The following is a 970,140-nucleotide window of genomic DNA, read 5'->3' as shown; positions in this document are numbered from 1 at the left end:
TCTTTTTACTTAACGAAGTACGCTCGTAGGTGCACATCGAACAGCAATCTTCGCAAGAGATGCCGTGGATGACTGCATAAACGACGACAACGACAGTGTGACGAGCCTACGACCCCGCCACTGGAGCCCGTTCGCATTTCAACAATACAGTCACAACATCAACAGCGTTAGTTACGCATTCACATTCAATAAATCGTGGACATCAAAATAGAAAATTCCCTTAAAGATTTTAACACTAAAGTCGTGAATTCACTATTCTTTTTACTTAACGAAGTACGCTCGTAGGTGCACATCGAACAGCAATCTTCGCAAGAGATGCCGTGGATGACTGCATAAACGACGACAACGAAGTGTGACGAGCCTACGACCCCGCCACTGGAGCCCGTTCGCATTTCAACAATACAGTCACAACATCAACAGCGTTAGTTACGCATTCACATTCAATAAATCGTGGACATCAAAATAGAAAATTCCCTTAAAGTTTTTAACACTAAAGTCGTGAATTCACTATTCTTTTTACTTAACGAAGTACGCTCGTAGGTGCACATCGAACAGCAATCTTCGCAAGAGATGCCGTGGATGACTGCATAAACGACGACAACGACAGTGTGACGAGCCTACGACCCCGCCACTGGAGCCCGTTCGCATTTCAACAATACAGTCACAACATCAACAGCGTTAGTTACGCATTTACATTCAATAAATCGTGGACATCAAAATAGAAAATTCCCTTAAAGATTTTAACACTAAAGTCGTGAATTCACTATTCTTTTTACTTAACGAAGTACGCTCGTAGGTGCACATCGAACAGCAATCTTCGCAAGAGATGCCGTGGATGACTGCATAAACGACGACAACGACAGTGTGACGAGCCTACGACCCCGCCACTGGAGCCCGTTCGCATTTCAACAATACAGTCACAACATCAACAGCGTTAGTTACGCATTTACATTCAATAAATCGTGGACATCAAAATAGAAAATTCCCTTAAAGATTTTAACACTAAAGTCGTGAATTCACTATTCTTTTTACTTGACGAAGTACGCTCGCAGGTGCACATCGAACAGAAATCTTCGCAAGAGATGCCGTGGATGACTGCATAAACGGCGACAACGACAGTGTGACGAGCCTACGACCCCGCCACTGAGCCCACTGATCTCTACGTATAAAGGCTGGATCGCACATGGGAGAGGGGCTCATGGGGGAGAGGAGTGCCTTTGGGCCGCCATGTTGGTGGGCCCTAAAGTGCTGTGTGTGCCCATAGAAAACAATGGGAGGCAACAGAGATTGTGAGTATTTATTGCGCTGCTAGCATTGATCGTTGTTTGTCGTCACACAATTTTGTAAGGTGCTAGTATACTGATGTATCCTAACAGTGTTTCACAGGTGTCCTGCCGTTCGATTCTTAATTACGTTATGTTTTGCATTCCGAAACTAGACCGTCACTGCAGTGCAGCGCTGGGGATTGTACTCCCAGTCAATATTTCAATAAGAAACGACTTGAGGTTAACAACAACCATGTATATAATATCCCGTACTGCGTTCTGGTCAAAAATTGTTCCATAAAGAACGGTCCGGGAAAAGATATACTCGCATGGCAGAAAGAGATCATTCTGTAGAATCACAGCCGTTGTTTTAGCCGTGTATGCGTTTTGTACGATTTATATCAAGCATCGCCTTAGAAAGAGTCTTTTAATAAACGACAGCTGTGCTTTGTCTCGCAATATGGACACACCGAACCAGCCCAAATAATTACTTCACGCAATTAGATCACACTCGTTAGGACAGTTAATCAGGTAGTGATGTAGCTTAATCAGTTAAGTTACTTAGAAAGTGGTAACACCTCCTTGAGACACAGGACTTATCTCTTTTTGAAGTACAGCCCTTGTATGTTTGTTTGCTTCTTCCTTTATTTGTTCTGATTATTTGCAGACGCGGTTGTGCCAAACTGAATGTCCTTCCCCAGCACTCACATGCTTTTGTTGAATACAACTGGAGCGTGAGAAAAGCTGCTTGGGGAGGGGGTCCCGCTATTCAGTGCTGACTTTGTCATGCTTGTTATGTGGAGCATGTTCCAAAAAATGCAGCTCCACGTATGGTCTTCAAATTGCAACAGGACTATTTGGAGCTTGAAACAGTTGTGATTTTGTCATTTTGGCCCTCGTGTACCCAGCCTGTGAAACGCAAACAAAAAAGTCGAACACGATATGCTTTTGTAATGAAGATCACTGATGATGAGTAAAGAGAATATACGAGTTCAAGTTTATTCAATATTTTATATCATTCATTATATATTCAACATTTTATGTCAAGTTTATACAACATCAAGTTTATTCAAGTTCAAGGTTTATTTCTTGCACTTCTGCGTTTCAGGATACAATGAACGTGCAGGGAGGTCGCAAAACACTACATTTATTGTATTGTGACCTTGCTACAATGGCAATATATATTTTAGGAATGACAATGGTCAGGTACGCTCTCTCAATTTTAGGTTGGAATGAGCAATGAATAGCAACTTCCCTCCTGATAATTTCTCATATATGCTAAATTTTACATTTAATGTGATCAAATATGTGATAATATAAGAATTTTTAAGAATATAATATGTGATAAATGAATGTGATCAACAGTAGATGTAAACAACATGAGTAGCCAGAGAAGTGCATTCTCAATAAATAATTTTCATCTTATAGCGTATATGTGCATGCCTATTAACTGAAAGAATTATCACAGTTCCCTGACAAGTTTTAATTTCTGAGAGTGTACTGTAGAGGCTGCTTAGATCTACAACAGTTCATACAAGGTATTATATACTGTGAATGCCTTTAAAAATCCCATGTGACACATATGCCTTTACTTTCTGGAGGTGCTGTGGTAGTCAAGATTGTGGGCATTACGCAGGTCCAGCACCCATTTCTTGAGTAGGTCGAGGCAGCTGTGAAGTAACCTGCATTGATGATGATTATTCCAATTTTTATGGTGCATCGACAACAAAGGCAATAATACATCAGAACATTGGTTTGGGTGCAACCAGTTAAAAATGAATATGTTGTCTAATAAATGCATTGGACAAATGTTAAAACATCAGTTTAAGACATGGTTTACAATCCCTGTATCTTCTAAAAATTAAAAAGATTAAAAACTATTCTAGAAAGAATATGGGGAACTCTTCTAAAAAGGATTATAATCTAATTATTATATTGCTGGGTGAAGGAGCCTAAAGTCTAGGTGTTTCTGATGTGAACATGTAAGAAAATATGCAAAACTGAGAGAGGCTAACCACAGTGCGTGCACTGAGGTTGTTCCTTCCTGTAAAGTAGAAACCAGTGGATGAGGAACGTGATGCTTACCTGTGCACCCAGCCGTATCACACTGCACAGATTATTCACTGGGTAACCCTCATGAAGAAACCTGTATTGAGAGACCACTTTTGCCTTAAAAACTGCTACAAATAGCACGACACGCTACAAATTATTACTATCGTAACAAGCTGACGATACAGCTCAGACACAAAGGCGTTATTGAAGTCGCGCCACACCACCGTTGCGTAGTTTCTTTGTCACAAATCAAACCAAGGCACAAAACAATACCAATACATGAAAAATGGTGACAATCGTCGTCTCATTATGACGTAATACCGAACTTGTGCGCGAAGGTAATTCAAAGAAATGAATGTGGCACTTGCTTCCGCAGAGAACACCGTGTACCATGCTAGCAATGCATGCAAAAAAGCGCTCGAGTGCTCGCACATATATTGATGACAACACTACCTGTGTAGTGTAACATATTCTTTCAAGCATATTATGCACTTAAACTGTATTTGCCGCCGGGTAAAATGCAAGTGTGCTCGATTGAACGTCGGAAGAGCGATCAAGCAACCTGCATCCAGTGCTCGTTTTGGGCAAAAAAAAACACTTCATAATGGTCAACTAAATATACAGAATGGACGCCTATTTATTCCTCGATGAAGAGTGACTCACATGTATAAATTTAGGCCCTGTAACCTTGCCAGTACGGTTGGTACGACCGTAATTGCAAGAAGTTGCCATGATCGCTGCGGCGACTGTTGTGGGTACAGTAAGATGGCGGCCGGTTTCTTCACGCTCGCGCTCCCCATCCGCGATCCAGCCTTTTACAATCGAGATCAGTGCTGGAGTCCGCTCGCATTTCATGCCGTGGATAACTGCATAAACGACGACAACGAAGTGTGACGAGCCTACAAGCCACTGGAGCCCGTTCGCATTTCAACAATACAGTCACAACATCAACAGCGTTAGTTACGCATTTACATTCAATAAATCGTGGACGTCAAAATAGAAGATTCCGTTAAAGATTTTAACATTAAAGTCGTGAATTCACTATTCTTTTTACTTGACGAAGTAGGCTCGCAGGTGCACATCCAACAGAAAACTTCGCAAGAGATGCCGTGGATGACTGCATAAACGTCGACAACGACAGTGTGGCGAGCCTACGAGCCCGCCACTGGAGCCCGCTCGCATTTCAACAATACAGTCACAACACCAACAGCGTTAGTTACGCATTTACATTCAATAAATCGTGGACGTCAAAATAGAAAATTCCCTTAAAGATTTGAACATTAAAGTCGTGAATTCACTATTCTTTTTACATGACGAAGTACGCTCGGAGGTGCACATCGAACAGAACTCTTCGCACGAGATGCCGTGGATGACTGCATAAACGACGACAACGACAGTGTGACGAGCCTACGAGCCCACCACTGGAGCCCGCTCGCATTTCAACAATACAGTCACAACATCAACAGCGTTAGTTACGCATTTACATTCAATTAATCGTGGACGTCAAAATAGAAAATTCCCTTAAAGATTTTAACATTAAAGTCGTGAATTCACTGTTCTTTTTACTTGACGAAGTACGCTCGCAGGTGCACATCGAACAGAAATCTTCGCAAGAGATGCCGTGGATGACTGCATAAACGACGACAACGACAGTGTGACGAGCCTACGAGCCCGCCACTGGAGCCCGCTCGCATTTCAACAATACAGTCACAACATCAACAGCGTTAGTTACGCATTTACATTCAATAAATCGTGGACGTCGAAATAGAAAATTCCCTTAAAGGTTTTAACATTAAAGTCGTGAATTCACTATTCTTTTTACTTGACGAAGTACGCTCGCAGGTGCACATCGAACAGAAATCTTCGCAAGAGATGCCGTGGATGACTGCATAAACGACGACAACGACAGTGTGACGAGACTACGAGCCCGCCACTGGAGCCCGCTCGCATTTCAACAATACAGTCACAACATCAACAGCGTTAGTTACGCATTTACATTCAATTAATCGTGGACGTCAAAATAGAAAATTCCCTTAAAGATTTTAACATTAAAGTCGTGAATTCACTGTTCTTTTTACTTGACGAAGTACGCTCGCAGGTGCACATCGAACAGAAATCTTCGCAAGAGATGCCGTGGATGACTGCATAAACGACGACAACGACAGTGTGACGAGCCTACGAGCCTGCCACTGGAGCGCGCTCGCATTTCAACAATACAGTCACAACATCAACAGCGTTAGTTACGCATTTACATTCAATAAATCGTGGACGTCGAAATAGAAAATTCCCTTAAAGGTTTTAACATTAAAGTCGTGAATTCACTATTCTTTTTACTTGACGAAGTACGCTCGCAGGTGCACATCGAACAGAAATCTTCGCAAGAGATGCCGTGGATGACTGCATAAACGACGACAACGACAGTGTGACGAGACTACGAGCCCGCCACTGGAGCCCGCTCGCATTTCAACAATACAGTCACAACATCAACAGCGTTAGTTACGCATTTACATTCAATTAATCGTGGACGTCAAAATAGAAAATTCCCTTAAAGATTTTAACATTAAAGTCGTGAATTCACTGTTCTTTTTACTTGACGAAGTACGCTCGCAGGTGCACATCGAACAGAAATCTTCGCAAGAGATGCCGTGGATGACTGCATAAACGACGACAACGACAGTGTGACGAGACTACGAGCCCGCCACTGGAGCGCGCTCGCATTTCAACAATACAGTCACAACATCAACAGCGTTAGTTACGCATTTACATTCAATAAATCGTGGACGTCGAAATAGAAAATTCCCTTAAAGGTTTTAACATTAAAGTCGTGAATTCACTATTCTTTTTACTTGACGAAGTACGCTCGCAGGTGCACATCGAACAGAAATCTTCGCAAGAGATGCCGTGGATGACTGCATAAACGACGACAACGACAGTGTGACGAGACTACGAGCCCGCCACTGGAGCCCACTGATTTAGTTGACCATTATGAAGTGTTTTTTTGCCCAAAACGAGCACTGGATGCAGGTAGCTTGATCGCTCTTCCGACGTTCAATCGAGCACACTTGCATTTTACCCGGCGGCAAATACAGTTTGAGTGCATAATATGCTTGAAAGAACACGTTACACTACACAGGTAGTGTTGTCATCAATATATGTGCGAGCACTCGAGCGCTTTTTTGCATGCATTGCTAGCATGGTACACGGTGTTCTCTGCGGAAGCAAGTGCCACATTCATTTCTTTGAATTACCTTCACGCACAAGTTCGGTATTACGTCATAATGAGACCACGATTGTCACCTTTTTTCATGTATTGGTATTGTTTTGTGCCTTGGTTTGATTTGTGACAAAGAATCCTACGTAACGGTGGTGTGGCGCGACTTGAATAACGCCTTTGTCTGAGCTGTATCGTCAGCTTGTTACGATAGTAATAATTTGTAGCGTGTCGTGCTATTTGAAGCAGTTTTTAAGGCAAAAGTGGTCTCTCAATACAGGTTTCGTCATGAGGGCTACCCAGTGAATAATCTGTGTAGTGTGATACGGCTGGGTGTACAGGTAAGTATCACGTTCCTCATCCACTGGTTTCTACTTTACAGGAAGGAACAACCTCAGTCCACGCACTGTGGTTAGCCTCTCTCAGTTTTGCATATTTTCTTACATGTTCACATCAGAAACACACCTTACACTTTAGGCTCCTTCACCCAGCAGTATAATAATTAGAGATTAAAATTCTTTTTAGGATAGTTTTTCATCTTTTTAATTTTTAGAAGATACAGGGATTGTAAACCATGTTTTATAATGATGTTTTAACATTTGTCCAATGCATTTATTAAACAACATATTCATTTTTAACTGGCTGCACCCAAACCAATGTTCTGATGTATTATTTCCTTTCTTGTCGATGCACCATAAAAATTGGAATAATCATCATCAATGCAGGTTACTTCACAGCTGCCTCGACATACTCAAGAAATACGTGCAGAACCTGCGTAATGCCCACAAACTTTGATTACCACAGCACCTCCAAAAAGTATGTGTCACATGGGATTTTTAAATGTATTCACAGTATATAATACCTTGTATTAACTGTTGTAGATCTAAGCCGTCTCTACAGTACACTCTCAGAAATTAAAACCGTGAGAACCGTGATAATTGTTTCAGTTAATAGGCATGCACATATATGCTATATGAAGAAAATTATTTCTTGAGAATGCACTTCTCTGGCTACTGGTGTTGTTTACATCTACTGTTGATCACATTCATTTATCACATATTATATTCTTATATATATTATTATATTAACACATATTTGATCACATTAAATTCAAAATTCATCATATATAAGAAAATACCAGGAGGGAAGTTGCTATTCATTGCTCATTCTAACCTAAAATTGAGTGCTACAAATTTAGAGAGAGCACCTGTCCATTGTCATTCCTAAAATATATATTGCCATTGTAGCAAGGTCATAAAACAATAAATGTAGTCTCTTGTGACCTCCCTGCACGTTCATTGTATACTGAAACGCATAAGTGCAAGAAATAACTTGAATAAACTTGATGTTGTATAAACTTGATCTAAAATGTTGAATAATATAATGTATGATATAAAATGTTGAATAAACTTGAACTTGTATATTCTCTTACTCACCATCAGTGACCTTCTCTACAAAAGCATATAATGTTTGATTTTTTTTGTTTACGTTTCACAGACGGGGTACACGAGGGCCAAAATGACAAAATCACAACTGTTTCAAGCTCCAAATCGTCCTGCTGCAATTATCCTGTTGCAGACCATACGTGTGTAGTGCAAGAAGGCCCCTGCACATCAAAATGTAAGATGGGAGTCACAGTTAATGCAAAGTGGTTCCTATGAGAGACTTCGATGCTGAACAAAATTGTGCAAACTGCGGAAGGTGCCATAGAAGATATTCAGAAAGCGTGTCTGGTCTCACAACGGTGCTACGACGCTCCCTGTTAGATGACGATGATATTCATTGGAGTTTCAGATGTGCAGCTGCATTTTTTCGAACGTGCTCCACATAACAAGCATGACAAAATCAGCACTGGATTGCAGGCCCCCGTTCCTAAGCAGCTTTGCTCACGCTGCAGTTGTATGCAGCAAAAGCGTGTGAGTACTCGAGAAGGACATTCAGTTTGGCACAACCGCGCCTGCAAATAATCAGAACAAATGAAGGAAGAAACAAACAAACATTGAAGGGCTGTACTTCAAAAAGAGGTAAATCTTGTGTCTCAAGGAGGTGTTACCACTTTTAAGTAACTTAATTGATTAAGCTTACATCACTACCGGATTAACTGGCCTAACGAGCGTGTTCTAACTTGCGTGAAGCAATTAGATCACGATCACAACGTATTTGGGCTGCTTCGGTGTGTCCATATTTGCGAGGCAAAGCACCGCAGTCGTTCACTAAAAGACACTTTCTGCGGCGGTGCTTGATATAAATCATACGAAACCGATACACGGCTAAAACAACGGCTGTGATTCTACAGAACGATCTATTTCTGCCATGCGAGTATACCCTTTCCCGGACCGTTCTTTATGGAACAATTTTTGTCCAGAACGCAGCACGGGATATTACATACATGGTGGTTGTTAACCTCACATCGTTTCTTGTTGAAATATTGGCTGGGAAACGTACTGTAGTACAATCCCCAGCGCTGCACTGCTGTGACGGTCTAGTTTCGGAATGCAAAACATAACGTAATTAAGAATCGAACGGCAGGACACCTGTGAAACACTGTTAGGATACATCAGTATACTGGCACCTTACAAAATTGTGTGATAACAAGCAACGATCAACGCCTGCAGCGCTATAAATACTCAGAATCTCCGTTGCCTCCCATTGTTTTCTATGGGCGCACACTGCGCTTTAGGGCCTCCCAACATGGCGGCCCGAATGCACGCATCTCCCCCGCGAGCCCCTCTCCCATGCGCCATCCAGCCTTTATACGAATTTTGCGGAACGATTTTTGTGGTGCTTCGAGATGCTCTTCTGCTTCCAGCCGTGGATGACTCCATAAACGACGACAACGACAGTGTGACGAGCCTACGAGCCCGCCCCTGGAGCCCGCTCGCATTTCAACAATACAGTCACAACATCAACAGCGTTAGTTACGCATTTACATTCAATAAATCGTGGACGTCAAAATAGAAAATTCCCTTAAAGATTTTAACATTAAAGTCGTGAATTCACTATTCTTTTTACTTGACGAAGTACGCTCGCAGGTGCACATCGAACAGAAATTTTCGCAAGAGATGCCGTGGATGACTGCATAAACGACGACGACAACGACAGTGTGACGAGCCTACGAGCCCGCCACTGGAGCCCGCTCGCATTTCAACAATACAGTCACAACATCAACAGCGTTAGTTACGCATTTACATTCAATAAATCGTGGACGTCAAAATAGAAAATTCCGTTAAAGATTTTAACATTAAAGTCGTGAATTCACTATTCTTTTTACTTGACGAAGTACGTTCTCAGGTGCACATCGAACAGAAATCTTCGCAAGAGATACCGTGGATGACTGCATAAACGACGACAACGACAGTGTGACGAGCCTACGAAAAGCGAAAGCGAAAGCCTCTGGAAAGCGAGATAGATAGTCCACAATCAGTAGGTAAGTCCGTCCGTTCAAATCAAACGAGTCGGCGCCCAACTTCTGCCATGGAAGCTCAGGGGTTGGAGAGACGATAAGCGGTTAGCTATTTTGGTGATGCAGCTGAGCACATTTCGCGCACTTCCTTATCATTACCGCAAGCTGGCTACTGAGCCCCGGCGACCACACGCTCTCTCTCTCGCTTTGGCTTTTGACCGGACGATTCCAAGGTGACCGTCGTGAAGAATGCGTAAAGTTCTTTTGGTATCACGAGACGAGTTCCTCTAAGGAGGACACTCTTGCAGCACGTAATCAAGGCGCGATCTTGCCAATACGGCATCAGTTTGAACGGAAGAGAACGGTTCTGTAGCCAACCGGTTTCACAACACTGCTTCAAAAGCAGACATGTGCCGTCTGACTCTTGGGCTTTCTTCACCATTTCTAGCTGGACACTAGACGAGATGCTACCCAGTGCAGCGTGAGCGAACGCCTCTACTTCTGTTGTACCGATGCCATATTTTTCGTCCTTGGGATTACTGGATTGGTGCTCTGGATAATGTGTCTGGGGTAACCATCTTTTTGCCGGCCACGTACACTATGTCGTAGGTGAAGCGCATGTGTCTCATCCTAAAGCGCTGAATGCGAGGCGGTAGAATGTCCAGAGCAGACTTCCCCAAAAGCGTTACCAAGGGTTGGTGATCTGTCTCAAATGTCCACACAGGTACTCCTGAAATCTTTCTGCGGCCCATGTAAGGGCGAGCGCCTCTTTTTCTACCTGTGGATAACGTTGCTCTGTCGGGGTTAGTGACCTTGAGGCAAACGCTACGGGCCGTGTTTCGCCATTGGGTTGAATTTGCATGACAACAGAGCCAATTCCATATGAAGAGCAGTCAGCTGACGATATCGTTGGGTAGGCGGGGTTATACCTAGCGGTGCACTCTGCCGATGCGATGGTGTCTTTAGTGTCGATGTTAAAGAAAGCTTGTTGTGATGGACCCCAGGTCCATTCTGTGTTCTTTCGCAGCAACTCTCGCAGCGGTGCAGTTTTGTTGGCTAGATGAGGTAGAAACCTTGCCATGCAAGCCGCTATCCCTAAAAACCGTCTGACGCCCGAAACATCCGTTGGTGGCGGAAATTTCTTTATTGCAATGACTTTGTCCAGGTCTGGACTTATTCCATTTTCATTGAGAAGATAGCCCAGGAACTTTACTTCTTTTGTTTTGAACACGCACTTTGCGGCATTTAGCGGCAAGCGTCGGGCGTATACGCCCGACGCTTGCAGTCTCCTCACAACTTTCTGGAGGTTAGAATTATGTTCCGCTTCGGTCTCCCCATAAACAAGAATGTCATCCATCATGTTCGCTACACCTGGAACGCCGTTAAGTATCTCGGAGATCTTCTTTTGAAAGTACTCGGGTGCTGAGATTATACCAAAAGGTATTCTCGTAAAGCAATATGTGCCAAAAGGCGTGATGAAGGTCGTTAATTCCAGGATTGCTGACGACAACTTGATCTGGTAAAAGCCAGAATTAGCGTCAAGTTTAGAAAATACACGTGCGTTTTGAAGCTGCCCCAGCGTTTCTTCTACCGTGGGTAATACATAACGTTCTCGCAGGACTGCTTGGTTCAACCTCGTAAGGTCCAAGCACATCCTCAAGTCTCCCGAAGGTTTAACAACCGGTACGATGCCTGCACACCAAGGGGTTGGGCCTTCTACCGCTCTGATAACCCCGTTCTTTTCCATATTTTGGAGCTCTTTCTTCACTTTTTTCCGAAGAAGAATTGGAATTCTTCTCGCAGTATAAAGTGCGAACGGCGTTGAGCCTTCTTGAAGTCTGATGTGGTATTCGCCTTCCAGCGTACCTAATCCATGAAAGAGGTGTTGGAATTGGTCTTCCACCTTCTTTGAGGATGGGGCCATCGGCTCCACGAATTCCACGATGCCTAGCGATTCCAGAGCGGTCAATCCTAGCAGTGCTGTCTGAAGCGATTCTACAACATATATGACTTCGCGGGACACTTTGCCCTTCCATATTATGTCCGCAGTGAATTTGCCTAGTACTTGTAGAGGTGGTCCCGACGGTCCTTTCAATATCTCTTTGGTAGGTTCTAGCACACTGGGGTTACTCGAAAACGACGCGGGAACAGCAGTTGCTTCTGCCCCCAATCAACTTTCATGCTCACTGCCACTCCATTAATAATGACACTGGTATACTTTGCAGACATTCTATTGGTCAATGTTCCCAAAAAGTACGTTTCGCCCTCGTGGCGTACAGTAGAAAGACGAAACTTACAGGTACTCTGAGATTTCTTAATACAGACTATGGCAAAATGTACAACTTTCTTGTAAAAATGGCACGTTACCGTCTTTGCTGGGCAGGTACTACGAGGGTGTTGCCGTCTTCCACACCAAGCACACGGAGTTCCATCGTGCCCGAAATCACTTGGCTTCGCTGGACACTTTTCTGATCCGGCGTCCTAGACTGATCTAGACGGGATCTAAACGGGATCTTCTTTCCACGCCCCACACTGTCGATGTTAGGGTCGCCTTGCTGCAAACTTCCGTCTCCACCTATGAGTTCCTTCTGTTGCCTCGACATGCCTTCCCTGAGGCGAGCCTTGGCGAGTGCGGACGATGCTGTTAGCGCCGGATCCATTTGTAGGCTTTCAGACAGGATGCAGTCCTTGAGTCCCAGAACAAACCTGTCGCGAGTCATTCGGGTTTTCATTTCGCCAAACTTGCATCTTTCCGACAGCGTATGCAGCTCAGTCATGAATTGGTCGACGGTTTCTCCGGGCTCTTGGCAGCGACCGTGAAAGCGTGCAGTTTCGTAGACAATATATAGAATATTTGTGAAAAATGGTGGTCAAACTTTTTTTTGACTGTCTCGTAGCTTTTCGCTTCTTCTTCGGAAAGGTCGAAGGTGCTGAAGACCTTTCTTGCTTGCCTCCCCATCGTATACAAGAGTGTCCTGACTTGGGCTTCACTGTTGCGGTCGGAGAGGCCTGATGCAAACCTATAATCATCAAACTCCTGTATCCAGGCTTCCCATTCGGTCGTGGATTCGAAGGTGAAGGGTTCTGGCTGCCGTACTGTGAAGGGCGCCGAGAAAACGACTGGCTTGCTGGCTTCGACGTTGGTATTCATTTGGGAACTGAAGGAACATAACGTAGGCGCCGGCTATCCCACTCCTGACACCATGTCGTGTCTCCCAGGTGTAGCGTCTGTGTCTGACAGCGTGTCTGGCTGAGTAACTGCCAGCTTTGAGCAGGGGAAGCAGTCCTTTATTTACGTGATACGCCGCTTAAGTATGGCACGCCCAAGTAAACAAGTTCAAGGCTAACCATGTGCGACGGCAACAGATAACACACGTTGATAGTGATTAAACGCATGATAAGCCATAACACGACAGTCCGTACCCCAAGAACGCTCGCGATCCTCAGGACGTCCTCAAAGTGTCATCGCGTGCTCGTCCGTGATGGGATGCCACGAGATCCAGAGAGTGTCATCATGGGATTTTCCAGTGATAGTCATTTGTGTACATCCTGCGGCCGTCAGCCCGAGGACATATATAGGCGAAGTAAATTAGTTTAATACTGCTTGTGCATTTCAATGCCTGCACCCACTAATTAGTTGTTCCGGATCGTTTGTCATAACCGAATTCAACCGAACCAGCAGTGATCATCTATAAATAGGGAGTGACTTTTTCGGGTTAAATGCCCTTCTCAGATTCGGGGGTAAAGATCGGGCGCTATTTTTAAATCAGTAATTCGGGGAGAAATCGGGCGATAATGGACCATTTCCATATTCGCGTCGTTCCTGGCGGCGGAATGTGGAACGTCGTGTCTTTCCCCCCAATAAACATGGTGACGCTTTTCGGACTGGCACGTTGCGTGGGAAAGTAGCAAGAGAAGATTGGAAGAAGAATGCGGAAAGAGTGAAAGCGCATTGCACTCATTACCAGTACAAAGAGCTGTCAAATGTAGACATCAAACGTCCGCGTAACCTTGCAAGCGATTATGTCCCCCCAATGAACATGACAGTCGCCCGCAAGTGGCTGCGGATGCCCATACGCTTACTGGGAAAAGGTCCATAGTGATGTTTTCCACTCAAAGATGGCGGACGGCATGCGCATATGCGTTGTCAGAAGTGGTCCATTGTGCCTTCGGGTGTTTTTGTTTCTCTCTTGTCTATTAAGTCCTTTCCTAATCTCTCTTTTTTTTTTTTTGCGGGGTCGTGATCTTCCAGCGGTAATCCCCGAAGGCATAGACAGTGTTGACACACATGGGTGCATTGCTGCGCACGTAAGTGACCCATTCTTACATGTGTTACACGTGGCGACCTTTGTTCGTCTTCGGTGGAAACGACACTTGAGGATTTCATAGTGACAGGAATCCGGGAAGAAATCGGGTTTAACCCGAAAAAGTCACTTCCTATCTATAAACTACAAAATAGTACAAAGAGAAAACACAGAAATACAGGGCTACAAATACAAATTGAATTATTTGAGTGGATACTCCATGCACTGGGTTCAGGGAGCGATAAAACATAGCTTGCTAGATCTTTCATTGCGATCTTGTTGCCATGAGCATCAGAGAAAGGTCCCTGACGGGGTGTTGCATGGAGCATTTCCGTCGAAGATACAGAAAAGTGATGGCATATTACAACACCTACTTGAGTTTCGATGGATGCTTTAAATCAACCAAGTAGGGAACACGGGCGTTACCTTGGTTGTAACCTAATACTCGAAGGAATTCATCACTGCAGTGTTGCTTGATCCATGCACTGGGTTCAAGGTGCGATAAAACATAGCGTGCTGGACCTTTCATTGCGATCTCGTTGCCATGAGCATCCGAGAAAGGTCCCTGACGGGATGTTGCATGGAGCATTTCCGTCGAAGATACAGAAAAGTGATGGCATGTTACAACGCGTACTTGATTTTCGATGGATGCTTTAAATCAACTAAGTAGGGAACACGGGCGTTACCTTGCTTGTAACCTAATACTCCAAGGAATTCATCATTGCAGTGTTGCTTATACATGAAATTTAATTAAACTTAGGTACCTCACCTTTCGCTTTGACTGAGATGCTAGGAGGACTCTCGCACATGCGGGAGTTTGCAGGGCACGCCATATACAGTATAAGTTTTATCTGCAAAAGGAAATGCCACTTCTTTTCCCTTCATATCCGCGTATTGATCTTTCGCGGCGGAGGGTGGCGAAAGGGAGCCGGTCTATGGCGGGCTAGCCCGGCATAGCCGGTCCTTCATATTTGGAGAAGGGCGTGGGCCGTGTCTTTGAACGCGCGGCCGATAACAAGGCCGTCGGGGCAGTACCGCTTGCGGTGCTGTTCCGGGAAGATCTTTCTTGATCTTCTGCATATTCTTTCAAAGTGGGATGCCTTAGACATGGGCTGCGTTGCAATACCTCGCGCCCGCGAAGCCGCCTGACTAGGCAGCTGAGTAGACCCCTTTGCTTGTCACTATTGGAACAGGCTTGCCTAGCCGAGGCGCCTGTGGCGCCATCTCGTTGCTCACGCAAGAAATGCGTACGGCGCAAGCGCAGCAGGACTCTAATGCGCTAAGTTTGTAGGACATCGTGCATAAACTGTCACCTTCACAACTAAACATGTGTTGCAACTCTCTACGCAGTTTTAAAAAACATACCACTTTGTGCAACTTTACATTTAAAGCCAGCAGAAACAGCGGGCACGCTGGTACCGTCAACGCGCGTCTCCATCCCGGCTGTCAGATGGTCAGGCGTATAACTAGACTGCATTGATGCGCACTAGGCGATAGCCGACTGAATAGCGGACTTGACGATATTTGGAACGAGACTTAACATGGCGGCACTTCCAGTTAGACCGCTAGGCAGTCGACTAACCGGGGTATTGGAACGCAGCCTCCCAAGCAGCACGCCAATATTGGTCCAATATTGGACCTATATGGGCTGCCAAGATTGCCAATATTAGCCCAATATGGGGTGCCAATATTGGACCAATATGGGGAGTGCAACCAGGCTCCATATTGGACCAATATGGGCTGCCCATATTGGCAAGCCCATTTTGCGCCAATATTGCCAATATTTCTGTGATAACACCTACGGGGAGCCCGTGTAATAATAAACCATTATGCTGTATAATATTCACTACTTTTATATGATTTTTGCTTTTTTATTTCTGCGGATCTAATTGATCCACGTTCACATCACTTCAAGAAAAAAAAAAAGAACGAAAAAAAAGGAAAGAAACACGGCATTGCCCAAACACACACACACACACACAAAAAAAAAACGAAGAACAGGTGCTACGCCCGCGCTGAAGGTCACAAGCAGTCCCACAGAACTGCCAATACCTAAGATCCCTCAGACGCCTTCATTGGGATCACAATATTCTGTGGACTAACAATTTCCACACCCGCTCCGAGAATACAAAGCAGCGAAACACTTTCGTGGCGGTGACGGACACACGCCAGAGCAATTTACACTGCTTGCAGCAACTTGAAATCACCTAACTTTACAGAATAGCCATCCCTTCTTGTCAAACATTGTGTTTTTTACTTGACCTGCCGCAATTTCGTTACCATTACAGCACCCAGCGACATTTTAGCCCTATGAAACGTCCGTTCGGGCTGTCGCGCATGCGCATTAGTTGTAGGACGCGTGATTACGCGCAAACAACTCGCTTGCTCACAGTCGGCTCGACCGATTGGCATTGGCATCGCGAAGGAAGATGGCGGCGACTTTCAAGACGTGGAATGTTGAGGTGTTGAACTCTAGCGAACTTTACGTTGGGAATGCCAAGTACGTTGACTGTTTCGAACAATGTGTATCATCTGCGGGAAGTTGTTGAATGTAACGATGTAGTGAATAGGGTATTTCATACGCTTCAACGTTCAATCTTGCCGTGCTGCTTGGGCATTTGTGCAACACGGCTACGTACCCTGTTCAGTCAATATGGGGTGTACGCGTGCAATATGGGGCCCATATTCCCAAGATTTTCCCAATATTGGCTCAAAGTGGGCAATATGGGGCCCATATTGCCAGGATTTTCCCCATATTGGCTGAAACTGGGCAATATGGGGCCCATATTGCCCATTTTCAGCCAATATGGGGAAAATCTTGGCGAAACGGGTCCCATATTGGACCCGTATCGCCAATGACCAGCCAATATGGGTCCAATATTGTGTGCTGCTTGGGCTTGGTGGCACATACAGATGTGCGCCGATGCCGTTTTGGCGAAGTTCAGCGCAGACCGGCGGCGTGCTCATCCGCGCGTTAACCTTATACCTCCATGGCATTAACGAACGACACTTTAGCGACAAAGCAAGGAGCTTGTGTCATACACCCAATGGTCCTTAATTAAACGTGAACTCTGATAAGGAAGATCCCCAAAAGGCAACTATTTCACTGTCTTCGTATTTAGCAAACTGTACTGTGAAATGCAGCCTCGTTATGCATTTCCATGACGTACACTGTCATGCGGTTCTACGCCCCGTTGAATTGGTAGAGCCTGAATAAATGAGTTTCCAAGAGCGAGTTTACCTTTAGTTTTGAGACTTAGCGCCGTCCACTTGGACATCCCCTCCTAGATAGCTTCTGCTTGAAGATACGAACCCTAAATCCCACAAATTTGATGTCAGTGCTTCAATGTAACAATCTCTCCGGAATTACATATTGAAAGAACACAACAAACTGGTGCAACTCGGATTTATTGAAGGTAGAATGGCAGATAGTAAGAAATTCCAAACAGTAAATGCAAAACGGATTACGCAGAACTCAAGCTCCAGATCACCTAGGGGTGTACACAAAATACATGAGGCGCATTGAGTCACACTACATAGTTCTTCATAACTTTGTCTTCAAAAAAAAAAAAAAAAAAGGGAGCACCATTACCAACACATACACTGCTGACCTCCCTCCCCCAACAGGAAACGGTCATGAAGTCGTATTAAAACTCCATCGCGAACCGTGCTCCAGATCCCAGAGTGTAGACACGCAGCACACACGCAATTGTCAAAGTCTTTAAGAGCACAGGAGCCTATTCCTCTGTGGCTATTGCCTTGCCGAGGCACTGTTTGCAGAAGTATGGTTAATTACGGACAGCCGTCTGCTTCGCTGTAGACAATGAAGTATCCACAAACACGGTTTGCTGGCAGTGTATAGTGTCCATCACCCTAATAGATTTCGTCGAAATGCAAGAGTATAACTAGAGGGAATTGCAATGCGCACGAGAAACGTACCTACTTCTATCAGACGACGCCCACGCGTCCGGCGAGAAGCAGGAGTCTGAGCGAGTGGGTGCCCCCCCCCCCCCCTTGAAACTTCTGAGACCCCCCCCCCCCCGACGCCGGATTTGCCGAGACCACTGCGTGACCGCTCAGGTTCACCAATGGCGTATCTTTCTCCTCCCTCTTTCTGTTTTTTGGTTTTATTTGTTTATCAATGCGTGTCTCCTTCCCTGGTCATCCTCCTCTCTGGAATATATATACTGGTCAAAACTTGTCAAAGCCATGCGGTTTTGGAAATGCGCGATGTACTGGACTAGAACCTTCGAGACGCGGCTCCCTTTCTGCGTCGGCAGTTATCGTAGTTATGGGATGCATTTTCTGTCTTTCTCGGCATCTGTCTGCACGATGCCGCCGCACTCTCTCTCAATGTGCATAAAGGAGCATCTTGTACTTGCCACTTTAGTCAAATAACATTTTTACTGATTGCGTTCGCCTCTATGTGAGATTCTTTTTCGATTGATACCAAACACAACAGGCTTTACTCGAGGCACGAAATGGTTATTTATGCTAACTATGTTTCGAACTTCAGGGAAATCACTTCCACGAAAGATATAACACCAATTCACAACTGTGAAAACTAGTTTCATTATTTCGTCAAACCGTCGTTCAAGCTGGTGCTACATGCGCAGTCTCTATTACAAGAGACAATCAGCCCCCATAACAGATTAAAAACTTCGTAGTCAGTGCGGTGCAGTCAACATCTGTCCTCAACTTTATTTCAGACACTTCGTAGGTCACCAAGCCTCATTTTCAGATCAAGGTTTGTACAAGGGGCGTTCAAGTCAAATCGGGACTTTCTGTCTCCTGAGTGTACAAATGGCTCGCGGAATGGCTTTTTTCATCATTTTCACACGCGACAAGCCTCCGCGTTCGCCACGTAGTGGTCCAAAGTTTGTGCAAAAGAGAAGACACGTGCTAGAAAAGATGGCCGACAACGAGGTGAGCGCGCACATCGAACAGCGAATTGTCATGAAGTTTCTTGTGAATGAAGGCGTAAAGTTATCTGAAATCCACAGAAGACTTCAGGCTCAGTATGGCTACCATACACTTAGCCGCAGCAAAGCGTTTGAGTGGTGCAAACGGTTCTGAGACGGCCGTACATCAGTGTAGGACGATCCCGGCCGGGGCGGCTCAGAGCCCAGTGTCACAGTTCCTGATAACATCCAACTTGTGGAGCGCCTGATCCTCAAGGACCGACGGATAACATGTCTCGAACTGGCTCGAAAGACGGACCTTTCTGTGGGAACGTTGAACACCTCCAGTTGAACACGTTGAACGTTGAACACGTTGAACATTCATGAACACCTCCAGTTTCGGAAAGCCGGGCCTCATCACCAAAGGAGTCCTCCTCCTACAGGACAATGCACGCCAGCATATCGCGCATCTCACGACAGGCACCTTACAGGAACTTGTCTGGGAGTTGCTGCCACATCCCTCTTACAGTCCAGACCTCGCCTCCAGCGATTTCCATCTCTTCGGGCCACTGAAGGCATTCCTTGGGAGCCGCCACTTCAGCTGCGACGACGAGGTCAAGAATGCGGTCCGATCATGGCTGCTACGCGTCGGTAAGGATTTCTACGCTGCTTGCATCCAAGCCCTCGTGAAACACTGGGACAAGTGCATTAGTGCAGCTGGAGATTACGTTGAAAAATAAAACTAATTTCTCGCCTGTAAGTTCATTTTACTTTTGCGAAAAATGAAAAGTCCCGGTTTGACTTGAACGCCCCTCGTATTTATGCTGGTAGCGTCGCACATAAATGCTCCCAGGGTGCACGCTTTAATAGGAATTCGTAGGAATGCGTTGTTATGGTTTCTGATCGCTATACAGAAGCCCAAACGTGAAGAGAGAGAAAGAAAAAACGAAAAAGGAAAACTGTAAATAAGCTAAAAGAAGAACTCCTCCTGAACTTCTCCTGGCTGAAGAAGAAGAAGAACAACCACCGCTCTTGTTCAACCCGGACGCTGGAATACTCCGTTAAATGTCTTATTCTTAAATATCAAGTTTATTAGGCTATGTTAATAACAGATGACATTTAGTCATTCCACCTTTATTCAACGCGATATACTGGAATCTTCGAGAGGTGTCCCCCGATTCTGCGTCGGCAGTTATGGCGCGATTTTCTTTTCTCTTCCTCGGACGCACAATGGCGGCGCAGTTGATCTCAATGTGCATAAAAGTGCTTTTTGTACTCAACGCTTTAGTTAAATTACATACTTACGTACTGACTGCGTCCGCCTCTCTGTGAGTGTCTCTTCTGATTGACACTAAACACAACAGGGCATATAATTGAGGCACGAAATGTTAGATTGCTTCACAGCGCTTCGAACAATGGGAAAATTACTTCAGCAAAGGTAACCAAACCTGTAACCTTCGGCGCCGACTGTGTGGATCTGTGGTCCACAGCCCCCCCCCTCCCCCCCTCCCCGGAACTTTCACATGGAGTGCCTGACCCCCTCCGAGAAGTTTACCCTGCTCACAGTCAAGAGAAGGTTATGAAGGATATCCGACAAATCGTATGCTTCATGCGAATGAACTTAAAAAAAAAAGCCCCATGACACGGAATCCCACGCACCCCGACTGACCCCTGGGGCTATGGTTATTGTCGCCATGCGATTCATGGCTCACTTCATTCGGCGAAACTCATATTTTGCTTTGATTTGTCCTTTACGTGTATCTATACGGTAGAGGATCCAGGATTTTTTCTCAGGGTATAGGGCTCCTACCTTTGACAACATGATATACACATGCGCTACCTAAAGCCAATTGAAGCGCTATTTATCGACAGATATTTAGGAGGACCAAGCCATGCCCCCCCCCCCCCTTAGGTCCACGCCTGATTCGTGTATGAACCAATTCAGAAATGTGAAAATCAACCCGGTGTAGCATTATTTCTTGATACAGTCGTTCTAGTTGGTTGTTCCGGACTTGCGTCCACGTAGTGTCTGCTTCTTAAACGCGTGCTTTTTTTTTATTAGGCTATCTAAATATCTACGATAAAGTTGCCTCTTGATGTAAGGAGTTAATTAATTAACTCCTTACATCAAGAGACAACTTTATCGAAAAAGAAAGACAATTGTCTTTCTTTTTCCTTTTTTCTGACAGCGTTGGAATCTGTGTGAGTTCATCTTCAAATTTGGTTTGGCTAACCTAACCCAACCCAACCCAACCTAGCCTAAACTGCCACGAGAAATGGCGAACGCGCTATGAGCATTTGTGAGGGAGGCATCACACGGGCATGTTTGCCTTCTTTCTCCCAATCTTTACTCCGTGTTTACCAATGCACTCCTCGAAGTTGCTATTACCTTTTGCTGGCAGTGCCAACACCACTGCTGTTTCATTGCTGCTGACAGCTGAAGCTCCAGTTCGCCATAATAACTGGGCGGTCTATGGGGCAGTCGCAATATTATTCCCAGGAACTCATGTTTTCATTCTGTTGACTTGTAAAATTCTTAGGAAAAAATTAAAATTCGTTCACTGACAGCGATGCGCCGATCAGCGAATCGGCGGCGGCGAGCAAAAATTGCCCGGCGACAGCGGCGTGGCGGCGGGGCGCACACCTCTACATGGAACCTAATGTCATGTATGTGAATATGATTATAATTATTGAACGAAGTTATCTGGTGTTAAATAAACTTTGTTGAAGAATGTCATAAATTGTGTTCTATTATGTGTAACATGGAATGTTATTTTGCTTCTGTTCATAAATATGTGGAGTCCCGATTCAGGCAATGAATATCTCTTTATTGCGCGAGATAAAGAAGACGAACAATAGAACACCAGCGCCTTCATTTTATGACGATGATTGGGGAGTTTCATTGCACGAAGAAGAGAGATTGTTGGCTTCCCCAAGCAGACTTGCAAAACATCGAAGTTGGCTTGGTAAACCCTATTTTTCTTGTGCTCGCTAGGATAACGCACAGATAACAGATTTGAGAAACGGGATCCACGTGGTGGCATTCGCTTTGCTGCTGAAGGTGCATCGCAGGGCATGCGAGAAGGATCAAATGCCTGCTCGTTGGCTAACGACACTGGAGCTGACACTTGACCACTAGTTTGGCGGAAATCCGCGGGAGGCGATTCAATAGCCTACTGTTCAGACGCAATTCGCACCGTCTATCGGCAGGAACATCAGCGGGTACCGACGCCAGCCTCCGCTCAGCACACTCATTCCACTCCATCAACCTCGTCCTCACCAAGGACATAACCACCGAGTTTCAGTGGCCCACGTTCCCAATGTACCTTACTGACCATAAAGGAGTGTTGTCTCTCTCTGAATAAAGCAATTCTCACGAAAAACAAAAAGCGTGCTGAACACAACCGTGAGCCACATCTCGCCCTTATTGGGCGTGGACGATATAGCTGCCGCTGTCACTTCTTCGCACATGGCTGCGAAAAGGCGTGAATTTTTGCATCCCAGCAAAGTTTCAGCATTTTGGATATTCGTTACTTCAAAAGATGAACCTTGCACAAATGTGATTTCAGGCACCATGGTCATATATGAGCAGTTCTTATTCGTGTTTAATCAAGGCATTGCGGGACGAGGTCACAGCTGCAAAAGATGAAAAAGTCGGAATTCCTGTTTCGTTTTATTTTTCACTTCATTTCTTTATTTCATTGAATTTATTCACACAAATTTTGATATGTATAAACGTAACATAAGCTAAGCCTCTCTGAATTTAAAACATTGAGGAAGATTGAGGAGCCTCTATGAGGAAGAATATACCTAACAATATGACAAGCGAGCTTCTGAACAATATTCGTAAATGTAGAATGTTGTCAGGGTATCCGATTAAAGGTCGCTTTTTTTCTTTTTCTATGGCCATGAATCGAGGTTAAGCGAGGAGAAAGTAGTAGCTTTTGACTAGAATAATTAGCGGTTGCGATGCATACATTTTCGGTAAGGTTTAATGTACGTCCCTTTTCTTGTTTTCGGGAGGAAGATAAAGTTGGAAAATAATAATAGCACAGAATAAAATTACTCGATGCCAAACGCGGTGTAATGAACGGCATTTTACAATTACTGTGTGATGGCTGCTGTGTAAAATGATTAGCATACTGGTCGCACGGAAAATAAAGGTTATAAAAGAAAATAAAGAAAGTCAACCAACGTTCTTACAAGGGTTTAGTACATTACTCAAATGGGGAGCCTTGCCGTTATAACGATTAAAACGAAAGCCTACGAACAATTAGCTATAGTGATATATTTGGCAGAACATGAGAAAGAGGGAAGGAGAAAACAAGTCAAAACGACGCAACATCACTTGAATTCGCCAGCGACTTTCTTTTCCAAGCGTTTGCCGGCCAAACGTTGCATCGTTTTTTGCATTCATGTATGTGACAGGTGCCACATTACAGAGTTACCAGGTACACAATTCCTCTAAGAGTACGAACTGTATTGGGCGTTTTCTCTTTCTGTACTATCATCATGGAGGCATTAACTGGAGCGCCACGTGATCGTTACAGTCGGCCAATAGCAGTGGTTGTTGCTCTTGACAGCCGCCGTTCCCGGGAGGTGTGCGTCGAGGCAATTCGTCCCTCTGCCGCGTCGATTCTTCCAGGGCTTCTAACGCGGGACAGGAGTTCCCTTTCCGCCAGAGCGATGGAAGATCATTGCTATAGCACTCGACACGCAGAGTGTTGCTACCACCACACGAGCCGAAAGTCTGCCCTTTAGCATGTTGCTGATGAACGGACTTCTTGCGAGACCCAGCAACCCGCAGTGAACTGCATGCACTGCGCACATGTCGTATGGGCGTCGCTGAAGTTGGTGATGGAACTTCGCCCAAGATCCAGTACGTTTTCATGTTGCCTTTGCCCTACATGGAAAGATTTAAGCTGAATATAGTAGATTTGAGGAAGATCTGGAATACATCGACAGGAGAATAAGCATTTCAATGAAGTCACGCGGCCGTAACACTCTTTTCTACATGTCAATCGTGATGCCTTTTATAATGTAATGTAATGTAATGATACCTTTTATACTGTTCAGCCTCAGAACATCAATTGTCTCATGTTCAACCATTTATCATTCCGGCCCACAGATATGTGCTTTGTCAAAATAACGTACCACCTTCCTAGCGATCACTGTCATATATCTCGTATCAAAGCTGTAAATAGAAATGAAAAGTGCGAAACAAGAAGGCACATTCTTGCGCACTCTGAAGAAGAAAAAAGAAAAAGATACCAGTTTGCACCCTTGTGAGTAGAACGGAGGCCTTGCTACAGCTCTCGAGTATTTTCTACTCCGCCCGCGACCTCTGTGACCTCTCTCCTGCTTTAGAAGAAGCCCAAGCAGCACGCTCACCCAACCAGCACGCCAATATTGGTCCAATATTGGACCCATATGGGGTGCCAAGATTTCCAATATTGCTCCAATATGGGCTGCCAATATTGGGAAGCCCATTTTGCCCATCTTGCGCCAATATTTTCGTGATAACACCAACGGGAAATCCGTGTAATAATAAAGCATTATCCGGTTTAATATCCACCACTGATATTACCTCTCTCTCCCTTTTGCTTTTTCATTTCTACAGATCTTCCTATTGACCCACATTGCATGGCATTACAAAAACAACACTGCATCGCCGCAAAAACGAAGAACATGTGCTATGCCCGTCTTCTATTGCTAACTGTAGGATGGGATAAACGAAAGCTTACCCACATCACAATTCAAAAATAGTACTGTTCCCGCCCTAAAAACGAAGAGCAGGATCAAATAGTGCTAGGCAGGCAGTCCCACAGAGCTGCCAATGCCAAACACCCCTCAGGAGCCTTCATTAGGATCGCAATAGTATATGCACCAAACATTTCCAACCTGCTCCGAGAGTGCAAAGAAGCGAAACACTTTCGTGACGGTGACGGCTATACGCCTCAGCAACTCACACTTCCTGCGGTAAATTGAAAGCCCCTAGCTTTACAGAAGAGCCATCCCTTCCTATCAAACATTGTGTTTTTTACTTGACCTGCCGCAATTCCGTTATCATTAGAGGAACTAGCTACATTTTAGGCTGTATGAAACGTCCGATCCGAGTGTCGTGCATGCCCATTAGTTGTAGGACGCGTGATTTCGCTCAAACGACCGCTCTCGCTCTCAGTCGGTTCGACTGATTGGCGTTGGCATCGCAAAGCAAGATGGCGGCTGCTTCCAGAAAGTGGAAAGTTGAGTTGTTGAGTTCTAGTGAACGTTACAATGGGATTGCCACGTATGTTGACTGTTTCAAACAATGTGTATCATCTGCTGGAAGTTGTTGGATGCAACGACGTATTAAATTAGGCATTTCACACGCTTCAATGTCCAATCTTGCGTGCTGCTTGGGCATTTGGGCAGTCAATATGGGGTGTACACGGGCAATTAGGGCCCATATTGCCAGGATTTTCCCCATATTGGCTCATACTGCTCAATATGGGGCGGGGCGCATAATAGCAGGATTTTCCCATTATCCCAAGATTTCCCCCATATTGGCTGAAACGGGTCCCATATTTGACCCGTATATGTGACCAATATGGCGAGGGCAACCAGGCCCCATATTGAACCAATATGGGCTGCCTATATTGGGAAGCCCATTTTGCTCATGTTGCGCGAATATTTTCATGATTACGCCAACGGTGAGTCCACGTAACAATAAATCATTATCTGGTATAATATCCAGCACTGATATTACTTCTCTCCTCTTCTGCTGTTTATTTCTGCAGATCTTATTCATCCACGTTGCATAGCGTTAAAAAAACAACACTGCATCGCCTTCAAAACGAAGAACAGGTGCTACGCATGTCTTCCTGAAGGACCCAGGTGGTCCCCCGGTACTGCCAATGCCAAACATCCCTCAGAAGCCTTCATTGGGATCGCAATAGTGTATGAACCAGAAATTTCCAACCCGCTCCAACAGAGTACAAACCCAAGCAGCACAGACTATTTCGCGCATATTGGCTGATCATTGGCGATACGGATCCAATATGGGACCCGTTTCGGCAAGATTTCCCCCATATTGGCTCAAACTGGCATATGGGCCCCATATTGTCCAGTTGCAGCCAATATGGGGAAAATACCTGCAATATGGGCCTCATATTGCCCGTGTACACCCCATATGGACTGAAAATGCAGAAAATGGTACGTACCCGTGTTGCACAAACGCCCAAGCAGCACGGCAAGCAGGGTTGTTAAAGTTACTTTTCAAAAGTAACTAAGTTACAGTTACAAATATTCAGCTTTAAAAGCAATTAAGTTACAGTCAGAGTTACTGACAGGAAAAAATACTGAGATACAGTTACAAATGCGTTGGAAAAGTATCCGAGTACGGGTGGAGTTACTTTTTGCAATTCTGTACGCAGACCATATCTTTCGCCATTGGCTCATAGTAGGTGTCACTCGAGAGCCACAGAGACATCCCTTCTTGGGTAATCGTACGTAATTGCAGGCAAAACATTGAAAGCAACGCCTAAACTGCTGGTAACCGAGACAGGGACAGGGGAGACGATTAGAAACTTCGTCTTCGGCTCACAGCGGAGACATCTCAGCTCAAGATTCCCGTTCTTCTTCGTTCCGATGATTTTAAAGTGCTCTCGATATTGTGGCCACGGTACCTCTGACAGAAAGGAGGCAACTTTGCGCGGGCTGCTCGTAGTTACAGCCTGACAGACGGCGCCCGAGGTGGCGTCGACGCCTTCAAATTCGGCCATTCTTTTCACTACCGCCAAGGCCGCCAAAAGAGTGGCGAGGAACAAGGAATATCACGTGCGAGTGCGAGGGCGTGAGCACGTGCAGCAAGGGCGAGGAGGAGCGGAGCACGTGCCTGGTCGGTTAGGGAGCCTCGAGGGGTTGCTGCAGCTTCTCACGCGCATGCAGGATCCCTAGTGTCGGCGCGCCCTCCGCGCCACCTCCTCCTCGGCGACGGTGTTTCGTCGTTTTTACTAAAAAAATACTCAAAAAGACAGATACAAGTTACTGAAAAAACTAATTAAATTACAGTTAGAAGTGTGTGTTTGAAAATGTATCTAATATTTCCTCAAGATACACAAAAGGTATCTAAGTACACGTACTCAGATACTTTTACTAAGTTACTTAACAACCCTGACGGCAAGATTGGACGTTGAAGCGTGTGAAATGTCGGATTGAATACGTCGTTACATCCAGCAACTTCCCGCGGTGGTGGTGGTAGTGACGTAATTTGGGAAAAGAAAAAGAGGTTTGCCTGCTCAAAGTTGGCGGCACGTTTCGTTTTCGGGGATTGGGAAGGGGTAGGAAAGGGGAGGAAGGAGATAGAGGAAGTCGAGCAGTTGAGTCTCTTCGAGGAAAATGACGAGGGCGTCAAGGGTTTTGCGCCTGGTCGTGTAGGATCCAGTTGGACGAGTGATGTCCAGGTTGAGAAGGGGTGCGCCATTGGGGTGGGATATTTTCTGGAGGAGGGTATTGCGCTCCTCCGTGTAGTTGCTGCAGTGAAGGAGGAGATGTTGAAAGTCGGCCGTGACTTGGCAGGAGTGGCACAGGGGGGAGTCGGCTATTCCTATCTTGTGCAGGAAACCGGGTGGAAAGGCGCTGCCTGTGCGAATGCGGTGCAGGGCAGTATTCTTCCTTCTCGGAAGACCTTTTGTGGGACAATGGGGTATGTCTTGACCAATTGCTCCGAGTGCTCGTATTCGTACATCTTCAAGGTACGATGTTATGGAGTGGCGGTCGCCTTAGGGTCGAGTGGCGCGTTGATGCGGGGATCCTGCTGGTGTGCTTCCGAAGCTAAGTTATCGACCTGTTCATTGCCTGGAATGCAGACATGCGAGGGAAGCCGCTGCATGGTAACGGAGAAGGAGTGGTCCTCTCGTGCCTCCACGACGTCTCTGATGTTCCAGGATAGTATGTCCTCGGGCTTTGGGTGCTGAAGGCGGGCGAGGGCTGCTCGGGAGTCACTAAGGATTACCACAGCTTGTGGTGGCAGGGCAGCTAGGGCTTTGACTGCGTAGGGGATGGCGATCTCTGCCGTGGTAGAAGAGACTTGATCCCGTATGCGGCCGTTCCAACAAATTCCCAGAGATGGGATGCAGTAGGCTGAGGAGCTGGAACCAGTTGAGCAGTTTACAGAGCCGTCGGTGAAAACCTTTATGTGACGGGTGTAGCCTTCTTGGATGAAATCTGAGGCGATAGTTTTGGCAACTATAGGTGAGATGTTGTTCTTCTTTCGGAGTTTCTGGATTGAAGTTAGGCAGCTGATGTTGGGGGAGTTCCCAAACAACTTCCCGCAGATGATACACATTGTTCGAAACAGTCAACATACGTGGCAATCCCATTATAACATTCACTAGAACTCAGCAACTCAACGTTCCACTTTCTGGAAGCAGCCGCCATCTTGCTTCGCGATGCTAATGTCAATTGGTAGAACCGACTGAGAGCGAGCGTGGTCCTTTGAGTGGAATCACGCGTCCTACAACTAATCTGCATGCGCGACAGTTGGATCGGACGTTTCATACGGGCTAAAATGTCGCTGGTTCCTCTAATGATAACGGAATTGCGGCAGGTCAAGCAAAGAACAAAGTGTTTGATACGAAGGGATGGCTCTTCTGTAAAGCTAGGGGCTTTGAAGTTACTGCAGGCAGTGTGTGTTGCTGAAGTGTATGTCCGTCACCGTCACGCAACTGTTTCGCTCCTTTGTACTCTCGGAGCGGGTTGGAAGTTTTTGGTGCATACACTATTGCGATCCCAATGAAGGCTCCTTAGAGATGTTCCGTGGGACTGCCTGGGTCCTTCAGCAAGACGGGCATAGCACATGTCCTTCTTTTTTTGGGCGATGTGGTGTTGTTTTTGTAATGCTATGCAACGGGGATCTATAAGAAGATCTGCAGAAATGAAAAAGCAAAAAGAAGAGAGAAGTAAAATCATTGGTGGATATTAAGCCGTATAATTCCTTATTATTCACGGAGTCCCCGTTGGCGTTATCACGAAAATATTGGCTCAATATTGGCGGCCCATATTGGTCCAATATGGAGCCTGGTTGCACTCCCCATATTGGGCCAATATTCGTAATCTGGGCAGCCCATATGGGTCCAATATTGGCGTGCTGCTTGTGGAATTTCCACAAAGGGCAGCAGCTACTTTTTAGGTGTTGGGTTTTCTTATTAGAGTTGACGTTGTTTCAGTGACAAACCCATGTAAAATTAGCCGTATCGCTTGAAATAATAGTGAAAGCGAAAATGTGAATAATTTTATTAACATTGCCGCAGCTGATGCTCTGGGTGGTGCGGCATATTTAAAAAAAATATGCTGTGTGTAGTAGAGCAGGTAGATGTTTGCAGTAGACCTGCTAGACCACAACAGCAGAACATTCAAGCGGCAACCACCCTTCCTTTACAGTAGGACATTGATCCCACACATACCATCCCACACAGCATAAATGTTCACTGCTGCTGCAGTAAAACTGTTATCCTAGCTGTTGTACCTTCGCAAGTGGAAATACGTATCTCCACCCCTACAGTTCTACGCAAAAAGGTATAATTGCGCTTGCAACGCAGTTTTACTCACAGGGGTTCAAAACTCCTACCATTTTTTCTTAGTGTGAGTGCTTCCAGCTTAAAAACATGAATGACTCGTTGCAGCAAGCCAAGAGGAAAGTTTTCATTAGTCACATTTCTTTCGCGTGGCTTGTGGTACATCAGGTACATTCATGACAAAATGGCATAGATGCAGGCACAGGGGTGACTCAAACCCGCATTTGTTGTAACTACCATCAAGCGAGTGCTGTTGGCAAAACTGCCATCTTGTCCTGGTCGCAGGTAACAGAAAACGTCATTTTTAGGTCATGTGACTTTGTTTACATGTCGTTGTGCCGCTTACCGACATATTTCCGTCGTCATAACGCCAAGAGATGGGTGTATTTGTCAGCGAAAACTATGCGGTACTTCTTCCACAACATGGTAGCCCATTTCTCCTTAGTTTAAGTACATCGCATCGCCTGAGTGAGTCTTAACGCGCGGGTCATCACATCTGTGGAAGTCGTCAGCACTACGAGGTCTCATGTGCAAAACGCACGTTTTACTGCGAGATTATCGGATAAAAATAATTACCGTGATCGAAGGAAAAGATCAAAAAGAAGAAAGAAAGATCCAAAACGTTGCGCAGAAACAACAACCGCATTGTTTACAAACGGTTTGGCCGCCGATCACAGGCGCCGCAATCTTAAAGGTCACGTGTGCCTTGACGTTTGCAGTGACTTTCGACCAGGGCCTGTCCAGGATGCACAGCGTTCGCCCAGCACGCTTTCGTCTACGGAGCAATATATTGGCTGATTGGACGATCCCTGTGGATGCAGGCAAGCTGGTGGACGAACTCCATAATGTAAAAGCTTGTGCCCCGGGCGCACAGAGGGAGGGGTTTGGCTCGTGCGTTGTGTGTCGTTCCTCTGTGTGTCCAGACTCAGACTTTTATATTATGGAGTACATTCATGAGTGTGGGATTGTGCGCTCGAAATATCAAAGAAAAATGCCCAAACTTGGAAGCAAACACAGTTATACTACGAAGCAGGTAAATACAGGCTACTCAAATTTACTATAGTCATACCATACTCATACACTTAAATTTGTGACACCATACATCTTAAAAGAAAGCAAAATTTAAATGTATCTCTTAGTTTAAGCAACAGCGCATACGAAGGCCCTTTAATAAGTACTAAGCTTAGCCCAGAAGTAAGAACTATACGGACAACATTTTTTGCTTGAAGATTAAATGCAGCCTGCATATTTCATAGCACGAAGAGGTGTGATCGAACCTTAATATTATTAATCGTACGTGTAGCTAAATCTACGTTCAATTAGTTAGGGTTGTGTCACACATCTTGAAATGAATGTCAAAAGCACATTTGACGCACGGTCATTGTGAAATTGGTGTTTCGTAGGTGCTGTATAGAGTGACGGGACAAAAAAAATATCTGGGTAGAAGACCTGGAGACAGGGGCGCCGCTTGGCAGTTTTTCAGAGAGGGGCAAGATCTTGGACGTCACTGCACCGTCCCACATTATTTATGAGAGGTCATGTGCTGGTCTAAGAAATACAACGGGAACTTTCAGAGATGTGCAGCCTTGACTACGTCGGCAGGGCCCTGGCAAAGTCACGAAAAAAAGGTCTGAGCCGGGAGCCGGGAAACGTTTGGCAGCATCAATGCCAAATGCCGAAATAGTCGCTTGTGTGATACGGATGTGTGTACTATCACTGTGGATGTACCTTGGGAAAGCACAAGTTATTTTCCGTTTCCATTCCCGGCGCTTTTCTTTAACAGACTGGCAATTTTGGACGAGTATATGTGGTATGGCTGTGCAAGTGGCTTTAAAAGCGTTGCAAATACGAGGCGGACAGTTCCCTAACTCAAGAAAACTCACAAACAGAAAAGTCAAAGAAAGCCGCAGCTATACGTAATATGATCGAATTATTGAATACACATTCTGGAGCAGCTAAAGAGCGAAAACTAGTTCGCTGGATGCCACTTCAGGTGATTCGCAAATTTAAAATATCACAGCTTTATCGTATTCCAAAGCGCAGTTGGAAGCGCCGCCACTGCGTCGACAGAGCACCCAAACTTTGCTGCCGTTGCGGCCACCACATCCAGCAGAAACGACATGGGTGGTTCCTTACATGGCTCCAAAAGGACATTCACCGTACACTAAGGGCTGTGAGACGCTGATTGCCAGCAAACGAAACGTCACAGCGCTCCTAGCCAACCACCATTCCGAATGATATCATTATGTGTCCCGATTTGTTCAAAACAGGCGGAGGCGCCTATCTGGGACATGCATAATGTGTCCCGGATAGGCGCCTCCTCCCTTTTTCAACAAATGAGGACACAGAATTATATCCTTGAGAATGATGGTTGGCTGTAGCAGCGTGCTATGTGGTGAAGTTCCGTTTTAAAGGCGTACAAGCTGTCGTACACTCTTTGAAATGAGGGGAGGAGTGTCGGCGTAGCTCGCCGTCTCTTAAAAATGAATTTCACCGCATAGCACGCTTCTATAGCCAACCATCATGTCGAATGATGTCGTTGTCTGCACTGATGCGTTGAAAACGGAAGGCATACGCCTTTTTTGTGACAATTATGAACAGCATATGTATCACAAAAAAGGCGTACGCCTCCCGTTTTCAACAAATCAGGGCAGATAACGATATCATTCGAGATGATGGTTGGCTAGGAGCGTGCCATGCGGTAAAGTTTATTTTTAAGAGTGCAGATGTATGCGTGATACACCCATGCGCTCCGCATGCGTGCATGCGAAGATGCTTAACCGTATGCATCTTCATGAGAAGCTACGCTCACTTTGTTGTGTAGCTTTCCTTGTGGCGTTTTCGGGCTTACACGTGTAGATTTGCAACTATTCGGATACATTCTGTTTGAAAGAGACATTCGATTCGATTCGAACATAGACCTTCATATTCGATTTGGAATTCTAATCGAATACACAGTTATTCAGTTCGGTATTCGAGCAATCACACAGCCCTATACTACTTGGTCGTACGACGCACTGTCATATAAGCAGTAACGGTAAACACGTCCCACATAATAGTTCCCATGCCCCGCCATGGCGTAGAACGGTGATGTTCCCCATACCAGGCTTTCTTTCCTGTTCACGGGGACAGAATGGTGACTCCTACTTCGCCAAATGCCCGTAAAACGAGAGCTCATCAGCCTTCGTTCCAACATCACACTCGATCCCTCTTCACACTGGGCGTTAGCTATCTTTTACCCAGCACAAAGGTAGCGGAGATGAGGATTCAGAAAACGTAAAAGATAGGTACTGCTTGCGACACGGTAGTCTGAAATCAGCACCCCATGGTTTATCCCATCTCAAATCTTCAGGTATTGTAATATCATTTATTTCGAGTAAGAAACACTTGCAGCATATGGTCCGCCGTTAAATACAATATTGTGAGAACATGTTCAAGGGCAGTCGAGGATATATACGCTGCAGAACTACTGACAGGCGATTTCAGACAACCATGTCGCAATCAGTGCGTAAAGTGTCAAACTCGGCCTGTTGTTTTAAGCGCTTTTAATTTTGAAAGATAGGTAGCCTGTATACCAACCTGAAGAACCGACACACGCCTATTGGCCATTGACAAGTATTCCACTTTGTGGAATACTTGTGGAATACCTGAAGTATTCCACTTTGTGGAATACTTCATCAGTGAAGATGACTTGATATGAACCACATGACTATGGGGCCATCTTCTAACGGTTCCGCGCTACAGTCAAACCTCGTTAATATGACACTCGTTAATACGACATCCCCGCTTTATGACCCTTTTCTGGGGAACAGTTCCTACCCAGTGGTCTCCGCGTGTAACTCTTGTTCGTTTTTTTTTTTTTTCGCACAACAATGGGCGAACACAGTACTTTGCCCTCGTTACTATGACCGCTAGTCACTGACCCGGCGGTTCGCCTGACCTATAACGTCCAAATCTCAGGCCCACTTTCGGGGCAACTCATGATGCCCCTGTCTGACGTGCTTAACAGAACAGTGCTCTTGGTCATAATGAACTGCTCCAGTCAAACGCCATTCATCCATCAGGTTTGAGAAGAAGCGCAAAGAACAGAGCTGACTGCCGGATGAAGAAGCGATCTACGTCAGATTGAGAATTGCACTACGCAAAAATATTTATCAGGCTTTTTAAGAAAATAAAGTGTTAGACATGTTTCAAAATGCTCATTATTCGTATCCTGTTACCAGCGTACATAATTTTCTACTTTTCGAAGCTTACGTAAAGGACATTGTACGATTTCTAACACGTGGTGGTCGTTAATATGACAATTCGCGTTTTGACCAAAATCGCGGGAACAGTCGTGGTCATATTGACGAGTTCCGATTATAAACATGAGCTGAAATACAGGCCATGACGGCCTCCTCTGAAAGGCGGCACATTTTTTTTTTTTTTACAGTTGCATCCGTAGGGCATGTTGCGGATACATGTTTCCGTGCGTTCACGATTACTCTCAGGCGTTGTCCCTTCCTGAGCCCAAACATTATTCACTCTATGACGCTTGACGGTGTTATCTGCCAGGGACCCCGCCACATCGTGAAGTTTAAGGCAGTGGGGCACGAAATTGAATGGCTGCAGGATGCTATGCGTCTGGTATTTTTGAAGCGGAGGAAGGATGCAACACCTATAGACTTAGAACTTATGGAAGGGCCGTGGTACCAGGAAGTACGGAGCAAACGAGGTATTACAGAGTAAGCTTTTGAAACCGACATTCCATTTGCGGTGTAAACGCTAATGCTTAAGTCCTCAAGTGAGGATATCCCTCAGAGGTCATGCATTTCCACTGCTGTATCGTAAAGTGCACTAGAAAACAAGGAAGGCAGTAAAAATTAGGTTCCAACAACAATGTAAACTTGTGAAACTGCGACCGGGCAGGGAAAAAAATGTGTGCATCAAGGAATGAGATATTTAGTCAAGGTAGCATATGCATCATATGTGAATTTTTATGCGGTTATTTGCTGATAAATTGAAATGGAGCACTGTCGAGTGCACAAGCTGAACCCTGACAAGAAAGCTGCCGTACGGTTCCACGCTACGTACTACACGTACCCACACTTGTGCGTAACGCGTTACTAGTAATTGCGTTACTTGTAATCAATTACTTCTTTGAGTAATTTTTCGAGTAATCAGTTACTTTACTGTCAAAGTAATTTTTCGAGTAATCAATTAGTTTTCTGAGTAATCGATTACTCAGTAATTGATTACTTTTCCGGCAGAGATTATCTTATCTTTCAGATGCTCTGCCCGAAGTCAAGCCCCTCGTACCGTCAGCCTTTGTTGGGCCGTTCTACTATAGCAAGCGGAGGTCATTGTAGTGATGTTAATCCTTAATCTCTTCCTCCTTAATCTCTTCCTACACCAGTGTGGTGGTACCTGAAGCTTTGGAGGTTGAGGGAGTCATGGGGAAGTTCCACGCAATGCTCTTCCACAACCGGGTCAACGTCTTCCCGGGCGATAAATACAGTATACATACAGCTTGGGACAAAAGTTTACGGAACACCGGGGTGTTGCGTTTCTCTATTGGAGCGACACTCTCTCAGCAAAGTGCAGCGGACGCAGATACGGAGATGTGAATAAAATAGCCCGTTCCTCATTCGATCTCTTCGTGATAGCAACCTGGGGGCCACTCCGTTGAAGGAGTATGCAAGTGCCATGTTCCGTAAGCATTTGTCTCAAGCTGTACAAATCCTACACGTTTTTGTTTTTCGTGTTACTTCAGATGTGAAGCTGTTGAACCTTTTTTTTCTTCTCTCTCTCTTTTTTGAGGCACACAGAGACGGGTATATCTTGCGTGAATGCGAAGTAACGACCGGAGTAACGCGTTACTTTTCTACTCATTACTCAATTACATTTGGAGTGGGGTAAGTGGTAACGGTAATCAATTACTTTATCCGTAGAAGTAGCGGTAACGGTAATCAATTACTTTTTTCGAGTAACGGGTACAAGTCTGCGACGTACCTTGATGTAGATGACTCCCCTCTCCTGCACGGTGTAGCGTTCTGATTTGTCCAAGAGTCGTTTACAGGCCTCACTGCAGTGAATCTTCAGTGCTGAGGAAAATGCGTTAGAGATAACCCTTGAGAGCAAGTAGCTATTAAGCTGCTAAGGCAGATTCTTCACGCTTCTTATTTATGCATATTCACTGAGCGATTTCTTTTATTCATTGGATTATTCCCAGAATACAACTGAAAATGATTTAGAGTCAACCCTCGATTGATGAACCTTCGATTTATGAATTCCCTCGTTTTATGAACACTAGCACGAGGAACCAAACTTTTTACATGAATTTTTCCCTCGTTTTATGAACCTCGATATTCGAATAATGAATGGAGTTTCTGGGAACCAACTAGGAGTTGCCCAGCGTTTTCGCCCTCAATTTATGAACGGGTCGTTCCGAGGCCAACAAAAACCTTCAAAGGAATTATTCGTGGTCTTATGAATAACGCCTGAACAGAAAAAACGTTTTCCAGGTATTGCACCCTCGGTTCGTAACCCCTCACAATCCGAACAACAAACGGGTTTTTGAAGAAGTGTTCCTGACCTCAATTCATGAATAAGGTGTCCGCTGTCACGCGGAGATTAATAAAGGTAGGTTAAAAACCCCAGAGGAAAGCCGAGACCAGTTGAGTGCGAACGTGCTGACATAGCCTCTTTCCAAGATTGACACAGCGGAAGGCATGGTCCGAAGCAAAATTACACTATTTTGTATTGCATAATATACAGAGTGTGAACGCGCTAACATCTGTGCTTTGTGAGATTGATACAGCAGAAGGCATGGTCGAAAGCAAAATTACACAATATATTGCATTATAAACACAATACCAACTCGGAAATACTGTTCCATTTGCTCGATAGTACTCACTTAAAGGAATTTTCGATTTATGAATCCCTCGATTTATGAACGATTTTTCGGGGAACTGAGGGTGTTCATAAATCGAGGGTTGACTGTATCTGAAAGTAACCGAACTGGAAGCAAATCTGATCGAGTGCTGCGTAAAAGATTGCGGAACCCGCGAGCGCCGCCATTTTCTCGTGACACCTACAGGTGACACCTTGGCGGCGGAGAGAAGGGGACAACCTGTGCCAGGAGGCTTTAATGATTACTTTAATGATTTACATTAGTAACGATTAACCTGGTAGAGATTAATATAAATACATAAAATGACGTTGCGCCATGTTCCGTAAATTCATGCCCAGCACTGTATTTTCACGCATGCAGTCTGCATCTAAAGCGCAAAATCTCTGTTTGACAGCTGTGGGACGACGAGGTGTCATTGGCACCGTTTAGGGAGCGTTTCGTCTTGTCAGGGACACACAAACACAGCTCATTAACCCAAGAAAGTGCAGTGAAAACAATGCAGTAAAGATGCGAACCAGAAACTCAAAATTTGATCAGTAAATTTGCGGACATTACTTTTCGTTAACATATCACTATCGTCGTGAATATTGGACCATAAAGAATTACCATTGCGGGAGTTAACAAAATATAATGCCTAACATCGCCTTGATTCAAAGTTTCAACGGAATTGTACTTTTATAATGGCAGAAGAATAAAAAAGAACTTACGTAGACCAGTTGACTCCATCCTCGAGGCAGTGTTGACGGTGTCTCCGAAAAGGCAATAGCGTGGCATTTTCCTTCCCACGACTCCAGCGCAAACGGACCCTGGGGAAGGACACAGTCCACGGGTAGCGTCAGCAAACAAAGTTCTATTAATACTGGAAGGCTGACATATGCGACCCCAGTAGCGTGCAGACAAGGGAGGATGCACACTATCCCCGCAACTTCTCCTCTCGCCCGAGGGACGGACAGAATAAAGGCAAGACCGACTCATGCAATGGATCGATTCGGACTTTGGGGCCTTTCGAAGTTGTTTAGCAAAATGGCTGCTTGAGGAGACGGAGGTCAACGAAATACGGGGATATCGTGGCGCAATACGCTGTACTAGTAGGTGAACACGCCGCGCAGTCCCTGAACTTCACTCATCTCTCTACTTCTGTGGGCTTCCGATGGGGTACGGGTAAATACGAATCTGAGCTCTGTTTTCTCGAAGGAGGCGAATCATAGAAGCCCAAGAACAAACGACTACCCCTGGGTGCCGATTTCCCACCCTTAACTCCCGTCGCAACACGTCCTCTTGTGCGCGGAATCACAGTTCTGCACTGCATGCGGAAAGAAAGAGATATGCAGTCATCTTCGAGGCGACTTCTGTTTTATGCCATCGGTCTTATAAGCGTGACCTACCCTGAACACATTCCATTCAACTCTCGGTAGTTGTGCAAATTCTCTGCCTCCCACATACACTGGTTATGGAACAAAAGAATTAAACGAAACTGGGAATTAAATCAGGAATTGATTCCAATTGAATTGAAGGACCAGGCAGCTTCCTCGACGAAAGCCCCCAGGATTTTCTTGTCGTCGGCGACGTTCTCGAAGCCATTTCAGACTCCCGTGAGCCGTTTGGTGCATTCCCATACTGCAGTAGGCGTCCGCTGAGTAGCCGTTCTTCTCTGTATAGGTCAGCTTCCAAAATTCCCAGGTCACCGGAAGTGGTTGACCTTTAGCTACCGAATACTCCGTTAGCAAGGTTCGGTGAGATTGGGTTCTGAACGCGTTGAGAGTCAAATAAGTCAAATGCTAACCGCTACAGGCAAAGAATGACTATGAATATGTGAGGCACTGATGCACGTATGGCTGTTAATAAATTCCGGGGTTCTATGCATGTGACCAGTTTGTTTATGTAAAGGTTGCTGAGAATATACAGTTTTTAGAGCGCATTATGGGAAGTGTTGTACCGAAATCAAGTAAAATAACTTCGCTACCCGTTACCCCACTCAAAAATACCCGAATAATTGCGGGACAGAAAGTAATCCCCAGACAGAGGAAACACGTTGACAGCCGAAACACAGAAACACAGCCTCTTTTGAACTTTCTTGGTTTTTCTCGGTCCTGGCTAAGAATAAACCGTTTATTGTGTTCGAGAATTTGTAGTTGTCTGTGTGCTTCCTCTGTCCCGGGGTTACTTTTCGTCATGTTTCACCCAGCACTTTGAGACTCATCCTATAAGTATGTCACTGCAAATTTCGTTGAGGAACACGACATGGTTGCAGATACCAAACAAGAGTAACTAAATACATTTCCCCTTTTTTTGGTACCTACTGTGCACTTGTGGTTCTGGCTGAATGGTCGGCATTGACTCCATTCTATTGAGTCAAGAAGCAGTGTTACCTAGGAGATTAGACAGTCATCCAGATGGTGCTGACATAGTGCAGCTAGTATTAGTGGTTAAGGTTTTACGGCTGTCAGCAGTTTCTAATGGACGGAGTTGTTGCGGCATTGACGAAATTATTGGGGATTCCTTGCCTTGTTTTCGAAAGTGGCGTTTCTTCTACGTCATTTTAAGCGTTTCTGTAGCATTCGAAGCGAATAAGCTGACGGCCAGCACTACATGTTGATACCCGTAGATAACGTTTATTGACGTAACTAATAATCTAATACTGGTCTAACTCTAATGACAGTGGGATTCATGTCTTTGGTCATTTGCTATATGCTTCTCGCCGCCTATATTCTCAAAAAGAGTGCTCGTGCAGCACATATAAATGTTATTTTATAAAAATGTTATTTCTACTTTTATTACAGCACCGATCGAACGTTTTCGTGCGTGATCTCGTCCTAGACACCTGGTGTGATATGCCACACTCAAATGATTTGCAACTCCCACAAGGTTCTCTACGGACAGCGTTTCATGACGAGGGAAAACATCTATGTGTGAAGGGGAGAGACGGCAACTTTCACAAGATAAACTGTGTTAATCTATAGTAACATTGCCGATTTGCAGGTATTTGTTTCTGATTTCATTTCTCTTTCATGGACGCCAGTTTCTATGTACTCCTATGTTTTATCTGCTAGTATCTGCTCTTCTTAGTATCCAATCAAATTTGCTTACCCGAATGGAGTCCTATGCGAAGTTTTAGTGTGTCGGTGGGCCGATGTCGAATGCGAAATAGCCGGACGGCACTCAACAGGTGTAGAGCCATCGAGGCCACTTGTGCCGCATGTCCTGGACAGGGTAAGGGTAACCCACTGGCCACCATGTATGCATCTCCTATTGTCTCCACCTTGTATACATCGTAGTTCTCGATAATAGAGTCAAAGCAGGTGTACAGGTCATTGAGGAAGTCCACCACCTGAGCAAAGATACATTCCCCGTACGCCTCAATAAATAAAGGACAATGAACCGTATGGTAATACACTGACATGACCACTCGCCAGGCGGATGAAAGTGCTATAGAAGCTGCAATCACTCGTCGTACACATTGTTCTATTCTTTCTATTCCGCTAGGTACTCTGTTACTAAGCATACATAGGGTTCTTTGTTTTCGGGTTTTATGATTTTTGAAATTCTGGAGGGAAAAATCGGGTGCTATTTACACACGAGAAGTCGGGGAGAAGTCAGGCGCTATGATCTCTGTTTGATATGTCACCGGGGAATTTTCGGGTGAAACGAAAGGCATATGAAACAAGCCACTGCTGTGAAACCGGGACGAGAAACAATAATCTTTATATTTCCGCTCAGAGCTGGGATAATGAATGGCCGCGGAATTCAAACACTTACCCGAGCTCCACAAAAACCTCGTCTTTGACTCCTGCAGGAGGGGATCATAAACGGAGGATAAATAGATTCTCACAGATAGCTGTCTTTGCTGATATTATGAATCATTTTTCCGACGGTTTACCGAGAACGACAAGTTGAAGGACCGCAAGGATTTCCGGTAGATAACGGGTTTTACCCGAATTCTTGAAAATTTATTCGGGGGGGGGGGGGGGGGACTATCGTGAAGGGCCCTAAGCATACATGGTGTGACAAGGCCACGTAGCGAAACGCTGCACGTTGAAAGAAGGATTAGGATTTCTTTGGTCATCAGTCCTCGAGGGGGAGGGATGTGTTTATATAATGGTTAGATGAAAAAGGGAAGGGTTAGCCATAGAAGAGGCAACGAAGCGAGGAAGTGTAGGGTTGTAAAAATATTCTGTTTCTTTCCGTTTCCACACGAATGCGCAGAAAATACTGCTTGGTGATAAGGTATAAGAAAAACGTAGTCCCTGAACGTATCTCACCAGTGCTTGCACTCATCAACTCAACAGTAGATTGCTATCCTCTTTCAGACAACGCATTTGCCGTTTCTCTTGTTTCGCTGGGTGTAATCAGGTGTATGCTGCGTAGTATGCATAGAATAATACTGAGGCGCAAGAACAACAAAGCAATAACAACAAAAACAATGTAAGCTATGTCTAGGGCATATCGGCATTTTCTTTTTTTTCTTTTTTTTTAAGGGGGGTGTTTACAGGTATTTATATGGTTCGGCAAATATCTGATTCTTTCGACAGCTATATTCTGCCCCGAAAATAAATCCCCGGATGCGGGCATCTATTCAATTCTGCACGAAGGTCTTGCTGGCTTGAAACGGAAACAAGGGTGAGTGTAAGTCTTTATTGGAGAGCTGCAGCCAGAAGAGTTCAAAGAGTACAAAGTCGAGCTAGAAGGCTTAGAAGTCCGTGATCAGCTTTGGAAATTCCGAGCATTCCCTGGCGATAACAGATCTCACAACCAGCTCATCGTTCTATGAGCGCTGAAGCATAACAAAATAAGGGCACAGTCCGGTGATAACAGTGGGTATTTGCGCAGGCTATTGTCTGAGCGTACGTAAGGAATAGCGTGGTAGGTTTATATTTTGCGCGTGTGCAGGACCCCTAAAGTCATCTCTTACGTACGCAAAGGCGATACCGTATGATGCACTAAGGCTTTCTAATGCCAGGCTTGACCTACGGTGCACAAGTGGAGGTATTCCTACGGGGATTTGCCTTTCCCATTGAAAGGATCGCAGCTGACATATGGCACTGCGTATTCGGAGTTTTTTTTTTTAATATTCCGAATTTGAAAAAAGAATAATTTGGGGAGTTTTGCAAATGCCGTAAACCACAAAGCCTAGCTATGTCCGAAGAAACTGTAACTTAACTGTCCTAGTTAAGTGACAGGTTGCCTCCTCGTGAGCTTGAAGGGGCAAGGAACCTCTAAAGGGAGACGGAAAATGTGACGGGAGTCGAAAGCCTTCTAGCGTATCAGCGACAGATGTTAGCTTGTGCAAAAACGACAGCTTCTCATAGCATATATGCACGGAAATGGGAGAGGAGAGGAGGTGACTACCTCAAACGGTGTGCTGTCAGCACACATGCTGGTGAACCCAACGATATCACTGAAGTAGATCGTCACCGACTCAAAGCTCTCGGCCTGGACTTGTTTCCCCCTTCGCAGTTGGTCTGCAACTGACCTATGTTACGGATGATATGAAACTGAAGAGGACTCCAACGCCAACACTATGTAGTCTTTTACATGCATATCTCGTGCCTCATTTACCTAGGCAGCATCTCATAGAGCAGTGCCTCAGTCTTCTTCTTTTCCTGCACCAGAAGATGCGTCCTTTCATCCACGAGGGCTTCTAGATTTGTAGCATATTTCTCCATCATCACCAACATATTGTCGAAGATGTTAGGCTTCCTGGGCGGGAAAATTACATAGGGAAATATATCACGTAGTTATGCCCACAGTGTTCGCTACACACATCACAACACACAAAAAAAACAGAAAATCCGGCATGACACGATCAAGGCAAGCCAGCCTCTAGAATGATGTCGCCCTGTCTCCTGTACTTTTTTTTATTCAGTGTTAGCGCCGCGAAGCAACTGTGACTATGAGCGAGGTATATAGACGAGGACGGGTGGGGAGAGGACAGCAGGAAGGAGTGGGGGACAGAGGGGTCTGTGTGCCTCCTTGGCCAACTTCAGGGGGAACTGCCGACATTCGTCCGGAAAGTCGGCCGGAAAACCCAAAGAAAACTTTGGAAACCCCAAGGAAAGAATGGAAAAACCAAGGAAAAGCAAATGATCCAGTGAGGAAAAGGCCAGTGAGGAGATTCTAACCCGCGTCACCTCCCAGTCTCGGCGTTCCTGTAGTTTAAATCCGAAGCACCACCACATAACACGCTCCTTGCCAATCACTGCTTAGGATGATGCCGTTATCACCTGTATAGTTTGAGGTAGCGGCGTGGTATCCGGCTTCTTGTCACCATTAATGCAAATACAAAGCGTTAAAAAGCTTCCCATTTTCATCAAAACAGGAGAGAGAATAGTATCTCTCGGAATGGGAGTTTGGCCCAGGACCGTATTTTGTGGTGAAGTCCTTGTTTTTTAGTTGAATGGTGGTCGTTGAAGAAAAGGCACCAGTAGTGGGATCCCACTGCTGCTGTATTTGATCCAACTGCCACTCTTCGACTGAAGTACGCAACTGGGTGTTCTGTGGCTTGTGCTGATTTTGTCCTTCTATGTCTCTTCTCATCTCATCAATCTCTCTTCTCTATGTCATCTACTATGACGTTCTTTTTTATTGTGTAGGGAAGCTTATTTCAAGTGGCAGAAGTATTCTGCTCAATTTGCAGCTCGCGGCTTCGATTTCGCTGCGTCCTTTAGTTTCTTTTTTTTTTACCGCGCGACTGCTGCATCAGGTCGCCAGCTATGCTTTCGGTTGGCTTCTTTGACAAAGACTGAATGTTGCGTGCAGGTAGGGAAAACTAAAATAAAATACATAATGAGACGTATTATTCATTCATATATAAAAACGCTTTTCGCGTTGGTGTGGGGAGAAGTGACAGCAACATCTGCATCGTCCACGCGCAACAATTCGCTGTGTTGCGCACGTACGGGCGCCACGCTGGTCCTAAGCCACAGCCATTATCGCGAACGTCACAATGTGCCATTTCAGAAAGGACTGGCGCCGCCGTGCGGCAAACCCGCAAAGTAGAGTGGCTGACAGGAGCATAGCGCATAAGCATGTTCTCTTCGTATCCACGATGGACATATATCAATATCGTGGAGCCCCGGGAAGCAACCTCATCCATCTAGGGCACTCATTCTGTAAATCGTAAGCTCGAGGACGATAGTACGCGGTTTTCTCGGCCCCAGTAGCGAGCAAATATAGGACTTCTTGCGTGCGCAAGGCCTGCCACTTTCACGGCAAGTGAAGAGGCGATTTCCACTTACGACGGAGCAATACAGTGTAACAGTGCTGTCAGCGAACTGCCAAATACGAGTAATGTGCGACTTTTTAGAGCACTTGCCACTTTTTATGCCTGCCACCGATGAGGAACTGCATAAACCGTGTGTTGCCATCCATAGGTGAAGCAGTGACATAGACAATGCACAGGGCGATTTTTACGTTGCTGCCAGAATATGCTATAACTATACGGTTTTCCAACGTTGGGGACAAGAAATGTTGTTCGACCTTCTGCAGTTTTGCACGATTGCAGTTGTACGCGGCAGTTTTCAATGCCAGGAAAAAAAAAAAGGGGGGGGGGGTCATGGCAGCAGGTTCCGTGACAGTAGGCGAGGAAAGGCTATTATCTGTTTCATTGTGCATTGTCGGAGGTGTTATGATGTGCGTATGCCGTCAGGAAAAGTGAAAAAGCCCGTACTGCCTTTTTGCTGCTGAATTAATTCAGGTCAGTAAGGTACCACAGAAAATGAACAAAATCTGTTGAAAATGCTGTTTCATGTGTAACTCTTGTGTACTGGATTGCGAATAAAAAATATGCAGCAAAGAGTTGAGAACGTGTGTCATGGGTCAAGACCGGAGCCCGGTCCGCGCCCAAAGGCAAAATAACTGTGGGGTCAGAATGCGGCCTGCAGGCTCCGGTTTTCTGGTGTGAAGCACGTTCCCAGACTTGAAAAAAAAAAGAATTAGTGCCTCACCCGGGTCGGGTTGGGCCCGGGTGTCGGGCCAGTGCTGTCCGTTGCATATCCTACTGGCCCTTCTTCAAATGCTAGCTTCTGCTTCACGTGCCAACAACCAATATGCTTCGGCAAATTACAACTACGACCCGACACCGTCTTGCGCATGCGTCGTCATCCTTTTATGAAATGGCCCATCATGTCCAAACTCGGAATTAAGAAACTTATTCGCAAACTCCGCGTTGGCCAGTGCAAACTAGGACGGACTTGCATTCGTTTCAAGTATGCACGTCTGGGACCGTTCACGTGTCATGGCCACGGCTTCGTGCTCGCGTACTTGTTCGTTCTCCCACCTTCTTCTGTTTGCCTCGGCTCTGCGCTCCCTAACTTTCGAATTCCTTGACTTCGTCTCATCGCAACCGCTTTGCGTTCCCTCACTGTTGTGATGAGTCATGTTGCCTTCGTGCAGCCAATGCGCGTTGGGCCGCTTGTTCTTCGATGCGCTATGCCGTTGGCTTCCTGCAGCAGGCGCGCCAAGCCTGTCTGCGGACGGCGTACAACTCTCCGTGGCCGCCACATAGCGTCCGGTACACTGACTTGCGCTAGCACCCCGGCTTTCCCTTTTCTTTCTTTATCTTCTCTCCGATTTGCTGCGACGCCAGCTGCGCCAATCAATGGCGCGCCGACTAAAATGCCAAGAACCACGCCGCGGCCTTGAAAAAAGTTCCCGCATACAGCTGTCGCTGTAATATATCTACGAGATTAACATGGTTGAAGATGAGACCTATTTATAAAATATTGAATGTTGATGAGTAATTCTTCCCACAACCTACGTTAGCGTTTTCTTTTTAATTAAAGGGGCTGGGATGATACTTTCATAGATGTGGTCCATTGCACTATGAACGCATTGTACCGCACGCCGGGATATTGGGGAAAAAAGAATTATTCTTCTACGTGTAGTACTTAGCGAGATACAAGCCCTCGAACACACTCCCGACCAGAGCGCAGACGCACGGAGCTCAGAGTTGCGTCCATCCAAGTTGGCAGCCGTAAGCACGTGACTTCTCGTGCACTGCTTCACTGGCGGCAGCAAGGGCTGTGATGTCGGAGTCGCATGAGTTTCGGTAATCGCGGCGCCCATTTCCTACGCTACTATTACCCTCTTCGCTGTGAAGCTTTCAATGCAGGTTCACATCGGTGTAAAGAACCGTCTTTTACGCTTATCTGAGATAACGTGGGATGACCTGCCGCAACCCCTTTAAATTTGTGTGCTGAACCAAGGTCGACCTTTTGCTCGATAGCCTCGTTGAAAACCCCTTGCATCACGTAAGTTGTCATGTAAACCATCACGCTGGTACAAAAACAACTTTAAGGGATACGCAACTTCCCGAACACCACGTAAAATGTTGTCTGAAAATGTTCTTGAACGTTCTGAAAACGAAAATGTTCTTCCTGTCGACAAACTCATGCACGAGAAATTTTTCCCGGTAACATATTCGATTGCTGTTAACCTGCTCCCAATAAAGCTAACATCATGTCGCATTATGGAACATGCACGGGATCATTCGTGTCTCACAACCATGTGAACAGTATCAAAAGATAGATTAGTTATTCATCTACTATTAAAATGTCGCACTTCTATCAGTCATGCGAGAGTGCCAAGCAATAATTGCCTGCATTTGTGAACATTGTGCCATCGTTCGCTGTAAATTTTCAGGGGATGCTTGTTTGAAATTTAAAAAAATAAAATAAAAGACGTTATTGAACCACCCTCGTAATTCGCTCTGAGGGCTCCCCCCACCGCCCCACCCACCCAATCAGAAAAAGGAAATTCGGGAGGCGTGCTTGCCCTAAACAATGTTACGAAAGTCTTTAATTAAACTAAAAGAAAGATCTGTACATACAAGCCTTTTCGCAATGGCCGAAGTCTCGCTCGAATTCCCTTGAAATCAGGCCTGTATTCAGGATCTTCATGCCAGCAGTCGATCATGCAATCTTGCACACAGTCGTACGGATGATCTGGAAGTTCATCCAGTGAGGGTCGAAACGGTTCCTTCTCGGGCTGTACCACACGTGTCACGATGTCTGCAGCGAGAATCGCGCAAAGTAAATGGCCTACGTTTTTCTTGGCGTATTTGCCCTACTAGCACACGTCCTATTGACTGTGAATCCACGCTAGACCAGTTCGCGACTATTGTTGTGGAAATGTAAACCTCAGTCTGTTGACATAACTGACGCGGCACTGCTCTGTATGTCTGAGTTTCAGACCATCAAACCTTTATCCGGTCTCTCACGTGAAACGTAATCGAACAGACGAAGTTAAAAAAAGCGAAACCTCAAACGTGTCCCTAAGTCCTAACAGCAACAGTAGTGTCCGCATATATCAAGGAGATGGTGCATAACAAATAAAATATGGGGACATAAAAAGGTGTACATTGCTGGGCTATGGTAGAGACACATATGTGTCCCAGCTAACTTAGAACATATTTTTTACAAAATATATGCATCACTTTTTCTGAAATGAAACCAATTGCCATATAGCATATGCTGGAGGGAACTCCTTAGGAGGGCGCCAACAAACCTCTAAGGCAATGTATTAATTAACTTTAAACAATTAACTTTTTAATTATAATAGCTACGAGGTTGTCCCAATGAGAACATATGGTCCCTTCGGACCCCTGATACTGTTGCCGTTTTCAGAACAAAAATCCATTCCATAGGCGTTCCATTCCGCAAAAAAATTCGTGAAGGAACACCATTTGTTCTTTATTTTGTTCATTGCGTATTTTGAGAGACGCGTCTTCCCTTCCGCCCCAATGTGAAAGGGTTAAGGAGAACAGTGCCGCCTCATGCGTGGAAGATGAGCTTTAACTTGCGGAAACAAAACAACAGCAAATGTATCGGGTGACGCTATCACAACTGCCCTTATCTTGGGTTGATTTTTTGTTTCTTCTTAATCTTTTTCAAGACAGCAAGAGGTGATAGTGTGCTCCTTCATCCTCTCACATTGCGAGTGAATGGAAGACGCGTCTCTGAAGATGCGCAACGAACAAAATCAAGAAAAAAATGGTTTTCCTTCACGAATTTTTTGCGGACGACCTATCGAACGGATTTTTGTTCTGAAAACGGCAACGGTATCAGGGCACGGAAGGGACCAAATGTTCTCATTGGGACAACCTGGTAGCTTTTATAATTAAAAAGTTAATTGTTGCATTGCCTAAAGCATTGCCTTAGGAGTTTGCTAGTGCCCTCCTAAGAAGTGCCCTTCAGCATATGCTATATTGCAATTGATTCATTTCTGAAAAAGTGATATATATATATATATATCTTAGGTATGTTCGCAGTTAGTTGGGACACACTGTATATCAAGGACATGGCGCCCTACAACAGGACAGAGACACAGAGATAGGAAAACACACGACGTGTGCTGCCGTAATTTCCTGGAACTCACGGAGTCTTCGCACACTCTCTGGAGCCCGTGTACACAGGACAAAGCACGCAGGCGTTAACTAGTCTACAAAAACCTCACTTGTGAACGACAGAGCTCGTCCTGTATTTACCTTTCTCTGTGTTCTATGTTCTTGCGCGCCATGTACTTGATATACGACACTATCATAGCCGAGCAATCTTCGACTTTCAAGTCCTCATATTTTATTTCCTACATTTAATCAATCAAGTCATCGATGAGAAAGCTCCAGATCAAGGTCTATGTGGATCGCGTTACGCAAAAACGCAGGTTCCTTTCACATACAGAAAGAATGGCGCAAAAGCATTAATCGCCGCATTCAGTCGAGCGCGGTCATGGGCGAAAAACTCACGGCAAAGGCGCGGTCACCGTCTGGGTGTGATGGCAGTTGTTCGATACTTCGATCGAGTGTGGGTCGTGGACCATTAAGCGTACGTATGGGAGTAGCCGAGACGCTTGTGCCTGACCTACCTACTGAGATATAAACTACGGGAGGTGGTCTAAAGAGGCCTTGACGAGTGGACACATTTGTAATGCCGGCACCGTCTGTGAGCTTACCGGCAGGTGTCAAAGCAGTTCGGCCATATGGTCCTCGCCTTCCTATTATTTCGTACAATATAATACTGAAGGAATATACATCTCCCTTGGCTGTGCCCCATGGAGGAGCATGCGGATCCCTCAGAAGCTCAGGTGCTCTCCACAAGAACCCTACGGACAAATAAAGGTTATGTTTTGTCATTGAACATCTTAGACAGGCGTCTGTATTCAGACGCCAGAATACTACTGGGCACGTACGTTCGCACTCTCTGTCTAGGTCTGCGGCAATCCAAGATACGTCTGCGCCGACCTTCAGCTCGTGCAACCCAAAATCCGCTATTTTGACTACCCAACGACTATCGACAAGACATTTACAGGAACGAAGGTCGCCATGAGACTTTATGGGACTTTCGTGTAAGTAGATCATTCCCTGAAAGTGGTAAACGACTGTTAGAGTGAAATATGTTCTGCGAAAGCTGTTCTCAGTGTGCATATTACAATATGAAAAACGACGCGCCGGTACCTGAATACCCTATTCACATGAGTCACAATCTGCAGACATCGCCAAGACGACACACATCGCGGACAATGAAACGCCGATGAGCAACTCGCTAACAATACGCTGACACAGATTACACACGACTTCGCACGACCTTGCCAAAGCTTTAAACGCTGGTGGAGAAGTCGACATTATTTTTTGTCAATTTCGCTGAGTATTTCATAGGATTCATTGAGTGTCTCACAGCAAGTTATTGTTCAAGTTAAAGCGATTTGTACAAGGAACTAATGTCAACACTTCCTGCGTGGGTAAAGTCCATGGATTGAGAAAACTAGCGACATCTTCGCTTTGCCGCTTGCGACCTTGGGACTTTAATGGCGGCCATAGTATAGGTTTTCATGGTACGGCCGCCATTAAATCTCCAAGATCGCGGCGGCAAAGATCAAGGAATGGCGGTACTTTTCCCAATCCATGACATTAGGTAAAGTGGCCTTGCGGATATCCTGTCGGAAAGCGGGTGCAACTACTGGACGGCTAATTACCTATGAGTAATTATTACTTATTAATTAGATGTTTATCGGAGAAATCCGATATAGCGAAATTGGAGCCAGTCATCACTTAAATGCCCCTTCTTTCTTTCTTTTTTAATATCCTGAAACGAGCACGCACTTTGAGACATAAATCGCTGAATTTTCGTAAGCAAATGAACCGAAACAAAAACCATGCACTTCTCGAGCGCAAAAGGAGCAAAGGGCGTTCGCGTTGGAAGACCACGTAGTTTGTAGCAACGGACCTGAATGGAGCAGGTGCTGATCTGACGGCCAGATGAGCCGTAGGTCATATCGTTTTTTGCGCTGAACAAGTGCGTAGTTCTGGTTGCGTCTCATTTGCATATCAAAATTTGGCGCTTCCAAATTCAAAATGTGGGGATTTTTTGTGAGTGTTATGGTCCTATAGAAGACGAATTAAAAATCGAATAAACCCTCACTAGTTGCATATTTTAAGGCCCATCTCACTCAAAAGCCGCCATTTTCTCCTCAGTGCGCTTTATTTTCAGTTCGCCACACACAGGTGACGCCAGCATACAGAAGAGGATTAGGTCAGCATGGACATGTCACATCGTTGTAGGCAGCGCCGCCTTTGTGATGTGATGTGAGGCAGACACAAGAAAAAATGGCGGGGTTTGTGCGAGATAGGCCTTTGAAAATTCATGGGGCGAGGTTTTGAATGCCCTTTCTGCATGACCATAACGACTGCAAAAAATTCCAATAAAACTTCGGACAAATGGGTATCAGCCTGCGAAGTTTGGGTTCTGTTGTCTTCTGTTGTTACGATGCGATCGAAATGTGTAACGTTTGCAAGACTAACCCTGCAAGTTAAAGACGTTTCGAACTTTCGTCCGTCCTATTTTAGAATATTACGAGACTCTTTGTGGCGCATATGCCTAAACCTATATGCAACATCCTGAGTCTGAAAAACAGCGTTGCGGTTTATTTTCAACTCAGACCGTCGTCAGACGGTTCAGTTACCTCACCCTTCGTGCTAGGAATGATCTAGTGCCTTTAAAATAGTGTAGAAAGACCCACATACTTAAGTTTCTCTCTCAATTAGTCACTGGTCAATGTCGGATACATCAGCGGCACTACATTACTCCACACGGAGGTATATGTCCTAGCTATAGGTTATAGCTATAGTTAGGTACATCTATATGGGTTATAGCTATAGGTCGTAGCTATAGGTATACAGGGTGTTTGCTCTAACGTGTCCAGAAATTATATTTAAAGCGAGCGATAAAAGAAAAGCAAATGGTACTTTTCTGCTACTTGAGTAAGAGACAGGTACTGCTTTACCAGTAGCACCTGTTTCTTAGTCAAGTAGCTGAAAAGTAGCGCCCGTTTCTCTTTTATCGCTCGCTTTAAATAAAATTTCTGGACACGTTAGAGCAAACACCCTGTGTCCTCACGTCCAAGCCATCACAATACACTGAAAGGATTCTAGTGCAGGACTGACTGTTTTAAATATTATGTTTTGCCCTGGAATTATTAAAGACTGGAACTCACTTGCGATGAACAAAGTAACAAAATGCAAGTGAGCTGGCGTATCGGAGATGACACCTTTCCTTGAGCTTGAGGGGACTCCTCTGTCTCCCCGTGTGTTGTCGCCGTCCTCAAGGTCAAGGAAATGCTACCATCAACTCACTACGTCGGCCCAATTCCCTCACTTGTCTCTCACAGCCTTTATGGGTGATAATGTAGATAGAGTAGTGTACTCTGATCCAGAAATGCGTATGTTACTAAAAAGTAACTAAGTTACATTTTCAGTTACCCTGCGGAACTAGTAACAGAGTTACAGTTACTCTTTCTGAAATGAATGTAACTAGTTACAGCTACATCAGTTACCACGTTAAAGTAACTTAGCCACATCACTGTTCCCTTTAACAAAAAAACCCGAATAAATGTAACTTCGAAAACTGTGTTTTCGGACTGGTGCCGTCCTACCATAGATATACAGTGTTATAAACAGAGGACTTTTGATGGGCCTAGACACCACGTTGGTAGTTAGTCTAAGCCAGGAGCCTCAAACTCACATCGAGTGGCTTGTCGCCTTGACATCAGACTACACCATGAGGGGCCGCAAAGAAAAAAAGACCGCAATTACCATAAGACATCCTAATATACCATAAAATAACGCGTACGCGAGTGCACGAGTGGTGTATTGTCTGTCAAGCCGGACGGTATGTACGCAATTCATTACTAAAGAACTACACTTGACAAACGAAGAGAAACATCTGTCTTCGCAACTGGGGTACTCATTTTTTTATTGGGGTATTCAATTAAAAAAAAAGAGCTTGAAAACAATACGTGGTTCTTCAGAAACCATTATGACTGCTCGGGATATATCCTCCTATTTATTGTCGCACAGTATTGTCGTCGTTCCTAACACTTCCAACGTGACAAAGAAATGGCGACGACAGTGGGAGAAAAAAAATCGGATTTGATTCGCACTGGATGGTTTCGGGCATGTTACATTAATATGACTGTAAAGAGTTAAAATACAATAGCCTTCGCACATAGCTGTTCCTTTCTATTTTCACGGGAATGACAACGATGGTTGGAGAGGCTGCTGCTTCTATAAGCTCGTAAGCTGGCTGTTTACTACTTAGTCGTTCGCAGTTGCACTCGAATACCCCGTTGCGGTCGTAACTTGATGTTCATGAGCAGCAGAAGCGCTCACACACGTACGTGCTACCTCATATGGACAAGATCAGCACTGTGCCGTGCATGGATAAAAACAACGCTCGAAAAGCTGTTTTCATTCGTAATCCTTCACTGGATTTTTTTAGCGAACAGTTGCCTTCTGTTCGGCGATCAAAAGTCCACGGGCCACAGAATTGCTGACTGCGAACCGCGGGCCGTGTGTTTGAGGCCCCTGATCTAGGCCGTCCTGGCTGCGTATGAGATGACAAAATTCATGGAATTCCTGGTTGGAAAAGCGGCAGGGCTTTAAAGCTTCGATATAGTGACGCTAGGGAAGTGACGCGTGCCAAATATTGCCATACCTGCGTAACTCAGTTACATTTTACAGTTTCTTGGACTAAATGCGGTAACTATAGTTACCGTTACAAGGTACTTGTAACATAATTACTACCCAAGACTGCTCTAACCGTTCTGTTCAGTGGCGACAGTGCTTGTTTGCATGTTCTTCATGAATTTTAGTGCCCCTGCTATATGAACCCATTTTGAGTCTGCAGTATTAACTAAATAAATAAATAAAAAGTCCCTGCAAGGAAAGCGAATGCTCATGCTCTTACCCGAACAAGGTCTGCTATCAGGGAGGCCACAAATATGTTATCGAGGGTTACGTCTTCGTTTTCCAAAATGTCCTTTGAAAAGAAAGTATATATAAGAAAAATAGGCTGGTTGATAACCAACAGAAAAAGTAGGGCTCGTTGATAACGACTCGATTTAAGTGCTGGCGAAATCTTCTACGGGTAAGGGAATGCAAACAATCTGAGATGCCCAAATCTCCAGAATAAGAGCTGTTCATAAGTGTGTGTCGATGCATTGGTCAGGAACCTCATTTCAGTCATGCTCATTTCTTGTTTTTCTTGAACATAAAGCTATACATTATAATTATCTTGTTTTTAATTAACAGTAATCTGCAATCGAGTTTCACTTCATGGTACTCAAGTTAGCGCTCAGGCGTTCCGATGATTTCTGAGTGTCGTCAAAGGAGTATGTCACATTAATCGCGAGAAATTCGTCAGCAGTCATGGTTCCTTCTTTCGAACACGGGTTCATATATATTTGGAGGGTCTGGAAATAACATTACCATGAGACTTCCCCGAGAGCAGTATTCTGTGATGATGCATATATTTGGAGGATCAATACATGCTCCTATAAAGGCGTTGAGATTGTCGTGCTGCAGATCACGCACCTACGATATAAAGAAAGAGAACATTCCATGCGTAAAGTTACCATGCAAGTTTAAAACAGAAGGTCACGGATTGAAGCGGGGATTCAATAAAATGCTCCCTGTGAGTGGAAAATCTGAAAGGCGACGAATACGTGAAACTGAAACAAGAGTAGTTTACACTGCAATAGCCTTGTAGGCAGTGTATAGGACGTTAGCGGTGTCGCGGCATCTGTAAAGCATACACATGACTGAATTTTGGTGGCCATTTCCCAATAAGGCCGCGTGTTCGACCACACTTCTGGAAGAGGAGGAGATGACCTAAACAGTGTACTAAAGAAGTAAAACTGCAAATATTTTATTGATAATTTATAATGCGTGTCTCAGCACGAGTCTTGAAAGTTCAGCCAGTGAGCGCAACGATCAGGAGGTTAAACGCACTAAAGATTATTGATCAAGCTCAGTGTTGCGTTTTCCTTCGCATCTTTGAATTCCTCGCGTCTGGTAGGGGGAGCGTGCAAAGTGTCCCAGGACGTCGCCGTACGGGAAGTTTCGTGACCGCCACTAGGGTCCGCAGGTGGTGGCCCTGAGGACGTTGAGAAAAACAATGCGTGTCAGACATGCGGCCGGAATATATACCGCCGATAGGTGTGGTTCCGAATTTTTTCAGCACCGAGGCGACCCTGTGTCATTGTGATCCAATGACTCCATTATTCTTCATCCTCATGGCCGGCACTTAGTTAACTAATTTTATGTGAAAGGAGTGGGGTCAGAAAGTGAGTACGGTCAACTGTAATCTGCGCTATCAGATTTAACTAAAACAGATTCGCAATTCATGTTATGGGGGTCTCAATTCAATATTATGATGTTGTGTGGCTGTTGCGTAAGCTTCGTCACAGAGTAACGACGCCTTGATCACATAATGCCAGCTGTGTATGGGTATGTACTGTTGGGGACACGGTTAGCTAAATTCGTCTGTCAGTACTTCGCCGTCTCATATTACCTCTGTTGCGCTTCAAAGGGTTGTGCCAATATTGTACTGAAGGTGGTCCGTTTGCTGCTCGTGTTTATTACTCGAAAGAAATAGTCTTGCAACACTTGGAGATTTGAAATGAGATAAACCAAGGAGTGTTGATTTTAGACAACCGTGTCCCCTACAGTACAAACGGGTATATGTTATTATTTGTGGCTGCAACCTTTTGCTTGTTTCGCAATGCAGGTGTAGGTTCGAGCTCACTAACGTAGAACAGCGGAAATAATGTATGATAGGTTACCACCGATGAAAAGTGAACAGACCGTTTTCAGCTCTTTCTTCATCTTTCGGGTGATGTCAACACGCGCGCGTTTGTGCGGGATGCGCTTCACTGCGTAGAGGCGCCCCCGGTACATTCCAACCTGGCTGTATATGGTGGAATAGCGGAAATCCGCTTCGGGATGCGAAGACAGCGACACTTGCGAAGTTTGTACGAGAGGCTGTTGCATGACGTGGAGTGCCTGTCCACAGATAGAAAACAATCGAAGTTAAACAGCGCTCACACAAAACAGAAAAGAAGAAAATTACAATTTCTAGAAGTACCGACAGATGCTACATTGACCAAGTTATGTATGTCCATTGGTAACTTTAACTTTGCACAGCGTGCTTAGAATCACATGCAAAGGAAGTTACTCTCGTAGACACCACACGAAGGCAGAGGCTACGAGGGCCGTGCTGTCGGTCACACACACGTCAAGGCAGCGGTGCAGGTCCTCCAGCGTCTTTGCTCCTGCTCCAGGACTCCTGGCGGCAGTCAAGGGGCCTTGTAGCGCCGTCAGCAGCAGAGGACGTCAACACCAACATGATGGAGTTTTGAGCTTCGCTCCCCTCGACTTTTTTTGGGTCGGGGGAATGTGGGGAGCTATAGAAGTCTTGTCGCACACCGGCGGAGGGCACTAGCGACACCAACCACTGGAAGCAACTCGGAGTAGGGGTGCGGAACCGCTGGTAAAGACGACTGAAAACACGAGGCGAGCGGGGGAAAAGGGCTCTGTGGTCCACTACGTAGGTGGGAGCTGTTGTCCGTGGCACGTACAATGAATTTCCCGCCCTGCAGGTCAATAAACCTCCTATTTCGGCTTCGACATTTGGCCTTTATGTGTCTTCCCTGTGGGTACTGCGGGCGGGCTTCACCGCGAGCGTGGACTGCAGTCTTGGAACGGAGGCAGTGCATTTCCACATGGTTTACATCATGGACTGCTTAACAGAAAGCTAAATGGCGCTACGAAGAGACATACTCGTAGACAGGAAACAAAGTCACGGATGGTCACACAGGTCTCAGTTGTGCTGTTCCACCCACCCATGCCTTGTAGCCTCATATAATTACTACAGCATGTGTTTAGATACGCAAGATCATCTTCGATAAGGCGGAGTTTGGAACTTTAATTGGAAGTAGAGAAAAATGGCAGATTCAGCATGACACGTTGGGCCACGCTGCTTCAATAAAATGTGGCTACACATACATGGTGTACCACCTAACGTGTCATAACATTCTATTTAAAAATCTACCTGTCTGGACATCATGTCATCACGCTATTTATCTCAGGGGAGATTTTGCCATTACTTCTAGGCACTTTTATCGAATTTAATTCGCGAGAAAGTGAATTTTCCCAATTGAAGTCCGATATTTGCTAAGTAAACCTCTGTTTTTCTTTGTTGTTGTTCTTTTCCTTTCTTTTTCTTTTACAGAAACAGCGGGCGTATGCAGGATTTACCCAATTCTAGCTCAAAATGTATTCATTACTACAAGGGTAATAGTCGGTTAAAAATTGCGGAAACGGATGCAAATTGGAACACCTCACTGAGCGCATACGCCCACTCAGCTCGCACGCTCTCAACATGATTAGCAACCCAAGTGATCACCTATTTAACAAGTTATTCAAAACTGATCACTTAGATATTGCTATTGAAACGGAAGATCATCGCCTACTAACGACACGGAATTGTCTCTAGTTGATCCCCGCAGTCGTTGCGCAGGGACATGTTTGGCGCATCGTTTATCTCTTTGTCTTTGTCCATAGGCCCACGATGAAGCAAGGTGTGAAGCAGTGAGAGGCCTTTCTCTTGGTCGTTCCATGACCACCTTTCGTACCAAAACGCAGCACACATAACCGGTGTTATACTCTACCAGCCTCTCGTGAACCCGCAGCCATGTGGGCTGATACCATGCTGCGAGCAGTGTTGGCAGTGAACCCGTCATGAGTTCGCGAGCTGCGCCGCGTCCCAGCTCTCCACGCCTTAATGCGCTGCAACAACGCCACCTATATACAGAAAGCATGCTCATTGCCTCCTCTCCCTCCTTCGCTACGTGGACATTAAGAGTCAAAATTCGTCTGGTACTGCGATTCACCGTTCTGCGAATTCGAGAACCCGCAAATGACTGCAGCTCACCTGGAACCTGCAGACCTAAATATTTAGACAAAAAGTGCAAGATGCTTCCAAGCAAACCAGTTTTGAGAAACACTGAGACTGGTGTGCGCTTTATTTCCAAGTTTTCCCATTTAGTACACGGGGACGTTCAATCACAACTCGGAGACGACGGTGGGTCGTCTTCATGGCCACGACCGCTGAAAGCAAGTTCGTGATTGGCTGCCGCCGTTGAAAACACGGTCCTGATTTACTGACTCTTAATTGTTACGTCATGTCGACGAACGAGCAGACTTTCTGTATCCAGGCGGTGTTGGCTACGCACACTCTGCTTTCAGTCGCGCGACCTATCGCCGCTGAGGGCTACAAATCAGTTTATCAGGGCTACAAATCGCTCACACCGCACAGAAAGGCCTGGGGGTGCCACAATAATGCTAGCATTTACATTGTTTATGTGGTGTCTAGGTGGAATACTTCGACGAGTCGAGGGGTCACCGATTGTCTATTCCAGTACCTCCGAAACTGGTCGTGACCCCCAGGGTGGTCGCGGCAGGTTCAGTGTGAGGTCGCTAAAGCGGCTCAGGAACCTGAAAGAGCGACATCAAGAGTTTCCGCTGAAGCCGCTTCCCGAATTTTGGGTAGGGTTGCCAAGAAACTACACGTTCTTCATAACTAGAGTCATGAGGATCCTTTTTCCCTTTGCCACGACATACTTTTGCTAACTTGGCTTACCGCTGTGGTGTCGACAAACACAAGGTACGGGCCGCAGCTCAACATCGAGCCAGAACGGAGAGTTGCTGTGTCCAAACTCCGCCCTCGTTTTGACAAACAGTGCTCTAACAAACGAGCTCACTTCAGTCACTAGGTGCAGTCATTCCTGCTGGTATACGTTTTTTTTAATTTTTTGCGATGGTTCCTAGCCCGGCTGATTCTCTCTGACTTCGTGTCAAATCAGATGTCAGCGTCCATTTTGTATAACGGTCACGACGTTATATATACTTTTGATGGATCGCAAAAAGCAGATTTCGTGAAGCACTTGTCATTTCCATAGTAACCTTAAATGTTGTGACCTGTTTGTAGCCATGACATGTCCTGCTCGTCCAGTAGGATTTATCAACATTTTCACTTTTTTGTTGTTGAGCCATGAAACAAGAACAATGTGTGTATTTGACATCAATTCCTTCAGTCTTGCTTTTATTCACTCCTGGCACTGTATTTCACGTTTTCTTTTCTTTCATTCGCGCATCAACTCTGTTAATGCCAGGATTGCCAGCCCTTGTTCTATTAGTGTCAGTCACTGTGCGCGCGTTACATGCTGTCATGTTGGCCTACCACAATCAGCTGTGGTGAGAGTGAGTTTGAAAAGGATGTTTTGATATTGACAGGAAACAAATAACCCTAGCTGCTTTGGTCACCGCATAACTGAATACGAACCTTGGTTCCTCAATTTTCCCCGAAACAGGAGGGGGCGGTTCTGTTTATTATGAGAGAGGGAACATTAGCAGAGTGCACATCGACGGCTTTACTGCTACTGTCTGCTATCGGCTTCGAGGGTAATGGCAGAAGAAGTTTTGAACTTTGGATTGTGTTAAGTTTGTATAGTGTACTCTGATGGGAGCTCCTCCCGTTCCTTCTTTCAACTGGTAAGGGTGTATATGAAGATAAGCCTTCCACATGACAGGAATGTCTCCTGCCCTATCCTGTTATTCAATAGCCCCACTGATTGTTCTTGACAGGAACACTACCAAGAACTGTCGTGATATTCTGAAGGACCACGTGCACCAAATGATCCGTGGATAGTACCAGAATGTGGTGCCATGCATCATGTTTACAACGCACCAGCACGCACAGGACGATTGGTGACTCTATAGCTTGACAACAACAACAATAAATGATGACGATGAGATGGGGTGTTCACCGCGCCAGTGCGGTACCCTACCCCATTGCACGTGGGACATTATATGAAGATGATGAAGCTCGTCAAGCATGAAAGCGAAGTTGCGCATTTCCCACGCCCTGTGCGGTACTTCGACCTGAACTTCACGCAACCAAGCTGGGGTCTTTTCGAGGACCGAGTGAGGAATCATTTTCCTCTACAAGCGACCACGAGGGATCTTGCCACCGGTCTGCAAGAACAGCAGCTGCAAGTGTTTTTAGACACTGTGTATAACTTGTGGTCGTTTTCCCCTGCACCCACGGGTGCTATCCTAGCAGCACAAGTATGCAAAGTTTCGAGGCTCTACAGCATACTAACAAGTACTTGTACCCTAAAACGGGGTGTTCTGTTTGCGCTGTCCAACTGCTGTAGTTGTTGTGATTTAGTGGGGACGTCGTTTGTTTCGTAGCTGCTTCCCTCGACGAAGAGAAATCGCCCGCCTTGATTCATAAAAAAATATTCAATTCTTCGTATTACCCTCCCTTCCTTTTAGAAAACATCATACTTTGGTCGTCTTGTTAGTAGGCGTAAACTCGTTGATTTGAATTTCCTTAAAATCGATCTTCCACAGTAGACTGTCAAGTGCTTGCTCGTATGCCCAGTACCTGCATAGAGTAGTTATTTTCCATCAAAGTTTCTATTCGGGAATGAATTCGATTGCCTTCCAACTTACCGGTAGCCAATGAAAGCAACAATGGAAAGCAGTGCTACTGTTCCTCCAGAGATAGCTAGAATAATCTTCCACACTGCGCAAGAAAAGATACCATATGAATTCCGTCATACCACTTTTCAAATCGTATTGTCGATTAATGAACCTGTGGATAGCGAGCGGAATGCATGACACGCGAGCTCCAGGTACCATCCACGATTAGCACGCGAGCAATGAGACAACTTTGCATGTCAGAGCACTATACTTGCTGAATAGTGTTGTATGGAATATTTTTCAGGCGCCTGTACGCCAGCACGTGTTACCAGCTTGCGAACGTAACGCGATGCGTCACGCAGCGCCGAACAACTTTGTCCGTATAGTGCATGTATCATGTATACGCCATTTAGTAGGGATATCAATAGTTCTTACAATATTCATTGCAGGGTTGCTGCACAGCTTTTCGCAAATATACGTTTTCCCATCTGTGACGTATGTGAAATAACACTGTTCCGTTCGAGAAGCAGCAGAAGTCAGGGTGACAATTTTGGTGTTCGTCGAATGTTAAGCAGCTCATTGACAATATTGCTCGCTACCGCTACCGCTAGTTTCTTCGGAATGTGCATCGTTTAACTGTGAAACGTGTCTGCATTGGGTAGCTTCTAGTTTTTTGGGTAAAACGGTGCTCATTTTCTTACTCGTATTTGCAGGCATAGGTACCACTGATCAGTGTACGGAACCAATGGCATTGTGACCTGTTGCATCTTGCAGAAGCTAAGACTTTCTCACATAAGACAGCATTACATCACTAACGACTTGTGCTCAGTGTACTGTGTGTAGCTTGTGGCCCACACATTCACTACACAAATATTACTTATCTCTGGCTGAGGAAGAATTCGCCTGGGGAGGACAGGTGGGTGGGCGTGGAGACGAGACAGGCACGCCTCGAACCTTCGCCGGAAGTATAGTCGGTTCGTACTCTAATAGGTGAGGTAGTCGTAGAGCAACAGATCCACTTTCGCAGAGCCACATGCTTGGTGTGGGATAACTTCTGGGGCAGCATCGACGCGCGCTCTTCGAAATCACGCACTCGATAATTGTTCAATGTCGTACTACAACCCTTTTAAAGGTACACTGAGGTGACACCCTTTTTTTTTTTTCTGTCGTTTTTCGGTGCCGAGTTTTCTCTAAAGAATAAAATGAGTTCCCGCGAAACAGCGATGAGCGTACGTGACATACAGAGCGAGCACGATGGTTCTGTTCCGCACACCTTTGAAAAATTCTTCTCCTCGTGAAAAGAGCGCATCACAGAACGAGAGGACGTCGTGACGAGTAACGTAAAGCGGCACAGCTCAAGCATGTATAAACGCCGCGTGAGCTGCGAAGAAAAAAAACAAAGAAACAAGGTGCGTGGGTCGGGTACACAAAGAGCTCGTGCGACGGAATCTGTCGTATCTCCGTCGTACGGGAAAGTTACGACGAAGTGTAGATTCACGAAGGGCGCGCGTCGCAAAATCTTCGCAGCTTACGGCGGAATCCTGCGAGAGCTCCCGAGCAGTCTTACGAAGAAATATGGCGGCGTTATTTGGCAGCGGTGGATTTGGAGACGGCAAACAAAGACTCCGTAATACGCGCCAACGCATTGCACTTAGCCACATAACCTTCGAGACCATCTCCGAAGTGACACTGAGGCACTTTTTTGCTTGGTAATCTTCAACAAATGCTTCAACTTTGTGCTCCGTAAAATCGGGTCGCAGGGGTTTTTAAAGCATCCCCTACACCCCGCTAAGACACCGCCAATACCCCTCCACATTGTCTGCAAGAAAGGCAAAAGAAGCCATAAAAGCTGCAAAACTGAGTGCCACACACCGCTTACAAAACACCCTCACCCACCCCCTCCCCGAGACGAACTTACTGGGAATATATTTGCTGTGTCATCGAACGCGTTTCTCCTGTGATTGCATGGCATTCATTATGGCTACCGAAAGACCGAGAACACGTGCAGTAACAAAACATTTGGGGACGAACAACTTCGTCTTCTTCTAATGGGAAGACTCTTATTGATGCGATTACAAATTTTCGTCATCGTTACCATAGCGAAAGCATAGTCTCGCACCCTTTGGCTGTTTCTCTCCGAGGTGCACGTGACAGGAAGCGAGCAACTTCCTCTCCCTCGTCAAAGGGGGTACCCTCTCCACTACGATAGCTTTGTGAATCGCGCTTAGGACGCCGTCGTACGCGCGTCGCAGGCTACGACGTCTTAGCGCATCTTAGCGTAACATACGATCGCGTTTGGGAATCCGACCCCGGAGCCTCCAATGGGATTGTTTTTTTGCAGTAGTTTCCAGAAGGGGCTCACCTCACTTTAGTGAGGTCAGGTCAGTTTGGGTTTCACAGATTGGGGGGGTCTGCCCCCCCCCCCCCCCCCAGGCACGGACTAGGCGGTGCGGGCATGAGACTGTGCCGCCGGTTAGGTCAGAAGGTCCTCACTAAAGAGGGGTCCCCTTCTGGAAGCTACCTCGAGAAACATCTCCCGCCTCCATACGTCACGCGAGAATCGTGCCGGGCGTCTGCGTCTCCGTCTTTTTTTTTTTTTTTGTAAATTCGATTGCACAGCCATAACGCGCACAGCGACAGCTTGACAGATGAGGCTAGATTTCCAGCGACGTTAAATGTCACCTTATTGCTTCTTTAAGGCGAAACTCCACATGTGTAAGTCACATGAAAGCTGGTTTGGTATACACAGTATTGAATTCAGGATTTTTTCTTTTAAAATATTGCTTTACGCTTCAAGGCTTTCGATTGTAGCCGAACAGTGATATAATTTTACCGTCGCTTTCAACCCTCTAAGGTTGCGTGAATAAGCCTAGATAAAGCCCATGCTCCAGAAGGTTGGACAATTTGCCAAGAAATTACTCAGGAAATGTTAGGCGTATATACCATAAGGACCACGAAGTCACCCTAACCATGTGTCTGACGCATATTTGGCATTGTCGCATTATGTCTTTCTGAAGTCGTGAACGGGTGCTCCAAAAACGCAGTGTACTGTCTATTAACACTTACAGATATGGTTGTTAAAGTATCTACGTACTTAGTATTATTTGCAGCTCGTTTTTTCTCTTTCGTGAATTTCTAGAACGCGTCGTTTTCAAGCGACAGGTGCACACATACCGCCGTATTCTTGAACAAGCCTCGACTCGACGCTCCGCCTCGACTCCAACGAGTGGAGGAAAGTGGCGCTGCTCCACTCGAAGAGCCCATGCGTTTCATGAACCCGCTTCGGGCATTCCTCCGTCAAGGCGCTCCTCCAGAAACCGTCCTCGAATAAAGTTGTAGTCTCGTCCTCAGCCGTCTTTTGGGACCACTCGAAAATGTTAATTATCGTGCTTAAAACACACTTATGGCATGAAAAATAAATGTAATTATTTACTTTATTTCGACCTACGTGCATTACAAATACAAACACATAGGTCTGCAAGTGTTTGAAGAAGGGTGCAGGTGTTTCGAACAGGGAAACAGACTGATAGGTTTCCTAGTTTTCTGGTGTGGCAATTACAACCACAACGGCAGCAGCTAGCTAAATGGCATGGTCACCTCGTATCAAATAATATGAAAGATGATGTCACTGCTTGTCGCTCTTCTATTATGTTACAATATGTGGCGTGAATGACTGTTTGTTAGCGGATGGGTACGCTTACCCAACGCCTTGAGGGTAGCTATAAACAATCAATCAAACAAAACAGATTTTACAACGACATCCCAGCAAAGAATCGGGGAGACCATTCTTGGGGAGTCACCGCGAGCATGTCGTATACGAACTTTTATGGCCCTCAATCGCGCTCTGCCTAAACGGTGGAGCCTGTTACCCCACCCAACAAACGGAATTCGTACTATTGGAACAACAACTGCAAAAAAAGAAAGAAAAAAGAAAACGAGTGAAAAAAAAAACATGAATGGAAGATTTGTTGAGCCGTTTCGGTGATAGCTGGAGCAGGGGTTGGGCCAGCTTGATACAGCATAAAGATTACGGAAAAACATTGAGGAGGCAGATCTGATGTTTATTTCTTTTAGATGTCCAGTCAATGCACTGTTTCTTTTTTTGCACCACTTTTTGCGTGAAAACATCCTTAAAACACACCTTTTTGTGCTAAATAGCGCGACAGAAGGAAAATTTATTACACCTTGTCTTGAAAAGTGCGTTTGCGAGAAGGTGTGGGATTTTCTCTACAACGCGGCACACCGCGTCGTTTCTGACACATTCACAATGTCTCCCGTGGCAGTTCGAAAAGTCCTAACGCCATAAAATCACATGTCGACGGGCAGCTGTAGCACAGGAGGTAGAGGCAGCCCACGATTGCACACATTTTCCTCCACTGGCAATGTATCCGAAAGGCTTCGTACGGTTTTCTTCATGAAGCGGTACCGTATCCCATATGCGGAACTCGTGATCATCAAAATGGTCAAAAGGAGTTTGATGGCCCCTTATTGAACGTTGTCGCTCAGTGGTAATGTTCTCAGCACCCAGTTAAATGCCATCGTGGCACAAAACGCAGTCGATGGACGCAGCGAACGACCCGTCTTCCGCCATGACACCAGCCAAACTCGAGTTGAGGAGCGTTCTCGAGGTAGCACCGATGTTACCTCGAGATTTTGGAGGAATACACGGAGGAATTCCTCAACTCGAGGGGCGTTTCGAGTCAAGGTCGATTTATGAAGCGCAAAACCGCCCTCGAGGAGCAGCTCGAGTCGAGTTTCGAGTCGAGGCTCGTTCAAGAATACGGCGGATAGCTTTGATTGCTGCATTACAGTTATCGCTGCATTGCTGCTGTAGCAGTTGTTTAAACGATATTTCCCAGTTGGAACGCTAAGAGTTTGAGGCAACAACCCAGTTGGTGAAATATGGAAGTCTGTGCATCCCACAGACAAATTGTGCGTACCTTGGAAACGCGGCTGCCCACAGAGCGTTATTTTTTTTTTTTTTTTCAAAGCTTGTATTATCTTATTTTCAAGGCTACGAGGCGACATAATTCGACACATCCATATACAGGATGAAACACAAAAGTACAACTAAGAGCGCCGCGTTCATGCTCAATTCTTCATAATTACATCGCGATAGCTACATTCCTAATACCCCGAACGAACTAGCAGGAGCTGAAAGGGCAGAGCTCGGAACCTCCTTAAAAAATTCAATCCAACAGACAGCCCAAGGTCAAAACCAAATGGGACTCACATACGCATTTTTCGTTCCGAAACCCGCAGGGAGGCTCGTCAACAGGTGGTCCGTCTCCTACCCAGCCGATATCGTAAAGGAGCTTCAAGACCTACAAAGAAAATACAAACATATGTCTTCGGAAGATACTCGTTTCATGAACCGGAAAGTCTTTCGGGTACCGGCAAGTCTGAGCTGTTTTCCGGTAGCTGAAACATGCCGACAGGAAAGAGGCCATACTCTCCCGGTGATCCATCTATTTCTTTACGGGCAATAAGAGTGTAGTTGCCTTCCGCGTTGCCCTTCTCATCCATGCGCACCATATATCCCATAGCACCTGCGACAAGTTACATGAATGTGTAAGTGAGATTTATGCTGGCAGGAAACACGTATAGTCAGCCTTCCCGAACACTTAATTATTTAATTGCAGTATCTTTGAACAAAAGCCGTTCAACTAGACAGTTGTTCTGTTGGCTCCCAAACCAAGATAGAGCAGCATATTGGGCGTCTCGATCTCACGTTTGTGTTAAACTCATCGTTCTTTATATACAAAAAGAGCTTCAACTGAAGTCCTTTATCCCGAGCTCCTTTTCTGAGCAAGACACTCATGTTATAGTTTTCTCAATTTATTGTCGTTTTTCAGAAAACATATGAACCTTCGAGGTAAACAATATTGTCACGTTGTAGTTTTTTGAATGGAGATTCCTACTGCTGGCTGGTGGTGTGTAACGCTCCTTCTGGGCGGCGGAATTTCGCATGCCGGTGTACAAATGCCCGTGACTTTTGCGAAGACGTTTTCGGCTGAAGAGACCGATGTTGCAGAAGGTTTCGCCCTTACTAGTTGTTGCTAGCAATAGAAGATATGTAAAATGTAAGGCCTCCCGTACACACCAGCGAATACGCCGGCCACCTTTGTTATGTCGATAACTGTGAAGGAAGCTCTAGGCGCGAAGCATTCAAAACATACACAGTGCGGTACGGGAAATTCTTACCCAATAGAATGTAGCATAATGATCACGTATACAGTTGTTCACAAAACAACGCGACGTTCAAATATCGAGCAACAACTAGCAATGAACATGGCGTGTCTTAAACCACACGCGCGAAGCATATGCACCGTGCCCGCCTAACTTCGTTTGTCGCATAGCCCCTCTGCATGTTGGGTCTAGTTTTTCCTTATGTAAACATGTAATTCTTCTTCTTAGTTGCAATACGATTCACGTACTTTGAAGGCATTGCTACAGTGGTAAGCCGTACACTGATGAAGATCAAAGTGTATGGATAGTGTATAGCTCGAGAGTAGGGTGCCGTCGACGCACATAGGCAGTGGAGTGCAGCTGTAGCTTCCACAGTTTCGCCACGAAACCCACAGCCCCTTTCGGCCACGTGATCATCCTTAGCGAATCGCGACGGCAGGGCCGAATCTAGCGCCAAAAAGCGCGCACTGATTTGATCGAAGTACGCGTGTGCGCTGCGTGCTCTCTCCTATACCCTCTCCCTCGGATTCGCCCCCCCCCCCGGTTTCCGGCGCTCCGCCAGGCCATCTGCTAATATTATCGGGAAACAGAATATGCAATCCAGAAGACGAAGGAGTGCACATGTATGAATTTATTGACGCTGAAAACATATTGTTAAGGAGCTTGTGAACAGCTGGCGCCAGACAGATAGCAGACCAAAAGAATGGTGTATTTGCAGGCGCGTTTCTCACGCTTAGTCTGCCACGTCGTCTCCTCACATTACTCCCCCCCCCCCCCCCCCCGATGGCTGGTCCTCATGGCTGATGAAAGGGCGGAGGACGTGGGCAGTCTGCACCGCAGGTGTTCTGCGATAGTTTACACGGATAGTTTACGGAGATGCGGCTGACAACTTTATGAGGGCCGGTGTATCGTGGAAGTTTCTTGGAAGAAGTGGAGTTTCTCAGAGCGTCCGACGCGACGAGTAGCCAGACCATATCACCGGGAGCGTAGGAAGCTCATCGATGCGACGCATTATAACGGGTAGATTGGTGTTGTTGGGATTCTAAGGTGCGCAGCCGCTTCAGCTGACGCGCGTCTTCGGCGTTGCAAACAGCCGCGGCGGACACTGGATCTAGATGGTCTAGACCGGATGAGAAGGCAGTCCAGTAGAGACGACGATTCACGGCCGTAGAGCAGAAAGGAAGGGAAGAACCCCGTTGTGGCCCGACAAGCGGTATTATAAGCGTAGGCGATATACGGTAGAACGACGTCCCAATTTTTATGGTCCGCCGTGACGTATCATTTCGGCAAGTGTGCGATTGAGACGTTCGGTAAGACCATTTGTTTGAGGGTGGTGCGGCGTGGCAGTGCTGTGGACGGCGTTGCTGAGTCGAAGTACATTTCGGATAGTTTCTGAAAGGAACGCTGCGCCACTGTCGCTTATCAAGGTTTGGGGCGCACCATGCCGCAGGATGATACGCTCGAGCAGAAAGGACGCGACATCGGCTGCCGTGCCGGAGGCTGTCGCTCGTGTCTCCGCACAACGCGTGAGGTAGTCAACAGATGCGATCACCCATCTGTTCCCGGCTGATGACAACGAAAAAGGGCCAAGCATGTCGATGCAGATACGTTGGAACGGCGCTTCTGCGGGGGAATGGGGCGCAGTAGACCGGCAGGAGAAGTGGTCGATGGCTTCCTTTTCTGGCACGGAACGCAGGATCTGACGTATTTGGAGGTAGAACGATACATTCCCCGCCAAAAGAACCGGTTGCGAAGGTTGACCAGAAGCAGGGTCGTCGTGACAGGTGGCAGTAACTTCGCGCTGAAGTGAAGGAGGAATGACTAGCAACCACTGTTCCCCATGCGATTGAAAATTCTGCCTGTATAGGATGCCACTACGTAGGGTAAACAGTTTGGCTTTCCGCAAGACAGGGACTGCGTTCGAGGAAAGTTCGTTGAAAATGTCAACAGGTGCAGGATCTTGGCGTTGTTGGTGTCCAATATCAGAAAATTCGAGCGCTCCGAGAGTGGGCGATGGGCCCGCAGAGGCCGGTGCTGGGTGCCGTGACAAGCTGTCAGCGTCCAATGTGCCTTTCCCGACTTGTAGTGGATGGTGAGATGCTACTCTTGCAGCTTTGATGCCCATCGGCCAGGGTCGGGCCCATCGGTCGGGTTTTTCATGTTGGTCAACCAACACAACGCATGATGGTCCGTGATGACGCGAAACGGGCGGCCGTAAACGTACACTCTTAGAAATGACCTTCACCACATAGCACGCTCCTAGCCAACCATCATCCCGAATGACAACGTTCTCGCCCCTGATTTGTTGAAAACGGGAGGAGGAGCCTATTTTGTGCCGTGCATAATGGGCACAAAATAGGCTCCTCCTCCCGTTTTCAACAAATCAGGGGCGAGAGCGTTGTCAATCGGGATGGTGGTTGGCTAGGAGCGTGCTATGTGGTGAAGTTCATTTCTAAGAGTGTAGGGACGAAACTTTCCCAATTCCCAAACCACTGCCAAGCATTCTTTTTCAGTGATGGTGTAATTGCGTTCGCAATCAGTCAGCGTACGGCTGGCTTACGCGATTACTCGCTCTTGGCTATTCACGGACTGAATCAGAACGGTCCCAATGCCATGTCCACTAACATCGATATGAACTTCAGTGGGCGCACCTTCCACAAAGTGGCCAAGAGCTGGTGGAGAGCTAAGCAAGGCCTTGAGGGATAAAAACGCGTCTTCTTGGTCCGAACTCCACACGAAGGCAGTGTCTTTCTTTAGCAAGCGCTGGAGAGGCTCAGCAATGTGGGCGAATCCCTTGATGAAGCGCCTGAAGTACGAACAGAGCCCAAGAAATGACGGTAGAGACTTCTGGTTCTCAGGACTGGGAAATTGTTGGACGGCAATCTTGACGGGATCAAGGTGAATGCCGTCTTTGTCAACAACGTGACCTAATATTTTGAATTTGTGTCCACCAAATGTGCATTTTTTTTTTTTTTTTTTTGCGTTCAGTTGGAGTCCGGTTTCACGAAAGCATTCCAGTACAGCTCTTAAACGCTAGATATGCCCACCTATGCTTTCAGAGAAGACCACGACATCGTCAAGGTAACAGAGACAAAACGTCCACCGAAAGGAGCGAACAAGCATGCCCATCATTCGCTGGAACGTCGCAGGGGCATTGCAGAGTCCGAACGGTATGACGCGAAACTCGTACAATCCACCGGGAGTCACAAAAGCGGTCTTTTCGCGATCATGTTCGTCCACGGCAATCTGCCAGTAACCCGACCTAAGATCCATTGAAGAGAAATATCGGGCACCATGCAAGGAATCCAAGGTATCATCAATGCGTGGAAGAGGGTACACATCCTTGACGGTGACACTGTTTAGTTTCCTGTAGTCAACGCAGAATCTCCATGTGCCACCTTTCTTTCGCACAAGAACCACCGGGGATGACCATGGGCTGCAGGATTCTTGGATTATGCCTTTACTGAGCATGTCGCGTACGTGGTCTTGTATAACCCGACGTTCGCTCTGAAACACACGATAGGGTCGGCTGTGGTCAGGTGGGGAGTTCTCAGTGTGTATGGTGTGCATCATCGTGGTACAGCAACCCAGGGGCACACCGCTCACATCGAAAAGGTCGGAGAAGTTGCAAAGCAGGTCTACAAATCGCGCTTGCTACCTGGAGAGATACCCCGTGCCGTGCTCAATGTCGAAAGAGCCAGCGCAGAAAGAGACAGAGTGCCAAAGGAGAACGTGCCAACGCAAGTTCCCGGAGCGAGGAAACGGTCTTCGTGGGAAGAATTCGTGATCCATAGCGTACTACGGCCATTTTCCGCACTAATCACAGAGGATGGTGAACACAGAGATGTTTGAAGGAGTAAAAGTTCTTTCTTCCTCTCCACGATGTGCGGGATGTGTTCCTTGAGATCGGGACTGGTTTCCAAAAAGGATGTCTGACGAGGTAGATGGCATAAACAGCAACAAGGTTTAATATGGTACAATATATACAAGGCTTACAGTTGGCTGGACATGAACCCGGCGGGGTTGGACAGTGATACAAGGTCCCAGATTTTCCTGTAGCAATGGTCCCCGCTCGAGCTACTCAAAAATAGCCTGCGCCCGCTTTTATGGGGCAAAAATGACCACTGCCCACTCCAGTCAGGGCCCAATCAAGGCACTCCACAGAAACGGAAACTAAGTACCTAACTGGTGAAGTTAACAATGTTGCTCACGTGAAAAGTCACGTGTTAGCTTCGTCTAAATCCTAAACTCCTGTCCGCCATCTTGAACTTGTCGTAGTTTCACTAGTGTTCTTGGCTCAAGGGATTATTCAAAGCTGACAACAAAGCAGGAAGGCCAAGTGCGTCTCTCGCGTCCGTTTTCCCCTTTCTGTTAGAGGAATGTGTGACGAACATCAAGGACAATGTACCACTGCTCGACAGCGAGATGGCAAAGTGAAAATAAAAATAACAAGCCGTTTGCAATTACAACCCTTACAACCCCCAACCAAGTTCTTGTACCACAAGGAACCAAATAATTGCAAATAAACCGAAAAATGCGATTCCCTTACAAAAAGGGTATACACCATAGTTGAAAGTTGTCACAGGCCAATTGTCACAAGCAGGTCAATAGCACAGGTAAGCAGATCGATGAGCCCAAAGAGCTCTTCCTTTCTGTTGGCTGCCTTTTTACCAGTAATATATGCAACAATGTCACAATGGGCGGCGCACGTGCCACCGTCTAGTCCACGTCTACGGCGGTGACAAAACAGACCAGGAAACATTTTCACGCAGTCATGAAGGTGAGGGTCAATGGCCCTGACATCGTTCCTGACCTAGCCCTATCCTTACTCAAACTTCGGACGCGATAACGCGTCTGCGTTCTCGTGGGCGCTTCCGTTCCGGTGAACAACGTTCACGTTATAACGCTGAAGCGCTAGAGCCCAATGCGCGAGTTTTGATCCTTAGGGCGTCGTGCAGGTGAAGTAGACAAGTGGGTTGTGGTCGGATACCACTGTTACCTGAGCCCCATTTACCCAATTGTCAAATTTCTGTAGCGCCCAGATGACCGCGAACGCCTCACGCTCTATCGCCGCCCAACGAGCCTGCGTATCAGAGAATCTGTGGCTAGCGAAAGAGATCGACAGTTCTTTTCATTGATCATCAATTTGGGATAGACACGCGCCAGCTGCTACTGCCGAAGCGTTTAGTGAAGACCCAGTGGTCTTTAGTGGTCTTTCAGGGTCCGGGGTTGACATAGCCACCGCTTCTACCAAACTAGCCTTCAGGGACTGCAACGATGCTTCGGCCTCCTCGTTCCACGGTACTTTGTTCGGGATTCTTTTCCCAGTCAATCGGGTTAGTTGACTCACGATCTCCGCGTAGTCTTTTACATATTCCCTGTAACGAGACTGTGAGACGAACATCAGGGACAACGTACCACTGCTCGACAGCGACATGGCAAAGTGAAATTAAAAATAGCAAGCCCTTTGCAATTACAACCCTTACAGAAGGAGAATATCCGTCTTGTAGGAGAACATACATTCTACAGAGGGAAGCGTAGTTTCTACTTTCACATGTATCGCTGCCATTGTATGTGCAGGAACCATGCAGGCCTTTAGAGCAGACACGGGAACAACCGTGGGGACGTCACCAGTGTCGCAAGATGTGTCAGCCGCAATATCTAGTATTTTCCGGGAACAGTCTATGAGAGCTTCAGTGGAGGTCAGAAAGCCCCCACCCAGCACGACGTCAGATATGCACAGTGACAGTACCAGGAAACCAATCACATGCAGCCGCGCCCCAATGGTTATTCTTCCAGTGCAGTATCCAGCGGTTGAACAGCTCTACAATCACCACGTTTTACACAATGCTCTGCCGCAATTGGGGTCAACACTTTCCGCAGTCGTTGTCGCAATGATTCCGAGATGCAAGATATCGTAGCTCCTGTATCAACAAGCCCTTCCAATTTTCAGCCGTCAAAGTCCAACGTCACGTAATTGTCAGCAAGTGGGGGATTCCGAGAACGTGTCCAGTTCGCAACCTGACCCCCAACAGTGTCACAGGCTGCGCAGCCTAGTTTGGAGGAGCGAACGTTTTCGGCGTAGTTTCGTGAAGAGGTGACCTGCACCTGCGTCGAGGGTGAGGGGAAGGCGATCGTGGTAGCTTCCTCCTAGGGTGTCCCTCGTAGTCCGGTGCATCGGCTAGACCGTCAGAGTCAGAGCGAGTGTTATTGTAAAAAGGCGTGCTCCATCCAGGCCCGAACGGCGGTGGATACGGAGACGAATATCGTTGCGTGTTGTATACATTGGAGGAGGCGTAATATAACGGTCCCTGCGGGAGTCTTCCCGTCGACGGACGCAGTAGCGAGCAATGTGGCCCGGCGCATGACGGTAGAAACAGACCGGCGGAGGTCTATAATAGCTGCGTGGCCGTCCGTCCCGCATTGGCTCCCAAGTCCGTCGGCCCTGTACCTGTGCGGCGAGGGGCGCAGTCGTAAGATCTTGTGGCGGCTGCCATTGTGTGGGCTGAGTGCCGACAGGCGACGACAAAGGAGGTGACGGGGGTGGGGACCTGCAAACTTTGGCGCATGTCCTTGATGGTGCCGTTAGGGATGACGCTGCCATTTGTATTTCTTCTTGGACCATGTGGCGTATTGCACCGTCATCGTGCCGCACGGCGGGTTGGGAGATGGCCTCGAATGGGCCCGGGACGTGTCCCAGAGCAGCTAGTTCTTCTCGAACGACCCTCCTCACGAGGGCCAACAACGAATCATTACCGAGGCTACCAATGGCCGCTGGTGGGGCACCGGGCGACATGGCGGACGGGGCGAACCAGACAATATAGATAAGCTTCGCTTAGAATATTCTACTGAAAACACCTATTAGGATGAAGTGTTTTTTGCAAATAGTCCCTCTCAAATAGCTAACGTAATGCTAGCTCCCGCGGCAGTATGCCGAGCTACGGGACCCACGGGACACCACAATGCTGGAATGGAGAGAAAGAACGAATAAGCTCTGTACTAGTAATCGATTTGTAATTCTCGACTTACATTCCAATAGCTTTATACTCGCTTCTTATGAAATGACCGATGGTTTCAAAATGACGTGCGACGTCACCCATGTCAATTTCGCCTCGAGCACGTGCTTCGCCACCGCTTAAGGGTCATTATAGGCATTTTTTTCGAACAAGAGATAAACTGATGTTCTGAGGCTGGAACAACACTGAAGGGACAGATACAAACAAAGCCTCAAATTGCCTAAGAAATCAACGATGAAAGATGAAAGTGAAAGATGAAAGATGAAAGATGTATCTGTCCCTTCTGTGTTGTTCCAGCCTCAGAACATCAGTTTATCTCTTGTTCAACAGGTGCCGCTTGCGTCGATTTCCGTCGTATGAATGTGTGTATGAGTGAGCAAATATGTAAGAGTGAAAGGAGGGTGAGTGAGAGTGAGTGGCTGGTTTGTCGTCCCTTCAGACGACGCACCCCGAAAGTCGCTGGAGAGGCGTGTTAGCTTAGCTCAATTGGTGGAGCCCTGGACCGGCAATCCAGTAGATGTGGGTTCGATCCCTACAGCTGGCTAACCTTTTCAGTGACTTTCATCGTTGATTTTTTTCGTGTTTAATCGAAGTTTTAGGCATGTACTCCAAAATAGGCTAGGCGGTAACGCCGGAATAGGCATTTATAGGCACTATCAAATCGATACAGGAGGTTCCCCAGCACCCAATTCGTGCTCATGCATCGAAAAGGCACTATTAGAACCACACGAAAAAAAATAGGTATTTGCCTAGGAATCCGGGATCTAGTTATCGTCTATAATGTGATTCTATGTTGAGCGGAGCTGTGAAACCAGTATAATTTTTCTTTCACGAATTTTAACACCATTTTCTACACCATAGTTCCAGTTCATATTGGGTGTAAATAAGGTGTGTAGGACGTAAACACCTCTTTCAACACCTCACTTTACACCCTTAGTGACCGATATGGGATGAAATGTGGTGTATGTCCATATTGTACCTTTAGTAGTCCTCTTTTGACACCTTTTGCTTCGGTCTGCTCCTCAGTTTCACTGGCCACGAAAATATAGTCCAGGTACGCAAAAGCGCAAACGGCAAACTTGCAAGACAGAGTCTACTAATCTTCGGAACGTCTGCGCAGCATTCTTCAAGCCGAAAGGCATCCGCAGAAATCCAAACAGCCCGAAAAGCGTCGTCATGGCAGTCTTGGGAACGTCCTCGGCAGCCACCGGAATTTGGTGGTACACTCTAAATCGTTTTACACCTTAAAGGGTGTAAATCAAAATGTTCATGGCGCACACCTTTTAAGGTGTATTTTAACACCCTCGTGGCAGTTGGGGTGTAAAGGTTGTAACGCCGAATAGAACTGCTGGGTTCGTGGCAATATGCTGGTAACTGTGTATTGACAATTACCAGCATATTGCATATAATCACATTGAAGTCCATATATGTATTTACATCAAGGTGATTAAATATGTGTGTAAACATGCACAGAAAATCATGTATGGCGTGGCAGCTGTGCATGGGCAATGAAGCACGGCAGCTGTATATATCTTTTCGTGAAATTGTAGACCTTCTCATGAGAAAGCACCTCTCCCATATGCATGTTCATTACTTAGAACGTTGCATTTATTCCTTTCTTCAAGGCTTTGCAGTGTTGTTCCCACAAATATCTAAGCCTTGTAAAATACATTACATTGTTCATTATCCGCGACTCATCAGGATGTTTGGTCCTCTCCTAGCTGTATAGTGTATGCGTTTCGAAGGGAAACACCAGCATTTTAAAGATGTTGCTAGAAAAACTCGACATTTTAAGAATATAACCCTTTCATTAGCAAGAAGACATCAATTTTATCAAATGTATGTGTGGTCGCAGCCCTTCATCAGAAATGCCACATCTACTGATGGTTCCAAGCAGATACTGCTTCAACATGCCCCAGAAGCAATTCAGAGTTACATTCATGATATTCACGCAGAATCTATAGTCTATGTGAAAAGTGCAGTTGATAATGATAACACATTTGCTGTTGGCTGTGTTGTTGCCAAAGAATCTTCCGAGGAGGACTTACCCGTGTTCGTTGAGATTACAGGCATATATGTTATTAACTCTGATACCATTTTTCTCATACAAACATTAACTACAGTTGAGAATGATGAGCACTGTCATGTATTTGTTCTGTCTTGAAAAGAGGAGCAACGTGTTTTAAGAAATTTAAGCACTATCTCAACAGATCTTCTAAAACTGCATATATTATCTGATGGTAGACGTGTTGTAAATCCACGCCACACACTTTTGCAATGTAATTTCCCGTTCCCTGTTGTTGTATATATTTACTTTTGTTAATGTGATCGAAAATAAACATACTCCCTTTATACACCTAGGCGACACACTAATGACCATATTTCACCTGAGGGTGTAGTACACCATTGTTACACCCTCAGGAACTTCCAAAACACAGTTGTAGGGTGTGAAAAGGGTGTGATCTTTGTTAATACACCTATTTTACACCTCTAAAGGTGTAAAACGATTTAGAGTGTACGCTTTCACCATGTCTATTTTGCTGAATAGACGAGCACCAGCCAAATTCATAGTGAAATCTTGAATATTGGGTAATGAATATCGATCCGGCTCGGTGACCACAGTGCCCTGTAGTCTCCACAAGGTCTCCAATCACCCGTTTTCTTAGGGACCATATGCAAAGGCGAGGCCCAGTCACTTTGAGACGGTCTCGCAATACCAATGTCATGCATTTGCTGGAACTCAGCTTGAGCGATCTTGAATTTTTTGGGCGCAAGTCGATGGGGTCGAAAGTGGACGGGGGCACCAGGTGTTTGAATGTGGTGAACCACATCGTGGCGTACTGGCTGGTCCAATACGGAGACTTCGTCAAAGACGGAAATTCGCTGAGGACAGCAGAAAAAGGCGACTGGAGCGAGGAGACGGCTGCGGTTGGAGGAGGCTGACGGACAATGGAGGGACGTCCAGGAGTATGCAAGTTTGTCTTCGAGTCCACGATGGCTTTCAGACCGAGATCGACGACCAAACCAAAGTGGTGCAGAAAATCCGCGCCGAGTACGTTGTGCTTAATTGCAGCAGTTTTGAACACCCACGGAAAGGAGCGCCGAAGTCCAAGAAACAACGTCACCGAACGTTCACCGTAAACCAGAGAGTCGAACCGAAACGTTTATCGGTTCGGTTCGGGTTTAGGTTCGACGATAAGGGTTCGGTTCCGGTTCAGCTCCAGAAGGCAACTATAATGGTTCAAACCGGTTCTTTCCAAACGGTTCGGTTCACGAACCGGTTCAGGGGCCACGGGTGCGAATGAAGCACAATAGGCAGGTTAAAGCAAACTTCCGTTTCTGTGGTACAGTGCTTGAAGTGGACAGGAAGGCGTCAATGGTCGTTCAGGATTTTGAAACGTTGTGCGATATCAAATACAAGATTAGCAGTGGTTACAAGAGGAGCATAACCATGAATTACCGCCTTGGGTTGACTGTCCCCGCACGTAGCTCATGTCGCGGGGGTTAACTCACCCACCGGGTTGTTCTCGCCAGAATCTCGCCAGGAAGAGGCGCCAGGAACATCTCACCAGTCAACCAAGCCAGCTACCTTGGCCATTTAAGTGATAGGAATAATTCATCACCGGTCGGAGTCGCGAATACACGTTAATGACCAAAACGACGCTTCATGGTAGTTGGATTGCAATGGTGCGATCCTGAGCTCGGCGTCTCTATGTAAAAGGCACTTTATTGTGTCAGCACTGACCGCCGCCGTGCTACCATGTCGCGTTAGAGTGAAGTGTCTGTGGAACAAAGACAAAGCAAGTACAAGCAGAGGGTTCAACTAATTTTCGACCCATTGCCGATTTTTAAATACGATGTCAATATGGTTGTTTTTGCTTCTTTTATTTCAAATCCACAAAGAAACCCAGCTTGGCATGTTCTATGGGATGTCAATATGGTTGTTTTTGCTTGTTTTATTTCAAATCCACAAAGAAACCCAGCTTGGCATGTTCTTTTCATTCTGACCAGCATGAGGGTGACTAGCGCTTTACTTTCTAATACCCTAGTCACGCGGCAAACTTCATGCATTAAACGGAATGACAGTAACTTCACCTCCTAACCAACCATCATCTCGAATGACACCGTTCTCTCCCCTGATTTGTTGAAAACAGTAGGCGTACGCCTTTTCTGTTACAATTATGTCCTGCATAATTGTGACAGAAAAGGTTGTGACAAAAACATATATAGATTCATGTGTATGTCTTAGACATTAGTAGTCCTAACAGTTTTCAGTTCCTATCTTTGTTGTTGTTACTTCGTGACTCAAGAAAATCCAGATCATTGTTGCAGGGCACGACTTTTTCGGCAAGCAAAAGGAAGTCTACGAAGCTAATAAATGAAGAAAAAAGAGGAAAAATCGTTTTTACGTTCATGCACAACATGCAAAGTTCGCACTTAATTCCGTGTGAACCGTTATTTGAACCGGTAACCTGTATTTTTTTACCGGTTTAGTTCCAGTTCAGCTCCAAGATGGCGTCGACTCTTCTGGTTCGGTTCAGTTCCGGTTCGGCCAAAAATAACGGTTAATAACGGTTTTCGGTTCAGGTTCGGTTCGACTCTCTGCCGTAAACCGGTGCGGTTTGCAGCTGCGAGGTGGCAGATGGGTTGTCGTAACCGATCCGTTCGAGTAGCAGGGATTAAATTGACTTCTGCTCCGGTGTCGACCAAGAAGCGGCGTCGGGATGTTCTATCGGAGACGTAGAGAAGGCGGCTGCCGCTGCTGAGTGTTGATGGGGATGCGCACGCCGCCGTTAGCGACCCCCAGGACGGTTTCCCGGCCAGGCGCAAGGTGTTTGGCATCTTCGAGCTCTTGCGCTGAACTGCCAGTGGAACCAACAGAACTCCGTCGGATTCTCTTCAGGCACCGGTGAGGAACGACGGGTTCCGTTGGGAGATCTTGGTTTGGTTTGGTTTTATATGGGTTGCGGAAGGTTAGCCACCCTTGACTGACGTCGGCGACGCGTGACGCTGCTTGCCATCGGTGTTGGGCTGCGCACGTGGCAAAACGGACGCAAGCAGGGACGTTAGGTTCCGCACGTCGTCCTGCAGCTCTTCAAGGGCGGTACGACGGCCGCTTTTGTGATCTTCCGCTGGTGCAGACGGAAGTGGGCATGGGGCACGACCGGCAGACGGCGTGTGAGTTTCGGAAAGCTGGACGGTTGAGATAGTCGGAACTGCCACCTTCATTATCTTATGGGCATGCTCCGCAAGTTGGGCGATGGGAAGGGTGGCGGCTGTTGCGAGTAGCATCTGCACAGCTCGTGGGAGTCGCTGCAAGAGGTGCTCCATGAGCAAGGGTTCATCGAAGATGGCGGCACGCTCGCCGAGAAGGTGCTGTAATAGGCGATTTCAGATATTGCTCTTGCGCTCCGCACGAGGGCCCTGCGTCGCCCAAGTCACGCGCATCGCGCAATGCGTCGTGGGAAATGGTTTGCATTCGTTCTTGCCTGCCTGTTGCTCGAAGGAAGGAGGGAAAACCGAAACCGTTTGCGCTCTTCTTCTTCTGTCTGACTCATGAAAACTAAATCCCAAGGTGCAGTGGGGCATTCGCAACACGGCGCTCTCTGGCGGGCCATCCATGCAATTTCTGAAATCGTCTATTGCGAAGGCCGCCGATCCCCAAGGCCCTGTGCGGACAACAGTTGCTGAAGACGCTTGCGTTCTGAGGCGGTAGTTCGTTTGATGATGACCGCCTTCAGCGTATCGTACAGCATAGCAGCGGTTGTCCCACAGAGGATGTCAGCGATGTCTGTAGCGACGTCTGGGGTAGCACCGATACGACATGAGAGTACCTCGTAGCTTGCGAAGTGCATATTTTGCATATTGCCTAGGATTTTCCAGCAAATTTTCCTGTTTACTAGGACATTTGCAGCAAAGCAGAAGCGCACGCACCAGCCAGCGACCAGCGACACGTCAGGCGGGCAGTGCCTTGTTTGCAAAGGACGGTGGAGGGAAATAACACCTTTTTGTGTGTGGTTTTATTGCACATCATGTGGGCGGTGGGCTCAAGCGGGCTGTGTAGGTGCTTAGATTCAAAAAATAATCTGTATAATTTATTACCACGGCGTGTTTATCTTACCCCACGTGATGTCCCGTCTTGTTCCGAGGGGTTGGGGCAGGATGAGACAATCGTCATTTTTGAATTTCTTGTTCCGCTTTTCTCTTAGAACCGGCTGCACCCATTCTTATCAGAAGCTTTAGACATCTCAGAATGTGCCTATGGGTAGTTTTTTTGAAAAATGCGAAAAATAAAAATTCCTTGTTCTTTCGCAAATTTCTGTCTGATCTTGCCCCACCTTCCCCCTAATAAAAACTTAATAATTGAACATTCGTGGCTTTACGTCACGAGGCAACTATGATGAAGAGCGACGCCACAGAGGTTTGTGGGTTAATTTTGCCCTGTGCCTTCTTTAGCGTGCGGAGAAATCTCAACAGACGGCACACCTTATTTAGCGGCCCTCGCGGAAGAAGGGGTGTGTTTCAGTAACTTGTACCCGTAACCCTAGGAATTGCACGTTTTGATACTGTGCGTTCGTTCTTTGATGAAGCATGATAATTCGGAAGCAACGATGAAAGATGGAAGTCACTGAAAAGGTTAGCCAGCTGTACACTCTTAAAAATGAACTTCACCACATAGCACGCTCCTAGCCAACCATAATCCCGAATGACAACGTTCTCGCCCTAGATTTGTTGAAAACGGGAGGCGGAGCCTATTTTGTGCCCATTATGCACGGCACAGAATAGGCTCCGCCTCCCGTTTTCAACAAATCAGGGGCGAGAACGTTGTCATTCGGGATGATGGTTGGCTAGGAGTGTGCTATGTGGTGAAGTTCATTTCTAAGAGTGTAGGACTCGAACCCACATCTTCTGGATTACCGGCCCAGGGCTCTACCAATTGAGCTAAGCTAACACACCTCCCCAGCGACTTCCAAGGGCGCTACTCTCTCTCACTCATCCCCCTTTTACTCTTACATTTTTTCTCACTCATACACAAAACCATACGACGGGATCGACGCAAGCGGCAACTGTTGAACATGAGAGAACTGATGATCTGAGTCTGGAACAACATAGAAAGGACAAATACATGCAGAGCCTCAAATTGCCTAAGAAATTAACGATGAAAGATGGAAGTCACTGAAAAGGTTAGCTAGCTGTAGGACTCGAACCCACATCAGTTCTCTCATGTTCTCTCAAATTCGAAAGCGTTCAGTGAGCTCCTTAGCGTGTAGGAAAACGGATAAACGTGTAATTCATTGCTGCGTTCTAGTTTTGTTGTTTTGCGCTCCAAAGGAATTCCAATGCTTACCACGGCATGTAGCAACGAGCTCGTCGCGTTGAACTTTCTTGTACGAAAGCGTTGCCCTACTTCAATCTGAGGCTGTAAGACGTAGATTACTTGACTTGCCCTTCTCGTCTTTATTCGACGAGGGGAATTTCAGTTTCGCAGGACAAGGATTGCCTTGTGCGTTGTGCCCCTGTGTTGTTGTTTGCTTATTGTCTCTTCTTTTGGGGGCACCTTGCCGTCCTCTCTGGCAGGTGTAACGCCCTTCCTTGAAGGACACGTTCACTCACATAGTTCTAGCAGCCTCAAAATGTACAGTGTACTATGCACAACTCTGGGACTCCGCGCAATCTGATTAGGAGAGATGAAGTTGTTTATTGAGTCCAAATAAGCGTGAAAATAGGGGCACTATGGTACACCTAAACCATGTTGCAATCGCTTGTATAGCTCTCAACATAATATTTCGAGAATAGCATAACAGCTCGAATCTGTACATTCATTCACTCTAGTTCAACGCTCTAAGTACTAACCACTCCCAGTCAAAGCTTCCAGAACCTGAGACACACCAATGAAAATGAAGTAATTGTTGTTGAGAGGGGATGTGGGGTGAGACTCACTTTCATACGTTCTGTCCTTCATGTAGTTGAACATGAGTCTTCCGTCTCTGTAGTTCTCGCCGTTGGTGAGACATTCATTGAGAGCACGCGCGTAGACGTACACAGCGTCGTACAAGTAAGCCCCTTCTGCTGGGATCTGAAACCATGCAACGAAGCAAGTAGCAGTGATGGGCAAAGTACCAGGAAAAGTACTCCAAGTAAAGTGTCAAGTACTTGATAAAGTATGAACTTTAAATACAGTAAAGAGTGCTGGCAGTGCTACATACCTTAAGCAAAGTATAAAGAGAAATGTACTAGAAGTACGTATTAAGTTCTCTCAAATACAACATGCTGTTTTCACGCCACGCCTTTTAGCTCTACGGGGACGTATATACAGATACGTATACGTTCAAATGGAACGTATCAGACAGGTCAAACACGGACGCAAAATGCATGAGCAAACAAGGGGGAAGAGCACGTTGAGGCTTGTCAATTTATTGGCTCCGATAGGATTGCGCACTTGCTAAGATAGGCCGAGGCGCAGTGCTGTGAACACCACATTGAGCACCACAGTGGCGGGACGGATGCGGGCCAGAAGCTAGCAAAGGTCGCGAAAGAATACTTGAAGTACTTAATCGGAAAGTACAGCAAAATATATTTCAAGTGGAGTAGAAGGTAGTAATCAGCAGAATTACTTGTCCTACAGTAAAAGTACCCCAAAAAGTAACTTCAAGCACTGCCCATCACTGGGTATATGTTATGTATTTGCCCTGAAACGTCTCTCAGATAACTGTTGCACGCGATCAGGAGCACGATCGTCAACTTGTCGTTATCCCATAACGCGCGGTAAATGGTGGTGGTGGTGGTGGTGGTGGTGAAGGTGCTCGCCGTTGTAGGCCTCACAGAGGGCAACGTCACGACTAACGCCCTTGGGGAATGTGCGTCCTGGATCGACTTCTAAGGGAACTGCGCCGACATATGTCTGAAAGTATTTGAGGAAAATCCAGAAAAAAAAAATGAACAGCACAGCCACCACCGGGATTCGAACCCTAGTACCTCCCAGTGTCGATGTTTCGTGGCCAGCGGGCTAACCACTGAGCCACGCGAGCTGGCCGCGCATTAAATCATGGGCCGAAGTGACGCGCGTTAAATGCATCACTTCGACCCACGATTCGCAACGACTTCTCGCACGAGGCTATCAAAGCGGCTTTGGAGAGCGCGAACTTTCAATGTAACGATAACGATCGCTATGTGATCGCTATGTGAAAGTTGAAGATCGGGGCCCAGTTTGTTGTTTCCGTGCTGTTTGAGGTCCCTTCTTACTCGAATGAAAAACATAGTCACGCGGTTACCAAGTTGATTTATTCTCCTTTTTGGTCACGGTCGACGCGCCGCACTTAGTAGAAGTTCGTGTGCTATCAGGTCTAGTAGGCATACGTCCACGTAGCCTTAAAAAAAAATAAAAAATACCCCGAAGTGTCGCGTGCAAAGTCCTCTATGCATGGCTTTCACACCTAGAACTTAAGCCATCCTTTGGTCGTACATCACTTGTCAGACGCCTTTATCTCCTGTTGAAGGTCCCTTAGACGGCTCCTTAATTTCCTTCCCGACCTGTCGTTACCCCCAACGCAGCCTTGGAGAGCACGAACACACATAGTTAACAACAAAACAACAGCCTTATTGCTTTCAACCACCGAGGGGTTGGTCAGTGCAAGAGCTGCATTCTAGAAAGTCCCATTACGTCCCGCAACTCCCTCTTTTAAGCAAGACCGTGAGGGCCGCCACACGTGAGCCAGTGGCGTTTATCGGGAGCGTTTGTTCATTCTATGATTTTTCGCCCGCCTCGTGAGTGGTGCCTCTTTTAAAGTAGAAGTCATTGCTGTGCCGGTCAAGAAGCCTGAACCCAAGCGTAATCTGCTTATCGGCCAGCTGGTGCTCGCTATGGTGATATGGCCGCCAGCTGACCGACACGTGCTTTGTCGCAGTTAATGCAACCGGAATAGCTGCTTTACAACCCACGGCCGCCTGTAATATGAGGGTAGGGGGCTTTGTTGCCAAACTGCAAGAATTGGGTGAATAATTAACTAAGAAATCATTATTATTAATTAAGAATTAACTGGGGAGGTAAACATTGCTTCCCCAGCATCGTGTGTCGGAGATTTCCGGGACACGTCAAAAGAACCCCAGGTGGTCGAAATTACCCGCAGTCCTTCCTACCCTGCGGCACGTGCAACATGTCGCACCACAAATAGGCTCACTCACTCACTTCCTTTTTCTTAATAAACATATCTTCCCCCTCACTTTAGGTGTCTCAATTATTATAGCAAGAATTTAAAGACGAAGTGCTCTCGAAGGACGAAATGAGCACGTTCCTTCCATCCTTGATCATGCACATTAGAGGGACTATGAAATGATTTCTTTCTCGTTTCACCAGAAAGAAAACATTTTTCTGAGTGGAGAACCAAAATTGTACCTTCGTCATGCGAGGAGAATTCTCGGGCGCGACTTTAAAGGGAGCGGCTAAGGGAGTACAGCTGGCGCGCGCCGTGGCGAGCTGCCGCGCGGAGACACAGCCAGCAACTTGACGGGATCACGGCCGGGTCCGCGACACCTCATCGTGACGTGTCGTGGTCCCGCCAGCAGCATGGGCCATAGGATCCCACGTATGCGTTCATCGGGAGTGGGAATCTCCATGACGCCAGCTTCCGCGCGATGGTAGCAGTGCGATGACCGCTCTCGGTTGGAACTACTGCACACGAGATAGGGGTACCTTTGGGGTAGTTTGTGGAAGGAACGAGGCGAACACCAGTAAATAATGGGCACACAATTTAATCTAAAACATGAGGTCTGTGCACAGGCTGCCGGCTCACCACAATTGGACGTTGTCCTTGGGGCACAATCTGTGACGGCACAGTGCTGATGGAGACTGTCGATCTGGCTGTTGAGAGGTTGCACAGTCTGAAGTCCGTGTCGAGCCTAGCGACACCAGTTGTTGAATGTTGCCGGTCCGAGCGTTGTCTTGTTGCCCCAGGCGGTTCTGTGACGAGTCGTGGTCGTCCGCCCTCACTTCTCTTTTCTTCTTTGTTTTTGTTTGTTATGGAGCTGTTCCCCTTTTATGGACTATCCGGTCGCCAGTGCCGGATTTTTTTTTTTTTGGGGGGGGGGGGCAAACGGGGAGCATGCCCCGGGGCCCCCATCAATAGGGGGCCCCCAGAACTGCAATTGTCATTGCTTCTTCTGCAAACGATATATGGTTCTGGGTTCTGGCCAAAATGGCATATGCAGGAAGAACTTTCGTGCACTTGGAAAATACCAGTTGAAAGACAATTGTTGAGTTCACTGCCATAAATCAGTTGTTCATGTTCTTAGGCACCTTGAGGCTTGTGTTAACTCAAGCCTCATGGTGACGCACATATAATTGTGTGCGTCTGTTGTGTGTTTCAGCCCCAGAGCAGTTACTTTGTATCGTGTAAGGTTCACGCATAACCAGGGGCATAATGCTGAGGACATGTTCAAAGATTTAATCAGTTTATTCGACGTACAAGGCACAAACATCAAGGAAGGTATGGCAGTCCTACGACAATGCTGCGCCCATGAGTGGAAGGTACAAAGGTCTTCAAGCACGAGCACTACAGAAAAATCATCAGGGTACGTGCACTCTTAAAAATGAACTTCACCGCATAGCACGCTCTTAGCCAACCATCATCTCAAATGATATCGTTATCTGCTCTGATTTGTTGAAAACGGGAGGCGTACGCCTTTTTTTGTGACACTTATGCTGTTCATAATTGTCACAAAAAGGCGTACGCCTCCGGTTTTCAACAAATCAGGGCAGATAATGATATAATTCGAGTTTATGGTTGGCTAAGAGCGTGCTATGTGGTGAAGTTCATTTCTAAGAGTGTGGGTTCCTTGCTCAGTGCGCTGTCTGAATCTGTTGGCAAAATTAGCTGCCGAGTGCTTCCCCGCTGATGTTGCCTTTTTTAGGTGTCCTCGAGCAAGTATACGAGTTCTTTACAGCATCCATGCATAGAAACAAGGTGATTAGCAACATCACCACAACGATGTCCGGCGACTGCTCAGCAAAGCAGCCTGTTCCAGTACCGAAGACGGCCAGCAGCACACGGTTGTCCTCTAGAGCGGTTGCTGTGAGAGCCGTCAGGGGATACTCCGTCTTTTCTTAAACACGCTCGAAGTTATTGCTAGCTATCGAGACGAAATGGCTGAAGTGCGCTTTAAAGACGGCGGTGTCATCGGTTTTGGAACGGGAATTTATGTGGCGTTTTGGGACGATATTTTAGACAGCTTGGACATGACCAGCAAAATGTTACAAAGTCCAAAGATACACATGGACAACAACCTGAAAATGCTTCGACCTGAAGGCGTGAAGCATTCGATCACTATTGCATGGTCGTGGAAGATGCAACTGGAATGAGGGAATGTATCTGCACCAAGAAAGCTCAATCGGCTACCCAATGTACGGCTGACGCCACCACACTCTTAAAAATAAACTTCACCGCATAGCACCTCCTAGCCAACCATAATCGCGAATAATATTGCTATCTTCCCTGATTTGTTAAAGACGGGAGGCGTAAGCCTTTTAATGACAATTATGAACAGCATAAGTGTCACAAAAAAGGCGTACGCCTCCCGTTTTCGACAAATCAGGGCAGATAACGATATCATTCGAGATTATGGTTGGCTAGGAGCATGCTACGCGGTGAAGCTCATTTCTAAGAGTGCAGGCTACCCCGGAACCACGGTTTAGTGGTCCTTCATGGAAATTCCGGAGAAAGAAGGTTCTCCCGGTTCTGGATCAGTTTAGCTTCTCTTGATCAACAGCTGGCCGCGTATGAAGAACTATCGTCCTGGTTCGGTGTCTTTGGAGAAATCTGCATCCTCGGGGTACACGCTTCAGTCTTTGTACTAAAGCATTTTGTAAGACGAGGTCGGTAGCCGGGGAGCGTTCCTCTAGACGCTTTATATAGAGAACGGAGTGAAGGAAGTTTTCCCTTATGTAGAGTTGCTCTTAGTGTATATCTCACTGTGATGGTAGCAGCAGTTCCTGTGAGCTTTCATTTTGGATACCGAGGCTCATTAAGAACATTCATCGGGCAAACGTGACGCACGGCAGACTTAATACCTTGTCACTGTTATACAAAGTGATGTTCTTAAACAGCTTAATTTTACGGAGCTCGTTACCAATTTTTGAGTTAGGAAGTAAACGAAGGTTCCAATTTGCGCTAGCAGCGTAATGTAGTCTTGAATAGCTTGCTAGATAGTAGATAGAAGATCTTAGAAGATGTAAACTATAAAATCTAATGTGAGGTACTCTTTCTGGAAAATGTGTGGTAATAAACTAACCAGCTGCTCTACATTGACCTTTTTCATATACGTATATATCTCACTGAATATTTGCACCGAGGTCGGGCATCTCTATGACCATAAATTTTCTTTATGAAGCACCATGAAAAGTACTGATCAGGCAGAAGGGCCCCCACCATGTACGATGCCCCGGGCCCCCACCACTGTAAATCCGGCACTGCCGGTCGCCATTCCCACTCCCATCCCTTGCTTAGGAAAAAGCCGGCAAAGTAATGAAACGGCTTCTTGGGATCGGCGGTTTCGTGTCAAGCCGTGATCGCCTTCCCTCTTCCCATCTGTCGCTTCAGTTTACGTACCTCGCTTGCCTACGCAGGCGACGGCTATTCCCTGCTTCGGAAAGAATCAGGAAAACAGGGAAATTGCTAAAAAGAGAGCTTTCTCCGCACTGTCTTTGTGGTAGACGTTGGTTCGTCAACAGTTAACTTAGTCCTGGATGGGGGCGTTCAAAACAATGTCTTGCTGTCCATTCTTTCAAACGGCCGCTGTCACTCCTGGGGTGCTCATACACACACAAAGGAGATGCTCGTAGAAGTATACGTTTGGCCTGGTCGCTGGGCACATCTGGAGAGCCCATTTAGTGATTCTAGGAACCTCGCATCCTAGGACAAACGGTGCAGTCTGTTTGCCTTTACATTTCACTTGGCGTCTTGTACTTTGAAAGTCTGTCTTTCACAAGAGTGCCGGACAGCTGTACACAGATGTCCACAACTACATACCCGTTTCTGATACCTGGCAAGGTCAGCCCAATCTTAGATACTAGGGAAACTATATACATTTTTCCAACTATTTTGGATTCCTTAAATATTTACAACTTGTATTCCTCGACTTCGGAGGGGATATCTACATGCTGTGATTGTGGGTGTCGGGAGTGTCCCATATCTACATCTGTTGTCACCTGCTCGGTTTGAGAGATACGTTCAAACAATTCGAGCGTCGCAAAGCGATCTGGCCATGCGACGCCTGACGGGAGTATGTCACACGTTTCTGACGTGTCAACATTTTGGAGTTTACACGCTTCTGTGGAATCAGCCGCTTTGTCATTTTGCTCGGAATTGGCGGTCGTATTCGATATCATTTGCAGTTCGTCATCGGGATAGGGACCATGTCCGTGAGCTCTTAGCCGATTTGCATGCACAATAAATGATGCTGGACTCCTTCCCGCTCTATGCAACCCCTAGACGACGGATGTTACGACCTCCATGACCCGGTAGGGGCCCTCCCACTTAGGCTGTAGTTTACGTGAGGTGCCCCTTTCAACATGACCTACTTGAAGGTAAACTCGCTCTCCAATATTGAGTTCTGGGTCCTCGGGTTTGCATCATGAATTTTATTTCGATTGTCCGTGGCCTTGCTCGAGTCTCCTGCGCGATATCATGTTCTACCTGCAAACGTTGTGTCAGTTCTGCTTCGTAGTCGTCCTGTGTGCCATAGTTCACAACCCGAGGCGATGCGAAAACCTCCTGTGGCAAGTTGGGATCCCTCCTGTATGGCAGATAGAACGGAGTCTCGTTTGTGGTCTCATGCGTAGCCGAGTTGTACGCGAACATTACGTACGGGACCCATTGGTTCCAATCCCGTTGGCCTCGCGATACAAAATGCGAATGAAGCCCTTTGATGGTCTGATTCAGCCGCTCTACGCTTCCGTTTGCTTCCGGGTGATACGGTGTCAGTTCGCAATTTTTTTATGCCTAACAACCTACACACCTCTGACATGACTTTAGAGGTGGAGTTCGAGCCTTGATCTGTGAGAAGCTGCTCTGGAATACCGTGCTTTAATGCTATTGTTTCTACTAAACTTCTAGCAACTGTCTCTGCTTTCTGATCTCGAATGGGAATTGCTTCGGCATATTTGCTGCCGTGATCCGCAAAGACAACTCGTACATACTTGTTCCCCTCTGTGGGGGAACGGCCTACAATATCCATTGCGGTCCTTTCGAACGGATGGTTCACTTCGTCGAATATCGGCAGAGGTGCCCGCTTCTTATGCTTCGCGGTTTTCCTAAGTTGGCAACAGTTGCAACGCGCACAATACTCGGCGATTTGTTTTTTCATGCCTATCCAAAAGTACCGCTTTTCAGTCCTCTGGCGAGTTTTCTTTGTCCCATAGTGACCCGAGTAAGGAGCGTCATGAAAGGCCCTCAAGACATCCTGCACGAACGTTTTCGGAATGACCACCCGTCCGGTATCCACTGCCATTCGACTGCGACCCGAATGTCGCGTAAGTCTACAGAGTAACCTGACCTCATCCAAAATATACCCCGTGACGGATCCTGATTCCCTGATTTCGCTTATAATGCCTGCCACCTCCGTGTGATCGCGCTGCTCCTTCCTGATTTTCTCTCCATCAATAGTTGGCACGTACGCAGTGATCATGTTTATCTGTGCTGAGGTGGAACGGCTGAGTGCGTCTGCGTTCGTATGTGCTCGTCCAGCCTTATGTTCTATATCAAACTCGTACTCTTGCAACTGCAGGTTCCATCTGGCCAATCGACAATTTAGATCTCTAATGTTCATTAACCATTTAAGTGGCCGACAATCAGTTACAATCGTGACTTTTCGGCCACACAGGTAACACCGAAAATGACGGACAGCCCATATTACCGCTAGGCATTCTCTTTCTGTTGCACTGTAGTTCTGTTCTGTTCTGCCTTGTTAAGTTGTCGGATTGCAAGAGCAACAGGGTATTCGCGATTTCCGTATTTTTGAGATAGCACTGCTCCGACAACGTATTGAGATGCATCTGTAGTTAATGTGAAAGGTTTCACGAAATCAGGATACCTTAAAAGTGGTGCTGTTAAGAACGTGTCTTTCAGGCATTGAAATGCTCTTTCTGCATCCTCAGACCATTGGAACTTAGTGTATTTGGAAGTCAGGAGTGTCAGGGGTTTTGCCGTTTTTGCAAAGTCTGTCATATGTTCACGATAGTACCCAACCAGACCTAAGAATTCCCTGACAGTGCGCACATTCGTTGGCCTCGGAAAATTTCTAACAGCCTCTTCCTTCGCAGGATCAGGTCGCACACCCTCAGAGGGCACGATATGACATAAATACTTGACTTCGGACATCACGAACTGACACTTTTTCGGTTTCAACTTCAGCCCTACCTCACTAAGCCTATTTAGAACGGTCTCGATGTTCCTAATGTGATCTTCGAATGTAGAACTATAGATAATGATGTCATCCATGTAGACGTGGCATGTCTTACCTGATACTTATATCATGTCAACAACTGAGAAGTACCCAGCGGAACCCAATTGGTCTTGTGTTTCTTAGATGTTTGGTAGTGGGTAGGGATCGACCTTAGTTACACTATTTAGCTTTCTATAATCAACCACGAAATTAAACGTGCCATCTGACGTTTCAACAAGCAGGGCAGGAGATCTCCATTGGGACTTTGAATGTTCTATTATCCCCTTCCTCAACATCTCATTTACCTGTCGAGCCATCTCCTCCGTCTGAGAGTAAGGCTGTTGTCGTCGATATATTTTGAGCAACGATCGAACCGCGGACGACACGTCGTCAGACACTGTCTGCCTGCCGATGTTGTCATCCAAGTCTGTCATATTGAAGCGACATTCTGTCAACTCGCGTCTGTCGCTGTCGATCGGCGCAAGGTATGGTGGCGTCTTCCGTCGGCGTCGGCGCCATGTCAGTGTCGGTGTCGTGTCGGTCCAGTGTGACAGCGCCATAACAAAACTGCAGCGGATGCAGGCAATGATGTCGTTGATCCAAAAACTGCAACTGAAGAAGCCGGTTATTGACACCCCGACTCGATGGACGTCAACGTCGCAAACGATAAGACGACTGCTGGAGCTATGCAAATTCTGCGACGACTTGCTCACTTAGCCCAACTCGTTTACATCGGATGACTGGACTAACGCAGCAAGTATTATTCATGCACTGGCTCCAGCAGAAGCAGTAACCAAGCGACTACAAAGCAAACAGCTTGTAATGGGAGATTCCCTGGGTGTGTGGATCGAGTGCCGCACGGAGGCTGCAAACGCAGGTACACCTCTGGCTGGTGCGCTTGAATCGCCCATGGGTAAGCATCAAAATACTCTGCTGGAAAATGCTTCTGCTGGAAAAACTTTTGCACTGAAATATTCCTTGATCCCCGATACCGCGGCCTGTTAACGGATATCGAGAAAGAAGGGGCAAAACAGCGTCTTTGCAGCGTTTGTAGCACTATGACGCGGTTAGCTGGGGATCTATCGTGATCTCCAGGGGAAGTTCCTGATACGCAGCCATGTCATTCCCATTCCGACGGCGGTCACGTCGACGAGCTTGAGATTTTTCTGAGCGAGCAGGAGCAGTCGACCGCTGTAGGCGCACCTTTCTGGAGAAATGAAACGGAGAAGCTTATGCAGCTTCTGCAGTTGTTCTCGTGCGAACCGCGCATCAAAAAAACAGTATTCTGAGTAAAAAGTATTCGAAGAGAATATTCTGAAGTACTGGAAAGGAGAACAACTGAAAAGATTACACATATTCCAGTTAGCGCGAGTCGCGATTGCTGTCGCTGCAACGCAAGTGAGCGTTGAAAGAGCTTTCTCCGGACTCAAACACACCCTGCCTTCCCAAAGAGGATATCCTTTCCCGGACACATTGAATGATATCATGCTTTTAGGGTCATTGAGAGTATAGCCACAGTGTAAGCTTACACGTTGACGTTAGCATGCTATCCAGTATAACATACTATACAAATCTCATCCTCTACTCAGTGGTCACACGGCCGTTCCACTTCCAGGTGACGTGTTACGTTTATAATTTAGGCATAACGTTTTATTTTTATTTCTTGTTTTCGCACTTTAAATCTTATCCTGTTGGTAAAAAAAAAAACTACCAACTAAGAGACCTTGCATCATTTGTGCGGGAGAGATCTACTGAACGAATTTCACGTGAGTATTATACAACAAACACAACACACACACAAGGTCAACGATACAGGGCGATGCCAAGTGCGGCTATTAACAAATGAGAGGCAATGAATGATAAATGATCATGGATGGGGAAAAATATGTACAAAATATGAATACGCTTATGACAAAATATGAATGACAAAATATGACAAAATATATGAGGGAATATACGCTTATGACGGGCCACCAGCGATGGTGACGAGACCGCCGACCGCCGCATGATTTCTACTTGCTACCTACACTTTATTGCATATATTAGAACCTCGAACCAGTTCCGAACCGGTTTACAGTGTCTCAACCGGTTAATCGAACCTGTATATGTGAATTTCCGAGCTGACCGGGGACCGAATGTTTATGACCGAACCCGAGACAAACCCAAAAACGTTTCGGTTCGACGCTCTGCCTCAGCATATGAACTACAATGAATGAGGATGTGCTCAGTAGTTTTGGTTTGCTGGTGGTGTCTGCAATTTGCGATACCAGAAGGATATTGGACGAAAATGGACAATATATGGTGTACATGTAGCCGTCGGCAAAACAAGATTGGATGAAAACGTGCAATGGTTTACACATAGATCGAGAAGTCACGCGTAAAAAAAAAGAAAAAAAAGAAAAAAAAAGCTCGCCTGTGTCAAATACGGCATATTCAGACTGACATGACATTTTCCATGATTTTGCGCAAATGATATACTACCTGCTCTTCGGTTGTTATTAGTGAGTTTCGGTACACAAAGTGATTTTCGGTGAGTTGCGGAGTGACGAAAAGTCACTCTTGTATAATTGCGATTTCGTGAAAGTGTTTCCTGTTCGTGAAGAGCAGGGTTTGTGTATTCCGGGAGACCTAGCCGATGATTTTGCAGGGTTTCCCTAATCCCAAGGTGCTGTGTTTGTAGTATCTGATGGAGAACAAATTGTCGCTCTCTCCGTGGTTGGCAAACTAAGGCTACTGCAGAGGTGCGCACCAGGTGCTAGTTGGTCCGCCTTTTCGACATGAATACGTCTTCGAGTTCGGTTCAAATACTGGGTGGCATCCTGGAACTCCGGGTGACACCAAATCGGTCCAGTTTGAGACGACTAGTACCCCGACGCAGGACAACAGGTGGGAGGTGAGAGGGCAGCGTTCGACAGGTGAAGGTTGAAAGCGATAGGCAAGCCGGCGATGACATTCTCCCGCACGACGCGGGGAGGAGCGCGCAATCAGGTGACATTTAACATGGCTCGAAAATATTTCCGCTCTGCGGCGTATGATAGGTGTACAATCTATTTCACAAAAACAGTCGGCGAACATTCGGAGATTTCTAGGCTGTGCGCGGTCACTGCTTCCTGATAAATGGTAACTTAGAATTTCAGGACAGTGGCTGCAATGGCACCCTGGGTGCCGTTGTGTGTGGTGGGTCACCTGAAATCTTCTAACATGCACATGGCTAAAACAGTTATGGTATTTCTATTTCTTTGAATATAGTTGATAGAGCACACTGCAACCCTCTTCACGAATGTACCCAACATGATGATACTTTTGGATTGTGAAGAAGGAATATGCCAACTTTTGTTTTCTTTTTTTGAACGGCATCCACTCTAAACTACAGTTCACCTATGAAACAGAGAGGAACGAAAAAAATCCATTCCCAAGAATTAGTGACGAAACGTAAAGCGTGCTTCACCTCATACTCCTGTGTGTTGGGTGAAACCTACCCCAACACCTCCCGTAGGCGCTATACATTTTGAACGCTTTTTCTCCAATAACTTAATTTCACTTCCATAAATTACAATGCTCTCTGGGATGTCTCGAATGTATTATAAAAGGAATACATTCACGCAGTTTGAACAGTCTACGAATAATTTCCTTGGTTCCACGGAGGTATACGTGAAATGCAAGGGCTCAATTGGAAAATGGGTTGAATCGCGCAAGCACAGGGAACCAACTGTTTTCTACCTAGAAAAGAATGCTTTGGTAGAATGATGCAACTATAGCACTAGTATTTATATCCCGGAGAGCATTTTGATAAACGGAAGCGTTTACGAGTTAGGAGGCATGAAAGTTGCTGGACTTGCGCACGGGAGCAAAAATTTGGGCAAACGCGGCAGCACAAGGAGCCGACAGTTTTCCACCTAGAAACAAAACGAATACTTTGGTAGAATGATGCAACAATGCCTCTAGTATTTAAATCCTGGAGAGCATTTTGATAAGCGGAAGCGTTCGATGGTTAAGAGGCATGAATGTTGGTGTCCTTACCCAGCACCGCGCAAGCACAGAGAACCAACAGTTTTTTCTAGGTATTAAAGAATACTTGAGTAGAATGATGCAACTATACCTCTAGTATTTATATCCCGAAGAGCATTTTGATAAACGGAAGTGTTTACGAATTAAGAGGCATGAAAGTTGGTGTCCTTACCCAGCACCGTGCAAGCACAGGGAACCAACAGTTTTCTACGTAGAAAAGAACACTTGAGTAGAATGATGCAAAAGCGACAGCGTACGATATACTAAAACTCGCTATTAGTAAGTTTTAGTATATCGTACGATATCGCCTTTTCGTACGTAGGCCACATCTCTGTTTTTCACATGCTCTGTTTTTCTTGCGCGTGCGTAGAACAGCCAACGCTATCCCTTATGTATGCAAAGGCGGTAGCGTACGACATACTAAAGCTCACTATTGTAATTGGATCCTCATTAGTGGTGTCAGTAGGGGGATGCAGGCGTGCGGCCGGCATTGGGCGACGTGATAGAAGGTGGGTGACGCGCCGTAATAGTACCTCATTCCTCTGCTGTGACCCGAGGAGCCCTTTGCGAGAACGAGAGTCTTTTTTTTTTTCGACTGTGATATGGACAATAGTGAATTTTAGTGCATCGTACACTACCGCATTTGCGTACGTAAGGGATAGGGTGATGGTTCAGCGCAATGCGCGTAGCTCTCTCTATGTTTTGCGCGTGCGCAGAACCACCAACGCTATCGCTTACGTACGCAAAAGCAATAGCGTGTGATGCACTAAAACTCTCTAATGGAGAGTTTAAGTACATCGTACGCTATCGCCTTTGCGCCCGTAAAGGATACCGTTGGTGCTTCTGCGCACATCCATAACCGAAAAAGACATTTGAGCAATGCGTACAACCACAACGATAGTGAGTTTTATTATATCGCACACCGTCGCCTTTGCGTACGTAAGGGATCGTGTGGTGGTCCCGCGCAAAACGCAAAGCACTGTTTTTCTTGCGCATGCGCACAACTGCCAACGTTATCTCTTACGTACGCAAAGGATGCGGCGTACGAGATACTAAAACTCTCAGATATCCCTTGCATACGCAAAGGCGATAGCGTACGATGTACTAAAACTCTCTGTTATGCATCTTTTACGATTGGTGTGCAAGGGGATTCATTATTGAGGGGGTGACGCAAAGAGTTCATGCACCGGATGACGCGTACCCTATGACACCAATGATCGTGATGTCGTTTCTTTTATTTCTATTGCTTTTCTTAATTTTATGTTTGCGCCGCGAATCATCTGTGGCTATAATCAGCGTGCAGACACGGACAGGTAGAGAGAGGGAAATAGAGGGATACAGGGGTAGTATGCGTCCTGGGCCGACTTCAAGGGAACTGTTTCGGCATTTGTCTGAGTCGTGTCTTGCAAAGCAGCGCCAGAAAGGTCCGTCACACACAGATGCTAATAGACGAACGCGTTGGAACGCAGTAGTGTGGATCGCACTCCCCTTTCCAGATTGATTTTTTTTTTAGTTACAAATCACTTCGCACTGATCCAACAAAGCCACAGAGCCAAAACTGTTTGCATGATCATTCGTTACCACTGAAATGCTCCATTCGATATCTATCTATCTTCTGTATAAGCCAAATCGGTCGACGCGTTGCTCAAAGAATACGAGAGCATTGAAGGGCTATGGAAGGGAAACAGACCACTTCTAATGAATGATAATGTAAAATGTTTTGGCTCTGTGGTCTTGTTGGATCAATGCAAAGTGATGTATAAATCAAGGACTTCCCTCAGTAGGAGGATAGGAAGCGACATACATTCTACAGACAGGAAATATTTCCTAAAACGAAGATACGCCCTTGAATCTGAGGAGCACGGTGAGAAACTAGGCAACGACGGAACAAGAACTGGCGTCGCTTCCATATTCGCTCCGAGATCGAACGGTGTCGGCGCGCTGCGGAGAACGGAGAACTACCGCAGTGTGGACGCGTCGTCTGCTTTACACGCTTATTCTGCGTTCAGTGCAGTAGGTGGAGTATTGGGTAACCGAACAGTATCGTACCATCGCGGCACAAGTGATCTTTCGGTGAATATACACAAGAGTTGCGGAAAAGAACCATCAACTCCGAACATCGGCCCACGTGTTATCCACACTAGAATGGTGACAGTGTCGCCCCCTATAGGTCAATCTCGCAGCGAATCCCTTACCGATAGGGTGTATTGCTTATACTGAGTGGCGCGGGTAGATAAGCGTTTGTTCAGTGTAAACAAAATACCCAAGTTGAGGGAGAGGGTAGCATTTGAAGTTGTGTTTAAAGCCCCAGGACAGATTTCGTCTTCCGGAGGCACAGAAAATTCGGTTGGCTGAAGAGTGGGAAAGGAGAATTAGTGACGAATCCAAAATAAAAAGAAAATGAGCTGTCTGGACCAGCAGCTTTGTGAGGCATACTCCGTTCGCTATCGCTTACTCGCCATGACACAGCAGCGTCTGTCGCTCGTCGCCTGCAAAGGAAAAATTTCCACGACCTGATCAAGGGTTAAAAATGTATACGAAGGCGGTATTCGTCCCTTACAACTATGGTTGTAGTGTGTACCGTCGTGCGAGACGAACTCAACAAGCCAACTCGACCTGAGTTCGTGTAAATGCGGCTGATGTGTTGTAGAGATGGGCGCGAACACCCCTTCATGCCGTACGTCCTCCGCAAGTGGGTGCAGTAAAGTTCGCATTGACCATTGGACGACATCATGGCGGACCGGACAGAAAAGAAATGACAGTAATTATCGCAAAATGTCCCAGCATAAAAAATATGCGCATAAAACAGGAGCCGTGTAGTTATTGGACATTCGGTGTATGTACAGTTAATCACTAAAAGCTTCACTTGACACACAAACAGAAATAAAAGCTGCCTTTCCGTATCGGGTACTGAAAATTTGAAAGACGTTTCAAGTTCTTCGTACATAGTTCTTCACGAACGATTATCCCAACTTTCAGGAGCACTGAAATTGTCTATTTACACACTATGTTGTTGCGTTTACTTACATTTTAAACGTGAAAAAAAGAAAAATCAGAGAAAGAGCAATAATTAAAAGTTTATTACAATGGGACACACACACATAAATGGGATGACGATGTGGTGGGTCATTCACCGCTGTTATGGCGGTACACTGCCCCACTGCTCTTCTGGAAGGGGTGAGAAAGGGATGATGATGGAAAGGTGCCCTATTAGAGTTTGTCCATTAGTGCGGTGCTAGAGAGGAACTCAGTAACAACAATGATCCTTGTACATAACTGTTCCGTCTCTATTTTCTTCGTTTCTCTGCGCCTCTCTGCTCCGTGCAGTTTTTCGCGGATGATATCCGGAGAGACTGCTGCTATTTGCTTAGTGTAATAAGTAAGATGAAGCCATTTTCTTCATTTCTTCTTCCCTGCACTATTACTTCTTAGTTATCATATTACTTACAGTGTAGTTTACCAAAATGTACGTGCAGACCAGGTCGCTCTGACCATTATTTCTTGAGGTTCGTGAGTCACAAGAATTGCTCAAATGTGTATGTACTTCCTAATATGGACAGGAGCAGCACTACGGCAAGCAAAGGTAAAACAATGCCTGAAAACCTGGTTTCATTCCTAATTCTTCATTATTTTGGGCGGAAGGCAGCTTTATTCTGTTTAGTGGTCAAGGGTCCTCTGGCCACAGAATAGCTGACTGCGGGCCACATGTGGCCCGCTTGAGTGAGACCTCTGCACTCTTAAAAAAAGGGTGTACTTTAACTCCTTTCCTTGCCACATATATCACTCCCTTTTTGGAGGGTACAGCTGCTCTCAAAAAGGAGTCCCCTCACTCCCTTCAGACTCTTCAGAGAGTAATATTACTCTCCAGTAGGGAGTTAAAGGGTCTGAAGGGAGTGAGAAGACTCCTTTTTGAGAGTAAACGTACACTCCAAATGGGAGTTATATATGTGGCAAGGAAAGGAGTTAAAGTGCACCCTTTTTTTTAAGAGGGTGATTACTCTGATCGAGGCATGCTCCATCTTCATACAGAAATAAATAATGGACTCGGGAACGCGAAGCACTTTGTTAGCGTTATCTGCAACTCTACTAAAGAACAACTTTATTTTGACGATGGTTTGGGTGTCTAATCGCCACAGCCGATACACTACCCTGTTCGATTCTCTACTACCCTATATTCTATCCCATGTCGGTCGTCATACCATGGATCTATGCAAATGTGTATTGACTTATTGGAAATCTAGAATAAAGATTGGAGACAAAGTTGAAAGGTACCCTGCAATTGAATGAAGGGGTCACATTATCAAACCGCGTTTTCTTTGTTTTCTTCAGGATTATCTAAACTCGCTGACTGCTTACAATTTAGTTTTGCAATATCTTACATTTCCCACGCATAACTATACTACTGAATACAACAAGTCCTGCACGATGCATCCGATGCGCACTACAATCGTAGTTGTAAGGGACGAATGTCATCTCGGTAGAAATACTTTCAGCTGCGGGATCACGTTACGGAAATGTTTCCTTTCAAGGCGGCGGGCGGCAGACGTGTCATGTCATTCAAAGATAGCGATAACAACACGCCGAGCGCATTTCAAAATGGGCCCCCCAAAAAAGCTCATTTTCCTGTTACTTTGGTTTCGTCACTAATTTTCCTTTCCCACACTTCAGCCAATCAGATTTTCCGTACCTCCGGAAGACAAATTTGACCTGGGGCTTCTTGCAGTTTGTCTTTTTAATAAATCTGCTTGCATTGAGTGCCTGCTTTGCCTTCACTGTTTGTGTTCTACTATGCACTAGTAGTAAAAGAATAATACGACTTAGCGAGCAACATGACACCTTCCTCCTCTCTCACCCCCCCTGTTACCCCCAATTTTGCAATTTGCACCCCCACCCAATTTTTTTTATTCTTTTTCGATTTTTCACTTAAAATCGCTCATACACGCATAAGAATGCGATAATAGAGCGTAGAATATAATTTTCAATTAATAAATTCAATTACTATTCATTCCAATGAGAGAGAGAGGAGGAAAATATCAAATTATCGTTAAGTCGTGTTATTCTATAATGAGACACACGAAAAGAAGCGCACATACGCATAAGTGCACTTTCTAAACTGATTTAATAATTCAAGTCATTACTATACACATTCAATTCATTAATGTGCCAGTCCAGGTTCGGTAACAGCATCAGCCCATGGGCGCCGCCATTTGCAAAGCGTCACGCCAGGCAGGTAGGAAAGCATCACGTCAGGTGGCAGCACCGCTGTCATCATGGGGACTTCCGTGGAATGCAGAAAGAAACAAAACAAAAAAGTGCTAACGAGGGGAAAACACGCGCGAAAACAGGCACACACAAAATTTTCAGCATCGCGAATATGTGCGGGCATGCACCGACGAGAATAGCAACAAGGGTCATTGACAGAATGGCGTACAAGGGAATTGCGAACATGTTTGGGCATGCACGGACAAGAATAATAACAACAAGGGGAAGACTTTCTGCTAATCGCAACAAGGTAAATCGACAAACATACACTACTCCAATACACACTGACAAGTAATCGCAGTTAGGGGGTAGGTAAACGCGTCAACAGAAGAAGTATTAAAACGACAACTCACCGACATCCAAGCATATCTGTGTGCACACACACCGCCCTCCATCTTCTTTACATGACTAAAGAGTTCACCAGCACATCAACGGTCACGATACGAGCGACGCGCCAGACGTCCGCACCCGACGAGAGGCAAACAGAAAACTGAATCTGGCGCCCTCTCTGCGGAGCATACGTCACACGCGCGCGCGCTCGCAGCGCCACCACGTCTGCCGTCGGACGTTTCGGTTTTGGTCTCGTCGCCCTTCACGTCTCGCGCATGCGCTTCGAGCACGGTGGTGGTGGTGGTGGAGGATTCGCTTTCGTTGTGACGCCCATTTTTTTACGTTTTTTATTTGGAAGCGCCGTATAAAGGGAGAGCACGCTATCCGCGCGTTATCATTCAGACCAATACTTGGAAAACACCATGTGTGGTTTATTCTCCTGCGTTTCTCGCCGTCGCCAGGAAAAGACAAAAAACGAAGAACTTCGCGAATTTATTCGCGGCATCGTGGAGGAAGCTTTTCAAGTCCACCGCCTGGAATGGTTGCAAGCACGTCAAGAAATGTGTCAGGACAAGATGAAGACGCTCGACCGCATCTTAGCGGCGGACAGACTGACGAGAAAAAAGTCCACCTTTAGTCTGGATAATCTGTATTTGGAACGCAGTTCGGACCTAGAGGATGACGACGACGACGTCGTGTAAATAAAAGAGATGTATTTCTCTACGAGTGTCAGTCTCTTCTTTTTCTTCGCGCAACGTGTGCACACACGTCATGTCTAACCCCGAACCTTTTCGTTTCCGCCATCCTTTTCGTTGTATTTTAAGTGGCCCCTCCATGTGCGGTAAATCCACATTCGTAACGAACGTGTTGAGGAACCTGAACAACGTCGTGGACAAGCCTCCCTCGCAAATATTCTACGTGCAGAAATATGCGTCACCGAGCATGCAGGACGAATTTGGGGACTCCGTAAAATTTACCAAGGAGCTACCTCGCGAGTGGGATACGTCGCGCGCCACGCTCATCATCGTCGACGATCATATGACCGACGCCAATTCCTTGAAGGAGGTGACCGATCTTTTCATTCGGGGTTCTCACCACGCCAACGCGTCGATCTTCTTACTCGTACAAAACATCTTTTTCAACAGTAGCCATTTTAGAACTATATCCTACAACGCCAGTTACGTCGTCCTGTGGCGCACCGTGCGCAGCGTGCACCAGATGGAACATTTCGGCCAACAGCTATTCGGTAGAAAAAGATTAGAGTATTTTCTGGACGCATATAAACAAGCGATGTCGTCACCCCACGCTTATTTACTCGTGGATCTTCACAACTATACGCATGAGGACCACAGGTTGCGTAGCAATATTTTTCCGGGAGAACGTCAATATATCTACGCTCCGAAATGAATCTCCGTCCTCATCTCACTTTACTCAAAGTACTTTCCACTTTACCCCCTCCGCGCCGTCGTCACGTCTTGAGACGTTCTTCCTCCTCCGACATGAAACACCTCTCCGAAATTTGTCTCAATGTATTGAACGGAAAAGTGTCGTTGGCTCCAGATACGTTCGCGCGTTTGAAGAAGCACAAACGCTTCTTACGCCGGCTCGCATACAAAAAGATTCACAAGAATCCGCAACGTTTGAAGCACTATCTGTCTCAGCAGCGAGGGCAGGGCGTTCTTTCGTCGGTGGTTCCTCTCCTGCTTTCCGCCGTGTTGAACCTTTTCGACAATGACCAAGAGAATTGAAGTGACCAGTTCTATCGGAAATATTCTTTCTTCTAAGGAGAGTGACGACGTCAAAGTGAAACTCATACTGCAGGCACTGTACCGCATACTCAAGCAGTACGGATTCGATCCCTACGACAATAAAAACAAGACGTCCGACGCTACAAATGACTTTGACTATTCGCTCCTCTCTCCAGAGGTTGACGAAGAGGAAGCGGAAAGAGTCGTCTCGGAATTAAAAAAAGTTATTTCCTGGGATAGCGAGGGTTGTGTCTCCGTGTCGGGCAAGCCCATCAGGCACTCCTCCGTTTACGAACTCGTTAATTATTTGTTACAACGTAAGACGGGGAAGAAACCTTCCTGGTTCCCCAAAGTCTCGAAACTATTGCGCCTGATTTCCCTTCCCAAACCTCGCGAGTCTCAGCAGCAGCAGCAGCAGCAGCAGTAAGCCTCAATTGCGTGGACGACTTATGGAGGGATATGAGAAACCAGAGGGTGGTTTGGGGGGCGTGGACCGCTATAGAAAAGCGCATCACTTGAGCAAAAAGAAGGCTCTTGCCATTCTCAGAAAGCTGGACGCCTACACCCTTCACCATCCGGTGAGAAGAAAGTTTAATAGGAGACGCATCATCGCGCTCAAGATCAACGACGTGTGGCAAATGGATCTCGCCGACTTTTCAAAATACAAGAGATTCAACGGTGGCTACCGCTACATTCTCGTGGCGATTGATTCCCTCTCCCGTTTCCTGCGCACCCTCCCGCTAAAGACGAAACGCCCCGCCGAAATGAAAAAGGCCATGATGCGACTTTTTCGGGGTGGTAACGTGCCTACACACATGTTTTGCGACAGAGGAGGGGAATTCTACAAGAAGACCGTCAAGGAGTATCTCTCACGAAAGAAGGTACACATATATTCGACCTTCTCTCCAGTAATCAAAGCATCGCAGGCAGAACGCGTCATACGCACTTTACGCGACAGAATATTCCGTTATTTTAGAGTAACGGGAAAATACCACTTTGTTTCCGCGCTTCCCAAGATCGTGCGCGACTACGACAACACCAAACACAGGACTTTGGGCATCAGCCCGTCCGAAGTCACACCCGAAAACGAATTGGAGCTGTTCAATAAGATAAATGGGAAGCCCGTCGTACCCTCCGTGAAAAAGAAGCCCAAACTGGGGGATAGAGTGAGGGTCCTACTACATAGAAAAGGTTTTCATAAGAGCTCGGAAGGGAGTTGGTCGCCTCAGATCTTCACTGTCTCCCGCCTGAGAGACACCTCTCCTCCCGTCGTACACCTGGAAGATTACCGGGGTAAGGAAGTGGACGGATCTTTCTACCCGGAGGAGGTACTCGTCGTAACCCGCGACGCCAATCAGCCTTGGCCAGTAACGAAAGTGCTGAGAAAGAAGCAAGTGAACGGTCAGAGCTTCTCCTTAGTTCGCTGGTTCGGTTACGACAAAGAACACGACAGTTGGGTTCCGAGCAGCGACGTGGTCAAGATTGGGAAATGACGTCAGACATCTACGTCCACCTCCTCTCGTACGCCAGCATGGATAAGTTTCCTTCGAATAAACTCAATGCCTTCACGGTAGCTTTCGATACTCCCCTTCAACTCTCGGATCGCTATAAAGTCGGCCTGATGGATCTCAGCATAAGTAACGATTTTTTAAATATCGGATACGAAAAGCAAGATGCAAAAATCGAGGTTTCTTTCGAGGACACGGTCGAAGCCGGGAGAACTTTTCGCGTCACCTCAGATCTCGAGAGGGATTTCGGAAAAGCCCTTTCGGAATTTAACGTTTCTTTCGTGTACAATAAATCGCGATACGACTTTGTATTACCCGAAGCCGTGAAAGCCGTGGAATTGGACCCTCGGCTCGCACAGGCGCTCGACTCGTTACTGGCATCACGCGAATCAGGTCGTGCGGTGAAGCCTCTTAAAATGAGCGAGCGCGAAGCCACCTCGATCTTATTGGAGCACGCCGCACCCGTCGCTTTCGGCGACGTCACTTTGAATTCGCAAACCACGTCCCTTCGTAACACACTCAACAAGTATTTCCAGACGCACAAGATGGAAGCAACGCTAGAATTCGCGGATAACGTCTACTCTCTGAAAACACCGAGAGAGTTCAACATTCCAGAACCTTTTTTAAAGCTGCTACAGTTCACACCCGTCGAGGGGCAAGAAGGAACTCTGCGCACCTCGCACCCTGTAACGCGTCAATTTTCTTTCGTGATCAAGACGAAAATTCCTCGATCATTGCAAGTACATCTACCTCCCGGCTATGATGCTACGCCCCAAGCACTTCTGGATGCGATTAACCAACGCGTTGGTGAACGCGTGCACTTCAGCTTCGATCGAGCCGAACAGAAATGTAAAATTCGGCTTTCCGAGGGAACCTCCACCCTAAGACTTTCCGAGTACCTGGCCGTGCTTTTGGGCTTCGAATCGCGTACCCTGTTCACATGGGAGGAGGAGGATGCCACGAGCTCAGTCGAGGTACTCCTGGAACCTCCATTTCACAACATAATCGTCTACACGGATATCGTAGAACCCACCTACGTGGGGAGCGGAAAAAACCGATATTAAAAATACTACCCTCTTATTACGAGAAAGACAAGCACGTCGTTACCTACACGTTAGATAACATCCAGTATTTTAACCTGTCTCAATTCGAAATTCCCTCAGTGACGATCGTTCTCGCAGACGAAACGGGAAGACGTTTACCGTTGCGATCTAAAGGTAGAACCAATCTAACGTTGCATTTCAAATATGTACCGTAATTCTTCAAAAATAATCCCCGTGTATACGGGTCCCCTTTTTCAAACGCGGTGGTGGTGTGTTGAGCAACATATCCAAATTTATTGTACCCATCTGGCAACAAATAAAACCTATCGCCAAGAAAACGTTGAAGCGCTTGGCGCGAAATTTGGCCGACGGCGAAGGAATATCGCGCGCAGTAAAAAAAACGGCCATTGCGACGGGGAGAGAAGTGTTGGATTCCATGCAGGGCTCGGGGAAGAACAATGGGAGGATACGCCACAAAAGACAAAAAAAAGCCACACCTGTCGAAGCACCTGCACACATCTTTGGTTCTTTTTGAGCGAGAGGGTCACATATCCACTTCGCTCCCGTCATGACGTCAACGAAAGGAAAAATACAGACGCAACGGTCTCCGCATTGTCTTACGAGTGACGTGATGATATTCGACCCCCCTTCTGTTCAATACGGAGTGGAAGATACTTCGTACCAACTTTTTTACCCGGTCAACGGTGTAAATAATTCCGTGATCGAGTTTTGTATTCAAAATTTACAAAGGGCGCACTTGGATCTCTACGGTAGCTTTGTGTCTTTGACCGCGCGCATTGTTCGCGACGACGGGAAGAAATGGACGAGAAAGATGTCGTTTTCCCAATAAACCATCTGTTGAGCGGCATGTTTAAGACGGTCACCGTTTATGCGAACAACAAGCTCGTCAGCTCCAACGAGTTGTACGCCTACAGGAGTATTTTGGACGTCGTGCTACATTCCACGCCCATGGCTCAAGAAACAGTGCACGCGGCTGGACTCTATGTCGAGGACGACGAACATTTAAAGAACGATTACGACGTCTCGTCTCGCGGTCCGAAACAACGTTACGAAGCGACGAAGGGTGGAAAATACTTTAACCTGGTCGGTCAGATCAATACCGACCTGTTCCAACAGCCGCGACTGATGCTACCTGCCGTCGAAATTCGCATCATTTTCCTGTTAAACAACGACGAATTTAAACTCATATCGCCGCCCAACGACAAGAAGACGTACAATTACGAGGTGGACATCAAAGAGATGACGTTACACTTGAAAAAGGTGACGCTGGCACCTTCCCTCTTTTTGGAATACGACGGCGCCTTCAGAGCACACCTGCTATCTACGTCTTACGCGGATTGGAAACCAAAGTGCGGAGTTTGAGTGCCGGGAGCTTGGACGCTCACTTTGAAAACGTTTATCCCGAAAGGGTGCCTTCCAAATTATGCGTCGTCCTTCTCGCCACGTCCGACTTTCTCGGTGACATCCAGTCGAACCCCTACAAATTCCGCCATTACGACCTGTCTCATTCGATGCTCTCCGTGGACGGTCAGCAAGTGCGAGGCGAGTACGACTTTAAGAACGACCTCGTCAAAATTCCCTACTTTAACTTCTTGCAAGAACTGGGACAGAAACATTTCAAGTATAGCTACGACCGATTTAAAACGAACGGGTTCCTTCTCTACTTCAACTTGGACGTGGACAAGTGTTCTTCTCCTTCGCATTTGAACGAGTGGCGAAAAGGAAACGTTCGCCTGCAATTACGTTTCGCTAAAGCCCTTCCACACGCGGTCACCGTCCTCTTGATTTCCGAGTGTCCCAAGCTCATGTGCGTCGACAAGGACCGCACGGTCACCTTCCCATAGAACAAATGTACGAGAGCGACATCTTGGAACTCGTGTCCCTGAACCGCCTCGCTTCCTCCATGCTGAGAGGCATTTGCGCTTCCGACGAAGCCTTCGTTTTACGCAAGCCCGGCTATTTAATCATCAATACCGAAGAGCGAAGAAATCGCGGGCAGCACTGGGTGCTTTACATGAAAAACTACGACGGGTCTGCAGTGTTTTTCGACAGCTACGGACTTCCCCCCATCGAAGCAAACCTTCGAAGGACTTTACTAGTGGACGAGTATAACGACCAGTGTATTCAATCACCCTTTTCGCCTTACTGCGGGCTTTTTTGTATCTACGTAGCCACGCGCATGTCGAAACGCTACAGCTTGAAAAATTGTGTATCCATATTTTCCTGTAACCTCGAAGAGAATGACGAAACAATAAAACGTCTCCTCGTGAGCGAACTCGTTTCGTAAAATAGTCTATTTATTTATTCACGACATACACAAGACCCTTGCGAGACGATCTTCTAACGTGCTGACCCGACGCTCGCCATCGTCGCTGGTCTGCACCGTGACGTCGAGGGATGTGTGGAGAAGCCAGTAGCGACGGACGATAGGTCGGTTGAAACCCGCGTTGATGAGACACGGGTCAATTGACAGTCCTCGTTTATACTTTTCCAACAGCTCGAGCTTGTAATCTACGAATCGCTTCATTTTCTTTGTAATCCTCCCACTGGTGCTGAACAGACGTAAGGGTATCGTCTTGAGAATCGAGCGAAAGTCACCCTCGCAGCCATCACCGTGAATATAATCGCGTAATCGTAGCAAGTCCTGATACATTCGCATTTGCACAAAGGTTGCAAACCGCTGCTCAGGCGTCATGACTGAGACATGAATGAGAGTAGGCAACGGTTTTTTTTTATTTATTTATCGTGAGAGGTTACATGAGAGAGAGAGAGAGTTAGCCTCCAGCTTTGGTTTCGTAGCCGGGAAGACAGCCCAAATACGGGCGAAGGCTCGAGTCTAACCAATGGCTGGGGTTTCTCGACCAAAGTCCACCGCAACGACAGGTTCTCAGCTGATCACCAATCCGCAAAAAGAACGTCTTCGGAGGAGGCTTGAAGGTTAGGACCAAGGGCAGATCTCCCGTCAGTAGCCATTCGTAATCTGCACGAAAGGAGTGTAAGAAGCACGTATTAAAAAAAAAAGAAAACAGATACACGCACAGTCTTCTTCAGTCACAGAGTGACACTGATGATCCATCTCCTCCATCTTCTTCTTCTTCTTGTTGCTTTACGAGACGAATTCCTTTACAATGCACGTCGAACGGTACCGTCCGACAGCCGAGAAACGGTCGAAGCAATCGGTCCGTCCAATGCTTTTGCTCTGAAAAAATGTGACTGGTTATAGAACGCATTAAAAAAAATAACGAGGAAGCGTACCTTTGGACCACAAACCACCGCAGTTGGTGCAGAAGAAGCGTGCGCTGCCAATCTCCCGAAACACGTGAGGTGGGAAGAAACCGACTTCACGAGCCGCAAAGTTGTTGAAAACTGAAAACGAAACACTTCAAACAAACTTTTTTTCTCAAAACGGGCATCACTTACGAGGATCTTCCAAGCTGAGCATGGTTTTCTATACGATTGCTCAAACTGTCGCTACTGCTTCGAAATTTATACTAACGTTTATTCCCTCTCTCTCTATCGTCCTTGAACGTGTTGGGACATGTTTGGAAACAGCGGTCAGAACCATCATTTGGAAGCAACGATAACAACTGTTTTATTAACATTTGAATTTGCGCGCGCGCGCGTCATATTGAGCGAGAAAATGGCGGTTTCCCGTAAGCGATACTATTACGCCGGATGCATGCGAGCGTGAGAAAGCACGGTTATAAGATGGACCGTTCCTCTTGCCACCTCATCTTCTATTCCCTGCCTATCATCAACCAACCAACCAACCGACCAAGCGATATGGCTCGTCGTTTCCAATCCATCTTCGACCTCCTTGTCCACATCCGTCCCCTCTTTGGTAAGTCTGTTCGACATTGTATAGCGTCTTGTTTATTTATTTATTTATTTATTTTATTTCATGCATTTCTGTAGGGTTTACAGTAATCGCAGTGGTAGAAGCGTTCTTCCAACTGATACCGGCGACGGGGTGCGACGTCCCCCGCATGGACGTGGAGGCCTTCTTTCAGTGCTTCACGTTCAGTGAGGACGTTGAAATTCAGGACGCAACGGTGGCAGTTTTCATGGGCTACTACGTGACTGAGTGGACGCAGATTGCTATGCGTCGGGGACTGGACGGAGAGCTATTTTTTAGACTCCCCCGAAACTTAGAGGGAGAGCTCTGTCTTGAAGGTAATCTTCCCCTAAGTTTTGAGGCCGCAGAGCGCCTCCTCCGGTCCCTCACCACTCAGTGGAACCAAGTGAGCAGTGCGGGATGGAGAGACATCCTCGAACGGTGGATGCGAACGCAAATCCCGTAAGTTTTCCGAGAGATCTTTCTTGTTAGATGTTTCATTCTTTTTGTTTATTTCTATAGGCACGACCCTTGGATCTTCGATGAACATGACGAGGAGGAGGAGGAGGAAGGAGGAGACGTCGACGAGGTCGAACAACTGTATATACCGAATAAAAATTTTCCCTGTCTTCATTCTCTCTCTCTCTCTCGCGCGCGCTAGCTAATCGTTCGTGAGAACCCTGCTCAATAGAGGAATACGAAACCTGAGCATGACAAGTGAATATGTGGGAGCAACCTACAACATGCACACAGTCAGTCAACCAGTTAGTCTTCCTTCGAAACGTCCATCCGAAATTCGCGATGAGGCGTTTCGAAAGTGTGACGCACTTGTTGCGGGACATGGAGCCGTCGAGTGGTGAGTGCTCATCATCATAGAAAGTGTTATTTATTTATTTATTTATTTAACATTTGCATAGGTTACACCATCCTGGGTATCGTGTCGCTGTTTTTTCAACTCATGGATTACAACGACGTCCCCAGGGTGGTCTTCGAGGACTTTTTAGAGTTCCTCGTTTTCCCCCTGGACGACGTCGTTGAGGAGGCCCTCAACACCATCCTCCTCGCCTATTACAGGGTGGAATGGGAGGGCAGGGGTCTACATCGCCACCCTTTATACCAGAACCTTGTGTCAGTGCCCAGGAGCCTGGTGGATGACCTCACCGACCTCGATGTCGATGAGGGCATCCCCCTATCCACTGGAATGATCGGGGAGATTATGCACTCACTGATCTTCCAGTGGAATACCTGCGCGCACAGGCGAAGCGGACCCCAATTCGTAATCCAGTAAGCTCTTTATTATTTTATTTTTGACAAGATAATCACTCTCGTGATTCTATATTAGCAGGTTGATGGTGCACGACCCGGAGGATGATGCGGAGGACGTAGGGCGAGGACGCTAGGTTAGGATACTCGTTAAAGAAAAGTTGTCTTCCTAACGGTGCTTTTGATTGCATCCTAGACCCTCCCTTCTTTTTTTTTCTTTTTTTTTTTTGCACGTGGTAACGTGCTTCGAAACAACGGTTACAACAAACACAAGCAACGTGATGAAAACAGGAGGCTGGACACGAACCCTCATCTTCTGTGTTCCAGCCTGAGAACATCAATTGCCATCATGTACAAGCAACGAGCTTCGAAACAATGGTTACGGTGACAACAACAACAACAGCAACAAAAATCAAGGAGCATCGAAACGACGGTTACGACAGAAAAAAAAGGTGGAGCTTGGAACGCAAGTGTCGATTTCACTCCGGTAAGACTGAGAGGGGGAGAGAAAGAGGAGAGCGGTGTCAACTATAAAAAGACAGTCTTCGTAGGAATTATTGCAAGCCCGCAAGGGCCATCCCTCAACGACGTGGACCGTTTCGTGGAAAACAAACCTGTAAGCCGAATGTGTTTGATGATTGCTCTGTTTGTTCTAAATTGTGTACTTTTAGGGGATGATAGTCGCTGACACAATCTTTCATCACGCACAAGTTCTACAGGGGCACCGTTAACTGTGTCCATCCTTTCCCCAACAACCACAACATCAACAGAAACAACTACTACCTCAAGCGTTTCTTATCAAGAAGGAAGAGTGAGTATTATTTTTTTTTGTTTTCTTTAGAGGGGGAATCTCGTATTGATTGTGCTTGGTCGCAGTGCCACGCTGCCTCGTATGCCAGTACGACCCCATCGACGCCATGCTCGTGGCCGTAGAAAGAGAACACGAGGATAGAATAGAGAATCTCGGTAACAGCCCGATAGTCATTTCAGATGATAATGATGATGATGATGATGATGACGACGAAACACTTATCAGTCCGTCTTTTGTAATGAATCAAACAGATGATGAAAACGACGACGACGACGACGACGAGCCCCTAGATGGGCACGACAATGCAGACGAACTACTCATGTGGGAAGGGGATCAGTCGTATGCAGGGCCCGCTTGCACGAAACAACCCTTATAAAAACAAATATTGACTTTCTTTTAACATTCTATGTACCTTCTATGTACTCTATTGCTTTCTTATTGACATTTGCTGTCTATTGACAATTACCAATAGAAATTCTAAAGACATCAGATTGACTTCTTATTTACATGCTGACTATTGAGTATTGCTCATAGACTGTCTATAGATAACATATTGACTTTCTATTTATGTACTCTGTATTGTGTGAGGCATATAGACTGTCTATATGCAACTTACTGACTTTTTATTTACATACCATGTATTGTGTGCAGCACATAGGCTGTCTAAGAAATTATGGTGACTTCTTCCTAACATTGAACATATTGCAAAATTATAGTGCTGCAATGGCTGAAACAATGTATTCACTTCACGTAACATTGCTTGCACTCTAACATTGTGATTGTTATCATTAGTACCAATTTGGTAAATTATAATGATAAATTAGGAGAATAATTAAAATTCTGTTCCTTTCAAATATTCAAATGGGGGTGCAACACTGTTCATAATTTATAATGGTCAGTAACCATATATGCAGCTACGTGTGCGTGCATGTTCTCAAGATGTGTTAGTGGTATATTCAGTAAAAATCATTCAATACAAAGGAACAAAGTCTTATATTTCAAACTTGACTTTCAAATTCAGTTGTTCCACACCAGATCTTTAAATTGAATTGTTTTCACATTAGGCATCACAGCAAAAAGCCCACCAGAGACAACCTAAAATGTATGTCAAACATTTCCCGTTTTATACAGCCTTTGCTGTTCGTAGTACAGCGTACAGCATATATACCTTATAAATTGAACCTCTGTATGCAATAAGGCGATAGGTCGAATGATCCCCTTTTTAGTGTCTTTGTTGCAATGACATCTACATAGTACCATTGTCTACCTGCCAAAGAAAATTTAGGACCGTACTGGAATTAATGACCCGCTACAGGTGGGTAAGAAACGGCAAATGCATGTGTGTCAATGGGATGGACAGCCAGATCAGGCCCCTTTTCCACACATGCGTACAAAATTGTTGTCGCTGCGCCAGTAAACTCACAATCACCATCACATGCGTACGAATCGTGTAGCTTAAATTTTGCTTGCTTTGCTTTACTTTACCAAGTAATCACGCGCAGTCTTCTCGGTCTGCGATTTTTCAACTTATCCCCTTATTGCTTACAGAGGCTCAGTTAGTCGACGGTTGTGCAAGTGCCAGTCTGTTCTCCGTCTAGTCAATTCAAGTGCCAGTAGCATTGCTCCGCTGCAGAAAACTCAGTATTATGGTGTTACGCAAACTTGGTGGAACAGTATTTCAAGTGGTCTCAAGGGTACTGTTCTTCTGCAATACACATAAGTACGTCCCATCCCCAGAGCCCAGAAAGACACATTTTTGGACGTTTTTGCAATCCACATTCAGTGTTTCACTAGTGGCGGTGACCTCCACAAAGAGGACCGTTAACCCAGCTATGGATGCAAGTAAGTGGTTCTTGACCCTCATCTTCTCAATGTGTAACAGCACAGACTGTGCACTGTTTGCGCCTGAGGGCAGTAAGATTGAGAAAACTCTGCCGAAATGTCCATCAGCAAAAACAAAAGAATTGCAACGCCTAGATTTGTCCAGGTCTTTTGTACAGTACGTAAATCCGTCAAAAGTTATTTTTTGAAGCATCTGGACCCACAGGGGAGCGACCGTCCTTTGCCGTAGAGTACTCCATTGTTGTACGTTGTAGCATTTCTCCTAAGTTTGTATCCTCGAAGGGTGTCACTTATATACTCTTTCACAAATCTAGAAGTGGTGCCTCTACAAAAACTTGTATTCACAAGTCTGGGAAGTGCACGTAACAGTGAATACTTCTGAACTATCTGGTTATCCACATATCGCGTGCCATTCAGGAGTTTTAGGAGTACACCGTTCATGTTCTCAAAAGGAAATGAAGAGTAACACCACAGAGGGCCCCACTCACGCACACTGTCTACAAGATGAATCAACAGGTGTGCATTGTAGGTCATGTGTCGTTTCCCATACAGCGTCTGGTACTCTTTGAGGAACCGTACAAGCTCCTCCTTAAGTTCGGATAACTTATCTAGCGGCACAGATTTACCAAGAAGAATGTGCATGATGCACACAAACCGCAGCCAGTTCCGGAAGTACTTGGTTGGCAATATGCCCCTGAGAACAACAGCAGAGTAAAATAACAGCCAATTTCGCCATTCTGAAGCCTTCCAGTACTTCCATGCTTGAACTGACCGCGGCAAGCGTGGCATTTCCCAGGTAGGCTGTAGGGCTTGAAGCCTCGAGTCTATCTCAGAAATGTAGTTACCCAAGTGAAACATTTCGGGACCCTTGTGAGTGAACCACATGCATGCTGTTGACCGAACAAAGCCAGAACACACAGCATGCATGTAGTCCACAACAAAGCCAAAAGGGAAAGAAAAGTATGTCAGAAAGAACAGAACGCTAGCCCCCTTTATGCCACACACAGCTTTCGCTTTCTCCTCTGCTTTAGTTGCATTGCGTTTGAAACTTTCTTCTGTCCTGACCTTTGGAAGGGGCTTTTCTAATGGGTAGACACGAGCAGTGCCTCTTCCTACTGCCACCTGCTCTCCCCGCGCATCACACCAGCCGCAGCCATTCCTTCCATTAAACTGACTCATATTCATTACAAGACACCTAGCAACGGAATCCACAGAGCATGGTCCGGGGAACACTCGGGAATGCCTTCCATGCCCGTTGTTGTCAGTCCAATCCATCCCATCAGAAGACAGCTTGTTCATCTGCTCTACAAAAGGCTTTAGAAAGCAGTTCATGTTCGGTTTACATGGCCCAAACCAGAGGCCGGCAAGAACTATCTGTTCAACTCGACACTTGAATGGCAGCTCATTCACACTCAGTTGTAGTGGCCAGATACTGAATCCAGAAGATTCAAAAACTGGAACACCATCCGTGTTCCACGTAACACTAATGTCATCAAGTCCCATAGGGAGCCTTTTGTATGCAACACTTTCGGTGATGTCACTGATGTCAAAACTTGCCCCAGTGCTTCTTGTGGGTAGCCAATGTTGCTCCAGCAGATCCCGCAGTTGACAGTCGATGTTGAGCATTACAAAATATGAACTAGACTTCATTAGTTCTTTGATACTGTAGCTAGAATCACACTGAACACATGGCACAACATTGGGAGTGGTGTTGTCTTCCGCATCTCCTACTTGCAACAAATATGTTTGACAAGTGGGGCAATAGACATGAAAAGTACGGTTCTTTGTGCAGGCAGTGAACTGATTGTAGAATAAGTACTTCGATTGTGGGAGGACGGTTGTGTGAGGGACGTGGGCATCCACGAGTCTCAGGAGGCTTTCAGTCGCTTCTTTGGATGAGTGGTGCCGCAAACTGTGAGCCAAAATGAGCAGTAAGCTTTCTCGGCGTGTCACTTTCGAGTCACTGTAGAGTGGTTGATCCTGAAATCATAAACATGAATTAGAACCATAGATTGAGAAGTTACCCGTCAAAAAGAACTTGTTACGAGTTAAGTTAGCGTGAGAAAAATGTAACTAAGTTAATAACAAAGTTCTTAAGCCCAAAATGTAATTTGCAGTTACTGAGTTACTTAAAAAAAGAGAGTTACTGCCAGGTTACTTCGGACACAAAATAGCATTACGCAGGTGCAGTTGAGTTAGACCTTGAGTGGCCTGCGGAGGAGTGCAACACGCTTTGATCGTTTTCATTTATCTCCCACAGTAGACCTCTCGCTGTCTGTAAACAAATGACGTCTTTGTGTTCGACAGCGCCACAAATTTGGTAGAGTTGAGCTACGCTCGAAGCTGGAAGTGAACAAGGTTCTCGCGCAAAGGCCTCTTCAAACGCTCTGCATCTCATTCCCTGAGGGTGCACAATTGTACAGCTTGATTTCAATGGCAGCAGTTTCTTACTACCTGAATATTAATACTGTCATTGATTATCACATTTTATGGAAAGAAATTTCTTGAAGGAACCGCAGAGAAAGCAAGAAAACATGTATACGTGATTGAAAAGCGAATTAAAAGTAACTTGGAACTGAAGTTCAGACTTCAGTTCAGACTTCAGTCCCCGAATTTGTCCCCATACTTTGGTAAAGCTAGCTGAAAAAGAAACGCCTTCCTCTGAAAGCTACCGCAGTGAAAAACTACCGAGTTAGGTTGCAAGTTACTAAAAGAGGAACTTAGTTACAGTAACGAGTTACCTCGACCTCTTGTTAAAACGCATATCGCTTTTTCATAACTTTCAATCCTTAATATGCGCAATTCATAATGTGGCAGTGAGTGTTACTTACAAGCTCATCAGCCGTCTCTTCACGTGCTGGTTCTTCATAGAACGATTCATCAGAAGAGTCGTCTGTCGGAGAATCGGCTGCATTGTCGTCTTCATCAGAATCACAGGGAGCGCAGGAGTCTGCTTCATCTTCGCTAGAGATTGCCGATGACTGTGTGCGACCACCTTCGGAGTAGCTATCTGCTACTACATTGTCATTGTCAGAAGCAAACGTTGGCAGATTAGATTCTTCGGTGTTCACGACCAGTTCACTTTCGTCACCAACATCTGCTCCAACAGCGTGCGGTATCCTCTCACAAGCAGTTTCGGCTCCTTCTGTTGATTCCTCCACGTAGCCAACGTTGTCTGAGTCTAACGTTTGCGGCCTCTGAAGTTTCGCCTTCTTCTCTCGACTCAGAGTTCGCATAGGACAAGGGGAGCGAAGGTCCCACAAGCTTTGGTTGTAGCGCTTTTTCGCCGACATGACGCAGATTATGCAGCGAAGAATGCAAGCCCATAACGGGAGAAACCGCACGTAGGAGTTGAAGTGCAGTTCGAAGCAAACATCTCCGAAAAAATGAAAATGCAGCCGACAATTCACTTGTTTCACACCATGCGCGATGTCCGCATAGCAATCAATCACGCACTGATGATGATGATAACTGTTACCTGTGACATCGCGACAGCAATATTCTTTTTCGAACAAATTCTGTCCATAAGTACACAATACGTTTTCACTTTGTTAGAGAACGTACGCACATTTTAAATTATTTTGAGGAATTTTTACTGCGACCCGGACCACCGTATTCCGGACCTGTGTGGATACGTCTACAGTGTCATGCAATACCTCTTGTGTGTAAATATTTTTATTTTTTTCCTTTCAAGATATGTCTAACATAGATTATTTATCGTAATACCACACGTATTTATTGATTTAGTTCTTGAACATGGCTTGAGCATTGTCCCCACCAGGGGGTGTCAGTATGCATTCATAGTATGTACGTATGCTAAGGCAATCCAAGGCCAACCATTTCTGCGTGGGATTTGTGAATGCGTCTGATGGTTGTGTTTGTTGGTTTCGAAATAGTTTTCATTTTCCACAGCACAGTTCTTCTCGCACGCTAAGCTTAATGTCGCATGTACTTGTCAAATGGCCGCGGCTTGCTCAGTGGGATGTATATCCCGTTAGAGTAATCGTGGACGCAGATTTGGGGAGGCAACTTGCAGCATATCCATCACACGTGGAGGCTCTGAGGGGTCAGAAAGTGCTTGTCAAATGGAAGGACGGTGTTCAAGCTTCTTCAGCTTACATTTTGGCTGTCGGTAAGTACATCTGGCATCGCAAATCTTCCACTTGTAACTTATTCTGCGCAGTATTTTTGTGTGAACTAAGTAAGCGTCCAAGTATGCGTCAGTTTCGCGACGCGTCTTCGTGTAATGTTGTTTGCTCCACGGTTACATGAGGTGTTGCTTAGGCATTATATTTTTTCCCTTTTATCGCAGGTTCTGACACATCAATGGAGAAAAAACGTACGAGGATTGTCAAGGACCATTACCTGCATATGGATGGAACTGCAGCAGAAGGACCTGATGATGCCGCCAACGTAAGCTGATTAAAATAGTATATAAACGAAGACTATCGAAGCCGTTGGGAAAGTTTGTTGAGTGTTGTTTTGTGTAGGAGCCATGCTGTTCTCACGTGGCGGAGCTTGCCTCACTCCAGTCGCAGTTAGACGCTTTGCAAGCGGAAAACAAGGTTCTAACAGAAAAGCTCGAGAAGGCAGAAGAAGCCGGAGGTACGTTCGTCACTTGTAGGAAAAAAACATGAGTAATTAAGTAACATGAGTAACAAGTAATTATGTAGGATTTTTTCTCATTCATAATATAGTTGCATGGAACTTGCTGCTATTTATAATGGGGTGGTATGAAGAAGTGTCAGCGCACAATAATTTTCGCCAGCTCCCTTTGACGTTATGGCGCTGGGTATTTTATACATTAAGGTTTGTACTTTGCCAGGTCCTTACAAGATGCTAAAGAAGCTAAAGAGGATGATAGACACCACCCAAACATATTCTCAAACAGTTGTCAGTGAGCCACAGGTAACTAGAAGTTATTACCTATCGCCTGCACAGCCTACAATGTCAAAGCCTGCCTATGAAATGATAAACCTATAGGCCCCTCCTTGGAACAGCAGTGCAACACAGTGTTCTGTAGTAAATTGAGGTTGCTGAGTTGACTGAGTTTCATCAGGTGAAGCAGACAAACTTTGTGCCTGCGCTTTCCCTTATCTTGAGGCCGTGCTATATGTTTCGTGTGTACAGGATAGCAACTATGGCTCTACTGTCAAGGGGATAGCATAGTGAAATTCAGCAACCTCAGTTACACAGAAGCAGGGACAGAGCCAGGATTTTTCTGAGAGGGGGTTCCAGCTTTGGCAGCATGGTACAGGTCCCGACAAAAGTTTACGGAACACGCGAGCGGTGTATTTTCTCCTCGGTACGACACCCTAGCGGCAAGCGGAAGCTTGCGAAATCGGACCAGTTCGCTGCCTCGGAGGGGTGGACGGCTGCGGTCTTAGCGACACACAGCGGTAGTTTCGGTATGATTATTGTTGTATGTGCCCGCAAAGTGAGTTGGATTCTACTATTGTGCTCGCCAACAACATGTGATTCAACGATTTTTGAGACAGGGAGCTCGCCGCTATCATCGTGATAACAAGGATGAATCATAGTGGCAACACTTTACGGTGTACTGCTTTTAATGGAAAGGCGTGATATGTAGACAAGAGAAAGAAAGGTATCTTGTGAACAGTTGCTTTATTATGGACGACGCGTGACGAGCTGATAAACAATTGACGCTGACATTGATAATTGATTGATTGATGACGTTGAGTCACAAGCTGTTGACGAGCACAACAGTTAAACCCAACTCACTTCGCGGGCACACACAACAGTAATGATACCGAAACTACCGCTATGTGTCGCTAAGAGCGCAGTCGTCCACCCCTCTGAGGCAGTGAACTGGTCTGATTTCGCCAGCTTCCGCTTGCCGCTAGGGTGTCGTACCGAGGAGAAAATACACCGCTCGCGTGTTCCGTAAACTTCTGTCGGGACCTGTGCAAACACTACGTAAATACATAAATTGAGGACAGGATCAGGACATCCTGACCTCCCCGCCCCCCTTTGAGATCTGCCCGTGCCCACAGGACCACCTAGAGAACCACCAAGAAACGTAATCTCCCTTTGCTTAATGTCTGGAAGGTGTGCTGTATTGCACACCTTCAAACATGGGAAATTGGTCCAAGGGTAAAGCAGTAATGATCATCTGCACAAGCAGCAACGTGGTGACTTCGTTTGTTCCCACAGGTCTTTGAAACCCTTGAATACCCTAGATTTGAAAATATCATTTTCAAGGCCTTGAAAACCCTGACATTTTACCACAGTCATTGAAGACTCTTGAATTTGCTTCGTTTTCTTGTTTTGGCGGATCTGCAGTCCAAATTCTGCTTATCCTATGTCAGAACCATAGTTCGAAATCATCCAGAGTTCGAAATCACAGGAATTAGCACGTATTGTAATAGCAATGAGCAGCGGAAACTAGAAGTGTGAGCAGTGAACGGTATCCTCCGTTATATTCATTTGCCTTCTTCTGTGTTTTCTCAATTAAGTTTGTGAACGGACTACTATCTTTCATTTACGCTAAGGTCCCTGCCCAAGGCACTACATAATACAGAGGACTGAGATGGTGCGGTGCCAACTACTTCGTTGAATGCAACAGTTCCCATGCACCTATTCTGTCGTGTGCTAAATGAAGCTTTTAAATATTTTTGTGAAATATGCAACTGCCATAATCCTTACATCCCACGCAGAGTAATGGCTCAGGCTTCACTGGCCCTTGAAAAACCCTTGATATTTTTTTTTTAATTGAGTGGGAGTCGTGGAAGCCCTTTATTGACTTTTTAGAACAAGCTTATGTATTCTACTATTCTTGCTACTCATGACCTGTGCTTGCATAGAGGCCATTGATGTAGTATGGCACTCACTGCCTGCGTCAAACGTTTAGTTGCAGTTAGACCTCATGAATGAGACTCAGATCTACCACTGTTCTCCAGCGATAAATCCAGCTGTTGTATGCTGGATGAGCCTGGGATATTGGGACCTTTTCTGTGTAAATCAACAGTGTCTTTTACAGATTCTAAATTCGCTTGTAGTGCAGCCTCAATGTATGAAACAAAGCCAATGTGCAGTGGACATGTTGCCATGCTTTCGCAATGGGGTGAATGAGGTCATATTTCCATGGATCTTCCAGGTGGACATTGGTGGTGGGGTGCTCGTTGGCAGCACGCACCTGACCTACCTCAAGAGTCGCTGTGCGGGCCAGCCAACCAAGTTCGCAAGGGCTCTCCTACGTGTGCTCTTCACGGTGGAAGAACTAAAAGGCAAATCCCTATTTGGCGTTGCCTCAAATGCGCACAAAGATAAGCCGGCAAAGGAGGCATTGGACTCAACCAGGGTCAATGCACTAATTTGTGAGTATGCTTTAATATGACAATGAAAAAATGGCTAGGAAGCAAGCGAGCTTGTGAAGATGATGCATAATGTAAAAACCCCGAGACTAGGGAACACGAAGGGACAGACACAACACAAAGTCTCAAACGCAGCTGAAAATTTTACTTCACAAAACAAGAAATATATACAAACAGAAGGGAAGGGAACACCAGTTGTGAACAAAATAGGAGGTCATTTCGGGGGAACGAGCAGTCTGTTCAAGGCCGGACCGAGGATTACGGAAGGTTTGCTGACACAGCTCCCACAAGAAGTTGGCTAGTTCCATCTCAAATCGAACAGTCCGGTACACTTGATGTCTCGAATGAACGGGAAAAAAATATATGTTGAAGCCATCGGTGAGTTAGGAGAAATAAACGCTTTTCGAATTCTCTGCGCTGCGCGGTTCGGGAAGTAGGAGAGGAGGAAAAAACTGCCTCTCATAAGACGATGTCGTCGCGCGCGGGTTTGAGCGTTCGCTACAAGGCTATTTCTTGTCGCATTATATAAATTTCTTGATCTGGCTTTAGACCACTTAGGGCACAATACGATCCTGCGTTGGCAGCGGTGTGTCCGTTTTTGTTTGTCTACAAAAAAATATCAAAGTTGACTCAAAGTGCCGAAAAGCACCATATTCACTGCAACTTTGCGGACGATGTACAAAACGGATAAGATTGAGCTTTATGCCGTTTAATTTGTCATTCATGTGGCTATCGAATGATGTATAATTTGTTGCTCTACTCTGTCAGGAACGTAAGGGATACCTCTTTCAGTAACACCATACCACCGAAAAATGACGAATTTCGGAAGCCTTTATCTAAAAAAACCCACCAAAAACTTTCCTCGAAAATTTTATATGTTGTAGGTAGTTCCTTAGACTATGCACAGAAGAAAAATCAAAAGTCGGACTTTATCAGTAGGCGCACTGTGATTTTTTTGCCAGCCCTATACGCAGAGCGCATTCAAGCCGTGGCACCGTGTCCCGCGTGTTGCAAAATCGAATTTTCCAAAGGGACTTTCAACTTCTGTCTTTACATAAAAAGTAATTGCTATCATTTGAAACCGTTCTGAGCGCTTGCGTTCATAATAGTGTTGTAATCGCTGAATGTAGATTGTGGAGCAATCATATGTGCTCACATTTTTTGCGGGATGACACACATGCACTGCAAGTGCTGGGAGCCCGTCAAGAACAGAATGCTTTAGAATACTTTTGCGTTTTTATAAGAGGTATATTTGTCCACGGTGATCATATCGAAGCATATTTACAGTACACAGAATAACAAGAACTTGACAGCGAAGAAGACAAGGTGACGAAGGTAAGAAGGTAACGTAAGTTATGCAGAGCATTCTGGGTGGATGAGAGTGCTCGTGTCATGAACTGCTTTAGGCCGTTGTGGAAGCCACTTTCCTTAATGTTACTTTTGATGGCAGGTTCTTGTCAGATTTTATTTCAAATGTGGGCAACATTGCTGTGTGTTGTGATTCAGCCACCTTTGCTGTGAAGTACTTGAAGCAGCTTCTGATAGCTGACCCACTTCTGTTACGCCTTCGGCTTGATCTGCTGGAACCACAATCTTTATGGCAGATATGGCCGATCTCCGAAGCAAAGCGAAAATCCTTTGTCTATAGCACTTTTTTTCTTGTGTATGAGGCGGTAGTCAGCGAAATCCACACGATCAGCACTGTACAACGAAGAGGCCATTCAGGTAGGTGTGATACCAGGACGACACACTACAGTAATGCAGATGTCGTCGCACACTCTGTATAAGGGCACTCCATGCACTTCTGTAGTCGAGAAGTGAGTGAAGCGTCTTCTGTGTGTAGGCGAAACTTTGCGCAAGGTGTCTTCAGGAAGTAAATGCGATCAGGACCTTCCCATGGTCGCAGCATGTCGAACCGAATGACATATTGGACAGCGGCGCCGGTCGAGCTGTTTCGGCAAGGTTCACAAAATGCACCATGAATTAGCCTTGAGTGTGTGCGTATGACACTACAACATTTTCCTCAGTGCAATTTCCCCCGTCCGAGGTCATGAGGCCGTAGGAAAGGAAATGTTTCAAAGAATACTGGAAGTCACTGCGTCCCTCCTGCCATAATGCGTACAGTAAATATGCTTGTTTAGAATAACCCTGAACAGATATCCTTCTTACAAAGATGTAAAATCATTCTGTTCTTCCCTTGCTCCCAGCACTTGCAATTCATGTGTGACATCCCGCAAAAAATGCGAGCACATCTGGTTGCTCCACAATCTAGATTCAGCGATTACACCATTGTTATGAACGCAAACGCTCAGAACCTTGAAAAAGAAACCTTGAAACCTCAGAATGGTTTCAAATGACAGCATTTACTTTTTATATGAAGACAGAAGTTGAAAGTCCCTTTGGAAAATTCGATTTTGCAACATGCGGGACACGGTGCCTCCGCTTGAATGCGCTCCGCGTATAGGGTTGGCAAAAAATTCACAGTGCGCCTACCGATCAAGTCCGAATTTTGATTTTGCTTCTGTGCATAGTCTAAGGAACTACCTACAACATATAAAATTTTCGAGGTAAGTTTTTGGTGGGGTTTTTTAGATAAAGGCTTCCGAAATTCGTCATTTTTCGTTGGTGTGGTGCTACTAAAAGAGGTATTGCTTACGTTCCTTACAGAGTAGAGCAACAAATTATACATCATTCGATAGCCCTATGAATGACAAATTAAACGGCATAAAGCTCAGTCTTATCCGTTTTGTACATCGTCCGCAAAGCTGCAGTGAATATGGTGTTTTTCGGCACTTTGAGTCAACTTTGATATTTTTTTGCAGACAAACAAAAACCGGTACAGCACTGCCAACGAAGGATCCTATTGTGCCCTAAGTGGTCTAAAGCCAGATCAAGAAATTACTATAATGGGAGAAGAAATAGCCTTGTAGCGAACGCTCAAACCCGCTCGCCGCGACGTCGCCTTATGAGAGGCAGTTTTTTCCTCCTCTCCTATTTCCCGAACCGCGCAGCGCAGAGAATTCGGAAAGCGTTTATTTCTCCTAACTCACCGATGGCTTCAACATATATTTTTTTCCCGTTCATTCGAGACATCAAGTGTACCGGATTGTTCGATTTGAGATGGAACTAGCCAGTTATGAAATGTGAAATGTGTGTTGTGAAATCTCAAAATTCAGTGAGGGTCCACTTCGGATGCCTATACAATTGTTTCATCCCATAGAGGGAAGCAATCTGAGCATTCTTTCAAATGTTTTGCAATTTCAGAGTTTGAAGCTTTATTTTTTACTTTTAAAGAATGCTCTCTCGAACAATCATTTAAGCAACGGTTTGTCTGACCAGTATAATAGAAACCACAAGGTAGGGGGATCTGGTAAACAACGTTTGAAGAACAGGGGACAAATTTATTCCAGTGATTCTTGCAAAGAAACTTCAGGTTTGGCGAGGGGCGTGAGGCAGTCACGATGTTGATTTGAAACTTCTTCGCAACGGCTAACAAGTTGTGAGACACTTTGTGAAAGAAGGGTAAAACCACCCGTTTGGGGACAGAGGGCTTAGTTTCAGGTGAACCAGGAAGCAAGGTGTTTACCAAAACATTTAAAGCACCCAGTAACATGTGATGGGGGTAACCAGCATAATACAAACGGAGAAGCTGACTTTCCACAGAGGGAATGATATGATGACAACAAGATTTTTTTACGGCATTTGATAGAATACCTGTGATCAAACCCCGTTTTACAGTTTTAGAATGACAACTTGAAGCGGGCAAAATGGGTTTAGCTTGAGATTTGCCGTAAGACCAACAAAGAGCTGTTATATTGGTCAGACAAAATGTTGCTTAAATGATCGTTTGAGAGAGCATTCTTTAAAAGTAAAAAATAAAGCTTCAAACTCTGAAATTGCAAAACATTTGGAAGAATGCTCAGATTGCTTCCCTCTATGGGATGAAACAATTGTAAAGGCATCCGAAGTGGACCCTCACAGAATTTTGAGAGAGACACATTTCATAACTTCTTGTGGGAGCTGTGTCAGCAAACCTTCCGTAATCCTCGGTCCGGCCTTGAACAGACTGCTCGTTCCCCCGAAATGACCTCCTATTTTGTCCTCAACTGGTTGTTCCCTTCCCTTCTGTTCGTATATATTTCTTGTTTTGTGAAGTAAAATTTTCAGCTGTGTTTGAGACTTCGTGTTGTGTCTGTCCCTTCGTGTTCCCTAGTCACGGGGTTTTTACATTATGCATGCTTTAATATGTCACAGAAACCGGTTAACTCATCACATTGAATGATATATCCATTGACACATACCGTATACATACACATACCATACCATATAATCTTTCCCTTCTCTGTTTTACTTTGTATTAAGCATATCCCCCATCATAGCTAGTCATAAGCATAGATACAAATATGGCAGAAGCCATCCATGCAACCAGATCCAAAGCACTTAGGAACATGCGATACATCACAGGGATAAACTAGTTCTGTAATTGTACTTACTTCCATCTGGGGGAGTGTCTTGGAAAAGTTTCACAAATACTTTGCTTCCCTGACACCTTCTAAAGCACTGTCATTGAACTGGAATATGGCGGAGGCTATACAACACCTGCGAACCTCCCCTAGAATTAGGCTGAGCCATTTGTTGCCCCCCCCCCCCCTCTTAGTTTCCATAAGCAGGAAGCCACTAGTCAGCTCTTCTTAGGCAGTGAACTGTGTTGGTGGCTGTATGTATGTTTTCTTACACCGTATGCTACAGATTCAACATGCAGTATATTTATTTTTAGCCTTTACAGAATTTTTATAAAGAAGCTATGACAGCCGCATAAATGTCCTTTTGCAGTTGAGTTCCACAGCCATGCAGATACCTTCACGCAGTAGGTGTGCAATTACAAAATGACTAATTGCTTAAAAATAATTAACCTTTCAGATTGGGAGATTTGGAGTAATCCGAGATGGCAGATTGAGAGAATGTCCTAGTTGCAAGCAATTGCACATTTGAGGAATCCTAAAACATGCATGCGGGTTAAGACATGTACCTGCGAATTGTGATATGCAAATGAACCGAAACTGCTCAACACGGAATGGGGGAGTACAGTGTTCACTTGTAATCGGGGTCATATGATATGGAGCGGTGGAGTTGATTGGAGTAGGTGCCACTCAGCTGGGCACATAACTGCCTTCGATCGGTGAGGACGATACGCTCCTCAGATGCACGTTTTCGGTTTCGGCTGATTTGCATGCCAAAATTCGGGGACTGATGCTTTAACGCACGTGCATGTTCAGGATTTTTTTAACGTGGAACAGCGTTCAACGAGGGTAGTCTCTTAATCTGCTGTCTCACTTTTGCCCTAAATTTCCTAATTAGAAAGTTAATTATTAAATTTCAGGTAATTAGTCATCTCGTAGCTACACGCCTTCCTCCTGGATGTAGAACTCAACTGCAAAAACATCTATCCTGTTCTCATAGCTTCTATAAAAATTCTATAAAGGGTAACAACAAAAAGGTTGTGTGATATGGCCATGCTTTGAATATGATATGCTTGACAAAACTGAACGGTGTAAGTGAACCCTCGTTAATATGACCCCCGATAATCTGTGTCAAAGCACTCATGTGATATTTTTTGTTATGAAACGTTAAGCGCTTAATGGTGTTTCTGATTGTTCCAGCGTACACTGTGGCCACCTTCAACCTGCATGACGACAGCAAGGTGAAGAACAGCCTGTCGAGCCTGCTCGTCAGAGAATGTAAATAAATAAACAGATAAGCTGACCAAAATGTGTCATTATGCATTTCTTCTACGACAGTGATGTCCTATAGACCATTGTCAATAGACATCATACACACAATTGCCAATAGAGAGTCTATTGACCATTGTCAATAGATTTTTAACGGTAGAGAGTCAATAAGAACTCGGTGGCCAATTCTGAGTAGACTTTCTATAGAAAGCTGATACAAAGCATATATACTTCCTACTGACTTCTTGTTGAATTATGCATATAGAGATTCTATAGGGTGCCAATAGATTTTTTTGTAAGGGAATCCTCGCTACGATCCTCAATGGTCACCTTCCTCAAGCATTTCGTTACTCAACTGAGGAATTTATGGGTTGCAGCAGAAAGTGGCTTGCACGAACACTTTGAGAGACGTCCTAATTTGAGTGGATTGTGGCTAGGTACTTCCGGCAGACTGGTATTGGTGGAACGAACATCAGAAGCTCCTCCCCGGAAAACACCACGTCATTTTGCGTTTAGACCAACCAGCGATCGCGCTGAACGGGACTGGCGTCTGCTTTTGCTATCGCTCCATGTAATTTTAGAAATGCACAATAGCGAGCGATTGTTTTATTTTCACTGTTATGCATGTATAAGATGCTGTTGCTTGTATTTTTTTTGCAATAAACGAGCCTCATATTACATACTGTCTCTTCCCTGTGACGGATAATTTCTCCCAAATGTGATCGCCGCCGCCGATATTCATCAGTTGCGGCGATTAGCTGGCCTCGCACCAAGAATGGGAATATTAAAAAAGAGAGGAAAACGTTTGACATTAGCGACGATACCAAGAAATAACTTTTCCACAAATACTGCTGAGAAATACGTTACCCACAATATGACCTGAGACATTTGATCAAATACATGAAATGCGCGCTTTTAGTAACCAGACGATCACGCAGTATTTCCGCGCTTTTGATTTGTTTGAAATGGAAAGTGCTCCAGCAAAAAAGCGCCGTGCTTCTACGTGGAGCGATGAAGAAAGACTGGAGTTCCTCCAAGAGGTGATGGACAGGAGGACTGTCATCAGGGGAAAATTCAGTCCATCGCTAACCAAAAAAGATAAAAAGGCGGCGTGGCAACAAATTGCGGATGTGCTCAATGCGCGGCACCCAACTACGCTACGAACTGTTGCAGAGCTGAAAAAACAGTGGGACAACCTGTGCACAAGGCACAGAACTATTTTCTCTGAGTTCAGAAGGCAGTCACTCCAAACTGGTAAGTAGCAATGAGGCTTTATTACATACATTAGTTTTATATCGGGTTCTCTTATGTACGTGTTCCTCATTTGCAATGGAAGTGAAATAAAGACATACACACAGTACTACATCATAGTGAACCTGTACAAGGAGCATGACCTCCACCACTGACGTTATGAAATGCATCAAGAACTTAGCATAACACAGCAGAAGCCACACATCCAACAGTGGCGTACGTACAATTGAATGATGAGAATGGAAGAAAAGCAATGAGAATGGAACCCGATTTGCTGGCTTCCTTGGAACATCCTTTTGTTTCGCACTCAAGTGCTTTGGTGACAGCTTTACAATATATTCATGCCAAAACATATTTAGAGTCATTTGACATGTCAATAACATCCCACAACATAAGGTACACTACATATAGCTTTACACTTACAAAGGCACACTGCTGAGCACATGTGTTCACATTTGTTTTTGTGCTACAACGTTCTGGGCTTCTGATTACAGGTCGAGGAGGCAATGTCTCGCAGCCCTCTGCAATCACACAGGCTGTGATCGACATTATTGGTGAAGATTCCCCCAGTATCACTGGGGTTGAAGGAGGTATGGGGTTGAAGGAGGTTTCAGTATGGACACCCGCGGGTAAGTAATACAGGTATTATGTAACTAATAAGGCTGCCACGTGAAAAATTTCCAACAAGGCACGTCTCACATTGCGTTCGACTGTAATATGTAGTCTAGGGGAACACAAACACTACTGACAAGGTGGCGCTGGTGCAAAAGAGCACGACATGTTGGGATAAAAGATTTTTCATAGGTCAGGACAGCACCTGATTGGCTTACTAATGTACAATGAGGCACTCCATACTGCATGTACAATGTGTAGCACATTGGAAGTGGGGGATAAGGGAATCATTATATGTTATCTGTAAAATGGTTATTCGAAGGGGTCGTTTCATAATACACGCCACTTGGTGTCACATCCCTTGCTGTGGAACTTGAAATGCACCCTCACACTGATGCAAACAATAACATTCTACAGGCAGGCAGACACACAGGTAGACATACAATGCTATTGTTTACGAAGTGCTACAACCCCATTGAGCACGTTGTGCTACAAGAAGAGCACCTGTGGTGTATTCAATAAACTATCTACAAGACATATAGACGCAACAACAAACAACAATACAGCAATTAACTAATATGAAGAGCAAAATGTTGGGGCAACCCAAAAATATTATAACAATCCAAACATAACTATGCATATTAAACATTGCACACTGTCCTTTGTGACATAAGAAATGAACCACAATTGAAGCAAACTGTTCAAAACAAAACCCGAACAAAACGTGGAATGAGGAAGCACATATATGCACGCATAAAACTCACAAAACTGGGTCTCTTGTAAAGTCAAACATACAACTTATAAACAGAGTGCTAAGGAACAATGAAGGAAATCGCTGTACATTTCACAAAACCAACTCATCCGTGTTTTTTTTTTGCTTTCTACAACAGCGCTGCCATTATCGAGGACGTCGTTGCAAGTCTGCCAGGGCCGTCCACCAGTGATGACCACGATTATGGTACTGTGGTGCAGGATGTTGTGCCTGTAGTTGGGCTGCGTGAAGATGATAACTTTGTCGTGACTTGCGAGGTAGGTGGCACAAGGGGTAGTGCCTCTTCACAGCCGTTTGCCGGTGCTGGGAACGGTGCAGAGGAGAAGCCGGCACGAAGCAGTACGAATGCGCGTTCCCAGCGAGCCAGGAGGGACTCTAGAGAAAACATAGAGCGCAGTTACTCGGGTCTCCTTCACAAGGACACTGAGACGGCTACAATGGAGCAACGGCTCATTGAGGTCCGCCAGAGAGTTGCTCTCGAGGAGCTTGAGCTATGTCATCTCAGGCAGGAAACAGAGCGTCTCAGGCAGCAGACTGAACTGCTGAGACACAATACAGAGAGGCTGCTGCAGACAAAACTGGAGCTGGAAGTGGAACGTCTCCAGCAGCAGCAATAGCACAAATGCGCACATTTTTCAGTTCTTATTTCTTATCTCGTTGTATTCATTCCCTTGTGACAATGCAGTTGAAGCGAGCTTAATTTGTTCATGACAGTACCCTCATAGTGCTTAATTTGTTTGTTGCTTTATTTGCACATATTTACAGGGGTTGCGACTCTTTCATAGATGTGGTTCATTATGGCGTCATGTCTGTGTCGTACTCCACTCCAGAGTACTGAAGGAAGAAGCATTATTCTTCTACGTCTCGTACTTGGTGAGATACAAGACCTAGAACACACAGCTGGGATAATATGGGAAGATGTGTCACAACCCCTTAAAGCTGTACTTGACCTTAGCCTGTGTTAACCTAAATTGTTTGTTAAAGACCTCCAATTCACGCTTAGTACTGTGTTGAGTGATATGTTCCAAAATGTCCACTTACGCTCATGTGAAATGCTGACGTACGATGGCATCTCTGTACATGAAGCCGTCCTGACGTCCTTCATAACTGGACACCAGCTGGGGGTCGTAATCGGGGTCGTGATCATTGTCGCTGTCTGCCTCCTGCACTTCACTGCCGAAATCTTTGGCTATGTTGTGAAGGACACAGCATGCCACGATGATAGGACAGGTATGCTTTGTTAGCACTCGCAGCTCACTGTGAAGGCAGTGGAACCTCCTTTTCAGCTGACCAATTGTCCTGCAATACATACAATAAGGAACAAATATGTACATTGTGCATCTTCCCCGCTGGCATGTGCTGCAGTTCCATCTAGTTTTGCAACGGTGTGCAATTTTGCGCTTACATTGCAGTTTCCATCCTGCATGGAAACATGCATGTATATAGCTCATCATATTATGTATGTACATAACTAACAGGGTAGAATGCCACATTTTAAACTGAGTCATTCAATAAACTATTCTTGCTATGTTGTTGCTAAATATCGGTGATATCCTGAACCAACTTACCGCTCTACCAAAGCCCGTGTTGTCGAGTGTGAAGCATTGTACTTCTCTTGTGCTCTGTTTCGGGGCTGGAGAAACGGTGTCATCAGCCAGCGTTTGCAGGGGTACCCGCTGTCACCAAGAAGAAGCCCAGTGTGGACTCCAGCTTCCAGCTCCCTCCCAATGGTGCTTTCACGCAGTATCCTAGAGTCATGGGTGGCACCGGGCCAGTTCGCAACCACGTCCAAGATCTTACAGTCAGCACCCGCAATGAGCTGAACATTTATGGAGTGGTAGTTCTTGCGGTTGACGAAAGCTGTCTCGTGTGCTGACGGTGCCTGGATGCGAACATGGGTGCCGTCCACTGCTCCCACAACCCCAGGAAAACTGGCCAGCTGATAAAACTGGTGTTGGGCCCTTGCTATCTCCTCACCTCTTGGCCACCTAAAACATGATTTTAGGAGTCAGGGAAAACAGACAGAACACCAATAGGCCTATATGCTTACCGGACGAACTTTCCGACCCTCTTGCACAGCGCTGCAACGACGCGGTGCACTACACGACAGGCTGTTGCTTCGTGCACGTTGACCACGTCACCCGCTGTGATGAGAAAGTTCCCAGTAGCGAGGAACTGCAATGTCAGTAGCACTTGTAACGACGACGGGAGGGACTGGCTCCGACGGGTCGCAGGCTCGATGTCGAGAGCAACGAGGGACGTAATGAAAAATATTCCATCCCTCGTAAAGCGGAACCGCCGTTGCAGCTCACCGTCGTCTAGACATTCCAAAGGATTTTCACGGTCTCGGTAGACTCGCTGCCGTGACAACGAGAGCGCGAGAAACAGCCGATGACGGCGTCGCAGCGTCACAACACGATCCATGCGGTCCATGTTAGTGCTAGCGTAAAAGACGGTCGAAGCTGCGTTGAGAGTGCCAGTAGCTTCCTCAGCCCTTTCGGCGCCGCCGTCCTACCTTCCTCATGGCTACGATACTCAACTTGTTTCGTGCAAGCCACTTTTCCGCTTGAGGACATCACAGAGGAAGGAAAGTGCCGAGGATTGTCCCGGAGTGTCCTCAAAGTGTTTCGTGCAAGCGGGCCCAGATTTCATTCCTCTGTCTGGGTGGGTGGGAGTTGAAACACCAGATGCAAGCCCAGAATTTCGATGGGAAGATGTCCCCGTGGAGGGTCGCAGAATCGTAGAATTACGAGAACACGTCGTAGAGAATCATCCCTCCATCACGGAGAGACGATTCCTTCCTTGTTTTGTCACAGATGAGGCATTTGACGGAACGGCTACTAGGTACACGCTTCTCTGTTCCCCGCACGACGACAACGTTGACGATTTGCGACTCTATCTACCGAGCATAGCTCCTGTAATCATGCGCGTCCTGGAAGCTTATCCCATGCCTTTCAAATTTTGTCTGTGCTCGAAGGCGCTCATGGTTAAGGACGGAGCCGACGGAATAACTTCGCCCCTCCTTCACGTAAATCTTCACATGAGAGTGGTTTATAACCGTCAAGAAATCGAAGGCGCGTTAAATGCTGCCATCGCAGAGTCCTCGCAGCGCGTCGAAAACTATTCGAGAGAAGGGTCGGGCTTCACTTCCAGAGACGTTCAATGTGTCGACCTAAAAATAATACGTTTGAAACCGAAGCGGATTGGGTGCACTATCGAACTTCCCGCGTCCTTAAAGAAGAAAAGAAGGATCCTGACAAACGTCAAGCTACCGTGGAACCACGAAAATGAGTGTTTCAAGTATAGCGTGCTGGCGCTCTTCCATCCGCTAAAAAATAACCCCAACGATTTCGTCAGATACAGAAAATACATGGATCCTACGAATCCGGAGATGCGCGTAACGTACTGGCCGCCCTGCTTCCCAGTCACTTACGAAGACATTTCCCTGTGGGAGAGAAAAAAAAACAAAATCTCCGTGTACATCTACGTGTTCGACGAGCAAACGTCGACGGTGAGCACGGGGAGGGTTCCCTCTATGCTGTATACGGATAAAGTACATTTGCTCGAGGTTAGGGGTCATTTCTATGGAATCAGAAAATTTAGCACTTTCATGGGACGAAGTGACAATTTTTATTGCGAGAAATGCACCAAGGGGCATCTAACGAGAGAGGCGTTGGAGCGCCACGAACGCCTATGCCGGGACGTAAATGAAACGATTTTGGAAATGCCAAAGCGGGAGAAAGCGTCTCCTTCAACAAGATACAGTACATGCATCCCTACCCGTATTTCGCGGTACTGGACACGGAAAGCGTTTTGGAAAAGGACGCGCTCGTTAAGGACGCAGTGAGTGTGCACAGGATGAGCTCGTACTGCATCGTTCTAGTAAGAAGTTGCGATGGAAAAATAATGGACGCAGATGGGTATTTGGGACCTAACGCGTCAGAAAAATGCTTGCTCGCGCTCAAGGGATTTAGCGAACAAATCGATAGGTTGAACCGCCTCCCCTCTCCGTTGGTCATGAGTCCGGAAGACCACCTCTTTCACCAATGCGCAACACACTGTAAATATTGTGGGGTAGAATTTAACCGTCAGACGCGGAAGGTCTCGCATCACGACCACACCCGTTTCGTAGAGCCCGGATCCTCGAATTTTGTCGCGACGCTGTGTGATACGTGTAACCTTACGTGTCGTAACACCAAAGAACTCGTCGTGTTAGTGCACAACCTGCAATACGATTTGAGCTCCCTTCTCCGCCACATGCACGTTCTAAATCTGGGTGATCCGTGGATCTTAGCTTCGAGTTCGGAAAAGATAAGAGGGTTCAACATTGGGGATCTCCATTTCCGCGATACTACAGTTTTTCAACCTCTCCTTGTCGAACCTGGTGGAAACGCTACTTACCAGCGGTGGCGAAAGCGCCTTCCTTTGTACGCGCCAAATGTTTGATGACCGTTTCCGCTGTCTCCTAAGGAAAGGCGTTTATCCGTACACCTTCGTCGACAGTTTCGAAGCGTACGATTTGCCCGCGCTACCGCCAAAGGAAGCTTTCAAAAATGACCTGAACGATGAAGATATCTCGGACGAGGACTATCAGTACGCCCGTGATATTTTTGAATATTTTGAATGTAGCAACCTTGGCGATTACACGCGTCTCTACGTCACGCTCGACACCTGTCAGCTCTGCGACGTCGTGCTGTATTTCAGGAAGATTACGCTAGAGACGGATGGGATAGATATCTTACGCACCGTATCCCTCGCCAGTTACGCGTGGAGCAGCGCACTGAAGCTCACCAAAGTCAAACTCGAGCTCATGAGCGATCGTGAAATGTACGAAACGATCGAAAAGGGAATCAGGGGAGGCATTTGTAACAGCTTCCACAGATATTGTCGGGCTAATCACGAGGGATGCGACGATTACGACCCTCAACAAGAGAAAACATTTATTCAGTACTTAGATGTAAACAGTTTGTACGCTTATGCCATGACTTTCCATCTTCCGACAGGTGGTTTTGAGTGGGTCGATCCTTCCAGCTGGGGCGATATCGATTTTCTCAAAATTCCTCACGATTCAGAAGTGGGATACGTGTACGTGGTAGACCTGTCCTATCCCGAAGAACTGCACGCGCTCACGAGGGACTTCCCTCTGGCACCCGAACACAGAACCGTGGACGAGGGTCAACTATCCCCCTACCAAAGGAACTTGAAAGAGGCATTGGCACTGAACGCGCCACCCACGAGGAAATTGTTACTGACATGTTACGACAAAGAGAGTTACGTCGTGCACTATTATCTGCTCGCTCTCTACGTGAGGTTGGGCATGAAAATAAAACACATTCACGCCATCCTCTCGTTCCGCCAAGACAATTTTTTGTCCGCCTTCGTGCATAGAAACCTCGCATTGAGGAATGCCTCAACCACGAAATTCGAGCGTTTACTGTATAAGACCATAACAAATAGCACGTTCGGGAAAACGATTCAAAATGTGAGACGCATGAAGAGGTACACCATAGCCTACGACAAAGAAAGCGCGCTCAGAAAAGCTAGTTCCGTCGACTTCCAGCATTTCCACATCCTGAGTGACAAGTGCATCTTGTACGAGATGAAACAGCGTCGTATCAAATGCACGCACCCCCTTTACGTGGGCTTTGCCATTTTAGAGATATCCAAAGTCCGAATGTACAGCTTCATTTACGAGTCGCTCTTTTCTCGCTTAACCTGTCCAGTGCAGTTGACCTATGGAGATACGGACAGTATAATTTTTGCTCTCACGTGCGAGAGCCTCGTAGAGCAGCTGATGAAAATTCAGCACGAGCTAGATCTCTCCTCCTATCCACCGGACCATCCACTTTTCAACGCCGAGCACGCGAACCAGATGGGGTACTTCAAAGACGAAACGGGAGGAGGAGTTATTCAGGAAGTCGTAGCCATCCGAGCCAAAATGTACAGCATTCTCTTGGCCGAAACACACAAACAGATTGCGAGAATGAAAGGAGTTAAGAAAGACGTGGTGAGGAGACACTTATTGCACGAAGTGTACCGAGATTCTCTATTCAATGAAAGGACAGTCTCTCAGAAGCAGTGCACCATCCAGAGCATAAAGCAAACAATGTACACCATTTCGAGAGTCAAGAAGAGCTTGGTCCCCTACGATGACAAGCGCTATCTGGTCGACGCCGTACGTTCCTTTCCTTACGGCAGCTGCGAATACGAGGGTAATTTCCGCTCTGTGTGTCTCAATGCATTGTAACAGAACACTCTCGTTTTTTGCAGCACCGGAAAACCCGGAAGAGAGCCCTCGAACGTCATCGGGGATTGAGTAATACAACAAAGGACCAAGTCTGTGCACGCGTTGTCATAATAATCGAGAGAGTCTAAAAAATAATAAAATTGTAGCTCAGAAATATAGCTTCTGTCTTTCGCGCGCGCGCGAACGCAGGAAGAGGAGGTGGTTGGTCATCGTGCTAGCACGATGGTGAAATTGACGTATAAACGTTTCAGACATATGTCGGCACAGTTCCCTTAGAAGTCGGCACAGGACGCACATTCCCCCAGGGCGTGAGTCGTGACGTTGCCCACATACGTGAGGCCGACAACGGCAAGCCCTATCACCACCACCACCACCACCACCACCACGTATAAACGACTGTCTATTGCACCATCACTCTAGCCCGGTAGTCAAGCGTAAAGTCGACACTGCGATAAAAAGACGAAGACAGGAGGAGCACGGGTCATCGTGGCAGTGTGGTGGCGGAATGGATGTATAAAAAGAATGACCATTCCGACATCGTGCTGGTTCAGTGACCCGCGCAATGACGTCGCTGCGATGAAGATTACCCGTACCTTTTTTGGCATGTTCGATCTTCTCGTAATGTTCTGTTCGTGTGGATCGAGCAAGTCAGGGAGAGTGCGAGCATCTATCGACGTGCTCAAGGGAAGAGTATATGTTTAGATTCAATAAAGATGTTTCAATGAAAAAAACAACAGAGTCTCGTCAAAGTTATTCAGACTGTTTAATGCGTTCCATTTCGATGACTAAACGGTATTTCAATAAATCAGTGACAAAATTGACAATGTAGACTGCTTGCAGATGATGTTGGTTCCGCAGTGAATACTTAATATGAGCAACGGCGCGAGCGAGGAGGTCCACGATGTCTGCAGACACGTAGTTGAATTCGGTGTTCGTCGACTTCAAAAATTCACTGATCACTCCGAAGGGTCCATCCAGAACGCTTATAGAGACGTTCTTGTAACGGGCGTATATCCGACGCACCATTTCCTGTAGGGGGCCTGGGGATATCTTTCCTATATTGCCAAAAGCCACCATGTCTATGACGTAGCGAAAAGCAGAGATGACAAGCTCGTTTCGGGGACTCTCCTTGCTGAAACAGTCATTCTCCAGCTCTTCCCAAGAAGCGTGGATACGAGGACAAGTTTGCAAAGCGTGGTAACTGAACATTTCCAAGTATTGGTCTGAATGATAACGCGCGGATAGCGCGCTCTCCCTTTATACGGCGCTTCCAAATAAAAAACGTAAAGAAATGGGCGTCAGAACGAAAGCGAATCCTCCTCCACCACCACCACCGTGCTCGAAGCGCATGCGCCAGACGTGAAGGGCGACGAGACCAAAACCGAAACGTCCGACGGCAGACGTGGTGGCGCTGCGAGCGCGCGCGCGTGTGACGTATGCTCCGCGGAGAGGGCGCCAGATTCAGTTTTCTGTTTGCCTCTCGTCGGGTGCGGACGTCTGGCGCGTCGCTCGTATCGTGACCGTTGATGTGCTGGTGAACTCTTTAGTCATGTAAAGAAGATGGAGGGCGGTGTGTGTGCACACAGATATGCTTGGATGTCGGTGAGTTGTCGTTTTAATACTTCTTCTGTTGACGCGTTTACCTACCCCCTAACTGCGATTACTTGTCAGCGTGTATTGGAGTAGTGTATGTTTGTCGATTTACCTTGTTGCGATTAGCAGAAAGTCTTCCCCTTGTTGTTATTATTCTTGTCCGTGCATGCCCAAACATGTTCGCAATTCCCTTGTACGCCATTCTGTCAATGACCCTTGCTGCTATTCTCGTCGGTGCATGCCCGCACATATTCGCGATGGTGAAAATTTTGTGTGTGCCTGTTTTCGCGCGTGTTTTCCCCTCGTTAGCACTTTTTTTTGTTTTGTTTCTTTCTGCATTCCACGGAAGTCCCCATGATGACAGCGGTGCTGCCACCTGACGTGATGCTTTCCGACCTGCCTGGCGTGACGCTTTGCAAATGGCGGCGCCCATGGGCTGATGCTGTTACCGAACCTGGACTGACACATTAATGAATTGAATGTGTATAGTAATGACTTGAATTATTAAATGAGTTTAGAAAGTGCATTTATGCGTATGTGCGCTTCTTTCGTGTGTCTCATTATAGAATAACACGACTTAACGATAATTTGATATTTTCCTCCTCTCTCTCTCTCGTTGGAATGAATAGTAATTGCATTTATTAATTGAAAATTATATTCTACGCTCTATTATCGCATTCTGATGCGTGTATGAGCGATTTTAAGTGAAAAATCGAAAAAGAATTAAAAGAAAATTGGGTGGGGGTGCAAATTGCAAAATTGGGGGTGAGAGAGGAGGAAGGTGTCATGTTGCTCGCTAAGTCGTATTATTCTTTTACTACTTGCACTATGTTCCCCTTTTTCTACGATACGTTCAATGCACGTCTTAAACGAAAGAGCTGCCCTTCATCGCATTGCAATAAAAATTAATGGTAATGGTACCGTGATGTTACACGTAAGGTTTGTCTGCGCAGTATGGCGACATATTGCACCTGCCGTAGGGTAGGACTGCGGATAATTTGGACCACCTGGGGTTCTTTTGGCGTGCGCCGGAAATCTCCGACACACGGTGCACAGTAGTAGATCCTGACACATCACCTGACTGCAGTTTTTCTTCCTTCTTTTAAACGAAACATTTAATAAGTTGTGTGACGAAGTTGCCAGACTCATCGGAAACCTGACTCTTCCGTATGTGGCCAACGGTGCATCCTCGAAGCCTGTCCCGTGTCTGTAAACCTCTCTTGTTTACATTAGTATAAATATCTCTACCAAGTGTTCAATGTATCGCACCTGATGAAGGACGAAATCCGTCCGAAAGCTTGTTTTTCAGTAAAATAAATGTTTCAATCTCTTTAAATACTTATTTTATCCACTTGCGAGTGCTAGACTCCTCCCACCGATGACGATCTATTCAGGAAGTAAGACCCGCTGCCATTGAAATGAAGCTGAACCATTGTCCGCCCACGGGGAGTAAGATGCAAAGCGTTCCAATTGTTGGGCATAAACGAAAACGATCGAAGCCTGTTGCACTCCTCCGCAGTCAACTCAAGGTCTAACTCAACTGCTCACGTGTGCTGCACCTGTGTAGTGCAATTTTGTGTCCGAAGGAACTTGGGAGTAACTCGTTCTTTTTTAAGTAACTCCGTACCTGCGAGTCACATTTTAGGCTGAAGAATTTCGTTATTAACTTAGTTACATTTTTCACAGGGTAACTTAACTCATAACGAGTTCTTTTCGACGGCTAACTTCTCGATCTATGGTGCTAACACATCTGTGGCCCGTTACTGATTTCTTCTGCCTGGATAATTTCCCTTGTATGGGCACCACATGTTGATTCACCTTGAAAATTAAGCCGACCTCGGTAGCTCAGTCGGTAACGTACTGGCTTGCTGAGCTCGAGAGCGCGGGTTCGATTCCGGCCGAGGGCGGTAGCAATGTGGGGGAGGTAAACATTAAACACTACTTCCAGCGTCGTGTGTCGGAGATTTTCGCGCACGTTAAGAGTCAGCGCACGTAAAGACAACCCCAGTTCTATCCGCAGTCCTCCTGCGGCACCTGCAACGAGACCTCGGCGAAATCACGCATGATCGCGATAACCCACAATAACCGCCATCACGATCACCAAAGGTATGAGTGCGGCTGTGATTGCAATCGTCATTGAAGTGCCTTTGCGATGATCACGGCGCGTTGAAATAACATCAGGAAAACCTGCGGTGATCGCGATCGCACTCACGGCAGTAATCTGTATTTCGTGATTCCTGTATTGCGATCATGATGCCGCGCCTCTGCAGGCACTCACGGGAATTACAATGTGATTGCGATCAGGCTGTTCTCCCTGAGCGCGATTATTGCGTGATCGCGCTCATCACCGCGATCATGTTGTTCTGCAAAAGCACAAAGTATAAGGAAACGGGCACTTTCTGGGCGCGTTCGCAACGCCATGTTTCTTTGTTTGCGAGACGAAAAAAAAGGAGATTTGAACTCGCCTCCCGATTTGCTCTGCTACTGCTAACATAAGTTCTCACCCCTAACCCTCCCAAAAATACTTGTCATGTGGCTATTCGCAACTTCACTATGCACATGTTCGCTATTCAGAAGTCCACTCTTCACATGCTCACGCAACGCCGTGTGTTCGGTCCCGTTCTGATAGTATGGTTGTTGCTCTTGCTTCACTGCTGTCTACCCTCAACATGCCCTTCCCATAAAATTCAAATATAAGAGGCGAAATTTGCATAACGCTTGCCTTTGGATGCTTTCTTAACTATTGCTATCATACTCCGACGTCTCTAATTTTTCGTATCTTGTCTTCGCAGATCACTTTGTTGTTGTGAACCTGTTGCCGGGTGACCAAATGTCTGTTGTCACGATGCTAGAGTTCTGCAATGTCGGCTTGTGGTAGTGTGTGTCGTTTTCTGCTTGCCGCAGTTTGCTTCGCGGACCGGCATGTAGACATACCGGTGACGAGAGGGCCAATGGGGACGTCAGTTAGGAAATCAGTCATAATCGGTAGCCTACACTGTGCTTCTAACACCAATTATTTATTCAGCGCGCGGAAATACACGAAGGAACAAACGTCCTAACATTGCCAAACGCGTGTAGGGTAGTGAGCTTTTAATGGCTACGTCGTGGAATTTCTCCGGCCTCCAGCCGTTTTGACCCCTTCACGCTTTCCGCCACGTGGGTGAATTTTTCCAATGTAGTCGGGAGAAGTGAGCACTGTCGCCCCGTTTGTATTGCACCGGCCACCAAAAAAGGCGTTCGACGCCACTGGAAGTGGCCGGTATGCCAAAGCAGACCACCGCTAGACGACCCAGCTTAGATTTCCAAAAGGTGTAGACATCTTGCTTGTCATAGTCCACCGCAAGATACTCGTCAAGCACAGACGTCTTGTCGAACTTCAGGCACCGGGAGCGCCGTATCAAGGACACCGTAGATGCAGAGGGTGGAAGGATCCACAGCGTGCTGTGACCATGCTCGAAATTTGCCACTGCTCTTGTTTATCCAATCTTTCACGTTTTCTCGGCACAGCATAAATGTTTTCTCGCCGTCACTAGAGCTACCGATATATTTGAAGTGGTCCTGCAGTCAATCGGCGACAGCAAAGTCACCCATGGTGTGGGGCTCGTCAACGCGATCAGACATGATTTTTCGCTGCAGCAGCGGCGCAACACCTGTTGCCTGCACAACCAGTGCCCAAACGACCCACACCCGGGATCGAACAGCTTTTTATTGGCATTGCGATCTTTGATTTGCCTATTTTTGGCCCTAAAGCACAATCACAAGAGGAAATTCACGCCTTCCCTGCCTTTGCTCTGTGCAAGGTGCCATGTGCCAACAGCGCAACTACATGGTGATCGCGTGAGTGCGATAATGCCTAGATATCACACGAACGGCCTTTGCCTGATATCGTGATCGCATTCATGTAATCGCCCTCTGGCTGATGTAATCCTCTCATGGTGATCGCAGTATGCGCGATCAACTCATTCGTTCGACGTCGTGATTGCGATAAATAGTGGGGCGAGGATGAGTGCGATCCAGTACCGCGATCACGCGCCATATCAGCCTGAGCGTGAGCATGGGTCGGCTTCAGCCTCTGCTCGCCTTATCAGATGATCGTGATTGTGAGTTCTTTCGGGCCGAAATGCCGAGCTCTGCCTGCAACACGTCGTAACACTGCGCAGACTAACCTTACGTGTATCATCACGGTACCATTATTTTGAAAATTAATGTCATTGTTCGCCCGCCTTGTTATTCTGATGATGGAGCTCGTACGAGTTCCGAAACGTTAAGCCAACGTTGTCTTTAACTGTTATGTGCACTTTGTGTTTTAGAACGATTACTAAAGTATGTGTCTACCCGGTGCTTGGACTGTCTTTAGGAACTAAAGTAGTCGTTCACAGACACTTCGAACATTCTCTCCGACGAGAAGTCTACTAAGTATATAGTGTTAAGTTGTTCGTGGCACAGATTACTGAGCGCCTGATTCGACGTTCGGTCTAGCTGGCCAAACAACGCTGCGTCGTTTTAAGCCCTTGACGGTATTTTTTCAGCTGTGTCATGCTGACGTCGTCATCCGGTAGAGAGCCATCGGAAGCTGAATCCCTCAGCGCTGGTCGAAGGTCACTGCAACTGGCCATATTCCTTGGCAAACGTTTCCTAGATCCTTTGGCACCCTTTTGGATGCAACGGACAGCGCATCCAGCGGGTCGGCTGGGCTTTCAGAGTGCTCCTTATTTTCGTTACCGGGATGTGAGCATTATGTGACTCACTAAATATTTTCCGCTGTGTGTGCGCCTCAGTTTTAAGACGTCGCTTCGATGGGCATCTGGTACACGCTTGTAAGAGATCCAATTGAAGCCAGTTATTACTGTCCTTCCGTGTACCCTACGTCGCGCGGCCCGGAGATTGAGATACCTAAGTACAGGAACAAGCATAGAGGCGGGATAAGGTATTGACTTCGTATTGTTTTCCAAAGACATCTTTATGAAGTCAAGCATGTGTGTTCGCGCCCCATTGTGGAGAACTACGAAGAATACGTGTGGGAGAGGACAGCTCACAAACGTGAACATCTAGTGGAACGTCATGCGAGCTGATGAGTTCTGACTGCTCCTCCTCGTGGTTCCCGGGCCGCTGCGGGCTCTCATGACAAACTACGCTTACACCGGGAACGTCATACGGTGTTTTCACGCAGAGGAACGCCGAGGGCTCAGCGATTTTCCGTTTCACTTCGTAAACAGTAGGTGCCGCCCTGTTTGGTCGACGTCTGAACTGAGCTGATGTTGGTGGCAAATGAAGGAAGTGACGCGTCGGCCTGGACCAGTGGGGTGCCCGATCGCAAGCGCTCGCCGGCACAGCTGTGTGTAGCGCGTCTCATTATGTGGAGACCAATCCAATAAACTGAAGTAACAGACAAGTAAGCTGGTGTGCGGACCAAGTGAGCAACATAATTGAGGAGACGGAAGCATTCTTCTTGTGGATCAAAAGCAGGGCGTCCCAGTAGGCAAGATACCTACTTCGTTTGGGTGAGAGTATCTCTCTGTTCTCAAAAACACTATGGCTCCACAGGAGGAGATTACTGTTTGGCATTCTTCTTCAAGCTGCGACTGTAGCCAACCTAAAGCACATCCTCTCTGCAGTCTTCTCTCCTCAACCTGACTATTTGATTCATTGCTGGTTCAGAGCATTGTTTGTCCGCTTGTCTGGCTCAAAAAACGGCGCTGTAGGGGCTCCGATAAGTTTGCATCGTTACGACACGCAAAGAGCCGTCGAGAAACCGCTGTCTGCAGGTGTGTTCGGCGACTTTTAGCCAGGCTAACGTCAGGCCCGCGGAGCTCACCAATTTTCCGCCGAGAAAACCTCTCATCCCCTAATGCGTTTCACCAAAAAATTGGGAAATACTTTGATTTCGAGAGAAAGTTGTTGCAGGAGAGTTGTTTGGAGTCGGACGCTCCAGCGAGACATATTTATTTCAATTACGGTGGGGAGCGAACATTCCCGTTGATCAATAAGGCGAACTTCAGAGACAATATACATAGCGGTAGTTAAGAAGCAATCCCCTCAAAAGAAACTGATTAAAATGTTAAACTGGCATCGCCTCCAGGCGAAGAGTGCGGAGCAGGAAGAAGGTCGCTGACGCGGGCACAGCTGACGTGCTTACAAAGTCTAAAAATTGCTTCTTTCGACATGCATCGAACTATAGTATTTTCTTTTATTCCATTTCGCTCACCTTTTTTATGCCTCCAATGCCGTCGGCAGCGTTGACGATATTAAACGGCGGCATCTGCATGTACTTGTTGACGGCAACAGCGAAATCGTCGAAACCCACAGCAGGCGAACCTACGATTCCCACATAGGACCGGAACGCACGAGCAACCATAGGGTCCACATCCTCGCGGAGGAGACCTGCATAAAATAATTATTATTTTATTTATTTTTATTTATTTGGATAATACTGCCGGCCATCAGTTGAGGGCCAAGGCAGAGAGAGCACAATGAGCAACACAGGGACACAGCATCAATTTGGCTCAGACAGAGCCTGACATAACGAAAATAGCACAATAAATCAAGTGATCGCCTAATTCAACATGCTTAGTTGGTCAATAACTGCCTTAGAAAAAGCTGCAGAGCCAGGAATGCACGTCAGGTGTGGTGGTAGCTTGTTACATTCGCGAGTAGTGCGAGGAAAAAAAGAACTATTGAACAACTGTTTTCTGCAACGAAACTCACCGATGAGGTTAGCGTGTTTCTGCCTGGTGGTATGACTCTAGTTGAATTTAAGATAGTCGTCGAATTTAAGACCGCTTTTACCATGTACAATACTATGCAAAAAATGAAGACGCCTTACTTGTCTGCGGCAGGCTAAAGGTAACAGGTCTGATGCTTCATACAACGATGTGATCGAGGTATCTCTCCCGTACGAATTATATACAAAACGCAAGGCTTTTTTTCTGGACAGATTCCAGACAATCAATTAGGACTTGCGTAAATGGGTCCCACGAAATGTCGGCATATTCTAGAAGTGGACGTATTAAAGTTTTGTATGCTGTCAGTTTAGTCGCAGAAGTACAAGGACACATATTTCTTTTCAGGAACCAGAGCTTGCGTGACGCTTTGGCAACAATATGATCAATATGCACTGTCGAACTAAGGTTTGGCGAGAGGATGGCGAGAGGATGACGCCCAGGTATTTATGTTTGAAAACCTTTGTGAGTGGAACGCTATCTATAACATAGGAAGACAAAATTGGTGATTGTTTCGTAGACACAGTCATTTGTACACATTTTCCTACGTTTAAATTCATCTGTCACGAGTCGCACCATCTAGAAACAGAATCGACAGCAGCTTGCATACAGTTCTGACCAGCACTATCAGACACTCTTGTGAATAAAACACAGTCATCGGCAAAAAACCGACACTGTACACCTGGATATTCTACGCATAAATCATAGATGAAGATTAGAAAGAGTAGTGGCCCCAGCACAGAACCCTGTGGCACTCCAGAAAGAACAGGCAAATGCGAGGATACCTCATGGCCAATACTTACAAACTGTTTGCGGTTAGTGAAGTAAGAATCAAGCCACCTGTCTAAACAATCGTTATCCAATATATATCTCAGTTTAAACAGCAGTTTCCGATGAGAGACTCTATCGAATGCTTTTGTAAAGTCCAAGAACACAATGTCAACTTGGCTGTCATTGTCTATTGCTGAGGCAAATTCATGAAAGGTATGAACCAGTTTCGTCACAGTGGAGTATCCCCTCCGGAAACCATGTTGAACACTAGCCAGAAATGACACATTTTCCAGCGAAGTCACAATATGCTTAAAAACAAAGCGTTCCAGGACTTTGCTGCATGAACTTAGCAGTGAAACAGGTGTATAGTTACTCAGGCAGGTTTGGTCTCCTGACTTGAATAAGGGCACAACCTTTGCAAGTTTCCAGTCGTTCGGGACAGTTCCAGATTGCATGCTGTGATAATATATTATGTACAAAACCTTACACCACTCCGCATACCTGTGCAGGAAGGCATTAGGTATGCCGTCTGGGCCATATGATTTTTTAGTGTCGAGTTTCAGAAGGGAATCGACTACGCCTTCTCTTGTGATCTCTAGATCAGCAATGTGGCAGTGGTTACATGCGAGTGGCGGAAGAACGGAGTTATCAACAGAAAACACTCAGGAAAAAAGCTATTAAATTCACGTGCGATGTTCGCATCATCTACAATAGTTGCCCCATCGCGATTGATCAACGTAATCTTTGTGTCTTTTTTAGTTAGGTGAAGCCAAAATCGTCTTGGATTCACGCTGAGGAAGTTATGCATCGTTACGTTATAAAAAGCGGTAACGTCACCCGTATTATAAAGTAATATCTACAAACTTGCATAAAAGCTTATACATGCGGTTTCCACGATTTCACCAGAAAATGATTCACAAAAAAATGTCGCTCAATGCAGCAGTTTTTTTGTACTTTTCCTTTCTTTTACTTTTGCTTGCTTACTTTACTTACTTCTTTTACTTTTTTGTAAAAAAGCGTGTCTTCTCTATGCCAAGTAGGTAGTTTACAGAATAGAAAGTGCGCTACAAGAGGCGCCGCGTTCTATTTCGGAGAAAACAGTAAGGGTCCGTCTCACATTTCAGGAAAGGGGCATCATTCTTTCCACACGCTTGCTCAGAAATGCTGTAACTAAATTTAGTGCGTCCAGCCCAAAAGGGGCCCCTGTACGTACTGGTGCGGTGTACTGATGTCTTTCCAATTAAATAGTCTACAGAATAGAAGGCCCTCCAGTCCCAGTCCAGTCCAGCCCAGCCCAGCCTGAGCGTCCCTCCAGTTTCTAGGAAAATGTGTATGGTTCCCCCTCACATTTCATAAAAGAGGGGAAAAAGCAGGCAAGCTGATGGATCATATCCATAATGGGTAGTCCCTGAGCTTGGGCAACGAAGTACCACGACACGCGGACGTGCGCTTTGGTATGTGTGCAGCCTTTCTTTGTTGCCCAACCTCGGGCTCTATTCCTCATGGATAGAGAACAACTCCACGATTTAAGTGAAGTAAAAGTGTTTTCCCCGCTTCGCTTAACTGCAGCTTATCATCAAGTTCAGAGTCGAGACATCACCCCATTCATCTTTCACCTAGGACTCTATCATTACAAACGATCTTCTGGCGTCTGCTCCTTGAATTACCTTGAAAAATTGCCAAAGTACCAAACGTTACAAATGAGAAAGCTGGCCCAGTTCGTTTAGTTCACTCATTTTGATAGCGCGAAAGGGGAAAAAGGAAAAATAAAACAGGACAAGGTGGTTTTCACAACTCACGGTTTATTCGAGGACAAGCCAAAGTTTAAATCTACGAGAAACAGAGCCGTTTATATTTATTTTGCCATTCTTTGATATTTTGTTGCCACTAAGGAAGAGCTTATTATAAATGTCACACGCCTCACCTTCCGGCCCAGAAGTCGCCTAAACCGAGCTTAACACAAGAAGAGCCAAGATGAGTCATTGCCGTTGCGAGCAGCTGAGGAGGAGACACCATTACAGGAATTTTGGTTGACGGTCGTGGGGCATTGCCTCGTGTAGTGGGCAACTGTAGTGTACTGCGGACAAAGGAGGGTCCACAATCTTAATGGACCGCGAGGGCTATGCCAAATAAATCAATGTCCCTCTTGAATGTGGTGCCCATGAAAAACTGAAGGGAAATCCGACAGCGTAAGTACAGACCAACATGAACAAGATGTTAGCTGAAGTATTCAAGAAGCACGCTGAAGTTAAACCTCTCTACTTCCATCTTATCTGCTGAAGCGGCATTGCGCCAGGGTTCTACGGGTCACGGAAGATCCACAAGGTGGAGATGCCTCTGGGCACAATTGTGATTTACTTCGGGCACTATCGTACTACCTGCACAAAGCATTGTCCCGCCTCACTGGAGAGACCCTAACCTTCGTGGGCAACTCCGCGCACTTCGTCGAGCAGGTCTCGTCTCTTATCATCGACGCCGATGACTGTCTTGTCTCCTTCGATGTTGTCACACTCCTTACGAGCGTTCCTGTGCCCTTATTCGTAACCACCGTAGGTGGGGCGCTGGAGAAGGATGATGATCTCCAATCAAGAACCTTCCTGGGCATTGACAACCTGTGCCGCCTCCTTGGATTTCGCCTCGGCGCAACATACTTCTGTTTCAAGGGGGTACCACGAACAGACAACAGGGACGGCAATGGGAGCATCGATATCAGTCATAGAAGCGAATCGCGAAATGGAATATGTTGAAGACAGAGGGTCACTCTCGTCCTGAATAAAACCCAATATTATTCTCCGCTATGTGGGCGACCGGTTTTGAGTGCTAAAAAACACGGAGGTTGACGCTTTCTCGGCGCACCTGAACGACGTTGAGCCGTCCATTCAATTTGTCGTTCAACATGAGAGAGCCTCACGCTTCTTGGATGTTCTTGTGAAAAAGCACAATAGCAAGGAAGCGTTCACCGTATACAGGAAACTGACCCTTACCGAACAATTTCTCAAATTCTACTCGAATCATCCCACCTGTCACAAGGCATCGATGGTGTCGTCTCTTCTATGTAGTGCAAAGAACGTTTATTCCTCACGGGAGTACAGAATTGAAGAGGAAAGAAGAATTCGAATGGAGATGAACAAGAATGTCTATACACGCACTCCTTTGTGCAAATAATCGCTCGTCGCCTGGATCGCGGCACTGGCGCCTCAGCCCACCCTTCGGACGACCAGGCGAAGGGACCCCGACTTCAGGCCCGCAACAAGAGCCTACATAAAGGAAGTTTTGCTATTGAAGGGCTGGGGTGGGGGGGAGGAAGAAGAAGCCGTTTGACCATATTTGCTCTATGTGCATATTACTATTTGCATTGGGTGGAGGATATCAGCAGCACTATGTATTCTTCATACTATGTATTTAAAAAAAATGTATTATTGTGCCTTACAGCAAAAAAAATGATATCTTTATCTTTAAGATATCATTTTTCTAGAGTATTCAGCAACATCCGACCACGCCTTCTTCGGCTGTATGATGCTTGGGGTCTCCCTCACCCCATCATCATTGTAACTGTATAAAAAGACAAAGCCTTCTTCACCTCAGCACTAGTTCAAGATGACCGGCGACAGGATTAGTCTGGAGCGGAGGCGCTAGATCGTGTCCATGTCGCTTGCAGGGCATTCTAAGAGAACGATTGCTCGAGAGGTGGGATACTCCTTGTCTTCGGTGAACCATATCATTCAGCGCTTCCGTGAAGAAGGGCAACTTGAAGATGCACCAAGGTCTGGACGGCCGCGGGCAACGACGTCGGACGAGGGCAGGGCAATAATTGCTGCAAACGTGGTCGATCCGTTTTTGACGGCTGTCGATCTAAAGAAGGAGCTGAGCCTGCAAGCGCCGAGTACAACAATCCGACGAAGATTAGCGTGCCTCGGGGGTCTCCGTTCCGGAGTCGCGGTTCACAAGCCCGCGCTGAAGCCGGAACACCGAGAGGCAAGACTGGACTTCGCCTTACGTTACGCGGAGTGTGACCCCGCGCAGTGGAGCCACATGCTGTTTACTGATGAGACAACGTTTAGTACGAAGTGGTCCCAGAGGAGGCGGGTTTGGCGTCCTCCTAACTGCAGGTAATACCTCGAGAGTCCGCGCCTGCTTCGAGACGGCCCTATTCATTTTTTTTTTTCCTTTTCAGATATCGACCCCAGTACGTTCACAGCTGGAGACCACCAGTGGACGGCACTCCGTGAGCGTGTGGGACGCCCTTTCGCACCAGAGCTTGGGGCCTCTTGTCCGCCTAGACGGCCGCTTCAACGGAGCAGCATATGTTAGAGTCATCGAAGATCATCTGCTCCCATACGTCCTTGACGGTTCTTTCCCTGACGGTTGCTTTATTCTGCAGCAAGACAGAAGCCCGGTTCACATGTCGTCCACTGTCCAGCGCAGACTAGACGATCTTGGTATCATGCAGCTTGAGTGGCCCGCGTGCAGCCCGGATCTGAACGTGATTGAAAATATATGGAGCATAATGAAATTCCGAATGAGCAAAAAGCGGGTGCCAATTCGGTCAAAGGACGCCTTATGGGACGCGATAAACATGGAATGGACGTCCCTCAAAGAAGACGTACACCTCGTGGGCCCGCTCTATCAATCGCTGCCAGACCACATGTCCGCTGTGATCTCCGCGAACGGGGCCTTCACGCGATACTAAATACAATATTAATGAAGTATCATTTGGCTCTTTATTCCCTCTCTTGTTTCTACGTCAATATCGTACGCTTTTATTTGCCAGCGCCCGTCATCCCCAGACAAAATAAAAGGAAGACTAAAACGAAAAAGAGAAAAGAAACTGCAGAAGCCAACTGTTGTCGCTCTGTGTCATTCCTATTATCTTCCAGCTGCGAACTGCGATAGGAATTTGCCTGGTGAAACGCTCCACGGGCATGCCCTTGTGGGGTGATTGCTGCAAACGCCACGGTGGGTCGCTGCCTGTGTCATGCCCTGCTCCCCCTCAAAATGAATGTCTGCTCCCGCCACCTTCTGGCCGCCGCTAGGGTGGCGAGGCGCGGTGAAAAACGCCGCTCGCGTGTTCCGTGGACTTTTGGCGCAAGCTGTACGGTCTGTTTTCTGGACCGCATTACGTCACCGGTGTTGCGCAATGCCAAGAATTGCTCGCCATAGGCATAGGCGTTTCTCTTGGTCGCAAGCGTTCGGATAACACGCTATAATGAACAGCCTTTTGTGTGTGAATCTTTTGCTGCACTTGCGCTGGCAGGTATGACATGTGAGCTGCACTTTTTCATCGAATGTAATCGCCTTCTGCTCGGCTGCCGTTCACAACAAGGAACCCAATCACCTCCGTGGCTATAAGGTTTCTGCTGACGAGTTAAGTGGGCTTCTAGCGATTCACCGCAACGTTGTATTGGTTGTATCGTCGTCACCAATGGAGAGTGTCTGATGGATGCATGGCGTTGCAAGTACATTTACGTCAGTTGCAGTTATATTGGCAATCTGACAGCAAAACAAATGCGTTGTGGAGAGCGACTGTGATATTTGGAAGCTGTCGCCCTTTGTTGCTAGATTTGTTTGCACGAATTATCGTACAAAACTGGGTAGTCTAATGTTTTTGTTTTATTTATTTATTATTATACCTACAACCCCCGGCGGCATTACACTAGGGGGAACAATGAAAAGTTAAAATACAACACAGAGCAATTTCAGAAACACGAATACGCACATATCTCATTGCTAACTGCATACAGGGTTACATAGTATACAAGAGCTGATAAAGGCGCTTAGAGCCACTTTCGTCAACAAGATGGGCAGGCAATGTATTCCATTGAGAAACAGTCCAGGGGAAAAAAGAGTATTTAAAGACATCAGTTCCGCACACATATTCAGCAACTTTTTTGGTATGATCCAACGTGGATGATACATAAGTAGGCGAATGTATATGCCGGGATGGCTCTAATGCAGACTTACAATTATAAATGGAATGAAAAAAATTGAGCCTAAGGAACCTTCTCCGAACACACAGTGAGTCCCACCCCAACATGGCCTTCGTTTCAGTGACGCTTTCAGCAAACCCATAGCGAGAGGAAACAAATCTGGCCGCATCATTTTGAACTTTTTCAATAGTGTTAAAGGTCAGATATGCCGATTTTGAAATGCCGCAGAACTGAGCAATATCGTTCTGTGTGTTCATTAGCGAACACTCAATATGTGTGGGAAATATCTTGGTCTAACTATTTGCAGTTTTTCGAAAACTTTTTTTTATTTCCCCGCCGGCCCGTCAGACCGTCGGCAAACGCTGCGCACGGGCGCACCGACGTCACTGCCCCAGGTTTATCTGTCTCTGGCTTGGCCGCTTGGCTTGTTTGGTTTCGTTCTCTGTGCATCGCACAAACAGCTGTTATGTTATTCCTAAGCCGGAAACAAACCATGTGGACATTTCTTTGGCCCGACGTTGTTTGGGAAGCGCACTTCCTTGTGCTGACCTTGCCTTTTATGAGCTGAAGCGATATGACGCTAGATATGCCACGGCGAAATTGTCGAGGATGTGACGGTGCTACGCTGTTAGAACAATAATTAATCGGAGCATTCAAGTGTTAACTATTATAAGTTGCCAAAAGACCAAGCAGTGCGAAGCTCTTGGCTGACAGCGACAGCGAACTGAGTTACACTCCAAAGATTTCGTCCACGAATGTTATCATAGGTTACGCGCGACTCCAGAGCCAATTTGGAATCTCGGCACGAAATCGTCTGAAGTGAGATGCCCGGGTCCGTCTGAAGTGAGATGGTAAGTCGAGGTTCAGATATAAAAATATGAAGCTTCATGAATCGATTGTGCAGTTGTCCTACTGCGCTTCCTCTGATATAGCCATGATTAACAACGCAACAGTATTGATAATCCAACTTGTGAATTACCACAGGTGCACGCTGAAGGCGGAAATGAAGCAGGGTCTTGCTTGCATCTGATGCATGAGGAAATTGCTGACAGGTTAGTTGCAGTCTAGCTGCCACCAACAGGTGTGACAATGTGGTGTTATATTTTGAATATTCACCTTTATTCCACTTTTCATGGGCGCTCTCATGTGGATATCTTGGCACCACTCTTAAATCTGCCCTCAACATTACAACCTCTGCTTTCAGGGTGGAAAACAAAGGTCGCCATTCCGATTAACTGCATTCTCCGTGTTCAAGTGCTTTTGCTATCCAAAACACTGGTCCCTGTGGGTGGGTGCTACAAGCCTCACTGTCTGATATACAGGGTGTCCCAAAAAACGTGTCACTGAATTATAATTAAAAAACTACACCACCTAGAGTCATGCGGTCAATGGCGTTTGTTCTTACTGGGTTTTTGCCACCTCCTCATGTGAATGTCGTGTAACGTAAGTTTAATTATGTAAATTTTTGCGAGCTTAAGTTGGAAATTTGTCAAGTAAAGGTCACTTTTTTACCCCACCAATGTGAAGAGCGTGTCTAATTTACTCAAATTTATGATAATTGACAGGGATATTCAGGAGATATCCCATCGGAAAAAATAGCCGAACGTCATGCTCTACGGAGGTCGCACAGAATAGCACACGATGAATTTTTCAGCACAATCTTTGTCAGTCCGACGAAACGAGGTCGGAAACCCAGCCCTCCCCGACATCGCAGAAAGAGATAAAACAGGCACGGCTTATCACGTTCGACTTTCGCTGGGATAATGCTTTCCCTCTCCCAGTTTTACGAACTGTTACTTTTTCTACTATCACTCTGTGGGCTGGCTTCGGAACCTCCTTATGTCGCACTGAGAGCGACTCCGCTCAAAAATTCATCGCGCGCTATGGTCCGGTGCTCCGAAAAGCATGATATTGCCACGAATCATCATCGCGAAACTTCCAGGGCAGGCACGAAACGGTACATCTCATCCCGGCGCATGCTGAATAAGAAGAAGCAAGAAGCTTCCAGACACATCGCCTGCTCTCTGGCAAACGCATGTGCTGTTTCTAGACTTTTCGGCGCGACGCTTAAATACTTGTGCGCTCCAGGCTGCAGCATTCATTCTTTGGACTCAGTTGTGTTCAGAGAGCTATCACTCTTGTGTTTTGCTACCAAGTAGTCTAATAAACCGTTCGCTGTTTATTCGACCACTCGCCGACCCATTTCGCTTCGTGACATTTCTGGTGGAGGTGCGGGGCATTCCTTGTCCAATGGCCTGGAAGGTCACCTGCGACAAAGCAGACGACAGCTTGGTCTGCCTGCAGAATTCGGTCCATTAGAACCCCCTAAACGCAAGAAGAAGATGACTGCGGAGACCAGTACCCAAGTGGCGCAACCTGCTGCCGCGCCCATAGCCCCTGCACGGTCGCCGAAGACATTCAGCGGGGAGTATTACGACGACGTGGACGATTGGGTCGACCATTATGAGCGGATCGCCAAGTTCAACAACTGGAGTGACGACCAGAAGCTCGTCAACGTCTATTTCTCCCTGGAAGAGAGAACCGGGAGACTTCGCTCACGTCCTGGGACGTCTTCAAAAGCAAACTCCGCGAGGCGTTCGCTTTTCAACAACGAGCTGAACGCGCTGAACATCTGCTCCAGAGACGGATCCGGCTGCCAAACGAAAGCGTTACAGGCTTCGACGAAGATGTGTTGCTGCTCTTCCGGCGGGCTCACCCCAAAGCATCCGAAGAGAAGAAGGTTCAGCGACTCATGAGGGGCGTAAAAGAAGAAATTTTTCGCGCCCTGTCCCGGGATCCACCCGCCACGACCGACGCTTTTCTGGACGAAGCCGTCCGCATTGAGAGGACCCTGCTCTCTCGCGCTACCGTCAACTAACAACACCAGGGCTACGAGGCTTTCTCCACGACCGCTGGCCTCGACGTCGGATCGCTCAGACAGCTGATTCGAGAGGTGGTACGCGAAGAAGTACGAGCTCTCCTCTGTCCTGAGAAGGCTCAAGACCCTTTGTCTTCGATCGGTGCGATCATCAAGGACGAGGTTCAGCAGGCAATCCAGACATCGTCAACCGCAAACCCCGACGCCGAAGTACCGAGACGAACCTACGCCGCCGCTGTGAGACAGGTGCCACCTACTCGTCCGTCGTACTACGGAAACCGCTGGACGCCTCCTCGGCCTATCCAACCTACTCCGAGAGTCCCGCCACACTCTCAGCCGTTTCGCAAAACGGACGTTTGGCGGACTCCCGACTTCAGACCGCTCTGCTACCACCGCGGAGAGGCCAACCACGTCTATCGCCGATGTCCCTACCGACGACTTGGCCTTCCCGGTTTTTCACCCGACGCCCCCCGCCCCCAGCGCGGTAGTCGCCCCGCCGCAATTGAAGACTATATACGGCAGCAGAATGCTTCCGCTGGCTCGCGACGCGACCTGTCCCCGAGCGCCCCCCACCGCAGCAGGTCGCCAGGAAGAGCACGTTCACCGTCACCGGCAAGACGACCTGTGTGGCGCAGCCCTAACCGGGAAAACTGAAGAGCGCAGCTCCGGGAGGTGAAGCTGCGGACCGACGACAAGTTACAATTCCTCCAACTCGACGAACAGCAACGCAGCACCAACACGACGCTCGAAAAAATACCAATAACCTGAAAATACTCATCGACGGCCATGAGATGATTGCGTTAATCGATACCGGAGCCGACGACTCTGTTATAAGTGGTAGGTTGGCTAAGAAGCTTCGCAAGGTGCAAACGAAGTGGGATGAGCCTAACATCGGCACTGCTCGTGGACACGTCGTAACACCGACTGGCCGATGCACGGCAGTCATACAAGTGCGTGACATCCATTACGTCGTCAGCTTTGCCGTCTTGCCGAACTCCCCACGGGATGTAATACTCGGAATGGACTTTCTAGTCGAAAACGAAGCAATCATCGATTTCACAAATGGAGTTATCTCTTTTAAAACGCCGGAAACAGCAGAAGACAAGTGGTGGGCACGAATAACCCCGGAGAAACGCGCAAACACGGACGTAACCACCGTGACGACTCAGCACGTCAACCTGCCTCCCTTGTCGTCAGTCGTTGTGACCGCTACGTGCGAGAGAGCACCGACTGGCTGTTTGTTGGCTGAAGGCAACACGCAACTTCTCCTCAAACGAGGCATTGGGATAGCAAGAGGAATTGTGCCCGTAAGAAACGGAATATTCGAACTCCTGGTCACAAATTTTCGCCCGGAGTCACAACACCTGACGAATGGCACGAAGATAGCCGTCATCGTAGGCCAATACTCCACCACGGATGTTTGCCTGATGGACACTGTTCGCATAGCGGTCACCACGGAAAACGAGGCCGAACATTTCGACGTAAACCCTCAACTCAATACAACTCAAAAGCAAACCCTTCTCCAGATGCTCAACGATTTCAGTGACTGCTTCGCTGCATCGTCGAAAGTAAGACAAACGCCCATTGCGAAGCATCGCATCATCGTCGACGACAAGGCCCGTCCAATTCACCGCATGCCGTAACGGGTCTCCTGCGAAGAGCGAGAAACGATCCGAACGCAAATAGAAAAGATGCTAAGAGATGACATTATCCAGCCGTCGACAAGTCCGTGGGCATCGCCGGTGGTACTAGTGAAGAAGAAGGACGGAACACTCAGGTTCTGCGTCGACTACCGGAAACTCAGTGAGATAACGAAGAAGGACGTCTACTCGTTACCGCGCAACGACGACACGCTCGATCGCCTTCAAAACGCAAAATTTTTCTCTTCTATGGACCTCAAGACGGGGTACTGGCAACTTGAAGTCGACGAACGGGACCGTGAGAAGACTGCCTTCGTCACTCCAGATGGACTTTACGAATTCAAGGTTATGCCTTTCGGCCTTTGCGCAGCACCAGCGACGTTCCAGGGTGTTATGGATACAGTTCTCGCCGGGTTGAAGTGGCAAACCTGCCTGGTGTACCTCGACGATTTTGTCGTCTTCGCAAGAACATTCGAAGAACTTGTTGAACGGCTAAAGCAAGTCCTCGAGGCTATCAGAACTGCAGGGCTGACGTTGAAGACTCGGAAGTGTCAATTCGGCCACGAGGAACTCAGATTTCTCGGCCATCTCGTGAGCAGCGACGGCGTACGCCCCGACCCCGAGAAGACGGCGGCCATCGCAAATTACCGTGTTCCTTCTAACGTGAAAGACATTCGAAGCTTTCTTGGCCTTTACGCCTACTACCGACGGTTCATTCCAAACTTTTCAAGAATTGCGTCACCCCTGAATGCCCTCACGAAGGACGGATCCACGTTTATCTGGAGTGAAGCCCAGCAACAGGCGTTTGATGAATTGAAGACGCGTCTACAGACCGCACCCGTGCTTGCCCACTTCGATCCAAACGCCGAAACAGAAATACACACCGACGCAAGCAACGATGGTCTAGGAGCCGTGCTCGTTCAACTTCACGACGGCGTCGAACGTGTCATCGCTTACGCAAGCAGAACGCTAACCAAGGCAGAGAAGAACTATTCGACGACCGAAAAAGAGTGCCTTGCACTCATATGGGCCATCACAAAATTGCGGCCCTACCTGTACGGACGTGCCGGGAATGCCAACGACGAAAAACGCCGCCGGTACGACCTTCTGGGTACCTTCAGCCAATCGCACCGCCATCGGCGCCGTTCGAGCAGATTGGGATGGATCTACTCGGGCCCTTCCCACGTTCGTCTTCCGGAAATCGTTGGATAATCGTCGCCACCGACTACCTGACACGCTATGCTGAGACTAAGGAAGGGAGTTGCCTCAGGACAGAAGCGTCGACGACACGGGACGAAACGGGACAACAGGCAAGAATTCGCAAGCATAGCGAAAGATAAGGAGGTTAGTGGTTACGTGGGGAAAATTCCAGAACGAGCATTTCTTTTTTTTTTAATATATATTTGTAATACAAAGTTGTGGCATGCAATAAAGAGAGCAGAAAGCAGTGGCCATGCAGAACATAACAGATGATAATGGAGGTAGATGGGAAAAGCATATTTTATTTGTGAAGTGTTTCTAGGGTGCCTTGTGATTTGTTGATACCGGACGGGTGAAGAGCGTTGAACTTGTATATGAGATAAGACTCCCTATCACGTCTGTCACGTGTGGATCTAAACCCGGTTTCTAGAATATATAGTTTAATGTTGTCAAAATTGTGACCAGGAACGTTAAAGTGTTCGGCGACTGCTTTGGGGAGTTTGTTGGACGTGTCGGTTCTGTGTCCGGTAAGGCGGTTGTTCATTTGTTGGCCGGTTTCACCAATGTATTACCGGCCAACCGGCATGTAAACCGGCCAACAAATGAACAACCGCCTTACCGGACACAGAACCGACACGTCCAACAAACTCCCCAAAGCAGTCGCCGAACACTTTAACGTTCCTGGTCACAATTTTGACAACATTAAACTGTATATTCTAGAAACCGGGTTTAGATCCACACGTGACAGACGTGATAGGTAGTCTTATCTCATATACAAGTTCAACGCTCTTCACCCGTCCGGTATCAACAAATCACAAGGCACCCTAGAAACACTTCACAAATAAAATATGCTTTTCCCATCTACCTCCATTATCATCTGTTATGTTCTGCATGGCCACTGCTTTCTGCTCTCTTTATTGCATGCCACAACTTTGTATTACAAATATATATTTAAAAAAAAATGCTCGTTCTGGAATTTTCCCCACGTAACCACTAACCTCCTTATCTTTCGCTATGCTTGGGAATTCTTGCCTGTTGTCCCGTTTCGTCCACGTGTTCGTGAACCTTCCATTTTTCTGCAACCGGTCTGTAGCCTAGATCACTACGTTCACATAATCCCCTCCACACTCTAACAAAGCAGCCATTCACTCCCGCCGTAAAAACCCGTACGGACCTTTCTTCCCTCCGGGCTGTTGACCCACAATTCGCATGAACCTTTAAACACGTCACACCTAACCCTTTAAATACCATGCCAATGATGAGGACGGTGCCCAGAAAAAGAACAGTCTCTGTTCGAAATATCGGCGGCTTCTGTCCTGAGGCAACTCCCTTCCTACATCTCTACCGGTTCGCTGGATTTCTACCCATCTATGCTGAGACTAAGGCACTTCCACAGGACACAACAACAGAAGTGGCGAAGTTCTTCATCGAGAACATCGTACTACGGCACGGAGCTCCGACCGCCTTAATCACCGATAGGGGAACGGCATTTACAAGCAGGCTAACACAAGAAATCCTTCGACTCAGCCACACCGCTCACCGGAGGACAACGGCGTACCGTCCGCAGACGAACAGGCTCACCGAACGCCTAAACAAAACCCTTGCCGACATGATTTCGATGTACGTCGACGTCGAGCACAAGACATGGGACGAAATACTGCCTTACGTCACGTTCGCCTATAACACGGCTGTGCAGGAAACAACGGGATCCACACCGTTCCGCCTTGCACACGGCCATGACGCATCGACTATGCTGGACGGGATGCTGCCCCCACGAACCCAGTGATGTGGAAAACGACGCTCTGGACTTCACACAGCGAGCAGAAGAAGCCCGCCAACTGGCCAGACTACGGATTGGTCAACAACAACGCGTCGACGAAAGAAGATAAAATTTGCGCCGACGAGACGTGCGCTTCAGTCCGGGCGATTTGGTATGGGTTTGGACGCCGATTCGACGACGTGGCCTGAGCGAGAAGCTACTGAGGCGGTACTTCGGTCCCTACAAAATACTTCGACGCATTGGAGACCTGGATTACGAAGTGGTACCTGAGGGCAGCGTTCCCTCTCGACGACCCCCGAGGACTGAAATAGTTCACGTCGTTCGACTCAAGCCGTACTACAGCAGGTAGCGCTGAAGACTGGCTGGAAGGAAACAACATGAACAAAAAAAAAAGAGAAGAAGAAGGAGAAGAAACGGCATCGAGACGATGCCACGTCTACGGAGGGGCCAATGCCACGAATCATCATCGCGAAACTTCCAGGGCAGGCACGAAATGGTAATCTCATCCCGGCGCATGCAGAAGAAGAAGAAGAAGCAAGAAGCTTCCAGACACATCGCCTGCTCTCTGGCAAACGCATGTGGTGTTTCTAGACTTTTCGGCGCGACGCTTAAATACTTGTGCGCTCCAGACTGCGGCATTCATTCTTTGGACTCAGTTGTGTTCAGAGAGCTATCACTCTTGTGTTTTGCTACCAAGTAATCTAATAAACCGTTCGCAGTTTATTCGACGACACGCGGACCCATTTCGCTTCGTGACAATATTCGGCTATTTTTTCCGATGGGATAGCTCGTGAATATCACTGTGAATTATCATGAATTTGAGTGAATTCGGAACGCTCTTCATATTGATGGGGTAAAAAAGTGACCTTTATTTGGCAAATTTTCGAGTTCAGTTCGCAAATATTTACATAATTAAACTTGGAGTACATGACATTCACATTAGGAGGTAGCAAAAACCTAATAAGAACAAATGCCCTTGACCGCATGATTCTAGGTGGCGTAGTTTTTTATTATAATTCAATGACACGTTTTCTGGGACACCCTGTAGAAGGTACGCTACGTTAGTTCAGTTAATTTGTCTTTTGCACATTTTTGTTACTGTTAGCTGGATTACTGTTGGACATACAATCCTTTCTGACATGCAGAAGCTGATGTCGTCTACGATAACATTTTAGAATTGTCGCTGTCATCAACGTCCATTGAGGAAGGTGCCTTTATTATCTGTGAATGTTTGATTGAAGAATAGCCCAGAATTGATGTTAACATTGTCTACTCTTATTAATTCACTGTCTGTGTTCTGAGAGCTAAGAAAAAACGAACTATTTATTTGTCACAACTTCACACTGGATAGTGGTACTGGATTGGCATGTAAGCTAAAATACCTGCATTCTACTTGCATCACTTGCACTTGGTGCATTACTGTAGTGGGCAATGCCACATTCATTACATTTTTAGTGGGTCAACAGCACAAATAATGTGTGCGTACTGCATACACGCTGTACAGTAGGCAAGAATACTTGAGCAGTGATGTGTAGTCTTTTTATCCAAAGTCCATAATCTTACTGCAAAGTCATAGTATGTAGAAGAGCAATGTGCAAGTATCCCACGATGGAGATTCATAGCAGAAAGACGACGGTTGAGAGCTTCTACATTTTAATGAAACGAGACTTTGCAGAAGGCTGCACTTCTTCAGGTCTAACATGAAGTTACAAAATTCCGGCGTATATAAGACATGTTGTAACGTAGAGAGCGAGGGTTGGTACAAACATAAAAACAAATATACAAACATATAAAATAAAAAGGGGGTACAACCCCATCAGTTTCAAGCCGGCAAGGCATGAGTTGACAAGACAGTGTAACACTGTTCCCCTGAATGTGTCGCTCGTGAATGCCTTTTGTGTCAAATACTGACCTGGCCACCGTGCTCATTCATGTATTATGCTACACAACTCATCCCTCGTCTGTTTAAAACTGATGGAGTGATACCCCCTTTTTATTTTATTATATATCTTTGTATTTTTATTTGTACCTAGGCAGAAATTTGAGTTGCAACCCAAGTGGTTCCAGTTGTTTTTCATGTGGATCGACTTGGGATTCCAGCTCAGATTTTTGCCTGAGTATATGTTTGTACCAACCCTCGCTCTACTCGCTCGCTACATTACAACATGTCTCATATATTCTAGAATTCTGTGACTTGATGTTAGACCTGAAGAAGTGCAGCCTTCTGTGCGAAAGTCTCGTCACATTAAAATTTAGATGCTCTCCACCGTCTTCTTTCTGTTGTGCAAAATCATTATAAAGTAAACATGACTATCCATTGGTCATCATTAAATTATTTCTTTTCTTTTTTTTTTTCTGCAGTGGTGAGCAACTCTAAGGACACTTGCAATAAAGGGAGTCTCTTTGGGATGGCGAACTCTCATCACCTCATGAGGATTCAGTGGTTGATGAATGGTTCATGTTCTCAGGCACATGGAAACTTCAACAAATAATTCATGAGAAAGCCAGTCAATTCTAGCACCAGGAATGGAACATGGACCCTCCTGCTACCAGTCAGGGATGTTACATTTCAGGCACTCATTGCCTTTTCGTGAATTACTTGTTGACTTTGTTCCAAAGTGGAGCTCGCTACAGCTCGTTCTCCTATCTGTTAATGTTGCGGCTTGTGTTTTGTTTTTCTGTTTGTGTGCTCCAGACTCAGGACAGTTACTTTGGATCAGGTCAGGTATGTTTCGTTTAGACATGGCAAACAGGAAGCGGTGTTTCTCAGTACAACTTTGCAGTGGCCTGCCTGCACTACTGCTGCCATCATTAAGCGTGAACGGAAATACGCAGATTATATTCACTGTATTTTTACTCTGTGCTATGTAATCCTGTTCAAGTTCTGTCATAGGAGCGTGTAATGCCATGCAATAATAGTAGTATAGTAAAATAGTAGCAATATAGTTCAGTATTTCCTTAAAGTGGGAGGAATAGCATCACGTGAATGCAGGAAGGAAAATGTCAAGTTATGACAAGTGTTTATATATTGTACATTCAACAAATTATTTGATTTCGTAGCTTTCACTAGCGTATTTTGTCAAGCTATGTTGTATTAATCTGGAACATGTTTCATATGGTTTAAATTATTTGGTGGACAGGAATTGTGTAGCTTCACATAAAAACTACTACTACTATGAAGCAAGAGTGGTTTCAAATCTATCTTTCTTGCGTTACTGATATTGTCACACAAGATGAAGTATCCACTATGATCCTATATATGGGGGTTACGTACAGTGCAATCAACAGATGCTATTTACAATTCTATGTTTCCTACTGTGTTGAAATGTGGCAGTTTGTATCTGAGAGTCGTAGTGAAACACAGGCAGCCAAGGACAGAGTTCTGACGCCCTCGAGAAATTTGGCAATACATTGTAGGGACTCTGGATGCTCCAGAACACAGAGATCAAGGCTGCATTCAAACAACAAGTAGTTAGAGAAATCCAAGACGGATGCATGTGTAAGCATTCTGCGGTTGGATTTGCTTCTGTCCGAGATACGTTTTCACAACGGGGACGCACAGGCACACTCAGGGTGATACTACGGCTGCCTGTGAAATAGAATGAGGAGAAATGAGGAGAGGGGGACAATATATAACATTTTTTCTTCTTGTCTGTGTTTCTGTTGGTTAAATTGTCATTTGTTTAGCAGTATGTGTGCCTATATTCCGGAGTTCGCTAAGAAATATATCAGTTGAGAGCTAGCAGTTGTGTTGTAGCTGTGTCATCCTGTTCTTGGCTGCTTGTGTTTCACTATGGTCATGTTTGCTATTGCAAAAAAGAAAACGAAAATACCATAGAAAAACACGAAAAGAGCGACCTGGAAAGCTGCCTGTTCTAGTGGTCATATGGAGGCAATGCAATGAGGTAACATGTTCCATTCATGAACTGTACATAGTAGTACAGATCACAACGGCAACCAGCTATTCAGATTTTTCTAGAACTATTTTGTCTTTTGGAGCTTTGATTGTCCAGCCTATTATTGGAGCTTTATGTGATTCCCCTCTTGAGATATTATAAGATTGTTGGTCCTGTACAGTTTGTTAATTTTGAAGCTGTACTGTGCTGAGGAAAGAGAATTCTCACATCTGCATTTGAATATACAGGGTGTCCCAGAAAACGTGTCATTGAATTATAATAAAAAAAACTACACCACCTAGTGTCATGCGGTCAATGGCATTTGTTCTTACTGGGTTTTTGCCACCTCCTCATGTGAATGTCGTGTAACGTAAGTTTAATTATGTAAATTTTTATTAATTTATTATTTATTTATTTATTTATTTATTTATTTATTTATTTATAGTTATTTATTATTTATTTTATTAATTATGTAGCTTATGTCGGAAATTTGCCTAGTAAAGGTCATTTTTTTACCCCACCAACGTGAAGAGCGCGTCTAATTTAGTCAAATTAATGATAATTGACAGGGATATTCAGGAGCTATCCAATCGGAAAAAATAGCCGAACATCCTGCTCTACGGAGGTCGCACAGAATAGCGCGCGACGAATTTTTCAACGCAATCTTTGTCAGTCCGACGAAAGGAGTTTGGAAACCCAGCCCTCCCCGACAATCGCAGAAAGAGATAAAACAGGCACGGCTTATCACGTCCGACTTTCGCTGGGATAATGCTTTCCCTCTCCCAATTTTAGGAACTGTTACTTTTTCTACTATCACTCTGTGGGCTGGCTTCGGAACCTCCTTTCGTCGCACTGAGAGCGATTGCGCTCAAGAAGTCATCGCGCGTTATGGTCCGGTGCCCCGCAAAGCATAATGTTCGGCTATTTTTTCCGCTGGGATAGCTCGTGAATATCACTGTGAATTATCATGAATTTGAGTGAATAATTCGGCACGCTCTTCATATTGGTGGGGTAAAAAAGTGACCTTTACTTGGCAAATTTCCGAGTTCAGTTCGCAAATATTTGCCTAATTAAAGTTGGAGTACATGACATTCACTTTAGGAGGTGGCAAAAACCTAATAAGAACAAATGCTGTTGACCGAATGATTCTAGTTGCCGTAGTTTTTTTATTATAATTCAATGACACATTTTCTGGGACACCCTGTATAGGAATAGTTTGTAAGTACTTTCGTTGTTGACATTTATATTTGCACCAGGTCCCAACGATGCTGATTGATGGAAAATGTAAATAAATATATTTATTTTCTTGCCAAACAATACACAACTGTCATCTTTTCTAGTGAGATATTCCCTGTTCACAAGACATCAGTTGCAAGGCAAGGGGTAGCAGGGACACAATGATGGTAGAGTTTAGCATTGTTTTTTGCCACTTCACATGTATTCACTGTTATTTGTGTGGTATGACTAGGAAACTACAGCATGTGCATAAAATATAATTTCGTATGCAGTCACACATGTGGTTCAGAGGATTAGATGATGCACGACATAATAGATGTCCAAGCATATATAATTGTACTTCAAGTGCGACGGTTATACTAAAGCATAACCTCCATGATCGTTTGGTAACGTGTCCCTAACTGTAAAGGTAAAAGGCATTCGAGAATGCTGCAGACATGGTTGCATCTTACAAATTGCTGATCATGTCCTACATGATAAATATTAAATACGAAGTGATTTGTGCAATCATTCCTGAGTACGGAATTAATTCAGAGGCTGACCAGTGATGTCACCCATGACGACAATCATATAAATTGCCTCTAACACTTTTATACCACATGGGCTGAGTTGTGAGTTGAAATGGCATTCTACAGAGGGATAAGGTGGACCCACTGATTTGATTTCTAGGAGGTATGCTATGCCCTAACTCTTCAGACCCCCAAAACAACATTTCTAAGTGGCAATATGTGCTCTCCTATTTCTTTTGTGTCTGCATGGTGTGCAACCACATGGCTTTTGGAGATTTGGCGTGCATATTTTTGTGCTGCGGTGTCAACTAAGAACAAAATCCAGATGTTAGACATAAAGTGCAGTAGTTTGTGGCGTGCTACACGACGCAGCTTGACATGGGAGTGTGTGATTCAAAGAAAGCTTCTGGAAAATACACAGAATCCCACAAAAGGTTATGGGGTGGCGCCACCAAACATCTCAGACAGGACAGTGTTATCGCCAGGGGCGCTGCCGCAGGATGCAGAGCATTTAAGAGCGCGCTGATGGCGTTTTGGGGGTGTGTGCTCACGGGACTGGAGCGCAGGGTACTTATCTGTTGCTGTACTACGCGGGGCGTCTGGCTGCGGTGTATCAAGGTAAAATAAACTTCGGTTCTTTGTTGAATTCGCTGAATGTCTCTGTCCCTTCGCGGGCTGGGCAGACGGGCGGACGTACGACCCCGAGAGTGGGGAAGTTTCCCCATAACTGGCGCCCAACGTGGGGCTCGTGGGTGGGGGAGTATGGGGCGGAGCCACCCGGACAGGATACTGTTATCGCCACGGGGCGCTGCCGCAGGAGGCAGATCATTTGAAGGGATTATCGCATCCGGAAGCGTGTTCCGCAACTATTATGGTCATGTTCCCTGTCGTTCATAATGTACGCCGGCAAACTTTCTCCGCACAAATCCACTTGGTTGACTCAGAAACGATTTTTAAATGTTCGCGCTTCCGGCGCGCACGGCAATCCCCCCAAGGCGCCGACACTGGATGACGTCATCCGGATAAACCAACCATCGGGAGGCGCTCCTTCCCGCCGCAGATTCTGTGTGTCTGAGCGTGCGTCTGACCCTTTTTCTTGTTGTCTTGTCGCGTTTGCTTTGAAGTACTTTGAACCACAGCGTGTGGCCTAGGATTTCATGCCGTTAACGTGCGACGTCACAGCCAGGAAACCGGTGCTACGTGCTCGGGCGCAGAAAGACGTGAGAAAGACTTATAACGCGAATCCCGAGCTTACATTTCACCGACCTCGCAATGGCGAAACGAAACGAAAGTGGGAGGCAGCGATCGCCAGCCACTACTGTGGTGTGGCCCAAGGATTGAATGTTTCACGCGTCTGTTCCTGTCATTTCGCCGACGACGCCTATTTTGATGAAGATGTATTGCAAGTTCGGCTCGGGCTACGGCAGAAACAGAAGCGGCTGAAGATTGACGCCGTGCCTACCACATTCGATCAGGAACAAGGGCAGGAACCAGTAACGGAGGTAAGTGACAATCTTGCTTGGTCACAGCTACGCTGCGATGAAAAATATCAGTTGTCACAGTAAACATCATCGCGAACACCTGGCCTCACCGCCAATTGTAACGTCACAGTCACATCGGCTACTAATGTACACAAATTATTACAATGATTGCAGAATCCTGACGCAGTAGTACGCGTACTCTAGAGAAAAAAAGATTGGTGTGTTGTTGCTGTGCTATTTGTCGCCAGTATTATGCAGGAGTAACGTAACACTCCCACATAACAGCGTTATTCTAATGTTATTGCAGCTAGTGGATGTTTCTACAGTTCATAGTGTGAGCCTGATGGCAGCATTCAGGGTTATGAAAACATCGCAATATGTGTTTGGCTACGTCAGAGACACTTGCATCAGTATTCTACTGCAGCCTTGTTGCTAATTTCTGGCTCTATTTGAAGCGGCAGCAAGCACGTCAACGGAATCAAGTGGATGTGGTATGTTTTGTCAAGCCACGAAAATATTGCAATTCTTTTTGCACGTCCCACAAAATAATGGATATGTACGAGCCCTGAAAATTGTCGAGTTCTGTCAAAGGAATCTTGTGTGATGCGGCTGCCACCCTTTATAACGTAATGTCGACAGGAAAATAACTGTGCCAGTGAAATAGGGACCGCAAAGGGGAAGATTTATTTGCATAGTCATTTTTATGTTTGTTATTGTACCCGCTAGGCCCTCAACGTATTCTTTTGAGTGTTAACACTCAAGGCCATATTTCAGATGTGGAGGTCAAGGCTGAAGCAAGTGCTGGGGACCCACTTCACGGCGCATCTCACAAGGGGGTTGTCATCCCATGATTCCAGGAGGAGGAAAACAATGGACACAGACTTGCATAGCGTATTAGTACACCAGATATGGATCTGCCAACATGAACCCTCCTAACATCCCTGTGGCAGCATAGCTGTAACCACCCAGACTTCACACCACATTAATTTAGAACCACAGCACAACGTAATAAACCTAAGCTATTTTGTTATTCCCACTCCGTCATGCTCCACTGTACAATAAATCGATACAATTATAGGGTCATTCTTTATTCCCGTCACTACACCCACCTCGGCACTAACTTAGTGCAGTACAGTCTGGATTTGATGCCAGAGCTAATACCGCCACGTGTAGTAGTTTTGCTGTACAGACGGGTAGACAGTCTGTTGACTGCAACTGGAGATACAGAGTGACAAGACGAAACATCCCCCACACTGCAATGACGAAAAGACCACACCTATAATATCCTCGAAAACCTCTGATGGGAGGCAAGGGGGATGACCAAGGGCTCACTTACACGAAGTGTGCCTATGTCAGCAAAATTTTTGTGTTGCCACTACATGTCTCCAGTTCCAGCCATCAGTATGCACCAGCTTGTCTCTCTTGCCAAGACACCCTTGTTTCGATGGTCCTAACGCTGATAGCCTTGATAAGACGTAGACGGGAACTCCCTCCTGATTGCTCGGACAACGCATCCAGGAACCTGTCGTCTGTTCCTTGGGCCAAGGTATCCCCAGACCCATCTTGTGAATGACGAGTATGCCGTGAACCTCAGGCAGCTGGAAAAGACAACACCACATGACATTTCTTTTTGTTTAGCATCATATCTTGTGGGCATTTGCATACCTGCCAAATCTCCCGCAGTGTTGGGAAGACAATGGCCAGAACGGAAGAACACACACTATCCCAACCTTGGAGTTCAAAGCCTCTGCATTCATTTCTTAGTTCCAGGGTCTCTCGCATTTTGAATGTGGAAGGTTGGCAGGTGTGCAACATAGTACAACAGAAAAATGTCCGCCTCTTTCAGGATGGTCCCGATTCCAACTGTTAACTCCCTCCCAAACCAGCTTCCCTCCAAATTCGGCAAAATCCAATTTCTCCCAAAATATGTTACTCTTACATTCTTCAGTAACATGCTTCCCCCCTTCATTGCCACCTCAAATGCTTCTGTTTTCAGACTTGCAAGACTTTCCTTCAGAGTTTAAAATTCCCACTGGATTCAATCAGGGTTTTGTGTTGCCAATCAGGGCATAATTGAGAGCATGTTGAGACTAGCTGAGGCGGCTGTGTTGCTTCGACACTTTTCCTAATGGAATTGTTGGACCAGGATTCTCTGGATCGTTCCACGGCTGTCGTCCACGCGTATGATTTATGGGAGGCGAACTTGTGTAGGCCAAAAAGCTGCTGAGAATAGTCGCCCTTTTGTATACAGCCCATGTCCACTTTAGGTGCGACAATTTGCATAACCAACAACACCCGACTAGCACCCGAGTTTACTCTTCCGAATCTTGATGGGGGTCATTTAAATCGAAAAATTCATTACGGTCGTATAATCATATAGCAAACGGGAGAGCATTGAAGCAGGCTTACCTGTGGTCCTGGGGATTGCTGATCATAGCGGCAGAATTGAGGCGCGTACACCACTAGAAGCTCTCTACGGAGGCAGATGTCCCTGGGTAATGGGTGTTGTGTTATGCACTGCACGGCGGCACTGTTGCACATTTCTACCACACTGGCAACAGAATGGCAACACAGGCGCTCGTCGGGCTCCTGTGGGTCGCAGACTCCACACAGACACCTGCCGATTTCAACATTCTAAACTGTTTCGCACATCCGACGGCAACCATGCAAAGAGTTATGTCAGCTAAAAATGTCATCCCGTGGGTTAGCCGCAGCCACATCTCGTGGATGGTCGGCGTGTTCCAGAGGCATTGGGTCCGTAGAGTATGGGTCATCATCCAGCATTAACTCATCGCCGCTACCGCAAACATGTTCGTCAGAATCTCCCCCAGACAGGGAAACATCACTCTCGTTTTCCGACTCCATGTTTGCTCCCTTCGCTTCGCGATCGCCAAACAGGCGCGCGGCTCGCATTTGCCCAGGGCGCGCGCGCTGATTGGCCTTATCCCTGTGACGTTTGCTCCCACTTTTAGAGAGCGAGGGCGCAAGGATTCCGGTTTCTTTTTCATCGAATTGCGCGAAAAGTATGCCGCGGATCGAAATGGTATTTTTGGGCCCACTTCAGTGGTCGGCGAGGAATTAGAATTCGCATTAGTTTCGAAATTGACCTCGGAGAATGCGACTGTTCCTTTAAGCGCGCGCCGACGGTGTTTTGTGTGTTTGTGTGTGCTCACGGGACTGTCACGGAGGATACTTATCTGTTGCTGTACTACGCGGTGCGTCTGGTTGCAGTGTGCCAAGGTAAAATAGACATTGATTGGTTGTTCAATTGGCTGAGTGTCTCTGTCTCTTCGCGGGCTGGGCGGACGGGCGGGTATGACCCCGAGAGTGGGGAAGTTTCCCCATAAGGTTTAAAATGTGATTGGTATTTTGTTCCAAAATAAACGTCTCCTTTCAATTGACCGTCAATTGACTAAAGTCAACGTATGCCAGTGAAATGTCAATTTAGATTTAATCTATGGGTGATTGATTTCTTATCTTTTTCTTATTGATAATTGGCCGGTGCCTTTTTATGGACCGGTGATTGACTATTTTCAATTGAGAATGGGCACTGTGTTTATTGACTTTGACTGGGTTACGCGCTGCCTGCGAAAGCTGCAGGTGCCCTGTGCCCCCTGAAACAACTGGTACCACATCCCTGCTAACGCCAGGAGCCACACTGTACAGAACGTATTGAAGGGTTATTTGTACCCACTAATACGCGAGACACATTGTGCCTCTCGAGTTCCCTAGCAGAAAAATCACCTCCAGGCTTCGCAAAAAAAGAAAAAGAGGAAGAAAATGCTCCAAGGACATCGAACATGAAACACTAAATTTTATTGGCTTGCACATACCTTTAAATTGCATCCAGTACATCATCGTTTGCCGAATGGAAAGCATACACGGTTCATTAATCCCAACACACACACACATATGGAGCACACGTTGCACGGGCACAACCCATCCGGTGCACAAGGCAGTCCTCAAAACGTCGAGCACACAATCCTCGAAACTTCGAACAGGCTGGCACTGCAAAGCATGGCACTGGCAAGATCATCGTTAGTGACGAACACGCCAGTTCCTGAAACGAAATGGCCGACGAATGTCCAAGCAAGTGGGACCAGACACGCTACGATGTGAGAAGCAGTTGCAATTTTGCGCACGTATGTGTGACTGTTGAGACAGGAAGCAACCTGTAAAGAAACCGAAGTGAATATCACGCTGGTATTGTTCCAACGTGAGTGCTGGAATAGTACACCATTTTGTAACTCACGTCCTTGCAATCGACAGTCCCACGGTCACCTATAACGAAAGAATACAATTAATCTCGCTTGTAACGTACATCGTCGCTCCACCGATGTAGCCGACCCTCTCTTGCCGCCATTTGCAATGCGTCCACCGTCTGCAACAGAATGTACTTCGATGGTTAAACACGAGTAAAACGCAGGCATCGTACGATGCATCACAGCTAGGTTGACTTACCTTAAGCAAACATTAAACCTGTACTTAAAAAGCAAAGTTGTCATCCTTCTCAAAGGCGAGGTTGGAGCGCAGACAACGGGCAAGAAAGCGGGAAGGAATGCACCGGGGAAGAATACGCGGTGCCATGTCACTTCTCACCGGCAGAGCGCGGAGCAACGTAGTACGCTCCAACGAAGGCACACATATTCAGCCAGCACACGCATTATTCAACAAGCACAAGAGTACACGGTTCAGGAGGCACACATATTATTCAGCGGGTACAAAGCCGTTTCATACCGACGTGACGGCTTTGTACCTGCTGAAATTTGGCGATGGGGATCGCTGTGCTTGCTATTTGATAACCGTTACGGCTGCTTCCAGACGGTTACGGCTGTGTACCGCCTGCACTTTCTGAGGGAACTTTTTTAACCGGCACGTGTCCGTCACAGGATTTAGAGTGTATGGTATTACCCAGTGGTTAATTTAAGGTTCGGCAACACAGACTTGCATGTAACCTCTCCTTGTTATGAAGTGGTTCAGTTTCATTGTAAAAGTATAAACAGTGATTGTTTCCATTCATTAAAAAGACAGCCCGGACCTCAACGGATATTCAGGTTCCGCTTGTAAAATATTGTACTCCACACATGCATACACTCTGTCGAACAACAAGTCTCAAAAGCAAATAGTCTGAGAAATCAATTGAATCGAAGAGGCTCGCCGTATCTGGTTTCTGCATCAGCCTTAGTCTGGGACAAGCGGTGACGCCAGCATGATGTTACGCTACAGAATGTTTAAATGTTTAAACATTGGCTGGGTCAATTCCTGATTTCTGTCTCCACGTTTTCGCCGTTCCGGTGCTGCTTTAGTGTTGGTTTCTTGCATAGTGGAACATAACATACAACCTTTGCCTCGAGATCGAAACGCACTTTGCCATTGCAGTTTACTGGAAGCTTGAAGAGACGTTATGTGGCAGCATCTTTACTTGATATTATTATTATTATGAGTGTGCAATGTACAGTATATTGTGTTATTGTACAAATTTTTCTTTATGCAAGCGTACAGATACAAACTATTGTGCTGGAAGACCAAAAAAAAATGGACAAGTTTTGTTCCTTGGTACCAGATGTGCAGAAACTTGGAAAATTTAGAAAAGTAATGCAAAATTCAATTTGCTGCCAGTTGACTTATGGCAATTAAAAGACAGTCAATTTGTGTCAACTATATGTCAAATGGCTTTTGATTGACTAAAGTCAATAAAAAGTAAAAGAAAGTAGGAAGTCAATACAGTCAATGAAAAGGAAGTCGATTGTCAGTTAAAAGTAAATTTTCATTTTTGTAAGGGCTACGTCGCTCGTCGTTCCATTACATCGTCGATGGTGCTACACATTGATAAATTGTACGTAAAACTTGTCCCATAGCATTATGCGGTTCCTCAAATACATAACACATTTTTTCCTGCAAAAATAAAACGTTGCCGGCATTTTCTTGCGAAAACGCCTGTCGAAACGTCAATTTCGTAAGATAATTGACCCTACACTGGGCAAGTGCTGTGAAGAGGCTAACACAGACGCGACTTGATACATATTGTTCGAGCTCACAAACACAAACGAGGAATTCCAGTCACAACATTGCACAGAGCTGGGTTCACGAATGAGTTCGCAGCTGCTGCACTGTTTACTCATCGCGGTGCCAGCGGAACCCGGCTGTCCGCCATCTTCAAGCACAGATACGTGAAGCCACGAAAAGCCGTTGCTGAAATCCACAGACAAGTACGAGGCGCGTACACGTCACAGTGCCCGTTCGGGTGCATCTACGTCATAAACATGGCTGCGCCCATGTGTGTTTCGGAATGAATTATCTGATTTTTGGACATGGTACTGTGCCGCACTGGGAGAATAAAGGTGCATTTTGGGGAGAGTTGGATGTGGGCTTTCAGAATATCACAACCGTTTGGACTATTTGGGATATCGGCATAGCTGACCTTTAATGCACCCCGAAGCTACAACTCCCATACAACTGAAGCGTACTCCAAGATCGGTCGAACGAATGTAAAGTACATTGCTTCTCTCACGCTTTGAGGTGCACTCTTGAAATTCCTAACTATAAGACGTAAAATGGGGTTGGTCTTTTCAGTGATTAACCGAATATGACTGCTCCACTCAAGATCAGAAGAGAAGATTACACCGAGGTATTTAAAGTCGTTAACTACTTGAAGATCACAATTATTCAAAAGTGTACGACATGGTAAACCGTTCCTTGTTCCGTGTGAATGACATTACCTTACATTTGGTAAAATTTAGCGGTAAGTGCCAATTAACCGACCAGTTAAATAGCTTGTCAATATCCTGTTGCAAGATGAGTGCATCATGACTCCCATGAATTTCTCTATACAACAAACAATCCTCCACAAAAAGTTTGACTCTGGACTTGATGCCTTCAGTTATATCATTTATATATATTATGAAAAGAAGTGGACCTAGGGCCGATCCCTGTGGAACTCCAGAGGTTACGTTTGCCGAAGCCGATTTCGAACCAGACGCACCGGTTCCGATTGGAGAGGTAGGCCTTTATCCATAGTATAACTTCTGGGGCAATTTTTAGTGCGGAAAGTTTTAGCAATAAAATATTATGTGGAACAACATCGAACGCTTTTCTGAAATGGAAAAATATTGCATCTGTCTGTGCACCAGCATCAAAGGATGACGACAAGTCATAATGGAAGTCAAGTAGTTGAGTAACGGTGGACATACCGGAGCGAAGCACAAGCACGCTGGACTAGAAACATCATTGCAGTGGGCACCGTCGCTCCAGAGAGCACGTCATGCGTAAACAGTTTTGCTTTGTTCTGCAGGCACTACTTATCTGCCCTCCAATTATCTACTTGACTGCTAGCGGCACATCGTAGCACAGCCTTGACGACGCACGGAAGTGGCTGCACGCTCACGATGATCGTGTGTCGATTGTTCGGATGTACTTTGATAGTGCAGCTGTGTCACATGAGGCAACCAGCATCTTCGAGGATTCCAGAGCCTTCGCTTGCACATCAACAGCAGCGACACCTACGCAACGTTTAAAACAGTGCAGCTCCTCATCGCACTTCAGTGGGCACGGTCGCTCCATAGAGCACGTCATGCGGAAACCGTTTTTCTTTGTTCTGCAGGTTAGTAACACGTTCAGTACTTGCAAAAGTGATGATCTATTGTTACTGGAGCTGCCGTGCCCAACTGCTCTGAAAAAGCTGTTGACTTGTATTGTTCGCTGAGGTCAGAAATAGACTAACATCATGTTAATGCAATGCGGAGATGTGGAGCCGAATCCCGGGTCGCCTGGAATGGACAACGTTCTTGAAGCATTAAGTCCCCTTGAACAAGGCCAGGCATCACTATTAAAAGAGATAAAGGAAATAAGGGAGCAGCAGATAGCAACTGAAAACCAGATCTCCCTAATGAATTCCAAGATCAGTGAACTGGAAAAGTGCACGAAAGAAGAAGCTGGTGGCCTTCGTTCGGAAGTGCAGAACGTAGCTTCTAAGTACAGTAACTTAGAGTCTAAATTAGATGACCTGGAAAACAGATCTAGGCGCAACAACCTTATCTTTGTTGGTCTTCCTGACCTAGACAATGAAACGTGGGCGGAGTCCGAGAGTAAAGTTCGCAGCACATGTTTCGATAAACTAACGCTTAGTGTAAACGATATCGACAGAGCTCACCGATTGGGGAAATACCACCAAGAAAAGAATAGACCAGTTATTGTTCGTTTTTCCTCCTGCAAAGTAAAAGATAGCATTCTCTCTAACCCTAGCAAACTTCGAGGAACAAACATATTAATTGATGAGGACAATTCCGCACGTATTCGTGCAGAACGCTCGCACCTCTTAAGATTCGCTAGGATTTTTCACGTGCTGACGATGTCAGTATTATTGACCATTTATCCTCTGAGTTTGACCATTTTGCGATTGCTGCCTAGCTGCATACCAGTGATGAGCTTTGGGCGATGTATGTTGGGAAAAGGTATCGTAGAATTCTGTGTTACACCTTTGTCTCTGTAAGAAGGAAAGTGACCGGGAGGCAACGTCCTTGGATAACACGGGAAGTGGATTCACCTGAAGCGCCGGCTAAACAGGCTCAGTAAGCAACCACGAACCCCTTTGACTGTTCAGCAGATGCAATCGACCCGCAAGAATCGTGAACGCTCAGTGAAAGATAACCGAGCTAACTTCTTTAACAATACTCTTAGTTCTTTTCTCTCATCTTCTCCACAAAAGTTCTGGCGTTATACCTTACCTCCTCGTCAAACGCGTCCTGCGGATAGCTCATTGACACACGATGACATCGCGGAGCGCTATAATTCCTACTTTTCCTCCGTGTTTTCCACGGATGATGGCACCCACATTCCATGTGAATCCTCCCATGCGCCTGCTCCCCCAAAAGTCTGGTGAATCAGCAGTTGAAAACCACAGGCCAATCTCGTTACTTCCCAAGCAGCACAATGTACTGAAAGTCGAGTGCAATAGGGGTGGACGGGTAGGTGGAAGGCCTTGAACACACTCGTGAAACTAAAGAACATTGATAAGACACATACCGTCCACCCCTATTGCACTCGACTTTCAGTACATTGTGCTGCTTGGGTTAGTGCTTGTCCCAAGGCGTTCGAGCACATTCTTCATTCACATATGTCAAACTTTTTGACGAGGAATAATCTTATCAGTCATGCCCAGTACGGCTTCAGAAAGGGGTCATCCACCGTCACTCTGTTAGTAGAGTTTATTCATTATCTCTCTGTGTCTGTTGACAATAACAAACAAATTGATGTAATATTCCTTGACCTTGAAAAGGCATTCGACAGGGTGTCACATGTTAAAGCTCAGCTACGCCGATTTTCGAGTGTTACAGAATGGAATGGTACTCACACGATGTGTTCATAAGGGAACACTGATTATGTATGCAAAATAGTTATCCCAAACTCCTCGCGGTTTTCCGAAAAAGTGAATTTTTAGTTTCACTGACATCCCGTCTTGTGGCCCGCAAACCCTGTGTCGACGACACATTCGTGGTCTGCCCGCGCTCCGGCTTGGCATGACTTTTGGCTTGGTTTCTTCCGCAAAGCCGGCCAGTTTCTTCTGCCGAGCCGTCTGCTGCGCAGATTCACATTGGGGAAGTGACAAACAGTTCGGTATTCGGGTGCCAGTATATTTCTGGACTTCACTAAACCCAGGAGGAACGTGAGTTTTGCTTCCTTCGACTGCAAAGCATTTTCTAGTCCAGCACAGTCTTCCTGCTGTGATTCGTGTTCTGTGCTGCGTGCCGAGAATGCGTGAGCGTTTTGCTCCCGTCTGCAAGAACACTTCAGCATGCAGTTCCAATGTTTCAAACCACAATTTTCCGAAAAGCGAAAGAGAAATCTATTGACTGCAACAATCGGTTACAACTCCGACTGGGTGCCACCTTCGAAAGCAGCGATTTGATCTGTTCATCTGGCTCATACGAATGTTACGGAAGCAATGCGCAACTTGTTTCACAAGGAAGCCGAAGATGTCTCGTCCGGGATGCTGTGCCAACCTTATCTGCAGCAGGAGATTGCAGGGGCAGGACTAGGTAGCAGATAAAGGTAAGACGCGTAATGTTAGACAAGTCAGTCATGCGGTGCAAATTGCATCACGTAGAAGAGAAAAATACGCTATCTGTCAGTTACTGCTTCATCCTTTAGAGATTACGCACCAGCGGGTGTATTCTCAGTACAGATTTGGAATTGCCTTATTTGTTAAATGATTTCGCAGGCATTCTGGCACCACCGAAAAGCTTGCACTCCACGTCTCAACGATCACCGTCTGGGTTTCAAGCTGAAGGCTGTCACCAGTGCCAACCAGACGCCCCTTCAAAGTTCATCTGTTTTTGTTGACGGAACAGTGACACCTGGTACTGAGACATTTCATTTTCTGATTAATCAAGTGCATTCCATCACTTGTACTCGACTTCTTGTGTTCGTATACCCTTGCTGTTGCTCGCTAGCTTAGAGCAACCATGCCTGAGGTGCCAGCGCTTTCAGAGTACATTTAAGCAGTATCATCGTATCATATGCACGGCAGCACATCTTGTGTATTTTGAGTAAGGTATAAATTCAATGTTGGCTCAGCTGTTGTATTTTGGTCACAAATAAGGTGTTCTTCCAGAGCGCTCAAGGACAGTTCAAGCAGTTTCATGTGTGCAACAGCACATACTTTTTCTCAGTTTTGAGTAAGGTAAATCGAAATCTCCCAGTTGATGTCTTTCGGTCATAAATTATGTTTTTCGAGACATTCAAACAGCATCATGTGTGCAACAGTACATACTTTTTCTCAGGTGAAGTAAGGTAAATCTGTCCGCCGTGGTGTTCTGGCAGTGCAGCAGAAGCTTTTGTTGCATTCAAGTGGTATCATGTATACAAAAACTTGTATTAAGCCTTTCTGTAGCTGCTGTACTAATATTGTGAGTACAGAGACATTCCTTCAGAACATATCGGAGCATCTTGTGTGCTATTGTTTGTATCATCTGCAGCAGTATATTGATAATGTTAATTATTCAATGACTTCAGCCAACACTTACATTCTTACTTCCAGGTAAACCTGTCACGCAGATGCCCTACCCCTTGGTATGCATAGTTCAAGATTGTACCGAAACAATCCACCTGGAGCATTATTCTTCGATTGGCAGTGGCATTACTATCACAACACACCACCTACTGCATGTCTATGGTGCGTGTACAATGCATCAAACCTATTCTCAGGTACAGGCCAGGTGGTACGCAATTACAACATGAAACAACTGACACAGAGACCGTAAAGGCATGCCTTTTCCTCCGCGCCTCGGGTTTCATGTTATTATCCTCACATGCAGCTCAATTCGCCTGTGCTGTGCAGCATGAGCAAAAGCATATTGTTTGTGGTCACATGACACGGAACATAAATACAGTGAAACCTTCCTATGTTGGACACCCGCCGTGCAGCCGAAGCGTCTCCTACTTATAGAGGTGTCCGAGTTACAGAATATGACGGCAACAAAAAATGGAATAGATCACAGCTGTGAGAAATGCCCCCTTCTTCAATTTAAGGTTCTTAGTGGTACCTGGTGGTGGTGCCTGGTAGTGGTACCTCTACCCACTCTTCACTGATAATTATTACTGATTTTAGTATATTCAATTCCGTTCAGATTCTACTCAATGGCATTACCTCTGGAGCTTTTCGAGCAGCAAGGACTTGTCTCTGAAGCATCAGCCCACTTCTCATAGCTTTGGTGCAGTGCTCGTTCAAAGGATCTAGACAAACTGAAGACAAGTGCTCACATAAACAATTACAATGTAGACTGACAGCACTTGTTTTTGGGCTCTAAAAACTAAAGCAACAAAATGCTGAGACCAGTATAGGGGAAAAAAGGGGCAAAAGTCAAGGCCACTGGCTCATTTTGGGTCTTTTTGGTGCAAAGATGGGCCGATATTTAGGTAATTTGGCCAAGGTTTTGTCCGACTTTGCAGGAAAAACCCTATCCTACTTCCAAGATAGGGAGGTGTCCGACATAGAGAATTTCGTCCCTATGTAGTTTCAATGGGAGCCTGCCCGTGCAATGAAATCATGGGGAGTTGTCCGAGGTAGGGAGGTGTCCGACTTTGGAGGTTTTACTGTACTATAGAGCATTCTACATCATGTAATCTAACAGTTGTTCACGTTTGGATAATTTAACCATGGAATTTACCCTGCATGCACCATACCATGTCCAAACACGAACAACTGCTAGAGAGCAGCATGTACTGTTTCCGTATAGCACTTATGGCTCGCGTCCTGTGATCGGAAACAGTGGTGTCTTTTTTCTGCTAGTACAACCAGTAAACTACAGTAAAGATTTAGAAATACTGTGTCATACCATAAAGCACTATGGGAAATGGGAGTTTGAAAAAATGGAGAAGACTGTCATTAGAATGGGGGACATGTTCTACGGTGAAATTTTTTAGTGTGTGTGCTGTACCACGTAATGCACTGCAGGCCTACTACAGTATGGCAACGCTCTGAATACTGATTTGCTCAAAAAAGGAATGTGTGCGTTTCTTGTACTGACTTCCCCTTATGCAAGGTTGTAGAAAAATGTTTTCAGCTAATGGGGAGGGAGAGGACATCATTCTGGAGTCTCGTTGACCTACAATGTGTTGTGTGTGAAGGTAATTTTGAAGAGTGTAGGTGGTACAAGACTGTGTTCCCACATCCTTGGCTGTGTTGACTAATAACCATAATAAAGTAGAGGGTACATTTGTTGCTTCATATATTTGTGTCATGGCAAAATATGTAGAGATACATCTGTCTCAACATGCAGGTGACAAAACTGCTTTTTATGCCTAAACTATAACAAATAGTTGTCTGTTTAGCACCACTAATCATGTGCCGGCCTCCATGACATGTCTGTGACATTCCAAAGTGATTAACATGTCCTATAGATGTGTGCAATGCTGAAGATGACTGTGTACCTTCTATGGATTCTTGATTCAAGAAAAGTACTGTGTGATTTGCTAACAGCGCCTGGCTGTACCTTCACAATTCTACATAAAAATATGTAAAGTTTGCCGAAGGAAACATCATGAAGGTCCATAGCGAAAAACCCTGAGACGAGGGATAGGAAGGGACATACACAATGTCTCAACATAGCGTGTTTATGTCCCTTCTTGTATCTCCTCTTCAGGTCTCGCCATCATGGACACTATCACCAGCTAGCTTGCTGTTGAACCGTTCTTTCAGCGATAAGGGTCACTTTCATGGACTGGATGGCAGCCAACATGCTGTCAATAAAAAAAATAATGGAAGGAGCTCAATATGGTCCTTAGGCTGTGCGTGGCCATTGCTTTCTGACAAATGGTGACATAGAATTTCAGGACAATGCCTGCAGTGGTAGTATTCTTGTGTTCTCACCCTTGACGCCCATTGTGTGTCATCGGTCACCTGTAATCTGCTAATAGGCACATAGCTAAAACAAAGTATATTTGTATTTCTTTGAATACAGTTGGTACAGCACATTGTTTTTTACATGTTCTTTGGAAAATATAAATAAAAAATTATCTACTCTGCAAGTCTCCTGTCAGCTCTACAGAGCAGCTTCCAATTTCACTAGAAGCCACGTGTGAAACCTAGACCAAACTAGTGTTGCAGGTCCATATAGGTCATAGATAGATACTATTATTATTATTAGATCATAGGTCAGGCTTAGGTCCTGGTTGGTAGCAACGCATTTGAATCTTATTAAAAATTGGTGCAGGAGGTGACCAACATAACTAAATACACTAACTGACTCTCACAAATTTTGTGGTGTTATACTTTTGAAACAACATTAATACGCTGCAGTGGTCTTTTCTCCTTTGTTCCTTTTAACCTAGAAATATTAGGTCTTCGGCATCACCAGCCTTATTTGCTGAGCATGCAGTTATTTACGTTGAGCACTGCAGTTTCATATTTGTTTCTCTGGACAAGCAAGCCCGCTTCCCCATTTTGATAAGAGTCTTTCAGCTTTGACAGGGCATTTGTGGACAAGGAAAACATTTGGATTATTGTGTATTTTGCTATGAAGTGCACCGTACAAGGCAAAGGACACCATCAACCATTTCCACCAAGGTTATTAAATTTGTGATAAAGTACACATACCTTTTGTCACTGACTAATTTGGTGGCGAAGTTACTTGAGTGGCAGTTGTGCAATTGTTTGTGCAATGTTTAAAAAATATAGGATATGGGAAGTGCTGACTGGTTGAACATGTGGAGTACCCGATATAATAATTGGGGGTTTACGTCGCGAGACAACTGAGTGTGGAATACACAGCACAGTGTAATGTTCCTTATTCTGGCAATGTTAGCATGGTTCAAGAAGTGGGAAATGTTGCACTACCCTTAATAACACCTGTTGGGCCCAGCAAACAGGATACACATACCCTGATCTGAAGACACTATGCCTAACTCAAAAGCAATATGAGACAGACCCGTACGTGTTTATTTGCAAAACTATTATGAATGAAATATGGCCTGTGTGGTATAGAACAATGCGCACACTCAAGTAAACATGCAAAAAATACGTATAAGGGCTCTCGATCTACATGCCGCGATGCGCTCTACGAGATAAACAACACACTACAAAACTACATCCAACACTTTTTGTGCGGGGCAACTCTAATGAGCACTTTCATATAACCGAGGAATGGTTCAACGAATGCAGTTCGAGTGGTCACGATACATTCCTACGTCGTTCATTGCAGTCGCGCTATGATGCTGCACAATATATGTATCTCGTGTAACAAGCCTGGCAATCGCACGATGTGCATGGGCAGAAATACGGCATTCTTTCTTTGAAGACCAGTCCCCTGCAGGTCACTCAAACGATCACCAATTCTCAAGTTGTTGCTCAATCGCTCCCATTCCTACACTTGTAGTAAAAGCTGCAAACGGGTTGACTTGAATGGCAGCTGAACGGTTGAACTGCGAAGTTCTCGAGCACATAATCACAATTTCACGCCGAAAATGATGTTGAGGTGAGTTCGCGGTTGTTGTTTCCATCGTTCAATAGTTCTCGGGATTACCTCGGACGAAACGATCATCGTAGCCGGCGGCCATAACTGGATTTCCTCGCAAACGGGAGAAGACGCCAGGGAAGTCAGAGAAAGCCTCAGCTTTCATCCAATCAGACGCACGATTCTCTATCTACGTAGATGGAGCAGGTTTATCCCATCTACGTCACAAAAATGGCTGCGCCCATGGCTTGTTTTGGTTTCTTTGATGAATTAATTTTCGTAATAGGAAGACAAAATTGAGAAACGAAGGTGCGTTTCGGGGGCAGTTGGATGTGCTCGTTCTGAATATCACAACCGTTTCAACACATAGGGAAATCGGCGTAGCTGACCTTTAAGCGCGTTCTGAAACTTCGTGCAGTTTTCAAAAATCCCTAGCTTCTGGCCTGCCTAGAGTCTTACTTAACGACGCCAGTTCGTCTACGCCGAAAAGAGAATATCCTCCATGTTACCAGTCACCTCGGGCGTACCGCAAGGGTCAGTCTTGGGCGCACTGTTGTTCCTCTTTTACATCAATGATATAACTAGAGACATCCGCGTTAATGTCAAACTCTTCGCTGACGAATGCATCCTGTACACGGAGGTTAACAGTACAAGCGATCACGCAGAGCTCCAAAATGGGATCGACTCTGTCGTTGCTTGGTGTACTAAGTGGCAGATGTCTTTGAATGCGTCAAAAAGTGTGAAGGTGAGCATCACTCGCAAAAAGAAATCTATATATCTGACTACCCTTACAAGATAAAGGACGAAGTACTGACATCCGCCAAAGAGTACAAATATCTAGGCGTTATGGTACAAGATGATCTTCGCTGGGACCGTGATCTTCACACCGCAATAGGTAGGGCTAACCAGCGGTTGTTTTATCTGAGAAGGACCTTGAAAGACTCCAATCGTACCTGTCGGCAACTTGCTTATGTAACACTTGTCCGCCCTCTCTTAGATTATGCATCGGTAGTATGGTTCCCCGTAACTAACAGCGCAATACAGGGCATAGAAAAAGTTCAGCGAAGAGCTGTTCGTTTTATATTTAACCAGTTTTCTCGTAGGTCTTCTCCGACTGAACTCTTAGCTGTGGCAGGTCTTCCCTCCCTCGAAGTGAGAACCAAGATTCAGCGCTTAAAGTTACTTTGGAGTATCTGCTATGACCAAAGCTGCACCCAGGCGAATGAATATGTACGGTTTTCTCAGCGGGGTAGTTCACGTCTGAAACCTGCAAAGCACATCGAGGAATATAGGTTCCGCACTTCTGTCTGAAGAACTCGTTTTTTCCTTTGACCATAGATGTTTGGAACCACTTACCCGCGGATATTGTTGAATGTGACACCCTGCCATCTTTCGTTGAGGCTGTCACTAGCCTGTTTTTTTTTTTTTTTTTCATTTTCAGGTACACAGCAACTCATGAAACACAGTATTTTTTAGCAACTACTTTTATATAATATAGAGTGTTCCTTCTACTCTGATGTATTGTATGTATATGTATTTCTTCTTTCGTCTTTTTGTTGATGTTCTAACGATTTGTATTTGGGGAATGCCCCTCCTTCTACGGCACTATGCCAGAAGTATCACAAATAAATAAATAAATAAATCATTCGTGGCACCGACGTTTGTGTGACAACGTGGTCACATTTTGTGTGTTTGTTGCTGAAGGGGTAAAGCATGCCAGTAATCAAACTTGTACAGCAATGGAGGAAATTAAATGAATCTGCAACTGTAGCACAGCGCCAGCTTGCAAACGAACGATTCAAGATGACTCTCTCACAGACAGGGGTACGAAACAACCGATCAAGTACGTACTTACGAATGCAACGTTATTCCCGTGACACAGCTGCTTTCTGTTGAACGACAGCCGCAACCGCGGTAAGAACACGTTAACAAACGTTGTTTCCGCAATGATGCTCACATTTTAAGAGTAAATAACTTTGGAAAATCATAAAAGCACGGAAAGCAGCGCGAGCAACAAAGCGTTGCTAAACCGAAACTTTAGTGAGGATCACGTGGTGGACAGGAAGTAATGGCGGTTTTGACAGGAGCGACCGCCAGAGGGGTCCCACGGAAATCTGTTCAAAACGGACGCTCCTGTGTTTCCTTCCTCCATGGTTTTGTGTCTTTGTGTTTTGTGGTGGGTTTGTGCGCGGATCTTCCGTGCAAGGTGGCCTCCTCCTTCGAGTCGGATGTCGGACAATGCACCGATGCACGTTCTGTTCGTTTTCATCGAAGAAGTTTTCTCGGGTTGTAGCACACGTCGGAAGGCTCCACAGTTATGGTACCCATACATTTGCCTGCGGTATCAGGGACTGCACTACGAGATACAAAGCCTTCGACGGCTACAGACGACACCTGTAGACGACACACGACAGACGACACATCGGCACTTCTTGGAACTGGACGACAAGGCCGATGACGACGAAGCAGCCTCTGCCCCGTTTGAGTTCCCACAATTGAGCTCAGAAGAAACCATTCCAGATCAGGAAGACAATGAGACGGAACCACCACTGCAAGAGTATGTCGCTAATTTGAAAACGCAAATGGTTCTCTTTATTTCGCATGGCAGAAGTACACAAGATGCAACACTCAACCACTGAAAGAATTTTCTCTGATTTCAAGATCATTATGAAAGATACCCTTTTCAATTTTGTGGCCCAAATAAAAAGAAAAACAAATCTTGATCACAACATGAGCCAAGATGTTGACGCTCTGCTAAACTGTGACTATCTCGAAGATGTGTTTGAATGTACATGCAACCCATATCAACGAAAAAAGTATGCAAAGGAAAACATGCCATATATCAAGCCGCAACAGCTGCCCCTTGAAGATGGTGGCAATTTTCGATATGTTCCTATGATCAATGTAGTGCGCAACCTAATAATGTCGGAAGACTCCTGTGTCCGCCTGAACAATTTTGCTGTCAATCAAAACGGACCGACGCATATTTGTGACTTCCGTGATGGGTTGCTTCTGAAGGAGAAAATTGGTGTCCTATTACAAGAGGGCTTGTAATAGGGCCCAATGACCCTAACTGTCTAAAGGCTTTATGGAGTCGGTGAACGATCACCATATCTTGGACATGCGTTACTTTGACATGGGTCTGCAACTTCCATCCAACCTCATGTATGATATATTAGAAGGAACTGGGACACATATTCTTCGTGAGGTGCTAAACGGCCTCCTCCTGCAGTGATATCTGACAGGGACAGGGTGGCAATGTTCAGTTATGGCGTACAGGAGAAGGAGCAGAAGCCAGAACCCTTTACGAGACATTTTATCCAAGGATCAGATCAAACAGGATACAAAGGAACAGCTTCCCAGAAGTGGTGTTTGTCCTATGTATCCCCCTTGTATTTGCAGAGCTCATCCGTGAGGGCAACAAGCATTGGGAAATTTACCTTCAGTTGAGAAGGATTGTGGAAATCGTTTTTGCAGACGAATTGCAAAGACCCTAGTTGGCTTACCTTCAGGATGAGATTAGGCTCTTTCTTTCTGCTTTCTCAGCATTGTATCCTGGTATAATAATACCAAAGACGCATTTTCTGCTCCACTATGCTCGGCTTATCATTGAGCTAGGCTCATTGAAGCAGTATTGGTGCATGCGCTTCGAACCGAAAGACCAGTACATGAAAACAATTGCAACGCGTAACCAGAGCTTCAGAAACATCTGCTACTCAGTATCAATGAGGCGCTAGCTTTTGCTGAGCATTGAATTTGTGGGCCAAGATGTTCACATTGATATTGAAACAACAAAAGGAAATCAGTTCAAAGATGTTTATCAGCCAGAGAGCACGCTACTGCATTTACAAATGAAGCACCGATTTGGGAAGTTGCTCTGCAACAGTTGATCACAACACTTACTGAAACGTGATGTAGTGCTACTGCACAAAGAGGACTATCCGACATTTGGACAAATCTTGGCACTTTACATGCACTGTGGCACTTTGTTTATTTTAGTTGACGTGATGGGAACAGCAGTGTTTAAGCGGCATTACTGAGCATATACTGGACATATACTGTGTATAAAACGAATGAAGAGAAGGTTGTGCAAGCGTGTGAGCTAGCTTCACACCACGTTCTTGATTTATACTTTGGCTGTCACACTGTGATGAAGCCGGGAATGATAATCCACCAGTAAAAGCAACTTAATCTAGTACTGGCAACAATAAGGGGAAGTCAGCTGATTACAACACATGCTTATCCATTTCAGCGATTCAGAGATCTCAGTGTTTGCAGTGCCTATAGTTTCCTGGTTCGTCACGTTGTGTACATCTTTAGATTTTGTACTTCTCTAAGATTAATGAGTATACATAGGTAGTTGTGATTTTCCGCAGAATATAATTTCTTGCATGTTAGCATAATTCATGCCTATTTCCATAAACAAGATGTGTGTAAAACTTTGTTAAATCGCTTCCTTTCTCATGAAGGGAAGCAATGTATGTACCTTCGTTTGCTGTATTGTGGCCTTATAGTTGTATTGCTCATGCGCCACTAAAGCTAACTCATGGTCAGCATCATCACGTATTGTCGCAATGGACAAGTGCTTATTTCTTATTAGATGTACAGTTCTTCACGGATTGCGGCGTGGACGTGACAAGTTCACTGGAACCTCCGTCGTTCCGACTTTGGCGGCGTTCGGTTATGTACTGTGAACGTACCTTAACAACGCGGTCCGTGAATTTCCGTCGTAAAAGACAGAATTTGCCTCTTCTTCGACCGGGCTGTCGATCCACAATTCGCATGAACGTTTAACGCGTCATCACGTCATCCCTGACCCCTTAAATACCATGCCAATGATGAGGACGGTGCCCAGAAGAAGAACAGTCTCTGTTCGAAATATTGGCGCTCTCGTCCTCAAGCACTTCCCTTCATATGCCAGAAGCAGCAGTTTTTCTTTTTTGTCCAGATGGGTCTGCTGTTATGATGCTGAGCCGTAGAGCGTGAGGGAACGTGATTCTCCTTAAACTCGTCTTTTTGTGGTCAAGTTACGAAAACCGCAATCGTTAAGTGAAAGGGGAACGTTGTTCTGATCAGTTACCCTAAATATATTTGATGTAATTTCCCACATTCACATTATGCGCATCTACATCTTGTCCGTCACAGATATGTGACGGAGAAGTTGCAGATGCATGTGAATGTGGGAAACGACATCAAATATCTTGGCCGCAACTTGCGGTGTATTTTGCTTCACTTGTTGACGAATTGGAGGACATAAAATATTACACCTTTGTTAGATACATTGCCACACGGCTTGCCTCAACGACGAGAGTACAGTAGCGGAAAAATAGAGGAACAATGTTTGCGTAACATTCTTTGGAAGCACTAGTGGTATCGCGCTTCCTTTTCGAATTTGTACCGGAGCTAGTATTGTGCTAATTTTTACTCGAGTAGCGGTACTCCGTTAGTTAGGTTCGGCAGCGGGTACAACACTGTCAAGCGCACAATACTGTACGTCATAAATAGGTACGCCTTTTCAAAGTGTTGCATGCAAATTTTGGACTCGTTGAAACTAAAGTTCGTGGTTCAAGCCTGCCTGCGTGGTAGTGGATGAGCCAATTAAACAAGCCTCATCGACAACCATATTGCATGAGAAAGATGCCGCTTGCCACGTGTGTGTTCAGGAATGGGCTCTCTTTGAATTTTACAGTAAGGAAGTGACCCTAAGCTGAGGAAGGGCTTTCGAAAAGTGAGCCATCATAAATGGAATTATGCAGTGCGATGAAAGAACCAGAAAAAGTGCATATTTCTTCCGCTAATTGTCTTCTTTGAAGTATTAAACGAACTAATTTCAGTGCACCGGAATTGCTTGGACTGTTTTACATCATCCAGCCGGTCCCCTCGCTTGTCGAAGCATTATTTTCTTTTTGTTATACAGAAAGGCTTACCAGTGAGATACTTCCTGGGCTGTTCAATATCGTACTGATGAGTGTCCACACCCACGACGAAGTACTCTCCTCGTTCGAGGAGTCCTTGCGTTTCCAGACTGGCCATGATACCAATGTGCTCGAAGAAATGGCCCAACACCAAGTAAACTTGAAAAACAAGAGCAGGATATATTAATGGGACTCTCTTTGCAGCAAGCTACGAGTACCAACACATATCAGAAGTTCCGCTGCACAACATTCAATGAAAAAGTACTCAATTATATATAATTGCTCCTTGATGATTAATGCAAATGAGCTGGAGTAACAGCAATTCATGATGTCCAAAGTGGGAACGCTGTGACGAACTAACACCCAATTTCAATGCTATACAATTAGATTCACAAATAACAAAAGAAAAAAAAAACGTACGCATACATACTTTTCTAAACAAACATGGTGTTATCTCTGGTCCACAGTATAGACTCAGCCTAACAGACCATAGTGTACGGAGGACGCACTCCTGGACATTAACTACACTATATTGGACAGCACGGAAAATCAGTACTGAACACTTGGTATTTTCCTCTACTTCACAAGACTTCAAAAATCGTGTCATACCAATAGGTGGGAATTTTCGTGAAACCTCACTCGCCCTCACCCTCACGCCGTCAAAAGCGCAAGCCCTCACTCGCCCTCACCCTCACGGCCGTCAAAAGCGTAAGCCCTCACCCGCCCTCACCCTCACGGCCCTCACGGGCACATGCCCTCACTCGCCCTCACCCTCACGGCTCTCACGAGCACATGCCCTCACTCGCCCTCACCCTCGCGGCCCTCACGGGCAAAGGCCCTCACTCGCCCTCACCATCACGGCCCTCACGGGCACATGCCCTCACTCGGTTGCCCTCATACGGTTTAATACTCAAGCAGTTGTAAAACCGTATGAAGGATCTTATATGACTGACAGCATTGAAATGCATTATAGTGAATTTTTACTTTTTTTATGTGTGTGGGGTGGACAGGGTATCTATTTATTGATAACGAAAAAACTAGAAGGAAAGGTCGGCAGGGACCGCTTTGTTGTGTTTAGGGCGCAGCCATCTGAAAAGTGTACATCTAGGCATGGTACACTTTAAAGGGCTGGTGTGCACGTTTTTAGCAATTTCGTCTATGTCGCGCTGGAAACACAGCGAAGCGTCCTGAGCTAACTATTACTTGGAGATTTGGTGCCAGCGACACAAGTACAGGCAGGGTGCACTATAAGGGGCTGGTGTTCACGTTTTTGGCAATTTCGTTTAGTCGCACTGGGAACACAGCGAAGCGTCCTGAGCTGACTAATTACGTGGTGATATGGCGCCAGCGACACGCCGTCTAGCAGGGTGCACTTTAAAGGTCTGGTGTTCACGTTTTTGCCAATTTCGTCTATGTTGCGCTGGGAACACAGCGGAGCGTCCTGAGCTGACTGATTATTTCGTGATATGTTGCCAGCGACACACCGTCTAGCAGGGTGCACTTTAAAGGGCTGATGTGCACGTTTTTAGCAATTCCGTCTATGTCGCGCTGGGAACACAGCGAAGCGTCCTGAGCTGACTGATTACTTGGTGATATGGCGCCAGCGACACACCGTCTAGCAGGATGCACTTTGAAGGGCTGGTGTGCACGTTTTTGGCAATTTCGTCTATGTTGCGTTGGGAACACAGCGGAGCGTCCTGAGCTGACTGATTACTTGGTGATGTGGTGCCAGCGACACACCGTCTAGCAGGATGCACTTTGAAGGGCTGGTGTGCACGTTTTTGGCAATTTCGTCTATGTTGCGTTGGGAACACAGCGGAGCGTCCTGAGTTGACTGATTACTTGGTGATGTGGTGCCAGCAACCCAACTACCGGCAGGGTGCACTTTAAAGGGCTGATGAGCACGTTTTTAGCAATTTCGTCTATGTCGCGCTGGGAACACAGCGGAGCGTCCTGAGCTGACTGATTATTTCGTGATATGTTGCCAGCGACACACCGTCTAGCAGGGTGCACTTTAAAGGGCTGATGTGCACGTTTTTAGCAATTTCGTCTATGTCGCGCTGGGAACACAGCGAAGCGTCCTGAGCTGACTGATTACGTGGTGATATGGCGCCAACGACACACCGTCTAGCAGGGTGCACTTTAAAGGGCTGATGTGCACGTTTTTAGCAATTTCGTCTATGTTGCGTTGGAAACACAGTCGAGCGTCCTGAGCTGACTGATTACTTGGTGATGTGGTGCCAGCAACCCAACTACCGGCAGGGTGCACTTTAAAGGGATGATGTGCACGTTTTTAGCAATTTCGTCTATGTTGCGCTGGGAACACAGCGGAGCGTCCTGAGCTGACTGATTATTTGGTGATATGTTTCCAGCGACACACCGTCTAGCAGGGTGCATTTTAAAGGGCTGGTGTGCATGTTTTTGTCAATTTCGTCTATGTCGCGCTGGGAAGACAGCTGAAGCGTCCTAAGCCGACTGATTACTTGGTGATATGTTGCCAGCGACACACCGTCTAGCAGGGTGCACCTTAAATGGCTGGCGTGCACGTTTTTAGCAATTTCGTCTATGTCGCGCTGGGAACACAGCGAAGCGTCCTGAGCTGACTGATTACGTGGTGATATGGCGCCAACGACACACCGTCTAGCAGGGTGCATTTTAAAGGGCTGATGTGCACGTTTTTAGCAATTTCGTCTATGTCGCGCTGGGAACACAGCGAAGCGTCCTGAGCTGACTGATTACGTGGTGATATGGCGCCAACGACACACCGTCTAGCAGGCTGCACTTTAAAGGGGTGGTGTGCACGTTTTTGTCAATTTCGTCTATGTCGCGCTGGGAAGACAGCTGAAGCGTCCTAAGCCGACTGATTACTTGGTGATATGGCGCCAGCGACACACCGTCTAGCAGGATGCACTTTAAAGGGCTGGTGTGCACGTTTTTGTCAATTTCGTCTATGTCGCGCTGGGAAGACAGCTGAAGCGTCCTAAGCCGACTGATTACTTGGTGACATGGCCACCCAACTACCGGCCCAACCCAACTGTGATCATATGGGACACTTTCCCACAGGGACATTGGAAGTGTTGGCCGCGAATTTGCGAAGAACGCGGCACAGCGAAACTGCTAAAAACGGACACACCAGCCCTTTAAAGTGCACCGTGTCGATAATTGGGTGGCTGGAACCATATCACCAAGTAATCCGCCAGCTCAGGACGCTTTGCTGTGTTTCCAGCGCGACGTAGACGAAATTGCTAAATACGAGCACACCAGCCCTTTAAAGTGCGCCCTGTCGGTGGTTGGGTGGCTGGAACCATATCACCAGGTAATCCGTCAGCTCAGGACGCTTTGCTGTATTCCCAGTGCGACTAAACGAAATTGCCAAAAACGTGCACACCAGCACTTTAAAGTGCACCATGCCGGTAGTTGTGTCGCTGGAACTCTATCACCAAGTAATCAGTGATCTCAGGACGCTTCGCTGTGTTTCCAGCGCGACAGAGACGAAATTGCTAAAAACGTGCACACCAGCCCTTTAAAGTGCATCATGCATATATGTACACTTTTCAGATGGCTGCGCCGCAAACACAACAAAGCGGTCCCTGCCGACTTTTCCTTCTAGTTTTTTCGTTACCAATAAATAGATACCCTGTCCACTCCACACACATAAAAAATGTAAAAATTCACTATAATGTGTTTCAATGCTGTTAGTCATATAATATCCTTCATACGGTTTTACAACTGCTTGAGTGTTAAACCGTATGAAGGCTCATCGGTGAGTGCACTCGCTATAGGCCTCATGCCTTGAGCGCTGTCGCGCAGTCAATAGGCGTCGCGTTCCTGAAGGCCTCACGTGTGAGTGCCTTCATAATTAGCGCACGTCTTGCATGCGTCATTTCACCTCATTTCTGAATGCACTCATACTGACCTCACACCCCTCAGGCCTCACCTGTGACTTCACTCACACAGACCTGGCGCCCCTCAGACCTCATGATTGCACTCAGAGGAGGTCTCATGAGGGGCAAAACCTCATGAGTGCACTCACGGGAGACCTCATGAGGGTAAGACTCTCATGGGTGAGGGCTTGCGTTTGTGAGGGCCGTGGGTGTGAGGGCATGTGCCCGTGAGGGCCGTGATAGTGAGGGCGAGTGAGGGCATTTGCCCGTGAGGGCCGTGAGGGTGAGGGCGAGTGAGGGCATGTGCTCGTGAGGGCCGTATGGGCGAGGGCGAATGAGGACATGTGCCCGTGAGGGCCGTGAGGGTGAGGGCGAGTGAGGGCATGTGCTCGTGAGGGCCGTGAAAGTGAGGGCGAGTGAGGGCTTGCGCTTTTGACGGCCGTGAGGGTGAGGGCGAGTGAGGTTTCACCAAAATGCCCCACCTCCTTTATAATTTACGCACGTCTCGTATGCGTCATTTGACCTCATTTCTGAATACTGACTTCACACCCCTCAGGCCTCACCAGTGACTTCAATCACACAGACCTGGCGCACCTCAGACCTCATGAGTGCACTCACAGGAGGTATCACGAGGGGCAAAACCTCATGCGTGCACTCACAGGAGACCTCATGAGGTAAGACCCCATGAGTGCACTCACGGATGGCCTCATCGCGGGCTTGCCCTCACTTACCCTCACCTCAAAGGCGTGAGGTGAGGGTGAGGGGCACTCATGAGGGCCCTCATGAGTGAGTTCGCCCAGCTATAGTCAAAACCGTGCAGAAACGGTCTTGTGGCTTCATCTTGTTGCAGTTAGAGATATCGTGCAAAGGTTGATCGCAGATCATCTCACGAACAGATGGCAGTTTTTGCAAAGGCATCTCTCAGTAAAATTGTTTTTATTGTGACTCTCGTAGCTAGAAGTTCTAAACCATTATTTATTAACGATGTTTGTAAACGTAGCAACATCAAAAACACTCAGCAAACATCAGCAAAAGAAAACACTGCGTGCGAGTCCTTAGGTTTTATAACTTTCTGGCTGTGGCCCTTTGTGGTTGTTGCAGGATTTCTTTTCATGATGTATGTTCCATGACTCAAGAAATCTTCTCACTCCCCATCTGTGTTTACGTGCCAGTGTAGTGGCATTCTCAATGTTGAAAGTGTGCTGGTATTTTATTGCATGCTCTACGAGTTCTGTGCGACCATTGTCAGCTGGCGGCTTCGTTATCTGAGACTCGTGTTCTTTCAGCCGTGTGGCCAGCTTTCTTCCCGTTTCACCCACGTAACGTGTATCACAATCGTTACAATCTATCTGGTAAACAACACTCGACTGATATAAATGGGGCACATGGTCCTTGTGGCTGGAAAGGAACGTGCGCAAAGTACGACTAGGTTTCAATGCAGTGAAAATGCCAAGTGGCCTCAGTATCCTCCGCGCACATTCAGAAAGTCCACGCCATAAGGGATACAAATAAAATTGTCACGGCCAGCCCGTTCGTCGTTATTAGAAGTGGACTTAGACACTGTGTCAAAAGCGAAGCGTTCAGGGTAATGATTTCGTGAGAGAATGTCATATGTCAAACGTTGTTCAGTTTTCTTAGCTTGGTACGTACTAGATATCGTGTCTATGCGATTAAAAAGGGATCTGACCGCCGTCCCTTTATGTCCTGGTGCATCATAGGAGTGAAAATCTAACACTGAACCAGTGTCACAGGGTTCCAGCCAAGTGAGAATTCCGGGGATTATCACGCTGGCAGATGAAACATATTGTTTAAATTGTTTGGTGGACAGGAATTGCGTAGATTCACACAAAATCTACTACAACGAAGTCAGAGTGGTTTCAAATCTAGCTTTCTTGTGTTATTGACAGTATCACACAGGATGTAGTATCCACTATGATCCTTTATATGGGGGTATATACAGTGCAATCAACAGATATGCTATTTACAAATCTGTGGTTTCCTACTGTGTTGAAATGGGGTAGTTTGTATCTGAGAGCCATAGTGAAACACCGGCAGCCAAAGACAGACTTTTGAGGCCTTCGAGAAACCTGGCAACACATTGTAGGGACTCTGGATGCCCCCTAAATTTTCAGAACACAGAGATCAAGGCTGCGTTTAAACAAGAAGTGGTTAGAGAAATCCAAGACAGATTCATGTGTAAACAGTCCGCTGTTGGATTCACTTATGTCCGGGAAACATTATCTCAAAAGGGACGCACGGGCACACTCAGCGTCATACTACGGCTTCCTGTGAAATAGAATGAGGAAAGGGGGAGATATATAACCCTTTTTTCTTGTCTCTGATTCTGTCGGTTAAATTGTCATTTGTTTAGCAGCATGTGTTTGTATATTCCAGAGTCTGCTAATAAATATATCAGTTGTGAGCTAGCTGTTGTGTTGTAGCTGTCTCATCTTGTCCTTGACTGCTTGTGTTTCACTATGGCCATGTTTGCTATTGGGAAGAAAAGAGAAGGCCATACGAAAACATGAAAAGAGCTACCTGTAAAGCTGCCCGTTAGTGTTCACATGGAGGCAATCCAATGAGGTAACATGTTCCATTCATGAACTGTACGTAGTAGTGCAGATCGCAATGGCAACCAATTATTCCGATTTTACTTGAATTATTTTGCCTTTTGGAGCCTTGATTGTCCAGCCTATTATTGGTGCTTTATGTGATTCCCGTTGAGATATTTTAAGATTGCTGATCCTGTACCGTTCATTAATATTGAAGCTGTACTGTGCTAAGACACAAAAAGAGAATTGTCATATCTGCGTTTGAATATATAGGAATATTTTGTAAGTACATTCCTTGTTGACATTTATATTTGCACCAGGTCCCAACATTGCTGATTGATGGAAAATTTAAAATTTAAATAGATTTATTTGCTTCCCAAACAATACACAGGTGTAGTCTCTTCTACTGAGATATTCTCCTTTCACACGACATAAGTTGCAAGGCAAGGGGTTGTAGAGGCACAATGATGTAGAGTCTAGCATTGTTTTTTGCTGCTTCACATATATTCACTGTTACTCCTGTGCACATGTATGACTAGGAAGGTACAGCATGTGCATCAAACATATTTTCGTGTGCAGCCTCACATATGGTTCAGAGGATAAGATGATGCACTACATATTAGACGTCCACGTCTAGGACACCCTGACGGGAGGCACCACGTGCCACGTGACCTTCTGACGCCATCCGCTCAAACGTTGCCTGCCTGCGTACTGCTGATGAGGCCCAAGAAGGCCGAAACAGCTGTCCAGTACTAGCATCGCGACGTTTGACTTACAAACATACGCTATACGTGCAGCCAAAGAGCTCCTGCTAATTTTTTTCCATTATAGACTTCACTGGCTTTTCAGTGGTCTTTCAGAGGTGTCTTAGGACACCCTGACGGGAGGCATCACGTGCCACGTGACATTCTGACGCCATCCGCTCAAACGTTGCCTGCCTGCGTACTGCTGATGAGGCCCAAGAAGGCCGAAACAGCTGTCCAGTACTAGCATCGCGACGTTTGACTTACAAAGATACGCTATACGTGCAGCCAAAGAGCTCCTGCTAATTTTTTTCCCTTATACACTTCACTGGAATTGCACTGGGCTTTCAGAGGTGTCTTAGGACACCCTGACGGGAGGCATCACGTGCCACGTGACCTTCTGACGCCATCCGCTCAAACTTTGCCTGCCTGCGTACTGCTGATGAGGCCCAAGAAGGCCGAAACAGCTGTCCAGTACTAGCATCGCGACGTTTGACTTACAAACATACGCTATACGTGCGGCCAAAGATCTCCTGCTAATTTTTTTCCCTTATACACTTCACTGGAATTGCACTGGGCTTTCAGAGGTGTTTTAGGACACCCTGACGGGAGGCATCACGTGCCACGTGACCTTCTGACGCCATCCGCTCAAACGTTGTCTGCCTGCGCACTGCTGATGAGGCCCAAGAAGGCCGAAACAGCTGTCCAGTACTAGCATCGCGACGTTTGACTTACAAAGATACGCTATACGTGCAGCCAAAGAGCTCCTGCTAATTTTTTTCCCTTGTACACTTCACTGGAATTGCACTGGGCTTTCAGAGGTGTCTTAGGACACCCTGACGGGAGGCATCACGTGACCTTCTGACGCCATCCGCTCAAACTTTGCCTGTCTGCGTACTGCTGATAAGGCCCAAGAAGGCCGAAACAGCTGTCCAGTACGTACTAGCATCGCGACGTTTGACTTACAAACATACGCTATACGTGCAGCCAAAGAGCTCCTGCTAATTGTTTTTCCCCGTATACACTTCACTGGCTTTGCATTGGGCTTTCAGGCGTGTCTTAGGACACCCTGACGGGCGGCATCACGTGCCACGTGACCTTCTGACGCCATCCGCTCAAACGTTGCCTGCCTGCGTACCGCTGATGAGGCACAAGAAGGCCGAAACAGCTGTCCAATACTGCATGGCGATGTTTGACTTACAAACATACGCTATACGTGCAGCAAAAGAGCTCCTGCTAATTTTTTCCCCTTATAGACTTCACTGGCTTTGCACTGGGCTTTCAGAGGTGTCTTAGGACACCCTGACGGGAGGTTTCACGTGCCACGTGACCTTCTGACGCCATCCGCTTAAACGTTCCATGCCTGCGTACTGCTGATGAGGCCCAAGAAGGCCGAAACAGCTGTCCAGTACTGGCATAGCGAGGTTTGACTTACAAACATACGCTATACGTGCAGCCAAAGAGCTCCTGCTAATTTTTTCCCCTTATACACTTTACTGGCTTTGTACTGGGCTTTCTGAGGCGTCTTAGGACACCCTGACGGGAGGCATCACGTGCCACGTGACCTTCTGATGCCATCCGCTCATACGTTGCCTGCCTGCGTACTGCTGATGAGGCCCAAGAAGGCCGAAACAGCTGTCCAGCACTGGCATGGCGACGTTTGACTTACAAACATACGCTATACGTGCAGCCAAAGAGCTCCTACTAATTTTTCCCCTTATACACTTCACTGGCTTTGTACTGGGTTTCTGAGGCGTCTTAGGACACCCTGACGGGAGGTATCACGTGCCACGTGACCTTCTGACGCCATCCGCTCAAACGGTGCCTGCCTGCGTACTGCTGATGAGGCCCAAGAAGGCCGAAACAGCTGTCCAGTACTGGCATCGCGACGTTTGACTTACAAAGATACGCTATACGTGCAGCCAAAGAGCTCCTGCTAATTTTTTTCCCTTATACACTTCACTGTAATTGCACTGGGCTTTCAGAGGTGTCTGAGGACACCCTGACGGGAGGCATCACGTGCCACGTGACCTTCTGACGCCATCCGCTCAAACGTTGCCTGCCTGCGTACTGCTGATGAGGCCCAAGAAGGCCGAAACAGCTGTCCAGTACTAGCATCGCGACGTTTGACTTACAAAGATACGCTATACGTGCAGCCAAAGAGCTCCTGCTAATTTTTTTCCCTTATGCACTTCACTGGAATTGCACTGGGCTTTCAGAGGTGTCTTAGGACACCCTGACGGGAGGCATCACGTGCCACGTGACCTTCTGACGCCATCCGCTCAAACGTTGCCTGCCTGCGTACTGCTGATGAGGCCCAAGAAGGCCGAAACAGCTGTCCAGTACTAGCATCGCGACGTTTGACTTACAAAAATTGCTATACGTGCAGCCAAAGAGCTCCTGCTAATTTTTTTCCATTATAGACTTCACTGGCTTTTCACTGGTCTTTCAGCGGTGTCTTAGGACACCCTGACGGGAGGCATCACGTGACATTCTGACGCCATCTGCTCAAACGTTGCCTGCCTGCGTACTGCTGATGAGGCCCAAGAAGGCCGAAACAGCTGTCCAGCACTGGCATGGCGACGTTTGACTTACAAAGATACGCTATACGTGCAGCCAAAGAGCTCCTGCTAATTTTTTTCCCTTATACACTTCACTGGAATTGCACTGGGCTTTCAGAGGTGTCTTAGGACACCCTGACGGGAGGCATCATGTGCCACGTGACCTTCTGACGCCACCTGCTCAAACGTTGCCTGCCTGCGTACTGCTGATGAGGCCCAAGAAGGCCGAAACAGCTGCCCAGTAGTAGCATCGCGACGTTTGACTTACAAAGATACGCTATACGTGCAGCCAAAGAGCTCCTGCTAATTTTTTTCCCTTATACACTTCACTGGAATTGCACTGGGCTTTCAGAGGTGTCTTAGGACACCCTGACGGGAGGCATCACGTGCCACGTGACCTTCTGACGCCATCCGCTCAAACGTTGCCTGCCTGCGTACTGCTGATGAGGCCCAAGAAGGCCGAAACAGCTGTCCAGTTCTCGCATCGCGACGTTTGACTTACAAAGATACGCTATACGTGCAGCCAAAGAGCTCCTGCTAATTTTTTTCTCTTATACACTTCACTGGAATTGCACTGGGCTTTCAGAGGTGTCTTAGGACACCCTGACGGGAGGCATCACGTGCCACGTGACCTTCTGACGCCATCCGCTCAAACTTTGCCTGCCTGCGTACTGCTGATGAGGCCCAAGAAGGCCGAAACAGCTGTCCAGTACTAGCATCGCGACGTTTCACTTACAAACATACGCTATACGTGCGGCCAAAGATCTCCTGCTAATTTTTTTCCCTTATACACTTCACTGGAATTGCACTGGGCTTTCAGAGGTGTCTTAGGACACCCTGACGGGAGGCATCACGTGCCACGTGACCTTCTGACGCCATCCGCTCAAACTTTGCCTGCCTGAGTACTGCTGATGAGGCCGAAGAAGGCCGAAACAGCTGTCCAGTACTAGCATCGCCACGTCTGACTTACAAACATACGCTATACTTGCGGCCAAAGATCTCCTGCTAATTTTTTCCCTTATACACTTCACTGGAATTGCACTGGGCTTTCAGAGGTGTTTTAGGACACCCTGACGGGAGGCATCACGTGCCACGTGACCTTCTGACGCCATTCGCTCAAACGTTGCCTGCCTGCGTACTGCTGATGAGGCCCAAGAAGGGCGAAACAGCTGTCCAGTACTAGCATCGCGACGTTTGACTTACAAAGATACGCTATACGTGCAGCCATAGAGCTTCTGCTAATTTTTTTCCCTTGTACACTTCACTGGAATTGCACTGGGCTTTCAGAGGTGTCTTAGGACACCCTGACGGGAGGCATCACGTGACCTTCTGACGCCATCCGCTCAAACTTTGCCTGTCTGCGTACTGCTGATGAGGCCCAAGAAGGCCGAAACAGCTGTCCAGTACGTACTAGCATCGCGAAGTTTGACTGACAAACATACGCTATACGTGCAGCCAAAGAGCTCCTGCTAATTTTCTTCCATTATAGACTTCACTGGCTTTTCACTGGTCTTTCAGAGGTGTCTTAGGACACCCTGACGGGAGGCATCACGTGCCACGTGACATTCTGACGCCATCTGCTCAAACGTTGCCTGCCTGGGCACTGCTGATGAGGCCCAAGAAGGCGGAGACAGCTGTCCAGTACTAGCATCGCGACGTTTGACTTACAAACATACGCTATACGTGCAGCCAAAGAGCTCCTGCTAATTGTTTTTCCCCGTATACACTTCACTGGCTTTGCATTGGGCTTTCAGGCGTGTCTTAGGACACCCTGACGGGCGGCATCACGTGCCACGTGACCTTCTGACGCCATCCGCTCAAACGTTGCCTGCCTGCGTACCGCTGATGAGGCACAAGAAGGCCGAAACAGCTGTCCAATACTGCATGGCGATGTTTGACTTACAAACATACGCTATACGTGCAGCAAAAGAGCTCCTGCTAATTTTTTCCCCTTATAGACTTCACTGGCTTTGCACTGGGCTTTCAGAGGTGTCTTAGGACACCCTGACGGGAGGTTTCACGTGCCACGTGACCTTCTGACGCCATCCGCTTAAACGTTCCATGCCTGCGTACTGCTGATGAGGCCCAAGAAGGCCGAAACAGCTGTCCAGTACTGGCATAGCGACGTTTGACTTACAAACATACGCTATACGTGCAGCCAAAGAGCTCCTGCTAATTTTTTCCCCTTATACACTTTACTGGCTTTGTACTGGGCTTTCTGAGGCGTCTTAGGACACCCTGACGGGAGGCATCACGTGCCACGTGACGTTCTGATGCCATCCGCTCATACGTTGCCTGCCTGCGTACTGCTGATGAGGCCCAAGAAGGCCGAAACAGCCGTCCAGCACTGGCATGGCGACGTTTGACTTACAAACATACGCTATACGTGCAGCCAAAGAGCTCCTGCTATTTTTTCCCCTTATACACTTCACTGGCTTTGTACTGGGTTTCTGAGGCGTCTTAGGACACCCTGACGGGAGGTATCACGTGCCACGTGACCTTCTGACGCCATCCGCTCAAACGTTGCCTGCCTGCGTACTGCTGATGAGGCCCAAGAAGGCCGAAACAGCTGTCTCGTACTGGCATGGCGACGTTTGACTTACAAACATACGCTATACGTGCAGCCAAAGAGCTCCTGCTAATTTTTTTCCCTTATACACTTCACTGACTTTCTTCTGGGCTTTCCGAGGCGTCTTAGGACACCCTGACGGGAGGCATCACGTGCCACGTGACCTTCTGACGCCATGCGCTCAAACGTTGCCTGCCTGCGTACTGCTGATGAGGCCCAGGAAGGCCTAACCAGCTGTCCAGCACTGGCATGGCGACGTTTGACTTACAAACATACGCTATACGTGCAGCCAAAGAGCTCCTGCTAATTTTTTTCCGTTATAGACTTTACTGGCTTTTCACTAGGCTTTCAGAGGTGTCTTAGGACACCCTGACGGGAGGCATCACGTGCCACGTGACCTTCTGACGCCATCCGCTCAAACGTTGTCTGCCTGCGTACTGCTGATGAGGTCTGTAGCAGCACTAGTGCCATCGGATGATGGCAGCTCAGTTTGAACGTGAGCGCGCAGAGCGCGATTAAACTAGTTGTTCTCAGCCAGTCACCGGGTACGGTTGTCAGTCCTTTCCTGCGCCACAGGTCCAAGAAGGCCGAAACAGCTGTCCCGTACTGGCATGGCGACGTTTGACTTACAAACATACGCTATACGTGCAGCGAAAGAGCTCCTGCTAATTTTTTCCCTTATACACTTCACTGACTTTGCTCTGGGCTTTCAGAGGTGTCTTAGGACACCCTGACGGGAGGCATCACGTGCCACGTGACCTTCTGGCGCCATCCGCTCAAACTTTGCCTGCCTGCGTACTGCTGATGAGGCCCAAGAAGGCCGAAACAGCTGTCCAGTACTAGCATCGCGACGTTTGACTTACAAACATACGCTATACGTGCGGCCAAAGATCTCCTGCGAATTTTTTCCCTTATACACTTCACTGGAATTGTACTGGGCTTTCAGAGGTGTTTTAGGACACCCTGACGGGAGGCATCACGTGCCACGTGACCTTCTGACGCCATCCGCTGAAACGTTGCCTGCCTGCGTACTGCTGATGAGGCCCAAGAAGGCCGAAACAGCTGTCCAGTACTAGCATCGCGACGTTTGACTTACAAAGATACGCTATACGTGCAGCCAAAGAGCTCCTGCTAATTTTTTTCCTTTGTACACTTCACTGGAATTGCACTGGGCTCTCAGAGGTGTCTTAGGACACCCTGACGGGAGGCATCACGTGACCTTCTGACGCCATCCGCTCAAACTTTGCCTGTCTGCGTACTGCTGATGAGGCCCAAGAAGGCCGAAACAGCTGGCCAGTACGTACTAGCATCGCGACGTTTGACTGACAAACATACGCTATACGTGCAGCCAAAGAGCTCCTGCTAATTTTCTTCCATTATAGACTTCACTGGCTTTTCACTGGTCTTTCAGAGGTGTCTTAGGACACCCTGACGGGAGGCATCACGTGCCACGTGACATTCTGACGCCATCTGCTCAAACGTTGCCTGCCTGGGCACTGCTGATGAGGCCCAAGAAGGCCGAGACAGCTGTCCAGTACTAGCATCGCGACGTTTGACTTACAAACATACGCTATACGTGCAGCCAAAGAGCTCCTGCTAATTGTCTTTCCCCGTATACACCTCACTGGCTTTGCATTGGGCTTTCAGGCGTGTCTTAGGACACCCTGACGGGCGGCATCACGTGCCACGTGACCTTCTGACGCCATCCGCTCAAACGTTGCCTGCCTGCGTACCGCTGATGAGGCACAAGAAGGCCGAAACAGCTGTCCAATACTGCATGGCGATGTTTGACTTACAAACATACGCTATACGTGCAGCAAAAGAGCTCCTGCTAATTTTTTTCCGTTATAGACTTTACTGGCTTTTCACTAGGCTTTCAGAGGTGTCTTAGGACACCCTGACGGGAGGCATCACGTGCCACGTGACCTTCTGACGCCATCCGCTCAAACGTTGCCTGCCTGCGTACTGCTGATGAGGTCTGTAGCAGCACTAGTGCCATCGGATGATGGCAGCTCAGTTTGAACGTGAGCGCGCAGAGCGCGATTAAACTAGTTGTTCTCAGCCAGTCACCGGGTACGGTTGTCAGTCCTTTCCTGCGCCACAGGTCCAAGAAGGCCGAAACAGCTGTCCCGTACTGGCATGGCGACGTTTGACTTACAAACATACGCTATACGTGCAGCGAAAGAGCTCCTGCTAATTTTTTCCCTTATACACTTCACTGACTTTGCTCTGGGCTTTCAGAGGTGTCTTAGGACACCCTGACGGGAGGCATCACGTGCCACGTGACCTTCTGGCGCCATCCGCTCAAACTTTGCCTGCCTGCGTACTGCTGATGAGGCCCAAGAAGGCCGAAACAGCTGTCCAGTACTAGCATCGCGACGTTTGACTTACAAACATACGCTATACGTGCGGCCAAAGATCTCCTGCGAATTTTTTCGCTTATACACTTCACTGGAATTGTACTGGGCTTTCAGAGGTGTTTTAGGACACCCTGACGGGAGGCATCACGTGCCACGTGACCTTCTGACGCCATCCGCTCAAACGTTGCCTGCCTGCGTACTGCTGATGAGGCCCAAGAAGGCCGAAACAGCTGTCCAGTACTAGCATCGCGACGTTTGACTTACAAAGATACGCTATACGTGCAGCCAAAGAGCTCCTGCTAATTTTTTTCCTTTGTACACTTCACTGGAATTGCACTGGGCTCTCAGAGGTGTCTTAGGACACCCTGACGGGAGGCATCACGTGACCTTCTGACGCCATCCGCTCAAACTTTGCCTGTCTGCGTACTGCTGATGAGGCCCCAGAAGGCCGAAACAGCTGGCCAGTACGTACTAGCATCGCGACGTTTGACTGACAAACATACGCTATACGTGCAGCCAAAGAGCTCCTGCTAATTTTCTTCCATTATAGACTTCACTGGCTTTTCACTGGTCTTTCAGAGGTGTCTTAGGACACCCTGACGGGAGGCATCACGTGCCACGTGACATTCTGACGCCATCTGCTCAAACGTTGCCTGCCTGGGCACTGCTGATGAGGCCCAAGAAGGCCGAGACAGCTGTCCAGTACTAGCATCGCGACGTTTGACTTACAAACATACGCTATACGTGCAGCCAAAGAGCTCCTGCTAATTGTCTTTCCCCGTATACACCTCACTGGCTTTGCATTGGGCTTTCAGGCGTGTCTTAGGACACCCTGACGGGCGGCATCACGTGCCACGTGACCTTCTGACGCCATCCGCTCAAACGTTGCCTGCCTGCGTACCGCTGATGAGGCACAAGAAGGCCGAAACAGCTGTCCAATACTGCATGGCGATGTTTGACTTACAAACATACGCTATACGTGCAGCAAAAGAGCTCCTGCTCATTTTTTCCCCTTATAGACTTCACTGGCTTTGCACTGGGCTTTCAGAGGTGTCTTAGGACACCCTGACGGGAGGTTTCACGTGCCACGTGACCTTCTGACGCCATCCGCTTAAACGTTCCATGCCTGCGTACTGCTGATGAGGCCCAAGAAGGCCGAAACAGCTGTCCAGTAGTGGCATAGCGACGTTTGACTTACAAACATACGCTATACGTGCAGCCAAAGAGCTCCTGCTAATTTTTTTCCGTTATAGACTTCACTGGCTTTTCACTAGGCTTTCAGAGGTGTCTTAGGACACCCTGACGGGAGGCATCACGTGCCACGTGACCTTCTGACGCCATCCGCTCAAACGTTGCCTGCCTGCGTACTGCTGATGAGGTCCAAGAAGGCCGAAACAGCTGTCCCGTACTGGCATGGCGACGTTTGACTTACAAACATACGCTATACGTGCAGCGAAAGAGCTCCTGCTAATTTTTTCCCTTATACACTTCACTGACTTTGCTCTGGGCTTTCCGAGGCGTCTTAGGACACCCTGACGGGAGGCATCACGTGCCACGTGACCTTCTGACGCCATCCGCTCAAACGTTGCCTGCCTGCGTACTGCTGATGAGGCCCAAGAAGGCCTAAACAGCTGTCCAGTACTGGCATGGCGACGTTTGACTTACAAACATACGCTATACGTGCAGCCATAGAGCTCCTGCTAATTTTTTTTCATTATAGACTTCACTGGCTTTTCACTGGGCTTTCAGAGGTGTCTTAGGACACCCTGACGGGAGGCATCACGTGCCACGTGACCTTCTGACGCCATCCGCTCAAACGTTGCCTGCCTGCGTACTGCTGATGAGGCCCAAGAAGGCCTAACCAGCTGTCCAGTACTGGCATGGCGACGTTTGACTTACAAAGATACGCTATACGTGCAGCCAAAGAGCTCCTGCTAATTTTTTTCCGTTATAGACTTCACTGGCTTTTCACTAGGCTTTCAGAGGTGTCTTAGGACACCCTGACGGGAGGCATCACGTGCCACGTGACCTTCTGACGCCATCCGCTCAAACGTTGCCTGCCTGCGTACTGCTGATGAGGTCCAAGAAGGCCGAAACAGCTGTCCCGTACTGGCATGGCGACGTTTGACTTACAAACATACGCTATACGTGCAGCGAAAGAGCTCCTGCTAATTTTTTCCCTTATACACTTCACTGACTTTGCTCTGGGCTTTCCGAGGCGTCTTAGGACACCCTGACGGGAGGCATCACGTGCCACGTGACCTTCTGACGCCATCCGCTCAAACGTTGCCTGCCTGCGTACTGCTGATGAGGCCCAAGAAGGCCTAACCAGCTGTCCAGTACTGGCATGGCGACGTTTGACTTACAAAGATACGCTATACGTGCAGCCAAAGAGCTCCTGCTAATTTTTTTCCGTTATAGACTTCACTGGCTTTTCACTAGGCTTTCAGAGGTGTCTTAGGACACCCTGACGGGAGGCATCACGTGCCACGTGACCTTCTGACGCCATCCGCTCAAACGTTGCCTGCCTGCGTACTGCTGATGAGGTCCAAGAAGGCCGAAACAGCTGTCCCGTACTGGCATGGCGACGTTTGACTTACAAACATACGCTATACGTGCAGCGAAAGAGCTCCTGCTAATTTTTTCCCTTATACACTTCACTGACTTTGCTCTGGGCTTTCCGAGGCGTCTTAGGACACCCTGACGGGAGGCATCACGTGCCACGTGACCTTCTGACGCCATCCGCTCAAACGTTGCCTGCCTGCGTACTGCTGATGAGGCCCAAGAAGGCCTAAACAGCTGTCCAGTACTGGCATGGCGACGTTTGACTTACAAACATACGCTATACGTGCAGCCAAAGAGCTCCTGCTAATTTTTTTTCATTATAGACTTCACTGGCTTTTCACTGGGCTTTCAGAGGTGTCTTAGGACACCCTGACGGGAGGAATCACGTGCCACATGACCTTCTGACGCCATCCGCTCAAACGTTGCCTGCCTGCGTACTGCTGATGAGGCCCAAGAAGGCCTAAACAGCTGTCCAGTACTGGCATGGCGACGTTTGACTTACAAAGATATGCTATACGTGCAGCCAAAGAGCTCCTGCTAATTTTTTTCCATTATAGACTTCACTGGCTTTGTACTGGGTTTCTGAGGCGTCTTAGGACATCCTGACGGGAGGCATCACGTGCCACGTGACCTTCTGACGCCATCTGCTCAAACGTTGCCTGCCTGCGTACTGCTGATGAGGCCCAAGAAGGCCTAAACAGCTGTCCAGTACTGGCATGGAGACGTTTGACTTACAAACATACGCTATACGTGCAGCCAAAGAGCTCCTGCTAATTTTTTTTTCATTATAGACTTCACTGGCTTTTCACTGGGCTTTCAGAGGTGTCTTAGGACACCCTGACGGGAGGCATCACGTGCCACGTGACCTTCTGACGCCATCGGCTCAAACGTTGCCTGCCTGCGTACTGCTGATGAGGCCCAAGAAGGCCGAAAGAGCTGTCCACTACTGGCATGGCGACGTTTGACTTACAAACATACGCTATACGTGAAGCCAAAGAGCTCCTGCTAATTTTTTTTCCCTTATACACTTCACTGACTTTGCTCTGGGCTTTCCGAGGCGTCTTAGGACACCCTGACGGGAGGCATCACGTGCCACGTGACCTTCTGACGCCATCCGCTCAAACGTTGCCTGCCTGCGTACTGCTGATGAGGCCCAAGAAGGCCGAAACAGCTGTCCCGTACTGGCATGGCGACGTTTGACTTACAAACATACGCTATACGTGCAGCCAAAGAGCTCTTGCTAATTTTTTTCACCTTATACACTTTACTGGCTTTGTACTGGGCTTTCTGAGGCGTCTTACGACACCCTGACGGGAGGCATCACGTGCCACGTGACCTTCTGACGCCATCCGCTCATACGTTGCCTGCCTGCGTACTGCTGATGAGGCCCAAGAAGGCCTAACCAGCTGTCTAGTACTGGCATGGCGACGTTTGACTTACAAACATACGCTATACGTGCAGCCAAAGAGCTCCTGCTAATTTTTTTTCGTTATAGACTTCACTGGCTTTTCACTGGGCTTTCAGAGGTGTCTTAGGACACCCTGACGGGAGGCATCACGTGACCTTCTAACGCCACCCGCTCAAACGTTGCCTGCCTGCGTACTGCTGATGAGGACCAAGAAGGCCGAAACACCTGTCCAGTACTGGCATGGCGATGTTTGAATTACAAAGATATGCTATACGTGCAGCCTAAGAGCTCCTGCTAATTTTTTTCCATTATAGACTTCACTGGCTTTTCACTGGGCTCTCAGAGGCGTCTTAGGACACCCTGACGGGAGGTATCACGTGCCACGTGACCTTCTGACGCCATCCGCTCAAACGTTGCCTGCCTGCGTACTGCTGATGAGGCCCAAGAAGGCCGAAACAGCTGTCCCGTACTGGCATGGCGACGTTTGACTTACAAACATACGCTATACGTGCAGCCAAAGAGCTCCTGCTAATTTTTTTTCCCTTATACACTTTACTGGCTTCGTACTGGGCTTTCTGAGGCGTCTTAGGACACCCTGACGGGAGGCATCACGTGCCACGTGACCTTCTGACGCCATCCGCTCATACGTTGCCTGCCTGCGTACTGCTGATGAGGCCCAAGAAGGCCGAAACAGCTGTCCCGTACTGGCATGGCGACGTTTGACTTACAAACATACGCTATACGTGCAGCCAAAGAGCTCCTGCTAATTTTTTTCACCTTATACACTTTACTGGCTTCGTACTGGGCTTTCTGAGGCGTCTTAGGACACCCTGACGGGAGGCATCACGTGCCACGTGACCTTCTGACGCCATCCGCTCATACGTTGCCTGCCTGCGTACTACTGATGAGGCCCAAGAAGGCCTACCCAGCTGTCCAGTACTGGCATGGCGACGTTTGACTTACAAACATACGCTATACGTGCAGCCAAAGAGCTCCTGCTAATTTTTTTCGTTATAGACTTCACTGGCTTTTCACTGGGCTTTCAGAGGTGTCTTAGGACACCCTGACGGGAGGCATCACGTGCCACGTGACCTTCTGACGCCATCCGCTCAAACGTTGCCTGCCTGCGTACTGCTGATGAGGCCCAAGAAGCCCGAAACAGCTGTCCAGTACTGGCATGGCGATGTTTGAATTACAAAGATATGCTATACGTGCAGCCAAAGAGCTCCTGCTAATTTTTTTCCATTATAGACTTCACTGGCATTTCACTGGGCTCTCAGAGGCGCCTTAGGACACCCTGACGGGAGGTATCACGTGCCACGTGACCTTCTGACGCCATCCGCTCAAACGTTGCCTGCCTGCGTACTGCTGATGAGGTCCAAGAAGGCCGAAACAGCTGTCCCGTACTGGCATGGCGACGTTTGACTTACAAACATACGCTATACGTGCAGCGAAAGAGCTCCTGCTAATTTTTTTCCCTTATACACTTCACTGGCTTTGCTCTGGCCTTTCCGAGGCGTCTTAGGACACCCTGACGGGAGGCATCACGTGCCACGTGACCTTCTGACGCCATCCGCTCAAACGTTGCCTGCCTGGGCACTGCTGATGAGGCCCAAGAAGGCCGAGACAGCTGTCCAGTACTAGCATCGCGACGTTTGACTTACAAACATACGCTATACGTGCAGCCAAAGAGCTCCTGCTAATTGTTTTTCCCCGTATACACTTCACTGGCTTTGCATTGGGCTTTCAGGCGTGTCTTAGGACACCCTGACGGGCGGCATCACGTGCCACGTGACCTTCTGACGCCATCCGCTCAAACGTTGCCTGCCTGCGTACCGCTGATGAGGCACAAGAAGGCCGAAACAGCTGTCCAATACTGCATGGCGATGTTTGACTTACAAACATACGCTATACGTGCAGCCAAAGAGCTCCTGCTAATTTTTTTCCCTTATACACTTCACTGGCTTTGCACTGGGCTTTCAGAGGTGTCTTAGGACACCCTGACGGGCTGCATCACGTGCCACGTGACCTTCTGACGCCATCCGCTCAAACGTTGCCTGCCTGCGTACCGCTGGTGAGGCCCAAGAAGGCCGAAACAGCTGTCCAATACTGGCATGGCGACGTTTGACTTACAAACATACGCTATACGTGCAGCCGAAGAGCTCCTGCTAATTTTCTTTCATTATAGACTTCACTGTCTTTTCACTGGACTTTCAGAGGTGTCTTAGGACACCCTGACGTGAGGCATCACGTGCCACGTGACCTTCTGACACCATCCGCTCAAACGTTGCCTGCCTGCGTACTGCTGATGAGGCCCAAGAAGGTCGAAACAGCTGTCCAGTACTGGCATCGCGACGTTTGACTTACAAACATACGCTATACGTGCAGCCAAAGAGGTCCTGCAAATTTTTTTCCATTATAGACTTCACGGGCTTTTCACTGGGCTTCCAGAGGTGTCTTAGGACACCCTGACGGGAGGTATCACGTGCCACGTGACCTTCTGACGCCATCCGCTCAAACGTTGCCTGCCTGCGTACTGCTGGTGAGGCCCAAGAAGGTCGAAACAGCTGTCCAGTACTGGCATGGCGATGTTTGAATTACAAAGATATGCTATACGTGCAGCCAAAGAGCTCCTGCTAATTTTTTTCCATTATAGACTTCACTGGCTTTTCACTGGGCTTTCAGAGGCGTCTTAGGACACCCTGACGGGAGGCATCACGTGCCACGTGACCTTCTGACGCCATCCGCTCAAACGTTGCCTGCCTGCGTACTGCTGATGAGGCCCAAGAAGGCCGAAACAGCTGTCCAGTACTGGCATGGCGACGTTTGACTTACAAATATACGCTATACGTGCAGCCGAAGAGCTCCTGCTAATTTTCTTTCATTATAGACTTCACTGTCTTTTCACTGGACTTTCAGAGGTGTCTTAGGACACCCTGACGTGAGGCATCACGTGCCACGTGACCTTCTGACACCATCCGCTCAAACGTTGCATGCTGGCGTACTGCTGATGAGGCCCAAGAAGGCCGAAACAGCTGTACAGTACTAGCATCGCGACGTTTGACTTACAAACATACGCTATACGTGCAGCCAAAGAGCTCCTGCTATTTTTTTTTTCGTATACACTTCACTGGCTTTGCACTGGGCTTTCAGAGGTGTCTTAGGACACCCTGACGGGCTGCATCACGTGCCACGTGACCTTCTGACGCCATCCGCTCAAACGTTGCCTGCCTGCGTACCGCTGGTGAGGCCCAAGAAGGCCGAAACAGCTGTCCAATACTGGCATGGCGACGTTTGACTTACAAACATACGCTATACGTGCAGCCAAAGAGCTCCTGCTAATTTTTTCCCGTTATAGACGTCACTGGCTTTGCAGTGGGCTTTCAGAGGTGTCTTAGGACACCGTGACGGGAGGCATCGCGTGCTACGTGACCTTCTGACGCCATCCGCTCAAACGTTGCCTGCCTGCGTACTGCTTATGAGGCCCAAGAAGGCCGAAACAGCTGTCCAGTACTGGCATGGCGACTTTTTACTTACAAACATATGCATATATAATTGCACTTCATGTACGATGGTTATGCTAAAGCATAACTTCCATGAAGACTGTAGTTACACGGACCCTGTAAGACTGGCCTTTGGGAATCGCTTTGTAACGTGTCTCTGACTGTACAGGTAAGAGGCAGTCCTGAATGCTGGTTGCATCTTACAAATTCCTTGTCATGTCCTACATGATACATATTAAATACGAAGTGATTTGTGCAATAATTCTTGAGTACAGAATTAATTCAGAGGGTTACCAGTGATGTCACCCATGACGACAGTCACATAAATTGCCTCTAACATTTTTACACCCCCATGGGCTGAGTGTGAGTTGAAATAGCACTCTACAGAGGGATAAGGTACACCCACTGATTTGATTTCTTTAGGACCTATGTGATGCCCTAACTCTTCAGACCCCCGAAACAACATTTCTAACTGGCAATATGTGCTCTGGTATTTCTTTTGCGTCTGCATGGTGTGCAACCACAAGGCTTCTAGAGCTTGGTGTGCATGTTCTTGTGCTTCGGTGCTCATTAAAAACAAAATCCAGATGTTAGACATGAAATGCAGTAGTTTGTAGCGTGCTACACGACGCATCATAACGTGGGAGTGTGTGATTCATAGAAAGCTTATGGAAAATGCACAGAATCCCACAAAAAGTTTAAAATGTGATTGACATCTTGCTTTACGTTGCTCGTCGTTCCATAACATCAGTATAATCGGTATAACATCGACGGTGTTACACACTGATAAATCGTATGTAGAACTTGTCCCATAGGATTATGTGGTTTCTCAAATACATAGGATGCTTTTTTTTCCTGCAAAATAAAACGTTGTCTGCATTTTCTTGCTGAAACGGCTGTCGCAACGTCAGTCTATTTCTTAAAATAATTGACCTTACACTGGGCAAGCGCTGTGAGGGGGCTAACGGAGACGCGACTTGATACAAATTGTTCCAGCTCACAAAACACAAACGACGAATTCCAGTCACAATATCGCACACAGCCTCATTCACGAAGGAGTTCGCACCTGCTGCACTGTTTGTTTGTTTGATTGTTTGTTTAGTATGTTTACTCATCGCGGAACCAGTGGAACCCGGCTGTCCGCCATCTTCAAGCACAGATACATGACGCCGCGAAAAGCCGTAGCTGGAATCCACTGACAAGTACGTAGGCGCGTACACGTCACAATGCCCGTTCGGGTGCATCTATGCCATAAACATGGCTGCGCCCATGTGTATTTCGGAATGAATTATCTGTTTTTTTTTACATGGTACTGTATCGAACTGGGAGAATGAAGATGCATTTTGGGGACAGTTGGATGTGGGCTTTCAGAATATCACAACCGGCATAGCGGACCTGTAAGGCTTCACGCATTCTGTATTACCAAAACTTGGGCACACACACACTCACACACACTTCACAGCAGTCAACATGGCCGCTCATACGCACGAGATCTTGAAAGTCCGATTTTACGCCCATCCTTCATGTCAGATGCAACTGTGTCCGCAGAAGAACCGGTGACACTATCCTTCCTCATAGTAATGACTGGAAACCATTCGTTGTCGCCTCTGCACGACTTATTTCAACGAATAACCGACGGAAAGGCTGACGGCATGACCCAGGCTCCGTGTCCTGAACTACCGACGAGGACCGTTCCGCTGAGTGGAGCTATAACACGAGTTTGAGGGCAGCGCTAGTGTTGAGCGCGTTTGGTGCAACGCTCTGAAACTGGAACCGAGCTCAACAAGCTCTGCAATCTCGGTTCTGCGTTGAGTGTCGTTGATGCAACCGGGGGTTAGATTTGCTTGAGCTGTGCCGCTGTGCGTCACGGGTCACGTGCCGGGGATCGTGTTACGTCGCGACGTCCTCTCGTTCTGTGATGCACTGTTTTCACGAGGGAAGGATTTTTGGCAAAAACTTTAAAAAAACCCAAAAGTTTTCACCAAATATGTTGGACCAACCAGCCCATACCATCTGATTATTTAAGGATTTTTGAAAGATGCACTGAACAGGGGCCTCGCACAAGCTCTGTAGGTCACCTGCGCTCATGCATAGTTGTTTCGCAGCTGAAGCTCATTTTATTGGTTGCATAACACTCCGCAGAGGGAAAAAAAGAAATTGGGGGGTCACCTAATGTTGTAGTCGATGAGGCAGTTAAACATAGGGCAACCGCCTCACGACGCTCAGTTGCAAACTTCAATTGAATGATGGCAGTTGAAGTGGGTTCGAAACCCATTGAAGCTTCTACAATAAACCTGCTCTTTGTAGCTAGGCTGCTTCCTTACGCTACCCAGGTCGAGGCGCAACAATTGGCGATTATCTCAGTTCATAATTGGATTTCTTGGAGAGTCGAAGGCGGGCTGCTACAGTAATAATAATAATAATTCGGGGCTTTAGGTGGCAGTGAGTTTACAGAGATAAGCAACGGCAACGGTAGCGCACTCATTCAGGACTTACACTCACGGTTATTTCATTGCGAACTAGATGTATTTTTTGGGGATCGAATGAACACAAGTTGAAAAACTATCCACAACCATTTTCTATCCAAGAAAAAAGAATATGAAGTCACAAATTTGGTATTTCAGTTATGGGAAGCAATGCCATCGATTGTGAGATTGCTGGAATGCTGCGCGATTAAGATACTTGAAACGTGGAGGTAGGCATCTGACCGTTATGTACGTTCCAAGAAGGACCCAAGAACCATCGTCACTGTCGGGGCGTACGGCAATGGCTTTATTCGCAAGCTCTCAATCTCCAGGTTCCGTAGCAGTTCTGGTTCTGGTCCTGGTACTAGGAGTTCGCGAAGAGAGAAAGGCTGAGGCGCTAGCTTCCCCATGCACTATTAGACGGCAGAAATCGACGGTCATTTATCAAGAAGTCACTCTCAGAGAAGCTAGAGTTAGTGTTCAGGTTTGGCTCCGTCGTCAGTATGAAGTTCGCATCCAAGCCTTAGAGATCCCGGACACTTGCAATGGCGTCATGGAAGTTCCGACCAGCGACATTGGCTTCAGAACTTCAACTGGCATAAATGCGTATCGGTGACGTTTCTGTTTGAAGCACCATACTGCGAGCAGGGCATGGGAGATACGGGAAGATAGTCACTGGTAATACGAAGCACATAAACGAAGGTTAATTTCACAGCAATGACTGAGGACGTGACTGATTACATGCGACAGCGTGATGTGGAATGGGACAGATAAAGCACCACAAGACAGATAGTTTTGACGCTCCTTCAACCGCGCCCGGTGTCGCTCTCTGAATGACGTCCTTGACACGGGGCGAAGCACGAATCCGGAGCTGCTGAATATACGCTTCTGAGCTTTTGGAAGAGCAACATAGAAATCTCCGCTGACATCGAGAAGGCCGTTCTGCAAATTTCCCTGAGCGAAAATGACCGTAATGCCTTCAGGTTCTTCTGGTATTGGTATTCCACGCTGCCTAAATGCGGTGGTGACCTTCCAGCTATAGAAGTCTGGCGAACGATCATTGTTTCGTTCGGTGCAGCAGCAAGCCCTTTCCTCATGGCGTCGACGCTTCGTTTACAGTTCAAAAAAGTTGCCCTATTGTACCGGTGTCTGTCTCGCGTTCTGTATGATAGCTTGTGTGTGGACGACCTTGTGACGAGTGTGGTCACATTATCCAAACACAGTATCACAGGTCGAACGTCTGTCTAGCGCGCAAACGAAATACTGAAAGCAGCTGAGTGCAGCATCTTTCTGTCTCATGCACGGAACACAATTGTTTTAAATAAATGAAGGTCCTCGTTCAGCCGTTGAATCTTGCTGTAAATAACAACAAGAACATAGTAATATTTTCAAGCCTTGACCATCTTGTCGCGCGATTCCTCAAGAGAAGAACCTTCCATAACACCACCGGAACTAATATGCAACAGGAACGTTCAGCAGATTTCACCGTGGGCAACTTCTAGGGAATAGGAAGAGTGATTGACAATTCCAAAGCCACACGCCTCTGGAAGATGAGATGGGTGTGCTTGCCATTGCTTTTCGGTTTTCTAGCATAATTTTCGGCTCAATTTTGACCCTCCCCCTTTTTCAATTTATATTTTGACTAACATCGTGTCTCTCACATAATTGATTTTTAATAGCTTGTACTGGCGATGAAACTCCCCATTCTTCATCTCAAAGTAAAGGTGCTGTTTGGTCCCAGAATAAATTTTAGCAATTACCTTGCCTGCACACGTTGTCTTGAGTTTTCCCGTCCCGTATGTTGACCGTAGTGTTTCTGTATCTTGTTTTTCTAGTTTACCCTCAGAATTTATGTTAGTGGCACAAATAATATGGAGGCCAGCTCACACAGAAAGCCAGACTGCGCGTTCTCGCGTCCCTCCATCTCAGTCCACGCTGTGAACCGCATCAGTGTAAAGGGCGACCCGTATACGACGTTTTCTCAACGCAAGAATGCCGAGCGCTCGGCTTTTTACGTTCAGCCAGTGTTGTACCCGCTACCCGAAAAAGGTAGCGTAATACCGATACGCGCTACCTGAGCAAAAAGTAACGAAATCCCGATATCGTTACACGTTTCTAAAGGTTGCGGAATACCGCTACCGTTACCCGTAAAAAGTAACGCGATACTGCATGCGCTACTTTTTAGGAAAGAAAAAATAAGTAACTCTACCTTGTAACGAATTCGTTAAGAAGAAAAACAACGCATAACAGTTTTTGGAGGTGACACGTAAGTCTCCTCAAGGCTATAACTTGGAAAACCATTTTTACAGATTTACTAAAAGCCATTTTGGTCGATATCCGGCGTATCTCTTTCTCTTCCCCTAAAACAAATACAGCACAAAGCAAGCCTACCGCTAAAAGCTCTACAGCTCTGTTGCAAAGAGAACTGAGCTTGCCCGGAATGAGAAGTTCGCAAACGTACCTTGATCTGCTTTTTCAAATCGGACGTTAGCTAGGACTCATAGCTAGCGGGGCTCCACAATGCAGTACGAATGACCTCAGTTTGCGGACAACTCCAACCATACACGGAATCTCCAAGAAGGTTACCCCCAAATAGGGAACACGTGGAGGGCACAGCTTCTTGTAAGATAACGACCTCTGTGCCCTCCTTTCGGTCTTTTTGCCCGGTCTTTGTAGGATGGGCCGTGAAATTGGGCAGCTTGTTCGAAGGTAGGCAGAGTGGAGTCTCCATGATAGATCGTCGATTTGTCGCAAACCTGAGCTCGGAAAGTAGCGGTAGCGGTAGCTCTATAAGATTGCGCTACCGCAAATTTGTAACGGAGGTAGTTCTCTCGTTACCAATTTAAAAAAAAGTAGCGCGATCTCTACTCCGCTACCGAAAAAAATAACGGATACAGTAGCGCCGCTACTAGTAACGGCGCTACGTACGACGCTGCGTTCAGCTCCACAAACAATAGCCGTCACCGGGGACGCCGGCATCTGAGGTTACAGATCTGAGAGGCAAGCGCAGGAAGCGACGTGTCCGTCTTAAACAATCGCGTGCATGGCCGGAAACGACCGTCTGCACAGCCGCTCAGCTGTGTGGGCATGGACGGTGTGGTCCTAAAGTACGCCCAAGCGGAAGACAGAATGAAGCGGACCAGATAGAATTGACTGCAAATGAAAAAAAAAAAAACAAAAAAAAAATGGGGACACAGGAGCTACACAATGCATACCATCCCACTTTCTAGCCATTGTTCGATTGTCGTTTCCCTCTGGCCTAGAAATCGCTGCACCCAGTAAAGTGGTCTGAACGGTCTTCTTCAATCCCTTTCCCGCAACAGCTGTCGCTATTTAAGAAGCAGCAGCTTTCTTTTTATTTACTTTTGTTTTCTTTTAGCGGCAGCAATTTTCGCCCTTCGTCGATACTGGGAGACGCGGGAGAACAGCGGACGGAAGCGGAAGTACATGCAAGAGATTTCGATGTTAATGGTCGGCGCACCGTGTCTATTGTCTTTGGTTACCAGACATTGTATTTATACAAAGTTATACTGCATGTTTTCCAAGTGATATCTGTCGTGCATGTTATTCCAGCCTATAATAGCTCGAACTCATGACGAGAAATGCCGCCAGGGGCTGCGAGTACAAACTTTGCGCCGGCTCCTAAGCTGCACCGAGAAAGCGCTGTTTGCGGGTGGCGTCTCGACGTTTCGCCGCCGGGAGTGACGTAACGACCTCAAAGCTCGGCGTATCCGCGTCGAGAAAACGTCGCATGCGGCTCCCGCTTAAGGCAATGCAGAGCGCAGATCATAGAGAGGATTGTCTCTAGAGGTGGCCATCGGGCGGTGGACGTAGGGGGAGACGAAGTAACACCATTGGCCTCAGTCACTCATGTTTCATCCTCCGTCACCAATTGGTCAGACGACGACTATTCATCTGCATTCGTTCTGCCGAATATTTTGTCAAAACAGTGTAGTCAGTGCTGAGTGGCAAGCGTGACAGTCTTCAAAAATTCGTCAAACATGTTTTTCATGTATGACGCATGTTTTTTCATAGACCCACACCTACTACTCAGGTCCGAAGCGACCTGAGGACCATCACAATAATATTATTTATGCTTTGCAGATTTCGTCAGTGGAGACTGCACGTGAACGACGTGCCCGTGGCTCATCCACCAGCCACTCCTGCGTCACTGGGTCTGATGACACTTCGGCCCTGGCACCCCTGCTGCTAACAGCCTCAACATGCCGTTTGCAAATTCGCCGTCGGTGTGCCACATGTGCTCGGTAGTTCCGGGCCGAAACTACTACTTACAGTCCATCCCTATAGACCGATTGATGGTGTTTGTCATCCCTTGCCACCGCAGTCGTAAAGGAGAATCCCTTCTCCACCGCCTACGACTCAATTTTGCCTGTACACCCTCACTTCCTTCAAAATGGGTCGGCCAAATTCACCAAACTGCAATGGCTGTGGCGTGGATCCCACACCAGCTCCTGCATTGTCAGCAGCACCTTCGCCATAGGAACACCCTTCGTTGCCGTCTGCTCCAGATTGGCTGTAACGACTTCTTGTTGGCCGTTCTCCTTGGCCCCGTCCTGCACCGCAGCCAGTGGACTGTCACTGCCGCTCTCCTAAGTTGTCTCCGAGTTTCAGGACACGTGAACTCCATGTGACGCTGTTCTAGTGTCTCTCTCCTTCTTTCCTTCCTTTCCTTTTCCTTTCTTTCCTTCTTTTTCGTTGTTCGTTTTCCTCTTTTTATTTGAATACCAAGCATGCTCTTCGTCTGGCTAACCTTTCTTTTTTTCATAATAAACAGGTACCCCCCACCCCACCCCTTTGCTGTGATGCGTCGAATATGGGCTTAGAGCTTACTGAACTGAAGATCCAAGCCAACTATGAACTCGAGAGACATAGCAGTGTCGTTACTTTTCAGTATTACATAAGAACAAGCCGTGCATCAGTGCGACGGGTTGTTCAAACGTGCGGTATCAATGGACAATGAAAAAATGGCTAGGAAGCAAGCGAGCTGGTGAAGATGATGCATAATGTAAAAAACCCCGAGACTAGGGAACACGAAAATGACCTTCTATTTTGTTCTCAACTGGTGTTCCTTTCCCTTCTGTTTGTATATATTTCCTGTTTTGTGAAGTAAAATTTTCAGCTGTGTTTGAGACTTCGTGTTGTGTCTGTCCCTTCGTGTTCCCTAGTCTCGGGGTTTTTTACATTATGTATCAATGGAGTTGAGTTACCGTGTTCGTGTCCTCAGGAACAGCAGTAAATCAGATCAAATGGATACTCTCCTGGTGCTTCGCGAAATATTTCGGGCGGAACATGGACATGAACCCAAGAAGATGTGTATGTCAAGGTGCTCAGCTCGAAACGACACACGATCACCGGATGTTCTGCAGGCTTTTCATAGGGACGCCAACGCATCATCTCTTCCGGTTTTCGAGGCAACTCTGTCCAAATTCTAGGGATAGATGTGTGTACAACATGTTATGAAACTTACTGCGAACATCACGATGTGTGTCCTGGATCAGCTTATCGAATGGATTATCGTCGTAGCCATAGTGGAAAGTATGACTCCACGACGCTACTTGGCGGAGCTGGACACCGTATTGCTGTAACGTAGCTCCGACTGTAGCCGCCACAGGACCCAACCGTGCACCGTGGAAAAGAGCCACCTGAAAATACGATACAGGGTATATACAGGGTGTTTCATTTAACGTGTCACAAACATATATTTAAAAACATCTACTTACTTGAAAATTATGGGGTCAACGGTGTTTATCTTCCGCGAATTTTCCCCATGACAGAGGAGCACTTTGATCAATTTTATGGCCAGCGAGAAATCAAAGTTGCTGAATTCAACTCAGAAATCTGCCAAGCCACTGTGACCTTATTTTGCCAGAAACAGAAAGCGCATGTCGGATTTACTCCTTTCCATCACAAGATGAATGACCTACTAAAGTGGTATAGTGGCTAAAAAGCACAGCCATCAAAAACGAAATTGAAGGGGCGGGGCTACCATTCTCTTCCACCGCTTCGTTCATAAATTACACGGAGAATTTTATAATTGAATTTGAGCCGACATTTTCCGCATCTCGAAACGACGGCTTTCGCTTTTTTTTTTTTTTTTGCTGCTATCGCCACTCAAGTAGGGAATATATTTTGGAATCTAACACGGTTGAGCTGACATGCGCTTTCTCCTTCTGGAAAAGGAAAAAGAAAAAGAAAATAATAATAATAATAACCTTGACATTGCCTTCGCACATTTCGGAGTCGTGTTCAGAAAATTGAATTAATCGCGTCCGAAAATTGATCAAAGTGATGCTATCTCATGGCAAAAGTTCGCGGAATACAAACATCCTTGACCCCATAATTTTCCGGCAAGTAGATCTTAAAATAATTTTTTGCGACACGTTAGGTGAATCACCCTGTATATATTGAAGCCCAAGGTAGTAACCTTTGTTGTTTTTATTTCTTATTTTTCTTAATGATATTGTTCAACTGGTGAAATATTGTGAGGTTTCATTATTCGCCGGTGACGTTAAGATTTTTGGTCCACTGTCTTTGGTAGCCAATTGAACCTCTGTGTACAATAGGGAGATAAGCTGAAAAATCCCAAACCGAGAAAACTTCAATTGAATATTTGGTAAAGCAATTGCAGCAGAGTTTCCTCGAATAACGCAAGTGCAAAATATGTAACATATATGCATGTGTCTCTAGATGCATGTCCTGTTAGCATCATTTTTGGGTGTGTGACTTTGCAGAAATTGAACAAAACTAAGGAGCATGACATATTCCCTTTTTCTACCCTGTTTTTTTTAAATAACAAGCTGGCGTGTTGCGGTGCCGGACTTGGCGCCTTTTTTTTTCTCTCTGCCAATAAATGCCCCCCCCCCCTTTTTTTCTTCTATATAACGCCGCACGCGCGGGTTTTCATGTGGGGAAAAACAGTTTTCATGAGTCAGACTTTGATGACGACCCCAGGTACGGCGAAGTTACCTATGTGCAGTGGAGCAGCCTAGATCGGGCTTATCGTACCGCTAAACCAGCACAACCTTGAAAAGAATGTCCATATGGCCAGCATAATATGTCTTATTAGCTTAGTGCACACGGTTTTTTCGACTAGAACGCTCAGTAGCACTGCTGACACGGTCACGTGACGTAGGAAGACCCTGCTTTTGTAGTGGAGGTCCAAGTTCATTTCCGCATCGTAGCAAAATTTAAGCTAGCCCTTTTGTATACGTGTATAGAAAAGGGGCCCCATTTGACTGTCCATCACATTGACACACATGCATTTCCCGTTTCTTACCCTCGTGTAGCGGGTCAATAAATTGCAATATGGTCCTAAATTTTATTTGACAGGTACATACTGGTATGTAGGTGTCATTGCAACAAATATAATAAAAATGGGATAAGTCAACTTATCCCCGTATTGCATATAGAGGTTCAATCGTGTCTCTGTCCAGATGGACAATGCTGCAGTTAATGACTGGTGTAAACTAAATTATCTCTGTTTGAATGTATCGAAAACTAAAGTTGTGTAAAAATAGAGCTTGGCTTCCTGGAAGGTCATGGTTTGTTCCTCGATACGGTGTTTCAGTTGTCCATTTTCTTTTTTTTTTTGTTGTTGTTGTTGTTGCTGTTTTCAACAGGTTGTGTTTTGTTTTGCGTTTGATCTCTCTATCTTGTGTGCAGCACGGCAGAAGCGGGGCTGGGTCTCTCGGGACCTGATTGTTTCATTAAACAGTCCAGTGTGTTCGGTACGGTTTCTCTCCTTTCTGTCCGCGTCTGTTCCGCTCGCTTTAAATTTCTATAAAGTTCTGTCCTTCACAAGAAAACGATCAACCTTGCTGTACGATTATTTCCTAAACGGTGTGAATATACGGCGAGCTGAGGTTATTCGGGACCTTGGTGTGATGTTTGGCAACGCTTTAAAGTTTCATCATCATGTTCCGTATCTCTATGGCTCCTATATTAGGACACTAGGATTTAATAGTCACGCCGCTGTGACTATTTCCATTATCATTCACTGATCTCTCTGTTCTATAGTCTTGATTTAGTTCTATGTGTTGTTTGTACTTGATGTTCATGCAGCTGCAGCTGGTTTGGAAAAAAGCAAGTTCAATTCAACTTTTTCATTTTTCAGAAAACACTGTTATTGGAAAAGATGCTTTAAAATGGTGAAAAAGGTAGGTTTGCCATTTGTATTCCTTTCACGTCAGATTTACTCCTCATAAAAGGAGAAAAAAATGTATTTTTCCCCTTCGTTTCAGAGGAAGGCTTATAGGAGGTGTACGACCCTCCCGGAGAAGTCGCACCGCGTGCATTTTACTCCTTCTTACCCTCTCTCGTCGACTGCTGCACCGTCTTGCACTTTCATTTGTATATATAGGACACGTAGTTTCCAAAATGTTTAAACGTTTAAACGCATAAAATCTCAAATGTACATCTCCGTGATGACATAAAGTAGTCGAACTCCGTTCATGAATAATCAGTCCTCACCAACAAAAGGAAATTATTTGTGCACATGTTTGATTCTGCACACACTTGTACCCTTACGCGATTTCCTTGGTCACGCCGGTTTGGAGTTAGGTCGGTGTTCGGTACTTCGCAACCCATATAGTTGTAAGTTTTCACTGTGACTGAGGCGTTGGAGATCGTATGTGTGAAGCTCAGAGTTATCAAGGAATTGATACTTTTCGGAAGGGTTGTTCGGGCTGCCGGTCGATTGCCAAGGCCCTTTCAGCCGCTCGCTCATCGGACTTCTCGGCGCCAAAGGCGCTCACTGATTGGCCTTATCCGTGTGACGTTTCCAGAGAAGGAATCCCGGAATACTTTCAATACGCGTCATCTGCCCTTGCCACGCGTTACATCAAACTGCAGAGGCACAACTCCACTAGTCCGCGTCGGATTTTCGGCGTAATATCAGTGATGAAAACGAAGTAAAACGGCATTATTGTTTTCGAATCGACCGCGACGGATGCGACCGTCCCTTTAACAAAACCGCTACTTTATGTATGTTCAAGTGCTTTTGTTCGAATGAGCCAATTCAGGGAATTATTTAATCATTTTCAGGTTGCATACCATCTTGAGTGGTATTGAGAGGCATCACTGTGACTGAAATACAGTGAGGTCGTTTTGTTTTACAGGTTCTTAATTGGTTTTCTTGTGGGTCGCTTACGACGCACGCCCATTTCTTTTGCAGTTTCGTCGTGGAAATTTGCTGCTGGATGTTCGAACGCTGGAAGACATGCTTTCAACGGAATGGTGCACTGAGGCCTCATGATACTATGTGTCAGAACTTGTAGTGTCGTTTCCGTAGGTACAGCTTGGGACAAAGTTTACGGAATATGGCGCTTGCGTTCAACCAGACGGCCCCCTTCTAGCTATCACGAAGAGATCGAATAAAATACGGGTGGACGGTTATTCTATCCCTCTCCCAGTATGTGCGTCCACCCCGGTTTGCTGCTAGGGTGTCGCTCCAATAAAGAAACGCGACACCTCGACGTTCCGTAAACTTTTGTCCCAAGCTGTACTGTTACTATTCGGATTAGCATTTCTCTTTGCTGTGTGTGGTGGTAGGTACTGGACACCACGATACTAATGGACAAGCGCGTTTGGATTCCAATTTGTACGTATGTACTATTTCACCCTTTGTACTTGTTTTGTGTCTTTATGGCTAATACATGTGTGTTGCAATTAATATTTCTTGTTCTGTGGTACGAAACTTACGTGTTGCGCTTCTCTCGTTTGGTATTTCGTATTTCACTCCTCATCTGGTATATCATGTGTGCTACAGAACTCTATCGAATGAGTATATCTATTACAGCCCAGAAGGAATATAGGTTTATACCTGGAAGGGGTAAAAAATCCTCGTCTAGAGGGGTTTGCTATGGGACAAGCCGTTCACTCTTCTTCTGGACTGAATGTACACATTTCTGGTTAACAGTGTAAGTCATCTGCCTTATGGTGCGCACTAAAATAAATACCGAACGAGAACGAATATATTTAGCTACGAAAAATAAGTTACTCCCCAAGGTTATGAAGCCTTGTGAACTGAAAGTGAGACATATCTTAAAAAATGGCAAATAAATAAAATAAATAATAATACGATAAAAACTGTTTCACTCTTCCTTCTTCCTCTATATTCCACGTTCTCCATTTTATGGAAAGTAGCGATTGTGTAAACGGAGAAAAAGACCGCCGCTATTTAATTTGTAAAGGAAGTATACTTGTATTCGTTTACAATTGAAAACGTATGTCGATCATTAACTCCGTTATACTGATCAAAGCGAATATGATAGCGGAGCTATAGTTACATATGTGTATGGATAGATTAAAAATGATCTCAATAAGACTTTGAGCATTCAGCACCCAACAGCGCCGCTATGCACAGCACTCCACCGGGTAACAACGATGGGTCTCGCGTAGTCTATTGGGACACACATACAAAATGTTAGGGGAGCTCTGATACAGCGTACAACACTGCGCTAGGGTAATATCGACGGCTCTCCTATTGCGACGCTGATATTTGCTACGCGTGTCCCAACTCCCAATAGACTCCCGTGCGCATTCACCAGCCATGAAACAGTGAAAACAGCTGGAAGTACAAGAATAACAAAAGAAGGAAAATGCAAGACGGACTCACTTGTCTCCATCCGAAGGTTCGAAGCAGTGACACGATGGACTTGGAGATATGGGTGTCCGGAGGCCTGGTGCGAGCGAATGTCGGGAAGCGGCTCTTGTCGGACGTTTCTCTCCTCGCGCAGTACTGCGGGGATACATTGTCATGAGTGCACCATTCCTTAAGCGGGCGCATAGTCTGTAGTGTTGTGACAGCGAAGAACATATGGGAAAAGGAAATGCTCTGCCCTTATGAAAATGGTTGCTGAGCTGTTGTTTCCGGTCAACAGACCAAAGTCAACAGAAACAACAGATTTTCTTAGGACTTCTTGTTAATTTTGTGCTGACATCACATCTTTACTTCCTATTGACTTATGGCCGTTTACTTTCTGTAGACCACTCCCAACAGAAACGCAATATACTTTTCTATTGAATTTGCACAGACTCTTTGCGTAATACACTGAACAGAAACAACCGATTTTTTTCAGACTTTTTGTTAGTTTTGTGTTGACATCATAAGCTTACTTTCTATGGGGTATGGCCTTTAACTTTCTGTAGACCACTCACACCAGAAAGGCAATGTTTTTTGTATGGAATTTACACATACTTTTTGCACAAGTCAAGCGGGTCCAGTGTACAGATTTTCTGAAGCCCTTCTGTTGACTTACTACTGACATTGCAGTCATTCTTCATGGACACTGCTATGTTAGCTGCTTGAAGCATTACGCGGAATTTGGAAAGAAATGAGAGCAGCAGTATGAGAGAAAGTAACAAATTCAGGAGCAAATCCTTGGCATTCTGGCTATCATTCACACAAGTGTAGAATCATCGAGGACAGTCAAGGGTCGAGGACAAGTGTCATTCGCAATAGCTTAATTTGCCAGTGCTTTCCGGACGTCCACCCCTGAACACGTAGCATGTGGAGCTAGAAAGGGATATGCAGCACTGGCATTTACTTCCAAAGCGATACAAATACTATATGCTATATACTGCTTGTCTTCTGAACTTCCGCAAATTCGAGAGTCCCGCGTATCTCGGAGCCAGAATGAAGGCTGAGGTGTCTCAGATTATTTGGATTACCCATACTACAAACACTGAAGTTAGGAATTGCTTGGAGTATTAACTTGCCATCAAGATAACATCTATGTTTCTAACACAATCATCATTATCAAATAAAGTTGTTGGTGTTGTTGTTGTTTGTTGTTGTTGCGCTGTGAGATGGCAATTTGCATCAATGTCTACCTGGATGGGAAATTACGCGTTAATGCGCAAGTTTGCAGTTAGAAACACAAACGTTATCTTGATGGTGAATTAATACTTCAAGGAATTCCCCACTTTAAATAAGACTTACACATGAAGGTCACACGAAATTTGTGTAAAGTATATGGAGAGTCTACAGAAAGACCTGTTACCTTCCTGTGTAATTGTCAACAAGACTTAAAGTTCCATAAGTGAACATAAAATCAATATGTCAGGTAAACACAAGGCTAATAGAAAGTCTACTGAATGTCTGTGCTCTCTGTTGACTAAGTTCTGTAGAATGGAAACAAATGGTCAACAGCCATTTTTGTAAGGGAAGCAGGACTCTCGAATTTGCGGAAGCTCGCAAGACAAGCTGGAGTACTGCTTTTTTTCTTTTTGAAGTATGTCTTTCTACATGCTAAGTGCTCAGAGATGAACATACTGAAAGCTCTGGTAAATTAAGATATTGCGAAAGGCGCTGATGATTATGCTCGATGATCCCCATAATTATGGCCATATGTTGCTTTTCAACACAGGTTAAATAACCCATCAATGCACACAACAGGGACTCAACAGAATTCCAAAAGGTACGCCAATTTCCAAAAGGTACGCCAAAAGGTGGTCAATTTTCAACATCGCCATTACTATGTGAATAGCTCCGGCAATACAAAATCTAGTTTTTGTCAACACGAAATTTATAGGTTATATTGATACACTTCAACGGAATTTCCGTAGCAGTTTTCATCAAGGCAGAGTAAATTCTATGGAGAGACAAAAGAGATATATTGTAGTTCGCGCTAAATAGCCAAAGGAAAGTCAGTGAATAGAATTACACCTGTTCAAAGAAGATCTGTATGTACAGTTTTTATGCAGGCGATACCCTACCTCGTATTTTGCATATTGATGTTCTGTAGTTTGCCACAACAGGCTTTCATAAAACAAGGCACGTGTTTTGATTTTCTATTTCATGCTGTCTTTTGAACGTGAAGAAAAAGGAAATCCAAGTAAAGTCATTTCTTGTTGTCGACCTATTTGGACAGTTTGAAAAACTGAAATTCAAAGGGCGTCTATAGCCGTTTTCTTTTACAATAACCTACAGGAAACCAAAGTGGAAACAAATGAAAAACAGGCCAAATGATATTTAAAAAAATCAATAAACCGGCAAAATTCATTTTCATAAGGGGCGTGTGCAGCTAGGATCTCGCTTTTTGAAAGGCACTCGTGCCACAAAGTGGTTTTGCTCGGTTGAGAATAAACTATACTTATCCAACAGTGAATCAAAGAGGTTAAACTTCCTTATTCGTTTCATGTTCTTCCCTATGCAAAAAGTCTGCTAAGTTCAACAAAAAAACATGTTGCCTTTCTGTTGCGAGTGGTCTACAGAAAGTTAAACGCCATAAGTCATCACATGATGCCAGCACAAAGTTCACAAAAAGTCTCAAGAAAATCTGCTGTTTCTGTTGACTCTGGTCTGTTGACTGTAAACAAAAAAACCAACAACCATTTTTGTAACGGATATGCAAACAATATGTGTAATTTCAATAGAAAAACATACTACCTCTGTTGTGAGTGGTGTACAGAAACTAGGCTCTAAGACAACAGAAAGTAAACATATGATGTCAGCACGACGTTAAGAAAAAGTCTAAAGACAATCTGTTGGGTCTGTTGGCTCTGGTCTGTTGACGGTGAACAAAAGAACAACAGCAACGGCAAACCCTAGCTTTGCTGGATAATCGCACAGGAAGTCAAGAGAATTTCAACAGGACCTCCTGTATAATCCGTCTCCACAAAGCACATATAATTGTAGTCCGCAAGTTTTGTACACGCTGCCAACGGAAGTTCTGTCACAGAAAGCACATATAATGTATCCCACAGGTAGTGTACACATAGTCAACAGAAATTCCTGTTGACTTGATCAATAAGAAGTCAAAGTCAACAGACTGTCAATGTAGGAAATAAAGAGTACATAAGAAGTCTGTAGAAAGGAAAGATTCATTTTCATAAGGGCATGTGCCGGCTTTCAGCCTGTGAGGCGATCATCGTTTTATTTCGTTCGGGCCCTTGACGAAGTGCGCATCGTTATTACGTAACACTGGAACGTGTGCAACCCAACCGATCTAAAATATGCGGCAGTGAAAGCCAGAGAGTCGAACCGAACCCGAACCCAAACCGTAAACCGTTATTAACCATTATTTTTGGCCGAACCGGAACTGAACCGAACCGAAAGAGTCGACGCCATATTGGAGCTGAACCGGAACTGAACCGGTAAAAAATACCGGTTACTGGTTCAAATAACGGTTAACACGGAACTAATTGCGAAGCTTTGCATGTTCAGCATGAACATAAAAACTATTTTTAGTGTTTTTTCTTTCGTCTTTTTCGTCTTTATTTACTAGCTTCATAGACTTCCTCTTGCTTGCCCAAAAAGTCGTGACCTGTTAACCATGATCTGGATTCTCTCGGGTGACGAAATAGCAACAGATAGTAACTGAAAACTGTTAGGACTACTAATGTCTAAGGCATACACATGAATATGTATAAGAATTAGGGATCAACGACAGTTTTGGGAAGTAGTCAATAAGTGACATATATTACAATAACATATACTAATCAGACTCAGCTGTACACAGGGTGTCCACCCTAGCAGCAGAAATCATCGCTGGCACATAGCACTGTCAAACGGAAACTGACACTCTGCGCGCACGTTTGTGTCACAAACATGCGCTGTATTGTAAGATCAGTCCGTTTCTAACACAAACCTGTCAGTTTCTTTCTTTTTTTTTTTTTTTTTTGACAACGCTATGTGTTCGAGATCATCTCTACAGTTATCTCAGGCATCCTGTATATAAATGCGAATACGCGGACCAAGCGACGGATATGTCGTCGGCTGTGCGACCTTCGGTCTTTCAAATTTCCTCTTCGTTTGCTTTTTATTTGGTCTTCTTCTGCGTTTTTGTTTCTTTGTTTTGTTTTTTTGGTCGCGGTGAAGCGCAAAAGGGCGTATTTCATTGGTGTAATTCATTTGTGTAAGGACGTAATTCATTGATGGATAAGGAAGTGAAAGAGCGTCCTTTTGCGCTTCGCCGGACCAGCCGCGACAAAAATACGTAAACCGAAACCAATTAATTACTGCAACAAATGACCCGCTTCGGTGGCAGATTTCTCTCTAAAAGGTGTCCACTGAAGGTCCCAAAAGAGGTAGTACCCATTTTAATGCCGACAGCGCCCTGCTTTAGAAGTTACGCTTTTGTACGAAACTCATTTGCATTTTTATTTTAATAATGAGCGCCTCCCACTCATTCACACGGTGTGCAGCTTGTAGGTGGTATCGGACAGATAGTCGTAAAAAAGAAAGTTCGTGGATTGGTGCACCCGTTCGCGAATTATTTAGCTCTGGGATTGAACTGAAACACCCGGTATATAAATGCGAATAAGCGGACCAACCGACGTATATGTCGTCGGCTGTGCAACCATCGGTCTTTCAAAATTTCTCTTCTTCGTTTTTTTTCTTTTTCTTCTTCTGTTCTGTTATGTGTAATGCTTTGCGAAAGCAAACTACCTGAGCTCAGCTCCAGCACGTATTCGTGTGTACAACGCTGCAGTATAATTCCCAACGTGCGTGTGTGAACTACGCGTGTACGCTAGCCACACTGCAAACTTAGTGGATTAAACGGAATGGCGGTAACTTCACCTCCTCACCAACCATCATCTTGCTTGGCATCGTTCTGTCCCCTGACTTCTTCAAAACAGGGGCGTGTTGAAAAAACGGTGTCATTCGGGATGATGGCTGGTGAGGACGTGAAGTTACTGCCATTCCGTTTAATGCATTAAGTGTGCCTAGGGCATTAGAAAGTAAAGCACCAGCCACCCTCATGCTGGTCAGAATGAAAAGAACATGCCAAGCTGGGTTTCATTGTGGATTTGAAATAAAAGAAGCAGAAACGACCATATTGACATCGTATTTAAAGATCGCCAATGGGTCGAAAATGAGTTCAACTCTCTGTTTGCACTTGCTCTTTGTTCCACAGACACTACCGCCGACATGGTAGCACGGCGGCGGTCAGTGCTGACACAATAAAGTGCCTTTTACACATAAAGACCCCGAACTCACAATCGCAGCATTCCAATCCAACTACCATGAAGCGTCGTTAGCTGATTAACGTGTATTCGCGACTCTGACTGGTAATCAATAATTTCAATTATTTAAATGACTTAGGCCAGGGTAGCAGGCTTGGTAGACTGTTATTCCTGATGAGATTCTGCGAACAACCAGGTGGGTGAATTAATCCCAGCGACATGAGCTATGTACGGGGTAAGTCAACCCAAACCAGTAATTCATGGCTATGCTGCTCTTGTAACCGCTACTAAACGTGTCTTTCATATCGCACAAACCCTTTCAAAATCCTGAACGACCACCGACGCCTCGTACAACCCAAAACAACGTTTTCAGCGGAATACTTCGTTAGTGTGCTATATGTTGTGGCCCCTACCGAAACTAAGGTCGTATCCGCGAATAACTACGAAAAACCCTTGAAACTCGACTCGAGTTCGTCCTTTGCGCTTCGTAGACTGACTAAAAACTATCCACGGGTGCAGAAGCTCCGCGTGTTCCTCGAAAATCTCGAGGTAGCAACGGTGCTATCTTGAGAGCGCTACTTGGGTCGACTCTTGCCGGTGTCCAATGCTCGAAACCGTTATTTTGGGGGTTCGTTTCAGGTTCAGCACTGGTCCTTATTTCTGATCATACGGACCATAGGTCGTTTTTCCCATTGATCAACTGGGTTTTGAGTAACTGAGTTGACCTACGATGGGCTTCTTCGCCAGTATGCACAAAGGTATTTGTTTTTTTCTACCCGGAGGTATCTCCTACCCAAGCTGGTAGAACCAAAGTACTTCCACCATTTCCTGCCAATCCGCGCGCGCCTTGTCCTCCGCAGGTATAAGCGGCGGCGTCCCTTTCCCTTCTCCTCTTTGTCACGTTTGCTCTAAGGAAAAGAAGGGTAGAATTTGCTATCCAAGCTGGTAGAAATACAGTTTCAACTCTGTAGTTTGTTTCTACTCTGCAGTTGTACCCAAAAGGTAAAATTGGTTTCAGTAGCATTGTGGTTGAAATGCAGCTCTCAGATATAGGTGTAAAATTCAACCTTTTTTTCTTAGAGTGTGCAGACCAACACTATCATCACCAACGGATCTGTGTGCCGCGATGTCGTCGTCTTCGTCAGTTTACTACTCTTAACAGAGTGCTGCATACCAAAATGTGATAGCGGAAAAAGCTGCAGAAACAAAGCAGCGACATGTATTCATTTTTCATGCCAACTGTGCCATGCATTGTACCTCAATATAGCATTGCAGACATGGCTGAAACATCATTAGTTTGTTGATCAACAGCAGCAAGACTTATGTGTAACGCGTTACTAGTAATTGCGTTATTTGTTATCAATTACTTTTCTGAGTAATGTTTCGAGTAATCAGTTACTTTACTGTCAAAGTAATTTTTCGAGTAATCAATTACTTTTCTGAGTAATCGATTACTCAGTAATTGATTACTATTCCGGCAGATATTAGCTTACCTTTTATATGTTCTGCCCCAAATCAAGCCCCTGGTGCCGTCAGCCTTTGTTGTGCTGTGCTCTACTATAGCAAACGGAGGTCATTGTAATGACGTTCTGGAATTTCAAGGTCTCTCTCTCTAATCTCTTCCTACACCAGTACCCTCCGCCTCCTTCTTCTCTCCCGCTCTGTCGTCTGACTGCGTCGTAGCCAAACCAGAAATGCGCGCAGAAGGCTTGTTTTTTTTGTTTTTTTTTCGGAACGTGCACAAGAGAGAGTCACGTCGTGCCATAGCCCGTTGTACGGATGATTTCAAACGCCGCTAGATAGGCTGGAGAAACTTGGCGGCGTCTGCAATGGCTTGGTGTAGTACGGTAATTTTCAACGCGAACAGCACCAGTACAGCTTGAATTGTGTGAAGCTTTAGGTGACTATGCCTTGTAGGTATCGGATACTCCACCGGGGGCCGCTATCTATGACTGAAATACAGGTGAACGGCCATATTAATTAATACAGGTAAACGGCCAAACACATATTACCGTGCTGCCTATCGCACTACATAACAATAATATAAGGCTTATTATTGATAACGATTGCAAGAATGAACACAAACAAGACCGCTTGGATAACATGATATGAACTTTCAATCTTAACTCAACACTGCATTTTCGTATTCTAAACCGCCTAAAAAACATAGGTCTTATTTTTTCTTGCATTACAAGCTGGGTACTTTGGTTCTTGATGGACATACCCAACAATTCGGGGCTTCACGTCGCGAGACATCTGCGGCTTGATGGACAAGTATCGAAGAAAGGTACTTAAACTACAGTATGAGCACACCATTTGGATGTACTTAAAGTAAAGTACTCGTGCTTTATTGGAGCGGGTGTAATTGCGATGACGGCAGCATCTCCTTGAGTTTGAGTTCCGGAACTGACACTTTCTGAGACGGCAATGATGTTTTATCTTTTCCTCTTCCACCCACCTTTGTCTCTTTGAGGTCCACTTATCTGTACCTGATGCACTAAAGCCGTTGTGTCTTGACCTATTCCTCGCTGTTTCCGCGTCTACTTCGGCTTTATTTCGGAACTCACCAAACGTAGGGAGATGCTACCGTCGTCACGTTAAATACGTGATTGCTGTACGCCGGGCTTCACAGCATGCAAGCTGAGTCGAAGCGATCCGGTGAGATTCATATCTATGACGACGAAGCCTGAGTTAGGGCACAACAACAGGACGTACCATAACGCAACACAAGCTCAAACCAGAAAAAAAAATAAACGATTTATTTGTAATGCATTACATTATGTACAGTTTTTTTAATCCGCTACAGATTATTTTTTTTAAAGCTGATAGAGCAGCACTGCCAGCAGTGCCAGTTTTGCGGGCGAGTTACTACTGCAGGACGATTGATTACCAAAGTTTGGTGATTTATATTTCAAACAACCTGCTCGTTTAAGCGATTTCGTGAAATACGGCTGATTCAAATAAGGGCCGCCTCCAATTATATTCTCTCGCATTTTCACGAAAAGATTCATTCATTAAAATTCATTAATAGACTTTTTGTCTATTAATGAATTTAGGTAATTAGTCGTTCGGTAGTCATGATGCTCTTTTCCATCAGTGCGGCATCAGTGCCGCTCTCAAAACTATTTTAAATTATGTGTCAGATAAATAAACGCACTCACTCAGACTTGTTCCATCAAATTCACAAAGAGCGCATATTTACGTAGATTGTTGTTTACGAGGATTGTTGCATTTGCGATGTTTAGTAACTATACAGGGTGTCCCAGAAAACGTGTAACTGAATTCTAATAAAAAACTACGCCACCTAAAATCATGCGGTCAACGGCATTTGTTCTTACTAGGTTTTTGCCACCTCCTGATGTGCATGTCATGTAACCTAAGTTTAATTATGTAAATTTTTGCGAAGTGAATTTGGAAATTTGCCAAGTAAAGGTCAATTTTTTATCCCACCAGCATGAAGAGCGTGCCGAATTTACTCAAGTTCATGATAGTTGACAGTGATATTCAGGATCTATCCTGTCGGGGAAAATGGCTGAACATCATGCGCGGCGACGCTCACCTAGGGCTCAGAGCGCTCCGCGGCCGGATTTTATGTCACGATTATGGCGACATTTCAACGAATATACGGAAACCTCAGTAGAATTCCGCATGTTTTTGGTACACACCGCAATATGAGGTAAACAGACTGGCAGCATATTTTATATTGTGTTGTCCTTTAAATTTGCAACAGGGATCTTCGGTTTGCACAAGTCTTTTCTTTTGTGTATGAATTACCAAGATCTAGCGAACCGAGTGTTGTCAAAATTATTTCATCGTTGGATTTAGCGACAGAGCAAATAATATGTCTGCAGGGTGGTTGTGTGCTGTCCGCTGGAAAATTACAGAAATAAGTTGGCGAGGAAGGTATTTAATTTTATGCATATCGCTTAGAGTTTTCTAAAACTCGTTTATTGTTGCTGTCGGGAACAGACCTGACTTAGATTATCTTTATTTATTTTGCCCATTGTACCTTGACTGACTTTATAACGTTCTCCTTCTATTCATTTCACGAGCACACAACACTGCAAGTTCGTTATGGCGCAGTTTAGAAGCACCTCAGAGCAACGTGGAAAAAAGTAGCACGATTTGAGCCTACCATAATTTAGAACGATATTGCTAGATCTCCCGATTTCCTGAGAACGTCGGGGCGTGTACATTTCTCTGGTAGTTCCGCGGCCGTTTTCGGATAGATGTGGGCACAGTTCCCTGTGAAGTCCAGGCTAAGCTGCTCTAACTCCGTCTTCGTAAGAGTGCCAGTCATGACGATGTACTTGTATGCAAGTGGGACCAACAAATGCAATCTCAAAGCACTACCTTTGTGACCAGGTACTTACGAACATTCAAAGTGTTACAAAAAAGGCGTACACCCTCAGGTTTCCCACAAAGCGGGACTGAACAATATTATTGTAAGTGATCACTGGTTCGGAAAAAAATGAAGAACGTAGTATACGTCGCCTTCTACACTCTCTTAATTCACACGTGATAGTGGTGCTGATTTTGAGTAGATGATGGTGGTCGTTGCCATTGGTTAATTCATGAGTAGGTGTGGTGGCAATGATGATGGAATTGCTTGCCGTAGTCAGGCGGGCAACGTCATTACTATCGCATGAGCAGTTTAATATGCTCAGGACCAACCACTATATGTAGGTGAAAGCTGCATGTTATAGGAGTGCTAGAGCAAATTGAAAGGATCAAATATATGTTTTTGCCACTTTCTACGAAAGCAGGGTGTACGCTCTCCATTACAATTAAAATATATCAAATAAGGGTACGACCCGTGTACACAAATGAACTAATTATACTATTCTAATTTACACTTAACTAGTAATCGTTGCAGTACGATAATATTTCATTCAATACTGCACGTTCCTCGTCCTCAGTCCTCCATGTTGAACCCTCCCAATAATCCACCATGGACATTGCAATCTCCCGTCCCAGTCCACCATGTAAACTTTAATATAACAACAAAAATGTTGCAACGCAATACATGGATAGGGGAGAGGGTCTTCCTCTGCATGAGTCCTGACCTGCAATGATGGAATGTCCCAACGGGCAGACGTGCGTGACCTCATGCAAGGACGTGCCGGTAGAACTGACGAGCCTGCACGCTGATGCAAGGCCTACGAGCTGTTGCTGAGTTCCTCTCCAGTACTGGACTAATGGACGAACTCTAATAGGACACCTTTACATCATCATCACTTTCTCATCCCGCCCACAAGCGCAATGGGACAGCGTACCGCCGTAAGGCGGAGAATGACCCACCACATCGTCATCCCATTTATATACATGTATATATGTGTGTGTGTGTGTGTGTGCTAAGTCTTCCAATTACATGGTCGAAATGTGATTGCCTTTCAAGATGTGTAAATCCCCTTACAAGGCACACGTTACGATTACAGTTGGTTCGTCTAGCTTTTACTGTGTGTACGCTGGTCGATCCCTAACTTCGATGACATGCCTAGCGCTTGCTATGCACAAGGCCACGGCAAGTCCAATATTTACTGTCGACAGGATTACTCGCTCGCGCTGTACTCGTCTACGCGTTGTGGCCCCATGGCGTCAATTATCTAACTCCGAGACGCGTCGCAGGACGCATATTGACTTTACTCACCGCCAGTGATGTGGATAAGGCGAGACAAACCCTTTTCACATGAAATCCCCATTTGCAGTTGACAACAAATGTGATACAAATGAAACTCAAATTTAAATTGGTGTCAGCAAATCAAATCATCTTCACTAGGGATTTATATTTTCATGTCACATGAAGCCCTCTTTTACGTCCGGATTTGTCAAGTCAGCCCCAATTGCGCAAAGTCGGGTCTCCGAAACGTTTGAACTGTAAAGATTGGGAATGGCTTCAAGGAGTATGAATGATTCAGAATCCACCACTATTAGCAATATCTCACACAACAGCGGTAATTTAACAGGCATGTAGCGCTCGAAGCAACCAACGATCAGTACTTATGGACTTGGGCAACACAACGAAGTCGAGAATAAAGCGAAATCCGCGGAGTTCCATCGCTCTTTTATCGTGCTTTCCGGAACATCACTTTAATACATGCACACGGTTTCTGTTTTTATTCGACCGATATTTTTATAAGACGCTACGAGTGCAACACAGATGCTCTTTTTCCAAGTTGGTTGTACGGCGAGGCGGATATTCTTTGCAAGAGAGTATCTAACTGCAAGAAGGAAGTTATCACGATTGAACATTTTAATTCCGGGTTTTCTATAAGTGTGGGATCGATTATTTGGAGGCTGCCATGGTTTGAAGTCACACCACCCCTTAAAAATCGCGAAACGATCACGTATCCCAAGTATCAGTATCAGTATCCCAAGGCCATGAGGTAGCAGGTCTTGCCGCGACTGCGACCTACCGCAACCGCACAGCCGTGTCGGTCATGCTCTAGCACTACACTCTTAACTCCGTACCCTTTAGTAAAGGGTAAAAAATCGCAATATTTTACCCTCTATTTCAGAAGCTACCAGGTACCCTCTGAGCGACCCCTTTTATAAAAGTTACAAGGAAACCCACTAATTAGAGGTTACGGCCTTCATTCCAGCACCTGCCCGTAAAGGTTACGCCAACGTGCGGCTTTTTATACAGGATGTTCATTTTTATTCGCAACAGAGTAGCGCTCATTTGGCAGGTGGGTTATGTGAATTTTTGCTAATTAGTCGATCCGTAGTTACACAGCACATGCGTCAGGAAATGTCGGAAATGTTTGTAACTACGGATGGGTTAATTTGCGAAAATTAACATAACCCACCTGTCAAATGAGCGCTGGTGTGATGCGAATAAAAACAAACGCCCTGTGCGTGGGATATCGACAGACATTTACAGAACACACCAAGGTACCAAAATGAACCAGCAGAAAAGGAGATCTTGAACATATGTATATTACAAAAACAGAAGTCTGTCGAGAGGTGACACATTGTGCACAAGTGCGATTCTGATGTGAGGAGAAGCCATGGTCGCTTTACCATGTATGTGGAAAAAAGAACTATCTTCTAAGTGAGAAGCAATGCATAAAAGTGCGAGGAAGCTAGCGAGTCAAAACAACTGACCTATGTTTGCTAAGCTGAACACACCCAACGAAATGGAGAATTGCAGCAGAAAAAAAATTATTCCACATTCGTGTTGCAGAGGCGAGCGCAAATGGCAATACAGTATTACATAAAACGCACACAACCTTGAGGAATATGAGTGTACAGTATGCAGGAGACACTACATTACTGCGTTATCAGCGTTGGAGGCGCTCTGGGACGAGTTTGTGAGGTACTGCATTGCGCTGGTGACGGTATGTGAACCTGCATGTGGGATCCTGGGAACAAAAGTTTGGGCAATGAGAGTAACATTTACGGAACCATTCAAATCCGTACAAAGCACAAGGTACAAATCAGCATAAATGCGGGAAGGCGTTCACTCCGCGATTGAGTCTTAGAATATCGTAAGAATACAACAAGTAGGAAGCTGCGAATTATATATCTCGATGCATATATCCGCAGCTCGCAAAATGCACGCCGGTGTATTGACTTGGCGACCAAGTAAGAGCAGAAAAGTAGCAAGCGTAAGTGGCGTTCATATGCAGGACCGCAAAACGCTTGCCATAATCACAACAAACATGCGCTAAGAGCTCTTGCTATCAAAATAACGCACGTACCTAGCACAAAATGTACACTTACCCAGTGTATGAAGTGTGTGAATTAGGGCTGCGGTGGTGACGTTCGTTTTCGGTTGTATATTCTTTGCAATCTTCGCACTCACTACACTTTCCCCTCAGAACACCGAAAATATACTTGTTTGCTAGCGACATCTAGCTTTTCCGGTGTTCCTGACGATACCATGATAAACGCGAGGAAAACCACTGATTAAAACAGATTACACTTGTTAACGGACGGACGACGAGCGTTAAGCGTTTCAAGGAAACCGCTCTCAGTGTGGATAGACCTAGACCAGGCTCGGCTACGCAGCGAAATCGGAAATCTTGGTGGTTGCGGCATTGACAATTGTTTTCCACCCTTTAAAAAGAAACATACTATCTGTATTTCAGACTGCGAACTTCTAATCTGTGTTCATACAGCATTGATAACATGTAGTTGACGTATAGGTGACGCTGAAACAGATAAAAAATAACAGCGTAGATTCGCAACTGTCGTCTCGAATGGGAGGCTGAAACGTAGCATTATGCTGAAAAACAAAAGGAAAACAAACGATAAGAAACTAACAAAGAGATTATCGTTGGAGATTTCGCTTAGAAGTTACAGTGTCGGAGTAGAGGGTACATTTATAAGTTACAACAAGATGTTTTTGTTTTTTCCGAGATGTAACTTCTATTCGTGTTGTAAAGACATGACCTTGGTCGCTTTTAACCTCTAAATATACGTTACAGTGCTGTAACCTATAAGAAATCTCGAAATCTACGTCTATATAGAAGTTACATGTTTCTAAAAGTTACAATAAAAGGTACGGGTTTAAGAGTGTAGTGAGGATAGGCGCTCATATTTTTCTGCGCTGGTGTCACTCTCGGTTCAACAGCAATGGAGTCATGACACCACTCAGTGGTAACTTCTTTTATGCGGCGCACTCAACATTGTCGTTCAAAATGCTATGTGGCTTCCTTCACAGCATTACGCCACTTCTGCATCACTTATCACACAACGTCACCTTCACCCTTGTGTTCGGGTATAGGATGTGGCACAGTAACACGATGCTGTGCCCCAGCTATGATACACCACATAATAGAGGTCTGCGACTTGCGACACATGTGGACGACGGGTGCTCAGATTTCAACATGAACTCCTGAACCACAGACGATTCAGCTTGTCGAAAGCTTTTTACCCATTGAGCACCTCTGCGCATCAATACCAGGCTATTCACTCCCTCTTTGCTTTTCTCCAACTTACCCGGCTTGCTACAAGAAATCTAAACCCCCGACCTGTCATCTCTTTGTGCTGCCCTTTCATTCTTACCCTCAAATTAGCCTCTTTGAAGTGGGGTATGGTCCTGTGAACACCGTTGGTAAGCACCTCATGTCATCATTACTATTCATTCATTTATACCCCCTGTCCCTTAGTCCTTCCTCTTGTCCTCTCTCCATATCTGTACATCGCTCATAGTCACAGCTGCTTCGCAAACGTGCAATTAAAACGTTCATTTAGTCATGTGGCAGTGACATGGAGTGTTGGAAAGAATGTCCGGATGGTTGTATACCCGACCTGCAAAACGGCATATTTGCTGTTCTCATTGCAAAGAAGTCTGTAGTGAACAGACACCTCGTAAAAAGTCCTTGCACCCCTTTTCTCTTGTTTGCGTGAATGTTTTTGCAGTCGATTCCCTATACAGTCGTGCCTGGTTAATATGACCCCTGTTAATATGGATGGTTAATTATGGACAGTTTTTCCCCGGAACGAAACTTTTGCCATGTATTTGTGTCTCGGTAATATGGAACCCCGCTTTTCGGACAATGGACAGCACAAACTGGTACCAATTCCATAGAACCGCTAGTATTTTTGGCTCATTATTATGGACATGTTCTCGGGACGACAACCTCTAGGAGAATTGGACGACGGGCCCTTGTTCCAAATTTCTTCATTCTTTTGTCACTCAAGAATTCTGGGGGTTATTGTGCCACCCTTCCAGGGTAACAACCTTTAGAGTACACAAGAGGATAAGGCGCCCTTCTTCGAAATTTCCCCCTTTGTCACTGAGGACACCTAAAGGTCAAAGGGAGGCTAGCAGTATAGTGCGGGGGATGCTTCTGGAATGGGCATCATGTCGTCATAGCTGTTCTAAGGAGTAAGGGGACCCCCCCCCCCCCTCCTAATGTGACTTCAGTTTCTCCGAAGTTCATCATCGAAGACAGATCACATGGCTGGAGCAGGTCTCCAAACGGCGCTCCAGTTCTTGGAAGATAACGGGGCCAGATCTCGAGAAGTCAAAGTTGCTGAAATTCTGTCGACTCCACAGGGTATGCGCACAAGCAGGCACTGATTACTGAGTCTTTTTCGTAATAAATGGTAATAAATGCTGGACGATTCATTATTATGGACGATTCACTTGATGAACAATTTTAGCAAGGAACGAAAGTGTCCATATTAACGACGCACGACTACACCTCTTATGTCCATAATTACTGCCCCAACCGCCTTAACGTCCGCCTTAACGAAGACGATGATTACCCATAATTATTACGCGCATTGGCACAAGGGGACGAATACCCTGCGATTGTACTTGATTTCTAACGTGAATTCCAGGCATTGAAGATAGAAAGTGATCCGTCTCCTTCTGACTCCTTTTCTACAGTCCGATACACTTTGAAGATCGTACAAAGTATGCCTCTGAGATGGCCACGAAATACAACTACAACCATATTAAAGGTCAACATACGGCACTCACAATAATATGACACGCGTTAATACGACATTCAAGCTTCATGACCCTTTTTCTGGGAACGTTTCCCTCCCAATGGCAATTTATATGACAATGACGGGTATTTTCAGCACAACTACACTCTTAAAAATGAACTTCACCACATAGCACGCTACTACTACTACTAATAATAATAATTTATTTCAAGAACAAATACATGCCTACAACAGGATGGCCTATGCCCTATGGCATGGGGCCGTCCTTGCCATCGGCAGACAGTGGCTATCTTGCCATCATTCTATGTACTTACATAGAAGATAATAAACAAAACACACAAATAAAAAATAGGAAAAATGTATTGCAACAACAACAACTTTATTTCTGGCTTTGGAGAGTGGGGAGGTTCATCGGCACAGGCGATACTCGACCCCATTGCTGGTGGGAATGTGGGGAATAAAATAACGAGCCCCTTCAAAATAACGATCGAAGTCCGATAGTGCCTAGAAATGTCAGAAGAGCTTTGAGCGCAGAGCGTTGCTGGGCTGGAGTAGGCCAGGGACCATGCAATTTCGATAGGGAGAAGGGGCGAGAGTCCAGCTGACGAAGAGACTCGGAGAGTGTGGTTCGGGTAGGTTGGTAGTGGGGGCAATGAAGAAAAATATGCTCCAGATCCTCAAGAACACCACAGTGACAGCAGGTGGGAGAGTCCAATTGGCTCAAGCGGTAACGCCACTGAGCTGTAAAGGCCACATCGAAGCGTATTCGCTGGGTTAATGCAGCATCTTGACGAGAGGTGTTTCGTGGCATGGGGAAAGCGAGCGTTGGATCAACTCTGCTCAACATAGAGGGGGAAGAATGTCGGTTGTCCATTGGCGGGAAGCCAGGGGTGTCACAAGGGGTCGCAGAATTGAACGGATGTCTCCTCTAAGGCAGAACAACACTGATCCGTTTACATACAGCATGGACATTTACATTACATACCACATGGACTAAACACAAGTTGAAGAAGAATACTAATGCTAACGTATCGTAGTTCTATATGCGGTAGAACAATATATCGCAAATATATAAATACAATGTTTAAATACAACACCTACATTATGCAAATTTGCCATAGAGTCATCTGTATGAGCAATCACATGGAGTTCATATATGTGTTTATTGTATGAGCAATCATATGAGCTATATGAGCACTCTCATACAGCCTATGAGCAATATGAGCACTCTTATACAGCCTACGAGCAATATGAGCATTCTGCGTATTCATGTACATGAATGCACCCTTATGAAAATGAATCTTTCCTTTCTACACACTTCTTATGTACCCTTTATTTCTTACATTGACAGTCTGTTGATTTTGGCTTCTTGTTGATCAAGTCAACAGGAATTTCTATTGACTATGTGGGATACATTATATGTACTTTCTGTGACGGAACTTCCGTTGACAGCGTGTACAAAACTTGTGGACTACAATTATATGTACTTTCTGGAGACGGATTATACAAGAGGTCCTGTTGAAATTCTCTTGACTTCCTGTGCGATTATCCAGCAAAGCTAGGGTTTGCCCTTGCTGTTGTTTTTTTTTTTTGTTCACAGTATAAACAGACCAGAGCCAACAGAAACAATATATTTTCTTTAGACTTTTTCTTAACTTTGTGCTGACATCATATGTTTACTTTCTGTTGACTTAGAGCCACTAACTTTCTGTAGACGACTCACAACAGAGGCAGCATGTTTTTCTATTGAATTTGCACATATTGTTTGCATATCGCTTACAAAAATGTTCTTTTTTTTTACAGTCAACAGACCAGAATCAACAGAAACAGCAGATTTTCTTGAGACTCTTTGGGAACTTTGTGCTGGCATGATGTGATGACTTATGGCGTTTAACTTTCTGTAGACCACTCACAACAGAAAGGCAACATGTTTTTCTTTTGAACTTAGCAGACTTTTTGCACAGGGAAGAACATGAAACGAATAAGGAAGTTCAATCTGTTTGATTCACTGTTGCATAAGTATAGTTTATTCTCAAGCGAGCAAAACCACTTTGTCGCACGAGTTCCTTTCAAAAAGCGAGGTCCTAGCTGCACACGTCCCGTATGAAAATGAATTTTGCCGGTTTATTGAATTTTTTAAATATCATTTGGCCTGTTTTTCATTTGTTTCCACTTTGGTTTCCTGTAGGTTATTGTAAAAGAAAACGGCTATAGACGCCCTTTGAATTTCAGTTTTTCAAACTGTCCAAATAGGTCGACAACAAGAAATGACTTTACTTGGATTTCCTTTTTCTTCACGTTCAAAAGACAGCATGAAATAGTAAATCAAAACACGTGCCTTGTTTTATGAAAGCCTGTTGTGCCAAACTACAGAACATCAATAAGCAAAATACGAGATAGGGTATCGCCTGCATAAAAACTGTACATACAGATCTTCTTTGAACAGGTGTAATTCTATTCTTCGACTTTCCTTTGGCTATTTGGCACGAACTTTCTTTAGACATCTGTTCGAAAGAAAATCGACAGAACATTTCTCTTTTGTCTCTCCATAGAATTTACTCTGCCTTGATGGAAGCTGGTACGGAAATTCCGTTGATGTGTATCAATATAGCCTATAAATTTCCTGTTGACAAAAAATAGATTTTGTATTGTCAGAGCTATTCACATATTAATGGCGTTGTTGAAAATTGGCCACCGCGTACGTTTTGGAATTCTGTTGAGTTCCTGTTGTGTGAAATTGTAATGATGGATTATTAAACCTGTGTTGAAAAGCAACACGTGGCCATAATTGGGGGGATAATTCTCAGCGCCTTTCGCAATATCCTAATTTACCAGAGCTTTCAGTACGTTCATCTCTGAGCACTTAGCGTGTAGAAAGACGTACTTCTTAAAAAAAGCAGTACTCCAGCTTGTCTTGCGAGCTTCCGCAAATTCGAGAATCCTGCTTCTTGCAAAGAGTCTGTGTAAATTCAATAGAAAAAATATTGCGTTTCTGTTGGGAGTGGTCCACAGAAAGTAAACGGCCATAAGTCAACAGGAAGTAGAGGTATGTTGTGAGAACAAAGTTAACAAGAAATCTGTTGTTTCTGTTTACTTTGGTCTGTTGACTGGAAAGAAAAGCTCAAGAACCATTTTCATAAGGGAACCGTCTGAGCAAACGAAGCTAAAATGACAACACGTGATTACAAAATGGCGGTTTATTCAGGTACTGGCGCGACCTAGGTCCCTCAGAAAGCTTGCCAAATGCTTTTTGATGAGCTTTTTCCGTTTCTGTACAAGCACCTTTGATGTCGATGGTTTACCTTCTTCTGCATGTTTCACGAGGGTATCTGTTGAAAAGGAAATAACAAAATAGAACTGCGCTAAATTTATGCACCTAAAAGTATTCCAGTTCCCACAACTTATACAACCGTATATGGGTTCATGCTGAAATGGACATGATTAGGGCCTGTTTCTCATCCCAACGCATAGATCACACCTTCAAAGCATTAAGTTGTATTTAGTCAGTCAGAATAGCGCACGAGGTAATTTTGCCGATTAAAATTGAACGTAGCGTTCCTCTAATGCTGGTGACGTCCAATGAACGCGGTTCTGAGACATCTGAGTATGTTTGCGCAGTGCTTGCAAAACTGAGTGCATATACTTGTTCGCTACTACAGCAACAGGTTAGTGACACAGAGTGTTTGTGGCTTGCTTCACTTTGGGGCATCCAAATACACACTTTTTTGGAGCATGCTAACGTGCGATTTCGGTACGCCCTGGAGCACATAGCCACAAAATTTTGGTACAATAATTTAGTGTACGACTTTATTCACTCTATACACACATGTAAAGAGTATCAGAGAACGCTTTCCACAAAGAGTCACAAAAAGCACGGATATGGTAGTTGCAGAGAGCTAACCCGACAGATATAACGAACGCTAAAGGGCCTTTCACACTGCCGCGACACGGACAAGACAGTCAACAAAAACAAGCGTTTTTGTCGTTGTTGTTGCTATGTCACACTGCTCAGACAAAAAACACGAACAGACGACCACGTCATCCGACAGTGTCTTCCGAGCGGGTCGTATCGCAGGTCGCTGTTTTGGTCTCGAGTCACACTGAAAACACTCGACGCGGTCGACACAGTAACCGCGCCTTCTCCCCACATCAGGATGCCGTAGGGAACGAGTACACTGGTGTCTCTCGCTGTATCTTGCTATTGATTCAGACGACGAGTGCCGCTAAAACATTTTACCCAGCATACATTTTTGGCTTTCTACTTGTGGTAAACAGAAAGCGTGCATAGTCTTTTGCAAAGGGTGATAAAGCCCCGTTGCCCCTTCGAGCAATTGGGACCTCTCCTATTGTGTCCCTCTCCTTTGGCTGGTCATAAAGCAGTAAAAGTCGGGTCAGCGTTCGTGATTGGCTCTGACTGCGATATTGGACCCCTGTGCGAGACTCGTGTAGTGGACGATGAATTGAGGGAGACAAGGAAAGATGAGATCAAAAGTCCGACGACAGAGAGAAGTACAGACGGAGCTCCCACCGAAAGCCGAGCGCTGGAACATAGGTTGCCGCTGACCGTCATACATAGCAAGTCTTCCGCGCTACCAAGTGCCAACGCCTGGATCGCATTGGAATCTCGTACACTTGTGGCCCACGTCTATCGCCTGTCACCAGACATAAACACTGCCAACGCCTGTCTACGCTGCCAAAAGTATGTTGTGCAACCTCCGAATCCAAGATCGGCCAGGTGTCACGGCAATGATTCGTTTGTGGTGTTTCTCCAGCTTTCTCTGTGCTCGGTCATCCCGCGGGGGACGTCTAAACTGCAAAAAACGTGCTCGATGTCGATGTAAGTGAATGCGCACCTCTGGACTGCCAGAAACGCGCAACATTATGTGATGTCTGCCACTCGAAATTTGGACTGCGACCAAAGCAGTGAAAACACGGTCTTACGACATGTTTTGTTGATGTTTTTGTCGCTGAAGTATTTCACACCGCAACAACATGTGTCTCGTTGTAGTGTTGGTGGCGCCGTCTTGCCAGTGTGACATTGATATCGACGAAACACGGAACGCCGACAGCGACAGCGTTCCGAGTCTTGTCGGTGTCTTGTCGCTGTTTAGTGTTTTGTTTTGCAGTGTGAAACGCCCTTAACGAAAAAACGGGACTGCCACGTACCTGTAATGCGCACACTCCTCCCACGGCTTCCGTAGGTTGATTCCAAGGTACACACACAAAACACCTTCAGTGATCACGGAAACGGCACAAAGACACTGTCACAGCATGGAGACGGCGACGAAAATATGAGTCCCACGCAGAGCGGAGCAAAATACGTGTAGACGGCTCCGAGAAACAGGGTAGAATAAGTAAGTAAGCGCCCAAGCACTGAGATGGCACTCGCAACGACTTGGATGAGAATCCAGGAGCCAAATAGAATGTTGTAGGACACGGAACGGGAAACATGCACCTAAAATTTGAACAGAAACGGGCGAAGGGAAATGGAGTTCCGGCCGTTACGGTGGACGACAGTGACGAGCGTCTCTTGAAAGGCCATCACCAGACGCTGTGGCGCCAGCACTTTGTGCAATGAAATCATTTTCACCCTGCTCATAAGCCGCTCACACGGTCAATGTGATTTCACGTTCCGCTCATTGCACATCTCACAGCGCTCATTCGTTTGCTCATAACTGCTCGTAACGCTCACTGCTGTGCACATACCCCTCTCCCCCGCTCCCCATTTCCTCTTGCTCATTGGCTTGCTCACAGTGCTCGTAACGCTGCTCACAGCGCTCATACCCGTGCTCACAGTGCTCATTCATTTTCTCACAGTGCTCATAATTTCTCATATATGACAGCTTATGACATTTTTCAGCAGGGATGCACCTAAAATTTGAACAGAATCGGACGAAGGGGAATGGAGTGACGACAGTGACGAGCGTCTCTTGAAAGGCCATCACCAGACGCTGTGGCGCCAGCACTCCTAGGTGAATTACTGGTTACCTAACCGGTCCGCGCTGATACCTTCCTCATACTGCTCAAAATGCAGCTCGTACTGCCCATAACGTTGCTCATACTGCCCATAGCGTTGCTCATACTGCTCATTACTTTTCTCATATTGCTCATTGCTTTTCTCATATTGCTCATTTCTTTACACATAGAGAGTTCTATGATTTTTTTTTCAACAGGGAAGGTCATTATTTGTACAGCAGCCATTTCTTAATTAATTTCTTTGCACTGCGTTTTGACGTTTCGTGGAGCAAGTGTCCAGGGATAGCATTGAAAACTGTCGGGTGTAGTATTTCCTTTGACATTTGCTATAAATTGTCCAAACTCGCATTACATTGTATCGCGGAAGAATTGTGCGTGGTGATCGAATTCTGTCTCCCTTTGTCCTGAATTGCTGGTTAAAATAATATTTTGAAATAACTACGTACTCGAACAGGCTTTTAAAGGACGAAATCTTGTATCTTGTTCTATCCATTTGTTTTTGTACATCATGAATGATTTTGTCTATCCATCTAGCTTGGTATTTCGAGCAATTTCCGAACAGTGAAATGCCGTATCCGAGCACGCTTTCTCCTAACGATTGGTACACACGATGAACAATGAAAGAACTCGTCCTTAAATTTAAGGATAGAGACGTATGCACTAACAGAACGCATTTTTTTTTTCAAGAGATAATTCATATGAGATTTCCATCCCATATTACTGTCCAAATAAATCCCAAGATATTTAACTGTGGACGAATACCCGAGCGGACTACACCTGCAGTCAGGGCAGTTCTCCATATCAAGGTAAATGTTTGTGATGTTCGTCAGGAACTTGTGCGGATTATGGAAGCAAACTAACCTCGTCTTTTTAGTGCTAACTGATATTCTGTTGCTGTTGTACCATTTCATGTTCTTACATATGTCATTTTGCATTCTTACTGTGCCGTCCCTCAGGTTCTGGCAAGGAATAAGCAAAGCTGTATCATCCGCATATTGAAATAGTTTACCATTTAACCTTAACTAGCCACCCATCATCCCGAATGACAACGTTCTCACCCCTGATTTGTTGAAAACGGGAGGCGGAGCTTATTTTGTGACGATTTTGTACGGCTATAAAATAGGCTCCGCCTCCCGTGTTCAACAAATCAGGGGCGAGAACGTTGTCATTCCGGATGATGGTTGGCTAGGGGCGTGCTAGGTGTGAAGTTCATTTTTAAGAGTGTAGTTGCGAACACCGTGTACTATACCCTCGTGACTAACCGTTGGTCACTGAACCGGTGGTTGTCCTGATCTATAACGGTCGAAACTCGGGCCCGCTTTCGGGGTGATTCATGATGTGCTTAAAAGAGCAGTGTCCTTGGTCATATGGTCATAGTGACCTGCTGCACTCAAACGGCATCTACCGACCATGTCTGAGGAGAAGCGCAAAGGAACAGAGCCGACTGTCGGAATGAAGATGCGGATATACGTCAGATTGAGAATTGCCCTACGCAAACATATTTTTCAGACTTTTCTAAAAATAAAGTGCTAGACATTCTTCCAGCATGGCTCATTCTTCGTATTCGCTTACATAATTTACATACATACATAAGCTTACATAATTTTCTACTTCTCGAAACTTGTATCACGGGCATTGTACGACCTCCGAGTCGTAAGTCGTGATGTTCGGTTATATGAGAATCTGCTTTATGACGTAAATCCGCGGGCACTGCCGTGGTCATGTTAACGAGCTTCGACTGTAGCTCGAAACAGCAAGCAAAAGGAATGCACAAGCTGCAATTGCTGCAAACATGTTAATATAGGGCCTATTTGGGGAACGTCGCTCGTCCATTTGTGAGAGCCAGCTGTATATGCTGTGCCCGGTTATTGGGTTCAAGTATAAGTAAAGCCAAGTTTTTGCACCTCCATTCGTCTCTACTTCCCACTTCTGGACGGTTGCCGGTTCATAGTGGTGGTGGTGTCCAAAAGTTTAGCAGCAAACGTACTTCAACGACACTCGGAAACAACGTTTATTTACATTTATTAACACAACGAAGAAAACAGACCTACATGGCAAGGTTACTCCAGTACTGACCTGAGTAGCACGGCTGCTCCGAAGCCGTTGCTCAAGATCAACCCTCTTTTGTGTCCGTGACTTATGTAGCCCATCTGCACAACTAGTTTCTTTCCAAAAGCATAGCACGTGACAACCGTTTTTAGTACACCGCGTGTAGTGTCCCTATAGTGTTCGATTCACAAAATCTTAACCCTCGGAATCACTTCAGATTTTGCGATTCCCTTGTTCATTGGTGTTTTCACTTGTTCATTGGTGTTTTCAAATCTGGTAAGATACCTCAAGCTCCTGGGTAGTTTCATTTTAAATCGAACAACGTATGAAAGTCGTATTTTTTAATTCGACCAGAAAAAATATATGTTAGAGGACAGTTCAAACGACGCAAATCGCGCCACGTGCGATGCTCGTGCGTATAGTAGTTCCCGCGTAGGAGAGGGGGAAAGCCGGAGGCTGCTTGGGCGCGCTTTCTTCTGGACCGACTTTGACGGGATCTAGCACCGCTGACTTTATGCCTAGGAAGTGGAGGATTTTTGTGATTATAGGCTGCACAATAGACACTGTCGACAGCCACCCACAGAACTCTGAGAGCCACAGATTTTCTGTTAAAAAATGCCAAACTTGGCGTAAACGTTCAGAAAGGCCAAACTTTGCTACCAATTTCCTTCATGACGGAACGTCTGAGAACATCGAGCTTAGTGCCATTCGATAGGACGTTGAAAGAGATTTCGTGCTGTATAAAATTAATTTTTCTCAGCCCAGTTGTTTCTGCGTTATTAGCTTGAGAATCACACATGGTAGGCGGAAATTGCCAATGCCGCATCCCAATTTTCTCAAAACTGCCACCTTCGATTACCTTGATTATTTTTCAAAAGCTGGCGTCATGTCTCTACTTTAGACGCCAAGTGAGACAATCTTTTATTTTTGCCTGAGAGACGCGCAGCGATTTTTTTTTTGTCAGGCAGGGTGCACGAGGCTGCGGCCTTGCGCGCCCCACCCACGAGGACGCGACCATCAACCTCTTCTTTGCTACATGTGTCCCGCTGACGGAGAAATCAATGACCACACTGCGTGAGCTTGTTGTAGTGTCCCCGGAGCATCACTTTACGTTTATCCAATGGTCTCTCAGTTCCGTCAGGCTCAGTTGCCTGTGCGCCCTTGACGAGAAGCCCCAGTTCGACGAGCATACCGACAAAGCAGTGAGAAGAAACGAAGCGCCTCGTAGAGATCTTTATCCACTGGTAACATCTTAACTTTTGTTTCAGGTTGCCGCCAGTCCCCCAGGCAGTGTGAAAGGCACACCCTTTTCATTGGTAAAAGAACGAAAACCGAAAGTTTCGAAAAACGTAAAATGTGCCCATTGCGAGACCCCTGCAGGTGGTGGCTGCAACCATTGGATTAGCATCATCCGATAGCTTTAGACATGACCTTTCACATGATATAAAGTGACTGGGTTCAAGCGCATTCTTTGTCCGCCTAGTATCGCAAAACCACGAGTGGTACGGAAAATTTTGCATGTTCGATCTTAATTATTTCTAAAAAGCCGGAATATTTTTCACGATGTATTCCACAGGGGCAGAATTATGCCGGTACTTTGCGCTGCTGGTAAAATACCTTTTCTCTTTTTGATTGAGACGTAGGTCTACCTTTCCGCGGAGCGATTTTTCCAGACAAAGGCGCTCTTCGTATGTTTACGAGCGCGTTTTGCTTCGTAGTCTTTGCTTCGTAATTTAATGCCCAGATGTTGCATTATGTACTTATTTTGCACTTATGGTACGTATGTTTATTTTTTCCTTTGGAGACGCAGGGCAATACTTTCGTGGGCGACTTGAACTTGCTATTACGCACTTTCATGGGAGTCACACGCACGACGTGTGCGTATACGCACGTGCGCATATTCACTATTCTCCCGCACATGTGCTTGAGGCAATACGCATACGCACGCTAGGAGGCTGTCGTGCGAGTTAATATTAAGAAGGCAGAACTACGGCGACAGGGGACAGAAAGTTACAACATCTGAGAATACAAACTTGTGGTCGCGTGGTTGCAGTCGCCTCTTAGCTTGGGCGCAATAAGTGATAGTTCCGAAGGTGTGCATACTCTCTTTAATTAGTTTTATGCTCCGTAGCGTTATTTCGGAAGCACGACGAGTGGTACAAAACCCGTAAGACCGCTGTGATGACAGTTGCTGCTCTCAAGTATAACACGTTAGCCCTCACCGAGATATGTCAGTGTCACCGTGGGAATCAAAATTTCTGACAGAACAACGCACAACTAAAATCCCTCGTTTCCGGTAGCCGTAAGTACCTTAAACCCTCGGTGTGGTCTTCAGTAGTCCTTCTGGCATCCATGCGCTTGAACCCATTCACTTTATATCATGTGAAAGGACATGTGTAAAGCTATCGGATGATGCTAATCCAACGGTGGCAGCCACCACCTGCAGGGGTCTCGCAATGGGCACATTTTACGTTTTTCGAAACTTCCGTTTTTCGTTCTTTTACCAATGAAAAGGATGTGACTTTCACACTTCCTGGGGGACTGGCGGCAACCTGAAACAAAAACTAAGATGTTACCAGTGGATAAAGATCTCTACGAAGCGCTTCGTTTCTTCTCACTGCTTTGTCGGCATGTTCGTCGAACTGGGGCTTCTCGTCAAGGGCGCACAGGCAACTCATGTACTCTCCCACGGTTTGAATGAGCCTGACGGAACTGGGAGACCATTGGGTAAACGTAAAGTGATGCTCTGGGGACACTACAACAAGCTCACGCAGTGTGGTCATTGATTTCTCCGTCAGCGGGACACTTGTAGCAAAGAAGAGGTTGAAGGTCTCGTGCTCGTGGGTGGGGCGCGCAAGGCCGCAGCCTCGTGCACCTTGCCTGACAAAAAAAATCGCTGCGCGTCTCTCAGGCAAAAATAAAAGATTGTCTCACTTGGCGTCTAAAGTAGAGACATGACGCCACCTTTTGAAAAATAATCAAGGAAATCGAAGATGGCATTTTTGAGAAAACTGAGATGCAACATTGGCAATTTTCGCCTACCATGTGTGATTCTCAAGCTAATAACGCAGAAACAACTGGGCTGAGAAAAATGAGCTCTATAGAGCACGAAAGCTCTTTCAATGTCCTATCGAATGGCACTAAGCTCGATGTTTTCAGAGGTTCCGTCATGAAGCAAATTGGTAACAAAGTTTGGCCTTTTTGAACGTTTACGCCAAGTTTGGCATTTTTTAACAGAAAATCTGTGGCTCTCAGAGTTTTGTGGGTGACTGTCGACAGTGTCTATGGTGCAGCCTATAATCACAAAAAACCTCCAGTTCGTAGACATAAAATTAGCGGTGCTAGATCCGGTCAAAGTCGGTCCAGAAGAAAGCGTGCTCAAGCAGCATCAGACTTTCCCCCTCTCCTACGCGGAAACTACTACACGCACGAGCGTCGCACGTGGCGCAATTTGCGTCGTTTGAGCTGTCCTCTAACATATATTTTTTCTCGGCGAATTAAAAAATACGACTTTCACACGTTGTTCGATTTAAAATGAAACTACCCTCCTAAAACAGCAATGACAAGACCCATTTACAATAAGGGTCCTAAACATCACATTAAGTTATAGACCTATGTCTGTTTTACCAACCCTATGTTATATCATGGAGAAGTATGATACAAAAATAGCTGTTGATTTCTGGGAAAAAAATGAGAATACTTATATATAGCGAGAGAATGAGAATATAGAAAATGAGAAAAAATGAGAATATATATAGCGATTCTCTATGTGGATTTCGGGCCTAAGAAAAGTACAATTCTTCTGTTAGAAGACTTTAATGGTAATATCAATAGATTTTCATATTGTGGATGGGTTGCCATCTCTCTTCTTACACAGGGTCCCAGTCCCAGAAAACGTGTCATTAAATTATAATAAAAAAAACTATGCCTCCTAGAATCATGCGGTCAACGGCGTTTGTTCTGACTAGGTTTCTGCCACGTCGTGATGTGAATGTCGTGTAACGTAATTTTAATTATGTAAATTTTTGCGAACTATAGTCGGAAAATTGCCAAGTAAAGCTCACTTTTTTTTACCCCACCAATATGAACAGCGTGCTGGATTCACTCAAATTCATTTACTCATTCAAATTCATTCATTCAGTCACTCATTCATGATAATTGACAGTGATATTCATGAGCTATCCCATTGGAAAAAATAGCCGAACATCGTGCTCTACGGAGCTCCCAGAGGAGAGCACGCGACGAATTTTTTAGCGCAATCAATGTCAGTCCGACGAAAGGAGGTTGGAAACCCAGCCCACACCGGCATCGCAGAAAGAGATAAAACAGGCCTGGCTTATCGCGTCCGGCGGTCGCTGGCATCATGCTTTCCCTGTCCCAATTTCAGGAACTGTCACTTTTTCTACTATCACTCTGTGGGCTGGGTTTGGAACCTCCTTTCGTCGGACTGACAGCGATTGCGCTCAAAAAATCGTATGGTCAGGTGGTCCGAAAAACATGATGTTCGGCTATTTTATTCCGATGGGATAGCTCATGAATATTGCTGTCAATTATCATGAATATGAGTGAATCCAGCACGCTCTTCATATTGGTGGGTAAAAAGTGACCTTTACTTGGCAATTTTCCGAGTTAATTTCTCAAATATTTACATAACTAAACTTACGATACACGGCATTTACATCGGGAGGTGGCAAAAACCTAGTAAGAACAAATGCCGGTGACCGCATGATTCTAGGTGGCGTAGTTTATTATTATAATTATTATTATTATTCAATGACACGTCTTCTGGGACACCCTGTAGATCCCTCAAGGGTATTTGAATGAAAATTGAAGGAATTTGAAGAAAATTTCGCTGCGTAGGTTATATTCTGTTGGAATAAGAGGAAATATTTATAATTGGTTTAGAAATTACTTAGAAAACAGATGTCAACCTGCGAGAATAGACTGTTTTTAGTCCTAAGTTAGTTTCATCACATGGTGTTCCCCAAGGCTGTGTCCACGGGCCACTCTTCTTTACTATATCTGCTAATGAAATTTCCAAGCTACCGTTGCAGGGGACATTATATCAGTTTTCCGATCATACAGCGGTAGTGGTAGCAAATCGTAGTTATGAAAGGGGTTATGTGAGTGTTATTGAAGGCTATCTATAAAATATAATGGAATGGTACGCAGAAAATGAAAATGCGGTCAATGTAGAAAAAACTAAGATGGTGCTCTTTAGACATCCGCAGAATTACCCATCACGAACTATCCATAAAAATGCATGGTGATTTTTGTAATTGTACTAATTGCCCCCTGATCGAGTATGTGAATAGCATAAAGTACCTTGAACTGTACATAGACTATAATACGAAATGGCATGCGCAAGTTGATAAGGTTTGTAAGAATCTTCGCTCCCTCTCGGCACAAATGTATTTCATTAAAAGAAACGTACCATTCAGTATTAGAAGATCCACCTGTTTCGCGCTGGGTATGTCGGCACTAAACTACGGAATAACATTGTATGGGAATTGTGCGATATACTTAAACAACAAAATAGAGTCAGCACGTAAGAAAATGTTACGAAACATGGCCCCCTACCACGATTACAATGGTGCAGCTCGGAATATATATGTAGAGCCGGGAATATCGAAGTTTAGCGATTTATTTAAATATAATATTTTATGGAAACATTACTTTTAAACTGAATTTAAGATATTGGAAGAAAGAGCGTTAAGGTCTGCTGCGCATTATAAAATTGCTTTTGCAAAACTGAATGCGGTAAATGTATTGGGAACTGTATGGTTCTCCATGAGTTCAACAAAGTATCTGATGAACTAAAACGACTGAAATCGATGTCAAGCGTGAAAAAATAAATTAAAATGTGGCTGTTGAACTCGTTATGGCGGCCCTAGCCTTAATATTCAATAATCACCGCAATACGTTTCTGTACGCTTTCAGTTGTTTGTATTGCGCTAATAGTCAGTTGGTATATTAGTAGTAGTTAGCAGTGGTATGTTATTAGTTAGTAGTAGTTTATTTGTGTGTTACGTCATCTAGTTTGTAAGTTAGTATGTTAGTAATAGCTTCTTGTTCCTGTAATCTGTATTTTCAATTTTTTAGTAATGTCAGAAGAATTTGGCAAAGAATATGATGTATGGTGCTGTTGTCTGCAGCCAGCAAGCAAGCCAATTGGCTTAAGCAGGCGTTAGTGCATTGTAAACTTGTGTTGGGGGAAAAATAAGTTATTATTATTATTATTATTATTATTATCTCTCAAAGTAACACGAATAATCTATTTAATAAGACGAACGACCATAAAGCGTATTGTCTGAAATCCAGACTCAACATTTCTAAAAAGTACAAATTGCAGATCGAGTTTGCGCACGTTGACCGCTTGAGAAGTCTGTTTCTATTTGTTATTGGCCATAAGTTTCCTCGAATGTTCGATACGGCATATAAATCTATATACACATCTGTAATACCAGAGAAAAAAAAAACTAAAGCACACTTTTCCCAGTCAGTAGCCTACAACTGCGCGCTGCTCTTTGTTCGGCTACTGTGCCCGTAATCCCCATTTGCCTGTAGCAAGAATCGTTTTGGTAATTTCCCTGTCCGGGTTTTACGACATCATTTCCTCAGTGCCCACGAAAAAATCATTATTGGTCATTATTGTGTGTACGATAACCACAACTGCGTTGATCCCCGCAATATATATTTGACGACTGCCAACAATGAACTGCATTACGGAAGACAATAGAAGGGCTCCTGACCCGAAGGCTTACGTCAGCAGCCACTAGGAAAATAACTTGACTGTCAACCGTGAAGATGACGATGCACGCGAATCAGGCGGTGGAGATAGCTCCTTCGACGCCCGTGTGCTAAAGTTTCCGTGTGTCGGTGGCGCCTCCTTCCGTGCAGGCCATTTCCAACTGGGTGGGTTGGTTGAAAGATGGAGATCTGAATGTGGGACAATTTAAAAACGAAGATCCCGACACTGCAAAGGGTAAACGTACAACCAGATACTGGTGCGTTGTTCTTTGCTTTAACCGTGAGAGCGATGTTCGCAAAAAAAAAAAACTGGTTGAATCTGAAATCAAATATCACTGCTTCCCGGGGCAAAATAGGGGGCCGAATGGCGACAGCACTGGCTAACTGCCAACCGAAGAGCAAGGTTAGAACAGCTTTCGTTGCATCAAGACTCCATAACTCTCAGCTTTTTCTTTTCCTTCGTTCTTTCCTTTCTTTTTTGCGTGTGTGTTTGTGTGAGGTTAAAGCAAACATCGCATTCTAGATGCCTAGGCGAAGTACTTAAATTTTTATGCAGCAGAAAGTCAAGGACAGAAAGGACCAGACGGGAAGGCTGCGTACTCACAGCTAAAGGAAATGTTTACTGTTGACACAATTAAATAGCAAAATGTCATGGCGTAGGCATAACACAAACACGTGAACACTATAAATCATTATCAAGAAACATTATCTCAGCTTGTTGGAGATCGATGGATGATGTGCTTACACATCTATCACCTGATTTGTGTATCAAGTAGGCTTCAATCTATCTCCCTATCCACTTGGTTTTGAAAAGTGCCTCCTATTGTGTTTTCTGTTTCTTTTTTGTTTCTTTTTTCTACTAGTGGTACGCATCAGCAGTTTTTGCTGCGAGCTTGCAGATGACCAGACGGGGTGTTGGGCAGCAGCATGTTCTCTCAACCTCGTGTTTGTACACAGCCCGCTTGGTCTATATATATTTCGTTGCATGATAAAGCGATACTGTAGACAGTCCCTTGTGTACATTCTACCCATTCATTGTTGTGTTGTATCTGAAAACGTGCTACCTTATTTTCTTCTTTGTTAATGGCAGGGCACAGCTGGAGAAGTTTATTCGGGACCGTGATAACTACAGGGACTGCGTGCCTTTTTCCTACTTTTACTTAAATACTGTGAGTGATGCTATGGATGTAAGGTAGCTTGACCGGTCTCATCCTCGGTTCCTGCTGTAGTGTCTTATTCGAACCTTTTATTTCTTTAGCATGGTTTCTGCTATCTCTAACAACAAGGTTTCTTGGTACCCTTTCCTTCTCATTCTATCGAACTGCATGCCGAAGCTTTCATTGTGGGTATGCGTACATGATTTATCCGACGCTGCCGTAAGTGCGGACATGATGATAACCCTTTTTACAGTCCTTGAGTGGCCTGAGCCGTGTGGAAGGATATCTTTTTTATATCTTGGGTAATAGGTCCAGCACAGGTGATAAGCTTCCCGCATTCCCAGGCAGCACACGACATCGGGCCGATGTCGGTAGCAAGTTGGGGAAGTCGGCAAAACATATTCCCGACACTGCCAGCTCGTGACTGATATACGACAGAAGTTGGCAATGTCGGCTCGATGTTTACGAAAAAACGCGACATGCAGCCGACAATGCAAACTTGTCACGACATCGTCGACTTGATGTTGACCGACACCAGCGTCATGGCAGCCTCTGTCAACTAGCGGCAGGCATCCCACAGAAATTGGCATGCCGGCTTGATGGCCATAACCACTGACATGACGCCGACAGTGCCAACTTCCGACCAACGTCCCGCTGAAGTTGGCAATGTCGGCTCGATGTTGACCGAAGCCATGCAGCGTAATGACGCTGACAGTGCCTTTCGATGAACCTACTGGGTGTCTCTCTCCGAAAAGAGCAGAAGACATATCCGTTACGTTGATGTTGAGTTAATATTCTAAGCAATCCCTCAATTCAGTCTTGTTTTCTATGCATTATTAAATTAGACTTAGAAATATCACTTCCTTCATTTTGATTTCGAGGCGAGTAGGGCTCCTCGAATTTGCGGATGCGCTCAAGTATGACATATACAGTATCTGTTTCCGTTTTGAAAGCAATGCCGGTCCCTTTGTAAAGCTTCTTTGACTTCATGGTTCGAGGAGCGTTTACGCTATTTGTCTAATTGTGTTTTGCAGCGCTGCGTTCATTGCCCGCAATGGGAAATACGAGAAACAAAGCAAAGTATCAGAAAATGAAAAGAATACAAAGCAATGGCAGAAATAATACCGGTTTCCTGGCAAATAACCAGTCTAACGTTGCTTTTGTAGTTAATTGCCAGCGTGAATAAAAACCCAAAGTTATGTTGGCGCAACACCGGCCAGAAGATGGCAGCATGTTGAAATGACATCCGCAGCCTGTCGAAGTGACATCGGGCCAATATCTTGACGCGACATCGGCCCAACTTTCGGCGGTGTTGCAAAGTGTATGTCCTGGATGTCAAAGTCAATGTCAAAGTGTCTTGGATGTCGGCAAGAGCACATCGGGTCGCATCGGGTCGCTCTCGTGGGGAGCCTTGTGCCGACACCATCGTCAACGCCACTAGCGCCTGGCACGCGGAGAATAAACGTTTGTAGCGCAAACCACTTCATTCTTCTCTGGCTGCCACTGTCAACGGTTGTCTGTTGTCTTTCCTTACCTGTTAGCCACAATGGACCATTTGCATGAGAATGCACAGCGCATGCGCAGCTCTCGTTCTGTCTGAAAACAGCCGGAACCATTCCCTTACGAAAAAAGTACATACTTTGACAGTCTATAAAAACTATTTTGACAAATGTTAAAAATAGTATAAAGAAACACGATAGATTGTCTATAGAAATTCTCTTGACCTCCTATTGACCAAATTGGCCACGGTGTATGTATTGCGAACTCTCAATAGACCCTATGCAGTAGAGATTCCACACAAAGATGCTACAAAGCGATTTCGGCAGCTTCCATTCGTTACACCCTGGCCTGGTTTTGCTTCTGTGTGTGTGTGTGTGTGTGTGTGTGTGTGTGTGTGTGTGTGTGTGTGTGTGTGATACAAAACACGTAAGCTGCATGTATATAGCGACTCTTAGTTTGCTTTACTGCACTTTACACGATGCAGCGTAGCTGCGAGTCTGTTTCAGGACATACCCTCTGTGTCCGCGGGAGTAAGACATTTACCCATTGTTGTGAATTTCGACCACCACATTTCCTTTTCTGTATCTCTATGTTCGTTTCTGGCACTTCCCATAACGAACAATGATCATGGCAGCCTAAAAAGCAAACAGCGAGATATATAGGGACAATGAAGAAGTCCAAAAAGCTGTAGATTACCAGCAGCTCTCTCCGAACGCAAAGCTCGTTGAAGAGCGGGCGCACCTTCGCTGTCACAGAGAGCAGATATCTGGCTCACAGAACTGCAGCAAAGGTGCTCATCCATGCTTCACCGGGATTACAGCGGTCGCAAAGGCACCTGTCATTAGAGAGTTTTAGTACATCGTACGCAAAGGCGATAGCGTACGTTACAGATAGCGTTGGTGGTTCTGCGCACTGCGCGAAGCTCTCTTTCTGTTATGGACGTGCGCAGAACCATCAACGCTATCCCTTACGTACGCAAAGGCGATATCGTACGAATTACTAAAACTCGCTATTGTCAAGTGGGCAGCTGTGGATTTGCGGCGCTATTATCGGTGATAAACCAGAGCCGTATATTAAAATGACTCTCATGCGAAATAGATTTTAATATACGGCTTTGTGATAAACGGAGAGTAGAACACCACTATAGTTTCGGAATAGACCGAGACGGATGCCACCGTCCCTTTAGGTCCCTTCTCAAAAAGCCGCCTTCCCATTTAACAGCATTTTATTTACACGTAAATGTGAAACAAAGTATCACAATGAAAAAACGGCTAGGAAGCAAGCGAGCTGGTGAAGATGATGCATAATGTAAAACCCCGAGCCTAGGGAACACGAACATTGTTTGTGTCTGTCCTTTCGTGTTCCCTAGTTTCGGGGTTTTACATTATCCATCAAGGTATCACGCATGTGTATAAAATTATATGAAAAGTACTGACGTGTTTTGCACAGCTACACGAAGACGAATATTGTCCCACCTGTTTTGAATCCTTGTGCGCTGGCTCTATATTATGCGCGTACGAAGCAGCATGTTCTTGCATCAGGCATAGCACAAAAACCTGGCTACGTCGACCGAATGAGCTGAAAGGTTTTGTTATGCACGGCAACTGGTAGCACCCATCAAGTTTAAGGAACTGTGGTGTGCATTTAAAAGGAAGCTGAATGCATCTTTTCGCGCACTTTCAAAAGATTATTTGCATAATTCAACCTTGTTGTTTGGTAAGAGGAAGGAAACAGCGTGCCTTTGATGTGGCTTGACATACGGCTTCATGCAGAGAGGCGTTACGCGTATTTTATTTCCAAGGAAAGCTATGTCGTTTACTTGCTTCGATCAGCACAGAGGGCTGTGGATTGTAATTCTGATGTCTTAACACTGTCTTAACCACGGGGTGTTTTTTGGGTGTTGACTTTAATGGGGGTTCGGTCCTCCTCTGCAAGGGCATGCAAACGACTAGATAATGTACGGGCGACAATATCGTTTACGCTAGAGCTCTATGAAGTTCCTTACAACAAAGTCCCTTTTGGGCGGGTCACTGATGTTTTCCTTCTCCGTTACGTTGAGGCAGGTATTGTCTGCATAGGAAGTCGCTTTGTGGAATACGTGGTGGGGTGCATTCTTCTGTGTACCCTTGCAAAGAGTAAACTGAACTGAATGGACTTTTTTCCTCAACTGCTTGTGCGCATGCGCCTCGAAGCCGATAACTTTGGGGGCGCCGGACAAGGCATGCAGAGCAATTCGGGACAAAACGTAAAGCAGGCTTCACCTAATACTGCTCCCATAGAAGCCACGAACTACGAAGAGGGTTTGTGGTTTTCGGCATTTGCAGAAAAATGCCAAAAAAACACCCCCGAATGATTTTGTCAGCTTCGGAATATTCCGAAAAATTCCGAATATGCAGTACCATGTCAGCTGCCATTCCCATTGCCATTCTTTGAATAGGAAAGAGAAATCGCAGTTGGAATGCCCCACTTGTGGAGCGTATAGGTCGAACCTTACATTAGAGCGTTTTAGTGCATCGTACACTATCGGCTGTGCGTACGTAAGGGATAGCGTTGGAGGTTCTGCGCACGCGCACAACGTAAACAGAGCCGCGCGCAGTGCTCATAACCACCACGCTATTCCTTACGTAGGCTCAGGCCATAGCCAACATTGCACTAAAACTCACTATTATCTTCACACGGTGCCCTCCTTTGGTTGTGCTTCAGCACTTGGTGGCAGTACAAGTTGCTTAGCCGGCGTTCACACGGGGCAACTTTTCCCAGCAACTCGAAGCAACTCAAACCGACGTCTTTTGAGCAATTTCGAGTCCGCGTTCACACACAGCAACTCGGTAGCTCCACCCACAAGCAACCTTATGGCGACCGGACAATGTGGGTTCGAATCGAACTGGTGGAATCTTTTCTTTAGCTGCTGTTTATCAAATTTCAGTCAGTTTTATTGCCCCAATAGATCATTATTGCCTTCCAGAAGTGGCAACTGACATGTTTCCGTGAAGTTCGTAAAAAAAGAAAAAGTTATTTTTCAGCTGCACCTGCAGGATTTGAACCCATGAACCCACGAATGAAATCCACAACGCCATCGGGAGTCACGTGGCAATGCTTCCCTCTTTGATTGGCCGATGCACGAGCAACTTCTCAAGTTTCGGGGAGCGATTCGTCGAGACTGGGAGGTACCCGGGTTCGAATCCCGGTGCCGGCTGTGCTGTCTGGGGTTTTTCCTGGGTTTTCCTCAGACGCTTTCAGACACATGTCGGCACAGTTCCCTTAGAAGTCGGCCCAGGACGCACTTTCCCCCAGGGCGTGAGTCGTGACGTTGCCCACATACGTGAGGCCGACAACGGCAAGCCCTATCGCCATCACCACCACCACCACGGGGAGCGATTCGCAGCAACTCTGAGCAACTCGAGTTGCTGGAGGTTGCCGGCCGACAGCAACTCCAAAGTTGCTCATAGTTGCTGCAAAAAGTTGCCCCGTGTGAACGTTGCCTTAGACACGCCGTCTTTCGCGAGGGACGTTAAATACGGGGTGCCGTGTGATGAGCTTTCGTCGCACGTTAGACAACCCTCAGGTGGGCAAAAGCAAAACACAAACCGACCGCTGCGGCGTCTCTCATATGATCTCAGTTGTCTCACTCCGTAAACCCCCAATTATTGTTATTGTACTTCAGCACTTATAGAAGGATGACCTGGTTGTGAGAGATCTATTATCGCCAGAAAACGTTTGGAATTGCCAAACACTTCCAAAACCCGATAACTGACTCCCTGGCTTAGTTCGACTTTGTACTCTTTGAACTCTTCTGGCTACACCCCTCCAATAACGACTTAGGCTCACCCTTGTTTCCGTTTCTGAGGCCCGTTAATACACGGTCAAGCCAGCAAGACCTTCGTCTTGAATGGAATACATGCCTGCATTCGGGCATTTATTTTCGGGGCGGAATGTAGCTGCCGAAATAATTCGATTTTTAGTGAACCATATAAATGCCGGTAAACTCCCCCGAATTATCTCGAAAGAAAATGCCGAAAACCACAAACCCTAATTATGAATAGAAAATTGCGTGCAGCACGTTCTAGAAATAGAAATAGAAAAATTGAAACGTAAGTCGCGTTGGTGCGACCACCTGTTCCAGGACACTTGACGTGTGAAAGCACTGAATGACTTAGAAGATTATTTCAGCACGCATGTCCTTGGGGTAGGTCGTCAGTGCACACGGCGCAGGCGCAGGTTGCTGATGCTACCTTGTCCAGCTCCTCAGTACCTTCTCAACACTAAAAGGTCGGTTGTCAAGTTTCGCGTGCAGCATGTTCTGTTGATACCGCTTTGCATTCGTTGTCTAGTGGTAGGTCGTCTGTGTTATAGGAAAACATTTCGTGGAAGTTTCTTAGGGGATATTGGGGTCTTCGAGGTTCCATTTTGTTTCCAAATTTCCCACCGGTAAAGGAGGCTCCACTCGATGCACTAAAGCGCTGGTTCAAACCCACGGTCCGGTGAGTTAACGTGAATGCACCTCAATGCGCATCAACATACTCGTAATGTTGAGTAAATGTTTATATGAAGCTCTGTATGAACAGTGGCCAGAACTTCCGAGAAACATATTTAGCGAGTTTTAGTACATTGGAAGGTGTTCATGATAACGATCCCAAAAGCATGAAAAGTCAGTCGCTCTGTTTCTTTGAGGCGGCTGACGTCACGTTTGGATTTGATAGCTTCCTTTACCGTGGTCCTAGAATTCTTCGGATGTACTAAAACTCGGTAATAGCGAATTAGCAATGTGATGTCACTGGCTGCAAATAAAGAGGATGATTGGCTTATCATGTTTTTGAAACTGTTATCGTGTACACCTTCCGATGTACTCAAACTCCCTATTACCGCACAGACGATATTGGCGACTCTGGTAAATAACGTACTCTTTACATTGAACACTGAATAAATTGTGAAAACTTAAATCAGCAAAATTAAAGAAGGGCAGAATTATTTTCTTTTTCTGTATAATTAGCGTGTTGACTGAATCGATTACAAACAGGAAAAGTGTTTGTCTTGCGCAAAACAACCTTACATTTACACCAACAGCAAATTACCCACCGAAGCGCGATGTATACACTACGATTATGACTCTCTGTTTTTACTTCTATATCACGTGCGTGTCATCCACACTATTGAAGCACCTCGGACTGCATTTTCCTTTATCTCTCTCTCTCTCTCGCTGTCTTTTTATTTTGTAGGAGAAAGAAACGTCAAAGTTGAAAAAGGAAATTGAGAGGGGGGGGGGGGGAGTCAGTTACTAAACGGACACCCCAACATTTGCCTCAGCTTCCCTATGTCCTTCGAGGATGTCACTACATCGTTTGCCTCGAGTTCCGTGCAAGGTTAACCGAGCGTTGTGGAGCATCCGCTGCACTAGCTTCAAATAACGGTAACTGTACCGTGATGTTACACGTAAGGTTTGTCCGCGCAGTGTGCCGACATGTTGCACATCTTGCATAATGTAAAAACCCCGAGACTAGGAAACACGAAGGGACAGACACAACACGAAGTTTCAATTGAGGCTTCGTGTTGTGTCTGTCCCTTCGTGTTTCCTAGTCTCTGGTTTTTACATTATGCATCATCTTCATCAGCTCGCTTGCTTTCTAGCCATTTTTTCATCCATTTGTTCATGTTGCACATGCCGCCGCAGGGTAGAAATGCGGATAGTTTGGACCACCTGGGGTTCTTTTGACGTGCGCTGGAAATCTCCGACACACGGTGCTGGAAGCAATGTTTACCTCCCCCACGTTGCTACCGCCCTTGGCCGAGATCGAACCCGCAATCTTGACCTCAGCAAGCCAGCACGTTACCGACAGAGCTACCGAGGACGGCTGCGAGGACGGCCGAGGAGGCTTCGTGCTGGCGCAACAGTTTGAAAGCGGACTCCCGAGCTTAATGAAGCATAGTGTACCGATGAAGATATACTAGGGTGCGAAAGCATTGAGCCGCTCAGGCTTCCTTCACATACGAATTTGTTTAGACAGCACCCCCAAGAAGAGCACATACAGTTCGATAATAAAAAGAGGAGGGGAAGGGACATACACGCAGTAAATGCGCTTGGATACTAGCCCCTACGCGCATGATCGCCAGTCATGCGAAATCTAATTGCAGGCACTACGGCAGAAGATAACTGTAGCTATGAGGGCTAATACCCCTGTCACACGGCAAACCGAATGGCATTCGTTTGTCTTAGATGGAGCTACACGAAGAAACAGAATGTCATTCGCAAATTATGTCAGTGTCGATAATTAAGACACCAGGGTCGAACATATGAAGCATTATACGGGTGCATTAGTTATATTTTCATTTGTTTTGCTAGAAACTAGCGAAACATTAGATTACTTCACAAAATCGTTGTTGTTTGAAAGACACCTAATTGGCAAAGTTCCACAAGCCAAGACAACCAAGAAGCCTATTTGCACCGCACTTGGCAACGTGGCGACTAGGAAGAGGGTAGATCTAAAGGCTGGTTTAGAGTCCGACGTAGTCTTCGCCCATGGCCGCCCGCATTGCGCGCCGATAGTTCACGCTGGAAGGGTGTCCGAGCAGGACGTCGGCGACGAACGCACTGCTGTGGCATTCCAAGATAGATAATTTCACGGCAATAACTACAGATAATTCCGAGCAAGCGACCCCGTAGCGTTCTCTAATTTTCTTAGTATTTTTAATTTTGTCATGCTGACTCGCTTTCATACCGCAGCCAAGCAAAACCTTCCGTACGTACGGAAAAGAAAATTAGTCTTGGGGCTTCAAGGAACAGCTATTTCGCCAAGATTTCGTTGTGTCATCTTCTTCTCGAACAGAGGTCACAGCTGATAATAGAACAGAAGGGCAAAAACCAGTAGGTTGCACTGGTATGAGATCTTTTCGAGAGACAAGAAGAGCAAAACAAAGCTCAGGGGCACCTATTGCGAAGGGATATCAGGAGCGTGACAACGCATTTTGGGAAGAAGGCCGTATTCAAGCAACAAGGCCAAAGAGGTCGCGATTCAGCTCTAGCAGGATCCGTCCCTCCTAAAGCACGGAGAGCAATCACGAAGCTATAATGCAGTGGATGTGGGCTCAATGACGCACGGCGAAATGCACACGGAACTCGAGGCAAACATCGCAATGACATCCTCGAAAAACATAAGGAGGCTCAGGCAATGGTGCGGTGTATGTTGATTGACAGACTTTCCCTGCTGCATTTCTTGTTTCAACCTTTTTGTACTTTTCCGTCTCTGCATACTGAAATTTGTGTCTGCAGATGCACTGACTGCGAAAGTGAACGTGGAATACTTTTGAGAAACTCTATGTACAGGACATAACGACACCCCGACAAAAGTTTACGGGACACGCGAGCGGTGTATTTCCTAAAGCGCGGTGAGAAAGCAGGCGGGCTGGTGATCATTGATCTTCATAAGGAACCCTGAGACTGGGGAAAGAACACACCACACACGAGTCTTAAACACAGCTGAAAGTTTATTTCACCCCACATAAATCTATACATCAAGGGGGAAGGGGAAGGGGAAAGAAACATTTTCAACTGCTCCGTGTGGGACTGCCAATGACATACACAGACGTACATATCTCTACCGTTTCCCGTAGAATTCGTTTCATTGTGCCAGCCTCTTTGACCACAACCATGACCTCCTTCCACCCCGACTCACAGTTGTTGCATTCCCGGAGGTGTTCGACGAAGAATGGGGATCAGTTTTCCTTACGTGGGCCACATGCTCCCTTAACCAGTCATTTACGCACCTAGATGTCTGACCCACACAGCGAAACCCGCGGGCCATGGGGACCTCATAGACAACCGCCTTTTGACAGGGAAGAAAAGGAGACTTGTGTTTCTTACATGGTGACGGTTGAGCAGGGAAGGGGGTTAAGCGATCCAAACGAAAAAAGTGTGAAAAGGCAACGTTGACATGAAACTTATTTGCAAGCGCTTTCAAGTTATGGAGAAGGTAAGAAAAAAGGGAATGACGGCAGGGGTGGATCTAGGCTCGATAATACGAAGGTCTCGCGACGGCTGATGTAGGTCGAAAGGGCTTCGGAGAAGGCTGCCCGAGACACAAGTGTCTCTATAACCTGCCTCTCCCAGCCGTTGTACCTGGTTGCTCAAAGAGGCGAACACATGGCAACAAGATTTTTTGAGGGCACTGGGGAAAAGGGACCGGAGAAGTCCTGATTTTACATTTTTCGAATGACAACTGTCAGAAGCTAACAAGGGCTTTCAGGACTGCTCTCCATATTGCCAACAAAGGTTGTGGGAGGTATAAATTCTTATATCTAAAAACTGAAGAGAATTCTCAGATGGGACCTCCATGGTAAACGCAATTCGAGGGCGGCACTTTCACAATATCTATTAAAGAGGACAAAGAACTCAGATCAGTGGTAATGATAATTAGGTCATCTACGAAACGTATATCATAAGCCGGGGTGCCTTGGGGTAAATCATTGATGAAGGAAGCAACACCCAAATACAAGGAAAACTGATAAATTTCGGGAAGCTGCGCCGCAACGGCAGACCGAATACATACGCCATGATGGCAATTGATGGTCTGAGGCTGGAACACATAGAAAGGACAAATACATACAAAGCCTCAAGTGCCTAAGAAATTAATCAAAGAAGGAAGTCACTCAAAAGGTTAGCCAGCTGTAGGACCGGAACCCACATCTGCTGGGTTACCGGTCCAGGGCTCTGTCCCCTCAGATGACGTACCCTTGGTGGGGAGGGAGTTGCCTCAGGACAGAAGCCGCCGATATTTCGAACAGAGACTGTTCTTCTTCTGGGCACCGTCCTCATCATTGGCATGGTATTTAAAGGGTTAGGTGTGACGTGTTTAAAGGTTCATGCGAATTGTGGGTCAACAGCCCGGAGGGAAGAAAGGGTCCGTACGGGCTTCTACGGCCGGAGTGAATGGCTGCTTTGTTAGAGTGTGGAGGGGATTATGAGAACGTAGAACTACGTTCACATAATCCCCTCCACACTCTAACAAATATATGGGTTCGAGTCCTACAACTGGCTAACCTTTTGGCTAACCTTGGCCAAAGGTGCATGTGTTCTCCTTTCCAAAGGATGAGGCTCTCATGGAATCATAGCTGAAGGCGATTCCACGCGCAGATTTTAAACCGAGCATTCGCTGCAAGGTATGTTAGCAAACTTGAAGCCACTGCCGCTAGAATGCGCTGTGGGATCCTGCTTGCATGTTGATTGTAATACGGTCGTTCTAATTCTCCCGCAGGTCTGCGAACTGCGTTTTCAGCAATCGGACTTTTAACCAAATTAACGCACATCGGAGGGGCCACTGGGAAGACGACTAAAGTCGAAAGCGATCGACTACGGCTGGTGCCAGGTGCTGTGGCTTCATTTTTTGGAAACTGCCCGACCTCCATGTCATGTACGCGTGTTCGTCGCGAATCATTCAACTCCAAACGTGCCAGGATGGAGAACGTGACCCTTCCGAAAGCGCTAGAAAATTCGCTAGGAACCAGAAGGGAAGAAGGGATAAAGAACTCAGTGTCTCCTGGTGGTGTTATCAACGACTGATACCGAGCGCTGTATCAGTAGGCCGATCACGTGTGTGTCCTTGAATCCTGATCGTGCGTTGGTGGGATCTCTTAAAAGGGGGCACAGCAAAAATAATGATTCTTTACCTTGCACTCGAGCACGTCGTTACTCTGCCACTCGGCCGCTTCGGCAGCGCGTTATCATGACACGACGTAGTATCAGAAGTGGTACTTAAACATCTAACTTCGCAAAATGCCGGACCCTCCACCAGCCACGACGACTGCCTCTGCACCATTCGCCATACGGCAGCCTGAACAATTTAATTTCGACAATGCAGCCGAATGGGAGAGCTGGATTCAAGAATTCGACGATTACCGCTATGCGTCAGGGCTCAGCGACCGCTCCAGTGAGGCTCAAGGCCGAACTGTTCTCTACACGATGGGGCGACAGGCACGGGAGATCTTCAGCACTTTCGAGCTCGAGTTCGACACACATTTTCTCAAGGTAGAAAACGTCGTCTACGAAAGTGCATGTTTCCATCGACGGTCGAAAGAATCCGGGGAAGCGGTAGACCAGTACAAGACATCCTTGTACACCATGGCGGAGAGATGTAAGTTCGGCACCTTGAAAGAGCGCATGATCCGTGACAGATTTATTCTCGGACTAAGAGACACGAGTCTGTCAGAATCTCTACAAATGGATTCGGCGGTGACCGCGACGACAGCATTGGCTAATGCTCGTCTGCGCGACAGCATCCTGAAGCAGCAGCAGTATTTACAAGATAACCGTCACTTTCTACCTCACGTGCAGACGTCGACAGTGTCGCAAAGAAAAAGGCTCTTCCATCGCTTCAGCACCGAAAACTGGACCAGCAATGTTCTACGAGGACGCTCTGCGGTTGGTGCGGCGGACAAAGCCATCCTCGACAGCTCTGCCCTGCGAGAACGGCGAAATGTCAGTTCTGCTTGTAAACGAGGACATATTGCCAGGGTCTGCATTTTGCAGGGTAACCGCAAGCTGCTACTCTTGCTAAGGATTCCGACACCTATTTTCTTGGGAGCCTTTCGGATACGTCCAGAAAATCGACGGCAAAATTTGTACGAGTATCCATTAATGGTGTACCCATAAAAGCAAAGGTTGACTCAGGTGCCGAAGTAACAGCAGTTCCGCCATCGTTTCCTGGAATTCATTCTAAACTCGACACGGCGAAGGAAGTTCTGAGGGGCCCGTCAGATCAGATTCTACATGTGATGGGAAAGTTCACTTCCGTGATAACTTGGAATGGCAAGAAGTTGGAGCAGTATGTCTACGTTATCGACCCCCTGCACGTATCGCTGTTGGGACTACCTGCACTGAAATCCTTGGGCATAATCAAGGTCATAGAAACGGTGACGCCCAAGAAGTCTGTTGAGGCGCAATTTCCAGAAACATTTCGTGGTCTCACGACTATCGAGGGCGAATATACCATTCGCCTCAAGAAGGACGCCACTTCTTACGCCCTATACACAGCAAGGAGAATCCCCATTCCTTTGAGGGACGCGGTCAAGCAAGAACTGCGGGAAATGGAAGAACAAGGGGTAATCCGAAGAGTGAACGGCCCAACAGACTGGTGCGCCGGCGTCGTTGGTGTAGTCAAGCCCAGCGGTAACGTCAGAATATGCGTCGACCTCACTCAACTGAACGCAAGTGTTCAGCGAGAAAGATATACTGTTCTCACAGTAGAAGAGACTCTGGGACAACTGGGAAATGCTATATATCCTCGAAACTGGACGCTAATTCCAGGTTCTATCAAGTGAAATTATCGCCGGAGAGGCAGGAACTCACTACTTTCATTACCACATTCGGAACGTATTGCTTTAGAAGAATGCCTTTTGGCATAACGTCTGCCCCGGAATACTTCCAGAAGAAAATTGCCGAAATCCTCAGCGGACTGCCCGGAGTCGTCAACATGATGGACGATATTCTTGTGTATGGTGTTGACGAAGCGGAACATGACAAGAACTTGTGAAAAGTGCTCGAACGGATTGCTGCCGCGGGAACAACTCTCAAAGAAGCGAAATGCAAGTTTCGGACCAATGAAATCAAATTCCTCGGCTTCGTGGTGAACGAAGAGGGTATCGGTCCAGACCCAAACAAAATGGAAGCAATAAAGAACCTTCCACAGCCTACTGATGTGCCAGGAGTGCGTCGATTCCTCGGAATGGTTATGCACATGAGTAGGTGTTTGCCCAGCTTGGCCGAAAAGACCATGGCTTTAACGGCACGTTTGCGCAAAGACACCACCTGGACTTGGGGCCCAGATCAGCAAAAGACGTTTAACAAAATCAAGGAGCTAATAGCGCCAGCGAAGTGTAAGGCGAGGTACATGCGAGGTACAGGTGCATGCGACCTTCGAGACAGACCACCAGCCTTTGGTTACTTTGCTGGGAAATCCTCGCTAGATTGCTTGCCACTACGTATACAGCGACACAGAATGCGCTTGATGCGTTTCAGGTTCGACGTTGCGATACCCTCTATACCGCCTCACCCGGGGCTGTCGGTTGTCCTATCGCACCTCTTCGACCTCAGCCGAGCTGTACGGAATCCTGCTGTTTTTACAATATGCGGCCACCTGCGACCCACGGCGATGGGTAGCCTGTACGGGCTCCAAGTCAGCTCTTCGATGCCTGAAAACCTCAGGTCTCCGCGGCTCACTGGCCACACTTGTGATAAACATTCTACGTCTACTGAAGTCCATAACTGCCCACGACCACACCATCGCTTTTCAATGGATTACGGGTCATTGCGGAATCTCTGGCAACCACGGTGCCGACGCTGCGGCAGCGGCCGCTCACCACCAGGGCAAGTGTGTCCTGATTGTACTCCCAAGGGGGTACAGACGGTCCCTTCTTCGTGACTGGGCTGCCTCCTCATCCGTCGAACAATGGCGTCGGGATGTCCCTGTCAGTACCATACTGGGAATTGTGGACCCAACACTCTCGTGTCGCTTACCGACATCTTTACCGCGCGTCATTAAGTCACTCCTACATCGCTTACGGCTGAATGTTGTCTTTACGCCGTACTACCGTTACCAGATAGGGTGTGCCAGTAGCCCCTTGTGCCTGGAGTGTGGTGTGCCAGCGACCGCGGACCATGTGATCATCGCATGTGCCACTTATAGGAGGGAGCGTCACTTGTTGGCAAACGACTTTGCGCGGATTAACAGCCGACCCCTTGACCCCAGACTCATTTTGGGACCATGATACAGAAGAAAGCAGATGTCCGTCTTGCGACCTTTAATCAAATTCCTGGGAACTACCGGCCTGATCGACTCCCTCTAAGACCCGTCAACGTCGTCAGCATCAGCATCATCACCATCCTCTCATTTTTTCCCAATAGCAATGGGGTAGCATTCTCTCAATGGGGTAGCTCAGTGAGCGGAAGTCATCCCCATATCATCGTCATCATGTATCACTCACTCGACGTTGTCTGCATGCCTGGAAGGGAGCTCATCACTCCGGATGTACTGTCTAGGGCGCCTCTGAAAAGTCGCAAGGTGGACCAGCCAACTCTGACTGCTGCAGAAGTGTCGTCGTTTGTCGAAGCTTTGTCGTCGCTTCAATTAGCGGAATGCACTCAAGCAATCAACTGCTCAAGATCAGGCAGACACAACAGTCCGATGACGTATGCCAGCTTCTGAAACTGTACTGCGAAACCCAGTGGCCACCAAAACACTAGGTTCCCTTCAAGATTACGCCTTACTGGCAGGAGCGCGGCTCAATCACGTGCTGTGATGGCGTGCTTCTAAATGGAGCACGTCTAATCGTACCCGAGGCATTGAAGGTCAGCATCCTCAATTTTCTGCACGACGAACATCAAGGCATTGGGAGGACACGAGCAAAGGCAAGGAGCAGGCAAGACAAAAGGCAAGGCAAGAAAAAAAGGAGTACTTTTAGTCCTTTTGGGGACTAAATGCATTGCCACAAAAATAGTCCGTTTCGGGAGTAAATGCACGGGAGCAAATGAATGTCACAGAGTGGAGACTGCATTTCAAGCGCTGTTGTAAGAGTCCCAGGTACAGAATTCGTGTGCATGCATGAAAATACGTCGAAGCAAATTGTCAACCGTGATATATCGAGTTATATAAAATCTTGCGCCATACATAGGGCACAATTTGCGAAGAAAGATGCGCTGTTTCTTACTCTGTGTGGCTGGAAATTTGCTGCGTTGGCTGAGTTATACAGCCTTGTGCCATCAAACTGACCAAGGGCACATATTTACGTAGACTGTTGCATTCAGGAGACCGTTCACGAAGTTCCGTGACAATTTGCAGTCGTGGGGAGTAAATGTCGGGACTAAATGTCGGGTTAGGGGACTAAAATAGGGAGTAATTGCAATCTAGGGGAGTAGAAGCTGCAGTTCTCCCCGTTTTACTCCTTTGTTTTTTAGAGTGTGGTGGTCAAGACTGAGCAATCAAATAGCAACGATGACAAGTAAGTGCTATACTTGTGCACAATTCTGTTCACAAGGAAATGAGCCACTCATTCCTTCGGAAATTCCGGAGTACCCCTGGCAAAAAGTCGGCGCAGATCTCTTCGATCTTCGAGGAAGAACCTATCTGCTGGTTGTGGATTACTTATCGCGCTACCCGGAGATTGCGTAACTGGAGAAAACGACGTCAGCTTTGACGATTCAGAAGATGAAAAGTATTTTTGCCCGGCCAGCATAGCGGAGTACCTTATCACTGATAACGGACCACAGTTTGGAAACAGAGCTTCTTCACATTTTGAGCAGCACTACAACTTCACCCACACAACGTCAAGTCCCCGGTACCCACAGGCAAATGGGGAGGCAGAACGGATGATCCAGACCATCAAGCGACTCCTGGAAAGAGCCGAGGATCCCTACCTCGCCCTCCTCGCCTACAGAAGCACGCCAGGAACCGTCGGGAAAAGCCCAGCAGAGATTTTGATGGGCATGAGGCTTCGCAGGCGAGTCCCGTTACATCAAAAACTACTTTTGCCAACTCCACGAGGTTTTTCAAGCCATCGTCAGACAGACAAGAAGTTTCGCCAAAAGCAGTCGCTGCAGTTCAACAGAAGGCATGCAGCTAAGGATCTGCCTCCCTTAAAGCCTGAAGAGACTGTGTGGGTAAAGGGTTTGCAGCGAAGGGCCACAGTTCAGCAGGAAGTCTGAACTCCTCGGTCCTATTTCATCCGAACTTCAGACTATACCTTAAGGAGAAACAGACGGTCCTTGGTTCCACTACACCACAGGGCATCGAACTCCGAGAGTGTTGCTTCACAGCCAAGAGGCATCATAGAGGCCGGTGCGCATGCTACACCTGACGTGGTCCTCATGGACTACCCTACACGTGTGGCAACAAAACAACCGGACACCCGTACTCCCCGCGGAGAGCGCAACCTTGGCCGACTCTTAGTGGCAGCGGACCTGTAGCAACGACGACAACAAGATACGGACGGAAACTGTACCGACCCGTAAGACTTGGAGTCGACGATTGAATGTCTGTTGTGACCATAGAACGTTTTTGGAGAACTTTTGTGCGACTTCTTCACCTTGTATACTGCCACGAGTCATCTTCGAGATACTTCCAGGGCAGACACGAAACGGTACATCTCATCCAGGCGCATGCTGAAGAAGAAGAAAGAAGCTTCCAGACACATCGCCTGCTCTCTGGCAAACGCACGTGCTGTTTCTAGACTTTTCGGCGCGACGCTTAAGTGCTTGTACGCTCTAGGCTTGAGCATTCATTTTCTTTGGACTCGGTTGTGTTCAGAGAGCTATCACTCTTGTGCTTCTGCTACCAAGTAGTTTCATAAACCGTTTGCTGTTTATTCGACGACTCGCCGGCCCATTTCGCTTCGTGACATTTCTGGTGCAGATGCAGGGCACTTGTTCAACGGCCTGGAAGAACAGAAACGACTGAGTCGAAGACAGCGTGGTCTACCTTCGGAATTCAGGCCATTGGGACCCCCAACCCGCAAGAAGATGAATACGACAGCCACCATCGGCAGCGCGCAGCACGGCAACAGCTGGGTGCATTCGCGACCCGCCCATCCTGCACCACTCAGCTACCAGCCACGCGCACAAGGAACTCGCAAGACAGACGTACGGCGAACGTCAGACTTGAGGCCGCTTTACTACCACTGTGAAGAAGCCACCCGGGTCTACTGCCGTTTCCCGTACCGACAACTGGGTCTACCTAGATTTTCACCTGACGCCCCCCGCCTTCAGCGCGTAGTCACCCAGCCTCAATTGAAGACTCTCTAGGCAGCAGCATGCTTCTGCTGACTCACGACGCGACCAGTCTCCGAGCTCGACGAACAGCAATACAGACCGCCGCGACGCTTAAAACCTTACCAGTGACCTGCAAATACTCATCGACGACCACGAGACAACTGCATTAATCGGCGCCGACGACAATATTAAGGACGATGACGTTGGCTACGAGGCTTCGCAGGCTACAAACGAAATGCGATGAGCCGACACAGGTTCTGGCATCGGGACGATGCCACGTCTACGGAGGGGGCAATGCCACGAGTCATCTTCGAGATACTTCCAGGGCAGGCACGAAACGGTACATCTCATCCCGGGGCATGCTGAAGAAGAAGAAAGAAGCTTCCAGACACATCGCCTGCTCTCTGGCAAACGCACGTGCTGTTTCTAGACTTTTCGGCGCGACGCTTACAAGCTTGTGCGCTCCAGGCTTGAACATTCATTTTCTTTGGGCTCTGTTGTGTTCAGAGAGCTATCACTCTTGTGCTTCTGGTACCAAGTTGTTTAATAAACCGTTTGCTGTTTATTAGACGACTCGCCGGCCCATTTCGCTTCGTGACAATACTTCAGGTCATGGACAGATCACCATGTTGCTGTTAGCATGGATTTCCTGGGCTTTGCGTTCTAGAATAACGGGGATGTGGTGTTATCAACGACTGATACCGAGCGCTGTATCAGTAGACCGATCATGTGTGTGTCATTGACTCCTGATCGTGCGTTGGTGGGAGCCCTTAAAAGGGGGCACAAGAAAAATAAAGAACGATTCTTGGCCTGGCACTCTAGGACGTCGTTACTCTGCCACTCTGCCGCTTCGGCTGCGCGTTATCATGACACGACATCTCCCTATGACAACTTAAAAAGCAAGATAGGAGGCATCTGCAACATCAAATTTTAGACAATGACTGTGACCGACAAGTTTGTGTTATTTCTCCACATTGAAAGCCACCCATCATCGCACTTAAAGTAGCACAGAAGTAATTTTTAACATCCTGTTTTCTTCCTATAAAACTGTTAATAGGCCAGTAAGACGCGCCATGACAAGTAATTCACGCCACAGAATCATATTATCGAATTGAATTTAAAGTATGCCGCAAAAAGCGACCATGCGCAACGGCGGTGGAGAGCAGTACCAACCTATGATCTGCCTGAGACCTCGCGCTGACGCTACAGGGGCCATGCTCGCTGATTGGTCCAGAGACATGTTGTCTGCTACACACCTGTCGTCTGCTTCTTGGTTGTTCGGGGTTCTAAAAAAAGCATTGCTCCTGGCTCGGTCATGATTCGGCCGCTCCTTCTCTCCCCAATTCTCCGGGAGAACTAGCAAATTTTTCGGATGGCACTCTCTACTCTTTTGAAGGGGCACTAAAATGCAAAAAACAAGTTCACTTCAAATTACGTTACAGGCAATGATAATTTCGTACTTGTTATCATAATTCCAAACTTTGATTTCGTTACGAAGCTACCAATGAAAGAATGCCGGATTATTTCTTGTTTCAGCGTTAAGCATGTGATCGACGCTTCAGCTCGCGCATCGGTGTTTTCAGTCCATGCGGCACGTGCACATCTGCAAATCTTTGCTTCCTACCCAAGCAGCAAAATGTACTGAAAGTCGAGTGCAATTAGGGTGGACGGTATGTGTCTTATCAATGTTCTTTAGTTTCAAGAGTCTGTTCAAGGCCTTCCATCTACCCGTCCACCCCTATTGCACTCGACTTTCAGTACATTGTGCTGCTTGGGTAGGGACCTCAATCGTTGCCGCCAAATACGGCTTTGTTTTCATAGCGTCTTTCTTCTAAAAGCTAGCGTTTTGTGAACTAACCTTGTTTGAATTGCACAAACTGAAACATGCACTTTCATTTTAGAGCAAGTTGTTTTTGCACTTTAGTGCTCCTTTAAGGTTTCATGTAACCCTTTAGGTGTTACAAAGGAGTAAAGTAGCATTTTCAACGTTCAGATAAATATAAACTTAGAAGTGCTTCATTCACTAGCTCTCCTTGTTCCTGAGTTAATGCTAAATTCCATTACGTTCGTTAGGACATCGCTTTCAACAACAAGAGCGCGACGTCCCTTGCTTAGGCACGCTATGGCGACCGTCCGAGTAGATGGAAGCAGCGGAGGGACAATTAGCGTGACGTCACGGCGTGCATGATGAGCCCTTGTGTTATCCAGATGGTGTGTGGGGGGCGCTGATAACCCGGCAACTTCCGCGCGATAGCGCAGATAGCGCAAGATAGCGCAAGAGCGAGCGCTCGGGAAAAGAGTGAAATTCGTGCGGCAGGCACGCTGGCAGACGGTCACAGAAGCGAGGAGCGACGAAGCGGGCAGACGGCCAGCAGCTGTGATGTAAGGCAATAAACCTTGTTTCTTTTGTTCAACTGCTGTGTCAGTGTTCTTCGGGGTTACGGCGGGGTCGAATACGGAACAACCCCGGGTTTGTGGGCCAAGGTTCCCACAAAATTGGCGCCCAACGTTGGTGTTTTCGACCGTCGTACCGTTTTCCCCGGAGGGCACGGCATAGTTGCAGTTAGTGTGCATTTTTGTTTGTTTGTTTTTTTTTTTTCGTTCTGCCGCCGTCTGCGTTGCAACGCAGGTTCTTCGACCGGAGATGCCTCCCAGGAAGAAGCACGAACCAGACAGTGACGAGGACGAGCCTGCGCCAGTGGCTGAGGACTTGCTTCGACAGATGGCATCCCTCTGTACAGGGTCGGACACACATAAGCGTATCGCGGGAGCGCATGACCTGCAAGTATGCCAGCGCCGCGCAACGGATGCTCCTGGGTTTGATACCTCGTGCCTAGCGAACATTCGCCACCTCTCGGTTGGGTCCGTCATTGCTCTCGTGGCGCCGGCGGGCGGGGAGACCCACCTGCTGTTGCTATTCAATCTCTGCTGACGATGTTTTGATGAGTGCGTGGCGCGGTGTCATATTTTACGACATCACCGTCTTATCGGGATCAAGAAGGAAAGTGAAACAGACGGACGTGATGACATACGATGCATCCTTCGCAAACGAACAGATAACTATACATTACAATAAATGCAAGTATGCAACGACATGCGCCTGTTTCACTTTTCTTCTCAATTCCGATAAGACAAAGATTACGTCGCGCCACGCACTGATCAAAACATCGTCAGCAGAGATTGAATAGCAACAGCAAGTGGGTCGGCGCCCGCCGGCGTCACAAGAGCAATGACGGACCCAACCGAGAGGTGGCGAATGTTCGCTAGGCGCGAGGTCTCAAACCCAGGAGGATCCGTTGCGCGGCGCTGGCATACTTGCAGGTCATGCGCTCCCGCGATACGCTTATGTGTGTCCGACCCTGTACGTTACTGACGCAGCAGCTTGGTAGCAGCACGCCCGCCGCCCAGCCGTCCCCGGACACGCAGCTGCGCCTGAACTTGCCGGTACCGACATTTTCGGGCTACAGCGACTCCAAGTCGGCTGAAGATTTCCTCGCCGACTTGAGTGCTTACCAAACTGCCGTTGGAGCCACCGACGACGTCATTCTGCGTCGAGTACTTCCCGCAGCGCTGGTAAGCTCAGCTGCTTTGTGGCGTAGGTCCCAGCCCCCATTTATCTCGATGAGCGTATTCAAGCAGCAGTTTCGGGACGAGTTCCTCCCCCCAGACTACGCGATGCGTATGCGCGAAGAGCTTGCAGCCCGAACGCAGCATAGTGATGAGAGCCTTTTGGAATTCATCCGGGCGATTCAGGAACTGTATCGGAGAGCGGACCCTCTCGTAGATGAAAAAAGAGAATGTGGCACGCGTTATCCGACAGTGCCACCCTCGGTTCAAGCCATATTTACGGGGTCGAAGTTTTACTTCCCTGTCGGAGTTAGCTACAGAAGCGCGCAGCATTCAGGCCGACTTGCTAGCTGAGCTGCGTTACCGCCCACCTCCTAGACCGGAGGAGACTCTTGAGCCTAGTTGTGCATGGGGCGGATCGGTACAGGCAACGGAGCTGCATCCCCGTTGGCCTGCAGGACCGAATAGCGGAGCGTCGGCAGGTCCTTCACACCGCTCACTCGATCCTTTTGCGCACGAGCAAAGGAACCGAGCGAGGCTTGTTGAGGAGACTTCGAGGAGCGCAGGACAGACCGGTAGCGAACGTCGCCGAACGTCAGGATACCGGCGTAACGACAGGATTGAGGGATCAACCCCACTGCGCTCTAATGGACTAAACGTTGGGAGACCACGTTGTTACGGTTGCGTGCAACACGGACACATCCGTCGGGACTGCCCACATCGTACTTCGGCCACCCCCGAAAGAACCCCCCAGGGAAACTCGGAACGCCGACGACGGTAACCGCAGATTACGAATTCCCGTCGTCGACCGGAGCGAACATTGATAAGAGGCAAGTTACTTCTAACCGTGCTATCTTTTCTGATAATACAGTGGCCTTGGTCCCGCTTGCGTGCCGATTGCAAGATGACATCTGCAACATTGGACCTTTCATCGTGGTGCGCGTTCTGGGCAAAGACGTTGCAGGTTTGGTGGACACCGGAGCAGCTGTTTCCCTGATCGGCGACACCATCCACGACTGGTGCCGGGAGCGGAACATCTCGGTACGGACGACCAGGACTCTCCTAAGGCTCGCCTCTGATGCGGTTGTACCTGCCGGTGGCGCGGTGCGCCTTACCTTGACTGTCGATGGACATCGAGTCAGACAGCGCTTTGTTTACCTTCCTGGGCTGGCAGGAGCAATGATCCTGGGACGCGACTTCATTATCCGGATGGGACTTGTCCTGGACTTGCGTCGCGGAGGTTACCAGCATGCATGCAGCAGTGCCTTCTACCCATTCCTGGAGTGGACAACCCCTGGAGCGGACCAACGCCGGACTGGCGAGAGAGCCCAGGACGACTGCTCAAAGCGAAACCGGGAACCGACTGGCAACAGCGATGAACCTAAGCAGCAAGCCGCTGGAGTACTTCGCGGCACTGGACCATCACTGCCCGTTGGAGAGCATCACGGAACGGGATACCAAACGCCTGTAGTTGCAACTGCTGCCTTGCATGAGGGTCTGCAAGGGTTTTCGGGAACCTCAGAGCAACGAGAAATGCTGGAGCAAGCATTGCTACCCTTTTCCCGGATGTTTACGGAAAAACCAGGTTTGACCGAAGTCTTGGAACACGGCATAGACACCGGCGACGCAAGGCCTTGGAGATGCAACCCACGGCCGCTTAGCGTCCACAAGCGCAAGTTGCTCGATGCTGCGCTGAACGAAATGATCGAGACGGGTGCTGTGAGACCCTCGCGCAGCCCGTGGGCCTTTCCGGTAGTACTCGCTCCGAAGAAAGATGGATCCGCAAGGTTATGCGTGGACTACCGCCGGTTGAACGAGGTGACCGTGAGAGATTCGTATCCATTTCCCTCTATAGACTCTATCATGTACACGTTGGGATCAGCCCGCGTGTTTACAATCTTGGACTACAGTCGAGGATTCCTGCAGATACCGATAGCACCTAATGATGTCGAAAAGACAGCCTTTACCTGTCATAGGGGACTGTTTGAGTTCGTCCGGCTTCCCTTCGGACTGTCCAATTCCCCGGCTAGTTTTCAGCGTATGATGGACGAGGTGCTCGGCGATGCGAAGTACAACTTCGCTATGGCTTATATGGATGACGTAGTAATTTTTTCACGTTCATTCCAGGAACACCTTTCACACCTGAAAGTCGTGTTGGGACGTATGCAAGCTGCTGGGTTGACTGTCAATCCTCGAAAAATGCAGTTGGCGACTAACCGCATCGACCTGCTAGGGTTTACAGTGGAGTCCGGCACGGTCAGGCCGAACGAGGACAAGCTGAAGGCTATCCTAGACTACCCTCGCCCGCAGGACGTAAAGAGCTTGCAGCGCTTCCTTGGTATGATTGGATTTTATAGACAATTCATACCGCGGTGTTCGGACATAACGCAGCCACTAACCTGGCTACTGCGGAAAGGTGCGCGCTGGTCATGGGGAGAAGCACAGGAGAATGCATTCTCCGCCCTGACGGAAGCGATAGCGCAGATCACCTGTCTGTATCTCCCAGATCTTAATCGCCCATTTGTAATGCAGACAGACGCGAGCGATTATGGACTGGGCGCAGTGTTGTTACAACAGCACGAAGGTGAACTTCGGCCGGTGGCATTTGCAAGCCGCACGCTGACATCACCTGAACGAAATTACACCGTGACAGAGAAAGAGTGCCTGGCTATCATGTTCGCACTGAATAAGTTTGACATGTACCTGGATGGTGCGAAATTTGCAATCCAGACTGACCATCAGGCACTCGCCTGGCTGAGTAGATTGAAAAATCCCGCCGGAAGACTTGCACGTTGGAGTCTGACGTTGCAACGGTACGACTTCTTGATCGAATATCGGAGGGGAACCTCTAACAAAGTGGCAGATGCGCTGTCTCGAGCACCTCTGCCCCTGGAGGACGTCGTTACCACGCAGGAGCTCGTAGCCGCGGTTGGACAAGCCGGAACGGACAGAGAGCAGGCGTGGGGACACATCGTGAGCCGGAAGGACATCGTGGAAGCCCAGAGGACGGACGGACTCTGTCAGCGTGTAGTAAGGTGGCTGGAGACAACGGGCCCAGCGGACGCCGGAGACGCTGAAGAGAGGTTCGACTCCTATCAGCTGAGCGAGGATGGTCTTCTGGTGAGGTATATCCCCCAGGCGGACGACGAGGAGATCGGCGGCAACCCTTTCAGGATCGTAGTACCACGAAAGCTACGTAAGTTATTCCTCAGATATTTCCATGACTCTGCTTTGGCAGGTCACGGTAGCGGCAGCAAGACTTATTCTAAGTTATGTCGTATCGCGACGTGGCCAGGCATGAGACAGGATGTTTTGCGGTATACTCGCAGCTGTCCAGTGTGTCAGAAGTCAAAACCTAGGGGCGGACAGCCGCCAGGATTGCTGCAACCGATTGTCAGTCAAGGGCCTTGGCAGATAGTCGCATGTGACGTAATGGGGCCATACCCCAGAAGTCCCCGTGGTAACCAATACCTGTTAGTCATTACAGATCACTTCACGAAGTGGGTTGAGCTCTATCCCCTGCGGAAATTGGTGTCAGCTCGGATCTGGGATCGACTGCTGGATGTCTTTTCGCGGTTTGGATTCCCTGACCAGCTTATCACGGATAACGCCTCGTACTTTACAAGTAAGGTGTTTGTCGACACATGCTCGGCATTGAGTATTCGACATAAGAAGACGTCCCCTTGTCACCCTCAGGCAAACATAACTGAGCGGGTCAATAGAAGTATCAAAATGATGATGGTAACACTTACCAGCAGGCATAAGAATTGGGACGCGCGTCTAACGGAGATTGGCTTCGCCACTCGTACGACGGAAAATAGGTCTACTGGGTTCACCCCTGCCTATTTGAGTTTTGGACGGGAAATAGTATTCCCACTCGAAAACACGCTACGAACACTGAGGGAACAACCCCGTCGCCCGTATGCACGATATGCGGAAGACATTCGCAACCGTCTCTCAACTGCAGTTCGTTGTGCACGTGAGAATCTTGAGGTCGCACGACTGGAGCAAGCATCCCAGTACAACAAGGGTCGACGCCAGGTAACATACCGCGTAGGAGACTTAGTCCTGAGGCGGACGCATCCACTTAGCGACGCGGCGAAGGGCTTCGCAGCTTCTCTCGCGGACCGATGGGACGGGCCTTACCGGGTAAGTGCGCAACTTACACCCGTAACTTATAGACTTGAACGTTGCAGTACGAGCGAGGAGTCCGGCCCAGTTCACATCACAGACCTCAAGGAGTTCATCGATCGCATCTTGGAGCAAGATGAAGGGCAAGAGGACTCCGGCACAAGTTCGTCGCAATCCCAACCCTTCCACGGCCCCATCGACCCGGAGTCTAAGCCCGCTGAAGATGGGACATGTCGCTTCAATGCAGCACTGAGACAGGACGAAGGGCGGTTAAGACAAGGAGACAAACGTATCTGCAAACTCACAACTGACAGGAATTTATTTGCGCAGACAAATTTAAACAATCACGAAGGAAAATAGGTGGCGCACTAGCTACACAAAATTCTATGCCCCTAGTGTGGTCCACGTGGCCACGTGGCCGCTAGTGCGCCACCTATTTTCCTTCGTGATTGTTTAAATTTGTCTGCGCAAATAAATTCCTGTCAGTTGTGAGTTTGCAGATACGTTTGTCTCCTTGTCTCAACCGCCCTTCGTCCCGTCTCAGTGCTGCATTGAAGCGACATGAACTATCACCAACTCCCCCTCTTCCTCCCTTTGAAGATGGGACAGTTCGGGGCGGGTTACCGGGGTCTCCTCTTTATAACCTCCGCCCTCGTAGACCTCCAAGGTGATGTTTCTTCATTTTTTTTTCCCTGCAGATGCCACGACCACCTGCAGCGAGAAGCCTTTTTGGACCCCAACAACGGCACCGACCTCAGCGATTCCCTCGGAACTCTCCTGCTCGAAGGCCTTCCCCGTCACCCCGACTTGCGAATGTGGCTACCTGGACTGTCCTAGTTGAAGGCCGCAGTATCGGATACTGTTCCAGAACGAGATGGCGCAACCAGGCGCGACCTCTCATCGGTGACCCACCTGATTCCCTACCAGAGCCCTTCCGCGGCCTGGGGTTATCAAACAGACACCCCACCGAGCCTCCAGCGGTGTACACGGAACAAGAAAGAAGCGGCCTCTGCCCCTTCTGCGGTGTTCCACTGATCCACCCTCCGACCCATAATGCGGGAGCCCTTCACCTGCATCGTATCCAACAAGCCGCACAGCAGAGGGCAGCAGCTAACAAGGTGACCTCCGCTCCTACACGTCGGGACATAGTCGCTGCAGTGAACCTACTTCGGCAGCTGGCCCCCCAAGTTCTCGCTCGGCCATCCTTCTCACCGGACCCTGAGGATATAATCCTCGATCTCCCCGAACTTCCGGACATTTGACTCAAAGGGGGAAGAGTGTGGGGGGCGCTGATAACCCGGCAACTTCCGCGCGATAGCGCAGATAGCGCAAGAGATAAAAGAGCGAGCGCTCGGGAAAAGAGGATATTCGTGCGGCAGGCACGCTGGCAGACGGTCACAGAAGCGAGGAGCGACGAAGCGGGCAGACGGCCAGCAGCTGTGATGTAAGGCAATAAACCTTGTTTCTTTTGTTCAACTGCTGTGTCAGTGTTCTTCGGGGTTACGGCGGGGTCGAATACGGAACCACCCCGGGTTTGTGGGCCGAGGTTCCCACAGGTGTTGGCTGGTCACGGCTCTTGCCCTTCGCCGGTATGACAAGCGCTGATACGTAGTGGCGATGCGCAAAGTTCATCACATGCAAAAAAAGGACAAAACAAACAAAACAAAACAAAGGTCGTGAAACATGCCGAGATTAGGGTTTGCCTGAATCCCGCGTGACGTACTACGTAACTACGTAAAAACAGCGCAGAAGAATATTTGTGTCTATGTCAGTTCTCGAAAAAGTCGGCCGACACCAGAGGCGGAGAGTTTTCATTTTCCCGGGGGGAGGGGGGGGGGCAAGGGCGCACCGCGAAGTATGTGCTCTGGCTGGGGGGGGAGGGGGATATGTTTATTAAGAAAAAAAAAAGAAAGGAAACGTAGGCCAGATAGGGATGTCGGCTTGGTATTTCAAAAAAAAGTGAAAGGGGGAAAACTAAAAAGGCAAAGAAAAGTAGAAAGCAAAAGAAAACAAAAAGAAAGAAAGAAAAGGAACAGAAAAATGAAGAACACAAAGCTGAAGAATCACACCCTCTGGCTTGATCCTATGATGTATGCAGGACTGGTATAGAAATAAGAGGAAGGAAGAACAGAAAAAAAAAAGAAACATAGAGAACGTAAACAGTGAACATGTGCACAACTGAAGGCATTACGCCTTTGAAGACTGAGTGCAAAAGGAACAAAATGCATTGAATCCTCGGTGTTTGACCCGAAATGAGCGCAATATAATGAATATGGTTAATGAAATGGAGCAGAGGGAGTTGAACCCGCTCCCAACGGATCCGAAGATCCTACCGTTACACCTCACCGGCCAGCTGCTGGTACCTTTTCGACTGCCTCGTTTCATTGATCTGATTGCTTTGGGCGAAATTCAGGCTATGTGTTGTGTCATCCTCTGTGTTTCTTAGCCTCACCTTCTACTGTGACAATGAGTATGGTGGGCGGATACATATTTTACAAATTGCAAGATGCATTTTTGGGGTTGGTGCCTCTTCGCTCTTTTGACCCGGGCGCGCCGAGCCCCAAAGGTTAGTTTCAGTCTCTTAGCGGGACTTCCCGGGGGAGGCGCCCCCCCCAGTTCATGTTCCTGGGGGCAAAGGCCCCCGCGCCCCCCTGCAGTCGGCGCCTATGGCCGACACGGCCATGTCCGGTCCTGACGTGCGGACATATCGCGACGCCGCACTTTACGTGACTGTGCCTCAGAAACTAAAGCCACAGGCCGGGCCCACACCACAATAAAAGAGCGCTTTGGTGATGCTCAGAGCTAATCCCCCCCCAAAAAAAAGAAGAAGAAGAAGAGGAAGAAGAAAGAAAAATCTACTATTGCATCCTGCAGTACTACATCGCGATCGATGTTTTCTGCGGTGCAACCGTTTCGTTCCAAAGCCACGTATCAAAAGCTGTGACATCTACACGTGTCAGAATGCCCTCCGGTGTCTTGAACATTCTCTCAGATATTTTACTCTTTCTTAACTTTCGTTTAATCGTTTAATGGCCTACTTATCAGGGTTACTTCACACGTGTTTATGCATTGTTCCTATCGCTGACCTTTCCTGTGAAAATAAATAGATCCCCTTCCCCCCCCCCCCCCCATAGCTGCTTTTGCTGGTGTTTCATTTTTCTTATTGTTTATACCCAGACAAGCATCTTCAGAGTCAAGGCTACTGTTTCTTGTCGTTTTGATATGAATAAAGGAAGTAAAGAAGTCAAGGCCAAGAAGACATAACAGAGTAAACACTACATGAACCTTCTGGAGAACTAGTCCGAGAATGTAAAAGCAGTTAAATGATATTAAGAAGCTTAAAAGCTTAAAAAGATATTAAGAAAATGATATTAAGCCCGAAAGTCTTAGACAGGATGTACGTAGGGAACTCATGGGCCTCAAACAGGATATGTCTCTAACAGTCTCTCTGGATATGCGCAGAAAAATGGTCCGCTCTCCTCTCCTTCTCGGAAAATCCGCAAATGGATTAAATCGAATTGCGCGTGCACATATCGGTGCCTCTACCCGTATTTATCACTGGATCAACGCCTATCTTTGAAGCGATTATTGGGTGGGGCTGCCTCGCTATATTCACTATGCAAAAAATCTTGAGCGTCTGCTGCATCATTGTTTTTGTTAGATATTATATTTTCGAAATTGTTTGAACAAGTGGCTGTAAAGAATGATAGTTTTTATTTCTTATAATTTCTTTGTGCATGGTGACCTCGCTAGGTATGCTTCTTCCTGCTCATTTGAGGGTACCTCTCCCGTATCTAATTTCTCCGTTCCCGACTTGTTTCCTTTTAAAGAGGAGTATGTTCTTGTCGCTACAGTTGACACGGAGTGACTAAACTATGTGCGCATTAACAAGCCAATAGCCGCCGGGCAAGTCTTCGATCGTTCCTTCGTTCTCGTTCGATCATTTCTTTGCTTCAGTCCCTGTGCCCAATGTTGACTGGTGTTTTCTCTCGTTGTCAATGGTATTACTACTAAACCTTTTCTGATATCACGACGTGTGCTTCAGGGATGTCCGTTGTGTCCCACGCTGTGTGCCCTGTGTATAGGCAATTTTATCCGGAAACTTTACGCTTGTCTTCGCATTCGCGATTACCGAGGCGGAAGTTCTATGGTTATGTCTAGGTATGCCCATGACTCGGTATCTCTCCTTGAAAGACAAGAAATAGCCTAGGCGAGGCGCTCCGCACATTTGATACACATTCCCTCGCCTTTGGAGCCCCGTCGTCTACGAGTGAAGCTTTACCACTAGGCAGTTTCCGATAGAATTAATGATTATGCATTAATTATATGCTATATATGATTATGCATTCAAGTGCGGTCGGACTCAATTTACGTGTACATTTCAAGAACCCTTCACCATTCAATAACTTGCTTTCCTCAAGACAAAAAGTAGCTGCAGTAAGCTGTACATTTCCAGGTACATTTCCTGGGAGGCCTGCCTTCTCCCATAGAGTGCACTAAACTGTCTTCGAAACCTGTTTCTCCTTGAAAGGTTGAACGATCAGTTCTGTAATGACAACGATCTATGGGAGGCTGGAACCTTACGTGTGTGTCAAAGTTTTCTAGAATGCTTCCCTTGCGCGCACTCCTCGTGTCATCGCGGATACTGAGTATCCTACCAGCGTACTCACGCTGTACTAGTTCGCACCATGTCGTGGGAGACTGGTAGCTCGCGGGCTTGGAGATATGTACCCTGAGGCCAAGGCCACTTCTTCTTCGTAGCTTTACCATCGCATAATTGATCAATTTGGTGAATTACGGTCCAGGGACCCGTACTTGGACTGCAGATAGCAAGAGTTATCGCTAATTTCCGGGCATATTTTCTGAATACGGGGGGAATATATATTTATTGAATACGTTCTAACGAATGTCCTAACGTTTCTCCACACATTAGCAATTACAACAACATATTTCTACAATATTTCGTGTACCATATAATTGCATATTCCAGCATATTTCCTTCCAATCGTCGTATAATATGACGGTTGCATAATAAGTTATATTTCGGCTCCATTTGGACCGTTAGTCGTTCCCTCTGTTTTGTAATGCTCGCATTATTTCAAAAGGGGTGTCATCGGCCCAAAACCCGTGTTGCAGCTACACATCTACGCTTCTAAGCTATAACGCTGCATTTAGGCTGCTTCATGCTACTCAATCGGTGGATTCGAAAAGAGCCACTAGCACCCGGAACCAACTTTTGAAAACAAGCGCGAGACGAGTCGTCAGCGAGTTCAAGTTGTGCTTGATAAAATGAGGAAATCAAACTATTGCAGTCTGTGAGCCCATTTCTCGAAGGCAACGACAAGCAGAACGAAGAGCTGTCTGCACATGAACTAGATGAGCTAGGCTGCTAGCTAATTCGTCGGAATAACATCCAGCGACATAGCGCACATTTCGCGGTGGATTTAATGTCAGTTCATTTTATTCCGTCAAAAAATACAAGTAAAACAACAGGCTACAGGACACTGAAAAAAAAAGCTACGTTATGTAGCTTCACCTGTCCCAGCCCTGTACTTCAGACAGCGCGGCAGAGGAAAAAAAAAGACAAGAAAAACAAAAATAAAACACAGGTAGAAAAAATAAAGAACAGAAAAGGGCGTAGTATAGTATGCACACTTCATATCACAAACAAATAATATGTATAGTATACAGACGCATACAAGCACAAGCTTCGTTGAATTACCACGCTAGTCCCATGTCCCGTTCGTCGAGATATTAGAATCCCACATCAGAGGCAACGAATAAGGTCCTGATATTAACAGTGTTTAATGCTAGTAGATTGTATGATTCATAGGTATTTAAAGGCGTTAGTAGGGTGTGTGATATTATAATTGTACCCATATCTTGTTCGCGGTCTTGGAATCTGCGAAGTCGATCGGAACTTTACGCAGACAGCATGAATACTCAATCTTTACTAGCTTTGCAAGGGACTCAAAGTGTGTACATGAAAGAACTGATGTTCTGAGGATGTTCCTTCAGATGACGCACCCTTGGAAGTCGCTGAGAAGGCGTGTTAGCTTAGCTCAATTGGTAGAGTGCTGGACCGGCAATCCCGAAGATGTGGGTTCGAGTCCTACAACTGGCTAACCTTTTAAGTGACTTTCATCTTTCATCAAAGTGTGTGTTGTGTAGATAATGTGCACGTCTATACGTTCAGCGTAGTCGATAATCCTACAGCTCTGTCACCTTTATGAGGGACAATTGTCTCAAAATATGTTTTGTGCTAGAGTTATATTCCGCATTAGTGATTCCTCGGATTGCTTTTTTCTGCAGTATTGGTAGGGCTTCTTTATTTTTCTTGCTAGATTTTCCCAATACAAGGTGACAGCACTGCACATGCCCTAAAAACAAAGCATTATAAATTGTGTTTGATAGGAAGATAGACATGCCTATAAAGTATTTCTACCACTCTCGAGATTTTTGATTGCACGTGTGGATAATGATAGCTCCAGGACATTGTCTGAGAAAAATACACTCCAAGGAGTTTGAACTTACCAACGAATCAATAGTTTGTGAAGCTAATTTAAGTTTAGTGACATAGCCAACTTTCTTGTTTAAAGGTAGAAAAATTATAGCTTTCGTTTTGGTAGTATTAATCGTACTCCTAAGTACTAAGTAATGTAAGAGAACCGTTCTATTACACCACGGCCTCTCAAATCACTTTATTCTCCTCTTTTTCTCCACGTGTTCCCTCGTCCTTCCGTTGATGGCTACTTGGCGAGGGGGGGGGGGGGACTTGATCACTCATGTGATGATATTTGAAGACATTGCCGATGGTAGCTAGACGAAAGTGCCCATTGGGATGGTTGTATGCAATTGTCTTTAGTATTCCTTGTTTGTGTGCAGTCTGCACCACTTGTACAGGGCCAATTAACGATGTCTGGGCACCAGGAAAGCCTGTCCGAACCATGACAAAGTCCCCGACTTGCACATCTGGAATCTTTGCGCTGTGGCGGCGGTCGAAGGACTTCTTCATAGCCTGCCGGTATTTCAGTTTCTGAGTAGGCGTATTCCGCTTTTCTGTCAGGCAGAGGTCGTCGCTTATTCCAAGTTCTTTGTCTGCCTCAAGGATAGGTGAGTCGCCATGTAGAGCGTAGTGCGGTGAACAGCCTATTCCTTTGTGATGCGAGCGATTGTGATGTTGCGTGGCGGCAGCAAGACATGGTTTCCATCCGCCAGGAAAGTTGGGGCACAAGTGGATGAATTGCTTCATGTCTGGTATCGCACGTTCGGCCATACCGTTTGCTGCAGGGTGGTATGGAGCAGTGAACTTCAGGCGAATGCCCCTTCTTTTGGCCCACGACGAAAGGCGCTTGCTTATGAATGCCGGCCCATTATCACACACGATTACTTTGGTTTTCGCAAACATTTGTCTTTCCATAAGTGTTGTGACGCTGTTGCTGTCTTCGCCTCCAGGACGAGTGGCGACCATTCTTGTGCACTGGTCTATAGCGAGGAGGAACGACTGCGTCTTCCTAACACCTTCTGCCTTTTTCTTTAGCTCGGCGAAGTCAATGTGCACTACCTCGAAGGGCTTTTCCGAGTGATCCGGTAAGACCATCTCGTCCGTTCGCTTTATATCGCTGGCACCTGTCGCAGGAGCGCACGTATTCTTTGACGTCCTGCTTCATTTTAGGCCACATGAAGCGTTTGTTAATTTTATGGTAAGTCTGCCAGACTCCATCGTGGCCACCAGACGCTGCACTGTCGTGGTACAACTGCAAGATCCTAGGGCGAAGCGTTTCTGGGACTTCGAACCGATGGCCTTTTTACGTAGATGTTCTGTTCCTTCCCACAGGCGGATGTTGTCAACTGCATTGGTCAAGTGGACTTCTAGGCCCAAGCGAGATAGGGCGTCAGCTTCAGTCAGCTCCTTTCCCGGATTGCAGCGTACGTCCATGTCGAAATGCTGAAGCTCCGATGTCCACCGTGCTAGTCTTCCTTTTGTGTCTGCAGAGGTAATGATATGGGCTACCGGCTGTTGGTCGGTGTATAGCGTGAACCTTCGTCCCTCCAGGAATGTTATGAAATACCGGACTGCTTGAAGAACAGCGAGCAGTTCTTTCTCTGTGGTGTAGTAGTTTGGTTCAGCTGCTGTGAAGGTGTATGAATAGTATCTGATGACTGTACGCTGTTGGGCTCGGCACTTTGAGACGTCACGCTGGTACAAAACTGCGCCAGTGCCATATTGGGATGCGTCGGTGCAAAGTTCAAATGGGAGCCCGAAGTCAGGGATGGAAAGGACGGGATTAGAAGAAATGGCTTCCAGTATGTCTTTGTACGCGGCTTCACACGTGCTGGTCCAGTTGAACGAAGCGTCCTTCTGCAGAAGTGTGGTCAGACATTTCGTCCGTTTGGCATAATTCTTAATGAAAGCACTAAAATGACCAGCAAGGCCGAGAAACACTCTTAGAGAATGGGTGTCATGCGGCGTTCGCAGGCTCTGGATTTTCTGTACGGGATCTTGCTTTGTTGTTTTAGTGTGGCCGTCAAAGACCCTGCCGAGGAAGACAGCACTAGATTGAAAGAACACGCTCTTTTTAAGGTTCACTTTAAGTTTGGCTGTACTGAGCAGGTGGAGGAGTTGTGTCAAATGGACGTTATGTTCCTCCGGTGATCGGGAGTAGATCAGTATGTCGTCAATATAGACATGAACGAACTTTCCAATGCAAGGTTCGAGGACAGAAGTCATAAGCTTCTGAAACCAGGCCGAGGAGTTCTTCCACCCAAAAGGCAGCCTGTTATATTCGTACAGGTCAAATGGAGTGATGAAAGTGCTGAAGCGTTTCGTGTCCTCCGTTAGAGGAACCTGCCAAAAGCCTTTACAAAGGTCTATTGTGGAGAAAACCATGCTGCCGCCCGTGTCGTTAATGATATCATCCACCCGAGGCATGGAAAATGGAAACAGCTCGGTTTGCTTGTTAACGAGTCTGTAGTCCGTACACAAGCGAAAAGATCCATCCGCTTTCGGGGCTATAGTGATAGGCGACGCAAAGGTAATGGATGGTCGTATAATACCTGCGTCTACCATCTGCTGTAACTCACATTTGAGCCATTCCTTCTTCTCTCGTGTCATGTTGTATGGCTTTCGTCGCACAGGAGTTGAATCGACCAACTCAAACGGTACGTGCAGTGGGGGTGTCGCCGTTGGATAACCCGACAGTGAGATGAGCTCAGGGTAATGCTTAGCAACGTCTTTGTGCGGAGGCGAGGGGAAGCTAATGTCGTCTGGCATTTCGATTGGTCTTCGTCTATGCCAACTGCGTCGTCCCAGTATACGTTGAGTCGAAGTCGCTTCATGTCGGGACGGGACAACAAGAGGTCGTAGTCGACTCCTTCAATGACCAATGCCTCCGTTGCTATCTCATTGGAAGATAACCGAAGTGTGACTTGCGCCCACTGATAAAAAATTCTAGTGGTACCGTCAAACGCTTTGATTTTTACATGCTTTCCTGTAGTTAGCTCTTGTGATTGTAGTAGGCGACGGTTCACAATCGTAACAGGTGACCCACTGTCTACAAGTGCTTGAACTTCCGTATTGTTAAGCAGAAGATTGAGGTACAAGAGCTTGGAATTATTCAGGTAAACAGTCTCGGTATTTGTCCGAGGGTGGAGACCGTCACCCTCATTTATTAGTTTTTTTTTCGTCTGTTCCTCGGTCGCCGCCATTCTGATCCTCAACAAGGGCTGCCGTTGAATAGCGTGGCTGAGGGGCGCGCTGCGGCTGAAACCTCCTGAAATCTTGAGAGTTTCTGTGATGATCCATCGAACCCGACGTCGGTTGAGCTGGGGGCATTTGACTCCTGATGCCCAAGTTCCGAATACATTGCAAGAGCTCTTCGGGGTTCTGGGGCGCGCGGATTTGTGTCAGCTGTCTGAGATCCTGAGGAAGACCATGCTGCACCAGTGCCACAAAAGAACTGTCTGGGAGGTGGTACTCTGCTCGTTGAAGAAGACGGACCTTCTCAAAGAAATAGTGGACGATTGACCCACTCTGATATTTATGCATAATCGCGTCGTTCCACCTGTCTACTATGTTCTCACCGAACGACTTTAGAAAGGTGTCCTTCCACGTCTGCCATGTGGAGGTCTTGTTTGCGAGAATACGAAGGTCGTACCAACTTCTTGCAACTTCCTTCAGGAACGGCCGCAGATTTTCTACTTTGGCTGTGTCCGAAGTCCACTGATTTCGGCTGCAGGCGTGCTCATATAAGGAGATCCACGTGTCAGGACTCTGCGAGTGTCCGTCGAAGGCCTCTGGTCGGAACATTTCGCGCTGAGGACTCTCGGTTCCAAACGCTCTGCCCAAAAGCTCGGTCAGTGCTTGTTGTTGTCGTGACAACTGGTTTTGTTGCTCTTGAATGAGGGTTATGACAGTCTTCATATCTAACTGTCCGTTTGTCTCGTGAAGCAAGGAAGGCTCTTCGTTCTTCTTAGATGCCTGCGGGATGAGCTGCTGGAAATCATCTGCTTTCATGTTAAGTTGGACGACTTGACGCTGGAGAAGATCGTCTATGCTCCCCGCCTCAGTCTTGTTCAGTAGGTAGCGGACGAGGCCGGCCTGGCTGTGGTGAGGTATGGTTACCTGTTCGCCATCGGTAGTGGTACACCTCGTAACGAGTGGTGCCGTAGGGTTTCCTCCTATGCAGAATTCAACCCACATTTTAGTAAAGTCGGCTGCGCCAAATTGTAAGAGAACCGTTCTATTACACCACGGCCTCTCAAATCACTTTATTCTCCTCTTTTTCTCCACGTGTTCCCGCGTCCTTCCGTTGATGGCTACAAGTAACTAAGTACTTCATTGGCTTGCACAATTACCTCGTTCGCATTACGTCCTGATAAAAGAATACTAACATCCTCTGCATACATAACATTTGATGCAGTAGTACTTGAGTTTAAAATATGATTGATATGCAAGGTGAATAACAGAAGGCCTAACATGCTCCTTTGGGGTACCCCAACAGTTACTTCTTGCAAGTCTGATATTGCAGAACTAATTTACACATTGTTTCCGACTCAACAAATATATTCGGGAGAGTTCTAATGCGTTTCCCCTGACCATATTTAGATAATTTATTTAAAAGTATTTTATGATTAATTCTATCGAATGCCTTAGTGAAATCAATAAATATTCTCAGTACAATGCATTTATCTTCAAAGTCTTCAATATCATCCCTTTTGCGTTCAACAGGGCAAGCTCTGTGGACATGTTCTTCCTAAATCCGAACTGTGCATCGACCAGTAACGCATGTTTTTCAATAACCCCATTTACCATTTTGAAAACGATTTTTCTAGACCTTTCGAGAAAACCGGTAGTATTGAAACTGATCTGTAGTTGACCATACTGTTTCTAGCGCCACCCTCGCTATCTGCATTTGCTCAGGAAATAGTCCGTTTGACAGGACGAAGTTGAAAATGTGTTCAAGATATGGGAATAATATATCTATAGTATATTTCACTGGTTTGATTTGGATGCCGTCATAGTCAATACTTTTCGTATTATTAAGGGAGTAGAATACAGAAATAATATCATCTGCATCTGTAGATGCAAGAAGCAATGAATCACTTCTTTGGTATCGTAGTGTACTTTCACTTGATGCCGAAGGCACATTGGTTACGCTTGTCACAAATTCGTGAAAGAGATCAGTCAATGACTTTCCTGATAGTTGTTCATCTCCTATACCGATATGCACAACATGTACACTATCTTTACTTCTGCCGGTTGAACGATTAATATTCTTTCATATCACATCGGGTTTGTGTATCAAGGTGTCGTTAGACAATCGTCAATAATATTCTATTTTAGCTCTGCGCAACACTCAATTCATGCGGTTTCTATATTGTCTAAATGTCTTAAATTGCCACTATCCCTTGTCGTCAGAAATTTCTTATAAAGCAACCGTTTGTGACATACCATTTGTATTAGCTTTCTCGTCATTCATGGTGTCCGAGCTTTATGAACTTGACTAGATTGGTCGAATTTGCATGAATTGCTGTCTTTGCGCTAGAAGGTTTTATGTTTATTTAAAAACATTTCTTATACTACACTTGCTTCATTTTCCTTATAAACGTACGACCAGTCTGTGTTGATGATTTCCAGCTGCAACTTTTCAAGTGAATGGGTGTTTATATCTTGGTAATAAAAATTCCTTTCTTTTTTTAAATATGTTTCATTGCATGCAGGTTCATAAAAGCAAGTATTGGTAAATGGTAACGTAATACGCGTTGGATCAGTTAAAACGTTTCTGACGGCATGAGATTTTAGCTGCACGGTGAATTCACGCTCATGTGGCGAGTTCTCTAGAATATTTACATTGAAGTCGCCTGCAAGACACAGAACGTATCTATTCTCAATAACATAGCCGATCCATATGGACAAGAAAACAGTAAAAGTAACCATTTGGTCGTCTACATAGTGGACTCAATATATTATTACCACTTCGTAAGTATAATCCATTTCGATAATCCTGTGTACATTCTGTAATGTCTCTGATAAAATTTCGCATTATATATTTCTTCGAACATAAATGGCTATGCCACCTCCTCGTGTTTCATTTATATTTACATGGAGTATTTTGTAACATTCAATATAGATAGGATCTTCAGGTCGATTCCGTTCAGTACACCACGTTTCGGTCAGCATGATCAGCAGCTGATGTTCCGTCTTTCCTACCGGATATCTTTCCATTTGTTACCCATGCATACAGCCATTTGTTTTCGATCTTCTTGGCAATCACCTTTCCCAGGGTAGTTTCATTTTAAATCGAACAACGTGTGAAAGTCGTATTTTTTAATTCGGCTAGAAAAAGTATATGTTAGATGACAGCTCAAACGACGCAAATCGCGCCACGTGCGACGCTCGTGCGTTGAGTGGTTTCCCCGTGGGAGAGAAGGAAAGTCCGAGGCTGCTTGAGCGCCCTTTCTTCTGGACTGACTTTGTCGGGATCTAGCACCGCTGATTTTTTGTGTATCAGTGCGAATTTTTTTGTGATTATAGGCTACACTATAGACACTGTCGACAGCCACCCACAGAATTCTGAGGGCCACAGATTTTCTGTAAAAAAATGCCAAACTTGGCGTAAACGCTCAAAAAGGCCAAACTTTGTTACCAATTTGCTTCATGACAGAACGTTTGAGGACATCGAGCTTAGTGCCATTCGATAGGACGTTGAAAGAACTTTCGTGCTGTATAAAGTTCATTTTTCTCAGTTCAATGCTTTCTGTGTTATTAGCTTGGGAATCGCACATGGTAGGCGAAAATTGCCAATGTTGCATCTCAATTTTCTCAAAAATGCCATCTTCGATTTCCTTGATTATTTTTGAAAAGGTGGCGTCATGTCTCTACTTTAGACCCCAAGTGAGACAATCTTTTATTTTTACCTGAGAGACGCGCAGCGATTTTTTTGGTCAGGCATGGTCCACGAGACTGCAGCCTTGCGCGCGCCATCCACGAGCACGCGACCTTCAACCTCTTCTTTGCTACAGGTCTCCCGCTGACGGAGTAATCAATGACCGCACTGCGTGAGCTTGTCGTAGTATCCCCAGAGCATTACTTTACGTTTACCCAATGGTCTTCCAGTTCCGTCAGGCGCATTCAAACCGTGGGAGAGTACATGAGTTGCCTGTGCGCCCTTGACGAGAAGGCCCAGTCCGCGAACATACCGACAAGGAACGAAGCGCTTCGTAAAGATTTTTATCCAGTGGTAACATCGTAGCTTTTGTTTCAAGTTGCCGCTAGTCCCCCAGGCAGTGTGAAAGTCACATCCTTTTCATTGGTAAAAGAACGTTATTGAAGTTTCGAAAAACGTAAAATGTGCCCATTGCAAGACCCCTGCAGATGACGGCTGGCACCATTGGATTAGAATCATCCGAAAGCTTTACAGGACCTTTCACATGATATAAGGTGACTGGGTTCAAGCGCATTTTTCGTCCGCCTAGTATCGCAAAACCACGAGTGGTACGCGAAAATTTTGCATGTTCGATCTTGATTATTTCTAAAACTCCAGAATATTTTTCACGATTTATTCCACAGGGGCAGAATTATGCCTGTACTTTGCGCTGCTGGTAAGCTAGGTACCTTTTCTCCTTTTGATTGAGACGCTGGACTAACTTTCCGTGGAGCGATTTTTCCACACAAAGGCGCTCCTCGTATGTTTGCGAGCGCGCTTTGCTTCGTAGTCTTTGCTTTGTAATTTATTGCCCAGATGTTGCATTCTGTACTTATTTTGCACTTATGGTACGTACGTTTATTCTTTCCTTAGGAGACGCAGGGCAATACTTTCGTGGGCGCCTTGAACTTGCTATTACGCACTTTCATGGGAGTCGCACGCACGACGTGTGCGTATGCACGTGCGCATATTCACTATTCTCCCGCACATGTGGTTGAGGCAATGCACATACATACGCTATGAGGCTGTCGTGCGAGTTAATATTAGGAAGGCAGAACTACGGACACAGGGGACAGAAAGTTACAACACGTGAGAATACAACTTTGTGGCCGCCTAGTTGCAGCCGTCTCTTAGCTTGGGCGCAATAAGTGATAGTTCCGAAGCTGTGTATGCTACCTTTAATTAGTTTTATGCCCCATAGCGTTATTTCGGAACCACGACGAGTACTATATACAAAGCCCGTAAGACCGCTGTGATGACAGTATGTTGCTGCTCTCAAGTATAACACGTTCACCCTCCACGAGCTGTGTCAGTGCCACCGTGGGAATCAAAATTTCCGACAGAACAACGCACAACTAAAATCCCTCGTTCCCGGTAGCCGTAGGTACCTTAAACCCTCGGTGTGGTCGTCAGTAATCCTTTTGGCATCCATGCGCTTGAATCCAGTCACTATATATCATGTGAAAGGTCATATCTAAACCTATCGGATGATGCTAATCCAATGGTTGCATCCATCAACTGCAGGGGTCTCGCAATGGGCACATTTTACGTTTTTCGAAACTTCCACAACGTTCTTTTAAAGGGTATGACTTTCACACTGCCTGGGGAACTGGTGGCAACCTGAAACAAAAGCTACGATGTTACCACTGGATAAAGACCTTTACGAAGCGCTTCGTTTCTTCTCACTACTTTTTCGGTATGTTCGAGGACTGGGGCTTCTCGTCAAGGGCGCACATGCAACTCATGTACTCTCCCACGGTTTGAATGAGCCTGACGGAACTGGGAGATCATTGGGTAAACGTAAAGTGATGCTCTGGGGACACTACAACAAGCTCACGCAGTGTGGTCATTCATTTCTCCGTCATCGGGAGACCTTTAGCAAAGAAGAGGTTGAAGGCCGCGTGCTCGTAGGTGGGGCGCGCAAGGCCGCAGCCTCGTGGACTCTGCCTGACAACAAAAAAAAAAAATCGCTGCGCGTCTTTCCGGTAAAAATAAAAGATTGTCTCACTTGGCGTCTAAAGTAGAGGCATGACGCCACCTTTTCAAAAATAATCAAGGAAATCGAAAATTGAGATGCAACATTGGCAATTTTCGCCTACTATGTGCGATCCTCAAGCTAATAACACAAAAAGCACTGGACTGACAAAAATGAACTTTATACAGCACGAAAGTTCTTTCAGCGTCCTATCGAATGGCACTAAGCTCGATGTCCTCAGACGTTCCGTCATGAAGCAAATTGGTAACAAAGTTTGGCCTTTTTGAACGTTTACGCCAAGTTTGACATTTTTTAGCAGAAAATCTGTAACCCTCAGGGTTCTGTGGGTGGCTGTCGACAGTGTCTATGGTGCAGCCTATAATCAGAAAAAAACTCCAGTTCCTAGACATAAAATCAGCGGTGCTAGATCCCGTCAAAGTCGGTCCAGAAGAAAGCGCGCTCAAGCAGCCTCAGACTTTCCTCCTCTTCCTCGCGGAAACTACCCCACACACGAGCGTCGCACGTGGTGCGATTTGCTTCGTTTGAGCTGTCCTCTAACATATATTTTTCTGCGCGAATTAAAAAATACGACTTTCATCCGTTGTTCGATTTAAAATGAAACTACCCCCCAGCAATTGCTTAAGTGTACCACACGTAAGACCACTTCACTCTCGTGCCTCCGAATCTCAGAATGAATTTTGTTGTCCTCCTCCTCTTCTTCGCATATCTACGGGAGCCTACATGGGCCCGGGGTTGTGTGCTCCACCAATCGTGGGATGGTATTTAAAAACTGCCAATAGTTGCCAGGCCGAATTGGCTATTAGGATGAGCGTAGCTAATAGTTTTCAATATTCTTTGTTTGTGTGCCGTCTGAATTACTTGTACCGGATCCAGTATGGTAGGTGAAGAGCCAGGAAGGCCTGTATGTATCATCACCAGGTCGCCGACTTGTACGTGTGTGATTCTTGAACTGTGACGGTGATCAAATGACTTTTTCATTGATCGCCTATTCTGCGTCTGTTGGACGGGACTGTTGCGATTTTCTTTTAAGTGGAGTTTGTTTGCTATTCCAAGCTCCTTGTCTGCACTGAGAATGGACTTTTCACCGTGGACGGCGTAATGTGGGGAGCACCCGATCCCCTTTGTTGTGCGAGCGGTTGTGGTGCAGTGTAGCGGCAGCCAGGCAAGTGCGCCATCCTCCTGGAAATTCAGGATGCAAATGGATGAATTGGTGGTAAGGGGCACTGAATTTTAAGCGTATGCCCCTCTGCTGGGCCCATGTCTCGAGGCGTTTGCTGGTGAAACCAGGGTCATTGTTCCAAATGATCACTTTCGTGTTTGCAAACATTTGTCGTTCTAGGAGGGCGATAACACTATTGCTGTCTTCCGCACCCGGTCGTGTATACCATGCGCGTGCACTCATTTATAGCCAGGAGGAATGATTGTGTTTTTCTGGTGCCTTCAGATTTTTTTTTTTTTTTTTCAGTTCTACGAAGTCGAGATGGACTACCTCGAAAGGAACGTTGGAGTGTTGTGGCAATGTCATTTGGTCCACTCGGCGATACTTGAACTTGTAGGTTTGGCATCTGTGGCAAGATTGAACATATTCAGTGACATGCTGTTTCATCTTCGGCCAGGTAAACCGTTGACATATGTTTCGACATGTGCTCCATGCTACATACTCCATCATGCCCGCCACGGTCTGGCTGTCGCGGTTCAGGTGTAGTACTTTTCGGCGAAGTGTCTCTGGAAGTTCGAAGCGACCATCTTTGTAGTTCAGGGCTTCTGTTCCTTCCCAAAGACGCAAGTCATCATGTGAAGAAACTGCTTGTACTACTAGTCCAAGGCGAGACAAAGCATCGGCGTCCAACAACGTTTTACCTTGTTTGTAATGTACTTCGATGTCGAGATCATGTCGCTCAGAAACCCATCTGGCCAATCTACCCTTTAGTTCGGCGGATGTCAGGATGTGTGTAACTGGTTGGTGGACCGTGAATAACTTGAACTTTCGGCCCCCCAGGAAAGTTCTGAAATATCGCACGGCCGGAAGGACAGCAAATAACTCTTTTTCGGTAGTGCAGTAGTTCTGTTCTGGTTTGTTGAAGGTGTAAGAGTGGTACCCTACAACGGTGAGTTGCTGCGAGGGGCATTTACAGTCGTCACGTTGATATAGGAGAGCACCCGTGCTGTACTGCGATGCATCCGTGTGGAGTTTAAACGGTCGTCTGAAATCCGGGATCGACAGTACTGGATTCGAAGAAATGGTTTGGACAGTGTCGTTGTATGCTGCTTCGCAGCGTTGTGTCCAGTCGAATGGCGTGCCTTTTTTTAGAAGCGCGGTGAGACATTTTGTCCTTTTGGCGTAGTATTTTATGAATGCGCTAAAGTGACCAGCCAGGCCGAGAAATACTCTCAAGGAATGAATGTCACTCTGTTTGCGTACTCGTTGAATCTTCTGCACAGACTCTAGCTTGATAGTTTTCATTTGTCCATCAAAAATCCTGCCTAGGAAAGCAACACTCGATTGAAAGAGTACGCTCTTTTTAAGATTCCCTCTCACCCAGTCCCAGTTGAACTGGTCCAGTTGCAACTGGGACTGGGCGAACTGTGTTATCGAACAGGGACCACTTCGATCAACTGGTATCAGTTGGCCCAACCGGTTTCTGGCCGGTCCCAGTCTCAACTGGGACCGGTTGCAACTGGGACTGGGTGAACTGTGTTATCGAACAGGGACCAGTTGTCCTAACTGGTACCAGTTGATCTGGGACCGGTTGAACTGGTCCCTGTTCGATAACACAGTTCAACTGGTACCAGTTCAAAAAAATTTCACCTGGGTTACGACGACAAAACCGCAGGCGAGCTATCGAACAGGTTTAATACTACGGTCAGGAACGTCAACGGAAGGTACGAAGTACGGCAACCTTGGAAAGACGATATAGACCTTGGAACAATTGAGCGAAACGCACGGAAACGACTTAAAAGTCTGACGGACCGTTTACTAATACGCCCGACCTGCTCAAGAGTTACGATGATACTATCCGCAAACACCTAATTGACGGCGTCGCAGAAAAGGTGCCAGAGAACGAATACAACTGCGATCAAGTAGACAGACCAGTGCACGGCATTCATCACGCGGCCATTCGCACGGACCGCATTACAACGAAATGTCGTATCGCGTTTGACGCTTCCGCTCATGAAACCCAAGAGATCAGTTTGAACGAGAATCTTCACATCGGACCCTATTTGAACACGAACGTAAGCGTTCTCTTACTGTGACTTAGACTGCATGTTGTTATTTTTACTGCCGACATAGACCATGACTGCCGACATGCTTTGCACCTGTAGGATACGGAGGAAGTCTCACCCTTCGCTGGGGATTCTCGCGTGATAAAGGTTCTGGGAATCAAGTGGGGTACGGAACAGGACTCCCTCTTTTACAATGCTACCAACCTTCTTCAAGGTGGACGACCTGCTGTATGGACGAGACGAAGATGTTGCAGACAGCTCAAAGCATATACGACCCGTTAAGTTTGGTTAGGTTCGATGTCACCGTACACGATTGCTGCAAGGATATACATGCAAAAAATGTGGCAAAGTCTTACTTGGGATCAACCCACTCCGGCGGATCTACAGGAGAGTTGGGAAAGGTGGTGAAGACATGCAGAACCTAAGTAAGATCAAGGTCAACAGGTACTACGGCATGTGGGCACCGAATGTATCGTTGCATGTTTTCTGCGGCGCAAGCTGCAACGCGTATGGGGCCGTTGCGTACGTCGTTATTAAAACATCGAACTCGGCTTCTTCAAACATAGTGCTGGCAAAGGCCAGGGTAGCACCAGTCAAGAAGCAGGGGTCGGATTCACAAACGCGATCGTAACTTACGCTAAGAGTCGCTAAGACGTCGTAGCCTGCGACGCGCGTACGACAGCTTCGTAAGCGCGATTCACAAAGCTCTGGTAGTGGAGAGGGTACCCCACTGATCTCTATGTATAAAGGCTGGATCGCGCATGGGAGAGGGGCTCGTGGGGGAGAGGCGTGCCTTCGGGCCGCCATGTTGGTGGGCCCTAAAGTGCTGTGTGTGCCCATAGAAAACAATGGGAGGCAACAGAGATTGTGAGTATTTATTGCGCTGCTAGCATTGATCGTTGTTTGTCATCGCACAATTTTGTAAGGTGCCAGTATACTGATGTATCCTAACAGTGTTTCACAGGTGTCCCGCCGTTCGATTCTTAATTACGTTATGTTTTGCATTCCGAAACTAGACCGTCACTGCAGTGCAGCGCTGGGGATTGTACTACAGCACGTTTCCCAGCCAATATTTCAATAAGAAACGACTTGAGGTTAGCAACAACCATGTATATAATATCCCGTACTGCGTTCTGAACAAAAATTGTTCCATAAAGAACGGTCCGGGAAAAGATATACTCGCATGGCAGAAAGAGATCGTTCTGTAGAATCACAGCCGTTGTTTTAGCCGTGTAGGCGTTTAGTATGATTTATATCAAGCATCGCCTTAGAAAGAGCCTTTTAGTAAACGACAGCGGTGCTTTGCCTCGCAAATATGGACACACCGAAGCAGCGCAAATAATCACTTCACGCAATTAGATCACACTCGTTAGGACAGTTAATCACGTAGTGATGTAAACTTAATCAATTAAGTTACTTAGAAAGTGGTAACACCTCCTTGAGACACAGGACTTATCTCTTTTTGAACTAAGTACAGCCGTTCTATGTGTGTTTGCTTCTTCCTTTATTTGTTCTGATTATTTGCAGGCGCGGTTGTGCCAAACTGAATGTCCTTCTCCAACACTCCCATGCTTTTGTTGAATACAACTGCAGCGTGAGAAAAGCTGCTTGGGGACGGGGTCCTGCTATCCAGTGCTGACTTTGTCATGCTTGTTATGTGGAGCATGTTCCAAAAAATACAGCTCCACATATGGTCTTCAAGTTGCAACAGGACTATTTGGAGCTTGAAACAGTTGTGATTTTGTCATTTTGGCCCTCGTGTACCCAGTCTGTGAAACGCAAACAAAAAAGTCTAACACAATATGCTTTTGTAATGAAGATCACTGATGATGAGTAAAGAGAATATACGAGTTCAAGTTTATTCAATATTTTATATCATTCATTATATTATTCAACATTTTATGTCAAGTTTATATAACATCAAGTTTATTCAAGTTCAAGATTTATTTCTTGCACTTATGCGTTTCAGGATACAATGAACGTGCAGGCAGGTCGCAAAAGACTACATTTATTGTTTTGTGACCTTGCTACAATGGCAATATATATTTTAGGAATGACAATGGTCAGGTACGCTCTTTAAATTTGTAGCACTCAATTTTAGGTTGGAATGAGCAATGAATAGCAACTTCCCTCCTGATATTTTCTCATATATGCTAAATTTTAAATTTAATGTGATCGAATATGTGATAATATAATAATAATATATAAGAATATAATATGTGATAAATGAATGTGATCAACAGTAGATGTAAACAACATGAGTAGCCAGAGAAGTGCATTCACAATAAATAATTTTGTTGTTGTAGAGTATATGTGCATGCCTATTAACTGAAACAATTATCACAGTTCCCTGACAAGTTTTAATTTCTGAGAGTGTACTGTAGAGGCTGCTTAGATCTACAACAGTTCATACAAGGTATTATATACTGTGAATGCCTTTAAAAATCCGATGTGACACATATGCCTTTACTTTCTGGAGGTGCTGTGGTGGTCAAAGTTTGTGGGCATTACGCAGGTTCTGCACCCATTTCTTGAGTATGTCGAGGCAGCTGTGAAGTAACCTGCATTGATGATGATTATTCCAATTTTTATGGTGCATCGACAACAAAGGCAATAATACATCAGCACATTGGTTTGGGTGCAACCAGTTAAAAATGAATATGTTGTTTAATAAATGCATTGGACAAATGTTAAAACATCAGTTTAAAACATGGTTTACAATCCCTGTATCTTCTAAAAATTTAAAAGATTAAAAACAATTCTAAAAAGAATATGGGGAACACTTCTAAAAAGAATTATAATCTCTAATTATTATATTGCTGGGTGAAGGAGCCTAAAGTCTAAGGTGTGTTTCTGATGTGAACATGTAAGAAAATATGCAAAACTGAGAGAGGCTAACCACAGTGCGTGCACTGAGGTTGTTCCTTCCTGTAAAGTAGAAACCAGTGGATGAGGAACGTGATACTTACCTGTACACCCAGCCGTATCACACTGCACAGATTATTCACTGGGTAGCCCTCATGACGAAACCTGTATTGAGAGACCACTTTTGACTTAAAAACTGCTACAAATAGCACGACACGCTACAGATTACTACTATCGTAACAAGCTGACGATACAGCTCAGACACACAGGCGTTATTCAAGTCGCGCCACACCACCGTTACGTAGGATTCTTTGTCACAAATCAAACCAAGGCACAAAACAATACCAATACATGAAAAAAGGTGACAATCTTGGTCTCATTATGACGTAATACCGAACTTGTGCGTGAAGGTAATTCAAAGAAATGAATGTGGCACTTGCTTCCGCAGAGAACACCGTGTACCATGCTAGCAATGCATGCAAAAAAGCGCTCGAGTGCTTGCACACATATTGATGACAACACTACCTGTGTAGTGTAACATGTTCTTTCAAGCATATTATGCACTCAAACTGTATTTGCCGCCGGGTAAAATGCAAGTGTGCTCGATTGAACGTCGGAAGAGCGATCAAGCAACCTGCATCCAGTGCTCGTTTTCGGCAAAAAAACACTTCATAATGGTCAACTTAATATACAGAATGGACGCCTATTTATTCCTTGATGAAGAGTGACTCACCTGTATAAATTTAGGCCCTGTAACCTTGCCAGTACGGTTGGCACGACCGTAATTGCAAGAAGTTGCCATGATCGCTGCGGCGACTGTTGTGGGTACAGTAAGATGGCGGCCGGTTTCTTCACGCTCGCGCTCCCAATCCGCCATCCAGCCTTTTACAATCGAGATCAGTGGGGTACCCCCTTTGACGAGGAAGAGGAAGTTGCTCGCTTCGTGTCACGTGCACCTCGGAGTCAAACAGCCAGAGGGTGCGAGACTATGTTTTCGCTATGGTAACGATGACGAAACTTTGTGATCGCACCAATAAGAGTCGTCCCATTAGAAGAAGACGAAGTTGTTCGTCCCCAAATGTTTTGTTACTGCACGTGCTCTCGGTCTTTCGGTAGCCATAATGTATGCCACGCAATCACAGGCGAAACGCGTTCGATGACACAGCAAATATGTTCGTCTCGGGGAGGAAGTGGATGAGGGTGCTTTGTAAACGGTGTGTGGCACTCAGTTTTGCAGCTTTTATGGCTTCTTTTGCCTTTCTTGGTGACAATTTGGAGGGGTGTTGGGGGTGTCTTAGCGGGGTGTAGGGGATGCTTGAAAAATCCCTGCGACCCGATTTTACGTAGCACAAAGTTGAAGCATTTGTTGAAGGTTACTAAGCAAAAAAGTGCCTCAATGTCACTTCGGGGATGGCCTCGAAGGTGCTGTGGCAAAGTGGAATGCGTTGGCGCGTATTACGGAGTCTTTGTTTCCCGTCTCCAAATCCACCGCTGCCAAATAACGCCGCCATCTTTCTTCGTAAGACTGCTCGGGAGCTCTCGCAATATTCCGCCGTAAGCTGCGAAGATTTTGCGACTCGCGCCCTTCGTGAATCTACACTTCGTCGTAACTTTCCCGTACGATGGAGTTACGACAGATTTCGTCGCACGAGCTCTTTGTGAATCCGGTCCCAGACGCTTTCAAGGTTGGAACTCCAAGCCGCTGTTGTAGCTGTGGAAATGCAAGAATGTTGATGGACGCATTCCCGGACATCAAACAAGTTTTCTTCTGGACTGACTCGAATATCGTACTGTATTGGCTACACGGTAAGAGCGAGATTTGGAAGGAGTACGTGCGAAGTAGAGTTAACAAAGTCAAGAACTACACGAAGTCAACACAATGGAGGCACTGTCCTGGGACCGAAAACGTCGCAGACATGCTCACTCGAGGTTTCCGACTGACTACATGGACGACCAACGACAAGTGTGGGAACGGCCCTAATTGGTTCACAGATGAACAGGCATGGCCTGTACAGTGTTTCGAGATACAAAGTTGCCGGGAAGAAACACGAACAAACGACAGTAGCAACGACAGCGCAAGCGGAAGAGATTACTCGCTGAACGAACTGCAGCCTACTAGCTAGACTCCACAGAGTAACAGCATGGATAAACCGATTTTGTGAAAACAGTAAAAGCGCTTCTATCGGTGGACCCCTTACTAAGGAGGAGATTAAAAACACTCAGAGCTATTAGTCCGTATTCACCAACTTACTTAAACTATTGGTTTAGTGACGTCGGGTTTAAATCAATCACGTGAGACTTTCGTTCGCCAATCCTGGATCACCACCCCATGCTCTACCACCTGCTGCTGTGAAGCCTATGGCGGCGCACATAGCGAGCTTCCTGCACAGCGCATGCGCATTTCACCAGAGTCTGCCAGAAGCGATGGTAGCCGGTAGGCCTAATCCCCGGTTCACGAAGAATTTTTCATCAAATCTTGGGTAAGTTTCGATTAATCTAGTTACTAGAAGCGCCCAGGGGACAGATTTGATCACAATGGGACGAATATTTGCCTCATATGTTCCATTTCGATCATCCACCCAAGCTACTTAAACTGGTGGTTTAAGCCCCATGCATTTGAGTGGGACGTATTTTAAACTAGGGGAGGGGCTAGTTTAACATCGGTCTAAGTGTACGTTGCAACTACTGTGGACGTGTGTGTTGAAAAAACTATCGTAGATTGGTTGCGGTAGGTGATGTTACACTAATTCGAAGTTAACTGGTAAAAATTAAGCAGAATCGTTTTAAATGCACGGTTAGTAAACAAAAACGGCGTAACGCTTGACCGGGGGTACGAAATGCTGCTGTTGTTCTTAGAAGGCGCTATTGCGAACCTTTGCATGACAAACGTAAAAAGCACCGTCAAAGTGTGGTCAAAGAGAGTGACATCGACATGTGCCACTGGACAAAACCCATATACCAATCCAAGGGACCGAGAGAGCGTGCGGATGGCCGAACGTCAATGTGCACATTCGAAAACAAAGCATAAGTAGTGCTGGCGCATATTATGAGCGTCATCTCCTGTGATACACACTGTAAGCGCCCCCGTCATTGTACAGTAAGAGCGATAACATGCTAGATGGTTGCTGCGAGCCCCGATGGAGAAATTGAGGGGCGTTATCCACTGGCATGCCATGCTTATCAACCATCCCAGTATCTATCATCTCTTCGCAGCGTGTCTAATCTCCAGAGACATCTAACAGTGCAATAGGACTGATCATAAAGTGCATTAGCGTCTTGCGGCTGTTGTGTGGGTACTATCAAGGCATGGAGATATTGCATGTTGTTGCACTACACTGAACACGAAATCTGAGCAGATTTTACGTTCCCCGATTATGAAAATACCGGAGCAAAAGCTGAGGAGGTCCCCATTTCCCTTGGATTCACATGCAAGCATAGATGAAACTGAAATGTGTGTTTTACTTATTTCAGCATGCCACAGCAGAACAGACGAATGAAAATCTGTTATTCAGGTATCGTGTTGCCATTGCTACATTAGAAAACATTCAAAGGGACAGCTGCTTACTTCTATATTGATTTATCATTTGGTAACAGTAGATGTGCTTTTGTAGGGCTGCTTCTGCAAAAGACACTACACAGCAATGTGCTAAAGGAGGCTGCAAACCTTTTGGAAGCATCATTACTATTGCAGGTACATAACCATGACCAATCACTGACAGCTTTTCTGCAGTGTATAAGCACATATATTCTGGAGATCCTCTCTTGAAAATTTCTACTATGGACTCTTTCGTAACAACAACTTTGTATTCGTGAGCTTTTTGTTTATATTCAGACAATAAAGGCTATTATGTAGTTCCACAAGGATGCCTTTTTTCATAGAAGCGTGCACTCTGGATATCCTGCTCAATTAGTTGTCAAGGTCACATGAGAACATAAGTGAGCAATGACGCACAAGGAAAAAAAAATCCTTGCCACATTCCACATGCTGAGTCCACCAATATATCTGAGATGTCGTACTGCAGTACGTTTGACTTGCACAGGAATAAAGGGCAATGCGTACAGAAACTTTGAAGCTCTCTTGCTTGTTGGTAAGTTGAAAATTAGATCAACTGCAATTACTGCATATAGCACTTTCCAGATTAATATAACAAAACATAGGCTACAGACTCATCAATAGATAGTATTGACAATTATAATAGGAGTCAGCTGGTTCATGCAACATCAAAATGGAAATGTCGTTCCCCCATACTGCAGCATGAGCGCATGGATAAATTGTACATGGCCACATGACAGTTGTCAACTACTTAAAAGAAAGTTAGCTTGCGTTGACATGGGTACAGATTTGTCCAGCCAGTGCAGCCGTTTATATCCACACTGAGCACACAAGCACATGGAAGAACATGCACCCATGTTAACAGTAGCTATCGTTCTTTTACGACAACTGCCGTATGGCCGCATAGTTTATTTCTGTGCTCATGTGTTCAGTGTGGATATAGACGACAGTAGTAAATCAGGGTAAACAAGCACCCATGTCACACTAGCTCTCCTCCTTTTACGTCGTTGATAGCTTTCATATGGCCACAGAGTTTATCCATATGCTCATCTGTTCAGTGTGAATACAGCGCTAAACAAAAAATGGTGTCCCTTTTGTGTCTCCTGTAGCTCAAGGCTTTTCTTTCAAGCAAAGATGTACGCATGCTGTTCTGCATCATTTTGTGAGCAGGACTGTTAAAAATTACTCGACGCAGTGCAGCTTTACACTGGTGTGATCTGTGCACTCTTTTTGTGTAGCCTCATAACGTGTACAGGTTATAACCCGTACAGGTTTGACACAGGTGTGCCTGGTTAGGTAGAAACTGAACAGGATCAATTTGGCTCCAACCAAAGTTAGCCCTGTTAGTTCGTCACCCCTGAAGAAGGAGCCGATTCGGCTCCGAAACGTCGGGACCCCTCTTTCGAGCTAACTTTGGTTGGAGCCACGTTTATCCTGTTGAGGTAAATCTTAAAAATCGAAAAACACATCCCTATGGAATCATGCCACATGATTTATCATATACACCTGCATCCACATTGCAATCATGCTTCTATTCATCGCAAATGCCACAATACCTCTAATTGTAATAGAAACATTTATTGACGGTAACAACACACAACATACAACACACCCGAAACACTACCCTCTAATTTGGCTGTGTTGTGCATGTCTTCAACGTGTTCTGAATAGCTGAGTTACAAAATAGTGAACCAAACCAATATCCTGCTAATATGCCCATATGTGTAGTACATCACTTTACCTTCAATTATGTTACAACTTGTTTTCCTTGCACCAGCTCAGGTGCATGCTAAGTGTCCACGGTTTTTGCTGTATGACATGTCCTGTACATTGGTACTCTCATTTCACACCAGCTCTCCTCTTCCTTGACTCGCACTCCACCCATAAATGTACAGCAGTGAGTGGAGAATAAACAGAATATGGGCATACTACGGTCACAAAGTTCTGGTGTAACTAAGAATGTGTCATCAGCATCATGACAAATGATTCTAACATCTATGGATCTGTCATTCGAAACAGTGCCTGAATGCTGTTGCAATACAAGATACCACGCACATACATTTACTGTTGGAAAGCCTTCCCATCATCACCAGGAGAATATGTGGCGTCTCGTGCACACTGCTTTCACTGCATGACTGGCACCAAATGCCTGTGACGTATGATTGTATATGTGTCAAACCTGATTATTTATTTTGTTTCAGGTAAGCCGTTCTTCAATGCCATATGTGAAGAAAATAATTGCTACACAAATTTATTGCTATTCAAATATGTGACTGGCATTAGCTTAGGCACTCCATGCCATGCCCCACAAAAAACATGTCTGTGTAAGAGCTAGCTTCACCATAGGTTCAGAAATCTTGTGGTTGTGTGTGTGGAATTTTTCATTTCTTTTTAATGGGAAATTCACACTACTACTGTTTCTTTTTAGAACCCCCCTCCACCCACATTTTCTATGGCACTCTTAGGGGTGCTAAAGTTCAGTAAAGTGGACCGAAGTAGTTACATGCTCTTCTTGTGTGCCAACGTAATGCATATGGCCAGAATCTGTGAAACTGTTGCTTTGGGTGCTTGCATCTTGCAAACCATCTCCCATATGACATGTATTAATTACCAGAAGTTGCCTGAAGTCTCTGCATGTCCACCACTCATTACTGAAGTTCGGTGGTTAGTCATGCAGAGGCATCTACGTTATTTTACCACGAATTCAGCATTGTGTCCCATAAATCTGCTCCCAGGCTTTCTCCTTGATGATGCAGTACGCCATGCTCACTACATTAAACTGTTCAGTTCCATAGATTTGTGCTGATACAACTGGATCAATATGTCGGCTTCTGCAAAGTGACAACTACCAATGTGGCTAAAAAAATAACTTAAATTGCAGAAGAAAGATATACAATCATGTAAATTTTGATAAAAGTAATACAGTACATTGTAGCTAAGATGCACATGATTTCAAGTTGCATCCTTTTCTTTGTATAAGCTTATTTGCATTGCGTCCAATTTTCCACTGCAGACTTCCCCTTACGGTATGATACAAATCAATATAGAAAGCGAGCAGACAATAATCAGTGCTGCTGTTTGCTGTAGCACTGAGATTTTATGCTAGAATGAGCATCTCTAGGTGTGCCTTGCTGTAGTATTCCACTGTGTTGTTTCTCAAGAAATAGCACAATCTCTCAGTACAAAGGTGCACAGTCAAACTGCATAACCACACAGTGCAGAAATGCAGCCTGTGCAATAATATTTCATAGCTTTATCATCTGTGTAAACGAAAATTAGTCGAAGCAGGCCACAAATACGGATGATACAAACATGTAAGCCTCAAACGCCCAGTTGCTGAGTTGCTTGAATCATCGTCTGTATTTCAGGATGTCTGCAATCCAGTAAAGCATGGAAAACTGGGAATAGTCTGAGAACTATTGCATGACTGGAAAACTAGAAAAAATGTCAAAAAAGCGGTGAAGAGCTGTTGGAGTAAAAATTCCCTAAATAAGTTTACACAATTGTACAATGGCGATTATCTTTCTCATGGCATCACACAGGCCTCTTATGTCATTTCACCGTCAAAGTTGTGTGATCTGTGTAAGAATGAAGTGATAACTGTAACTGCATCGCTATGCAAATTCTTTCGTAAATTTAAAAAAAGCCTGAATAAGGAGTGATTTCAAAGATCGTAGTAAATGATGCAGTCGTCGTCCTTCTGTCCACGTCTCTTTGCTGCGGAATGAATTCGTACCAACTACCCCGCCTTCATACGCTTGTTTAGTGCAAGATGTAATGTTGGCAGCCGTATTATAGCATGGCATGAGCTGTGGGGAGTTTTTAGGCATTGGTGGTGGTGATGGTTTGGCATGTAATGGTGCAATGATAATGCCAGTGAAATTGCTTACAATGCCAGTATGGAGTCGAGAGAGAAGTTTGTAAAGAATGAGCATGGAAAAATAGATAAGTCCCCAACCAGGTGTGTAAAAGTGTTTCCTGAATAATATATGGCTTTGAACAAATAAGCTCAACACAATTATTGAACAAAATGGCAGCACAGGCTTGTTTGTGGCTGATGTTGCAGCTGTAGTTGTGTGTGTTTTCTTTGGTCCTTTCCTGTTTGCTCCATCCTTGAAACACCACTATTGAAGCCGGTATAAGATATCCTTCTTTATTGGTATTTGGTTCATTTTAACATCTCTATTTTGTGTACACGGTCTCAATAAACTACAAATTCTGAATGGCTCGGATGCAGTGTAATGGCATTAAAGTGTGGCCGTTTATTTTAGCAATTATTACGTCTGTGATTCAAGTGCATCATAACAGATGACAAGTAAGGACAAATATATACATTAGGTATGTTCCCGTTGTGTGAAATTTCATCAGAGCAAGAGACAGTCGCAACGTAATGATGTATCTTTGTTGGCTGAACAGAACAATCAATTTAGTGCTTAATGATTTGTACAATAATCTTATATGCCGAAATGCAGAAATAAAGGAGGTCAGAGGTAAGCACAGCACCGCACTAACAGGGGGTCAGGACACTGGCAACTTCCACGCTCACAAGCAGGGACGCCCTGGGTAACTGATGAAAACAGCGCTAAACAAACAAAGAAACACACACACACACACACACATGACGAGGACGTAAACAAGGCAGCACCATGAGTACGTTTTCCGTAGGAGTCACACTCCAAAGAAACACAGCCAGCAAAGAGATGGTCTAACGCGTTGCAGATTTGTGATACGTTGAAAGTACCACGTCGAGTTGTGCGTGTGGGAGTCACCTGCAGGATAAGGTCACCCTTGCATCAGTGTTCTTTCTGTTTACATAGCCTACAGTGATCAAGCACTTGTACACACGTTGCGAACATGATATCAGGCTCGAAAGCGTATAAAAGACTCTGCTGGAATGCCCCATCAATCGAGAGGCTATCTTGATCGTTGCAGTTCACCACACAGGCCGCACAACAGACGATAAAAAAGCGATGGTCGATGCGGATGACGTTATTATACGCATCCACAATCGAAGACCGAACACCGACAAAAGAACAACGATCACCTGCGCGAGGATACCTGCTGCTGCCTTTCAAATAACATGGCAAACGCTCTCTTTTTAGCGACCATAGCAACTTATCAAGAGCTTGTCATTCACAAATACAGATGTAGGCATAACGCATAACCGACGATTACCGACACCCCGATCCGCAACCACCTGCAGCAGCGCCAGCGCCGCCTGAACTTTTCTTCCGTTAACATCATAATCAAAAAAACAAACGGGAGACTTCCTCTTCACAATCCTGTCGTCTGCTACGTTCTCCCTCCCCTCAACCATCTCGTGCCAACGTCAATAGTGCGCATGCGTTGTGGTCACCCTTTGGTCAACCGCTCTTCATAGCCGGAGAGATCACGTGATCGATTTAAACCCGACGTCACTAAACCAATGGTTCAAGTCGGCTGGTGAATACGGACTATTGGCTCCGTCATGTGCAAGCCACATCTTTCCCCGAGGAATATCAAACCCTGAAGGCCACAAAACTATTAAGAAAACGATACTTCATGCAGAAGTCCAGACCATTTCTTGATCACAACGGCGTCATGAAGATTGGAGGGCGGTTACAGATGGCAAACCGTACGTTTGATGAAAAACACCCCATAATCATGCCACGAGATTCTCGACTCATAACTGGTCGAGCCAGCTCACCGAAGGGTCATGCATGCAGGATTAGCAGACACTCTTGAAAAGCTCAGGGAAAACTATTCGATAGCACGAGGAAGGCAGATGGTGAAGAACGTTCTTTATAGGTGCACCGTTTGCAGGAGATTCAACCAGGCAAAAACGTCCGAGAAGACACCACCAGCTCCTGCTGAGGGAGTTCAACAATGTTATCCATTTGCTCTTGTAGGTGTGGATTTTACAGGACCGCTTTCGTTAAAGACACACACAATCATCAACACAACGTGAAAAGTACATCGCCATGTTTAATTGTGCTGTCGTAAGGGCTGTCCACCTAGAAGTTTCACGCATCTGTAGAAAGCTTCATCCACGTACCACGAAGATTCTTCGCACGGCGAGGGATGCCTAGCGTGATATACAGCGACAATGCTCCTACCTTCAAAAGATCCACCAAGGAGCTTGGTGCATTATGGCAATGTATACGGGACGATGAAGTGCTAGAAAACCATCGGCAGAGACTCATTGACGTATGAAGACCTGCTGTCAATCGTAGAAGAGGTGGAAGCTGTCATTAACTCTCAACAGCTTTCTTACGCGTACGATGATTCACATGAGATTCTTCCGCTGACACCAGCGGAGTTCATCACAGGTAGAAGACTTACCATATTGCCTCCAGACATGGCAACAGAAGGCACGGAACCCATCCATCGCACATGGCAGGAACGCGCAACACTGCTCCAGGAAGCATGGCGAAGGTGGCAGAGGCACTACCTCATGGAGCTCCGCTCAACCAACCAGTGCAAAGAAGGCAGGGGAAAAACTGGCGCCGCGCGACGTCGTGATCTGAGAAGAAAGCAAGCCAAGGCTGTTCTGGCCTGTGGTCCGCATTCAATCCGGACACAAGCATGTGACTAGACAAGCTAGCAAGTCGTTGTACCCACTTAAGGTACAACAGCATGACGTCGCCGGTCCCTAGTCTGTTGCTAATGCAACGGACATATCATGAACATCATCAGTACTACACCATTGAGTGCACGTCTCGAGCGCACGAGTGCTATTCGGTGGTGGTGGTGATGGTGAAAGTGGTCGCCGTTCTGGGCCTCACAGATGTGGGCAAGGCCACGACTAACGCCCTGGGGAATGTGCGTCCTGGGCGGACTTCTAAGGGAACTGTGCCGACGTATGTCTGAAAGCGTCTGAGGAAAATGCAGGAAAAACCCCAGACAGCACAGCCGGCACCGGGATTCCAGCCCGGGTACCTCGGGTACGAGCGCTATTCATTCGAGAAATAAACGACGTCGTAACCAGTCACGTCTCTTCTCGACTTGGTATCAACAGAAGCGGTGACACACTGACCTTATGGCATTTACGAACGTATAACGCTGTTCTGCTCTCAGAGGGCTGATGAGCTCGAGAGATTGTGTATCCATTAACGCAGCATCCATGCCATGTTCGCATACAGCTATGAAAGGGAACTTGTACCGTTGTAGATGATATTTAAAATCAGGGAGCTTGTTACTTATGGCGAATTCCATTGGGAGAGCAATTTTCGCCCCGCGCTGGGTGAGGTTTCCTGCATGCTCCTTACGGGGTCACACGGGTTGGCTTTGTCGATGGAATGCTAGCATTCGAGGTACGATGCGTGCTCGTGCATAGCGCGTGGCCGGTGTGCTTTATCGGGTTTGCTTTGGTCACGTGGGGTTCTGCAAACGGCTTCGGATTTGCACAATATAATGACGCACAGCGGAACGCACCGTTATTTCCGCTGTTCAAGAGGCCCACGATTACTACGCGACACACGAGTAATAAGAAAAACAAAATGAAGCTCAAATATCACTGCGTCGTCAAAAACATGCGCCACATTGGTGGTGGAGCATGCGATCTGATTGTGAAGACCAGGTCTGGTGCTGAGAAGCTGAAGTCCCTGGGGTCGCTCACAGTGAAGGCCAATGTGATCGAGTTGGTCTCGTTGGAGCCCATCTTGGTCACAGTTTGTCATCTCAGTGCCAGATGGCATCCCTGATGTGACAGTGGAGGACGTACTTACTGAGCACGGTCCTGTCACCAAAGTAGCCCGCGAGACCTTCCCTCAGAAGGAGCTAGAGGGTTTTGAAACGGGCAATCGGTTGGCTCTTTGGAAATGCAGACCCCAGTTCTGAACTTCATAAGTGTGCGTGGTAAGCGTTTGACCGTCAACTATGACGGTATCAAACGAGTTTGTATGCGCTGTGGCGCAGAGGGCCACTTCAAAAAAGACTGCGCGGTCCCAGTGTGTGCTCGCTGTGGTGCCTTTGGGCACAGGAGGTGCGATGCTTCGTGTAAGCGCTGTGGTGGGGATCATGCTGTATATGAATGTTTGGCTACTATATGGGCATCCCGTGTTTCTGGTAGCGGTGCGCTATCACGTGCTCCCTTTGGAGCGCCTCCCGTGCAGGCGCTCGGCCACGGCAGTGCCACAGCCGAGGTGGTATGTTCAGCGGGAATGTCTCGCGATACCGTTAGTGTGGCGGAAGAGCCTTTCCCTGTTAGTGCTGGCAGTGATAATGGTAGTGGGGACGCAGTTAGTGGTGACGGTGCAGCAACCGACAACACCGTTGCAGGTGTCTGTGCTGTTAGCGCCGTTACCAGTCCTGCTTGTGCTGTTAGTGTTGCAGCTGTAGTAGTCAGTGGCGATGATTTTGATGCAACAAATGCTTCTCCAGTTGAGCACACGAGTGATGTATTGGTGGCGTTGTGGCAGGGTGTAACTCCCAGATTACCGAGGCTATCGGTGACGAGGATGACAGTGTTGCGTCCTCAGACTCCGAGCGCTTGGTGATTGATGAGGACTCTAAGATAGTGCACGTGGGTGATAGGGATTTTCCGGCCTCTGTCGCTAAACGTATGCGTGTGTCCTCCCACGGCTCCGAAGTGCATGATGACTCTCAAATGGACGATGAGTCCTAGTGTTCAACTCGCTGCATTTCCTTTCTTTTTAATGTCTCCGTTCAGTCTTGCAACCTGAAACGTCCGGGGGTTTAGCAGGGAGGCCAAGCAGGTGGAGGTTGTCGATTGGGCAAAGTTGGCGGGTGTGGACATTATCCTTCTTCAAGATACTGGTTGCCTTTCCGGGCGTGCGATCAAGTCCCTTGAGGATTCACATGAGTTCAGAGCTTTCTTCGGTCCTGGCTCGCCACACAGGCAGGCGTGGGTATTCTAGTGTTCCCGTCATTCCCGGGTACCGTCCGATGGTTCGACACAGACACCGAAGGTAGGGTCGTGGCGGTGGAGTTAGAGTACGACAGTAGTGCATGTCGGATTTTTAATGTTTACGCCCCTACCCGTCGCAGTGAGGGCTCAGATTTCACCCTGACTCACGCAGTCCTCAATCTGCGTCCGATATCGAGGACGTGTGGAGGCGCCTAGCCTCTCTCCGAATGCAGTCCTGGTGCAAATTTGTTGCGCAACGCAATGTGGTGCGCTGGTGCCGGGAGGCATATTGCTCCCGTGTGTTACTCAATCGCTATATAGTAGAAAATCCGGACTTAGGAATTACTGAGCGCCGGTCAGCTGACGGCTGAATTCTGACTCTTCCCGGTGACATCCAGGAAGCAATGCGCACGGTGGGTTCGCCGTTGCTTGGGTCAGGTATGTAAAACGTTTATAGGGTCGCTAGAAGTGTTGTCTCTGTTGCTGGCGGACTGTCGTCCCCCTTTGATATAACTTGTGGGGTCCGTCAAGGATGTCCTCTCTCTCCCGCCTTGTACGCCATCGCCATCAACCCTCTACTCGAGAGACCGTGCTCGCTTCCTGTTACATTGCCACTGCCCAATGGATGCCCTCCACCTTTTTTTTGCGTTCGCGGACGACATCTCTGTGATCGTTTCTCGCGAGTGTTTTCTTGGACCTGTTTTGAAGGCGTTTGAAGATTACGGAGCTGTTTCAGGGGCAAGACTGAATAGATCAAAAAGTGCAGCACTGTTTTTGAACCTCCAGCCTTCCTGCGGGGCTCCTTTCCGTGTTCCAGTGAAGCCAGAAGTCAAAATTCTTATCGTGACTTTTGATTGCACTGGCATATCTAGCGTAAATTGGCCGCGAGTGTTTAATCGTTGCAGAGCTGTCCTTCGGCAGCTTAAGTTTGTTGATTTGCCCATCACTTTTCGCGCTCACCTGCTAGTGGCCTGGTACGACAGTCGCTTGTGGTTGGTAGGAGTCGTTGCCACGCCGCCACCACTAATTCGTACAGCTATCACTAGGCACGCGTTCCGTTTTCTCTGGGAAGGTTCGGTGGAGTTGGTCGCGAGGTCCCGCTTGCACCGTACACGTGACTAGGGCGGCTTAGGCTTGCCGGTGGTGCTCGACAAGTGCCTCGCACTTCAGTCGCGCGTTTATATCGAGGCATTGCACACTCCCGAACACCCAGCGTGCGCATTAGTGCAGTACTCTCTGGGATGTGCCACCAGGTGGTTCGTTGAGAGCCCTAGGTTTCGGCCTAGGTCCGAAGTTCTGCCTCATCAATACAGTGCCTGTGTTGATGTTGTAAGGCGTTTACGACTCCAGCTTCCGGACGCTGACATCCAGTTATGGGCTGTCAGCGATTTTTATACAGCCATCAGGGAGTTGGAGTCCCGTCCCCCAGTCGCTTCGGTGCCGACGAGTGTGACCGGTTTGTTGCTCACTTTAGTGCCTTATCTCACGACGTTGACTTATCAAAATATCGGATTCAGATATGCGGCGATTTCAACCAACCTGATGTTAGCTGGGACTGTATGACCCATAACGAGCACTGATTCTGGTACTGCAAAAAAAGCTGCCCATCTTTCCGATTTTGTTAAACTCTGTGGCATATTGCAATACAATCAAAGACATAATTGTGCGAGTAATCTACAAGATTTTAACCTTTTCGAACTTTCCAATTGATGATTCACTTTGATTGATGTACCTCTCGTGAGTTGATGTGTATCACGTTCCTTTCGTAGTTTGCTTTGCAATCCCTGATGATGGTAGAGCTCAAAATAGTCCACAATGTTATTGCTTCAAAGATGATGAATATTTCGGGTTATACAAATATTTGTGGACGAGAATGACGACTCTGCTGCTCTGAAGTTGACCGATATTGTGTTTTCGGCGTTGCAGAAGTTTCTTCCTAAAAGGCAACCACAGCATCATAAAATATCCTGCTGGGTTTTCTTTGGAAGTGAAACGGTGCTTGCGAGCCAAGTTTCATTATCATCTGCCTTCCTTTGACGAAAGTTGATCAGGATGAGGTTCGACGGGCGATTAAGAAACTTCAACCGAAAACTACAACAGGAGTCATTGGCGTACCGAAAGGGGGCATGGGGGCCGTGCTTCCCCCTCCCCTGGAGCTCCAAGGTCGCCTGTGAAAATAGTGCGCTCTTTAGTCATAGGTCGTAATGATAATTCTCAGATATTATATAAGGAACCTCTGAGCACCCGCACAGTCCGCAACGTCCGCCTCCAGAAAAAGAGGTGGTAGGTGTGTGTGTGGGGGGGGGGGGGGGGCGTTGCACGCTTGCTCTCCACCACTTCCCCTGGAAGCGCCATGCCCCCTCTTAGAACATATCCTGGGACCGCCCATGTCAGGAGGGTAATTCAATTTTAAATCGACCAAGGTCCGCGGGTGACATTTTTTGATTTCAGTGAAAAAAAAAAAAAAAAAACAAGTTGGAAACGACCTTCAGTGAAGACGAAACCTGGTGCGCGGAGCTTTCTCCGATCAACAGTCAGCACATGAGGCGTGGCTAAGGCGTCGTCGTCTCCACCACGTGATTTTTTCTCGCAACTTTGCAGCCTTACTGACGCCATTTCATTCGCGATACAACCCACATAACTTGCACAAGTAAAGTATGGGCACTCTAGTATACATGTACGGAGTGCAAAAGGTCATACATTAAATGTCGCTGATGAAAAAATGCCGAAATCAGAAGATATGGCAAAAATTACACAGCTTTTGCGGTCCTACATATTCCACGGCAGATCGGATATTCATAAATGAAGTACATTTTCAATGTGCAATCTTTATTCTATCGTTCGATATATAGAATATCTTTCTACTGACACCTCTTTCTGCAAAAAGAGGTGTCAGTAAGTTTAAGTGAAAGCAGAAAATTGCCGGTGTTTGGTATGGCATACCCCAGCTGGTGCAATACTTATTCCAATAATTTTGAAGTTACTGAAAGGCCAACGTGTCCCCTAAATGCAGCTGCAAAAATATGTTGCACTATTTTAGTAGGGTGAACACAGCGAATTTTTCTCCATGTCTAGGTCTCGTCGATGCAGCCTTGCACTCCTACTCCACTTTCGAGTTGCACGCCATCGCGCTTTTCCCATTTCGCAGGGCCTTCGGTCTCCTTATGTAGCACTGATTCCCGAAGCTGGCACTTATTTGTCCATGTCGGCATTCTTACTTACGTACCACCCTTTTATATGCCGTTGCGAGACCAACAAATGGCGTCTGTCTATTATGCCGCAGCGACTGAGAGGTGACTGGTGACATGTTGCTGAGTATAGCAATAACTTTTGCAACAGTTTTGTCAATACTGCGCAAGGTATGTGTTTTTGTAAGTTCTGTACTGGGAAGCGCTACGAAGTGGCTCATTGCTGGAGGTGCCGTCTTTACTACAGTCGCAAAAAGAAGTAACAAAAAACTGTCAGGCTACATTGCATATGTAGCATATGTATCCCCTGAGCCCCGTAGAGAGATGTTCACCAGCTCCCGTGGCATAGTGGTTAGAATGATCGCTTTCCACGCCGAGACTGGGAGGTGGTGGGTTCGAATCCTACCACCAGCTGTGCTGTCTGAGGTTTTCCCTGGGTTTTCCGAAGACTTTCCAGACGAATGTCAGCACAGTTCCCCTTGAAGTCGGCCCAGGGCGCATACTAACTCCCTGTCCCCCACTCATTCCTGCTGTCCTCTCTCCATCTGTCCACATCTGTTCACCGCTGATAGCCACAGATGCTTCGCGGCGGTAACACGGAATTTAAAAAAGAGAAATATGCTCTATATACTGAACGATATTGGAAAGATTGCACAATAAAAATCGACTTCATTTAGGAATATCCGACCTGCCGTCGAGGAGGTATGAGCGCTAAAAAATCTGAACTTTTTGCCACATCTGCTTGTTTCGGCATTTTTTCTTCAGCGTCCCTTTATAAACGTTACCGTTTGCACTCCGTACAGGTATACTAGAGTACCAGACTTTACTTGTGCAAGTTATGAGGGTTGTATCGCGTATGAAATGGCGTCAGTAAGGCTGCAAAGTTGCGAGAAAAACTCACGTGGCGAAGACGGCGCCGCCTTACCCCCTCCTCATGTGTTGACTGGTTGATCGTAGGAAGCTCCGGGAACCTGGGTTCGTTTTCACTGAAGGTCGTTCCCAATATATATTTTTTCACTGAAATCAAAAAATGTCACCGGCGCACCTTTAGTCGGTTTAAAATAGAATTACCCAGGAGCTCACAGTATTCCCAACTACATTGTGAAGGGCTGCACGGATTTACTGGTTCGGACTCTTACACATATTTTCAATATTTCATTGTGTTCTGGTAACTATCCTATCACCTGGAAATCAACAATTGCTGTACCTGTTTTCAAGTCTGACGATTCTTGTATTGTTAATAATTATCCTCCTGTTTCTTTACTTTATGCCTTCTCGAAAGTATTTCAGGTTATTCTGTATGAACGTTTTTATTACTAATTTTGAAGGAAAATTTCCCCCCAGCAATGTGGATCTATGGATCTGTTGCACAAGGAAGCGTGCTGAGCCCGCTATTATTTAATGGCGGGCATTAAGGGTTGCATTCGAAGGAAGGTCAACTTGTCCCTTTACGCCGACAACCTATGTATCCGGACCACTGGTGCATCTCGCCCTGCCATTCGACAACGCCTCCAGGCTACATTGGACGACATTCACACTTACCTGCTCCGAGCAGGGATGGAAATATCAGCGGGGAAAACTGCGGCACTCGCCTTCTCCTGCAAATCCATGCGGCGATACCGTCTGCACATTGGGGACAGGCCACATATAAATGTCCACCATCACAAATTCCTCGGCGTAACTCTAACCATTGGCCTCTCTTGGAAACGTCAAATCGATGGCATGGAGAAGAAAGTTCAGCGCTGGACCGCTGTCATCCGTCACTTCGCTGGAATGAGATGGGGACGCGATTAGAAGGACCTGCTGATGCTGCATAACGCCTTGATTCGGGCCACAGTCGTCTACAGTCTGCCTGTGCTTCACGATCTCCCCAGCATCTTAGCACAGAGGATCCGCGCTATGCTGGCACGGAGCCTACGAGTGTGCCTCGGTGTCCCCCGCGGGGCCGAGACAAGGCTAGTGGTTGCGGAAGCCCGCGACATCCCTTTTGAAGTTCTCCGAAACACAGAAACTGTACGCCAGGATCTCCGACTGATTGCACACCGTCGCCACCACCCGCTCATCCGTAAGCTTCGGGCAAGGCGCAGCTCACCGATCCACGGATGTATAATGTCATTCAAATTCCGCGTTCCGAAATTCCTGATCAGCCCCGCCGCTGAAAGCACGGTCCCGTGGACACTTCCGTCGCCAAGCATCACCGCCTCTGTCCCAGGGATCACGGACAACAAAAGGAGGTACCCCGACCTCGTACTACAGCAACTGACCATGGATTTCATCGTCACCGCATATGACGGGTTCTGCACGGTCTTCACGGATGGCTCCTCAACGAAAACTTCGTCATCTTCATCTTTTGCGGTACCCATCCTACTGTTTTTACAATATGTGGCCACCTGCGACCCACGGCGATGGGTAGTCTGTACGGACTCCAAGTCAGCTCTTCGATGCCTGAAAACCTCAGGTCCGCGGCTCACTGGCCACGCTTGTGATAAACATTCTACGCCTACTGAAGTCCATGTCGGCCCACGACCACATCATCGCTTTTCGATGGATTCCGGGTCATTGCGGAATCTCTGGCAACCACGTTGCCGACGCTGCGCCAGCGGCCGCTCACCACCAGGGCGCAAGTGTGTCCCGATTGTACTCCCAAGGGGGGGGGGGGGGGCAGACGGTCCCTTCTTCGTGACTGGGCTGCCTCCTCATCCGTCGAACAATGGCGTCGGGATGTCCCTGTCAGTACCGTACTGGGAATTGTGGACCCAACATTCTCGTGTCGCTTACCGACATCTTTACCGCGCGTCATTAAGTCCCTCCTACATCTCTTACGGCCGTGCTACCGTTACCAGATAGGGTGTGCCAGTAGCCCCTTGTGCCCGGAGTGTGGTGAGCCAGCGACCGCGGACCATGTGATCATCGCATGTGCCACTTATAGGAGGGAGCGTCACTTGTTGGTATACGACTTTGCGCGGATTGACAGCCGACCCCTTGACCTCAGACTCATTTTGGGAACATAGGACACACGAAAACAGATGTCCATCTTGCGACCCTTCATCAAATTCCTGGAAACTACCGGCCTGATCGGCTCCCTCTAAGACCCCGTCAGCGTCGTCAGCATCATCATCATCACCATCCTCTCATTTTGCCCAAATAGCAATGGAGTAGCATTCTGTGTCAGTGAGCGGAAGTCATCCACATATCATCGTCATCATGTATCTCTCTCTCTCTCTATGAGAAATCGATCTGTGGAATCGAATCTGTGTACATTCATGCGCTCCACTGTTCCGTTCATTTGTAACCGCGAGCAAGTGGACACAATTTATTTCGACCTCACTAAGGCGTTTGACAAAGTTAGTCATGAATTACTTCTTTCGAAATTACAACTGTATGGTTTGTGTGAAGATTACTGCACGTCATTGAACAGCTATGCTTCGGACAGAGGTAACATTGTATACGAGTTGGCACTGCGTCATCTGTACCATTCCGTTCTGTCCCTGGCGTAACTCAGGGTAGTAACTTGGGACTGCTCTTGTTTTTAGTGTTGATTAATGACCTTGTAAATGTTGTTAAGCGGTCTCGAGTGCTATTATTTGCGGACGATGTAAAGACCGTTCCGTCTCAACTATGGACGATTGTTTATTGTTTATTGTTATTACTCTTCTGCACCACTGCAAGTGGCATTATGTAGGAATGTAGGAGAGGGTACATAAGTATCACCAAATAAACACTGAACAAGAAATACAAATCAGTACAGGGATGAATGTCACAAATAATCTCAAAGACTATTCATAAAAGAAGGGTTAGAACAAGAAAGTACGAGGTCACATGGGAGTCTATTCCATTCCCCCCCCCCCCTATTGTTTTAACACACACACACACAAAAGAAATCTTCAACAGGGACGTTCGGGAAGTATTGTCACGGATGAAAGCAGACGAGCGAGACGGCGAATAATCGGCGAACACTTTATTCAGCTGCTTAACTGGCTAACACAAGAGTGATAGCTCTCTGAACACAACTGAGTCCAACGAATCAATGCTGCAGCCTGGAGCGCACAAGTATTTAAGCGTCGCGCCGAAAAGTCTAGAAACAGCACATGCGTTTGCCAGAGAGCAGGCGATGTGTCTGGAAGCTTCTTGCTTCTTATTCTTCAGCATGTGCCGGGATGAGATGTACCGTTTCGTGTCTGCCCTGGAAGTTTCTCGAAGATGATTCGTGGCATTGCCCCCTCCGTAGACGTGGCATCGTCCCGATGCCGGAACCTGTGTCGGTCATCGCATTTCGTTTGCACCGTGCGAAGCCTCGTAGCCAACGGAGCACTTATAACATTGTCGTCGGCGCCGTTATCGATTAACGAAGTTGTCTCATGATCGTCGAGGAGTATTTGCAAGTCACTGGTAAGGTTTCGAGCGTCGCGGCGGTCGGTGTTGCTGTTCGTCGACTTCGTCGAGCTCGGGGACTGTTCGCGTCGTAAGTCAGTAGAAGCATTCTGCTGCCGTAGAGAGTCTTCAATTGCGGCGCGGCGACTACCGCGCTGAGAGCGGGAGGCGTCAGGTGAAAATTCGGGTAGACCCAGTCGTCGATACGGGAAACGGCGGTAGACGTGGGTGGCTTCGACAAAGTGGTAGCAAAGCGGTCTCAAGTCTGACGTTCGCCGTACGTCTGTCTTGCGATGGAGTTCCTTGTGCGCCTGGTGGGTAGCTGAGTGGTGCAGGTTGGGCGGGTCGCGAATGCGCCCAGCTGTTGCCGTGCCGCGCTGCCGATCGTGGCTGTCGCATTCATCTTCTTTCGGGTTGGTGGTCCAAAATGGGCCGAATTCCGCACGTAGACCACGCTGTCGTCGACTCAGTCGTTGCTTTTCTTCCAGGCCGTTAAGCAGGGATTGCCCCGCACCTCCACCAGAAATGTCACGGATGAAAGCAGACGAGCGAGACGGCAAATAATCGGCGAACACTTTATTCAGCTGCCTAAATGGCTAACACAAGAGTGATAGCTCTCTGAACACAACTGAGTCCAAAGAATCAATCCTGCAGCCTGGAGCGCACAAGTATTTAAGCGTCGCACCGAAAAGTCTAGAAACAGCACATGCGTTTGCCAGAGAGCAGGCGATGTATCTGGAAGCTTCTTGCTTCTTATTCTTCAGCATGCGCCGGGATGAGATGTACCGTTTCGTGCCTGCCCTGGAAGTTTCTCGAAGATGATTCGTGGCAGTATAAGCCTTAATCGTTAACGAGAGGATTTTATTGCTCCAAGAGGACGGCAGCAGAGGTTAAGAACTGGTGTAAAGTTAACGCATTCTGTCTGAACGTGTCCAAGCCTAAAATTGTATCGCTCACGCGGAAGAAGACTCGATTGCTACAATTTCTTTGTGTTCTTGATAACGTGTCTATAGAGAGAGTTTAGGTCATCCGTGATCTTGGCGTTTTTTTCTTCTTCTTTTTTTTCATAGTGCAATAAAGTTCAATCACAATATTTCGCATGTGTACTCTGCCGGTATGAGATCTCTGGGGTTTATTTCTCACATCTCTAAAGGATTCACGAATACGCATTCACTTCTTTGTCTGTATTATAGCCTTGTGCGAAGCAAACTGGAATTTTCTTCTGTAGTTTGGAACAGCTTATTTAAATCGTCGTCGGACCATTTTGAAACTATACAAAGAGACTTGTAAGAATTGTATATGACAGGTTTGGTGAGTCGGCCGTGGTACTTCCACTATAACAATATCCTATCTCAGCTGGGCATGATGTCCCTATGTAATAGACGACAACTGCGTTACATTATGTTTTTTTCACAAGCTCGTTCATGGAACAGTGGATGCTCCCGCGCTTTTGTCTGAGGTTTGTTTTTACGCCCCCCCACGGCTCAGTAGGTTTCCTCGTACATTTTACCCCGGTTTTCCTGATATATCCTCTCCGATTGTTGTAATGCAATGTTCTTACAATGATATAGAAAATGATGATGTTGATATTTTTTTCTGATTTTACGGTTTTTAGATCTGCTGTCTATTCTTGTTTGTGTGTCTAATGTTGCTCAGCAATTTTTCTGTTTAATCTGTATTATTTATTGTGTTGGTGTGTTGTATCACGTAGAGTGCACCTCCGTGTAGGCTTCAGCTGTTGACGGGCACAGACAATAAAAAAATAAAAACAGTTAATCATAATATTTACAGTGATTGAGGGTATGTTTCGGGGCGGGGGACGAGTTTTCTTTGGTTATCGTGACACTTTACTCTGTCACGTTTCCCTTGGAACCTATAGCATATCGATATGTATACAACACTGGACACTGGTCATCTCATTCTTTCTAAAAATGCCCAGAGATTTAACTACTAATTCGTCATAGTGTATCACACATGGTCCCAATTGCAGTTTGGCATTCATATACCAATTTCCTTACAGGAGCTTCGATGGTTACACATGATATGATGCTTGCACACCACTGTCTACACAACTGTCTACATATAATATAACTTGGCCACTTTTGGCTACTTTGTGAGGTTGCGTTTACAAGTTCTCAGGATTTTCATCTGGCAACCCTGTATGTAACCATGCTCTTATTGTCTCTTTTGCTCTGTCTTTTTGCTCGAAACCTTTCCTCCTCTTTTCCCACGCCGTTTAAGCCCCCACGCCTCGACCACGGCGAGGCAAACGTTTTACTGGTTTGAGGCGTCTGCATTGTGTCTTGCTTTTACCTGCGCCCACGCTTGGGCTTTCTGAGTATGAAGTAGCGGTGCCCTGGAAATCCTGTAACTCTACAAGGCTTCAGTGGTCCCTGTTGTCTCGTAATGGCATTCACATTAAGTTTCGTGCGCGAAAATGCCAGAACAATTCCCCGCTGTAGTGGGACAGCTTTTGCAGACGATGGGCAACAAAGCGCTTCGCTCGTCATTATTGCCTTGTCTGCACACGAAACGCAACTGATAATGACACCAGCGCGTACACTTAGATGTATGGGCATTTGCATCTTAGGCGCCCCAAACGGTCCTAAAAGTTGAATGCTTGCATTTTAGATGAGACACTTTTCTTGTCGTCCTTCAAGCAGTCTGTAGAATAGTGCTGCAGATACAGCATTGGCATCGATCGCTCAGAGTCTCCGCGCGGCTCTTCATTCGAATAAATGCATAATTTTAATTTTAATTTCCAACCTCCCCACTCGTTAGAACGCTTTCAACTTTCCCCTCATAGAAAAAGACGGAGAAAATAACTTGATTCAGTTTTGCACTCGAGGGTCCTTTTCAATTGTACCTTATAAAGAGTGCTTTCATAGCAGTCTGCCAGAAACGCGCAAATTTAACGTTTCGATATATAGCATTTATTTTCTCCAACAAACGAACAATATCGTGCATGTTAATAAGTAAGTGCAGCAGTCAAGCCGCCGTTAACTACCTTGTGGTACGAGGTGCATGTATATTTTCCTGCGTGTGACCCTTCTACGTTGGAAAATGGTCGTTCAAGTGGAATTTAGCAAGTCACGGCATGGCTCACCGCTGGTCGTTACTAAATTTTTCGCACTCATCCTCCGTATTACTTTGTCCACAAGCTAGCCATCAGTTTCTTTCACTACGTCGTATGGCGCAATACAAATTTAAGCAACGAAAATTACGCATCTCAAAAGATATTAAAAACACCAGGGGCGCGTTGGTGGCATCGGCTGAACATCGCAGCATCGTAACTGCGCTCATTGCACGGGCACGGACGGCGTTACGATGCTGCGATCTTCAGGCAATGTCCGCAACGCGCCCCAGAATCATTCTGGTGTTTCAGTGGCTGTGGTTTGGGATATTTCTGGTGTTTTCTCCTCGGATATTAACATCAGAATTCCCTGGTGTTCGTAGTGTCTTTTCTCTGATGCTGCGCACCAGGATTTCTGGTGTCTTAGGTGTGTATGCTCTGGTGTTGCTCTGTGGTGTTGTTTTCTCATGCTCTATCCTTGCACATTGTACTATCTCATGCATTCGATCCCGTGACGTGATTGGTTCCTCAGCACCCTCACGAGGCACTAAATGATGCTTGGGTACTCGTTAAATTTACACATCAAAGGTTGTTTCTACTGCAAACGCGTGCCAGCTGGCACGCCTTTATACTGTATACTATACCCTATACTGAATATCACGACAAATAGAAAAGATAAGTGTGCATAATAAAACTGTGTATATTATGGCTACCATTGATGGTACATATTTAGGAGAAGCATGCACTCGATATAAGCTAAAGTAATATTTCCCGTCCTCTCATCTTGTAGTCCATATCCAATGAATAATCACAGTCCACGTGAAGCCGGACGAAACGCACATTCAAAGACATCACATCAACGACCAGTCGTCACATCCGAATGCATCGCTTGTATTTTCTTACGCTTCTGCTCTTGCAGAGGTTGGAGAACAAGATAACACGCATAACACTGAACCTCAGAAACACATTCAAAGGTGTTCACATTTGTGCGGAGTTCTAATGTTGCAAAGCAGGACGGAACAATAACAAACATCTACCAAGCTCGATGAGTAAGTTCAAAAGAGCCTTTGACGATGGCGCTCGGTCAGGCTCTAACAGCTCCCCAAAGAGCCCATACTTTGAGATAATTCATACAACACTGGGCACACGACCAACGAACTTGCGACATTTTACACATTATGCACAACCAATCGGCCAATCCTTAATATTCGACCTTAATATTTGGCTTGCCTTTCGGCCGGTCCTGGCTACCACCGACTTCTACTGGATTTCACGCATTCCGTCGCTATTCGGTACTCAGAATAACTGAAAGGACTTTTGGCAAAAATAATCATTTATTTGACACAAATCACTGATTCAAAGATCTGATACTTGGGTGCACTGTGTATACAAAGCCCACTGCGTTGCTGACACACAGTAACCAAGTTCGAACTTGAAGCAAAACGAACACACTTCTCAATTTTTAATACCGAGCCAGTCTCATGAGTGCGTACCATTTCATGATGAGCATCGTCTTTTGCTGCTTGCAGAGCATCCTAAATTACAGCGAAGCGGAAAGCGCTTGTGTGACGCGTAATAGTGTCTTTGTTGTGAATCCTCGAAATCCGACGGCGCCCGAACATGTTCCTCAAGCTCCAACCGCTCCAAGTCATGACAGCATCCCAGTACCGGAGTACATAGGCTGTTCGTGGGATAATAGTTGCGCCCATAGATTGAGAAGTTACCGGTCAAAAAGAACTCTGTACGAGATAAGTTACCGTGTGAAAAATGTAACTAAGTTAATAACGAAGTCCTTCTGCCTGAAATGTAACTCGCAGTTATGGAGTTACTTAAAAAAACGAGTTACTTCCAATTTACTTGGGACACAAAATAGCAGTACACAGGTGGAGCGTGCGTGACCAGTTGAGTTCGACCTTGAGTTGCCTGCGGAGGAGTGCAACATGATTAGATTGTTTTCATTTATGTCCAACAATTCGAACGCTTTGCATCTTATTCCCTGTGGGCGCACAATGGTTCAGCTTCATTTCAATAGCAGTGGTTCTTACTTCATGAATAGAATACGGTCACTGATTGAATACCACGTTCTGTGGCATAAAATGCCATGAAAGAGCCGAAGAGTAAGCAAGAAAATAAGTGAGCCTGAGTGAAAACCGAATTAAACGTAACTTGGAACTTAGCTTAAGTTACTCTTGCAAAGTTACCTGAAAAAGAAACGAGTTCCTCTGAAAGTTACCACGGCGCAAAAGTACCGAGTTAAGTTATTATAAGTTACCAAAAAAGGAACTTAGTTACAGTAACGAGTTACCTCGAACTCTTTTTGTGCCTAGAAACAGGTCAACACGCGTAGTGCGCACAACAAAGGAAACGCCTTCCCCCCAAACCGAGGGTCTGGATGTGCCCGCCGTGATATTTCGAAACTATGCTGAAACCGCTGAAACAGCCGAGACGCTGCACGCACATGCGCGCGCACAAAATGCACTCCTTCACCTCAGAACTTCACCTCATAGCAAGCTGAAGGCTAACCATTGCCCAAAACGCCCACAATTGTCCATTACCATACCTGGTTCGTGGAAAGCACAGGGCGTACACCTTTTTGTGACAATTATCATAACTGCATAAGTGTCACAAAAAAGCGTACGCCTCCCGTTTTCAACAAGTCAGGGGAGCGATGTCATTTGGGCTGACGGTTGGTTTGGAGCGTGTTATGAGGTAACCACCATTACCACCACAATTATTAAGAATGTGCGATTTCGAGACATTGTCGACCAATCAAAGCGCGCACAAATTCCCGGCCAATGAGCTTGCGACGAGGTGTCTGGGTGCAGTGCTACATATTCTACAGCCGGAACAGCACGTAGCTGAGGACTCTGCTACCTCTGCTGTCTCTGGTGCTGTCTCGGTCTTGTGTGACAATGAGAGCGAAAAGTTTCCTTTTCAAGCTCGACTGAAGACTGCGGAAATGTTTAGGTTTGATACCCGAGGGAATTATTTGCGAAGCGAATTATTATTCATTTGAAAAAAAGAAGTTGCCTTAACGAGATCATTATCATTTATGAAAATTGTAAATTGTGGTTTTCATTGTAACAACGCATAGTGTGCGTACTCTTGCGTATGTATGTCTCGCGTCTGTGAACCACACCAGATCGCTCTAACGGTCATATTAAAACACTACGTCAGTCTGGTGCGCACACCGCGCATACTAGAAGACACCATAATCATTCTGGCGTCACAGTAGAATCGATATAATTCAGTTCCTCTGCCTGCTACATGGGATCTTCTCTTTTGTTATGTCACGTTATAAAGGCGACGATATTTTGCGGTGCTCTATGTTATTACCCCTCTTAATACGCCCGAAGTTTGTAATACACGCTTGTTCGTGGTGTTTTAATGCAGCGGGACCCCAAAAAATTGTGCATTATGTTCCAAATTTTTAGTGCATATTTTCGCGGGTTTTAGTGCATATTTTCAATCATATTTCCGGTGTTTTAGTGCATATTTATCCGTGCATCAAGGTCTTCATGCAAGATGTGCAAATGGAAACATTAAAGAGCAGCTTTGGCTCCATGAAGGTGATTTCCAATATTTCGAGCTAGCAGGGATTACTAAACAATTGTCCTACATTATTCACTTATAGGGATTGAAACATTCGAACAATTAGAGGGGATAGTTAATGCACCTCGCCTTCCAAAAGACATCCCGTCATTGTGTGCACTACAGGTTGCCTTGCCTCGATGCAGTATCTCGGTGATGTATCCAATATATCAGAGCTCTACTTTATCTGTGTGCCACATATTGCATCCGCAGATGAGGAATGCGTGCAGGAAAACATGCCCAAGACTTGCGGACAAAAACTTAAAGCGTGCTTCGCCTGCATTACACCCATAGACACAATGCTTAAGAAACGTAGAGTTTCATTTTGTCGGAAAACGTCTACACTTTTCACTGGTTCCACACTGGATCCTGTGAGATATATATACAAGAAATTATGCCGAAAAAGAATTATCCGTATATCGATAAAGGCTTTTGTTCCCCCGGCGTTTGAAATCTTACACATTGTGCTCAATGGGACAGAAATAGAATTCGCGCCCCATCGTGATTTCACAGTCTTATACATCGAAAGCTGTCCGCTTTAGGCAATTTCCCACTGCAGTTTCACAATTAGGGGGCCATGTTTGGAACCTAACGTGAATGCCTTGGTTATGTAGCCAGCCAATTTTGTTCCCGAGGGCATGAAAGTGCGACTCAAATGCGAGACATCACACTTAAAGTGGGCTTAGCCTATCGACACTTCCGCATGTAGGAAAGCCGACTGTGCCTTTGAACACGTGTAAATGGGAGGTGGAATGAAACTCGAAAGGGAGGGGAATTATCAGAGTTCAGCGCGCATTCTACTCTGATAACCAGCTCCGCAAGACGGGTTTGATAAAAACATCTACAAAATAAAGGTGTGCTCTCACGGCCAAAGATACTGAAGAACATTTCTGGTGACTTCTGCTTTAAAAACAGAAAAGACAACGCTGCAGATACTGCGTTCTCCTGAGGTTCGCGTCTTGAGAAATCGAACGCTCTCTTCTTCTTAGTATCAATTTTTTAAACTCTTTCTGACATTGTACTTATGGCGGTAAAAAGATGTACAAGAATTCTTATGGCTGTAGTGTACCCTTATTGCCATGTGATCTGTCCCACGACGATTCCTTTTTAACCTTATCCGTGACCTTATCTGTGCCCGTCACGGTTTTTACATGTAGATAATGTATGGTTATTTTTATGTTTCACACTTGTTCTTAATTTTTCCTCGAAGCGCCACGGGGAAACTTGATTGCCATCAGTATGAAATTTGATGGGTACCTTAATGACTCTAAAATCGTATATTTTGTCTAACGACGTTATATACCTCTATTTAGGAGAAGCGAAGGCCAGGAAATTTTTCTTTTTCTTTTCTTCATTTGTACACTTCTCTCGGCGACAGCATGCTTGAATTATGCATGGCCGTGCGGTTGCGCCTGAACTGTCTGGCAACTTCATTCACGAACAAAATGTAAATGTCATCTCAGTAAGACATATGCCTCTATGTTCAACTCACTTAACTGCATCGAATACAACTGGGACGTGGCGCATATAATCGTGTTGTGTCAATGTTTTCTTGACTTCATGCCGACCATGGCGACGTACCTGTGCCGAAACTTGACAATACATTGCCAGAAGCGCGCTTTTTGATCCTTGCTTTGAGCCAATGTTGGCAGACATGCATCGTTCTGTGCAACTGCCTGCTTATTTTAGCGGCATGTTTCGCTCGTGAAATAGTGCACCCTGGGCGATTTTTGCAAACACTCGAGCCGACGTTGTACGTCGCCTTCGACAAAGTACTGTCAATAACCTAAGATAACGTTACCCCATTATTCCCATCACCATGGCGATATCCAATAATCCTTTTTTTTTTTTTAGTGTACACCAGGGGTGCCGGAGTCATTCGTATCCGCGGGCCGCAATGAGACATGGAGGAACTACGCGGGCCGCATACAACTGCTTTGGGGTAGCGTGCTTCTGATATACAGGGTGTCCCAGAAAACGTGTCATGAAATTATAATAAAAAAACTACACCACCTAGAGACATGCGGTCAATGGCATTTGTTCTTACTGGATTTTTGCCACCTCCTCATGTGAATCTCGTGTAACGTAAGTTTAATTATGTAAATTTTTGCGCGCTTAAGTCGGAAATTTGCCTAGTAAAGGTCACTTTTTTACCCCACCAATGTGAAGAGCGTGTCTAATTTAGTCAAATTAATGATAATTGACAGGGATATTCAGGAGCTATTCCATCGGAAAAAATAGCCAAATATCATGCTCTACGGTGGTCGCACAGAATAGCGCACGATGAATTTTTCAGCGCAATCTTTGTCAGTCCGACGAAAGGAGGTTTGAAACCCAGCCCACCCCAGCATCGCAGAAAGAGATAAAACAGGCACGGCTTATCACGTCCGACTTTCGCTGGGATAATGCTTTCCCTCTCCCAATTTTAGGAGCTGTTACTTTTTCTACTGTCACTCTGTGGGCTTGCTTCGGAACCTCCTTTCGTCGCACTGGGAGCGATTGCGCTCAAAAAGTCATCGCGCGCTATGGTCCGGTGCTCCGAAAAGCATGATATTCGGCTATTTTTTCTGATGGGATAGCTCGTGAATATCACTGTGAATTATCATCACTGTGAATGACAAAGGTCTGCAAATAACTAGAGGTCTCCCCTGTTTAGTTAAAAAAAAAAAAAGAAGAAGCAGAGGACACTGATTGCCTGCTTCCGTATGCTCGAGTCAAAAGTTACAGAAAAGAGGTGCTAAGGACACGCTGCGAGCTTTGAACTGCCTTCGAACAAATGTCTCTCCAACAAACGGCGTCGACCACCCGGCTTTCAATCAAACGGCTTTCGACCAAGCGGCATTCGACCAAACGGGCGGACACCGGAATGAATATACGGAATGGCCGGATATGGATCACGCGTCGCATGCCGATATCCCGTATGCCGAACCCCCCAACCGTTTTATAACCACCTGCTTAGCGCCAATATCACGATGTTGGAAATCAGTGCTTTGTCGGCGGATAAGTGAGTGACAGAGGACGAAGCATCAGAGATAAAACGTGAAATTTAATTCAGTTAACTTCCCCACGCGCAAACAGCTTTGAGATCATGTATCAGCTTCAGCAACAGCTATATATATAGGTTGGCACACTGCTAACGCATGTGCTTTGCTACATTCAGGATAGAATTGCGCGATTGTTGCGAATATTTGCATTGTTGCGATTGCGAAGAACTGCAAAACACGCCTTGGCCAAGAACCTAAAGTGCCGATAAACAGATTCTAACATAACAACAACAATAATAACGTCTAAAATGCTAATACGCCAATTCTAACGTCTATGATACCCACACTATAATTCTAACATGACCTAACGTCTAAAATGCCAGCAGACTAATTATAATCTGACCTAACATCTAGTATATAGTATAATAGTATAGTAATAGTAATAATAATATAGTAAGTATATAGTAATAGTATAGTATAATAGTTCATATCCCTCTTGTATCATGAAGCGTTGCAATGTATATATCACTCCTCATAGCCTCATAGCTCATAGATTGTAAATGCAGGCGTTGTCCACGTACTGACCGTTCCACGTCGTATTAAATTTTCCTACAACAGTAAACATATAAAATGTTGGCAAATTGATTCTAACGGTGAGTAGAATTGTCTGGTGAGCAACTGTCCGGTGGCGTTTCATGAAACGGCATTCGATAAAATGGCGTCGATGAAACATCGGTCGACGAACCGGCGTTCGATTAAATGGGCGGACACCCGATATGCTTGCATTGCGTTTCTCAGTGCGCCGTGGTACGCAAGAGGCAAATAGGCGCATCCCAAACTAACGAAATCATAACAGACATCAGACCAGCGTCCTTGCGGTCCAGTACGTACATCAAGTGTACTACAGGAACTCACGGCAACAGGACATCGGAGGGAGTTATAAAGTTTGAGATAGGACGAGCTCAGAAAGAACACAACTAGGCACATGCTATACTTGAGCGTACAATGGAACCAAGAATTCGTTCTCCTCTTTCCTCTTAAGCCGTTCTGACCTCTTATCTTTGCACAACGGACTTTTCGTCACTGAACTTTGTGTTGTGAAGTCCGTCTTTGGGTCACTCAGTGAATGCGGATTATTCTCCTACAAGGAGAAAAGAGGTGTCGAAACGCCGAAAATGGTGGGTGGTTTACGCGGAACCGGCGCTTTCTTTGTTTCAGTATCTCTTCAGCTTCTAGACCTTGGCAGCGTAGCGAATTGTAGTCCATGGTTTCCAGTCTGAACTCATGACTTGCAATGGCGTATATGCCCGCAATGTTCTTGAACATCTTGAGCATCTAGGACTGACGCTTTCTTTTGTTTTTTCTTCTTCTCTTTTGTTACATCAACGCTACAAGCGAACCAATAAAAAAATCGATCAAACGATCGCTGCCGTTTCGATCAAACGGCGTTTGATAAAATGGCTTTCGACCAAACGACGTTTGATGAAATGCCCCGGAACCAATTATCCTATGACAGTCGGATGTCATTTTGCATGAGCACGCATCATGATATGCTACAGCATATAAAAACAACAGTGTACTCCACTACCGAGGCATTACGGCACGGGTTTCAAAGGACCGCCCTCGACCACGTGTACTGTTGTCATTGCAAACAAAAGCCTGTCCATGCAGTTCCTTGCAATAAATGTCATCTGCATGGGTCTACATGGGTCGACATGTCAGCCTGCTGTGGTCAGCTGCATGCGTCTCCTGGTTTCACATAGAAAGATGATGCGCGCCCAGTCGATTGACAGCGGTACGGTGCCACCAAAAGTTTAATGAAAGAAACCACCAAAAAAGTGGTCTTCTTTCGTCATTAGCCAGCATTACCAAACATACGCACAAAAACGGCCTGGGAGTCTCGTCAAAGTCCTTCTGTAACAACATGTGTGGCATCATGTTCAGTAAAAGGGGGAAAAGAACCAGAGTCTTCTGTCGTCATTATCTACCCAAGCAGCACAATGCTCCGAAAGTCGAGTGCAATAGGGGTGCCCGGTATGTGTTTTATCAATGTCTTTAGTTTCACGAGTCTGTTCAAGGCCTTCCACCTACCCGTCCACCCCTATTGCACTCGACTTTCAGTACATTGTGCTACTTGGGTAAACATACGCACAAAAACGGCAGGGGCATGGCATCTCACCAAATTCCTTTCATAACAACACGTGTCGCATGACGCAGTGAAGACAAAAAGAGAGTATGAAACAGAGAAAAAAAACGCAGAGGGAAACAGTCAATGATGACGCATTGTCCCGCGAAATGACAAAGAAACAAAAACGGGGTATACCTCTCACCGGCAGTGTCCCGGTCCACAGCGCATCGCACACGAATCGCATGACATGCTCAATAAAGGGAAGGCACACACACACACACACGCCAAAGAACGCCCTCCTATCACCCAAACACGGGTGCAACGATTCTGCGGACGTCTTATCAAGATCACTCTAACAACGCGTGTTCCATATATTTAATAAAACAAACAAACGCGGGCATCGCTCAAGGACGTGGCAACGAAGCCATTCGAAGTCCGCGCCTAACAGGCAATGAATCAAGCCATCATAAAACGTTCATTAAAAGCAAAAACAAACAAACGCGGGCATCGCTCAAGGACGCCGATCATGAAACGTTTATTGAAAGCAAGAACAAGCGAACACAGGAGCCGTCAAAATCCGTCAATTCATTCCACGAAAACAGATAAAGAAAAAAAAAAGAGAGACAGAAATGGGATCATGACTCAGTACTTATCGCCGACCATTTTCGCGGTCCCAAGGAACGCGCGTCGCTATGTTCACAGATCGAGCAGCGCCATCTCACGGGCCAACTCAGGGCCGTGGTGGATGGAACGTCCCAGTGGATGTAGCATCGCCAAAAGCACGTCCCCGTGTACGAACCTTTGGCCCCAGATAGCACTCAGCCGACGCCGCTCACACGTCCTCCCATTGGCGCGTTCCGGGTGGGCGGGGCGCGCGAGGGAGAGGGAAAATCTGAGGCCAGCTCTCTAGAGAATAGTCGTTTTGAGAGTCATCAGCCAAGATGTCGAAAGCAACTCAGAGGCAAACAGGAAATGTCGAACTTTCAACTTTTTATCATATGATTAGAAGTTGAAACAATTTTCCATAATACTCTGCGCTACGAATTCGTATGATTGTGAATCGTTTTCGTGTGTTGGAATCGTTTTGATCAGGCGAACGGAAAGATTATTTGACATTGCATTTGTGAGATTCCCTCACGATACATGTGTGCAAATAAACGACGCTAACATGAACCGGTGCAACGTAGCAAATCAGCGCTGTTTTCAGAAACGCCCCGGTCAAGCAGCTCGCCTATGGTGAAGAATTGTGTACTTCCAGTGACTCGTACGCTTGCACAATATCAGCAGCGAACTGGCTCGGCGAAAATATTAGATAAACTACAATGCGATTGTGATCGGCGGAATATTTTGTGGCTGGGCTGTACAGTTGTCGATGTGTAGCGCAAAGGGATCGTCATGTTGTATACCGTTCATAAACAACTTGGTCTTGTCTGATCCCTTCATAGCTCGAAATTATTCGGGTATTGCGGAAGGAGACAGTCGAGAGCGGTGTAGCAGTGCAACACAGCCGATATCGCACTTGCGGAAAGCATTCGCACGGCTGCGTTCAGTGTGTTTTGCCCACACCAACTCCGCGCATGCGCAGATGGCGCTTCTTGTTTGTAAACAGTAAAGTGGTCATACATTTTGATCGTTGAAGAGATCACTTCTTTCGGTGCGCGTTTGTGCTGCTGGTATTTCCAAACTTCAGGCGCGCTTTTTTTGAAACCAGGAAAAAAAAAAAAGAAAAGGAACTGAGAGGAGATACATAATCACGGATAAGAGAATCGAAGACCCGTTTCCCCCTCTACAACCCCGCCATTGACAGTTTTGCTATAGTTCCTGCATTTAAAGTATAACCAATTAATTTCAATTAACGAATTATTTAATTAACGAGGAAAAAATAGACTGAGGATCTCTGGACCCTTACAATAGGCAGTTACATTACGCACTAAGTCTCGTTCAAGTGCCATGCACAATTTTTATAAAAAGTTTGACTCATTTTAAATGAAACGCCCTGCAATAGTAGAGAAAACAAAGTGTCGGAGGTATGATGGCATTGAGAATGCCATTTGTACCAGCGATACTCGTCTAAAAAGAACTCTGGCATTTGAAAGCGGTGAAACAGTTTAATGAACCCTTATCGAGCTCGTCACGCAGTGCCCGTTATCACCAATCAAAAGGAAGTGACCCGTGATAAGTGTTCGCTCTCTTCTGTCCTCCTCTTTCCTTTCGGGTTTCATGTCTTCTCTCACCTATACACGTGTACAAGCGTAAAGTCGTCTTACTTACACAACACGTGCTATTAGGCTAAGCGCACTTTAGGGAGACGTGTCCGCGAATCTTCGGCATGCCCCTGAAATATAAGATTGCATTGCTCCTTTACAGCGCAGACCAGTTCCGTCTGTTTTAAGCATTCTAATAATGCTAAATTTCATGTCAGGCTATGTCCAGGAGCTTACTAACGCTGTGCTCGATCTTTGCGTACGGTGGCTGTTCATAAGACCCTGAACAGAGGCAAGAGGCTGCACAGGCTCACCGCGGGAGATACAGTGAACGAGTCACTAAAACACTGACAACCCTGCAAAGCATTGGTTGCAAGTCAACGACAGAAAGGCTCCAGTTAATGTGTACAAGCAGTCTCATTCTTAGGATTTTTGGATTTGAGTGTCCCATTCGCCATGACTTCTGTAAAAGCGTAGAGATGGGGAAACAAACACGGGTTTTCTGTACACGCAGTAAACGCTACTCCAGATTCTCAGCCATTTGAACGATGTGACGTGTCAGGGAAGGATTAAAAGGGTTGTGACACTTTCATAGACGTGGTTCATTACATCATGGGTGCATGTATTCAACCCCAGTATACCGATAAAAAAATAATTATTGTTTTTACAGCGATAGCAGCAAAGTGGCTGTATAGGGGTGGTGAGATGCTGGAGTTGGCCGAAGAGTGTCTTAAGCTGAAGCATCCAGTAAAGCGCTTCCGCCCGAGCCTCCCAGAAGGCGGTTCAGGCTCGGGTACGGATATGCCTGGGCGCTACACTGCTTCCGCCCGCACCTCACAGAGGGCGTCACAGTCTCACGTTGCATAACGTTGTAATATCTCAGCGCGCCGGCAGAGGACATGAGAGGAAAAGGAAGAACATGAGAGGAAGAAGAGCTATCGCTGTAAAAAGAAAGGTGCGGAGGAGGTCCCGCTCGCGCAGGGAAAGGACAGGGAAACCAGCCCCTAGTTCAGCGGCCTCCCGTGTGTACATTTTTACGTAGTTTTGCTGCGAATGGGAGACGTTGAGAAGCGCTCGAGAACGAACACATCGCAATGTTAAATGTAGTTGTTATTCATGTTAGGTTGTAACCACAGCTACAGAAACTCAGAAGATAGACATGTCTCTACAGTCTTCCAAACAAACTACGCGAAAGGTATCGCAGCCACCGGTTGGATTAGTGCTGTTTGCCGTGTGATATCGATGTTTACAAGATTCCCAGTAGAATGCCTCGAGATACCTTTCTCTAGGACACAGACCGACGTTTCACATGTCACTTGGGAAACAGAAAGTGTGATTAAGTTCGGCAACAAATATGTCAAACACCATGATTCTAGCTTTGGAAGAACGGAGGACGAAAATGAGTTTTCACGTTTACAATGAGACATAGTACGTTGTAAACCTTCGAATGGACAAAAGGAACGGCAGGTTATTAATTGTGCCTCCGCCTGGTCGTCCCGATACTCGGAGCTGGAGCGGGTCAGACCGCATCTCACTCAGGCTCCGAGCCGGAGGAATCGTGCACAAGCCAAACGCGGCAGGTTCGAGCAGATGAGCGAAGAGCGAATGTTAACTCACGTGACTTCTTGTGTGCCCCGTAGTCAAAACGACGGTGACGCGGCAAATCGCAGAACATGGCAGGCATGGCTGAACGACACCCTGCTCAGCGGGAGCTGGTGGCGTCACGTGACTGGAACCGAAGTAGATTTCACAACCGCTCCGACGGCGTTGGTGAGAGCACTCTATAGCGCTCTCAGGTTGAGGAAAGAGCTCCAAACGAACGAGTAGAATGCAGTGAGAGTGTTCTGTTTCGACCAGTCGAAGATTAAATGTCGCTCCAGAGCGCTCTAGCGCGATCGGAAGCAACCAGTCGAAGACACCATAAGATTTCACCAAGGAACCTCGTGCTGATTGATAAAGGGCTTTCTGGAATTCAAGGCCGTACTGAGAACAAATATCCAGTGCTGGTGATACCATTTTCATGTGCGGCGCGCAGTGTTGAGAGCAGCAGATGCAAGACAATGACTACATTGCTCAATTTCGCACCCATGTCGAACGTGCCATGGGACACCTCATATCTGTCGTGTTCTAGCTAATTTACACTTCACATCATCAAACGAATGGTTAACTAACATATGATTTATTTTTCATAGTACTGCACACCAGTAAAAACAACAGAAAGGTTCTACACGGAGAAATCACAGCAGGACGAGCGCCGGAGAACTAGGAGATAGTTCGTGTGTCGGGCGCCCATAGCATATGTGTCAGAAAAACTCAGCGCCGCCTGGTCCCCAAGCACTTGCTGGTATCCCTAACTTATCCTGAGGATGTCACTGAAGGACACAAGTGACATCCTGCGAACATCTACCAGACCCTTCAATTTGTTAGAAAAGTGCTAGAATGAGACTCCAGAGATCATCCTAGGGACATCTGGGTACAAAAATGGGATAGTTTCAGGAGCATTCTTGAGGAGGAGGAACTTGTTCTTCTGCATGTAGCTTTAGTGAATCTTCTTTTATTTCTCTCCCTTTCAGAAGTGAGCAGACGTTTTCCGAAGACGCCGACTTGATTCTTTTTACATTTTTTCAACTCCGCCTCCAGGTGCTCTTCGTTTGTTCAACATATTTTCGATTATGAAGAACGGGAGCCGCGATTTCAAAAGCAAACAGCAAGAAATATAAAAGGTCTTACGCCACTAATATTAATAGGCGTTTGATAGGCAGTGACATTTCCTTTCGAAGGCGGAACAGACACTATATGTTGCTTGTCTTGCAAACTCCAACATATGCGAGAGCCCTGGCATCTGAGTGAAAACGAAGGGCGAGGTGCCTAAGTTCGTTCTAAGCAGGTCGATGTCATGTATAGGCAACACCGGAGTGACGAATTGCTTGGAGTATTAAATTACAACCAAGATAGCGTCCGTGTTTCTTACTGAGTTGGTCTAAATCTTCCATCGAAAGTCAAGCACGTGCTGTATCATACCGTCATTTTTCTGTATCTACGACGGAAATGCTTGGTGTTGCAGCCTGTCAGGGACCTTCCTCGGACGTTCATGGCAACAATTAAGATCACAATGAAAGATGTAGCTAGCTATATTTTATCGCACATTGAACCCTGTGCGTGGAGTATTCGTTAAAATAATTCAATCTGAATTTGTACCCCTGTATATTTGTTGGTATTTCGTGTATGTAGTTTTTTTTTTTTTTGTAATTTGTAATGACCTTGGGTCAAGTCGGAGTAGCAACCAACACTAGTTTATTCCCAAGCGGAACACGCGTCCGATCAGTTCCAGAACCAGCACACGAGAACGAGAGCTCGCGCTGCTGTGCTCGCATTGTACAGTCAAGCGCGGTATCTTTGAACATACACAACAGTCCTTCCCCAGCTATTTCGAGACCACCACACCGTAGAAATCCGTCCTCTTTCTAGCTCGCTCAGAGCGTCGCAGGCCCGATGCACTAGGATCTACTGGTGTGTTTCCTGTTGTCTCCGGCGATGCTGTATTGTCTGTGCTCGGCGTTGGAGTTGGGGTTGGAAATAACCACCATTCCCTGCTGGCGTCGTCGTGGCTATTGCAACTTGCCTGACATCTGCGCATCTGGTTTGCATGCGCTCTTTGCAGTTCGCCGTCCTCGCGTTGTAACTTGAAAGTGCAGTTGCCCTCGACGCCAACCACCGTGGTAGGTAGCCATTTGTGGTTAGCCCTGTAGCTACGTACGAACACCTTTGCACCAGCTTTGAATCTTCGCTCTAGTGACTGGTCAGCTTCCTCCGTCAACTGCCGTCTTGGCCGGACATCGCTTAGTAAGGTCCTCAGGCTACGGTTCATGAGCAGTTGCGCCGGAGATCTTGTGCTGTCCGCGCATGGTGTTGTACGTAATGCGAACAACAGACGTGATAGACGACAGTCCGGATCGTCGCGTCGTAGTTGGCGAAGCTCGTTTTTTACGTTCTGCACCATACGTTCTGCGACGCCATTCGACTGCGGATGGTATGGCGGAGAGAACATGTGTCTGATCGAGTTCCTTCTTAGGAAGTCGGCCGTCTCGGATGAAGTGAAAGACGTGGCATTGTCGGTAACCACGACACCGGGCAATCCGTGGGTCGCAAACACACGGCGAAGATGACGGATCAGTTCGGCCGCCGACACCGACGGCACAGGAATCACTTCCGGCCATCTCGAGCAAGTATCGACGATCACCAAGAGCGTGCGCCCTTGAAAAAGCCCGGCATAATCCAGATGCAGCCTTGACCAAGGCTTCTGCGGCGGCAGCCACGGGTGTGACGTGTCTCTCGGTGGCATATTCCGCCTTACTTGGCACGGGGTGCGCCGACCGATCATGCTCTCAATGTCAGCATCGATCCCCGGCCACCATACAAAGCCTCTGGTCATTGCTTTCGTGCGTACGATCCCTGCGTGGCCTGAATGCAGTGTGGTGAGGATCCCCTGCCGTAGTGCTTGAGGGACGATAACTCTGGTTCCCCAAAAGCATGCAACCATATTGAATAGATATCTCGAAACGGCGTGTCCAGTAAGGCTTGAGATCTCTCGCTTGAGGTGATGACTTCGGCCAACCGTCTCTAGTCCACTGTTGAACCCGAAGCAAAACCTGATCTCTGTCTGTTGCAGCAGCAACGTTTCTGGCATGTAACGCTGCTTGTGGCACTTCTTCAATAAGAAAAACCTCCGGAGGGTTGGGTTCAGCTGTGGCACCGGGCTCCACCTCTAGTGGCAATCGGCTGAGGGCATCGGCGTTGTCCATGTCTTCTCCCTTCCGGTAACGAAGTTCGTAACTGTACGCTTCAAGCGTCAGCGTCCAACGAAGCATCCTTGGCGAAATTGCGTGTTGCATTTGCCGATGTGGGTGTAGGAGACCAAGCAACGGCTTGTGATCTGTATATATCACAAATTTGCGTCCGTAGATGTATTGCCTAAACTTGGTCACTCCAAATATGACTGCCAACGCCTCCCTGTCGATCTGCGCGTAGTTGTGTTCACTTGGGTGTGATGTCCTGGAAGCGAAGGCAATGCGCGTATCGCACCCGTTGTCATCAACGTGGGCAACCACCGCACCTATCCCATATGGAGATGCGTCGCACACCAGAACTAACTCCTTCCCCAGATCGTAGTGGCACAGTAACATTTCAGAGCTTAACCTCCTTTTTAAGTTTCCAAAAGCTTGTCTGTGTTCCCTCGTCCAGCTCCACTTTGAATCCTTGTCCAGAAGGCGATGTAAAGGTTCTAGTAATGTAGCCTTGTTCCGAATAAAACGGTCGTAAAAGTTAACAAGTCCCAGAAAAGCCTGGAGCTCTTTCTCGTCCTTCGACTCCCTGGCATCGTGGACCGCTTTCACTTTCTCAGCACACTGGCGAATACCCTCGGCGCTGATGTTGAACCCCAAGAAGCTCAGCGAGGACATTGAAAACTTGCATTGCTTGCCGTTTAGCACGTTACAGTCGTTGTAGCACTAGCTGGACTCTCTGGTCATGCTCCTGAACAGTCTTCCCAGTAATGATGATGTCATCAAGAAAAGCTGCAACGCCAGAAACACCGTGTAGTACCGTCTCACTGAAGCGTTGAAATATCCCTGGAGCAGCGGACACTCCAAATGGCAAGCGTTTTACTTTGAAAAGCCCCAGTGGCGTATTCAACGTCAAGAGCGACGATGACTATTCGTCTACTGGAAGCTCCAGATAAGCCTGATCCATATCAAGCTTCGTAAATAACACCCCACTGGCCAGGACAACGAACGTCTCTGTGGATATGGGCAATGGATACTTGTCTGGTTGGGTTACGGTATTCACCGTGCATCTGTAGTCTCCGCAGATGCGGATCGTTCCGTCCAGCTTGTGAGCCGGTACAATTGGCGTAGCCCATTTTGAGAACGCGACCGGCTCGAGGACTCCTTTCGTAACCATCTTCTGGATAGCCAACGACACTTTGTCGCGCATTGCAAATGGAATCGGGCGGCATTTCTTGAAAACAGGTGTAGCATCCTTCTCGATGTCGATCGTGACTGGTGGCCCTGTGAACTTCCCCAGTCCTCCTTCGAACACCGGGTTGCGTAACCAAACCTGGTCTTTATCAAGCATGGCATGAACTCCTTGAAACTCAATTCCCAAGTCTCTGAACCAGGGGCGCCCGAGTAAACACGGGCCGTCGCCAGGTGCTACCAGCACCGACTGTCGAGTGCTGATGTTGTTGTACTGCACTTCAACGTCAAGAGAGCCTAGGATGGGTACTTGTTGCTGAGACCAAGTCCGAAGAACCGTTGATGTCATCTGAAGCGGTGGTGGACGGATCCAAAGCTTCCGATACACCGTCTCGCTTAGGACGGAAGGTCCGGCCCCAGAGTCAACCTCCATGGTCAATGGTGCTCCGTCCAGTCTGAGTTTGACCATGACAGGGTCACTGTCCCCTGTGTCCTCTGTGCCACTGTCCCCTCACTGTCCCCAAGAACGACAGCTCGCGCTGCTGTGCTCGCATTGTACAGTCTATGAATATACACAACATAATTCATACATGAGCACTGCTGGTTACGTTGAACATGGTTATTAGAAACAAACCAGAACACTAATTAATGGACGCTTGCATTAAAAGTCGCACATACTGAGTATTAAATTAATTTTGCTCTCCTGTATGCGTCCTCCGGTTGACGACCGTAGGAGGTACGCATATGACCATCAGTGGAAGACCCCATGGTGACACTATACCTTGACCCCCTCCGTACATCCCACCACGAACGTGGACGCGATGACACTTTGAGGACGTCCTGAGGGTCGCGAGTGTTCTTGGGGATTTGTGCAACAGGCCTATGATGCTAAACGATGAAGCCGATCCGCACGAAAAAGCGGTGCCTTCCAAACACATTCATTTCTTTTCTTTTGAATACGACAGCATTTCTTTAACGCACTTCTGGGCCTCGGTGGAGCCGTACCGTCAGCGGAGTCTCGTGATGTGCTGCCTCCCCCTCGATCGTTTCTTTTTCGTGGCATTGGTTCAGTGGGGGATATTTTGAAAGGATTGGAAGATATTAAATGCGATAGCATTTCTTCAATTCACTTTTGGGCCTCTGTGAAGCGTAGCGCCAGTGGAGACGGGCCCTTGCACTCTTGCGATGGAGAGATTGTACGAGTTAAACAACTCAAGGAAAAGGTGCTGAAGCCAGGAATCCAACCTGCGTCTTCTTCTTTTCGGTCAGATATGCTGCCGCTACACCACGACAGCAGACTTTCCTTGCGCTATATACACCGTTATTCGAAAAGGTGTTATAATAGAGTGAAAAAGGTATAGACTTCCCATTTCTACTCTTTTCACGTCAAGTTTACACATCATAAAAAGAGAAAGGATGGTATTCTACCCCTTCGTTTGAGAGGAAGGCGTATAAGAGGTGTACGAACCTCGCGGAGAAGCGGTAACGCGTGCTCCTTACTCCTTCTTACAGCTTCTCTGAAGCGGTCTGGAGTGCGGCGAACGCAGGCTTGTGTTCGGTCGTTCGCAACGTTTTCACTGTGGCTGAGACGTTGACGATCATATGTGTGAAGCTCAGAGTTATCAAGAAATTCATAACTCTGATATTACTTTTCGGAAGGCTTCTTCGGACTGAATGCATTCAACAGTAGGTCCACCTACACCTGTGAGACATGTTCTTGAATACGGTAAGGCTTAACAAAACCGTTTCATACTTTGTCCGATGGAGTCAATTCAGCGAATTCTTTATCATTTTCAGGTTGCATACCAGCTTGACTGGTAATGAGTCGTGTCACTGTGATTGAAACACAGGTGAGGTCATGTTGCTTTACAGGTCCTTACATTGTGGTTGTGGTGAGTCGCTTACGACGTACGTCTGTTTGTTTTTGCAGTTTTATCGTGCAAATTGACCGCTGGACGTTCGAACACTGGAAAAGAAACGAAAACGTGTACAACGAAACTGTTCAACGTTCAACGTTCAACGAAACTGTGTACATGTGCATTAATACCATGACGCCTCTGCAGAGGCGTCATGGTATTAATGTGTCAGAACTTGCAATGTTTCTGTAGGTACCGCGACTTTCCCGATTTGCATTTCTTTTTGTTGTGTGTGGTGGTCGATAGTGGACACTTCAATACCAATGGCCAAGGCGGTATGGATTCAATTTGGACGTATGTACTATTTCACTCTTTGTGCCTGTTTCTTGTCTCTAGTGCTAATAAATGTGTGTAACAGTTCACATTCGTTCTTTTGTAGTGCCAAACTGACATGTTGCACTTCTCTCGTTCGATATTTCGTATTTCACTCCTCATTTGGTATATCATGTGGGCTACAGAACTCCATCGAAACAGTATATCTACTACAGCCCAGAAGGAGTACATGCTTACTCCCTATAGAAGTGGTAAAAAATACTCCTCTGGAGGGGTTCGCTATGGGACAAGGCGTTTACTCGTCTTCTGGAGTTAATGTCTACCTTTTGGATAACAGTGTGCCTCAAGTACAAGAGGGGCAGACAACCAATAACGCTATTCCCGTTCCCTCTTACATATTTCTCACTTACTCATTCACTCAGTCAGACACGAGGTGGATATGTAAGAAAGAATGGGTATAGTGTGATTGGTTGTCCGTCCCCCTTATAGTTTTTGCACTCTAGCTCAAGGAAGGTTTGCTGTCGTGGTGTAGCCGTAGCATATCTGACCGAAAACGCGAAGACCCAGGTTTTCTATTCCTGGCGGCAACACCTTTTTTCCTTAAGGGGGTCCTCTCCGCTCCTTGTTTGCGCGCTACCATCGAGGGATGGCAGCACCGCTGCGAAATTGTTTTCTTCATATTTTTTTTCCCTCGGCGCTGGGAGCGGAGCATCCCGCTTGCGCATGTGCCATGTTTCGCTGTCGCAGATCGCAGTGGCAGTGGCTTTGGAGGAAATTGTCTTCTGTCTCTCGCGCGGCGGTCTTTCCGAAACCTTCGCTCGGAGGGAACGTGGCAACGAGGCTGGTTTCACACAAGTTTTCATGGGCCGAGCACGAGCATATTTATGTGTATGGGACTGTTTACACAACACACAACTGCTGCTCTCAATTCCATATGTTTCAATGGGATCCGTGTTGCGTCTGTGAGGCGCACAGACGAGAAACTCTCCTGACGCCGCTATTGCACCGAAACTTTTCTCGTTTCATTGGCGCCTTTTCGTTTTCTGCAATATGCAGTCCAAGTTTGCGGACTTTGTTTTCGTCGGCCATGACGTCGTGCATGCGTCCAGCGTGTTACATCAACCCTGGGCTCGTAACTCAAGTGTCTGCTCTGCGCATCACATTCTCATTATGATCATCATTACAGATCTCATAACCCCCCTGTGAGCCATGGGGTAGTGGTACAATATTGTAGTGTGGAATTTCCTCAGTCATTATCATCCCGTATGTGTTGTTGTGGCTGTTTGCAGACTTGAAACTCTGGAGTTTGAATGATTCGGGAAATATTCTGATTTTTAGAGGGTGGAATGAAATGGTGACAGTATCAAGAGAGGGGGAATATACGCATACCGCTGCTTCAACAAAATGCAATAGCCTTGGTGGCCCTTTGAGAATCGTTCTTTCGAACACACGACCAGTAAGTGGGATCCCCTAGGCTTGTGATGTAAGGCTGTAGATAAAAAAAAAAAATCGGTGTATAAAAAGCTATTTTTTATGCTTCGCTTTTTTTTTTTTTTTTCATGCTCCTTGCTCTCCTTTATGGAAGTGACGGTTTCCTCCTAGTAAGCGCGGAGCCGTCGAGAGCAAGCGGGTTGCGGCCTGACCTTGAGGTATGATTCACGTATCGTTTGCTCCTACATTTGTCGATGCTTTTATTGTTTTTAGTGGCGGCGCGTGTGCGAGATGTGGCGTGTATGGCTCAACTGCTCCGATCGTCTCGGCTGGTTTGTCATCGCTTCGCAGTTTTGCTGACCGCTTCGGGAACGGCTTGAACTGATAATACATTTGGACTTGCTTACAGAATTAGGGACGCTAATTGGGGAGACGGAACTGAGCAAAGCCGAGCGACTAACTTGTGTCTGATTTTTCGTTCTTCGCAATTTGGGTGATGATAACATTGTGCACAATTACAGCATGCGGATTAGGCGGTACAAATCTATCAAGTAGCTATGCGTGGCGTATTACAGAGAAAGCACAGTATTCTGTACCTGTCTGCTGCAGTCCCAGTTGGAATCACACATATATGGCTTTATGAGCAACGATAAAGGTAGGAATGGACATAGTCGCTTGTCATGTCTCCTGTTTATATGTTGGTATCCGGCTTTCTCTTCTACTGCCCACGCGTTGGAGATAGCGAACTTGGGGAACCAAACAACCACTACATTCTGACTATGGCTGGAGACACAGTACAGGCTGCACAGCGGCGCACTATCGCTATGATTTCACGTGCCATGCGCCTCACCTTATTTTGAGTGTGCGTGCCTGTTTAAGAATAGTGGAACACAAAACAAATAAATAAAAAATAAAATAATGAAACGAAGCGGTCTTCTTGCTTGACACATACTCTCACGCACGCACTTAATAATGAAATGACGATGGAATGGGAAGTTCACGGAATGTGTGAACGTTTTCAAGTGCACTGGAAACACGAAGTAATCTTGTTCTTTCGTACTGTTTTTGCACTAATGAAACGCATCAATGACTGATATCAGGAGGTTGAAGAGGTTGAAAAAAATAAGCCCACTTCGCATATGTAATCATAAAGGTCAGAATGGAAAAACAACAGGCGCCTGCGACAGATTTGTATCTGTTCCCGCGGACAGCTTCTGCTTTCGACAGTGCATTTTCGAACAAAGTACAGGGTGACCTCTTCTATTCCATACATATTTTTATATTATTCACTAATACTAATCGTTTGTTTTTCTTTCTTTCTTTTTTGCCAATATTTTTAGAAGGTGGGAAATTCAGTTACCATACAAATGCCGTTTACCCCGTATTTTTCCGTCGCCCCGTTTTTTTAGAAAGTCCGAATGACACGTTTTTTGAAACACCCTGTAGTATACGCTCCTGTTGGTGAGCGCACTGCGGGAGCAATCGGACTGTGCATGGCTGGCGCTTCCCTTTCATTCTTTATATATATATATATATATATTCCTTTCAATATATCCGCCCTCCCCCCATCCCCCCATCGAAATGTTTGCAAATCACACCATGGGGATAGGGTGACGGCAGGAATATCCCCATGACTTGCCTGCGTCTGTTATTTCACGTATCATAATCGCATAATTCAACATAGGTACACGGCCGAAAATATGATGTGCTGAACCATCGGTGCAAGCACGCGAATAACTGTGGATGAAGCCGTGTGGTTGGTCTCACACAAATCCTGTAGCTAGACCCGGAAAAACTCAACGGACATCCATAACGATGAAAGATGAAAGTCACTGAAAAGGTTAGCCAGCTGTAGGACTCGAACCCACATCTTCTGGATTGTATGTATTTGTCCCTTCTATGTTGTTCCAGCCTCAGAACATCAGTTCTTTCATATCCATAACGAGCAAGGCGCAGGCAAGATCAACCGTCGTCTTATATGCCCAGTGTCAATAACTTTAGCTGGATTTTTTTGTACCTCTTGTAGTCACGGTCGCCCGCATACATGTTATTTGCGCTCACCTGTGTGTACGTGGTGCAACTAAGCAGAAATGAATAACACTTGTCTATGCAGATGAACAGTCCATTTGATTGCCTTTAATTTTGTCCTCTTGACAACTAGTACACATAGCTCCCACACTTAGGAATGACCCAGAGTACATAGAAGTGGCACTAAGGAACGAAGAGAAGCACATGCACGATAAAATTCCATAAACAGATGGTCTGATTTATGACGAACAGAACCTGCTGTTGTATATAAGGACAGCCGCACACGGCGTTCGAAAGGTCCTCATGAGTGGAATGCTACACAATAATAATGGTACACAATTCAAGCGTCTTTCCGACACACTTGTTCAAAATCAAGGCACGTCTTCTCGTTCTCAAGCCACATTTCACGGCGATCCTTCCCGTAGCGGCAGCTTAGTAACATCCGGGACACCTTATCACGCATACCTCATGTTATCGTGCACTTGTGTTGGTCGCATGAGATGTCAGCACATCTTGACCATGCCAGATTCAGCTATGAATACTGTCCTTCGCTCCATATTTAGGCTGAAGCATATACTGGGTCGTGAACCAGTGTAATAAAACAAGCGCACCCCCGAAAACATCACGCAACTGACACACAGAAAGTACAAGACGTACCTTCTCTTCAACACCTATTTGTATCGTGCATTACGCCACGATTACGCCAATTTATGTCTTACTGATTGCAGCCGAGGTCGCAGTAACAGGCCATGCGTGAGGAATATCGATGCACGACGCTGACGCCGGATAGAGCAGGCAAAGTCATTCACCACGATAAGACACGCGCCGTTCTGTCCCGTCGCCAAGGCAGGTTGAAACAACAACCTCACGCAGTGCACGTAGCCGTTTGCCTTCCCTCTCGCTCTCGCACCTCCCATCTCGATGTATCCCCTCTCCCGGAGCGGAAGCCCACTGGGGGCAGCACAATGCAGCCCATGCTAGCAGACGACAAATGTCCACACATTTGTCCCGTTCATCTTGAATAATACGAAGGTTAACGTTGCAACTTAGCTTGTACTGTCATCAGGGGACACAGATGCACGTCCTGACATATTTTTCAGGCGTTTATTTCCTCGCTGAAAGATCTGAGGAAATGATTTCTGCTGCTCCCATAGGACTCCATGTATTCGCATTCACAGAAACAAAAAATCGTCTAAATTCGCCTATTTGCTGTATTCAGATAAAAAATATGTCAGGACGTGCAGAATTTGCCCATGTATTACCATTTTTTCCGAACCGAATTCGGGGCCGAACTTTTTTCGGGGAGCAGACTTCCGGGCCGCATTGGGCCCGATCTGGCAAAGCCAGATTTATCCTCCGAAAATGGAAGTCACGCCAACCGAAAACGTAGTTGCATCCAATGGCTATTCAGCCGGAAGGAGAACCATAGCAACGATGACGGGGCAATCGGGTCGACTGTTGCCGTGTGTGCGACTTCTTCCCCTATGAATACAGGGATTATCTCATTGAGCTGGATAGCTGAAAGGCGATGTTCCCCAAGGCTAGAAGTCTTCGGCCGAAATTCGGGGTGCATTTGGGTAGCATGCTGTGATGTACAGAAAAAAGTTCGGTTCCCATTTCGGTTCGGACACTTTTCGGACAGTTTCTCATGCCATGCGGCTCAGCCTTTAGCAGAACCTGCAAAAAGGCCCGGAGCCGACGGCGACAAGGAGAGAAGAATCAGCGGCAGAGTCAGTGTCGTTGTCTCGCGACGCGCTTGGAGAAGAGGCTTTGGTTTGTTCGGCTCGGATTGGAGAGCGCTCTCCACGAGGATCCGCAACATAGGCTTGCGAAGCGTACAGCGCCTTGGACGCAGAAAGCATCCTTGCCCCCTTTACCTCCGTAGATGCTCGCGGCGACTGCAACGAGGCGTCAAAGATAGCCAGCTACTGCATCACCCTCCCAAGTACCCGGGGTTCACGGAACAATCACCAGAAGCAAGTTCTGCTGGTGAGTCCAGAGCGCACTCTTAATCAGGGCTGGTTAGGGCAACTAGCATCCTAAAGAAACCGTTCTAGATTACAAAATATATTGTCATTTACTCTCGGTGTACAAATAAGCAGATCAACTAAATGTTCTAAATTTCTAAAACGGCTCAATTCACTTATGATTGGCAACCTTCACACTGGAAGGATTCGAATACACCACCTTATAATCTTACGCACAACCTTGGCAATCACCACTCGGCCATGCCACTAGTCGCTCAGTGTGTAACGAGTGATGTTGTCCACGTCGTCTGCAGAGCCATTTATAGGGATAGTTTGGCCATTCTCTGATCTTTTGCCGCCTCATGGGTGGAGCCTATTTTGACGTCAGAGTCATGGTTGCGCCCACAAAGCCCGAGTCCAAGCAGAATCCGCTTATCAGCCATGTGGTGCGCGCCATTTTGATGCTGTGCGCAGGCTGGTCGACAGCTTTGTTTTTGCACTGAATGTAATCTACATGAGAGAACTGATGTTCTGAGGCTGGAACAACATAGAAGGGACAAATACATACAAAGCCTCAATTGCCTAATAAATTAATGATGAAAGATGGAAGTCACCGAAACGGACCCATATCTTCTGGATTTTAGAAGATGTGGGTTCGACTCCTACAGCCTGGCTAACCTTTTCAGTGACTTCCATCTTTCATCGTAATCTAGGTGGCTTATGACCCACAGCCGCCTGTGTTTAAAGGGGCTTTGTTGCCAAACCGAAACAGTTCAAGGCCGAAGTGCTTTCGAAGGACGATGTACGCATGTGTCTTCCCTCTTTGCATCGTAAACAAAGATCAACATCAATATGGCGTCGGCGACCGGCTGACGACAGGACAACAGTAGAGCACGGCGAGGGAGGTCGCTTGGCCGTGACGTCGCATGGCACGCTTTAAGTTAGGCTCCTCCTCATGGCCAAACTCTCCCTATCAACGGCTCTGGTCGTCTGGCAACAGGACCGCTGCACAGGGCAGCGTAGCATGCAGGAAGGAAACACAGGAGTGGCCGTTTCGAATAGATTTCCGTGGGACCCCTCTGGCGGCCGCTCCTGTCAAAAGCGCCATTACTTCCTGTCCACCACGTGATCCTTTCTAAAGTTTCGGTTTAGCAACGGTTTGTTCCTCGCGCTACTTTTCGTGGTTTTATGCCTTTCCAAAGTCATTTACTCATAAAATGTGAGCACCATTGCGGAAACAACGTTTTGTTAACGTGTTCTTATGGCGTTTGCGGCTGTCGTTGAACAGAAAGCAGCAGTGTCACGGGAATAACGTTTCATTCGTAAGTACGTACTTGATCGGTTGTTTCGTACCCCTGCCTGCGAGAGAGTCATCTTGACTCGTTCGTTTACAAGCTGCCGCTGTGCTACAGCTGCAGATTCATTCGATGTCCTCCATTGTTGTACAAGTTTGATTTCTGGCATGCTTTACCACATCAGCAACAAACACACACTGAAACGTGGCAACGTCGTCACACAAACGTCGCTGCCACGAATGATGATTCTAGTCCTGTGTGCGCGTCCTGCAGACCGTGACTGGTCTTGTAGTAGAAGGGTAAACCAGGAGTAACCCTCCGAATACACACAAATAAAACTGGACGCGCGGCGTTGATCACAATGCAGATATCTGAACTGCAAGACAATCACGACTCCCGTCGTCTGCTTTGGGAGCTGCCTGCGCATGCTCTTGGGGTCACGTGAGCGGTCACATGGTAGACAGGTGCATCCCAGAATACAATGTGAAGGCTGGCACGCCCGTCCCAATGGCAAAAAGTTGGAATCGCCACTCCTGTGTTTCCTTCCTCCATGCCGCGTAGTTACAGCGTAGGCGGCGCGCTGCTGAGCATTCGCGCATGTATAGAGGTCACAGATGTACCGGATATGCAGCTGCGGAAGATGCAGACGTGGTGATTCAAAATGAGGAACGTATGCGGAGTGTGGTCCATAATGTTAAGAATGAAGCTAATGAAGCTTAAAAGCGTGGGGCTAGTAAGTAAAGATGTTGGTGAGGGTTCCCTTCTATGGTGCCTTCTGTTCATGCGCTTTTTGTATTATAATGCTAGGAAGCGACAAAGCCTGCAGCCGTTACAGTTAGTCAGATGTTCAGAAATGCGCGCCAAAGAATACAGTGACTTCAACAAGACGTGAACACCTTTGCAGGTGAAACCTGTGTTTCCGTACAAGGGCCAGGTCCGCCATTGCGTCGCATGGATATCATGGAGTGTACCTCGCAATAAAGTGATCGAAATACCCGTTGCCAAATAAACTACTATAAATAAATGTTACCTGTGTAGAAGATGCACAGTCGCGCGCGGGAAGCTGTCAACAGCGAACTTTGAATAACCTGGTAACAAACACTAATAAATAGGGCGGACAGAGGACGCGTTTACCATGTTAGTTAACCAACATGCTCTACATCTTCTCGCACGTAGACTAACCTGGACATAAAAATGCAAGCACCGAACTTGGACTAACCTAATAATAAACGAAGCTACCTGCTGTTCGGCTGTGTCCGCTCCGCAAATCCTAATGGCCGCTAAAATATGGCTTTCGTTCGCTACAATAACTAGGACGGACACCGAAAACCCGGGAATTGCAGCGGTTAAATAGTAATGCCGTGCATGACAGAACTGATGTTCCGAGGTTGGAACAACATATAAAGGACAAATACATAAAAAGCCTCAAATGCCTAAGAAATTAACGATGAAAGATGAAAGTCAGTGAAAAGGTTAGCCAACTGTAGGACTCGAACCCACATCTTCTGTATTACCGATTCAGGGCTTGTATGAGTGAGAAAAATGTAAGAGTGAAAGGGGGATGAGTGTGAGAGAGTGGTTGATTTGTCTCTTCAGATGACGCACCCTTGAAAGTCGCTGGGGGAGGTGTGTTAGCTTAGCTCAATTGGTAGAGCCCTGGACCGGTAATCCAGAAGATGTGGGTTCGAGTCCTACATCTGGCTAACCTTTTCAGTGACTGCCATCTTTCATCAGTTGCCGTGTTTTTAAACACGGCATTGCACGGCAACCGTGTTGAGCGCCACGAACGACTAGCTAAGGGAACGATCAATGATCGCGAAGCAGGTTGGATTGAAGAGGCCAGTGTGGCATCCAGTGCAACTTTCTCTGCACTACAACGACCAGCGGAATTCGCCATTAGTTCTGTCCATTCGTGCAGGGCTACTGCGCATACAATATACCGTTTCCCAACCAAATGCAAACACAATTTCGCTGCGGTTGTTTTCGGTTGCTTTACAATTGTAGCGTCACTACACTCTAAATCCGGCACCCGATATGTACCGCATGAAAGAGGACCCGCACCTTGGTCAAGCGGTGCACATGAGGTACGGTCCTCAACCAGCAGGTACAGTTCGCGACCACTGCGAAATTCAAGCGGTACAAAGGCTTCGACACCCCATCCGTACCGGCTAGGTACCTTTTTAAGCGCGGTCTAGCAGCTGTACCTCATGTGTGCACTCTCAGAAACGAAACGGATAAATTTACGCTTACGTCCAATCTTACCCTTACTAAGCGTAAAGTTCGACAAAATCGCAGACGCCGTATCCGTCAAGCTGTTTTATTCCTAGTACCCGTAAATGCGCTCGCTGTAAGCGTAAAGGGCGGAGTTTTATGCGTAAATGGGACGGTGGACATGATTTACTCTTATATCTTGACGCATACGATTTCGTCTTGACGGCTAAACTGAAACTCTGCGTTGGAGTATTAGCTCTTTACACCTATATTGACGCATATTGTTTTTCAGTTGTTATACGGGCCCTGCCTTCTGAGAACACGTGCATGGTTCCGTGTGGAAAGCGTCTTTTCTTTCGCTTCGTTAACGGTCACTCTGGCTTCTGGCATCTCACGGTCTCGCATCATGCACGGTCTAGCAAATGTAAGTTGTCACATTTTGCGCTGGGTGTGTGTAGTTTTTTTAATTGCATATTTCATTTGTGTCAAACTTATCACAGGAAGAGATTGCATCGAACGAGACAACGTCCCACGATATTTGGGCTAGGCACGCGGACGACGCTGCTTGAACAGTTGTGATTCTCCACGCTATCTCCGCGCTACAAATTCGTATGTGTACGCCCATTGTCCACGAGGTAAGACTCTTTTTGTTCTCGTTTTTCTCGGATGTGCATTTCTCCCCGTTGAAGCATCTTTGTTAACGATTCCTCAATCCGTTCTTGTAATAGGAGTTCGGATGATTATTGCTGATTATACCGCAGCATGATGTGTTGACATGAAGCAAATCGATTTTCTGATGGTCACGATTTTCGATAACGTGGTGCAGGTGGTGGTTGTGGTGGTGCTGCAAAACACGTGTGGAACGCAACTTCTTAGACAGCTGAAATGAGTTACGCGTCTAACATTATTCAGTTAAATGTTATCTTAAAGGACTAGAGTGTTTTCAGTTATAGTAAGTGGTTTTTGAAGTCCATGTTACGTTTATGACTATTTCATGTAAGCGACCTCTGCGAACTCAGGTCTGGCAAAGAGCACCTCATCGGCATGATTTATTTCGGCGTTACCATATTAACGAGATTAGCTTTCCCATTTGAACGCTAGAAACAGTATCAGTTCCGCGATATACGAGGGGGGACCCAAAAGAAACCGGAATTATTTGCTAAAAAATTGTGTTTTCATTGTTGCATGCTCTAACTTCAAACACCTTCAAAGTAATCTCCCTTTGATGCAATGCACCTGTCCAGACGTTTTTTCCACTGCTCAAAACAGTTTTGGAACTCGTCGACGTTGATGCTTTTTAGTGCTTGTGCCGTTTTCTGTTTAACTTCTTCGACATCGGCAAAACATTTACCTTTGAAGACTTTCTTCATCCAGAGGAACAGAAAAAAGTCACAGGGGGCGAGATCAGATAAGTAGGCAGGGTGGTGCACAGGGGTCATTCCATTTTTGGTCAAAAACTGCTGAACACTCAGCGCGGTGTGGGCAGGTGCGTTGTCATGGTGATAGAACCAGTCACCTGAATGCCACAGTTGGGGACGTTTCTTCCGTAGATCGTGGCGCAACCTTCTTAAAACTTCCAAATAAGAGCTTTGGTTGACCGTTTGACACGGCGGAACAAATTCTGAGTGCAGAAGCCCCTCACATAAAAAAAAACAGATCACCATTGTACTGACGTGCGACTTCACTGGTCGTGCTTTTTTGGGTCGTGGTGAACTGGCTGTTTTCGATTGACTAGAATGCTCACCAAGATTCGTCTCCTGTTATGATTTTAGAAAGAAAGTCGGGGTCCGTCTCCAACTGGTCCTTCAACGCACGGCACGCAGCCGTGTTCAGCTCTCTCTGTTCGGACGTGAGCAGTCGAGGCCAAATTTCGCTGCAGCTCGTTTCACGTGCAAATCGTTCGATAAAATTTCGCTAACATGAGCTCTACAACATCCCTGCCAACTCCACAAGCTCATCAATGGTCCGACTGCGGTCTTGCAAGAGGGCTTGACCAATTCTGTCGAAATTTACTTCAGTGTGGCTGGTCGAAGTCCGTCTGGAACGAGGTTGATCGTCAATCGACATGTCGCTTCGTTTAAATCAAGAAACCAATTCGTACACTTGTGTTTTGCTCAAAGCAGCCTCCTTGTAAGCCGTCTGTCGCATAACTGCCGTTTCTGATGCGTTTTTGCCCAACAGGAAACAAAATTTCACTGCCGCACGTTGTTCGTGCAAATCAGCCATCGCGAAATAGGCAAACGCATTGAAGGGGTCTAACAACAGAATTCACTGAAGCCGAACGCAGCGTTGCACAACAACGCCATCTGGTGCACTGATGCAAAACAGTTCGTAAAACTCTCACCTAGTGGTTGAAGCCTGTATTACAAGGGATCCGCCCTCACGAGGACAATTCCGGTTTCTTTTGGGTCCCCCCTCGTATACTGCTGCACAGACACGTGCACCCATTTGACAGTACCACAGACCACATCAATGACATGATAAAATAATTTACGGGTCTAACAAAATTCAGTTGAATGCTACTTGAAGAATGAGAAAGATTTCAGAATGCTATGTTTGCCAGCCTGTAACCATTTCATGTGGGAGGTCTCTGGAGATGACCCAGGTCTGGCGAAGAAGACAAGACCTTATCTGCATCACGTATCATGACGCTAGCACATTTTCGAGATTGGCTTTCTCATTGAAATGCAATACCATATCTTTGGAATCTACTGTTTAACGGACATGCCTAGCCATTTGATAATATCAGCAAGCACATTATTTTGTGCTCATGACAATAAACTTCTATGTCCAGCATCCCAAGGAACAGGACACGACATGCTCTTCGTAGCCATGCTGGACTGCATAATACCACGCATGCACCCTCAGCTGCATTAGGTGGTGCTCCTAAAATTTCTACTGTGCGACACATTCTGGGAAGAAATACACAAGACTACTCCCTCACGCATGTACAACCAGTACAACTCACCTGTAAAGATGACTTGTAAGTTGTGACTGCTTCATGAGTAATGATGCATTGCTCGATAAATGCAACGTTTGCAATACACTGAACTATAGGGTGTTCAAAATTAAGCTTTCACGAGCGCTACGCAAACACAGCGATGACAGGAAACCGGATGATAACTTTACGCTACTTGTGTAAGAAACAGCTGCTGCTAATTATGTGGCACCTGTTTCTTACTCAAGGGACAGAAAAATAGCAGCCAGTTTTCTTTTGTTCACTATTTATAAAGTGCTAGTGAAAGCTTAATTTTGAACACCCTGTATACTTCAGTTATTATACGGTGATTTCACGCCGGATCATGCACGGTGGTGATTTTTTTCCCTTTCAAACGTATATTAAAACCTCGTCCTTAGGAGGCATATTGGCGCTGAAAGTAGCTGAAAATAATCGGTGGTTCTATTTTAATGAATTATCATTCTGATGTGGACATTTCGACCATTGCGTTTCCTACGCAGTTTGACGCCACGTATCTTCATAACTATTTAACACTTTTTTTTTTGCATATTGTCTGGGGTGGGTATCATTGCATTGTAGGTTGTGGAGATCCTAAGGTTTGCCTTTGAGGAAATAAAAAATCGCAAATTTGCCTCATTTGTAAAATATGGTACGTTTTGGGAACCTCACAACTCGGCTCCCAGTTGAGATACCCGGATCTGATACCCGATATCTAAATGACATAATTGACATTGATGTCAATTGTGAATTTTCTTCGTATGCGGACAATGCAAGCGTGTTTTCCAGTGGCTCTAATATTGATGTAATAGCCACTACTGCTAACGAGATGCTTTGCAACTTGAAAAAATGGGTTAATTTAAACTCTTCACGCATTAATAGTAGTAAAACTGAAGCAATCACATTTCGACCAAAACAGGAGTCTTAGTCTAAATAAAGAGATAGTGTATCTTAATCGTCCTGTTGACATTGTAAAATGCATAAGATGTTTGAGTGTCATCTTTAACAAACAGTTGCTATGGGATGAACACATTGAATACGTTCGTTACTACGGGCAGATTGCTACGTGATTCATTGATGCATCCAAACAGGAACGAGGACAAACACGAGAGACACGCTACGTTCGCATTGAATACGTGCAGAATAAAATGTGCAAAATATTAGGCATGACCGCTAGGCATAGACTCGTGTTTCCTTGTCGAATAAACTACTACTATACCGTTCACTGTTCATGTCTTCCCTAAACTATTGCCATTTACTCTGGGGTACGGCAACTAAGAATAGTCATGATGAACGCTTGCGACCAAAATGAATGATGTTACGAGTAGGAATATATGGGATGCGCGGTGTCGAACTTACGCATTTTCCGTAGATATCCCTCACAAAAAGCCTATTGGGGGCGTTGCCCCAATTCGCAATACGACGTACTCGCTATGCGAAGAAAGGGCATTTCAAGACGAACACAATGATGTAGATTACTTTCGGGTATCACAACTGGGTGAAGAGTTGTGAGGTTCCCAAAAGGTACCATATTTTACAAATGAGGCAAATTTTCGATTTTTTATCTCCTCGAAGGCAAATCTTAGGATCTTCACAACTTAGAATACAATGCTACCCACCTCAGACAATACGTGGAAAAAAGAAGAAGAAAAGAAAAGTGATAAGCTGAGTATGTCAAATAGTTTGAAGATGCGTGGCGTCAAGCTGCGTAGGAAGCTCACATCTGAATGATAATTCATCAAAAATACCCACCAATTATTTTCAACTACTTTCAGCACCCATATGCCTCCTAGGGGCCTATAAAGCCTAGCCAAGGCTTTAATATGTGTTTGAAAAAAAAAAAAAAAAATGAAGAGGTCGACTGGACCACCCTGCCTGATCCGGCGTGGAATCACCCTATATATAATTAGTTTATGACCTGTCTGCTATGGATTTCTTTTTGTATATGTCCGATATTCTGTGTACCTCGATGCCTCATCCTGTGATATAACGCTCATTAAATGTTTTTTCATTATAAACGTAATTTAATGGAATTACTATCTCATATAGCAAGTCTACAATTTATATTTTGTTGTGTTGAAGTGTTGTGAAGATGCACAAATGTCATTTCATCATTCTCTAAAATATTGCAGGTGTTGTAATCTGTTGGTTTATGGCTAGTATGCTGTTCTCATTTTTTAAATGTTTGGTCACGTGCACCTTAAGACACACCATTTTCATGCCATAGGTGCAATATTATATAAACACATGCATGTATCTATTATTCTGGGGTCTTTCCTGCAATAAAGAGGAATTATTTGGCGAATTTTTGTTGCATTACGGTTTAAATGCGTGCTGCTAACGCTGTGGGAAATACTTCCATGTATTCAGATGTTCTGATTTAAATGAGATAGTGGCGTCGCGGGCTATAGTGAGACGATGAACCCGGTGATGCACTCGTGCTTCTTATTTTTCTTTTGACTGTCACGAGAACTCTTATATATTGCTTGCCTTGCGCAAGAACGTGCCTTTTATATCTGTTATTCACGTGATGGATGGGTTTGTCTGTGTCATACGATTTTGCAGTGAAGTGGGCCTAGCTATTGTGGCGCGCTGTCAATTGCCAAGTCTTTTGGATGAGCAACAAGCTACGCCTATACCATGGATATCTTTTAAGCGATAGCATATAAAAGTGAACGGGCTTCCGTCCGTATACATGCTTCGTGCACCTATGTGGTATTGCTGACGAGTCTCGGATGATACCAATTGTTTTTTCACGCCCTGTGAGATTCGTATCATCGAGATGCTGTTGTAGCAGTGTTCTTTTTTTCCTATGAAACAATTTCGCATGGTATGCCGTCTTTGCACAGAGAATTGCACCCCCAGAATGCCTCACAGTACGCATCATATCTGGGAACCTTAGGCGCCGCGTGATGTCAGCGTCCCTTGGGCAGGCAGTAGCTGCAATGCAAAATTGACAGGCAATCCGATTTTCCGTCTACTGCTCTGGAAACTTCTTTCTGGTGCTTTTGGCAATCGGGAACCACATACCCTTTTTCAGAACAGCCGCCGGAAAACCACATTGCGGGTCATTTCAGAATTGCAGCCGTTGCCTGTACAAGGACCGTGAGGTCACGTGACGTCTACGGTGCTCAGGTTTGACGCGTACTATGTGGTATTTTTAGGTGCAGTAAGCGGTATCACAAGGGTAGCCAAACAGCCCATAGAATAACCGGCATCGAACACCGCTTAAAATAGGGGTCAAAAGTTTGACGATTTTTCACGCTTACTATCCGTCATACTTTTATGCGTAAGGTGTTGACCCTTAGACTATGGGTAAAAAATTGGACGATTTTTGACCCTTACTATCCGGTTTCTTTCTGAGAGTGTACCGCGTGTTTCCGGCGCATGAGTATACGAACGCCTTCTCACGACATCCATGCGCTGCCAAAATATTTCGCGTGATTCCGAAAACCAGGCAATAAATTATCTTATGCGGCAGTGTCATAATGGGTCTGAACTATCATTCTATCAAAGAAGTGCAATAACTAAAACCCGTGACTGTGAGGTATCGTACGTTCGGGAAGAATCCGTTTCTTGCAACTGCTGGCAATTTGTTTTGAAACGTCGGGGAGCGAGGACGAGTCTGCTCGGTCTTTGAAGAAACTCGTTCGACGCTTTCAAGATTGGAGTCATTTAAGGTGCGTATTATATCTATGAAGTAATTATTCGTCCGCGCGACGCATTTTCGTTCATCTTCCCTCTGGTTCGCAGTTGTCCTGATCACCGGCAGGCTGGACACAACGACTGAGGAACGGAGACAACGAACTTTGCCCTTCATGCACGAACGTTGATGCGTGAATTAGAGAAGTCCAGATTGCACTTTATACCTCGATTACACAAGCAGGTACGCATGTTTCTCAGGCAAGCTATTTCCGTTGTTGGATTTTTTTTACATTGTATTTCTCCTAGGTTACGTCCAAGCGATGTCGCATATGGGTGAGTCAATCATCTTCTGTGTGTTGGTGTCACGTTCTGCGTTTCGAATAAAGGTATTTGTTTGTGATATTTATCGTACAACGTAGGTTCTTGGGGCCGTTAACATATCGTAGAGGAGGGGAACCACCCCGACGGGTAGGCCTAAGTATGCGTTGCATGTACCGCATGTGAGGACGCGTGTACCTATTAAATTTAACCTCTTCGCCAAGCGGTACTTAAAGGGACAGTCGCATTCTCCGAGGTCAATTTCGAAACTAATGCGAATTCTAATTCCTTGCCGAGCACTGAAATGGGCCCGAAAATACCATTTCGATCCGCGGCGTACTTTTCGCGCAATCCGATGAAAAGGAAACCGGAATCCTTGCGCCCTCGCTCTCTAAAAGTGGGAGCAAACGTCACCCGGATAAAGCCAATCAGCGCGCGCCCTGGGTAAATGCGAGCCGCGCGCCTGTTTGGCGATCGCGAAGCGAAGGCGAAGGTAGCAAACATGGAGTCTGAAAACGAGAGTGATGTTTCTCTGTCTGGGGGAGATTCTGACGAACATGTAAGCGGTAGCGGCGACGAGTTAATGCTGGATGATGACCTATACTCTACGGACCCAATGCCTCTGGAACCCGCCGACCATGCACGAGATGTGGCTGCGGCTAACCCGCGGGATGACATTTTCAGGTGACGTATCTCTTTGCATGGTTGCCGTCGGATGTGCGAAACAGTTTAGAATGTTGAAATTGTTGTCGGCAGGTGTCTGTGTGGAGTCTGCGACCCACAGGAGCCCGACGAGCGCCTGTGTTGCCATTCTGTTGCCAGGGTGGTAGAAATATACAACAGTGCCGCCGTGCAGTGCATAACACAACACCCATTACTCAGGGACATCTGACTCCGTAGGGAGCTTCTAGTGGTGTACGCGCCTCAATTCTGCCGCTATGATCAACATTTTAGGCGACTCAATCCCCAGGACCACAGGTAAGCCTGCTGCAGTGCTCTTCCGTTTGCTGTGATTACGACCGTAATGATTTTTTCGGTTTAAATGACCTCCCATCAAGATTCGGAAGGGTAAACTCGGGTGCTAGTCGGGTGTTGTTGGTTACGCAAATTGTCGAACCTAAAGTGGACAGGGGTTGTATACAAAAGGGGCGGCTATTCTCAGCAGCTTTTTGGCCTACACAAGTTTGTCCCCCATAAATCATAAGCGTGGCCGACAGCCGTGGAACGACCCAGAATCCTGGTCCAACAATTCCATTAGGAAAAGTGAAGCAACACAGTCGCCTCAGCTAGTCTCGATATGCTCTCAATTATGCCAGTTAGCCATGTCCTGATTGGCAACACAAAACTCTGACAGATATCCAGTGGGAATTCTGAAGGATAGTCTTACAAGTCTGAAAACAGAAGCATTTGAGGTGCCAATAAAGGGGGGGGGGAGCATGTTACTGAAGAATGTAAGAGTAATATATTTTGGGAGAAATTGGATTTTGCCGGAATATTAGGGAAGCTGGTTCGGGAGGGAGTTAGCTGTTGGAATCGGGTTCATCCTGAAAGAGGCGGACCATTTTTCTGTTGTACTATGTTGCACACCTGCCAACCTTCCACATTCAAAATGCGGGAGACCCCGGAACTAAGAAAGGAATGCACAGGCTTTGAACTCCAAGGTTGGGATAGTGTCTGTTCTTCTGTTCTGGCCATTGTCTTCCCAACACTGTGGGAGATTTGGCAGGTATGCAAATGCCCACAAAATATAATGCTAAACAAAAAGAAATGTCATGTGGATTTGTCTTTTCCAGCTGCCTGAGGTTCACGGTATACTCGTCATTCACGAGATGGGTCTGGGGATACCTTGGTCCAAGGAACAGACGACAGGTTCCTGGATGCATTGTCCGAGCCATCAGGAGGGAGTTCCCATCTACGTCCTATCAAGGCTATCAGCGTTGGACCATCGAAGCAAGGGTGTCTTGACAAGAGAGACAAGCTGGCGCATACTGATGGCTGGAACTGGAGATATGTAGTGGCAAGACAAAAATTTTGCTGACATAGGCACACTTTGTGTAAATGAGCCCTTGGTCATCCCCCTTGCCTCCCATCAGAGGTTTAGGAGGATGCTATTGGTGTCTGGTGTACGGATAAACCTATCCGTACACCACACACCTATAGTATCCTCCAAAACCTCTGATGGGAGGCAAGGGGGATGACCAAGGGCTCATTTACACAAAGTGTGCCTATGTCAGCAAAATTTTTGTCTTGCAGCAATTTTCGTCTTTTCGTCATTGCAGTGTGGGGGATGTTTTGTCTTGTCACTCTGTATCTCCAGTTGCAGTCAACAGACTGTCTACCCGTCTGTACAGCCAAAACTACTACACGTGGCAATATTAGCTCTGGCATCAAATCCAGACTGTACTGCACTAATGCGGTGTAGTGACGGGAATAAAGAATGACCCTATAATTGTATCGATTTATTGTACAGTGGAGTATGACGGAGTGGGAATAACGAAATAGCATAGGTTTATTTGCCTCCCATTATGTATGGGAGGCAAATAAACCTAAGCTATTTTATTATGTTGTGCTGTGGTTCTACATTAATGTGGTGTGAAGTCTGTGCGGTTACAGGTACGCTGCCACAGGGATGTTAGGAGGGTTCATGTTGGCAGATCCATATCTGGTGTACTAATACGCTATGCAAGCCTGTGTCCATTGTTTTCCTCTTCCTGGAATCAGGGGATGACAACCCCCTTGTGAGATGCGCCGTGAAGTGGGTCCCCAGCACTTGCTTCAGCCATGACCTCCACATCTGAAATATGGCCTTGAGTGTTAACACTCAAAAGAATATGTTGAGGGCCTAGCAGGTACAATAACAAATATAAAAATGACTATGCAAATAAATCTTCCCCTTTGCGGTCCCTATTTCACTGGCACAGTTATTTTCCTGTCGACATTACGTTATAAACGCTGGCAGCCGCATCACACAAGATTCCTTTCACAGAACTCTACAATTTTCAGGGCTCGTACATATCCATTATTTTGTGGGACGTGCAAAAAGAATTGCAATATTTTCGTGGCTTGACAAAACATACCAAATCCACTTGATTCCGTTGACGTGCTTGCTGCCGCCTGAAATAGAGCCAGAAATTAGCAACAAGGCTGCAGTAGAATACTGATGCAAGTGTCTCGGACGTAGCCAAACACAGATTGCGATGCTTTCACATCCCTGAATGCTACCATCAAGCTTACACTATGAACTGTAGAAACATCCACTAGCTGCAATAAGATTAGAATAATGCTGTCATGTGGGAGTGTTACGTTACTCCTGCATAATACTGGCCACAATTAGCACAGCAACAACACACCAATCTTTTTTCTCTTGAGTACGCGTACTATTGCGTCAGGATGCTGCAATCATTGTAATAATTTGTGTACATTAGTAGCCGGTGTGACTGTGACGTTACAATCGGCGGCGAGGCCAGGTGTTCGCGATTATGTTTACTGTGACAACTGATATTTTTCATCGCAGCGTATAGCTGTGACCACGCAAAATTGTCACTTACCTCCGTTACTGGTTCCTGCCCTTGTTCCTGATCGAATGTGGTAGGGGTGGTAGGCACGGCGTCAATCTTCAGCCGCTTCTGTTTCTGCCGTAGCCCAAGCCGAACTTGCAATATCTTCTTCATCAAAATAGGCGTCGTCGGCGAAATGACAGGAACAGACCCGTGAAACATTCAATCCTTGGGCCACGCCACAGTAGTGGCTGCCGATCGCTGCCTCCCACTTTCGTTTCGTTTCGCCATTGCGAGGTCGGTGAAATGTAAGCTCGGGATTCGCGTTATAAGTCTTTCTGCACCCGAGCACGTAGCACCGGTTTCCTGGCTGTGACATCGCACGTCAACGGCGTGAAATCCTAGGCCACACGCTATGGTTCAAAGTACTTCAAAGCAAACGCGACAAGACAACAAGAAAAAGGGGCAGCCGCACGCTCAGACACACACAGAATCTGCGGCGGGAAGGAGCGCCTCCTGATGGTTGGTTTATCCGGGTGACGTCATCCAGTGTCGGCGCCTTGCGGGGATTGCCGTGCGCGCCGGAAGCGCGAACATTTAAAAATCGTTTCTGAGTCAACCAAGTGGATTTGTGCGGAGAAAATTTGCCGGCGTACATTATGAACGACAGGGAACATGACCATAATAGTTCCGGAACACGCTTCCGGATGCGACTATCCCTTTAAGCGTTACATATGCGTTAGCTGGTTTAGAGTGTATGCATGTCCGTTCTCATTCTATTTTCTGAAATAATTCATCTAACCCCTACGCTGCACCCGAGGGAGCCGTCGGTAATCTTTTTCGCAATTGTTGTTTCTGAGATGAGATAAAGGTCTCCAAGTTATCTTCCCTGGGTTTCGGCTTCTCTCACTCATGGGCTGGTTTACCCGTCCCCCCATGGCCTCTCTACAGCGCAAGTTACCCTTTGGGTTTTTTTTTTCTTCTTCTAAATAGTGCCGATCATTTGACAGTCCTTTTCTACTTATTATTTTTTTGTTTTGTTCTTGCTTTGTCGTATTTATTGATTTAACACCCATTTCTGTCTAATACTTTGCACACTTGTGTCGCGGATTAACGTGTTGGAACTTTGCTTGCGTTTACCCTTCTTCCCTATGTCTAATGAAGTGTGTATTAGCTGAACCTGTATCTGTCGCATACAAAACTGTAGCTCCCACTTTGGAAGTGGTATACATGACATCAGATTTCCTTTAGCACTACTACGATTCAATTTATTGTGTTGCAGCCAGTATGCGTATATTTGGTTCTGGAGTGGAATAAAATCTACTACTTTTACCATATGACGTCACTGTCTAAACTCCACAGAGCATGACTGGGTAACGCCTACAATCCTGGGGAGTGTCATGATGTCGCTCTAGTGTTGCTCTGAGCATCGGTGACGCATATTTGACATGGATGCTCATTGCAGCCCAGTTGCAATGTTGTGACACTTCAGGACCTGTGGCGTTCGCGCTCGCGCACAAATCTTGTGAAACATGTCTCAGGTGTTGCAGACACAAGCGTCAATATTTCGCACTTGATCGAAACCTCAATTTTTTGCAAAAAATGGCACTTAGAAAATGTCACAAAATTGCTACCCTCTTAAGGATGCAGCTATACTGAGGGTTGTGTCGCTATACATACATGTTGAAAGGCGTCAGTGGCATAGCCAGCGGAATTAGGGGGTTCAAACACGCCGCGCCCTTCGAAATCTTACATTGACTAGTGCATTTGAAAGAGGGAAACAAGGGGAGAAGTCCGCCTCCCCCATGTAAAGTCCCCAGGGCCCCCCCCCCTCGAAATATTTTTTTCTGGCTACTCCACTGAAAGCCGTGTGTAGTAAAACAATGGTCAGTATAGCAAGGCATTATACATCCACTACACATGTTTGTATACACGTTGTTAAACACGAAGTGAGCGTTTGCATACCCAGTGTGACTCCAGCCAAAAGAAATTAATCATTGAAAGAAACAACAGACGTACTTTAAGGTACCTTGCTCGCTCACGTTCACTTTGTATGGCCCTATTCCCCCTCCTTCCGAGCATCGCATCCACTACCCGGACGATGGAGTGACATTATCCGGCGAGGTGTCCGCGGAGGAGACCGATGGGGAGAGCATGCGCCAAGGACATCGCAGGAACACAAGTGCATACCGATGAGTACGTATCCGTTTTGAGCTTCACTTCGTTTGTATTTGTTTGGCAAGTTGATCTCACTTGATACTATCTTGGAAATAACTATAGTCCTGTTCAACCATCTGGGGTGCTGCAAGACAACTTCATAACATATTCTTATTTCATTTAAATATCAATATAAGTAGCCATAATGAGGTACAAATTCATCACGCTCCCTTCTTGTCCTTTTACAACAAACCAATACACGACTTCGTGCTATTCAAAGCGTTCTGGTAGTTTTAGTTTGCCCTCACAAGTCTGAATGTTATAAGAAAAAGCAGTATATCTGAAATGCATCGAGACCTTGTAAGTTATTGTACATAGGATCAGAATAACCTAGATTTTTCGTACAAATTTCATTTTAAAGATAGTAGGGTGCGTTCTCCGAGCTTATGGGACCAAATCGAAATCGTATCTCTAGTCGCGCAATACTACCATCATTAAAATGCCGTGCTGTGCCCATCAGGCATAAATACAAAGAAGGCTACTGTACTGGCAAACATTTAGGCCCGGTTTCACCAACTCTGGTTAACTTTGGATCGAGATGAAGGTTGCTAAAACTTGAAGTTAACACTATTTTTTTTTGTTACAAACGTTAGTCGGTGACGTGACGAATGTTTCAATGATAATAACTCCCTTTAATGAAGCAGAGATAAGGGTTAAATTCAAGTTAAGGTATCATTGGTCTTGGTTCAAATGTTAATCGGCTTCGGCGAAACCGTGCCTTTAGTGATTTCACGGAAAGCGCACAGCTGTGCAACATTACAAGTATGTCAACGCTTTAGATTGGGCAAACCCGAAGAGATTAGGAAATATGGTGAAGTGACGAAAAAGGGAGACACAGGACACACGAAGAGAACACAGGTGACGAGTGCACATTACACGCTCGAATTCTCGAACACTCGAGTTACACAATCGAACAGAGTACAGTTACGAATAAATTTTGGCTTTTTTTTTTAATGCCTGGTAGCACATGCCGTTTTTTACGGAGCTGTGGCGCTCTTAGGATTGCAAACACAACACCCTGTGGGAGTTAAAGCTCAATTTGTATGTAAACATATATGTGACGCGAGGACGTAGTGACGTGATGCTTGAGTACGGTGAAGATGAGGTCAAGTGAGTGTAATCACAAGTATTGGATTTTTGTGTTAGTTAACACGCACGCCTTGACCAGTAAACGTGACAACCTATAGAGGCCTGTTTGCCCATTGTAAGACTTCTTTCCTGGATAGTAATAACAACAAGGATCAGTGTTGAGGGTAGCTCGTTGCTGTAACTGACTTTTTGGTGAAACCTATTTTTTTCTTGATTATTTGCCCAGAATGAGTGTCAGAAGAATTCGGGTTAAACCAATCCTACCTGAATTCCAAGCATGTTTCAATCATTAACGCGAGCCTGATACAAATGTTATTATTATTTGAATGCGAGAATAAAATATGCGAAACACATTCAATGTCACAATATTTGATGCTCCTGTGTAATTCTGGAGCGATATGTCTTTCATCATGTATGTACTGCTTGCGACACACTTGTCTGATATCTCCAGCCCCCGTAAGAGCGGGTTACCGAACCAAGTTGCTGTGCTACCGTTGCCTTCGCGTCACTTCCGTTCCCTTGGCGGCGGCGGGGCGGCGCAGCGCCACCAGACGTGAGAGATGGCGATCCGATAACCGCGCGTAACTCGGAGATATCAGACAAGTGTGTCGCAAGCTGTACCTTTCACTGTGACCCAGTGGCTGCACAGAAAGAAAAAGAACATTATCTGAATGTATTATAACGACGTGAACGCACACCGAATTATAAGTTCGGAGATACAACCCTGAATCAGCCCCTCCGCTAACTCGGACAGGTCAGACGATAAATATAAATCAGAAGGACGCACAAGGTATCCATACACACTGAAGTGTTGTCTTTTGTGCATGCACTACGTCTTGCTGTTTTTGCAGATACGCCATGGCCACGCCATAATTCGACGACGGTTTATTCCTTTAATAATTTAATTCCAACGTTCCTCGTAAACATCTCTGCAGAGAGTGGTTGCTACGAAGAATCGCAATAAAGAACGATATTTTACGACGAGATTGCAAGCGCACTTTCTCATACTATTACACTCCATCGAAGGTGCTTACACTTTCATTTTCAAATATATTGAACGATCCTGCTGTGTATTCATGCCATCGCAAACCGGTGACACGAAGCAGCCGCACAACGTCACTCACATACTTACTTGACTGAAACCACGACTATCTGCGGTCTTATGTCCTCACCTTCTCAAAAGCAAGGTACATAAATGGTGGAAGAACTTGCTCTTATCGTAACCCAAATACACTTAAACAAATGTATCCGTTACTTTTTACTTGTCAGTCGTCCAGTAACACGCTCCAAACACAAACGACACAAACATAGCGGCCGCCATGACGTGTAAAACGTGTGTACAGCAACGCGTCAGGATTTCAGGGTTTTCTGCCGCCGCCGCCGGGCTAAGGCGGTGGCGGCGGCGGTGGTCTGTTGTACAGGAGGGATTTGAAAGTACACACCCGCGACACCGTTCTTAGACTGAACAAGACAAGTTGCTTTTGTGACTATTTAGTATTCTACAGCAATGCACTCTAAACCAGGTAACGAATATGCAACGGCTAAGTACCGCTTGGCCAAGAGGTACATTTAAAAAAAAATGTACCTCTTAAATGTAAAGGGAATTTATAAACTGGTATTCGAAATCACGTGAAATATTTTTGCAGCGCATGGAGATCGTGAGAAGGCGTTCGTACTCATGCGCCGGAAACACGCGGGACACATGAGGTACAGCTGCTACAGATCGCGCTTAAAAGGTACCTAGCCGGTACGGATGGGTCTCGAAGCCCTTGTACCGTTTGAATTTCGCAGTGGTCGCGAACTGTACCTGCTGGTTGAGGACTGTACCTCATGTGTACCGCTTGGCCCAGGTGCGAGTCCTCTTTCATGCCGTACATATCGGGTGCCGGATTTATAGTCTACTCTTAAATGCAGAATATATTGTACTCTCTTTTACTCGCTTTTTCTGGTACTCAGTAACTTAATTTCAAGAACAACAACTTTATTGCGAGATGACGAATGGCGAGTTTCATCGAACTTGAACACTTTTTGAGTATTTTGTACAAGCCAGGTGTAGGTTTACTCCCAGCATCCTGCACTGCACCAGTCCGAACCCGAAAGCCAACATAAACTAATCTAGTGCATACGCCTCTCTCTTCCTCGTTCTTGTCTTCCGGTGACACCGACGTGGCAATCCCCACGAATGGATTTGCCTTTTTTCTACGAATACTGCAAGGATACCCCGGGAAGAAATTCTAGACAAGTGGTTAGCATACCCGCGGGCGGCGGATTAATCCATCAGGAAACTTCTTAAAGCTTCCCTATGGAGTACACACTTGACTCTTAATACCAGACCGGCCCCTTAAGCTGCTTTGAGGGTGTACAACACTTAGGGATTACTGCCTAGCAGTTCGGGAGAATTCCCCATTCGCACATGGGGGGCAACAAATACGAAGCTGGAATTCATCCATGATTGCATTTTCTTAGCGCTAACGGTTATGGGTCGCACAAACGCGCCGACTGTTTTTATTGCCATTCGACATATGGTCTTCAACTGAGACCTTAGCTGATCCTTTTCTTTGTCCGCGGAAGTATTAGGGAAATTGCATTAGGTGCATTGAGCTGGAATTGCTCGAGCTCGTTTATTCTGTACTATAGAACTACGCAACAGCGCTATTAGTTGAATGGATGTCGGGTAACGTTTCCACCGTGCTCTCATTGTTGTTGCATATGGAATCCAAGCCAAAGCAAGAGGGTGGGTCGCAAATTGGGTACAACACTCGCCCCATTTAAGAGAAAGACAATCATTTCGGATCAAATGCACGAGGGTATTCCGTCAGGGTATCGCCCTTTCTTCATTCGTGCGAATCAATAACCCAATAATGTTTTATAAATGTGCACCGCTTTCTGTGCAATATACCAACTTCCACTTTACTATCTTACTTGGGCGATGAAGGAAAAAATACACAGTCCAGTCTGGTAGTAGGGGAACACAATGAGTCCAGGGAATGAAGCACACTTTGAAATAGAACTTTAATATACACAAAGTTTTATTTCAAAGAGTGCTTCATTCCCTGGACTTATTGTGTTTACTATCTTACTGTACAAAACTAGTTTTTTTGTTAACAGAGAGACACGCAATTATAGTTACAGCAATTGGCTATTCTAATGAAAGTTAATAGGAATGTCATAGAAAAAGAAAATTCCACTTGAAACCGCAGTCGTTACACTTTGGGTATTTGCATGTTGCTGGGTGTTTGCTAATAATTGTCCACAGTTGTGGCACAGACAATGTAGTATCCATAGCATGAACAAATGTCCTCATTTGCGGTAGGTGGTCGCAGGTCACCATACTTTAAAGGAGCACCGACGTGATCCCCTTTTCTTTTTTTTTTTTTGGTACAGGGTGTTCTTTACCGAATAAAACGAGTTTCTGCGAAAGAACGATGAGCGTAGGTGACCTACAGAGCGAGCGGCGGGGGGGCTCTGATCCGCACACATTTGAAAAATCATTCTCCTCGTGCAAAGACGCATCACAGAACCAGGGACGTCGTGATGTATGCTACTCCCCTGACATGACCAGTGACGTGCTGCGGCACACTTCAAGCATTTATAAACGGCGCGGGAGCTGCGAAGAAAAAACGCACACAAAGAAACAAGTCACGGAGCGTTCATCACATCACGCGAGCATCGTGTCGGCCGTGCGCAGCTGCTTTCTCAGACTGTTTTTTTGTTGTAAATTCGATCGCACACCTATAACGCACAACAGAGCAACGACGAGGTAGGATGGCGAGGCAGACGAGCCAGGATTTCGAGCAACGTTGAATGTCACCTCATTGCTCCTTTAAGCAGCACTCAAAAACACAGAGAGAAAAGGACAACACAGGAATATGCTTATTGAGCAATTTTATTTTCACACAACGGCTTAAATAGAAGTTGACGGAATTTAACCAGTTGTCTGTGTTCTCCCTTTCTCCGTGCTTTCGAGCGGTGCTCTAAAGTACGAAGTACCTAGAATGTCTTCTGGAAGGTTCTAGAAGGTTCCTGGCATTATCATTTATCTGTATCGCATGAGAGGATGACTACAGATTAACCGCTACTCATTCACTAGAAAAAATAAAATACAATGAAATAGTGAGACCCTTGAAATGCCTCCACATTTATTTGAGACTCGCGTCATTTGTATACATCTCATCGTTAGTTCAGTAGTCTTATTATTAGTAATATTTTCAGTGAGTAACACTACGATTGCTGCAGCCCCATTTAGCACTCAAACTTCGAGTGGAATAGAAATTCACCGTCACTTTCTCCGTATATCTAAAATGTGTTAAGGAGCTAAGGAGCTTAAGCCAGACTTTAACTAGGAAAATTTACGAGCTGAGTTCTTAAAAATGATGACGATGGAGCTAAAGACGAATGAAACCCATATAACGAGGTTGTACAATACAAAACAGATGACAAGGCGATGTCAGATTCTCGAACTCAAGGCGATGTCTTGTGAAGGGGCTCATTATTTAATTTCCACGTCACCACCAGCGATGCGGTAGGGTATCGCCCCTGGCGACAAAACTTCCCATTCATCATCTTAAAATAAACTTGTTGTTGTTGTAGAACAATAATGAGATGCTGTATGCTGCATTATAGATGCTGCATGGAAATCTAATTAATACTGCAGGATCAATGCAGCATCTTCATTGCCCACACTATTAATCTTCCCGGACAGCACTCTCCGGCTCTCTTAATCAGCAGGACTCCCGTCCCTCCCCCCTGACTTATCTCTCTCTCTCGAAATTGCTTGGTCCCTACCAAATCCAGCCCACCAATAACACTCCCCCCTCAAAGCTCTGTTCACCTTTTTGGACACCATAGGTAGAACTTCGATCCTTGTTGTGAAAGGGCTCATTATTTCATCCACCACATCACCACCAGCAATGGGGTAGAGTATCGTCCCTGGCGATGAAATTTCCCATTCATCATCTCATAATAAAGTTGTAAGAATTGTGGAAGACAACGAGGCCCTGCCCCTATCACCCCTTCGCCTGCGCGCGTGTTGTTCTTCGTTATAGTTGGCTAACGCAATCGCTCCTGAACAGTCAGGGCAATAAACCGTCGTGTGTTCCAGCTGGAGTCATTCTTTCCCCGTACGCTTCCCAACATTTCTGATGCCGAAACCCGGGAACGAACCAGGGACCTCTAGACTGTCCATCTCACGCTCTGGAAATATTTAGAGTTGTTCGAGTCATTCGCCATTAAAGGCTTCCTATGGGATCACTCTGGTTTACGCTTTGCAAAATAAACTTCGAGAATAAACTCCTCGAAATAAATCACGAAAAAATCCACGGTGTAAAGATAAAGCCGTAAAAATCAACTTTTGCGATACAAACGCTTCAGATTCAAACTTTCAAAATAAATCGTCTCTGATTGGTCGACATGCACGACAGCCTCAGAGCAGCGAAGGCTTTTGTCTCCCGCATCTCAAAATAGTTCCCCGCAGGATGAGGCTTTTTGCGGTGGGCAGGGAACGAGAGTACCGAGTCTGGACGAATCACTTACTGTATTCTCCGCCGGCTATCATGATTCTGTTGACACTGCAGTTAATGATTTGTTCTGCTGCTCGCCTGTCGAATTTGAGTATGTCGAACTCTGAATTCGTGTCGTGTCACGAAATGAGTTCCCGGTGTTGATTCCAGCTATAGTGGACACCTGCTATATTATGAACATTGTCGCGAGCATCGCCATTCTCCTGCAGAGCTGCCTTGGTTGTGAAGTCGTAGAGTTGAAAAGTGACGATCGACGAAAAAGCCTGATTCCGATACCGTGTGGATGTGTTGTGTTTGTCCGCCTGTATGTGTTTGTGTGTGTTCCAGCCTCAGAACCGTAGAGTCGTGAAATCGGAACTTGCCTCTGGTTTTCTTTGTGGGCGTACGTTCTGATAAACGCAGGGAACAGGTACTGGACAGACACTCGAAATGTATTTAAGCTGCATATGAATGTGAAGAAATTGTTTGTTTGTTTGCAAGAAAAAACTATTTTCTCTCGGATGAATAACTTGAGTCAGCAGAGGTGCCCTAATTTTTTTGTAACCAGCATACGATAATCTCAAAGTGTAACGAAATAAGACTCTAATTTCAGGAACATCCACATTGATTCGCGCACCTTTCTAGACAACGATTTGCCATGCAAATGCTGCAAAAGGTGTATCTCGACATAATACTTCAAGCACTTTGTTTTCACTTGTCTTTGAATACCCTGGAACAAAAATAACAAAGACGGTTAAGAGCATTAACTGTGTACTATATACATAAAAACAAGACTTTCGTACAGTAGGCTGCACTTCTTCAGGTTTACTTTTTTTTGTCTTCACGTTCTACAATACCCTGGAACCTAAGAATGCCATTTTCTTAAATACCATGAAATTTTCTCACATAAATTTTTGCATCTTTTTTATTCACGTGGATTACAGTGCAAATTCTGGTGATCAAATGTCGGAACTGAAGAAAACCAAGCGCAATAAGTCACTGAAATCAGAAGTGCGAGAAATGAATGGCACCCTCTTTTGTATTTGTTTGCCTTCCTTTCTCTCCTACGATCTTCACATTCAGAAATCCCGAAGTACGTTTATTAGCAGGTCACTCTTTATGCCAAGCACCCACGCCAAGAAGGGGTCTAAAATTTACGGTACCAGTTACTTCATTGTATGGTACCCTTGCACCTATTTTTACAGCTTATAAATATTGTGCTGAAATATGAAATGACTCTAAAACTTGCATCCTGCACGACATTACATTAAATGTGCTGTTTGCAGTTCTGCAGCGTTGTTTCTTCCTCACGTTCAAGTGAAAAGGCAAAAAGAACGCTCCGAGACTTACTCTCCCACAACCATTATTTCGGGGCCATGCCCTCGCACTAAATGGTCACGAGCATACTTTTGAAAACTATAGCGGCACATAGGGAAACCGACGTTGCATTTGCACCGACCTTCTATTTTCAATAATTAAACGAGACCTAATTAGTACATCCACTTCGGATGTAGAACATGTTGTCATCCCTTATAAATGCAAAACTATGATTCCTCTAAGAATAAAAAAATCAGTCCATGGACATCCTATATGCACCGCACCTACTACAAATTAACCAGCGCTTGCTGGAAATATACTGGTATCTGTGTTTTATGTGACGTATGGCCCACATTTTCTTTTTGACCAGCTATGCCAGTGTGAGAGCTCGTAACGCCAGACTAGCTAATTCCGCCTCTTTGTCCTCCATGCGGTCACAGATATGTTACACCACAAGGAAGCTAGCTGGTACCACAGTACCAAACAGGTGAATTAACATGAACACAATCACATAGCAGAGTGAATAACAACCACCATTATTGACTTAGGTTGCTTGGTCGATGGCAACTGAAGGTGGCATATTTCTTTCCTCAGATTTTTACTGATTTGTTCCAGCTAAAAATAGAAGCCATACGCTGAGCAGCAGGGCATAATAAAACCCTCCATAAGCATCACTTTGCCTCTTTGGCTTTGGCAAGCATGGCTTTGCCTCCACAAGCATGACTTTGACATAATTGCTTTGTGCCGTGATAAAGGGTACTATGACTGTGTTCGCAGTACCATTTAAAACGTTGGCACCTATAGGGCTAGATTGCAGCCCCCTATTGCGTGCAGATATTCTGATGCCTGCAGAACTGTAAGCTGTTCTTCCTGGTGAAAGAAAGCTTGAAAACTGCATAGGTTGTGGCTCACTGCCAAAGAGATACGGTTGGAGAAGAAATTACTGGACATAAAGCACAGTGAGGCATGCTCCACCCAGGCCACAAGGAGGTACTATTACTTTGAGCCAGAGTTGTGCCTAACTGGTTACAAGTAACTCGTTACTTGGTAACGGTTACTTTTTTTGGTAACGAAGTAACGATTCAGTTACTTTTTAAAAATGGTAATAGTAACGGAATCAGTTACAAAAATTGGTAACTTGTTACTGGCGTCACTCGTTCCTTTTCTTGAGCACGGGGGAACACATTTCGGCAATCCGTGTGGCGCAATGCGTGCAGATTTGACCTGCGTGACGTGTGACTCAAAGTATTATTGCAGTTCCTCACTGGATGTGTTGTTGTCCTTTCTCTTGTTTCCGTAATCTCCGACCATCACTCCTTCCCAAGAATGGCCACCAATTGTGCTATGGCTACAAAAAACGCGTTTCGACTTCTAGCCTTTTCTTGTCTTTGCTAAGCTTCTGAGCGCTCTAAATTTTGACACAGCCCCTCGTCTGTTTCGGGGAACCGTTGGTGATCGGTGGCACGAAAACCAGTGTTTTTTCTTGTGTTTTCGTAATCTCCGATCACCCCCACTTCGGAAACAAGGGAGAAGGTCCAGGCAAACTGATATAGATTCATGGTAACGGGCCGGGAGACACGGAACAAATTTCGAGTATCAGCTCCTTCTGGAGTGCAATTCCTCATTAATAAAGAGTTGAAGGCAAGTGACGGCATGTTTGTTGGCTCCGTTAACTATGCTGCGGTAACGTAAAAGTAACTCGTTACCTGTGAGTAACGAGAACTCGTTACTTTCATATGTTGGCAACGAGTAACGTATTTAGTTACTTTTATTTCTGAAGTAACGGGTAACGGTATTTAGTTCCTTTTTTTTTTGGCAACGGGCACAAGTCTGCTTTGAGCCACCTTCTGTTAATGCAGCAAAAACACCTATTTCCACTGAAAGAAAGACTGTGGGCTTTTTTTTTTTTGCTGTTGTGGTTGAAGGGCACACGAGATCATAATCAATTGTTTCCAAAAGCTGTTACGTCGCATTCTGACATGATCTGAGCCAATATGGTCAGCTCCCAAGCAGCAAAATGTACTGAAAGTCGAGTGCAATAGGGGTGGACGGGTAGGTGGAAAGCCTTGAACAAACTGGTGAAACTAAAGAACACTGATAAGACACATACCGTCCATCCCTATTGCACTCGACTTTCAGTACATTGTGCTGCTTGGGCTGATGCTATAAGATCTACAGAAAACACATGCCAGCAGATTCTGAACATGCTATAGGAGAGGGTATGCCCTTGAAATGATTAGATTTGTTCACTTTCCAGATGACTTCAGGTATGTGAAAACAATCATAAATGTTGACAAAGCTGTTATGAAGCAGCGACGGCAACTAATCTGTAGAACTGGGCAGAACAGTTGAATGCAAAATTTGTTGAAAGTGTGCTATAGCGTCATACAGATGGCATATGAATGAGCTAACGAAACATTTTTCTTGCGTAAGAACAAATACACTGTAGGTTCTCAAAATGGAAAAGCAGAGCGTCGATTTTCGCAGGAGAGAGCCACAAAGGCATCTTTTATTTTTTATTTTTTTTTGCTTCTTAGATGGCCTCAACTGACGAACAAGCTGCAGCACTTTATGGTGACAATTTTTTTATTTTTTTAAAGAAAAACAAACCTGTAGATTTTCAATATGTTGCAGGAGAGGACTAGTTATACAAATAAGGGAAGATTTCTTTTAGACGACCTATATGTGAATATACTATCTGAAAAAAAAAGTAATTTTTTGCGAGTGCTTGATATTCTCAAACACATGGTTAAACAATGAATATAGATCAGCTTGATATTTTTATGTGAAGCTAATGACAAGCAATCAGTTACAAGCATAAATAATCCGGGGCTCCTTCAAGAATGCTAATTTGTCAGAAATTTATTGTAAACTTGACCCCAAATGTGCTTCGTTCTTGAGTTCTTACCACGTCACCAGATTTATTCTCGTTCTACATGCCCTTTGGGATGGCAGACCCGTGCTTCCCCTCTAACACCAGGCAAGGAAAGCGCAGAAATTATGTATATGTAGATGTCAGAAGGAAGCTCGTAAGGGACAACTTCATAATTCGCACAGTTTACTGTGCCCCCATTGTTCAAGAAAACAAAATGATGATTCACATTCGATATATGCATCGTCTAAAAAATGCACACAATTTTTTTTCAGTGATATTTAAGACAGTCAAGCTACATCTCTGGCTGGTTTTGACTGGAATAGCCCAGGTTGACAATTACACAAGCTGATGTATGTCAGCATTGAAAATATAAAGGGAAAAAGGCAATTTAAAATGCCTCACTCAGTTTACTACTTTTCATAGCTTACACCTTGACAGGTGTTTTTTATCCTAAAATGGTTTCATTGCCAAAATCAACGAGAATGGCCGTCATCACATTAACAAGTTTCAACTGTATACCAAGTAATAACAAACATCTGCTTACTTTTTCTGCAATCAAGATGTGAATTACATCGTTGAGTTGCAGGCTTCAGTGAAAAATCACTGCTTGTGATGTCACTGCTGAGTGAGTACAGCACTGCTAGTGACGCAACATGTGACTCCAGTGTCTTTCACCCCACCCCACGTTATTTCATTAGCAATTAGGATCAGAATCAATGAGCTTGCATGATGCACTTATGAAGTGTAATTTCATGTGTGCCGATAAACATACTGCAGTGCTAATTTACAATGTAGTTTGTGGCTGTGGAGCACATTCATATTCAGTATGCCATGTGAACTAGAGGAGCATTTTCTGCCATAAACGTTAGATGAGCGAAGACCCAAAAAAATGTAAGCACTGTTTACGTGCATTTGACAACCTGCATTTTTATTACTGAAAGGCTCTCTTCGTAACTAGAGGGAAAGGGTGCTGGCAATGTGGCACATGTTCATAAGATGTAGAACCAGAGACACAGAAAAAAATGACAGCATATCATGATCTCAATCATGTCATTGTGTCCGTGTTTCTGTCTCCTGTTCTGCATTTGTTAATCTTTTTGTGTAATTGCTGGATTTTAGCCCAACAGCAAGGGTCAGCAATTAGAGAACATCCAGAACATGCAAGGCATACATTTCCTCATTCTCCGCATTCCTCATTCAGGTAACGTTGAAGAAGTAACCATACGAAGAAACAATACAACAGTGAAGCTGGCTTCAGTACACTACAACATGTCACATGTAACAATATACAGTATGCCTCAGTGTTTTCCAAACCATGCGTCAGGACCCCCATTGAGGCCGCGATAGCCCAAACGGGGCCCAAGAGAAAGCAGATGAAGTGAGCGCAATATGCCACAAAACCAAGGAAACTATCTCTCTACGACTCTCTACGACTGCATTATATTGAAGTTGTTTTACAAAAATGCAAGTTCAGTTCAGCGCACAATCAGTCGGGAAACAAGCGAACTCGCAGCAATGCTTTCAATCAAGTGTGTCGCAGTATTCCTCACTGTATCATGACGAGAACCTGGACCTACATCAGACGCTATTTGCACGCACTAGTATAACATTCATATTTATTTATTTATTTATTTCGAGAACCCCAAAGGTCCGGAGGACATTACATGGGGGGTGGGAACTGGAGCGTAAGATACATTTACAGCTACTTGATAGAAACAAACAATCAAGCAAAAAAGAACAACACAATTAGCAGTAAGTAAACAGGAAAATAAAGCAACGACGACAGTACAAACTTATATGAAAACAAGTATTAAAGCGTGAAACAGGGAGTTCGTTCACATAAGTAGAGATAATTAACAAATATGATAAGGGGAGGTGAAAAATTTCATAGCAACTGACATACAAGCGTGGTGGTCTTGTGGGTGGAGTGAACGGGAGAGGGTGTTACAAAATACAGTATGCTCGATAATAGTTGTGAGAGATGATGCGAGGTTGTTCCATTCGATGGCAGTTGAACAAAAGAATTATCTGGATAATGCATTCGTATTACAATGAAAGCGTGTGACCTTATTAGTGTGGTTGATGCGAGGAAAATTGGCACTCGGGCGGGTGATGGGCGATTGGTGCGGTGGCAAGATGAAAAAGAACCTGTAGCATCATCGTCATCGCCGCGCACCGAGCTTAGCAAGGTCCCCGTGCGCTGTGAATAAATGACTTTTCGATTGACCTTCCGAGGCTTCCGGTTGTCCTTCCTTGGATCGCGCTACACTGGTGACCCGGCCTTTGCTACGATGCAGCCTTCTGCAACCGGCGACGCGCCCCGCTTCCCTGCACCGCCCGTGGAACAGGCCGCCACTGCCTTTGCTGCCCAGTCTCAGGTCGGCCATTTTGCCGTTCGCCTGCCGCCATTCTTCAGCTAGCAACCCCAGCTTTGGTTTGTGCAAGATGAAGCGCAGTTTGCCCTCGCAGGCATCACTACCGAAACGTGGAAGTATTACCATGTCATTTCCGTTCTGCCTCCGGACATCTCGCTGGAAGTCTCTGACTTGCTCCTTCACCCTTCACCCACCGAGCCCTATACCGCTCTCAAGACAGCGCTCGTTGAACGCACAATGGCTTCCGAGCGCAAGCGGCTACAGCTTCTGCTCGACGCAGAAGAGCTCGGCGACCGAAGACCATCCTAGATGCTTCGGCATATGGAGAACCTCCTCGGTTCGCGCGCCGCGACCTTCGATCGGGTTCTGTTGAGGGAGCTGTTCATGAAACGCCTTCCCAGCCAGGTGCAGATGGTTCTGGCCACCGCCGCTGACCTGGATATCGCAGCACTGGCCAAGCTTGCCGACAAGGTTCTTGAAGTCAGTTCTCCCACCATCTCGGCTTCTACAGCTCCGGTAGCTGCTCTGACACCCTCTCAAGACCCAGCCACCGCTCAGCCCTCTTCCACTCAGTTGACCACGCTCACTGAAGAAATTCGACGGTTATCTGACGTAGTCGCTTCAACCTTGTCGAGGCGGCGCCCCCGTCGCCGACCTCGATCCCGTCGCCCATCCCCCCGACGCCGTAGCTTGACCCCTTCTCCCAGCCGACCTCCAGCTGGTTGCCTCCCGCCTTGCTTCTGCCACGCCAAGTTTGGCGCCGCTGCTCGCAACTGCGCCAGCCCTTGCGGCTGGCCGGGAAACAGCAGAGAGGATCACTAACGGCGACTAGTGATCCCCGGAACACTCACCCAGGTCGCCTTTTCTTCATTGCCTGCAAATCTCACGGTTTCCGCTTCCTGGTGGACACCGGCGCCCAAGTCAGCGTGTTGCCAGCTAACGCTGCAGACAAACAAAGACCTGCCACGCACCACCTCTCCGCTGTGAACGGCACCTCTATCCCCGTTTACGCGGAAAGATCGTTGGCACTAGACTTGGGCTTACGCCGTCAATTCCGGTGGGTTTTCCTCGTGGCCGCCGTTACACACCCCATTCTAGGCGTGGACTTTTTAAACCACTACCGTCTCGCCGTTGACACCTTCCACCGTCGGCTTGTCGACTCTACTACCAACCTGTCTGTGGCCGGCATTTCGTCGACGCGCATCTCCCCACGCCATGGTCTCCTCGGCCTGAAACCTGCCAATCCGAGTTGTGACTACGGAGCCCTGCTTGCAGAGTTCCCTAGCCTCGCCCAACCTCCCGATTGGACTCGCCCGGTGCAACACGACGTGGTACACCGTATCACTACCACCGGACATCCCACCCATGCGAAGCCTCGCCGTCTCGCTCCCGAAAAACTTGTCATCGCTCGCCAGGAGTTCGAGCATATGCTGGAAATCGGCATTGCTCGCCCATCTGACAGCAGCTGGTCATCGGCCCTCCACATGGTCCCCAAGAAAACTGGGGACTGGAGACCATGCGGAGATTACAGGGCTTTCAACGTAAAAACCGTTCCAGACCGCTACCCCCTGCCTAACATCCATGACTTTACGGCTGGTTTGCATGGGGCCACCATCTTTTCAAAAATCGACCTGCGGAAGGCGTACCACCAGATCCCCATGGCTCCTGAGGACGTTCCAAAGACGGCCACTACCACCCCCTTCGGTCTCTTCGAGTTCCTCAGGATGCCCTTTGGACTCCGCAACGCTGCGCAGACCTTCCAAAGGTTTATTGATTCTGTGACCAGAGGATTACCATTCGTTTTCGCGTACGTTGACGACATGCTCGTGGCCAGCCCCTCCGCCGAAGAGCACCTCCGGCACCTTCGCCTACTTTTCGACAGGCTCGCTCACCACGGTATCGTCATCAACGCTGAGAAATGCGAATTCGGCAGCACCTCTCTTGAATTTCTCGGCCACCACCTGGACACTAGCGGTATCAGACCTCTCCCGAGCAAGGTGCAAGCCATCCTAGATTTTCCTCGCCCCGACACCATCCGTAAACTTCGCAGATTCCTGGGACTCATTAATTTCTACAGGAGGTTTATTCCTCACTGTGCCTCCACCCTCCTGCACCTCGAGGAAATGCTGAAGCTTCCTGAGCAGCCCTCCGCAGCCCTCGACTGGTCCCGGGAACGTCAGCAGGCCTTCGACCAAGCCAAGTCAAACCTCGCCAATGCTAGCCTACTGGCCCACCCTGCCCATGACGCCCCGACAACCTTGATGGTTGACGCCTCCAACCAGGCCGTCGGATCAGTTCTGCAGCAGCATATATCTGGCTTCTGGCAACCAATAGCCTTTTTCTCTAAGAAGCTTACTGAGACCCAAGCCAAGTACAGTACCTTTGGTCGAGAGCTGCTGGCAGCTTACATGTCCGTGCGCCACTTTCGCCACCTGTTGCAAGGCCGACATTTCACGTTGCTTACGGACCACAAGCCGCTGGCGGGCGCCTTCCGAAAGTCCAGTTCCCGCTACTCGCCACGAGAAATCCGGCACCTGGCATTTCTGTCAGAATTTTGTTCGGACATCATCCACATCAAGGGATCCGACAACGTTCCCGCCGACGTTCTCAGCCGTCTGGCTATCATTCAGTCTTCCCAGGACTTTTCTCTCGGCCGACTAGCTCAGCTCCAGCAAAGAGACACTGAGCTCGAAGCCCTTCGGCGCTCCCCGTCTGCGTTGATTTTGCAAGACGTGCTGCTGCCCGGTATTTCCTCGCCCGTCATCTGCGATACCTCGTCCGGCACCCCTAGACCGTTCGTTCCAGTAAGCCTTCGCCGGACGCTTTTTGAGAGCATTCACAACCTTGCCCACCCTGGTGTCAGGCGTACTGTCAAGCTTGTCTCCGCAAGATACGTCTGGCCCGGTGTCACCAAGGACGTTCGGCTCTGGACTCAGGCCTGCCTGAGTCGAGATTAAGATTTGATGTTAATGCGGTTACAGAGGTATCGAATTAGTAGTCGTTGGAAATGAAACGGGCAGCCCTATTTTGGATGGCTTCTATGGCGTCGCAGAGATACTTTTGGGGAGGGTCCCAAATAGGTGATGCATATTCCAGCTTGCTTCGTACAAGAGCCGTGAAAGTTAGGAGCTTAAGATGGAGGGCGCCAACCTGAGGGTGCGTCTAACAAAGCCTAGGGAGCGAGAAGCGTTAGTTATTATGTGGTTGATGTGCTCGTTCCAAGTTAGGTTGGAGGAAAGGTGGATTGATATTTGTAAGAATCTGCTCGGGTTAATGTGATATCACTTAGAGTGTAGGGGAAGGGAGGAAGACAGGAGACCCGTCTTCAAGAAAACGACAAAATGCGACACTTTGCAATGTTCAGAGGCATTTGCCACTCATTGCACCAACGCCGGAAAGGTCCCTTTGTAAGGTTAGTTGGTCAGAAGGAGAGAGGATTTGCCTGTACACTACACAGTCGTCAGCAAAGAGACGAATCGTGGAAGATATGCCTGAAGGAAGGTCATTTATATAGATAAGGAAAAGGAGAGGGCCGAGGACTGAACCCTGAGGGACACCAGAAAGCACATGTACATTTGGGGATAGGTGGTTGTTGCAAGTAACAAATAACGTACGATTAGTGAGAAATTGAGCTATCCAAAGGACGACATACGGGTCGAGGTTAAGCAGATAGAGTTTGTATAGAAGCTTAGAGTGCGGCACCATATCGAAGGCCTTCCGAAAGTCTAAGAAAGCGGCATCAGTCTGATGATTATTGTCCGCTTGGAGAAAGATGTCGTGAACTATATTGGCTGCTTGAGTTTCACACGAAAAGAGCTTTCGAAACCCGTACTGCAAGGGATAGAAGAAGCATTTTTCTTCAAGGTACTTAACTACGTTGAAGTATGTGTTCGAGAATTTTACATACTATAGAAGTGAGTGAAATGGGGCGGTAGTTATTAACGATGTGGCAGCTGCCTGAATTGAACAATCTTCGCCGTCTTCCAGTCGTGCGGTAAAGCAGAATCTTGGAGTGACTGAGTAAATATGTAACATAGAATCTTGCTAGAAATAGATCTCGTGTTGTATAGAACATTCGGGTTAATAGAGTCTGGACCAGCACTTGACGACAGCTTAAGTGACCCAATGATTTTACAAATGCCATGAGTGCTGATATGAATGGGGACCATAGGTGGGGAGGCGATTACTGATAATGGAGTTTGGGTGTACCCGTTATCGGTGTTGAAAACGGATGAAAACAAGGAAGCGATAGCGTTGGTGCAGTCGTTGTCGGCGGGTGTCAGTTAGTCTGATAACGTGGGATTTTGCCGGAGATAAAATTTTCCAAAATTGGTTTGGTTTATTCATCAAGAGAGATGGGAGGTCCGATGGTAAAGAACTTATGTTTCACTTCCTTGATCGAGCGCCTGTGTTCCCGTTCACAGTAGTGAAATTTAGCCCATGATACGTCGTCACCAAGACGCTTTGCCTTACGGAATAGACGCTTTTTCTTGGTTAGCAAGACTTTAAGACTTTTCGTGAACCAAAGATTGTGACCATAAGGTTTCACTCTTATCTTTAGAACATTGTACTCGGTAAGGTAGTTTATGTTGTCACGAAAGAGGGACCAGTTATCCTTAATGGAGTGAGGCGAGGTGCCATGAAAGGAATTTTCATACAGAGCTTCAAGACCCTCGTTGATGTGAGAGAACTGATGTTCTGAGGCTGGAACAACATAGAAGGGACAATCACATACAAGGCCTCAAGTTGCCTAAGAAATTAACGATGAAAGATGGAAGTCACTGAAAAGGTTAGCCAGCTGTAGGACTCGAAACAGTCGAGTCCTCGAGTCCTACAGCTGGCTAACCTTTTCAGTGACTTCCATCTTTCCTCGTTGATGGCTTAGAAGTTAGCTCGAGCGTTAGCTAGCGTTGAATTTACGAACATTTGGACGACTTCGAGATATCGAAGAAAATGGCCTTGTGGTCACTGAGACCATCAGTGACATGCAAAGAAGTGATGTGCTCAGGATGGGAGGTTAAAACCAAGTCAAGGGTTGACTGTGTGGCATGAGTTATTCGGGTAGGATGTGGAACGACCTGCGATAGATTAAATGTAAGGCATAAATCCACAACCAGTGTCTCTTGTGAACTCCTGGAAAGATTGCAGTGGAGCAAGTCCCAATTTATTGACCGTATATGTGTCAGCGTACATTGAAGGTATATGTTACTGTATATGTATCAGGACAGATTTCAAGCTTCCTGAGCGCGCACAGACGGTGATCTCAGTTGTCTCGCGACGTAAAAGACGGAGAAAGACACCGGCTGTCACACACACAGCCATCCCGAAGGCTATGCCCACCTTCGTTGATGCACCCACGAATCCACAGGAAGACTGCCGAAGCTCTCCCACTCGTATTAAGTACCTGTAGCTTGAACTACAAACAGTTCGGGGCACACTCCACAAAACGAGAACAGCTGATTGCTGATTTCATGGGCGCGGCCATGAAATCAGCAATCAGCCGGGCGCGGCCATGCGAGCCGAGAAGAACAGTTCAACAGAGGAGTGATTTTAGGTAAGTTCGAACGTGGCGCCAGTCGTCGGTGAGTGCAACAATTTCCAGAGTGAACCGAGCTCGATCAGATCAGATAACGCTTTTTCATTCTTTTTCTTTTTCGTATTAATTATTATTATTTTTGATTCATTTCCAATTCTAATTCCAATTCCAGCTCAACCGCTCAGCGCGCTGACACTCTCTGGTGCAACGTAGAGTCAATAAATCTCTCGCTTCCTCACCTCCCTAAGGAGAAGAGTACTTGAAGTATATTCGTGTTTTGTGATTCCTTTTGCCCTCTCTACGTTCCAGAAACATACGGTTTCTGAACCAAGACAATATAGTTGCGAGCGCAGTTGACGTACAGAAGTATCCCGTACCGTGAAGACCACCACGCCAAACGTGGTTGCCACGGTTTCGGTTTTGGCCCATTTTCATGTCAAAATTCAGGGATGGATATTTTAATACACGTACGTGTTTCAAAATTTTTAAACGTGGTGTGGATTTTAACTAGGACAGTCTCCCATATCGGTATCTGGCTTTTGCTCAAGACGTCCTTATTAGAGTTAATTAATGAATTTAATTGATTAGTCATCCTTATTAGTCATTATAGTCTTTCTTGGAAAAAATACGCGCCCGTAGAACTCAACTGTGAAAATGACGTGCTCTCGTGACTTTTTTTTATAAAACTTTGTCCAAGCTGAAACACACACACACAAAGTAAACGGGGTGCCACAAACGCATACTTCGTGGTCGTAGCCATTTTTAATAGATTTTTTTTAATAAACCAACTAGGACTACGTGTACATTAGTTTCGCACTTGCGCGTATGCGAGTGGAGGAAAACCTTATCTGCAAGGTATTTTCGCATTCTAATTTCCATAATTCACTAAGATGTATTTTTTTTATGAAGCTGTTTTTCTTTCTTTCGAGAAACAGAAAGAGCAGAATTGCTCGCAATCTGTTTAGACATGAGATGAATCCTTCATCTGTATGCTTCAAATTATTATCCACAGAGGTGACATTTGTTTTTAGTGCACCGTTTCAGGTTTTCCATTATTAAGATACCTCGCTCGCACTAACTCGGAAGTCGGCAAGGGGGAGCGAGCCCTAATCTAACCCAACCTAACCTAACCTAACCTGAAGGAGAGCACTGCGGGACATGGAGTTATAGATTGAGAAGTACGGCATATACAAAGAGGTCCTCGGAGGGAAAATTTCGGGGGGGGGGGGGGAGGGGGCAGGGCCAGCACCGTGAAAACTCGAGGAGCGGTGCACTGTTCTTCTTGCGCCCACATTCAGATTGATACCGAAACTAAACAGGAGCAGCTTTCCAAGCTCGGGCTCCGGAACGAACCGACAACAGTAAAAAACGATAAAGAAAAAAAAAACAAGAAAGAAAAGAGAGGAAGGAAGCACAAAAGAGGTATATTCGCTTGAACCGCAACGGGACAAAAAACATTGCAAACACGTTTTTCTTGTGCTGGCCATCGGCATTTAGCAGCCTTTCTGAACCCTGGTGTGGATTACAAGCCCAAATAATGACAAATGAGCAAGCAAGCATCCTCGCTGCTCAGTTTTTGGTGTTTTACGTCGTTTGAAGTGCAAATTGTTGCGCCTACCACTAGCGCCACATTCGCGTTCAAATTGCTCCTCTGTTGAACTGTCCTTGTCGGCTCGCATGGCCGCGCCCATGAAATCAGCGATCAGCTGTTCTCGTTTTCTGGAGTGTGCACCAAACTGTTCACAGTTCAAGGTACAGATACTTAAACCGAGTGGGAAAGCCTCGGCGGTCTGCCTGTGGATTCGTGGGTGCATCAACGAAGATGGGCATAGTTTTCGGGATGGCTGTGTGTGCGACAGCTGTTATCTGTGCGCTGAACTGAACTTCTATTTTTTAAAAACAACTTCAATATATTGCAGTTGTAGCGAGATAGTTTCCGTGGTTTTGTCGCATACTGCGTTCACTTCATCTGCTTTTTCTTTTCGCCAAGTGGTGTAACCCCCCCTTTGGCTATTGCGGCCTCCCTAAGGTTTATGTATCAGTTTTCGAAACACTGATATTGTTACATGTGACACATTGTAGTGTACTGCAGCCAGCTTCACTGTTTGAATGAATATTATTAATTATTATTTGATACTTTATTATTTGAATACTAATATTATTTGAATTACTTTCATCTGATACTGTACCATTAAATAGGATAGGAATCCATTATGGTTTAGAATTATTTTCCTTTGCAATGTTCCCACACTGATCTTGGTGACTTGGTTGTCTCTCATTAAATTCCTTTTGAGTTGTATTTCACACTTCTTAGAGCATAATGTGAGAATGAGACAATGTATGCTTCACATGTTCTCAGCATCCTCTACAGCAACTGCTCTTGGGCTTAAAATCCAGAAACTACACACGAAAAAACAAAAAAAACAAAAACAAACGTAGAACAGTTGACACATCAAAAAGGACACGACAAAATGATTTGGACTGTGTTATGCTATACATATTTGTGTGTGTGTGTGTCTCTGGTTCTGCATTTTTGTGAACATGTGCCATGTTGCCGGCACCCTTGCCCTCTTGTCACGAAAACAGCCTCAGACATAAAAATGCAAACAAAAAAGTAGAGAACTCCAACTTAACATAACAAGAGAGAACAAAGATGGGGACACAGGAAGCTTCTAGAGTCTTGACACATACGCGGTGACCCCTCGGTTTGTAACAAAAACCGTGGCCCCTCCACGAACAATACTCCCATCTCCTTAAATAGCGACCGGTTGTGCAATCTCTCATTCAGTTTGGCACTGATGATGTCAGTCGCATCACGGATGAAACATCTGAGTAAACCTTGTTATTTTGTTATGTTAAGTTGGAGTTCTCTACTTTTTTGTCTAGTTATGTCGTCTTCCGGCTTTTGGAGTATTTTTGCATAAAGATGCAGGTTGTGAGAGGCACATAAACACTGCTTACATTGCTAACCTGTCTATCACAAGACATGTGAAAGGATTGCCAAATTAAAATTCAATAATACAAAAATGATTCTGAAATACATAATTCCAATAGAAGGGAGAGTAAACATTGGAATAACAGGTAAAGGGTAAAGCACTGAAGTGTTGGCATTCTTCTGATGTGTATGACATACTGCTCCATTTAACCCACGACATATATGTTGTCAAACATTAACTTCTTGCATTCAACATCGAGGTGCTATACCTATTCCATCTAAACGACTCGTCTTTACACGGACACGTGGCACACCATTTTCGCACAAAGATTTGATATCTCTGGTTGTTGGACATATCAAGCAAATACTGTGCCAAAATTGTGTTAAATACATGACATACTGCATCTGCTGAGATATGTTACGGGAGAAATACTCCTGAAGCGTATTTCTTCAGGAATACGGAATACGGGAATACGGGAAGGCAGTGCATACGAGTACATATGCTTTGCAAAGTTATTCCAAAGTTCCAAGTAGTTGTTGCAAAGTATGTTCGTGTTGAATTGGCAAAGGGCATTAGTCATCTCATAACAAAGCGATGACAGAAGCTAGAGAGAAATGCGAAGCCGCAAGCACTGTTGCATGGCCATGTTCACAATGAGCAATGACGCTTTTCACATTGCGTACTACTACCGACTATGCTCAATGAGTGGTTTGCAGTGTTTATGATTGATGTAGGCCATGGCCACTACCGATGAACTTTGCAGAGTGTGCAATGATATCTTTTGTGAACAATAAGCCAAACCTCAATATATTCCCATGTAATTTTGATCCTACAATTAATTGAGTTGAGGGTTTCAGGTATTTAGGTGTGCACCTCTCTTCTGATATTTAGTGGAAATCACACAGTAGTTACGCATCCTCTAAGCCTCTTAAAAAAATGTCTTCTTGTAGTGGACACGAAAACTGCCTTTCACAGACAGTACGCTGCTGGCATACAAAACCCTTGTACAAAGTGCCTTGGAAACGGTACAAATGGCATCATACTGTTCATCATAAAAACAAATGACATCGCACTCTCCATCGACATCGAGTTCGCGTCTAAAAGGCGCGGTCTTGAGGGGATTGCGGTAGTCTCTGAGACAGCACGCGACTTTCAGTCCTACTTTTCTTTCAAGAGGAGGCAGTGAACAAGTGCCCATTCGTGGAACCCAGCCCTCCCCTTCCGATTTGTTTCGGTATCAGTCTGTCTACCAATGTCATGATGACATTTATATTCTGTTGAGTTTCTTACGTGCTGTCCGGGACATGAATGTAGGTAGGTATGCCAAGACATTTTTTTATTATTAACCTTTTTTGTAGTTTGAATCCCTCGAAAAACCATTGCACAGCACCAGAACACAAATGCTACATAATGACCCAGTTTCACGAACCTTTTCAGCATCTGAACTAAGATGAACGTTCATTAAACTATCTGCTTCACTAAAGGAGTTATTATTACTGAAATATTCACCACATCACCGATGGAAAAAAAGAAGTGTCTGTTAAGTTCAAGAATTGGCAAACCTTGATATTGGTTCAGTTAACCAGAGTTGGTGAAACCGGGCCTATGGAAGTCACCGAAACATTCATCACATCACAAACCAAAGTTTGTAAAAAGAATTGAGTGCTAGCATGAAGTTTTGGCAATTGTGAGTAGCATTTGAGCTGCTGCTTATGTAGCTGCAGCATAATTACAAGTAATTAAAAAAAAGTAGTACAAAATTTGAGGCTACTCTACTCTATCTTCCTCTGCATGGTACTAAAAACTGTGATCATTCCAAGTGTTCATCGTCTTGGCCCAGATTCTGTAGCAGATTTATCAGCCATTTGTGTTCCTATTTGGGGTACTGTGGCAAACAAGCCACTCCACCCACATACCAGCATTCCTAGGTTACACATAACATGTTGTTTAAGTGTATACGAAGAGGGGAGTCAAGTACTGTAGATCACATAAACAGAATACAGAAACCGACACTGAAGATTTTTGTTTAAGTTTAATTTGTACAAGCTTTCGCGTGGAGGTCCACGCTTCCTCAGGTAGGACCTGAGGAAGCGTGGACCTCCACGCGAAAGCTTCTACAAATTAAACCTAAACAAAAATCTTCAGTGTCGGTTTCTGTATTTTGTTTATATAACATGTAGTTATAAGAGTGGTTTAAACCACCTCGCAGAAGTTGCAGATGTTGTTCATCAACTTTATTTTGAGATGGACAGGGAATTTCATTGCCTGGGGCAATACTCTACCCCATAGCTGCTTGTGGTGTGAGGAAGGAAATAATGTCCCATGGAGTCCAAAATTGCCAAGACAGCTTTGAGAGCAGGCATTCGTGGGCTCGATTTAACCATAGGCCAAGCAATTTTATCTGAAATGGCAGTTTGGAAAGCTTGGTAGTGCGGGCAATGACACAGAATATACTCTGGGTCTTCTACAGCACTGCAGTGACAGTATCTGAGAGAGTCAACTTGCCTCAGGTGGTAATGACACTGAGCTGTAAATGCCCCAATGAGTCACAGTCCATGAGTCACAGTGCACCATCTTGGCGAGAAGTGTTTTGTGGCATCCAAAAATCAAGCTCATGGTCAACATTGCTTAGTATAGACGGGAGGAAAACGTCAGTTGTCCATTGACAGGAAGACTATTTATACAATCCATTGATGTGTTGGTGAACGAGATCTGCTGTCTACATGACCAGTAACAGTCCTTTGCTATCTTTCACTGTGATTTAATTAAAACACCTCCCTCATGTGACGGTGTTCCCGGCTCAGTTATTACCTTGCTGAACCACTTTTCGCGGCTCTTATCAAATATACACGAGACGTTTACATGATGTTTAGGTGATTACCGTCGTGACAAATGGTCGACACAGCAGTTTTGCGGTACGTTTTATATGTTACTCATCCTGGACATTTTTCGCTACCCGATTTTCTGTCCAAAACAGCTACGACTGCATCAATGTCACTTCACCCATGAATTCCTTCATGAGTTGCACGCGCGTGTTAACACACCAAGTCGTTACACGTCTGAAAAATACCTGACGAAAACGGCAGAAGAAACATATGCTTTATTAGAGCTTGCAGTGATTATCCTTTTTATGCAGCACATTCCGCAACACCACGGCTCCGTCGTTACTCCATTTTCTCAAATAGCCTCGTCCTCAATGGTAGCCGAACGGCCGAACCGCTGAAGCGTTGTTTTCCTAGTATTCATACGCGTAGTTATTTACGCCGGTAAGTTAATTAAATTAACGAATAATTGAGAGATACATGCTGAATACGACACAGAATTGCATAAAGACTCGTTATTCTGTAGTTTGACCCTCTTAACCACTTATTTTCTCACGTAAAACCATGCTTAACACTGGTCTGCATAGACCCCTTGTGATTTATTTTGACAGCTTGGATTTCAAAGGATTGGAATTTGAAGAGTGGATTTCTTAGCATGGATTTCAAAGTTTTATTATTTAGAGTGGGTAACAGGGTACACCCCTTCCTATACAGCTTGGTTCCTGCTCGTTTACAACAAAAGTTATTGTTGAGAAGACTGTTAGTAGCAACTTTTAGTAAAAGCAGCAGAAATAACGGGCAGATTCTGTATATCATTAGAAATGTATTTACGTTTGATCTGCCTCCTCACGGCACGTTAATTAAGCGTTGTCAGTTTACTGTTAATTTTTCCACTTCTTCAATATTCTCTTCTACGTTGTATAAACGTATAAATTGCGTTTGAGTTACGTTGAACGTGCGTTGACTGGTCGATGTTAACTCAACACGCTTATGGGCGACATTTGCTACGCCGAGTCAACGTTCGACCCAGTCATTGTTTACGCGTTCATTTCGTTGATTTTCAATGCGTTCTGTACGTTGAATTTACAATGTTGTGTTGACTGGGTTCTCTATGCAGATAATTTAAAGAAATTTAAGGATGTTTACTGACACTTAAATATGTGGAACGAATCTATGCGCATTCACTATATTCTTTTAGACTATTACCGTGGTTGTGACTCTCAGTACGCCATGTAATCAACGAATGGTATCAATGGCGGTCAAATACGCATGACCCGTGCACCAATCTAACAAGTTTCCGGGAGCCTACGTCATGGAACCGGACCAAACGCAACACCAAACACCAACACCAAACGCGGCCAAAATGGGACACAGCGCGAAAAAGATGAATCAGAGTATCGGCTGAACGGGAGATACGGTGCGAGTCGTGACGAAAAATCGCAAGTCGGGATGCAGCTGCCCCATAGAGTCAGATGCGGTTCATTGACAACGAACCACAGTCGACGGGAAATAGGGAAATTGCTCGGCCCGAGCCCAATCAATTTATAGGCTACCCGACCGGGCCCAGTCTATCAGGCTGTAAAATTTGACAGTGGCTAACAAACGGAGAGCTAACATATAAGCTCGATCCCGACCTAGGTCCGGCAATGTACGGCAGTGCCCGGCAATGCCCGGCCCTGCCCATAATGGTGATCCAGAGCCCAGTGCAGGTCTGTAAAAAAATGGTTTACCCGTCCGGCAGGGCCCGCTGGCCGGGCCGAGCTGGGGTAAGCCTGAGCCCATGGAGTGCTCTAGTACCAAGCGCAATGCAGTGGGTTTTGTATACATAGACCCAGCGTTTATTCGTGTTTTCTTGTTCCTGTTTTTTACATATATAGCAAGGTGGCCCTTTGCCTGGCTAACTTTTCTTTCCTTTCTCCCCTCCAGAACCCCAAGCACGAGGGTGTTGCAAAAAATTGGGGGAAATAGCCAATATCAGTGTGATTGGTTTTGAAGTTGAAGTCTGTGTGATGGGTTTGACGTTGAAGTGATTGTGATGGTTTTGAAGATGAGGGATACTTCTATGTCCTGATAATAAGTTTTGAAGCTGACAATGTTTAGTAGATGTCTGACGTTCACGTACGTGTCATGATTGTTACCTATGTGTGTGTGTATGGGGGGTTACATTAATAAATCTTTAAGAATAAATCGCCTAAGAAAAACTCTTTTAAAAACATTACTTCACGATAAACCGCATAAAATTCCCGGATAAGGAATCATCCGCGCAAAAATCCCTACCCGAAAAACAATAGCTCAAGAATCCACAATGAAAAATATATCGTTGCAAAATATATCGTTAAAAATAAGCTGTTTAAAAATACACCCTTCAAAATAAACGGTTTCAAAATATATCCTGTAGTCGAATACGACAGCGGACTTATACTTATGTATCTTAACACAGAGGATAGCGGTACGGTGTAGCTTACATTGGTGGTTTTGCTGTTGTTAGCCCTCACCCCCACCTAGTGGACTGTCGTGGCTGCCATGTTTTTTTCTGTGTTGTTGCTACGTTTTCTTTTTTTAGTGCAGAAAGGCTATGCATTTTATGCATGTCTCGCGTTATTTCGCTTGACAAAGCATCGATAGGAAGTGTGACAGTGATGAGTACCCGCTCGTTCGTGCACGTGTCCCGGGTTCCCTTTACGCGGACGTTAAAGTGGTGCACGGTTGTTTCGTGTACTAAGTATCGAAGTACGAAGTATGGGTGTATCCCGTTGAAACCCTTAAAAATAACATTTCAAAAATAAACGCGTAAGTAGCCACTGTTAATAATAAAACTCCCAGAATATACGCTTAAAGGGACTGTCGCATCCGGAACCATGGTTACGAATCCAATACCAATGTGTTCGGTGCACTACCACGAGCTATTTGCCAAAATTTTATCCTTCCAAAACCGCCCGGGTGATGAGGAATCGAATTTAAAAGATCCAGTTTCGTTTTCATTCTCGAAAGCGCCAGCGCCAACAACATCGCGTGGCGCAAGGTGGAATCTGGCTAATCCGCGGTGAAGGACGCTGTCGTCTGCCGCCAAGTCTGGGGCTACTTTGTTTTTTTTTCCTGCACGTCGTCCGTATTCACATGTGACACTTTCTAGTGACGCGGATACTCTTTGTGAAACGGGACTCGGGAGAATCTCTACGCTTGCATCCTTCGCGTGAGATGTCGTTTGGAAACCGACGCAGCGTTCCTGACTCACTTCCTTCGAAAACCAGGATGTTTGATTTCGCACGCCTAGGGTACAGCTATAGCCAGACCCCAGACGAAGCGAAAGTTGGAAGCAGCTACATCACTAGCGGGTATCCAGATGAAGCAAGGAGTGTTCATGCTGTCCGTGTATGCCCCTCGCATTTCACCGATAATGTGTACCTGTATGAGAACATCATGCAAGTGCAACTTGATTGACACAAAAAAGGAAAGAGCTGAAACTTGACGCCGTCCGACAATGTTCCACGAACAAAGGGAGCCAGCATCTTCGACAGTAAGTCACAATGTCTATGTAGTTTCCCAATCGGATCTGTCAGTCGTGCGCGTGAGTAACTTAGCCGCAAAAGACGAAATCGGTACAACATGACGTATCCCCTAACCTATGATTAATACTTAGATAAATAAAATACAATAAACAAGTAAAAGAACTTGATGTCATTCATATGAACGTGATTGACTTTTCTCGTTGTCGGACGCGTTATAATGAAACTTTCCCTGTTACTGAACCTGTGACTTTCGTCTCCTTTTGTGGAATGTGGCAGACATGATTGGTTTTCATGTGTATTACATGGACACTTTCCTAAACACGTAGCACAGTAATTTCCTGACAATCATCCTAATTCTAACCAGGCCCTTGAGTTGCACAGTTGGTTAGAGCCTTCGTAACTTTCATGGGGCATTCGTCGTGTGTGCAAACAAAGACGACAACTACGAAAATAAGGATGGCTCAACGTGCCTATCTATCGTGGGTACAGTAGGCGAAGACTGTGATCGTCGCTGCAATACTGCGGTGGATACACTACCAGAAGTCCTGGCCGAAGACAGAGAGCTGGGAACAAAGTGTGATGCGTGCTTACACTGTACTTTGCCGTCATTGCACAACTCTGCCACTTCACCAGCACAGCAGCATATAGCTACTCATCGGGTTCCTGGGTAGCACAGACACGGCACAAACACTTGGGTTGTTTCCTGCGTCGTAGTGAATGTCACGGGATCAAGTATTGAGCACTCCAATCGTGAACGTGCCTAAAGAAGTGGTCCTGAGGCTCGTTCTGCTGCGTTAACGCAACTGCGGCACGTACATCACCAGCGACTTTCAGGGGAAGCGGATCCGTCGAATATGGGCCGTCATCAAACATGTATATTCGTCACGGGAGCTATTACTAAAGGCATTTCAACAGCACGATTCGCCACTTCCGCGTTCCGAGTCCGTCATCTCCGTATGTGCCTTCGTCTTCGTCTCCCTGACCTTGCTCACGCAAGCTGCAAACCGCGGGGACTCCTCTGGCTCGCCGCGTTCTTATTGGTCAGATTCCTTGTGACGTTGCTAAAGATTATCAGCAGGGAGTTCCGCTTGACGCCCGCATCCGTCGTCTGCTGTAGCGCCGCTTACACACGAATTATGCAAAATGTATTCCGTCGATCGGGATGGGACTTTCGGAGTCATGGTCAGTGAAGGACGGGGAATCTCATTTCACAGTGGTTTCGGAATCGATCCGTGGTCGATGCGACTGTCCCTTTAAAGATCAACGCACAAAAATAATCACTCAAATATCGCCGTGTAAATAAAAACGCTAAGGAATCCTCGGCTAGGAATATGTCGTTAAAAATAAATTGTTTCAGAATCCCCCCAAAATCAACCATACGGTTGCTACTGTCACGTGAAATAGAAATCCGCGAGTGAATCCGCGAGTGAAATAGACAATCCGCTTCGACAAATAGTCCCAAAGTCGGCGAGTTTCATTGGACTCCTGCCATGAGTATACTTCGTACATCGGACTTCCATACTTCGTACGCGAAGCAAGCATACTTCACTTGAACATCAGTGTAAAGCGAACTCAGGACACACGTATGAACGAACGAGCACTCAACACTACCACAGTTCCCGTCGATGCTTTGTCAAGCGAAATAACGCGGGACATGCATAAAGGGGTCCCCGAAATCCACCATTAAGAATAAACTTTTAAGAATAGAACATTCAAGAATAAACCGCTTAAAAAATACACGGTTAAAAATATATCTCTAAAATAAACCGCTTACTATCCCCGCTTAGAGATCACCGTTTAATAATCCGCCATTAAAAATAAACTGTTTCAAAATCCCCTCACCATGTAGCACTGAGGCGAATTGATTGCAGTTTGCGCCGGGTTAGATCAGGTTATGCTACGTTAGTTTAGTTTAGTTTCGGTTAGTTTGGGATAGTTCAGGCGTGTTTGGTCCTGTGAGGTTAGTTTAAGCCCCTTGTTTTGCAGTTCACGTTGATTTGGGCCATACCACATGACTCTAGCAACTGTAGGGTGAATTTGGGGGAATTCTGAAACGATTTATTTTTAACGATATATTCTTAACCGTGGATTCCTTAGAGTTTTTATTTAAACGGGAATATTTCGGCGATTATTTTTGTGCGTTGATTTTTAAGTGTATATTATGGGAGATATATTTTTAGCAGTGGGTACTTACGCGTTTCTTTTTGAAATATTATTTTTAATGGTTTCAAACGGGATACACCCCAAGCATATAATGCATAGGCTTTTCTAGACTAGAAAGGAAAACATAGCAACAACACACACAGAACAAATATGGCAGCTATGACAGACCACCAGGTAGAGGGTGAGTGCTAACAAGGGCAAAAACCACCAATGTAAGCTACGGATTACTGCTTGCCTTTGCGTAGAGATATACATCTATCACTCCGCTGTCTTGTTGGACTACAGGATATATTTTGAAACAGTTTATTTTTAAGTGGGTTACACTAATAAATCTTTAAAAAGAAATCCTGTAAGAAAACCTCTTTCAAAACACATTGTTTTACAATAAACCGCGTAAAGTTCCCCGATAAGGAGTCAACCGCGCAAAAATCCCCGCCCAAAAACAGTTAAAAATAAGCTGTTTAAAAATACACCCTTAAAAATAATTAATTTATAATAATATTATAATAATATTAATTAATAATAATAAATAAAAATAATCATGAGTGATCTTGTTTTTTTGTTTTTTTTTTACCTGGTATGAAAATCGGTCCGAAATCGAAGCGTTGCTTTTGTGGTTTTTATAAATATTCAACCTGGCTGACTGGGGGGGGGGGGGGTCCCCGAAGTCCACCATTAAGAATAAACGTGTAAAAATAAAACACTGAAGAATAATCCGCTTAAAAAATACAGGGTTAAAAATATATCTCCTAAAATAGACCGCTTACTATCCCCGCTTAGAGGCCACCGTTTAATAATCCACCATTAAAAATAAACTGTTTCAAAATCCCCTCACCATCTAGCACGGAGGCGGACTGATTGCAGTTTACGCCGGGTTGTATCATGTTATGTTAGGTTAGTTTAGTTGGGTTTGGTTTCGGTTAGTTTGGGATAGTTTAGGCTAGTTTGGTCCTGTGAGGTTAGGTTAAGCCCCTTGCCTGCAGTTCACCTTGATTTGGGCCATACCACACGACTCTAGCAACTGTAGGGTGGATTTGGGGGGTTCTGAAACGATTTATTTTTAACGATATATTCTTAACCGTGGATTCCTTAGCGTTTATATTTAAGCAGGGATATTTCGGCGATCATTTTTGTGCTTTTATTTTTAAGCGTATATTCTGGGAGATATATTTTTAACAGTGGGTACTTACGCGTTTATTTTTGAAATATTATTTTTAACGGTTTCAAACGGGATACACCACTGGCTGGAACCCGTCACTCAGCCGAACTCAGTGTTGCCTCCATGATCTTCTGTTTGTGGTATCCTCGGGACTAATCGAACTCTACTATTCTGTTGTTCCGCATCCATGCAAGTCAGACGAATGGCTATCGAGGGAGTATTTTGGCTCAACATAATTTCGTGTCTGAATGTAGTAAGACCTTGCCTCATATCGAGGAAGAGCCTTAAACCAACCTCATTTCTGTTACACCTTCGTAGTACTCACTCGGCTGTTTTTCCCTTGCAATACGTGTGTATGCGTAATATGAGGTGAAACGCGCGTGACGTAGCCATAATCTATCTGTTGCTGTTGTTGTGTCATCTGTATGAAATCATAAACCATTCAGGGCTCCCACCCTGATTATCTATCTATCACCCACCGTGCTTGCATTACCCCATCTGTGTTTAAATTCCATCACCCGTGTGTTTCCGTGTACGTTAATCAGCATGTAAGGTTGCCGCTTTTGCTTCATGCTAATCCACGATGCGCTAGCACCCATACTGATTTCGAAGAAAATGACTTTAGCGGTACAGTGACCAGGACCCCGTCATGCCGCGAGTGACGGCATTTGTGGAAAAACACTCCATCTCTACCCATGTCGCAGGGCCTCCTCGAAAAATTGAAAATATGGATCTGATTAAGTGAAGAGCCAAACACTGCTAAGTCACACACAAAAGGGTTCTTTCAGAAACGGATCCCCTATCAGGAGAAGTGGAATTCGAAAACATATTTTATTGCAGTCTTTAACAAGTGTGTCCTATGGGGTTCACGACGAAACTCTTGGTTCTCACTTTACCAAGTTGTGCCAGTTCTCGTAATATATATCTATCTTGCTAGTATTCCCTGTCGGCGGCAGAAATATTGGGCTCGTGCTTTTTGTGTTCACAGCGTGTCAGAGTAAATCCAACACATGGAACATATATCCAGAAGCAATTGGCTCTATTTGCTTCCATATAGTATCCTGTCTTTCCGAGCCTTCGACATCCCGAAACTGTTAGGTCCTCAGTCATTCGACAAGGCGCTGAGGGCACTCGAAGATTTTCCATGCACAACCGGGCTTATGGACGTGCTACGACTTGCTGCGTGTGTGCTGTGTGCGCTCCCGTGCAGCGATTCTGACATTTTTACGCTCACTTGAAACTTTCTTTCACACTCACTTGAAAGTTGAAACGTTTGAACAAGGCCTTGAACTATCACTTCAACTCGTTCATCTGTTTGTGTTGTCAGTGTGTAAGCGTCCTGGGGTAGCCAGTTCGATGTCGTCGCAACTCACATCTTCTTTTTTTTTTATCATCATAAATATGTGGAAGAGTTTGAGGGCGAGCACAAAACAGGCTTTGTACCGAAAGCGAAAGAATGAGACACACACGCGCGCGCGCAAAATACGAATAAAAAATATTTCAGAATAAAAAGTGGGGTGGCTGTGAAAACAGGCATTCCATTTGTGTAGTACCACTATGCTTGCACTGCTCTAGATATTTTTGATCAAACATTTGCATATCACCTGGATATATCTGGAGCTTTATGTAGGACTAGACCAATAAATGCGAACAAGTTATCCGCGTAGTTCATGGTGAGTCATGTCACAGCTACCTCAGCACAGTTGCTGAAATGTTCGCCGAGCACTTGTTTGTGTTTTACGACAGTGCACATCATAGTATCATATCGCCACCACCTGACGACATGTATGACTGCACCTTCTTCTATGATATGTAGATCACTGTGGAGGACGTTTTAAGTTCGACCAACGAGCTGAACTCTAGTATCACTTCTGGTTTTGACAATATTCCCAACTTCATCGTTAAAGGATGTAGGTTTGTTGAAGAGCATATTTTCGCTGTCTATTCAATTTGTCTTTGCGCGAATCTCATTTCGCTGATCGTTCGACGACCTCTGGTATTGCTATTCTTAAATCAGGACCATATGTTGATATTACCAACAATAGGCATATATCTCTCCTCCCTTGATTTTCTTAAGTGGTTCAGCAGGTGATCTTTTAGTATTGATCAGATGGTCAAATTGTACTTTTTCTTTCGTTCAATGCCGCGCAGCACGGTTTTGTAACACCTGGTGCCGCATGGGCAGAACAAATGACATTATCGTCTAATGTCATTGTATTGTCGTTGTTGTTGTTGTTACTACCGAAACTCGACTTTGCTTCCGCTGCGTTGTAATGCTTGTAATGCTACCAACCAGTGCTTCATTACTTGAGAGAGTGCAGCGGGATCCCATACCTGTCCTATACGACATACATATTTGTTTAACTATAATTACGAATACATTCTAAGAAAATTTCATCTGGGCGCCAATCTTGAACTCGCACATATAAGCGTTATCGTTATCTTTAAGGTTGACGCGTGCACACTGTTAGAAAAAAAGGTACAAGGTATAATAATGTGCTCTTATACCTCTTTTATACCTTCTGCTTCAGATATATACCTTTGGAGGGTATAGAAAAGGTACACATTTCCTATTTATACCTCCAACCCTTGTCAAGGGTATGAAAGAGGTATAAAGGAGGGCTAACGTACCATATTTATACCTCATCACCATGCGTTGATATCCAGTACCAGCAAAAGATCACCAGGCTATGCCTTTCACGGATATACGATGAGGCTGCTTATACCTTCTGTTTCTTTATACCTTTATGGTTTTTTATACCTTTACTTCCGCAACGTGCTGTATCACATCATCATTATTTTTTCTTGAGACGGTATCAGCTAAGTTAGACGGATATTTAACTAAGAAACATACACATCAGTACAGTACTATCTAAATCCACATGGTTAGTTTATGGCTGTATAATATCTGTATTGCTGGAATGTTGAATCTAGATGTCCTCACCCTTAGGGTTGCGTACCAGACGAAAGCTGCTCCACAGTTTGTCAAGTCGCCACCACTATATCAGTATATGTGGCTCTGTAAATGTCTATCTCACGATACATCGTGATACGCACTTGATGACTGCGCAGAGCGTCTTGCTCCTTGAAAATTTTCTTTAGATTTCAACTCCACATTTTTTTAATTTTTTTTAGATGCCGAGTAATGTGCACGAGGTTTTCGTCCTACTTCACAACCATATGCGTTTGCGTGCCTGCCAACCATGCGTTTGCGTGTGTTTGTAGTACGTCTGTGTGTATATGTCAAAGACTTTTCTTCCCTCCAAAGGTGATTTTTCTAGTTCCTTCCTCTAAAAATACCTATGCCTAGGTGTGATGTAACACCATGATGGTACTCGTGCAGACCTTCACAGGGATACAGAGCTTACCCCTAAAGGTATGGCATATAGCCCTTTGTTGAGGACTATTTTTTATACCTGTAACCGAGGTATAAAATAATACCTAAGAAGGGCTAAGTTATTGAGCAGGCGATCTATACCTCTAAAGGTATAAATTTTTCTCTGAGTGATGGCGGCACGTGAATACCTTTAGGTGGGTCGCGATTTCAAATAAACGTTCCCATTAGCCTCGGCTCGGGAACTCGTGGCGAATCATGGGCAAAGCGGTGAGGTAATAATAGATAGGGAAAAGGGAAGGCACATCGAACCACGGGGTATACACTGAAGCAGTTAAGCTTACCCGTCCCCTCTTGGCGCAAGCAGCTCCACCTCTCGACGGTATAGCATCGTTCCACACTCTGCTCCATTCAGAACAGCGCCACGCAGCTGTGTAGAGGAGAACGTCCCCGAGACAACAAAAAGTGGTTCCTGGCCTCAACATCAAATTTCCTCTGAATACACTTATTGTATGTGTGCTCGAGAATGTTTGCACAAGAAGCACGAAAGCTGGGACCGTACTTGTAGGTCCTTCTTTCGCATTCTTAACTTCCTAAGCTCTAGTAACTTATGGTTATGGCGACTCCTTCGGCGGCAAAATGGCGTTTACCGAAGCCAATGCCGCTATGGGGCAAATTTCAACAATTGCAACTTGGAAACGTAAGTGTGGCATATATCGTAGAGTAAACCAAAACACAGCAAACACTGTGCAGAACAAAGCCTAGGACGTCAAGGAATAAACGACGCCCAAATACTGTCGTGGATGACTCCGTGGAATATTACTGTCTGCTGTGACATGAGAAGTACGAACCGAACCAGGAGTGGGTTCAGTGCAAGGTTTGCAAAGGCTTGCTGGTCACATTCGGATTGTACTAACAAATACCCTATATATGTTCGCCATGACTGTGAGTCAAATCCCTGATTCCTGTCTTATCCAATATACCCAATTGTTTGAACATACCCGCAGCCTGTGCCTACATGCCGAAAGATTGCGGCATATTGAAACCTTCTGCCTCCTGTTGCATATTAAAAGTTTTTGACCACATTGTCGTGAAATATTCGTGTCATTCTTATTCCACAGTATCCAGAGTTATCACCAGTGCAGCTAGTGCCCTAAAACGCTTGCACCCCCAAGCAAGTTTCGTATTAGGACGGTTTTCTCAAGAAATGTTTCAACTTCCCCTAATCCGAGGATATACAGGGTGTCCCAGAAAACGTGTCATTGAATTATAGTAAAAAACTACGCCACCTAGAATCATGCGGTCAACAGCATTTGTTCTTATTGGGTTTTTGCCACCTCCTAATGTGAATGTCATGTACTCCAAGTTTAGTTATGTAAATATTTGCGAACTGAACTCGGAAACTTGCCAAGTAAAGGTCACTTTTTTACCCCACCAATATGAAGAGCGTGCCGAATTCACTCAAATTCATGATAATTCACAGCGATATTCGCGAGCTATCCCATCGGAAAAAATAGCCGAATATCATGCTTTTCGGAGCCCCGGACCATAGCGCGCGATGACTTTTTGAGCGCAATCGCTCCTAAAATTGGGAGAGGGAAAGCATTATCCCAGCGAAAGTCGGACGTGATAAGCCATGCCTGTTTTATCTCTTTCTGCGACGTCGGGGAGGGCTGGGTTTCCAACCTCCTTTCGTCGGACTGACAAAGATTGCGCTGAAAAATTCATCGTGCGCTATTCTGTGCGACCTACGTAGAGCATGATGTTCGGCTATTTTTTCCGATGGGATAGCTCCTGAATATCCCTGTCAATTAGCATTAATTTGACTAAATTAGACACGCTCTTCACATTGGTGGGGTAAAAAAGTGACCTTTATAAAGGTCACTTTTTGTTGGTTAACTATTATGTAAATTTTTGCGAGCTTAAGTAGGAAATTTGCCTAGTATACTAGGCAAATTTCCGACTTAAGCTCGCAAAAATGTACATAATTAAACTTATGTTACACGACATTCACATGAGGAAGTGGCAAAAACCCAGTAAGAACAAATGCAATTGACCGCATGACTCTAGGTGGTGTAGTTTTTTTATTATAATTCAATGACACGTTTTCTGGGACACCCTGTCACTATGCTGCACATGCCGTAGGGTAGGACTTTCTGTAGCTACTACGCAGCGAGATTGACTGCCTCGAGTGTCTGGTTTCTGTACTATTCGCGTACCTGCAGTTATTACCAGGCAATGTGTAATGTTTTACATTCAGAAGAGTCAGTAAGTCATTTGCATCGAGTCATTGAACTTGTCGATAAGTTTTACATCGCTCATGATATTGACATCTTTCATGCATCTTTGCGGGATGTTATTAACTGTTTTTCGTTTTAGTCTCGCGCTATTATGCTCCTAGTTTAGTGCACCATCACCCAGACAAGTTTATTGTTCGTGGGCACATGCAAAATAGAGTACCTCAAATAACATCGTGAAATGATTTTTTTAGTAACAAGTGTAGCCTACAAAGCTCCTGCAAACATCAAACATTAGGGCCACGTTAAGCAAAGGTTGATGATATTGCAGGTGCTACATTAGTCCTGAGATACAAACCTCTGTCTATCTTTATTTCTTTCCAGTGATATTCAGCTATTATTATGCTTGTGTTGCATTTGAGTCGATTCGCAGTTCAGTTATTCGTGTTGAATATTTTCGAATTGCCCTGGTATAGCGTTCGCTTCAGAATTCGTATCCTTCCGTTAACAAGGCACTAGACTCTCCTCTCGGAATGAGAGATGCCCTTACCTGAGAAAGAGAGGGAATCACAGAAAGAGCTGGAATCACCCGTTGCATCGTCTGTGATTTATGTGCGAACGAAATCACCAGTTACGTTTTCCTTTTCCTTCTCAAGAAGGCCCGCTCATTGGTCTTTTCAAACGTCCAGTCATCGCGAGAAATTGAGGAGACCAATCGGAGACTTCTCCGCTCCTTGAGAAGGAGAGGGAAAGCTTAAACTACGGTTGCTTTCGCTCATAAAGGCGCAACCGATAAATTCAGTTCCTTTGTGTTTGTGTCAAGGTAACGGCATCTTCCATTAGGAGAGGAGAAATTTTGGACTTTCGTTCCCCTTTAAGGAAAGATTTTGCTGCGTTGATTCTGTATCTTTCGCGGGAAACAGAACATTACACTTACAGTTTCCAACAAGCAACTTAATCCGCCACATTAGTGTCTTTCGACTCTTCGTGTAAACCATATACAGGGTGTTTAAAAAAACGTGTCATTCGGACTTTATAAAAAAAAACGGGGCGACAGAAAAATACGGGGTAAACGGCATTGGTGTGGCAACTGAGTTTGCCATCTTGCAAAAATATTTTCATTTGATTTTAATTAAAATAAATTTAATTTCTTTAATTGAACTCCAAAATTTCCCACGTCAACCTAACGTTTTTTTTTACAGAATTAGAGAGCCCGTAGCGAACTTAGTCAGATCCACCAAGAAATCCGCTCGATATTGCAAATGGCACTGCCCCAAAAAAATCCCGAAATTGAGGCTTCAAACAAACAAAAGACAAAGAGACAAAAAGCGAGAAAAGTCACGAGTCTTTTATAGCTCCACTTTCTATCTCTGAAGTAGGGAAACACACACAGAAAGGGACAGAAAGAGAGAGAGAGAGACGGAGATAGGAGCGTTACGATGCTTGCTCTCTTCACCCCTAACACTACTATTTAATCGCGTTTCACGAGGGTACTACATCGCGCAATCATATTCGATTTCTTTCTTTCTTTTTTGCACGCAGTATATCACGCACAATAGGTTTCGTGGTGGAATACAGGGCAATGCGTTGTCTTATTTCATGTCCAACTGCATTTTGGAAGTGTATATTAGAGCAGGTAAAAAAAAAATGCTGCGTCCTGCGTAACAGTAGGGAAATGCAGTACTAATATTCTTCCGGAGACCACGAGTCACAGCATACCAGTGCTTCTATAGAGAGCGTTATTAGACCGTTGGCAAACTTACCGTTAAGTTACCGTGGCTATCGACCCAATGGCAAGTTGCGTGAGTTAGAATATTTCTATTAATTGGGCATGTGTAAAGTGTAAACACTTGCTGTACGACAGAAGGGCTCGTTATTTTGCATTTTTACTTCTGCCCGCGCTTTCGTAGAAAACGACTGGCCACTTTGAGGATTTGCCGTGGTTCCTCCCACACATGTGGTGTGGAGACAGTCACCAGATTCTGGTGCCAAAACACAGAGGTTAAATTGTGGGGTCGAAGACGTTTGGTCAGACGAGCTGACTGTTGTGCGAGGGGTGTTTTGTTTTGTTTTATTTTGCTGAGCATGTAACTTGAGACGCGTGAAAGGAGGGCATCGGGCGGACGAAACACAACGCAGGGAGCGGAGGAGTTTTGGAAAATAGAGAGACTTGGCCTGCGGACTCCGTAGCAAACGGACTTGCTCGGAGGCTCAGAGTGACTTTGCCAAAACATGTAAATTTTGCAACAAAGTCTATTGCTGAAAATAAACCTGTTACCAAGTGTTGAAGATCGTCTGCTATCGAGTACCTGCAACTCAACCGTCATCATCACTGACAACTGGTAAGCCATGGGGATTACATAGAGGAAGAAAATGACCACCTTTACTGCATGGTATGTGCGGTGCTTCGAAAGCAACGTTGTTGACTCCTAACATTCTCCCGCATCCTTTATAGAGCTCACACCCGTGCTTTGCAACGTGGGAAGGGTATAGTAAAGTCTATTGCGATCAATTTTGACAGGGTTTCGTATGGTTTGTTCATGAAATATAATTCTATCATTCTTACTGTAAGGGCTTTGTAATAGATGTAACCTAGGGTACTGCTTACATCTATTACGTGAACAAGGATCTGATTCTCACGAACAAAAGACATCGAACGTAGGTTTCCGAAATAATCCCACGCAACAGACGTAATGTGGCTGATGGAACAGAAGTAGCTAGGTGCGGGTGGTTTTCCTTTGGATGTGTATTGCTATTTCCTCCGATACTTCGTATTTCGATTTCCATATCGCATATATTGTTGCTTCCCAGGCTGTGAACCCATTTATGGTGCAATACAGTGCTTGGAATGTTGCATGTATTGTAGTGTGAAGGTCAGAAACGGCGCGAAATTGTACAACTTAGCTGCAAGTTGTTCAGTTCTTTGTGTTGCATGCAGTCTGCTTGCCGATACAAGGTAAGTTTAGCACTCGCTACAGGTTTCAACAACATCGCGGAAATGCAGGGTGGGATCAAAGGCGAAGCCACGTTACCTCACAGTTAAGATCCCACCGTTTGAAATCCCAGATGTTGAAAATCCCATATTTCAAAATTAAAGTTTTAATATGAAGAATGCCGGAAAAATAGTGTTGAATGACACATCTTACCTACAAACCTCGCGGCATTGCATGATTTTGACCTCTGTAGGAGTCATTATCGTGAATAAAAGCCAGGGTTTTGGCGACGGCTAGGCTTAGCATGGCGGTCACGTCAGCGCAGCAGAGATGTTTACAATTTGCTTTGATTGGTTAGTTTTCAGAGGTTAGGTTAATTATTTTTTCTTTTTTCAACGCTACGTTAGCGCCTTTTGGAAGTTTGAACATATGTGATTTTAAACTGTGGATTTTTAACGGTGTCATTTCGGGATACCCCGGAACAAACTCTCTTCAGGCAGTGATGCTAGTCTACCCCAAGTTTTACTGGAACGTTTGCTTGATACGTTTCCTACGTTGCTTGAACGTCTCCTGAACCGTTGCGATAAAAGAAAAAGAAAAAGCAGCAAAATCTCTCCCCATGAATTCGAATAGCAGTTGAGAGCTGCCTTTTTTCCCTGTGTCCGCTTCTGTTTCAGGTCACAGTACGCAGACAGCGGCGCCTACGTCAATACTACATACGTGACGCGTCAATGATTGAGTGGAGCTTGCTGAACGTAACAAAAACCCATAGCGGAAGAGGAAATGTACGCAGGTCAGGTGTGTTCAGCGTCTTTCATCGTCTCATCATCAGTACACATCTCGTTCCGTTCATTGTGCCTTGTGGTAGCAAGCCACACCTCCTGTGGCGAATTTCCCCATTCATCATCATTAATTTATGTGTTGTTGTTGTTGTTGCATCTGCAGGTCATGGCATGTTGGATGGATCATATGCCCTCTGCAGATCATTTCAAACGTGCTTAGATCCGTAGAGAAGTGCGACTGTTTCACTCGGTCGCACTTTTTTTCTGTGTGCGTTTGCAGAACCTGTACAGGATGTATCACGAAGGTCCCGCGGCTGAATAATTGGTAAACAGGTGGCGCCATCGAATACCTTCCGTTGTGGTAGAGTCTCTTGGGACATCGGCCATGATATGAATATCGGCTCATTTGCATACGCTCTCTAATTAAGTAAACATCATAACCTTTAAATTCGCACTTTCGCACTTTACCGAACCTGTCTTTTACGTATCGAGACTCTCAGCGAAAAATATTCAAAGGAAAAAGAAAAAAAAAAAAGAACGCGCCGACACCTAGATTTTTTTTCGAGTGATTAATCGGTTTGGGTATACATATTTCTTGCACCCAGCAGTGTCCAATGTGCTATTTGGGTCAGCTATAGGCCCCGTGCTCTAACCAGAGTGCGCAGCGAAACTTTGACACGCTCGCCACACGGAGAAAATCGGTATCACGGAACTGAGCGCTGGCTGCTGTCATGTGTTGCGCAACGGCAAACGCAGCAGCTAGTATCAAACTCAGATGCGGCTTCCGACCCCGAAAGAGGCACAGTTCTTCATCTTCTCCTTCTTCTTTTTTACGGACAACTGTAGAACTTGAGACCAAAGCAGGATTTATGAGTCCGGACACGAAGTGGACGACGTCTTCGAACACCCGAGAGGGGAAATTGCGGTGATAACAACATGCGTTTTCTCAACTGGTCTTTCCGTTTCAGGTTCATGCCTATCTCAGGCGTAGGTTTTGTGGTTTTCGACATTTTCCGCGAAATGTCAAAAAACTGTCCCCGAATTATTTCTTTTTCAAATTCGGCATATTCCAAAAAGGTGGACCGCTATGCGGATGTGAGTATGATATATACCCTTGCATTTATTACAACAAAATATAGTTTTTTCGTGTTTCCCGGTTTTGTACTGACGATAAAGGCCACTGTTCACTTGGTATCTCACTTTTCCGAGTTGGTTGTTTGGTTGGTTACAAAATAGGCATTGCTTCACGTGTCATTGCTTCCCGACGAAACATAGCTGCAGAAATAATCCGATTTTTACAAAACCATATAAATGTCGATAAGCAGCCCCTGAATTTGCCAGAAAGTCAATGCCGGAAACCACAAACCCTATGTATAATGAAGGGACACTGCGAGTCCTGCAAATGTAAACAAAGTGCGGCACTGGCGATATTCCTCCATCGGCACGAATTGGCGTCTGTCACCAAGTTGCCACAGTTGCGGGGATAAATCCTAGAATTAGGATTTATCCCCGCCACTGTGGCAACTTGGTGACAGACGCAAATTCGTCCCGATGGAGGAACTGGTGATGAAAACACAAATTTTTCGAATAGAAGGGAAGACTAAGAGAAGCCTTAGTGTTTTCATCACCAGTTATTTTCTGCTACGATGAAACTGGTGTGCAAACTTTATGCACAGCAGATGACGTGTGTACAGAAGTTTTACCTCCATGCTTTTGATACAACGTAGTAAAACAAATGATATGCAGATTGCAGAAATGAAGACGTTCACATTTAGTGTAAAACAGGATGCTGGTATCACATGAGTACGAATGTAGAATTTGCAGGATAGCCCATACTTCGTTGACGCGCCAAGGGAATTGTATCCAGCTTTGCATGTGGCCGCGTTTGTACAGCTGGGCAGGGAAAAGATAAAACCTCATACTTCCCTTGGTTCTCAAAGCTGCTAACGACGCAGCCATATGAGCCATGCGCCTGGTCCACGCACGGGAACGACAGAAGATTAGGAAGAGCCGCACATGAGGCGCTTTGGTATTCCTGCTGAACGTAACTGGTAGCGCTGGTGGCTCTGTCGTTCCGTAGTTGAGATAGCGTGGTCCTTTCATGGATGATGACGAGTTCACCGCGAGCGGTACGTGCAAGTCGGGTAGAGGAGGAGAAGGAACATCAAAGCGTCTCTTGCGGTCTCGCGGCTGTTCCATATCTTCCGTCGCCGCCATGTGCCAACTAGGCGGATGAACACGAAATTGACAGGCAGGTTGCTAATCCAAGGGGCGCATTGGTGCACTGATCCGCGCAGGAAGTACGTAAACCGAAACCAATTAATTACTCGAAATCACTAAGTGCCGACTAGTTCTTTTTAGTTCTTTTCTTGGGCTATTTTTCACCGAAGGGCCCGGTACGTAGAACAGTGGTTCCAAAAGCGTGCGAAGTACAGCTTATAAGTTAAGATGTTTATTTATTGAGTGAGCGTATGAAAATAAGCCGCTCACTAGTCAGTGACATGGCTGATGTTCCAAAGATCTTTACCAAAAAGAAAGTTCTTGGATGGCTTCACCTGTGCTAACGAGTTATTCACCCGGGGGACCTTCGTGAAACACTCGGTCTATACGGTGAAAGTGAATGCAAGCAAAAGAAAGTAACGGCGCTTTTTGAGCGGTAAGGGCCATTAAAACGCAGGGTGCAAAAATTTATTTTCTGGATTCTTAGTTTTGTTTCTACATGCTAATAACGCCTGCACAGCACTGCAATCAAATTCAAGACACATGGCTATAAGGTTGCAATGATTTCTTAGGAAAAAAAAAAACATGCAGATATGATGCAAGTTACAGTGGCATCATATCAACGACAACGATAGAGCTGTTAATGTAGTTCCACGGTCGTTCCTCCATAGGTATATTTCCCCTGCTTTGTGACAACGCACAGCTAGAGCTGTATATTTGAGCTCGCTTGTCCGCTCCTCTCTCCGGGGTTTCTGGGGCTCTCCCGTGCTGATCCAGACGACGTGCCAGAGGCTCTTCAGAAGAGGCACACCTGCTAGGACGGCCCATAATGCCACAATACGCCTTCGCAATACCGTCTGCGATGCTGCTATAGGCCCCGACCAACCGCATAGGTGACGCTTTGTGTTCTGCGACCTCTGCGGGATGTTTCGTCCTTAGCGGTAGGATGCTAAGTGACAAAGTCAGTGTGTTGTGTAGTACGAATATGTGAGATGGATAATCGTATCGGAACGCTATCAAAGGCACCCAAACTCTCAGAAGTGGGAGTATAGGAGAAGCATTCTCACCCTGTGTGGCGGAGGACGTTATTCTGGAGGAAACTAAAAAAAGAAGAAAAGAACCTAGCGGGTAACTTTGATCTATCTTTGAAAAAAATCCTTCCATGTTGAATACGTCTTTGGTGCTTGAATTTTCCAAAAGCGTCAAAAGCGTTTCCAAAAATGCCTATTCGTATGCTTTCAATGCAACGGGGATCTGCAAAATTTTTCAGATATCTGGCAACAGTGAACTTTGACAGCCATGTTGGTCAGGTCAAGTGGGTGTACATGTGAAGTCGGAGCCGCATCTAAAGGGAATGTTTTCCCGCTTTTCACCATGACTCGTGAAGAAATGATTTGAGCGTGTTACCACTGCTCTTGGATAATACGTTTGGAGCCTATTGTGCGTCAACGGTGCCCTCCTCTCGATGTGTACACTAGCCATAACTCGTAATCGTACTGCATCACAGAAGAAGTCCACATCAGGAAAAGCTAGACTCAGCCTGCACGATGGGCTGTGCTAGCAACGAATTTAAACGGTCATGTGCTTCGCGCGTGTTCGCAGACAGGCAATGTTCATTGCTACAGTTGTTGCTCGAATTTGAACGTCACGTTGTTGGGTGAACAACTGTACCATTATTATGCCGCGTTGTGCATGCGTATTGGATATTTTTTTTTTCGCATTGCAGTCTGTACGTTTCGAATGCTTCACGGTTCTCCTCATAACGAAGATGGCCGACGTAGTCGTTGGTGTGTACGCGAGATGCGCCTTACATTTTGTAGATCCCCTATTGCTTCGGCAGTTCTAGGCGCGATTGGTATCCCACGCACTCTTACTGAAAATCCTGTCACTCGTCCTCAAAACATTGTCAGGGGTATTTTGGAAAGACGATTGCGAGACAATATCTGGGTTTACGTGGGAGCTGAATGTGATACTATCCTCAGAAGGTCGTTCGGGAGTTGCAACATCTACCACTGCCAAGTGGAAGCAGCCGACTGTTCCCTGTACGGCTATCCGACCCTACTTTCTCTTCTGTCTTTTTTCTATTTTTTACTCTTTTCACTTCGAACCCGCCTTTTTTACCAAAACGGTCCTAACAACTGACCTGACCATTCACGTGAGCGGGGTAAAGTTGCCTGTGCACCAACAAGTGTGAGGTCACGTTTACAAATATACTTTGAATGTACCTCATCTATAGCACCAGATGACACGCTGCTATTGACAGTCAGTTCGCGCCTATATTTGTACTCTTTTGGCAGCCTTAGTGGTTACCCACAATAACTATTTCGCATCCATGATGTTGTCTGGTGATAGGAACGTACTAGAAAAAGAAAAACCTAGGGGTGATGAAGTTGCGAGGTCCTCATCAACGAAGTCCCCCTTTTTCTTTTTTTACGTTATGCACTATCATGCGTCCACAACAGAGCTGAACAAAATGATGTGCGTCGTCTCTATTAGAGTCGACGCAGTTCAGCTTTCACAGTACCAGAGTGCCATGGAGCCGCAACTAGCGGGCGCACCCGTACGAGACTTCCTGAATAACCTGAATCAGACCTGAATCCGGGCATTATCCGGCTGTTTCCAGCGGAATCCGGCACTGTTCAGGCACTATCAGGACATTCCGGCGTAGGTCCAGCCGGATTCCGGATGCCGGTTTGCTGAATCCGCCTGAACCAAACCGGAAGGACGTGCCTGATACTACGTCGTCAACCACGGTTCCTTTGACAATCTTTGAAAATATTTCGAGTCTACGTGGCAATAGATATTACGTAAGATGATGACAGAGATCCTCGATCCCGTTGTCCCGCGAAGTCTCAAATTATTAAATTATATGCAGCGTATCTACTACCGTTATCGACAGAATCCCGCAAAACACATTTTGTGGATTATAGCAGCAGCAGAAACGGAAATGCGTTCAAGCAATTGTCCGGTGAGCAAATACTCAGGATCCCTCAACACGATGCACCCCAGGAACATTTTTCCGGAGCCACGTGCTGTGTACATCATTTCGAGATCCCTTGCATGCCCAGTCAAACCAGCTATGAGATCAAGTGATGGCACGATCAAACGAAGTGACATTCAAGATTTCTCCAGGACCTGCCATCAACGTTATATCCATTGTATAATTTGCTCAGAAAAGAGACACGCTGCTATTGGTCGCAAGTGTGTGAACAGAGTTTTGTGAAAGTGAAAGAGATGTTATGTAGTGCAGATGTGTTAGTACTATATGATGCACGTAAGCCTTTACGGTTGTGTTGTGATATATTTTATTTATTTATTTATTTATTTATTTACTCGTTCAGGGGTACAAAGTTTGGGTCAGTTTGTACAGAAAGGGGTCCCATAGCTAGTTCTGGGACCTCAAGTTATCTTATTTTGTTAGCAGCTCTATATGGTAAATGTATATGTTAGGTATAGGTCAAAGAAAGAATAAACATCAACAATAGATATACAGTGTAATACATATTAACGTACTGTATATACAGTAGGAATAGTTAAATTATTGCATTAGAAATATACTGTATACAGAGTGATATATCCTATATACATATGCCTCGTAAACATATAGCTCTCACATATATGTAATGTATGAACAGATAGCAGACGGATACATAAATATATCTACATATATACACAAACAGGTCAGTAGAAAAAAAAAGTCCCATGTTAAATGGCGCCAAACAGCATTTAAAGATCAAAAGAGAGATGAGTGTAGCATAGTCTTCTGTACGTTAGTTAGGATAAAACGATATAATACTCGTTTGAAGGACAGGAAGGATGATAAGTTCGGTTATGTTTGAGGGCAACGAATACCAAAGTGTAGAGGAGTAGTGAGCAAATGTGAACACACCGTAATTAGTTCTGCATGTGGCAACAGTTGAAACGTTTTGCGATGATGTTCGCATTATCTTGGTGGTTTGTTTCTATGTGAGTTTGATGTCTGAAATTGCGATCGTCTTATGGAGTATTTTGTGGGCTAGAAGTTGAGCGCGGAAATTGATGAGTTTTTCCAATGGGATGATATTTATTGCTGTGTATAGTGATCTGACACTGTCAGTGCGCTTCATATGTAGAATGGTGCGTATGGCAGTGTTTTGCGCTATTTGAAGGGGATGGAGCGAAGTTTTATATGTAATGGCATATACGCTATGCGAGAGTGAATAAATGAATTATATATTGTTATAGGTGACTTTAGAGGTAGGTCTGCGTAGTTTGAAGAGGAGACTGATGGATTGGTAGGTGCTTATGCAGAGAGAATTAATGTGATTGCGCCAGCAGAGTTTTTCGTCAATGATGATACCTAGAAATTTTGTATGATCGACTTGTTTTAGTGTAGTATTTAAAAAGTGGAAGCTGAGGTTGTCTGTGATTAAGCGTTTGTCTGTTAAATAACACGTATGTTGTTTTATCGAAGTTTGCTACTAGTTTGTCTAAGATTAGCCATGAGGATAAGTGTTGCATGACGTTATTGGCTCCGGAATATACTTCGTTGATGGTTGATCCAGAGATAAATAGGGTAGTGTCGTCCGCGTATAGTACAGTTCTGCATGCGAGCTGCATCGGTAAGTCATCTATGTAGACCAGGAAAAGCAATGGTGCTAGTATTGACCATTGAGGAACAGCAAGTTTGTTTGTTCTGAATTCTGAGTTACGTACAAGCCGCACCGCAGATAAACCGAAGGTCGCGTTTCTAGGAACGATTTGAAAATTGTGTGGCAGATAAGCCGCACTCGCAAACAAGCCGCGGGCAATACGAGACTCACGGATTTGTGCAACAAACGAGACTATAGAAAGGTCCATAAACCCTGTGGTCCATACTCCGGGATCGGCATAGCGTAGAACAAGGGAGGCCATCTCTATGAAGTTCTAACAAGATCGGATTATGCCCTTGTTGGGCGTTTTTCATTAATTGATGGGTAAGTGGTCTTCCAGAAGTCGTGAATCACTGTCACTACTTTCGTTAGAGCAGCTTGGGGGAATCTATTCGAATGTGGACCTCCCTGTTATGCACTGTTCGTTAATCGACAGGGCAGTGCTGTTCCAGAGACACTGTCGGCCCTTTAGTTAAAACCGGGATATAGGGAAAATACCAGCAAAAAAATAGTCACCAGGCTTATCCACCGCACCGGTGGATCAGCCGCAGAGCGCGAAAAAAAAGTAGCGCATAAGCCGCGGCTAATACGCGTGAAATTTCGGTAGTTTCTTCAATAGAGACAAACTGACGTCGGTTAGTCAGATAGCTTTTAATTAGTGCGAGTGATGAACCACGTATTCCATAGGCAGATAGCTTTTCTAAAAGTAGGTTGTGGTTGATTAAGTCGAATGCTTTTGTGAGGTCTATATGTGTTACATTTGTTTTCTATATTTTGTTTAATAAGTTCAGTTGTTTCTAATAATGGAGATTCGATGATTTACCTTTAATAACAACTTTATTTTTGGCTTTGGAGAGTGGGGAAGTTCATCGTTACCTTTAATAAAACCATGCTGTGCTATTGAGAAAAGTGAGTTTGTGTGAAAGAAATGTTCTAGTCGATGAAGTATTACCTTTTCGATTATTTTTTAGAAGACTGATAGTATGGCTATTGGCCTGTAGTGGGTTGGGGATTTGTCACTTTTTTTTAAATATGGGTATTATCATTGAGATTTTTAGCGCATCCGGGAAGATTCCTGTTGTGAATATGACGTTTACTATGTGGGTGATACAGGGCGCTGTATTATGTATACATTTCTTTACCAATTGGATAGAAATTCCGTCATGGCCTGCTGATTTTGAGGTTGTTTACGATACTAGTGATTTCGTGTGGATCTGTAGGAGTAAGAAAGAATGAAGTAGGGTTGCGGCTTATCGGTTTTATCTCAAGGGGCCTGTGGAGGGTGTGATACTTCACGGTAGCTTGTAGGTTGGAGAAGTATTCAATGAGAGTGTTCGCGATGGATTTCGTATTGCGAGTGATTGTGTTATCTAGGTTTTTCATGGCGTGGATCTTGTTAGCTAGTGGTTTATTATTCATTGCTTCATTGATGATCCTCCAGGATTTTTTACTATCACCCGTGGCCTGCAAGAGATTACCGTGGAAGTAATATTGTTTGGCTTTCCGCAATAAGTGAGTGAGAGTGTTTCGATATTTTTTTGTATTTTCGCAAGAGCGTTAAGTTATGTTTGTCAGAGCAGACTTTTTTATATAGGTTGTTTTTGTGTTTTATTGGTGTCAATAAGCCTGTCGTTATCCAAGGGTTTCTTCGAAAGGAGCGATTCGGTATGTGCTTACAGGATTAGCATTCTTCTTTTGTTTTTTGAAATATTTCCATAAATGCGTGACATTTTTCATCCACCGATTCTTTCCCAGTAACATCCTGCCACGCAGCGGTTGATAGCGCCGTTGCAAACTTGCTGTAGTCATAGCTGATTAATTGATTAGATCTGATAGAAGCTGTTGGTTCTATGTCTGCTGCGGTAAACACTGGAAAATGATCACTCAGGTCCGAGTATATTGTTCCTGATATGAAATGGTTTTCATGAAAGTTGGTTATTATGTGATCTATTACTGTACTCGTTGTATTGCATAAGCGTGTGGGAGTTTTTATGCATTATGAAATGCCGCAGGATGTCAATATAGGTGGTACCATGATTCGACATATTATCTTTAACTATATTAATATTGATATCTCTCATGATAATAACGTTGTTCTTCTTTTCAGCTAGCGCTGACAGCATCTGATCAAAATTCTGGAGGAAATTATCTGTGTTGCCAGATGGCGAGCGATATATAACTCCGATAATAATCGGAGCAGTGGGATAAGGCATGAGTACCTTTAATGTCGGGTCCGGCCGCATCTCAATAAATAATTATATCGGTGGAGGAATTCGGTACAATAGTTTGGGATGTGGTATTTGGTAGATTCACCGTCGTATAACCAGGTTTCAGAAAGAGCGATAAACGAAAATTCATGTTTAATGATGGACATTAGGCCGAGTAGGTGATCGAAATGAGCCCTACGGCTACGGACGTTGAGGTGAAAAAACGATAGTGAATTTTTGCTGCAGGTTAAGTACTCGAAATTTTCAGGCAATACTGTGGCTGTTCCTGTGGACATAGGAGCTGATGTGTCAAAAAGAGACAGAAGAGAAAAGAAAGGAATTCGTTTATGAGCGCAAGGTCTATTGTGGTTCTTATTCTTATGATCGGGCTGTCAATGTTCTTGCGAGCTTTGATTTGTCCTTGGTCTGTCCTGAGGAATTGCCATTTATTGCCGTTCTTTAACTGTAGTGCTTCTGAGAGTAGCTTGCGATTTTCTGGAGACAGGCGGTCATTGACGTAAATGGGCAAGTGCGTGCAGTCATGCAGTTCAATGTCGTGTAAAGTTAGCCGCGCCCTTCTTGCTTTTTGTTGGAAATCGTCTCTGACTGTCCTGGACACAAAGCGGACGATAATGCTAGGCGGATCTCTTTTGTTTGCACTGGGAATCCTGTGTGCAATATAAATGTCACTATTGTGAATGTTACAACCAATTTTTGCACCTATCTCACATATCAGCCGTGAACAGTCTTCATCGTGGGTTGTAGGAATTCCGCGAATCTCTACGTTATTTGTACGAGTGTATTGCTCGAGTGTATTGTTCGAGGTGATTGACTCGGGCAGATAGTTCAGCGTATTCTGTTTTCAATTTAGTGTTGCCAGCTTTCAGTTCTGCATTCTCTTTTTGTATGATGTTGCACTTGGAGGACAATTCTTCGAAAACAGTGTTTATAAAACTCATGGTACATTTTATGTCTTCAAGGTCGTTTGAGAAGGCCTCAACCTTATTATCAAGCTTTCTCATTTGGTCTAATATCTCAGTGGATTGGGCTCTGAGTAGTTCCTTTATGTCGTCAATGTTTACTGGTGTATTAGTGCCACTACTGGTCGATCTTGTTTTAGACATCTTGTGAACTTTACACAACTAGAATATTGATGACACTGTTGCAGACAGTTCACAACAGGTATGAGGGAAGTTGAGGAAGGCCTGTAAGCCTGTATGGCCTGTGATGCCTCTGGCAACACCTTAGTGGACGTATTGTCACAAGAGACTGCTCGTACCATCACGTTCCATGACGACGGCCGAGCAAATGTACTCACAATTAAAAAAAAGGGTTAGTGGATTAGTAGTAGTAGGGTTAGTAAAAAACGATTATTTGGCGTTAGTAAACTCCACAACTACCTGTGTGGACGTGAGTTCACACTCGTAACCGATCATGCTCCGGTGGTTTCGTTGCTTGGACCAAAGCATCTTTCAACTGGTATAGCTACTGCCAAGTTCCACAGGTGGAAACTTGTTTTGGCGGAATACAAGTTTGTGATCAAGTATCAGAGAGGATGCTCGGTTGGAGATGAGGATGCACTATCCCGTGTTCCTTTGGCAATCACCGAAGGGGACGAGAAAATGTTCAATTATTTTTATTCTGTGGAAGTAAGCCCGTTAATTCTCGGTCAAAAAACGACATAAAGACAGTTTGATGTAACACCAGAAGTATCTGATATCTTTGAAGCGCTGTGATGTGACATTAGAAAGGCCTAATGTGCCTTTTGATGTATTTGGAATACACACTGACGTGACATCAGAAACATCGAATGCGCCCTGTGATGTCTTCCCGACTGAATGATGTTTTCCTTTATTCTTTTCGTTTCGATGTTCATGCTTGACGCTTTCTCTGATGCCCTTCGATCGGGCTTTGATGTGCTGATGTTAAGCGAACATTACATGCCGGTTGCCCTCGCATCGAGCATGTGCAACCGTCGCTGTCTGATTTGAATCTCAGTGGGTCGGTGTGCACGAGTGTGGGAATGACTACTGCTGCAATCCGTTTCGATCTCTTTTAATCCGTATTTATATCGTGTTATATACGTTCAGCGTTGGTTCATGTCCTACTCGGCAAATGCGTAGGAATGTTCTTTTGTGCTTTCGTGGAGTTGGACGAAGACGATGATTGTGAAGTGGATGATCTCGAGATGTGAGCAAGTGTTTGACCGCTTTTGCAACGAGACGAGAAGATATCCAGTGGATATGTACATTGATCACATTTAATAATTCAGATGACATGTAAGTAATTCTTTATCTGGTCTATACGTAATACACTTCAATACTTAATACACTGTGAGAGTGCTCGCTGCTGCCTGCCGCGAAGGCGAGACGCTGGTGCAAGTAGTAGCATTTTCATTACATGTTAACAGTGCTGTATAATATTTCAGGCTTTTGTGCTGATTTTACTTTACCTCAAGCAGACCCGCTGAGAAATGCGTTTTGGTCCAAGTACTTTTTCGTGATCCTTACTCACCGCATTGCCAACATCACAATGTCGTCCCCTTTAACGGGTTCACTGCATTCTTTTTTTTTTTTTCAAATATGTCAGAACATATGGAATTGCTTAATATTGTACTACTTAGCGTAGTACTTTGGTTGTTTATTTATTTTAGCTTGTTCGTTTTATATTATTTATGTATTTACTTTTATGTGTGATTTTGTTAGATGACCATACTGCTGTACAAGGAGCTTGTATTGGAGTTTGTTATAATGTATTTGTATTACATAATGTATTCTACAAAACATCAGGTCATAAAAATGTAAACATGTTCTACAAAACACGACCTGTGTCCTCTGTTTTCTGTCTCGTGTCCTGGATGATTATTTGGAGTGCACATTCGTACCCGAACAGCTGCCTCATTTGCATGCACATCAGCATGCAAATACACGTTCTAGCGCGACATCAGGACATCAAGGTCCAGCTTCGGGGGAAGGAGATAGGTGAGAAGAAAAAAGAAAACATGGAGATATCCGGCTGGACATCCGAACATCGGAGACTGGTATGACATCAGGACATCAACGTCGGATGTGACATCAGGTCATCAACGTCCCAAATTACAGCCTGATGTTATCATCAGGATTTCCTGATGTCTCACTGATTTGACGGAGATTAAAAGGGCCGTAAACAGGTATACAAGATGCGCATTTCTCTGCGCTATATTATTGCAACTCAGGCAGTGAAAGCTCCTTGCAATTACTATAACGCTCAAAACCAAAAGGCGCTTGCATACGCATGAAATACTCACTGCACTCTCTCACTTTTTAGCTCCGCCCTGCGCTCTAACTTTTTTTGTCATTTTGACGTGGCGCTTTCCTCACCAATTACGACCAAGGGTTCCACTTGTGATTTTATTTCACTTGCGAAAATGCGCTAGATGAATGTGTGCCTAATTGTATTCAAAATCTAACCAGTCACAACCTCAAGCTGGAAAATAAATGCGTTCAATTTAGATATAACACGCAAACTACGTTTTGCGCGCAGTAGTACGCAGCACACCGCGAGCGCGAATGAATATCCGGCGTCCGGAATCTTAGGTAATTGCGCGATGGGTCATCTTCGTCGTCTTGGAATGGTTCGGACGACTGGGGTGCCGTACTTTGGCTTGAGCCACGCGGCATCGTGTCACCAGCTCGCGTGGCACAGTGGTTAGCGTGCTGGCCGTGTCACGTCGTGACTGGGAGGTGCCCGGGTTCGAATCACGCCATATGACAGCAGTCAAATTTTGACGTTTGCGCCAGCCGAAGATCTACGAGATGTCATAACGCTCAATTTTGGAAGCAAGGAGCGCAAAATGTAGTTCTACACGAACAAAGAGATCACTCCGCCTCACAGCTGATAATGAAGCCTGTTTATTGGCTGGTAATTTGAAACGTCATGTGCGGAGCTCGGTTCCCCGATTGGACGACAAAAGGCTACGTAGGCATGTGACGTATGCGTGGTGGAGAGAGGCGCTCTGCTTACTCAACTTTGAAAGCATTTATATGAGTCAATGAGATGGCACGAGATGAACGAAATATATATATATTTGGGTATTATGACCTGCGTTCTTTCATGGGGTTCCATTATTTGTGAAATGTCTGGCGGCCTGTTTACGGCCCCTTTAAGGAAGAGACCAAGAAAGACGTGGCGTTACAAAGTAAGATAACTATCAGGGGCGGGATGGCGGAAGAAGTGCGAAGAGGAGCTTAAACCATGGTGGCACAGGAGGGAAGTGCTAACCCTAGAAGGGGACTGCGTTGTATCGGGAACACGTGTCGTAGTGCCACGAACACTGACGAAGAACGTATTTGAAGTGTTGCACGAACAACATCCCAGTATTTCTCGTATGAGGGTGTTAGCTAAGGAGCACGTCTGGTGGCCTAATTTAGAGGCGGAGATAAAGAATGTTGTCCGAAGTTGTGAAATCTATCAGGTCCCTCAGAATAACATCCAACCTGTGGCGCTAGAACCACGTGACCATGTTGTACACGCCCTTTTGAAAGGGTGCATTTAGACTTTCCCGCAGAAGATGACGTCAATCTGCTCATACTTGTCGATAGCTATACGAAGTGGATGGAAGCAGTACCCATGAGATCCACAAGTTTAGAGAAGAACATCGATTGATTGTGCATAATTTTTGCACAATCTGACCTACGTGAAACTATTGTTACAGATAATAGGCCGCACTTTGTGAGCGAAGAGTTTGAAACAATCCTCCGTAAGGATGTTATAGTACCTAAAAAGATACCCCTTATCATGCCGCTTGAAATGGGCTTGCCGAAAGAAGCGTAGAAGCTATTAAGAAGGCTTTGTCAAAGCGTGCCCTTGATGGCGGAGTCAGCCATGCGAAGGAAAGCGTTCAACGCGGCGAAATCCGGCGAAGTTGTTTTTAGGAAGGACGCCACGCACATTATTGACTCAGTTGCAGCCACGGGATGTTGTTAGCAAGAGCAACAATATCAACAACACGTTAAGAAACAAGAACGCATGAAACAAAGCGCCGATAAAACGCAAGCACCTCCAAGGAGTTTCCAAGCCGGGGATCTGGTATGGGTACGAAACGTCGGGGGTGAAGCAGTGGACTGATCTGAAGGCAAAGTCAGGCCTCCATACCTCCCCGCATTCGCGGCAGTAGAAAAATAATTTAACGTCATAGTCACGTACGTGGTATAACTTCGTCTGCATCATGACGGATGCCCATTGGTCCAAGGAGGTTGCGCGCTCCAGGGTTGGTTGACAAAGTTCCGAAATAGCTGACAGCTCACTCTTTCGCGGGCAGTCGGCCAGGCGGGCACCAGCAAGTGGGGTCTCCGCGTCTCCACGTCTCGCCGATGTCGGTTGACCACAACGATCAAAGAGCAGGTGTATTCGCGAGTTTGTTCGTGAGTTATAGTGACTCTGGCCATGTACTGTTCCCTGATAAAGTATCAACCTACGAACAGTCTAGCCGGTTCGGAACTGAAACGCTGTGGTGCGCCGACGCCTGAGGAACACTTTCGAGCGCTGTCGCATTTTCAAATACAGTGACTAAGAAGACAGGATTCGTAACGACACAAGTATTTCCTGTGACTATGTAACCTTCGTTGCACCACCAGCATGAACAGAAGGTGCTCATTTGTGAAATCGCACGCACTCGTGGGTCTCGCTCGCTTCCAGAAATAGACTGTGTATGTGTTTTGCAAGTTCGAACTTGGTTTGGTTGCAGTCTATTCAACGAACGAAACGTCCTGTACGCACGGTGAATATATGAGTCAAACTTTTGAGTCTGTGCGTCAGTGTAGTCTATAGCGGCGCTATTAGTAGCTCCGCTACCGTATTCGCTACTTTTTCCAGTAGCGGAGTAGCGATCGCGCTACATTTTAAATTGGTAACGGAAAAAGGATTTCCGCTCCAAATATGGGTAGCGGCGGACTCTTTCTCCGCTACCGCTACTTTTCATAATATGGAAGACGTGGAACAGAGAGGAAAAAAGTGAAATAACGGCGAAGCATAATAAGCAGTCCTATGGTATCCAGAAAGGTGAAGAGAGCTTCGAGGGCAGAGCGTTGGTGGGCTGGATGTGGCCAGGGACCAAGCAATTTTGTGAGAGAGAGGGGGCGAGAGTACAGCTCGTTAAGGGATCCGGAGAGTTCGGTTCGGTTAGGAATATGATTTGTGTTGTTGTGTGCATTTTTAATTTTTTAGCTCAAATTTGTGAAACACAAACGGGTATGTATAACATATTTAATAACACATGGACTACGGATACGCTAGTTCCCGTCATACAATCACTTGCAAACCTAATGTGAGCGTGTTGATAGCACATTCAAAAATGTTTTTGCGACTTTATTGTTCGGAGCAGGTAAACAAAGCGTCATGCCCTTTGGAACAGCAATCTGAAAATGTATCGGAAACGCCCAGAGATATCCCACCAAACTTATTATTGCACTCTAAACGTACCGCCGACTTTGCTTCAAGGTGTTTGTCCCGCGGGTGAAGCATTTCTCGCAAGATAGAATTACCTTAGCATATACAGGTTGCTGAACGCGATGTAGTTATTTTCCCACACTAAATACGTTACGCTTGTATGTGAGCCACAAAAAATGCAGAAATAATGTTATTCCGGAGTCAGTGTTTGACAACATGCTTACTAATGCTATTTGCACACTTGCTTAGTGACGGTACACATGCGATTAACTTTAAAGCAATTGATTCTTGTCAGCGTTTGATATGTTCAGGGAAAAGTTACATGCCATTTATTTCTCTAAATGTTTCACACGGGTACACTCGATTTTCGTACAGTCAAATATTTTGTAAGCGAAGCCGTCGTGTGGCTTGAAGAATGGAAGCAGAGGGTATAGGCAATAACAGTAACTTCTAATTCCTGTGAGACCTCAGCTTTGGTGCAGTATGCCAACAGCACGACGTTGGCCCTGGCTAGAGCAAACATTATGCCATTCGCTTGTCTTTTTTACCACCTGGTAGCCACTATTGATGACTCGATGAGTGGTCGCTTATGCAGAGCCGTTTATAGAGAGAGTTTGGCCATTAGGAGGAGCCTAACTTAAAGCGCGTCATGCGACGTCACGGCTGAACGACCTCCCTCCTCGTGCTCCATTGTTATCCAGTCGTCAACCGGTCGCCGACGCCACATTGATGCTGATCGTTGTTTACAATCCAAGGAGAACGACACGTCCCAAGCAGCACAATGCACTGAAAGTCGAGTGCAATAGGGGTGGACGGTATGTGTCTTCTCAATGTTCTTTAGTTTCACGAATCTGTTCAAGGCCTTCCAGCTGCCCGTCCACCCCTATTGCACTCGACTTTCAGTACATTGTGCTGCTTGGGGTGCGACTTCTTGCTTCGAAAGCCTTTCGTCCTTGAACTCTTTCCGTTCGACAACAAAGCCCCCCTTATCCCTGGGGCCGGTGGGTCATAAGCCGGTTACTCCTGTAGATTACATTCAATGTGACCACGAAGCTGCCGACCAGCTACAGACAGCATCAATATGGCGCGGACTAGATGGGTGATAAGCGGATTCCGCTCGGATTCAGGCTTTTAGGGCGGCGCAACGACGACTCTGACGTAAAAATAAGCTCCTCCCATGAGGCGGCAAAAGATCAAAGAATGGCCAAACTCTCCCTATAAATGGCTCTGCGCTTATATGATGGCAGTTGCGCCACTTAATGACAGGAAAAACTGATCAATCCGTCGACAGTTAGCAGACGGAAAAGACTGAGGTTCGGATCCGCGAATATCGCGGACAAAATATTGGCATTGCAGAAAAACTGGTTTGTCTTTGAAATATTCTGTCAGGAAAATTATTAAATGGACACATGCGCCATGTGCATTAACTTATATCTTAAATGCGCATCATCACAATGTTAATATCAATGTGAAGCAATATACAGGGTGTCCCAGCTAAATGCGAACATATTTTAAAATATATACATGCATCACTTTTTCTGATATGAAATCAATTCCAATATAGCATATGCTGAAGGACACTCCCTAGGAGGCCATTAGCAAACTCTTAAAGCAATGTCTTAATTAACTTTCAATGATTAACTTTTTAATTATAAAAGCTACGAAGTTGTCCCAATGAGAACATCTGATCTCTTCGGTCACCGTATACCGGAGTCGTTTTCAGAACAAAAATCCGTTCAATAGATCGTCCGCAAAAAAATGCTGAAGGAACACTTTTTTTTTCCTTATTTTGTTCATCGCGCATCTTCGGAGACGCGTGTTTCCTTCGCCCCCAATGTGAGAGGGTGAAGGAGCAGAGTGCCGCCTCATACGTCGAAGATGAGCTTTAACTTCCGGAAACAAAACAAAAACAAATGTATCGGGTGACTCTATCGGAACTGCCCTTATCTTGGGTTACATTTGCTGTTTTTTTTTAACCTTTTCCAGGACGCAAGAGGCTATAGTGTGCTCTTTCACCCTCTCACATTGGGGGTCAAGGAAATACGCGTCTCCGAAGATGCGCAATGAACATTTTTTTTTTATTTCGTGTTAGCGCCGCGAAGCAACTGTGGCAATGAGCGGCGTACAGACGTGGACAGATGGAGAAAGGACAGCAGGAAGGAGTGGGAGACAGGGGGGACAATGAACAAAATAAAGAAAAAAATGGTGTTCCTTCATCATTTTTTGCGGACGATCTGTCGAACGCATTTTGTTCTGAAAACGGCTCCGGTATCAGGCGACCGAAGGGATCAGATGTTCTCATTGGGACAACTTCGTAGCGTTTATAATTAATAAGATAATTATTGAAAGCTAATGAACACATAGGCTTAAGAGTTTGGTAATGCCCTCCTAAGGAGTGCCTTTCAGCATACTGCAATTGATTTCATCTAAGAAAAAGTGATATATATACAGGGTGTCTCAGATAAATCCCCGGGCTGAATAAATTGTGTCGTGACACATTGCCTTTGTGTTGTGGATTAGCTAGTATACTGCTGCGAGCTCGGACAGAGGAAGGCTGTCATACTTATTTTCGACACGCTTCAGTACGGTTTCAGATCGATTCACGCTGCGAATGCAGTGTGCCGGCAAGTACCGTCGTCTACGTAATGCTGTCCATCTTATTAGGCTTCCTTTAATTCTATCTTGCTGGCACTGTGCTTGTGAAAAAAGAGTGGGAACAGAAAGTAGCAGGACTTCACCGCTTCATCAGCGTGGACTCTATTTGCAATAAGTTCATCCATTGCTCCTTTCTCTCGCTAAAGGGAGTACCTGACCACTAAAAACGTCAATGCGGACAACAGCAGCAAGCTATTTGCCACGCATTTCCTGATAAAAGCAGCTTTATGGGAGATATAAAATGGAAGCGTTGAACCGGTTCGCGAACCGGTTAGTTTTTGGGCGTGGCCGAACCGGAACTGAACCGGAAAGAAATCCAAGCAATGCGAACCCGAACCCGAACCGAACAGGTATTTTTTGTGGTTCGACACCCTGGTAGAGACTATATTTATTATGGTGTGGTATGACCAAGGAGCAAAACACGGACAAAAGGGTTAAAAAAGGAACAGAACAGGACGGCTGCAAAGTACCACACCATGATCTGTCACCAACTACCCCGACTCATACCTGTTGTGAACTATATTTCTAGGCTGTGTATGGTCACTGCTTTCTGATAAATGTTACTTCAGAATTTCAGGGCCGTGGATACATGGAAGGTCTTATACCCATAGCTACCTTGGATGCTTGTGTTCTCACCCTGGGTGCTCATTTTGTGTGGTCGGTCACCCGTAATGCGCTAACCTGCGCACGGCTAAAAAATACGATGGTATGTGTATTTTTTCGAATATAGTTAGTACAGTGCATTGTTCTTTGTTTTTATATGTGTTCCGGCCCTAGAAAATATAAATAGACAAATTCTCTACTCCGCAAGTCTTTTGCCAACTGTACAGAGCAACTGCAATTTTCACTAAAAGCTAAGGGTGAAAGATTGCCAAACTGACGTTGAAGGTCAATATCGACAATAGAGGAGTAATATATTAGATCTGAATGTGAGAGTACTAGAAATATCGTTTGATGATTTACCAAGTTTAGCTCCCGGTCAGTGGAAACAGTGGAAACAGAGAGGTGGTCAGTGGAAACAGAGATGATCTCCGTAAAACCAAGGAGCGCAGTAAGAGACCAAGACAACTAAATACATCATCTGACTCTTACCAAATTTCGTGCACTTATATGCACTTACACTACATGCAGTATTTCTTTCGTGCAAAGGCTCTTTTCTCAATGATGAAAGCAGGAAGTCACTAAAAAGGTTAGCCAGATGTGGGTCTCGAACCACATGTTGTGGATTACTGGTATTGCATCATGCTCTTTTCTCCTTCCTCTCCTGTAACCTGAAATTATTAGGTCTTCAGCATCACCAATTTCAGTTGCGGAGCATGCCATTTAGTAGTGGTTTTATATTTGTTTCTTTGGACAAACAAGGTCCTGCTTCTCAATTTCGGTCTCCATCAAGCAGTTCTTATACCTGATCTGAAGATGCTGCGCACTTGCAAAAGCAGTACGCAACGAGGTGGAACGCTGTGTACTTATTTGCGAAATCATATGTGAATGGAATGGCTCGTGTGAGTTGAACCATCAACAGTCTCGAGTAAACATGCAACAATACAAGAGGTGTAAATCAACATGGAACGACGCGCTTTACAAGGTAAACACATATTGTGAGGAGCAACTCCAAAGACCGCTTTCATATAATACACAGTGCAATTCGAGTGGTCGCAACACTACTTCAGTAGTTTGTGTCATTACCATTAGTCCCTATGTTCATCCGTACGTCGTTCACTGCGGTCGCGATATGATGGTACATAGCACCTATACATGCATTTCGTGGGACAAGACGAACCGCAGGATTTGAACAAGGACACAAAGTACGCTCCTCTTTCTTCGAAGATTAGTCCTCAACAGGTATGTGCTCAAATGACCACCACCCGCGCTGTTGCTCGGTCGCTCCCATACTTTCCCGTATAGGAAAAACAACAAACCGGATGACGGGGACTTCTCGAGCACATACAATTTGGCCTGGGATGTGTTGTTGAGATAAGTTCGCAGTCATAACACAGTTTCCATCGTCTAATAGCCCTGTTGTCATGCTATCCTGGAGGGAACCCTCACGGCCAACAGACATGTTTTGATTTCGTCGCAAACGCGAGAAGCCGCCAGACAAGTCGGAGCAAGCCTCAGCTTTCATCCAATCAGAAGCGCGATGCCCCAGCTACGTAGATGTGACAGGTTTTCCACATCTAAATCACAAAAATGGCTGCGCCCATGGCTTGTTTCGTTTTTTTTTTTTTATTAAGTGATATCGACGTGTGGGAATATGCGGGCAAGCACGTAAACAAAGTCGCATGACCTCAAAATGACGTTGACTATCACGTGTGACCCGGACAAGGTGGCAGTTTTGCGAAAAGCACCCACTTGAGGATAGTAACAAATACAGTTCGGAATCCCGGGATATCGGAATTTCGGATTGTGAATCCCGGGATCTCGGGGCGGAATCGGGATTTTCGTGCAGCCATTCCCAGGATGCCGTATCGAAATGTATCCACCTGCACATCCACCATACTATGACTGCGATAGAGTGCGCGTTTCCTGTGATCCCCACGGAATATTCTAGTGGGATAAAACACGCACTAAAACACACACACACAAAAGAAAAAAAAAAGCTCACCGGACAAAAGTTTCATATGAAAAAGTTTTGCAGCATATTATATTTGAGCTTGCGCGCCGTGCAGGAATATGGACCCCGCGTTGCAATGCCTCTCTTCTCGAGAGCTGCGGAATACCTTGTGGCTGCGCCCTAGCATATTTCCTGCGGTTAGCAGTGCACGAGAAGACATATATACTAAAGTACATGATGAAGACCGAGAGACACGGTATACTAGAGTGGCTGCTTAAAGCAATGACGTTTTTCGCATCTTCCGCTGGATTATTCTGGGGACTTGTGCGTTTTGCTCTTCTCCCCTTTTACTCGTCCACAGTAATTGTTGTGTTCTTGTCTCGAGCATCCCAATCTAGTTTTCTCAAAATGCTGTCTCAGTTTTTCTCTTCTCACTTTAAAGCATAGGTATTCATGGAGGTTAAAAGAACAAAAAAAATATCTGCAGCGAAAGTGATTCTGCAATACTTTTCGTGGCCTTATAGATCGGAAGCTTCATGATTTCGTAGGAGTTTTAATGCAAGTTGAGGGCTGTTCTTGGCTATAGCTTGCGTGATTCACATAAGTCAGCAGGCAAGTGTCTTTGTCATGTGTCGTGGACGATAAGGTTGGTTCGGTTTCGGATTACAGATGATATTTTTAGAGGAGGGTCAATTAGAACCAAAAGGCGGTAAGACATCGTTCTTTCTTTTTCACTTGTACAGTGCTGGACAAAAGTTTACGGAACGCGCGAGCGGCGTATTTTCTCTGGACAGAGACATCCTAGCGACGAGCGGAAGCGGGCGAGTTCACTCGTTCAGGGGAATGGAGGAGTGCGCTTGTGGCGACCCACCATAGTAGGAACTTTTTGCTTTAGTAGGGTTTATGACACCGCTGTGCTCTACAATATGCAACGAACAGGAGGAGCAGGAAAAACGTTACCCGTAGAACGTCGAATTGGGCCTGTTCGTAGGACATCGTGAAATTAAAAGCGCTAAAACTAAGGAACAGGCGCGAGAAGTTGTTGTTAGTTCGCTATTTCTGTGCCTCTTCGTCTGGTTTTAGCGCTTTTAATTTCATGATATTCACGGGTGGTGTCATTACGGTCCCACGGGAAACAGCACTTCAATCGGTGACAGCGCTTTCCGTGGGTCTCAAGTGTTATTTCGTGCGCAACAAAAGAACAGTGCAGCTGTATCTCATAAAATTTAACGAGAAAAGCGGAAAGCAAAACCTCTTCCAGGACACGCGTGGCGACGTCGTTCTACACTCGGTGAAAGGGCTCGCCGTTGTAGCCCTCACAGTGGTGGGCAACGTCACGACTGGAGGGAATGTGACGTTGTGAGGAAATGTGCGTCCTGGGCCAACTTCCAAAAGAACTGTGCCGACATATGTCTGAAAGCGTCTGAGGGAAAACCCCGAAACAGCATAGTCGGCACAGGGATTCGAACCGGGGTACCTCCCAGTCTCGACGTGACATGGCCTGCACGCTAACCAATGAGCCGCGCGAGCTGGTAATGGTTATGTAGCAGACGACGTTTCTCTAATCCAATCAACGGGCTATGCGGTCATCAGGTCAAAGCCACCCTGGCGCCTAGTTCTGGGCGTTCGGAACTAGCAACTAGCGGAGCTAGCGGGATTTCTTAAATCGAATTTTGCGATATTCATGCGACTGTCGAACGAATCACTTGGTACGGTGCATTTCAATGGGCAGGTTAACCGTTTGGTTAAAAAATGCACCCTCCTCTTTGGCGCACTTCCAAACGCGTATGAAATACGATAGTATTGAGGCAAATGAAGGGCGGTTCTTTCGCTGTGATCGTACATGATTTGCGTGCGGCGCAATGGCCAACCGGATCATAGACCGACCTTTCCTTTCTGCATGCCTTTTTTTTCTTCTTCGTAATAAGCATACCCCCAGTTCCCCCTAAAGTCGGCCCAGGACGCATGCTAACCCCACTGTCCCCCACTCCTTCCTGCTGTCCTCTCTCCACATGTCCACGTCTGTACGCCGCTCACAGCCACAGTTGCTTCGCGGCACTAACACGGAATTGAAAAAAAAAAACATGTGTATGGCTGATCCTATCAAAGGCTCGTTTGAGATCCAGGAAAACTGCCACTGTTATATAAGACAGGGCCATGTTGTGTTCAACCTCAGAGACGAGATCCATAACGGAGTCTGTAGAGCAGCGGCCTTTTCTGAAATCTGTGAGTTCGTCCGGAAAGACATTGTGCTTCTCCAGCCACCAATGTAGGCTGCAAAGTACCATACGTTCCATCACCTTGCCTATACAGCTGGTGAGGCTGATAGGTCGATAGGATTGAATATCTGTGGGTGTTTTGTTTGTTTGAGGAAAGTACGACCTGAGCAAGGCATTCCCTGGGCAAGCATCCTTTTCCCCATACGTTATTGTAGATGTCAAGTAGTTGTTTGGTGGCGGTTGATCCAAGGTTTTCCAGCGATTGATAAGTAATTTTGTCATGTCTTGGGGCTGTTATCTTTCTTGATGATTTTGCAAGTGGTCGCTGTAGTTCACCCATGATAAATTTTAAATCCATTTCTGGTGTTCCTTTATGTTTGGACACGAGTACATTTACGTTGACAGTTCGGGCTGATTGTATATGCATGGGGCTTGAAGAGGCCTCAGACGGTCTCGTTATTGTCGTAAGGAATTCTTCAGCAATCATTTTTTCTGAGATCCCAGTTTTCAGAGCAATGGCACGGAAGGGGATGTTTTGCTTGGGAAGTGATTTCAAGCTCTTTATGATGCGCCATATCTTGGTGCTACTTGTTGATGGATCTAATGAGGCACAAGTCTCGGTCCATTTTTTGATGGCTAATTGTTTGAGATGTCTCCTGATTTTTTCTTTGAGTGCAGTGGCCTCCTTCCAATGTCTTAGGCCCCCGGAGCGTCTGAATCGACGCTCAGCGCTTCTGCGCTTGGCCCTGAGTTGCTGGAACTTAGCATCAATATTTGTATATGCACTAGGTACTGTAACTGTCTTGCTTGCTTCCCGAAGGTTTTCTTGTATTTTTGCTGCACTGACATTTGACACTTACCATTGTTGCAGCACATATACCTCCGAAAAATGCAGTTGATACTAAGTAATTACGGACATTTATCTCCTTGCTACCTCAACCCGCAATAATATGTGCTGATGTAAATGCTCATTCCCCTCTATGGGGAAGCAGGAAAACGGACGGAACAGAACGACAGCTAGAGAACCTGGTTATGGACCTTGATCTTACAGTTCTAAACGATGGCTCTCCACCGTTTTTACGCGGCCGAACCTACGACAGCACCGCATCTACAATCCCTATCCTCTATGCACGATCTCCCGCCTGCTGTTACAAACTAAGTTAGATGCAAAAACACTCACCCCGTAAACTGGAACCAAAAAGAGAATACAATACATAGAGTAGTATTTTATAGTAATGTTAAGCTGTATGCGACGACTTGCGTGACACCTCCCTCCCAGAAAAAGAATCCGCCCCTGCACATCTCATTCATGATTACAAGAGAAAGGGATAAAAAAAAGGTTAATTCGAGTCAGGGTGAAGGCCGCGTTCTTGCTTTGTCATAACATTTTCATGAAACTATGATGCGGTCGGTCCTGCCAACAATTACTCATACATGCGCTGCGCTGCAGCCGCTTTTCCATTGAATCTTTACCAGATGGTGCCATACTTACGCATTGGCGCGCCACCTGTCGCCGTCTTCCGCGGCCGTCCCGCCTCAAAGCGCTCGCCTCTTACACCAGGCGTACAGCCACCATAATAGATGGCATCGTGTGCTAAAGTGCCCGTGCGTGTGGTTACCGTGGCGCGGAAACAAGATGGCGCATGCTCGCTGTTGGAACGCAGTGTCGATACTCTGAAGCGAAGCTTATTTATTGACTCTACATACACTGACCGTTCCCCTTCTGCACCGCTGCTCCCTTCGGGCTGATAGGCAATACACCTATTCTTGGAATATTGTCAACATGAGTGGGTCACCTGACCTCCATAGTCATTTGAAGTACAAGGCCCAGACAGGATTCATTTGCCATGATCGGCATCAAGGTGTCCACGCGTGAAAGAAAAAGTCTTTTTTGTATGTGCTCCACGTGAAAAACTACAGTAGTGAACGTGAACAGCTAGGAGAGTTAAAGTACGCTCACAAGCGAGAATAATATTTGATTAATATTTCTGGTGAGTAACCGATCCTTACTGCGTGTGTTTTGTGTGCGCGCTTTTTCCTTCGCCACTTCGTGTTTCTTCCTTGCAGACGACAAGACTGCGCTCCAGCATGAAATGGACGTTCTAATAGAATGCAACAGGAATTTGCTTGCGCTTCCTGAGAAGGCGGTTTTGTGTGTGTTGTCTCGCGCGTTCTGTGTTCCATGCCATGTCGTCAGTCGATAGGAACCAACTCAATCGCATCAACGCTCTCTTGGATTACCAAGTCTTGGTGCAACAAGTCTTTGTGCCGCGATTCCGCTTGGAGCCTTCTTTCTCTGTCTTCATGCGTGTGCCTTATTTGCATAAGTCAATCAGGCGCACAGCGTAGGACGGGAGGAATGGAAGGCGTCGCCCCCGGCTCTACTGAAATATCTTGGGATAAAATTAAGCGAATTGAAAGGCAAACCAAACCATCGAAATAAAATTTTCGACTGGATCTTACACTTTGTGTTCCATTCATGCATATAGTATGCAAAGACGCGACAAAGGAGCAAGGTCAAGTGGCCCGATTTCAGGTTTCACACTAATCCTGCATGGTCTCGTTCTGGTCTAGTCACGTTTTTGTTGTTTTCACATAAATCCAATGCAGTGAATCTGCATGAAGGTTCATAGCAAGAAAATGCATGCACCACCATGGATTCAGCATTTCTTCCGATTTTATTCAGACGCTTTCCGTTCTCGTTTAGGGATCATCCTGTGTTCTATCAGGCGCACTTCCGGATATGACCAGATAAATGGCGCATCTCCTCCGGTTGCATTCAGTTTCTAGTTCAGGACCCATTCAGTCCAGGAATGAACTACCGGAATGGATCCTGATACCTCATTGCTCATCGTCATTCCTCCCACTTTTGGGTTCGGTCTCGAATGAGTTCTGATCGAAGAAACCTGATTGGTTTCGGATACAGGAATTTTCGTACGGGTATTCCCTGTCATTGAAAGACTTTACCTGTACGACTGACAAATAAAAATATTCCTTCATACTAGTGACTACACCAGACTTATTGGATTGGAATGCTCTAGCATACGAAATCTGTAGCTCGATGCCGTGTGCACACTTCCCCACTCCTGCCAAGGTCCCATCTGGGATCAGCGGTATTCTGAAATATATAAATAAATACATCTACTGTGTCATCCTTTTTGTCTTCTGGATTTCTTCCTTGTACAGACTGCTCACATGGAAACTCTAGTGAGCCATTCGATCACTTCCGTTTGTTAGCTGCAATTAACATTTATCTCACGCACATACCCCAACACCGGCGTAAACATTTCTATCACAATTTCCCATTACCTGGACCTCGCAACCTAGAGGGAAAAGGAACGCTCAAAATGAAGGGAACGATGATAGCATACCACTACACAACGGCAAAACCGGCTCCTCGGACACGTCTTTATCATTATCAGAGCGCACATATCCCAAAACCCGAGTGCTAAGTGTCTCATTACGGCCGAAGGTTGTCTCATTACGGTCGAAGATGTCTCCTCACGCCAAAAGTAAAAATGTGTATTGTAATCTGCACTGATATGCAGTGTTAGAGCCAGGTATGGGTATACATTCACCAGGGTATAAGCCGTGTAGTATGCCCTTAGGGTCCTTATTATACAGGGTGTTTCACATAACGTGATAGAAATTCTAACTCGCGATGTACTCGCCGGAGGATTGTGCAACTTTCTGCAATTACCTTCTGGAAACTGCCGCCATTGAGGAAGGTTTTGGACAAGTTTCAATTGCGGAATTTTTTTTTCAATTGAAGTTTGAAAATTGTCAAACGAACCTCACTTTTTTTTTTTTTTACAAAAATATGAAGTCCTCCATGGATAACCACAGACCCAACAAAAACTGCGCGCAATATCGCAACACAAATAGGCGAAGAAGATTAGCGAAAATTACGCTTTAGGCCCGCCTGCTTGATTTTCGCAAAGACGCCGACATGTGCGTCTAGAGGAGGAAGTGTCCCCGCCTTCATTTGTTTTCCCTACATTTTGATAAGACGGTTATTTTGTTTTCTTTCGGATAAGACGGTACCCAAGCAGCACAATTTACCGAAAGTCGAGTGCAATAGGGGTGGACGGGTAGGTGGAACACCTTGAACAGCCTCGTGGAACTAAAGAACATCGATAAGGCACATACCGTCCACCCCTATTGCACTCGACTTTCGGTACATTGTGCTGCTTGGGTAGTCACCAGCATCAAGGTCAAAGGGGGCGGAAAGAAAGGTAAAACAAGAGGCGCGGACACTTCCTCCCCTAGACGGACATATGGCGCGCGCTTCTTTGCGAAAATCAAGCAAGCGGGTCTATTATTTTTCGACTATTTCTGTTGCGGTACTGTAAATAGCTTTTGTTGGGTCTGTGGTTATCCGTGGAGGACTTCATCTTTCTGCTAAAAAAGGTGAGGTTGGCTTGGCAATTTTGAAGGTCAATTGAAAAAATAAATTTCTCTCAATTAAAAATTGTCCAAAGCCTTCCTAAACGGTGGCAAAATTTTCTAGAAGGTAATTGCCGAAAGTCCCACAATGCTTCGGCGAGTACGTCGCCAATTAGAATTTTTTATCACCTTAGGTGAAACACCCTGTATATAAACAGGGTGTTTCTTTTTAGCTGCAATAAGGCTTCATAAAAAGGGGAATTGCTTGAGGATGCTTTTACTACTGCAATTTTATTATCGACGGAGCTGCTACTAGGACGCCGTATTTTTTTTTCTCAAAAAGGGATATTTCAATCAACTTTTTAATGATTGACTTGAGGGAGTTGATTGCAATGGAGATATTAAAGCCTGACCACCACATGATGCGCTCGAGCCACTGGTGAAGCACAAAAGTAATCACGCGCTACAGACCTAAGTATTTTACTTCCGTCGTCTCCTGTGTACAGCAAGTAATCTGCAAAGGAGCGACAGTGACGTCGAAATTCTCCGCCTTCACCTAACGTCAGAGAAAGACGTCACGCAATTCAGGCAGACCCTTTTCGCGCTATGTATCACGTTCTTTGTTTTCTTGTTTTATTTTTTGCTTGCAAGGAGCTGTGTGCATCACCACTACATATCAGCGTTTATCGCACCGGGGAAGGGTGAAAGTCGTGCCCAGCAGAATGAGAGGAGTGATATGGGGAGCGACTCCGAACAAATGAAGGAAGAAAAGGAAGCAAAAAGGAAACACAAAAGAAAGATATTGAAACATACCGCGATAAGGGTTCCTTACATCGCGTATGACGTTTTTCTGTGCCTTACGTGAGGAAGGAGATATCAACGTCGCTGACGCTTTTTGTCGACCACTTGCGGTTTACAGTCGACGACAGCGGTCAAATACTTAGATACGTAGCGCGTGCTGTTATTAAGGGCTAAACGCATGGGACGTTTTCCCGGCGTTTTCACGGCGCGCGCGCGCTCGGCGTGCATGCGACCTCGGAAAAACCAGTTTTTCATCGCGCGCGGAGAGCGTACGCCGGTATCTGTCGACTGCAGATATTCGCCCCCGTCAGTGGCGCGTTAGCGGAAGTTACGTTTTCGGGCAACCAATGACAGCGTAGCAAGGAAAAACAGGTAGTGGAGAAGCCCTTCCGTCTTCCGCCACATGGTTCTCTTTGGCACCCGCACAACCACCATGGCGGCACCGATGTATGAAGGAAACGAGATGTTGATTCTTGAAGTGTCCAAGCGTCCTGCATTGTGGGACATGCGTTCTAAAGAATACAATAATCAGCCGAAGAAAAACATGCTTTGGACTGAGGTCGCGGCCGCTGTCGGATGGGAAGGTAGGTGTTTTTCGTGCATTCAAGTTAGCGCTGTTGTTACACATACATATTCTTTCTGTCATTGTGAAGTAAGCACGTGCTAGTTTAATCGTTGTGTTTTATCTGTCTTGTGCCCAATTCCCAAGCACCTTTATTATGGTGTTCTCATGTCTTTGTGTTCGTTGCGCAGTCGGCCAAGCACAAAGATGGGGGAAATCGCTTCGCGACCAATTCATTCGGAACTGGATGGAGTCGACATCGGTTCGAAACGGGGCTGTGGAGAGGATGTAGCCGATAGCGTGAACTGGCCGTATTTTAGCCAGATGTTGTTTCTGAAGGATGTCGCCATAACAAGAAGGTATCTTCATCTTCTCGGGGAACTTGTCGACGTTTGTACATATGCAAGTCCTTATATTATAGAGTAATGTGATGTTCGTGCATTGAATGAAAGCCCATGTTGTTAGTGACAGCTAGCAGAGTATTAAAATCGTGAATTTGGCATATGACTGCTTCAGCACAGTTTGATAGTTTTGATCTTCGGACGCAAACCCCCCATGACAGCCTCGCAGGTATTTCCACAGTGCGTGAGGCATTACTGATTGATACAACGACAGACTGCAGTGCTTAGCTAAAGGTAATTAACTTACAGCTGTATTAACTTGAGTTATTTATTATTATTTGTAAAGCAATAGCCGTAACTCTGCCGAACAGATGGCAGAAATGTAGACAAGCTGGTAGAAACACCTAAACTATCACCAAAGGGCGACAAAACAAAGACTTGAATTGTTTGAGTCTTATTCTTTGTCCCCTTTTGTGTGCCCACACTCAGGCCTTTTGATGATGCTGTAACTGTGCCTTGCCTTTTAACTCTAATCTTCTTTTTTCTGAGCCATAGTGCTGGAGTCTACTTCCTCTTCTAAGTGTCATTGCAACTCTCATCAGCACTAGCACTGTTCTGCTCTCTAGAACATCTGGCAACCTCCCACATCCCCTGTCACCAGACGTACCCAGTGGGGAAATGCGAGTGGAGACAGCACAGTCAATTTTGCAGTCATTACTGTACCCATAGCACAGTGTACTTGCTGGCCCAGAGCAGCTTGCCTCATCAACCATGCCATTTCCATCACCTAGTGCAGTCCCTACTACAGCAAGAGCTTCCTCACTAGCATCTCTAGTTGCCTCCCCATCTCCGCCGACACTGCACTCCACAGAAATTCCTGCCCTTACATCATTTTCATCGACCAATCCAGCACACTCCACTCTCACCACAATACTGGCATCACCCTAACCATCCACAGCTATCCACAACACTCTTCTTTTTCAGGGCAGCGAAAAGAAAAAAGGAAAGAGGATGAGGTAGACAGCGATTTTGTAAATGTACACGAGATGCTACAAAGTATACAAAGGCCAGATGACCGTGAGCATTTTGCTCTTTCACTGTGCACCGAGACGAGGAAGTGCCCACCTGGCACCGTATTTGAAATGAGAATTGAAGTGATGAGAATGGTGCGTCAGTTCACAGGCCGCAGTCTCGAAGAACCAGTATAATATATCACACTATAAGTGAATTGATTGACCGGAAAGTGTGTGTGCCCTTTCATCGAAGACTATAGTGTTACGCTCTGCGTTATGTGCAGTTATGTGAAACTATGAAAATTGTGAAGGCATTTGGTCTAGAGGGAGCACAGCCACATAATCTAGTCTGAAAGATAATGTCAATGTTTAATGGTAATTTTGCAAATAAACAGAAAAGTCAACATATATGCAGAAAACTTTGTGTCTCATTCACAAAAAAAGCATGCATTGATAATGTTGAAACTAACAAAATGAACACCAAAACACTGTACACTATAAAAAATACATAATACACAGTTTCAGTACGCCCTCTTGTTGAGTATACATATACAGCCGTGCCTCATTAATATGGACACTTTCATCCACGACCAAAATTGTTCGTAAAGCAAATCATCATAAATAACAAAGTAAATAACAAACACAACGATGAAAGTATACTGAAAAACTCCCGAACTATTGCCTGTTTGTAGGCATACTTGGTTGCACATCGATTTAAGCTTAGCAAAACATCCGCAACATGTAGAGCCTGCTGCTCATCACAATTGTAATAATAACCCCCTTTCCTGTGATACCGTACGTAATAACAAGACAAAAATACATGGACTACATATGGTTTGTACCTTGTTGAAATGTCGAATGTCCAAAAGGACAGTTTCCATATTAACGAGACGGCAATGCATTGAAAAAGGTTGGTTCCCACAAAAGTCGTCCATAATTTCAGTTGTTGATATTAACTGGGTGCATATTAATGAGGCACTACGGTGTACATGAAATGTTTACTTTGATGCTGTGGATATTATGCTTCACAGTCTCACACAAATATGTCCCAATTAGGTGCTCCAGTCTGGAGGGCTACAATGTGCCTTTGCCCACTGGTATGGCACTGCACCAGCACGGCTACTAAAATACTTGGGAAAAGTATCCCTGCAGGACACAGCATCTCTGCTATGATTCCTGGCACGTGTTGGAGCAAAAGGGTCGAGCTCAACACCCTGCACTTCAGTGCGCCATGCTCCGTCGGCAATCGTTTCCAAAGCAGTCCATCTCGTCCCCATAACTGTCGGGAAGTTGGGAGTGCTCCAGGAGGAAGTTGTGTAGCACACCGCTTGCCTTGACAACGTTCTGCGCATTTACCGGATCAAGATTTATAGTCTGCAGCTGTTCTCGCCAACGTGCGTTGAGAATGCCAATGGCATTCTCAACGCAGTTCCTGGGACGAAAGCGATTAAAAATATGTTGATCACTACTGTATACACTAAAGTGCCTGTGTTATATGTACACAGAACAGGGAATAATACTGACAATGTGAAAACACAAAAGCAAAACCACTTTCGATGTTATCAGGTCAAGAAGTACTAGCGAAAATTGCTCTGCAGGACTCTTTTCAAGAAAACAAAACATTACCATTAAAACCAACTTTGCACGATCAGATTCATTATAATACCAAAATAAATACACATGTATTCAAATTTTGAAATAAAGGACGTTTCTTCAAAACTGCATTATGCCCTAGAAGTGCACACGTCTTCAGTTTGTTAAAATGGCAACTATTTGGTACCTTGCACTGCTGAGCCTAAAGTTGAAGACTCTCTTCTCGCTTGTCAGCTCACGGGCAGGATAGGGCCTCATGAAATTTGTCCGTAGCTGAAAGGCCTCGTCCCCAATCCAAACGTGGGGAGCTGCAGTACTTGTCCCAGGTAGCAGTGACATTCCAGGCAGTCCGAGGGTCCCATCTTCCAGGTGGTGACCAATAGCCGAGGCTTTCAAGACCCCCGAGTCGCTCTGCCGGCCCTCAGCTCCCACATCGATGAGTAGAAATTTGTGTTGACTGTCAACGACAGCCATGAGTACAATAGAGAATGTACCCTGGAACGGTGTTAGATGCTACATAAGTAGTGGTGTCTACAATTACATTTATCTGGTTACCTTATAATTGTAAAACAGGCTGCCTGATTTCTTTGGACACGTGATTTTTACATGCTTTCAATCTACTGCTCCAGTGCAGTTGGGAAAGCATCATCGTTTTTCAAACCCCTTTGCAATGGCTTTCCATCCACCTTTTGTGGGGGGCTGCAATTCCATTTCAAACAAGAAAGTGGTCAGAGGTTACTGCGAAGAACTGCGATCTTGTCGGTTCCAATACCTTCATGTACAGGTCCTTGAGTGTATTCCAAAGGACAGAGCATGTCAGATGAATTGCTTCCCTGGCAGTCCGTATGCAACTCTAAATCCCAGGGCCACGTCTTTGATTGTCATCCCGGATGACAAGTACCTATGAAATCATATTAAGAAAAAAACACATATATAAACACAAAGGATAGTGTGAACAAGCAGACGTTTACGTGCACTTTTGTCTGTGCAGAACGTTTAATGTCCAATGTGCACTTTTCTGTAAACATTTTGCGTTATTACCTCAATGTCAGTGCCAGTCGCTCGGCCGATGAAATCGGCTCCCTGCACAGATGTTGCTTTTCCAACTCTTCCCCCACGAGGCTATGCAAATAGTCAAATTTCTCTGGGGTCATCCTGGGGTCATCTGAGGTCTCTGGGGTCGCCACTTTGTCTCATAACAGCCATCTAGAATAAAATAAAGTGCATATGTAGGCTTCTTAGTAGCATTCACCCCTTCTTTATACAAGTAACGCTTTAGAAAATATTCTGATATTTTGATTCCCTCATACTCACCGCTGTGTGGTATTCGCTCTCTTGCTTCCCGTTCAGCCAGAGCGGTCGTACCCACCACCTCTTCCTCCGTTGCGTCAACTTCTTTTTCTTCTTCAGAAGAAGAAGCTCTTCCATCAGAAGTAGCTCTTCCTCGTACATTTTTTGGAACGCGAAAAAATTTGTAGTAACACACGAGAGTCGAAACAGCTTCGGTGTTCAGCGGAGAGCGAGCCGACAAGGCTATCGATAAGTTGCGTATGAGCAATTCCTCGTAAAAAAGAAGAAAAAGAAATCGTACTCTTCTATTTTTGTTTGTTTCTGGGCTTTTTTTCAAGCGGATTAAAGCAAAAGCACAACGAAGCAACGGTAGCACCCCGGTTCGTCCAAATGTTTATTTCGTCCAAGTACTCAGTACGTCCGAAAAAAAATTGACGTAGTGGGCATTGGACGAACTGAACCAAAGGTGGGAAAACTTGCCCAACGCGTCCAAATACCCGTACCGTCCAAACGCTTGTTTCGTCCGAAAAGGGAGGGGGATCTCCGAATGCGAGTGAACAATTAATTGCTTCGTTTACGATTGAAGGTAGGATTTAACATTCCCACCGAAAGATGCCATGCCATACACGTAAAACGAAAAACAAATGCTCAGCCTTCTCTGTTTACCTATTTCTCTTTCTTTTTTTTTCTTTCCAACAGCTGACTTGTTAGTTGAAGGTAAACAAGAACAACAACTTTATTTTGAGATGGAGAGTGGGGAGGTTCATCGCCAGAGGCGATACTCTACCCCATTGCTAGTGGGGATGTGGGGAATAAAATAATGAGCCCCTTCACAATAACGATCCAAGTCCGATGGTGTCCGGAAATTTATTTATTTATTTATTTCAAAAAACCCCAAGGGTCCGGAGGACATGGGGGGTTGGAACATCATATTGGAACATCATCCTACATTGAGTACACATCATGGAACATTGTGAATGGAAACAGTAATAACAGAAATAAACAGAAAACAGAAATAAGGAAACTAAATAACAACATCTTAGAATAACAGGATAAGAACAATACAAGTAAGTATACAAAGCGATAAACTCAGCAATACAACAGAGCTAACGCTAGTATTGAAGATGAAGAAAGCGAGAGAGGGAGCTACGGAAAACTGTATGGTCGTCAATGGTAGCGATTGATGATGGGAGGTTGTTCCACTCAAAGGTAGTTGTGCAAAAAAACGATTTGGAGAACGCGTTAGTAGGATCCAGGACAATTGCTCACCGGACAATTGCTCACCGGACAGTTGCTCATCGGACAATTGCTCACCACAGACCCGATGAAGCCGGACAATTGCTCATCGCCTCTTTCACCGCACTTATATGTAATTTTATTTCGCGGTTTTATGTGATGTGATTTTATTTATCGTTTATGGTGCTCATATACTTGACTTTTTATTTGTTAGCTGAACTTGGGTGTACCTCGAAATAAAGTGATCGAAATCCCCATTTCAAAACAAACTACTGTAAATAAATGTTATCTGGCTAAACAATGCACAGTTGCACGCGGGAAACTGCCAACAGCGAACTTAGACTAACCTGGACATAGCGGTGCAAACACTGAACTTGGACCAACCTAATAAACTAACCACCGTACTGTTCAGTCGTCTCCGCCCTACTAAGCCTAACGGGCGCTAAAATCTGGCTCTCGTTCGCTAAACCGACTTGGACAGATATAGAAAATTCGTTAATTTTAGTGGTTAAATAATGATGTGATTTTAAATCTTCCCCGCCTCGTGTCTTGGAAGATCCTGGTAACGCAGGCATGAGCGTACCGAGAGGGGGACAAGGTCACTTTGTAAAATTGCGCACTCGTTATTCATAGGTCATGATTATTTTCTCAGAGTCATCATAATATGAACCTGTGAACACCCGCAGAGTCCGTCTCTAGGGAAGGAGGTGACGTGGTTGCACGCTTTGCCCCCTTGGAAGCACTTTGCTTCCCCCCCCCCCCACCCGGGAAATAATCCTCTAGGAACGCCCCATGGACGCAGGTCCTGACAAAGATGCTTCAGGTGTGCCTTCAAGTGGACGACCTCTCGCCTCACCCTCTTCACCGGTGGATTCCTAGATCTATTTGAAGCAACTTACACAGCTAAAAAAGAAGTTCAGCGAACATTAAAAAGTTAAGCGCCAGAAACGCGAAATAAAATCACAATATAAGTGTAGTGAAAGGGTCGGTGAGCAATTGTCCGGCCTCAGCAGTTTTTGGTGAGCAATTGTCCGGTGAGCAATTGTCCGCGCCCCGCGTTAGTAATACAGAGGAACCGAGTAACCTTGTTAGTGTGATCAAAGCGAGGAAAAATGACACTCGAGCGTGTGATGGGTGATTGTCGAGCAGGCACGGTGAAAAAAAATCTATGGTAGAGGGTTAACTTGGCGAAGCGACGACGATATTCGAGCGGCTCGAGGTTGAGACTTAGTTCTAACGCGGAAACAGAGGTAGTGAAAGAGTAATCGTTGACAATGAAGCGGGCAGCGCGATTTTGAATGGCTTCGATGGCATCACGGAGATAGTTTTGGGGAGGGTCCCATATTGCGGATGCGTATTCAAGCTTGCTTCGTACCAGAGTGGTGAAAGTTAGAAGCTTGAGATGGACAGGTGCCGATCTTAGGGTGCGTCTGACAAAGCCCAAGGAGCGAGAAGCATTGGCCACGATGTGATTAATGTGTTCGTTCCAAGTTAAGTTGGAAGAGAGATGAACGCCAAGATATTTGTAGGAATCTGCTCTGGTTAATACCAAATCGCTAATTGTGTAGCAGAAGGCAGGGAGATAGGAGACACGTTGGCGAGAAAATGTGACGATGCAGCACTTAGATATATTCAGGGGCATTTGTCAAAAGAGCTTTCGCGAAGATCGTTGCTGGGCTGGATTGGGCCAGGGACCAAGCAGTTTCGATATGAAGAAGGGGCGAGAGTCCAGCTGACTAAGAGACTCGGAGAGTGCGGTTCGGGAAGGTTGGTAGTGGGGGCAATGAAGAAGAATGTGCTCCAGATCCTCACAGTGGCAGCAGGTGGGAGAGTCAGCTTGTCTCAAGCGGTAACGCCACTGAGCGGTAAAGGCCACATCGAGTCGCATTCGTTGGATTAATGCAGCATCTTGACGAGAGGTGTTCCGTGGCATGCGGAAAGCGAGCGTTGGATCAACTCTACTCAACATAGATGGGGGGAGAATGTCGGTGGTCCATTGGTGGGAAGCCAGGGGTGTCACGAGGCGTCGCAGAAAGAAACGGCGGTCTCCTCTCAGCAGAACAATACCGGTCCGTTTCCGAGACGAGAGTGCTCCTTCTGCGGCGCTGTCGGCCTGCTCGTTCCCCACGACATCACAATGGTCTAGAATCCACTGGAGAACTAGCCTGTGGCCTGCTGCGTAGACAGTGTGGTAAGCCATTAACACATCTGTGACTAGGGGTGCGGATGGGCCTCGTATGCCGGAATTTTCAATAGCTTGAAGTGCAGATTTGGAGTCTGTGAGGACTGCCCATTCCCGCGGGGTAAAATCAGCGATGTGTTGTAGAAAGAAAAGGATGGCATAGAGTTCCGCAGCTGTGGAGGAGGTTGGATGTGAAAGGCGTCGGCCTTGCACCACGCCTTCGTATGGTATGACGAATACTGAGGCGGACTTGTTGTTTCGGGATGCGCCATCTGTATAGTATGCTGCCGTAAAGCAGGGCTGGGCAGTAATACTGATATTTTGTATTATAATACAAATACATAATACGTGACGGCAATGTGTATTATAATACAAGTACGTAACGCCAGGGTATTATAATACATAATAATAATACGTCTATGTATTACTTGGGTAATACAGTACTAGTAATACAATTAATACATAACTCTATTATGTGGGCGGTCGGAAAAGAAAAGGCCGAGAATTCGACCAGCGGTGATTTATTTCAGGCTGTTACACTTCATCAGTGTGTGGCAATGTGGCACAGTCTTCATGTGATTCGGCCTGAACCACGAAAAAACGGCCGTCCAAAATTGTGCGACTGTCCATGATAACAACCGCCTATAGAGTTCTGACCGTGCTCGCTGTTAATGGTTCACGGCTACAAGCACACGAAGACATTGCACCTGTGATGACTAACATATGTGGGGATGTTGTCGTTGACCCGAAACAAAACGCCCGGAAACGAGTGTTCTGAACTCTGAGCTCATCGATCCAGTCCCGTGTAATCTGGGATAGGGCCCTTACTGTGAACTTACGGTCATCGTGGCCGCATACCAGGTGCTTCTGCTTGTCACCAATGGGAGATTGACTTCTTGGAAGGAAGATTACTGATCATCCGCACATGTGGCGCTTTTGTTAGGACCAAAAGCTCTACAAAAAGTATTACGACTTCGCAACTAATATAATACACGTATTACCTCAATTTCGTATATTATAATACAGATACCAATACATTTTTAGAATCAGTATTATAATACATAATACAGATACTCAAAGTATTACAGTAATAGTAATATAATACAAAGTATTACTATTACTGCCCAGCCCTGCCGTAAAGCTAGAAAACTTCTCGTCTACCAGAGCATGAAAATGGGCTCGGAGGACTTGAGGGGGGACATGATCTCTTCTTTCCAGAAAGTTGAAGTTTCCAGTTGAAGTTGAAGAAAGTTTCCAGTAGTTGAAGGTAAGATTTAAACATTCCACAGAAAGATGTTATACACCGAGTAAAACGAAAAACAAATGCTCACCCTGCCCCGTTTATTTCTTTTTTTTCATTTGAACAACTAACTTATTAGTTAGCATGGCCCAGCAAGTGGGACATGCGTGGCAGGTATGCATTGATGACATGAGCAAACTACTCTGTAACGCTCTGAATGGTGCTTCGAGCATAGTTTCACCTGAGCTGTATCTTCCGTACGCCCATGAGAAGGAAGAGTAAGCCTCTTGTATCGCCGCGTTGTTCTCCGCGAAATTGCGTCGTCTCCTGTTTGGCGAAGCCCCGTTCAGCAGCTGCGGAATGCGTACCTGCAAATGGCGGTAAGAAGCATGAATACAAATTGGGGGGGGGGGGGGAGCAAGCGAGGAAGTATATATGCTATATTCTATTAATTATCATGGTGATGTTCCCTAATTATGCGAATTTGTTGCTTACCTGGTTAGCATTGTGTATGCTTGACTGAAATTCGACGAGGAATTTCGAAAGCGTCATGTCGGGTTGGCTATTTGAATTTCATGAGTCGCGAATTATGCCACCCTTCGGCGTGATTGTTTGTGCGGAGATCGTCCTCATTAGCAAAATAATTCTAGAGATGAACGTTGGTAAGCCACTACCGCTCGAAGTAGTCTACGTAAAGGCAAAGGGTCACAAGTTTCCTTTCAGATCCCTAGGTGTTTCCAAGAAAGATCACTGACATTGGGAAATGCGGTACTCAGCGAGAACAGAGTTATAGAAAACAACACATCGTTAACTGGACGGTCACTGTAGGTCAGCGGTCCTGTGAACGGGTTTGTGGTTTCTCTGATTACCCGTTTGACCGATAATCCATTTGCTTTCATGAATACAGTCACCTGCCTTTCACCCAGTGTCAAAATGGCCAGTGCGTTCATGATTGCAGCCAGGCAGTCGCCCGCCGAAAGGAGCAGAGCCTTAGGCAGTCGTCTGCCGAAAGGAGCAGAGCCTTTGGGCATTCCCCCCATTTGGACGAAATGAGCTATTGGACGGTACGGGTATTGAACGCGCTGGGCAAGTTTCTCCTCGCCTGTTCATTTTGTCCAAGTGTGCAGTACGTCCAATTTTTTTTCGGACGAATTAAACATTTGGATGTTGTGAGTACTTGGACGAAATAAACGTTTGGACGAAATGGGGCGTAACCAAATAGGTTTGGTGTGTGACGTCATCAGCGGTACAAGGCACGCCACAGGCGGTTGTCGGTGAGTCAGATACGAGAATATTCCAGAAGGTCAAGTCCTGGGTGGTGAGGTCTTTCTCCTTTGGTCCCTCTCCGTATTTGGGGAAAAACATTCCTAAGCAGGGTGAGTGCTGCTTCCGACTTTGCTGGAAAAAAAAGGAAGGAAAAAAAAGGAACGGAAAGAAAGAAGCTCAACTAGGCGGCCAGGTTTCTTATCGTTGACAGTGCTCTGAGATCTTCGTTAATGGTTGATTGGAATTTGTGAATGAGATAGGATTCGCGTTGTTCTCTGCACCGATCTGTGCTAAAATTTGACTGGAGGATGAAGAGTGACACATTATTTAGGGAATGACCTGGTTGTTTGAAATGACGAGAGACCGGGAGGTTTGGCTTTTTTGTAACGTGAGACCGGTGGTTGTTGAACCTGATCCGAAATGATGTTTTGGTCTGACCTACGTATTGTGCTTGGCACATGTCGCACTGAATGACATAAGTGACGTTAGATGAATTACAGTCAAAGTCACCATTAATTTTGAGGGGAAAATTAGAATTAGTGCTTTTAAGTACTTGGGCGCTTTGCACTAATTTGCATATTTGACACCTGCGACCATCGCACGGGCGGCAACTGGTTCCTGGATGTGCTGGCTGGCTAACCCTAGAGCTAACTAGATTATCGTGCAGGTTGCGTGCGCGCCTGTACGTAACCCGCGGTGGCTGAGGGAAAATTTGTCCCATGCGCTCTGATTGGAGAAGGATGCTGTGGTGACGGTTTAGTATACTGTTAACGCTTGGAATATTGCTGCTAAATGTTAAAATGAGGTTTACGGAACTATTATCAATCAGGCGTTTGTGATTTTGGAACAGGGCTTTGCGATCTACCTTGCGGGCTCTGTTTAGTGCGTCGTCGACCAAATTAGGTGGAAATTGGCGATCGATGAATGTTTGTTTAAGTTCAGCTAGATTGCTGCTCAGGTCGTCGTCACTGGAACAGATACGCCTGTACCGAAGTGCCTGGCTGTAAGGCATGGCAAGTTTAGTATGACGCGGGTGACAACAGTTAAATGCTAGGTACTGTTGAGAGTCCGTAGGTTTACGGAACAGGTTTGTGGACAAGACTCCGTCGGCTAACTTTACCTGGACGTCTAAGAAGTTGACAGTGAAAGCGGAATACGAATGGGTGAACTTGATGGACAGATGTGCTTGGTTAAAGTCGCCGATAAATGAGATTAGGTCATCTTCTGAGTGTGGCCACACCATGAAGATGTCGTCGAGGAACCGCTTGTAAAGCGTGGGCTTCTTTACGCGCTTGGAGAGAAATTCCTTCTCTAGAGCTCCCATAAAAATATTTGCGTAGTTTGGTGCCATTTTTGTACCCATAGCCGTGCCATAGACTTGGCACCAAACTACGCAAATATTTTTATGGGAGCTCTAGAGGAGGAATTTCTCTCCAAGCGCGTAATGAAGCCCACGCTTTATAAGCGGTTCCTCGACGACATCTTCATGGTGTGGCCACACTCAGAAAATGACCTAATCTCATTTATCAGCGACTTTAACCAAGCACATCCGGCCATCAAGTTCACCCATTCCTATTCCGCCATTCACTGTCAACTTCTTAGATGTCCAGGTAAAGTTAACCAACAGAGTCTTGTCCACAAACCTGTTCCGTAAACCTACGGACTCTCAACAGTACCTAGCATTTAACTGTTGTCACCCGCGTCATACTAAACTTGCCATCCCTTACAGCCAGGCACTTCGGTACAGGCGTATCTGTTCCAGTGACGACGACCTGAGCAGCAATCTAGCTGAACTTAAACAAACATTCATCGATCGCCAATTTCCACCTAATTTGGTCGACGGCGCACTAAACAGAGCCCGCAAAGTAGATCGCAAAGCCCTGTTCCAAAATCACAAACGCCTGATTGATAATAGTTCCGTAAACCTCATTTTAACATTTAGCAGCAATATTCCAAGCGTTAACAGTATACTAAACCGTCACCACAGCATCCTTCTCCAATCAGAGCGCATGGGACAAATTTTCACTCAGGCACCGCGGGTTACGTACAGGCGCGCACGCAACCTGCACGATAATCTAGTTAGCTCTAAGGTTAGCCAGCCAGCACATCCAGGAACCGGTTGCCGCCCGTGCGATGGTCGCAGGTGTCAAATATGCAAATTAATGTAAAGCGCCCAAGTACTTAAAAGCACTAATTCTAATTTTTCCGTCAAAATTAATGGTGACTTTGACTGTAATTCATCTAACGTCATTTATGTCATTCAGTGCGATATGTGCCAAGCACAATACGTAGGTCAGACCAAAACATAATTTCGGATCAGGTTCAACAACCACCGGTCTGACGTTACAAAAAAGCCAAACCTCCCGGTCTCTCGTCATTTCAAACAACCAGGTCATTCCCTAAATAATGTGTCACTCTTCATTTTCCAGTCAAATTTTAGTTTAGATCGGTGCAGAGAACAACGCGAATCCTATCTGATTCACAAATTCCAATCAACCATTAACGAAGATCTCGGAGCACTGTCAACGGTAAGAAATCTGGCCGCCTAGTCGAGCTTCTTTCTTTCCGTTCCTTGTTTTCCTTCCTTTTTTTTTCCAGCAAAGTCGGAAGCAGCACTCACCCTGCCTAGGAATGTTTTTCCCCAAATACGGGGAGGGACCAAAGGAGAATGACCTAACCACCCGGACTGGACCTTCTGGAATATTCCCGTACCTGACTCACCGACAACCGCCTGTGGCGTGCCTTGTACCGATGATGACGTCACAAACCAAACCTATTTAAGCAATCTGTAACCCCCTAAGCATCTTTTGTCCTGACGAAGACAGTGCCACTGTCGAAACGTCGACCATTCTTTTTTTAATCTATGTGTTAAATTGCCCATTAAATAAATTAGCTTTTGTTAACGTTCCTGTAATCTATATTCCAAGTCTTATTAATTCACTTTTGTATATATATGTTTATAAGTCCCAAACGTCGCCACACCAGCATTGGACAGCTGTTTCGGCCTTATTGGGCCTTTATCAGCAATGCGTAGGTGGGCGACGTTTGAGCGAGTGGCGTCGGAAGGTCACGTGGAACGTGATGTCCTCCCGTCAGGGTGAGTGACTCACCTCTGAAAGCCCAGTGCGAAGCCAGTAAAGTATTAAATGAAGAAAAATAGCATACGCTCTTTGGCTGCACGTTGAACATATGTTTATAAGTCCCAAACGTCGCCACACCAGCATTGGACAGCTGTTTCGGCCTTATTGGGCCTTTATCAGCAATGCGTAGGTGGGCGACGTTTGAGCGAGTGGCGTCGGAAGGTCACGTGGAACGTGATGTCCTCCCGTCAGGGTGAGTGACTCACCTCTGAAAGCCCAGTGCGAAGCCAGTAAAGTATTAAATGAAGAAAAATCCTCCTTCCGACGCCACTCGCTCAAACGTCGCCCACCTACGCATTACTGATGAAGGCCCAATAAGGCCGAAACAGCTGTCCAATGCTGGTGTGGCGACGTTTGGGACTTATAAACATATGTTCAACATGCAGCCAAAGAGCGTATGCTATTTTTCTTCATTTAATACTTTACTGGCTTCGCACTGGGCTTTCAGAGGTGAGTCACTCACCCTGACGGGAGGACATCACGTTCCACGTGACCTTCCGACGCCACTCGCTCAAACGTCGCCCACCTACGCATTGCTGATAAAGGCCCAATAAGGCCGAAACAGCTGTCCAGTGCTGGTGTGGCGACGTTTGGGACTTATAAACATATGTTCAACGTGCAGCCAAAGAGCGTATGCTATTTCTCTTCATTTATATATACAGGGTGTTACCCTATAAAAGTCTACCCGTGCCGCCATGCAGCGTTCGCCAATTACTCAATGCATGTGGCACATTGTGCGATTTTTATATAAAGCTCATAAGGACATTTAATCTTGGTAAATTTCAAAGTGATTGAGTGCCGCAGCACGAAGTTATAGCTCAAAACGTGGAATTCCCATAGTCAAAACAAACAAGATGGCGGCGTTGAGAAGAACACTTGACATGCTGCTCCCCACACGACAACGTGTCGCATATCCTGCCAGCCGGATGGAACTGCAGTTTTCATTTCGCTTTCGTGTAACTGTCGTATTTTGCTCATAAGTAAGCAACGTGAGGAACGAAAAATACCGACGCATACTCAGCAGACGACACCCAAAAGGGATGTCGTCTGCTAACTGAGAGGCGCCATCTTGGCTGTTTTGACTACGGGAACCTCACGTTTTGCGCTATAACTTTGCGTTACGATGCTCAATCACATCGATATTTACCATGATGGAATGTCCTTATGAGTTTTATACGTGGGCAACACATTGTATCGCCTGCGTTGAGTAATTGGCGAGCGCGGCATGCCGGCGCGGGTAGACTTTTATAGGGTAACACCCTGTATATATATATATATATATATATAGTTGAAATAAATGGGAGACAGAAGGCGAAAGTAGGGAAAGTAACAAAAAAGGGGTTTATTAAAACTTAAAAATCATAAAAGTTAGGGAGGATGTCTACGTTACGGCGGAAGCTCCGCCTTCTTCGGGACAAAAGAGCTAAAGGCTCTAATTTAGCTCTTTTGTCCCGAAGAAGGCGGAGCTTCCGCCGTAACGTAGACATCCTCCCTAACTTTTATGATTTTTAAGTTTTAATAAACCCCTTTTTTGTTACTTTCCCTACTTTTGCCTTCTGTCTCCCATTTATTTCAACTATAATTACGTAGCCGTCCGATCCAACTCCAACTTTTCAAGATATATATATATATATATATATATATATATATATATATATATTACATCATTTTGCGCCTCACCGCGACCAGCCGCGACAAAATATGTGACCTGAAATCGATTAATTACAGCATCAAATGACCCGCTTCGGTGGACCACTGAAGGTCCCAAAAGCGGTAGTAGCCATTTTAATGCCGACAGCGCTCTGCTTTAGAGGTTGTTTTTTTCACGAAACTCATTTGAATTTTTATTTAGATAATGAGTGCCTCTCACTCATTCACACGGCGCGGAGTTTGTAGGTGGTTTTGGAGAGATACATGTAAAAAAGAAAGTTCGTCGATTGGTGCACCCGTTCGCGAATTATTTAATCGGGGGATTTAACTGAAACACCCGCTATAGATGTGCATACTGTCTGTCTCACACTATTGAGACAGAAAGTATGCCATCATACCACAGCACAATGCAGCATACTGTGTAATGTATACACCCACAAGGTAGTGTTGATGTTGCTGTGAAGCACGCTACTTGTGGAGAGCTAGATGTATATTGGCTTTGTTGTGACGTTTTTTGGAGTCATCCTACAGTCACTGGCCAAGAAAGGATACATATCTCAGTCGACGTCAGTTTATTTCCATACGTCTTACAATGGTACAATTCTTGCTTCTCGAACGAGTAAACCTGCAACAAGCAAACAGCAACCGTGAATAGGCTACAATGTAAAAAAAAAATTGAAAAATAATAATAAGGAAACATGCATCTGACTCTACATGGCTGGTTTTAATATGCACAAGCTGCATATGTGTTGACATGTGTCTGTTATTTCATTCAAGGATAACATAAATCTTCATCTAGACAAAAGAAAAAAAAAGAAAATGGCAATCCTTAAAAATGTGACTTCCAGGTAAACACAGAGGATGACCATGAAATTAATTTAGTTTCATTAGTTCGTTCACTTACATGGAAACATGTGAATATGAAATAGTGATATATAAACATTAGCAATAAAATTTTAGAATTCGTGAAATGATGCATGCATGACTTTCCTTTTCTCGTTTCTTATTTTATTAAAGTAGTGCAGGAATCAACATTTGCACACTACACAATTTCGCACTTTACAACAGAACCGTATGACACATTTGTAATCTTAAGAGTTTACCTCTTCAGCTGGGACACCCTGGGCAGCAACATCCTATTAGCCATGTTGTTGTTTTTCTTTTTCGGAATCCTTCGTGTAGCCACATAATATGACTGGAATGAAAAAACAACTATAAATAACAGGTATTTAAACGACTTCCCCCTTGAAATGTTTATTTTAGTCAGATATGCTTTTGCGCCTAGTATGGTGAACGAAGGCACATGAGCACAACATTATCAGATGTCCGCCTTAAGCAATTCAAGGAGATCAATTCAAGTACGCCGGCTTGTGCTTTTATTTTTCAATATCACGACAAATTTTAATAAGTGAAATATGGCTCACAGTGATAAATACTGCTGTACGGTGATGCATTATCGATATCTTAACTTTCAATAAATTTGTTGTTCAGTTGTTCCTAAACGCGCAACTAACTACATACTGCGCAAATCGACTAACGCACGCTGAGTTACATCTATTACAGGCACTTCGGCTGTTTTGATTCAATCAAATTCCTCGCATGAGAATGCAACTATGTGTGGATAGCACACTGCTAAGCCAGGCAGTCTACGAAGCATAACTCACCCGAATTCTTGGTTGGCTTGGCCTTGGTCAACACTGCGTGATATACGTTGGGACTGTGACGATTCATTCAACTAAATTTCCACTGGAACAACACGCGCTGCCCGAAACACAACGACGGAAAATAAAGAGCACGCTAAAGTCCGCTAATTCGCACATTATAGCTCCAAAAATCGATGGAAAAACCATAGCCTCCTATATTTGAGAATGCCTTTTGAACGGTGCCGAGATCAAAGAGAGCAGCCTGACCCCTCTGTTTCTGGTGCCCTCCGCAAGAGGCGCTGCCTCCATAGGATATCGCGCAGTGATCGTCGTGTTTTTGTACGAGCGATATTGCAGCACGAAACTGATTTTATGCGGCGTATTAACGACATTTTAATCTTGCAACACGAACTAGGGCTTACCATAGTTAGCTGATAACTTGATAATATCGAAAAAAATATGCGTTGCATTATTTTCGAGACTGTTTAATGACGGAAGACGCAAAGGCTGAGATCGCAAAAACAGTAAGAGGCTTTACGTCGCACTGTAGCAGACTTTATGAAGCAGGGAGATAATGTAAGCATGTGGTATCGTGAGTCGTGAGTGAAAAAGGCTGCATGAAAGAGGCCGTTTATTTGTATAGAGGCCGGAAAACCTGTGAACAAGAGAACCTGGTTACATTAATGCAGTGCAGTACAAGTGCAGTGATGTAGCCGTAGGCGGCACAGCACAAGACGCAAAACTGAAAAGTGCGTGCAAACAAAACACTGACTAGTGGTTATACTCTGTCTGCGCTTGTTAGCACTTTTTTCTAAATACATTTAGTGTCTATCGTGACAATGGGATCGAAGCGAAATTTTTTTGCATTGGCGTTCTTGTCGATTACGCCAAGACAAAAATTTGTGAACGGTGGACGCAAAAAAAAAAAAAGAAGAAAGAAGTTGATAATTAGCACCTCCACGAACTTTCGGTGATGTCGCCCAGGAATGGAGCGTTTCAATATGTCCTGTTCGCTTAAAATATCTCAGCAGCAACCTTCACAGCTGCTTAAAGGGAATGTTTCAGGTCTTTTTTAGCATCACTTGAATGTACGTTTTCCAGCGATGCACCACCGCAATTGGCTGTCCAGGCGGATAGAAGAGTCCATCTTCATTAAAGTGCCACTCCGGACTCGGAAAACGACGTTCATTTTACTTACTTTTTTACTTACTTTATTTTACTTTTATGATTCTATACGCGAAATTTCAATCATTGAATTTCAATTTTTGAAGCTCTACTGTTCCTCCACGAGTTTCGATAACGCGAGTAGCGGGTGACGTAATCGTAAGCCCACAAATTGCAATGATGTCATGCTCTGGAGAGAGCACCTGTCTCCTAGCAACGACGCAGGCGTACGGCAGGGTCACGTGGTGGAGAAGTCACGTGACTTTGATCGAAAGAGGCGAAATGGGAGAGATGTCTTCTCCCCCCTTGTGTTTTCTCTAAGGTCGGAGCGGTATGAGGGGATTCATGTGGGGCTCCGCTAACGGAGTGCAGAAGGTGAGCCCCCCAGAAGACGCGGAGGGTAACAACGTTGACAGATGAGAGCCGGGCGCTCCGTCGGGCCTAACATTACGTCACAGTTCTCAAAAATAAAAATTAATTCTCTAGCTTTCGCATCACGTAGAGCATTTTGTTTTCTGGAATGTAAAGTGAGGCAAGAAGATGTCAGTAACGCAACTTTGGTAGGATTCTGAAGACACGAGATTTAGTCCGTAGTGGCACTTTAATGAGCGCGTCAGACAGGGAACGGATTTTGCACCAGGCCATGCAGTTTCCATAAAATTAGGTCATGTGAAAACAAGAGGTTACTTTAGAAGTGTTTAAGTGATCTAGCCAAATAGTTTTCTAAGATGAGCAACTGGCACTTTAGTCTTCCAGTGTTTATTTCTCATTTGTGTCTGGTGCACCATATAACTACATCTCGACGAAGCGGAAGATCCTGGCACAGGTGGACTCGACAATAAACACCCTATTTCTTTCAGATGATCAGTTTTGTTACATCCCTATTGAAAAAAACCATAAGTAATTCATATAGGTCCTGTGTAAAATTACATAGGATGTTACAGGATCCTTATGGGTTATTTAGGAACCTATATAAGGTTCCTAAATAGGTTTATATATATATTTATTAATGGTCATTATGGGATCCTATACGAGTACATGCAGGAGTCATGTAGGAGCCATAAGGTCCTATATAACTCCTGTGTAGGCCATTATGGGATCATAAACGAGCCCATGCAGGAGTCATGTAGGCCCATGCAGGACCCATAAGTTCCTACATTGAGGATGTAGGAGTTACACGGGTCCTATATGTAGACCATGCAGGAGTCATATAGGGTCACATACGGCCACATAGGAGTCATCCTTTGTCGACCAGTTATAAGTCCCTGAAACCCTGAAACAAGTAAGAACGTGCAGGAACACCCCCCCTCCATATCCGCCCTCCTAAAATCAATATAAAATTTTTACATGTAAAAATTTTATATTGCTTTTAGAAGGGCTGATATGTGTTTCATCAGTTATTTTAAGCTGCAGCTTAAAATAACTGATGTTCGATTCACACAAGTCCACTATTGATCGACCAAACATCAAACATAAAATGATGCGTGCGTTCCATGCACACATTTGGCATATTACAGTACTTGGCGTTTTTCAACCGTCCAGTGGTTGTTGAACCCCATCCAGCGATATTGCTTTGTCGCTCGATGGGCTTCCGGGTCTAATATCTCGGCCTGCAGCTGTCATATCGGGACGCAGTTTTTTGTGACGAATTCCCGTTTCTTCCCCCTTCGCCTGCATGCTCGTGGCTTGTGAGAAATCCTGACAGTTGCCGAGATATTTGGAAATCCAAGGCCGCCGCCGGTGCTTCCGACACCTCCAAAGTCCCGTACCTCTCGCCCCGTTTGTCGGATCGAGACCAAAATTTAGGTCCGAACAGGTCTGGAATAGCTCTACGATCGCTCAAATCACACTAGGGGCTGATCTCTAGTGGTTTAGAAGTTGTACGAGGAGACGCGTTAGAAATGCCGTTTTTTTTTAACTTCAGGGCCTAGCTTTCTTGGAAATAAGCTCGTGTCGGACATGATGTATCTTTGGAGAGCACGCTGTCATGGACGCGGTGCACGTGGTAAAATTTACCACACTTTTCCAACTTTAGCGGTTCTCGAGTTACAGGTTTCCGCGTTTACTGGCCTCCCAGTACATGGGACCGACGGCTTTTTTCCCTCAAAACGTCCCCCTTGCTGCGACATGGTCGTGTTTCCCTTCGTCGTGACAGTCTCGACGTGCTCTTTCGAACAGCGCTGGTCCCGTAGACGCGCGACGTTCCGTTCTCGCGATATCGGCTTAAGAGTATGTCGAGGCGACCAGTCTGGCTAGCGCAACTCTGAAACGCTTCCCACTGTTCGGAGTCTCAACTCGCATACCCGACGTCCGATTCAGTCGAAATTTTGTGTGCATGTGCTCTGTTCTCTGCTCTATAACTTTCTCATTCAAACCACCCGTCCACATCCATTTCCAGCTGTTAAGGCGTCATTCTCGAAATTCCTGACACCGACCACTATTTCCTGACCTTGTCTCCGTTTTCAGGTTCCAAGCCCGCGGCGGATGCGAATTTCAGTTTAATGGATAAACGCACTCGACATAGGCAACGCGTAGAAACTTGCGGCACCTTTCTATCCCTCTCCGTTCCCGAGTTAGGACACCGTGGCAACGGCGGCCCTGTTATACATAGGACCGGGGGCATTTTTCTCGATGTCGGGTTTTTGTTGTCGTAGAAAGGCGATTGAGGTCTCTTTTTGACGGGGAAAGCGTCCTCTTTACGACAGTATTAGTCCCGTCTTCGCGCGACTTTCCGTTCTCTTGCTATAGTGCGAGGAGCGCCTGAACAGCGTGCATCTTCCTTCCCTTCCACCGCCGCCACCAGGCGGGGCTCTGGCGCTCTGGCGTCCATCAGTGTTGCCACACCTACAGATTTATCATGAGATCTACCTACTTTTTGAAAAACCTACATATCTACAGAGATTTCCGAAATTCTCATGATTTTTCGCTCCAACGAATGAGTCGCTCGACCCAGCGTTTCGCATCGGTGCACAAAGCGACAAGGATGAAAAACGTGAGCAGAACGCGGGAATGAGTCCTTTTAACGGCTGTCTTATCAGTTAACCCTCGGTTAGCCCCAACAGCGACCACTTGGGAATGAGACGGCGAAACGCTTTCCACCATCTGATATGAGCTGGGGCTGCAGTAGACATGCTCGTTACTTTATTTTGAAGGAAACACTGTCATAACCTGTGACAATTGTAAAAATGAAAAGTGATAGAGAAGTTGAGGCGCATGGTTTCGGTCCTGCGCTCCTCTCCATTGTAATTTCACGCCGTCTGCATTTTGTACGGTGTGGTACAATGCATATACAGTGGCGCACTACCAGATAACCAGCTCCAGGTATTCTACTTTCAAAGCATCATTCCTTCCGCACTAGAGGAGCGGACAGCAATATCCGCACTGTAAAACCTCCTTATCACTCAAGCCATGCAGGTTCCAATTTAGAAATCCAAATTTTCTTCTTTCAGAGCACATCTGCCGCTGTGCGAGCCTCATCCATTAGAATGGAATACACAAAAAATAAACGAACGGAAAAATGGTAGCACACAAACCATTCAAACCTGAAACCGAAACTACGCGCGCCCTTTCTCTTTTACTCTGCGTGAGCATTTTCGGGAGACGCGTTCAACAGACGCTGATGAAGCATCGAACATCGAGGAACGCCAGCAGGTAAACAGTTTGTACGCTCGTTTTCCAGTATATCGTGTTGCTTCTACATTAACCTAAAATGTCTAGAGCCACCGACGATGGCTTCGACGCGGCGGGCCCGTCATCGTCAGCTAAAAAAGAAAAGGTACGATCAGAAATATAATCGTGCTTGGGAGAAAGAAGAAGAGCTACGCAGCTGGCTAGCTTCAAGCAAGAAGGGCCTCACTTTTGCGTTTTGCAAGGCATGTAGCATGGACTTGTCCATAACCTCTGGGCGCGTCAACCTGCAACGCCACATGGCAACAGCAAACCACAAAGAAACTTGCAAAAAATTAGTTGGACAACCGACGCTTCTGGACGTTGCGGCGCTAAGCCGAAGCACGTCTACTGAACAGTCGACAAGAGAAGGGCAGATCAGGATAGCCGCTTTTATAGCTGAGCATAATCTTCCGTTCACCGTTTCTGACCATCTGCCAGAGTTGATACAGAAGATATGCAAGGACTCTGAGATCGCAAAGAAGCTGGCTTGCGGAAGAACTAAAGCGACAGGCATTGTAACAAACGTTACGGGAAAGCAAAGTTTCCAAAGCCTGTGTGAATCCCTCCGCAGCGAAAAATTTTCGGTGATAATCGATGAATCTACAGACATATCCATGCACAAGCACCTCTGCATTGTCACACGCGTTTATATCAAAGGCGAAATGAAATACTCATTTTTCGCGCTCGTAAGGATTGAGGACTCATCGGCTGTGGGAATCTACAATGCACTTGTTGGTGCGTTCGACAATGCTCAAGTGTGTTACAAGCAAAATCTGGTCGGATTTGCTGCCGATGGCGCAAGCGCAATGATGAGCAAAAACAACTCGGCAATGACACTGCTCAAGAGAGACGTCCCAGACCTCTTTGTTATGAAATGCGCGTGCCATTCATTTCATCTCTGCGCATCTTACGCTTGCGCTAAGTTACCGCGCGTTGTAGAGCATCTCGTAAGAGACATCTATAACTACATCGCAGTCAGCCCAAAGCGGGCCGAAATGTTTGAAAAATTTCAACGTTTACTAGAGCTCAAGCCCCACAAGCTCTGACATCCTTCGCAAACGCGATGGCTGTCACTGCACGCAGCGGTGGCTAGAGTGCTTGAGCAATATGACGCAATGACAGCGTATTTCTCAGCCGCGGCATCCACAGAACGTCTTCTGGCGCCTGGAACCATAGTCGAGAGGCTGACGGACCCAGTGAACAGACTCTTCCTAGAGTTTCTTGACTTCATCCTTCCTATATTTAACAACTTAAACAAGTTGATGTAGTCTGAGGAGCCCCAGCTGCCAAAATTCCGCGAGGCTGTAGTCACTGGTGTGAGGACAATTATGGACTGTTATCTGCAACATGCCTATGTTACAAGCACTCCAATAGACCAAGTACACTACAAGGACCCAACACATTACTTGTCGAGTGATGACATCTACCTTGGCGCAAATGTCACGGCGACTTTATCTAACCAACGTCAGAAACTTTCACCTGAGCATGTGAAGCTTTTCAAGATGGGGTGCATTGAGTTTCTGGTTGAGAGTGTGGGACAGATCATGATGCGGATGCCGTTCAAGAGCACTATTTTAAACAATGTGGCCATCCTCACACCAGAGAAAGTGAAAGAGGCACAGGCATCTTCAGTAATGCCTTTAGCTGTAGCATTTCCGCGCCTGGTAAATGAGCTGAACGCACGGTCTCTGGACAACGAATGGTGAAGCCTCCGGAACACCAGCTTGAAGCACATACAGTCAGACTTGCCTCTAGTGAAATTCTGGAGCAAAGTGTTCGAAACTACCCGTGGTGACGGCTCACCAGCATTTCCGACGCTGCAAAAGTTTGTGGCTGCGATGCTGTGCCTACCCCATTCGAGCGCCCCAGCGGAAAGAATATTTTCCGCAGTAAGTTTGATGAATACTAAACAAAGAAACAGGCTGTTAACGACCACCATAACTGGCCTCCTGCACACAAAACGTATGCTTGCAGGGTCAAGCTGCTTCGCCTTCGCCGTTGAAAAGGACTTGATCCGTCAATCACGAAACTGGCGGGACTCGCCTGAGGAAAAGGACGTCAACAGCAACTGAACCATTGGCGAGCCACAACCACAAATCAGTTTTCGTGAATGTTGCGCGTTTCTGTGCGCGTTTCTAGTTTGCCTCACACAGTTGACTTGACTGGCTTTGCAGTGTAACCACATTGTTATAATTCGCGTCACGTATGTACGCTTTAATTATGTTTGTGGCAATAGGTTTTTGTGTTCCATTGCAATCCTTGCTCACCGCTGTAATGGTGGAACGAGCGACAGAAATGTTCGTGGATTCCTAACCAACTGGATTAGAGCGCAACAGCTGATGTGAATCCACATGTCAAAGCTTTAAAATCTACGTGCGGTGTCACTTTTTTTGGAGTAAGCCAGATATCCCACATTGGACACCCCCGATCTAACCCTGGGAACTCGAACAACTGCGGGGGGGGGGGGGGAGAGATACCCCCGGACCCCCCCCCCCGCGCGTGTAATATGTACTGACCTAACCTCACTAAGGAATTTGCAAATTACAGCGCAATTTATTACTAGCGTACGCGCGACTTCCTGTTAGCCTTGTTCCCAGGAGGGGGGTCCGATATGGGAATTTTGCAATTTCGCTTTTTTTGTCATGAAGCGGACTCAAGTACGCGACACCGCAAACCGAAACCGAAAGTTCCAATGCGCCGCGACAAGTTACGGCTGTGGTCTTCAGCTGTGGAACGAAAATAAGCCCTCGCTATTCCATTAATTTAGAGACGCAGGCAGACATTCCAGATTTGAAGGCGAAACTTTAAAAAACGGAGTTTTGAGTGGCTACAGATTTTTAGCTCGACCTACAGATTTTTCAGGCTCGGATCTACGGATTTCTTTTTTTTTTTTACGTGTGGCAGCACTGGCGTCCATTTCGCTTGCAAAGTTCGTTGAGGTCGGACGCGTCTGTTCTCGCATCCGGAGTTTCGCGTTAAGTTGTGGCTCTGGGCTCCTCTGGTGCACCGAACTGCTGTGGATATGTTATTCTGCTCTACAGGTGATGCCTGGACGTGCTCTCTTGTGTGCGTGTTGGAAGATACGTCCAGAAGCCCTTAGATTTGGTGAAGTAAATGTTAGTTGCGTGCCAGTAGTGTCATGTTTCGTGCTTTTTGTTCAGTATCCTTTGCAGCATGTGGGTTCCTCCTACTTTATGCTCACAGTGTGAATATTACCCTTGTGATTCCTATTACCTTATTTCGATCTGTTAGCTCAGTGTCCATATTGGTAAACATCCAACGCTTATCAGGGTGAAGATGTCACATGTGATGCTCCAGTGGCCCTGCTACTTACGACGAATTTGTGAATTTCAGATGCTTTTCACGGATCGATTTTCGTGAACAGCGCAGATGAGCCAGCACACACACGACGTAGGAAAATGAACAGATACGTCACGGAAATGTTGAAAGACATCAAGTAAGTCGCGTCAAAGTACGTTGCAGAGCTCTTCACTGATCTGTGTTTACCGTGAAACAGATGAGGCATACGCCTCACCCATGCAACTCCGTCATCTGCTCCACGACAGTGCAAGCCTTTACAGCTGTGTCCTTGAATGTAAAAAATTGTGAACGATATTAATAAATAAAGGGAAGTAGAAGGTATTTTATTTTACTCCTCTCTTATTATTTTTGTTCATTGCATGTGTATGCATGTATCCCCACAGCCAAATTTCATACCGTGTCCCCATACACGCAGTGTACAGATCATATAGGAGACTCAGGTCTTACATCTCCTATAATACCTATATTGCTCCTATAAAACCTATCACTCCTGTGGTACTTACACCACTTATAGGTCCTATATCCAATAACATCATATGAGGATCTACATATAGGATTTTTCAGTAGCGATTTCTTAAAAGAAATAACACGTAGTCACAATATAATATTATTTTATAATCCCTGAGCAGTTAATTACAATTAATTGTACATGTCCACGCATGCAACAGTAGGAATGAAACCCAGATGCCTCATATTTGCGCATATAGTTCAACGCAAAGTGCAATTGCAATTTTGCATAGCGTCGAACCGGAAGCTAAACAGATAAACAACAGTGATCGGTTTGTTGGGTTCTCCGCTTTTCAATGAACGATTGGCGCAACATAAAATTAATACCGGAAGCAGTCGAATGTTTTACGCACTGTCCCAAGTCATATTAATCGGTTTCCTATCAGCCATTATAGTCCTTGAGCAAGGCGACAAAAGAAACACAGACGACGACAACGACGACGCAATCGTGCCTTGCGTCGCCTTGCAATTGTCGCCTTGCTCAAGGATGTGTAACAACCAGCCCCATACACTCTGTGTCAGCCATTATAGTATTGGCGGTCGTTATACGAATATTACTACCGATCACGCAAGCGTTCCATAGCATTTGAATTGAGAACAACCGTAGGATGCGAACGCCCCAAGCTTCGCGGTGCACAGGAGGATAGGGGAAGAGGTTGAGCTGACGCTTCGATGCGAGTAAGCATGCATTTATAGGAGGCTATGGAGAAACACATTGTAAACCGCAATTGCTTGCTCGCACAAAAAATGAGATATCGTACGTTGCTAGGCGCCATCCGAAGTGGGAGTAGCAAAACAACAAGACATCAAAGCACGAAAGAAAGTACATCGATGCCCTCTCTCTCTCTCTTAAGGCATGCAAGACGTCATTTGCGCTGAGATGAACATATTGCTCATGACGGGAGAAATTTTCTCTGATCAAAAGGAGGTCACGTGGGATTGCATCACGCTTGCGAAATGGGCAGCAATGGGAATGGCGAAACGAAACTTGAGGATGGTGCATTGTACTCCATTGTAGCTACCAGGAAATCGAAGCAAACTATGAGACACTGGATTACAGGTATGTTGGCATATTTTCCCATTCGTGCACATTATTTAACATTACACTGTACGTGGATACATCGGCATGGTGTCTCGTGATGCTGATGTATTTGCATGGGGAAGTGTGCATGGTTGTGGCTTTTTATTTTTGATCGCCTCATTGGGACATCGGCACCTCTCGCGTTGTGGCTCACATGTAACTAGCAAGTGCTGTGCTCCTAGAAGCGATTCCTACAAACGATAAAACCAAACATGTGGGAAGGTATAGCGGTCTGTTTTTGATTATTCATATATAACGAGAAAATGTTTTGTTTTCAGGTTGCTGCCACTGATCCATGTTCCATGTGCCAGCAACTGTCCTGCGTGCACGACAGGATTACACCAACGACGTCGCCCACCACAGCAGAAGTGTTTTGCGCACACACGTTTGAAGCCTGCAGGTAGCTTCTGCTGGTTACTCTTCTGATATACTGTTTGTGAATGTTGCAGCTGTTACGACCTGGCTGCCACGCCATGTTTGTCTCCCACCCTCGTCGTTGGTCAGCCATGTTCCTGTCAGCGAGCTTCCCCATTCACCCAAAAAGGGGAAGGAGATCAAGGTCGTCTTCCTGGAACTCGCCGCGGCTGGTGACCTCCTTCTCACGGACGGAGACTACCTAAGCGACCCCTTTGTCCCTGTTGGGAGCTTTTCACTTTCACTTGTCACGATGTAAATATATTCCGTTCTTGTCAACTCACTTTTGCCTCGTCTGAGTTCTGCCTGGGTGCTGGGCCCCTCGACCAAGCTACCGACTGTCGCAAGACATAACAACTGGATGGCAGCGACGGGATCCTCCTCATTTGCCGGACTGGTGAACAACAGCTGGACGGAATCCATGGATTTTGGCCTACGATTGGTGAGCGGTTTGACTCTGTTGCCCTTTGGTCAGGATTAGATTGTGGGAGTAGCTACAATTCTATTCAGTTGGGTCCCTCTATAGATATTGTTAGCACTTTGTCTAAAATATCAGAGGTGTGTGGGCAACATCGTTGGCAGTCAGCATGGATCTTACACCATTCCTTCGGACCGATCTGATCCGGGTGTGCAAAGAACTCGGGTTAAATGTAAACAGCACAACGAAAAAGGCGCAGGTGATTGAGGCAATTGTTGAGGCTGATTTAGGGGATGACGATGTCAGGGAAACCCTTAAAAAATCAGCGAGGAGAAGGAGCGTGAGGAAGAACAAAAGGATCGTGCGAAAGAAGAAAGAGCTCATCAGAGAGAACTAGAAAAGCTCAAGTTGGAAGTAGAACTGAAACGTCTAACAGGCAGTCAGTCGCAAGACGTGGGGTCGATCCCGAGAACACAAAACGTAGACATGTCGAAGCTGTTGCAGCCGTTCAAGATAGGTCAGGATATAGGACTTTTCTTGGTCAATTTTGAGCGTGCGTGCGAGCGAGAAAACTACGGAAGGGATTCGTGGCCGGCTAGACTCATGACTGTTCTACCGTGTGAGGCGGCTGACAGTGTAGCTCGTCTATCGGCCGAGGACGCGAAATGCTATGAGAAAGTGAAGCAGAGCCTATTGAAGAAATTTCGACTGTCGGCAGAAGCTTTTCGGCTTAGATTTCGCGACGGAGACGGAAGAAAGGTCAGCAGCTATGCCGAACGCGGGTTCGAAATCAAAGCTAATCTTAGCGAATGGATGAAAAGCGCCGAAGCGTTCGGTGACCCAGAAAAGATCTTAGAAGTAATTGCGCTCGAACAGTTCTTCAATGAACTGCCAGACCAGATGCGAAACTGGGTGCGGGATAAGTCCGGCGTTGCTGCCGTTGAGATAGCTGCGGACCACGCGGACGAATACGTTTCTCTAAGAGGTATGGGCAGCCAAGACGGGAAACCGCTAGGGAAATCGCGGAAGCATTTTTTGAAGGGAAATCGGAAACAAGAACCGAAAAACGGTAACGCTGATGGCGCCTCCCCGAAGGAGAATTCAACCGGCGAAGGCAGAGGGTCTAAAGGAGGGCACGAAGAAAGACGCAACAGCAAGGCGTTTGAAAGGAAAACAGCCTATCGTATGCCATAGGTGTAAGGAACAGGGCCACATAGCCGCGGGATGTAGAAACCCGCGCGTCGCATTAGCTTACGCGGACGACAGCAGTGCAACGGAGGAGGAGATAATGAAGCCGTATCTGTATGAGCTTCAGGTGAACGGTCGTCCGTGTACAGTGTTACGTGACAGTGGTGCTAACCTAGATCTAGTGCATCCCTCATTTGTTTTACCGGAGCATTACTTGTCGAAGTGTGCGTGGCTACGCCAGGTTATGGAGAAAGACAGTGTTTGCCTACCGGTGGCCGAGGTGTGTATTACTGGGCCGTTTGGTGATTTTCGCACTGAGGCAGCAGTGACGGATCGTCTTCCTGACCAGTACCTGTACTTACTATCCAATCGTACTGCCCACCTCATGCGCAAGGAGGGCATAAAGATAGATGAAGCGGGGGTGTTCGCTCTCACTAGGGCCAAAGCGCGAGAATTGAAGGCGAAAGCGGCGGAAAAGGAAATTGAGGAATCGGAACTAGCGAACCAGGTCGGAATTCGCGAGAAAGAGCCAAGTCAGGAAAGTAGTCAGCAGGACATAGTCAGCCCTAATGAGTCAGACGTTAGTCAGGTCGGTGAATACCTGGCACCGTCGAGCGGAGCGCTAAGAAATTTGGTGCGCATCAGTAAGGATGAGCTAATCGCGCTTCAGAAAGCGGACCCGACGCTGAGAAAAATCTGGGACTCAAACAGAGAGGGTGTGGCTAGGAGTAATGTAAATATCATCATACAGGGCGGTCTCCTCTACCGCCATTACGAGGATCGCAGAGGCAAGGTCGTAGACCAGTTAATGGTGCCCGAAAGTTTGCGCGGAGATATCCTCAAGATGTCTCATGACAATTCGTGGGCAGGACACCTGGGTGTACGGAAAACGAAACAGCGTCTATTGCAGGAATGGTATTGGCCAGGGTGTTTCAAAGATGTCGAGAGGTACGTGCGGGCATGCGACACTTGCCAGAGGATAGGGAAACCCAACGAGCGATGCAAAGCCCCTCTCACGTTGGTGCCAGTCATTTCCGAACCGTTCCAACGGTTGGTTATAGATGTTGTCGGACCTCTACCCGTTTCGCAATCAGGATCAAAATATATCCTGACCATGATTTGCCCGGCGACTAAATTCCCGGAAGCCGTCCCCCTAAAAGAGCAGTGTTCCGCTGAGATCGTAGACGGCCTGCTTTCCGTGTTCTCTCGGATTGGATTTCCCAGGGAAATCCAGTGCGATAATGGGTCGGTGTTCACGAGTGCGCTTACTACCACGTTCTTACAAAAATGCGGAATCAAAGTGATTCACAGTTCCCTTTATCACCCGCAGAGCAATAGCGTGGAGAAGTGGCACTCGGTACTGAAACGAGTTCTGTGGGCACTAGTTCATGATTTCAAAACAGACTGGGAGGCAGGTCTACCTGGAGCCATGTTTGCGTTGCGTTCGGTGCCACACGAAGCAACGGGATTCAGCCCCGCGGAACTGGTGTACGGGCGCACACTGAGGTCTCCGATGAGGCTGTTAAGGGAAGAATGGGAAGACCCACGTACTGACAACACAGTAGTCGAATACGTTTTAGACCTCCTGCAGCGGTTGCAAGATACCAGAGAAATAGCCGAGGCTAACATGCGCGACTCACAAAGAAGAGCCAAGACATATTATGATCGTAATGCGCGCCCTAGAGTGTACAAAGAGAATGACAAAATGCTTGTACTCCGTCCTACACGTGCGAACAAGCTTCAGGTTCACTGGGATGGACCGTTCAAGGTGGTGCGTAAGTTGTCCGAAACGACCTACATGGTGGAGCTAAGGGGAAAAAGGAAGGAGATCCGCACGTATCACACCAACCTTATGAAGCCGTATGTCGATTCGACGCGCATTGTCAGTGTAGCGTTAAATATGCCGGAGGAGCAGCACACGGAGATACCCGAGTGGGGCGAAATTGGTTCATCAAACCCGAGTATTGAGGACATTGTAAGAACTGTAGCAGGAGAAAGGCATTTTTGGTGATTCCCAAATATGCGATTTGAGGAATCTTATAGGGGATTTTGAGGGACTGTTTTCGGACAAACCGGGAAAAACAGATCTAATTTGCCACGACATAGAGCTTACAACAGCAGAGCCGGTACTTTCACGTTCCTATCGCATATCACCCAGACAGGAGTCGATTATGAGGAAAGAGATCCAGCGGATGCTAGACTTGAAAATAATTGAAGCAGGTGAAAGCGACTACGCTTCACCTATGATCATTGTCGAAGCTCCGGGCAAAGAACCTCGACCCTGCATAGACTACCGTAAGCTAAATGCCGTGACGTCAACGCAGGCGTACCCCATCCCAAACCTGGAAGAACGGGTCGAAAGGGTTAGCAGCGCGAAATTTATTTCAACCCTAGACCTTGTCAAGGGGTACTGGCAGGTGCCAATGACTGAAAGGGCCCAGAGATACGCGGCTTTCACGACGCCGATGGGGACTTTTGAGCCGCTAATGCTGAGCTTTGGTTTGAAGAACGCGCCGTTCGCCTTTTCTAAATTAATGGACCAAGTGCTCCGTGGGGCGGAAAAGTACGCCGTTCCCTACTTAGATGACGTAGCAATCGACTCGGAGACCTGGTCAGAGCATTTAGAACACTTGCGCGACATCTTCAACAGGTTAAAGAGTGCGGGACTAACTCTAAAAACGAAAAAATGTCATCTTGGACAGGCAGAGGTCCTGTATCTGGGTCACCGGGTCGGACAAGGCTTTCGTAGACCAGCCGAGTTGAAGGTAGCAGCTATCGTTGACTTCCCTAGACCGCAGAACAAAACCGAACTCCGTGCGTTTCTCGGTTTGACGGGTTACTATCGAAGCTACATTCGACAGTACTCTGAACTGGCCAGCCCCTTGACGGACGCTCTCAGGAAGTCGGCGGCCACGAGGGTACAATGGGACGAGAAAATGGAAAGTGCTTTCCAGAGTCTGAAGAAAGCTTTGGCGGAACCTCCTATTCTCAAAGCGCCCGACTTCTCTAAAACGTTTACTGTTCAGTGCGACGCAAGCAATAGGGGCATGGGAATAATTTTGTGCCAGGAGGATGAAAAACAACAGGAGCACCCTATATTATATGCAAGTAGGAAATTGTCCCTTAGGGAGGAAGCGTACAGCGCGTCCGAAAAGGAGTGTGCGTGTTTGGTTTGGGCGACGCAAAAACTTGCTTGCTACCTGTACGGGGCTAAATTCATCCTGGTCACAGATCATTGTCCGCTCGCATGGTTGAGCCAGATGTCTAGCAAAAATGGCCGTCTGCTGAGATGGAGTCTCGCACTGCAACAGCACGATTTTGTCGTTCGTTATAAGAAGGGAAAACAGCACGTCAATGCGGATTGCCTGAGCCGCTGTTAGCGGAGTGGTAAACTGACTTAATTGTCTCTTGTACATATACCTCCGGGATACCTGTTGACTTTCATTGAGCTGTTTACGAAAAAATTTGGGCTTGAAGTCCGTGTACATATTCCACGCTTTGTTGTGTACTAGAGCCGAACGCATGGGTTAACTTGCGTGTTGTTTGCTAAAGATGTTGCCCAGCGAACGAAAGGTTAGGAATCGTTTATGTAGCGCATAACTTTTCTTGGATCCTGACCGTGGGACGACCGGGACGGATGGCTCTGTAGAGGACGGTGGTCTTCCTCTACATGAGCCCCGACCGGCGATGATGGTATGCCACGGAGAGGCGATGACGGTGGCCTATCTCCATGGCCGCGCCGGTGGAACTGAGGCAGGTGCTCCAGGCGCGTGGCCATCTTCGTCTTTGTCCACCGGCCGCTACATCACTCCCCCCCCCCCCTCAGACGCGGAGCGGTGATAAAGCAGATGATGTCCGCGACTTCACTGGAGGAGGGCAGCGAGGGCGACCGTGGTTAGCATGCACGGTTGAACATGATGACGGCACTACAGACGATGGCGAAGCATCACAGCTGATGAGTAATCAGATCCGGTAGCCCGAGAAGAGCGAGGAAAAGAGTGAGGCGCTGGGGAAGTGGAGGTCCTGGGGTGCCGCTACCGGCACGGGAGCCGAAGCTCTGAGAGTCCCAGAGGAGGAGAGGGTGAGGCTGTGGGAGCCGTTGAGAGACGCCGAGACGCCGGCTGAAGTGTGCCGTGGCGTCGGCTGCCGCGACTGCCGCGACCGGCAGGTGAGCGCGAAGCTCGGGTGTCGCGGCCGGCAGTGAAGGACCGCCGGGGTGCGAGACCAAAACGGTGGTAAGCGTATGCCGACATGAGCCACGCCCGGTTGAAGAGGGGTTGTAGCCGGGGTCTGTGGGGAAGGCTCGTCTCCAGACTGCATTGTTGAAGGGCGAAGCTACGTTCGGGTCACCAGATGTAGAGGACGGTGGTCTTCCTCTACATGAGCCCCGACCGGCGATGATGGTATGCCACGGAGAGGCGATGACGGTGGCCTATTTCCATGGCCGCGCCGGTGGAACTGAGGCAGGTGCTCCAGGCGCGTGGCCATCTTCGTCTTTGTCCACCGGCCGCTACAGCTCGCCTTTTGGGGCTGGGTCTGTGGATCTTTGTTCCGCTTGTTGTTTTGCCTGTTGCAGCATACTTGTCCCACCAGCCTCCACTTTTCTCAAGAGAAGCTGGCACAATCACGATCAAACGTCAAGGTGTACCTGACCACTACAAACTCGCCTCGGAAACACGACGCAGCAGAGGCAGCGCTCTTCTTACTCGTCATCCACCGAGAGGAACGGGAAGTTTGATCTACGCCTTGGCATTCTGCCCCGTCCTGAACCTGAGAGAGACTCCAGCGAGAGGGCCCTTAAGGTTCGTTTACCTGGCTTGCTGAAAGATCCACCTCGTCCAGTGGCCAGCATTAAACTGCACACTCGTCCGAGGTCAACCCGGGGCGGCGACGAGCTGTTACGACCTGGCTGCCACGCCATGTTTGTCTCCCCCCTCGTCGTTGGTCAGCCATGTTCCTGTCAGCGAGCTTCCCCATTCACCCAAAAAGGGGAAGGAGATCAAGGTCGTCTTCCTGGAACTCGCCGCGGTTGGTGACCTCCTTCTCACGGACGGAGACTACTTAAGCGGCCACTTTGTCCCTGTTGGGAGCTTTTCACTTTCACTTGTCACGATGTAAATATATTCCGTTCTTGTCAACTCACTTTTGCCTCGTCTGAGTTCTGCCTGGGTGCTGGGCCCCTCGACCAAGCTACCGACTGTCGCAAGACATAACACAGCTTAGAGTAGTTCCGAATGCCCAGGATGGGACACACGCTTGCAACATTGTGACACCAGTGCAGTGGCATAATCGCTAATGCAAAGCCCCAAACAATGAACAAGGGGGACTCCTCCATCCCATTTAAAGGCTTCATAAAACACCTCCTGAATTATTTTTCTGGCTATGCCACGACATAATTGTCATTGTTGTCCATAATTTTTTGAATATGACTTGAATATATGAAAAAAAAAATGTCTCGTTGACAACACATGTGTTATGGTCATCATCAAGCAAGAGCTCCCTCCTGTCCCCCACTCCTTCCTGCTATCCTCTCTCCATCTGTCCACGCCTGTACGCCGCTCATAGCCACAGTTGCTTCGCGGCCCTAACACACACAAAAAAAACAAGAGCATGTTCCGTATTCTACAGCACCTTATGTACTTTTTTTTAAATTTCAGGTGGATGTAAATTTTAGAAGGCAGGTAGTGGGGAAAAAGAGCATCGTCATAGGTCATGTGGCTCCTGGAACATGCCTCTGTGGAGTAATATGTTCAGCACATACACAAACAAGTAGGATGTTGCCGGAATACCGGATACAAAAACTGGTGTAACAGGTACAAATATCGTATGAAACAGTATGGGAATAAAACATGTTTCACGAGAGACGCATGAAACACTGTCGCAGTATTGTGTGCATGAACCACTGTGTGTCACACAAGCCGTGGGAGCACACCAGCCTGGGAGACACTTTGGAATGCATACAACACAGCGATTGCTAACATGGGGGATTCTTCTTCTTTTTTTTTTTCTTTTTGTCGTGATGAAGCATCTTCGGCTGAAATGAGACTACCTTTGGCCGTAATGAGACACCTTCGGCAGTAATGATACACTTCGGGATTAAATAATTTCCGGCCGTAATGAGATTTTAGACCGTAATGGGGCTTCGGCCGTAATGAGGTGTTATCCGGCACGACCATCAGCGGGTGTCTGTGACAACCGGCGAGCGCCAGACCAGTTCTCTAGCCCATAATATCTGTGCGCCGATTATACCCATGGTCTCTTCCTGGCCTTAAAGGTGCATGGAAATCATCTGGAACATATATTTTTCACCGCTTGATGTGAACATACTACCTTCATAAACTGTCACGCAAAATATTTCCTTCGAAAAGCGCGAATTTCCTGAGACAATTAGTGCGCAAGAATGCGCTCCGCTGCGACAGTCTCCCCCAAGCCGAGTGTGGCGTGTGCTGACGTCAGCTGGCCGAGCACTTCATTGGCTGCCGGAAGCGTCCGCTCCCCGCCAGAATCGTCTGCTAGCTCCAGAATCGTGGCGACTTACCGACTGAGACGTTGTTGCTATGTGTTTGCGTTTGACATTCACTTGCGTTCTTACATGATTTGTCTCGTACGTTTTGCATAAAACAAGACTGCGGGCAGTGTAAAAGGTATGGCTAAGCCTCTGTGTTGCCGTGACGGCTCGGGTTGAGGTGGATCGTAAGCGGTTGTGGTTTCCGTTCAGCTTGTGCTGAGGTGTCGTTACTTAGTGAACAATATTATGCCTGTATGTGCAGCATATATATGATGCGACTAAATACATTCCTGTCAGTTGGAGGTTTATTCCATGTGCCATTGTTGTATGCTTCGTGTAGTAAGATATAGTAAGCGCAATGTTACACAGCTATGCATTCATCGATCCGCTCTTTCGCCTCGGAGATGCCAGTGTCAATGCGGTTCAGAGCCCATAGTGTTGACCACAACACGGAGAAGTCGTGACGATCGACGACCTCTTCCAATGAAAATACTGGTCACTGCGCCGCGTCTTCATGACTATACATTTGTAACCAAGAAGAAGCACTATATTTCAATGCAAATGTTTGCTAACACTGAGCAGCATCACTTACGAGTCTCCGGGACATTCGTGTTTCGAGATCAAAACTGGCGGAGCTTGGGCTCCAATTCCATAACTGTTTTGTCAAGAGGAGCGGACGTGTCGCCTGTAGAGCGTTCAGTCCATCACCTGTTTTTTCGACGACGTCCGATGAACAACGCCGCTTCCTGCTCCGTCGGCTTGCCGGCGCCGCGACGCCGGACAAATCGCAAAAAAAAGAAACAAAAAGACGGCGCGGCCACATGACGTCAGCGGCTGGCAGCCGAAAGAGGGGGCATTTCTTCCCCGAGATTCAAAGCTCCCTCGCGCGCCAGGATTGCGCGCTACGCTCAAACTTTTCGTACGAATATGTATCACAGGGCTCAGAATCTTAATTTCTACTTCTCCCGTCATATTTTATTCCGTCACTTCTCCCGTCATTTCCATGCTTCTTTAACACGGAATCAAAAAGAAACACACAATAGGGAGTTTTAGCACATACAAAGCACTCTACGAGAACTATACTCTTGTAGCGTCGTCGACGACGACGGTTTTCATTTTTACTCGAGCGCTCTTTGACGGGCAATAAAGACTTGTTCGACAGCATCAGCTGAGGTCGGTGGTCATTTAACCACATCCCACAATCTTGTGACTCGAACTTTCGAACGGTCAATCCTTCTTGGAACATGGACCCCCCATGGCATTCTGGACCCCTGCTGTGATCCGACAATGATCAGTGGGCAGCAGCAACCAGCCAGTGCATTGGCCGCTGCCGTCTCTCATTACGCCGTCCGACTGCCTGCATTCTGGCCAAGCAGCCCCGCGGCTTGGTTCACGCAAGTGGAATGTCAGGTCGCCCTCGCGAATGTCACATCGCAACTGACCAAATACCGGCATGTGGTCAGCGCGCTTCCGCAGGAAGTTATCGTCGACTTGGCTGATTTACTGGCAACTCCACCAGCCTCGTAGCCCTATGATTCTCTCAAGTTTGATTATCGGACGCACCTTTGTTTCCGAGCGACGCCGTCTGCAGCAGAGCTTGGCGATAGAAGACCTTCCCAGCTGCTCCGACGAATGCAAGCCCTACTCGGTGACCGCGCGCCGGCATTCGAGACGGCCGTGCTTAATGAACTCTGCCTTCAGTGCCTACCATCGGATGTCCAGATGACACTTGCACCGGCTTCCAATCTGCCTTTACCAGAGCTAGCGTTGCACAAAATTATCTCTCTGCGCCATTCCTTCGTCATCGTGCACTGTTCCGCCACAGACTTCGACCTCCACGAGCAAAGATATTGCTGACCTGAACGAAGACATCAATCGACTTTCCCAGCTAGTCTCTGCTGGTATTGCTCCCTCACCCACTCGATCTCGAAGTCAACGCTGAAACCTCCACTCCCGTCCGCAACATTCGTCTCTCCTGTAGACGCTGGCCAAGGTATCTCCTGGTACTACCGTCGATTTAGTGCTGCTGCGGAAAAGTGCACAAGACCCTGCAACTGGTCGGGAAAGGGCTCCGGGGATCGCTAGCGGCGAGCGCTCCCCAAGGTTCGACACCTAGCCCATTATTCTTCGTTGTCGTCCGCGCATCCAAGCTGAAATTCCTTGTGGACACAGGCGCACAAGTCAGCGTTCTCCCATCTTCTTATGCTGACCGCTTACGTTCACCACGTTATCACTTGACCGCCGTAAACAACTCTGCAATCCCGGTCTAAGCCTACACTCTAAATCCTGTGATGGACATGTGCCAGTTAAAAAAGTTCCCTCAGAAAGTGCAGCCGGTACACAGCCGTAACCGTCTGGAAGCAGCCGTAACGGTTATCAAATAGCAAGCACAGCGATCCTCATCGCCAAATTTTAGCAGGTACAAAGCCGTCACGTTGGTATGAAACGGCTTTGTGCCCGCTGAATAATATGTGTGCCTCCTGAACCACTGGTGGACCACTCGTGTGCTTGTTGAATGATGCGTGTGCCGGCTGAATATGCGTGCCTTCGTTGGAGCGTACTACGTTGTTCCGCGCTCCGCCAGTTAGGAGTGACACGGCACAACGTATTCTCCCGCAGTACGTTCCATCCCGCTTCCCGCTTTCCTGACGCTGTCTGCGTTGCAACCTCGTCTTTGAGAAGAATGACACCTTGCTTTTTAAGTACATGTCTCATGTTTGCTTAAGGTAAGCCAACGTAGCTGTGATGCATCGTACGACGCCTGCGTTTTACTCGTGTATAACAATCGAAGTACATTCTGTTGCAGACTGTGGACGCATTGCAAATGGCGACAGGAGAGGATCGGCTGCATCGGTGAAGCGACGATGTACATTACAAGCGAGGTTAATTGTATTCGTTCGTTATAGGTGACCGTGGGACTGTATCGATTGCGAGGAGGTGTGTTACGAACTGGAGTACTATTCCAGCATTAACGTTGGAACAATACCAGCGTGATATTCACTTCGGTTTCTTTACAGGTTGTTTCCTGTCTCAACGGTCACACATACGCGTGAGATTGCAACTGCTTCTCACATGGGACCAGTTCCGGTGGCGCAGCGGTAACGCGTGCGCTTGGAGACTGGGAGGTCCGCGGTTCGAATCCGCGGGCCGGCTGTGCCGTCTGGGGTTTTTCCTGGGTTTCCCTCAGATGTGTAATAGGCGTATGCCGGCACAGTTCCCCTGAAGTCGGCCCATGGACGCAGCTATCCTCCCCCCGAGCGGATTCCGCTCGGTCTTCCACTTCACCCTTTCCTCCTCTCCACCATCTTTCCCTTCCCGAGAAACATGCCGCCTAATCAGGCAGGCAGACCTCTCGGGTTCCTCCCAACGACACTCCTCCTCCTCCTCCTCCTCCTTCTTCTCACATGGAATTGGTGTCTGTTCCCTCTTGTTGGACAATTGTTCCTCGGCCATTTCGTTTGAGGAACCGTCGTGTTCGTCACTAAGGATCTTCATTGAGCTTTCAGTGCCAGCCTGTTCGAAGTTTCGAGGGTTGTATGTTCGGCGTTTGGAGGACTGCCTGGTGCATCGGATCATCGGATGGGTTGTGTGTCCGTGCAACGTGTGCTGCATATGTGTGTGTTGGGATTAGTGAACCGTGTATGCTTTCCGCTCGGCAAACGATGATGTACTGGATGCAATTTAAAGGTATGTGCAAGCCAATAAAATTTGGTGTTTCATGTTCGATGTGCTTGGAGCATTTTCTTCCTTGCTTTTTCATTTTTTTGCGAAGCGTGGAGGTAATTTGTCTGTTAGGGAACTCGAGAGGCGCAATGTGTGTCGCGTATTAGTGGGTACAAGTAACTCTTCGATACGTCCGGTACACTGTGGCTCCTGGAGTTCAGCAGGGATGACTTACCAGTTGCTTCAGGGGGCACATGGCACCTGCAGCTTTCGCAGGCACCGCGTGCCCCTTGACGTCATGTGGCACATTTTTTAAAAAATGTGCCAGTTGATCAGACGGCACCTATCCGTCACTGGGTTTAGAGTGTAGCGCTCCCTTACTCTAAACCTCCCCGTGTGTCTTCCTGGTAGCCGCCGTCTCTCACCCCATCTTAGGAGCTGACTTCCTTCACAAGTACTCCCTTTCTGTGGACGTGCACCGTCGGTGCCTCTCAGATCAGCTACTCACCTTGATGTAAGCGGCCCTCCAACATCGCAAGTGCCGTCGTTGAGAGGCACAGTTCTGCCTCCGCTGCAATCAAAATATGCAGACCTCTCTTGAAGGAATTTCGCTCACTGACCCGCCCGTGTGACTGGACAAAGCCTGTCAACCGCAATGCTGAGCACCACGTTCTGACGCGTGGACCACCTGTTCACTGCCGCCGTCGACGTATCGCTCCGGGAAAACTCGCGATTGCTCTCAAAGAGTTCGATCACATGCTCAGCACCGGCATTGCTTGCCCCTCCTCATCTGAGTAATCATCCGCCTTACACATGGCCCTGAAGAAAACCAGCGAGTGGATGCCATGTGGGGACCATCGAGCGCTGAATCTCGCCACCATCCCGGACAGATGCCCCTTACCCAGCATCCAGGACTTTTCTGCTAACCTCACCGGAGCTAAAATGCTCAGTAAAATTGATCTAACAAATGCCTACTATCAGATTCCGATGGCACCAGAGGACGCACCCAAAACGCCTATTAGCACCCCCCTCGGCCTCTTTCAATTCACGCGGATGCCATTTCGTCTGCGCAACGCGGCGCAGACGTTCCAACGATTCATTGATTCTGTGCTTGGCTGCCTCCCGTTCGTTTTGGCTTCCGTCGACGACATCTTAATCGCTAGCTCCTCCGCAGACAAACGTGCCGACCACCTCCGCGCCATTTCCGCTCGCTAGGTGAACACTTCATCATTATCAATCTCGACACGTGCGAGATTGGCGTCCCTTCCCTGAACTTTCTCGGCCACCGCGTCAGTGCTGAAGGCATATTCCCTCTTCCGAAGACCATTGAAGATTTCCCTCTGCCTCAGACCATACGTCAGCTTCGCCGCTTTCTGGGGTTGATCGATTTCTACCGCCGCTTTGTCGCAAACTGTGCGCTGCTCCTAAGACCTCTGGAAGATTTGCTGAAGACGACGCCATTCACGCATTTCTTCAAGGCAAGCAGTCCATAGTTGCCGTAGCACTTGATGGTTGACGTGTCTAACAATGCTGTCGAGGCAGCCCTTCACCACTGTGTCGGCGGCGTCCTGCAACACTTGGCTTTCTTCTCCAAGAAGCTAAATCCATCCCAGACGATGTACAGCGCATTCAGAAAGGAGGTATTTGCTACCTACATGTCCGTACATTACTTCCGCTACTTCTTGGGAGGACCTTCCTTCACCCTTTATACGGACCACAAGCCCTTGACCGCGGCTTTTACGTCCAGCAGCCAGCGCTACTCGTGGAGCGGAATCCGCTGTTAGAGATGGACAGTATGTCCTCTATTTTCGGTTTCGTGTTTCTGTGTTCATGCGCTTCTAGAGCATGCCACCGCGTGTCTCGTGTTCACCTTCTCTCATTATTAAAAACCTCGGCGGTCGTTACCGTCAGCTTCGACTTGCCTGCTGCCTTTTTTGCTGAACCCTGGGGTTACAGTGTAACATCCGCCACCTCTGGCTGAATTTACAACAGAGATTCGGCGCGTCAAGGGAAAAGACAACATCCCCGCCGACACTCTGAGCCGCTTGTCTTCATTCAGCTCCGCCACAGCCTGACCCACGACAATCTTGCGCGCCTGCAAGCTGACGACCCCACCATCCTTCGATTTCGAACATCTGGCTCTTCTCTCAAGGTTGCTGACGTTACTCTTCCCAATACTTTGTCAACCGTTCTCCGCGACACGTCCGGTGTAGTGTCCCCGGCCAGTAGTCCGTTGCGCTGCGCAGGGCAGTTTTCGACTCTTTCCGCTCCTTATCCCATCCCGCAGTACGTTCTGCGCAGGCGCTCGTCTCCGCCCGTTATGTTTGGCCAGGCCTTAAGAAGGATGTACGCCATTGGACCGCTTCACACGTCTTCATCCGCACCGACGCAATTAGGAAGTCCCTTCAACCCCCATACAGCGGCCCTCATCCCGTCATCAAGAGGTCGGCCAAGCACTTCACGGTCCTCCGAAATCAGAAGGAGGATACCATCAGCATTAACTGGCTCAAAACCTTGTAGCAGACAGCGAGTCAGGAAACGAAGATGTTTATTTGAAGCCATCTGGCTACCAACTCCGGAATACCGGCACGGAGGCACGGAGGCGCGGGCCGCGCGCTGTGAGGCCGGGGCGATGGCGCTGTGGCCGCTACATTGGCTCTCCCGCTAGAGGCAGCTTGGTGCTGACTGACCAGGTGACGGTGTTTGGTTTTCGCTAGGGGGGGGGGGGGTCTGCGGGGCGGTATTGCTGGGTGACATGTAGGAGGCAACTTCAGGCTGGTCGGCGACGGACCGGTTTCCGATAAAGGCTGGCTTCACACGGTCGACGCTTACTGTGTCATCCTTGCCGTGCACGCTGACGTGAATGTTCATGCCGGCGCGGCCAAGAACGAGGTGGGGACCGGTGTAGAAGGGCGTGAGTGGCTTGCGTACGGCGTCTATACGGATGAAAACATGGGTAGCGTCGTCGAGGGCTTGGGAGACGTAAGGCTTCCGGGACGACGCGGTACAGGGCGGAACGGGGCGGATGATGTCAAAGCCGCGTCGCAGGCGTTGTAGGAAGTCTGGAGCCGTGACACGGGTCGCGTCAGGACTGCTGGGGAACAAAAGTTCTCGAGGCAGATGGAGGGTACGTCCGTAGAGAAGTTTTGCCGAGCTACACCCGAGGACGGGTTTGAGGGAGGTACGAATGCCGATGAGGGCGAGTGGAAGATGGTCTGTCCAATGAACTCTGTCTTCGAACGCAGTTAGAGCAGCCTTAAGGGTGGGGTGGAGCCGCTCGACAAGGCCGTTGGACGCAAGGTGATAAGACGTCGTACGTATCCGGGACGTGCCGATGAGCCGCGTGAAGGATGAAAAGAGATTGCTCTCGAATTGGCGGCCGCGGTCTGTGGTCACTTGACTAGGAACGCCGAAACGTGCGACCCATGTAGCGAGCAAAGCTGAAGCGACAGTTTCGGCGGTGGAGTCAGGGATAGGCGTGGTCTCAGGTCACCTGGTGTACCTGTCGACGGCTGTTAAGACGAAGCGACTGCCGGCTGAGACAGGGAGGGGGCCGACAATGTCAACGTGCACGACGTCGAAACGTGCGTCCGGGAGGTCGAACTTGCCATGAGGTGACACGGTATGGCGGTGGACTTTCGACCGTTGGCACGGTATGCACGTGCGGACCCAAGTTGTAATGTCTCTGTGCATCGATAGCCAAACATAGCGCTCAGCAACGAGGCGTTTGGTGGCGCGTATCCTTGGGTGCGCCAGGTCGTGAAAGGCCGCAAAGACCGATCCGCGGTACGCTTCTGGAACAAAAGGCCTCGGCAGCGCTTTCGAGGAATGACAGCAAAGTAGGAGGTCGCATCCAGGAATCGGAATGTCCGTGAACTTCAGAGATGAGTTGCCCCGCTGACGCAAGCGCTGTAGCTCGTGGTCAGCGGCTTGGGCGGTTGCGAGGCCTCGGGACACAGTGGCGAGGCGAATTCAGCTTCCACGTGGCTGAGAGCGTCGCCAGGGCCGTTCTCGGTGCCGTTGACATGCTGCACGTCGGTGGAAAAGTCGGCAAGAAACGACAGGTGACGCATCTTTCGAGGAGAGTAGCGTGTGCTGGCCGAGGTGAACGCGTACGTGAGGGACTTATGATCCGTCAGGATCGTGAATGGGCGGCCCTCCCGAAAATGGCGCAGCGCCATCGCCCTGGTCGCGCACTGTGAGGGCGGGGCGATGGCACTGCGACCGCTACAACCTCAAACCCGACGACGACATTTTTCATTCTTGCTCGCTCGCTCTTTGAGCGGCAATAAACACTCGTTCGACTGCATTAGCTGAGGGCGGTGGTCATATTGGTTAGCTCCTATATAGTATAAAGTACACACACCATACCTCACACTATAAAGTATAAAGGAAGCGTAGATCAACAACGTGATGTCAGCCACTTCATGGAATCAGGTTCTTTGCGTATCATATTTCCTGAGCTTCCAATCCTTCTAAATCTCCCAACTGAACCAGCGCCGAAACAAACCAGAGGGAGAAGGGTGACGCGACGCGGACACCGGGCCCCCAAAAGTGTGTTAAAGAAATGCTATCGCATTAAAAAGTGTTGTGGCCAGTGACATGTTCTGTGTATTGCTTTAACGGCAATCTTAATAACGGTATACTAATACCTTTTGCAGCGGTAGGGTATCACGCTAATTTCGCAACTTCGTTACGCGCATTGCACTATTTTTGAGCGGTCGAATTTGTCATTGACTTTTATGGTGGATATCATAGGAACGCTTTATTCAGTTCTGTTATGACTTTGAGATTGATACTTGGACAAGTTGATCTAAAAACAGACCAGTGTGTGTTCACATACAGGGTGGGTGCTCTAAAAGGTCTGTCACATTTTCGCCCATGACTCAATACCTACTTGACGCACAGACATCCGCTGCCACAGATTAAAAAATTTATGCCAGAGAAACCCACGAAAAAAATCATGGTTACCCCGCACTCTGTAACAACATCAATACGACCACGCACACTTTCGTCTTCATGCGCTATACGATGTAAACACAGCGATCTCGAGATGGTTATGTATAGAATCCACCTGGGGGCACTAGCCGGCATGAGTTTGTTTCGGGTTCCACGTCGCTAGCGCCCCTAGGCGGCAGCTGCACACAACCACTGGCAGACTGACGTGTTTACATCGGTATAGCACATAGGAAATGCATGAAGACGAAAGTTTGCGTGGCCGTATTTATTTTGTTACGCAGCGCTTGGTAACCACGATTTTTTCTACGTTTCCCTGGCGCAAATCATTCACAGTGTGGTAGAAGAAGTCTGTCTTTCAAGTAGGTATAGCGCCAAGCGCGAAAATGTGACTGACGTTTTAGAGCACCCGCCCTGTATATTAAGCACGTATAGTCTCTTATAGTTTAAAATATTCTTGACAAGAGCCACGGTAACCAGTGTCCGTGTTTCGTATGGGTAGGTGTAAGGAACGTTTTGCAGTTATGTAGAGGGAACAGAACGGGAAAGGGGTATATATTCAAACAGGAGATCTTTCTAAGACCTTCCTTCGAGCGTCTTGGTAGTACATGTCAACTTCCTGGGTAGCGGAAAAGTACGCGGACGACACAAGACGAACACGTCTGTGTAAGATGGGTAGAAATCCAGCGAACCGGTAGAGATGTAGGAAGGGAGTTGCCTCAGGACAGAAGCCGCCGATATTTCGAACAGAGACTGTTATTCTTCTGGGGAGGACGGGTTGCTTACCTCCTGAGGCCATCGGATCGTCAGTAGCGAACGTAGATGGGTGGAAATCCAGCGAACCGGTAGAGATGTAGGAAGGGAGTTGCCTCAGGACAGAAGCCGCCGACATTTCGAACAGTCTCTGTTCGAAATATCGGCGGCTTCTGTCCTGAGACAACTCCCTTCCTACGTCTGTGTAAGAGTTCGTCTTGTGTCGTCGGTGTACTTTAGCGCTGTAAAGAAAGTTGACGAGATCTTTACCATACAACCATACGTCTCCTGTTAAGACAACCGGTGTTCTTTGATCGAAAACTGTCCTTCTGCTGAATATTGTAAGTTATTGAGGGCTGATGCCGGACGGGCTTCTTGTAAATGGGGTGAAGAGCTTACATCCCACAAGCTTAGGGAAATTCATAGCCGTACGGGCCTGCGGGTAACTACAAAGTTCATGAATCTGGGCTCCAATTAGGCATGTGTTTTATAATATGTGCTGGCGAGTTGCAGGTTCATAAAGACGTCTTCCCGGTACATAACGCAACAAGAAGCCTGAAAGATACAGTAGTGGAGAAATAGTGCTGCAGTAGTCTTATTTGGTAGGGATAGTGGTATCGTGCTTTCCAAAATTTTTGACTGCGCTAGGATTACGCTACGTTGTGGTGAAGATATTCCATTACTTAATTTTACATTGGATACAGCACTGTTTTAATCATTCTATGCATCGCGCAGAGGCCCCGTGTGGAGGCGTACAATAAGTGCACGCAGCGCGTATGAGCAACGTGAGCTTATCACGTATGAGCTTAGCATATTCGCGAGTCCAGCAAAACGGACGCCACCTAGCGGCATTCTGGCGAAGCAGTACATGGAGGTCCAAGCGGTCAGACGCGGCAGAGGCGCGTTGCTGGTACTGCGCTGCTCAACGAGGATGGGAGAGACGCTGTGCCACGAAGAACCAAACAGTGTTTTAAAGAAGCGTGATCGTAAACAGTTCTGTTCTGGACTAAACTGCACGTCTGCACGGTGGAAAAACAGTGAAGTTTCGTTTCATCGCTTCCCCTGTGCCAATGAAAGACAAGGCGGCCGGCTGACGCACCGCAGGGCAACGTGGATTGCACGACTGCGTATCGGGAAGAAAGTTTCAAACACGATGGTCATATGCTCAAGGCATTTCAAAGAAGAAAACTTTTTCTTGCCTGGTAGGTTCATGTCTGTCTTATCAATACTGGTGTTATTGAAGTCGTACTTTTGGATCCCACACAGTCGATCCCCTCATTTTTATTAATTACACGTTGTTGAATTTTATAAGCATCTCAATAAGACTATTTCGTGCCACACTACTTTCACGTTGTTTTTAGAGATGCCGTGCCAAAGAAGGCGCTTGAAAAATACGGCAGTTCCAGACCAGAATTTGCCGACCGTGTCTACACATGACGCCACCAAGGAACGAAGGAAACAGAAGCTCTCGCTGTTGAGGCAAGAAAGACGACAACACAGAGCAGCACTGTCACAAGAAAATGCACAAAAAACAGATGAACAGGAAGAGCCTTTAGTAACAGTAAGCACTAAAAACAGCTATGAAATTCTTAGGATATCATCGTTTCAATCACAGCATTATTGTGGTTTCAGTCTCACATAAATTGTATTGGGTGCCTTTCCAGGTGACACGTGAAGAGCATGAATGCATGGAAGAAACAAGTACGTCGAGCTCTTTGGAGGACACAGAAAAATGTGTGGACCAAAGCGAGTTTTCAACCGAGGAGCTCAATGTAGCAAGAGTTCTGGCCTCGATGAGCTTACCAGAGGGTACCCCCACAAGGGATGTGGCCGTTCAGGTTCTCACGAGTCAACTGAATTGCAAATTTGTGGAGTTACTAACCCCTGACAACATAAATTCAATGACGGGTCTTCCATCAGTGCAATTGCTGGACGCATTGGTAGAATGCTTTGAAAGTGAACATACGCTGACTGCACGACATCTCATGTCGCCAAAGGAGCGAATTGTACTAACAATGATGAAACTGAAACTGAGTACCTCCACAGTGTTCTTAAGCAATCTATTTTGTTGTTCAAAGACGACATGCACCAACGTCATCACACATACTGTAAGGTTCCTCAGCAAAGTAATGAAAACTGTAGTGAAACTCCCATCAAAAGAGGAAGTCTTAAACAATATGCCTTCTTCTTTCAAAGATTACCAGAATGTACGACTTGTTGTCGACTGCACTGAAATACCTGTCTCGCAACCTAAATGCCTCAAATGTGCGTTACGGTGCTACTCATTTTATAAGAAGTCTTTCACTTGCACTTGCAAGTACATGATTTCTGTAACCCCTGGTGGTGTAATAGCACATATAAGCAAAGGCTATGGTGGCCGTGCTTCAGATAAGGCTATATTTGAGCAAAGCAATGTACTTGACTTGCTTGATCCCGTAAGTGATGCAGTTATGGCTGACCGTGGATTCTTAATAGATTGTGTGTGTGAAAACCGCTTAATTGATCTAGTAAGACCACCATTTAAGAAGGAGAAGCAAATGACAAGGAGAGATGCAATGCGGACTCAGAAGATCGCCTCGGCTAGAGTGCATGTTGAAAGGGTTATTCAAAGACTCAAGATCTTTAAAATTTTGACTTCGAAAGTCCACTGGACAGACGTTCCTCTGCTTGATGACATTATGGTTGTGCTTGCTGGCATCACAAACTTGTCAGCACCTATCCTCAAGCCAGAAAGATTTCTCTGAGCAAATCAAGCTGCAACGCACTCAAAGCTAGCAAACATGTAGCATGTTTTTTTTTTTTGTTGTTTTGTCAACAATTCATAGTGTTTGTGCATATCACTTCAAAGGAAAATCGTACATTCATGGAGACCGACTTCTGTAACTTTGATGTACATCATTTAATGTAGCTACATATTTCTCGCTCAAATACATGTCATTCTATTTTCTTATGTCCCATATTCATTGTCATAATCAACACAACAGTCACAGTGCAATATGCTGCTGCTTAATGCATGACAGCTGCAGAGTACTAATTCACACTTTTGATAATCTTAGTCAGAGGTGAAAAAAAAATATTATGAACGAGACAAGAGTTCAGCAAATACATAATTCTCATAGAGCTGCACAATACAATTGTGGAAGGCCTGAAATGCATGCATGTCAAACTTAATGCTGCTGCATACAAATGAAGAGTCATCAACGTACACAAAAAAAATGTGTTTTCTCAATTCCACATATGCCCATTTGTACATTTACTTGAGTTAGGTATTCCCGCTTCGGAACGTGCAAGTCAAAATGGGAGAAGGAGTTTTTAAGGTTGACAGGGCACTTTACCTCCAAGAGTACCTTCATACCACTGCAACAGCAGCAGGTGAAGCTAACAACTCCATCTGGGGAACACCCTATTATTGGAGTGTCCTTTAAAAGTATCAAACCCACTTGTGACGCGACAGCCTGATGACCATCGTGTTCAAGCTGTTTTAGGTAGGCTCGTATGGCTACAGGCTCTTTCTTTGAGCCAGCAGCCATCGCGGGTGTGCAGGTATTCTTGAGTCGCAGAATCAAGTTCACCAATGGTAGCACATTTACTGGCTTTTCTGACTTTTGCAGGGACGCGGCTCGAGTCATACAAGAGTGGGCAATACTTGCTCTCACAACTCCTCTCCGAAACTTGTGCCAGTGTGACGACAGTGACTGGTTTCTTGTGATATATTCTATCTTTTCTATTTCCTTCTCAGTGTACACTACACAAAGTCTCCTTAGAATATCTCTAGGACACTTCTTCAGTAGGTCATCTTTCTCATTGTGAAGCAGTGTGAGGAGCGGTGGTGTAGTGTTCTCATCTGCGTAGAAAATCGGAACATTAAGCCACAAAATTAATATGTAGCAAGTAACATTTCCTCAAGTCTCCTGATTGACTTGTATCATAGGCGTATATGTATATTTCACTTGCCTGAGCAGGTAGCATCAACAAGATGTTCACGCCGCCTTCTTGTCCTAACAAGGACTAATAAAGCACATGTTTCATACCTCTGATAGCGCAATTTAATCTACAAAACAAATATTTCTCAGGAAATAATTACCGGTGTTCCTCGATAGCTGAATTTGGGCAGGTCTTCCTGAGCTTGAGGGCGACGGCATACTCGTCAGCACTTCTGTGGTCTCCCTCTGCAGCCACTTTGACATGACAAAACTCCATGAGTGGAACAGCGCTGTAGGAGTCCCGTACCTCTTTCTTTTTAGTTGTCCACGCACATTCGATGTCTGTACAGCTAACGGGCTCCAGGCTTTGAACACCAAGCCTTTGTATAACGGGAATATGCACATGTTAATTCACAGAAGACGCACAAGAACTACACAAAACACAGCACATTAAGATAGAGAACATATGTCTGATGCACATATTAAAACAAGAGGAAATGGAAATAGGTGCCAAATTCACGTACAGCAACATCATTTTTGTTTGAACCACATTCTTAGTGTACACAGGGCATCATGACGTTGATGGATACTCACCTGTAACAATTTAGGAGAACAGCACAAACATGCTTACATTTTCCGGAATTTCCGGCAACACAGGTACAGTCACCCTGTTTCACTTCAATGTTCCCATTTCCACACAGTAGGCGAACGTTAATCGTGTGTGGATCAGCCTGCAAACCCGAAGTTTGCAAGCACAGAGCGACGACAACAGTTTCAGTCTCTGTCTTTTCCTTAACGCCGGAAAGCACAACATGCCCTGCATCTAGAACTCGTTCGCCTTCGACGAAACATCGGGAATCAGCACCGCAAAGCAGAAACTTCATTTAACTGGATAGCGTAAGATTCGAAGCGGACTTCCTTACGGACGCCATAGCGGTTGCACTGGGGCGCCCCCTCTCGGTCATTTGAATCGCGAATATGAGCAACGCAGCGGCCTATCAGTGTGATGGGGGCATTTAAAATTCACCAAAATCCGAACTTCTCAACAGCTATCGTTATAGCGTATTAAAGGGGCCGTACACTCTAAGAAATTTTTCTAAAAAACGGAAGAATTACCCGACTCGTTACTGTAAAATTTTACGGGTCGCTTACGTTATCCTAATTTAACGGAACTTTCCGGGAATAGCGCACTTTCGGCCATTTTCGACGCTCCGCGCCGCTGTTTACCAGTTGGGATCAGCGTAGAAACGCCGACAAACACCGGCAAAGCAGCAACACTGTGTCGGCTCAACTATGAACAACTGGCGAAGTAGGAACGCGTGGTTTTGTTTGTGCTTCCCGCTGCTACATCTTCTGCTTTTTTTTGTCTTCAAAGGTAAGCATGACTCTGTATTGTTAACATGAGCATAAAGTAGCGATGTCTGAGGTATTGTTTACTGCATTTTACAGGTTGCAATATCCAACCGAAGTGTATGCGTTTGTGTTATGCTCCTTCCCGCGCGAAGTTAACATTTCGTAGAACATTAATTTGCCTTGTGTAGAGCAGAACACTTCGATTTGCTGGTTCGTAGCTCATTTTATCGCGACATACTAGGAATACGCAGTTTTCTAACTCTATAATAGGTTGTGACTGGAATGAGTAGGTTTTGGTTTACGTTAGCGTGCTTCTTCGCCGTCTAATTGCCCTGTAACGTTATTTGAACACTTTCCGCGTTTGGCAAGAGATACGTTATTGGTTTTTACGTTTTCAGTGTCGTTGAGCGGGGGGTTCAGTTTCGGCTGTACAAACTGCCGCGCGAGCAGTCTCGCCTTTTTGTTGGTTTCAGTTTTAGTTCAGTTAGTTTGACCTGTTCCAAGGAATAATCATTGTGTAGTAGAGCTGTGCACGGATCGTGGGTCCGCTGGACCGGGGTCGGGCCGTCTATTCAGTGCGCTGTGGGCCGGGCCGACATCGATTTTGGTTGGCCCACCCTGCTTGACTGGCCCGACAGGGCCATGTCAAGCAGGTAATTACTCACGACGAAGAATCATCACGCAATGTACGCATGTTTGCTCTTGTATTTTTTGTTGTTGTTTGTTTGTTTAGGGGACGCCCCGTTTTTGAAAGAATAAGTTATCAGAGCCGCATAGACGTCATTTTTGCATGCCTACGTTTGGTGCGGTGGGGTCCAAGTTTTGTGAGTGTTTTTGCCCTCGTTGAGATTTAGACCTTCGGCGAACGCGGCCCTTCCGACGCAAGTATACGCTTTTGAGTTATTTTTCTGTGCCGTGTCGCAGGTCTTATCGTCGTTAAACGCTGTACCTCGACTGTTCACGCGCGGTTACCGTCAACTGGGATGACCGTCACAGCAAAATTGCCTTGTCATTGAAAGGTATTTGGGGTATTTCAGCTGCATATTCAGAAAAGTGGAATGATGCGCTCTACTTGCATGCTGACTCGGGCCAGGCCTGGTCGGGCTCTATTCGCTGCGTTATCGGACCTGACCGGGCCAGATAGTTGAGGCAAACACGGGCCGGGTCGGGCTCGATTCGCTGTGTCACTGTGCTGAGGCGAACCACATCAAAACAGGATGGTGCGGGTCCAGGTTCCGTGCGGAGCTCTACTATACTGCAACAACCTATGAACTGCATTTTAAATACTTTTTTCTCTTGTGTTGCGGTGTTGACTGGCTCTGTAGAACCCACGTGATTCACTTTGCTGGCTTGACTGTGCCGCGGGCATACAGGGCAGGGTGTGCGCTTCCTCGCAATATATGCCCTAATTTTCTTTTTCGTTATTTGCGATGGGAAATCAGAACTTTTAGGTTTTGATAAACTTGCTTGCAGAAGCTCGGCTTCCTTTGTTATCCTAACTTGCAAGGTGCCAAGCCTGTGTTAGATTTTTGCCGTTGCTTTCCGCAGTACAAGGCCGTCCAAGGTATGTGTGAGCTGTCTGCAGATATCAAATCAAGACTGAATCAACTTCTCCCAGACCTTTCGAGAGAAAAGGAAGCCCTGCTACATCAATGCCTATGGGACTTGGGAGTTCGCAGCACTGGTGATGTTACATATGTTCAAGAGAGGGAATTATCAACTATCCTAAACCCCATCCAAAGCAGGAAATTTTTGCACCTCTGGAATGATTGTAAGCAGGTGTACCGTTCAGTGCATAGGTTGTGCAAAACAGAAGTGCTTCACGTGTACATTACTTAGCAATTTGCATTTGCAAATGATGTTGCAAGGTTACAAAGCCTGTATCTTTGAAATGCAGCTGTGGTAAATTTTGATTGCTGCTGTAGCACTATATTATTGTGCATTAACATGAAAATGTTTTATCACAATTACCTTGTGAGGTAAAGCTTGAAATTATAATTATATAATGTATACGTTCAACTAACATTTGTGGCAAGAATGTTTTCGTATCCTTTGCATATTTATACAGCTGAGTAGGAAACATTTCATTTACTTTACGTTGAACTTCCAGTTGACAGCACTGCTCTAACTGTGTCACAACCTCCGGGCAACAACCCAGAGTCACAACTTCTGTAGAACGCACGACCGCCAGTGCCACAACGTGTCAGTGCTGACTGGCCAACAACATTTTCAATACCGTTTCATCGTGCAAACTCTGGCTTCCTGAGTGATTTGGAACAGAAAAAGCGCCCGAAAAAGAAACATCTGCTGGAATTTGTGCGGCTGGTGTGCAGTGACATTCACAATATTTGTGCCAGGCCAGGACGGGCAGCCCTTGCTGAAGTTGCCAGGCGGATTGTGGAGGCGCACCCAGTCTCACTGTCAGATACTCTAGGTGGAGCTGTTGTTGGCTCAGGGTATGACTCTTTGCGTGCAAAACTTGAGAACAGACTCGACAACCTAAATCGTGGCTCTGCGGAGGCAGTGCCGGTGGCACGTGCATCACACAGAAAACGTGTAGCCAGTGACAAGTGTGGTTGTATTGAATGGAACTGCTCCCCACCAGCAGGTGAGACTGCTGAAACACAAGAAGACAAAAGAGCTGAACTGGAAGAAATGTTTGCCATCGAAAATGCAAGCCTTAGCCGTGCAATAGACATGATGCAGCAGACTTATTTTCTACAAAGGGAACACATCAATCAAGGACTATCAGTTTCTCAGGTCCAAGACAAATGGCCGTGGTTGTTAACGACTGAATGCCTACTCAATCATTTCAAGAGCCTCACTGGTATTGATTGTAAAGAACGATTTAGTAATGCTATGTCTCAGAAGGTAAAGGCTGTACTTCAGTTCCTAACGACAAGTCAAAATGAAGAGGTGCAGAAGATCATGCAGTCTGTCAGTCAAGCCTTTCATGAATCTGAAACTCATTACGGAGACCCCGTAGGGATGCTTCTTGGGACCATAGCAAGCTTGAATGATGACTCGTCCTACCTCATTGTGGAGCTTGGGGTGAGATCGTTATTTGAAGCACAGTTGCATGATTCTTTACGCAGTGAAATTCAATACTGGAAAGGGATGCTCCTGCTTCTTGCGTTAGTCTAGAGAATAGATTAAGGTGTTTGCTTTGTTTTGCTTGCCAAGCTGGTTTCGGAACTGTTGAGGCTATGTGTACTATCACCTTCTGTGTTTCCTTTCTCATTTACTATCGAGTTGGCTTTAGATCCAATTGAGCATGTGTTCCAGTGAGGCATACGTTCTCATCTGCAGTCAACGCATTCAGCTCTGTTTTACTTACGTCTGCAAGCTAATTTTTCTGGCAAGCTGAGCCCTGTGTCTAGCAGTATGCTGCTAAAATTTTGAATGAATTAACCTTCGTTCCCAGTAACACAAACTGCCACACAACCTGCTGATTGCCAATTCTTGGCTGGCGTGGTCAATTTTGCCATTCCCATTCATGTTTTTTTTTTTCCAGACCGATGTGCTTATCCAAGATGCTCCTCTTCCCCTGACACCAGTGATTGTGTGTGCTGGTAGGTGTCATACAATCTTTGGCTGTGGCGCGTTAGGGATATTTGTCTTATGATGTTCTGAAATGAAATTTGTCCGTAAGACCCGTCCTCCAGGTAACAATACAAGATTACATTTTTATTATAAGTTTTAGCACCAACTGTACAATTCGCTTGCTACAGTAATAGTCCTATCGGTATTGCAATAGGAGACCGCCAAAGAAGGTCATGACTTACGACTGGGCGGGGTGTTATGAGTGAAAGGCTTGTAATTCCCATCACAGTTCACAATTGAAAATACTATACTGTCAGTCAGTCTGAACCTACGAACGCATTTTCAGTGTCGAAGGATCTCTTGGAGTTGATCATGTTTCCTCTTCTGACAGGGAGCCCCTACACTTGCCGTACCTTCATGGTTGCAGCTGATCAGCAGATTGTGATGACTGCTATCTCTGACTTTACAAATGCACTCTGCGCCCTGATGGCTCTGTACTTCGTGTTCAACATCGCCTACCCTCGCCAGGCAGAAGCTACACTTGACTTCCTTCAGAGGTAAAATAATGTTAAATCACAAAATAAAGTTGCAAAAGTAACAGTTCAATAGTGCACATGTCTCTTGATTTTCGCCATGGTAACGTATGGGACTGCACAGGGCATGATTGTGGTGTAACCAATTTACGTCATTTTATACGTGAAAGAGTTTCCTGCAATTTTTCTCGAGAGCTTCTTGGGGTCTCAGTATAAATAGACATCTGTGATGTCACAAAAAGAAGGAAAGCAATAAGGCCCGAAGAAATAGAAAAAAAAAGTTTTTGTAAAGACTAAGTGACTCAACAGAAAAAGTAGGGCCGGTTGGTACAACTCCATTTTTAGCGGCAAGAATAAGGACACTCGGTTAGACACTGAATAGGAAAGAACAGGTCGCAACTTTCAACGACTTTTACTGGAATGAGCGAACATAAAACCAAATACAATCTTCTCATCCGTACCCTCCCCCTCTTCTGGCTGATTGGCGCAGTGTGCGGCACTTAGGTATGGAAGAAGAGGGGGAGGGTACAGATGAGAAGATTGTATTTGGTTTTATGTTCGCTCATTCCAGTAAAAGTCGTTGAAAGTTGCGACCTGTTCTTTCCTATTCAGTGTCTAACCGAGTGTCTTTATACTTGTCGCTAAAAATGGACTAAGTGACTAGCTGACAGCTTTGTTTGGCTGCACGTGCTGTGTTTTCCACGTTGCCCTTTGTTCTCACTTGCTTTCGGTATGACTCTCCACACGTTCATTCCCAGCCCTGCTCTAGCAATAACCCCTAAGGACTTGCAGTTGTTTACCCACACCTCGGGTCGTGCACTAAGATTTTTCTTCTTGTACACATTCCTTTTGACACGTCATCAACCTAGCCTTTAAATACGATACCCACGAAAAGGGTGGTGCCCCTAAGAAGAACAGTTTGTGTCCGAAGTAATAGCGGCTCCCCACTGAGGCTTTCTCTCATTTAGTGTTCAGTATTTTACATTATCGTTGTAAAGTAACTAAGCTACTTATCTCTCTTTTATACTTTTGATTTTTTTACTGTGATTCTCCTTTTGCCGTCATAGTACTCATCACAAGCTGCAATCGGCTTATTAAAGATGTATTTCGTACAAGTTGTACTTCATCAGCATTTGCATTGCAGGTGCTTCCTCCAGATAAATCCTGAAAGAGGAACAAAAGCCAAAAGCAAGAGGCGTGGACCTGGAGTTGTGACGCAAAAAGTGCTTTCATTTGTGGAAAAAATCAAGCAATATGAGGCTACGAGCTGGGTGTTTTGTTGAGACAACAACCTGTATGCATAAGTTTTTATTCCGACAGTCATTCCAATTACAAGCTGTAAGCGGAGACCATCACCACGCAGATGCTATGTCGGCTTACTTGGCTCATGCTGCTCCATTCTGACATTATCACAGTTATCATTCTAGCAACGCCTACAAGTACTAGTCTTATATTTGTTATACTTCTTTCACAATGTGTAGTTGAAGCGCAAAATGAGCGCACCCCTAAGACACAAGCAGCAACTCTTCAAATGACCCCGATGCAAGAAATTTCCCAATGAAGAAAATAAAATACATATTCATTTGTTGTTTCAGAAATAGGTTCCGTGTGGTTTCTGATCGGGTACAGGACAGCAAACTAGCGCAATCATTCCAGAAACATGCTCCAGTCCCAGTGTAACAGCTTTTATGTACATGTAATTCCATGTTTCACTGGAAGCATTCCATGGGAGACACTGTACAGGATGTCTGTTTGTATTGGAAGCTGGACAGTTCACAAACACAGCAATGAAAGAAAATTGGCAATGTTTTTGTGGTACTTGTACCTTTAGCAGGGGGTATTTTTCTGTTGTCCCTGTTGGTAACACAAATACCACAAAAGTAGTGTCAGTCTTTCTTTTATAGCTCTGTCCGTGAAGTGTTCGGTTTTCAATAAAAATGGACACACTGTTACACAAACAAAACAAGCTTTCTGTAAATGTAACAGATAAACCTGTTACAACAACAGGTTCCGTCGTTGGGTTAAAACTGGCATTCTGTAAAAGCAACAGATGAACCTGTTATATCAACAGCCTTCTGTTCTTGAGATAAAACAGGTCCTCCATTAAGCTAACAGGTGAGCCTGTCAGCTCAACAGCCGCGCGTTATTTAAAAAAACGTGAACCTCTGTAAAATAACAGCAGGATATGTTATATCGACAGACACCGTAATGCTTATTTAACGAAACACCCGTATTGCACAACGGAATGTCTGGGGTATAGATTTCCGGTAATTTTCCGTTGAAACAACAGAGAAATTTTTCTCAGTGTAAACAGGTCGCCAAACATTTCACAAATAATAGTACCCTATTAAAGAACGCAGGTAATAACACCCAAAGGTACATATCGTTCGGCTTGTGCTATCTGAGGGACCCATAATGCTTTCAAGAATGACCAACCAGCGCGCCACTCTCCACCACGCATACGTCACATGGCTACGTAGGCTTTTGCCGTCCAATCGGAGGGCCGAGCTCCAAACATGATTTCAATTTTTTTTTTTTCAAATTACCAGCCAATAAACACGCTTCATTATCAGCTGTGAGGCGGAGTGCTCCGTTTGTTTGTGTGGAACTACATTTTGTGAACCGTGGTTCCGAAATTTAGCATCATGACATGCCCAACCTGGCAGACATGGCTGGCGTAAACGTCAACTGCTGCTATCATATGACGTGATTCGAGCCCGGGTACATCCCAGTCACGACGTGACATGACCAGCACGCTAACCACTGTGCCACGCGAGCTGGTGACGCGATGCCGTGTGGCTCAAACCAGTGTACAGCAGCGTCGTCGAAACCATGCGAAGATGACGAACATGACCCATCGCGCACCTACCTATAGAGCGTTTATGTTTATTCGCTTCAGTGTTGTACTACTATTGTTGTACTACTACCGTATTCGCTACTTTGTTCAGTAGCGGAGTAGCGATCTCCCTACATTTGAAAATGGTAACGGATAAAGTATTTTCGCTACAAATACTGGTAGCGGTAAACTGTTTCTCGGCTACCGCTATTGCTACTTTTCATGATATGGTAGACGCGGAACACACATAAAAAGGCTTCTCCTGCATGGAAAGTATCTGGATCTACTGCGACGTTCTCCGAATCTGTCTGTTGCGTTGCGCTTTCCTGTATGTCGTTCCGAGCAGACGCTTGGGCCCGTGTGATTACAGCAGCAACTGTGCATCGTGACAGCACATCCACGACGGGGTTGAGCTTGCCACTTCTATGCTTGACGGTGAAAGCGAAGGCTTGAACCCGAAGAACCCAAAGTGCTAGACGTCCTTTGAGAGGGTTCTTTTTGAATAGCCATTCGAGCGCAGCGTGATCAGTAATAACTGTTGTAGTTTGACCTTCAATGTACGGCTGACATTTCTCCAGCGCCCAAATTACACCGATACATTCTTTTTCCGTTGCAGTGTATTTGATTTCTGCGTTAGACAGCTTCCGGCTGGCATAGGCCACGACTCTCTCACCGCTGTCGCTATGCTGAGAAAGAACGGCTCTCAATGCTACATCACTTGCATCTGTGGTAATCTGGAACGGCCTTGTAAAATCAGGGTACTGGAGGACAGGTGCTCTCACCAAAGCGTCCTTGATAGCTAGAAAAGCAACTTCGCGCTCTGGAGTCCAGCTCCATTTGACATCTTTCTTTTTCAAAGCATTTAGTGGTCTTGCCTGCTCGGCATAGTTCTGTATAATCCGTTGATACCACCCGCCCATGCCTAAGAAGCGGCTTAACTCTTTGAGGTTTCTTGGAGCCTTATAGTCGGTTACCGCCTTGACTTTTTCATCCACAACGCTGATGCCATCCGTCGAAACAATGTGTCCCAGATACTCTAGCTGCTTTCTACAAAAACGGGACTTGTTAAGCTTGACAGTCAGGTTATGCTGTGCGAGGCGATCCATAACTTGAGCGATGTGTCGAAGATGGTCTTCAAACGTTTCGGACCAGATAATTATGTCGTCGATGTATATTAAGCAGCTGTTTCCAACAAGATCACCTAAGACGTCGGACATCATTTTCTGAAACGTTGTAGGACTGTTGACAACACCGAACGGCATAACTTTGTTGCAACATGCAAATTTGCTCTTGTGGCAAATAAAAGTCAGTTTGTCTTGATCCGAAGGTGCCACAGGTATCTGGTGATACCCAGAAACCTTATCCAGTGTCGTTAGAAATTTCGCTTTTCCAAGTAGCGTCAACGAGTGCTCGATGTTTGGAATGGGGAAATAATTCAGCTAGGTAACGGCGTTGAGTTTTCTGAAGTAACTGGAGCTGCGTCGCCTGTATCAATGTTGAAGACATGAGAAGTGGAGCGTCCAGGGCGATCCGTGATGACCGTAGAATACGATTGCAACACAGCAAGAAGTCGGTCTTTGTTTTCTTAAGTGAGCGTGGCTTTCCCCACTGCTAGAGATAGTGCGTCCGCAGGATCACCTGTGGTGCTACTTGTTATTGCTTGGGTTTCATCGTTAGAGCTTGATGAAGTACTATATGCAGGTGAACGTCCAGTTCGGCAGTGCAGTTAGAATTTGCGTCTTCAGAGGTAAGGACGTCGATGTCCTCTCCAGTAGTTGTACGCAGCTTTAGCGGTCGAAAAGAGAGTTCTTGTACCAAGCAATCGATGATGTCCATGCCGGCAATAAAGTCTGTGGAACAGTCTTCCATGATGTGGGTTGGCACCTCACGCTTCCAGGACTTTACCTTCACCAGTACAGGGACCGTGCCCAGAACGGTGATTTGTGTTCTATCAGCGTTCCAGACGGGGCTGTTGCAACTGGCAGCATCTTCCAGGACACCCAGTTTCTTGGAAAAATCTTTCGACATAACGCTGAGCGTTGCTCCTGTGTCAAGCAGCATGAAAGTTTCACGGTTGTTCACCGTTGCCTGTATGAAGATCTGCTTGTGGTCTTCCGTCAATATGGAGTGCATGTTTCTTTTCTGTTTTGCGCACTTCGGAGCAATGTGTCCTTCTTGACCACATGTGTAGCACACTGGCGTGCGCTTTGACGAAGGGGAGGGCTTTGTTGTAGGGACTTGCGAGGTCGATGGCGTCACAGGCACATTTGCTTCTGAAGAAGTAAGCTTCGTATCTGTCCGATTATGACTTTCCGAAGGTTTGTCGCATTGGAATGACTCTTTGGACCGAACCACTGAAGGCTGAACTGGCTGAGCGGACCAAGCATGCACGCGACTGTGCATGATTTCATCATCCTCTAGCTGTTTTGCAGCTTTGATGAGGTCATCGAGACCGTCCCAAGACTGACATCTGAGTCTTGCGATGTGCGTTTGATCTCTTAAACCAGAAATAATTATCGAAGAAAAGGTTGACGTGGTCTCCTCAATCTTGCACTTCTGAAGAAGTTCCGCTTTGCAGTACATATAGTCTGCTACATTTTCCGACGTACGCTGAACACGTTTCAGCATTTTCTCAGACAGGAGTGCTGGATTTTCTTCCACAGAAAATGCACTCACCAATGCAGTTTTCCATTGTTGCCATGTCTTGAGGGTTTTCCCTCGTGCTCCATGCCAACGTCGTGTGGTACTTCGAAGTTTGATGATAGCCATACTGAGAGACATTTCGTCATTCCACTGCGCGAGAGTTGCGATCCGCTGGAATTCAGTCAACCAGTCGTTAACATTATCGCATGAGGACCCGTCGAAGAGTCGTACATGAGTGATCAAGTCTGGCGTCACGTTTACTCGAGTTGATCGGGAAGCGCTGGTCTGCGTCTGTACAACCAGACTCAAAGCTTCAGTGGCTTCCTTAAGGGTGTTGAGAATTCCTTCCATGGCAACGTCGTTGATATCATTTGTAGCTACAGTTGCACTGCTGTTGCTGGCATCTTCCTTCGGAGGCATGTTGTCTACGTGGCATGCGTTCGAACGTTCCAAAAGGTGATCCAGGAAGTCTGTGTCGGCTGCGCCAAATTGTGAGGTTCTTGTAATTAACTCCTTGAGACCTGGGGCGGAACGTTTAAGAACAAGTTTACTTTCCCACCACACTTAAATTAACGACAAAAATCGATCATCAAGTCCCATGCAGTGCCGATCAAGCGGCTGCCAGTCGTTCCATTGGGATCGGAATTATGGCGGGCTAGAATGAGCTTGTCGCGACGTGAAGAAAAGAGTCGAAGACAGGCAGCAGGAGAAATAGCCAGTTTACTGGGCAAGAGCGCGACTAGAATGAACGCGGGTGAAGATGATGCGTGCCGACGAGCTTGGCTGGTCACGAGGGCGTGGCCTAGCATCGTCGTCAGCTACAAGCTATTGCTTCTAGCTATGAGCTAGCGGGCTTCTAGCCCGCCATAATCGGAATCCTCCTGTCCTCTTCTTTTTCGTCGTCTGCTCTCTGCTCTTGACTCGTCGTCGTCTTCTCTCGGAAGACCGAATCCTTACAACACGTTTCGTGCCGCACCCTGTATGGGAAACACAACGTGATATCGCCATAGTCAGCGCACTCCAAACGTGCCGCCAACTTTGCTTCAGGTGTTTGCGCTGCAGGTGAAGCATTTCTGGCAAGATGGTAGTGGGTTTTAGTATATCGTACGCTACCGCCTTCCCGTACCCAAGGGATAGCGTTGGTGATTCTGTGCACGCGCTAGACATGAACAGAGCTTGCATTGCCCAGAACTACCACGCTATCCCTTACGTATGCAAAGGCGATAACGTACGATGCACACTAAAACATTCAAAGGAATCCGTCAAACGCTTTGTAAGAGAAGCCGCTGTGCGGCTGGAAGAACGGAAGCAGAGTGTATTAGGCAACAACAGCAACTCCTAACTCATGTGAGACCTAAACTTTGGCGTGGTATGCCAACAGCAGTCAGAAGACTGTCTACTCTTCTTGGTGGCGTTGGCAATGGCGAAAGCATGACCAAACCTTGCACTTGCCATTCCTTGACTTGACTACAGGAAACACTGATCAATCCGTCGACAGTAAGCAGACGGAAAAAGTTTGGATTCCCAGATATCTCGAACAAAATACCGTTATTGCAGAAAAACAGTCCTGTGGGAACATTCTGATGGGAACGTTATTAAATGCACATATGCGCTATGCGTATTAAATTACCTCTTAAATGCGCATCATCTCAACGTCAAGATCAATGTAGAACAATATATCCTGACTGTAAATAATGGTATATTTTACGCCCCTCTTTTTTCTGATGAAGAGCGTCCGCTCGAAATGTTAAGTATGGTTTTCCTCCCCTTTTCCCCTTTTTAAGTACACCAGTTCCGGTTTTTACTCCTGTATATTTTATGCTGCATGCTGGCTGTGACGGAACATAAATATTGCACCGCCTTTAGACACGTTTGCCAGAGAGATGCCTACGGTATGGTTTTCATAGAGAAAGGCACTGTAACGGAAAAGTAGCGGCATGGTATTTACGTTACTTTTATTTGGTAGCCGTAGCGGTATCGCGTTACTTTTTCGAATTTGTAGCGATACTAGTAATGCATTATTATTTTTTTTTTTCTTCGGAGTAGCGGGTAGCGGTATTTCGTTGCTTCTGTGCCATGTGTTCCTCGTAAAAGGCTATTCAATGTTGGAAAAATGTTGCCGTATTAAGAGACTATATACAGGACCCAACTGGTGCCTGTCATCACACAAAATGGATAGAGGGCTGAATGGCAGTATGTTGTTGTGTACTCCTTCTTCTCGGCATCTTCTGAATCCAAAAACAAGAAAAATATGAGCGAAGGAAGGAAGTCACTGAAAAGGTTAGTTGTTTTTAAAATTGTTTTTAGTATAACATACACTGCGCTGAACAATTTTGTTTGCTGTGAATGCTGCCCTCCCTCCCTCCCTCTTTATTTCAAACGAATGTATCTGTCTTTCAGGAATTTGCATGATACACTGTAAGAAACATTTGCGTTTTTTACTGCCCAAGTGACTGCTAACTCTGTTGCCGGCAAATGTGCCGTGCCCCGTATGCTGCACAAAGTTTGTTTTCAGGACACAGTTCTGCAACACAGAGCACACATACAGGGTGTCCCAGCTAAATGCGAACAGATGTAAAAAAATATATGCATCACTTTTTCCGAGATGAAATCAATTGCGATATTGTATATGCTGAAAGGCACTCCTTAGGAGGGAATTAGCAAACTCCTGAGGCAATGTCTTAATTAACTTTCAATAATTAACTTTTTAATTATGAAGGTTAAAACGATAGGGAGGGTGTTCCAGTGGCGTCCAGCCCATTTTCCTTAATTTTGCACATGTGAGAGGTGCAGTGTGAAGTTTGACGTTGCCATGTAGGAGAATAACTTTACGTCTTGGCTGGTCACACATTTTGCTGCGATAAGCAAGTGTAACCTCACTCAAAAGTTCACCATAATATGCAGCGTTGATGGTGCGACGGTCGTGCAAGAAATCAATGTGAAAAATGCCGCGCTCATCCTAAGAAACAGTTGCAAGCACCTTGCCAGCTGACAGCTGAGTCTTGGCTTTGACAGGGGCTTACGTTTTCAACCTCGTCACGGCCTTCCACAAATTCCTTATGCCAGGCAAACAGACGCGGCCTTGACAGTGTTTGACCCCCAACTGTGCCGTCAATCTGTGCAGAATTTCGAACGGTTTTGCACCCTCACGAGCAAGAAACTTTATAAGAATACGTTGCGCAATCGGCGGGTGTATCTCTTTCTCGGATATCGTATGACGAACTACTGCAGAAATGTAACGAGACCGACCGGCTTCTCACGTGACTACTGACCCACCTACCTTGCACGTGCACAAGTGACACGTGCGCCAATTGACAGAACGCGCTCCACAACAAAAGTCTCGTTTATATTTGATCCACCCTCGTAACAGGCTGCTGGAGTAATTTGTGGAAGTGACCACCGATTACTTATCATGAATTACAATACACCTTGCATAACTACACCCCCACGTTCAGTTTTTAGGGTGAAAGCAGGCGGGAGGACCTAAACTGGACATGCACCCAAATGTACCATAAGACATATGTTAACAAATAATTTCACTTTATTTAATGAAATGTTCACCGAAGAACATGGGTCACAATGTATATAGGTTATCACAGAAATGCATGTAACGACACATGTAACATGCGCGACCGAACATAACCACATGCGCGCACCTTGCGATGTATACATGGAGCCTAAAACAAACATGTAAACCATAGCATATTTACCATATCTACACAAATCTATATATGTATCAACTTCACCTTTAACGGTAAATACACCTGCTGGGAGTACCTGCCTCGAGCTAACAAGTCTATTCTCCCGTATGGCTCTAGCCTCTAAAAACTGGCAAAACGAGGTATTGCTCACCTTTGCCTTCGTAACGCACTTAATAAGTAGTGATTGCACCTTATGGCTGATATTTTCGCTACTCAAATAAGGAGACTACACAGTGCAGGACATCCCAGCCACTTCTTAACTTCGGTTTGTGAGGGATTCCTCAAGCAGCTCTGTGGCAGAGATAACAACCTGGAGCCTGAACCGGACAGAGATAATCACATAACGGTCATTCCATACATTCACGGGGTGTCCCAAAGCTTCATAAAAATTTCGGGAAGGGCTAATGTGAGAGTGGCCTTTTCAGCCCCCAAGAAATTTAGGATGCTGTGTAGGCGTAACACGTAAATAACCATGAGGCACAGAGGTGCAAAAAGAATCACAGGAACAAATATGTAGAGTGCAAAGAAAACTTCATTCATAAAATTCCTCTTATGGTAAAATGTATACAGGGTGTCCCAGAAAACGCGTGATTGAAGTATAATTAAAAAAACTACACCACCTAGAATCATACGGTCAACGGCATTTGTTCTTATTAAGTTTTAGCCCCCTCCTGATATGAATGTCGTGCAACGAAAGTTTAATTATGTAATGTTTTGCAAACTGAAATCGGAAATTTCCCAAGTAAAGTTTTACCCCACCAATGTGAAGAGCGTGTCTAATTTACTCAAATTAATGATAATTGACAGGGATATTTAGGAGCTATCTCATCGGAAAAAATAGCCGAACATCATGCTCTACGGAGCTTCCAGAGGATAGCGCGCGACGAATTTTTCAGCGTAATCGTTGTCAGTCCGACGAAAGGAGGTTGGAAACCAAGCCCACTCCGGCATCGCAGAAAGATATAACACAGGCATGACTTATCGCGTCCGGCTTTCGCTGGGATCATGCTTTCCCTTTTTTGAATTTTCACGAACTGTCACTTTTTCTACTATCACTTTGTGGGCTGGGTCTGAAACCTCCTTTCGTCGCACTGACAGCGATGGCGCTCAAAAAGTCGTAGCCCGTTATGGTCCGGTGCTCCGAAAAGCATTATGTTTGAGTATTTTTTTCCGATGGAGTAGCTCGTGAATATCACTGTCAATAATCATGAATTTGAGTGAATTCGGCACGTTCTTCATATTGGTGGGGCAAAAAAGTGACATTTACTTGGCAAATTTCTGAGTTCAGTTCGCAAATATTTACATAATTGAACTTACGATACATGACATTCAAATCAGGAGTTGGCAAAAACCTAGTAAGAACAAATGCCGTTGATAGCATGATTCTAGGTAGCGTAGTTTTTTTTTATTATTATCATAACTCAATGACACGTTTTCTGGGACACCCTGTATAGGACAGACAGGGGACCCAAGCAGCACAATGTACTGAAACTCGAGTACAAAAGGGGTGGACGGGTAGGTGGAAGGCCTTGAACAGACTAGTAAAGCTAGAGAACATTGATACGATTCATACCGTCCACCCCTATTGCACTCGACTTTTAGTACATTGTGCTGCTTGGGGAGATGCATGAATGAAAGATTACGTGAGCATCAAAACAACGCTAACAACCGCAGGGCGTATCATTCTAGCGCGTGCGAATGCCAACCTATGCTGCCTGTGATCGCTGTATAGTACAGGGAAGCATCGTGACACACGCACTAGAGAAATTATGGAGGCCGAAGAAATCAGTAGATCGGGCCCCACGTGTGTCAGCACTCCGTCAATAGCATGATCGGAGAAACAACTGCTTTTCCTTCATGAGCGTGGTAACTAGAAACATGTTGTTGTTTTCGAATTTCTAGTAAATGTTCAGTCGGGAGTTAGCGCTTGTCCTTGTCTGCCCAAGCAGCACAATGTACTGAAAGTCGAGTGCAATGGGGGTAGACGGTATGTGTCTTCTAAATGTTCTTTAGTTTCACGGGTCTGTTCAGGGCCTTCCACATACCCGTCCACCCCCATTTCACTCGACTTTCAGTACATTGTGCTGCTTGGGTGGTCGTGTCATCGTCTCTTTGTGCTCCTCTAGTATAATATGTACCAACTAGGCCAATGATCCAGCTTGGCCCTTACACCACCTGTAACGCGTATGGTCTGTTCCTCATAGCGGCTGTGCCCCATAGCCGATGTACCGTATAGTGGCTGTACCTCATGGCCGATGTGCCTTATAGGCAATGTACCTTGTAGCGACTGTACCTCATAAGGGCGTACGTTATAATATTTACTGTACCGTATAAAATAAAAGGTACATTTTTGCAAAATTTTCCTCTTAAAACGTTTTTTTGAAGGTACAGCGTTTATATGTAAGATGTACACCAGGCATGTGTTTGTCTTTGAAACAGGCGGTCGCGGCACGGGCACTTGTGTAGGTTTGTCTTACCTGTGCCGTGTAACATGTCGGTGCTTCATTACTATTGCAGCAATGCATGGAATAAATAACAAATATGCCAAAAGTTCTAGAATCGTTTCATTGCGTAAAGTTCATCACTCTCGTGCGCTTTCTCTTTTGAGAGGCAGATATTAATAGACGCGATGTACAGTTTACACATCAGTTCTTCAACAAAAATAACTGCGAATATCAAAACGTTTTCGTGATATTGCAGTATACGATATCCTTATTCTGCAATCCGTATGTGCGATTCCGATCCATAAGATATGCATGTCTCGTGTACGCGATTTGAAATCAATATCCCGACCGGTTACTTAGCGACCCTCTTTTCATTTGTTATTATCTCTCTCGCCTTGGCTCGAAAAGCCAAACATTACGGTTTTCCTTGCTTATGAACAGGCTCTTTGTTCGAGACACCTCACCCCATCGTCATGCATGTCAAGCTGTTGTTGTTGTTGTTTCGAAAGTGAAACAGACACTCTTGAGTCTGCTGCGTTATATTTAAGCATTCGGTGCGCTTCTACAGCTTTTCAACGTCACCAACTGGCACCTCCGAAGTGTTGGTGTTTAAAGCTGAAACATAAGTCGGCAGAGCCTTCCCGAGGCGATATTCTGCTTGCGGTAAGACAAACAGGAAGCGAATCGCTGTCTGAAAAAGCACAACCACGTCCCCTCGATCGCTTTCTCCGCTTCGCTTGGGCCGGCATGCCGAATGACGTGGATCGCCGGTGAGAAGCGCAGTTCGTATGAGGGCGCTGATCAACGGGGCATGCCGGCGCAATTGCCCGCACGCTCGTTTACCCTTATGGTGTCCGGAGAGATGTACTTACGCTTCGTTTTCTGCAACATTATCAATCTGTACGCTCCGCGTGAAGACAGTAGATATTGATTCCCGAAGCCGATCAAGCGGTTAAGGTCATTTCTGTGCATGACTTCCTGTAAATGTCGGCGAAAGCAAGTGACTTGCTCGGAGTCGTGCTACAACCAATTTGTGTGCGTGAAGGTGGCTGGTTCCTTGTGCAGTGTAATTTTATATGCGTGCCTGATGTAACACGGAATGAACGTCATTGAAGTACCGCAAGGTACGATCGAAAGACATCGTATGCCAGCCGATCTGTAGAGTGCACTTGGAGAAGGTGAAAAACAGTAATACGTGTAGTATAAAGATGCCACAATGTGTGAAATACCGCTGTAACGGCTGTATTATCTGATAACGTTTTAATCGGCGCATTTATTTCACAAGCACGTGAACAAGAAAAAAATTACTGTTCTTCGGGAAAAAACGAAAAAGACGCCATGAACGCTATAGCCGCCAAGTTATTTCTTTTCAATGCAATGAGAGACAGAAGCATAAGCATATAATAAAGAAAGTATAAGTAGGTGGCACATCGCGTTGGCATAAGTGCGGTTCCAACGCGACTAGCATGTTACATACCCGTTTAAATATATCAGCGACATATCACGAAGGTAATGCTACAGGGATGGGAGTAGAGATGCAAGGTCCCGAAAAAAAAAACGAAGAAGGAAAAGGGTTTCTATCAGTTTTTCCTGAAAAATTCCTTTAAAAACTGCCGCCCGGCAAACTACTCAAACTTTCCAACACAATCAAGGCGCCGGGCAGTGCTGTCTCCGTGAGTTCCCCGGGTTCTCCCTCAGAGGCTTTAAGAGAAATGTTGGCCCGGACGCACAATTCCCCCGAGCAACATGTCGCCACACCGCAGACACGCCACCGCCACCACAACCACAAAAATTAGAAACAAGCACTACCTTTTATACGTATTGCGAACAACTCACTGAACAATAAAAAGTTAGTTGAACACGAAAGAGCTGATGTTCTGAGGCTGGAGCAACATAGAAGGGACAAATACATACAAAGCCTCAATAGATGTGGGTTGGAGTCCTACAGCTGGCTAACCTTTTCAGTGACTTTCATCTTTCAATGCCGTGTTGTTGTGTCTTCTTTCGTTCTTTTTTTTTTTTTTTTTTTGCAATCATGTGAACGTGAATCAATTAGATCCGCAGCAATCAAAATGTAAAAATCCGACAAAAGTAATATCAGTGGTATACAGCATAATGCTTTATTCTTACACGGACTCCCGTTGGTGTTATCACAGAAATATTGGCGCAAAATGGGCTTGCCAATATGGAGCCTGCTTGCACTCCCCATATTGGTCTCATATTGGCAATCTTGGCAGCCCACATGGGTACAATATTGGCGTGCTGCTTGCGGGCAGAGCGAAAACTAGGGAGCTGCGCAGAGAGCTGACCGGCTAACATAGTATTCATCATACCAAGGTCAATAATGCCCAAAAGAAAAACGCATGCGCGATCCGTGTTTCTGCTGGCTTTAAATGTAAAGTTGCACATAGTGGTATGTTTTTTTTTTAAACTGCGTAGAGAGTTGCAACACATGTTTAGTTGTGAAGGTGACAGTTTATGCACGATGTCCTACAAAGTTAGCACATTACAGTCCCGCTGCGCTTGCGTCGTACGCATTTCTTGCGTGAGCAACGAGATGGCGCCACAGGCGCCTCGGCTAGGCAAGCTTGTTCCAATAGTGACAAGCAAAGGGGTCTACTCGGCTGCTTAGTGAGGCGGCTTCGCCTGCGTGAGGTATTCGAACGCGGCCCTTGTTTCCGCGCCACGGTAGCGACGCTTCGCGAAGGAACGTTTCACCACGCACGATAGATGGCACTTTAGCGCGTGATGCCATCTATCGTGCGTGGTGAAACGTTCATTTCTCTTGCAAGCAGCTTATCAAGGTTGACGGCCTTGAGCTCATCTTGACATCCTCGGGACGCTCTAGTGCGCATTACACGGATTATCACGCAACAATCACACACGCTTCTCTATCCCACAACGAGCATTATGTTAACCGTCTTTGATCCCCAACTGGAGATGGTACCGGTGTCGTGCGGAAACAAGTCGGCGCTCCTGCTCTCCCTTGCGCGTCAGTGTCGATACTCTGAAGCGTAGCTTATTTAGTATCTCTAGTCCCCGCTCCTGTCGTCTAGAGCACTAAAAAAACAAGTTTCTTTTGTTTCGAACTTGTTTTTCTAGTGCTCTACTGTCCAGCGCCATCCAACATCATGTATTGAACACGGGGATAACATTCTCCAGCGCATCCAAGGTCATCGGCGGCGCCCGCAGCGCATGCGCATAAGCAATTGTGAAAAAGCCCCATTGGAAGTCCCTGTTTCGAACACTAGACAGGTCCAGCTGTAGCAAATGTTGTACCTGCATGGAATACGGTGATGCAGCATAATTAGAGAGAAAACGACGTTTACACATCGCCACACGTGCAAATGTATTGGATAACTCATTAGATGGTTTGTGTTCTTTGTTGTCGTTGCTGTGTGCATAAACTCATTAGCGACTCTCCCTCATCAGGGACACACAGAGATGGTAGTCTCTCCGAAGAAACAGGTAAAAAAAAAAAACTCCTTCTTGAGCGTCGAAAAAAGCGCCTTTCTCGTTAGGGACGCTCAGATGAAGAGCTGTGCCTGTTCGAAATATCGGTGGCTGTCGTCCTGAGTCTGTTCCCTTATGGTGAGGGGCTATTTAGTTATCCCAACAGTAATATTCTTACCTCTAATGTTCTTGGTGATTGACAAATTAAGGTCTCACTTTGAATATCCATTTATTTGGTAATTTCTGTAGTGCCACGTATCTTCCTTGTTGCCAGAGAGCAAATTATCGAGGTAATTTTCGAAGAAAGTAATTAAGTGACTATGCAGCGCGATGCTTGTGAAATTGAAATAACCGCCAAGCAAAAGTATTACCCCTTTCGGAAAATTAACATTAACGCACTATGAACGTTACGCAAGCATTGAAGAAACGTCATAGAAGAAGTGGGGTTTATAATCGGCGACGATAAAAGGAGGATGATGTCTAGAAGTCTGTGCTGTTTCAGTGCCAGAACAAGAATAGGTGAAATATGGCGCGATGTCGTTATAACAGATGGAAGCCGTTCATGAGGCTTTTCGCTCTCGACGTGGGTTTTCTGAGATCTGCATGACGGGTGGCATCATGAGAGGGAGAACAGTATCAGAGAGAGCCGGGCGCGCGATACCCTAAGAAATCGTGATGGTAACAGATGACAGGTCCGTGATGCTTACTAGTTGAGTTAATCAAGGGAGAGCCCGGCGAACTTTCACTAGTGGAATGTTATTTCTCTACGTCGCAGTTCAGTTTTGTTGGCTGGTTGGGGCGCGTTTTTACCGAGCGCTCTGCCTTCTTTTGCAGCTTTCTATATCACACCATTGGTGCAACAAATTGAAGTATTAGCTATTTATTTATCCGTATATATGAAAGACACATATGTAAATTCTACTCCTAAAGTTTTCTGCCTTGGTCTTTGTTGTACCGCGGCCCCTCGACCGCTCCTCTTTCCTCCGCTGGTGCGGCCTAGTGATGTGGGGAGAGAATAGAAAAAAGCGTTATGAGGGAATCTCCACGTTTCCACGCTAGAGGCAGGACAGAGCGGGGGTTCTCCGAAGGATTTCTTCTTTACTCGTTGGGAACCCATGTTTCCACAACCTCAGAGCGTAGCCCGTTCGCCGTACCCACCGGGAAAACACAGGGAAACCGACCTGGCATCAAGGCGTTGTGCCACCAAAGAACATAACTCCGTCATGCGTGACAGGAGTTCTGCCGTTATAGCGGGATTTGTCTGTGCCTTTGCAGATACCGTAGTCGTCGAACCCTTATTGCCCCTCATTGGTCCCCCTACCAAAGAAGGGGGTAACACTTCAAGGCTGAGGCGCACGTGGTTTCTTTTGTGGACAGACATGCCTGTCTACAGAATATCCCCGTACTGCTGCCTTGTGAGAGGGCAGACACGTCGTCGCCTGGTTCCCATCTTTAACCTCTCTTCTGCGCAGACACAGTGTCGCAGCGTATTCCTACAGTGGACTAGAATGATTAGTGTGCTGAGCGGCCTATCCAAAGCAATGCAGGCGTGAGCCCACGATTGAATCCAGGCACGTGATCTTTGACAGCACGCGATCGCCGCACACCATGCGGGTTCTCGTTGAACTGCGACAATAAGTTTAGTATTCAGGTATGTAGCTATTTTCGGACTAAACGTTTTTTGAAAGCAGCCTGCTTGTCTGGATATTGAATTGTTTTATTTGCCTCCAAGTATTTGTACTAAAGTCACGTGCGACTGTCATGTTACCTAGTCCACGACCTACTCTATACTAGAGACTTGGACAACTGGCGATCGCCTATGGGAGAGCCGGGTCATGGGATAGTTGCGGTAGTGGCCACTGCAAGCGCCACATAGCATTATTGGGGAGAGGGAATGACACTATCACTCTTGCCACCGTCTTTCGTGCTGCACAGGTTGTTGCTAAGCACGCGCTATTCTCTCTCTTACTGCTTCGTCGTCGTCAACACAGCGCACCATGCATTGCCGCGGTTTCGGCAAGTCACGTGGTAACGAATAGTGGGAGCTAGCGCCAAATCCCATAGCCAAGCGGCGATTGTCAGAACTACTACCCCGGTGCTGGGAGGTTGGCGGATGGCCAGGTCTCTAGTATAGTAGTAGGTCGTGACCTAGTCCATGTGCGCTGCCAGTGAAGGACACGGGAATAGCACAGCGCATGTGATCTCGAAGGCGCGGTGGACGGTGGTCGCTCATCTTTATCAGCGGGATGCCAAACAGCAGTCTATCAAACAAGCACGCTTTTGATTGCCTTTATGTATACATAGCACAAAATTAAAGGTGGCTTTTGCCTATTGGCTTCTTCTTCCTACTTTTATCAAGGGACCGTGCTTTTGCCGAATACACGAGAGCATCACACTCAATGTGCTAGGTTGCAGTTTTACTATAGTGCATTAATTTTACACACCAAGAAGGGGTACTCTTCACAAACTTATTGAGTGGTCCTTTGCGCTTTTTTACTTCCGTTGAGCTCTTTGCTTGGTGATGGAGGGCAAAAAGTATGAACGTCCCCCTTTTCCCCACCTTCCGATGCCCATGCATAGGTTATGAAACGTGCACTTGTTTATTGACGACTGTTTGTATGCTAACTTCTGAACTGGCATATTTCGTTGTCGCACTCTGGGAGCTGCAGGGCCTCCACAGTGGCACAAGCCAGTTACATCTTTTTCGCCCAGTTAATGCATGAAATTATCCGTTCGTGTATTTTTAATGCCCACTTGTATTTTCTTTGTAGAGCCTGTGTGTATCACGCCTGCTTTTACTGGACGAGCTCAAAACGTTTAGCTTGCCGCGCTGGACAAAGAACTAAACCACGTCTATTGGCAAGAATGTGGCTGCAAACACAGGATCCTAACTGCTATAGGATTAACGGCTACTGTGTTTCAAAGAAAACGAACAAAAGCGTCGATTACGCCTCAATGCGATTTTTATGACATGCTGTAAGTACAAATACGTTTGCTAATCAAGCAGCAAATTAGCACTCAGGATTCGCAAAATTTAATTGCAGCAACTATGTGAGCAGCGTATGGTTTGCGAAAAATAGCGGGGCGAGCGCTTCTTCTCTTTCTTTTTTAAGTGGTTTACATTACCATGGCACGGGAAATCATAGAATGCACCTTATGCAACCATACTTCATGCAAGAGTAATTGTAATGCACCTCACTATCAAACAGTGCTGCAATTCGTGCACCTTTAAATGTCCATTTTGGGTTGAGTTCAGTGTACACTGCAATGTGTAACATACGTGTGCCAAGCAACGTATGTGAACATATTTTGTGTGTTATCCGCATGGAACACATATATACAAATTTCGTCACTGGGACAGTGATTATTGTGATATAAAAAGACAACGTTGTCGACTCAGTGGCTGTGAAGCATGCAACACTGTTTTATGCATATACAGGGGCGGCGACAGTCTTGAATTCGAGTCCTGACGTTCTAACTCCAGATCCCAACCAGCGCTCCCTTTCATTATCCATCGCCCCCTTCAATTCATACCCGGGTCCCAAACATTCTACGCAGTCTGAATGAACGCGGTCACCGCGTACGAGAACCAGAAAGCTGGGAGTTGTATGCGCAGGGCTATGGGGTGCAGCTTTCGATTCTAAAGCTCATGGCACACATGAGACTGAGAGTTACGTAAATCATCCTGGAACCCTTGAACACATTGAGATCATGTCGTCGTGTATTTACCGCATGAATCGCCACAGTGCTAGCGACAAAGCCTCCACAATGCTGGCAATTTAGATCGATTCAGGAAAACGGTTTATGGCATTTTATTTGCATGCGGTACCTGAGGTAACACTTTCGGCGCCTCACCTCCATGATAATTTTGCGCCCCTTCACAAATTGAGGGGGTCGTCAGTAACCCCTGTAGCCCCCCTTCCGCCGCACCTGCATTGCAGGGTATATATACTTTTATGATTTTTAAGTTTTAATAAACCCCTTTTTTGTTACTTCCCCTACTTTCGTCTTCTGTCTCCCATTTATTTCAACTATAATTACGTAGCCGTCCGATCCAACTCCAACTTTTCAAGATATATATATATATATATATATATATCTTGAGAAGTTGGAGTTGGATCGGACGGCTACGTAATTATAGTTGAAATAAATGGGAGACAGAAGACGAAAGTAGGGGAAGTAACAAAAAAAGGGTTTATTAAAACTTAAAAATCATAAAAGTTAGGGAGGATGTCTACGTTACGGCGGAAGCTCCGCCTTCTTCGGGACAAAAGAGCTAAATGTGGCCACGAGGCTGATAAGGGGCTTGAGAATGACGTGGTCGGTTGAGGGAAATTCCCGCCACCTGGCGGTTGTCAATTGGGGAAATTCCAGAGCGTTTTTGTGTCAGGTCCAGGAGTGGGGTCATCGTCCTTGTCCAAAATCCCCACTGACCCACAAGGACGATGACCCCACTCCTGGACCTGACACAAAAACGCTCTGGAATTTCCCCAATTGACAACCGCCAGGTGGCGGGAATTTCCCCCAACCGACCACGTTATTCTCAAGCCCCTTATCAGCCTCGTGGCCACATTTAGCTCTTTTGTCCCGAAGAAGGCGGAGCTTCCGCCGTAACGTAGACATCCTCCCTAACTTTTATGATTTTTAAGTTTTAATAAACCCTTTTTTTTGTTACTTCCCCTACTTTCGTCTTCTGTCTCCCATTTATTTCAACTATATATATATATATATATATATATATTATTATAGAAATATATATTTCAGGGTAATAATATAAATGAATGATCTGCAACTAGGAGAGAAGTGGTGAACGGTGAGGAACGGTATATCACCGAAATTACAACTGGTGACAGTATCGAAGACGGAAACAAAACAGCGTCCTTCGCTTACCTACACTGTTACATCCGCTACCAAAACGGAGTAACGGAATACCGGTACCTGCTACTCCACAAAAAAGTCGCGCAATACTATCGTTACTAAACATTTTAAAAAGTAACACGACACCACCACCGCTACCAAATAACAGTAACTTATATACCTACTATGTCGCTATGTTTCCGCTACCGTACCCTTCTCCAGGCAGCACCTTACCGTGGGCATCTTGTTGCCGAATCTGTCTAAAGACGGTACAACATTTATGTTCCCTCACATAGAATGCAGCATAAAGAATAGAGCCAAGACATATTATTTCACATTGATCTTCACCTTGAGATGATGCGTATATATTTTCGACATACTTTAATGCACATAGCGCATATGTGCATTTAATAATTTTCTCGTCAGAATGTTTCCAACACAAGACTGTTTTTCAGCATTAACAGCATGTCGTTCGAGGTACGTATGCACGAATCCGAACTTCAGACTTTTCCGTCTGCTTGGTGTTGACGGAATGATAAGTTTTTCCCTTCTGCGCAACCGCCATGGTAAGCGACCACTTATCGAGCCATCAATAAGTATAGTTACCAGGTGGTAAAAAGATCAAACGGATGACATAATGTTTGCTCATGCTTTCCCCAGGGGCCAACGCCTCCAAGATGAATATACGGCTTTCCGAGTGCTGATGGCATACTGTGCCAATGCGTGGGTCTCACAGGAATTAGGAGTTACTGTTGTTGCCTAGCCTCTGCTTCCATTCGTCCAGCAACACGGCTCTCTCAAAAACAACTGGATTTGAATGAGGATGAGTGGGGAGCTTCATCGCAATCGCTTCTCTTACAAAGCGTTTCACTAGGTGCATTCTTTTCACTTGCACCTCCTGCACCAGATCTGAACTGGGTTATTTGCGTGCTGCACTTTCCTGTTGAAAAGAAAGGCATTACTAATAAAGTTCCTTTCAGCTGGGAAGTGCAGCTCCCGAAAACCCGTCTTGCGTGGAGTCCAAGGTAGTGCAGTCCAGTGCAAGTGAAAAGAATGCGCTTACTATTCGAAAAGCTACGCTTAATACGCTTTTTCTGGGAGCATGACTACCTGAATAAGAGTCTACCCGTGTGGGATTGCCTCCGATATGAAGCATTTACAGAAAAAAAAAGCAAAAGAAAGAATAGATAACTTGAAAGATGAAAGTCTTAGATGAAAGTCAATAGATAACTTGTCCCTAAACACGTCAAACGCTGTAAAATGTCAATTGCTTTAATGTTAATCGCCTGCCTTCGTTACCAAGCAATTGTGCAAATACTGCATGTTGGCATACACCTGAGACCCGAATAACATTATTATTTCTTCATTTCTGTGTGGCTCACCTACCTATATAATATAACGTATAGACGTGTATAGAATCAAAAATAGCATAGACGTGTAGAATCAGAACAACTCGATCGTGGTGAAAGAGGCTTTGGCTTTGTATGTATTTGTCCTTCCTATGTGTTCCAACTTCAGAACATCCATTGTCTGATGTTCAACTACATCGTGTTCGGCCGCCTGTGTAAGCTAACGCAGAAGGGCAGAAAATCCAGCGAACTGGTAAAGAAATATGAAGGGAAATGCCTGTGGACGCGAGTCGCTGATATTTCGAACTGAGACCTGTTTGTGTTCGAAATATCGGCAGCTGTCGTCCTGAGAGACTTCCTTTCATGTGTAAGGTAAGGTAATTCTATCTTGCCAAAAATGCTGTACCTACGGCACAAACGACTTGGAATAGTGAACTTGCCAGCTGAGCGCTTGAGAAATCAGTGAAGTGGTAGATTATGTTTTTCTTTTTTGTTGAGGGGTGAAAAGTAATGTTAGAAGAAGCAGAACACATTGGCAGAGGAGTTCAATTTCTCCTCTTTGCTTTTCTTACAAACAAACAAACACCTTAAAGCAAAGTTGGCAGTGCGTATGGAGTCCAATGGCTATGGCGATATTTCGTTGGGCTTCCGATAAATTTTCGTATCCCTGTTCCAAAAGACACGACGCTTTGTTCATCTGCCTCGAGGTTGAAAACCACAGTTTGAAATGTGTTATCGACACGCTCACTGTAATTTTGCAACTGATTGTTTGACGGAAACTAGCTTCGTAGTCCATAATACTAAAAATTGCATATAATAACACAAATTAAAATCTAGAATATTCGAACGCTACAAATGAAACGGGATGACATATTGGCTGTAATGACCCGTGACGCCCATGTAGAACGTAAAGCTCATTATGTTGATGTCATAAAGAAAGAAAAAAGGGCGGATGTGAGTTACGACGGAGTCGTAAGCTCATGACTTCAAGCTATCCCGGAATGATGCTTACATCGACGCCAGGAAGTGCAAGTGCTCATGTGATCGCGGCAGGGGAGGGGGGGGGGCTACTCACCCCGTGGCTACGTCACCCCCAGGTACGTACCAGCGTTACGTACCAGAGAGTTGGTAACTGATTGTATCTTTCTTTAGGAAAAGCGTCGATATGGTCACCGTTATGAACTATTCCTGGCTACTTTCAACAAATTTTACGCGCTCGTGGTTAAACTTCACAGACATAGGTTATCAGCGGTTATATGGCATATGAATCAATTGTCTCTGTATATGATGGTATAGAGTTATTGAACGAAGTTATGTACGTGGTGTTAAACAAACTTTGCTAAAGAATGTGTTAAACTATGTGTAACATGGAATCTTATCATGCGTATGTTAAAAATATACGGATCCCACATTCAGAAAATGCATCTCTCTTTAATATGTGAGGTAAAGATGATGGACTGCAGTCTTCCCCGCGCAGACTGCAAAGAGAGAGAGAGAGAGAGAAATACGTGATGACGATGATATGGGGATGACTTCCGCTCATTGAGCGGAATGCTACCCCATTGCTATTGGGGGAAAATGAGAGGATGGTGATGAGGATGATGCTGACGACGCTGACAGGGTTTTAGAGAGAGTCGATCAGGCCGGTAGTTTGCAGGAATTTGATGAAGGGTCGTAAGACGGACATCTGCTTTCGTGTGTCCCATGGTCCCAAAATGAGCCTGAGGTCAAGGGGTCGGCTGTCAATCCGCGCAAGGTCGTTTGCCAACAAGTGACGCTCCCTCCTATAAGTGGCACATGCGATGATCACATGGTCCGCGGTCGCTGGCACACCACACTCCGGGCACAAGGGAGTACTGGCACACCCTATCTGGTAACAGTAGTACGGCGAAAAGGCAACATTCAGCCGTAAGCGATGTAGGAGGGACTTAATGACGCGCGGTAGAGATGTCGGTAAGCGACACGAGAATGTTGGGTCTACAATTCCCAGTATGGTACTGGCCGGGACATCCCGACGCCATTGTTCGGATGAGGAGGCAGCCCAGTCACGAAGAAGGGACCGTCTGTCCCCCCTTGGAAGAACAATCGGGACACACTTGCCCTGGTGGTGAGCGGCCGCTGCGGCAGCGTCGGCAACGTGATTACCAGAGATTCCGCAATGACCCGGAATCCATTGAAAAGCGATGGTGTGGCCGTGGGCAGTTATGGACTTCAGTAGGCGTAGAATGTTTATCACAAGTGTGGCCAGTGAGCCGCGGAGACCTGAGGTTTTCAGGCATCGAAGAGCTGACTTGGAGTCCGTACAGACTACCCATCGCCGTGGATCGCAGGTGGCCGCATATTGTAAGAACAGCAGGATTCCGTACAGCTCGGCTGAGGTCGAAGAGGTGCGATGGGACAACCGGCAACTCCGGGTGAGCGGTATCGAGGGTACCACAAAAGATGAGGATGACGAAGTGTTCGTTGAGGAGCCATCCGTGAAGACCGTGCAGAACCCATCATATGCGGTGCCGATGAAATCCATAGTCAGTTGCTGTAGTACGAGGTCGGGGTAGCTCCTTTTGTTGTCCGTGATCCCTGGGACAGAGGCGGTGACGCTTGGCGACGGAAGTGTCCACGGGGCCGTGCTTTCAGCGGCGGGGGTGATCACGAATTTCGGAACGCGGGATTTGAATGACATTATACATCCGTGGATCGACGTGCTGCGCCTTGCCCGAAGTTTCCGGATGAGCGGGTGGTGGCGATGGTGTGCAATCAGGCTGAGATACTGGCGCACAGTTTCTGTGTTTCGGAGAACTTCAAAAGGGATGTCGCGGGCTTCCGCAACCACTAGCCTTGTCTCGGCCCCGCGGGGGACACCGAGGCACACCCGTAGGCTCCGTGCCAGCATAGCGCGGATCCTCTGTGCTAAGGTGCTGGGGAGATCGTGAAGCACAGGCAGACTGTAGGCGACTGTGGCACGAATCAAGGCGTTATGCAGCATCAGGAGGTCCTTCTCATCGCGTCCCCACCTCATTCCAGCGAAGTGACGGATGACAGCGGTCCAGCGCTGAACTTTCTTCTCCATGCCATCGATGTGACGTTTCCAAGAGAGGCTAGTGGTTAGAGTTACGCCGAGGAATTTGTGGTGCTGGTCATTTATAAGTGGCCTGTCCCCAATGTGCAGACGGCATCGTTGCATGGATTTGCGGGAGAAAGCGAGTGCCGCACTTTTCTCCACTGATATTTCCATCCCTGCTCGGAGCAGGTAAGTGTGAATGCCGTCCAATGTAGGCTGGAGGCGTTGTCGAATGGCAGGGCGAGATGTACCAGTTGACCAGATGCATATGTCGTCGGCGTAAAGGGACAAGTTGACCTTCCTTCGAGTGCAACTCTTAATGCCCGCCATTACAACATTAAATAAGAGCGGGCTCAGGACGCTTCCTTGTGGAACACCCTGAGGGACCGGGAACAAGTCGGTGTCGCCTTGTGATGTGCGGACGAAGACGGACCGTTGTTGGAGAAAGTCCTGAAGCCAACATAGTGTACGATGCGAGAGACCAGCATGGTACAGATCATGCAAGATGGATACGTGACTGACCGTGTCATACGCCCTTTTGACGTCAAGAAAAACGGCGACGGAAATCTTCCTGCGCTGTTTACCAACTTGCACAGCTGTGACGAGATCAACTACAGAATCCATTGAGTTACGGTAACGGCGAAAGCCGCTCTGCTCCTGGGGAAAGAATCCATGGCTCTCAAGCCACCACTCAAGCCTCCGTAGGACCATTCGTTCCATGACTTTGCCCAAACAACTGGTGAGGGTAACTGGGCGAAATGAAGACAGCTGAGACGGGTGCTTTCCTGGTTTCAAGAGCGGCACCACCTGACCTACTTTCCACTCCAAAGGGACCTGCCCGCTTCTCCACGAATGGTTGTACATGTCTAACACAGCCTTGAGGGACAGAGTATCCAGGTTCCTAATAGCAGCGTAGGTGATACCGTCCGGGCCAGGAGATGACTTTCTACTCGAAGATGATATCGCCGTGAGGAGTTCCTCCATGGTGAAATCCATGTCGAGAGGGGGTATTGATGGCATAATCACCTGTTCAAGGGTAGACTTCAAGCAAGCTGTGCCTGCCCGGTACTCAGCACAACGACACACGTCCGCAGCTCTCGCAATGAGACGGCAAAATTCCGAGGCAACCAGCTTCTCCGAAGAGGACGTGGATAGGGCCAAGGACCCTAAAGGATTTCTAACTGGATCAGTTTCCTTCAGGCTACGTGCAATTCTCCAAATCCGGGCAGGGCTTGCAAATGGGGACAGTGTCATGCAAAATTGGCGCCAACGGTGACGGTCAATGTCCCGGAGAGCCTTCTGTACCTGTTTGCTTGCGCGTCGTGCTTCCTGGATGTCATGAATGTCGCCAGTCCGCCTAGCTTTGCGCTCTGCACGTCGCCGGAGAGCTCGGAGCTGTTCCACCCGGGGGTTAGTGCCTAAGTGACCAGGGATCAAGCGGACTGACTTGGTAGAGAGCGCCAAAGAGCGAACAATCAGCTTTCCGACATCGTTTACTGAACGCAGGGATTCAGCGTGTTCCGCACAGGCAGTCCGGAAAGCATGCCCGTCTGTTATCTTCACCATTCTGCAGCCAGATGCCGGGGGATAACGGTTATATGTTATGTAAGTGGGGATGTGATCGCTCCCCCTAGAATCTAGATCGGTGTACCAGTTTAAGTCCCTACAAATATCTTTAGAGCAAAGAGAGACATCCAGGACGTCAGTAGAGAACGATCTGCCGATGAATGTTGGGGAACCGTCGTTAAGTAGATGAAGGTCAAATCTCTCAATGATTTCCAGCCAGATCTTTCCTTTGCGATCGGTCTTGGGGCTGCCCCATACAGGGTGATGAGCGTGTATGTCGCCAACCACCAGAAAAGGCGGATCTAAGTCGTCGAAGACAGTCATCAGGTCAGTCTTCGAAAGCGGTACCGATGGTGGTATGTAGAGACTAACAACGGTAAGAGTGATCTTGCCGAGACGAACCTTACACTTTACGCAGTCAAAAGGCAGACACTGTGACATTGGCACAACTGCAGACACGAGGTCCAGACAGGAGGACAAACAAGACACTCCTATAAATGTCCGCGTCGTCCTGAGTAACCATAGCATACCCGCTTATGCTAAAGTCCTTCTTGACGTAAGCTTCGCTGATGGCCAAAAGAGGAACACGATGTTTTAACAAAAAAGGTTTGACGTCAGGGAGCTTGTTTCGCAAACCGCGTGCATTCACTGAATTAGGGCGGCACGCTTATATATTTGCTCCATGGCCGGAAAAGCATATGTCCATTACCACCAGGGCCTGCACTTCTGGTAGGTTCGCAGCCTCAGGGCAGCATGCCACAATCGCTTTCAAAGCGGCTAGAACTAACCGCAGAATGGTGCTAGTGCCAGTGGCAGTATCTTGCGCGGGCTGGGGCTGCAATTGCCTTATGCGACGTGGTGTCTGGGGTTGAACCTGAGGTTCAGGCGTCTTCCTTGGGAGCCGTACCAGATCAGCGTAGGTTGAGCCGTGTGTGACAGCGGTTGGACGTTGCTGCGGCAAGCTACGGCTTCCCTTATCAGCCTGTGCACCAATCCTGTCACACGAGTCGGACCGTGGCTTTGATCGCATAATTAACTTTTTGGGGCCCACCTCTCGAGGTGACTTAAGGTCTGAGGCTGCACAATCTGCAGCACGAAAACCAGGCATGTAACGAGCGTCTTTAACAACAGGAGGCTTGTCGGTTGTGAGCACCCGAGCTTGGAACCGTCTGGTAGCTGCACGCTTTCGTGGGCATAACGAATGAGAGGCGGAGTGCGGCCCTGCACAGTTTGCGCACTTCGGTTGACGGCGCGCTGTGCATTCTTTCGGCTCATGTGGGCCCGAGCAGATCTTGCAACGTAAAGGCCCACGACAGCTTCGGGCGAAGTGGCCAAACCGCAGACTGCAAAACATCGAAGTTGGCATGGTAATCCTTGTTCCTCTTGCTATTGAAGCGCGCGCGTCCCGACATCAACGTGCTGGCTGAGATAACACACAGATCACAGATAACAGGTTTCAAAAACCGGATCCACGTGTAGCATTGTTCTGGCTCTGTCCGTGCTCAAGGTGCAACGCAGTGCGTACAAGAAGCATGAAACGCCTGCTCTTGGGAGGGCTGTTGCAGTGGAGTTTGCACAGCGCCATTTCGGGCCCAAACGGCCACAGATCCCAACAGTAGGTCGTTTCATCAGCGTGTTTTGCATGGTGTTTCAAACGGTATGGTGCCAAGGAAGCTACAAAACATGTAGGGAATCCACAGAAAAAGCGGTGCTTCTTGAAAAGTGCGAACAACTCGAGACTGTGTATTTGGAAATGCCGCGTCGTCTGCTAAACGACCGCGTGTTGCACAATTTGGGGCGCTGACGTTGCTGCTCAGCCGCGCCACCTGGCCCAGAGAAACAAGTCTACGATTCTTAACCATTCCGGCAACCATGGTAGTTTTCGGACGAATTTCGGAGACCAAATTCGTGGCATGCATTGGAGCCCCGAAAAAAGTTCGGCCCGAATTCGGTTCGTGCAAAATCCGGCTAATTTTTCGGTCCATGCGGTTCACGCTTATGAAACGATGTGAGGTTAATAACAATCATGTATATAATCTCCCGTGCTGCGTTCTGGACAAAAATTGTTCCAGAAAGAATGCTCCCGGAAAAGATATACTCGCATGGCAGAGAGAGATCGTCCCGTAGAATCGAGCCGTTGTATTAGGTAGGTGTATGTGTTTATTGTGATTTATATCAAGCATCGCCGCAGAAAGTGTCTTTTAGTGAACGACAGCGGTGTCTTCGACGTAATGCCTCGCAAATATGGACACACCGAAGCAGCCCAAATAATTACTTCACGCAGTTAGATCACGCTCGTTAGGACAGTTAATCAGATAGTGATGTAAGCTTATTAAAGTTACTTAGAAAGTGGTAACACCTCCTTGAGACACAAGACGTATCCCCTTTTGAAGTACAGCTCTTCTATTTTTTGTTTATTTCTTCCTTCATTTGTTCTGATTATTTGCAGGCGCGGTTGTGCCAAATTGAATGCCCTTCTCGGGTACTCACATGCTTTTGCTGAATAGAACCGTGAGCAAAGCTGCGTAGGAAGGGGCCTGCTATCCACTGCAGACGATGTCATGTTTGTGGAGCACGTTCCAAAAAATGCAGCTGCACATCTGAAACTCCAATCATTATCATAGTCATCTAAAAGGGAGCGTCGTAGCACCGTTGTGAGACCAGACACGGTTTCTGAAGATCCTCTATGACACTTTCCGCAGTTAGCAACGTTTTCTTCAGCATCGAAGCCTGTTATAGGAACCATTTGCATTTACTGTGACCCCCATCTTAAATTTTGATGTGCGAGCTCTCTTGCACTACACACGTATGGTCTGCAAACTGCAACAGGTCAATTTGGAGCTTGAAATAGTTGTGATTTTGGCCGTGGTGTACCCTGTCTGTGAAATGATATCAACTGAATCATGTCAAAAAAAAAAATGTAACACCATATGCTTTTGTAAAGAACATAAGTGATGTTATGCTCTATGAATAAAGACAATATACATTTTTCAAGTTCAACATTTATTTCTTGCACATATGCGTCTCAAGATGCAGTGAATGTGCAGGGAGGTCACAAAACAATACGTTTATTGTTTTGTGACCTTCTTGCAATGACGATATATATTTCAGAGATGACAATGTACAGGTAAATTTCTTGCACGTAATGTTAGGGTGGAATGAGCAATGAATGGCAACTGCCTTCCTTTTATTCCCTCATACATGCTGAATATTAAATTTTTGTTTTGCTGCCTATGTGTTCAGTGTATTACGAAGTGCTTAATGCAAACAACACTTGGTTAATTTCAAGCTTTTTGCTCCCACCTAACATATTCGTATCCTGAAGGAACCGCCACTTCACACCATAAAATATTCAGTACCACTGCAAATTTCCTGAATTTAAATCCTTCAAACTGTGTCATATTCTTAAATATGTCAATATTTTTGCAACTAGTTCACATGCTGGAGGGCACTCGTCCTGCAGCTAAGGCAACTACAGAGAGTTCCAAGGGGCCGAAAATAAACCTAGGGCGGCGTGAATGTGATCAACAGTAGATGTAAACAACATCAGTAGCCAGAGAAGTGCATTGTCAAGAAATAATTTTCTTCTTATAGCATACATGTATATGTGCATGCCTGTTAACTGAAGCAATGATCACAGTTCCCCGACAAGTTTTAATTACTGAGAGTGTATACTGTACAGGTGAGATAGATCTACAACAGTTAATACAAGGTATCATATACTATGTATACCTTTAAAAATCCCATGTGACACATATGCTTTTACATTTTGAAGGTGCTGTGGTAATCGATGCTCGTGGGCACTGTGCATGTTCCGCACCCATTTCTTGAGTGTGTCAAGGCAGCTGCGAAGGAACCTGTATTGATGATGATGATTCCAGTTTTTATGGTGCATCGACAACAAAGGTCATAATACATCAGAACATTGGTTAGGATGCAACTAGCTAAAACTAATGTTGTTTAATAACATCATTCATAAATGGTTAAAAGATCAAGGTTTAAGGCCATGTTTAAAACAAGGTTTACAATTCCGATATCTTTTAAAAATTTAAAAGTTTAAAAACTCTTCTAAAAATAATTATAGCTTCATCACCAAGCAATAATGCTGGGTGAAGGAGCCTAAGGTGTATAAGGCGTAATGTGTGTTTCATGATGTGAACATGTAAATAAAATGTGCAAAATTGAAAGAGGCTAACCACAGTGCGTGCACTGACGTGGTTCCTTCCCGTAAAGTAGAAACCTCTGGATGAGGAACATGATACGTATCTGTAAACTCGATCGCATCACACTGCTGCACAGACGATCCTATGGGTAGCCCCCGTGAGGAAACCTGTATTGAGAGGCCACTTTTGCCTTAAAAACTGCTACAAATAAGACGACACGCTATAAATTATTATCGCAACAAGCTGACAACATAGCTCAGACCCAAAGGCGGTATCCATGCCGCACCACACCACCGTTACGTAGGACTCTTTGTCACAAATCAAACTAAAGCACAAAACAATACCAATACATAAAAAGGGGTGACAATCTTGGTCTCGTTACGACGAAATACCGAACTTGTGCGCGAATGTGTTTAAAAGAAAATGACTGTGCACTTCCTTCCGTAGAGAACACCGTGTACCGTGCTAGCAATGCATGGAGAAAAGCGCTCGAGTGCTCGCACACATAAGGATGACAACACTACCAGTGTAACATGTTCTCTCTCGCATATTATGCACTCAAACTGTATTTGCCGCTGGATAAAATGTAAGTGTGTTCGATTGAACCTCGGAAGAGCAATCAAACAACTTGCACGCAGTGCTGGTTTTGGGCAAAAAAAAAAAAAAACCCCTTCATAACTGTCAAATAAATGTCCAGAGTGGACGCCTATTTATTCCTTGATTACTCACCTGTAGAAATTTGGGACCTGTATCCTTGCCGGTACGGTTGGTACGACCGCAATTACAAGAATTTGCCATGATCGCTGCGGCGACTGTTTTGGGTACAGTAAGATGGCGGCCGGTTGCCCCACGCTCGCGCTACCTATCCGCGATCCAGCCTTTTACTGTCGAGATCAGTGGTTAACAGCACTGGAGCTGTCACGTGATAAGTAGTTCGGCAGAAATCCGTGAGAGGCGATTGAATCGCGTGGTGTCGAGATGCGAGTGGGACCATCTATTGGCAGGAACATCGACGGGTACTCCCGCCAGCCTCCGCTCAGCACACCACTCATTCTAGTCCACTGTAGTATTCCCAACATAGCAGGTATTGTCATAGTGATACCCGTTAAACAGTTGTCTGATAGCGTCCTGATAAACTTGCTCCGGAATTCCCCCGAAACTACCGTGGTGCGTGGCGCTCTACACTGGCGATGCCCTGGGCGGAGGCATTATCGAACATGAAACTGCACTGCACTGGTGGATCTGGTGGATACTAGCGTGCGCCACCTAGATATCTGTGCTCGTTGTGGCTCGTAGGCTGCGCGACCCGTAGCGAGAGGCCCCTGGCGAGCGGCACCGACCGAATGCCATGCTGACGATGACTGTCTGCTGCTACTTGTCCGGCTACAGCTGGCTACTTGCCGCTTCCGGCTTCCTCCGTGCTTCCGGCAATCGCGATGCTTCTTGATAATGCACTCTGGCGCTCGGCCGATTTTCTCGGTGTGGGTTCGGGGCAACTTAGTGCAGCACTTAACGGGTGCACTCCTTTAATCGAGGACGTTCAGTGCGCACCAGTGCAGTTTATCGAGGATGACACGCCGCACCAGGTCGCACCGGGGCGCACCGGTGCAGTTTATCGAGGACCCTATGAGTATTTCACGTACGGCTCCGTAAGTACTCGTAAGTTCTGTTCGCTGATAGTAAGTGATGCGTCTCGTCGAGCTCGTCTTTCTCCCCCGTTATATGATGTGCTTATCTACACGACTGAAAATTGATTTTTTAGAGGGGCACTTTATACGTCATCACGTGAAACAAAGAAATAGCTCCCTCGAAAACTAACAAAAATAACGAGAGCACGCAAATAATTGTAACAAGAAAATAACAAAGGCAGAACTTTCGCACAGACCGCTCGTTACTCCTTTACTTGTTACTCCCTTTCGCGCTTCTTAGAGGAACGCAGCGATCAATGCCTGTCCTTTTGTTTCAGTATGTCAAGTGTGTCAAGGTTTGGTCTAAGGAAAAATAAAACAGAGAATGTGGCACTCATTAAGAGAGCTGGCTACTCTAGTTTAATTAAGTGTCCAGGGAAGTAATCCTGGCACCAGAACGTTCTGCTCCTCTTCCCACGAATTAGGGCAGCATCATAGCGTTAAAAACTCTTTCGACTTCTGACAGAACGCTTGAAGGTTTGTAACTTTTGTATTCGCAGCGCTTCTCCTCAACACTGAATGCAGAATATAACATGAACGAAGATACGAAAAGAGAGCGAGTAGAGATAAATAATTTTACTCGCAATGCAGTCTCACAAAGCAAAACGGCCGGTTAAGTGGCCGGGCTGACGATTCACACAGGCTTCTGTGGAAGCCTACGAGCGGCAGTCTCCTGACACCCCATTCCGCGCTCGCCAATTACTCAAGGCTCGTAAAAAGGCAACAAATGATTGCGCACCAGTTGGAGACACCATAAATTCTATCCATGTGGGCAGCAGTAAAGAAGAAATAATCACCGGTGACAGGCTTTCAATAAAACCCGCATCATAATATAGGGGTCAGCGCCGATCCACCTCATATATTCTGCACTGCCTCGCGTATACTTAGGACAGCCCTTTTGAAAAGGCTATTGACGCACACGCTGGTATTCCGGGTGGCGCTACATATTGCGGAATATACTATCGAAATCTCGTACAGCTGTCTAATGGATGCTGATCCTATTAGACGGATATGTCGTCAGAATCAACCACACGTGTCACTTTGCCAACAGCTGTGTTTAGTCAGTCTATCTCTTGTTCAGCTGCCAAACTCTGGTTCCGCAAGACAAACAATAAATCCTGCTTTCGACATCGATAAAGTCCCTTTATTCGGGCTTTCGCCGAGAAAAGAAAAATGACAGCTATGAGATTTGATGAAACGCCGTTTTCAAGTTCGATGAAATTTCAGTTTTGAAATGGATGAGCAAGTAAAATGAACTGATGAAAGAGATGAGAGAAACCCAAACAAGAAATTCCCAGGATGGTCTTTATTACAGCAAAATCTGAAGCAACGAGACCTCTCACCCTTTCCATGCTCCATATGTCTACGACGACAGCCTATCGCATGCGTGCAGACTTGATGGTATGGATTGTGGTGTCCTATCGTACGTTACTACCTTTACCTTACTTGAGGATAGTATGAAATACTCGAAACAGTGTGCGTTGTGGTGTTAGTTTATCTGAGCTAGTGTGTCTTTTCGGCGAATTTGTACAGTAACCTGATTCCGTCTATCCCAACTCTGCCTCACGACGAACACATCACATCAGCAGGTGCAATTGCTTGATTAAAATGTCGGTCGTTCCTAGAGCGTCACATGTTCATTATAAAATGGAACCTTAAATCCCAGTAATCCTGCTCGAAATGCGACAAAACCGAGCATGTGTTTACCAGCCGACAGCTCCAATAAGTTTCCAAATCGACGACTGATACTCGTAGAATGTTTGTGTTATGCCAGGAACGAACAGAACGCAGCATACAACGATGAGGTGAAAATCCGCATGGAGGGCGACAATTTAGTACCAAATGAAACGAGCGCAAAGGAGGATACCTGACACAGCTAGGCAACGCAGCTTCTGATTCATCGCATAATTCATGAAGCTGGCTTTGCAGCGCATCATTTCTTATAACACTTCCTATATATAACATATCTTATAACACTTTACCAATACAAGATAGAAGTATGATTTTTCCGGGAAAAAATCGCCCCGAGAACAGCGTCGCAAAGTATGCAAAGCATGAATTGCATGTTAAATGGTGCTTGAGCGCAGCGTCAAGGGCTCGCTGCAGTTACATGGTCGTCACTGTTACGATCTTTTCTAATTCTCGGGACACAAATGTATGGGCAACGTCATGGTTGCGCACTATTTTGCAGCACGCGAAAATTAAAAATGATCAAAATGTATAAATATGCATAAATATGCGGAGAGAGCTGACCTCCAGAATCAAGATGCGCATACGCGTCTACCCAATCAAACACTCGACGAGTGAGCTAAGAGGGACGTATCTTTAGAGGAAGGAATATCTACTCTGTCCACCAGAGTAGGCGACCTTGGAGAAGGCACTGCTAACATACGTAGTTCAATGACATGACGACTAAATGAGCCATCGTCAACGATATCATGCTCTCAGGGAAAGCGAGGATCTACGGAAAGCTCCTCGGTAAGCTACAGTGTGTGATCAGCATGAGACTACGCAACTGTCTCAGCTTCGTGGTCATTGAAATCCTGCAAGTCTACAAGAAGGCAGGAGCACAGGGTTACCCTATCGTATTCCAGTGTGTCCCCGGACCATGGGGACATCAGTGGAAACGAGGACGCCAATCGAACAGCACTAGGGGCACATCAGCCTACGCGAGGTGTCCCCATAATACTGTCTCGTGAGGGCTGCCGATAACTCGTTTCGGCCCTCACCGTCCCCAGGATGCAGTCTCACTGGCAATACGACATCACCACCCTCTCCTTGATGAGCCGACACCACCGAAGATGACGTCACGCCGTGTGCCGCCTGCCAATATATACTGGGAAGTTAGAGAGGCACTTCTGCAAATACTGCCCTTTTGGGTGTCCTGCTACTTTTGCACCTAACGTTAACACGTAGCGTTTACGCCCCATTTTCAAAAGTACTTCAGAATGAAGTCTGCTCTACGACTGCAAGCCCTGCTGCTTCTGTCATCGCCATTTTGTCATCACGAGTGTTACGGTTTGTTGACCATAGTTGACCCGAACTGTTACGGTCTGAATCTCGACCAGGAGTAGCAGACGACACGACTAGCCCGCAGTCTAACGCCCCATCCCATAATCCTCTCCTCTTTCGTCGATGCGCATCGTCTCTTTACATGCACAATCTGAATGCGCATCCGCCGTATCGATCCACCTCTGTTTATCGGATTGAATACGACACGCCCTCCCAACCAATTTACCCGTTTACATGGGTGAATTCGATTCAACAACTGGATACGATACGCTTATATCGTATTCATGTAAACGCAGCCTATTTTCCACCCAACGCCGCCATCTGTTACCGCGACCTTCCACCATGTGACACATATGGCCAATTCCATTGGCAAAAAACAATTTTTGCCCCTTGCCTTCCCGCGCGGTCGCACGGGTTCGCTTTGTCAATGGAATGCGAACATTCAAGGTACGATGCGCCCTCTGTGCATAACGCGTGGCGCGCGTGCTTTCTGGTGTTTGCTTTCGCCACGTCGGATTCAGCAAACTGCTTCAGAATCGCGCAATATAATTACACACAGCGGGACGCGCAGTGTGTACACTCACCATATGTACACTGTTCACGATACGAGTCCACACACACAGACGTCCACAGACGTCACAGACGAGTGCTCGAAAGCTCGAACATCACGGCCCACATATTGTCCCCCTCTCCCCACTTCTCGGTTGCGTTTCGCTGAGGCAATCGCTGGGTCAAAAACATAGTTTTTGACTCAGCTCTGCCAATGGAATGTGGCATTTCAACCGGCTGTTAAACAACGTCTAGGCTTCGATACATCTGCACAGTAAATCATTTTACACCTTTATTCGCTCAAAACAGGTGTATTCTTTTACACACAATTCTTATGGAGCGAAAAGAAGTGACCTTAACTGAACAAATTTCGGAATTGTATTCGCAAAAACAATGATCATCAAGGTGAAATGAAAAAGAAACCGAACGCATTTCTTAAAACAATCTGCGCATAATGTGCGAGGCGAAAAGAATCCGCATCCTTGGCGCTTCCCTAACTCCGGCTCTATCCATGGTGCTGCAATCCAGAACAGAGACTATTCATCCACCTATCCACAGCGCATGCGCAGACGGCCGGATTCGTTCTTCTCCGCAGACGCAACCGTAATGTCTCAGGTGGACCCAACAGCTATCGCTCTTGGTGGAATAGCGCGAAGGGTTCGCGTTAATTCTGACATAATTTTTTTTTAATTTGTCGGCCGTTTTGTGACCCCCCTGGGGGTAGCGCACGACAGTTTGCGAACCACTGCATTACACTACAAATTGGGTTCAACTCGATATAAGTGTTGTGCGAATGAAAAAAGTCGAAATGCGTTTGAGGCTTACTTGTCTGTGTCGTCCCTAATTGTTGGTCTGCCTCGGCCAAATCTCGTTGTTTACGAAAAAAGTCGGTTTGTCGTTTGCTAGCATTGCATAGCAACACTTTGGTTTTCTTTTCCTCGCTCGCGGTAACTTCTCTACGCGGTTTGGATGGCGAAGTATTATCGCCGTTGGTAGAAGTTACCAACGCTAGAACATTTTGTACTCATGTCGCTGCTTTGGGGCTTCGGGGGTGATCCAGAGAACGGCTTAAGTAAGTCCGTGCATACGTAGCTTCCATCTCTTCATTTAGCCAATGCCCTCGTGCTCGCGTTGCTTCGGCCTTCGCCATCTTCAATTACATTGCAGTAAGTGCTAAAGCAAGGCAACTCATAAAGCGAGCTTCACTATCATCAAACTCCACACTCTTAAAAAAGGAACTTCACCACACAGCACGCTCCTAGCCAACCATCAGCACGAGTGACACCGTTCTTTGAAAACGGGAGGAGTACGCCTTTTTGCGACACTTATGCCGAAATGTTAATTGTCACAAAAAGGCGTACGCCCCACGCATTCCACAAATTCAGTGATAGAGGTATCACTTTCTACAATGATCAGATGGTCAGCCTTCAGCGTGCTATGTGGTGAAGCGTTTAAGAGCGCATTACGACAGATCGCTGAGGAGAGCCGGGGAGACGCTTACTGTATGGTTGCTTCTCCTGTGTACAACGCATGTATACCGTGAAAGCACGCTTCACAGGAGACTGCCACCTATTCACGCTTTCTCTGACTTTACTCCGCATCTCCTACCGTCCAAGGCGTAGATTTCATGATGAAGGCCCCGTATATATATCCATCCCGTCTAAATTCGACTCATACGTTAAGGATACCAACCATTTCCTTCAAGTTATACGTAAAATAAACGTTCCCCCTAACTGTCTGTTAGCAACCCTAGACGTCGCTTCCCTGTATAGTGTATACTAACATTCCTCACTCAGATGGAATAGCAGCAGCAGAGTGTGCATTTAAGAATCAACCCGATCGGGGTTATGATACGTCCGTCCTCACGGAACTCCTGAATCTGATCCTAACATACAATAACTTTGAATTCGACGACAAACACTACATACAGGTCAATGGTACAGCAATGGGAACAAAAATGGCCCCTAACTATGCAAATATCTTCATGGCATCCTTGGAAGAACCGTTCCTCAGAAATGGTGCACTGAAGCTACTCCTATATAAGCGATTCCTAGATGATATATTCATTATTTGGCCCCACTCCGAATGCGACCTTCAGTTGTTTGTTAACGACTTTAACCAAGTACATCTCCAGTATTAAATTTACATTCAATTACTCCTCCTCAGCTGTTAATTTTCTGGATGTGGAAGTTAAACTACATAATGGAATCATAACCACCAGTCTGTATCGAAAGCCTACCGACTCCCAACAGTATCTATCGTTCCAGAGTTGCCACCCCAGACAAACTAAGCTAGCTATCCCTTATAGTCAAGCGCTGCGTTACCGGAGAATATGTTCTAACGATGATGAACTAGACAATCATCTTGAGAGCCTTGAAGAAACTTTCGGAGATAGAAAATATCCTAATCAGGTCGTAAAAGATGCCATAGCCAGAACTAGATCAACCGATCGAGAGAACCTATTCCAAACACAGCCCCGAGCCGATAATAATTTTTCGATAAACCTCACTATTAGCTTCAACGGTTATGCCCCGGACATAAACCGCATACTTAAACGGCACTATGTAATCCTCACCCAATCTGATCGTATGAGTCAGGTGTTTCCGGAACCACCCCGCGTTACTTATCGTCGAGCAAGGAACATCCTAGACAGACTTGTGAACGCCAAGTTGAACAAGCCGTCGGAACACAACGGTTGTCAACCATGCAACGGACGCAGATGCCAGATCTGTAAATTAATGCAAACTGCTACCAGAGTAGAAAGCACAAATTCCAGTTATCGCACAAAAATTAACGGTCTATTTAACTGTAACTCTTCTAACGTCCTTTATCTCCTTCAATGTAATGAGTGCAAGGCCCAATATATCGGTCAAACAGCTACATCCTTCAGAATCCGATTCAACAACCACAGGTCCGACGTATCAAGGAGACCTAATCTGCCAGTGTCTCGACATTTTAGTAAACCCGGCCACTCAATTAACGACATAGCCATTTTCGTTCTGCAATTGGGTTTTCCATCCCAACGCCTTAGAGAACAAAGAGAATCGTTCCTAATCTACAAATTTAAAAGCCAGATTAACAAGGACCCCGGCATCCTCTCAACAGTTCGCAACCTAAATTCCTAATTCTCTCAGAATACATACACTCTTTTGTATCTCTTTCAGACTCCCCGGTTGGTCACCCCAGGAAATCATTGCCCTCCGGCGAAGAACATGACTGCTTATGATTCATTGTACCCCTTTACCTTTGTTTGACAAAGCACGTGTGCTGCCCTCTCCCCTTGTACATATTCCCCTTTCATTCTTTGCAATTGTCTTGCGACACCATAATATCCCATTCCTGTTGAAGACAGCGCTGCTGTCGAATCGTCGAATACCCCCTCTTAGTTTTTAATAAAGTTCCCCTTTTATTCCTTGTCCTGTAGAAGCACCGTCTCCACTTCTGATCTTTATTGAATACCTATATATATATATATATATATATATATATATATATATTGTTAGTCGATTCTTCTTCCAAGTAGATAGAAGTTTCCCGGATTTGTTCAAAGTCAACCTCAAGAACAATTGAGAAGCTCCAATCTGTATTTTCTGTTCACGGGTTCCCTGAACAGCTAGTTATAATGGTCCCCAATTTATACCTCAAGAGTTCGAAGAATTTATGAACGCGTGCGGAGTGAGGCATGTCCGAAGCCCTCCCTATCATGCATGATCTTGTGGCGCAGCAGAACGGGTAGTGTAAACAATCAAAACGGTTCTCACGAAACAAGTTCTACAGGAGGAGAGGGACGGATACTCTGAATCCCTGCAAGAGAGATTCGGCGGGTTTTTGAAGGCATATCACAATAATCATCATTCTATGACTGGAAAAACTCCTTTCGAACTGTTTTTGAAACGTCAGCCTCCCACTAAATTATCTCTGTTACAGGTTTTGTGGAGAACATGAAACTGAAAGAACAGATAGTTAAGGTTGTCTCACACCGGGAGAGTACCAGCGCGATTTTTTTTCTTCTACTGGTGACAAAGCGTTCATAAAACAGTCAGGGGGTAGCGGGAGGCTTGGGTCGATGTTGTTATTGAGAAATGTGTGAGTTCCGTTACATTCCTTGTCGAGATAGGCAACTGCCTGCGTTTTACGCACGCTGATCATATTCGAGCGCACCATGCTGTCGCAAGCCCCTCAAGTGACCACACCGTCACCAAGTGTCAGTGAACCTCTGCACACAGAATTACGTCAAGAAGGTCCGTTGCCCGACCCCAGCGAGGTGGAGCGCCCAGGCAATTATCAGAAGCTCCCAGGGCCTGAAGGGCCTGAACCTGAAGGTCCCTAAAGCGAGCGAGTCAAGTCTGTTCCCGAGAGATGCCAATCCTTGGATTTTCGGGAAAAGTGATTTGGAAAAGTTACTTTGAATTTTGTCCTTTTGTTTGTCGAGAGAGATGGTGTTGATCAGGTCCCCCCTCACCTATCAATACCACATTGACGAGTCGGTTGTCAACACTTCTGATAACTACAGGTATTTAGGGCTTCATTTCTCATCAAATCTTTCCTGGTCAGATCACGTTCATACCATTGTAAGGGATGCAAATCGTAAACTTGGCTTCATACGTCGTAACCTTAGGCCTGCTCCCCCGGACGTCAAACGTCTTGCTTACCTAGCCCTAATTAGGTCCAAATTAGAGTATGCCTGCAGCATATGGGATCCTTACCACTCAACTCTTAAGGATCTTCTCGAGTCCATTCAAAATCGTGCAACCCGTTTTATTTTGTCCAACTATTCATATCCATCTAGTATTACCTTGTTAAAGTCATCCATCGATCTTCCCCCTCTTGCACTCCGTAGAAGATACTTTTGTTTGTGTCTCTTTCATAAGTTTTACTTCAATCAAGCCATCCGACCCTCTTTCATTGCACCAGCACACTACGTCTCCGCCCGGACTGGTCACACATGCAAGGTTGAGCATATCCATTGTCCTTCATCCCAGTTTCTCCATTCCTTCTTTCCACATGCTATTGACATTTGGAATGACCTTCCCCAATCCATTGCCACCATCTCTGATGTTTCTGCATTTCGTGGACAGTTGTGTTCTTTTTTGGATTATAAAGTGTGTCTCATTTACTTGTATTATTTTGTTTGTGTGTTGCTGAACATATGTAACCTCGCGTGCTAGTTTATATTAATATATTCATTATGTGATGTATAGTTCTTGTTGTATTATTCTTTCACACACCCCGCATGTGACGCCCCTCGCGGGCATTTGAGGTATTCGCATAAATAAATAAATATCACAATAATCCTCATTCTATGACTGGGAAAATTCCTTCGGGGCTGCTTTTGAAACCCTAAATTATCTCTGTTACAAGCAAGTTTTGTGGAGCACATGAAAGTGAAACAACAGATAATTAATGGTCAGTCTTACACCAGGAGAGGACCAGCGCGATTTTTTTTTTTTCTACGGGGGACAAAGCATTTGTAAAAAGCGTCAGGGGGGAGCGTCAGGCTTGTGTCCCCCCCCCCCCCCGATGGTGTTATTGAGAAATGTGTGAGTTCCATTACATTCCTTGTTGAGATAGGCAACTCGCTGCGGTTTACGCATGCTGATTATATTCGAGCGCACCATGCTGTCGCCAGCTCCTCAACTGGCCACACCGTCACCAAGTATCAGTGAACCTCTGCACACAGAGTCACGTCAAGAAGGTTCGTTGCCCGGCACCGACGAACCCGAAGCTTTCAGGCAATTATCAGAAACCGCGGCAACCGACGAGACGGCTGGAGCGACTGCAGAGAAGACGACTACCAGTCAGTCCCTGGCCCGAAGCGAGCGCGTCAAGTCTGTTCCCGAGAGATACAAATCCTTGGATTTTCGGAAAAAGTGGTTAGGAAAAATTATTTTGGATTTGTTTGTCGAGGGAGAAGATGTGACAAATGTGGGCATTATTGAGATAAGATAATGCCTGCGTGGCAGACTATCTGTTGTTCAAGGGGGCGCTGCTGATTCCTGTACCTATTTAACCGTGTGTCTGTCATAGGAATAAACTGCGTTTTTTTCTGATCGTCTGGATGTGTATACAACAGTCGTCTGGTAGCATTGCATGGCAACACTTTGGTTTTCTTTTGCTCGCTCGCGGTAACTTCTCTACGCGGTTTTGATGGCAAAGTACTCTCGAAGTTCTTAGGAGTTACCAACGCTAGATCATTTTGTACTCATCTCGGTGCTTTGGGGTTTCAGGTGTGATGCATAGAATGGCCTAAGTAAGCCATGTATCCTGCATACGTAGTTTCGGTCTCCTCAATTAACCAATGCCCTCCTGCTCGCGTTGCTTCGTTGCTCGCGTTGCTAAGGCAAGGCAATTCAGCAAGCGATATTCGCTATCATCACACTCCATTTTAAAGGCGCAGCAACAGGTCGCTGAGGAGGGCCGAGGAGAAGCTTACTTCATGATTGTTTCTCCTGCGAACAACGCATCTATGCCGTGAAAGCACGCTTCACAGGAGACTGCCACCAACTCACGCTTTCTCTGACTTTGCTTCGCATGTCCTGGCGTCCATTGCGCGTTACATCCTGAGCTGGGAGCCAAAAAAAGAAAAAGAAGCGTGTAACGCGTTATAAGTAACTGCCTTACCAGTAATAAGTTACTTTCTCAGTAATTTTGCGAGTAATCAATTATATTTTCAGGCGAGTAATGTTTCGAGTTAATTCGATTACAATTTCGGGTACTCGATTACTGACTAAAGGTTCCTTCATAAGCAAAACCAACCTAGAAGAAGATATCTGGCGAATCAATTCGTGTAATAATTCATTTAGTGGTTACGTGCTCTTTTTATGCAGAATGCCCCTCTCGCTGGTAAACTCACCTGTTAAAACCGCATCCTGATAGCTTGTTTACTTCAAAAAGAAATATTTAGGTTTATATTTATTAAAAAGCGTTCGCGTTAAAAAACAGTTTGTACATTAGACGTATTCTAAGCATTATACTAATTAAGTTATCTGAAATGGGCAACTTCCGTATAAAAGTCTCTTCTGATAGAGGGCAGTTTCAACAATGGGATGTATGCAAAGGTACCAAGACCGCAAACGATACATTCTCAAGCGCACTGGAGGGATCCTTTGCCTTCCAATGCTTACTATGGCAGGAGTCCTTCTACTCCGACCGGCATATTGAAGCGCCCTTTCACAAACGCATTTTTTCTTGCTTCCCAGCTGTATTCAAGCATGCGTTTCAAACAGCGGCGCCGCCGGGAGGAACAGGTCACACAAAATCGAGTCGCCTGGATGTAAACGCGTTTCGTTGATGTCGCTATCTCAAGACGGACACTTCTGAAGCTGTTCGTGGAAATTTAGATGCATTTCTTCTGCAATCATCAAGCGATGGAACGGCAGACGTGCCACAATGTAATGCAGATGCTCAGAACAAAACGTCAGAAGAAGCGAGACACCGTTTACCTGCCCTGCGACCAGGACATATTGCCACACTCAATAGAATAGAATAGAAATAGAAAGAAAAAAATTGAAACGTAGGTCGCACTGGTGCGACCAGCTGTTCCACGACGCTTGACGTGTGGAAGCACTGAATGAATTAAAATATTACATCATCATGTATGTCCTTGAGGCAGGTTGTCAGTGCACACAGTGCAGGTTGCTAGTGCTGACTTGGCCAGCTCAACAGTACATTCTCAACACTAAATGGCCGGTTGTCAAGTTTCGCGAGGGCGTTCTTCAGTGTTCGCCGACTAGAGTCGAAGCGTCGGCAGGTGACCAGCACGTGCTCCGTGTTCTCCACACTTCCGCAAGTTGAACAGTTCGGCGATCCAAGGACACCTATCTTATGAAGTGATGCTGCTGCGAACGGAACGTTGAGTCGCAGGCGGTGGATGACGGACTCTAACGGCCTTGGCATCTTCGATGGGAGGCAGTAGGTGCAGTTGGGGTCGATTCGCGCGAGGAACGAGTGATTCATCACGTCGCCTGTCCACATGGTTTTAGAGAGACGGTTACGTAAGGAGGCCAGCATGTACTTTGCATCGGATTGCGTGAAGTAGATTTTATGAGTAGTTCTTTTATGATGAGCACTTCGAGCAGCCTGGTCCGCCTTCTCATTTTCACTGATACCGCAGTGCCCTGTGGTCCACTGGATGATGATGTTGTGATCCTTTGTTTCGGCAGAGTTATATGCTGAGATAACATGTAGACGACCGGCGCAAGTCAGGATGCCGTCGAACCTTGCAACACTCAAGTCCTATTTAGTTTCGCTGATTCTGTGGTTCACGTAAATTCCAAGCTCTTCGTTGACAACTTAGACAGCAAACAACAAGTTCTGGTGACAATGAACGAATTCACTGGGACAGCCGCTCCAAACATACACAAAGGGAGAAGAAAATCTCAGCGCAGTATTGCGTGTTGTGTTCGCGGGTCTGCCGTCGCCGAAGAAAGCCACTGCCGCCCTTCCGGGAGTGCTCAGGTTGGTTGGATGATACGTCTTAGCGGATCCACGCTCAGAGCCGCAGTGGGAAACGGTTCCCCAAAAGCGGCTCGAAACGGAGCCTCGACATATACGCACGAGTGAATCCACTTTGACAGCGGCAGCCGTATTCCTAAACGTGCCAGTCCATAACAATTCCTTTCCCTGCAAACACGTTTCGTGCTGAACAGGAAAGTGAGCACTGTGGACTGCACGGTGCGAAAAGCTTGATTGAAACATTAAAAAACATAAATATATGGGAAAAACTCGTGAGTATTCCTCCACCTTTCGCCGGCAGTGATTCCCATATCAAAAGTTTGAGTGCGTCGATATCCTATACACATCAAGAGAGAGCTCCAGAGTTAGTCGCTTAATATTTACACTTTTTAATATTTTGAGTTTCCTTCAAGTTCGCGCGTCCCATAAATGATGTTTACGCCTACGATAGAGCAATTCGTATTGCGCTCACTGCCTTGCAGTCGAGCAATTCCGAGTAACACCGTAGTCAACATCTTATTCAACTGCTATTGAATTTGCTTCCACTGATTGACAAGAACCGCGTGGAGACTCAGGGCTATTCATCAAAGCAATGAGATGCAGTCACGCAAACACTCTAGCACGGCTTCATTTGATTTGCGACACGGACGAAGCCCGAAGAAGCCTCTATACCATTCATGCCTCGTTGCCATGATGTTTTGCTTTCATGACGGAAAAGGGGGGGGGCAACATATGATTATAATGGGAAAAAAAAAACAAGAAAAACAGGGGAAGGTTAATTTCGGAATTAGTTTCGTTAAGGCAAAAAACAAAAACAAAGAAGGCAAGGACGGAAAGGGGAGAGTTTTCAGAAAGCTCGACTGACTAGGTTATGCCTGCATTCTGCACCAAAGGATGACTTCGCTATGTGCGATATGGTCCTCGCAATGCTGCTTCCTCTGACATTCTTTTCTGTTATTTTTCTTTATTTGCTTTCGATGCGCCTGCAAATAGAGAACGTTTTTGGTAAAGACATAGAAACGTAACGAATACTAATGTGACAAATTGTGGCAAATTATTTCCCTTTTCATGTAGTCAAGTTGGCAGATTTGTCGGAAAGTGTGTTGCTGCGATGGCGCGGGGGGGGGGGGGGGTGATCTGAATTTCCTAGGATTTCCACATTAAGAATGTACTGTACGAAGAAAAAAGTGGCACGAATGAAATTCAAACCGCTAGGGGCATTTGACATGTAAAGCTTTCGAGTAGGATCTGCCCTTCATCAGGTCCTGACATGTGGTGACCATGGTGATCACCGTGACTCATGGTGTTCGGATTCTGCAGGAAGGCTTGTCCTTAAAACTAGATCCTCCTAACCGTTTGAATTTGACCCTATCTCCTTTGTGGGCTTGGGGGCATTTTTGATAGTCTGTCCATTTACAAAAAAAGAGTAAATCTAAAGAAGAAGAAAGGAAAATAAAAACAAGCTAACATAATAAAGTGACACAGACGTCCTGCATGACTCGAAATATGTCTAAATGACTTCGCCTTACTTGACGTCGGTTACTCGGGCAATGGCTGGCCTTGCTGTCTGTGACTATCAGATACAAACGAATTGAAGTTTGGAATGCGTTTTGTGTCCCGAAGGTAATGACCGTGCCAACGAATAAGCTCCTGAGGACTAAGAGATTTTCCTTATTTAGAAAAATTTTAGTTGCAGTAATGAAAATTCAATCAAATGAACACGCAATTTCAGTAAAACATAATGCCTTACGAAAGAGAATACCAGACACCCAGTCCGATCTCCATTCATGTAAGGTGGCCCCACACAGCCCCCTCCCCGTGACCCTTCCTTCCGTCGGTCTGGGAAGTTGGATTCAAAGGCTGTACCTTAAATGTTCGCTGTCAGGAAACGACGATAAAAACGTAATGAACGAATATCGCATCAGTTGGCTGTTGGCAACATGGCTGATGGCATCACGAACTGCCATCAGTTTTTGATGGCAGTTCGTCGCTGTGAATGACACCAGGCACAATGGGCATGACGCGGCACCTTTTCACAGTATATACAGCCCCGAAATTATTCAAAAGGTAATTGTATCATACGGAACTAGAGATCTATAAAGCCATTGAATCTTAAGGCATAACGATCACCGGGCCACATATTACGTAAGCATGAGAAAGCAAATCTGTAACTTTTAATTCCATCTTGAAATGTACGTTTGCATAAATTTACGCGACAAACTGTTGTTTATACTATAAGCAACAGTTTGTCAATATGATATTGAAATTACAAAGCGTAGTAGTTAAGTAGGGGCGCAATCTCAGAAAATTGATCTACGCATTCGATAGCCTGAGCCCTCAGTGCCGTTACGAGAGAATTTCCGGCCCAATTGCGCTCATTAGTTCTTAGAAAATTTAAATTCAAAATTACGGACAACACTGTGTCAAAGTCACCACCAACGGCGCATTGCTCGTCAAGCACGCCGACAAAACTATATTGCGTGCGCTTAACAAAAGAAGTTGGCAAGCCAGTCAGGAACATAGTAGGCTGTTGCTTGACAATCGGTGATTATTACCTACCGTAAGTCGCGCCGAGCCGTGTTACCGCAATTACATTAGCAAATTATAATATTTTCTGTCACATGTATAACTTGCTGCGCTGAGTTTACAAGCAACAAGCTGTTAACTAGACCTGTGCGAATAGTGGTTTCAAAATCGTATCGAATAGTTATAGGGCCGAAGCAAATACGAAGCGAATAGCCGATTTGAATATTGGAATATGAAGCGAATAATTGTAGAACCGAAGCGGATACCAAGCGCATAGTTGCAAAAACGAAGTGTTTGCACGCATAGGCGGAGCGCAATTAAAGCGCAAACCTACAGAAAACGCAAACAAAGAACAGATATATTTTATTTTCCAGCGGTATACAAGCGCCAAATCCCTGGCAGCATGCATTCAGAAGGTGATGTTGCCGAGCGGAAACACTAGCTGATCTACGTGATCCGACAGCATACTCTCTCTTCTGGATAGTCGTTCGCTGGCCACTTGGGTGGCAGGAATAGAACCATATTTCTGTGCCGGGTTGCCTTGCTGTACAGCTGACACCCTGTAGTGCGCCACCATGATAGTGGCGCATTCCGCCACCGCGATAGTGGCGCAAGTGGACATTCTGTGCACTCAAGACAGCATAAACACTAAGAGAAAACGCGGACGAAGAAGAGTGCTGCGCCACCTCGTTTTGACTTAATGAGGTGTACTTAAACAGTGTCTCTGGTGGTTTCGCTCTAGATTAACTGTTTGTTCTTGCGTTCCTTTTTGCGCGGTAACTATTCGAATATAATTGGTACGGAAGAGGCATTCGGTTTGATTCGCAATTTATATACTGAAATTCGGATTCGGTTCGGAATTCCAATCAAACATATAAATATTCGCTTCAATACTCGAAAAATTCCAATATTTGCACAGCACTAATGTTAACTACGCCTCCAACATTACATGTCTGTCTGCATCTTTATGGTAGCCTGAGAATTAGCGATAGAACGGACTCGCGCTTCTAATGAATCGATAGAAGTACTCGGATAAATTTGCCTCCAGACCATTCCGACACTGTACAGGCCAACCTGTCAATCGTCCCCATGCAGTGTTGCTACATTGAATGAAAGTTGGTCTTAGGTTTGCTTCGGAGTTTTATTTTAAGCGATCGCCTCTGTGTGTTCATAGCGTCTGTCCAGCGATTTTAATAATGTACACTTCTCCTTCTCCGTTTGTTGATGATGGTGATGATAAAGAAAAGAAAAACATGACACACACACATAAGAGAGAAAACGGGAAAAAATTTTACTGGACGTTACAATAGCCGGTAATGCGAAATTTGAGTGCAGCTGTTGAGGTTGAGTTATACACCAATGTTTTTATTTTCCACACATAGTACTCTCCACAGGAAGTACTCCTATCCCAGTTCGTGAACTAACTACCCCCACCTTTCCAGTCGCACGTTTGGAGCCAAGCTCACCGAAGTGCAACCAGATGCGTTCTCGCTTCCCAAGCATGCCCTCCTTCTCCGCCTTCCTCTTCGCGCCCTCTTCACTCTCGCCGTACGCTTCCCCGTTTCTTTCCTCCTTACGCTCTCTCGCAGTTTCATCATTCTCTTCGCTCCTCGTTCGACCTGCCGGTTACAACGCCGGCAACGCCGAAGATTATTGGAGATATCGATGTCTATGAATCTACTAAGACGTACCATACGCAATAAGGAAGAGTCCCGGTACGAAATGAATGCTTATGTGTTCACAGAAAGTCACTCGTAAGTAGCAGCTCTGAATTTTTGTCTTGAGCAAATCTTTCCCCGGGGAGTCGGTGCTATAACCATAGATTGAGAAGTTACTCGTCAAAAAGAACTTGTTACAAGTTAAGTTACCGTTTGCAAAATGTAACTAAGTTAATAACGAAGTCCTTCAGCCTGAAACGTAACTCGCAGTTACTGAGTTACTTTAAAGAAAGATCGAGTTACTTCCAAGTTACTTCGGACACAAAATAGCATTACGCAGGTGCAGCGCGCGTGAGCAGTTGAGTTAGACCTTGAGTTGCCTGTGGAGGAGTGCAACACGCTTAGATCGTTTTCGTTTATGTCCAACAATAGACCTCTCCCTGTTTTTAAACAAATGACGTCATAGTATTCTACAGCGCCACAAATTTGGTAGAATTGAACCACGCTCGAAGCTAGAGGTGAACAAGGTCGCGCCCGAAAGCCACAGTCTTGAGGGGATTACGATATGGTCCCTTAAAGAGACGCGACCCTCGGTCCTGGCTTTCTTTCAATGGGAGGGAGCGAACAAGTGCCCGTTCGTGGAACCCTCTCCTTCCAATTTGTTTCGGTTTCAGTCTGTCTACCAATGTCATGGTGACGTTTCTGTGGTAGAGGTCTATTTGAACGCTTTGCATCGTACTCCCTGTGGGCGCACAGTTTCAATGGCAGCGGTTCTTGCTTCCTGAATAAAATACTGTCACCTATTGAATATCACGTTTTATGGAAAAAAATGCCATGAAGGACCCGGAGAGAAAGCAAAAAAAAATATATGGACGTGAGTGAAAAGCGAGTTAAAAGTAACTTGGAACTTAACTTAAGTTACTTTGGCAAAGTTCCCTGAAAAAGGAACGAGTTCCTCTGAAAGTTACCACGGCGCAAAAGTACCGAGTTAAGTTACAAGTTATCAAAAAAAAAAGTAGAGTAACCAGACGACAGTAAGACAGTAACGAATTACCTCGAACTCTCGCTACAACTAGGGTTCCGCGTTTTCGATGTTTATTTTTTGGCGGATTCGGCGTATGTTTCTCAATGTTTATTGATTTTCGTGAAATCTGAGTTTTTCGATGTTTTTCTTTGCGTGTACATGGTTTACCCGACAGTTATCGGCGAACAGCAATTACAGTGTAATTTCAGTGCTGTACGCGTCTAACGCAGCCTTAACAACAACAACCAATGCGAATTACCAGTTCTGTGAAATCACAAAAGAAACTTTATTGCTCCACAGCGAGGTGATGGCGCATTCACGAAACCAACGAAAGCACAACTCATCTAAGCTTATTGTAATAAATGCAAGCATACTTGCCGAGGTTCTTGTCAGACATTGCTGCGCGCTCTTTAGTTCGCGAGTTCTGTAAGTGCTGCAAGAAATGACCGGAAGGCGTTTGCTTACCTTTGTTCGTTAGGAGGATTCTTCAGATTCACGTGGCGCCGCGATTGCACGTTCTCCGATATGCGCGCCGCACCTCTTCCACAGCCCACATTAACTGTCACGCGACAATACTTGCATACGACAACATCTTCCTTGCCTGAGAGTTCAAAATCTTGATTTTGGCAAACGCAGTCCGAGGCCCTCTTCCTTTTTCTTCCCATCTCGGGTGCCTCGGAAAGACAGGACCGCTTTACGTGGAAAGTGGAGGTGTACGTACTGTCGTAACCCCTCCACTAAACAACTAAAGACCGGTGACCGAGATTCTACTTGACGTCACGTCCCTAAAAAGTTCACAAGCGCGTGGGGCATCTACAATGGTAGAAGAATTAGATTGCGGCAGTGGGCCCACTTGCTGTGAGGTTCACTCATAAATGTTTGGTCGAAACATTTTAGGTCGTGACTTTTAGATTAACCAGAAGGCATGTGAGGCCATTTGTCTTGCTTCTGGTATAGGTACCGGTCTGGTCGCTTTAAAGTTTTTTTCACACTTCCTATTTTGGAATTTTTGATATAGAGTATTATATACGTCAACAATCGCATGCAAGGCTCCCACAAACGAAGAAACGCCTGAAGTAGCCCGTTTGGGATCTCCTCGTTGTTGCCATGCTCGGAAGTATAGATCAGAATCCGCATTGGATATCGCTACGGAAAAGAAAATCAGCCGTTTCATAAACGCTGCCGGTAACAAAGTTGTAACTTTTACAGCGACAGCTGTTTAGGGCTCCATTACGTGACGATCCTGTCCAGTACGTCGCATCGCACAGAACCCTTGCCTCCCTTGGCGCGACAAGAGAAGCGACGTAAAGAGAAAATGGCGGGCGATGCAGATGTGTCATTTCGACGAGTCACGCCGACTGTGAGGTTGGCGTCACGTGCCCAGAGAAAAAGTGGTAGCGGTGGTTGACGGTTCACGTGTCATAACATGTGAAGAGCTGCGCCACACGCGTACCGGACTCTCGTCGCCCGCAGCAGCAATAGAGATGGTATTGCGTGTATATAAGGAGGTGAATAGCGGCATTATGGGCTGTCTTAAGAAATGTACGCACGGAAGAAGTCTTCTTGCGAACTGCAATCGACAGAGCGAACCACGCACATAGCGACAGGCGACCTTCAAATAAACAACTCTGTCGCTGTCGTTGGTCTCATGCCACTGTAACGTGCATCAGGGTTGCGGAGTTGTCACTCCGGAGTTGGAATGATTCCAGAATGATTCCAGATTTATCAGAGCCCGGAATGGAATTGGAATGGAATGGCGGAAACTGTTGTAGGAATAGTCGGGCGCCCCGGTGGCTACTGGGCTAGCCAGTACGGTTACCGGTCCCTTTTCTTTTTCTGATAGAATTGACGGAATGGAATGGGGTCGCCAAGCCCATCCCAGGAGTAGGAATTGGCCATACCTTTCATTCCTAGGAATTGAAAGGAATTCCGAATTTGGCGAAGGTTACGCATTTCGATCGAGTCGTAAAAATACAAGATAACATCTCTGGCGCTTCAAACTTTCCAGACTGAAGCGGTAATCGCATACGACGATTTCTCGACGGAAAAACGGCCAACTTTTCCACCGGCACGACAACTCGACAGAAAAACGGCGGGACGAACCGCATGCACAGATTTCCATTGCGGCGGAGGGTGGCGCCCTAGCGGGCGTTTCAGTAGTCCGTGTTAAATTTTGACTTCAAATTAACTGATAAATATTTTGCTACACATGGAAAAGTTATAGTGGCACACCGAATAAGTTCTTGCGGTCAAAGCATATTCGCGAAGCAGGCTCTACAAAAGCTCCCTCAGACAGCAGCGGGTGGGCGAGAGCATGCTTCCCAGTTCCAAGGTTGGTCATACGGGCATCCGAAATGCCCGCCACGTCCGCTCGTGGAACGATAGCGCGTAAAGCGGTTCTTTGGCTGCCGTCGAGCGGCCGCTTCCGCTCTTCGCCGGATTTTTCTGTCCATCGCTGTCGTCGTTGGCTCACTGGAAAAACGGTGACGGTGGCCGGTTTTCCGTCGAGAATTCGTCGTATGCGGTTACCGCTTGAGGGTCATTTGCCTGAATAAAAAAAAAGGAAAATAAATAAAAAATGTTTGAAACAAAGCAAATTCTCACCCCATGTATTTCCTATGACCTATACCTAGGGAGTGACCTTTGCGGGTTAATCCGATTCCGCCCGGTTATTCTGAAGAACTTCGTTATTAACTTAGTTACATTTTTCACACGGTAACTTAACTGGTGACGAGTTCTTTTTGACGGGTAACTTCTCAATTTATGGTTTGCGGGCGGTATAGGCCATAGGAAATGCAGGGGATGGGAATTTGTTTTGTTTCAGATGTTTTTTCTACAAAGTGACAGCATTTGAAGTAAAAAAAAAAATATATATATATATATCGATAAAACGTGAGGAGACCACTGACTATCAGTCTGCAAGGGTTGAAGCGCCCGAAACGCCATCCCCTATTTTTAGGATACGATCAAAATTTGTAATCTTTGCTATATTCACCCAGTGGTTCCTATACTAGGGCTGGGCGACCTGCAGCGTGGCAGTCTAGTGCGATTGTTTAGACAGAAAAATGAAACTTCTTTTCTGAAAATAAGAACTATGTAATCTTTTGTGGAGTCACCCGTGTTTGACTGACTGCATCTTTAGGCCTCTTGCCTACTGTCATGGGGAGTATAACTTCCGTTCCCTTTGCTGCTACCCGTTACAACGGTTCCAACATACGAGACAGCTCATTTTAGGAATGCTAGGTTTACCAATGTCACGAAACAAGGATAATGTAGGATAATTCAGAGCTTGTGATTATTTAAAATTCACACAGGCAGGCACACCTTACGTGCACTACACAGTACAATTACCATTTATTATTATTTAAACTCACAGACAGAGTTTTGTGTGTCAGCGCTTTCACGTTTCGAGCAGGAGCTATAGAGGATCACCTCCTCCAACACTTCCTGCGTCAAGAAACGTGGCAGCATGACAAAGGAGGCCACGCAGAGCGTAAGCTGCACTATCTGTGCGCCAGTTCTGCGTGTTTGCGCGCACAGACCTCCACATGGTTTTTGGCCGCTGGAAAACAGTACCCCCACCGACTGCTGCCCCTTTCACGTGAGAACTAAAGGAGGGAAGTTGAGATTTTATACCAGTTATTTTGCATACAGAAAGGTGCTACAGAAACTATTTTGGGCTGAGATAGAAAAAAAGAAAAAACATGTTAATTCACATGCTTCTCTAAAGACGTTTGCCTCTTCCCTCCTCTTTTACTCTGAACAATGTACAAGAAACAGAAGCAGCATGGGCGAAAGTCATTGTTAAGGTGCCGGCTCTCACAGCCAACGGTTTTGACTGGTTTCAATGGGCCGTGGCATTTCCCATACGATGAAGACTATGCGGAATAAACATTTGTATTTCCCATTTTCACTGTTTAGTATAGCTCTATTCCAATGCAGACTCCTTGTGGTGCTCTCACGTACTTGCTGATGCAGAACAGGAAACTGCAATTTCGGTTACGCATTTTGGTCAATATTCAGCGCACTTCATTTCCTGCCCTGTGCACAAGCTCCCTTTTATTATAGCACGTATATGCCGTCATTAACACAGCCCGCCAAGCGTGATGGCGGTAAGATATTGCCGATGGCGTCTCTGGCACGCCGACGAAAACAAAAGATTGACTAGACAGAATGCGATGTTGCGTGTTGACAAGGGCGCCCTTATCCTGACTTGAACGGACTTGTAATAGTGTATTAGAGACTTCGCTGTTTGCGCGTAAATGCTCTGTTATCAGGAATGCAGATCACTTGTATTTCTTTGCAGAATTATGTTGCTTCCACGATAGTTCTGTAAGCTCTATGTACTGCAGTCTGCAAACCGCTACAGAGTGCTCTCGGCGATTTCTTTTTCTTTTTTCCTTTTTCAGAGCAGTCTCTGTAAACGGCGGCTTATTTTTTTTTTAAATTAGATACATCTTTCCTTGTTGATTTTTCTCGAATAGCACACCAGATTGAGTATTTGCGTATACACGCTGAAAGTCTTATCTCCTTTGTTTTTTTCTTTTATTTTCATCTTTTCCTTTCCTTTACCTTTTATTCTTTTCCTTTTCTTCCCTTTTCTTTACTCCCCAATTTCTCCCTTTTCTTCCCTTTTATTTTCTTATTTTTCTTTTTCTTTTCTTCCCCCTTTCTCCTTCTTTCTTCCCCTTTTCTTCTTTTCGTTTTCTTTCCTTCTTCCCTTCTTTTCCTTTTTTTGTTTGGAATAGCAAGCTGACCCTCGTCTGGCTGACCCTTCCTTTCGTTTTCTTAATAAACATACCCCCCCCCCCCCGGATAATTTGTCTTTCGAATTTTGTTTTGTCAATGGAACCACTTCGGATTTATTTCCATACATTATGCAACAGCAACCGATGGAGCTACTCCGGATTTATTTCCATACATTATGCAACAGCAACTGATGGGGCTACTGCCCGATACTTTATGTGTTTATTAAGACGTTAAGCATATGACAGTATCATTGCTATTCGCGGTGGGCATATGACATTTATCAAAGTACGACACGCGCGACATGTAGCCAATGCAAAGTGACGCATCCCCCACTCCTCCCTGCTGTCCTCTCTCCATCTGTCCACGTTTGTACGCCGCTCATAGCGCAGTTGCTTCATGGCGCTCACAACAAATTTGAAAACAAAAAATCATCTTTTGGGCGAACCACGTGATGTTCCGGCAAAGCCAACACGGCGAAGCCAAACAGAGACGCCATTCAGCGTGCAGAATTACGCCGGTGCTGATTGTTGTGTTTCTGTAATTAATTTTGCGATAAACCTGACAAGCGTACGCAATATGCCTTTAACTTTGCTTATACTGATTATTCTTATTATTTGCTTTCGCTTATTCTGTTGCTGCAATCTCGTAGTTACTCGCACGACGAAAGAGGCAATCCAGACGACTCAAGAATAATCAGTCTTATCCCAGACATTTAATTTGGTTTACTGTTGCCCATTAATCACAGCCATTTTGCCGCATCAGTGTCTCACTAGCGGTAATTGCGATTTTGGGTACAGTTTTACCTGACGTACGGCGACAACATTCACAGTTATACCAGAGCTCTTCATCAATTACGCATGATGCAATAAGCACCCGCGGAAGCAATACAAACAGAGAAGCGCACTGTTATTGTGCACGTTCAATGCCGCAGGCAAGGAGACGGCTGCCTGCGCATTATCACTGTTCCTGACGTTGACTCGTGTAAGGGCTCTGGAGTTTGCTTTCAGTCTAGATTATTTCTGTTCCTCTTGTGAACCCAATATTCTCGTAGGGCCAGTAATGCACCAATGCGAGCCTGTTGCGTTTGGTCATCACTCTGTCCCGTATAAACAGAGCCGGAAGGAACACAACTACACATTGAATGAGCGGTTCGATATTCTCTGTGAATGAGGCTGCGTTCACTCGAGGAGCCGCATAGAAAGTTCGATTATGGAAATCAGGCTGCGCTACTGAAAACTCTGGATCATTACGCAACCAAAGCGCGTTCCCCCACTCAAAAAGCGCCATGCGAGGCATAATATTCAGCGAGGTTTTTCGTCCGCTACGAACGAGTGTCAAACAATTGATAAGAGAGGAGGTTCAAGAAAGCCGGAAATGGCGGGCGGACGAAATCTTTGAGAAGTGGACGTCCCAGAAGGGAAGGGCCTCAATGAGAAAGTTTTTGCGCATGCTGTTGAAAAGCGCCGTAGGATGCACCCAAGTGGAAACGGGCGAAACCTAGCTGGGTATGGGAAAGCAAATATCCCAATATATTTCTCCAACAACTTCTTATTTGTATTTAGAGTGCCAGTAACAACAACTTTATTGCGAGATGATGAATGGGGAGTTTGATCGCCACCTGCGATACTGAGTGCCAGTAATAAACCCATAAACCTAATATAATAAACGTCCGGTCACCTTATTAATATTCAGTAACTCAGTACCGTAATCCTAAAGGAAAGCCAGTAATACAGACTGGTAGAAAATATAATGAGAGATAGTTGAATTGGGGCCAGTCCTTAGTATTATATAAAGCCACCCGATTCTTTAAAAAAAATCGTGACACGAGCAACTACGTTGACGTTTCATCAATTTTTTTCATCATCTCAAAATGTACCTGTGCAAATGAGCGGAAACAAGCGCGTCTCGAGAGCGCAGGAGAACAAAGCTCACTTGGCGCTGATTGGCCGAGGCGCTGATCTGCTCGCCACGTAAACTGGTTTGCGGTTTGCCATATCGCGTCGAGACTGGGAGGTACCCGGGTTCGAATCCCGGTACCGGCTGTGCTGTCTGGGGGTTTTCCTCAGACGCTTTCAGACATATGTTGGCACAGTTCCCTTAGAAGTCGGCCCAGGACGCACATTCCCCAGGGCGTCAGTCGTGACGTAGCCCAAATGCGTGAGGCCGACAACGGCAAGCCCTTTCACCATTACCACCACCACCACCACCTGGTTTGCGGTCGTGGTTTCGGTTCGTCTCCACCAGAAATTGGGGAGACGGGTATGTTGAACAGAACAAACAGAAAACGACAAAAAAGGGGGAAAGGTCTACCAAACGGAGTGTCGGCTTGCTATTCCGCAAGTGAATAATCAGGAAGTAAATGAAAAACTGAAATGGGGTACAGTATTGTCTATGGCTATGAAACACCCCGCTCGTCACCATTGAAATAAAGTGCTGCTGTCGTTCACTCGGCGTTGCGTAACTCGTGAAAGACGTTATCAATAGCCCCTTTGTGTAACTGTTAGCCTGGTTGCTTTATCAGCTGAGCTGGCGCTATGTCATTGCTGACTGTCTCACCATAACGTGATGCACTGTTTCACGAATCAGGCACTCATCCGTCCTTTCTCGCTTGTGCAATGAACCGTTCGCTTTCCACATCAACCAACCTACATTATAGTGAAATAATGCAGTCGTTATTAAGTCAGACAGCGAAAAATAGCACGTGTTGATTGCTGGTCAATTGCATTAGGTCTTATGCTACGTCGATAAGACACCCGCATAGGACTTCCCCGAGGCTTCAATCGGGTGTGTACGCGCTAACTGCCTTCACAGCCTCCAATTACACCCTTCGAAAACGCACTGAGAACAAACAACGAAGCACTTCGTAAACAGGCACAGGAAAGCAACCAAACAGAGACGTGCACACAAGTGGTCAAACGGAAGACTTGAGCTTATGTAGAGGAACAGCCATCGACATCATCTTCAACTCTTCCAAGGATTGCAGGTTCAGGTCGAGGCGCTGTCTCACCTTGTCGAAGGCTGCCTTATTCTCTTGGTGTGGAAGGTGTTGTGTTTCGCCATTTGCATGCTACTCTTGACTCGGTTGCTTTCTACGCGTATCATAGGGCGGGCTTGTTGTCGGTAACATTTCCTGGCTCCGGGGACAGACGCAAAAGGGCGAGACGAGACTCGAACCACCAAATTACCGTTAAAGGGACTGAAAAGCGCATGGCAAACCCATAGAAATTGTACGAAGTGAGTTGCCTCAGGACAGGAGCCGCCGATATTTCGAACAGAGACTGTTCTTCTTCTGGGCACCGTCCTCATCATTGGCAGGGTATTTAAAGGGTTAGGTGTGACGTGTTAAAGGTTCATGCGAATTGTGGGTCAACGGCCCGGAGGGAAGATGGGGTCCGTACGGGCTTCGACGGCCGGAGTGAATGGCCGCTATGTTAGAGTGTGGAGGGAATTATGTGACCGAAGTGATCTTGGCTCCGGTTACAGAAATGGGAGGTTCACGTACACGGGGACGAAGCGGGACCACAGGCAGAAATTGGCAGGCATTGAGAAAGATAAGGAGGTTAGTGGTGACGTGGGGAAAGTTCCAGAGCGAGCAAAGCATTTTATAAAGATATATATTCGTAATACAAAGTTGTGGCATGCAATAAAGAAAGCAAAAAGCAGTGGCCATGCAGAATATAACAGATGATAAAAGGGATAGAAGGGAAAGGTCTGAGCATATTTTATTTGTGAAGTGTTTCTAGGGTGCCTTGTGATTTCTGGATATGCCGAACGGGTGAAGAGCGTTGAACTTGTATATGAGATAAGACTCCCTGTCACGTCTGTCACGTATGGATCTGAACCCGGTTTCTAGAATATATAGTTTAATGTTGTCAAAGTTGTGACCAGGAACGTTAAAGTGTTTGGCGACTGCTTGGGAAGTTTGTTGGACGTATCGGTTCTGTGTCCGGTAAAGATGGTTGTTCATTTGTTGGCCGGTTTCACCAATGTATCGCATCGAGCAGTCGCCGCATTCAATGCAGTATATGACATTGGAGCTCGTGCGTGGTTCATTCACACATGCGTGGTTAACGGGGTGGGTGTAATTGCTCGCAGTGCTTTTGATGGAGTTAGCGTGTTGAATGTGCTTGCATGTTTTGCAGCGTGGGAAGTTGCAGGGCGTGTACTGGGTGTTCGTTTTGCTGATTTTGGCATTGACCAAGGGGTATGCTAGTTTTTTTGCGCGTCGGTATGGGGGTCACCTGTATTGGATGGGTGAATATATCTAAGCCGGTCACTGCTTTGGAGGAGGGGCTCGTGCTTCCGTAGAATGGCTTTGATGTTTGGAAGTGCGTTGGAGTATCTTGTGATGAAGCTTATTTGGCACGCGTCAGGATCTTTTCGGTGTTCCAGAGCCTCGTTTCGATCAAGTGTGAGTGCCTTGCGACGGAATTCGGTTAGGAGGGAGTCTGGATAGTCCCTTTCGGCAAGTGTGCTGCAGAGTTCGTCAAGCTTCTCAGCATAATCTGTGTCGTTTGAACAAGTTCGGCGCAGTCTTACACTCTGCCCGTTAGTAATTGCAACCTTACAGTGACGCGGGTGCTGGCTTTTGAAGTGAAGGTATTGTTGTTTGTCAGTTGGCTTTTTGTACAGGGTTGTGGTGAGGTTGCCGTTGTCTAGTCATATTGTGGTGTCGAGAAAGCTGATTGAGTGAGTTGAGTGTTGTGATGTGAACTTTATAGTGCTATGCGTGGTGCTCAGTAGATCTACGGATTTTTCAAATCCATGTTCCCCGTGTTCCCATATTATAAGTATATCATCGATATATCGAAGGTACATAGTGGGCTTTAATGCGAGGGAGCTAAGAAGTTTGTTTTCTAGGAGCCCAATGAAGATATTTGCGTACGTGGGTGCAACTGATGTGCCCATACTTGTACCGTGTACGATGGGTGTTCAAGTCAAACCGGGACTTTCTGTCTGCAGTGTACAAATGGCTGTACAAATAGACAGTGTACAAATGGCTCGCGCTGCTTCTTTTTCGTCATTTTCACACGCGACATACTTCCGCGTTTACCACTTTCTGTCTTCTGAGTGTAGAAATAGCTCGTGCTACTCCCTTTTCGTCATTTTCACACACGACAGGCCTCCGGGTTGACCAGGTGGTGATCCAAAGTTTGTGCAAAACATAAGAGACGTGCTGGACAAGATGGCCGACAACGAGGTGAGCGCGCACATCGAACAGCGAATTGTCATGAAGTTTCTCGTGAATGAAGGCGTAAAGACTTCAGGCTCAGTATGGCCACGATACACTTAGCCGCAGCAAAGCGTTTGAGTGGTGCAAACGGTTCCGAGACGGCCGTACATCAGTGCAGGACGATCCCAGCGGGGCGGCACAGAGCCCAGTGTCAGAGTTCCTGAGAACATCCACCTTGTGGAGCGCTTGATCCTCAAGTACCGGCGGACAACATTTCTCGAACTGGCTCGAAAGACGGACCTTTCTCTGGGAACGTTGAACATATCATGAACATCATTCATGAACACCTCCAGTTTCGGAAAGTTACTGCCCGTTGGGTCCAGAGGCAGTTCTCCGTGTTTGACCGCCAGAGAAGACTGGAAATCTCCCAAGAGCTGAGGTACCGTTTCGACACTGAAGGACAGCCGTTCCTTGATCGGATCATCACGTGCGATGAAACGTGGGTGCACCATTTCACTCGTGAGTTTAAACGCGCATCAAAACTGTGGAAGCATCCGGGCTCGCTAGTTCCCAAGAAGTTCCGAAGCACCCCGTCTGTGGGTAAGGTCATGGCCACAGTTTTCTGTGAGAAGGCTGGCGTTGTTCATGTTGATTTTCTGCCCAGTGGTACCACCATCAATAGTGCATATTACTGCCAGGTTCTCAGGGATGTGCATAAGACGCTGAAGCAAAAGCGGCCGGGCCTCATCTCCAAAGGAGTCTTCCTCCTACAGGGAGATGCACGCCCGCATACCGCGCGTCTCACGACACGCACCTTACAGTCCTGAGCGTGGCTGGGAGTTGCTGCACATCCCCCTTACAGTTCAGACATCGCCCCCAGCGATTTCCGTCTCTTCGGGCCACTGAAGGCGTTCCTTGGGGGCCGCCACTTCAGCTGCGACGACGTGGTCAAGACTGCGGTCCGGTCATGGCTGCTATGCGCCGGTAAGGATTTCTACGCTGCTGGCATTCAAGCCCTCGTGAAACGCTCGGACTAGTGCACCAGGAGATTATGTTGAAAAATAACACTAATTTCTCGCGTGTAAGTTCATTTTACCTTTGCGAAAAATGAAAATTCCCGGTTTGACTTGAACACCCCTCGTACTTGTAGGTAGTATTCCCCATTGAACTCGAAGTAGTTCAGTTTAAGGACTAAGTCCATTAGAGCGTGGATGGTTTCCGTGTCTTTTGTGGTGTTCGTTGTAGAAAGGGTATTGCAGAGGGCTGTGATTCCGTCGTTGTGTGGGATGTCAGTATACAGTGATGTCACATCTAGCGCGACGAGTATTGTGTCCCTACCAAATGTACGCGTGTTGTTTATATATATGGTTATTCTGAGGAGGTGTGGTATGTCTTGTACATGGGATGGCAGTGCTGTCGGAATATGGTTTAAATAGTGGTCCAGGAATTTCGAGAGCCGTTCTGTGGGTGTTTTGTTGTTAGATACAATTGGCCTGCCGGGGATGTCAGCCGTATAGAGCTCGTTGGCGTGTACCTTGTGGATTTTGGGCAGTAAATAGAAACGAGCTGCGCCAGTGTTTGATGGGGTGATATATCTTTGGTCATCATGAGCTTTCGTTGGTGGAAATTGTGAAATTGTGTACTTCTTGAAACGTTGGTGAAATTGAAAAAACGAAGTTGGTGAAATTGTGTACGCTTCACATATATATTAGCTCCGCTGCACATTGAGCCCTTTGTTAGCAATCGAATTTCAAAGTTTGCCGCGCCAAGCATAGTTTGCGGACCCCAAGACCCGGCAACCGTGAGGCGATTCGCACGACATCTATTGAGAACGCGAGCAACTGGCGGGTCCTGACTATAGCTGCAATGCGCGCTTCGCCACCGAAGGTGCACGGCTGGGGCATCCCGAAACAGAAGAACGTAAACCAGACATTCGTAGAAATCGGCTGTACGGGAGATTTTGCAAACAGCAGCGATCCCAAGCCACTTTCACACCTTTCCTCTTCTGGTCACTCTACCCACGCCGGGACCGTGGGCAATGGCAGAGGAGCAGATGACACGAAGACGCGGAGAGAGAGAAAGAGAGAAAGGCCAAAAGATGGCACACATGGCTGGGATAATCTTCAATGTATTTATATTTATACTTACAACAGTTTAAACCGAACTTCTCAAGAGCTGTTGCTATTCCTGAAAACATGTCTGATAGTCATTAACCTGTCTCAAATGCGTTACATGGTACCTCAATATTTCGTGATACCTGTCCGTCAATCCAGGGCGAGCTCCTCCTGTTTTCCTGGGCGAACACAGAAGGACGCCATCGTTAACTTCCTAAAAGTGTTCAAAATTAATTAGTACGAAAAGCATCACAAAGTCAAGTTGTGCATGATGGTATCTAACATGGAGGTTCTATTGCATTTTACGGTCCCTTTAATGTAGAAGGTAAAACAATAAAACCAAAAAGATACGTTTCCTTTCCCGTGCCTTTTCCCTAATCAATTCTTGTACTTACACCACTACAGTTAATTTGCTGGTTTCAATGTGGTCCATACTAAAGGAAATGTGGTGTTCGGCTACGGTAGGAAGGAGCTACTCTCTCTTGTTTTCGTTTTTCATCAGTCTACCTTTCGTTGCATCTACCCACATATCTTTCAGTGCGTTCCGTTCATAGTGCGTGATACTGAATTTGGCAAACTAAAGTGTATGCCATAGCAGTCTTTATGCATGGCACTCACTGAAATCAGCGACATCAGCGATAAAACGTGCTGCTTTTCTGGAGCGCATAGACCGCCGTTCAATCATAGCGTAAGCTGCAAATAGCTTTCAACCATTTAGCACTTCCTAATGCCCTAGTGCCTTTTCGAATACGCTTTGGGGATATAGGATCCTAAGCGTTTGATGTATCTTTTTTAGGATCAGCATAGCTAAACGAGACGTCGATGATTTTCGTCTCTATACCTTTTGGAATGCGTGCGTCAATCTACGTTCAGATATGAACAAACAATAAGAGTGGTCATGATGTAGTGACCAGGAAATACGAAAAAAGGAAAGGAGTTCCGTGATATACGCAAGTATACAGGAGGTTCCTTTTTTCTTTTCTTTCTTTACAACATTTTTTGCAATAAAACTATATGAGAGCCGCCTGAATGCGGTCTTCGCAGAAGCATTTTGCAGCCGGGCTGACACCCTGTCGCAAGGTGCATTTACTATACTGGACGACTGAGTACCTAATTCGGTGAGTTGCGAGATTGCAGAATTGAACATTTATATCCACCCCGTTATTAAATATTCCGAAACAAGCGCGTACCTTGAGTTATAAATCGATAAATTTTGATTTGCAAGTGAAGCGAAGCGGAGACCATGCACTTTTCGAGCGCGAAAAGAGCGACAGGCGCTCGCGTCTCGGGTGCCTCTTGTAATGTGCTGGCAGTCGACAAATAACTAGGGCAGGTGGTGAATATATACATGGCGCACCATCAAGAATCAGCCTTGGGATCTTCAGGCAGACTACGGCTTCGTTCCCTGTCTTGCGGTCAGCATAGCTTGACGTTTTTGTCATTGATTCCGACTTACAATGAAGCTCGCAAACCTACGTAGATGGAGAAATGTTGAATTTTTACAACTAAGGCCTTGTATGCAGTGCATGAAGTAAATATGTATTATTTTATATGTGTGCATCTCCTTATTCTTCTTTATTTGTTTTGGCAGAGTCCAGTGGTAGCTGAACAAGAAAGACAATTTCATGAACACAGTTGACAGCTTAAAAAAAAAAAAACTTTTGTCCTTGGGGCTTCTGAAGGATTCAAACTCCCCTGTGTCGGACCAATGTCATAATTGCCCTGGCACCCGGACTCGTCGGTGAAGCACGCCCCAACGTTAAAAAGCTCATTCAGTCATAAAATAATCACTCATGCAGTGGGACGCGGTCAATGTAAAATCTCGCGGCACCGGCAGCAGCACACGAAGCAGCCCAACGAGACTGTGTGACGTCACGGCGCGGGAGGGGGAAGCATGGAGAGGCCTTCTGTCTAGGTCAGGAGTGACGAACTCATTCGTGTCCGCGGGCCGCATTCAGCCATGGAGGAGCTCCGCACGTCGCATACTAAAACTTTGAGGTAGCCTGTTTCTGATATAGATATGGCACAACACACAAGTTAAAGCGACATAAAACGTATATATTTGGGTTAATTAGCGTTGCTCAATCACAGGGTCAGCAATCCGTTTCATTTGTTATGTCATGAGGAGAGTTGGCACATCTTCTATTTAACTATTGTGTAAACATCCTGTGAACATGATGCCCGATTGCAATTTTAAGGACTGTGTTGAGGTGTTTCTTTGTTAGTTGTGAGCGCAGCTGACTTATTCAGGTTCATCACAGAAAACGCCTGCTCGCAGACGTATGTTGACACAGATGTCTCGCGACCTAAAGCCACGAATTATTATTATTATACGAGGTACAGAACATGGGCAGTGTTGTCCCTGAAAACATACGTATCTTCAGACCCTTTCGTCCAACGTCAGAACAACACGAAACCGCACCAACTTCAGCGAATTTGTTCTTATCGGTGAGTCGCACTGCAGGTAAATCAGTCCCATCTGTTAATCACCAGGAACCTTGCAACAACTGCTGAAAACTGCGAGCCAAAAAGCTCTGTTTCAAATCTCCTCCACTCGAAGAACCTTCGCTCTTTTTATAACTCGAATTCACTCGCGAAATCACCAAGCCTGCTATACTGATCCGGTCTGTTTCTGGTGGCATTGAAGGCACCAATATTACAAATCGGCAATGTATGGTTTGCTCAGATATTTTGGTAGGAATGTACTAGTAACATTAATCAAGAAACAATTCGAAGCAGTGTCATGTTTAGAGACCCATCAGCGCAGACGATGAAAGCAACACAGAGACAGACAGGGAACGTCGAACGTCGCAATCATATGATTAAAGCTTGATTATGATTAAAGGTTGCAAGTTCGACGTTCCCTGGTTGTCTTTGTGTTACTTTTGTCGTCTTCGCTGTTGTCATCTGCCACAGGCTGCCCTAGTCTCTTAGTCGTCGTATGTTACAGGTCAGTGATAACAGTTCTCTGTCACTAATCAACACAAGATAAATTTTACGAGTACAAAGTCACGAGGGCAAATAACGCCACGGCCGTCCATGGAAGCTTGGGTCGATCTCTTTTTTTTTTTTTTTTTGCTCGGGGGCCACGCGGGCCGCCGCTTCGGCACTCCTGATCTAGGTGGTGTTGGTTGTGGTTGATAAGAGAGAAACAATGCACACAAAAGAATCACATCACGTCGCAGAACATACATACAAATAAAAAACAGCCAATGACGCAGACGAAGGTCACTCTGGGTGATTCATGCTTCTGCGCTGCCTGTTTCCATCAACGCTTATTTCTTACTCTGACAGTCATTTAACATAGCGCAATATCATTTATCCTTGCCAAAAAGTCATCAATGACGATAATGAAAAGCTGTTATTCGGTAGCTGTCTTCTAGAAGGGTACTTACCGTCAAATTTCCATTCATTATCATCCAGGAAAATCTCAGTTGGGGGAGGGGGGGGGCATGAGCACATTCAGTATGTGCTTTCGAAGATTTCTTCAGGCATATGGGCGTTGTCACTCCTCCACAATTTAGTTCCTCTTAATACGCCCGTTAGTGTATATTATGCTCTAGTTTACTCCCACATTTCTTATAGCCTTGAAGTATATGGTGTAACATACAAAACAAGCTTACACCCCTTACTTGCTATGCACAAGCGAGCTCTTCGCATAATGTTATCAATTCATCCCCCGCGACTCAGTGTGGTTTGCATCCTCGCTGCTAAACACGTACCACATATATAGGTTACTTCAGTATAAAATTGTAATACAAATGCGCAAGTTCTTTTTCTTATCCTCTCACTAAGTTTCCACACTTAGGCAACGGGGCGCCGGCATACTTCTTGAGCGGCACCGAGAACACCTTTCACTTATTCACACCACGCACAAATTACGGTAGTTTCACGCTTGCTTCGTTCGGCTCTAATGTTTGGAATGGTTTACCTTTGGAAATACGACATGCTTCTAGTACGTATTCGTCGAAAAGAAAACTAAAATTACACGTTGCCATACAACCGTCATAGGTGTTAACATCACTGTGGTTTTGCTTCTCACTTTCTAATATTTGATTATTCTTTATTTTTCATATCTTTTACTGTTGTTGTTTCAACTTTGTAGTTTCGATTGATTCTAAATCGAAGTATATGTATTCTTTGTAGGGACCGTTTGACAGTGTACGCCTTGACTAACAGTCCCGCTCTGAGCTTTGCTTTGTAGATATATGAATATAAAAATCATTGAATCCTTCAAATAAAACATAGAAATCACTTACGTAGGATATCATGGGCAGGTTGAAAGCAGCCGCTAGCAGAGCTTCATGAACGCAGGTTTCCTGAGGTCCAACAAAGGCTGACACGTTTTCCCTCCATAGCAAGGCAGTTTGTAACACACTGTGTCGCTCTTCGCCGAATGTTTCGGCCACACGGAACTGCAATCGCCGTCCGCCGATGATGGGATGGAAAGAGTTGATTTCCGAGACTGCCAATGTCAGTGCACCTGACAGGGTGAGGCCTGGACGGGAGTAACTTCGATCTCCAGGTCGCCTTTGAGATCCCGTCAAGTATCCTAAAGTAATCACCTCCCCTTCTGACGACAAACACCGCGACACCAGCAATACCAGCGTCGTAGCCACCAGGACCAGCATCGGAACACTGCAGGGAGAAACAGGTAAACCTTTCACTTACCATGCACGAATATCAAACGTGCACCCACAAACAAAGGAAAACGAATGACCGAAGCGTGCCACGATGGTAACCGCGCACTATGATGGCACGGATAAGCGCTTCAGATCACTATTTGCATAGACTATGCGCCTTTGATCCCATTTCCGGTGCAGAGTCGCTCTTCGAAATCTGCGATACCTTCGAAGTTACAGTTTAATTCTTCGCAGGCGTGTTATCACATTCAGATAACCAGAAACATACAATATCAACTTAGAAGGAGGCACCAGCGAACAATGTGGATTCGATGAGGGAAGCATAATTCCCTGAGTCTGTGGGAAGCTTGCGCAACAGACATGGACAGGACGACACGGGACTCAAACGGGAACAAGATACTCGACGTACTCCGTCTCCTACGTGGTATGGCTCGTACGGCTAATTGAGATACCCCATTCACCGCACGACACAGCACCTGCTCTTATCCAGTAGACGCCTAACTGCTACCCAATAACATCCGAACCGAGCGCTGGATAGGTCGGACAGTCGACTGCAATGTTGAGAAAGGGCTAGAGGCCAGATCTCTCAAGGCATTTCACAATTTCAGGTTCGGTGCGCTTCTTAAGAATATAAGTCCCGCGGATATTTTTTGGGATCTGGAGGGACTGCAGAAAGCGATACCGAAAGTGCTTCTGCTAAATTACATTCACATATCCGAAACCAAGGACACCGATCGTGCGGAGAGACTTTCTTGTCAGCCGGTCATTGCTCAAAGAGGTAAAAGAATGGCTGTCCCTTTCGAATATGATAGAACAGAAACATAAAAAAAAAAGGAAATGTAGGTCGCACTGGCGCGACCAGCTGTTCCGAGACGATTGATGCGTGAAAGCACGGAATAATTCAAAAGATTATTTCAGCACGTATGTCCTTGAGGTAGTTCGCCAGGGCGCAGGTTGTTTGGTCTGTTTTGGCCAGCTCCCCAGTACCTTCTCAACAGGCTGTCCCTTTCCAATCTTCCTTTAGATTCGTTGACTCTTGAGCCATATGATATCCACAGAATGCATTTCATTGTAGTAAATTCACGCGGTTCTACGACAGCATGCAACCAGCAAAGATTTCATGCGATTTTTGCGTTCTGGGTACATGTCGTTTCGCAGTAGGTTCATTTCGGGTAACTAAGCAGCACCTCTTCTTACCTCACTTAAGCATTCTGCACCTCTGCACCTGCTGTGCCCCCACACGCGTCCCACAGAAAAAACATGCGCTCCACTTCATTGCGTACTGACGTCAAATGCGTACCACAAACAGGGACGGATCCAGGATCTGAAAGGGGGTCCAGCCTTGGCTAGCTTGGTAGGTACACGATCTAAGTTCATTAAACAATATGTGAAGAAATTGAGGAGGGGGTCAGAACATCCTGACCCTCCCTCCTCTAGATCCGCTCCTGACCACAAGTGGTGCGGCTGTCGTGAGGGTTCAGGTTCCGATGTTTTGAGTGCGTAGCACGGATCCTTGAAAGCGGAACTTCATCCCAATGACACCCTGAAGGCCATACATTATCCGATATAAGACCGTGATCACTCGTGTTTCGTGGAAAGCCCGGGACGTACGCCTTTTCGTCACCATTACCATAACTGCGTAGGTGTCATAAAAAGGCGCCCGCTTCCCGATTTCAATAGATCAGGGGGATGGCACTTGCGATCCTTGATCACTTGATGAGGAACCTGTAATGCGGTTAAGTTCTGCGTTCTAAAGCAGTGGAGATACAATCTCATAAAATTTATTTATTCGATACCCTGAGCCCTCAGTACCCTTATGTCACAACTTCCGTCCCGATTGCGCTCAGAGTTATTTTTCGAAAATTAAAATTGAAAATTATGGGCAAACCTGTGTCGAAGTCGTCGTCAACTGCGAATTGCTCCTCAAGTACGACGTCAGAGCTACACTGCATACGCATAACACAGTGTATAAAAAAAGAAAAAAGAATCGGCTACGTGTCGGCTACGTGTCGGCTACGTAGTCATCATGAGCAGCAACGCAGTCGGGAACATGAACCACTGTTGCCTGACCAATTGGGGATTATTTCCCAACAGACGTCGCCCAGAGCCGTTTTAGCGCAATTTTACCAGCGTATTAAAAATATTTAGCGCTTTCTGTTGCATGACAGTAATTTGTTATGATGGTTTTACAAGTAACCAGTAAGCTTACGGTAGCCCAGAGTCGTATATTAAAAGGGAGTCTTGCCATTGGGAGGAGTAACAAAAAGATGCTCGACCTGTCAATCATAGTTTCGCTCCTCTCATTGGTTTGCTTTTCAGCAAGGAGGTCACCATGACACCTTGCTGTCACCCAAAATGGCCACGAAAACAAACACAATGAAGCGGGAATTTCTTGACGAAACATTTCACAGACTACTCTAATTTTACACTGCAAATGTACATCCTCATATACGTTTCTCGCAAATCAGTTTCAACTGATGCTCATCCATCGAGATCTAACCGAACATAATACGTTTTGTGGCTGGTGTTAGGCTAGTGAACACCGCAATCGCGGCGATCACTACGAAATCATAACAAAAACGGCACTGTGCTGTAAAATCTCCTATTGACTGGATTGAATGGATATAAACATTCTTGCTTTTTATATTCGAACTATTCATATAGATTTGTTTAAATATCGTACCGATGACAGAATGTTTCCCAGCAGGTGGCTCTGCCGGCAGCAGTGCAACGACGGAAGCAGACGACAATTCCCGACGTGCCTTACGCACCCTAGGTGGCGTTCATCAAATTTGCACCAAAGATCCACTAGTTTTACAGATTGCGAGATGTATCCCGCAATCCCAATCAATGGTGTCATTGGGTGTCATTGCCTCCCGGAAGGAATCACCTTTTGCTGTCTCAGCTACACACGTTCTGCTCGCGCAGGTGAGTTCTCAAAGTTGCAAGTGTAATTCATAGTGTAATGTACTAGTATCGTAGTCTTTCACGTAAAGGAGTGCGAGATCAGTGCATTATCTATAAGTATGTAGTATCATGATTGTGGTATTTACAGGATTGTTCTTAACAGGTGTTTGACCTGATTTTAACAGATGCATTGACAAGGACGAAGGAATAACTATCCAGCAAAACTCACAACTGCAACTCCATTGTACAGTAATATGTGCCAGGGTCTGCCAAATATTAATATTTTACTTTATTTATTATTTCGTGGTAGCGCCGCGAAGCAACTGTGGCTGTATGCTCTGTGCTAAGAGTAACTCTAATAGTAAAGAGTAAATTTGAGAGTAACTCTGAGCATTGCTTGTCAAACTTTGGCACACACGTGCAACAGAGTGAAAAAGTATCACTGGTCAACAGAAAAGCGTGTCTAGACGACAAAGTCCAGTGTCTTCATGACGGTCGGACACGCCTGCGCTTTACTTTGTGATGAATTTTGTTTTCTTTCTTGAAACGTATTATAGGTTGCCATCCGCATTGATGTCCTATTTCCTGTCTGACTAGAATACTAAGTACTTAGTGATTTAAGCTCAAAGGCCTTCAGGACATTAACACTGTCTTTTCTGTGCATTACAGATTCGCAATGAGTACAAAGAAATCATAAATGTGGGTGCTAACACAGCAGTACCGAAATTTATCAAAGTGTCTGGGCACAAGACTTTAAATATGACATACAAAAGGAGATCTTGCAGAGCAGAAGTAAACTGGCTGAGCACGGACAGACTCGATGAGGAAATGGACAGGCAGTACACCTTCATATAGGACTCATGAGTGCTTGACACACATTAAGTGTTAGTTGTCAGATCACTTAACAGACTTTATTTCAGAGTTCCAAAAGTTCTTTCAGTCAGAAATATTGGAATAATTTCATATAAATATGATTCTTTCACAAGTAATGGTGGAACTTTATAGGTACTGGTATCAATATCCTCCCAAATAGATTATCTTAATTACAACACTTTCATCACTGTGCTTAACAAGATTTTGAAGCAAAAAGTATCGTATCAATATTTGTATGTATTTTTGTATGGATATTTGTATTCTATGAATATGGGAGCTCATGTGTTCGATTATTCACTGCTTTTGTTCTTGTAAAGTATTTATGTGAGCAGTGAAATTTATAAACTTGAGCTGCTTCAAAAGCATCTTATTAAACACATGAAATGGAAGTTACCCAGCTACCTTACCAGAGTAATCCAATTCCATTTTTGGAAATTTGCTTTCTTTTCTTACGAGCATATATCTTTGATGTTGCTTATTCGATTGCGATGCAGTGATTTTTTTAATATCTCAACTGAGTTGGAATAGTCTGTAATCCAGTACTTTTAGTTTCCAGACTATTTACTGTGAGTGTTCTGAAGTGGCTGCCAGCGCTTGTGAAGGAGAGTTGGCTCTTTTGGTTCATGGAACTAGTATGAATCTGTGATGGAATTGATGACATCGCGTGTCATGGTTTAGTATATGTTTTGGTTTTATCCCCTTGCACTGATAGCCTAGCCTAATTCTTACTGACATGCACATGTTGCTGTGAGAAATAAAATCTTCCTACCTCTGCACTGCAAAACACAATTGCTTGTCATGCAAAAAACTTCATGCCTTGTAGTCCGAGAAAAAGCCATGGGTGAGAAATATTCCATTTTAGATCATGAGTCGTTTTTTTTTTTTTTTTTGTTCTAGTGGTCCTCAGTAAAAACTATTGTGCTTCATCTGTTATCAATTTCATGTTCTTCTGCATGACAACCACGATTTTAAGTCGAGAGTCAGAAGTGTAGCATAGTTTGAGACAAGCTAATGATTTTTGTTGTCTTTAGTGTCTACTGTGCAATTTGTGTATCATCTAAATAAACAAAGGTATCACTTATTCGGTATGTCGATTCTTCCATTTGCGTATGTCTTGACTGTCTTCCCCACTTCGTACATGCCTTTCGATCATCAATCTTCCATTTTGCACTGTATGTACTGCCATGTGAAGGGCTGTCCGAAACCACTGCAAATCCCCCCTCAAGGTGTAGTGATACTGACTTCATGGGAGTTACTATGCTCCTTTTCAGGAGTTGTGATACTCTTTTCAGGAGTTGTGATACTCTTTTCAGGAGTTGTGATACTCTTTTCATGAGTGTTACTATAGTCCTCTCAATAAGGTGTACTGGCAACCCTAATAAGGGAGTGAGGAGACTCCCAAACAAGAGTATCCGTACACTCTATGGGAGAGTGCTGGTACCCCCCTTTAGGATGGAGAGTAACGGTACACCCCTAAGGGAGTAGTATATGTGGCAAGGGTGTACTCCCCAAAAAGGAGTTAGAGTACACCCTTTTTTTAAAGAGTGTACTACAGACGCGACTGGAAGAACTTGTAAAAGCCACAAACTCGGACGCGCACGGACGCAGCCAGGAGCAAGCACAGAAAAAAAGAAAAAAAAAGGAGGGGGGGGGGGGGCTAAGGCATGCTATGAGCGCCACAGAAGTGAAGCGCCGCCGAGGAGAAATATCAAAAGCGCGGCGCAGGCACAGGGGGGCCCTACCTATGTCCGCCATTTTTGTAACTGCCCTCAAGCGGTCGCTTGTGGCAACGCCGCCATCTTGTCATGGACCGACGTCACGGAGCCATCATCCAATGATATGCCCCGCCGGTTTGTTTTCCTTGTGTTTTCATCATTCCACCTGTTCGCTCCTCTTTTTCGTCTGCTTCGCCGGCGGCGGGTGTCCTCCAAGGACGGGATTAGAGTACAGACGCGATTGTGTTTCGTTTTCGTCAGTCTTCCGAATTTTTTATGGCGTATCCATAATCGGACGTGGTACTTTGTTGTTATCCTGGCTGCAGTAATCGGTCCACGTTTGCTGGCAAAGCATCTGGCATAACATACCACCAGTAAGTACGCCACTTCAAATGTGCTTTCAGTTGTAGTTTCACTTCCCCACTACACTTCGTAGCTTTCCTCGAAAACCGTCCCTACGATTTTCGTTGGAACATGCGATCGGGAGACCAGACCTAGTGCCAACAAAATACAGCGTGGTCTGTTCGAAACACTTCAGAAACGAAGACTTCGATAGACCATCGCTAGCACGGGTTCGTCTACGTGAAGGTGCTGTCCCCATTCCTTCACTGCAGGCTCAGCAGGTAGGCTTCTTCAACAAAATGCCAGGGTGTAGTCAATTACCGGTGGCTGCATTGCCTCCAGTTGCTTGGGGAGAAGCCAGACGTGGCTGGAGTGAGCGACTGCGAACCCAGCGCACAAGAGGCAAGAACATTGATTACAGTATGTGTATTATAATAAACAGCGCGTGTTCTTACTATCTCATCACAGTTGCTTGAGGAACAGTCAAGCGCGCCAGGAGTGAGCGTGCCGGAACCCAGTGCACAAGAGGCAGGAGATGTGAGCATTCCTTACACAGTCTATCATGCCTGCGCATGGTTGTTTCAGTCTCAGTTTCACGCCCTAGCGGCTCCCCATGAGTTCCGGAGAAACCTGTGTCGGGAAAGTAGTAATAAACAGGTAAACCATTTCCCACTGCCAGTGTGTACTACTTCATTCCCACCATGGTGTTCACCAGAAACTGCAGAAAGTCTTCACAGTGTAGAACCCAGATATCGGACAATTGTGTCGCAAGCAGTACACATACGAGTATCACAGTTCTGTTATTTCATATTCCAGGTGCACGGGGTCGTGGATATGCCTTCTGTACCTGCTTCACCTGCTTTGGTAAGTGTTAAAAATGTCCTGAAAACGTCGTTGCAGTGGTTCTGAAATCTCGTTATGGCATCGATAACACGTGCGACAATCTTTATTTCCAGTCGCATCGATAAAACTTCTGATGAGTCTATGCCTGTAGAAACTGTCTTATTTTGAAGGACAGATAGTCCAAATGGCTGTCCTTTCTACAGGGTGTTCAACGAGAGAGTGCCAGGAAAAAATATTTGAAGAGAACGATAAAAGAAAAACGACCACTACTTTTCTGCTACCTGAGTTACAAATTCCATTACAATAGCCATTAAAGACACATTGAGTGGGATGGGAGGAGGACGTATTGTGAAGATGAAACGTACAGCTGTGCAAGCGGTAGCGGTATGCAGAGGTTTGTTTACAGAATGAGTGAGAATGAATGAGCGTGAGTTTAGTCCTCCTCTCCCTCTTCGTAACAGTATTGTTATGCAACTAAAAAATAATGGTACTGTGATGCGACATGTTGCACGTTCCGTAGGGTAGGACTGCGGATAATTTGGACCACCTGGGCTTCCTTTGATGTGCACCGGAAATCTCCGACACACGGTGCTGGAAGCAACGTTTACCTCCCTCACATTGTTACCGCCCTTGGCCAGGATCGAACCCGCGATCTTGAGCTCAGCAAGCCAGCACGTTACCGACTGAGCTACCGAGGACGGTGTTACGCAACTGCTGGGCCAAATTGTGAAGATTCCAGCGTAGTTGCCAAAGAGGCTTTCGTGATGCTGCTCGTTGCCCTGAGTGAACAGTGGAAGCTACCCATTGGCTACTTTCTGGTTGATGGGATTACTGGAGAACAACAACGTAACCTTGTGCTCGAAGGGTTGTCACTTTGCCACAATGCTGGCGTGACGGTTGTTTCCCTGACCTGTGATGCTGCTGCAGCCAACCTATCAATGCTTCAAAACCTCGGTTGCTCGGTGCAGTTCGACAGCTTACGCACAAGCTTTCCACACCCCAACACGGAGATGCCTATAAGTGTTTTTCTTGATGCGTGCCACATGTTGAAGTTGGTGAGGAATGCACTCTGCGACTTCAAGTCGTTTGTCGACGAAGATGGCCATGAAATATCGTGGAAGCACATTGAAGCCCTTCACTCAATCCAGCAGAAAGAGGGACTTCATGCAGCAGATAGACTACGAACAGCACATGTGCATTTTCAACAACAGGTCATGAAGGTCAGTCTTGCTGCGTAGCTCCTCAGCACATCAGTTGCAGATGCCATAAGTCAGTGTCGAAACTTGGGTGTACTTGCATTTGAAAACTCTAAAGGAACTGAGATGTTCTTGAGGATCATTCACAATGTATTTGACGTCCTCAACTCTGTAAATGTTCATCAGAAATGCTGGAAGAAGCCACTGTGTCCTGGAAATATTAAAAATGCCCGAATAATATTCCAGATGGCAACACCCTGCATACGTGCTCTTCGCAAAAGTGAACATGGAAAATCTGGGCCGCTTCTTGTGCAGACGAACCGAAAAACCGGATTCCTTGGCTTCCTTGTGTGCTGCAATAGTACCATTCAGCTCTACGACTTCCTTCTCTCCAAGTCTCTCGTCAAGCATCTTCCCACACACAGGGTCAGCCAAGACCACCTCGAACTCTTCTTTGGTTTGATAAGATCACACGCAGGCTACAACAACAACCCTATCGCAAGGCAATTCGAAGCAGCCTACAAAAGGTTGATTGTTAACACCCAAGTAGAAGCTTCTGAACAAGGGAACTGCCTTCCACTTGAAAATGTCTCAATACTTCACGTCAGCAGTGTGACACTACCTCGTTGAAAAGATGTAATAAACAGGACATCGAGAGGACGAAGCAACACAGCTGAAGGAATTCTCCAAGACGAACTTCCTGACCACGACTACTTCCCGGACCCAAAATTTTTTTTGGGGACAGAATAATTGTTTTCATCGCAGGACATATAGCGTGCCGTCAACAAGAATATTTGACGTGTGAAACATGTATCTCCCAGCTAACTGTGCCCATGCCTTCCGTCCACCATTCTCTCATGCAACGAAAGGACAAGTACGGTTAATTTCGGTACCCATCCGACGATGTTATCACCATCTGTACGAAAGCGGAAAAGCTGTTACGAAGGGCTCTCCTTCAAGAGCGCATATCGTCAAACACTTTTCTGCAAAGGGTACTCTTGCAGGTTATGGAGTCCATGTTTGGACAGCAGGAACTTTAGCCCAATACAGAGTGAGCACATGCTTGAACAGACATGCCTTGAAAATCACCTTTTTCAATTGGTAAGGTCTGTTGCAGAGAGGTATTTAAGTATACGTATGCGTCATGCAGCCAAGACACGTACAGAGGAGCTGCATAAGCGCGGGTGCCACCAGCTTTTTACAAAGCTCACCCAATTCAAAGGGCAGTAGGGAATACTTGCGGAAGGTGTATGATTCGATAGTTTTGATAAGTCATGTCATTGGGGTTTGTAAATAGTACCACATTTTTATACATATATACTGACTGTAAACCTGTCAACTGCAACAAGCTACTTTTCTGTCCTCCTGAGCCTCGTAGATGCTATATATGCCAATCATGCTGTGTAAATAGTGAAGTTCGGTTTAGTCAGGGTTAGTTGTGTCACTGTGCAAATAACACTCTCGCACTTCCGTGCTATGTTCATTTTATTCTACCGCTTACACCTTGTCTATTTTTTTAGAGGCCCTTGTTTGTTTATTTGCCGTTTAGACTGGTTTTGCGCATTTCTGTATTCCAGCAGTCATCCTTGTCTGGATTTCGTTGTACCGTTCAAAGTTGGAAACCGTGTTATTATTGATGTTACTGATCATGTTATTGAAGTCTGCAATGACCAACTCTCGTAAACAACAGAAGTGATCGTGCGGAGAAGAAATCAGCATCCCCATAAAAGGACCTTATTTGTCTTGCTTGGCGGCGTGAACGTCCCATGTTATCCGAACTGTAAGGAAACATACAGCTGTCCTCCCGCACTTGATTTGCTACTCGTATGATGTACGCTAATTCCGAAAGGCCACCAAAGGCAAACATAGTTATAAAATGACAGGGAGAGGCGGAAATCGGCCGACAATGGGCCGCCATGTTTTCAGGCCACGACAAGATGGCGTCGACCAGCACGCTCTCTCTATGGGTCGAATATACTGTAGGGCACCCCTGTGGGCGCAGGGGAGTGGCTGTATGTTATGGTCGCGTAGCTAGTACAATAGTACCTTGGAGTCCGACCGCTATGCGGGAGTGATGGCGTATGCAGGTCGTGAAGACGTCTGAAACAACAACAACTTTATTACGGGATGATGGCTGGGCAGTTTCATCGCCTGGGGCGATACTCTACCCCATTGCTGGTGGTGATGCGGGGAATGAAATAATGAGCCCCTTCACAATAAGGATCGAAGTGCTGTGGTGTCCAGAAAGGTGAACAGAGCCTTGAGGACAGAGCGTTGGTGTGCTGGATGTAGCCAGGGACCAAGCAATTTTGTGAGAGAGGGGGGCGCGGCAGTCTAGCTCGTTGAGGGATGCGGAGAGTACGGTTCGGGAAGGTTAAGTGGGGAGAGTTAACTTGTCTCAAGCGGTAGCGCCACTGTGCTGTGAAGGCCACGTCGAGGCGCATTCGATGAACTAATGCGGCATCTTGACGAGAGATGTGTGCAGGCATGCGGTAAGCGAGCGCTGGATCAACTCTGCTCAGCAAGGCGGGGGCTAGAATGTCAGTGGTTCGTTGGCGGGTAGCCAGAGGAGCCACGAGGCGTCGAATTACGGACCGACGACCTCCTCTCAGCAGTCCAATACGCGTCCGTTTCCGAGACGAGAGAGCTGTCTCGGCGGCGCTGTCAGCCTGTTCATTGCCTTCGACACCGCAATGGGCTGGAACCCACTGGAGAACGAGCCATAACCAACGATGCGGAGGAGCATCGTATGCCAGATGCTTGCCAATTGCTTGGAGCACAGATGTTGAAACAGTGAAGACCCAATTCCGTGGAGTAAAGTGAAAGATGTGCTGCACAAAGAAAAGTATGGCCTAGAGTTCCGCAGCTGTGGATGAGGTATGATGCCAAAGGCGACGTCCTTCAACCACGCCTTCGGATGGGATGACGAACGCCGACGCGGACTTGGCATTACGAGATGTATGCCATCGTTGTATGCGGCGGCAGAGGTAGAAAACTTCGCGTCTTCGAGAGCACAGAAACGGGCTCGAAGGACTTGAGGGGGAACCTGATCTCTGTTGTCCTGGAGGTCAGGAAGACGTGCCAAGGTGGGTGGCACAGGCAGAGACCAGGGGGCGTTCGGCGGTGTGACGTCCTTAGGTGCGAAGCCAGTGAGAGCCTGGCGTGTCGTCTGCGCTACGCGATGGAAATCACTTCCAGGACGGTACCGAATTTTCCTGAGGAGTGGGTGACGGGGAACGTGCGCACGCAAACGTAGAAAGTGTCGAGCCGTTTCCTGCTCACGAAGGACCTCCACCGGGACTTCACCAGCTTCAGCTAGTACTTGGCGTGTTTCAGCCATTCTTGGAACTCCAAGGCAGCGACGAAGGCTTCGGGCGGACAGGGTCCGAAGGGTATTTAACAATGTTGTAGAAACCCTGTGCAAGACTGGAAGGCTGTAAAGCACAGTCGCCCTCACCAAAGGCGCGTGAACGGCTAGAAGTGAGCGTTGATCACAACCCCAGCCAAAGCTAGAAAGATGCTGAATGGCAGGAAGCCATCGCTGCACTTTGCTTTCAAGGTGCTCAATGTGGCGAGCCCAGCGCAGGTTCGAGTCCAGGGCCACACCAAGAAAGCGATGGGAACCCACAGGTTCGAGCTTCTTTTTGACGCACCCAAAGAGGGAAATTACTCATAGCCTTGTGAGTGAAAGGGAGTTCGACGCACTTTTCGGGCGAGAGGTCCATTCCAAGTCGCGTAAGGTAGAGATGGACATTGTTTAAGGCTTGCCAAGCTCGCCAAGCCAACAAAGATGAAAGTCACTGAAAAGGTTAGCCAGCTGTAGATGTGGATTCGAGTCGTACAGCTGGCTAACCTTTTCAGTGACTTTCATCTTTCATCGTCAATTTCTTAGGCAACTTGAGGCCTTGTATGTGATTGTCCCTTCTACAGGGTGTCCCAGAAAACGTGTCATTGAATTATAATAAAAAAACGAGTCATGCGGTCAATGGCGTTTGTTCTTACTGGGTTTTTGCCATCTCCTCATGTGAATGTCGTGTAACGTAAGTTTAATTATGCAAATTTTTGCGAGCTTAAGTCGGAAATTTGCCTAGTAAAGGTCGCTTTTTTACCCCACTAATGTGAAGAGCGTGTCTAATTTAGTCAAATTAGTGATAATTGACAGGGATATTCAGGAGCTATCCCATCGGAAAAAATAGCCGAACATCATGCTCTACGGAGGTCGCACAGGATAGCGCACGATGAATTTTTCAGCGCAATCCTTGTCAGTCCGACGAAAGGAGTTTGGAAACCCAGCCCTCCCCGTCATCGCAGAAAGAGATAAAACAGGCACGGCTTATCACGTTCGACTTTCGCTGGGATAATGCTTTCCCTCTCCCAATTTTAGGAACAGCTACTTTTTCTACTATCACTCTGTGGGCTGGCTTCGGAACCTCCTTTCGTCGCACTGAGAGCGATTGCGCTCAAAAAGTCATCGCGCGCTATGGTCCGGTGCTCCGAAAAACATGATATTGGGCTATTTTTTTCCGATGGGATAGCTCGTGAATATCCCTGTGAATTATCATGGATTTGAGTGAATTCGGCACGCTCTTCATAATGGTGGGGTAAAAAAGTGACCTTAACTTGGCAAATTTCCGAGTTCAGTTCGCAAATATTTACATAATTAAACTTGGAGTACATGACATTCACATTAGGAGGTTGCAAAAACCTAATAAGAACAAATGCTGTTGACCGCATGATTCTAGGTGGCGTAGTTTTTTTATTATAATTCAATGACACGTTTTCTGGGACACCCTGTATGTTGTTCAGGCCTCAGAACATCAGTTCTCCCATGTTCAACATTTGCCGCTTGCGTCGATCGCTGTCGTATGAATGTGTGTATGAGTGTGCAAAAATTTAAGAGTGAAAGGAGGATGAGTGAGAGTGAGTGACTGGTTTGTGCCTTCAGATGACGCACCCTGGAAGTCGCTGAGAAGGCGTGTTAGCTTAGCTCAATTCGTAGAGCCTTGGACCGGTAATCCAGAAGATGTGGGTTCGAGACCTACAGCTGGCTAGCCTTTTCAGTGACTTTCATCTTTCATCGTTAATTTCTTGGGCAACTTGAGGCCTTCTATGTGATTGTCCCTTCTATGTTGTTCCAGCCTCAGAACATCAGTTCTCTCATGTTCGACGTGACCTGTTACCCTTTTAGACAGGACCGCCGCGTTCTGCATGGCGGAACGAATGCCTTGCGAGAGGGCCTCTGAGGGACATTTGAAGTTGACATTCTGAGACTCTCCTCTCCAATAGTCTCTCCAAAGCAATGAGTCTCTGAGGGACATACCGGTGTGCCCAGATGTTCGGAGGCCGGCACGAAAGAGTCTCCAGTTCGTGAAAGGGATCAGTCCAGTAGTGGGTGACAGAGGCAGTCTTTCGTGCGAAATATAGAGGGGAAAGTTGTCACTACCTCGGGTGTCGACATCGGTAGCGCACGACAAGTGGCGAATTATGTCTGCTGACACCGGAAAGATCCAGAATATCGAGTGACGTTGGTGATCGCATATAAGTTGGCTGTCGGTTGTTAAGTCGAGACGTCTGAGATCGCCTCGTGGAATGCTGTTTTTAGTTAGCGTCGTACGTGTTTGCGCAGGAGGACCGTTACACCGTGTTCCACGGAAAATGGTCACGTCTGCACTCACACTGGTAACTGAAAGCCCGCGTATTTACCGAGGTCCATTCACTTAGAATATTGCGGTGCGAACGCGAACCAGACGACCTCGGAGACAATCACCGGCGCTGCGCTCCCATTCGTGTGCCCGGGTTACGTCATTCTGGCTTAGCTGCAGCGAGTCTGAGTCTTTAATACTCGTTTATTTAATAAGTAGGCTGGTTTCTAAAGAGAAAGTTGGCCAAGTAGACTGTGAAACCATGGCGAACATTACCGTACGGGTCTCGTACCATTTCGGTGCGACTTCACTCACATTCACCGCACGAAATATTAACTTTGTGGACTTCATTCAAACTCACCTCACCCGAACTCATATACGCAGCCCTTCAATCACCGTCACCACTCTGCCGTCACCAGCGCATGCCCTCATACCCCTCACCCTCACACCCCCTCTGTGGAGAACGCACTCACCACTCTTCATCTCATGACCTCAAAACCTCTCAAGCACTCATGGCCCCTCACCCTCAAAACTTCAACTAATGGCAGGCTTCACAGTCCTTCGCCCATCATAATGCTTCAACTCACATGCGTTCAACTCACGGCCCTTCGCTCTCACGTACCTTCACTCTCATGTGCCCTCACCCTCACGTGTCTTCAACTCACGGCAGGCCTCATCATATGTCTTCACTGCTTTGCAGGCCTCACAGCCGTTCACCCCTCACATGTCTTCAACTCATGCTTGACGTTGGTACAAGCTCCTTATGTTGATCTCGCTGCATTAAAACGTTATTTTATGACTTTGGTACAGTGATTACGAGTGCACAGGTCCATTTTAAAGGGGTCCGCCACTGCGTTTTCGAATTTTTGCGGCCGCTTCTCCTACAACCTTCGTGAAGTTTAAAATGTTATATATTATCATTATGATTTTGCTGCCAGCGATTACGAGTGCATCGGTACACTTTAAAGGAGCCTGCTTCTGCATTTTCGAAATTTTGCAGCCGCTTCTCCTACAACCTTCGTGAAGTTTAAAATGTTATATATTATCATTATGATTCTGCTGCCAGCGATTACGAGTGCATCGGTACATTTTAAAGGAGCCTGCTTCTGCATTTTCGAAATTTTGCAGCCGCTTCTCCTACAACCTTCGTGAAGTTTACAATGTTATATATTATCATTATGATTTTGCTGCCAGCGATTACGAGTGCATCGGTACATTTTAAAGGAGCCTGCCTCTGCATTTTCGAAATTTTGCAGCCGCTTCTCCTACAACCTTCGTGAAGTTTAAAATGTTATATATTATTATGATTTTGCTGCCAGCGATTACGAGTGCATCGGTACACTTTAAAGGAGCCTGCTTCTGCATTTTCGAAATTTTGCAGCCGCTTCTCCTACAACCTTCGTGAAGTTTAAAATGTTATATATTATCATTATGATTTTGCTGCCAGCGATTACGAGTGCATCGGTACATTTTAAAGGAGCCTGCTTCTGCATTTTCGAAATTTTGCAGCCGCTTCTCCTACATCCTTCGAGAAGTTTAAAATGTTATATATTATCATTATGATTTTGCTGCCAGCGATTACGAGTGCATCGGTACATTTTAAAGGAGCCTGCTTCTGCATTTTCGAAATTTTGCAGCCGCTTCTCCTACAACCTTCGTGAAGTTTAAAATGTTATATATTATCATTATGATTTTGCTGCCACCGATTACGAGTGCATCGGTACACTTTAAAGGAGCCTGCTTCTGCATTTTCGAAATTTTGCAGCCGCTTCTCCTACAACCTTCGTGAAGTTTAAAATGTTATATATTATCATTATGATTTTGCTGCCAGCGATTACGAGTGCATCGGTACATTTTATAGGAGCCTGCTTCTGCATTTTCGAAATTTTGCCGCCGCTTCTCCTACAACCTTCGTGAAGTTTAAAATGTTATATATTATCATTATGATTTTGCTGCCAGCGATTACGAGTGCATCGGTACATTTTAAAGGAGCCTGCTTCTGCATTTTCGAAATTTTGCAGCCGCTTCTCCTACAACCTTCGTGAAGTTTAAAATGTGATATATTATCATTATGATTTTGCTGCCAGCGATTACGAGTGCATCGGTACGCTTTAAAGGAGCCTGCTTCTGCATTTTCGAAATTTTGCAGCCGCTTCTCCTACAACCTTCGTGAAGTTTAAAATGTTATATATTATCATTATGATTTTGCTGCCAGCGATTACGAGTGCATCGGTACACTTTAAAGGAGCCTGCGTCTGCATTTTCGAAATTTTGCAGCCGCTTCTCCTACAACCTTCGTGAAGTTTAAAATGTTATATATTATCATTATGATTTTGCTGCCAGCGATTACGAGTGCATCGGTACATTTTAAAGGAGCCTGCGTCTGCATTTTCGAAATTTTGCAGCCGCTTCTCCTACAACCTTCGTGAAGTTTAAAATGTTATATATTATCATTATGATTTTGCTGCCAGCGATTACGAGTGCATCGGTACATTTTAAAGGAGCCTGCGTCTGCATTTTCGAAATTTTGCAGCCGCTTCTCCTACAACCTTCGTGAAGTTTAAAATGTTATATATTATCATTATGATTTTGCTGCCAGCGATTACGAGTGCATCGGTACATTTTAAAGGAGCCTGCGTCTGCATTTTCGAAATTTTGCAGCCGCTTCTCCTACAACCTTCGTGAAGTTTAAAATGTGATATATTATCATTATGATTTTGCTGCCAGCGATTACGAGTGCATCGGTACGCTTTAAAGGAGCCTGCTTCTGCATTTTCGAAATTTTGCAGCCGCTTCTCCTACAACCTTCGTGAAGTTTAAAATGTTATATATTATCATTATGATTTTGCTGCCAGCGATTACGAGTGCATCGGTACGCTTTAAAGGAGCCTGCTTCTGCATTTTCGAAATTTTGCAGCCGCTTCTCCTACAACCTTCGTGAAGTTTAAAATGTTATATATTATCATTATGATTTTGCTGCCAGCGATTACGAGTGCATCGGTACACTTTAAAGGAGCCTGCGTCTGCATTTTCGAAATTTTGCAGCCGCTTCTCCTACAACCTTCGTGAAGTTTAAAATGTTATATATTATCATTATGATTTTGCTGCCAGCGATTACGAGTGCATCGGTACATTTTAAAGGAGCCTGCGTCTGCATTTTCGAAATTTTGCAGCCGCTTCTCCTACAACCTTCGTGAAGTTTAAAATGTTATATATTATCATTATGATTTTGCTGCCAGCGATTACGAGTGCATCGGTACATTTTAAAGGAGCCTGCGTCTGCATTTTCGAAATTTTGCAGCCGCTTCTCCTACAACCTTCGTGAAGTTTAAAATGTTATATATTATCATTATGATTTTGCTGCCAGCGATTACGAGTGCATCGGTACATTTTAAAGGAGCCTGCGTCTGCATTTTCGAAATTTTGCAGCCGCTTCTCCTACAACCTTCGTGAAGTTTAAAATGTGATATATTATCATTATGATTTTGCTGCCAGCGATTACGAGTGCATCGGTACATTTTAAAGGAGCCTGCTTCTGCATTTTCGAAATTTTGCAGCCGCTTCTCCTACAACCTTCGTGAAGTTTAAAATGTTATATATTATCATTATGATTTTGCTGCCAACGATTACGAGTGCATCGGTACATTCTAAAGGAGCCTGCTTCTGCATTTTCGAAATTTTGCAGCCGCTTCTCCTACAACCTTCGTGAAGTTTAAAATGTTATACATTATCATTATGATTTTGCTGCCAGCGATTACGAGTGCATCGGTACATTTTAAAGGAGCCTGCTTCTGCATTTTCGAAATTTTGCAGCCGCTTCTCCTACAACCTTCGTGAAGTTTAAAATGTTATATATTATCATTATGATTTTGCTGCCAACGATTACGAGTGCATCGGTACATTCTAAAGGAGCCTGCTTCTGCATTTTCGAAATTTTGCAGCCGCTTCTCCTACAACCTTCGTGAAGTTTAAAATGTTATATATTATCATTATGATTTTGCTGCCAACGATTACGAGTGCATCGGTACATTTTAAAGGAGCCTGCTTCTGCATTTTCGAAATTTTGCAGCCGCTTCTCCTACAACCTTCGTGAAGTTTAAAATGTTATATATTATCATTATGATTTTGCTGCCAACGATTACGAGTGCATCGGTACATTCTAAAGGAGCCTGCTTCTGCATTTTCGAAATTTTGCAGCCGCTTCTCCTACAACCTTCGTGAAGTTTAAAATGTTATACATTATCATTATGATTTTGCTGCCAGCGATTACGAGTGCATCGGTACATTCTAAAGGAGCCTGCTTCTGCATTTTCGAAATTTTGCAGCCGCTTCTCCTACAACCTTCGTGAAGTTTAAAATGTTATATATTATCATTATGATTTTGCTGCCAACGATTACGAGTGCATCGGTACATTCTAAAGGAGCCTGCTTCTGCATTTTCGAAATTTTGCAGCCGCTTCTCCTACAACCTTCGTGAAGTTTAAAATGTTATACATTATCATTATGATTTTGCTGCCAGCGATTACGAGTGCATCGGTACATTTTAAAGGAGCCTGCTTCTGCATTTTCGAAATTTTGCAGCCGCTTCTCCTACAACCTTCGTGAAGTTTAAAATGTTATATATTATCATTATGATTTTGCTGCCAGCGATTACGAGTGCATCGGTACATTTTAAAGGAACCTGCTTCTGCATTTTCGAAATTTTGCAGCCGCTTCTCCTACAACGGTAGGTCTCATGAGGGACAAGGCCTCATAAGTGCACTCGCTGTAGGCCTTATGAATGAAGGGCAAGGCCTCATGAGTGCACTTGTGGTAGACCACATGAGGGACACGGCTTCATGAGTGCACTCATAGTAGGCCTCATCGACAGCTTCCGTTCACTCACCCTCACCCCATGGACGTAGTCACTCATGAGAACCCTCATGAGTGACTTCACCCAGATATGTCTCGTACACACCTTTCCGCATGGGGTAGTCCCTTTAAGTCACGCACTACGCGTTATAGTGATTCGCTCTAAAATCAAAACCTCACGGCATAACTGTCTGAGAGCAAATCGTCACTCAGAATGATGTTGTCTCTAGCGGGGGGAATTCGTGACCTGAGGAGAACGGGACGCACGCCTTTTTGTGGCACTGATTGCGGTATATGTTAATCGCCACAAAAAGGCGGACGCCACGCCATTTTCTCCGAATCAGAACCGATAAGTTTGCATATAACATGTTATGTGGTGAAGTTGTGCTTTTAGAGTGAAGCAAGACTTACGTGAGAAAAACGCACAGACCGCAACATCTCCATGAAACAGACTAACGGTAGAAACGACTTGCAGGATAGGAAGACATGCTACACCAGAGATGGGTAGCCAAAAGTGTTTAGAAACTATCTGCGGGAACGTATAGTTACAAACTACTACATCTTTTTCCGGCGTTATTAATCCTCTTGTCGTACATTTTAATCCTTATGCCATGACATTTAATCCTTTTGCCATCGGAATTAATCCTCCTTTCATTATTTTTAATCCTCATTTCACATAATTTAATCCGTATCTCATGCAATTTAATCCAAGTGACTATGTGTGGGCTACATGACTTTTTTTGTGTATTTTGGGACAATTCCCATGTGTACGCATATTGCACATGCTTTTCACTAATATTGTGGGTTTCTGCACCATAATGGGATACTGCGGGACTGTCAATCTGGATTACGGTGTTGTGGGACTATAACCATGTCTACGAGTATTACCCATCGTTTTCATTAAAAACGTGGGTTTGTGCATTGTAATGGGATACTCCCGGACTCTGTATATGGGTTACGATACTGTGGGACTATTTCCATGTGTACGGTGTTACCCATGCTTTTCATTAGATATGCGGGTTTCTGCATTGTAATGGGAAAATGTGAGACTGTCGATCTTCATTGCAATATCCTGGGACTATAAGCAAGTCTACGGTTATTCCCAGTGCTTTCCATTAGAAACGCGTTTTTTTGCACTGTAATGGGATATTGTTTGACCGTCAATCTTAATTACGATATTGTGGGACAATTTCCATGTCTATGGGTATTACCCATGCTTTTCATTCAAATGCAGGTTCCTGGAGTATAACGGGACGGTGTGGGAATGTCTCTCTGGTTTAGGATATTGTGGAACTATTCCCATGTGTGCGGGTATTACCCAGGCTTTTCGTTAAATATGTGGGTTTCTGCACTGTCATTGGATACTGTGGGACTATTCCCATGTGTGCGGGTATTACCCACGGTTTTCGTTAAATATGTGAGATTCTGCACCGTCGTGGGATACTGTGGGACTATTCCCAAGTACCGGGTATTACCCATGCTTTTTGTTAAATATGTGGGTTTCTGCACTGTGATGGGATACTGTGGGACTATTCCCATGTGTGCGGGTATTACCCATGCTTTTGGTGAAATATATCGGATTCTGCACTGTAATGGGATACTGTGGGACTATTCCCATGTGCCTGGGTATCACCCATGCTTTTTGTGAAATATGTGGGATTCTGCACTGCAATGGGATACAGTGGGTCTATTCCCATGTGCCTGGGTATTACCCATGCTTTTTGTGAAATATGTGGGATTCTGCACTGCAATGGGATACAGTGGGTCTATTCCCATGTGTGCGGGTAGTCCCCATGCTTTCTGTTAAATATGTGGGATTCTGCACTGTAATGGGATACTGTGGGACTATTCCCAAGTACCGGGTATTACCCATGCTTTTTGTTAAATATGTGGGTTTCTGCACTGTGATGGGATACTGTGGGTCTATTCCCATGTGTGCGGGTAGTACCCATGCTTTTTGTGAAATATGTGGGATTCTGCACTGCAATGGGATACAGTGGGCCTATTCCCATGTGTGCGGGTAGTACCCATGCTTTCTGTTAAATATGTGGGATTCTGCACTGTAATGGGATACTGTGAGACTATTCCAAAGTACCGGGTATTACCCATGCTTTTAGTTAAATATGTGGGTTTCTGCACTGTGATGGGATACTGTGGGACTATTCCCATGTGTGCGGGTATTACCCATGCTTTTTGTGAAATATGTGGGATTCTGCACTGTAATGGGATACTGTGGGACTATTCCCATGTGTGCGGGTACTACCCATGCTTTTTGTGAAATATGTGGGATTCTGCACTGTAATGGGATACTGTGGGACTGTTCCCATGTGCGCGGGTATTACCCATGCTTTTTGTGAAATATGTGGGATTCTGCACTGTAATGGGATACTGTAGGTCTGTCAATCTGGATTATGATATCGTTGGACTATTTCAGCGTCTATGGGTATTACCCATGCTTTTCATTCAAAATGCGGGTTTCTGCAGTATAAAGGGATACTGTGGGACTGTCTATCTGGTTTAGGATATTGTGAGACTACTCCCACGTGTGAGGGTATTACCCACGCTTTTGATTATTTATGCGGATTTCTGGACTGTAATGGGATACTGTGATCCAGATAGACAGTCCCATAGTATCCCATTACAGTGCAGAAACCCTCATTTTGAGTTAAAAGCGTGAGTAATAACCGTAGACATGGAAATAGTCTCACAATATTGTGATCCAAATTGATAGACCCACAGAGTCCTATCACAGCGCAAAAACCCGCGTTTGTAATTAAAAGCACGGGGAATACCCGTAGACGTGGGAATAGCCCAACAGTATCCTAATCAGGATTGACAGTCCCAGATAATCACATTACAGTGCAGAAACCCACATTTTTAATCCGTAGACATGGAATGGTCCCACAATACCGCTACCTAGATTGACAGTCCCACAGTATCCCATAAGTGCAAAAACCTGCGATTTTAATGAAAAGCAAGTGGAATACCCATAGACATGCTTATAGTCCCAGGATATCGTAATCAATATTGCCAGTCCCACAGTATCCCATTACGGTGTATAAACGCACATATTTGATGAAAAGCATGGGTAACACCCGCGCACATGGGAACAGTCCCACAGTATCCCATTACAGTGCAGAATCCCACATATGTAACACAAAGCATGGGTAATACCCGCACACATGGGAATTGTCTCGCAGTATCCCATTACAGTGCCGAATCCCACATATATAACAAAAAGCATGGGTAATACCCGCACACATGGGAATAGTCTCACAGTATCCCACTACAGCGCAGAATCCCACATATTTAACAGAAATCATGGGTAATACCCGCACACATGGGAATAGTCCCACAGTATCCCAATACAGTGCAGAATCCCACATATTTAACAGAAATCATGGGTAATACCCGCACACCTGGGAATTGTCCCACAGTATCCCATTAGAGTGCAGAATCCCACATATGTAACAGAAAGTATAGGTAATACCCGCACACATGGGAATTGTCCCACAGTATCTCATTATAGTGCAGAATCCCACATATGTAACAGAAAGCATGGGTAATACCCGCACACATGGGAATTGTCTCGCAATATCCCATTACAATGCAGAATCCCACATATTTAACAAAAAGCATGGGTAATACCCGCACACCTGGGAATAGTCCCACAGTATCCCATTAGAGTGCAGAATCCCACATATGTAACAGAAAGTATAGGTAATACCCGCACACATGGGAATTGTCCCACAGTATCTCATTATAGTGCAGAATCCCACATATGTAACAGAAAGCATGGGTAATACCCGCACACATGGGAATTGTCTCGCAATATCCCATTACAATGCAGAATCCCACATATTTAACAAAAAGCATGGGTAATACCCGCACACATGGGAATAGTCCCACAGTATCCCAATACAGTGCAGAATCCCACATATTTAACAAAAAGCATAGGTAATACCCGCACACCTGGTGATAGTCCCACAGTATCCCATCACAGTGCAGAATCCCACATATGTAACAGAAAGCATGGGTAATACCCGCACACATGGGAATTGTCTCGCAGTATCCCATTACAGTGCAGAATCCCACATATTTAACAAAAACATAGGTAATACCTGCACACCTGGGGATAGTCCCACAGTATCCCATCACAGTGCAGATTCCCACATATTTAACAAAAAGCATGGGTAATAACCGCACATATGCGAATAGTTCCACAATATCCTAAACCAGAGAGACATTCCCACACTGTCCCGTTATACTCCAGGAACCTGCATTTGAATGAAAAGCATGGGTAATACCCATAGACATGGAAATAGTCCCACAATATCGTAATTGACGGTCAAACAGTATCCCATTACAGTGCAAAAACGCGTTTCTAGTGGAAAGCACTGGGAATAGCCGTAGACTTGCTTATAGTCCCAGGATATCGTAATGAAGATCGACAGTCTCACATTTTCCCATTACAGTGCAGAAACCCGCATATCTAATGAAAAGCATGGGTAATATCAGTACACATGGAAATAGTCCCACAATATCGTAATTCATATACAGAGTCGCAGAGTATCCCATTACAATGCAGAAACCCACGTTTTTAATGAAAACGATGGGTAATACTCGTAGACATGGTTATAGTACCACAACACCGTAATCCAGATTGACAGTCCCGCAGTGTCCCATTATGGTGCAGAAACCCACAATATTAGTGAAAAGCATGTGCAATATGCGTACACATAGGAATTGTGCCAAAATAGACACAAAAAAAGTCATGTAGCCCACACATTGTCACTTGGATTAAATTGCATGAGATACGGATTAAATTATGTGAAATGAGGATTAAAAATAATGAAAGGAGGATTAATTCCGATGGCAAAAGGATTAAATGTCATGGCATAAGGATTAAAATGTACGACAAGAGGATTAATAACGCCGGAAAAAGCTGTAGTTAAACTGCTATCAGTGCAGTTAGCAACAGTAGTTCGGTTACTGGAGGCCATAACTGGGTGATTCCATCTCAACTCAGCCAAGATGGTCCGGACACCATCAGTGACTTTTATTGAAAAATTATATGTTGTAGCCTGACTCAGATTGTAAATGGAACAGCAGGTATTTTTTTCCAGTTTCCGTAGTTCCCGAGAGAAAAAAATCCGAAAGAATATGACAGGTCCGACGCGCTTTTCGACATAGCGATTTTGGCATTGAATATCTTTCCAAAGAACGCATTCACGGCTTTGAATTGTTTTTCCTTCCTTGAATTGCTTGAATTGGCTTGAATTGTTTCCCATTCCTTCATTCCCCGCTTCACCTCCAGCAATGGGGTAGAGTATTGCCTCCGGCGATGAAACTCCCCACCCATCATCCTGAAATAAAATGGCTGTTGTTGTTTTTTGCTCGCACTGTCAGCTATGTTGGCTTCTAGTGCTTGGGTTCAGTTCCGGCAGGGATTTCGTTATTTTACAGCTAAAAATACGCAAATTTGGTGGCGACGACGAAAATTGCTTATATTCTTGCGGCGATTGCAGCACTTGTGTACATGCCAGTGGAACGAGAAAGGTATCGCCATGTAGCAGAGACTGAGCTCTAAAATTTTGTACCAAATTAGGAGTCTAGGCCAGGTTACTGTCACGCATAGAAGAGCGAACAACACGTGACATTTAAAAAATGCGTGTATGTGTCACTGCTTGCGCGGTACGTGCATGAAAATTCGATGTTTACTGTGTATTCACACGAGCGACATCCTTACGGAAGATTCTAGTGGAAGAAAAAGCGAAAACACTGCTCAGAGAGAGGAAGTTCTGTACCGTGTTATATTGAGCATTCACACGGTGCGGAATATCGGGAGTGGCGTACTGCGCACTTAGCAGACGACAGCGTCAGCGTCCTTCCTGTCGTCTGCTACAGAATATATTGTGGCTGTGTCGCAGGATATTCCCCATGGTTAGCAGTGTACGTGAACAATGGACGTTGAGCGCTCGCGCTGAGAAAGCTGTGACGTTTTTCGCGTCTTCCGGTTCTGCACGGGAATGTCGCTCGTGTGAATGCACGGTTACATCCAGCTCTTTAGACCATTCCAGTAAATATTAGTCACGATTTATTTACATTTGACTGACTACATAAGCAGTTGTTGCGAAGATAATCCGAGTCACACACGTTACAATACTGTTCAGGCATGAGAACATGTATCATCAACGTATCGTCCAGCAAAGATACACGGGCGAAGTTCTTTTGAAAATGTATCTTCTGTCTGTGCCTGTCCATGTAGTTCGCGCAAAAGACACGGTCATGTTCACGGCGAAGATACACAAAGGCAAGGCAACGGCGTGTCGAAACATTGTCAAAACACCACTGTTACGAGCGAAATCACTACTGGCAACAGCTAGAGGACCCACTCACTCTCGCAATGACTCCAAACTAACTTGGGTTTTGCACCTGAAGCCGGATACGGCTCCAGTGCGGGTGGCGCTAATCTTGTTACTCTCCTCGCTGTTCATTAGCAGCGGCGGCGGCTCCTGACACGGCAAAGTACTCGGCGACGAACACAGAAGTCGTTGTCTATGCTTCCATGCCAACGGAAGGACGTCTCCTTGGGTAGACTACAAGTACCGCGGTTCGCTGTCTCAAGAAAAACGTGAATACCGAGAGGCCTTCGTAGCAAGAAAGCCATAAGAAAATCATTATCTTCTTGATGCATCTTCTTGATACATTAATATTTCTCCTAAAGATAAGGGTACCAGTCACACTACATGTGCCATACTGCACTCTCAGAAAAAAAAGGTGGATCAATTAGACCTTTTAGGAGGTAATAGTTGTCGCATATGTTGTGCCTACAAGGTTGCAAAGTTTTACCTGCTACCTCACTCTCTGCCAGGAATAATAGGGTTACTGCTTCTGATTCGGTGAGCGATGGGGGCCTACACCTTTTCGTTGTAATTTGGACGGCAAGCCCTTGCACCATCACCACCACCACCATCATTGTAATTTGGATTGATGATAATTTCTTTTACCACCTTTTTACAGCCCTTATCAGACGCTATGTTGGCTTAGGAGGTAACTAAGGAAGTTACCACCTTCGCACACCTTTTTACTTAGATTGTGGTTCCCAAATTGTGTGTATGTTGCCCTATTAGCAAAGGTGCGCGAATATTTCTTCTATTTTCTTAAAGAAGGTATAGAACGATCATGACACATGTAGTACGGATTCTCAAGTTGTTCACGTGTTCCATGTTGTTGGGCGTAACTCGTTACGGTAACTCGATACTGTAACTAGGCTACTCGGCTTAGCTATTTTCAGTAACTTTTTGCGTAGCTCTTTGGTTTTGAGATCCAGTAAATTCTTGAGGAGCTCGTTCCTTCCCCTTTTTCTTTTGTTTCGGGGGTGGGGGGTTAAGTTCGTCAAAGTAACTTGAAGAAAGTTCAAAGTTCCATTTGTTCGATTCTGGTCTACAAACATCGCAGGCTGAGTCCTCCCCCATGACTTGAGATAAAAGATGGCATGTGCACGGCGCGACTAACTCCCGTTGTTACACGGTGAATGTTACAAATTATGTTTTAGCCGAGCATTAGGAAGCTCAGGTATCGCGCATCTTAACGATAAGCAGTGTATTGATAATGATAGAGGGCATTGAGTAGCAGGATTAAAACTTGGCACGGTTCTACGATATGTATGTAGGGGACAACTCGTTGAGCATAAACTTGCTTTGTGCTCCTTTTTCATGTGCCTTATTACGAGATCAAAACCATCAAATCCCTCCCTAAAGAAGCCTATAAATGTAGGCTCCTTTTGTCGTAGCAGATATTGATATCATTTTTGTATATCAAGACTATTTTGAAACGTCTTGAACCGCCCATTGTGACAGCAAGGTCTGAATTAACCATATAGACAGGTAAAGAGCTGAAAAGTATATATATTGAGTAGAAAATAGCTTGAAGGTAACCTGTTACATTTCTAAAGTAGCTTAGGAACTTCACGTCAATTTTCATTACGCTTTTTTACGTGTAACTTCGTTTGAAATTTAGTTACGGGCCGATTTCACGTCAGTTCAGGCAGGGAGGTCCCATCGACCTCCTGGGACTTCAGTATTTTTTTATATTGATAAGCTCATCGTATATTATGATCAACATTTTTGCCGAATAGCTTTCGTGCAAACAAATCTAGAAAATCCGGCCCTGAATTCGGATGTTTCAGTTTTGCCGTGTTTGCACGCGTATACCTCCCGAGTGTTAAGAGATATTGTTGTGAAATTTTTTGATGCTGCTTTATTATGCCTACAGGCCAGCTGTGAGAGAGCCAATTTTACGCGCGCAGGTGCAACGCTGTGTGCTATAAAAAATGGCGAACATGCCCTCTCGCGCACTTTTGTTCTAATTTCGACGCCTGATATCTCTGGCTATAGATGTCCCTGATCGCAATACTTGGTATCAGCTCACTCAGCTTTTAATGCTCTTTCATCTGATATATCTATCCTGCATATACTTTCTAACGGCATGTGCTGAAATAGGCAAATGTTTAGGCATATCTCGAAATAAACATAGCTTCTGCGCGCGTATTTCTCAAAAACGTCCCACTTGATTTCGTATATATTTTGCCAGGATATGGCCCGATGATAGGCCTTTCATCTTACGCAAAAACTTCTTCTCCAAAGGCGTATACTGCTGATTAGCGCGTTAAAACGCGGCCCAACTGCGTACGAACGTGTCGGGGATATCTACAGCCAGAGCAAGAAGCGTCGAAGTTTGAACACAATTGCGCGACAGAGCATGTTCGCCGCTTTTTATAGGATACAGTGTTGCACCTGTGCGCCTAAATTTGCGCTCGGAGTGCTGGCAGGTAGGTATACTAAAGCACAAAAAAATTGCACTACGATATCTTTTAAAACTCAGGATGTATACACGTGCAAACACGGCAAAATTGCAACAATCGAATTCAGGGCTGGATCTCGATTTTTTGACGGAAAGTATTCGAATGATTAATTTTACCAATGTTGATCATCATCTGCGATGAGTGTCTAAATATATATAAAAAAATCATGAAAATTCAGGAGGTCCATGGGACCTCCCTGTTTGAGCTAACGTGGAACCGGCCTAAAATTATGTTCTGGCTAATCTTTTCAGTGACTTCCATCTTTCAACAGTCTAACATAACTGGCAACGAGTTCCAACTTCTATCTCTGTTCCATATAACATGTGTTAAGTGAATATTTCTGAAGTAAATACATATGCGGGACTGGTGGTTATATACTTTCAATGTAACACTCTTTTTTTTTTCATTGCTGGTGAAGTGATGCATTAAAGAACCCATGTATCTTGTGACTATGATGCAATAAAAAGTTTTCTAAAATGACATATTGATTTTGTTTTTAAAAATCGCGCGAATTAACTCTTGTTTGGGGGGTAGGAGGTGCCCGTAAGTGTGCATTGGCTGCACCTCGGGAAATCGTTGGGGTACGATACAGGCTGCCTATAACGGACCATTAACATCCCCGTGTTGCAAATCGTATGTCGGACCATGGTCGGGAGCCGACGCGGTCAGGTCGGTCGCCGCCGGAGCACCGACGTTGGGTCGTCGCGCTGTGCTGCCTGGGAATAGACCGATTTCACGTCAGATCAGGCAGGGAGGTCTTATCGACCTCGTGGATTTTTTTTTAATATTTAGAAGCTCATCCAACAGTTGGTAAACAGAGGTAAAATCGACGATTTTCACAGAATTGTCCTGTGGAAAAAAAATTTGCGAAAATCCGGCGCTGAATTTCAATGTTTCATTTTTGCCGTTTTCGGACGAGCATGTCTCGTCAGTTACGCATGTGAATTTTTTTTAAATACTTTAGCATACACCTAGGCCAGCAGAAAAACTGCATATTGTTTGTCAGTAGTTGTCTCTCATTGCTATATTTTGCATTCCTTTACTCAGATTTTAATGCTCTTTCATTTTATCTATCTCTCATGTATGTACCTTCTGCTGATACCACTGAAACAAGCAAACATTTCTGTATCTTTCGAAGAAAAAACAAGCAAACAAGGATTTTGCGTTTCTGTTTTGTTCTGTTTGTAGCGTCTGTTTGTCGAAAAGGCCCCTCTTGCTAATATCATTTATAGTTTGCCAGGATTAATTGATTGATTGAGGAATAAAAAATATGGAGTTTGCTAGAACATGGCCCTATGTTTTGCCTTTGACTTGCTGCAAAAAAAAAAAAAAAAGATAGTCTGCTTTAGAAGGTGCACAGGGGCGATGAACGCGTTAAAACGTGGTCCGGCTCCGCGTGCGTGTCGAAATCGGATTCGCGGAATCACTGAATGTGGCTGTCTGTCGATGCCTTAAACAACGTAAATGGACAACTCTGTGAGACCAAAAGTTGTACTTTGTGTGCATGTATTTACAAGGCCGCGGAAGCGGAAGCAGTATTTTGTAATGACTCGGATAAATGATGTCACTCGGTTTCTATTAAAAACGTCACCCTTCTGTATTGGGCTATGAAACGAGCTGATTCATCCTGGACATACATCACCTCCAACCCTTCATTCCTTCCTGGCTAGAGATAGTCGTGACGATACCCTCTCGCGTGTGACCAACAAGGGCGAGACAATTTTGACATTACATTCTCCGTTTCGCGAGCTCCACTTTTCGATGCCGTCCTTTGCCACACAAGCGAACCTTGTATGTAGAGGCGTCACGAAGCGAGTTCGCGCCCGGGGAAGGGCAGATCTGAAGCGCCTCCCCCTCCCTCACTGCCCTCAGAAGCCTTCGAAACAAAGGAGAGAACGCCCATTTACACTGCCGAGACGGTAAATTCGACTTCGCTCCATTCATACTTTATCCTGTCCAACCAACCTGTCAGGGCTTGCCGTTCGGCGCCCTTTCTTGCAAGGGCGCCCGGAGCAGCTGCCCCCTGCACCCCAGTCGCTACAGCTGTGCTTGTATGCCAGGCTGATGCAATACGTTTACTCATTCCTTTTTCTTCTGAATTCAAGAAGAAGTCACGTCCTCGGCGCGCAGATGGCGTAAATGGACACGCTTCAGGCGCTCTGACGAGTACTTAATAGTACATTGTGATCGTATGATGGCATATCGCTCAGATGAACGCAAGTTATGTGTCGTGGCGTGGCGCTTGATTATCCGCCGATCCTCTCGGAAGTACTTTTGCTGTGGCCTGTTCCTGTAAGCAGTCGCACTTGAAAAGTAGCTCATATAACCTATACCGATTTTTAAAATGGTTCGCCGCACCATCTGACACGTAAATCATATTAGCGACAACAGTAACACTCTCCTGCAGCCATTCTTCAATGCCAGTAGACGCTATCAGCGAGTGTGGCCAATCGTGGCACAGGTTTTCACTCAGCACAATAAAGGCCCAACCGCATGCGGCATTTTTCCAGCGGCAGAACGCTGAGCCATCCGCCGGAAGCTGCCGTTTACGCAATGGTCTAGGGAAAATGGCGGGCGCCCAAACCACGTGATCTCGAGGAGCCACTCACAGCGTCTCCGCTGGCCAGCGCGTGAAAAAAGCTGGGGCCCAGTGCGCATGCGCAGACCGACCTCCTTTCGCAACCTCTTTCCCCTTCTCTCCTAGGGTTTTTCGTCTCTCCTCTCGTCCCCCCTACCCCAGTGGTATGCTTTTTCGTTATCGTTACCATCTCCAATTTCGGTAGTATACCGTTTCTGTTTCCGTTACCATTACCGTTACCCTTATCTGTGTCATAGTGTCAGGAAGTTGAAAGTTAAACGTTGTTCACAAGAAAAGAATACACTCTCGCTACAGCGAGTGAACCCAGAGCCTGCGTTTCTTACGTCTGTGATGTTGATTTCGCAAAAGCTGCGATGTAAGAACGGAAACGTTCACTACAGTCCATAACTCGACTTCGCTGTCGTTCACCATCTTGTCAAACACGGTGTCAGAAGCTCTGGCGTTGGACGAGATCTCGCTGTGGAGAGTCGCGGGCGGAGGCAGTATAGCTGAGGAGGCATGCATACGCTGGGCAAGCGGTTGCGCACATCTCTACCGTATGTGGGCACCGGCCTTCAGCGGCGCTGTCTAGAAACGCCAAGAGCTAACCGCATGCAGCGTTTGCACAACAACGTATGAACGTCGTCGACAGCGTGAGTTGCCGTACTTTCTCAAGGAAAGAAACTCCACGTTACTTGTTTATCTACACTATTATTATACGTAAAAATTTTCAAACACAGGTGGGGGCTTTTGAGCGATAACATATTGACACTGACAGCACAGCGTCATGAAGCAGATGGTTTATGGATGGAATGAGAATGGGCCTTGCGTGACTTGCGCCTACCGCCGCTGCCTTCGCCGTCGTCGTAACGTTTCCTCCCTCCCAGAGACGCGACCTCCGGGACATGCCAGATGGAGAAGGCGATGCTGCGGGGAGCGCAACAGGGGATGTAGTGATGGAGAGCGGACGGTTGGACCGGTGCTGGCGATGCTGAAAATGTGGCCGGGTGTGCGACGATGGGGAGGATGGCGAAATGACGCTGTGCTACCTCCATGGAGTAGGTCTCGAGGGGACCCTTCACTGAATGCTGTCATCGTGGGTGTCGTTGGGCGTCCTCGGGGCTGGGCACATCCTCGGAGCTTTGTCATTGTCGTCTCTGGAACCTCGCCGCGTCTGGTCTTAAGTTTGTGGCTGGGGCGTCGATGTCCGGGACAACTGCTCTTTCGAAGAATCACAGCCCGCACCTCCACCAAATGTGACACGAACGGTACAGCGTCAGGACGCGGATTGCTATTTGATGGAAGGAGCATGGGCAGTGCGTCACATGCGCCCGCCGCCGCCATCATCATAAGAATATTTTAACGAACACTCTACTGCAATACGTACGCACGGAGCCACGTGTTGTGAATGTCTGCTCCGCACTTTAGAAAGCACCCAAAACCATGAAAAGACAACGGTAATGGTAACGGAAACAGAAACGGTATACCCGTATTACCGAAATTGGAGATGGTAACAATAACGGAAACGGAAAAGCATACCACGCGGTCTTCCATTACCGGACACAGACATGGAAACGAAAATTATGGTCCGGTATTGAATTCGGGAAATGGCTATTCCTGTTGTGCCACACATTTCAGTGACTTTTCATTTTATGTCTGTATTTTGAATTTTTTGAAGACTTCAATGCTCTAAATACGACACGACAGCATGGAAACGAAGCGCAATATTGGATGCCGAGGGTGCAGCCCTGGCTTACCTACTAGTCCCACTCCTCGTAACTCCTTGACCTCAACACATGAGACACAACATAGACGCCACGCACTCTACTCCACCATAACACGAGGATGAAAGCCTACCATTTTTATTGATTGATTATTATTTTTTTTTTCTTTTCACCGTGGCTATGGCAGTATTGTTTACTACTGAGAGCGTCTGCCTATGAATGCGACATAGAATGAAGTCACGCCCATCTTGAGTTGCTGGACACAGAGGCAGAAGACTGAAGACATGTTCCTACAATTTCTTTTTAAATCTTGCGAGATGTGCGCATCCCATCGACATAAAATTAATTGTACAGTGTGCACGCGTGACACCGAAGCCCCACTTGTGCAAAACAGGGTGCTGACAGAGTCGGACGGGATGTCCTCCCGCAGATCTGTAACAGCCGTTCTTTTGCCGCAAACAGTATCGCAAACGAAATTGAAATGCTGGTATCAGAAACGGATAACGGAAAGGAAAATATACCAGTAAAGAAAATACGTCCGTTACCGTTCCCTGCACAAAACACACGAATCGAACGCAGCATTCCAACTGACATCTTCATCAGTGTGTGACACACTTATCTTTGTATTTTGAACTTTTGTGTGGACGTTCGCACAAGAATTACGCTTTGAGCACCCGCAGCAATCTTCTGTCGGACGCGGTCGCCCCCTATAGGCTCTCCCGCGAACTGGCGCGACCGGATGACCTAACCTGGAGGCTAATCTCTGATCCTTCTCTTGTGCGCGCGACCTCCGTCGCCTGTCGTCGAAATCTGCTCGTCCCGGACAGCGACGGCGTCGCGTCCCTGTTGTTCTCCGCCGAGCTGTAGCTTGCCGCTCGACAAACGCGACGGCTCACTGCTGTACGAAGGCGTCTGTAGGTCGCGGAGAGTCTGTGATTGCCTTCTGTAATGTCACTTCTGGGGCGTCCGAAGTGTTCGCATGCAGGCAGAGGCTTTTGTTGCTGTGCCAACGCGAAGCAGACGAGCTCGGAGACAATCGCCTGCGCTGCGCTCCCATTCGTGTGCTTGGCTTACGTCATTATGCTGTTGCTATCGCCGGAGCTTCCTTAGCCGCAGAGAAAGTGGGAATCTTTAAAACTCCTTTATTTATTATGTATCCTGTTTTCGGCAGAAAAACTTGACCGACTAGACTATGAAGCGGTGCCGAACGTTACCGTATCGGTCTCATACACACGTTTCCGGATAAGACTGCCACTTTAAAAGTGTACGTTTCTGTGCCAGCTGTGACAACGCACGTGAACAACGAAATCTCTTGTTCTTTTTTTTTCAGCTGTGCGCTTGCATTTCGCTTGGCAGAGCTACTGTGTAGTTTTCAACGAAATCGAAGTGCTTTAAGTGCGTCTTGGAATGTGGAATAGTAGCTACTTTGCCGACGAATACCTCGGGTACGAAAGAAGCCAGCAGCATAGAACAAATAAAGGATGCGTCGACGGACACTCGCCAAGCTACGGTACCATAGAAATTCCAAGGAGAGAGGATAGAAAAAAGCTGGGAGACCGCGAAAGAGGGAGAGAATAACGGATGAACGGAGGAGTTTTCCTCCTCCATGGCAAAGTGAGTGGGTGGCCTTATTAGGGGTGTAGCCAGCGGTGGGGGATGTGGAGGGTAGAGGTTTCACTCCTCGAGATCGTACCTCTTGTAGTGAATTTGGGAGAGGGAAACAAGGGGAATCTTCTTCCCCCATGTAAGGTCCCCATACAGCCCCCCTCACCCAAGAATATATTTTCTCTGCCATCCTCTGGGCCATGTTGTATCCTGGTGGGTTACGCTGCCGTCTAAATCATCATCAAACCGCGAAGGCTGCCATCTTGTGGAACGTGGTTGCCAGACCCGGAAACCCGAAGATCGCCCGTTACGGCGGGACAAAACGCCATTGTTGTATTTTTGCCATATTTGCTAATGCAAATCAATTTATTGAAAAATGATCAAGTAAACGTGCAAAAATGTGTAATAACTAACCAACCTTTGTTGTCTTTCACATACGGAGTGATTGTTGGCAAACACCCCTACGGTCGCATTGTAACGCATGCACACGCTAGAATGAAAGTTGCGGTTTCCTGATTGCGGGTTTTGGCGTGCCATCTATCAACCGTACGCAGGCACATCTGGGACTAGATGTTGAGCCAAAATCTCCCTGAAACATATTTGCAAAGGGGGGGGGGATGGAACGTTCAACTCTCGGCACTATAATACTGCTAAGGGTAAAACATAATTGAGAAATGAAGATGTCCAAAGATCACGAAATGTGGACCGCACCTCGATGGCATAATCCTCATGCAAAGCCTCCAAGGACCAGAGAGGCAGAGATAGCAAATAATAATAATAATAATAATAATAATAATAATAATAATAATAATAATAATAATAATAATAATAATAATAATAATAATAATAATAATAAATAATATGGAGAACTTCAAGTTATATGCGCCAAGTGTGAATATCAATGTCAGTAAACTGGACGGTAAAAAAGGTTCATCTACCCGCCGGTTGCACCAATCTCGGCTTAAGACGCCGCTCCCGCAAGACCGGCTTAGCGCTTGAGTTCCCTCAAAACACGTTTTGCGGAGGGATGCTCTCAACTGTGGGTTGCACCAAATCTCGCCCTCACTTAAGCACCTCACTTGGCAAAACGAAGTTTAGGCTAGGGAATATTAGGGATCTTGGTTCTTCTGCAGCGAGGGTCGCCTGCTATTGTCTTTTTAAGGTCACATGACCACTCCACACCTCGCTTAGCAGACGAGGTCTGCTATGTTCTATCGTGTATAGCGACAGCATATCAAATAGCAGACTGCTGGAGATGCGGTACAAAAAAGAAAGCAGCGATGCCAAGTGCAGCTCAATAAATAGCAAATGCATGTACGCACGGTAGTAAGTATTTATTGCACTGCGACAACACAACACGGCGGAATTTAACGGAATGATCTGCACTTGTGCAGCTAAGATGTTTCACAGACAAGTGGAACAGTACCACATAAAACACAACTTTCGAAAGAGTACGTAATACAGAATCACAGATGATAATAACAAAATAAAAAAAAATACGAACTACCGCTGCTTCCAAAGTGGCTCTCTTCGACATGGGCGAACACGAACGAAGCGAACGAAGAATGACGCAGAAATCAGATAGTTGGATGCTCCTCAGTTGTGCCTTCATGTCACTTGTAAACCAGCGCACATTCTGTGCTACCGAAACTTGGGCTCACACACACAAGCACCTCACAGCAGTCAACATGGCCGCTGATACAAAGCCGTTACGAGACCTGGAAAATGCAATTGCATCCTTCTTCACAGATGCAACTGTATCCGTAGAAGAACCGTCGACACTATTCTTCCTCGTAGTATTGACTGAAAACCATTCGTTGTCGTCTTCACACGACTTATTCCAACAAAAAACCGACGACACAGCTGACGCAGCTGACGGAGTGACCTCGGCTCCGTGTCCTGAGCCGTTGACAAGGACGGCAGTTAGAAAACTTACCTAATGCTGTACCTTCACAAAGGTTTTCTAAGGTTTTACAAGGACAATCCGTTTTCTAAGGTTGCAAGACTACCCCCGATTGCACCAACGACGCTCAGTCCAGAACCGAGTTCGCCGAGCTAGTAGAGCTCGGTTCCAGTTTCCGAGCGTTGCACTAAACGTGCTGAACACTAGCGCCGCGCTCAAATTCGTGTCAAATACCCACTCAGCGGAACCGTCCTCGTCGACGGCTCAGGTCACGGAGCCGAGGTCATGCCGTCCGCTGTGTCGTCGGTTATTTCTTGAAATAAGTCGTGTGAAGACGACAACGAATGGTTTTCAGTCACTACTACGAGGAAGAATAGTGTCGACGGTTCTTCTGCGGATACAGTTGCATCTGTCAAGATGGATGGGAGTACAATCGGATCTTCAGGATCTCGTACCGGCTTTGTCTAAGCGCTCATGTTGACTGCTGTGAGGTAACTGTGTGTGTGCGCCGATGTTTTCGCAGCACAGAATGTGCGCTGGCTTAAGCACGATAAAACAATGCCAGAGGGTGGGGTACGACTGTGATGTGAGGGCACAACTGAGGAGCATCCAACTGGGTGTATCCCGTTTGAAACCATTAAAAATAACATTTCAAAAATAAACGCGTAACTAGCCACTGTTAAAAATAAATTTCCCAAAATAGACGCTTAAAAATCAACGGACAAAACTAATCGCCGAAATATCCCCGTTTAAATAAAAACACTAAGGAATCCACGGTTAAGAATATATCGTTAAAAATAAATCGTTTCACAATCCCCCTTCAGAAACAGAATTGGTATGGCAAACCAAGGTGAACTCCAAGCAAGGGGCTTAAACTAACCTCACAGGACCAAACTAGCCTAAACTATCCCAAACCAACCGAAACCAAACTAAACTAACCTAACATAACCTGATCTAACCCGGCGCAAATTTCAATCAATCCGCCTCCGTGCTAGATGGTGAGGGGATTTTGAAGCAGTTTATTTTTAATGGTGGATTATTAAACGGTGATCTCTAAGCGGGGATAGTAAGCGGTTTATTTTAAGGGATATATTTTTAACCGTGTATTTTTAAGCGGATTATTCTTGAATGTTTTATTCTTAAGCAGTTTCTTCTTAATGGTGGATTGCGGGAACCCCCCCCCCCCCTCGATACTTCGTAAACGAAACAACCGTGCTCCACTTGAACGTCCGAGTAAAGCGATCTCAGCTCACATGCAGGAACGAACGGGCACTGAACACTGTCACCCTTCCTATCGGCGCTTTGTCAAGCGAAATAACGCAAGACGTGCATATAATGCATAGCCTTTCTGCGCTATAAAAGAAACGTAGCAACAACACATACACAGACAAAAAAAACAAGGCAGCCATGACAGTCGAGACATAGGTAGGGGGTGAGTTCTAACAACGGCAAAACCACCAATATAAGATACATCGTACAGCTATCCTCCGCTGTCGTATTCGACTACAAGATATATTTTGAAACAGTTTATTTTTAACGATATATTTTGCAACGGTATATTTTTCATTGTCGATTCTTGAGCGATTGTTTTTTGGGGTGGGGATTTTTGCGCGGTTGGTTCCTTATCGGGGAAGCTTACGCGGTTTATTGCAGATGTTTTTTGAAACAGTTTTTCTTAACGGATTTATTCTTAAAGATGTATTAGTGTAACCCCCCATCCAACTATCTGAATTCTGCGTCATTCTTCGTTCGCTTCGTTCGTGTTCGCCCATGTCGAAGATAGCCAGTTTCGAAGCAGCGGTACTTCGTAATTTTTTTAATCATCATCCGTGATTTTGCATTACGTACTCTTTCGAAAGTTGTGTTTTATGTGGTACCGTTCCCCTTGTCGGTGCAACAGTTTAGCTGCACAAGTGCAGATCATTCCGGTATGTTTCGCCATGTTGTTGCCGTGCAATAAATACTTATTACCGCGTACATGCATTTGTTATTTATTGAGCTGCACTTGGCATCGCTGCTTTGTTTTCTGTACCTCGTATCCATCTTGCTGCTATTTGATATGCTGTCACTACACGGTAAAACATAACAGACGTCGTCTGCTAAGCGAGGCGTGAAGTGGTCATGTGACCTTAAAAGCCAATAACACGCGACCCTCACTGCAGAAGAACAAAGATCCCTAGAATTCCCAAGCCTAAACTTCGTTTTGCAAAGTGAGGTGCTTAAGTGAGCGTGAGGTTTCGTGCAACACACTGTTGAGGGCATCCCTCCGATGAAAGTGTTTTGAGGGAACTCAAACGCTAAGCCGGTCTTGTGGGAGATTCCGAGATTGGTGCAACCTGCGGATAGAGTGCTTGAGAGGATTCGAGGTGATTTTGCAACTTGCCCTATCAAATAGAATTAATTACCAAATATATATTTGCGAATAAATCAAGTCTACCACTATCATGCAATGTATGTTATTATTCCACAACTCAGTCGCAAAAATACTTGCAGTTATGAATAACGCTTGACACAATTTCCACTGGCGAAGCAATTGGCAACATGGTTTTCAGGGTGGTTGCAGGAGAACATTGTCTCATGAAGCATTTGTGATAAAAAACATTCTTCTCTTGCGAAAGCGAAAACGAAGCTGCCTACTTCAAGCGCTGTCTTTCATTGGCAATCACAAAACATCTGCGAACTAACGAAGAAGTGTTTCAGCCAACATATGATGATGATGATGATGATTCGGGTTTTTATGTCGCACGGACAACTAAGGTCATAGAGCCAACATATGCAGGACGACAGTATAGATGTACAAATATGGTCATTTCTTCACACAATGCCGTCGTAGAATTGGGCTGGGCACCTTCTTCTACATCATCCAAAGCAGCCTCAGCTGGCTGGCGAGCATCACAATATTTAACGAACATCGCAATCGACAGACACAATTGGACAGAACGCACAGGATCGTACGTCCGCAGTGATTGGTGGTGCTGGTGAAAAGGCTCGCCGTTGTCGGCCTCACATATGTGGGCAACGTCACGACTGACGCCCTGGAGGAATCTGCGTCCTGGGGCGACTTCTAAGGGAACTGTGCCGACATATGCCTGAAAGCGTCTGAGGAAAACCCAGGAAAAACCCCATCAGCAGAGCCGGCACCAGGATTCGAACCCAGGTACCGCAGTGATTGGAAATACCGTGAACACACGCACACACCCACTGGCTATTCTGAGAAATAGCATGCTCGGCGCACATTGTTTGGAGATTATTTCTAGTTCGGTACAAATCTACGTGGCAGATTTTGCGATGTTGGCCACAACCGTCCCACAAGATTGCGATACCCATTGTTTTACGCGGGGAACAAGCCGAAATACATCGCAAAACGGCGACTTTGGCCCATTTGATTGTAGCCGACGATGCCGGACAGGAGATAGAAAAAGATCCAGTGCTTCAATATCCAAGCACGTCGTCCAAGTCAATCCATGCTGTGAACCCATTACGGTGGATTATAGGTACTCGTATCTGCTCCTTTACGAACCTAAAAATACACTCTTAGATGACGTCGAAATGGTGTTGCCACAGCACGACTATTTTGGCCGCAATACGTCTCTTCCTCTCGGAAACGAACCTTACACAGCATAAGCCACGTGATTCTTAGGAAGTATCGCCTAATGGGAATAAGTATGAATAAGTAAACGTGACTGCTGTGGTTCAGACATAGGTGCATGCGATCGTTTTTGTCGGAGGTAGTATTTTTCGACGTTGCAACTGGCCTTTTCCTGTTAGAGCCTATACAACAGCGACGCGTTTCAGAGCACCAGTTTGCAAATGGGCGCCTGGGCACTGCACAAGCTTGCATTAGATTGATGGCTTGTATCGCACTTAGAATAGCTCTGTCGTCGTAATTTGACACACAGTTCGGTATTCTCCGCGCAGCATGCACTATAAACTTTATCCGACATAACGAGTATGCGTGTGGTACAAGCAATCTTTCAATGGCACACAGTCACTCACGAATACTAACTTACAAATACGCAAGGAATATGGAAATAAAAATGTTAAGCATACTTCCTTAAACATTTAGCGATGGTCTGAACCACGAATAGCAGCAGCAGGAAATCAAAGCCGGTAAACGAGCACACTATTGGGGACAGCAGCACAAAGGAGATTCGGTGTTTCTGCCGTGGGGTGTACTATGTGTAGCGTACACAGTCGCCATCACCATCGCAGCACAGTGCAGTACAGTGCAAACCACACGCTGGAAGCGAATATAGTAAAAAGGAGGGGCAACCAGAAGCAAACCGTGCCTACAAAGGTGAAGGTGACAACAGTTCGAGTGTGCCTCTCATAATATTTGCATTTCTATAAGCAACGATATAACTTTTCTTCTCACTTGGCATTGCTACAATTTTGCAGGCAGGTACTGCCAACTTTTGTTGACTGCATGGTGCTTGGGCTACTATAAATACTGCACTGCACACGAGGTAACCAAGATAGCTACTGTTCCCACATAGATAAAACAAAACAGGTACTGCTTCTGTGTGATATGCAAATATAAAAAAATACATGTAATAAGAAATTTGTAATATGCACGTTTTACCACGTTCCTTATTATTGTGCTCCAACCTACAAACCAATGCTATTGAAACTACTGTGGCGATATGAAAATCGTTGATTGATCATATAAGCCAACACACTCAAGAAGGCTGACACATATGACAGCCAAACGCTGAGCTGTCGTCCTTGTTGAGAGTGTTGCCCAAGCTCAGGCTTATAGGCGTTTATACCGTCTTATCTGACACGGTGCGTAGTCTATATCAAATATGCTGCACCCACTCACCGCTGTTGCAGGCTAGATCACTATTACCAAATGATTTGTCTCCACAATCCACCAAGCAGTAATGTTGAAATTACAGGCTAAATTCTGTATCAGGCACAACTGGATTATGTACACACCTTAGTATGCTTGACACATCATTTTCATATGCCAATGCCAGTGCCAATTGTGTATAGAATGAAAGACGATGATGGAGATAGCAGTTCATGTATGGTAGCCGTAGTTCAAGTGATCAATGCACGGTGGAGAGTCCGGCTGATGACAAACTCCCAAAACTGAAGGAGACTGTAAGGGTAAAGTGAAAACAAAAAGAAAAGCGGACAGCCATTTCACATATCTGTGGGCGAGATTTACGTGTATAACGTTCACCATCGTGTTACATAGAAGTCCGGCACTCGTGACCGACTTGGTGCCAGCGCCTTTGTATAGAGGCCGGAGTAAAGCCGAAACCACTGCGGAAACTAAGACAGGTTCAAGATGACGGACGGGATAACGGGATTGAGAGCAAGTCGGTGCCGATATTTTCACGCGGCCAACCCAGCTAATTCTCCTATTAAGTGGTTGGTTGGTTTCTGCTTCATTTGTGTGTTTTCATTGCAGCAGCCATGCTGGGGCAGTGGTCTTTTTTCGCCCTTTTAAGCGGGACCAGCTCGAGCGGGGACTCTCGCCACAGAAGGTCTGAGACCTTATTGTCATCTTCTACCTTCTTATTTCGTAAGTCTTCTTAAGAAAGTATTCGTAAGTATTCTTATTTCGCATGTCTTTGCTTTGTACATGCATCGAATATAGCGTAATTAAACGTTGTTCTTGTTGAGTATTTGCTTGCGAGATGTCACTGGAATCAGCTACCTCCATCAGAACACATTACGGACCATGTTAGTTAGTGCTTACGCATCACGGCAAGGGAAGGCAAAATCTGACGGAAAAATGACCGAGGTAAACGGGAGCGGGGACGCCTCCAACACGCCTGTGAGGAAGCGTCGAGATCCTGTGGCTCCCCCCAGATTGAGCTGGATAGAGAAAGGTCTCGCAGGATAGAGCTAGAGGGGGCCGCCTCTGATGACCGCTCATCTGGTAGCGACACGCCGTCAGCGACGACGCGCGAGGAAAACCTGGACTACTTCTCAAAACGGCTAGGGAGCGTACCCTTATGAAGATGGATTTTTCCTTTCTGCAGACTTCTTGTTCACTTCTTGTTTCCTGTCTTGACAGTGTGTTGACTTTGACTTTTTGTTGATCAAGTCAACAGGAATTGCTATTGACATCATTTTTACAATCTCTTGAACTACCTTATGTGTACCTTTTGAGGACAAGGTATATAGATGTCGTTTTTGACAGTTTGTGGACTTTCTATGCGCCTATGTAGCAAGTACTTATTTCTATTATTTTTCATATAGATGAATTCCGTATTATTAATTACTGCATTATCGGACAGTAATGTCCACAGAGGTCGACGACAAGGGGGTACCAAGCATCCCATAGGGGGTGGTGGGGGGTGGGGGTGGATATGTATATACTTGTGCCTCTATTCATTGGGAGGCGCAAGCTCTATGGGTAATAACAGCAATTTCTGGGTGTGTTGCAAAAACCGTGTGGGGTGTACACTACTCCTGGGAGGTGGAGAGGTCCGTGCTATCTAAACAAAGCGGTATTTCGACCTGAACGTATAATTAAATGTAGTAGCTTGAACGCCACTTTGCTAAAACACTAAATACATTTTCGATGGGTTTGAGAAGACGGTTCCTCGTATTATTTATACTCCAGTTCAGTACACAATATACTTCCAACTTATACGACCACATGAGGATTATGCGCATGCGACAGGTTTGCTGCACATTTTGGTTCTGCGCCTCCGTGCCTCGCCCTCGCCTCATCACGAAGGAGTCATCGCCATTAGCATCATCGGAATGTCGTTGCAAGATGTTTCAACTGTCTCAGGCTCTCAGCGTTTGCACGTCAATTACAGAACAAAGGAGGATATGATTTTGCGTCATAAGAGGTAAGCTGTGTGATAGAAGTGTGTCATCAAGCTTCACTTATATTCATACGATGACTGTTCTGCTGTAGGTTTTTGTTGTTCGTTTCGAGCAGCGGCTGCGGTCTTGCGTCCCGTCAGGTAAGTGTACAAGTATCAGTTCGTGGCCGGTGTTGGTTCAGCTAATTTCATTCTCGTTTTTGCAGGCCATGAAAGAACAAAGGAGGATATAATTTTGCGCAGTAAGGGGTAAGCTGTGTGATAGAAGTGTGTGATCAAGCTTCACTTGCATTCATACCACGACTGTTGTGCTGCAGGGTTTTGTACGTTTCGAGCGGCGGCTGCAGTTTTGCGTCCCGTCAGGTAAGTGTACAAGTATCAGCTCGTGGCCGGTGTTGATTGTGAACCAAATTTGTTGTTGCTATGACCATTTTATTTGGTTTTACTCACTTGCGTTTGAACATTGCTAATTTGCGATTGAACGCCCTATTCAGACACATTTCTCTCCAGCGCTTCAGAGACGTCGCGGATGTAGTTCCGTATCGGGACCACTGGCTTTTTTTAAAGAAAAACGAATAAAAACAAAAATCTAACGCTTTTACGTGAAAGAGGAAGCAATTAGTAACGAAATTCAACAGGAATGTCCCTTGTATATTGCGTAAAACGTATAAAATTTTATCGCCGGTTTCTTGATGGCGATCCGCCATCTTGGCTGAGGACCTTACTGACCTAACCCGAGGCACAGTCTCGACGCCCGCACCGCCTATTGCGTGCGTGCCTGGGGGGGGGCGCCCCCCAGACCCTCCCCCCCCCAGTCTGTAGAACCTAACTTAACCTAACCTCACTAAAGTGAGGTGATTTAGCCCATTACAACGGCCCTACCTTTCGCAAGACGGCAAGTTTCGAATCCGTTAGGCTTAGCATTCCCGTGTTTCTCCTGCGCTAAAAGTGAATCAGATGGGGTTGTTTAAATGCATATAAAAAAACTTCTAGTCCACATAATTTTATAATTCTTACGTTTTTAGATTCAGTATATGATCTTCTTCCACTTCTATGCAATATTTACTTTCCTAACCGTCTCAGTAATTTTTAGAAACGAGTGGTCCCGATACGGAACTACACCCGACGTCGCTTTCGCCGAAATTCAGTGAATTTTGAAGTCCACCGTTGTCGTGGGTCGCCAGAAGAACTCAGACCGCTACCGGTCATTGACTGTCTATTGTGCGACGCAACACTGTGTGGGATAAAGCATGTGTACGTGCGGAATACTTCGCTACTGTGTGCGCGGGATGTTTTGTATAATTGTGTCGACACTGGATACCACTTTCAAGGTATGCATTTTCGGAATAAAATAGATACATATATAGTTTTGCAGTACTTCATTTGGTGTATTTTATGCGTGTTGCGATTGAGTGAAAAATACAACGAGGAAATTCAACTTCGCTTAAGTCACGGAAAGTCTACAAAAAGTCTTCACATCATACGGGGATGGTGTTATTCGGGCTTCAGTAAATCATGTATCTTCCTCGATTAAGAAGAATATACCGAGTGCCTAACGTAACGGTCGCCGAGCATTTTAAAAAAGGACGGAAGTAGTTTCGTGGGTGACGCCGACTCATTGACAGCTGAGTCACAACAAAGTCAACAGAGAAATTGAGATCACATATAACTTACACATAAGACTTACACATGAAGGTCACAGGAAATTTGTGTAAAGTATATGGAGAGTCTACAGAAGGACCTGTTACCTTCCTGTGAATAATTGTCAACAAGACTTAAAATTCCATAAGTCAGCATAAAATCAATCTGTGAGGTAAACACGAGGCTAATAGAAAGTCTACTAAATGTCTGTGCTCTCTGTTGACTAAGTTCTGTAGAATGGAAACAAAGGGTCAACAGACGTTTTTGTAAGGGTATTGCTCCCGCTTCCGGTTGACCGTGAACGATCAATGTGGTTCGAGAGTGTGGAAGGTGTTTTTAGTTCATACAAAGTGACAAAGGACGTGCAGAGTCGCCTCATCTTACCCCTCATTACCAACAAAGTAGGCCACCTTTGTTCCAAGCACACCATCGACCAGCTGGATGACCACCAAACAGTAAAGGAGGCAGTACTGGCAGCACTGCGGTTGTCGCCGGGTGAATATAGGAAGCGCTTTTCGGAGGCAGTCAAATCCAGGCATGAGACATGGTCAAATTATTGGGCCAGACTCCGAAGCTACATCGCCGCGTATGCTAAAGCACGCGAAGTAAAAACCTACGTGGACTTAGTCACGTTGCTGATTGCAGAACCGCTTTGTGGATACCCTCGGAGAAGAGGCGAGACAATTCGTGACCAGCTTACTGACGTATAGGCCATCGGAGGAAAACATTGTCAGGGCAGTTGAAAAGTTCTAAGACGCTAAAGCCAGGGGCAGAGCGATTCTAGGAAGGAGGGAAAAAGGGCTCCAGACCGTCAAAAAGACGGTGATAAAGAGAAAGCGAGAGCAGACGATAAGAGCGCTCCTCAAAAGGTGAACGGGAAATACCGCCATGACGGGAAGAATGAGTTTCCTTGCTTTATGTGTGGTGGCAAGCATTTTGCACGGAACTGTCCAAAAAAGAGGTCAGCCGACGTGGGTACTCAAACAGCCGACACCCAAGCAGCACAATGTACTGAAAGTCGAATGCAATAGGGGTGGGCAGTATGTGTCTTATCAATGTTCTTTAGTTTCACGACTCTGTTCAAGACCTTCCACCTACCCGTCCACCCCTATTGCACTCGACGTCCAGTACATTGTGCTGCTTGGGTAATAATCAAAGGCGCATAAACTGGGTAGCTGTGGCAGACGTGAGCAGCGTGGAAAATCCCCCCTCAGACGTACGATCGGATAGTACCACAGCGTTGGTAACACGTGTTAGTCTGCCGGCAATAGGAGACAAAGGGAACTTCCTTTGATCTTCTTTTCCGTGATGTCGAGTTACGGTGTGGAACGCAAAAAGTTCGCGCACTGATTCACAGCGGCGCGGATGTCACCGTCATACGGGCCGACCTTTTTGAAGAGCGCAGTAACGACTCGTTGAGTTTAGTATGGCCAGAGTCAGCATTCGGAAACAAAGTAGCCGCCAAACTAGGCGTTTTAACCGTCATCCCGATTGGTACCTGACAGTGATCACGTAGAAGTCAACAAAACAATTCCAGTGGAGTGTGCCTTCACGGGGAAGTTGGCAGGTGACGTTGATTGTCTTTTGTCCTTACAAGCGTTTGTCGCGGAACAACGCGAAGTAGACGCGGTAGCTGCCGTGGAAACCGCCGACACTGCGGTTGTACAAGATGTAGGGCTGGTGGAACTGTTCGTAGCAGCAAGCGCCGAAAAAGTCGCGGCAGAACCGACAGAACTTTGCGAAAATCAGCGGAGCCAGTTCAAAACTGCGCAGCGTGAGGACGCAAGCCTCACGGACGCTTGCGATCAAGCTAAAACAGGCGCTCATAGGATGGTCTTCGATGACGACATGTTGTATTGCAACGATAAAGTGGCAGGACAAAATGTTAGGCAGCTACTTTTACCAGTAAACAAAAGACAACAGGTCCTTAACCTAGCGCACGACCCGCGATGGGGAGGCCATCTTGGGATGCGCAATACACTAAACCGCATCAAAGCTAGTTTTTTACTGGCCATGGGGTCGAGAAAAACGTTTGCGAGAATTGCGGCACCTGTATTGCGTGCCAGATCAACGCTGACCGGAACGCAGAAGACAGGATACCCATCGCTCCGCTTACATGCTCGGACTTCCCTTTCCAAGCCATCAACATCGATGTCGTGGGTCCGTTCGAGTTTGCGTCGGCACGCGGGCACAAGTATGCGCTCTGTGTCACCGACCTGCACACGGTGGCCCGAAATAGTTTGTTTAACCTCGCTAAACAAACATGCGACGCACTTCTCGACATTTTTGCGCGTACGGGTATCCTAGAGACAGTTGCGACCAGGCGGAAATTTCACCTCGCGTCTGACCCAAGAATGCTTACTCAGAATTGGGTTTTCCCCCGTTCCACTACAGCCAAACACTATGAAAGCAATGGGGCCGTGGATGGATGGAATAGAGTATTCCCCCGAATGCTATTTTGCATTATTGAAAAAAGCACAAGAATCATTCTAGTGTTTTAGTGGCTGTGACTTGGGACATTCCTGGTGTTTTCTCCTCTGATGTTAACATCAAAATTCCCTGGTGTTCCTAGTGTTTTCTCCTCTGATGTTCCACACCAGGATCTCTGATGGGTGTGCTCTGGTGGTGCTCCACTGTCGAATATGACGATGTGTTCAATCCCGTGATGTACTTGGTTCCTTAGGAACCTCACGAGGCACTAAAAGCCGTTCATAGTCGAAGACGTGAGACAGAGAGAAACAAACACAGGACAGTACAAGCGCGACACCACAGCACGAAGGAGGCGCGAGAGCTCGGCCTGGATCATTCTTCTGGCTGATTTGTCTGGAGACATAGGCTCCAACATGTATTGTCTCGTCCCTAGTTACTCATATTAAATCGTTAGTGCTGTCCTGTTTGTTTTCTCTAAGGGCTCTCAAATATGCACAGCTTTTAGAGCCTCGTGAGGAGCGAAGTACCTGAGGAGCCAAGTACCTCACGGATCGAATGCGTGGAACAGCATAACGTTCAACAGTCGAGCATCAGAAAACACCACGAAGGGATCCTGGCGTGCGCCATGCAACATTCAACCAACACGCACTGCTCGCTATTCCGTTACTAAAATTGCTTAGGACTACTCATTAAGGTTTGCGACACATCAAATCCGTCAACAATACAACAAGATGTCACAGGTTTGTTTCTACTACAAAGGTGTCCCGGCTGTTAGCAGGCTGTTAATTGTTTGCCATATGGTATAGTGAATATAATGAGAAATAGGTACAGACGAGTACGTGTAACAAAACTGTCTCTATTATGGCTACTATTGATGATACGCATTTACGAGAAGCATGTACACCAGCCACAATATAAAGTACGAACAGGTCCAATGCTATTTCTTCTGCAAGTGGGAATACACCACATGCGGTACAGTTATAACTCAGAAAAAACATACACGATCGACTCTTCCTTCACATTTTTCGTCCTCTCTTCTTATAGTCCATATTCAGTGAATAATCAGAGTCCACGTGATGCCGCACGAAACGCACATTCAAAGAGGTCGGACATACGACCAGTCGTCACATCTGCCCCGAATGCATCGCTTGTATTGTCTCATACAAACTACCACACATAATGCATAACTTCAGAAACACATATTCAAAGTTGTTCACATTTGTGCGCGGTTTTTATGTTGAAAACTACGACGGAACACTACCTCAACCACCTCAGTCAGATCGGTCAGTTCAAAACAGATACTAATACCGATGGCGCCGTTGCTGTCTTATGTAACAGTGAGAGCGTAAAGTTCCGTTCTCAACCTCGAGCGAAAGCCGCAAAAGTGTCTGAATTTCTGCACCCGAGAGAACTATTCGCGAAGTGATTGATCATTCCTTTGGCAGAAAAAGTTGCGCTAACGAAATCATGATATTGCTGCTGCGCCATTAAAATACTAATCATCATCATCATAATCGAAATCATGACAACTGGAAATTGCTGTTTAAATGGTAACAACGTCTGGCGCCTGTAGGTCTGGTGTCTGTGAACCATACCAGATCGCTCTAACGGTCACATTAAAACACCATGTCGGTCTAGTGCGCACAGCAAACATTCTAGAAGGCACCAGAATCATTCTGGTGTCGTAGTAGGCCACTCTGGTGTTGACATTAGGTGAATCTGACAGCACCAGAACCATCCTAGTGTGGCACCAGACAATTTTTATGTGTGCATTACAAACAGCAAAAGTGTTAACGCCAGGAAAACCAAGAAACACCAGAATAACTCTGGTTGTTTTTTCAATCGGGGATGACACCAGGAGATGGGATAAATTCGCCACTCTTCAATTGTGGACGTACTGCGAAGTACCCCACGACACCACAGGCGTCTCGCCGTATCAACTTCTCTCCGGGGGGCTACTAACTAGAGCAACTGCGGGAAAAATTAGAAGCCGCAACGTAAACCGCGGGACTGATTGCGGAAAAACGCCAGGCGCGGTACGCGGAACAACACAACCGCCGAACCAAAGAGAAGGAATTAAAGTCAAGCGCTCAAGTGATCGTTTTTGACAATAGTCGATCAGCTAAACGCAAGGCCGAAATGGAAGGGTGTCTACCACGTTATTGGAAAGCGGCGGCAAAACTCGTACGAGGTGTTAACTGACGACGGGAAAACACGGACAATTCGTTCCACCTACCTTAGGGTGTAAAAGGCTAGGGTTAATCACGTGGGAGTGATCTTCCAAAGGGAGGAAGATTTCGGTGATGTAGAACAGGCGCCGAAAAAAGTGGGCCAAAGGCTATCGGTTTTGCAACCCGAGGCCACCAATCATTTGGATAAAATTCAGGCTCATCAGGTGCTGAAACTGTTTCGGTCATTTGTGACGGTTTTCGACGATATCACTGGATTCGCGGTCGTATGCGCACATCATAAATCTACGGGAGGGACACGCCCCTAAGCACTCTCATACTTATCTTACCCCGCAACTCCTCCGAAAGCAAGTGGAACAGCAGGTCAGCGAACTACTGGAACAAGGGCTACTATACCCGATAGTGAGCGAATACGCTCATCCCGTTGTCTGTGTCAGAAAAAAGGACGGCGGAGTACGACTCTATGTCGACCACCGAGCGCTGAATGCAGACACAGTAGACGATGCGTATTCATGGCACTACAACTAGAGCTAGTATTCCACGTATGGCGAGCACGCTTCATCACCCTACTAGACTTACGCCGGGGATACTGGCAAATCTACTCGCGGCAAACAGCCAGAGGAAGGCACCTTTTGTCAAACATTTCGCGTAGTTTGTGTGGCGCTTTAAGCACTTCGGTCTAAAAACTGCGGCTGCGACGTTCCAACGTAGAGTCAATGCTATTCTCGCGAAGCATCGAGAATACGCCTGTGCGTACCTGGATGACATAGCAGTATATTCCGAAAGGTAGGACTACCGCGTAGAATACTTAGCTGCAGTGTTATCAACTCTTGAAACGGGAAAGTTAACCGTAAATCAGTCAAAATTCCAAATAGCGTAAGGCTCTATTCGCTATTTAGGACACACCGTGGGGTCAGGCTCTAACGCGCCCCATTCAGAGAAGCCCGACACAATTTCCGAGCTCAAAAGGCCAACAACAAAAGGAGCTCAGAAGCGTCTTCGGTCTGTGGGGGTGTTACCGAGAATACGTAAAAGGGTATGCCGAGTTAGCAGCACCTCTTACTGGACCATGACCATGACCAGAATTCTGTGACAACCTCGCCTGAAGTTCGTTTGGTTGATACCGCTGTGCGTTTGTTCTATAGAGGTTCTTCAAGAACCAAGGGCGATTTTTATAGCAAATTTGTCGATGATTAGCACTATCTTCGAGCTTCCATTTAGGTTCTAGAGTACGTGCGTGCAGGCGAAGCCAGCTTTACGTTCTCTCCGCATTGTTTCGTTGTCACTTGCCAATTTCTTGTGGGAACTAAGACGGGCGAAAACAATAGACGACGCTCAAGCGTTTAATGACCCAGAAATACAAGCAACGATAACACACGCCGGCGAGCTTCTTCGTCTTCCTCTCTGCAAACCACCGAGTGATGGTGGTACTGCAGATACTATACAGATACTGCTTGCAGTAGTCGGCCTCGCTAGGGTGGGCAACGTGACGAGTAACAGAGAGGGGAACTGCGTCTCTGTTGACTTCACTGGGAACTGTTTCGACATACGTCTTTAATCATGTTTATCCTTTACATTTTGCATTTATTTCCTTCGTACATCAATTCTTGTATTACACTGTTGCGAATCAGGGACGAAATACTGCACAGCTGACATTGAACAGGCATATTCGATAAGGTCTTCCCTCCCGTAACGTTTCCCTACACGTTTTTCAGGAAAACGTAACCCGGACTTCTCACTGCTGCCACCATAGACGCAACGCGTAAGGAATAGAAAAACGCCTGTTTGGTTAATGTTGTTGTGTATTTGTTATGCGCGTTCCTTATGTCCCAGCAATGATTTTGATTACAAAATTGGATATGATCAACGCTGTCCCAAAGGATCCATTTAGGTTCCAATCTACGGTTGGTCCTAGTAGTGATGTACCGTCGTTACAGAAGATGCCAATGAGTAGGCAAACGCTGCTCTGTATTTTTTAATGCAGACTCTTTTTTTAGGAAGTCGTAGAGCATGCTTCAACCGTATATCCAAATTCCGAGCTCTGTGTGAAAAACTTAAAGCGCGCTTCACCTGCTTACTTTCATAGACGCAATGTATAAGGAATACAAAATACCCTGTAGTCTGTTTGGTTTAGGACGCTGTGTATTTCTGTTCTAGGAACACATCCTTTATGCCCCAACGATTACATTGATTACAAATTCGTGGGTGAGTTACGCTATCCTCGAGGTTCCGTTGAGGTTTCATAGTAGAGGGCATCTACCTATGCGTAATATTAGTTCATGAAACGCTCTCAAGCGGTAGTGAAAAAGCACGGTGACAAATCCTGTAGGATGTCCTAAATATAGAGATCGCATAATCGTTAGGTGATAGATTCGACCTCTCCCTGTTATTCTCTGCACTATAGGAGAACTACCAACCAACCCAAAGATCGCAGAACATAAAACACGCTGTTGGCCAACCCCCATGGAGCGAATACACAAAGAAAGAACGATGACGTTCGACGACCCTCTGACGCTTCAGGCAAAGAAATGGTGACCGTTGTGTGCCGCGTGAACCTCGTCTATGCCTTGTCGCAAAAATTCGCTCAATGGGATTGGCGTTTACCGGTCAATTTGTAGCGACACGCAGCAGAAGACGAAGTTGATGCGCCACCAGCAGCACGCCTTGCGATGCATCAAGAAATCTCTTCCCCCCCCCCTACTCCGGCCCTTATCCTGTACTTCAGAGATCGGACAAGACCTTCCGTATAGCCATCAACGGCAGGCAGGATACGGTCAGCGTCGATAGGCTGAAACCAGCTTTTTTGGAGAATCCTAACCTTATCGCCTCGTCGCTCCCCGGCCCATCGCCTGCCTACGCTGCTTCCACCAGCTCCACCAAGCGCGTCACCTGGGCAGACCGCTTTTCGTCGTTTCCAGCAGGGGGGCCCTGTAGCGACACGCAGCAGAAGACGAAGTTGATGCGCCACCAGCAGCACATCGCAAGGCGCGAGCTTTGAAATTCTTCGACGGTTTTGGCCGCCATGAGACTAATCAGTCTGGCTCTGACGGCCACGCAATTAACAGCATTCTCCGCTACCGTTTTGGGATTACTTCACCTACGTTTCCCACAAATTCGTCGTCGTCGTTGGCTTAGTTCCCTTAGAAGTCGGCCCAGGACGCACATCCCCCAGGGCATCAGTCGTGAGGTCGGCCACCTCTGTGAGGCCGGCAACGGCGAGCCCTTTCACCATCACCACCGCAACCAGCTACTGTTTTATAATACTGTCTATGTATTACGTAGGGACAGTACTTGATAAGTGTGAAGAACACCCTAACGGAACAATCCCAGAAGTCACGTATAATTTCTAAGTCACAAATATAGTTCGCCAAGCAGTAAGCAGCCGGAAGTAAGGACTGTCATCCCTGGTCATTCTTAAGCAGGTTGAACCCGTCTGTGGATTTGAACTCACGTTAACGGTAAAGTGAGTAAGAGAAGGGGGGCTGACAGTGGTAGGAGTAGAGACCAAATACGCGGGATCGGATCTCCTCCTAACTTACTTTCTATCTTCTTCGGTCCTGTTTCATCTGTTGCAGAGCTATGAATTTCACGTTGCACTAAAAGGGGAAGAGGAATCATCTCCTATTAAACATAAGGGTCCTGGTCGAGCACGGTATCCAGCATTCTGAGAAATCCGCGGTGATACGTGACGTGTGTGAAACACCCTCTCTCGGGTTATTGCGGTCTAGATGTTACCTTTTGCCCGTTCAGTAAAGAGACTTTATGCTTTTTTTGCGTGAATCGAATATGCATTTTCTGTTTAGGCTTAAAGGGACCGAAAAGTGAATATAAACCTATCGAAACTTTATGTTCAGTGAAAAGCTTGAACCTTCTAAAGTTCAAATGTCAAAGAACTCCGTTGAAATCGCTGTAGTTTTTTTTTAATCGAATTTTCGATGATTGCATGTCTAGGTACCTAGTAGGAAACCGGCAGTCTCTCAACAATGGCATCACACCGCGCCATCTGTCGAGGACGCATGTAATACGCGCGCTTCCACTCGCTAATCCGGTGAAAACGAAAGTGGCTGTGAGCGTCTGCAACCACTTTCTACGTCGAAAATGTCGAGTCTCCCGAACCTGACTGCGCTAGAACTCCGCATTCTAGAACTATCGCGCGCACAGAACTTCTGTTCGTACGATAGCATGCCGGAAAGTGTGTGCGTCGCAGCAGAAGATTCATCGTCCTCAGATATACCGGAGTCACCGCCGTCCTCACCAGGATCTGATCGTACCGGGAACGCGGACTGGTTAGTGAAATTTATATGTATTAGGGAGAAGCACTTGTTTAAGGTGAAACAAGCGCTGTTTTTTCGTTGTGCAGGTGTTCTTGCGGGAAGTGCAAACCGATGGATACGAGTGTCTGTGCTGCCGGGAGGTAGAGAACGTCTGTAAAAAGCAGACTCTCAACTGCATTACAGACAACGAATATTTCGAGATACTCTGCCTCGACACCGAAGTTCTGCGAGTGTCTTTTACGTACATCCGAGATACTGAAGAGTATGGCAACATACGTGACATCGCCGTGGACAAGTCAGTACGTGTTTACAAGCTACTTGAACGGCAAACTGAATGGAAAAACCTTATTTCTGCTTTTCCATCAGATGTGTATAAGGGCTTTGAACCTGCACACTTGTAAAAATGTATATTGATGCCTGCAAATTTTAATTTCTAGGTTGCTGCGAATTTTTTCATTGCTTTTTCCTTTCAAATAGTCACACAATATTGTAATTATTATGTTTGTGCATGGATGCCTGGGGGCATATCTATTTGTACATTAGTGTATTCATGTCTTGTATATATGGAGAGTAAATAACAATTTTTATCATTGTACTTCACCTGAACTGTGTTTATAATTTTTATACACTAGAGATTGACCAGGTTTGCAAATGATAATTAACGGTTGAAAACACTTAACTTATTTCACTAAAAGGAGCACTTGTAACTGATCCATTATCATATGACCAACTAACATTTGTAAAGAAAGTCCTTAGTGCTGACTTAAATGATACTGCACCTCTTCATCTCAGTTAACCAAGCAGCATCGGTGTGGGCAAGAGTACTCCAAAATGGCTACATAATTTATTATGCAGTAACAGGCACACACTACCTTTGCAATGCTATTTTTTAAGATGAAATACACTGACACTTTTCTGCACACAGTATTCGATTTGCCACCATTCGACAACAAAACTACTGTGAACAGTCTCTGTGAATGAGAATGACTGTACCCACGTATTCTTTTTTTCATAAGTTCTCGGTGACTGTGACCGATATACTTTTGTAAAGAAATTTTGACAGTCCTCCAAATAGAAACTGGCTTCAGTGTACGCAACAGACTTCTCGGAACAATTAATTGAAATATAATAAAACAGCCGAAACAACATTTTTTCACAACTCTGTATTTTTCTTTTTTAATGTCCAGCAATTTAGGAGACAGAGTAGGACTTTCTGCTCTCTGATGTTTTCATGTACTTCATAGAGCTGTAAAACCTGAAAAAAAAAAAGAAAAAGATAAGATACAGAATGGAAGTATAAACAGTTTTGCCTTCCACTTTTGAGCTTAAGAGGAGAGTTACATTTTACCATATATGTGCTTTTGTATTCTCCTGCTGATGAAAAGGGTACAGGAATAATAATGGAGCACATAGATGAAGCTGAGAACTGTTCTTCGAGAGTGTGCTAATTGTGACACCAGAAATATACGATGAAAGTTGTACAGAAACAGCAAATGTCTGCTGACAAAAGTTTTAGAAATCTGGATGTTACTGCCTCATGTAGTTTCCGTCCAAAAGTAGGACTACTCGACATTCTTCAGTCGCAGCACGGTGCAGAGGTGGAAGTTGTGGCTAGAAAAAGATTTAGCATGTTCACAAGGTCATTAGTGCACACCAACATACATGACAACATAGACAACATGATGGCTGCAAACTCGCAATTATTCAACAGCACAAGAAACGGAAAGCATGAGTAAAAAAAGATAGTGTCCATGCCGCACGTGTAGAACCACATAATCTTAGGGAAGGTAGAATCGGGAGAGCAATAAATGACTTGAGTCCGAAATTGGGTAACTTGGCATAGTTAGGATCAAGGATATGGGCTGCTCCAATACACACTCTGTTTCTATTGTACCCTTTCAATTGTCTCGCATTTATTTTTCTGCTGCATCGAGCGAAAGAGCATCAATGTACCTAGATTCACTCTACATTCAGAATTGCAATAAATATTATGGGGCTCTACCCCATTTCTTGAGGTAATGTGCTGAAATGGAGTAATGGGTTGCCTCAGAGCGATGACGGAAATCCTATGGTGTCCAAAAGCGTTAGAAGTGCTTTGACAATTTGTGTGGGGCCAGTGAATAGTACTGCAAGGCATATTTCCTTGAGCTTGACGTGCAGAAGCTGCATACGTGCATCAGTGTATAATTGATGTTAAGATACAGAAACTATAAAACTACGACCTTAGGGTGTTTGTATGTCAAATGAAGTCCATTGGTAGCAGCCCAAAATTAACATATGAGGTCTTTACCAACAATATGCATGTTAGAAGTGTCCTTGTTTAAGAAAAAGGGTTCTGCTGCAATTGTCCCCCTCTGTTCCCTGGACTACGCCATTCTCTTCATGATCTGTGGTTAGGGTCCTGTTATGCACCTGTGCGAAGACTTGCAACTGAAAGACAAGGAAAAAAAAAAGAGAAAAAATACTGGAATTACAATGTGAAAGCATGATATAAAGAAGAGTGCAGCTACAGCCACATAGCGCGGACAATGACAGTGATATTTTAACATGCTGTGGTACGTAAGTGGTTGCAAAGTTTTCCATTAGTCTTGCCATGGTCACTTGACAGTTGGTTAAAAGTAGAAAAGCTTTTCATGCATGACACCAATCTCCTTTTTCATTCCCCAAGGAACCTACCTCCCCTCACTGTACAAAGAGTTGCGTGGCATGATGATGCCACAGACGGACACTTACAAAACATATGAGCAAATCTGTCTGTGCAGTCCTGTACTTCTCATACTATAGAGTACAAAAGTCAAGTCAATAAGTCACATTGCAGTACAGTTAACTTCAATGAACAAAAACCTCAGATACGGAGTCGCAACACTTTATATGAGTAAAAAGTTCTGCTGGCCACCTTATCATCACTGGCGTCACGTAACAGTATATACATATTCATGGATAAGGAAGCATTAGGTGCACCTTCATGCACTTTGTGCGTGTGGAGATACGAGGTAGGTTGTGGAACACACTTTCATGGAGAAAGGATTAAGATTTCAAAAAAAAGCAAGTAAAACAATATCAAACAAGTCTGGCATTCTATAACAGGCAAACAAACAGAAAGCAGCAAAAAGCGTATGCACTGCAAATTGCAGTGCATACAAACTGCAGTGCAAATTGCAGTGAACAATGTGCTGGCAGCATCAGTAGTGCCATCCGATACGGTGACTTCCATGCACAAGTCCATGAAATCATTGCAGTCGACCTGAAACAGTTTTAAAACTATTTCGAAACAGAAATTTTCAAAAGATGACCAAATATCATGAGATCTCTACATACTACGAAGCAGTCCGGCGCCACTTCAACACCGAAATGTCCCTAAAATTAAATTTGTTCATGTTCACAATGCCCAGTAGGTAGGATAACACAAGTTAAATGGTATACGTCATCGCTATATTATAATTTATACATGTGTGACACCTGTACATACCTGAGACGTTGTGTTGAGCCCGTCACCAATGCGAAGCAGAATAACAGGTGACGGAACGGCAGTTTGCTTCAGACGTTTTCGCACTTCGCCAACTGCGGCATCTTCGTAGTCATCGGCAGAAAAATGGGATGAGCACACACGACACGACTGCTGTATCTCATAGCCGAGTGCTTCGAACCACTTTCGTTTTCGCGCATTGTCCTGTGGAATCTTGTGGTAGAAAACGCCCGTCGTCGAAGATGAACGATTTCCGCATCCCCGAACGCCACAACGTACACCAGGCATTCGTAAACACGTGACACAACAGTGACAGACAAGTGATTTGATTACTTTCACAGACTTTCACTTTATGCTTCGCGCTGCCGGTATGACGGCTGTACGCCGAAATAAATCTTTTAAAATAAAACATTAAAAAATCCACGCTTAAAATTCCACCCTTCGAAATCCATTTTCTGAAATAAACCGCTTAAAAATACACGTCCTCAAAATAAACGCTGTTAAAATAAATCATGGTTAGGCTTAGGAAGGTAATGCTCCGTATCATAGTAGTGATAGCCGTATGGGCGACACGATGTTCTTTTCGGCGAAACATGCTATTATGATGTTTCTTACTCATGTTTGTATTGCTATCAATTACATAACAACTTAGGATTTCGAAATATCCAGCTTAAAACTGATGACGACGATGCGCGTATGAATACAGAACACGCACACTTGATCATACCTGGGTAGTAATATCATTACTGTAATGAAATTACAGTAATGAATTACTTTTGACATTAGGTAATTTGTAATGTAATTTAATTACATTTGGGCTGTAATTTTAATGACATTACTCATTACTTTTTACAAAAGAATCGAGTGTGTGTTCTGTGTTGGCACTTGACAGAAAGAGAGTTGGGGGACTGGCGAGTGAAAAGAATTCCAACGGCACTATGAACGGTGACGCACTCAATCGGCACGTTGAACGTCAATTCGAGCCAGTTGCCTTTAAGGCAGGGCGCTCACAAACAAACGTTGTTAGGTCAACGGTTTGTAGCCCTGGAGAATCATTGTTTGCGGGCCCCATCCTCCTGACAATCTTCCTGTTGTCGTGATACATTGTGTCTCCTTCGTCTCTACATTGTGGAACGATACGTCATACGTGGCACACTAGCATGACATGTACATGTAGAAGAGACAACTAGAAGAGCACAAGCTAACTGTTGATACATTGTAAGCATACATTTTTTCCTCGAATTTCGGGGAAGGCAAGTTTCGTCAACTTGTGTGTCCCTTGTGCCTTCCACAAACTCGAGAACATGTATGCCAATCATAGTAAAGTAGTAATGTCATTACTTTTTCGTAGTAATTTAATGTAATTTTATTACGTTTCAATTGCAGTAATGAGTAATGTAATTTAATTAAATTGTAACTGGAGTAATCTAATTTAATTACATTTTAGAAGTAATTTACACAGATATGCTCTTGATCCTTGAGCCAGCTGAGCGCTGTGGACGGATTGCGCGGCGACGGTCATTCGCACTGGTAAAAGAAATGCCAAGAAAGCGCGCACGCACACGAAAAAGAGAAACGCAAAATCAGAAAACATGCCAAAGAATGGCCAAACTCTCCTGATAGTCGGCTCTATATTAGACGATATTACACCAATGTCGCGCGTTACTTGCACTGCTAAAACAGAACTTCACAGAATACACTCCCGGGCATCTGTCATTCCGAATGATATCACCTCCCCCCCCCCCCCACTAAGTCGGCAAAACTGGTCACAGATCACATACGGACAGACAACCTAATTCCGGTGTACCGAAATCCTCGTTCACAGTTATAGCCCTGGCTAGCCTCAAGCGCGAGGAGGGTACTATTTTCCGCGGCGGACGTAGAGCCGTCGGCTCCCACCGTGAGCCGTGATCCACCAATCAGGGACGGTGGATGTTAAAAGATTTATTTCGAAGCGTTTATTCTTCAAAGTTTATTTTTCGGAGTTTATTTCGACAGCGTGGATTTTCTCATGATTTATATTGAAGAGTTTATTTTGCAAATTTGATATTTAAGAGATTTATTTTTGAACGTTTTATTTTTACATGATTTATTTCGGCGTCATCCCGGTATGACCACCCACGGCGTAGACAATAAGCGCGATAACACAGACGGCCTTGCAAACGGCACGGCGCGTCGTAGCTGAATGTTTTATTAGTATAGAAACTGTGTTCTTCAAATGCCTGGAAGTGAACGTCATTTTTAAAACGACGTTTAGTTATAACGATAATGTGTGTCAACTTTGTTCTCTAGAAACTAATTGTCACGTGGTACAGGTTGACCAATCCCGGACGCCCTGGACCTGAAACCCAAGTTACTCTTTTTTGCCGTTTGTTGGCAGCACCGTCCATGTTCCGGCAACCATCAAAATATTTATACGTAAAAAATATCCCGATTTGTGAGGTAATGCTTTCTCTGTGTTATCAAACAATGATAATGTGCAGGATGGTGGGCCAAAATATGGGGGTTATTTTTCACTTTTCGGTCCCTTTAAAATAAAATTGAGACAGTAGGGAAGTAAACTTACCTAAAATAAGTGTTCGACTCCATTACTTATTTATTTATTTGTAAAACGGCAAAATTTACTGCTCGATAAAGTCTGTATCAAACATCAAAACACAGTAAATAATTTTACGTCTCTCGTTAGTCATAAACTGTAATGCTACAGCGGTCGATTTGTGGCGCATCAGTATTTGCGACGCCAAGGTTCTTTAATGTCGAAAATGAATGAACGAGAGAGAGAGAGAGAAAAGAAAAAGACGTTGTAGGGTCTCCTCGCAGAGCATTCTTATCGTCTTTTCCTAACGGAATATTCAGTTGCACAGGATATTCACGTTAGGCCGGACATCCATAATCACATATACGCGCCAGCTTGATGTCGTCGGCTAGGGGTACACAGCACACGATGACTGATTTTCGATGCAGCTGCCATGCAGCTTCCGCTATCTACAAAACATTAGATATCAGTCGGCCACACGTAACTGTGTAGGAGAAAATAATATAACACGAGCAACTGGTTGGAAAGAATAAAATTAAAAGTAGTTAACTTGTTGGCAAAATTAGAAAATAACTATACCGACGTACGGGGAAGGGGGGGGGGGCATTTCAAAGAGCGGTCGACATTCCTACAGTGAACTGTCAATATATATATGACTCATAGTTCTGTAAGTGAATATTTATTGACAGTTCAGCAGTATTATGGTCCGAGTCTTTTCCCCTTTACTTCTATATGATATTGATTGGTCCTTGATCAACGAACAGTTTAACATTCCTCTTAGCAATACTGACAACTGCGAAGAAGGTGGTGGTGCCCATACCATTGGCCGCACGCGAGTCGTTTAGACGTCTATGTAGAGATGCAAAATTTCCGGAAATTTGGATCGCTCGAAAAAAAACGCTTTCTTTTCGGTTTTTTTTTCCCAAAAATTTGAAACAATGGAAACAAACGCGGTTACTGCTGAGTCGAAGCCTTGTCGGCCAAGCCACAGCATACAATGAGCTAGAAACCTTAGTAGTGTTCACCCTCTAGGCATAAATGCAGAGCAGAGCATCCCATGGGACTGCTGTCTACTCAGGGATAAGTAATTGGAACAACCCGTCCACTCCGACCCACTGATCTCCATTGTAAAAGGCTGGATCGCGGATAGGGAGCGCGAGCGTGAAGAAACCGGCCGCCATCTTACTGTACCCACAACAGTCGCCGCAGCGATCATGGCAACTTCTTGCAATTACGGTCGTACCAACCGTACTGGCAAGGTTACAGGGCCTAAATTTATACAGGTGAGTCACTCTTCATCAAGGAATAAATAGGCGTCCATTCTGTATATTTAGTTAACCATTATGAAGTGTTTTTTTGCCCAAAACGAGCACTGGATGCAGGTTGCTTGATCGCTCTTCCGACGTTCAATCGAGCACACATGCATTTTACCCGGCGGCAAATACAGTTTGAGTGCATAATATGCTTGAAAGAACATGTCACACTACACAGGTAGTGTTGTCATCAATATATGTGCAAGCACTCGAGCGCTTTTTTGCATGCATTGCTAGCATGGTACACGGTGTCTCTGTGTAACCAAGTGCCACATTCATTTCTTTGAATTACCTTCGCGCACAAGTTCGGTATTACGTCATAATGAGACCACGATTGTCACCTTTTTTCATGTATTGGTATTGTTTTGTGCCTTGGTTTGATTTGTGACAAAGAATCCTACGTAACGGTGGTGTGGCGCGACTTGAATAACGCCTTTGTGTCTGAGCTGTATCGTCAGCTTGTTACGATAGTAATAATTTGTAGCGTGTCGTGCTATTTGTAGCAGTTTTTAAGGCAAAAGTGGTCTCTCAATACAGGTTTCGTCATGAGGGCTACCCAGTGAATAATCTGTGCAGTGTGATACGGCTGGGTGTACAGGTAAGTATCATGTTTCTCATCCACTGGTTTCTACTTTACAGGAAGGAACAACCTCAGTGCACGCACTGTGGTTAGCCTCTCTCAGTTTTGCATATTTTCTTACATGTTCACGTCAGAAACACACCTTACACTTTAGGCTCCTTCACCCAGGAATATAATAATTAGAGATTATAATTCTTTTTAGAAGAGTTCCCCATATTCTTTTTAGAATAGTTTTTAATCTTTTTAATTTTTAGAAGATACAGGGATTGTAAACCATGTTTTAAACTGATGTTTTAACATTTGTTCAATGCATTTATTAAACAACATATTCATTTTTAACTGGTTGCACCCAAAGCAATGTCCTGATGTATTATTTCCTTCGTTGTCGATGCACCATAAAAATTGGAATAATCATCATCAATGCAGATTACTTCACAGCTGCCTCGACATACTCAAGAAATGGGTGCAGAACCTGCGTAATGCCCGCAAACTTTGACTACCACAGCACCTCCAGAAAGTAAAGGCATATGTGTCACATGGGACTTTTAAAGGCATTCACAGTATATAATACCTTGCATGAACTGTTGTAGATCTAAGCAGCCTTTACAGTACACTCTCAGAAATTAAAACTTAATTGTCAGGGAACTGTGATAATTATTTCAGTTAATAGGCATGCTCATATATGCTATAAGAAGAAAATTATTTATTGAGAATGCACTTCTCTGGCTACTCATGTTGTTTACATCTACTGTTGATCACATTCATTTATAACATATTATATTCTTATATATTATCACATATTTGATCACATTAAATTTAAAATTTAGCATATATGAGAAAATATCAGGAGGGAAGTTGCTATTCATTGCTCATTCCAACCTATTGAGAGAGCGTACCTGACCATTGTCATTCCTAAAATATATATTGCCATTGTAGCAAGGTCACAAAACAATAAATGTAGTCTTTTGCGACCTCCCTGCACATTCATTGTATCATGAAACGCATAAGTGCAAGAAATAAACTTTATATTGTATAAACTTGACATAAAATGTTGAACAATATAATGAATGATATAAAATATTGAATAGACTTGAACTGGTATATTCTCTTTACTCATCATCAGTGATCTTCATTACAAAAGCATATCGTGTTAGACTTTTTTGTTTGCGTTTCACAGACTGGGTACACGAGGGCCAAAATGCTCCAAATCAAGCTCCAAATAGTCCTGTTGCAATTTGAAGACCATACGTGGAGCTGCATTTTTTGGAACATGCTCCACATAACAAGCATGACAAAGTCAGCACTGGATAGCAGGACCCCGTCCCCAAGCAGGTTTTCTCACGCTGCAATTGTATTCAACAAAAGCATGTGAGTGCTGGAGAAGGACATTCAGTTTGGCACAACCGTGCCTGCAAATAATCAGAACAAATAAAGGAAGAAGCAAACAAACGTAGAAGGGCTGTACTTCAAAAAGAGATAAGTCCTGTGTCTCAAGGAAGTGTTACCACTTTCTAAGTAACTTAATTGATGAAGCTTACATCACTACCTGATTAACTGTCCTAACGAGTGTGATCTAATTGCGCGATGTAATTATTTGGGCTGCTTCGATGTGTCCATATTTGCGAGGCAAAGCACGGCTGTCGTTTACTAAAATACTCTTTCTAAGGCGATGCTTGATATAAATCACACTAAACGCATACACGGCTAAAACAACGGCTGTGATTCTACAGAACGATCTCTTTCTGCCATGCGAGTATATCTTTTCCCGGACCGTTCTTTATGGAACAATTTTTGTCCAGAACGCAGTACGGGATATTATATACATGGTTGTTGTAAACCTCAAGTCGTTTCTTATTGAAATATTGGCTGGGAAACGTGCTGTAGTACAATCCCCAGCGCTGCACTCCAGTGACGGTCTAGTTTCGGAATGCAAAACATAACGTAACTAAGAATCGAACGGCAGGACACCTGTGAAACACTGTTAGGATACATCAGTATACTGGCACCTTACAAAAATGTGTGATGACAAACAACGACAAATGCTTGCAGCGCAATAAATACTCACAATCTCTGTTGCCTCCCATTGTTTTCTATGGGCAGACACAGCACTTTAGGGCCCACCAACATGGCGGCCCGAAGGTACGCCTCTCCCCCACGAGCCCCTCTCCCATGCGCGATCCAGCCTTTATACATAGAGATCAGTGCTCCGACCAGAACTATTATGTGAACGCGATGGCGATCGCTTGGAAATGCCAGACGGAGCTCTAAGTTGGTGGTTGTTGGCGGATTAGAGGCACCTAAGGCACTGTTGGCTGATTGGAACGCATCAAGGCACGAAAATTTACATTTTTAAATTTTGTCTCCTGGAAGTTTTTGTCAATTTTTCCGGAGACGAGGAAAAAACCCGAAAAAACTGTTTTTTTTCACCAAAATTTCCGGTTTTTCCGGGGCTTCGCATCTCTACGTCTATGTACAGCTTCATCCAACCTTAACTTGAACACTGCGCCGGCCTGCGGAGCAACAGGGACGACACTCTAGCGGCTCTAACTAGAATTATCGGGAGAGAGCGTTGAGGGCTGTCCAACTCGCATCACAGGGATGCCCATCTGAGAACACAGACGTACATTACGGACATATATGTACGGAGTATATTACGGACATGACTATTTATACCCTAACACCTCAATAGAATGATAATCTACCTGGCTCTTTTTCGCAATACCAGACTGGCCTGTGTTATGAGTGACAGGCACTACTCAATATCATATTGGACGGAAAACCTTTATATAACATAGTACATGCTTACTTACTTATACTTATACATGAACATACTTATACATGAACAATCCAAGCTGAAATTGGCTGCATATATAAATTTGGTCCTTAATCCGTCTTTATCGAGGTTCCTCAAAATCTAAGGGGGAAATCATTATTAAATGTTACAGTGTTCTACAAAGAATAATGCAACGGGTGACGTGGATCAAAAAGAAAGGAAAGGATAGCTGAGTGAGCATCAGGATTTTCTATATGATCGGTGACCGTTTAAGGACGTAAACAGGCGATTGTAATGCATGTGGCCTCTCTGATCGGCACCCGCCCTTCCAAACACATTGTTGAACATAGCTACAGAGTGTCAGAAGTACGAGTACTCGTGACTATCAGTGACAAACAACTAGCCTAGCTTCCCTCGCCGAGCTCCCATGGCCGCTCTTTCTGAAACACGTTCAGCCGTGTCGCACGGTAAATCCCCCTGCTATTGAAGGAATAGCAAGTCGACCTACGCCTGACTAACCTTTCCTCCTTTTTTTTTTTCAATAAGCATATCCCCCCCCCCCCCCCATCCCCGGCTATGCCCAGTGCATTGTCTCATGTATTCACCACCGAATTTTCAAAATACACGATGTTTTTAGTCTTCAATAAACAAATGTCCGAGACATTTCTCACTTCACTGGTTGTTGAAGTAGGAGCTATATGCGAGCACGCGCTTGAATTATATCCCATTAAGTCACACTTACGCTACGTTTCTGCCTTTCTCTTCTTTTCATTTAGCCAGTATTGGCCATCATGAATTTAGTCTAGGATTTTGCAAGCAGTAACAAACGGGCTCGGTCGTATATTTTATTTATACTTCTTTCTTATAAGCAGGCTGCTACTCTATTCATACAACTTTGATTCTACAATGCCTATCTCTTATCTATCACAACTTTCATCAGAAATCGCAACGAAAAATAATAAGGAAAGCGGCTTTACTGCATCACATTTCCAGCGATGTAAACCAATGTCGAAATTTATTTTACACGCTCATGAATTCGGTTCTTGGAATAATTGGAACCTACAAAACTTTGTTCGGGCCAGGGGGCCTAATCGCTATATGCTCGTTTAAGATGACGAGTCGAAAGGCTAGCGAAACGAGCGACCCTATCGTAACTTTGCTGTTGTCACAATTGCTGCTTGTCGTTGAGCTTCCTCGATGAGCCTATCGTGTTCGGTACGGGTCCTACGTCACCCCACTGAGGAGATAGTAGCCTGCGAGCGAGGCTGCATTTCCCGAGACAAATAAGGTCATTTTCTTGTGTCAGTTTGTGTGTCTGCATGTTTTCGCGCCAATGTTTTCGTTGTTTAGCAAAGATGGTGTCGTCTCGTTGTGCAGGTCCCGTACGACAGCAGAACAGCATGGAATCATGGTGTGTTGTGTGCAAGATAACCAGCATTTCTTTAGAGGAGCGCTTACCTCTATGTATTGAACGCAGCGGCGCGTAAGGCTAACTGGCTTGAACGCTGCGGGTGGTGCAGTCCAGACAATGGAAAAGTGATGAAAGGTGAGTGTAGCGATCCGTGTCTTTCAAATTAGCATTGAAGTGTGATAAATTCGTGTTGCAATTTGTTGACACAGCCGAAAGGAACTCGCAGATAAATGCATGTTGCCGGTGCAATACGCGCGAGTGCCATGTGGGAAAGTTTTCTCCCTATGTGAACGCCTGCTTTGATGGGCCTGCGTTATTTGCTATCAAGATTGGAACACGAACAGTGGAACAGAACGGGCAGCATGCTTTTGTGGATTCTGCTGCTTGTGCATATCTTCTGTGCAGTCCATATTTATCCCTACCATTTCTTTGCTTTTGTACTAATTATATGTTTGCCCATTTATTACAGCACGCAAGATGAAGTCATCGTGACTCCAGACCGGTTAGAGAAATACGAAGTTCACGAGCAACAAGCAGGAATGGGCAAGCATTCCGAAAGGTAAGAAGGTTAATGGATACCTGGGGAATTTTTAGAGCTCTGAAAATTCCCCATAAACCTCCTTATATTTTGGAATGCTCGCCCATTCCTGACTGTTGTCCGGTTTCGTCCCTTTGTTCGTGGACTCTGTATTTCTCTAACCGGTATGGCAGCAACGATGACTTCATTCACATAATCCCCACCACACTTTAACAAAGCGGCCATTCACCTCGACCGTAAAAGCCTGAACGGACCCTTTCCTCCCCCCGGGCTGTGAACCCCCAATTCGCATGAGCCTTTAACACGTCATACCTAACCCTCTCATCTAACGTCTCCCTCACAAAATTGCTTGGTCCTTAGCCACATCCAGCCCACCAACGCTCTGCCCTCATAGCTGTCTTCACCTTTCTGGATACCGAAATTCCGGACTTCGATCCTTATTGTGAATGGGCTCATTATTTCATTCCTCGCATCATCACCAGCAATGGGGTAGAGTATCGTTCCTGGCGATGAAACTCCTCAATCATCATCTCTCAATAAAGTTGTTGTTGTTCATACCTAACCCCTTAAATACAATGCCGATGATGGGGACGGTGCCCAGAAGAAGAACAGACTCTGTTCGAAATATCGACGGCTTTCGTCCTGAGGCAATTCCCTTCCTACTTCCTTACCGCTTCGCTGGATTTGTACCCGTCTACATGGTTTATGTTACAGTGACTGAATAAGATACGTCGTTTGGCGCCTCTATTCTATGTTATAACAAGAGGGAATGTTTACCGCAAAATTGTAATTACAGTTAAAATACGAATTGGATCATTGTATCTAGGGCATTCGCTATTTTGTCGTTCCGAAAAGTCGTCGGACCAAATTGAGTCGCACATCTGCAGAGCGATACAAAAAATAATGTAACTGTTGTCGTTTATCAAAAAGAAAAGCAGGAAACATAACACATTTTGTCTTGATATATTTTGAAGAAACAGACAACTGACGCCACGTGCATTTCTGAATTTCTTGAAATTGATGACGACGCAGCGACGATGTATCGCTATACCGGCACAAAATCAGGCGTCAGGAATAAACTTGATTTTTATGAGCAATAGATGAGCCAGGGTGTTTTAATTTGAAAGTAATTTAATTATTTCCACTTGGTAAAAATTTCCGAAAAGAAACGCTTCTGTTTAAACGAAAGATTTGTTCCCAAAAATTAAACACCCTGTGTACAAGCCAGACCTAGAAAAATCATATGACATCTTTCCAACCATCCTCAAAGTTGCACAAAAAACAAAGAACGAAACAAAGCAACGAAAACAAAAATACACTGGGCATCATTTATGTGTGAAAACAACAGAATAATGATATACAACAGAATAGTATATAAACAACGGAATGATACCATGCGCGTAAGCTTATAGGCTCCAACGGGCGAAGCTCGTTTTATTTCTTTCTGTAAAACATAAAAAACCGTTACAGACGAATGCTGACTGCATTCACCTGTAACGATTGTCTACCACCGCCACTACTACTTGTACTTGGGAACCTAAATGGAACATATGAACGGAGATAATCTTAACCATCTCCAGATTTGTAGTCGAAGTCATCATTTGGACGTAAGGAACTCGGCTCTAACACAAACGCACAAACGCACAATTGCACAAAAACATACACAAAAAAAGACGCTCTAGTATTCCTAATGGACTGCGTCTATGGGAGTACGTCAGGACTTCCTCAAAAACAAAGCCTTCGCGCTCAATGTCACCATGATCTGTGTAGTGTTTGGTCAGTAATTCGCAATAGTGTAAGAGAAGAAATGTGTGTATACGTAAATTACCAAGAATGTCCGAAAAATACAAGTCCATACAAAGTGTAAAGCAGGCTTCACCTCAAGCCCGCACTTCGGAACCTAATTGGAACCTCGAACACAGCGCTAATCATTCAAAAATTTCGAATCGAAATCATTCCTTGTGCCTTGTGCCTTCCATGTGCCACGTGCCTTTAGAGAACAAATGCACAGCGACATCAACGAAACGAACTGCAGGCGATTTTTTATTTCTTATACATTGCGTCTATGGGAGCGTGCAGGTGTTAAAGGACAACGGAAGCGAAATTTGTCCATTGCAAATAAGGGCCTGAACAAGGTGTAAATATTACGTACAATTATGGTGTCATTAGTATTTTGCAAGTACGGTGTACGGATGGGGATATTTTTGACGATTACGAGCGCGCTGGGCCGTCCACCCGACACGATCGCCCATGGAGCGCGCCCCGCTGCCGCAAAGCATTGCGGGAAAATCTGAGGAGCGCGTGACGTCAAATATCTCTCGAGCTCCATGTGCGGCTGCCCGGTGAACGCGATAAACACGGCGAATTCCGAATAACGCCTGAAGATGTTCGATTCGGAGATCTCGTGGAAGTCTGAAGGCGATATATCCTATGACAGATAGGTTCGTACCTACGCTTCTTCGTCTCCGTTTTTCCCCGTAGCGGAATCAGATGTACGCCGGAACGCAAAGTGGAGGTAAAGATTTGTGCCTTCCGTTTTCGTGAAAATACAGAAGGGGCCGCTCCTTCTTTCAGCCTGATGTACTTCGTTGACAAGCCAAGGCTAATGAGCACCTCTGGATTTGTTTTGAATCATTCGTCAACGATATGTCTGCGCACGACATGTCTTGTTTCACCTGTCTGCAAGTAGGCATATACGGATTCGCCTCGAGAATAAGATTCCTGTTTTTCGGAAACAATTGAAATATGACAGTCATCAATAGAGTCAGACATCGCCGGAATGTGAACTTCGCATCTCTCGATTGCCAGTCGAGCGCCAATGGCCAATACGGCCATGGAAACAACCACAGACTGGTAGAGCGTGTTTGTTTCGAAACATATCCTGGCCAAACGCAAGGTAAGACACCCAGCAATGTAAGCAGCAAGACTCTCACCCCTAGAGAGAACGAGATCACCTTCCTTCGGATGGATTTTGGGGGTCAGCCTCGGTAGTGTTGGCGATGTTTGATGCTATGTTTGTGCTGTCTATCCGTGTGTCGTTCGTGCAAGGAGCACTATGTCCTCGCGTTGCTGAAAGGAAGTCGGCAACATGCTGTAGCACATCCAGGAAAGACTTAACAAGCATGCACAATTTTTCTTGTCGCGAAAATCAACCTCCGATCGCAAAACAACCACGAAATGAAAGTCAGGAACTCCAACAGGAGAGACAACCTGCGTCATTTCCGTGGTCTGCTACGGCGGCGCGGCGACGCTCACCGGGGGCTCAGAGTGTTCCGCAGCCGAATTTTATATCGAGATTATGGCATTATTAGATGTATGGCATTATAGATTATGGATTATATCCGCATTTCAACTAATATACATAAATCTAAGTGGAATTCCGGATTGTTTTGGTACACATCGCAATATGAGGCAAACAGCTTTGCAGCTTATTTTCGCTTCCGTCGTCCTTTAAGTTTTCGTCACAGAAAGTTGGGAATAACGACAAAAGCGTGTCTACCAACATCCCATGAGATGAGTTGAAGCTTCATTTGAGGCTTTGAAGTCCAGTCTGGTCGAGGTCGTGGCACTAACAACACCCGGCCCCGAGAAGCCATATTAGATATTCACGGGTGCGTCAGCGCACGCGGCTGGAGCGTGTTCGACTCTAAAGGACGAGAATGCGAAAGAGTTGCCCATCTCCTTTGCTAGTCACCGATTCTAGGACACGCTCGGGCGGCGATAGAGCGAGAGGCGTTCGAGGTCATTTGGGCGCTCAAAAAAATCGACCATTGGGTGTTTGGGCCAGGTAACTGTGGTATCTGACCACAACCCTCCTGCCTATCTCACTTGCACAACACTCCATGGTTCAAAGCTCGCACGCTGGGCTCTTGCACTCCAGCGATACAGTGCATCGCAAAGGGAGCGCGCAGGGGAACGCAGACGCCATGTCGCGACTGCGGTTCGAACAGGGCTAGGAGTGCAAAGGGAGCGTTGCAGAATATGCGGACCTCGAGAGACACGTACCCTCGCCACTTCGGATTCTTTATTTTGTTAAAATTTTTTTAGGGTTGTCAGTGATGCTTTAGTGTGATCATGTACCAAATAATCCTGGGCATAACGGCAGTGATGTACGGTATCTCGGGAAACCTGTGTTTCTTTATGTGGTAATCAGTGCCTGTGTTTATGTATGTCTTTTACGTAGTACCGTACCCTCTGCGAAGCCGACGTTTTGTTATTTTGTCTCTTATTTTTTCCTGCTGTGTAAGTTTTGAATTCTGTTCCTTGTGATTCAAACGTGCCCCACAATGAACTTAGGGAGGGAGGAGTAAGGGTAAAGAGCACACGACGACAGCCATTTTGCATCTCCGTCTGCGAGAGCAACGTGAATAGCTTTAGTATGTAACGTTCACCCGGCATCCGTGACCCACTTGGTGCCAGAGCCTTTGTTAATCGCCTGAGTTGTTTTCTAAAGCCGAAACCACTGCGAAAACTAAGACAGGTTCAAGATGGCAGACGGGATTACGGGATTGAGACCAAGTGGGTGCCGATATTTCACGTGAGCAACCCAGTTCATTGTCCAATTAAGTGGTTACTTTCTGTTTCATTTGTCTGTTTTCATGGGAGCAGCCATGTTGGGGGCAGCGGTCACTTTTCGCCCTTTTAACTGGGCGCATGTCAGTTTTGGACAGCTCGAGGGGGGACTCTCGACACCGAAGCACTAGGACCTTATTGTCATCTTCTACCCCGCCTAGTTCTTATTTCGTAAGCCTTTGCTTTGTACATGCCTTGTATATAGTGTAATTAAACGTTGCTGCTGTTGAGCATCTGCTTGTCAGATGTCATTGGAATCAGCTACCACCATCAGGACATATCACGGACCTCCCTGCGTAGAGTAGGAACTTTACGGAGACTTTGAAGTATATTTCGATGCCATAATGCGCTGTAATATCCATAAGTTCAGTTGTGAAAGAAGCTAAGCCATAAAGTGTATGAGTTGTATGTAACTAAATTAGTGCATAGATGGGTAACACTCCTTATGGCCCACCTAACTTTTCATCTAATCTAACCTTGTCACATCTCTACGTGGCGCAGCGTAGTTACCATTAGAGTAGCACAGGATGCATTGATAAAACTGCATTAATGGAAATGGTTGGAAGTATGTATTGTCCTGCTTTGCCACAAGCGTAATTATATTCCTACAAGTCAGCGAATTCCTATCCTGTCACGCACACACATCTTTGCATTGTCATTCGGACAGAAACACACGATCAACATAATTGCAGTCATATAAACGATCATCTCAGTTACTGTTGGTGCATGTCAAAACGTGTTTCAAGAACATGTACATATTATATTTCAAAGATGTATCCGATAAAAGAGCATTAAAATCTGAGTAAATTGATGAAGAGAAAAGCAGTGAAGGACAACTACAGGCAGAGAAATGACGCGTCGAAGATGGAAGAAATTGCGCACTAAAGTATGTGCGTCCTTTTTTATATCACAGAGCGTTCTACCAGCACGCCACAAATTGCGCTTTGTCTGCCGGCACGGACACACGCTAAAGAGAAAGAGAGAAAAGAAAAAGGTTCTACATGGATAACTTTTAAAACTGAGGATAGATGAGAATGCGAAAATGGCAAAAGGGAAACACTCATTTTAAAAGCAGGACTTTCTCGATTCTGGTTGTGGGTCGCAAAAAGGCGTTAATTTTGACAGCGTCCTGTAGAAAGAGCCGTGTGCTACCGGTAGGGAAGCCGTGGATCTTCAGTTGACAGGCTGAGGATGTAAGGGGGACGCCATTAATTGGCTTAGTATTGTTGACTCGTAATGTCACAGAGTCAGCGTGGTCATATAGGCCAATACATGGCTTTGGAGACATTGGAATCACACACAGTGGCCCAGGGACGTGAATTGGTTGTGCACATCAAGAATCATAGATATCACTGATTACCTTAGCAGAGTAAAGCCCGACCAACACGACACCATTTTCATGTCAATTCACGCGCGTCGGCATCAACGGCGCCGGCGGCATCAAGTTGCGATGCGCGCGCGCAGCTCTTCGCTGCAGATCCGGTATCGAGGAGAGTTAGAAAAAAACGCTTGGCGCCGCCGGAAGTGGGAAGCAGCTTCCGCAAATTAGAGCTGGCTGAGCAATAACATGATTGCAGGAGCTTCTGTCTCGTCTGCTAATCCACCGAGACCGCAAATTTTGTGTGTTCGTGCTTCGCGCATTTTTACTGTGCTTGTAGCGTAGGCATGAACGGTTTGCCTGTGATAGAAACTCATTTCAGGAGTTAAAAAGCACTATATTCACTTACTCGTACGTATAGTCATAGTACGTATTCTGGGAGCGCAGAATACTAATGTGGCTCAATTTAGTTGAGTAGTTCGTTTCGTGCACGAGGGCATCAGTGCGGTTTGGTCAGACCGTAAATATCAACCACGCAGGCTACGGCCTACGCCTAGCCTACGGCCTTGGATGTTCAGTAGTTCCCATTCTCGAGAGCTGCTTAGCTCATAGAATGCAGGTAAGCTATGTTCCACGGTACCCAGAGTAAGGGAATAATGCACCTGATGTAGAGAGCAGCACCTGAGGACCACAGGAAGACCCACATAGATGCCGAAGCACGTTATTGTAGGTGTTGGTGCTTGTGCACATGACCTTATTGTGTCGAGAGCATTCCATCCGTCTGTCCATGATTACTTTTCTATATCTCGCGGGTGTTTCACGAAAATCCCTCAGCTGAGTAATTCGGAAATGGCTGACGCTACAGAAGAACATCCTTTCTTTGGTAAACATCCTTGAGGCATCCGCTAAGAGCTCACAAGTGAGTGGCACAGTTGCATACACTCATGAATAAAGTCGACGGCGTCTAACTTTAAAGTTTTTCTTTGAAGCCTCCTGCATCTGTAGTGCAGTGATCGGAGCCTTCAGCGAAAAGCTATTCAAGAAAAAACAGCCGTCGACACTTAGTGTTTTCTACGGGGACATTCCATAATTTCCGGTCAGGACTCATGTAGAGGAAAACCATCTCCTCTACATTTGGTGACCAGAACAACGAACACCATGTCCGGCGTAATTCGGCCATTCACCATCCGAAAATTTTCGGCAAACCAGCAGCGAACGACCTTCTAGCAGGCAATTGACACCGGGACCACTGTTCCGCCGAGCACACGCAGGGATAACACAACAAGCTCAGTTTACGGCGTCCACCTGCTTCACGATGGTCCTCCCCGGAATTTCTCTGGCGACAACCAGCATTCACGCTCTTGTACCGGTCGCGGTACTGCCGCCCACTGAGCAACAATCACTCAACGCAACTCAACGCACTCGCTCAGCAACACTCAGCAACAATCAACGCTCAGCAACGATCACTCAACACAACTCAACGCACTCAACGGAATCAGCAGCCACTGAACGCAATTAGCAACCACTCAGTCACTCAGCACTCATACCTGATCCCTGGAACTCGCCCGGATCGCAGCGCTCTTGTTCCCGCCATCCTGCTGCTGCTGCATGAACTGCCACAATCACAAGCCGTGTGTCCAGTCGTCCACCATCCACGAGTGCCATCCTCTCCATGGTATCGACGCGGTCCTCAACCGCATGCACCGCTCCGCGTCTGAGGGAGGAGGGGGGGGGGGGTGATGTGGCGGCACGTGGACGACGCGCTTCTGCTGCCGTGCGCTACTGCGCCTGGCATCCAGTTCTACCGGCACGCACCGTCCTAGTGTGAGGCCACGCACATCTGCACGCTGCGACATTCCATCATCGCCGGTCAGGGCTCATGTAGAGGAACACCACCTCCTCTACAGCGTGATCATCACTCTGGTTCACTCACGGGCGTGACGGAAGATAATGAACAGCCACAATAGATGCTTCGATATTCCTTCTCGACCTGACTTGTACACAGCGCTCGAGGTGCATTCGCCACCATTACGACAAAGGCACACTAGCGAGTTTTAGTAGATCGGAAGATGTTCTGCGTAATCTAATATGTCCTGCATTCTGTTCTACATTTACCGTCCATTGGTTGCTTGTGTTTCATGCGGTTCTGACACGTTCAGATTCATATTCAAGTCTTGTCAATTGTCAGAATATGACACGGTAGATAGGTGACTTCGGTTGTGTACTCCTTTAGTATTAGCACGAAACTAACAGTATTAATTTGGAATACTTTTGCCATCATCCTCTCTTTGTTCCTTTTTCTCCCACATGGTTTTGAAGGCATCTTATGAGAGCGGTATTTGCGCACTGGGTCTTCATAAGGAATGCCTTCCTTATTTAAGAGCGCATGAAAATTTATTTCCAACGCGAACGTCGATCACCGAAATGATTTTCGTCGTCTCCCAACGCCGACGATCATACAGGCGCACGGGCTGGCAGGGAAATGTTCTCTGTGCTCACCCCGCGAAGCGTACCACGTGACCCGCCTGTTACTATGGCAATGGGCAAAGTCAACGCAAAATTGTGAATCTGCAACGTGGCTGTGAACAGATCCCTGACCGTTCAAAGGTACCCATGCAACATGCTTTTCTAATGTCACTTCCACACGGAACATTGGTCGGCACCGCGTAGAGAACATTGCTGTCACCATCTCCGATGAGTGTAGCGCACCTGATCCCACACGTGGATTCCATTCTCCTGAAGACCCGTATAATAATATATCTCTTCAATGTCTAGCACTACTGCATTTTCAACTGTTGGTCAGCGTGCATTTTGATCAAAAACGGGTGATGCGCCGAGTGCTCAGAAGCTGACACACAGTGCGTGGGAAAAACGTGTGTAAGCAACAGACTGATGTGTTCGTGCGCTGTGCGTAAAAAGTAAGGCACGGATCACGAAATCCCGGTATCCAAACTTTTTCACGTTCCGAAATCGCGGGATTTATCGAGGCCAATTCCCAGAATTTCTGGGTAATCGACGTAGGCTTTCTTTACAAGGAGTACATGATAGTGCGTGTAAAAAGGAAGGAAATGTATCTTTCCGACCTTCATTTGCAACGCAAAAATATCAGTTCGAATCCGAAACCGAACCAACTGCGTCGTCCACACACACACTTTAGCTGCTTACTGCTCACCGCAGCCCCTAGCCGAACAGGTATCGATTAACATTAAAGCTGGTACGAAATCGGAAGAATTCTCGCGATCTATCAGACTGCACAAAATGTAAAAAAAACAAACAAAAAAAACACACTGTGTTTCTTGTTCCTTTTGTCTTCATACGTTGATTTAAACTAAAACAGCGCAATAACTCTTGTGGAGGATGATCTGAGGCCCATATACCCGTCTACCAGTGTTTTTTTTTCTTTTTTTACATTTGCGAAGCGACCACCGGCGGTGCACGGTGTTGCGACTCAGCGAGCCACCTGGTTGCATTGCCACGTGCAGCTCAGACTTTCTCGACCCCAGAGCACCATCGTCCAGACATACCATTTGTGATCGTCTAGACACACCCTTTATTCCGGGAGGATTATATCTACGAACGGGGATAAGTCACCCATTCTTCCCGCTGACCAGACAGACCTTGGCAGCCGAAAGAAGAGAGACGTGGCCTTCTTCCCAAGGATATGGTGGACCGGACCTGACGCACGAGCGCGACTGTCATTATGTAAAAGTGACATCAGTTTCCGGGCTGTTTGTTTAAAAGCGCTGGGCTCCAGCAGCTCGTTGTCTATTCTCGTCTACACAGCGAACATGTAATAAACCTCTGTTGTTGTTGTTGGAGACGGACCCCTGCCTGACTACCTCCGCTACGCTACCATTTGGATCCCGGATCCCAACAACTGGTTGGCAGCACTGGGATGGACTGCGCCGAGCTACAGCTTCTACACTGGTGAGTGTTCCGCATTTCTTCTCTCAGATTATGTCAGACTGTGGGCAGCCAGTAAGCAAAATCTGTTAGGTATCTTTTGTCGAAAGCGCTAAAGTGTTTATAGCGTTACCAAAAGATAGGGCGGAAGGGAAGCACCACTCAAAGAGGAAACATGGATCTGAGCAAGTTACGAGTACCAGATCTGTTACTTTTGCTGGAGGAATTGGGAGGTAGCGCAGGACAGGTGAAGCGAAAGCCAAAGATCATTGAGCTCATTCAGAGTATTGGAGCGGATGACGAGGAACTTCAGGAATGTTGGGAATTGATAGTGCAAAGAAAAGAAGACGAAGTGCGTGCCAAACATGAGAGCGTTGAAAGAGAGAAACGTGAACATGAGCTCGCTTTAAAGAGGATCGAGTTAGAAACGTTGAGGCTAGGCAGAGAAGATGCCAGTCACCCAGTTTCGAGAAATGGGGACGGAGAAAGGCTCAAAATTAAGGACCTTCTGCAACCATATAAAATAGGCGAGGATATTGGTTTGTTCTTCGTGAACTTTGAGAGGACTTGCGAAAAGGTTGGTTTCGAACGCGAGTCCTGGCCCCATAAGTTGCTAACACTGCTACCATGCGAAGCCGCCGATGTCGTAGCGCGCTTGACTAAAGAAGATGCCGAGAGCTACGATAAGACAAAGTCAGCTCTTCTAAAAAAGTTTAGGCTTTCCACAGAAGCATTTCGTCGCGTTTTCGCACATCAGAAAAGAGGGCCGAGCAGTCGTACCCGGAGTTCGCATATAGTCTCAAAGCCAATCTAGTGGAATGGCTAAAAAGCGCCGAAGTGCACGGAAATCATGACAAAGTAATTGAGTGTATAGCGCTCGAACAATTCTATCGTTGCGTGCCCGAGTCAGCTAGGTTTTGGGTTCAGGACAGATTAAGAAACATGAATGTCCAAGAAGCCGCTGAGCTCGCAGAAGAATATGCAACACGTCGGAAATTGCAAGATGTAAGGGTGAGTCTCCCCAAAGCGGAGAAAGTAGAGCCTAGAAGGCCGTTCTCTCGCCGACGCGCCGAAGAAGGTCAGACCGACAGGAGGGAAGCTGGAGGCGAAAGTAGGTTAGCGTCCCCAAAGCCAGAAGACAAAAGAGTGGTAGCTTCCGAGACTGTAAAGGCGTTTGAGACTCAAAGGCAGCGGCTGTGTTTTGCGTGCAACGAACCGGGACATTATGCAGCTAATTGCCCAAACAAAGTGGCCTTTGCTTATGTCAGTGGCAGGGCACAGGATGCAAAATTGTTAGAACCATACGTGCGAAGGATGGTTGTGAACGGCAATCCATGTCAGGTTCTCCGCGATTCCGCAGCTACTGTGGACATGGTTCACCCAGATTGTGTATCTGGAAGGGATTACACAGGTCGGAGCGCTAGCATTAAGCAAGTGGCAGAAAAGCGCTGCGTACGCCTTCCTATTGCAAGGGTAACCATAAAAGGCCCGTTTGGTGAACTCAGCACTGAAGCGGTGGTGTCTGAAAATCTTCCTCGGTATTACAGATACATATTTTCTAACGAATCAGAGCAGCAGTTAAGAAAACGAGGTCAGTGTTTTTCGGGGGAAATGGACAAAGTGGAGACGCCATTAAAAGCACGGCGGCGGAGGAAACGGAAGTGTCGCAATAATCCAGGAAATTCACGCGACCTGGTGACATTGGAAAGTAGAGAAGGATTGGGTGCCGCGAACAAGGCGAGTGGCAGCACGACTGATGCGGGAAAAGTAGACCAGAGCTTCTGTTGGGAACAGAGAAATTGCGCGATCAGCGTAAATCAACAGTGGCATGAGAACAGTGTACTTTTCCCGAATTCTCAAGATGAGCAAAGTCTCCAAAGTATAGATAGAGAGACGTTGGTGTCGGAGCAGATGAGCGACCCTTCGCTTACAGGTTGGCGCAGTAGCATCAGAAACGGGTTATCAGAGGGAAACATCGCGTTTCATGTAGAATCCGGCCTGCTGTACAGGCGTTACCAAAGCCGGAAAGGCATGACATTTGATCAGCTTGTTCTCCCGCAAAAGTACCGGACTAAGCAACTACGTATAGCTCACGGTAATCCGGACTCAGGGCACTTTGGGGCTCGTAGAACTAAGCTACGTCTGACGCAAAAGTATTACTGGCCCGGGTGCTTAGAAGACGTTGACCTATACGTGGGGTCATGTACCACTTGCCAGCGAACGGGGAAACTAAAAAAAAAAAGGGGGAGCGTCAAGAAGACAATGCTGACGACCTCTGCCCTAATCGACTGAGTGGGCTCATCTGATCGCATGGAGTGTAAATTGTTGTAAATTATGGTTGTTCCCTAATGTTGTAAAGGTAGGATTTTTCGTACGAGTGATTTATGATTCCTACATCTGCTTTGAGTGTGACGTTAGTATGATTCCATGAGTATAGCACGATTAAGGGGTAGGGAGTGCACATTTGTAAGATAGGTTTTCAGAGTCTGGTGTAGAGTTTGAGTTGTGAGATGTGGATCACTTCTTGTGCGGGAGTTCGGATTGGTGTGTTCGTTCTATCGTTGCTTTCCGTTGCTGTGTCCCCAGTTCCATTTGATGCAGGCAGAAGTCCAGAGACTCTAGGCAGAACTACCTCCTGGGAAGTTGCTCGGGAATCGAGCCCGTCGTATGATCAAGGGTGTCATCCGATAAGAAAAGAACCTGGCCGTCCACTCATCAACTCAGCGGAGCAGCGAAAGGAACTGCTCCCCTTCGTGATGTCCAGGCCGGCGGGGGAGGAGCTGTTGCGACTCAGCGAGCCACCTGGTTGCATTGCCACGTGCAGCTCAGACTTTCTCGACCCCAGAGCACCATCGTCCAGACATACCCTTTGTGATCGTCTAGACACACCCTTTATTCCGGGAGGATTATATCTACGAACGGGGATAAGTCACCCATTCTTCCCGCTGACCAGACAGACCTTGGCAGCCGAAAGAAGAGAGACGTGGCCTTCTTCCCAAGGATATGGTGGACCGGACCTGACGCACGAGCGCGACTGTCATTATGTAAAAGTGACATCAGTTTCCAGGCTGTTTGTTTAAAAGCGCTGGGCTCCAGCAGCTCGTTGTCTATTCTCGTCTACACAGCGAACATGTAATAAACCTCTGTTGTTGTTGCTGGAGACGGACCCCTGCCTGACTACCTCCGCTACGCTACCATTTGGATCCCGGATCCCAACAACGGCAACATCGGTACATCATTGCTCTGAGCGGCTTCACCCTGTCAGCCCATGGCACCCGATGCCAACATCCGTCAAGAAGCGTAGCCTGTTATATATCATTTGGTAGGCACATGATCCAGCTCGAGCACCTTCTATGCCTCAGCGCCTTCCCGAACTGCCGAAGCTGCCGCAACTGCCACTAGCAGCTACCGATGTAAATGAGAAAATGGAGATAGCCTTTCTAGTAAACTAGGCTCGGCTACGCCAGACCAGGAGGAATAAAAATGAGAGAAGGGGTAAACGCATCAATCCAGGTATTCGCATGTGCAATACTCATGGCTTTCTGCGGCCACGTAAGCGCAAGAAAGCAGAAAAAGACGCATTCTAATGCAAAGACTACATGCTTGCAGGGTGGGAATACTCAATAGAACACGAGACTGAACTTGTGTACCGTGGGCAGATTTTTCAGATTTCTTCCAGTAGTTTTCTACTCCCTACCTCTGTACGCATGCGAAAGAAACTTTATTATTATTATTAGAATATTCTGTGGGTATATCATATAGTTAAGACGCCGAATACGTAAGAAGCGCGTTCTGTATTGCTGTTTGCGTGAATGCTCAGGTGAATATAGTAAAATCCCCATACAGTTACGGGATCCACATTTCGAAATACCGAAATCTGAAGATTGTAAAAACGGCGTTAGCATTCCGAACACTAAGTAAAAAGAAAAGGCTATACACGGCCGAGAAAACCTCCATGCGAGACAGGCCTAAAAAGCACCCACTTTGCAAGCTCGCGACGGGAGAAACAGAAGAATGGATTTGCTGTCAAGATCGCTGTGAGATGGGCGCAGATGAGAGGCGCCGATGACATCACCTCCTTACAGCGTCGGGAGGAAAGCGCAACAAAGATTACCATTTTCCGACAGTACCGCCATCCCTCAGCGGGAGCGGACGCTACTAGGTTGAGCTAGGTGACTGGGGGCCGATACGGCAATGTTCGATATCGCTTCACAGTCCACTTAGACATGTTCGTCTCCCGAAAACAGCTTACATATTAAATAAACTCTTTTTTTTTTTTAGGATTCGCACCGCTTCTGCATCTAAGGAAGTCCTAGCGATGATAACATCATGATGACGTTGGCAAGGCACACCAATGGGATAGTTCTGTGGGAAGTCTCCGGGCTGCTGTGCATAGCATTCGCACCGCAATACACTATATTTGAAAAGACCTCGGTGAACACGTCAACTATCGCTTAAAATACACTCTTAAACCCGTACCTTTTATTGTAACTTTTAGAAACATGTAACTTCTATATAGACGTAGATTTCGAGATTTCTTATAGGTTACACCACTGTAACGTATACTTAGAGGTTAAAAGCGACCAAGGTCATGTCTTTACAACACGAATAGAAGTTACATCTCGGAAAAAACAAAAACAGCTTGTTGTAACTTATAAATGTACCCTCTACTCCGACACTGTAACTTCTAAGCGAAATCTCCAACGATAATTTCTTTGTTAGTTTCTTATCGTTTGTTTTCCTTCTGTTTTTCAGCATAATGCCACGTTTCATCCTCCCATTCGAGACAGTTGCGAATCTACGCTATTATTTTTTATCTGTTTCAGCGTCGTCTATACGTCGACTACATGTTATCAATGCTGTATGAACACAGATTATAAGTTCGCAGTCTGGAATACTGATAGTATGTTTCTTTCTAAAGGGTGGAAAACCATTGTCAATGCCGCAACCACCAAGATTTCCGATTTCGCTGCGTAGCCGAGCCTGGTCTAGGTCTATCCACACTGAGAGCGGTTTCCTTGAAACGCTTAACGCTCGTCGTCCGTCCGTTAACAAGTGTAATCTGTTTTAATCAGTGGTTTTCCTCGCGTTTATCAAAGCATCGTCAGGAACAACGGAAAAGCTAGATGTCGCTAGCAAACAAGGATATCTTCGGTGTTCTCAGGGGAAAGTGTAGTGAATGCGAAGATTGCAAAGAATATGTAACCGAAAACGAACGTCACCACCGCAGCCCTAATTCACACACTTCATACACTGGGTAAGTGTACATTTTGTGCTAGGTACGTGCGTTATTTTGATAGCAAGAGCTCTTAGCGCATGTTTGTTGTGATTATGGCAAGCGTTTTGCGGTCCTGCATATGAACGCCACTAACGCTTGCTACTTTTCTCCTCTTACTTGGTCGCCAAGTCAATAGACCTCTACCTGTTTTTAAACAAATGACGTCATAGTGTTCGACAGCGCCAAGAGTTTGGTAGAGTTGAACTACGTTCAAAGCTAGTGGCGAACAAGGTCATGCCCGAAAGCCACGGTTTTGAGGGGATTACGATGGTCTCTGAAAGGGACGCGACCTTCGGTTCTACTTTTCTTTCAGTAGGAGGCAGCAAACAATTGCCAATTCGTGGAACCCAGCTCCCCCCTTCCGAGCTGTTTCGGTTTCTGTCTATCAACGTCATGATGACGTTTCTCGGGTAGAGGTGCGAGCTGCGGATATATGCATCGAGATATATAATTCGCAGCTTCCTACTTGTTGTATTCGTACGATATTCTAAGACTCAATCGCGGAGTGAACGCCTTCCCGCATTTATGCTGCTTTATAGCTTGTGCTTTGCACGGGTTTGAATGGTTCCGTAAATGTTACTCTCATTGCCCAAACTTTTGTTCCCAGGATCCCACATGCAGGTTCACATACCGTCACCAGCGCAATGCAGTACCTCACAAACTCGTCCCAGAGCGCCTCCAACGCTGATAACGCAGTAAGGTAGTGTCTCCTGCGTTACTGTACACTCATATTCCTCAAAGCTGTGTGCGTTTTATGTAATACTGTATTGCCATTTGCGCTCGCCTCTGCAAATTTTCGCAAATTAACCCATCCGTAGTTACAAACATTTCCGACATTTCCTGACGCATGTGTTTGTAACTACGGATCGATTAATTAGCAAAAATTCACATAACCCACCTGCCAAATGAGCGCTACTCTGTTGCGAATAAAAATAAACATCCTGTATAAAAAGCCGCACGTTGGCGTAACCTTTACGGGCAGGTGCTGGATTGAAGGCCGTAACCTCTAATTAGTGGGTTTCCTTGTAACTTTTATAAAAGGACACGTGTAGCGACATGAACCATCACCAACTCCCCCTCTTCCTCTATTTTATCTTTTATAAAAGGTACTGCTCAGAGGGTACCTGGTAGCTTCTGAAATAGAGGGTAAAATATTGCGATTGTTTACCCTTTACTAAGGGGTACCGAGTTAAGAGTGTAGCGCGCTCTGACGCGTGGAACACGGTGTTACGTTTCTGGCTGTACGAACAGGACCGACGCTAACCAGACCTGACATTCTACAGGCCGATCACATACTTCTGGCGACTTTCAGACGCTTGCCCGCTCACAAGCCGGTCGTCAAAGGGCGCTCCCTGACTGGAGTCGCCCGGGCCAGAGGGCGCTGCCTGATTGGACATGGTAGTCAGCGTTCGTCACACTACGTAAACGCTATTGATTTGATCCTAGCTTCACCTGATATTACCCTAACGTGGGAAGCTGAGCCGGACACACGGGGTTCAGAGCACTTCCCTATTCTGCTTTCGCCTCCGTGTCGCAATAACTGTTTCAGGAAAACGAAAAATAACACGAAGTAGGTGAAATTCAGAGAGAGAGTGGTCGCCACTACGGCAGATACCTTGCTTGACTGTGTAAAGACAGCCTTCGCGAACAGATCAAAAGCAATATCCTACCCGGCCAGCATGCCTGTCCCTGGCCTCCGATGTCTCAATATCCAAGCAGCGCGGCGTCGGGCACAGCGACGGGTTCTAATAAGTGGTCTTCAAGTCTACTGGATCACTTACGTGTGTGTCTCCGCTGCTAATTGAAGACATGCCTTGAAGCTAAAGCGGGCTGAGTGGATATAGTTCAGCGAGTTCCTCAATGTCCGTACACCAACAACGACAGTATGGAATACCCTGAGAGCTATCGAAGGCCTCCTAGGGCCTGCGAACTCGCGTGTCACGTTATCGGTAGCGTCTAACGGACAGCCCAAGAACACAGCCGAAGACTTTGCCAAAGAGATATCTCGTGTAGCTAGTTGCAGTGACCGACGCCTAACACTCAGCCAGTCTGTAGCCGATAATTCTGCAACGAACGACAAGGTCACAGTGTCAGATCTGAAATCGGTCATCCAAGGTTTACAATGGCGCAGCGCGGTTGGCCCAGACGGTATCTCTAGTCAGGCTCTCAAGAACCTAGGCGAGGCCCAGCTTGACGCTCTCCTTCAACTATTTTACAAAGTATGCACCTCTGAGTGCATAGCGCCTCACTGGAACCACTCTAGAGTGGTACCTGTCTTAAGGAAGATGATGTGACTAAGGCGACAAGCAAGTTTGTGGAAGATATTACTCTAATATGACCGAGCGCTCCGAAAGCCCGAGCAGAACTGGAGGCGCTTGAGCTGGTAGCGCGTAGCTTGAACTGAGGCGCGGGAGGAGAATTGGCAATGTGGCTTCCCCATCACTCCCCTTCTCCCATGGAAAAAGAAAACGTCAGAAGCCTGGGCGGCAGAAACGGTGCAGTGTGGGTCTGCAGGATACCTTCCTGGCAGGAACGGGTGGGGTATAGGAGGCGTTACGACGCGTGACGGATTGGTGAGAATGTCAGAGTCCAGATCGCCAGGCAGGGTAAATGTGGCCAGTGACCACGCGTCATCGTGGACCGGTTGTAGTCGGTCAACAGAGACTACTTAGGGTGTCGTAGTTGAGGTAACCGGCAGTTGAGGAAAGCTGGTTCTGCGTAGCTTGAGATAAGGCGCGGGAGAATTGGCAATGAGGCTGCACAAAAGCGGAGACCACCAAGCCAACTGTTCCTCTACCATCCCATTGGTCGGACTTCGCGCGTTGGTAAGCTATTGAAGAGAATAATCCACAAGCGGCTGTCTTGGGTCCTTGAGCGAGGCAACTACTTCCCAGAGCATATTACACCCTCTAGGAAGGGCTCGAGCGCACCTGACCCATTGCTGAAGTGGCTACAAGCCTGAAGCAGGCGAGAGAGTCCAATGCCTTTGCTCTCGCTTTGTTCCGTGGCGTGAAAAAGGCATACGATTCGGAACGCACACGCCATCCTTAGCTGCGCTAAAAGAAGATCGTGTCACTTACCTTACCGTTTGCTGAGATATCTCTCTAACATTCTATCGGACAGAACGTTTGACATGTTCGTCAGCAGGTGCATTAGCTCCTAGCAAAAGTTTAAAAGAAGCGTCCCACAGGGCAATGTTTTTTATCACTTACAGCCAGGGGTGCCGAAGTGGCGGCTCGCGTGGGCCCCGAGGGAAAAAAAAAAAGAAACCGTCCCAAGCTCATGAACGGTCGTGGCGTTATATATGGACTATGTACTCGTGCACTTTAGCCTGCATTGGTTAGTGATAGAAAACTGTTGCCATTTAGCTGTAACAGCCGGTGACTTTCTAAATAACAGACGAGTGGGGTCAGTTGGCATATGACAGCAGCGAAGACAACGAAAGTAACACAGAGACACACAGGGAACGTGGAACTTTCGACTTTTAATCATAATCAACTTTTAATCATATAATTAAAGGTTGAAAGTTGGATGTTCCCTGTCTGGTTCTCTGTGTTACGTTCATCCACTTCACTGATGACTCTTCAAACTTGCCCCTACGTGGACGATTTTTAGTATTGGTCCTTTCAATGCCACCAGAAACAGACGGGATCAGTCGAAGGCTTTTTTTTTAATTCTTGGGGGTAATTGGGAGGGTAAAAATCGGGTAAGAAACGTGCTCTAAATTAATGAAAATTCAGGTGGAAAAACTTCCAGTATGCTAATTCCTGGAAAAATCTGGCTCAGTTACTCCAATTAACTGTACCGGTTTGCTACAAACGGTTATTTAACTGCATCTGCTGCCAAACAAGTTAGTGTGCATTCCTGCAGACGTGTCAGTGAGGGCAATTTGTTACGAAAAAATCGGGTTTCACCCTAAAGAGGCAACCTTCAATTCTGGGTGCAAATTCGGGGACGAATCGGGATAAACCCTAAAACTTCAGGGCTATAGTCATTAGCTGTGTTTGCATGCAGGGAATAAAAACCTGTCTCTACAACTGGTCACAGCAAACATGGTATCTGTTTAAGGCTGCGCGAACCACTCAAGTGGGAACACTGCACTCGACAATGCAGGGAAAATTGATACACTGTGCATTCCACATGGGGGCAATGTTATTCCACGCGAATGACCTGTGCAATGTGTGTTACGAATCATGTGGTGTTAGAAAAGCTATTACAGTAAGATAATGCTGAATCATTCGCACATCAGGAAATAAATATTATTATTCATTTATTTACCTTTTATCAAAAATGCTATCTGGACAATGTGCTCAAAAGGTTTATGCCGAGCAACTGCTAATACTGTAAAAAATTTAATGGTTCGAAAGTTAGCAAGTGAGCTACTCATAAGATAAATTTTACAAACTGAGGACAGAAACAATTTAGACACATGGTGAATTTGCTACCGCTTTTTCCTTTGGCTTATACGTATAAGCCATAGGAAAAAGCCGTAGCCAAGCAGTTTCACGTCTTTTTGTTCAAAATCTGTAACGTATATGAAAAACACCCTTCAGCAGCACATCATTTTGCATTTGACTAATTGCATTGCTGGTCATCTATGTGAGTGTTTTTGTCCATCGATTGTAATACGTGCTGCAGACCACCCGATGCACCACGACAACATTGAGTTCCTGCATATACAGGGTGTTCAAAATTAAGCTTTCACGAGCGCTACGCAAACACAGCGATGACAGGAAACCGGATGATAACTTTACGCTACTTGTGTAAGAAACATGTGCTGCTAATTATGTACCACCTGTTTCTTACACAAGTAGCGTAAAGTTATCATCCGGTTTCCTGTCATCGATGTGTTTGCGTAGCGCTCGTGAAAGCTTAATTTTGAACACCCTGTATAGTATTGCGTGAGTGTACAGGATGCTGCACATGCTCATATGTTTGTATTAATATATAGTCGGGGTGGGCCTTATATATGTTATCTCGGAAGATTCCTGAGTTTCTGTACGTAGGCTGTACAATAACCAGTGAAGTACAAGGTACCAAAAAGTTCACATTGTAGATTGTATCTCATTACGGCCGAAGTCTCATTACGGCCGATGTCTCAATACGGCCGAAAGTCTCAATACGGCCGATAATCCTTTAATCCCCAAGTGTCTCATTACGGCCAAAGTCTCAATACGGCCGAAGGCAGTCTCATTACGGCCGAAGATGTCTCATAACGGCCAAATGTGAAAATGTGTATTGTAACCTGCATTGATATGCAATGTCGCAGCCAGGGATGGATATATATTCAGCAGGGTATAAGGCATGCACTGTGCCCTTAGGGCCCTTATCATATTTATATACACATATTGCGAGACAAACGGTATGTTATCATACCACAGCACAATGCAACATATTGTGTAATGTGTACTCCCACAAGGTAGTGTTGATGTTGCTGTGAAGCAGGCTACTATGTGGAGTTAGCTACTTGTAGAGAGCTAGATGAATATTGGCTTTGTTGTGACGCTTTTGGAGCCATCCTACAGTCACTGGCCAAGACGGAACACCTATCTCAGTCGATGTCAGTTTATTTCCATTCGCCTTACAATTGTACAATTCTTGCTTCTGGAATGAGTAAACCTGCAAGAAGCGAAGAGCAACCATGAATAGGCTAGAATATTAAAAAAAAAAAAAAAACACAAGCATTTGTCTCTACATGGCTGGTTTTAATGTGCACAAGCTGCACATGTGTTGATACGTGTCTGTTATTTCATACAAGGTTAACATAAATCTTCATCTAGACAAAAGAATGACAAGCCTTAAAAATGTGACTTCCAGGTAAACACAGAGCATGACCATGATATGAATATAGGTTCAGTAGTTCGTTCCTTTAATGGAAACATGTGAACATCAAATAGTGATACATTACAATTCATGAAATGATGCATGCATAACTTTCCATTTCTGGTTTCTTTTTTATAAAGGTACTGCACTAATTAACATTCGTGCACTAGTACAAAATTTCTCACTTCACAACAGAACCTTATGATGATCTTAACAGCTCACCTCTTCGGCAAGGACTCCCTGGGCAGCAACATCCTATTAGCCATGTTGTTGTTTTTTCTTTTTCCGAATCCTCCGTGCAGCCACATACCATGCCTGGAATGGAAAACCAGCTATAAATAATAGTGTATTTGAATGACTTCCTCTTGAAGTATTTATTCTAATCAAATATGCTTTTGTGCCTAGTATGGTGCGCGAAGGCCCATAAGTACAACATTTGCAGACGTTCGACGTAAGCAGTTCAAGGAGATCAATTCAAGTACGCCGACTTGCGCTTTTATTTTTGAAGAAATACGACGACAAATTTTAACAAATTAAATATGGCTCACAATGATACGAGTAAATGCTGCTGTACGGTGATGCATTGTCGGTATCTTATCGTCTTCGAATAAATTTGTTGTTCCTAAACGCGCAACCAACTAGAAACAACGCAAACCTACGAACAGATACCGAGTTACATCTATTACAGGCACTTCGGCTGTTTTGATTCATTTAAATTACTCGTATGAGAATCATACTATGTGTGGACAGCACACTACTAATCCAGACAATCTACGAAAGCATTACTCACCAGAATTCCTGCTGGGCTTGGTCTTGGTCAACACTGCGCGATATACGTTGGGGTTGTGGCGATTCATTCAACTCGATTTTTACCGGAACAACAGGCGCTGCTCGAAAGACAACGACGGAAAATAGAGAGCCGCTATAAAGTCCGCTAATTTGCACATTACAGCACTACAAATCGATATATGAACACTTGGAGGAAGGAAAACTTTTCCTTCCTCCATGTATGAACACGTCGTAAACAGCAACCACTCGCTCACACAAGAAACGAGGTACCCAACGTTGCTAGACACCATCCGAACTCCAAAGTGAGAGTAGCAAAACAACAAGATATCAAAACACGAAAGGAAGAGTATTTATCCCCCCTCCCTTCTATAGCATGCAAAACGTGATTTGCGCTGAGATGAACATATATGTTCATGACGCGAGTAATTTTCACTTTTCACTGATCCAAAGGGGGTCACGTGGGATTGCTTGGCGTTTGCGAAATTAACAGCAATGAAAATGGCGAAACGAAACTTGTGAATCGTGCATTTGCTCTTCATGGTAGCTGCCAGAAAATCGAATCAAGCTTATGAGACACTGGATTACAGGTATGTTGGCATCTTTTTCATTCCTGCATATCATTTCACATTACACTATACGTGAATACATGGTGTCATGTCTCACGATGCTGGGGAAGTAGTTGCATGGGGAAGTGTGCATGGTTGTAGACTTTTAATTTTTGATCGCGTAATCGAAATATCGGCACCTTTCGCATTTTGGATTGCATGTGACCAACCAAGTGCTGTTCCCTTACTAGCGCTTCCTGCAAACGACAAAACGAAACATGTGGGAATGTATATTTTTGATTACTCATATATAACAAGAAAATGTATCGTTTTCAGGTTGCTGCCACTACTCCATGTGCCCGCAATTGTCTTGCGTGTATGATTAGACTAACGACGTCGCCCACCACGGCGGAAGTGTTTTGCGTACACACGTTTCAGCATGAAGCCTGCAGGTAACATCTGATGCTTACCCTTCGGGTATTCTGAATTTACATATTGTAGCTTAGAGGAATTCCGAATGCCCAGAGTGACACACACTTATAACATTGTGACATCAGTGCAGTGGCATATGCCCTAATGTAGTGCCCCACGAAAATGAACGAGGGGCAGTGGTTTATCCAGAAACCCAAGCACGAGAGGGGTGTTGGAAAAAATTGTGGGGGGAGGTCATCATTATAGTTACGTCATTACAGCTTAACATATCATTACAGACGTATCTGAAGCTGAAATCACAAGGGCACCCCCTGTAGGGGGTGCACAGGCAAAAAAGTTAGGGGGGTGTAGGGGGGTCTGGGTAAAGCACTGACGAGGGGGACTCCTCCACCCCATGTCAAGCCTCATAAAACACCTCCTGAAATACTTCCCTGGCTATGCAGCTGCATCATTATGACGTAATTGTCATTGTTGTCCATAATTCTTGAATATGATTTTTGAATATATGGAAAAAAAAGTCTGCTTGACAGCATATGTCTCATGGTCATCATCAAACAAAAGCATATGTCATTTTGTTCTGTGCCTTATGTACTTTTTTTAAATTTCAGGTGGACGTAAATTGTTGAAGGCAGCTAGTGGGGGAGAAGATCATGGTCATATGGCTCCTGGAGCTCCCAGTGGGCTCCCTTGTGGAGTACTTTTCAGAACACACACACAGTTCGCTCACAGAACCAACGAGTAGGATATTGCTTGAATAATGAGAGAAAATGGCGTAACACATACAAATATCGTGTGACACATATGACAATAAAAACATTTTTCACGAGGGATGCATGAAACACTGTCACAATATTGTGTGCATGAACCATTGTGTGTGACACAAGCCGTGGGGGCACACCGCCTCGGACACATTTTGGAAAGCATAAAACACAGTATATACACAGCTAATATGGTAGATGCTTCTTTTTTCTTTTCGGCCGTTATGAGACATCTTCGGCCGTAATGAGACTACCTTCGGCCGTATTGAGACTTTGGCCGTAACGAGACACTTGGGGATTAAAGGATTTTCGGCCGTAATGAGACTTTCGGCCGTAATGAGACTTGGGCCGTAATGAGACTTCGGCCGTAATGAGATGTTACCACATTGTAAGCAGGATAAACACACAATAAATATCCTTTGCCGGTACACAGTTGCAGTGGTCTCTACCACGTGCCCGTTACCACGCTTCACATCCCAGGTTTACGGAAAAAGAGAGAGTCCCTCACCCTCGTAGCCAGAATGGCGACAGGAAACATGATTTTAATTTTAAAAAATGTTCGCAGGAACAACACAGCGAAGGATATACTGCCCAGACGATCACTACCACTCGCATACTTTGGTGTTTACAGATGCTTCAGTTGACGACCGTGCCAGAAACGCTACTAAAGTGGATAATAATAATGGCATTAAGTCATTAATAAGTGGCAGTAAGCGGCTTGTTTGTCTGTTGTACTGATCTTCTCATGTTTTCATAGCAATCCTGTTCTACCACTCTGAACTGCTCTCAGCGCTGGAACAAGTTTTCGACGCCTGTCTCTGGATTTCAAGTTCCGTGGTGGCAGCACCCTGCATGAAGGACACCTATATAACACGTTGGGATCGTCTGTTCATCGCAGTCAGCGGCTTGTTTGACTGTTGTAGAGCTTGGGACAAAAGTTTACGGAACACCGGGGTGTCGCATTTCTCTGTTGGGGCGACACCCTAACAGTAAACACGAGCAGACACACATACTGAGAGATGAACAGAATAGCGAACCCGTTTCTTATTCGATCTCTTCCTAATATCTAATAGGGGGCCGCTCCGATGAAGAAACGTGCCAGTGCTGTGTTCCGTAAACTTTTGCCCCAAGCTGTACTGATCTTCTCATGTTGTCATAGGTGTGAATCTTTACTTACAGCTAGGTTATTGTCGTAGCTGACGTTGACTGCAATATGAGTGACTGTATATTAGTTGTGGCCGGGATATGCCCCTTGACGGTTATGTTCTGTGCTGTATGAAATGTAAATATGAATACCATTTAAGTGCGCAATGTTCCGGTGTTGCTGAAAAAACATTCCGATCAATGACCTCATTAAAGCGACAAGAATGGATCTGTCGCACTTGTCGAGCCAGTGAAATGCGTTCAGGTGACATCAGCCAAGGATCACAAACTTCGGTTACTGTATCCCCGAGTATGAGTGATATCAAATCTAGTATGGACATAATGATATCTGAGCTGCTCTCTGTGAAGTCCAATGTTTGTCATACCTCTTCTTAGCGAGAAGGTTGAAAACCTTGCAACACTAAAGCCGATTATCGAAGCGTTTCTCCCAATTCAGGACACCATAGAGGAACTAAAGAACTCAGTCAGCTTTCTTTCTGGCATGCATGATGAGGTTCACTCGAATGTAAAGAAAAATTCGAGTGACCTGCACGCTGCTACAAAGACGATTGCCTCATTAGACGAGAAAGCAAAAGAGCAAGCTGAAACAATTCAATAACTACGAACTTCATTAAACGTCGTCGAATCGAAAATTTAACATAGAAATGCACGCGCTGCCCGTTCAGGAAAACGAAGACCAACGTGAAATAATTCAAGGTCTGGCTAACAAACTGAGCACCCCTCATTTTAATATGGAGATTATACAACGTGTCCAACGTCGTCCTACCAAAAGTGGTAAAACGCCCTCTGTCTTAGCTCGCTTTGTGTCCTTACGAGATAAAAATTTCTGGTTGCAGAAAAGCAGGTTAGTTCGCGATCTGTATAACAAGGGGGGGGGGGGGGAGGATGGATATGTTTATTAAGAAAAAAAGGAAGGAAAGGTCAGCCAGACGGAGGTCGGCTTGCCATTCCAACAAAATGGAAAAAGGGGAAGAAAAGAAAAGGAAAAGAGAAAGAAGAAAAGGAAAGTAAAAGATGAAAAGAAACGGAGAAGAAAAAGAAGGAAAGAAAAGAAGAGGAAAAGGAAGAACACAAAACCAATTCTGAAAAGTCACACAATCACAAGGCGTTGACAAGGTCCGAAGCGTGGAGAAAGCGGAGGAGCGCAGTGGCGACTGCCCACTGAGTAGACTGACGAACGGGACCCAGTAAGGTAGCCAGTGTTATAGTGCCTAGCCAATTTGGGATAGACGACGACAGAGGGCATCACAGTGCAGAAGGTGTTGCCGGCAGTGTAGGATGCAGTGGGGAATATCACCCACCACGCCACAGCTATTGCAGCGGTGAGTGCTAGATTCACCCATTTTAAACAGTTGCAGCGGTGTGCGGGCGACGTTTAGGCGGACACGGTGAAGGCGGCGATTCCTCGTGACGAGTGCAGCGACACATAATAAAGGAGCCCACTGCGGGATCGATTGATTGCAGGTAACTGTTGTATTAGGCAGCCTCAGCTCTGAACGCTTGGGCCCGAGCAGCACACCGGCGGCGTATAGGCAAGCAGAAACAGTAAGGGGCAGATGTACAGTAGCATGAGTCACAACTTGTGCAGCACGTCGTGCAGCCGCATTAACAAGGGGGATCTGCGTGATAGGTTGTTTAGTAATGAGAACGTGACAAGCACAAACAGATATCTGTTCTGGAAATCTAGGCAAAGGGCAAAGTAACATGCTTACAAGTTTGTCTGGATCAAAAATGGAAAGATCCTTGTTAAGAAAGATGAGAATGGTTCACTTCTTCGTATCGTACATCAGAACGATCTTTGTAAAACTGTGTGATTGACATGGATACATTTGGTGTTTTTCCTAATTTTACTGAACTGAACGAAAAAGTTAACGTTTTTACGTCAGCGGATAACACTATCGGGGTTCTTGTTAACAGAATTCCGATATCGTTTACAGAAATGGAATGTGTTTAAAGCTATCAAATGACAATGTGTCCTTTACTCTGCTGTCCATTTGTCGACCACCCAATAGTAATTTGAATGGTTTTTTTTTAGGAATTATTACAATTTTTTTCCTGGTGTGTACCTCTGATATTTGCATTACTGGTGACGTTAACACTGACGCCTTGAAAACCGCAAACCCAACCTTGTGCGATTATTTGAATATCCTCGCAGATCATGGCATACCTGCATTAATTCCGACACAAACACGTGTAGAATTGTTTGACGATCGTGTTGTGTCTTCTTGTTTGGACCATGTGAATATGAGATGTCGAGACATGTCAATGTGGTTGAGGTGTCGTTGAAGAAAAACCTTCGGATCACTATTTTACTGTAGCACTCATGTACCGTCCAAACCTATATTCTCCTGTCCTCACCTGTCCTCATTCTTCTGTTATTCATATTATTGACAATGATTTGTTTGATCACACCTTGAGTTCGCTGGATTGGTGAAATGATTTGATTAACTGTACACATTTAGGAATAGGATACCTTGATACGTAAGTTTAGAGAATGCTACAACGCAGCAAAAATAAATAAATAAATGTTAGGATTCGGAGGCCGAAAACTGAAAACGTCTGGATAAACAACGAGATTTTATCACTTATTAAACAAAAAGCAATCCTCTGGCGCCGGTGCCGAATCTGTCCAGGTGATGACGAGTTAAAAAAAGAAATTTAGGGAGTTGCGGAACAGGGTAACAGCTGTCATACGTTCTGCAAAAAACGTGTACTGTCGTCATAAGTTTAATGTCTCGAAAAATAACCCTGGAGAAACTTGGCGCATAGTCAATCAATTGCGAGGGTCGCAGACGCAACATAACCTTGACAAATCTTTATTGAACAGTCTTGAAAAAAAATAAAGGGAATCCGGCGAATAAGTTCAGTGAGTACTTCAGCAGTATTCAAGGACAACTTAACGCCTTTGCGAGAGGTCTACCTGTTTTCTTAAATAGTGATACGTGTGGGTTTCCTGATATGGAGGAGACGGATTTGCTACGCCTTCTTTCTAACCTTTCTAATACTAGGGCCCCCGGTTGCGACGGTATTCGTTCAATTGATATCAAGCGTAATATTCATGTTACTAAATATGTTCTCCTTTCCATACTGAATGCTGTATTTGCATCAGGTGTTGTACCCGACAAATTAAAAAGAGCCGTTATTAGGCCCACATTTAAAAAGGGGGAAACGGGACGATGCGAAGAATTATCGGCCGATATCCATTCTGCCGGTACAAGGATACACACAAGGATACACAAGGACAGCGGTGATAATGGAAAAAGACGTTTTTTCAGTGATGAGTGACTTTGCTATCTCCTACAGCCTGTTTTCTAGCAATCAGTTTGGGTTTATTGAAGGACGTGGCACACTGACATGATTGGATGACTTTACTGATGCGATTTCTGACGCTTTCGATAGGCGGCAGGTGGCTCTGGCGTTATCAGTAGATCTTTCCCGATCATTCGATTCCATAATACGTGATATTATTTTCAATAAGTTGTATGCATACGGATACAGAGGTCGTTTATTTTTCTGGTTAAGCAACTTAAATAATCGCACAAAAGGGGTTTTTGTCTGTGGTTTATATAGCAATGTTACCCAATAAACGTGGGGGTTCCACAAGGTTCTGTACTTGCACCATTGTTATTTAATTTCTATGTTTATAATTCGTCCGACGTTGTACAAAACTGTAAAATATTCCAGCATGCAGATGACACCCTCTAGTTCTCAACTCATAGATCACAGTTTGAAGCTATTAGTCTGTTAAAACATGATGCACATAATGTATGTAAGTGGTTTTCCGATAGTGGTGTACAACTTAACTCTGATAAGACGCAGATTATATGCTTCCACTGTCCTTCGAAGCAAATTGATGACGACTGTTTGTAGTTCATGGCTGATTGTTTCTACTGATGACTGTTTGTAACTTTACTTTGTACGGATCAGAGCCTTTGAAGTATATCCATACTTTGAAATATCTTGGGTTATACTTTGACTCAGACATGACGTGGAGCTCACATTTGGCGTATTTATGTAAACGTTTAAGACAGACCTCGTGTATTATTCTTTCACTTCGATGTTTAACTCCTCTAAATGTACGTAGGTCTGTGTTGGACGCTTTGGGGTATAGCGTGCTACGGTATGGGATAACGCTGTTTGGCCATTGTAGTGAATCGTGGAGAACTAAAATTAATTCTGTCTTGCGTTGCCGTCTAAAAAGTTTAGCCTATGCAAACTGTCTTGCGGGTCATTCGGGCGATTTATTTCGTGACCTCCAGTTCCCCTCTTTTGCTAACCTTTTTAATTAATCTTTAATTAATCTTTCTTAACAACCTTTTAAATTTATTGTACCTTTTTCCGTTACGACGTACTTAGGAAGTACGTAAGTTCGAAGTACTTGCTGAAGAATGTGTTATGTTCCACGTCTGTTTAACCAGCTCTCCCCCAATTTTTTGGTGATTGATTCACGGTTCATGCTGAAGAGACAATTTCGTAAGCAGTTCTATTGCGAGTTTGTTTGAGTATTTTACTCTGTATTGTTTAAGTTGAACTTCCCGTGAATGTCGCTTGACTGCCACAGGCCCAGTGGCACAAGCCTTTCGGCTTAGGCGGGCCTGCTGTAATTTGCTAGTGTGTATCGAATGGGAAAATAAAATAATAATAATAACGCTTTTTATTACGTGCCCAAGAACAGCCTCGGGGGCCTTGGTGTTGGCGCACGCTCATGAAGTTCTACATAATGCTCGAGTTGACAGATACCCAGGAAATGGAGAATACACGCACAGCTAGGTAATGCACACGTAGAGCACAGAACATACACAATAATGTTGGTGAATAGATTGCTTATGTCTAAAATTACAGGCACGTCTTGAATAACATAATGCACGTTACAGACATGTGAAACTATAGGACTAAAAGATCGCAAAAGGCTAGTAAAATATCGCAGAAATTATATACAATACAACTGAGGGATGTCAGGAAAATAAAAAAAAATGGCCCCTTCAAACATCACAAATAGAAAACGGGAAGGGATACAGAATAAAAATAATAAAAAATCACATGACAGCGAGTTTGTGAAGGCCTTGCCTAGCGAGATAGAGTCCCCTTTACATAAATGCAGGTCAAAAACTGTAGGATGGTTCCGTAAGAACGCACGTGGAATACCAAAAAGCAGAGATCGTAGCTACTGTGTGCAGTCAATTTTTGAATGAATGCACTCATATAAGAAGGTGGCATCGGTAACGTCGCTCTGAGATGGAACAAACGTGTAGCAGTAGACCTTTATAATTATACGACTGGAGTCCTGGGGTGTGACAGAAATAAAGATAGTGCAAAATGTGAAGCGCTTTCGTTTGGACAGATCCTAGGCTGTGAGAGTCAAGTGTTACTCAGAGAGTTCCATATTACGGATGCATATGCGAGACCGGGCTCATCAGAGACCTTATATAGGTAAGGAATATCTTGCATTTGTATATCAGGAGGCCTATAGAGTGCACAATGCAGGGGAGCGTACAAGGGCAGCATGTTCACTGAAGTATAATTTCGAATCCAATGTGGACACCCTGGTCACGCACCAAGTTACCGCGGGAGATCACATTAGTGCTAAAACTGTAGTTATAACCATGGTTGGTTGATTTAAATCATACTGATTTACTGATTTAAATCGAGATTTAAATCATCAGTATTAATCATGATTTAAATCACAACCATAGCAGCTCCATTTAAACCAACAAAAATAGAAACTCAGTGTCACTGAGCGACATCTTGATGAGGGGGCTTGGCACTGGCGTGTATCTATTACCAAAACGTTCTACGTGCAGCCAAAGAACTTCGGCTACTTTTCCCCCTGTATAAAATACTGATGAATAGGTAGTTATAAACGTTCGTTTTGTTACCGGATTTGTGAACGGGCATTATGAAGGATCACGTGCATAAGGTAGGGTTGACGCAGTTTTCAAGAGACAAGTTGAACATATGTGTCAAGATGGGGACAAATATATCGGCGTATGCTCTCATGAAAACGGCAGGTATGCCATCTAGGCCGGTGGATGTAATTGGCGGTAACGTTCGCATCGAATAGCGCACGTCGTCTTCCGAGACTAAGAATTGCACATCCCGTCAATGAACGTGACCTGGCAATGGCGATCAGCACGCTACCAGATATCCTCTACGACTGCCGTACTCCTGGGTCTTTTACCGCTGGGGCTCCCTTGATCGCAGGGGCAATGCTTACCTACAAAACTCGTTCATTTAATATATGTATGCACATTTTGGGGAGAGAAAATTGGCCGAAATAGACTGCCGAACAATGTAAAACATTGTGACTCTTGTTTGATACACACGTTTCCAGATGTGAGTATCACTTTAAGATAGACGTGGGATCCGCGGTCGCCGTTTCCAAACCGGAGCGTCAAGGGCCTGTTCGCACCTCTTTTCGGAAGCGAAAACGCGCATTGCATTCCTCTAGCGAAGTTCAATTAGGCTTTTGTTGATGCCGATGACGGTGGGTTTTGTGCTATTGCGCTTTTGTGTATTTTGTGCTACCTGTGTTTGTTCGCGCCGCTGACGCCGCCGCCGGTGGTTAAAGGTCCATCGGCGCACACGTCTACTTGAAGACACCTGCCACTCTTGGCCACATGTTGCTTGCCACATTTCAGGGGGACACTGTAAATCACCCGAGTCTAAGCACTTGGTATGATGCTGAACCTTGTCATATCAGGCCTTGTCTGGGACAGTTTATGCTAGCGTTTAGTCTTCGAGAGCTTCAGAAGTGTCCTCGAAGCATCCCCATCACTCGCCTGTTAATTATTAATCCGGAGGTACATACAATGGTGTTTCTCTTCTTTTTAAGTGATAAGTTTAAGTGGTGTTTCTCGGTTACCTATATTATGGTATGAAAACACAACGCAGCAGCAGACGAAAGACACAAAGGATCACAACAATACAACTGCGTAGTCACAAGAATACGCAGTTGTACACTCTAAATTTGGTAACCATAATATAAAGGGAAAAAATCGATCAAGAAATTCCCTCTATTTAGAGGGCCTCATCGTTTCTGATAGTTCCCTTTAAATGAAAGATACGCTGACACCCGTTAAACTCTCACTGTTGCGTTTATATTACGGGTACTGTATCCGTAATGTACTACGTATACCCATAACTCCTAGATTATAGGTACGCTGTCACCCCTTAAACTATCGTCGTTACGTCTATATTAAGGGGACTGTGCCCGTAATTCTCTACGCATACCCTTAACCCCAAGATTAGAGGTGTGTTCATAAGGTTCTCCGGACTTTAAGACAGTGACAGTGGCACACGCGAATCAGATATTCTGTGTTTCGTGTTAGCAATTCGCATTGTCTGACAACCCGGAGGAACCTTGCATTTCATCGTGTCCGAGTGTTCCTTTAGTTGTGCGGAGGGCAGTACAAACCACTGACGCAATTGCGTCAGTGGTTTGTACTGCCCTCCGCACAACTCTTGAAGACTACAGTATGGCAAATGTAAAAAGAAAAAGCATGAAATGTTTCTATGGCCTGGTGTTTCTAAAGAGACATAGCTCCTCGCTCAAAAACGAAACAGAAAAGATAAGGAATAACCATACCGAATAGCAGTGCCTAGTATCAATAATCATATTGAATAATAAGGTTACAATCACAATTGGCCTTCATCGCTATTAATAATTGCTGTAATGCGGATAGTTGGTTGGCAGGTTCAATTAAGTACAACACAACGTGGTGAATTACGGTCACTTAATTATTTGCAAACAAACACTCAATAACTCTCGTAACCGCTACCAAAAGAATGTAGTGACGTTGCTCCTCCCAGACACAGGAAGTTCCATAATTCCTACTTACCTGTACAACAAGCTTGTGACCAGCGTGTCTAGACCGCAAATACTCCTCGACGGCGATATAACATGGTACTTCGCCGGTAATCTCCATAAAGCCATTCTTGATGGAACGAAGGGTAAGCTCAAGATTTTCGATGCTTGCTGCAAATCTTAATTCAGCTTCGATTGTTAGCTGTAATGATACAGGGGCGTCAGTAAGAACATAACAAAAATGGTACACTCACGCAATGAAACTGGTTTAAAGGCAGCTTTTAGGATATAATGACGCCCCGAAGTTCTAAAATTCTAGATAAACGGTACGACGAGGACCCTAATTGTGCAGTTCATTATTTTTCCGCCCGAATTTACATGAATTTTTTGCATGAAGTTATTGACTCAGTTTTTACCCCTCGGATTTGAGAAAAAATTCAGCAGCACCCGCCCGCTCAACAAGACTGGCCACCGGAACCAACTTCCTGGGTAAATCGTTGGATATTCCCCGTCCCCTGGAGAGCCCCGCACATCATCCAACATCGTAAACATTTTCACGTTGCCCCGTCAAGGTGGCCACAGGCCACGGCTGCACCTGACATCGCTCTGTTGTGAGCGCCAACACGCAAACCCACGAGAAGCAATGTGCCCACCGTGCGAAACGCACGGACAGCTAAAATTTCCGTACTTTTTTCCACTACACCGGAGAAAACCACCGCCGTATTCACGGACGAGATGGCGCGTCTTCTAAGTCCGAGAAGTACTATAGCGACCTTCCTTTAGTAATGGTTTAACGGTTTTAAGTAACGGCTCCTTTAGTAACGGCAAGTAACGGTATCTTATCGCTCACCAATTTCGGAGAGTGCAGCGTGCTTTCCCGGCGCATGATCACAATAACAGCAGAGTACCCGTTTGGGCTTTCCGCTATCGTCAACCTCGGTAACGTAGTTTGGACAAAAGCAGTCGTTCTCCTTGCAATTCCCACGCCGAACGCCCAGGAGATCATGATTTTCCAACGGCATGGCTTCCTGAAACAATTTGACAATTTGCGTCAAGTATGCCAGATGGGCACAGCGCTGTACACGGGCACTTACCTCTTCTGGCTGTCATGAAGGAAAACGAACACGGTCGCCGTCGAACTAACCACTTGTTAGCACGTGATTACTGGTCAAGTATTCACAAACAACTTCACTCCAACCGGCTCGCCGTTCGGACGCGGGGTCCAGAGGGCCACCGACAGGGACAAAACGAGGGAGAGGGGGACGCACGTGAGACCAGTGGGGCGCTAACCGGCGATGGCGTGATGCCGAGGGGCGAGAGAAATCTTAGAAGTTACATCGCCGTTACTTCTAAATTACGGGGACAGGAAATCTATCGGTTACTTTGTCCGCGTCACCAATATTTCCGAACTGTAACCCTGCATGTCACATATAGGGCAGCGGATTTGGGTTGTAACTTTTAAAAAATAGAGGCGTATCTTTTGAAGTATACGTTACGGCGTTTTGAAAGTAACGCTAAAAGTTACCAGATTTAGAGTGTATTGTTGTGATCCTTTGTGTCTGCTGTTGTCTGCTGCTCGATCGTCGTCTGCTGCTGCTGTTTTCATACCACGATATATTAACTACCCCACTTCGGAACCTTAGCGAACCTATCTTACGCGGTGTCCTACCTTCCCTAGCAACCACATAGCGCGCCGTAGTGCATTTCAGATGCAAAATTGCGTAATACTCATCAGGGCTGTATGAAAACTGGAGTGTGCTTTGTCATCTCTGAGTTCTCCCGACATTTTCACTATGCCGTATTTTGCTCAACCGCTAAATGAGTTTAGATAGCTGAAAGAAACGAAGGAGGCGACCGTCCCTATGGCAGTGAACCAATGACTGCGTTTCAGTCAACAGACCACCTTTTCGACGTTGTTTCTCTACGTAAGTTGTATCACGTAGCCAGAGCACCTGTTGCGGTATTTGTGTTCTGCGGCACTTTTATACCGTGTCCAAAACATGGAAGGCCCGGAGAATATGTGTTGATAATTTCAACTGATCGATAGGCTGAAAAAAAAAAAAAAGCGAAGAAGAAAGAAGAGCAAAAGACATTAATCTCCCATCTTGTTCATTTCCTTACAGTGGACTAGAAATATCTATTCAGGCGCTCTCGCCTTTCAAATTGAAGCGCTCTGCGGATCCCTTTTCGAGATAATACGCAAAACACAACTGTTCATTTACCCCAGAGCTATCGCATCGTTATTAACACCCGTACACTTGCTGTGTTGTTGTGTGAGACATTTCTATTTCATCTCTGTACTTGAAGCGATCTGAAGGCTTTGTGCGTATTGAAGCTGTTTCGGGGAAACTCATCAAATGAAGAAAGAGAACGCTGAATATTTGATGATGAGTTGGTAGTACTTAAGAAATACGTGTGTGCACATGCGCCGCTTATTGCGCTATTTTATGCAGTTCCTTCTGATGCATGCAAGCCACTTTGGTACCGTGTACGATGCACTGTTGACAGCTATGACACATGTTGCTATGACATATATATGCGTATGGGTGAACGATGCTTCACGTGGTAGTGCGTTGAGAGATGCGACAAACATCTCAGTTGCAACACCGTTTAAAATTTTCTAGCGGTTGCATTCTGTAAAATAGACTACCAGAAAAACGCGCTCCGTGGCGTAACAGACCCGCTGGATGTAAAATATTTCGAGCGGGTGATACTAAAAAAGAGATGGGCAGCGCGCCCCTTCAAAGGAAAAGGAGTGCTGGGACGGTAAATATGGTATTCGTGTAATACTAAACCGGGGGAGGCAGTAGGGGGTGCCGGAGTTCGTGTCCCAGTACCGACTGTTGTGTCCGTGTGTCTTTTCTAGGTGTTCTCTCGAACGTTTTCCTGGGGAAAGTTAGCTAAGGACTTGGACTATCACATCCGGAAACGTGTCTATAATACCGATACAATAATGTTTGGCACCTCTTCACAGTCCACTTTGCCAAGTTTCTCTTCTGAAGACAGCTTGTATATTAAATAAACGAGTTTTCAAGTTCGCACTCCCTCTGCAGCTAAGGAAGCCCCAGCTATAGCGATGACGTAAACCAGGAACACGAATGAGAGCGCGATCTTATTTGCTTCGCCTTCGCACCGCAATATGCTAAGTGAACAGTCCTCGACACACACGCCGGCTTTCGATTACCAGTATCAGTTCTAACGCGACCATGTCGCGTGAAAGTCAGTACGTGTTACGCTTCTGGCCGAACGACCACGTCCGAAACCCAGAAGTGACATTCCACAAGCCGAATACTGATTCTCCGCGCACCAGTCGTCAAAGTCCCTCAAGTCGATGCCTGATTGGACTTGTCTGCGCCAAAGCGAGTTCCTTGATTGCTATTGACCGCGTGAAGTTTTGTCCGATTTCCAGAGGCGGAATTCCGGCATACTTTCAACATTCGTCTTCTGATCCTGCTATGCATTTCATCAAATTGCCTAGAAACTATATACTCCACTTTTTCGCGTCGGATTTTCGGCGTTAAAGGACGACGGAAGCGAAAATAAGCTGCAAAGCTGCTTACCTGTATTGCTCCTGTGTACCAAAACAATGCGGAATTTGACTGAGATTGACGCATAGTCGTTGAAATGCCGCCATAATCGCGACAAATCTGCGAACAATTCCGCCGCTGAGCGCTCTGAGCCCCTGGTGAGCGTCGCCGCACCGACGTAGCAGACCACGGAAGTCAGGGACATTGTTCCACCTGTTGGAGTTCCTGACGTTTACTTCGCGGTCGCTTTGCGATCGGAGGTTGATTTTCGCTACAAGAAAATTGTACATGCTAGTGGCGTGTTTCCTGTCTATACTACAGCGTGTTTGCGACTTCCTTTCGGCAATGCGTGAACAGAGTGTTTCTTGGACGAACGACACACGGACTTACAGCGCCGGCACAGCGTCAAACATCAGCTGACGTTTATTACCAAGAGAACGCCACCGAGGCCGCCCCCCAAATCCTTCCGCATGAAGGAGACCTCATTCTCTCTAGGGGTGAGTGTCTTGCTGCTCGCACTGTTGGATGTCTCACCTAGCGTTCGGCCAGAATATATTCCATCACCTATACGCTCTGCTAGTCTGTCGTTGTTTCCGTGGTCGAATTGGTCACTGTCGCACGACGAGTAATCCGGAGATGCGTAGTTCAAATTCCGCCGATGTGTGACTTTTTCGATGACTGTCATACGATGAATGTCACAAATCCGGAGGTGCTCATTAGCCTTGGCTTGTCAACGAAGTACATCAGGCTGAAAGAAGGACCGGTCCCTTCTGTATTTTCACAAGGAAGACACAAATCTTCACCTCCACTTGGCGATTCGGCGTACGTCTGATTCCCGCAGCGGGGGAAAAAAAGAAGAAACGTAGGTACGAACCCATCTCTCATCGGAGATGTCGCCTTCACACTTCCACGAGATCTCTGACTCCGACATTTTGATGCGTTGTTCGGAATTCGCCGTGTTTATCCCGTTCAGCTAGCAGCCGCGCATTGAGCTCAAGGAACATCTAGCGTCACGCGCTCCTCAGATTCCCCCACGATGTTCTGTGACAACGGGCGCGCTCCATGGGTGATCGTTTCGGGCGGGCGGCCCCGGGGGCTCATAATCATTAAAAATATACCCATCCGTACGCCGTACTCACGAAATACTGGTGGCACCAAATAATACGTTTCTAAGTTAGGTTAGGTTAGGTAAGGCAGTTAATACGTTAATAATCATACCTTGTTCAGACCCTTTCTTTCAGTTGACAAATTCCGCTTTCGTTGCCCTTTAATGAAAACCGCACTATATTTTTGGAATCGAGCGCGACGGATGCGACAGTCCCTTTAAGGTCCTTCACCCTAACAGACTGACTTGATATCGACAAGCAGTCGTACATAACTTGTTGTAGAACGCAGCGACAAACACGAACCAAGGAGAGACAAAAAATGTACAACTAATATGATTCCCAATGAAGACAGACAATTTATACTTAAAACTGGCGGTGTCTTCATGAACTAGTTGCTGGTACGCAAATGTGTGATTTATAGTCCGTAGATACTTTATCTCGGATAATATCATGGAAGGGATGCTGGCGCTTGCCTCAAGGGCGTATCCTGCAATGAGGAATGCTTCAAAAATTCCCTCCTGTTCTGGTCTTGAAAAGACGCTTTCACTACAGTATGTTATAATTTAGCTGTGCATCCACAGTCCCTGATATGAATCAGTAGGTGCCAAATGCCACACCTAAAATCCCTAGGACGGACAATCGGTTCGCGTATTGCATCACATAATGCACACTACAATGCGAGGACTGCAGTAAGCTCAGTATGGGAAGGCGGTGTGCACTGTATATCGCACAATACGGGACCTAAAAGCCGGGCAAAAATTGCGCCTCTTTCTATATAGCCCCTGCAGTGGAAAGTAACCCTTCTGAGGATGAAGTACACAAAGAGACGAACACTACACAAGCCCCAAGGTATATACCTAAGAACATGAACACTTGAATTATGGTAGTCGTCGAAAAAGCCAGACAGTGGCGGGAATCCAATCACGCATCTCTCGCAGTCCCGCACCTGACGCACTTCACCGGCAATCGAGAGATGCGTGGTTCGGTGCCGCCCGCTGTCTGACTTTTTCTACTACAGCAATATATATACAGCAATCTTTCAGTTGTTCATCTCTATACAGTAACTGTCATGGCACAAACTATAATAAGGAGCGGAACAAGAGCCACAGAACTTAAATCTCAGGATTCTGCACTGCGAAAAGAATTGGCAGGGTATACGGGGGATAGGAAAGAGACCCTGCTACTAACGACGTAGTATACATATATTGTCTTATATGTGCGGCAAAGCGACACATATGGAGATACGAAATTGAAGGCTGGCTCTGGCTGTCATGTTGAAGTCTAGCTTCGTCCTCTGTCAGCATTTGGCGTCAAAGCCACGCGTTCGCTTCGCTCGTAACAGTATCCGTTCAAGTCCCGACGAGACTACCATATTCAACCTTCGCGACTGTGGTATCAGAAGTTTAAAGCAATCGCTTTGTGTTCAAAATATCTCATCTGGGAGTAAGATTTGGATGCCTGAATGATGGCAATTCGCGGCAAACTATATCAAACCACGTATATCCACGAGATAACCAAATTAGAACTCAACCAGCTGGGTACAAGTGCGATGCATATCTGTGGGATATCCATGCGGTGATTTGGGGGTACGTGTACAATGCATATCTGTGGGATATCCATTTCGTGAGAGGTTTATCCGTGCATGTCCTGAAGACATCCAGGGCATGTTCGTCTTTTTAAGTTGTCTAACTGTACTTTTCACCTATCTTCGCCCACTTGGGAGGGTGCATTCAAGCACCAGGTTTTGAACTTCGGTTCGATCAGAGCAGTGTTGGGGGCAACTCGTTACTGTAGTTAAGCTACTGTTTTCCCTAACTTTTAACTTAGCTCGTTGCTTTTGAGTTCCAGTAACTTCTTGACGAACTCGTTCATCTTTAGGTAACTTTGTCAAAATAACTTGCAGAAAATTTCATGTTCCATTTTGTTCGATTCTCGTCTACAAACATGCTGCGTCCACCCCCTGTCCCCCGCTCCTTCCTGCTGTCCTTACCCCATCTGTCCACGGCTGTACGTAGCTCATAGCCACAGTTGCTTCGCGGCGCTAATACGCAATTTAAAAAAAAAACATGCTGCGTCCTCCCTTCCTACGTATAAGACGACAGCAACGAGCGCGCCATCGATACGTGCATGGCGGGTCTGGCCCACTTTTTGTTACGCGGTGAACGATAGAAATTCTGTTTTGGCCGTAGAGGCTCAGGTGTCGTTCATTTTAGCAACGAGCAGTGCATTTATAATGACAAAGGGTATTGTGTAGTAGGGCTAAAGCTGTGCGCGGTTCTACGATATGTGAGCATAGGTACAGTTCATAGAACATCAACTTGCTTTGTGCTCCGTTCAAGAACCTTATTACGACATCAAAATCATGAAGTCCCTCCTTAATGAAGCGCATAAATGTGGGCTTCTTTCGTCTGATCAGATATTGATATAATTTTTGTATATCAAAGCTATGTTGTAACGTCCTACATCGCCCACTGTGAGATCAAGATCTTAATTAACTATAGAAAGGTCAAGATCTGAAAGCTATACAGGGTGTCTTTTTTTTTTCGATACATATTTTCATTAAAAAAAACTAAGTGCTATAGACATCATGTTTTCACTTCTATCATCTCTGGGTCGACAGACTTTCTTGGCCATCCGTTGCTCAACCGTCGAATGACTAATTACCTAAAAATCGTTAACTAACTTTTTAATCTCCAACTAAATTAAACTAAATTATTAAACTATTAACTAATATAATAATAATATATATAGACTATTATATTAATAGTTATAATACCTATATATATATATATATATATATTATAACTATTAATATATATAAACTATTAACTAATTAAACTAAATTAAAAGCTATTTAATTAAAAGCTCCAAGGTCGTCCCGATGAGAACATCTGGTCCCTTCGGTCACTTGATATCGTTACCGTTTTCAGTTCATTTAATTTATTTAATTAATGGAATTAATTTAATTAATTTAAGTTTAACGATTTCTAGCTAATTAGTCATTCGACGGTTGAGCAACAGATGGCCAAGAAAGTCCGCCGGCCCAGAGATGATAGAAGTGAAAACAGGATGTCTGTAGCACTTATTTTTTTAAATGAAAAACCTGTATCGAAAAAAAAAACGACACACTGTATATTGGGTAGCAAGTAACTTCGAAGTAACTCGTTACTTTTCTAAAGGAGCTTAGGAACTTCAAGTTCATTTTCGTTACGTTTAACTTCGTTACTAACTTAGTTACATTTCTTGCACAGTAACTTATCTGGCAACCAGTTCCCTTTGCAGAGTAACTCCCGATCTCTGGATCAGGGGTCGAATTCACAAAGAGCTCGTGCGACGGAATCTGTCGCATCTCCGTCGTACGGGAAAGTTACGACGAAGTGTAGATTCACGAAGGGCGCGCGTCGCAAAATCTTCACAGCTTACGGCGAAATCCTGCGAGAGCTCCCGAGCAGTCTTACGAAGAAAGATGGCGGCGTTATTTGGCAGCGGTGGATTTGGAGACGGCAAACAAAGACTCCGTAATACGCGCCAACGCATTGCCACAGAACCTTCGAGACCATCCCCGAAGTGACATGGAGGCACTTTTTTGCTTGGTAACCTCCAACAAATGCTTCAACTTTGTGCTCCGTAAAATCGGGTCGCAGGGATTTTTCAAGCATCCCCTACACCCCGCTAAGACACCCCCAACACCCCGCCAAATTGTCAGCAAGAAAGGCAAAAGAAGCCATAAAAGTTGCAAAACTGGGTGCCACACATCGCTTACAAAACACCCTCACCCACCCCCTCCTCGAGACGAACATACTGGGAATATATTTGCTGTGTCATCGAACGCGTTTCGCCTGTGATTGCATGGCATCCATTATGGCTACCGAAAGACCGAGAGCACGTGCAGTAACAAAACATTTGGGGACGAACAACTTCGTCTTCTTCTAACGGGACGACTCTTATTGGTGCGATTACAAATTTTCGTCATCGTTACCATAGCGAAAACATAGTCTCACACCCTTTGGCTGTTTCTCTCCGAGCTGCACGTGACAGGAAGCGAGCAACTTCCTCTTCCTCGTCAAAGGGGGTACCCTCTCCACTACGATAGCTTTGTGAATCGCGCTTACGACGCCGTCGTACGCGCGTCGCAGGCTACGACGTCTTAGCGCATCTTAGCGTAACTTATGATCGCGTTTGTGAATCCGACCCCTGAGGTTTGACCAGTTCGTGTAATCGTGTAATATTGGGTCTTTTTTTTTTTCGCGCTCGTGCTTGATTGGTTTATTAAACTCGTGCCTCCACATACCACACTTATAAGAAGATGTCGCCGTCGTGTCCAAGCAAGGTGACGAAAATTGGAGGCAGAGCGACTGTACGCCTTTTCTTGTCCGTATTTTCCCGAAGCAAAACAATCTGCTACTCTGCACTGGGGTAGCCAATTGCATACCCTCTCTGCAGCCGAACTTCTCCACAGCTGCTCTCTCCTGCCGACCTGCTCTATATCTCACCTAGGAAGGTCCCCGTAATTACTAATTTAAAATCATTGAGTATTCGCATTTGAGAACGCATCATACGCTTACAACAGAAAACATGACGACTCTATGCACGTCGGTCCTCACCCAGGAGGGGAAAACCAGTCGAAACAAACGTCGTATGTGTCACTGCCCCACCTGCACATTCTTTCTCTGTCATGCATTTCTCGTTTGCGTCACATTCCGTTCCCCATTCACCGTGGCGGTATGCGAGATGGCAATATGACGATCGCAAAATCTATTGGTCGTGGCATTTGAACTACGTGATACTGAACTACGTACTCAGGTAACTTAGTTCCCAGGTTAGTCAGTACGTTGGAGTGCGATTTGGAAATTTAACATATCTTTTTCACTTGTTTTCGGAATCGTTTTCAGAGACGACTAGTACCCTTGCGTTAGTACGCGTATATAAGCGGAACAACACAGTACGATATGAGGCAATCCCTCGCCCGTTTCCTCCCTCAACTAACACTCTACGACACGCCATGTTGGATGTATACGCTCAATCATCGACGCTGCAGATGTCAGCCGTGCATGTGGGGAGGGTGATGACTTCTATTGAGACGGCGTACTTGTTTAACTTATCCGTTATGTCATTCGCCAATCTTATAGTTTGCAGAGTGTACGCCTGTCGTTTGACGAAACAATGGTACCCAGTGCACTGGCCACATGTTCTTTGGAGGTGCGACAGTTCGTTGGGGTGTACACGTGTCAGGTGTTGAGGGTAACTTGTTACGGTACCAAGTTACTTTTTGAGGTAACAACAACAGCTATATTTTGACGATGAAGTGGGGAGGTTTTCCACTCTAGGGATGGAATGCTACCCCATGGCTACGGGGTCTAATATGAGTGATGACGATGATGAAGGATGAGGATGGTGATCGGAGTGGCGATGGCGATCCATTTTTGAGGTAACTCTTAAGTTAAGTGCTTATTTTTGAGTTTTCCAGTAACTTGTTGAGGAACTCGTTGTTTGTCGCCACATTAGGCTGACTCACTTTACCTGTAAATATGATATTTGTAATCGTTACATTTTGAGTCAGTACTAGTTCAGTAGTTCCTTCTCCACCAGCGCACAAATAAGGCGAGCTGCGGCCCCAGTTTGACGAGACGAGAGACATGTGCGCACCGATTTCTCATCGACTGACTCCGCTCGCTTGTTGTTGCGGGGTGAACGCCGGATTGTCACGAAATCTCCACGTCGTAACTCCAAGTACAATCCTCCATTTTTGAGAAATTTTGGTGTCATGGCGGCCCCCGTGGGTAACGGCAGCCAATGAAATGCGCCCAAGTTTGATTTGATTTGTCCTACAGGGAGCGCGAGCGTCACCAAGCGTTGGAAATGTGCCAGCAGGGCCAGCAGCTCTGGTAAAAAGACGGAAACCCACTTTCGAGCAGCAATGTTGCCTAGTGCCATGGTGTACTGGACCTTACATGACGTCACATTTCTCAAAACTATAAATACATTTTTGTGATACTTCCGCTTCACACAGACAAACAATATTTTGGGAGAATATAGTGGGATAATGCGCGTGGATTGCAATGGCACAAATTCGGTAGGAGTCTAGAGGCACGATATTTGGTCCATGGTTGCACTTGAAAGCGACCCTGTTTTTCTGTTTGTTTGTTTTTTAAGTACGTTTCAAAATACTGAAATGGGCACGTAACTTGACGTAATATGTCAACGAACTGGCTCGTTTCAGGATGTTTCGAGCAACAGGGTTGCCTTAAATAGTCGTTGGCTCCAGTTGTGTTACCTGACATTTCCCCGAAAAGCTCTAATTAGAAGGTTAATCGGTGTTGTGACACACGCGCTGGAGCTCAATGCATTGTTTTGCGCTATCAAGCGGTATCTGCTGACGTCGAAAGGCGTGTGTGCCGTCGTGCCCGTGAAGAACAGGAAAATGAAAACAGAGAGGCTGGTAGGGCTGGTTTCGATTTACCTTCCACTATGAGTACAGCATCGAATAAAACCGACTACAGGCAGAAGTTAGGCTGTTCAAGGCAACTGTAGTTTTACTTATTGCGTGCCGCTCTCCTGCTCTCGATGGCCGGAGGGCACGTTCCCCCGAAGTGGACGCGTGGACGCTTTGTGTTAGAGATGTTGCCAGATACTGAAAACCTTTGGGGCATGTACGAAAGGTATCTGCACAAACGTATCCTTCAACGTAATATGAAGCACTCGGCAAATATACCATCTTGAGTTTCAACATCAGGTTTTCCTTCAACGTTAGGCATCCGGGAGCATTCATTTCACGTCGCTTGCCAGGTTGATGCTTCTATGATTCAGTTTATGTTTTTCAGTGTGATCCAGTAAGAGGAAGCTTGGTTTCGTCCAGTAATAAACAAATCGAGTGGCGCTACATGTAAGAACTTTGTATAAAACTATTGAGCATCTTGTTTGAGAATACAATAGAAAACGATATTGCCATTTGTTTAAAGAAACAACGGTATATACTAAAACACAATGGAAAGCATAAGTAGAGCGCGGATAAATATGCACTAAAAATTCTGAACATATGCACTATCTTTTGGGGGCCCCTGCAGTAAAACACCACCAAAAAGCGTGTATTACGAATTCCGTGCGTATTAAAAGGGGTCATAACATAAAACTATCAACAACAGTGTCGCCTTTCGTGCCAGCAGCTGACATAACGAAAGAGAAGATCTCACGCACCAGGTACTGAACTGAATTAAAATGATTTATTCGACTCTTACTGGCATACACACAGACACCCCGATACGCATTTGGTTAACTGAGTAGTGGCCTTCAAAACTCCCGTTCGTCTTTGATAATCAACCATGTCGCATTGGTGTTAAGAAAACTGCTCGAGATGATACAGCGCTCAATGTTATCGGGTGTGAAGTGGTGTCGTCTGTCAGTCAGGAGTGCCTCGTAGTTCGAAAATGAGCGCTCCACGTCGCACGTCATCAGTGGAACGTACTTCAGAAAGGCTAGTGGTATGCAGTCCGGTAAGTTTTCTCCGGGGACGGAGAGCACGACAGCGCACACTTCACTTAATATCTTTAAGCCCATGTTCTTCCCCAGGACGTAGTCCACTTCCTTCTGGATCTTCATACCGATTGATGTGAGAACTCACGCAACTTAATCGCGTGCACTATAAACTACAGTCACTGCCAAGTCCCGCGTCTCCAGCTTTTGAATGGATTGATCAAGAAAGGTGAAGTACGTTGTCACTACCTGGACGTCCGTAGCCAGCTTGAGGTCCTTCAGCTCTGTTTGAGCTGCCGTCACAGCCACACTTTCCTCGGGATCGAACATGCTCACGACCCGTGCTATGCCGTCTAAGTGGGCACCGTAGAACTCCACAGCTCCAGGTCTCCCATCGAGTAACTATGCGCTCCGATGGCAAAGGGACATCGGGCATATCTTCCTTGTATATCACCCTTCGCGCTGGTGCTTTCAAGAAGACTTTCTTTATGGCAGATATCATGTCGTTGACCAGTCGGTACGAGTTTCGCACCTCTTCCGCGACACGATTTAGTCCGTGAGCAAGGCAGGCAACATACAGAAGGTCCGGATAAAACACTTTCAGTGCTTCTGCTGCTTTTACCATATATAGTGCGGCATCTGCGTATACTATGCTTAAACTTTCCTCCTTTCCTTGGGGCCTCAGGAGCCTCAGCCATTCGTTAACAAAGCTGGCCACTGTAGCGTCGTTTGCTTTCTCAAGAGTGCTGCAAGAGAGAAGGTATAGCTTCGATCCAGGATTCACGTCTAGCCGTCCCACAATTGATTTGCCACGTACCTGCGGCAGGCATCAGTTGTTTCGTCCGCACCGGCCTATATAAGCCCGTTACCAATGTTGTCGCGTATTTCGTTCAACGTATTGTCGTATATCAGTGGCAAGTAGTTGTTGCGAAGCGTTGACTCATTTGGCAATCTTCTGCTACTTACGTTACGTGATTAAAAGTTAACACCGGCAGCCGCCTGTTACGAAGACGCGGTTTTTCCACTCTCCTGGTCAGTTAGTTCTGTCAGCAACCATTTCTGCAGTTCTGAGTCTTCCCAACATGCCTCTTCTCCATGCAGATGGCGTTGATAAAAGTGGGCTCGAAATCAGTCGTTTCCTACGACCGACTGTGCTCTCTGAAGTTTTCCCTGGGTTTTCCCAAGGCTTTCCAGACGAATGCCGGCGCAGTTCACCATGAAGTCGGCCGAGGACGCGTAGTAATTCACCTGTCCCCCCGCTCCTCTTCATCTGCCCACGTCTGTACGCTGCTCATAGCCACAGTTGCTTCGCCTGCACTAATACTGAACTAAAAAAAAAACTGATGTAATTTATATTATACATAGTGAGCAACATTGATCTATACTACAAAATAAAAGAAATGGCATTTTGTTTCGTCCAAGGTGGCACTTTAAGAATGACAGGCTCCGTTCTGCTACCTGACCATTTCCCCCGGAAACATCTCACCAAAAAGGTTAATGAACGGATTTTGGGCGATTATTCATCTAGTGGTTACATACGGTACATGGTTATTTGATGCGGTGTAGAGTAGCCGGTCTCCACATTGGTGGCGCCGGCTTCTCCACTATTTTCATCATCATCATCATCATCATCATCATCATCATCATCATCATCATCATCATCATCATCATCGTCATCATCATCATCATCATCATCACCGTATAGCCCGCCTGCAAAAGCGACATTTATGCAGCTCTCAAGTGGTGATTTCGTGTGATGCACTTGAGACACATTTTTGTTCCCCAAACGAAAGGGATGACATCTAAAGCGCCCTTCTTGCTTTTCATGCAGTTGGTGGCATGTGTGACTTCACTCGGCAACTATCACCGTTCGTGCCGGATTGTTCATCAGGCCACGTCCCGCCTCGAACCTGTGCCACTTGTTCTTCCTGATAATCGACACGAACCGGTACTTTTCGCTCCACGAGCTCTCACCGGTATCAGCCAGCCAACCGGAACTTCGACGATTCTGCCTAATCGAAAGCCAACATCGGAAGACTGCTGCGGTATGGTCGTCAGTGGGTTCTGCGACACGAAAGGGATGACATCTAAAGCGCCCTTCTTGCTTTTCATGCAGGTTGGTAATCACTATTCTATGTTCACTAAGAGGACCAGTAACCTGTGTCTGTTCGTGTCGCCGAGCCCACACGCGATCGTTGTTATTGCATGTGAATGTCTGAGCGTACTTTGAATCCTGTTATTGAGATCTGGAGATGTCGATGTGAACCCGGGTCCCACAACTAATGAACAACTGTAGGAATTGCTGGACGCAGTTTCAGCTTTACCACAGCTGGCCAGTGGACAAGCGCAGTTTCTTAGCGATACGGCTGATATTAAACGTAGACAGGCTAATGCTGATATGTCAGTCCGTGAGCTTAGCGCAAGGATATCTAAAATAGAGGCTGATGTTGCTTCTGCCAAAAGTGTCATTGACGAGCTGTCTGGGCTCCATACAGCCATATCTGAACTGTGGGCAGAAAACGCGAGGATGCGATCTCGTCTTGACGATCTTGAATCCCGCCAACGCCGCTCTAACTTACTGTTTTTCGGAATTCCTGATAATGAAGCAGAAACATGGGCGGAGACAGAAAGCGCTGTTATCAAATTCTGCTTAGATAAGCTCAGCCTGAGTATAACAACTGACGACGTTGAACGGGCACACAGAATATGTCGCTACAAGCCTAACGAGTCCCGGCCCGTTATAGTGAAGTTCTTACACTACAAAAAGAAGGAATCCGTCTTATCGGCAGCTCCTGCTCTCAAGGGCACGGGCACAGCCGTCGGATGTGATTATCCGCGATGTGGAATCAGTGCGTACGGCGCGCAGACACCTCATAGCCTTCTCCAAACAGTATCTGGCCCTTCGAGGCTCCGCTTTGACAAGCTGTACGCTGATAAGAAATGCTACAAGTTCAATCATGCTTCTAATTCTGTTCACGAAACAAATGGAAATATCACATAGCTACATGCTCGACGCGCTCCCACTGTTAAGGCTGCTTTAAAGTCCGACGTAGTTTTCGCCTATCGCCGCCCGTGTTGCGCGCCGATAGCCAGCGTTCACTACGCCACGCTTCCTCATCCTACCGGGATCATAGTCTGACGCGATTCGGCGCAGCCCAACGAAAACACTTCCGGAGATTTTCACATTTCGTAGTGGGAAAGTAGTCATATCTGGCAACTGTACCCGCGTGTTGGAATTCGACTAAAGACAATCCGTGTTCCCATCGTATGTTTGTACTACTGTAATACGGTTGGTATCCCCCAAAATGGACATTGAATTGAAGAAGAAAGTCGCACGTCTTCCCAGATGTTCTCGTTCTTTTGCTTGTCTCTATAATCCATCCGTCGTGCATTATATAGGCACGGATGTTCCTTAACAGCTTCGATCAAAGGCTCAATGGACGACGCCATGTTTGGAAATGCGAGTCCACCGGAGCCAGCGCTGTACACAGCTCGCTGGCCACCACCAGATATAGAACATTTCTCTACTCCCCGGACGGCGGCTGACGTAACGCGCGTTGGTGCCACGCCGCGCTTCGCCGAGTGTCGTTGTACTATGAACTCACCGAGGGTGGCTCGCGATAAACGGCCGTGCGCTGCGCGTCGTTAGACCCCGCTTCGCCGGACTCTAAACCAGCCTCCACTGAACGACCACGTAACCCACGCCTCTCCCTTCTTTATACCAATATAGTTAGCATACTGTCCAAAGTTATCGAATTTTCCGCAGTTGTGGACGATCATTCTGCTGATATCATAGCACTAACAGAAACTTGGCTGTCCCCGAATATTGCTGACCATGAAGCACTACTGCAGTCACACGAGTATGCAATTTATCGAACCGACAGACTTACTGGGAGCGGCGGTGGCGTTCTGTTGTCCACAATTCGGTCCCAGAGAGTTCAAATCAGTACGGAACTCGAACTTGTTTGTGTGTCACCAGGTACAGGTCCCGACAAAAGTTTACGGAACACGCGAGCGGTGTATTTTCTCCTCGGTACGACACCCTAGCGGCAAGCGGAAGCTGGCGAAATCAGGCCAGTTCACTACCTCAGAGGGGTGGACGACTGCGTTCTTAGCGACACACAGCGGTAGTTTCGGTATGATTACTGTTGTATGTGCCCGCGAAGCGAGTTGGGTTTAACTGTTGTGCTCGTCAACAACTCGTGACTCACGAGTAATAGTATTACGGCACGAGTAGTAGTTACGAGTAACGAGTATTACGGCAGTAATACTCGCAGGAAGCGTTGCGCGCGCATATGTTGGACCGACGACAAGGACAGCAGGAAGAGAAGAACGTGCACCTGCACTCGCGTGCTTGAGCACGCACACTATTCCTATGGTGAGCTCACCATACTATTCCTATTAGCAAAGTTCCTGTTCACTCCGACGTTTAGTCGCTTCCGTGTTCACTGTCTCTCAACAGATTATGGGCCCAGAAGACTACTGGGAGTTGGACGCATAGGGCGGACAGTCTTGGGTCTAGGACTGCGGGCTGCCTTGGATCGAGTATGGCGGAGTTTGCAGCAGCCAAGTCTGCAGTAGCGAAGCTGACCGACGCGAGCTACCAGGCGTGGAAATTCAAACTCAAGATGCTACTGGTACGGGAAGGAACTTGGGCGTACGTGGAGGAAGTAGATCCAGAATCCCGGACGGCGTCCACGATCGCCGGTGACAAGAAGGCACAGAGTACAATCTGTGTGAGTATCGAAGGTAAGCAGATTGTACACGTCTGCAAGTGTACGACCGCACGAGAGATGTGGGAAGAGCTCCGGAAGGTACAAGAGCGGGCAAACCTCAGCAACAAGCTCTACCTGCTGAGGAAGCTGTATTAGTCACGTTTCGGTCCAGAGGAGGACATGTATAGTTACGTCCGGCGCACCTTAGAACTGGTGGAACAGCTCAGAGGGATTGGACAGGAGACTACAGATTTTCAGGTAGGTGCTAACCTGCGGCGCGTACAACATGTCACCACACTGCGCAGACAAACCTTACGTGTAAGATCACGGTACCATTATTGCTATGCTCTTTAGTGGTCTTCCTGAGGCCTACGAGGCACGCGTGACGGCACTTGATGCTCGTCCGGATGAAGAACTAACGCTCGAATATGTTCAAGGCAAACGGGCAGATAAGTACAAAAGAAAGCAGGATACCTTTGTAGGAACATCTAATCCAGAGACACCGCTGTGAATCGAAGCGCGTGGGGCGCAGAAGGCTCCAGGTGCCGGCAGGGAGTGCTATTATTGCAAGAAGTCTGGTCATGTTAAGAGAAACTAGCCCGCACGGAGAAACGGGAAAGCGTCGTCTCCCAAACAGTCCACTAGGCAAAGGGTGAGAGTTGCTGCGTCAGGTGACTGGTCGTCTTCTGGCCTTGCTTTTCTACGAGGGGCTACTTCTACAAAGACCGCATGGTATATTGACTCAGGCGCAACGAGTCATATGTGCAACGGCTGGAATTTTTTCACCGAAAGTTTCTCCAAGAAGGTAGAGGAGGTCGCGGTGGCCAATGGTGAGTGCGTATCTTGCGAAGGGATAGGCGAGGGCTTCCTCTGCTGCAAGTCAGGGGACGTATGGTGAAAGATTCGAACTTTAAATGTCCTGTGTGTCCAGTCTCTAGGAAGCAGTTTGCTTTCAGTCAACAAGTTGACGCAACTTGGAAATGTTGTGACATTCTAGAGGGACCGCTGCACAGTTACTCAGAGCGGGCGGTTAGTAGCAACCGGTTACCTAGAGATCTCTACCGGCTTGTGATCGGCAATGCCATGGAGGAAATCACGCGAGCCTCCAGTCACCTTTCACTATGGTCAAGACTTGGCAATAACAGATTGGTCAATGTGTAAGGTCTGCTCACCAAGAGGGTGTTCGGGATCGTGAAGTGGTTCAACGTGAAGAACGGCTATGGGTACATCCACCGGAATGACACCCATCACCAGAAATAACCCCTTAAAGGTGAAACGCAGCGTAGCTGAGGAGAAGGTGGTCGAATTTGACGTCGTTGCTGGAGACAAGGGACACAAAGCTGTCAACGTGACAGGTCCTGGCGGAAAACATGTACAAGGTAGTCGCTATGCTACAGACCGGGAAGTTGCTAAGAGACGCAGGATTGGTGAAAGTAAACCAGCAGCGGAGAGGAGTACCTACCTCGGAAACTACTTTGCTGCTTCCAACAAGGAATGATGCGAACCTTCGGTAGGTTGTTGTCGAGGGGGCGTGTTGGATTGACGACAATGACAGCAGGAAAAAAAAAAAAACTGCACCTGCACTCGCGCGCTTGGGCACACACACTGTTCCTATTAGTAAAGTTCCTGTTCACTCCGACGCGCTTCCGTGTTTACTGTCGCTCAACAGCACATATGAAATTACCCTCCAATGTGGTTGTTTCGCAAGTTGCGAAGATTAAAAATTGCACCAAGTCTGATCCACGTACTCTGATATCGTTGGTGCAATTGATCCTGCAGTAGTAACCAACTGTTTCAGAACAGGTGCCCTCCAACATTTGAGCCATCGAGGTTTTCGAAATCCAGCCAAAAACAATTACGCAACTTCGTCGCGCTCTTAGGCCATCGCGTCCTCGGGAGTAATAAGGTAACATCCCGAATTTTAAGTTGTCTAGACGTACTAATCGAGGTTTCTCGCGATGTACTCTTAGACAATCGCCGTCCCTAGGGGATTGTCCCAAAGCGAAAGGGGCTCTTAAACTTTCAACCATTATTAGGATTACCTTTTTCCGACAACATGCATGAAGTCTGTAGGCGCGGTTTTCGTAGAGGCTTTAAGCTCCGATGCTTATCAAACTACGTGGCGTAGTAATTGATCGGTTCAAATCGTCAAGCTCATTGGCTGAAACATTGCCTGCAAGTTGATGCTCACATTAAGGTTTGGGAACGGACTTAGATCTGGCAAAAAGACGCAAATATTCGTTAGTAGATGAGCAGGTTGGTACATAATCCGTCGATGCAGCGAATTAGGAACGAGGACAACACGAGAGACACGCTACGTAGCGTGTCCCTTGTGTTTCCTCGTTCCTATTTCGCTGCATCGACGGACAGACGCAAATATGTTACGCGCTTTGCATCTTACTGATATGACTGCAGTCGTCGTCCATTTTTAACTGGGCATATTATATTCGTGTTATGATACCTTATGTATGAGATACTCCAACTGCGGCCGAGGAGGTCTCGACCAGTATGACATACTGCACCAAGATGCCAGTGACAACGAATAGACGCTCTCTCCGCACTCTCTCTCCTAGTCCATAATCGCTACGCTTTATGACATATTTCGCCTTTGCAATATCCACTTCAATGCTTCTGGTTTTATGAACGTTTAATGAAACGCACGTTGTCAATGATTGCGTTTCACATATGGTTTCATGAGCATGGTTTATATGTATCAGATACCGAAATCTCAGTCTCTCACAGTTTACCTAGTGATCATTTCAGAAGATAAGGTAAAAAATCACAAACTCTGCTACGAGACTGAGCTTCTGACAGCAAATACAGATGCTGGGTAACCTTTCATTATCTAGATCATTTTTTTGGTTCTACAATATTTTTTGCTGTGTGCCCATATGAAGCCTTACGGCAACTTTGAGGTAAGTTCACGTTCTCATCAAGCGATACGCACACAACGATTGCCGCTAGAGCATTTTTTCGTCACAAGCATCAAAATGCTGTTTTCACAAATATGTAAGCAGCCCAGAGTACGTATGAGAGCACACCCATAGGTATTAGAGTGTAGGAAACCTTGCCCCACTCATGACACTTTACCCGCCTTGTTATACAGGGTGTCCCACCGAAAAAGGACCAGGGGCCAAAAAAACAAAAACGGAGTGCTGGACACAAATGGGACTAACTGTACATGTTTGGCAGTTGTGTGGTCTATCCAAAAATATACGTCCGGCGCACCTTAGAACTGGAACAGCTCAGAGAGATTGGACAGGAGACTACAGATTTACAGGTAGGTGCTAACCTGCGGCACATACAACATGTCGCCACACTGCGCAGACAAACCTTACGTGTAACATCACGGTACCATTATTGCTATGCTCTTTAGTGGTCTTCCTGAGGCCTACGAGGCACGCGTGACGGCCTAGGACGAAATATTTTTTCGTCGCTCCTTGTTAATTAATTAGCGGTAATTAATGTTCTTACTTTTTAATTATAAAAGCTACGAAGTTGTTCCAATGAGAACATCTGATCTCTCCGGTCGCCTGATACCAAAGCCGTTTTCAGAACAAAAATCCGTTCGATAGATCGTTCGCAAAAAATTCGTGAAGGAACACCATTTTTTTCTATATTTTGTTCATTGCTCATCTTCGGAGTATATAGCAATAAAAGTCGGAGCAAATAAAACGTATATCTAAATGTTTATTTTATTGTATTTATTACAATTTGTGCTGCAATGTTCGCAAATCAATCGAAGTTGTGCGAGGAGGAAAGTTTCGTTCTTTTGTTTCAATGTATCACAAAAATAAAAAAGTGAACGATTTTTCCCACCACATTTCTGGAAATATATCACTGTAAAAATTGCTGTAAAATTTATGGTCAAAATTCTTTTTTTTTTTTGCGTAAAAGGAACAGGCATGCTGCCGTTATTGGAAATACGGTCCAAGTAGTGTAATTAATACGGCACCAATGAAATATGCCGTAATTATGACTGTTGTCACCGTAAATAAGACGGTAGTGCGTCCGTAATCGGGATTACGGTCAAATTGTTGTAGATTTTACGTTAGTCTGCCCTGCTTTCCACATTGCCTTCCAGTACCCGACATTAAAGTGTGTTACGCTTGCATAGAACAGTGAACCTTAATAAATGGTTGACTACACTGTAAGGTATACATGTATACATGCATATGGTGGCACAGTGTTGCTATGCATTATATTTCATGAGAAGCCAGGTCCATACTTGAATAACTTGAATTCGGCAGTTCGTACAAACAGTGAGCGATTATACTACATCATCGCTCAGCGTACCGTGTGCTCTGAAGACCAAATCACACGAAAAACACTCACGAGCAGAGGAGAACGTTTACTGTTCAGGATATTTAATATGACAAAGTATACTTGTGCAGCGTTTACTAGCGACAGAAACACAACGACACTGGAACCCAGCCTACACCTCCAGCTGCTTCACTACGAAAACTACTTACGCTGGGAACAGGCTGGCGGATTTGAAATATACACAGAATTAAGGGCGAAACGCATTGGACGTTTTCTCAGCTTCAAAACGTCGCGCGTACGCCATGGCCTTGCAAACGCGGCGAAGAAACGCCAGCGAGGCGACCACCCGAAACGCATGGGACGCGTCCGGAGCGAGTGACGCACGCCACTGTTGCTATATTCGTCGACCACAAATATCTGTTAGAACGAGCCGATGCTCTTCTTTCCTGTGGTTCCTGCGTTCCTTCATTCCAGACATCATTAAAATGTACAAGTAAATTTAGTGTGATGGATAATGTCCCAACAATTTATGCGAGCTGCTCATACGCCACCTTGTCTGCCGCACGACGGCCATGGTTCTGTCTACTTCTCAGAAAACGCGCCCAGACGCGCGCGAATATCTGTAGTCGGCAGATTCCGGCGTACGCCCTCCGCGCGCGTTGAAAAACTGGTTTTTACGAGGTCACACGCACGCCGAGCGCGCGCCCGTCCTGAAAACGTCGGAAAAACGCTCCATGCGTTTAGCCCTTTAGATAAACCGACAGAAAAACACGTGCCAAAAAGAAACAGGACAGGGCTGCAGCGCGCAATGTTGATGGCAGCAGTGTAGCCGCGTCGGCGCCATTTGCAGAGCGAACGATGGCGCAGGGCGCACACATCGTCATCGCCATTGTCATTTTCAAATCGACAGACGGCATTTGCAAATGGCGACTTGGAAGTCGATGCAAGTTCCATATCTCCAAATGCAGCGGGTTTCAGGTATGTTTAAAGTGTTATTGTTTTTTCAACACTCACCTCACATTGCGCTGTGATCATATTTTGCATTGCCGAAAGGTGTATTCGCAGCGCACGGTTATTTATTGCATGATTACGTCTTCCTTATTAGGCATGACGGAGGCGCCTCACAGAGCAGATCAGAAGTTCAAACCGCGCAGGCGGAGCAGAAATAAACGTACTTCACTCCCAGAAAACGCATACTTTTGCCTTATTGCACACGAACAGGAAAATGATCCCGTGTATTATTCCCAGGTGCCGTATACTTGGACCAGCTGCCGGCTAGAAGAAACTGAGCAAGCTCCGAGCGTATATGCCGCCTGATGTAGCCTGGAGGTAAATTATCTTCTGATGTATTACATTTACTTCTTGATCCCACTTCAGTGCTTTAAGACACTGAATGCTAAACTGTTTTGCTGTAAATTTTGTATTCTAGGTGAAAGGATATAAGAACATGCGTAAGGACATACGTATCATGTGCTTCATACCCCCATCTACTTGTACGATGTGGTGATTGTTGAACATGTTTTACGTGTTCTTGACCCCTGCTTAATGTGTTTGGTTTAACCCTGTTCCAGCAGAGATGGTTACTTCTGAGCACACCATCCTTACTGGCCAAGTCGCGTGGGAATGCATCCAAGACACGCGTCGCCTTGGAACTTGCTCAAAGAAGGCCCATAAGGGGCATTTCTTTTGCATGGTTTCTCGTGACACTGAGTGAGTATTTGTATTTTTATCATCAATCAGTCTTGCATCACTTTATCGTTTCACTCCTTCACTCTGCAACAACACATTTCAACTTGAAACTGATATTATTCCGGCATATATATCTTTAGCCGGATGTACCGACGTTGTTTGGTGACTGTAACACACGCTTGTAGTGTTCATAATTTAAATGTCTCATCTATGTTCAGAAAGGTAGGACCTAACGAGCTGGCGTCCCCTCTAACTTCACCCGAAATTAGGGTATTTTGTTGCGTTGACATGCTGCTTGTCCACCCTTGAACATTTACATTCCCACTTCTTCTTTCGCCTTCTAGATTTCGTGTTCGGCATTAAAAAGAGAAATTAAGAACAAGCTTCGGGAATTCTTCTAGATGTAAACAGGCAATAGCTCTGCGAGTTGTAGATTGCTACAAAGCTGTTACGAAACGTGCCTATATTTTACAATAACGACCCGCGAAACAGCACAATGATGGAAGGGAGAGAAATAACGAGTAAGCGACTGTACCGAGTAACCAATTTTCAATTGTCAGCTTACATTCCAGCACCTTTGAGATCGTTCCTTTCAAGCAATCGATGGTTTCAAAAGGACGTGCGACGATGTCAATTTCGCCTGGACAACAGAGTTTCGTCACCGCTTGAGGGTCATCATAGGCGTTTTTCCATGTTGAATCGGAGTTTGAGGCATCTACGCCAAAATAGGCACTAACGCCGGAATGGGCATTTATAGGCACTATGAAATCGATACAGGAGGTTAACCAGTACCCGTTTCGTGCTCTATTGGCACTGCTCTAAAAGGCGCTATTAGAACCACACGAAAAAAATAGGCATTTGACTGGGAATCCCAGGTCTAGTTATGACTATAGTCTCAAAACTGAATAGTAAAGAAAGTCCACTTTGGTCACAAAATGTTATACTGATGTGACGTAATTGCAGAATGCTGTTTTAAAATGGTTAGTGGGTAAAATGGATGCGAGGAAATGGGGAGCTGGTTCCAATCATGATATGTGCGTAAACAAAGAGATCAGTGTTAGATTTAACATGGAAATTGTGTGCTTTCTATTTTTTTTTTTTTTCGATGAGTGGTACAGGTGCGGGAGGTGTATGTGGCTGCATGAAGGACATTAGTGTGCCGCGAATTTTTGTGCTACATATTTTATGGAAAAAGCACGGGCTTGAAATTCTCTGGTGCACGGTGAGATTAATGCAGTAATTAGCTGTAAATGAGCCTTCTAATTCCAGCATACATCCCCCGTGGCACTATTCATCAAAAGTAAAAATATATACTTGCTTCACCAACGACTTTGCTGAATCCTTCATTTAACGCATATCTTGTGATTGGAACTACCTGTTGAATTGCTTGGCATGCATTTCCTCGAATAATCTTAAAGTGACAGTTGCGACTGAAGCATGTTTTTTTGTGACCAAACATGTTCTTTTTTACAACACTTTTAGACCACATCTGTAATGACAAACACAGTGTAACGTCATTCAGTCTTCACATCACTTCATTCCACACAAAATCATCATTATCTAACAAGATTTCAATCAATATATGTACTCTCCAAATATGAGTGGTTTAATATGTTTATGACCAGTATAAGACCTTAAAATGTTTCTTTGTCTTTATTGGAAAGTGCTCATAAAGGTCGTCTTTATTAGTGCCGCCATACTGAATGTTCAATGTGTGCAGAGGAGTGGGCATGTGGAGCTGCATTTCAATAGGAACAGCTGTCATACTACATATCCTGCATTTTCTTTTTTACAGGAGTATACCGTGTATCAGCCCTACAGGGGCAACAAGCTGAAGAGCAGAGCCACAACACACGAGCGAGTTCTTGAGTTCTTGGGATTGTTTGGGAAACAGCAGAAGTGTAAGGGAACGTTTTACTTGGTAAGCAGATACTTTTATTGCATGGGACTTTGCAGCTCTAAGATGTTGTTTTGATCTCTGCAAATGCAACAGACTTGACAGATTTTTCAACGCTTTCTCTGTATATACAATAAATGCTCAGTATTGTACTCTATGTCTTGTGTCACACATTACTGCATGACGTGCAATTGCATTGAAGGAAGACACACACAATTACATGTCCTATAGTGCTGTTCCCACATTTGTGGGAATCAATGCACTCCACACTTGAGCCAAAAGCCGTCTATCTCAGGTGGCCGTGATAATTATGGGAAAGAGCCGGCAACATAGCTGCCATTAAAATCCCTGTAAATTTTACGGCTGCGTTTTTTGTAAGACACCGTAATTTTAACGGGGAAAAACCCACATTCTTGCTACGTCAAAATTTCCGTAAATTTTACGGTAGTTTCTTACAGTGTATATACACACAAGATAGCATTACATATGATGATGACATACATTAGGACAAGATACATTACACTAATGACAACGTTGTAGAGGTATGCAATATGCAGCTCCTTGAGGACTGTCACCGTAGTGCTAAACGGGGGGGGGGGGCGAATCAAGATTGCACATCGCACAATTGCTGTCCTGTTGGTATTTGTAGAAACGATAAAGGATTAATGCTGTTGACACCTATTAGTAAGCATTGGAAGGTTGATCTGCATTGAATCTGAACTGTAGGGCCTGCTAACGTTCACGATCCCCAAAATGTATTTTGTACACGTTGCCAGCGCACTCATTTTATGTGGCACCGCTTTTTATCTCTCAATTCAGCTCAAATCTTACGGTGTCCATGAGCAATCAGATTGATGAGAAATTCTGCACCGCACCAAACTTGTAACCCAAAAATGATACACTGACGCAACCAAGTACGACAAAGGAAACTACGATTGCGACACGGTGCTCAAGGCCGATAAGAAGGCTTTTCGACACACAAAAATATCGGTATCTTTAAGCTGGTGTGGGCATCGATAGGGACACTGAAAGGCAAAGCTCGTCCGTAAGAGCACTGCATCACACGCGCAACTTTCTAGCGCGCACAAATTTAAACAGGAACATACTCATTACGAATTTAATGTTCATTAGACTCTGTCGTAGCCACGTTTCGGGACAGGTAACGTTGCGGGCTGTCCCTCCGCTGACGACCATCATAAAACTCAACTACACGTGCGTTGGCAAGACTAGCGAACGGCGTTGTGTCCACACTGCGCAGTTCGCTCCGCCACCGCGGTAGGGACGCCACCGTTCGTGCTTCTCCCCAATACCGATAACTGAAACGTGCTTTTGTTGTCAGGATATGACAATTTCTCACATTATGACAAACAGTTCGAATAAACGTGGGGGTGGAGCTGCGGTACTAACTCGATCAAATCGATTTTGTGATGAAGTTACAGATTTTTCGTTGATTACTGAGAATTTTGAAATATTAACTTGTCGTAGTGGACAGTTTCTTTTTTGTGTTTGTTGTCGTCCACCACATGGTAATGTTTGTGTGTTCTTTGATTATTTTGAAATGATATGCATAGGGGGTGACATTAAAGGGGGTCTGGTACCATTTCCAAACTTTTGAAGAAATCACTTGGTACATGTTGATCTATGTGTACCGAACATGCATATCAAACGCTATGTATCTGCGATCCCGCGTTACGAAGCTATTGCAATCCAAAGGCAGGGCGCTGCGCGAACTCCTCCATCGCTCTCAGCTCTTAACCTCCTGGACCGTTCTTGGAATCACGTCTCATGTTCGAGAAAGGAAGCGCATTCTTTTCCGTTTCCATGACCATACCCAAGAATTTCGGACAAATTGGGACGTAAAGCAGACTTCACCTGTTCATATCCCCATTCAGCGCATGCATTAAAAATCTAAACATATTCCGCATGCGTTGCCTGTGTCACGGCGATGCTTTTAATGTAATTTGTTTTGGTGAATATTGGCATCTTCGAGGTTCCATTTATGTTCAAAATTTTCAACCTGTATAGAAGGCTTCATTGGCTGCACTGAAGCCCAAGTGAAGGTCAAGCCCACCACTATCACATGCGCCATGTATCTCGAACATCACTTTGTGAAGAGTTTCGGACCGCTACGAGCAATCGGACTGTTGTGTATTGTTCGCGAAGTAGTTTAGAATATGGAAAAGTTTGCGAAATTGGAGGTGTACTCAAGCAATCACCAATTGTCTTACACGGTGCGCGGTCTCGTAAAATGCGCAAAACGAACCCGCATCGTGCGAACAAACCCGCACAGTGCGAACAAAATTTTGCAGCACAATACATCTACACGTAGAGTGAACGTTGACGACATTGCGCAATGGTGATTTACACGGTCGCACATACCGTCGCTTGCAAATCCTTGCTGCTTTTTGGGATTCCTGTAATAGTCGAATATTCTCTATTTCGGTATGAAACCTCGGACATTACGTTTATTAAAACAAAATCTTCCTAATTGAGCAGAGGATAATTTTACGCTGTCTTTGACTAGCGTTACCACTGTTCCACTAAACACTATACAAGGCAGATATGTAGTCGATCAACATTATAATACATTGCATTGCTTTCTTGTGATCAGCGCATTGTAGCATTGATTCCGCTGCCTTGCAAGCGTTACCTACAATTTTAGGAGAATGTGCGCGGACACTCATCACTGACGCACACGACAGCAGATGACAAACAAAACCATTCGATATGCTTAAGCGTGAGCTCTCTGGAAATGGTTGTACTCTTGTTTGATTATTGTATTGAAGACAACGCGTAAATACGGCCTCGTTGTATCCACGATAGGAACTCCGTTAGGGCAGATTATTTTTCCGGCAAACCACGTAAACATGACACATCAGGTCCTGCTACCGTTATCGCTTATGACCACCAGGCAGCTTCGCCGACAAGAATCTGACTTTATCTCTTATAGGAGACGCAACACCCTCTTTTTTTTATCCTCAGTTTTCCTGAAAGGCATTTTAACGCCGATCGAACGACCCATATGTCATGCAGTTTGTTCTCGCACATAATTTTAATAAGCACAGTTATAAGTGCGACAAGACAGGGACAGAAAGACTATACAGACACTGACAGGCTTTTACGAACGCGCCGAAACCATTTCGTTACTTTAATTTCTGTAATACAGGGTTTACGTCGCGAGACAACTGAGTTTTCGCAAGGATACATCGCTAAAGGACATGCCATGAAGCATCACTTCACGTAAATAGTAAAAAGTAGCACTAGTAAATCCCAGTGAAAAGTAGTAAAATAGTTGTAAAATAAGTCAAAAATTGGACAACAGTTTGAGAATACAAGTGCAACATAGAATTAAAAGAAAGCAATTTCCCTTTGTATTCATTTGCTTTATTAGTGTCAAGGAATGTTGAGTTCTATTGTTCCTCGTGAACTCCATGAACACGCTTAATGTGAACTGTGGTCCCTTGTCAGTGACGATACGTTCGGGTATGCCCTTTCTGGCAAACATCGTCCGTAGGACATCTACAGTGTGAGAAGCAGTAGTAGAGCTCATGACGATTACTTCAGGCCATTTGGAGAAGGCGTCCACAACTACTAGGAACATTTTGTCTTCGGATGGCCTGGCGAAGTCCAAATGGACTCGTTTCTATGGTCCGTTAGGAATTTCCCACGGATGATATGGAGCCTTTGATGGCTCATTTTGGTTCTTCAGACAACCTTCACAATTCTTTGCAATAGCTTCGATGTCACGGTCGCTGTTTTGCCACCATACGTAGGATGGTGCCAAAGCGTTCACTTTAACGATTCCCATGTGACCACGGTGAAGCTCGTGAAGAATTGACTGTACGAGTTTCGCGGGAATCACGGTGCGAGTACCCCCATGTTACAACTCCTTGTTGCACAGATAGTTATTTTTGCGTCGGATGTAAGGCACAAGATCTTCATCCGAGTTAGAACTGTCCCAGTCATTCATGACATTCCAATATATCTTGGACAGAATAACATCTCGTCGGGTTGCGTCTCGCAGTTGTGAATGACTAACAGGAAGTTGCTCAAATTGGTTTAAATGGTAAAGCTCAGCTTCATCTGGGCCCTCCGGTGGAACATCCGGTAGAGGTAACCGTGACAAACTATCAGCATTGCCGTTGTCTTCTGACCTCTTATACACTATGTCGTAGTCCGTGCCGGAGAGAAAGAGAGCATAGCGTTGGAGACGTGCTGCTTGCTTTGCTGGTATACCCTTCATTGGCGAGAAGATCTGCGTCAACGGTTGATGGTCCGTTATAAGTCTGAAATGTCTGCCATATAAGTAAGCGTAGAACCTCTGTACTACCCAGACAATGGCTATGGCCTCTTTGTCAATTTGGGAGTAATTCTTTTCTATCGTTTTAAGGGTTCTCAAGGAAAATGCGATTGGCCTTTCCGTCCCACCAGGCATTTCGTGAGAAAGGACTACGCCGAGACCATGTGGTCCGGCATCACAAGCGAGACGGAGTGGTAGCTGCGGATTGTAGTGCACAAGGACTGTGTCAGATACGCAATAAATCTTTAGCTTTTTGGAAGGCTACTTTGCAGTCCTTTGTCCACTTCCACTTTGCAGGTTTTTCCAAAAGTGCGTGGAAAGGTCGCAAAAGGTTTGCGCTGTCGGGAATAAATTTTCCGTAGTAGTTGATTAGCCCAAGAAAGGAATGCAGCTGGCTGACATTTTGCGGTGCTGGAGCATCAAGTACAGCACGAATCTTCTCTTGGGTCTTGTGTAAACCTTCGCTGCTAATCTTGTATTCGCAGTACACATTACTGTCCTGGAACAAGGAGCACTTCTGCAGGTTTGCTGTTAGTCCAAACCATTCCAGGCGCTTGAGGACTTCCGAAAGATTTTCGAGATGATCCTCTTCAGTAGTACCACTCACTAATATGTCGTCTTGCGTTGCATGTGTCATAGGAACAACCTGTAGAATTTGTTCGATGGTGCGTTGCCAGATCGCTGGCGCGAGAGCAATACCAAGCACCATCCTGTTATACCGGAAGAGTCCCTTTTCTATTGATAGTTAGCAAATGCTTGAACTTCTCATCCACTTTAATTTGAAGGAATGCTTGCCGGAGGTCAATTTTCGTATATTTCTGACCACCAGATAATTTCGCGAAAATGTCCTCAACCAGTGGTAGAGGATACTGATCCACGACTAAGTGTTGATTGATGGTGCTCTTGAAATCTCCACATATCCTGACTGTCCCATTGGGCTTTACTACAGGAACTATGGGAGTAGCCCATTCACTGACATTGACTTTGGTTAGAATACCTTCCGATTCTAGTCGGTCCAATTCGGCAAAGGCTTTTTCCTTGAGTGCTTGGAAGTGCTATGGAACTTGACGAGCACGAAGGAACTTGGGCTGAACATTTTCCTTCAGGTTTAATTTTCTGATCTCAATGAGGACGTTATTTAGTTGCACACATTTAATCAGAAGGCTAAACCATACATAACTCAAAGTACGGTAAAAAGACAGTCTTCATAAGCGGGACGGGAGCCACGTCGGCTTCGCTCCATGCATCAGCACAACAGTCCCAGTTCCAAAATGAAAACGAAGAAAACTGCCGCGTACAATCCGCGAAGGGGCGCTACCAAATATACACAATAACTAAGACAAGCCTGTAGAGGCAACACACTCCCCGTCTGGTATCTGAAGATACCACAAATTCCCCAACAAGCATGTAAATGTTCACAGTTCATGATCACTTAATAAAAGGAAAATTTCACAAATGGGTCTCTGGAAAACCTTCACTAGTCCGTTCTTGTGGATCTTAAGCTCTACCTTACGCACCCTCCCGTCAGAACTGGGTAGAGTCTTGATAACGCGACCCATAGGCCACTCATTTCTCTCGGCATCCTTGTCCTTCAGCAACACAATGTCACCTTCTCGGACGTCTCGTTGAGCTGTTTGCCACCTGCGACGGCCCTGCAATGTTGGAAGATATTCCTTCCTCCAGCGGTCCCAAAAGGTGTTGGCCATTGACTGCACTTGTTTCCAGTGCCGTCGGTAGACATTGTCATGCCCAAATTCTCCAGGAGGTGGAGGGTTTCTACCCGTCTTCTGAGTGAGAATCATACTTGGAGTCAAAATCGTTGGGTTTTCCGGATCTGTTGACACCGGAGTCAAAGGTCTGCTATTTACGATCGCTGCGATCTCCGCAAAGAGTGTGACAAGCATATCGTGCGAAATCACTGACTTGTTCGTGCCTAGAAGCACAGAGTCCACGATGCGACGAACAATCCCGATCATGCGCTCCCAAGCACCACCCATGTGAGAGGCGTGAGGTGGATTGAAAACCCACGTGCATTCTTGAGTTTGCAGATATTTGCCAACATCGTTGTGACCAGGCGACGCAGTGTTGATCTTCAACTCTTTGCACGCACCGACGAAATTGGTTCCGCAATCGGACCGCAGCAGTTTAACCGGACCTCTAATAGACAAGAACCGTCTGAGAGCGTTGATGAAGCTCGAAGAATCCATCGATTCAATGACTTCAATGTGTATCGCACGTACGGACAGGCAAGTAAACAACACAGCCCACCTTTTGCTATGTGCGAGTCCACCTCTAGTTCTGCGCGCTTTAACCTTCCATGGTCCAAACACGTCGAGGCCCACATAGGTGAACGGTGGGTCCATGCTAAGTCTGTCTCTTGGCAAATCAGCCATGATTTGCTTCTGAGGTCTGCTCCTCAGTTTGCGGCATTTGACGCACTTGTGAATCATCGAGCCGATGCAGCTTTTTGCTCCCACAATCCACAATCCTGCCGCTCTGACTGCACCTTCAGTGAAATGGCGGCCTTGATGCTCAACCCTTTCGTGATGGTGTCGGACCAGTAGTGTAGTAATATGATGTCGACGGGGCATGATGACAGGGTGCCGTCCGTCTTGGTCAAGTGTCGAGTTCTGAAGTCGTCCTCCGATTCTCATGACGCCATCCTCGTCCATATAGGGGTTCAACTTCCAAAGTGGGCTGTTCCTCGGTAGTCTGTGCTCATTTTGGATGCATCGAATCTCACTCGAGAACATTTCGCCTTGGACGGTTCTGTAGACGAGTTTCTTTGCAGCGGAAAGTTCTTCATTAGTCCTGGGCTCGAGGCAAATGTGCCAGTGTCGACAGGACACCGATGCAGTATCACCCCGAGAATGAAATGAGCGAGCGATGTGCAGAAGATTCGCTATTGTTCGAATGAGAATCGTCCATCTTGAAAACCGCTCGAATCTGTGAGCACCCAGCCGACGCTGCGACGACACGCTGGTAGCAAGGGTGGTCACCACAGGACGAACCTCCTCGTCTGCCTCAGGGTCTATCAATCGAAACGTTTGACATTCAAAATCTGAGCCCGAGTCGTCTGTCTTGTACAAAAAGTTAGGGCCAGTTAACCACGTTGTCTTTGCAAGGCGATCAGCCGATACTGCCCGTGTGGCAATGTCAGCAGGGTTCTGTTCAGTGGGAACATAATTCCACTGTTTGGGCTGACATGACTTCCGGATCCTTTCGACCCTATTGCTTACGTATACGTAGAACCTCCTGGACTCGTTGTATATGTAGCCGAGTACCACCTTGCTGTCGGTGTAGAACTTCACCTCGTCAAGGCAAACGTCGAGCTCGCTGATGATAACGTCAGCCATTTCCACTGCGAGCACCGCCCCACACAACTCGAGTCTTGGAATTGTATGTCCACGTTTCGGTGCGAGCTTGGCTTTCCCGAGGATGAACCCGACATGGTTATGACCACGAGCATCCGTGAGTTTTAAGTAAGCCACGGCAGCAATGGCTTTTGTTGAGGCATCTGAAAATATACAGAGCTCCTTACGACACGCCGTGGCGAGAGATATACCCGAGTAGGTACGAGGTATCTCGATATCTTCGAGATCTGATAGAGAGTCCCTCCAAACTTCCCATTCACTACTTTGTGGTAGTTCGACGTCCCAATCTTCTGTCAAGGTGGACAGTTCCCTCAACAACAGCCGACCACGTACAGTGACAGGAGTTGCGAATCCAAGAGGGTCGTACAAACTATTAACTGTAGACAGAAGACCCCGCCTGGTGTGTGGCTTCTTGTTGGGAGGAACGTGGAAGGTGAAGGCATCATGTTTAATGTTCCAACTTAGGCCCAAGCTTCTTTGTGTCGGAGGGGAGTCAGTTCTCAAGTCTAGATCTTTCAGATCTTTCGCATGCTCCTCAGATGGGAAAGCCTTCATCACTGCGACGCTGTTGGAGGCTATTTTGTGCAGCCTCAGGTTTGCTACAGCCAGCATGTCCTTCGTTCGCTGGAGTAGATCGATGGCGGCTTCTTCGGTAGGGAGGGACTTCAGCCCGTCATCCACATAGAAATCTCGCTCTACAAATCGCCTGGCGTCGGTACCATACTCCCTTTCACCTTCAAGGGCGGTTCGCTTAAGTCCATACGTTGCAACAGCTGGCGATGGGCTGTTTCCGAATACGTGGACGCACATCCTGTACTCCACAACATCCTTCTTCGGGTCGTTGTCGCGGAACCAGAGGAATCTTAGGTACTCCCTGTCCTCCTCACGAACGATGAAGCAGTAAAACATTTGTTGAATGTCTGCGGTGATGGCGAAGGGTTCCTTACGGAACCGAATTAGTACTCCTAAAAGACTGTTTCCAAGATTAGGCCCAGTTAGAAGGACGTCATTTAGGGATGTCCCACGAAACTTCGCGCTCGAGTCGAAAACAACACGTATCTGTTCCGGCTTCTTCGGGTGATATACGCCGAAAATAGGAAGGTACCACACTTCTTTTCCTTCTTGTCGTTCCGGGGCTAACTCAGCATGTCCGTTGGCAAAGATGTTGCCCATAAACGTAAAGAAGTGTTCTTTCATATCCGGTCTTTTCTCCAAGGTACGGCAGACCGAGGCAAACCGAATTCGTGCTTGTTCCCTGTTGTCCGGTAGTGGACTCCTCCTTGTGCGAAAGGGAAGCGGAGCAACCCAACTGTTTGCTTCATCCTTGGCGAATGTCTTGTTCATTATTTCCAGAAACTGCTTGTCCTCAATTGAAGGAGCGAGCTTGTTGTCGTCCTTCGACGTCTCAAACACAGAGTCACCCAGCCCTTGGATGTACGACAACGTATCGCATGACCAAGCTGGCATCGACGTCAAGTTGGCTATCGCAGCACCTTGTGCGACATTCTCTTTGATGAAGACATGACTTGGACACGGAGTAAAAGTGCTCGCGCGGCCGTTCTCTAGCAGTGTAGTGGTAAATGTACTGATACGGTCTGGCTTCCGCATCCCATTGATGCAGACATCACCAACTACCACCCAGCCGAGGTCCAGCCTTTGGGCATACGGAGCATTGTTGGGACCATTCAGTTGTTGCCGTACCTTGTGCACCTGCAAAACGTCCCTGCCGAGTAGAAGCAGTATTTCGGCGTCGTCCGTCAGAGGCGGGATTAAACCAGATATTTTCTTCAAGTGTGGATGATGGTGCGCCACTTCTGGCGTAGGAATCTCATTCCTGTCGTCGGGAATTTGCATACATTCGATGAGTGTGGGTAGTGGAACTCTTACACGTCCATCGATGGACTCTACCACATATCCACTTGCTCGTCTTCCCGATGACTCAACTGTCCCAGCGCATGTTTTGAGTGTGTAGGGGGATTCATCTCCCTGCACGCCGAACACATCGAAAAAGGCCGGCCTGGCAAGCGACCGGTTGCTCTGATCGTCCAGTACAGCGTACATCTTGAATGATAGGTCCGGCTTATCCTTTGGGTGCACTCTGACTAGACATATCTTCGAGCAAGACCTACCCCAAGTGTTGCTTCCGCACACACTTGTGCATTTAGACATCACTTTAGTTGACAAAGGATGAACGTCATCCTCCCCGCCGTGCTGCACATCACCTGCTGATGTGCTGGTGTCTTGGTGGACAGGACCTGGGTGGAGGGCAGATGCATGTCCTTCACTGCCACACACCGCGCATTTTATGACCTGCACACAGTCTCTGGAGAAGTGGTCCGACGACGAGCAGCACCTAAAGCAGATCCCGAACTCCTTGAGCAAAGCCTTCCGTTCCGTCAGAGGCTTGGTTTGGAAGCCACGGCATTTGTTCAGCGGATGTGGTTTCCGATGCAGAGGGCATTCTTTGCTTGCATCTTTGACAGGCTTGCCCCTAGATGCCGTAGGGCCAGGATCGGATGCCTTTGACAGAATATCTGTTTTCTTGACAGCGACTGATGTCCTGTTACTGGCATTCCTAGGTGGGGTTCTGTCGTCTCTTAGACGAGTAGTGTTGAAAGAAGTGGATGAACCGAAATGAAAGCTTGGGTCGTTTTTGGTCTTTGCTATGTCCCGAATGAACTTTGCAAAGAAGGAGAATGGAGGGAATGTTACCCTCTTTTCTTCTTTGTATCTTGACCCTTGCGTCATCCATTTCTCCTGAAGGCCATATGGCAATTTTCCCACGATGGGGTTCACACCTCGAGCTGTGTCTAGGTAACCCAGTCCCGGTAGGCGAGGATCTGCCTTTGCTGATTCCAATTCTAAAAGCAGGTCTCCCAGTTCTCGTAACTTGCGGTGGTCACTGTTGGAGATCTTGGGGAAGGCTTCAAGTCTTTTCAGGAGAGCACTCTCGATGGCTTCCGGACTACCATAACATTCCTCCAACCTCTCCCACGCTAACTGCAGCCCTGCAGAAGGATTGCCTACGTGCACTGATCTGAGCCGTTTCACGTGCTGCGAGGACTCGCTTCCCAACCATTTGACCAGAAGGTCAAATTCTTCACTTGCGGTGATACCCAAGTGGTCGATAGAGTTTTTGAATGATGACTTCCACGACATGTAGTTTTCGGGCTGATCATCAAATTTGGCGAGGCCAGTGTTAACCAGTTCTCGTCGGAGAAGAAACTTTGCCAAATCTGTCGTCGTTCTGTCGACGGCCTCTGTGACTGGCACATGGTTAACAGGCTCGTGGCGAGCGTTGGCCATTCTAAATTCTTCGACTTCAGGCCTTAAAGCCGCGTGAAGAGGGTCCATTTCCATCCGTTGACCAGTAGGTATAATGCTCGCAGGCGTTACGTTCAAAGGAGCAGAAGAACACATCTCTAAACCAGTTCCGAGCGTGCTTGCGTTGTAAGACTGCTTTGGTATATCCGTTTGCCAAGACGCGTGTGGATTACAGCGTGGAAGACTCGTGCTCGTATTGGTCTGTGCTCCGTGTATGTCTCCGCCGTGAGCATCAGTCCTTTGAAGCTGTAAGTCGTCTGTTCCAAGTGAACTTCGTCCAGCCATACGTGAACCGTCGTCTAGGTTTATAGTTCGGTGTAGCAAGTAATCTTTGGCTTGCTGGACCGAACCATCTCCATCCACTGTAACGTCGTCGAGTTTAGCGGTTTCTGTGTCAGCAGCTGCCTCAAGTGTCCTGGCCTGCGCTTCGACCGCAGCTGCTTCCTTCTCTTCCCGAAGTAATTGTAAGTTGGCCTCCCATTCCACTCTCTTGCGCCTGGCGGCAGCAGCTGCCATCTGTTCTTCCTCCACCATACGAGCTCTTTCAAGTTTCGTTTCTGCCTCCTTCCTACTGTAAGCCGAGCGGGCCTTGGCAGCTTCAGCATCGGCCCTCGCTCTCGCTGCTGACGCACTCACAGAAGAAATGTTGGACCGCGCAGATCTCATGGAACGTCTTGAAAGCGTGGAATGTCCGGAATAATTAGAACGAAGCGAAGCTGTTTCCAGAAGGCTCTCCAAACGCTGCTTTGCTTCTATAACTGTCCTCTGGACCAAAGTATCGCGTTCTTGATCAATAGCCTTTTGTACGTCTCGTACTTGGAGGCTCTCCTCGGTGTCGATCCGTGTGAGGAAGGTAAAATACTTTTCCGAGAGAAGTTGATACCCTTTGAAGCTGGCCCTTAACTCGTTCAGCGTCCGTTGTATGACCTCGGCAGAAGCAGTAGTTGAAATGTTCGACAGGCACACTTCCGTTTCCTCCCATGCCCTGTCTAACTTGACTTCCAATTCTTCTTTATCAGACTCGAACCTTTCCAATGCCTTTAGCGACAAAGTCACCTTGCGTTTTGGTCGAGTAGCTTGAGGTGCTCCAACACTGGAAGCGTCACCCGCAGCCTCGTTGCTAGTGCTGTGTTCCATGATGGTCCCGAAGCCTTGCGTACGGAGAGCAGCCGTCAGAGCGAAGTGTCTTTTTACTTTTCTGATCTCAATGAGGACGTTATTTAGTTGCACACATTTAATCAGAAGGCTAAACCATACATAACTCAAAGTACGGTAAAAAGACAGTCTTCATAAGCGGGACGGGAGCCACGTCGGCTTCGCTCCATGCATCAGCACAACAGTCCCAGTTCCAAAATGAAAACGAAGAAAACTGCCGCGTACAATCCGCGAAGGGGCGCTACCAAATATACACAATAACTAAGACAAGCCTGTAGAGGCAACACATTTAAGGTTGCCTTGATTCCATTCAACTTCCCGATGGAGTCTTCAAATACGACCTTGTGAGTTTCTAGAATCTGGTTCAACTTATTTTTGACTTCTTCTTGAGAAGCTTTCGTTTCGGTCGACGTCTTGAAGATACCATTTGTTTCTTAAAGCAACTGGCATTCTTGAATCGATTCTCGGCCAAACAGTGCTGGTCCTGGGGTTCTCGCAACATAGAGTTGGAGCCTTGAACATTTCCCTCCAAATTTTACTTGAACTATGGCTATGCCATCAGGTAAGAAGCATTCACTTGTCACAGTTCGAAATTTCATGGAGGTAGGTTCCAGTGGAATGTGGCTGAAGGAGCTTCGAGGAGACAACTTGGGGTACAATACAATACTTTGACCCTGTGTCCGTTTTCATTGGAATTACATGACCCTCAATTTCTGGTTTTAACCAAATGGGCTCGCATCCACCTCCAGTATCGTGCTTTGTTTTAGCTTCAGTGGACGACTTGTTTCCTGCAAGATTTCTACAGGCGGGACGTATATGTCTTCGACTTCGATCTCCGTGTATCCCTTCTTGTTGCAGTGGAGGCATACAGCGTCGAGGTAACGGCATTTCGAAGGAACATGACCCTTCTTGTTGCAGCGGAAGCACCTCTTTTCCTCGTCTCGAACTTTCGAAACACTAGACGTGGTTCTGTTTATGCTTTCACTCTTTTGGGATGTAGTTCCTCCACACCTTTGGCTGCGAGCTCACATGACACCGCTTCTTGAAGCGCCTTTCTCAAGGTCAAATCCTTCATGGTGAGCATGCGCTGTTGAACAGAGGTGCTTCGCAGGCCACAGACAAATTTGTCTCTAAGGGCTTCATCAAGGAATGTGTCAAAATTGCAATGTTCGGAGAGTTTACGTAACTCAGCCTAAAACTCACTTGCTGATTCGGACTGTCCTTGAACACGATTGTAGAAACGATGCTGCTCTGACATTTCGAACGGCGTCGGAGAGAAATAGTCCATGAGGTACATTTTGATATCGTTGAACTTGAACTCCGATGGCTTCTTTGGGCATGTCAGTTTGCGGAGAGTGTTACACAATTAGACTCGAGGAATCGGGACCTCGCTTTCTCAACGGTGGCTCGGCAGAGTTCGTTCTCCTTACTTCTCCTCCGTGGAAGGGACATTGCGAAAGGAATGCGCGCTTGCCCCGTGCGAAGAATAAAGCAAAAACTGCAAATGAGCCTCCAAAGACGTCACTAGATATGCCTTCAGCACCAAGGAAGGAGTCAACGATTCAGGAGCGGTGATAACGGACAGAGCTGAAGTTTCTTTTTCGTGTTTACGTTCGTCTTAAAAGAATGTTCATAGAAGTATATCAGACCCATAGGTCACTCACAACACTTATTTATTCCTTTTATCGCGGCAAGGTAAAAAGGCGGCATGAGATAAGCGCGCATTTTCACATTCGGAATCGTTCATGGCCGAAGCGCCCGTTGGGTGAGGGCGCACAAACACAAAAACCTTAGAAGGCGAGAGCCTATCGAGCCATTGCCAAGCCACCGTCGAGAGGAGGCGCCTCTGTGCAATGCATGGAGGAAGGAAACACAAGGAGCGGCCCCTCCGACAGTTTTCTACCGGGACGAGCGTAGCCGACCTCGCATTGCATTCTGGGATGCTCCTGTCTACCACGTGACCGCTCACGTGACCCTCCAGACAGCATGGCTCCAGCAAAGCAGACTACGTGAGCTGTAGTTGTGTTGCAGTTCAGATGGCAGTGTTACGTTGAACGCGTGCTTGCACTTTATTTCTGTGTGTTACAAATGTTTACCGTTCTATTAGAACACCAGTCAGTGTGCAGAACGCAAAAGGAGTTCGCAGGACCGGAAACATCACGTGTGGCAACGGTTACTTCCAACGTATGTACAGGTCCCGACAAAAGTTTACGGAACACGCGAGCGGTGTATTTTCTCCTCGGTACGACACCCTAGCGGCAAGCGGAAGCTGGCGAAATCAGGCCAGTTCACTGCCTCAGAGGGGTGGACGACTGCGCCCTTAGCGACACACAGCGGTAGTTTCGGTATGATTACTGTTGTATGTGCCCGCGAAGTGAGTTGGATTTTACTGTTGGTCGGCCAACAACACGTGATTCAACGATTGTTGAGACAGTTTGCTCGCCGCTATCATCGTGATAACAAGGATGAATCATGGTGGCAACACTTTATGGTGTATTGCTTTTATTGGAAAGCGACAAGAGATATATCTTGTAAGCAGTTGCTTTATTATGGACGATGCGTGACGAACTGATAAACACTTGACGCTGACATTGATAATTGATTGATTGATAAACAACTGACGTTAGTCACGAGTTGTTGACGAGCACAACAGTCAAATCCAACTCACTTCGCGGGCACATACAACAGTAATCATACCGAAACTACCGCTGTGTGCCGCTAAGAGCGCTGTCGTCCACCCCTCTGAGTCAGTGAACTGGCCTGATTTTGCCAGCTTCCGCTTGCTGCTAGGGTGTCGTACCGAGGAAAAAATACACCGCTCGCGTGTTCCGTAAACTTTTGTCGGGACCTGTACTTTTCTTGACTAAGTGGTTGAGAATGCCGTTCCAATAATCAGATTTGTACAACAACAGAAGATATGAAATGAACCTGCGGCAGAGTTTGAGGTCCCAAATGAACAATTCAAAATGACTCGAAGACACACGGGCGACTAAAGCAAGTTATACCGTGTACTTACGAACAAAACGCGCTCCCGTGGAGCTTCTTTCAGTTCAACGAGAGCCGCAGCCGGGACAGGAACACATTACCATACGTCGTTTCTACGGCGGTGCTCAATTTTCACAATAAATTACTTCCAAGAAGCAAAATCATACGGAGAGCAGCGCGAGAAACAAAGCCTTGCAAAACCGAAACTTTAGAGGGGATCACGTGGTGGACAGGAAGCAATGGCGATTTTGACTCAAGCGACCGCTAGAGGGTGGCTACGCTAGTCTGGAGGGAAGAGCCACTCCTCGTGTTTCCTTCCTCCGTGGTGCAATGATCCACATGTCTCGAATACACAGTCGACGGTTGGCCGCTTGGTGACGCTGGTGGCCACACTTCCCACGAGAGCGCGCGTTACGGCTAAATGTGGCGACGGCATTACGAAGGGGACGTTGAATCGCTTCAGCGTACTGGATACCGAGCTCAGAGTTGTTTGAAACAAGGTGTAGTGCCATCACAATACCATTCCACCACATCCAGAGAAAGAACATCCACCTAAACGACGCAAAAGTGTGAGTACTTTTCCATTCTCTCAGTCCGTGTGGCCCAAATGCTTATCACAGAGTTCACGATTCTGTAAGTGGATTAATTTTCATCTGCGCGACTTGGAACCTAACGGCACACAAGAGACAAAACAGAAGTTACCGAATATAGTCACTAAACTCACGCGGTGCGCTGTTGATAAAAATAGAGTTTGCTTATCAGTGGCTTAGAAACCATACTTTTATAGAGTAGTTATGTTATATGCTGAACATATGTATCAATTACTTTCTCTTCACTCATCTGCTTTCATGTTTACAGGTAACTTCCTCAACGGAGCCTGAAACCCCTGAGGTCAGACAGCATCATCACTGCAACCCACTATTCAGATGAGACAAATGCTGTGCAGCATCCTTCAAGATTTCTTTTTGCAGCATTGTTTTACTTAGCATTCAGGTTCTGTATATTGTTCCTAAGTTTTGTTTGTGTGTTTGTTGTCAGTTTACTTCCTCATGTGCACAAATATGATATTGAGGAGGAGACACCTGAATGAGCTAGGTTGCTTTTAAGAGGTGCACGCTTTGGTTCCTTATCTTATAATTTGCATTTGCATTCACCAGAACTGGAGTTGCATACGGTGTCACACTTTTTCTTCTCTGAAATCAGGGTGGCAGTCATACAGGGTGTCCCAGAAAACGTGTCATTGAATTCTAATAAAAAAACTACACCACCTAGAATCACCCGGTCAACGGCATTTGTTCTTGGTAGGTTTTTGCCATCTCCTGATGTGCATGTCATGTAACCTAAGTTTAATTATATAGACGTTTGCGAAGTGAACTCGGAAATTTGCCAAGTAAAGGTCAGTTTTTTGCCCCACCAACATGAAGAGCGTGCCAAATTTACTCAAATTCATGATAGTTGACTGTGATATAATCTGTGCTCGTTGTTGTGCCGTACTCGTTGATTTTAGCAAGGCACTTGATACCATTAACCACAGTATTCTCTTATCTAAACTGGAGAGCTATGGTATCTGTGGCTCTGCCAACCAATTAATCTCTAACTATCTTATTGATCGCCATCAGGTAGTAAAAATTAACGACAAGTTATCTCAGCCTATTATCAGAAATGAAGGCGTCCCACAGGGATGGGATCGATCTTAGGGCCATTGTTATTTTTAATTTACATCAACGGCCTACCTAACGTTCTTAGGCACTCTAACTGTATTTTCTATGCTGATGACGCCACGATTTTCTTATCAGATAAAAGCATCCAATCCTTGCATTGTAAACTCACAACCGACCTGGCACGCCTCATCCAATGGTGTAAAATCAATAAGCTGATCATCAACAGCAAAAAAACAGAGCACATCCATTTTTCACAGCCCTCAAAAGAGTATACCTTCAGTTCCACCATTAATATTAGATGGTGACGCTCTTCCGCCTGCCCCAAGCATTACGTTTCTTAGTGTAACAATTGACTGCCACCTTAATTTCTCTGCTCATATTACCAATATTTCTCGTCGCGCGGGTTTTCGCTTACATGTGCGAACAGAAGATAATTGCCCGTCAATTTTAATGGATTGTGATCGAAATCCGAGAAAGCATCTTACAAGATCTAGTGCCGTCCCTCGTACGCCGTAGTGGAATAATTTGCGTAGCAATACATCATGATTGATGGAATTAAATGCCATTCAAAAGTCATTTTACGTAAATCGGGTAAACAACATGATGAGCTTGGGAACTTTAGGCCAATATCAATATTGCCTGTTTTCTCCAAAGTGCTAGAAAAAATAATTCATTCTAGAATAACGAAGTTCTTCTCCATACATAATGTCATTTCAGATTCACAGTTCGGTTTTCGTAAGAAATACTCAACCGAGGCTGCACTTTTATATCAAAAAGAATTAATCATTCAAAATCTTGAAAATAAGTTCTATACATTAGGTGTCTACATTGATTTTACAAAGGCCTTTGACCTTCTAGACCATGGCATACTGTTAGAAAAACTCGAACATTGCGGCATACGTGGGGTGGCACTGTCTCTTCTGAGGTCCTACCTTGAAAACAGATACCAATATGTGTATAATAATAACTGTCATTCTGACATGTTACAGCTAATCGCGGGTGTACCCCAGGGTAGTAGCTTAGGGCCGCTTTTATTTAACACGTATGTAAATGACATTACCACAGTCACTGAACTCGGGCAATTTTTCATCTACGCCGATGACACTACCTTATTTTTCTCGGGGAATGTAATTGACGACCTTATTAGGAAGGCGAACAGAGCCCTGGCAGATATCGGCACTTGGTGCGCAAAAAATCGTTTAATCATAAATGCGGCTAAAACAACGGCGATACTTTACAGGCCGAGAAATAAGCCAGAACACCACTCGCTTAACATTTCCCTGGGAGATGAGGCTATTGAAATAGTCAAAACTGTAAAGATACTGGGAGTGTTTTTCTCCGAACACCTCTCCTGTGATGGCCATGTAAGCTATCTAAAGGGAAAGATAAGCAAAGCGATAGGAATCTTGAGTAGGCACAGATACTTATTACCTAAGTCTGTTAAGTTATTGATATTTAATTCCCTAATCATGTCTCACTTCAACTATTGTCATCTCGTATGGGGCACGACAATACAACAAAACCTAACTACTCTTCTCCTACAGCAAAAACGTGCAATACGGTATATTGCTGTGTACCAGCTCTTTCGCATACTGCTGACATCTTCCGTAGCCTCCATATCATTAAAATAGACCATTACTATGACTATCATCTTTTCAAAGCCTACCTCACTGCAGTTAGACATGATAACCAGTTAATCTTATCACTGTTCAAACTAAAACAAAATCTTATCCAAAAAACTCGACAGGCCCAGCTTTGGCAAGTGCCTCGATCGCGTACAACCTATGGTGACCAAACTGTATCGTATCATATCTCGTCGCTTCTTAACAAATATACACTGCATGGGCTAGACATACAGAGCTTCTCATTGAAAGATCTGCGATCTATGTTTGTCACCTGGCTTCACCTGCTTAGAGTCTATGGTTTACATTTTTTCAATTAATATTTTTTGCTCAAAGTTACATTGCACGAATCATATTGTGTATTGTCGTCACGTGTGTATTGCTTGTATGTACTTTACTGCCGTTGTGCCGAGTATCCTCTTGGGGGTGTGCCCTCGTCAAGCAGCAGTCTTGCTGCTTTTAGGCCACCCCTTGTACATAGCCAGTGTAAGTTACATTCCCATCTCTTGAATAAATTCAATTCAATTCAATTCAATTCAATTACGATCTCCGCCTTTAAATAAGACGATTACTTTTGCAATTTGCATATTTCTTTTGAAAACAGCACCCGACAAGCATAAATTGAAAATATGTCCAAGCAAAGGTCCTCAACAAATTTTACTGGCTTAAGTTGTATGCCGAAAATATCAGAGCTTTTGCTACTGCTATTAGGGCAGAAAAAACATCATTTTCATTCATTTGATAAATAAAGGGATTCATTTGTATGTCTGTCGTTAGGGGTAACTGAGACCACATTATAGTTTGGGCGATGTAACGAGATACCGATTGAAGTGATCTGAAAGGGCACTACCAGATATTTTGTCGCTGTTTATAACCAGATCAGTTACGGAGCTGGAACCTTTCAACGGTGTAGCACTGTGTTTATCATATTGGCGGCAAGGTGGCAAGAGTCGTCAGACATACGGCGGTAGTATTTTTCTCTGGCCTGCCTCAGCTCAGGATTTAACAAACTGCGGTGCAGTTTGAAAGCGCGTATTTTTTCAGGATCTCGAGTTTTCAAAAACCTTTGCACAGCCGGGTATCATACGAAGGTGAATATGGTTAACCCAGCGTATCCGTATCTTGCTGCATTTTTTCACTCTTTTATAATGAAAGTGATTGTGATAAACACTTACAAACTTCAACAAAAATACGTCCCAGGCATCATCTGCTGAATGCTTAGACAAAACAAAATTCCAGTCAATGATACTAATTTCTTCTCGGAAATTATTTAAAGCACAATCGTCGATACATTGAAATGTTAAGGTATCATCGAAAAGAGGCAAATAATTAACCTCTTCTGCGATCAGAAATATGTGCAAATGATCATTAATATCCGATATTATCGTGTTGGCCTTAAGAACACACGTACCTTGATTTGTAACGTAGAGGTCTATAATAATGCGGTTGAAACTGCAGTGATACGTGTTGAAGCTTTGATAACATTCTAGTAACCGTATGAAATAACCATATTCTGGAAAGCTGGCGTGTTGTTGTCAACAAGATTGATATTAAAATCGCAGCCTAAAAAAGGCTGTATTTGTTGTCAGCACAGAAACACAATAGACGCTCAAGATAAGTCATAAATTCGGTTAATATTTGCAGATGATGGCCAATATTCAACACAAAATATGTGTGTCCCTGATTGCGATCAGAGCACTTCCTAATCAGCGGTAAATACAGAAAAAGAATTAACCTCAACACATTTTAAATTTATTTTTGTCGGTAACGCAATCCCACCACCTCTTCTACATTGTCGACCACGACATAAAACATCATATCCTGAGAGGAAAGCTATATCATTTACTTCGTTTGTCTAAGTTTCGGTGAGCATAATTGTGTCACAATTTACATTAATACTAGAGAGTAGAGTAAGGATACCATATTCTTTCCTTCGAATTGAACGTATGTTGTGGTCAAGGAAGGGTACTCGCTCGCAAACTATTTACGATATCAGAAACTTGGATTGAAGGTATGAGAAAGTTGTTTTTTGTTGCTTCTTTCTGTAGATGACCTCAAGTTCATCATTACTCAAAATGTAAGAAGCGGGCGTTCAGCGTGAGAACACCCTCCCATACCTCGCCCGCACGAATTTCCATCCGAATTTCCGTTTTCTTGCGATACTACAACCGAGAAGGCGCTTAAACGCGTGGCACAGATGTTCATTAACATAGACAGGGGCGACAGGAGTAATACGGAGATTGGAGGTATTGATGTGTTTTTCCGGGCTCTTTCCAAGAATGCGTCTCATTTGGCACGACGGACGAACTGTATTATTATGTTCATTGCGCTCCTATATCATTTGGTGCCGGCAGACACCAATGCTCTCTCCAAACACTTCTGCAATTATAGAGACGATGCTCATGGTATTTGCATTTACTTGAACTGGGATACCCTTAACTTCGATGTTACGGTTTCTTGTGTACTGCTCACTCTGCGGAATCCTCAGCTCAGAATCTTTCAACCGTTGCTTGGTAGAGGTACATTCCTTCAGAATTTTATCGTTTTCTTTTTTAGATCAACGTTTTGTTTTGCAATCTGTTTGACAGAGCCTTTAAACTCCTCGAAGGACTTGTTAATGTAGGATATACTTCTGTTTATCTCTCGGATGCCCTTTCTAAAGTCCATTACAATACTGTCACGTAGTTCTTTCAGTTCACTTCCCAGTCCTTGTTTGAAATCCGCAAGAAGTCTAGCAATCTCTTTTTTTTTTACAGACACAGTTCCACATTCAGACTCTTTGGCAGTGTTTGGCAGCAAAAACAACGAAAGCAGTTGCCGTACCAACCTGCAAAGGTTCAAGCGTGAACAGTCAGGTAGGACCCGCACAGGCGCTGCCGCACTGCCAAATGACGAGAGGTTTTGTAGGCGCAGCTTCATATGTAGCCTTGGTAGATGACGACGTAAGCTTGAAATGCGGCGTGTGGAACAAAGTCATAACAGCTTCTGAAAGCATTCTGCAGCTTCTGCATTTGGCGTGCAAACCAGTTTTAAAGGGGATCTTGGTTAGGGCCTCTACCTCGGAAAATTCAGAGATATTGTAAATGGGAAAAGGGTTGTAAGGTTAAATATTCGAAGCCCTACACTGAGCGTAAAAGGGCGTGGTATATGGAATCCCTCTATCATGCGGTCAATCATATGTAGGACAAACGTCCAGATGCAATAACATTAGATCGAAGGAATATGATCGGAACAAAAGTGGGTAGTATAGTAGAGTAAGTGAGCATCAAGAGACATGTAAAGGTTGTTATCCGATTTTTTATAAAACAGAAGTTATAAAACACTGTTGAAGCAGAGGAGCTTTATGGTTTGAAGAAGCCAGGCAAATAAAAAAGAAAGAAGCTGGGGGATCAGTGTGTTAGTGTGGCTTCGGCATATTATTCTGAGAAGATACACCGGTGTCAGGAAGATATGTTACATAGGTAAACAGCATGTTATTTGTGTCCTTGTAACCGGTTTTTGATGGACGAGCTTGTTTCGTGATGGGGGGGGGGGGGGGGTTAGATTTAACAGGATGTGGAACTGTCAATAAACAATTTGTTGAAAGTTTAATGATGAGTGTGGTGTCGCCTGTCCTGACATATGTCTTTTTAAGTACGCCTGACTGCTTTTATCGCATTTAGAATGATTTTTATATAGGACAGTACTCCATCGCATGCATCGAAGCACACCACGGTGTGGCTTAAAGGCAGTGAAGTGCTTAAAGATGAAAAATAATAATATGGTCCCCATCGTCACCTGCTTATGTCCGTATCCCCTAATTATGTCCGCAAGGTGGACGTTGGTGGGAAGTTTGAAGCCCAGCCAAGTGGATCTCCGTAGTATACCCGCTGGAGGAATTTCTACATTATTCTGCGGATATTCATATCTCCCTGAAAGTACATCCGATGGACATCCGTGGGACAGAATTTTCTGACTGGGAAGCGCAAAAAACACATATATTTTTGGGACCGTACGACACGCTTACAGCATATGTAGCCTTTTTCAACCTAAAGATGTACAGGAGCCGGAAAAAAGGGGAAAAAAATAGTGGGGTATAAAAGAAGGTGCCAGACATCCATTGTAAGTCCTGTCTTGCTCCCGATATGATCCCACATGACGTCCCTGGAACCTCCATAAAACATACTTCGTTTCACTGGGAGTTCATACGGACTTGTATCGAACGAAATGATGCAGTCCCAGGGATGCCCGCGCAGTCCGAAGATGGACGTCCCATAGACGTCCCTGGGACAGGCTTGTGTTACCTGGGTCACTGATTATTTTTTATTTTTCAATCTCACAAATGTTGATTTGTAAATTTTGAGTTGGTTGTTTATTACTTTCCATCTAACGGATGGAAATAAACAAGTGCGCTCTGAAAACTTTCATTTCTCGTATGGCTGCATAATAATTCTGCACATTAATAGCTGCCCAATAATTGTGTGCCCAACAATTCTCCTAGGAAAGCCAATACCTCACTTTTAGTTTTTAAATATATAGGTTTAAGGTTTATGAACAATGCGGACTGACGGAGAGCACTGCTCAATAACAGAATTAATCCTCAGGAATATAACTTGCCTAGTAATTGTGTACATTGGACACCGGTGCTGTTGCTGAAGGTACTAGTAGCAGCCTCCACTGAGTTGTTGTCATTTTATTGCGAGTACAAGTGCTAACTAATACAATAATGACATTAATGATGTCGAAATAACGGGATTACAAACAGGTGGCAACAGCAATTTCCCAGGCATAACAAGGCGAATTTATTTTACTCGCGTGTCGCAAGCACATACATATAGGCAGGGTTGTTAAGTAAATGAGTAAAAGTAACTGAGTACTTGTACCTAGATACTTTTTCGGTATCTTGAGTAAAATATAGTATGCATTTTTATGCAGGTACTTGTAACTGTAACTGAGTTTCTTTTTACAGGTAACTATTACTCTTTTTTTAGTATTTTTTCGAGTACTTTTGAACCAAGAAATGACCGACAATAGACATCAACAGCGCGAGCTAAGTGGAGCCACCAATGACAAAGCGCGCAACCCGGTGAAGCTCGATAAACTGTGCTGTAGACAATCCAATCCGTCAAACCTACCCAATCAGCGCGGCCGCTGCCTTCTCAGTTGCTCCTGCTCCCCCGCTCCCCCACTTCACCGCCTGTCTTATCTTGTCACATGTCTGCCTATGCTTACCCAAGCAGCAAAATGTACTGAAAGTCGAGTGCAATAGGGGTGGACGGGTAGGTGGAAGGCCTTGAACAAACTCGTGAAACTAAAGAACACTGATAATACACATACCGTCCACCCCTGTTGCACCCGACTTTCAGTACATTGTGCTGCTTGGGTACATTTGGCGCTTTTGGCGCGTGTGGTTCGCGTCCGCCGTTCAACCGGTTCAAGTTGACGATTCGATATGACGGAGGAATCTGAGTGTGACAATGATAACGACACTGACAAAGAGGCTGCGTCGCCCATACCTTGGCCACTCTACCACCTTGGTGCTATTAAGAATTTTCTGTTTTAACATTTTTGTTGTTTGATTCGCTTAACGATTGTATTCCTCCTCTCCCGTCTGTAGGCTATATATTGTGACGGTAATACCATTTCTGCAACCTGATGAAGTGTAGACTGCTACACGAAGGTCCCGTTCAAATATTTTTTAGTGTTTCCAACTGTTTTAAGTTATTATTCTTTATCCCTTCACTTGACGTTGTTTTCGTTCATGTGCATCTAGTCTGTGTATGCTCATCCAGTTTCAAACAAAGACATTTCATGGTTCATATCTGGTATGTGCGCAGAACTCATAATAGGCAGCGTTCAGGAAGAAGAAGCGATAGTAGCAGGCATATTATTTCAATTGGTCAAATAAGTAACTGTAAAAGTACTGAGTATATTCTAGGTACTATCTATAACTGTATCAGTGTATTTTTTAAATTGTGTAACTGTAGCTGTAACTCAGATACATTTCAAACCCATTATCTGTAACCGTAACTCATATACTTTTTAAAAGTATCTTTAACAGACCTGCATATAGGCATTCGTCACTGGAAGCAACGTATCGCATAGCGCATGCTATTGCACAGAGTCACATCGTTCTGAATAACTGAATGCGAAACCGGGTACACGCAAGAACGCACCAAAATTTTAAATTGGTTTCTTCTGGTAATGTTCCAGTCATGGAGTTGTCATCTTGCTCGACGGAGCTGGAGTGTGGCGGTGCTAGTGCCGATTTCGCCGGTAGAAGCGGTACAGGAACCCAGTATTTTGACACCGCACCGGAGCCCGGTAGGGCCTGTAGAGCGGTATTTCCTTCGCTCATGCGCATTGCAGTGACGACGTCAACACCGCCTCTACCGGTGCCGTCTGGCCGGTATATTAAATCTCGGAAAGCGAGTTTTAGTATACCGCTACCGGAGCCCGGTATGCTACTGCGTCTACCGCACCATATCAACAGATAATATTCTGAGTGACGCACTGTGCCATTGGCTCCGGTAGGCACGGTAACTTAACCGCGACGTTATCAACGGTATACTAAAACCCGTCAATTGTTGTCGTTGCTGATTTATAAGCATCATATATCCGACATGCTGTCGTTACCGTCGTGTGATCACCCTATACAATCCCCAGTGAATATTTATTGCGAGGTGCTTTTTAGTCTTCGTATATTTCCACCTCTTGATGAGCACGGCTCCAGTCTATTCGTGAAAAGCTTGCTCACCTTCACAAACTATAATTTCGCTTTATTGTTGTTTATGAATCCTAACTCGTTTGAGAATAGCTGCTTGTACTTGTCAAGTACCTTCTGCTCCCGCTCTTGACTTGCATTCGTGTTTCCCGGGATGTTACTAGGACCACCACCATTATGCTTAACGCTTATTCCGTCTACTCTACGTACGCAAAATGATAGTGGCAGTAAAGATATAATGGTACGAACACTCATATGACAGACACTGCTGCTCCGGTGTTCTGGCTCCATTTCTAATGCCCCTCCTTGCACGGTCATTGTACACCAGATAGGAGACACCGAGCCTTGTTTTCGAAGAGCACAAATATTGTTAGGCAAATCTTCAGTTCTTCTGTGCAAACTTCGGAAACACTTGAGCGTTTGCCTGTATCGTGAACGGAAACTTTTCTTAGTGATGTGATATGATAAAGAAAAAAATGGAGATGTGAGTTTCGACAAGGTCGAACTGGCTACCCCGGTACGCCTACACAGAGCTTTGTCATACTTTACAAACTTCTTGTAAGTGTCCTTGCCGTGGTGCTTTCGCTTGATGGCGTTCGTTTTAACCTCTGTGGTTTTTCCAGTCGCTTCAGCCCACTAAGCTCATGAAAATGAAGACGATCCTGCCTATGCTGGTAATATACGTATATTAGCGTGCGTATGCTCCTTTTAATTTGTGGTCGACTCACTGTTGTTTTCATCTTGCATGTTCCTTGGGCCCAAAACGACTATCCCTCTCGATGTCTGGCGGAAGGTGTCAGGTGCTTCGCATTCTTTATTTGAGCGAGCTTGGAATCGTTTTCCTTGTACATTGCAGGTAAGATTGTTTCATGAATGAATGGTACCAGTGTGGTGCGGCGGCAGAACTTTGACTTAGACGGCTAGTGCAAGTTACTGAAAAAACTGCGGTAGAAATCGCTGTGCAGCTTGTCATTGAAATGCGATGGCATTCATGAGCTCATCGCGGGGATTCTCCGATGATTGACAGTACGTACAGGCCTGTGGAAACAGAAGTAGCAATCGTACTTGGCAACCACTACCTTGCCTACGCCACAGATGAAGACACATATCACTTATAACACTAGAACTCTTCACGTACGGGTTGTGGGTATTTTACCGTGATTGGATAGATGCAAATCATAGACTTTCTTCGTGAAGTACGCGCACGAGCTGTTCTGGGTCTGTTATGTCCTTAGTAAAGTCTCCCATGACAAAGATGGGCGTGTTGTGTTCCGTCGAGTTTTCTACGAAGGTGATGCTTGCAGTGTAATTCCAGAGTTTTGCTGTAGAAGGAACCTCTTGGGTGCATTCGCCGCGTTTTCGGTCACCAAGGGTTGACTCTCGACTCTCGAGTCCGGCAATAAACACAACCTTGACCTTGCCTTTAAAGGACCCGCTGTAATGTATACCAGCACGGTGAAGGTGGGGGCATCCTTGCTGTCCACTTCTACGACGCTTAGGTGGGTAACTTCGGCAATCGTCCTGGCGGTTATCGTGGTACAGAGAGCAGAGCATCCCAATGAAGGCTACTGAGGGATGCTCGTGTTTCTTTTTTGTTTTTTTTGTGTGTGTGGTGGATAGTTCTCCGCAACTATCCGATTCACAGAGTAAGAGATAGTGCACATCCCTTCCTCCTCTGTACCACCACCACCCTTCCCTTCTTTCTTTCACCCTTCCCTCTTCCACGGTGCCACTACCTACCCCCGTCCAGGCTGACCGCACGTTCCCCAAACAACCTCCCCCCACCCCTGCTCTCTACGACGCATACGTCGCCAACTTCCTCTGCAGCAGCTAGGGCGTGTTCTACCCTGCATAGGCGCCGACTGCGGGGGGGGGGGCTTTTGCCCCCCCCCCCCCGGAACATGAACTAGGGGGCGCGCCGCCTCCCCCGGGAAGTCCCGCTAAGAGACTGACACCAACATTTGGGGCTCGGAGCGCCCGGGTCAAAAGAGCGAAGAGGCACCAACCACAAAAAAGCATCTTGCAATTTGTAAAATATGTATCCGCCCACCACACTCATTATCACAGTTGAAGGTGAGGCGAAGAAACACAGAGGATGACACAACACATTGCCTGAATTTCGCCCAAAGCAATCAGATCAATGAAACGAAAGCAGTCGAAAAGGTACCTGCAGGTGCCAGTGAGGTGTAACGGTAGGATCTTCGGAACGCATATCCGTTGGGAGCTGGTTCAACTCCCGCTGGTCCATTTCATTGACCATATTCATAATATTGCGCGCATTTCGGGTCAAACACCGACGATTCAATGCATTTTGTTTCTTTTGCACTCAATTTTCAAAGGCGTAATGCCTTCAGTTGTGCACATGTTCACTGTTTACGTTCTCTCTGTATTTCTTTTTTTCTGTTCTTGCTTCCTCTTATTTCTATACCAGTTCTGCATACATCATAAGATCCCGCCAGAGTGTGGATTAGTTTTGTGTTCTTCATTTTTCTTTTCTTTCCTTCTTTTTGTTTCCTTTTGCTTTCTTTTTTCTTTTCCTTTTTTGTCTTCCCCTTTCACTTTTTTTTTTGAATAACACGCCGACGTCCATCTGGCTTACCTTTCTTTTTTTTCTTAATAAACATATCCCCCCCCCCCGCCAAAGTACTTATTTCGCGGTGCGCCCTTGCCCCCCCTGGGAAAATGAAAACTCTCCGCCTCTGCTACCCTGTGTACTTTGAGGGCGACTTTGATCGCTAGGATAGTTTCGTAATTTCTGCGGTAAGGAAACTTCGCATGGGAAACGAATCGCCAGCAGGGGCGTATGCAGACTCGTAGTTGAGGGGGGAGGGGGAGTTTGTTTGTCGAAGGACCAAACTGGGGAGGGGGAACAGCAATGGCTAACTGAATGTTTTAGGGGGACGATCACCCAGACAGCACAGCTAGATCCGAATCCGGGTCGTCTCCCAGTCTCGGCGTGGAGTGCCATCATCGTAGTCACTAGACCACCGGAGCGGGCTAGGGGAGCTCTCAAGGGGGTTTTGTGCGCGCGCTTGATCACGTGGTCTTCAAGAAGCAGCCAATGAGTGCACAGCTTACGCTGAAACATACTCCACCTTAAGAAAACTCGGAGGGTTCGCTCATAAATGCTATCACATTTAGTACACACGAAGGGATGAAGAAACCGGTAGTCGCTCACAAGGCGAGCAGGAGCGGTAACCTGCGCGACAGTTGCATCGCTTCAATTCTGATTTCAAAATTATTATACCTGTGAGCAATCTCGTCTTTTTTCTAAATGAGATTGTATTCGTGGGCTCACACCTCAGAAATTCCTGGGCTCTGCGCCGAAACTCAGGTCGGACGATAGATGACGCCACGGGAACCGTGGGTGCGGACAAGTTTATGACTATTCCCATTTCTCTGTACACAGCTGCTTTGCGGCTAGGAGTGCGTAGTAAATCGTAGTACTGGGCATGTCTGCTAGGTGAGGTTATCACGAGGCAGCTGCGGGCATTGAAATGCTACGTATATACATCTTGCAAGAGAGACTGCCAAGGTGAGACATCGACGTCATGCTTCACCTTTACATGGGCCTGCTGACATGAACCTGTTGGGTCGTTCTCGGACTTCCCATGTTGGTGGCCTTTGTCTACGTGTTGCAGTATAATTAGTTGGACATGTCGTCATCCCGACATGTGTCATATGAATGCTTCAGATCATTAAAATCAATGGCTCCCGAAATACACGCAAACATTTAGGGCGGGCTCAGTCGTGTCCAAGCAGTAGTGCTTTACATGAAAACGTCACAATCTCCGATGTCTTTGCTCCTTTGTGGGACTTTACTGAAAGAAACACAAGTCTTTATTCATTCCATTTATTAGTCATTGATTAATACCAAGAACATTTCAGTCGGCGCACGAGGCCTCCCATCGCCGCGGCGCGGTTCTCTGGCTTGCTCTCGCTCCTCCAGGGTGCTGAGTCCCCCCCCCCCCCCTCTAGATGCACTCCGTCGTCTTTGTATCTCACGTTCAAACTCGCACAAGTCGAAGTTGCACCGCTGCTAGAGGGTAAGCGCAAGGGGATGAAAATCGCGAGTTTCTTTGCGGACGAAAGTGAGGCGCTGAGAACTTTTCGCGTCATCAAACGTCATGACACGTCAAAATTCTAGTTGGTATAGCTGGTATTAAGACATCTGAACTGATGTAAACCTATCTATCGAGATTGCCATATCATCGCAAGAAACAAGACTAAACTAACAACGTAAATAATAGGAGCAGAAAAGATAAGTAGCCATCAAGATGCGTGCGTAAGCACACCTTCTGTACCTTTAACGGAAAAGGAACTGATCTTCTTCAGAACCGGTGCGCCCAGAACGGTGACACGTGTGCTATGAAGGTGGTTTCTTTTTTGGTAATGTTCTTCGATAAACGTAGTTGGAAGTTAGCGCCCATCCTGTCTGTGTCTCAGTTCTTTGTCGTGTTTCTTGCGCTCTCAGTTCAGATTTTACGCCAACGCGCGACTTCTCAACCCTCACCAGCCCATTGGCTCCTGTGACCGCTCCCCCCGTATGCGAGCGCTGATTTGAAATTATGAACTTACCGTGGCGCGCGCAAGCGGGTGACGCCGTGTCGGAGTTGCCGCACTGTAAAAAATAGTCGTGAAAAATACGGGCATATCGCCGCGAAAATAACGGGCGCGATCCCGTTGTTTCAAATCACACGCGTTTCCTGTTATTTCGCGATGGGAGGAGGAGTCTGAGCATGCGCACTGGATCTGCATGGCCTTCAGCAACTGTCACTCGTGTGAGGAACGCAAGACGGAAGTGTGACCCGACTGTCAAAACCGTCAAAGCCATAGCTGTGCCTGCCCTCGTGGGCTTTCGCAAGAAGATTTTGAAGGTATGTGAACTCTTATTATGCCCTTTATGCTGTCGGCTTTTTAGAATAAAGGGAAATATGCGCCGCCGTTGTGTGTTAGCAAATACGTAGTGAATGGCGCCTTCTTCAACGGAATGCTGTAGCCTTCCGCTGGGTTCTCACTTCTCACACTGTCCATGTCGTAGCCATGCATGTTCTTCAAACTTCCCTCTCAAACCACTAAAATGAGCAATGTGTAACATTCTGGAACTAGTGGGTGGGTGTGCGTTCACCCTCGTGGACATTTGAAATAGGCCGGGGTACACCAACGCCGGTTAACGAGATTGAACGGTCTACCGAAATTGAGGACCCTTACACCTTTTTATTAATAAGGTTAATTCGGGACGCAAGAGTTATTTTAGAAATGCTTGACAGTGCTGTCGAAAGAGAGTTGAATCGCAATTCCAAGTCGAGGAACCCTTGATCTCGTTTAGCCGACGTTGATCGAATGAGGCCATTGTGTACACCCGTCGTTCATATAATTCGAAGTGTTTGCAGTATTTATGAGGCAAATATCAATGCTCTATACAGAATGCATGAAACAAACATGTGGATAAAACAGTAGCGGAAATATGTTGGTAAAAGCGTTGGCGAGACGTATTTTCCCTTGTCCCGTATACGCTAGAGTATCTTCGTTGTTAGCACCAAAAGCGTTCGACGACATCGCCTGATATGAACGGGTATCAAGTTACGGCACCGCACTGATGGCACACCAGCAAGAAGAGCCCGCTTTGAATGGGAAGAATAACGATTGCGCGTCTCTGAGGTTAACGAAAATCTGGCGAAGGGTACCCGATAATGTTGTGACCCGTTTCGTTAGCTGAGCGGTGTTTGCGTGATGAAGTGATAGTGTAGCAGCACAATACCTTTTTTTTTGCTACACAGCTTTTACTCTGACGCAGACAACACCTGTTCCTTTTCAGGTATCTTCTTGTGTACGCCCCTTTTTTTAATACTTTTGTGGACTAATCTCTTTCTCTATTTTATAACCAAACAGGGTCTGGGCGTATCCAGACAAGAAGCAAGCAGCAAACGAGTATGTACTCTGCTCTGAATGCAAACTACCTCAAGTATACCTTTACGACTATAAAAGGCACTTCGAAATACATTCATCTATACATAACGTATCTGTGTCATGTACCCAAGGAGACTGGAATGGAAGCCGCAAACAAGAAAGTTGCTGCAGCCCATATAGGGCACCCGTGATGAAAGTGGCTGCCCAGGACAACATATCTTTGTGTTGAAGCTGGTCTGTGCATATTTTAATGAAGACTATGAGGTCTGCACCTCGTTCCACCATGTAAGTTCTCATGCACCATCTTGATTCTGTGACAATATGATCATTGACAGATTTCTTGGTGACACACATGGAAAAGAAAATATCAAAGATCAATGTAGTATGATTGACATCTGAAGGTTGTGTCAGTGCAGGGTGTATGAACCTTAATTGACACAAGCAGTTCTAAAGGCAGCAACTTGGCAAGTACAGGCGATTTTCTCCATTGTCTCTGTTTCCTGTCTGTCAGTGATATGGCAAAGTGCATACAAAAATTTTGTAAGAAGTAACGAGTACACAATGCTTTTTCACAATGCTTTTCATGTTTATGTTTTTATGATATATTTAGTTTCTGTTTAATGTTGCGCATTTTCTTGTGTCTGATGATTATTATATGACTGTTCAATTGTTTGCATTACTGAGTGAGGTATCCAATCTTTCTGTAGCACAAAGCTGGGCCAACAGCTGTGGAGTGAGGACCCCAAACACCACGCCTCTGCTATTGGTATGAGTGCTTCCATTTCTTGGAAGCCTTCTTTGCCTGCTATTGGCACTTTGCAGTGGTCATTTCTTTGTGTAAAACATATATCTGTTTTGTGCAACCGAAAGAAGGTATGCTGTCACAAAACAAGAGTCTGTGCTGTAGCTGCAACGTGGGCTCTCAAAGCATTTGCAGCCACTGCAATAGATTTATAGTACATCTCACTCTCTTATAGGGTCATCACTGCTACACTTCTCAGGCATTGTTCTTCCCTTGGACAACGACAAAACGCTAACTGCAAGGATCGTGGAGAAAGCATTGCGCTTCAGCTCGGAGTGTATTTCAACTACGATGTGCAGTGCCTGCAGTTCTTAGGTTAGAATTCATGCAATGGTATGCGTTCTCATGTATTACACTCATCGTATCATAAATCGTTATCACGTAGTCAACAACTACTCCTACAACACAACTACAACTACTACAACTACAACTACTCCGCTGTATTCGTGCTTGTATTGTTAAAGTTACCGTGGGGTGACGATAAGTTTTACGGCCATGTGTTTCAAATGTTCCTTTTTTCTGTCTTTCTATTCCTTGGTTTCACAGATACTGAAAAACCTGCTGCTGCTCTAGGCAACGTGGCGTTATTGGGCAACTGGGTTATCATACATTCACTTGTGGACATCTAGGTTTGCAAATTTTATTGTGCCAGTTCCGGTGGCAGAAGAAAATTTGCGGCCTTATCTAATTCATGAACAGATGGTCGACCTGCACATGAAGCTTTGAAGGCAGTTCAGGACCTGACATGGTACAGCATGAAAAATTAGGATTGTTGAAAAATGCCCTCCTTTTTATTTCACAGCTATTTTGGACACATCAGCACTGAAAGAGGAACAAAGCAACCCCAACGGTAAACAAGATTAAATGGCATGCCTGTTTGCGTTCTATCACTCCTTTGCGAACTGCAGTAAAGTTGAAAGGTAGGTATCCCGTTAGCCCTAACTTAGTCTGCAACTTGGTACTGATTATTTCTATTTGGTCCACATTTCCCAAAATTTCATACTCTTAACCGTTAACCATTGTGCTTTTGAGTCCCTATTTGTGAGTCATGATATTGTTCCTTGCATCTTCTTCTACATGTGTTCGTTAGGATAAGCTCAATACTACAGGGTAGGCACAACAGACATACTTCTGTGCTTTTGTGCACTTTGTCCATGTACGTGCATTGTGCTTTTTCAAGTGCACAGATTCAAACAGTGTGTTGAGCACTTCAGTTTATACATAAATATGTCTTGTCTCTTCGTATGTCTTACACTCAATGTTCCTAATATCATGTTTTGTTCTGATTTCAGGAGCCGTTGCAAGCTGCTGTGCTGCAGAAAGTTACTGCACTGTACACTTCACTGAATATATTGCTTTATGAAGACAGAACATGTGGTGTGGGTGTCTGATAATGATACAGGCCGAACACGATTCCATAAAATGATAGACAGTAATTTTTACAGGCTAATGCGTGTTTCTGTAATACAGTATCCCATCATAATAACGGTGAACCATTAAACAACGAGAACACAGTCCCATCTTTTAGATGGGGTGAACACGTCATGTAGGAATACAGCGACATGTGAATTTCACGAGTTTGTGTCATATATCTCGAAAACACTTTCCCGTCTTTTTCACGGTGTTCACAATTAATACAGCTGCCATGCATTTTCACGTTTTTTTCACGGAATATTTTTTGCAGAGCGGAGAAGCTCGCCGTAAAGACGCAAGCACAACATCTATGGCAGTACCGGTTTGGATGTTTTTTGATGTCCTTCCCTTAACATGTTGTCGATACTGATTCTGAAAAACTCGGGGCCTCTTGGATACTTCTGCACACTCTAAATCTTTTCACACCTTTAAAGGTGTAACAACGTGCATGGCGCACGCCTCTTTAGGTGTAATTTTGGTAACATCTTAATGGAGCACGATTTCGCACAAATTTTCTTTACTCGAGTGTTGTCTGTCCTCCAAAAATTCAGTCTTGCAACATCTCATCATTGTTCAACAGTATTGTTGACACTTGCGCGTGCTCGATTATCGATAGCGATGCATATATACATTAGCTCGTACCTACGATATCCAAGACATAATGATAGCAAGATTTGCACTGACACTTGATCTTTAGTAATGCTTTCCAAAGTTTGTAAAATATCATCCTGGAGACGCAATGTTACGCAACCAGGTAGAATGTTCATAGCACACACCTTTAAAGGTGTGAAAAAGTTTACAGTGCAGGTCAATTCAGTGATAGATAAAAGGAAGGCAGGTCTGCCGCGCCAACTATTCAGGAAGGACCAATACTGCGTTTTTCCGCTACCCACTCGATGACAGGTAAGTCATTTCCTATTCTATTCTGCCGCTTAGCATAGCATAGCACCACACCTGTGGCATATACGCAGCATTTCGGCCGGTGGAATTTTTGGTTTCTCACGTTTTTCATTCCTATTCTGACCTTTCTTGCTCATGTATAAGCACTCAACTCATATCTGCTTCACAAAAGCATCTGCATGGATAAGCCACTCTGAGTCGTTTGAACATCTTCATCAACAACAACAACAGCAAATTTATTACAGGATGATGAATGGGGAGTTTCATCGCCACGGGCGATTCTCTACCCCATTGCTGGTGGTAATGCGGGGAATGAAATAATGAGCCCCTTCACAATCTCCATCTTTCCGTATACCAGCTGCACAAGTTCCTTTGTGACAGGTCAACCAGACGCCTACACGAGCAGCAATATGATATGGACGTGTTCTCTGTCATGCTGGATCTGTGAATGTGTGTGCCTGTGCAGTCAATATACTGTTGTTCTACTGTGAAATCTTCCACGTGAGACATCAGCTATCAGTGAATGCAAACTTGCTTCGGCATATCACTCGATCTTCAGAAACAGTGTTCATGTCATGTTCGTGTTTGGCGCACCTACAGCAGACTGTATATTTGCGGTTTGGAAATATCTATCCCGAAAAATACAGCACTTTGTGTAACAGTAACAGCCAACGCTTCCGGTTTTGTTATTTATTTCACTCAACGCCAACGAAAATCCACAACCACCCAGGACCACAGGTGGGCGTTTGTCCTCACTAGCCTCGCCCTCACCTCAATTTTCTGGGAGAAAAACTTTCCTCACCTCACCTCAAAATTTTTCTTACAATTTTTCCTCACCTCACCTCCATTTTTTATTGAAAAATTTTCCTCACCTCAATTTTTTTTAATTTCCTCACCTCACCTCAAAGGAATTTTTTAGACTTTTCCTCACCTCACCTCAAAATTTTTTCTAAATTTTTCTCACATCCCCTCACCTCAATTTTTTAAAGCTATTTGTGTATTCGATGTGAAGATTGTGTATTCGATGCGCGTTGGCTTTCAGTGACTACCAATGTAAATGCATATACCTCAAGCGTGAGTGCATACAGGGTGCGGCACGAAACGTGTCATTTGACCATTATAAGAAAACGGCTTAACGGAAAAATATGGGGTAAACAACTTTCTTCTGGACATTTAGTATGTAACCAAATACAAATAGTTTCATCAATTTGTCATTGAAATACATTTTTGAAATTGAACGCATTAAATTGCTTAGTCCACGTAACGTTCTTTTTTTTTTTTCGTCTTGCTGCAGGATTTGGCCTAGTCAATCACAGAAAACGCTTCGTGGAACGATTGTTATACCGATGAAAGTTGCGCGGAAATTGAGGTTCAATTGCGGGTATGCGAATGGCGCGCAAAGTCGGGCGTCAGATCAGCGGCGAAAGAGGAGGACAGTCCCCAGATGAGAGACAGAAGCTGCGGAAAGAAGGAAACATATCCCGTGTACCGGCGGGAAAAGTTTTCATAAAGTGTGCGTTCATAAATTTTTCCCCGCCTCACTTCAAAAAAATTTCCCAGAGTTTTCCTCACCTCACCTAAAAAAATTGAATATTTCCTCATCTCACCTCATAATTTTTAAAATATTTTCCTCACCTCACCTTGCCTCAATTTTTTTTAATTTTCCTCACCTCACCTCAAATATTGTGAGGTGAGGAAACCCTCACCCTCGCACGATCTCGTGAGTGTGCCCACCTCTTCCCAGGACTCCCCAGAACCGCCAAAACGGGGGAGAGGGAGAGACAGATGAGAAAGAGAAAGCCTCGCCAGCGTCACACGTCACCCAGGGAGACAAAAAAAAAAAAAAAAGAGCTACTCAACCGTCGACGAACGATTGGCCCGACCTAGAGGTCACGTGAGTTTTTCCCAACAACAGAATTATACTACACGTTCACCTCCCTGGTAAGGGCTCGCTGTGGGCCCGAACTTACAGGCGTTTTCACGTAAAAAAAGATGTGCATCATGCACTCGAGGTGTTTCCCACCGGCAATGGCACGACAATCGACGTTGAGGTTGATTGTGAACATGACACGCTGACACGTACCGATTCTGTAAAGCACACCAGCAATAGTGTGCAACAGTATTACTCTGGTACGAGCACGGGTCATGCTGGCTCCTGTAAGGAAACAAGAACAACAACAACAACAAAAAATGGCTTCAGTAGTCGCACGGCGTTCACGGGTCCCGCGCAGGAAGCTCGTTTATGACCCCCTACAAGGATATGGAGGCGGAAGGTGGACCGCTGCCGTGTTGTGGGACCTTCACACTCATTGTGGAACAAACTATGGGCTCGCGGTCCCTTGACTTTTACATCAGGCATCTACGTTGCGTGATAGTTATTCGTGCTGCTAGAGATACTCATGATCAGTCAAAAAAGCTTTTCCTCACGCCAAACCCCACAGCGCGTTATCCTCTCTAGCACTACATCACAATTCATTGCAGTTGTGCTCCTGCATTTGTCCCATATCTGCAAACCATTAGGCGCAAATTAGAATTCCCCCGCATTTTGTTAGCAGTTGAACGATTGCTATCGCATTACCGCAAATTTTTTTTCACTGCCATTTAGAATGAACATTGAGGTGGGGATATTAGGATAGCGATTCTGTATAAACCGATACTGTGTGGTTTGGAAACCTAAACCAATCATAAAATGGCCGTTCAACGTTCAAGCGCTCAGGCGAACAACCACCAGCTCTGCTAAGCCACCAGCCAATGCTGCAGGAGATAAAGAAGCAGTAGGACAGTAGGACGTCAGTAAACCATGAAATAGAAGCTTAGGAGTACTTACTTGCGTGATTCATTGATTCACTAGTTATTTTGTACTATTATTACTACTATAATTATTATTATTATTATTATTACGCAGCTGACCTGCAATAGTCGTGAAGAGTAACTTGTAAAAAGGGAATTACCTAAATGGGAAAGTCATCCAGCTCCACCAATAATAAGGGGTCCAACTAACCCATCCACAGTGAAAAACGACTGAAAAACAGCATACGACCTGAAATCATAGCGTCATATTGGGTGCGTTTAGCAGGCGCCCCTGATCGCGAGTGTTTCAGTCTCCACTCACTCCACGTTTAGAGTCTGACGGAGCGGAGTGTAACGACGCGCGGCGCACCGCCGCCGGTCAGTTCATCTTCGACGACACTCGGCGAAATGCGGTGCGACGGCAATGCGCGACTACGTCAGCCGCCGCCGGGGGAGTAGACCGATGATCTACATCTGGCGGCGGCCAGCGATCGAGCTGTGCACGGCGTGGGCTCCGGTGGACTTGCATTTCCCAACATGGCGTGGCCCATTGACCTTTCGATGGAGACTGGAAAGGAATATCCATGCCTATATAATAAACGACGAACGAACTATAGAGACAAGCAAAAGATGGAAAACAACTGAGAAGACGAGCGGCTTTCTTATTCAATTCAGTGTCAATGGTTGGGGTTACCAACCGTATTACAGTAGTACAAACATAACAGCGCCCACGATGGGAACACGGATTGTCTTTAGTCGGACTGCAGCACGCAGGTACAGATATGACTGCTTTCCCACTACGAAATGTGAAAATATCCGGTGTTTTTGGTGCGCTGCGCCGAATCCCGTCGGTATATGATCACGGTAGGATGAGGAAGCGTGGGCAAAGCGAACGCTGGCTGTCGGCCCGCAACGCGGGCGGTGATGGGCGAAGTCTACGTCAGACTCTAAACCAGCCTTTAACGCGACACGCGACGCCAGCGCCACTCGCGCACCCCAGAGTGTGAGACTCCGTGCCGCTTTTCGTGCTCCCGTTTCAAATGAGTGCATGGAAGCAGACGACAAGCGCCCGGGTGGAAGAGATTTTCCATGACGTACTCTCGGTTGAGCGGTGGCAGGACTATCTTCGAAATGTGGGCTCCGAAGCAAAATACAGACTTTCTATGTTACCCAATGCTCTCATTTCAGTAAACTGTAACATTTTTATAACTCTTATCATCCTTTTGTATTAGTGGACAACTTCCACACGTATATCGGCGGTTATTCAAGAGCAATGCGGCGCTTTAATACAGACATCTTGACGCCATACAGCAGTGTTCACAGTAAACGGCTCCTATGGCGTCCGTTACAAATTCCCATCTTTTCCATTTCATTTGCTGTTACAAGGAGAAGCCTTCACAAACCGTAGTCGTCTCTTCCAATGTTACTTTCGGTTCAAGCCAACGTGCCTTCCGTTTGTGCACTGCATGAGTAGACAACAGGAAGCGAACAGTGTAGCGCTCCATAGTTGCTCGCTGCTTAGTGGTCCCTTCAGGTGTGTGTCACGGTCCGTGAGCAGCCACCGCGTCACATTCCATGCATTGTCCGCGCTGTTGCTTTCGCGGCCCGTCTCGAGTTGATGACACTTCGATGATAGTTCGATAATATTGGCTGTGCCATTAGGCAAAACTTTGTGAGGGGAGCGGCACAGGGTTAGCGGTGGAAACACGGAACGATGTTTTGCCGTTCTTGCGTGTGGTCGTCGCCAGTCCCGTGCATCTAACAAAGCCAACCCCGCCTCAGCCAATCCTGTTAATAAGTAGAGACCTTTTTGGTGGCGCCGACATGACATTAGCTGTGCCAGGGTTTGGAACACGAACGTCGACAACAGGCCTGTTGGTATGGCAGTGGCGTATTGGGCGCCTCGGAACTGTGCATCGGTATTGGGCTGATGAAATATCACTTCTAGCCGGTGCGCGACTGCGTCCAATTTTATCTTCAACTCCAGATCCATCGCTGGTGTTGTGTGGACAATCTCAGACACGGTCCTCTGTTTGTTCATCTCTTCGTCACTTCGCCACGATAAGGGATTCCCTACCACCACCACCGCAACACACCCCTCAACTGGACACCCCGTCAGCCGCAAGTTCAATGTCTATTTGTTTATGTTTCTCAACGCCACGTTGCTAATTGAGTTCTCATAATTTTGTATCAGAAGTATCGCGTGTCATAGTGTCATAGATAAATGTTGTTAATGGAACGAGTGTGTAACTCGCCTACTCTTTGATCGGGTGACTAGCTTTCCAACCCAACGTCATCCCGGGATCATTCGACCTCATTGGGGTCTAGACCTCCCACTTGTGCGTGTGACAGTGTGTCACACCCCCGATTTGAGTGCGCCAAAAGAGGGCTGCGTACTTAACGCACCCATTTCTTTAGCAAGTCTCAAAGGGACCCACTGCTCACAGGGCGTAAAGCTATCGTGCCCAAGGAAGGGACCTACTTGACTGCAGAAAGAGGGGATACTATAGCGGGTGTCCCACCGAAATCCCCCGGCTGGATAATTCGGGAACAGGTGGCGCCATCGAAGAAATTTCTTTTTGGTAAAGATCCTTGGGACATCGGCTATGAACTGAGTAGTGAGCGACTCATTTGCATACGCTCACTAATCAAATAAGCAGCATAACTTTTAAATTTTACTTCGCACACTTACGAAACCTCTCTTTTACGCATCGGAACCTTCAGCGAAAAATATTGCAAGAAAAAGCCGCGTCGACACTTAGTGATTTTCCGAGTAATTAATTGGTTTCGGTTTATATATTTCTTGCGCGGATCAGTGCACCAATGCGCTCTTTGGATCAGCTATCGGGCTGTCAATTTCGTGTTCATCCGCATGGTTGACACACGGGGGTGACGGAAGATAAGGAACAGCCGCAAGACCGCAGGAGACGCTTTTGTGTTCCCAATCCTTCTCTACAGGCTACGCCTCCCGTTTTCAACAAATTGTGCGAGAACGTTGTCATTCGGGATGATGGTTGGCTAGGAGCGTGCTATGTGGTGTAGTTAGTTTTAAAGAGTGTAGTGTAGTCTAGTTCACAGCGCTCGCGGCGCATTCGTGATCATCCATGATAAGAGCACGCTATCTCACCCACGGAACGACAGAACCCCCAGCGCTGTTTGCCAGCCGCTTTGATAAGGAATATTAAAGCTTGCGGCTCTTCATAATCTTCCGTCGCCCCCGTGCGAGAACCAGGCGGATGAACATGAAATTGACAGCCGGATAGCTGATCCAAAAAGCCCATTGGTGCACTGCTCCGCGCAAGAAATATGTAAACCGAAACCGATTAATTACTCGGAAAAATCACTAAGTGTCAGTACGGTTTTTTTCTTGCAATATTTTTCGCTGAAGGTCCCGATGCGTAAAACAGAGGTTCCGTAAGCGTGCAAAGTAAAATTTAAAAGCTATGATGTTTATTTAGTTAGTGAGCGCATGCAAATCAGTCGCTCACTACTCAGTTCATGGCCGATCTCCCAAGGATCTTTACCAAAAAGAAATTTCTTCGATGGCGCCACCTGTTCACTAATTATCCAGCCGGGGGATTTCGGTGGCACACCCGTTATGTGTCAGGATTTAACTCCCCTTTTTTTAAGTGTATAAAACGCCTGTCGTTTCCCTGCTGACAATATGTTCGCGTTTGCATGAGCGCGGACGTTATATTAAGGCGATGGAATTGCCTGATTCGAGGACATCTTATATCTGGCTCTGTTCTTTACGACTTAGTTGACTCCTCCAACCTAGCGCTAATGTCGTTGGATTTCGCATGGGATTCCTAAGTGATCGCAACGTTCATGGAAGTGACATTTAAAGGGACTATGAAATTTCCCGAACCCCCATACTTTTTTTCGATGGAAACTGTTCTTCCCGCAGAGAAACTAATATGCCACAAATTTTTTCGGACGAAATCGCTCCACTGTGCGAGGAGCGCGCGCTGGAAATGTCCCTTTCGCGTTCCTCCTCTCCCGCGCATATTTCCCTGCCGATGGTGTAACTGTACGGACCGCACTTCGGTTCCCCGTTACGTCACCGGTGTTGCACAATGGCAAGCAATGCCGCGAGCTCGCGCTGTGGCTGCCGCCACTGCCGAAATCTGCCGATCGCGCGAAAGCTGCTGTCATGGAGATTTCCACTCCCGATGAACGCATACGCGGGATCCTACGGCGCATGCTCCTGGCGGGATTCCTCGGCTCGGCAACACGTCACGATGACGTGTTGCTGAGCCGGACGTGGTCGCGTCAAGTTACCCGTTGTGTCTCCGCTCGGCAGCTCGTCACGGCGCGGCGCCAGCTGTCCTCTCTTCGCCGCTCCGTTTAAATTCGCTCCCGAGAAATCCGCTCGCGCGACGAAGGTAAAATTTCGGTTCTAGACTCAGAAAAATTTCTTCTTTCGAACGAAACGAAGAAAAAAAAATCGTTTCATAGTCCCTTTAACGTGGCTCGAAACCCTACTTCATCTGTGAAGCTGTCCACCAAGAGTCACGATGCAAAATATTTTCCTTCTGCGGTGTACTGTCACTACGCAATAAAATTTACAAAAGACAGTCGGAGAAAGCAGTCGCGGACGAGAGACACAAGCCTCGGGTTACGTAGAAACTGCTCAGTGCTTTTTCTTGTTTTTTTTCCTGCTCGGCTCACTCACGTCACTGGTCACGTGCAAGAGCCCGTGATACGTCACGACGTCGTCTCGTTCGCCGCTGCGTTCTTTGCACGTGGAGAGGGTTTTTTTTAAAGGTGCGCGGAACAGAGCCTTGCGCGTGCTCTGTAGGGCACCTGCGCTCATCGTTCTTTCGCAGGAGCTCGTTTTATTCGTTGCAGAAGACGCCACAGCGAAAAACAAAAATATTTTGGGGGTGACTTCCATGCTCCTTTAAAGAAGAACTATAGTTCTTAAAAATGAACTTCACCACATAGCACGCTCCTAGCCAACCATCATGCCGAATGACAACGTTCTCGCCCTAGATTTGTTGAAAACGGGAGGAGGAGCCTATTTTGTGCCGCGCATAATGGACACAAAATAGGCTCCTCCTCCCGTTTTCAACAAATCGGGGGCGAGAACGTTGTCATTCGGGATGATGGTTGGCTAGGAGCGTGCTATGCGGTGAAGTTCATTTTTAAGAGTGTAGCTGCTGCTACAACTCTAGTCATTCTTAAGGAAGACGCCACTACCGATCTCATAGCACACGCATGGTGTAGAGACACGGCGAGCGTGCTCCAACATTACATCGATGGCACGTGGAAACCGGAAGCCTTCTTTTCGCAAAAGCATTCACCGACTGAAATGAGTGCCTCTATAGTAAAGCGCATCTGCGCTGCATACCGTGCGGTCCGACATTTTCTTGTTTCCTTGAAAGTCGCGAGTTCCACATTCTGACCGCCCGTATCCAGAAACTGGTCATCGACGTCAACCGGACGGGCTGCCGTGGACGCTGGGTAGGTACCACGGGCATACGCTTTGCATCCGAGATGCGTCACATCTACGTCCCTACAACCATAGGACTGAAGATGAAAATATGCGAAACAGGCGTTCTTGGGCCGCCGTTGGAGATGCCTAATGGACCCCGTGTGAACCGAATTTGGCTATACGTGTCGCATGCATAATGAATGGGTGGATGTCTTCGTCTCGACCGGCGTCATTGTCGCGTCTTCAGATCAATCTAGATCAGACATTGTGACGCTGCTCGAGACGATTTGTAATAAGGCCTTTCTACATTTCAGTAGTACGACATACATACACGGACGTCAGTCTGCGCATCACAACGTGTTTTCTTTTCATATACATCCATGAAAACATCGGTTCGGTATTGCGTTCTATGTATTGCACAGCAAATAATTTCAGACTGACTCGCAAGAGACAGCAAAACTTGACACCTCAGGAGATGACGTTGAAAGCGGGACGCCTGAAAGAACTGAGAACTAGAAGGGACTAGGCTCGCTGGTACTTAACATTATGCTACGTAACATTATGTTTTAACATTAGGCTGAAGGAGCATAAAAGGTTCCTTGAAGGCATTGTACCGGTAAGTCTAAAGCGTCATACTTCTGTGTGTGGGTGTAGTCCAATTTTGGAAGGAACGGAAGTGCTGTATAAGGCTGATAATACCATCAAGAGGGAGATAGTTGAGGCCACAATTAGCATAACTGCGCAGAGGTGCATTAGCCACGAATCTGTATAGCTCACGGATAAGTAATTTGCGCTGGTTAATTCAGGTATGAGTGTGTCACAGGCGCGGCATGCATAAAGTGGGTGCTGTAGCACCCTGGTGTCCGCGCTTCTCAGAAGCTTCTCACGCCACGATACATTTGGCCAGGCCATAAAGACGTACAGCGATGGGTGAGAACTTGCGTCTTCTGCCAGCGCTCGAAAGTTTTCCTTCCTCCCGCCGCGAGCCCGATTCGACCACGTCCATGTCGATATGGCTTGGTCGAGCGCCTGCACCGCCAGTTGAAAGTAGCCCTCACTGCGCAACCCTCCCGATTACGCTGGGCCCAACATCTTCCTTTTGCGCTGCTCGGCATGCGCGTCGCTGTCAAGCAGGACCTCCGGTGCGCACCAGCCGAGCTCGTCTATGGTTCCCCTCTACGCCTTCCGGCGAACGACCGTGCGAAGCCCTCGCTGACGCCGTCTTACTCCGGTCCCTATCCCGTCCTGTCCCGGACACCCAAGACTGTGCGTATCGAGATCAACGGCAAGTCGGACACCGTCGCCCTCGATCGAGTCAAGCTCGCCTACATAGCATCTTGCCTCCCGTCGTCCCCATCCCTTACCCTCGACAGCTCCTCTCCACATCAGGGCACACCAACCAAACGTGTCACTTGGGCCTTAGATACGTCGACCGTTCCTTTTAAGTACGGTCGGGGGGGGGGGGCCGTAGCGCCCTTGGTGGCCAGGCTAGAGAGGAAGGACGAAGAATAAATGAGCGCGCCCCAGTTGATACCTGGTAGCCGCTCAGCACGGACCCTTGTTCTGTCCCTCTAGTTCTACAGGTGTCGAGTAAATAAAAGTATCAGTCTGAAGTATGTGCGCGTCCGCGTCTGTTGCGTGTGTCGTTGTTCCCTCGTTTGCACTTGTACGTCATGCCTGAAAGAACACGTCTGGCTGAGAGTGAGCCGGTGTGGTCCAAGCGACACGTCTTAGCCTTCACGGCAAGTCTTAAACGACGACATAGAAACAAAAGCGAAGCTGCTGTTTACCTGTATCTTGGTGAGTGACCGACATTGGCTAGCAGAGTATTCATTCCCCATGAGTTATATTCCCCGAAGGTTTCACAAACTTGAAGTTGTACTCGTGCTGCTCACGCTGCAAATACATACTCTTGCACTTTGAGACATAGGCGCAGTAGTTCTGCGTCGACGTCATGACGGCTACGTTGGAGTTCTAATTTCGAACACACGCTGTGGCGATGGGACTGTCTGATTGCATAATATGACCAGCGAGCGTGGTTTCGGTTTTAGATCCCACTTCCCCAGGCGATGCGGTGACGACACCAGGCACGAGGAGTGTGCACTCTGTCCAGACGCGGGCGTATATGGGATGTTGACCGGATGCTTAAATATGCTTGCAGATGCAGGGACACTAACCGGACGAACATGGACGATGTGAAATTGTGTGGCAAACCTCTCACGTTCGTCTTTCACAGAAAGAAATCTGCAGCTCCTAGTGAGATACGTCAGTTGGCATTTCGGAACTGACGTCAGGTGCTTGAAATGCATTGTCAACGCTGCAGCGCATGCTTCCTCACGAGGCGATAGATCACTCACAGTCTCTCAGCCTTTCGGGTACACCAAGTTGGGTACATCAACAAGGGCACGAGGCACTTTCATGACATATCCATCCCCGATCACATACCGTGGCGTGTAAGGCGTCGATAGGTGTGTCCCGCTCTTTGTGTCAAGTTCATGGCGTCCTAAACTTCTGAATAAATTCCTTCTTCCTCTCGTCTACCCCGAAGCCCAGGCCTCCAGAAAGCTCATAACCGCCGGATTTTCCCGGCTATTGATGAAACGTATTCCAACGCTTACGATAATGCACGACGCGTCAAGCCGTCAGGGTCCATAGGCACAAAGTAACACCACTCCTGCCCTTCGAACAACCTGACGCCGGGTTCTGCAATGAAAATGGTGTCCTTATGGTATGGTATAGTAGAGGAAGTGGTACCCTCTGCATGAGTTGTGCTAGGGAGCTTATCAAGCCGTGGCTTCACTCCATCACTGCGTCGTTAGAAGTGAAGCTTCTAATCGCGAGTTCGTAGCTAGGTAACTTCATCATTGCCCACAGGCCACCACATCACCACACCCTCGAACGCGGACGTCGAGAATTGTGAAGACAACAGCGTCTTATACTCCTGTGAGACGCAACACCAAATGCTAATTTATTAACTGTGGCAGTGCAAATGGCATTTAGCATTAACTGGCATTTTCGGCTAACGGAGCTTACTACCGGCCTTTAGACATAACGGTGTAGCCGCGACGGCAAAGCGCGCTAGCATGTATCCTGGCAAAGCGAGATTGTTTACGCCGAGAGAGCGAACGATCTCCATCTGTATTTTATTTTGCTTCTGCTCTACGTTCCCTTAGCTTCATTCGTTGTTTTATATTTCTGTAGACATTACATTGCAATATATTGCAATTATTGTTTGCTTATATTCACGAATAATAGTTTCACAAGCTTGGTAAGATTGTTTATCACTGCGACACCGTCCTCGCTGCAGGCCGTCATTACACAGAATGGACACGCTACCTCCCTTTATTTAAAAATATACTGCAGCGATGGAAGTCAAGAAGGATTAAAACGCGCTCCGAATTACATTCTCTCTTCACGTAGAAAGCTCCATTTGTATCGTTGGGATATTACGCGACTTGTCCTCCACTTGTATTGGAATCATTGTTTGGTTACCAGTATCAACATCGGTGGCCAGGAATGCCGGTTAGTGCTCGTCTGACAGATAAAAAACCGTAAAGGACAGATAAGTAACACAAATGTCACTTTACTAATTGTCATTTAATTCGCCGTCTGACAGGCATGAGCCTCAGGCGGCGAACGAGAATGAACCAGAACGAGATGCGCTACCGGTAGTCGCGTATGTGAATCGCGTTTCATTGGACCTTCTGTTCGCTCTTCGGTTGTTTCTACGCAAAACCCACACCAGCACACTACACTGCGCTGCATGACAACAACCAGCGGAATTCGCCATAAGAACCGGCAGAAGAAGCTGGCATTTTGGTGGCACAATACGGTTGAAAGCTGCGACTCTCTCTGCGTGATAGTCCGTGTCAAACCAGTGTCGCCTCCAAATGAAGATGTACCAACCGGCTCCTTTAGTTAGATTCTTGTATGCTACCGAAGCTCGTGCGAAATTTTGAGTAGCGATGGTGGAAGGCCGAATTGTTAACCAGATTGAGCTTTTCGTTGTCGAGGTCACCAAATGTAGAGAAAATGGTGTCTCTCTACATGGGTCCTGATCGGGGATGATGGAATGTCCCGGAGGGCCGGATGTGCTGGGAAGCTTCTGAACTGAAGTTTCTGCTGGTGCCGCCTGTCCGTATAGCTGGGTGTCTTCATCGTTGTACACGTGCTGCCACATAGACATCGGTCTGGTAGGGCCCCTTTCCCCGTCCTGCGCTTACTCGTAAATCGTCTCATAGGTTGACGAGAAGCGGTTCCTACACCGGACATCACAACAGAGACTGTCTAGGTGTGTCACAGCCCAGTCCTGAAATTTATCTCGATCCCTTTCGCCGTATTATGCAAGAGACGTGATCAACGGCAGCACAATAGCGCTCTGGAACCACCTCATTCGTTCCAGACACCTTGCAGATCACGACGCAGCCCTTCCTTTGAAAACATACCCCTGCGAGCCTTTAGAACTCCGCTACGAGGGCCCGCACAAGGTCAGGAAACGTGATGTCAAGCACTACTGCGAGTCAGGAAACCGGTAACCGATGGTCCTCGTCCCAAATCGGATAAAAGTGACGCGCGTAGAACCCACGGCATCTGAGACGCTCCCTCCCTCTGCTTCAGTGCCCACCCACGACAGCCCCATGACGTCGACCTTCGAGCACTGCTCTCATTGTAGTACCCACGGCCCCCACCAGCTGCGATATAGTCAATTCTTTGTGTCTATTGTCCCCCCCCCCCCCACTATGAGAACTCCGAAAAATTTGGTAGAGAGGGGTATTGTCGCACGGGGCGTAGCTGGGCGGAACGGAGACAACAGCGACGACGATGAGGAGGCACGAGCACACCAGTCGCCAATTTGGCATGGCCGCCGGAAATGAACGTGCACAGTAAATCATTTTACACCTTTATTCGCTCAAAAAAGGTGTATTCTTATAAAAACACCCTTTTCTATCCCGCAGAGGGTGCAAGAAGAGCATTACTAAAGGTGTAATATGGACATACACCACGTTTTATCCAATGTCGATCATTAAGAGTGTAAAGTGGGGTGTTGAAACAGGTGTTTACGTCCAATATACCTTTTTTACACCCCATTTGAATTGGGAATATGGTGTTAAAAACGGTGTTTTAATTCGTGAGAGAAAAATTATGCTGGTTTCACAGCTCCGCTCAGCAACTAATCACATTATAGACGATAACCTGAGTTAAAAAGACAGTAGTTGACAGGGACATTTTACAAACGTTTCCTGCCCCACCACATGTAACCAACGTGTCCCAACAAATTGTGTTTCAGTATATGATCCATCCGACACGCCAATATAGGCTACTGAGGGTACCCAGGTCTCCCCAAACCTCGGCACTCATGTTGGTTCTACAGTGTTATCAAGCTAACGAGGCGTGCCTGCGACGCATTGCGCTCCATTCTACGATGGAACCACGGCTGGAAGTCTGCCGTGTTCAGGGTAGTGCTTGCCATAGAAGCAAGAACGTCAAACTGTATATCCCGGCCACTAGACTGGGCATGCTGCCGCGGAAGCTTGTATTACACTAGCTATTTGCGAGGGAATATTTTCCAGAAAACAATTCCATCATAAAAGGTGTTTTCAATAGAATACTCCCATTTTAAGGAAGGGAGTTGCCTCAGGACAGAAGCCGCCGATATTTCGAACAGAGACTGTTCTTCTTCTGGGCACTGTCCTCATCATTGGCATGGTATTTAAAGGGTTAGGTGTGACGTGTTTAAAGGTTCATGCGAATTGTGGGTCAACAGCCCGGAGGGAAGAAAGGTCCGTACGGGTTTTTACGGCGGGAGTGAATGGCTGCTTTGTTAGAGTGTGGAGGGGATTATGTGAACGTAGTGATCTAGGCTACAGACCGGTTGCAGAAAAATGGAAGGCTCACGAACACGTGGACGAAACGGGACAACAGGCAAGAATTCGCAAGCATAGCGAAAGATAAGGAGGTTAGTGGTTACGTGGGGAAAATTCCAGAACGAGCAATTTTTTTTTTCTACCACACGTGACAGACGTGATAGGGAGTCTTATCTCATATACAAGTTCAACGCTCTTCACCCGTCCGGTATCAACAAATCACAAGGCACCCTAGAAACACTTCACAAATAAAATATGCTTTTTGCCATCTACCTCCATTATCATCTGTTATGTTCTGCATGGCCACTGCTTTCTGCTCTCTTTATTGCATGCCACAACTTTGTATTACAGATATATATTTAAAAAAAAAAAAAATTGCTCGTTCTGGAATTTTCCCCACGTAACCACTAACCTCCTTATCTTTCGCTATGCTTGCGAACTCTTGCCTGTTGTCCCGTTTCGTCCACGTGTTCGTGAGCCTTCCATTTTTCTGCAACCGGTCTGTAGCCTAGATCACTACGTTCACATAATCCCCTCCACACTCTAACAAAGCAGCCATTCACTCCCGCCGTAAAAACCCGTACGGACCTTTCTTCCCTCCGGGCTGTTGACCCACAATTCGCATGAACCTTTAAACACGTCACACCTAACCCTTTAAATACCATGCCAATGATGAGGACGGTGCCCAGAAGAAGAACAGTCTCTGTTCGAAATATCGGCGGCTTCTGTCCTGAGGCAACTCCCTTCCTACATCTCTACCGGTTCGCTGGATTTCTACCCATCCCATTTTAAGGGTGTTTTTGATTTTAAACGCCCATTATAAGAGTGTTTTATTAGGAATACACTTAACTAAAGGGTGTTTTAGAAAACACCCATCACTTCGGTGTAGAGGCAACACAAAAAGGGTGTGCGCCATGGGACAAGCCCAAAGCATGGGCAAAAAGTTTACTGTGAGGGATAGCTATGGGTGCTCAAAAAGGTCAGTCACATTTTCGCGCGTGACGCGGTACCTACTTGAGGCAGAGACTTCCGCTCCTTCAGAGTAAAGAATTTATGCCAGAGAAACGTACTAAAAAAATCGTGGTTACCAAGCCCTGTGTAACAAAATAAATACTACCACGCAAACTTTTGTCTTCATCCATTTCCTATGCACTATATCGACGTAAACACGGCAATCTTCCAATGGTTGTGCATAGCATCAGCCTAGTGGCGCTAGCCGACATGAATTTGTTTAGGTTTCCACGTCGCTAGCGCCCCTGGGGTGAAAGCTGCACACAACCTCTGGCAGACCGCCGTGTTTACATCGGTATAGCGCATGGGAAATGCGTGACGACCAAGGTTTGCGTGGAAGTATTTATTTTGTTACACAGTGCCTGGTAACCACAATTTTTCGTACGTTTCTCTGGCACAAAGTCTTCACTGTGTGGCAGCGGAAGTCTGTCTATCAAGTAGGTATAGCGTCACGTGCGAAAATGTGACTGGCCTTTGAGAGCATCCACGCTGTACAACCGTTTTCTTGACCAGATGTCTCGCAGAGACTCTTCCACGCCTCTGAAATTCGTAATTTCGGAGGTCTCATTAACCCTTGTGCACTGTTTATCGCCATGACAGGTCGAGCCACTCACACATCGACCGCTCTTAGATTTCGTTGGTGAGTTCGTCCTCATGGAAAGTATTCTTACTTGGTGATAATTACTTGTCGGTTAAGTGTTACTGGAAGCTGACGTTTTATGAGTTGTTTACTATTACATAGTTACCTTGCATGGCTTCGATTTTCATGGCTTCGATTTACCATTGCATCCGGAAATGTGTGGATGAGACCGATGCGGTAATGTTCGGTACAGCTTCACTGTCTGCTTGGCCAAGTTTCTTTCCCCAAAACATCTTACGTATTAAATAAACGACTTTTAAAGATTCGCACTCCCTCAACAGTTATGGAATGACTGGCGTTTGTCAGGAAGATTGGTGTATTCTCAGCATCACCGAACGGAAAACAAAGATACTGCCACGAATCATCTTCGAGAAACTTCCAGGGCAGGCACGAAACGGTACATCTCATCCCGGCGCGTGCTGAAGAAGAAGCAAGAAGATTCCAGACACATCGCCTGGTCTCTGGCAAACGCACGTGCTGTTTCTAGACTTTTCGGCGCGACGCTTAAATGCTTGTGCGCCCCAGGCTGGGGCATTCTTTCTTTGGACTCGGTTGTGTTCAGAGAGCTACCTCTCTTGTTCTTTTGCTACCAAGTAGTTTAATAAACCGTTTGCTGTTTATTCGACGACACGCCGGCCCATTCCGCTTCGTGACATTTCTGGTGGAGGTGCGGGGCATCCCTTGTTTAACGGCCTGGAAGACAAACTGCGACAAAGCAGAAGACAGCTTGGCCTGCCTGCAGAATTCGGTCCATTAGAACCCCCTAAACGCAAGAAGATGATGACTGCGGAGACCAGCACCCAAGTGGTGCATCCTGTTGCCACGCCCATAGCCCCTGCACGGTCGCCGAAGACATTCAGCGGGGAGTATTACGACGACGTGGACGATTGGGTCGACCACTACGAGCGGATCGCCAGGTTCAACAACTGGAGTGACGACCAGAAGCTCGTCAACGTCTATTTCTCCCTGGAAGGCACAGCGAAGACATGGTACGAGAACCGGGAGACTTCGCTCGCGTCCTGGGACGTCTTCAAAAGCAAACTCCGCGAGGCGTTCGCTTTTCAACAACGAGCTGAACGCGCTGAACATCTGCTCCAGAGACGGATCCGGCTGCCAAACGAAAGCGTTACTGGCTTCGTCGAAGATGTGTTGCGGCTCTTCCGGCGAGCTGACCCCAAAGCATCCGTGGAGAAGAAGGTTCAGCGACTCATGAGGGGTGTAAACGAATAAATTTTTCGCGCCCTGTCCCGGAATCCACCCGCCACGACCGACGCTTTTCTGGTCGAAGCCGTCCGCATTGAGAGGGCCCTGCTCTCTCGCGCTACCGTCGATCAACGACACCAGGGCTACGAGGCTTTCTCCACGACCGCTGGCCTCGACGTCGGATCGCTCAGACAGCTGATTTGAGAGGTGGTACGCGAAGAAGTACGAGCTCTCCTCTGTCCTGATAAGGCCCAACACCGTTTGTCTTCGATCGGTGCGATCATCAAGGACGAGGTTCATCAGGCAATCCAGACGTCGTCAACCGTCAACCCCGACGCCGAAGTACCGAGACCAACCTACGCCGCCGCTCTGAGACAGGTGTCACCTACTCGTCCGCCGTACTACGGAAATCGTTGGACGCCTCCTCGGCCTGTCCAACCTACTCCGAGCGTCCCGCCACACTCTCAGCCGTTTCGTAAAACGGACGTTTGGCGGACTCCCGACTTCAGGCCGCTCTGCTACCACTGCGGAGAGGCCAACCACGTCTATCGCCGATGTCCCTACCGACGCCTTGGCCTTCCCGGTTTTTCACCCGACGCCCCCCGCCCCCAGCACGGTAGTCGCGGGATGTAATACTCGGAACTGCCCACGGGATGTAATACTCGGAATGGACTTTCTAGTCGAAAATGAAGCAGTCATCGACTTCACAAATGGAGTTATCCCTTTCAAAACGCCGGAAACTGCAGAAGACAAGTGGTGGGCACGAATAACCCCGGAGAAGCGCGCAAACACGGACGTAACCGCCGTGACGAGTCAGCACATCAACCTACCTCCCTTGTCGTCAGTCCTTGTGACCGCTACGTGCGGCAGAGCACAAACTGACTGTTTGTTGGCTGAAGGCAACACTCATCTTCTCCTCGAACGAGGAATTGGGATAGCAAGAGGAATTGTGCCCGTAAGAAACGGAATAGTCGAACTCCTGGTCACCAATTTTCGCCCGGAGCCACAACAGCTCGCAAACGGCACGAAGATAGCCGTCATCGTAGACCAATACTCCATCACGGATGTTTGCCTGATGGACACTGCTCGCACCGCGGTCACCACGGGACACGAGGCCGAGCATTTCAACGTAAACCCTCAACTCAATACAACTCAAAAGCAAACCCTTCTACAGATGCTCAACGATTTCAGTGACGGTCTCGCTGCATCGTCGAAAGTAAGACAAACGCCCATTGCGAAGCACCGCATCATCGTCGACGAAATGGCCCGTCCTATTCACCGCATGCCGTACCGGGTCTCCTACAAAGAGCGAGAAACGATCCGAACGCAAGTAGCAGCCGTCGACCAGTCCGTGGGCATCGCCGGTGGTACTAGTGAAGAAGAAGGACGGAACACTCAGAATTCTGCGTCGACTACCGGAAACTCAATCAGATAACGAAGAAGGACGTCTACCCGTTACCGCGCATCGACGACACGCTGGATCGCCTTCAAAATGCAAAATTTTTCTCTTCCATGGACCTTAAGACAGGGTACTGGCAAATCGAAGTCGACGAACGGGACCGTGAGAAGACTGCCTTCGTCACTCCAGATGGACTTTTCGAATTCAAGGTTATGCCTTTCGGCCTTTGCACAGCACCAGCGACGTCCCAGCGAGTTATGGATATAGTTCTCGCCGGGTTGAGGTGGCAAACCTGCCTGGTGTACCTCGACGATGTTGTCGTCTTCGCAAGAACTTTCGAAGAACATGTTGAACGACTGAAGCAAGTCCTCGAGGCTATCAGTACTGCAGGGCTGACGTTGAAACCTCAGAAGTGTCGATTCGGCTACGAGGAACTCAGATTTCTCGGCCATCTCGTGAGCAGCGACGGCGTACGCTCCGACCTCGAGAAGACGGCGGCCATCGCAAATTACCCTATTCCTTCTAACGCGAAAGACGTTCGAAGCTTTCTTGGCCTTTGCGCCTACTACCGACGGTTCATTCCGAACTTTTCAAGAATTGCGTCACCCCTGAATGCCCTCACGAAGGACGGATCCACGTTTATCTGGAGTGAAGCCGAGCAATGATGAATTTGATGAATTGAAGACGCGTCTACAGACCGCACCCGTGCTTGCCGACTTCGATCCAAACGCCGAAACAGAAATACACACCGACGCAAGCAACGATGGTCTAGGAGCGGTGCTCGTTCAACTTCACGACGGCGTCGAACGCAAGCAGAACGCTAACCAATGCAGAGAAGAAATATTCGACGACCGAAAAAGAGTGCCTTGCACTCATATGGGCCATCACAAAGTTGCGTCCCTACCTGTACGGACGGCCGTTCAAGGTGGTAACAGACCACCATTCTCTGTACTGGCTGGCTGGTTAAAGGGACCCCTCAGGACGCCTAGAGAGATGGAGCTCAGAAAGTAACATCGCAGTATATGACCCGTAACATGTTTTTTTTTCTTTTTCTGCTGTTCTTAACAATGATTTAACCAGGTTGATTTGAAAGAACTGGGTAATGCTTGTGTCTATAATAAAGAAAGAAAGAAAGAAAGAAAGAATGCTTCCATGGCGAGGAATTTCATTTAAGCATACCGTTGACGGAAGCACAGAAACCTCATAATAGCAAGTATAAGCTCTTTTTGCTACTTCTTCACGAGAGATGCAAAAACGAGAGAAGCGTCGGCCGCTTTTTCGCTACATCGTTACGAATTCAAGCCCTATCAAAGCCACGCATCAACAGTGTGATCAGAAACGATGCCCATTGCTGTTCTACACGTGGCATACGTCATGAAGCACTTTCTGGCACGCAGGAACAGGGCGCCATAGTGCACGGTACGGATGTTGATATATATGGCACTTACATGTTATTTTCCGAAAATTTTTTGTTGCGAGCAGCATTCACCAGGCCCACTCAGTTTAATTGGCCATTATAGGCGCACTATCGGTAGTCCCTTAATCGCTCGTCTCTCTGAATCAGGTTTCAAGACATATGATTGCATTTTAACTTGAGGCTTTGTTGCACAAACGCGGAAGAGAAGATGTTCAAAGACATTTGAAGGGATTTAAAATCGGCAACTAGTAAGCACACATCACCTTTTCTGTGTTAGTGGGACATTACATGCAAGTTTGCGACCGTTAATATTATGGGGGACTAAATATTATTGCCCGTGTTTATTTGCATCAGCTATTTATACCATGTCGGTGATGTTAAAGGTTTCTGGTTATAACGTAACATTATTTATTTGTATACATCAACGTTTAGCTCACACGTTTAACATTTCGCTCTTAACGTCATCGTTGCGCTCTAGCTTTTAGCTAGTTTCTGTAGTACTCATCATTGTGCGGCATATCGCGGCGCCATAAAATCCCAACTGATCACCACCATCAAATTACGATGGGTGACCCGTAAACGGCAGTGCGAGAACGACAAATTCGATTCTTATCGTCAGTTCACTGGGATGCGCGTGATAGGAATGATGGGTATGATAATTACGCCACGTCGCATCTTTTAGTGGGCGTTCGACCGGGGGCACACGCTTGGTTGGGTACGTAAAGGTTGATGCTACACGCATTTCTTTACTATTTCGGTACGGTATTCTGTTTGTAAATAGACGGCCATCTGTTTACAAAACATGTGACGTCACGAGAAGACCGGTTCGAGGATAGGTTTGGCTGCGGTTGGCAAGAAGCGGGGAAAACGCGTCGGCTGATAGGCTGATAAAGCCGATAGTGCCCACCAGCATGCTTTGCGCGGTGGCGTTACGTAATCAATGACGTAGGGGCAGTCACCTATACACGTAAACCCCACGAAACTATGAAGAAATAAAATGGTGAACGTGGTCGCTACACATTTGTTTCATTTTTTCTGCAGCACATTTTTTTTTTCCTTTCTCGTATTGTTATTGCAACTGCTTAATTTCTTCGCACTTATCGCCCACATGGACTCGGCCTCGACACCGGTTTAAATTATGCACGAACCGATTTCAACCGATATAGATGTCCCCTCGAACAAAGCCGGAACTGGATGTTTTTCGTTTGGTTCAGGTTCAGGCCTGAACCTGAACCAAACGAAAAAAAAAAAAAAAAACACGCCTGCGGCAGGACATTCTGCTTGCTGCACTCGGTCACGTTGGGTGAAAAGTGTTACCATTTGGGAACTCCTGTCAACGACTAAAAATTTCTGAAAGAAATACAAAGACGTCGGTTTCTTCGTGACTAAAGCGTTGCGCCATCTGTGCGTCCATTATCTCCGTCCCGAGAAGGACCATCCCCGAAACGAAGGGAGAGATTGTGTGAGAAAACTTAAACTACAAATTGAATTTATTGAAGCTGAATATGCAGCGTTAAAGGCGATTCGTTCGCTATTCTATAACCAAATATATTGCTCACCGAGATGGTAATTTCTGAATAAATAAGTAAGTGAAGTGCAACGACCGTCGTCCACGAAAAGTCAGATTCCTTGGAGAAGCGGCGCCAGAATGTCTTCTTTTCGAGACAGTATTATTCTCGCTATAGAGCCCTCCTGCTATTGACAACAGCACCGCTCTTTTATCTTCATGAAGACACAGCGGTGCTGTTCCAGAAAGGCAAAGGTGTAAACCAAGTCCTAATTAGCTATGTTCGCAGATTGCATTCGTACAAAACAATATTCTTTGCACGGTAGGTATGTCTGTTGGAATATCTTCCATTGTACAAGACGTCCACAACTTAGATATTGTCGTGCGTACATTGAGGTCGAGAGTAAATATACCTTGCATCAAGGTGGAGAGACGAAGTTGTTGGTAGCGATCCATGTTGAACAACGCAAAATAAACGCAGACAGCAGAAGACAGCAAGATAGTACAACTGTTAACACAAGTACGAAGAGCTGCTTCAGTTTAGCTACGGCCACGGTGACATCTCCGGGTAGTAACCATTGTTGTACCCGTTATCGAAACATGGTGTCGCGATACCGATACTCGTTGCTTGAGTAAAAAGTATCGAAAAACTGATATCGATATTTCTTTTTTAACGTAACGGAGTGTCGCTACAGTTAATAAAATAGTAACGCGATACTTTGCCAGATACTTTTGTTGAAAATATGAAGTTGACGCAACATAGAAATCTCGCTTACGTGCACGCCATTTGTATACTAGCAAATTGGGAGGAGACAGTTTTGTAGTAAAAGGACAGCATATTTATTATGTAGCTCGGACACTTTGCTTAACTTTTATCAATAGCTGGTTCTCAAAGTCTTCTTCTGCCATCCTAGTAGGCCGTGGCCTCTCCGGCAGCTGACAGAAACCGACATGACAATTATGATAGTGTCATGCTCACGCATACCGTGGAGCGCAATGACAAAGGAAACCTATGCTAAGTCACAACACTACAGCACATATGTGAACGGCGTGACTCAGTGCGACATAGCAGGTTAGCAGTGGACTCCTGAACGCACTGTCCAGGTCTTGACCTCTGTTCGTTCAACTCTTTTGCTGAGTGCGCCGTGGTTATTTCCTCCAGGTTCGAAGGAAAAAAAGGGAACATGTGTTTGATATAATTCCCGTTACGGAGGACGTAGGCGTGACCACAGGATTCTTGTCGAGCGCTATGCGGACCAGTGGAAATTAATAAGAGTAAGAAATCTGGTCAGTGAGGAATGGGTGGAGCACTAAGAAAGTATCGGTATCGGTAACGATACGAAGATTGCGTTACCGTAAATTTGTAAGGGAAATACTTTTCCGATACCGATTTAAAAAGTATCGGGACCCGCAGTCCGATACCGAAAAAGGTATCGACTACTGTAACGGCGTTACGTACAACGTAACTGTGAATGCGCCAATGCGCGCACTGTGAATTTTTTGCCAGCCCTATATACGCGGAGCACATTCAAGCGGAGGCACCGTGTCCCGCATTTTGCAAAATCGAATTTTCCAAAGGGACTTTCAACTTCTGTCTTCATATAAAAAGTAATTGCTGTCATTTGAAACCATTCTGAGGTTTCAAGGTTTACTTTTCAAGGTTCTGAGCGTGTGCGTTCATGACAATGGCGTAATCGCTGAATCTAGATTGTGGAGCAACCAGATGTGCTCGCATTTTTTGCGGGATGTCACACATACATTGCAAGTGCTGGGAGCCCGGGATGAACAGAATGATTTTACATCTTTGTAAGAGGCATATCTGTTCAGGGTTATTCTAAACAAGCATATTTACTGTACACATTATGGCAGGAGGGGCGCGGTGACTTCCAGTATTCTTTGAAACATTTCCTTTCCTCGGACGGGGGAAATTGCACTGAGGAAAATGTTGTTGTGTAGTGTCATACGCACACACTCAAGGCTAATTCATGGTGCCTTTTGTGAACCTTGCCGAAACAGCCCGACTGGCGTCGCTGTCCAATATGTTATTCGGTTCGATATGCTGCGACCATGGGAAGGCCCTGATCGCATTTACTCCCTGAAGACACCTTGCGCGAAGTTTCGCCTACACACAGAAGACGCTTCACTGACTTCTCGACTACAGAAGTGCATGGAGTGCCCTTATACAGAGTGTGCGACGACATCTGCATTACTGTAGTGTGTCGTCCTGGTATCACACCTACCTCAATGGCCCCTTCGTTGTACAGTGCTCATCGTGTGGATTTCGCTGACTACCGCCTCATACACAGGAAAAAAGTGCTATAGACAAAGGATTTTCGCTTTGCTTCGGAGATCGGCGTAGCTGCCATAAAGACTGTGGTTCCAGCAGATCAAGCCGGAGGCGTAACAGAAAGAGCCAGCTATGCAGAAGCTGCTTCAAGTACTTCACAGCAAAAGTGGCTGAATCACAACACGCAGCAATATTGCCCACATTTGAAAGAAAATCTGACAAGAACCTGCCATCAAAAGTAACATTAAGGAAAGTGGCTTCCACAACGGCCTAAAGCAGTTCATGACACGAGCACTCTCATCCACCCGGAATGCTCTGCATAACTTACGTTACCTTTGCCACCTTGTCTTCTTCGCTGTCAAGTTCTTGTTATTCCGTGTACTGTAAATATGCTTCGATATGATCACCGTGGACAAATATACCTCCTATAAAGGCGCAAAAGTATTCTAAAGCATTCTGTTCTTCACGGGCTCCCAGCACTTGCAATGCATGTGTGTCATCCCGCAAAAAATGTGAGCACATATGGTTGCTCCACAATCTACATTCAGCGGTTACAACACTATTATGAACGCAAGCACTCAGAACGGTTTCAAATGATAGCAATTACTTTTTATGTGAAGACAGAAGTTGAAAGTCCCTTTGGAAAATTCGATTTTGCAACACGCGAGACACGGTTCCACGGCTTGAATGCGCTCCGCGTATAGGGCTGGCAAAAAATTCACAGTGCGCCTACCGATAAAGTCCGACTTTTGATTTTTCTTCTGTACATAGTCTAAAGAACTACATACAACATATAAAATTTTCGAGGCAAGTTTTTGGTGGGGTTTTTTAGATAAAGGCTTCCGAAATTCGTCATTTTTCGGTGGTATGGTGTTACTGAAAGAGGTATCGCTTACGTTCCTGACAGAGTAGAGCAACGAATTATACATCATTCGATAGCCACATGAATGACAAATTAAATGGCATAAAGCTCAATCTTATCCATATTGTACATCGCCCGCAAAGTTGCAGTGAATATGGTGCTTTTCGGCACTTTGAGTCAACTTTGATATTTTTTTGTAGACAAACAAAAACGGACACAGCACTGCCAACGCAGGATCCTATTGTGTCGTAAGTGGTCTAAAGCCAGATCAATTTCTATAATGCGACAAGAAATAGCCTTGTAGCGAACGCTCAAACCCGCGCGCGACGACATCGTCTTATGAGAGGCAGTTTTTTCCTCCTCTCCTACTTCCCGATCCGCGCAGCGCAGAGAATTCGGAAAGCGTTTATTTCTTCTAAGTCACCGATGGCTTCAACATATATTTTTTTCCCGTTCATTCGAGACATCAAGTGTACCGGATTGTTCGATTTGAGATGGAACTAGCCAGTACCGGTTGCGGTGCTGTTCCGGCAAGATTTTTCTTAAATATCATAGAGGCAACTATACAAGCAACCAAGCTTTGGGCAAGCTTTCGCTTCTCCCATCCTACAGTTGGTATATGGATACGGAGGCAACTATACAAAACTCGTAGCCTAGGGTGAAGGTATCTTTGCTTCCAATGTTGCTGATCCCGATGCCAACACTAGTCGTCCTTTATCTTCAACTGCCTTTTACCATTATTCCTTCATATAATCGAGGTTGCAGTTGTGACGCGGACCCACAATTCAGCGCAGCGACGGCAAGTCGGGAATCACCATGTCGACATTGTGTGTACTGCGTGGTTGACCTATTAATAGCAGGAATAAACAAATGCTCACCAATTTCACAAGATATAATTTTAAATTTCACAGGTATATAGGATGGCAACACCTACTCCCGAACAATTTGATTTCGTACGCAACTACTGATGTTCCAAATCGCACTGGTTCGCTAGTGATAATGATAATTCGTGACTTTACGTCGCGAGACAACTATTATCATGAGCGACGCCACAATCGTCGGTGTGTAGATTAAGACTGCCCACCGAAGGGTTGGTTGAGATGCTCAGCACACGGCACACCGTATTTAACGTCATCCGTGGAAGACGGTGTGTCCAATCAACTTGTGCCCTGCCACCAAACTACTGGCGTCCTCGGCTGGTATACACTGGTGTGTACCTGGTACATACATTGAGAATATTCAGCTGGAAATTCTACTGAAGCATCGTGTTCTCGAGGAATCTTATAGAAAAGTAGGCTCCAGTTTCAAACTGTTTTCTCCTGACGTTCCTGTTGTTCTTGATATAGCGCTCAGAATAACAGTTGCCGGAACATGACGTTGTCACTATTTCATGCACGTAACTCCTTTAAATATTTACGCAACGGCGCTCTCGAGAGACGCATAAGAAGGAAACAGTGTCATCAGGGTAATGTAATTGGTGTACCATCTTTATGCGGGCGATATATGCGACTAATTTTTTTTAATAAGCATCCGCTGCGCACAGCAGATACATCAAGGTTACCCCGCAGCCCGGAGAGCATTCAGGCTACAAACGTGCACTCGAAAAATTTCAAAGCCCGTGTTTTCGAACCATTATGCGATTTCACAGAACATATCTGCTACTGTGGAGATCCAAATAGGGGGTTTGATATCCAACACGCCATACTCGTTAGTGCAGACGTATACTTGTTCAGACGACGCAATGGATGTAGCTTTCGCGGCAGTGTAAGCGGAGCCTTATACGAGGAGTGGTAATATTTATACGATGCTCATAATATGGTCCGAAACGTATCCTGCATTTTCTTTATTGTTTTCGATATTGGCGAGGGGGGAAGGTACTAAAAGTAATCTATCGTTATCGGAGCAACGCTCACAGTAAGGGCTGTTAAAAACAACCAGTAATGAAGCACACGTGTAAGTGTACCTGTCTGTTCTGTGTCGACGTGGCGCGAGCTAGACGAAGTAGATCTACACTCTAAAGTCGATAACAAACACATGAGGGCAATGTCGCTAAACAACGAACCAAAAGAAATCTATATCCGTTCATTAATTTCCGGACTTACATGCACTTGATTGACGCACGCAGGATGAAATTCGGAACGAAGGATAAGTTAATGAAGAACCGTTTATTAATGCGCATTCTATAGTACGCAATACACATAGGTTGCATGAACTGAGGGTGAGCACCACCGATATATTCGCTTGCCTGCCGTCGAGCATCCTTGGTTCGGACGTGTGGGTCACCAATGTGGTTGCACACGGTCGGCGGGGACAGGAGCATCCGAGGTTTATTGCGTTCACCAGACAAGTAACAACTAAACGGGATGGCGGTGCATTCTTTAAAAAAAAATATTTTATGCTGGCGCCGATGAAACGACGTGCGGGCCGAGCCGTTTCGCCGTCGTTCCTAAGCCTGCTGCTACAGTGTAATACATAATACATACGTAAAAGATATGTAATACGGGCGTAGCCTTGGTCATGCAGCGTTCTACCTGCAGCCTCACTTATGTTCAGCACGAAACACGTCTCCTTTGAACGTTCACGCAATTTGCCACATAGTTCCACGCACTGGCGTGGCCAGGAGGTTCTGGGCCTCCAACCCCCAAATGGTACCTTTGGTTGTGCATTTCGGAGAAGGAAACTAGGGGAAATCCTCCTCTCCCGTGCAAAGTCCCCATACAACTCTTCCCGAAATATATGTTTCTGGCTACGCCGCTGGTTCCAGAGCAGTACACGTAATTACCACTTTGAAAACACTGCTGCGCTATGTTTGAGTCGGACCACTACTTGGCTACGGCAAGCTTGTCCGTGTCACACTCACTCCTGCGCCACTCAGCGTTTGCCGAGCAGCCGATGTCAGCACAGATCACTATGAAGACGGCCCGGGATGCGCTCGCCTGTCCCACGTGCAACACGGCTCCATCTGACGACAACCTGATCACTCGACTTTAGAGCAACACTCATTATCAGCGTCCTCCTTTACAGTCAGGGAAGTGACTGTAATATCCCACAATACAGGCCAGTGCTGTGTGGGTATATGCTTCCCTAATAATGGGATTCGTAACATTCTACTACAACCTGCAATCATGAGACAGTAAACCAGGTTAAGTATTCGCAAACCGAGCGCAATAAAAAAAAGTACGATACGCGTAGCGCTCCAGTAAATTGTTTCGAGGGACACGTGTTGAACTTTTCCAGCTCCTTCTTTCTCATCAATCACACCAATGGTTAGAAAGGCGTTCGCTATCCAATTGTACAGTTTCGCCGTACAAGGCGGATCAGTGTGTTTTATAAACTCTGCACAGTTCAGTTCACCTAGTACGTTACCCACCACGGCATTCTATCCACCGCCGACAATCAAAGGGAAAGAAAAAGGCGTGCATCGCACTTACCTCGAGAAGCGACGAGCGCGCGTTGGCACCCAACTCCTTTTCCGCGAGCAACTTGTTGGCAATCGAGCCGAGCGCATGGCTTGAGCGTTTGGAGCGCCCTCTCCTTTCGCGCCCTCTCTGACCCTCTTTCTCGAACCGCCCGCATGGGATCGGAGCACCTGCTGATTCTACGACAGCTATGGGACCGTTTGCGACTGTTGTGCTACGTGACTGTTTCCGCTCTAAGCGACCGAGAGACCCTTACTAGTGAGTAGGGAAATATATTCAGTGAAAAAAATGCCTGCTCAGGATAACCATTCGAATAAATAATGATTTTAACTCTGGATGCAAAATCAGAAAATCCTGAAATGTGCATGATAATATGTGAGACAAAATGTGAAGCGGAAATGATAATATCGGCTTTCCGAATAGAGCGGCATGACGAAAGGGTAAAGAAAAGAAAAACAGGGCCAGCATGGCGAACCCTTATGGGAAATATGTGTGTTTAACGACATCTTCATTGCACTCCCACCTTCTCTCAGGCCATATGAGGACATGTCGACAAAATAGAACTATTGAATCTGCAGCCCGTCCGTTGCACGCCTGCCACACCTCCTTTCGAGGTTCCTTCTTCCGTTATCTCCACTGCTAACTGTGAGCCGACCCTTTATTCCATTTCACCACCTTACCGCCAGCAGTGGGGTCGAGTATCGCCCCTGGTGATGGAACTCCCCACTGATCGTGATTCAACAAAAAAAGTTGTTGTTTATTTCATTCTTCGGACTGTGAAGGGAGTTTGGACACCAGCAGTGTACAGTCAAAACAATACAGGCGGGAAACTGACCTCTCCTATGTACTTTCGATATCCCGGTCATTGGCTCTCACTGGCCTTTATACCAGTATTGTATGCACCGTATCCATTCTTTCTGACTCATGTATTGTGATCGCTCAGCGCGCACATTCAAAAGCGTAAGAAGTATCATCCAGGTTAAGTGTATAAAAACAGTATTTGTTAAACGTCTCGTACATTCTGCCTTTTTCTGTTTGCCAGCATCGTTCTCAATCCCAGAGGTATACGTAACTCCTTGCCTAGTAACAAGCTAGCTTTTCTGCTAAGGACATAATGAGTTAGTTACTTTGCAAACGTTCTATAAAAAAAACTTGAAGCGGATTTCGTTACAATAATTGAAAACTGCTTCCTTTTACCTAGTATTAACACGTTCCATCATTCAACTGAAATCATTCCTTTATTTCCGTTCCCGCCCTGCTTCAGTATGAACGACGTTGTGAATTCATGACGAAAACCAGCAATGGGGTAGGGTATCGCCGCTGGCGATGAAACTCCCCAAACGTCCTCGTCAAAAGTAAAGTTGCTGTGTTGTTCATGACGAAAAACCCGAGGCTATCCTTCGGGACAAGTGCATGACGCCTGTGATTCCCACCGTAGCCCGCCCGCATGCTTCAAATTGTGCTTTGGACAAGTGCGATTGGAACATCCCTTACGGATGTACCATTTTGTGGGGCTCTAGCATATTTTCTGTATAACCCACCATCTTTGTATAACCTGTGCCATCCCGCCCAGTAAACCAAATATGTCCCAAAGGATATGGGGAAGTACTGAAATTTATATTTGGATGTCCAAGGGATGGTTGTCAACGTCCCGTTTGCGTCAGTGGGATGTCCAGGGGAACAGACTTTCTTCCTCATTTTGCAATCAAGGGAACGTCCCATGAATGCTGGATATCTGGACGTGAATGGGACGCGTACCGTTCCGTATGAAATTACCTTGTATACTCACCCATTATGCATTATTATTCAGTTTTGGTTATCTGTCCACGTTTTAGTAACAGTTTTGAATAAATATGCTACATCTTTTATTTGGTGGACGGTATGCGACCGCTGTATACAATACTTATCGGCAACACTGTGTGACCTGCGTTAAGTGTTGTATCCCATTGAGGGTGAGCGGAGAGAGCTTCTACACGCACACACACATATGTCATTATCAAGTGAGGGAACTAACTATGGAGGTAGCCTCTATTGGCGTACAAGATGCGGCATATATAGTGAAATGCTAGTTGTTGGAATACCTTCATAAAGGTGTACTACACTTGTAACGGCGGTGACATCTTTGGAATTAACCCGTCCGTCTGCCAACAACGCCGGAGTATAACCGCTAATGCTTCTGACGACCCTTACTCACAAATATTTTGTTTTTAATTAAAACTGTCTTCTATAATGTGATTACTCTGCAAATAAAGTTGTAAAACCAGAATATTTCTCATCGCTTACGTCATTCCAGTAAACATCACGTGTCACAGACATGTGCGGAAAATATCACGCGCTGCGTCAATCCTTTTTACATCCTGCAGATGTCCCTGGGATATACAATGTCAGACAATTTTCAACATCACATTGTGGACGTACAGATAACTTCCGGTAGACGTCTTGGTCATATGTGGCGTGTGCGACTCTTCTGGGAAGTCCCTGGGATATGTTTGGTTTATTGGGAAGGCGGTACGGGATGAGGGGGTAGGGGCCTAAGGGGATGAAACTCGCGAGTTCATCTGCGAACTAAAGTGAGGCGCTGCGAGCTTTTCGCGTCATCAAACGTCATGAAACGCCAGAATATTTACGTCGAACCGCGACTTCTCAACCCTCACCAGTCCATTGCTTCCTGTGGCAGTTCCCACGGTATGAGAGTGCTGATTCGTCGGTTTGAAATTATGAATGTTCCGCGGCGCGCGCAAGCGGGTGACGCCGTGTCGGCGGTGCCGGAGCAGCTCGGCGTAAAGTTTCGAAATATGGCGGGTGCAGCAGGGACGCAAGCAAAGCATCTATGCCGGTACCGGTTTGGATGGTTTTTAGTGTCTTTCCCTAACATGTTGTCGATACGAACTCTGAAAAACTCGGGGCCTCTTGGATTCTTCTGCAAGTCAATTGAGTGATAGCTAAGTGGAAGGCAGGTCTGCTTCGCTTACTTTGTGCTACAACGATTCAAGAAGGACCAAGACTGCGTTTTCTGCTGCCCTCTCGATGACAGGTAAGTCAGTTCCTGTTCCATTCTGGCGCTTAGCACAGCATAGCACCAGAGGCTATGGCATATGCGCAGCATTTCGGCCGGTTGAATTTTTGGTTTTCACGTTTCTGATTCCTATTCTGATCTTTCTTCTTCAGGTATAAGCTCTCAACTGATATCTCCTTCAGAAAAGCATCTGCATGGATAAGCCACTCTGAGTCGTTGGAGCATCTTCATCTTTTGGCATACCAGCTACACAAGTTCCTTTGTGACGGGTCAACCAGACGCCTACACAAGCACCAAAGAGATATGGACATAATTCTGTCATACTGTATGTGTGAATGTGTGTGCCTGTGCAGTCAATATACTGTTGTTATACTGTGAAATCATCCACGTGAGACATCAGCTATCAGTGAATGCAAAGTTGCTTCGGCATATCACTCTAACTACAGAAACAATGTTCATGTCATGTTCGTGTTTGGCGCAGCTACAGCAGACTGCATATTTGTGATTTGGAAATACCTATCCCGAAAATAAAGCAGTTTGTGTAACAGAAACAGCCAACGCTTCCGCGTTTTGTTATTTATTTCACTGGACGCGAACGAAAATCACAACCACCCAGAACCGCCTAAGCATGGGAGAGGGAGATAACAGATGAGAACTTGGGAAAGCCTCGCCAGCGTCACACGTCACACAGGGAGACAAAAAAAAAAGCAAAGCAAAAAGCTACTCAACCGTCGGCCAACGATTGGCAAGACGCTAGAGGTCACGTAAGTTTTTCCCAACAATAGAATTATACCACACGTTTATCTCCCTGGCTATACATTAGTTTTCCATCTCTGCCTCCCAAGTAAGGGGATTCGACAAAGAAACCGCCCTCCCCGCAAAGCGAGGGTCTGGATCCGCCCGTCACCTGCACCTTGCACCGTCTACAGAAATTCTGCGGACGTATTGCGCACTTTCTTGGACTTCGATCCCTGTAGAACTTGTGAGCACTCGGTATGTAGACTTGTCTGTACAGTGTGCCTTCTACTCTGCTACATTTAAGTCACCTTCGGCCAGTAAGCTCATATTAGTGTTTTGTCTTAAAGGGACCATGAAAGGATATTTGACAAGTCCGCGATCATTTTTAATTTGTGCTCCTGTACTAAAGCATTCACTCTGTGAAATACGAAGTTGAAAATGATTCAAATAGCGAAGATATTCTATATTAACCACGGGCGTGAACGGCAGCTGCTACGGCCCGCCTCCGAGGCGAACTGGCCGTGACAACATACACAGAACATGTTGCCGATTCGTGGACGGGCTTTTGCGAGCAAACTGCAAAATTTGCAAACAAGCTTGCCTACTTCGCCATTAAATATGTTTTAATTTGACCTGGAGACAAGATTGTATCTAACCGTTGAGACAGAATCCTACGAGAAATGTAGTATAACCGTTGACTGCTGTATGGTCACAGGGGTGGCATCCAATGTATTGCTCCGTAGACGAAAGCGTGCAGGGCGAACGCAATGCATCCTGGACAGGTCCTGGTCGTGCGTCACAGCAAACGTCAAGGCACACGTGACCTTAAAGATGGCGGCGCCCGTGATCGGCGGCCAAACCGTTTGTAAACAATGCGGTTGTTGTTTCTGGACGACGTTTTGGATGTTTTCCGATCACGGTAATTATTATTATCCGATAATCTCGCAGTAAAACGCGCAGTTTTACACATAAAGCCTCGTATTGATGACAACTTCCAAGGATGTGATGACGACCGCGCGTTAAGGCTTACCGAGCCGATGTGATGTACTTAAACTACGGTGAAATGGGCTACCATGTTGCGGAAGAAGCACCGCATACTTTACGCTGGCAAAATACGGCCATCTCTTGGTGTTAGGACGGTGAAAATATGTCGGTAAGCGGCAAAACGACATGTAAACAAAGTCACATGACCTCGAAATGACGTTTTCTATGACGTGCGACCAGGACAAGATGGCAGTTTTGCCATAAGCACCCGCTTGAGGGTAGTTACAACAATGGCGGGTTTGTGTCACCCCTGTGTGTATGGTTGCCGGATACTTGAGCACGTTTTCCTCTTTGAACTTCTTCTTCGTCAGAACATACCTCTGTCGGTGACATTTTGCGAGCTGCTGTGTACCGAACGATCCATAGACGCTGTGTGTGTCGCATAATCTCCTCCTCCATTGCTGACAATTTGCCTTTCGACATATTTCAAGTGATTTCGACGGCAGATATACGACATCGTTGTTGTCCAAACTGGAACCATGCACCCACATGGTCCCGCGGGGTGTGTCCTCGTCGTCGTTCACAGTTGGCTGAGAGAATTGGATGGCGATGACGTAAGCCCGCTTCCAAGGCATATACCCAGCGGTCACGCCTTGCTATTTTTGTCTGATAACTGCGCCCCCGTTGTACTGAATACGGTTAAAAGTCGACGTGTATACGATAGTGAGGAATCATGAGAACGGTTTCCTGCAGAGTACTCGGAATTCGCGAAAATCATTTCATGGTCCCTTTAACCGTTAAGTGATAAGCAAATTACTGTCATGAACTTTCTATAAGGGCATAATTACAATATACCCTTCTTCAAAACATGCACCTCTCAGGGCATGCCTAACATGCACTGAAGCCCTGAAGAAATTGCAGCACATGCTTCAGGTTGAGTACCTTGAAAGACACATCAAATTTCCAAGAGATCCAATTTCCAAGAGAGAATCAACTTTTTAGGAGCCACATGCATACTAATATACTAATATACCAGCTTGCCTAGAACATAGTGTTTGTGAAATACACGTCGCCTGTAGCCTTGCACCAATAGTTTACCCTCCGCAGTCGCCCACCTCATCCCAAGCCCAATTTTGCTTCGCCTTCACACAGCGAACTGCTGCACTTTACTGAGGAGGATTAACATGTAAGTGGTAACCACAGCGTAACCGGCATCACCGCCAAGCAAGCAACCCTACCCCATAGCAAGCAAGCAGCACTTATCCCCAATTCAACGATTTGAAACCGAAAACACTTTCGCTGGTCCTCTCACGCCATAGCACGGCGCCATCACTATCGGCATAACGCAGACTTTGAAATTAACCATGGAGGAGAGAAGAAAAGGAGGCGCCCGAACGGCTCTTCGACAGAAGAGAGAAGCGTGGTGCAAGTGACGTGAGGATAGGAGATACGAGTAAAGGTGTAGCTCCTTTGGAGCCACACGAGGGTCACATTATCTGAATAGCCCAATGAGGTCGCATTGCACACTCCAATTCGGGGGCCACATCGGCGCGCTACCACCACACCTCTTCAAGTATCCCGAAACTGTGCGTTGGGGGCTTCCATAGAGATGTATGTGATCGAAACCGGAAGGCGAGCGGTGATATCACTGGAGTGGCCCCCAATCTCGGCTTTACTTGTCAGAGCAATAGGGCTGCTCCTCTCTTTCCTTCCTCCATGAAATTAACTCTAACGTCACCGGCATGGTGCTCAGGTAGCTAGATTTTGCCAGTTTCTGCAATGATAAGTATATAAATTGCTTGGGTGAGCAGTACCAGTACGGGCAGAGGTTCGTGAAGCCATCGAAGATCGTTGAGCCAGCCATCGGAAGCTAAGCCGAAAGCGCCACTCCGAAAACAACGTCACCACTCGCGCAAAAGCCGAGAAGAGCTGTTATTGGCTGCGCCATCTGCCTTGTTGCGGATGTTCTTTACGTCGATTGCCTGAGAATCATTTGATTGAGGAGAGACGTTGGAGCGGGAGTCATGTCGAGTCGCGCCTGTTCGCGTCTCCTTGCTTTTGCTTGTGTGTCTGCTCCGACAGTTAAGGCGGAGCGCTCCCAATCTGTGACGTGTGTTTCTTTCAATAGATGCCGCGCGGGAGAAATTTTTATGCTTCGCTTTTTTTTTCACCCTCCTTGCTCTCCTTTATGGAAGTGACCGTTTCCTCCTCGTAAGCGCGGAGCCTTCGACAACAAGCGGGTTGCGGCCTGACCTTGAGCTATGATTCACGTATCGTTTGCTCCTACATTTTTTCGATGCTTTGATTGTTTTTAGTGGCGGCGCGTGTTCGAGATGTGCGTGTGTGGCTCAGCTGCTCCGATCATCTCGGCTGCTTTGTCATCGCTTCGCAGCTTTGCTGACCGTTTCGCGAACAGCTTGAAGTGATAATCCATTTTGACTTGCTTACAGAATGAGGGACGCTAATTGGGGAGACGGAACTGAGCAAAACCGAGCCAACAACTTGTGTCTGATTTTTCGTTCTTCGCAATTTGGGTGATAATATTGTGCACATTTACAGCATGCGGATTAGGCGGTACAAATCTATCAAGTAGCTATGCGTGGCGTATTACAGAGAAGGCACAGGATTCTCTACCTGTCACGTGACTGAGAGCGAGCCTGTAAGCACAATTAGCAAAAGTTCGTTAATTACCTTTCTGATTAGCGTTCTGTTTCTTCGTTTTTTTTTTAGTTTTTAATAATGCGACATAGTCGATTGCAGGCTTCAGGAACTTCCGGTGCGGGTCAACGATGCGCCTTATGCCGCCATACTGCCATAGTTGCCATTTTGAGCGAAATAAATGAGGGTTTCTGCTGTCTCAGATCTTTCCAAAAGCTGCCAATTAAAAGGTTTATTAACGAATTATCGTTAATTACATGAAGGCGGCGGAGCAATATTATTTGCTGGATGTCCGCCCTTCCGTATATGCCAAAGGCAAAAAAAAAAAAACAACATTCCGCCTAGTCCTACTGAATTAGGAAGATGTGTCCATAAAAGACACTTTCTTCTCAAGTTGTTTTGGTTTATTCAGAACAGGTTTTGAAGCGTTCCAAGTATATTCTGAATACGAATTCTGTTTTTGCACACAAAATACACCAGACTGTCCCAAGAAGAGCGTAACAGAGCGGTTCACAAAGAAGCGACAACTGGAAATCTGAGGCTATCTTTGTGCTGCTTGTTACAAAGAGGCGCTACGCCAAAAGTAGCGGCGGTTTGTAACAAGTACCACAAAGATAGCCCCAGGTTTCAGGTTGTCGCTTTCTTTCTGAACTGTTCTGATTCACCTTTATATATATATATATATATATATATATATATATATAAAAGTGAAATAATCAGACTTGGACTACAGATTACAGGAACGTTAACAAAAACTAATTTATTTAATGGGCATTTTAACACATAGATTAAAAAAAGAATGGTCGACGTGTCGACAGTGGCACTGTCTTCGTCAGGACAAGGGGTATTAACCTATTTGTTCTATATATATATATATATATATGTATATACATATACGCTACAAAATGGAGGTTCGAACGACCAGGATGTTGTATATAGATAGGGGAAAAAGACACCAGAGACTGAAGTAGGGAGTGAGGGAAAGTTATTTATTAAGCTGGCATTTAAACTAAGGGTCTGGGGAAGTCTGCGTTTCGGCGGAAGCCCCGCCTTCTTCGGGACTATGACGAAAATCTATGTACAAGGTCTTTTAAAAGGTTACAAAAGGGTCGTCACAGCCGGTGCAATTCCACTGCGAGGCAGTCGTCAGTGAGTCATGTTCTGGAAGGTTAGTCGACTAGTCGACCCGGTCATTCCATTAGTAACGTCGCACTTTTTATTTTAGAGTCAAATTTCACATCCGATCGCTGCAGAGAGCAACGCGAATCGTACTTGATCTACAAATTCCAATCTGTAATAAAGGAGGATAAAGGAGTGCTATCAACTGTAAGCAGCATATCCTGTGTGTCCTCGGAGTGGCCGCTGCCTCTTTTCTTCTTTTCTTTACAGCTGGACACAATGACGCTAAGAACACCCCGGACAACAGGTTTTCAACGAGCGCGACCCCAGACCTTTCTGGAACTCGAAGGCTTTTGACACGTAATCTCCCCTGCCGATGACCCAGGAACCTTTCGGAACCTTCCAGAACATGACTCACTGACGACTGCCTCGCAGTGACGACACTTTTGTAACCTTTTAGAAGACCTTGTACAAAGATTTTCGTCTTAGTCCCCAAGAAGGCGGAGCTTCCGCCGAAACGTAGACTTCCCCAGACCCTTAGTTTAAACACCAGCTTAATAAATAACTTCCCCCCACTCCCTACTTCAGTCTCTGGTGTCTTTTTTCCCCTATCTATATATACATATATATATATATATTCTGCTCATCTTTTCTCCTGACGAGAACAGCGCCACAGTCGGAACGTTGACCCTTTTTCATTTCACTTTTAATTTCTGCCCCCGTGCCATAAATAAACTAGTGTTCCTAACTTTCCTAAAATATGTTGTCCGCGTCTTTTTCCTTCCAGAACTATATATATTGTGAGGGAGAAACTGACCGGTCTCGGGAAGGAAGCTTGTCATCGTCATCATCAGCCTCGTCTGTTTGAGTGGCTTGGCACGAGGATTCATTCTCTCGGCTGCGCGAAGCTGAATAAACGCAGTTCCACGCTTCCTGTATCCCTCTAACAGTTTGGTGGAGGTGCGACCTTTCCCTTCGTACCTCAAGTTCCGAGGTTACTGCCCCTCGTTTATCTCTCCCTTTCATTTTATCCCATAATCTTCACGACGGACCTTCGTTCTCGGAGGCTCATACCCAGGATGCCGGAGCCCGCGGCTAACGTCCCCGGTGTGCAAGGTGGGGCCTCAGCACCAGTTTCCACAAACAGCGCCCTACCATCTCCGCTGCTTGCCGCACCACCCAGCACTGTGATACCAACTCCTCGCCAGCGTGATCCTCCAGTTTTCTCGGGAACCGGAAACCAGGATATTGAAGATGGATTGGAGATGGCTCGCGTCCTACGACCGCGTGAGCTCCTACAACAGATGGGACGATCTGACTAGACTGAATAATGTCGTATTCTACCTCAGCGATCTTGCGAGAATTTGGTTCGAAAACCACGAAGCGGAGTTAGCGACCTGGGCTGTCTTCCGCAGTCGTGGTCGCGAACTGTTTGGCACCCCGGCTGTTAGAAAGTCGGACGCTGCTCGGCGTCTCTCGGTACGTTACCAACAGCGCGATGAACGTTACGCAGCCTATATCGAGGATGTCCTGGCTCTTTGTACTGGGGCAGATCCTGCCATGCCTGAGATCGAAAAGATCAACCATATAATCAAGGGCATCGCTGAAGACGCCTTCCAGTACATTTTTCTGAAGCAACCCTCCACCGTCGCCAGTCTGATGGAGGCCTGCAGGTCCCTTCAGGAGAAACGGAGTTCGCGTGTGCTGCGTAGCACCACATTTCCTGCTGCTGAACCTTCGGTGTCTGGTACCTCGAGCCTTCCTGACGTGGGAGCCCTGCGAATGCTTATTCGTCAACTGATTCGCGAAGAGCTGTCTCACGTTCTGCAGCGTCCAAACCCTTTCGAAACCTGTCCACCACCTGCTCAACCTGTGCCTTGCGACCTGCAGCCATTGATACGAGACGAGGTAGCAGCTGCGCTGAGGTCGGACTGCGCAACGACACCTCGACCGTCCTACGCAGATTTCCTGCGCTCGTCATCCGCCTTGACCCCGTCGCACTCGGTCTCCCCGATGCAGACAGATCCTATAGCCCCTATTTTTGCCTCCCCACTGTCGCCACCACATGGCTATTGCCGGCCACCATGGAGGCGCCCTGAAACCCGCACCTGCTTCTACTGTGGTATTCGCGGCCATATAGCCCGATTTTGTCGTAAAGGCCAACGGGACGTCACAACTGGAGGTAACTCCTTTGCCTGCGACTCACGTGGACGTGCAACAGCGGATGACATGCTGTTCGACCGAAATGACTACGTCGGCTCCAGGGCGAACTCTTCCTGAGACCCACCACGTTCTCCTCCTTCGCAGCGACGCCGTTCAGTTTCGCCTTTCCGTGGCCGGTCCCCTGCCCGTGCCGCACTGCGCCAGCGAACGCCTTCTCCGCAGGAAAACCGCTAGTTGCGGTCCGAGGAGGAGAGCGGACTGCATTGTTTCAAGAGCCTCAAACTCCTCCGTGTTCTCACCACAATATCGTGGATGTTGTTCTTGATGGGATATCTGTACAGGCTTTGGTAGACACTGGTGCTGCTTCATCCGTAATAACGTTGGATATGGCTCGACTCTTGCGCAAAGTGATGACCCCTTTTTCTGGACCGTTAATGACAGGCGCTGCTGGGGAACCTATTGTGCCCATCGCTCGTTGTACAGCTCGCATACAGGTCGCAGACGCTTGCTACCCCGTCGATTTTGTGGTCCTTGCTTCCTGCTGTTATGACGTGATTATTGGTTGGGACTTTTTGAGTGCAAACTCGGCCGTCATAAACTGCGCGCAGCTTGACATTTCCTTGTCGCCTTTCCCAACGTATGTTGTTGACGACTCACCCGCTCCTGCCCAGCAACTTTCTCTTTGCGCAGACGTTGTTTTACCCGGACGGACAACGTGCGTCATGCCTTTACCGTTGATCCCGTTGTCATCGCCCGCTGAAGTCATCATCACGCCCGAACGTCACAATCTGGCCAAGAAAGGAGTGGTTGTGCCTCATTGCCTTTGCTGTGTGGAAGATGACTGTATACCTCTCTTCTTGACAAATTTATCTTCGGAACCCGTCTTGATGCCCGCTGGCTTCGTCATTGCGGCTTGGGAGCCAGTGGCTCTGTCCGCTGCTCTTGCCAGTGTGAATGCAGATACAGGCGTCCCCGAGAACAAGCCCATCTCAGCCGCCGATATCACTGCACTTGAAGAAAGCATCGCTGTCTCTCTGCCTAAGGAGTATAGAATGAAACTGCTGAACCTTCTCGTTCGTTACGCTTCCCTTTTTGATTTGGGGGACTGTCCTCTTGGTTCAGCCGCGCACGTGAAGCATCGCATAGACACTGGAACAACCCCACCGCTGAGACAACGACCGTTCCGTGTTTCGGCAGCGGAACGGGAAGTCATTGAGAAAGAGGTACAGAACATGCTCTATCGGAAGATTATCCGGCCCTCCAACAGTCCCTGGGCGTCTCCGGTTGTTCTGGTTAGGAAGAAAGACGGCAGTGTCAGGTTTTGCGTTGACTACCGAAGACTGAACAAGGTAACAAGGCGGGACGTGTATCCTATGCCCCGCATCGATGACGCCCTGAACTGCCTTCATGGGGCAAGCTACTTCTCTTCACTCGACCTGCGGTCCGGGTATTGGCAAATCCCCATGTCTGAAGACGACATTGAGAAAACCGCATTTGCTACGCCGGACGGCCTCTATGAGTTTCTCGTGATGCCCTTCGGCTTGTGCAACGCGCCCGCCACTTTTGAAAGAATGATGGACACTGTTTTGCGGGGACTACGATGGCACATATGTCTGTGTTACCTTGACGATATTATCATATATGCTCCTACCCCCGAAGACCACCTCTCGCGCCTTTCCACAGTGCTCGACTGCATTGCAACCGCCGGTCTCCAGCTAAATAAAAAAAAATGTTCTTTTGGCTTTCGAAAGATAAAAGTCCTCGGCCACCAAGTTTCACGGGAAGGCATACCTGACACGGGAAGGCATACCCGAAGCTTCTTGGGCCTTTGTTCTTACTTCCGCCGTTTCATTCGGAAGTTCTGCGACCTTGCTGCACCACTTACGTCGCTTCTGCGCGGTGATACCCCCTTTGTCTGGACCCCTAAGTGTGAAACTGCTTTCGACAACTTGAAGACTGCTTTGTCTTCGGCACCTGTTCTTTCGCACTTCGATCCCCAGTTGCCAACCGAGATTCACACTGACGCTAGTGGATATGGTATTGGAGCAGTTCCCGCACAGCGTAGTCCCTCGGCGTCCCTGGAGTCGCCGGTCTCTTTCGCGAGTCGGACTTACTAGTCGGAAATTACTCGACGACACACAAAGAATGCCTTGCAGTCGTATGGGCTATCACCAAGTTTCGTCCATACCTATATGGAAGACCCATCACAATCATCACGGATCACCGTGCGTTATGCTGGCTCTCGACTCTGAAAGATCCTTCTGGCCGTCTGGGTCGTTGGGCTCTTCGCTTGCAAGAATACGACTTCGTTGTCAAATACAAATGTGGGAAGAAACATACTGATGCTGACGCACTCTCTCGGTGCCCTCTACCTCCGGATCCTACTCCCTAATGCAACGCTTCGCCACTCCTGATCTGCCCCCTGAGACCCGCCGACCCGGCTTCCCTTCGCTTAGCTCAGAGCCGCGACCCGCATTACGCTGCATTTATACGTCACCTAGATGGCACAGAACCTTTCACCAACAAGAAATCGGAACGCAAAGCCCGACAGTTCGCCTTGTTCGACGGCCTCCTGTACAAGCGTAATTATTCCCCTACAGGTCATTGTTTCCTTCTCGCTGTGCCTGACTCCTACCGCTTGCAAGTTCTTCATGCCCTGCACGACGATCCGACGTCAGGACACCTTGGATTCTTCAAGGCATATGAACGGGCTCGACAGAGATACTTTTGGCCACGGTTATACTCATCGGTCTTGAAGTACGTTACCGCGTGCGGACCCTGCCAGCAACGGAACCCTTCCCCTCCCCCACATGCCGGTCTGCTGCACCCCTTACGTCCTTCCGAATCCCCATTTGAGCGTGTCGGTATTGATCTATTCGGCCCTCTTCCGATCACTGCCCGACGGAACCGCTGGGTCATCGTGGCCATAGACCATTTAACTCGTTACGTTGAGACTGCCGCACTTCCTACTGGATCCTCTGAAGAAATAGCTGATTTCTTCATCCACAATATTTTACTCCGTCATGGCGCCCCTCGATACTTGGTGATTAACCGTGGTCGTCCATTTCTTGCGAAGCTACTCCAAGACATCCTCTCTGCCTGTTTAGTGATACATACGCCGTCCTCGGGCTACCATTCGCAGACTAACGGCCTCACAGAGCGCTTCCACCACACTCTGGCCGATTTGCTGTCTTTCTACGTCTCGGCTGACCACACTAACTGGGACTGCCTATTGCCATTTGTGACGTTTGCTTACAATACCGCTGTACAATCGACAACGAGTTTTAGACAACGACGCCATCTTCCCCTACGTCCCCGACACAGGGGACAACCTCACACTCGCTGAAGCCATATCGCGTGCCGAAGAGTGTCGCCAACTATCCCGGTACCGGACATTTGCAACGCAGGCTACAACCAAAGCTCGATATGATGCGCCTCGTCCATCCGTCGTTTACGCTCCTGGTGATCGTGTTTGGCTCTGGGTGCCTCGCCGGACGCCCGGACTTGCCGAGAAGTTCATCTCTGATATGTAATAAACTAGTGTCTGTAACTTCCCTAAAATCTTTTTCCCTAAAGTCTTTTTTTTAACTATATATATATATATATATATATATATATATATATATAAAGAGGGGGTAAAAGCCATTAAAAAAATAATAAGTAAATGATGCTAGACGTGTTTGAAATTCAAACTTACAGATTAAAATGGCTTCTATGGCTGCACGTAGAGAAACAGATACTCATTGAACGATGCGACAGCACCAGAGGACACGTGTTTCGCCGTGTTTGCGGCTCGTCGGCCCTGGGTAGCTGCGCATCGTTCGGGATTGGCAAACCAGGGGTCACTCAGCGAGCGATATACACCTGGGAGGGTGACTGAGCACTCCTCAATGCCACAGTGCAAGCCAGTGAATTATAAAGAGGGGGTAAAAGCCATTAAAAAAATAATAAGTAAATGATGCTAGACGTGTTTGAAATTCAAACTTACAGATTAAAATGGCTTCAATGGCTGCACGTAGAGAAACAGATACTCATTGAACGATGCGACAGCACCAGAGGACACGTGTTTCGCCGTGTTTGCGGCTCGTCGGCCCTGGGTAGCTGCGCATCGTTCGGGATTGGCAAACCAGGGGTCACTCAGCGAGCGATATACACCTGGGAGGGTGACTGAGCACTCCTCAATGCCACAGTGCAAGCCAGTGAATTATAAAGAGTGGGTAAAAGCCATTAAAAAAATAATAAGTAAATGATGCTAGACGTGTTTGAAATTCAAACTTACAGATTAAAATGGCTTCTATGGCTGCACGTAGAGAAACAGATACTCATTGAACGATGCGACAGCACCAGAGGACACGTGTTTCGCCGTGTTTGCGGCTCGTGGGCCCTGGGTAGCTGCGCATCGTTCGGGATTGGCAAACCAGGGGTCACTCAGCGAGCGATATACACCTGGGAGGGTGACTGAGCACTCCTCAATGCCACAGTGCAAGCCAGTGAATTATAAAGAGGGGGTAAAAGCCATTAAAAAATAATAAGTAAATGATGCTAGACGTGTTTGAAATTCAAACTTACAGATTAAAATGGCTTCTATGGCTGCACGTAGGGAAACAGATACTCATTGAACGATGCGACAGCACCAGAGGACACGTGTTTCGCCGTGTTTGCGGCTCGTCAGCCCTGGGTAGCTGCGCATCGTTCGGGATTGGCAAACCAGGGGTCACTCAGCGAGCGATATACACCTGGGAGGGTGACTGAGCACTCCTCAATGCCACAGTGCAAGCCAGTGAATTATAAAGAGGGGGTTTGCCAATCCTGAACGATGCGCAGCTACCCAGGGGCGACGAGCCGCAAACACGGCGAAACACGTGTCCTCTGGTGCTGTCGCATCGTTCAATGAGTATCTGTTTCTCTACGTGCAGCCATAGAAGCCATTTTAATCTGTAAGTTTGAATTTCAAACACGTCTAGCATCATTTACTTATTATTTTTTTAATGGCTTTTACCCCCTCTTTATAATTCACTGGCTTGCACTGTGGCATTGAGGAGTGCTCAGTCACCCTCCCAGGTGTATATCGCTCGCTGAGTGACCCCTGGTTTGCCAATCCCGAACGATGCGCAGCTACCCAGGGCCGACGAGCCGCAAACACGGCGAAACACGTGTCCTCTGGTGCTGTCGCATCGTTCAATGAGTATCTATATATATATATATATATATATATATATAAAGAGGGGGAAAAGCCATTAAAAAATAAGAAAATGCTGCTAGACGTGTTTGAAATTCAAACTTACAGATTAAAATGGCTTCTATGGCTGCACGTAGAGAAACAGATACTCATTGAACGATGCGACAGCACCAGACGACACGTGTTTCGCCGTGTTTGCGGCTCATCGGCCCTGGGTAGCTGCGCATCGTTCGGGATTAGCAAACCAGGGGCCACTCAGCGAGCGATATACACCTGGGAGGGTGACTGAGCACTCCTCAATGCCACAGTGCAAGAGAGCTCGCTGAGTGACCCCTGGTTTGCCAATCCCGAACGATGCGCAGCTACCCAGGGCCGACGAGCCGCAAACACGGCGAAACACGTGTCCTCTGGTGCTGTCGCATCGTTCAATGAGTATCTATATATATATATATATATATATATATATATATATATATATTTGTAACTCAAACGTCGCCATGCCAGTCCTGGACAGCTGTTTCGGCCTTGTTGGGCCTCATCAACAGGACGCGGGCAGGCAACGTTTGAGTGGATGGCGTCAGAAGGTCACGTAACACGTGATTCCTCCCGTCAGGGTGAGATAACTCACTCACTGAAAGCCCAGTGCAAAGCCAGTGAAGTGTAAAATGAAAAAAATAGCCGGAGCCCTTTGGCTGCACGTATAGCATATGTTTGTAACTCAAACGTCGCCATGCCAGTCCTGGACAGCTGTTTCGGCCTTGTTGGGCCTCATCAACAGGACGCGGGCAGGCAACGTTTGAGTGGATGGCGTCAGAAGGTCACGTAACACGTGATTCCTCCCGTCAGGGTGAGATAACTCACTCACTGAAAGCCCAGTGCAAAGCCAGTGAAGTGTAAAATGAAAAAAATAGCCGGAGCCCTTTGGCTGCACGTATAGCATATGTTTGTAACTCAAACGTCGCCATGCCAGTCCTGGACAGCTGTTTCGGCCTTGTTGGGCCTCGTCAACAGGACGCGGGCAGGCAACGTTTGAGTGGATGGCGTCAGAAGGTCACGTAACACGTGATTCCTCCCGTCAGGGTGAGATAACTCACTCACTGAAAGCCCAGTGCAAAGCCAGTGAAGTGTAAAATGAAAAAAATAGCCGGAGCCCTTTGGCTGCACGTATAGCATATGTTTGTAACTCAAACGTCGCCATGCCAGTCCTGGACAGCTGTTTCGGCCTTGCTGTTTCGGCCTTCGGGCTTTCAGTGAGTGAGTTATCTCACCCTGACGGGAGGAATCACGTGTTACGTGACCTTCTGACGCCATCCACTCAAACGTTGCCTGCCCGCGTCCTGTTGATGAGGCCCAACAAGGCCGAAACAGCTGTCCAGGACTGGCATGGCGACGTTTGAGTTACAAACATATGCTATACGTGCAGCCAAAGGGCTCCGGCTATTTTTTTCATTTTACACTTCACTGGCTTTGCACTGGGCTTTCAGTAAGTGAGTTATCTCACCCTGACGGGAGGAATCACGTGTTACGTGACCTTCTGACGCCATCCACTCAAACGTTGCCTGCCCGCGTCCTGTTGATGAGGCCCAACAAGGCCGAAACAGCTGTCCAGGACTGGCATGGCGACGTTTGAGTTACAAACATATGTTATACGTGCAGCCAAAGGGCTCCGGCTATTTTTTTCATTTTACACTTCACTGGCTTTGCACTGGGCTTTCAGTGAGTGAGTTATCTCACCCTGACGGGAGGAATCACGTGTTACGTGACCTTCTGACGCCATCCACTCAAACGTTGCCTGCCCGCGTCCTGTTGATGAGGCCCAACAAGGCCGAAACAGCTGTCCAGGACTGGCATGGCGACGTTTGAGTTACAAACATATGCTATACGTGCAGCCAAAGGGCTCCGGCTATTTTTTTCATTTTACACTTCACTGGCTTTGCACTGGGCTTTCAGTGAGTGAGTTATCTCACCCTGACGGGAGGAATCACGTGTTACGTGACCTTCTGACGCCATCCACTCAAACGTTGCCTGCCCGCGTCCTGTTGATGAGGCGCAACAAGGCCGAAACAGCTGTCCAGGACTGGCATGGCGACGTTTGAGTTACAAACATATGCTATACGTGCAGCCAAAGGGCTCCGGCTATTTTTTTCATTATATATAGATATAGATATAGATATAGATACTCATTGAACGATGCGACAGCACCAGAGGACACGTGTTTCGCCGTGTTTGCGGCTCGTCGGCCCTGGGTAGCTGCGCATCGTTCGGGATTGGCAAACCAGGGGTCACTCAGCGAGCGATATACACCTGGGAGGGTGACTGAGCACTCCTCAATGCCACAGTGCAAGCCAGTGAATTACAAAAAAGGGGGAAAAGCCATTAAAAAATAATAAGTAAATAATGCTAGACGTGTTTGAAATTCAAACTTACGGATTAAAATGGCTTCTATGGCTGCACGTAGAGAAACAGATACTCATTGAACGATGCGACAGCACCAGAGGACACGTGTTTCGCCGTGTTTGCGGCTCGTCGGCCCTGGGTAGCTGCGCATCGTTCGGGATTGGCAAACCAGCGTCACCCGTGCCCGGATTTCGGACCCTCCCTCCCGAACCGGTTGGGCTAGAAACGCGAAATTTTAATACGCGTCAGAAGGACAAATTCCCCATCGTTTGACGCCGAGAACGTTGCTCTGCGTCCGTCCGGAGCGGAGTTTTCGCGGACGAGGGCGCCCGGGCGTTTTTCCGACGCTCGGGCGCCCTCGTCCGCGAAAACTCCGCTCCGGACGGACGCAGAGCAACGTTCTCGGCGTCAAACGATGTGGAATTTATCCTTCTGACGCGTATTAAAATTTCGCGTTTCTAGCCCAACCGGTTCGGGAGGGAGGGTCCGAAAACCGGGCACGGGTGACGCTGGTTTGCCAATCCCGAACGATGCGCAGCTACACAGGGCCGACGAGCCGCAAACACGGCGAAACACGTGTCCTCTGGTGCTGTCGCATCGTTCAATGAGTATCTGTTTCTCTACGTGCAGCCATAGAAGCCATTTTAATCCGTAAGTTTGAATTTCAAACACGTCTAGCATTATTTACTTATTATTTTTTTAATGGCTTTTCCCCCTTTATATATATATATATATATATATATATATATATATATACACATATATTTTACACAATGCGGACGGCACAGCAGAAATCCAACCACCGAGAGTACGATCCTGTCTAATCATTGATTAACGACGGTTCCTTTCTTAATCAGCATCTTTTAGAAATATTTTGAATTAAAAAAGTTCTTCCATAAAATAATATAGAAAGATAACAACCTGCATACAGCTGTACATTGGAGCTAACTGCGATTGAGAGGGTATCTGAAGACACAAAGGGGGTTACGTTGGGACAAATACAGTGACGGCCGATGAACGGCTTGAGATTGTTAGAACAAGATCTGTTTTTGGCCGGTTTGACGAAATCGTGAAGGCCACCCATGCCGCCCACGTTCCCTGACCAGTATGGCGGTCAAGCGTTGTGGTAATCAATTACACCGGCAAGGCTGTGGCAGAGGCATTGAGGCACCGCCCTCATTCCCACCCGAACCCAGGCGTCGGGCTCTGGGGAGCCGCTCCAGTAATCCCCTTCAATGTCTTGCTTTGGCCTTCCCACGTGTTCCCTTTCTGGTTGACCCTTCCTCGGGTGACAATAAATATGCATGCGGTATGTCAGTCCAAAGTAAGTTCTTGGTTAGCCATACAAAGTGTCATCATGCCGAAAGCTAAACCACGTCTCTCCAAGAAGCGCAAGCGGACCAAGAGGGCGCGAAACATCGCCGAAGCAAGTAAAAGGCAGAGACTCGTTCCCACCTCAGACAGGTACGAAGTTTTGGTATTTATATTCTTCACGCACCTAGAAATTGAACTTTCAGAACAATATGTAAACAATATGTGCGAATATGAATACTGAACAATATGTTCGAAGTGCGACAGAAAACTGTCTGTTGGCGAGGAAACGTGATTTGAACCAATTTAGACATGTGACGTTGCAGGCGGCGGGACTTAAACTTCTAAACTTGGGAAATACGCTTCATCCACTTGTTCGTCTGCTATAGCTTCATTCCCCTGCTCCGCTTTCCTATTCTTGAGTTGTGTTCTTCGTCGTCGTCTTGCACGACGGAGAAGTGCAATTGGAGGAAGTGCGGGTACGACACCTCAGGGCTACGCCAACCACGGATGAGCATAAATACATTTTTTTTTATTTAAATATATAAACTAATATATAAAATTAAATTGTATTATGTTATTAATGTTATATTTATATATATATATATATATATATTATAGTTATTATATATTAATAATATTAAATATATATATATTTACTTGGTTGAAAGGGGTTTTTCATAACTACTTTTCAACATAATTATTTAAATACAAAATATAAATACAGTATTTAAACACCGTATATACTACCATAAATACTGTGGGGAAGATGGCATCCGGAATTACAGAAATAATGATTATAACAACAAATCAGCAAGCAACAATAACAATTATATGTTGGATTATTATGGCGATTTTAATATTAGAAGTTCCTTGAACACTGCATCTTTTAGGCATCTTTTGTTCGGCCATACAATCAGAATCGCAGAGGACAACGGCATGTCCACTTGTACCGATGAACAGAGGCTTGTACTAAATTTGACAAAGGTGCTTCGTACAACAAGGTAATCGGGTAGTCGCGACCGTTGTCCGTAACAACAGTGAAAAACTCGCCTTCTCAAATCGTTGTCGCATGTGCATGCTGGCGCAAACACGGCATAACTGTGCCCCAAACTCGCCTTTCTTCCCGAAAGGTCAAATGCAGGGCAATTTTAGGACAGTATTTACAAGAATAAATACACGGAAATTGGTATTTAAATATAATTCTAAATACATTTTTGTAGGCCGTATTTCAATACAAAATAGACATACATGTATTTATATTTTCAATAGTATTTTAGTTACAATGTATTTAAATACTGCCCATCCCTGCTGCCAGCATTGTCCGCACATCGTTCTTCAACTGTGCAACTCTGGCTGCTCCAATCCATGAGGATTTTGATCCCCTTGCTCCCGCTCGGTTTTGCATTTATTTCTCTTCGAAGCACAGAAAAAGAGAACACTTGTGCCCGTGAATGTTCATCAAAAACGCGGTGATGAGGGCAGCGCTCGTTCACTCTAAAGAGATCGTCTGCCATTGCCAGCTGAATACTGTATTGTGTTTGCCAAAGTCGTATACCAGTTCCGAAAACAAAAATTAAAATGTGGTCTCGGACAAAGCTGTAGCCCGCAGCATCAACGGAAAACGGTGTCGTGTCCCCTGGCCGCTACTTTCAATGTCCGAGTATCGTCAAAACTCGGTCGGATAGGGTGCCCTCAGAGTAAAAGAGCTCTTTTGGGGGACCCGTGGACAAGAGAGCGGCTTCAGCAAAGCGCTTTATAACAAGAAATAGGAGTACCATGGGCAAGCGTACAAATCTATACACATCTGTACTGTATGAGATAACAAATTATGCACTGGTTCCTATATTTCATTTCGCTATGCTTTCTGTTATTTTTGTATCTGAATTTATTTCCATTCTAAATGTTGTGGTGTATTTTTGTGCCACAACCTTCAGAGCAAAAATGATTATCGTAAACATAGCTGCCACACGTTGATAAAAACGACGACAGTGGTTTCAATATTATACTACGCCGGACGTCAAACATTTTGTGACATATTCTCGTAAAGCACCTAATATATATACTGTAGCTCACGGAAATCCTCCGGATGAATAATTCATGAACAGGTGGCGTCATCGAAGAAATTTCTTTTTGGTATCCTTAGAGATCCTTGGGGACATCGGTCATGATCTGAGTAGAGAGCGGCTCATTTGCATACACTCACTAATTCGGTAAATATCATTTTAAATTTTACTCCGCACGCTTAAGCGACCTCTGTTTTACGCATCGGGACCTTCAGCGAAAAATATTGTGAGAAAGAAACTGCGTCGACGAATCATCATTTTTACGTGTTTCAGAGCGCATGAACAGACTGCTCTAGTGGAAATTACATGACTTTTCATTGAGTTTCTGAAGACAATTTGCCAGCCGCAAATCCCCCCTAATTTCCGCGCGGTCCCCTGGACACTTGCTGACCCTGCGCTAACTTCCAAGCTAGCCCTTTTTGCACGACGGAGACGCATACATAGATAAGTGATGGTGAGGTGGGGCTGGCCAGAAGGCTAGGCGCTGCCCCATTGTCCAATGAAGTTGATGAACGAGATAGTCAGCTGTTCCGAAAACTGATACCGAACGGCAGATTGGCACGTGCAGGCGAATGGCGTAATTGCGGTGTGCACAGCTTCCCACTGTCATCCTTGTTTAATTTGATTTGTTCCTTTCTTCCGATTTCGCACTGGGTGGGCGGTGGTTGCGGCACCGCAATTTCAACACACGCACGCCGAAAGTTCTCTGGTGACAAAGTTTATTCTTTTTGTTTTTTCACAATTCTGCGATTTTCACTGGAACGGAATCTTCTGGACATGCGATTTCCACTTTGCGAAGGAAAACGCCATCCACGCCTTCGACAGACGCGCGCGAAGATGTAGTGCCATAAGCATTGGGAACTGGGAAGTGCAGGAGGGCCTCGATACTCCCGGTCACAAAATAAACGAGTTTGGACGACCGTATACTCAGTGTGCGAGATACGAAACCACTTTGCACAGAGAGCAATGGTTATTAATTGCAACGTTCCTGATAATATCATGCTGTCTTGTTCGTCAACTATACACTCAAGCAACAGTGATTTTGAGTGAATGAAAGCCGTGTATTTGTTGGTGGTTAGGCCTAGCAAATCGGACATGCCAGAGCAACATAAATAAGGTTAGTTTAGGTCAGTATGGTAATGTTAGTTCTGGAAAAGTATTGCAGTACACCCCTGGAGGGGGTAGGCAGGCACAGAGGTCCTTGGCATGAGATTATGCAGGGAATTCGTGGATTTAATGCGGCAGAATCGCAACTTAAATTTATCCACAGGGAGTATCGATGAGGTACACCCGGAAGTGCTTGTCGTTTACCATATAGTGACATCACGTGAAAACAGTGTCTGTGGAGAGAAGTGTGCCCTCCTAAGCAGGCAGACCCATGTCAGTAGGAATGGAACAGGAGCCCTGGGAACCAAAATTATTTCGCTTGGCAAAGTTCAACCAGCTGGGCGCCCAAGGTACACAGGCCCGCAAACTTGCTTTTCTGGGCTTGATTTTGACAAGCCCCCTTAGAAAATGCTTTGTGTTGACGCGGTCTAGCTGGACGACAGGTAGCCTGAATTCCTTTTGCCTTATTGGAAAGGAATTTGGTTTTGAAATAAATATCGCGAAAATAAATTTAGAATACCGAAAACGTACATGTACGTAAACAAAACGGGGTGTTGCGCAAATTTCTTGTCATTTGTGCGATTATCAGTGCATGCCACATTTTGCATGCGACATACTGGTCTGAAATCGTTGGTTCGTGGTTCAGCAACCCGTGTCTGAATTGTGGCCATCCAAAGTGTTGTACCAAAGATTATTTTGAAAAATGCTAGGCTGTATGCCACTATATCACTCAACGTACGCGATATTGCCTCAACTGATGATTTCATAAATCAGGAACTGCGAGATTGCGATTTCAGACAAGTTGTCGCATGCAGTACGCCTGAAAGCGGGAGGAGGTGAGGGAGGTGGTGCAGTCTTCATGTCGCGTTAGTGGGCCTCGTCACGCCATAGGGGGATAGTGCGTCCTGGGCCGACTTTCGTGTCCACATTTGTCTGAAGAAAACCAAGAAAAAGAATAGCAGACGACTGTTTGAGTCGGACCCAGTACCTGTCTTCACGTAGCGGGCCGGGGCGCTAGCGCGTTAGGCCACTCAGCCACAGAAGTTGGTCAACACCTGACCTGAGCCTGAAAACGCCAGACGGTTTTCCGCCAATACTGGCTGGCACAACTCACGAAACCATCTTACTTGCACCTTTCGGCTGAGACCATGTTTTCTGGAACTATTACATTATAAGAACCAAGTTCTGTAGGAACAACTTATTTTCTGTTTTTTTTTCTTTGATGGTTTATGTGTTTATTTTTAGGAGTCTTCGTTTTCTGGTTAAGCCGGATCTTTCACAACAGTCCCCCCCTATCCCCAAAAAGAAATAGTTTTCAACTATTCGGGTAAAACCCCATATCTACTCGAAGTCCTTGCGGTCCTTCAACGTGTGCGTCTCTGTAAACCGTCGGAGAAGTGAATCGTAATATCAGCAAAGAGCTATTTGTGACAATCTATTTGTGCTCCTTTTATGATCCCCTCCTGCAGGAGTCAAAGACGAGCAGCGACGTGCAGCTCAGAGCTGGAATGTAAAGATGTTGTTGTTAGATATCTTATTTCTCGTCAAAATGTCACAGCAGTGGCTCGTTTCATATGCCTCTTGTTTCACCCGAAAATTCCCCGGTGACATATGAAACAGCATAGCGCCCGAATTTCCCCTAAATTCTCGTGTCGTGTGTAAATAGCACCCGATTTTTCCTTCCCGAATTTGAAAAATCATAAAACCCGAAAACGAATAACCCTGTTTATTTTGCTACACCCGTCGAGCTTCTGCCCGCAACTTTTGTTGACCAATATTTTTCAAGATCATTATTTTGTTTGATTTTCAACCATCCTCCAGGCCAGTAGCCATAGGTACACCCTCGAATCAGGTTCTGTAACTATTGCGCCCATACAACACCCCCATGCAAGTTTTTGTTTTGCACAGAAGGATGTAACTGGGGTGTGCAAAACTATTTACACCCAAATTACACCCTTTGCACACAAATTTGCCCCGAGAAGGGTGTTCAGAATTTTAGAGTGTACTCCATTGCGTATATCGCAAACCTCAGGTTATAGTCATTTTGAAAACATGTTCTAGTCATGCATCCTTTGCTGATTTCTTTTGTGCTTTCGTCCCATGCAGTGAACCTGGTGAGGATGCAGCACCCGCTGCTATATCATCGGATGAAGGCGACTCCGCGAAACCAGGGCAGGGGATGCCTGTCGACCCTCAAACCGGCCCTGACGATGGCCCTGATGAGCTCAGAGGAATCTGAGATGCAGGGGAGAGGTGCAGGCGGCCTGGTCCTTTCACCCTCCCTATCTGGCACTGCTAACATATACAGCAACACAGTCAGCAGCAGGGCGAGGCATCGACGTCCGGAAAAGGCGACACCTCGGAAGGTGTTCCCGCATCCACATCAACACATAAGGCGAACACCAGATATTTTGTGGTGAGATACAGTTGTACAAAGAAGTCAGGGTTGGACTTATCGCCACTCTGGAGTATCGTTGTTCCAAGTCACCTCTGTGCAGTTTCACTCACTTCGTGCGGACGGAAAAAGTGACCGCCACAAACGACAGCATAAATCTTGATTTTGTTAGAGGATGCCTTTCTATCGGGATCGGGTACACGCAGGCTCAAGAACTAACAGCATCAGTCGGCCTCCCATTCCTTTCGCGTGAGAAAAAAGTTGGGGAAAACCTTCAATCAGCGACATTCGACTCCATGAAGAGAGCCGCGGCCGAAGAGGTTGAGCTTGCCAAACAACGGAAGGAGTGTCGCGATCCCGACGGCTTTTAGAACATCCCAGTCATTGTAGATGGAGGATGGAGCAAGCAGTCTTTCGGTCATGGGTACAATGCGAATAGCGGGGTGGCTGTCATTGTCGGTCGTCACACACACGCAAGATTTTCTACATCGGAGTACGCAACAAGTTCTGCACAACTTGTCGACGCGCTGAGTCGGAGCATAAGGAGCCTCTACCTCACTCGTGTTCTTGCAACTGGAAATCGTCTTCAACGTCCATGGAGCGAGACACTATTGCACAGGGATTCAAAGAAAGTGAAGAAATGTACGGCCTTAGGTACACTACATTGATTGGAGACTGAGACAGCAGTGTTTTCGTTGCAGTCGAGGAACAGGTTCCTTACGCCCGTTCAGTGAGAAAGGTAGAATGCGTCAATCACATGGTAAAAAACTGTACCAAACGGCTGTATAACCTAGCAAAGAATACTAAAACATTCGCCATAGCTGAGGGCAAAGACGCCAGGAAGCTATTGTCTACCGCTAACATCAAAGCCCTTGCAAGCCCACATAGCAATAGCAAGCCCACACCGTGGCTAACCTTTCCCTTTCCTTTTTTCTTACTTTGCATTAAACATATCCCCCCCCCCCCCCCTAAAAGGTCTTTCCAGATCCGCAATATGACGGCATGCACAAGAGAACACTTTAGTATATCGCCTGCTGCGCGGTCAGTAGCCTGCGCCATCAACTGAAGAACGGCCCATACCACGTATTTGGTATCCACAGCGGCTGTCCAAGCGAGCACTGCTCCGTCAAGAGAGGCGATGCTGTGGAGCTTGAATGCAGAATGGAAAAGGGCCATCTTCTCCTGAGATCCAACATGATGACTGAAATTCAGAAAGCAATAGACGTACTCGCTGACAGATCCGATATGCTGCTCCTCGACGCAACAAGTAATGCCGCTAAGACCTACATGAGCATGGTAGTGCGTTCAGCCGGTGGCAAATGCGTTGACTATGCAAAGGGTAAAAGTTACGGTAACAGATGTCGCGTCACAGCACTGGCAGACAACATGACAGGTGCAAGATGGTATGACTTCCATCTGCGCAAGTTCGTCGCGAAAAGTCCGTCATCCGCTCTGAAGAAACTAATAACATCAAGACAAAAGCGCAGAACGAAAATGCGGTTCGACAAGGCTCCAATCTCGAGAACACCCAAATTCGCAAGCACCGTTGGAGACAAGGACTATGGAGGACAGTCTCAAAGACCGGATCTGGACAGGACAAGTTTTATTGAGAAAGCCAAAGACTTTGTGCGTGGCATACAGTTGACCAGCGATGAAGCTGACAGTCTGCAGAAGTCTACACTAGAACAGTCTGACCTATGGCACTCACAAAGAAAGATTAGGATACCATCAACCTCAATCAGGGTGTCGGAGCGAACCGGAACCGAAAACCGAAAAAAAAAAAACGCTATTTTGGTGCGAACCGGAACGGAATCGAAACCGTGTACGTTTGTTTCGCTCAGGAGGGAAACCGAAAAATATATTTAACGGTTTTCGGTCCAAGAAAAAACTTCGCCGGTTTGGACTACGGGTAGGCGAATGAAACAGACGTCGTGTGCTCTGAAGTCATGTCATGGACACTATACGAGGGTTACAGTTACGGTAGAATGTATGTCGGTATACATACTATGACCCTCAGGCTCCCGTTTGTAATGGTTTATCGTTCACGCACGCACGCAGACTTAGAGGTACATGTGACTCTCTAGCAATGTGCCGTAGTGTTCGTTTTAATTTGATCCCCCCAAACTCTCCTCAACCAAACGGCGACCCAAGGGGGCTGCATAACGGCTTCTTTATCGGTAATGTCGCGCAACGGGTCCCTTGTTTGAGAGCAGCTAGGTTGAATACATTTACGTATATGGTATGAGTTGTCTCGGTATGAGCTGGGGTAGAGGCGACAAATATGTTCCTAAAAAGTCGAGAATAACCGCATCCGCTCCCAATTGTGGTGTTTACTAAGCCTTTACTGGTTTCCGCGGTGTCAAGAGTGGTCGAATTAAACAAATTAGCAAACGCAGTCGCCCGTAATACCTAGACTAAAACCGTAACCGTGAAATTCCATGGGCTAATGTAATGTTTTCGTTGAACATTACAAATTCGCTGAGTTCGAGGATGCCAATGGCGGTCTTCAAGCCGTCTTGGGAATCTCAATCTCTTTTAACAAACTGGATCGGGTTAAGCAGGATCGGGGTTCGATCCTAGTCGAACGTGTCCGTGTAGCAGCCCCGGATCCGCATTGAGCTCGATGAGCATTGGCTCAATGCGGATCGAAAGTGTCCGTGTGACAGGGGTATGACATAACGAAGCTGAGACAAATGTTACGATGTGCTGTTGTCTAAAATCAGCACTCCTTGGTTTATCTCATCTCAAATCTCCAGGCGTTGCAAGACTATTTCTTTCGAGTAATGAACACATGCAGCGCATGGTCCACCTTCAAATACAGTATTTACACAACAATTTCAAGCGCAGCAGAGGTATTATGGGAAGGCAAAGTACTAACAGACGATTTTAGCTAACCGTGTCCCCAATAGTACGTTGAGCAACAGCCCTTCAGCCTCCGCTGCATTTCTTGTTTAAACTGTTCCTGCTTTTCTGCCTTGGAGACGTTGTGCACACTGAAATTTCAGTGTTTTTTCAACCAAACCACACCAAAATGCAGACTGAGGTGTCTGAATAGTGCCGTGCGGTCTGCTCCAGATCACTTGCGCGTAAAAAAGAAATAGAAACGAAAACTCAGAAACGTTCTCTACATCACGCTTCGGTAAGTAAATTGCTGTTGGTGGTGGTGGTGGTGGTGAAAGGGCTTGCCGTTGTCGGCCTCACGTATGCAGTCGGCCTCACGTATGGCCTCACGACTCACGCCCTGGGGAAATGTGCGTCCTGGGCCGACTTCTAGGGGAACTGTGCCGACATATGCTGTTGGGGTTATGCGGAAGATATATATATATGTATCGAATCAACCAACAATCCGGGTGTGCAAAAACAACACTGTCTTTTCTCCCTGTGCTCACTTTACTTTTCGCTATCATTCATTTAAAGGACAACGGAAACGAAATTTGTCCATTGCAAAAAAGGGACCGAACAAGGTGTAAATATTATGTAAAATTATGGTGCCACTAGTATTTTGCAAGTACGCTGTGCCGATGGCCATATTTCTGACGATTACGAGCGCGCTGGGCCGCCCACCCGACACGATCGCCCATGGAGCGCGCCAAGCATTGCGGGAAAATCGGAGGAGCGCGTGACGTCAAATATCTCTCGCGCTCCATGTGCGGCTGCCCGGCACAAACACGGCGAATTCTGAATAACGCCTGAAGATGTTTGATTCGGAGATCTCGTGGAAGTCTGAAGACAATATATCCTATGAGAGATGGGTTCGTACATGCTTCTTCGTCTCCGTTCTTTCCCCGTAGCAGGAATTAGACGTACGCCGAAACACCAAATGAAATGAAGCGAAATGAAAGTCAGGAACTCCAACAGGAGAGCCAACGTGCGTCACTTCCGTGGTCTGCTACGGCGGCGCGGCGACGCTCACCAGGGGCTCAGATTGCTCCACGGCCGAATTTTATATCGCGATTGTGGCGGCGTTTCAACTAATATACGCAAATCTAAGTCGAATTCCGGATTGTTTTGGCACACATCGCAATATGAGGCAAATAGCTTTGCAGCCTATTTTCGTTTCCGTCGTCCTTTCATTGTCAATGTAAAGAAGACCGTATTTACCGGAGACTTCAACAGAGAGTTTTAGTGCAAACTACGTTTTCGCCTTTGCATACGTAAGGGATAGTGTGGTGGTTTTGCGCGTTGCGCGAGGTTCTCTTTTTTAACAAATTCATGTGGGGTAGGTGGTACATATTGGCTACAGAAGGTACGCAGCCAGAGACAAGGGACGACAGACCTCACGCAACAACTGCTTACTAACAACTGACAAAATTTTATGAAAAACGTTGTTATTTGTCTGTAGTCCCTTGTCTCCAGGCTGCGCATCTTTTGTAGCTCTCTTTATGTTTTGCGCATGCGCAGAACCGATAACGCTATCCCGTACTTACGCAAAGGCGATAGCGTACGATACACGAAAACTGGACTATCGTGTGTTCTAGTACATCGGAAGAATTCTACGAAAACGATACGATAAAGGAAGTTATCAGATCCAAGCTTAGCAGTGTGGTGTCACCCACTTCAAAGAAACAGGGCGATTGGCTTGCCCATAACTCATGCATAACGATAACCGTATACTCATACATATAGTATACTCATATATGTATAGTAATATGTATCTCGGAAGTTGCGGTCGTTCTTCGTACAGAGCTTAAAATGAACCACCAGCGGCATGGCCGAGTGGGCTAAGGCGCCCGCTCGTTGGTGGTAACCAAGGTCGTGCTGTACACTGGGAGGTGGTGGGTTCGAATCCTACCGCCTGCTGTGCTGTCTGAGGTTTTTCCTGGGTTTTCCGAAGACTTTCCAGATGAATGTCGGCACAGTTCCCCCTGAAGTCGGCCCAGGACGCATACTAATCCCCCTATCCCCAACTCCTTCCTGCTGTCCTCTCTCCATCTTTGCACATCTCTACGCCGCTCATAGCCACAGTTCCTTCGCGGCGCTAACGCGCAATAAAGACAAATTAATATGAACCTTTACATCATATTATCACGATGCTGTATGTACAGACCGCTGGTGTTGCACAGAAGGTGCTCACATAGCATGCATGGCTTCAGACATGTGTGCTTCAACTGTGGTTCGAACAATTTGAAGATAAAAAAGATATTGTGCGATTTGGGGCTGTCAGAGGTAGCGTTGCGCCTTACATGTCTCTGAAGTATCGATATGCGATAACTGTACAAGGTCGTTGTATGTTCCCAAGCAGCACAATGTACTGAAAGTCGAGTGCAATAGGGGTGGACGGTATGTGTCTTATCGATGTTCCTTAGTTTCACGAGCCTGTTCAAGGCCTTCCACCTACCCGTCCACCCCTATTGCACCCGACTTTCAGTACATTTTGCTGCTTGGGTTTTCTCATTGATATCTTTATGGGGAACCAAAGATGACACGGTTCCATCACAAACGTTGCATACGCTCTTGGATCATCTTGATCACACACAGCAGGTTGCTCTAAAAGCGTCTAACGTCACCTTTACGTAGACAAATGTTTCAACGAAGGTTGCTTGAACTTTTCTTTTATTCCGTGTCAGCGCCGCGAACCAACTGCGGCTCTGAGCGATATACAGATGCGGACAGATGGACAGAGGACAGCAGGAAGGACTGGGGAATAGGGGGTTAGTATGCGTCCTGGGCGGACTTCAGGGAGAACTGTGCCGACAGAAAATTGCTTGAAAGGTGCGCTGCACTACGATAACCGTATACTCAACAAAGGCAGCTGTGCTTGACTTTTACGGATTCTGGTACGCTGCTGGACAGCTGGTCTCCCGCTTCTACCAATTGCGCACACTATGTCTGAAATGTTTTCCTTCTTTCTTTTCTTTTTTCCGCAGCAGCAGAATGTCAGGCTTGTGCAAAATGTGACGGGAGGATGGACAATGAATCACAAATGGCGCAAATAAATATTGGGGAATACCTGTCACCAACCAAACAGCGGAAAAACGATCCGAAATGCGCGTAGTCAAGTAGCGCAAACAAAAAGTATTCCATACGCAAATATGATTGTTTTGAAGAAGGAATCATAGAGGACATTATAAGAGGCGAGGACAATTCCGTACGAGCGGGACTTTGTTCGTTGGTGGCATACTACCACTACCCCGTGAATATCACAATCTTCTCATCTGATTTTCGGTGCCCTTTTCACAGCCTATTCAGGACTTCGCGTTGTAGAAGCAGCTGGATCTCTCCCGTATTTCCAATTCATGCAAGCGGTATTTGGAGCACGCGAAGTGTATGCGGAAGTGTGCAAAGGAAACCCCCGCCCCCCTCCGTATTGGGGATCCTAAGTGAAGCTTCCTGAACAAATTGAGCAGAAAAGTTTGGAACCTCAAAGGAACCTGACAGTATTCAACCACAAATCTGCATTGACAAGTATCACCATAAGGAAAACAACGCACTACTCGCGCTCTTCGATTTTCAATGCGCGCATCCCGCGGCGGTAGGTAGATGATGCCTGCTTTACGAGGGGAAAGGAATCAACGTAGTGCTCTAATATCGGCCTCTGTGCTTGTTTACCACAGCTCATATCACGATATATTTCTTGTCTGAGCGCCACTGGCCTCAGAGCTCCTCACAATCTGCGTGCATCGAAGCAAGTCTCCAGAGATTTTTTTTTTCTTTATACTTTTTTTTTCTTCATGCGCAACAAATCCTGCGGTCTTATCTTTCTTGTAGGTTGTTTTAGATGCCATACAGAGCCTTCAATTCAAGCGTTTCTTGCAAAATACATGTTGTATTTGCGCGAGCTAGCCAGGTTGAGGGCTTCAACCAACGCTTCAGTGGATCTCGTGAAGCCTGCTTTACGGACTGGGAACTTGGAACCAAAATGGGACCTCGAAGAATATTCGTCAACGAAACTTGCACCAAACGTTTCGCTATAAAACAGGGAACGCCCCACTACAGAACGAATGCAAAGCGGTAACAACGGAACGTGCTGCACACACTTTTCTATTCCTAATATATGGCTTGCGTATACGAAGAGGGGAGTCAAGTCCTGTAGATCACATAAACAAAATACAGAAGCCGACACTGAAGATTTTTGTTTAAGTTTAATTTGTACAAGCTTTCGCGTGGAGGTCCACGCTTCCTCAGGTACAAAGTGAAGTGGTGACACACATAAGTATATATAGTATAGACACTGCTGTACAAAGAAAGGGAAGAGGAAAGGAGATGTGGTGCCACAGACATGTGGCACCATATCTCCTTTCCTCTTCCCTTTCTTTGTACAGCAGTGTCTATACTATATATACTTATGTGTGTCACCACTTCACTTTGTACCTGAGGAAGCGTGGACCTCCACGCGAAAGCTTGTACAAATTAAACTTAAACAAAAATCTTCAGTGTCGGCTTCTGTATTTTGTTTATGCAATATATGGCTTCTATGAAAGCAGTATCAGGTGAAGCCTGCTTTACGTTTTCAATCATAGTCTTGGCTGAATCATAGTCTTGTTGTTGGTATCAATTGACTCCTAAAGCTAGTTCGTCATTTGGGGGTTCAAAAGTCACGTCTACCGTGAATGAATTCGTAATATTTCTACGCGAAATTCGGGCTTGTGACGCTGCACTGTGCAGTGCCAGGGTACTTAAGTGCTCAGAAATGTATTTAAATCTAGATTCTTTCTGCAGCTACACACCGTTCGTTACACAGCTTCAACGTATGCAATGTGGGGATGGTAAACATTGCTTCTAGCGCCGTGTGTCAGAGATTGCCGGTGCATGTCAAAAGAACCCCAGATGGCCGAAATTATCCGCAGTCCTACCCTGCCGCATGTGCAAGATGTCGCCACACTGCGCAGACAAACCTCACGTGTAACATCACAGTACCATTATTCAACCTCTGCGAAAAACATGTGCAACCGTAACCTTATGTGCTGTTGTATATAAGATCTTCCGCGGACCTCTGGGGGTCATGTCGTCACCACTGATAACACTGATAATTTATTGTCTGTCGAAATGTCCGCAGTAATTTTGTGTTTTTGTGTAATTTTTTGGTTTGTGCATTCATTTATGCACTTTTCTATAAGTTATGCGGTTCTATGGTTATGGGGTGTTGGTGTGATATGTGTTTACTCTGCAGTACGCAGTTGCTATTAGTAATTCTTCATGTCTTCCTTATTTCTGTTTAGTTCATTTTGTGGCAAGTCAAGTACAATACTTTGCAAATTTGTGATACCATGTTTTTATTCTTTTTTGCGCATCTCTTGAACTCGTGAGCTCTACAAAGAGTGATTTAGTCTGCAAGATCTGGTTCGTAGTAGTATCATCTATTCTTTCCTCGGATGCAGCTCCCCCCCCCCCCGTTTTCAGCGTATTAGTGAGCGTAATTAGGTCTATAGACAGTTTACAGCAGCCAGTTGCTTCAGGCGCTAATAGATGGCGCCACACTAGCCCCGTCATTGCTTGCCTTCTGCGAGAACCTGTGTGCCTTTGCCTATGTGAGTGCTTCCGAGCTTTTTAGCCGCTGTGCTACAGTTCTGTGCGAAATGTGGAAAAGCAGAGGGAAGACTTGTTCCGTGATTGAGTGTAGAAACTGTGACAGAGTTCCGATCAGGTGGGATGAAGTAGTTTGTCAAATTCACGAGCCGTCGCTACACAAAGACTGCCCGTGTTCGAGGCCTTTTGCAATGCACAGTTTTCCACAAGGAGAGAAAAACAAGCTGATCCGGCAACGGTGGGTATCGAATCTTCATGCAGAGGAAGGATTTCAAACCTGGAAAGTCAGCGAGGGTGAGTAATGCAGTCGTCGAAGTGGCGCAGCATTTCCGCGTGAGCCCCAAACCCTGATGTAGGCGTCGGCTGCTGCTTGTGAGAATCAACTTCCTCCATAGTATAGCATGGGTCACGTTCCTTGCAGTAGAACGGTTCCATGTACGTGCCTTGTCAGTGCACGAAGCACTCGTGGGCCACTTGATTGTCGCCTGTAACAACCTTAAAGGGACTCTGACCAGAAGTCCAACAAATCTTTCGTTTGCATCTATTACGAAGGTATAATATGCCTCCAAGCCACCCGCGAAATATTTTGGCTGTGCGCGGCGGCAAAATTTGCCAAACAGGGAGCTGAAAACCAGCTTGGCTTTTCCTCCTTAACTCACGCAATCGGCGCCGAAATCTAGCCTATTTGTAGTGGATATCCGCCAATTTCCGTGTGCGTGACGAAAACATGAGGTTCATGTTTAATTGGGCGCCCGCACCGGAAGTTCTGTTGTTAGTGAGTTTTGTGAGGGCGGCGGCATCCGGAAAGCGATCTTCAATATGGACGTCGAAGCAAGAAATGCGGAGACTTCGAGCCCGGAACTTTTTTTTTACCTTTCTGCGACCAAGAAGGAAATTCTGTGTACTGAACAGTTCGGGAGCCTCGCTTTCGAAACGTCGCCGATGCCACAAATGCGAGCCGAAGTCAGAGCTCTACGATACGAACATCGGTCACAGATGAAGCACACAGAATCAGTCGCCTGTTTTCGACAGACAGGTAAGCCGGTAAACGATGAGCTTTTTAACGCACACTGTGATCGAACATGTAAACGTTCTCTGAAATTTCGTGTCCTCATATTTAATGCGTACTTGCTGTTTCAGGTACCGGTGTGGCTGGTGTGTCATGATGCCGAAGGAGATCGAATGCTTGTGCTGTAAGGAGTTCGAAAGCGCAGCCGAATGACAGCAATATGAGTGCATTACAACCCACGAAGATTTCCAACATCTATGCTTCAATACGATTGTCCTGAAGGTGGCATATTTTGAATTGCGGCGCGAACCTATAAGCGACCATATTCACAAGTAAGTCACATGTGGCCCTGTCGAACGATGTTAAAATTTGGGCGCTCAAAATTGGTTTGGCCCTGCATTAAAGTCTCTAAAAACTCCAGTACAGGGTGCAGCACAAAGACGACACAATACAGAACTATGAATTGGAGAAAAGCAATATAGGTAACTGTGTAATTGTCAGTGTGCTGTGTGTTAAGTCACCTTTTTATGTACTGCCATGTGCTTAGGTTTTTAGCGTAGGCTTTTAGCGACATTGAGTGTTCTTGCTTTCGATTTACTGAAAAGTAAAAAAAAATGTTGGTTTCTAAAAGAATACAGCATGCGTAGTAATATACAGGATGTGTGCAGATAAATTGCAGTCGCTCTCTAGTACATGTGGAAATGCCACGACACACGCCTTGTACTGTGACCGGTTACCTATTTGCCTAAACTATATTTTATGTACATCTGCGTATCGCCAGTTTGCAAGGTGTTTTTACCACAAACTTGGGAAAAACAAGCGCATAGTCATCCCAGCCTGTGCAGTGAACAGGATCTGGCGAGCCTTCCACACAGAAACTACCACAGGCTTCAAGTACCCAACATGCTAACTGGAGGTACCTCTTCGCACAGCTCGTCTATCGCATTTAAAATAATTCAGCATCTGTATCTAGGATGACTTATAGCTCTCAGGATGATGCATGGTTCATGAGTTCAATATGTTGTGTTGAAACACAACACTAGTCCTTTTTAATGAGTCTTGCGGAACGATAGATGAGCACTCCTTTCGTGACATTGTGTACCGTTGCTACACTGAACAATTTCTTGAGCACGACTGATGAAGAAATGAAAAGCAAAGTCTGTCTTTCAAATAAGCATGTTCCTTGTAACTTCTGTATTTGTTAAGTGACCCAAGTTGATGTCCTCCCTCATGCAATGCCCGCAAGGGCCTCTGAGGTCTATTCATGAATAAATAAATATCAAAACCAGAAAAAGATGTAACATCTATTGTAATACTTATCCTCTCTTTGTGTGAATGATACATAAACATTCTCAGAAGGCATGTTGTCACACTTTGCCTCATTGTGCCTGAAGCCTAATTCCACCTCTTACATCATCTCCACATCCTCAGTCTCCAAAGCTGTACAAGGCTAAAGTAATCAGGTACTACATAAAAAAAGGGGGAAGGACGAAATTCAAAGCTGACACATATAAAATTCAAAGAAACCCTGGTGCTTTCTCGGGGCTACTCATGTCTCAGTCCTGGATCAGATCAGAAAACAGCTTTTCTCATCTCTCAGGCAATACTCATCGGCTTGGTGGCAAGCGGGCTTCCGTCTGATAGTGTGGTTTGGAATAAAGGGAGCAAGGAACATCTCTCTACGGTCTCAAGAAGGATATCAAGGATATCATAACCTGTCAAGGTATAGCATTTCATATTGCTTTCAGTAATACAACACTGCTCATAGAAGTTGCGACCATTCATGTCAGGAAAGCATGCTGAAGTTACCTCAGGCAGTGCATCCAGAACTGGGAGTCAGGTTCATAGAGAGCAGCTTATGAGAGGAACAGCGACAGTGCCCAGTGAAGACACTCCAGGAATTTTGTGCAGGTTTAGGGGTCACGCCTTTTAACTGTTGCAGGACACTGTTGCAGGACTGTTACACGCACCCTGCTGAAAGCAGAGTGCGTGTAACACTGACCTCTGGTGTATGAGTTCTTGTTATCTACAATCAGGCACCCATGTTGTAGTAACCTGGAAAAGCCTTAGCTCTCTTGCAGGAAATTGCTAATGAACCTGAGTGTCTTCTGTGGAAACAGGTTGCAACTGTCTTTCTATCCACCCTTCTTAGTTCCCAAGCAGCACCCCGATGTCGGGCCGACATCGGCCCGATGTGCTCCTGCCGACATCCCCGATATCGGCCCAACATACACTTTGCAACACCGCCCAGAGTTGGGCCGATGTCGGGTCAGGATATTGGTCCGATATCGTTTGGACATGCTGCCGATGTCATTTCGACATGCTACCGATTTGTGACCGATGTTGTGCCAACATAATTTTGTATTTGTATTCGTGTGTTGGCGATCGTAACTAAACGTTAGACCGGTTATTTGCGACGAAATAACGTTTTATTTCTGCCATTGTTTCTTACTCGTTTCATTTTCTGATGGTTTCCTTTGTTCCTCGTATTTCCCGTGGCGGGCAATGAGCGCGGCGTTACAAAAAGCAAGACGAAAAAAAGTTTAAAAGCTCCTAGGACCACGAAGTCCAAGAAGCTTTCAAAAGGAACCGGCATTCCTTTTCCAAGCGAAAACAGATACTATATATTTCATGTCTTACGAGCTTCCGCAACTTCGAGAGCCCTGCTCGTCTCGGAATCAAAATGGTGGAGGTGACGTGTCTCAGTTTAATTCGCTCAAGCATGCAAACGAGGCTCAAGTGAGGAATTCCTTCGAATAGTAACTCGACATTAACGTAACGAATGTGTTTCCTACTTGCTTTTGGCGCGGAACACCAAGGAAGTCGATGGAAAGCCAGTGTCAGCGTCATGTCGTTGGCTTCGGTCAACATCGAGCCGACATTGCCAACTTCAGTGGGATGTTGGTCGCAAGTTGGCAATGTCGGCGTCATGTCTCTGGTTTCTATAATCATCAAGCCGACATTGTCAATCTCTGTGGGATGTCAATCGCAAGTTGACATTGTCGGCTACATGTCGCTTATTTCGGTCAACACTGTGCCGACATTGCCAACTTCAGAGTGATATCGGTCGCAAGTTGGCAGTGTCTGCTAGATGTCGCGTTTTTCCATCAACATCGAGCCGACATTGCCAACTTCTAAATTAATATCGGTCGCAGGTTGGCATTGTCGGCTACGTGTCGCTTGTTTCGGTCAACGCCGAGCCGACATTGCCAACTTCAGCGTGATATCGGTCGCAAGTTGGCAGTGTCGGCTAGATGTCGCGTTTTTCCTTCAACATCGAGCCGACATTGCCAACTTCTGTCGTACATCGGTCACAAGTTGGCAGTGTCGGGGATATGTTGGGCCGACATGCCCAACTTGCTGCCGATATCGGCCCGATGTCGTGTGCTGCCTGGGTTTTGCCGTAGCAAAAGCAAATATGTAATGCTGCACACAATATCTAATGCTAGCACACCAATTGCTTTGAGTGTTCTCAGGCTCCTGAAATGGAGCTACCTCGTGCATACGCTGTGCCATGTCAGCAAGAACATAAATCAGATTGCCTTTACTTTCGAAATTGGCCCTTCAGCGCTTCATGTGACTGCAAGAATGGTATCCCCTAAACAATAGGCACTAAGAATGATTTCTACAATGTAATGAGGTTTGTAGAACAACAACTTTATTTGAAAATATATTCCAAATGCTGGGTGACAACCTCATAACATAACATCCTTTACTGCAAACACCGCTTAACACAACGACTAAAAACAGAGCGCAAACGTTTTGCCGCCTATCCGGGTGGCATCATCAGTACAACAGAGGCCAAAGACGAGCACACCAGCCTACTTATCTAAGAGGGTATCATACACATCCGATAGAGGGCCACGGTTTGTATTACAGGCTGATGCATCACGTCTGATAAACCAGGACTCTTAGAATTTTCTAGGGCCACATCGCTAGTCATGTGCAAAGGTTACCACACCATCAAAATTAAATACGTGTCCCTTAGGCCAACAAAGGTAGACTAATTCGGTCCTGGTTTGAGTAAAGGCGGGGTCCCATAGCCTTGATTTGAGCAGCAGCAGCAGAGCAACAGCAGCGGAGCAGCAGAGCTGCAGCGACACGAGCGGTCCCATAGCACTGGGCGAGAGCAGCAGCGCTGCCGAGCTGCAGGAATTCCCTGCTGCTCTCGTATCCGAATTTTTGGTTGCTGTGCTGCCCTGTTGCTCTGCAGCCTGAGCAGCCGGTCTCGAAAGCCAATCAGGAGGCTGGTTGGTATTGTTTTCGTTCGACGGTGTTTAGGGTTAGCAGGGCGGTGAGTGACGGCAGAAGGTTTGTTTCTGGTTGTTCTGTGATTGATTCTGAAGACCTGGAAACGCTTGTGATTGCCAGTAGTTTGGAGCGAGTGTTCAATCATCGGGACTGCGTGAAGTGCGCTTTCAGGACATAATTCAGTTCATAAAGTTCAATAAAGTGTTCGACCGAACCTACGTGATACATATGTTGTGTACCAGTTGTAGCTACATGTTCGCTTGTTTTCTGGAAAGTACTTCCAAACCCGTGACCTGATAACGTACAAGCAAATTACTTTCACGTCCATGCCGTGTGAAAACCAAACCGAACAAATTTCTTGTGGTCGGTATTCCAAGACCTTGCTAGGTGGTTGTAAATGAAACTGACCCTTGAAAAGGGTAGATGGAGATAGACAACCTTCAGACAACAAGAAAAGGTTCGATAGAGATAGATAATGAACCCATTCCTTGTGAAAACAGGCAGAAAGCAGTGAGTACTAGCAGAAGGGGCCTTCGTTTTCGTTAGACAGTTTTATTTCACTAAGAGCAACGTACGCATTTGACAGTCACCGTAAATCAAAATGTCGAATACTATAGTAACGAGGCAATATTTATACGACAAAATCCCGTAGAAGAATCTCCACACAACACAGAAAGGACTGTTCTGCACAGCACAGCAGTAGGACGAACCTACGTTGGATGTCATGAAACTGACTACACATCAACGAAGAGTCAGGTAATACGAGGCTCAGACCACCACCACACTCATCTCAAAGTTCACTTATGAGCTCCAAATCGACAATATATCTCTCACACAAACGCCTTTCACCTAGGATTGCGTTCCTAGGTGTGTGCACTAAAAGGCTTAGCCGCTGCGTACGCCTTCGGAATGTGCGAAATGTAAACAATGACACAGTTGCCAACACGTTTTGTGTTTCCTAAGCCGCTGCTGCCGCTAATTCAAAACGAAGCTATGGGACGCCTCCAGCAGCAGAGCAGCGGCAGCAGAAAGCTGCTCTGCTGCCATGTTGCCGTGTTGCTGCTGCCGCACCGCTGCTGCTTTGCTGCTGCTGCTCGCATAAAGCTATGGGACCCGGCCCTAACATTAGAAGCCTTGGCAACGTGCCTTGTGTGCTCTTTTAGTCTTGTCCCACATCTTTTGTCTGTCTCGCGAATGTAGGTGGCATCACAATCTATGCACTTAACTTTATATGCACAGTCTTAATGCCTGATGGGCAGAGTGCCCTTCAAATGGCATATGAAACACCTTGGATGAAAGGAATGCACACCACTGATTTGACTCCTTCGATGCTGTTTTTGACTGTTCTCTGTTGTAGCGATGATGCCACCCGGATAGGCGATGAAACGTTCACTCTCTTTGTTATCTATCGTTGTGTTAAGTCGGTGTTTTCAGTAAAGGATTCTACATTATGAACTTTGCTTGAATAATGAATTGTGGCGAGCTTCATACCCTGGGCCACTACTCTAACAATTGCTTGCAGTAATGTGGTGAAATGGGGTAATGAGCCTTGTAAACAATTTACTTGGCAATATATTTAGTCATCTGTCATAGGTTGAAGAACCGTGTGGTGCTACATAACGGAGGGGCGTGTAATTGTACACCTAATTATCACCTAAAGGCCTTGCTTCACACTAGATTAAAATGTGATGCAAATGTAACGTGACAAACGCTGCATGGTGGCGATATGGTAGGTTCTCTCCTATGATAGGTATGATATAGGCGATATCATAGGATATTGCCAAGTGAATTGTTGGCACGGTTGCGGTTAGTCAAGAAACTGCATATCCAGTTAATGGTAGCAGGATCAAATTTTAATGAGACTAGTTTGGCCAACACGCGAGCATAGAGCACAGTGTCAAAAGCCCTTACAAAATAAAGGTACTGCATCTACGTGGACCCAGAAATCAAGACAGTTTAAAATGCTGTGACCGAATTATGTTAGTTGCCTAAATACCCTTTTATAAAGCAATGCTGGAATTTTAAAAAGAAATTGATAGACTCAACATGGTTAACAACGTGCTGGTATATGATGTGCTCCATTAGTTTACAGGGAACCCTAAAAAGTGGAGCCGGTTAGTAGATAGAAGGAGCATAGTTGATAGGAGCATAGTCTTCTGCAGACAGAAATTAGCTTATGACCTATGCCCTTTCAAAGCACCTTTCACACAGATTAACGCATCTTTGTTCCAGCACTTCCACCTTCAAATGTTCATCGCTGTTGAGTGGTCTGTCATTCTTGTAACACAGACCTTAATTGAAATGTCAGTGCATAAGGGATGCTCTGAAAGAAAAGTGTTTGGTTTTAGTCCTCTTAAAGTTTCCGAAAACAAACTTCACAGTGACGATTCTTCTGAAATGAGCAACTCCAGAACGAAAGCAAAAAATATCTCTGGCCATATCATTATATCCAACTGAAACATGGCACTTCAATTGAATAATGGCAGTTAAAGATGATGATGATGATTCAATTTTAATGGCGCATAAGCAACTCAGGCTATAGTGCGCCAAAACCATGGAAAAATTGTGACTATTAAAAATCAGACGATTATACTAAAAATATATTATAATAAAAATAAACAGTCGAAGAAAAGGCAGAAACAATTGTTGCCATTGTGTGGCTGGTGTCCAGTTTTCCACACTAGGTGTTCAATAATAATGTACGCTAGATATGCTATAGCATCAAAAGTACAGCGATATACACACTCAATATGTGGCGGAGGTATGTGAAACCAATATAACACATACTTACATTATCGAACTTCCTTGAAAAAGGCAGTCCAGGTTTGTTGGATTTGTCAGACTCGATACAAAGCCAGTAAGCACAGTGTGGAATGACTGATTCATCTTTCGAAAGCAGAGGGGCAGCACCCACGACCTTTCGTCATCTCAATGCTTCAGAGCGGCACAGCCTAGTAAGGAGCCATCAGAAGGGTCACATAAAGTATAACTGGGTTCATGAAGCGGAGGGTTCTGTGGGATACTTAAGAAAGCATACGTGTTACAGAACAGCTACGAGAATGATCGGATGCACTTGCATAGTTTTGAGTGCGTAGACTTAGAACTGAAAAATAAATGTGCTAACCTTGTTGAAACTGGTTTTCCATCAGAACCAGACGAGAGCACACTTGGTTTCTTTAGATGAAGGTTCAAAGAATTCAACTTCAGCATTTGCAGTACATCATCAGGTCCCGATGCTCCTTTCATATGCAGCAGACTGAATTTCGCTGAGGCCAGTGACTGCCGTTGCGGTTCGTTGCTTCGCAGCAGATCAAGAACAGTACGCCGCAATGATAGGTGAAATATGGCGAACAACTCCAACACCAACCCAATGGCCCGAAAAAGGCAGGATGCGCCGAGAATCATACAAGTTCGCAAGCTCGTCATATGGCAGCCATTACAGCTGACCGGATGCGGAACCATAACCAGAACGCAGATTGAAAAGCCAATCGTAGAACCTACCGCATGTGTTAAATGCAGGGTATATTTTTCTTTTTGAGACTCTGTAACAAAAACATATTAAACATATAAATGCCATTTCATAATGGGAATTGACAAGGTATTGTATGACCACGTGACGCGTTTGAGCCAATTGTGGGTGTTGCCAGTGGCCCTCATGTTGACGTCATTTTGATGGTGGGCCGGGGTGGATATTCTGTATAAACGTATGTTTTCTCGGTTTGGCACTAGGCGTGCTGCACTCGGATGAAGTCGAATGTTTAAAATTTGAGTTTAGAGAAACTGTGGGGTTTTAATGCATGAATTTTCGCATGGAGAGTCCTTGTTGGGCGCTTTATCGACGAAGAGCTCCCACAACTTCTGGTCAGAGTCCCTTTAATGGACAGTGCATAGATATGACTGCACCTGCTGCAAAAACCCGCTTTACAGGTGCAGGTTGCCGCCAAAGTGGGCACAAGCGAGTCCCTGCACTGTACGTTCTGCTAACTGTTTGTGACGACTTGACGTCAGCATTTAGAATGCATACACCATCGTTGCACTGGGTACTACACCGACATGGCCACTGCCAAACACGATCGTCCCCTTTGCAAACCCTCTGTAGTTCAGCGCAGGCTTTCCGTCTCCTTCTGTCTCGTTGATCATGTAGTTGTATGCATCTGAAATCAACAATAAAACTATGCTGCTTCATAACGAAAACATAACAGCCCTTATACATGCGTATCTTTGTCAGGTAGTTGTACCACAACTCTTGCGACAAAAAGCAAGAAATCATGATCTCACGATATTACATAATGAACGTATCCATAACGTAACGTATGCGCAAAAAAAAAAAAAAAAAGACGCTGAAATGTGTAGTAACTCAAGCATAGTGGGGCCGATCATGTGGGACGCACGAGGGCAGGAATACCACTCTAAATCAAGCAAATGCAACTTAAATTATATAAAAAGCACACCCACCTGACCGTTGAAGCTTCGGCCAAAGCCTCGTGTCATCCTTTCATCCGGAATTGATTGCAGAAAGTCGAAAATCGGGGAAAGCGTCTCTGGGTTGCACCGCCGTACTGCGCGCGACGTGCCACAGGCAGCCGAAAGAGGAGGCGAGGAATGGCGCGCAAGGTCACGTGCGCTAAGATGGCGTCGCCCAGATAACTCTGCTGTAAACGGTCTATAGTGATCTGTCTTTGCTTGCCTCACCATAGTACAAAGTGATATAATGGTAGCGCGTGAATGTGGTGGACATTCTCGAAATAGAATTTCATGTACTTTTTTTTGATTGCGTGTTAGCGCCGCGAAGCAACTGTGGCTATGAGCAGCGTACAGATATGGACAGACGGAGAGAGGACAGCAGGAAGGAGTGGGGGACAGGGGGATTAGTATGCGTCCTGGGCCAACTGAATTTCATGTACTACTTCGAAAACCAGTACAGGAGTGTTACTGGTAATGCACCTGGTAAAGAATAGGAGATACGACGAAGATACACCAAGCTTCAAACACTCACATGTGTTTTAATTGCAAACTATTAAAGCTAAAGTATGCTTTGATGGAAGGGTATCAATAAACTGAACTCTCGCAAAATCTTTTGTCACTATATATGGGGGCGACTTGGATACCAGCTAGGTAACTGCAAGCCAAATGTCACAAGCGGTTGCTCGTTTTAAGTTTTAGTGTGTGTGTGTGTGTATTTTTTTGGGGGGGAAGAACCCTAGACCCCGGCAACTTAGACTGCAGTCGATATGCACATAGTCTGCAACCAGTATTCAGAAAGTCTGCACGCAGTGTACAGAAAGTATGCATGCTATTTCCAAAGAGGCGTGCACAGGAGAGCTACAGATGGCACACAAAATTGCTGCGTCCTCGGTACACAGAAGTTTGAAGTACACAGAAAGCCAACTGGATGACCACAAGAATGTGAAAATTATTTTTGTAAGGGCCTCGTGTTGGTTTAAAAGAAACAGATGAGTGTTCCCGTGGCCATCCCCGAAAACTTCACCTGTACATCTTGGATATGTGAACTCAGACTTTCACTGTTGAAACACGTAATGTACCAGTGAAGCTTGTTGCCTGTTGCCCTTTCATTTTGAATAAACATACCCCCCCCCCCCCTGTTGCAAGACTTGTATGTGGGGTTCCTTTTTCAGCGACAGATGTTAAGGGCTCAATTTTATGAGGATCCTGTCCTGTACTATCGTGAGCATTATGAAAGGGGATACGGGAACGCGTGGGTAGATAGCCTCGTCTGTTACGACGCCTTATGGCTCATTCTGTGTGGAAGTGGAAAGGGCGCTGCCGTACATTCTGTTACCATCATCCCCCCCCCCCCCCGCACTCCGTTGACAACTGATAATGGTGAGCGACGCTATCACAGCCTGGTATCACAGGCTGATATGGCGAGGGTGCCGGCACAATTCAAAACAGCAAATCTCTCGTCATTTGCTTTCGTGTGTCGCCGCAGAGCGCCGCCAAGGACCTCACTCTCCTTTCTCCCTTTACGTCACAACTCCCTCACCCCACAAGTGACGTAGGAGGTTACCAGCCACGCGCTCGCGTGCTCCTTTCATAAAGCTCACGTAGTACGTCGCACCGCCGAAAACACAGCGAGATGAAGCAACCCAAGCAGCACACAATATTGAACCCATATTGGCTGGTCATTGGCGATCCCATAAGGACCCGTATCGCCAGGATTTCTCCCATATTGCGCGTGTACACCCCATATTGACTGAAAATGCAGAAAATGGTACGTATCCGTGTTGCACAAATAATGAAGCAGCACGGCGAGATTGGACGTTAAAATCGTGTGAAATGCCCAATTCAATATGTCGTTACATCCAACAACTTCCCGCAGATAGGCATTGTTCGAAACAGTCAACATATACGTGGCAATCCCATTATAACACTTACTCAACTCAACTTTCCACTTGCTAAAAGCAGCCACCATCTTGCTTCCCGATGCCAATACCAATCCGTCAAACCGACTGAAAGCATGGACGTTCGAGCGAAATCACGCGTTCTACAACCAATGCCCATGCGCGACAGTCCGATCGGACGTTTCATACGGGCTAAAATGTCGCTGGTTCCTCCAATGATAACGGAATTGCGGCATGTCTCGTTTATGTCCAACAATAGACCTCTTCCTGTTTGTAAGCACATGATCAAATTAAGTCAAATGAAATTAAAACACATAAAATCATAGTGTTCGACAGCGCAGCAAACTTTGTACAGTTGAACGACGCTCAAAGCTAGAGGTGAACAAAGTCACGCCCGAAAGCCCCGGTCTTGAGGGGATTACGATGATCCCTGAAAGGGACGCGACCTTCGGTGCTACTTTTCTTTCAGTGGGAGGCTGCGAACAAGTGCCCGTTCGTGGAACCCATCCCTGTCCTTCCGATTTGTTTCGGTTTCAGTCCGTCTACCAACGTCATGATGACGTTTCTCTGGTACAGGTCTATTCGAACGCTTTGCTCCCTGTGTCTTACTCCCTGTGGGCGCACAATGGTTCAGCTTCATTTCAATGACAGCGGTTCTTACTTCCTGAATAAAATATTGTCATTGATTGAATATAATCTTTTATGGCATAAAATGCCATGAAAGAACCGGAGAGAAAGCAAGAAAATATGTGGACGTGAATGAAAAGTAATTAAAAGTAACTCTGAACTTAACTGAAGTTACTTTGGCAAAGTTACCTAAAAAAGAAACGAGTTCCTCTGAAAGTTACCACGGCGCAAAAGTACCGAGTTAAGTTACAAGTCCCCCCCCCCCCAAAAAAAAAGAAAGAAAAGAACTCAGTTACAGTAACGAGTTACCTCGAACTCTGGAAATAAGACACGTATTAAACTCTAACAAGAGGGCTCTAACCAAAATTTTGCCTACATCACGATTATGCATACCAGGTGTTTAGCGAAGGTCACAAGGCTGAAAAATTCGTATGCAGCTTACGCCATTGAATAACTTCCTCTGAACTTAGCAGTGAGCGGCTCATTTGTATGAGTTCATTAATTGAATATAAATCTTCCCTTTTAAATTTTACTTTAGATGCTCTCAGAACATCTCACAGATTGGGACGCTCAGCGGAAAATATTCCAGAAAAGAACCCACGTCAACATTTTTTTTCTTTTCAAAACTCAATTTTCCCAGTAATTAATTCGTTGCGGTTTATTATATTTCCTCCGCAGGGCAGTGTGTCAATGTGATATTTCGCTCGGCTATCCAGCTGTCACTTACGGGGCCATCAGAATGGTTCAAGCACAGGGGGTGATGAAGACAGTGCTGATCGATACCTGCTCTGAAAGCGAAAAGTAAAATTTAAACGTTATTTTTATTCCATTAATGAGTGCACGCAAATGAGTCGCTCACTGCTCAGTTCCTTGCCGATGTTTCAAGGATGCTGCCCAAAAGAAATTATTGGGTAGCGTCAGCCCCTCCTGGTTTATTCAGCCCGGGAACCTTTGTGACAACTCAGTATGTTGGCTCACTGGCCATGTAATCTTCTTGGTACACCTCTCTACCATACCACTGCAATAGAGTCATTGAAAACCAGTCGGACGAGAAAGGTCACCTACATTGCGGTCCTCCCTCAGACATTCTATAGCAGCATGTGGGCCTGCGTCCATCACTAAAACAAAAACAGGATTGATATTTACATTCACTCTCCTGAGAGTCTACATTACGAGGAATGAAGTACTATACCATTAGCGGCTATGTCACCACTGGTGATCTGCACTTCACGTGTGTCCTGTTTTGCCTCAAATTCCTCCAGCTCCGAGAAAAAAAAAAAAAAGAGAATGTTGCAAGCTGTCTTCTGGACAAAAGCAGGGCGCATATGCTAAACACACACACACACACACACACACACACACATTACGCAAATGTGTAAAATCAAAAGCCTTTACCGAGAGCTTGGATTTCTTCTCAATATTCGTCTATAATCTCTACAGGCGCATTGGAGAGTAGGAGGTTGCCTACGGACCCAACGAAGGAAAAAGATGTGATGTCTCATCAAATTCCTCCTCCTGAATACATAGTTACAAAATTACTATTTCCTACGACACTTTTGCTTTGCTTTGTTCATTGGGAAAAAGTATCACCAGTGATAGCTTATTTGCAGTTCTCGTAAACTAAATAAAAATTAACTTTTAAATTGCAATTGAGCCCTTTTGGGTCCCATTGTCATTTGCACCCAATCATTCAGCACACAGTGTTCCAGAAAAAAATATTGTGCTGACGCCTAATGGTTAAGGATCGCCTTACCGTTAACTTGACGGATAATGATTGACACATAAGTACTTAGTGGTTTCGGATTATGTACTGCTTGCAAAGCAGTGGAGCAAGTAACTTTTTCACTGGCTTTGAAACATGCTGTCCAGGTGCTTCCTCAACTGAGTGATGTATATGGATGAACATGTACGTGTGAGCCGCATTGCTGAGGTTGGTGGACAAAAGACCACCCCTACACAGCTCCATGCAAGAAATATGTATGACAAAACCACTAAGCCCCGGTTGCACCAACGACGCTCAACGCAGAACCGAGTTCACAGAGCTAGTTGAGTCCGGTTTCAAAGTGTTGCACCAAACGCTTTCAACACTAGCGCCGCCCTCAAACCCGTGTCAAACCTACACTCAGCGGAACCCAGGGTTGCCAGATTGGGCTATAAACCGCCAAATTGCTCGCCGGCAACTTTTTGGTGACAGTTGGCGGGGTGTTTTTCATCTTGGCTATTTGGTTATTTTTGGGCTATTCCAGCGTTTCACGCCACGTGCGCTCGGATGATAGCACACGACCACACGACGATTCTCACCCCGGTCACCGCTGGTCTCTACTCCATTAAAGCTGTTTTGTTTTATAAGCACGTTGCAAGCACGCATTTGTGTCCCGGCCCCACAGAATAATGTACTGCCGTCTGCCGAGACTGAAAACAAATGATCCTTTGCTCTCCTAGCACGCACGTGTTAAGTCGGTCGGACGTGTTAATGGACAGCAGAATACATATGAACAGATACGAAGACACATGTCAGAGGCCTTTTTCAGAATTCGGTGGTCCTGTGACGGACACAGGTGGTGATACTGCAACACAGGTTTTGTTCGTGTACAGTCAGAATTTTCAAGTTCAAAGGAACCAATTCCCGTGCTACTTTATTGTTTTTCTGAAAGCGCTGAGTTTGAATAAGTTGCGCGAACTCGAGAGACTACGTAGTGCCTTGGGCTCGCTGGTGTTCCATTATTAAAAGCCCCAAAAGCTAATGCTGTTGGTGTCGCGGGGGCCGTGTCCTGTAGGCAGGACCTAGGAGGAGGGTATTGAATAAATGAAAGCTGGGTGGGAGGCAGGGTGCCTGAAGAATACAAACGAATGAAAGGAAAGAGGGGAAAGTAAGTGAAGAGGCCCCCGTGCCACACGAGGTATATCAGGGGCCAAATCACTAAAAATTAAAATAATAGATAGGATAGTAAGGGGAGTGAGTATGGGAGGGAAAAGGAGAGAAAACTAGCGAAACCGCATGGATCAAGCACAACAGGACCGGCGGGGAAAGAAGACCCCATCAAGCACGACGTCCATTGATCTGCAAAGATAACCACTGTGTTGATTCAGGTCTGACAAACCCCCATAAGCGGGACAAGTCCCGCGGCAGTCGGAGCCGAAGTGAAGGTGACCTGCCTCGTCCCGTACCAAAACAACAAGTGATCCTTTATTCAGCACATGGATACCAGTTCGCCTAGGCGGCGCCGCTGACCGGTGGCTTCGCATCCACTACATCCCCCCCCCCCCCTGCGAGTCACAAGTTTAGACGGTACGGTGGGATCACACGCCGGCCACTACGGGTGTACACGGCACAGTCGCGCTCACCGTGTTGCAGAACAGGGGTACCGGTCCCAGGTGTAAAGTCCGTTGGTACGGGAAGCTGTAGTACCGGAAGAGCAGGAAGCTTTCGTAGGAAAGGCACCAAGTGCCTCCGGTTGCGCTGTAAGATTGCACCACGCTCTGTCTCGACCACAAAAGATCTTGGACGCTGAGCGGGGCTCAGCACGGTGGCGAGTACCTGCTCTGGCCGAACCCAGACCTGCTGTCCAGTCCGAAGTGACGGCAGCTCTCTAGCCTGATGATGCCTGTTGAAGTCCTGGGCCTTCTTCCTTTTGTAGGGTTCATCCCTGCTTGCCACCGCTTCCCTTTTCGGCCACTGTGGGCGAAGTTGATTTTCAGCTTTCGGGAATCGGGTTCGGAGTCTCCTCCCCATGAGTGACTGCGCTGGACTAAAACCGGCCACTCCCGGTGTGTCTCTGTAGTTCAGGAGGGCTAGATGCGGGTCCTTTGTTTTACGTAGTAGGTCCTTTACTGTGCGAATCATCCTATCTACTTCTCCGTTAGACTGAGCGTAGTGAGGACTACTTGTAACACGGTCGAAGCCATACGAGAGGGCGAACGCTGCAAAGTCCCGCGACGAAAATGGGGGTCCGTTATCCGAACGTACTTGCTGGGGGATCCAATGCTGTTCGAAAAGGCCTTTAAGTACCTCAGTTACAACTTGCGCTGTGGTGCTTCTCAGTGTCAATACCTCTGGGTACCGGGAGTAGCAATCCATGACCATTACAAACGTTTGGCCGTTAAGGTGAAACAAGTCTAAGCCTAGAACTTCCTATGGACGACTGGGCAGGTCAGTGGACACGAGTGGTTGTGCAGGGTTTTGCCTGGTAGCCGCACACTTTTCACAGTTTGTGAGGAGAGAGTTGATTTCGGCTGATATTCCCGGCCACCATACTGACTCGCGAGCAAGGGACTTCGTACGGTTGATACCTTGATGTCCTTCATGAAGGAGCCACAAAACTGCTACTCGCAGTGACGCGGGGATGACGAGGCGAGGGCCTTTGAGAAGTCCATCGCAAACAGAAAGTTCATCTTTCACTGACAAGTACTTTACAACCAGTTTTGGTTTATGTGGCCAGCCATGTTCACAAAAGGAGACTAGAGTGCCTGCACTCTCCATCGCAGACTTGTGCGTTTCTTATAGCCTGTAGGTTAACGGGCAACACTGCGGGTGTAGCAGCAACCATTTGGACCGCAAAGAGTTCCGCCGCATCTACATGAGGTGCAGCAGGACAACGTGACAACGCGTCAGCTGTGGCTAACAACTTCCCTGGGACTTGGAGCATCTGGAACTGGTAGCGCATTGTCTTTAGTCTTAGTCGTTGAACTCTCGGAGGTAAAATGTCCAGTTCCATATCTTGCCAAACAGCGACACGAGAGGCAGGTGATCAATTTCCACTTGGAAGGCAATGCCTCTGATGGGCTCGTGAAACCGTTGAATCGCCCATGCTGTCGTCAAGCCCTCCTTTTCTGTCTGACTGTACCTGAGTTCTGTGGGAGTCATTGCCCTGGCAGCGAAGGCCACCGGCCTGCGTTCGCCACCTGGTTGGGTTTGGATGAGAACGGCCCCGAGTCCAAAAGAGCTTGCATCAGACGAAACTGTAGTAGCATAGGATGGGTGGTACTTGGCTAAGCACCGATCCGACGTTAGGAGTTGCTTGATCTTTCTGAATGCAGTCTATTATTCATGCTGCCAAACCCAACTGGCCTTGGAATTTAAAAGGACCCGAATTGCTGCGGTGATGTCTGGGACGTGTGGTATAAATCGTGCAAGATGATTAAGCATGCCAAGTAGGCGCCTGACGCCTGCGACATGTGGGAGCCACTACAGTTGGAGTAGTGAAGACCAACTATGTACAGGTCTGTGCATACTTTAGTAACACGGCGCACGTATAATCGGTTGCTCCAAGCAAAAATTTGCCGGGTGCGCGGCAACGCGAGTAGCTAACGTCAAGGTCACGTTCCCACCTTCACTTTAGCAACTCGCAATGTGGCAACTCGCAGGCGCATTTTTGCGTAAAGCTGCCGCTTGTATGGGGGTCGTGATATTGTTAAGTGTACACAGACCTGTATATCAGGCCTGTTCTCGATATCATGCTGCCACAGGCTTGGTGTCGTTCAAAGTGACCTCTATTTACAAAAGCAATAAAGTTACGCAATGTGGTGCATCATACATGATTCAACACATCTTGTGGTTCTAAAACACATCGTTTGTTCCACTTTAGTACACCGGTTGGCATACGGAATGACATCATTTAATTATGGACTTTCGATCAATGTTTGTGAAAATTAGCAGGCTGAAAATGCTGTACAAAGCACCGTGGGAGAAATTCGAGTATATATCTGAGCACCTCAGTAGCCGATAATTCACTCCAGGAATATCATAGCCTCGCAAAACTTTTTTTTTTAATTGGTAAGTTCTAGTGTCAGAATGATTGTGGCCTGCTGCCCCCATTTTATGTCAACCTGGCAGTGATACTGGTGCAGCAGCATGAAGACATGAATTCATATAGTACCTACTAGCTGCAGCGCGTTTTGGAAGGTGCACCAATAGAATGCAACTTGCGCAATTCATTGAGGAGCCTTCTTTAATTTTCTCAGTTACTCCTGTTGAGAATGCTAAATAGTGCTATATGATGATCCTATAGAACGTTATCGACAGTGAGCACTGTTTGGAGGCAGCGACGACGCTGTAACTGAACATGGAACAAAAACCATGCACAACGTTCGGAGCCGTAAGCGTTTATGTTGTTACGAAAACTTCCTACTGAAATTAGCACAATAAAACGACTACAAAAGCACGTCGTCCTTGATTGCTTTAGCAACCATATTAATTGCGATCGTTGATACCGCATACTTCATCCTTTTTCTCGTTGCCTTTCTCTTTCTACGAACATTTCCCAGTATTATTTTGACTCATGTGCACATATGGAGAGGCACATGTAAAGCCACATCAAAGACTTTGTACCCGGCTTCCTGAACAAGTTTACAGGGGAACTGATATATCCATAAACCAAGAGTTTATGCGCTTCTCATAACCCATGTGCACGTTGCATGCCTCTATCTTATGCTGTATATTCTTCCGGTTTTGTGAACAGAGTAACGGAAACGCTTTTGGCTATTTCTTCTTTTCGTGCGTTGGCTATGTTTGGGCTATTTTCTGAATCTGTTTTGGTGGGAGACGAGTTTGGCATCTGGCAGCCCTGGCGGAACCGTCCTCGTCGGCGGCTGAGGACACGGAGCCAGGTTCATGCCGTCAGCCTTTCCATCGGTTATTTGCCGAAATAAGTCGTGCGGAGGCGACAACGAATGGTTTTCAGTCATTACTACGAGGAAGAATAGCGCCGGCGGTTCTTCTGCTGATACAGTTGCATCTCACAAGAAGGATGGGCGTACAATCAGATTTTCAATATCTCGTGCGTGTAAGCGGCCATCTTGAGTGCTGTGAAGTGCCTGGGGCGCGTTCTTGGCCATCTCATCGCAGCGCAGCCGTCAGCGCTGTTCGTCACCGTCACCGCGACGCTGGGAAGATGACGATATGCACGGAGTAGCCAAGAACGGCCTTCAAACACGTCGTCGTCTGCTGCGCTTCCGCCCACCACATCCCTGACGCTCTCGTGACGCTACTCTCGCTACCCGACGCCTGTTTTTAACTAGAAAAATTAGAAACACTTATCCATATGATGGTTGTTTCTGCCTAAATTGGATGTCATTTCTTCTGTTGTCAAATGTAGCTGCATTTTACCCACCGACAAAGAGCTGGCACCGTAATTTGGTAACAATAAAACCGCAACTTCACCTCAGCCAATAAGAACTTTCCAAGAATCGTCTGCTATCTCTGTGAAGCCGTTCTCGCCGGATACCCTTTGTTGAAACAAGAACATGCTAGTTATTTTACACCCTGGTAAATTTACTAATTACATGCGGCAGTAAGTACCCAGCCGTGGTATATCGGCTGCTACACCCGCTAAATACGAGAAAAATGTGTTATCAATGTACTTGCAGCTGAAGCGAAATGGTGATGTCGGAAGTGCGAAGCACATACATACATACATACATTTCTTGACAGGCTGCTAGAAGTACCTGTTGACAATTGTCTCACGTACGCGCATTGCCTGTGATATCAAGGAGTCATTTTGACTGATGGGTTCACCCTCCTCGCTGGGTTCGTCCTCAGTCACTGTAACTGTGGCACTGTCATGTTCTGTAGCTGCCGGTTCAGGCTCCTCTGCAGGCTCAGGCAAATTGTATGAAATGCACATATTATGTAGCACAGCACAAGCAGTGATGATATTGCAGGCTCTGTCTGGTGCAAAGTGAAGGGTGCGGTACCTTTGCAGGCACCGGAATTGCATTTTCAGCGCTGCTCCGAAGCATTGCTCGATTCGAACCCTAGTCCTGCTGTGAGTTGCATTATATGCCACTTCTTTGTCTGACGCCGGAGCCCGGAATGGAGTCATCAACCATGGCTCAAGGGGGTAGCCAACATCTCCTTTGAAGAAAATGATATGTTACATATGTGTATATATATATATACGTACAAGTACGAAAAGTCAAAAGAGGCCAAAGAGCTTACACAAAAACAGAGAGGAATTTCTTAACACTGATAGAGGTTGGGGTCAATGTTTACCGCTGCCTTCGATCAGTCCTCCTGGACTGCAGCACTGTCTGCCAATACCTCACCCACATCGGTGTTACTAAACTCCCCTTTGTGCTTCCCTGAAAGCTTTGTCATCCTCTGACTTTTCCTACTACATATTGTACATGTATAGTGTACATGTATCTATTTCACTTGTTACACTGTTCACTATAGTTATTCCATAACTAGCCTTTGTACCTTGTCTTATCTGACACGTTCACCACATTAATGCTAACATCCATTGTAACATCCATGATTGTGTAAAAATAGTAATGCTCAAATCTTCCAGCTATGTCTTTCTAAATGGCGTATATTTCTTTACTGTCTCTACCACTATCCTTTCTTTTAGCAATAAATGTCCCATATTTGTGTACATAGATTCTGAGTTTATTTGGCCTACAAGCATGTAACTTACCCAGCAGCCACTCCCCATCGTCGAACCTAGGCCTCCATGTATTACACCAGGCCTGAAAGCTCCGTGATTTCCCCATTGAAAGCGTGTGCTGGACTTAGTTCACTTATCTGCCATATGGCGCTCGCTACATGGCCCAGGATGGCGATGGTATTGGGACCTTGCAAGGTTTCGGAGCTTCGGCACAGTTCTGCGCTCTGGGAAATGTGTCGTGTGGGAACTTGTAAACGACGATGATTTGGTCACGTGGATTTGGTACTGCGAATGTGTCTATGTTGTGTGCTTGCTCGGAAGAAAGAGAAAATTATAACTCGCACGGCGGTGAGGATTTTTGAGCAATGCGAATCGATTTCGCTTGTGGACCTTGTCATCATAATGAACGAAAGGGAAATTACACAAGCAAGACTCACCCCCTTCTTCTTTCTTTTCATACCTCAAACGCCCAAACTCGACTTTTTCTCTGTCTCTCAAGTGAGGAGGCGGCAGGGCTAGATTAATATGACCACTGATCTTCTGCGAAAAATACATTTTCAACTCCGAGAGCATTTCGTCAGAAGATCGACTACGCACGTGATTTCGCAGATCTTGAAAAAAATCAATTACAGCAATCAACAGATTTTATAACCGAGGAACTTTTGTGATAACGATGGTTGTCGTCTGCTAGTCCCAAATGCGCCGGGTACACGGTCCACACCGAAATCAAAGCTCTTGGTCAAAAGTTTCCTGGACAAACGTTTATTCTACCACATGGGGACAGTAATTCATTCGTGAGTAGAGCACACAACCGCCACAATCCGTGGAGGAAGCTGCTGCGCGCTGTACCATGAGCGAAGGTGGTGGTGCAGTATAGTCTTTTCCTCATTGCGGATCGCGGTCTGCTTAGCAGCCTTTAGGGCCATGTAGGAAGCGCCAATGTGGCAGGTAAACGAACTAAGTGCGGCACAGCTTTTTCTTGGGAGCTTTCAGGCCTGGTGTAATACATGGAGGCCTAGGTCGAACAGGACTGAAGCCCTCTGCCGTATCCTGCACATTGACCAGGCAGCAGCGTCGTGACAGCTCCCCGGATAGCGTGCATTTAGGTGGAGGATTCTGCGATTAGCATCGCAAATCTGTGCATGAACAGTAACGTTGATATTTTTTTTCATAGCAAAATTGCTACCAATCATCTATTTTAAAAAGCATGCTTCCCATCACGTACCCCCAGCACGTTCAGTGCATGGTACCCCTTGTGGCTGTAATAATTGCCATCAGTGAAACGTGGATCCTTGGTGCTGGGTGCTATAATTGCGACCGCTGTGCCGTCGACTGCACCTGCGTGAATAGGGACCCCATAGGTCGTAATAACATTCACCTGAGCCCTGAGCGTTCTTTTACAACATACCAAGGCATCCAGGCAGGCCTGCAACGTCGTAGAAGCCACGTTTCACGGCCAGCTTCTCCTCCGGTGTTTGTGGGAAGCGCAGATACTTGGGTGCCAGATGTTTTATCACAGCCAGGCTGACGGCGTGCAGAGACCCCGAGACAGGGCCCTTGGTCGTGGTGAAATATGCTTCATGACCTATATTACCAAGAAAGGCCCCGGTCCCGTAGAAACGCAGTGCCTTGAGCACCCTTTGTTCGACGGTAAGCGTGGTGGATCGCCACTGCTGCGCTGCAAGTGTTGCGATTGTGAGTATAGATACTATCCACAGTGAAGTTATCCCACCTTACTTTACTATACGTTACTCTTACTCTACTCGCTCTAGCGATATTTAACATGTTGAAGACCGCGTAGAGGCAATACAATAACAGCACCTCGCCATGAATAAACGAAAAGCAATACATACCTCGTTTCAAGTCTTCCCTGACGGCATCGCAGACTTCTCGAACTGCTTTATTAGAAAGCCGGAAGTGCCTGATGAACGCATCGTCTCACAGGAGAGTGAATGCGTCACTGTTAGAACGAGATACGCGTGTTATTTCGTCCTCACGCACGCCAACATCCTCGGATATTGCGTAGAGCTCCGCCATGTTTTCTTCGCAGATGACGCTCACTGAGGACGAACTACGCAAATATTTCCGTCGTCTGTCACCCTCGCCCAAATCACTGTTACCGAGATGCGCAGCTGCGGTGGAGGATGGCCAAGAACGGCGTTCCACGTGCAGGTGACGATAGGGGTCACGTGCGTGCGCCGTTGCCGTGGCAACGGTGACGAGCTGCGCTAAGCGATCATGGCCAAGAACGCGCCCCTGAGTGTGTGCGCGCGCCTAAGTTTTGGTAACACAGAACGCGTGCTGTCTTAAAGTGCAGCTCCGCTCCTGTTCCGAAAGTATGAAGACGTTGTGATATTCAGAACCGTGGTCCCAACTTCAGTCATAAACGCACATTGCTTTCCAAATTTCCATGCTGGCGGTTCCACTTGTGACGTCATACTTGGAACTGCGCGGATTGGATAGCCACACCTAGCCAGCTCTGCCTGGCAACCAGTTTGTGTTTACACTCCGTTATGGCCGCTGTATCGTGCTGAAATAGCTGTCACGAGCTATCGGGGACCACCGCACCGTTTTATCACGTTTCTTATAAGGAATACTTCGTCTTCGAGCACGTTCTCGTTCTCAATAGCTTTGGTGGTGCTTTCTGCACGCGCAGCAAGTCCGCGCATAGTGCGCTGCCAAAGCTATTGAGAATGCGTAAGTGTACGTCACACGTTAGGTGTTAGGTCTTGTTGGTAGCATGAAGCACAGTGCGGGCACAGAATGTCCGCTCACGACGGTCATCGTTGCACAACGAGGCCATCATGTAAGGCTTGTTAAAGAAGACTGGCAAAACTATCTTTGAGGCTATTAACGACAGCAATTATCACGGAACACACCCAAAACATTCACCTTCGCCCATAGATCTCCGCCATCGCATCGACGATTTGGCGTTAGCCAAGCCACGAGCGCGGCTAAGCCAGGACGAAGCCGGGATTGGTCAGGGTTTGCCGACCACAGGACCGCCTTGCCAGGGAAAGTTAAAAAATTGTTTTCTTAAAAACTACAAACAAATGGGTGAAAAATTTTCACATGTATGCTCCCTGTGCGGAGACGAACGCACAGCCCAAGCATGGCTCCATTCTGTCGCAGTCGAAAATCGGCGGAGCTGAGCTTTAACGGGACAGTCGCATCGACCACAGATCGATTCCGAAACCACAGTGAAATGAGATTCCCCGTCCTTCACTGACCATGACTCCGAAAGTCCCATTCCGATCGACGGAATACTTTTTGCATAATTCGTGTGTAAGCGGCGCTACAGCAGACGACGGATGCGGTCGTCAAGCGGAACTCCCTGCTGAGAATCTTTAGCAACGTCACAAGGAATCTGACCAATAAGAACCCTACGAGCCAGAGGAGTCCCCGCGGCTTGTAGCTTGCATGAGCAAGGTCAGGGAGACGAAGGCGAAGGCACATACGGAGATGGCGGACTCGGAACGCGGAAGTGGCGAATCATGCTGTTCAAATGCCTTTAGTAATAGCTCCCGTGACGAATATACATGTTTGATGACAGCCCATATTCGACGGATCCGCTTCTTCGGCAAGTCGCTGGTGATGTACGTGCCGTAGCTGCGTTAGCGCAACAGAGCGAGCCTCAGGACCACTGCTTTAGGTACGTTCATGATCGGAGTGCTCAATACTTAATCCCGTGACATTCACACTACGACGCACGCAGGAAACAATCCGCGTGTTTGTGCGGCGTCTGTGCTCCCCAGGAACCGGATGAGTGCCTATCTGCTGCAGTGCTGGTGAAGTGGCAGAGTTGTGCAATGACGGCACGCACCACACGCACGCATCACAATTTGTTCCCAGCTCTCTGTCATCGGCCAGAACTTCTGGTGGTGTATCCACTGCAGTATTGCAGCGACGATCACAGTCTTCGCCTACTGTGCCCACGATAGACATCCACGTCGAGCAATCCTTATTTTCGTAGTTGTCGTCGTTGTTTGCACACACGACGAATGCCCTATGAAAGTTACGAAGGCTCTAACCAACTGTGCAACTCAAGGGCCGGGTTAGAATTCGAATGATTGTCAGGAAATTAACTCTGCTACGTGTCCTTTCTTTTTACAGCTACGTCAGGTTCACTGCTTATTGTGTGTTTACAAGCTAAGTTTGGAGATTCCTTGGACCGAGAAACAGACGACAGATACATGGGTGTGTCGTCCGCATGATTCGCCAATGTTTTTCCATCCTGGTCCTATGAGGACTATCATCTTCTGTGTGCCTCATTTCCTGTTCACACCTACACCATAACAGACTTGAGTAGTTTCCAATTGAGAAGTGTGAAACAGAATCTGTGATTATCTGTGATTAACAGTAATCCCGAGAAGTGCAGGGGAATAGGCAGGCGCAATAACTGACAGTTATACTTTTAATGGTAGTGTAATGCTTCTTATCGTTGGCAGTATTATAGCATGTGAGGGATATAACACGTCAAATAATTTCAGGTAACGTTTCATAACTCACTAATGGTACACTTACACCTCATTATCATAGTAAGTGATATATCTGTCTGGGAATGTCCTCAATTTGTCATTCCCACGGAAGATTGTTCTGCCTTGACACAGCAAAACAAATTTTGATACCTGCCATTGATCCAATTTTTTTAGCACCACTGTTTTGAAAACAGCTTTCAAGACTGTAACTTCAGAGATCCTTGGCAGAGCATTACCTCTTGTCTATGTATTATAATAATTATTATAATGACAGGCAATAAGTTACGCAAATGTGAATAAATCTTTGTGTTGACTGAGTGTTGTCCATTCAAGAGCCACTGCACAAGTCCACATCCAACTCTTCACGCACAGATATTTATTATTTGCTATGCACAGACAGTTATCAGCGTGCACCACACTGGCAATGTCCCTTGGGATCTGAAGCGGGGACTCACAAAAATAAAAAATGAAATAAACAGTTTCGTAAGTACTTCAACTGCAATGAAAACGGGACGGTTGGACAGTAAATTGGACGGTTTCATTATAACAGTGGTACACAGGAAAAAAACTCGGGGTGTTGGGGGGGATCTGGATCGATCTCTGGGCATAACCAAGTGTAAAATTTTAGAAGGGTTAGTACATCCTGAAATGACCCTCATGCCTCAGACCTCACTACTCGAATAATGCACCTCCCTTTTACAGTAAGAGGCCTCTTACTATCTACGGCATATCCTATCAAAGCTCACAGGACAACAAATTTGGCCAATGCTTATGTGACAGTGCCTCGTAGAACATGCAGCTTTTCTGTTGAATTGACACTACATCTCTGGTAGCCCCTTTAATGTCTGGAGGTAGGTGCATCATTTTACATTTAACCAGCAGTAATGTATAGCATTGCAAAGAAGGAAACAAGGGCTTAATCTCAACGCTGCATCAGCATCATTCATCATGTCACAATAACGTTGTTGTTGTCAGCCTCTGCACAAGGATTTGGGTGGACCTGAAAGGGACCTTTTTTTTTTCATTTCCTGTTTTCAAGTTATTTTGTCTTGGCATGTAGCTGTGAGATGTCAGTAGAAGCCATGAAGTCATTCTCTTTACTTCTTGAACTTGGATGAAGAAAGCACTGTTCTGGAAGATCCTAATTTGTCAGAGGCGTCGTAAAGGCATTAGTGTAAAAACCAGGTCTCTCAGCAAAATTGCCGTACACACACGTACATTGTCTGATGCCGTTTCATGGATGGATGGGACTTGGATCAGCAGCACCTGGTCCTTCGATAGCACAGAACGTCAAAAGTGCATCTCAAGTTGGCTACGACAACCGCAAAAACCGTCGCCCTACAGCACACAAACAGTTCACAAACAGAGAGATAAAAGGAAACTGGGAAGTGGTTTATGGCGCTTATGTTACGGACAGAGGTACTGTTTGTATACATGCCTGTATATTGTACTGTACTGTACTGTACTGTACTGTACTGTATACTGTATGTATAGTGCCTGTTTCTAACACCAGCACACAAACAGCGTCAGTTCTTCCTTTTAGTGATCGGGGTTCATAGTTTGCGAATGGTTCTGTGTCCAAAAATTGTAAACACATTATATGTATTTAAGTAATATACGTACCACTTGCGCTTGACCCTGTCGAACTGCCTGCAGCTGTAATACACATTAAAACCAATCATGTCTACCACATTCCACAAGAGTCACGGGTTTGGTAACAGGGAAAGTTTCATGATAACGCGTCCGACAACGAGAAAAGCCAACACGTTCATATGAATGACATCATGTTCTTTTACTTGTTTATTGTATTTTATTTATCTAGCTATTAATCATAGGTTAGGGGATACCTTACGTTGTACCGATTTCGTCTTTTGCTGCTAAGTTACTCACGCGCAAGAGTGACAGATCCGATTGGGAAAATACATAGACATTGTGACTTATTTTCGAAGTTGCTGGCTCGCTTTGTTCGTGGAACACTGTCGGAACGGCGTCAAGTTTCAATTCGTTCCTTTTTTCTGTCAATCCAAATTGCACTTGCACGATGTTCTCATCCAGGTACACATTATCGGTGAAGTGCGAGTTGTTACCATCACGTTATGAACGGCGAACTTAAAATAAACGTAATACATGACAGCTTGCATACAATGAACGACGATCCGAAACTATGCGATACATGCGATAGCATATGCGCCGAACATCGAAATTATGGATTGCCTTGGATTGCAGACTTTGTTGTTTGAGCCAAAAGGAATAGCAACAAGTCAAACACAGCTAAAAGCCAAAACACATTTGCCAACAACCTATAACTATACTGAACCACCATTTTTCATATATATTTGCCCAGATGCGAACATCCACATGATGGACATGATCTTGCTTTGTATGTGGACTCGGATATAACTAGCCTCTGTGTGTACATTGATCGTGGAAATGATGCTTTCATTCCCGACACGCCGTATGACTGCCAAGTTGAAAAACAGAGTGCTAATCAATAGGTACAGATCTTCAGGCGAAATATTTAAAAAAGTTTTTCAATTTCTATTTAAGGGAGCTTGTGACATTCCGATAGGTGCGACAACAAATTACGTTATACTGCATGTCATGTATTTCACAAAAGGTGAGTTTTCTGTGTGCCGCATAATTTCCAAGAGAGCCCAGGACAAGGTCCTTCATGTGAAAGAACAAAGTGCCTCCACCACTCCCACTGGTTCTCCAGAGCAGAGCCTCCTGTATGTTTGCTGTGGTATCAGGGCGGGACATTTTTTAAATGTATGTTGCCAATTTTCTCCGGATCTGTAAAACAACTTAATTTGATGATAATGATTGCGGAGTTTCATCGCCAGGGGCTGTATCCCAGCTACCCCATTGCTGGTGGTGATACCGGAAATTGAATAATGGGTCGCTCCGCATCTGTGTACCGCAGAATTTTGGGTCATGTGGCTTCAAGTGATGTCTGGTATTCCGCTGTTTTCGGTACAGCCCAATGATCGACAAAGTGACATTTCAAAATGCTGTTTCGATACCTTGGTATTAAGTGAAGAGTACAGTAGACCACTTGTTGTGGATGGCCGGGGACATCCCGTCACAACGCGAATAGGTGTTACCCTTTCAAGCAGGGCCCGCGAGAGAAAATATACCCCCCCCCCCCGCGCGGGGTGAGTCCTGCCCGGGCCCTGCACCTCACGTGTCCATAAAATAGTGTAAATATATCTTGTTTATATGATTATTATTTGTCTGAGTTACGTACAATAATGCACGTGTATACTGTTCCTACAACATGTATCAGCCTGGCTTCTGGTGCCTGCATCGAGTAAGAAATAAAGGATATTTGCATGCAGCTGAGCAGGAAGAAATTGTGAAAGAGGCGCCGCACTTCGCAATCGATCAAACGGTGGACATCTATTACAGTCATCCTACTTTTATATGGATGTCACACACATAAGGTCATGGCGCGTTGCATAAAACCACCGTGACGTGATCGTAAGAGACAGGGTTTCATTTCAAGTGAAAATCCTATATACGTGGATGATAAAAAATGCGCGAAGTTGTGCTTATACTCGTAGTGCTATCATTCACAGCACTTATGGAGCCACCCTATACCGGAATGGGTGATGCACGCGCTGAAAAGAAAAAGAAATGCTGATTCGTGCCTTGTTTTCAAATTTGCGACTTCAAAAATTTCCAGGACATCAGTATCGCTCGACGAAAACGATGCGATGACAGAAGATATAGATATACAAAAGAAAAGGAAGAAGACAAACACAACGACTTCCTATCAAGAGACCACAAAAGTTCGGCAACGTGATGTCAGCTACCTCAAAGCAATAACTTGATTGGCTGATCGTGTTTTCGGAATTATTATCGTGAACATCGTGCGACTGATACCCGTTTCTGCTTTTATATATAAGCCGGCTGAAACGTATCTCCTCATTCAGAACATTTGCCTCGTGCAGTATTTAAAGTTGGCATTTTCGCGTTACCGTCTGTACATATATAGTATTTGAAGAGCTTTATTTTGTGCCGTGTGACTTGAACTTTGTGTGCGTGTATGTGTGTGCAGTGAACAATCTTTTAACAGTCTATTGTTATCTTTCTCTTTTTGTTTCCGCTCGTGCGAGGCGACTTTTGTTCGTTTTTCTGTTTTTCTCCCTCTCTTTCCAATGGACGACGCTTTAGCTGGAGGACGACATCCAGCGGACGTTTCGAGAGCGCTCGGATGCTTTTGAAGAACACGACGACATCTTCCTTGGAAAGTATAGAGTGACTAAGGCGCTCGCACGCTGGCTGTGCGAGCAGGTGAGGCCAACTCGACAGAAGCCACGAAGACAGACGCGAGCGACATTCTCCGTGGAGAAACATGTCCTGATTGCCCGAGGTTCTACGCCACCCGTATCTTTCAACGGGCCGTTGGGAGCGACCGTGATGCGTCAATAACCTAGGGATCAGTGAGCAGGGTTCTTTTCAAGGTCACGAACGCCATTGTACACCTCCTTGCACCATTGTGGATACGATTTCCTCAAGATCCCGCAGACGTCAGAGCTGGACTTCGAGAGCAAATGGCATGTGCCTGGCGTGATTGATAAGCATGTTAAACCAGAAGGAGAGGCTAAGCTCGTGGTATATAGTGAGACAAGTATTTTGAAAGCCGTTGCGTTACGTCACTACTGCAAGATGGCATGATGCAAAATCTATTTCGTAGGATGCATCGATGGGACGCTGACATCAATCATCGCTCCTTCAGAAAGCAGCGGCCGGTATCAAAAGAATGGGTTTTCAGCAGAAAACAATTCTATACGCACTCAACGCGATGATCGTAAGTAAACTATTCGCTGAGTAGCAGCTATCCCGATTACAGTGTCTAGGTATACTAATAAAAACATTTTCCTGTGTAACGCCATGTCGTTGTCGTAGATTTGTGACTCGTCCATGCGGATCACGTCCCTAGATTGTTCGTTTTCGGGAGGGCCGCACGACGCATACGCCTGGCGCCACAGCGAGCTGCGCAAGGAGCTCTCGCGAACATATTCGCCTGATGTAGACCGACTCCTTCTGGGTAAAATTCTGGGCGCAATCATGAGATGCGACGGGTGACGTTGTCCGTTTTATTCAGGCGACAGCGGCTACCTACAAGAACCGTGGCTACCGACGCCGTTACCAGGCCATCTTCCGAGGTCAACGCCAGGGGCGCGATATAAGAGTCAAAAGAGCACGTGGTATCGTGGAGAAATGCATCGGGATGCTAAAGTGGAGGTTCCGGTGCCTTCAGCGCTGTCGAAGCCTCCAGTACAGTCCGGGCAGGGCAGCAAGAATTGACGTAGCTTGTGCTGTGCTGCACAACACCTGCGTGCATGCACGGACACCTGCCATTGACACAGGTGACGACGACTGGCCAGGTGACGACGGTCCTGACGACGACGTTGACGCTCGAAGGGTGCCCCGTTATATCATCGACAATGACGTGTACGACAGAGGAGCGGATGTGCGGAGCAAAATTATTGACCAGCTGTGGCGATCTTAGGCTCTCTCTTTTGGACTTACCTGCAAAGTCTCACTTCCGTTGCTTTACTTTTGTGCTTGGAGTGCCACAATCATTCTGTCGGTTTGTCATGCTGAGGTGTTGGTCATCGTCCATATTAAGCTATAAGCTCTTCTCTGGACAATTTGACAGTTTCTTCAGCAATATGGAAACTACACCTAACGGAAGAAGAATGCAGCTGCGTGCGATGACACTGCGTGAAGTTGTGTATGCTCGAAGAGGGGGACGGAAGGGGGGGGGGCTTGGATGTGGGCCCTGTGTTAATACTGAATCATCTCCCTTCCCATGTGCGGGCATTTTGTTCGGGAGGATCGTGCATCTTGGGTCGACTTCAGAGAACTGTGCCTACATTAGCCTTAAAGCGCCTCATGGAGAGCTCCCGGACGGCGCAACCGGCGACAGGATTCGAACCCGATTCTTCACCAGTCTCCGCGAACACCAGTCTTCGCGAAGAAGGCAATCACGGTTGCCACTACGACAGGTGGTGCTGGATAGGACGTGTTTGAAATGTTGCTTTTTACGAAACGCTATGGCCGGACGGAAGTCTGGCGAAGACAGCGAATGAGACTTAAAAACCCGTCTGTTAATTGTCAGCATTACAACATGTGTTTCATTCTAGCGTAATTAGGACCACCACATAAAATGGACCTATCCTATTTTCATTACACTGTGCGGTTACAGAACCATCTGTAATCAAGTTCGAGAGCATTAAGAATGGTGGCACTTGGCACTGACATGCCTCTCGGGTCGAGCTCGTGATTGAACTTTGTGTGTGTGACTCATGCATGTAACTTTCTGCCTCGTTCTATGAGTAGACTGTATTTGGTGATGCTAATGTGTACGTACGCAATGCTTTGAAGTATGCACAGCGAAAAACCATTTGGACTACACACAAAAATTGGGACCACCGCAACACCTGACGACAGTGTTGCGTACTGTCCTGTGGCCGCGAGCATATCAGTCTGTGTGTTCGTTTGTCCTGCTTACTGCTTGTTTCACCCAGTATGGACCGACTGCCCAGATCCCTTACCGTAGTTTTAAAAAAGGGCCGAGGAGTTCGGAAGAGGCATCCTATACAGGGTGTCCCAGAAAACGTGTCATTTAATTTTAATTTAAAAAAACTACGCCACATAGAATCATGCGGTCAACGGCATTTGTTCTTACTAGGTTTTTGCCACCTCCTGATGTGCATGTCATGTAACCCAAGTTTAAGTATGCAAATTTTTGCGAACTGAACTCGGAAATTTGCCAAGTAAAGGTGAATTTTTTACCTCACCAATGTCAAGGGCGTGCTGAATTTACTCAGATTAATGATAATTGACAGGAATATTGAGGAGCTATCATATCGGAAAAAAATAACCGAAAATCATGCTCTACGGAGCTCCCAGAAGATAGCGCAATCATTGTCAGTCCGACGAAAGGAGGTTGGAAACCCAGCCCACACTGGCATGGTAGAAAGAGATAACACAGACATAGCTTATCGCGTCCGGCTTCGGCTGGGGCCATATCTTCCCTCTCCCAATTTCAGGAACTGTCACGTTTTCTTCTATCACTCTGTGGGCAGGGTTGCCTCCTTTCGTCGAACTGACAGTGATTGCGCTCAAAAAGTCCTCGCGCGTTATACTCAAGTGCCCCCAGAAGCATGATGTTCGTCTAGTTTTCCCGATAGGGTAGATCCTGAATATCACTGTCAGTTATCATGATTTTGAGTAAATTCGTCATGTACGCTCTTCATGTTGTTGGGGTAAAAAAGTGACCTTCATTTGGCCAATTTCCGAGTTCACTTCGCAAAAATTTACATAATTAAACTTAGGTTACATGACATGCACATCAGGAAGTGGCAAAACCCTACTAAGAACAAATGCCGTTGACCGCATGATTCTAGGTGGCGTAGTTCCTTTAATAGAATTCAATGACACGTTTTCTGGGACACCTTGTGTATCGGACCACTATGGTAAATTTTGCAATTTTTCTTTCTTTCTTTTTTTTTTTTTTACTAAGAGTGCCTGCACTTTTTTCGAATGCATCTATCCATGGTGGATTTACCGAGGTACCAGTGACAGACCTTTATTGCATCTGGGAATTTCTCTTTCAAGCGTAAACCTCTGTTTCCTTAGGGTTTCATTTGAGGCAGGAATATACGGAAGTAGTGTCGTGTATGCGCATACGACGTGCGGAAATCCCAGTACTGTCCACTTTTTGTTCTCAGCCTTGAACTGCCTCACATACAGATTCGTGAAGTAAATACACGCGGACATGAAGACGGGTTACTGTAATTATGTTGTCTAGTTAGTAACTTCCAAAACTACTTTTGGCAATTAGGTAACTGTAATTAATTTAATTCTGTGACATTTTCACCGTAATAGTAGCGCAATAAGTGTGGCCATCTTGACATAATGAAACACACATTCACGCACATGTTCAGGGAAGCATTTACATATTTACACTTCTTCACGTTATACTTATTGACATAATATTTACGTTACACTACTTACATTATATTTACGTTACACTAGTTACATTATATTTACAATATTTACATTACATCCAGAAAGTTTGCCGTAAGGGACTGCTGCCTCGCAGTTATTCGTGCGAGAGCTGCCGCGGTGGAGGGACTGCGCGGGCAAGCACAGCGAGGGCCATGCGGAACAGGAAGAGAGTCTGAAACAAATACGCTCAACATTAGCTGACATCTAAGCACACAGGTAACACGGCACATGGAGGTAAGAAACTAAGGAGATGCCCTAAGCGCCTCTCCCAATGCAAGCGAGCGTGTTGTGACCCGCGCATGACATTGTGGTTAGTTGCCCACATACGTGACCTATAAACGTCACGGCAAGACGTCATAAAACATGGCGTCCTCCATGTCCGCGACGTATCTTACCTGAACAGAGACGAGCTGCGGCCGAATAACTTGTTTCCGCTTTCATAACATCTTTGGAGTTAGAAGTTATCACACCCGTTGAAACACAAGATCGATCATCTCAGTGTGAAAGCAATGGATCACTAAATCGCTAGAAGACGTACGTACGTCATCGTGACATTGCCTGGCTTCTCTTCTGTTTTGCTCAACTTTTGCTGCGATTTATCACGCGGCAAATGTTGAAACAGCCCATAACCTTCAAAGCATTGTGCGAATGGACTCCTTGAAGGTAACAACAACAACAACTTTATTTTCGGCCTTGGAGAGTGGGGAGTTTCATCGCAACAGGCGATACTCTACCCCAGTGCTTGGTGGAATGGGGGGAATAAAATAACGTGCCCCTTTACAATAACGATCGAAGTCCGATGGTGTCCAGAAATGTCAGAAGACCTTTGAGCGCAGAGCGTTGCTGGGCTGGATTGGGCCAGGGACCAAGCAATTTCGGTAGGGAGAAAGGGCGAGAGTCCAGCTGACGAAGAGACTCGGAGAGTGTGGTTCGGGAAGGTTCGTAGTGAGGGCAATGAAGAAGAATGTGCTCCAGATCCTCAAGAGCACCACAGTGGCAGCAGGTGGGAGAATCAATTTGTCTCAAGCGGTAACGCCACTGAGCTGTAAAGGCCACATCGAGGCATGCGAGGCATTACCTTGAAGGTAAGACGTTTGCTGAAGATGAGGTTTGTTAAACTTCCAAGCCTCCGCGCAGACCGCCATAACGCCGAAACATGTGGGGATCACGTGACCGGGGAACTAGATGGGCGTGGTATTGCCAGGAGCGACCGCTAGAGGGGTCCCACGGCCTTCCGATCTTATAGCCCTCTCCTTAGTTTCTTACCTCCATGACACGGCATCTGAAATACTTTCGTACCTGTTCGTGTCGGGTCTCTTGTTGGCGCGCCAAGTTGTTGACGGCGGCAGTAAGGGTTTCCTGGCCCTGCGCCAAGTTGTTGATGGCTGGCAGCAGAGTGTCTCTTGGCCCTGCGCCGAGTTGTTGATGGAGGCAGTAAAGGTTTCCTTGCCCTGCGCCAAGTTGTTGTTGGCAGCAGTAAAGTTTTCCTGGCCTTGCGCCAAGTTGTTGATGGCAGCAGTAAGGATTTCATGTCCCTGCGCCAAGTTGGACATTGAATTGTTGCATAGACCACTAAGGACACCATGGATCATCAAAGCGCATACAGTAGGAAATGATCATGACAGAGAGCTTGTAAACGTTTCGGCATGGTAAAGCGCAGGGAAGACTAAACACAAGCGAAGAACACGACAGGACGAGCGGCGGGATTCCAGAGAACTGAAAAAGGCTCATGCATCAGCGTAGCTTCCACCCACTGGCTTGATGCAGGAAGAAGCTTCTTGTTTGACGTGTAATTTCACCGCTGCCGCTTTACACTGTTTTATTTTATCGACTCACGTACGATGAATTGCACTGTCTGGCCTAGCATTCCTCATCTCTGACTAGATTTCAAATACTCTGTTTGTGTGTTTGGGTGCACTTAAATGCTGAACCTTCAATAAAGCTTAGTCCAAAGAAAAAGAAAAAGCTACGTACTAAGTAACTCAACAGTCTACGCTCATATGTCTTGTGAAATGCTTTTACCTGTTGGAACATGTCGAAGACGCTCCTCCGCAGGGTGAAACCAATCTTCATCAAACTCTTCCACCCCCGTCACCCCCGTTCTTCCTGCCTCATCTTCCATTTCGCCCTCCTCTGTTTCATGCGACGCTGATGTTGTGGCCTGCGTGTCGGTGGTGTCCGTGTTACACGGGCCCTGTAATATATGTCATTGCCAGGTATTTGATATTGAAACAACGTCTCGTGTGCGCAAAGCAACAAAAAAGACACTTACAACACCGCTCGAATAAACTCGAGTGGAGGTGCCAAAATGGTCGACTCGGCAGGATCCAAGGAGCTGCAGCACCCGGGCGTCCAAGTTGGAAAACTCGCCCACGGCATCCCCGAATGTCCTTGTGTTCCCTGTACGCGCACAGGCAGCCTTCCACGTGGAGTATTTTTGTTTCTTTTTTGTATGGTTTGGCACTTGTTGCGCTATACAGTCTTCCACTGCTGTGGCGTCCGTTGGTGTACTTGGCCCCTATATAGCACTGCGGAAAGCCCATTCCACTGTGCGTCGAGTGTCCCCCAACCTCGTGCGTTCCCGGACATTTCATTTGCGGGATTTGCAAGGTGGCGGTGAGCCTCCATGTAGCTTACAAAAGCTTCCATTGTCTACCGCGAAACTTGGGGACCCCGCGAGGTCTGAGGAGTCGGTGCAGCAGCTTCGTGGGACGACATGGTACGATATGAAATGAAACAAAGGCACGGGGCCAGCGTTCCCAAAGGGGTGGACATCACCAGAGCACCTCAACAATTCCGCGAGAAACCGCTATAGATGTACTATGCACACATGTATTGGCATCGGAACGGAAGACCAGTCAACTACATTACGCTAAAACCTGTCAGGCACAGAAGTGTTATTAACAAAATTGTGACACTGTGTTCTGCTTTGAGAATTTTTGAGAATATTTCTTTCCAGGGTTTGACAATTGAGTTATCTAGCAGGGAGCTTCTGCCTCTAAACATACACCGGCCTCGGTGGATTGGTTGGAAGCGTTCTCGGTTTCTGTTCCCAAGGTCGCGGGTTCGATGCGCGCCGAGGACGCCAGCAATTTGGTGACAGCTGCAATGTACAAATTGCTTAGACAAGCCGTCCTTCGGGAGGGACGCCATATACGGTTTGTCGAGTGTTGCGATCTCAGCGTACATTGAAAGCGTACTTTATTCCACGAACCAGAGTCGGCACTATGGTGTCGCTCATGCTCCTACTTTTGTCGTAAGGCAAAGCTCGGAATTATTATTATAAACATGCATACATACCACCAGGCCGAAATTCTCTTGGAGAGAATGTGCAATAACTAGACCACTAACTACCGAAACTCATTGATTAACCCCTTATTTTTGGTTTTTCATGCAGAGTGAGACAGCAGAATGCGCGACAGTGCCCGTTGCAAGCCATTTTATTTAAAAAAACTTCAACTTTCAAATTTATTCTTATAAAGTGCCCATGAACAACCTATAAAGACCTACCTAATGAAGACCTATGAAGACCGTGCATGTGTCGGTATGAAGGACATTAGGGTGCAGCGAATTTATGTGGTACATATTTTATGGGAAAAACACAGGCGCACAGTTCTCTGGTGCATCATGAGATTAGTGCAGTGGTTTGCCATAAACTAACCTTCTCATTCCTGCATACATCACCCGTGGCACTAGTGATCAAAAGTAAAAATATATACTTGCTTCACTGATGGCGTTGCTGATTCTTTCATTTAGCACATATCTTGTGATTGGAACTACCTGTTGAATTGCTTGGCATGTATTTCCTGGAATAATCTCAGTGATATTTGTGATTATATGAGTGAAGCATGGTTGTTTTGTAACCAAACATATTCTTCTTTACAAGAATTTTAGACCACATCTGTAATGACAAACACTCTAACATCATTGCATGTTCACACAGTCAATCCACACAAAATCCTCAATATCTAGCAAGATTTAAATCAATATATGTACTATCCAAATATGAGTGATTTACGGCCTTTATGACCAGTATAAGACTTTAAGATATTTCTTCGCTTGTATTGGAAAGTACTCAGCCAGCACCATAAAGGTGTCTGTACTAGTGCCATCATCCTGAATGTGTAGTGTGCAGAGGTGTGTGCATGTGGAGCTGCATTCCAATGGTAGCAACTGTCGTACTACATGTCCTGCATTTTCTTTCTTACAGGAGTATACTGTGTATCATCCCTGCAGGGGCAGCAAGCTGAAGAACAGAGCCACAACCTACGAAGAAGTTCTGGGGATTGTTTCGAAAACAGCAGAAGTGTAAGGGAACGTTTTACTTGGTAACCAGGGGTCGGATTCACAAACGCGATAATAAGTTACGCTAAGATCCGCTAAGACGTCGTAGCCTGCGACGCGCGTACGACGTTACGCGTACGTAAGCGCGATTCACAAAGCTATCGTAGTGGAGAGGGTACACCCTTTGACGAGGAAGAGGAAGTTGCTCGCTTCCTGTCACGTGCACCTCGGAGAGAAACAGCCAAAGGGTGCGAGACTATATTTCCGCTATGGCAACGATGACGAAAATTTGTAATCGCACCAATACGAGTTGTGCCGTTAGAAGAAGACGAAGTTGTTCGTCTCTAAATGTTTTGTTGCTGCACGTGCTCTCGGTCTTTCGGTAGCCATAAAGGATGCCATGCAATCACAGGCGAAAAGCGTTCGATGACACAGCAAATGTATTCCCAGTATGTTCGTCTCGGGGAGGGTGTGGGTGAGGGTGTTTTGTAAGCGGTGTGTAGCACCCCGTTTTGCAGCTTTTATGGCTTCTTTTGCCTTTCTTGCAGACAATTTGGAGTGTGCTGGAGTGTGCTGGGGGTGTCTTAGCGAGGGTGTAGGTGATGCTTGAAAAATCCCTGGGACCCGATTTTACGGAGCACAAAGTTGAAGCATTTGTTGAAGGTTACCAAGCAAAAAAGTGCCTCAATGTCACTTCGAGGATGGTCTCGAAAGGTTCTGTTGCAAAGTGCAGTGCGTTGGCGCGTATTACGGAGTCTTTGTTTGCCGTCTCCAAATCCACCGCTGCCAAATACGCCACCATCATTCTTCGTAAGACTGCCCGGGAGCTCTCGCAGGATTCCGCCGTAAGCAGCGAATATTTTGCGACGCGCGCCCTTCGTGAATCTACACTTCGTCGTAACTTTTCCGTACGACGGAGATACGACAGATCCCGTCGCACGAGCTCTTTGTGAATCCGACCCCAGATACACTTAATGTACTTTGTAACTCTAAGATGTTGTTTTGATCGCTGCGGATTCAACAGACTTCACAGATTTTTCCACCCTTTCTCTGTATGTACAATAAATGCTCGATCCTGTACTCTACGATTTGTGCCAGACATTACTGTATGAACTGCAATTCCATTAAAGGAAGACACGCACAATTACACATCCTACGGTGCTGTTCCCAAATTTGTGGGAATTAATGCACTCCACACTTCAACCAAAAGCCAACTCTCTCAGGTGGCTGTGAAAATTACGGGAAAGAGCCGGCAACATAGCTGCCATTAAAATCCCTGTAAATTTTACGGCTGCATTTTTTGTAATTTTCATGGGGAAAAACCAGCATTCTGGTTACATCAAAATTGCCGTAAATTTAACGGCAGTACTTCTCCTGAAGTGGCCGTAATCTTAACGGGAAAAGTCCGGCAACATAGCTGCCATTAAAATATACGTAAATTTTACGGTAGTTTTTTTTTACAGTGAACGGAGCAGCTCCGCTGTAGTTAGGGGCAGAAATTCGTCCACTAGCACTGTCCATGGCCAACGGATGGCTGCGCCCTGGCGTTCACGCTCGGGGGTAGGAGAATCCCGCTGACGGCGCGCCAGGTTCTCTAGAGAGTTCCTGTATTAACTCTATGGCTGGTAAAAACAGACAGCGGCGGCGGCAGCCCGCTGCGAAACATGTCACGCCAAAATTGTCAGAGGTTCCGTTTATGAGGAACATTCTAAAGCGGCTATAATATTACCACGTCATAATAGCATTCGTGCACGTTCAACCCGTATAACCTGTTGCACTACTGTTTTCCCGTCTTTTTCCCCATGCAACCTATTTCAATCCGATACACAGCGCCACCGTACAAAATATGCTGTGGTAGTGCGGTGCTGTACACGCTGTGCACGCGCTAGGGATAAATGTCCCTAAAAATGGGAGGGGCATTCAGGTGGAGCTTGTCGCGGTGGCTCTGCCCAACAGCTCATTATGTGTAAAGTAAGCAGGTAGCTTACTTTGACGAGAATAGCTCCCCAGATGAAGTTTTCGAAAATAGCTGAGCCAGATGTGTCGTTGTCACCGATGGCTGCGGGAGCACTGAAAATAAAACAAAAATACTCTATTGGTCATCCATAACTCTGGACGAAAGTTATAGTACTGTCTATGAATAGGCAAACCATGCTGATTTGCTATTTGAACACCAAAGCACACGTGTCACAAACGTTCGTAGATCACAGTGAATGAATAGCTGGGACGTGAGGGACAGCTAGTGTAATCAGCACAAATAATTTAATTAGCGGGACATTCGAAATTCACAGGTTACGGCGCCGCACCGCACTATGAAACAGCTCTAACGTTAGAGGGTGAGTTGTAATACACTTCACACGATAAACCTGCATCACTTCCTTCAGTAACAAAAGGTAATCTAACTTGACTTACCGTTCACGTGTGGGATATCCGAGGAAGGAGTGTCGACTTCCTCACGAAAGATTTCTACGTCCTCTGGAGGTGAAGGGATTATCTGTCATGTCCGTCTTTCTACAGTTGCGATGATCAGCTGGATCAGCCATTCCGTGTTCACATTAGCCGTTCACAGAAGTTCGCCACAATCTAAATCGGAAGCATTGAAAACCTTCGAAATTATACTCGCCAGCGCCTGCGAGCACAACGGCCGGAGTCTGGGAGAGCACGCGTGACTGGACACGTCTCCCTTCTCCAACGTTTCCCCCAATCAAATGATTCTCATCCAATCTATGTTCATCAGGCCAGTCAGCAACAAGGCATCTCTCGCGGCCAACAGTAGCTCTTCCGCGTATTTGCGGCAGTGGCGACATTGTTTGCGGATCGGCGATTTCAGCTCAGCTTCCCACGGCTGAGTAATCCCGGGGGGGGGGGGGGGAGGTTGGACTTGCTCAAGGGAGCGTTACTACAACAGAACCGCCATCCTTTGCCATGCAAGGCGCTGCCTTCCGTTGGTTGCTGCATTCCGCTAAATTTGACTTGCTCATTTTCCTAAATTGTTTGATATGCTTCTAATTTAGTGTACTATGTACGCATTTCATACGTACATGTCAAATATATCCAATACCTGTTTTACACTACGTCACTTGCTTGTGTGTTATCATTTGCACGCCGCTTTATTATTACGTGAACGGCGGGTACCTTCTCTTTGCATCAGCGTGGTTTCCGTTGTTCCGCAGAGTAGCTTGAAGATGACAGTTAACTGTGTGTAACCTTCTACCAATTATTTCCGCCCTCGTAAGAACTTGCTATATTCGTTACGACTTCTTTATTCCCCTAGTACAACACTTCATATCATTGCTTCAACACGTTATAGGGTTGTAGGCGGCAACATGCCCATCTCTGCCGCTTAGAAGGAAAGGGCTATCAGTGCCGTAGACCATCGCATAGATAGGATATGATCCACAACAGCACTGCTCACGCACCCAGAAGGGACGTAGGTACGCAACCCAGTTCACAGAGCTTGTCTCCCTTCCTCCACTGGCCATCGTCGTTCCCTCCGTCTGCCCGTTTCGCCGTTCTGCCATGCTCGCAAACGGAGCAGCTCCGCTGTAGTTAGGGGAGAGAAACACGTCAACTAACACAGTCCATGCCAAAGGATGTCTGCGAGCGGGAGGTCAGAGGCTAGCATTGAAGGATGCATATTGCGTGCGCGCCAAGTCCGTTCACTATGGTAGTTGTGTATATCCCTATAGAGTACACCGCCTGGCACCCACATGACTACCACCAAGATAAATGTAAAAAGCGGCGACATTTTCGTTCCACTGTGTTGTTCTTGCAGTCCTTTCAACTCCTCCCGTTGATATAAATCAAGAGGAGCGTGGCCATTCAGGCAGTATATGCATATTAGCGTACATGTGCTCTTTTTACGTAATTGGAGTAGATCACCAACCCAGGGCGCGTTTCATGCTACTTCATTTCATACTCATATGGTTCTCATATGTGAATCTCCTTGGGGAAGGTGACAGACGTTGCGTTTTCGTTACGCCATTTGGGAATTCCTCGACGTGTAATGCAATAGAGATAAGAATGTTTCATATAATAAATTTCTAGCCTCTATGCCTCCGAAACCTCATTATCCCGTGGTTCACAGCCTTTTCCAGGACATACCGGTGCAAGTGCCCCGATGCACAAGTGAAATGAGCCTATGCCGCATGTTGCAAAAGATAAGAAGTAGGGCTGTGTAAAGTGGATCAATAAACAATGGCAAAGCATTCCCTATTGGCTTGCTTTAAATGTGCGCGCGTGCACGCCTTTTTTTACTATTCAATTCACCACGTAGCAGTCTGTAGATTTACAAAAGGTATGCAGCTGCACACTTTGGTACAATAATCTTTCTGCCTGCTTTGTGCCACTTCGTGGTCTCTTGGCTTTCTTCCGGAAAATGTGTTCGAATTGCCCTTAGGATGGCGACATGGGTGTCGAATGCCTTAATGTCTTCTTGGTTTCTAAGCGCCGGGTGACTCCAGTTCGATAGACATTCTACCTGAACGGAGCAACGTTTTTGCGAGGGATTTTGCGAAAACACTCTTCGAAGACGACGTACGAAGAACACATTTGCATGCTTTTTAAGCAAACACATAAAATATTCGAGTTAACAAAATATGTGAATCGGATTCTCGTCTACCGTCTCGCATGTCCCACTCTCAATGTACAGTCCACATTCACTGCTGGGGGAGATGTACACCTGCGACTCAAACTCCATTATTGTGTCTAAGTATTGTGAACGCTGGAGGGACACACACAGACAAGGGGTGTGTTCGAAGAGTCTGAAATGCTCCACTGCATACCGCACACCGGAAGTGCCGCCATAATTGTGCGTCATCCGAATTGTCCACAGGCGCACATGTGCATCACAGAAGGCGCACCTTGGGAAGTCGCCTCCGATGCAGACTTCGCCGAGCACTCTTCGCGCTTGCACTGAGCCTCGGAGGAGGGCGCGCTCGTGGAAAAAATTAACAGACTACAGTTTGCGGCGGCTGTTCCGTTTGAACAAATGGCTGCATACCGAGAAGGCGAAACAGCGCGGGACAATTATGCTTGTAAGTTTAGTGTCTCCCGTCCGATACGCATTAGCACTTAAAGCAATTAAAAATTACAATTAGCAGTTAAATGAATGAAGCAATTAAACAACGTGTAAACAGTTAAACTAACAAACAATTAAACGATAAAAACAGACAAAACATCAAAATAATGAATTAGCAATTAAATTAATCAACCGATTAGACGATTAATTAAAGAATGAAATCGTAATAAAAACGCAATAATGCTATTGGTGTCCATAAGGAACTAAAAGAAACTCTTGTCGTCTGCTAATACGGGCGATTCCAATCGCGTGCCTTATGCTATGCGCACTCTGGAGTTTGTTTGTTAAATATACGTTACAGGGGAACAGTAGTAGATGGCGCGCTTTGCGGTGCTGAGAGTGCTGGTTCGAATACTTTGGCTCGACGGCGCACATATGACGCACACCATGAAGGGACGTGTGACGCATCACTATTCGACGCACACGTAGAAAGCTGGACAAGACAAAGGACGCAAACGTCCTACTGACAGAGGGTTCGGATTTACAGAAGCTGTCGTTTCGTCATTGACCCCCTCTATTACTGATGCTGGTTATGAATAGAGCTGAGCGCGGGTGCGGGTATACCGGCGGGTACCGCGGGTACGCGGGTAAAGTTGCATTTTCTGTTTTCTTTTTACCTTGTTCCAAGACGCAAGAGGCAGCAGTGTGCTCTTGAACCCTCTCACATTGGGGTAGAAGCAAAGATGCGCAATGAACAAAATAAAGAAAAAAATGGTGTTCGTTCACGAATTTCTTGCGGACTATCTACCGAAGGGATTTTTGTTCTGAAAATGGCTACGATATCTGGTGACCGAAAGGAACAGATTTGTTCATTGGGACAATTTCGTAGGTTTTATAATTAAAAAATTAATTAACGATCTTAGGTAATTAGTAATTCGACGGTTGAACAACAGATGGCCAAGAACGCCCGCCGGCCCAGAGGTGTTAGAAGTGAAAACAGGATGTCTATAGCCCTTATAGTTTTTTTTAAATAAAAATCTGTATCGAAAAAAACGAGACACTGCATATATATATATATAAGGAACGAAATTTGTATATATATATATATATATATATATATAAGAAAAGAAGAGTAGCCGAAGCTCTTTGGCTGCACGTAGAACATGTGTTTATACGTCCCAAACGTTGCCACACCAGCACTGGACAGCTGTTTCGGCCTTATTGTGCCATCGTCAGCAGTGCGCAGGTGGGCGGCATTTGAGCGAGTGCCGTCGGAAGGTCACGTGGAACGTGACGTCCTCCCGTCAGTGTGAGAGACTCACCTCTGAAAGCCCAGTGCAAAGCCCGTGAAGTATTAAAGGGAGAAAAGTACACGAAGCTCTGCGCCTCTACGTCATTGATTACGTAACGCCGCCGTGCAAAGTATGCTGGTGGGCACTATTAGCTTTATCAGTCGTCGCGCTTTTCCCGCTTCTTGCCCACCGCAGCGAAATATAACCTGGAACCAGTCTTCTCGTGACGTCATATGTTTGTAAAGAGGGAGTCGTCTATGGTGCCGGTCGTATAGAGCTTGATCAAGAGTTGACTCGAACGCAGCATCGCCGTGTGGAGCAGGAGGGGGTGGGGAGGGGGATATCAACGCGGCGCTTGCTGTGAAAAGGGTTCAAAATTCCAGACGACCACGGAAGGTGTACCCCTTTCCAGTGGCAGCTGCTAGCCACTCTTGTTGACGCTGCTTTTGTTTTGTGTCTGAGGGACGCATTAGATCCCTAACGTGCGATTACTTTTAATTCCGTGTTAACGCCTCAAAACAACTGTACATACGTGGACAGACGAACAGAAGGAAGTAGTGAGGGAGGAGTGGTTTGATGTGCGTCCTGGGCTTACTCCAGGGGGAACTGTGCCGTCATTCGTCTGTGAAGTCTGCCACAAAACCCAGGGAAAACCTCAGACAGTACAGCCGGTGGTGCACTCAAACCAAATCTTCCCGCACGACCTTGGCCACCACCAACGAGGGGACGCTATTAAACATTCGGCCATGCCACTGATAGCTTAGTAGGGCTGCCGTTGCACAGCAAATCATGTACGGTCACAGCGCCGGGACCGCCCTTTGTCTGCTGCAATGATATCGCATGTCGTGCTCGTTTAGCACTGAACCAAATAGTACAGTTTTTTTTATGAATTACTGGAAGAGAACTCCGAAGCAAGAAAGAGACGTACATCGCTAGGACAATAACGTCTCTTCGTGCGTAGTTTCCTTGCGTAGTTTCCTTCCATCATGCACAGCCAGCTAGCCCACATCTCATCTCTCCTTCAAAGTTATGAAAGACATGATCCGTTGCCGTAATTGTCTCCACATCTGGAATACACACGTGGCGTGCCGTCACGCTGCACGCTGCAATATGTTTAATTATCGCGGCGTCTGTTCAGTAGGGAGGATTAGAAGGATTTCAAGAGATTTAGCATATTGGAACGTCTTTACGATAATAGTTCCGTAAACAGGGTACGCGACGCTGGTGACTTCGCTGTCGACACGAAGAGCGCAGGTGATATGCGCCTGTGATATTGGGATCGGTGTTCGGGGGGCATGCTGAGCGCTGTGGTGGCAACCTCGACAACGCGTCAGCATTGCTATGGTCGTCCCCGCGACGGTGTTGAGGCGTAAAGTCGTACTCTTGTAACGTCTAAATACAGCGCGCGACTTCTCCTTCAGGGTTGCGGAAGGTGAGCAGCCACTGTAGTACAGCGTGGTCAGTCCTGAGTGCCAATTGGCGCCCATAAAGGTAATGACAGAAATGCTGTACTGATTTGACTACGGCCAACAATTATTTCCGTGTCACACAATAGTTCCTCTCCGGTTTCCGAAGTGCTCGGTTTAAGCATGTCACAATATTCTCCTCGCCTTCCTTCACCTGCGACAGGACGGCCCTATGCCGGTCTGGCTAGTGTCCGTGTCCAAGATAAATGGAGCGTCTGGCAGCGGCAACGCAAGTGCAGGTGTTTCAATTACGCAGGATTTCAGAGCAATGAAACGCACCGTATCAATGCAATCACCGTAGCAATGCACCGTATCGACACTGGTACCGCACCTCCCATCAAGCAGGTGCCCCAAGTACCACTGAGTAGCATCAGGGAAGTCGACCAGCTCCAATATATGAGGAGTGAAGACGTGATCGAGCCCTCTTGTAGTCCCTGGCCATCGCCGATAGTCCTCGCTAAAACAAAGGACGGTTGCACACAATTTTGTGTGGACTATACCGGTGCCTAAACGAAGTTACGAAGAAGGACTCTTATCTGTTGCTCCGCATTGATGACACGTTACATGCGTTGGTAGGTGCGACGTGCTCCTCCACTCTGGACGCAGCGGTTATTGGCAGCTAGAAGTAGCTCCGAAGGACAAGGAGAAGACGGCATTCACCACAGGCCGAGGACTGTGGCGATATAAAATTATGCCATTCGGCTTATATAACGCGCCTGCGACGTTCCAACGACTTATGGAAACTATCTTATCTAGGCTACCTCCAGAGGTCTGCCTGGTATATATTGACGACATCATCGTACACAGCAGGACATTGGGTGAGCACATAGATCGCTTGCGGTGGGTCTTTCAGAGACTATGTACGGCTCACCAGAAGCACAATACAAAAAAGTGCAAGTTTCTCAAGCCTTCCGTCGTCTACCTGGGACACCATGTTTCACCACCTGGAGTTCAAGCTGACGAATCGAAAGTTGAATGCATGCAGTCCTGGCCTGTTCCAACAGACAAGGCCGCCCTCAGACCGTTTCTGGGATTCTGCTCTTATTATCGTCGTTTTGTTCCTCACTTCGCGGAAGCAGCTGATCCCACTTCTGACACCAGTTGTTACAAGGTAGCAGGGAGGGTTCGAAGCCCGATCTGTCCAAGCCCGTCAGACGCAATTCTGTTCGCACCAGCGCACGTGATCATGCCCGGCCCAATAGTCTCCTCTTTATCCAAGGCAACAATACGCACGGCTTTATCACTCTCTGATATCGGAAAGGGTGTTCTCGACGACCTGGACGACTGTGCAGAGGGGAGACGGAAAGGAGGAGAGTTTATCCTCGATAGGCCACGCGGTGGGTTCCGGCTAGACTAGTCTGGTTTGTCCCTCAATCCTGCTCATAGGATCCTGAAACTTCTGGCTTTGCTTTCGATTAACATGCATTGAGCAATGACCACAGGGATGGTAGTTTTGCGCAGCATTCAGCGGCGTAGCTGAGGTTTTGTATCACAGCACTTTCGAAACGGCGAAGAAAAAAAGAAAAAAAGGACTTCCTAAAAGCTTAAATCTACGTAACAACTGTCATTTCGCGCAGCTAGTAAAGAGGGCGCAGCGCACATCTTTCTCTGGCAAAAGGTGATTATATGACCGGATCTGTGTGATATTCACATACCGTTTCAAGTCAACTGTTGCTCTGACCTCTTTACACTAATGCCAAATGAGCAGAGATCAAGCGTGTAGGTAACCCTCAAGTGCTTGTTTCAAACTTTGATTGATCAAAATGTAGTGATTGTCAATATAATTACTATGTAGAAAAATGCTCAGGCACTGCGGCGGTTGCGTTAAGAACGGGGAGTGCAAACGAGGCTTGGAGGTGTAACACTTGTAGAGCTGCTAAAATAAGAATAAAATGATCACAACCAACCAACAACCAATTAACGAATATTGCACGAAGTCTAGATACCCTGAATGACATTAGGGCAAAAATTGATGAACTAACAACTATGAAAGAAACAGTGCACAGCATAGAAGAATTCGGTAATACTCTCTCAGAGAAATATGACATCTTACTAAATGATGTGGAAAGTAACACCAAGGAAATTAAAGATTTGCAAAAAAGAGTTTCAACTATTGAAAACAAGCGAGACTGGGCGAATGATATTCAGATCTTACGTAAAGAGCTGAATGCTTTGGAACAGTATGAGCGTCGAAACAATATTGAAATCCATGGCATTCCACTCGTGACAGGCGAAAACCTGACGAATAAACTAGATAGTGACGCCACATGAACTCCAGCAGCATTAAACAACATTTTCTTAAGTATAGTTATAAGAAATTATTCCTTGTTAAGGAACTATTCATCCTTGTTTAAGTCTTCAACGACGTTGGTGAAACTGTGCAATTTTGTAAATTGCAAATGTGTACACATTGCAAATGTGTAATTTTTTCCAAGTAAAAGTAATCTTTTCTCGGCATACAACATATGTTCAACATAACAGCTCTTTGTTCGTTTGTGGTAAATGTCGTATTAATAAATCATTGCAACAACTGCAGGGTGAAGACAACTGACAAATGTGATTCGTAGGAGTCTTCAGCTGCACTTTATCATGCCTGGGGTGCGCCACTTTTGCTGCCCAAGATGGAACACAGTGACCCTAAAGTGTCTTTTCCGACCTTTCGCACGTGCCATGGACACGAAGGCAACTGAGTTTGTGGGTTAAATCAGTGCATGACAACCTTTCCACAATACTCAGCATATCGACCTCATGTTACACACCACCATAAAAGTCTCCTTGAGGAGGACGAGAGGAAGCTTTCCCTGAACAACAAGCAAGTTTTCAAAGCATGCAGGAGACCTCCAGCCCTGAGCCCATGCAGTGGCCAGGTAGACTGTGAACAAGACCCTCAGACAGACCGGGACGTTCTAAGACCAGACCAGTGTGAAGGAGTTTGCTTTGCCGATTCTCAAATGGAAAGAAGATAGGTGTATACCGGATTTCACTGTCAATGAAATTGTGAACGATATCATCCTGTACATTCAAGGATTGGGGGAACAAGGCTCTGTGGCCGACATTCAAGAAATGTTGACGTCAGTTGTGGAGACGGGTATAGAGCAGTTGAAAACCAAAAACGGCCGGGAGTCGTATTGCAAGTTGTTTTTACCATTCGTGGAATCACGTGTGGAATGACTTTCAACTAATATGGTCTCTCATTCTGACCTCCCGCTTTCGACCGAAATCCCCTAATTAAAGAGTACCTGAATGCATTTTAGGTAATTATTCATCTAATACGTGCATATTTTCTTCGAGAGGATGTCAGTCTGGCCGTAGCACGCAACTAGAAAAACGACATCTATGGTGCCCTCACAGCTTTTTTGTAAAAATTCTGTAACGGATATTAAAAAAAAACGCCCTGTATAGTGACGAGTTCGAAGTATGTGACCCTCTAGGAAAGGGGTACCAAACTCATTCGTGTCCGCGGGCCACATTGAGGCACAGAGGAACTACACGGGCCGCATGCACTGCTTTGTGGTAGCCTGTTTCTAATATGTATGACACAACACAGTACTTAAAACGATATAAAACATATATATTTGGGTTACTTGGCGTTGGTCAACCTCAGGTTCAGGAACATTTGCTGTGTCATGAGGACACTTTGCATATGTAGTTTTTAACAATTGTGTCAACATCGTGCGAAAGTTATTGCGGAGCTGCAATCATGAGGACTGCCTGTTAGTTGTGAACGTAACAAGTTGATCACAGAAAACGCCTGCTCGCAGGCGTATGTTGGCACAGTTGTCTCGCGACGTAAAACCACGAATTATTATTGTTATTATTAGACGTATGTTCTAACGAACACGGACAGGTTTGCCCGCGACAACATACGTATCTTCTGATACTTTCGGTCAACGTAAGAATAAAACGAAGCCGCACCAACTTCACCGAACTTGTTCTTATTGGTGCGTCGCACTGTAGGTCAGTCAATTACATTTGTTAATTATCAGGTACGTTGTCAACAACTGCGCACGCGACGGCGAGCCAAAAAGCTCCATTTCTTGTCTCCTGTACTTGAAGAATCTTTTGCTTCAATTCACTCGGGAGATCACAAAGCCTACGACTGAACCGGTTCGTCTCTGGTGGTATTGAAGGTACCGATATTCCAAATCGGTCATGCAGGGTTCGCTCAGAAATGTTGGTAGGAGTATACTCCTAATATTAATCAAGAAAAATCAGACGACGAAAGCGACACAGAGACAGACAGGGAACGTCGAACTTTCGATCTTTTATCATATGATTAAAGGCTGAAAGCTCGACGTTCCCTCGCTCTCTTTTTGTTACTTTTGTCGTATTCGCTGTTGTCGTGTGGAACCTACCCCGCTCGTCTCTTATTTAGAGAATCACCGGTTGTAACAGTTCACTGGTCACATTTTTGTGTCACTAATTAACGAAAGATAAACCACACGAGTACGGAGCCCAATGATAACGCCACAATCGTTCATGAAGCTTGGGCCACATTTCTTTTTTAGTTTTTGCTCGGGCCAGGCGGGCCGCCACTTCGGCATCCCTGCTCTAGGAAGTAAAAGAGGAGTGCACAAACTGATGGCAGTGTATTTCTACATTCTAAACCTGCCATAGAAATCTAGGTCATCACTTTCGAGCATCCACCTCGCTCTGCTTGTGAAGGACTAGCATGTCAATACGTACGGGCTCAACAGGATACTTGACCCACTTTTGGAAGATGTTGTCCGTCTCGAGATGGAAGGCATTGAGGTTGAAGGTCATCCGATAGAAGGAACGGGGGAAAACTTATCGCAGCATAGACTTACAGGATTCTGCAGATTCTGTTTGGCCCTTCGCCATGAGATTAACTTCAAGCATCTTGAACAGGATTTTGTGCTCCGTGCACGTAGCTGTCATTAGGGAGTTTTAGTGCATCGTACGCTATCGCCTTTGGGATAGCGTGGTGGTTCTTTTTATGGTTTACGCGTGCGCATAACCACCAACGCTATCCCTTACGTACGCAAAGGCGATAGCATACGGTACACTAAAACTCTCTATTATGAAACTTATGAAACACATAATTGGAAACCTCATTTCTTTAAATTATTTTCAGTTGATGATCTCTACAAGGAAATAGTTCATTTTGGGTGCCCCCCCCCCCCCCCCCTCCGCTTCTTCCGGCAAAAGAGACAAGCCACAGCCTGTGTCATGAGAATTCGTCCATGGGACCGGAAGCGTGAAGGGAAATGCTAGATAGATTTTTTTTTTCGGCATTGGTCTCTGTATGTGGGAGGTGGTGTACCTTCTGATTGTCCCGCAAGTGAGTACAGTGTGTACACTGCTGAAGTGTGTACAGTGCTGAGACAGGTAGTTGATCTGGGACCCCTGTGTCCTATATACCGTACATGCAGCGTCTCATTGATTTCTTCCTGATGGACTTCAACAGCCTTTTCCCCTCTGCTCCATTACCACCCAAGATGCACTACCTAATTCACTATCTTTCATATATCTACAGGTAGGGACCTCTAACCAATAACACCGCTAAGCTATGCGCTTTGAAGATATATCTACTACTTCAAAGATATATCTCGCGAAATTCGAAACTTCAGAAACGTGACTTTCAGTCTGGATACGAGGCACCAATACCTGCAAATGTACCTCTTCTCACAAACCCACTGCAAAGCCATGTTAACCACAACTGAAAGTGATCCTTGCCTCGAGCGCATACCTGACGTTTTAACGTATTTTCTATGTGCTGAGGGCATCGCTTCTGAAAATATTATTTTGATGAAGTCCATAGTTGTTGATGGTGCTGTGTACTCATCATGCTCTGTTCTTGTGCGTGACCTTAGTAATGACGAGCTTCCTGTGTTCCTGCAGCTCTGTGACATTTACACAGTGAACCGCTTGGTACTTGGGGTTGCACAAGTTCTCGACAAGTTGAATTTGACAGACATTTTCACGTCTATGTTGTGAAGTATATCACTCAGCACACAGTTCTCAGAGGCCTTCAGAACATTGAGAGTGAGCAACATTTCATACACAGACATGGCGACAGGCATGTGATAAACGCTCGCCATGCACTGCACTAGGAAGATGTGCTAACGTACGCGTAGTGTCTGAACTAAGCCACGGTAAGCGTAAACTTGTGGTGTGCTGTGCACCATTCTTCTGCTGTTCTGATTTGTGCATTGTTATGCATTGTGTTAATAATGAAAAAGTAAAATATATTTGATAGATGGCCGGCTAATTCCACTTTAAATCGACCAAGGTCCACCGGTGACCTTTTTTTTTCAGTGAAAAAAAATGCGTTGGAAACGCGAAAGTATGTACCATGAGCTTCCTACGCTTCCTACGAACAACCAGTCCACAGATGGAGAGGGGGTAAGGCGGCGCCGTCTTCGCGACGTGATTTTTTCTCGCGACTCCTTATTGACGCCATTTCACTCACATCACAACCCTTATAGCTAGCTCACGTAAAGTCTGAGCACTCTAGTATGCCTGTACGGAGTGCAAACGGTCACACTTCAGAGGGACGCTGCAAAAATGCCGAAATCAGCAGATATGGCAAAAATTGCACATTTTTTAGCGCTCCTAGCTCCTCGACGGCAGGTCGGATATCCCAAAATGAAGTACATTTTTACTGTACAATCTTTAATCTATCGTTCAACATATAGGACACCTTTCTACCGGTTTTGCTGCCGACAGAGATGTCAGTAAATTTAGGGGAGAGCAGAAAATTGCCGATATTTGGTATGGCATACCCCAGCCGCTGCAATACTTATTCCAATAATTTTGCGGTTAGTGAAACGCGAACGTATCCCGTAAACGCAACTGCAGACATATGTTGCACTATTTTAATAGGGTGAACGCAGCGATTTTCTCTGTGCCCAGGTCTCGCCGTTGCGGCCATGCAATTCGACTCCCCTTTCAAGTGGGACACCACCGCGCGTTCCCATTTCACAGGGCCTTTCCTGGGCATGGGACAGGGACATGTCCTGCTGGGCATTCTCATTTATGTACACCCCTTTTATATGCCGTTGTGAGATCAACAGATGGCGTTTGTCTATTATGCCGCATCGACTGAGAGTGTAGTACTGACTGGCGATATGTAGATGACTATAGCAATAATTTAATCATCGAGCACGGCGCACATCGCCACCTCCCGCACCCACTACCGGAGCCCACGGTCACCGTGACCCTCCTCAAGGACACTCCACGCCGGTGCACACCACCGCCATCACTCCAACCCCGACCTGGCGCACGCTGCCAACCTCATCCCCCATCCCCATGAAGAACATGAGCGGTAACAGCAACAGGCATCGTAAGCTCAGCGTCCCTCCATCAGCACATTCATCAACACCAACGCTGTTGCACAGCTCCGACCCTCTTGCACAAATGTCCCTGTGTGCAGGCAGGGGAGTACCTGTGGCGGCCTATCTGCTCCTGCCACAGACGACGACGACCACGTGCCTCGGCTGCCGCGCGCCACTGCGCCAAGTCAGACAGTTTTACCGGCACCGTCTTAAAGGGAGAATCCGCATAAGGTCCCTTCCCAGATTTTCGAATATTCGTCACCTTTAGCCATCAACGACCATGCCTGTAAAATATCTCCTTCGAAAACTGAGTCAAACTTGATAAAAATGATTTTCTTCTATGACGCGCTCGGTGACAGGGTAGTGCGAGCCACGAGCGCTTTTCTGCAAGCAACACCGAGCGTGATGTAAGTCGCGAGATATCCCGCGCCGTCCGCCTTGCTTTGCTGCATGTTTTGGCAGTTTTGACGAAGGAAATTTTCCGTAGCAATTGTGTTCGTTACGTCGCACACTGATCTTACACCCACCACGATGGCCGGTAAGACATGCTGTATAATCAGTTGTGGCAACAGGTCGGATACAACAACAGACGTAGCATATTTCCAGTTTCCGACGGCCAAACAACGTCGTTTGGAGTGGGAAATGGCACTGCGCAAAATCAAGTGGAGGAAGACCAGCTCGAGAACGATATGTTCTCATCATTTTGAGCCAGGAATGTTCGACACGAAAAGACGGCTCATGCGGGAACTCGGAGTGGCACCTGCGGGAGGCACCGACCGCATGTGCACCTGCAACATGTTTCATATTACGCGTGCACCCGTGGCACTTATACAGGGTGTCCCAGAAAACGTGTAATTGAATTATAATAAAAACAACTACGCCACCTAGAATCATGCGGTCAACAGCATTTGTTCTTATTAGTTTTTGCCACCTCCTAATGTGAATGTCATTACTCCAAGTTTAATTATGTAAATATTTGCGAACTGAACTAGGAAATTTGCCAAGTAAAGGTCACTTTTTTACCCCACCAATATGAAGAGCGTGCCGAATACACTCAAATTCATGATAATTCACAGTGATATTCACGAGCTATTCCATCAGAAAAAATAGCGGAATATCATGCTTTTCGGAGCACCGGACAATAGCGCGCGATGACGTTTTGAGCGCAATCGCTCTAAGTGCGACGAAAGGAGGTTCCGAAGCCAGCCCACAAAGTGATAGTAGAAAAAGTAACAGTTCCTAAAATTGGGAGAGGGAAAGCAAAATCCCAGCGAAAGTCGGACATGATAAGCCGTGCCTGTTTTATCTCTTTCTGCGATGTCGGGGAGGGCTGGGTTTCCAACCTCCTTTCGTCGGACTGACAAAGATTGCGCTGAAAAATTCATCGTGCGCTATTCTGTGCGACCTCCGTAGAGTATGATGTTCGGCTATTTTCTCCGATGGGATAGCTCCTGAATATCCCTGTCAATTATCATTAATTTGACTAAATTAGACACGCTCTTCACATTGGCGGGGTTACGAAGCGGGGTGCACGCGTAATATGAAACATGTTGCAGGTGCACATGCGGTCGGGGCCTCCCGCAGGTGCCACTCCGAGTTCCCGCATGAGCCGTCTTTTCGTGTCGAACATTCCTGGCTCAAAATGATGAGAACATATCGTTCTCGAACTTGATTTTGCGCAGCGCCATTTCCCACTCCAAACGACGTTGTTTGGCCGTCGGAAACTGGAAATATGCTACGTCTGTTGTTGTATCCGACCTGTTGCCACAACTTATTATACAGCATGTCTTACCGGCCATCGTGGTGGGTGTAAGATCAGTGTGCGACGTAACGAACACAATTGCTACGGAAAATTTCCTTCGTCAAAACTGCCAAAACACACAGCAAAGCAAGGCGGACGGCGCGGGATATCTCGCGACTTACATCACGCTCTGTGTTGCTTGCAGAAAAGCGCTCGTGGCTCGCACTACCCTGTCACCGAGCGCGTCATAGAAGAAAATCATTTTTATCAAGTTTGACTCAGTTTTCGAAGGAGATATTTTACAGGCGTGGTCGTTGATAGCTAAAGGTGACGAATATTCGAAAATCTCGGAAGGGACCTCATGCGGATTCTCCCTTTAAGCTCGCAAAAATTTACATAATTAAACTTACGTTACACGACATTCATATGAGGAGGTGACAAAAACCCAGTAAGAACAAATGCCATTGACCGCATGACTCTAGTTGGTGTAGTTTTTTTATTATAATTCAATGACACGTTTACTGGGACACCCTGTATAAGAATGTGCGACAACCTATTAGAAAGTCATCATTAGTTACTCCGAGTTCGACAGTCTTCAGTGTATGGGTCTGAGGCCTCGGTTTCAAGCGACGCGCGCACTGGTACAGGGTCCGTCGAATACGGCGAGTCGTTGTGGTTTATGGTGGCGGTCAAGTCATTTTCCTCATTAGAATACACGTCTGAATCGGGCTGAAGTCCCGGGGAGTTCTATTCTGATGCGGAGTCGGTTTCCATGACTGCACGTTGAGCGTAACTTGCTTCCTGGCGTCTTCAATGCAATACAACACATGGGAATCACGGCAGACGAATCTCGCGACTGACGTCACGGCGTGGCGCTCCTCGATTCCGATGCCACCGCCTGCTCTCATAGTTTCGGTTTCGCTTTATCGTTTTCGCTGTTTATAAATTATACGCGCACGTTTATACGAAACGGAGGCTGTTGTCAGCATCTGGGGGGTGGTCTCTGCTGAAATCAACTTTCACTTAATTTTGGGCAGAACCGTTGCGGACCCTCCCTTTAAGGACGTGTCACATTACGCCGACGCGACACCGATTTTTGTCGAACATTGTCGGCGAAGTTGTTTTTGTTGGCGTCGGCAGCGTACTCACACTACAGCGACACCAACAAGCGACAAGAGAATGACAGACGCGAGGAATGATCGGCGCATTTCTGTTCTTCACGACGCCGATTCCTGTCACATCGCACCGATAGCCGACTCGTGAGCACGTGATTGTGAGCCGCAGCCAACTACAGCTACATATCGCCACTCAGCACTCCACTTTCAGTCGCAGCGGCATAATAGAGAGACGCCATCTGTTGGTCTCGCAACGGCATATAAAAGGGTTGCATGTAAATAAGAATGGCGACGTGGACATGTCTATAAATAAGTGCCAGTCGCGGGTATGAGTGCTACATCAGGGGGGCCGATGGCCCTGTGAAATTAGGAACGCGCGATGGCGTGCCACTCGAAAGTGAAGTCGGAGTGCCTGACCGCAATGGTGAGACCAGGGCACAGAGGAAAATTCGCTGCGTTCACCCTACAAAAATAGTGCAACATATTGCATGATGAACTAGCACTGGGAACGGGACTGACAGAAGAGACGACAGGACAGGTGCTATAGCTCCAACAAACGAATTTATTGGCAGCATAATACGTCTTTAAATCCTGAAAGTGCTTCGCGTCGCGTAGCGCAGAGGACACGCCAGCATCTCACTGGCTTCATAGCTAAGGACCATACACCGCCAGACGTCCTCTGGTCTCTGCCTGTGCCACCCACCTTCGTACGTCTTCCGGACCTCCAAGAACGAAGAGATCAGGTTCGCCCTCAAATCCTTCGAGCCCGTTTTTATGCTCTGGTAGACGTGAAGTTTTCTACCTCCGCCGCAGCATACACCGATGGCGCATCTCGAAATGACAAGTCCGCCTCGGCATTCGTCATCGCGTCCGAAGGCGTAGTGAACGGACGTCACCTTTCGCATCATACCTCATCCACAGCTGCGGAACTCTATGCCATGCTATTCTTTCCGCAGCTCATAGTTGATTTTACCACGCGGGAATGGGTCGTGTTCACTGACTTTACATTTGCAATACACACATTATTACATAGCAATTCAAAATTCTGGCATCTGAGGCTCATCCGCACCGTTGGCGTTGGATGTATTAATGGCTTACAACCTTGTCTACGGAGCAGGCCACAGGCTGGTTTTCCAATGGGTTCCAGCCCATTGCGGTGTCGAAGGGAACGAACAGGCCGACAGCGCAGCAGAAGCAGCTCTGTCGACTCGGAGATGGACGGGTATTGCGCTGCTGAGAGGAGATCGTCGTTCTGTCGTTCGACGCCTCGTGACTCCTCTGGCGTCCCGCCAAAGGACTGCTGACATTCTACCCCCAGCCATGCTGAGCAGAGTTGATCCAGCGATCGCTTCCCGCATGCCTCGACATACCTCTCGTCAAGATGCCGCATTAGTTCATCGCATGCGCCTCGATCTGGCTTTTACAGCGCAATGACGTTACCGCTTGAGACAAGTTGACTCTCCCCAATGAAGTCACTGCGGTGCTGTAGGAGATCTAGAGCACATTCTTCTCAGTTGCTCACACTATCAACCTTCCCGAACCGTACTCTCCGGATCCCTTAACGAGCTGTACTCTCGCCCCCTCTCTCTCTCACAAAATTGCTTGGTCCCTGGCCACATCCAGCCCACCAACGCTCTGCCCTCAAAGCTCTCTTCACCTTTTTGGATACCATAGGACTTCGATCCATATTGTGAAGGGGCTCAATATTTCATTCCTCGCATCATCACCAGCAATGGGGTAGAGTATCGCCCCTGGCGATGAAACTCCCCATCCATCATTATGAGTAAAGTTGTTGTTGTTGTTGTCTTTATATACCACACTCACACGACTAATACGTCATCCACGCACTCATCATCCTTCTCATTATCCCACATTCTTAGGGATTTTGCTTTGTTATCATACAAAGTGATAGAAGCGTGACTTGCACACTGTTGCTCACTTTGCACTGTTACGCTGGTCACAACAACGGCCTCTTATCCTCGTCTCCGAGAATCTTGGAGAACAGTCACACGTGCTACAATGCACAGACAAGTGACCAGACGGGGTACCCGTCAGGGTAGCAGCATGCTCCCTTAGCCTAATGTTTTAACACCTGGTATTTTTACTTAGTGCAACATATTTTTGCAGCTGCATTTAGGGGATACGTTAGTCTTCAGTAACCGCAAAATTATTGGAATTCGTATTGCAGCAGCTGGCGTATGCCCTACCAAACGTCGGCAATTTTCTGCTCTCACCTAACTTTACTGACATCTCATTCTGCAACAAAACGTGGTAGAAATCTGTTCTATATATTGAACGATAGAGAAAATATGCGCATTGAAAATGTACTTCATTTAGGGGATCCGACCTGCCTTCGAGGAGCTACAAGCGCTAAAACACGTGCCATTTTTGCCGGTTCTGCTGATTTCGGCATTTTTCTTCAGCCTCCTTGAAAGTGTGACCGTTTGCACTCCGTACAGGTATACTAGAGTACCCAGACTTCACGTGTGCCAGCTCTGAGGGTTGCGACGCTAATGCAATTGCGTCAGTAAGGCTGCAAAGTTGCGAGAAAAAGAATCTCTCCATCTGTGGACTGGTTGATCGCAGGAAGCTCCGGGTACCTGCTTTCGTCTTCACTGAAGGTCGTCTCCAACGTGTTTTTTTTTTTTTTAACTGAAAAAAAATGTCACCGGCGGACCTTGGTCGATTTAAAATGGAATTTCAATTCAAAATGCTTTATGATGTCTATCCCTCACAAACTTGCTGAGTAATGTAATTTGCCCACTGTACACCGGTACCACACATACCTCTCAAAAGTGATTTGTTTACATTGTTACGAAACCTTCACAGAATGCAGGGAGAATCAGAAACACAGCAAAATTATCTTCTCAATCCACTTCTCAAGAACATTATCGAGCATTTGCCCCACTTATTTTGCCTTACATAAGTGTACGCAATTGAAAGTTAATGCCAGCTATGTTCAGCAACGTGGAACGTGTTGAAGAACAATGTACAAGTTTCCGGCAATAGCGATTCAAGACAGTCAGTTCACGGGTTTTTATGTCCTTATTTTTACCTTGGAGAGTGTTTTTCACACAAAACTGTGATGTTCTCGACCGTCTATTTATTTCTGCTGAGCATGAACATCATGCTGTATCATGCCAAATCCAGTAACGACGTTTTCAAACGGTCTGCACATAGATTCTCACACTACCAGTACGGTGATTCATAGATGATGCACATTCTAAACCCCTAGCACACCCTAACCTCATATATTACCTGCCTACGGGCAATTTACACTCAATTCTCATAAGATTTTCGTTGAAGGGGCGTAATAGGGGTATGGGTACTTCGACTGACATGGGTGGGGGTAAAAAAATAGTGTGGTGGAAGCACTAGAGAAGAATGCGGACACCTGAGACACCAGAAAAATCATGAAGTTTCCTCTACCTCATCGGAGAAGGAGACGTTAACTCAAACCCGGGCTTTACAGCCATCATGTACAAGTCCCGATAAGGGTTTACGGAACACACGAGCGGTGAACTACCGGCGAACTACCGATGAGCAGAAATGGGCTAGTATACTGGTTCAGAGGGGTGAGCGAGTGCGCTGGTAGCGACACACTGCGGTAGTTTCGGTATAGATTGAATGAGCTAGAAAGGTGGTTTGAATTGGTGTCGCTGCCGGCGCACTCCTCCACCCCTCTGAACGAGTGAACAAGCTCGCTTCCGCTTGCCGCTAGGGCGTCGCACCAAGGAGAAAATACACCGCTCGCGTGCTCCGTAAACTCTTGTCGGGGCCTGTACCTCGGCCGTAGCCCTGGCCGTCATGTACATCGGCGGAAGCCTACGAACCCTTGCGAGGTTATCTCAGACGGAGTTATCAAACATCGCACGTCTGTTCATGCTACACTACTTCCGATCATGCTTCGTAGGAATAATTGTTCCCGACGTCACTCTATTTTGCAACGGTGTCTTCATCAGCACAAGCGAAAAGCCCCGATTTCGTCTCGCGTGAGGTGTTTTCCATACGACTTGCGAGCTGTCTAACTGGTGCACCTGCTATAACTGATAATAGTGCTTTGTAAGTGCCTCTGTGTGACACCAATCTGGAGCCAGACTCGGGTTTTGTCCAGTAGCCTGCACCGTTTAGGCCGTAGCCTGTTCCGTAACTAGCAGATTATCTTACAACGCAGCTGCATGGTTCACCAATATAGCGTGCCAGAAAGAGGGGAGTCTATTTATTTTGACAGGACAAGGGGGGGTCAGTGAGGGATCATACCGTAGTTCATCGGAAGGGCTCCATTGGGTGTCTGTTGTTCGTTATGTCACCCTACGTTTTGTATTTCATCACACTTTGTCGTCTTCATGACAGTGGCTGTGGGAGTGTGTTTGAAAACGATGACGACGGATATGCACGCGAGCATCAACACTTCTGTCATGTTGTCACTCGATTTATGTTCTATGAGACGAAGCATATCCTTCGAGGACCAGTTTTCGTATTTCTAATAGGTAGAAGTGAAAGTTTCAAACTTGCTTCAAGGTTCCCTCTAAGCAAAAGTGGTTCGAGGACTTTACAAGTTCCATCTTCTGACAGCATGTCTTAAGCAGGCCTGTCGTGGCAATGTTCCGCGCAGCGTGACGCCGCGATCCACGAGCAACAACAACTACTACATGAATGACGATGAGATGAGGTGATTCAACGCAACAATTGGGGTACAGCTTCGTTCAACCTTAGCTTGAACACGGCGCCGGCCTGCGGAGCAAGAGGGACGACACCCTGGCGGCTCTAACTAGAATTATCGGGAGAGAGCGTTGAGGGCTGTCCTACGCGCATCACTGGGGTGCGCGTCTGAGAACTGGTGCACCGCTTCGAACGGGCAGTGATAGGAGACGCAACGCTTCAGCTTGTTCGTAGTGATTACGTGACCTTGTGCCATCTGATATCGCTGATCGCTGTGAAGCGACATTAGTTGCCCCAAAACTGCCGTTTCCTTGCTATTAATTGCGCGGGAGAGGCTTTGTGCGTTCAAGCGCTGCAAGATCATTTCAGTCGCATAACGAACCTGATTTATTCTTGAAGCAGCATGGAAGTGGTAATGGACAGTGAATATGTCAATAATGCGAGCGAGTAACCACATTATGATGTCGCATGGAAAATTCCATTCTTACGACGTTCAACAAAGCTTTATTACAAAGCATAAATTATTTCGACGTATAGCAAGCTGCTCATCCTCGGGTAATAAACGGTAGCGCTCATAAGAAGGCCGGCTACTCCACATTATTCAGTTAACATGTTCAACTTCTTCGTTAGCATGTATTATCGACAGCGATACAAGGGGAATCACTGGGAGAATGGAACAAGCTTGCCAACCGGTTGGCCATCGCGAACATATGATACAACGTGGCGCGGAATGTGGTGCTTTAAGCAACAATCTTTTCCAGCACCATGCAGTCACGTGTATTATTATCCCATTGCTTTCACTCTATTGTTTAATTCCAATCAATGTATGACATTGACAATGACATTGACAATGTAATGCATGACCTTCAGCAATATGACGCATACCAATGACATGTTTGTTAACGTGGGTGCTAACGGCGCGGACAATCACTGATCAGATGGCGAAGATTTGAATCGCCCGCAGCAATCTCCAGAACAGACTGGAACGATGTGTAGATAACAAATATCCACGTAAAAGTCAGCACCCATTCGAAGCAGAGCACCAGTTCTCAGACGGGCACCTCCGTGACGCGAGTAGGACAGCCCTCAACGCTCTGCCCCGTTAATTCCAGTTAGAGCCGCTAGGGTGTCGTCCCTCTTGCTCCGTAGGCCTGCGCCGTGTTCAAGTTAAGGTTGGACGAAGCTGTACCATACCTCAGTGCATGTGGGTTAATATATGGGTGGGGTGACGATGAAAAAGGTGAGGCATACACACTCACACACACACGTGACACAAGCAAATGAGATATCACACACGCGGGTGCGTTTAACTGATGGGGATAGTAGTTCATCCGGTCGGCCGCTGCAGATGTAGTGCTGTGAAGATCACATCTCCGCATTCATGGCAAAGGCTCTGAGGTCAGAGGAGTTCAAGCAGGTTAGTAGACGTCAAGAACACATAGAATGAGTGCAGGCATTGACGGTGCTGCATAGAGTTAGAACAAGGACCCAAGATTGCGGTGCAATACGCCACGATCCACGACCTCTTCATGCAACTTCCTCGTCTATGTCTCGTACAATACAACAACGCAACAACATGCCTTTTGAACAAGAGATGCCAACAGGTGAAGAGAAGGTGAAGGTGAAGAACAGGAGAAGATACAACAGGTGCCGCTTGCGTCGATTTCCGTCGTATGAATGTGTGTATGAGTGAGCAAAAATGTAAGAGTGAAAGGAGGTTGAGTGAGAGTGAGTGGCTGGTTTGTCGTCCCTTCAGATGACGCCCCCCGAAAGTCGCTGGAGAGGCGTGTCAGCTTAGCTCAATTGGTAGAGCCCTGGACCGACAATCCAGAAGATGTGGGTTCGATCCCTACAGCTGGCTAACCTTTTCAGTGACTTTCATCTTTCAACATGCCTTTGTTTCAGATTTCTGTTAGGCGCCCAGGGCGGTCCCCGCCCGCTAAGGAGAATACACACCAAACGAAAGCAGCAACACGATTTAGTGTCTTTCAAAACAGGCCGCCCAATCAACGCAGTAATAGCAGAACTCCACGAGAAGACACGATACGCCCGAAAAGCCCACAGCCCGCAAAAAAAGTCCCGAAGACAGGGTACGGCACGACGTTCTGCTCTAAGCATGAGGCCACGCCCCCTCTTTCTACATCTTACCTGGCAAGACAGAGTAAGGGCCAGCTCTCACTTGGCGACGCCTGACGCGACATCGTGAGTGGACGGCGGAAGTAGAGGCGCATTTCCGCCGCCCCGTCAGAGCCCACAACTTTCATGTTCCCACCACAGTGGCATTCCGTCGTCCAAAGCCATGTCCAAAGCAGACGAAAAATCAGGAGGCGTGGCCTTTCTGTGTCACCTTGCTGGTCACCAGTATATCGTTCTTGGCAGCTCTCGCCGACTTCGTGAAATGAGTTCAGCATGGCAGATTTTTTGGGCTCAACGTCTCTCCTCTCCCAATGCCGGAAATGGGCGTCTATTTCCGCCGTCCGCTCACGACGTTGCGTTGGGCGCCGCCGAGTGAGAGCTGGCCCTAAGCTCGTTATCAGCGGCTGACTACATGTGCCATGATAACCTCCAAAACGCCCGGAAAACTTGGTTTCTCACAAGCTAATGACCGTCGCATTGCCATCAAACTCCAAGATCAGTGTCCCGTACCCAGGGAAGTCATTGGAGTGTTAGAGTCGTGCTCAGATGTTGGGACTTGGTACATGATAATTTAGATCTCATGGCGCCACGCTCGGCCACAATTAATATATATCGAAGACAATCTGATAGCAAACCTGATAATATCGATAGTGTCTTCCTGTACTGAATGTTTCGTAAAAGAACGTTTTGTGTGAGCCTCTGTTGAGCGCTTTATTCAAGTAGACCAGGTATGGACCAGGTAAAGACCACATAAGATATTGCGCGCAGTAAACCACATTCCGAAGAAGAAGCTTCTTCTGCAAACTTTCTAGGGATACCTCTCTGGCTTGTCTGCTCTGCCTCGTTTTGCCTGTTTCCTGGACCTATTGAACTATGACGGCCTCAAGAAAAGAAGAGACTACGATGACCAAGCTTCGTCGGCCAAGCATCAAATTGGGTATGCCTGAACGAAGGGGACCTCGTGATGTACGTAAACTATTTTTCTCTCACGTTTCAGCGAAAATCGATCGTAGACTACAGCTCCAGCGCAATGATAGCAGTGAGTTCCTTTCAAGATACTTCTTTATTGCTTCTTCTAACCTGGTGTATTTATTTCCCTCAGTGCACTCAAGAAAAGGCCAAAATAATTACAGGACGGCTACAACTGGTGTAACACGAAATTCAGCGTCAGCTGTAAGTGTGGTGAAATGAGGCCGAAAGAAAGACTGTAGACAAATTTATTTAAGCGTGATGGGTATTGATTTGTGGTCGCTAAAATGGTTCGCGAGGTGGGTGGTTTCAGTAGGCCATGTATTGATTCACGGGTTGCACGGGTTGAACTTACTCAGCAGGTTTGCAATCTTCACGATTGTCTGGGAGAGGAAGCTCATCACGCCAGCTCCAAAGGAAACGAAAGAAACTTGTTGATGCCCATGTTGGCGAAATGCTCGGCGAGGCGTCATCTGACGAAGACTTCGTTGAAAGGCAGTATGCCATACTGCCGAACAACAAGTTTTAGTACATCATCGGAAGGTGTTCACGACAACCGTTCCGAAATGATGATAAGCCGATCGCTCTCTTTCTTTGAAGCGGGTGATATCACATTGCCAAGCTTGGATTTCTACCCAGCGCAGAACCCAGAATTTGATGCACAACGTTACAGAGGAACTACATGGATGCTCACGACAGAGCAATTGCAGCAGATTACGCAGTGTAGTGGCGTTGAAACACATTACGGAAGATACGCATCCAGCAAGATTCACTCTGATACTGATGTGTAAGTATGTGCTTGGTTCAAATGACAGAGGCTTAATTCAAATCAAAACACACAGACAATCAGGAAAAGTTGTTGACAATAATTTGTTCTGGTTATCTGTGTGTTACTGAGTCTCAGGGTTACTTTTCGTCATGTTTCACCTGTTAACCTGCGTATGACAGGTTGTTGCTTCCATATTGGGTGTCTGATGTCGTTCACAATACAGTTGCAATAGTTCGCTTGCTACACCGTTGTGGTTGATGTACGTTGTTCATTGTTCCGCACATCGGTGGAGAGACACCGTTTTCCATATAGCTGACGTGCTTCTGTGGAATACACCTGTAACGTTGGCATTTTTCATGTTCTCAAGCTGTACGGCGTCGCCCAGAAAATCTGACTGCAGTCATGACACCCACGGTAACTCATTAGGATGGCGAGATATGTCGTAAGTATGTATTAGCAGTTATGCGGTATGCAGAAGTCAATTCACTGTCCTTGTTTCTGAATAAGAAGGATTTTCTTTCCAGGGATGCCAGCTTGAGTGAGTCTGACAACAACAAAAAGGATTCTGAGCATCTGATCTTCGTAGTCCTTTTAGAATAGGCCGAGCATAAGAGAATCCGTGTCAAAGTGCAGGTTATCACCGGACAAGTGAACTTACTCAGCAGGGTCTCGTAGTAGAATGAATACATGGTTAATTTACTCAGTTCTAAAATCGTAAAGCCGATGTTTTCATTTGCGCATTTCGTACATGACGCAATCGGGGGACAAAATTGCCACTCTCACGCACGCCCGACTCCCAGGACGACTCGCCGTATCCTCATCGAAGGCTACTCGAACATCTCGCGTATTAAATTTATTTAAAGGCGTTCTTCCGAAGGCTGCATTATTTGAGATTTTATAGAATTTTTTTTCGAACGTCGTGCCTGAGCCAACGCGTCTGGCAACATTGCCCTCGATGTAGGGACGCAGAAATGGTGCCAGAGGAAATTTTAGAATTTGGTGAATTTTCCTCACCCTCATGTCAATCTACAATGAACTGCGAAGCAGCGCGTAATGAATGATGTACTCAACCTTGTCGTTGCATATCAGCAGCAGCTGTTCGCTGTTACCGGGAGCGGGGGGAAGTACCGCGTCAGCGCGTGGATAGATTTTGCGCATAAAATCCACGGAGCTGCAATCCTCGACCCGATCGGAATCCCCGACGCGGAGGAGTTTTGTCATACTGAATCCCTAAAGATTGTTACAATCTATCAGACATGTACAGGTTACCGTAAAAAAAGGAACTAAATACCGTTACTCGTTACCACGAAAAAAAGAAACTAAATACGTTACCCGTTACCAAAGCAGCACAACGAACGCGTTCCTGTTACTCGACAGTAACGAGTTACTCTTACGTTACCACGCTATTACAGAGCCATATACAGGGTGTCCCAGCTAAGTGTATACAGATTTAAAAAAAAAATATATATAACACTTTTTCCAAGATGAAATCAATCCTCCATTTTCACGCGATCGCTGTTCGCATGTGCATCCCGCGTCTTCTGCTCTTCTGGTTGAAAACAATGGAACCATAGCTGAAACCATAGCTGAAAAAAGCCGTAGCCATTACTACGTTAACGCTGTTATACACCATTTTCCCGTTCCTGGATTGCTTCCGTCAATGAGTGAGGCTACGCTTCTCGACACCAGAAATGTATGAAAGGACCCAGGAACGATAACGAATAGCTTTAGTGCTGGATGACTGCACTGCACTCAATAAGCGCAAGAATCTTTTTCTTTCTCTTCTTCAAAACAGTTGTGCACAGCTTATTGGTCTGGCATGGAGTGACACGGACACTTACACTTTGTACAGGGAAAAGCAGCAGGAATAGGTCTCGAAGCCTAAGATGGATACTCAAAAAGTGAATGCACGAAGTATGTTGGAACGAAAGACACAGAAAACCGCAGCGCTCCTCACGTGCATTTCTTCTCAGCCAGTAGCAAACGACATGCGAGAAAGCGCCACATGTCAGGAAAATGGTCCATTGCAATATAGCATATGCTGAAGGGCAATCCCTAAGAGGGCATTAGCAAAGTCCAAAGGCAATGTCTTAATTAACTTTCATTAATTAACGTGTTAATTATAAAAGCTACAAGGTTGTCCCAATTGAGAACATCTGTTCCTTTCGGTCACCTGATATCGTAGCCGTTTCCAGAACAAAAATCCGTTCGATAGATCGCCCGCAAAAAATTCGTGAAGGAACGCCATTTTTTTCTTTATTTTGTTCATTGCGCTTCTTAGAAGACGCGTCTTTCCTTCATCCGCAATGTAAGAGGGAGAAAGAGCACACTATCGCCTCTCGCGTCCTGGAAAAAGATTAAAAGGAAACAGGACATGCAACCCAAGATAAGGCCAGTTCCGATAGAGTCACCCGATACATTTGTTCTTGTTTTGTTCCCGCAAGTTAAAGCTCATCTTTGACGCATGAGGCGGCACTGTGCTCCTTCCCCCTCTCACGTTGGAGATGAAGGAAATACGCATCTGCGTAGATGCGCAATTAACAAAATAAAGAAAAAATGGCGTTCCTTCACTAATTTTTTGCGGGCGATCTATGGAACGGATTTTTGTTCTGAAAACGGCTACTATATCAGGTGACCGAAAAGAACAGATGTTCTCATTGGGACAACTTTGTAGCTTTTATAATTAACAAGTTAATTAATGAAAGTTTATTAAGACATTGCCTTTGGACATTGCTAATGCCCTCCTAGGGAGTGCCCTTCAGCATATGCTATATTGCAATTGATTTCATCTTGGAAAAAGTGTCATATATATATTTTTAAAAAATCTGTATACACTTAGCAGGGACACCCTGTACAACCATGTGACAGAGCCACATAAACCATGTGAAAATCAAAATGGACACGTGCTTTATTTGATCCGACAGTTTAGTACACGGAATTCCCTTTAAAGAATAGTTGGTGCTCGAAATGGGCATCGGTTATTTTCGGTGCGTTTCCTCGAGAGAGCGTCTATGGCAAGAGTGAAAAATTGCTCTGGAAAGGCATGGCTGCATCAAATGCAGTCACCTTTGTTTGATGTATGTATTGTAAATAGGATGCGCCTGATTAGTAGCGAAGCTGATTTTAATTTTCTTTGATTTCGATTGCAACAGCTACTTTTATTCCCCTATTTTTGCAGTCGTTTTGACGTCAGCGCAATTGGGCGTTTATGCGAACGGATAAACGCTACACCAAAGCCGTTGTATAAGCTGGCTCTTTGAATGGCTAACCTTTCCTTTCTTTTTTGTAATAAACATATCACCCCCCCCCCCACCGTTGTAAATAATCAAATCAGCCAAAGTTGTCGGGCTACCTCCGCAGTACACAACATTAGCTCCACGAGGTATTCGACTGATTACTGAGAAGCAGTGCCTTTAACGTATAATCCTCGATACGTTAACTGCTGCAGCTAACAAAAAGGCTTACCTGAGTGCACTTCTTCAAATTCGAGTAAGACGTGTGGGATGTACTGAGTCATTTTGGTTTGGGATGGCAAAGAACACACTAAAACTTCCGTCACATTTTGTCGCCTGCATCCTGAACATCTCGTCCAACCCAGGCCACACTAAGGTGATTATCATCTGTGCCATCTGATAATCCAACGAGTGATCCTCACTGGAGCCCATAAGTGTGGAGGTGGGAGAAAAAATACAGGGCGTAAGGTTTCTTCCCGGGATACGCTGCTAGGCTAATGACACACACGAGCTGCATATAATAAACCCGGGATATCACCGTCCAGGCCAGGTGAGTAGTATAATTAGAAGTCCTATAGTCAAGAGTTTTCTCTAATCCAACAGAAGCCAATTCAAATCCAATTCTAAGCCGAAATCCAGTTCTAATCCAACACAATCCAGTTCTAATTCAACACAAGCCAATTCTAAGCCATCTGATTGGTCGCCATTAGCTCTGCACACTTCACGTTGATTCGTCTATGTTAAGCCTACTGACCGTTGATTGGTTGACCGTAGCTCCGCCCCTTTATGCTAATTACTTGGCTCCGCCCACTTCATGCTGATTGGTGCATGCTGATCGCCGAGAACAGCTCCGCCCCTTTATGCTAATTAACTGGTTCCACTCATTGGCCCATTTTAAGCCTATTGATCACTCCCCGCATTAGTTCAAACTTTCTAAGGGCTCTGACTGGCCATCCCCAATCTATGTCTACCGATTGGCCCGTTCTAAGCCCACTGATTGGCTGACTAAGCCCGCTGAACATAGCCTTCTCTAGCGCCCGCCAGATGGCGCGCTCTGCAGCGACTCAGCTGTGGCTTTATCTCAGGCAGACAGGAAAAAATACATTTCAACATTTATTGAGTACATGTTTGAAAAAAAGCATGGCAGTCTTGAGGAGATTGATTCCTTTGATGAAGGGCGTCATTCTGCGCAAGTGACGGATCATGTAAACGTCTCCAGGACAGCGGCTAAGAAAAATTTCATCCTCCGTGAGTTAGCACTTCCACGTGCACTGGATATCTTCGTAGCTGTCGCTCATGTTCAGCGAGTGAAGGCACGTGCGCAGCGATGCGGTACCGTTCCTGCCCAGGTTAATGCCGGACCGCATAGGTACCACATGCCACTCTGACGGCCAAGATATCGCCCGGGCATTCGTGCACGTACGTGCGCTTATCCTTCTCCAGCTTGATGCTCGCCAGGCGACTCGCCGTCTCCTCATCGAAGGCTACTCGAATATCCCGCATATTAAATTTATTTAGCAGCGTTCTCCCGAAGACCGCATTATTTGTGATGTTATAGAAATGTTTCTCGAACATCGTGCTCTAGGCGACACGTCTGGCAACATTGTCCTCGATGTAGGGACACAGGAATGGTGCCTGACGAAATTGTAGAATTCTGTGAATTTTCGTCACCCTCATGCCCAACCTACAATAGAGCGCGAGGAGCGCGTAATGAACGACGTACTCGACCTTGTCCTTGCACGTGAGCAGCAGCTTGTTGCTGTTCACCTGGCTGGTACATTAACTCTTCGAGGAGCCCTCGCTGGAATGGTGAGAGCCATCTTTGGGACGACCGCCTTCTCGAGAGCCAGGGGGAAGTACCGCGTCAGCGCGTGGATAGATTTTGGATACTCCAAGTCGCACACGTAAACGTACCCCACGTCCGAATCCGTGGGGTGACGCAGAAAATTCACGGAGCTAAAATCCTCGACCCATTCGAAAACGCCGACGGGGAGCTGCTTTATCATACTGAATCTGTAAAGATTGTTGGAATCTATGTATGATATGGGGGGTACACCTCCCTTGTATCGGGATCGTAGCCACTGCACAGAGGGTTGTTAACCCATAAATGATGCCTGCTCACCTGACAGAGCCCGCCTCTAATACCCGATTCGATGGTTCTGTACATGCCCTCGTCGATGATCAACTCCAATTTTCTGTTATTTAGAGCACATTGCCATGAATATGATGCCAGAGAAACGCAATGAAGCAATTCCAATCCGCGCGCGTTGTAGCACAGGCGTCAGAGGTGCTGCATTACGTCAGCATGTAATAGGGCATCCGTTTTCAGGTACAATGCATTATAATCCCTCAGATTCGAGCATCCAAAACGTTCAAATATGTCCAGCGCGTACTGATAGTCTTCGTCGCTTATATCCTCCCCCGTCAGATCGTTCCGGAATGCGGATTTTGCCGGCAGAGCCAATTCGTCGTACACCGCAAAAGAGCTAACGTGGCTGAATGGGAAAACACAAAAATTTCATAGTCGTCTCCAAATACCTGCTTCAGGCATTGGAACGTCTGTGCGCCCCCCATGGATTTGACGGTGTCCACGAGCTCTCCCAGTGACGAATTTAGGTACTGCATGGTATCTCTGAATAGGAAGGTGCCAATTTCGAACGGTCGAATTTTTTCCATGGAACTGGCCACGATGAAGGGAGCTCGCTTCCACCCGAGAAGGTGAAATTCCTGTAGCAGTCCGGCAAATCGTAGGTCAGGTTGTGCACCATGATGGGCAGTGGGCAGTTTCTCTCGTAGTGCACGCCACGTTACAGGGGTTGCACAGCGTCGCGATGTAATTTGTCTCGCCGGCAGTACAAGGCTTGAAATGGATGGTCGTGATGCCGGGCATGGGGTAGATCTTGCGCGAATTCGCGTTTACAGTATGTACAGTGGGTGGCAGCTCTGTGCTGGGCCCGTTGCTCTATCATTCAGCACCATTGCGGCTGGGCAGGCGTTCAGGGCGATCATCTCGTCCGGCATTTCCATCAAAGCTTTCACGCACTGCCTCTCAGAATCTTCACCGAGGTGTGTCCTGATGCGCAAAACCTTCGAGTCGTGGGTGCGCACGAGCACGGCACAGAAGCTAGAGGTGACGTGACGCTGCATGCCAACTCCACTGGGCGCGAGAAAGTTCTGCGTGTCCAACGCGACGACGTAGTTGTACTGTTGCATGTACTGTATTTCAGTAAATTCTCCAAAACTTTTGCCCGGTTCGCAAAATTCCAATATGATTTCGTTTACGTCCGCGCAGAGGCGACGATGTTTCGCGATGCTCTTTTCCTCGTTAAAAGAGCGCGTGCAACGTTCGCATACGAAACGCTTATTTTTCCTAATCAGTAACCGCTCGAGGGACTTGATTCCGAAAAAATGTTCATCTATAGCTAATAAGCGAATTTTCTTTTCATACGCGAGATTTGGGGGTCGCGAAACGTGCACTCCCTGATCGATGTACTCGTACACATACACGGATATCTTGTTTTTGTCTTGTCAGAGTAGGAAACGGGGAAGCGACTAGGCCACCAATACTCCAACGCATAATTTTCATTTTTTTTTACCATGTATTCCAACCCTGTGGATGCAAGAGGGCGAGCGTATTGTATTTAAAGCACTCACCCTCCTTACGTGGCGGTAAATGAATATTCGTTAGCACGCTCCTACGTTTAGCCAAATGAGCGGGAAGTACCCCATTGCATCCACATGTTTTAGTTTTCACCACGGAAATACACATTTGAACGTTTCGGTGGACACGAACCCACTCACTTCCTGCTGATAATTTTCGACGCGCCTTGTGGACTCCTGAATCACGTCCATCAAAGTATTTGTGATGACTCCGTCACTGTAGACTTCGCGAGCAAACGCTATAAAGTGGGCGATGTGCGCGATTATCTCTCCCCGATTTTCCTTTATCATTAAAACATCGGAACAAATGCAAAACCTAAAGGGTATTCTTTGCACTCTCAATATAGTGACCATATCGTGAAAATGAATAATTAAATATTGTCGCAAATCCTCTACTTCCTGATCCTGAACAGATGCCAATAGCACGAATCTTTTGACGACACCTCTAAATGCAGCGTCAGTCTGGAAGAAAGGCAGGAAGGATATATCCACATCTGGGTCCGATCGCATCACATGAGCACACACTGTAGGAGGTGCGCCGTCCCGAGAATTGTCTTCCGATAGCTCTTCATCTTCGATATCATGAGGGTCAAAAAAGCACAATACACACCTAGGCACTGAAGATAGAAGAAACCGTCAAAAACGTGTAACAAGTGTGGCGAATAACTTACTTTTCAAGCGAGTTGTGGCTCGAAGCAGACTGTTCCCCCGTGAGGCGCTCCCGCGTCTTATAAATCAGCAGCCACACTGCATGCCCCAACACATCGGGCCATCTGTTTTATATCAAAACTCGCTTGCTTCTGCATACTCCCATGTTTTGGAGGTCGTAAATCATGTTTGCCAAGAAATGAGGTCATGGAGCTCCAGCAACCACATTGCATGTCTCAACACGTTGGGGCCGTCTGTTTTATAACAAAACTCGCGTACTCCCATGGTTCGGAGGTCGTAAATCATGTTTGTCACGAAATGAGACCATGGAGCCTCAGCAGCCACGCTGCATTTTTATGCTTTTATGCATTTGTATGCTTTTTTTTTACGCTGCTGTTTTATATCAGAGCTCACAGTTTGGGATTGTAAATCATGTTTTCGGAGGAATTGAGGCCGCGCGTATTAAAGCGTATGCCAAAAGTAAACTGTTCTGCCTCATGAGACAAGTCTATCTGAAGAAAAAAAATGCCTATGAACCCACATCAGAGCGGGCCGCCTGTATTACATCATAGCCCTCTCATTTCTACATGCCGAAACAAGCTTTCTGTAACCAAAAACAAAGGGTTCGCTTATGCAGTTTGGTGCCCAAGAAGTTCCAAATGGGGATATCCAGGTCCTTCGCAGCTAACATGCGCGCCCCTCATATATCACGAGCTGTTCAGATGTTATTGTGTAAACAAAATCGCTATGGTGCGCCATCCTTGCGCCTAAAAATAGCCCCCTCCAGGGGTGCTTTATATAAAAGTTGTGATATATTCAACTCATTTGAGGTCCGTGATGCTACTTGTTCCTCCGTCGGTCGACTCCGAGTGAAGTGCACAACGACAAAGGTATGTCTCACTATTGTCTTCAAGATGAGGAAAGTTAGGTAACAGTTGTTCTCATTTTCAGTTCATTCGGTGTTTGTAGAAAGTTGCACTGAGAAGTAAGCGAGATATGTCATCTATTTTCGAGAAGCTGGATAAACTAAAGAAACCCAGTGATGGGGACACTGAGAAAATGAGCATTGTTCCGAAGAACGAAAAGCTCGACGTGTTGGACTTAGCAAGGTGCACACTATGCATGGGGAGGCTGTGTATGTGGAACTCCTTACGGAAAACGATAGACGCATAGAGGTGTACCTGCAACTCACAGATTTTGCAAGAAATGCGTGAATTACCAGATCTGAAACTAGAGAAGAAGGAGAGATTCAGGGATGGTAAAAGAGTCGCATCGCCCGACATCATCTTTACTCACGCGAAGAAAAAGTGACGCATCCCACCGAGACCAGCGAAAGTCCGCGTCCCACCTGTAATCATCAGTACAATAAAATACATGTATTTCTGATTTTAAGAGAAAAAATGTTGTATTGTTGTGATGGATTGGGATGGTATATTGATAGGCTGGTATGATAGTAAGCTATATTGATAGAATGATATGATAGGGAGCTATATAGAAGGATTATAACGCGTATTCATCGACTAAGCAAGTATAGTTTGTGGGGAGCTATGGAGAATAAAGGACACCACGCTTTTTTTAAGCAACAAACAACTTTTCTAGCATCTTTATTGATTTTAGGTCATTAGCGGCGAGATTATTAGAAACCAGGTATACAATGCTCTTCAGTGATTTCCCTTTGGCCAACAATGTCGCCACGATACAACAATATACACCACACATTGAAGAATACAGGTTTGGAATACAGACATCATTATATTCGTCTACGAGGAGACGTTTCAGCTCGGGTTCGATGGGCGGCCATCTGAAGGAATCAAAGTAGATCAGTTTATCCTTCATTTTCATGCAGAGAATCCAATGATCCCCGGCTTGCTGTTGCCTACCGGTGTTGACCACGATTATACCCGGTGTATCCAGCGCGGGCAGACGATCGTCTCGAGCGTATATACCACGGAAGAGTGCCGAAGTGTAATCGTTGTATTTTAAAAGTCTCTCCATGTCTTGCTCGAACTTCGCTAATCTAGTGTGACGCTCCTGTTCTTATCCACGGACATGATTCTCACACTCTCGGACAGTATCAATACGGTCGTGGGTTCGGCCAAGGCGCGTCGGAACTTGAGTTGCAGACGAACGTTTCCACGCCTGATCGGTGACAGGTGGACAGACGATTGATCGAGATCCCGGTCGTAGTACAGTAGGAATTTGTTTCCAATATAGTGATCGTATTTGTAGGAGACGTGCTTCTCGCACAGCTGCTCCAAGAGGTTGAAGCAGCTTCGGTGGTTCAGGTTATTGTTGAAGTCGAACGTCTCGACTTGCAGTGTCCCGATCACAGTGAGCGTCGTCGATTCAGTGTCGCAGTTCACAAATCGATACGGGTCGCGATTGAATGCTCCCTGTTAGGCTAGGGTGGGCACGAATGCAACCACCACCTTAGACGGTATCTTCTCTGGAAATAAATCTTCCAGGCGTGCATGTAGGTTGCCAACTGGTAGCGAACGAATACGCGATTACTTCCGACCAGTTTGTAGAGAGCCTTGCGCTGCTGCAATTCGGTTTCGTGCCCGAGGAATAGGCTGGGAGATTGGGAGAGGAGGAGGCTGATTTTCTTTATGTACAAGGCGGCACTCATGATTTCCACTTGATGCGTGTGCTGCTCCTGATCGCTCTTCATAATTCGGAATCTCTCTGAGCCTTGATAAAAAAACAAGCCTAATTTCCACACCCAATATGAGTAGCTTAGGCTGCAGGAAAATGTCCGAGTTGATCTTGTATACCCGGTTGATGATCTTGCCACCTCTGTGTGAGGTTGTATCGTTTGGCTGGTCCACGAGCACGAATGTTGTTTTCCCATTGACGTGTTTCTTTTTGCGTGTACAACCAGCTTTATGCACGGTATTTTGCTATGTGGTGCTGGCGTGAAGCAAAATATGCAGCTAGCTTCTATAACTATACAAATTATTATTCATAATCATGGTCTGATTAAAAAAAACGGCTATGTTCTTGAAAAGCGAGCTGGCGAATGCGTTGACAGGGTAGACCTCGTCGTACGTCATCCTATCGCCCGAATTTGTTTCCGGTAGGGACCCAGTAAACCAGAAATATCCCAGGGACGTCCCAGAAAAGTCTCACACGTCACCTGTCCAGGAAGTCCACCAGACGTTATTTGGACGTCCACAATGTGACAATGAAAATCGTCCGACATTGTATCTCCCAGGGACATCTGCAGGATGTAAAAAGAATTGCCCCACCGCGTTGCATTTTGCGCATATATCTGGGACACGTGACGCTTACTGGAGTGACGTAAGCAAAGCGAGAAACATTTTGGGTTTAGACCATTATTTGCAGAGCAATCACATCATGGAAGATAGTTTGAATTAAAAACACAATGTTTGTGAGAAAGGGACGCCAGAAGTATCAACGGTTATGCTTCGGCGTTGTTGGCACACAAACTAATTAGTTCCCAAGACGTCTTCACCGTTACAATCGTAGTTCACCGCGCTGTACACTTACTGAACGTACTCCTACAAGTCTCATTTAAGTATATGCTCCATCCAGTACGCCAAAAGAGGCCACCACAGGCCTCCGTAGGTAGTGCTCACTCGATATCACATATGTGTGTATGTGCGAGTGCAAGCGGTCTCCTATAACAACAATGGGATACGCAAGGTCACGTGGCGTTGCCGATAGGTGCTGTATCCATAGCTATATACAGCGGGTGCATACCGCTCTCAAATAAAAGATGTCGATTATTTATCCAAAACAATTTCTAAAACGTGGACAGATAACAAAAACTGAATAATAATGCATAGTGCTCAGCATACAAGCTAATTTGATATGAAACGGTAAACGTCCCATTCACATCCAGATATCCAATGGAGACGTTCATAGGATGTCCCCCGGACTGCAAAATGAGGAAGAAAGTCTGTTCCCAGGGACGTCGCACGGACGTAAACGGGACGTTCACGAACATCCCTGGGATATCCAAATGTCAAATTCAGTTCTTCCCCAGGATATCCTTGGGACATATTTGGTTTACTGGGGACCCATCGTCACGTACGATACGGTATTTTGTCACTATGTACGCTGAGTTCAAATCCAGATAGTGATGCCCCAAATTCGAGAGTTAGAACTCTATGACAGAGGATATGTCAGCGACCGGGCCCCATTAGACCCACTGCAGTATATGTCATTGCGTTCCCGGCACAGAAAATAATTGTGTTTCCGACCTATCCTACAGAGGAGTGTCGGGGTGTATGATGTTAATCGTGTCCATCTTGCAACTAAATTGTTGCCGCGCAATCGGCGTGATTTATGCTCTCGAAGACGTCCTGTTCTTTCCTCTTTCTTCGTCCGGCACCCCCGAGATATCGGAGAATTTCTTGGCCCATATCTTTCGCCGATCTTTTAAGCGCTCTTCCGAAAGAGTCTCCCTCCTACAGAGTTTTGGTCACGCGTTTAGCTGCAGCGACAGCCGTCTTCTTTATGTACGACGATACGCGTTTAAAGAGTGGAATAGCGAAACGCCCGAGCTGAGAAAAGAAATTGCCTCCCCTCTGGTACAGGTGCGGCCTCTATAGCGTCGGAACGCCAAACCCGTAGATTGGTACCGCTTTAGTGTACATGCTTAAAGTGCAGCGTCAGCGTCGATCTACCGCGATTTTGTAGCGGTAGCTTGCGACCCGTGTAGTCGCCTATAAAGACGGTGATTGAGGAAATTTCGCGCTGCACTAACTTAAAGTGCTGAATGGGAAGAAAGCTGAAACTCAGTTGCGCTTTCATTCTATCGTAAACGAATGGAATTAATTTCAGTATCGGATGACGCCCGTTTCCCACTACGGAGGGCGTGACGAGATCCATGTATATCATAATACAGTTAACAGGAAGATCTATGGTCACTTCGTCGACACCCGCATCATTTTCGGTAAATACGGTTTGTTCGCCGAAACCCAGTGGGTACGCAAAGTAATCGGATAATGTAAGCGACACTACTACTTGCTACTTGCTATGGAATACCAACTAGCCCAACGGTCTGCGTTATTTAAGCGACACATTTTCTCGAAAGCTCAGCGAACACCTCCTCGCCCATGCATCGTACGCGAGGGAGGCCTCGGATTGCAGACGGTCAGTGACGGCGCTCACAAGAGCTTCAGGTGTTTCGCAGTAATTTGGTGGAAGTGAAATGCGCCGAGTTGCCATATCTCGAGTGTTTATGTGAATGCGGTACGTCTTCACTATGGCATTACACGTGATGCGCTTTCGGGATCCTTCAACGTGGATGTGCTTCACCTGATTGAGGTCCAGGAACTCGGTTGACAAGTTGAAATTCGCCAGGAGAGAGAGTGAGTAAGTGTTCTCTTTGTATTCCACCCTTGGTTCTGTATTGTTCATCGCTCTGAAGAATTCGTTGAATGTGTCGGTAATTAGCGATCGGGGTTCCAAAACTTGATCGTTATTGATCAGTATCACTCGACGAACTCGCATAATAATGGCCCTTTACTCGGCAAGCAGTAACACGTTTGGGACCGTGCGTACTCTGCCGCCCTCCAGATGATCTCCATCGATGTTGGCGATTCCAAAAGCGAGATTCAGCGGTCTGTTGATTAATTTCACCGAGCGCACTCACGACGGTATCTTAAACACGTAGTCATCTTCCTCGTAAGTCCACTCCATCCCATATTCGGATAATGTTTAGTGTGTCCGTGTCTTCAAACGTGAGTTGTTTTGTTTGCCCGCTCTCCGTTGGTGGCGTTATCAAGTTATCCGGCGCTTGGTTCATGTTCAGGAAGCTGTTGGGAATGGAAAATCCCTCTGAACCGACAACGTACGAATCATGCAGGTGTAGCGGTTTATCTAACGCGATCATGAAGTCGTTCAGCGCGTTGTACGGGTGCAGGTCCATGCTGGCGTTCAGGAGCAGATACATGTGAAATTCATTTTCTGACATCGCTGGCGGGCACCCAAGAATTGTGATCTTTGGCGTATCCGAACCAACAAACCAAGTAGTGCAATACCCCGTTAATTTTCTTCTTTTTAATCACCGCGGATATGAGTCGCTTATTGTACGCGGAAAGATGGTGGATGGGCTGCAACTGCTGCTCGTAGAATGATCCCTGTATTTCTTTTCCCGTCGAATCTTTCACGTACACTACGGGTGGATCGGTGTTTCTCGTTCGCGATACCTCGAACACTTCGGCCGTCCACCTTTGATCGTAGCCTTTGGCGAACACGATGCGATCTAACGCGAGCCTGACCTGGTCCCCTCTTTATATTTGCTGTTGCGCGGGGTCGTCCTACGATTCAATCTGTTGAACACAGCTACTTCATTCCCGGCATTCACGTTTTTCGGCTTTTCGCCCGTGACGGAATGTACTGAGCCGTTATAGTCGGCCACTATCTTCGGCAGCGCTATGATGTAATTAAACTTCCCCGTACTAGTGAAATGGTTGCTATTCTTTCTCTAATTGTTCTTTTCAAGCGTTCACAGGAGGCTGCCTTCATTATACTTTGTGTTGTATAGTGATTTAGTAGCGACTGAAAATAATGAACGAATGAGGGAACCCCAAAACTCGCTTCCATGATCAGTGAGGAGATTCTTCGGAATTCCATGACGGAAACTTGTTGGCAAGCTTTCCTTATGTCTTGCGGGTGCTTTGTGCGATTGGGGACCATGTACAGGTACCTCGATAGCGTATCTATGACCGTTAAGATGTACTTGTAGCCCTTGTTAAATTTCAGATATTTACGCATATCCAGAAGGTCCACCTGATATAAATCGCTCACGTGAGCTGCAATGATAGAGCGCCGCTTAAATTTTTCCTTCACACGCTACTGTAGGGTGTAAGCATCTTCTTTTTTCAGCTGTTCAATGGCTTCTCTGTGCGTGATAACGTCTGTCTTGTCTGTCTTGTGATAACGTCGGTACCGATCCACTCCACCTAACCCTTTCTCCTTGATCTTTCTATAGGGCCCCATATTTGCTCCAGCGAGCAATTCGGTGTATTTTCAGAGCGCTTATAATTTTCGATACTTTTTTGTACCAACTGGGTTTCTTGATGAGCGCGCTACGACGTGCTAAGTAGCTGACGAGAGCCACAATCTTTGAGCGGTTGATTCGCTTCACTCTATATACTAGCACATTATCCGCCGGCCATGTGGAAACTTTCCTCAATTCTTTTATCACAGATTTCGCGCGTGCTTTATCAACGCCGGAGGGTAGAAGATTAAAATCAAATTGGTTGGGTTCTGGTTTCGGTTCCGAATGGACGGGTTCTAGAGGAGGAGAATGATAGTGAGCGCGCTTGAGCAAGTAATAGAGGGCTTCCAGTATTTTGCCCACTTTTACATCATCCGAATCGTTGGATTTCAGAACTTCACCTTTTCTATTCCATGAGGCATGACCGATGGCTTTGGATATCACTCGCCCGGCGACTCCCGCAACGAGACTTGAGAGGCTGAGAGGAGCAGTGGAAGTATGGGAACGAGACCACCTCGTTCTCCCCTAATATATTTCTTCAACTGCTAGGGACACTTATGAAGTGACTTGTAAGCGAGGAAGCGGATGATTTTTTTGTGTTTTCAGGTTTTTATGAAGTTCCGTCGAAAGTGGGATATTCCCGCGTAGAATGTTCAGACAGATTTCCGAAAGGATTCGAATGTCATCGCACCTGAGCTCTTTAAGTAACTCTGCACGGTACGCCGGTTTGCTGGTGGCCAATACTTTCAGCAGCGTGAGATGTCTTCTAAGATTGGTCATTTCCCGGGCATAAACAGGAACTGCCGCTTGTGCGGTAAATAGCCGTTCGCAGGTTACGGGACGGAGGTGTTTGCAAGTGAAGATCTACAACTAAATAACCGTGCGCCTTCTTAGTCGCCTGGTTACATGCGTCCATGAAATAGGAGAGCCCCTGTTTCCCGAATACTTGATGTCCGAAGGTTTCGATCTGTTGTATGGACCGAGCGTTCCGGAACAATACGATATAACTGGCGTTCAGGGATATCGTTCAAAAAGTGGCATTGTGATAGAACAAGGCTTGTGTGATCAGGATCATGGACATATTCTTATGATGGCTACCAGCACAAACAGCGACTCTACTTCCGATAGAACCCCCTTCTCTGTAATTTGATTGTCAATTACTATGAGAGTGGGATATTGTTCATTTCCATCTGTGCCTGTCCATAAACTCCATGCCATCAAAATCCTTTTCCCATTCAGCTGCATACTTTCGTACGTAGAGTATCTTCTGCGGTGCAATGCTAAATAACTCGGGATGTCTCATTATATTCTGCGAGATCACTGTCTTTCCACACATGGACGCGCCGGAGATGAGAATTCGAGCGGGGTGCTGGGACTGCATGCGCATCGTGGAATATCTTGAGCAGACTGTGTAGCGAGGTGTGATGCACCTTTAATTTCCATAGCTCCTATCAAGATTGATGATTGTCTCCAGGACTCTTATTTCTGCCTGACATACTTCCTGAAGCTCACGCAGTGATTGCTCCCTGTAAGCCGATAGGTACTCGTCAAGATTTTGCGTATGATGTCCCGCAACTCGTTTGTGGTGAAACGGGAGCGCGATATGTGGCAACACATCTCGACGAAGTTCTCTCGCTCGTGTGGTGCGCCAAAGTGGAACCACGTGGAGTTGATGCACCTGAGTTGCGCCATCTGGTGGCGCTTTAACGAGGTAAGTTTGGACATCTGAGATAAAGCCGCAGTGGGGTCGCTGCCGAGCGCGCCATCTGGCGGGCGCTAGTGAAGGCTATGTTCAGCGGGCTTAGTCAGCCAATCAGCCGGTTTAGAAAGCCAATCGGTAGGCTTAGATTGGGGACGGCCAATCAGAGCACTTAGAAAGTCTGGAAAATGTGGAGAGTGATCAGTAGGCTTAGTATTGACCAATCAGTAGAACCGGTTAATTAGCATAAAGGGGCGGAGCTGTGCTCAGCGATCAGCATGCACCAAGCAGCGTGAAGTCGGAGGAGCCAAGTAATTAACATAAAGGGGTGGAGCTATGATCAACCAATCAACGATCAGTACGCTTAGCATGGGCCAATCAACGTGAAGTGGGCGGACCTAATGGTGACAAATCAGATGGCTTAGAATTGGCTTGTGTTGGATTAGAACTGGATTTTGGCTTAGAATCGGATTAGAATTGGCTTCTGTTGGATTAGAGAAAACTCTTGGCTATAGGACTTATAGGCTATAGGACGACACGAACGTAATGCGTTGCGGCATTCGTCATGCCGCTCACCTTAGGCCTCAACAAAAGAATGACTGTCAACCAGGGGCTCCCAGGAGCTGAACATTCAGGTCAGGTCACCTCGTGTTAGAAGCGTAATGAATTTCGGGAATTTCCACACAATAATTGACCATGTCGTTCATGCTGGAGCAGAGCGTAAACGAAGGAAAGGAACGAGTAACGTGAGTAACGAGTTACCGATCCATGACTTGAAAACCCGAGACGAGATAGGGACGATAACAGACAAACACAAACACGGTCTCAAACTCAGCTGACAGGTTTATTGCACAACAGCATTTAAATAGACACTAGGTGAGAGAGTGGGGGTAAGCTAACAAGTTCTTCAAAGCGGGAGACAAGGTCAAAGAAGCTTTGCTGACACGTATCGCTGTATCAACTCATCTATCGCGCCAATGTTGTCTGAGATTTATCATCTACGCACTGTTAATATACTATAGTATCGTTTCTTCCTGCATTCCGTTCCCCTTTGGTACTTGTAAAAAGGTTTGTTGATGACCTTCTTATATTGTATTGTGAGTATGAGGGTCTTATTGATGAATCGAGGTTGTCTTTTTTTTTCTTAGTCCCCCCTTCTTTTTTTTGCGTTGTACTTTTCCTCTGACGCTTCAGCAAAGTCAGTTTGCATAGCGCAACGTGTTAGTTTGGTGGTGACAAACTCATGCTCATGTCTAGAGCGTGAACAGAACGTACAACAGCTGCAGCTATCATGGCGGCTAGCAGTGTGTCTGTAGCTGCGGAACAGCGATGCATTATCATGTTCCTTATGAAGGAACCTGTTGAAGGAGAACATCAATCCAGGTGAGATTTTGCATACAGGCACAGTATAGAGGGACAAACGATGTCAAAGGAAGCCGCGGTGTAATAGCATCAGCTGCTCCTGAGTTAGCCTTTACCATTGAGCGACCTACCGGTAATTCTCTTCAGTACTTGGACCTAAGAATCATGTTCAATCAGGGTCTGTGTTGGTCCTATGGCAAAGAAAAACCTAAACCAGTACTTCCGGCCCATAGTTGTCACTCGAAAAGTGTTAAATTCGGTGTTGTCTCTGGCTTACTGTCAAATGCCACAAAAAAGTCTTGCATCCATAACCTTTGCTCTTCTATCAGCCCCAAATGGTTCGCTTGGGTGATGCGGGGTATTCTCAATCTCTGGTGATTGGTGGTTTAAGGCTTATTAGCTCTAGGATGTTCGGTCCTGCCACTGATCTTGTGAAACCCCACGAGAACCGTGTGGTTATTTTATACATTCATGCCGTATCACACAATCTCCTACATGTTGCCAAAAAATTTAATGTCAACCTTGCCTTTTGCAATAACTTTCGTCTAGACGCCCTGACACCTTTCAGTAAATGTGTAACAAGTTGTAAAAAATCATAAGCGAATGTTTGTATCCTGTCAATCGAATATCGTCTATGAAATTCCTTTTAAATGTGGTTTTTGTTATATTGGTCAAAGTAAGCGGTGCTTAAATGATCGTCTGCGTGAGCATGCCTTGAAGGTGAGAAACAAAGACTGTGTGTCAGAAGTGGCTAAACATTTACAAGACTGTAACAACTGTGAACCCTTATGGAATCGTACAATGGTGCTGGCCAGGGAGGCTGACCTTCATAGAAGGCTCCTTCGGGAAACCCTTTGTATCCTCAGTTATGGGAACTGTGTCAGCAAAGCTTGTTTGACCGTGTCTCCCGCTTTGAAGAACTTGTTAGCTTACCCCCACTCTCCCACCTAGTCTATTCTATTTAAACGTTGTTGTGCAATAAACCTGTCAGCTGAGTTTGAGACCGTGTTTGTGTTTGTCTGTTATCGTCCCTATCTCGTCTCGGGTTTTCAAGTCATGGATCGTCACCACCAGCTCGCTTGCTACCTAACTTTCCTTGAGTTACCAATCTTCGTAACTGAATACGGTATTAGTTACAATTTACTAAGTTGTTACTTCGTTACCAAAAAAAGGAACTCGTTACTGGGTAACGAGTTACGTACAACTCTGCAATACACCTCCTCTTTATCGGGATCATAGCCACTGCACAGGGTGTTATTGGCCTGTAAATGAGGTCTGCTCGCCTGACAGAGCCCGCCTCTAACACCCGATGCAATGGTTCTGTACATGTTCTCTCCGATGAACAACTTCAATTTTGCCCGCGTGTAATTTAGAGGGCATTGCCACGAATAGGATGCCAGAGAAACGCAATACAGCAATTCTAATCCACGCGCATCGTAGCTCAGGCGTCGGAAGTGCTGCATTACGTCTGCATGTAATAGGGCATTCGTTTTCAGGTACAATCCATTATAATCCCATGAATTCGAGCATCCAAAACGTTCAAATACTTGGAGCACGTACTCGTAGTCCTCGTCGCTTATATCCTCCGCCGTGAGATCGTTTCGGAAGGCCGATTTTGCCGGCAGAGCCAATTCGTCGTACACCGCGAAACCACTAACATGGCCATACGGCAATACACCTTTACGAATCAAAATTTCCTGCTTGAGGCATTGGAACGCCTCTGCGCCCCCCATGGATCGGCCTGCCAGGAAATACCATTACTATTCCAAATAAAGTGCTTTTTGGATGAAGGATGCAAGTCACTGAAAAGGTTAGCCAGCTGTAAGACTCGAACCCACATCTTCTGGATTGCTGGTCCAGGGCTCTACCAATTGAGCTAAGCTAACACGCCTATTCTGCGACTTCCAGGATGCGTCATCTGAAGGGACAACCAGCCACGCTCTCTCACTCATCCTCCTTTCCCTCTTACATTTTTGCTCGCTCATACACACATTCATACGACGGGATCGACGCAGGCGGCAACTGTTGAACATGAAAGAAGTGATGTTCTGAGGCTGGAACAACATAGAAGGGACAAACCATACAAAGCCTCAATTTGCCTAAGAAATTAACGATGAAGGATGAAAGTCACTGAAAAAGTTAGCCAGCTGTAGGACTCCAACCCACATCTTCTGGATTGCCAGTCCAGGGCTCTACCAATTGAGCTAAGCTAACACGCCTATTCTGCGACTTCCAGGATGCGTCATCTGAAGGGACAACCAGCCACTCTCTCTCACTCATCCTCCTTTTCATTGGTAGAGCCCTGGACCGGCAATCCAGAAGACGTGGGTTCGAGTCCTACAGCTACAGGGGGCCACGACCATAGGTCGGCGCAGTCATGATCGCAATGCCTTATCAAAGCCTGATGATCGCGATCATGAGTGCGATCACGAAGCACTGGCAAGACTGCCGCGATCATGATCGCCCCGACCTATGGCCACGACACGTGGACTCCCTGATCGACGTATTCGTACACGTACACGGTTATCTCGTGTTTGCTTTCGAATTCGTCCAGATGTGAGAAAGAAACGTAGAAGCAGCTAGGCCATCAGTACACCGCTTCGTAATTTTCATTTTTTTTTTCATCTGTTCATTTCCTGTGGGTGCAGGAGGGCGAGCGTATTGTATTTAAAACACTCGCCATCCTTCACTATTCCTCTGTTTGTCAGGGAGAGGAGGAAGGGTGAACGGTTCTCGGGTGTGCGGGAATCCTATCCTGCAACTGACTCAGAAGTGAAGTTTGCCAAGGAAAGGTATTATTGATGTCGATCGCGTTCAAGAAGTGAGCCGGTCCGAACAGCAGATGGGTCAAAGTCACCATCTTGCCATGTATTTCGGCCCATTCCCCGCGTAAAATAATGGGGATCGCCATCTTGTGGGACGGTTGTTGCCAACATCGCAAAATCTGCCACCTATTTTTGTACCGAAGTAAAAATTGTCTGCAAGCAATGTGCACCGAGCATGCTATTTCTCAAAATAGCCACTGCAATCCGTATCCAATCCAGCGTGAGTTATGGTGGTGAAAGGGCTCGCCGTTGTCGGCCTCACATATGTGGGCAACGTCACGACTGACGCCCTGGGGGAATGTGCATCTTGGGCCGACTTCTAAGGGAAATGTGCCGACATATGTCTGAGAGCGTCTGAGGAAAACCCAGGAAAAACCCAGACAGCACAGACGGTACCGGGATTCGAACCCGAGTACCTCCCAGTCTCGACGTGACATGGCCAGCACGCTAACCACTGAGCCACGGGAGCTGGTAATGCAAGCAAAAGTTCTGCAAGCAAAAGTTCTGCCTTTTCTGTATAAAAAGTGGGGTCCATGGATTAGAGATGTAACCAATAGCGTAATGCCTCCAAACCAAAACTTTTGGGAGCGCGCGCACATGGAAAGCCATTACAACAGAGTAACGGTTAACGTAACGGTTAGCAACGCTGTGGCTGTTGCGTTAGTTGCGTTTGTCCGTCCATGCAACCGTGTTTGCAACTCAGCGCTGGATTTTTGCGGTACATCCTTTTATAGTTGTACACTATGCCTTCTGGACATGGAAGGCACGTAAACCGCTGCGCCAAGTGGTGTAACAACTCCGGAAAAGTAGCGAGACTGAAATTCTTCCGGATACCCGTGGATGAAAGGTAGGCTGGACAATTCTGAAATCACATGTCTGAGGTATAGATTCATTGATTGAGAAGATAAGCAATATAACATAGTGGTCTTCACTCAGTGTGCATATGTTTTGCTCATTAAATTATGTCAGTACTGTACCAGTAGAAAAGACATGTTCTGGACACCTCTCAAGGTAATTTACAATTTGCAATCCTGGGATACACGCTTCGTCGTTACAAGGAGTACCTTACTAAATTGATTACGGCTGAATACTGTACGAATATGAGCGCGCGTTTGTGTGACAAAAGGGTGACTTGTTTCAAACGTTCCCTGGTGAGGGCTGTTACACCTGTGCCTTAATGTTAAAATAAATCATAATTTCCAGATTAGAAATTATGAACTGAAAAAAAAAAAAAAACAAGCGATAAAAAGTTACTAGCAATTTGAAAATAGGAACATGTTTTCTTTTTTCTCTACTCATGCTCTTCTGTTTTGCTTGCTTGTGACCTGATCTAAGTAACCTGTTTTAGTATACATTGCGCTTCTCATTGCCACTAACACTATTTCATTGCCCAGCAGGTTTGAAAGGTGGTTACAGTGCGCAAATAGGCCGGACCTTCTACAGTAGCCAAGGGGACAGGTGCACAACAGTTATGTGCTTTGCTCTGCACATTTTGTGCCAACAGACTACATGGATCCAGACTGCACTCGATTGAAGAAATCTTCTGTACCTCTTGTCCCAGTCGACAATAATAGGTTGAAGTTCCTTGCTGAATGTGGTACGTAAGTATGAGAGTTATATCATACTACTACTACACTGTCACCATTGCTAGTGGTGGTGGTGTGCGTTAAGGAGGCAAAGTTACACAAAAATGTACAAAGAACTATGATGTGTTGCCATTAAACAAGACTTGTTTTAGTACAAAGTGCTAAGCTAAAGCATTGCATTGTTTGTCAAGTCTTTGTTGCATACTGTAATGATTGTGCTGTCAATGTCGCAGTATCACAAAGTGATCGTGGATCAGGAGCGTCTCTTGATGACCACAACGCAGGGCACCCTCAAGAAGACACACATTTTGAAGCTGGTAGAAGACATCTCCATCTCAGCTGCTCTGGAGCAAACTTTTCCAGAGGCTATTCATTTTCCTGAAGCACAATAACGTGTCAAATTGACATTATTGTTGTACGTTATTGTTGTAAAATGGAGTATGATATGACACCCTAAATGTCAGTTTACCAACTCTATTGTACAGGCAAGTGGTACAACATCTACACAGTGCGATTTTCAGACATACATTTCACTGCAATTAAATGCAAAGTTTAAAAGCTGATTTATAGTTCAAGGGGGAGTGGGGTATATGTTTAATAGAAAGAAAGGAGAAAGGAGGAAATGTAAGCCAAGCTCATGCCAGCTTGCTATTGCACAAAAAAAAAGAAAAGAAAAGAAACGCAAAATAACCATTAAACAAGAAAAAGATAGAGAGAAAGAAAGAAAATCAAGACCAAGGCTCTGCTTGCTACCAACCACTAACATGTGATATGTTCTTTTTTTTTCTCAAATCAAGTATGACAACGAGAATGCATATTCATTTATGCCATTCATTACCAACTCAAGTGGGGCACACTACTGCAGTCAACCGTAACCAAGAAGACTCATGTGGGCTCATTGCACCTTGTTATGAGTTGTCAGATCAAGGCAACTGTACGTATAAAAATTTGCTTACTGGAGCATGTGCAGCTCTAGGGAAAAGTCTCAACTTTTGCTTCCTCACGTCCAGCTATTCCACATCACTCAGAGGATTTTACTGGTAAGGGTAGAGTATATAGCTCCTCGCAATTAAAGAAATAGCGATGTTACCCTTGTACTGTACATTATGAAGTTCAGTATACTCAAGTTAGTGTCACTCACAGATACCAACAATGAGCCGACATCACCTTTCCAGCAAGAAGTGACTGAAAGCACAAGTAAGGAAACGTACTTCATTTTGAACACGTTCCACATACACAAATATATTCTTCACAAATATACGTACTATTTCGAAGTTGTTTCGTTATGTTAAAGATGATGCTTTAATCGAAGCTTCCTCTGAGTTTCTTTTTCGTTAGTGTCAAATAGAATCACACTGCCCTCCTTGTAACCTATTTTGCCCACCATTTTCTATTGTTCCCTCCAATCAGATGTGGAAATCAGCCCTCCCATGCCTCCCATACCAGTAACCAAGCGCATCCGAAGCAGTCACAGGTATATGCTTTGTTTTTCACATGTTACGTCATTCCATGTACCAAGGACGAGTGGCCTTGTTTGATAAAACTCCTAAAAATGCTCTGCAGTCTACTTTTTCAAACCACTTGCTAGAGCTTTTTCTGCTTTCATTGAGGTTCACCTGTTGATGTAAAGCAGTCCAGACCAGTGCAAGCACTGAATGCACTGACGCTTTCTTATTTCTTGGCACAAGCTGTCAGCACATTTATTCGCATGTCAGACATGTTGTTCACTTGTGCACCCTACCTAAACAAACAGCAAACCTCAATCGCCTTACCTATTGTATTCCGAACTCAAGTCTTTATGAAAGTATGCATTATTTTCAGGCTCACATGAACTGAAACGCATACAGCCAAGCCGGCAGGCTTTTTCACCTAGAGCACAACGACGTATCGCACGGCTGCAGGAGAAGGTGACCAGGTACCGCAAGGCACTGAATAAGCTTAAATCTCAAGAGAGTCTCCAAACTGTCAGCTAACAAGATGCACTGCGAGTTCTTAAACGATTTATTTCACCTGACATTCATCAGATATTATCTGCACGAGTAGACTTGCTGCCAAAGAAAAGACAGGGACGAAGATGGACAGAGGAAATGAAAAAGCTTGCCCTAAAGTTGTGCTTTCATGGTCCAAAAGCTTACCGATTTGTTTCATGCATCATGCAAATGCCCTCCGTCAGTTCCGTCAGGAGATGACTGTCAAATATACCGATCAGGCCGGGTATTACACCTGGTATAATGCAGACAGTTGCAAGAGCGACAGAGTGCTGGGCTCAGTGTGACAGAGCATGCTCTTATTATTTGATGAAATGTCGATCTCCCAAATACTTCAGTACGACGCTAAGAGGGACATTGTGCTTGGCTTTGCAGACAGCGGGACTGAAAGCACCCCACGCATTGCAACTACTGCACTGTTAATTGTTCTGTCAGGGATAACAAAACCCTGGATACAGCCAGTGGCTTATTCAGTATCAGATAATGCAACAGTAGGAGTGACTATTCAGAATCTCCTGGTTGAATTAATCACAAAACTGCAGGAAGTAGATAGCTGGGTAAAAGCTGTAATCTGCGATCAGGGTGCCAGCAATGTGTCTGTATCAGCTAAACATCACGCTAGAGCGATCGTATTTCTCACTGAATGGTCAAAATATATGTTTCCTATTCGACACTCCGCATCTGCTGAAGTGCACAAGAAATAATCTTCGAAGTCACCAGCTGGAGATAGAGGGGAAGCCTATGGACTGGTCATACATTGTTGCACTCTAAGAGTACACATAAGCTACGTCCTCGTCTGGCACCAAAAATCACAGACAGACATGTATACAAATTTCCCTTCAGTGACATGAAGGTGAAGTGGGCAGCTGAGGTGATTAGTGCAACCGTGTCATTGGGCATTCTCGTCCTCGTGTCTGTTAATGATATTCCTTCAACAGCAAAGTCGACAGCCGACTTCATAAAGTTGACCGGCTCTTCGACAGTCTCAACAGTTCATCTGTCACCAAAAAAGACCAAAACCTACGCTATGCCCTTTCAGAACATTCAGAACACCATCGTTTCCTTGAGGATTGTATGCAGTGGATTGCAGACTGGGAGTTTGAAACCTCACGGCAACCGCGCACAATCAGAGGTTGGCAAATAACAATCAGAGGGGTCCTTTTGTTATGGGAAGACTGGCACAAGGATTTTTCCCTTCCACATCTGCTCACAAGGCGACTTCAGCAAGATCCTCTGGAGAACCTATTCGGAATAATTCGCCAGCAATATGGATGTAACGAAAATCCCAATGTGTTCCAGTTTACTGCGGGACTAAAGCATATCTGGATTTCCAAACTAATGAGACTTTTGAGAGAGGGAAACTGTGAACACGACACTTCATTGCTACTAACAGAGCTTGGGGTTGCCACTCCTCCAGAAGAATTCCTTTCCATTAGAGAGAACGCACAAGAGTGTGTGAGTGTGTGCAATAGTGGGCTGCAGGATGTCATGCATGGAGCAGATGACAATCATGGTGACAGTAATGACATTGTTGCAGAAAATGTCGTGTATTACATTGTTGGCTGCGTATCAACGACTTTCTTGCTCACAGGTTGAACAACTGTGTTTGTGAGAGGTTCCTAAAACCCGAGGACACAGAGATGCTAGCTGGTCCACATCAGTTTCTGGCAATGCTATCGGCCAACAACCTACCTGGTGAACTATTTGGTGACATTACCATACCTTCGGAGACGTGATTTGCTCTGGTTCAGAGGATGGAAGCAACTTTTGTGGATCTCATTGGTGTCACTGCGCACCGCGGCAATGTCTGTAGACTCTTGTGCACATAACTGACGTTAAATACTGACATTTTCTGCACCACAGAATGTCAGTCCAGATTTGTTCGAATATTCGCATCTATGAGGCTTAAATCGCACCTGCGGTTCATGAACCGGCCACTGAAAAGGAGAAATCAAAGCATTCCGCTGCAGCACACAAGATGCGTAAGCTACCATCTAGACGCAAGGCGCCCATGGATGCTAGAGGGGCTGCTACGTCAGGCACTGCAAATAACTAACAACTCCTTTAAGGAAACAGTCGGAGTGACCTGTTCAGGAACGCCCCTTTAAGCTAGTGGTACTTGTACTACTGTAGAGTCATACATTTATTTTTTGTTGTATTGCTAATAACACCTGCTATATGTTTCTGGTCAAGGTGTCTACCAAAGTGCAGCCTCCAAACTCCCGAGTTTTCCACGTTGTTATTCATTATATCAAGCAAATTCCCTCACCAAGACCAAAGGGAACCGCTGCTACGTTTTGATACATATTCTTCATAAAACATATCATTTATTAACTTTTCGTGAGGGTGCCTTACTTTTCTGCCTCCGAGCTTGTGGATTAGTGAACTGCTACTCGCAGCAACGTTGCTGCAGTGCGGCCGATCAACTACTGATCATCATTCACGATTTGCTCCGCATCGGCACGGCTAGTCTGCAATTTTCCCCTACTTAGGCTGCTTTTTGGCGAATTCCCTGACAATCCCCAGTTTTTGCAATTTGGTAGTCACCCTGCTGGTGTATGAAACAACAGCGGGGAAGTGTGTTTTCTTATTAAATTGTACAAATTTATGTATGTACGTGTAGTTAAAGCTGTGTTTTCAGACTTGTGCAAGCAGTACATGAGCTGTCAGGTTTTCTTGATGTTGTGTCGCACAAATGACTTCAGCATTTGAATGCGAAGTTCTTAGAATGATTGAAGTATGTTACAGATGTGGGAGCTCGACCGGAGCCAGAGAAAGAGACGACCGGTTCGGCCAGTGCGGCAGCAGAGAGAATGTTTATTATTCGGAGCGCGGGCTCCAGAAGCGGGAGCGTGCTGTAGTCAGCACTTCGTTCTCTCTTGGATGACGGCGCACTACAAACTACCCTCCCTCTCGGGGGACTGGAAGGATTGTCCGAAGCAAGGGAGCCCAGGAAACGGACTTTTTAGGGCGCGGAGCGGGGGACACTGGGCCCGATGGAAGAGGCGTGTCGAAGGCCTGCACGGAGGGTGCCTCGATGAAGGCTGGCTTGGTGCGGTCTATGGACACCATTTCCGGCTTGCCGTTGAGGTCTATGACGAGGGTCTTCGTGCCATGACGGAGCACTTTGTGCGGGCCGGAATATGGGGCCTGAAGAGCCCGTCGAAGCCTGTTTACGCGGAGAAAAATGTGCGAGGCTTCAGATAGGGCCTTGGGAACGTATCCCGGCGACGGCCGGGGGAGGGCGGGTAGCCGTAGGATGAAGGCGGGAGAGTGTAGATTGTAGACGGCGCACGTAGTCAGAGGGGGCTTGAAACACGTCAGCAGGTAGGCGGATGGTGGTGCCGTACACCCATTCTGCGGAGGAACACTGGGTGTCAGGCTTCAAGGCCGCGCGAATGCCGAAGAGGACCAGGGGCAGGTCCTCGGTCCAGTGCTGGGGCGCGCCGCGGGCCATCAGGGTTCGCTTGAGATGCCGATGCAAATGCTCCACCGCGGTGGTACGCGGTGGTGCGGAGGCGCGTGGTACCAAGGAGCTTGGTGAATGCTGCGAATAGGCGGCTCTCGAATTGGGGACCGCAATCAGTGACGACTTCCGTTGGCACGCCGAAACGGGCGATCCAGGAGGAAAGAAACGTGGAAGCGACCGTTTCGGCCGTTGAATCCGCCATGGGGGTTGCCTCTGGCCAACAGGTGAAGCGATCCACGCATGTGAGGATGTATCGTTGGCCATGAGAGTGAGGGAGGGGGCCCACGATGTCGATGTGCACGGTAGCAAAGCGGTGTAACGGAGGGAGGAACTTGCCAATCGGAGACTTGGTGTGGCGGTGGCACTTTGATAGCTGGCAAGGAGTGCAGGCGCGGACCCATCTTCTGACGTCCTGGCGCACTCCCGGCCATACGTAGTGATCCGTGATCAGCGTAATGGTGGCGCGTACGCCGGGGTGGGCGAGGCCGTGGATGCTATTGGATATGGGTTTCCGGAGGGCGTCAGGGACAAGAGGGCGAGGAGATGTACCGGAGATGTCGCAGAGCACGGGCGTCGGAGTTAAACGAGATGTCTTGGAGCTTGAGGCCGGTAGACGCGGTGCGAAGCCGTTGCAGTTCGGGGTCCCGTGCCTGGGCGGTAGCCAAGTCGGCGATTGAGAGTGGGCTGTAGGAAATGGTGGAGATCCGACTCAGGTCGTCAGCCACTACATTCGCGTAGCCAGCGATGTGACGAATGTCGGTTGTGAACGCCGCTATGTAGAAAAGGTGACGGATTTCCCGCGGAGAGTAGTTGCAGCCGGCCGACGCCATGGCGCCGACTAGTGGCTTGTGATCCGTCCAAAGTGTGAAGGACCGCCCCTCGAGAAAATGGCGGAAATAGCGAACGGCTGAGTAAGCTGCCAGGAGCTCCTTGCTGAATACGCTATATCGTGACTCTGCTGATGATAACTTCCGTGAGAAAAATGCAATGGGCTGTGGGCAGGAGTCAACCTCTTGCTAGAGTGCGGCGCCGACAGCCTGGGCGGAGGCATCCACAAGCAGGGAGAGCGAGGCATTGTGGCGGGGGTGGGCTCAGAGGGTGGTGTCGGCAAGGGCTTGCTTGACGGCCTTGAAAGCGGTGTCGTGCACGCCGGTCCACGGCAGAGATTGGCGGGGGGTCTTAGGGGATTTCAGGAGGTCTTCAAGGGGGAGAGAAGTGCTGCACAAGCGAGGACGAAACGGCGGTAGTAGTTGACAAGGCCGAGAAATCTTCGCAACTGGCGCACGGAGGATGGAACTGGATAGTCCGTGATGGGCTGGATCTTTTGAGGGAGGGGAGCTATCCCGTCAGCAGATACGTGATGTCCAAGGAATTCTAGAGATGTCTTTCCGAACTCACATTTCTGTAGGTTGATAACGGTGCCATGAGCATCGAGGCGGGAGAAAACTTGGCGGAGGTGGTCGTGGTGCTCCTGTTCGGTCGCGCTGGCAACCATATAAGCAAACGTGAAAGGCAGCCCGCGGAGAACAGAGTCAATAAATCTTTGAAACATTTGGGCTGCCTTACGCAGCCCAAAGGGTATGCGCAAGAACTCGAATAATCCAAAGGGTGTTATAATGGCGGTTTTGGGGGACGTCCTCTGGGGCTAAACAAACAACAACTTTATTTTCGGCCTTGGAGAGTGGGGAGTTTCATCGCAACAGGCGATACTCTACCCCAGTGCTTGGTGGAATGGGGGAATAAAATAACGAGCCCCTTTACAATAACGATCGAAGTCCGATGGTGTCCAGAAATGTCAGAAGAGCTTTGAGCGCAGAGCGTTGCTGGGCTGGATTGGGCCAGGGACCAAGCAATTTCGGTAGGGAGAAAGGGCGAGAGCCCAGCTGACGAAGAGACTCGGAGAGTGTGGTTCGGGAAGCTTCGTAGTGAGGGCAATGAAGAAGAATGTGCTCCAGATCCTCAAGAGCACCACAATGGCAACAGGTGGGAGAATCAATTTGTCTCAAGCGGTAACGCCACTGAGCTGTAAAGGCCACATCGAGGCGCATGCGGTGGATTAATGCAGCATCCTGACGAGATGTGTTTCGTGGCATGCGGAAAGCGAGCATGGGATCAACTCTGTTCAACATAGAGGGGGGAAGAATGTCGGTTGTCCGTTTTCGGGAAGCCAGGGGTGTCACTAGACGTCGCAGAATTGAACGGCGGTCTCCTCTGAGCAGAACAATACGGGTCCGGTTCCGAGACGAGAGTGCTGCTTCTGCGGCGCTGTCGGCCTGCTCGTTCCCCACGACACCACAATGGGCTGGAACCCACTGGAGAGCTAGCCTGTGGCCTGCGGCGTAGATAGTGTGGTAAGCCATTAACACGTCTGTGACTAGGGGTGCGGATGGGCCTCGTATGCCGGAAGTTTAAATTGCTTGAAGTGCAGATTTGGAGTCTGTAAAGACTACCCATTCCCGGGGTGGGAAATCAGCGATGTGTTGTAGAAAGAAAAGGATGGCATAGAGTTCCGCAGCTGTGGAGGAGGTTGGATGTGAAAGGCGTCTTCCGTGCACGACGCCTTCGGATGGAATGACGAAAGCTGAGGCGGACTTGTTGTTTCGGGATGCGCCATCAGTATATAGCTGCCGTAAACGTAGAAAACTTCTCGTCTACCAGAGCATGAAAATGGGCTCGGAGGACTTGAGGGGGGACCTGATCTCTTCTTTGCAGAAGGTTTGGGAGGCGTACAAAAGTGGGCGGTACCGGGAGAGACCAGGGGGCTTCCGGCGGTATAGTGTCCTTAGTTATGAAGCCAGTGAGAGTCTGGCGTGTCCTCTGCGCTACTCGATAGAAGTCGCTTCCAGGGCGGTATCGAATTTTCGTGAGTAGCGGGTGGCGGGGAATGTGAGCACGCAAACGGAGGTAGTGCCGAGCCGTTTCCCGTTCACGGAGAACTTCAATCGGGAGCTCACCAGCTTCAGCCAGTACTTGTCGTGTTTCAGCCATTCTTGGAACTCCGAGGCATCGACGAAGGCTTCGAGCAAACAGGGACCGAAGCGTATTTAATGAAGTTGTTGATATCCTGTGCAGAATAGGAAGGCTGTAAAGCACAGTTGCCCTCACCAATGCCGCGTGAACCGCGAGCAGGGAACGCTGATCACAGCCCCAACCTGGGCCAGAAAGATGTTGGATTGCGGGGAGCCATCGCTGCACTTTAGTTTCAAGGTGTTTAATGTGCCGAGCCCAGCGCAAGTCCGAGTCGATTACCACGCCAAGGAAGCGGTGAAAGCGTACTGGTTCTAGCTTCTTTAAGCCAAGCCAAAGTGGGAAATTGGCCATAGCTTTACGCGTGAAAGGGAGCTCGACACACTTTTCGGGTGAAAGGTCCATCCCGAGGTGCGTCAGGTACGTATGGATATTGTTTAAAGCGAGCTGCAGGCGGCGCTGGAGAGCCGGGCGTGATTTTCCTACTGTCCAAAGGGCGACGTCATCTGCATACACGGAGAACGACACTTTGCGAGGAATTACTGATTGTAGGCCGGCCATCACCACGTTAAAGAGTGTCGGGCTGAGAATGCTTCCTTGGGGGACTCCTTGGGGAACAGGATGCTGAGGGCTTTGGCCTTGGGACGTACGGACAGCGACAGTTCGGTCCGTAAGGAAGTCTTGGAGCCAGATGAAGAGCCGACCGGATACTCCAAACGAGCGCAAGGCATGCAGCACACAAATGTGCGAGACGGTATCATAGGCGCGCTTGATGTCGAGGAAGACCGATCGGACGATCCGTCGATGGGGCTAGAGGGATCTGATGATATGCTTTTGTTAAATCAATCTTTCTATTTCTATTTATTTCATTTCCAAAAATACAGATATCTTGCTGAAAACCTTGGAACGTGGAAAGAAAAATCTTGAATATGGGGCAAGGGGTAGCGGTCAGGCTTGGTGATGACGTTGAGAGCCCTGTAGTCTCCGCAGGGACACCAGACCCCGGTTTTTTTCGGGACCATGTGAAGAGGAGTTGCCCAGTCACTAGAGGAGGTGCGGACGATTCCAATGGCGACATGTGCTCAAATTCACTGCGGGCTACCTTCAGTTGATCAGGGGAGAGTCGTCGGGGCTTGAAATGCACCGGCGGATCTGAGGTGGAAATGTAGTGGAGGACGGAGTGATTGACGGGCTTAGTCCAGTCTGGTGGTAAGCACAGTGGAGGAAATTCGCCAAGCAGGGCGGCGTAAGGAGATTGTAGCGCCGCAAGGGTGGGAGACGAGGCGATGCCCGCAACGCGGAGCTTGGTGCCGTGGTCAAGAAGAACGTGGTGCCGGAGGTCGACAAGCAGGCCGAAATGTTCAGGAAAATCGGCTCCGATAATGGCTTGATCGGTGGCCGCCACTTTGAAAATTCACGCGAAAGTACGGCGGAGGCCGATGTCAAGCGTGAGGGATTGCTCTCCGAATACGGGAATGCCGGTGTTGTCTACGGCAACTAGGTGATACGTAGGTGGTCTGCGATTTGGTCTAGGTGGTCTGCGAGCCTCGGTGTCGACAAGAAAGCGTTTCCGGGAAATCAAGTCCAACACGTAAAAGAGGCGGCAGGGAGTGAGGGGACGCGGACGCCGCCTCTAGTTTCCCGTTTCCCGGCCACGTGCAGGGTGGGGTGCAGTTACGAGCGTGTGCACCGAACGACCAATGGTACCAGCAAAAGGTGGCCGGGTTCGGAGGGACTGGCGAAGGTGTCGGATGCCTGCGGCGACTGTTGTCCGTACGAGGCGAGCGGGAGCGTGGGCGCCTTCCGTCGCGGCGAGGGAAGGGCCCCCCCCCCCCCCCCGGCGGGGGCGGGCTGGAACTGGCGCAAAGAAGCCACTGCCTCCGCCAAGGACTCAATGTTTGCCCTCAAGGGTGAAAGTTCTGAGGCAGGGAGGGTCTGGAAAACGGCGGGGACGCTAGATTCCGCTGCATGGTGCTGGGAGGAAGTGGTGTGAGGCGACGGCACAAACATGCGGCGGTGCCACCTCCATGATCTTGTCAGCGTGTTGGGAGAGTTCCGAAAGGGAAAGGTTGGTGGCCGTGGCAAGAATCATCTGTACGGTAGGGAGTCGCTGGAGGAACAATTCCTTGAGTAAGCGTTCGTCGAAGGACGAGGCCCGGTCGCGTAGCAAGCCTTGAAGATGTCGTAGGAACTGCGATGGGCAGCGGTTGCCCAGGTCTTCAGCAGACAGCAATTGTTGGTATCTGCGTCGTTCGGAGGCCATAGTACGTTCAATAAGCGCAGATTTGAGGGTGTCATAGGGTGTCTCACCCATTCGGGCCATGAGGACGTCCGCGACGTCGGAAGCGACTTCGGGCGGGAGGACGAATACGACGTTCCTGAATTTCGTAGGCTGTGTGGAGATCCCGGCGAGCTGAAATTGGCATTCTGCCTGCAAGAACCACACTGAGGGGTTGGCGGGCCAGAATGCAGGGAGTCGGACCGTGACGGAATTGACGTAACCACTTGATTGTAACCACAATGCCAACATTCCCGTTGAATTGCTGCTGTTGTTAATTGGTGTTTTTATTTTTGTATTGCTGGTTGCATTGAAGGTTTCATCGGCTTGCAAGTAAAAACACTATGCTCAAATAGTGTGGTTTTACCAGAACAAAGGATGCTACAAGGTGGTGATGTTTGTTTGTTTGATTCTCTGTTAGCGGCGGGAAGCAACTGTGGATATGAGCGGCAAGCTGGTGATGTGCAAACAGTAAATGTGTCGGAGGTTCGTTACTTATGTACGTTCACATTGGAACCACTCAGTTACAGTCCTTCAGAACATTCCGTATTCCTGTGTTGCTGTTAGAAGCACAAGTATGATTTTTTTGCACAACTGAATACGGTGTACGCACAGTAGTAAACAAACAGAATTATGTTTAGTGTGGGTGATGTAAATAGTATGATTTTAATGTCATGAACAAGTACAAGTGCTTATATTAGTCTTGTGAAGCTGTTTTACTCACGGTGCGTGACAATTCACTAGATGTGCACACAATTGATTCATTCAATGTCGATTCTGCATGGACCACAATAAATGTGTTACTCCACCTCAAAGCTGTTCCACTTGCTTCATCTTGCTGTTGCTAGCAGTTATGTAACATAAATAAAAAACAAAACAAAGTAACACTGGCAGGCAAGGCAACGTACAGCGGAACAGCGCCATATTGGATATGTATGAAGAATAGCGTTAGTTGGAGAAACTCTCATACGCTATTGACATCCCATCCATAAAATGCGCATGCTCAGAAGTCCTTTGTCCTCAAGGGTTCGCTAGTGCGCCGCAAAAGTTGGTCCATGCGGTGAACGGAAGTGTCCCGGACCTGATACCACTCCCACCATGTTCTTTTTCCGTGACTAATGACGCGGACCTCCATGACGTTCCGAAGATAGTGCTTCTCTGTAAGCGACGTGCATACCAACACAATTCATTTTCGGTATTCCATTCCGATCACTTCTTGAACCCAATCTCATTTGTACACACCGAGTGTCTTGTCATTTCTATCCACCCAGGCTCAGGATTCTTTAATATAGATCTCGTGCATCGGCTCTCATTTTTGTATTAGTCATATATGTTTACATCTCTAAGGGAAATTAATAGTAAGCAGGAAAACAAAGAAAGCTGTGCAGGTCAACCGGCCGCAAACATCACGCTACAGAACATTTCGAGCACCGGATGAGCAGCAGCCAGGGACCCACGGGACCCTCTCCGGTGAGTTGCAGGAAGTACAGCTCGAAGCAGAGTTAACTGGAACGCCACTTCGACCGCCGAATTCAGTGCCGTGTATGCCAAAGGGAGTCTGGTCATTAATAGGACCTGCCTATACTGAGGCTCCGCCCACTTTTTGAGGTATCTAGCTAATCACAGGTCGAAATACAGTTGTCTATCATCCTTCCAGTACTTATACCTCACCATATTTACTGGGTGCCACCATTTTGGAGAAATTCGATTGATTCGGATTGAAACGGATATCACTGGTGACAAACCAAAACGACAGATTTTGCGCCCACTTTTATTAGCGCCATCTGCATGGAGAGAGGCATGTTGGGAAGGCTCAGAATTGCAGAAATGGTTACTGGCAGAAGTGATTAGCCAGGAGAGCTGTACAACCGCTTCTTCGTAGCAGACGACTGCCGGTATGAAGTTTTATATCACGTAGTATAAGTAGATCGAATCAAAAATGAGCAAAGATGATGTATAAATAGAATGCAATTATATAATTCAAAATCCTGCGTATAAGGGTCGTCACGCGGGAGGTCGTCCGCGTCACCTGGAGGTCACGCGGTTAGGACCTTCCTGTCATTGCCAAATTTTCGGGAAGTACCCCATTGCATACATATGAAGGCAATTGCCTCATGACGAGAGCCGCCGATATTTCGAACAGAGGCTGTTCTTCTTCTGGGCACCGTCCTCATCATTGGCATGGCATGTAAATGGTTAGGTATGACGTGTTAAAGGTTCATGCGAATTGTGGGTCAACAGCTCGGGGGGAAGAAAGTGCTCATTCGGGCTTTTACGGCCGAAGTGAATGGCCGCTTTGTTAGAGTGTGGAGGGGAGCATGTGAATGATGTCACCTTTGCTCCAGACCGGTCACGGAAATGCCAGGTTCAAGATTAACGGGACGGAGGAGGAGGGAGGAGGAGTGTCGTTGGGAGGAACCCGAGAGGTCTGCCTGCCTGATTAGGCGGCATGTTTCTCGGGAAGGGAAAGGTGGTGGAGAGGAGGAGAGGAAAGGGTGAAGTGGAATCCGCTCGGGGGGAGCATAGCTGCGTCCATGGGACGACTTCAGGGGAACTGTGCCGGCATACGCCTATTACACATCTGAGGGAAACCCAGGAAAAACCCCAGACGGCACAGCCGGCCCGCGGATTCGAACCGCGGACCTCCCAGTCACCAAGCGCACGCGTTACCGCTGCGCCACCGGAGCTGGTATTATTAGCTGGTATTAACGGGACGAAGCAGGAATAGGCGAGCATTCCGAAAGATTAGGAGGTTAGTGGTTACGTGGGGAAATTTTCAGAGCAAGAAAAGTGTTTTTTGTGTGTGTGTAACATATATATTTGTAATACGCAGTTGTGGCATGCAATAAAGAAAGTAAAAAGTAGTGGCCATGCAGAACATAAGAGTGTCGCTAGATGATAAAGGGGATAGAATAGGAGGGAAATAGTCTGGGGGTATTTTATTTGCGAAGTGTTTCTAGGGTGTCATGTGATCTGTTGATACCGAACGGGTGAATGCCATTCAACTGGTATACGAGGTAAGACTCACGTCGGTCACGTGTGGATCTGAACCCAGTTTCTAGAATATATAGTTTAATGTTGTCAAAATTGTGACCAGGAACGTTAAAGTGTGCGGCGCCTGGTTTGGGGAGTTTGTTGGAGGTGTCGGTTCTGTGAATGGTAAGGCGGTTGTTAATTTGTTGGCCGGTTTCACCAATGCATTGTATAGAGCAGTCGCCGCATGTGTCAAAATTTTTGTGAACTTTGTGTGTGCAGGTGGTTTTTGGAGTGTTGTCGTTTGCTGTATGTGTATGCGCGTACTCTCATGGTTTGTATGTCGTAAATCATGTTTTCCGAAGAATAAGCACATTGAGCTTTTGAGGATGAGCCGACTATATGCCACAACATGTTCGACGGGGAGCAATCTGTTTTATATCAAAGCTCGCTTGTTTCCATATGCTCCCGCGGTTTGGGGTTGTAAATCATGTTTTCCAAGAAATGGGGTCATCCAACTTTCGTTTGAGGTCTCCGCCACGCGTATTAAATGGTATCCCAAACGAAAATTGTTCTGTCGGATCAGACATGTCAGAACTCTATTTGAAGAAGAGAAAATCCCGTTTCAAAGCGGACTTCCTCTTCTATATCATAGCTCGCATATCTCCGCATGGCAAAACAAGCTTTCTGTAACCAAAACAAATTGTTCACTTTTGCAGTTTGGCTTCCAAGAAGTTCCAATGGGATTATTGGACTCCTTCTTGTACACCTCAGTTAACATGCGCGCGCCACCCGTTTTATATCACAGGCTAAAGGAAACTGTTCCTATGTGATTCGAACTTTGTGTCAGCAAAATCTGATCCAACTAGCCTACCACAGCGCACCACCTCTATGCATGGTCTAAAAATAGCCGTAGTCACGCTCCAGGCGTGCTTTATATAAAAGTTGCGATATATACAACTCATTTCAGTTCTGTGCCCGCAAAGAAGCTACTTGTTCATGAGCTGTGTTATATCCAATGGTCGACTCCGGATTGATTCTTCAAGCGCACAACGAGGGTGGTATGTCCTGCGCGAAGAACTAGCACTGCGAACGGGACAGAGAGAAGAGACGACAGGACAGGTGCTAGCCCTGTGCTAGCCAGGTGCTAGCACCTGTTCTGTCGTCTCTTCTCTCTGTCCCGTTCCCAGGGCTAGTTCGTCATGCAAGATCAACACCAACACGCCCGGTTTTTGACTTTGGTATGTCTTACTGTTGTCTTCAAGATGAGGAAAGTTAGCTAATAGTTGTTCTCATTTTCAGTTCATTCGGTGTGTGTAGAAAGTTGCACTGAGGAGTCATCCAGTAGTAATGTAATCAATTTTTACCCCATTTACCCCAACGAAGCTGGATAAACTAAAGAAACCAGGTGATGAGGACATTCAGAAAATGAGCATTGTTCTGATGAATGAAAAGCTCAACGTAATCACGGTAATGCAGAAGTTAGGGTTCGAGTCCTACAGCTGGCTAACCTTTTCAGTGACTTCCTTTCATCAACGGTACAATGATCTTCAATGATATCCCTTTCGCCAACAATGTCGACACGGTACAACAATGCACGTCACACATTGGAGAATACAGACATCATTAGAGTCGTCGACCATGAGACGTTTCAGCTGGGGTTCGATGGGCGGCAATCCGAAGGAATCAAAGGAAATGAGTTTATCCTTCATTTTCGTGTAGAGAATCCAGTGCTCCCCGGCTTGCCGTCGTAGATCGGTGTTGATTACGATTATTCCCGGTCGATATATCCAGATAATATCCAGATTTAAAAATCCAGATAGCTTCGACAGCTATACAAATTATTATTTGTAATCATGGTCTGATTCAAGAAAACGACTACGTTCTTGAAAAGCGATTGGCGAACGCGTTAACGGGGTTGACCACGTCGTACGTCGTCCGATCTCCCGACTTTGGTTTGGGTTAGCGAACCATCGTCACGTACGTACGCAAAGTTCAAATTGAGATAGTGATGCCCCAAATTCAAGAGCTAGAATTCTATGACGCAGGATACGTCAGCGACCGTGTAGAATAGCTCGTATTCCCCCATCAGTATATGTCATTGCGTTCCCGGCACGGAAAATAATTGTGTTTCCAACTTCTCCAACAGAGGATGGTCGGGATGTACGATGTTAATCGTGTCCATTTCGCAACTAAATTGTTGCCGCGCAACCAGCGTAATTTATGCTGTCGCAGACGTCCGGTTTTCTCCTCTTTCTCCGCCCGGCCCCTCCGAGATCTCGCAGAATTTCTTTGCCATAGCTTTCGCCGATCTTTCAAGTGCTCTCAAGAAAGAATCTCCCTCCGATAGATTTTTGGCCACGCGCTTAGCTGCGGTGACAGCAGTCCTCTTTTTTTTTCTTTTTTTTTTTACGGCGATACGCGTTTAAAGAGCGGAATAGGAAACGCCCGAGCTGAGAACAGAAATTGCCTCTCCTCTGGTACAGGTGCGACCTGTATACCGTCAGAGCACCAAATCACCAGATTGGTACCGCTTTAGTGTACATGCTTTAAGTGCAGAGTCCGCGTCGATCTACCGCGATTTTGTGGCGGTACCTTGCGACCCCTGTCGTCGCCGATAGAGGCGGTGGTTGAGAAAATTTCGCGTTCCACTAACTTAAAGTACGGAACGGGAAGAAAGCTGAAACTCAGTTGTTTTTTCGTTCTATTCTAAACGAATGGAATTAATTTCAGTATCGGATGACGCCCGTTTCCCACTACGGAGGGTGTGACGAGATCCGTGAGTAGTAAGAGGGCTGGCCGAGAGAGACCGGGGGCGAGTATGTTCCATGGACCCCTGGGCCCTTAGCGTATTTTTTCCCGCTTATCGGCGGGCGGCGCGTGTGCGGAGGGTTGTCCGCGCGCTTACGCGAGGAGGGCTGCGCGTGCACTTATCGTAGCGTATTTTTCAGCCTGGGCCAACTTCCCTCAAAATTTTTTTTCTGCTACAACAGGTGTGCGGTGGGCGGTTTACATGCAAGTATAGACATGCAAAGGATACCAATACACAAAAGTACAAGTGAAAATATATTTATTAAAGTCAATAGTGCCAGGTATTATGCTGTGACTCTGTGTGGATGAGAAAAACCCAGCCAAAAAACCTGAAGGAGAAGAAACACAATACAATATATGTAACAAAGAATATACTTATTACAGTTACGATACAATAGCATTGAATAGGTATCACAAATCAAACACAATATTTTTTATTAGCTGTAATCATACACACAAGTTTTCAATGAATCAGAATTAAAATGCAGTAACACCTTTAATCAAAGAAGATATTCTTAATCAATACGATTACAATCAAAATTATAAAAAGTCTGAGACGTGAGAACCATCATTGCATCACAGGAGTTTTAATTACAAGTTCTGATAGATGTAAGTAATTTCGAGCACAATATGGTAGCTAAGTTTAATATTCCAACATGACACAAATTTAATTAATCAGTTTCTTATGAAGTGAATAGCGCAGACATAAGGAAGTAATTCGGAAGAACATGATCAACAGATAGCATTAATATAGAACCAAGCCGACATATCCTCCAACATATAGGGAAATAATAGCTACACAATACCTTATCAAAACGAGAAACGGTCACCACATTTAATCAAACAAGATATTCGTAATCAGTATGATTACAATCAAAATTACAAGTTGTATTATAGAAAGTCTAATATTCCTATACGTGAGAACCATCATTGCAATAACGGGAAGTTCTGATAGTTGTATGTAATTATTTGTGAACAGCAGAGACCCTGGAATACCACGAGACACGAACTACAAGAACGACACGAACACAAGAGGAAATAAAATCTATACCACTACAAAGAAGATATTCTTGATCGATATGATTACAATCAAAATTACAAGTTGTAGTATAAATAAGCCTAATATTCCTATAGATGAGAACCATCATTGCAATAGTGGGAAGTTCTGATAGTTGTATGTAATTAACTGTGAACAGCAGAGACCCTGGAAGACCATGAGACATGAACGCCAAGAACGACACGAACACAAGAGGAACTAAAATCTATAACAGCATATTTAATCAAAGAAGATATTCTTAATCAACAACAAAGGATAATAATCTATCATTTTAACTGTCATAAAATCATCCTCGTGACATAATCTAATCGAACATTATACAATTTTCATTCTAACAGACACTACAAAACTTACTTTGTTTTATCAATCCAACACCCAGGCAAAATGAGAGGATCTCGGTTTTTCTTCAAAGTCCAGAGATATTATCTCTCTGTCTATACGACCAAAGCACTGGCATGCTTTATCACTCATAGGGTTGGGGGCTATATTCCTTTTCCTTCCTCAAGCAAACAGAGCGCTCTCGAGGTCAGATAAGATAGTACAAAGGCGACATATTTTATTGTGCAGCACAAATAGATGCCGATATTATTCGTGGGGATCACTATCTTTTCGCATCCTTTCCTTGAAACGGAAGTCTTTCGTCAAAGTGGATGACATAATTGGCTAAGTTTGTACAGAGGCAATATTTTTTATTGAACATGTAGAGAAAGTCCAAATTATTAAATGTTAACAACAATACTCAATAAAAAACGAGAAACAAATCTAATAAATTTTTGTAATATCTTGCAACAGAAAGTTCTACATAGATGAACCTCACGGTCTTTGCCCTCACCTCGATTTTCCTGGACAGAGCTTTGTCCTCACCTCACCTCACCTCAACTACTTTTCGGAGAAGTTCCCTCACCTCACCTCACCTCAAAAAAATTCAGAGAATTTTTCTCGACTTCCCTCACCTCAAATAATTTTTCAGAAAATTTTCCTCGCCTCACCTCACCTCAAAACATTATCAGAAAAATGTCCTCACCTCACCTCACCTCAGCCTTTCCTGAAAAAATCTTTCCTCATCACACCTCACCTCAAAACCTTTTCAGAGAATTTCCCTCAGCTCACCTCACCTCAGCCTTGCATAAAAAAATTTTCCTCACGTCACCTCACCTCAAATTTCGTGAGGTGAGGGGGTTCAAGGCGCCCTCACCTCACTTGCAGTTAGGAGGGTGCCCCTCCCTGCTCAAGGTCGACGCTTCTCACTTTTTTAAATGACGAAAGTACGCAGCGTAAAGCAAGTATCGAGACTAAAGCATCAGCTCCCGACTCTCTGCTTCAGCGGTAGATTGTGACTGTAGGTGTTTGTGGCGCAAGCGCAACAGAGGCCAGAAAACGCCACGACTGCGGTGAGTACCTGATGAATGGCGATGATAGCTAAAATTATTTACGGATCATGTCCTACGCATTATATCATGGCCGCTCGCCGTCAGCTAGTGGGATGGCAGGTGCATTGCTAATTGTCTCGTTCACCGACTTCGCATGGCATCCGATCGGTTGAGCGCTACAGTGGTGGTCGAATCGAAGCGCAGCTTTGTGAATCATAATCGTATGAGTGTCACGTCATCAGTGCACCCAATGTCGTGCCCATATTGCCCCCTACTTTTTGTGGGATGTGCAGCCAGAGTCTAGACCCATCGTCAGGACTCAGGACCAGCCAATAAGCAGCGATTATTGATAGTGAAGTGCAACGACTCGCGTCGTTCGGTTTACAACAGCCACTGAAAAAACAAATAAAGTAAAGAAGACAGCCCTAACAACTACCTTTTGCCAACTTGCCTCATATCACCTAAAAATTTTCGGACAAATTTTCCCTTTTCTTCTCTCGACACACGAAAAAAGTCCTCACCTCACATGAAAAAGGAATCCTCACCTCAGAAAATTTTAACAAAATTTCCCTCACCTCACCTCAAAAATTTTTCAGAAAATTTTCCTCACCTCACCTCACCTCAGCGTCTGCTAGGAAGATTTTTCCTCACCTCACCTCACCTCAACCATTGCTCCAAAAGATGCTCCCCACCTCAAATTCCGTGAGGTGAGGGTGAGGGAGACCTCACCCTCACAAGCCCTCGCGAGGGTGCCCACCTCTGCTCAGAGATATGAGGCATTCCCAACTCAGAGATTATTTTTCTGATGTCAATCGAGGGATCAATTGAAACAAATACAAGACAATAATTACTTCAGGCAGTAACTTTCTAAGCAAGCGAAATATATTAAAAAGTTTTCCTATAGAGGAAATCAACAGACACAATTAATAGATCACGCATATATAATGCCCAGCTCATAGAATATCAATCGAGTGAACGCCTGGAAAAAAAGTCAAAACAATAATTAATTCCGACAAATCATTTCTAAGCAAGCAGCGTGAATACACCACAGAATCTGTACAGAAACTTGTCATTTCAATGAATAAACAAGATGAACTAGTGGGATTCAAGCGATAAAGTGAACGATAAAAGCCGACGACCCCAACACCAACATCAAGTTATGGAAGGGAGGATTCTAGCGTGGTGTTGTACATAGAATCATTGAAAGCACACATTTTTTCTTACTCATCATATCCTCTTGTAAATCATTTTCCATAATTCTCCCGACAGGTGGATATTAATAGCATTCTAAACCAGATAATAAATTTTTAATCGATAAAATGAGCATAGATATGCTTTTAATGAAGTGTAGAGGCACAATCGAAAATAGAACAGACAATTGTTCTACATTGAAGAGATGGACGGATTTTGTACTCGTTACCATAAGTCATGGGAAGATGTGATAAAAAACTGCTTCGGAAAACGTATTCGGAGATATGGTACAAACTACAGAATTGAAGGTGCAAGAATTCTGTTTGCCGAATCTACAATAGTTATAAAAATATCTGCAGATCAACGTCGGGAGGGTCACTGGGATTGATGGCGGCGTTTTTGGGGTTTGCTAATGAAGAATTGAAGTATACTAGACCAGATGTAATTGTAATCATTGCAAACAGTCAAATCAAATTATCATATACAAGCGCACGATTCATTACGGATTTGTTGAAATTACACCTAACTATTGAGATGGAAAGTACATAGAAATCGTATCACATGATATGTTCCACTACCACGGCAACGCAATTATTTTCTTCTACCAGTTCTTGCAAAGATGTTGAATGAGCAGAAGTTCAATATTGTTGTACAAGGTCTGATGTATCATCACTTATTGAAACTCAACGAACATATCGACTGCGGTGGACCACCGGACGATTTTCATCTAATAGTGTCTTGTACGCCATTCAAGAATCTTCATACAAAGAAAGGAAACATCAGTAGGAGATTGTGCAAGTTGGTCGCAACAAAATGCAAGTTGCTGAAGCGATACAAATGCGGCGACAACGTATCGATTGCATTAATCAACGCTGGATTCAACCGACCAATAATAAGACATCAATCAAGACAATAAACGAAAACTTTAGAGTTTGGAATATGACAATTGTAACTTATCGAAATAAACAAGCATATAACTGAAATAATAAATGATATATTTGTCATCAATATAATGAATTCTACGCATCACAATGAAAAAAGTTTGTATTTAGCATGACTAGATTGAGAACAATGATCCCTAAGGAAACGAATATTCCACACTGTGTGTAAGAATTCTCATATGGAATCAGAGCTGACCATCAAATAGGGTTTTACCCGACTACACTCTGTACAACTTCAACACCCGAAGGACAGAATTGCCGGAGAAGGATCGGTCATTGAAATTTAGAGGCATGATACATCAGTCTTTGATTACAAAAGAGGATCACTAATCGTTTGTGAAAACGTATCATATTTCAAGAATTAAATTCCACAGTGCATGTATATTTATCAAACAGTTGGACTAGCCCTCTTATGCATGAGCAAATGACAAATGTATAATTCAAAGTATGCCTATAACATCTTTTGACAATATACGTTGAAAGGAATCTGTTATCAAATGCTTCTGTGCAAATGGAGGATTTTACAAGCATGATGTGCAGGCGAAGTCTACATTTCTAATCACGTAATATTCGTAACGCACGGCACACAAACATATACGAAATAAATTCTAAGTGGCAATCAGATTTTGGGAGAGGCAGATCACACAACTGTCATCAGAAATGCTTAATCAATATACAATGAAGATGAGCATTATGCATAAACACAATGGAAGATACGTTATCTTAATTATAGTAAGCAGTTCAGCACAGGTCACACATAAACATAGATCCAATTCACAAAATGTACTCGAGGTTTCATGTAGCCATACTGAAAAACTATCACTCTATTCTTAGTGTCATAGCATCAGGGCACTACAAATGAAAAGGTCATACTTTAATTTTATAAGTTTTTAGCTCATAATGAGGTTAAACGCAAACTCCACACTAAAGATCATTTTCTTGTTTAAATTTTCAAAGTCAAAACTGTACACTCTTTCTTGCATTTTTTAAAGCTATAGATTAAAACGTTGTGCATATAGTCACACATACTATACAAGATATTTGATTGTGGCTTAAATGCTAAAATTTATGGATTCACTTCCAGGAGAAGTGGAGACTACCACACATCAGTAGGTGTTTAATTAAAATTTGAACGGGTTTTGCGATTTACGATCTGTTTTGTAGAATGTGTGATTTCGCAATACGCAAGCTTTAGCTCGCTCCCTTTGACAAGCACTCTTTTAAGATGACAGAGAATTGAAATCGAAGGGTTTGATATTTTCTATATACAGTACAACGCAACTTGGTTTCTCTGTGCCGTGGAGACTATTACGAATATTTTCCGAATGAAATTTACTTAAAACTCGAAGAAAGGGTCATCCGCGTCCTCGAAGACGTTTCGGCAAGACGCCGGGTCATGTTTCCCCAACGCCGTACCCGAAACCGAACGCGATTCTGCGCCCGACGCGTTAACGCGATACCGCACGCGAGCGTGTTGCTTTTTTCCGGAAACGGGCTCGTTGACGCGGATGACCCTTTCTTCGAGTTTTAAGTAAATTTCATTCGGAACCTCAAGTACATTTTACATTTTGTACATTTTGTGTACAAGTACATTTTGTGAATTGGATCTATATTTATGTGTGACCTGTGCTGATCTGCTTATTATGATTAAGATAACGTATCTTCCATTGTGTTTATGCATAATGCTCATCTTCATTGTATATTGATTAAGCATTTCTGATGACAGTTGTTGTGATCTGCCTCTCCCAAAATCTGAATGCCACTTGGAATTTATTTCATATACGTTTGTGTGCCGTGCGTTACGAAGATTACGTGATTAGAAATGTAGACTTCGCCTGCACATCATGCTTGTAAAATCCTCCATTTGCACAGAGGCACTTGATAACAGATTACTTTCAACATATATTGTCAAAAGATGTTATAGGCATACTTTGAATTATACATTTGTCGTTTGCTCATGCATAAGAGGGCTAGTCCAACTGCTTGAGAAATATACATGCACTGTGGAATTTAATTCATGAAATATGCTAAGTTTCCACAAAAGATTAGTGATCCTCTTTTGTAATCAAAGACTGATGTACCATGCCTCTAAATTTAAATGACCGATCCTTCTCCGGCAATTCTATTCTTCGGGTGTTGAAGCTATACAGAGTGCAGTGGGCTAAAACCTATTTGCTGGTCAGCTCTGATTCCATATGAGAATTCTTACACACAGTGTGAAATATTCGTTTCCTTAGCAATCATTGTTCTCGATGTAGCCATGCCAAATACAAACTCTTTTCCATTGTGATCCGTGGAATTCATTATATTGATGACAAATATTACATTTATTATTTCAGTTATATGCCTGTTTATTTCGATAAATTACAATTGTCCTATTCCAAACTCTGAAGTTTTCGTTTGTTGTCTTGATTGATGAATTCAGAATGCATTACATAATGATGTCTTATTATTGATCGGTTGAATCCAGCGTGATTAATGCAATCGATACGTTGATGCCGCATTTGTATCGCTTCAGCAACTTGCACTTTGTTGCGACAAACTTGCACAATCTCTTATTGATGTTTCCTTTCTTTGTATGAAGAGTCTTGAACGGCGTACAAGACAGTATTAGATGAAAATCGTCCGGTGGTCTACCGCAGTTGATATGTTCATTGAGTTTCAATAAGTGATGATACATCAGACCTTGTACAACGATATTGAACTTCTGCTCATTCGACATCGTTGCAAGAACTGGTAGAAGAAAATAATTGCGTTGCGTAGTGGAACATATCATGTGATACGATTTCTATGTACTTTCCATCTCAATAGTTAGCTGTAATTTCAACAAATCCGTAATGAATCGTGCGATGTAGACCGCTTGTACATGATAATTTGATCTGACTTCTTTCTTGATAAACGCAATGCCCATTGCAATGATTACAATTATATCTGGTCTAGTGTATTTCAATTCTTCATTAGCAAGCCTCAAAAACGCCGCCATCAATCCCAGTGTCCCTTCCGACGTTGATGTGCAGATATTTTTATAACTATTGTAGATTCGGCATACAAATTCTTGCACCTTCAATTCTGTAGTTTGTACCATATCTCCGAATACGACCATGTCTAGGACGTATTCAAATACGGGGATAATTGAATCGCTACGAGGCTCTTCCTTTTCGAAGCAGTTTTTTATCACATCTTCCCATGACTTATGGTAACGAGTACAAAATCCGTCCATCTCTTCAATGTAGAGCAATTGTCTGTTCTGTTTTCGATTGTGCCTCTACACTTAATTAAAAGCATATCTATGCTCATTTTATTGATTAAAATTTATTATGTGGTTTAGAATGCTATTATTTCCACTTGTCGCGAGAATTATGAAAAATGATTTACAAAAGGATATGATGAGTAAGAAAAATGTGTGCTTTCAATGATTCTATGTACAATGCCACGCTAGAATCCTGCCTTCCATAACTTGATGTTGGTGTTGGGGTCATCGGCTTTCATTGCTCACTTTATTGCTTGAATTCCACTAGTTGATCTTGTTTATTCATTGAAATGACAAGTTCCTGTACAGATACTGTGGTGTATTCATGTTGTATTCTTGTGGTGCTTGCTTAGAAATGATTTGTCTGAATTAATTATTGTTTTGACTTTTTTCCAGGTGTTCACTCGATTGATATTCTATGAGTTGGGCATTATGTATGCATGATCTTTTTGAGACTTTTCCCTTATGAGACTTTTTATAATACAACTTACGACTACCCGGTACAACGATAACACGTTTAATGTTCCTAGCAATCACACGCTCTGTAGCTCGCGCTACCAAATCCCACACTCGTCTCCTTGTCGTCATCATCGTTGCACGACACCTCCCCCGTTTCGGTGTGAACCCGTCCTTTTACACATGTTCACACAATGACTCTTTGCAGTATAAAGTAAGTGAATAACTAAAACATAAAGCATTCCAACTGTTTGTAACTATAGCGCTCAGGCTCTTTTATAGTTGGTCCGTAACGCGTCGTTGTCGGTTTCTTCAGTCCCATTGTGATTCGTAGACATTGTCTTTGTTGCCGCCGCCCCTTCCTGAAGATGTTTCGTCGTTCTTCTGGTAAGTCCGGAAGGAGTCTGGACCATGTATGCCTCGGTATAGGCCCTTTACTATAAACTCTGCCATGTGCTGCGGCGCAAGCAAAGATCCGCACAGCTGCGTTGTTCTGTAGGGGAGGTCGGTCCGTCGCCCTGCGTCGTTGATTGTAGGCCGCCGCACGGATGCGTTGTTCCTGTTGGTATTGTTTTTGATACCTTTGTAGATGCGGCCAACAAGGAGCCAGCGTCGTAGGCATGACTGGTACGTTGCAACGGAGTTGTCAGCCCTGTAGCAGTTGTGCGGGAGAATATCCGCATGTTCCTGGTGTTCTTCGACGAGCCAGTAATGCTTCATGAATATCCGGTGATTTGGCTGTGAAAGATTTCGCTGTCTGTACGACCCGTTCTGCCTGCCCGTTGCTTTGGGGGTAGTATGGGCTTGAAGTAACGTGTGTAGAGCCACACGTCGCAAGATACCGTTTGAATTCTGCCGACGTAAACTGTGGCCCGTAGTCTGATTGGATGACTTCCGGCACGCCACGGCGAGCGAGCATTGATCGCAATTCTGCAATGATGTCCGCAGCTGTTGTCGTCTTGAGGTGCGAGATTTTAAAAGATTTTGAAAAATAATCTACGACCACGAGGTAGTTCTGTCGATTTGCATAGAAGAGGTCCATGCCCACTACCGTCCACGGTGGCTCCGGGACGGCTGTCTGCATCAGCGGCTCTGTACCTGGTCTTCTGTGCATCTGGCAAGTGGGACACAGCTTGATGAAGTAGTGTAGATGTTCACTGATGCCTGGCCACCACGCACGTTCTCTAGCTCTCGCGCGGCGTCTTGTGACGCCTTGATGTCCCGTGTGTAGACTCGCCATCACCTCGTGTCTCATGGCTGCCGGAATGACAAGGCGTCCTCCCCTCAGTAGGAGACCGTCGACCACAACTAGTTCGTCCGCGACACTGTCGAACTTCCGACACTCAGGACAGAGAGCTGTATCTGGAGGCCACTGCGTTGTGCAGTACTCGGCGATGAGCGTTAAAGTCTGGTCCTGTGCCGAGGCTTTCCTGGTACGTTCTAGCATGTTGGCTGAAGCAGGTAGGAGGTCGATTGTGAAAGCCTCATTCTCTTCTATTGCACATGCGAGGTATGCATCCGTGTCCCCGTTGCACATTACCGGATTCCTGGAGAGCACATCAGCTGTGCAGAGCTGTTTTCCCGGGACGAGCAAGATGGAGAAATCGTATTCCAGCGTGTGTAACCGCAGGCGCTGCAGGCGAGGAGTAAGTTCATCGAGCCTTTTCATGGAAAAAATTGGGATTAGAGGTTTGTGGTCAGTCTGCACATGAAATCATAGTCCCAAGACGTACATTCGAAACTTGTCGCAGGCCCACGTAATTGCAAGAGCTTCCTTCTCCACCTGCGCGTAACGCTGTTCAGTCTTGCTTAGTACCCGAGATGCGTACGCTACAGGACGATGGTGTCAATCTCAGTCTTCTTAAAGTAGCACCGCGCCTAGGCCATAAGACGATGCGTCAACTGAGAGCGTGAGCGGTATATTGGGCGAGTAATATGTGAGGACTGGAGCTCTTGGCAACTCATATTTGATGCTTTCGAAAACTTCCTGGCCGCGTCTGACGAGAGAAGGTCCCTTAACGGTTTCGTCGTTTCCGCTAGGCCAGGTAGGAACTCCATCACCTCATTTATCATGCCGACAAATGAACGTAGTTCGGCAACATTTTTCGGTGGTGGCATTTTTCTGACTGCTTCAGTTTTCTCAGGGTTCGACTATATACCCTTTGCGTCGAGAATGTGTCCAAGAAAAGGTATCCTCGTTTTGCGGAAGTGGCACTTTTTGGGGTTGAATGTAACACCGGCTTTCTTCAAACTACTGAGCACGGCGTTAAGGCGTCGATCGTGCTGTGCTTCGTCATTGCCGTGAATGAGGATATCGTCCTCATGACACGCTGTTCTTCTCACGCTCACCTTCTAAGATTCGCAGCTGATATCGCCCAAGCGGCGTGATGAGCGCGGTAAGCTCAGAGCTTTCCGGTGAGAGAGGCGCTTGCCAATAGCCCACGTTTGCGTCTTGCTTGCTGAAGCGTTTCGCCCCTCTAATACTGCTGAGGTATTCATCAACCGTCGGCATGATGAGTCGCTCACGTATGATCTGCTTATCGAGCTCCGTGTATTCGACGGAGATGCGTAGCATTTCTTCTTTCTTTTTCGTAACGACCATTGGCGCGTACCGTTCTGTGGGGTGGTCTACTTTCTTGATGACACCAAGATCTTCCATGCGCCTTAGTTCGGCCTGCACGCTTGGTAGGAGCGGGATGGGTACTCGTCTTGGATAATTGACTGCATGCGGTGTAGCACCAGGTATTAGCTTGATTCCATAGACCTTTATGTGTCCTAATGGCCCGAAGACATCTTTATACTTGGACGCTTCTGGGTCGCCTGATGGGCTTTCATCTACCGTGAGGATTTGTGCCAGTACGTTGAGCGCCCGTATACCTGGTCTACCCAGAAGGGCGTCCCTTAGACCTTGGATGACAAATATATGTTCCTGTATTGTCTGTCCGTTCCATTTGATATCGACTTCCACCTGACCTATGGTGTCAATAAAAGACCTTGCCGTTCTATAGAGCTCCTTTGTGGACCGTTGCAAAGAGAAGATGATGCTGTGGGGCAGAGCTGATTTTGGTACCGCTGTCACATCAGCGCCAGTGTCCACTTTCAACGTGACGTTCGTTCCATTGACTTGGGCAGTAATGAACCAGGTTTAGCTGGATGATGTGTCTCTCAGGACGCCAAGGAAAACTTCATCTACAATTGACTTTGAGTTCTGACTCTGTCGCCGACTAGAAAATTTGCGTCGCGGTTGTCTCCCTTGGTTGTCAGACTTGACTGACAGGCAAACTGCACCGAAGTTCTAATCCATGTCCAAGCTTCTCGCAGCGGTTACGTTGCTTGCCCTGCGCCGGGCATTTTACCCTCTCATGTGTTTGTAGAGATCCACACCATTGGTAAGGAGTGTGCCGTGCCTGAGCATTGTGTCCGCCCGCGTTTCGTGTTTCCGCGCGTCGCGATGGCTGTAGGCGTCTCACGCGTTGACCAGGGTGTTGCGTAGACGTCACCGCGTCGAGTCAGTAAAGGGAGTGCTTGGGGCCAAACCCCCGCGGATGGTCGGCTGTTGTTGCTTGACAGCCTCCGAATTGCGAGCCGTGTTCACCACTTTTTCCAAAGTCTGGCCAGAGTCCAACTGAAGTCTTTCGCTTAACTTGTTGTCCCGTAATCCGACGGCTAGCCGGCCTCCGATGAGTTCATGCTTCAAGCTGCCAAACTCACACGTTTACGCCAGCCAGAGGTTTACGCCACAGTTTTGCAGGAAAGAAATAAAAGAAAAACGCACTGTCAGAATCGGCGCAAACGGTTGTTCCCTTCTGTTGCCCATATTTGAGTAGTCATTAGCCCAGACTGGTTCAGGAAGGCAACTAGAAGAGTGTAGTAACCAGCTCGAGTGGCTCAGTGGTTAGCGCGGTGAGGGAAATGAGTTGAAATAAGAGGCTGTCTCCGAGGCAGTCTTTGCTTCAAGCAACTCACACATTTCTCCAACATGTGAACTATATCATGCGATATGGCTGGCCACCAGCAAGACTCTTTGGCTCGCTTTTTGCATTTGAGGGTGCCCTCATGTCCGTCATGGAGAGAGCTAAGTTCGGTCACAAATTCTTCTACGGCCTCATGTTCCATTTAGTGCCGCTGACTGAACCGGGCGCGCTCGTAGATGACATTCCCCATTGGGACAAAGTGACGTTGGAAGCTTGCGGTCAGCTTGCAGTAGTCTTTCGCTTCTTCATCGGTGAGCCGCATCAAAATCAGGACGTCATCCGCTTCGCTTCTCATCGCATAAAGGAACATATTAATTTGCGTGTCAGTATATCTTGCTTGTGTAATCCGGAAATAACTCCGCAGCGTTCCCACCTACCGAACTGTCGTTTCCAAGCTTCGGTGTGTCGGAAATCGAATTTGTCAGGGAGTTCGATTGCGAACGAATTGAAGCTCGGCGGAGGTTCCATCGACGTGGAAGCTGTTTCCGGAGTTCTGTCGCCAAACATGACTATGCAGCTGCTTCCTCGAGTTGTCCCGCTGTGAGTCCACAATTGTAGTAGTGAGGACGGTTAGTGGTCACCAAGCGCTGCCACCATGTCGAAGTCGAGCGGTACGACTTATCGGAGTAACTCAGAAGCGACTGCCCGGTACAACGATAACACGTTTGATGTTCCACGCAAGCACGCGCTCTGTAGCTCGCGCTACCAAATCCCACACTCGTCTCCTTGTCGCCATCCTTACACGACAGCCCGTATCATTTTCGGTAAATACGGTTTTCGCACCGAAGCCCAGTAGGTACGAGAAGTAATCGGATAATGAAAGCGAGACGTTTTGCAGACGCTCATTGACGACGCTCACGAGAGCTCGGGGTGCTTCGTAGTTTGGTGGAAGTGAAATGCGCCGAGTTTCAGGCTCTTTAGTGCCTATGTGAACGCGGTACGTCTTCACTATACACTCTTAAATTTTAAACACCTTTTTGGGTGTAATTCAGAAGTATCATAACTGATTACTTCTTTGCTGTAATTTTACACCCTCTTCCAAAAGTACCCCTCCAGAGAGGGTGTTTTTCTGCACCTTTGCAGGTCTAATTCAGAGGTGCCATAACTGATTCCTTTTTTGGTGTAAAGTAACACCCTAGGGTAAGAATACACCCTCAAGAAAGGGTGTTGTGTAAAAGAAGGGACTCACCAGACAAATGATGACCTGAGAAACATTACGCTTTATTCGAAACACAGGGTTGCTCAGATCTTGCAAGCTTATAACAAGGGCGTTCAAACAAGCAATGACATGAAATACCTTATGTATCTATCACAGAAAACTCAGTGGCCACCGGCAATAACACAGGGTGACTGGTCTGGCAGTCAATGTCACGTAACATGTTGCTTATTTATAGAACACTGCAGATTTATACCGCACATGTAAATAGAGGAAGAGCAGTAGCACATGAAAACACAAAAGAACAAATGATAACGAGCTGACTTATCTTATTCAAACAATCAATGCAATGAATAATACAATACTAATAAAACAATCCCTCCTAAAATGGTGCATTCATTTAAAAATAGCTGACAGCTTCTGCATTTATAGAGCCACACATATAGAGCCATCGTAAGTATAGAAGTATTTTTTAAATAGAAAAGTCACTTTTTCAGAGTTTTAACCAATGACGATGTACTCTTCGCCTAATGGCCCACCATAAGAAGTCTCTGTCGATGCATTTACCTATCGATAACAAACTCTTTCATTATCAAATATACAGGGCTGACCCAATGAGAACATCCAATCCCTTGGCGTCTCAGGTAACATAACCGTATTCAGAACAAAAATTCAGACAGTTATAGAGCAAGGAAAGGACCTGGAAATAAGGCGATCTGGGGAGAATTTTTCCAAGCTCAAGTAAGCTCTCCCCTTTTACGAGGGGTGTTCAAATGAAACCGGGACTTTCTGTCTCCTGAGTGTACAGATGGCTCGCACTACTTCATTTTCACACGTGACAGGCCTCCGCGTTCACCACGTGGTGGTCCAAAGTTTGTGCAAAACAGAAGACACGTGCTGGACAAGATGGCCGACAACGAGGTGAGCTCCTACATCTAACAGCGAATTGTCATGAAGTTTCTCGTGAATGAAGGCGTAAAGTCATCTGAAATCCACAGAAGACTTCAGGCTCAGTATGGCCACGATACACTTAGCCGCAGCAAAGCGCTTGAGTGGTGCAAACGGTTCCGAGACAGCCGTACATCAGTGCAGGACGATCCCGGCCGGGGCGGCTCAGAGCGCAGTGTCAGAGTTCCTGAGAACATCCAACGTTTTTCCACAGTTTTCTGGGACAAGGCTGGCGTTATTCATTTTGATTTCCTGCCCAGTGGTACCACCATGAATAGTGCATATTACTGCCAGGTTCTCAGGCCCAGTGTCAGAGTTCCTGAGAACATCCAACTTGTGGAGCGCCTGATCCTCAAAGACCGACGGATAACATGTCTCGTACTGGCTCGAAAAACGGACCTTTCTGCGGGAACGTTGAACAATATCATTCATGAACACGTCCGTTTCAGAAAGCCGGGCCTCCTCACCAAAGGAGTCCTCCTGCCAGAGGGCAATGCATGCCTGCATACCGCGCATCTCACGACACGCACCTGACAGGAACTTGGCTGGGAGTTGCTACCACATTCCCCTTACAGTACAGACCTCGCCCTCAGCGATTTCCATCTCTTCGGGCCACTGAAGGCGTTCCTTGGGGGCCGCCACTTCACCTGCGACGACGAAGTCAAAAATGCGGTCTGATCATGGCTGCTACGCGCCGGTAAGGATTTCTACGCTGCTGGCATCCAAGCCCTCGTGAAACGCTGGGACAAGTGCATTAGTGCAGCTGAAGATTACGTTGAACAATAAAACTAATATCTCGCCTGTAAGTTCATTTTACTTTTGTGAAAAATGAAAAGTCACGGTTTGACTTGAACGCCCCTCGTATATTCCTCTGTACACAGGGGAAAGGGGGGCAGAACGCTTCGCAGCTGTGGCAGATTTCGGACAGACTAGAGATTGCTGCAACAACGTTTTCCCTCTCCAGTGTGACCACCAGGTCACCTGATTTCCAGGTCCTTTCCCTGCACTACAACTACCTCGATTTTTGTTCTGAAAATGGTAATATTACCAGTGACCCCAAGGTATTCGATGTTCTCATTGGGGCAATCCTCTATTTCTGATAATTAAACAGTTAATTAATGCATCGGCACAGAAGCTTGCCTCTGCCCCCACCTAAGGTGGCCTTTAAGTGTAGATTACATCGCCATTAGTTAAAATACGACAAAAGAGATGTTTTTAATTTTAAAAATTACTTCTATACTTGCGGTGGACAGCCTGTATATCAGCGTATGCAAACATGAGCGATCCTCCTATGATGGTACGTATGTTTTAAAATAGCTGACACCTTCAGCAAAGACAGGAAAAGTTTGGAAAAGGTATTGGAGGGAAGTCAAAATTAAGCGCGCTCCAGTTATAGGAAAAAAATAATAATAAAGCAAGCCCTGTTGTTGGGTGCACTTTATTACCAATACTTTTTGTCCGAGGCCAGTTTCTGTGCAGTCAGTATCATGCGAGCTGGAATTTTATATATCAGTTCTGTCTGCGATGCATGAAACATGGCTCCCCTTTTCCATATTCCAAGTCACTGCACACTGCTGCCGTAAGCGACTGAAGAAAAATAGCGTGGTACGAAAGGTGCCTTTAATACAGTGCACCCAGCTGCTGTTTTCTTTCATAACCAAAGTGTGGGTAATATCTGGGTGACCCTCGTACAGGGCCCGCTTTTATGACATTGTATTGTACTGGACAAAAATTTACAGAACCCTCCAGCGCATTCCTCCCTCAAAGTCGCATGCTGCCAGCGAATGTTACCGTATACAGGGTGTCCCAGAAAACGTGTCATTGAATTCTAATGAAAAAACTACACCACCTAGAATCATGCTGTCAACGGCATTTGTTCTTACTAGGTTCTCGCCACCTCCTGATGTGAATGTCATGTATCGTAAGTCTAATTATGTAAATATTTGCGAACTGAACTCGGAAATTTGCCAAGTAAAGGTAGCTTTTTACCCCACAAATATGAAGAGCGTGCCGAATTCACTCTAGTTCATGATAATTGAAGTGATATGCACGAGCTATGCCATCGGAAAAAATAGCCGAACATCATGCTTTTCGTAGCACCGAACCATAACGCGCGACTACTTTTTGAGCGCAATTGCTCTGAGTCGGATGAAAGGAGCTTCCGAACCCAGCCCACAGAGTGATAGTAGAAAAAGTGACAGCTCCTGAAATTGGGAGAGGGAAAGTGCAATCCCAGCGAAAGTTGGACGCGATAAGCCATACCTGTGTTATCTCTTTCTTCGTTGCGGGTGTGGGCTGGGTTTCAAACCTCCTTTCGTCAGACTGACAAGGATTGCGCTGAAAAATTTGTCGCGCGCTAGCTCCGTAGAGCATGATGTTCGGCTATTTTTACTGATGGGATAGCCTCAGAATAACCCCGTCAATTATCATTAATTTGAGTAAATTAGACACGCTCTTAATTCACATTGTTGGGGTGAAACAGTGACCTTTACTTGGCAAATTTCCGACTTCAGTTCTCAAAAATTTACATGATTACCTACGTTGCACGATATTCGCATCAGGAGGTGGCAAAAACCTAGTAAGAATAAATGCCGTTGACCGCATGATTTTAGGTGGTGTAGTTTTTTAATTATAATTCAATAACACGTTTTCTGGCAATGAAAAAACGGCTAGGAAGCAAGCGAGCTGGTGAAGATGATGCATAATGTTTCTGGGACACCCTATAGACTTGCAAACAGGTGGCTGGATCACCTAGGCACATGTCTCTATGCACGTTCACTGCGAGCATGTTGCTCTGACGAAGGAGTACGCCAAAGCGTGTTCCGTACACTTATGCCCAGCACTGTACATGAACTTTTAGAATGCGCCTCAATAAAAAACGCTGATGTAGCCCACTATTTCCTCAGCGCTTGCCACTTTTTTACCAATTTGATCACAGCCGCTGTCGGCTTTGTGTTAAGTAGCTTAAACCAGTGGCGCTCCATAAACGTCAGCATGTTTCTTATCTTCATCCAGTATTTCGCATGAAATACCCAGTAAGCGGAGAATGTCGCGGCCATGCCCTCTTCGGCGTCAATGACTCGGAGTACCTGGAGACCTTCAACAAGCAGGTGTAGATCCTGGGCATCATCCAGTGACCCTCCAGTGTACTGTACACAAGGTGTTAATGGCACAGAGGCAGCCTGTGATACAGAAAGGACAATATTGCAATCCGATTTTTGTGAAGACATATTTCTGCATCATACTTATTTCATTTGATCACTTTCAGTGACGTACTGCTCACGTGAGTTTTTTACAGGCCTTCCTAAATGGTGGAAAAAAATTCCAGAAGATAATTGCCGAAAGTACCACAATTCTCCAGCGAGTATGTCACCAATTATAATTTTTTATCATGTTAGGTGATATACCCTGTATGACCTTTAAATCATTGAATAGGGTGCATGGAAAGTGTTAACTGATCGTAGCTACAAGTGAAGGAATCAACTGCAGCTCTTATGTGGGAAGGCACTCACGTCTTTCTGCACAAACAGTTGTGACATGCCGTTGGCTTCAGGTAGGCAGCGGGAGAGAACACGGAGCGCAGCTACAGCAGGCAGATCCGTAATAAGATTTAAAATTCTGAGTCAACAGTATAGCACTGAATTCAGCATTTATGAAAGACAATTACCAAACACATTATTTTTCCTTCATTTAGTCCATCACTTGCTAATGCAATTCCAGAGAAGATAATCTGTGTGCAACTGCAGCTTACGTTTCTTGCGTGTGGAGCATATACCCTCCAGGTTCGGAACTTGTTGTATCGTTTCAAGTAGTTCACTGGTTGTACCAATAGCTTCCTTCAACACAAGACTGATCACCTCCTCCAGTCCGTGTCTCATAGCTTCCAAAGCCTCTCTGCCAGTCAAGCTCTCAAAGTCATTGAAGAACTGAAAGTTGTGTTAGAACGAGATAAGGGGGGGGGGGGGGGCTGTGCACAAAGGCCCTGTATAGGTTGCCTTACCCGGTCACAATAGGTTATGTAGGGGTACTTTTGTAACGATGTGGCCACTGGCAACGTTGCCAGGTCTGCACTTCTTATTTTGGATGTTGCAGCCATCCTGATTTTGATTTGGTGCTCATCAGGGGTCTTCTTGGTGTCTTCAGCCTTCAGTCAGTCCTCATGAGTTTGGAGGCTTGCCTGGTCCTCATGAACACTGGTTTGAACACTTTTCTGAACAAAATAATATTTACGTCACAATTTGATCTGCACCAGCAGTGCACAATCTCTACTGAATGTCGAGCACTATTAAAGCAAAGAAACTGGGAGTGGCATAATAAAATTTTCAGCTTTTGAAGGGCTACCTGTCCCACCGCTCATTTCCTCTGTTTAAGCAAGTCAACTGTTGTGCACCAGCCCATGCACCCCTCATTTTGGTATGAAACTCCCCAGAAATTCGAACAGCACCATGCACACTAATCTCAAGGCTCTTCTGCTTGGAAGCATATAAATTGACATGCTTGCGTTATATCACGTGTTTCCCAGCAGCAGAAAAAGAATAACTGAATATCATATGATCTGCTTTGTCCTCAACTGGCATAACACAGTGCTCATCGAACCCCACAACAATGGCAGCCAGTGATAACAGTGTGTATGTACAGGTGAGCTTCGGCTAGTTTTCATTTATATGTATATATATATATATGTATATGTATGTATATGTCTGTAACTCAAACATCGCCATGCCAGTACTGGACAGCTGTTTCGGCCTTCTTGGACCTCATCAGCAGTACGCAGGCAGGCAACGTTTGAGTGGATGGCGTCAGAAGGTCACGTAACACGTGATTCCTCCCGTCAGGGTGAGATAACTCACTCGCTGAAAGCCCAGTGCAAAGCCAGTGAAGAATAATAGGAAAAAAATAGCCGGAGCTCTTTGGCTGCACGTATAGCATATGTCTGTAACTCAAACATCGCCATGCCAGTACTGGACAGCTGTTTCGGCCTTCTTGGACCTCATCAGCAGTACGCAGGCAGGCAACGTTTGAGTGGATGGCGTCAGAAGGTCACGTAACACGTGATTCCTCCCGTCAGGGTGAGATAACTCACTCGCTGAAAGCCCAGTGCAAAGCCAGTGAAGAATAATAGGAAAAAAATAGCCGGAGCTCTTTGGCTGCACGTATAGCATATGTCTGTAACTCAAACATCGCCATGCCAGTACTGGACAGCTGTTTCGGCCTTCTTGGACCTCATCAGCAGTACGCAGGCAGGCAACGTTTGAGTGGATGGCGTCAGAAGGTCACGTAACACGTGATTCCTCCCGTCAGGGTGAGATAACTCACTCGCTGAAAGCCCAGTGCAAAGCCAGTGAAGAATAATAGGAAAAAAATAGCCGGAGCTCTTTGGCTGCACGTATAGCATATGTCTGTAACTCAAACATCGCCATGCCAGTACTGGACAGCTGTTTCGGCCTTCTTGGACCTCATCAGCAGTACGCAGGCAGGCAACGTTTGAGTGGATGGCGTCAGAAGGTCACGTAACACGTGATTCCTCCCGTCAGGGTGAGATAACTCACTCGCTGAAAGCCCAGTGCAAAGCCAGTGAAGAATAATAGGAAAAAAATAGCCGGAGCTCTTTGGCTGCACGTATAGCATATGTCTGTAACTCAAACATCGCCATGCCAGTACTGGACAGCTGTTTCGGCCTTCTTGGACCTCATCAGCAGTACGCAGGCAGGCAACGTTTGAGTGGATGGCGTCAGAAGGTCACGTAACACGTGATTCCTCCCGTCAGGGTGAGATAACTCACTCGCTGAAAGCCCAGTGCAAAGCCAGTGAAGAATAATAGGAAAAAAATAGCCGGAGCTCTTTGGCTGCACGTATAGCATATGTCTGTAACTCAAACATCGCCATGCCAGTACTGGACAGCTGTTTCGGCCTTCTTGGACCTCATCAGCAGTACGCAGGCAGGCAACGTTTGAGTGGATGGCGTCAGAAGGTCACGTAACACGTGATTCCTCCCGTCAGGGTGAGATAACTCACTCGCTGAAAGCCCAGTGCAAAGCCAGTGAAGAATAATAGGAAAAAAATAGCCGGAGCTCTTTGGCTGCACGTATAGCATATGTCTGTAACTCAAACATCGCCATGCCAGTACTGGACAGCTGTTTCGGCCTTCTTGGACCTCATCAGCAGTACGCAGGCAGGCAACGTTTGAGTGGATGGCGTCAGAAGGTCACGTAACACGTGATTCCTCCCGTCAGGGTGAGATAACTCACTCGCTGAAAGCCCAGTGCAAAGCCAGTGAAGAATAATAGGAAAAAAATAGCCGGAGCTCTTTGGCTGCACGTATAGCATATGTCTGTAACTCAAACATCGCCATGCCAGTACTGGACAGCTGTTTCGGCCTTCTTGGACCTCATCAGCAGTACGCAGGCAGGCAACGTTTGAGTGGATGGCGTCAGAAGGTCACGTAACACGTGATTCCTCCCGTCAGGGTGAGATAACTCACTCGCTGAAAGCCCAGTGCAAAGCCAGTGAAGAATAATAGGAAAAAAATAGCCGGAGCTCTTTGGCTGCACGTATAGCATATGTCTGTAACTCAAACATCGCCATGCCAGTACTGGACAGCTGTTTCGGCCTTCTTGGACCTCATCAGCAGTACGCAGGCAGGCAACGTTTGAGTGGATGGCGTCAGAAGGTCACGTAACACGTGATTCCTCCCGTCAGGGTGAGATAACTCACTCGCTGAAAGCCCAGTGCAAAGCCAGTGAAGAATAATAGGAAAAAAATAGCCGGAGCTCTTTGGCTGCACGTATAGCATATGTCTGTAACTCAAACATCGCCATGCCAGTACTGGACAGCTGTTTCGGCCTTCTTGGACCTCATCAGCAGTACGCAGGCAGGCAACGTTTGAGTGGATGGCGTCAGAAGGTCACGTAACACGTGATTCCTCCCGTCAGGGTGAGATAACTCACTCGCTGAAAGCCCAGTGCAAAGCCAGTGAAGAATAATAGGAAAAAAATAGCCGGAGCTCTTTGGCTGCACGTATAGCATATGTCTGTAACTCAAACATCGCCATGCCAGTACTGGACAGCTGTTTCGGCCTTCTTGGACCTCATCAGCAGTACGCAGGCAGGCAACGTTTGAGTGGATGGCGTCAGAAGGTCACGTAACACGTGATTCCTCCCGTCAGGGTGAGATAACTCACTCGCTGAAAGCCCAGTGCAAAGCCAGTGAAGAATAATAGGAAAAAAATAGCCGGAGCTCTTTGGCTGCACGTATAGCATATGTCTGTAACTCAAACATCGCCATGCCAGTACTGGACAGCTGTTTCGGCCTTCTTGGACCTCATCAGCAGTACGCAGGCAGGCAACGTTTGAGTGGATGGCGTCAGAAGGTCACGTAACACGTGATTCCTCCCGTCAGGGTGAGATAACTCACTCGCTGAAAGCCCAGTGCAAAGCCAGTGAAGAATAATAGGAAAAAAATAGCCGGAGCTCTTTGGCTGCACGTATAGCATATGTCTGTAACTCAAACATCGCCATGCCAGTACTGGACAGCTGTTTCGGCCTTCTTGGACCTCATCAGCAGTACGCAGGCAGGCAACGTTTGAGTGGATGGCGTCAGAAGGTCACGTAACACGTGATTCCTCCCGTCAGGGTGAGATAACTCACTCGCTGAAAGCCCAGTGCAAAGCCAGTGAAGAATAATAGGAAAAAAATAGCCGGAGCTCTTTGGCTGCACGTATAGCATATGTCTGTAACTCAAACATCGCCATGCCAGTACTGGACAGGCGATGTTTGAGTTACAGACATATGCTATACGTGCAGCCAAAGAGCTCCGGCTATTTTTTTCCTATGTATGTATATATATAATGCAGGAAAAAATTCCATTAAAGAAACAAATGAATGATACTAGACGTGTTTGAAATTTCAAACACGTCTAGTATCATTCATTTGTTTCTTTAATGGCTTTTTTTTCCTGCATTGTAATTCACTGGCTTGCACTGTGGCATTCAGGAGTGCTCAGTCACCCTCCCAGGTGTATATCGCTCGCTGAGTGACCCCTGGTTTGCGAATTCGGAACGATGCGCAGCTACCCAGGGCTGACGAGCCGCAAACACGGCGAAACACGTGTCCTCTGGTGCTGCCGCATCGTTCCATGGGTGTCTATATATATATATATATAAATTGCAGAAGATGAAAAATCAAACAGCCGCGACGTGGAATATGAGCGAAAGGAAAGGGGACACAGCGACGGATTTGAGGTGTTAATAGAATACAAACAAACGTTTATTTTACATAAATAAAACATTATCTAGGAAATGGGGAAGTGTCGACGTTTCGGAGGGAAGCTCCTTCTTCTTCGGGACAGAAGAGGCAACAAGACTGTCCAAGGCCTTTATGGATTCAGCTTGCTGACGTAATCTTGTGTATTCGCGCCACCTGGCGTTCGTCGATGAGTCACGTTCTGGAAGGTTCGTTTGTCGCTGTCCGGTGTGGTGTCACTACCCTGACGTTCCGGGATCTTCTGAAGTCAGAGCTGAGGGTCATCGTCTTTCTTCCAAAGGCGTCGTCCGTGGTGAGATCATTATCTGGGAGTCCGGGGTTTAGGTCATCGTGTCTGAAAGCCTTAGGTGGCCTCCTCGGGAAGTCGTCGTTTGAGGCGTTGTTGTTCTCGTGGCCCTGTTACTTCATCAATAGTCCATGTAAGGAGAGAAGTCATCTATCGGGTTTTTCCGTAGCATTGTCCGTTGTGCGGGGATGTCCTCCAGCCATATCTGAAAGAGATCTTTCTTTCTTCTCTTTCTTCTTCTCTTTCAGATATGGCTGGAGGACATCCCCGCACTACGGACAGGGAAGTATCGGTACGGACAGTAGTATGAAGCGTGGACACCCTGTATATATATATATATATATATAAAATGTGGCAAGGAAACAGGTTTGGCAAGGTTTATTCGGGTTGATGCTGGAACTTCCAGAAGCGGGAGCGAGCGAGCGAGCGTGCCGGAACCGATGATCACGTTGACGATCGTCTGCCTCACAATATATATATATATAAAGAGGGGGAAAAGCCATTAAAAAAATATGTAAATGATGCTAGACGTGTTTGAAATTCAAACTTACAGGTTAAAATGGCTTCTATGGCTGCACGTAGAGAAACAGATACTCATTGAACGATGCGACAGCACCAGAGGACACGTGTTTCGCCGTGTTTGCGGCTCGTCGGCCCTGGGTAACTGCGCATCGTTCGGGATTGGCAAACCAGGGGTCACTCAGCGAGCGATATACACCTGGGAAGGTGACGGAGCACTCCTCAATGCCACAGTGCAAGCCAGTGAATTATAAAGAGGGGGAAAAGCCATTAAAAAAATAAGTAAATGATGCTAGACGTGTTTGAAATTCAAACTTACAGGTTAAAATGGCTTCTATGGCTGCACGTAGAGAAACAGATACTCATTGAACGATGCGACAGCACCAGAGGACACGTGTTTCGCCGTGTTTGCGGCTCGTCGGCCCTGGGTAGCTGCGCATCGTTCGGGATTGGCAAACCAGGGGTCACTCAGCGAGCGATATACACCTGGGAGGGTGACGGAGCACTCCTCAATGCCACAGTGCAAGCCAGTGAATTATAAAGAGGGGGAAAAGCCATTAAAAAAATAAGTAAATGATGCTAGACGTGTTTGAAATTCAAACTTACAGGTTAAAATGGCTTCTATGGCTGCACGTAGAGAAACAGATACTCATTGAACGATGCGACAGCACCAGAGGACACGTGTTTCGCCGTGTTTGCGGCTCGTCGGCCCTGGGTAGCTGCGCATCGTTCGGGATTGGCAAACCAGGGGTCACTCAGCGAGCGATATACACCTGGGAGGGTGACGGAGCACTCCTCAATGCCACAGTGCAAGCCAGTGAATTATAAAGAGGGGGAAAAGCCATTAAAAAAATAAGTAAATGATGCTAGACGTGTTTGAAATTCAAACTTACAGGTTAAAATGGCTTCTATGGCTGCACGTAGAGAAACAGATACTCATTGAACGATGCGACAGCACCAGAGGACACGTGTTTCGCCGTGTTTGCGGCTCGTCGGCCCTGGGTAGCTGCGCATCGTTCGGGATTGGCAAACCAGGGGTCACTCAGCGAGCGATATACACCTGGGAGGGTGACGGAGCACTCCTCAATGCCACAGTGCAAGCCAGTGAATTATAAAGAGGGGGAAAAGCCATTAAAAAAATAAGTAAATGATGCTAGACGTGTTTGAAATTCAAACTTACAGGTTAAAATGGCTTCTATGGCTGCACGTAGAGTACGTAGGTACTGGCTTGCACTGTGGCATTGAGGAGTGCTCCGTCACCCTCCCAGGTGTATATCGCTCGCTGAGTGGCCCCTGGTTTGCCAATCCCGAACGATGCGCAGCTACCCAGGGCCGACGAGCCGCAAACACGGCGAAACACGTGTCCTCTGGTGCTGTCGCATCGTTCAATGAGTATCTGTTTCTCTACGTGCAGCCATAGAAGCCATTTTAACCTGTAAGTTTGAATTTCAAACACGTCTAGCATCATTTACTTATTTTTTTAATGGCTTTTCCCCCTCTTTATAATTCACTGGCTTGCACTGTGGCATTGAGGAGTGCTCCGTCACCCTCCCAGGTGTATATCGCTCGCTGAGTGACCCCTGGTTTGCCAATCCCGAACGATGCGCAGCTACCCAGGGCCGACGAGCCGCAAACACGGCGAAACACGTGTCCTCTGGTGCTGTCGCATCGTTCAATGAGTATATATATATATATATATATATATATATATATACAGGGTGTCTTAGTTAAATTCCCGGGCTAAATAATTCGCGAACAGGTGCAACAATCGACAAACTTTCTTTCTTAGAAATATTAGTTCGATACCACCTACAAGCTGAGCACCGTGTGAATGAGTGGGAGGCGCTCATTATTTAAATAAAAATTCAAATGGGTTTCGTAAATAAAAAAAACTTCTAAAGCATGGTGCTGTCGGCATTAAAATGGGTACTACCCCTTTTTGGACCATCAGTGGACACCTTTAGAGAAAAAGGTCCGCGACCAGCCGCGACAAAATATGTAAACCGAAACCGATTAATTACTGCAACAAATGACCTGCTTCGGTGGCAGATTTTTCTCTAAAAGGGAGGCTCACTGTAGGTTCCAAAAGGGGTAGCACCCATTTTAATGCTGACAGCACCCTGCTTTAGAAGTTATGTTCCTTACGAAACTAATTTGAATTTTTATTTAAATAATGAGTACCTCCCACTCATTCACATGGTGCGTAGCTTGCAGGTGGTATTGGACAGATACTTGTAAAAAACAAAGATCGTCGATTGGCGCACCCATTTGCGAATTACTTAGCCCAGGGATTTAACTGAGACACCCGGTATATATATGTACATATACACACGATACCTTTTTAGCTTCAGTTCCGATTATCAATTACGGAAAATGCTGACACAAAGGTGGAGCTACAGGGCATGAGTTGCTGATCACATAAAAAGCGACAAGATGCAGGAGCGTAATTGAGTTCAGTGCCGGTACCTGGTGCTTTGTTCTCTCGCGCTGAGGTTTTAACGTTTGAGGCTGCGTTTGCTCGCTGTCAATGGGCCGCTTTTTGCTGCCAAATTTGGTGCAGTTCTGTAGAACTAAATCGTTACTTGGCATCCTTCGTCTCTCGCTCTTAAATTTGTTCCGAAGTGCCACAATTCATAATCTCTGCAAGCAAAAAAAAAAAAACAGCAAGAAGCTACACACACACACACACAAACATACCTTCAATTCCTGCAATTAGGAACACCCTTATCAATAACCGTGATGAACCTTTAAAAACAGCAATGTGCTACCTGGTAGTGGCAGAAGGGCAAGGGTGCAGGCCAGCTGGTACAGTGCTGGACAAAAGTTTACGGAACGCGCGAGAGGCGTATTTTCTCTGGGCAGAGACACCCTAGCGGCGAGCGGAAGCGGGCGAGTCCACTCGTTCAGAGGGATGGAAGAGTGCGCTTGTGGCGACCCGCCGTGGCAGCAGTGGTAACTTTGCTTTTGAGTGTAACGAACGCCAAATGGTTTCGTTTTCGGTCGGTCTACTGCACCGAGCACGATTGGCTATCGCGGGAAGGAAGTCTCTCCGCTATCGGAGAGATAACAGGGCGCTAAGATGAATTGAGGTGACAACGGGCTGCAGTGCCTAGTTTTCTCTTTTTTTTATTAGACAAAAACATAAGAAAAGAGCGTGTACCCTTGAACACACACACACACAAAAAAAAAGAGGCGGGGGAGACGATACTGTCTCAATACTTTGTCGGCCCCCCTCTCGCAGCAATAACTGAGACCATGCGCACAGGAAGGGAAGCATATAGTCGACGGACAAGGTCCACGTCTTCACGTAGCAAGGATCACTCTGCTTCTATAAATTCCCAGAGTGCGTCCTTGCTCCTTGTAGGCGTCCGTCTCTTGCTCATCCTATTCTTCAGGATGCCCCAGACGTTTTCGATTATGTTTAAGTGCGGGCTCTGCGCAGGCCATGTCAGCTGCATTACGCTGAGGTCGTCGAGAGGACGCTGCTCCCCTATGCTCTGGACGGGCCGTTCCCGGATGGGTGCTACCATTACCAGCATGATGGCAGCTCCTTCCATCGTAGTAAAACTGTCCAACGCCTTCTCGACGACCTCAGGGTAATGCAGCTGACATGGCCTGCGCAGAGCCCGGAATTAAACATCATCGAAAACGTCTGGGGCATCTTGAAGAATAGGATGAGCAAGAGACAGACACCTACAAGGAGCGAGGACGCACTCTGCGAATTTATAGAAGCAGAGTGGTCCTTGGTACGTGAAGACGTGGACGTTGTCCGTCGACTATACGCTTCCCTTCCTGTGCGCATGTCCTCAGTTATTGCTGCGAAAGGGCGCCGACAAAGTATTCAGACACTATCGCCTCCCCCGCCTCTTTGTGTGTGTGTTCAAGGATACACGCTCCTTTCTCCTGTTTTTGCCTAATAAAATAAAGAGAAAAATACTAGGCAGTGCGGCCCGTTGTCACCTCAATTCATCTTAACGCCCTGTTATCTGTCCGATAGCGGAGAGACTTCCTTCCCGCGATAGCCACTCGCGCTCGGTGCAGTAGACCGAAAACGAAACCATTTGGCGTTCGTTACACTCAAAAGAAAAGTTACCAGTGCTACCACGGCGGGTCGCCAAAAGCGCCCTCTTCCAACTCTCTGAACGAGTGGACTCGCCCGCTTCCGCTCGCCGCTAGGGTGTCTCTGCCCAGAGAAAATACGCCGCTCGCGCGTTCCGTAAACTTTTGTCCAGCACTGTACATGGTGAAAAAACGGAACCCGAGAAAGGGACAGTGGAGGGACGACACAACACGTCCTCGGTAGATTTGATTTTGTCTAAACCCTAAGCTTGGATAGCTTCAGATACTAGACTACTAGGTTAAAGGAGGTGCTTTCCATGCTGTTAGCTCAAGGCTCCAGTTCAATGAATTTCACCCACAGGTTGCATATCAATTCCAATAATAATGTTATTCCTGGCAATTCATAGGCCTCCACCCACCCCCACACTCACACAAGAAAAAAAAGAACACCCTCAAAGCTTTCTCATCAGTTCAGACAAAGACAAAGAAGAGTGAGAGAGAGCAGAGTGCTAGGTCCGAACTGCTGCATGACTTTGCTTTGAACAGTGTTTAAATTGTGCAAAACTGAACCCTGGAATTTGATTTGTAGTATAATGTATACATTGGGTGCTCTAGTCTTAATGATAAAACAAATGAAATCAACAAATGCATCACATACAACAAGAGGCAATAAATACAGCAGCAAACCAATACATACAAATCCACATCGAATGACATCTGTGAGATAGGGGTACTTCTCAAGTAGTAGGTTTGCTACCTTATAGTAGAACACACGAGATGGGTGGCTGCAACAAGAAAACCACCAAGGTGGGTGGAGGTTTAAAGGAAATGATCCAATCAAAAATTTTTCAAACCGAATCATTAACCTCAGACTGTGCTTACAGTGTGATGCTGACCGTGGACTGATACAAGATGTTACCAATCTTAATTTCAAGAGATGATGTTAGGGTCTCTCCATTCCAGGCGGCCATGACAGAGGCATGAAGTACACCAATGTCTGGAAGTATGTATCCTCTGCCATCCTGATTGTCACAGTTACTCCTACAATATGGTCGTATTTAGCTGCTGTCGTAAATTATTTAAATATTCAAGAAAATATCAAATAATACAGGTCCAGGGCAACGTATGTTCTCACCCACATGTAACGAGTAATATTTCTCAGATACTCGTACTCCAAAATATCGGATTTTATGAAGCTGGGAATGTAGAGACTGGTAATTTAAAAGTTGCCAAGAAACAGCTAGCGCCATCCGACATTCCTTATCTTGAACAGAAAACACTGTGCAGTCCCTGTGTTTACATTGTATGGAATGGAGTGGCATTGATTTGGGTCTCATTCAATTTATCATCAATGTGTCTCACTCACTGTGTCACTAATATTACTAACTTAATAGGAAAATTTATTTCTTACGTGGGTTCCAAGATACCATGACTAGGGCCTGGTTGTGGTTCTGCACAATGAGGTGGTGACTTTGGCTGTTCTAATACTGGCTCCTAGGACAAAATAAATGTGCTCATATGTAAGAGCAGTTCGTGTCGTGTCACATGACGAAGTACCACTTCTAATGAGACGTACAGCTGAGAGGTGCTGGATGTAGTCATCATCAACAAGGGTGACATAGCACTGAAAGTGGTTGTCATAGAGGTGCAATGTAGAGCACAAGAGTATGTGAACCCGGAACCCCCGAACGTGCTACGGCGGAGGGTACCATCTGCTCATTCCACATAAATGTCCCGGGGGGCGTCGTTCAACCCCCTGAGATCAGCACGAAAAAAAATTGTGTGAACTCTTTATTACGTTTATAACATCGTCCAGAAATTATCAAGTGCAATTACCCGTCTCGAGTTTACAGCCCTCTCAAGTTCCCCTAAATGCCATAAACGCTATTTCACGCTTCAGCGAAACTCAGAAGCGTTCTGTAAACTCTCAACTCCGCAAAGGCTGTGTCTAGGCATACTGTATACGGACGACTTAGCGAGTACAGCCTTTGTGCTTGCAGGCCTGCAAGACGTGTTCAGTTAACACCGACTTATCGTAGAGCCCGGGCAGCGTGGTGCAGAGAACACAATGATTGGACAACTGAACAATGGGCACGTGTCCTGTTCACTGACGGATCCAGGTTTGGTTTGCAGTAATGGCAAAAGTGCAAGGGTGCAGGCCAGCTGGTACGTAGTACAAAACGGAACCCGAGAAAGGGACAGAGGAGGGACGACATGACACGGTCTCGAACACAGCAAATCCTGCAAACCCTGGTTTGCACAGTGATACACGACGTATATGCATCACGATGGCTCCTGGGACTCTGTTTGATGCCTCCAACATCCTTGAGTACCACCGCTTAGTGGAGGTGGTGTTCTGGTGTGGGTAGGGATAATAATGAGTTCACGCATTCCTCTGTATGTCTTTGAACGAGGAACTGTGAACGGCCAGAGATACCGCAACATTGTTCTTCAACAGAATGTCGAACTATTCAGTGGTGCCATGGGACCTGAGTTCCTGTTTATGGATAACAGCAAACATCCTCATCAAGCAGCTCTTGTGGAGGAGTACCTAAAAAGTGGGGTATCACCCGCTTACAATGGTCTGCTCGCTCCCCGGACATAAACACCATTGAGCATGCGTGGGACGCTCTCGCAAGGCGTATTGCACAGCGTCATCCGCCTCCTAGAGCAATCCTGGACCTCCGAACATATCTGGTGCAAGAGTGGGATGCTATACCCCAACAGTTTCTCATAACCTTGTTCTGAGTATTCCAACACACTGTATACTGCATGCGTGTCACTGGCGGGCCAACACACAGCATATTGAAACATCTTCTATCGTAAAACAAACATGTTTGCGGGATGCCCATGTATATGTTTTCTCCATGGAGCTACTGATTGTGTATCTTTTCAGTATGGCAAATCCGTCATTATCCTTTTTTTTTTTTCTGGAATAACGTATATCACCATAACTCACATATATTTAACACTTCAGTTGGAATTCCTTTAGTGGAACGGTCATAACTGCGACTATCCTTAATTTCTGAGCGTGAGTGTAGTACCACGTTTTTTTCTTTATTATAAGCAACGTATAAGCAACGCGAATTTGCGTGCTAAGGTTGTATGAACATATTCTTTGCGCAGATTTCAGAGCCTACAGAACGCTTCTGACTTTCCCAGAAGCTTCAGAAAAAAACCATTCGTGAAATAGGGTTTACGGCATTTAGGAGAACTTGCGACATCTGCAAATTCGAAACTGTTAATAGTTGCACTTCAGAATTTCTAAGTGCTGTTATACAGGGTGTCTCAGATAAATCCCCGGGCTGAATACTTCGGGAACGGCGCCATCTATCGGGAAACTTTATTTTTTGTTACCATCTCTGAGATATCGTCCACCAGCCATGCAGTGTGAAATTGATGTGCGCACTTTCATTAATTAGCTAAAAATAAAAATCAATTACCCGGAAATGACAGCTTTCAAAGTACGCTTCCGACGGTACCGCGACATCTACTACACCATTGGGGATCTTGAGTACATACCCCTCAGAGAAAAAAAAAATCATCGCGTCTACTCATTTTCGCGAGTAATTAATTAGTTTCGGTTTACACATTTTCCTCGCGTAGGACCGCAAACATAAATTCTTTCACATTGCTATCCGCCTCGGAATTACGTGTTCTTCCGCATGTTTGGCAGCAGGGAGTGCTGATAGAAAAGTAACAGCCGCAGAACCCGCTTCGCCAACCTTCCTTCCTTTTTATCTTATTGATGTACAGTCCGCTCTACGGGGCCGTCGTGTAGTCGAGATAACGTGCTTTTATTGCCAAAACAAAGAATGTACGCACGAAACAAACAAGCAAAACAAAGGAGTGAAGCGGGGATTCTGTTGTTGTCCTGAGCTTTCGTACCATGAAATAACAAGCCTTCTGACCTTCTATTCACTTTCAATCTCGAAGCAGGAGAAACTATGCGTATCATGCCATTTCCCCACTTGGTTTCGCTTCTGTAATGCCATATTCTCTGAATGTCCATAGGCGACCGTTGGACGATGTATCGACGGTGGTGTGACAGTGCAGAGAGCGATGTGCTCCTTATGCACCGCCACGATGTATTCTTGTGCTTGCAACCGCAATGAAGATTCGTTCTTTACTTATAATGAAGGCAACCTCTTAAGTTCAAACTACAAAATTAGGAAAACACAAATTTGATTTATTGCGGCACAGAAATCACAGGACTTGTTCAAAATGCCTTCCTTCCGCGGCAAGGCACATACGGAGCCGCTTTTTAATTGATTCCACGGTTCCTCGTAGCTGCTCAACGGTTATCAGTGCGCAGCATTCCTCGATCCTTCACCTCAAGTTTTCCGGCGTCGCTGGATCGGTGTCGTACACTCTGTCCTTTATGTATCCCCACAAAAAAAGTCCAAAGGAGTCAGGTCAGGGGATCGGGCTGGCCAGGGAACAGGACCTCTTGCGCCTATCCACTTGTCTCCGAAAACGGAGTCTAACCATAGGCAGGACGTCCGCGATGCATGAGCTGTGGGGCGCCGTCGTGCTGATACCAGACGCCGCGTCGGTCGGACTAAGGCATTCCGTCGAGGTAGTCACGGACAACGTTCCCGAGCACTTCACCGACGTACCTATGTGAAGTTAGGTGCCCGTCGAAAAAGTACGGGCCAATGACGCGGTCACCATGCATGCCACACTAGACATTAAATGACCACTGCCACTGGTGCTTACCAGGCAGTAGCCAGTACGGGTTAGTAGAAGCCCAGTAGTGCCGATTCTGGGTGTTGACATTTGCGTCGCGCCCAAATCGCGCTTCATCGGTCCATATGACTTTTGATAGAAAGTCCTCGTCGTCCTCTAGCATAGCAAGTGCCCAGTTCGCGAATTCCGCTCTTCTGCCGTAGTCACCCTTAATGAGTCCTTGATGTATGTGAGGATGGTAAGGATGTCTACCGGCCTTTTTCAATATGCGCCATGTTGTCGCTCGGCTCACTTCAAGGGCAGCTGCTGTGGAACAGACACTTGCATGTGGATGATCGCGGATATGTTCGAGAACACTGGACGTGACCTGCTCGTTCCGCGCAGATGGCTCTCTCGTATGGGGCTTGACGAGGGTGCAGTAAACTGAAAGATTTCTGTAGACGGATTATATTGTGTTATGATCCGGGTAGCGCCTCTGGGGAAACCTCTGGGCGTAAATTCTTGCAGCCACAGATGCGTTCCTGTGAGATTCCCCGAAGGCCAGGATCATGTCCACTCGTTCCTTGTTGGGGTACGAACCCATATCTTGACATTTGACATGGCGCAATATTCCGGGGTTTTTATTGCCTCCAAACCGAAGTTGCGCCCAATGAAAACAAGAAGACATATCAGTGTCACATATGCGATAAAGTGCGATTTATCCTACCCTATCAATGCCATGAACGAAGTCAGGTGCTGGCGGAGCGCGTTGATCAAGGCCAGTCTCACTGTGTGCACACCTTAGTGATATCAGCACATCATTGTCAAGACAAACTTGACTTCACCAGGGGCGCCACAACGTATGGAATTTATTGGGTACCTGCTAAACAGTGCCCCCTCCCCCAGCCGAGACACAACCACCATGCACATTCAATTCATGCCTACGTCCCGCAAACTCGAGCTAGTCTAAATAAAGAAATGAAAATGAAGAGTGGCGGACGCTTTTGTCCTCGGCACAGGCTAATGCGCCGCTTCTTACATGCACTGCAGATTAGTATCCCGTTTCGAGCTCTGGCACGGTGAGCCTTTACGTGAAACGGAATACACAAAGTGAATTCACGTGTGGGAAGTACTATCATCGAACCGTCATAGCTCACGCTCTTTCTGCAGGAGAATATTGAGCCCCTTGAGGATCCCTGGGGGGGGGGGGGGGTAGCCCCCGGAGCCCCTTCCGCCATCCCAACAGGGCTCCAAATTCCCCTGCAGAAAGTGTGAATATCTACGGATGCAGTGTATCTACGGCAATTTCGTCAAGCCCCATACGAGAGAGCCATCTGCGCGGAACGGGCAGAAGACTACGGCAGAATCGCGATCTGGGCGCGACGCAAATGTCAACACACAGAATCGGCACTACTGGGATCCTACTAACCCGTACTATTGACTAAACCCGTACTATACCCGTATTATTGGCTGTTGCATCGTAAGCACCACTGGCAGTGGTCATTTAATGTCTGGTGTGGCATTCATGGTGACAGCGTCATTGGCCCATATATTTTTGACGGGCACCTAACTTCACATAGGTACATCGGTGAAGTGCTCGGGAACGTTCTCCAAGACTACCTCGACGACATGCCTCTGTCCGACCTACGAAATGCCTTTGTCCGACCCAGTGAAAAGCGTCTCCGTATGTGCTTTGCCGCGGAAGGAAGGCATTTTGAACACGTCCTGTGATTTCTGTGCCGCAAGAACTACCTCGACGAATGACTACCTCGACGGAATGCCTTTGTCCGACCGACGCGGCGTCTGGTATCAGCACGACGGCGCCCCAGCTCATGCATCGCGGACGTCCTGCCTATGGTTAGACTCCGTTTTCGGAGACAAGTGGATAGGCGCAAGAGGTCCTGTTCCCTGGCCAGCCCGATCCCCTGACCTGACTCCTTTGGACTTTTTTTGTGGGGATACATAAAGGACAGAGTGTACGACACCGATCCAGCGACGCCGGAAAACTTGAGGTGAAGGATCGAGGAATGCTGCGCACTGATAACCGTTGAGCAGCTACGAGGAACCGTGGAATCAATTAAAAAGCGGCTCCGTATGTGCCTTGCCGCGGAAGGAAGGCATTTTGAACAAGTCCTGTGATTTCTGTGCCGCAATAAATCAAATTTGTGTTTTCCTAATTTTGTAGTTTGAACTTAAGAGGTTGCCTTCATTATAAGTAAAGAACGAATCTTCATTGCGGTTGCAAGCACAATAATACATCGTGGCGGTGCATAAGGAGCACAGCGCTCTCTGCACTGTCACACCACCGTCGATACATCGTCCAACGGTCGCCTATGGACATTCAGAGAATATGGCATTACAGCTAAGCGAAACCAAGTGGGGAAATGGCATGATACGCATAGTTTCTCCTGCTTCGAGATTGAAAGTGAATAGAAGGTCAGAAGGCTTGTTATTTCATGGTACGAAAGCTCAGGACAACAACAGAATCCCCGCTTCACTCCTTTGTTTTGCTTGTTTGTTTCGTGCGTACATTCTTTGTTTTGGCAATAAAAGCACGTTATCTCGACTACACGACGGCCCCGTAGAGCGGACTGTACATCAATAAGATAAACAGGAAGGAAGGTTGGCGAAGCGGGTTCTGCGGCTGTTACTTTTCTATCAGCACTCTCTGCTGCCAAACATGCGGAAGAACACGTAATTCCGAGGCGGATAGCAATGTGAAAGAATTTATGTTTGCGGTCCTACGCGAGGAAAATGTGTAAACCGAAACTAATTAATTACTCGCGAAAATGAGTAGACGCGATGATTTTTTTTTTCTCTGAGGGGTATGTACTCAAGATCCCCAATGGTGTAGTAGATGTCGCGGTACCGTCGGAAGCGTACTTTGAAAGCTGTCATTTCCGGGTAATTGATTTTTATTTTTAGCTAATTAATGAAAGTGCGCACATCAATTTCACACTGCATGGCTGGTGGACGATATCTCAGAGATGGTAACAAAAAAGAAAGTTTCCCGATAGATGGCGCCGTTTCCGAATTATTCAGCCCGGGGATTTATCCGAGACACCCTGTATACATCATAAAGAGTCCACACAATTTTTTTCGTGCAGATCTGAGGGGGACGAGCCATGCTTCCGGGAAGTGGCGGGGAGTGACCCCATGACTACAGTACGCGTCCATTGCACAATGAATTACAGAAGCAAGTACGGTACCTTGAATACAGTATCGTTGCACGTCAGATTACTGTTCAGTAAATGGCACTGCTCAGCAGCGTCCTTCAAACCCAACAAAACGGAAACTCCCCAAACATGTTGACGTCTTACGCCCTTTTTACCCCAGTGCACGAAGATGGCCCCCGCCAGAAAGTGCGTTACACCTATTACACCCACTAAACACCCCTTATGCTCAATGTTTTTTAATCCAAGTGTGTATTAAGGGTGTGTGGGGACATTTACACCCTGATTACACCCCAGTTACACCAATATAGGTGTTTAAAATTTGAGTGTATGATTACACGTAATGTGCTTCTCCTTAATGAGGTCTAGAAACTCGGTTGACAAGTTGAAATTCGCTGGGAGAGAGAGCGAGGAAGTGTGCCTTTGTATTCCACCCTTGATTCTATATCGTTTGTCGCTCTGAAGAATTCGTTGACTGTGTCGGTAATTAGCGATAGGGGAAAACCTCCCCACTTCATCATCACAATATATATGTTGTTGTTAGCGATCGGGCTTCCAAAATTAGATCGCACGAGAATATATAGGGCTCTGTTGGTTTAGGGTAAAAACCGTTTTTACCCCCCCCCCCCCCCTTGCATCATCGTCACTGTTTTTTTACCAATTGCTTTGCATCGTAGCTGTCGGTTCCCTTGTGACATTGTCTTTTCGGGTGTACTATGGTGTACTCAACGTATTGCTCGTCTCGCTGCAAAAAACTCCCTTCCACACCAAATGATAATATATAATAATAATTGGGAGTGATTGTGCAGCCACATGCTGCACGGTCCGCAGGGTAAGACTCCGGATAATTCGACCACCTGGTGTTTTTTAACGTGCGCCGGAAATCTCCGCCACACTGTGCTAGAAGCAATGTTTAGCTGCCCCACATTCCTGCCGTCCGCGGCCAAGATCGAATCCGCGATCTTGGGCTAAGTAACCAAAGGAAATAATGCAGAGCTCAATAATGATTTATTGATTCATTTGCGCCCAAGAACCGCCACAAGGGCCTTGGTGTTGGTGCACATAAAGAGAGGCAGAGAAGTAACAATTACCACACAGCGCAAATACCGCAAATACATCCAAAACGCGCAACATACAACAACACAACACAATACCATTACATCGTACACCACAATAGAATACAACACAGTGAGTATTCGCAAATAAGCATTGAGTAAATTAATGGAACTGAATGAAATCGTGACAGTACAGGTAGCAATCAGTAAGCAAAAGAGGACAGAATAGAGAATCAATAAAGAATAGATAGAGAATAAGAATCAAAAGAGAATACAGGTGGCCACAATGGGCTAGGCTATTATACAGGTAACCACGCAGAGTGCACTAAACTATGATAGTACTAACAATGATAATAACAGGTAACGACAATGCGCTAGGCTATTATACAGGTAACCAGAATGCACTAACCTATGATGATACTAACAATAATAATACTGTGATACCACAGGTACCCAGAACGCACTAAACTTTGATACACTATGATACAGAGGAGGTAATGTCACGCTTGAATGCCACGTATAGGAAGTGGAGAACACGTCACATGATGTGTGTACAGAGTTCAGCATCATTTGGCAACGCGTTAGGGGATCATTTAGACAGAAGTTACGCAAGTAGAAAGACGGTGGATGACGCATAGTACCAGTACAACAACGAAAGTTAATACGGCTGAGGAGATAGGGAGCATCAATAATACAGTGGATGTATTTGTAAAGGAACATAACATCAGCAATACTGCGCCGTAATGACAGTGGTTGAAGCTTAAAATATGCTAAGAGTTTTAAATAGTCATATTTATTGAAGCCGGGAATATTTCTAGGGAAGGTGTTATGGGCAATATGTAGTGCTCTTTCCTGTATGACCTCAAGACATTTAGTGCTCGTAGCAGAGAGGTCGTTCCAAACAACTGATGCATATTCTAGTCGTGGAAGAACGTGGCACTTAAACAATTTGATGAAGATTGCTGGAGTATCAAACACTTCACATTTATAAGTCAGTAAGCCGAGAACACGAAGTGCAGAGGAACGCATGGATTATATGTGCTCATGGGATTTCAGTTTGGAATCAAAAGTGATCCACAAATCGCAAATAGTAGTTACACGGCTAATCTCTGCATCTGACATATAATTGAAAACGGTTATATTTGTTTTACGGGTGAATGGTACTATTTTGGCTTTTGTACTGTTGATGTTCAGTCGATTTTTCTGTTGCTTGACGATGTTCAACCCAGCTGACACTTGGTTGGTTTCGCTTTCTGCCTCTAAAGAGGACGAAATAAACGGCTGACTGACCGAATGCGCGCTCCTGCCCATTTGGCTTTCTCCATTCTCGGTCCGGAGTCAGCGAACAGAACAGTACGATTAACGGGTCCTTGTCTAACAAAGGTTATTATCCCAGAAGCGCAGCCATAGGTGCTGGAATAGGGAGCCCAAGTTATTGGATCGCTGCTTTGACGGACTTTCGTTTACTCCTTCGGCGCCTCACGAGATACGATGGAAGAAGTTATGAAGAGCAACCACATCGCTTGAAGGGTGTAATTACCCTACGTGAAGATTCAAGGTATCGCTCTGAAGACGAAACAGTTGTGGACAGCCATCGAAGATGACCCACCCAAGGCTACGGACGCGAGAACGTCATGGAATAGGGACGACCAAGAGGCCCTCAACATAATCGTCCAGACGCTCTCGGCTAATCAAACTACCTACGTCATCAATCAAACGACCGCAAAAGGCGCTTGCAATCGCTTGGAACAAGTCAACCGAGGAAGGGTACTCGAGAAGAAGCTAGCCCTTCGACGTGAACTCCGTGAGGTGGGGCAAAGGAGAGACTGCTGTCCCGTACATCCAACGAGTCGAATCGCATGGAGAGCAGCTTCGAGTCCTCGGAGACGAGATTGAAGACTCTGAGATCGCTTCAATCGCTATACAGGGATTGCCCAAGTCCTGCCACGGCCTGGCACGAATCTTTGATGTTTGTTCGGCCTCTGACCTTACCCCAGAGAAAGTAAGGTACGCCCTCCTACGTGAGGAACAACGACAAATCGGCAATGAAGTCACTGATGAAGCTGCATTTAAGGTGCAACGTTATCGCAAGCGGAAAGAGGAAGACCGACCAAAATGTTACCGCTGTGGTAAACCAGGGCATATAGCAAGGAACTGCTACTTCAACGGAGGTACATCGTCTAGGACCCCAACGCAAGGCGGAAACTTCAGAGGGCGAGGCCGTCCGTGGACACGAGGAACCCAACAAAGGGCAAGATTTGCAAGGACTGATGACGACGAGTTGGTCAAAGATGAGCGAGATTTCGCCTTGCGGACCACGTCGCATGAAAACCCCGAACCGGACACCGAGTGGTCAATTAATTCAGGGGCGAGCAGCCACATGACCATGTGCAAAGCCATCCTACGAGACTTCAGAGAAGGCAGTACCAAACAATAGCTCTTGCCGATGGTACAGAGATTGATGCCAAGGGAATTGGTACAGTGGTATTCAACGTCACAAAAGATGGACAACAAAACAGGCTAACGGCGACAGACGTACTGTACGTGCCCAGTATGGAGGGCAACTTGATATCGGTGTCCAAGCCAACGGACAAAGGCATGGACGTCAGCTTCTCAGGAGAAGGTTGCGCAGTATACCAAAATGGGAACTTCGTATTGGAGGGAAAGAAGGTCGCAGGGGTGTACAAGATGCAAGCGGAAGTTGTAACTCCAAGGGTTCAGAGCTCACGCAGGAGCTCTGTTTCTGCTAAAAATATGATGAGGGCTTGAAGAGCTCGTAGCTGATGCGCTGGGTTGGCTGGAGGCAGGGGCGAATGCAAACCATGCCGTGCATAGGTACTACATTACATGTCGCAATATGAACTGCATCTGTACAACACAAAGAAGTTCCATTGTGGTCACGTGACGGAGAGAATAAAGATCCAAACGAGAAAGAAGATCCATACGGAATAAACATCTATAGGGAAAGAAGATCCACGCGGCAACAAGATCCGTAAGGAAAGAAGATCCGTTAGTCGATCCTCTTTCCCTATGGATCTTTTTTCCCTTGGGATCTTTTTTCCTTAAATCGGTCGCGACGAGGTCGTCTATTTTTTTTTATGGGCCGCCATACGGCGAAGTTTGGGAACTACTGGCTTTCGGGGTAGACAAAAGGTTGTCACTGCTCTGACTGTCCGTGTATCCGACCCTAAGAAACTAGCGCTCCCGTACGGTAGGGTGAACGGCCGAATTTGGCCCATCGGGCAGGCATGTAATGTATAGGAGTATGTGACCAAACACTCGCGCCCCGGAGGAGCCAATTGAAGCTCATCTACGCCGATTTTCGAGCGTTAGAGAAAATACTCATATACTATACTCATACGACATGTTCCTCAGGGAACACTGATTATGAGCGTAGTTAAAAGTTAAGTAGCAAAAATGTTAAAGTAGTTAACCGAAACTCTTCACTGTTTTTCCGGACAGTGAATTTTTAGTTTCACTAACATTCCGACTTGCGGCCCGCAAACCCTGTGTCGACTCCTCACTCGAGGTTGGGGACGTTTCGGCTTGGCGGGACATTTGGCTTGGTTTCTTCCGCCGAGGCGGCAGGGATGTCTGTCCTGCGGTCTGCTGCGCTGATGCGTAGATTGAGATGCAAGTAGTAACATAACAGTGATGCGCTATTGCGCTGAGCTAGGCTTGTTCACGAGGCTTCCCGGTGCGTTTCGTGTTGTGTGCTGCGTACCGAAAATGTGGGAGTGCTTCACGCCTCGCTCCAAGAGCAAATCAGCGTGCATTTCCAATGTTCCACCTTCGAAGCAGCGAAAGCAGCGAAAGGCAAAAACGCATGGATCACGTGCACATCGTGAAACGGGGAATTCGTCGAGAGAAAAATTCACGCAGTTTTCCCAGTACGTGTGCAATATGCACTGACGCAAGACACAGCAAAACTGATACAGTAAAAAACAAACAAAAGAAAAACATTTACTTGTTACAGGAACTTCGGGGCGAGACTATGAAGCAAGACGAATGTTGAACTGGTTTAGGTACACACGGAACCTCTCTCAGTGTCGTTACAATTCCTTCCCACATGACATGGCCGTCTTCAATACGACGTTTCTGTATTATCTACTTCTAACACCCAACAGCGAGGACATTCTCTCTACCTTTCGTTGTCTTGGGTATTTTGTAACGTAGTAGTAGGTTTTTTGTGACTAATTTGCATAATTATTCCAGATACAACAATGAACGTTTTAGTTATGGCTACTGTCCTTGTTACAGCACCAGTATGCCTCTGTGACATAATTTTCTCTTGTAGCATATCACGGTTGAGGACACCAGCAACTTGGTGTCAGGGTACAAGTTGCTTAAACAGTGTTTTCCGCGAGGGATGTTAAATACGGTATGCCGTGTGTTGAGATTTCAGTGTACGTTAAAGGTGCAGTCTAGAGGCCCACAACTTTGTTTCTGTTTTTGGTCAGTATGGAATGTTAGGCGGCCGAAAACAGTTTTCCCACAATTAGTGCAACCGTAGCTAAATTGGGACGCCTGCAATAGCTCCCCGAACCCCCCGCGCGCGAAACACGATTCCTTCGCCTTCACGATAGGCACGTGATGAGCGCCACCACACACGTCACTATGTGACGCAAGTGGTGAGGACGCTCCTCATTGGACTTGGGATCACATGATCGAGGTGAGCAACATCGCCCAGGCCGGAGCGTCTGCTACCACTTCGGAGACGCCATGCGTTCTCCGGCTTCGTGATGTCCGAAACGGAGGGTTTGAAGGCTGTCCACGACACAACCACGATTTTTGGGGACCGCAGGCACCACGGGAAGAACGAGTGGTGCAGCCCGAAATTAATTGCATTTGTACAGCAAAAAACCCGTGCTTCTCGACAGTGTGCAGCCTGTCCGACAGTTTTCACCGCGCAGTTCGTTCAGTGGCTAAAAGGTGGCGCCACAATACCTCCGCCATCGCTAGCTTTCTGCTGCTGTGAATTCTGAGATTGCACAGAAGCCACGGATATATTACTCTTGTGATCGTAGTCTCATTTTCTCAGGCTGCTATATGCTTGTTTTTTTTTATGAAAACGTGATATAAATCATATAAATAATAGAAGTCAACAAGAAGCAGCTCGCAATGTTCGTAGCAGACGGTTTTTCCTACGAACGAATGAGGGGCTCTCTACCACGACCATCGCACTAGAGTGGGTGTGGTCTGCAGTTGGAGCGCTCCGGCCTGTCACCGCGGCAGCGATTTTCCTAATTAATTGCACCGTGGTGATACAAATTTGGACTGAAATATTTTGTGGGAATGCTTTTCACATACTGCTTTACAAGGTGACAGCAGTTTTCGGCCATGTTAGATACCACTTTAATGCTCCTTTAAAGCCCCAGGACAGATTTTCTCTTCAGGAGGTAAGGAAGATTTGATTGGCTCTGAAATGGGAGAGGATGATCAGTGACGAAACCAAAATAACAAAAAAAAAAATGAGCGCGCTGTCCCAGTCCGCCTTCTGTCTCGCGTCCGCGCTTATCATAGTCTGCTAATCTATCGCGGAATGATAGAGCAGAGACCTCTCCTCGTCTGGAAAGATAAAAATGTGGAAACGACGTGCTCGAACGACTGAAAAGATTCAGGAAAGGACCTTTTCCAGCATGTGTCCAGCACGAGGTTCCTCCTATCATTATTTCGAATGCGACGTGTTGTATTGTAACAAGATGTGCGCTTCGTGTTGTGTGCTGCGTACCGAAAATGTGGGAGTGCTTCACGCCTCGCTCCAAGAACAAATCAGCGTGTATTTCCAATGCTCCACCTTCGAAGCAGCGAAAGCAGCGCAAGGCAAAAACGCATGGATCACGTGCACGTCGTGAAACGGGGAATTCGTCGAGAGAAAAATTCACGCAGTTTTTCCAGTACGTGTGCAATATGCACTAACGCAAGACACAGCAAAACTGATACAGTAAAAAACAAACAAAAGAAAAACATTTACTTGTTACAGGAAAGAGACTTCGGTGCGAGAAGAAGCGACTATGAAGCAAGACGAATGTTGAACTGGTTTAGGTGCACACGGAACCTCTCTCACAGAACGCTGAGAATCCAAGTGTCGTTGCAATTCCTTCCCACATGACATGGCAGTCTTCAATACGACGTTTCTGTATTATCTACTTCTAACACCCAACAGCGAGGACATTCTCTCTACCTTTCGTTGTCTTGAGGTATGACAAGCGTTTTTGAGAGGCCTGCCATGACAACCATACAAACGTAGATACGTCATACGAACGTCATACAAATGTCATAATCAGAACTCAGCGGTTTCCATCGGTTGCGGAACCGGAAACCGATGCGCATGCCACGCTGTGTTTGGGCGCGTTAGGTCCGTGCTCCGGGACCGTTCCCTCTTTCAGGGGATTACTTAACACCTCCAAAGTCACTTCCGCTGCACGTTCCCGGGTGCACCCTGCGCGCCCCATCTTCGGAGCCGGAGAACGCTGGGGAAGAGCGGGGCCAGTTCCGGAGCGTGACGCATGTTCTGGTGTACTGCCTTTCGAAATGGCGCAACCGTTGCAACCACAGGGGTGGCATCAAATGTATTGCTCCGTAGACAAAAGGGTGCTGGGTGAACGCAATGCATCCTGGACAGGTCCTGGTCACACGTCACAGCAAACGTCAAGGCACACATGACCTTAAAGATGGCGGCGCCCGTGATCGGCGGCCAAACCGTTTGTAAACAATGCGGTTGTTGTTTCTGGACGACGTTTTGGATGTTTTTCGATCACGGTAAATATTTATATCCGATAATCTCGCAGTAAAACGCGCAGTTTTGCACATAAGGCCTCGTATTGTTGACGACTTCCAAAGATATGATGACGACCGTGCGTTAAGACTCACTGAGCCGATGCGATGTACTTAAACTAAGGAGAAATGGGCTACCATGTGGCGGAAGAAGCACCGCATAGTTTACGCTGGCAAAATATGTTCACCTCTTGGCGTTATGACGACGGAAATATGTCGGTAAGCGGCAAAACGACATGTAAACAAAGTCAGATGGCCTCAAAATGACGTTTTCTATGACGTGCGACCAGGACAAGATGGCAGTTTTGCAAAGCACCCGCTTGGGGGTACACTCTTAAAAATGAACTTCACCGCATAGCACGCTCCTAGCCAACCATAATCTCGAATGATATCGTTATCTGTCCTGATTTGTCGAAAACGGGAGGCGTACGCCTTTTTGTGACACTTATGCTGTTCATAATTGTCACAAAATAGGCGAACGCCTCCCGTTTTCAAAAAATCAGGGCAGATAACGATATCATTCGAGATGATGGTTGGCTAGGAGCGTGCTATGCGGTAAAGTTCATTTTTAAGAGTGTAGTTACAACAATGGCGGGTTTGTGTCACCTCTGTGGTTGCAACCGCCCATGCTGTTTGTGTTTCCCGAGTCATCCGATGTCGGCGGTAAATAGTGATACGATTACAGAGGACTGCTATGGTTTTACTAAATTGCCAGAATGGTTTATTTCATAGGAACATCAGGGTACGCACTAGCGTTTGTTGAGCGCGAAGGTACGTGAAGTGCGAATTGTGGAGGGTTCGAGCTTCTGTTCAAGTCTAATTCGTTTTGCTGACATATCGATCAGTAGTACTGCTCCACAAGAGCAGCAGGAGTACGGGTATGTAGATAATGCAATCGGATGTTCTCCACTTGTTCTTGCGATAACGAAATTACATTACATACACTGCAGGGGCATCCACACCAGCAGGGACTAGCCTGCGTGAGTAGGAATGTAGGAGTCTTTCTTGTAGAGTAACCAGAGTAACACTTCATTTCTTTCGCGTCCCGTCAGCGAAAGACTGACAGATGTATATGAGTGAAATTTCTTGTTGGCACATAGAGGACTCGACCAGCCGTTCCAAGTAAAAAGAAAAAATAGTATTCTTTCATAATACGTGATCTCGTCATTGAACTCTGTTCCTTGCCTCTTAGGTCTGCAAAAACAGCGTCAGTGCCTCACAATGTGCTGGGCGAACGCTGCCTACAAGTGCAAGTATGTGCTTTGCATTGATCGTTATTTTTCTACGCAGCTACACTGCAGCATTTTTGTTTTAGATTTCTCATCAACGACGGCGTGGAGCCTCTTGGCACAGCCAGAAGCCCAAGGTGCGCACCGCACATTGAATTGATTTAAACGCTATAGTATAAATATAATTGCACCATTATGATTTTCATGCATAACAGTCTACATTTCTGTTGCAGTTAGCGCACAAATGGCATACGTGCCTTATTGAAGTAGGCTCAGTCGTGGTCTGACACATTTAAAGTCACCTTTACTTCACCCTTTATGTCACCTTTACTTCACGGCACGCAGTGAGCAAGGAGCTAACTCTAACCATGGTGAGTGGATTCATTGCTAAATGGAAGAAGCTTTGGGTAATGCGTTTAATTGTTCACATAGAGCATCTATCTGATGATGAAGGCCCAGGGTGGACAACGGGAAGCACTCTTCTCCTAATCTCACTTTATGGAAAAGTTAAGGATGATTTTGATGACCGATGTCAGAAGAAGAAACATGTTTGGAGAAAGTTGGCTGATGCGTTCAAGCAGCGCGGCATTACAAAGTCAGCAGAAGAGCTGGAAGAAGAATTCAAAGGTATAAAACGAACCTACACAAACACAGATCAAACCGGAGAGCACCAGAGCGAGGGCGAAAGAAGTGAATTTTTCTTTTTTTCAAGACATGGACGAGATTCTGCAAAATACTGCAGCATACACAGCCCCCGTGGTAGTGTCAGGGGGAACGGAGGCAGTACAACGAGAAGTTGAAACAGAAGAAGAGCCAGCCCAAAGCAGTGATGTGGAACACCAGCAGTTCATGCCGGACCCCAGCACATCACAACAAGAGACAGCAGCAGGTGCCTCACAAGTACGGAGACCGCGGCGTAATGCAACACTTCTGAATGAAATTTTGAAAAAAGAAAAGATGAATGAAAGGCAATGATAGCGAAAGATACAGGCAACTGCTAAAGTTACAACGCCAGAAGCTTCGCCTTCTCAAAGAACTAGTTCATCATGTTCGTGCTGGTGCCACACAGTAACGTAACCTGAATGTAGGTGTAGTCAACAAATAAGTTGCAGCAGACGCTCGTTAATACAAACTCATAATTGAAACACTTGGTTAATTGGAGTTAATCTAAATTTGTCTTTTAAATATGGCAGTCGTCCAAAAAAGCCAGACAGCGAGAGGATTTGAACCACGCATGTCTTGACTGCCAATCAAGAGGTACATGGTTCAAATCCTGCCGCTGTCTGGATTTTGCGATGACTTCCATATTTGAACTGTTCATGTTCTAAGGCATTGAGGCTAGTGTTGTGTTTGTCTGCTTGTGTGTTCCAGCCTCAGAACAGTTATTTTCCACTGATATTTTTTTTATTTGGCCCGCTATACGGGATGTTGATCTTATCAGGAACAGCATTTTTATTATAGAGCTTTGAAAGCTTAGATGCAGATTTCACGGGTGGGTTATATAGTCTGGTGGACAACTCATGAGGGGTATTTTGTAACGTCGTAGTACGTTTTTTGTGACTAATTTGCATAATTATTCCAGATACAACAATGAACGTTTTAGTTATGGCTACTGTCCTTGTTACAGCACTAGTATGTCTCTGTGACATAATTTTCTCTTGTAGCATATCACGGTCGAGGACACCAGCAACTTGGTGTCAGGCTACAAGTTGCTTAAACAGTGTTTTCCGCGAGGGATGTTAAATACGGTATGCCGTGTGTTGAGATTTCAGTGCACGTTAAAGCCCCAGGACAGATTTTCTCTTCAGGAAGTAAGGAAGATTTGATTGGCTCTGAAATGAGAGAGGATGATCAGTGACGAAACCAAAATAAAAAAAAAATAAAAAAAGAGCGCGCTGTCCCAGTCCGCCGTCTGTCTCGCGTCCGCGCTTATCATAGTCTGCTAATCTATCGCGGAATGATAGAGCAGAGTCCTCTCCTCGTCTGGAAAGATAAAAATGTGGAAACGACGTGCTCGAACGACTGAAAAGATTCAGGAAAGGTCCTTTTGTGTGTCCAGCACGTGTCCCGCACGAGCAAGTGTGTCCAGCACGAGGTTTCTCCTATCATTATTTCGAATGCGACGTGTTGTATTGGTCGTACCGGTACAGGCGGAGAGTGGAACATGCTCGAAAAATAAAATGAATGAGAAAGACACACTTGAGCGATATAATAAATGTTTCGATAACGTGACCCTTGGGCTCATTTCAAAAGTGTGCCCTTGAGCATTCCTTGTGATGGCTAAAATGATGCTCCTGATTTATCTCAATAAATATTGTATTTCTCATGAATTTGTGACCTCGGAATGACTGTTTCGAACCATAAAGTATGAAGTCGGGGACAGCAAGCAAGTGACCCAAGCAGCACGAGTAAAATATGTGGAGTTGAAAGCTGAGGAAGGGGATGCGTCCCCTCGTCTTCTTGTCCTGGGCACCTCCCTTCTTGGGATCCTCAGCTTCCTTGTTGACACGTGCGCTTGGCGTCCCGTGTTGGAAACTGTACACCTTTACTTATTTCTACATTCCAGCTCAGCTTCAACCTTCACCAGTAACAACAAAAACGTATTCATTTCACGTGTGCAAACTTCGAAGGATATTTCGAACGACAAACACAATGACAATGTGACAACATTGAACGTTCATCTGTCGACAGTAATATCCGACCAAATACTGAGGTATTCTATTAGGAATCAGTCATATTTCTGCGCCTTTTCACTTTGGTGCCGAACGTAGGTGACAATGCCGTCTCGGTTTGCCTTAGGAGTACGCCCAAAAAGAAAAAAAAAGAGAAAGAGAGAGAGAGAGAGAGAGAGATGTAGGCCGCACTATTGCGCCCGGTCACGCCACGATACTTGAGCTGGTTACCACTTTTGAATGCCCCTGCAAAGCCACCTCTTGTGTATCTCGCGATGTATACGTAAACCCCGCATAATCATCATTATCTCTCTGGGTGATGTTGGACAGTGTTCGCTGAGTGCCTACGTTGTGTGTCACTGCTCATTGTGTACCATTACTCTGTTCGAAACTGATTTATGCTTCCGTGGACGCAGTACGAACTTTCTACATTTGCGGAATAGAGTATCGCCCCTGCCGAAGAAATTCCCCATTCAGCATCATAAAATAAGGTTGTTGCTTTTCTACATTTGTATATGTGTACACATCAGGTGTAAACATCGGGTTGAACTAGGTGTGGGTCGTACGACCCAAGCCGCAGTTACATGAACCCGACAGAAACTGGTCGAGTTGACTTATTGCACCTCCTCACACCAATCCTCCCTAGAAGATTGGTTGACACGGCCTGATGGGAGAGGTTTGCTGCGATAAACCAACTCGACCCGCTTTTGTGGAGTTCATGTAAACGCGGGTCCACATGTACAACCTGTGTCAACCTGACTCAACCTGATTTCATACCTAAAGCACATGTGTGGTTCCAATTGCCTGTTATGATTCGAAGCAAGTACACGTGAAATGAATACGTTTTTGTTGTTTCCGATGAAGTTTGAAGCTGAGCTGGGGTGTAGAAATACCCCAAGCAGCACAATGTACTGAAAGTCCAGTGCAATGGGGGTGGCCGGTATGTCTCTTATCAATGTTCTTTAGTTTCACGAGTCTGTTCAAGGTCTTCCACCTACTCGCCCACCCCTATTGCAGTCGACTTTCAGTACATTGTGCTGCTTGGGACGTGAATGCGTCTATTTTCCCACAAGGAACACCAACTGCACATGGCGACAAGGAATTTGAGGAACTAGGGAAAACAAAGGGACGCATCCCCTCCCAAGCCTTCATCTCTGCATAGCAGATATTTTACTCATGCTGCTTGAGTCGCGTGCTTACTGTCCCTGACAGCGGTTTATCCAGAATCCCGGGCTTGAGGGGTTGTTGCAAAAAATTGGGCGGTGGTGGGGAGTGCACAGGTAAAAAGTTAGGGGTGTGTCGCAAAACGTTTGGGGGTATTGAGGGTACAGGGGGTTCCTGATAAATCACTGGTCCTCGACTTGTCATACTTTATGGTCCGAAAGAGTCATCATGGGGTAACAGAAATTCGTGGGAAATTCATGGTCCTCAGGAGCTCTATTACTCAGGGTGCCTACCAAATTGCAGCCTTCAAATTCCCTGACTTTTCCAGGTTTTCTCTGACTACGTATTTCAAGCGAATTCCCTGACGAAAACAAAAGGGAACATGATGCCTGCTCCTGTGTTTTGATACAGATCCCACATTAAACAGACCATTTATTTTGTATTAGTGAGGCTATCCCACTTTTCTGCCTCAGAGCTTGTCGTACTGGCGAACTGCTACTCGCGGTAACGTTGCTGTGGCATCGCCGTTCAACCACCGGTCAGCAGTCGCGATTCGCTGCGCATCATCATGGTACTTGTCTGTGTTGTAAGCACTCATTGCATCAATTCACATTTTCACTCATCATCACTTTGTTCTCTTTTGCTTTGCTGTTTTGACGAAAATAAAGGACTCGTGAAGTAACGTTCACGAGGCACTTCGTGCTGATCGTTCAACACGGGCAGTCGTTCCTCGATTCCGTCTTGGCTCCGCAGACTCTGCTATGAATGGTTATGGGCCCAGGAACCCTGTAACGGGACTTATTTACTGTTAGCGACCCCGATATCCGACGGATCAGAAAGGATGGCGCAGGCAGTGAGTCAACTGGAGAAATTAGAGAAAGATAATTATCCGACTTCGCGCTAGAACGTTGCGGTCTACTTGAAGACCAAAGGGCTATGGCATGTGATCACGGATGATCCTCCTCAACAGCCCACAACCTCCTCCACGTCAGTAGTAGGAGGTCTTGTCCAGGCAGCTTGATGGCGAAACTATAGATTCCCTGCCCTGAGCCCTGCGCGTATTTTTCCCTGCGCAGCGCGTGTGCGGAGGCTTGTCCGTGCGCTTATAACATGCAGAGACATGCAAAGAAGGGCCATACACAAAAAGTACAAGTGAAAATATATTTATTAATGCCAATTGTAATGCCAATCAAGTTGAGATATATTTATTAAAGCCAATTGTGCTGGGAAATGTGCCAATTGTGATGCCAATCAGGTGAAGGAGAAAAACCGAGCCGCAAAACCTTCATAACCTGTAACAGAAGAAACACAATACACATAATAAAGAATATACTTACTCATTACCAATTTCACAGCTTCCATATGGGTATGACTCAATTGCATTAAAGAGGTATCTCTTATCATCATATGGCATGAGTGCAAGCTTAGTTGTTTCCACCGTATGCATACATTGGCGTTTACTACATATGGTCCTTTGTGGATGACTTACCTTCACACTATTAAACAAAACATCTTTATATACATCATGATGCAATTCCCTACGAGCAATACTTTTCTTAACACCTTTTGCTCTAGCAATTTGACTATCGTCACTCAATCGGATAGAATATATTTTTGCTTTCAGAGCAACCACCTCTTCAATTATCCTACCTCCAGTCTCATCCTTGAAGCGGAACAATGCCCCTTTATTTTTATTGCTATAGAATGGATGATCAGTGAGATAGGATGAAAGATCGAGGTGATCATCTGCAATCTTTTTGATTTCCTCTTCATACTCTGACGTATGAAACACACCAATGATAGAATTTGTATCCAAATACATGATGGTGATGGGGCAATTCAATTTTTCCAAGAGAGTGCAATAGACAAATTCGTACATTACCAACTTATACGTCGAAAAGGGGAAAAAAATAATAAAACACTGTCAAGGAGCCCGCGAAGAGGGAATCACACACGTAACATGAAAAGCGGTTAGGAGCAACTAATATTTATTCGAACAAGAACTTTCGTGCAAGAGACTGCACTTCTTCAGGTTACACAACTAAGTGCGACACGAGTATATATACCAAGTGAACAGATACAACAAAACAGGTTTCCAGAACTAAGTAAACACAAAACAACCAGACAGTAATACAATGCATCACGTGAGCAACCGTCACATAAGAATCAGGAAAGAGAAGGTGTACGAGTAAATGAGACATTCGGAGAATTGGGGTTCAAAAGTTTTGTTGGTGAAAGAACGGGGGCACAGGTGGATGTCTAGCCGTGTACGAGGGGAACACAGCTTTTGTTGAATTGCGTGGGAAGGTACGGGTGACCTTATGGGCTGAAGGAAAATGGAGCTAAGAATGCTAAGAACAGAAGGTGAATGAAGTAGCTTAGCTGGATGATGGGTTGAACAACTGCAGAGGACCGCCATGAACGTTTAGTCCCCGTGGTTTTAAAGAAGAAAATTTAGAAATGAAGAAGGACTCGCGATTTTTGCGTTTGCAATCGGTGGTGTAGCCAGATTCCAGAATTGCAATGGACAGGTGTGTATCCATGTCGTGCCCGGGAAGATTAAAATGTATAGCAACGGGAGTGGGGCGATTATTGACAATGTCGGATTTATGACCGTAAAACCTCTGATGCATGGTGTTGGAGGTTTCACCAATGTACTGAACATTGCATTTCATACATGTTATTAGATAACAAATGTTAAAGGAGTTACAGTGCACAGATTGTTTAATTTGAAAGGTGTAGTTGTTTATGGTACTAGAGACCGAGGTGCAGGTAGAAATAAGATTACAAATTTGGCAGCGTGTGCCGTTGCAGGGACCCGAACCAGGTGTTGTAGTACGGCGCAAACGCGAAGAAGTAAGGATATTACGGATATTCCTTGACCTGCGGAATGTAACAATGGGGGCAGAAGGAAATAGTTCTTTCAATTTTTCGTCACTGTGTAGAATGTTAAGATGGCGCTGGAAAATAGTTTTCGTGTTACGAAGGGCTTTGTTGTAGGTGGTCACGAAAGTAATATTTCTGTGTTCCTCGTTAGGTTGGCTGGAAAGAAGTAACTCTCTGCCCAGCGAGCATGATTTGGTGAAAGCATTTTCAATTAGATTGCTGGGATAGTTACGCTTCCTGAAATCAGCAGACATTTCGTGGGCGCGTCTGTGGAAATCGTCGGAACATATGCGCTTGAGTCGTGTGAACTGCCCAAAAGGAATATTTCTTTTCTGGACATTGGGGTGATAACTACTAAAATGAAGATACTGGCGTCTATCGGTTGGTTCCTTATAAAGGTCGGTGACTAGTTTTCCAGACCGAATGGAGACAGTGACATCAAGAAAATAGGCGATTTCAGATATTGCCCTTGTGCTCCGCACGGGGGCCCTCCGTCGCCCAAGTCGCGCGCATCGCGCAATGCGTTGTGGGAAATGGTTTGCATTCGTGCTCGTCTGCCTGTTGCTTGAAGGTGCGGGAGGTGAAGGAGAGAGAAAACCGAAACCGTTTGCGCTCTTCTTCTCCTCTCTGACTCATGAAAACTAAATCCCAAGATGCAGCGGGGCTTTCGCAACACGGCGCTCTCTGGTGGGTCATCCATGCAATTTCTGAAATCGTCTATTGATTGAAACATTGGAATAGTTGAAGGTGAATTGGATAGTGCTACGCAAGGAGTTGAAGTGTTCGAAGAAAGACAATAAGGAAGAGTTGTCACCTGGCCACACAACAAAAATGTCGTCGATGTATCTCAGGAAGATGAGCGGCTGTACGGGGAAGGATTCAAGGGCCCTCTTTTCAAATTGACCCATGAAGAGGTTTGCATAGTTAGGTGACACGCGGGATCCCATCGCTGCGCCATGTACTTGGACAAAATGTCTGCCATTAAACTCAAAGTTATTATACTTTAGGACCAATTCAAGTAGTGGGATGACCGCAGAAGTGTGGAGGATGTCGGAGGGAAAAGAAAGGAGAAAGGATTCCACTGCATTCAGGCCCTCATCGTGGGGGATGTTAGTATACAGTGATTTTACGTCCATGGTTACCAGTGTCATATTGGTCAGATCTGAGAACTGGTTGTTGATAGAATTAATTTTAAGGAGAAAATCATTTGTGTCTTTGACGTATGAAGGAAGTAGCGGAGGTACATGTTTTATACAATGGTCTATCAGAAGGGAAATCTTTTCTGTTGGTGTGTGAATGCCTGATATTATAGGTCTGCCAGGGTTATTTTCCTTGTGGACTTTTATAAGGAGATAAAATGAACCAGGATTAACGTTTTTAGGCTTGATGAATTCTGCTATGTGGCGTGGAATTAAATTGTCATTAGCGAGTGCGGAAATCTTTTTGTTGATTATCTGACAAAACAAGGGTGTAGGATCATTATCAAGAACCCTGTAGAAAGTAGTGTCGTTGAGATGTTTATTGGCCTCATTAATATAGTCGGAAGTGTCCATGACCACAATTCCCCCTCCTTTATCCGCAGGCCTGATTACTATGTCATCCCGTGTTTTAAGATTACGTAAAGCAATCCTCTCAGCTTTGGATAAGTTAGGATTTTTAACGTTAACTGACTCGCCGACTAGCTTATTGATATCGTTATAGACCGCCTTGATGTAGTTGTCGATCATGGGACTAGTTTGTGATGCGTCAGGGGTCCAAATGGAGGGCTTCTTAAGAGGGTTCGTGTTGGTAATTGCACTGCCATGAAAAAATGTCAGCAAATGCATCCTCCTACCTAAGCTTTGTAAATCATTCAGTATGTCGAACTCATCAACAGAAGGTGGGGTGGGGACAAAGCTAAGACCCTTAGACAAAACACTAATATCAGCTTGATCTAGCGTGGCACTGGAGAAATTAAAAACTATGTCATTTGAGCATGCCGTTGGATATGTAATATCAACTAAAATATTGCAGATATTGAGATCATTAACGGGTGTGAGGTCTAGTTTGTCACGTTTAGCTTTCTTGGATTTTACAGATTGTAGTTTTGAGAGCTTATCAGACGCAAAGATTCTTAGTTCCGTCACTTCGTTGGGCCGTAGTGTTAGTGCTAGTTGCCGTAGTTGGTTGTCAATGTCCTTAATTCGGTACGAACTCTCAGTACGCAAAATTTTTAACAATTCTATGGATGCATGCTTTAATGAGCTAGACCATCTTCTAGAGCTTCGAGGAGAGTGGAATGTAAATGCTGGGGACGCATGAACAAGCAAACCTTTGGGAACAATATTCTGTGCTATGCAGTCGGAATAGTAATGAAGATGAGACACAAATCTAGCTTTCTTATCGATTAATTTACGTGCTTTGAGGAAGGAGGCAGACCTGTTATTGTCCATGTCCAGTCACCGAGAGCTCCTGGTGTTATACCTCCTAGTGACGTTCCGAAGTTTCTTGGTGGGTTGTCTACGCGCACTTAGAGCAGATGTGGTTCTGGAGGGGATGGTGGACCCAAATGAGTTCACTGGAGCGTTCACACTGTTTTGCGGCACTGTAGCACTGTCGTCCACGGATTGGTGTCTGTGATCATGTTGATGTTCTTCGGGGGAACTGGGCGTTCCAGGTGAGCTGGTGGGACTGAGGCGGTCACTGTGACCACAAACGAGAAGCGCAGGACATGACGAAGGATGAGGTACTTGGTTAGGTGGGGAGAACCGGGGTGAGGGGAGCACAGGTGAGGCAGACGAGGAGCGTTGGGTACAGCTCGCGGTGGGAACTGATGGAAGGTGCGGAGTGTGCGGGTGTAGGTCAGGAACAGCAGCAGGGGCCGTGTTTGGTCCTATGGGCTGAGGGGTTAAAGCCATTGAAGGGGGCAGAGGTGGGAAATCATCAGGATGTGGAAAAACGACAATCTCTTGTCGTACGGAGCGGGTGGTTGGGCAGAAATGAAGCCTGATACAGCTTCGGTAGTGGGAAGCCAGCACTCTAGCGTCCCGGAGGTTCAGGTGGTGGCCGTCGATAGCTAAAATGTCCCACGGCGATTGTTCGACACGACTGTGGCGGATAAAGCCAACACGGTCGTTCATAATGGACAAATACCAGAAATTCTGGTTGATAAGTGGAATTTTACGGTTGGTCCCTCGGGTAAAAAAGCGTTGGTCAGAGGACACATATGCAGAAGGAAGTCGTGGCGGTATGCTGGAGAGGACCACAAAAACGTGTGGACGGGTCGAGTGGATGTGAGACAGCAGAAGGTCAAAAAGTTCCACACAGGAGAAAACTGAGTTCTCACCGATGTCTATTGAGCCGACTTGAAGGAAGACGACGTCTACACATTGCGGGAGGTCGTTCACGATGTTGATGAGGTCCGGAATCGTGGCACCAGGAACAGACTTAATAATGGTATCACTGGAGCTGGAACTTACTATAATCTAAAATACAAAAACCAATCTGTAATGGAAAGCTACACTTTACCTTCATTTTCTTCATCTCATACAACACACAATTCTCCGACAAAATTTCAAATCGAATGCAGTCGTTTGAGGAGCTATATCTTTGGGCCTCTTCTTTGGTGAATGCTATCTTAATTGATCTAAATCGCCTGGGGGAAAGGAGTGTCATATCGCAAAGAGCATTACAACTTAAATTCAATATCTGCTTCTCAAAGTCCGTTTGCGCTGCAATACGTCGCTTAATGTTCATTTCAATGTATGGGCCAAAGACCGTACCCTGACGAAATTTCAACACTCTATGAATTTTGCTCACCCGCATACCTAACCTACAATATAGACTCAGCAAACGATAATGTACAACATACTCTGTTTTATCATTACAAGTGAGAAGTAACTTACCCGGTGCTGCAGGTTTGTGATTCAACTGATCTTTTAGAGCCAACTGATACTCAGACAACCAGCTCTCGTCAACCTTTTGCTTCATTGGAGCTAGTGGGAAATACCTGGTCTTCTGGTGTAGCTCCGGCGGGTAGACGAGGTCGCACACGTAAATGTAGCCATACTCTGCATCCTGAGGATGGTTAACGATGTCCAAACTCGAAAATTCGGATTCGGGCACCCACTCGAATCTTCCAATAGGCAATGGCAATGTTTGGCAACTGGCATACAGACTATTTGCATCCCAATAGGAGATGTAACTCTGTGGTTTCTCCGGGGCAAAGTTTGCACAATATTTGTTATTGGCAGCAGCATACCTCAATCCTTGTTGGCAAATACCACCTCTAATAGAAGACTCGATGGTTCGATACATATCTTCATCTGTAAGCAGCTCGATCTCGGCCTTTATATACTTGAGAGCAGCCTGCCAACTGAATCCGGGTAGACTGACAAAGTGCAGCACTTCCAATCCATATGTCTTCATAGAAAGCTGTCTAAAATGCTGCATAACATCTAACAGGAGCAGGACATCACATTCCAAATAGATCATTGTATAATATTTCAATGACTTGCAATCAAAATGATCATATGTTTCCCGAGCAAAAGCATAGTCATCGTCGCTGATGTGTGTTCCATTCAAATCGTCATAAAAACCATCCTTGGCTGGCAGGCATTCTTCATTGTAGACTTCAAAGCTTTTGATCCGTGAATAAGGGTACACGCCTTTCCTGGTTAAACGTGCAAAGTCATTACCATACACTTGCTGTAGACACTTAAATGCCTCAATTCCTTCCGACACTTTCAAACTATCTACCAAACAAGAAAGGGAACTATTTAAAAATTGAGTGGTGTCCCTGAATATGAGATTCCCATATTCAAAATTGCGAATCTTCTCTGAGCTCGTCGCGATGAGCTTGGATGGGTGTTCCAACTTCAAAGCATGGAAGCAATGCAACAAGGAGCTGATGTCGTACTGAAGGTTGTGGATGAGCACTGGAATTTTGCCGCGATTGCTGCAACTAATGTTACATTCGTTACAAATGGTAGCCAAGAAGTTGCTGACACTGCTTTCACGACTGTGATCGTGATGACGCACCTTTTTCCTACGAACACTAAACAACACACCACAATACTCGCAGTGCGTTGCAGCGACATGTTTACGAGTCTCTTCGTCTGTGAGTTTAATGGGGGCAGGGCAACGACTGATATCGACCACCTTCTTATGAAAACGTAACAGGCAGTCGACACACCTGGAAGCGGCATCGAGGCCTAAATATTTTTCATTTGCGAGTATTTTCGAATCATAGGTTCTGATTAGAATGCAACAGAAGGAACTCATAACATGCTTCTGCACGGCACTTTTCACATTCGTATTAGGGTCGAGGACAGACTCTGTATCGAGTCCGATAATATATGGAAATGCAAACATGTGACCAAACTTGTCAAATTTTAGACCATTCTTACCTGGCTCAGGGAACTCCAACAAAAGCTAATCGAAATTCCTGCACACTCTCCTATGTGACATTAGATTTTCTCGTGTTGTAAATCCACTCGTACACTTTTCACAAAAAAATCCATTTTTGTAACCCAACAAGGTACTGAAATTCCTTATCCCAAAACAATGATTATCAAATTCTAATAATTGGACTTTATCGTCAAATGCGAGACGCGGAACACGGGAAGTGTGGATACTCCCATCCTGATATGAGTACACATACATTTCAATTTGATTGAGTTCTTCAAATTCTGCAATCTCCGAATACGATACCGGACCGTCGGGCCATCATTTGACCCGTGCCAATGGATTCGAATCGTGATCCACAAGATACTTACGATATCGTTTCCAATCATTTCCATCTGTTTTTTGAGGATGCAATAGCGCTAAAGTATTGTATTTGAAACACTCATTGTCGGGTCATTTTACATTTGTGAGTGTTTTCTTTCTTTTTTTCAATTCGGCAGGAATGACAGTGTCACATCCAATCCTCTTTTATTCAATCGCGGTTATATTCAATTCGATTTCGGATACGTCTCGGGAGACATAACCGCTACCTTCACCCTGATAATTTTCAAGGTTGCGCGCTAACTCGCCAATCATTTCGTTTAGCGCAACCATTATATCCGCGAGACTATGGATTTCTCGCGACACGACACTTAGAAAAGCAAAGTGGCTGCTCATCGAATCGCTAACCTGCTTCACCATCAATACTTTCACTTTCATATAAAATTTAAATGGTATGGGGTGCTGTTGTAATATGGAAACTATATCGTGCTGATAATGTACCAGGTATTCGAACGGATCCTCGACAAAGTCGTCATACGGTGACGCGAACAGGACGTAACGTCCAAGGTACCCTTGAAAGGCCGCAGCGGTTTCAAAGAATGGAAAGTATGGTACGCTAACACCAGGATGAGCCACCGAAACATGTTCCGCGAGTTCGTTCACAACAGGCTCCGGGCTATTGGGATTTTGCACAGCATCTGCCGGCGTATTATCATCAAAAACTCCATCCATCAAAACACGATCAAATTCTAATCCCCACTCTTCATCAAACAAAGCAGGATCTAAATTTGGAACGTTAGCTTCCTCCTCCATACGACGAATTACCTCCTCAACGCAATCATACCCACAGATTCCACAGCGAGGCACTAGAAACAGACATTCCATAAATTAAAATAAGAACAATAAGCAAGAAGCAAACTTACTTTTCAAAGATCTCGGCAGCACACCAAAACAATTTTTTTGGCAAAGGAAACAAGCACTGCAACCAGGGCAACAGAACTTGGTGGAAAAAACAATCCGCCAGCCACTATTTTATAGTAAATGTGGGCGGAACCGAAAATTGTATATAGAAAATCGTTAACCAATGGCATACTAAGAAAACCAATAGGCATCCTTTCCATCTCATTCTCTCCCAAATCAACGGTGGAAACAGACGAGTGCTATTCACTCTCCCTGGAGGACTGTGAGATTTTACAGCTTTTCTCCTCTCTTTCCAGTAACTTAAGGAGATTTTTTTGTTTTAGATTACGAGTGTCTTCTGACAGGTGACTTGCCCATTGTGCAAACATTGAAGACACCACCCAGAAGTTTCTTTATACAAAATGGCGATCATCTGAGACAATGTCGCTGCGGTGGATTGATTTCAACGAAATCGTCAGACTGGTTAGATCATAACATCACCCCATATCTCGGATGCCATCCCAACTCGGATTGAGTATCAACTCGGATTGAGTATCAACTCGGCTGAGAGATTTCACTTGACTATACAGTGGATGATGTATAAGGACCTGATGAAATTAAACTCGTACTTGAATCGCAACGGACCTAAGAGTGACTTCACACTCATCTTGCAATGTTTACCGTATCAACTCAAAACAACACGCGGACAACTAAGGAAGAGACTACAAAAGTTTGTCGCCGTGAAATGTGACTTGTTAAGACGTTACCGTGATGGTGAACAGATTTCACCGACCATTATCAATGCCGGTTTGAGAAGACCGATCCTTCGGAATTATTACATTCAGCATTCGCACTACATCGTCCAACGAAAAGAGGACGGATCTCGCAAGATCGTGAGTCTGGAGGATTATCTTCAAAGTGCTTGTACATTGAATAAATGAGATAATTTTTCTTAAATGAGGTATTCCTGTTCAGTCATTTTTATTACCTTGAGATCGTTATGTACAAGGTTATTGTCAAATAATGACATAATGCTTTTGAGTGAATAATTCTTACAAAGACGAGAAAACAAATACGGAAACAAAGAGGCCGCAGTGGGAGCTGTAGAGACTCTGTATACACTTGTCACAATATTCGTCAACAGGTAGAACTAGCAGTTCCTCTTCAATTGGTGGTAGACCAAAGCTGTCCACATAGATGAATCTATCATTTCGATCCATCATGTACAACAACCAATGCTCTCCCGGGCCGTCGTGTGGATGCGTATTCAAGTGTTTTCTTGGATGCCTTAGAATTAAGGTTTATGGGGTGATTCATCCCTTTCGTGGCTACTGTGAAGGTATATGAGGTTGAAAGACCTCGCGGAATCCGGGGAGAAATCCGGTTATGCCCGAATTTTAGATAAGTGGTTGGGTGTGCAAATATCGTGAAAAATCGGGTTTAACACGAAAACGAAGAACCCTAAGCATAATGTAAGCCTTCATTTGTATACAACTGTGATCTCCAGCAATGTAATCCATGTGGCCAATTCAAGAAGGGTTGAGGATTGGGCTAGTTGGTAATGAGAGATTGCCATATCATCGCAAGAAACAAGACTAAACTAACAAGGGAAATAATAGAAGCAGAAAAGATAAATAACCATCAAGATGTATGCGTTAGCACACCTTCTGTATCTCTAACCGAAAAGGAACTGATCTTCCTCAGAACCGGTGTGCTCAGAACCGGTGCGCCCAGAAAGTGACACGTGTGCTGTGAAGGGTTTCTGCTTTTTTGCTAATTTTCTTCAATAAACTTAGTTGGAAGTTAGCGCCCATCCTGTCTATTTCTCCGTTCTTTGTCCGTGTATCTTGCGCTCTCAGTTCAGATGTCACAATTCAAGAAAATGTTAAGAGTAAAAATGAACAATCATGATCAGAATTCATGGACATCTCCTCTGATGCCGGTTTTGCCTGATAGCAGAACGGCATGTAAGAAAGCAACTTAAAAGATAAGCACAGCGTGAGGAGGCAAGAAGATGGAAACAGGTACGGTACGGGCAGACGAGAAAGGGAATTTGTACATCAGATATCGATAGATATCGAGGGGGGGGGGGGGGGCAGCCTACAGCAGACAAACAAAGCCTGAGGAGTCTGCACGAGCGCACACGCCGAACGCAGAGTGGATCAGCTTTGAAATCTTTTACCAAGCTTTGCTGTTGTTGTACCGCTGTTCACAAGTCTGAGCCCCGACTCGAAGCGTGTGGAACGCGGTGATTTGCACGCGTAAAGCAGGGCCTGATCCACGATGACAAAGCATGGCCCCGTAAACTTTAAAACTCCATTAAAGCCCATTAACAATAAAGGTCCCCAAACTTAGGACTTGCCCGCGAATTTTTCCATCGTCTGTTAGCGGGAATTATATAATGTTAGCCGGCGATGGCAAAGAAGAGTTCAGTATGACTGGCGTCCAAAGACGTTTGTTCTCACTTCGAATACTAATGTGCGTTAGTGAGACTGCGCCAGCGTTACACTGCAAAAGCGTAGTTGGGGTTCACTGTGTAAGAAATTTGTATGCGCGAAGAAAAATAAAAAGCAGTGATGAAGGCCACATGTCTCCGCAATTTTATTTTCTACGATGTATTATAGAGATTACCCCACATTTTAATAGCGAGCGTTAGTAGACCGGTGATAACGTCACCGTTAACTTATCGTGCCTACCGCAACCAATGACAGACAGCGTGAGTCAGAATCTTTAGGGTGCGGTAGACGCGGTAGCCTACTGGGTTCTCGGTAGCGGTCTACTAACACTCGCTAATAGAAAGTTATAGTGCATCGTACGCTATCGCCTTTGCGTACGGAAGGGATAGCGTTATTGGTTCTGCGCACGCCCACAACAGAAAGAGAACTTCGCGCAGTGCGTAGATCCACCAGCGTATCCCTTCTATACATGTCGTTTTCACCGCTTCCGGTCTGGTGCCAAAACGACATCCGGTTTACAATCTACAGGTGATACAGTCATCGCTTCCGAATTGGGGAGAGAGAGGGTCGTATACGCCTTTTTTTTTGACAATTCAAATTACCATAGAAAGGCGTACTGCTGCTATTTTCAACAAATCAGGAAAGAGAAAGATATAATTCTACATGGCGGCTAGTTCCGAGCGTCCGTAGTCGTGGAAGGATCGGAAGTCTTCGTGGCACCTGAAGTTGTGGCCTTGTTTATGTTTACCCGAGAATAGAGAGTTTGAGCAGACCGTTGATAACGTGGCTAGCGTCTCACCGTATCAACCGGAACCAATCAGTGGATAAGATTCTGAGTCACGCAGTGCGATTGGTTCCGATAGAGACGATAACTTTATCAACGGTATACTAAAACTCACTAATGTCATGTATACGCAAGGGAGATACCGGACGATGTACTAAAACTCTGTAATGAGAAGAAGCTATATCCTATGAGCTACGAGAACAAATCTGGTCAACGACACTTGTTACTCCGTTGTCACTGTGTCATGTACTCCAGTTTGTTCTTGGCATCGTCATGGGTACATTTCAGTGCTCTATTCCAACTTGTGCCTGTTACGGTCACTTCACGCCACCGCCAAGAAACTTTGCCGAGTGCCAGCCCCCTCCCCCCAAAGTAACAAGAAAGAACAGCAAGCAGAAAGCCGAAGGATGCTCAATTTCAGAACATCTGGAAGGGGTAACAGAGTGATCTTCGCGCGAATTTGCACCAAGCGCATGTGACCTATGATATGATACCAAGGACGAAAAAAATAAAAAAGTAAAAATAAAACATAAAAACTGGGCTGTTTCGTAGTTCATACTAAAAGCAATAAAATACCCCAGGTTTCGGGTTTGTGATGGGGAAGATCCCAGTTGTTTTTCTTTCTTTCTTTGTTTTCCATGAGGTCGTGTAACCGGCAGTGTTTCTGTATACAGGGTGTTTTTGTTATCCTTTACAGAGTGTTTATAAAAAAGCTATGAGAGCAGCACAGATGTTGTTTTTGCAATTGGGTTATAGGGCCAGGCGGACATCCTCTCGAAGAGAGTATGGCTAGAGCACTGCACGGGCCCGGGCTTACCCGAAAGCTCGAGCCTGGCCCGGCCCGCGGGCCGAACCGGAGCGGGTTTTGCGTTTTGTTATGCGGGCCTGGGCCGGGCTCGGGTTTCAGCCACCATGCCCGGACCGGGTACGGGCTTGACAACGCCGACCGTGGTCAGGCATGTACGCGAACATATTTGGCGAGACTGGACAGCTGAATTTTAATGTCACTTTTTCTTTCATTGGGTATGGTGTATCATGGCATTCTCATCTGAGAACTATCACTTTTTTATATGTGATCATGCTTATTTCGTGTAGTGGGTCTGGATTTCACACGTCCACTCACACACATTTGGGGACGATTGGTGTGGCGGGCGCGCTGAGCAAGTTCGCCACGAGGGTCAGTTAGGTTAGGTGTTGGCACATATTTCGTTCCCGTGAGAGTCCTGTACGAGGGTCAGTTAGGTTAGGTGTTCTGACATATTTCGTTCGCGTGAGAGTTCGAGAAGGGGGAATAACACCGGTGCATGCGCAATAGAGCGGAAATGAGTATCTTTTGATCCGCAAGGTACATACGAGTATATATCGCCCATGCGCCACTGCACGCCAAGCACACAGCGGGTTGCAGGCAGAGAAACACAGCCTGTAAAACACAAAGCGTACCTCCTCACTCCCCACCAATTAGCTGCCTCCATTTCCTCGCTGCACTGTGCCCTTTGAATACGCGGATTTGAAGGGAGACCAGAGCAGTGACCAGAACATAGCGCACGTCAAAAGTCCCCAGGTGGTCCAAATTATCCGCATTCCTACCCTGCGGCATGTGCAACATGGCACCACACTCCGCAGACAAACCTTACGTGTAACATCACAGTACCATCATGTACCATTTGTGCTCTTTAGTAAATGTAAATACGCCTCCGAGGCTCGAGAACACATAGAGCAGAGGCGGGCTGGGACCAGGCCTGAGCATGGAGACAGTGGGGTACGGGCTGGAAATCTGTAGAAGACGTCGGGCCCGGGCCGGGTGCGGGCTGTATAGCCGCCGGACCTTGGCCGGGCACGGGCCTGAAAATTAGGCCCGTGCAGTGCTCTAGAGTATGCAACCTCAAAAGGACTAATTACCTAAAATTCATTAATTAATTCTTTAAATAGCGAGATAGAGAAATAGCAGAATCAGAGACTATCCTCGTTTAAAGCCATTCCACGTCTAACAAATCCTGAAACACGCACGTGCGTTAAAATATCCAACCCCCAATTTCCATATGCAAATGAGCAGAAACTGCGGCGACCGGGAACGCAGGCAGCGCAGCTGGGTCATGTCACGTCAGTGGGCCACGTGATTTGAAGCGATGATTGGAGTAGATGTATATCTGCTAGCCAGATAAACCGTTTTCCGGCCAAGATACGTATCCGTCGATGCAGATGAGGCGCTCTTAAGGAGCGCTTTTTCGGTTTCGGCTCATTTGCATACCGAAATTCAGGGATGGATATTTCACGCTCCGCGCATTTTTAAAAGATAGAATGACTTTCAACGTGGATTATCTCCTCTTCTGCTATCTCCCTTTTGCCCAAAATTCCCTAACTAAAGAGTTCTTTAATGGATGTTAGATAATTAGTCATTTTGCAGGTACGCACGCCCTTCCAGAGGCTGTTCGCCTGGCCGTATAACTCAAATGCAAAAGTGATATCTCTGCTGCTCTCATAGCATTTTATAAACATTCTGTAAAGGATAAAAGTAAACACCCTGTATAAGCGTGTGTCAAATACGATTTATGTTTGTCAGTCAATGCTCTTTGTGTTAGTCACTCCTTTGTGCCCCTGCACTGGGCTATTATATCGCTTTTGACATGGGAGGTGGTTGGTAAACTCTGCTCAAATAAGCACGAGAAGCAAACAAATTGAACAAAAATGCAATCGCAAACGGTGGTGATAAGATGGTAGGGATCAACGGACGTCATGTCGAAGTTTCCTTTCACCGCACCAAGAATAAAGTCACACAAACGGCCGTGATGTTTATCGCAGATGGACTTTAAATTATAGCACTGCATGAGCTCGGGCTTACCCGAAAGCCCGAGCACGGCCTGGCCCGCGGGCCGGGGTAAAGCATTATTTTTGCGGGCCTGGCTGGGCACGGATTTGACATTGCGCACATTGCCGGGCCTAGCTTGGGCTCACGGTCAACTTTTATAGCCCGCTGCACTGGATTGGGCTAGGCCGCGCCGATGTAACCTATATCTTTTTGGACTCGCGCCGCGCCTTGGCCGAGAAAACAGAATACTTCGGGCTTGGGCTGGGCTAGCGCTAGGTATGGAGCCGGCGGGCCTCGCCTGGGCCAACGAATGCGGCCCGTACACTGCTCTACTAGATTGGATTGGATAAGATAGAAAAATATGGAGAGGTTAGTCCCGACCCATTCAGGACTGGCGACTCCAAAACGTGTTCGTGGGTGGAACAAACGCCAGTGGAAATCACAATTCTTCCGGAAGTTTGGCGGGCATTTGATGCGTTTAATTATGAAAAGCAGTGAACATAATATACGCTTCCTACTGAGAACACGAAATAAGAGGCTTAAACTATGCCGCAACAACAGTCGTCGCAGTCCCATATGAAAAGTATGCACTTTGGAATAAGTGAGAAGTGGGGGGAAAATGCAGGTTTTCCCACTCGTTCTAATCGCTGTAATGATTAACCCACGTGCAAAGCAGTCTTTGTGGCACGAGCATTACTTGTTATAACATTTTGATTAAAAAGTGTAGAAAGGCCTGCAGGTGCCAACAACCACACAATGTTAACAATGAAGAAGCAAAATTAAAAAAGAGAAATAGGAATTTCGACCCCACTTCCCCTTGTAAAGCTAGCGATTAAAGATGCTTTCTCTACTATTGTTCCCTTGCCAAGTAGGTCGGAAGGTGGTGAAGTAGGTCAAGTAGGTCGACATGCAATGAAAAGTGGTCTACCTTTCACACACTAAGCGCACAGCGAGCGGTCAGCATTACCGCAATTGGAGCAAAACAGAACAGCAATGCATAATGCGGTATAAATAAGTCATCCGGGAAGAAAACTGTGACGCTCTCGCCTGCTGTTATTTTCAAAACTCTTTAAAATGGAAAAGTAATACAAAAACGTAATGGTACCGCGGATAGAACCGCGGAACTCGAAAGCCAGCACCGACAACTACACCACTGAGCCAACAACATACCTTGTTATCACCGTAAGGGATCAAGACGCAAATTCTTCAGAACTGACGCTGAACTCGTCGTCACTTCTCTCGTCGTGGGAAAAAAAAAGCTGGAGCGTCCTACACTTGTGCACAAAGTTGCAAAGCGTACAAGACAGGTCCAGCTTTCATGTCTCACATGGACACTTTCTGGGGAACCCATTGTTTTCGCGAAATACAAACAAAAAGGGACGCCAATGCATTCTGCCATGAAGCCAACACGGCGAAAAAAAGTGCCCCAGGAAAAAAAACGGTGACGCTCTTGCGCTTCCATTCCACTTGTACACTAATAAGGGACATCTAATAGAAACACCTAAGTGTGGACACTTCTTTCTAAAGCTCGGGGTCAGCGGATATTCTAACAAAACTATGTGGAATGCGTTGCTTCAATGATGGGCAGCGAGTGCGCAGGTCAATCCAGCCTTAAGAGGGGTGTCCCGCAATTCTGGGACCGGAAAGCATGCGTGTCTTTCAGACTGTTACGTTAATTCGTCATGTAATCCAATCACACATTGTGATATGGATCGATTATTAATTGAACAAAACAATATAAAAAACGCACTGGAGCCATGCATTGGGGGAACTGCAGTAGCTAACTGCCGGTTGCATTGGCATAATGTGTGCGTGTCTTTGTATTCCATTCGTCTAACATAGACATAGAAGTACTGGTACTTTTCCTATATTTCGAGACGGCATTTTATGTACTCTTTTGTGATTTTTGTTTGAGTCTTGACTACTTGATAGGAAAGTACTGGGAAAAAGGTACCTTAAGTACAGTACAACGTACGAATTTTAAATGTACCTAAAAGTAAACTACAAGTGCTCAGAAATGCACTTCAATAACCACTTGAGTACTTCGTTGATGTGGTGTCTTCCACCGTATTGCAGCGCATCCAGGAACCATCCAGCCTCATTCGTTCGTTCCTAGACTTTATTCTCCTTGCTCACGTGCCGTGATGACCATACGATACCCGATACTACATTGGTACTTCAAGTACTGCCCATCACTGGTCCACTATATCCCTCATGACCGTCACTGCACGCACGAGACAGCGTCATTTCCATGGATCGTGTTTGTTGAGGGGCTAGACACACCGGATCCTTCTCCTGTCGTCCAAACTAGGTCGCCTCGCACTCAAATGCAGGCATCTTCCTTGACTTTCATCGTGTTGCGAAGTAGCGTGTTTCCTTCGAGCGCCAAAATGAGGTCTTCTTCTCTGTTACGACGGTCAATTTACATAAATCGATGTCACACTGCAAATATGACTCCACTGCGCCTGCCACCACATCGTTTGGGGAAGGCGAGGTGCTACCAACACAATGAAGAAGTGACAGCGTCAAAAGACTTTGAAATGAAGCAACGATGTGCAAACAGGCGGTCACTGCGTCTCGCGGCGCCAGCAAGATGAACACGCAACGATTATTTTTGTGCGTCTCTGTATTGGACACAGCGCAATTAATGATAGGAACTGTGCCTGACTTGTGATGCACAAAGTTGGCATGACAACAGCAATTCGAGGATGCCGTTCTAGCATCAAGCACATGTCGTTAGCATGCCTGGATTTGAAAGAGTAAAATGAGGGCCTTTTTTAAAAGTTTGTGTTATCTGAATGAATATATTTCGCAGCTTCTTGTGCTGTTCGCGCGCATACGTGGGCCACGGAGTAATACCCCTGTCAGACGTACTAATTTAGTGTCACTTTCAGCGAGTACGCTTGCAATAAGTGTCATTCTTAACGAGTCACACGGCATCTTTTAGTGACACTAGATGCAAAGTACACTTACTTTACGATGTAGTGTAGGTACTTACACTTACGATGAAGTGAGTTCGCCAAACTCACTTCACTTTGCCTGCAATAATCAAGTACGTAGCCTCCACGGCAGGAATTGCGTAACAAATGCTTATTTTTGGAAAAGGAAAGAAACAACCCAACCGGAATTTATATTTGGACAAGCTTGTTAAGACAGCGCTGATTTATATAAGAAAGGCGTAAGGATTTTTTGGCGTGATTTACCGGTACTCTCGTTCACAGACTGCCCAGTAGAGTTCGTAATCCACTTCGCGGCAGCCATATTTGTTGACATTGCACGGTGGTTAAGTGTTTCTGGCGAAATCGCGAAATGCCCGCAGTGAAGCACTGAATAACGGAAGACAAAAAAGACAGGGTGCCATGGTATGAGTGTAGTATGAGTGAGTGAGTGAGCAGTATGAGTGAGTGTAGGATGTCATGGTCTGAGTCAAGTGTATGCTGACATCGCGGGCCAGTTGCACGCGCAAGACATAGTAGAGACCACCAAAGAGGTGAAGAAGAAGATTGAAAATTTGTCAAATAAATATACTTGTGTTGGTTCCCAACAATTATATTTATGACATTAAATCGACTTCAACTGCGAAGGAGATCTTTATGCAATGTTTCTAGACGTAAGAAAAACGATTTTACCGAGAAAGTATATTGCACTCCCCGATGTTTGGTGGGTGGTGGCTCGCCCATCGTCATCACCATGACTGCTTAGTGACACTTACTTATACCGTGTAGCAGGAGCGTAGTGAAAGTGACATTACGGGACGGAGTGCACTTCAACTAAGTGACACTAAATTAGTACGTCTGACAGGGGTATAAGAAGACTAGGAGATGAAACTTCACTCTCTCCCGCGTCCAGAGAATGTACGACGAGCGCGCGCTCCGCGCCCCAGTCCACAGTGCCATCTGTTGCACGACGACACAGAATTTGCGAAGCATGCGGTCACGTGACAGTGTCGCGTGTCCGGCGGCGTGATTAAAACACGTGAATTAAACGCTAGAAAAGAAGAAGACGAAACGCTTTCGCGATTATCGTGCTCCCGTCGTCTGCTCAACAGAACCGAGACACGAGAGAATGAAATTGTTTTCCGTTGATTTCGCTAAACAAGAAGCGCTATGTAGTTGACATGCGTGACCTTTATTGCCAATACAAACATAGTTCACGTTCATTAGTTTGCCTTCATCCGTGGAGGCTGCCGTACGACTCGCGAAAATCACTGCTATCCCCATAGCTTTCCATGCAAAAGCGTAAAGTGGAAGACAGCGCCGCCGTGCCATCTGTCGTGCAACTGCCTTTTTTCTCTCCCCCAACGTGACAGTCTCTGGTCGCGCGCCGGCGCTTGCTTCTATGGGCAGTGTCATCTCCTAATCTTCTTACTCCGTGAGGTGGGCATATTGTCATTGTGACGCGTGTATGAGCAACTTACTATAACCATAAGTCACATTATTTTTAGGTTTCTATGTGTAGAGGGCGTGACCATAGAGGCTTGAAGAATGTCTTGGCAACATTGTGCGGAGGCCACACAACGAGTTAAATACGTGTCTGTGATAAAGATGTATTGTTCCTGTTGGCAGAAATGACGGCGGCACGTTGCACTCAGCATGGTGTCAGGAGGGGTGACTCACTGGGACGACTCGTTTTCTTGTGATTACGGGACGCTCGGACATTTCATCTCGGAGACAATTCCTTGCAAGAAGCTATAATGCTCTCTTTTCGTCGGACTGTGACACTTCTTGGCAGGAAGCGCATGCAACTACGCAGTTTCTACGCGCACTCCGATCACTTTGTTCTAGCTTACGTCTGAGTGCGTAGTTGGTCTTTTAACTCGCAAATTGGTCGCCGCCGTCTGTTCTGCAGTGCGACAGCCAAGAAGTTGCGCGTCTTCGTAGCAGCTCCAACGTTTCATCATCGCAAAGGATGTAAAGCCCCAACCATCGTCTTCTGGGTAGGCAGGCCTGTCTCAGCGGCCCGCCGACCACTTCGACTTCGAAAACACCCACGCTTGGACTACGTGTATTAGCCTCTTTGAAGGCTATGTGTTCGACTCCGGGCTGAACTTGGCGGGTGACGTCCAAGTCCACACTGTTATTTACTGCATGGGTCCCGAAGCTTGCTTTGAATGTTTGACATCGATATCTCTTTGAACGAATACACCAGCCACAGCCAACATCGCCAAGTTCGCAGCACACTTCGTTCATCCTCTCAATGAAGTGTATCACTCGGCATAGTTTCATGATAGGGACTATCGCATCCATCCCGGTCGATTCCAAAACTTCAGTACTACAATGTTTCTCGGTGACCTCTGAGAAGGGTAGCGAAAACCCCCAAGTGAATAGGTTGCGTATATGCTGAGCAATCTAATGAAACACATCTAACGAGCAGACGACGGACAATGAAGTCCTTCTCCACCATCTCTCCACAAAGTGTTAAAAACGTCACGCCTAACAGGGCCAATGAGAGCGTGTCTTCTGGCACAGCTGATCGGTGGGGTCGGGGAGCATCTGAAATGCGGCGAGCGGAGAGCTAGCGTCATGTCAGAATCGTCGGAATACGAAAGTGACATCGCGTCGCTTCCAGGCGATTCTGGGGATTACAGCGTTGACGAAATTGTGCTAGATGACGATCCTTACTCCATAGACTATCTGCCACTTGACCCTGCGGCAGGCGAAGGTGCAGGCAGTGAAAGCGAACTGTCCGATGACGACGACACTTTCAGGTGCGCCTATCATATCCGATCGCTCATGATGATTGTGCACTGTCGGGCATTTTTACATTTGTCCACTTGGAAATGACAGATGCCTCTACACTCGCTGCACTCCAGAGAAACCTGACGAACACCGGGTGTCGGCTGTCTCTGAGAGTGCAGGTGCAGTTGTATCGCCGATGATCCGCTTTTCAGTGACGTTTGTGTGCGGAGGGAGCTCGCTGGTTTACGCATCCATCTTTTGTCGTGATGATCGCCGCGTGCGTACTCTCGAGCTACTTGACAATAGGTACACTGTAAAAAAATTTATCATACGTCGTAAATGGCGTAATTTAATTTCAGTTTCATTTCGAGCACATGGATAATCCTTTATTAAAAGTTTGCTGCTCTTAGTCAAACAAATCAATACTTTTCTTCTTTATTATTGTTTCACACAGGCGCCTCCGAGTCACTGCGTATTACTCCTTCACAAGCTGGATTTATGGATACCTTGGTATAAGAAACCGAAGGCAGATAATAGGTGTGCTGTGCGCAGAATCAGGACGCTGTACCCATCAACTTCATATAGTGGTAAATACGAGTAACATAAGGGTCAAGTTGGCCACTGTGAAATGCAAAGCAGGCATATATTTCATTGTAGGAGGCTCATTCCAGCTCAAACGTCCGAGGTCGGTGGCTCAATTATTAGGGATTTCGACTTCTTCTTCTTTTTTTTTTTTTTTTTGTGGCGTTCCACTTTACGCGCACAACGCAAATGCAAAATATTTCGGTCCCAAAGCTAACTACTTCTCCGCTAGGTGGCTCCAAACTTCCGCTCATCGCGCGAAGCCTCGCTCTTTGTGCGCGGCTCTTGCGTGCCAACGGATCGGGAAAATTTTAACGGGATGCGCTTGGATGATGGTGTGTCTAATTGCGAGCGGGTTCCTAGCGATTTTGAACATAAAACCGCAAAGAAGAACGACTGCCAATATTGCACAAAACCTGCAATATCGATGATTTTTATGTCACGTTACGTATTACATACTGATTTTTTTTTTCATTTAATCCCCTCAATGTGTACATTACCTCAAAAAAATGTCAAGCCCCTACATATAGCCATTTCTTAAACAAAAAAATCCGATATTTCAGTTTTTTCGGATGCCCAAGTAGAGATGACAAAAAAGCAAAATGCCGGACGGTCTAGAACCTCAAGCGTGGTATCAAAGTGTTGATCAATGCCCCTTGTTTATAGGAATAAAATATCTCGGAGGTGTTTGTCCTTGTTAGGAACATACAACTTTTTTAAGTAGACCGGTTTAGGAGCCGTGAGGTTTCTTGGTTCCGAGCGCTCCTTTCGCCCAAAAACTCTTAACTAGTGAGTGTTATATACACTTTAATGACAAACGCATAAAGTAAATAACAAGTGGCAAGAGACTTCTCTAAAGATATGGAAAACATGGAGCTTAAAGGGACGGTCTCGTGCAGCCGGGGCGATTCCGAAACTTAGCCAAAACTAGCTTCACGAGTACTGTACAGATACAACCACCAAAGTTTCATTCGGAATAACTGTTCGTCGTTTTCGAGAAATTTGTCGAAACGTGCCGTAATAGCAGACGACGAAACATTGGCTTCTCTAATGCATACGTCACGTATGACGTCGGCCTGCGGGTACGTCGTCGTCGTCATGGTAATTGTAACTTACAGAAGCAGCTTGGGTTAAAGCATCCCCTTTGCTAAAGCATTAAAGCATACCTCTGCGAGCGGAGAATGTAGTCCTAGCATTGACTGTGGGGTCTCCGATAATGTGGCGCATAATCGGATACGTGGAAGCTAAGTCACGTGTTTTCTTTCCGCGAGTATTTAATGCGGTTTTTAAATAAACACGCACTCCTTCCCCATGTACGTCGTCAGCATTCATTTCGAAGCATGATCAGTGTGCAACGGGGTGTGTAATTGAAGCGCGCGTAATAGATTTTCAGCTTTTATTTTTATTTTTTATATTTTTATTTAGTTAGTATTTATTTAGTAACTTCTGAAAGTTACTACCTCACGGTGCTCACGCCAATGCACTACCGCGCGCAAAAGTATCTGTATCCTATCACGGACTTTCCCGCAGGGCGACGTGGTCGTTCTTATTGTTGCCAACACAGATCGCGGCATGCTCTGTAATCTTCAATCAATCTATCAATCCATCAATTCATTCTTCATCTATCAATTTAATTCGGTTATTTAATAACTGTGGCGTGTTTTGTCGGGCAAATTCCCAGTATTCCATTTTCAACAAAGGGCGATCGAATGGTACACTTTATGAGAGGGGCAGGGGGTACGAGACCGTCCCTTTAAGAGTTCAACACAACACGCACGACAACCAGCGGATCGCATGTCTCAATATTGTGTCTCACCTTGCTGGCAAAGCGGTGTTTGTGTCTTGCGTTTCCGTGGAAATTTTCACTACAAGTTTGCATTTCACAGTGAACAACAACTTAGCTGACAGATTACCATAATACGCGGGAAAACATCGCCCTTGTTTGACATTGATGCTAACGATGGCCGCAGGTGTGTCTCCGAAAAAGGTTGAATATACACTCTAAACCAGGTAACGCATATGTAACGGTTAAGTACCGCTTGGACAAGAGGTACATTAAAAAAAAATGTACCTCATAAATTTAGGAGGTACACGCGTCCTCACATGCGGTACATGCAGGGCATATTTAGGCCTACCCGTCGGGGTGGTTCCCCTCCTCTACGATATATTAACCGCCTCGGGAAGCTACGCTGTACGATAAATATCACAAACAAATACATTTATTCGAAAATTACATCCGTTTCAGGGGTGATGCTTGTCCATCGCGAGCGGGCATTGTCATGATACACAAACGCCGAACACGGGGCACAACGTTTGGATGTACCCTGTTACCCACTCTTCATAATAAAACTTTTGGAATCCACGCTAAGAAATCCACCCTTCAAAATCCATCCCTTTCGAATTCACGCTGTCAAAATAAATCACATTGGGTCTATGCAGTCCAGTGAGAAAATCAGTGTTTAAGAGTGTCACACTCCAGAATAACGAGTCTTTATGCAATTCTGTGTCGTATTCAGCATGTATCTCTCAATTATTCATTAATTTAATTAAGTTATAGGCGTAACTAACTACGCGTATGAATACTAGGAAAACAACGCTTCAGCGGTCCGGCCGTTCGGCTACCACTGGGAACGAGGCTATCTGAGAAAATGGAGTAACGACGGAGCCGTATGGTGTTGCGGGGTGTGCTGCATAAAAAGGATAATCACTGCAAGCTCTAATAAAGCATATGTTTCTTCTGCCGATTTCGTCAGACGTGTAACAACTTGGTGTGCTAACGCGCGTGCAACTCATCAAGTAATTCATGGGTGAAGTGACATTGATTCAGTCGTAGCTGTTTTGGACAGGAAATCGGGTAGTCAAAAATGTCCAGGATGAGCAACATATAAAACGTACCGCAAAACTACTGTGTCAACCTTTTGTCGCGACGGTAATCACGTAAACATCATGTAAACGTCTCTTGCTTTCCTGGGCCCCAACCTACGAAGAACCGCTAATGTTATGTTTGATAAGAGCCGCGAAAGGTGGTTCAGCAAGGTAAAACTGTGCCGGGAACACCGTCATAGGAGGGAGGTGTTTAATTAGATCACAGTGAAAGATAGCAAAGGACTGTTACTGGTCATGTAGAAAGCAGATCTCGTTCACCAACAGATCAATGGATTGTACAAATTGTATTCCTGTAAATGGACAACTGACATTTTCCTCCCGTCTACACTGAGGAATTTTGACCAAGAGCTTGGTTTCTGGATGCCACAAAACACTTCTTGCCAAGATGGTGCACTGTGACTCATGGACTGTGACTCAATGGGGCATTTACAGCTCAGTAGCATTACCACCTGAGGCAAGTTGACTGTCTCAGATGTTGTCACTGCAGTGCTGTAGCAGACCCATAGCATAATCTTCGTCATTGCCTACACTACCGAGCTTTCCAAACTGCCATTTCCGGATCTCTTAATAATCTGGACTCCTGCCCCTCTCTCTAAAATTGCTTGGCCTATGGCTAAATCGAACCTACGAATGCCTGCCCTTAAAGGTATTTTGACAATTTTGGACTCCATGGGACATTATTTCCTTCCTCACACCACCAGCAGCTATGGGGTAGAGTATCGCGCCTGGCGATGGAACTCCCTGTCCATCTCAAAATAAAGTTGATGTTGGAACGATTAACTCAATTTCTTATAATGTTAGTTTCTTATAATAAAGCATCTGCAACTTCTGCGAGGTGGTTTAAACCACTCTTATAACTACCTAGGAATGCTGGTATGTGGGTGGATTGGCTAGTTTGCCACAGTACCAGAAATAGGAACACAAATGGCTGATAAATCTGCTACAGAACCTGGGCCAAGAGGATGAGCACTCGGAATGATCACAGTTTTTAGTACCATGCAGAGGAAGATAGAGTAGAGTACCTTCAAATTTTGAACTACTTTTTCTGAACTAGTTATGCTGTATAACTAATTATGCTGCAGCTACATAGGCAGCAGTTAAAATGCTACTCACAATTGCGAAAACTTCATGCTAGCACTCAATTTTTTTTACAAACTTTGGTTGGTGATGTGATGAATGTTTCGGTGACTCCCGTAGGCCCGGTTTCACCAACTCTGGTTAACTGAACCAAGATCAAGGGTTGCCAATTCTTGAACTTAACACACACTTCTTTTTTCCATCGGTGATGTGGTGAATGTTTCAGTAATATTAACTCCTTTAGGGAAGCAGAGAGCTTAATGACCGTTCATCTTAGTTCAGATGCTGAAAATGTTGGTGAAACTGGGTCATAATGTAGCCTTTGTGTTCTGGTGTTGTGCAATGGTTTTTCAAGGGATTCAAATTACAAAAAAGGTTAATAATAAAACATTTCTTGGCATAACTATTTATACCTACCTACATACATGTCCCGGACAGCACGTAAGAAACTCAACAGAATATATATGTCGTCATGACGTTGGTAGACAGACTGAAACCGAAACAAATCGGAAGGGGAGGGCTGGGTTCCACGAATGGGCACTTGTTCGTTGCCTCCTCTTGAAAGAAAAGTAGGACCGAAAGTCGCGTGCCCTTTCAGAGACCACCGTATTCCCCTCAAGACCGTGCCTTTTAGACGCGACCCTAGCTTTGAGCGTAGCTTATTGTACCAAATTGGTGGCGCTGTTGAATAGCATGATGTGATTTGTTTACAAACCGGAAAAGATCTACTGGTGCAGCATATACTTCTGTGCAGTTCTGTCCATTTTCTTAAGCCCTCTGCGTTTCCTGTGCTACTTCTGCAGCTGTCCTGGTGGAGATTCAACCCACAATTTGGGAAACAGTACTCATTTCGCACCCATTCACCATACCCAAACCACAATATGACAATATGTATTGCCTGTTTGTTCAGCCTTTTACAAACTTAGTTATACATACTGCAGCCAATATTATGGCTATGGCAAGAGCGAGCAGTCTGCAAAGATTTGTTCAAAGCGCGTTCCCTGTTTCTACCATCAATAGCATTCTTTTGGTAATTGTAGAAGGCAAAAAGCTGTACTTAAAAACGTTGATACCTGAAACAGAGGGCACAATATTCAGATGATGTGCACAGCCTAGTCAAGAGGATTCTGGGAGGACAAAGTATGGATCCCCTAAGCTGATCCTCAGCATACTGTTTAGTGATTAACCGAACAGCCTTCAACTGAACTATTTCTAAACCGTTTCCAAGGCATTTTGTAGAAGGGTTTTGTATGCCAGCAGCGTAGTGCCTGCGAAAGGTAGTTTTCGTGTGCACTTCACGAAGACAATTGTTTTAAGAGCATTGGAAGACACATAACTAATGTGTGATTTTCACCTGAGATGGAAGAGGTGGTGCACACCCAAATACCTGAAACCCTCAACTCAATTAATTGTAGGACCAAAAATTACAAGGGAATATATTGAGGTGTCTTGTTCACAAAAGACATCATTGCACACTCTGCAAAGTTCATCGGTAGTTGCCATGGCCTACATCAATCATAAACACTGCAAACGACTCATTGAGCATAGTCTGTCCGCTGTACGGAAAGTGAAACGCGTCATTGCACATTGTGAACATGGCCATGCAACAGTGCTCGCAGTGCAACTTTGCATTCCTGACTAGTTTCTTTCATCATTCTGTTATGAGATGACTAATGCTTTGCCAATTCAACACGAACATAATTACACTTTGGAACTACATGTTTGCAAAGCATATGTACTCGTATGCACTTCCTTTAATCGCCCCACGAGTCTTTCTCTCCCGTAACATATCTCAGCAGATGCAGCATGTCATAAGGTAACACAATTTGCTTGATATACCCAACAAGCAGGGATATCAAATATTTGTGCCAAAATGGTGTGCCACGTGTCCGTGTAAAGACGAGTCGCTTAGATGGAATAGGTATAGCACCTTGATGTTGAATGCAAGAAGTTACAATGTTTGACAACATATATGTCATGGGTTAAATAGAGCAGTATATCATACACATCAGAAGAATGCCAACACTTCAGTGCTTTACATTTACCTGTTATTCCAATGTTTACTCTCCCTTCTATTGGAATTATGTATTTCAGCCTCATTTTTGTATTATTAAATTTTAATTTGGCAATCCTTTCACATGTCTTGTGATAGACAGGTTAGCAATGTAAGCAGTGTTTATGTGCCTCTCACAACCTGCATTTTTATGTCTGAGGCTCTTTTTGTGACAAGAGGGCAAGGGTGCCGGCAACATGGTACACGTTCACAAAAATGCAGAACCAGAGACACACGAAAAAAAAAAAATTACAGCATAAAACGGTCCCAATCATTTTGTCGTGTCCGTTTTCCTGTGTCCTGTGTTCTACACTTGCTAATTTTTTTTCGTGTGTAGTTTCTGGATTTTTAGCCCAACAGCAGTTGCTGTATAGAGGATGCTGAGAACATGTGAAGCATATCTTTTCTTATTCTCACATTATGCTGTAAGCAGTGTGAAATACAACTCAAAAGGAATTTAATGAGAGAGAACTTGTCACCATGATTAGTGTGGGAACATCGCAAAGGAAAAATAATTCTAAACCATAATGGATTCCTATCCTATTTAATGGTACAGTATCACATAAAAGTTATTCAAATAATAGTAAAGAAGTAACCGTGCAAATTATCAGTCAAACAGTGAAGCAGGATGCAGTACACTACAATGTGTCACATGTAACAATATTACTATACCTCAGTGTTTCCAAAACTGACACATGAACCTTAGGGAGGCCGCAATAGTCCAAGCGGGGGTTACACCACTTGGGGAAAAGAGAAAGCAGATGAAGTGAACGCAATATGCGACAAAACCAAGGACACTATCTCGCTACAACTGCAATATATTGAAGTTGTTTTACAGAACTGCAAGTTCAGTTCAGCGCACAAACACTCGGGAAACGAGCTAACGTGCAGCAATGCTTTCCATCAGGTCCGTCGCATTATTTCTCACTGTATCATGACGAGACCCCCGAACCTACAGCATACGTCAGTTGCACACAGTAGTATAACATTTATATTACTGTATATGTGTCAGGGCAGAGCTCAAGCTTCCGAAACAAGCGCACGTGCACACACACATACACACACACATGCACAGACGAAGAAATATATCAGCTGTCGCACACACAGCCATCCCGAAAGCTGTGCCCATCTTCGGTGATGCACCCACGAATCCACAGGAGGACTGCCGAGGCTTTCCCACTCGCATTAAAGGAACTGTAAAGTGAAATTTGACCCCCCCCCCCCCTGTTTCTGTGTGCGACCTGGTAGTGTTTGCCTGTGTGATACCTCACATAGAGCCTAAGCACTCAAAGCGGGATAATTATTGCACGACATCAATTAGAAAAATTAAATCGGACGGTAGGTTGCGCCCCGTAACAGCTAAAAAAGTCATGATGGGAATACTCCTGTCACGTGATACCTAAGTAATACACAATGAACTTACGACCGGCTACGAATCTCCACTAAACACTACCTTTAGAATCACAAGAATTACTGAGACAATTCTTCAAAATATCGAAGAAACAGTGTACCAAAATACTGTCAGCGCCGGTCAGCGCCCTCTGTCTACTCTCTTCCCAACCATATTGCACGGCGACGATGTTTATTGCGGCCTTGCGAGGTTTGTGTACGCAAAAATGCTCATTTCCTGCCGAAATTGAACAAAGCTTCACCTGACAGCTATGCCAGGTATCTACTGTAATGTTCGGGGATACACCAAATGTGCTCTTTCGACAAGGGACGTTGTGTACCACAAGATTCCAACGGAAAATGCACGGAAACGAAAGTTGTTGCAAGCGCTTGGTCAAGACATTCGTGAGCCACGCCGTATTTGCTCAACCCATTTCTCTGACGACTCGTACGAAATGGTAGCAGCGGACGGTCGAAAAATTCTCACACGGACGGCAGCCCCGACACGAGTGTTTCAACATGTGACGTTTGACGATGTGAACACCGGTGCAGACGAGGTATGTATTTACCGATACACAAGAATAATGCATATATGTGGTCCACTTGAAATTCAAATCGATTTTTGTGATGCCTACGCTGCGTAATGTACCAAACAAAATATCCCCCTTCCCCTGGGGAGCCCTGAGCTCTCGCAGGAGAATATAAGTGTCAAAATGTGCTATAGACACTGACCGCATTCTTTATTCATATCAGCGACACAGGCTTCCACCGTGACTGACAAGAATGTGAAACTCAGAAGTAAAAGCGTTGCAATGGATGATTTACCATCAACACCTCTCAACCTTTATCCAGTGGTGAATTCAACACCTATTGTCCATATACACTCATGCTCACAGGTGGGTCAAGCTCTTGTTTTGTTTAACATTTTAACTTCTGCATGCTGCTGCTTATACAAGATTGCAGATACCAAAAGCTCTTCTACTTTGCAGTGTTGTGCCCTCTGCTTCACCAGACCAGAAGAAGTACATCAAATGTGCATCATATTCAGAACTTCCGGTGCATCTCACAAAGTGGCCACCAGATGTTTGCATCACGCTTCTCACCACAAAAGCCGAGTGCCCAAGTGAACACAATTTATCTTGGAAACTTCGGCCAGAAGTGAACAAGATGGCTGCAGGGAACATCCTGCTGTCCTGCAGAATCCTTTTCAATGGGACCAGTGCAGCCATGGTGTGAATTCATAGCGCCTTATGTTTCCACATATTCAAATGACACCTTGTAGTATTTGCTGCTGACCAGCTTCCGTGGTTACTCGAGCTGGTTAATATTAAAGTCACCTCAACAGACCTCACCTACAACACCTAGTAGAAAGGTTGCACGCTCCCTTTACCGACACAGGTAGGATTATCAGAACTCACGGTCATGAGAGACTGAAACATCCAAATAGCCTTACTGAAACACAAGCTTTCGAATAGAGTCTGTCCTTCATTAGGCATGATACAGACATACATGGTACAGATATTTATACTGATGTACATTAGAGAAAGGGAACGAAGAATGTAGTGAGGAGGAAATCCAAATTCTTGTTAGAAAGTATTGAGGGCACGAAAAAATAATACAAAACAAGATACACAGGCTTTGCGTAGTTAAATTTACTGTTACAATAATTCTATCTGAAACAATGACATGAAAGGTACACGAAGTAAAAGGTAAAAAGAACAAGCTTGCACAATTGCAATATGCAAATGCCATGCTCGGGAATGCTTAGTGGCCATGTAGTCGACAAGAGGATCTTGTAACAGAGGGCTAAGACACCGATGGGTTAAGAAAAAGCTTGAATCTGCGGTCAAGTTCCGTGCACGTGCTGAGCAAAACCCGTGGATGCAGCGTACTTGTAACCACCTTTACAGGTTTAGTTCCAATTCTGAGGGAAATGCAGAGCTTCTACTTACCATGTGGAGAAGTACGAGCTTACGTATACAAATCAGCTGTCATTCGGGAAACAATGTATACAAGCTTCGAGGTAATGTGTCTAGGTTTGACCTGGCACGCTTTCAACAGCCATGACAGCCATGAGGGAACATGTTTCGATAGAAAGAGCATGGGGAAGACACTTAGCCATGACCATACCTTATCTTCGCAGAGGATGTAGATCACCTCCTGAGTGAAACACCAACAACTAGCAAAGATGTGAGCTGCAGTGAAATAGTAGCGAGCCACACCCACCCGAGCCTGAGCCCACACCAATGGCTGCAATTGGACTGGTATCAGGGCAAACATGGGAAATTTATAAGAAGAAATTGAGAAAGTGTTGCAAAGATGGATGTCCACAGACACAGAAAAGGTATAAAATTTTTGTCGACAGGCATGCCTCTGAAGGGAAGCTTCTGTTGATGCCATTGGCATGACCCCACCTAAGGCCTTCTTATACTGATAAAGTCATGAACGCGAGATGTTTTATTTATGTATTTATTTATTTCTATTTTTCTGGTGCCCATGAACGGCCAGAGGGCCTCCCTAATGGTGCACCATACAAACAGTCAATACAAAGAAATGAATTAAAACACTATAATTACATAAAATAAAACAAAAACAAACACTACGACAAAGACAAAACCATGTAGATGGCGAGGCAACAACTGGCCTTGCTTTGGACTCATCATGAAGGAGGCATCGAAGTTGGCGTGCAACGCCAAATAAGTCACCACTGAACAGATCAAAAACCCCGGAATGGGAGTTATATACAATCTGAAGCCTCAAAGAAGGTGATTTCTCTAACTATTACCACATACATAAAATATTTTGTGGGTTCTAGTGCTGCAATGTGGAACATAGAAATTGAGCCTTGATACGATCGCAGCTGTATCGATATATATCTCTATCGATATATAAATCGATTATAGGCAAGGTGATAGCCTATGTTCTCTTAGAGCTTATGGACTGGAACATGTTTGTGGCAAACACCTGTGCAGTGCACAGAATAAAAAAAAGCATTCATACATTGCGTTACTGGTTGGTGCGAAGTAGCACTTGCAAATTGATATGAACATAGTATGGGGATGTTCTCCTTCATTGTTTGCTTGTTTACTGCTATCACTTGTATGCTCATTCATAAACACAGTGATCAATAAAGCAACATTACAAGCTTTGATGTCTGTAGAATGTATTTTACTGTGTAATGGCTGTCTGGTTATTCCGGAAGGGTATATGGCAGACCTCTATTGTTCATGAAAGGTTTGCTGTTGTGATCAAGCAGTGTTCAAACCATCCAGTGTACTGCTGTCAAAATGGGAGGCATTCAATGCAGCATAGAAGCACCTGAAAGAAAAGTGAGAGCTTCATCTTAGTGAAAGCGAATAAACATGCACATGGTCAGACAGCATCTACTGCATCACACGTCAAACAGGCAAAAACCTTTGTCTGCTTCAGAAGGAAAGTTTTCCCTTATGGCATGTACAGCACATGCTTCGAGGATTTTTCTGCAGTGCTTTCAGCTTTCCTAATGGTCCCCAGAGCCACCTGGTAAACTGTTTGTAGGCAACGTACCGAAACTTCCTGCATGTACCATAGACAGCATAAAATTATGATATGTAACTTTACTAAAAACAAACCGAAGGCACACATAGAGGAACTCACTTGTTCACTTTGCTGTTCCTCTTAACAGTGTACTCGTCGCTTTCTCTCACGTAGCAGTAGGATACCTAGAGCAACTTAGTCTTCAGCCACAGTATTTTAAAGTACATATTTCTTGAAATGCAACCGCTGCGCTGCTTCAGTAATGTCTCATTTCGCGGCAACAAAGGCATTCTTCTGCCGTCGGCATCGGCACGCATGTGCCACAAGGACACCTGAACCGAAAGAGCAATGCCATATTTCCGATGCGAGGTTCGCAACATTTTCATTACACATGAAGAGTGTTTCTCACGGCAGCTGGGTGACTGCAATGACGGTAATTCATCCTCCGTCGACGATTCTGCGGATGATGTCGTGTCATAGTGCGTCTACCGCGTGCACTCGTACGAACAAACGTTTTGTGACTGCTGGACTATCGCAAGCTCGAGGGCATTCAAGTTTGGAAAAATCAACATCACACGACATGGACCTCAAACAACATTACGCCTTCGCACCAGACCGAGAGGCGAATTAGAAAGGCAAGACTAGCCGTAGCCGACACGAGCCAACCCAGTGTTGTGTCTGAGGGAGTACTGAGCTTTGCGCTCGAATGTAATCTTTGAAATTCGATTACTCAAAGAAAGAAAGGATTCAAAAAGAAATATTTCGTAACTGAGATGTACTCTTCCTAGGCTTTTATAAAATCATAAGGTAACCCTGTGTTGAAATTCACTTTACAGTTCCTTTAAGTACCTGTAGCTTGAGCTGTACACAGTTTGGTGTGCACTCCAGAAACCGAGAACAGCTGATTGCTGATTTCATGGGCGCCGAGAAGGACAGTTCAATGTTCAACAGAAGAGGATGCTTGCTTGCTCATTAGTCATTATTTGGGCCTGTAATTCACATCAGGGTTCAGAAAGGCTGCTAAATGCCGATGGCCGGCACAAGGAAAACGTGTTTACAATGGTTTTCGTCCCCTTGCGGTTCCAGCGAGTATACCTCCTTTGCTGTTTCCTTCCTCCCTTTTCTTTTTTTTTCTTTGTCGTTTTTTACCGTTGCCGGTTCGTTCCGGAGCCCTGGCTTGGAAAGCTGCTCCCGTTTAGTTTCGGTATCGTCGGAAATTGGGATAACCAATGGCGTCGGAATGTGGCGGCAGGGGGGTAATACGTAAAAGACGAGTAAACAACGAAATTCACCCGAAATTCACCAATTGCTCTAACATGCTAATGAAATTTAAGCTTCGCATCAAAGACAATAAAGGTGGTTGTTATTCACTCTGCTCTGTGATTCTGTTCATATTGTCACGAAGCGAAATGGGTCGGCGAGTCGTCGAATAAACAGCGAACGGTTTATTAGACTACTTGGTAGCAAAACACAAGAGTGATAGCTCTCTGAACACAACTGAGTCCAAAGAATGAATGCTCCAGCTTGGAGCGCACAAGCATTTAAGCGTCGCGCCGAAAAGTCTAGAAACAGCACGTGCGTTTGCCAGAGAGCAGGCGATGTGTCTGGAAGCTTCGTGCCTACCCTGGAAGTTTCGCGATGATGATTCGTGGCATTGCCCCCTCCGTCGGGGCATCGTCTCGATGCCGTTTGTTCTCCTTCTTTTTTTTTTTTTCATGTTGTTTCCTTCCAGCCAGTCTTCAGCGCTACCTGCTGTAGTACGGCTTGAGTCGAACGACGTGAACTATTTCAGTCCTCGGGGGTCGTCGAGAGGGAACGCTGCCCTCAGGTACCACTTCGTAATCCAGGTCTCCAATGCGTCGAAGTACTTTGTAGGGACCGAAGTACCGCTTCAGTAGCTTCTCGCTCAGGCCTCGTCGTCGAATCGGCGTCCAAACCCATACCAAGTCGCCTGGACTAAAGCGTACGTCTCGTCGGCGCAAATTGTATCTTCTTTCATCGACGCGTTGTTGTTGACCAATCCGTAGTCTGGCCAGCTGGCGGGCTTCTTCTGCTCGCTATGTGATGTCCAGAGCGTCGTTTTCCACATCACTGGGTTCGTGGGGCTGCCCCACGAACCTAGTGATGCAGGGGCAGCCCAGGGGCAGCATCGCGTCCAGCATAGTCGATGCGTCATGGCCGTGTGCAAGACGGAACGGTGTGAATCCCGTTGTTTCCTGGGGCGCGTTGCTGGCGAGCTCAGGGTGTCGGCATTCGGCAGTGTTTCTATGACAACGTGCCTATGACGTGACCTATTTCGACATTTGCACTCGAAATGTCGTTGGCGTCATGCCGACGCGAGGACGTCGGCACGGAATGATGATAGCTTAGTGACGGTAAATCTCTCGCCATTCCCACAAGCATCGGCATCAACATGGCGGACATCTATTTGTTCCTCGCTGATGCTGGCGTATGCGAAGATGAAAGGACACGCGTCTTTCGCAGACACCGTGACGCCTTTACAGCGCTAGACGAGGAGCAGTTTATTGCCAAGTTCCGCCTGTGCAAGGACGCAGCCAGAGAGGTTTGCGACGCTGTCGCAGGGGATCTGCAAAGACGTATGTACTCTCATGTTCACTTTAGAATTGAAGCAACGTATGATCTCTCATCGTATGTCCCGTTTACAAGATAGCATTGTTTGAAACAGGGTTTTCTGCAGGGCTTCTTAATACCGTTCGTATCGCGTCTGCATCGTACAGCGTAAGAGCCGGAGACTGTGCATGCTTAGAACCCCTCCTCTGAACATGCCCTTAGTTCAATGTTTCTAAACAGCATAACTGGATATTATAATCTCACAACGAAAGACCTCAACCTTGGTAGCGTAAACAAGAACACAACCGGATCGAATAACTATTTATTTATGTGTACGAGTTGAAACCATTGATGTAATACAAGCGTATGTGATCATACTTTAATAGTAAAATGTAATGACCAGTCTTCAATTTTATTGTACTATTCCACTAACTGTATTGGCTGAGCTCTGTTATGGGGAGAAGGAATGGGAAAATAAAATAAAGCGCCTGTCGGTCAGCTGCTGTTTCACGGTTTCAGGGAAGCTCTCCGTAGCCCCCATACTTACCTCTCGGTTTCATTTATAAACAGAGTTCCTTTGAGTGAACGTTTCACTCTGCTTCACGCCTCTTGGATTTTCTATTTTGTTTTGCAGAGGTCGGTTCGCCCGATTGCATCAGACGTTTGCAATGGGCGAGCTTGTTTTCTCAGTTATGGTCTCAGTACGGTTGATAACTCTGCGTTGCACACAGCTATAGTACACAGGCCTAAAGTACATTCACCTATAGGCTATTCCCCTATGTGTGTGCACTTATGAATAATATGAAAAATTACGTCCGTTTACAGGACAGCAATGGCGCAGCACCACTCTGCCAGTTGCACAAAGGGTGCTTATGGCACTTCGATTTTACGCAACTGGTGCGTTTCTTGGGAACATCGCAGAGGAGGAAGACTTCCTTACGAGCAAGCGACCAGTGTCTGAGGTCATTCATGATGTCAGCACTGCAATCATCCGTAACCTTGCCCCGCGATACCTGAAGTTTCCCATGTCACCCGAGGAAAAGTTGAGGGTCAAACGAGGCTTTTACGAGATTGCAGGTCTGCCTGGCTGCCTTGGTACGTCAACGTGACTTTACAGCATAATGTTGTATTCTAAAACATGCAAAACTTATGCTTACCGACCGCATTCTAACATTTCAGGCGCAATTGATTGGACAGCGATTTCAATAATGGCTCCAAGCAGGACAAACCAACGTTTTGTGGATGGTAACTATTACTGTCACAAGGGATATCATGCCATCAGCGTGCTTGGGGTAAGGTAGATTTCATATACGATAGCTTAGCATACATATTCCTCTTTTATATCCATAAAATTTTAACAGGTGTCGGACGCTACTCGCCGCATCCTTTACCTAAATGCATGCTACCCAGGGAGCTGCCACGATTCAGCTATATGGAGTTTGTGTGACCTCCGTCGCCAGGCTCCTCAACTGTTTGCAGATGGCGAATGGCTTTTAGGCAAGTATACATTCCACTCCTCCGAGAGAAGAAACAGTAAAACAAAATATTTCCACATTTGTTTGCGTGGAAAGCAGTTATCTGCGCAAGACTGTGTACTGAAAAAAGAAAAGAAAAACACCTTCAGCAGAAAGCTGCTCACTATGCTGCTAGTAAACTAGTGCTTGCTTCAGAAGTGCAAGTACTAGTGGTTACATTTACAGTACTACTGGTTAGATTGTACTAGCCACGTAATCAGGTTTCATTCATCGGGAGTAGCAAGCCCATAGGTCTGGGCTTTCCCATCATGCCATCACCTTTCCCCGTCATCGCAACAAAGAAATCTGTGTCCCACCCTGATGTAACATGATCTTCAAGTGGAGCACGACAAGTGATTGTGTCGGGAGTGTACAAATATCTTCAGCCTCATTCTTCATATGTTTCATGTAGAGCTTGGAAGGTGTGTAAAAGTCATAGATGCAAAAGAGAATGAAGAAACCCTGATAATGGCAACAGTATTAGTGCTTCCACTACACATATTCATATTCTTGTCCACTTTTTGAATTATGGTTCGAACAGTACTGGTTAAATAGGGGTAACACACAAATAAACACATCCGAACTAGGATGTGTATCACCAATATGCATTGTTTAATACATGAAGAATAGCATGACTATAATCACTGTTCTACATACCCTTCCAACATGTAACGTTTTAGAAAATGTTTATCTGTGGTTAATAATTGATACAAGCAACTTATGTATTTACAATAACATAGGTATATGTCATTCAACATTGTCAATCAATGGTGTTGCACCATAGCTGTGCAACACCATTGCACAACTATGGTGTTTTCTGGGCAGCATGTGTACAGGAGTCAGTGCTAGAAATTTTCACTCGCTCATGCTCACTACGTTCTCACTTCATTTGCACATTTGCTCACAAAAAAGAGGGCCGATAAAATAAAGGGGAGCATGAGTAACGGATTATTCTTTAGGAGGCCTTTCAGAAAATTAGGGGCGATGTATGCAAAATGCTGTGCACCTGGCTCGAAATTTCACTGTCACTGACAAAAAAATGACCTAATTCAAACGAAATTGGGGTTTCAATTTATGAGAGTCTGCTATGTCGAAAGAGAAAATGGAATTGCATTTTAAGAGACATTACGAGAAGTGATGTTAATGTTTATTGAAATTTAAATATATCCAAAATGCTGTACACAGGTGAAATGTATGTCTTGTATGCCCTCGCACATATGACAAGTGTAGGACGATAACTAAAATATGGTGTGCACACAATGTGTTTGTCACGAAGCAAGAAATATTGAAAGTACACTATATACATATATACACTATATACACATGTTGCCATGCAGCTGTATGATCACATAGGACGTGTCTTCAGTTTTCTGCTCTTCAGTTTCCCTCAGGTGACCTCGGCTATCCTCTTGAGCCCTGGCTTATGACACCAGTTCGCAGCCCTGCAACGAGTAGCGAGGAAGCATACAATGAGGCCCATCGTAAAACAAGGGTCCGAGTTGAGCAAACATTTGGTGTTCTGAAAATGAGGTTCAGATGCCTGCAGCGATACAGGACACTACACTTCTCACCGGATCGGGCCTCCAACATAATAACAGCATGTGGAGTTCTGCACAACATGTGCCACAAATACAACACTCCTGAGCCAGCATATGAGGAAGAGCCAGAGAACTATGAGGATAACGGTGCAGAAGCGTTGGATATAGACATCGACGAAGCCGATGATTTATCTGTTGTAACCAGGGGACTGTCTAGAAGGAGCCAGATAATAAGGCAATGAAATGCAAACAACTCGTTAATTTCTGAGCGTTTGAGGCTTACTTGTCTGTGTCGTCCCTAATTGTTGGTCTGCCTCGGCCAAATCTCGTTGTTTAAATAAGGCAATATTTCTGATGCTTTACAATTTCTTCCATTTTCAGTGCTGTTAAAATATTCAGTATTGTAAATATGCTGGTGATTTCACCTTTGTAAGTAGCTTCTGGATAACTTATAACTAGGTCTGCAAGTACCGTAATTTCACACGTATTAGCCGCGGCTTATGCGCGATTTTTTTCTCTCGTGGACGCTCCACGGCTTATCCACCGGTGCGGCTTATCTGATGACTATTTTTTCCTGGTATCTTCCCCATACGTCGGTTTTAACGAAAGGGCCAACAGTGTCTCTGGACCAGTACTGCCCCGCCGATGCACGAACAGGGACGGGTCCACATTCGAGTAGATTGATCTTCCTGGTGCATTCCTCCAAGCAGCTTTAACGAAAGTGGTGACAGTGATTCACGTCTACTGGAAGACCACTGACCCACCAATCCATGAAAAACGCCCAACAAGGGCACAATCCGATATTTGTAAAACTTTAGAGCTGACGACCTTTGTTGTACACTATGCCGACTCGGAGTATGGACCACAGGGTTTATGGCCTTCTTTATGGTCTCATTTGTCGCACAAATCAGTCGTCTCGTATTGTCCGTGGCTTATCTGCCAGAAAAATTTCAAAACGTTCCTAAAAACGCGTCCTGCGGCTTATCTGCGGTGCGGGTTATACGCGTGAAATTACGGTATATGTAATATTTTATGTTTTATGTAATGCAACAAAATCGAGAGAGAAATACATGGTGACAATGATATCCATTTATCCACGTTTATTGACAGTTATCCACGTTGTGTGAGGTTTCTGAATAACAGCATGGTGGCATTGCAGTCATATCCAGCGAGACAATGTTCTCACTTAAAGCGTGTCAGTTTGTTCCGCAAGTTCACATTTAATGCTCCTGAATCGTTTTCTGCCCTGTTTAAACATATATCAAGTATTCACAACATGCGTGTGCCTTTCCGCGTTGCTTTATTTCTTCTTGCACGTTTTACTTTGCAGTAAGGTTATAAAGAATTTCTTCCAGTTTTTAAAAATGGTAGTTTCAGTCCTCTCTTCTCTGGTTATGAGTGTTTCCTTCGTATTCATTTCAGTTTAGAAAATTTGTACTTGCACAGGCCGTGCTGGTAGCTATTTTGTAGCAACGATGTTTCACTCACCCAAGGTGAGCACACATCATACTAGAATACCTGCCGGACTACGGCACATTTTGTTGCCTCATTCTCTCCAGCTTCAGCCTGTAGTACTCGCTGATGGGTGTCATTGCCTATATGAGAAAGCAAAAAAAGAAATTTGCAATTAAGATGTAACGGAGGAATAATTCAACGGTGATCTCATTTTTGGGACGTGTAGCAACATAAGAAGGCCCCTTTTCGCCATGGGGGCCCCCCACTGTCCACATGGCATTTAATTGCCGTCACTAAAGCACCATGCAATTATCATGTTTATGAGGAGAAAACAGCTCGCACTGGGTGAAACTGAACTTTGAAGCTTACATTAACTACTAACCTTACAGTAAAAATGTATGTATAAGACTATTGGGAAACAAGTACAAGAGAAAAAAAATATGAAGAACGCTGGAGTGGCAATATAAACCAGGTCATTCATTATGGTCAATATTCTACAGCGCATAACATGTACACTTTCACATCACTTAGTTTGAGACTGTGTGCGAGAGTGCATATGTGTATTTCTCCACGTTGTGCATGCTCAAGTGTAATTTCTAATTCTGGGTAACAGCTATTGTATATTTGTATGTAGTACCTCAGTGCCGTGCACGTGGAATCTATTAAATTTCCACTTTTCATTGGTGCTTATGTCATTGCTTGTGCTTCTGCTGTTGTGTTACGTGGATGCCTCATCTGGCCACATGTCATGACACGAGTGTCTTTGTTAGATTACCTCGACAAGAGTTCTCTGAGCCGCTAAAATCTGCTGTGCAATGTTGATCGGCACCCTCCGCCTTCTGCGACGTTGAACCCGTGTTCCTGGCTGGCTGTTCGGGCGAGGTTGCACCAGACCACTGCTCCCCGCTGGTTCAGGAGCCTGTACAAAACAGCGTTACTACCTCTGCCTTCGTCTGTTGCAACACATGCCCACCATTGCAGGGGCTTCTGCTGATGCAGACTCTTCTTGCAGTACAGGGTCTTCTATTTCTGCAGGCTCTTCTGCTGGTGCTTGGGCACTCTGCTGGTAGCAAATGATATACTGGGTGTTTGCTCTAACGTATCCAGAAATTATATTTAAAGCGAGCGACAAAAAAAAAGCAAGTGGTACTTTTCTGCTACTTGAATAAGAAACAGGTATTGTTTCACTAGTAGCAGCTGTTTCTTAGTCAAGTAGCTGAAAAGTAGCGCTCGTTTCTCTTTTATCGCTCGCTTTAAATACAATTTCTGTACACGTTAGAGCAAACACCCTGTATACTAGCTCTATGTGTCTGGGTTGCACAGTAATATATAGCTTATATATTTTGGGTTCTTACAACGACGACGACATCCGTCAGTGTAACAGTTCCTTGTGGGGCAACATTGTGGCTGCCCGCAATACCGCCTAGGGTATCCCACCACACAAGGGCCATGACCCTAGCATCTAACCCCTGCAGGTTCGCAGCCACGTCCACCACGCGCGTTCCTCCTTCTTCTCCAGGCTCCGTCGTTGCGTTTGCCCCTCCACCAGTGCCCCCGATGTTGCAAATGTTACCGCGCACGTTTTTACGTACGCGGTACCTCCAGCTCTTCCAAATGAGGTGCCATCCGGTGGCGTCCTTTTGGATGCCGCCTATCGCGTTAAGAGAGGCAGCAATTGCGTCCCATTTCGCTTTGCGCTGCTGCTTTGTCTCCCCAGCCATGAAACTTCTGTTGTTGCAGAGTTCTGGGGACTGCTCCATGTAAGACAACAGCAGCAGCTTCTGAGCCTCTGACATAGACATGGTGACTGCAACGAAAATATTGTGCACATGCGTGCTGGAAATGGTTTGTGACAATGTGTAAAACAGAGTTCAGTGATTTGTCTCACCTGAAATGTTTCCGTAAGACAGAAAGATCCTTCTGACAAAAAGCGCCGAAGTAATAATCAAGCGTTGCCGCGCGCACGAAACTTAAGCTTAGCAGACGACACTGCTGCCTTGTGATTGGTTCGTCTGCATTGGTGGTGCAGAGCCGTTGTATTTAGATCGTACAGTCATGTACTTTTATTTTCAGAACGATTTTAAAGCAATATAAATTACAAGCATTGTACATTTTATGCTTTATAAGCGCACATATTATTCGCTCGGGACCATCCGGTGTCGAGACTATCGCCATGATACAAAGCGGAGAGGAGGTATTAAATGCCGATGTGTCAATATCGCGTTGCTGGCCATCTTTCGTGTTTCGTCACTTGAGCAAGGAGAAAATCACGACCACGAATGCCGATGACGAGTCACGATGTCACTATTTCGCCAGCAACGCGCCCCTGGACAGCCGTGTTATAGGCGAACGTGACGTAAGGCAGTATTTCGTCCCATGTCTTGTGCTCGACGTCGACGTACATCGAAATCATGTCGGCAAGGGTTTTGTTTAGGCGTTCGGTGAGCCCGTTCGTCTGCGGATGGTACGCCGTTGTCCTCCGGTGAGCGGTGTGGCTGAGTCGAAGGATTTCTTGTGTTAGCCTGCTTGTAAATGCCGTTCCCCTATCGGTGATTAAGGCGGTCGGAGCCCCGTGCAGTAGTACGATGTTGTGGATGAAGAACTTCGCCACTTCTGTTGCTGTGCCCTGTGGAAGTGCCTTAGTCTCAGCATAGCGTGTCAGGTAGTCGGTGGCGACGATTATCCAACGATTTCCGGAAGACGAACGTGGGAAGGGCCCGAGTAGATCCATCCCAATCTGCTCGAACGGCGCCGACGGCGGTGCGATTGGCTGAAGGTACCCAGAAGGTCGTACCGGTGGCGTTTTTCGTCGTTGGCATTCCCGGCACGTCCTTACGTAGTGGTGTACGGTCTTGGCCAGTTTTGGCCAGTAGTACTTTTCCCTTATACGGGCCAGTGTCCGGCTGTATCCTAAATGACCTGATGACGGTTCGTCGTGGCAGGATTCAAGAATCTCGATGCGCATGTCCCCAGGCACAACGAGAAGCCACGTAGCGCCTTGTGGTGCGTGGTTTTCTTTGTAGAGAACACCATTACGTAGGGAAAAACTTGGGAGTGATCTTCTGAAGATGGGAGGAACATTGTCGGCGCGGCCCTGCAGATAGTCGACGAGTGTCTTCAATTCGGGGTCGTTATACTGCTTGGTAGACATGGTAGTCGCGCTCATTAGACCGAGGAAGGCGTCGTCGTCCTCGAGGCTGTTGTCCTGTCGCTGGAGTGGTGCTCGGGACAGGCAGTCGGCGTCGTTGTGTTTTCTTCCTGACTTGTAAGTGACGGTTACGTCATACTCCTGTAATCGGAGGCTCCATCTCACTAGGCGTCCTGAGGGGTCCCTTAAACCAGCCAGCCAGCACAGAGAATGGTGGTCTGTTACCACCTTGAACGGCCGTCCGTACAGGTAGGGGCGCAACTTTGTGATGGCCCATATGAGTGCAAGGCACTTTTTTCGGTCGTCGAATAGTTCTTCTCTGCCTTGGTTAGCGTTCTGCTTGCGTAAGCGATGACACGTTCGACGCCGTCGTGAAGTTGTACGAGCACGGCTCCTAGACCATCGATGCTTGCGTCGGTGTGTATTTCTGTTTCGGCGTTTGGATCGAAGTGGGCAAGCACGGGTGTGGTCTGTAGAAACGTCTTCAATTCATCAAATGCCTGTTGCTGGTTTCACTCCAGATAAACGTGGAACCGTCCTTCGTGAGGGCATTCAGGGGTGACGCAATTCTTGAAAAGTTCGGAATGAACCTTCGGTAGTAGGCGCAAAGGCCAAGAAAGCTTCGAACGTCTTTCACGTTAGAAGGAACACGGTAATTTGCGATGGCCGCCGTCTTCTCGGGGTCGGGGCGTACGCCATCGCTGCTCACGAGATGGCCGAGAAATTTGAGTTCCTCGTAGCCGAATCGACACTTCTGAGGCTTCAACGTCAGCCCTGCAGTTCTGATAGCCTCGAGGACTTGCTTTAGCCGTTCAACATGTTCTTCGAATGTTTTTGCGAAGACGACAACATCGTCGAGGTACACCAGGCAGGTTTGCCACTTCAACCCGGCGAGAACTGTATCCATAACACGCTGGAACGTCGCTGGTGCTGTGCAAAGGCCGAAAGGCATAACCTTGAATTCGTAAAGTCCATCCGGAGTGACGAAGGCAGTCTTCTCACGGTCCCGTTCGTCGACTTCAATTTGCCAGTACCCCGTCTTGAGGTCCATGGAAGAGAAAAATTTTGCGTTTTGAAGGCGATCGAGCGTGTCGTCGATGCGCGGTAACGGGTAGGCGTCCTTCTTCGTTATCTCATTGAGTTTCCGGTAGTCGACGCAGAACCTGAGTGTGCCGTCCTTCTTCTTCACTAGTACCACCGGCGATGCCCACGGACTGGTCGACGGCTGGATAATGTCATCTCTTAGCATCTCTTCTACTTGCGTTCGGATCGTTTCTCGCTCTTTGCAGGAGACCCGGTACGGCATGCGGTGAATTGGATGGGGCTTTTCGTCGACGATGATGCGGTGCTTCGCAATGGGCGTTTGTCTTACTTTCGACAATGCAGCGAAGCAGTCACTGAAATCGTTGAGCATCTGGAGAAGGGTTTGCTTTTGAGTTGTATTGAGTTGAGGGTCTACGTCGAAATGTTCGGTCTCGTGTTCCGTGGTGACCGCGATGCGAGCAGTGTCCATCAGGCAAACATCCGTGGTGGAGTATTGGTCTACGATGACGGCTATCTTCGTGCCGTTCGCCAGGTGTTGTGGCTCCGGGCGAAAATTTGTGACCAGGAGTTCGAATATTCCGTTTCTTACGGGCACAATTCCTCTTGCTATCCCAATTCCACGTTCGAGGAGAAGTTGCGTGTTGCCTTCAGCCAACAAACAGTCGGTGCTCTCTCGCACGTAGCGGTCACAAGGACTGACGACAAGGGAGGCAGATTGACGTGCTGAGTCGTCACGGCGGTTACGTCCGTGTTTGCGCGTTTCTCCGGGGTTATTCGTGCCCACCACTTGTCTTCTGCTGTTTCCGGCGTTTTAAAAGAGAAAGTGAAGTCGAAAGTGAAGAGAAAGTGAAGAGAAAGTGAAGTGAAGTCATTTGTGAAGTCGATGATTGCATCGTTTTCGACTAGAAAGTCCATTCCGAGTATTACATCCCGTGGGCAGTTCGGCAAGACGGCAAAGCTGACGACGTACTGGATGTCACGCACTTGTATGACTGCCGTGCATCGGCCAGTCGGTGTTACGACGTGTCCACCAGCAGTGCCGATGTTAGGCTCATCCCACTTCGCTTGCACCTTGCGAAGCTTCTTAGCCAACCTACCACTTATAACAGAGTCGTCGGCTCCGGTGTCGATTAACGCAATCATCTCATGGCCGTCGATGAGTATTTTCAGGTTATTGGTAATTTTTCGAGCGTCGTGTTGGTGCTGCGTTGCTGTTCGTCGAGTTGGAGGAATTGTAACTTGTCGTCGGTCTGCAGCTTCACTTCCCGGAGCTGCAGTCTTCAGTTTTCCGGGTTGGGGCTGCGCCACACAGGTCGTCTTGCCGTTGACGGTGAACGTGCTCTTCCTGGCGACCTGCTGCGGTGGGGGACGCTCGGGGACAGGTCTCGTCGCGAGCCAGCAGAAGCATTCTGCTCCCGTATATAGTCTTCGATTGCGGCGGGGCGACTACCGCGCGGGGGGCGGGGGGCGTCGGGTGAAAAACCTGGAGGGCCAAGGCGTCGGTAGGGACATCGGCGATAGACGTGATTGGCCTCTCCGCAGTGGTAGCAGAGCGGTCTGAAGTCGGGAGTGCGTCAAACGTCCGTTTTGCGAAACGGCTGAGAGTGTGGCGGGACGCTCGTAGTAGGTTGGACAGGCCGAGGAGGCGTCCCACGGTTTCCGTAATACGACGGACGAGTAGGTGGAACCTGTCTCAGAGCGGCGGCGTAGATTGGTCTCGGTACTTCGGCGTCGGGGTTGGCGGTTGACGATGTCTGGTTTGCCTGCTGAACCTTGTCCTTGATGATCGCACCGATCGAAGACAAAGGGCCTTGAGCCTTCTCAGGACAGAGGAGAGCTCGTACTTCTTCGCGTACCACCTCTCGCATCAGCGGTCTGAGCGATCCGACGTCGAGGTCAGCGGTCGTGGAGAAAGCCTCGTAGCCTTGGTGTCGTTGGTCGACGGTAGCGCGAGACAGCAGGGTCCTCCTCTCAATGCGGACGGCTTCGTCCAGAAGCAGCGTCGGTCGTGGCGGGTGGGTCCCGGGACAGGGCGCGAAAAATTTCTTCTTTTACGCCCCTCATGAGTCGCTGAACCTTCTTCTCCTCGGATGCTTTGGGGTCAGCTCGCCGGAAGAGCCGCAACACATCTTCGACGAAGCCTGTAACGCCTTCATTTGGCAGCTGGATCCGTCTCTGGAGCAGATGTTCAACGCGTTCAGCTCGTTGTTGAAAAGCGAACGCCTCGCGGAGTTTGCTTTTGAAGACGTCCCAGGACGTGAGCGAAGTCTCCCGGTTCTCGAACCATGTCTTCGCGGTGCCTTTCAGGGAGAAATAGACGTTGACGAGCTTCTGGTCGTCACTCCAGTTGTTGAACTTGGCGATCCGCTCGTAGTGGTCGACCCAATCGTCCACGTCGTCGTAATACTCCCCGCTGAATGTCTTCGGCGACCGTGCAGGGGCTATGGGCGTGGCAACAGGTTGCGCCACTTGGGTACTGGTCTCCGCAGTCATCTTCTTCTTGCGTTTAGGGGGTTCTAATTGACCGAATTCTGCAGGCAGACCAAGCTGTATTCTGCTTTGTCGCAGTTGGTCTTCCAGGCCGTTGGACAAGGGATACCCTGCATCTCCACCAGAAATGTCACGAAGCGAAATGGGCCGGCGAGTCGTCGAATAAACAGCAAGCGGTTTATTAAACTACTTAGTAGCAAGAGCACGAGAGTGATAGCTCTCTGAACACAACTGAGTCCAAAGAATGAATGCTCCAGCTTGGAGCGCACAAGCATTTAAGCGTCGCGCCGAAAAGTCTAGAGTTCGCACGTGCGTTTGCCAGAGAGCAGGCGATGTGTCTGGAAGCTTGCTTCTTCTGCAGCATGCGTCGGGATTAGATGTACCGTTTCGTGCCTGCCCTGGAAGTTTCTCGATGATGATTCGTGGCAATATTAAGTCACTTGTTTGGATATGGTAGTACCAGCTAGCTTCCTTGTAATGTAACATGTATGTGACCGCATGGAGGACAAAGAGGAGGAATTAGCTAGCCTGGGGTAGGAGCTCTCACACTGGCATAGCTGGTCAAAAATAAAATAGGGGCTATACATCACGTAAAACACTAATACCAGTATATTTTCAGCAACCACTGGTTAATTTATAGTAGGTGCGGTGCATATAGCGTATCAACGGACTCATTCTTTTATTCTTGGAGAAATCATATTTTTGCAGTTATAAGGGATGACAACATGTTCTACATCCGAAGTGAATATAGCAATTAGGTCTCGCTTAATTATTGGAAATAGTGTGTCGGTGCAAATGCAACGTCGGTTTCCCTATGTGCCACTATAGTTTTCAAAACCGCACTCGTGACCATTTAGTGCGAGGACATGGCCCGGAAATAATGGTTGGTTGTGTGAGAGTAAGTCTCGGAGCGTTCTTTTTGCATTTTCACTTGAACGTGAGGGAGAAACAACGCTGGAGAACTGCAACCAGCACATTTAATGTAATGTCGCGCAGGATGAAAGTTTTATAGCGATTTCATATTTCAGCACACTATTTATAAGCTGTAAAAATAGGTGCAAGGGTACCATTGCATGCACTGAAATAGGTGGTACCGTAAATTTTAGACCTCTTCCCTGCGTGGGTGCTTAGCATAAAGAGTGATCTGTTAATAAACGTACTTGGGGATTTCTGAATGATTATAGGAGAGAGAGGAAGGCAAACAAATACAACAGAGGGTGCAATTCATTTCTCACACTTCTGATTTCAGTTACTTATTGCTCTTGGTTTTGTTCAGTTCCGACATCTGATAACCAGAATTTGCACTGTATATCCACGCGAATAGAAAATATCTGTGAGAAAATTTCATGGTTTTTAAGACCTTGAAAATGACATTCTTAGGTTCCGGTGTATTCAAAGACCAGTGAAAACAAAGTGCTTGAAGTATTATGTCTAGATACATGTCTTGGAGCTTTTGCACGGCAAATCGTTGTCTAGGAAGGTGCGCGAATCAATGTGGATGTTCCTTAAATTAGAATCTTATTTCGTTACATTTTGAGATTACCGTATGCTGGTTACAAAAAATGAAGGCACCTCTGCTGACTTAAGTTACTCATCCGAGAGAAAATAGTTTTTTCTTGCAAACAAACAAACAAACAGTTTCTTCACATTCACATGCAGCTTATTTGCAGACAGGCATTTCGGGAGTCTGTCCAGTACCTGTTCCCTGCATTTATCAGAACGTAGGCTCAGAAGAAAAACCACACGCAGGAAAGTACACAGGCAGGTTCCTATTTCACGATTCTACGGTTCTGAGGCTGGAACACACACAGACGGACAAACATAACACATCCACAAGGTACCGGTATCGGGCTTTTTCGTCGATCGTCACTTTTGAACTATCTGATTTCACAACCAAGGCAGCCCTGGAGGAGAATGGCGATGTCCGCGACAATGGTCTTCATTCAGGAGCGATTCAGGTCTTATGAACAGTCTGTGAACTCCAGTCGTGCAATCTCATTCTTCAGTGCCCCACTCTCACTCTCAACGCATTAACCTCATGCTTTTCTTTTAAAGTCATCTTCAGTAATCCATCTCATCCTTTTTTCACCGTTTGTTACTTTATCCTTTATTTCCTAATTCTTTTTTTTCTTTATTTATCTTATTCTTCTTTCATTTATTTCTTTCTTTGCGGAATAGAAAGTCGACGGCCCGTTTTGCTGACATTTCCCCCGTTTTTCCCCCTTTCGTCTAATAAATATACCCCCCCCCTGCATTTCTTCTTCACCATTGCGGCTGCTATGTGGTCACGCTTCTTTGTATTACATCCCTTTCAGGGGTGATGCTTGTCCAACGCGAGCGTGCATTGTCATGATGCACAAACGCCGAACACACGGGGCACAACGAATATGGATGAACGCTGACCACTGCATCTCTCCTTCACCATTGCGGCTCCTCTGTGGTCACGTTTCTTTATCTTTTCCACACCATTGGCTTCCTGTGCTTCCCCAACTTCCGTTTCTTCCGCAGAACGTAACAGCAACCACAGAAGATGATTGATTCGCCCATATACGACATCGCCTGGACGTAACCTAGGAGAAGAAATCGAACAACCGAAATAGCTTGCCTGAGAAACATGCCTCCTTGCTTGTGTAGTCCAGGTATCAAGCGCAATCTTGGCTTCACTAATTCACGCATCAACGTTCATGCATGAAGCGCAAAGTTCGTTGTCTCCGTTCCTTAGTCGTTGTGTCCAGCCTGCCGGTGATCAGGACCACTGGGAATCAGAGCGAAGATGAACCAAAATTAGTCGTGCGGACGAATAATTACTTCATAGATATAATACGCACCTTAAATGACTCCAATCTTGAAAGCGTCGAACGAGTTTCTTCAAAGACCGAGCAGACTCGTCCTCGCTCCCCGACGTTTGAAAACAAACTGATTTGCCAGCGGTGGCAAGAAACGCATTCTTCCCAAACGTGCGATCCCTCACGGTCACGGGTTCTAGTTATTGCACTTCTTTCATAGAATGATAGTGCAGAGCCATTACGGCACTGCCGCATAAGGGAATTTATTGCCTGGTTTTCGGAATCACGCGAAATATTTTTGCAGCGCATGGAGATCGTGAGAAGGCGTGCGTACTCATGCGCCGGAAACACGCGGTACACATATGGTACAGCTGCTAGACCGCGCTTAAAAGGTACCTAGCCGGTACGGATGGGGTGTCGGAGCCCTTGTACCGCTTGAATTTCGCAGTGGCCGCAAATTGTACCTGCTGGTTGAGGACCGTACCTCATGTGCACCGCATGGCCCACGTGCGGGTCTTTATCATGCGGTACATATCGGGTGCCGGATTTTGAGTGTAGTGGTAGCTTGTGTGTACCCCAAATTGAAACAGCTTGTCGAAACCATTCTCCGAGTACCCCTTCTTCTTCGCAAACCTTTGTGTGTTTGTTTCTAAAAAAACTTTTCGTTTGGCATCCATATTGGGTGTGTGTCATGCAGATGTTCTTGAGCCCATGGAAATAGATCCCGTAGACACAGGATCTCATTTTCATGAGGGGTTTGCAAGCTGGCTTGCGCGGCGAGTCCGTTCTCGTGGGAGGTGGCGAAGAAGTTGCAAGCGGCAGCGACGCCGAAGTCATCTTCATGGTTGCAGAGGTTCGCGAACACATTCATGCATGGCTTGTAGCAAGTAGGGCAGATAACGAAAGGAAAGTTAGGTAGCAAGCGAGCTGGTGGTGACGATCTATGACTTGAAAACCCGAGACGAGGTAGGGACAATAACAGACAAACACAAACACGGTCTCAAAGTAGGGCAGTAGTAGGTAGTAGTAGTAGGTAGGGCAAAGTAGGTCTCTCAGTAGGGCAGAGCTTGTCTCCAGGTGCCAGGCCAATTGACGTCAACCTTTGGGCCAAGCTGACGGCAATGCTCTTTGTGCCCGGAACTCTCTTTTTGTGATTTGCAAAGGTATCCGCGCAGTTTCTGGACGTTATTGCAAGTGTATACTTCCTATTGTAGAGGTGTTAGTCGTGCTACCCACATATGCCGTTGACGGTTGCTGCGCTGCGCCGAGATCGAGACTGCTGTCCTCGGTAATGCTTGGAAGCTGAATACTCGTGATGCTGTAGAAAGGCCTGCACTTCTGTGGTCCATTTGAGCATGTTTCCGCAATATCAGCATTCTTATCTTCCAGATACTTGCGGCGGCTACTGACCAATGCACTTTCCGTCGTGAAGTGAAAAAGCGAACTGCACAGCACCTCAGATTTGGGCGTCCGCATGACTGACCTCGGCGTCGCCATAGCTTGCACGACGCCACGAAGTCGGTGTTCGACACGTTCAAGAGCGACATCTATCCATTCACTTTTCAGTTATTCACACGTACCCATATGACATCAGAAGAAAAGGAGCGCCCGGAACCCGGAAACCTCACGTGCGGCGTGGCTCCTATAGCGCTCTACTTCAAAAAGTTGTATATTCCTAACAAGGAAAAACACCCTCGAGATATTTTATTGCTACAAACTAGAGGCATTGATCTACACTTTGATGCCAAGCTCGCTGGTCTAGGCTGTCCGGCAGTTTGCTTTCTCCTCGTCTCTACTCGGGCATTTTTTCAAAAAAAAAAAACCCCTGAAATTTTGGATTTTTTGTTTAAAAAATGGCTATACCTAGGGGCTTCAAAATTTTTGAGGTACTGGCCACATTGTGGGGATTAAACGAAAAAATATTTCGATATATAATACGTAACGTGTGATAAAAAATCATCAATATTGCATGTTTTTGCAACATTGGCAGTCATTCGTCTTTGCTGTTTTATGTTCAAAATCGCTAGAAACACGCCGGCAAGTAGACATACCCTTCTCCAAGCGCATCCCGTTAAAATTGTCCCGATTCCTTGAAGGGCCGGTTGGCACGCAAGAGCCCAGGCAGAGCAAGAGCAAGAGCAAAGGGTGCGACGTTTCGTGCATCGCGCGGAAGTTTGGAGCCACCTAGCGGAGAAGCGGTTGGCTTTGGGACCGAAATATTTTGCATTTGTCTTGTGCGCGTGAAGTGAAATGCCAAAAAAAAAAAAAAAAAAATTCCTCGAAATCCCTGATGGTGGAGCCACCGACCTCGGACGACTGAGCTGGAATGAGCCAGGACTCATCTACTGTCATTGTTGTTTTTGCATGTTTATGAAAGCTGCTTCACTATTGAGCAGACGTAACTGTGTACACAGTCAAAACAATATCGATGGCTCCTGCTTTTCATAACCATATGTGGTGAAGAAATGTTGCAATGTGAAGTCACAAATGTACACAATCAAAAGAATATCGATGGTTCCTGGTTTTCATAAGCATATGTGGTGAATAAATTTTGCAGTGAGAAGTCACAAATTATTGAGCGGATATACTGGTGATAGTGTTAGTCGTATGTGTATGCATTGACAGTTGTGGTAGTTTTAACCCTTTGTTTCAGGTCAAGAAGCATGTCAGGTCAAGAAGCAAGAAGCACTGTAGGCTTGTAGTCAGATATTTCAAGTACAGTGGAATGTGTACATAATTTTCATTGCAACTCACTCTGGAGTACAAACCAAGGTTATCAGGGCGACGACAAGCACTGGTACTTGTATAATGCACATTTTGAATAGTCTTTTTTAGCTTCTCCATACACTCTAAATCTTTTCACACCTTTAAAGGTGTAACAACGTGCATGGCGCACGCCTTTTTAGGTGTAATTTTGGTAACATCATAATGGAGCACGGTTTCGCACGAATTTTCTGTACTCGAGTGTTGTCTGTCCTCCAAAAATTCAGTCTTTCAACATCTCAACATTGTTCAACAGTATTGTAGACACTTGCGCGTGCTCGATTATCGATAGCGATGCATATATACATTAGCTCGTACACTCTAAATCGTTTCACACCTTTAAAGGTGTAAAATAGGTGTATTAACAAAGATCACACCCCTTTCACGCCCTACAACTTTGTTTTGGAAGTTCCTGAGGGTGTAACGATGGTGTAATACCCCCTCAGGTGAAATATGGTGATCAGTGTATCGCCTGGGTGTAGGAAGGGAGTGTGTTTATTTTCGTTCACGTGAACAAAAGTAAATGTATACAACAACAAGGTACGGGAAGTTACATTATAAAAGTGCATGACGTGGATTTACAACGCGTCTAGCATCTAGTAATGTATGCAGATTTGGAGGATCTATTGATATAGTGCCTAAATTTCTTAAAACACGTTGCTCCTCATTGCAAGACAAAACAAATACATGATAGTGCTCATCATACTCAACTGTAGTTAATGTTTGTATGAGAGAAATTGTGTCAGAGTTAATAATCAAGAGTGTTATCATTGTCAACTGCACTTTTCACATAGACTATAGGTTCTGCGTGAATATCACGGTCATGAGTGCAACACTGAATTGCTTCTGGGGCATGTTGAAGTAGTATCTCCTTGGAACCATGAGTAGATGTGGCATTTCTGATGAAGGACTGGGACCACACGTATATTTGATAAAATTGATGTGTTCTTGCTAATGAAAGGGTTATGTTCTTAAAATGTAGAGTTTTTCTAGCAACATCTTCCCTTCGAAACGCATACACCATACAGCTAGGATTGGACCAAACATCCTGATGAGTCGCGGATACTGAACAATGTAATGCATTTTACAGGGGTTAGATATTTGTGGATACAACACTGCAAAGCCTTGAAGAAACGAATAAATGCAACGTTCTAAGTCATGAACATGCATATCGGGGAGGTACCTGCTGAGGTCTACAATTTCACGAAAAGCTATTTACAGCTACCACGCCATACATGATTTTCTGTATGTCGGCTGTGCATGTTCACACACATATTAAATCACCTTGATGTA

At 46.0% G+C, this 970,140-nt stretch overlaps 7 protein-coding genes, 1 long non-coding RNA gene and 1 other non-coding gene across 9 annotated transcripts; 4 read left to right on the top strand and 5 right to left on the bottom strand.

Annotated features, from left to right (window-relative positions):
• Positions 1-22,819: 22,819 nt before the first annotated feature.
• On the bottom strand, positions 22,820-732,688 carry LOC135391451 (guanylate cyclase 32E-like). Its single transcript, XM_064621704.1, has 23 exons — positions 732,667-732,688; positions 548,243-548,621; positions 218,395-218,517; positions 213,247-213,421; positions 183,161-183,307; positions 140,454-140,629; positions 80,547-80,682; positions 64,795-64,949; positions 64,634-64,724; positions 59,431-59,503; positions 59,263-59,362; positions 54,718-54,915; positions 53,341-53,445; positions 52,820-52,891; positions 48,768-48,939; positions 48,531-48,680; positions 46,411-46,591; positions 42,141-42,281; positions 41,931-42,054; positions 39,672-39,912; positions 37,292-37,390; positions 35,684-35,775; positions 22,820-24,039 (listed from the first exon to the last, which is right to left on the bottom strand). Exons 2-23 carry the CDS (start codon positions 548,612-548,614, stop codon positions 23,647-23,649), a joined length of 3,516 nt encoding a protein of 1,171 aa, XP_064477774.1. The 5' UTR covers positions 548,615-548,621; positions 732,667-732,688; the 3' UTR covers positions 22,820-23,646.
• On the bottom strand, positions 127,452-128,841 carry LOC135390489 (putative nuclease HARBI1). Its single transcript, XM_064620192.1, has 3 exons — positions 128,459-128,841; positions 127,977-128,396; positions 127,452-127,707 (listed from the first exon to the last, which is right to left on the bottom strand). Exons 1-3 carry the CDS (start codon positions 128,839-128,841, stop codon positions 127,452-127,454), a joined length of 1,059 nt encoding a protein of 352 aa, XP_064476262.1.
• LOC135393035 (uncharacterized) lies at positions 455,082-456,324 on the top strand. Its single transcript, XR_010422393.1, has 3 exons — positions 455,082-455,311; positions 455,488-455,693; positions 455,993-456,324. It is a non-coding gene; the product is annotated as an uncharacterized LOC135393035 (long non-coding RNA).
• Positions 475,792-476,358, top strand: LOC135390488 (uncharacterized). The gene has a single exon (XM_064620191.1). The coding sequence runs from the start codon at positions 475,792-475,794 to the stop codon at positions 476,356-476,358; it is 567 nt and encodes a 188-aa protein (XP_064476261.1).
• LOC135390487 (uncharacterized) lies at positions 479,533-484,380 on the top strand. The gene is made up of 6 exons (XM_064620190.1): positions 479,533-479,543; positions 480,439-480,454; positions 481,066-481,941; positions 482,405-482,462; positions 482,780-482,990; positions 484,111-484,380. Exons 1-6 carry the CDS (start codon positions 479,533-479,535, stop codon positions 484,247-484,249), a joined length of 1,311 nt encoding a protein of 436 aa, XP_064476260.1. The 3' UTR covers positions 484,250-484,380.
• On the bottom strand, positions 676,385-682,804 carry LOC135392370 (uncharacterized). Its single transcript, XM_064623085.1, has one exon. It carries the CDS (start codon positions 682,802-682,804, stop codon positions 676,385-676,387), a length of 6,420 nt encoding a protein of 2,139 aa, XP_064479155.1.
• Positions 732,689-781,776: 49,088 nt separating the features above from the next.
• LOC135392369 (uncharacterized) lies at positions 781,777-782,586 on the bottom strand. Its single transcript, XM_064623084.1, has one exon. The coding sequence runs from the start codon at positions 782,584-782,586 to the stop codon at positions 781,777-781,779; it is 810 nt and encodes a 269-aa protein (XP_064479154.1).
• A 45,469-nt stretch (positions 782,587-828,055) lies between these two features.
• On the top strand, positions 828,056-828,128 carry Trnav-gac (transfer RNA valine (anticodon GAC)). Its single transcript has one exon. It is a non-coding gene; the product is annotated as a tRNA-Val (tRNA).
• Positions 828,129-862,505: 34,377 nt separating this feature from the next.
• Positions 862,506-863,081, bottom strand: LOC135392367 (uncharacterized). Its single transcript, XM_064623083.1, has one exon. The coding sequence runs from the start codon at positions 863,079-863,081 to the stop codon at positions 862,506-862,508; it is 576 nt and encodes a 191-aa protein (XP_064479153.1).
• Between the last annotated feature and the right edge of the window lie 107,059 nt (positions 863,082-970,140).

Source organism: Ornithodoros turicata, chromosome 4, assembly GCF_037126465.1.
Source record: "Ornithodoros turicata isolate Travis chromosome 4, ASM3712646v1, whole genome shotgun sequence".
NCBI lineage: Eukaryota > Metazoa > Arthropoda > Arachnida > Ixodida > Argasidae > Ornithodoros > Ornithodoros turicata.
This window is presented reverse-complemented; position numbering and strand designations above follow the sequence as displayed.

Excerpts from the sequence above, each read along its gene's own strand:
- LOC135391451 (XM_064621704.1), bottom strand. The coding sequence starts at position 548,614 with ATGCTGGTCCTGGTGGCTACGACGCTGGTATTGCTGGTGTCGCGGTGT. Across the intron at positions 59,363-59,430 it reads GTTGCTTTCATTGGCTACCG|GTACTGGGCATACGAGCAAG; the intron begins GTAAGTTGGAAG and ends TACTCTATGCAG. Across the intron at positions 39,913-41,930 it reads CTGACAGCACACCGTTTGAG|GTGGTGGACTTCCTCAATGA; the intron begins GTAGTCACCTCC and ends ATCTTTGCTCAG.
- LOC135390489 (XM_064620192.1), bottom strand. The coding sequence starts at position 128,841 with ATGGACCGCATGGATCGTGTTGTGACGCTGCGACGCCGTCATCGGCTG. Across the intron at positions 128,397-128,458 it reads AGGGTCGGAAAGTTCGTCCG|GTGGCCAAGAGGTGAGGAGA; the intron begins GTAAGCATATAG and ends ATCATGTTTTAG. Across the intron at positions 127,708-127,976 it reads ACACGGGCTTTGGTAGAGCG|GACAATTGGTCAGCTGAAAA; the intron begins GTAAGTTGGTTC and ends TATGTATTGCAG.
- LOC135392370 (XM_064623085.1), bottom strand. The coding sequence starts at position 682,804 with ATGGAACACAGCACTAGCAACGAGGCTGCGGGTGACGCTTCCAGTGTT.
- LOC135390487 (XM_064620190.1), top strand. Across the intron at positions 481,942-482,404 it reads ACCTCATTGTGGAGCTTGGG|ACCGATGTGCTTATCCAAGA; the intron begins GTGAGATCGTTA and ends TTTTTTTTCCAG. Across the intron at positions 482,463-482,779 it reads ACCAGTGATTGTGTGTGCTG|TGTCGAAGGATCTCTTGGAG; the intron begins GTAGGTGTCATA and ends ACGCATTTTCAG.
- LOC135390488 (XM_064620191.1), top strand. The coding sequence starts at position 475,792 with ATGCCTTCTTCTTTCAAAGATTACCAGAATGTACGACTTGTTGTCGAC.
- LOC135392369 (XM_064623084.1), bottom strand. The coding sequence starts at position 782,586 with ATGGTCATGGATTGCTACTCCCGGTACCCAGAGGTATTGACACTGAGA.
- LOC135392367 (XM_064623083.1), bottom strand. The coding sequence starts at position 863,081 with ATGTTGGCATTGTGGTTACAATCAAGTGGTTACGTCAATTCCGTCACG.